At 42.8% G+C, this 1,153,433-nt stretch overlaps 1 protein-coding gene across 2 annotated transcripts; it reads left to right on the top strand.

The window, feature by feature from the left end:
- Positions 1–515,520: 515,520 nt before the first annotated feature.
- ZNF385D (zinc finger protein 385D) lies at positions 515,521–1,017,036 on the top strand. 2 transcript variants are annotated; one of them, XM_077268896.1, is made up of 8 exons: positions 515,542–515,785; positions 691,105–691,247; positions 785,259–785,369; positions 873,700–873,862; positions 978,902–979,135; positions 988,960–989,138; positions 999,531–999,632; positions 1,015,320–1,017,036. In XM_077268896.1, the coding sequence occupies exons 1-8, from the start codon at positions 515,764–515,766 to the stop codon at positions 1,015,551–1,015,553; spliced, it is 1,188 nt and encodes a 395-aa protein (XP_077125011.1). In that variant the 5' UTR covers positions 515,542–515,763; the 3' UTR covers positions 1,015,554–1,017,036. The 2 variants fall into 2 exon arrangements, with proteins under 2 accessions (XP_077125012.1, XP_077125011.1); XM_077268897.1 differs by lacking the exon at positions 785,259–785,369 and having other exon boundaries at positions 515,521–515,785; positions 1,015,320–1,017,028.
- Positions 1,017,037–1,153,433: the final 136,397 nt, after the last annotated feature.

The raw sequence follows: 1,153,433 nt of genomic DNA, 5'->3' as shown, positions 1-1,153,433 counted from the left end.
TTATAAATGACTAATAAGCATACATTTCATGTCAAGTAGGGGAATGGCAATTGCTTCAAGAGCACATTTGATTGCTAGTTTTAAAACCATTTTGGAGGAAAAAATGATTACATTACGCATTCGGTTGCATCAGATGCTAACTAGAGTTCTTTTTAAGATGAATTGCTGGTACAATTGTTATGAGCTTTCTCATTATAGAAAAAAAATATAATAATTGACTGAAGTGATGACCAAAAGGTTTGCAAAAACCGCTGCAGTAGAAATCTTAGTATTGTTTCTATATGCACCATTAAGTAGTTTAATAATTTAATGATTTCTCAGCAAAATGACAAGTTCACCCTAAGTTTGATGTACAACTTTGCTAAACCCATTAACATACATTGACTTTCAATAAATCTAGACAATAGAATAACCCTAGGCTATAAGAATGTAATGTTTTCTATGTTTGCTATATTATGCAGCAATGTAGAACAATTTGACATAATCTGCTTTCATCTCTCTTTTTCATATGTATTAGTTTTACAATGTGTTTTCTTTAACAGCAGGTGCACAATTCTCTTCTTATGATCTATAATAGTGGATCGGTGTTAAAAAATGCCTTTTATAAGAGCAATATGTAGTAATCCTAAAAGCCCCTGATTAAAACTTTCTTAAACCAGTAGCAGTTGCCTATGGTAATATTTTATGACCACCGCCAAAAAATAGCCCCATCCTTGAGAATGTGCATATGATATATTGGGGAAACACAAAGAAAGGGGAAAAGTAATTCTGATATTTTTGATATATTTGAATTGAAGTTCTCAAACTGCATGACGTGCCTTAGTGACAGGTGTCAGAGATAAACTTTCAATATTTCATTGTTACATGGGTAATTGCTAAAGTAAGCTAAGGTCATGTACTTTATTTCTGTATGACATTTATCAAACCTTTCAGCTTCCCATCATTAATCATAAGATCAGTTAGTCTTAGACATTAATATTGTGATGCATTCCTCTTATGCTATGCAGATCATTGTGAGTCATTCATTGTTAAAAAATAGAGATAAAATATAAGGAGCTATGCATTATATAAAACAAATATGAGATGATTTCTAGATTCTGAATTGCACTTCTGGTTACATCAATAACACAGGTCAACAAAAAAAAAATTTTTTTCTGGTGTCCAAAATATTTTAATGAATTTGGGGTATTTTTGGGGTGCTGATTCTGAATATGCTATCAGTTTTGCCAGATTGGCTCAAGTTTTTGAGATTTTTGGTATCTTATTTATAGCACTTGTTGGTAAATGCGACGCATCATCTCATTAATTTCTTTGGATTAGCACTTGAACTGAGCAGTTCTCAATATAGTTTTGTGTTAATTAGTGTTCTAAAAGTTTGTTCATAGCTTGATTTTTGCACTAACTTTATGTTGTTGTCTGTTTTCCAGTGAAAAGCATGAACTCATCAAGAAGAAGTTGTCTTAACGATCCAGACTCATTCTGTTACATTTGTGGTGAATACACACTGCCAAAACATAGAAGAAACATAACAGACTTCGTAAAAAAAGTGTATTTTGCCTATTTTGGGGTTATGCTTGGGGACCAAGACATAGTGTGCAAAGCATGTATCGAATTATTACGAAAATGGAGCAAAGGACAAAGAAAAAGCTTCAAATTTGGTGTTCCAATGGTGTGGAGAGAGCAAAAAAATCATCATGATGACTGTTATTTCAATAAAGTTAATGCGCGTGTAGCAAATTACGTCTTTTTTTAACACAGGAAAGAAATATATCTTGGTACCGTGTTAGCCAGTAGATAGAAAAATATTTAGAATTGAGAGTCCTCAGTGGTTGATACCTTTTAATGGCTAACTGAAAAGATGGTAACAAATTGCAAGCTTTCGAGACTACATACGTCTCTTCATCAGGCAAAGACTAAAACAAATTCTGAAGAATCACATATTTATGCACAACATAGTATTTTTCCCCTCTTTTTTTTTTCTTCTCTATACTATGTTGTGCATAAATATGTGATTCTTCAGAATTTGTTTTAGTCTTTGCCTGATGAAGAGACGTATGTAGTCTCGAAAGCTTGCAATTTGTTACCATCTTTTCAGTTAGCCATTAAAAGGTATCAACCACTGAGGACTCTCAATTCTAAGTCTTTTTTTAACACATTTTACGAAAAATCTCAAAAACTTGAGCCAATCTGGCAAAACTGATGACATATTCAGAATCAGCACCCCAAAGTTACCCTAAATTCGATGAAATATCTTTGGCACCAAAAATGCTGTTGACCAGTGTAATTAATGTAATATACTTTATTTATAGGGTTATCCCCATCTTTTTAAACAAATATTTTGGGGATTTATTGTAAAAGTAAGCACATTTGCAATTTAAAGGAAACTATTTTCCTGTGCATTTCGGACATACTGTATTTTGCAGATTATAAGAAGCACCCCAAATTTTGAGGAGAAAAATAGGAAAAAAACTTTTTTTTCATTAAAAAAAAAAAAAAAAAAATTAATAAAATGCTGGTGCTTCTGCTGGTGCTTCTTATAATCCATGCGTCTTGTTGCTTACCGGGGGTGGGGGTTGCTGTGAAGCAGAGTCCCAGGGTCACTTCTGGAGGAGGCAAGAGTGGAGCGTTGCAGCAGGCAGCAGGCAGCAGGCTGGGATGAGGGGGTGTTCAGATGTGCGCCGCTGCCGGTGTTCAGTGGTGCGGGAGTTCTGCCAACATTTGTGAAAGCCCAGAGCCCTCACACTTACATGGTTTACTATGTGGTGGACACCGAGGGCGGCACATGCGCAGATGGAGATCTCGGCTTCAAGATCTCGGGAGATGAGATCTCAGCACTATAATTAGCTTTTAACAATCTTTTCAACTACAATTATTTAACCCTTGCCAAAAAGTTCATAGCAAGAAATGCTAGATAGATTGGTACAGAATGCAAAATGTAGCAGCAGGCCACAGTATAAATGTTGAATGTACAGTACAATTGAAAATTTGAGCTAATAACTGAAGAGTTTGAAAGCATATGCACAGTTAAATGTCTACATTTTTCATTTTTCTTTCTATTTTTTTTAAATAAAAATTTAACCCATTTGCCAAAAATGATGCAATAAGAAATGCAAGGTAGATACGCATCCAACAAACCATCACCTGCACCAGGCAGTTGTATTATTGTGGTCTAACTGCTGTGCTTGCCAACAAGGGTTTTGTCACCAAGTATTAAGTCTTGTTTGCCAGAGGGATCAAATACTTATTTCTCACTACAAAATGCAAATAAATTGATATAATTTATACAACGTGATTTTCTAATCTGAATAAAGCTGCCTTATCAATTTTACCACATGTGGAATGGCATAAAAAACAATTTCTAAATAGCTGGTTTTTTTCATTCTGACTCTCAAAAATCAGAATAGAAAGTGATCAAAAACGTTATGTGCTCAAAACTGATACCAATAAAAACGTCAACCAGTCCCACAAAAAACAAGCGCTAATATGACTCTGTTGACAGAAATGTAGGAAAATTGTAGCTCTCAAAATATGGAGACACAAGGACTTGCTTTTGCAAAAAAAAGCATCTTTTATTGTGTGATAGCAGCCAAAACATAAAAAAATAAGTCTGGTATTGATGCAATCGCACCACAATATAGCGCTCTTTCCCTTCTGAGCTTTGTTCTGTGCCTAAAAAGTAGTTTCTGATTACATGTTGTTAGGGGCAGCATGGTGGCTCGGTGGATAGCACTGCAGCCTTGCAGCGCTGGAGTCCTGGGTTCAAGCCCCACCCTGGACAACATCTGCAAAGAGTTTGTATGTTCTCTCTGTGTTTGTGTGGGTTTCCTCCCACATTCCAAAGACATACTGATGGGGAATTTAGATTGTGAGCCCCATTGCAGACAGCGATGATAATGTGTGCAAAACTGTAAAGCGCTGTGGAATATGTTAGTGCTATATAAAAATGAAGATTATTTATGTGTCAAGTTCCCACCCCTGCACAGGGGGAATCTCAAACCACCGCCACAGTCTCCCATTCTTCTTCAGCCACTGTGGAGCCTGCTCAGCAGAACTGTCTGGCTCAGGCAGATACTGTGCACTTGGTTGCTGCTGCCTTTCCAGGCTCAGCCATTGTAGCCAGTACTGGTCAGCGGCGAGCAGATACTTCTGGGACAAAGTCCTACTTTTCTCCTTCTGAGCATGCCCAAAGGAGGACCTTTCATTGGAGGTCGGGGATCACACGCTCAGGTCCTGTAGCAGCTCCCATTGGTCCTCTAGGAAGGTCCTGAAGTTGCTGCAACTACAAAAGGTTTGCATGGTCGCACGGCCATGCGCTAGTATCATTTATGTTTGAGCTTGTCGCCAGTGAATACTCTGCCACTCAGGCTACATGTGGAGTGTGTCCGTCTAGCTGTGAGAATTGTTCAGGCAGGCAGCTAGCATCAGTGGGGGCAATTAGTCGCATGGCTTGGCTCTGGTTCCTTCTTGTGTGCGAATAGCACAGAAGTGTTCCGAGCAAGCACAACCCTAGTAAGGGCTTGTTCACACTGTCCTTTTTTTGCTGCAGATTTTTCAGGTCCTGATTTGGAAAAACCGCAGTGCAAAACCGCGGTGGTTTTCACTGTGGTTTTCTGTCCTTTTTCTACTGCGGATTCCACTGCGGGTTTCCAGCTGCACTTTCCTATTGGTGCAGGTGGAAACCCGCTGCGGAATCCGCAGAAAGAATTGACATGCTACTTCTTTTTTTCCGCAGAAAATCAGCGCGGATTTTCAAGCCGAAAAAAGGAAAGTGGGCACAGCGGTTTTGGTTTTCCATAGGGTAACATTGTACTGTACCCTGCATGGAAAACGTCTGCGGATCCGCAGCTGCAAGTCCGCTGCGGATCCGCAGCAAAAATCGCATCGTGTGAACATAGCCTTAGGGTATTAGTCCCACTAATATTACACGACTCTGTGAAGCAACAGGGTTCGTCCTTGTACTGACCGAGTGATGGAACTCACATCTAATTTGGCATTGTACCGCCATATGGGGCCGCCATTTCACTAGCAGCAGGTCTCTCTCCTGCATGGTGGACCCCGGGCTGCGAACGCACCAATATCAACTTCACATTTACTCGGTGCATTCTGCCATCCATAACAGATGTAGAGTATTGTATGTAGTAACAAACTGAGAGGTCCTTTTTTTCCTGTACACCCTTAGAAAAATTAAAACTTGAACATTTTAGTGGTAAAAATGTAATTATTCTTTCTTCACTGCCCAATGGTATTAAATTCGGCCAAGGCACATATGCTGTCAACACACTCTCTGAACCCTTAGAATAATTTATATTCCCTTCTGAGCTTTGCACTGTGCCTCAAAAGTAATTTTTTAGCACACATGGGGTAACGTTATTGTCAGGAAAAATTGCACAAAAAATTATGGGGTCCAATTTCTCCTGCTTTCCTTGTTAAAATGAAAAACTTTGGGGGAAATAACATGTTTGTGGGAAAAATATATTGTTTTGCATTTTCACAGTTCAAAGTTGTAAATTACTGTGAAGCACCTGGGGGTTAAAGCTGCTCACCTAGATAAATTCAATGAGGGGTTTAGTTTTAAAAATTGGGTCACTTGTGAAGGGTTTCCGCTGTTTAGGCACATCAGGGTCTCTCCAAATGCAACATGACACCTGCAGACCATTCCATAAAAGTCTGCATTCCAAAACATCACTTCTTCCTTTCTGAGCCCTGCCGTGCACTAAAGCAGTTTTCTCCCACATATGGGTTATCTGTGTACTCAGGAGAAATTGCACAACAAATTTTAGGTTCCATTTTCTCCTGTTACCTCCCGAAAATTAAGAAAATGGGGCTAAAAGAACATTTTTTTTGCAAAAAATGTGATTTTTAATTTTCACGGTTCTACATTGTAAACTTCTGTGAAGCACCTGGGGGTTCAAGGTGCTCACCACATATTTGGATATATTCCTTGAGAGGTCAAGTTTCAAAAATTGGATCACTTGTGGGGGTTTCCACTGTTTAGGAACATCAGGGGCTGTCCAGATGTGACATTGTGTCCGCTGTTTTTTTCCAGCCATTTTTACATTCAAAAACTCAAATGGTGCTGCTTCCCTTCCAAGCTCTACCATGCACTCGAACAGTAGTTCTCCCCCACATATGGGGTATCAGAATTCTCAAGAAAAATTGTGCAACATATTTTGGGCTTTATTTTCTTCTGGTCCACTCGTAAAAATAAATAATTTGGTGCTGAAAGAACATTTTTTTGTGGGAAAAATTTGACTTTATTTATTTTCACGGCTCTATGTTATTAACTTCTGTGAAGCACCTGAGAGTTCAAGGTGGCCACCACACATCTAGATACATTCCTTGAGGTGTCTAACTTCAAGAATGGCAACAATTTTGGGGTTTACACTGTTTAGGCACATCAGAGGCTCTCTAAACCCAACGTGGCACTCGCTAATGATTCTAGCCAATTTTGCATTCAAAAAATTTTACGGTGCTCCTTCCCTTCCGAGCCCTGTTGTGCACTCAAATAGTAGTTTACCACAACATATGTGGTATCAGCGTACTCAGTAGAAATTGCACAAAAAAAATTGTGGTTCAATTTCTCCTGTTATCCTTGTGAAAATATAAAATTGGGGTTCAAGGTGCTCACCACACATGTAGATGCATTCCTTGAGGGGTCTAGTTTCCAAAATGAGTTCAATTTTGGGGAGTTTCTACTATTTAAAGCAAAGTAAAGAAACAGAGAGCCCCAAAAACAAATACAAAAAAGGAATTAACCCAAAGCATGTCAAACTGTATCAAGGATAAAACAAGAAGAAGAAAGAGACATGCCAATAGCAGAGATCACTTTAAATTAACAATGTGTATTTATAACTACATTAACAGTAAAAGGCAAGAAGCAAAAAAATCACTTAAAAACATCCAAAGGGAGGATTATGCAGCAAAGTTCCTGACTTACAATAATGCCAATGTCAGACCCTCTATTACCTCTTGTGGATAATACACGCTATCAATTAAGATTCACACATATCTATATTGCATAAAGATAGATATACAATAAACCAGCAAAAAAAGGCCAGTATAATAGTTCTAAATCACCAATCTTGGAAATGTGATATTCAGCAATTAAGTGGAACAGTGGTATTGGGCAAAATGGTGCCTTAATAAATAAACACACAAAGAAATTGCTTAAAAATCTTACAGTACAAACTAAAATATATATACTACCACCACTATTCACAAGAATGTGAGCCTCAAAAAAATCCTGAATTGAAATAAAAGTCAGGGTGATCCATGAAAAGCTAAGAGAGGTTGTAAGAGGAGGAAAAAAAACCCACACATATCACCACCAATGTTGTGGCTTCCTCAGGGAAAATGGAAATGTCATCGTTTAGGCACATCAGGGACTCTCCAAATGCGACATGGCATCCGTGAATGATTTCAACCATTTCAGAGTTCAAAAAGTCAATTGGTACTTCTTCCCTTTTGAGCCCTGCCATGCGCTCAAACAGTAGTTTCCCCCACATATATTTTTGGGTACATTTTCTCCTGTTACCCTTGTGAAAATAAAAGAATTGGGGCTAAAATAACATTTTTACATTGGGAAAAAAAGATAATAAAATAAATTATTATATAATTGTTCATTAAAGATATAGTGTGTTACATAGGCAAATATTTATTCTGATCAAAATATTCAATTTGCTTCCAAATCCTGCTGGGTATTCTATAATTCTTTGAGTTCACTGTAACAAAAAAATCAATGAGGTATTGATTGGTATTTGAGGTGCCAATACTTCAATGGTATTGCAGTACTGCATATTGTTTTACAGTGTGAAAACCTTCTTACATTTTTTTATTAGACATGAACACAACTGAGTTACATCGGCTTACGGAGTAACTTAGATTTGGCACTTTTTTTATAATTTTACCTGCTACTTGATCCTTTTCCCCAATTAAATGTATGACCTATTTTTACACTTTTTTCTATTCTTGAACATTTGCTGTGTATTAACTGATGTGTAACTACTTCAGATGAAACAGGGAAGATATATATCTTGGTACTGTGTTAGCCAGTAGATAGAAAAATGTTTAGAATTGAGAGTCCTCAGTGGTTGATGCCTTTTAATGGCTAACTGAAAAGATGGTAACAATTTGCAAGCTTTTGAGACTACACAGGTCTCTTCATTAGGCAAAGACTAAAAGAAATTCTGAAGAATCACATATTTATGCACTACACATGTAATAAAACATGATAAAACCGCGAAAAAAACACATGCATTAAGCATCCCGTTACTAGAATGCAATCCGCAATTTTTGTGCACATGCTGCGTTTTTTTCCAGAGCGGAAACGCATTCCGGAAAAAAACGCAGCATGTTCATTAATTTTGCGGAATCGCAGGGATTCCGCACACATTGGAATGCACTGATCCGCTTACTTCCCGCATGGGGCTATGCCCACCATGCGGGAAGTAAGCGGATCATGTGCAGATGGTACCCAGGGTGGAGGAGAGAAGACTCTCCTCCACGGACTGGGCACCATATCCCTGTTAAAAAAAAAAAGAATTAAAACAAAAAATAGTGATATACTGACCTTCCGATGGCCCCCGGAGTCCTCCCGCTTCTCAGCGGTGCACGCAGTGGCTTCTGTTCCCAGGGATGCTTTGCATGAAGAACCTGGGATGATGTTGCGGTCACTTTGCGCAAAGCATCCATGGGACCAGAAGCCGCCGCGTGCACCACTGAGGAGATCAGGGGCCGTTGGAAGGTGAGAATTACTATTTTTTTTTTTTTTTTTTTTAACATTAGATCTTTTTACTATTGATGCTGCATAGGCAGCATCAATAGTAAAAAGTTGGTCACACTTGTCAAACACTATGTTTGACAAGTGTGACCAACCTGTCAATCAGTTTTCCAAGCGATGCTACAGATCACTTGGAAAACGCTAGCATTCTGCAAGCTAATTACGCTTGCAAAACGCTAGTGTTTAGAGGGAAAATGCATGCCAATTCCGCATGCGTGATTCCCGCGGCAGGGAGTTCCTGAATTGCCGATGAAATTTCCGCGGCAATTCCGGACGTGTGCACATAGCCTTATACTTATACCTATACTTATATTATTATGTTTGTTCACAACAATGTAACACCATGTATTTAAAAGCTCATTTTGGATAGAATACAAGTACTATACTGTTATTTTATTTATATATTTGAGAAAAATTAGTCTCTTTAGATGGTACCATTTAGATATGAGTCAGGGAGGAGAACCCGATTTCGGGTCCCGCCCTGCTAATCCCTTCTAGGAGCCCTCATAAATAAGAAAACTTGGAGGTTACAACATCACTTTATAGTGCTTTTGTATGTTTGTTTGTTTTTTTTTGTACCTGATGAAGGCTGCACTGTAAAAATAGCAGCCGAAACGCATTGTACTGTATTTTAAAAATATTTTAAAAATACATATTTTCTTTTTTTTGTTTTGAGAAAATAAATGAACTTTTATTAACATTTTTTCAATGGAAGTGGATGTATTAAAAAAATCCTGAGGTGATTAGCACTACATTTGCTTGGAGTTTATTTTCCCTATGGAGGCAATATTGCCTTGCGTAGGCGTGTAATCCAGAGGACAGAGAATGAACTTCAATCCAATATTGCGGCCAGTATGCAGACAGCGGGTAAGGAAAGGGTGAATCAAACACCCGAAAACCCCGCCCATATGACCCAAAACTGGTCCCTAGAAATTCAGGTGACAGGTTCCCTTTATTCATTCCCATTTCTAGAGTCGTTGAATGTTCGCAAATGTTGAAGCTACCTAGCACCTGACAGTACTATTCTTAACACAAGAGCATGATCCTTACTGCGCCTTACCAGCAGAGACCGCCAGTGCGGCGCCGTGCGCAATTACAGCACTTTCCTAACTCTTTTAAGGGTGGTTAGTGGCGTCCGCCAGTGCGGCGCTGTACGCACTCTGTGCAGTAATCTTTAATTAGTCCTGACAACCGGTCAGTGCAGGGTGGGAACTCCGGCTTGATCTCAGCATCTGACTCGGGGTGTCCTCAGGCGTGGGCTCAAAAGCTACCAAGGGTCAGAGCGGGATCAATCACCAGCATAGTGGGGGTGAATTTCAGGGATCCCACTAGCATCCATCTGCTGCACCCTGTGACTACTAACAGGGCACAGCGTTTCCTTAGTTTCCCTGCGACTCTGTGAAGCAACAGAGTTCGCATCAGTTCATACTGGGTGACAGAACCCGAGTTTAGTCCGGCGTAGTACCACCATAAAGTGCCGCCATTACCTAGCAGCAGGTTCCATCTCTGCACGGTGGACCCCGGGCTGCGAATGCATATTTTAATATATTTATATTTATTCAGTGCGTTCTGCCAGCCCTAACACGGGGTGGTGTCCATAGCATCCAATCATAGCTAACAATATAAGAAATGAAAGCTTCTTTGTGATTGGTTGAAGTAGGCAGTAAAGACAGATTATTTTAATCACAGTTCGTAACAGTGTGGTGGTGTGCCTAGCATAACATCAGAGCACAGCTTTTATTTTACCTCAACAGTATAAGAACCAAAGGCTGCACTGTGATTCTTTGCTATGTTGAGGAAAGGCAAATTTTCTTTTAGACAGAGTTCATAAGAGTGTGGTGGTGGGCTAACCACAATTCCTTTCAGTATTTAGTGGTTGTGGTGGATTAAGCTTCTGTTTCCACCAACATGATCGAAATGGCTACAAGGGGGTGGCGTAATTCACCTGACAACTTTTCCTTCATTTGCGGTTGTTTTGTAGTGAAGAAACAAGAAACATTAAGGGCTTCGTTAGAAAAGTGTATTTTGGATACTTTGATATAAAACTTGGTGATCAGGCCAAGTCGTGGGCTCCACATGTAGTGTGTTCTGTTTGTGTAGAAGAATTATGACAGTGGTCTAAAGGAAAGAAATAGAGCTTTCGTTTTGGCATGCCTATGATCTGGAAAGAATAGCAAATCAGAGTAATGACTGCTAACTTTGTAAGTTATCAAAGAGGAAGAAGACATGCATAAAGGCAGGGACCACCATGAAAAATATTTTTTTTTTATTAATGTATACAAACAACCAGCATATTAAGTAAAAACATTTAAAAACATGAAGTACACTAAAACAAGTGATTCATACCCATTGAGGGCAGGAGACCAAACCAACCATCTGACACCTATAGATTACACGTAATAAATGCAAGCTGTCACAAAGGTAATAATTGAGCCACTAGTTCATAAAATATACATATGAAAATCATAATGATTGGCACCCAGTGCAGACTACCTGCTAGTTAGTTAATAGCCTATACTCAAATAGCATGGCTTAGCTACTAATCAAGACCAATGTCTCCAAAAGGGACCTCAGTATGAATAGCTGCAAAGATATGATATAGAGGCTGAGATAATAAATAATATAACAAAAGGAGACAGGGTCACGGACACTATCTTACCCAAAACCCTATAAATATGGTATCGCTGGTGGAAGACCAGGGTATATGCTCATAGAACAGGACTCAGAAGTGAAAGGTAGCAGTGCAGTGGTGGGATCAAGCACCTATGAGCCCAACGTGTAACGTCACTCAAGTGACTTCTTCAGGGGCAGGAAGACAACATGGAGGGCCATAAAAATAAGAAGGAAATTATATACTCAGACCTCACATCAGCGATTCCCTGTCCCTTCACCTTCAGAGAAACTTGAAGAAACACCTGATTCATAAGATTCAGAACATAAAGACAGGATTCTGACAAATACTTTCATGCTTGTCCCAACGAGCCACAGCTTTTTTTGACAGCTCAAATAAAATGATTGAGTCTGAAACTTGGACCTTCCTAAGCATTCTGCAGAACTTTTAGGCTCTAAATGAAAACAAGCTGCAAGCTCCTGGTAAATGTTTTCATGGAACATAAGCAGAGAAAAGGAATTTGTTCCATACTTTTCTCAAGAAGGTGCCTTATTGTATTGCAGTGATGTTCCTGGGCTGATGGAAAAAATTAACATTCAGTACTATGTGAGCAAGTGAAAAATCTCTGTTGATTCATTAAAAAAAAGTCTGAAAACTATGCTACTGCATAATCGCAGCAAGCATGCTTCAGTGCCTGTATGGCATTATGTGCATTTGAAGGGAAGCTTTGAGAATGTAGACTTTATTCTTAAGAAACGTAACTAAGAGGATCACGGATGATCAATATGTGGTGATCTGAAAGTTCTCTCTTTGCTCCTTGGGCTGCAAGGAGTATACACAAAGTACCCATGCTTTTTTTGTGAATGGGACAGCTGGGATAGGAATCATCACTGTAGCAAAAAAGTTGACCATAGTTGCGGAAAGTTTAGTTGATCCCACTAAAGTTCTTATGGCATCACTCCACATTAAGCTTCAACTGATGAAGCAGTTTGTGAAAGCTCTACCGAAAGAATGAGAGACTTTTAAGTACCTGTGTACCAAGTTTCAGGGACTGTCCAAATCAAAACTTAAGAAAGGAATTTTTTTGTGGAATCAGCTATCAAGAAACACATGTCTGTGCTTTCTTGACCAACAATAAAGAAACACATAAATTAAAAAGTCAACATATAGATAACAGTCTATTCCTCCTGGCTTGCTGAAAATAGACATCTGGTTAATTAAGATAAAATGCTGTGTTTTCACAACATGCTGAAACATTTGAAAGCCTTGGGTTGTCTGATGAATTTGAAGTCACATTTTTTACATTCTCATTTGGACTACTTTCCTAAAAACCTTGGTGCTGTAAGCGAAGAACAATGATAAAAATTTCATCAGGATATCAGAGATGCACTGACGATACCAAAGTAGTTGGAACGTGAACATCATGGGGGACTATTGCTGAATGCTTCACAGAGAAGATCCGCAGACCTTCTACAAGAGAAAAGGTATCAAGAGAAGCTTAGAAGAGAAAAGGAAAACGGGAAAAAAATAATTTCCAATTTAGGTGCAGAATGAAAGTTCAATAACAATTTTTCTATAATATTGTGTGCATTTTGGGCTACAATAAAGATTTTTCTTGTTCATCTCGCTTGTACATAATTTCATGTGCATTTTCTGCAAAATCCATACAACATGGCTAAAAATAGAAGTGATTTTTTAAAAATCAGGGTATAAGAAAACTTAAGAATTAGTCTTGGATTTGAAAAAAAATGCATAATCCAAATCTTAGTAAAAAACTAGCCTTAGCTATACCCATGAATTAAATCAAAATATAAAACCAACTCGCATATTTATATAGGTCTATTTAAATAGCACAAATGAAATCCTACGTACTAAAAACCCACATTTGCAGCTGTTCTATGGTGTTTAGAAGTATATATACAGTTTGTGCTGTTGCATATTACTTTTATATATCAGTTAGACATCACCAAGGAAAAAAGCAGTAAATTTTACTACGTTACAATATTATACTGTGAGTTTTCCGTAAAGACTTTAAAGGGCGCTTTGCCGAGCAGAGACTAATTTATTTTTACCTAGGAAAAAAATATCCCTGGGATTTCTTGCAATAATACGTTAGTATTTCAATTCTACAGTGTACATACAGCTTTAGATCACAGTATCAAAGTATTTATTTCAAATATTTTCATATTCCTCAAGAGAGAAAATTGATGTATTTCATCAAACCCTTGCATTACATGAATTCTAGCACTTACAGCATAATATTATATTGTCGTGCAGTATATGCTCAGCTTTATACCTTGACTGCAATATACAATATGTACACTAGCTAAGTTGTGAAAGCCACTAGAAATATGTAAATCTCACATAGCGACTCAACAATTATCTTGAGTAAGAAACAACGTGTACAAAATAAAGTGAATCACTGAAGGTACAGCTGTTAAAGAAGAAAAGTTGCAGCTAAGAGAAGAGAAGGATTGCAAAGGTTTATATGTAAAGAGATCAATTGAGAGGTTATTTGATTGTTATCATGGAGCCTAAAGAGCACAAGTTGTGATTCCGAGGAGTTTCTTGTAAACAAGAGTTGAGTAGGAGTCAGTACGTGGTGGAACCGGAGGGTGTTTGGCTACGTTCACATTTGCGGTGTGCGCCGCAGCGGCGTCGCCGCAACGCACAACGCAAACAAAAACGCAGCAAAACGCATGCACAACGCAACGTTTTGCGCCGCATGCGTTCAACGCATGCGGCGCAAAACGCAGCGTTTTTTGAAAACGCAGTTGCGTTTTCAACAAAAAACGCAGCGTTTTGCGCCGCATGCGTTTTTGTACAGTGAGTCATTCTTCAACCCACCCCCTCAAAAAAAGTGTCTACACAATAGATAAGGACCACCAATGGCTAGAAGAGGGTTGGTGTTTATGCAATTGTGTATATATACCTTGGCAGACATGAATTCCTCCCATTTTGCTGGTATTCATGATGGAGCGTCCCATGGACAGTGTTATCATGGATATGGAGATGGAATTAGCCTTTGCTCATGCCTATGCTGTTGCCTGTTGTCATCAAAGGGAAAGGGAAAAACGGAGATGGAGTCGTCGCCGTTTTTGGATACACCCTATCTTGGAAGTCCGGGAGAGCCGTGGAGCATACCATAGCTTGTTTGGCGAACTGAATGAGAACCTGGAAAAATATTTTGAGTACACCAGGATGTCTCAGGACAGCTTCCGGTATCTGCTGCGTCGGGTGGAAGGATCCATTGGCAGGCAGGACACGCAGCTCCGGAGAGCTATATCCGCAGAGGAGCGGCTTCTGGTGACTCTACGGTACGTAGCTGAATGACTGTGATATGTTCTTCCCCTTTTTTTTTTTTTTTTTTTTTTTTTTGGGGGGGGGGGGGGTTGGTATGGTCAATGTACTTTTATAAATTACAATGTACTTTAATGTAATTTATTTATCTTCTTTGCAGTTTCCTGGCTACCGGAGAGACATTGAGATCCCTTCATTTTCAGTTCCGGATTGGAGTCTCCACCCTTTCCGGAATTATTGCTGAGACCTGCCGCGCTTTGTGGGATAATCTCCGGGAGGAATTTTTACCCGTCCCTACAAGAGAAATCTGGGAGGAAAACGCTCAGAAATTTGAGCAGTTGTGTTCTTTTCCAAACTGCATTGGCGCGGTGGATGGAAAGCATGTTCGGATTACCAAGCCAGGGAAAAGTGGATCCATGTTCTACAACTACAAAAAATATTTTTCCACTGTGCTAATGGCAATTGCTGGTGCCGACTGCCGTTTTCTCGCAGTGGACATTGGGGCATTTGGCCGTTCAAATGACTCACGGACATTTAAGGAGTCGGATATGGGCCAAAAATTATATAACAACAATTTTAATTTCCCCCAGCCACGACCTCTTCCCCACACCGAAGGCCCTGCGATGCCATTTGTTGTGGTTGGGGATGAGGCATTCCAAATGTCTGGCAACCTATTGAAACCCTACTCCAGTCGGGGCCTGGACCATACCAAAAGGGTGTTCAATTACAGACTATCCAGGGCCAGAAGGACTGTGGAGTGCGCCTTTGGCATCCTTGTGTCCAAATGGCGGATATTAGGATCCGCCATTAATCTGAAAACTGAGACAGTGGATGAGGTGGTGAAGGCGTGTGTGGTTCTCCACAATTATATTCTGACCAAAGAGAGACTGAACATTGAACTGGATGAACCCATAGCCAACCCATTGCCCGATTACCAGGATCATCCTCTGAGGACAAGTGTTGAAATTGCACAGATGAGGGATCGTTTTGCGGCCTATTTTGTGTCAGATGTTGGCCGTGTGTCCTGGCAAGATACAATGGTGTAGTTTTTATGTTTGGACTTTATTCTGGATTTAAATACACCAATAAATCCCTGTATTGTGATTGTAGTAATAAAATAATTCTACATGCTGTGCAATAAATCCGTTTTGGTTGGTTTGTTTATGTCAAATTTGGCACCTACCTATAGTTCACTAATGTGATAACCCTCTTTTGAAAATGTTGTTTAATAAAAAATATTTCTAATTTTTCTACCCTTTTTCAATTAAATTTATGCCATAGCATATAACATATTTATTTGTTTATAAGATCGCCGTGTATCGTTGTGTTTGACAGCAAAAACAACGATACCAGCGATGTTTTACACTGGTAACCAGGGTACACAACGGTTACCAAGCGCATGGTCGCGCTTAGTAACCCGATGTTTACCCTGGTTAGCAGTGTTAAATGTAAACATAAAAATAAATATACTCATCTTCGCGTCCCCTGGCGTCCGCTTCCTTCACTGACTGAGCGCCGGCCGTAAAGTAAATTCACAGCACAGCGTTGATTTTACCGCTTTGCTGTGAGGGACGTCACTCAGTCAGTGCAGGGAAGCTGACGCCGGGCGATGCGATTGTGACTTTTTTTTTTTTTTTCATTTTACACTGGTAACCATGGTAAACATCAGAAGTGCGCCCTGCACTTCAACCTCAACCCGATGTTTACCATGGTTACCCGGGGACCTCGGCATCGTTGGTCGCTGGAGAGCTGTCACACAGACAGCTCTCCAGCGACCAAATACCGATGCTGCAGTGAATTGCATCATTGTCTGTTTTGCTGCAGCAATGTTAAGTGTGAAGGTACCTTTACGGTATGTGTCCACGGTGAGGATTGCATCCGGATTTGCTCATGTTTTTTCATCAGTATTTGTAAGCCAAAACCAGGAGTGGAACAATTAGAGGAAAAGTAGAATAGAAAAATATGCTCCACTTCTGTATTTATCACCCACGCCTGGTTTTGGCTACAAATATTGAATTACAATCCTGACCAAATCCGGATGCAATCCTGAGTGTGGACACATACCCTTTTTCTTTGAAAACAACTCATACACTTTAGTGTTTGGAAACACTTGGAAACACCTCATACAGCAATGTGAGACACCCAAAGAAACGTTAAAAATAAAAAATCCAAAAATACTGTCTGACATTGCATATATGAGGTGTTTGAAGCACAAATAAACGGCGCACGGAGTGAATTGCCGAGAAGTGTACGTTAAAAGAAGACCAAATATTTTATTCAATAAAATAATTTTTTATTTGGGGGAAACAGAAAAAAAAGGGAAAAGAAAATTAGGGGGTATCATAAACAGCCGAGGGGGGATCAACTTCCGCTACCACCGGTGACCGGTAGCTTTGAGTCCTGGAACGTGGACTGGGAGTGGAATAGGAGGAGGAGGAGGAGCCATAGTCAAGGAGGCTTGACGGCAGGTCCAAACCCCCCGCAGGGTACACTAGGGAGACCGCATCATCACTATGGGAGAGAGGAGGCAACACAAGCCGCCTGCGTTTTTGGCTTGGTTGGCCCTGGCTGCTCCTGCTGTGGCTAGAGCCATGATGAGATGGTGTCTGTACTGGAGCAGCCAGAACCTGTGCCTCTGTGTGTGTGTCTGTGTGCCTCCTCTTATGTTTTTTTTTTTTTTTTTTCCTGGCTTCTGCGGCATCTCCCCCAGAAGCACTCCTACGGGAGGATGAGGGCCTGGCAGGAGCAGGAGTGGGCCGCACACTAGTATGGTGCCTGTGGTGGCGTCGCTCGGCACTTGGACCAGGGTGGGGTGGCTGGAGTGACTCTGCAGCAGGAGTCGGAGTCATGCTAGCCAGCGACGGCACTACGGGCAGTGTTGCTGACTGCACGACCCGAGCCTGCTGCAGAGCCCTCACGTAAGAATTGTTGCAGTCCTGCATCACCGAAATCTGGAGTTCCGGCGTAAGGTTTTCCACCATGCCTTTAGCAATTGTGCTAAAGAAATGTTTTGCCGGATTTGAGAGCTCGGCTTCCAGGATTTCAAGGCGCCGTCCCATACTGGACATTTCATCTCTCAACGCCTTGAAACCGTTCTGGAACACCGTGCCCAAGTGCAAAAATTCAGGCATGACTGACCTGTCCGAGGCCCGCTGGCGCTGTCGGGAATACCCGAACGAAGGTGCGCCAGAGGCCTCGGGCAGGGGAAAACCTGACGTACCGGCAGCCGGTTCTCCAGATGATGGTGATGCAAGCCTGCTGTCGCTGTGGGATGGCTGTGACGGCTCAGATGGCGATCCATGAAGTTCCGCTTCACAGGGGGGAGCTCGCTGGAGGGTGCTGCTGTGTGTCCTGTGAAAAGATAATGAAAAAATTAGTCTTCAATTAATAACCTATCACATACGCCAACTCCTGTCAAAAAAATTACATGACACATCAAAACATTACAATCCCCTGTCTCTCAGTCTGTGTGGCCTATAATAAATTGCTGATTGTTATCGCCAGCTGACCATTAGGGCTCACGATAACAATCATGGACATACCGACGGCAGAAAATGACTGTACATTCCCTCTGCCAAAGGCAATGCATACCCCTGTCATATTTTTAAAAAATTATTGTGTGAAAAACTAATTTCAAGATGCCGGCTATGTTGCAAAAATAATATAAAATTTAAGGTCTATAAAAGAATTAAAAAAAAAAAAAAACCAGACTTTGCTGATCTGATCGCAGGAATGTCCATGACGTTAGGATCATGTGATCGAGACGTCATCATTATTCCTGCGATCAGAACTACACTGACTCAGAACGTAACCTGTCATGGACTACAAGGACTCTCGCTTAACCTAAAAAAATTACCGTGGATGGCCAATATGCTACGCTGACTACATTGATGGCCAATACACTATGTGCCTGGGAAATGTACTATGTGGATACGTGGCTAGAACGTGTACTATGTGGCTGCGATATAGTGGCCTGTAAATATACTATGTGTGTGGATGCATAATGTACGTGGCTGGCCAATGTACTATGTGGCTGTGCAATATGCTATGTGGCTGGGCAATGAACTATGTGGCTGTGCAATATGTTATGTGTCTGGGCAATGTACAATGTGCAATATGGTATGTGGACAAAATACTTACTGTCGGCGGCCAAGTATTGGTCTTAGGAACTGTAGTGCCCTGTTGTACTTGTAGGGCACCGACTTGCTCGCCGCAGCACCACTCCTCGATTGCTCCTCCTCAGCACGCAGCCCCTTATTGAAACGGTCCTTTATGGATCGCCATCTGGTCCTCAACTTTTTCACTGTGAATGCAAAGAAAAAAAAAGGTTACATATGTAGCATTTTAAAAGGATAAAACAACCGTGTGTGATGCAAAGTTTAGGCGTTGATAGCATCACACACGGTTGTGTTTATCCGGGCAAGATGGGTCATAGCAGCGTCTCAGCAATACTCACTAAAGGTGCCTTTGTCCTTCGCTGAGGCACTGTCAAAGCCATCCCACAGCGACTTTGCCACCTCTGCCCACAAACGCCTCGACACCACCTGGTCCATGTGCCGGGGGTCACGGCTGTCCCACAACGGGCCACGCTCCTGGATGCTGGAGATCAGGAGCTCCACATCTATACTCTCCCTGTGGTCCCGTTGTGAAACCTAGAAAAAATAGAAAACAAAAAGGTTACAAATAGGCAAATATAAACAACCATCATCAGCACCTGGCATGATTTGTACCTTTGCCCTATCCTTTGCCATTTGATGTATGTATATTGATGGTTTCTACACCTGTATTTTTGAATGTTTTTGTGCAGGGAGTTCAACTGTATGTTACCTTCCCCCAAATACTTGCTGCCCTGAAAAGCTATATGTAATTAAGCTTAGTAAACATCCCTAGTGAAACCAGGTTGCTCCTAAAGGCCCCGTCTCACTAAGCGATTTACCAACGATCACGACCAGCGATATGACCTGGCCGTGATCGTTGGTAAGTCGCTGTGTGGTCGCTGGGGAGCTGTCACACAGACCGCTCTCCCCAGCGACCAACGATCAGGGGAACGACTTCGGCATCGTTGAAACTGTCTTCAACGATGCCGAAGTCCCCCTGCAGCACCCGGGTAACCAGGGTAAACATCGGGTTACTAAGCGCAGGGCCGCGCTTAGTAACCCGATGTTTACCCTGGTTACCAAAAAAAACAAACACTACATACTCGCCTTTCGGTGTCCAGGTCCCTTGCCGTCTGCTTCCTGCTCTGACTGAGCCGCCGTACACTGAGAGCAGAGCGCAGCGGTGACGTCACTGCTGTGCTCTCACTTCTCACTGTACGGCGGCACTCAGTGAGAGCAGGAAGCAGACGGCAAGGGACCTGACGGACATCAGAAGGCGAGTATGTACTGTTTGTTTTTTTTTACATTTACGCTGGTAACCAGGGTAAACATCGGGTTACTAAGCGCGGCCCTGCGCTTAGTAACCCGATGTTTACCCTGGTTACCAGTGAAGACATCGCTGGATCGGTGTCACACACACCGATTCAGCGATGTCAGCGGGGCCTCAACGACCAAAAAAAGGTCCAGGCCATTCCGACACGACCAGCGATCTCACAGCAGGGGCCTGGTCGCTGGTACGTGTCACACATAGCGAGATCGCTATGGAGGTCGCTGTTGCGTCACAAAACTTGTGACTCAGCAGCGATCTCGCTAGCGATCTCGCTATGTGAGACGGGGCCTTAATGTTCCTCCCAGCAGGATGCTACTCAAAAAAAAAGATAAAAAAAAAAAAACAAATACTCACTTGCCGGCCTGACGACACATCTTGGCACCGATCTCCCTGCTCCCGCTGTGTGCCTTCCCCCTCACTTGAAGAAGCCTGTAAAAAAATGTATACAAAAATTAGTGACAATGCTACAAATGGCAGCGAATAGTAAGCAACTGGACATAATTACTCACCGCACTCCCCCTCGCCGATTGGCTATGCTCAGAGTCACTCGCCATTATTGGAAGTTTGCTCTGCAATGAAAAAATGAGAAAAAAATCACATCCAAAGCTAACAATGCCACATACAAAAAAACATTAAAACAACCACAATTGACTGTTGACTGATAGGACAATGCAAACTCAAAAAGCGACACCACAACGCCATACATTGCAAGAGAATACAATAGAAGAAACAATACAAGAATAGACCCAAACAAAATTAAGCAAAAATAGACACCTATGTCCAAATTTTAAAAAATAAAAAATTAAAAAATAAAGAGGAAAAAAAAAGGCACAATGAAATAGCAAACTGCACGCCATACTTTACAATAGCAACAAGACATGATCCAAAACAACACCATCTGGTGACATCTACCACAGAAATACATCTGAAAAAGGCGATAAATACCATTCTAGATAATAAGCAATAAACATTACGGGACAACCGCTGTTACAATATACAGCAACCAAAAGAAAAACCATAGTCAAATAGAAAAGAGAACACAAGAAATTTTTAAAAAAGGGCCCAAACAAAAAAAAATAAAAATTTAACTACACACTTGGCTATGGAAACATTCAATACAGGAGATATATATATGGAAGCCATACAGAAAACGACGTAACCATAATACAATTTAACATATAATGGCATATAGCAGCACGGAACAATAATATACAAATTAAACATCATAAATGTAGCCCCCCACCAGCAAGAAAAGACACTCAAGGAAAGAAAAAAAAATGCCAACAGCATAACCATGAGCCTAGAAAACGCCATACGGTTACCCCAACTATAGAAGCCAGAAAAAGACATGCACCACAAATTTTACAATAAAAAATCTTACAAAAAAAAGGCATTGAACATCCGCATGACACAAGAACAACCAAAAATAAATCCAAAACCAATCCAAACCCAGCAAGGCCGCACACAAGAAACGCCAGCATATATCAGAAACACATTAAAAAAAATGTTAGTATTCAATAACAACCTACAGTGCCATAACCGTACAATATCACAGAGCAAACATTGCACAAATTAAATCAAAAACAAGAAATAAAACACAGAAAAAAAATTATGCTAAGAGAAATATATACTTACAGGTTTGGAAAGCAGGTTGCTCCTCTCTTCTCTCTGCTCTGTGTGCTCTGTGAAAGACAATGGCAACCCCCCCCCTTTTTTTTATATATATAGTGCTTTTTTTAAGTGTCTAGACAAAGTCTAGACATTGTTTTGCATTTTTGAAAGAAAAACGCATGCGTCGTACAACGCATCACGACGCAAGTACTTGCGTCGTCTGCGTTGTCAATGCAAGTCAATGGGAAAAAAGGCGCATCGACGACGCAAACACGACGCAAACACGACGCATGCGTTTTTTAAAAAGTCTGCGCCGCCAAAAAAATGCAACATGTTGCGTTTGCCGCGCCCTAACGCCGCATGCGGCGTACGACGCACCAAAACGCATGACAACGCATGTACATGCGGCGCCATGCGGCCCCAATGTTAAAGATAGGGCCGCACGACGCATGCGTTGCGATGCGGCTACGCCGCTGCGGCGCACACCGCAAATGTGAACGTAGCCTTTATTTGGCTCAGTAACTCAGACATCATTGTAAAACATTTTTTTTTTAAATCTAAGTAATTGTGGATTTTAAACAAACTCTATATATTACAGTACATTTGGAACTGTCTGTATTTCACTTTAATAAATCAAATAGCTCTACATATCTGGGGCTTATATGGCATGACAACTTTCTGGTTTAGCAGAAGCCTTCTCCTTATGATGTAAATTCTTGACTGTGAGATCAATGCATCCACAGCCCTTAAAGGGAACCTGTCATGTAAAAAATGCTATTAACCTACAGATATGGATATGGGGTTAATCTGTAGGTTAATAGTGTTCTGAAGCTGCACGTTGCCTGCAATGATATTTCTCCCAGCAGTCTTTCAGTTATTGGGATGCGGCTGGCAAGGCTTCAGTGAAGATTCATCCAAGAGGTCACAAAAGACTCCACAACAACATCCAAAGAACTGCCGGCATCAATTGCCTCAGCTAAGGTCAGTGTTCATGACTCCATAATAAAAAAGAGACTGGTCAAAAATCGCTTGCATGGTAGAGTTTGAAGACTTAAACCACTGCTGAGCAATCAGAAGATAAAAGCTTGTCTCAGTTTTGCCAGAAAACATCTTGATGATCTCCAAGACTTTTGGGACAATATGTAGACTGACGAGACAACAGTTATACATTTTGGAAAGTGTATGTCCCATTACATCTAGCGCAGAAATATGCAGCATTTCAGAAAAGGAACATCATACCAACATAAAAATATGTTGGTGGCAGTGTGATGCTCTGGGGCTGTTTTGCTGCTTTAGGACCTGGAAGACTTGTGTGTAAATGAAGCCATGAATTTTGTTGTCTACCAAAAAGTCCTGAACGAGAACATCCGACTATCTCTTCATGACCTCATGCTGAAATGCATTTGGGTTCTGCAGCAGAAAAATAATCCAAAACACTTCAGCAAATCTCTAGTGCCATTTATTGGAGGTAGCTAATCTTTAAGTCATTGTCCAGTCCCTAAAGAAGCCGTGCCATATGAGTTAAGGTATCTGCCCAAACTAGAGTGTTGTCTAAAAGGGAAAGAGGCCTATCCACAAACAGCTGTTTTATGGGTTTTTGCCTCTTGTCTGTGATGATTCAAAGAGGGAAAACGGAAAGTGGACCCTCTAGACCGCGACAACGAACCCCTCACAAACGAGCTGACCAGATTGACCGCCCCTATACAGGGAGAGTTAGGGGCAGGCCCTCGAGGGACTATTGCCACGGAAGCTGGGGGACCAGGACAGAAGACAAAGAAGAGGCGGAGATAGTAGGACCACAGGATAGGTGAGTACTGCAGAGACACAGAACAGGCGGGTATAATGGGAGTACTGCAGCAACACAGACTGTGCCAAAGCAAAGCAGAGACACAGGGACTGACGGAGGTACGGCAGCGGTACGGGGACTGACGGGTGAACTGCAGCAGTGCAGGGACTGGCGGAGGTACTGAGGGAAGGCAGAGGCTAGCAGGATACAGAAAAGACAGGAATAACCCTAAGTCAGAGGGAAAACGAACTTCACAGAGACTAAGGGCGGCCAGGAACACCTGAAGGAACAAATGATAACCAGGCACAGAGGGACGGCAGGAAGCAGTTTAAATACTTAAAGGCAGGGTAGCACTTCTGTGTAACAGACCTCCAGAACCATAGAGAGGACAATAAGGAGTGCCTACTTCCAGGTACTAGTCCTCTAGGACCATAGAGGAGACAAAGAGGAGCACCGATAGAAGATCAGAAGTGCACACGCGAAGCAGAGGCCGGGAGCGAGCGCGGAGGGAGTGACACTGCAGAAGGAGAGGCGCGCTGGGACACCAAAGACAGGTAAGTATGACAGGACAGGGAAGGTGGCAGCAGCGGTATGATAGTACCCCATCTTTACATCCCTCCTTCCTCTTTAGGCCAGAAAGAAACTTAGATAAAATTCGAGGAGCCTGAATATTCTCTCGAGACTCCCAGGATCTCTCCTCAGGACCGAAACCCTTCCAGTCGATCAAAAACAAAGTTCTACCTCTAATTTTTTTCATGGCCAAAATGTCCTTAACCTTAAAAACATTTTCTGCGGAAACAGGCAAAGGTGAAGAAAGAGTCGAGGTATGAAACCGATTAAGAACTACAGGCTTAAAGAGAGATACATGAAAGGAATTAGGGATACAAAGAGAGGCAGGTAACTTAAGTTTGTAAGAAACGTTGTTAATACGTGCCAAAACCTTGAAAGGACCAATATAACGGGGACCCAGTTTATGTGAAGGGATTTTAAGGCAAATAAATCTAGAAGAAAGCCAGACCCCATCCCTAGGATGGAACACAGGAGAATCGAGATGCCTTTTATCTGCATGCCTCTTTATCCTACGCTGAGCTAGTTCGAGAGCAGACTTGGTCTCCTGCCAGACCCTGGAGAATTCTCTAGACAGAAGATCTGCTGCCGGCACAGTAGAGACTGGATGAACTGGTAGAGGAAGACCAGGGTGTTCTCCGTAGATGACAAAAAATGGAGATTTGGTAGAGGCTTCGTTGGTGTGGTTATTATAAGAAAACTCGGCCCATGGTAGTAAGTCAGACCAATCATTCTGATGAGCGTTGGAGAAATGCCGGAGATAAGTAACCAGGATCTGATTGGTGTGCTCCACTTGGCCGTTGGACTGTGGATGATAGGCCAAAGAAAAATCAAGCAAAATGTTCAATGACTTACAGAGAGATCTCCAGAAACGAGCGGTGAACTGAACTCCACGGTCAGAAACAATGTTCTGTGGAAGACCATGAATGCGAAAAATATGTTGAACTAAAATCTTCGCCAGTTCAGGAGCCGAAGGCAGACCAGAAAGAGCAATGAAATGTGCCATTTTTGAAAAATGGTCCACAACCACGAGGATGAAGGTACAACCACAGGAACGAGGCAGATCAGTTAAGAAATCCATTGCAATATGTTGCCATGGAGCAGTAGGCACTGGAAGAGGAAGAAGAAGCCTGGAAGGAAGCCACCTGGGTACTTTGTTCTTGGCACAGGAAGGACAAGAGACGACAAAAGCTTGGATATCCTTCAAAAGAGTCGGCCACCAGTAGTAGCGAGATATTAGATCAAGAGTTTTCTTGAAACCGACATGTCCCGCTAGCTTGGAAGCATGTCCCCAGAGTAACACACGTCTTCTGTTCCTCTCAGAAACTAAAGTCTTACCCAGAGGTAAAAAGGTCATAGAGACTGGAGCAAGTGTGATGATTCTATTGGGGTCAATGATGTGCGAGGATTCCTCCTCAGTGTCCACCAACAAGAAGGACCTGGATAGAGCATCAGCTTTGAAGTTCTTTTCTCCAGGCAGGAAGTGAAGTTCGAAGTCAAATCGGGCAAAGATCAAAGCCCACCTGGCCTGTCGCAGATTCAGTCGGGATGTATGCCAAATTCTTATGATCCGTAAAGATGACAAAGGGATGTAAGGCTCCTTGCAACAGATATCTCCACTCCTCCAATGCCAATTTAATGGCCAAAAGCTCTGTCGCCAATGGAATAATTTCTTTCAGAAGAAGAGAAACTCTTGGAGAAGAAACCACAGGGCACATGACGACCAATAGAAGACTTCTGAGAAAGCATAGCTCCGGCACCGACAGCAAAGGCGTCAACCTCTAGGAAGAAGGGTTTATTAGCTTCAGGGCAATGGAGTAAAGGAGCGGAGGCGAATGCTTCTTTGAGAGAGTGGAAAGTCTTTTCAGCCTCTGCTGGACAAAGATGAGGATTGGCGCCCTTCTTTATCAAAGAGGAGATGGAAGCCGACAAGGAGGAGAAATGAGGAATAAATTGCCGATAGTAATTCGTGAATCCTAGAAAACGCTGAATCGCCTTAACCCCAAGCAGATGTGGCCAGTTGAGTACGGCAGAAACTTTAGCCGGATCCATACACAGACCAGGATCGGAGATGATGAAGCCCAGGAACAGCAGGGACAACTGTTCGAAGGCACACTTCTCAAGTTTAGCATACAGATGATTCTCCCTCAGACGGAGAAGAACTTGCCGCACCTGTCTCCTATGAGAAAGCAGATCTGGTGAAAACACAAGGATGTCGTCCAAGTACACCACTACACAGGTGTAAAGTAGGTCCCAAAAAACATCATTCACCAACTCTTGAAAAACTGGAGGAGCATTACATAAGCCAAAAGGCATCACCAAATACTCATAAAGACCGTCTCTGGTGTTAATCGCAGTCTTCCATTTGTCTCCCGAACAAATTCGGATCAAGTTGTAAGCTCCTCTGAGATCCAGTTTAGTGAAGATTTGTGCTCCACGCAGACGATCAAAAAGTTCTGGGATGAGAGGAAGTGGATACTTGTTCTTAATGGTGATGTTATTGAGGCCACGGTAATCAATGCAGGGACGAAGGGAACCGTCCTTCTTCTTGACGAAGAAAAAACCAGCGCCTGCAGGTGAGGAGGACTTTCGTATAAAGCCTCTGGCCGGATTCTCTTGAACATATTCAGACATGGCTTGAGTCTCGGAGGGTGACAGAGGATAAATATGACCTCTAGGAGGAGTAGAGCTGGATACAAGATCTATTGGACAGTCGTATGGGTGATGCGGAGGTAAGACTTCTGCTTCCTTTTTAGTTGAAAACATCCGAAAAAGAGTGATAAGCTGCGGGTAGATTCGCTAGTTCTAGAGCCGAGGGAGAGAGACTATCAGGCTTGACGGGAAGCAGGCATCTGTTTTGACAAAACTGTCCCCAGGATAGAACGTCCCCAGTACGCCAATTCAGAGTAGGTTCATGGTTTCTTAGCCAGGGGAGTCTGTTGTGAATTTGCTTTTTGGCTCCCTCTAGTGGTTACTAGTGATTTGACTCTGGGTATGTCAGTCATCCCTTGTATGCTCACCTGGGCCGTTAGTTCAGGGGTGTTGCTATATAAGCTCCCTGGACCTTCAGTTCAATGCCTGGCAACGTTGTAATCAGAGCTAATCTGTTGTGCTCTTGTCTACTGATCCTGGTTCCTGCTAGATTAAGCTAAGTCTGCTTTCTTGCTTTTTGCTATTTGTTTTTGTTTGCATTTTTGTCCAGCTTGTACATAATCTGTATCCTAACCTTGCTGGAAGCTCTAGGGAGGCTGGAGTTCTCCCCCCGGGCCGTTAGACGGTTCGGGGGTTCTTGAATTTCCAGTGTGGAATTTTGATAGGGTTTTTGTTGACCATATAAGTTATCTTACTACATTCTGCTATTAGTAAGTGGGCCTCTCTTTGCTAAACCTAGTTCATCTCTGTGTTTGTCATTTCCTCTTACCTCACCGTTATTATTTGTGGGGGGCTTGTATCCAACTTTTGGGGTCTATTATCTGGAGGCAAGAGAGGTCTTTGTTTTCCTCTTCTAGGGGTAGTTAGTCCTCCGGCTGGCGCGAGACATCTAGCGACCAACGTAGGCATGTTCCCCGGCTACTTCTAGTGTTGGCGTTAGGAGTAGATATATGGTCAACCCAGTTACCACTGCCCTATGAGCTGGATTTTTGTACTTCGCAGACTTACTTGTTCCTCTGAGACCCTCGCCATTGGGGTCATAACAGTTTGCCAGGCCAGTATTAAATGTTAAATGCATTGCAGAAGCGGGATTATAAGAAAGAAAATTCTGAGTTTTTTTTTTCTTTTTCTCATTTTTTTTTTTCTTTTCCCCTTTACCTCTGAGTGGCTTGTGTTTGCTGCAGACATGAATGTCCAGACCTTGATTACAGGTGTGGACCAGCTTACTGCTCGTGTGCAGGGCATACAAGATTATGTTATCAGAAATCCTATGTCAGAACCTAAGATACCGATTCCTGAACTGTTTTCCGGAGACCGATTTAAATTTAGAAATTTCAGGAATAATTGTAAATTGTTTTTGTCCCTGAGACCCTGTTCATCTGGAGACTCCGCTCAGCAAGTGAAAATTGTTATTTCTTTTTTACGGGGCGACCCTCAGGATTGGGCCTTCTCGCTGGCGCCAGGAGATCCGGCATTGGCTGATATTGATGCGTTTTTTCTGGCGCTCGGTTTGCTTTATGAGGAACCCAATCTTGAGATTCAGGCAGAAAAAGCCTTGCTGGCTATGTCTCAGGGCCAGGACGAGGCTGAAGTGTATTGCCAAAAATTTCGGAAATGGTCCGTGCTGACCCAGTGGAACGAGTGTGCATTGGCTGCAAATTTCAGAAATGGCCTTTCTGAAGCCATTAAGAATGTGATGGTGGGTTTTCCCATTCCCACAGGTCTGAATGATTCCATGGCCCTGGCAATTCAAATCGACCGGCGGTTGCGGGAGCGCAAAACCGCAAATTCCCTCATGGTGTTGTCTGAACAGGCACCTGATTTAATGCAATGTGATAGAATCCTGACTAGAAATGAGCGGAAAATTCATAGACGCCAGAATGGCTTGTGTTACTACTGTGGTGATTCTACACATGTTATCTCAGCATGCTCTAAACGTCTTACTAGGGTTGTTAGTCCTGTCGCCATTGGTAATTTGCAACCTAAATTTATTCTATCTGTAACTTTGATTTGCTCACTGTCATCGTATCCTGTCATGGCGTTTGTAGACTCAGGTGCTGCCCTGAGTCTGATGGATCTGTCATTTGCCAAGCGCTGCAGTTTTGTTCTGGAGCCATTAGAAAATCCTATCCCTCTTAGGGGTATTGATGCTACGCCTTTGGCAAATAATAAACCGCAGTTTTGGACCCAGGTTACCATGTGCATGACTCCCGAACATCGGGAGGTGATACGTTTTCTTGTTCTGCATAAGATGCATGATTTGGTTGTTTTGGGTTTGCCATGGTTACAGACCCATAATCCAGTCTTGGACTGGAAGGCAATGTCGGTGTCAAGTTGGGGCTGCCATGGAATTCATGGAGATTCCCTGCCCGTGTCTATTGCTTCTTCTATGCCTTCGGAAGTTCCGGCGTATTTGTCTGATTATCAGGATGTCTTCAGCGAGTCTAAGTCCAGTGCACTGCCTCCTCATAGGGAATGTGACTGTGCAATAGATTTGATTCCTGGCAGTAAGTTTCCTAAGGGGAGACTGTTTAATTTGTTGGTACCTGAACATACCGCGATGCGTTCATATATCAAGGAGTCTCTTGAGAAGGGGCTTATCCGTCCTTCTTCTTCCCCTCTTGGTGCGGGATTCTTTTTTGTGGCCAAAAAGGACGGATCTTTGAGGCCTTGTATTGACTATCGGCTTTTAAACAAGATCACTGTCAAATTTCAGTATCCTTTGCCGCTGTTGTCAGACTTGTTTGCCCGGATTAAAGGTGCCCAATGGTTCACCAAGATAGACCTTCGTGGTGCGTACAACCTTGTGCGCATTAAGCAAGGCGATGAATGGAAAACCGCATTCAATACGCCCGAAGGTCATTTTGAGTACTTGGTGATGCCATTTGGGCTCTCTAATGCACCTTCAGTTTTTCAGTCCTTCATGCATGACATTTTCCGGAAGTATCTGGATAAATTTTTGATTGTTTATCTGGATGATATTCTGGTTTTTTCTGATGATTGGGACTCGCATGTGGAGCAGGTCAGGATGGTTTTTAAGATTTTGCGTGAAAATTCTTTGTTTGTTAAAGGCTCAAAGTGTCTCTTTGGTGTACAGAGGGTTCCCTTTTTGGGGTTCATTTTTTCCCCTTCTGCTGTGGAGATGGACCCAGTCAAGGTCCGAGCTATTCATGATTGGACTCAACCCTCGTCAGTTAAGAGTCTTCAGAAGTTCTTGGGTTTTGCTAACTTCTACGGTCGTTTTATCGCAAATTTTTCTAGCGTTGTTAAACCATTGACGGATATGACCAAGAAAGGCTCTGATGTAGCTAACTGGGCTCCTGCTGCCGTGGAGGCTTTCCAGGAGTTGAAACGCCGGTTTACTTCGGCGCCTGTTTTGTGCCAACCTGACACCTCACTTCCCTTTCAGGTGGAGGTGGATGCTTCGGAGATTGGGGCAGGGGCCGTTTTGTCGCAGAGAGGCCCTGGTTGCTCTACTATGAGACCTTGTGCCTTTTTCTCCAGGAAGTTTTCGCCGGCAGAGCGAAATTATGATGTGGGCAATCGGGAGTTGTTGGCCATGAAGTGGGCATTTGAGGAGTGGCGTCATTGGCTCGAGGGTGCTAAGCATCGTGTGGTGGTCTTGACTGATCACAAAAATCTGATGTATCTCGAGTCTGCTAAACGCCTGAATCCTAGACAGGCCCGCTGGTCATTGTTTTTCTCCCGTTTTGACTTTGTGGTCTCGTATTTACCAGGTTCTAAGAATGTGAAGGCCGATGCTCTGTCTAGGAGCTTTGTGCCTGATGCTCCTGGAGTCGCTGAACCTGTGGGTATTCTTAAGGAAGGAGTTATCTTGTCAGCTATTTCTCCTGATCTGCGGCGTGTGTTGCAGAGATTTCAGGCTGGTAGGCCTGACTCTTGTCCATCTGACAGATTGTTTGTGCCTGCTAAATGGACCAGCAGAGTCATTTCCGAGGTTCATTCCTCAGTGTTGGCAGGGCACCCGGGAATTTTTGGCACCAGAGATCTGGTGGCCAGGTCCTTTTGGTGGCCTTCCTTGTCAAGGGATGTGTGGTCATTTGTGCAGTCCTGTGGAACTTGTGCTCGAGCTAAGCCTTGCTGTTCTCGTGCCAGCGGGTTGCTCTTGCCCTTGCCTGTCCCGAAGAGACCTTGGACACACATCTCTATGGATTTCATTTCTGATCTTCCGGTGTCTCAGGGCATGTCTGTCATCTGGGTGATATGTGATCGTTTCTCCAAGATGGTCCATTTGGTTCCTTTGCCTAAGCTGCCCTCCTCTTCTGATCTGGTTCCTGTGTTCTTCCAGAACGTGGTTCGTTTGCACGGCATTCCTGAGAATATTGTGTCGGACAGAGGATCCCAGTTTGTTTCCAGGTTCTGGCGATCCTTTTGTGGTAGGATGGGCATTGATTTGTCGTTTTCGTCCGCTTTTCATCCCCAGACTAACGGACAAACGGAGCAAACTAATCAGACTCTGGAGGCTTATTTGAGGTGTTTTGTCTCTTCTGATCAGGATGATTGGGTGACCTTCTTGCCGTTGGCTGAATTTGCCCTTAATAATCGGGCTAGTTCCGCCACCTTGGTTTCGCCATTTTTCTGCAACTCTGGTTTCCATCCTCGTTTTTCCTCAGGACATGTGGAGCCTTCTGACTGTCCTGGGGTGGATTCTGTGGTGGATAGGTTGCAGCGGATCTGGAGTCATGTGGTGGACAACTTGAAGTTGTCACAGGAGAAGGCTCAGCGTTTTGCCAACCGCCGCCGCGGTGTGGGTCCCCGACTTCGCGTTGGGGATTTGGTATGGCTGTCTTCTCGATTTGTTCCTATGAAGGTCTCCTCTCCCAAATTTAAGCCTCGCTTCATTGGTCCTTACAAGATATTGGAAATCCTTAATCCTGTATCCTTTCGCCTGGATCTTCCGGTGTCGTTTGCCATTCACAACGTATTTCATAGGTCCTTGTTGCGGCGGTACGTTATGCCTGTGGTCCCTTCTGCGGAGCCTCCTGCTCCGGTGTTGGTTGAGGGCGAGTTGGAGTACGTGGTGGAGAAGATCTTAGATTCTCGTCTCTCCAGGCGGAGGCTTCAGTACTTGGTCAAGTGGAAGGGCTATGGTCAGGAGGATAATTCCTGGGTGGTTGCCTCTGATGTGCATGCGGCCGATTTGGTTCGTGCCTTTCACGCCGCTCATCCTGATCGCCCTGGTGGTCTTGGTGAGGGTTCGGTGACCCCTCACTAAGGGAGGGGTACTGTTGTGAATTTGCTTTCTGGCTCCCTCTAGTGGTTACTAGTGATTTGACTCTGGGTATGTCAGTCATCCCTTGTATGCTCACCTGGGCCGTTAGTTCAGGGGTGTTGCTATATAAGCTCCCTGGACCTTCAGTTCAATGCCTGGCAACGTTGTAATCAGAGCTAATCTGTTGTGCTCTTGTCTACTGATCCTGGTTCCTGCTAGATTAAGCTAAGTCTGCTTTCTTGCTTTTTGCTATTTGTTTTTGTTTGCATTTTTGTCCAGCTTGTACATAATCTGTATCCTAACCTTGCTGGAAGCTCTAGGGAGGCTGGAGTTCTCCCCCCGGGCCGTTAGACGGTTCGGGGGTTCTTGAATTTCCAGTGTGGAATTTTGATAGGGTTTTTGTTGACCATATAAGTTATCTTACTACATTCTGCTATTAGTAAGTGGGCCTCTCTTTGCTAAACCTAGTTCATCTCTGTGTTTGTCATTTCCTCTTACCTCACCGTTATTATTTGTGGGGGGCTTGTATCCAACTTTTGGGGTCTATTATCTGGAGGCAAGAGAGGTCTTTGTTTTCCTCTTCTAGGGGTAGTTAGTCCTCCGGCTGGCGCGAGACATCTAGCGACCAACGTAGGCATGTTCCCCGGCTACTTCTAGTGTTGGCGTTAGGAGTAGATATATGGTCAACCCAGTTACCACTGCCCTATGAGCTGGATTTTTGTACTTCGCAGACTTACTTGTTCCTCTGAGACCCTCGCCATTGGGGTCATAACAGGAGTCCTAAAAGAAATGCATGGGATAAAGATGGTAAAACATAAAATGCCAAGTTTTCTCGATGTAGAGCTCCAATTTGAATCTCAATCTCCTCTGTGACAGAAGAAACTACCTCCCGCAAAGGCTGACTCTTGACAGAAGCTATTTGCCTAGGAACCTCCAAGGATCTGACAGGAATCCCAAGCCTCTCGACTAGCTCAAGTTGATCAAAATTCCCAGCCGCACCAGAATCTACATAAGCCTCAAAAGAGAAGTGACTGGAACCCATGTGTAAAATGACAGACAAAATCAAAGGTGGAGAGGAATCATGGCTACCTAGGGAGGCCTCTCTTACCTGACCTAGGCAGAGGCGTCTCCCGGCTTCTGGGGACAGGAACGCAGAAGATGAGAAGCGCTGCCACAATAAAAGCATAAGCCCTGTGCGAGTCTCTCCTTTCGGCGTTGTTTGGCAGGCTTGAGGTGATCAACCTGCATAGGCTCAGAGGAAGAAGAAGAAGCTGCAGTGGTTTGGGAAAAAGAAGTACCAAGTGTAACGGAGGATAAACGAGGAGGTCTCCTCTCTCTGACAACCTCACGGGAATGCTTCAGGAACTGCAAATCAATGCAAGTCATCAAAGAGATAAGGTAATCTAAAGCAGAAGGAGTATCACGCCCTGCCAGCTCATCCTTAATACGAGAAGACAAACCTTGTCAAAATGCTCCCACCAAAGCCTCATTATTCCAACCTAAATGAGAGGACAGCATCCAGAAACGGATGGCATAATGAGCTACAGAGAGGGTCCCCTGACTAAGGTTGAAAAGGGACTCAGTAGTCGACACCAGATGACCAGGTTCATCAAACACCTTGCGAAAGGTGTCTAAAAAGAGAGCAAGTTGAGAAACCACTGGATCATCTCGCTCCCAAAGAGGGTTCACCCAAGCCAGAGCCTCGCCCTCCAAATGGGACACCACAAAAGCCACCTTAGCTCGGTAATTTGGGTACAGTAGCGGGGACAATTCAAAGTGTAGTTAACACTGGTTGAGAAACCCACGACATAATTTAGGATCTCCACCATACCGAGGAGGCCTGGCAAGATGGGGCGAGGGCTGTGGAGCGGATGCCTGTACAGGAGCAGAAGCGGCAGTCTGAAGAGAGAGAAGTCGATTATCAACAGAGGCCATAAAATTCAAGATATGGGACTGAGTGTCCCGTTGTTGACTTAACTCTTGCTGAAGAGCCGCCAACTGAGTAGCGTTACCAGGGTTGGTAGACTGTAATGCTGCGAGACGAGACTCCATGTTCTTGAGAAAGGACATGATTCTAGTCTGGTTCTCCCGCAAAAAAAGTAACTCCTTTTGAGTGGCAGAGACACCAGCGGGGTCCATGGCCTGGTTATACTGTGATGATTCAAAGAGGGAAAACGGAAAGTGGACCCTCTAGACCGCGATGACGAACCCCTCACGGACGAGCTGACCAGATAGACCACCCCCTATACAGGGAGAGTTAGGGGCAGGCCCACGAGGGATTATCGCCACGGAAGCTGGAGGACCAGGACAGGAGAAGACAAATAAGAGGTGGAGATAGTAGGACCACAGGATAAGTGAGTACTGCAGAGACACAGAACAGGCGGGTATAATGGGAGTACTGCAGCAACACAGACCGTGCCAAAGCAAAGCAGAGACACAGGGACTGACAGAGGTACGGCAGCAGTACGGGGACTGACGGGTGAACTGCAGCAGTGCAGGGACTGGTGGAGGTACTAAAGGAACGCAGAGGCTAGCAGGATACAGGAAAGACAGGATTAACCCTAAGTCAGAGGGAAAACAAACTTCACAGAGACTAAGGGCGGCCAGGAACACCTGAAGGAACAAATGATAACCAGGCACAGAGGGACGGCAGGAAGCAGTTTAAATACCTAAAGGCAGGGTAGCACTTCCGGGTAACAGACCTCCAGAACCATAGAGAGGACAATAAGGAATGCCAACTTCTGGGTACTAGTCCTCCAGGACCATAGAGGAGATGAAGAGGAGCGCCGACAGAAGATCAGAAGTGCGCACGCGCAACACTGAAGCTGGTATGCATGCGCGCACGAGAAGCAGAGGCCGGAGGGAGAGACGCTGCAGAAGGAGAGGTGCATCGGGATGCCAAAGACAGGTAAGTATGACAGGACAGGGAAGGCAGCAGCAGCGGTATGATATCGTCATTTCATTTAACGGAGGTATTGGCTTGTCAAAATGTCTTTGACAGAGGCTAAGGTGGTGCTCTACTCTGATTAACAAGGTGCAAGAACCCCCTAAGATAGCTTCTGTGATCATTTTTTTCTTTGGAAGAAGACTTGTTTAACTAGATGATGGGATGGACATTAATTAAAAGGGTAACGTTCCCCAATTGGAGGAACTACTAAATAAGGTTTCTTCCTATGGAAGAAGAGCTAATTAGCTTATTTTTCTAGGGAACACTGGCCTGGCATATGAGTCACTTTATGCTAGCTGGTGGTCTCCACAAATAGAAATAGCAATGCTAGACATCGGTTCATGGAATGTTAGAAATTTCACCTGAGAAGTTGTTGTCACGCTCATGCCCTGACTGATGGGCGTGAGCCAAGAGGGTTTGTGGCCCCACTGTGCCACGAACCAGACTACCCTGGAAGTGATGTGACTTTGACAGCTGCCTTTGTTTTCACTGGAGCCTCTGATGGTTAGGTCAGGCTTGTGCGGCAGGCAGCTGCCAGGTGCTACTCCACGGTGGTGTCTGACTGTGGCTGCTGATCCCACTTGGAGAACAGGAACACTAGGACAGTTGCGGGCATCAGGCAGGGCTAGCAGATGAGCATGGATGAAACTCAGACAAGTAGGCTGGCACGGCTGAGGCACAGGGCTGGCAGAGACATAGGGCTGGCAGGAACGGCAGAGACACAGGGCTGGCAGGAACGGCAGAGACACAGGGCTGGCAGGAACGGCAGAGACACAGGGCTGGCAGGAACGGCAGAGACACAGGGCTGGCAGGAACGGCAGAGACACAGGGCTGGCAGGAACGGCAGAGACACAGGGCAGATTGGTGTGGTTTATGAAGGAACAGGTAGGGACCTGTTCACACAGGAGATGCAGGTAAGGGAACTAGCCGGAAGGAAAGGAGTATGAAGAAACAGGTTCGGACCTGTTCACACAGAGGGTGATCCGCAAGGTATGCGGGGAGGAGCTGCAGCAAGAGATTCTGCAACAGCAAGAGCAAAGCAGAGCAAAACCGTAAGGTATGCGGAGAGGAACTGCCGCAAGAGATTCTGCAGCAGCAAGAGCAGAGCGAAACCGCAAGGTATGCGAAGAGGAGCTTCAGCAAGAGATTCTGCAGCAGCAGGAGCAGAGCAGAGCAAAACCGCAAGGTATGCAGAGAGGAGCTGCAGCAAGAGATTCTGCAGCAGCAAGAGCAGAGCGAAACTGCAAGGTATGCGGAGAGGAGCTGCAGCAAGAGATTCTGCAGCAGCAAGAGCAGAGCACAGCGAAACCGCAAGGTATGCGAAGATGAGCTTCAGCAAGAGATTCTGCAGCAGGAGCAGAGCAGAGCAAAACCGCAAGGTATGCAGAGAGGAGCTGCAGCAAGAGATTCTGCAGCAGCAAGAGCAGAGCGAAACTGCAAGGTATGCAGAGAGGAGCTGCAGCAAGAGGTTCTGCAGCAGCAAGAGCAGAGCACAGCGAAACCGCAAGGTATGCAGAGAGGAGCTGCAGCAAGAGATTCTGCAGCAGCAAGAGCAGAGCAGAGCGAAACTGCAAGGCATGCGGAGAGGACCTGCAGCAAGAGATTCTGCAGCAGCAAGAGCAGAGCACAGCGAAACCGCAAGGTATGCAGAGAGGAGCTGCAGCAAGAGATTCTGCAGCAGCAAGAGCAGAGCGAAACTGCAAGGTATGCGGAGAGGAGCTGCAGCAAGAGATTCTGCAGCAGCAAGAGCAGAGCACAGCGAAACCGCAAGGTATGCAGAGAGGAGCTGCAGCAAGAGATTCTGCAGCAGCAAGAGCAAAGCAGAGCGAAACTGCAAGGCATGCGGAGAGGAGCTGCAGCAAGAGATTCTGCAGCAGCAGAGTGGAACGGAGCAGAATCGCAGGAGTGCAGAGCAGAGGTAGAAAAGTGGTTCAGAGTGAACACAAGTAAGGACACAGTAGGGAAAGAAGTACAGACAAGGAGACAGTGGTAGGACAGAGTTCAGACAAGGTAATGGAACGAGACAAGGTACTGGAACAAAGACACAGGGACCAGGATATAAAGCCTACTGGAGAGCAGACAGACAGGTACAAGGCAAAGCAAAGAGAACAGCCTTCAGAGAAGGCAAGACACCGAGCAAGGCCTGGCAGCTCAGAAGCAAACCACTAACTGAGTTAACACATTGCACAGGCCCAGTCCACAGGGTGACACTGCCCTAAATACTGGAAGCTTCTTGGTAATTGGTCAGGAACAGATTAGACAGGTGCGCCCTGATTCCATAAGATCCAGAGAGTTCTGGCGCCACCCCCCTATGCACACAGCCAGGAAGCATGCAGAGAGCAGAGGCACAAAATATGGAGCTGGCAACAGACAGAACACATCATGACATGGAGCTGTGGGTAAGATGGTGTGTGAGAGATGAGAGACCATGCCGTGATGCCAGCAGAGTTGTTACAGTTGTTAATCCTTTTAACATGGGTACCTAAGGCAATGTTTCTAATCAGTAAGTGGCCTATAGGTAAATATTACAAGCAACTGTATGCTGGGCAAGTAATTTTCAGGTTATCTAGCCCATTATGGCATACAAATCTCAAGCCATATTGTTTTTAACATTTATTTGTATACTATTTGTAGTATATATTTTTTTTAAAGCAGTAACATTACATCTGTTGTATTACAGTAGCAGTGTAACATACAACTAAGATAAAATTATGTTGATAAAAGGGTTTTCTGCAATGCAGCTTACTCCCTCCTGCTTATGTTTATATCTGCTTTTCCAGGCAGCGTGATATTCCTGATGCTGAGCAGCGTTTCTTCAATAAAAAGTACTTATTAACCCACCTACTATATATTTAATACATGTAGGGACGAGGAGCTGAGGGGGACACTTGATGCTGAGCAGTGTCATTCCAGAGCATCATCAATCTTCTTTTCGTGTAACATGGCATTTGCTTTGTGATAAAGCAAAGATTTAGGAATATGTTAAGTACATTTTAATTATTATATTTTTATTAATATTAAACATATTATTTACCTTATTTACCTTATATTAGAATAAATATTTAATTCTCAAGCTTTTTTTTAAGATTTAACATTTTCACATCTGGCTCATACATAAATATTTAAAGTGAACCTGATAGTTAATACATGCTGCCTAATCCATGAGGGTGTTTGCTAACAGCAATACACCCAAAAAATGTAAAAAAAATAAAAAAAAATAAAAAAATGAAAAAAAATTCCAAAATTTTTTCAAAAAAAATAAAAAAAAAATGTCAAAAAATTTTTCTAAAAAAAAATATTCCAAGATTTTTTCTTAAAAAAACCAAAAGTTGCAGTCAACTAATGTTAGGTATCGAATTCCCACCTCTTCGCAGGGGGAATCTCAAACCATGTTCTCTGCGGTCTCCCATTCTTCCCCAGCTGCAGTGGAGTCTGCTCAGCAGAGATGGCGGTCCCAGCGTCTGGCTCAAGCTGATACTGTGCTGCTGGTTACAGCTGCTGCCCCAGGTTCAGCTTTCATAACCAGCATTAATCAACGGTGAGCCGATGTTCCAGGGACTAAGTCCTGCTTTTCATCTACTGAGCATGCCTGTGGGATGACTTCTCATTGGAGGTCGGAGGTCACATGCTCATGTCCTGTAGCGGCTCTGATTGGACCACTAGGAAGGTCCCAGAAGACTACATCTATAAAAGGATCGCATGACCGCTCGGCCATGCGCTAGTATAAACCTGTAATCATGTGTGTGTGGTTGTATGCCTGTTCTGGTGATTGCTCCTTAATCATTCCCATTCCTAGAGTTGTTGAATGTTTGCGAATGTTGGAGCTACCTAGCGCCTGACAGTGCTATCCTTAACACAAGAGCACGATGCTTACTGCGCCTAACTAGCAGCGACCGCCAGTGCGGCGCCGTGTGCAATTAGAGTGCTTTCCTAACTTTTGTAAGGGTGGTTAGTGGCGTCCGCCAGTGCGGTGCTGTACGCACTCTGTGCAGTAATCTTTAATTAGTCCTGACAACCGGTCAGTGTAGGGTGGGAACTCCGGCTTGATCTCAGCATCTGACTCGGGGTGCCCTCAGGCGCGGGCTCAAAAGCCACCGAGGGTCAGAGCGGGATCAATCACCAGCATAGTGAGGGTGAATTTCAGGGATCCCACTAGCGTTCATCTGCTGCACAACTGCTAACATGGCACAGCGTTTCCTTAGTCTCCCTGCGACTCTGTGAAGCAACAGCGTTCGCATCAGTTCATACCAGGTGACGGAACCCCAGTTTAGTCTGGCGTAGTACTGCCATATACTGCTACCATTACCTAGCAGCAGGTTCCATCTCTGCATGGTGGACCTTGAACTGCGAATGCATCTTTATTATCTTTATATTTATTCGGTGCGTTCCGCCAGCCGTAACAACTAGTGAGTTATTCTATGTACAACAGTTATAAAAGCAGGAAAACTAAAAAAGCGACCGCTATGTAGATAGTTATAATATCGCTAAACCTTCTCTATCACATTGTGATGTAGTAATAAGAGAGCATCTTATGTACATGGAATTGCTATTAATAAAAGTGTCAGGTCACTGCACAAAAAAATAAGGCCTCACTCAGTCCCATCAAGAGATAAATAAAAATTGCACGTGTCTTGGAAAATGGTGACAGAAGGCAAAAAATAAATATATTTTTTCAATATTCTGAATTTGTTTTGACCACTTACATCAAAGTTTGCTAAGTGTTGAGGCGCACTGTGCATTAAAGTTGCTAATGGTCTGCTGACTCAATAACAGCAAAGTTGCAAACCTCCTCTTACATTAAAGGGGTACTCTGGTGAACAAAAATTACTTTCAATCTCCATTTTGCCTAAAAGTATAAATGCTCATATTTATCTGCCTGGTCTTATATGTAATGTCATATGATTTTTCTGCTGCTCAAAATTACCTCACATCATGGCCCTGCTGTTGCTCCTGAATTCTCCCCTACTTCATGGCACGTTATGTCAGAGATCACGGGGTATGTCTTGCACCTTGCTGTTTGTCACATTCTGTGTGCGAAACTGATCTCCCCGCTCCTTATCACTCTTGTTCTTTACAATGCAACTACACATCTTGTATATGACTGGTGAAGGAGCAGACAATGAGAGCTAGAAGGTAAGGGAAATAAGAAGTCATACATAAGCTGTGAAGGTTATAAAACCTACAAGAAGCAAAATGAGCAAAAACCCTGCTTTAACTAAATAAGTAAGAAGCAAAAGTGAACTTAAATAACACAGGGTTCTAAGTAATACTGTTTTTCAAATATAGCATAAAAGCCATCCCACCGTGGAAGGTGAAGGTTCTCGAGTAACCATCCCAGTATCCTGTCCTCAGTATCATTGAGCCACTCTGGGGAGATCTCAAGCACACAGTTCATGCTAGACAGCCCAGGAATTTACAGGAACTGGTGGCTTTTTGCTAAGAAGAGTGGGCAGCTTTACCATCTGAGAAAATAAAGAACCTCATCCACAACTACCACAAAAGACTTCAAGCTGTCATTGATGCTAGAGGGGGCAATACACAGTATTAAGAAATGGGGTATGTGAACTTTTGATCAGGGTAATTTGGATGTTTTGGGTTGTCATTATGATTTCAAAAGAGAAAAAAAACAGTAGTTTGACAATAAATGGCTTCACCCAACCACTAACCATGAGTAGAGAATCAGTTTTGGTGTTATCATTCATATTCTCTGAAAAAGGCCAAGAAAGCAAAAACTCAGTTTCTTCCTGAAAATGATTGCAACCACAAATTCTTTGTTATTATTATCATCATTTAATTTGTCTTAAATGAAAAAACACAAAAGAGAATGAAGAAAAAAGCAAAACATTGATCATTTCACACAAAACTCCAAAAATGGGCCAGACAAAAGTATTTGCACCCTAAGCCTAATACTTGGTTGCACAACCTTTAGCCAAAATAACTGCGACCAACCGCTTCCGGTAACCATCAATGAGTTTCTTACAAAGCTCTGCTGGAATTTTAGACCATTCCTCTTTGGCAAACTGCTCCAGGTCCCTGATATTTGAAGGGTGCCTTCTCCAAACTGCCATTTTTAGATCTCTCCACAGGTGTTCTATGAGATTCAGGTCTGGACTCATTGCTGGCCACCTTAGAAGTCTCCAGTGCTTTCTCTCAAACCATTTTCTAGTGCTTTTTGAAGTGTGTTTTGGGTCATTGTCCCGCTGGAAGACCCATGACCTCTGAGGGAGACCCAGCTTTCTCACACTGGGCCCTACATTATGCTGCAAAATTTGTTGGTAGTCTTCAGACTTCATAATGCCATGCACACGGTCAAGAAGTCCAGTGCCAGAGGCAGCAAAGCCACCCCAAAACATCAGGGAACCTCTGCCATGTTTGACTGTAGGGACCGTGTTCTTTTCTTTGAATGCCTCTTTTTTTCTCCTGTAAACTCTATGTTGATGCCTTTGCCCAAAAAGCTCTACTTTTGTCTTATCTGATCAGAGAAAATTCTTCCAAAACGTTTTAGGCTTTTTCAGGTAAATTTTGGCAAACTCCACCTTGGCTTTTTTATGTCTCGGGGAAAGAAGTGGGGTCTTCCTGGGTCTCCTACCATGCAGTCCCTTTTCATTCAGACACAGACAGATAGTAAGGGTTGACACTGTTGTACCCTCAGACTGCAGGGCAGCTTGAACTTGTTTGGATGTTAGTCGAGGTTCTTTATCCAACATCCGCACAATCTTGTGTTTAAATCTCTTGTCAATTTTTCTTTTCCGTCCTTGGGAGGTTAGCCACAGTACCATGGGCTTTAAACTTCTTGATGACACTGCGCACGGTAGACACAGGAACATTCAGGTCTTTGGAGATGGACTTGTAGCCTTGAGATTGCTCATGCTTCCTCACAATTTGGTTTCTCAAGTCCTCAGACAGTTCTTTGGTCTTCTTTCTTTTCTCCATGCTCAAAGTGGTACACACAAGGACACAGGACAGAGGTTGAGTCAACTTTAATCCATGTCAACTGGCTGCAAGTGTGATTTAGTTATTGCCAACACCTGTTAGGTGCCACAGGTAAGTTACAGGTGCTGTTAATTACACAAATTAGAGAAGCATCACATGATTTTTCGAACAGTGCCAATACTTTTGTCCACCCCCTTTTTTATGTTTGGTGTGGAATTATATCCAATTTGGCTTTTGAACAATTATTTTTGTGTTTTTTCATTTAAGACAAATTAAATGAAGATAATAATACCAAAGAATTTGTGTTTGCAATCATTTTCAGGAAGAAACTGAGTATTATCTGACAGAATTGCGGGGGTGTGAATACTTTTGGCCATGACTGTATATACATATATATATATATATATATATATATATATACATATATATGTATATATATACATATATATTTTGTAGGGGTTTTACTCACTTGGGTGCAACGGGAGCAAAACAGGAGGCTTGTTCCATAAAAAGTTCATGTGGGTTTAATGCTTTATGAACCCAGAAGCCAAACAGAAAACAAATAGCCTTTAGATCAGGTAAAGAAACTACAAATGCCCATAGCTATGGCTGTGGGCACAGAGGCTGTGGTAGAATTCAGCATTCAGGCTCGGTCTGGAGCCAAAAACATACAGGAGGCCTTCTCCCTCCCAACCTACAGACCATGTGCCAAACAACAGCCTTCCATTGTATAGGCTGTTAAACACACGCACAGAGATGAGATATGTGGGTAGCCAGACGTGCCCATCTCTCACAGCTATCCGAAACCTAGTCCCAGGTGCACCAATTGAACCTCTTAGTACTTTCATGCACTAGAGAAAATATTCCGGGTTATATCACAGAGACAATCCATCTCTGCAACACATACCTCCCATCGACTAGGAGACCATTAGCCACACTACAATATATATATATATATATATATATACCGTATATACTCGAGTATAAGCCGAGATTTTCAGCCCAAATTTTTGGGCTGAAAGTGCCCCTCTCGGCTTATACTCGAGTCATGATCGGTGGTGGGGTCGGCGGGTGAGCACTGTCATATACTCACCTAGTCCCGGCGTTCCTGGCGCTCCCCCTGCCCGTCACACTGTCTTCGGTGCCGCAGCCTCTTCCCCTGAGCGGTCACGTGGGACCGCTCATTAGAGAAATGAATAAGCGGCTCCACCTCCCATAGGGGTGGAGCCGCCTATTCATTTCTCTAATGAAGCGGTGCCGGTGACCGCTGATAGAGAAAGAGGCTGAGGCACCGAAGACAGGCAGGGGGAAGGAGCGGGACGCCGGGAGCAGGTAAGTATCGCATATTCACCTGTCCTCGTTCCACACGCCGGGCGTCGCGCCATCTTCCCGGCGTCTCTCTGCTCTGACTGTTCAGGCAGAGGGCGCGATGACTCATATAGTGTGCGCGCCGCCCTCTGCCTGATCAGTCAGTGCGGAGAGACGCCGGGAAGATGGCGCCGAGGAGCTGCAAGCAAGACAGGTGAGTATGTGTTTTTTTTTTTTTTTTTATTGCAGCAGCAGCAGCAGCTATGGGGCAATAATGGACGGTGCAGAGCACTATATGGCACAGCTATGGGGCAATTGTGCAGAGCACTATATGGCACAGCTATGGGGCAATGGTGCAGAGCACTATATGGCACAGCTATGGGGCAACGGTGCAGAGCACTATATGGCACAGCTATGGGGCAATAACGGTGCAGAGCACTATATGGCACAGCTATGGGGCAATGGTGCAGAGCACTATATATATGGCACAGCTATGGGGCAATGGTGCAGAGCACTATATGGCACAGCTATGGGGCAATGGTGCAGAGCACTATATGGCACAGCTATGGGGCAATAACGGTGCAGAGCACTATATGGCACAGCTATGGGGCAATGGTGCAGAGCACTATATATATGGCACAGCTATGGGGCAATGGTGCAGAGCACTATATGGCACAGCTATGGGGCAATGGTGCAGAGCACTATATGGCACAGCTATGGGGCAACGGTGCAGAGCACTATATGGCACAGCTATGGGGCAATGGTGCAGAGCATTATATATATGGCACAGCTATGGGGCAACGGTGCAGAGCACTATATGGCACAGCTATGGGGCAATGGTGCAGAGCACTATATATATGGCACAGCTATGGGGCAATGGTGCAGAGCATTATATATATATGGCACAGCTATGGGGCAACGGTGCAGAGCACTATATGGCACAGTTATGGGGCAATGGTGCAGAGCACTATATGGCACAGCTATGGGGCAATGGTGCAGAGCATTATATATATGGCACAGCTATGGGGCAACGGTGCAGAGCATTATATATATGGCACAGCTATGGGGCAACGGTGCAGAGCATTGTATATATGGCACAGCTTTATGTGGAGTATCTATGGGGCAATGGTGCAGAGCGTTGTATATATGGCACAGCTTTATGTGGAGCATCTATGGGGCCATAATGAATGGTGCAGAGCATTATATGTGGCACAGCTTTATGTGGAGCATCTATGGGGCCATAATGAACGGTATGGAGTATCTATTTTTAATTTTTTAATTCACCGGTACCTGCTGCATTTTCCACCCTAGGCTTATACTCGAGTCAATAAGTTTTCCCAGTTTTTTGTGGCAAAATTAGGGGGGGTCGGCTTATACTCGGATCGGCTTATACTCGAGTATATACGGTATATATATACATATATATATATATATATATATATATATATATATAGTATGTACAAACACAATGTTGTCTTCAGCTCATGTGATACTGATCTGCACTGTAAAATATAATTGTGCGTGCTACTGTGTGGTCGAGTTCTTTTTCTTTTGAGCAGTAGCACCACATCAATAATATCTTTGTTGGTTTTGCTTTACAGTTGAGGATTAAACATTTGTTTTACAGTTAAACAACTATTTATCAGAAATGCATGTTTGAAGAGCTTTTGCCAGGAGCACTTACTTGCTGAGTCCAAATGAGTGATTTTTAGGCCAAATATGTCCATAATTCTTGGTAATTATTTTATGATGTTATATGTACTGTAATTACTATATATTTTCTGTGGATTAAGTCAATGTCATAACAAAAGTGGTTTCTGGCAGCCATTCTAAAAATACTTTGCTCCATTTTAAGCTCAAACATATTTTTTCTCTTTGCCTTCGTAAAATAAAAAAATAGATTTTAGGTGAATTTGAGTAGATAATATAAAGTAAGATATTATTTACCTATTAAAGGAATATTTTGGATTTCTTTTCTCATGTCAAGCCCCCCCCCACCTGATTGTCTGTCACATCTTGTTTTTCTTTTATATACAGTGACTTGAAAAAGTATTGGTACCCCGTGAATTTTTCCACATTGTTTCACTTTACACCTGCAAACTTAAATGTATTTTATTGAGATTCCACATGCTGGCTATGTACCCTACATGGCATGTGAAAGATGGAACCAAAGTTGAACTTATTGGGCTAAATGCCAACCGCTATGTGTGGCAGAAAACTAACACTGAATATCTCCCTGAAAACACCATCTTCACCATCAAACATGGTGGTGGCAGCATCATGCCGTGGAGATGCTTTTTTTCAGCAAGGACAGGGAAGCTGGTCAGAGTTGATGGGAAGATGGATGGTGTTAAATACAGGGCAATTCTGGAAGGATAATTGTTAGAGGCTGTAAAACACTTGAGACTGGGGCGTAGGTTCACCTTCCAGCAATACAAGGACCCTAAATATACTGCCAGAGTTACAATGGAATGGTTTAGATCAAAGCATATACATGTGTTTGAATGGTCCAGTCACAGTCAAGACCTAAATCCCATTGAGAGTCTGTGGCAAGACTTGAAAATTGCTGTTCACGGGCGCCTCTATCTAATCTCACTGTGTTAGAGCTAAGAAAGAAGAATGATCCAAAATGTCAGCCTCTAGATGTGCAAAGCTGGTAGAGAAAAAAGACTTGCAGTAGTAACTGCAGCGAAAGGTGGTCCTACAAAGTATCAGACTACAGGAGACTGAATACAAATGCACATCACAGTTTTCAGAACAATATGTTTTAAATATTTAGAAAACCATTCATCATTTCCTTTATACTTCACAAATACTTGCTACTTAGTGTTGGTAAATCACATAAAATCCCAATAAAATACATTTATGTTTGTGGATGTAATGTGAAAAACTTATTGGGAATGAATACATTTTCAAGACATTATACTGTATATATAGTATACCCCATGTATTTCAAACCCTATTTTCATTCTCTTCAGAATCATTCTGGAATGTGAAATTTGACTCTTTGTCCATCTATATGCTCTGCTACCAATCCCATGATGCATCATCACAACATCACATGACCATCTAGAGCCATTAATATCGCTGCCGGCTGCAGTAATAGATTGACTATCCTCTCCTCTATATTCTTCTGAATGAGCTCAAGGAATATATAAATATACAGTCTATAAGCTGACCTGTGATCTCCTATATTATGATTGTATGACACTAGTAACAGATCTGATCAAATTCAAATTTGCTAAATTGTTTGGACTTTACAAAGAAATTTGGTTTAAAGTGAAGCGATTCTCCACGAATTAAATGTCCTTTATTACGCTCTGAACTCAGAGCGTAATAAGCATAATATGGAGAAAATTTAACAAAGTATACTAACCTAACCTTTCACCTCATTGGCCCCTCCACTCTTTACCATCCCCAGTCCTTGGATCTTCTTCTCATCACTGTCACTGAGTGTTGAATCCCCAGGCATCTTCACACTAAACAGAGGCTTCTGGCAATGATGAGGCCCTGGACACTATTGTGCAATCACGTGTAAAGTCATGACGTCATGACATCACAATATCCACTGTGACCTTGTGCATGCATGCGCGAAAACGTCTTGTGCTTCATCAAAGCCAAAATCTGTAACTTGAAGAGCTGATCCAATGCTCAGCAGCTGTGATAAGAAGTATAAGAAGTTGCACCGAGGACTGGACCGGGGACAGTGAAGAGCATAGGTGCCTGAGTGGTAAGTGGTATAAGTAATATTTTTACCAAAAATCTGCATTTTGAATTTTTGTGAGCAAATAAAAACTCAAAACTAGTAGCTCATGTTTAGACAATAACTAGGTATCATCAACTGTGATATTTGTTTCCCCACACACACCATCTTGTGAAGAAAATGTTTGGTATATTCCCTGCAGTTTCATCATACGGGAAGTTTGGATGACTATGATCCTATCCTTCTTAAGATCATAAAGATGTAATTCCCAGGGGATCCTCATATGGTAACATTATGTAACTGTAGAAAAGTATACAATACATTTTCAGACAGAATGGAACAATTATAAAAGGTAATATTAGCTGAATTATATACTGTATATAAGGGGACTAGTCACAATATTAAGTAAAATAATAACTTGGATCACTACCTAAATTACATCTAAATAAACAACAAAATCACCAAAAAATTGCATCTATTTAGGCAGCATTCACACTTTCCTGCTCATTTTGCATTTCCTTAACTAGTGATGACTGAAAATTGGATAAGGCCGGTTTCACCGTCCAGATAATTCCGGTACCGGAGAAATCGGTACCAGAGTTATCCGTGTCCATGTGTCCGTGTGCTCACATGGCGCATCAGTGTGGCACACGTGCAGCAGCCGTGTGCCGCCCGTGTGGCGACTGAGGACCACACGGACCATTCAGGAGAGACAGCTACAGTAAGCACTGTCCCCCCTGCTTGTGGTGCTGAAGCCGACATTCATCCCTTCTGTCCTGCTCGGCTGAAAGCAGCACTAGCAGGAGAGAAGGGATGAAAGATCAAGTATTTTTTTGTTTAAAATAAAGTTTGGGGTAACCTCCCGCCTCCCATCCCCCGTGCGCCCGCCCGCTTGCAGAGAAATACTCACCCAGCTCCTGCGATGTCTCCTCTCAGCATCGGCAGCCTGTCCTGTGTGAGCGGTCATGCACATATTCATCACTGTAATGAGCGGTACCACGTGACCACTCACACAGGACAGGCTGCCGGCGCAGAGAGGAGACATGTAGCGCTGTCTCTCCTACCGCGGTACGTGCACACGGAGGAGAGTGCATACTGTTCACCGTGTGCACGTGTGCGGGACGTATTGCTGTACGTGCTGCCGGAGATAAGCAGACATGTCTCCGTGTAAACACGGAGACATGAGCATAGACCCATTCATTTGAATGGGTCTACGTGTCAGTGTCTCCGGTACATGAGAAAACTTGTCAGTACACGTACCGGAGACACTGACGTGTGAAAGAGGCCTAATACAAATTTTAAACTTAACTTGAGTCAAGTTTGATGCGGGTTTAGATGACTAAATGCCAATGTGATTGTTTGTATAGAATCTCCATTTCTGAATTCTTCATTGCAATTTTCACCATTTTTTTGCTAAACTTGTGGGGTCTACGATAAGGGGACGACAACATGGCTACCGAGTGATCTAAATATATAGAGGGCAGAGATTGCAGTCGTACCTGAGCACTAGAGTCGGCGGAGAACCAAAAGATCCCTCTTCCCCTTACGCAGGTGCTAGTGCTGTAAAACACGTTATATTTTGGGATCCTGTAACAAATGTTGTTTTTGTCTGCATATTGCATTGTTTGCACAATGGAGTTGGTTGATGCTTTTGATGTTCATTTAATCTGCAGCCAGCAATGGGTCTCAAATAAAGCAAAAAGTATAAAGGAACGATCTACACATCTCCTTTTTTAATTCAACATTTGTTTTGCTTAAATAAACATGTATACAAATATTGACATCTATTATGCGAATCATTATTCAGATTTCAGTGTTATATATTGTATTTCTTTTTAAGTTTTACTTTTGCCTTTAAAAAAATGCTCAAAACTGTGATGAAATTTAGCAGTTTTTTAACTCCAATATTTATCATAGGTTGCCCTAGTGTTCATTTATTGAAAGCGTAATTATAAGCAGACGTTCCTGCAAGATATCACACTGTAGCTACTGAATCCAGCCTCAATAATTTGTGGTTAGTGAGAACAGTAGTAGCAGGTCGATAAGAAGCAGGTCAGATGTCTTAAAGCTGCTTCTAATCATTACCACAGCAGCTAATGTTTTCACTTGGAAAAGATGTGCAAAAATTACAACGATCGTGTGATTTGTCTCCATTTGAAAAGTTTTTTTCAGCTAATATAACCTGTCACTTATGACAGATAGACACCAGAGGAAGCCTATTAAATTTTGCCTAGAGCAAATATTTCTTGGAAGCATTTTAACTGTTTGGTGAAGCTGGTAAAATTAATATTGTACTTGCCTGGATACATAAAGCTATTCTAAACTGGGAATTCATACTGAACAATAAGTATTATGTTCAATTAATTAAGCCGCTGTGTGTACAGAGTCCTCCAGAAATTAATCATATAATATATTTGACAATTTCACTTAAAAGAGAAATTTCTGCATGGATATTTAGAATTTTTAAGTTGCTCCTTAGCAGCATATTTTACCTAATTCTTTTTTTAGTAGAATAAATGTTAACATAGTGAAAGTACAATATATAGTGTTGTTGTAGTTCACTAGGAATTTACTAAGGAAAAAATGTTACAGTGGCATGCATCCCCATTGGCATTTTTCATGTTTTGCTGCCTCCCAACCTGGAATATCAATATTTTGTTTTTAGGGTTTGCATCAGTTCATGTAAATATCATGCCTACAACTGTTAACATTTGGTTTTCTTTTTATTGTGAAGCAAATAACAAGTAGGACAAAATAACTGTAAACTTCAGTTTGCATAGCTATTCATCCCCTGATGTCAGCACTTTGTAGAGCCTTCTTTAGCGGCAATTACAGCTGCAAGTCACGGAGTTGCAAGTCACGGCAATTACAGCTCCACGGAGCGCCGTATACTCTATGGCCATGAGGGCTGTATTTACGGTGGTGAAAAAATATCGAGCCTGCTCGATCTTTTTCACGGCTTACGGACATGGCCCCCATTGAAAATCAATGGGGCCGCAAAAACAATGGAAGCTTGTTTTTGTGGTGCACCGTGACTTCCAGTTTTGCGTAACGCCGTTTTTTTTTCAAATACTTTTTCTACAATATTAGAAACCTGAAAAATGGAGATCCGCACATTCTTTGCAGTCCATTATTACGGCAGACCGTGAAAATTGCGGCGATATGTCCCGCAAAAAGGCCCGCGATAACGGGCCGCATAAAACACGGTAAGTGTAAAAGAAGCCTTAAACTTTTTTTCATGAGTTTTGACAAATGTTATCAATTGGTTAGAGTGGTGTTATCTGTTGATTTAAACTTGCCTTTGATGATAATGAGCCTGCCGAAAACTTTTTCTGTAAGGACAGAAAATAACTTATTAGCTTCAGTTGGCACTGTAAATATTGCAAGATTACTAATTCTGTTTTTTGATTTGTACCATGATATGGAAAAAATACAAAAAAATCAAAAAATATATGTAACACAAAAACCTCATGTAATCATTAGTTCATTTTCTGATACATTCTCCTTAAATAACTCTTGAGCATTTTTGTTCAATTTTGCAGGGCTCATTATTCTGTTGAAACAAGCTATTAGGCACTGTCATTGCTATATAGGAGTATGCTTAGTCTGCAACAATGTTTAAGTAGGTGGCATATCTTAACCTCTTTCCCATCTTAGATGCATAGTTACGTATAAGGTGTGCTCCCCATTTGGTGCACGCTCTGGCAATGAGCCCGCAACTTTACCTGCACATGTCAGCTGATTTGAACAGCTGACATGTGCCCCTATTAGCCACAGGAGGAATGGAGTTCCCCCCACGGCTGTTAACATGATATATGTTGTTATGAATCTCTGAGAGGGGCATTTAACATGCTCGCACCGGAAGCGCATCACTAACATAGAGCAGCTGTGAACAGATATTTTGAAATTCGAATTTCTGATGTTTGCGAATTTGATCTAAAGATTTGATTCATAGTCAATTTGTTTTCTCAGATAGTGCAATTGGCTGGATTTTTTTTATTTACCAATGAGAGACAGAGGTTTTCCATTCCAAGCTATTGTACTTCCATGAGGATATGTGTCGCTTGATTACAACTACAGTAGACCAAATACAGTAGACCATTTCAGTAATCAATTACACTGGCACTGCTGCTACTACCCTATTTATCCCTCTCCCTCCCTATTCATTGAAATTCTGTATCATAGACTAATACTCTTATTGTATTTCAGTTGTTTTACATATTGCTGACCAGAATATTTGGAAATGATTTAGTGATTGTTTCCTTATCCCAATTGCTGATCTCCAACATACGCACATTAGCCTAAAATCACTCTAAAATTGCTGCTGAATTCCCTACCTAGTCTTTTATACAAGGTCTTATAATCCCCCTAATTGGATACACTAGACCATGTGATGCCATAGCTGCAAGGCATTATGGGGAAGCCATGCAAAACATCAATTGACGTCCTGCAAATTTTAGGAAATTCGAATTGTAGTCGATCTTCTGTGGATTTATCAGCTCATCTCTAAGTGATAACTATTGTTACAAAGGCCAAGGCTACAATATATTTAACATTTAGTGTGAAATATTTATCAAAACTTTTTAAATCTTGTTTAGTGGAAAGTAAGACTAGATCATCATAAAATGGATCAAATTTATTCAAAGTGCTTCATGCTGTTTAGTAAATCTGACAAAATGTTAAAACTGTGTAATCTAAATTTATACCACATATTAGCTGGCTTACTTTTGCGTCAGAAATGTGTGCCATAATTTTGGCATCTTTTTTACATATTGTACTGCATACCAGACTCACCCATCTTCCAAGAACCATACACCTTTTAGCAATTTCACACCACCTTGATTGACAAGGAGATGTCATAAAAGTTTATAAAACACGTAATAATTATGGTACAAGACATGAAAGATAATTTACTAGCACAAATTATGCCAAAAGTTTAGCACATTTAACTGATAATAATGCCTTTTTGAAACTTTAAACAATATTTGGCACACAGTTTTATTCTAAAATGTATATTCGAATAAGACATTTATTATGCTCTGAAGACCCATCAAGTCCCAAAGCCTGATAAACTGAGGATAGAGGTTAAAAAATAATTTAAGATTTCACTCAGCCATCATTCAGCCACAGCAACTCTCCTCTTTCACGACCAACTTCTACCCGCTTGTCCTTTATTTATTCCCTCTAGTTTTCAGATCTTCTGCATGTGTGTAACCTAATGCAGCTGATGTTATCAAAGTAGAGAGGAATTAAAAGCTATTAAATCTTTCTGCCTTTTTTACATAAAAGGACTTACTTTATCTGCATTAGCTGCCTACTTTTAGTTGAACTCCTTTATGATCTATCATGTTTATATAGCTCCATTATAGAAAATCACTTCTTTGTTCTCCATGTTGGACATATGAGCCACTACCCAGTTGTGCCATTAACACGGTACCAAACCCCTTTTGTTGTTTTCGATATATGTGCACCACATTAAACTTTTGGTTGCTGTCTCTTGCTATGTCACCTGCAGTACAACAACTGTTTTATACACAAGTTCATGGATCATAGATAAGTCATTGTTCCTTCCACACTAGGACACCATCTATCATAACACCCAGTAAAATCTGTGCTGACACTTCACAGCATCAATCCTACTTTATTCCTGAAACATATGGCTCTGGCCAGTCCAGAAACTATGGGACTAATCCTGTTGGTTTGGGTTTCTTTCTGCTGTCAGCAGTGAGTGGGGTTGTTCACTATATAAACCTCTAAGTGCAGTCAATGTTTGTGCTGCCTTGCTTTACCTGTGCTTGTGCATCTCTTGTCTCATCCTGATTTATCCTGTTCCCTGACCTCAGCTAGTTTATTTAATTTTCCACTGCTTGACAATTTTGTGCCTCCAGTACCTCCTGGATCAGAACTGGCTACCTGATTACTCTTGAAAGCTTGCACCACTGAACAACAGCTGAATACATGACCCTAGCCAAGGAACCCCTAAGTAAGTCTAGATCCCTGTACAGGGGTTTAAGAGTGAAGGCCTGGGTAATCCCTGGGTTCTTGAAAATGGAGCACCTAGCTCAAAGTCTGTTTGTGGTAGCCATTTTGAAATTGCTAGGTGACCTTGAACAGTTCCCCTGTGAGACACAGTTTTAAAATGAATTGTTCATTGGAATTTTTTTTTAGCTTTTTTACCTAAATTAATATAAAGAAAGCTTACTGTTTGAACTTTTTTTTTGCAAATTCTTCTCTGATATCTAATTCTAGCCCCTGTCACATGGTTATGGCTTCTAGATGGCACTTTGTACCAGCACAGCACAGCACAGAGCTTCATCCCTAGTTAGTGTCAGTATTCTGAATGGAAGGGCTACCTATCTGGCACATCGTACTAGCTAAGCCAACCAACTTCTCTGTCTATGAATCAGCCATAATGGAGAAAGAGGATGGCTAGCAATTTAAACAAGCCAGAACCAATTCATACGCAAAGAGACAGGAGGGAAGAATCTGTGTTCTACATCACATAAAACTAAAGTAGATATTTAGGAAAAGGGAGACAGGAGGTTCAGAATTATGATAACAAGGCAGTAAACAAAATTAAGGACTGTTAGAAGGTTTTATTATTATTATTTTCATTTGGGCAAACACCTAGTACCTTTTTTGTTTATAGATAACCCTTTAAAACACATTAAGATTACTTGCATTTAACTTTTCCTTTCCTTTATACTACTATATATTTCATAAATGATCCCTGCAATCTCTTTCACATTTGAATTTTAGGTCGATTAGCAGTCTATTCATTTTGTTTGCAGGTAAGCAGAATGAATAATTTTAATGGTCTGTTCAGGAGTCTAACAAATTGAGTTGTGCAGTGTATTTCACAAGCTCAAATTACCGATTGGAGGAAAAAAATATTTTGTACTGAATTCCTATTTTCATAATATATCCCATTCCCCATCTATGAAATTCACTTTTCTGAAATAAACTAGTGGTTTTTAATGCTAAACAGAATTTGGAGCATAAATATAATCTCAAAGGAGCTGGTTGTACACTTGGAGCAAGTCAATATTTGAAGAAGCCTTTCACATTAGTGTTAAGGAATGCTGTTTACTCTCGCAGGACAAAGCGATTTTTATTTATCAAGAAGGTTTTGTAGACGTCACTAAATCCAAATTCATCTCTCATTTCTGATATTTCAGTGCTTATGTGCAAGCTACTAGTTACAAAGTGATACAGATTTGAAACTGTTAAAAGTATTTTTAGAAATTTCTAAATGTTTTAATATTTTATTTATAGTACTATAAATACAGGTGCACATCGCAAAATTAGAATATCATCAAAAATGTTAATTTAGTTAAGTTCTTCAATACAAAAAGTGAAGCTCATCTTTTACATAGAGTCATTACAAACAGAGTCATCTATTTAAACTGTTTATTTCTGTTAATGTTGATGATTATTGCTTACAGCCAATGAAAACCCAAAAGTCTTTATCTCAGTAACTTAGAATACTTTATAACACCATCTTGGCTTGAAAAAAATTATTTTAAAATCCGAAATGTTGGCCTACGGAAATGTATGTTCAGTAAATGCACTCAATACATGGTTGGGGCTCCTTTGGCATCAATTACTGCATCAATGGTCATGGCATGGAGGTGATCAGCCTGTGGCACAGGTGTTATGGAAGCCCAGGTTGCTTTGATAGCAGCCTTCAGCTCGCCTGCATTGTTGGGTTTGGTGTCTCTCATCTTCTTCTTGACAATACCACATAGATTCTCTATGGGGTTAAGGTCAGACAAGTGTGCTTGCCAATCAGGCACAGTGATACTGTTGTTTTTAAACCAGGAATCGGTGCTTTTAGCAGTGTGGACAGGAGCCAATTCTTGTTGGAGAATGAAATTCCCATCTCCAATAAGATTGTTGGCAGAGGGAAGCATGAAGTGCTCTAAAATTTCTTGGTAGATGGCTGCACTGACTTTGTTCTTGAAAAACACAGTGGACCTACACCAGCAGATGACAAGGCTCCCAAAACCATCATTGATTGTGGATAGATCACACTAAACCTTGGAAATCAAGGTCCCAGAGTCGGGAAAAAGAGTGGGGAGACAGACAATCCAAGCTGCTTAAAAGTCTAATGAGAAGTTTCCACAATCAGTGTCAGTTTGGGGAGCCAAGTCATCTGCTGGTATAGGTACACTGTGTTTTATCAAAACTAAAGTCAGCTCGGCCATTGGCCAGGAAATTTTAGAGCACTTCATGCTTACCTCTACCGACAAGGTTTTTGGAGTTGGAAATTTCATTCTCTAGCAGGACTTGGCACCTGTCCATAAAAGTAGCAATACCTGGTTTAAAAACAACAGTATCACTGTACTTGATTGGCCAGCAAACTCGCTTGACCTTAACCCCATAGAGTATCTGCTTGTAAATACTCTATCTAATATATGAGTTCCACTTTTTGTATTGAAGAACTGAAATAAATTAACTTTTTGATGATATTCTAATTTTGTGAGATGCACCTGCATGTCCTTACAATGATAAATTACATGCCATTATTTATGATAAAGTGTGACTTTTAAGACTCCCACCAATCCTAAGAATGAAGGATGCAGCACTGATGGATGTAGTGCTATTTCACTGATGCTATTCACTAGAATTTTTCTACTGTTTTGGTTTATATAGAGATGGGCATATCTATTCAGATGGAGTTGAATTCTACTAGAATGTAAAAATTAACATTCTTGAGAATACGGATTCTTTTGTAAATCGCTGCACCCAAATTCAGCAAAATGACAGCCAGCTGCATCCACCATCTTGCTAATCAGTAGGATGCTGGCAAAAAGGATAAAAAAAATATATATATAGTTTATATATAGTTACCTCACCACTCACCTTTCCATTTGCTTTTTTTGCTACCTGTCCACTGCTGCACACCTCCATCGCAACTCCTTTCCGGCTTGATGTTCACTCTAGGCAGGGGATTCTGGCCATGAGCAGGCCATGAGCTCATTTTGCATGCTGAGACCTACTCAAGACCAGAAATCCTGGCCTAGAAATAACACCGGGTCAGAGATGTGACATGATGGAGGCATTGATGACCATATAGTAGGCAGAGAGCAGCGGGTGTTATGATCTAGTGGCCTAGGAGAAGCATGGGACGTACTCTGGAGAAGGTGGTACCTGTACTGACCGCAGACCCTGAACTTAACACCGCAACTAGAAGTAGCCGTGGAATGTACCTAGCGCTCCCTAGACATCTCGACACAGCCGGAGGACTAATTACCCCTAGAGATAGAAAAGGGAAAACTATCTTGCCTCAGAGAAAATTCCTAAAGGATAGGCAGCCCCCCACAAATATTGACTGTGAGAGGAGAGGGAAATAACATACGCAGACTGAAATCAGATTTTAGCAAAGGAGGCCACTTCTAGCTAAATAGAAAGGATAGGACAGAGTACTATGCGGTCAGTATAAAAACACTAGAAAATCCACCACAGAAAATACAAAATCTCCACAGCTAACTAAAGATATGGAGGGTATATCTGCATCTCCAGAGATACCAGCTTGGCTAAACAAATCCTTATACAGACCAAGCTGGACAAGACAAAAACATGGAAAAGAACTGAACAATAGACCACAGCATGTGGACAGCAAAATAGGCCAGAACTTATCTTTGTTTAAAGGATCAGCAAAGCAGGAGAGACCAGGAAAGGATGAGAATCCTCCAGGAACAATGGACAACTGGCACTGACTAAAGGGTGAAGCCAGACTAAATAGCCCAGTCTGAAGTGGACACACCTGATGACTACTGTGAAAGACAGACAGCAGCGCTACCACTTATAACCACCGGAGGGAGCCCAAGAGCAGAATTCACAACAGTACCCCCCCCTTGAGGAGGGGTCACCGAACCCTCACCAGAGCCCCCAGGCCGATCAGGACAAGCCAAATGGAAGGCACGAACCAAATCGTCAGCATGAACATCGGAGGCAACAACCCAAGAATTATCCTCCTGGCCATAACCCTTCCACTTGACAAGATACTGAAGCCTCTGCCTAGAAAAACGAGAATCCAAGATCTTCTCCACCACATACTCCAACTCTCCATCAATCAACACCGGGGCAGGAGGATCAACAGAGGGAACCACGGGCACCACGTATTTCCGCAACAAAGATCTATGAAAAACATTATGGATGGAAAAAGAGGCTGGAAGGGCCAAACGAAAAGACACAGGATTGATAATCTCAGAAATCCTATAAGGACCAATAAACCGAGGCTTGAACTTAGGGGAAGAAACCTTCATAGGGACATGACGGGAAGACAACCAGACCAAATCCCCAACCCGAAGCCGGGAACCAACACACCGATGACGGTTAGCAAAACACTGAGCCCCCTCCTGAGACAACACCAAATTGTCAACAACATGAGCCCAAATTTGCTGCAACCTGTCAACCACAGAGTCCACCCCAGGACAATCAGAAGGCTCAACCTGCCCCGAAGAAAAACGAGGATGAAAACCAGAGTTACAAAAGAAGGGCGAAACCAATGTAGCAGAACTAGCCCGATTATTAAGGGCAAACTCGGCCAATGGCAAGAAAGCCACCCAATCATCCTGATCAGCAGACACAAAGCATCTCAAATAAGTTTCCAAAGTCTGATTAGTTCGCTCGGTTTGGCCATTTGTCTGAGGATGAAATGCGGAAGAAAAAGACAAATCAATGCCCAGACTAGCACAAAAGGCCCGCCAAAATCTAGAAACAAACTGGGAACCTCTATCGGACACAATATTCTCCGGAATGCCATGCAAACGAACCATATGCTGAAAAAACAACGGAACCAAATCAGAAGAGGAAGGCAATTTAGGTAAAGGTACCAAATGAACCATCTTAGAAAGCCGGTCACAAACCACCCAGATAACTGACATCCTCTGGGAAACCAGAAGATCCGAAATAAAATCCATAGAAATATGCGTCCAAGGCCTCTCAGGGACTGGCAAAGGCAAAAGCAACCCACTAGCGCGGGAACAGCAAGGCTTGGCCCGCGCACAAGTCCCACAGGACTGCACAAAAGAACGCACATCCCGTGATAAAGAAGGCCACCAAAAGGACCTACCAACCAAATCTCTGGTACCAAAAATCCCAGGATGACCAGCTAACACAGAACAATGAACCTCCGAAATCACTTTACTAGTCCATCTGTCAGGAACAAACAATTTCCCCTCTGGACAGCGGTCAGGTTTATCAGCCTGAAATTCCTGAAGAACACGTTGTAAATCAGGGGAGATGGCAGAAAGAATCACCCCTTCCTTCAGAATACCGACCGGCTCAAGGACCCCAGGAGAATCAGGCAAAAAGCTCCTAGAGAGGGCATCAGCCTTAACATTCTTAGAACCCAGAAGATACGAGACCACAAAATCAAAACGGGAGAAAAACAGGGACCATCGGGCCTGTCTAGGATTCAGCCGTTTGGCAGACTCAAGATAAATCAGATTCTTATGATCGGTCAAGACCACAATACAGTGCTTGGCCCCCTCAAGCCAATGTCGCCACTCCTCAAATGCCCACTTCATAGCCAACAACTCACGATTGCCGACATCATAATTGCGAAAACTTTCGAGAAAAGAAGGCACACGGTTTCATCAAGGAACCATCAGAATTCCTCTGAGACAAAACGGCCCCTGCCCCAATCTCAGAAGCGTCAATCTCAACCTGAAAAGGAAGAGAAACATCCGGCTGACGCAACACAGGGGCAGAAGTAAATCGGCGTTTAAGCTCCTGAAAGGCAGAAACAGCCGCAGAGGACCAATTCGTCACATCAGCGCCTTTCTTCGTCAAATCGGTCAGCGGTTTAACCACACTGGAGAAGTTGGCAATGAAACGGCGATAAAAATTAGCAAAGCCCAAAAATTTCTGAAGGCTCTTCACGGATGTGGGCTGGATCCAATCATGAATGGCCTGAACCTTAACCGGATCCATTTCTATAGATAAGGGAGAAAAAATGAAGCCCAAAAAAGAAATCTTCTGTACTCCAAAGAGGCACTTAGACCCCTTCACAAACAAGGCATTATCACAAAGGATCTGAAATACCATCCTGACTTGTTTCACATGAGACTCCCAATCATCTGAAAAAATCAAAATATCATCCAAATATACAATCATGAATTTATCAATATAATTCCAAAATATATCATGCATGAAGGACTGAAACACAGATGGAGCATTAGAGAGTCCGAATGGCATCACAAGGTATTCAAAATGGCCTTCGGGCGTATTAAACGCAGTTTTCCATTCGTCACCCTGCTTAATACGAACAAGATTATATGCCCCTCGAAGGTCAATCTTAGTAAACCAACTAGCCCCCTTAATCCTTGAAAACAGATCAGAAAGCAAAGGCAAAGGGTATTGGAATTTGACCGTGATCTTATGCAAGAGACGATAATCAATACAGGGTCTCAAGGACCCATCTTTTTTGGCAACAAAAAAAAACCTGCTCCCAATGGTGAAGAAGATGGCTGAATATGCCCTTTCTCCAAAGACTCCTTAACATAACTCCACATGGCAGTATGTTCTGGCACAGACAGGTTGAAAAGTCGGCCCTTAGGGAACTTACAGCCTGGAATCAAGTCAATAGCACAATCACAGTCCCTATGCGGTGGAAGGGAACAGGACTTGGGCTCATTGAATACATCCTGGAAATCTGACAAAAACTCAGGAATTTCAGAAGAGGGGGAAGAGGCAATTGACATCACAGGAATGTCACCATGAACCCCCTGACAACCCCAACTAGTCACAGACATAGATTTCCAATCTAATACCGGATTATGCACCTGTAACCATGGGAAACCCAGCACAACAGCATCATGCAAATTATGCAACACCAGAAAACGACAATCTTCCTGATGGGCTGGCGCCATGTCAGCTGTGTCCAAAACTGAGGTTTATTTTTAGCCAACGGTGTAGCATCAATACCCCTCAAAGGAATAGGACTCTGCAAAGGATGCAAGGGGAAACCACAACGCCTGGCAAATTCTAAGTCCATTAAATTTAGAGCGGTGCCTGAATCCACAAATGCCATGACAGAAAATGACGATAATGAGCAGATCAGGGTCACAGATAACAGAAATTTAGGTTGTACAGTACTGATGGTAACAGAACTAGCGATTCTCTTAGTACGCTTAGGGCAATCAGAAATAACATGAGCAGAATCGCCGCAGTAAAAACACAACCCGTTCTGACGTCTGAATCCCTGTCGTTCAGCTCTAGACAAAATCCGATCACACTGCATAGGCTCAGGACTCCGCTCGGAAGACAATGCCATAGTGTGCACAACTCTGCGCTCGCGCAAGTGCCGATTGATCTGAATGGCCAGAGACATAGAATCACTCAGACCAGCAGGCGTGGGGAACCCCACCATAACATCTTTAACGGATTCAGAAAGACCCTTTCTGAAGATTGCCACCAAGGCATCCTCATTCCATTTAGTCAGTACAGACCATTTTCTAAACTTCTGGCAATATGATTCTGCCGCTTCTTGACCCTGAGACAGGGCCAACAAGGTCTTCTCAGCATGATCCACTGAATTAGGTTCGTCATACAATAACCCAAGCGCCTGAAAAAAGGTGTCTACATTAAACAACGCCGGATTCCCAGGTTCCAGGGCAAAAGCCCAATCCTGGGGGTCACCACGCAGCAGAGATATAACAATTTTAACCTGCTGGATGGGATCACCAGAGGAACGGGGTTTCAGAGCAAAAAACAGTTTACAGTTATTTTTAAAGCTCAGAAATTTGGACCTATCCCCAAAAAACAAATCAGGAGTTGGAATTCTAGGCTCTAAAACTGGAGTCTGAACGATATAATCAGAAATACCCTGTACTCTAGCAGCAAGTTGATCCACACGAGAAGTTAATCCCTGAACATCCATACCAGCGCCGAACTCCTGAACCACCCAGAGGTAAAGAGGGAAGAAAAAAAAACAACACAACAGACTACAGATAAAAAAAAGTGTCTCAGCACTTTCCTTCCCTTCTTCTGAGATGCGGTTAACTCATTGTTGGCCAGTTGTACTGTTATGATCTGGTGGCCTAAGAGCAGCATGGGACGTACTCTGGAGAAGGTGGTACCTGTACTGACCGCAGACCCTGAACTTAACACCGCACCTAGAAGTAGCCGTGGAATGTACCTAGCGCTCCCTAGACATCTCGACACAGCCGGAGGACTAATTACCCCTAGAGATAGAAAAGGGAAAACTATCTTGCCTCAGAGAAAATTCCCAAAGGATAGGCAGCCCCCCACAAGTATTGACTGTGAGAGGAGAGGGAAATAACATACGCAGACTGAAATCAGATTTTAGCAAAAGAGGCCACTTCTAGCTAAATAGAAAGGATAGGACAGAGTACTATGCGGTCAGTATAAAAACACTAGAAAATCCACCACAGAAAATACAAAATCTCCACAGCTAACTAAAGATATGGAGGGTATATCTGCATCTCCAGAGATACCAGCTTGGCTAAACAAATCCTTATACAGACCAAGCTGGACAAGACAAGAACATGGAAAAGAACTGAACAATAGACCACAGCATGTGGACAGCAAAATAGGCCAGAACTTATCTTTGTTGAAAGGAACAGCAAAGCAGGAGAGACCAGGAAAGAATGAGAATCCTCCAGGAACAATGGACAACTGGCACTGACTAAAGGGTGAAGCCAGAGTAAATAGCCCAGTCTGAAGTGGACACACCTGATGACTGCTGTGAAAGACAGACAGCAGCGCTACCACTTATAACCATCGGAGGGAGCCCAATAGCAGAATTCACAACAAGCGGGTATATCCATAAAGGTGAGCTGAGACTTCCGGTCGTGAGTAAGTCCTGAAGTTCACTGCGTAATGCACGGACCGCTCCCGGCACTTTAATGCCTGGTACACTGCGATTAAACAAGATTGCAGTGTTATGGTGGCATAGAGAAGCATCGCGCAGGGAGGGGGCTCCCTTCCTGCGTGCTACACTGAGACCCTCAGATGTGATCGCACTGTTCCGAGGGTCTCCTCCGGTCTCCTCCCTGTATGCTCCCGGAACCAAGATGGCCGCGGGGTCCTTCCGGGTCCTACAGGGAAGTGGCTTTCTCAGTGCCTGCTGAGAGTAGGACCCGAGATGCCTCCTACACTGCCTGTCAGATTGCTGATCTGACACAGTGCTGTGCAAAGTGTCAGATCAGCAATCTGACTTTATGTAGTGATGTCCCATTCTGAGACAATGTAAAAAAGTTTAAAAAAATATTATACTGTATAAAAATATATATTTTTTAAATTCCTAAGTAAAGAAAATATATATATATATATTGTTCCAATAAATACATTTCTTTAAATAAAAAAAACAATAAAAGTACATATATTTAGTATCGCCACATCCATAATGACCCGACCTATATAACTGTCCCACTAGTTAACCCCTTCAGTGAACACCATAAAAAAAACGAAGCAAAAAACAATGTTTATCACCATACCACCGAACAAAAGTGGAATAATACGCAATCAAAAAAGCAGATATAAATAAACATGGCACTGGTGAAAACATTATCTTTTCCCGCAAAAAACAAGCAACCAGGCAGCGCCATTAGCAAAAAAATAAAAAAGTTATAGCTCTCAGAATAAAGTGATGCAAAAACAATTATTTTTTATATAGAATAGTTTTTATTGTATGAAAGCGCCTAAACATAAAAAAATATAAATGAGGCATCTTTTAGCGTGTGACTGCTTCCAAACATAAAAACCGCTATAAAAACCCACTATAAATAGTAAATCAAACCCCCTTTATAAACCCCTTAGGTAGGGAAAAATAATAAAATTAAAAAATGAATTTATTTCCATTTTCCCATTAGGGTTAGGGTTACGGTTGGGGCTAAAGTTAGGGTTAGGGCTACAGGTAGGGTTAGGGTTGGGGTTAAAGTTAGGGTTGGGGCTAGAGTTGAGGTTAAGGTTTGGATTATGTTTACAGCTGGGATTAGAATTTGGGTTGGGATTAGGGTTAGGGGTGTGTCAGGATTAGGTTTATGGTTAGGGTTGGGATGAGGGTTAGGGGTATGTTTGGGTTAGGGATGTGTTGGGGTTATGGTTGTGGTTAGGGTTGTGAATAGGGTAAGGGGTGTGTTGGGGTTAGGGTTGTGGTTAGGGTTGGGATTAGGATTAGGGGTGTTTTCGGGTTAGGAGTGTGGTTATGTTACGGTTGGGATTAGGTTTAGGGCTGTGTTAGGGTTAGGGTTGGAGTTAGAATTGGGGGGTTTCCACTATTTAGGTGCATCAGGGGCTCTCCAAACACGACATGGTGTTGATCTCAATTCCTGCCAATTCTGTGTTGAAAAAGTAAAACGGTGCTCCTTCCCTTCCAAGCTCTGCAGGGCGAAACAATCATTTTTGTGAAAAATATATGATTTTTTATTTTTACGGCTCTACATTATAAACTTCTGTGAAGCACTTGGGGGTTCAAAGTGCGGACCACACATCTAGATAAGTTCCTTAGGGGGTTTATATTCCAAAATGGTGTAACTTGTGGGGGTTTCCACTGTATAGGCACATTAGGGGCTCTCCAAACACGACATGGCGTTCGGTCTCAATTCCAGCCAATTTTGTACTGAAAAGACATGTCAATACCCTATAAAATAGGGGAGGAACAAGGTAAGCTGTATATAAGCAAAAAACCGATAGGGTTCACCACTCAGATAGGATAAGTATCCCCAAGACTGCATAAGAAATAAAAGGCTGTCAGATTATAGTATATCACAGATTAATTCTAATCATAGTGGGTCAAATACCACTAGATGTAAAAAGTGACCCATATAATAATACAGATGGTGACAAAATCCCATAAGGATATCAAATCTGAATATCAGCCAGGTAAATATTGTATATCAGAGTTGCGTGGTGTCTAAAGTATATATAGTTACTGTGCACCAACTACAATATACCACAGTAAGCTCACATATTACCTGCAGTCATTGTATATCCCTGAGTGGTGGTCCCGTAGCGCACCTCGACGCGCGTTTCACTGCCCCCGCAGTGAGAATAGTGATGCGACTCGTACATATACGATTACGCATCACATCTCATGCTCAACAGACATGGTTATTTACTATGCGTATTGTCCTTGTAAACTTATTGTCAGAAGAATAAGGAGGCTCAAAAATATGAACAACCAGTTAGACTGATTACAACTTTTAATTCTAGATGGACAGAAATTATGGATATTTTGAAGAAATATTGGCCTATTCTATATGCTGATGAGGACCTATGTAAATTTTTGCCAACTAACCCTTCCGTCACATGGAGGCGTTCGAAAAATCTTAAGGACTTGCTGACACGTAGCCACTATGTGGCACCCCAGAGATCATGTTTTTCTGATAGAGCGGGCCCCAGATGGGGCAGTTTTCAATGTGGTGACTGCACAGCATGTCAGTGCATGGAGAGGGCTTTTACTTTTGAGAATAGTGATGCGACTCGTACATATACGATTACGCATCACATCTCATGCTCAACAGACATTGTTATTTACTATGCGTATTGTCCCTGTAAACTTATTTACATAGGTATGACAACACGCCAATTGAAGGTCAGGATCCAGGAACATATGCGGGACATCAAAAATGCAGCTACAGTCCATGATACCACAATACTTAAAACAATCCCAAAACACTTTCGGAGCCACCATGGGAGCAATCCCAAATGGCTTAGAGTCAGAGGGATAGATAGGGTGCAGCTTGGCATACGTGGTGGGAACTACAAAAAAGAACTTTTGAAAAGAGAGGCTAGATGGATAGTCTCCCTTAATACCACCACCCCAAAGGGCCTTAATGAATCATTGAGCTTCAAGTCCTTTTTGTAGGTTAGCGCGAATTTTAATTATGAGATTTTGTGTGATTTTAATTGTTAGTTGCTTTGTCTTTTTCGTGGCTGTTTTGACTGTATGTTATCTCCCCATACCATTGGATAGGGATGTGTGAATAAATAGCATATCATGTGGTTAATATCTATATTTGCTTCAGCCAGGCTAAAACAGAAGGAACATCTGGGATATGGACTATGCAAATTAGATAATTCGGTGTCCTCTGGGTAACAACTTTGAGAAGGAGCATACTATTTGGAAGGTGATCCCCCATAACATCTTCTTTGAGAATTGGAAAATCCACACTAAGTGGACGAAGATGATGTGATTATAATGTTGCGCAATATATCTTGCGCTATATATATATATACTTTTCTATAGGAAGATGTACATGTAATGCTCTGTTTTTATAGATGTTGCCGTATTCACTAATTTATGTATGGCCTACCTCTCCATTTATGTTATGTGACCTCTTTATAGGCTCAGCTGAGGGATGATGTTCAACACCTCCTGTTTTGGCTGGAGTCCTTGCAATTTTTAGTTATGCCATAACTGGTTAGTTCATTTTGTAACTTACACACATCCATGCATTCTATCCACTGCCACTGGCTGGAGCGCGCACCGCGCATGCGCTGCCTCTCGGGTAGATGTGCGGCTGCTCTGCATGGTTGGCGTCGGCATGGTTACGGACCCGGTCACATGACCGGATCAGGTGACACTGTGACGCGATCCTTGAGCACCGCTCGTCTCCCCGCGACGCAACATGGCGGTGGCGCGCCGCTCACAGCTGCTACTAGGATTCACTTACATGGGAGTAGTATATAAAGCCGGACAATCATGTTACCCATTACCTCCTGACGAAACTGCGGGGGCAGTGAAACGCGCATCGAGGTGCGCTACGGGACCACCACTCAGGGATATACAATGACTGCAGGTAATATGTGAGCTTACTGTGGTATATTGTAGTTGGTGCACAGTAACTATATATACTTTAGACACCACGCAACTCTGATATACAATATTTACCTGGCTGATATTCAGATTTGATGTCCTTATGGGATTTTGTCACCATCTGTATTATTATATGGGTCACTTTTTACATCTAGTGGTATTTGACCCACTATGATTAGAATTAATCTGTGATATACTATAATCTGACAGCCTTTTATTTCTTATGCAGTCTTGGGGACACTTATCCTATCTGAGTGGTGAACCCTATCGTTTTTTTGCTTATATACAGCTTACCTTGTTCCTCCCCTATTTTATAGGGTATTGACATGTAATTATATATGTATTTATTGATCTTTTCTACATTTGTTACATATATGTTGTGATATATGTTGGTTTAATAAATGTATACCTTTTTACATATGTGCACCTTCTTTGTTCTCTATTGGGTTCATATATATATATGGAAGGGATCACTTTGTGATCATATGTTAGGCAGTTCGCTTTAGTTGAAGTGTCAGGAAAGTATAACTAGCCCTTTCCAAGAAGTCATAGGACAAACAAAATCGGGGAATTGAAAACACCTGCTTAGAATCAACACAGCAAAGCAAGGAAAATCAAGACAAGAGCACTATCAGTAGTTGAACATAGAAAACACAGACTGTGGTCCAGCAAAAAGGGAAACTGACCCACAGTCAGAGATCACCATATTGAGTCCAGGAGAAGCCATGATAACACCCATCAGACCTTAGTCTAATGATTTTTATCTCACTGCTCCTAATCACCTGTTTCAAATCTTCTACTGTCCACTTTTCATACTTTTTTGCAAACTGAAGCTGACACTTTTTATGATGATACTGAAGTCGAGGCTAATTCACCTATATTTGAGCCACCATTTCATACCTGTGTAATGTGTGTCGCATGGTGCTTGAATGGACAGCTATGATCTCACTATCAGGAGGCATATGAGTCACCTCCACTGCCGTATTTGTCACATCAGAACTGGTAGACCTTGTGATGAGCCGAATTGTTGACTCTATTATTTTGCCTGGACATCCATCTCTTGGCTTTTGAATGGATGGGTGGACTTCACTTTGATCTTCGAACTTTCATCTGTCTTGTCACTCACATGATGCAGTTTGGCAATTTTCTTGCCCGAGAGGCAGCTATCAATGAGCTAGATCCTGCTATTTCTCTTTTCTTGGGAAAACTTCTTCATGGCTTCTATTTAATTCACACTAGTGATCTTTCACTTGGTAATCAACCTAATAACACACTGAGCTATTAGGGAATGTGAGAACAGGATGTGTTTTGAAGTATAGAGGAAGAAAAAGATTTTTCCACCACCAGTAGCAAAACAGTAACAATGCAGTGACATGACAAGAATCTGCATTACTAATCATATGCTAAATAGCTGCAAGTCAAACTTATGTATGAGATAGACAAGAGCATTGTCTGCAAAATGATGGTAGTCTCACAGTAGTGGATGGTGAGATATGGAGCCTAAAAGTCAAAAGTAAAAAAAAAATTGTTACACTTTTGCTCATCAGTGGTAATATGATGATGGCAATATATTAAGAGCATCAAAACTTTCATTTGAGTGCTTCTTTAAATAAAGTAAAAATAAGGAAAATAAATGCATTTTGACACAAAAGAAGAAAATTAAGCTTGTACTTAAAAATTCCTTTATAACTGCAAAATGTCAACATAAAAGAAAACAAATGTGTAAAACTAAATATCCTAAAATTCTGCCTAAAAATGTACAATTGGTGCCTAAAAAAAACAGATTAAGAAAAAAATGGCTACTATGCATAGGAGGGATTAATTTAGATAAGTAAAAGAACAACAAACTAGAGATCAAATATTTGGCATTAACTGAGTTGCCATTAGTAAAACTATGTTATTACTTGTCAGGAATAGGGTTGAGCGACCTTTAGTTTTTTAGGGTCGAGTCGGGTTTTGTGAAACCCGACTGTCTTAAAAGTCGAGTCGAGTGAAATCGGCCGACCACCGTGAAAAGTCGGGTTTCGGCCGAAACACGAAACCCAATGAAGGATTTTTTTTTTTTTCTTTCTCTCTCTCTCTCTCTCTCTCTCTCTCTCTCTCTCTCCCCCCCCCTCCGTCCCCAGCACAGAAAATTTCGTTTTGCACATTCCAAATCCCTACTGCGCACAAGCGATAACATGACGATAGGCGTTCACTCCCCTAAGACCTATGTCATCACTCTGCCCACGCTCATTCATTGGCTGAAAAAATGGCGCTAAACGCGTCATACGAAACGTGACTTTGGCGCCAAGATCGCGTACCGCATGGCCGACCCCGCACAGGGATCGGGTCAGGTTTCATGAGACGCCGACTTTGCCAAAAGTCGGCGACTTATGAAAATGAACGACCCGTTTCGCTCAACCCTAGTCAGGAATACTCTTTTTACTTCATTTTTCTTAAGTACTAAAAGAGTTACATTAACTGATGATTATCCTTACACATTCCTTCAAGACAAGGTGATTTTACTTTGGTGTCTAATGATATAATCCAGATATGTCTTAGTTATCTTGAGTGTAAAGTAATACTCCGTTGATACAGTTAGCGATGATGGGCAGAATGTTCTTCATTCCCACTTTGTAGTTAATTTAAGCAAAGTGATCTGTAGAAGAGGCCATTTTGTCTAAAGGGCTGTAAATATCTGCTGTATTAACTGTCCCCTCTTGCCATGGAAGTACATTCTTGAACAATTAAAGTATTGTCTACTGAAATAACCAGTTCAACATTTTCAATAGAAAAGGTGAAAACAAGTCTGTTTTTACTCTCTGAGCTATGACTTGTATTCAGTTCGAAGTTTGGTGGCTTTCTTTACGTTTCCATTGCTATCATTTCCACCTTCATTTCCTGAAGCAATGAAACTGCATTTACCAAAGAACTAATCTCAAATAAAAATGACATATTTTTATTTTATTAATATAACTTTGTGGATTATCCCTTTGCCGAGTCTTTGTCATTACTGTGGATTTTATTCTTGTGATGTGGTCTGACAGCACGCAAAAAATAATCCTGAGATTTACCTTTAAAGGAAACCTGTCATCAGGCTCTCGGTATAAAACCCGGGGCAACCATGTTCTCTAGCCTTTTAATAATTTTAATACATTTCAAACAAGCCTGATATATTCTTCAAGCAGGGCCATACACCTTAAAGCACCACTCCAGTGTGTTTTTTATTGCATCGCTGGAGTGGTGCTTTAAATATAATTCCGCTGACCCCAGCTCATACTCACCTGCCACCTTCATCATTTTCCAGCATTGCTCCTGTCATTCTCCTGGCAAAAAGTGACCTGCTTGCAGCTCCAGTGTTTCATGGAGCAGCAAGGAGGTCACTTTTCAATACAAATCTATGAGAGCCTTGTTCTGGCTCTCATAGACTTGCATTGAATGCTTGAGACTTGGCTTTTGACTTCCACCAGTCAGAAGCTGCGCTCATAAGATGGCGCTGCGGGACCGGAGGAAAAAAATGGTGGAGACGCCAGAGGATGAGTATATGACCAGGTGCAGGGGACTTACATTTAAAGCACTACTCCAGCTCTGACAAAAACATGCTGGAGTGGCACTTTAAAAAAGCTTTAAAGTTGTCCGGTACTGCATTCTATTATGCACTGAACGGTCCAATGGGTGTCTCCAGATCATGTTTGGTGCTCCCTCTCTGCTTTGTAATGCTGCTTCTCCACATAAGCTTTATACTGAACAGACAGCTGGCAGAGAGTGGAAAGCCTGAGCTTGTGCATGTGAGTCACCCACCAGGGCAATGGGGATACTCGGTACTGGGTCCGGTCGCTCTTAAAGGGGATGTCACGGTGGCTGGGACCCGGTCCGTGGCCCTGGGCACTCAATAAAAGAGGCAAGGTCTTTAAAGGAAATTTGGTAATAAAGTCTATTAGTGACACCACCTGTGGTTCTCGGTCAGAGGGACCGACGTTGCTTAAAGGGGTCCTCTGGGGCAATATTGTTGCAGCAAGATGGTGATGCTTTCCACAGGTGAAGCGGGGTCCCCAGGGCTCCCAAGGTGTATGGCAGGGATGGTAGGTTGCCAGCAAATAACGGATGTCACAGAGTGGTAACATATTTGAAAAAACTGACCGTCACATCCATACATAGACTAAGTGTGAACAGGTGCTGAACCTAGAGTAACCAACTCATATATAGTCAAGTAAAAAAGGCAGCACACTGCAGCGCTAAGACATGCAAACATGAAACATGAAAAATGAACTGCAATACTGCACTAGAAATATGAAAAATGAGAGCGTTTAGCGCATAAAAATGGCCAATTTTATGTGTACCTGATAGCCCCTTTACGGCATCTCTCGTATATCAGGTCCTACGCTTGCCTACCTCGCTGAGAATAAACGTCTCCATGTGAATGGGTACCTGTGAAAACCTCTTCCTAGACTCATATTCTCTCTCTCTGTGGAGGGGTACTGGACCTGTTGCGATTAAAACACCTGGGCTAGGAGGAGGAGTGCTCAGTCAGAAGGCTAAATAATATATTTGAAAAAACTGACCGTCACATCCATACATAGACTAAGTGTGAACAGGTGCTGAACCTAGAGTAACCAACTCATATATAGTCAAGTAAAAAAGGCAGCACACTGCAGCGCTAAGACATGCAAACATGAAACATGAAAAATGAACTGCAATACTGCACTAGAAATATGAAAAATGAGAGCGTTTAGCGCATAAAAATGGCCAATTTTATGTGTACCTGATAGCCCCTTTACGGCATCTCTCTTATACCAGGTCCTGCGCTATCCTTCCTCGCTGAGAATAAACGTCTCCATGTGAATGGGTACCTGTGAAAACCTCTTCCTAGACTCATATTCTCTCTCTCTGTTTTTTCATATTTCTAGTGCAGTATTGCAGTTCATTTTTCATGTTTCATGTTTGCATGTCTTAGCGCTGCAGTGTGCTGCCTTTTTTACTTGACTATATATGAGTTGGTTACTCTAGGTTCAGCACCTGTTCACACTTAGTCTATGTATGGATGTGACGGTCAGTTTTTTCAAATATATTATTTAGCCTTCTGACTGAGCACTCCTCCTCCTAGCCCAGGTGTTTTAATCGCAACAGGTCCAGTACCCCTCCACAGAGAGAGAGAATATGAGTCTAGGAAGAGGTTTTCACAGGTACCCATTCACATGGAGACGTTTATTCTCAGCGAGGTAGGCAAGCGTAGGACCTGATATACGAGAGATGCCGTAAAGGGGCTATCAGGTACACATAAAATTGGCCATTTTTATGCGCTAAACGCTCTCATTTTTCATATTTCTAGTGCAGTATTGCAGTTCATTTTTCATGTTTCATGTTTGCATGTCTTAGCGCTGCAGTGTGCTGCCTTTTTTACTTGACTATATATGAGTTGGTTACTCTAGGTTCAGCACCTGTTCACACTTAGTCTATGTATGGATGTGACGGTCAGTTTTTTCAAATATATTATTTAGCCTTCTGACTGAGCACTCCTCCTCCTAGCCCAGGTGTTTTAATCGCAACAGGTCCAGTACCCCTCCACAGAGAGAGAGAATATGAGTCTAGGAAGAGGTTTTCACAGGTACCCATTCACATGGAGACGTTTATTCTCAGCGAGGTAGGCAAGCGTAGGACCTGATATACGAGAGATGCCGTAAAGGGGCTATCAGGTACACATAAAATTGGCCATTTTTATGCGCTAAACGCTCTCATTTTTCATATTTCTAGTGCAGTATTGCAGTTCATTTTTCATGTTTCATGTTTGCATGTCTTAGCGCTGCAGTGTGCTGCCTTTTTTACTTGACAGAGTGGTAACAGGCCTCAGTCCAGGGTACTGGCAACAGGTGCAGGAGTAGTCCAGGCAGCCTGAAAACAAGTGGTAATCTCCCTTTGTAGGTCAGGTTGGGAGCCTTCCTACTGTATATGCGCTAGTTTTCTGGTCCCTTGCTACCTGTAGTTCACTTGCAAGGTACTCCTTTCTCTCTCCTGTCCTGGGACAGTGCCTGCACGGTGGGCAGCTTTAGCTGTTCTCTTGGGGTCTCTGACATGGTGACTCCAGGCTCTAACTGCGCATTGCCTCAGGCGTTGAATGGGCAGTTTACGTATAGTCCCAGTTTCGGCACCCTGGCTCACAGGGGGCCCACTCGCTGCCTACCTGAGCTGTCTGAACTAACTCCTCTTCCAGACCAGGATTTCAATCAGGGAAGTTCCCCTAAAACAGGGTTCTGAGCTCCCCCTTCTGGCCTGGAGTTAGAATATGTTGTGTGTAAGATTTACCTGCCAAAGGGATCCCACTTGTCTCCAGGCATGGCACTACCCTCCCCGAGAGGAAGGCAGCATCACTGTGGTACCCGAACTCCTGGTGTTCCACATTCCCCCCTGTTAAATCCAGTACTCCTGGACTGGGAAAAAGAAACATAAACAACAGGTTAAAAAGGTGCAAACATTTTTGGAAATACATTCAAACAGGTAACTAAAGTTTTTCTTCCCTTACGGGAGGAACTTTTGGCTTAAACGTTGTAAACATATCTACAATTGCACAACTGGTTTTATACCAGGGTGTCCTTGTCCATATTTAACAGTACTGATGCGAGGGACCCATCATAAACCCCCAACATAGGCATTGAGTGGGCTACAAGGCAGATCCAGACCCGGTGTTCAGCCATGCCAGATGGTTTCTGCTTCAAATCTGTGAAGAAACAAGGCCCTACCCACGCCGGCAAAGTGGGCTGAACCAGGGTGCACCTTAAGGGTGCCAACTATGTAAAGTGACAGTTTTGGGGCAATTCACTGTCCATTACCCTATTGTGTTATGAAACTGCAGCACCGAACTAGGAGAGAAGGGGAAAGCTGACCCTGCACTAAGACTAGGCTGAAACCCAACGATGGAGTGGGCGACCCATTCCTAGCGAATAGACCCATCGACGATCCTGGTCTAAACTCAGAGAAGACCTATAGATAAGGGGAAGGAGGTCCCTAAAAGATCTAAGGACTGGGTTCAAAAAACAGGTCACCTCCTAATAGGAAACACAGAGAAGGCTGCAGGAACAAATTGAAAACAGAAACAAAAGATAGCAGAATCAGAGATCTCAGAACTGCAAAATATCAAACACAGAAAGCTGTCTAAGCACCTAGCCAGAACTCTAGCGGATTAACACTGTTGTCCAGCAAGGAATGGGAGGCAGGTGCTTGGTAAAAAAGGGTGACACAATCCCCTGACCAAGACAACTCAGCACCACGGGAAAAAGACCAGCAGCCAGAAAACCACAAGATGGCGGATGGTCAAAACAAAACAGATTCTAACAGTACCTCCCCTTTTACGAGGATCCTCCAGATCCTCTTGGCTGAGCCTTATTCGGAAATCTCCTGTGAAAAGCCTTAATCAACCTTGAGTCCGAGACGTCCTCAGCTTTCACCCAGGAATTATCCTCGGGACCGAAAGCCTTCCAGGACACGAGATACTGCAAACTTCCTCTGTGTCACCTGGATTCTAAAATGCGACCTCCTATTTGCCTTTTTCAGATTATGGCGTACATTGGTCCAAACCTAGTCCAAATTTCCAGAAAAACTCTCCTCCTCAGGCACTGCTGTCCCAATCTTTGAAAATGGACCAAAAGATGGATGCCTCCCTGTACAGCGAAAAAAAGAACTCCCAGCCGAGGTAGACATATGATTATTAAAAGCAAACTCAGCTAGTGGTATATATTCTGGCCACATCTCCAGATTGTCTGCTACAAAACATCTCAAAAACTGCTCGACATCCTGGTTCTTCCTTTCGGTCTGTCCATTGGACTCTGGATGATAACCTGACGAAAATGACAAATGTATCTTTAATCTGTCACAAAGGCAAAGTTTTTAACAGCTCGATTACCACCTGGTTCATCTTTTCACACATACCGTTTGTTTGTGGTGGTACGGCGTTGTTCTGATCTTTTCGCATCCGTACAGGTTGCAGAACTCCTGGAATACTTCCGCTTCAAACCCTGGGCCTTGGTCAGTAAGTACCATCTCAGGGTAACCATGTGGTCGACAAAAGTGTTGTTGGAAGGCTTTGGCTGCCGTCTTTGCTGGCAGGCACGACTACCAGGAATCTGGAGTAATGGTCCACAATGGTCAGAGCATAGACATAGCCTGACCGGCTTGTAGTTAGCTTCATGTGGTCTAAGGCCACTAGTTCAAGTGGCTGTTTGGTGACTATGGGCTGTAGAGGAGCCCTCTGGCTGTCACGGTCCTTTCTGTGCAGGTTGCATGGGCCACACTCTTTGCACCACTTTTCAATGGCTTTTCTCATGCCAATCCAGTAGAACCTTCTACGGAGTAGGATCTCTAACTTCTTCCATCCGAAGTGTCCTGCTCCATCTTGGTATGCTTCCAGAACCATTGGCCCATCTTGTCTCAGGACTACTATCTGCCAGACCAACTCATGAGTGTGTGGGTCGATATTCCTCCGGCACAGCTTACCGTCTTAGATGAACAATTTGCCCTTCTCCTTCCACAGCTGTTGAGACTCTTGTGGAGCATCTGTACCAGGGTGTGAATCTGCTTGTGTCAGCAGCTCTTTGACCAGACAGAACGCAGGGTCACTGTCCTGTGTCTCTGCCCATCCATGGTGGGGCAATGGGTTCAGTGTGGCTTTTTGCTTGTTATTGCACTTTTTCCTCACATAATGGGAATACTGAGCCACCCCGGGGCGATGGAAAGCTTGAAAATCAATCTCTTCAAGTGCTTCCGGATCTTCCCCAACCTCTGGTAAGTTGGGCATGCTGGACAGTGCATAGGCATTTGCATTCTTGTGCCCTGCACGGTACGTGATGGTGAATTCATAGTTGGACAACCGGGCCATCCATCGCTGCTCCAATGCACCTAGTTTTGCCGCCTCCAGGTGTGTCAGTGGATTGTTGTCAGTGAAATCTGTGAATCTTGCTGAAGCCAGGTAGTGTTAGCAGCTCCCTGTTACCGCCCAGACTATGGCGAGGAACTCCAGCTTGAAGGAACTGTAATTTTCAGGGTTCCTTTCAGTGGGACGAAGCTTCCTGCTGGTGTAGGTAATTACTCTTTCTTTGCCTTTATGTACCTGGAACAGCACTGCTCCCAATCCCATGTTGCTGGCATCCATGTACAGCACAAATGGTTGGTCATAGTTAGGGTAGGCCAGTACCTCATCTCCCGTGAGAGCCAACTTCAACTGAGTGAAGGATCCTTCCAGTCTGTCGTTCCACTCAAACGGAGGGCCCTTGCTCTTGGTCTTCCTGGATTGGCCCACTAACAGGTCCAGCAGGGGTGTGGCTATCTTCGTGAAGTCTTTAATGAACCTTTGGTTGTAGCCTACCAACCCGAGGAAGTGCTGGATGTTGGTGGGTCTCAGCCAGTCCCTGATCATGGTGATCTTGTCAGGGTCTGGTGCCACTCCTTCAGAGCTTACCACATGGCCCAGGTACTGCACTTTAGGTTTTAACAGGTGACACATAGATGGCTTTACCTTCAGGCCAAAGTTAGATAGAGCTTAAAACACCTCGGCCAGGTGTTTCAGGTGGTCTTCATAGGTCTTGGAGAAGACCATGACATCATCCAGGTACAACAAGATGGTTTCAAAATTCTTGTGCCCGAGAGAGCACTCCATCATCCTCTGGAATGTTCCTCGTACGTTGCACAGTCCAAATGGCATGTAGTTGAATTCAGAGAGGCCATTGGTGTCGTGAAAGCAGTCTTTTCTTTATCCGCCTCTGCAGCGGGAACCTGCCAATACCCACTAGTGAGATCCAAGGAGGAGAAATAGTTAGCAGATTTTAAAGCAGCTAATGACTCTTCAATTCTAGGCAACGGGTATACATCCTTATGTGTAATGCTGTTTATCTGCCTGTAATCAACACACATCCTCATTGTACCATCCTTTTCCCGGTTGAGATCTAATGGAGCTGCCCAGGGGCTACAACTATCTCTGATTACCCCAGCCTCTTTCATCTCTCATAACTGACTCTTGGCACACTAGTAGTGAGCTGGAGGTACAGGCCGGTATCTCTCTTTAATGGGCGGATGACTTCCTGTGGGGATATGACGTTGAACCCCTTTTACCTGCCCAAAATCTAGTGGGTGTTTGCTGAATACCCCCTCATACTCATGGACCACCCAGTAAGTCCCTTGTTTTTGGTGTGATGGTGTAGAGTCAGTGCCAACATGTAATTTCTGACACCAGTCCTCCATTTGTCCTGCAGAGCCATTGTCCTCTGCCCGCTTGGACGGGACCACGGGTTCTGTTGCCTGTATTGCATTATTATTAACAGTAAACAGTTTAGCAAGTGTTGTATATCTGGGTAAGTGTACCGCTTTCTCTCCACAATTAAGAACACGTACTGGTACTCGGATATCAACCACCCCTCTGGCTGTCAGGATTGTGGGCCTACTGTCTGAATACACAGGTCCTATCAGGGCCTGATAGTCTTTACCTCTGAGGCCTATCACTCCCCGACACCATATTAACATTTCACTCCTGGGGGGTATTGCAATGGAGATCGGGTCACTCACTGTGACAAGTCCAACTTCTCCACCAGACAATTCTACCTGTTGTCTCTGCACCAGGGCTCTAATTTCTTTTTGCAGGACACGTTGCTTACTGGAAACAGCAGTCTCGGCCACCTGTTGTAACAAAACAATGACCTCAGCAATTTTCAATGACATTAGTACCAATGGTCATCATGGGATTACATTCACATCGGTCAATATCAACAATCACCACTCCTTGGGCCTTCAATTCTACCTACCCCACATTAATGGTGACCTCCTTGTACCCCACCTGTGGCAAAGGCTGATCATTACTGGCTACTATTGTCAAATCTGAGCCAAGGGTAATGTCTGAGACAGCCCAATAACGTTTATAGAGAATGTAAGGCATAGTCATCACCTGAGAGCCAGTGTCCAATAAAGCGTTCATCGGGATGCCGTCGATCACAATGGGGAGAACCGGTCGTCCTCCGACATATTTGGCTCTCTAATTTTGTGGGCCTGGTCGTCCTATTCCTGGAGGTTGGCCCTCTGCCCCAGGGGTCGCTTGTTTAAATGACAGTATCTTGCAATGTGTCCTGCCTGGTTGCAGCGGTGGCAGATGGGTCTTCCGTCCTGATGACAGCGGTCATCATCTCTTCCTCTGGTCGGTGGGATCCTCTTCTGTTGTCGCCAGGGGACGTCCTCCGGTCTGGAAGCCAGCTTGATCTTTTCCTTTGGGGTTCCTGTTGTTGTTGGGATTGCATGGTCCTGGCGAGTGCAGCTACGCTTTTAGTCAGTTCCTGCACCTGGAGGCGAAGTCCTGTGGAGGGGTCATCATCCAGGATCTGTGCATTGGCCTCAAAGGGGACATGAGGATATGATGCCACCTCCTGGTGGTACGTGAGGGATGGACGCCTAGGGGCACTGTGCGGCTGGGCTGAGGTTCATGTAGCATCCGGATGGCCCTGTCTTTAAATTGTGCAAAGTCCAGGTCAGGGTTTTGCAAGGCCAGGATGTGTAGCTGCATCCTGTGGGTGTTGGACAGGAGCCCTTCAATGAACTGTTCCTTTAAGAGCTTGTCTCCATCCTGCACACTGTTAGGGTCAACCTGTTTGATGGCCTGCAATGCCTCTTGCAGATTAAGGGCATAGTCCCGTATGCTATCCTGTGTTCTTTGCTTGCACCCGAAAAACCTCATTTTGATTTCTGCAGTGGTGCGGGTGTCAAAGGTGATTTTAAATTAGGTAAATATCTGCTGCACAGTTCCTTTTCCATATCTGGCCAGGATTTTACCTCTCTTAGGGCCGTGTCAATCAGTTTGCCAGTTAAGATGCTGACCTTTTGATGCTCGGTCAGGGGATATACCTCAAATAGGCTGCTGTTGTGAATTTGGATTCTGGGCTCCCCCGGTGGCCGCTTGTGGAATTGGACTTGTCATCCTCTTTCCTGTTTCACCTGATTCCATCAGTAGTGGGTGTCGCTATTTAAGCTCATTTCTCTGGTGGTTTCTTGCCGGTCAACAATGTTATCTGATGCCTCTCAGTGCTTGTTCCTGCTTCTAGACTACTACTAGATAAGTTGGACTTTTGTCCATGTTTTGTTTTGCCTATTTGTTCCAGTTCACAGCTGAAGTTTTGTTACTGTGTCTGGAAAGCTCTCGTTGATCAGGGATTGCCACTCTGGCGTTATGAGTTAATGCCAGAGTTTAAGGTAATCTCTGGATGGTGTTTTGTTAGTGTTTTTCTGCTGACCATGAAAGTATACTATCTGTCTTCTGCTATCTAGTAAGCGGACCTCAAATTTGCTAAGACTATTTTCCTGCTGCGTTTGTTGTTTCATCTGAACTCACCGTCATTATATGTGGGGGGCTACTGTCTTCTTTGAATATTTCTCTGGAGGTGAGCCAGGTCTTATATTTCCCTCTGCTAGCTATTTAGGTCTTAGGCCAGAGCTGGGCATCTAGCGATAAATAGGAAATGCTACCTGGCTATTTCTAGTTGCGCGGCAGGCTTAGTTCATGGTCAGTATAGTTCCATCTTCCGAGAGCTTGTCCCTCTATAGGCTTGCTATGATCTCTGCCTGCAGAGATCATGACAGTTTGACCGGCCAATAAAGTGTTAAAGACCCAGGTTGAGAAAGGAGAGTTATAAGAAGTCTGCTGAAATTTTTTTTTTTTTTTTTTTTTTTTCCTCCAGTCTGCCTTGCTGCAGTCTTTTCTCTCTCTCTCCTCCTAATCTCTGTATGCTCTGTGTGCACCTGACAATAATGGATCTCCAGAGTGTAACTGCGGGTTTGAATAATCTCATCACGAAAGTACAAAATTTACAAGATTTTGTGGTACATGCTCCGGTATCTGAGCCGAGAATTCCTTTGCCGGAGTTCTTCACAGGGAATAGAGCTAGCTTCCAGAATTTCCGAAATAATTGTAAGCTTTATTTGTCCCTGAAGTCTCGTTCAGCTGGAGACCCTGCTCAGCAGGTTAGGATTGTGATTTCCTTGCTCAGGGGTGACCCTCAAGATTGGGCCTTCTCATTGCCAGCAGGGGATCCTGCGTTACGCGATGTGGATGCGTTTTTTCTGGCCTTGGGCTTGCTTTATGAGGAACCTCATTTGGAACTTCAGGCAGAAAAAACTTTGATGGCATTATCTCAGGGGCAAGACGAAGCTGAAGTTTTCTGCCAAAAATTCCGTAAATGGTCTGTGCTTACTCAGTGGAATGAGTGCGCCTTGGCGGCAACTTTCAGAGAAGGTCTCTCTGATGCCGTTAAGGATGTTATGGTGGGGTTCCCTTTGCCTGCAGGTCTGAATGAGTCCATGACAATGGCTATTCAGATTGATAGGCGTCTGCGGGAGCGCAAACCGGTGCACCATCTGGCGGTGTCTATGGAAAAGACGCCAGAAAGTATGCAGTGTGATAGAATTCTGTCCAGGAGCGAGCGACAGAATTTTAGACGGAAGAATGGATTGTGTTTCTATTGTGGGGATTCTACTCATGTTATATCGGCATGCTCTAGGCGTACAAAGAAGCTTGATAAGTCTGTTTCCATTAGCACCATTCAGTCTAAGTTTATTTTGTCTGTAACCCTGATTTGCTCTTTGTCATCCATTGCCACGGACGCCTATGTTGACTCTGGCGCCGCTCTGAGTCTTATGGATTGGTCCTTTGCCAATCGTTGTGGTTTTGATTTAGAGCCTTTGGAGACTCTTATTCCTCTGAAGGGGATTGACTCCACCCCATTGGCTAATAATAAACCACAATACTGGACACAAGTAACCATGCGTATCAATCCGGATCACCAGGAGATTATTCGTTTCCTGGTGCTGTATAATTTACATGACGATTTGGTACTGGGATTGCCATGGTTGCAGTCTCACAACCCAGTCTTGGACTGGAGAGCAATGTCTGTGTTGAGCTGGGGATGTAAGGGTATTCATGGGGACGTACCTTTGGTTTCTATTTCGTCGTCCATTCCCTCTGAAGTCCCTGAGTTCCTCTCTGATTATCAAGACGTCTTTGACGAACCCAAGCTTGGGTCGTTACCTCCGCACCGTGAGTGCGATTGTGCCATAGATTTGATACCGGGTTGTAAATATCCAAAGGGTCGTTTGTTTAATTTGTCTGTGCCGGAACATGCTGCTATGCGGGAATATATAAAGGAGTCTTTGGAAAAGGGACATATTCGTCCATCTTCTTCTCCCTTGGGAGCTGGGTTTTTCTTTGTCTCAAAAAAAGACGGCTCTTTGAGACCATGTATTGATTATCGGCTTCTGAATAAGATCACTGTTAAGTATCAATACCCATTGCCATTGCTTACTGATTTGTTTGCTCGTATAGAGGGTGCTAAGTGGTTCTCTAAAATTGATCTTCGTGGGGCGTATAATTTGGTGCGGATCAGGCAGGGGGATGAGTGGAAGACCGCATTTAATACGCCCGAGGGCCACTTTGAGTATTTGGTCATGCCTTTTGGTCTTTCTAATGCCCCTTCAGTTTTCCAGTCTTTTATGCATGATATTTTCCGCGATTTTCTGGATAAATTTATGATAATATATCTGGATGATATTCTGATTTTTTCTGATGACTGGGACTCTCATGTCCAGCAGGTCAGGAGAGTTTTTCAGGTTCTGCGGTCTAATTCTTTATGTGTGAAGGGGTCTAAGTGCGTTTTTGGGGTCCAGAAAATTTCCTTTTTGGGGTATATTTTTTCTCCCTCTTCCATTGAGATGGATCCCGTCAAGGTGCAAGCTATTTGTGACTGGACTCAGCCCTCCTCTCTTAAGGGTCTTCAGAGATTTTTGGGCTTTGCCAATTTTTACCGCCGATTTATTGCTGGTTTTTCGGATGTCGTTAAACCACTGACTGATTTGACCAGACAAGGCGCTGATGTTGCTAATTGGTCCCCTCATGCTGTAGAGGCCTTTCAGGAGCTTAAGCGCCGTTTTGCCTCTGCCCCTGTGTTGCGTCAGCCTGATGTGAATCTGCCTTTTCAGGTTGAGGTTGACGCTTCGGAGATCGGAGCTGGGGCAGTGTTGTCGCAGAAAGGTTCCGACTGCTCCGTCATTAGGCCTTGTGCCTTCTTTTCTCGCAAATTTTCGCCCGCAGAGCGGAATTATGATGTTGGGAATCGGGAGCTTTTGGCCATGAAGTGGGCGTTTGAGGAGTGGCGCCATTGGCTCGAGGGGGCTAGACATCAGGTGGTGGTATTGACTGACCACAAAAATTTGATTTATCTTGAGACTGCCAGACGCCTGAATCCTAGACAGGCGCGCTGGTCTTTATTTTTTTCTCGCTTTAATTTTGTGGTGTCATACCTACCGGGTTCTAAGAATGTTAAGGCAGATGCCCTTTCTAGGAGTTTTGACCCGGACTCTCCTGGTAATTCTGAACCCACAGGTATCCTTAGGGAGGGAGTAATTTTGTCGGCCGTTTCTCCTGATCTGCGGCGGTCCTTGCAAGAGTTTCAGGCGGATAGACCGGATCGTTGTCCGCCTGATAGACTGTTTGTTCCGGATGATTGGACCAGCAGAGTCATCTCTGAGGTACATTCTTCTGCATTGGCAGGTCATCCCGGAATTTTTGGTACCAGGGATTTGGTGGCAAGATCCTTCTGGTGGCCTTCTCTGTCACGAGATGTGCGAGTCTTTGTGCAGTCATGTGACGTTTGTGCTCGGGCCAAGTCTTGTAGTTCTCGGGCTAGCGGACTGCTGTTGCCCTTGCCTATTCCTAAGAGGCCTTGGACACACATCTCGATGGATTTTATTTCAGATCTGCCTGTTTCCCAGAAGATGTCTGTCATCTGGGTGGTCTGTGACCGTTTCTCTAAAATGGTCCATTTGGTTCCTCTGCCCAAGTTGCCTTCTTCTTCTGAGTTGGTTCCTCTGTTTTTTCAGAATGTTGTCCGATTGCACGGTATTCCTGAGAATATTGTTTCTGACAGAGGTACCCAATTTGTGTCTAGATTTTGGCGGGCATTCTGTGCTAGGATGGGCATAGATTTGTCTTTTTCGTCTGCTTTTCACCCTCAGACTAATGGCCAGACCGAGCGGACTAATCAGACCCTTGAGACATATCTGAGGTGTTTTGTCTCTGCTGACCAGGATGATTGGGTTGCTTTTTTGCCATTGGCAGAGTTCGCCCTCAATAATCGGGCCAGTTCTTCCACCTTGGTGTCCCCGTTTTTCTGTAATTCGGGGTTTCACCCTCGATTTTCCTCCGGTCAGGTGGAATCCTCGGATTGTCCTGGAGTGGATGCGGTGGTAGAGAGATTGCATCACATTTGGGGGCAGGTTATGGACAATTTGAAGTTGTCCCAGGAGAAGACTCAGCGTTTTGCCAACCGTCATCGTCGTGTTGGTTCTCGGCTTTGTGTTGGAGATTTAGTGTGGTTGTCTTCTCGTTTTGTCCCTATGAGGGTCTCTTCTCCTAAGTTTAAACCTCGGTTCATCGGCCCTTATAGAATATTGGAGATTCTTAATCCTGTTTCTTTCCGTTTGGACCTCCCTGCGTCCTTTTCCATTCATAACGTTTTTCATCGGTCGTTATTGCGCAGGTATGAGGTACCTGTTGTACCTTCAGTTGGGCCTCCTGCTCCGGTGTTGGTTGAGGGTGAGTTGGAGTACGTTGTGGAGAAAATTTTGGACTCTCGTGTTTCCAGACGGAAACTCCAGTATCTGGTCAACTGGAAGGGTTACGGCCAGGAGGATAATTCTTGGGTCAATGCATCTGATGTTCATGCTTCTGATCTTGTTCGTGCCTTCCATAGGGCTCATCCTGGTCGCCCTGGTGGATCTGGTGAGGGTTCGGTGCCCCCTCCTTGAGGGGGGGGTACTGTTGTGAATTTGGATTCTGGGCTCCCCCGGTGGCCGCTTGTGGAATTGGACTTGTCATCCTCTTTCCTGTTTCACCTGATTCCATCAGTAGTGGGTGTCGCTATTTAAGCTCATTTCTCTGGTGGTTTCTTGCCGGTCAACAATGTTATATGATGCCTCTCAGTGCTTGTTCCTGCTTCTAGACTACTACTAGATAAGTTGGACTTTTGTCCATGTTTTGTTTTGCCTATTTGTTCCAGTTCACAGCTGAAGTTTTGTTACTGTGTCTGGAAAGCTCTCGTTGATCAGGGATTGCCACTCTGGCGTTATGAGTTAATGCCAGAGTTTAAGGTAATCTCTGGATGGTGTTTTGTTAGTGTTTTTCTGCTGACCATGAAAGTATACTATCTGTCTTCTGCTATCTAGTAAGCGGACCTCAAATTTGCTAAGACTATTTTCCTGCTGCGTTTGTTGTTTCATCTGAACTCACCGTCATTATATGTGGGGGGCTACTGTCTTCTTTGAATATTTCTCTGGAGGTGAGCCAGGTCTTATATTTCCCTCTGCTAGCTATTTAGGTCTTAGGCCAGAGCTGGGCATCTAGCGATAAATAGGAAATGCTACCTGGCTATTTCTAGTTGCGCGGCAGGCTTAGTTCATGGTCAGTATAGTTCCATCTTCCGAGAGCTTGTCCCTCTATAGGCTTGCTATGATCTCTGCCTGCAGAGATCATGACAGGCTGCAGAGCCTTTCCTTAAAGTCACTTAATGTATGGGACTCCCCAGAATATTGTGCACGCCAGGCCTCTCCAGGAATATAGGGCATGGAAAGCGGCATTATGGGGGCTGTAGCTGCTGTGGCGTCCGGCTGGCTTGTAGGAGCTGTGGGCCCTGTGGAGCCTAATGGCAGAATGGGGCCTGTGGCTGCATCTACCGCAGGGTCTGGGAGTACCATGGGGCCTGCGGCTGTGTCTACCGCCAATCCTCCTCCCGTGTCAGACATGGCTTTTCCCCCTTGCTAACCTTGTAGAAGCCAGCTTCCCTCCTCCGGAGTCTGCAGCGGTTCCTCCGTTGCTTGGTCTGCAGCGGCTCCTCTGCGTGCGGTCGGGCGCTGCTCTCGGTCCTCCATCCAGCGCTTTGAGGTGTCCTCACTTGCAGTGTTGCTACACGTCATCTCCACTTCCGGCTTTTCTTCGCAACGAGGCACCAGCTTCCGCTTTGCGCTCTTTTGGATACCTCCACCCATGAAGGTACGCTCCTTCTTCCCCTTGCACTCCACGTGGTGCGGCAATGGCGGTTTGTAAGCAAACTGTCACAGTCACTGGCACACAGTACCTGGCGATGCCAGAGCACGAAATCCTGTTCGTGACGCCAAAGTTGAGTCGCTCACCAGGGCAATGGGGATACTCGGTAATGGGTCTGGTCGCTCTTAAAGGGGATGTCATGGTGGCTGTGGCCCAGTCCGTGGCTCTGGGCACTCATTAAAAGGGGAAAGGTCTTTAACCCCTTTACCCCCAAGGGTGGTTTGCACGTTAATGACCAGTTAAATATAAAAACTCAAGGCACAGTGCACACAAATAATTTATGTAAAGGAGGGAAACATCACCATCAGTGTGCACCAGTAGGAAATATACTGGACAAATCAGAAAAAAAGCAAGAAACACGAAGAAAAACCGACCCTGACGAAGGCAGACGCCGAAACGCTCGTCGGGGTACGGCACATCCCAGGGACTACCATTCTACACAGCAGGTAAATACCAGGTGGCTCTTTCCATATCTACATTAGTTACCTTGCCCGCATACGGTTTATTTTTCCATGTGTGTCACGTTATATATTGATTTTTCCTATATTCCTTGTTTCTCTATCAGATTTGTAGCCACTCTATTGATATTGCACATGCCCTTTACACGTTAGATTTGGTATTACTGCCATTTATGGTTGTATGGCATATATATTTATATATATAGGTACGCACGTATCTGAAAAAAACTCCCATTGTGGCTTCATTTTGAATTGTTTTATTGCCATGTTTATGTCCCTGGTGTAGTGCCCTCTTTTGGTATTTTCTCACCGTACCACTTTTTAATTTTAATAAATATTGTTATATTATACTTTATATCGGACTTTGTGTCGGTTTTTCTTCGTGTTTCTTGCACGTTAATGACCAGGTCAATTTTTACAATTCTGACCACTGTCCATTTATGAGGTTATAACTCTGGAACGCTTCAATGGCTCCTGATAATTCTGACACTGTTTTCTCGTGACATGTTATCCTTCATGATAGTGGTAAAATTTCTTTGATATTACTTGCGTTTATTTGTGATAAAAACGGAAATTTGGCAAAAATTTCGCAATTTTCCAACTTTGAATTTTTATGCCCTTAAATCACAGAGATGTGTCACACAAAATACTTAATAAGTAACATTTCCCACATGTCTACTTTACATCAGCACAATTTTGGAACCATTCTTTTTTGTTAGGGATTTATAAGGGTTAAAAGTTGACCAGCAATTTCTCATTTTTACAACACCATTTTTTTTTAGGGACCACATCGCATTTGAAGTCACTTTGAGGGGTCTAAATAATAGAAAATACCCAAGTGTGACAACATTCTAAAAACTGAACATCTCAAGGTACTCAAAACCACATTCAAGAAGTTTATTAACCCCTTCAGGTGTTTCAAAGGAATTTTTGCAATGTTTAAAAAAATGAACATTTAACTATTTTCACAAAAAAATTAATTCAGCTCCACTTTGTTTTATTTTACCAAGGGTAACAGGAGAAATTGGACCACAAAAGTTGTACAATTTGTCCTGAGTATGCTGATACCCCATATGTGGGGGTAAACCACTGTTTGGGCGCATGGCAGAGCTTGGAAGCGAAGGAGTGCCATTTGACTTTTCAATGCAAAATTGACTGGAATTGAGATGAGGCGCCATGTTGCGTTTGGAGAGCCCCTGTTGTGCCTAAACATTGAAACCCCCCACAAATGACACCATTTTGGAAGTAGACCCCCTAAGAAACTTTTCTAGATGTGTGGTGAGCACTTTAACCAGCCAAGTGCTTCACAAAAGTTTATAATGTAGAGCCGTAAAAATAAAAAATCATATTTTTTCACAAAAATGATCTTTTCACCCTCATTTCCCCCCCCCAAGGGTAACAGAACAAATTGAACCTCAAAAGTTGTTGCAAAATTTGTCCTGAGTGCGATGATACCCCATATGTGGGGGTAAACCACTGTTTGAGCGAATGGCAGAGCTCGGAAGGGAATGAGCGCCGTTTGACTTTTCAATGCAAAATTGACTAGAATTGAGATAGGACACCATGTCGCATTTGGAGAGCCCCTGATGTGCCTAAACATTGAAACCCCCACAAGTGACCCCATATTGGAAACTAGACCCCCCAAGGAGCTTATCTAGATGTGCTGTGAGAACTTTGAACCCCTAAGTGTTTCAATACAGTTTATAACACAGAGACGTGAAAATAAGAAATCTTTTTTTTGCCACAAAAAATTTTTTTAGCCCCCAGTTTTGTATTTTCCCAAGGGTAACAGGAGAAATTGTACCCAAAAGTTGTTGTCCGATTTGTCCTGAGTATGCTGATACCCCATATGTTGGGGTAAACCCCTGTTTGGGAGCACGGGAGCGCTCGGAAGGGAAGGAGCACTGTTTTACTTTTTCAACGCAAAATTGGCTGGAATTGATATCAGACGCCATGTCGTGTTTGGAGAGCCCCTGATGTGCCTAAACAGTGGAAACCCCCCAATTCTAACTGAAACCCTAACCCAAACACACCCCTAACCCTAGTCCCAACCATAACCCTAGCCACACCCCTAACCCTAATCCCAACCCTAATCCCAACTGTAAATGTAATCCAAACCCTAACTTAAGCCCCAACCCTAACTTTAGCCCCAACCCTAACCCTAATGGGAAAATGGAAATAAATACATTTTTTTAAATTTTATTATTTTTCCCTAACTAAGGAGGCAATGATGGGGGGTTTGATTTACTTTTATAGCGGGTTTTTTAGCGAATTTTTATGATTGGCAGCCATCACACGCTAAAAGACGTTTTTTGTTGCAAAAAATAGTTTTTGCGTCTCCGCATTTTGAGAGCCATAATTTTCCATATTTTGGTCCACAGAGTCATATGAGGTCTTGTTTTTAGCGGGACGAGTTGACGTTTTTATTGGTACCAATTTTGGGCACGTCACATTTTTTGATCGCTTTTTATTCCGATTTTTGTGAGGTAGAATGAACAAAAACCAGCTATTCATGAATTTCTTTTGGGCGGAGCTTATACCATTCCACGTTTGGTAAAATTGATAAAGCAGTTTTATTCTTCGGGTCAGAACGATTACAGCAATACCTCATTTATATCATTTTTTTATGTTTTGGCGCTTTTATACGATTATTCTGAGGACTATAACTTTTTTATTTTTTCATTGATGACACTGTATGGTGGCTCATTTTTTGCGGGACAAGATGACATTTTCAGCAGTACCATAGTTATTTATATCCGTCTTTTTGATTGCGTGTTATTCCACTTTTTGTTTGGCGGTATGATAATAAAGCGTCGTTTTTTGCCTTTTTTTATGGTGTTCACTGAAGTGGTTAACTAGTGGGACAGTTTTATAGGTCGGGTCGCTACGGATGCGGCGATACTAAATATGTGTACTTTTATTGTTTTTTTTATTTAGATAAAGAAATGTATTTATTGGAACAATATATATATATTTTTTTCTTTACTTAGGAATTTTTTTTTTTTTAAAACATGTAAAAAAATTTTTACATTGCCCCAGGGGGGACATCACATTATAGTGACTGACCGCTGATCTGACACTTTGCAGTGCACTGTGTCAGATCAGCGATCACACAGGCACTGAAGGAGGCTTGCTGGCACCTGCTCTGAGCAGGCGCTTGCAAGCCACCTCCCTGCAGGAGGGAGGAGGAGGTAGGAGACCCTCGGAGCAACGCGATCACAGTGCGTTGCTCCGAGGGTCTCAGGGAAGCATGCAGGGAGCCCCCTCCCTGCGCTATGCTTCCCTGTGTTGCCGGAATGCTGCAATCATCTTTGATCGCAGTGTGCCATGGGTTAATGTGCCAGGAGCAGTCTGTGACAGCTCCCGGCACATAGTGCCGGATGTCAGCTGCGATAGTCAGCTGACACCTGGCCCCGATCGTCTGCGCTCCCCTCGTGAGCGCGGTTGATCGGTGATGACATACTATCCCGTCGGTGGTCATACGGGCCCATACCACCTCGACAGGATAGTACGTCAGATGTCAGAAAGGGGTTAAAGGGAATTTGGTAATAAAGTCTATTAGTGATGCCACCTGTGGTTCTCGGTCAGAGGGACCGGCGCTCCTTAAAGGGGTCCTCTGGGGTGATGTTGTTGCAGCATGAGAATGACGCTTCCCACAGGTGAAGCGGGGTCCCTAGGGCTCCCAAGGTGTATGGCAGGGATGCTGGGCTGCTGGTAAATAACAGATGGCACAGAGTTGCAGTCTTTACCTGGTTTAATGATGGTAACAGGTCTCAGTCCAGGATACTGGCAACAGGTGCAGAAGTAGTCCAGGCAGCCTGAAAACAAGTGGTAATCTCCCTTGGCAGGTCAGGTTGGGAGCCTTCCTATATGCGCTGGTTTTCTGGTCCCTTGCTACCTATAGTTGACTGGCAAGGTACTCCTTTTTCTCTCCTGTCCTGGGACAGTACCTGCACGGTGGGCAGCTTGAGCTGTTCTCTTGGGGTCTCTGACACGGTGACTCCAGGCTCTAACTGCTGCTGTACCTCAGGCGTTGAATGGGCAATTTACATATAGTCCTATGCCCTTCGGCTCTGCAGTGGACATTACAGCTATCCACAACCTCAGGCTCCCGGTGCCCAGTTTCTGCTCTCTGAGTCACAGGGGGCCCACTCGCAGCCTCCCTGAACCCCTAATCACTTCTCTCCCTTCACTGTCTGCTCCAGACTGAACTAACTCCTCCTCCAGACCAGGATGGAAATCAGGGAGGTTCCCCTAAAACAAGGTTTTGAACTCCCCCTTCTGGCCTGGAGTTAGAAAATGTTGTGTGTAAGATTTACCTGCCAAAGGGATCCCACTTGTCTCCAGGCATGGCACTACCCTCCCCGAGAGGAAGGCAGCATCACTGTGGTACCCAAACTCCTGGGGTACCGCACATGCATAAGGCTTTACCAGTGTAGTGGATGAAATAGTAAACGTCATTCTAGTATTTTCGGTGGAGGGGCAATGTTACAAGGCAGAGCCGAGATGTCCAACGGACCACTTGGTGCACATTAGAATACAGGGCAAGACAACCTCAATGTTTTTTTAAGGTATGCTGCATTAATAGGTGTCATATAATAGGCTCGTTAGAAATGAAATAAAATTCTGTAGAATGTGTTTGCAAAGGCTTTTATAAGGTAAATCTGATGACAGGGTTCCTTTAATTTGCTGACAAATGTGTAATGACTAGTGATCATCAAGCAGTAAAATGCTTGAGTGCTCGGTACTCAAATCGAGCATGTCAGACTGCTCAAGTGCTCGACTCGAGTACCGAGCATAATGTAAATTAATGAAGCAGTCAAGCATTTTTCCAGGAGACCTGTACTCGATGGCCGGGTAGGAGAGAAAGAGATGCTCCGCTTTTTGCAATAAGCTTATTTGAATCTGAGCCGCTAGTAGCACTGAAGCCAGGAATTCCCCTCCTGCAAGTACAGGGACTCTTCTGTCAGCTGGACTCTGACTGCAGCGACCCCCAATAAACACCGCACCAGCAAAACCACTCTCCCTCCCCCTCCCGAGTAGTATTCCATCTCCCAATAAAGAGACAACACAAGTAAATTGCTGGGAGAGGGTCACAGCTTTAATTTCTTTTTTCATATATAACATATATAACAATGGAAGGAAGCACTTTCAACTTCACAACAGACCAGTAGCCAAATGCCCTGTAACATCTACAGGCAAGTCAGCCTACTTAGCCTCAACCTTCCGGTGCTTCCTATTGTTGAAACAGCCGCTGTGACATTTATTCAGTAACAAATATTAAAACTACCCAAACATAGGGGAGGGAGGGTGGGACGAGCACCTCCGGGACCCAAATGGGAAGAGGAGGATCTACGCAGCTACTGCTGTTATATACCAGGTACAAGTGGGAGGGGGCAGAAAATAGCCCTAAGAGCTACCATTGGCCAACCAAAATGGGCCAAACCATTTAACCCATAACCAAAAGAGAGGGGGGGGAGGGAGAGAGGGGGAGTGCCAAGTGAATGGAATGGGTGGGGGGTCACCGCAGTCAGTGGCACACTCCTTAAACAGTGCTGTGCCATCCATTGTGAGCTTTCTCTACATCATTCAAATCATATGTATGCAGCCTCCTCCAGAGGCCTGGCACAGCAGCACAGAGGATGTCAGGAGATCCAACCACAGCAGCATAGAAGATGTTATGAGAGCCAGCCACAGCACCACAGAGGATATCAAGAGACCCTACTATAGCAGCACAGAGGATGTCTAGAGAGTCAACTACAGCAACACAAAGGATGTCAGGAAAGCTTACCACTGTGGCACAGAGGATATCAAGAGATTCAGACACAGCTACACAGAAGATGTCATGAGAGCCAGCCACAGCACCACAGAGGATATCAAGAGACCCTACCAAAGATGCACAGAAGATGTCAGGAGTAGGGTTGAGCGACTTTCATTTTTTTAAGATCGAGTAGGGTTTTGGGAAACCCGATTTTGTCCAGAGTCGAGTCGAGTGCAGTCGGCCGATTATCGCTAAAAGTCGGGGATCGACCGAAACACGAAACCCAATGCAAGTCAATGGGGAAGCATAGTCGGCAGTGAGTGGAGGCCAGGAAAACACCTACAGTGCCCATTTTAATGCCAAAAACATCCATTCTTGTTTCTGAAGCTTGCCAATCTTAATTAACTGTATAATAATAGTTGGGCATAGGGAATTGGGGGAAAGTTGTGGGGGGAGTAGGGCTGGCTCAAGTTTTTCGTGGGCCCAGGAAATGCGGACTACGTCACGGCGGTGTTGCAGGGAAAGGTAAGTATTTAAAAGTTGCAAGTGCTGTGATCCTGAGCAAGCAGGGGGGGGCCCACTCGTTCGCATTGCCACTGGCACAGGGCCCCTCAAAGTACGGCGGTGTGTTTGCATGGCGGGGGCGCCTCCCACCAGCAGCGACACTTTTGCGTACTCTGAGGGGCCCTGTGCCAGTGACGTCGCCAACGAGTATGCCCCCCCACCTGATGAAGGAACCTGCACTTTCATCTGCACCTTCCTCTTTGTCCCTGTGTAAGGTGGTATAACATGCGGGAAGGGGAACCTTACTTTCAGCAGGGTCAGATTCTGGCTGTGTAGAGTACAAGGGGAATGTAGTGGTCTAGGTCAATGTACCAGCAGACTCATTTAGCAGTGGCTGGGCAATGGGCAGGATGAGGAGGAAACAGATATAGGGCCAAAGAATAAAGTAGGCTACATGCAGTTCAAAATTGGTAACAGGACTAAACAGGCGGCATTGCTTTGTTCAGTGGAGTAGCAAACCCAAGAGCAGCAGACACTGTTTCAAGGGCCTAACCACACTAGTAGGCCAAATGCAGTTTAATATCTGATAGTATAGGGCGAAAGCCAGAATGTGGAAGCTCAGCTTTGTTCAGTTGAGGACAACACCAGGGAGGGGCAGACACCTTTAGTAGGCCGGAAAAGCCTATTGCATTTTTTAAAATGGTAATTTGGAGCAGAAGGTTGAAGCTCAGCTTTATTTAGTTGAGGGCAACACCAGGGAGGGGCAGAAGCCGTTAGTAGGCCCTAACCACCATTTTTTTTTTTTAAAACCACTTAATGAGAGCCGGAAGGTTGAAGCTCAGCTTTATTTAGTTGAGGACAACACCAGGCAGGGGCACACAGACAGACACCTTTAGTAGGCCGGAAAAGCCTATTGCATTTTTTAAAATGGTAATTTGGAGCAGAAGGTTGAAGCTCAGCTTTATTTAGTTGAGGACAACACCAGGCAGGGGCACACAGACAGACACCTTTAGTAGGCCGGAAAAGCCTATTGCATTTTTTAAAATGGTAATTTGGAGCAGAAGGTTGAAGCTCAGCTTTATTTAGTTGAGGACAACACCAGGCAGGGGCACACAGACAGACACCTTTAGTAGGCCGGAAAAGCCTATTGCATTTTTTAAAATGGTAATTTGGAGCAGAAGGTTGAAGCTCAGCTTTATTTAGTTGAGGACAACACCAGGCAGGGGCACACAGACAGACACCTTTAGTAGGCCGGAAAAGCCTATTGCATTTTTTAAAATGGTAATTTGGAGCAGAAGGTTGAAGCTCAGCTTTATTTAGTTGAGGACAACACCAGGCAGGGGCACACAGACAGACACCTTTAGAAGGCCGGAAAAGCCTATTGCATTTTTTAAAATGGTAATTTGGAGCAGAAGGTTGAAGCTCAGCTTTATTTAGTTGAGGACAACACCAGGCAGGGGCACACAGACAGACACCTTTAGTAGGCCGGAAAAGCCTATTGCATTTTTTAAAATGGTAATTTGGAGCAGAAGGTTGAAGCTCAGCTTTATTTAGTTGAGGACAACACCAGGCAGGGGCACACAGACAGACACCTTTAGTAGGCCGGAAAAGCCTATTGCATTTTTTAAAATGGTAATTTGGAGCAGAAGGTTGAAGCTCAGCTTTATTTAGTTGAGGGCAACACCAGGGAGGGGCAGAAGCCGTTAGTAGGCCCTAACCACCATTTTTTTTTTTTAAAACCACTTAATGAGAGCCGGAAGGTTGAAGCTCAGCTTTATTTAGTTGAGGGCAACACCAGGGAGGGGCAGAAGCCGTTAGTAGGCCCTAACCAAAGTTGAAGGCCAAATGCAGTTTAATTTCTGATACTATAGGCCGAAAGCCAGAAGGTGGAAGCTCCGATTTAGACAGTGGAGGACAATTTGAATTAGGGACTGCAGACAGACTTAGTAGGCTGTCCCCTGTGGACCATGCATCCACCACATTAACCCATTGCGCCGTAATGGACACGTAATCTTCCGTGGCCATGCCTACAGGTCCATGCGTCTGTTGTCAGGTGCACCTTTGTACTCACAGATTGCCAGAGTGCATGGACAATGCGGTCTTCTACATGCTGGTGGAGGGTTGGGATGGCTTTTCTCGCAAAAGAAGTGTCGACTGGTTAGCTTGTAGCGTGGTACAGCGTAGTCCATCATGGCCTTATTAATAGTAAATAAAATATATAACTAGGCTCTATGAACTTTTAAATAGGTTCCAGGGGTACACGGGCAGCATTGGTGTGGTCAGTGGAGGAGTATTGCAAGTAGGGGCTGCAGACAGGCTATCAAAGGCCTAAAATAACAAACAGTAGGCAGTCATGGCAGTTTTACATCGGTTACATGGATACACAGGCAGGCACTCCAGGCAGCATTGTGGTCAGTGGAGGAGTATTGCAAGTAGGGGCCGCAGACAGGCTATCAAAGGCCTAAAATAACAAACAATAGGCTCATTGCAGTTTTACAGCGGTTACATGGATAGACGGGCAGGCAGCTTGGTGGTGAGTGGAGGAGTATTTAAAGTAGGGACCGCAGACAGGCTATCAAAGGCCTAACATAACAAACAATAGGCTCATGGCAGTTTTACAGCGGTTACATGGATACACGGGCAGGCAGCTTGGTGGTCAGTGGAGGAGTATTTAAAGTAGGGACCGCAGACAGGCTTCAAAGGCCTAACATAAGAAAATGGGCTGGCTGTAGGCACTTTATAATTGGTTCCAGGGGTACACGGGCAGCAGTGGTCTGGTCAGTGGAGGACTAGTGGAAGGAGGGACCGCAGACAGGCTTCAAAGGCCTAACATAAAAAAATGGGCTGGCTGTAGGCACTTTATAATTGGTTCCAGGGGTACACGGGCAGCAGTGGTCTGGTCAGTGGAGGACTAGTGGAAGGAGGGACCGCAGACAGGCTTCAAAGGCCTAAAATAACAAACAATAGGCTCATGGCAGTTTTACAGCGGTTACATGGATACACGGGCAGGCAGCTTGGTGGTCAGTGGAGGAGTATTTAAAGTAGGGACCGCAGACAGGCTTCAAAGGCCTAACATAACAAACAATAGGCTCATGGCAGTTTTACAGCGGTTACATGGATACACGGGCAGGCAGCTTGGTGGTCAGTGGAGGAGTATTTAAAGTAGGGACCGCAGACAGGCTTCAAAGGCCTAACATAAGAAAATGGGCTGGCTGTAGGCACTTTATAATTGGTTCCAGGGGTACACGGGCAGCAGTGGTCTGGCCAGTGGAGGACTAGTGGAAGGAGGGACCGCAGACAGGCTTCAAAGGCCTAACATAAAAAAATGGGCTGGCTGTAGGCACTTTATAATTGGTTCCAGGGGTACACGGGCAGCAGTGGTCTGGTCAGTGGAGGACTAGTGGAAGGAGGGACCGCAGACAGGCTTCAAAGGTCTAACATAAGAAAATGGGCTGGCTGTAGGCACTTTATAATTGGTTCCAGGGGTACACGGGCAGCAGTGGTCTGGTCAGTGGAGGACTAGTGGAAGGAGGGACCGCAGACAGGCTTCAAAGGCCTAAAATAACAAACAATAGGCTCATGGCAGTTTTACAGCGGTTACATGGATACACGGGCAGGCAGCTTGGTGGTCAGTGGAGGAGTATTTAAAGTAGGGACCGCAGACAGGCTTCAAAGGCCTAACATAACAAACAATAGGCTCATGGCAGTTTTACAGCGGTTACATGGATACACGGGCAGGCAGCTTGGTGGTCAGTGGAGGAGTATTTAAAGTAGGGACCGCAGACAGGCTTCAAAGGCCTAACATAAGAAAATGGGCTGGCTGTAGGCACTTTATAATTGGTTCCAGGGGTACACGGGCAGCAGTGGTCTGGCCAGTGGAGGACTAGTGGAAGGAGGGACCGCAGACAGGCTTCAAAGGCCTAACATAAAAAAATGGGCTGGCTGTAGGCACTTTATAATTGGTTCCAGGGGTACACGGGCAGCAGTGGTCTGGTCAGTGGAGGACTAGTGGAAGGAGGGACCGCAGACAGGCTTCAAAGGCCTAAAATAACAAACAATAGGCTCATGGCAGTTTTACAGCGGTTACATGGATACACGGGCAGGCAGCTTGGTGGTCAGTGGAGGAGTATTTAAAGTAGGGACCGCAGACAGGCTTCAAAGGCCTAACATAAGAAAATGGGCTGGCTGTAGGCACTTTATAATTGGTTCCAGGGGTACACGGGCAGCAGTGGTCTGGTCAGTGGAGGACTAGTGGAAGGAGGGACCACAGACAGGCTTCAAAGGCCTAACATAAAAAAATGGGCTGGCTGTAGGCACTTTATAATTGGTTCCAGGGGTACACGGGCAGCAGTGGTCTGGCCAGTGGAGGACTAGTGGAAGGAGGGACCGCAGACAGGCTTCAAAGGCCTAACATAAAAAAATGGGCTGGCTGTAGGCACTTTATAATTGGTTCCAGGGGTACACGGGCAGCAGTGGTCTGGCCAGTGGAGGACTAGTGGAAGGAGGGACCGCAGACAGGCTTCAAAGGCCTAACATAAAAAAATGGGCTGGCTGTAGGCACTTTATAATTGGTTCCAGGGGTACACGGGCAGCAGTGGTCTGGTCAGTGGAGGACTAGTGGAAGGAGGGACCGCAGACAGGCTTCAAAGGCCTAAAATAACAAACAATAGGCTCATGGCAGTTTTACAGCGGTTACATGGATACACGGGCAGGCAGCTTGGTGGTCAGTGGAGGAGTATTTAAAGTAGGGACCGCAGACAGGCTTCAAAGGCCTAACATAAGAAAATGGGCTGGCTGTAGGCACTTTATAATTGGTTCCAGGGGTACACGGGCAGCAGTGGTCTGGCCAGTGGAGGACTAGTGGAAGGAGGGACCGCAGACAGGCTTCAAAGGCCTAACATAAAAAAATGGGCTGGCTGTAGGCACTTTATAATTGGTTCCAGGGGTACACGGGCAGCAGTGGTCTGGTCAGTGGAGGACTAGTGGAAGGAGGGACCGCAGACAGGCTTCAAAGGCCTAAAATAACAAACAATAGGCTCATGGCAGTTTTACAGCGGTTACATGGATACACGGGCAGCTTGGTGGTGAGTGGAGGAGTAGTGCAAGGAGTGTCTGTCCCAGTACTCCCAAAATATAAATAGATGTTAATGTCTCGCAAAACAACCAAAACAAAAAAAAAGGTGGCATACTTAGGTACAGGGGTGGGCTCATCTGCTGAGTTTCTGACATAGTAATTTGGCAGTAACTATTTAATGGTGCCAATATAGGACACAGACACAGACTACTTTAAGTTGCATCGTAGATGTCTACAAATTTGTATTGTCAGTGCCAGACATTGAATGATGTCAGCGAATAGACTAAAGATTGGTGGAGCTGTGCGACATAATTTTGCATGTGGTAGAGCACATTTTGAGCTGGGGTAGGGGGGAACTCTCTAGAGGCCGGCGGGACCGCCCCAGGGCCCCTCATGTTACAACGGTGTGTCTGACGTTGGGTGTGCACCACCACCGCCAGAGACACTACATTGTACTATGAGGGACCCAGTAGCAATGCCGTCAACCAAAAGCGAGCACACCCACCTCTTCAGACAAACAGCAGTCTCACGGGTGCTTGCGCCAAGTCGCGATACCACGGCCCCGTGTGGGGAGTTTGGCCATTTAGGGAGGTGTAAACATGTCGTATGCTGTACAATCAGCTGCAGCAAATTAGACATTAGAAAAGTAATTCACAGGCAAGAGCCTTTCATAGGAAAGCTAGGTGTCGGCCGGGCAAGGTGGGGCAAAAGATTTCGAAATCCAGTTGTGGTTCATTTTAATGAATGTTAGATCGTCAACATTTTGGGTAGCCAGACGAGTCCTTTTTTCGGTTAATATTGAACCTGCAGCACTGAATACTCTTTCTGATAGGACACTTGCTGCCGGGCAAGCAAGCTCCTGCAATGCATATTCTGCCAATTCTGGCCAGGTGTCTAATTTGGAGGCCCAGTAATCAAATGGGAATGACGGTTGAGGGAGAACATCGATAAGGGATGAAAAATAGTTAGTAACCATACTGGACAAATGTTGTCTCCTGTCACTTTCAATTGATGCAGCAGTACCTGTCCTGTCTGCGGTCATAGCAAAATCACTCCACAACCTGGTCAGAAAACCCCTCTGTCCAACGCCACTTCTGATGTGTGCACCCCTAACACTCCTAGTCTGCTGCCCCCTGGAGCTCGTGTGAGAACGATCACGTGCGCTGTGTGCTGGGAATGCCTGAAGCAAACGGTCAACAAGAGTTGATTGTTTGGTTGCTAATATTAGTTCCAAGTTCTCATGTGGCATAATATTTTGCAATTTGCCTTTATAGCGTGGATCAAGGAGGCAGGCCAACCAGTAATCGTCATCGTTCATCATTTTCGTAATGCGTGTGTCCCTTTTTAGGATACGTAAGGCATAATCCGCCATGTGGGCCAAAGTTCCAGTTGTAAAATCTCCGGTTGTGATTGGTTGAGGGGCAGTTGCAGGCAAATCTACGTCACTTGTGTCCCTCAAAAAACCAGAACCCGGCCGTGACACGCAACCAATTTCCTGTGCCCCCGGGAAAGGTTCGGCATTAAAAATATACTCATCCCCATCATCCTCCTCGTCCTCCACCTCCTCTTCGCCCGCTACCTCGTCCTGTACACTGCCCTGACCAGACAATGGCTGACTGTCATCAAGGCTTTCCTCTTCCTCTGGTGCAGACGCCTGCTCCTTTATGTGCGTCAAACTTTGCATCAGCAGACGCATTAGGGGGATGCTCATGCTTATTACGGCGTTGTCTGCACTAACCAGCCGTGTGCATTCCTCAAAACACTGAAGGACTTGACACATGTCTTGTATCTTAGACCACTGCACACCTGACAACTCCATGTCTGCCATCCTACTGCCTGCCCGTGTATCCTCCCACAAATAAATAACAGCACGCCTCTGTTCGCACAGTCTCTGAAGCATGTGCAGTGTTGAGTTCCACCTTGTTGCAACGTCTATGATTAGGCGATGCTGGGGAAGGTTCAAAGACCGCTGATAGGTCTGCATACGGCTGGCGTGTACAGGCGAACGTCGGATATGTGAGCAAAGTGCACGCACTTTGAGGAGCAGGTCGGAGAACCCAGGATAAGTTTTCAATAAGCACTGCACCACCAGGTTTAAGGTGTGAGCCAGGCAAGGAATGTGTTTCAGTTGGGAAAGGGAGATGGCAGCCATGAAATTCCTTCCGTTATCACTCACTACCTTGCCTGCCTCAAGATCTACTGTGCCCAGCCACGACTGTGTTTCTTGTTGCAAGAACTCGGACAGAACTTCCGCGGTGTGTCTGTTGTCGCCCAAGCACTTCATAGCCAATACAGCCTGCTGACGCTTGGCAGTAGCTGGCCCATAATGGGACAACTGGTGTGCAACAGTGTCATCTGCCGATGGAGTGGTTGGCAGACTGCGTTCTGTGGAAGAGCTGTAGCTTCTGCAGGAGGACGAGGAGGAGGAGGAGGAGGGGGTGCGAACGCCTACAGCCAACTGTTTCCTAGACCGTGGGCTAGGCACAACTGTCCCTAAATTGATGTCGCCTGTGGACCCTGCATCCACCACATTCACCCAGTGTGCCGTGATGGACACATAACGTCCCTGGCCATGCCTACTGGTCCATGCATCTGTAGTCAGGTGCACCTTTGTACTCACAGATTGCCTGAGTGCATGGACGATGCGCTGTTTAACATGCTGGTGCAGGGCTTGGATGGCTTTTCTGGAAAAAAAGTGTCGACTGGGTAGCTCGTATCGTGGTTCAGCGTACTCCATCAGGGCTTTGAAAGCTTCGCTTTCAACTAACCGGTAGGGCATCATCTCTAACGAGATTAGTCTAGCTATGTGGGCGTTAAAACACTGTGTACGCGGATGCGAGGATAAGTACTTCCTTTTTCTAACCAGAGTCTCATGTAGGGTGAGCTGGACTGGAGAGCTGGAGATCGTGGAACTTTCGGGTGTGCCGGTGTACATGGCAGACTGAGAGACGGTTGGAGACGGTATTGTTTCCGCCGGTGCCCTAGATGCAATATTTCCTCCTACAAAACTGGTGATTCCCTGACCCTGACTGCTTTTGGCTGGCAAAGAAACCTGCACAGATACTGCCGGTGGTGCGGAAAATGGTGGCCTTACAGTGACGGAAGGGATGTTGCGTTGCTGACTAGCTTCATTGGCCGAGGGTGCTACAACCTTGAGGGACGTTTGGTAGTTAGTCCAGGCTTGAAAATGCATGGTGGTTAAGTGTCTATGCATGCAACTAGTATTTAGACTTTTCAGATTCTGACCTCTGCTTAAGCTAGTTGAACATTTTTGACAGATGACTTTGCGCTGATCAGTTGGATGTTGTTTAAAAAAATGCCAGACTGCACTCTTCCTAGACTCGGATCCCTTTTCAGGGATTGCAGACTGAGCTTTAACCGGATGGCAACGCTGTGCTCCAACAGGTTTTGGCTTTGACACGCGTTTTGGGCCAGATACGGGCCCGGCAGATGGAACCTGTTGCGATGTTGATGCCTGCTGCGGCCCCTCCTCCACCTCCGCTTCTGAACTACTGCCGCCTGCACCCTGTTCCCCCAATGGCTGCCAATCGGGGTCAATAACTGGGTCATCTATTACCTCCTCTTCGAGCTCGTGTGCAACTTCGTCTGTGTCACTGTGTCGGTCGGTGGTATAGCGTTCGTGGCGGGGCAACATAGTCTCATCAGGGTCTGATTGTGGATCTGTACCCTGAGAGGGCAATGTGGTGGTCTGAGTCAAAGGAGCAGCATAGTACTCTGGCTGTGGCTGTGCATCAGTGCACTCCATGTCAGAATATACTTGTAATGGGCATGGCCTGTTAAATGTTTCACTTTCTAAGCCAGGGACGGTATGTGTAAAGAGCTCCATGGAGTGACCCGTTGTGTCGCCTGCTGCATCCTTCTCTCTTGTTGTAGTTTTTGCTGAGGAGGACAAGGAAGCGACTTGTCCCTGACCGTGAACATCCACAAGCGACGCGCTGCTTTTACATTTACCAGTTTCGGAAGAGGAGGCAAAAGAGCTAGAGGCTGAGTCTGCAATGTAAGCCAAAACTTGCTGTTGCTGCTCCGCCTTTAAAAGCGGTTTTCCTACTCCCAGAAAAGAGAGCGTTCGAGGCCTTGTGTAGCCTGACGACGAAACTGGCTCCACAGCTCCAGACTTAGGTGGAATATTTTTATCCCCACGACCACCTGATGCTCCACTACCACTACCATCATTACCAGCTGACAATGAACGCCCACGACGACCTCTTGCACCAGACTTCCTTATTGTTTTAAAATCTTAACCAAAGTAACTTTATTTGTTGCTGTCAAACAACTTACACGGTGAGCTATAACTTCAGTATGATTTCAATATCCCTTAACAGGTTGGTGAGACCACAAGGAAAATCAGGCACAATGTTACACACTCTGTTTTCTGTGGCACAAAATCACAGAGATGACACACACGCAGGACTGTCACTCAAGCACTAATGTCAATATTAATCTCCCACCTAATTTATTTATTTTTTTTTCTCAGGGAGACTTTAGAAACCAAATAATATTAAAAAAAAAAAAAAAAAAAAAGGCTTTCTATGGCCCACAATTAGAGAGAGAGAGGTGGCACACCCAGGAGTCAAGACTGGCGCACAAGCTGAAAGGGCAATATTACTCTCCCACTGTTTTTTTAAGTTTTTTTTTTATTTCAGGGAGACTTTAGAAACCAAATAATATAAAAAAAAAAAAAAAAAAAAAAAATAGGCTTTCTATAGCCCACTGAATGAGAGAGAGAGGTGGCACACCCAGGAGTCAAGACTGGCACACAAGCTGAAAGGGCAATATTACTCTCCCACTGTTTTTTTATGTTTTTTTTTTTTTTTTCAGGGAGACTTTAGAAACCAAATAATAAGAAAAAAAATAAATAAATAAATAGGCTTTCTATAGCCCACTGAATGAGAGGGAGAGAGGTGGCACACCCAGGAGTCAAGACTGGCACACAAGCTGAAAGGGCAATATTACTCTCCCACTGTTTTTTTATGTATTTTTTGTTTTTTAAGGGAGACTTTAGAAACCCAATAATATTTAAAAAAAAAATAAATAGGCTTTCTATGGCCCACTGAATGAGAGGGAGAGAGGTGGCACACCCAGGAGTCAAGACTGGCACACAAGCTGAAAGGGCAATATTACTCTCCCACTGTTTTTTTAGGTATTTTTTTTTTTTTAAGGGAGACTTTAGAAACCCAATAATATTTAAAAAAATAAATAAATAGGCTTTCTATGGCCCACTGAATGAGAGGGAGAGAGGTGGCACACCCAGGAGTCAAGACTGGCACACAAGCTGAAAGGGCAATATTACTCTCCCACTGTTTTTTTATGTTTTTTTTTTTTTTTTTCAGGGAGACTTTAGAAACCAAATAATAAGAAAAAAAATAAATAAATAAATAGGCTTTCTATAGCCCACTGAATGAGAGATAGCACACACAGCAGTGGCACACAAGCCCTGACTGAGGCCAATATTTTTCTCCCACTGATTGATGTAGTGTTTTTGTGTTGAGGTAGATTTTAGAACACAAATCAAGGAAAAAAAAAATGCTTTCTATGGCCCACTGAATGAGAGAGAGGTGGCACACCCAGGAGTCAAGACTGGCACACAAGCTGAAAGGGCAATATTACTCTCCCACTGTTTTTTTATGTTTTTTTTTTTTTTTTAAGGGAGACTTTAGAAACCCAATAATATTTTTAAAAAAAAAATAAATAGGCTTTCTATGGCCCACTGAATGAGAGGGAGAGAGGTGGCACACCCAGGAGTCAAGACTGGCACACAAGCTGAAAGGGCAATATTACTCTCCCACTGTTTTTTTATGTATTTTTTGTTTTTTAAGGGAGACTTTAGAAACCCAATAATATTTAAAAAAAAAAATAAATAGGCTTTCTATGGCCCACTGAATGAGAGGGAGAGAGGTGGCACACCCAGGAGTCAAGACTGGCACACAAGCTGAAAGGGCAATATTACTCTCCCACTGTTTTTTTATGTATTTTTTGTTTTTTAAGGGAGACTTTAGAAACCCAATAATATTTAAAAAAAAAAAAAAATAGGCTTTCTATGGCCCACTGAATGAGAGGGAGAGAGGTGGCACACCCAGGAGTCAAGCCTGGCACACAAGCTGAAAGGGCAATATTACTCTCCCACTGTTTTTTTATGTATTTTTTGTTTTTTAAGGGAGACTTTAGAAACCCAATAATATTAAAAAAATAAATAAATAGGCTTTCTATGGCCCACTGAATGAGAGGGAGAGAGGTGGCACACCCAGGAGTCAAGACTGGCACACAAGCTGAAAGGGCAATATTACTCTCCCACTGTTTTTTTAGGTATTTTTTTTTTTTCAGGGAGACTTTAGAAACCAAATAATATTAAAAAAAAAAAAAAAAAAAATAGGCTTGCTATAGCCCACTGAATGAGAGATAGCACACACAGCAGTGGCACACAAGCCCTGACTGAGGCCAATATTTTTCTCCCACTGATTGATGTAGTGTTTTTGTGTTGAGGTAGAATTTAGAACACAAATCACGGAAAAAATAAATAGGCTTTCTATGGCCCACTCAGTGAGAGATGGCACACACAGGGATGGCACTGTAGCAGAAATGCCAATCTTAATCTCCCACAAAAAAAACAAAAAAAAAACAGGGACTGTCCTACAATTACTATCTCCCTGCAGTAATCTAAGCCAGGTATGGCAGGCAGCAATAGGAGTGGACTGATGCACAAATTAAATAAAAAGTGTGGACAAACAAAAAAGATAGCTGTGCAGAAAGGAAGGAACAAGAGGATATGTGCTTTGAAAAAAGCAGTTGGTTTCCACAGTGGCGTACACACAGCAATACAGCTATCACGGAGCCTTCTAGGGCAGCCCAATGAGCTACAGCGCTGAGGGGAAAAAAAAAAAAAATTGCTTCCACAGTCCCTGCACACCGAAGGTGGTGTTGGACAGTGGAAATCGCTGCAGCACAAGCGGTTTGGTGGTTAGTGGACCCTGCCTAACGCTCTCCCTGCTTCTGACGAAGCGGCAGCAACCTGTCCCTAAGCTCAGATCAGCAGCAGTAAGATGGCGGTCGGCGGGAACGCCCCTTTATAGCCCCTGTGACGCCGCAGACAGCAAGCCAATCACTGCAATGCCCTTCTCTAAGATGGTGGGGACCAGGATCTATGTCATCACGCTGCCCACACTCTGCGTTCACCTTCATTGGCTGAGAAATGGCGCTTTTCGCGTCATTGAAACGCGACTTTGGCGCGAAAGTCGCGTACCGCATGGCCGACAAGCACAGGGGTCGGATCGGGTTTCATGAGACGCCGACTTAGCCAAAAGTCGGCGACTTTTGAAAATGATCGACCCGTTTCGCTCAACCCTAGTCAGGAGAGCCAATCACAGCACCACAAAGGATGTCAGGAAAGCTTACCACTGCAGCACAGAGGATATCAAGAGATTCAGACACAGCAGCACAGAAGATGTCACAAGAGCCAGCCACAGCACCACAGAGGATTCAAAGAGACCCTACCATAGCAGCACAGAGGATGTCAGGAAAGCCTACCATTGCGGCACAGAGGATATCAGGAGATTCAGACAGAGCAGCACAAAGGATGTGCTGTGTACATATGATTGGTTGATGTAGATGAGAGAGCGTGAGCTCTCAAAGAGTCCGTCTGACAGAGGAGTCCCTGCACTCCCAGCAGGGGAATTCCTGGCTTCAGTGCAGTGGCTGACCAGATTCAAATGAGCTTACTACAGGGACTCGAGCACTTGAGCACCATGCGATAATCAATAAAACAAATTACAATATTTAAGGGGCTCAGGGTTGCCATGATGCTACTCCCCCAGGAGAAGCACGCCTGCCGAAACGCGTGTTGGGGAGGTGACATTATCGCTTGGATCAGGTAAAATACTCTGGTTCGACTCTTACAGCATGCGTCTTAGTGACTGGACTGTGATTTATGTGCTAAGTATACTCTGGACCTAATTTACATTCTAAGCAGTGTACTTTAGGATATATGAATGGTCAATAATGGTTTTCAGTGTATCTACATTATTTGTTCACAAATTAGCTGCATCAATTCATGTTGTACTAATTGTGTACCTGTCTGTGGTGCCACATGTCACTGACTTCTCACCACATAGCACCTGCCCATCTTTTTAACATTTTGTACGTCAATAATAATTGCAGCTTTTACTTATTTCTGTGTGCGCTTCTTTTCTTATATGTTCGCAAGTCCTTACTCGTGCTGAACTTTTTGCAGTATTGGTCCTATATATAGGCACTTAATAATGTCTATTTGACAGTCTTACTTCATATTTATCCCTTAGTACCCTGACCAGTGACTATGTTTTGATTTTTCTGGTAAAGAAAAAGACTAATGGGTTAGTAAAAGAGAATGGTGTAATTCACGTATTTCAGGGCAATTGGAGGGTTTGGAGTACTTTTAAATATAACTTCATAGGATAATTCAGCAGACCTGGCAATTTCAAATTTGAGAAAATTTGTTTATCCATAGCCTTCACTTTATTATACTTATGAAATGATCTAAATAAGAACTATCCCTGACCTAAAGCATGCTGTAGTTGGTTTTGACTTTATGAATCTATTCAAAGTGTCCACTCATACTCTATCACATGCCCTGGTAAATTTCTGCTTCCAGCACACTACTTGACAGTGGTTTAGCTCAGGCCTGTCACACGCTTTGGCAAAGACAGGCTGCTTAGGCACCAAAAGTACTCATACACCTTTCAGTGTTGGAATCAAGGAAGGATCAACAAACACAGAGTGTTTTACTCATCAACAGAAACTATTGCTCAGTTCAATCTCAGTAAGGTAAAGATAGTAGCTGTTCCACATTAGGCTACTTTCACACTTGCGTCGTTAGTAGGGTTGAGCGAAATGGGTCGGCAATTTTCAGAAGTCGCCGACTTTTGGCAAAGTCGGGTTTCATGAAACCCGACCCGACCCCTGTGTGGGGTCGGCCATGAAGTCGGCGATCTTCTGAATCTGGAATCGGAATTCCGATACCGATTCCCGATATGTTTAAGATATCGGGAATTGGTATTGGAATTCAGATTTAAGTGTAAAATAAAGAATTAAAATAAAAAATATCGCTATACTTACCCTCTGCCGGGCCCTGGTACTAACCGGGAACCTTCCTTCCTTAGAATCAGCCTTCCATGACCTTGTGTTGACGTCACGGTGACGTCGCGGCTTGTGATTGGTCCGCAGCCGCCCATGTGACCGCTCGCGCGACCAATCACAAGCCGCGACGTCACCGTGACATCACCGAAGGTCCTAGAAGGGCTGATTCTTAGGAAGGAAGGCTGCCGGAAAGAAGCAGGGCATGTCCGAGAGTGAGTATATACCTAATAGGAATATACTCACCCTCGGCTTCTTTCCGGCAGCCTTCCTTCCTAAGAATCAGCCCTTCCAGGACCTTCGGTGACGTCACGGTGACGTCGCGGCTTGTGATTGGTCGCGCGAGCGGTCACATGGGCGGCCGTGGACCAATCACAAGCCGCGACGTCACCATGACGTCACCGCAAGGTCATGGAAGGCTGATTCTAAGGAAGGAAGGTTCCCGGTTAGTACCAGGGCCCGGCAGAGGGTGAGTATGGTGATATTTTTTATTTTAATTCTTTATTTTACACTTAAATATGGATCCCAGGGCCTGAAGGAGTTTCCGCTCCTTCAGACCCTGGGAACCATTGGAAACCCAATGCACTGCATTGGGTTTCGAGTTTCGGCCGACCCCGACCCCAACTTTTTTATAGGATCGGCCGATTTCACTCGACCCGACTTTTGAAAAAGTCGGGTTTCGTGAAACCCGACCCGATCCTATAAAAGTAAAGGTCGCTCAACCCTAGTCGTTAGGCCTCCGTCGCAATGCGTCGTTTTGGAGAAAAAACGCATCCTGCAAAGTTGCCCGCAGGATGCGTTTTTTCTCGATAGACTTGTATTACCGACGCATCGCGACATATGGACACACGTTCCATATGTCGTGCACTGGATGCGTCGGTATTTGGCGGACCGTCGTAGCGAAAAATGTTCAAGGGAACGTTTTTTCGTACATCGGGTCCTGCATTTTGAACTGCACATGCGCAGCCAGAACTCCACCCCCTCCTCCCTGGGACTTCACAATGGGCAGTGGATGCATTGAAACACTGTGTCCGCTGCCCACGTTGTGCAAAAATCACCACTGTCCGTTGTTACGTTGCGCCGACGCTTTGTGACGGCCCCGTACCGACGGAAGTGTGAAAGAAGCCTTACATGGCACAATACAGTTTTCTCTGCACAGAGTGTGACACTAGAATTACTAAGTACACTTATTCTTTGCTTAGCTGTAGATTGGTCGGTGTACTATGGAAACATGCAGCAATCCTGTCTCCCCTCATTTCCCATACCCTCCTTTTGGTTTCCCCCTTTACACACATCTACAGATTTAATTCCCATATACCTTCCCACATTCCTATATTCCAAATTCATTAATACTTAATTCTAGCACATCCTGATGTTCTTATTGGTCAACCTTTAACCCCTTTCACCTCCAAGGGTGGTTTGCATGTTAGCGGGCCAATTTTTACAATTCTCACCACTGTCCCTTTATGAGGTTATAACTCTTTAACGCTTCAACAGATCCTGGTGATTCTGACACTGTTTTCTCGTGACATATAGTATGTCATGATAGTGATAAAATGTCCTTGATGTTACTTGAGATTATTTGCGAAACAAATTGAAAATTTGGCAAAAATTTTTAAAATTTTGCAATTTTCCAACTTTGAATTTTCATGCCCTTTAATCACAGAGATATGTCACAGAAAATACTTAATAAGTAACATTTCCCACATGTCTACTTTACATCAGCATAATTTTAGAACCAAAATTTTTTTTTGTTAGGGAGTTATAAAGGTTAAAAGTTGACCAGCAATTTCTCATTTTTTCAACACCATCTTTTTTTAGGGACCACATCACATTTGAAGTCACTTTGAGGGGTCTATATGATGAAAAAATACCCAAGTGTGACACGACACCATTCTAAAAACTCCACCCCTCAAGGTGCTCAAAACCACATTCAAGAAGTTTATTTACCCTTCAGGTGTTTCAAAAAATGAACATTTAACTTTTTTTCACAAAAAATTTACTTCAGCTCCAATTTGTTTTATTTTACCAAGGGTAACAGGAGAAAATGGACCCCAAAAGTTGTTGTACAATTTGTCCTGAGAAAGCACAAAACGAGTGCACCACTATCACAACAATTATGGATGTAATAATATAAGTCAGGGTGCTCCACAAAGCCTGGAAATTAGAAATACAACAAAAGAAAAAAAGACCAATGCATAAAAATTTGCACACCTGCCACAAAATACCAAAAATTTTAAAATGTAATTATAACAGCAAAGACACAAACATAGATATAAAATCAATTAAAAGTGTAGCCAAAACACCCTTCCCCATATACACATATAGAGAAATGATGCATGTTTGTTAGTGCTAAACCACCAAACCCGACAATATGTGACAAAAAAACATATTTGAATTGTTATAAATAACAGCAATCATGCATGAAAAACACTACCCATGTAAAACAGATGGAAACATGTACAATGCTGGACCAATAAAAAGACCCTGCAGCAAAATGACCAGGCAATATCAACGTCTAGGGTAATTGCTAAAAAGCCTGCCGGGTGAAATAACTGAGTCCAGCCCAACAAATAATAAGCCAACCCCAAGCGTGGTGTAAAAAGCTGGATCTGAAGATTGGCAGATGATAAGTCTACCCCAAGCGTGGTGCGAATAGCACCAGAGCGAAATGCAGGTGGAGTACAACTCCAGAGATGACAGGGCTGAGCGTGGCAAGGGGAAAGATGAGGGAAGGTTACACGCGTATCGCTGCCGCTAGGCAGCTTCGTCAGGGAAAGTGACTTCCCAACGATGTGTCTACTCTATATAGCTGCAATAAGAATATGAGATAGGTTACCGATGTGCGGCGTTCTCAGGGGTAAACCGGAAGCCCGTATGGAGACAAGTGGCGCAAGCGCAAGAGTGAAGTGAGAATGAAATGCAGTACAACAAAGTACAACTGAAAGACTCAAGACTAAAGGCAAGCGCAGTGTGCGGCCGCATGTCTATAAGTGCAGCGCATGTATGGAGAAAGACACACACCAAGCTGCAAAGAGGGAGAGGGAGGGGATGGAATGTATAGAAATAGTTGGAGATGGAGGAAGAAATGAGGGGCATGGAAATACAGCCCCAGTCCAATTGATGAGAAACCTGCACAGGGAAAAACTTTTTTGGATATATGGTGATAATATGCATAATAATGTAAGTGATACAAATCAATGACCATACATTTATAATTATATAAATAGACCAACTGCATAAAGAAATGCATATAAATGTATATATGAATGCAAAAAATATATTATACAGTCAAAAATATAAATACCGAAAATAATTTAAATTGTCCCCGTGCAAATGCAGATGCCATGTGCAGATGTCCGTGCCCTATGTCATGATCAACAAAAAGAGAAAAGCACCACTCTATATAAATGCACACCACTAATAATTAATAAAATAGGAAAACTTTTATTGATACACAATTTAAAAACAGTTAAAATGGCAAAATGCCGTAAATCCCACACTGGCCCGCCAAAAAAATGTGTTTTTGCACAATTATAGACAGGCACAACTGGCAAACAATAAACATAACCAAACAATTACTGTAATATGGTATAATGTCGTGTGCCCACAGTCTGGTGCAAACAATGGCGCAAACAATGTGTGGAAATCCCCTTGGAGACACAAAACAATGTATGATACACAATAGACAATGGCACCTAATAGGAGAACAATGATGCCCCTAATTTAAGAATAAAGTACAAAATGTGCTAAACCCCAGATCTGGCGGCCGACATATAGCAGCGGTATAAATGAATTGAATATAGTGGTAACAGAAACAAGCCACTGGATGACCCTGAGGATGGTATAATTACCACAATGAAGAGAAACCCAGATCATAGGTCCAGCCAGGTAGAGGTACTAAAGGCATATGCCCAAAGGTACCATAAAGTCCAAATAAAGGGGACCAAGCGCCAAAGGCAGAGCACAGCGTGGGAAGTGGACCCAACGCGTGTCGCCGTCGCTAAGGACGGCTTCATCAGGGGAAGGTCATGTCATGTCATGATCATATTGCAGGACATCAAGAGAGGTTCTTCCATCATAAGTCCAAATGTTCCCTCCATCCAAAAGAACAGTCCAGAAAACTGGACAATTTTTGAGGGAACTGAATGAAAATACGCTCAATATTTTTTTTAACACACTCTTGTTCCCCGCATTCGGCAATTTTTCTGGATCTGCAAGTTTTTGCAGATGATGACAGACTGGTGACAGAATTGTACCGTTAACGCACAGCGACCAACAATCTTTTACAATATCAGAGTTTTTATCCCTTACATGCTCGAATGGGGATTCCCATGGGACAATTTCTCCGGACTCGTCGTAACTGCACAACGGATGCATGTTTCAGGGAGCATTCCAGGAAGCTCACTATGAGGTTTCGGCAGAGGGGGTACCCTCGGAAGACAACCTCGAAACCTTTTCAGCGTGCTAAAGGATCTGATCAAACGACTCTTCTCGTGTCACATCCTCGCCGCAGGATTCTATAGTAAGATTCATCACGGAGTACAGCACAAACTGGAATGAGGTGAGACACATTCTTACTAAGAATTGGGATATTTTATCAACAGATGCCCAAACTTCGACCTGTGTGAGCCCCAGACCTCTGATGACTGCTAAGAGGGCTCCAAATTTACGTGACATACTCAATAGGAGTCACTTTTCAAGACCCATCACCAGACTTAACTGAGGGATTTGTCTCAGGTGTTCATTTCCCTGCGGTGAATGCACGATCTGCTCCCACATGCCACCGACGAGAAATCGTTTCACTAACCCGCTTGTCGAATCAGATCATTTACTTCATCAATACGTTAACTGCCAGACGAGTTTTGTGATCTATGCAATTATTTGCCCTTGTCATAAGGTTTACGTAGGTCAAACCTCGCAGGAATTAAGAAGACATGCACAAAAACATCTTTCTACCATCAATTTGGCCCATTCAGATGTCAAGAAGGGAAAGGTCTTAACCCCCATAGTAGCTCACTACCTCAAGTGGCATAACGGTAAATCTGTTAACACCCGTTTTTTTGGTCTACAGAAAATCTTCTGCAATGAAAGGGGTGGTGACCGACATAGACTCTTATTACAACATGAAGCTCACTGGATCTTTCGCTTAAAATCCATGGCACCTTCCGGTTTAAATGAGGAGCTTCTATACACAGGCTTCCTGGGTTAGAACTGATGTCTGCCCCTTTTGCCGCATCATCATTATGGATTCATCCTTTGTCCTCTTTTCTCCATCTGGGGCGATGGGGCGTTATTTTGCCCCTTTTCATGGGTCATGATCCTTGATGAGACTCCTGTCCTTCGGGACTCACCAGGATGAACTTGGAATTTCTTCGTTTAGGCTTTTCTGTTCAAGCCTGAGGTCCAGCTTTTTATTACATCTTTTGAATGCACTCTTGACTTCTCCCTTCTCCCTGCCACTTTGGTCATGCTGTGGATCTGCTTCATTTGCCTCATTTAACGTTTACCCACTCTGATGCTCTTATGGTGAGAAGTACATTTGATGGATGCAAGTGATGCTGGGGGGAGTTTTCTGGACTGCTCTTTTGGATGGAGGAAACATTTGGACTTATGATGGAAGAACCTCTCTTGATGTCCTGCAGTATGATCATGACATAGGGCAAGGACATGCACATGGCACCTGCATTTGCACGGGGACAATTTAAATTATTTTGAGTATTTATATTTTTGACTGTATAATACAATTTTTGTATTCATATATACATTTATATGCATTTCTTTATGCAGTTGGTCTATTTATATAATTATAAATGTACGGTCATTGATTTGTATCACTTACATTATTATGCATATTATCACCATATATCCAAAAAAGTTTTTTCCTGTGCAGGTTTCTCATCAATTGGACTAGGGCTGTATTTCCATGCCCCTCATTTCTTCCTCCATCTTGTACTATTTCTATATATTCCATCCCCTCCCTCTCCCTCTTTGCAGCTTGGTATGTGTCTTTCTCCATACATGCGCTGCACTTATAGACGTGCGGCCGCACACTGTGCTTGCCTTTAGTCTTGAGTCATTCAGTTGTACTTCTTGCGCATGCGCACTGCATTTCATTCTCACTTCACTCCTGCGCTTGCGCCGCTCGTCTCCATACGGGCTTCCGGTTTACCCCTGAGAACGCTGCACACCGGTAACCTATCTCATATTCTTATTGCAGCTGTATAGAGCTGACACATCGTTGGGAAGTCACTTTCCCTGACGAAGCTGCCTAGCGGCAGCGATACGCGTGTGACCTTCCCTCTTCTTTCCCCTTGCTACACTCAGCCCTGTCATCTCTGGAGTTGTACTCCACCTGCATTTCGCTCTGGTGCTATTTGCACCATGCTTGGGGTAGACTTATCATCTGCCATTCTTCAGATCCAGCTTTATACACCATGCTTGGGGTAGGCTTATTATTTGTTGGGCTGGACTCAGTTATTTCACCCGGCAGGCTTTTTAGCCATTACCCTAGACGTTGATATTGCCTGGTCATTTTGCTGCAGGGTCTTTTTATTGTTACAGGGCTGCACCACACCCATTCAATTCTTTGCACTACACATTGGATGGACAACTGTTTATGACAGATCTGGGGACGCCCATTTCTTTTCAGTATATGTATATTTAAACTATGGTCCAGCATTGTACATGTTTCCATCTGTTTTACATGTGTAGTGTTTTTCACTTGCAGCATGATTGCTGTTATTTATGACAATCCAAATATGTTTTTTTGTCACATATTGTCGGGTTTGGTGGTTTAGCACTAACAAATGTGCATCATTTCTCTATATGTGTATATGGGGAAGGGTGTTTTGGCTACACTTTTAATTGATTTTATATCTATGCTTGTGTCTTTGCTGTTATAATAAAATTTGTAATTTTTGGTATTTTGTGGCAGGTGTGCACATTTTTATGCATTGGTCTTTTTTTATTTTGTTGCAATTTGTCCTGAGTATGCTGATACCCCATATGTTGGGGTAAACCACTGTTTGGGCGCATGGCAGAGCTCGGAAATGAAGGAGCGCTATTTGACTTTTCAATGCAAAATTGACTGGAATTGAGAAGGGACGCCATGTCGGGTTTGGAGAGCCCCTGATGTGCCTAAACATTGAAACCCCCCACAAATGACACCATTTTGGAAAGTATACCCCTAAGGAACTTTTCTAGATGTGTGGTGAGCACTTTGATCCCCCAAATGCTTCACAGAAGTTTATAATGTAGAGCCGTAAAAATAAAAAAAATCTTATTTTTTTCATAAAAAAGATTTTCGCCCCCAAATTTTTATTTTCCCAAGGGTAACAGAAGAAATTGGATACCAAACGCTGTTGTGCAATTTGTCCTGAGAACGCTGATACCCCATATGTGGGGGTAAACCACTGTTTGGGCGCATGGCAGAGCTCAGAAGGGAAGAAGCGCCATTTGACTTTTCAATGCAAAATTGGCTGGAATTGAGATAGGATGCCATGTCTCGTTTGGAGAGCCCCTGATGTGCCTAAACATTGAAATCCCCCACAAATGACACCATTTTGGAAAGTAGACCCCATACGGAACTTATCTAGATGTGGGTGAGCACTTTGAACCCCCAAGTGCTTCACAGACGTTTAAAATGTAGAGCCGTAAAAATAAAAAATCTTATTTTTTTCACAAAAATAATTTTTTGCCCCCAATTTTTTATTTTCCCAAGGGTAACAGGAGAAATTGGACCCAAAAGTTGTTGTACCATTTGTCCTGAGTACGATGATACCCCAAATGTGGGGGTAAACCACTGTTTGGGTGCATGGCAGAGCTCTAAGGGAAGGAGCACCATTTGACTTTTCAATGCAAAATTGGCTGGAATTGAGATGGGACGCCATGTCTCGTTTGGAGAACCCCTGATGTGCCTAAACAGCGGAAACCCCCAAAGTGACCCCTTTTTGTAAAGTAGACCCCCTAAGGAACTTTTATAGATGTGTGGTGAGCACTTTGAACCCCCAAGTGCTTCACAGATGCTTTTAATGTAAAGCTGTGAAAATTAAAAAATCTATTTTGTTCTCCACAAAAATGATCTTTTATTCCCCAATTTTGTATTTTCCCAAGGGTATCTGGAGAAATTGGACCCCAAAAATTGTTGTGCAATTTGACCTGAGTACGATAATACCCCACATGTGGGAGAAAACTACTGTTTGGGTGCATGGCAGAGCTCAGAAGGGAAGAAGTGGTGTTTTGGAATGCAGACTTTGATGGAATGGTCTGTGGGCGTCACATTGCGTTTGCAGAGCCCCTGATATACCTAAACAATAAAAAAAACCACAAGTGACCCCATTTTGGAAAAGAGACCCCCCAAGGAACTTTTCTTGATGTGTGGTGAGCACTTTTAACCCCCAAGTGTTTCACTAAAGTTTATAACGCAGAGCCGTGAAAATAAAAAATCCTTTTTTTCCACAAAAATTATTTTTAGCCCCTGGTTTTGGATTTTCCCATGGGTAACAGGAGAAATTGGACCCTAAATTTTGTTGTCGAATTTGTCCTGAGTATGCTGATACCCCACATGTGGGGGTAAACCACTGTTTGGGTGCATGGCAGAGCTCAGAAGGGAAGGAGCACCGTTTTACTTTTTCAATGTAGAATTGGATGGATTGAGATCTGACATCATGTTGCGTTTGCAGAGCCCCTGGTGTGCCTGAACAGTGGAAACCTCCCAATTCTAACTCCAACCCTAACCCCAACACACCCCTAACCCTAATCCCAACCCTAACCATATACCTAACTCTGACACACCCCTAAGCCAACCGTAAACGTAATCCAAACCCTAACCCCAACTCTATCCCGAACTCTAACTCTAGTCACAACCCTAACTTTAGCCCCAACTCTAACCCTAATTTTAGCCCCAACTCTAACTTTAGCCCCAACCCTAACCCTAACTTTAGCCCCAACCCTAACTTTAGCCCCAACCCTAACCCTAACCCTAATGGGAAAATAGAAATAAATAAATTTTTTCATTTTATTATTTTTCACTAACTAAGGCAGTGATAATGGGGGGTTTGATTTACTATTTACAGAGGGTTTTTATAGTGCGTTTTTATGTTTGGCAGCTGTCACACTCTAAAAGATGCTTTTTGTTGCAAAAAAAATTTTTGCGTTACCACATTCTGAGAGCTATAATTTTTCCATATTTTGGTCCACAAAGTCGTGTGAGGTCTTGTTTTTTGCAGGACGAGTTGATGTTTTTATTGGTATAATTTTCGAGCACATGACATTATATGATCGCTTTTTATTCTTATTTTTGTTAGGCAGAATGAACAAAAAACAGAAATTCGTGAATTTCTTTTGGGGGGGCATTTATACCATTCTGCGTTTGGTAAAATTGATAAAGCAGTTTTATTCTTTGAGTCAGTACAATTACACCATTATAGATTTACTTTTTCAGCAGATTGCGATGGATCTGGTAGGGCCAATAGTAAAATCCTCCCTGAGCCACCAACACATATTAGTAGTTGTTGACTACGCCACCCGGTAACCGGAGGCCATCCCACTTAGACACAACTCAGCTAAGCTTATCACCTGGGAGTTGTTTGCCATGTTCTGTCGCCTTGGGCTACCAAAGGAGATCATCACTGATCAGAGGACTCCTTTTATGTCCAAGGTGATAAAGGACCTGTGTAGGCTCCTCAAGATAAAACAACTGCTCACGCTGATGTACCACCCTCAGACCGACGGATTAGTCAAGTGCTTCAACAAAACCCTCAAATCCATGTTTGTTAGGCAATACCTACATGTATTCAAGCTGTCTAGCAGCCAAAAATCATGCAGCTGCGTCGACACAAACTAAATCTCCGAGCATGCCGAAATACTCGGAGACCACCCAAGCATGCTCTGAGAAACTCGAGTAATGAGCATACTTGCTCATCACTAATTGGGACATCTTTTGCCTTACTCGATTATTGCCATTCGTGAGGTTCCGCAGGCTTCCACAGGATTTCAACCCTTTGAGGTACTGTATGGCAGACATCCTAGGGTTCTGCTGGACATAGCCTAAGAGACATGGAAGCAGGACCTACAGCATATAAGAGTGTCATTGAGCATGTGGCCAATATACAGAACCAAATTGCAGCAGTCAAGTCTATTGTAAAAGAGTATTTGATGGGTGCTCAGGCAGCGCAAGGCCACATATATAACAAAAAGGACACAGCCCACTCCTTTAAAGCAGGGCATTGGGTCTTGGTTTTGGTTCCCACCACTGAAAGCAAGCTTATGGCCAAGTGGCAAGGGCCATATGAAGTTCGGGAAAAAGTGGGGGAAGTAAACTACCGAGTTTACCAGCCTGAGAAACGGAAACCCACACAGTTATATCACGTAAATTTGTTGAAAGCGTGGAAGGACCGGGAGTGTATGCTTATGGAAGTGACCCCGACGTGTCATGTGGAGATCTTCCAATGTCGGTCTGGACGGAGGCCGAGGGAGAGGTAAAAATAGGAGACACCCTCTCGAAACAACAGCGGCGAGAGGTGCGAATATTGGTACAGGAGAATATGGATGTATTCTCGGGATTAACGGTCATACTTCTTTCATTCAGCATGACATTGTTACCAAGCCTCACTTAAGGGTACAAAAGAAACCGTACTATGTGCCCAAGGCTCGGAGACTTGCTATCGCGAGTGAGGTAAAACATGCTCCTACTGGGAGTAATCGAGGTATCCTAGAGTGACTGGGCTATCCCAATTGTACTAATCCCGAAGCCAGATGGATTGTTATGATTCTGTAATGACTTCCGTAAACTAAATGAGGTGTTGAAGTTCGACCTGTACTCAATGCCCTGGGATAGATAGCTGATCGAGCGACTGGGACAGGCCCAGTACTTTACCATGCTCAATCTGACCAAGGGTTATTGACAGGTGTCTCTTATGGAGTCGGCCAAGGAAAAGACCAGCATCATAACCCCAGAGGGTCTTTACCACTACGTCGTCCTGCCATATTCCAGAGGCTGATGGATAAAGTGCTGGAACCCTATCGAAGTATGCATCAGCATACTTAGATGACATCATCATATTTAGTTCGGAGTGGCAGACCCACTTGTCCCAGGTCCAAGTGGTGGTAGATTGGCTCAGAGCCACGGGCTTGACTGTGAATCCCAAGGAATGTATGACAGAGCTCGAGGAAGCCTGTTACTTGGGTTATGTGAACTGCCATGGGGTGATTAAACCCTAAATAAATAAAATCGAAGCCATTCAGAATTGGCCCCGGCCTATTACCACCAAACAGGTGAGAGCGTTTCTCAGGATCATTGGGTATTACCGGAGGTTTATACCCAATTTTTCATTGAGAACCACACCGTGGACCGATCTCCTCAAGGGAAAGAAGTCAGTCATGGTTCAGTAGAACACCCAGGCAGAGGAAGCGTACCAATTCATGAAGGTGGGGCTGTGTGGACAACTCGTCCTCATTAGCCCAAACTTCTAGAAAGGCTTCTTTGTACAGACAGATGCCTCTAATGTGGGCCCAGGAGTGGTCCTGTCACAGGAGGTAGATGAAGAGGAGAATCCGGTCACCTACCTAAGTTGGAAACTCACCCCGACCGAGAATAACTATAGAGTAGTGGAGAAGGAGTGCCTGACCATTAAGTGGGCCTTCGATTCTCTACACTATTATTTGCTCAGTCGACTGTTTCGCTTGGTAACAGATCGTTTACCCCGGGTCTGGATGCGGAACGCCAAGGAGAGAAATGTGCGGGTCACCCGTTGGTTCCTGTCTCTGCAAAAAACTTGGATGTAATTGAACCCCCTTTAGTAACAAGAGCTGCAAATTTTCACACACAGAGTACTGGTCAAAAGTTTGGATACACTTATTTATCCAATGATTTTCCTTGTTCCTACTGTAAAGTATATACACTATGCAGAGGAGAATGCAAAAAGCAGGCTGTAAATAAGCCACTAATAAGAACAGCAAACAAGTAGAAACTTGTTTATGCCAAGCACTATATTAGATGAATGGAAATCTGTACTATGGTCTAATGAGTCAAAATTTGAATTGTTTACACAAATTTACAGTAAGTGTATTTGTGTGATGCAAAAAAAATGAGCACATGGTTCAATTCAAGAGATAGAAGAAAAGACTCAAGATAAATTTACAAGTTTATGCCCTAATGTCATTCTCTCTACAAAAACAATTAAATAGCTTTCAGGGTTTAAGGTACAAGATTTAAAGGTAATCTGTCATTTCTGAGACATATATACAGTTGTGCTCAAAAGTTTACATACCTCAGCAGAATTTTTACTTTCTTGGCATTTTTTCAGAGAATATGAATGATAACATCAAAACTTTTTCTCCACTCGTGGTTAGTGGTTGGATGAAGCCATTTATTGTCCAACTACTTTGTTTTCCCTTTTTAAATCATAATGACAACCCAAAACATCCAAATGACCCTGATCAAATGTTCACATACCCTGGTGATTTTGGCCTGATAACATACACAGACGTTGACACAAATGGGTATGAATGGCTACTAAAGGTAACATCCTTACCTGTGACCTGTTTACTTGCAGATGCTGCTGGGGAATGGACAGAGAGGTGAGTGTGTTCTGTGTGTGTAGAGAGGTGTGTGTATGTGTAGAGAGGTGTGTGTATGTGGTGTGTCTGCGGGGGAATGTGCAAAGAAGGGGGTTTGTGTATGTGTAGGTCGTAGAGAGGGCAATGATGTGGGTGATGGAAAGGATGATGCAGTGGAGGGGGAGGAAGCAATGATACGCATGGGACATACTTGAACGTTCCAACATGACAACGATCCAAAACACAAGGCAAAGTTGACCTGTCATTGGCTACAGCAGAGCAAAGTAGAGATTCTGGAGTGGCCATTTCAGTCTCCTGACCTCAATATCATTGAGCCACTCTGGGGAGATCTCAAGCTCGCAGTTCTTGCTAGACAGCACAGTAATTTACAAGAACTGGAGGCTTTTTGTCAAGAAGAGTGGGCAGCTTTACCATCTGAGAAAATAAAGAATCTCATCCACAACTACCGCAAAAGACTTCAAGCTGTAATTGATGTTAGAGGGGCAATACACGGTATTAAGAAATGGGGTTTGTGAACTTTTGATCAGGGTCATTTGGATGTTTTGGGTTGTCATTATGATTTAAAAAGAGAAAACACAGTAATTTGACAATAAATGGCTTCACTCTACCACTAACCATGAGTGGAGAAAAAGTTTTGGTGTTATCATTCATATTTTCTGAAAACAGGCCAAGAAAGCAAAAATTCTGCTGGGGTATGTAAACATTTGAGCACACTTGTAACCTATTAATATGGGCATACAGGTAATAGAAATGTTAAACTAGTACTACATGTATGCCACATATTTGTGATCTTGTTGAAAAATCGTATTTTATTTGTGTATGCTAATGATTTCTTACAGGCTCTGAGGCATGTAATAAATGTGTCATGCCCCATTTGATGGTGTGGGTCGTAGTGAAGAACGGCAGCCCTCAAGGCCTAAAAGCAAGAAGATTGAAGATAGAAGATGGAAGACAAGACATTGGAGACCGGTGTTAGAATAAGTATAACATTTCTTTTTTTACTGCTCACCAACCATAAGAATTCCCACAAATTAAATTATTAAAAATTCTGATTCTGACAAATCAAAAAAATTCATATGTTGTCCCAACCTTAAAGTGAATTTGTCAGAAGGTTTTCACCACCTCATCTGAGAGCAGCCTAATGTAGGCAAAGAGAAGCTGATTCCAATGATCTATCACTTAGATTACTGGGTGCAGCTGTTCTGACACAATCAGAGCTTTTAGATTTAACAATGCAAAAAAGCCGAAGATGCTGGCACCACCCACACCAGGCATGTACCATGTGCATAGATAGAGTGAGGTGTGTATCAAAGGGGGCGGCTTCAGTAGGTAACCATCTCTGCTTTTTTCTCTGTGATTTTTTTTTTGTCAATTTTCTGGATGATTTTTAAGTCCTCTTTGTGTGTCTTTGAGCTTTTACTCAATGTTAGGACCGGCAAAAATGTAAGGACCCTTGACGTGGGTTGCCGGCTTACATATTGAGGCCCCAATATAAACTAATACCTTACATACATTGATATGTGTTTTTTTTGCACTTTATTTTGCAGGGCACAGTCGGACCAAGATGGCTCTGTAAACTGTAGGCCTCTATTCACACAGCATGCATTTTGTGGCACTGGGCGGCCCGCCTGTATGTGCGTTAGTAATAAGCTGTAGACCAGATGCTCTGCATTGCTTGTGTGAACAATGCCACATACAGACTATTATCGCTTATCTTTTTGTGCACTAATGCCAAACAACCAATACTGGATTGAAAGTGGTTGTTTCATCGGTATTTTTTGCACCTGTGTCGTTGCCATCATTAATCAGGTCCGATGCGCCCTGCTGGTGCATTTGTTTGGAGGCTTCAGCAGGTAACCATTTCTGCTTTTTTCTCTGTGATTTTTTTTTGTCAATTTTCTGGAGGATTTTTAAGTCCTCTTTGTGCGTCTGTGAGCTTTTACTCAATGTTTAGCGTTAGGACCGGCAAAAATGTAAGGACCCTTGATGTGGGTTGCTGGCTTACATATTGAGGCCCCAATATAAACTAATACCTTACATACATTGATATGTGGTTTTTTTGCACTTTATCTTGCAGGGTGCAGTCGGACCAAGATGGCTCTGTAAACTGTAGGCCTCTATTCACACAGCATGCATTTTGTAGCACTGGGCGGCCCGCCTGTATGTGCGTTAGTAATAGGCTGTAAACCAGATGCTCTGCATTGCTTGTGTGAACAATACCACATACAGACTATTATCGCTTATCTTTTTGTGCACTAATGCCAAACAACCAATACTGGATTGAAAGTGGTTGTTTCATCGGTATTTTTTGCACCTGTGTCGTTGCCATCATTAATCGGGTCCGATGCGCCCTGCTGGTGCATTTGTTTGGATTCTTCAGCAGGTAACCATCTCTGCTTTTTTCTATGTGATTTTTTTTTTGTCAATTTTCTGGAGGATTTTTAAGTCCTCTTTGTGCGTCTGTGAGCTTTTACTCAATGTTTAGCGTTAGGACCAGCAAAAATGTAAGGACCCTTGACGTGGGTTGCTGGCTTACATATTGAGGCCCCAATATAAACTAATACCTTACATACATTGATATGTGGTTTTTTTGCACTTTATCTTGCAGGGCGCAGTCGGACCAAGATGGCTCTGTAAACTGTAGGCCTCTATTCACACAGCATGCATTTTGTAGCACTGGGCGGCCCGCCTGTATGTGCATTAGTAATAAGCTGTAGACCAGATGCTCTGCATTGCCTGTGTGAACAATGCCACATACAGACTATTATCGCTTATCTTTTTGTGCACTAATGCCAAACAACCAATACTGGATTGAAAGTAGTTGTTTCATCGGTATTTTTTGCACCTGTGTTGTTGCCATCATTAATCGGGTCTGATGCGCCCTGCTGGTGCATTTGTTTGGAGGCTTCAGCAGGTAACCATCTCTGCTTTTTTCTCTGTGATTTTTTTTTTTTTTGTCGTAGTGAAGAACGGCAGCCCTCAAGGCCTAAAAGCAAGAGGATAGAAGATAGAAGATGGAAGACAAGACATTGGAGACTGGTGTTAGAATAAGTATAACATTTCTTTTTTCACTGCTTACCAACCATAAGAATTCCCACAAATTAAATTATTAAAAATTCTGATTCTGACAAATCAAAAAAATTCATATGTTGTCCCAACCTTAAAGTGAATTTGTCAGAAGGTTTTCACCACCTGATCTGAGAGCAGCCTAATGTAGGCAAAGAGAAGCTTATTCCAATGATCTATCACTTACTGGGTGCAGCTGTTCTGACACAATCAGAGCTTTTAGATTTAGCAAGGCAAAAAAGCCGAAGAAGCTGACACCACCCACACCAGGCATGTACCATGAGCATAGATAGAGTGGTGTGCGTATCAAAGGAGGGGGCATGTCAAATTATTATGTACGCGCTGCTGTGCCCCAGCAATAATAATTCTAGTGCTAAAAGAATCATTGCAAGAAAACAACAGCACAGAGCTTGATCAGTGAAGCATTGCTGAAATCTGTATTTTAACCCCTACAGGATGCTGTCTTCAGCTTATAAAGCAAAAAGATGCTGACACATTCCCTTTAACCCTTTTAAAAACCATGGATGTATAATATTCAGCTTCCAGGCATGGGGTGGCGCCAGTACGGTTTCAGTCACCGCTCAGTGACTGCGCCCCCCAGCACTGTCTGACAGCTGGCTCATGATATAGGGGCTTTCAGTGCAATCCCTGCCCAGTGTCAGAACATTAACCCCATATCTGCAGGTTAATACTGTTATTTTACATGACAGTTTCCCTTTAAACAATCCCTTATGCTCGCAGTCAGCATAGGATCGTTTACATTTTAATAACGATTTGACTTTTATACATTGTTGTAAAATTATTAAAAAGTAATCATATCATTACTTTTCATGTATTTACAATAAGCTTGAAATGTATTATATTTCTCATTTTCTATTGGAATAAATGAGAAACTAACAGTTCTCTCACACAGTGTAATATATGGCATCAAGATGTTCCATTTATTATAGAAGGGAATTTTGCTTTTCCTGCCAGGATTTTACAATGACAACATTAGCTATTTTTTCCATTGTTACAAGTTTAATTAATAGTTATTTGTCTTTTCAAATTTGTAGAACTTTGCAATAATTTGTTTGTGGGTTACTTTTTATTACATGATGAATGTATAGTATCTCAAATAAATGTACTATTAAATTGTAAATCTGACAACTTGGAATTATAAACCGATGCCTTGCATCAATAGTAAGAAATACTTTCTACAGATCAAACTCACATTAAGTGGTAAATGAAAGTTGTGCAATTTGTTGTATAAATTATAATCTATATTTTGACAAATAATTTTCTAAATTAAAGAAGTTAATTGATTATTCCTGACACTTACCCATTGGACAGGTAATAAATGTTCAACTTGTGAGGGCTGACCATTAGTTCATACTGATTATAAGGTTGAATTCACAAGTTCTGGCTGAGATGTGATTTTTTCCCATGATCAATGCTGTGATTTTTTTAAATTATGCCAAAACAGTCTTGATTTTGGTAAATAAGCAACATTACCACAACACAACCTTGCAACAAAAAGTTTCAGTCCCTGTTTCCCTAACCTCACGACCACAGGTAGCAGTAGTAAATGTAACAGTAGTTGAGCATGTTACTACTACTACTTCTTTGGAAACATGTTGAGCCTGTGTCTAAAATATAGTTATAACAGTGATATTTAAAGTTCTAACTAAGAGTATAATATACTCCAGGAAAACAAGCACATGTTCAAAGAAGACCAAATGTGGCATCTACATGTCAAATACAATATATGATTTATTTAATGGACTTCCCCACTTTAGACAATTATGTTACATTCGCATGTAATTCTAAATACATTTTTGTTTAGGCTGTGTGCACACGTTCAGGATTTTTCGTGGTTTTTTCGCTATAAAAATGCAATAAAACCGCGAAAAAAATGCTTACATTAAGCATCCTATTATTAGAATGCAATCCGCAATTTTTGTGCACATGTTGTGCGGCAGAATCGCATTCTGGAAAAAAAGCAGCATGTTCATTCTTTATGCGGAATCGCAGGGATTCCGCACATATAGAAATGCATTGATTTGCTTACTTTCCGCATGTGGCTATGCCCACCATGCTGGAAGTAAGCAGATCATGTGCGGTTGGTACCCAGGGTGGAGGAGAGGAGACTCTCCTCCAGGCCCTGGGAACCATATAATTGTTAAAAAAAAGAATTAAAATAAAAAATCATGATATTCTCACCTTCCCGCAGCCCCGGCAGCCTTCCCGCTCTTTGCAATGCTTCCGTTCCAAATAATGCATTGCGAAAATGACCTGTTTTGACCTAGCAGTCTCGCGAGACTGCTACGTCAGCTGGGGTCATTGCCGCAATGCATTATTGGGACAGGAGCATCGCGAAGTGTGGGAAGGCTGTCGGGGACGCCGTAAGGTGAGAATATCACGATTTTTTATTTTTTTAATTATTTTTAATGTTCTATCTTTTTACTATTGATGCTGCATAGGCAGCATCAATAGTAAAAAGTTGGTCACACTTGTCAAACACTGTTTGACAAGTGTGACCAACCTTTTAATCAGTTTTCCAAGCAATGCTACAGATCGCTTGGAAAACGCTAGCATTCTGCAAGCTAATTATGCTTGTAAAACGCTAGTGAATATGCATGCCAATTCTGCATGCGATATACCCACGGCAGGAGTTGCGGAATTGCCGCGGAGAAATTTCCGCGGAAATTCTGCAGCGTGTGCACTTAGCCTAACATTAATCCGTAAATCATATATGTTTTGTCTAGGGATGTAATTGCCATAAAATTAAAATGGCCATCGTCATCACTGACAGAAACTTGTCCTAGAATTTTATTAGCTCAGGTACCAATGATCATGAGGAGTAAGAAACTCTTTCCCCTCCCATTGCATATTCTTATCTAATAGTGTAGGTGCGAGGTGTACTGAGGAAAATAGGAGACTGTTCAAACTAGTGTTCACCCTCCTTTTCTAGTCTAATACTGTATCTACCAAGAGTGTGGAGATAAGAAGAGGCTGCTCACACTGCTGTCAACCATGAATTTCTGTAATAGAACTGGAATTACCTGGGGTGCTGAAGTAAGAAGCGGCTGCTCACTCTGCTTTCCATCGCGTGTGTATGATCTAATACTGAAGATACGAAAGTTCTGGTAGTAAGAAGACACTGCTCAAACTACTTTCCAGCCTGTCATTCTAATCTGCTATTAAAAATACCAGGGAAACTGGGGTAAGAAAAGGCATTAATACTGCTGTCCACTAGGGTTGAGCGAAACGGGTCGGCCATTTTCAGAAGTCGCCGACTTTTGGCAAAGTCGGGTTTCATGAAACCCAACCCGACCCCTGTGTGGGGTCGGCCATGAGGTCGGCGATCTTCTGAATCTGGTATCGGAATTCCGATACCGAGTTCCGATATGTTTGCGATATCGGAACTCGGTATCGGAATCCACATTTAAGTGTAAAATAAAGAATTAAAATAAAAAATATTGATATACTCACCTCTCCGACGCAGCCTGGACATCGCCGCTGGTAACCGGCATCTTCCGTTCCTAAGAATGGCGCTTGAAAGACCTTTCGATGACATCACGGCTTGTGATTGGTCGCGGCGGCCCACGTGACCGCTGAGCGACCAATCACAACAAGCCGTGACGTAATTCTCAGGTCCTAAATTCCTCATTCTAGGAATTTAGGCCATGAGAATTACGTCACGGCTTGTGATTGGTCGCTGAGCGGTCATGTGGGCCGCCGTGACCAATCACAAGCCGTGACATCATCGAAAGGTCCTTCACGCGCTGATTCTTAAGAAGGAAGGCTGCCGGAAAGAAGCAGGGTGCGTCCGAGGGTGAGTATATACCTAATAGGAATATACTCACCCTCGGCTTCTTTCCGGCAGCCTTCCTTCTTAAGAATCAGCGCGTAAAGGACCTTTCGATTACGTCACGGCTTGTGATTGGTCGCGGCGGCCCACGTGACCGCTCAGCGACCAATCACAAGCCGTGACGTAATTCTCATGGCCTAAATTCCTAGAATGAGGAATTTAGGACCTGAGAATTACGTCACGGCTTGTTGTGATTGGTCGCTCAGCGGTCACGTGGACCGCCGTGACCAATCACAAGCTGTGACGTCATCGAAAGGTCTTTCAAGCGCCATTCTTAGGAACGGAAGATGCCAATTACTACCAGGCCGCGTCAGAGGGTGAGTATATCAATATTTTTTATTTTAATTCTTTATTTTACACTTAAATATGGATCCCAGGGCCTGAAGGAGAGTTTCCTCTCCTTCAGACCCTGGGAACCATAGTTTCCCATTGCACTGCATTGGGTTTCGTGTTTCGGCCGACCCCGACCCCGACTTTTTTATAGGATCGGCCGATTTCACTCAACCCGACTTTTGAGAAAGTCGTGTTTTTTGAAACCCGACCCGATCCTATAAAAATAAAAGTCGCTCAACCCTACTGTCCACTGTTCTAATATTGGAGAATACCAGTGGTGGTGAAGTAAGAAGAGGCTCTCACATGATGATCACCTTATGTGTTTCATGTAATACTGGAGATACTAGGGGTGCTGAGGTAATAAAAGGGTGTTACCACTGATGTCCACCCTGTCTTTTTAATCTAATACTATAGATAAAAGAGATGCTGAAGTAAGAAGAGGCCATTCAGGCTACCATGGCTTCCTGATCTAGAACTGTAGATACCATAGGTAGTGAGGTAAGATGAGGCTACTCACACTGCTACACACTCTGTCATTATGCTCTAACAATAGAGATACCAGGAGTGCTAGGGGAAAGAAAAAGGCTGCTTACACTTCTGTCCACCAAGTCTATCTTATCTAATAATAGAAATGCCATTGATGTTAAGGTAGAAAGATGCCACTCACACTACTGAAGACCATGTCTTTCTGATATACTGCTTATGATATATGGAGTTCTTATATAGGAAAAGGCTGCTCCCAGTACCATTTGCCAAGTCTTTTTGATCCAATACTGGAGATATCCTGAGTTCTGAGATAAGAAGAAGCAGCCCACACTGCTGTCCACCTTGTCTTTAATATTTACTTGGAGGGCTGAGATAATAAGAGGCTGATCACACTACTGTCTACTCCTACTGTCTAACCTATATTGGAGATACCAGAAGTGTTGAGGTAAGAGGATGCTGCTCACACTGCTGCCCACCCTGTCTATCTATAATAATACTGGAAATACTACTGGGGGTTAGGGGAAAATTTGTTGCTCCCACTGCTGTCTTTCTGATATAATACTGCAGATACCAGGAGTTTCGTGATAAATAGAAACTGCTCTCCCTGTTGTCCACCCTGTCTTGCTGATCTAATACTGCAATAACAGGCATGCAGAGGTAATAAGAGGTGGCTGACACTGCTGTCCACTCTGTCTGGCTTTTCTAATATTGTTGATAACATTGGTATTGAGGTAAGAAAAGGTTGATAAGACTGCTGTTTACCCTGTTGCTCTAATCTACAACTGGAAATATCAGGAGTGCTGAGGTAAGATGAAGCTGCTCACACTGCTGTTCACCCTTATTTTGTGAATGCTGAGTATTAACTATGAGCTGATGATAGCTTGACAGTATCTGGTATACATTATCTGCAGGTCAAAGCAGAAAAACTTCTCACTACACTTGGTCCCAGGCATCTATCCTAATTATATCTATGACAGGTTTCTGTCAGTGTAACAAGATGGCCGCCATTACAATTCTATATAAAATGCTTTCCTAAAACAAGCATAATTTGCTAATTAAAAGTATTTAGGAATTCATTTATAAAGACAATTATTTTAGTGATTGATTTATTTTCTATTTTCAGAGAACCCTATTAATAATTTCTAGACATAATGTTTCCAGCGCTTCTCACAATCTCACAATAGTTAATTTATTTACTGTAATATAGCATATAATAAATGCATCCTTTTAAATGCTATCAACATTGTTTTTCATGTTTGCCTTATACGCTTAATGAACAGTACATTGACAGCATCTAAAAGTAGTATGCTAGTGGTATGCAAGCAATGCTGCAAATGCAAAATTATGAAATTGATTTAATGATTGACAAAGCTTGAATAATGCATTGACTGTAATTCTCATAACCTATTAACTGTGTATGATAACGTCTTGACATGGGAGGCTGATATTTTGCTTAACTTGATTGATGGGGTCCAGCTGTATGAAATTCACATTCTAAGCTCCTTAGTCACCATGAAATACTGGTTTAACTGTTTATAATAGTTTCTGTATTCCATATGTATATACATACCTACAAATCATTGTTTTCTGACAATGACAGATGTTTGACTGTAAATGAATGCTCACTGCAGAATTTGTAAGAGAATCACTCATATGTCCATGAGAAATACTTTACATGATTAAACACCTGTTTGGTCATTCCAACAGATTTCTTTATTACTGAAAGAACAGTAAAAAATGTATGAAATGCATAACTTCAATATTAATGTTTACCCTCAACATGAAAACATGGTCACTCTGCATGAATTGCTTTCAGTGTGCAATTTAAATGTCTGACATTTTAAAATACTGTAATATATAATAATTTCAGTTATAGGCATAGCAATTTCTTTTGGTAATACATCATGTTTATTTTTTGGGGGTTCTATGTTAAGGTATCTATACAGGTCAAATCAAACTTCATAATACGTCCTCTTTATGCAAGCCCCAGGTAGCCATATATAAGTCTATGGCTCTAGATGAAAGAAAAATGGAGCTTTAACCATTATTAAAGAAGTTTCCATTTTCAAAAAATCCATGTTTTGCGGCTGCAAATGTTTTTTAAAAAAACAAAATGTGGTATAATCACCCTTCCAAGGTCCAGTGCTGAGTCTCCGCTGCTCCCTGTTTCAGTTATTGTCTGTAGAGCTAATGTCATGTTGACAACGCTGCAGCCAATCAGTGAGCTATGCAGCTCTTCACAAGTAGACTGGGCAAGCCAGTAAGTGCACTCATTGAATGGAACAGTGTTTATCTGACATCGGTCCTGCAGGCAATAAAAGCGGAGGTTCAGAGCCGCTGGACCTAGAGAGGGTGAGTAAAGCACAGTTTTTCTAAATAAATTGCTCATGGAGATAGAAGCTTTAAAAAATTCACTCTAAGCTAAATTATGAAAATAATTAGCACAGAAGTGGACCTTAACTGGATATCAACACACCAACAAAAATGAACCAATAAGTACCTTTAAAAGTTGACCAGTTAGAGGAGTTCAGTGAAAAACATTATAGAATCAATATTTTTGACACATTGGATATGAAATTCTTGAAAAACCTATAGTTCATTTTCATAGTTGAAGTTTTCTTCCCCAATTCTGTAGATGATGCTATGGACAGTGGGGACTTTGGTGAGACGGGATGCTTACACTGTCACGCAGAAGGCAGATCATGACAGATGGTACAGAGTAACACTGGGTATTTTAACTCCTTAGGTAACATAATCCTATCAGATATCTAGGAATATGATTTTTTTTAATTAGTGTCTTTGAACTGACTGTATCAGTTTATTCACATCATCTGTCACTGCATACTTATTTTCAGTGTACTGACGTCCTGGTAGTTGAACATGTTGGAGACATAAGATCAATATGGAAAATTTCCATTATGGAGTTAAAGGTTCCTCTCCAAACTGAAAGCAATACCCAAACTTTGGAATCATTACTGCATAAGCCCAATCAACCTAAAAGTTTAAGGCATCGATGTAGCATCCCTTAAATCAATATATACTGTAAATATAAGCTAATATGTTTATATACAGGCATGGCCGAAAGTGTTGGCACCTGTGAAACTGTTTCAGAGAATGAAGCATTTATCCCACAAAATTATTGCAATTACACATGTTTTGTTGCACACATGTTTATTTCCTTTGTGTGTATTGGAACAACACAAAAAACACAGTAAAACAAAGGCAAAATGGACATAATTTCACATAAATCCTCAAATAAATTGGCCAGACAAAATTGTTCGCACCCTAAACTTAACATTTGGTTGCCCTCTTTTTTATTTATTTTTTGTTCCTGGGTACAAAGTGTGTTTTCCTAGCCAGTTGTGCCTAAAACAAATAGAAAATAGTTTTTGTTCCACAAAAACTTTGCTTCTATGATCAGCACAATGACATTTTTAAATGTGTCTGTTTTCGGGAAAATTCTCGATTTGTATTCAATACTAAGTAGTCTTCTAGAATAATGCTGAACTGTTAGAATTGTGCAGAGGTTCACACAATTTTCCAGAATTATCTAGAAGTTTCTAGAAACTTTTAGAACTTTTTAGAACGTTCTCGGACTGTTCAGTAGTAGTCATACAAGTATAAAAGCACAGGTGACTCGAACCAACATTACGGTTTATGTTATTGCTGAGTAAGAGAATAACGAATCATAGTTAAAGAACAACTAATTGTTTTAGTTGGCATCAAGAGGTTGTTTGCGCCCAGAAGGTGCATTTTGCTATGTGTGTGGATAATTTATAAAGACAAGAGCGAGATAGTATTCCTTGAAAGCATGTCGTATGATGTGCGAGGCCTACAAGGCATATTACGGCATGTCTGTCAGGGATCATGAAAAGTCCTGGGCACCTCATTTCACATGTGCATATTGAAAGAAAACTCTTGAAGGTAAGATGAGCAATTGCTGCTTGTTTAGATAGCAGTGCTTTATTTTGTAGAATTTCAATGATTTAGATTTAGTACAGTTTAAGGAGTTGCAGTTGACAAAATTTTCACATATGTCAATGCACTATAGTAAAATAAGCATTAAGTAATGTGTACAATTTCATGCTTTTAAATTTATGTAATTAATTAAATCTGCTATGTTACAGGTTGGTACAGGGGAGAAAAGAGAGCCATGAAGTTTGCTATACCGCGAATTTGGCAGCAACCGACCGACCACTCAAGCAACTGCTACTTTTGCATGGTGGATCCTGCCAAATGTGGCAAAGGTAAGAATGCGCCTCAAATCATTTATCCAGACATTCCATCTTCCATTGCACCAGTAGTACTACACTGCCGCGAGATGCCTGTTCCAACTCCCCCGAAGAGGGATCAATCATCTTCAGGAAAAAGCTGCAAGTCAGACAGCGAGGAAGATATTGGAGATCAAGATTGCGTTTTCACAGATGCAGTTAAGGAGAGAAGGCCATACTTTCCTAACCAGAAAGACATCAACGATCTGATCAGAGAACTTCGTCTTACAAAGTCCAATGCTGAGCTTCTGACATCCAGGCTCAAGCAGTGGAACTTGGATGAAAGCGTGCAAGTCACAGATCAGAGAAAGTGTCACCAAACATTTTCCAACTTCTTCAGTCGGGAAGATGGGTTGTGCTTCTGCAACAATGTGGCTGTTTTTTTTGAGGCTATAGGTATCACCTGTAACGTGAGTGAATGGCACCTATTCATAGACAGTTCATCCTGGAGCCTCAAAGCCAAGCTTCTTCACAATGGAAGCAACAACCCATCTCTCCCTATGGCTCACTCTGTGTATCTCAAAAAGGACTACACCAGTATCAAGATGTTGCTTAGTGCCTTGAAGTATGATGACTATGGATGGGAGGTCATTGGAGACTTCAAAATGGTGTCATTCCTGATGGGGCTTCAAGGCGGTTTCACAAAATTTTCTTGTTTCCTTTGCCTCTGGGATAGCCGTGACACTAAAGCGCACTGTCACAGAAAGGACTGGCCACAGCGGACAGAGATCTCTGTGGGGAAGAGCAATGTCAAGTGTGAGCCGCTGATAGAACCTCTGGCTGATGCCACCACTGCACATCTAGTTAGGCCTCATCAAGCAATTTTTCACGGCTCTTGACAATGAGTCAGCAGCTTTCAAGTAACTCCAAGATCTCTTTCCAAAGCTGTCCGAGGCAAAGGTCAAGGCTGGTATCTTCGTCGGACCGCAGATCAAGAAGATCATAGCATGTGATGAGTTCGCCAAGCTGCTGAACAGGACGGAGAAAGTGGCTTGGAATAGTTTCGTTGCAGTGGTTCATGGCTTCCTGGGTAATCAGTAGGCAGAAAACTATGTGCAGTTGGTTCACACTCTCATAAAGAATTATGCCATAATGGGATGCAGAATGTCTCTCAAACTCCATATCCTTGACGCTCATCTTGACAAGTTCAAGAAGAACATGGGAGCTTACTCAGAGGAGCAAGGCGAGCGCTTTCATCAAGATATATTGGACTTTGAACGTCGTTACCAAGGACAGTATAATGAAAATATGATGGGGGACTACATTTAGGGGCTTCTTCCAGAAAGCGATTTGTAGTACACTCACAAATCTAGAAAAACTACTCATTTCTGAACCTTTTTGAGTGAATTTTGACTGTCTTTGTCTATTTTTCATGCAAGTGCTGTTTTTTATCAGACCACATGAACGAATATATAATAATTTCCTTTTTTGTCACAATAAATACGAAATTTTTCTGGCCTGTGGTCATAAAATCAAAGTTTGTGCTGAATGTGTCATTTTTCCATAGTCTTTAAATATAAGCAGTTGAAATATTACACTTGGAAGCCAGGAACAAAAATTGTGTTACATAGTGTGATCAATCGCCTCCTGTTACCATCAACAAGTTTCTTACACCTCTCAAGTAAAACTGGAATTATGGACCACTCGTCTTTTGCAAACTGATCCAGGTCTTCTTTATTTGAAGGATGCCTTTTCCCAACAGCAATTTTAAGATCTCTCCACAGCTGTTCAATGGGATTTAGATCTAGACTCTTTGCTGGCGACTTCAAAACTCTCCAGCATTTTGTTTCCATCCATTTCTGAGTGCTTCTTGAAGTATGTTTTTGGTTATTGTCCTAATGGAATACCCACATTTCTGACACTGGGTACTACATTGGAACCCAAAATCCTTTGGTAATCTTCAGATTTCATGATGACTTGCACACAGTGAAGGCAACCAGTGCCAGAAGCAGTAAAACAGCTGTAAAACATCTTTGAACCTTCACCATATTTGATTGTAGGCATGGTCTTCTTTTCTTTGTAGGCTTCATCTGATTTTCAGTAAACAGTAGAATGTACTTTACTAAACAGCTCTATTTTGGTCTCATCTGTCCATAATACACTTTCCCAGAAGGATTTTGTCTTACTCAGGTACATTTTTGCAAACTGCAGTCTAGCATTTTTATGCCTCTGTGTCAGTAGTGGGGTCCTCCTTGGTCTCCTGCCACAGCATTTCATTTCAATCAAATGTCTATGGATAGTTAATGCTGACACTGCAGGACAGTTGAATTTCTTTGGAATTTGATTGAGGCTGCTTATCACCATCCAGGGTATCCTCTGTTGCAAACTTTCATAAATTTTTCTCTGCCATCCACATCAAGGGAGATGAGCTACAGTGCTATCGGTTGTGAATGTTTTGATTATGTTGTGCACCATGACAAAGGACCATCAAGATCTCTGGAGATAGACTTGTAACCTTGAGATTGTTGATTTTTTTTTATAGTTTTGGTTCTCAAGTCCTCAGAAAGTTCTCTTCTCTTCTTTAGATTCTCCATTAATAGTGTGGCAGACAATGACACCCAATGCACAGATTGAGACAACTACTCTTTTTATCTGGTTTCAGGTGTGATTTTCATATTGACCACACCTGTTATTTGCTGCAAGAGAGTCTGAATGAGCATCACATGCTTCAAACAAACTTGTTTACATACATTTCTGAAAAGTGACAACAATTATGTCTAACCCATTTTGGGGGTTTTGTGTCAAATTTGCCTTTCTTCTCTGTTTTCTTTTTGTGGTGTTCCAATACCTACAAAAGGAAATAAATATGTGTTTAACAAGACGCATCTCACACAGCCAACTGTGAGAGACTGAATGTAAAAATAAAAATAAAAAAACAGAAAATCACATTGTATGATTTTTAAATAATTGAATTGCATTTTATTGCATGAAATACGTATTTGATCATCTACCAACCAGAAGAATTCTAGCTCTCACAGACCTATTAGTTTTTCTTTAAGAAGTCCTCCTACTCAGCACTCATTACCTGTATTAATTGCACCTGTTTAAACTCATTACCTATTTGAAAGACACCTGTCGTACACTCAATCAATCACACTCAAATTGTAGACCTGTACAAGGCTGGGATGGGCTACAGGACAATAGTCAAGCAGCTTGGAGGAAAGCAACAACTGTTGGCACAATTATTAGATAATGGAAGAAACACAAGATGACTGTAAATCTTTCTCGGTCTGGGGCACCATGCAAGATCTTGTGGGGTAAGGATGATTCGGAGGAGACCAAAATAGAACTTTTTGGTATCAACTCAAACTCCACTCACTGTGTTTGGAGCAAGAAGAAGGATGAGTACAACCCCAAGAACTCCATCCCAATCGTGAAGCATGGTGGGGGAAACATCATACCTTGGAGTTGTTTGTCTGCATAGGGGACAGGAAGACTGCACCGATCTGAATAGAGGATGGATGGAGTCATGTATTGCGAGATATTGGCCAACAACCTCCTTCCCTCAGTAAGAGCATTTAATCGGTGGTGGCTGGGTCTTCCAGCATGACAGTGACCCAAAATACACAGCCTGGAGTGGCTTAGCCAGTCTCCATACCTGAACCCAATACAAAATCTTTGGACAGAGCTGAAACTCAATGTTGCTCAGCAACAGCCCTGAAGCCTGAAAGATCTGGAGATCTGTATGGAGGAGTGGGCCAAAATCCTTGCTATAGTGTGTGCAAACTTACATAGTAACATAGTAATTAAGGTTGAAGGAAGACTTTAAGTCCATCTAGTTCAAGTCAACTTGGTCAAGAACTGCAAAAAAGTCTGACCTTTGTATTTGTAACAAAAATGTATGTACCAAATATTAAGTTCTGTTTTTCTATTGTATCAAATAGTTATTTCATGCAATATAATGCAAATTATTTATGTAAAAATCATACAATGTGATTTTCTGTAATTTCTTTTAAAGATTCTCTTTCACAGATGAAGTGTACCTACGATAAAAATTACAGACCTCTCCATTGTTTGTAGGAGGGAAAACTTGCAAACTCGGCAGTGCCAAATCCTAGTGAACATCCTAGGGATAAGTACACCCATTTTGTGTTATGGTATGGGATGGTATTACTGATCCGATACAATACAGAAAGTATTTATATCTATTGAATTGTGATAGGTTACTATTATTAACTAATATGTGGTGAATCTGTCAGTCACAGTATATCTATGTTATCATAAAGCTGTTGGGATCGGAATTCTTTCTGTATGTCTATAAGAGAATACTGATTTTATAGTGTAGATTCTGCTAGACATAAACTCTGCTTTTCACTGTGCACTGTGGGTTTATCAGGTGCATTTTATTCATTCAGTAAATAAATTGATGTTTTTAAGGGAATCACATACACAGGTTACTAATTTATCCTTTCGATCTTTATTAATTTTCATGCTTGCGCATCAAATTCTTAGTTTCCCCAAAGTATATTATTAGTGTTATAATTAAATTATATCTTATTAATGCCGAATTGTATTGGTGTGATCTGTTGTACCCAAACAGTTGGGTGCACTGCATGTAACTACATAACTGACACCGTATAGCCTTATCTACTGTATGTACTATAAGAATACTGAATTAGTATGGAGTATGGATTGTCTGCATTATGTAAGAAACATGTATTTTACACTGCACATCTAGAAAAAGTATTGCCTTTTAATATGCTATGATGTCATTCATAACTATTACTTAATATTCATTACATTATTATTTTAATATATCAAGATTATTATATCTACAAAATGTAGAGTGAATCTTCAAAATATTGCAGGAATAATAACTTATTCATGCTTATATACACATTGCTATTATGTTTGACATATGTGACAACACATTCCCCTTAATCTATGAACTCCAAAACTCTTGAAACTTTATTTGCATTCATCTACAGCAGATTGATAGCATTAATATCGAGAATGTTGAGCAGACAATAATATGAAATTCATTACACATTGTACCTCATATATAAAGAATATATTCATATCACATTAATATATTTATACCTATGGGAATTATGCATAATAGTGAATGTCACACAGTCTTTCACAATATATTCCTTTTATCTATGGGGTGGTAAAGTGTTATAAATAGATGCCGTTACTGAACCCTTCCAATGTACACATTCATGAAAACTTTTATTGTGCTGTACTTCAATCTTTTTGCCTACAACTGCTCCATAAAATGACTACTGTCCTTAATAGGATTTAATAGTCTTTATTTATGTAGTTTGTTGTTGCTGTGTGGTCCAACAGTAATAGATGCTGCAGAAGATGAATGATAAGGTACAAAAGAGGTATCAAAATATTAACATCTTCATGACCTCAGCTTTTTTCGGTTTCGTTTTTCGTTCCCCTCCTTCCCAGAGCCGTAACGTTTTTATTTGTCCGTCAATATGGCCATGTGAGGGCTTATTTTTTGTGTGACGAGCTGTACTTTTGAGAGACATCATTGGTTTTAGCATGTCATGTACTAGAAAATAGGAAAAAAAATTCCAAGTGTGGTGAAATTGCAAAAAAAAGTGCAACCCACACTTGTTTTTTTTTTGCTAGGTTGCTAAATGCTAAATCTGACCTGCCAATATGATTTGTCAGGTCATTATGAGTTCATATACACCCAACATGTCTAGGCTATTTTTTTATCTATGTGGTAAAAAAAACCTCCAAACTTTGCTAAAAAAATAAAATAAATGCGCAATTTTCCGATACCCTTAGCGTCTCCATTTTTTGTGATCTGGGGTTGGGTGAGGGCTTATTTTTTGCATGCCAAGCTGACATTTTTAATTATACTATGTGGTACAGATACATTCTTTTGATCGCCCGGTATTGCATTTTAATGCAATGTCGCGGCAACCAAAAAAATGTAATTCTGGCGTTTCAATTTTTTTCTCGCTACACTGTTTAGCGATCAGGTTAATCCTTTTTTTATTGATAGATCGGGCGATTATGAATGCGGCGATACCAAATATGTGTAGGCTTGACTTTTTTTATTGTTTTATTTTGAATGGGGCGAAAGGGGGGTGATTTAAACTTTTATATTCTTTTATTTTTTTCATATTTTTTAAAACATTTTTTTTTACTTTTGCCATGCTTTAATAGCCTCCATGGGAGGCTAGAAGCTGTCACAACTTGATCGGCTCTGCTACATAGGAGCGATGCATAGATCGTTCCTATTTAGTAGATTTACTGCAATGCTATGAGCACTGCCCACAGGGTGGCGCTCACAGCAATCCGGCATCAACAACCATAGAGGTCTTCAATAGTTTGACTTCTACTTAAATGTGAGAAAAATCAGCATTTTAGGAAAAAGGTCTTCTTAAATTGCTTTGCGCAAATTGAGTAAAATGGCGGCAAGCTGAGACCGCTATCTTGCTGAACACAATAGGTTCAAAAGAAAAAATACAAATTCACCTCAGTGCTCACCTTTACGGCTGCCCTTGCTGCTTCCTGCCCACTGTTATGTCCTCCGCCCCTTTGTTGCATCACTTCTCAGGCCCAGTGTTCTATCTAGATAGGGAACTTCTGGGTGTGATCAGGTCCCTCAGTTCTTTTGTGCCTATTTGAAGCTAGAAATCCTGGTCGTGAGTGGACACAGGGCTGGAGATGCCACATGACAGAGTTGTTGAGGAGTGAGCAGTGAGCAGTGAGCAGACAGCTGCGGAGACAGTGAGAACGGTGACTAGTGAATTAAATTTTTTTTTTAATTCTCATGTTCACTTGAGGTGAAATTTCCTTCCAAAAGCAGTCCTTGGAGCTTACATTGCATGATTAAGAGCATACTCACAGCCAGAAACTAAACCCTAGATGGAACAATGCTGGAGATGCGATGCAATGGAGGCATGGAAGATGGAAAATGTAGAATTCAGTATGTTCAGTATGCTTTGTTATATGAATAACATAGATGCCTTGAATTTGAGGACAGGTATTTCGAATAAAAAAACATAGCATTTTGGCACTTTATTGGTAAAGCCTATTTTGGCTAGTGGTCCAACTGTAGATCTGTATATCATACAGCAGTCACATAGCCTAAAGCCAGCAACAGACAGGTCCTGACTCATTGATTTCTGTAGAAGAGCTTTGTGGGCATGCTCCAATCTGGATAAAGGTCATTGTGAAGAAAGCAGGAGGAAGTAAACTGTTAACATTATCTATTGGGAATAATGGATACTATGTTATCTACTTTGCATAAATGAGTCATTTGTTGTTATCCTGTGATGATAATAGGATGATTACTGAAAAATGATCTGCACAGAACAGGAAGTAATGTTTCTAAAGGGAGAGTAAGGCCATGTGCACACGTTCAGGATTTTTAGCGTTTTTTTCGCGTTTTTTCGCTATAAAAACGTGATAAAAACGCGAAAAAAACGCTAACATATGCCTCCTATTATTTACAAGGTATTCCGCATTTTTCGTGCAAATGTTGCGATTTTTTCCGCGAAAAAATCGCATAGCGGAAAAAAAAGCAACATGTTCATTAAAAATGCGGAATTGCGGGGATTCCGCACACCTAGGGGTCCATTGATCTGCTTACTTCCCGCACGGGGCTGTGCACACCATGCGGGAAGTAAGCAGATTATGTGCGGTTGGTACCCAGGGTGGAGGAGAGGAAACTCTCCTCCACGCACTGGGCACCATATAAGTGGTCAAAAAATAAGAAATAAAATAAAAAACAGTCCTATACTCACCCTCGATGTCCAGCGCAGTGTTCCCGCCTCTGTGCTGCACGCTGGCTGGTTCCTGTAGCTGGTGTGCGGAGAAGGACCTTGCCGAATGACGTCACTGTCCTGTGATTGGTCGAGACCGCTCACGTGACCGTGACGTCATGGAAGGCCCTGCGCGCACACATCAGCTATAGGAATGGACGCCGGTGAGGAGATCTGATGTCTGCGGGTGAGTATAAGCATTTTTTTTATTTTTTTTATTATTTTTAAACGTTCTATCTTTTACTATAGATGCTGCAAAAGCAGCATCTATAGTAACAAGTTGGTCACACTTGTCAAACGCTATGTTTGACAAGTGTGACCAACTTGTCAGTCAGTTTTCCAAGCGATGCTACAGATCGCTTGGAAAACTTTAGCATTCTGCAAGCTAATTACGCTTGCAGAATGTTAAAAAAACGCAAAAAAAACGGAAAAAAAACGCAAAAAAAAAAATGCGGATTTCTTGCAGAAAATTTCCGGTTTTCTTCAGGAAATTTCTGCAAGAAATCCTGAACGTGTGCACATACCCTAAAGGTACCTTCACACGAAACGACATCGCTAGCGATCCGTGACGTTGCAGCGTCCTGGCTAGCGATATCGTTTCGTTTGACACGCAGCAGCGATCAGGATCCTGCTGTGATGTCGCTGGTCGCTGAATAAAGTCCAGAACTTTATTTGGTCATCCGATCGCTGTGTATCGTTGTGTTTGAAAGCAAAAGCAACGATACCCAGCGATGTTTTACACTGGTAACCAGGGTAAACATCGGGTTACCAAGCGCAGGGCCGCGCTTAGTAACCCGATGTTTACCCTGGTTACCAGCGTAAAAGTAAAAAAACAAACAGCACATACTTACATGCGTCCCCCAGCGTCTGCTTCCTGACACTTACTGAGCGCCGGCACCTAAAGTGAAAGTGAAAGCACAGCGGTGACGTCACAGCTCTGCTGTTAGGGCCGGAGCTCAGTCAGTGTCAGGAAGCAGACGCTGGGGGACGCATGTAAGTATGTGCTGTTTGTTTTTTTTACTTTTACGCTGGTAACCAGGGTAAACATCGGGTTACTAAGCGCGGCCCTGCGCTTAGCAACCCGATATTTACCCTGGTTACCCGGGGACCTCGGCATCGTTGGTCGCTGGAGAGCTGTCTGTGTGACAGCTCTCCAGCGATCAAACAGCGACGCTGCAGCGATCAGCATCGTTGTCGCTATCGCTGCAGCGTCGCTTCGTGTGAAGGTACCTTTAGGCTATGTGCACACGTTTAGGTTTTTTTGCATTTTTTTGCGTTTTTTGCAATAAAAACACTATAAAAACTCATTAAAAATGCATACATTATGTATCCTATCATTTAGAATGCATTCTGCAATTTTTGTACACATGATGCAGTTAAAAAAAGCAGCATGTTCATTAATTTTGCGGATTTTCCGCATTTTTCCTGCTATTCTATGCATTGGGAAAAAACGCACAAAAAATGCGTCACAAATGCATGAAAAACGCAAAAAAAACGCATGCGGATTTCTGGCAGAAATGTCCGTTTTTTGTCAGGAAAATTTCTGCAAGAAATCCTGACGTGTGCACATACCACATAAAGAGGTTGGAATGCTGGATTACCTGATCTAAAATGTGAATGAGGATGGACTATAATACTCATGTTTTATGAATTATGAGTATTTGAAATATCTTTGTTTTCTTTTCCTCTTTGTATTTGTATTGATTTATGTGCTGTCCTATTGTTTAATGCCAAGAAAAAAATAATGAATAAATTACAGGTACATGAAAAATATATCTTTGCAGCATGTTAGCCTGTAGATAGAAAAATAGTACAATTTGAGAGTCCTCAGTGGTTGATACCGTTTAGGGTATGTGCACACGTTCAGGAATTGTCCGCTGTGTCCAAAGCGCTGTCGGCTATTGAACTCAGGTGAATGCATATGTATTTATTGAACCGTGCGGATTCACCACGTCCAATACATTGTATGGGTGAAATTTATCTTGCAGAGGCTCACCTTTCTGCAAGATAGACATGCTTCAGTCTAAATAGACATGCTGCAGTCTGGAAAGATGCTACGCATGTCAGTCTCCACAGGTAAGCTACTGGCGTCTGTGCATGCATAGTGGACATGGGATTTCCTGAAATCCCATCCACTGTGCTGTAACATCTGGACACTGTGAGTTGGATGCTGCGCAAGTTCACAGTGTTCAACCCGCAGCGTTTACTGATCGTGTTCACATACCCTTAAGGGCTTACTGAAAATATGGTAATAAATAGCAAGCTTTCGAGACTACTGAGGTCTCTTCATCAGGTCAGTATCAGCCACACAGTGCCCATTGCCACCAAAATTAAAAAATGTACACTGAGCATTATCCTTTAGTCTCCTGGGTTTTTGCAATATATATACACAGTTTATAAAGGAAAGTATGAAATACGTGTCTATTTTTTAATTTTTTTAATATTTAAATGATCACAAAGGAGTGCTAAAAATATTTTGAAATTGCATTCTTCTTTAGTAGTGATGAGAGAATAGTGAACTATTCTGAACTATGAACTATTATTTGGTATTTATACCAAATAACAGATCCAATGCAAGTCAATGGGAAAGCCGAATATTCTTCTGCTGGACCCAAAAAACAGGTCTGGGGGCAAGAGAAAAATGCTGAAATGGATGGGAAAGAGCTAAAACTAAATGGGAACGGCATGGAGAAAATGCCTGCATGCCTTTCTGACTCGCAAATGGTATCTGGAAATAATGTTGTCAGAGAATTTTTACTTCATAATTACATGTATATAATGCAAAATAAAAAAAATAATAAAAAAAATTATACTGTCATGATCCGTTCCAGGGTTTTTTCCAATCTGCCTTTTTTCCAGGTGGATCATGCCAAGGTTTAACTTTTCTCTGCCTCATTCTGGGTTCAGGTTTGCTATTTAGCTCCCATGAATCTTGCTGGCAGTGTCAGCTATAGTTCTGCCTTTGGCATGTGAACCTGACTCTGGTAGCTCTTGATTTGTCCTGCTGTGAACCCTGACTTTTCCCTGTGTCTGTTAACTTCCTCTGTCTGCCCTTTTCCCAGCTTTTCTGTTTGTCTGTTCGATTCTCTGGTACCTGACTTGGCTCGTATTTTGGACTCGCTTCTGTTTTCTGACTTTGTCTTATGCGCTTCTGACTGCTGCTGAACCTCCTGGCTTGTCTGGCTTGTCTGACCACGTTTACTTCTTATCCCTTCTTGTGCTTCTGCTTCAGATTGTATTTTGGCCCGGCTTGTCTGATCACTCTCTCGCCACTTGGTGGTGCCTGTACTGCTGATCTGCGGTGCTTCTCTGTGTACGCAGTCTCACTTCCCTCCCAAGCTTCCTCTGGTGGAGGTTGCGTTATACTGCACTGCAGCAGCATGATACACAGTATACCTCAGGTTTAGATACATAGAGCGACAGATAGTAGAAAAGCCATCAATTAATCTGCCGAGTACAGAAAAATCACATTGTGACAGGTTAAAATAGAATAGATAGAACAGATATATAGACATAGTATAGATAGATATATAGATGTCAGTGACACACATATATGTATGTATATATATTACATAGCTAGGTAGAAGAAAAGCAGGCAATTCAGCAGCCACATACGGTAAAATCACAGCATGAGCTGACAGGATAGAATAGATGGATTACATACAGTACCTACACATAAAATAAATAGATATACAGATGTCAATGACAAATACAATTAGTACTGTGTGTGTGCAGCTTACTGTACATGCATTTAATTATGTAGCAGGAAGGGAAAGCAAAACCCGATCAAAAAAGTACCTGTACAATTAGTAATATATCAACACAAGTAATTTTATTGAGAATAGCAGCAACAGGGGTGTCAGCACAAAGACACTAAAACCGTAAAAACAGGGACGCACACACAGAATTGTCACAATGTGTGAAGGAGAACAACAACCAACATAAGTTATATATAATCCTATAAAAAGTACATCCTTACTCGAGCAGCATAGTGATAAGTCTCATTATGAGAAGAGGGAAAAGTAAAGTGCCCGTGGACACCTCAATGTGTTAAGCAGTAATAAATTTAGATGTAAGATGCTAAAAGCATAAAGGGGTATTCATCTAATCATAAGACCATATACGGTAAGTCACCTCGTGGTATGGGACATATTTAATAAGAATCTAATCAATAGTGTATTTACATAAATGTAGCTCCTTCAGCCGCATGGTGTCCATCCTGACACACGTTTCGGCTTCCGCCTTCGTATTGATATATTACACATTGTACTGGGACTTTTTTGATCGGATTTTTCCTTCCCTTCCTGCTACCTATGTTTTTCCGATTGTCCCCTTCACCTATTATAGTCAGATCTGTTGGGTCACTATATTGTCACTATTAACTATTTTTATTTCAATCTATACAGACCCTTCTATAGATCTAATATATTTTCATTGTTAAACCATTTTTTATGTATTTAATTATTAAAAGATCATTTTTCAGAAAAAATGGCGTGAGCTCCAGCATAATTTTCTTAACTATCAGAGGGAAAGCTGATGGCTGGGGGTAGATGTTTATAGCCTGGGAAGGGGGTAATACCCATGGAGCTTCCCAGGCTATTAATATCAACTCACAGCTGTACACTTAGCCTTACTGGCTATTAAAATGTCCCCCACAAAAAAATGATGCAGGGTCTCCCTATAATTAATAACCAGCAAAGGCTATGTAGATAGCTGTCGGTTGATAATAAGATGCACCAATTCTTGCACTTAGCCTCGCTCTTCCCACTTGCCCTGTAGCGGTGGCAAGTGACGTGATATTTGGGGGTTCATGTCACCTTTGTATTGTCAGTTGACATAAAACCCAGATGTTAGTGATGGAGAGACGTCAATAAGACACCCCTATTACTAACCCCATAGTCATATTGTATAAAAACACAGACACCCAGAAAAAAGTCCTTTAATTGAAAGAATGACACAAACTACTTTAATAAACCTTAATTAAACCATACTTACGACATCGTCCATTCCACTGATGCCATTGTCTTCTGCAAAAGAGCAGAAATAAAAAACAACAATATTCTTCACTTTGCCACAGTGAAGATGATGATCCATTTGTGCCTGCTACATCTAGATGGCAGGCTGCATGGTTGTATGATGCAACCATACATCTTGTCACCCAGCAGAGTCACTGAGCAGCGTAATAGTAATAATAATCAGTAATAATAATCAGTAGTAATAGTACGCCGATTAGTACGTTGTAATAGAACACTGATGTCAGTATCCCTTCCTTTGATGTGGGCTCTGGCGGTAAGCCCACACTTTTTCAGGGACATGTCAGCTGTTTTGAACAGCTGACATGTGCTCGCAATAGCCGTGGGTGGAATCGAGATTCACCCGGCCGTTATTAACTAGTTAAATGTAGTGTGGTGCCACCTGCAGGTCATTTTTCCTTACTGCAGTTTTATGAAAATTAATGTTTAACCCCTTTCTGTCATCGGACGTACTATTCCGTCCATGTGGGGTGGGCCCTACTTCCCAAGGACGGAATAGTACGTCCAGCACGGCCGGGTGTCAGCTGACTATCGCAGCTGACATCCGGCACTATGTGCCAGGAGCGGTCACGGACCGCCCCGGCACATTAACCCCCGGCACACTGCGATCAAACATGATCTCAGTGTGCCGGTGGTATAGGGAAGCATTGCGCAGGGAGGGGGCTCCCTGAGGGCTTCCCTGAGACGATCGGTACAAGGCGATGTGCTCACCTTGTACCGAGCATCTCCTCCCTGCAGTCCCAGGATCCAAAATGGCCGTGGGGCTGCATCCGGGTCCTGCAGGGAGGTGGCTTCACAGCGCCTGTTCAGAGCAGGTGCCGGGAAGCCTCCCTGCTGTGCTGTGTGATCGCCGAGCTGATACAGTGCACAGCAAAGTGTCAGATCGGTGATCTGTCACTTTACTGTGATGTCCCCCCCTGGGGCAAAGTAAAAATGTAAAAAAAAAAAAAATTACAAAATTACATGTGTAAAAAAAAAAAAAAAAAATCCTAAATAAATAATAATAATAATAAAAATATTGTTCCAATAAATACATTCCTTTAGCTAAATAAAAATAAAAAAACAATAAAAGTACGCATATTTAGTATTGCCGCGTCCGTAACGACCCGACCTATAAAACTGTCCCACTAGTTAACCCCTTCAGTGAACACCGTAAAAAAAAAAGAGGCAAAAAACAACGCTTTATTATCATACTGCCGAACAAAAAGTGGAATAACATGCGATCAAAAAGACGGAAATAAATAAGCATGGTACCACTGAAAACGGCATCTTGTCCCGCAAAAAACGAGCTGCCATACAGCATCATCAGTGAAAAAATAAAAAAGTTATAGTCCTCAGAATAAAGTGATGCAAAAATAATTATTTTTCTATAGAATAGTTTTTATCGTATAAAAGCGCCAAAACATAAAAAAATGATATAAATGAGGTATCGCTGTAATTGTACTGACCCGAAGAATAAAACTGCTTCATCGATTTTATCAAACGTGGAACGGTATAAGTACCCCCCCCAAAAGAAATTCATGAATAGCTGGTTTTTGGTCATTCTGCCTCACAAAAATCGGAATAAAAAGCGATCAAAAATGTCACGTGCCCTAAAATGTTACCAATAAAAACGTCAACTCGTCCCGCAAAAAACAAGACCTCACATGACTCTGTGGACCAAAATATGGAAAAATTATAGCACTCAAAATGTGGTAACGCAAAAAATATTTTTTTCAATAAAAAGCGTCTTTTAGTGTGTGACGGCTGCCAATCATAAAAATCCACTAGAAAACCCACTATAAATAGTAAATCAAACCCCCCTTCATCACCCCCTTAGTTACGAAAAATTAAAAAATTAAAAAAAGTATTTATTTCCTTTTTACCATTAGGGTTAGGGCTAGGGTTAGGGTTAGGGTTAGGGCTAGGGTTAGGGCTAGGGTTAGGGCTAGGGTTAGGGTTAGGGCTAGAGTTAGGGTTAGGGCTAGGGTTAGGGCTAGGGTTAGGGCTAGGGTTAGGGTTAGGGCTAGGGTTAGGGTTAGGGCTAGGGTTAGGGTTAGGGCTAGGGTTAGGGTTGGGGCTAGGGTTAGGGCTACAGTTGGAGTTAGGGTTGGGGCTAAAGTTAGGGTTGGGGCTAAAGTTAGGGTTGGGGCTAAAGTTAGGGTTAGGGTTTGGATTACATTTACAGTTGGGAATAGGGTTGGGATTAGGGTTAGTGATGTGTCAGGGTTAGGGGTGTGGTTAGGGTTACAGTTGAGATTAGGGTTAGTTGTGTGTATGGATTAGGGTTTCAGTTATAATTGGGGGGTTTCCACTGTTTAGGCACATCAGGGGCTCTCCAAATGCCACATTGCGTCCGATCTTAATTCCAGCCAATTCTGCGTTGAAAAAGTAAAACAGTGCTCCTTCCCTTCCGAGCTCTCTAATCCAACATATGGGGTATCAGCGTACTCAGGACACATTGGACAACAACTTTTGGGTCAAATTTTTCCTGTTACCCTTGGGAAAATACAAAACTGGGGGCTAAAAAACAATTTTTGTGGGGAAAAAAAAGAATTTTTTTTTTCACGGCTCTGCGTTATAAACTGTAGTGAAACACTTGGGAGTTCAAAGCTCTCACAACACATCTAGATAAGTTCCTTAGGGGGTCTACTTTCCAAAATGGTGTCACTTGTGGGGGGGTTCAATGTTTAGGCACATCAGTGGCTCTCCAAACGCAACATGGCATCCCATCTCAATTCCAGTCAATTTTGCATTGAAAAGTCAAATGGCGCTCCTTCGCTTCTGAGCTCTGTCATGCGCCCAAACAGTGGTTTACCCCCACATATGGGGTATCAGCGTACTCAGGACAAATTTTAAAACAACCTTTGGGGTCCATTTTCTCCTGTTACCCTTTGTAAAATAGAACAAATTGGAGCTGAAGTACATTTTTTGTGTACAAAAGTTAAATGTTAATTTTTATTTAAACATTCCAAAAATTCCTGTGAAACACCTGTAGGGTTAATAAACTTCTTGAATGTGGTTTTGAGCACATTGTTGGGTGCAGTTTTTAGAATGGTGTCACACTTGGTTATTTTCTATCATATAGACCCCTCAAAATGACTTCAAATGAGATGTGGTCCCTAAAAAAAATGGTGTTGTAAAAATGAGAAATTGCTGGTCAACTTTTAAACCTTATAACTCCCTAACAAAAAAAAATGTTGGTTCCAAAATTGTGCTGATGTAAAGTAGATATGTGGGAAATGTTACTTATTAATTATTTTGTGTGACATATCTCTGTGATTTAATTGTATAAAAATTCAAAGTTGGAAAATTGCTAAATTTTCAAAATTTTCACCAAATTTCCATTTTTTCACAAATAAACGCAGGTAATATCAAAGAAATGTTACCACTATAATGAAGTACAATATGTATTGAGAAAACAATGTCAGAATTACCAGGATCCGTTGAAGCGTTCCAGAGTTATAACCTCATAAAGGGACAGTGGTCAGAATTGTAAAAATTGGCCCGGTAATTAACGTGCAAACAACCCTTGGGGGTAAAGGGGTTAAAATGTATTTTGTGATAACATCGTGGATGTGTGGTTTGTTTGGCTATTTTCTTGCTGAAGGGGGCAAAATTTACCTTTCACATGGTGCATCATTTGTGTGTGGGTGTGGTATGAATGGAGATACAAAGTAATCACCGTAAAAGAGTGTTTTGAAATAATATAGAAGAATAAAAAAAAATAAAAGTTCAAATCACCCCCCTTTCGCCCCATTCAAAATAAAACAATAAAAATAAAACATACGCATAATTGGTATTGCCATGTTCAGAATCGCCCGATCTATCAAGAAAAAAAAGCATTAACCTGATCGATAAACAGCATAGCGATAAAAAAAAGTCAACTTTTTTTGGTTAACGTGACATTGCATTAAAATGCAATAACAGGCGATCAAAAGAATGTATCTGCACCAAAATGATAGAATTAAAAACATCAGATTGGCATGCAAAAAATTAGCCTCACCCAACCCCAGATCAGGAGATATGGAGACGCTACAGGTATTGGACAATTGCGCGATTTTATTTTTTTTTAGCAAAGTTTGGAATTTTTCTTTCAGCACTTAGATAAAAAAAAACTAGATATGGTTGGTGTCTATAAACTCGTAATGACCTGGAGAATCATAATGGCAGTCAGTTTTAAGCATTTAGTGAACCTATCAAAAAAGCCAAACAAAAACCAAGTGTGGGATTGCACTTTTTTTTTGCAATTTCGCCGCACTTGGAATTATTTTTCTGTTTTCTAGTACACAACATAGTAAAAGCAATGGTGTCGTTCAAAAGTAAAACTTGTTCCACAAAAAATAAGCCCTCACATGGCTATATTGACGGAAAAAAGATATGGCTCTGGGAACGAGGGGATCGAAAAATGAAAATGCAAAGCCGAAAAAGGGGTTAAGGGGTTAATATTCCATTAAAACATAAAACATAGTACTTTGTTGCCCAGGAAACCCAATCAGAGCACAGCTTCATTTTACCAGATAAGTAAAGCAGAGATGCAAAAATTAGAAAAATAAACATATTTAACGTACAAGATAAATATTATATTTTTGCAAATTGCATTTTCTAACCCTTGTAGCTTTGTATCTTCTTGAGTGATACATTTCATTGTTAATGTAGAACTCTTGCGTATAGAAATAATGTGAATGTACACAATTAGATTATGCGCTTCAGTAAGAAATACTCATTTTCATTACAAGATGCTGTTGTAATGCACCTTGTGCTAAATTTATTTATTTGATCAGGTTGCTCCAGTATAAAACCGCAATGATTATGGCTAGCCATGCATGTCTACCATACATATTTTATAGTCTAGCACATAATCCCTGCTGTATAAAAAACTGTATATGAGGCAATATATCTGATGTTGGTAACTCTAAGAATGCTTGTCTCAGTGCTATAAATTAACATTGATACAATTTTTTTCCAACAGAGTTTACGAGTCATTTTACATTTTTATGATATCCTTTAGCCTTAAAGCTGAGTGTCTTTTAAACTGACACTAATATCCTTGGACTTGTGAAAAATGCAATAATCAGAAAAGTTTGAGCAACATTTGTTTTGTTGGAAAACAGCTGCAGGGATAGTTTGCAGAAATGGCTGGACCACTTGTTTTGTGACCAAATCAATGTAACGCCAAGATGTTAGTGTACCTGGAATGAAGACTAGAGGTGCTGCATACATTATGTCTCCCCACATCATAATCCCAGGAGTAGGACCAGTGTGATGTTTACTCTTGAAGGCCTCTTCATGGCGTTGCCCTTGTGGTCTCCAGACTAATCTCCAGCAATTATTCCATCTAAGTAAAAAAGGGGAATCACTGCTTAAGATGACAGAGCTCTATTTGAGCCTCCATTGCTATCTTAGTCTTCACCATGATACCCTTGAGAATAATGGAGTCAGGTCAATAGAACTGCTGTCGTTGGACTCCTAAATTATAGCCCAAAGTCATACATTGGCATGTGAGGTCCAATTTTACTTGCACTACAAAATGGATTAATCATTGAACCACTGGTATAGCCATTTTTCCAAAGTGTCCCTGGAGCTATTTTACAACACAAGAATGTGCGATAAATCAAGAATAAAGGGATATAGTATATGACCTCCAATTAATATTTACCATGGAAAAAGACCTAAAAATTACTGTTTATTGAATATACATTAAAAGGATGATTAACATTCAAAAGCAGCTGCAGCCACCGAGGAGCGGGGGCACCATTGCCGTATCCCCCTAAGGTGCCATCCTCCACAGGTAGGCAGGCAACAGGAGAGGGAATTGGATAGGGTGTTTGTAGCTACCCTTTGAGAATTTTTAATTTTTTGTATTTGTTGTATGTATGTCTGCTTTTAGATGTTAATCATCCTTTCAATGTACATTCAATAAACAGTAAGTTTAAGGTCTTTTTTATGTAAAATATACAACAATATGATTTATCATGTTTCTTATGCTAATGTGATGCATGCATTTTAGTGTTCATAATTGATAATGAATAAATTGAGATGCTGTGGATAATTTGTTTCTACTTTTTTATAATTTGCATATCATTGACATCTTTCAATTCCGTGATTTCCTTAATTCTACAACTTTTCCTTTTCAGATATGCAATTTCTATGTTGAGCAGTGTATGTTCAATATTGCACACTTACTGAGATATCATAATGAAGTAATCAATAGCCAAATTCATACTCCTAAAAAGTTAGGTTACTTAGAATTCATCAAGCGCTCAAGACTATTATTTAATTTTTCTATTTTCAACCTTACTAGCGATGTACTGTATGTACTGATATTTCATAGTCAAAATGCTATTTTATGCTTGACCTAGAACAGAAAATTATATAATTTTCCTGAAGATTTTTTTAAGAAAATGAATGTCAGAATTGTGACCCTTTGAAATGTTTCAACGCAAATTTTGTCACTTAAGTGTTCTTTTAACATGTGAGCTGAAACAGAATGAATTTTCTTACAAACTCAGGATGTCTTTTGGGTAAGTTTTTTCTCTATTAGACAATCAATAATTTCTCAGCTGAGTTTCCAACAAAACAGAAATTTACCAAGTAACCCCAGAAATTGGCCTAATTATACTTGCTTTTTTAACCCCTTCCCGACCTGTGACACATATGCTGTGTCACAGAATGATCGCGTCCCTGCAGATCGGGTGAAAGGGTTAACTCGTATTTCACCCGATCTGCAGGGAGAGGGGGAGTTGTACTTCAGTCCAAGGGGGGTGGCTTTGCCCCCACGTGGCTACGATCGCTCTGATTGGCTGTTGAAAGTGCAACAGCCAATCAGAGCAATTTGCAATATTTCACTTATGAAAATGGTGAAATATTGCAATCCAGCCATGGCCGATGCTGCAATAGCATCTGCCATGGCTGGAAATCATGTTCTGCCCCCCCCACCGCCCCCAATCTCCTCCCCAGTCCTCCGTTCTGTCCGGTACCCCCCTCCGTCCCCCTGTCCGCTCCCCCGTGCTTCTGTCCGCTCCCCCGTCCTCCGATCCCCCCCCTTGTGCTCCGATCCAACCCCCCCACCACCCCCTCATACTTACCGAGCCTCCCAAAGTCGGTCCGTCTTCTCCCTGGGCGCCGCCATCTTCCAAAATGGCGGGCGCATGCTCAGTGCGCCCGCCGAATCTGCCGGCCGGCAGATGCGTTCCATGTACATTTTGATCACTGTGGTAAACTTGTCACAGTGATCAAAATAAAAAAATAGTAAATGACCCCCCCCCCTTTATCACCCCCATAGGTAGGGACAATAATAAAATAAAGAAAATTTTTTTTTTTTCCACTAGGGTTACAACTAGGGTTAGAGTTAGAACTAGGGTTAGGGTTAGGGTTAGGGTTAGGGGTAGGGTTAGGGGTAGGGTTAGGGGTAGGGTTAGGGTAAGAACTAGGGCTAGCGTTAGAATTAGGCTATGTGCACACTGTGCGGATTTGGCTGCGGATTTACCACGGTTTTTCTGCGGTTTTTCTGCAGATTTCACTGCGGTTTTACAACTGCGTTTTCTATTGGAACAGTTGTAAAACCACTGCGGAATCTGCAGAAAGAAGTGACATGCTGCGGAATGTAAACCGCTGCGTTTCCACGCAATTTTTTGTGCACAGCGTTTTTTGTTTCCCATAGCTTTACATTCAACTGTAAACTCATGGGAAACTGCTGTGGACCCGCAGCTGCGGAAACGCTGCTGCGGACCCGCAGCTGCGGAAACGCTGCTGCGGACCCGCAGCTGCGGAAACGCTACTGCGGATCCGCAGCTGCGGAAACGCTGCTGCGGACCCGCAGCTGCGGAAACGCTGCTGCGGACCCGCAGCTGCGGAAACGCTGCTGCGGACCCGCAGCTGCGGAAACGCTGCTGCGGACCCGCAGCTGCGGAAACGCTGCTGCGGATCCGCAGCGTTTTCCGCAGCGTGTGCACATACCCTTAGAATTAGGCTATGTGCACATGGTACGGATTTGGCTGCGGATCCGCAGCGGATTGGCCACTGCAGATTCGTAGCAGTGTTCCATCAGGTTTACAGTACCATGTAAACCTATGGAAAACCAAATCCGCTGTGCCCATGGTGCGGAAAATACCGCGCGGAAATGCTGCGCTGTATTTTCCGCAGTATGTCAATTCTTTGTGCGGATTTCGCAGCGTTTTACAGCTGTTCCTCAATAGGAATCCGCAGGTGAAATCCGCATAAAAAACACTGGAAATATGGTGCGGAAAAATCTCACACGAATCCGCAACGTGGGCACATAGCCTTAGGGTTAGGGTTGGAATTAGAGTTAGGGTTGGAATTAGGGCTAGGGTTGGAAATAGGATAAAGAATAGGCTTGTGGTTAGGGTTATGGTTAGGGTTAGGGGAGTGTTGGGGTTAAAGTTGTGGTTGGGGTTGGGATTAGGGTTAGGGTTGGGATTAGGGTTAGGGTTGTGGTTAGGGGTGTGTTGGGGTTGGGTTGTGATTAGGGTTAGGGGTGTGTTGGGGTTAGGGTTGGGATTAGGGTTAGGGGTGTGTTGGGGTTAGTGTTGGAGTTAGAATTGAGGGGTTTCCACTGTTTAGGCACATCAGGGGTCTCCAAACGCAACGTGGCGCCGCCATTGATTCCAGCCAATCTTGCGTTCAAAAAGTCAAATGGTGCTCCCTCCCTTCCGAGCCCCGACGTGTGCCCAAACAGTGGTTTACCCCCACATATGGGGTACCAGCATACTCAGGACAAACTGGGCAACAATTATCGGGGTCCAATTTCTCCTGTTACCCTTGCGAAAATAAAACATTGCTTGCTAAAACATAATTTTAGAGGAATGAAAAATGATTTTTTATTTTCATGGCTCTGCGTTGTAAACTTCTGTGAAGCACTTGGGGGTTCAAAGTGCTCACCACATATCTAGATAAGTTTCCTGGGGGGTCTAGTTTCCAAAATGGGGTCACTTGTGGAAGGTTTCTACTGTTTAGGTACATCAGGGGCTCTGCAAATGGAATGTGACGCACGCAGAACACTCCATCAAAGCCTGCATTTCAAAACGTCACTACCTCCCTTCCGAGCCCTGACTTGTGCCCAAACAGTGGTTTACCCCCACATATGGGGTATCAGTGTACTCAGGACAAACTGTGCAACAACTAATGGGGTCCAATTTCTCCTGTTACACTTGTGAAAATAAAAAATTGCTTGCTAAAACATCATTTTTAAGGAAAGAAAAAATGATTTTTTATTTTCACGACTCTGCGTTGTAAACTTCTGTGAAGCACTTGGGGGTTCAAAGTGCTCACCACATATCTAGATAAGTTTCTTGGGTCTAGTTTCCAAAATGGGGTCTTTTGTGGGGGGTTTCTACTGTTTAGGCACATCAGGGGCTCTGCAAATGGAATGTGACGCACGCAGACCACTCCATCAAAGCCTGCATTTCAAAACGTCACTACCTCCCTTCCGAGCCCCGACTTGTGCCCAAACAGTGGTTTACCCCCACATATGGGGTATCAACGTACTCAGGAGAAACTGGACAACAACTTTTCGGGTCCAATTTCTCCTGTTACCCTTGGGAAAATAAAAAATTGTGGGCTAAAAAATCATTTTTGAGAAAAGAAAAATTATTTTTTATTTTCATGGCTCTGCGTTATAAACTTCTGTGAAGCACTTGGGGGTTCAAAGTGCTCACCACATATCTAGATAAGTTTCTTGGGGGGTCTAGTTTCCAAAATGGGGTCACTTGTGGGGGGTTTCTACTGTTTAGGCACATCAGGGGCTCTGCAAATGGAATGTGACGCACGCAGACCACTCCATCAAAGCCTGCATTTCAAAACTTCACTACCTCCCTTCTGAGCCCCGACTTGTGCCCAAACAGTGGTTTACCCCCACATATGGGGTATCAGCATACTCAGGAGAAACTGGACAACAATGTTTGGGGTCCAATTTCTCCTGCTACCCTTGGGAAAATAAAAAATTGTGGGCTAAAAAATCATTTTTGAGAAAATAAAAATTATTTTTTATTTTCATGGCTCTGCGTTATAAACTTCTGTGAAGCACTTGGGGGTTCAAAGTGCTCACCACACATCTAGATTAGTTCCTTGGGAGGTCTAGTTTCCAAAATGGGGTCACTTGTGGGGGAGCTCCAATGTTTAGGCACACAGGGGCTCTCCAAACGCGACATGGTGTCCGCTAATGATTGGAGCTAATCTTCCATTCAAAAAGCCAAATGGCGTGCCTTCCCTTCCGAGCCCTGCCGTGCGCCCAAACAGTGGTTTACCCCCACATATGGGGTATCATCATACTCAGGACAAATGGACAACAACATTTGGGGTCCAATTTCTCCTGTTACCCTTGGGAAAATAAAAAATTCTGGGCTAAAAATCATTTTTGAGGAAAGAAAAATTATTTTTTATTTTCACGGCTCTGCGGTATAAACTTCTGTGAAGCACTTGGGGGTTCAAAGTGCTCACCACACATCTAGATTAGTTCCTTGGGAGGTCTAGTTTCCAAAATGGGGTCATTTGTGGGGGAGCTCCAATGTTTAGGCACACAGGGGCTCTCCAAACGCGACATGGTGTCCGCTAACGATTGGAGCTAATTTTCCATTCAAAAAGTCAAATGACGCTCCTTCCCTTCCGAGCCTTGCCGTGCACCCAAACAGTAGTTTACCCCCACATGTGAGGTATCGGTGTACTCAGGAGAAATTGCCCAACAAATTTTAGGATCCATTTTATCCTGTTGCCCATGTGAAAATGAAAAAATTGAGGCTAAAATAATTTTTTTGTGAAAAAAAAGTACTTTTTCATTTTTACAGATCAATTTGTGAAGCACCTGGTGGTTTAAAGTGCTCACTATGCTTCTAGATAAGTTCCTTGGGGGGTCTAGTTTCCAAAATGGGGTCACTTGTGGGGAAGCTCCAATGTTTAGGCACACGGGGGCTCTCCAAACGCGACATGGTGTCCGCTAAAGATTGGAGCCAATTTTTCATTAAAAAAGTCAAATGGCGCTCCTTCCCTTCCGAGCCCTGCTGTGCGCCCAAACAGTGGTTTACCCCCACATATGAGGTATCAGCGTACTCAGGACAAATTGGACAACAACGTCCATGGTCCAGTTTCTCATTTTACCCTTGGGAAAATAAAAAAATTTTTGCTAAAAGATCATTTTTGTGACTAAAAAGTTAAATGTTAATTTTTTACTTCCATGTTGCTTCTGCTGCTGTGAAACACCTGTAGGGTTAATAAACTTCTTGAATGTGGTTTTGAGTACCTTGAGGGGTTCAGTTTTTAGAATGGTGTCACTTTTGGGTATTTTCAGCCACATAGAACCCTCAAAATGACTTCAAATGTGAGGTGGTCCCTAAAAAAAATGGTTTTGTAAATTTTGTTGTAAAAATGAGAAATCACTGGTCAAATTTTAACCCTTATAACTTCCTAGCAAAAAAAAAATTAGTTTCCAAAATTGTGCTGATGTAAAGTAGACATGTGGGAAACGTTATCTATTAACTACTTTGTGTCACATAACTCTCTGGTTTAACAGAATAAAAATTCAAAATGTGAAAATTGCGAAATTTTCAAAATTTTCGCCAAATTTCTGTTTTTTTCACAAATAAACTCAGAAATTATCGCCCTAAATTTACCACTATCATGAAGCCCAATATGTCACGAAAAAACAGTCTCAGAATCGCTAGGATCCGTTGAAGCGTTCCTGAGTTATTACCTCATAAAGGGACACTGGTCAGAATTGCAAAAAACGGCAAGGTCATTAAGGCCAAAATAGGCTGGGTCATGAAGGGGTTAAGCAAATTCATTAAGTTTTTATTTAGTTTTTCAAATCTTCAAAATTATATTTTAAACAAAAATGCTCATACAGTAAATGAACAAGTAATTTTTCCCCATCTGTTGTTTTGTTGGCAATATATTCCGCACATTACTAGTAGAAATGCTGCACAAAAGGCAGGGTTTAATCTGTTACATTTTTAGTTGGTGACTAGCTATTGGGATGGGGCTTTACAATCTTTGCACTTTACAGCAGATAGAGCAGTGGGGGAGGCTCCTGCTCCAGAAACATGTCTTGCTGCCAAACGCAAATCATAAGCAGGAGTAAAGGCCATTGTTGGGTCACATTGAGTTATTTTCTTTCTGTCAGTTTTAATTGAAATGTGAGTCAAAGTAGCTTCAAAAGTGAGTAAAAAATGGGGATTCCTCTTTGAAATATACACTAGTAAACACAAGTACAATTAACAGAAAATGAGGTATTTGGTGAATCATTTTAAATAGAGACCATTGTACAGATATAATTAAATAAAACAATGGACATAAAACATTTTGTATATGTATGTTTTTTTCTCTTATTCCAAGATCAATAACATTTTTTTTCTGGCAACAGCCATATTAGGGTTTGAGTTTGATTTTGCAGGAAAAGTTGTAGATTTTAATAACATCACTTATTTTAACAAAGCGGAAATAAAAATTTCAAGTGGGGTGAAATTATATAAAAAACACTCCACTATTGTTTTTTGTGTTTTATTTATATAGCTTTCATTGTGTAAAAAATGGCCTGGCAATATCGTGTTACAAGTCAGTATAATTTTGTCAATTCTGAACTTTTAACTTTTTAAATTTAATTTAGTGATGAAAATAATTTTGATGTGTACGAGGGTTGTTTTTTTGAGTGTTTCCCTTTTTATTAAATTGCAGCAATCAAAGAAAATGCAATTCAGGCATTTTGATCTTTTTTTCTTTCTTTTATTGTACTGGTTAATTAATTTTATTATATTCACAAAAAGAAGAAAAAAATGGAGTAAACAAAAAATTACCAAATGTGCAAACAAGTATAATATTTTATTGATATATACATTAAAAATAAACATGATTAAAATATATATTGAGGTCAACCAGAGAAATAACAAGATGACACATGGCGGAAAACAAAAATAGTAATGACAATTAGACTGAATGTCAAGAACATTCATTGCATAGTTACAACAATGCACATATGAGATAAAACAAATCCTATACTGTACATACAGTGTGTACGGAAAGTATTCAGACCCCTTTAAATTTTTCACTCTTTGTTTCATTGTAGCCATTTGGCAAATTCAAAAAAGTTCATTTTTTTCTCATTAATGTAGACTCTGCACCCGATCTTGACTGAAAAAAACTGAAATGTAGAAAATTTTGCAAATTTAATAAAAAAGAAAAACTGAAATATCACATGGTCATAAGCTTTCAGACTCTTTGCTCAGACACTCATATTTAAGTCACATCCTGTCCATTTTCTTGTGATCCTCATTGAGATGATTCTACTCCTTTATTGGAGCTCAGCTGTGTTTAATTAAACTAATAGGACATGATTTGTCACACACCTGTCTATAAAAGACCTCATAGCTCACAGTACATGTCAGACCAAATGAGAATCATGAGGTCAAAGGAACTAACCAAGGAGCTCAGAGACAGAATTGTGGCAAGGCACAGATCTGGCCAAGGTTACAAAAGAATTCATGCAGTACTCAAGTTTCCAAAGAGTACAGTGTCCTCTATAATCCTGCAGTACCCAGGTTAATACACTTAAACCCCAATCCCCACAGTTTTAAGCGCGCCCTAAAAACGCATTTGTTCAGACTGGCCTGCCGCCTTAATGCATTAACCTAACCATCCCTGGGTGGCCCATTCAAAAGACTTAAATCATAATCAGATTCCTCGCATCATTTTCTCATACACTTTATGCAGTTAATTAGCCCTCTGTGTCTGTACTGTTACATATTTAGGCTGTTAACTGGTTCATGCAGCTTTACATGTACACCTGATCCTTACACTATGGCTGGTCCGAACAGCAAAAGCAATTGTTACCATCCACCTCTCATGTCTCCCCTTTTTCCTCATAGTTTATAAGCTTGTGAGCAGGGCCCTCATTCCTCTTGGTATCTGTTTTAACCCCTTAGTGACAGTCAATACGTCTTTTAACTGACCTGAGATATAAGAGAATAGCTTCCCCATACAGGTGACAATCCAGCAGCTGTCGACTGTCCACTATAGCTGACAACTTGCTGTATCAGCCACGATCAGTGTTGGCACCATCCATATCTGTTTAACCACTTAGATGCTGCTGTCAATAGTGACTACATCATTATAAATGGTTAACAAAGTGTGGGGGCTTCCTCTTTATCCAAATTGGTTCTTTCAGATCATGATTTAGTAGTCCTGATGTTTGCCATGGCAATTCAAATCTGTTCAGAAGTTAGATACATTTAGGTTTGGGGGTTTCCCAATATATGAGACCCCTAAAGTCACTTCAAACATGGATAAGTCCCTAAAAAAATAAATGTTGTAAATTTCCTTGAAAAAAATGAAAAATTGCTGCTACATTTTTAATCCTCCTAAAATGCTAACAAAATATAATAACATTTTACATGTGGTGCTGATGTAAAGCAGACATGTGGGAAATTTTATTTATTAATGGTTTGCTGTGGTATGACCATCTGGATTAAAGGGATAATCTTTCAAATCTTGAAAATTGCTAATTTTTTACATTTTTCTCAAATTTTTTATTTTTTTAATAAATAAACACAAATCATATTGACCTAAATTTACCATTATCATAAGGTATAATGTGTCACGAAAAAACAGTCTCAAAATCACTGGGATTTGTTGAAGAGTTGCAGAGGTATTACCACATAAAGTGACACTGGTCAGATTTCAAAAATTTGGCTCCGTCACTAAGGGGTTAAACTGTGATTATTGTTATGCTGTAATGCCTATTGTCTGTACAAATCCCCTCTATAATTGTAAAGTGCTGCAGAATATGTTGGCACTAGGGTTGAGCGAAACGGGTCGATCATTTTCAAAAGTCGCCGACTTTTGGCTAAGTCGGCGTCTCATGAAACCCGATCCGACCCCTGTGCTTGTCGGCCATGCGGTACGCGACTTTCGCGCCAAAGTCGCGTTTCAATGACGCGAAAAGCGCCATTTCTCAGCCAATGAAGGTGAACGCAGAGTGTGGGCAGCGTGATGACATAGATCCTGGTCCCCACCATCTTAGAGAAGGGCATTGCAGTGATTGGCTTGCTGTCTGCGGCGTCACAGGGGCTATAAAGGGGCGTTCCCGCCGACCGCCATCTTACTGCTGCTGATCTGAGCTTAGGGACAGGTTGCTGCCGCTTCATCAGAAGCAGGGAGAGCGTTAGGCAGGGTCCACTAACCACCAAACCGCTTGTGCTGCAGCGATTTCCACTGTCCAACACCACCTTCGGTGTGCAGGAACAGTGGAAGCTATTTTTTTTTTTTTTTCCCCTCAGCGCTGTAGCTCATTGGGCTGCCCTAGAAGGCTCCGTGATAGCTGTATTGCTGTGTGTACGCCACTGTGGAAACCAACTGCTTTTTTCAAAGCACATATCCTCTTGTTCCTTCCTTTCTGCACAGCTATCTTTTTTGTTTGTCCACACTTTTTATTTAATTTGTGCATCAGTCCACTCCTATTGCTGCCTGCCATACCTGGCTTACATTACTGCAGGGAGATAGTAATTGTAGGACAGTTTTTTTTTTTTTTTTTGTTTTTTTTTTGTGGGAGATTAAGATTGGCATTTCTGCTACAGTGCCATCCCTGTGTGTGCCATCTCTCACTGAGTGGGCCATAGAAAGCCTATTTATTTTTTCCGTGATTTGTGTTCTAAAATCTACCTCAACACAGAAACACTACATCAATCAGTGGGAGAAAAATATTGGCCTCAGTCAGGGCTTGTGTGCCACTGCTGTGTGTGCGCTATCTCTCATTCAGTGGGCTATAGCAAGCCTATATTTTTTTTTTTTTTTTTTTTTTAATATTATTTGGTTTCAAAAGTCTCCCTGAAAAAAAAAAAAAACCTAAAAAAACAGTGGGAGAGTAATATTGCCCTTTCAGCTTGTGTGCCAGTCTTGACTCCTGGGTGTGCCACCTCTCTCCCTCTCATTCAGTGGGCCATAGAAAGCCTATTTATTTTTTTTTTTAAATATTATTTGGTTTCAAAAGTCTCCCTGAAAAAAAAAAAAAACCTAAAAAAACAGTGGGAGAGTAATATTGCCCTTTCAGCTTGTGTGCCAGTCTTGACTCCTGGGTGTGCCACCTCTCTCCCTCTCATTCAGTGGGCCATAGAAAGCCTATTTATTTTTTTTTTTAAATATTATTGGGTTTCTAAAGTCTCCCTGAAAAAAAAAAAAAAAACCTAAAAAAACAGTGGGAGAGTAATATTGCCCTTTCAGCTTGTGTGCCAGTCTTGACTCCTGGGTGTGCCACCTCTCTCCCTCTCATTCAGTGGGCCATAGAAAGCCTTTTTTTTTTTTGGTTTTTTTAATATTATTTGGTTTCTAAAGTCTCCCTGAAAAAAACAAAAAAAACCTAAAAAAACAGTGGGAGAGTAATATTGCCCTTTCAGCTTGTGTGCCAGTCTTGACTCCTGGGTGTGCCACCTCTCTCCCTTTCATTCAGTGGGCCATAGAAAGCCTATTTTTTTTTTTTTTAATATTATTTGGTTTCTAATTCTCCCTGAAAAAAAAAAAAAAACCTAAAAAAACAGTGGGAGAGTAATATTGCCCTTTCAGCTTGTGTGCCAGTCTTGACTCCTGGGTGTGCCACCTCTCTCCCTCTCATTCAGTGGGCCATAGAAAGCCTTTTTTTTTTTTGGTTTTTTTAATATTATTTGGTTTCTAAAGTCTCCCTGAAAAAAACAAAAAAAACATAAAAAAACAGTGGGAGAGTAATATTGCCCTTTCAGCTTGTGTGCCAGTCTTGACTCCTGGGTGTGCCACCTCTCTCCCTTTCATTCAGTGGGCCATAGAAAGCCTATTTTTTTTTTTTTTAATATTATTTGGTTTCTAATTCTCCCTGAAAAAAAAAAAAAAACCTAAAAAAACAGTGGGAGAGTAATATTGCCCTTTCAGCTTGTGTGCCAGTCTTGACTCCTGGGTGTGCCACCTCTCTCCCTCTCATTCAGTGGGCCATAGAAAGCCTTTTTTTTTTTTGGTTTTTTTAATATTATTTGGTTTCTAAAGTCTCCCTGAAAAAAACAAAAAAAACATAAAAAACAGTGGGAGAGTAATATTGCCCTTTCAGCTTGTGCGCCAGTCTTGACTCCTGGTTGTGCCACCTCTCTCTCTCTAATTGTGGGCCATAGAAAGCCTTTTTTTTTTTTTTTTTTAATATTATTTGGTTTCTAAAGTCTCCCTGAGAAAAAAAAATAAATAAATTAGGTGGGAGATTAATATTGACATTAGTGCTTGAGTGACAGTCCTGCGTGTGTGTCATCTCTGTGATTTTGTGCCACAGAAAACAGAGTGTGTAACATTGTGCCTGATTTTCCTTGTGGTCTCACCAACCTGTTAAGGGATATTGAAATCATACTGAAGTTATAGCTCACCGTGTAAGTTGTTTGATAGCAACAAATAAAGTTACTTTGGTTAAGATTTTAAAACAATGAGGAAGTCTGGTGCAAGAGGTCGTCGTGGGCGTTCATTGTCAGCTGGTAATGATGGTAGTGGTAGTGGAGCATCAGGTGGTCGTGGGGATAAAAATATTCCACCTAAGTCTGGAGCTGTGGAGCCAGTTTCGTCGTCAGGCTACACAAGGCCTCGAACGCTCTCTTTTCTGGGAGTAGGAAAACCGCTTTTAAAGGCGGAGCAGCAACAGCAAGTTTTGGCTTACATTGCAGACTCAGCCTCTAGCTCTTTTGCCTCCTCTTCCGAAACTGGTAAATGTAAAAGCAGCGCGTCGCTTGTGGATGTTCACGGTCAGGGACAAGTCGCTTCCTTGTCCTCCTCAGCAAAAACTACAACAAGAGAGAAGGATGCAGCAGGCGACACAACGGGTCACTCCATGGAGCTCTTTACACATACCGTCCCTGGCTTAGAAAGTGAAACATTTAACAGGCCATGCCCATTACAAGTATATTCTGACATGGAGTGCACTGATGCACAGCCACAGCCAGAGTACTATGCTGCTCCTTTGACTCAGACCACCACATTGCCCTCTCAGGGTACAGATCCACAATCAGACCCTGATGAGACTATGTTGCCCCGCCACGAACGCTATACCACCGACCGACACAGTGACACAGACGAAGTTGCACACGAGCTCGAAGAGGAGGTAATAGATGACCCAGTTATTGACCCCGATTGGCAGCCATTGGGGGAACAGGGTGCAGGCGGCAGTAGTTCAGAAGCGGAGGTGGAGGAGGGGCCGCAGCAGGCATCAACATCGCAACAGGTTCCATCTGCCGGGCCCGTATCTGGACCAAAACGCGTGTCAAAGCCAAAACCTGTTGGAGCACAGCGTTGCCATCCGGTTAAAGCTCAGTCTGCAATCCCTGAAAAGGGATCAGAGTCTAGGAAGAGTGCAGTCTGGCATTTTTTTAAACAACATCCAACTGATCAGCGCAAAGTCATCTGTCAAAAATGTTCAACTAGCTTAAGCAGAGGTCAGAATCTGAAAAGTCTAAATACTAGTTGCATGCATAGACACTTAACCACCATGCATTCTCAAGCCTGGACTAACTACCAAACGTCCCTCAAGGTTGTAGCACCCTCGGCCAATGAAGCTAGTCAGCAACGCAACATCCCTTCCGTCACTGTAAGGCCACCATTTTCCGCACCACCGGCAGTATCTGTGCAGGTTTCTTTGCCAGCCAAAAGCAGTCAGGGTCAGGGAATCACCAGTTTTGTAGGAGGAAATATTGCATGTAGGGCACCGGCGGAAACAATACCGTCTCCAACCGTCTCTCAGTCTGCCATGTCCACCGGCACACCCGAAAGTTCCACGATCTACAGCTCTCCAGTCCAGCTCACCCTACATGAGACTCTGGTTAGAAAAAGGAAGTACTTATCCTCGCATCCGCGTACACAGGGTTTTAACGCCCACATAGCTAGACTAATCTCGTTAGAGATGATGCCCTACCGGTTAGTTGAAAGCGAAGCTTTCAAAGCCCTGATGGAGTACGCTGAACCACGATACGAGCTACCCAGTCGACACTTTTTTTCCAGAAAAGCCATCCCAGCCCTGCACCAGCATGTTAAACAGCGCATCGTCCATGCACTCAGGCAATCTGTGAGTACAAAGGTGCACCTGACTACAGATGCATGGACCAGTAGGCATGGCCAGGGACGTTATGTGTCCATCACGGCACACTGGGTGAATGTGGTGGATGCAGGGTCCACAGGCGACATCAATTTAGGGACAGTTGTGCCTAGCCCACGGTCTAGGAAACAGTTGGCTGTAGGCGTTCGCACCCCCTCCTCCTCCTCCTCGTCCTCCTGCAGAAGCTACAGCTCTTCCACAGAACGCAGTCGGCCAACCACTCCATCGGCAGATGACACTGTTGCACACCAGTTGTCCCATTATGGGCCAGCTACTGCCAAGCGTCAGCAGGCTGTATTGGCTATGAAGTGTTTGGGCGACAACAGACACACCGCGGAAGTTCTGTCCGAGTTCTTGCAACAAGAAACGCAGTCGTGGCTGGGCACAGTAGATCTTGAGGCAGGCAAGGTAGTGAGTGATAACGGAAGGAATTTCATGGCTGCCATCTCCCTTTCCCAACTGAAACACATTCCTTGCCTGGCTCACACCTTAAACCTGGTGGTGCAGTGCTTATTGAAAACTTATCCTGGGTTCTCCGACCTGCTCCTCAAAGTGCGTGCACTTTGCTCACATATCCGACGTTCGCCTGTACACGCCAGCCGTATGCAGACCTATCAGCGGTCTTTGAACCTTCCCCAGCATCGCCTAATCATAGACGTTGCAACAAGGTGGAACTCAACACTGCACATGCTTCAGAGACTGTGCGAACAGAGGCGTGCTGTTATTTATTTGTGGGAGGATACACGGGCAGGCAGTAGGATGGCAGACATGGAGTTGTCAGGTGTGCAGTGGTCGAAGATACAAGACATGTGTCAAGTCCTTCAGTGTTTTGAGGAATGCACACGGCTGGTTAGTGCAGACAACGCCGTAATAAGCATGAGCATCCCCCTAATGCGTCTGCTGATGCAAAGTTTGACGCACATAAAGGAGCAGGCGTCTGCACCAGAGGAAGAGGGAAGCCTTGATGACAGTCAGCCATTGTCTGGTCAGGGCAGTGTACAGGACGAGGTAGCGGGCGAAGAGGAGGTGGAGGACGAGGAGGATGATGGGGATGAGTATATTTTTAATGCGGAAACTTTCACGGGGGCACAGGAAATTGGTTGCGTGTCACGGCCGGGTTCTGGTTTTTTGAGGGACACAAGTGACGTAGATTTGCCTGCAACTGCCCCTCAACCAATCACAACCGGAGATTTGACAACTGGAACTTTGGCCCACATGGCGGATTATGCCTTACGTATCCTAAAAAGGGACACACGCATTACGAAAATGATGAACGATGACGATTACTGGTTGGCCTGCCTCCTTGATCCACGCTATAAAGGCAAATTGCAAAATATTATGCCACATGAGAACTTGGAACTAATATTAGCAACCAAACAATCAACTCTTGTTGACCGTTTGCTTCAGGCATTCCCAGCACACAGCGCACGTGATCGTTCTCACACGAGCTCCAGGGGGCAGCAGACTAGGAGTGTTAGGGGTGCACACATCAGAAGTGGCGTTGGACAGAGGGGTTTTCTGACCAGGTTGTGGAGTGATTTTGCTATGACCGCAGACAGGACAGGTACTGCTGCATCAATTGAAAGTGACAGGAGACAACATTTGTCCAGTATGGTTACTAACTATTTTTCATCCCTTATCGATGTTCTCCCTCAACCGTCATTCCCATTTGATTACTGGGCCTCCAAATTAGACACCTGGCCAGAATTGGCAGAATATGCATTGCAGGAGCTTGCTTGCCCGGCAGCAAGTGTCCTATCAGAAAGAGTATTCAGTGCTGCAGGGTCAATATTAACCGAAAAAAGGACTCGTCTGGCTACCCAAAATGTTGACGATCTAACATTCATTAAAATGAACCACAACTGGATTTCAAAATCTTTTGCCCCACCTTGCCCGGCCGACACCTAGCTTTCCTATGAAAAGCTCTTGCCTGTGAATTACTTTTCTAATGTCTAATTTGCTGCTGCAGATTGTACAGCATACGACATGTTTACACCTCCCTAAATGGCCAAACTCCCCACACGGGGCCGTGGTATCGCGACTTGGCGCAAGCACCCGTGAGACTGCTGTTTGTCTGAAGAGGTGGGTGTGCTCGCTTTTGGTTGACGGCATTGCTACTGGGTCCCTCATAGTACAATGTAGTGTCTCTGGCGGTGGTGGTGCGCACCCAACGTCAGACACACCGTTGTAACATGAGTGGCCCTGGGGCGGTCCCGCCGGCCTCAAGAGAGTTCCCCCCTACCCCAGCTCAAACTGGGCTCTACTACGTGCAAAATTATGTCGCACAGCTCCACCAATCTTTAGTCTATTCGCTGACATCATTCAATGTCTGGCACTGACAATACAAATTTGTAGACATCTATGATGCAACTTAAAGTAGTCTGTGTCTGTGTCCTATATTGGCACCATTAAATAGTTACTGCCAAATTACTATGTCAGAAACACAGCAGATGAGCCCACCCCTGTACCTAAGTATGCCATCTTTTTTTTTGTTTTGGTTGTTTTGCGAGACATTAACATCTATTTATATTTTGGGAGTACTGGGACAGACACTCCTTGCACTACTCCTCCACTCAGCACCAAGCTGCCTGCCCGTGTATCCATGTAACCGCTGTAAAACTGCCATGAGCCTATTGTTTGTTATTTTAGGCCTTTGATAGCCTGTCTGCGGTCCCTACTCCTCCACTGACCACCAAGCTGCCTGCCCGTGTATCCATGTAACCGCTGTAAAACTGCCATGAGCCTATTGTTTGTTATTTTAGGCCTTTGAAGCCTTTCTGCGCTCCCTCCTTCCACTAGTCCTCCACTGACCAGACCACTGCTGCCCGTGTACCCCTGGAACCAATTTTAAAGTGCCTACAGCCAGCCCATTTTATTGTGTTAGGCCTTCGAAGCCTGTCTGCGGTCCATACTTCCACTAGTCCTCCACTGACCAGACCACTGCTGCCCGTGTACCCCTGGAACCAATTTTAAAGTGCCTACAGCCAGCCCATTTTATTGTGTTAGGCCTTCGAAGCCTGTCTGCGGTCCATACTTCCACTAGGCCTCCACTGACCAGACCACTGCTGCCCGTGTACCCCTGGAACCAATTTTAAAGTGCCTACAGCCAGCCCATTTTATTGTGTTAGGCCTTCGAAGCCTGTCTGCGGTCCATACTTCCACTAGGCCTCCACTGACCAGACCACTGCTGCCCGTGTACCCCTGGAACCAATTTTAAAGTGCCTACAGCCAGCCCATTTTATTGTGTTAGGCCTTCGAAGCCTGTCTGCGGTCCCTCCTTCCACTAGGCCTCCACTGACCAGACCACTGCTGCCCGTGTACCCCTGGAACCAATTTTAAAGTGCCTACAGCCAGCCCATTTTATTGTGTTAGGCCTTCGAAGCCTGTCTGCGGTCCATACTTTAAATACTCCTCCACTCACCACCAAGCTGCCTGCCCGTGTATCCATGTAACCGCTGTAAAACTGCCATGAGCCTATTGTTTGTTATGTTAGGCCTTTGATAGCCTGTCTGCGGTCCCTACTTTAAATACTCCTCCACTCACCACCACCAAGCTGCCTGCCCGTGTATCCATGTAACCGCTGTGAAACTGCCATGAGCCTATTGTTTTTTTATGTTAGGCCTTTGATAGCCTGTCTGCGGTCCCTACTTTAAATACTCCTCCACTCACCACCACCAAGCTGCCTGCCCGTGTATCCATGTAACCGCTGTAAAACTGCCATGAGCCTATTGTTTGTTATTTTAGGCCTTTGAAGCCTTTCTGCGCTCCCTCCTTCCACTAGTCCTCCACTGACCAGACCACTGCTGCCCGTGTACCCCTGGAACCAATTTTAAAGTGCCTACAGCCAGCCCATTTTATTGTGTTAGGCCTTCGAAGCCTGTCTGCGGTCCATACTTCCACTAGGCCTCCACTGACCAGACCACTGCTGCCCGTGTACCCCTGGAACCAATTTTAAAGTGCCTACAGCCAGCCCATTTTATTGTGTTAGGCCTTCGAAGCCTGTCTGCGGTCCATACTTCCACTAGGCCTCCACTGACCAGACCACTGCTGCCCGTGTACCCCTGGAACCAATTTTAAAGTGCCTACAGCCAGCCCATTTTATTGTGTTAGGCCTTCGAAGCCTGTCTGCGGTCCATACTTCCACTAGGCCTCCACTGACCAGACCACTGCTGCCCGTGTACCCCTGGAACCAATTTTAAAGTGCCTACAGCCAGCCCATTTTATTGTGTTAGGCCTTCGAAGCCTGTCTGCGGTCCATACTTCCACTAGGCCTCCACTGACCAGACCACTGCTGCCCGTGTACCCCTGGAACCAATTTTAAAGTGCCTACAGCCAGCCCATTTTATTGTGTTAGGCCTTCGAAGCCTGTCTGCGGTCCATACTTCCACTAGGCCTCCACTGACCAGACCACTGCTGCCCGTGTACCCCTGGAACCAATTTTAAAGTGCCTACAGCCAGCCCATTTTATTGTGTTAGGCCTTCGAAGCCTGTCTGCGGTCCCTCCTTCCACTAGGCCTCCACTGACCAGACCACTGCTGCCCGTGTACCCCTGGAACCAATTTTAAAGTGCCTACAGCCAGCCCATTTTATTGTGTTAGGCCTTCGAAGCCTGTCTGCGGTCCATACTTTAAATACTCCTCCACTCACCACCAAGCTGCCTGCCCGTGTATCCATGTAACCGCTGTAAAACTGCCATGAGCCTATTGTTTGTTATGTTAGGCCTTTGATAGCCTGTCTGCGGTCCCTACTTTAAATACTCCTCCACTCACCACCACCAAGCTGCCTGCCCGTGTATCCATGTAACCGCTGTAAAACTGCCATGAGCCTATTGTTTGTTATGTTAGGCCTTTGATAGCCTGTCTGCGGTCCTTACTTTAAATACTCCTCCACTCACCACCTAGCTGCCTGTGTATCCATGTAACCGATGTAAAACTGCCATGACTGCCTACTGTTTGTTATTTTAGGCCTTTGATAGCCTGTCTGCGGCCCCTACTTGCAATACTCCTCCACTGACCACAATGCTGCCTGGAGTGCCTGCCTGTGTATCCATGTAACCGATGTAAAACTGCCATGACTGCCTACTGTTTGTTATTTTAGGCCTTTGATAGCCTGTCTGCGGCCCCTACTTGCAATACTCCTCCACTGAGCACAATGCTGCCTGGAGTGCCTGCCTGTGTATCCATGTAACCGATGTAAAACTGCCATGACTGCCTACTGTTTGTTATTTTAGGCCTTTGATAGCCTGTCTGCAGCCCCTACTTGCAATACTCCTCCACTGACCACACCAATGCTGCCCGTGTACCCCTGGAACCTATTTAAAAGTTCATAGAGCCTAGTTATATATTTTATTTACTATTAATAAGGCCATGATGGACTACGCTGTACCACGCTACAAGCTAACCAGTCGACACTTCTTTTGCGAGAAAAGCCATCCCAACCCTCCACCAGCATGTAGAAGACCGCATTGTCCATGCACTCTGGCAATCTGTGAGTACAAAGGTGCACCTGACAACAGACGCATGGACCTGTAGGCATGGCCACGGAAGATTACGTGTCCATTACGGCGCAATGGGTTAATGTGGTGGATGCATGGTCCACAGGGGACAGCCTACTAAGTCTGTCTGCAGTCCCTAATTCAAATTGTCCTCCACTGTCTAAATCGGAACTTCCACCTTCTGGCTTTCGGCCTATAGTATCAGAAATTAAACTGCATTTGGCCTTCAACTTTGGTTAGGGCCTACTAACGGCTTCTGCCCCTCCCTGGTGTTGTCCTCAACTAAATAAAGCTGAGCTTCAACCTTCCGGCTCTCATTATGTGGTTTTAAAAAAAAAAATGGTGGTTAGGGCCTACTAACGGCTTCTGCCCCTCCCTGGTGTTGTCCTCAACTAAATAAAGCTGAGCTTCAACCTTCCGGCTCTCATTAAGTGGTTTTTAAAAAAAAATGGTGGTTAGGGCCTACTAACGGCTTCTGCCCCTCCCTGGTGTTGTCCTCAACTAAATAAAGCTGAGCTTCAACCTTCCGGCTCTCATTAAGTGGTTTTAAAAAAAAAAAAAATGGTGGTTAGGGCCTACTAACGGCTTCTGCCCCTCCCTGGTGTTGTCCTCAACTAAATAAAGCTGAGCTTCAACCTTCCGGCTCTCATTAAGTGGTTTTAAAAAAAAAAAAAATGGTGGTTAGGGCCTACTAACGGCTTCTGCCCCTCCCTGGTGTTGTCCTCAACTAAATAAAGCTGAGCTTCAACCTTCCGGCTCTCATTAAGTGGTTTTAAAAAAAAAATGGTGGTTAGGGCCTACTAACGGCTTCTGCCCCTCCCTGGTGTTGTCCTCAACTAAATAAAGCTGAGCTTCAACCTTCCGGCTCTCATTAAGTGGTTTTAAAAAAAAAAAAAATGGTGGTTAGGGCCTACTAACGGCTTCTGCCCCTCCCTGGTGTTGTCCTCAACTAAATAAAGCTGAGCTTCAACCTTCCGGCTCTCATTAAGTGGTTTTAAAAAAAAAATGGTGGTTAGGGCCTACTAACGGCTTCTGCCCCTCCCTGGTGTTGTCCTCAACTAAATAAAGCTGAGCTTCAACCTTCCGGCTCTCATTAAGTGGTTTTAAAAAAAAAAAAAATGGTGGTTAGGGCCTACTAACGGCTTCTGCCCCTCCCTGGTGTTGCCCTCAACTAAATAAAGCTGAGCTTCAACCTTCTGCTCCAAATTACCATTTTAAAAAATGCAATAGGCTTTTCCGGCCTACTAAAGGTGTCTGCCCCTCCCTGGTGTTGTCCTCAACTGAACAAAGCTGAGCTTCCACATTCTGGCTTTCGCCCTATACTATCAGATATTAAACTGCATTTGGCCTACTAGTGTGGTTAGGCCCTTGAAACAGTGTCTGCTGCTCTTGGGTTTGCTACTCCACTGAACAAAGCAATGCCGCCTGTTTAGTCCTGTTACCAATTTTGAACTGCATGTAGCCTACTTTATTCTTTGGCCCTATATCTGTTTCCTCCTCATCCTGCCCATTGCCCAGCCACTGCTAAATGAGTCTGCTGGTACATTGACCTAGACCACTACATTCCCCTTGTACTCTACACAGCCAGAATCTGTCCCTGCTGAAAGTAAGGTTCCCCTTCCCGCATGTTATACCACCTTACACAGGGACAAAGAGGAAGGTGCAGATGAAAGTGCAGGTTCCTTCATCAGGTGGGGGGGCATACTCGTTGGCGACGTCACTCACTGGCACAGGGCCCCTCAGAGTACGCAAAAGTGTCGCTGCTGGTGGGAGGCGCCCCCGCCATGCAAACACACCGCCGTACTTTGAGGGGCCCTGTGCCAGTGGCAATGCGAACGAGTGGGCCCCCCCTGCTTGCTCAGGATCACAGCACTTGCAACTTTTAAATACTTACCTTTCCCTGCAACACCGCCGTGACGTAGTCCGCATTTCCTGGGCCCACGAAAAACTTGAGCCAGCCCTACTCCCCCCACAACTTTCCCCCAATTCCCTATGCCCAACTATTATTATACAGTTAATTAAGATTGGCAAGCTTCAGAAACAAGAATGGATGTTTTTGGCATTAAAATGGGCACTGTAGGTGTTTTCCTGGCCTCCACTCACTGCCGACTATGCTTCCCCATTGACTTGCATTGGGTTTCGTGTTTCGGTCGATCCCCGATTTTTAGCGATAATCGGCCGACTGCACTCGACTCGACTCTGGACAAAATCGGGTTTCCCAAAACCCTACTCGATCTTAAAAAAATGAAAGTCGCTCAACCCTAGTTGGCACTATATAAATAAAATTATTATTATTATCTTTAAATGGAAGAAGTTTGGGACACCAGAAGTATTCCTAGACCTAGCTGTCCAGCCAAACTGAGCAATCATGGGAGAAGAGCCTTGGTGAGAGAGGTAAAGAAGAACCCCAAGATCACTGTGGCTGAGCTCCAGAGATGCAGTAGGGAGATGGGAGAAAGTTCCACAAAGTCAACTATCACTTCAGTCCTCCACCAGTTGGGCCTTTATGGCAGAGTGGCCAGACAGAAGCCTCTCCTCAGTGCAAGACACATGAAAGCCCACATAGAGTTTGATAAAACACACATGAAGGACTCCCAGACTATGAGAAATACGATTCTCTGGTCTGATGAGACAAAGTTAGACCTTTTTGTTGATAATTCTAAGTGGTATGTGTTGATAAAGCCAGGCACTGCTCATCACTTGCCCAATACAATCCCAACAGTGAAACATGGTGGTGGCAAAATCATACTATGGGGTGTTTTTCCACTGCTTGGAAAGTAGGACTGGTTGCTATTGAAGAAAACATGAATGCGGCCAAAAATTACTACATTTCTATTTTTTTCATTCAAGATGGGGTGCAGAGTGTACATTAATGAGAACAAAAATGAACTTTTTTGAATTTACCAAATGGCTGCAATGAAACAAAGAGTGAAAAATTTAAAAGGGTCTGAATACATACCGTACCCACTGTATTAGACTGAAAATAGATCCATTAGGCATATAATGTTGTAATAAGGTACAAAAGCAAATAAAGTGCTGTTAATTATATGCAAAATGAAAATACACACATAAAGTAGAAAAAAATCTTGTGCATAATAGTCTAAGAAAAAGTCCAATAAACTTGTAATACAATGATAAAGTGCAAGTCCCAATGAAGTGCCTTTTGTTACATAAATATGTTTTATATTAAAAAGCACAGGGCATTTGAATGTTTCCCCGATGTTGAATAAATTAAAGCCAATGTATCCTCATAGTAAATGTAGAAACAGAAACAGAAAATGGTTGTAGTAAAAGGTATGTATTAGCCAGTGCTTACCCATGACTGTAAGGAAAGAAAGTCTCCTACCGTCAGAACCCCAACTCGCGTTTCCTAAGGCTTTATCAAAGGGTGATCTAAGGTGAGTAGTGTTGTTGAGCGATACCTTCCGATATTCAAAAGTATCGGTATCAGATTGGATCAGCCGATATCCAAAAAATATCGGATATCGCCGATACCGATACCCGATACCAATACAAGTCAATAGGACACAAATATCGGAAGCTATCCTGGATGGTTCCCAGGCTCTGAAGGAGAGGAAACTCTCCTTCAGGCCCTGGGATCCATATTCATGTAAAAAATAAAGAATAAAAATAAACTTAAAAAATATGGATATACTCACCCCTCCGACGGACCCTGGCTCTCACCGGTGCAAGCGTCTGCCTCCGTTCCTAAGAATGCAGTGAGTGAAGGACCTTCAATGATGTCGCATTCACATGAGCGGTCACGCGACCAATCACAAGACCGCGATGTCATCGCAGGTCCTACACTCACTGAATTCTTAGGAACGGAGGCTGCCGGTTGCACCGCTGAGGTCCAGGGTCCATCGGAGGGGTGAGTATATCCATATTTTTTATTTTTATTCTTTATTTTTTACATGAATATGGATCCCAGGGCCTGAAGGAGAGTCTCCTCTCCTCCAGACACTGGGAACCATACGCACCGCACACGCCTGGGAACTTAAAGGATTTTCCGATTTCCGATATCACAAAAATATTGGAACTCGGTATTGGAATTAATAATAATAATAATAATAATTTTTATTTATATAGGGCCAACATATTCCGCAGCGCTTTACAACTTATAGAGGGGACTTTTACAGACAATAGACATTACAGCATAACAGAAATCACAGTTCAAAACAGATACCAGGAGGAATGAGGGCCCTGCTCGCAAGCTTACAACCTATGAGGAAAAGGGGAGACACGAGAGGTGGATGGTAACAATTGCTTTAGTTATTTGGACCAGCCATAGTGTAAGGATCGGGTGTTCATGTAAAGCTGCATGAACCAGTTAACAGCCTAAGTAAGTAGCAGTACAGACACAGAGTGCTATTAACTGCATAAAGTGTATGAGAACATGATGCGAGGAACCTGATTGTTTTTTTTTTTTTTAATAGGCCACACAGGGATAGTTAGGTTAATGCGTTGAGGCGGTAGGCCACTCTGAACAAATGCGTTTTTAGGGCACGCTTAAAACTGTGGGAAATTCCGATACAGTGAATATAGGCCGATACCCGATATTTGCAGTATCGGAATGCTCAACACTAAGGCCGGGGTCACACTAGGCGTAAGACAATACGCCACGTATTATACGTCCGTACTACGGCCGTAATACGGAGAAATGTTCCCAAAATATTGATCCGTAGGCAGGGTGTCAGCGTATTTTGCGCATGGCATCCTCCGTATGTAATCCGTATGGCATCCGTACTGCGAGATTTTCGCGCAGGCTTGCAAAACCGACATCTAATGGATTTATGTGCTCAAATGTTCGGGAAAACATATATACAGTATATATATATATATATATATATATATATGTCATTGAGACACATATATATATATTCTGTATTTAGATTTCATTCAGCGCGATATCTGTGAAAAGCCGCTAATTCAATTGCCGGCTTCTCATTTCTCCTGCACAAACCCGACAGGATATGAGACATGGTTTACATACAGTAAACCATCTCATATCCCATTTTTTTTGCATATTCCACACTACTAATGTTAGTAGTGTGTATGTGCAAAATTTCAGCGCTGTAGCTGCTAAAATAAAGGGTTAAATGGCGGAAAAAAATTGGCGTGGGCTCCCGCGCAATTTTCTCCACCAGAATGGTAAAGCCAGTGACTGAGGGCAGATATTAATAGCCAGGAGAGGGTCCATGGTTATTGGCCCCCCCGTGGCTAAAAACATCTGCCCCCAGCCACCCCAGAAAAGGCACATCTGGAAGATGCGCCTATTCTGGCACTTGGCCACTCTCTTCCCACTCCCGTGTAGCGGTGGGATATGGGGTAATGAAGGGTTAATGCCACCTTGCTATTGTAAGGTGACATTAAGCCAGATTAATAATGGAGAGGCGTCAATTATGACACCTATCCATTATTAATCCAATTGTATGAAAGGGTTAAAAAAAACACACACACACATGATTTAAAAGTATTTTAATGAAATAAACACAGCGGTTGTTTTAATAATTTATTGCTCTCTCAATCCATCAGGAACACCCTCGCTTGGCAAAATAATAAACGCACAAGATACATACCTTCTGATGTCCTATCACGTCCAACGAGGTAATCCATCTGAAGGGGTTAACTAATATTACAGGCACGAGCTGCGATAAACCACTCGCTCATGCCTGTGTCATGGTTCCCAATGGCAAGGGAACGTCAGAGAACTTAAATAACAGACTAGCTCTTGGGTGATGGAATCTCGAGCTGACCGTGAGCTAAACCTACCACACAACTAACAGTGGCCGGGTGACGTACCTACGTTTTATCCCTAGACGCCTAGCGCCAGCCGGAGGACTAACTAACCCTAATAGAGGAAAAGACAGACCTGGCTTACCTCTAGGGAAATTCCCCCAAAAAGGAGACAGAAGCCCCCCACATATATTGACGGTGAGTTCAGAGGAAAAGACATACGCAGTATGAAGGTAGGTTCAGCAAAGCGAGGTCCGCTTACTAGATAGCAAGAAGATACAATAGGGAACTTCACGGTCAGCTGAAAACCCTATTAAAATACCATCCCGAAATTACTTTAAGACTCATGTGTCAACTCATGACACCGGAGTGGCAATTTCGGCCCACAAGAGCTTCCAGCTACAGAAAAATAACATAACTGTGAACTGGAACAAAAATGCAAAACAAACTTAGGACTAAGAGTCCAACTTAGCTGATAGTAGTCTAGAAGCAGGAACATGCAACAGAAAGGCTCTGGTTACATTGATGGCCGGCACTAGAATAACTGAGCAGCAAGGCTAAATAGGATACTCCCATATCCTGATGGAAACAGGTGAACAGAGAAAGTGAAGCACACAAGTCCAGTACCACCAGTGACCACCGGGGGAGCCCAAAAACCAAATTCACAACATGCCTGTAATCCCCGGGTGCTGAAAGGAAAGCTGGATCTGTACTTACATTGAGTCGCGGTGATGCGCCCCTGCTGGATGTTCTCATGAACTGCAGCCTGGGAACGTTTTCCCACGCTCCAGGTCATATGAGGACATCCACCAGGGGGCGCATCACCGCGACTGAAGGAAATGTAGGTCAATGACCTACATTTCATTCATTCACAGGGGAATTACAAGCACGAGCACACAGCTGCATTAGCAGGGCTCCTGCTTGTAAATTATTGTAACCCCTTCAGATGGATTACCTCGTGGGACGTGACGGGTCAGCAGAAGGTATGTATCTTGTGTGTTTATTATTTTGCCAAGCGAGGGTCTGCAAATGGATTGAGAGAGCAATAAATTATTAAAACAACCGCTGTGTTTATTTCATTAAAATACTTTTAAATCATGTGTGTGTGTGTTTTTTAACCCTTTCAAACAATTGGATTAATAATGGATAGGTGTCATAATTGACGCCTCTCCATTATTAATCTGGCTTAATGTCACCTTACAATAGCAAGGTGGCATTAACCCTTCATTACCCCATATCCCACCGCTACAGGGAGTGGGAAGAGAGTGGCCAAGTGCCAGAATAGGCGTATCTTCCAGATGTGCCTTTTCTGGGGTGGCTGGGGGCAGATGTTTTTAGCCACGGGGGGGCCAATAACCATGGACCCTCTCCTGGCTATTAATATCTGCCCTCAGTCACTGGCTTTACCATTCTGGCGGAGAAAATTGTGCGGGAGCCCACGCCAAATTTTTCCGCCATTTAACCCTTTATTTTAGCAGCTACAGCGCTGAAATTTTGCACATACACACTACTAACATTAGTAGTGTGGAATATGCAAAAAAATGGGGATATGAGATGGTTTACTGTATGTAAACCATGTCTCATATCCTGTCGGGTTTAGGCAGGAGAAATGAAAAGCCGGCAATTTAATTACCGACTTTTCACTAACACCGCTGCGTATTTCTCGCAAGTCACACTGCTGGTCCATGTGGAATCCGTATTTTTCTCGCCCCCATAGACTTTCATTGCCGATTTTTTTGCGCAATACGCTGACAAACGCAGCATGCTGCGATTTTGTACGGCCGTAGAAAGCCGTATATTACGGATCCGTAATATACGGCTGATAGGAGCAGCCCCATTGAGAATAATTGTGCCGTATGTTATGCGAGTTTTACGGACGTAGTTTCTGCGCTCTTACGTCCGTAAAACTCGCCAGTGTGATGCCGGCCTAAAGGTGAGTATTACGGATCCTTTTATATTCATGCGGTGAGCATATCACAATTAATTGGCGCATGGGAGAATTGCCACTCTGCTATATGTGCGCTATTTCTGTTATTTACAGCACTACTAGCCATGAGTCAGCGCTAAGAGAAAGTGTCCCCCTGACATCATAGGCACAGATGCATAGCTATTGGAGGCCATTGGTGACAGGGGGTGATGCGAAGTGCACATGCGCACAGCGACGGTCATATTAGTGGAGTCCAAAGGGAATATATGAGTGTCAAAAAAATGTATCGCATTTGAGCAACATCTAATGTACATAAAGTAGAATGTGAATAATCCATTGCAGTGATGATGTAGTGAGAGTGAAGAGATGAAAAGAATAAATGAATGAGAAATTATTAGTGTGTAGTGAATGATAATATGAATAGAATAGTAATGGCAATTGATGGGTGAAAACAAAAAAAGTGAGCAAAATGGTGAATGTTGAAAAACCGAATATGTAAATGATAATATTTCATGGTAAAACAAAGTGTATGTAAAAATTATGTGAAAAAGGAGATAAAAATAATATGAATGGTAATAGATGAAGAAAAAGAATACAAACATGAAAGAAAATATTTTTATAAAACATTTCTTAAGGCAGTGAAATGTTTTGCCTCAGAAAAAGAACCAGCTATGATCCCGTGCTGTCCTGTCTGTATACTCTATTTTGCTTTGTCCCTGTCCAGGAGATGTGCTATGATCAGACCATGTTACTGGACAGTCAGATGCAGTCATTGCAGAGTACACAGCAGGGGCACATTTATAAGATTATCTCAGCACAGGAACATTTTATTTAAACACATCCAATTGTGGAAATTATTATTATTCCAAGATCTATTATTTCTAGGGAGAGCTGTTAATTAAAATGTACTTTGTTCATGGAAAATGGCCAAGTCTGATCTACAAAATGGATAGGAATAGGACTTATTAGGAGTTTTACGTACTGGACACAAGGATTCATTTCTAAAACTGATGTGTCTATACACCAATGAAACTCTATGGGTCAGTATGCGGTCCGAGAAAAAAATTGGAAAAAAATAGACGTGTCACAGTTATAACAATGTACAGGACCGTTTACAATGACTTATTATGTTAAAGAGCTAAAGAGTTGCAATGTATCCATAAACAATGGATGCTATACAGATGTTCCCCATCGCATCCAATTTTTTCTGCACACAGATAGACTTGAACTGGAGAGTTTGACTTGACATATGCAAGAAACTAGTGCATTCTGTGAATTTTTTTTTACATACAGATTTGGTCTGTGAGAAAAAAAATTGAAATCTGATCAGCTTAATTGAATAAATTGGTTCCAGGGCTGTCTGTGTGCTGTTTGTTTTTTTCATGGACAGCACTCGGAACAAAAATACACTCATATGGACCTACTCTTTGGATGTCTGTTGTCTTGTGCTCAGAGAACATGTCTGTTTTCATTGATGAGTGATAAGGAAATATTGGGGAGATACACACCTGTCCTGGGTATGCCGGGTTCCTTTCCCTACCCCTGATTCTGCTGCCCTCTGCTGTGCTCTACGTTGAGTTTTGCAGGTTGCCTGGAGTGGATCATTTACATCATCGGTGTCTTGGGATTGAAACTCTAGTGTCCTAGTTTGGATTGCTCAATTAACTGCCGTGCTTTCAACTTGCATTTATTCATGCTGAGTTGCACTCCATCCATGTGACTGATCCTAAGATTCCTATGTGTACCAAGTCCTCGCAGCACCCATGCCTTACTGATTTCTGCATCAATGCTTGGGGTCCATGTGCTCACTAGGACCTAAGGCTTGGAGGATCCTCCTCACCTGGTGAGCCTAGCATGAAGTGTGATCAAGTGAGTATGTTTCTTCATTTAGTTAGAATGGAGATAAACAGACTAGTGAACTCCTGTCTTCTGGATAGAGAATCTCCAATCTTAAGATCTGTGTAAAATCCAGAGCTTGAACTACAAGTAACTTGTTGCACTGAGGATGCAGTATGATCTGACAGCAGCATGTTATAGAGCAGGGGACGCTGAATCATTAGATAAATAGGTCTGTAGTAAAAGATTCAGTATAACTTGTATTTAATTATGCGGAATCCCTGCTTAGCAGTTAAAGAGGCAGTCCTACTTTGTGACGGACAGTTACCTCTGTATGCACACTGCTTCAGAGAAGGCTGTTCGCCTCTTTTATATAACAAGCTGCATAACATTCCCCAGCTGAAAGGTGCCCATAAAAGCATATTGTATCATATCAATATGCCATAAATTAAAATTTGATATTTTAAAATGTATTATACAGTTTGTATAACTTTTGCCAACTTGTAAATCTGTGCATTTTTTGAAACCATTATTACATCTTCATTGCCTTTAAAATTTTACTTTAAAACTAAATAATTAAAAAAGTAAGGCAAAATAATTAAAAAGTAAGGCAAAAGTATGACAACAAATAATTGCAACATTACTGTCTGGACTTCAAAAAAATTGTGGCTCTAAATCCCATACTATACCTAATGAATATGAAATGCAATATGCAATAATGTTAATTGGCAAGGATAAAAGATATTTGAAGAACTGGTTGTAGTTATTTTCTGAGTGTTTCCATCCATTGTAATATATTATAAGTACTCCTATATGTGATCTGCAACTTAACTATTTATGACCACTCTTGGGGAATTATTTAAATAGCATACATATGTGTGCCTGCATTACCTGCCCCCTTGCCTCTCACTCTGATGCCCTGTACATGATTATGGTATCTTCTTACAATTAAATACAATTTATTAACCACAAAGCAGAGCTGACAATGTTTTTCATTCCTGACCCTCTATGTCATCCTTATTCAGGAAACAGACTGGCAGATAGAATGAAGATTACACAGATAGTATACAGATGTGCTATTGCATAGCACTTAGTTAGCGTCGGACATTGGATACACTTTGAATACTTCTGAAACATGTTACATTTATGCAGCTTGTTCATCAAATACAAGTAAAACAATAAAATACTTAGTAGGCATCAATAAAACAAATGTATTATTTTTGTCCTAAATTTAGATAGGATAAAACTAGACCAAATTGGGAGAAGATGACCATAATTTATCACAGTACTGCTTGCTATATGTAAATTTTGTAATATATTGATACTTTTTCTTACATTATGCTACATTTTGGCTTGCCTACTGTTAGGTGCCGGAATTCTCTTGCTGCATCGGGTAGATCCCAAGCCTTGTCTGCAGCGTCTTGCTCAGGCTCATTCTGTTCGCTTGGTTACTGCTGGCATTCCTGCCAAATCTATGGTAACCAGCGATAGGCAGCGGCAAACAGACACTCTGGAGGCTAAGTCCAGAAATCACCCTACTGAGCATGCTTGTGACGTGGTGGCGTCTCATTGGTGGTCAGTCGTCAGCTGCTCAGGTGATATGGCAGCTCTGGATTGGTCCACACGCAAGGTCCTGTCCGACTGGACATGACCTGAACATATAAAAGATCATCCGAGGTGCACGCCGGCGTGCTAGCGTCATTTGTGTTATTTGTGTGAGTGGATACGCTACCACTCTCTGGTAGCACGTGTGCAGCTTTTAGCATGGCGATTGAGTGTTTAGTCATGCAGTGTAGGGTGGGACCTCCTACTTGGCTTAGCATCTGACTCCAGTCGTGTATGCAGTTAGCACAGCTGAGTTTCAGAGCAAGCACAATCACCAACTTAGACATCTCTGGGGGGTTACTATAAGACCCCCAACTAGCATCGGTGTTGGTCTACTCCTGTGTCGTCTTAGAGGGTATAGCTCTAAGTGCTCGCTTGTACAGTACCGCTCTGTGAAGTAACAGAGCTCAGCTCTAAGTGCCCACTTGTACAGTTCCACTCTGTGAAGTAACAGAGCTCAGCTTAAAGAGCCCTTTGGTACAGTACCGCTCTGTGGAGAAACAAAGCTAGTTACTTTGCGCTCTGTTCACATTGAGTGACGTTTAACTCAGTATGTTTAAGGTGCTAGCTCACAGTTTTGCTCTGCCATTGTTCACTAGCTGTGGTTTACCATCTCTGCATGGTGGACCCTGGGTTGTGATCGCACTTGATCATAATTTATATTCAGTGTCATCCGCCAACCCTAACACCTACTTTAAACTGTTTTGTTGTGCTGATCAATCTGGTGCATTTGTCAAAGCCCAGTATTTTGACCGTTTTTTCATGCTTTTGCCACCACTGATTCATGGGGCCCTCTTCTTTTCCCCACGGTGCTTCCATATTTCCTAATGCACACTGCATTGAGACACTCTACAAGATTTTGGATTGGCCAGTGCTGCAGAACTTGCATTAGGGGTTTCAGAAGCGGGGCCCATTAATCAGCTGCAAAAGTAAAAAATAAGGAAAAAAAAGTTGATTTTACTAACCATTCCCCAGATAAGATGGTAGTTTTGTTTTGAGTTTATTATGGCCCACATGGTGAAGTGGACTCACTAAACCTCAGAATCAGGTGGGTATACGGACCCCAAGGGGTGGTACAGCTGACAGGATTACATGAGGAGAACAAGGACGAGACACCCTCAGGAATCTTGGGAACAGCAGGATGGATGCAGCAAAGTTAGCAGTACAGCATGGACAGAAGCAAGTAACACAGCGTGCATAGGAGACAGAGAGAAATAAAATAAAGTATAGGATGACAATCTGAAGACACAGGTGTGTGTCCCATTGGGCCTTAAAAGTCCTAGGGAGATGAAGTTCAAGGCCAGGCAACCTGCAAACCCTAACATGGAGCGCAGCAGATAGCAGAGGACCGAGATGAAGGGAGGTGAGCCCAGACCCAGGACTGGAGTGTAACAGAGTTAGTGCTAATACTTCACATACTTAAACATACTTAGTCCTGCTTACTATTTAGAAATAAACACTACTGTTTTCAGCCAACACTGACACAAGACAATACTAGCACATTTTAGCAAAGTAAGTGATACAAGTGCAGCTATATTTCTAGATAACAAAATGTTGCCTAAACTGCATGCAATTCTATCTACTTATTGGAGAGCAGGACTAGATATGTACCATTTTAGTGACACTAACTGTAAACTAGTGTACTCACCTTAAGCTACTAACTTGAAAATGTTGAATTAAAACAAACACTATATTAAAATGTGGCACACCTTTTTATGTATATAGTAATTCACCTTTATCAATGTAAAGCTGAAAAACTTAATTTAATTAAAGCAGTGGTGAAGAGCCTGCAGCGACAGCCTTACTTTGATAGCATTCTGTGTAGCCCCCGACCATCTGGTCACAGATATACTTGTTAGCATCTGGTGGTTGTCTACTTCTACTTACCTTGCTGGTGAGCATTAGGGCACAGACAGAAGCAGGGATGGGTTGGTGCATTTCTCCAATGTGTGGTCATCTTTAAGGTCACTTCTGTTGACCCTTGTCTAGCACTCCTGAAGGAGTATATGAGGTGGAGAGGAGGCCTTGCACGAGTTATCTTCACTCTAGTTTATGGAAGTAATGAAACATTCAACCATTTCAGCACCTCACATAGAAGAGTATCTGGATGCATGAACTTTTGTGTTAAATGTCTTAGATAGTAAAATCCCTTTAATATTCTTTGTGCACTGGACATTAGTTAAATCCCAATGTGACATTTAGGAGCAGAAACATTTGTACACATACAAAATTATACTAATTATTAAATGCTATCAAAAACTTCATAAAAAAACATTTAAGGTATTTAAAAGCCAGAAATAACAAATTTTGAACCATATTTTGCTGTCACTGCACAATATATTATTTGTGTTAATAAATTAAATATTATATATATTTGATTTAGTTGTATTATTGCTTTTTTTTAACCAGGATGTCGTCAGTGCATGAAAGTATTTCATCAGAGCATGGATGTTAGTATTTTTTCCTTCCATAGAACTGCATGAGAGGCTTATTTAATGTTAATGTTTAAATACTCTTTTGCTCTAATTATTGAGCAATATTTAGATGTAGAGTTTAGCAAAAAGATTCTCCAGACTCTAGTCCAGCAGCCATGTCAGTAGTCCGTGACTGCTGGACCAAAGTCCCATGAACTTTCTCCTACCTCCCCAGGATCTGTTCTGATTATCAGTCCCCTACGATTATGTCATACTGGGCCTATTAATCAGAAGAGGCACTGGGGACACTGGTATGTAGGAGGAGCTTCTAACCGTTCTGACCCATCAGTCAGGGACAGGCAAAGCGGCTGCTGGACAAGGGTGCTGTGAATATTCTTGCTCAACTCTATATGGAAGAAGTATTTTGAGACTGTATTCATGTGTTACAGTAATGGAGCACAATATGGCACTGTATTATTTTATTTTTAATATTTGCTACTGATAAACTAAACTAAATTGCTTTCCTATGCTTAAAGTATAACCAATGATAACTAGTAGTAATAATTTAAATTATATATCATGAATTACAATTTTCCTATTCTACCTCCTAGATAGATCTTTCACTCTCAATTCATGGGTAAGATCACTAGAATCTGTATTCAATGAAGATAGACTTTCATATAAATGAGGTAGGAGATGGCAGTTGGTGCTTTTAAAATTCTATGGAGGGAGGAGCTTGAGGCTGACACAGACATTCTACTGCAAGTTCTCCTGAAATGACAGTTACAGCTCTCCATAGACCTGCCATCTCCTATCTCAGTAATGGGAAACTGTGTTCATAGAAGACACTTTTTACCCATTAATTGAGAATTATAAAAATGAGTGATCGGTCAATGAGGAGAAAAAAATAGAATTTTCCAATAAGATATGTTAAAAAGCTTCTCATTTTTACATGTACTATTGATTTATTTAAAAAAATGAAAATAAAAAGTTGATTAATTTTTAAGCACACGCTGCTTTTTTAACTATGGCAGGTACAGCACATAATGACAACATTAAAGAGATTGTCCACTTCTTTTACATTGATTACTTATCCTTGCATAAGGTCATCAATGTCTGACTGGTCAAGGTCTGACAAACGGCACCCCCGCTTATCAGATGTTCTTAGTGTTGGTGGCGACTGTTGGCCTGAACTGCTCAATTGAGGAGTTGCTCCATCTTTTGAAAGTGGCCGCTGTAGGGTACTACACATGCTATTCATAAGGCTTCTGTAAATAATTCAGTTTAATATATCACATCTGACTCAACATGCTGACATTTTTTACAAAAATGTACAGACTCCACAGCAAAATACAGCTGTATTTAAATACAGTATTAAGCAAGATCCCATCGATGTCCATTAACTCTGTATTTAGAATCCATATGAGCACTAACGCAAAAATTTACATTTAAACATAATGATAACTAGCGAATGAGCATCAATAATGAAATGCTCATTATTGATTATTCCCAACTCACCACTGATCAGTCAATGAAGGAGCAAAGCGCTAAGTCTGTGGCTGATTAGATTGTTTAGATCGCACAAACGGATGGGAAAAACTGATGAAATAAGGATTGCAGAAATTGACACACAAACCAAAAATGCCCAAAGTACTCTGAAAAAAGCATAGATCATATTTCATATATAAGAAAGAAAAAGCTTATGTATGAAACTGGCCTAACGTGTGTAAAATCATAAAAAATGAAATGATCTTAATAAAAAGTAGATAAATAATATATATATTTACAATTAATTCAAATGTGTTAATGCATTCTATTGGTTGTTTTTCATATTTTTAACAAGAGTAAAACTCAATAAGCCTTTAAAGTGAATACAGTCTACAGTTTAATCATTTCCTGAGAATGTATGTAATTAAAAGCAGTTATACTTTCACAGGAATTGCGTATTTTAATATCTCCCTAATATAAAATATAATTAAAACACCAATAATATAAACTTGCTGCAAGTGATGAATGCAACAAAGGTATTCTTGCGTGCCAAGTTTATCTGATGGTATGCAATTAAAATGAAGACATAAAAGATGAAAATGCATTTCTATATTATAGCTTGCTGTTGAGCAACATGGGCATGTTTGTGAAACGTAAAAAATGGTCTAGAAAAATGAATATGAATTATAGCACAATAGGTCTTTAATTTCATACATTTGTAAGTACCGTAGATTATTTTAAAGAAATTTCCAGGCAAAAATATGTTTCAACTTATACAGTTCCCTGATGTGGCAGTCCATGTCACAAGGATTGAAAAAACACTAAATCTTTGTGACATGCACAACTTTTTTCTTTTCATCTAACATAATGTAGTGTTCTTTCAATGATATGTGTGGCGATTTTGTTTTTGAAGAGGTATTGGTTTTTCTTTTCTTGCATACATCTACAACCAAAGAAGGGTTCAATGATTACCCTTAAAGGGAACCTGTCACCCCGTTTTTTCAGTATGAGATAAAAATACAATTAAATAGGGCCTGAGCTGTGCTGGACAATAGTGTATTTTGTGTACCCTGATTCCCCACCTATGCTGCCGAAATACCTTACCAAAGTCGCCGTTTTCGCCTGTCAATCAAGGTGGTCTGGTCAAATGGGCGTGGTGAAATCACTTCTTCTCCCCCAGATCTTGCTTATCTTTCCATTGGTGGCGTAGTGGTTTGCGCATGCCCAACAGGGGAATGCACTGCGCAGCTGAAGAAAAAGAGCACGATCTGCGCTATTCTCCGCTTTTTCGCTGGTGGCGGCCATCTTCCTGAGGCGGCGCGTGCGCAGATGGAGCGCTCTGCTGCCCGGGGCTTCAGGAAAATGGCTGCGGGATGCCGCACGTGCGCAGATGGGGATCGCGGCGACCATTTTCCTGAAGCCAAGATGCGAACTCGGCTTCAGGAAAATGATCCCCATCTGCGCACTCGCGGCATCCCGCGGCCATTTTCCTGAAGCCCCGGGCAGCAGAGCGCTCCATCTGTGCACGTGTGGCCTCAGGAAGATGGCCGCCGCCAGCAAAAAAGCGGAGAATAGTGCAGATCGCGCTCTTTTTCTTCAGCTGCGCAGTGCATTCCCCTGTTGGGCATGCGCAAACCACTACGCCACCAACAGAAAGATAAGCAAGATCTGGGGGAGAAGAAGCGATTTCACCATGCCCATTTGACCAGACCACCTTGATTGACAGGTGAAAACGGAAACTTTGGTAAGGTATTTCGGCAGCATAGGTGGGGAATCAGGGTACACAAAATACACTATTGTCCAGCACAGCTCAGGCCCTATTTAATGGTATTTTTATCTCTTACTGAAAAAACGGGGTGACAGGTTCCCTTTAAGCATCAATTCAGACAAAAAGGATCAAAGATTATTTTTAGATATAAAACCATGTTTATTTTAATACAAAAAATAATACACCACAAGATTAAAATACAGAGAACAGAGCACACACACTAAGCAGGCAAGAAAAGCAAAGGGGAATTCACAATTGATATAGTGCAAAATCACCACCTGAAGTAACTAGTTAATTAGCCACAGGGAACACATGAATATGTATCCTATCAGTTTTTCCGCTTTGTACCACGAGGTCAAAATCATATGATCCCATATGGGGAATTCAATTAGTACTCAATAGTGACAAAGAGAAAGCATGAAAGTGTCTAACACTGAAAAAAAACTCACTCTAAATAAAGTGCTGGGCTGTGCCCTAATTAAATACGTGTACATGAGAATCAATCCTATAGTGTTAGGGGTCGAATTCCTGCCTCTGCACAAAGGGAATCTCGGGCCATCTCCGCTGCGGTCTCCCATTCTTCTCCGGCCGCAGTGGAACATGCTTAGTCGATCCCAGCGTCTCGTTCAGTCTGACTCTGTGCTAAGAGTTATGGATGCATTTCCTGCTTCTGCCATTGAAGTCAGTGCTGGGCAGCGGCGAGCTGACGCTTCTGGGACTAAGTCCTGCTTTTCACGTTCTGATCATGCCCAGAGTAAGATCTCTCAGTGGAGATCGAGGGTCACATGATCAGATACTGCAGCTAGGTCATTGGTCCTTCTTGGAAGGTCCTTGTAGGTGCTAGGACTAAGTCCTGCTTTGCACTCTGAGCATGCCCAGGGCAAGATCTCTCAGTGGAGATCTGGGGTCACATGCTCAGGTACTGCAGCAACTCCATTGGTCCTTCTCTGAAGGTCCTAAATGTGCTGCAACTATTTAAGGCTTGCATGGCCGCACGGCCATGCGCTAGTATTGTCTTTTGTAAACGTGTGTGTGTTGTGAGTGAAAATCGTTCTTTAAAATCCCCTCCCTATTGTATGACTGCTCGCGGAAGGTGGATGATTGCTATCTAGCGCCCGACTTAGCCATCAGCACGTTACACACATTACAGCGTCTAATTGCTGTGACCGCCAGTGAGGTGCCGTGTACTTTCTCTGCGCTTTCCTGACCCAAGCCTGGGTGGTTAGTGGCGTCCGCCAGTGTGGCACCGCATGCACTCTCGTGCTTCTTAAATATTATTTCTGTCTCCCTGACACCCCAGTAGTGGTGTCGAGCGCATGAGGTCTTTATGAACTCAAATCCTGAGTCTTGGGATTGAATTCTGAGACTCCTTGCTTGCGCTCTTGGTGCGGTACCGCGGCCCTGTGACGCAACAGGGTTCGCTTCCTTCACACAGGGTGAAGTTAACCCATGTGTGTATTCATATTGTACCACCATATCGTCCGTCTCTACTAGCAGCAGGGTTTTCACCTGCATGGTGGACCTCAGACTGCGAACGCACCTAATACCATTACACCTTAAACTTGGTGCGTTCCGCCAGTCCTAACATAATACTAGCGCCAAGGTCTGGCTAGTAAATGGCGGACGATCAGCGTTTACAGCGGTACATTGTCATGTCGGACGCTGTTCAGACCAGGTTGTTCGACAGACAGCGGTAATTCCGCTTTTGACCACTATGCGCTCATTGGCGTCGGCTAGATTTCTTCTAGCTGGTCCGGGGTTAATTTACCTGGTGCTCTGATTGGAAGCTAGGCCATGCCCACTGCTTTTAAATAATTCTCCTGAACATTGGGCGTCACTGATTATAGCTTCTGTCTTGTGCGTTGTTATCTCAGTCTGGAGTGGAGAGCTGGCTGTTGGAGATTCGTTGCTGGTGGTGTATTTTCCTTTGTCTTATTTACTCCTTCCTATATTTGTATTTATTTTGCCCTGCACATTTATAGTGTATTCCTGAGTGACTGCGGCGTGGTGTATATTTTCCTTTATCCTTGTCTGTGCTTACTGTGGGTATTGGAGTATAACCTCTTCACTGGGTGGTGGGCGTAGGTTTCAGCCTAGGGTTGAAACAGGAGACAGGGTGAGGGTCGAGGCCTGGACATGCACACCATCAGTGTAAACTCCAGGTAGAGGGTCAGTCAGGATTTCCCTAGGCTGAGGGAAATTGCAGGGGCCCAGGTTATTAGCTCTCGCTCACCTAGTCTCCCCGTGACATTATAATCGTCCCAACAACAACAACAAAAAAAAAGGGGGGTTCTTTTTTTGTGTTTTGTCATGGATCCCATGACTTCCATAACCCACCTGTTGAGGGCGCTGTTCCTACAGGTCACTGAGTTGAGGGGGCTAGTGCAGCAACAGGGACGAGCAGTATCTAATGTGCAAGCTGGAGTGACAGGAAGAGTTGCTGAGCCTAAATTTCCTTTGCCTGAAAAATTTGCTGGGGAACGCAGTAAATTTGTTTCTTTTCGTGAAGCTTGCAAACTATATTTCCGCATGCGCCCGATCTCCTCGGGTAATGAGGCTCAGCGTGTGGGTCTGGTGTTGTCTTTGTTAAGCGGGGATCTCCAAGCATGGGCGTTTTCTTTGCCATCTGATTCTGCTGCATTTGACTCTGTGGAGAGTTTTTTTTCCTCTCTTGGAAAGATCTACGATGAACCTGACAGAATGGCTCTAGCAGAATCTAAGATACGCACTATTCACCAGGGGGAGCGAGTTGCAGAGGATTACTGTTCTGAATTTCGTCGCTGGGCGATCAATACACAATGGAATGAGCCAGCATTGTGGAGTCAGTTTATACATGGGATTTCTGGAAGGGTTAAAAAAGCCCTTCTGATGTACGAGACTCCTACTTCTCTAGATTCCGCTATGAGTCTGGTTGTCAGCATTGATCGCCGTTTGCATCAGGGGGAGCATGAGACACCGCCTATGGGAGAGGGTTTAGGTTCACGTGAGGTTGCTGCAGGTGAGCCCACGGAGCCTATGCAAATCGCAGGGGTGTCACATGTGAAGCGTCGAGCCCCTGAGCTCAGGAAGCAGGGAGCCTGTTTTTACTGTGGTAAAACTGGTCATTTTATTAACATCTGTCCTCTGCTGTCTAAGAAAAACGCAACGGCGGAAAACTTCTAAGCTCAGAGGGTGTGGAGGAGACCAATCTGAGCTTATGTATATCCTCCATGGTGGTTTCTCAATGCATGCTCCCTGCTAAGGTTTTTATTGCTGGCAGTGAGCTGCCAATTACTGTTTTTGTGGATAGTGGTTCAGCCACAAATGTCATTGATGAGTAGTGTTGAGCGATACCGTCCGATACTTGAAAGTATCGGTATCGGAAAGTATCGGCCGATACCGGCAAAGTATCGGATCCAATCCGATACCGATACCCGATACCAATACAAGTCAATGGGACTCATGTATCGGACGGTATTCCTGATGGTTCCCAGGGTCTGAAGGAGAGGAAACTCTCCTTCAGGCCCTGGGAACCATATAAATGTGTAAAAGAAAGAATTAAAATAAAAAATATCGCTATACTCACCTGTCCGACGCAGCCGGGACTTCAGCGAGGGAACCGGCAGCGTTGTTTGTTTAAAAATCGCGCTATTACTTGGTTACGTCAATTCCCGGCTTGTGATTGGTCAGGTCGGCCATGTTGCCGGGACGCGGACCAATCACAGCAAGCCGTGACGAAATTACGTCACGGCTTGCTGTGATTGGTCCGCGTCCCGGCAATATGGCCGCCCTGACCAATCACAAGCCGTGACGTCACGGGAGGCTGGACACGCGCTCATTTTAAAATGGGCGCGTGTCCAGCCTCCCGTGACGTCACGGCTTGTGATTGGTTGCGCCGCGGTCAACCAATCACAAGCCGGGAGGCTGGACGCGCTCATTTTGAAATGGGCGCGTGTCCAGCCTCCCGGCTTGTGATTGGTTGACCGCGACGCAACCAATCACAAGCCGTGACGTCACGGGAGGCTGGACACGCGCCCTTTTTAAAATGAGCGCGTTTCCAGCCTCCCGTGACGTCACGGCTTGTGATTGGTTAATGGCGGCCATGTTGCCGGGACGCGGACCAATCACAGCAAGCCGTGACGTATTTTCGTCACGGCTTGCTGTGATTGGTCCGCGGCCCGGCAACATGGCCGCCCTGACCAATCACAAGCCGGGACTTCGCGTAACCATGTAAAAGCGGGAATTTTAAACAAACAACGCTGCCGGTTCCTGCGCTGAAGTCCCGGCTGCGTCGGACAGGTGAGTATAGCAATATTTTTTATTTTAATTCTCTCTTTTACACATTTTAACATTAATGTTGTTCCGATACCCGATACCCGATACCACAAGAGTATCGGAATCCCGGTATCGGAATTCCGATACAGCAAGTATCGGCCGATACCCGATACTTGCAGCATCGGAATGCTCAACACTATTGATGAGGAGTTTGCGCGCACAGCAGGTTTTAGGATTGAAAAACTGTCGCATCCTATCCGCGTGGTCACCATCAATGCTGCTCCTCTCTCTCAGGGGGAGATTACTGAATTTGTGGCTGAGGTGAAACTCCACATTGGAGTTCTACATTCCGAGCGGGTTACATGTAAGGTACTCAGGAATCTTCCTGCTCAGGTGGTTTTGGGTTTTCCTTGGTTGTCTATGCACAACCCTGGAATTGACTGGAAAACCCAGGACATAATTCAGTGGAGCGAGTTCTGCCAGGAGAATTGCCTGGCCACATGTGTGGCTGCGGTGACTTCAAGCATTCCGGAGTCACTTCTGGATTTTGTGGATGTGTTCTCTGAGAAGGGTTGCTCAGAGTTGCCGCCACATCGTCCCTATGACTGTTCTATCAGGTTTAAACCAGGGGCCAAATTGCCTAAAGCAAGGATGTTTAACATCTCCGGTCCGACAAGCGTTAAAAGATTACATTGCTGAAAGCTTGAGCAAAGGGCACATCAGGCCGTCATCCTCACCGGTGGCAGCAGGGTTCTTCTTCGTGAAGAATAAAGATGGCGGATTACGCCCGTGTTTGGATTTCATGGAGTTGAACAAGATTACGGTTCGTGATCCATACCCTATGCCACTGATACCAGATTTGTTCAACCAGGTGGCAGGGGCTAAGCGGTTTACCAAGCTTGACCTCAGGGGGGCGTACAACCTCATAAGAGTCTGTCAAGGTGATGAGTGGAAGACGGCTTTTAATACCCCTGAGGGTCATTTTGAAAATGTGGTGATGCCTTTTGGGTTGACTAACGCACCTGCAGTGTTCCAACATTTCATCAATGATGTGTGCTCGCATGTTTTGGGGAAATTCGTTATCGTGTACCTAGATGACATCCTCATATATTCTTGCGACCGTGATGCTCATTTAGATCATGTCAGGCAGGTGTTACAGCTTCTCAGAGAGAATAAGCTGTATGCTAAACTTGAGAAATGTGTATTTTCTGTTCAAGAGTTGCCTTTCTTGGGTTATATTGTGTCGGCTTCTGGTTTTAAAATGGACGCCGCTAAGGTGCAAGCGGTGCTGCATTGGGAACGTCCTGATAACCTGAAAGCACTTCAGCGGTTCCTTGGGTTTTCTAACTACTATAGGAAATTTATCAAGGATTTTTCCATCATTGCTAAACCGCTAACTGACATGACTAAAAAGGGTACCAATTTCTCCATTTAGCCTGAGGCTGCTGTACGCGCATTTGAATTTCTTAAGAACAGTTTTGTTTCAGCCCCCATTCTTGTGCAGCCAGATGTATCAAAACCCTTTGTTGTGGAAGTTGATGCATCTGAGGTTGGTGTGGGGGCGGTACTATCTCAAGGCTCATCTTTGAGTGGTTTGCGTCCGTGCGCCTATTTCTCCAAGAAACTGTCGTCCGCCAAACGTAACTACGATATCGGCAACAGGGAGTTGTTGGCAATCAAGTTGGCCTTTGAGGAATGGCGACACTACTTGGAGGGGTCTGTACATCAGGTTACTGTTATTACCGATCATAAGAATCTGCTGTATTTGGAGTCAGCCAAGTGTCTGTCCCCCAGGCAGGCTCGTTGGGCATTGTTTTTCATGCGGTTCAATTTTCTTGTCACCTACAGACCGGGGTCTAAAAACACTAAGGCGGATGCTCTGTCCAGGTGTTTTCCGGGGGGAGAGCCTCGGGAAGATCCAGTACCCATCCTCCAAAAGGGTGTTGTGGTTTCGGCTCTCACTACCGAGTTTGAGGCTGAGATTGCCGAGGCTCAGGAGGAGGTACCATCTGAGCTTCCCATCAACAAATCTTTTGTACCGCTTCATCTCCGCTTAAAGGTTTTGGAGGAGCATCATGATGCTGTCCTGGCTGGCCACCCAGGGGTTAGAGGTACCTTGGAGTTGTTGTCACATCGGTTTTGGTGGCCCAAGATCCGACAGGATGTGGTCTCATACGTGTCAGCTTGTACCACGTGCGCTAGGGCTAAGACGCCCCGCTCCCGTCCTGTTGGCACACTACTTCCTCTTGAGGTACCTAGTAAGCCATGGACGGAAATCTCCATGGATTTCATCACTGATTTGCCCTCATCAGCTGGGAACACAGTCATCTTGGTGATTGTTGATGGGTTTTCTAAAATGTCGCACTTTGTACCTTTGCCTTCATTGCCTAACGCTAAGACTCTGGCTCAGGTATTTGTGCAGGAGGTGGTCAGACTTCATGGGGTTCCATCTGACATCGTGTCTGATAGGGGGTCTCAGTTTGTGGCAAAATTTTGGAAAGCATTTTGCTCACGGATGGGGATCAAGTTGTCTCATTCTTCGGCGTTCCATCCTCAGTCAAATGGTCAGACTGAGCGTATGAACCAAAATTTGGAACAGTACCTACGCTGCTTTGTCTCTGATAACCAGGAGGAGTGGTCTACCTTTCTTCATTTGGCTGAGTTTGCCATCAATAATCACCGCCAGGAGTCGTCTGGGGAGTCTCCGTTTTTTTGTGTTTATGGGCTACATCCTCAATTTTGTACCTTGAGGCAGAGGTGCTCTTCCGGCGTTCCGGAGGAGGATCAGTTAGGAGCACAATTGTCATCAGTCTGGAGGAGAGTTAAACAGTGCCTGTTGAGTGTGGGTGCTAGGTACAAACGTGTGGCTGACAGTAGGCATGTGCCAGGTCTGGACCTGAGTGTGGATGACTGGGTGTGGTTATCCACAAAAAACATAAGACTCAAAATACCGTCCCTTAAATTGGGTCCACGGTTTATTGGTCCATTTAGGGTCACCGCCATCATTAACCCAGTAGCGTACCAATTGGAGCTCCCTACGCTGTATAAGATACACAACGTGTTCCACAGGTCTCTTCTAAAGAAGGTAGTGGGTTCTGTGGACGCGGCGCCTATGCCACCTCTAGTCTTGGTGGATGGTAATTTGGAGTTTGAAGTCTCCAAGGTGGTTGACTCTCGTGTAGTGCGTCGCACTTTACAGTACTTGGTACACTGGAGTGGTTATGGGCCTGAGGAGAGGTCCTGGGTACCAGCCTCAGACATTCATGCGGATCGGCTGGTCAGGTTTTTTCATCGTTGTCATCCAGACAAGCCGGGTCCTATAAGCCGTGAGGGCCCTGGGGTCCCTCGCAGAAGGCGGGGTACTGTCATTTCGGACGCTGTTCAGACCAGGTCGTTCGACAGACAGCGTTAATTCCGCTTTTGACCACTATGCGCTCATTGGCGTCGGCTAGATTTCTTCTAGCTGGTCCGGGGTTAATTTACCTGGTGCTCTGATTGGTAGCTAGGCCATGCCCACTGCCTTTAAATAGTTCTCCTGAACATTGGGCATCGCCAATTATAGCTTCTGTCTTGTGCGTTGTTATCTCGGTCTGGAGTGGAGAGCTGGTTGTTGGAGATTCATTGCTGGTGGTTAGTGTTGAGCGATACCGTCCGATACTTGAAAGTATCGGTATCGGAAAGTATCGGCCGATACCGGCAAAGTATCGGATCCAATCCGATACCGATACCCGATACCAATACAAGTCAATGGGACTCAAGTATCGGACGGTATTCCTGATGGTTCCCAGGGTCTGAAGGAGAGGAAACTCTCCTTCAGGCCCTGGGATCCATATAAATGTGTAAAAGAAAGAATTAAAATAAAAAATATCGCTATACTCACCCTCCGACGCAGCCTGGACCTCAGCGAGGGAACCGGCAGCGTTGTTTGTTTAAAATTCGCGCTTTTACTTGGTTACGTGAAGTCCCGGCTTGTGATTGGTCAGGGCGGCCATGTTGCCGGGACGCGGACCAATCACAGCAAGCCGTGACGAAATTACGTCACGGCTTGCTGTGATTGGTCCGCGTCCCGGCAACATGGCCGCCATTAACCAATCACAAGCCGGGACGTCACGGGAGGCTGGACACGCGCCCATTTTAAAAAGCGCGCGTGTCCAGCCTCCAGTGACGTCCCAGCTTATGATTGGTCACGGCGCCATGTTGCCGGGACGCGGACCAATCACAGCAAGCCGTGACGAAATTACGTCACGGCTTGCTGTGATTGGTCCGCGTCCCGGCAACATGGCCGCCATTAACCAATCACAAGCCGGGACGTCACGGGAGGCTGGACACGCGCCCATTTTAAAAAGCGCGCGTGTCCAGCCTCCAGTGACGTCCCAGCTTATGATTGGTCACGGCGCCATGTTGCCGGGACGCGGACCAATCACAGCAAGCCGTGACGAAATTACATCACGGCTTGCTGTGATTGGTCCGCGTCCCGGCAACATGGCCGCCATTAACCAATCACAAGCCGTGACGTCACGGGAGGCTGGACACGCGCGCTTTTTAAAATGGGCGCGTGTCCAGCCTCCCGTGACGTCCCGGCTTGTGATTGGTTGCGCCGCGGTCAACCAATCACAAGCCGGGAGGCTGGACACGCGCGCATTTTAAAATTTTAAAATGCGCGCGTGTCCAGCCTCCCGGCTTGTGATTGGTTGATCGCGGCGCAACCAATCACAAGCCGGGACGTCACGGGAGGCTGGACACGCGCCCATTTTAAAATGCGCGCGTGTCCAGCCTCCCGTGACGTCACGGCTTGTGATTGGTTGCGTCTCCCATGTGACTGCGACGCAACCAATCACAAAGCCGGGACGTAATTTTAAAATCCTTAAGGACCTGAAATTACGTCACGGCTTGCTGTGATTGGTTGCGTCGCCCATGTGACTGCGACGCAACCAATCACAACGCCGGAACGTAATTTTAAAATCCTGAAGGACCTGAAATTACGTCACGGCTTGCTGTGATTGGTTGCGTCCCGGTCACATGGGCGGCACGCAACCAATCACAAGCCGGGACTCACGTAAAGGAAAGAAAAGCGCAAATTTTAAACAAAGAACGCTGCCGCTTCCCTCGGTAAGGTGCAGGCTGCGTCGGAGAGGTGAGTATAGCAATATTTTTTATTTTAATTCTCTCTTTTACACATTTTTACATTAATGTTGTTTCGATACCGATACCCGATATCACAAAAATATCGGATCTCGGTATCGGAATTCCGATACAGCAAGTATCGGCCGATACCCGATACTTGCAGTATCGGAATGCTCAACACTACTGGTGGTGTATTTTCCTTTGTCTTATTTACTCCTTCCTATATTTGTATTTATTTTGCCCTGCACATTTATAGTGTATTCCTGAGTGACTGCGGCGTGGTGTATATTTTCCTTTATCCTTGTCTGTGCTTACTGTGGGTATTGGAGTATAACCTCTTCACTGGGTGGTGGGCGGAGGTTTCAGCCTAGGGATGAAACAGGAGACAGGGCGAGGGTCGAGGCCTGGACATGCACACCATCAGTGTAAACTCCAGGTAGAGGGTCAGTCAGGATTTCCCTAGGCTGAGGGAAATTGCAGGGGCCCGGGTTATTAGCTCTCGCTCACCTAGTCTCCCCATGACATACATCCAGCAGCTGGAGGGAAGGTTGGCGGCTCTAGAGCATTCAACCTCAGCTGTGGATGTCACTGCTGTCGCTGTTCAGGCTGCTAGCATGGCTGCAGCTACCTTGTCCACAGCCACCCCTGTACCGACCCTATCTCGCCTCCCGCTACCAGAAATATTTTCTGGTGATAGTAAGTCTTGTAGGGGTTTCGTGAGTCAGTGCTCTATACATCTCGAGCTTCTGGCCTCTCGTTTCCCTACAGAGCGGGCAAAGGTGGGGTTTATCGTGTCTCTCCTGTCGGACAGGGTGTTAGATTGGGCTACGCCGCTGTGGGAGCATGGCGATCATGTGGTGCAGAGTGCTCTGTTATTCCTGAGCACTCTGAAACAGGTGTTTTTAGGACCTCGTGTCACCCATGATACGGCACTCCAACTGTTGGCATTGACTCAGGGCTCGTCCTTGGTCAGCCATTTTGCCATCCACTTCCGCACCCTAGCATCTGAGCTGGAGTGGTCGGATAAAGCACTTATTCCTATATTTTGGAGGGGGCTGGCTGACCACATTAAGGACGCTCTGGCCACTAGGGAGATTCCCGCCACACTGGAGGAATTAATAGCAGTATCCACTCGTATTGACCTCCGTTTTCATGAGCGGAGGTTAGAGGGAGCCCAGTGTAGGCAAAGGTTTCGGCTGGCTCCCACCTTCGCCAAACCTTTGGAATCTCCATTTCAGGCTCCTGAGTCACATGAGGCCATGGAAGTGTCACGAGCGGGATCTAAGTACCGGACCGCTCGTGCACTCCAGGTTTGTCATGTTTGCCAGCAGTCAGGACATCTTGCCACCAGGTGTCTCCAGCGGTCGAGGAAACGTCAGCGTCTAGTGGTAGTAGGTGGAGGTACACTAGACACGGCGACTTTTGCCTCCAAATTGTCCTTTAAGGGGACAATAACGTTAGGCTCATCCTCCCACTCGTAATCACCACAAGAACGCAGTTATATCCCGTAAAATATCACTTTTATTAATATACCTTTAAAAACAGTATAAATGTATAGGCACAAAGGACAAAGGTAAGGGTGGTGAAACACTGAACTGCAGTACACTGTACACATAGGGGCCTGTGGTACCACCCATAGCTAACACACACAGCAGCACTAAGTAATATTGAGATACCAGCCCATGTAAATAGAGAGAATAGTTAATAGAGTAGAGCAGGCCTGATATCAAACACCTAAATAGGTGCAAACAGAAGTATATCTACCATACCTGGTGTGTGCAGCAAATGGGGGACCCAGGACCCACCCCGACGCACGTTTCGGAGCGGCAACGCTGCTCCTTCCTCAGGGGGCGTTCATCAGGAAGTCAGTGTCACCTGCTGGGGCAGGGTTCTTTTTCATGCAGAAGAAGAATGGGGAACTACGTCCATGCATAGACTACAGGGGTCTTAACGCTATCACCGTTAAGAATAAGTATCCTTTGCCCTTGATATCTGAGCTCTTCGATAGGCTTTGGGGAGCAAGGGTGTTTACTAAACTAGATCTGCGGGGTGCTTACAACCTGATTCGCATCCGTGAGGGGGACGAATGGAAAACTGCGTTTAACACCAGAGATGGGCACTATGAGTATCTGGTGATGACCTTCAGGCTCTGTAATGCCCCAGCCGTTTTCCAAGACTTTGTCAACAACATCTTCCGGGATATGCTTTCCACCTCGGTTGTAGTCTTTCTGGATGATATTCTCATCTTTTCTCCAGATATTGACTCCCACCAGAGAGATGTTGGCAGAGTCTTCGACCTCCTACGGGCCAACTCTCTTTATGCAAAGTTGGAGAAGTGTATGTTTGAGCAGTAGTCTTTACCTTTCCTGGGATATATCATCTCCGCCCAGGGATTGGCTATGGATCCTGCCAAACTACAGGCTGTGATGGACTGGCAAGAGCCCCATTCTCTTAAGGCGGTGCAGCGCTTTATGGGGTTCATTAATTATTACCACCAGTTTATTCCCCGCTTCTCAACTCTGGTAGCTCCCTTGGTAGCCCTCACCAAGAAGGGAGCGAATCCCAAATTGTGGTCGGAAGAGGTCTCCAAGGCCTTCACTTCTATAAAGTCTCATTTTGCTAGCGCTCCCATCTTACATCGTCCCAATATGGATAAGCCATTCCTAATGGAGGTGGATGCCTCATCCGTTGGTGCTGGAGCAATCCTCTATCAAAAGGATGCTCAAGGTCGGAAGCATCCATGCTTCTTCTTCTCTAAGACCTTCACACCAGCGGAGAGAAACTACTCCATCGGGGATAGGGAGTTGCTAGCAATCTAGCAATGAAGTTGGCCTTTTCGGAGTGGAGACATCTTCTGGAAGGTACGCGGTTTCCCTTCCAAGTCTTCACGGACCACAAAAATTTAGTCTATTTGCATACAGCCCAGCGGCTGAATTCTCGTCAGGCCAGATGGTCCTTATTCTTCTCCCGGTTCCATTTCACTCTCCATTATCTCGCCGGGGAGAAAAATATTCGTGCTGATGCTCTCTCTCGCTCCCTTGTTTCAACTGAGGAGAAGGAAGAGGAGCCTCGGCTTATTGTCCCTTCGGAGAGTCTGAGAATCGTAGCTCCGGTTTCGCTAGAGTCAGTGCCTTCGGGCAAGACTTTTTTCCCATCAATCTGCGACCGGAGGTTCTCTCTTGGGCTCATTCCTCCAGGGTGGGTGGACACTTTGGGACAAAACGGACATCTGAGCTGCTGGCGAGGATGTACTGGTGGCCGCATATGCTCCGAGATGTCAGAGATTACGTTCTGGCGTGTGTCTCCTGCGCCAAAAATAAGTCTCCTCGACAACGGCCAGCTGGTTTGTTATACCCTCTGTTGGTGGCAGACAGGCCCTGGGAGATGGTCGGGATGGACTTTGTGGTGGGTTTTCCCAAGTCTTGTGGCTGTACAGTCATTTGGGTAATCACCGACCATTTTTCTAAAATGGTGCATTTGGTGCCGCTTCCTCGGCTACCTTCTGCATGGGCCTTGGCAACGTTGTGTATTAGAGATATCTTCCACCTTCACGGTATGCCGGACAAAATTGTCAGTTACCGGGGTCCCCAGTTTGCATCTCGGTTCTGGAGAGAGCTTTGTCATCTTCTCATGATTGAGTTAAATCTCTCTTCTGCCTATCATCCTGAGACGAATGGGTTGGTAGAGAGAGCCAACCAGACCTTGGTCACATATCTGCAACATTTTGTCTCTGCTAGGCAAGATGACTGGGCATCTTTGCTATCGTGGGCGGAGTTTGCTCTGAACAACGCTGTAGCCGACTCCACTGGGCAGACTCCATTCCTCCTTAACTATGGTCAGCATCCGCGGGTACCTGTGCCCATGCCCGTGTCTTCCGCCGATTCCAGGGTGGCAGACTGGGCTGTGGAGGCACGGGACATTTGGGATCGCACTCAGGATGCCATTCGGGCTTCCAAGGAGAGAATGAGGTCCTCTGCCGATGCACATCGGCGCCCCGCTCCGACTTTTGCTCCTGGCGACTTGGTGTGGCTCTCCGCCCGTAACATCAGGCTGCGAGTTGAGTCCACTAAGATTGCGCCTCGCTACTTAGGTCCTTTCAAGGTCCTCGAACAGGTTAACCCTGTGGTCTACCGTCTGGCCCTTCCTCCACGCTTGGGTATCACCGACACCTTTCATGTGTCCCTCTTGAGACCCGTATACATGTCCCGGTTTTCAGAGTCATCTGCTGGGATATCGGGTTCGTCTATGGATGATTACGAGGTGAACGCTATTTTGGGGTACAAGGTGGTACGTGGTAAAAAATTCTATTTGGTGGATTGGAAGGGTTATGGCCCTGAGGACAGGTCCTGGGAACCTGATGAGCACATTCGGGCTCTGCAGCCATTGCTGCCTTCAAATGCAGCGAGGTCCAAGGAGGGGGGGCACTAGGAGGGGGGTAATGTTAGGGGTCGAGTTCCTGCCTCTGCACAGGGGGAATCTCGGGCCATCTCTGCTGCGGTCTCCCATTCTTCTCCGGCTACAGTGGAACCTGCTCAGCGGGGACGTCGATCCCAGCGTCTCGTTCAGTCTGACTCTGTGCTAAGAGTTACGGCTGCATTTCCTGCTTCTGCCATTGAAGTCAGTGCTGGGCAGCGGCGAGCAGACGCTTCTGGGACTAAGTCCTGCTTTTCACATTCTGAGCATGCCCAGAGTAAGATCTCTCAGTGGAGATCGAGGGTCACATGATCAGATACTGCAGCTAGGTCATTGGTCCTTCTTGGAAGGTCCTTGTAGGTGCTAGGACTAAGTCCTGCTTTGTACTCTGAGCATGCCCAGGGCAAGATCTCTCAGGGAAGATCTGGGGTCACATGCTCACATACTGCAGGAACTCCATTGGTCCTTCTCTGAAGGTCCTAAATGTGCTGCAACTATTTAAGTCTCGCATGGCCGCACGGCCATGCGCTAGTATTGTCTTTTGTAAAACGTGTGTGTGTTGTGAGTAGTGTTGAGCATTCCGATACCGCAAGTATCGGGTATCGGCCGATACTAGCGGTATCGGAATTCCGATACCGGGATTCCGATACTTGCCGCGTATCGGATACCGGAATCGGAAGTTCCCAGATTCAAAATGCAGAAATTCAGCCAATGAGAATGATTTCAAGTGTGGGCACATCCTGTTCAGCATGGAGGGCATGAAACTACTGGCATGGCTGTGATTGGCTGCTGAAATGATGTCATGATGCAGTTTAAAAGTCGCTGGCGCCATTTTGCGATCACTCTGCTGTGAATTCAGTTAGTGACAGGACGCTGTTTGCTGACTGAGGGACAGTTTAGAGATAGCGATTTGCTTCTTTGTGCTTTCCAAAGGCTAATTTAGCAACCGCTGTGTTCACCTACTATTCACCTTCCTTTTGCCTTGTAGCGCTGTTTTCACAGCGATCTGCAAGGTCTCTCTGTGTGTGTGTGTGTGAGTGCAGCCCACTCTCTAGTCTGAGTGCAGCCACATAGGCCATCCATAGCTGGTTGTATTCAGTTCAGGGAGGGTGGTTCATTGCCTCATACTGTTCTTTTTTTTTTTTTTTTTTTGAAGTAGTGCAGGCTGCTGCACATTTTTTCCAAAAATTCCTATTAGTGTCTTTCCACCCGTCTCCAGCTAATTTGTGGAAAAACACTACATAGGATAAAGTAGAGGAGGGTTTTTGGGCCTTGCAGCGCCGTTTACGGCTGTCTGCACGGTCTCCGTGTGACTGCAGCTCGCCCTGTAATCTGTGAGCAGCTATAGCCTGGTTGTCTCCAGCTCAGGGTTTTTCACTGCGTCATACCGCCAAATCAATTTTCTTTTTTTTCAAAGTAGTGTAGTCTGCTGCTAATTTATTTTAAAAAATCCTATTAGTGTCTTTCCACCCGTCTCCAGCTAATTTGTGGAAAAACACTACATAGGATAAAGTAGAGGAGGGTTTTTGGGCCTTGCAGCGCCGTTTACGGCTGTCTGCACGGTCTCCGTGTGACTGCAGCTCGCCCTGTAGTCTGTGAGCAGCCGTAGCCTGGTTGTCTGCAGCTCAGGGTTTTTCACTGCGTCATACCGCCAAATCAATTTTCTTTTTTTTCAAAGTAGTGTAGTCTGCTGCTAATTTATTTTAAAAAATCCTATTAGTGTCTTTCCACCCGTCTCCAGCTAATTTGTGGAAAAACACTACATAGGATAAAGTAGAGGAGGGTTTTTGGGCCTTGCAGCGCCGTTTACGGCTGTCTGCACGGTCTCCGTGTGATTGCAGCTCTATCCGTTGTCAGTTCAGCCCCAAAAAAATAAATAAATAATAAAGTTCACCAAACACACCAGTTACACACCACTTTACATTTGTGTAGGCCACATTAGCTCATATTCAAGTCTAGTCCACACTTTAGAAAATTAGTGTGTCTTATACCTGTTAGGAGGAGTTGCTCAGGAATAAGCACACAAAGCCGTTAGTACTTTTCTGCTTATCTTTATCAGTCAACCAAGATGAAGAAGGCAGTGAGTAAGGCACGTGGGCGTGGGCGTGGGCGCGGAGCAGGGAGGGGACGTGGGGATTCTGTGCCTGCTGCGGGCACCGGTGAGTCATCAGCACCCACTTTCACAAGGGAACAGTCGTTCATGCGCAGCTTTGTCGCCGAGCGCCGTACACCGCTGCTGCGTGAAGACCAAATTGAAGCCGTTGTGGGATGGATGGCAGCTAATGCATCAACTTCCATTAGTGCCACATCCTCTCAGACACAGAGCACTGGAGAGCAGCCATCTGTCTCTTCACCACCTGCAAAATTGCCCAGGCAGACAGAGATCCCAGGACAGGAGCAGTCTCTACTTCTGTTCTCTGAATCATCTCTTGGCTTGGAAACAGGGGGCCAGCCAAGCAGCATTGGAGAAATGGAAGAAGAGGCAGGGTGCAGTGATGCCCAACCGCTTTTTCTGTCTTCCTCTGAAGAGGCGGGTGGGCCAGTGGCTCCGGTCACCACCTCGCAGGCCGCATCAGCTGATGATGACACTCAGGTGCCACTTACTGGTGCGTGCTCTGCTGCTGAGACTACCCAGGAGGAGCAGTTGGGGGCAGAGGGTAGTGTAGATGATGAGGTCCTTGACCCATCTTGGCGTCAGGGACAGGAAGGTGGTGGGAGCAGCTCTGAGGAAGAGATTCCCCGTACGGCCCAAAGAGGGAGAGGGAGGGGGAAGACTGCGGATCCTGCAGCCTCCGCTTTGGCACCCGTAAGGAGCATGTCTCTTCCAAAAGTCAAAAGGGGGGCTCCCAAGACTTGCAGTGCCTGGTCCTTTTTTGACCCAGTTGCAGATGACATTTGCTATGTCAGATGCAAGGTGTGTCATCAAAAAATCAAAAGAGGTCAAAAAGTCGCCAACCTCAATACCTCCAACATGTGGAAACATGTGCGTAACAGGCACCCGGCGGAGTTAGACAAACACACTGAAGAGCTAGGCCAACCAACAGCGGCAGCTACCACCTCTTCAGCTCGTGTTGCCTCTTCCTCTAGCTCACACGCAGCTGGTTCGGCTTCCTCCCAGGATCGCCGTGGAAGAACCTCTGGCCCTGTTGTCCAGAGACCCGCTGTCATTCCACCCGCAGCACCACTTTCCCAGTCATCCACACACTCCCAGCCCAGTCTACAGCCATCGGTAGTACAGGCATGGGAGAAAAGGCGGCCTTTCTCGTCAAACCACCCACGAGCACAGGCTCTGACTGCAGGCATTGCCAAACTTCTGTCACTGGAAATGCTGTCATTCAGGCTGGTGGAGACTGACAGCTTCCGTGACTTGATGTCATTGGCAGTCCCACAGTACAATGTGCCCAGCCGCTTTTACTTCAGCAGGCAAGCCGTCCCTGCCCTGCACAAGCATGTGGAGGGACACATAAAACACGCGCTACTGAACGCCGTCAGTAGCAAGGTCCACCTCACCACCGATGCGTGGACCAGTCAACATGGACAGGGGCGATACCTTTCCCTCACTGCCCATTGGGTTAATGTAGTTGAGCCGGGTACAGACCGTGCGAGTGGCGCAGGACGTGTCCTGCCCACTCCAAGGATTGCAGGAATCCATTCTGTACGCATTGACTCCTCCTCTTACACCAGTTCCTCAGAATCATCGCTGCAGGAGCCTTCACAGTCCACCTCCACATGGACCCGTGATGAACGTGTACCTGTTACGACCGACATGAGCACAGCCGTGGCCAAACGTCAACAGGCCGTCTTGAAATTAATTTTTTTGGGGAATCGTAGCCACACAGCGCAGGAGCTCTGGAATGCCATCAAGCAGGAGAGCGATGTGTGGTTTGAGCCAGCGAATCTCCAGCCAGGCATGGTAGTGTGTGATAATGGCCGAAATCTGGTGGCAGCCCTGGGCCTCGGCAACCTCACTCACATCCCATGTCTGGCACATGTGCTCAATTTGGTCGTGCAGAGTTTTTTGAGGGACTATCCGGATCTTGATGCACTGCTGCACAAGGTCCGCCTAGAGTGTGCTCACTTGCGGCGTTCCAGCACGGCAAAAGCGCGCATTGCGGCTCTGCAGCGCCGACACCGCCTGCCGGAACATCGCATCATATGTGACCTACCTACCAGGTGGAATTCCACGTTACATATGTTGGAGCGGTTGTGTGAGCAGCAGCAAGCTGTAATGGAGTACCAGCTGTATCAGGCGCAAAAAAGTCGCAGTCAGCGCCGTACAGACTTCACAACCACAGAGTGGGCCACTATGAAGGATGTCTGCCAGGTTTTGCGTCCCTTTGATTATTCCACGCGGATGGCGAGTGCAGATGATGCACTAGTCAGCATGACTGTCCCCCTTATCTGCCTGCTTGAAAAATCACTGCAAGCGCTAAGGGATGATGTTGTGGAAGAGGTGGAGGATGAGGATTCACCACTTCCATCATCTTCTGGACAGTCAGCGCCACGTGGTTCCTCACAAACGCGTAGGCAGGGGACAGTTTGTGAGGAGGATGAGGAGGAGTCAATGGAGGAGGAAGACATCCGTCCAGAGGAGGGAGTTACACAATTGTCCAGTACTCAGTGTGTACAGCGAGGGTGGGGTGATGACGAGCGGGCAGAGATCACGCCTCCAGCTGGGGACAGCGTTTCTTGGGCAGTTGGCAGTCTGCAGCACATGGTGGATTACATGCTGCAGTGCCTGAGAAACGACCGCCGCATCGACCACATTCTCAACATGTCTGATTATTGGGTGTTCACCCTCCTCGATCCTCGCTACCGGGACAACGTAGAAAGCCTCATCACACCGTTGAACCGGGAGCGAAAAATGCGGGAGTACCAAGACACACTGGTCAGTTCCATCATCTTCTCCATTCCAACTGAGAGAAGTGCTGCTACTGCATTCCAAAGCAGCTCAGTGCGTCCAGGCAGTGGTGGAGGCTCTGCACAAAGAGGGAGCAGAAGCAGTGCCTCTGCCCAAGGCAAGACCAGTATGGCCCAACTGTGGCACAGTTTTGTGTGCCCCCCACAAAAGTCTACACCATCACAGACGGCTCCAGTCAGCAGGAGGCAACGGTTCCGTCAGATGGTGACAGACTACATGTCTTGCCCTCTTGCTGTACTCCCAGACGGCTCTTCCCCTTTCAAGTTTTGGGTCTCAAAGCTGGATACATGGCCAGAGCTAAGCCAGTATGCATTGGAGGTGCTGTCTTGCCCTGCGGCCAGAGTATTATCGGAACGTGTTTTTAGTGCTGCAGGTGGTGTACTAACTGACCGTCGCATGCGACTATCCTCCGATAACGTTGACCGGCTTACTTTTCTGAAAATGAACAAGGCCTGGATCTCGCAGGAATTTGCCACTCCTCCTCCTGATTAAATAATTAGGTCACTGTATACGTTATCCAGGTCTCCTGTTGTGTTCATCTTTCTACCACCTGAACTTAAATTCCTGGGCTCCAACACCGCCAGTTGAGGCTCAGACGTGCCGTCTGCACAGTCAAAACATACGACCCAGTGTTATTGGGTTTCAGTAACGTCAGCTGATCCCCAGCTGTGTAGCCGGCAATGTGTCATGCGACCGCCACGCTGACACAACAACTGAAATGTAAGGGAATCTGTCCCCCCCCCCCCCCAAGGCGTTTGTTACTGAAAGAGCCACCTTGTGCAGCAGTAATGCTGCACAAGGAAAAAGGTAGCTATTTTGGTTTTGCTCCTTGCACACGCAAAACTTAACACTTATAAAATGTGTCCACTGATACCGTAAAACCGTCCCGGAGGTGGGACTTTCCTTCGTAATATGACGCAGCACAGCCGTCATTCCTACCCCCCCGGCGCCGCGCCCCGGCTCCTCAGCGTTGTTTGATTCCGTCCCGGAGCCTGCGCTGTTATGTTATCCCGTGGCCAGGCACACTTAGCGCTGCCCGTCTTCTGGCATCATTTGGTGTCAGGCTGGCTGCGCCTGTGCGGCCACGCTGGCCGAGAGCCCGCCTCGCAGTGTCTTCTGATTTAATCCCACTGGGGGCCTGGGATCTATGGACATGCGCAGTGCATATCTGAACCTCCACCTCTCACTCATCTCCCTATGGCTTCTTCAGACTGTTCGGTGTCAGCTGGTCTCTAATAGCATGCCACGGCCGTGACACCGCACAGTCTGGAAAAGAAGCCGTAGGGAGGGGAGTGAGAGGCGAGGATATGCACTGCGCATGGCCATGGATCCCAGGCCCCCAGTGGGATTACATCAGAAGACACTGCGAGGCGGGCTCTCGGCCAGCGCGGCCGCACAGGCGCAGCCAGCCTGACACCAAATGATGTCAGAAGATGGGCAGCGCTAAGTGTGCCTGGCCACGGGATAACATAACAGCGCAGGCTCCGGGACGGAATCAAACAACGCTGAGGAGCCGGGGCACGGCGGCGTGGGGGTAGTAATGATGGCTGTGCTGCGTCATATTACGAAGGAAAGTCCCACCTCCGGGACGGTTTCACGGCTTCAGGGGACACATTTTATAAGTGTTTAGTTCTGTGTTTGCAAGGAGCATGATGAAAAGAGCCACCTTTTCCTTTTGCATCTTTTGTGCTGCACAAGCTGGCTCTTTCAGCTACAAACGCCTTGGGGGGGGGGGGTTAAAGGTTCCCTTTCGACTTTCTCAGGCTTCGGCCTACATTGTGTTCCTCTGCTTTTCCACCTGCCCCTGGGCTCCAACACCGCTAGTTGCCGTCCAGAAGTGCTGTACGCACAGTCAACAGTCCCTCCTCTGTTATTGGGGTTCAGTAACGTCAGCTGTTCCCCTGCTGTGTGTGTGGCAATCCCTCCTACCTCCTCCAACCTCCTCCAACCTCCTCCTCCTCCACCTGTCCCTGGGCTCCAACACCGCCAGTTGCCGTCCAGAAGTGCTGTACGCACAGTCAACAGTCCCTCCTCTGTTATTGGGGTTCAGTAACGTCAGCTGTTCCCCTGCTGTGTGTGTGGCAATCCCTCCTACCTCCTCCAACCTCCTCCAACCTCCTCCTCCTCCACCTGTCCCTGGGCTCCAACACCGCCAGTTGCCGTCCAGAAGTGCTGTACGCACAGTCAACAGTCCCTCCTCTGTTATTGGGGTTCAGTAACGTCAGCTGTTCCCCTGCTGTGTGTGTGGCAATCCCTCCTACCTCCTCCAACCTCCTCCTCCTCCACCTGTCCCTGGGCTCCAACACCGCCAGTTGCCGTCCAGAAGTGCTGTACGCACAGTCAACAGTCCCTCCTCTGTTATTGGGGTTCAGTAACGTCAGCTGTTCCCCTGCTGTGTGTGTGGCAATCCCTCCTACCTCCTCCAACCTCCTCCAACCTCCTCCTCCTCCACCTGTCCCTGGGCTCCAACACCGCCAGTTGCCGTCCAGAAGTGCTGTACGCACAGTCAACAGTCCCTCCTCTGTTATTGGGGTTCAGTAACGTCAGCTGTTCCCCTGCTGTGTGTGTGGCAATCCCTCCTACCTCCTCCAACCTCCTCCAACCTCCTCCTCCTCCACCTGTCCCTGGGCTCCAACACCGCCAGTTGCCGTCCAGAAGTGCTGTACGCACAGTCAACAGTCCCTCCTCTGTTATTGGGGTTCAGTAATGTCAGCTGTTCCCCTGCTGTGTGTGTGGCAATCCCTCCAACCTCCTCCAACCTCCTCCTCCTCCACCTGTCCCTGGGCTCCAACACCGCCAGTTGCCGTCCAGAAGTGCTGTACGCACAGTCAACAGTCCCTCCTCTGTTATTGGGGTTCAGTAACGTCAGCTGTTCCCCTGCTGTGTGTGTGGCAATCCCTCCTACCTCCTCCAACCTCCTCCAACCTCCTCCTCCTCCACCTGTCCCTGGGCTCCAACACCGCCAGTTGCCGTCCAGAAGTGCTGTACGCACAGTCAACAGTCCCTCCTCTGTTATTGGGGTTCAGTAACGTCAGCTGTTCCCCTGCTGTGTGTGTGGCAATCCCTCCTACCTCCTCCAACCTCCTCCTCCTCCACCTGTCCCTGGGCTCCAACACCGCCAGTTGCCGTCCAGAAGTGCTGTACGCACAGTCAACAGTCCCTCCTCTGTTATTGGGGTTCAGTAACGTCAGCTGTTCCCCTGCTGTGTGTGTGGCAATCCCTCCAACCTCCTCCAACCTCCTCCTCCTCCACCTGTCCCTGGGCTCCAACACCGCCAGTTGCCGTCCAGAAGTGCTGTACGCACAGTCAACAGTCCCTCCTCTGTTATTGGGGTTCAGTAACGTCAGCTGTTCCCCTGCTGTGTGTGTGGCAATCCCTCCTACCTCCTCCAACCTCCTCCAACCTCCTCCTCCTCCACCTGTCCCTGGGCTCCAACACCGCCAGTTGCCGTCCAGAAGTGCTGTACGCACAGTCAACAGTCCCTCCTCTGTTATTGGGGTTCAGTAACGTCAGCTGTTCCCCTGCTGTGTGTGTGGCAATCCCTCCTACCTCCTCCAACCTCCTCCAACCTCCTCCTCCTCCACCTGTCCCTGGGCTCCAACACCGCCAGTTGCCGTCCAGAAGTGCTGTACGCACAGTCAACAGTCCCTCCTCTGTTATTGGGGTTCAGTAACGTCAGCTGTTCCCCTGCTGTGTGTGTGGCAATCCCTCCTACCTCCTCCAACCTCCTCCAACCTCCTCCTCCTCCACCTGTCCCTGGGCTCCAACACCGCCAGTTGCCGTCCAGAAGTGCTGTACGCACAGTCAACAGTCCCTCCTCTGTTATTGGGGTTCAGTAACGTCAGCTGTTCCCCTGCTGTGTGTGTGGCAATCCCTCCTACCTCCTCCAACCTCCTCCTCCTCCACCTGTCCCTGGGCTCCAACACCGCCAGTTGCCGTCCAGAAGTGCTGTACGCACAGTCAACAGTCCCTCCTCTGTTATTGGGGTTCAGTAACGTCAGCTGTTCCCCTGCTGTGTGTGTGGCAATCCCTCCTACCTCCTCCAACCTCCTCCAACCTCCTCCTCCTCCTCCACCTGTCCCTGGGCTCCAACACCGCCAGTTGCCGTCCAGAAGTGCTGTACGCACAGAGCCAAACACCTCGCCTATGTGTTAGTGGGGTTCAGCACCGCCAGCTGTTCCCCTGCTGTGTATACGGCAACGTGTACTGCGACCACCACGCAGGCACAACAAGTTAAATTTAAGGGAACCTGTCCCCCCCCCCCCCATGCGTTTGTTACTGAAGGAGCCACCTTGTGCAGCAGTAATGATGCAAAGGGAAAAAGTGCCTCTTTTCGTGGTGCTCCTTGCATATGCTGAACCTAACACTTATGAAATGTGTCCCCTCACAGCGTTCAACCGTCCGGTAGGTGGAACTTTCCTTTGTCATGTGACGCAGCACAGCCGTCATTTTTACCCCCTTGTCGCCGTGCGCCGCCTCCTCAGCGTTGTTTGAATCTGTCCCGGAGCCTGCGCTGTTAGGTTACCCCTTGGCCATGCACACATTTTGCGCTGCCCGTCTTCTGACATCATTTGCTGTCAGGCTGGCTGCGCCTGTGCGGGTGCGCTGTCCGAGATTCAGCCTCGCGGTGTCGTCTAATGTAATCCCACCGCGGGCCTGGGATCCGTGTCCATGCGCAGTGCATATCCTCGCCTCTCACTCCCCTCCCTACGGCTTCTAATGACTGTTCGGTGTCAGCTGGTCCCTAATAGCATGCCACGGCCGTGACACCGCACAGTCTTTAGAAGCCGTAGGGAGGGGAGTGAGAGGCGAGGATATGCACTGCGCATGGACACGGATCCCAGGCCCGCGGTGGGATTACATTAGACGACACCGCGAGGCTGAATCTCGGACAGCGCACCCGCACAGGCGCAGCCAGCCTGACAGCAAATGATGTCAGAAGACGGGCAGCGCAAAATGTGTGCATGGCCAAGGGGTAACCTAACAGCGCAGGCTCCGGGACAGATTCAAACAACGCTGAGGAGGCGGCGCACGGCGACAAGGGGGTAAAAATGATGGCTGTGCTGCGTCACATGACAAAGGAAAGTTCCACCGACCGGACGGTTGAACGCTGTGAGGGGACACATTTCATAAGTGTTAGGTTCAGCATCTGCAAGGACCATAATTAAAAGAGCTAAGTTTACCTTTTCCAGCATTAGTGCTGTACACGATGGCTCTTCCAGCTACAAACGCCTGGGGGGGGGGGTTAAAGGTTTCCTTTCAACTTGCTCCAGTGCAGGCTTCGGCCTACACTCCGCTCCCCCTGCTCCTCCTGCTGACCCTGGGCTCTAACACACCGCCAGTTGGGGCCCAGATGTGCTAGCTGCACAGAGAAAAACACCAGCCAATGTGTCAGTGGGGTCCAGCACCGCCAGCTGTTCCCCTGCTGTGCAGCCGGCAACGTGTCCTGCAAAAGCCACGCAGACACAAGAACTGAAATTGAAGGGAACCTGTCCCCCCTCCCCCAGGCGTTTTTACGTTATCCAGCCACCTTGTACAGCGGTAATGCTGCATGTGTGCAAGGTGGCTCAGAAACGTATTCTCCTCGCACATGTGGAACTGAAAACACGTCTGAAATGTGTCCTCTGTGTGACCAGTTAACCGTCCCGGTGGTGTGACTTTCCTTTGTAATGACACGCTGCAACCCCCTTGGTAGCGCTGCCCGTCTTCTGGCATCATTGTTTGGCTGGCTGCGCCTCTGCGGCCGCCCTGACCCACACAACGCCCCTCGGTGTCTTATTTATTGGGACTGCGAGGGTGTGATTCATGGGCAGGATCAGTGCATCAGTTCGCCTGTCCCTCCTCTCCTTCCGCCTTCTTCGGACTGTGCGGCTTCATGGCCGTGGCATGCGATAAGGGATCAGATGACGCCGCACAGTCTGAAGCGGGTGTAAGGACCCGAGTGTGAGAGGCCAACATATGTGCTGTGCCAGGCCCTGAATCCCAGCCCCGCAGTGTTTTAACAATGTTAAGACACTGCGGGGCTGGGATTCATGGTCATCGCGAACCGCACCGGCCGACATTACATGATGCCAGAAGATGGGCAGCGCTAACGGCGCTAGGCCAGGGGATAACACGACAGCGCAGACTCCTGTACAGCAAATAACAACGCTCGGGAGGCTGCACCCAGCACCAAGGTGGGATTCTTGACACCTGTGCTGCGTCTCATTACAAAGGGAACTCGCGCCTCCATTACACAGTTTGACTGTATAAAGGGCTGAATGTTATACGTGTTCCATTCAGCGTGTGCAAGGAGAAAAATTACAAGAGCAACCTTTGACTTGCGCAGCACTGCTGCTGCATAAGCTGTGGCTCTTCTACTTTGTAACCCCTGAGGGGGGGTTAAAGGTGACTTTTGAAATCGGTTCAATTAGGCTTCGGCCTACACTCTGCTCCACCTGCAGAGCCCGGGCTCCAACAACGCTAGTTGCTGTCCGGAAGTGCTGGCTGCACAGAGCCAAACACCTCGCCAATGTGTCAGTGGGGTCCAGCACCGCCAGCTGTTCCCCTGCTGTGTAGCCGGCAACGTGTCCTGCAAAAGCCACGCAGACACAACAGACCCAAAGCTGCCGCCAGTGCAGGCTTCGGCCTACACTCCCCTCCCCCTGCTCCTCCTCCTCCTGCTCCTCCTCCTGCTGACCCTGGGCTCTAACACACCGCCAGTTGGGGCCCAGATGTGCTAGCTGCACAGAGAAAAACACCAGCCAATGTGTCAGTGGGGTCCAGCACCGCCAGCTGTTCCCCTGCTGTGCAGCCGGCAACGTGTCCTGCAAAAGCCACGCAGACACAAGAACTGAAATTGAAGGGAACCTGTCCCCCCTCCCCCAGGCGTTTTTACGTTATCCAGCCACCTTGTACAGCGGTAATGCTGCATGTGTGCAAGGTGGCTCAGAAACGTATTCTCCTCGCACATGTGGAACTGAAAACACGTCTGAAATGTGTCCTCTGTGTGACCAGTTAACCGTCCCGGTGGTGTGACTTTCCTTTGTAATGACACGCTGCAACCCCCTTGGTAGCGCTGCCCGTCTTCTGGCATCATTGTTTGGCTGGCTGCGCCTCTGCGGCCGCCCTGACCCACACAACGCCCCTCGGTGTCTTATTTATTGGGACTGCGAGGGTGTGATTCATGGGCAGGATCAGTGCATCAGTTTGCCTGTCCCTCCTCTCCTTCCGCCTTCTTCGGACTGTGCGGCTTCATGGCCGTGGCATGCGATAAGGGATCAGATGACGCCGCACAGTCTGAAGCGGGTGTAAGGACCCGAGTGTGAGAGGCCAACATATGTGCTGTGCCAGGCCCTGAATCCCAGCCCCGCAGTGTTTTAACAATGTTAAGACACTGCGGGGCTGGGATTCATGGTCATCGCGAACCGCACCGGCCGACATTACATGATGCCAGAAGATGGGCAGCGCTAACGGCGCTAGGCCAGGGGATAACACGACAGCGCAGACTCCTGTACAGCAAATAACAACGCTCGGGAGGCTGCACCCAGCACCAAGGTGGGATTCTTGACACCTGTGCTGCGTCTCATTACAAAGGGAACTCGCGCCTCCATTACACAGTTTGACTGTATAAAGGGCTGAATGTTATACGTGTTCCATTCAGCGTGTGCAAGGAGAAAAATTACAAGAGCAACCTTTGACTTGCGCAGCACTGCTGCTGCATAAGCTGTGGCTCTTCTACTTTGTAACCCCTGAGGGGGGGTTAAAGGTGACTTTTGAAATCGGTTCAATTAGGCTTCGGCCTACACTCTGCTCCACCTGCAGAGCCCGGGCTCCAACAACGCTAGTTGCTGTCCGGAAGTGCTGGCTGCACAGAGCCAAACACCTCGCCAATATGTCAGTGGGGTCCAGCACCGCCAGCTGTTCCCCTGCTGTGTAGCCGGCAACGTGTCCTGCAAAAGCCACGCAGACACAACAGACCCAAAGCTGCCGCCAGTGCAGGCTTCGGCCTACACTCCCCTCCCCCTGCTCCTCCTCCTCCTGCTCCTCCTCCTGCTGACCCTGGGCTCTAACACACCGCCAGTTGGGGCCCAGATGTGCTAGCTGCACAGAGAAAAACACCTCGCCAATGTGTCAGTGGGGTCCAGCACCGCCAGCTGTTCCCCTGCTGTGCAGCCGGCATCGTGTCCTGCAAAAGCCACGCAGACACTTGCTCTTGTACCTTCTGCTCCCCATCCTGGTTCCAGTACCGTCAGCTGGTTCCGGGCAGAGCCTTTGGCTTAGGTGCCTCCCTTTGGTATCCGAGTTCCACCAACGTCAGGTGGTCCTTGGTAGTGCTTTCAGGCACGGGTACCTCCTGCTTAGTAACCGGGTTCCAGTAACGTCAGCTGGTCCTCGGTAGTTCCATTGGCTCTTGGACCTTCGGCTACCCATCCGGGTTCCAGCACCGTCAGCTGGTTCTCGGCAGTGTCTTTTGCTCTTGTACCTTCTGCTCCCCATCCTGGTTCCAGTACCGTCAGCTGGTTCCGGGCAGAGCCTTTGGCTTAGGTGCCTCCCTCTGGGTATCCGAGTTCCACCAACGTCAGGTGGTCCTTGGTAGTGCTTTCAGCACAGGTACCTCCTGCTTAGTAACCGGGTTCCAGTAACGTCAGCTGGTCCTCGGTAGTTCCATTGGCTCTTGGACCTTCGGGTAGCCATCCGAGTTCCAGTTCCATCAGCTGGTTCTCGGCATTTTCTCAGCCTTCTTGTACCTTCTGCTACATTTCCAAGTTCAAGAGACTAAACACAATGACCCAGAAGACCACCCCTAAGATGACGACGACACCAGAGACGACAACCACCGTGATGACGACGACCCTGGAGACGATGACCCCGAAGACCACCCCGATGACGACGACCCCGGAGACGACGACCCTGAAGACCACCCCGATGACGACGACCCCGGAGACGACGACCCTGGAGACGACGACGACCTGGAAGACCGAGAAGCAGAAGAACAAGAGGCTGCAGAACAAAGAGCAGAAGGACATTAAGCATAACACAAAATATCAGAGCAAAAAATATTATGTAAATTATAAGCAGAAGAAGACTAAGCAGTGTATGGGGGTGAGTCCGTTCCTCCTCGTGGTGCCCCTGGATAAAGCCTGATGCTGCAGGCCAAACTGAACGCGGACAAATGTAACTGTTTTGTGACAGGCAGAACGGAAGGTGTAATCTTCAAACTTTTATAGATAACAACTACGGGAATGCCTGTCACAAATAAGAATATGATGAAGAAGTTGAATATGATGAAGATAATAGTAAAATAAAAAGAATATGAACAATGTAACCCAAAAAATAATAGGTAGAAGATGAAGAAGAAGATGAATAAGGTGAAGAAGTTGATGTCAAAGAAGCTGATGATGAGGATAATTAAGAAGAAAGCGTGGGAGAAGTAAAAAAGAAGGTGAAGGGCGTGGAAGTAGTGAAACATCAATATCTGACATAAAAAAAAAAAAAAAAACATAGTCAAATTCTTTCTAACGCCGAACTTCATAAAAAAAAATAAAAAATCCTGCTATTCTATTACATTGGGCTAAACCTCTGTCCCTTTAATATCTCCGCCACGTCCCCCAATACATCCTACAATATTCTTAGTTGTTTTCCTTCATGTAGAATGAACCTACAAGTGTATAAAGGGTTTATTTTAATTCCGATATTTTCGTCCCATTGACTTGCATTGGGATCGGGTATCGGTATCGGATTGGATTCCGATACTGTGACGGTATCGGCCGATACTTTCCGATACCGATACTTTCCGATATCGGAAAGTATCGCTCAACACTAGTTGTGAGCGAAAGTCGTTCTTTAAAATCCCCTCCCTATTGTATGACTGCTCGCGGAAGGTGGATGATTGCTATCTAGCGCCCGACTTAGCCATCAGCACGTTACACACATTACAGCGTCTAATTGCTGTGACCGCCAGTGCGGCGCTGTGCGCTTTCTCTGCGCTTTCCTGACCCAAGCCTGGGTGGTTAGTGGCGTCCGCCAGTGCGGCACCGCACGCACTCTCGTGCTTCTTAAATATTATTTCTGTCTCTCTGACACCCCAGTAGCGGTGTCGAGCACATGAGGTCTTTATGAACTCAAATCCTGAGTCTTGGGATTGAATTCTGAGACTCCTTGCTTGCGCTCTTGGTGCGGTACCGCGGCCCTGTGACGCAACAGGGTTCGCTTCCTTCACACAGGGTGAAGTTAACCCATGTGTGTATTCATATTGTACCACCATATCGTCCGTCTCTACTAGCAGCAGGGTTTTCACCTGCACAGTGGACCTCGGACTGCGAACGCACCTAATACCATTACATCTTAAACTTGGTGCGTTCCGCCAGTCCTAACATATAGTCTCCTTATCAGGAATTAGATTAGGACCTAAAATCAGGCTACCCGGCTAATAAAGTGCAAAATAGTGCATGTGATATAAATGAATTGTCCCATGGCAACATAACTGGCCATAAGGAAATACTTACAATAGTGCATAATAGGTGAGGATTCCCCCAGCCTTCCACCCCTACGTGCGTTTCGCAGCTTCTTCATCAGGTCGCATAGGGGTGGCAGGCCAGGGGAATCCTCACCTATTATGCACTATTGTAAGTATTTCCTTATCGCCAGTTATGTAGCCATGGGACAATTCATTTATATAACATGCACTATTTTGTACTTTATTAGCTGGGTAGCCTGATTTTGGGTCCTAATCTAATTCCTATTAAGGAGACTATAGGATTGATTCTCGTGTACACGTATTTAATTAGGGCATGGCCCAGCACTTTATTTAGAGTGTTTTTTTCAGTGCTAGACGCTTTCATGTTTTCTCTTTGTCACTATTGAGTACTAATTGAATTCCCTATATTCGATCATATGATTTTGACCTCGTGGTATAAAGGGGAAAAACTGATATGATACATATTCATGTGTTCCCTGTGGATATTTAGCTAGTTACTTCAGGTGGCGATTTTGCACTATATCAATTGTGGATTCTCCTTTACTTTTCTTGCCTGCTTAGTGAGTGTGCTCTGTTCTCTATATTTTAATCTTGCGGTGCATTATTTTTTTGCATTAAAATAAAGCATGGTTTTTGTATCTAAAAATACTGTTTGACCCTTTTTGTCTGAATTGATGACAAAGGGTAATCATTGAATATGTTATAATTGAGTGGTCGGATATGTTACTTTATTCCATAGATTAAGGGAATTTTTTGGGTGTTTAACCAATGAAGGGTGTGGGGCATCCTGATTATTTTCTAACAACCAAGTCTCAGAAAGGTTTTCTTAAAAAGCCTTAGAATATTTTGAAGAAGTAAAACTGTTTTAAACTGTTATTTGGGTACCTGTAGCTTAAGGAAAACTATGGGTGCTGACAGGTGAGTATTTTTAATGTTATTCAGGGTAACTATCCTGAAGTTTGCCGCCAAAAGGCTATTAGTTATGGGTTGTGTTTCTATAGAGTGGATCAAACCCATCAAGTTACTCCATTTTTGTTGAATGTGAATGTTAAGCTTAAACATACTATGACAACTGAATCTCAGTTTTAAAAAAGTGCAGTTTCTGTAAAATTAAGTATAGATCACAAATGATCTATATTCATCCTCTAGCTGTATTCTTTAACACCATAAGCAACCATGAATTTTAATTAGATTTGAGCAAATTTTGCAAAATTCGGTTCCGATTGCGATCAGTGGCGAATATTGTTTTTGCAATATTCGCTGAACACAGAGTTAGGGTTGGCGGAACGCACCGAGTATAAATATATGTAACTAGATTGTGGCCCGATTATAACGCATCGGGTATTCTAGAATATGCATGTCCCCGTAGTATATGGACAATGATGATTCCAGAATTCGCGGCAGACTGTGCCCGTCGCTGATTGGTCGAGGCAACCTTTATGACATCATCGTCGCCATGGCAACCATTATGACATCTACGTCGATACTGTGCCCGTCGCTGATTGGTCGAGGCCTGGCGGCCTCGACCAATCAGAGACGCGGGATTTCCAGGACAGACAGAAAAACCCTTAGACAATTATATATATAGATAATAGGTACGTTTGCAACCTGGGGTCCACCGTGCAGGAGAGGAACCTGCTGCTAGTAAGTGGCAGTGCTATATGGCGGTATTAGCGAACTCTGTTACTTCACAGAATCACTAGGGTAGTGAAATGCTGTGCCCTGTTAACCTCACAGAGGGACACAGCTACCAAACAGAGCAAAACTGTGGTCGTGCAGTCAGCATAGCACACAAACAACTCCTCACTGGAGGTGCCGGTATTCTAGGGGCTTATTTCAGCCAAGATCTGAATCCAAACACACAAAACTCCTCATCGGAGGTGCCGGTATTCTAGGAGCTTATTTCAGCCAACCCTGACCTCATGCAAACATGACCACACAATAGCAAGGCTCAAAACATAGGTTGATACAGCACATGGCCGTGCGGCCATGCAAACCTTTTATAGCTGTAGCAGACAAGGACCTTCCTGGTGGTCCAATAGGATCTTCAACAGGACCTGAGCATGTGACCCCAGACCTCCAATGGGAGGTCGTCCCGTGGGCATGGTCAGTATGGGAAAAGCGAGACTTATTCCCAGAAAGACCTGCTCACTGCTGAACATTGCTGGCTACAATGACAGAGCCTGAAAGGGCAGTAGTAACCAGTCATCCAGTGTCAGCCTGAGCCAGACGCTGGGAACGATGTCTCCACTGAGCAGGCTCCACTGAAGCTGGAGGAGAATGGGAGACCGCAGCAGACATGGTTCGAGATTCCCCCTGTGCAGTGGTGGAAATTCGACACCTAACACACAGACAAATGTCATTAAAACCAAAAATTGGATTTATAAAAATAAGACTAAAGAAAATATATAAGAATATTTAGCCCAAGATCCAATAAAACAAGGGGATAAATGTAGATAATATATATTTTATTGCACAAAATATCAAAAGGACAAAAAACGGGTAATAAGGTGAGGCAGCACACAATAAAGCAGCTAAAATGACCGATGCTCACAAGGTATATGAGTAAGGATAATAAAGCACCAGAAAGGAAACACAAATGTTTCACTACAAATGCCCGCACAGGGTCACAAGAAAGAGTAAATGTCCACAAGGAATAAATAAGGTAGCAAACGACACCAGCTGCCAGAGGTAAATCCAAACATGCCCCAGTTCAGGGCAAGTGGGCCATGTAATGTCATAAGAATAGAATATTCCTTGTCAATGACCTCATTTTAATATAGAAAATATGGTAATCCCAAGCATGAAGTGTTTAGACAAGGGAAAAATGAGGGGCAGCTTTACCTTGGGACATGATGTAGACCACGTGCGGGAAGAGATAGTGAGACACGCTAGAGCCTCATTGGAGTCAATGGGAGTAGAAATGAATGAATATGTTTAGAACCGATCATCAAACCTAAATTAGTCACAAATAGAGTACCAATATGGCAAATTCAGATTCGGCGGCCGATTCCGAACATATTCGCTCAACTCTACTTTTAATTATTATGGAAGTAAATATACAGAATAAACCCATATTGCAGACATTGTAGAGTTTGCATTTATATGGTTTCAAACTGATTATATACAATGAATTTAAATATGGTCTCAAACTGAAAGTCCTATAATTCAATTTAAGAATTTTTGCTCATAAAAATAAACCTCAGAGCTATTCAAGCTATGTATTGGTTGACAATTTGATAAATTGCTTAGCTAAACAAGTAAGCAAAACAAAATAAAAAAAAGTCATACTGAAGACAAAGTGCAGGCATTTGGGGGCCAATGACTATTAGTTTGACCCAGACCACTCTTAGTGAAACACATACTGCAAGCTTTATAATAATCTTCCAAGCCTTGTCAAGGATGAGGGGCTGTAGTTTTTCACTGAACATTGCGAGAATTGGGAAAAGAAGTCAATCGGCACATGAATGCAAATCACATAATGACTACTCAAATAACTTATACTATCTATAGGAAAAAGCGTCAAACCTTAATTCTTTGCCTGAATGTAGGAAAACCTAGATTTTTCTTTCTCATATGTATTTGCAACTGTATGTATAAAGACAAAGGCATGGCATGTGACATGTGTCCAAATTCTTTTATGGATATAGTAGCAGAGAGGTCTTTTGTCTCCTTAAGCCACCAGGTCTGGATGCAACTGCTAACTATGCATTCCCTATTGTCAGTGGCTCTGGAATGAAGAATAGCTAATATAATGCTAATTGTTCACAAAACACTATAACCTTTTTTTCTTGACAAGATGAATAACACTGTGCACTTCTGATGCTTGGTTGTAATCTTGTTCCTCCATACAACTAAATTATACAGTTTTTTTATTCTTAAGTGACAAATTTCACCCATAGTAAATCAGTTATTTAACTGGTAATAAGCACATTCTGCTCCTAGAACAGACAAATACAAGGTTGGGGTCATATTAAAACATAACAGCTATAAAATTAAGACAATCAAAAGCAGCTAAACTTCAAATTACAGCTAATTACACTCTCAAAGACAAAATGCCATTCATTGACAATGTGGAAGTCTCAACATTTTTAAGGGACAGGAATCTCAAGATTTTTTTTTTATTGCAGATAGAAAACATTAAAAACTAGTGTCATGTGTGAAAGGTCTACCAACTAGTAATAAAAGGGGATGTCAAGTTATCTTAAAAAAATGTTGAATAAATGCACTAATTACCGTTACAGCGTGTGATAAGAAAACTACTGTACTGTGGATAAGTCTATCAGGGTTTTTCTAGTGTTTCTATCTTACGTTTTGTGCTTATTGCTTTATTTCTCAATCCATACATACAGTATATTGGCTTTTCAATTTTTTAAGGCCATATGGAAATAATATCTTCAAGCTGCATTTATCAGCTGTGCCCTTGACACTAAATGTGAATTTGACTAAAGTGGGCACACTTCATCTAAAATTGACCTTTCACCTAGTCAACTAAATACTTTTCTTTGAAATACTGATATTAATGGAAAAGTGTGATTGATAAATCCTAAACACAGACATGTAAAACAATTTACAAAGTACATTTATTGCACACAAGGCAAATAAATCATACAATATCCACTAAAGATGACTTATTCAAGTGGAATTGATTTCTCTTCAAATAAAAAAAAAAAAATGTTTTGCATTCTCTAAGCTAGGCCTCAGATGTCACTGCACCCTGCGTTGTCACTCTAGTTATGTGCGGCGGGGATGGCGGAACAGGGGAACAGGTTAGTGATGAGTTGAGTATTATTTTTTTTTTACATCCTATGCTATTTGTTTGTTATGCTGTGGGGTATTGAGAGACTCTAGAGCATACTAGGGAGGATTCAAGTCCCAGTAAAATCCACATGATTTGGCAAATTTGAATTTTGGCCAATTCAATTATCTGTAATCTCAACTTATAAAAATAAAATAAAATGAACAACTAAGAGAAAAAGTGTATAAAATCTCAAATATTCCACCAAATCATTTTATTACAGGAGTATTATATAAGTACCTGCCTTAAAAGCATTTACAAAATGCCCACTGTCCACTGTATAATCTCCTTGTAGACGTTGTCTCTTTTAGGATTTAAGTTAAAATGTGCAAACCAGGGAGACTCCTGACACTGCTAGGTGAATTGGCTAACCTTACTATGGAAGACAACTTTGAGCTGATGGACTGTTGCAAAAGATTTGATTGTGAAGTATCAAATTGTAATCAGAAAAAAATGTGGTTGTACATCTGGGACTAAAATATAATCTATTCAATATCTTGGATTTAATATCTTACTTTAATAAAAACAATTATAGCCTTTGATCCATTCAACCAATATTGTTTTGCTAAGAACATTCTATAGAAATTTTAGTTCTGACACTAAAATTAAAATAAATGCAAGACTATCTAAAGGTAAAAGTTGAAGCTGTTGTATTGTTTACCAATTGTGTTTTCAATCACCAGTTTAACTTTGGCTTCATACACAAAATAATCTTTTGTTCTATGTAACCAAAACTGTAAGGGTTTTCACTTTTGAGATGATAACACAATTTTAGTACTAGACTGGATCAAAGACCACCAACATTCAAACTCAATGTAACGTTGGGGGACAAATGTAACGCTTATGAATGTGTACCTACTGCGCCAAGGGCCTGGCTTAACCTGGAGGGACATAACTACCTCGTTTTTGCAAGATCCTCTGGTAGTGAGGAAAAGCTTGGCCTCAGGTAGTCGCCAGGTACCGCTCCAAAGCAGTCCCCGGGAATGCAGCTGCTGACCGGAGAGTCAGAGGCACAGCAATGCGGTACAGGAAGGCAAAGACAAAAACGTGGTCAGACAGTCTGAGGTCACAGCAGGCAGCAAATTTTCAGAATATGTAGCCGAGGTCAGGTGGGGAGAGTCCGACAGGATGAGTACATGAGCTGCATCAGTAAGGCTCCTTTCACACTTCCGTCTTATGGCGTACGTTGCAAAGCGTCATTTTGGATAAAAAACGCATCCTGCAATGTTGCCCGCAGGATGCATTTTTTCTCCATAGACTTGAATTAGCGATGCATTGCGACGTATGGCCACATGTCGCATTCGTCGTGCGATGGATGCGTCGTGTTTTGGCGGTCGCGACGCACAAAAAACGTTCAATGTAACATTTTTTGTCCTTCAGTTCCGCTTTTTCCGACCGCACATGCGTGGCAGGAACTCCACCCCCTCCTCCCCGCTCATCACACTGGGCAGTGGATGCGTCGTAAGACTGCCTCCGCTGCCCACGTTGTGCTAAATTTAGCAAAACGTCCGTCGGTATGTCGGGCCGACGGTTTGCGATGGCCCCGTAACGACGGAAGTGTGAAAGGAGCCTAATAGGAGAAACAAACAGACAACGCACAAACAGGAATCTAGATGAACAAACAGACTATGAGTCACTGTGTTGGGTGGAGCTACCTCATATAGAGCCTGGCTGCACAGTATAGGCCAGGGAACCTAATCTCTGCAGGAAACAACAAGGTTAAATTTCTGTCAAGATGCAGCAGTGCTGCAAGAGGAAAAACACAGCGATCATGTGAAGACCACGGTGAGTAGAGCAGCACTAAGGAAGCATACAGGTTACCGCCGTGACACCCAACTATGACTATTATGTGTGTCTATATAGTCTCTATTGGTATTGATAAGAGTCATGTTTATCTATATAACCTTTGGTTAACCACAATCTTTTAACTTCCTTATTTTGTGGTCATATTTTAATACATTTAGTAAAACATAAGTTTTAATAATCCTCACTTTCTTGCTGTGACATACTAGACTGGATCAATACAAATATTGATATCAACTTATCTAAAAAAAAATGTTTTCATAGAGTACAGCTTATAGAATATAGCTAATGTCCGCATAAATACTTTTATAATATTGTAATTTTTTCAGCATTACTTTAGTTATAAAATGCTCTAACATTGTCCCCAAAGATGTATTGTAGAAAAAAATCACATCTTTGCACTGAAAACATTCAGCCTAACTTAAACATAGTGGTCAATGCATATTTCCCATATGAAACACTAATTTTAACAGAAATGAGTATCAAAATTTGAAAAAAGGCAAGATGTTTTACTATTTTAATATGAATACAAATTTTCTACATGTAACATACATATATGTACATATATATATATTTACATACAGTGGAGAAAATAAGTATTTGATATGATACCGATTTTGCAAGTTTTCCCACCTACAAAGAATGGAAAGGTCTGCAATTTTTTTATTGTAGGTAGACATCAACTGTGAGAGACAGAATCTAAAAAAAAACTAGAAAATCCCTTTGTTTGAGATTTAAATAATTCAGTTCCATTTTATTGCATAAAATAAGTATTTGATTACCGTGATGGGCGAACCGCTGGGTGTTCGGGTCCAGCCGAACATTTAAAAATCCTTTGGTCTAAGTACCAGATAAGTACCCGAACCCAAACCTAGACTTCACTCAGATGAATAAGAAGTCCGAAGATCCATTGTTTGCCAAGCTGTCAGTGTGACAAACACTGCCTCTGATCGGCTGTAAGATTATTAGCGGAAGGCAGAGAGCTGTGGTTCCCACTCTGTTAGATGACAGTGTGCGCCAACATTGGTGGTAAAAAGTTTACCTCTGGTCACAGAGGCATCGGCTGATGAGAGAGCACTACTCCCATCAGCCTATACCTGCTGCCACTAATAACAGAGAGAGCAGGCACCTCTAATGGGAGTATTCATCAACCAGCACTGGCGCTATAAATAAATAAAAAAAATGACTTGAGGTCTTCTTTTTTTGATAACCAGCCAGGCAAAACTGACAGCTATGGGCGGCAACTTTCAGCTGTCAGCTGTATCATGGCTGGTTATCAAGAATTGAGAATTCCCACACCGTTTTTCAAAATTTTTTAAGTAAATAATAAAAAAGCATAGGTCCCCCCATTTTTTAAAACCAGTACAGCTAAAGCAGACAGTTGGGGGCTGGTATTCTCAGGCTGGTAAAGGTGCCATGGATATTGGCTCCCCTAGTCTAAAAATAGCAGCCTGCAGATTCCCCCGAAAAGGCGCATCTATTGTCCTGTGGTGGGGCAAGTGGGTATAATATTTGTGGGGTTGAGGTCACCTTTGTTTTGTTAGGTGACATCAAAGCCACAAGTTAATAATGGAGAGATGTATATAAGACGCCTCTCCATTACTAGCCCCATATTCATATTGTAAATAAAAGTTACCCCGAATAAAGTCCTTTATTTAAAATATAAATCCACACTCTGTTTTACAAATTTATTTAAAAATAATAAACACAGTTATACTCACCTTATGCCTAGTCCTCTGATGCCCATATCCCCTGTAAAAAAACCAGAGAATAATAAACAACAAAAAACTTACCTACTTACTTTATGCCTAATCCTCTGATGCTCATATGCCCTGTAAAAAAAGAAAAAATCATAAACAACTTTATTCCTCACCTGTCTGAAACGTAGCTAATCTATACTGTCCCATGACGATTTGGATTATTTGAAGAGTGGTCACTGATGTGACCGCTCTCCCCGCCAGCTGACACACACAGGCATGAGCATAATCGCTCCTATCAGTGTCTAGCACTGAGCTTCTGCAATGAGAATGTTCCCTGGAGTTCATAGATGAACCCCGGTGAACTCACTTATTGGATCACTCACTGCGTGAGAAAGAAATGGGGGATCCCAATCATATTTTTTAAATTAATTATTTAAATAAATTAAAAAACTGTGTGGGGACCACGCCATTCTTGATAACCATCCATGATAAAGTTGACAGTTGAGGGTTGCGATCTGCAGCTGTCAGTTTTGCCATGCTGGTTATCAACAATAGAACAGACTGAACGTCATTTAAAAAAAAATGTTTTTTTTTAGCGCAGGCATTGGCTGATGACTACTCTCTGTTATTAGTGGCAGCAAGCGTAAGTGTTTAAAGTTGTACTCGCTCATCAGCTGATGCCTCTGTGACCATAGGTAAACTTTTTAACTCCAGTCACAGCTGCTGGCGCTCTGGCAGGTGGTATTATTTTACCAGTGTTTCATTCGCTGTCATGTACATGACAGTGTGGGAAACACCCAATATTCGGGGTGCTGAACCCGAACAGTAACACAGACTTCTTAGAGAAGTCTGTGCCTGAATAGTAGGTGTTCGGTATGGATGCCGAACTTTAATGTTCGGGTACGCCCATCACTAATCACCTACCAGAAAGCAAGAATTCTGGCTCTCACAAACCTATTAGTGTTTCTTTAAGAAGCCCTCATACTCTGCACTCATTACCTGTATTAATTTCACCTGTTTGAACTCATACCCTGTATAAAAGACACCTGTCCACACAATCAATCACACTCCAACCTCTCCATCATGGCCAAGGCCAAAGACCTGTCTAAGGATAGCGGGGACAAATTTGTAAACGTTCACAAGGCTGGAATGGGCTAGAGAACAAGAGGCAAGCAGCTTGGTGAGAAGGCAACTGTTGGCACAATTATTAGAAAATGGAAGAGTCACAATATGACTAGGGCTGAGCGACTTTTACTTTTTCAGGATCGAGTCGGGTTTCGCGAAACCCGACTTTGTCAAAAGTCGGGTCGGGTGAAATCGGCCGATCATTGCGAAAAGTCGGGGGCCGACTGAAACACGAAACCCAATGCAAGTCAATGGGGAATAAAAGTCGGCAGTGAGTGGAGGACAGGAAAACACCTACCAAGCCCATTTTAATGTTAAAAACATCAATTATTGTTACTTAAGCTTGTCAATCTTAATTTACCTTATAATAATAGTTAGCCATTGAAAATTTGGGGGTAATTTGGCAACAGTTGTGGGGGTAGTAGGGCTGGCTCAAGTTTTTCGTGGGCCCAGGAAACGTGGACTACGTCACGGCGGTGGAGCAGGGAGAGGTAAGTATTTCAACTTTGCAAGTGCTGTGATCATGAGCAAGCAGGGGGGGTACACTCGTTCGCATTGCCACTGGCACAGGGCCCCTCAAAGTACGGCGTTGTGTTTGACGGCGGGGGCGCCTCCCACTGGCAGTGACACTTTTGCATACTATGACGGGCCCTGTGACAGTGATGTCGCCAACGAGTATGCCCCCCCACCTCATGAAGGAACCTGCACTTTCATATGCACCTTTCTCTTTGTCCCCGTGTAAGGTGGTATAGTATGCGGGAAGGGGGACCTGACTTTCAGCAGGGTCAGATTCTGGCTGTTTAGAGTGCAAGGGGAATGTAGTGGTCTGGGTCAATGTACCAGCAGACCCATCAAGCATTGGCTGGGTAATAGGCAGGATGAGGAGGAAACACAGATATAGGTCCAAAATAAAAAAGGAGGCTAAATGCTGGAAAAAATTGGTTACAGGAGTAAACAGGCAGCATTGCTTTGTTCAGTGGAGGACAACAACAAGCAGCAGCAGACACCGTTAGTAGGGCCCAACCAAACTAGTAGGCCAAATACAGTTTCAAATTCTAAATATAGCCTGAAAGCCTGTAGATTGAAACTCAGCTTTGTTTCTTTGAGGAAACCAAGAGGCAGCAGCAGACATAACTAGACCCAAACCAAGAACCAGGCCAAATGCAGTTTCATATTGTTGATAGAGGCTGAAAGCCTGTAGATTCAAACGCAGCTTTGTTTCTTTGAGGAAACCAAGAGGCAGCAGCAGACATAACTAGGCCCAAACCAAGCACCAGGGCAAATGCAGTTTCATATTGTTGATAGAGGCTGAAAGCCTGTAGATTCAAACGCAGCTTTGTTTCTTTGAGGAAACCAAGAGGCAGCAGCAGACATAACTAGGCCCAAACCAAGCACCAGGGCAAATGCAGTTTCATATTGCTGATAGAGGCCGAAAGCCTGTAGATTCAAACTCAGCTTTGTTTCTTTGAGGAAACCAAGAGGCAGCAGCAGATGTAACTAGGCCCAAACCAAGCACCAGGGCAAATGCAGTTTCATATTGTTGATAGAGGCTGAAAGCCTATAGATTCAAACGCAGCTTTGTTTCTTTGAGGAACCCAAGAGGCAGCAGCAGATGTAACTAGGCCCAAACCAAGAACCAGGCCAAATGCAGTTTCATATTGTTGATAGAGGCCGAAAGCCTGTAGATTCAAACTCAGCTTTGTTTCTTTGAGGAAACCAAGAGGCAGCAACAGATATAACTAGGCCCAAACCAAGCACCAGGGCAAATGCAGTTTCATATTTTTGATAGAGGCTGAAAGCCTGTAGATTCAAACGCAGCTTTGTTTCTTTGAGGAAACCAAGAGGCAGCAGCAGACATAACTAGGCCCAAACCAAGCACCAGGGCAAATGCAGTTTCATATTGTTGATAGAGGCCGAAAGCCTGTAGATTCAAACTCAGCTTTGTTTCTTTGAGGAAACCAAGAGGCAGCAGCAGATGTAACTAGGCCCAAACCAAGCACCAGGGCAAATGCAGTTTCATATTGTTGATAGAGGCTGAAAGCCTGTAGATTCAAACGCAGCTTTGTTTCTTTGAGGAAACCAAGAGGCAGCAGCAGATGTAACTAGGCCCAAACCAAGAACCAGGCCAAATGCAGTTTCATATTGTTGATAGAGGCCGAAAGCCTGTAGATTCAAACTCAGCTTTGTTTCTTTGAGGAAACCAAGAGGCAGCAACAGATGTAACTAGGCCCAAACCAAGCACCAGGGCAAATGCAGTTTCATATTGTTGATAGAGGCTGAAAGCCTGTAGATTCAAACGCAGCTTTGTTTCTTTGAGGAAACCAAGAGGCAGCAGCAGATGTAACTAGGCCCAAACCAAGAACCAGGCCAAATGCAGTTTCATATTGTTGATAGAGGCCGAAAGCCTGTAGATTCAAACTCAGCTTTGTTTCTTTGAGGAAACCAAGAGGCAGCAGCAGATGTAACTAGGCCCAAACCAAGCACCAGGGCAAATGCAGTTTCATATTGTTGATAGAGGCTGAAAGCCTGTAGATTCAAACGCAGCTTTGTTTCTTTGAGGAAACCAAGAGGCAGCAGCAGATGTAACTAGGCCCAAACCAAGAACCAGGCCAAATGCAGTTTCATATTGTTGATAGAGGCTGAAAGCCTGTAGATTCACATGCAGCTTTGTTTCTATGAGGAAACCAAGAGGCAGCAGCAGACATAACTAGGCCCAAACCAAGCACCAGGGCAAATGCAGTTTCATATTGTTGATTGAGGCTGAAAGCCTGTAGATTCAAACGCTTTGTTTAGTAAAGGTAGAGTGGGCACACCCACCTGTCCAGGCAAACAGCACTTGCACGGGTGCTTGCGCCAAGTGGTGACCACGGTCCTGTGGGGGGAGTCAGCCCATTTAGGGAGGTATAAAAATGGCCTATGATGGACATTCAGCAGCTGCAAATGGAGGAATTGGCAAAGTCAGTAAGAGGTGGGCAAAAGCGAGTCATTTATCACCCAAGCTAGGTGTCAGCAGGGGAAGGTGGGGCAAAAGAATTGCCAATCCATGATTGGTTCATTTTAATGAAGGTTAGATCATCTACATTTTGGGTAGCCAAACGTGTCCTTTTTTCGGTCAGTATTGAACCAGCAGCACTGAAGACTCTTTCTGAAAGCACACTGGCAGCAGGGCAAGCGAGCTCCTGTAAAGCATATTCTGTCAATTCGGGCCAGGTGTCTAGTTTAGATGCCCAGTAATCAAAGGGGAATGACCTGTGAGGGAGAACATCGATAAGGGATGAAAAATAGTTTGTAACCATACTGGACAAATGCTGTCTCCTGTCACTTTGAATAGATGCAGCAGTCCCTGTTGTGTCAGCGGTCATTGAAAAATCACTCCACAACCTTGTCAGAAAACCCCTCTGTCCAACGCCAATTCTGATTTCGGCACCTCTAGCACCTCTGTCATGTTGCCCCCTACGGCAAGTGTGAGGACCATCACCGCCTCTGTGTGCTGGGAATGCCTGAACCAAACGGTCTACAAGAGTGGCTTGTTTGGTAGCCAATATTTGCTCAAGGTTCTCATGTGGCATGATGTTTTGCATTTTCCCTTTATAGCATGGATCCAGGAGGCAGGCCAACCAGTAATCGTCATCGGTCATCATTTTGACAATGCGGGGGTCCATTTTTAAAATACGCAAGGCATACTCAGCCATGTGGGCCAATGTTCCTGGTGTCAATTCACTGGTCCTGCTGGGTTGAGGAGCACTTTCTTGGAAATCCACATCACAAGTGTCCCGCAAGAAACCTGTACCTGACCTTGCAACGCCACCAGTTTCAAGTGGCCCCTGAGAAGCATCCTCCTCCCATACATAGTCATCCCCATCATCCTCCTCCTCATCCTCTTCAACCGCCACCTTGTCCTGGACAGTTCCCTGACCAGACAATGGCTGACTGTCATCAAGGATTCCCTCCTCCTCGGCTGCAGACGCCAGCTCCTTGATGTGCGTCAAACTTTGCATCAGCAGACGCATAAGTGGGATGCTCATGCTTATGATGGCGTCGTCTGCACTTGCCAGCCGTGTGCATTCCTTGAAACACTGAAGGAATTGACAGAGGTCTTGTAGCTTGGACCACTGCACACCAGACAACTCCATGTCAGCCATCCAACTGCCTGCCCGTGTATGCGTGTCCTCCCACAAATACATGACAGCACGCCTCTGTTCACACAGCCTCTGAACCATGTGCAGTGTGGAGTTCCACCTTGTTGCAACGTCGATATTTAGGCGGTGCTGTGGAAGATTGAGCGATCGCTGATGGTTCAGCATATGGCTGGAGTGTACGGGCGACCGGCGGATGTGCGAGCAAAGTCTTCGCACCTTCAAGAGCAGGGCTGGTAGCTCCGGATAATTTTTAAGAAAGCACTGCACCACCAGGTTCAAAGTGTGAGCCAAGCAAGGTATGTGTTTGAGTTGTGAAAGGGCTATGGCAGCCATAAAATTCCTTCCATTATCACTGACTACCTTGCCTGCCTCAAGATGTACACTGCCCAGCCATGACTGAGTTTCTTGCTGCAAGAACTCGGCCAGAACTTCCGCGGTGTGTCTGTTGTTGCCCAAACACTTCATTTCAAACACAGCCTGCTGACACTTCCCAATAGCTGTTCCGTAATGGGACACCTCGTGTGCAACACTGGCAGCTGCAGATTGAGTGGTCGTGTGACAGCGATCTGTTGATGAGCTTTCGCTTCTGGAGGAGGAGGAGGAGGTGGGGTGGCGAACATCTACAGCCAACTGTTTCCTAGATCGTGGAATAGGCAGAACTGTCCCACTATTGCTTTCCCCTGTGGACCCTGCATCCACGACATTAACCCAGTGCGCCGTGATGGACACGTAACGTCCCTGGCCATGCCTACTGGTCCATGCATCTGTTGTGAGGTGCACCTTCCCACTGACAGACTGCCTCAGTGCATGGACAATGCGGTCTTTGACATGCTGGTGGAGGGCTGGGATGGCTTTTCTCGCAAAGAAGTGGCGACTGGGTAGGTCATAGCATGGTAATGCGTAGGCCATCAGGGCTTTGAAAGCTTCGCTTTCAACCAACCTGTAGGGCATCATCTCTAACGAGATAAGTCTGGCAATGTGGGTGTTCAAACCCTGTGTATGCGGATGACAGGATGAGTACTTTCGTTTCCTAACAAGAGTCTCTTCTAGGGTGAGCTGGACTGGAGAGCTGCCTATGGTGGAACTAGCGGTGGTGGTCGTTGTGGACATGGGAGATTTAGAGTGAGTTGGTGATGTTGGCCTACATACGGTGCTTCCTACCAATAACCTTCTGACTCCCTGACTGCTTTGGCCTAGCGACGATCCCTCCACATTTGCTGCTGCTGGTGTCCTAATCGGTGGGCTTACAGTGAGGGAAGCAATGTTGCGGTGCTGACTACCTTCATTCAGACCTGGTGCACCAACGGTACGGGACATTACGTAGTTAGTCCAGGCTTGCAAGTGCATGCTGTTTAAATGTCTACGCATGCACGTTGTATTTAAATTGTTAAGAATCTTCCCTCTGCTAAAGGTCTTTGAGCATTTTTTACAGATCACTTTTGACTGATCATTGGGATCTTGGTCAAAAAAATGCCACACTGCACTCTTCCTACTATGGAATTCCTTTTCAGGCATTGCACGCTGTGCAACTTTCACAGAATGGCCACGCTGTCCTAAAACTGGTTTTGTCAAATGTTTTTTGCCTGATACGGGCCTGCCAGATGACAGCTGTTGCGATGTAGATTGGTGCTGCTGCGGATAACCCTCCTCTACTTCTGAGCTACTGGCAGCACCACCCTCTTCCCCCAATGGCTGCCAATCTGGGTCAACAACTGTGTCATCTATCACCTCCTCCTCCTCAATGTCATGTGCACCTTCCTCAGTGTCACCGTGTAAGGTGCTAAAGCGTTCGGGACAGGGCACCATAGTCTCATCAGGGTCAGATTGTGGCTCAGCAAACTGCGAGGGCAATGTAGTGATCTGACTCAATGGAACAGCATCATAATCTAGCTGTGGCTGTGCATCAGTGCACTCCATGTCCGATTCTTCTTGTAATGGGAAGGGTACAATTTCCCTTTCTAACCCAGGCACGGTATGTGTAAAGAGTTCCATGGAGTAACCTGTTGTGTCGCCTGACGCTTCCTTCACTTTTGGTTTGGGAGAAGGACACAAGGAAACATCTTGTTCCTGACCGGGAGCATCCACTGACGACTGGCTGCTGTGACATTTCGAACTTTGGGAAGAGGAGGCCAAAGAGCTAGAGGCTGAGTCAGCAAGGAAAGCCAAAACTTTTTCCTGCTGCTCTGGCTTTAAAAGCTGTTTTCCTACTCCCAGGTAAGGGAGCCTTCGAGGCCTTGTGTAGCCAGACGATGACGCAGTCTCAACACCTCCAGCCTTAGGTGCTACTGTGCTTTTGCCACTACCACCAGATGCAGCACCACCATCAGTACCAGCTGACAACCCCTGCCCACGGCCTCTTCCACCAGACTTCCTCATTTTTTGGGGGGAGACACAAAACCACAACTGTGGCCCACTGGTATAACTGTAAACTGTGAACGTGGCAGAAAGTGGCTGCCTGATATATACGACACACTAGCAGTACAGCAGAATATACACTGTGTGCAAATTTTAATCTCCCTTTTTTTGGGGGGGAGACACAGAACCACAACTGTGGCCCAGTGGTATAACTGTAAACTATGAACGTGGCAGAAAGTGGCTGCCTGATATATACGACACACTAGCAGTACAGCAGAATATACACTGTGTGCGAATTTTAATCTCCCTTTTTTTTGGGGGGAGACACAGAACCACAACTGTGGCCCAGTGGTATAACTGTAAACTATGAACGTGGCAGAAAGTCGCTGCCTGATATATACGACACACTAGAAGTACAGCAGAATATACACTGTGTGCAAATTTTAATCTCCCTTTTTTGGGGGGGAGACACAGAACCACAACTGTGGCCCAGTGGTATAACTGTAAACTATGAACGTGGCAGAAAGTGGCTGCCTGATATATACGACACACTAGCAGTACAGCAGAATATACACTGTGTGCGATTTTTAATCTCCCTTTTTTTGGGGGGGAGACACAGAACCACAACTGTGGCCCAGTGGTATAACTGTAAACTATGAATGTGGCAGAAAGTGGCTGCCTGATATATACGACACACTAGCAGTACAGCAGAATATACACTGTGTGCAAATTTTAATCTCCCTTTTTTTGGGGGGGAGACACAGAACCACAACTCTGGCCCAGTGGTATAACACAACACTATGAACGTGCCTGAAAGTGGCTGGAATTATTATTTAAAAAAAAAAAGGAAGCTCCCTACAATGAGCTCAGGACAAGTATGGCAGCAATAAAAAGGACTGCTGAACACAAAAATGTGGACAAATAAACAAGATAGGTAACTGTGCAGAAAGGAGCAACAGGAATTTTGCTTTTAAAAAAGCAGTTGGTTTGCACAGCACCGTGCAGACAGCTATGCAGCTGCTGCACTAAAATACGACCTCCACTGTCCCTGCACAAAAAGGTGGTGTGGGACAGTGAAAATGGCTCCAGCACAAGCGGTTTGGGGGTTTATATTTCCTCCCTAACTCTGTCCCTGCTTCTGACTAACTGCAGCAACACCTCTCCCTATGCTCAGATCGGCAGAAGTAAGATGGCGGTCGGCGTGCACGCCCCTTTATAGCCCCTGTGACGCCGCAGACAGCAAGCCAATCACTGCCATGCCCTTCTCTAAGATGGTGGGGACCGAGACCTATGTCATCACGCTGCCCACACCCTGCGTCCTCCTTCATTGGATGAAAAACGGCGGTGACAGCGTCATATGAAACGCGACTTTGGCGCTCTGATCGTGTACCGCATGGCCGATCCCACATTAGGATCGGTTCGGGTTTCATAAAACCACCTGACTTTGCCTAAAAGTCGGCAATTTTTGAAAATAACCGATCCGTTTCGCTCAACCCTAAAGATGACTGTCAGTCTTCCTCGGTCTGGGGCTCCATGCAAGATCATGCCTCGTGATGATCCTGAGAAAGGTCAGGAATCAGCCAAGAACAACAACAGGAGCTGGTCAATGACCTGACGAGAGCTGGGACCACAGTCTTAAATATTACACTAAGTAACACACTATGGGGTCATAAATAGTGTTGAGCATTCCGATACCGCAAGTATCGGGTATCGGCCGATACTTGCGGGTATCGGAATTCCGATACCGAGATCCGATACTTTTGTGGTATTGGGTATCGGTATCGAAACAACATTAATGTGTAAAATAAAGAATTAAAATAAAAAATATTGCTATACTCACCTCTCCGACGCAGCCTGGACCTCACCGAGGGAACCGGCAGCGTTCTTTGCTTAAAATGCGCGCGTTTACTTCCTTCCGTGACGTCACGGCTTGTGATTGGTCGCATGCCGCCCATGTGGCCGCGACGCGACCAATCACAGCAAGCCGTGACGTAATTTTCAGGTCCTCAATGCCTAATTCTAGGCATTCAGAATTTTAAAATTACGTTCCGGCTTGTGATTGGTCGCGTCGCGGTCACATGGGCGACGCGACCAATCACAAGCCGTGATGTCACGGGAGGCAGGAAACGTGCGCATTTTAAAATTACGACACGGCTTGTGATTGGTTGCGTGCCGCCCATGTGACCGCGACGCGACCAATCACAGCAAGCCGTGACGTAATTTCAGGTCCTGTATGCCTAATTCTGCATTCAGGACCTGAAATTACGTCACGGCTTGCTGTGATTGGTCGCGTGTCGCGGTCACATGGGCGGCACGCAACCAATCACAAGCCGTGACGTAATTTTAAAATGCGCGCGCTTCCTGCCTCCCGTGACGTCACGGCTTGTGATTGGTCGCGTCGCCCATGTGACCGCGACGCGACCAATCACAAGCCGGAACGTAATTTTAAAATTCTGAATGCCTAGAATTAGGCATTGAGGACCTGAAAATTACGTCACGGCTTGCTGTGATTGGTCGCGTCGCGGCCACATGGGCGGCACGCGACCAATCACAAGCCGTGACGTCACGGAAGGAAGTAAACGCGCGCATTTTAAGCAAAGAACGCTGCCGGTTCCCTCGATGAGGTCCAGGCTGCGTCAGAGAGGTGAGTATAGCAATATTTTTATTTTAATTCTTTATTTTACACATTAATATGGATCCCAGGGCCTGAAGGAGAGTTTCCTCTCCTTCAGATCCTGGGAACCATCAGGGATACCTTCCGATACTTGAGTCCCATTGACTTGTATTGGTATCGGGTATCGGTATCGGATTAGATCCGATACTTTGCCGGTATCGGCCGATACTTTCCGATACCGATACTTTCAAGTATCGGACGGTATCGCTCAACACTAGTCATAAATTAAAATCCTGCAGGGTACACAAGGTCCCCCTGCTCAAGTGAACACATATCCAGGCACGTTTGAATTTCATCAATGGCTATCTAGATGATCCAGAGGGAGCATGGGGGAAGGTCATGTGGTTAGATGAGACCAAAATAGATCTTTTTGGTATCAACTCCACTCACGGTGTTTGTAAGAAGAAGAAAGATGAGTACAACCCCAAGTACACCATCGCAACTGTAAATCATGATGGGGAACCATTATACTTTAAGGGTGTTTTTCTGCAAAGGGGACTGGACGGCTGTACCATATTGCAGGGGGATAGATGGGGTCTTGTATCGCAAGATTTTGGCCAACAACCTCTTTTTCTCAGCAACAGTATTGAAGTTGCGTCATGGTTGGGTCTTCCAGCATGACAATGCCCTGAAACAAGCAGCCAGGGCAACTAAAGGATAGGATCCGTAAGACATATTTCATGGTCCGGAAGTGGCCTATCCAGTCTCCAGATCTGAACCCTATATAAAATCTTTGGAGGGAGCTAAAACTCAATGTTGCCTAGGGGACAGCCCTGAAACCTGAAAGAACTGGAGAAGATCTGTATGGAGGAGTTGGCCAAAATCAATGCTGCAGTATGTGCAAACTTGGTCAAGAACTACAGCAAATGTCTGACCTTTGTAATTGCAAACAAAGGTTTCTGTATCCAATAGTAAGTTCTGTTTTTCTATTGTATCAAATACTTATCTCATGCAATACTGTGCAAATAATTATGTAAAAATCATACAATGTGATTTTCTGGATTTTTTAAAAAATGTTTGTATCTCACAGATGACATGTACCCAGGACTGCCACCAGGAATTTCAGGGCCCCATACTGACAAAATTCTCAGGCTCCCTTGAGAATCTGCCAGGCTCCAACCCAACTCTGCTTCCAATCCTCACCTCAAACCTTCCACAATCCCACCGCCCACTCATAGAAAAACTCCACATCTGCACCACGTTCTCACCAATCACATATTATCAGTTCCCATCTAACACCAGATCACATACATAGCCAGCAGTTTTTGTTTTGGCTAAAAGATTTTTTTCAAGCCACCACCACCACAAGAAGATAGACCCTTTTGACTAGGCTCTACTCTAATTTGTTAAACATCCTGTACTCTTTCTAGGTATGTTTTTATTTATGTTCATTTAAGGGAATGAGTCATGTAGATTTTTAAAGTGAAAAATAATACCACATAAAACGAACAAATACCACCACACCATGGCAAGACCACATACTACTACCGCATAGTGACCAATAATACCACATACAAGGGCCAAATACCACCACACCATGACCAGACCATATATTACAACCAAATAGTGACCAAATACTACAATACTGATCATTAATAAAAAAAACACAATATTAATTATACCATTAGTGACATTATACACAGGAGTTTTCGTATATCGTACACAGCATATAGTGTCAGTGTACATGTAATACAGTGATCACCAGTGACATTATACTGAGGAGCTCTGCATATAATGTCAGTGTACAGGTAATAAAGAGTTCACCAGTGACATTATACACAAGAGCTTTGTATATGGTGCATGTAGTGTCATTGCATAGATAATACAGTGATAACAAATGACATTATACCCAGGAGCTCTGTATATAGTGTCAGTGTACAGGTAATACAGTGATCGCTAGTGAGATTATACTTTAGGAATTCTGTATGTAGTGTCAGTGTACAGATAATACAGTGATCACCAGTGACATTATACACAGGTGCTCTGTAGATGGCATATAGTGTACAGGTAATGCAATGTTCACCAATGACATTATACACAGGAGCTCTGTATATAGTTTCAGTGCACAGGTGATACAGATATCACCAGTGACATTATACACAGGAGCTCTGTATATAACATATAGAGTACAAGTACAGGACCTCTGTATATAGCATACAATGCATTTTGTCAGTGTACAAGTAACACACTGACTCACCGATGATGTCTCTAGTTGAAGTCCTTCATCTTCATCCAGAAGAGACCACATCACTCCTTCCAGCTAGGACTTGTCTCTGCAGAAAATAACACAGTTATCCAGAGCACATTCCCCAATTTTTCCCTAGCCTCTACACTAATACAGATGAAGAAAAGAAGACCGTATCACCCTGCACAGTAACAGGACCTCTCCTCCCCACACTGAAAACAGTATCCTCAAAAATAATTTCCTTTAAATAGCCCCTATAGTAACAATCTCTCACATTCTGCTATCATGTGTCCTCCCATTCTGGACCCCACGTTTCCTCCCACTCTGCACCCAAAATGTCCTCCGATTCTGGACCCCATGTGTCCTCCCATTCTGCCTCATGTCTTTCCATACTGTCCCATGTCTTTCCATATTGCCTCTATGTCTGTCCATGTTGCCCCATGTCTCTCCATACTGCCCCCATAGTCATCCATAGTACAGGGAGGGCCATTAATATGGATACACCTAAATAAAATGGGAATGGTTGGTGCTATCAACTTCCTGTTTGAGGCACATTAATATATGGGAGGGGAAAACTTTTCAAGATGGGTGGTGACCATGGAGGACATTTTTAAGTCGTCCATTTTGGATTCAACTTTATTTTTTTCAATGGGAAGAGGGTCAAGTGACACATCAAACTTATTGAAAATTTCACAAGAAAAACAATGGTGTGCTTGGTTTTAACGTAACTTTATACTTTCATGAGTTATTTACAAGTTTATGACCACTTATAAATTGTGTTCAAAGTGCTGATCTTTGTGTTGGATTGTCAATGCAACCCTCTTCTCCCACTCTTGACACACTGATAGCAACACCAAGAAGAAATGCTAGCACAGGCTTCCAGTATCCGTTGTTTCAGGTGCTGCATATCTTGTTTCTTCACAGCATAGACAATTGCCTTCAGATGACCCCAAAGATAAACATCTAAGAGGGTCAGATTGGGAGACATTGGGTGCCATTCAACTGGTCCACAACAACCAATCCACTTTCCTGGAAATTCCTGTACAGTGTAAACGCTTATGGTCAATGGGGTTCCCGCTTTCTCTCTGTTGCCTGTAAATTGTAAACTCTTATGGTCAGCGGAGTCCTTTCTTTGTCATCTGTAAAGTATAAAATCTTATAGTCAGCAAGGTTCTCTGTGATCTCGCTCTCGTGTATTTGACAAGCAATTCCAAACTGTTATGGATCTGCAACACAGGACTAAGGTAGAAGGGGGAAAACTGACCCTGCACTATGACTAATCTGAAACCCTATGACGGAGTGGGCGACCGATTCCTTGCAAATAGACCCACCAACGATCCTAGGTTAATCTCAAGCGAAGACCTATAGATAAGTGGAAGGGGTACCCTAAAAAAACTAAGGAGTGGGTACAAAAACGGGTCACCTCTTAGTAGAAAACACAGAGAAGGCTTCAGAAACCAATAGAAAGCAGAAACTAAGGCTAGCAGAACCAGAGGTACCACTACTGCACAAAACACACACAGAACACTAAGCAAAGCACCAAGCTAGAGCTCAAGCAGATTAACACTGTTGTCCAGCAAGGACTGGGTGGCAGTTGCTGGTTAATAAAGAGTAAAACAAACACCTGACCCAAGACAAACCCAGCACCAGAGGAAAAAGACCAGCGGCCAGAACTCCACAAGAAAATGGTGGATAGTAACAAACTAAACAGATTCTAACAGTACCTCCCCATTAACGAGGATCCCCCGGGCCTTATTCGGAAATCTCCTGAGAAAAGCCTTAATTAACCTTGAGTCCGAGATGTCCACAGCTTTCACCCAGGAATTGTCATCAGGACCGAAACCCTTCCAGGACACAAGATACTGTAACCCTCCTCTATGCCACCTGGAATCAAAAATGCATGAAATCTCAAACTCGCAGTCCTCATCAATTGGAAGAGCAGATGGAATAGCTACCTTATCTTGTGTCAACCTTCTTCAGCAAAGATACATGAAAAACTGAATTAATTTTCCAGGACGAAGGAATGTCTAATCTCACCACTGCCGAACTGACAATGTGAACCACTTTGAAAGGTCCTACAAACTTCGGCACCAACTTTTTAGAAGGGATCTTCAAACGCAGATTCCTAGAGGACAACCAAACCATGTCCCCAACAACAAACCTTGCCTCCCTTCTACTCTTGTCAAAAAATTTCTTAGACCTCCTATTAGCCTGTTTACCATTATGGTGCACACTGGTCCAAACTCTTTCCAAATATCCAGAAAAACTCTCCTCCTCAGGCACCGCCGCCCCATTCCTAGAAAAAGGACCAAAAGATGGATTCTTCCCACTACAACAAAAGAAGGGAGAACACCCAGCCAAAAAAGATGTATGATTATTGAGAGCAAACTCAGCTAATGGTAGATATTCTGACCACATATCCTGATTGTCCGCTACAAAACATCTCAAAAACTGCTCAACGTCCTGGTTCTTCCTCTCAGTCTGTCCATTGGACTGTGGATGATAGCCCGACGAAAATGACAAATAAAACATAACTCTGTCACTATGGAGTCTGACAATCTCTTTCACAAATGCCCTGGTAAGTGTCTTAGCACAGGGTAATTTATTGAATGGGACCAGATGACACATCTTACTAAACCGGTCCACAACGACCCAGATAACAGAAAATCCCTTAGAGACCAGCAGGTCAGTGATAAAATCCATTGCAGATGCGTCCATGGAGAACTAGGAACCTCTAACAGGCAAAGCAACCCTGCCACCAGAGCATAAGAAGCCTTAGACCTAGCGCACACGGTACATTGACGCACCCACTTGACAATTTCTCTTGGCCACCCCAGCCACCAGAAACTCTGACTGAACAACTTTCTTGTTTCGGCAATTCCTGGATGACCAACCAAACCAGACTCATGACATTCCTTACACAAAGCTCTCCTCAGGGCTTTAGGCACAAATAATTTCCCATATGGATTGTTAGTTGGTGCCGCATCCTGTGCTTTAAAAATGCTAATTTCCAACTCAGAACCTTATGCTGCCACGACCGCCCCTCTCTGCAGAATAGATTCTTCCTTTTCAGTATAAACCGCTGGGGAGAAACTTCAAGACAAAGCATCAGCTTTAACATTTTTTGTCCCAGGGATATATGTCACAGAGAAATGGAACCGGGCAAAAAACAATGCCCACCTAGCTTGACGGGCATTCAAACTTTTAGCAGCATCCAGATAGATCAGGTTCTTATGATCAGTAAAGACTTGTATAGGATGTTTAGCGCCCTCCAAAAATTGTTGCCAATGCTCAAACGCAAGCTTAATAGCCAGCAATTCTCAGTTCCCAACATCGTAGTTGAGCTCTGCCTCTGAAATTTTTTTAGAAAAGAAACCACAGGGATGCACCCCATTCTCCCCCTCCTGGGACAGAACAGCCCCCACTTCTACTGATGAGGTGTCCACCTCTACCAGAAAGGGCTTAATCTCATCTGTCTGGATCAAAACAGGAGCAGAGCTAAACCTCTCCTTGAGATGCTCAAAAGCCTTAACAGCCTCCGGGGACCATTGGATAGTATTGGAACCTTTCTCAGTAAGATCAGTAAGAGGTTTTGCGATAACAGAAAAATTCTTTATGAATTTTCTATAATAATTAGCAAACCCCAAAAATTTCTGAATCAACTTCAAGCATTCAGGTCTAGGCCACTCCAATACCGCCTGAACCTTCACCGGGTCAATCTCAAACCCATCACTGGAAACAAAGTACCCCAGAAAACTAATTTTCTGTACCGCAAACTCGCATTTCCCCAGTTTAGCAAAGAGTGTCTTTTCTCTCAGAATCTGCAGAACCTCACGGACTCTCTGTCAATGTGACTCCAGATCGGGCGAATAGATCAAAATATCATCCAAGTAAACAATCACACTCCTACCAATCAACAGCCTCAGGATGCTGTTAATGACATTTTGAAAGAACGCTGGAGCATTTGTAAGGGCGAAAGGCATAACTAGACACTCAAAATGACCTTCCGGGGTATTAAAGGCTGTCTTCCATTCATCGCCTTCTTTAACCAGCAGCAAATTAAATGCCCCATGAAGATCGATCTTAGAGAACCACTTGGCTCCAACTAATTGGTTAAACAAATCCAGAATTAGCGGCAAGGGGTAAGGATTGCGCACAGTGATCTTATTAATCTCCCTCAAATCCAGACATAGTCTAAGACCCCATCTTTTTTTTACAAAAAGAACCCCACTGCCACAGGGGACTTAGAGGGTCTTATATGAACTGCAGCAAGACTAGTCTGCAGGTATTCCTATAAGGCCTCCCTCTTGGGAATCATCAGATTAAATAAATGACTCTTAGGAAGAGTAGCACCTGGGACAAACTCAATAGAGCAATCATAATCTCTATGAGGTGGGAGAGCTTGTGACTCCACTTCTGAAAAAGCTTTCCAGAATTCCTGAATAGCTTCAGGTAGCTCTTTTTTCACAACAGCAGCAATGTGTACATCACAATATTTCCCATAACACTTCTGACTCCGGTTTGTTATCATACTTGACCACTTAAGTACAGGATTGTGCATTTTTAACCAGGGTAACCCCAGGACAACTGGAAAAGGCAATTTATCAAGTACAAACAAATCTAAAGATTCCTGGTGTTCCATATTCACAGTGAGTGGAAACCCGGTGACCTTTCGAAAAACACACCCATGCTCTAGAGGAGTGTCATCAATCACCACTACAGGAAAAGGGCATGATAAAGGTACAGAATCAATCTTATACTTGTCTAGAAATTGTTGAACAATCAAATTAAGTGCAGAACCACAGTACACCATCACTTGAAAATCAATCGAATGACCACGACAGGTAGAACTACCAGAAAAAGAGACTTCTGCCGACCGTAAAAATGCAATGCAAAAGGGAGGGTTATTCTGATTGACCTTTTTTTTCTCTTTTCCTTGTCTATGCATCCTTCACATTGCTTAATAAAATGGTCAGCCTTACCACAATAAAGACATAGCCCCTCTGAGAATCTTCTCTGCCTTTCCTGGGAACAAGAGGACATCGCCCCATGTTGAATTGGCTCCCCACAGTCAATGGGGCTCTCCAGCAAAATTGAAACCTTCTCCTCATTCTGTCTACTTTTTAATCTTCTATCCACCCGGATAGCTAATTGCATAGCAGCCTCAAGCGTAGCAGGTGCAGGATATGTAATGAGCAAATCTTTAACCCTGTCATTCAAACCTGCTAAAAACTGACTCTTGAGTGCTGGATCATTCCAGCTGACCTCTGCAGACCATCGCCTGAACTGGGTACAATATCTCTCAGTGTCGCCAGAACCCTGTTTCAGCCGCCTGAGTTCTGCCTCGGCTATAGTGACCCGATCAGGATCATCATATAACACCCCCATAGCAAAAAAAAAAGCTTCTACAGACATCAAACAAGGGTCATCCGGACGCAATGAAAATGCACAAACTTGGGGCTCACCTTGCAATAATGACATAATAATCCCCACAGGCTGTAATTCAGCCGAAAATAAAGTAAACATGCATTTTTAAGCGAAAAAAATTCCTGCTGTTAACCAGAAAAACATTCAGGCAAACCCATGTTAGGTTCTTCAGAATGGATTCCAGGGCAATTACTCATGTGCTGCTGTAAGCTGGCAACTTCCAACGTTAACCCTTGCAGATGCTGAGCAAGATCTTGAATGCTGTTCATGTTGCTGAAATCCGGGAGGGTTTTTTTTATACTTCTTTCGGCTGGACAAACTGTTACGGATCTGCAACACAGAACTAAGGTAGAAGGGGGAAAACTGACCCTGCACTATGACTAGGCTGAAACCCTATGATGGAGTGGGTGACCCATTCCTTGCAAATAGACCCACCGACGATCCTAGGTTAATCTCAAGCGAAGACCTATAGATAAGGGGAAGAGGTACCCTAAAAGAACTATGGACTGGGTACAAAAACAGGTCACCTCCTAGTAGAAAACACAGAGAAGGCTGCAGAAACCAATAGAAAATAGGAACTAAGGCTAGCAGAACCAGAGGTACCAGTACAGCACATAACACACATAGAACACTAAGCAAAGCACCAAGCTAGAGCTCAAGCAGATTAACACTGTTGTCCAGCAAGGACTGGGTGGCAGGTGCTGTTTAATAAAAAGTGAAACAAACATCTGACCCAAGACAAACCCAGCACCAGAGGAAAAAGACCAGCAGCCAGAACTCCACAAGAAAATGGCAGATGGTAACAAACTAAACAGATTCTAACACAAACTTTGCAGTGTTGAAGTTGGCACAATTTTATTTGCTGTGAATAAAATTTTGGGGGAAAATTTGGTGAAGTCAGCAAATTTTAATTTCAAAAGATTTGCCCATCTCTACTACTAAAACTGGTAGCACTTTCACTTCTTCAGAGCTGCAGGCTTCTCATCCTTTATATTGTGTTCCTGACAAACTCCACTCTGAGATGTCAATATATGCTAAGTTTAGAATTCCCCTTACACTTCTGTGCACTTTCTGCTCCTGTATAGTACTTTGCCTAACTGATTTTTTTATTCTGTCATCTACATCAGTGTAGATGCATGTGTGTTTTCACATCATAATTAGCTGGTTTCTAGAAGAGCTCAACTCTCTTCGACTCCTTCAGTTAGGTCAGTTTAACAAGATGCATGTTAAAAAAAATCTAGGAAACTGGTCTATGCTTTTGTTAAACATTCAATTCATGGCTAAAATAAATAATAGTAAATGTTATTTTATATTGAATTATTTTTTATATGATGCCAGATGTTCTTACTTTTTTGGTTTTCTCCTGTGCGCTACTAGCAAAGCGACGATCAAAAGTGTAGCAATGTTTTGAACTTTTGACTTTCGTGCTCTAGATCTCATCATCCATTCTTGGCTTTTGAATGGATGGACAGACTTCATTTTGTATTCTTCCAACTGTCTTGGAACTCATATGATGCAGTTTTGCAATTTTCTTGGCCAAGAGACCAGTATTGATGATGCTGTTTCACTTTTCTTGGGAAATCATCGTCACGGCTGCTCCTCAATTCGAACCAGTGACCTTTCACTTCGGAATCAACCTAATAACACATTGAGCTTTTAGATAATGTGAGAACGGGTTGTATTTTGTATTATGAAAGAAGAAAACATTTTTCCACCATGAGTAGCAAAACAATAACAATATAGTGACATGACAAGAATCTACATAACTAATCATATGCTAAATAGCTGCAAGTCAAATTTATGAGATAGCCAAGATGATTGTCTATAAAATGATGTTAGTCTCACATTAGAAGCAGTAGTGGATGGTGAGATATTGAGCATGAAAGTTAAAAGTTCAAAACATTGTTACCCTTTTGCACATCAGTATACCACTTTGGGTGAGATGAAGAATTCTATGTTTTCTATTGTGTTCAACTCCATCCATCCCCTCTACATATAGCCCCTTTCTGCAGCACATTTCTCCTCTTAGTGACCTGAACAAATACGCACAATGCTGCTTCCTACTATGAGTTCTGCACTGTAATGAAGAAAATGTTTTCCTGTTACATTATCCCTCAGAGAGGCAACTTTATGCTTGATAGGATCTAGACCAGAGCTTTGCTTGAAGAGGCCGGTTGTGAGATACCACACTGAGCAGAATTGACCAGGATAACTTGAACTACAGCTTGGTAGGTCCATAAGCAACTAAAGGGTCAATTGAGCATGGAGGACACCCTTTGGGGGAATATTTACAAAACAGGGCAGATTTAAAACTAATATTGTCTCAAATGAATAAAAATTTGAACGTGATATTTTATGAAAGGAAGGAGGAATTCAGCGAGGAAACTTGTAAATGATTTTAAAATGTAGCTTTTAATTAAGCCATATAAAAAGCTCTATTGAAGAACCAGTAGACTATTAGAAAGCACAAAAAAGGAGGTCACAGACCTACGCTTTTCGATGGAGTGTCTGATCATGATTAAGACACTCTCTCGAAACGCATAGGTCTGTGACCTCCTTTTTTGTACTGTTTAATAGTTTACTGGTCCTTAAATGGAGCTTTTTATATGGCTTAATTAAAAGCTAAGTTTTAACAATATTTACAAGTTTCCTCACTGAATTCGTCCTTCCGTTCTGATGTTCATGCTGCAGCTGCTCTGGCTTCATTTGTGCGAGGAACTCCATGCTCCACATTGTCAGGTGAGCTGATCAACCTTGGTGCTTTTTCATTATATTGTTATAAGGCCACATTGTGATTTTGCAAATAATCCATTAAATGACACAAGAGTCAAGCAAAACTTTTCTTCTTAGGCAAGTAACAATAAGAATACCATTGTTAAGGTCCTGCAACATAAGGTACCAAGTTCTTCTGGAAAGGCCCCCCAAAAATAAAAAGAGTGACACATTTTAATTAAAGTGTTATAACAATTTCAACAGCTCCAATGTCTACAAGAAGTATACTTTGCCAAGCTATATTTTGCTCCCATGTATAAAAACACTATGGTTTTGCTGGAAACACACTGCTTTTCCCTTAACATCAGATTGCATTCTTCTGTGATAAACCCTTGTAGCGTTATGCTTCAAAGATGTTGGTAGACAGCTACAGTACATCTGTAATACATTAATTGAGCACAGACCAGAACGTTAAATGTAGGGATTACAATAAAAATGTATTTACTGCTTATATAAAATAGTAACTGCTCCAGAATTCTAATGTTAAATATTGATATAGTATACACCAAACTAGCCAAGCAGTCACCCTATAATATTATTTGAAAGCACAATTTAATATTTAATTCTTGTAGCATTTTTAATCTGATTACAACGTGTGCAGCATTTTATTATTTGTTTGGCTCAATAAAACTCTAACCATATTCTCTTGTGGATTATTGAAAACTATGCTGTTTTCCTCTTTCCTGAATCATTTCAACAGATGATTAATTATTTACATCAGTTGCCAAAACAATTTTTTAATAACAGAAAAAAATGTATTTAATTTGAAGCTCAGCCCATCAGGTGCCTGTACAATGTAGAACCTTGGCTCTCCAGAAAATTTAGGTGACCAATTTCCTTAATCACTCTTTTTGTAGTTTTGTTTCTTTTCTTCATTTTTTCTTCACTTACTATTGAAAATATGTGTAAAATTCAAGGCTGTTTGAATTAAAAATATTTTACTCTTAAATATTTGTGTAAGTTGAAGAAATTTGAGCATAAAGGGGACCTGTCACCAGGTTTTTGCTCCCTCATCTGAGAGGAGCATAATTTAGGAAAAGAGACCATGATTCCAGCAATGTATTACTTTGTTTACTGAGTACAGTAGTTGTGACACAATCAGAGTTTTTAGATTTAGCAGAGCTCTGAAAGCTAACCCCGTCCACACCACATCTTTCTGTGTACAATGTCTATTCACAGCAAGACGGATCAAAGGAGAGGGAGTGGTTGACCAATTGGCAAGAGGGAGCTAGTCTAGGTAGTGATATCTACTGATTATAAAAAAATATTGCATGAAAACAACAGCATGCAGACTAATAAGTGACATACCTGAGAAACCTGTGTTTCAGCCCCTACCGTATGTTGCTTTCAGATTACGTAGTAAAATCCTGCTGACAGAGTCCCTATAAGCAGAAGGATACTGGTCTTGTACATAAAATGTACCATATTGAAATATTTGATTTAGCAAAAAGTATTTTGTGTGCATTTGTTTTTTTAATGGCTTACTCTCATGAAATAAAATGAAAATTCTATAAAAATCCATAATTTTAATCATTCTAACATCTACACTCATCTTCCATCATGTTCAGCCTGGGCACCAAGTGGACTTCAGATGTCACAACATGCATCTTAACATCAAGCTGCATGTCCCCCGAGGCCTAGTAGTGCTTCGGGTATCACTGAATGCAATGCTGGGACTAAAAGTGTGACGTAATATCATGGCACTCATTGACCAGGACTTAATAAGCACCATGATAATGCACACCATAACGTTTGTGGCCTCCTTGGTGCCAGAAGTTGAATTTTCATACAACAAAATTGCAAAAAATACTCGATTCAGGTTAGGAAAAACTAAATTTTTTGTGAAACTTAAGGCAAACTCAATTCACTTAAGGCCAGAGTCACACTTATCGTGTGAAAAATTGGTCCGATTTTCTCAGCCAAGAGTCGCACAAATGTTCTCCGTATGGTCATCCGTGTGTAATGCGTTTGCAAAGCGATGATGCGATTTCCTTACATCTATGTATCTGTATGACATGCATATGGCTTTACATTTCTCACTGTTTTTCCCAATGAATTTAATGGCTCAATGGGCTGAAATTAAGAAAATGTGTGCGTATTTGTCGCAAGTCACACTGATGGTCCGCGTGATGTCCGATTTTTTCTTGCACCCATAGTCTTGCATTGGCGAGACTCAGGAGATATACACATACAATAGCAGCATGCTGCGATTTCACTCGCATGCTGAATACGCCCTTGAGCAAAAACGGTGATGGGAGCTGCCCCATAGATTAACACTGGTCCGAGTGCTATGCAATGTTTTCTCATGTACCCTTTGTCGGTATTCTATGCTAGTGTGACTCCGGCCAAAGGGATTTCCTCATTTCTAATACATACATTAATGATCATCTTTAATGTATACACTAATTGACAGAAGTATTGGAACACACCTCTTAGGCTAGTTTCACACTAGCGTTTGGCAGGGCTGCAGACTTCCTCCGTGAAGCCCCGCCTACTCCCGCGCCTCGTCCTTCAACTCCGCCTACGTCTGCATTCGTCCTGCGTACCCTCTTTTACATTGGATATGCAGGCCATGCGGATGTACGCGGATGCCTCCGTATGCATCGTTTTGATGCTGCACTGACCTGCGTCAGACGCAACATGTTGGATTTTGTTGCTGTCGGTGCAGCTTCAAAATGACGCCACATTTTCTTCTGATCCCCTGCATTTACTCACATTTGAATTTTTGGTTCTTTCGCACTTTTCCAAACCTTTGATTTGGCACCTGGGAGGATTCTGCTCAGGAACATGGGAGGTCAACAGCACCACGCTGTGCACCGCATGGACAGAACCCTATTTGGTGCCATGACACAAGGGAGACTAGCACAGTGAAAGAGAACCAAATATGCCAATGCTACAGCAGAACAAAGTGAAGGTTCTGGAGTGGCCTTCTCAGTCTCCTGACCTCAATATCATTGAGCCACTCTGAGGAGATCTCAAGCGCGCAGTTCATGCTAGACAGTCCAGGAATTTACTGGAACAGGAGGCTTTTTGCCAAGAACAGTGGGCAGTTTTACCATCTGAGAAAATAAAGAACCTCATCCACAGCTACCACAAAAGACTTCAAGCTGTCATTGATGTTAGAGGGGGAAATACACAGTAATAAGAAATGGGGTATGTAAACTTTTGATCACAGTCATTTGGATGTTTTGGGTTGTCATTATGATTTAAAAAGAGAAAACACAGTAGTGTGACAATAAATGGCTTCACCCATCCACTAACCATGAGTGGAGAAAAGGTTTTGGTGTTATCATTCATATTTTGTGATGAGCAAATATACTCGTTACTTGAGATTTCCCGAGCATGCTTGGGTGACCTCCGAGTATTTTTTAGTTCTTGGAGATTTAGTTTTCATCGCCGCAGCTGTTACAGAAGGAGGTTGATAAGTGCTGAGGAGCTTAATGCATAATTGTCACCTTACTGCAGAGTTCCAAACTTTCTCTGGTATTAACATCAGCACAAAAAACTGTTCCACTAGAATCACATAGGTTTATGTCATATCCATAACTGGACACTTACTCCATTCTTCTCTGCCTTTAGCACCAGGTGCCACCATTTTCACACTGTGGGTTGGTGATGTAGGAGGTATAATTTCAGGTATCACTGGGAGATGAAAGTGCTATTCATATGGGTGGGACTTGTTTTGCCACCCAGTCAGAAAGAGTTGGTATGTGTTCTGTCTAGCTGCTCAGCATGAGTAATCATCTCCATGCTGTGGCCTATTTGGCAATACCACACCCTGCTGAAACTCTGAGAAAATATTAGTTGGTAGTTGTCAGCTATTGCATGGTTTTCCTCTTGTGCTCTGATTCCATTCCTGTTGCTCTACTCCTGATTCTTACTTAGTTTGTGACCATTGTTATGTAGCTGATTGATATTAAGTGACAAATTCACAGCCCATGTGAATGCTGTCAACTTTATGCTGTGTTTGAACCAATGATATAGTCTAGCTGGCAATTGTCCTGCTGCATTTGAAATGCAATTGCAACTTTTTGTCTTCCTACCCCTTCAGCCCCGAACCTGTTTTCACCTTCATGACCAGGCCAAAATGTTATAATTCTGACCAGTGTCAATTTATGTGGTAATAACTCTGGAACGCTTCAACAGATTCCACTGACTCTGAGATAGTTTTTTGGTGATATATTGTACTTTATGATAGTGGTAAAAGTTCTTCGGTAGACAATTTAAAAAATGTAGCAATTTTCAAATTTTTTATTTTTATGCCTTTAAATCAGAGAGTTATGTCACACAAAATATTTATTAAATAACATTTACATGTTATTAAATAACATAACATGTGAATAAAAAATACTGTTTGGGGATAAAACAGGGCCACTTGACTTTTTGAATGCAAAATTTGCTGGAATAAGTAGCGGATACCATGTTGTGTTTGGAGATCCACTGATGTGCCTAAATTGTGGAAACCCCCAACAAGTGAACCAATTTTTTTTTTATAAAACCCTCCCTGAATTTAAATTTTATAATGTTGAGTCATGAAAATGAAAAAAACTGATTTTGTCCATGAAAATGTTGCTTAAGACTCAAATTTTTCATTTTCACAAGAGTAACAGGAGCAAGTGGACCATAAAATTTGTTGTGCAATTTGTTCTGAGTACACAGATACCCCACTTGTGATGGAAAACTATTGTTTGGACACACAACAATTCCCCACAAGTTAACCCTTTTTAGAAACTAGACCCCTCATGGAACTTATTTAGATGTTAAGTAAGAACATTGAAGCCCAAGGTGCTGTACAGAAGTTTATAACATTGAGTGGTCAAAGCAAAAAATCTAACTTTTCCAACTAAATTTTTTTGTTTAGCCCTTTTTTTATTTTTACAAGGTAACAGGAGAAAGTGGATTCCAAAATGTGTTATTCCATCTATCCTGAATAACCCTATTGGTGGGGGAAATTACTGTTCAGGTACACGGCAGAGCCTGGAAGGAAAGGAGCGCCATTTGCCTTTAGGAGGTCAAAATTGGCTGGAATAATTATTGTATGCCATGTTGTGTTTGGAGAGCCGCTAATGTGCCTTAACAGTGGAATCCCCTCACAAGTGAACCCATTTTGGAAACTAGACCCCTCAAAGAATGTATCTAGATGTGTGGTGGGCACTTTGAACCACCAGTTGCTTCACAGAAGTTTATAATAGAGTCATAAAAATGAAAAAAAATCATACTTTTCACACATTGAATATGCAGATACTCTATATGTAGGGGAAAACTACTGTTTTGGTGCAAGGCAGGGCTCAGAAAGGAAGGAGTGACTTTTGAATGCAGACATTGATGGAACGGTCTGCAGGTGTCATGCCTAAACAGTGGAAACCCCCATAGGAATTTATCTAGATGTGTGGTGAGAACCTTAAACCCACAGGTGCTTCACAGAATTTTACATTGAAAATGAGAAAAAAGAAAATCCCATAAAAATGTTGTTGTAGCCACACATTTTTTTTATTTTCACAAGGATAGCAGGAGAAATTGGACCACAAAATTTGTTGTGCAATTTCTTCAGTTTACACTGATTCCCCATATGTGGTCGAAAACTACTTTTGAGGCACAGTGCAAAGCTCAGAAGGGAAGGAGGGCCATATATGAGTTTGATGGTGCCATGTCACATTGGCAGAGCCCCAGAGGTGCCAGAACCCCCATAAGTGATTGCATTTTACAAACTAAACCTCTCAATGAACTCCTCTAGGGGTGCAGTGATCATATTGACAACACAGGTATGCCACAGAATTGTATGGTATTGGGCAGTGAAGAAAAAATAATTAAATTTTTACCACCACAAATTTATAGCTCAAGATATTACATTATTACATTTCCACTCTGGAAAATGGGTGAATATGGCACAAAAATGTGTCCCACAATTTTTGCTGAAAGTAGAAATACCTGATATGTAGCTGCACAGTTCTGCTTAGCCATATGGCAAGACTCGGGAGGAATCGAGTGCTATTTGCCTCCTGGAGAACAGATTTTCTTAGAGTAGTTTGCTGACTCCAAGAGCCTCTAAGTGCTAGAAGAGCAGAATCCCCTCAAGTGATCCCATTTTGGAAATTATACCCATTTGGGAATTAGTCCACAGGTGTAGTGACAGTTTTCCAGAAACAAGCAGTAGTGGATGTTGCTGAGTGAAGATTGAAAACTGCCATTGTAGTGCCCAGTACGTTGTAGCCAGAGTATGTTGTAGTGTCCAGTACATTGTAGTGACCAACACATGCTTCTGGAGGCATATACCCATAAATTAGGTGGGCTCTCATTGATACAGAAATGCCAAACAAGTGGACGCTAAATGTGGCTAAGGAATACTGGGGCTCAGAAAGAAAAGGAGCATCTGGATTTGGAAGCGCAGAATTTGCCGGATTTCTTTTGGGGGGCAAGGAGCCATTTAGCACTTTTCCAAAGCATTTGTGCTGCCAGTAACATTGAAGCCCCCTATATTTCCATTAAGATGATAGACCTCAGTAAGGACTTGCTTTTTGTTGGGATTTAGTTGAAGCTTTTATTGGGAACATTTTATATAAATGTGGGATCACATTTGTCCTGCGCACTACGCTGATCACTTAATTCAGGGTTTCCATCTAAATCTCCAAGTGACATGATACAGATGAAACACCCGAGGGATCCATTAACTATAATGAGGCAGCAGAGATACTCTGGACTCTTTCTGGCCTCTGTTCAGCATTGTCCTTCTATTCAGAAGTCCACAAAACTGTGGCTGACCACTTTTTTATGCATGCATAAAAAGACAGACATTGCCAGATCAAAGGCCAGACGGTGTCTACAGTGCCTCCATCTGCCTCATCAAAGGGAATGTTGCAACAGGGGTTCCATCTGAATTATGAATTTCAGAGATTTACATGGAATCCTCGATATAACACTCAATGTAGTAAGCAGCATAAATGTGAGCTGAGCCTTACTGAGATCTTTGGGAGACAGAATGAAAAAATTTGTATTAGGTCAAAAATGTATTCTATTAATTTTTTACGCCATTCCTCATGTATAAGTGATTAAATGACTTTATTCTTTGGTTCGGTTCGATAACAGCGATACCAGATTTACATCTTTTTTATGCTTGGCTGCTGTCACATACTAAAAGATGCATTTTATTGCTAATACAAGTTTTTACATCCCCATATTTTGATAGCCACACTTTTATACATTTATTTGGAGAGAGAACTCTAGGTAAGCATGAAGAAGGGAGCAGGTGAGGGTGCTCATGCATTAACGAGTTGGCAGCAGTCTTATTGCAGATTGTACTCTTCCCTGAAGAGATTGGTTTTCAGGTTGTATTTGAAGGTTTGAAAGGTGGGAGAAAATAATCAATATGTGTACAAAGTTCAGAGTGAAAAGGAAGTATCAGGAGATCAGGCTGCAATATATAGAGACTACAGGGTATGAACAATACAAAACATTTTGAACTGTGTTCTCTGGGTAATTGGAATACAATGAAAGGACTGTCATAGTGGAGAAGTACAGGAATAATAAAGGAAGATTTGGATTATTCAGGTAAAAGAGTTGATGATGGATTAATGGTGTGCAATGGTGTTACTTGGAAAGTCAAAAAGAAGGAAGGGTCAAATTTGAAAGATCACTAAAGATGGGTCGAATTTATTGAGTGGAGAATATGGATTTTTTTGTAATATATCCTACAAGAACTCAGTAAGATCACAGCCAGTTGTGGCTGCCATCTTATTGAACATTAAAGAACCAGCGGAACGATAAAAAAACTCACCTCATTTCTTATCTCTCTGGCCACCTCCACTGCTCCCTGCCTCCCCAATCTATAGTGAACTGAGGATTGGACAGCTGCTGGGAGCAGTGGGGATGACTAGAAAGGTGAGTAGTGAGGTGAGTATGTTTTTACTTATTTTTAACCTTTTGCTAGTCGCTTTCCTCTTTTGCCACACTTGCTATTCTCTGCCCGCTCCTCAGTGCCTCAGTCACATCGCATCTCCAATCCAGTATTCAGAAAATCCATAGAGTGAACACTGGGCCAGAGATACAACATGACAGAAGTAAGGAGGTTGATGCAGTGGGCAGGGAGTACTGGGAATGGCCATAAAGTAGAGTGGTGAGATGAGTATGAGTATTTCAATTATTTTTTGCATCCTATGTTTATTGTGCTCTGGAGTCTGGAGAGCAACCACAAAGCATACTGTGGGACATTCAATTCACAGAGAATAATTTCTCAGCAAATTGATTTTACGGTAAAATCTGCACAGACAAATTCAAAATTTTGTCAGATCGGCTCCTCTCGATAAGCACAAGCCTTTTTGTCACCTTAAAGTTGAGAAGATGGTGAGTTTGAGAAATGTTTTTGAGTTAGAAGTTGGAGAAGATGATGGGAGCTTGAATGTGTGGTTTACAAAATAGGGTGAAGTCAAAGATTATCACAAAGCATCAGACGTGTGAGATTGAGAAAAGTAGGTCTGCTGGCGAAAGGGGTTGTGCAAGATGTTGCAAAGATTAAACAAATCAGTTGTGTATATATATACATATATATAGTAATATTGTAGTAGGTTGACTCACTCAGCTGCTTTCAGAGGTAGACACAGGAACGCTTCTTGGATCGATTACCGTCTTGGATCAATCATAACTTACTGCACAGTCCAAATATCTATGGGATTCACCTGCCCAGGATCCAGTACACTTCATTCTCACTGGAGCTACCACCTGGAGACCTTCCTGTCTCCAAACCCACAGCAGAGAAAAAAACATAGCTGGAAATGATACTTCTCCAACCACACCCTTGAGGTGGAGATTAGAGTTGAGCAAATGTTTCAAAATTTGGTTCCTATTATGATCGGTGGTGAATATTGTTTTTGCAATATTCACCGAACATAGTTGAACATCATTGGAGTCAATGAGAGTAGAAATGAGTGAATATGTTCGGACATGACCGTCAAACATAAATTTGCCGCAAACAGGGTACCAATATGGCAAATTCAGATTTGGTGACCAATTCTGAACATATTCGCTCAACTGTAGTGGAATATGGTGAGTAGGCATCCCACAAATCTCTTACTCAAAGAAAAACCAAACCCTTGCAATGGCTGATTAAGGCTCAGCACCTAACATGATGGAGAGAAACTTCTGGGTTTCAAATCACAGAAGATAGCAACCTTCATGACACATATCTCCCCTTACATATAGTGCCTGTAATCCTGTCACAGCATGTTATAATATTAGTATATTGTATACACAGTGCATCACAAAAGTGAGTATGTCAATCACTTTTTTGTAATTTTTTATTGAATCTTTTCATGGGACAATATTTAAGATATAACAATTTGATACAATGTAAAGTGGTCAATGTACAGATGGTACAGATGTATACTTTATATGTTCTCCTGCATTATCTTACAAGCAACTGATGCTGTTACATTTTGGACTGATGCCTTCTGTCATAATGGCTTACCACTGAGAAATGTATTTCATACATTACTATCTGAGCTTAACATTTCTATGTAATAGCATCTACTGGAAATTCTAACATCATTTAGTATTGGTACATCTACCTATATTGGTTGAGGGTATGTCATTTAAGCAATACATCTTTCCATTGTATTATCTTTTCATGCAGTGTTTTACAAGCATAATGAATGTGGTTGCTTTCTCTCTCTGTAAATAGATATGCAAATTGCCTCTGATGAAAAAAAGAGGACTTAACTCTATAGCGCCACCTATTGGAAGTAGCGATCCTACAAGCCACAATCAACCCTTTAACGAGTCGTGCAATATGACTTAGGATAAAAGCCAAATCAGTATCTCAATTCGCAGACATGGTGTTTCGGGCTGTTGGCCCTCGTCAGTGCGAAGCATGAGAACTGATTTGGCTAGGTGAGAGGCTCTGGACTGGGGTCTAAGGGGTAATGTTTCTCCTTATGGAGAGTGACATACCAGCTGGCTTGTCAAGGTAAGGAGGCTTATTCGCCGTGCAGTGCTCCTCTGGGAATTTAAATATGCAAATTGCCTCTGCTGAAAAAAAAGAGGACTTAACTCTATAGCGCCACCTATTGGAAGTAGCGATCCTACAAGTCACAATCAACCCTTTAACAAGTTGTGCAATATGACTTAGGATAAAAGCCAAATCAGTATCTCAATTCGCAGACACGGTGTTTTGGGCTGCTGGCCCTCATCAGTGCGAAGCATGAGAACTGATTTGGCTGGGTGAGAGGCTCTGGACTGGGGTCTAAGGGGTAACGTTTCTCCTTATGGAGAGTGACATACCAGCTGGCTTGTCAAGGTAAGGAGGCTTATTCGCTGTGCAATGCTCCTCTGGGAATTTAAATATGCAAATTGCCTCTGCTGAAAAAAAAAAGGACTTAACTCTATAGCGCCACCTATTGGAAGTAGCGATCCTACAAGTCACAATCAACCCTTTAACGAGTCGTGCAATATGACTTAGGATAAAAGCCAAATCAGTATCTCAATTCGCAGACACGGTGTTTCGGGCTGTTGGCCCTCGTCAGTGCAAAGCATGAGAACTGATTTGGCTAGGTGAGAGGCTCTGGACTGGGGTCTAAGGGGTAACGTTTCTCCTTATGGAGAGTGACATACCAGCTGGCTTGTCAGGGTAAGGAGGCTTATTCACCGTGCAATGCTCTTCTGGGAATTTAAATATATAAATTGCCTCTGCTGAAAAAAAGAGGACTTAACTCTATAGCGCCACCTATTGGAAGTAGCGATTCTACAAGTCACAATCAACCCTTTAACGAGTCGTGCAATATGACTTAGGATAAAAGCCAAATCAGTATCTCAATTCGCAGACACGGTGTTTCGGGCTGTTGGCCCTCGTCAGTGCGAAGCATGAGAACTGATTTGGCTAGTTGAGAGGCTCTGGACTGGGGTCTAAGGGGTAACATTTCTCCTTATGGAGAGTGACATACCAGCTGGCTTGTCAAGGTAAGGAGGCTTATTCGCCGTGCAATGCTCCTCTGGGAATTTAAATATGCAAAATGCCTCTGCTGAAAAAAAGAGGACTTAACTCTATAGCTCCACCTATTGGAAGCAGCGATTCTACAAGTCACAATCAACCCTTTAACGAGTTGTGCAATATGACTTAGGATAAAAGCCAAATCAGTATCTCAATTCGCAGACACGGTGTTTCGGGCTGTTGGCCCTCGTCAGTGCGAAGCATGAGCACTGATTTGGCTAGTTGAGAGGCTCTGGACTGGGGTCTAAGGGGTAACATTTCTCCTTATGGAGAGTGACATACCAGCTGGCTTGTCAAGGTAAGGAGGCTTATTCGCCGTGCAATGCTCCTCTGGGAATTTAAATATGCAAAATGCCTCTGCTGAAAAAAAGAGGACTTAACTCTATAGCTCCACCTATTGGAAGCAGCGATTCTACAAGTCACAATCAACCCTTTAACGAGTTGTGCAATATGACTTAGGATAAAAGCCAAATCAGTATCTCAATTCGCAGACACGGTGTTTCGGGCTGTTGGCCCTCGTCAGTGCGAAGCATGAGCACTGATTTGGCTAGTTGAGAGGCTCTGGACTGGGGTCTAAGGGGTAACGTTTCTCTTTATGGAGAGTGACATACCAGCTGGCTTGTCAAGGTAAGGAGGCTTATTCACCGTGCAATGCTCCTCTGGGAATTTAAATATGCAAAATGCCTCTGCTGAAAAAAAGAGGACTTAACTCTATAGCGCCACCTATTGGAAGTAGCGATCCTACAAGTCACAATCAACCCTTTAACGAGTCGTGCAATATGACTTAGGATAAAAGCCAAATCAGTATCTCAATTCGCAGACACGGTGTTTCGGGCTGCTGGCCCTCGTCAGTGCGAAGCATGAGAACTGATTTGGCTAGGTGAGAGGCTCTGGACTGGGGTCTAAGGGGTAACGTTTCTCCTTATGGAGAGTGACATACCAGCTGGCTTGTCAAGGTAAGGAGGCTTATTCGCCGTGCAATGCTCCTCTGGGAATTTAAATATGCAAAATGCCTCTGCTGAAAAAAAGAGGACTTAACTCTATAGCGCCACCTATTGGAAGTAGCGATCCTACAAGTCACAATCAACCCTTTAACGAGTCGTGAAATATGTCTTAGGATAAAAGCCAAATCAGTATCTCAATTCGCAGACACGGTGTTTAGGGCTGTAAATAGACTAATTTTGCACTTGGCACTTTTTAGGAATCTACCTCATTGGGTAATTATCCCATGTTATTTAACTAGCTACTCACAATAGCAATAGTTGGTCCCTGTCCCTATAACAAGTCCAGAGTGCTATACAAACAGCATTGATTATGCACATGATGTATCATTAGATTATATATAAACTGGTCCACACCAAGATCCACAACTTGCTAAAACATTAGAGAGGTATAAAAGTTATTCATTCTGCACTAGGCACCTAATAAAAGAGATAAATAAATTCCAATTAAACACTAATTAGTCCACGTTTAATAGATATTTTATACATCAAACACTCCTCAAATACTTGCAGATCGTTAGGGTGTTAGTATAACATTTTTGCTGGTAGCCATATGATACAACGCTGGACACATTCTGGTACGTTTTTCCATTTTTGTCCTATGCATTGACATCCTCTATATGCTTTAAAGGCTTTATATCATATGGCTGTTCAATAATGTTGTTTATTATTATTCATACACAGCCAATAATGTCTAAACCGCTGGCAACAAAAGTGAGTACTCCCCTAATTAAAAATGGTCAAACTGTGCCTAATTAGACATTTTACCTACGTGATGTTATGTGACTCATTAGTGTCACAAGTTCTCTGGTGTGAATTGGAAGCAGGTGTGTTAAATTTGGGGTCATCGCTCTCACACTATCTCATACTCGTCACTGAAAGTTCAACATGGCACCTCATGGTAAAGAACTCTGTGGATCTGAAAAAAAGAATTGTTACTCTACATAAAGATGGCCTAGGCCAGGGGTCACCAATTTGTAGCTTGACATCCACATGTGGCTCGCAGGGTTATGATATGTGATTTGTGGCTGTTTGTCAGCTTGATGCATTAGCCTACAGTCAAGCATAGTGGTGGGAATGCTGTGGTTTGGAGCTGCATGAGTGCTGCCAGCTGTAGGAAGCTATAGTTCATTGAGGGAACAATAAGTACAAATATGTACTGTGACATACTGAAGCAGAAAATGATCCCCTCTCTTCAGACAATGGCATCAGGGCAATATTCCAACGTGATGATTACCCCAACATAGATCTTCAAGTTGACCAAGAAACTGAGGGTAAAGGTGTTGGACTGGCCAAGCATGTCTCCAGACCTAAACTCTATTAACCCCTTAAGCCCGTATGACGTACTATCCCGTCGAGGTGGGGTGGGCCTTAATTCCCGGTGACGGGATAGTACGTCATACGCGATCGGCCGCGCTCACGGGGGGAGCGCGGCCGATCGCGGCCGGGTGTCGGCTGCATATCGCAGCTGACATCCGGCACTATGTGCCAGGAGCGGTCACGGACCGCCCCCGGCACATTAACCCCCGGCACACCGCGATCAAACATGATCGCGGTGTACCGGCGGTACAGGGAAGCATCGCGCAGGGAGGGGGCTCCCTGCGGGCTTCCCTGAGACGATCGGTACAAGGTGATGTACTCACCTCGTACCGAACGTCTTCTCCCTGCAGGCCCCGGTTCCAAAATGGCCGAGGGGCTGTATCCGGGTCCTGCAGGGAGCACTTCCGGGTCGGAGCAGGCTGCAGATGAAAGCTGCAGCCTGCACGGCTGTAAGTGAGATCGGAGATCTCACAGAGTGCTGTGCACACTGTGAGATCAGCGATCTGTAATGTCCCCCCCTGGGACAAAGTAAAAAAGTAAAAAAAAAAATTTCCACATGTGTAAAAAAAAAAAAAAAAAATTCCTAAATAAATAATAATAAAAAAAAAAAATATTATTCCCATAAATACATTTCTTTATCTAAAAAAAACAAACAAAAACAATAAAAGTATACATATTTAGTATCGCCGCGTCCGTAACGACCCAACCTATAAAACTGGCCCACTAGTTAACCCCTTCAGTAAACACCGTAAGAAAAAAAAAAAAAAAAACGAGGCAAAAAACAACGCTTTATTACCATACCACCGAACAAAAAGTGGAATAACACGCGATCAAAAAGACGGATATAAATAACCATGTTACCGCTGAAAACGTCATCTTGTCCCGCAAAAAACGAGCCGCCATACAGCATCATCAGCAAAAAAATTAAAAAGTTATAGTCCTCAGAATAAAGCGATGCCAAAATAATTATTTTTTCTATAAAATAGTTTTTATCGTATAAAAGCGTCAAAACATAAAAAAATGATATAAATGAGATATCGCTGTAATCGTACTGACCCGAAGAATAAAACTGCTTTATCAATTTTACCAAACGCGGAACGGTATAAACGCCTCCCCCAAAAGAAATTCATGAATAGCTGTTTTTTGGTCTTTCTGCCTCACAAAAATCGGAATAAAAAGCGATCAAAAACTGTCACGTGTCCGAAAATGTTACCAATAAAAACGTCAACTCGTCCCGCAAAAAACAAGACCTCACATGACTCTGTGGACCAAAATGTGGAAAAATTATAGGTCTCAAAATGTGGAGACGCAAAAACTTTTTTGCTATAAAAAGCATCTTTTAGTCTGGTTTCACACTTGCGTTTTTATCTGCATGCGTTTTTTAAAAAAACCGCATGTGTGAAAAAATGCATGTAAACGCGGTAAAACGCATGCGTTTTTATAGAAAAACACAAGAAAACAAGAAAAAAACAAAAAACCCTAACCCTACCCCTAACCCTACCCCTAACCTGAAATACGTGGCACTGAAATACGTGGCACTGAAATATACGTTTATATACGTATATACGTATATAAGTGCCACGATATTTCAGTGGCCACGTATATAAGTGCCACGTATTTAAGTGCCACGTATTTCAGTGCCACGTATTTCAGTGCCACGTATTTCAGTGCCACGTATTTCAGTGCCACGTATTTCAGTGCCACGTATTTCAGTGCCACGTATTTACGTGCCACGTATTTCAGTGCCACGTATTTCAGTGCCACGTATTTACGTGCCACGTATTTTTCAGTGCCTGAAATACGTGGCACTGAAATACGTGGCACTGAAATTCGTGGCACTGAAATTCGTGGCACTGAAATATCGTGGCACTGAAATATCGTGGCACTGAAGTATTTACGTGCCACGTATTTTTCAGTGCCTGAAATACGTGGCACTGAAATACGTGGCACTGAAATACGTGGCACTGAAATATCGTGGCACTGAAATACGTGGCACTGAAATACGTGGCACTGAAATATGTGGCACTTAAATACGTGGCTCTTAAATACGTGGCACTTATATACGTGGCACTTATGACTGTCAGAAAATGTTCAGTAAACGGTTAGGGGTGAGGTTAGGGGTAGGGTTTCAGGTAGAATTGGGGAGCTTCCACTGTTCAGGCACATCAGGGGCTCTCCAAACGCGACATGGCGTCCAATCTCAATTCCAGCCAATTCTGCGTTGAAAAAGTAAAACAGTGCTCCTTCCCTTCCGAGCTCTCCCGTGCGTCCAAAAAGGGGTTTACCCCAACATATGGGGTATCAGCGTACTAGGGACAAATTGAACAACAACTTCTGGGGTCCAAGTTCTCTTGTTATCCTTGGGAAAATAAAAATTTGGGGGGCTAAAAATCATTTTTGTGGGGAAAAAAATATGTTTTATTTTCACGGCTCTGCGTTGTAAACTGTAGTGAAACACTTGGGGGTTCAAAGTTCTCACAACACATCTAGATAAGTTCCTTGGGAGGTCTAGTTTCCAATATGGGGTCACTTGTGGGGGGTTTGTACTGTTTGGGTACATCAGGGGCTCTGCAAATGCAACGTGACGCCTGCAGACCAATCCATTTAAGTCTGCATTCCAAATGGCGCTCCTTCCCTTCCGAGCTCTGTCATGCGCCCAAACAGTGGTTCCCCCCCACATAGGGGGTATCAGCGTACTCAGGACAAATTGGACAACAACTTTTATGGTCCAATTTATCCTGATACCCTTGTGAAAATACAAAACTTGGGGGCTAAAAAATCATTTTTTGTGAAAAAAAAAAATATTTTTATTTTCACGGCTCTGCGTTATAAACTGTAGTGAAACACTTTGGGGTTCAAAGCTCTCAAAACACATCTAGATAAGTTCCTTAGGGGGTCTACTTTCCAAAATGGTGTCACTTGTGGGGGGGTTTAATGTTTAGGCACATCAGGGGCTCTCCAAACGCAACATGGCATCCCATCTTAATTCCAGTCAATTTTGCATTGAAAAGTAAAATAGCGCTTCTTCCCTTCTGAGCTCTGCTATGCACCCAAACAATGGTTTACACCCACATATGGGGTATCGTCGTACTCAGGACAAATTGCACAACAACTTTTGTGGTCTAATTTCTTCTCTTACCCTTGGGGAAATAAAAAAATGGGGGTGAAAAGATCATTTTTGTGAAAAAATATGATTTTTTATTTTTACGGCTCTGCATTATAAACTTCTGTGAAGCACTTGTTGGGTCAAAGTGCTCAACACACATCTAGATAAGTTCCTTAAGGGGTCTACTTTCCAAAATGGTGTCACTCGTGGGGGGTTTCAATGTTTAGGCACATTAGGGGCTCTCCAAACGCAACATGGCGTCCCATCTCAATTCCAGTCAATTTTGCATTGAAAAGTCAAATGGCGCTCCTTCCCTTCTGAGCTCTGCCCTGCGCCCAAACAATGGTTTACACCCACATATGGGGTATCAGTGTACTCAGGACAAATTGCACAACAATTTTTGGGGTCCAATTTCTTCTCTTACCCTTGGGAAAATAAAAAATTGGGGGTGAAAAGATCATTTTTGTGAAAAAATATGATTTTTTATTTTTACGGCTCTGCATTATAAACTTCTGTAAAGCACTTGTTGGGTCAAAATGCTCACCACACATCTAGATAAGTTCCTTAGGGGGTCTACTTTCCAAAATGGTGTCACTTGTTAGGGGTTTCAATGTTTAGGCACATCAAGGGCTCTCTAAATGCAACATGGCGTCCCATCTCAATTCCAGTCAATTTTGCATTGAAAAGTCAAATGGCGCTCCTTCCCTTCCGAGCTCTGCCCTGCGCCCAAACAATGGTTTACACCCACATATGGGGTATCAGCGTACTCAGGACAAATTGCACAACAATTTTTGGGGTCCAATTTCTTCTCTCACCCTTGGGAAAATAAAAAATTGGGGGTGAAAAGATCATTTTTGTGAAAAAATATGATTTTTTATTTTTACGGCTTTGCATTATAAACTTCTGTAAAGCACTTGTTGGGTCAAAGTGCTCACCACACATCTAGATAAGTTCCTTAGGGGGTCTACTTTCCAAAATGGTGTCACTTGTTAGGGGTTTCAATGTTTAGGCACATCAGGGGCTCTCCAAATGCAACATGGCGTCCCATCTCAATTCCAGTCAATTTTGCATTGAAAAGTCAAATGGCGCTCCTTTGCTTCCAAGCTCTGCCATGCGCCCAAACTGTGGTTTACCCCCACATATGGGGTATCAGCGTACTCAGGACAAATTGTACAACAACTTTTGGGGTCTATTTTCTCCTGTTACCCTTGGTAAAATAAAACAAATTGGAGCTGAAATAAATTTTGTGTGAAAAAAAGTTAAATGTTCATTTTTATTTAAACATTCCAAAAATTCCTGTGAAACACCTGAAGGGTTAATAAACTTCTTGAAAGTGGTTTTGAGTACCTTGAGGGGTGCAGTTTTTAGAATGGTGTCACACTTGGGTATTTTCTATCATATAGACCCGTCAAAATGACTTCAAATGAGATGTGGTCCCTAAAAAAAAATGGTGTTGTAAAAATGAGAAATTGCTGGTCAACTTTTAACCCTTATAACTCCGTCACAAAAAAAAATTTTGGTTCCAAAATTGTGCTGATGTAAAGTAGACATGTGGAAAATGTTATTTATTAAGTATTTTGTGTGACATATGTCTGTGATTTAAGGGCATAAAAATTCAAAGTTGGAAAATTCCGAAATTTTCCAAATTTTCGCCAAATATTCGTTTTTTTCACAAATAAACGCAAGTTATATCGAACAAATTTTACCACTAACATGAAGTACAATATGTCACGAGAAAACAATGTCAGAATCGCCAAGATCCGTTGAAGCGTTCCAGAGTTATAACCTCATAAAGGGACAGTGGTCAGAATTGTAAAAATTGGCCTGGTCATTAACGTGCAAACCACCCTCGGGGCTTAAGGGGTTAAGCATCTGTGGGGCATCCTCAAATGGAAGGTGGGGGAGCGCTAGGCCTCCAACATCCACCAGCTCCATGATGTTCTTATGGTGGAGTGGAAAGGGTTTCTATTTGCAATCTGTGAAGCTCTAGTGAACTTCATGTCCAAGAGAGTTAAGGCCGTGCTTGAAAATAGTGGTGGCCACACAAAATATTGCTACTTTGGGCACAATTTGGCCACCTTTACTTAGGGGTGTACTCACTTTTGTGGCCAGTGGTTTAGACATTAACCCCTTCACACCCGGAGCTTTTTCCGTTTTTCCGTTTTCGTTTTTCGCTCCCCTCCTTCTCAGAGCCATAACTTTTTTATTTTTCCGTCAATTTGGCCATGTGAGGGCTTATTTTTTGCGGGACGAGTTGTACTTTTGAACGACATCATTGGTTTTAGCATGTCGTGTACTAGAAAACGGGAAAAAAATTCCAAGTGCAGTGAAATTGCAAAAAAAGTGCAATCCCACACTTGTTTTTTGCTTGCCTATTTTGCTAGGTTCACTAAATGCTAAAACTGACCTGCCATTATGATTCTCCAGGTCACTACGAGTTCATAGACACCTAACATGACTAGGTTATTTTTCACCTAAGTGGTGAAAAAAAATTCCAAACTTTGCAAAAAACAAAACAAAACAAAATTGCGCCATTTTCCGATACTCGTAGCGTCTCCATTTTTCGTGATCTGGGGTAAGGTGAGGGCTTATGTTTTGTGTGCCGAGCTGGCGTTTTTAATGATAGCATTTTGGTGCAGATATGTTCTTTTGATCGCCCGTTATTGCATTTTAATGCAATGTCGTGGTGACCAAAAAAACGTAAATCTGGCGTTTCAAATTTTTTTCTCATTACGCCATTTAGCGTTCAGGTTAATGCTTTTTTTTTATTGATAGATCGGGTGATTCTGAACGCGGCGATACCAAATATGTGTAGGTTGGGTTTTTTTTAATTGATTTATTTTGATTGGGGCGAAAGGGGGGTGATTTAAACTTTTATATATTTTTTATTTTTTTCACATTTTTAAAAACTTTTTTTTTTTTACTTTTGCCATGTTTCTATAGCCTCCATGGGAGGCTAGAAGCAGGCACAGCCCGATCGGCTCTGCTATGCAGCAGTGATCATAAGATCGCTGCTACACAGCAGATTTACAGGTGTGCTGTGAGCGCCGACCACAGGGGGGCGCTCACAGCCACTGGCAATCAGTAACCATAGAGGTCTCAAGGACCTCTATGGTTACAATGGAGGAGCATCGCCGACCCCCGATCATGTGACGGGGGTCGGCGATGCTCTCATATCCGGCCGCATGGCCGGATGCGGTAGTTAAATGCCGCTGTCTGCGTTTGACAGTGGCATTTAACTAGTTAATAGGCGCGCGCAGATCGCGATTCTGCTCGCGCCTATTGCGGGCACATGTCAGCTGTTCAAAACAGCTGACATGTCCCGGTTTTGATGTGCGCTCACTGCCGGAGCGCACATCAAAGCGGGGGTCCCGACATGTGATGTACTATACCGTCAGATGTCGGGAAGGGGTTAATGCCTGTGTGTCGCATTATTTAAAGGGTACACCAAATGTATACTGCTATAGAAACTGTACACTGACTACATTACATTGTATCAAAGTGTCATATCTTCAGTGTTGTCCCATGAAAATATATAGTAAAATAATTACACAAATGTGAGGGGTGTACTCACTTTTCTGATACACTGTATATTAGTACCACCTTGCAAAAGGCAGATTGCTCTGGTTTGACTATAAGTAAAAGGTGCAAATTGAAATTCCATCACAAAGATACTCCTTTAAATTTTCCATTCAATTTGAGCTCAGCTTTGATTGCAGAATTTATAGGGTTACACAGACTATGTTATTTATTTATACATTTACCAACTCCTTTCCCTGCTGACACATTGGCCTTGTAGCAACATTATTGTGTCTTTATTAAGGAATATGTACTATATAACTATTTGTATCTCACTCTATTTAAATATTGTGGATGATTGATATTATATGACTGATATGCCTTGTTCTAACAAAAGATTGAACAAGGAACAAAATAAAAAAAATCTGAGAAGCCTTACTATAGGAGTTGAAATTACAGAATTACATATTTGTGATCATTATCCTGATAATCAGCATGTGTAACATTTTGCTTTCACCAGAATAATTAAGAACGCAGTTTTGAAAAATGACAACTCATGTAATAACGCTCGCTTCATTGTTTTTCAAATATTTCTGAAATCATATTTACTGAAAATACTTCCAGGGCTTTTTATTATGTCAGCTTATTTGTTCTTTATTTTTTATTCTTATATTTTTAAAACTGAACAGAAAAATGCCGAAAGTGCAAAAGTATCCAATTAAGAAATCCTTTGTGTTTGCATTTTTTCTAAAGTTTTGGAAAATAGTTAGAAAATATGTCATATGAAGAAATACCTTAAATGAATATGTATGCCATACACTTCTTAGTTATTTGTCCTTTCGTTGTTAAGTTTTAGCTGGTTGTGCCATAGGTCAAGGATCTTTTACAGAAAGGGAAAATAGAGAGAAGAGACTATGTATCATTCATATATGAGGTTTCATATTCATAAAAATGCTGAAAGTGTTAAAAAAAACCTAATTAAGAAATCCTTTGTGTTTGTATATTTTCTTAGGTTTTGGAAAATAAAGTTAGAAAATAAGGCATGTTTAGAAATACTTTAGGGGTATGCTCACACTAACATTTCAAAAATCAGTCCGATTCTCATCCAGGAAAGTAAGATGATTTTTTTCCCACTTTTATGCAGTCTTTTTTTTCAATCAGCAACTATTAATCCTTTAAAGGACCATTTACATTTTCCTATGCTGCAGAATTGTAATGTAAAAATCGGTTGCCATACTGATGGTGACTATAGCACGAGATTTTTTTCTCGCACTGTATCGATGTCATAGTGAAATCGTAGCATGCTGCGATTTTTTTCTCATGCCGAACATAGCTGAGAAAAAATACCCAGCTCTTTTATCAGATTGTAAGATTCTGATTTATACACAAGTGTGAGCGAACCCTAAATGATTGTGTATTCTATACACTCTTAGCCTTTTGTCTTTTTGTTGTTTAGTTGTACCTGGTTGTGCCATACAGTAGGTCAAGGATTTTTTTTACAGAAAATTAAAATAGAGAAAAAAAGACTGTATCATTCAGAAATGATGTTTCAAACAGTATCTGTATTAATCTCATTGTAGAGCAAAGATTCTAATATTTTCAATGGAAGAATTAATTAAATACTAGTCCGACTTATCAAATTACTGTCTGTTTGAAAAGCGGATATAAGTTTAGTTCCAAACATTTTTGATAAAGCAATGGGACATGAAATCTTCACGGGTTAATGTGTCTACTTTAGTGAATATCATTGATAGATTATACAAAGTCTTGCACCAGATTAAAATAGTTTAGTCAACCAAGCAGTGAAAGAAGCCAAGCTATATTTGGCAGGAAATGGAATCCTTGAAACCCATCAATATTTCAGGTCATGAGATAGTTATATAGTGTGTCCAAAGAAAACTGACAGCCTTTATAAATGATCTGTATTGTTTATTATTACTAAAAAGGTAATTTACTTGAATACATGCTTGAATACATGGAGCTGCACTGTCTCGTGAAGAAGAATATGTCAGTTATGAAATTCTTTGTTATAACAGTTTTATCAGTGAGACAAGTTTACAGTGTCATGAAAATAGTTACTTTTAAGAATGATTGTATCTATTCTAAATGAATCTCTTTGGAAATTTAATTCATACAGCTGGCTGCCATGTGGTCTGGGAAGGAGTTAAAAATACAATACATTATCCTGCACCTAAACTCCACTTCAAAACCTGTTTCTCTTCATTCTTTGCTAGGACTTCTGGCTAGGCCTTGATACATGTCCCAATGTCACCATTTAGGGCAACACGTCAAGATGTCATGGTGTAAGAACATTTATTACTTGTTTCTTATGGTTTGTCCTCAGGAGATCACAGAACACAATACAGTACTTTTTATAATCGCGAATGGGGCTCATTTGATTTGATTGAATAAGGTAAATGTGAATTGAATTTTCAGACCGGTTTTGAGCGAATTTGCTAAATTAGAATTTTGGTAGATCCAGTCGTCTCTAGTTATTTTAATAATTTTATGTTATTATAAATATACTTTTTGCATGTTTTTCTAGATATAACACGGCTTGATTGAAAGACAACAGTAAAAGGAATGAGAATATTTTAAACACTAAAGCATCAACATTTTAAGCAAGTAAAGTAATAAGAGTTAGTTAAGAGTACAAGAAATTTAGCAAGGAAACATATTTGCTAGTTTGCACTCAGTCTTCCTGCCATATATGTTTTATAAAAATATTGTATTCCCTATAAAACATAAAATCTGAAGCATCTTTTCTTAGAATACCAAATTCACGAAGGGGCTTTTCTATGACATTTGCAGGTGTCTGTACGCCAGTCCTGGCCAGCTTCGCCAAATGGGTGGACATGGGGTGGGAAAGGGCAAAGCCTGGCCAAAAAAATCATCCACATTTATTCCACATCGGTGGTGGTAATTATGCAAAATGCATTCAAATCGCTTTAAAAGATTTGCCTAATTAATTAAGTAGCAGGAATGTTTTAATGAATGAGGGGCATGTTACTCCAACGGTCCTGTTTATTAAGATTAACAAAGCAACAGTCTTAATGAATCAGGCCCACTGTGTTTAGACACTTGGTGTTATAATTCCTTTTGTTGTAGTAAGTCTTGTGGTAGACACAGTCACATTGTCTCTTTAAATCTTCCGTTGGTTTATTATGTATGCAGCAACAAACAATGTGATGTGAAAATAAACACAGCCCTTCAGGTAAAACAGGAAAAAAAAAAAAAAAGATATTTCAAAGTCTCTGCGGCTGTGGAGATCTGCCCCACTATTGGTTAGTAAAACCTCCTGGTTCAGTTTATAATAATAATAATAATCTTTATTTTTATATGGCGCTAACATATTCCGCAGCGCTTTACAGTTTGCACACATTATCATCGCTGTTCCAGTTGGGGCTCACAATCTAAATTCCCTATCAGTATGTCTTTGGAATGTGGGAGGAAACTGGAGAACCCGGAGGAAACCCACGCAAACACGGAGAGAACATATAAACTCTTCGCAGATGTTGTCCTTGGTGGGGTTTGAACCCAGGACTCCAACGCTGCAAGGCTGCTGTGCTAACCACTGCGCCACCATGCTGCTTGTGCTGCCGTGCTGTTTATCACCAACATCAAAACTTTCCTTGAGTTCCTCTCCCCACACATGCTGAACACTGACTTCCTCTGAAGGCCAGCTATTAAAGCACCAGACCACACCCTGGGGTAGAGATAAGGTGGACAACCTCCCATCCGCTCTATGGTTGTCCACTAAAAAAACAGCCCTTTTATAAATTGGCTGTTAACCCCGGGCAACACTGACGGTGCTGAGGGAAAACTCCTGGTTTTCACATCGATGAAGCTATTAAATGCAAAGAAACATATCTCCCCTCCAGTAACTTGCCAGTGACTTTGTTACATTTTCTACATATCATGATAATCACAGAGTTATGTTGTGTCAGACCACTAATAGAGATGAGTAAATCAATTGATGCAAATCAAATTTTGAGTCCTTCTCTAAACCCAGCAAATTAGAACAATTTGCAATTTGATTTGCTCAAATTGCCAAAAACGGCCAACATCAATTTATATATTGCAGAAAATTGTCTCAGCGAGAGAACACTCACAAGACCTCGAGCATGTGTAAGGGGGTACAGAGGCGGTGCTGTTCCCCCACACTCATACCGTCATGTTTTATTGTAATTTAAGGTTTAAGGAGTATTGATCTAATACTCCTGTACAATGAAGGTTACTTGGTTAGGGAAAGCGTAGTTAACTTAAGGTCCACTAGAGGGAGCACATTGTATTAGTAGTCAGCACACTGTACATACTTAAGATAGGAGGGGCCACTGTGGGATATGAAAGGGAGTATTTCCTGTTTTCAGCCAGTAGCCAGTATAGCCTGGGAGCTTAACAGCTCAGGAGGGCCTGAGTGCCCTGACAGTCCAGACAGGCTTAATGCCCAGAACAACACAGTGGTCATGAAACATTAAGGGAGAAGCCCAGCCATCCAGGGCCAGCAGACTAGACCAGCAGGAGGCCAGACCAACAGCAGAACAGCAGCAGCAAGAGCAGTTAGTGAAAATTGGAGCTGCAGGAGAAGTCACAGCAGTAATGAAGGGCAGGTCACTCACCATGTGGCAGATCATCGCATGGGCTGATGCCCTCAGATCTGGGACAAAACGGCTGGGAGACCCCCAGGTGTAGAGGGTCTGAACAGAGAGGATGCTGAGGAACCGTATGATACAGTCCTTCCTGGGCACATGCTGTGTGACAGGGAGGAAAAGTACAGGGAAAGAGGAAGAAATGCATGATGTGAAATCTGATGTTGATGCTGCAACAAAAATGGATGTGCTGCAAAAGTATGAAAGAAACGTGTGACGCCCGGGAGACCTAGGTACCCAGCACCAGATCAAAGAGGTCTGTCTCTTGAGGGGGATGTCACTAGTGGCTTGACCCAGTGCTGTGGCCTCAGGCGATGCACAGTGTAAGGGATATCATGAAGGAACAGACACTTCCTTTATCAGCAGCAGGTCCTCTCAGCTGTGATGACCCCGATCCTGGATCGATGGCTACTGTCCAAATGAAAGACTGAGGCGCTGAAACGTTTAACCAGTTTACTTCAACAAAAAGGGATTTGCAACCAATACTGTCACCGGAGTCTGTATAAGAACTCTGAATTACTTCGACCCTGTCAGGATTTCCACCTCTTATTATGCGCAGTTTCTGTATGGCCCTGCTGCTGTATGTGAACTGGCTGCCGACCCAATCTGTCTCTTCTGGGTTCTGGTTCGACAGACAACGAGTCCTTTTTGTCGGCTTGCCCCCTTTGGGAGTACCGCTGAACTCTGTGTCTGTTGCTGCATCTTACCCTGGTGAAGCTGATATCACCTCACTTTCTTCCAGTTGCTGTATTATATATAACGAATATAGCAACGGATCCAGTATCCGTCTCTGCGCCTATTTTGGGTAGAAATTATTGCTACCCGGTTCTCACAATGTCCTTTTTCTCTATTCCTCTTTTCCTACTATGGGTATTACGGTTATTTAATAGACTGAAAAGAGCATAATGCCCCAAGAAAAACAGTAACAACAACACAACATAACAAGATATTATGCAAACTAGAAATTTTATTGAGAAATACAAAATATTAAAAACAGCACAAATGTATGAGGATATGGTGTATGACTACTATGAACACCATCAGAGAAATACGCATGGTTACAACAATCAGAAGGGTGCAATTATAAAGCCCTATGGTGTAATAATACAAGTGCAGCCGGCAGTATTATACACAATATGGAGATAGCACGGGGTGGGAAAAGGACACTATTATGCGTCAGTGACCAGTGTCCTAATGCAGGAGAATCCCACAAACCCCAACACCCGCCCCCATTGCAACTGCCCGAGAAAAAGTTAATTGTATAAGACCAAAATCTGAACCATGAGCTACCAGCTAAGCTTACCCATGTATGCGATGTCCTATGTATGGTGTCCAATGAAAAGAAGTGCCCCGACGCACGTTTCGCGATTGTCGCTTCTTCGGGAGGCAGTCACTCTAGACCAACACCCTCTCTGACAAACTTAAATCTTAAATGTATAACATTAAAATGAGGTATTACCTACTTGACAGACATCTTTAAGGACCAATGTGGGGAAAATATATGGATAGACACAGTTGACCGTGCAAAATCAAAATACAGGTTTTTTTTGTTGGAGCTCATAACGGTCCAATGATAAAATAATGATGTCAATGTCAAAATCCCACACATGCTACAGAAATAAAAATGATTTTATGAGGTTTATTTCAAATGACATTTCTGTGGTCTTTTTTTCTTACGTGCATTAAAGCACAGTCATGACATTTTTGCAAGTCATTAGTAATGATAATATGACTGAATTCATAAATAAGAGAAACGACTCCATCAAATATGTTTAGTAGCAGAAAAGATCGTACAGCAACCTTATTTTGAAGTTATGATTAAGTAATAGTGATGAGCGAGTGTACTCATTGCTCGGGTTTTCCAGAGCATGCTCAGGTGTCCTCTCAGTATTTGGCACTTTGGTAGCTACGACGGCACGATCCGTGACGCTCCAGCGTCGCTCCATTATCGCTCCAGCGTCGTAGACTGCGGTCACACTTCACAATGCACGGCGCTGGAGCAACAATTTCATGACGTATTTGCGATGTAGAAGTCGTACGGGACAGTATGATATACAATATAAGCAGTATACAATATCGTGCACACCTTTGTTACACGATGCGATCATGCCGCCACAGCGGGACACTTGACGATGAAAGAAAGTTTAAAACGATCTGCTATGACGTACGATTCTCAGCGGGGTCCCTGATCGCAGTAGCGTGTCAGACACAGCGAGATCGTAAGTATATCGCTGGAACGTCACGGATCGTGCCATCGTAGCGACCAAAGTGCCACTGTGAGACGGTACCCTTAGTGTTCACAGATTTAGTTTTCATCGCGGCAGCTGAATGATTTACAGCTGCTAGCCAGGCTAAGTACATGTGGGGGTTGCCTGGTTGCTAGGGAATCCCCACATGTAATCAAGCAGGCTAGTAGCTGTAAATCGTTCAGCTGCTGCGATGAAAACTAAATCTCCGAGCAGTCATAAATACTCAGAGATCACCCGAGCGTGCTCGGGAAAACCCAAGCAACAAGTACACTCGGTCATCACTATTAAGTAACTTTAAGCAATTTAGACTTAGATTACTGTAAATATAAATATTTCTATATATGGAGTAAAAAATAGAAATTAATGAACTAGTTATGTGGTGGAATTGGTTCTGCTGGTAGTAATATTGCCAAGATACTCTAATCACAGAAGCTGCTTTGAAGTAATGTCCTTTCAAGCTTCTATATGAAAACAATACTTTCTCTCCTTGGTAATGATAAGTATGACCATCTTAAGGATCAGTAACATTTTCAATATTTTAATATACCTGTATTTGGTTACAATAACTTAAAAAATCTCTACTTGGATGACTGAAATTAAATAATAGAAATTGCCATAAATCTTTTAATATAGGCTCAAGCTAATGGCTAAATTGGAGGCTTATCTTAGAATCATATACTGTATGTATAGCTAGCTTAAATAAAATAATACAAGTTTTATAATGTAAATGTATTTTCTTTCTTTCACTCAAATGATTCATAAAATTCACTTGATAAATGTACATTTTTACATTATCATGAGTTGTGTGGATCTGAATCTTTTTTGTTTTGTTTAATAGAATGACATTTAGCAGCAAAAATGTATTTGATACACTGAGCTAACTCTAATGACCTTCAAGAATTATAGAACAGAATGAGGAAGATTCATTCTTCTTTAACAATTGCAAGCAGAACACATTAAGAGTCACATTTGTATTGCTAGGTTCTAAAATGTCTTTCAAGTCACCTTTTTATACTTATTTATCCTTTGTTTTTTTTTAAGTGACTTTCTTTTTTTTGTCTTGTGGCATTAGTTGCCATTTTTGTGGCACCAAATTCAACAAAACGGTGCACGTCATTCATGAATTTGGAGCAAAGGAAAAAATTGGCTTTTTTCCTGTTTTGAACTGTTTTCACAACTTTTGGTTCCAAAAGTTACAAAAATTGCATTAAAAATTTGGCATACTTGGAAATATACCAGGGCAGACTGAGGTGAAATTATGTTAAATTTTTCAACTTTTTAAAAAAGTCAGAATTGATGAATAAGCCAAAAACATCTGTAATCACAAAATACAGTTGTCAAGGATCTGTGGCTAATGTGTATCCTAGATGTATCAACTCACAGTGATACACTGAGTGGTGATGATGAAACTTCTACAACAGTTCACTGTATATCACTTGAATCCTAGATTTCTATTCACAGATAGAAACTATCACTCCCACTTTCAGTATGGCACGTCAGTACTTAAGTAGTACACCAAAATCGCACCAGGCATTTCTTTGTCCCTAACCTGTGTGCTCCAAGTGCTCCTCTCCCCGCACAGTGCAATAATAAAATGGCGTTACATACTGCTTGTGAAGGCCCCCTTGATTGACAATGCTACACCATGTGATCATATTGCTGCAGGACATTATGGTGAAGCCCTCGGTGTTGCACCTTTTGCCAGTAGCCCCCTCACTTGGTGTGCAGCATGTGTGAAATGGCGCATGGCAATTTTTTTGTGCCAATTCTGGTGAACTGCAGATTGTTCGAATTTACGTGGAACAGCAGATCTCAGGAAATTCAGCACGAATTTGATCCTCTATGGATCAATCCACTTATATCTAATAATAACCATTGCTCTGATATTTCTAAGAACTTTTTTTCTCTTTGGAACATTTTAAACATGGTTTCCCGCAGTACAAACATGTGTGAGAGAAAGCACAATTACTGGCAAATAGAGCATGGAAATTGAGTGACTGTTTGGTGAGGAGCTATTTTTAACATGCTACCACTTCCACATGCCCTGGTACTCAGCAGAAAGTGTCCTAACCATGTGGTAATTGTGATGTTTGTGTATTGATATCACCCATATGTGTTTCAATATCCCATAATTAATAAAGAACTCAAACCCAACATTTCATCAACTGTGGGGTCATTTATATTTTGGTTGTGTCCAAACATTTATGTTGGTCATACCTTGTAGGTGCTATTGAAACGTCCCAAAACATATCTCTATAAACCATTTGAGGGTACAAAATTTGAATAAAGACAGAGCATTAGCTGTGTTGGCCTCACAATTTCTCCACCATCATAGAGGTGAGTGTCAGGCTATAAGTATTTAGAATTAAGAAGATGTCCTCTAATATTAGGAGTGAGAGTTTGACTCTCTAATTGTTAGAAAGAATAGAATGGGTTTTTGAATTGTAGGCAATGACTCCTTGGTTTATCAAGGAAAATGTTATCTTTAAAAAAATGTAATATTTAACTGTTACTGTATATTTTCTTTTCCTTGGTATCTTTTTTGTTACTTTTTGTTATTTTCACACTCTTTCTACACAATGTACCTTTATTTACAGCCTTTTAAATTATTTGTTCTATGTTTTTTCATTTTGGTCTACTTATTACTTTTTAATCACTTCTATTTTCATTCTTTTCTTATTGTGCACTTTTTTAATTTGTCATATGCTTGTTTTACAGATGGTAGACCAGTTTGGCTTCCAATAGTATATTTAGTTGCTTTTTATTTCTCAATCTATGCATTTATTCATCTATTTTTTTCACATTTTTTCATTTGCAATTGGTTTGTTTATTGACACTTTCTGTATTCTGTCTTAAGCTAAAAGCACATGTTTGACTTGAGTAGCTTGTTCCTTTTCACTTATTCTGCATTGACTTGTGTGTCTACAGAGGATTATAGAAGCATGTGTACCATCTATACGTACGTCTTAGTGCTCTGTCATGTCTTCCTCTCTAAATGTCTTGTGCATGTGCATTTTACTGTATACTGTATGCAGGGCCGGTTTTAGACAAAGTGGGGCCCTAGGCAAAAGTATAAAATGAGGCCTCCAATGCTCACATATTGCACCATGACACTCAAACATTTTGGTTGTTTATACAAGTAGATGAGGTAGGGGCCCAGGACTGATCCTTGAGGAACCCTGACAGTAAGGAGAAGAGGAGAGGAAGAGGATCCAGCTACTGCGGGCAAAGCCGAAAAGCATTAGTGCGCACACGCCGGCGCACTATGTCCCGGACCACAGCAAAATACTTCAGGGACATAGTGCGCATGCGCACTAATGTTTTTTGGCTTTGCCCGCAGGCATGTACTACGGAGGACACAGCATGAACTTCAATCAAATATTGCCAACATGCAGCCAGCGGGTAAGCAAAGGGTGAATCAAACACCCGAAAACCCCGCCCATAGGACCGCAAACCTGTCCCGCCAAATTCAGGTGACAGGTTCCCTTTAAGTTTATTTGTTGGTAGATCATTAGAGACTTTAGTGAGGGGAGTTTCAGTAGAATGTAAAGAGTGGAAGCCAGATAATAATAATCTTTATATAGCGCTAACATATTCTGCAGCGTTTTACAGTTTGCACACATTATCATCGCTGTCCCGATAGGGTTCACAATCTAAATTCCCTATCACTATGTCTTTGTAATGTGGGAGGAAACCGGAGTACCCAAGATGAAACTCACGCAAACGCCTTGCAGATGTTGTCCTTGGTGGGATTTGAACCCAGGACTCCAGCGCTGCAAGGCTGCATTGCTAACCATTGAGCCACCATGCTGCCAGATTGATGATGGTCAAGAAAAGAGTTGTCTGAGAGATAGCATATGAGATGGGCGTGGACCAAGCATTCCAGGAGTTTAGAAATGATGGGAGGATTTAAGACTGGTCTATAGTTAGTCAATTAACTCCCAGTAAGAATATGTTTTGTCCTCTGTGATTGATATGGTAGAGATATGGTCAACATTGGTTATTTATGATCACGGTAGGACCTTTATTCAGGGACTCATCCTTCCTTAGGAGCTCTTATGCCATATTGATTCGACGGGTAAGGTATGGCACATGGACTTGGCCTTGACATATTATATTCCCAAGTAATCATTATATGGGGCACATATGCCCTACCCAATGGGTTTCCAAAGCTGCCCTAATTATAAGATCTATCTGACACTACTATTGATACAGTCTGGATTCACTCTTTTTTTCGGTTTTCATCAAGTAATTTTTTCTATTCACTGAATTAGTACCATCCAATTCCTTGTGTGGAGTTGTAATTCATGGTATCTGTTAGAGGAACCACTCTAGATACATCCGCATATTGCTTGGGTCTTTTGTGTTTTGTATGTGTATATATATGCATGCATATGTATATTTATATACATATAGCTTGGGTGCATCTACCTATGCACTGATGTGCTTGTAATAATTCATTTTCTTTATAACCACGATCTGACCTTATGAGATAAATGTTATTAGTATAACTGTATGTTATTTCAGCTAACTTCAATCAAAATATGAATAAATAGCAGCAAAATATTGAATTTCTTAATATATCATTTATTTCATCAATGCTAAATTTCGCTATGCACCATTTACAATGGCCACTGTTCATTGCAATCAACACTGTCACTTTATTTTAAGTGCTTAATTCACAGTGGCATGCACCCACACCTTCATGTAATTCTTGGTCCCTATTCAGATGTACATATGCGATTCTTTTCTTAGCCCTCTGCTTCTTCAACACTGCAGTAGCACAGATACACCTTTGGGCACCTTTCCTGCTTTACGATCTAGCTCGTACCAGCGCTTGCGCTCTATTTTCCACTGGGGGCTGCTAGTGCGCATGCGCATGTAGCACTATGGCAATGGCGATACTTCCATTCCTGACTAGGTGTGTCATCTATGCTCTGACACCACCCCGGACATCTTGGCTCCTTCTCACATGACTCCGGTAGGGCTTACATCATCATTGATTACCTCTATTTAAGCCTCATGTGTTCCCTGCAGCGGTGCTCCAGGTGCGCCGAACGTCTGTGGAGAAAATCTAATCTACCCGAAGATTTCATCCATTATTAGTTCATGCTAAAAACATATAACTCTGCCCTTCACCTCTCCAAACAAACCTATTTCAACACCCTCATCACCTCACTGTCAAATAACCCTAAACGTCTCTTTGACACTTTCCAGTCCCTACTCAACCCAAGAGAGCAGGCCCCAACCACAGATTTCCACACTGACGATCTGGCCAATTACTTAAAAAAAAAAAATGACCACATTCGACAGGAAATCATCTCCCAATCTCTTCAAACCATGCACTGTCCTCCCTCCCCCACTGCATCTAGTTCACTCTCTGACTTTGAACCAGTTACAGAAGAAGAAGTAAGCAGGCTCCTTGCATCTTCTTGCCCGACCACTTGCACCATTGACCCCATTCCGTCACATCTCCTCCAGTCCCTTTCCCCGGCTGTCACCTCTCACCTAACAAAAATATTCAACCTTTCCCTCACTTCCGGTATTTTTCCCTCCTCATTTAAGCATGCCATCATACATCCATTACTTAAAAAACCCTCCCTCGACCAAAATTGTGCCGCTAATTATAGACCTGTCTCTAATCTTCCCTTCATCTCTAAACTCCTCGAATGCCTGGTCCACTCCCGTCTTACCCGCTATCTCTCAGATAACTCTCTTCTCGACCCTCTTCAATCTGGTTTCCGCTCTTTACACTACTGAAACTGCCCTCACTAAAGTCTCTAATGACCTATTAACAGCTAAATCTAATGGTCACTACTCCATGCTAATTCTCTTGGATCTCTCCGCAGCATTCGATACTGTGGATCATCAGCTCCTCCTCACTATGCTCCGCTCCATCAGCCTCAAGGACACCGTTCTCTCTTGATTCTCCTCCTATCTCTCTGACCGATCCTTCACTGTATGCTTTGCTGGTTCCTCCTCCTCTCACCTTCCCCTTACTGTTGGGGTTCCTCAAGGCTCAGTCCTAGGCCCCCTTCTCTTCTCTTTGTATACCGCCCCTATTGGTCAAACAATCAGTAGATTTGGTTTTCAGTACCATCTCTATGCTGACGACACCCAATTATACACTTCTGCTCCTGTTATCACGCCGACCTTTTTAGAAAACACCAGTGATTGTCTTACCGCTGTCTCTAACATCATGTCCTCCCTCTATCTGAAACTGAACCTGTCAAAAACAGAACTCCTTGTGTTCTCTCTCTCTACTAACCTACCTTTGCCTGACATTGCCATCTCCGTGTGCAGTTCCACCATTATTCCAAAGCAACATGCCCGCTGTCTTGGGGTCATCCTTGATTCCGAGCTTTCATTCACCCCCCACATCCGATCACTGGCTCGCTCTTCTTATCTGCATCTCAAAAACATTTCTAGAATTCGCCCTTTTCTTACTTTCGACTCTGCAAAAACTCTTACTGTCACACTTATTCATTCTCGTCTGGACTATTGTAACTCTCTACTAATCGGCCTCCCTCTTACCAAACTCTCCCCGCTCCAATCTGTCCTGAATGCTGCTGCCAGGATCATATTCCTCACCAACCGTTACACCGATGCCTCTACCTTGTGCCAGTCATTACACTGGCTACCCATCCACTCCAGAAACCAGTACAAAACTACTACCCTCATCCACAAAGCACTCCATGGCTCAGCACCACCCTCCATCTCCTCTCTGGTCTCAGTCTACCACCCTACCCGTGCCCTCCGCTCCGCTAATGACCTCAGGTTAGCACATTCAATAATCAGAACCTCCCACTCCCATCTCCAAGACTTTACACGTGCTGCGCCGATTCTTTGGAATGCACTACCTAGGTTAATACGATTAATCTCCAATCCCCACAGTTTTAAGCATACCCTAAAAACTCATTTGTTCAGACTGGCCTACCGCCTCAACGCATTAACCTAACTATCCCTGTGTGGCCTATTAAATAAAAAAAACAAAAAAACAACATAATCAGGTTCCTCGCATCATGTTCTCATACACTTTATGCAGTTAATGGCACTCTGTGTCTGTACTGCTACATACTTAGGCAGTTAACTGGTTCATGCAGCTTTACATGAACACCCGAGCCTTACAATATGGCTGGTCCAAATAACTAAAGCAATTGTTACCATCCACCTTTCGTGTCTCCCCTTTTCCTCATAGGTTGTAAGCTTTCGAGCAGGGCCCTCATTCCTCCTGGTATCTGTTTTGAACTGTGATTTCTGTTATGCTGTAATGTCTATTGTCTGTACAAGTCCCCTCTATAAGTTGTAAAGCGCTGCGGAATATGTTGGTGCTATATCAATAAAAATTGTTATTATTATTATTATTCCCTTATCTTTACTATCCCTGATTAAGCTGCAGTGGCAGCGATACATGTGGGATCTTCAACTCATTTCTCTTTTCATCCCTGAATCTTGAGCCCATTGGGTTTCAATGACCACCGTCCTAACCACGGATATCATGGCTTCTATCACTTATGGCTTATAGGCTATTTTAGCCTTCTCAGATCTTTCTACTGAACGCCCAGTGAATGCTTATCAGGTTGTATGCTTTGGCCCTATTTTCCCAGGTCTGCTATACATCTGCCATTTTGACATTTCTCCTTTACACTTCTATGGCTATTTTGCCTGTATAGGTTCCTATAGTTGTGGGACTTTATTCCCACAGATAAGGAGGAAATATACATGAGTGTTGAGACTTGTTATTTATTATTGCATGCTCTCCATATTGGGTCAGATATAAATGTATTGATTTATTACTGCAAACAATCATTACATCTTCATGTGTAGAAGTGTTAGTAACTGTGAAAGGTCAAAGGAAGAGGTTAAAGATAAAAGGTGAGTTGCAAATGGGGAGAGGGTATCACTGATGGAGATTTTTAAGCCCCCCATGATGAAGTTGGAGATGTCACAGGATACAAAATGTGGAAACCTGGTGGCAAAGTGATCCAACTGAAGGGAAGTATCACAGAGGGTGATACACAACCCCCGTTCGCAGGGAGAAGAGGTGGTAGAGTCTGCCAGTGTGGACCTCAAAATAAAGTAAGATAAGTGAGGATACTGAGGATAACCTGAAAAGTACATTTGCTTGATAGGAGCAGACCAACACATCCACCTTGTCTGCTCTCAGGTCTAGGGGTATGGGAAAAAGATAGGCAACCATGCGAAGAAGCAGCAGCAGCATTGGTGTCTGACTGCTGGATCCAGGTTTCAGTAAGAACCCAAAAGTTAAAAGAATTTGAAAGCATTTCTGATTATAGTAGGGGAGAGGTTTGACTTACTATTATAAGAAGGGCCGGGTTGAGACAGATGTCTCCTGCAACAATGAGAAGGATTATAAAGAGACAGTGAGAAGATGGTTAAATGACTTGTGAGTTTGTCTCTTGTGTTGTTTGGTGGAATTGAATGGATATGTGCAGTTTAGGATTGTGAAAAGAGTGCGAGTGCTGTACATAGGAGAGGAGAGAGGGGCTGATATGGATGAAGTGCAAAGAGTTTGTGCAAGGACAGTGGATGTGAGTGAATGCAGCAGCCAGAATATAAATATTATAAATACATATGGTGAATATTTGTTGCAATGCAAATTATCTGGAACTAGGTTTTGAACGTCTTACCTGTCTCCAACCTTGTCCAACTGCCATGTTTAACTTCCAGGCATTTTGAAAAACCGCACTTGAAATAAAATGTCCATAAACGTCCCTTGCATAAATGCTTCCACAATGCTCTGTCTGAATATATAGGAGGTTTGTTCTTAGATTTATCACTAATTTGACTCATTAACAATGAATCAACTAAATTGAGTTAGAAGGAGACAGTAAATGCAGAGATAAATAAACAATTTTGCAGGTCAATATGGATCATAAAACTCTTTAAACAAGTGGGATGATATTATGGAACAGCTCAGTAACATAAATATACCATTTATAGTCTTGCAAAGACGGAAATCAGGTTGCAAGATATATGCAGCAGATGAATTAAACATATGCAGTTAATAGTCTTGCAAAAATGAAAATGAAGTTGCAGGATTAAATATGCAGCAGATGAATGAAAAATATAACATCAGTAGACTTGCAAAGATGGAAATGAGGTTGCAGGATACATGCAGGTGATGAATAATATACAGTGGGGCAAAAAAGTATTTAGTCAGTCAGCAATAGTGCAAGTTTCACCACTTAAAAAGATGAGAGGCATCTGTAATTAACATCATAGGTAGACCTCAACTATGGGAGACAAACTGAGAAAAAAAATCCAGAAAATCACATTGTCTGTTTTTTTATCATTTTATTTGCCTATTATGGTGGAAAATAAGTATTTGGTCAGAAACAAAATTTCATCTCAATACTTTGTAATACATCCTTTGTTGGCAATGACAGAGGTCAAACGTTTTCTGTAAGTCTTCACAAGGTTGCCACACACTGTTGTTGGTATGTTGGCCCATTCCTCCATGCAGATCTCCTCTAGAGCAGTGATGTTTTGGGCTTTTCGCTTGGCAACACGGACTTTCAACTCCCTCCAAAGGTTTTCTATAGGGTTGAGATCTGGAGACTGGCTAGGCCACTCCAGGACCTTGAAATGCTTCTTACGAAGCCACTCCTTCGTTGCCCTGGCGGTGTGCTTTGGATCATTGTCATGTTGAAAGACCCAGCCACGTTTCATCTTCAATGCCCTTGCTGATGGAAGGAGGTTTGCACTCAAAATCTCACGATACATGGCCCCATTCATTCTTTCATGTACCCGGATCAGTCGTCCTGGCCCCTTTGCAGAGAAACAGCCCCAAAGCATGATGTTTCTACCACCATGCTTTACAGTAGGTATGGTGTTTGATGGATGCAACTCAGTATTCTTTTTCCTCCAAACACGACAAGTTGTGTTTCTACCAAACAGTTCCAGTTTGGTTTCATCAGACCATAGGACATTCTCCCAAAACTCCTCTGGATCATCCAAATGCTCTCTAGCAAACTTCAGACGGGCCCGGACATGTACTGGCTTAAGCAGTGGGACACGTCTGGCACTGCAGGATCTGAGTCCATGGTGGCGTAGTGTGTTACTTATGGTAGGCCTTGTTACATTGGTCCCAGCTCTCTGCAGTTCATTCACTAGGTCCCCCCGTGTGGTTCTGGGATTTTTGCTCACCGTTCTTGTGATCATTCTGACCCCACGGGGTGGGATTTTGCGTGGAGCCCCAGATCGAGGGAGATTATCAGTGGTCTTGTATGTCTTCCATTTTCTAATTATTGCTCCCACTGTTGATTTCTTCACTCCAAGCTGGTTGGCTATTGCAGATTCAGTCTTCCCAGCCTGGTGCAGGGCTACAATTTTGTTTCTGGTGTCCTTTGACAGCTCTTTGGTCTTCACCATAGTGGAGTTTGGAGTCAGACTGTTTGAGAGTAAGCACAGGTGTCTTTTTATACTGATAACAAGTTTAAACAGGTGCCATTACTACAGGTAATGAGTGGAGGAAAGAGGAGACTCTTAAAGAAGAAGTTACAGGTCTGTGAGAGCCAGAAATCTTGATTGTTTGTTTCTGACCAAATACTTATTTTCCACCATAATATGCAAATAAAATGATAAAAAAACAGACAATGTGATTTTCTGGATTTTTTTTTCTCAGTTTGTCTCCCATAGTTGAGGTCTACCTATGATGAAAATTACAGACGCCTCTCATCTTTTTAAGTGGTGGAACTTGCACTATTGCTGACTGACTAAATACTTTTTTGCCCCACTGTATATGTCATTAATAGTCAACTGTGAATAGTCAAGTGTTCAGGTACCAAAAAAGAACCAATAAAGAGATATGAAAGGAGTTCCAACCCTTGATAAACTATCCTCCTCCCAGAAAGCAGCACTCACACATCTCACACTTCTTTCTACAATGCAGGACCCCACTTTGCTAAAAACTATGCAATACTAAAACTTCAGGTGTGCATGTATGGGTTTACCCCCCCCACAGTCATGTTCGCTCCAGGGGAGTCTTGACTGATGATATGGGATGGGATGAGCCCTCACTCCCTCATCAAACAAATCATGACTTCATTAAACCTTAACCGTAATAAGTACACAAAACACATGAGTTTGAATGTCAAAATGGCCACAGCTATATTTAAATCACAAGATTATACATCCACAGTTGGAGTCAGGTGGAATCCTCGGTCGCAGAGATTGATATCTGTGATATCCCTGCTGTCCGACCTACTTTACCAGGCCAGATAGCCTAAAGCATTACCATAATACATCCTTCAGGCTGCCCCCTCCATAGCCGAGTCTGTTCACCACCATGAGATTTTATATTCTTTATTAGATAAGATTAGTCTATCACAACCTCCTGCAACTTCCACCTGACTCCTAAACTGCCACTAAGTAGCTATTTGACACCTTAAATGGGCTCAACCGCCACCATCCTGGAATAGGAAATGCTGAAGTTCTCCATAATAAAAGGTGAATTCCAGAGAAGCTGTATGCAAAATACACCATAATAGCGGTTGCGACCCCAGAGTTTCCTGTATGGGAAATACACAATAATAAAGATGGCGATTCCAGTGACACCTATATGGGATGCACCAAAAGTGAAACCATTTTAAAAACTGCATCCCAGAAAATGCTCAAAACCACATTGAAAAGTATATTAACCATTTGGGTGCTTCACAGGAATTAAAGCAATGTGGAAGGATAAAATGAACATTTACATTTTTCCCACAAAAATGTTTAGTGAGCAGCAAATTTTGCATTTTTGCAAGAGTTACAGGTGAAAATTAGCCATATAATTTGTTTTGCAACTTCTTATGAGCACACCGATGCCTCATATGTGGAGGAACACTACTGTTTGAGTGCATGGCAGGGCTCTAAAAGGAAGAAGAGTCATTTAACTTTTGGAGTTTAAAATTGTCTAGAATAGATAGCGGACACCAGGCCCCATTTGTAGAGCCCCTGATGTGCCTAAACAGTGGAAAGCCCCCAAATGTAACCTCATTTTGGAAACAACACTCCTCATAGAATTTATCTAGACATGTGGTGAGCACCTTGAACCCATAGCTATTTCACAGCATTTTATAACGTTGAGCTTTGGAAATGAAGAAAACACATTTTTCCCACAAAAATGTTGATTTAGCCCCATATATTTCATTTAAACAAGGGAAACAGGAGAAAATAGACAGTATAATTTGTTGTGCAATTTCTCTTGAGTACATCAATATCTGATATGTGGAGGAAAACTACTGTTTGGGTGCCCGGCAGGGCTCGGAAGGGAATGAGCACCAACTGAATTTTGAAGCTCAAAATTGGCTGGAATAGATAGTGGATGCCATTTCGTGTTTACAGAGCCCCTGATGTGCCTAGACAGTGGAAATCCCTACAAGTAATCCTATTTTTTAAATAAACTCCTCCTTGATTTGATTTAGAGGTGTGGTGAGCACCTTGAACTTACAGGTGCTTCACAAAAGTTTATAACGTTGAGCCATGAAAATGAAAAAACATATTTTTTCCATGAACTTGTAGCTCCAGCCCCAAATTTTTCATTTTCACAAGAATAACAGGAGTAAGCACGAGAAGCAAGTGATACAGTTTGTTGTACAATTTGTCTGGAACACAGAGATACCCCTTTTGTGGCGGAAAACTATTGTTTGGGTGCACAACAGGGCTCAGAAGAGAAGGAGCACCAATTGAATTCTGGAAAGCAATTTTTTCTCGAACAGATTGCGGATGCCATGTGACATTTGAAGAGATCCTGACATGCCAAAACAGCAGAGTACCCACAAGTGATACAATTTTTTAAACTAAACCTCTTAAAGACTTCATTTAGTGGTGTAGTGAGCATTTTTCTCAACAGTCGGAAAGCTGTGCTGCTGCACAAACATTGTATGTATGTTTCAGTGTCTGTAGGGCACTGTGCACTTGCAATTGAAGGAAAGCTATGAAAATGTAGACTTTAATCTCAAGAAGCTTAACTACGAGGATCAAGGATGGTCAATATGCAGTCATCTGAAAGTTCTGTCTTTGCTCATTGGGCAGCAAAGAGGATACATGAAGCACCCATGCTTTTTGTGTGAATGGGACAGCCAGGATAAGACTCATCACTGGAGCCCAAAAACATTGGCCAACAAGAACATCTATGTAACCTGAACTCATGAGTATAGTTGTGGATAGTTTAGTTGATCCCAATAAAGGTCTCCTGTCACCACTCCACATTAAGCTTGTACTGATGAAGCAGTTTGTGAAAGCTCTACTGAAATAAAAATATACTTTTAAGTACCTGTGTACCAAGTTACAAGGACTGTTCAAAGCAAAACTGAAGGAAGGGATTTTAGTGTGTCTGGATATATGGAAACTCATGAAGGCGATGTGATTGAAACAAAAATGAAAGCTGTTGAGAAAAGGGCTTGGAATTCTCTTAGAGACGTCGTGAAGAAATTTCTAGGTAACAACAAATATGCAAAATGTAAGTCCATTGTGGAGAACATGCTGAAACGTTTCAAAGCCTTGAGTTGTCTGATGAATTTGAAGTTACATTTTTTTGATTACCATTTCAACTACTTTCCTGAAATCCTTGGAGCTGTTAGCAAAGAGCCAGGATAAAGATTTCATCAGGAGATCAGGGAGATGGTATGACCATACCAAGGTAGGTAGAAAGTAAACAGGATGGGGGACTGCTACTAGATGCTTCACAGAGATATCTGCAGGCCTTCTATAAGAGATAAATAAGGATGTTTCTTGTTCATCTTGCTTGTACGTGATTTCATGTGCGTTTTGTAAAAAATCCATATGTAATGGCTACAAATACAAGTGTTTTTTTTTTAAATCAGGGTATAAGAAAACAAAAGAATCAGTGATTTGATTTGAAACTATTTTTATAAACCCAAATCTTGCATACTTGTGTTATAAAATTTATACTACAAAAATGTTAGTTAAGCCTTAGATTTTACATTGTTACACAGGAAAATGGGTAAAAATGGCACTAAAATTTGTCACACAATTTCTGTTGAACATGGCAATACCTCATATGTGGCTGTACAGTACTGCTTAGCCACACTGTGAAACCTGTGATGGACGGAGGGCTATTTCACTTTTGGGGAACAAATTATAGTACAATAGTTTGCGGACTCCATATGCAAAGCCCCCATGTGCCATGGGAGCAAATCCTCCTTCAAGTGATTCCATTTTGGAAATTACACTCCTCTAGGAATTTATATACAAGTTCAGTGCCGATTTTGAATCTATGGGTGTTTGCCATGGAGCAGCCAAGCAGCAGTGAATGTTTATGAAATTGTAAATCTGCCACTGTAGTGTCTGTACATTGTAGGTCCTATACATTGCAGAGCCCATAAATTGCAGTGCCCATACTTTATGCCCAGCTTGTGCTTCTGGAAACAAGGATCCTGTAAATTAAACTCTCATCGCTATAGAAATGCTCAGAAGGCTCAGAATGGAGGGGGGGCATTTGGATTTGTGAGCACAGAATTTGCTGGATTTCTTTTGAAAGGCGAGGAGCCACAGCACTTTTCCCAAACCTTTGTACAACAAGTAGCATGGGAGCCCCCTATATTTCCACTGACGGATGACATAGCTGAGTGGGGACTTGCTTTTTTTGTGGATTGAGTTGAAGCTTTTATTTGGAACATTTTGCATAACATTCTGGATCACATTTATCCTGTGCATTGGGGTTTCTATCTAAATCTCCAAATGACATGATTCAGATATAACTCCAGAGGGATCCATTGACTATAATGAGTGTTCTTTTTTCAATATGAAAAGAAAATGTTCAGCTCACCCCTTAGCATCCTTGGACATCAGGATCCACATCGTCGCACGGAGCCGCCCTGGCCTAACGGATACAAGTCCAAATACACAGTAATCTCCAGTGATCTCAGGCAGGAAGGTAAATTTAAAAATTATTCCTTTATTTCTTTTGTTAAAAGATCATATTACAGGCAGTGGATACCCCAGTGGATGGTAAAAAATCCGACGCGTTTCAACTCAAAAGAATCTTAATCTGCAAAAGCAGAGTATTAGGTCAGTGCATCACACAAGGGGGGAGATGTGTCAGTTCCTGCTCTGAGCAGGAGTTTACAGGGCACTATACATGAGTGACCCCACAATCATCTTTCGGTCTGGAGTCACCATGGAGGCCATTGGCACAACTCGATTGCAATCATGTTGTGCTGAGTGTAGCAGAGAGGGAGCTCCCTCCCTCTGCTATGCTGATCCATGTCGCTATCACTATTGACAGAGGAATCAAAGGGGTTTAACACCCGCTGACACATGCTGGTGCTCATATTGAGCCTGCGCTATCATTACATCATACATGTACGGCGGTTTGTGGGAACACACCTCCGGCGGCACCATTATATGTACGGTGAATGTTGTGAAAGGGTTAATAAACTATTAAGTTTGAATTATGAAATCTTTTTATAGATCACGGATCTGGACACCACTGAGGCCATTTTTACTTAAATGAATGTATTTTTGTAATTGGGTTTCATAAAAATTTTACAGCGTGAAATGCTATTCTTTGCATCAAAGTTACTGACACCAATGCAGGATCCCAATCGACCCTACTAAAGATGGACCCCCTTTTTTCTAGGTGGGCCCAATGTACTCTAATCCAAGACTAGGTGTAAAGAAATAACATTTCACATTGGTATTACATTTCCCTAACATTCAAATGTTCACATAGCGCTAGTATGCAGCAAATAAGTCTAGTCATCTATAATACTGTATAAGCAGTTACACTGTAAATTTCTTACACTACAGTGCTATCTATTTTTAGTCACCTTTACTAATCTGTTCAGAAGTGATGCAGAATTTAGTAGATATGTAATAGGTTTATCTGAGCTCTGTTTCAGCATCAATAAAATCCTGGCGCCTCTAGGGCTTCAGTAATTGCCTTTGCCTCTGTTCCTTCTTTTAACAATTACTAATGAAAAAAAAATTTTTTTGTTCTTTACCTGAGAAAAAGCATTTACTGTGAAATAGTCTATTTATTTACATTAAGAATTTATTGTCATTTACTATTTAATATTGATCTAGAAGCAAAGTCAATTGTAGGAAAAACCTTGCAGTCTTTCTCATGAACTGTAACATTTCCAGCACTTATAAATGTCTTCACATTTGCTCTAACCGATCTATCTAGAATTCATGTGCTTTATGTTTTACAGTGTACATACAATGTAGGAAATACTAATTTTAATTTGCTAATGTTCCATGACATATTATTGCGTCATGGAGTGAGTCAGGGGGGTTGGATCAGGCTCACAAGCTGTACTTGCTCCACACAGGATAGATGCCAACTATATTTCACAGCCTGGATATACCTTTAGCAGCAGAAATCAGCGATACTGCTTATTGCTGCTGTTAACTTCTTAAATGCCATTGTCAATTAATCACATCAGCGTTTAAGTACTGCAATTCAGCACAAATGTTGTTTTTGAGCACCCATCATCCACCCACCCCCCATAAGGAGCAAAAGGACTGACTGAAGGACCTTGTGTCTATCTTGTCTATCATGCAATTTCTTTTGTGACATCCAGTCTGTGGCTGAGTGATACAGCAAACAATGATTTTTACTATGTGCATTAATGACTGGGCCAATTTTTACAATTCTGACCACTGTCCCTTTATGAGGTTATAACTCTGGAACACTTTAACGGATCCTAGTGATTCTGGCAATGTTTTCTCATGACATATTGTACTTCATGACTATGGTAAAATTTATTTGATATGACTTGCATTTATTTGTGAAAAAAACTGAAATTTGGTGAAAATTTAGAAAATTTCACAATTTTCCAAATTTGAATTTTAATACCCTTAACTCACACAGATATGTCACACAAAATACTTAATAAGTAACATTTCCCACATGTCTACTTTACATCAGCACAATTTTGCAACCCAAATTTTTTTTGGTTAGGGAGTTATAAGGGTTAAAAGTTGACCAGCAATTTCTCACTTTTACAACACCATTTTTTTAGGGACAAAATTACATTTGAAGTCACTTTGAGGAGTCTATATGATAGAAAATACCAAAAATTTACATCATTCTAAAAACTGCACCCCTCAATGTGCTCAAAACCACATTCAAGAAGTTTATTAACCCTTCAGGTGCTTCACAGGAATTTTTGGAATGTTTAAGAAAATGAACATTTAACTTTTTTTCACAAAAAATGTATTTCAGATCCAATTTGTTTTATTTTACCAAGGGTAACAGAAGAAATTGAACCCCAAAAGTTGATGTACAATTTGTCCTGAGTATGCTAATACCCCATATGTGGGGGTAAACCACTGTTTGGGCACATGGCAGAGCTTGCAAGGGAAGGAGTGCTGTTTGACTGTTCAGTGCAAAATTGGCTGAAATTGGAATAGGACGCCATGTCATGTTTGGAGAGCCCCTGATGTGCCTAAACAGTAGCAACCTCCCACAAGTGACACCATTTTGGAAAGTAGACCCCTTATTGAAATTATTTAGATGTGTGGTGAGCACTTTGAACCCCCTAGTGTTTCACAGAAGTTTATAATGTAGAGCCATAAGAGCCGTAAAAATAAAAAATCATATTTTTTTCACAAAAATATTTTCGCCCCAGTTTTTTATTTTCCCAAGTTTAACAGGAGAAGTTGGACCACAAAAGTTGTTGATCAATTTGTCCTGAGTATGCTGATACCCCATATGTGGGAGTAAACCACTGTTTGGGTGCATGGCAGAGCTCGGAAGAGGCGTGCTGTTTGACTTTTCAATGCAAAATTGGCTGGAATTGAGATCGGACGCCATGTCGTGTTTGGAGAGCCCCTGATGTGCCTATACAGTGTAAACTCCTCCACATTTGACACCATTTTGAAAAGTAGACTCCTAAGGAACGTATCTAGATGTGTGGTGAGCACTTTGAACCCCCAAGTGCTTCACAGAAGTTTATAATGTAGAGCAGTAAAGATAAAAAATCAAATTTTTTTCACAAAAATGATCTTTTTGCACCTAATTTTTTATTTTCCCAATGGTAACAGGAGAAATTAGACCCCTAAAGTTGTTGTGCAATTTGTGCTGAGTACGCTGATACCCCATATATGGGGCGAATCACTGTTTGGGCACATGGCAGAGCTCAGAAGGGAAGGTGCGTAGTTTTGGAATGCAGACTTTGAGGGAATGGTCTGCGGGCGTCACTTTGCGTGATCACATGCCTGTTTGTTAAGCAATCCCTGTATGTGTTGTAGCTGTTGAACAGCCATGTGACATGCAGCCACGGCAATTTGAACATAGAATTTGAGCACGCTGAAGATACTCTAATAATGCACAAGCATGCTCGGGTAACACCTTATCCAAGCACACTTGCACATCACTAGTTAGCAAGTTTTTACTACCTCATCCTATAGCAGCCTGATGAAGGAAAAGATACCCTGAATTCAACAATGCATCACTTAGAATACTGAGTGCAGCCGTTCTGACACAATTAGAGCTTTTCCATTTTGCAATGCAGCAGAGCTGAGAAAGTCGTTCCCGCCCACACCAGGCTCTCTATGTACAAAGTCCATAGACAGTGAGGTGCTTAGTTACTGGACAGTTAGTAAACAACAGCACGCACTTTGGCAAGTGACAAATCCCTGAAATCTGGGTCTCAGTCTTAACATAGTTAGATCATCATAAATGGGTAAAATTGCTAATTATTTATAAAAACAGGCACATTTGCAATTTATTTTTTAATACAAACCCTCTCTATTATCAAGAACAAAGGGGAATTTTAATTTTATTATTTACTGTTCGATACCTATCTTGCTTAACATGTCACTCTCCACAAGGAGAAATGATACTTCTTGGATCCCGATCAGACACCTCTCACACAGCCAAACCAGATCTCACACTTTGCACTGACGAGGGGCAGTACCCTGAAACACAGTGTCTGCAAATTGAGATTCTGGTTTTGGCTTTTATCCTGAGCCATGTGATAAGGCATCTTAAAGGGTCGACATTGACTTTTAGGATTGCTACTTCCAATAGGTGGCACTAGAGTTCTAGTCCTCTTCCTCTCTGAAGAGACAATTTGCATATTTCCCTGAGAAGCTTTGTGACTTTAAGTCTCCTCATCTTTGCATGCTTAACATGTCACCCTCCACAAGGAGAAATGATACTTCTTGGATCCCGGTCAGACGCCTCTCACACAGCCAAACCAAATCTCACACTTTGCACTTATGAGGGGAAGTACCCTGAAACACAGTGTCAGCAAAGTGAGATTCTGGTTTTGGCTTTTATCCTGAGTCATGTGACAAGGCTCATTAAAGGGTTGACATTGACATTTAGGATTGCTATTTCCAATAGGTGGCACTTGAGTTCTAGTTATCTTCCTCTCTGAAGAGACAATTTGCATTTTTCCCAGAGGAGCATTGTGGCTTTAATTCTCCTCATCTTGGTCGGCATAACATGTCACTCTCCACAAAGAGAAACAATACTTCTTGAAAACAAACAGAAACTTTGTTTACAGTGACTCTGTATCCAGTTACCTTCAGTTCCCTTTTGGCTCAATTCTGGATTAATTAATAGCTCCACACTTCTATGTTGCATTTCTATGGTGCACTCTGCAGACTGACGTCTTTGCAGATGTATGGTTTGCAATATATTTGCTAGAAATGAATTCAGGTGTGGAGCTGAGGGGAGTGCTCTGTGCTCATCTTGGTCAGATAATTAAGACTGAGCCAGATGGATGATATTAAAGGCAGAGTAAAGAAGGGGGTCATAAAAAGAGATGAGCGAATTTGATCGGGTCAGAGCTTATTAGGCAAGAGATAGCGCTTACCGAGTAAGCAGTAGAGGGAACCCGGCTTCTTGGATCGCTCTGGCTGATCAGTTGTTCAGCTCCACAGCTTCAGGTGTCACGACTGTGTGACAGTTACGACACATGCATGAAAAGCCTTTTTATTGGGCTCTCCATGCATTTGTCGTGACTGTCACACAGCCGCGACACAGGCAGCTGCAGAGCCGAACAGCTGATCGGCTGGAGTCATCCATGAGGCCAGGTTCCCTCTGCAGCTTATTTGGTAAGCGCTATTGCTTGCTAAATAAGCACTGACCTGATCAAGTTCACTCATCCCTAGTAATAAATAACATTGTGGGTATAGCAGGGGTTAGTTGAAAAACATACCAAGTGAATGCAATGAGCAGAGGTAGGAAAAATCAGTGTGCAAAGCTGGATGATGTTCCTGTAGGAAGAATACTGTAGATAAATAGACATGCTGATTAGAGTGGGATGGTGGCAGATGGCAGGGTACAGTCTGTATACATCATATTAAGTTCTGGATTAATTCATAGCTCTACACTTCTATGTTGCACTTGTATGGTGCACCCGTGGCCGACACTCATAAGAGATCTTGATTTTTGCTACACATAGCACTGCTGATGCACCACTTTGTGTAGCACAGGCAATCGGATGATCGCAGCTTTAAGTCTCCTAAAGAGACTACTGAAGTAAGTAAAAGGTAAAAAACAAAGTTTGAAATAATATTATTAAAATAAAAAATCACTCCCCTTTTCCTCACTGAATAAAAATGCACGTTTGGTATCACTGCGTTCAGAAAAATCTTATTTATCAAAATATTATTTAAATTAATCTGATTAGCAAACAGTGTAACAAGAAAAAAATGAAACTCCAGAATTATGGGTTTTTTTTGGCCACAATGATAAAATTTCAATAAAATGTAATAACAGGAGATCAAAACATTGTATCTACCCCAATATGGTATAAATAAAACATCTGCCCCTGGTTCAAAAAATAAGTCTTCACCCAGCATTAGATCCTGAAAAATGAAGATAATCTGCGTCTTGGAAAATGGCAACATAAGCACATTATTTTTTAAAGAAAATAGAATCTGGCACTCTTTCAGAACTATAGAACATATTTATTTAGTGAAGCAATCTCAATAGAGTAATGTTTCAGCCATAAACATCGACCTTCATCAGACGTATTGCTGAAGAACATATGTACCAAAGAAAGACAGCGCAGTGAGAGCTGGGTATTGGTGTAATCCCTGTGGAAAGCCTTTTTTTACTTACAAATTTCAGACTTTTTTTCACCGCATAAATAAAAAAGAACTCATGCATATTTGATATGTGCAAACTCTTACTAACCTGGGGAATCATATTGCCAGGTCAGTTTTGGCATTTAGTGAACATGGTAAATAAAAAGAGCCAAAAATTGCATTTTGTTTGCACTTTCACCATACTTGGAACTTTTTTCCCCCATTTTCCAGTACACTATATGGTAAAATCAATTTTGTAATTCAAAAGTGAAGCTTATCCCACAAAACACAAGCCTTCATTTGGCTATACACTAGTGACCAAAATTGTGGATACACTTGAAGTTTTTAATAATTTTCGAGGCTTCTGGAACTTTCGGCAATCTTACGTGCTTGATTACATAATTATATTTATTTATAGCCCAGGCACGCAAGCTATTACTAAAGATATCGGGAGACTTGTTTTGGATATTTTGTTGGTCGTTTTTATAATTTCGACAAGAAATACTGGATTTCGTTCTCTGTGAGTAAAATTCATTTTTAGTTATATGTTAACTTTTCTTAATGTCCTCATTAAATTAGAAATAGTGTTTTAAAGCTACAGTCGTCACTTGATCCTTTCAGCATAGGTCCTACAAGCTTTAATTACTTTAGAAACTATTGAGAATTTTTATTTTTTGTATTTTAATATAATTTAAATTTAATTTTTTAACTGAATAACTATAAATATCTATTTTGGGCACACAAACTCCTGAATGATTGTTTTTTTAGATTTTAATCATGCCAGCTGCAATGAGGTCTGATTGGTCTCCAAAAAAGAGAGCTACAGCTATTGTTTTTAGAAAGGAGGGATACAGTTTCACAACCTCAGGAAAAGGAATACTTAACCAGTGCCAGCATGGGTTTGCAGCAAACAAGTCATGCCAATCAAATGTCCTTCCATGATGGAAGCACTGACTGGGTGGATGAGGGAAATGCAGCAGATATAGTATATCTGGAGTTCAGCAAAGCATTTGATAACATATCTAAGCCCGCAAGGGCAGGGTCCTCTTCCCGCTATACCAGTCTGTCATTGTTAGTTTTGTTTACTGTAAGTGATATTTGTATTTTGATGTAACCCCTTCTCATGTACAGCACCATGGAATTAATGGTGCTATATAAATAAACAATAATAATAATAATATCTCATAGTATCCTTATTGAGAAAATGACCAATTATGTGATAAAAGCTACTGTTAGATGGATTCATAACTGGCTCAGTGATCTACTCAAAGAGTGATAATAAACGGTTGCACATCAAATTAGAAAAGATTTTCAAATGGGGTACAACAAGGCTCTGTCCTGGCCCTAGTGTTGTTCAACATTTTTATAAATGATCTAGATAAGGGAACTGAAGGTAAACTAATCAAATTTCCAGACGCTGCAAAGCTAGAAGGGATAGCTAACACTAGAGAAGACAGAGTAAGGATTCAGAAGGATCTATACAAGCTTGAACAATGGGCAGCAACTAAAAAATTGTATTACATCTATAGAAATAATGAACAGCACGTGTGAAAAAGACTTGAGTATACCAATAGACTACAGACTGCATATGAGTCAGCAGTGTGAGGCAGCGGCATAAAAGGCAGACAGAGTTCTTGGTTGTATTAAGAGAAGCATAAAGTTTACATGTAGTAATTATCTCCCTCTACTCCTCCTTGGTCAGACCTCGTCTGGAATACTGTGTCCAGCTCTGGGCACCACATTTTAAAAAAGATACTGAAAAACTGGAACAAGTTCAGAGAAGAACTACCAGGAAGGTGAGCAGACTGCAAAGTATGTCCTATGAGGATTGGTTAAGGGATCTGGGAATGTTTAGCTTGCAAAAAAATAAGGCTAAGAGCAGACTTAATAGCTGTCTACAAATATATGAAGGGGTGTCACAGTGTAGAGGGATCATCTTTATTCTAATTTGCACTTGGAAACACGAAAAGCAATGGAATGAAACTGAAAGAGAGAAGATACAGATTAGATATTAGAAAAAGTTTTTGACAGTGAAGGTGTAAATATATAGCTAGAGCTTGGAGCAACCAAGCTATTGCACAACTCTTATGGGAAACAGTAAGTTCAGCTAGAAGAGTATAACCCATATATTGAATATTAAAACATAACTTTTACTGTCATATTTAAAATGGAACAAACAAATAATAAACACAAGTGCTCACGCCGAAAACAGTGCATATAATAAAAACTGGTTGTATCTCACCAATCATAGACTGGGGTACCCACGTGGATAAATGGGGGTACCAGGGAGGGTCCAGCAATAAAGTGGAGCAATATGTAAGGGGATGGGGAACTCTTATCTACTCCCCTGTCTTGCCCCAGCGTTGACTCCTGTCCTAACAAGGACAGGCCCAGATGAGCCCTAAACTGGACACCACCCCACCAAGTATGTTAATGTAAAACACCTCCCAACGCGTTTCTTCTCCAGTCACAGAGATTCATCAGGGGAGTTCAATCAGTCCATGAGCCAGGTTTTGCTCAGGTATAAAGCATTGAGGATGTCAGCAGTGGCTGTGTATCCTCTAGTAGCAGAAAGATTTCTGTGTGGCCATCTGCCACAACCGGTGAGTACATCAGGCTTAGCACCTGCTGCCTATTTATAAAGATGGTGGGCGGTATCCCACCAGGGGATTAGAGTAAAAGTAGACTCCCCCCGTACATCATACCCCAATCCATCATGTGCCTTACTGCGCTCCACGTTCCTGGAACGCACGCCGGCTACTGTAGATGACTAACATCCGGCCGCCGCTAGTACTGGGCGCGCTGGACAACCGGAAGTGCCGACGCCATCTTGGATGGCCGACTTCCGGTACGCCGACAGTAATATACATTCTAAAAGGATCGCGCATACCCTGGTTAGTGCGCATTGCTACGTCCCACCTTTATGGGACGCACAGCGATTCCTTGGCAACCTGTATTGATTCACATGCGACACAACCACTACATCTGTAGCAGTTCTACACTTTCTGTAAGTCACACCATCAGAATGGTCTGTGCATTTGACAACGGGGCTCCACAGGTGAGAGGTGTCCTAAGCAAGTATTGGGGCATTCTTGAGATGGATGAGGACCTCAAGGAGGCAGTGGGTACGGTACCTTGGGCGACTTACAGAAAGTGTTGAACACTAGGGGACAGATTGGTGCATAGTCACCTAACTACACCTGTACAATCTACCTGGCTGCCCAAGAGGCCCCATGGCTGCTACAGATGTAGTGGTTGTGTCGCATGTGAATCAATACAGGTTGCCAAGGAATTTTACAACGTTCGCACACGGAAAACATATACCATCAAGCAGTTTATTAACTGTAAATCCAAAGGGGTGGTGTACCGGGCTGTATGTATCTGTGGTATTTCATATATCGGTAAAACCATCTGGGAATTCAGGAGACGAATAGGAGAACATTTGGGGGATATTCGCAATCAGAGGGATACCCCCATTGCCAGACATGTAAACATGGAGCATGGTGGAGACACTAAAGCTATTGCCTTCATGGGGATTGACAAGGTGTCTGTACCACCCAGGGGAGGCGATTTTGATAAAATCTTGCTACAAAGAGAGGCAAGATGGATATTTCTATTAGATACCTGTCACCCGCATGGGCTCAATGAACAGCTCAATTTTGGCTGTTTCTTATAGTGCCTGTGGGTACCGAACAGCCTCCACTGGTGTACTGTCCTCCATCCCATTGTCGGTTTTCCTCTCAGTACATCCCGTTGTGTTTTCTGTTTTCTCTTTTATGATACCCTCTATATCTCTGTCCGCATTTACTATTATAGTGTTTGGACCTGGTCCCTTAGAGCGGTCATAGTAAACAAAACATATGCAAAAATACGGTGCAGGGTCACTATCCTGCTCTAGGGTTCCCCCTGTTCTAGTAGTCTGGTACCGATGGTCATAAAATCTTGCTAAATACATTGGGTTATTTTCCAGCAATTGGGGAAATGTATGTCTATTTGGACAAACTGTATGAATTTTGCTGCTGCCAATTTCAGCCTATTTAGCTTTATTTGTGTACCTCCCTTTCCTTTTATAATGAATATCGTGGCGATATATGTTTTTTTATATATACATGCCGCTACTGCCGTACAGGTTGGAATACATATATGTCGCTGGTCATATGGGTACAAGAGGGCGCATGTCTCTATGTCACACTGTGCGCCCTATCCTTGGAACGCACACTGATATCGGCGCACCGGAAGTGGGTCATCCAAGATGGCGCCGGTACTTCCGGTTATCTGGTGCGCCCATCACGAACGGCGGCCGGATTCCATGGACTCCCTGGAATCGCTGTGCGTCCCATAAAGGTGGGACGTAGCAATGCGCACTAACCAGGGTATGCGCGATCCTTTTAGAATGTATATTACTGTCGGCGTACCGGAAGTCGGCCGTCCAAGATGGTGTCGGCACTTCCGGTTGTCCAGCGCGCCCAGTACAAGCGGCGGCTGGATGTTAGTCATCTACAGTAGCCGGCGTGCGTTCCAGGAACGTGGAGCGCAGTAAGGCACATGATGGATTGGGGTATGATGTACGGGGGGAGTCTACTTTTAATCCCCTGGTGGGATACCGCCCACCATCTTTATAAATAGGCAGCAGGTGCTAAGCCTGATGTACTCACCGGTTGTGGCAGATGGCCACACAGAAATCTTTCTGCTACTAGAGGATACACAGCCACTGCTGACATCCTCAATGCTTTATACCTGAGCTCATGGACTGATTGAACTCCCCTGATGAATCTCTGTGACTGGAGAAGAAACGCGTTGGGAGGTGTTTTACATTAACATACTTGGTGGGGTGGTGTCCAGTTTAGGGCTCATCTGGGCCTGTCCTTGTTAGGACAGGAGTCAACGCTGGGGCACGACAGGGGAGTAGATAAGAGTTCACCATCCCCTTACATATTGCTCCACTTTATTGCTGGACCCTCCCTGGTACCCCCATTTATCCACGTGGGTACCCCAGTCTACGATTGGTGAGATACAACCAGTTTTTATTATATGCACTGTTTTCGGCGTGAGCACTTGTGTTTATTATTTGTTTGTTCCATTTTAAATATGACAGTAAAAGTTATGTTTTAATATTCAATATATGGGTTATAATCTTCTAACTGAACTGACAGTGAAGGTGATCTGAGTGGATCAGGCTGGCATGAGAGTTTGTGGGCTTTCCTTCAATGGAAGTCTTCAAACAGAGTGTGGACAGACATCTGACTGAGATGGTTTAGTGAACCTCCATTGAGCAGGGGGTTGGACATGATGACCCTTGAGGTCTCTATCAACTCTAACATTCTATGATTCTATGATTCTATGTTATTTCAGCAGCCAATGGCACAAGCCATTGTGTCTGGACATTGTGGATGTTTCCTGCGCCCTGATTGGCTAGCTGCAATGTGCATACATAAAGTTAGAAAACAAGTGCCCCCCGCTCATCATACATCACTGCTATCCTAGCCAAAGTGGTAAAAATACTTAAGTGGCAACACAAATATTTTTTCGCACTTTTACTGAGTGTTACCGATTTTTCCCAATTTTAAGAACATTTGCTCTTGTTTCATATTACAAATCCGAATGTGCCGAATTTATGTTTGGTGATCGCTTTCTGAACATATTCGCTCATATCTATTCTCCATTAATCACATTTTTGAGAATATTCGGTGAATCTGGAGAATTTGAAATTCAAAAGATTCAATTATATCTAATGCTGGTTAAAAGACACAGAGGTATGCTTAGTGAGACTGTTATTTATAAAACTTTTGACAAGTAATTGTGAATCATTGCAGGAATTGCACAGGATTTTGATATTCATGATTGATCTTCAATATCAAAAGTCCTGGTCAAACTATTTAAGCTAGGTGATTAGGGATTTGTAGATCTTTGAAATTTGAATTTATCAGCTTCGCAAAATTTTCCCCTAATATTAAATTTGTGGTAAATGAATCTCAATAAATCTTAATGCCGCACAGCCTCCACTTGTCCGGGAAAAAAATGTGTAATTCTTTTTTAACTTCTTATTGCAAATACAGTTTTATTAATGTATAGCCAACCTCAACATATGTGTCTATGGGAAAACAAATTGTAACTAGTGGTAACCAACAGTAGTATTCAAGTAGCATGCACGGTTCTAATATTGGACACCTAAAGAAAGAAATGTGCCCAAATAATTTATTTTTACAAGCTTTTTTGTGATTTACAAATGTTCCAAGAAGAGGCAGAGAATGAATGGCATCAAGGGAATACGCACACTTGTATGGTGGTACAGATTCTATATGCAGACCGATAGCATGCGGTATAAAGCAAAGGGTATGAGGTGTTCAGCATCAAAAAAGCATAAACAGTTTATAAAACATATAGAGGGATGCAGCACTCACCCAGATGCAGGAAAAACTTAAGTCCTTTATTTTACCATGATGAGGTTAAAAAACAAGGTCCATAGGAACAGCAGGTGTGTATCGGCATGCGGGGAAGGGGAGGAGGACAACGGTGATTTTTTCTTTTATCTTTAATATAAATGTAGCTTGCCTATCTCACAAGCGAAAAAGCACACTTTCTGTGACACAAGTCTTGGTTTCAGGATTTCTCTTTAGTAGTCAAATTAGAACAAATCGGTATTAAACTGTCCTCCTTCTCTGTAGTGTTTGAATAATGTAAAAATGCTACTATTAGGATGCTATTACTTCATTATATCACTGATCAATCTATTGACAGTTACAACCGCGATACACATACAGTATCTTCCTATCACTTGCATCATTGGAACATTTTCCACCAATAAGATGATTACTCCCATTTTCAATATGCTTCAGCATTGCAGTAGTATACCAGAATTAGGTTTTCTTTTATCCCTTTGTGCAATAAGCTGTGTGCTCTGATCTTCTGTCACTATGCTGAAAAATCCTACAATGGCACTCACTGCCACCTATTATAGTCCCTTTGATACACTGCTCAAAAAAATAAAGGGAACACTAAAATCCCACATCCTAGATATCACTGAATGAAATATTCCAGTTGTAAATCTTTATTCATTACATAGTGGAATGTGCTGAGAACAATAAAACCTAAAAATGATCAATGTAAATGACAACTAATATCCCATGGAGATCTGGAGTTGGAATGATGCTCAAAATCAAAGTGGAAAATGAAGTTACAGGGTGACTCAACTTCAGTGAAAATGCCTCAAAACAAGGAAATGATGCTCAGTAGTGTGTGCGGCCTCCATGAGCCTGTATGACCTCCTTAAAATGCCTGGGCATGCTCCTGATGAAGCGGCGGATGGTCTCATGAGGGATCTCCTCTCAAATCTGGACTATAGCATCCACCAACTCCTGGACAGTCTGTGGTGCAACGTGACGGTGGATGGTGCGAGACATGATGTCCCAGATGTGTTCAATCAGATTCAGGTCTGGGGAATGGGCGGGCCAGTCTATAGCTGCAATGGCTTCATCTTGCAGGAACTGCTAACACACTCCAGCCACATGAGGTCTGGCATTGTCCTGCATTAGGAGAAACCCTGGGCCAACCGCACCAGCATATGGTCTCACAAGGGGTCTGAGGATCTCATCTCGGTACCTAATGGCAGTCAGGCTACCTCTGGCGAGCACATGGAGGGCTGTGTGCCCTCCAAAGAAATGCCACACCATTACTGACCCACTGCCAAACCGGTCATACTGAAGGATGTTGCATGCAGCGGATCGCTCTCCACAACATCTCCAGACTGTGTCACGTCTGTCACATGTGCTCAGTGTGAACCTGCTTTCATCTATGAAGAGCAAGGGCGCCATTGGCGAGTTTGCCAATCCTGGTGTTATGTGGCAAATGCCAAGTGTCCTGCACGGTGTTGGGCTGTGAGTACAACCCCCAGCTGTGGATGTCGGGTGCCCAGGCCATCCTCATGTGCAGACACATGCACATTTGTGGCCTGCTGGAGGTTATTTTGCAGGGCTCTGGCAATGCTCCTCCTGTTCCTCCTTGCACAAAGGCTAAGGTAGCGGTCCTGCTGCTGGCTAGTTGCCCTCCTATGGCCCCTCTCTACGTCTCCTGGTGTACTGGCCTGTCTCCTGGTAGTGCCTCCAGCCTCTGGACACCACGCTGACAGACACAGAAACCTTCTTGCCACAGCTCGCATTGATGTGCCAACCTGGATGAGCTGAACTACCTGAGCCACTTGTGTGGGTTGAAGAGTCCGACTCATGCTACCACGAGTGTAAAAGCACAACCAACATTCAAAAGTGACCAAAACATCAACCAAAAAGCATTGGTGCTGAGATGTTGTCTGTGGTCACCACCTGCACTCCTTTATTGAGTGTGTCTTGATAATTGCCAATAATTTACATCTGTTTTCTATTCTATTTGCACAACAGCATGTGAAATTGATTGTTAAATGGTGTTGCTTCCTATGTGGACAGGTTGATTTCACAGAAGTTTGATTTACTTGGAGTTTTATTCTGTTTTTCCCTTTATTTTTTTGAACACGGTAGTTCTTCCTGATTGGCCGCATTAGATCAAGGGATGTGATTAGTGTTGAGCGACACCGTCCGATACTTGAAAGTATCGGTATCGGAAAGTATCGGCCGATACCGGCAAAGTATCAGATCTAATCCGATACCGATACCTGAGACCAATACCCGATACCAATACAAGTCAATGGGACTCATGTATCGGACGGTATTCCTGATGGTTCCCAGGGTCTGAAGGAGAGGAAACTCTCCTTCAGGCCCTGGGAACCATATTAATGTGTAAAATAAAGAATTAAAACAAAAAATATTGCTATACTCATCTCTCCGACGCAGCCTGCACCTTACCGAGGGAACCGGCAGCGTTGTTTGCTTAAAATTCACGCTTTAACTTCCTTACGTGAAGTCCCGGCTTGTGATTGGTCGCGTGCCGCCCATGTGGCCACGACGCGACCAATCACAGCAAGCCGTGACGTAATTTCAGGTCCTTCAGGATTTTAAAATTACGTTCCGGCGTTGTGATTGGTCGCGTCGCGGTCACATGGGCGACGCGACCAATCACAAGCCGTGACGTCATGGGAGGCAGGAGACGCGCGCATTTTAAAATGCGCGCGTGTCCAGCCTCCCGTGACGTCACGGCTTGTGATTGGTCGCGTCGCCCATGTGACCGCGACGCGACCAATCACAACGCCGGAACGTAATTTTAAAATCCTGAAGGACCTGAAATTACGTCACGGCTTGCTGTGATTGGTTGCGTCGCAGCCACATGGGCGGCGCGACCAATCACAAAGCCGGAACGTAATTTTAAAATACTGAATGCCTAGAAGGACCTGAAAATTACGTCACGGCTTGCTGTGATTGATCGCGTCGCGGCCACATGGGCGGCACGTGACCAATCAGAAGCCGTGACGTCACGGAAGGAAGGAAAAGCGCGCATTTTAAGAAAAGAACGCTGCCGGTTCCCTCGGTGAGGTCCAGGCTGCGTCGGAGAGGTGAGTATAGCAATATTTTTTATTTTAATTCTTTCTCTTACACATTAATGTTGTTTCGATACCGATACCCGATACCACAAAAGTATCGGATCTCGGTATCGGAATTCCGATACCCACAAGTATCGGCCGATACCCGATACTTGCGGTATCGGAATGCTCAACACTAGATGTGATACTAGTATATGGGGAAGCTCTTGCAGCCTTACCTAACATTATTAGTTTGCTCTCTAGCTGCTGCAGTCTTCAGTAGTGTGTGAGATTGCATTTTTTGGTGATTCTCATGAATTGGATTGCAAAGTGTTCAAAATAACATGAATTTGCAAATTTAAAGAAAGTTAACTAGAAGTTGATCCGAAGCAAATTGATTCACTCATGTTATCATAAGATGGTTTCCTCCAAGACTGAAAATAATCTCTGCTGACCTTTTGTTTTAGCGAACAGTGGGGATGTCAGCAACTAGACCACCACTGATCAAAACTTTTGACATGTCCCTACTATGCGATATTTTTCAATATAGTGCATTATTATTAAATAATATAAAATAATATTTATGAGGATGCAGATAACATGTAAATGTGTTTACATAACTTTAAAATATTTTTCCTATTTTTTTCATTTGAGCATAAATAAAATGTGATCTGCATTCTATTAGGGTTGAAGGAAACGGATCGGACATTTTCATAAATCGCCGACTTTCGGCAAAGTCGGGTTTCGTGAAACCCGACCCGATCCCAGCGTGGGATCGGCCATGATGTCGGCGATCTTCGCCCCAAAGTCGCGTTTCGCATGACGCTTTCAGCGCCATTTCTCAGCCAATGAAGGTGGACGCAGAGTGTGGGCAGCGTGATGACATAGGTCTCGGTCCCCATCATCTTAGAGAAGGGCATGACAGTAATTGGCTTGCTTTCTGCGGCGTCACAGGGGCTATAAAGGGCCGTGCACGCCGACCGCCATCTTACTTCTGCTGATCTGAGCATAGGGAGAGGTTGCTGCAGCTTCATCAGAAGCAGGGGTATTGTTAGGGAGGAAATATTAACCCCCAAACCGCTTGTGCTGTAGCAATTTCCACTGTCCAACACCACCTTTTCTTTGCAGGGACAGTGGAGGCTAGATTTCTGTGCTTCAGCTCTGTAGCTTATAAGGCTCCCTGATAGCTGCATTGCTGTTTGTATGCCGCTGTGCAAACCAACTGCTTTTTAAAAGCAAAAGTCCTGTTGCTCCTTTCTGCACAGTTCTATTGTTTATTTGTCCACACTTTTGTGTGCAGCAGTCCTTTTTATTGCTGGCTGCCATACCTGTCCTGAGATCATTGTAGGGAGATTGTTATTGTACAAAACTCCACACAACCGAATGATTACAGGGCCAGAATAATATGTAGAAAGTTTATAATTTATTAATTAAAAATGACCAATCAAAGTCAAACAACAATACAATGAACAACACATAAAAGGGAAATATGCAAGCAATAAAACATGCATTATGGAATGTTGTATACATCAGGACACACCAGGGGTATTGGAAACTAAATGAGGCAAAAGAAGCTATAGCCTCATATGCAGGCAGAATGAAATAACATAATATGAACCCCTAGGCAAATCAGCCAAGGGTTAACCACTATTGCTGCCCAAAGGTGCCTATTCGCAATGTCCTAGTGACTCACTGCAGCATATTGCTGACTTAGAGGTAACCGCCTCACTTAGCATGTCTTAGCCATAATTACCTATGCACAGGCGATACCCAGCACCAAAATTCCCAATGTCCCGGTCCGTCCGCCCTGACGCGCGTTTCAGACCTCCTTCTTCACAGGGGGCCTGCTATCCCATATCCGTGTCCACCTTATATATCCACGCCGCAAACAATGCCAGCCGGCCGGTGTGTCCGAGAACCGGAAGCCGCGGACCCGACCGGAAGTGACGCGCATATCTCCCCGGCAACCACAACGCCGGGCGGCGTCGGCGTCACGTGACGGCAGGTCCTGAGGGACACCACTCGTCACTAAGAGATGCCGAAAGCCGCCAGGAGGTGCAGCACCCGGGAGACAAGCGCGTGCAGGTACGGGAGCACAGCTTATCCCAGTCATGCAACCATAGGTATGATTACTTAGTATAGCCATATTAAACCCAATCTACATTACCACATCAGCAATATAATAATCACAAGTGCTAAAGGGAAAACAAAAACAATACCAGGGAAAAAGGGAAAAAGAAAAAAAGAGACTGGATCCCAAAAGGCACAAAGAATACAACATTATAGGACATTCTAACGTCAGATCATATCCATTGATTTTCATAATAGAATTCATTAAAGAATGAGGTCATCATCTTCACTTGTCCATAGGATATCTCTGCGCCAGATCATCAGTCAAAATGAACATATAAAGGTAAGGGAGACATGCAGAAACTATAATAAAATGAATAAAAAAGAAACTATTAAAAACAAAACGCAGGGTAACAAATACAACAACCATAGGGCCAACAGTACCAGTAAATAGACCAATAAATGATAGCAGAGGGTAGACTATCATAGGAATGGAGCGAAGCTAATGTTTTCATTCAGTCCAGATGGATGGACCGTGTTTAGGGTCCAAATCCATCTGGACTCTAGTTGGGCCAAACGCTTCGACATCCCTCCACCCCGGATCCCGGCATCAATCCTATCAATCCCACGAAATCTGGGGGGGGGGGGCACCGTCACAGTTATGATGATCCATAAAATGGCGGGGAAGAGTTTTTAACATGGATGTGTCCGATTCTTTTGCTGCTGCCATGATACCATACACGTGCTCCCTAATCCGTATCTTGAATTGCCATGTCGTGATCCCGACATATATTTTGCCGTACGGACATACGACACAATATATTACATTACGGTCGGTACATGTAATCCATTTACGGATATTAAACTCACGTGAACCCTCGGCATTACAAAATGTATTACACTTATCAATACTGGAGCACGCCACACAATGGCCACAAGGGGCACATCCATACTTCCCCGTCATTTTGTCCAAGAACGTAGTAGTTCTCTCACTCACATAGTGACTATGGACCAACTGATCCCGTAAATTTCTAGAACGTCTTGCTGTGACTGATGCCCTCTCAGGAAAAAATCTAGAAATCACTGGGTCCGCTTTAAGGATGTGCCAAGATCTCTCCAGTGCCCTTTTCATGTGGGGAAAATGAGAATGGAATTTGGTAATGAAGCGAACTACCTCATCCTTACTTTTGTCCCTCCTTAGTTCATAGAGCAATGTGTGTCGGGTGGAAAACCTTGCTCTATTATACGCCTTCTTTATCTTACGGTTACTATAACCCCGTTCAATTAGTCGATTTTTCAGATCCTCTGCTTGCTTAAAGAAATCCGCATCTGTTGAGCAGAGTTTCCGAAGGCGCAAGAATTGTCCGGTGGGGACTGAATGAAGCATGTGGCCAGGATGAGATGATGCAGCATGCAGCAGCATGTTTGTGGCTGTCGGTTTACGGAAGATATCTGTCTGTATCTCCCCGTGTATATCACGTCTGAGCGTGACGTCCAGGAACTCCACGGTGTCGATATCGTATCTAAAGGTAACATAAATATTCAACATATTATCGTTTAGTGACCCCATGAAGTCCCTGAGGCCCGCCTCAGACCCCTGCCAGATCAGTAAAATGTCGTCGATGTACTGCGTCCAAGAGAGGACGCGGCACATCGGCGACGACTGATCCGGCAGGGAGAGGTCCCTCTCCCACAGCCCCAGTAACAGATTGGCATAAGCCGGGGCAAACGCCGCCCCCATTGCTGTTCCCTGGAGCTGTAGGAAGAAGGACCCCTTAAAGACAAAAAAATTGTGCGTTAATGAAAAATCCAACAACAATATCACCAGATCAATAATCTCCTTCGGCAGATTAGATGTACTCAAATAAAATGTAGCTGCCCTTAACCTGTCCTCATGCCTGATGCTGGTATATAAGGACTCAATGTCCCCTGTAAAAAGCATCATATCATCATCCAGACATATACCGTCCACCTGTCTCAACAGATTACCCGTATCCTTCAGAAAAGATGGCAGGCCCTCGACCAACGGTTGTAATTTCGAATCTATCCACTTATTGATGTTTTCCAAGAAGCCCCCCCTCCCTGACACAATCGGGCGGCCCGGGGGCGTCTGCGCATCCTTATGCTTAGATTGTTATTGTAGTACAGTCCCTTTTTTTTATATATTTCCAGCCACTTTCTGCCACTTATATTGTGTAGTGTAATACAGTGGGCCTGAATTTTGCAGCAGTGTCCCACACATAAAAAGGAAGATTAATATTGCCACTAAGTGCATATGCATCAGTTCTGTTTGACGTATATCTGCCAAACACTTTCTGCCACTTATACCGTGTAGTGTAATACAGTGGGCCTGAATTTTGCAGCAGTGTCCCACACATAAAAAGTGAGATTTATATTGCCACTAAGTGCATCTGAGTCCGTTCTGTTTGGCGTATATCTGCCAGCCACTTTCTGCCACTTATACCGTGTAGTGTAATACAGTGGGCCTGAATTTTGCAGCAGTGTCCCACACATAAAAAGGGAGATTAATATTGCCACTAAGTGCATCTGTGTCAGTTCTATTTGGCAAATATCTGCCAGCCACTTTCTGCCACTTATACGTGTAGTGTAATACAGTGGGCCTGAATTTTGCAGCAGTCTCCCACACATAAAAAGGGAGATTAATATTGCCACTAAGTGCATCTGCGTCAGTTCTGTTTGGCGTATATCTGCCAGCCACTTTCTGCCACTTATACTGTGTAGTGTAACACAGTGCACCTGTTTGTTTTTGCTGCAGTGTCCCTCACATAAAAAGGGAGATTAATATTGCCACTAAGTGCATCTGCATCAGTTCTGTTTGGCGTATATCTGCCAGCCACTTTCTGCCACTTATACAGTGTAGTGTAATACAGTGGGCCTGTTTTGTTTTTGCTGCAGTGTCCCTCACATAAAAAGGGAGATTAATATTGCCACTAAGTGCATCTGCATCAGTTCTGTTTAGCGTATATCTGCTAGCCACTTTCTGCCACTTATACCATATAGTGTAATACAGTGGGTCTGAATTTTGCAGCAGTGTCCCACACATAAAAAGGGAGATTAATATTGCCACTAAGTGCATCTGCGTCAGTTCTGTTTGGCGTATATCTGCCAGCCACTTTCTGCCACTTATACTGTGTAGTGTAATACAGTGGGCCTGTTTTTTTTGCTGCAGTGTCCCACACATAAAAAGGGAGATTAATATTGCCACTAAGTGCATCTCTGTCAGTTCTGTTTGGCGTATATCTGCCAGCCACTTTCTGCCACTTATACAGTGTAGTGTAATACAGTGGGCCTGAATTTTGCAGCAGTGTCCCACACATAAAAAGGGAGATTAATATTGCCACTAAGTGCATCTGCGTCAGTTCTGTTTGGCGTATATCTGCCAGCCACTTTCTGCCACTTATACCGTGTAGTGTAATACAGTGGGCCTGAATTTTGCAGCAGTGTCCCACACATAAAAAGGGAGATTAATATTGCCACTAAGTGCATCTCTGTCAGTTCTGTTTGGCGTATATCTGCCAGCCACTTTCTGCCACTTATACCGTGTAGTGTAATACAGTGGGTCTGAATTTTGCAGCAGTGTCCCACACATAAAAAGGGAGATTAATATTGCCACTAAGTGCATCTGCGTCAGTTCTGTCTAGCGTATATCTGCCAGCCACTTTATGCCACTTATACTGTGTAGTGTAATACAGTGGGCCTGAATTTTGCAGCAGTGTCCCACACATAAAAAGGGAGATTTATATTGCCACTAAGTGCATCTGTGTCAGTTCTGTTTGGCGTATATCTGCCAGCCACTTTCTGCAACTTATACCGTGTAGTGTAATACAGTGGGCCTCAATTTTGCAGCAGTCTCCCACACAAAAAAAGGGAGATTAATATTGCCACTAAGTGCATCTGTGTCATTTCTGTTTGGCGTATATCTGCCAGCCACTTTCTGCAACTTATACCGTGTAGTGTAATACAGTGGGCCTGAATTTTGCAGTAGTCTCCCACACATAAAAAGGGAGATTAATATTGCCACTAAGTGCATCTGCATCAGTTCTGTTTGGCGTATATCTGCCAGCCACTTTCTGCCACTTATACTGTGTAGTGTAATACAGTGGGCCTGTTTTTTTTGCTGCAGTGTCCCACACATAAAAAGGGAGATTCATATTGCCACTAAGTGCATCTCTGTCAGTTCTGTTTGGCGTATATCTGCCAGCCACTTTCTGCCACTTATACAGTGTAGTGTAATACAGTGGGCCTGAATTTTGCAGCAGTGTCCCACACATAAAAAGGGAGATTAATATTGCCACTAAGTGCATCTGCATCAGTTCTGTTTGGCGTATATCTGCCAGCCACTTTCTGCCACTTATACCGTGTAGTGTAATACAGTGGGCCTGAATTTTGCAGCAGTGTCCCACACATAAAAAGGGAGATTAATATTGCCACTAAGTGCATCTCTGTCAGTTCTGTTTGGCGTATATCTGCCTGCCACTTTCTGCCACTTATACCATGTAGTGTAATACAGTGGGCCTGAATTTTGCAGCAGTGTCCCACACATAAAAAGGGAGATTAATATTGCCACTAAGTGCATCTCCGTCAGTTCTGTTTGGCGTATATCTGCCAGCCACTTTCTGCCACTTATACTGTGTAGTGTAATACAGTGGGCCTGTTTTGTTTTTGCTGCAGTGTCCCTCACATAAAAAGGGAGATTAATATTGCCACTAAGTGCATCTGCGTCAGTTCTGTCTAGCGTATATCTGCCAGCCACTTTCTGCCACTTATACCGTGTAGTGTAATACAGTGGGCCTGAATTTTGCAGCAGTGTCCCACACATAAAAAGGGAGATTAATATTGCCACTAAGTGCATCTCTGTCAGTTCTGTTTGGCGTATATCTGCCAGCCACTTTCTGCCACTTATACCGTGTAGTGTAATACAGTGGGCCTGAATTTTGCAGCAGTGTCCCACACATAAAAAGGGAGAATAATATTGCCACTAAGTGCATCTGCGTCAGTTCTGTTTGGCGTTTATCTGCCAGCCACTTTCTGCCACTTACACCATGTAGTGTAATACAGTGGGCCTGAATGTTGCAGCAGTGTCCCACACATAAAAAGGGAGATTAATATTGCCACTAAGTGCATCTGCGTCAGTTCTGTTTGGCGTATATCTGCCAGCCACTTTATGCCACTTATACTGTGTAGTTTAATACAGTGGGCCTGAATTTTGCAGCAGTGTCCCACACATAAAATGGAGATTTATATTGCCACTAAGTGCATCTGCATCCGTTCTGTTTGGCGTATGTCTGCCAGCCACTTTCTGCCATTTATACCGTGTAGTGTAATACAGTGGGCCTGAATTTTGCAGCAGTCTCCCAGACATATAGAAAGGGAGATTTAAATTCACAACCAATTTACATACACCTTCTACCTTGTTTTACAGTACCATATAACGTTTGTTAGTTTGATTACATTTTCCCAAGAATGAGGAAGTCTGGTGGAAGAGGTCGTGGCCGTGGGTGGTCATTGCCAGCTGGTAATGATGGTGGTGGTGGTGGAGCATCTGGTGGTAGTGGGAAAAGCAAAATAGCACCTAAGGCTCGAGTTGTTGAGCCAGCATCATCGTCTGGCTACACAAGGCCTCGAACGCTCCCTTTTCTGGGAAAACCACTTTTAAAGCCGGAGCAGCAGGACAACGTTTTGGCTTTCATTGCTGACTCAGCCTCTAGCTCTTTCGCCTCCTCTTCGGAAAGTTCAAAATTTAAAAAAAGTGAGTCACCAGTGGATGCTCCCGGTCAGGAACAAGTCGCTTCCTTGTGTCCTTCACCCAGAACAACAGTGAAGGATGCGTCAGGCGACACAACAGGTTACTCCATGAAGCGCTTTACACATACCGTGCCTGGGTTAGAAAGGGAAATTGTTAACATTCCATTACTAGATGAATCGGACATGGAGTGCACAGATGCACAGCCAGAGCTAGATTATTATGCTGCTCCATTGACTCAGATCACAACATTGCCCTCGCAGTGTACTGAGCCAGAATATGACCCTGATGAGACTATGGTGCCCCGTCCCGAACGCTATAGCACCTTACATGGTGACACAGAGGAAGGTGCACATGACATTGAAGTGGAGGTGATAGATGACCCAGTTGTTGACCCCGATTGGCAGCCATTGGGGGAACAGGGTGCTGCTGGCAGTAGCTCTGAAGCGGGGGAGAATGAGCCGCAGCAGGCATCAACATCGCAACAGCTTTCATCTGGCAGGCCCATATCTGGCCAAAACCGTGTGTCAAAACCAAAAACAGTTTTAGGACAGTGTGGCCATCCGGTGAAAGTAGCCCAGCGTGCAATGCCTGAAAAGGTATTCAATAGTAGGAAGAGTGCAGTCTGGCAATTTTTTAACCAAGATCCGAATGATCAGTGCAAACTTATCTGTAACAAATGCTCAAGGACCTTTAGCTGAGGGCAGAATGTCAAAAATTTAAATACGACGTGCATGCATAGACATTTAACCAGCATGCACTTGCAAGCTTGGACTAACTACCAAACATCCCGTAACGTAGGTGCACCCACTCAGAATGAAGCTAGTCAGCAACGCTACATTGCTTCCCTTACTGTAAGCCCACCGTTTAGGACACCACCTGCAGCAAATGTGGAGGTATCGTTGCAAGGCCAAAGCAGTCAGGGAATCACCAGGTTGTTGGTAGGAAACACTGTATGTAGGCCAACAGCAAGCATACCCTCACCAACCCTCCCTCAATCTGCCATGTCCACCACCACCCCCACTAGTTCCCCCATATGCAGCTGCCCAGTCCAGCTCACCCTACAAGAGACTCTCGTTAGGAAAAGGAAGTACTCATCCTCTCATCTGCGTACACAGAGTTTGAACGCCCACATTGCTAGACTAATCTCGTTAGAGATGATGCCCTACCGGTTGGTTGAAAGCGAAGCTTTCAAAGCCCTCATGGCCTACGCAGTACCATGCTATGACCTACCCAGTTGACACTTCTTTGTGAGAAAAGCCATCCCAGCCCTTCACCAGCATGTCAAAGACCGCATTGTCCATGCACTCAGGCAATCAGTCAGTAGAAAGGTGCACCTCACAACAGAAACATGGACCAGTAGGCATGGCCAGGGATGTTACGTGTCCATCACGGCACACTGGGTTAATGTGGTGGATGCAGGGTCCACAGGGGACAGCCATAGTGGGACAGTTCTGCCTAGCCCATGGTCTAGGAAACAATTGGCTGTAGGCATTCGCCACCCCTCCTCCTCCTCCTCTTCCTCCTCCAGAAGCGAAAGCTCATCCACAGAGCGCAGTCGCACGACCACTCCATCCGCAGCTGCCAGTGTTGCACACGAGGTGTCCCATTATGGAACAGCTAGTGGTAAGAATCAGCAGGCTGCGTTGGAAATGAAGTGTTTGGGCGACAACAGACACACCGCGGAAGTTCTGGCCGAGTTCTTGCAGCAAGAAACTCATTCATGGCTGGGCAGTGTACATCTTGAGGCAGGCAAGGTAGTCAGTGATAACGGAAGGAATTTTATGGCTGCCATAGCCCTTTCACAACTGAAACACATACCTTGCCTGGCTCACACCTTGAACTTGGTGGTGCAGTGCTTCCTGAAAAGTTATCCGGGGTTACCAGCCCTGCTCCTGAAGGTGCGAAAACTTTGCTCGCACATCCGCCGGTCGCCTGTACACTCCAGCCGTATGCAGAACCATCAGTGATTGTTGAAGCTTCCCCAGCACCGCCTAATAATCGACATTGCAACAAGGTGGAACTCCACACTGCACATGCTTCAGAGGCTATGCGAACAGAGGCGTGCTGTAATGTATTTGTGGGAGGATACACATACACGGGCAGGCAGTTGGATGGCAGACATGGAGTTGTCAGGTGTGCTGTGGTCGAAGCTACAAGACCTCTGTCAAGTCCTTCAGTGTTTTGAGGAATGCACATGGCTTGTAAGTGCAGAGGACACCATCATAAGCATGAGCATCCCACTAATGCGTCTGCTGATGCAAAGTTTGACGCACATTAAGGAGCAGGCGTCTGCAGCCGAGGATGAGGGAAGCCTTGATGACAGTCACCCATTGTCTGCTCAGGGAACTCTCCTGGACAAGGTGGCGGGCGAAGAGGAGGAGGAGGAGGAGGATGGGGATGAATATTTATGGGAGGAGGAAGCTTCTCAGGGGGCAATAGAAACTGGTGGCGTTGCAAGGTCAGGTACAGGGTTTTTGCGGGAGACAAGTGATGTGGATTTGGCAGAAAGTGCTCCTCAACCCAGCACAAGCAGTGATTTGACACCTGGAACATTGGCCCACATGGCTGATTATGCCTTGCGTATCCTAAAAAGGGACCCCCGCATTATCAAAATGATGACCGATGACGATTACTGGTTGGCCTGCCTCCTGGATCCAAGCTATAAAGGGAAATTGCAAAATATCATGCCACATGAGAACCTTGAACAAATATTGGCTACCAAACAAGCAACTCTTGTAGACCGTTTGGTTCAGGCATTCCCAGCACACAGCGGCGGTGATGGTTCTCACACGAGCTGCAGGGGGCAACATGGCAGAGGTGTTAGAGGTGCACAAATCAGAAGTGGCGTTGGACAGAGGGGTTTTATGACCAGGTTGTGGAGTGATTTCGCAATGACCGCAGACACGACAGGTACTGCTGCATCAATTCAAAGTGACAGGAGACAACATTTGTCCAGTATGGTTACGAACTATTTTTCCTCCCTTATCGACGTTCTCCCTCACATGTCATTCCCCTTTGATTACTGGGCATCTAAAATAGACACCAGGCCAGAATTGGCAGCATATGCATTACAGGAGCTTGCTTGCCCAGCTGCTAGTGTGCTATCAGAAAGAGTCTTCAGTGCTGCTGGCTCAATACTGACTGAAAAAAGGACTCGTCTGGTTGCCCAAAATGTTGATGATCTAACCTTCATTAAAATGAAACAATCATGGATTTCTAATTATTTTGCCCCACCTTCCCCTGCTGACACGTAGCTTTCCTGTAAAAAGGTCATGCTTTTGGACTCCTCTTACTGACTGCTCCAATTCCTCCATTTGCAGCTGCTGAATGTCCACCATAGGCCATTTTTACACCTCCCTAAATGGGCTGACTCCCCTCACGGGGCCGTGGTCACCACTTGGCGCAAGCACCCGTGCGAGTGCCGTTTGCCTGGGCAGGTGGGTGTGCCCACTTTTGGCCGACGGCACTGGCACAGGGTCCCTCATAACACAATGAAGTGTCTCTGGCGGTGGTGGTGCACACCCAACGTCAGACACACCGTCATAATATGAGGGGCCCTGGGCCAGTACCGCCGCCCACGAGAGAGTGTTCCCCCCAGCTCAAACAGTGCTCTACCACTTACAAAACTTACCTCTCACTGCTCCACCACTGTTTAGTCTGTGCTGTTAAATCCTTCAATGGCACTGCCAAAACAAATTTGTTGAAATGATAGATGATAGTAAAAATATACAGGGACCCTTTAGATCTGTGAATACTGTGCGCGAACTACCACTGTCTGCTACTCAGCAGAGGAACCCACCGCTGTACCTAGCTTTGCCACCTGTTTATTTAGGAACATTTTTTTTGCAGACATTTAGCCCACTTTACTATTTTGGCCAACTTACTGTGTCAGCCACTTCTTCCAGTTGTCCTCCACCGAACAAAGCAGTGCCGCCAGTTTACTCCTGTTATCAGTTTAGAACTGCATAGAGCCTACTTTTTTATTTTAGGCCTAGTAAGTCTGCGCCACTCCTTGCAATCGTCCTCCTCTAACCAAACCAATGCTGCCTGTATATCCCTGTAACCTATTTTAAACTGCATTGAGCCTACTTTTCTATTTTAGGCCTAGTAAGTCTGCGCCACTCCTTGCAATCGTCCTCCGCTGACCAAACCAATGCTGCCTGTGTACCCCTGTAACCCATTTTAAACTGCATTGAGCTTACTTTTTTATTTTAGGCCTACTACCTGTGTCTGTCTGCGCCACTCAATACAGCTGTCCTCCACTGAACAAAGCTGAACTTCAATCTTCAGGCTTTCGGCCTATAGGAAATTTTAAACTGCATTTGGCCTATTAGTTTGGTTGGGCCCTACTAACGTTGTCTTCCTCTCCTTGGTGTTCTCCTTCACTAAACAAAGCTGAGCTTCAATCTTCAGGCTTTCGGCCTATATTTTGAATATGAAACTGCATTTGGCCTACTAGTTTGGTTGGGCCTTACTAACGGTGTCTGCCACTGCTTGTTGTTGTCCTCCACTGAAAAAAGCTGAGCTTCAATTTTCAGGCTTTCGGCCTAGATCAGATATTAAACTGCATTTGGCCTACTTGTTTGGTTGGGCCCTACTAACGGTGTCTGCCGCTCCTTGCTTTTCTCCTCCACTGAACAAAGCAGAGCTTCAATCTTCAGTCTTTCGGCCTACAGGAAATGTTAAACTGCATTTGGCCTACTAGTTTGGTTGGGCTCTACTAACGGTGTCTGCTGCTGGATGTTGTTGTCCTCCACTGAAAAAAGCTGAGCTTCAATTTTCAGGCTTTCGGCCTAGATCAGATATTAAACTGCATTTGGCCTACTTGTTTGGTTGGGCCCTACTAATGGTGTCTGCCGCTCCTTGCTTTTCTCCTCCACTGAACAAAGCTGAGCTTCAATCTTCAGGCTTTCGGGCTATAGGAAATTTTAAACTGCATTTGGCCTACTAGTTTGGTTGGGCCCTACTAACGGTATCTGCTGCTCCTTAGTGTTCTCCTCCACTGATCAAAGCTGAGCTTCAATCTTCAGGCTTTCGGCCTATATTTTGAATATGAAACTGCATTTGGCCTACTAGTTTGGTTGGGCCTACTAATGGTGTCTGCCGCTCCTTGGTGTTCTCCACTGAACAAAGCTGAGCTTCAATCTTCAGGCTTTCGGCCTATATTTTGAATATGAAACTGCATTTGGCCTACTAGTTTGGTTGGGCCTACTAACGGTGTCTGCTGCTCCTTGGTGTTCTCTTGTGCTTTTCTCCTGTGCTTCAATCTTCAGGCTTTCGGCCTATATTTACAATATGAAACTGCATTTGGGCTACTTGTTTGGTTGGGCCTACTAACGGTGTCTGTCGCTCCTTGGTGTTCTCCTCCACTAAACAAAGCTGAACTTCAATCTTCAGGCTTTTGGCCTATAGGAAATTTTAAACTGTATTTGGCCTACTAGTTTGGTTGGGCCCTACTAACGGTGTCTGCTGCTCCTTAGTGTTCTCCTCCACTGATCAAAGCTGAGTTTCAATCTTCAGGCTTTCGGCCTATATTTGGAATATGAAACTGCATTTTGCATACTAGTTTGGTTGGGCCTACTTATGGTGTCTGCAACTCCTTGGTGTTCTCCTCCACTGATCAAAGCTGAGCTTCAATCTTTAGGCTTTTGGCCTGTATTTAGAATATGAAACTGCATTTGGCCTACTAGTTTAGTTGGGCCCTACTAATGGTGTCTGCCGCTCCTTAGTGTTCTCCTCCACTGATCAAAGCTGAGCTTCAATCTTTAGGCTTTCGGCCTATAGGAAATTTTAAACTGCATTTGGCCTACTAGTTTGGTTGGGCCCTACTAATGGTGTCTGCCGCTCCTTGGTGTTCTCCTCCACTGAACAAAGCTGAGCTTCAATCTTCAGGCTTTCGGCCTATATTTTGAATATGAAACTGCATTTGGCCTACTAGTTTGGTTGGGCCTACTAATGGTGTCTGCCGCTCCTTGGTGTTCTCCTCCACTGAACAAAGCTGAGCTTCAATCTTCAGGCTTTCGGCCTATATTTTGAATATGAAACTGCATTTGGCCTACTAGTTTGGTTGGGCCTACTAACGGTGTCTGATGCTCCTTGGTGTTCTCCTGTGCTTTTCTCCTGTGCTTCAATCTTCAGGCTTTCGGCCTATATTTACAATATGAAACTGCATTTGGGCTACTTGTTTGGTTGGGCCTACTAACGGTGTCTGTCGCTCCTTGGTGTTCTCCTCCATTAAACAAAGCTGAGCTTCAATCTTCAGGCTTTTGGCCTATAGGAAATTTTAAACTGCATTTGGCCTACTAGTTTGGTTGGGCCCTACTAACGGTGTCTGCCGCTGCTTGTTGTTGTCCTCCACTGAAAAAAGCTGAGCTTCAATTTTCAGGCTTTCGGCCTAGATCAGGTATTGAACTGCATTTGGCCTACTTGTTTGGTTGGGTCCTACTAATGGTGTCTGCCGCTCCTTGCTTTTCTCCTCCACTGAACAAAGCAGTGCTGCCTGTTTACTCCTGTTACCAATTTTGAACTTCATTTGGCCCACTTTATTATTTGGGCCTACTAACTGTGTCTGCCACTCATTACAGTTGTCCTCCACTGAACAAAGCAATGCCTCCTGGTTAGTCCTGTTACCAATTTTGGACTGCATTTAGCCTAGTTACTTATTTGGGCCTACTCACTGTGTCAGCCTCTCATTACAGTTGTCCTCCACTGAACAAAGCAATGCCGCCTGGTTAGTCCTGTTACCAATTTTGAACTGCATTTAGCCTAGTTACTTATTTGGGCCTACTCACTGTGTCAGCTTCCCATTACAGTTGTCCTCCACTGAACAAAGCAATGCCGCCTGGTTAGTCTTGTTACCAATTTTGAACTGAATTTAGCCTAGTTACTTATTTGGGCCTACTCACTGTGTCAGCCTCTCATTACATTTGTCCTCCACTGAACAAAGCAATGCCGCCTGTTTAGTCCTGTTACCAATTTTGAACTGTATTTAGCCTACTATATTCTTTGGGCCTATATCTGTGTTTCCTCCTCATCCTGCCCATTGCCCAGCCACTTCTAGATGAGTCTGCTGGTACATTGACCCAGACCACTACATTCCCCTTGCACTCTGCACAGCCAGTATCTGACCCTGCTGAAAGTCTGGTTCCCCTTCCCGCATACTATACCACCTTACACGGGGACAAAGAGGAAGGTGCAGATGAAAGTGCAGGTTCCTTCATCAGGTGGGGGGCATACTCGTTGGCTACGTCACTGGCACAGGACCCCTCATAGTACACAAAAGTGTCTCTGCCGGTGGGAGGTGCCCCGCCATCAAACACACCGCCGTACTTTGAGGGGCCCTGTGCCTGTGCCAATGCGAACGAGTGTGCCCCCCTGCTTGCTCAGGATCACAACACTTGCAAAGTTGAAATACTTTTCTCTCCCTGCTCCGCCGCCGTGACGTAGTCCGCGTTTCCTGGGCCCACGAAAAACTTGAGCCAGCCCTACCCCCCACAACTTTAGCCAAATGACCCCCAATTTTCAATGCCTAACTATTATTATAAGGTAAATGAATAAGGTAAATGAAGATTGACAAGCTTAAGTAACAAGAATTGATGTTTTTGGCATTAAAATGGGCACTATAGGTGTTTTCCTGTCCTCCACTCACTGCCGACTTTACTTCCCCATTGACTTGCATTGGGTTTCGTGTTTCAGTCGGATCCCCGACTTTTCGGCTGATTTCACCTGAACCGACTTTTGACAAAGTCAGGTTTCACGAAACCCGACTCGATCCTAAAAAAGTAAAAGTTGCTCAACTCTACTTTCTACATTTCTCATCATTCTAGCAAAATATGAAATGTGAAAGTCATGTAATGATGGATACAAAATACATTTTATGCAGAGAGTATTGCAATTTGATCAGCTATTTCATTGTTACAAAATGCTTCTCTGCGTAGCAGACAATAGAAAAAATGTAAAAATACAAATATATGTGATCATAGGAGCAAAGCTTCAATAAATTACTGCACATTGTAAAAGTGAATGACTTTGCAAGTCCAATGTGGCTACTCGGGCTGTTATCAAGAAACATCTCCCATTGCATTTAATTAATTATCTATCTAGAGTACTTGTGGTAAAGCAACCGTGAAGAAATACAGCACGTTCAATTGGATTTGTAGCTCAGCTTTCATTTAATAAGGAAGACTATTATTGATAAGACTTAGACAACACTTAAGGTGCAAACCTGATAAGCCAGATGTTATATTTACAAACTTAAAAAATGAAAAAAGTCATAGTGCTGAAAATGTATAATAAAACAGTACATCTAAATATGGAGTAAAACTCTGCATCAATAGCATTAATATCTGATGAAGTGCAATAGTTTCTTTGCATAATGTCAGAACCTAGTACATGGAAAAATCTAAAATACATTATATCCAAAAATATTTGGATGCATAGATTTACAGCTATTTTCATGCTAAAAACAACATGTAAATCAATAATAACAATCTTGTCTCTTGGATTTGGGGAATTAAAGGAAAGTTATATTAAAATGCTATTAAACTACAGCTTTTGAGATAATCTGCAGGTTAATAGTATTGTAAAGTTGTGGAACTGAAAGCCCAACTGCCTATAGGAAATGAAAGCTTTTCCTCATGGCAGCCTCTGACTTTCAGTCATATAGGTGTGGCTGGTGTGACATCAGTCACCACTTAGTACATAGGGCATAGTGGTAGTAACCATGCCCTGGCACTGACTGACTGCCAACTCTGCAGTGCATTAGTGCTGAGCCAACTGTTGGAGCCCAGAACAACTTCCAAAGACATTTGAGGTGAATTCCAAGGTCAAGGATCATCAGTTGCAAACTGCAGGAAAATATGTATACACACTGCCATGGGTCCAATAATCAATGAGATCAGATGCAGTATGGATGCGGTTTTTATCTGTCAATGCATGTTGAGGTGTTCATACTTCTTCATCAAGACAAAGCACAATGTGACTGTCACAACCACATCAGATGAGCAAATCCTGTTTTTATAATTTCCCTTGTAAACCGGATGAGACCCTGTCCACTATTTGTCATTCCAGTTTTTACTTAATTCAAGGTTCAGCTATGTCAGATCGCACCATCCATCACTGTATTGGCCAAAGTGGACGTCATGGAAGACAAACAAGGAGGAAACGTCTGTTGAATGCAAACAATTAAAAAGTGAGAATGGAATATACTAAGATGCATATTGGTAGGCCACAAATCTTCCAGGAGAATGTACTTTGGACAGATGAGACAAAACTGGAACATTTTGGTAAGTCACATCAGATCTATTTTCACAGTTGTAAAAATGAAGCATACAAAGATAAGAACATTGTACGTTCTGTAGAACATAGAGGAGGCTCGGTTATGTTTTGTGGCTGCTTTGCTAAATTTGGCTTGAGGAGTCTTGAAACTGTGCAGTGTACAATGAAAATGCAAGACTATCAAGGCTTTCAGGAGAAAAATGTGCTGGACAGGTGCAGAAGTCTCAGACTTACAGTAATCATTTGTTTGCAGTGATTGCCTCAAATACTGTACAACTAAATATTAAGTTAAGTGTACCATCATTTTTGTCCAGGCCATTTTCATTAGTTTTTTTTTCTGTTGTACCTCAATTCCAAAGCAATATCTGATTTTAATTAGTTGATATTCAGTAAATATAAATAGAATTTTTTTTGGCCAGTTTCAAGTTTTTTCCGTTTCCATTGTAGGTCACTATGTGTATATCTAATATCTTGAAATTTTGTGTATTCTTCTCCTGACTGATAACTTTCAACCATTGCTTTTGCTGTGTAATGCAACCAAGAAAATGTCAGGAAAATTCTCAATTATGTACATCTATGCAACCACATTATTTTAGTTTTATTATTTTCATTTTCCCCTCAAAATGATTTCAGTTTGTTATGGATTTGTATAAATTATGAGAGATATTAAAGGTGGAACATTTTCTGATATGATTCTTTTTTTTTACGCGAAAAAAAAGCCTGGCATTTTAACAGTGGAATATAGAATATTATGTTCTACTGTGCATTTTGAATAACATTATTTCTGGCAGTTATATGACATTATGCATCAGGGATCAGGGATAAAATCAGGAATTCTGGCTCCACCATCTCCTTATAAAAAAAACAGGAAGAAGCAGCACCATGGATGACATATACTGCTGTACTGAACAGTGAAGATGTGAATCCAGCACCGGAGTGAGCTAAAAAAGAATTACTATAAATAAGCTTCTGTATCTTTATCTTTCTATCGTTCTCTTTCTCTTCCTCTCAGATTCCCCACCCTGCTACTTTCCCATTTTCATAGACTTCAATAGGCAGCTGCAATATGATCCCTCTTTCATCAGACAGTCCTTTGTATTTTTAGAAAGACAGATAATGATGAGTTAGGATAAGGAAGAGTATAGTGTGTGACTGAGAAAAGAAAGAAGCAAATTTCACTAACAAGACATACAGTATTACAACGGTTCTTATATTTCTTGTACAACTGATTTATGCAGATTTTATTAAAACAGTAATGACACTTTAAAACTGTCATGGAAGCCATGTTGGTTCTCAATTAGATCTTCAGAAACAGAAAAAAATAAAGCAAATAAGTTTGAAGTGGTTGTGTGGCTCAATACGAGAATATTTTCCAAAAAGGAGCCACTGTGGGTTGATTGTGTATGTTAGAGCTACAATACCTGAAGGATGGTATTTGTTAGTACGCAGACCATTGGGAATTATGCTTTTATGGTGACTAGTGTTGAGCGATACCTTCCGATATCGGTATCGGAAAGTATCGGCCGATACCGTCAAAATATCGGATCTAATCCGATACCGATACCCGATCCCAATGCAAGTCAATGGGATGAAAATATCGGAATTAAAATAAACCCTTTATAAACTTGTAGGTTCATTCTACATGAAGGAAAACAACTAAGAATAATGTAGGATGTATTGGGGGATGTGGCGGAGACATTAAAGGCACAGAGGTTTAGCCCAATGTAATAGAATAGCAGGATTTTTTTTTTTATGACGTTCGGCGTTAGAAAGATTTTGACTATGTTAATTTTTTTTTTTTTGTCAGATATTGATGTTTCACTACTTCCACGCCCTTCACCTTCTTTTTTACTTCTCCCACACTTTCTTTTTCATTATCCTCATCATCAGCTTCTTTGACATCAACTTCTTCACCTTATTCATCTTCTTCTTCATCTTCTACCTATTATTTTTTTGGTTACATTGCTCATATTCTTTTTATTTTACTATTATCTTCATCATATTCTACTTCTTCATCATATTCTTATTTGTGACAGGCATTCCCGTAATTGTTATCTATAAAAGTTTGAAGATTACACCTTCCGTTCTGCCTGTCACAAAAGAGTTACATTTGTCCGCGTTCAGTTTGGCCTGCAGCATCAGGCTTTATCCAGGAGCACCACGAGGAGGAACGGACTCACCCCCATACACTGCTTAGTCTTCTTCTGCTTATAATTTAGATAATATTTTTTGCTCTGATATTTAGTGTTATGCTTAATGTTCTTCTGCTCTTTGTTCTGCAGCCTCTTGTTCTTCTGCTTCTCGGTCTTCCAGGTCGTCGTCGTCTCCAGGGTCGTCGTCTCCGGGGTCGTCGTCATCGGGGTGGTCTTCAGGGTCGTCGTCTCCGGGGTCGTCATCATCGGGGTGGTCTTCAGGGTCATCGTCTCCAGGGTCGTCGTCATCACGGTGGTTGTCGTCTCTGGTGTCGTCGTCATCTTAGGGGTGGTCTTCCGGGTCATCGTGTTTAGTCTCTTGAACTTGGAAATGTAGCAGAAGGTACAAGAAGGCTGAGAAAATGCCGAGAACCAGCTGATGGAACTGGAACTCGGATGGCTACCCGAAGGTCCAAGAGCCAATGGAACTACCAAGGACCAGCTGACGTTACTGGAACCCGGTTACTAAGCAGGAGGTACCCGTGCCTGAAAGCACTACCAAGGACCACCTGACGTGGATACCCAGAGGGAGGCACCTAAGCCAAAGGCTCTGCCCGGAACCAGCTGACGGTACTGGAACCAGGATGGGGAGCAGAACGTACAAGAGCAACAGACAGTGCCGAGAACCAGCTGACGGTGCTGGAACCCGGATGGGTAGCCGAAGGTCCAAGAGCCAATGGAACTACCGAGGACCAGCTGACGTTACTGGAACCCGGTTACTAAGCAGGAGGTACCCGTGCCTGAAAGCACTACCAAGGACCACCTGACGTTGGTGGAACTCGGATACCCAGAGGGAGGCACCTAAGCCAAAGGCTCTGCCCGGAACCAGCTGACGGTACTGGAACCAGGATGGGGAGCAGAAGGTACAAGAGCAAGTGTCTGCGTGGCTTTTGCAGGACACGATGCCGGCTGCACAGCAGGGGAACAGCTGGCGGTGCTGAACCCCACTGACACATTGGCTGGTGTTTTTCTCTGTGCAGCTAGCAGTACTGGGCCCCAACTGGCGGTGTTGGAGCCCGGGGTCAGCAGGAGGAGGAGAGGGAGCAGAGTGTAGGCCGAAGCCTGCACTGGTGGCAGCTTTGGGTCTGTTGTGCCTGCGTGGCAGTTGCAGGACACGTTGCCGGCTGCACAGCAGGGGAACAGCTGGTGGTGCTGAACCCCACTGACACATTGGCTGGTGTTTTTCTCTGTGCAGCTAGCAGTACCGGGCCCCAACTGGCGGTGTTGGAGCCCGGGCTCTGCAGGGGGAGCAGAGTGTAGGCCGAAGCCTAATTGAACCAATTTCAAAGGTAACCTTTAACCCCCCCTCAGGGGTTACAAAGTAGAAGAGCCACAGCTTATGCAGCAGTAGTGCTGCACAAGTCAAAGGTTGCTCTTTTAATTTTGCTCCTTGCACACGCTGAATGAAACACGTATAACATTTAGCCCTTTATACAGTCAAACTGTGTTGGAGGCGCGAGTTCCCTTTGTAATGAGACGCAGCACAGATGTCAAGAATCCCACCTTGGTGCTGGGTGCAGCCTCCTGAGCGTTGTTATTTGCTGTACAGGAGTCTGCGCTGTCGTGTTATCCCCTGGCCTAGCGCTGTTAGCGCTGCCCATCTTCTGACATCATTTAATGTCGGCCGGTGCGGTTCGCGATGACCATGAATCCCAGCCCCGCAGTGTCTTAACATTGTTAAAACACTGCGGGGCTGGGATTCAGGGCCTGGCGCAGCACATATGTTCGCCTCTCACACTCGGGTCCTTACACCCGCTTCAGACTGTGCGGCGTCATCTGATCCCTTATCGCATGCCACGGCCATGAAGCCGCACAGTCTGAAGAAGGCGGAAGGAGATGAGGGGCAGGCGAACTGATGCACTGATCATGCCCATCAATCACACCCTCGCAGTCCCAATAAATAAGACACCGAGGGGCGTTGTGTGGGTCAGGGCGGCCGCAGAAGCGCACCCAGCCAAACAATGATGCCAGAAGAAGGGCAGCGCTACCAAGTGGGTTGCAGCGACTCATTACAAAGGAAAGTCACACCACCGGGACGGTTAAATGGTCACACAGAGGACACATTTTAGACGTGTTTTCAGTTCCACATGTGCGAGGAGAATACGTTTATGAGCCACCTTGCACACATGCAGCATTACCGCTGTACAAGGTGGCTGTACAACGTACAAACGCCTGGGGGAGGGGGGACAGGTTCCCTTCAATTTCAGTTCTGGTGTCTGCGTGGCTTTTGCAGGACACGATGCCGGCTGCACAGCAGGGGAACAGCTGGCGGTGCTGAACCCCACTGACACATTGGCTGGTGTTTTTCTCTGTGCAGCTAGCAGTACCGGGCCCCCAACTGGCGGTGTTGGAGCCCGGGGTCAGCAGGAGGAGAAGAGGGAGCAGAGTGTAGGCCGAAGCCTGCACTGGCGGCAGCTTTGGGTCTGTTGTGCCTGCGTGGCAGTTGCAGGACACGTTGCCGGCTGCACAGCAGGGGAACAGCTGGCGGTGCTGAACCCCACTGACACATTGGCTGGTGTTTTTCTCTGTGCAGCTAGCAGTACCGGGCCCCAACTGGCGGTGTTGGAGCCCGGGCTCTGCAGGGGGAGCAGAGTGTAGGCCGAAGCCTAATTGAACCAATTTCAAAGGTAACCTTTAACCCCCCCTCAGGGGTTACAAAGTAGAAGAGCCACAGCTTATGCAGCAGTAGTGCTGCACAAGTCAAAGGTTGCTCTTTTAATTTTGCTCCTTGCACACGCTGAATGAAACACGTATAACATTTAGCCCTTTATACAGTCAAACTGTGTTGGAGGCGCGAGTTCCCTTTGTAATGAGACGCAGCACAGATGTCAAGAATCCCACCTTGGTGCTGGGTGCAGCCTCCTGAGCGTTGTTATTTGCTGTACAGGAGTCTGCGCTGTCGTGTTATCCCCTGGCCTAGCGCTGTTAGCGCTGCCCATCTTCTGACATCATTTAATGTCGGCCGGTGCGGTTTGCGATGACCATGAATCCCAGCCCCGCAGTGTCTTAACATTGTTAAAACACTGCGGGGCTGGGATTCAGGGCCTGGCGCAGCACATATGTTCGCCTCTCACACTCGGGTCCTTACACCCGCTTCAGACTGTGCGGCGTCATCTGATCCCTTATCGCATGCCACGGCCATGAAGCCGCACAGTCTGAAGAAGGCGGAAGGAGATGAGGGACAGGCGAACTGATGCACTGATCATGCCCATCAATCACACCCTCGCAGTCCCAATAAATAAGACACCGAGGGGCGTTGTGTGGGTCAGGGCGGCCGCAGAGGCGCACCCAGCCAAACAATGATGCCAGAAGAAGGGCAGCGCTACCAAGGGGGTTGCAGCGTGTCATTACAAAGGAAAGTCAAACCACCGGGACGGTTAAATGGTCACACAGAGGACACATTTTAGACGTGTTTTCAGTTCCACATGTGCGAGGAGAATACGTTTATGAGCCACCTTGCACACATGCAGCATTACCGCTGTACAAGGTGGCTGTACAACGTACAAACGCCTGAGGGAGGGGGGACAGGTTCCCTTCAATTTCAGTTCTGGTGCCTGCATGGCAGTTGCAGGACACGTTGCCGGCTGCACAGCAGGGGAACAGCTGGCGGTGCTGAACCCCACTGACACATTGGCTGGTGTTTTTCTCTGTGCAGCTAGCAGTACCGGGCCCCAACTGGCGGTGTTGGAGCCCGGGCTCTGCAGGGGGAGCAGAGTGTAGGCCGAAGCCTAATTGAACCAATTTCAAAGGTAACCTTTAACCCCCCCTCAGGGGTTACAAAGTAGAAGAGCCACAGCTTATGCAGCAGTAGTGCTGCACAAGTCAAAGGTTGCTCTTTTAATTTTGCTCCTTGCACACGCTGAATGAAACACGTATAACATTTAGCCCTTTATACAGTCAAACTGTGTTGGAGGCGCGAGTTCCCTTTGTAATGAGATGCAGCACAGATGTCAAGAATCCCACCTTGGTGCTGGGTGCAGCCTCCTGAGCGTTGTTATTTGCTGTACAGGAGTCTGCGCTGTCGTGTTATCCCCTGGCCTAGCGCTGTTAGCGCTGCCCATCTTCTGACATCATTTAATGTCGGCCGGTGCGGTTCGCGATGACCATGAATCCCAGCCCCGCAGTGTCTTAACATTGTTAAAACACTGCGGGGCTGGGATTCAGGGCCTGGCGCAGCACATATGTTCGCCTCTCACACTCGGGTCCTTAAACCCGCTTCAGACTGTGCGGCGTCATCTGATCCCTTATCGCATGCCACGGCCATGAAGCTGCACAGTCTGAAGAAGGCGGAAGGAGATGAGGGACAGGCGAACTGATGCACTGATCATGCCCATCAATTACACCCTCGCAGTCCCAATAAATAAGACACCGAGGGGCGTTGTGTGGGTCAGGGCGGCCGCAGAGGCGCACCCAGCCAAACAATGATGCCAGAAGACGGGCAGTGTTACCAAGGAGCTTGTTGCGTGTCAATACAAAGGAAAATCACACCTGAGGGACGTTGTAATGGTCACAGAGGACACATTTTAGACGTGTTCAGTTCCACGAGTGCAAGGAGAATAAGTTTCTGTGCCACCTTGCACACATGCAGCATTACTGCTGTACAAGGTGGCTGTAAAACATAGAAACACCTGGTGGAGGGGGGACAGGTTCCCTTCAATTTCAGTTCTTGTGTCTGCGTGGCGGTCGCAGGACACGTTGCCGGCTACACAGCAGGGGAACAGCTGGTGGTGCTGAACCCCACTGACACATTGGCTGGTGTTTTTCTCTGTGCAGCTAGCACATCTGGGCCAAAACTGGCGGTGTTAGAGCCCAGGGTCAGCAGGAGGAGCAGGGGGAGCGGAGTGTAGGCCGAAGCTTGCACTGGAGCAAGTTGAAAGGAAACCTTTAACCCCCCCCCCAGGCGTTTGTAGCTGAAAGAGCCATTGTGTACAGCACTAATGCTGGAAAAGGTAAACTTAGCTCTTTTAATTATGGTCCTTGCACATGCTGAACCTAACACTTATGAAATGTGTCCCCTCACAGCGTTAAACTGTCCGGTAGGTGGAACTTTCCTTTGTCATGTGACGCAGCACCACGAAAAGAGGCACTTTTTCCCTTTGCATCATTACTGCTGCACAAGGTGGCTCCTTCAGTAACAAACGCCTGGGGGGGGGGACAGGTTCCCTTAAATTTAACTTGTTGTGCCTGCGTGGCGGTCGCAGTACACGTTGCCGTATACACAGCAGGGGAACAGCTGGCGGTGCTGAACCCCACTAACACATTGGCGAGGTGTTTGGCTCTGTGCGTACAGCACTTCTGGACGGCAACTAGCGGTGTTGGAGCCCAGGGACAGGTGGAGGAGGAGGAGGTGGAGGAGGTAGGAGGAGGTAGGAGGGATTGCCACACACACAGCAGGGGAACAGCTGACGTTACTGAACCCCAATAACAGAGGAGGGACTGTTGGGACTGTGCGGACAGCACTTCTGGACGGCAACTAGCGGTGTTGGAGACCAGGGACAGGTGGAGGAGGAGGAGGTGGAGGAGGTAGGAGGGATTGCCACACACACAGCTGGGGAACAGCTGACGTTACTGAACCCCAATAACAGAGGAGGGACTGTTGGGACTGTGCGGACAGCACTTCTGGACGGCAACTAGCGGTGTTGGAGACCAGGGACAGGTGGAGGAGGAGGAGGTGGAGGAGGTAGGAGGGATTGCCACACACACAGCTGGGGAACAGCTGACGTTACCGAACCCCAATAACAGAGGAGGGACTGTTGGGACTGTGCGGACAGCACTTCTGGACGGCAACTAGCGGTGTTGGAGCCCAGGGACAGGTGGAGGAGGAGGAGGTGGAGGAGGTAGGAGGGATTGCCACACACACAGCTGGGGAACAGCTGACGTTACTGAACCCCAATAACAGAGGAGCGACTGTTGGGACTGTGCGGACAGCACTTCTGGACGGCAACTAGCGGTGTTGGAGACCAGGGACAGGTGGAGGAGGTGGAGGAGGTAGGAGGGATTGCCACACACACAGCTGGGGAACAGCTGACGTTACCGAACCCCAATAACAGAGGAGGGACTGTTGACTGTGCGTACAGCACTTCTGGATGGCAACTAGCGGTGTTGGAGCCCAGGGACAGGTGGAGGAGGAGGAGGTGGAGGAGGTAGGAGGAGGTAGGAGGGATTGCCACACACACAGCAGGGGAACAGCTGACGTTACTGAACCCCAATAACAGAGGAGGGACTGTTGGGACTGTGCGGACAGCACTTCTGGACGGCAACTAGCGGTGTTGGAGCCCAGGGACAGGTGGAGGAGGAGGAGGTGGAGGAGGTAGGAGGGATTGCCACACACACAGCTGGGGAACAGCTGATGTTACTGAACCCCAATAACAGAGGAGGGACTGTTGACTGTGCGTACAGCTGTCCTGCTGATTTAATCCCACTGGGGGCCTGGGATCCATGGCCATGCGCAGTGCATATCCTCGCCTCTCACTCCCCTCCCTACGGCTTCTTAAGACTGTGCGGTGTCACGGCCATGGCATGCTATTAGGGACCAGCTGACACCGAACAGTCTGAAGAAGCCATAGGGAGATGAGTGAGAGGTGGAGGTTCAGATATGCACTGCGCATGTCCATGGATCCCAGGCCCCCAGTGGGATTAAATCAGAAGACACTGCGAGGCGGGCTCTCGGCCAGCGCGGCCGCACAGGCGCAGCCATCCTGACACCAAATGATGCCAGAAGACGGGCAGCGCTAAGTGTGCCTGGCCACGGGATAACATAACAGCGCAGGCTCCGGGACGGAATCAAACAACGCTGAGGAGCCGGGGCACGGCGCCGGGGGGGTAGGAATGACGGCTGTGCTGCGTCATATTACGAAGGAAAGTCCCACCTCCGGGACGGTTTTACGGTATCAGTGGACACATTTTATAAGTGTTAAGTTCTGCGTGTGCAAGGAGCTAAACAAAAATAGCTACCTTTTCCTTGTGCAGCATTACTGCTGCACAAGGTGGCTCTTTCAGTAACAAACGCCTTGGGGGGGGACAGATTCCCTTACATTTCAGTTGTTGTGTCAGCGTGGCGGTCGCAGGACACATTGCCGGCTACACAGCTGGGGATCAGCTGACGTTACTGAAACCCAATAACACTGGGTCGTATGTTTTGACTGTGCAGACGGCACTTCTGAGCCTCAACTGGCGGTGTTGGAGCCCAGGAATTTAAGTTCAGGTGGTAGAAAGATGAACACAACAGGAGACCTGGATAGCGTATACAGTGACCTAATTATTTAATCAGGAAGAGGAGTGGCAAATTCCTGCGAGATCCAGGCCTTGTTCATTTTCAGGAAAGTAAGCCGGTCAACGTTATCGGAGGATAGTCGCATGCGACGGTCAGTTAGTACACCACCTGCAGCACTAAAGACACGTTCCGATAATACACTGGCCGCAGGGCAAGACAGCACCTCCAATGCATACTGGCTTAGCTCTGGCCATGTATCCAGCTTTGAGACCCAAAACTTGAAAGGTGAAGAGCCGTCTGGGAGTACAGCAAGAGGGCAAGACATGTAGTCTGTCACCATCTGACGGAACCGTTGCCTCCTGCTGACTGGAGCCGTCTGTGATGGTGTAGACTTTTGTGGGGGGCACAGAAAACTGTGCCACAGTTGGGCCATACTGGTCTTGCCTTGGGCAGAGGCACTGCTTCTGCTCCCTCTTTGTGCAGAGCCTCCACCACTGCCTGGACGCACTGAGCTGCTTTGGAATGCACTAGCAGCACTTCTCTCAGTTGGAATGGAGAAGATGATGGAATTGACCAGTGTGTCTTGGTACTCCCGCATTTTTCGCTCCCGGTTCAATGGTGTGATGAGGCTTTCTACGTTGTCCCGGTAGCGAGGATCGAGGAGGGTGAACACCCAATAATCAGACATGTTGAGAATGTGGGCGATGCGGCGGTCGTTTCTCAGGCACTGCAGCATGTAATCCACCATGTGCTGCAGACTGCCAACTGCCCAAGAAATGCTGTCCCCTGCTGGAGGCGTGATCTCTGCCCGCTCGTCATCACCCCACCCTCACTGTACACACTGAGTACTGGACAATTGTGTAACTCCCTCCTCTGGACGGATGTCTTCCTCCTCCATTGACTCCTCCTCATCCTCCTCACAAACTGTCCCCTGCCTACGCGTTTGTGAGGAACCACGTGGCGCTGACTGTCCAGAAGATGATGGAAATGGTGAATCCTCATCCTCCACCTCTTCCACAACATCATCCCTTAGCGCTTGCAGTGATTTTTCAAGCAGGCAGATAAGGGGGACAGTCATGCTGACTAGTGCATCATCTGCACTCGCCATCCGCGTGGAATAATCATTCAATAGTCATTCATAGTGGCCCACTCTGTGGTTGTGAAGTCTGTACGGCGCTGACTGCGACTTCTTTGCGCCTGAAGCAGCTGGTACTCCATTACAGCTTGCTGCTGCTCACACAACCGCTCCAACATATGTAACGTGGAATTCCACCTGGTAGGTAGGTCACATATGATGCGATGTTCCGGCAGGCAGTGTCGGCGCTGCAGAGCCGCAATGCGCACTTTTGCCGTGCTGGAACGCCGCAAGTGAGCACACTCTAGGCGGACCTTGTGCAGCAGTGCATCAAGATCCGGATAGTCCCTCAAAAAGCTCTGCACGACCAAATTGAGCACATGTGCCAGACATGGGATGTGAGTGAGGTTGCCGAGGCCCAGAGCTGCCACCAGATTTCGGCCATTATCACACACTACCATGCCTGGCTGGAGATTCGCTGGCACAAACCACACATCGCTCTCCTGCTTGATGGCATTCCAGAGCTCCTGCGCTGTGTGGCTACGATTCCCCAAAAAAATTAATTTCAAGACGGCCTGTTGACGTTTGGCCACGGCTGTGCTCATGTCGGTCGTAACAGGTACACGTTCATCACGGGTCCATGTGGAGGTGGACTGTGACGGCTCCTGCAGCAATGATTCTGAGGAACTGGTGTGAGAGGAGGAGTCAATGCATACAGAATGGACTCCTGCAATCCTTGGAGTGGGCAGGACACGTCCTGCGCCACTCGCACGGTCTGTACCCGGCTCAACGACATTAACCCAATGGGCAGTGAGGGAAAGGTATCGCCCCTGTCCATGTTGACTGGTCCACGCATCGGTGGTGAGGTGGACCTTGCTACTGACGGCGTTCAGTAGCGCGTGTTTTATGTGTCCCTCCACATGCTTGTGCAGGGCAGGGACGGCTTGCCTGCTGAAGTAAAAGCGGCTGGGCACATTGTACTGTGGGACTGCCAATGACATCAAGTCACGGAAGCTGTCAGTCTCCACCAGCCTGAATGACAGCATTTCCAGTGACAGAAGTTTGGCAATGCCTGCAGTCAGAGCCTGTGCTCGTGGGTGGTTTGACGAGAAAGGCCGCCTTTTCTCCCATGCCTGTACTACCGATGGCTGTAGACTGGGCTGGGAGTGTGTGGATGACTGGGAAAGTGGTGCTGCGGGTGGAATTACAGCGGGTCTCTGGACAACAGGGCCAGAGGTTCTTCCACGGCGATCCTGGGAGGAAGCCGAACCAGCTGCGTGTGAGCTAGAGGAAGAGGCAACACGAGCTGAAGAGGTGGTAGCTGCCGCTGTTGGTTGGCCTAGCTCTTCAGTGTGTTTTTCTAACTCCGCCGGGTGCCTGGTGTGCACATGTTTCCACATGTTGGAGGTATTGAGGTTGCTGACATTTCGACCTCTTTTGACTTTTTGATGACACACCTTGCATCTGACATAGCAAATGTCATCTGCAACTGTGTCAAAAAAGGACCAGGCACTGCAAGTCTTGGGAGCGCCCTTTTTGGCTTTTGGAAGAGACATGCTCCTAACGGGTGCCAAAGCGGAGGCTGCAGGATCCGCAGTCCTCCCCCTCCCTCTCCCTCTTTGGGCCGTACGGGGAATCTCTTCCTCAGAGCTGCTCCCACCACCTTCCTGTCCCTCACGCCAAGATGGGTCAAGGACCTCATCATCTACACTACCCTCTGCCCCCAACTGCTCCTCCTGGGTAGTCTCAGCAGCAGAGCACGCACCAGTAAGTGGCACCTGAGTGTCATCATCAGCTGATGCGGCCTGCGATGTGGTGAACGGAGCCACTGGCCCACCCGCCTCTTCAGAGGAAGAGAGAAAAAGCTGTTGGGCATCACTGCACCCTGCCTCTTCTTCCATTTCTCCAATGCTGCTTGGCTGGCCCCCTGTTTCCAAGCCAAGAGATTCAGAGAACAGAAGTAGAGACGGCTCCTGTCCTGGGCTCTCTGTCTGCCTGGGCAATTTGGCAGGTGGTGAAGAGACAGATGGCTGCTCTCCAGTGCTCTGTGTCTGAGAGGATGTGGCACTAATTGAAGTTGATGCATTAGCTGCCATCCATCCGACAACGGCTTCAATTTGTTCTTCACGCAGCAGCGGTGTACGGCGCTCTGACACAAAGCTGCGCATGAATGACTGTTGCCTGGTGAAAGTGGGTGCTGATGAGTCACCGGTGCCCGCAGCAGGCACAGAATCCCCACGTCCCCTCCCTGCTCCGCGCCCACGCCCACGTGCCTTACTCACTGCCTTCTTCATCTTGGTTGACTGATAAAGATAAGCAGAAAAGTACTAACGGATTTGTGTGCTTATTCCTGAGCAACTCCTCCTAACAGGTATAAGAAACACTAATTTTCTAAAGTGTGGACTAGACTTTAATATGAGCTAATGTGGCCTACACAAATGTAAAGTGGTGTAACTGGTGTGTTTGGTGAACTTTATTATTTATTTATTTTTTGGGGGCTGAACTGACAACAGATAGAGCTGCAGTCACACGGAGACCGTGCAGACAGACGTAAACGGCGCTGCAAGGCCCAAAAACCCTCCTCTATGTTATCCTATGTAGTGTTTTTCCACAAGTTAGCTGGAGACGGGTGGAAAGACACTAATAGGATTTTTTTGAAAAAATGTGCAGCAGCCTGCACTACTTAAAACAAAATGAAAATTGATTTGGCGGTATGACGCAGTGAAGAACCCTGAGCTGGAGACAACCAGGCTATGGCTGCTCACAGACTACAGGGCGAGCTGCAGTCACACGGAGACCGTGCAGACAGCCGTAAGCGGCGCTGCAAGGCCCAAAAACCCTCCTCTACGTTATCCTATGTAGTGTTTTTCCACAAATTAGCTGGAGACGGGTGGAAAGACACTAATAGGAATTTTTTGAAAAAATGTGCAGCAGCCTGCACTACTTAAAACAAAATGAAAATTGATTTGGCGGTATGGCGCAGTGAAGAACCCTGAGCTGGAGACAACCAGGCTATGGCTGCTCACAGACTACAGGGCGAGCTGCAGTCACACGGAGACCGTGCAGACAGCCGTAAACGGCGCTGCAAGGCCCAAAAACCCTCCTCTATGTTATCCTATCTAGTGTTTTTCCACAAATTAGCTGGAGACGGGTGGAAAGACACTAATAGGATTTTTTTGAATAAATTAGCAGCAGACTACACTACTTGGAAAAAAAAAAAAAAAAGAACAGTATGAGGCAATGAACCACCCTCCCTGAACTGAATACAACCAGCTATGGATGGCCTATGTGGCTGCACTCAGACTAGAGAGTGGGCTGCACTCACACACACACACACACACACACAGACCTTGCAGATCGCTGTGAAAACAGCGCTACAAGGCAAAAGCAAGGTGAATAGTAGGTGAACACAGCGGTTGCTAAATTCGCCTTTGGAAAGCACAAAGAAGCAAATCGCTATCTCTAAACTGTCCCTCAGTCAGCAAACAGCGTCCTGTCACTAACTGAATTCACAGCAGAGTGATCGCAAAATGGCGCCAGCGACTTTTAAACTGCATCATGACATCATTTCAGCAGCCAATCACAGCCTTGCCAGTAGTTTCATGCCCTCCATGCTAAACAGGATGTGCCCACACTTGGAATCATTCTCATTGGCTGAATTTGTGCATTTTGAATCTGGGAACTTCCGATTCCGGTATCCGATACCCGATACTTGCGGTATCGGAATGCTCAACACTAATGGTAACTAAATATTTTTCCCCTTCCCATATTTACATCTTCATCTGTATGTCAAAATAGTGCAATAATGTGAAATTATTGTTCTTCTATATATTTTTATTGCTATCATTTGCTGCGGCAAACAGCAGAATGACTCCTCCCGTCCAACTGGACAGTAATTGCATAATACCAAAGGGTCATTTTGCTGGGAGTTATGTGGCACCAATGGGCATGGCTTGTTAACTAAGTTGAGTTCTACACTTTTTGCATAAAATGCACTTATTCTCTTTTGTAAAGAATGTATAAAAATGAAATCGAAATTGATTTTTATAAGGAACTACTGAATTACAAAAAAAAAAAGTTCAGTATGAAGAGTGGTGACATAGAATGCTGACAGCTTAGAACATTAGTCATGGTTCTGCACACCTTTAAGGCTGTTACAATATGATTTATTTCCAGACATTCATCAAGCTTTCATACCGTACATCTGGTGCAATATACTTCCTACCGTAACGATGATTCAGACCTTGTTACACGTCCACATTCAATATCGTCCATGCTTTAATGAAATTCTATCTGCTCATCATCCAATCTGTAAGGTATGTTCCTGCGGTTCATCGTGGCTTTCTCAATGACATTAATCTTTAAAATGTTGGCCATAAAATAATGTTCTGTCACTTGAAAGTGGTCAAGCGCTCTATGAAGGAAGCTTGTAAGCATTCACGGTATTCTTTTCCTGTCCTACATACACAAATTGTCATCAGCTCTATTCATCATTAAATTAAAATACATTAAATTAAACCTAATCCATAATTAGTCATTCAAATGTTTCATGTTATCAGAAAATATATAGTGTAAATAGGCTACTATGTTAAATGTAGGATTATTTTATAAATGTTGGTATTTATTTTTAGTTTTTATATGATGACCTGCATAAACATAAAAATGTATATTATGCAATTTTTCATGCATGACACTGGGGCTATTGTAGACTCAGGAAAAGCATGAGTACTTTAGCATAAATAGACTGAATCAGAATCTGTCTTTTGCATTTAAGCATCTAATAATCATGTGCAAATGTCATAGGGAAGAAAGAAGGAGTAAGGTCAGGTGTGACACCTATTGTGAATGGTTAATCATATGCTATCAGCACTGTGAAGGTTTTACCTGCCATCATAATCCCATTTTTAATTATAAGGAGACTTTCTTAAAAGTCTCCAGTAACTAACAGACTAAAATAACCAGTGGCCAAATGTAAAAATTGCAAGATTTAAATTTTAATTTAATATAGAATGTAATATGTAAAAAAGACAAACTTTAAAAAATGGGTAAATAGTACAAGACACAGACTTACTGGAAAAATAAACTTTGCGGTGGGATTTTTTATTTATGGTATTTTAAAGAAACTATAAGTTATAGAGGGAATCTATTAGAGGATTGCACCCCTTAAACATTTTATGTGTGCATGTAGCTCTTTCACAGACAACTCCAGTGATACTTTACATGACCAGTCTGTTTGTCTGTTACTGGAGAGTCAGCATTTAAATTAATATGCAAATAAGACTTAAGAGCTATGGCAGATCTGGAGTGAAAGAGGCTTCAGATCTACAAGTAATACTTACCCCATGCCTCCTCAAACTATTTATATATGTCTGTGGCTCCTTCAAAGGCAATTCCAGCAATACCTTTACCTCTCCAGTCTGTTACTCTGCTACTGAGAAAGCAGTCAGGACTCATTGTAAGGAGAGAACCAAGTGAAAAGGGAGAACAGAAACAAGCCCACCCCCAAAAGTATCATCTGTTTTGACTGGTCTTTGCTTTTCCTGCTCGCCGACATTGGTGTTGACAAGCGATTCATGCTCAGTAGAGCTGGGACTAGCCCAGCTCCCCGAAAAAGATGTCGCTGATGATGCTTCATTTCAGGGTCAGATTGGAGTCAGTGACCACAGCCTGTGCCCCATCATGGCGTCTTTTTGAGTATGACAGAAATGAAATACGGCACTCCTGATCAAAGGAGTAGGTGCCCTGATAGGATCCCAATTTGTACTACTAAAATAGACTAAGAAAGATCCGACACTCTGAGCTGAGTATGGTGAAAAAACCTTAGATTTTTATTACTTCTGTAGTCGTTTTTGAGTATGCCAGTATGCACTGATGATTCTCAAACAAAATGTCATCAAACTAGAACTAGTTTAAAAAATAAAAACAGTTAAAGAGTAGAGAGGGACCTTTTAATTAAAGTATAGTAGAAAAGCAGGTAGATAATTACATTCAATAGGTAGACATTAAAGATTAAATGTTCGTTTTAGAACACCCTCTAAAAATAAGGTATTGTAACTTACAAATTAGTTAATGAATAACATTTTCCATATGCCTACTTTACTTTAGCAAACTTTGCAACTATGTTAGAATAGTTAAATTTAGCAGCAATTATTCATTTTTTCAAGGAAATTTACAATTTTTTTTTCAGACCTATTCAGTTTTGAAGTGACTTTGAGGAGCCTATATATCAGAAAACCCCTAGGATTGATTCTATTTTAAAAATTGCACACCTAAAATTATTCTTAACTTATGTTTTAAAATGTGTTAAGCCTTAACCCCTTCACTCCCGGAGCTTTTTCCGTTTTTTCGTTTTCGTTTTTTTCTCCCCTCCTTCCCAGAGCCATAACTTTTTTATTTTTCCGTTAATATGGCCATGTGAGGGCTTATTTTTTGCGGGATGAGTTGTACTTTTGAACGATATCATTGGTTTTACAATGCCATGTAACAGAAAACGGGAAAAAAATTCCAAGTGTGATGAAATTGCAAAAAAAGTGCAATCTCACACTTGTTTTTTGTTTGGCTTTTTTGCTAGGTTCACCAAATGCTAAAACTGACCTGCCATTATGGTTTTCCAGGTCATTTCAAGTTCATAGACACCTAACATGTCTAGGTTATTTTTTATCTAAGTGGTGAAAAAAAATTCCAAAGTTTGCTAAAAAAAAAAAAAAAAAATTGCGCAATTTTCCGATCCCCGTAGCGTCTCCAATTTTCATGATCTGGGGTCGGGTGAGGGCTTATTTTTTGTGTGCCGAGCTGGCAGTTTTACTGATACCATTTTGGTGCAGATACGTTCTTTTGATCGCCCGTTATTGCATTTTAATGCAATCTCGCAGCGACCAAAAAAACGTAATTTTGGCGTTTTGATTTTTTTTCTCACTACGCCATTTAGCGGTCAGGTTAATCCTTTGTTTTTATTGATAGATCAGGCGATTCTGAACGTGGTGATACCAAATATGTGTATGTTTAATTTTTTTTACATTGTTTTATTTTGATTGGGGCAAAAGGGGGGTGATTTGAACTTGTATATATTTTTTATTTTTTTTATATTTTTAAACACTTTTTTTTTTAATTTTGGCATGATTCAATAGCCTCCATAGGAGGCTAGAAGCATGCACTACACAATCGGCTCTGCTACATAGAGGTGAAGTACAGATCACCTCTATGTAGCAGAAATCCAGGTGTTCTTTGAGCGCCGACCACAGGGTGGCGCTCAAAGCAATCGGCCATCAACAACCATAGAGGTCTCAAGGAGACCTCTGGTTGTTATGACAATGCACCGCTGACCCCTGATCATGTGACGGGGGTCAGCGGTGCGAGTATCTCTGTCCGCGCGGCCAGGAGCGCTAGTTAAATGCCACTGTCAGCACTTGACGGCGGCATTTAACTAGTTAATGGGCGCGGGGGCAGATCGCGATTCCGCTCGCGCTCATTGCGCGCACATGTCAGCTGTACAAAACAGCTGAAATGTCGCGGCTTTAAGACGGGCTCACCGCCGGAGCCCACCTTAAAGCAGGGGATCTGCCAGCTGACGTACTATTCCGTCAGCTGGCAGAAAGGGGTTAAAATTGTGTGTTCAAAAAAAAGAAAGTACAAGTATCTTTTCACCCATTTCTAGCGACATGCTCTCTTTGTCAGCAAATTTAAATTAAAGAATAAAAAATTACATTTTTTTTCTACTAAAAAATTGATTTAGCTGAAATTATTCCATTGTTACAAGGGGTAATAGGAGATAATGGTCCCCAAAATGTGTTACATAATTTCTCCCAAATATGTAAATATTTCATTATTGGTCAGAAACTGCTGTTTCATCACTTGGAAGGGTTTGGGTTAACAGGAACGCTGTTTGGTATTTGAAGCATAAATTTGGATGTCATAAATTACAGACAGCATGTTGCTTTTGTAGAGCCACTGAAGCACCAAAACAGCAGAAATCCCAATAATTGATCCCATTTTGGAACCTAGACCTCTCAAAAAATTCATACAGGGTAATGTTGAACACTTTTGAACTCACATGTGCATCACAGAATATTATAACGTTTGGGTGTGATAATGAAAAATTATAATTTTCAATTAAAATGTCAGTTTAACCCCTTTCTGCCAGCTGACGGAATAGTACGTCAGCTGGCAGATCCCCTGCTTTAAGGTGGACTCCGGCGGTGAGCCCACCTTAAAGCCGCAACATGTCAGCTGTTTTGTACAGCGTTATTTGATTTTTTGTGCTCAAACTTGGCTAGAATAGATGCCATTCTACTTTTGGAGAGGCTTAGACACACCAAAACAGCAGAAAATTCAACATGTGAACCCATTTTGGAAACTAGACCATTCAAGAAAAACAGGTGTGATAAACATTTGTAACCCACTAGAGATTCACAAAACTTTAAGTGAATACCATTTTTTTTTTCTAGTAAAAATACTGGTATAGGATAAAATTTATAAGATTCATCCATGAATAAAGCCTACATACACTATATGCTGTTTTCTGACTTGTGACTCTGACTTTGTTTTTATCTACTAACATGCCTCTACAACTTATGATATATCGATGAGATGAGATGAGACTTCAGGACCCATGTCCACATTACAGATATACCATTAGGAAGGGCAGACTTAATCTTCCAGTTTCAAAACATACTTTAGAAAACAATTGGTCAAGATTGAGGTTGGCCCCTGATAACACAGCTCAACTGTTTGCATCTCATCTCTCATTGGAATGGTGCTTCTTTCTTAATCTTTTGTATATGCCCAAGTAATTTGCTTTTTTTTTTAAGATAGACAACATTCTGTTTCACTTTTCAAGACTTTCTTTGGGAATTTTGAAAAGTACGAACAGAAATGCCCCATCTCACAGCTATTCTACAAAAAAAATATTTATGCTCAATGCATACACCTGTCACCTAAACACAGCAGCAAGTTGCAGGTTCTTGCTTTTGGGACATGATTCTGCAAAGATTATTTGGTCCCATGTTACCTAACTATTTTTTAAAGGCATATGGAAATATCTTTTTACTTTTAATATAAAGGTCTCTTAATATTTTTTCTATTTTAACAGCCTACTTTAAATATCTTATGTTTTTAAAAGCGTTTGACTAGTCTCATGTAAACATAGTTATCTGTTATGACCCCAATGGCGAGGGTCTCAGAGATATCAGCAAGTCTGCGAAGTACAAAAATCCAGCTCATAGGGCAGTGGTAACTGGGTTGACCATATATCTACTCCTAACGCCAACACTAGAAGTAGCCGGGGAACATGCCTACGTTGGTCGCTAGATGTCTCGCGCCAGCCGGAGGACTAACTACCCCTAGAAGAGGAAAACAAAGACCTCTCTTGCCTCCAGAGAATAGACCCCAAAAGTTGGATGCAAGCCCCCCACAAATAATAACAGTGAGGTAAGAGGAAATGACAAACACAGAGATGAACTAGGTTTAGCAAAGAGAGGCCCACTCACTAATAGCAGAATGTAGTAAGATAACTTATATGGTCAACAAAAACCCTAACAAAAATCCACACTGGAGATTCAAGAACCCCCGAACCGTCTAACGGCCCGGGGGGAGAACTCCAGCCTCCCTAGAGCTTCCAGCAAGGATAGGATACAGATTATGTACAAGCTGGACAAAAATACAAACAAAAACAATAGCAAAAAGCAAGAAAGCAGACTTAGCTTAATCAAGCAGGAACCAGGATCAGTAGACAAGAGCACTACAGATTAGCTCTGATAGCAACGTTGCCAGGCATTGAACTGAAGGTCCAGGGAGCTAATATAGCAACACCCCTGACCTAACGACCCAGGTGAGCATACAAGGGATGAAGACATACCCAGAGTAAAAACACTAGTAGCCACTAGAGGGAGCCAAAAGGTAAATTCACAACAGTACCCCCCCCCCTTAGTGAGGGGTCACCGAACCCTCACCAAGACCACCAGGGCGATCAGGATGAGCGGCGTGAAAGGCGCGAACTAAATCGGCCGCATGCACATCAGAGGTGACCACCCAGGAATTATCCTCCTGACCATAGCCCTTCCACTTGACCAGGTACTGAAGCCTCCGCCTGGAGAGACGAGAATCTAAGATCTTCTCCACCACGTACTCCAACTCGCCCTCAACCAACACCGGAGCAGGAGGCTCAGCAGAAGGGACCACAGGCACAACGTACCGCCGCAACAAGGACCTATGAAATACATTGTGAATGGCAAATGACACCGGAAGATCCAGGCGAAAGGATACAGGATTAAGGATCTCCAATATCTTGTAAGGACCAATGAATCGAGGCTTAAATTTGGGAGAGGAGACCTTCATAGGAACAAATCGAGAAGACAGCCACACCAAATCCCCAACACGAAGTCGGGGACCCACACCGCGGCGGCGATTGGCAAAACGCTGAGCCTTCTCCTGTGACAACTTCAAGTTGTCCACCACATGATTCCAGATCCGCTGCAACCTATCCACCACAGAATCCACTCCAGGACAGTCAGAAGGCTCCACATGTCCCGAGGAAAAACGAGGATGGAAACCGGAGTTGCAGAAAAATGGCGAAACCAAGGTGGCAGAACTAGCCCGATTATTAAGGGCAAATTCAGCCAACGGCAAGAAGGTCACCCAATCATCCTGATCAGAAGAGACAAAACACCTCAAATACGCCTCCAGAGTCTGATTAGTTCGTTCCGTTTGTCCGTTAGTCTGTGGATGAAAAGCGGACGAAAATGACAAATCAATGCCCATCCTACCACAAAAGGATCGCCAGAACCTGGAAACAAACTGGGATCCTCTGTCCGACACAATATTCTCAGGAATGCCGTGCAAACGAACCATGTTCTGGAAGAACACATGAACCAGATCAGCAGAGGAAGGCAGCTTAGGCAAAGGAACCATATGGACCATCTTGGAGAAACGATCACATATCACCCAGATGACAGACATGCCTTTAGACACCGGGAGATCCGAAATGAAATCCATAGAGATGTGTGTCCAAGGTCTCTTCGGGACAGGCAAGGGCAAGAGCAACCCGCTGGCACGAGAACAGCAAGGCTTAGCTCGAGCACAAGTACTGCAGGACTGCACAAATGACCGCACATCCCTTGACAAGGAAGGCCACCAAAAGGACCTGGCCACCAGATCTCTGGTGCCAAAAATTCCCGGGTGCCCTGCCAACACTGAGGAATGAACCTCGGAAATGACTGTGCTGGTCCATTTAGCAGGCACAAACAATCTGTCAGGTGGACAAGAGTCAGGCCTACCAGCCTGAAATCTCTGCAACACACGTCGCAGATCTGGAGAAATCGCTGACAAGATAACTCCTTCCTTAAGAATACCCTCAGGTTCAGCGACTCCAGGAGCATCAGGCACAAAGCTCCTAGACAGAGCATCGGCCTTCACATTCTTAGAACCTGGTAAATACGAGACCACAAAGTCAAAACGGGAGAAAAACAATGACCAGCGAGCCTGTCTAGGATTCAGGCGTTTAGCAGACTCGAGATACATCAAATTTTTGTGATCAGTCAAGACCACCACCCGATGCTTAGCACCCTCGAGCCAATGACGCCACTCCTCAAATGCCCACTTCATGGCCAATAACTCCCGATTGCCCACATCATAACTTCGCTCTGCCGGCGAAAACTTCCTAGAGAAAAAGGCACAAGGTCTCATAGTAGAGCAACCAGGGCCTCTCTGCGACAAAACGGCCCCTGCCCCAATCTCCGAAGCATCCACCTCAACCTGAAAGGGAAGTGAGACGTCAGGCTGGCACAAAACAGGCGCCGAAGTAAACTGGCGTTTCAACTCCTGGAAAGCCTCCACGGCAGCAGGAGCCCAGTTAGCTACATCAGAGCCTTTCTTGGTCATATCCATCAGCGGTTTAACAACGCTAGAGAAATTTGCGATAAAACGACGGTAGAAGTTAGCAAAACCCAAGAACTTCTGAAGACTCTTAACTGACGAGGGTTGAGTCCAATCATGAATAGCTCGGACCTTGACTGGATCCATTTCCACAGCAGAAGGGGAAAAAATGAACCCCAAAAAGGGAACCTTCTGTACACCAAAGAGACACTTTGAGCCTTTTACAAACAAAGAATTTTCACGCAAAATCTCAAAAACCATCCTGACCTGCCCCACATGCGAGTCCCAATCATCAGAAAAAAACAGAATATCATCCAGATAAACAATCAAAAATTTATCCAGATACTTCCGGAAAATGTCATGCATGAAGGACTGAAAAACTGAAGGTGCATTAGAGAGCCCAAATGGCATCACCAAGTACTCAAAATGACCTTCGGGCGTATTGAATGCGGTTTTCCATTCATCGCCCTGCCTAATGCGCACAAGGTTGTACGCACCACGAAGGTCTATCTTGGTGAACCACTTGGCACCTTTAATCCGGGCAAACAAATCTGACAACAACGGCAAAGGATACTGAAATTTGACAGTGATCTTATTTAAAAGCCGATAGTCAATACAAGGCCTCAAAGATCCGTCCTTTTTGGCCACAAAAAAGAATCCCGCACCAAGAGGGGAAGAAGAAGGACGGATATGCCCCTTCTCAAGAGACTCCTTGATATATGAACGCATCGCGGTATGTTCAGGTACCGACAGATTAAACAGTCTCCCCTTAGGAAACTTACTGCCAGGGATCAAATCTATTGCACAGTCACATTCCCTATGAGGAGGCAGTGCACTGGACTTAGACTCGCTGAAGACATCCTGATAATCAGACAAATACGCCGGAACTTCCGAAGGCGTAGAAGAAGCAATAGACAAGGGCAGGGAATCTCCATGAATTCCATGGCAGCCCCAACTTGACACTGACATAGCCTTCCAGTCCAAGACTGGATTATGGGTCTGTAACCATGGCAAACCCAAAACAACCAAATCATGCATTTTATGCAGAACAAGAAAACGTATTACCTCCCGATGTTCGGGAGTCATGCACATGGTAACCTGTGTCCAAAACTGCGGTTTATTTTTTGCCAATGGCGTAGAATCAATACCCCTAAGAGGGATAGGATTTTCCAATGGCTCAAGAACAAATCCGCAGCGCTTGGCAAATGACAGATCCATAAGGCTCAGGGCCGCACCTGAGTCCACAAATGCCATGACAGGATACGATGACAGTGAGCAAATCAAAGTTACAGATAGAATAAATTTAGGTTGCAAATTACCAATGACGACCGGACTAACAACCTTAGTAAGACGTTTAGAGCATGCTGAGATAACATGTGTAGAATCACCACAGTAGTAACACAAGCCATTCTGGCGTCTATGAATTTTCCGCTCATTTCTAGTCAGGATTCTATCACATTGCATTAATTCAGGTGCCTGTTCAGACAACACCATGAGGGAATTTGCGGTTTTGCGCTCCCGCAACCGCCGGTCGATTTGAATAGCCAGGGCCATAGAATCATTCAGACCTGTGGGAATGGGAAAACCCACCATCACATTCTTAATGGCTTCAGAAAGACCATTTCTAAAATTTGCAGCCAATGCACACTCGTTCCACTGGGTCAGCACGGACCATTTCCGAAATTTTTGGCAATACACTTCAGCCTCGTCCTGGCCCTGAGACATAGCCAGCAAGGCTTTTTCTGCCTGAATCTCAAGATTGGGTTCCTCATAAAGCAAACCGATCGCCAGAAAAAACGCATCAATATCAGCCAATGCCGGATCTCCTGGCGCCAGCGAGAAAGCCCAATCCTGAGGGTCGCCCCGTAAAAAAGAAATAACAATTTTCACTTGCTGAGCGGAGTCTCCAGAGGAACAGGGTCTCAGGGACAAAAACAATTTACAATTATTCCTGAAATTTCTAAACTTAAATCGGTCTCCGGAAAACAGTTCAGGAATCGGTATCTTAGGTTCTGACATAGGATTTCTGGTAACATAATCTTGTATGCCCTGCACACGAGCAGCAAGCTGGTCCACACTTGTAATCAAGGTCTGGACATTCATGTCTGCAGCAATCACAAGCCACTCAGAGGTAAAAGGGAAAAGAAAAAAAAATGAGAGAGAGAAAAAAAAACTCAGAACTTTCTTTCTTATAATCCCGCTTCTGCAATGCATTTAACATTTAATACTGGCCTGGCAAACTATTATGACCCCAATGGCGAGGGTCTCAGAGATATCAGCAAGTCTGCGAAGTACAAAAATCCAGCTCATAGGGCAGTGGTAACTGGGTTGACCATATATCTACTCCTAACGCCAACACTAGAAGTAGCCGGGGAACATGCCTACGTTGGTCGCTAGATGTCTCGCGTCAGCCGGAGGACTAACTACCCCTAGAAGAGGAAAACAAAGACCTCTCTTGCCTCCAGAGAATAGACCCCAAAAGTTGGATACAAGCCCCCCACAAATAATAACGGTGAGGTAAGAGGAAATGACAAACACAGAGATGAACTAGGTTTAGCAAAGAGAGGCCCACTCACTAATAGCAGAATGTAGTAAGATAACTTATATGGTCAACAAAAACCCTAACAAAAATCCACACTGGAGATTCAAGAACCCCCGAACCGTCTAACGGCCCGGGGGGAGAACTCCAGCCTCCCTAGAGCTTCCAGCAAGGATAGGATACAGATTATGTACAAGCTGGACAAAAATACAAACAAAAACAATAGCAAAAAGCAAGAAAGCAGACTTAGCTTAATCAAGCAGGAACCAGGATCAGTAGACAAGAGCACTACAGATTAGCTCTGATATCAACGTTGCCAGGCATTGAACTGAAGGTTAAGGGAGCTAATATAGCAACACCCCTGACCTAACGACCCAGGTGAGCATACAAGGGATGAAGACATACCCAGAGTAAAAACACTAGTAGCCACTAGAGGGAGCCAAAAGGTAAATTCACAACAGTTATCCAGGTTTTATTTTTGCCTACCTATTTGATTATTACATTTTGGCAACAGTGCACTATCTAACCTAATAATTATGCATGGCTGATACCAATAATTAAGTCACCCAAAGCACCCAAAGCATCTGTCTGCCTGCCTGCCTGACTGTTCTTTACTATCTTCTACAACCTTCTGTTGCCTCCAGTGCCTTTGTAACTCGCTCAGCTGGACATTTACTATCTGTCCATCATATTATCTATGCTATATTACTGCTGTTGCTGGCTCTCATCTGCCAAGCATCTGCTTGCAAGCCCATCCTAATTTTCCACTGTGCTGCATCTGTCATAGCCACTGCAAAACCAATGCACTGCCCCCAAAAAGGTATAATTTCCTAACCATTTATGCAATATAAGTATCCTACAAAGTCAGAAACAGCTACGTGTGAGTAAATAAGGTGATGTTTACCATGCTTTTTTTGCTAGACAGATAGGTTGAGATCAGTTAGACATTAAAAAGGCCAAGTTTGTATCACAAAGTTCAAAACGGGTAGACTCCAAGGGGAATTCATAGAATTAATGTAAAAGTTGAAATCATCAACCTGTTCCTCAAACATAGTAGCAAAATGTAAAAAAATAACCAAACATTTTTTATCTAAGTGGTGAAAAAAAATTCCAAACTTTGCTTAAAAAAAAGAAAAAAAATTGCGCCATTTTCCGGTACCCGTAGCGTCTCCAATTTTCGTGATCTGGTATCGGGTGAGGGCTTATTCTTTGTGCACCGAGCTGACATTTTTAGTGATACCATATTGGTGCAGATACGTTCTTTTGATCGCCGTGATTGCATTTTAATGCAATGTCACGGCGACCAAAAAAACGTAATTCGGGCGTTTTGAATTGTTTTCTTGCTACGCCGTTTAGTGATCAGGTTAATCCTTTTTTCATTGATAGATCGGGCGATACCAAATATGTGTATATTTGATTTTATTTTTATTGTTTTATTTTGAATGGGGCGAAAGGGGGGTGATTTAAACTCTTATATTTTTTTTATTTATTTCATATTTTTTTTAACTTTTTTTTACTTTTGCCATGCTTCAATAGCCTCCATCGGAGGCTAGAAGCTGGAACAACTCGATCGGCTCTGCTACATAGAGGCGAAGCATAGATCACTATGTAGTAGAATTACAGGCTTGCTATGCAAGAAGTATCGTTTCTCCTTGCGGAGATCGACATCCTAAGCATGCCAAGGTGAGGAGACTTAAAGGGACACTGTCACCTGAATTTGGAGGGAACAATCTTTAGCCATAGGGGCGGGGTTTTCGGGTGTTTGATGCACCCTTTCCTTACCCGCCGGCTGCATGCTGGCTGCAATATTGAATTGAAGTTCATTCTCTGTCCTCCGTAGTACATGCCTGCACAAGGCAATCTTTGAGCTTGCTACCTGTTACCAAAGCAACCCGCCTACAAGAAGAATGGTCCATCTTCTTCAGCAGAAGGAGGCATAACAACTGAAGGCTTTCTATTCTACTTTTTTCTTTATTTCTCATTCTCTCCATTTCTAGGTTGTAGAAGAACAGAAGCAACTTTAAGTTTCATTCACATTTTTAAACATTTTGTTTTGAGTCTAAACTACCATACACATATTCCTGACTCTTTCTTGTTTTTTTCTCTTCTTCCAGTTTTTTTTTCACTTGGATCTCAACTTTACTTAGGAGCTCCTTACTCCTCAGTTAATTTTAACTTCTTGAACTCTCTCAAGGAGTATGTTCACATTTAGTATTGTTCTTATGTTTAAGTTTAGTCTGCTCTGCCTCAAATTGCCATTCTTAGTGTTTGACTATAGCATAATTGTTCTTTTCATCTCTAATCCTGCATTTATATATGTTTGCCAGTATTGTTATTATGGTGTAAAGGTCCATATTTCTCAAAGCATCCATTTAGGTTACAATTAAGGCCCCGTCTCACATAGCGAGATCGCTAGCGAGATCGCTGCTGAGTCACAAGTTTTGTGACGCAACAGCGACCTCCATAGCGATCTCGCTATGTGTGACACGTACCAGCGATCAGGCCCCTGCTGCGAGATCGCTGGTCGTGTCAGAATGGCCTGGACCTTTTTTTGGTCGTTGAGGCCCCGCTGACATCGCTGAATCGGTGTGTGTGACACCGATCCAGCGATGTCTTCACTGGTAACCAGGGTAAACATCGGGTTACTAAGCGCAGGGCCGCGCTTAGTAACCCGATGTTTACCCTGGTTACCAAAAAAAACAAACAGTACATACTCGCCTTTCGGTGTCCCTTGCCGTCTGCTTCCTGCTCTCACTGACTCCCGGCCGTACAGTGAGAAGTGAGAGCACAGCAGTGACGTCACCGCTGCGCTCTGCTCTCACAGTACGGCGGCTCAGTCAGAGCAGGAAGCAGACGGCAAGGGACCTGGACACCGAAAGGCGAGTATGTAGTGTTTGTTTTTTTTGGTAACCAGGGTAAACATCGGGTTACTAAGCGCGGCCCTGCGCTTAGTAACCCGATGTTTACCCTGGTTACCCGGGTGCTGCAGGGGGACTTCGGCATCGTTGAAGACAGTTTCAACGATGCCGAAGTCGTTCCCCTGATCGTTGGTCGCTGGGGAGAGCGGTCTGTGTGACAGCTCCCCAGCGACCACACAGCGACTTACCAACGATCACGGCCAGGTCATATCGCTGGTCGTGATCGTTGGTAAATCGCTTAGTGAGACGGGGCCTTTATGGTGTTTAAGATTATTTCTAATAATGCTTCATTGTTTGAACACTCCTTATAAAAGAACATCGTTAAGGAGAGAAGCTATTCAATTGAAGTGAGAAATCCTCTGTATTGAAGAGATGCACTGTAATAACAATGATCTTTTTAGGCTCAAAAACAGAAGATATCTTTATATAAATTCAGCCCCAGCATGTAAAAAATGTGGTGTATCTATTGCTGTAATGGATTCTGTAGCCTTTTCTAGAACTAAACAACTTATTGACAAAAATGGTAGATATATTATCTTGAACCGAAAAATTATCAATATTTCATATACTTTGGTTTCTCTGTGTTTTTAACCAATTCAAGTTTATAACAAAAATAATCTCACTACCCAATCAAAACAAGTCAGGTTCTCTCATTATAGTGGAACAATTCAGTCTCTCAAAATGGCCTACAATGGACACAACATCTAAACTCAAAAATCTTAATCCTAGCCCTTTAGTACATATCTTTCCCATAAAATAAATGGAAGACTAGATTATTTCCTAGTAGACAAAACTCTTCTTTTCCAGATAGACAAATCCCAAATTGCTAATATAACTTGATTAGACAACGCCCCCATCACTCTATCAATATATGAAAGCTAAAACTCTTTGCCCATCCCAATTTAGTGTCTTAGTAACCACATTTTAAACCAACCCACTTATAGTCCTCATACTAAGCATTTCATTCAGAAATATTTTAAATTAAATAACTTCGAGGTTCTAAATGCGTCTCTTTGGTGCACTCATATACAGTATACACATCCAGACATCCAAGAGATCAAGAGAACCAGAGACTCTTTACAACCACATCCAGGAACATCCTACAGAATAGCTGCCAGATTATGGCTCCATCATGAGGGACACAGATTTAACATTCTACAGGATTCCAGCTTAGGGGACCACAGCCCCAGCTGAAAGAATACAGATCTGCCCCAGTGACAATTACTGAACCCATGGATGCATTTCGGGAGGTCAGGATGTGTACCCACCAGTTAAATGAGCCTCATTGGTACATTTGGGATGGCCAGGATTGGGACACACTGGTCACGTGGCTCCATGGAGATGTTCAAAGAAGCAAGGTTGTGACCTTCTGGTCACCTGGCCCTGCATCTCAATCGACTGTCAAATTCCTAAGCTTGTCGTTACCTCCTCTCTGTGTGTACCACAAGTGGGGGTAGTTGGCCCTGGAAGCTCTGAAGTCACAGCTGCTCTTCTCCCGGGGAATCATCAGAGGGCTAAGACTATAATTTTGCACCAATTTGGGTATTTTGCTGGGACTGTTATATGTGTTATTGTCTGTTCGTGGTTCAATAAAGTAATGCCACACTGTTTTAACCTCACCTTGTGTTGTCTGAGTAGTATTATGCCCACAGTAAAAGAAGAGCAGGTGTTCGGTGGGATGAGTCCTGATCCATGTGGTTTCAGCTAGCTGACTAGAGCACCCTCTAACCCTGTGTCTTCACATAAGGTAAAATCCTTCAGACTTCTAGACATTTTGCCATCACTTATAGATAGAAACACCGTGAGTTTGTTAAAAAAAAGTCAAACCATCAACAGAACTTGTCAATATTATATCAGAATCTTAGTGCCATCAAATGCCTTCACTGCAATTTACACTGGATGTGGAGAAAATGTTTGACTGAGTTCACTGGGGATATCTCAAATAAGTTTTCCAAAATTTGTTTTTTAAAGCCCCAAAAGGTAGAAATAACACCTAACAAGTATATACAACGGGGATGTATAAAGTTCCATATATGAGAAGACTGGAGTGTGTTAATTATCCTACTCCTGCACTGATTAGAAGCACTTCACCTTCATATTAAATGGTTTATTTTTGCAGTGTAGGGGTTAATCGGCTTAGTTCAGAGCTCTTAGAAGCTTTCCTGCATTACGGCTCTTAGCTGTTCACTGTTAGCCACTCCCATCTCCTATGTAATCTGGGCCCAGGCAAGTACTCATTGCCAGAGCAAGTTTCATGCTGCAGGGTTAGGAGATGGTGTTTTGTTGTTGTTTAAGAAGTTTGGTGCATTTATCTGAAACTGTTGCAAGGTTTTGGGTGTGTGCTAATCCCCTTCTTCTCCTACTTTGTTTTTTCTCCGTCTTCCACTCCTCGGTGTTTACCTTTGTTGTTTGTGTAAGTACATTTTGTGTGATTGGTATTTTCCTTTATTATTGTTTGCATTACCTTGTTAGTTGTTTGGGCAACATGGTGGCTTAGTGGTTAACACTGCAGCCTTGCAGGGCTGGAGTCCTGGGTTCAAATTCCACCAAGGACAACATCTGCAATGAGTTTGCATGTTATGTGTTTGCATTGATTTCCTCCGGGTTCTCCAGTTTCCTCCTACATTCCATAAGACATACTGATAGGGAATTTAGATTGTGAGCCCCATCGGGGACAGCATCACAGAGTCAAAGAGCAAATAAGGTACTTAATGACAAGCCAATTTTTACAATTCTGACCACTGTCACTTTATAAAATTTTAGCTCTAGAATGCTTCAACGTATCCTACTGATTCTGAGAAAGTTTTTACGTGACATATTGTACTTCATGTTAATGGTAAAATTTCTTCGATATAACTTGCATTTATTTATGAAAAAAAGGAAATTTGGCAAAAATGTTGAAAATTTTGCAATTATCGAACTTTTAATTTTTGTATCCTTAAATCACATAAAATAGTTCATAAATAACATTTCCCACATGTCAGCTTTACATCAGCACAATTTTGGAAACATAATTTTTTTTCAGGACGTTATAAGGGTTAAAAGTTGACCAGCGATTTCTGAATTTTCCAACAAAATGTACAAAACCATTTTCTTTAGGGACCACCTCACATTTGAAGTGAGTTTGAGGGGTCAATATAACAGAAAATACGAAAAAGTAGCCCCAATATAAAAAGTGCACCCCTCAAGGTGAACAAAATCACATTCAAGAAGTTTATTAACCCTTCAGGTGCTTCACGAGAACTAAATCAATGTGGAAGGAAAAAATTAACATTTTACTGTTTTCACAAACAATTTACTTTGAAACCAATTTTTTTTATTTTTACAAGGGTATCAGGACAAAATGAACCACACAATTTGTTTTGCAATTTCTCCTGAGTACGTCCATACCCCGTATGTTGGGAAAAGCCACTGTTTGGATGAATGACAGGGCTCAGAAAGGAGGGAGCACCGTTTGACTTTTTCAACACAAAATTGGTTGGAAACAATGGTGGCGTTATGTTACGTTTGGAGACCCCTGATGTAACTAAACAGTGGAACCCCAAATTCTAACTCCAATACTAACCCCAACACACCTGTAACCATAATCCAAACCTTACCCATATCCATAGCCACAGCCCTAACCCCAACACACCCTTAACCCTAAACTCAACACTAAACACAACACTAACGTAAGCCTTACCCTAACACACCCCAAACCCTAATCCCAACCCTAAACATAATCCCAAACATAACCACAACCCTAACTTTAGCCCAGCCCTTTCTTTAACCCAACTCTAACTTTAGCACAACCATAACTTTAGCACAACCATAACCTTAACTCCAACCCTAACCCTAGCCCAACCCTAAATCTAGCCTAACCCTAACTTTGGCCCAACCCTAACCCTAACTTTAGTCCAACCCTAACTTTAGCCCAATGCTAACTTTAGCCAACCCTAACCCTAATAGAAAAATGGAAATAAATACATTTTTATTTTTACCTAACTAAGGGGGTGATAAAGGGAGGTTTGATTTACTTTTTTATCACTGTGTAAGGGTCTATCACAGTGATTAAAATTAACCAGTAGGAAAAGTTTCCTATTGATGCCAGGTGCAGACGGCAGATCTCGCCAGACGCACTGCACATGCACCTGCCATTTTCTTCCCAGAAGAAGACACCGCTGGCTGGGGACATCACGGGGGGATGCAGGTGGATACAGGGACATCAAATGTATCGGGAACCCCATTTCTCTCTCATCTGATGTGCGATCACATCAGAAGAGAGAGAAATTAAATGGGAAATCTGACTTTTTTTGTGGTTGCCGTTATTCCATTAATAATGGTGATCGCAACACGGGGGTTGGTAAAAACCAACCCGATTCAAGTTCTATGGGGTCTCAGCTACCCCCAGTAGCTGAGACCCTGGAGAAATTCAGATGCTGGGGGGCGCTATGCACTTATGTCTCAGCACCATTAAAAAGCAGCGCTGAGGTATAAGTACCCTTAACTGCCGCCATTAAAAGACGTATCAGTGGTTGTTAAGGGGTTAAAATAGAAAAAAATAATCTTCAGCAAGTGCTTTCTAGCAGGTGTTGCTGGAACAACCAGTAGTTAAACTTTTTTCAGTTCTATACAATTCATGGCCTAACATTGGTTTAGGTCATCTCTTGTCACCTCTAGCAAATCAACTTTTCGATACAGTCATTGCTAAACTGTAAGAGTGACGATTTATTGATTACATTGTTCTGCACACTTGTATGGCAAACATTTAGAAGTAGGTTTGCTAAATATTGCAACTTTTTATCATTAAAGTGACTAGAACAAAATGTTAGTACCTAGCACAACCTCTATATAGTTATTTTGCTTGCTTATATTTTGCTATCAAATTCTGCAGTACTTTTTCACATTATCATCATTGGCCCAAAAGGGGATCACAATCTAAATTTCAGATCAGAATGTCTTTAGTATATAGGAAAAAACTGGAGTACTCATAGGTAACGAACACAAACACAGGCATAGCATATAAACTTCTTTCAAATGTTGTCCTTGCGCTGTTTTATAGGCAATTATGTTTGCCCATAGAAAAGATAGGTGTTGTTGGGTTTGGAAAATGTAATGAAACAAAGCATTATTGTTGATCTAATCTGATAAACCTGTAGGATGGAGATAAAAAGATTACCACTTTTTGCCATCAAAACAAAATCAAAGCATCAATTTTTCTAGATAATCTTGGACACAGGTTTTCAAAAAACTTAGGGAGGTTGTTCCAAACATCTTGGAAAAAACCTGATGACTTTTATTACACAGAGGCATGTAAAAATTTGGTCACCCCGGTCAACATTACTGTTATTGCAAGCAGTTTTTTTTTTACATTGTAAAAATTACAAAAAGGAAAATGGGCTGATGTAAAAATTTGGACACCCCTGGAGATTTATGTGCTCAGATAACTTTGAGCAAGGTTTCAGACCTTAATTAGCCTGTTGGGGTTATGGCTTGGCATGCCAATCTGGCATCAGTCGAACATCCCTTCAGCGGATATTAGCTAAACACAAATGGCACCCTTTCAAAATCCAGCTGCTGCAGCATCTCATCGAAGATGACCCAGATCAGCGAGCTGAATTTGCAGAATGGGAAAACCAAAAATTGGAACAGGACCCTCAGTTTACACAGAACATTATGTTCAGTGATGAGGCAAACTTTTTGGGGTGGTCCATTTATATGGATACATCTAAATAAAATGGGAATTTGACTGTTTTCTTGCGCAGGGTGTCTTGCATTGAAATCTGCGGCAATGACCCAGGTACTGCATTCACCAGACATCAACACAATTTCTGTCTGCTCCTCACATGTTAACCTCTGTGACATGTCAATGGCTGGAAACAAAGAGACTTGTAAATAACTCATAAAAGAATAAAGTTATATTAAAGCCAAGCACACCATTGCTTTTCCTGTGAAATTCTCAATAAGTTTGATTTGCCATATGAGCCTCTTCCCATTGGAAAAAATAAAGTTTGATCCAAAATGGCCAACTTCAAAATGGCCACCATGGTCACCACCCATCTTGAAATTTTTTCCCCCTCCCATATACTAATGTGCCAGAAACAGGAAGTTGATGTCACCAAACATTCACACTTTATTTAGGTGTATCCATATAAATAGCCCACCCTGTGCATGGCCCACCTTATTATTATTATTTTATTATTATTATTTTATTATTATTTATTATTATAACGCCATTTATTCCATGACACTTTACATGTGAGGAGGGGTATACATAATAAAAACAAGTACAATAATCTTGAACAATACAAGTCACAACTGGTACAGGAGGAGAGAGGACCCTGCCCGCGATGGCTCACAATCTACAAGGATGAGCTGAGGGTGAGGATACAGTAGGTGAGGGTAGAGCTGGTTGTGCAGCGGTATGTATATATATATATATATATATTTTTTTTTTCATAAAATACAAGGAAAATGTGTCATCTTTAACTTCAGACCTTTTAGAGAACATTCCATCTTCAACTTGCTTAACTGTTCCCAATAACAGTAACTTTGACCAGGGGTTCCCAAAATGATGTTGGTACTGCATGATGGATAAGTATCGGCACTGATCTCAACATTGTCAAATTTATCAATGATTATATGGAGACAGAAGGATTTGTGCAACCAACTCAGAAGATCCGTGGTTAGTTTTTCAAGATAGTCGGCACAATCCATTTACCAAGGTCCTTCCAAACAGTGTGTAAGTATACCAAGAAAAATTGAGGCATTGCTGCTGTATTGATGGCAAAGGGTGTTCACTAGTGTTGAGCATTCCGATACCGCAAGTATCGGGTATCGGCCGATATTTGCTGTATCGGAATTCCGATACCGAGATCTGATACTTTTGTGGTATCGGGAATCGGAATCGGAAGTTCCCAGTGTATGGTTCCCAGGGTCTGAAGGAGAGAAAACTCTCCTTCAGGCCCTGGGATCCATATCCATGTAAAAAATAAAGAATTAAAATAATTGAGCGGCACGCGACCAATCAGAAGCCGTGATGTCATGGAAGGTACTGAACGCGCTCATTTTAAGCAAAGAAGACTGCCTTTTCCCAGCGGTAAGGTCCAGGCTGTGTCGGAGAGGTGAGTATATCAATATTTTTTATTTTAATTCTTTATTTTACACATTAATATGGATCCCAGGGCCTGAAGGAGAGTTTCCTCTCCTTCAGACCCTGGGAACCATCAGGGATTCCTTCCGATACTTGAGTCCCATTCACTTGTATTGGTATCGGGTATCGGTATCGGATCAGATCCGATACTTTGCCGGTATCGGCCGATACTTTCCGATACCGATACTTTCAAGTATCGGACGGTATCGCTCAACACTAGTGTTCACGCCAAATATTGACTTAACTTACATTCTTAATTTGTTTATTCACTTTGCATTTTGTTAATTGATAAAAATAAACTATTAACCATTCTGTTTGAAAGCATAAACATACCTTCGTTATGCACATTACCCTATCCCTCCTCCTATCTTTCTTTGTCTATATCTATTATTATTATTATTATTATTTATTGTTATAGCGCCATTTATTCCATGGCGCTTTACAAGTGAGGTCTATCTATCTATCTATCTATACATACATACATATATACTGTATAGTTAAAATTCGTAAATTAAAATTAAAAGGATATTTTTGTACTTTACACACATACTTTACAATGTTTCTGAAATCCCAGTTCAGAATTTTCTTGCTAGTCATTTCCAATAGAGAAGAGTCCAGTAGATTAGATAGCAGAAGAACTAATGAAAAGCATCATGGAAGTGACAGCAAGATTAATTAAGTTCCTCTAGCTGTATTCACGTGCGCCTCCATTTAGTTCCTGTGGGTGCAGCTGCAGTTAAATGGTATTTATTCTGACAAATATTGTAGTTTTCTGCAACTGACATTTTTGAGTCAAGGGTAAAAATACGTATTACGGTTTATTTGGTGTGAAAAGGATAGATTAACAGTGAAGGACAAGAGCAGCAGACATTGTAGAAACCTAGAATATTATTAAAACTGATAGTCTGAATGGGGAAATATATAAATAAAGATGCTGCTAGGTTTACTTACCATTGTAGGCTTTAAAGTTAAATACAGGAACTGTTATTAGAATTGGAGAAAAAAACAAGATAAATAGAATTTTTAAATCCTTGCTAAAGGGAACAAAGGACAATTTCATGTCTAACCTGTCTTTAAATTATGTTTCTTGAATAAGTTTTTGGAGAAAAAAACAAGATAAATAGAATTTTTAAATCCTTGCTAAAGGGAACAGAGGACAATTTCATGTCTAACCTGTCTTTAAATTATGTTTCTTGAATAACTTTTTGGCAAAAGAGAAACTGAGCTGTGAAAATAGTTTAGCTTACAGCTTCATACAAAACCATAAAATTCTGTCTACAGCAATCACGAAAGGATATTCAAGAGCTTAGCTCCTGGGCTCAGGTTTGGGCCTGAAACTGTAAACAATCATATTAAATTATGACATAAAATGAGATCTAAAGGACTAGGGGAATGTATGTGTAAATGAGTTAAAAATGGTCTTAGTGCTGGTCAATAGATTGTGGCTTCTTTTGCAACACACTTCAAATAGGTTAGAGATAACAATAGGGTACCATCGAGGTCAGTATTGTGCCCTTTTTTAAAAAAACAAAAAACAAATGTTCAATAATATTGACCTTGTAAAGGGCATTCAGAATAAAATTTCAATATTTTCAGATGATAATAAACTCTGTAGATAATTAACGCATACGATAATTCAATATTGCAGAGGGATTTGTGTAAACTGGAGGCTTGTGCTGAGAAATGTGAATTTAAATTTGGACAAATGTGACATCATGCACTTGGGCTGAATAAAAAAAATAATTAATTAATTTAAATTATGTACTAAATAGTAAAACACTGGGTAAAACGATCACTGAAAAAGACTATATTGGTGGGCATTAAACTTTACTTTATTGACCAGTGCCAGACAGCTGTTGGCAAGGCAAATATAATATGGGGGGTGCATTAAAAGAGAAATTATGAAAAGAACACAGTTTCGCCTCTATACAAGTCACAAGTGCTGCCACATTTAGAATGAAGGGGAAAATATTGGTATTCAATGAATAAGAACATAGCAAATTTACAGCAAGTGCAGGTGAAAGTGGACAAAATTATTAGCGGATGGATTGAAGTATTAAGAGAGGTTATTTGAGTAATTCAGTTTGGAAAAAGGGCAGCTTAGAGACAATCTATTTACAATGTAGAAATATATAAATGGACAGTAATAATCTTTTTACACCTTGGCGTACAATGATGATGTGGGGCATTTTCTACGTATAGAAGAAAAGATTAATCGTCAGATGGTGAATCTTTACTGCTTGAGCATGAGACTAGGGATTTTTTGCCACTTGATATTCTAACGGTTGTTTTATTTAACAAGTTTAAGAAGGAACAAATTATTGAAAATTATGATATTACAGGTTATGTGTACTAGAGTGAAGATGGGAATTCCCCCAAATATGGAGCAATTGCCTCATTAGCATTTGCCTCGAGGGGTTTTGTCTTCTTCTAAATAGCTGTTATATATCTTTTTTCCAACAATAACAACTATGAACTATGAAGACTATACCATTACATAATAAGCAATAGTAAAATAGCAACTATAACAAAATAAAAAACCATAATAAATACATGTAAAGTGAAGGAAGGATCTTTTACAATTTCTAATATTTGCTATTATACAGAAGGTTAGAACACACAGATGCACCAATAGAAATTAAAACAATAAAAAAAATTTTTTAAATAATAATAAAAGAATATATATTGTATATCAGTGCTCTGTGAGAAATAGTGACTAAACACTTAAGTACGAAACAACCGCCACAATCAAGACATGGAATGCCAGAAAGAGTTGACCGACACAGAAGATAGATATAAGATAGCCTTTATTACAGTGAGTGGCAAAAAAAGTTATATATACATAAAAAATTACAATAAAAATACACAGTAAAAACAAGTACGCGATTTAATTTCAGGACAATAAGAAAATTTTTTTTTTTATAAAAAATATAATAATATATGGTGACCTCCAATCCTGGTTAATACAGATAGAAACCTACTTAAAAAAATATAAAGATATAAAAAATAAATAAAAAAAGTGTAACCAGAGACCAGCCAAATATCAGCTCAAAAAAACATTAAAGTGCATAAGTGCAAAAAATTATACATACTATATGATGGTTTAAAAATAAAATTAAATAATCTAATTCGTGAAATGACAAATATAGTGTTAGATATAAAAAGCCCACCTTGTGCCACATATGTGTTAATGTGTGGGGCCACAAAATATAAGAGCACACAGCTCAATACATGCAGAGCCACTCATGAAAACAGCACATTGCTGGAAAGTAATCACACAGAAAAAGTGCAAAGTGCAGAAAAAATAATGATTGTTGAAGTATTCTATCTGTAAACTACCTGTGGGGAGAGACGCCAGGTCCTGACACCGCGCACCCCGACGCGCGTTTCGGAAAACACTTTCCTTCGTCAGGGGGTGATTATAGGAGAGGTTCAAAAGGTTAATTATAAGTATAAAACAAAAGAAAATAGAACGACTACTCAAAAGCATAGAAGCAGCACTGTACACAATTTGTTCACAAAAACTGTATAGCAGTGACTAAAATAAAAGATTATTTTAAAACAACGTCACATGGGAAAAATACCAATAATTTAATTTAAAACTGCCAGATTTTGTGATGCTTCATGGTTTAATTTGTCGTATTTGTCTTGTAATTGGGAATCTATGCAAAGAATGGAAGCATTGTATTGGAAGAGGTTTCTATTTAATTAAATCAATTGTAAAGGTAATAAGTGAAGACTAGACAATTGAACATACTTGCCTGTACGAACTCAAGACAGTGAAATAGAATCGATGATAGCTTGCTATAGCTGCATTATGTATTTTAGCCATGTTTTCATCTGTAAAACAGGATTTGTTTGCATTTTACACTGAAAATATATACTTTTTGCCATAGATGTCAGAACTTGATATATTTTTCCGTGATTCGAATGTCTATAAATCTATTACTGAAGGAGAATCCATAATTTAGTAGAATGCTGTGGGAAAAAATTTGGCAACAGTTGGTATTGACATTTAAGCAATTACCTAAATAAATACATATATATATATATATATATATATATATATATATATATATATATATATATATATATATATATATACAGGTCCTTCTCAAAAAATTAGCATATAGTGTTAAATTTCATTATTTACCATAATGTAATGATTACAATTAAACTTTCATATATTATAGATTCATTATCCACCAACTGAAATTTGTGAGGTCTTTTATTGTTTTAATACTGATGATTTTGGCATACAACTCCTGATAACCCAAAAAACCTGTCTCAATAAATTAGCATATCAAGAAAAGGTTCTCTAAATGACCTATTACCCTAATCTTCTGAATCAACTAATTAACTCTAAACACATGCAAAAGATACCTGAGGCTTTTGAAAACTCCCTGCCTGGTTCATTACTCAAAACCCCCATCATGGGTAAGACTAGCGACCTGACAGATGTCAAGAAGGCCATCATTGACACCCTCAAGCAAGAGGGTAAGACCCAGAAAGAAATTTCTCAACAAATAGGCTGTTCCCAGAGTGCTGTATCAAGGCACCTCAATGGTAAGTCTGTTGGAAGGAAACAATGTGGCAGAAAACGCTGTACAACGAGAAGAGGTGACCGGACCCTGAGGAAGATTGTGGAGAAGGACCGATTCCAGACCTTGGGGAACCTGAGGAAGCAGTGGACTGAGTCTGGTGTGGAAACATCCAGAGCCACCGTGCACAGGCGTGTGCAGGAAATGGGCTACAGGTGCCGCATTCCCCAGGTAAAGCCACTTTTGAACCATAAACAGCGGCAGAAGCGCCTGACCTGGGCTACAGAGAAGCAGCACTGGACTGTTGCTAAGTGGTCCCAAGTACTTTTTTCTGATGAAAGCAAATTTTGCATGTCATTCGGAAATCAAGGTGCCAGAGTCTGGAGGAAGACTGGGGAGAAGGAAATGCCAAAATGCCTGAAGTCCAGTGTCAAGTACCCACAGTCAGTGATGGTGTTGGTCCACTGTGTTTCATCAAGGGCAGGGTCAATGCAGCTAGCTATCAGGAGATTTTGGAGCACTTCATGCTTCCCTCGGCTGAAATGCTTTATGGAGATGAAGATTTCATTTTTCAGCACGACCTGGCACCTGCTCACAGTGCCAAAACCACTGGTAAATGGTTTACTGACCATGGTATTACTGTGCTCAATTGGCCTGCCAACTCTCCTGACCTGAACCCCATAGAGAATCTGTGGGATATTGTGAAGAGAAAGTTGAGAGACGCAAGATCCAACACTCTGGATGAGCTTAAGGCCGCTATTGAAGCATCCTGGGCCTCCATAACATCTCAGCAGTGTCACAGGCTGATTGCCTCCATGCCACGCCGCATTGAAGCAGTCATTTCTGCCAAAGGATTCCCGACCAAGTATTGAGTGCATAACTGAACATTATTATTTGATGGTTTTTTTGTTTGGTATTAAAAAACACTTTTATTTGATTGGTCGGGTGAAATATGCTAATTTATTGAGACAGGTTTTTTGGGTTATCAGGAGTTGTATGCCAAAATCATCAGTATTAAAACAATAAAAGACCTGACAAATTTCAGTTGGTGGATAATGAATCTATAATATATGAAAGTTTAATTGTAATCATTACATTATGGTAAATAATGAAATTTAACACTATATGCTAATTTTTTGAGAAGGACCTGTATATATATATATATATATATATATATATATATATATATATATATATACACTCACCGGCCACTTTATTAGGTACACCTGTCCAACTTCTTGTTAACACTTAATTTCTAATCAGCCAATCACATGGCGGCAACTCAGTGCATTTAGGCATGTAGACATGGTCAAGACAATCTCCTGCAGTTCAAACCGAGCATCAGTATGGGGAAGAAAGGTGATTTGAGTGCCTTTGAACGTGGCATGGTTGTTGGTGCCAGAAGGGCTGGTCTGAGTATTTCAGAAACTGCTGATCTACTGGGATTTTCACGCACAACCATCTCTAGGGTTTACAGAGAATGGTCCGAAAAAGAAAAAAAATCCAGTGAGCGGCAGTTCTGTGGGCGGAAATGCCTTGTTGATGCCAGAGGTCAGAGGAGAATGGGCAGACTGGTTTCTAGCTGATAGAAAGGCAACAGTGACTCAAATCGCCACCCGTTACAACCAAGGTAGGCCTAAGAGCATCTCTGAACGCACAGTGCATCGAACTTTGAGGCAGATGGGCTACAGCAGCAGAAGACCACACCGGGTACCACTCCTTTCAGCTAAGAACAGGAAACTGAGGCTACAATTTGTACAAGCTCATCGAAATTGGACAGTAGAAGATTGGAAAAACGTTGCTTGGTCTGATGAGTCTCGATTTCTGCTGCGACATTCGGATGGTAGGGTCAGAATTTGGCGTAAACAACATGAAAGCATGGATCCATCCTGCCTTGTATGGAGCATCTTTGGGATGTGCAGCCGACAAATCTGCGGCAACTGTGTGATGCCATCATGTCAATATGGACCAAAATCTCTGAGGAATGCTTCCAGCACCTTGTTGAATCTATGCCACGAAGAATTGAGGCAGTTCTGAAGGCAAAAGGGGGTCCAACCCGTTACTAGCATGGTGTACCTAATAAAGTGGCCGGTGAGTGTATATATATATATATATATATATATATATATATATATAGCCATATTTGAGGTATATAATAATAGGCAGTCAAGGTGGATGGCATTTTGGGAGAGGAAAATATGAAAATTGCACAAAAATGAATTATCTTTCCATTTTGTTTGAGCCTTTGTCTCATGGGGGCAAGAAGACAAAGGCTGAAGCCACAAGACACATTGGCCTTGGCTTCATCCAAGTACTGTAGATTTGTGTTCTTCATTTTTCATGACTATCATTGAGTTACATTTTGGTTTTGGATGCATTTTCACTGTTTCTCTTTTGACACTGCAGTGCCAACTTTAGATTTGTTATGTGATGATGTGCCCCTTGGATGCCACCTTTTTTGTGAGGCTTATTACTGTTATCTCTGTTTAATATTTTATTGTGAACTAATATTTAGTGTAACCATCTTGAATTTAGTGCCTTGAATAAATACTTTGATGTAGAACTAGTTCTGATATTGGACACTTGAATTTTTTTACTACAAAAATTAGTGTATGTCCAAATGAAAACACAACTCTCATAAACCAAGAGATTGAAAGAGTTAAAAGTGTTTTCTGGCCAAATATGAAAAGTCTGCCGTCACTATGTGTGTCTGCAAACTTTTGAATCCCCCCAACACAGGCACTGTGTGCTGTGAGGATTCGCCGTTTCCTGAGCCGGGAACAGTGGTGATGTCTGCGATGCATGCTTCTGGGCAGAACCCATCTAGTGGGTGTCGTCTGAATTCATACAAGTGTATGGATCGAGGGTGTGTCCATCTAGTGGCTGTGGCCATCCAGTGGGAGTGGAGTTCTAATGGGAGTGACCTCACTACATACATCTGAATGAAGCAAGTCACACTCACTAGATGGATTCTGCCCAGAGTATTCATATCACTTATACAACCTCTGTTCTTGGCTTAACTGGAAGTTTTTCAAATGTTGCGATTGCAAAACAATTATAACAGCACTAAAGAAAAGCTAAAGCCAGCAATGAAGTGAGGCTTGCAAGGGAGACCAAAAACAGTAAAAATGATTTTGGGGGTTTATCAAAAGCAAAATAAAAGTAAAAAATGCTGTAAGAATTTTACAGGACGAAAAGGGTGACTTGGTCAAAAATGATGTTGAGAAGGCCAAACTTTTAAATTGTTATTTTTAATTTGTGATCTCTAAGAAAGTAATTGTAACATCAACTGATCTTTGCGGTGTCATCAAAGGAACACAAGAATCCAAACTATCTATAAACAGAGAGATGGTGATTGAGCACTTAGCTAATTTACATTCATTTAAATCTCCTGGTCCATATGAATTACATTCTAGGGTGCTGAAAGAGATAGCAAAGGAAATTACAGAACCACTAGCCAGAATCTTTGAACAGGAGAACCCCCAGAAGATAAGTAAAGATCAAATGTCGTCTCTATCTTCAAAAAAGAAATTCTAGATAGGATATTCAAGATGCTGACAGAACCGTGCTCCTCCAAAATCAGGCAAGGGAACAACAGAGTTCAGAAGAGTTGCATACTTTATTCAAGGCTATAAAACTACGCGTTCCATGGACATCCTGTCCACTTCCTCAGGTACATAGCCAATACTAACCACATGATATTACTCACATATACAGGTCCTTCTAAAAAAATTAGCATATAGTGTTAAATTTCATTATTTACCATAATGTAATGATTACAATTAAACTTTCATATATTATAGATTCATTATTCACCAACTGAAATTTGTCAGGTCTTTTATTGTTTTAATACTGATGATTTTGGCCTACAACTCCTGAAAACCCAAAAAACCTGTCTCAATAAATTAGCATACCAAGAAAAGGTTCTCTAAATGACCTATTACCCTAATCTTCTGAATCAACTAATTAACTCTAAACACATGCAAAAGATACCTGAGGCTTTTAAAAACTCCCTGCCTGGTTCATTACTCAAAACCCCCATCATGGGTAAGACTAGCAACCTGACAGATGTAAAGAAGGCCATCATTGACACCCTCAAGCAAGAGGGTAAGACCCAGAAAGAAATTTCTCAACAAATAGGCTGTTCCCAGAGTGCTGTATCAAGGCACCTCAATGGTAAGTCTGTTGGAAGGAAACAATGTGGCAGAAAACGCTGTACAACGAGAAGAGGTGACCGGACCCTGAGGAAGATTGTGGAGAAGGACCAATTCCAGACCTTGCGGAACCTGAGGAAGCAGTGGACTGAGTCTGGTGTGGAAAGGCGTGTGCAGGAAATGGGCTACAGGTGCCGCATTCCCCAGGTAAAGCCACTTTTGAACCATAAACAGCGGCAGAAGCGCCTGACCTGGGCTACAGAGAAGCAGCACTGGACTGTTGCTAAGTGGTCCCAAGTACTTTTTTCTGATGAAAGCAAATTTTGCATGTCATTCGGAAATCAAGGTGCCAGAGTCTGGAGGAAGACTGGGGAGAAGGAAATGCCAAAATGCCTGAAGTCCAGTGTCAAGTACCCACAGTCAGTGATGGTGTGGGGTGCCATGTCAGCTGCTGGTGTTGGTCCACTGTGTTTCATCAAGGGCAGGGTCAATGCAGCTAGCTATCAGGAGATTTTGGAGCACTTCATGCTTCCATCGGCTGAAATGCTTTATGGAGATGAAGATTTCATTTTTCAGCACGACCTGGCACCTGCTCACAGTGCCAAAACCACTGGTAAATGGTTTACTGACCATGGTATTACTGTGCTCAATTGGCCAGCCAACTCTCCTGACCTGAACCCCATAGAGAATCTGTGGGATATTGTGAAGAGAAAGTTGAGAGACGCAAGACCCAACACTCTGGATGAGCTTAAGGCCGCTATTGAAGCATCCTGGGCCTCCATAACATCTCAGCAGTGTCACAGGCTGATTGCCTCCATGCCATGCCGCATTGAAGCAGTCATTTCTGCCAAAGGATTCCCGACAAAGTATTGAGTGCATAACTGAACATTATTATTTGATGGTTTTTTTGTTTGTTATTAAAAAACACTTTTATTTGATTGGACGGGTGAAATATGCTAATTTATTGAGACAGGTTTTTTGGGTTATCAGGAGTTGTAGGCCAAAATCATCAGTATTAAAACAATAAAAGACCTGACAAATTTCAGTTGGTGGATAATGAATCTATAATATATGAAAGTTTAATTGTAATCATTACATTATGGTAAATAATGAAATTTAACACTATATGCTAATTTTTTGAGAAGGACCTGTATAGGGTGGGCTGGACTAGGAAAAATGGGCGTCAAACACGCCTGTCGCCCTGAATGCGGCAGTTATATACAATCATAAATTTGTTGCATATCTACAAAAGTAATTAAAAATACAATTTATTGGCCTAAAAATTATATATGACATTAAAATGTGAGATTTTTCTGCAAATAAAATTAAAATTTAAAGGAAGAGATATAAAAAGTCTGCTAGGACTGATTAATTTTATTTGCAGAAAAATCTTTACATTTTAATGTCATATATAATTTTTAGGCCAATAAATTGTATTTTTAATTGCTTTTGTATAGATATTCAACTAATTTATGATTGTGTATAACTGCCGCATTCAGGGTATCAGGCGTGTCCAGCCCACCTTATATATGTGAGTAATACCATGTGTTTAGTATTGGCTATGTACCTGAGGAAGTGAACAGGACATCCACAAAATGTGTAGTTTTATAGCCTTGAATAAATTATGCACCTCTTCTGAACTCTGTGGTTCCCTAGCCTGACTTTAGAGGAGTGAGGAACTGTCGGCATCTTGAATATCCTATCTAGAATTTCATGAAGATCATTTGCGGAACACACCGAATAAGTATAATGATAGTAATAAGGTGTGTTTGCAGCCCGGGGTCCACCGTGCAGAGATGGAACCTGCTGCTAGGTAATGGCAGCACTATATGGCGGTACTACACCAGAATAGACATGGGTTCCATCACCCAGTATGAAATGATGCGAACTCTGTTGCTTCACAGAGTTGCAGGGAAACAAAGGAAATGCTGTGCCCTGTTAACAGTCACAGGGTGCAGCAGATGGACGCTAGTGGAATCCCTGAAATTCACCCCCACTATGCTGGAGATCGATCTCATTCTGACCCTTGGTGGCTTTTGAGCCTGTGGATTCCCTGAGTCAGATGCTGAGATCAAGCAGGAGTTCCCACCCTACACTGACCGGTAGTCAGGACAGATTAAAGATTACCACACATAGTGCTTACAGCGCCGCTCTAGCGGATGCCACTAACCACCTTAACTAGGGCTAGGAAAGCACACTGGTTGCGCATGGCGCCACACTAGCGGTCACTGCTAACAGATGCAGTATTATGTGCTAGATGTGTGGGAAAGCACTGTCAGGCACTAAGTTGCTTCCACCATTCACAAGCAGTCAACAACTCTAGGGATGGGAATGATTCGTAGCTTTCATCCATTGACAGGCATACATCCACACACACGTTTGCAAGTTTAGCGGCCATGCAAACCTTTTATAATAGTAACACTCCGGTACCTTCCTGATGGTCCAATATGAGTCGCAACAGACCTGAGCATGTGATCCCTGACCTCCAATGGAAGGTCGACCCATGGGCATGCTCAGTATGAGAAAGGCAGGATTTAGTCCCTGAAATGCCTGCTCGCTGCTGATCAGTGCTGGCTACAAAGGCAAGACCTGGAAAGGCAGTAGTAACCAAGTGCGCAGTATCAGCTTGAGCCAGATGCTGGGACCGACGTCTTTGGTGAGCAGGCTCCACTGCAGCTGGAGGAGAATGGGAGACCACAGTGGACATGGTTCAAGATTCCCCCTGTGCAGCGGTGGGAACTTGACACCTAACATTACCCCCCTCCTCCTTGGGCCTCGCTACATTGAAAGGCTGGAATGAACAGCAGAGCCCGAATGTGCTCCACAGGTTCCCAGTTTCTGTCCTCTGGGCCGTGACCCTTCCTGTCCACCAGATAGTATTTTTTGCCGTGAACCAGCTTGAACCCCAAGATAGAGTTCACCTCGTACTCATCCGTGGATGAACCCGATATCCTGGCAGATGACTCGGAAAACCGGGACATATAGACGGGCTTTAAGAGGGATACATGAAAAGTGTCGGTGATGCGGAGGCATGGAGGAAGAGCCAAACGGTAGACCACAGGGTTAACCTGTTCCAGAACCTTGAAAGGGCCTATATAGCAAGGCGCAAACTTAGTGGACTCAACTCGCATCCTGATGTTATGGGCGGAGAGCGACACTAAGTCGCCAGGAGCGAAGGTCAGAGCGGGGAGCCGGTGTGCATTGGCAGAAACCCTCATTCTCTCCTTGGAGGCCCGGATGGCATTCTGTGTGCAGTCCCAAATGTCATGTGCCTCCACTGCCCAGTCTGCCACCCTAGAATCAGTGGATTACATGGGCATGGGCACAGTGACACGCGGATGCTGGCCGTAATTAAGGATGAATGGGGTCTGCCCGGTGGAGTTGGCTGCGGCATTGTTCAAAGCAAATTACACCAATGATAGCAAAGATGACCAGTTATCCTAGCTGGCCGAGACAAAATGTCACAGGTATGTGACCAGAGTCTGGTTGGTCCTCTGTACCAACCCTTTTGTCTTGGGATGGTATACAGAAGAGAGATTCAGCTCAATGCTGAGTAAATGACAGAGCTCTCTCCAGAACTGAGATGCAAACTGAGGACCCTGGTGACTGGCAATTTTTTATGCATGCCATGTAGACGGAAAACATGTTTAATGAACAACGCCACCAAGGCCCATGCAGAAGGAAACTGTGGAAGCGGCACAAAGTGCACCATTTTATATAAATGGTTGGTAACTACCCAGATAACGGTGCAGCTACGAGACTTGGGTAAGCCCACCACGAAGTCCATCCTGACCATCTCCCAGGGCCTGTTTGCCACCGGCAGGGGGTAAAGTAGCCCAGCAGGCCATTGCCACTGAGATTGATTCTTGGCACAGGAGAGACATGCCTGAATGTATTTCCCAAAGTCACGGGCCATATGCGGCCACCAGGATGTCCTCCCCAGGAGCTTAGATGTCATCCTGGTCCCAAAATGTCCACCCACCCTGGATGAGTGAGCCCAAGAGAGAACCTCCGGTCGCAAATTAGATGGAACAAAACTCTTGCCTGGGGGCACAGACTCTAACGAAACCAGAGCCACAGTTCTCAGGATCTCTGAAGGGACAATAAGCTGAGGCTCCTCATCCTCCTCCTCTGATGACAGTAAGGAGAGGGAGAGAGCGTCTGTCAGCATGGGTGTTCTTCTCCATGGAAAGAAAATGGAGGGTAAAGTGGAACCAGGAGAAGAACAGGAACCTTCTGGCCTGGCGAGAGCTTAGTCGCTGAGTGGTTTGCAAATGCACCAAATTTTTGTGGTCGGTGAAAACTTAAAAGGGAAAGCAATCCCCCTCCAGGAGGTGTCTCCACTCCGAAAAGGCCAAGTTCGTGGCTAGCAACTCCCTATCGCCAATGGAATAATTCCTCTCTGCCGGTGTTAAGGTCTTGGAGAAGAAAAAGCAAGGATGATTCCGACCTTGAGCATCCTTCTGGAGGAGGACTGCTCCAGCACTGAAGGAAGAGGCATTCACCTCCATAATAAATGGTTTATCAACATTGGGGTGAAGTAAAATGGGAGCACCCACAAAGTGTAACTTGATAGAGAGGAAGGCCTTGGAGACCTCATTCGACCACAATTTGGGATTAGCTCCCTTCTTGGTGAGGGCAACCAGGGGAGCTACCAAAGTTGAGAAGTGGGGAATGAGCTGGCGATAATAGTTGATGAACCCCATAAAGTGCTGCACCTCTTTGAGAGAATGGGGTTCCTGCCCGTCCGTCACAGCCTGTAGCTTGGTGGTATCCATAGCCAATCCTTGGGCCGAGATGATATAGCCCAGGAAAGGCAAAGACTCCTGCTCAAACACACACTTCTCCAACTTGGCATAGAGGGAGTTTGCCCATAGGAGGTCGAAGACTTTGCAAATATCTCTCCGGTGGGAGTCTATATCTGGAGAGTAGATGAGAATATCATCCAGATAGACTACAAACCAGGTGGTGAGCATACCCAGAAGATATCTTTCACAAAGTCATGGAAAATGGCTGGGGCATTACAGAGCCCAAAGGGCATCACCAGGTATTCATAGTGCCCATCCCTGGTGTTAAAAGCCGTCTTCCATTATCCCCCTCATGGATGCGAATCAGGTTGTAAGCACCCCGCAGATCTAGTTTAGTAAATACACTTGCTACCCGAAGCCTATCGAAGAGCTCAGATATCAGGGGCAGTGGGTACTTATTCTTAATGGTGATGGCGTTAAGACCCCTGTAGTCTATGCATGGACATAATTCTCCATTCTTCTTCTGCACGGAGAAGAACCCAGCCCCTGCAGGTGACACTGACTTCCTAATGAATCCTCTTGCCAGATTCTCCTGGATGTACTGAGACATTGCCTCTGTCTCCGGGAGAGATAACGAATAGACTCGACCCCAGGAAGGCTCTGCACCAGGCAAGACATCAATAGGGCAGTCATAGGGGCGGTGAGGTGGAATGGTCTCCACAGCCCTATTGGAGAACATGTCTGCATAGGGCCATTAGTGCTTGGGGAGAGAGGAAAGATCTGTGGGTACCTCAGTAGTAGCAACCTGATTGCACTCCCTCTGACATCTACCCTCACAAGATTCACTCCATCTCAAAATTCTACCTGTGGACCACTCTATATGAGGGGAGTGGTACCGTAGCCAAGGTATCCCTAACAGGACCTCATCAATTCCCTCAGGAATGATGAGAAAATAGATAATCTCTTGATGGGATGGTGACATAGAAAGAGTAAATGGGATGGTCTGGTGTGTTATCTGTGTGGGCAGTGTCGACCCATTCACCACTCGTATGGTCACTGGTTTAGCGAGGATCACCAGAGGTATTGCGTGCCATTGGGCAAAGGCAGAAGACATGAAGTTGCCCTCTGCCCCAGAATCCACGCAAAGCTCTACCATATGAGTGGATGGGCCTAAGGTAATTGTCCCCTTGAAGGCCAATTTGGAGGAAAATGTCACCGTGTCTAGTGTACCTCCTCTTACTACCACTAGACGCTGACATTTTCCTGACCACTGGAGATATTTCCTGGCAAAATCTTCCGACTGCTGGCAGACCGGACAGACCTTGAGTGCATGATCGATCCAGGACTTAGACTCCACTCGTTACTTAGACTCTACTCGTGACACCTCCACGGCTTCATGTGGCTCAGACCTTTGGACCGGAGATCCCAGATGTTTGGCGAATGTGGGAGTCAGACAAAACCTCTGCCTACACTGGGCTCGCTCCAACCTTCGCTCATTAAAACAAAGGTCGATGCCGGTAGATATAGTTATTAGCTCCTCCAGTGTGGCAGAAATCTCCCTAGTGGCCAAGGCGTCCTTCATATGGTCAACCAGCCCCCTTCAAAATACAGGGATGAGGGCTTTATCCGGCCACTCCAGCTCAGATGCTAAAGTCCAGAAGTGGATGGAAAAATGACTGACCATGGATGAACCCTGTGTCAATGCAAGCAGTTGGAGTGCCGTGTCATGGGTGACTTGGGGTCCCAAAAAGACCTGTTTCAGCATGCTCAGAAACCGCAGAGCACTCTGCACCACATGATTGTCATGCTCCCACAGAGGCGTAGCCCACTCCAATGCCCTGTCCGACAAGAGATATATAATGAATCCCACTTTAGCCTGCTCTGAAGGGAAACGTGCAGCCAGGAGCTCAAGGTGAATCGCACACTGGTTCACGAATCCCCTACAAGACTTGCTACCACCAGAGAATTTATCTGGCAGCGGGAGGCAGGATAAAGTCGGAACAGGGGTGGCAGTGGACAAAGTGGCTCCAGCCACGCTATCAGCCTGAACAGCTACTGCAGTAACATCCACAGCTGAGATTGTGTGCTTGAGAGCTGCCAACCTGCCCTCCTGCTGATGGGTGTACCGCTGCAGTCGCTGTTCGTCCGCCATTACTTGCCAGATCCTGGCGCTATAATAATGTTAGGGCCAGAGGAATGCACTGAATAAATATAAAGATAGTAATAAGGTGCTTTTGCAGCAGGGGGTCCACCGTGCAGAGATAGAACCTGCTGCTAGGTAATGGCGGCACTATATGGCGGTACTACACCAGAATAGACATGGGTTCCGTCACCCGGTATGAACTGATGCGAACTCTGTTGCTTCAGAGTGGCAGGGAAACAAAGGAAATGCTGTGCCCTGTTAACAGTCACCGAGTGCAGCAGATGGACGCTAGTGGGATCCCTGAAACTCACCCCCACTACACTGGTGATCGATCTCACTCTGACCCTCGGTGGCTTTTGAACCCGCCCCTGAGGACACCCTGAGTCAGATACTGAGATCAAGTGGGAGTTCCCTGTCATGGATCCCAATGGCTGGGGATCGCACTGGACAAGCAAAATTACATAAATAACGGACGAGCTCTAGGGTGATGGAACCTGGGCTGACCGCTGCCCTACTCCTGACAAACACAACTAGAAATAGCCAGGGAGCGTGCCTACGTTGATTCTAGACGCCACGCGCCAGCCTAAGAGCTAACTAGCACTGCAGAGGAAATAAAGACCTAGCTTGCCTCCAGAGGAATGAACCCCAAAAGGTATAGTTGCCCCCCACATGTATTGACGGTGAAATGAGAGGAAGGCACGCACATAGAGATGAAAATAGATTTAGCAAAATGAGGCCCGCTATAACTAGAAAGCAGAATGATACAAAAGGGGTCTGAGCGGTCAGCAAAAAACCCTAATCAAAAACCATCCTGAGATTACAAGAACCCATGTGCCAACTCATGGCACATGGGGAGAACCTCAGCCCACTAGAGCTACCAGCTAGCATAGAGTCATAATTAGCAAGCTGGACAAAAAACCAAACAACTAAAAAACAGAACTTAGCTTATCCTGAGAGATCTGGGAGCAGGTAGTCAGGAACCAAACTGAGCACATCTGAGTACATTGATAGCCGGCAAGGGAATGACAGAAAAGCCAGGTTAAATAGGAAACACCCAGCCTCTGATGGACAGGTGGAAAGCAGAGACCGCAACCCACCAAAGTCACCCAGTACCAGCCGTAACCACCAGAGGGAGCCCAAAAACAGAATCCACAACAGTACCCCCCCTTGAGGAGGGGTCACCGAACCCTCACGAGAACCCCCAGGGCGATCAGGATGAGCTCTATGGAAGGCGCGGACCAAATCAGTCGCATGAACATCAGAGGCGACCACCCAGGAATTATCCTCCTGACCATAACCCTTCCACTTAACCAAATACTGGAGTTTACGTCTGGAAACACGAGAATCCAAGATCTTCTCAACAACATACTCCAATTCTCCCTCCACCAGCACCGGAGCAGGAGGCTCAACCGAAGGAACAACGGGCACCTCATACCTCCGCAATAACGACCGATGGAACACATTATGAATAGCAAACGATGCTGGGAGATCCAAACGAAAAGATACAGGGTTAAGAATCTCCAAGATCTTATAAGGACCGATGAACCGAGGCTTGAACTTAGGAGAAGAGACCTTCATAGGGACAAAACGAGAAGACAACCACACCAAGTCCCCAACAAGAAGTCGGGGACCCACGCGGCGACGGCGATTAGCAAACTGCTGAGTCTTCTCCTGAGACAACTTCAAATTGTCCACCACCTGATTCCAAATCTGATGTAGCCTGTCCACCACCACGTCCACTCCAGGACAATCCGAAGGCTCCACCTGACCAGAGGAAAAACGAGGATGAAACCGCGAATTACAAAAGAAAGGAGAGACCAAAGTAGCAGAACTAGCCCGATTATTAAGGGCAAATTCGGCCAGTGGCAAAAAGGCAACCCAGTCATCTTGATCAGCAGAAACAAAACACCTTAAATAAGTTTCCAAGGTCTGATTAGTTCGCTCCGTCTGGCCATTCGTCTGAGGATGGAATGCAGACGAGAAAGACAAATCAATGCCCATCTTAGCACAAAACGTCCGCCAAAATCTAGACACAAACTGGGATCCCCTGTCAGAAACGATATTCTCCGGAATCCCATGCAAACGAACCACGTTCTGAAAAAATAAAGGGACCAACTCAGAAGAGGAAGGCAACTTAGGCAAGGGTACCAAATGAACCATCTTAGAAAAGCGGTCACACACAACCCAGATAACGGACATTTTCTGTGAGACAGGGAGATCTGAAATAAAATCCATGGAAATGTGCGTCCAAGGCCTCTTTGGGATAGGCAAGGATAACAACAACCCACTGGCCCGAGAACAGCAAGGCTTAGCCCGAGCACACACTTCACAAGACTGCACAAAGGTGCGCACATCCCTTGACAAGGAAGGCCACCAAAAAGACCTGGCCACCAAGTCTCTAGTACCAAATATTCCAGGATGACCAGCCAACACAGAAGAATGGACCTCGGAGATGACTCTACTGGTCCAATCATCCGGAACAAACAGTCTTTCTGGTGGACAACGATCAGGTTTATCCGCCTGAAACTCCTGCAATGCACGTCGCAAGTCTGGGGAGACAGCGGACAATATTACCCCATCCCTAAGGATACCAGTAGGCCCAGAGTCTCCAGGAGAGTCAGGCACAAAACTCCTGGAAAGAGCATCTGCCTTCACATTCTTTGAACCTGGCAGGTATGAAACCACAAAATTGAAACGAGAAAAAAACAACGACCAACGAGCCTGTCTAGGATTCAGACGACTGGCAGACTCAAGGTAAATCAGATTTTTGTGATCAGTCAAGACCACCACACGATGTCTAGCACCCTCAAGCCAATGACGCCACTCCTCAAATGCCCACTTCATGGCCAAAAGCTCCCGATTACCCACATCATAATTGCGCTCGGCGGGCGAGAATTTTCTAGAAAAGAACGCACATGGCTTCATCACCGAGCCATTGGAACTTCTCTGTGACAAAACCGCCCCCGCTCCAATCTCGGAAGCATCAACCTCAACCTGAAAAGGAAGTGAAACATCTGGTTGACATAACACAGGAGCAGAAGAAAACCGGCGCTTAAGTTCCTGAAAGGCCTCCACAGCCGTAGGAGACCAATTAGCAACATCAGCACCCTTTTTAGTCAAATCAGTCAAAGGTTTAACAACACTGGAAAAATTAGTAATGAACCGACGATAAAAATTAGCAAAACCCAAGAACTTCTGAAGACTCTTAACAGATGTAGGTTGTGTCCAGTCACAAATCGCCTGAACCTTGACGGGATCCATCTCAATAGTAGAAGGAGAAAAAATGTACCCCAAAAAAGAAATTTTCTGGACTCCGAAGAGACATTTTGAGCCCTTCACAAACAGAGAATTGGCCCGCAGGACTTGAAACACCTTCCTGACCTGTAGAACATGAGACTCCCAGTCATCAGAAAACACCAAAATATCATCCAAATACACAATCATAAACTTATACAGATATTCACGGAAAATATTGTGCATAAAGGACTGAAAGACTGAAGGAGCATTAGAAAGTCCAAAAGGCATTACCAAATACTCAAAATGGCCCTCAGGCGTATTAAATGCGGTTTTCCACTCATCACCCTGTTTTATCCGCACAAGATTATACGCACCGCGAAGATCTATCTTAGTGAACCACCTAGCCCCCTTAATGCGAGCAAACAAATCAGTCAATAATGGCAATGGATACTGATATTTGACTGTATTCTTATTCAGAAGGCGATAATCTATACAAGGCCTCAGGGAAACATCTTTTTTTGCCACGAAAAAAAAACCTGCTCCCAGAGGGGACGAAGATGGACGAATATGTCCCTTTTCCAAGGACTCCTTAATATAATTCCGCATAGCAGTATGCTCTGGCACTGACAGATTAAATAAACGACCCTTAGGGAACTTACTGCCAGGAATTAATTCTATAGCACAGTCACAATCCCTATGAGGAGAGAGCGAATTGAGCTTAGGCTCCTCAAAAACATCCCGATAGTCAGACAAAAACGCAGGGACCTCAGAAGGAGTAGATGAAGCGATTGAAATCAGAGGTGCATCATCATGAACCCCCTGACATCCCCAGCTTAACACAGACATTGTTTTCCAATCCAGGACAGGATTATGAGTTTGTAACCATGGCAGACCAAGCACTAGTACATCATGTAAATTATACAGTACAAGGAAGCGAATCACCTCCTGATGAACGGGAGTCATGCGCATAGTCACTTGTGTCCAGTACTGCGGTTTATTCATAGCCAATGGTGTAGAGTCAATTCCCTTCAAAGGAATAGGAACTTCCAGAGGCTCCAGACTAAAACCGCAGTGTTTGGCAAATGACCAATCCATAAGACTCAGGGCAGCGCCCGAATCCACATAGGCATCGACGGAAATGGATGACAGTGAACAAATCAGAGTTACAGACAAAATGAACTTAGACTGCAGAGTACTAATGGCAAAAGATTTATCAAGCTTTTTTGTGCGTTTAGAGCATGCTGATATAACATGAGCTGAATCACCACAATAAAAACACAATCCATTTTTCCGCCTATAATTTTGCCGTTCACTTCTGGACTGAATTCTATCACATTGCATAGTCTCAGGTGCCTGTTCAGAAGACACCGCCAACTGGTGCACAGGTTTGCGCTCCCGTAAACGCCGATCAATCTGAATGGCCATAGTCATAGACTCATTCAGACCTGTAGGCGCAGGGAACCCCACCATAACATCCTTAATGGCCTCAGAAAGACCATCTCTGAAGTTTGCAGCCAGGGCGCACTCATTCCACTGAGCAAGCACCGACCATTTCCGAAATTTTTGACAATATATTTCCGCTTCATCATGCCCCTGAGAGAGGGCTAATAAAGCCTTTTCAGCCTGAATCTCTAGGTTAGGTTCCTCATAGAGCAATCCCAGTGCCAGAAAAAATGCATCCACACTGAGCAATGCAGGATCCCCTGGTGCCAATGCAAATGCCCAATTCTGAGGGTCGCCCCGCAGGAAAGATATTACAATCTTAACCTGCTGAGCAGGGTCTCCAGAGGAGCGAGATTTCAAAGAAAGAAACAATTTGCAATTGTTCCTGAAATTCAGGAAGGTAGATCTATCTCCAGAAAAAAAACTCTGGAATAGGAATTCTAGGTTCAGACATGGGAGTGTGAACAACAAAATCCTGTATGTTTTGAACTTTTGCAGCAAGATTACTCAGGCTGGAAGCCAAACTCTGGACATCCATGTTAAACAGCTAAGGTCAGAGCTATTCAAGGGTTAAGAGGAGGTAAGAAGCAGCTAGACAGCAATTAAGGGCTAGGCAGCAAAACTCTGAGGGGAAAAAAAAAAAAAATTTCCCTTCAACACTTCTTTTTCTCCTGCTTCAGCCCAAACAATTAACACTTTGTAGGCCGGCTATACTGTCATGGATCCCAATGGCTGGGGATCGCACTGGACAAGCAAAATTACATAAATAACGGACGAGCTCTAGGGTGATGGAACCTGGGCTGACCGCTGCCCTACTCCTGACAAACACAACTAGAAATAGCCAGGGAGCGTGCCTACGTTGATTCTAGACGCCACGCGCCAGCCTAAGAGCTAACTAGCACTGCAGAGGAAATAAAGACCTAGCTTGCCTCCAGAGGAATGAACCCCAAAAGGTATAGTTGCCCCCCACATGTATTGACGGTGAAATGAGAGGAAGGCACGCACATAGAGATGAAAATAGATTTAGCAAAATGAGGCCCGCTATAACTAGAAAGCAGAATGATACAAAAGGGGTCTGAGCGGTCAGCAAAAAACCCTAATCAAAAACCATCCTGAGATTACAAGAACCCATGTGCCAACTCATGGCACATGGGGAGAACCTCAGCCCACTAGAGCTACCAGCTAGCATAGAGTCATAATTAGCAAGCTGGACAAAAAACCAAACAACTAAAAAACAGAACTTAGCTTATCCTGAGAGATCTGGGAGCAGGTAGTCAGGAACCAAACTGAGCACATCTGAGTACATTGATAGCCGGCAAGGGAATGACAGAAAAGCCAGGTTAAATAGGAAACACCCAGCCTCTGATGGACAGGTGGAAAGCAGAGACCGCAACCCACCAAAGTCACCCAGTACCAGCCGTAACCACCAGAGGGAGCCCAAAAACAGAATCCACAACAGTTCCCACCCTACACTGACCGGTAGTCAGGACAGATTAAAGATAACTGCACAGAGTGTGTACAGTGCCGCTCTGGTAGACGCCACTAACCACCCTAACTAGGGCTATCAAAGCGCACTGATTGCGCACAGCGCTGCACTGGCGGTCACTGCTAACAGATGCAGTATCGTGTACAAGATGTGCAGAAATGCACTGTCAGGTGCTAGGTAGCTTCCATCATTCGCGAGGAGTCAACAACTCTAGGGATGGTAATGATTCGGAGATTTCATCCATCGACAGGCATACATCCACACACACACGTTTGCAAATTTATACTAGAGCATGGCCAAGCAGCCATGCGAATCTTTTATAGAACTAGTGCTCCGGGACCTTCCTGATGGTCCAATAGGAGTCACAACAGAACCTGACCATGTGACCCCGACCTCCAATGGGAGGTCGCTTCGTGGGCATGCATAGTATGGGAAAAGCTGATCAGTGCTGGCTACAAAGGCAGGACCTGGAAAGTCAGCAGTAACCAAGTGCACAGTATCAGCTTGAGCCAGCTGGAGGAGAATGGGAGCCTGCAGTGGACATGGTTGAGATTCCCCCTGTGCAGTGGCGGGAACTCGACACCTAACAGCCGGTCCTTTGCCATCTTCAGCCCTCCTATCATACTCATTATATGTGTTGTGCATACTCATAACTTGTAAATGTGAGAATTTTACCTTACAGCAAACCAATTGTTAATTTGGTAACTGCTCTTTTGCGCCCCTATCTTTACCGCATCTTCAAAAAGGAAATAAATTGGATCCAGAAAATTACAGGAAAGATCTTTGAACAAATTATTAAACAACATGTATGTAAGTACTTAGATAAACATGCAGTATTAACCAGAGCTAAACTGTGCTTTTGCAGCAAATAAGTCATGCCAATTGAATTTCTTTCTATGATGGAATTACTAACTAGGTGGATCAGGAAAATGTGGTAGATATGGCATATCTCAACTTCAGCAAAGCATTTAACCCTTATCCGGCTGAATAGGTACAATTGTAACTATTCCGTTTTAAAATTGCAATAACTTTTTTTTGAAAAGACGTAGAGGGCTGAAATTTCGTGACATCTCTACATTTTTGGTCCAGAATATATTGGCCAAATTTCAATAAAATATCTCCACCCGCTTCCGAGATAAGGGGTCGAGATCTTTTTGCATCCATAACAAGCTGCATAGGTACAAATGTACCTCATATATTTTGAATGAAGATAATGCAAGGGAAAAAGCATAAATTTTTTTTTAATGATAATGCTATTTAACTATTATAAACAAGTAAAAAACTGTTCATTTACATTATAAAAGAAAATGTAAGAAACTTTTTTTTATTGATTTTCTTTGCAAGTAATGCATGTTGGCTTTGCTACAGAGTGTTCATCGCAAATGGGTTTCACACAAACCACACAAGACTTTCTAGTCTTGCGTTGTTTTCGCCTCAGGTCTCTGCAGACATAGCAACTACCAACAACAGGGGAGGGTCCACGACTACCATGAGGTATGTTGGGGCCAGCTGCTGGCTGCGATGCTACCACAATGCATCGTCCAAGCACCATTTCTACTGCACCTCGAAGAAAATGGTTTCTCATTATCATTTTGTTTGTACTACGATCTTCAATTGCAATCATACACAGCTGATTTGCGAGATCTTTCAGGAACTTTCTTCGTTGATCCTTTGCCCTGAAGCTTGGATTGTGTTCTCTGTAGATGATGTAGGATGCTAACCCACTGACATCAATCATATTGTAGAAAAATGCCAAAGTCCAACGTGATGTTCGTCGTTTCACAGTGTACTCTCCCAACATTTTATCCATAACATCAACGCCACCTTTTGTTATGTTGTAGTATTTTATTATCTCTGGCTTGGCTGCTAGTGTCTCTTCAACTTCTCCCGTCATGTGCATAGATGATAGAAGCACGACTGATTTGTTCTTCTTTGGTACATATGAACAGACTGTTGCATCATGATTGTAGGCAAAATTTGTCGAGTTTACAGGCCTTTCTTTGGCAGGCTGCATGTTGTTAGGTAGGAACCTTTTGTTTTTTCTCACTGTACCAACTAGTGTCATGTTCCAGGAGTTCAATACCTTAGCTAGTTCCATGGTTGTAAAGAAGTTATCGGTGGTGACATTTCTTCCAGAGCCTTTATACGAGCTCACTGGGTCCAATACTGTTCGTTCTCCAATGTTTACTTGTCGAGGACCATCAGTTGGTTTCCCAGTGTAGAGCTGACCTTGTAAAGGGTAGGCATTTGATGAGTCACAAGCCCAGAAAATCTTTATGCCATATTTAGCTGGTTTTGAAGGTATATACTGGGTAAATTTAGTATGACCTCTAAATGGAAATAATTGCTCGTCGACGGTGATACAATGATATGGCTTGTAGGCTCTCTCCAGATTACTGTTCAGCATTGTCCAGATGTCCCGTATTGGTGCAGCTTTATCTGTTTGCACACGTTCTGCACGTGTATTTTCATTGTCAAACCTGATAAATCTGAGTATCATCTTGAAGCGGTCACGAGACATGGCTGCACGTATAAGAGGCAGAGCAGCAACATTCCACATTTCCTCCAGATTCTCTTTGTTGGCTCTGTGCACACCAGCAGCAATCAGTATGCCCAAAAATGCATGAAGTTCAGTTTCAGTAAATTGCTTGAATGTTTTTTGTGGTGGCCGTTTGGAAGAATCAGGAAAACGTTGTACCAGTTCGTTGTTGTAAGCATCACAAACTCTCTTGGCCTTTCGATTCGTTTCCCGTAATATGATGTCACACATCTCGGGAGTCATGATGGACTTGAATAGCTCTTTTGCTGTATATAGGTTGCTGATTGCTGCAGGGCCACCTCTTTGTCGTAGGACATTACGAGATTTTGTTTGTGCATTTGGCAGTGGATTACTGCACCATTGAGTTTCATCCTTAGCAGTCCAAATGTCGCCTGCACTTTGAGGCACAGAATCATCCTCAACACTTTCGTCTGATTCGTATTCATTTTCATGCTCTATGACCATTTCTTGTTCAATGTCTGAATCTTCTTCAGTAACATCCACTTGTGGTACATAGTTTTCATCATCAGATGCAACATATGGTTCATCCTCATGCTCAGAATCAGATTCTTCTAGCATTCGCATTATTTCGTCAGACGTAAATCTGTAAATATGAAAAAATGTAAAATAAATAATTTTCCGAAATACTACATTATTGGCTTTTCACAAAATTATACTAACCTGCAAACACGTTTTCTTGGATTATGGCGGAAACTAGATCCAGCATTACTATCACTCATGATGACTTGCTAGATGAATTTTGGCTTCGTATTTTGTGCTGAATATAAATAAAACATCGTAAAACAATATGTAGATACTAATTATTATCCATTTTTCGTATAAAAATTATACCTATAGTGATAAGTTTCATACAAAATATATGTAAGCCAAGTCCAGGCTGAAAGACAATTTGACTGTTCTGTCCCCACATAATGAGAATAAAGGTATAACTGGCTGTTAGATGCTGTGAGACTTTCCTACCTTCGTTTCCAAGAAATTGAAGACTTTACAAGCCTAGAAATGTGTGCTCACAGCAATGAGATGAACAGCAAAATGGCTAATGAGAGGAGGGAGGCAGGAAGACAAGTAGAAGCCACTCCCAGTTTGAATTAACTTAATTGACAGCAACATAAGTGACCAGTAACAACACTGAACAATAGATATCAGCATAACATTTGTAGCTGAATGAACTTTAGTTTCTGAAACCAAGTAAAGTCTTCCCACAGTGGAGGTATATGTGAAGGTACAATTGTACCTATGCAGCCTGTTAAGGTTGTAAAATTATGCAGCCTGACAAGGGTTAATAAAGTATCTCATACTTTCCTTCTTGAAAAATCACCAAGTATGGGATTGATAAGTTTATGTTTAGGTGGATTCATAACTAGCTCAATGGCTCTACTCAAAGAGTGGTAATAAATGCTTGCACATCCAATTGGAAGAGTGTTTCAAGTGGGGTACCACAAGGCTCTGTCCTGGCCCCAGTGTTGTTCAACATTTTTATAAATGATCTAGATTAGAGAACTTAATGTAAACTAATCAAACTTTCAGATGATTCAAAATTATGAGTCAAAGCCAACACTAGAGGAAACAGAGAAAGGATTCAGAAGAATATAGATAAGCTTGAAAAAGGGCAGTTGCTAATACTAATAGAAAGTTACTTATTACGGAGAAATGCAAGATTCTACATCTGGACAAGAAAAGCACAAATTACAGAATGGAAGGAATAGAATGAAACAACAGCTTGTGTGAAAAAGACATGGTATACTAATAAATCACAGAATTCACATGAGTCAACAGTGTGTTGCAGCAGCAAAAAAGGCAAACACAGTTCTAGGATGTATGAAGAGAAGCATAGAGTTTAGATCACGTGAAGTATTTATACCCTCCTCTTTAGTCCGGCCTCATCTGGAATACTATGTTCAGTTCAGGGCACCATGTTTTAAAAAAGACATTGAAAAACTGGAGCAACTTCAGAGAAGAGATACCAGGATTGAGAGCCGACTACAAAGTATGTCCTATGAGGAATAGTTAAAGCATCTAGCAATGTTTACCTCACAAAATAAAGGTTAAAAGGAGACTCAATAGCTGTCTACAAATATCTGAAGGGATATTTGTAGACACAGTGTAGAGGGATCATCATTACTCACATTTGCACATGGAAACATGAGAAGCAATGGAATGAAACTGAAGGGGAAAAGACACAGATTAGATATTAGAAAAAACTTTTTTACAGTGAGAGTGATTAAAGAGGGCTGACACGAGAGGTGGTGAGTTCTACTTCAAAGCAAGTCTTCAAACAGGCTGGGCAGACATCTGACTGAGATAGTTTAGTGAATCCTGCTCTGCATTGAGCAGGGGATTGGACAATTCTAACATTCTATGATTCTATGATTCTAAGCAAGTTATACAGGAAAAACAGCCGCACTCAAGTCTTTGCGTTTGTGTAGAGAATTTTAGTTGCTTTTATTCATATGCACAGGCACCACCAAATAATTTTTAAAGAAAAAGGGTGATTGTGGACAACACCCTTTTTCTTTAAAAATTATTTGGTGGTGCCTGTGCACATGAATAAAAGCAACTAAAATTCTCTACACAAACGCAAAGACTTGAGTGCGGCTGTTTTTCTTGAATATTTGACCTTGGATGTCCAGCCAGCACCTCCTTTCCTGAACTCTACAGTGTGCACATCATAACTTCCTCTAAGCAAGTTATAACATTGATCTTTCCTATATTATAGTTAATGCTATAATGTGTTTGTTGTGGTGTTGCGTGTTTGGTTGTTACCATGCTTTTGTTTTACATGGCAACTTTCTTGAAGATTTTCCATTTGCAAACTTTCATTCTAGTGGGAAATGGTGAATCTCATATTTTTCTAGACAGCTTTCTAATCTTTCTTGTATTGTATTGATCAATTGTGGAGCCAGTGATCACCGCCTGCAGTCATAAATTTGTCCGGGTAAAGCATCAGGATGGAAGTGTACAATCCCTGTAATGTTTAAGTTTAAGCATTTAATTAGTTATACATGGATGCAAAATTACTTTTTTAACTATTGTAATGGTCTGAGTTATTACTATATTGCACCTGTTTTTATTCAAGTTTTGGGGATTTTGGACCTTTTTGGTGTTTTGCACCAAATTCATCTTTCCATTTGTGCCCTTTTTTAACTCTAATTTTATTTAGTTTTCCACTCTGGATAGGATTTCCAGATGTTTTAGCCTGATTCATCATTTGAAAAAAGTCACAAAATTTGACGCAAATGTACTTCAGGTCCCTTCTGGAGTGATTTTGTGAACTACATAATTATTTTTTGCTGCACTTTGCAGAAAGTGCCTTTTTTCTTTAACCATTTGTAAGTAAGGTTAAAGAGAGAAAGTCAATTTTTGACTTTGCAAAGAATTCACGAGTCATATATGCCATTTTGATGAAGTTGGCACAACTGTCACAAGATAAATAAAAGAAAAGTTTCTTATGAAAAAAAAAACACAAATGATGAATGTGTTCCTATGTGTGTCCTTTCTTCCTAAACCTATTTTCTGAGTGTTCACTAGTGTTGAGCATTCCGATACCGCAAGTATCGGGTATCGGCGAATACTTGCGGGTATCGGAATTCCGATACCGAGATCCGATACTTTTGTGATATCGGGAATCGGTATCGGGCTTAATATCAATGTGTAAAAGAAAGAATTAAAATAAAAAAGAGGGATATACTCACCTCTCCGACGCAGCCTGCACCTTACCGAGGGAACCGGCAGCCTTCTTTGCTTAAAATGCGCGCATTTACTGCCTTCCGTAACGTCACGGCTTCTGATTGGTCGCGTGCCGCCCATGTGACCGCGACGCGACCAATCACAACAAGCCGTGACGTAATTTTCAGGTCCTGAATGCCTAATTCTAGGCATTCAGGACCTGAAAATTACGTCACGGCTTCTGATTGGTCGCGTGCCGCCCATGTGACCGCGACGCGACCAATCACAACAAGCCGTGACGTAATTTTCAGGTCCTGAAGGCCTAATTCTAGGCATTCAGGACCTGAAAATTACGTCACGGCTTCTGATTGGTCGCGTGCCGCCCATGTGACCGCGACGCGACCAATCACAACAAGCCGTGACGTAATTTTCAGGTCCTGAATGCCTAATTCTAGAATTAGGCATTCAGGACCTGAAAATTACGTCACGGCTTGTTCTGATTGGTCGCGTCGCGGTCACATGGGCAGCACGCGACCAATCAGAAGCTGTGATGTCACGGAAGGCAGTAAACGCGCGCATTTTAAGCAAAGAAGGCTGCTGGTTCCCTCGATAAGGTGCAGGCTGCGTCGGAGAGGTGAGTATATCAATATTTTTTATTTTAATTCTTTATTTTACACATTAATTTGGATCCAAGGGCCTGAAGGAGAGTTTCCTCTCCTTCAGACCCTGGGAACCATCAGGGATACCGACCGATACTTGAGTCCCATTGACTTGTATTGGTATCGGGTATCGGTATCGGATTAGATTACTTTGCCGGTATCAGCCGATACTTTCCGATACCGATACTTTCAAGTATCGGACGGTATCGCTCAACACTAGTGTTCACTTATTTTTTGAAAAAAAAATTACTAGATGATTACTATTTGAAAACCATTCTTTTTTTGTTGTCACTAGAGATTCTTGCTTGATTTTAGAAGTGGGTCAGGAATGCGCAATTGTTATTTAGGCCCTGAAGTAAAAAATAATTAAACTATTGTAGGCTGTACTTTAATTTCCTCATGTCTAAAAGTGACAAATCTAAGGGGGCTTCTATTTACTTTGGGAAATGTTGGACTGTTTGCTTTTATTACATGAAACCATAATAATATTTTATGCATTTAGATCAGATTTCTCATTATATGGGAAAGAAAGTCAACTGAATAATGCATACAATGTGTTACAGTTTTCAGATTTTCACTTTAATTCTTTATCTGATAAAATTACATTTTAAAAAAGTAAATAGTTAAACTTAAATTAGATATAACATCTGAAACTATTAACTAATTCAGGATATATATAATGGCCTTGGAGTTCTAGGAATTTCCATTTTAAAGTATTTAGATCTTAAAAATGTTTTGTACTATTTGATGTTTTATCCAGTTTCATTCTTAACCATTGTTTTTATTTTGCATATACAGTATATTAGCTATAAAGTGATAAAAAAGGCTTCTCAATATATCCTTCATTTTAATTTGGTTCTGCCAGGATACTGTGAATGACTTTTAGATTCTCTTCTCTTTCCATATAGATACAATAAAAGGCAAGTACTGTATATATATCTATATATACTGTGATATTCAGACTATCATTTTTTAAGTTTCCCACATCACAAATTGCTAATCCTCACTGACTCCTTCCCTCAGTCACAGGAGATGTTTTCCAGCTGTGTATGTCTTCGATGTTAAGCATGCACTCTCGACCCCATCCCATCACACCATCTCCTACACTCCTACTCTGGTATAATCTTTGATTCAACCTTTAGTCAACAACAATAATTTTCACAATTTCAATATATCTACATTGTCAGACTACAGTATCGAAGCTATTGATTTTATAAAAATGATATTAAATAAGCTTTCCTGGTTGAAAAATAAGAATTTGCTGCTATCTATTATTTGTTGCGCTTTTATTCTAATTATTGTTGTAGCAAATAGCTAAAACTATTTTAGAATTTATTTTAAATACCTATTTACCTTTTTTTCTGCTAGGTTTTCTTGCTTTAAAGCAAGAGTGTAGATTGTTCTCTCTAGTGATTCATTTTGCCGCCCCGTTGTCTCTCTGATGTCACACAGCAGGCTGCAGTGACTGAGAAGAACCAGCAAAAGGGATAAAGGGAGTTCTATGAAAATACTGCAGCAAGTATTGAGAGAAGGTGGAAAGAACTGTCTGCCTCAGCATATGTAAAATATGATCTAGCGCAGTAAGGTGGGAAGAAATAGTGTGTACTAAGTCCTGTAATGTAGTCTGATATGAAGCATTAATCACAGAGAATGTGGAGCAAAGTGTTTACAGCACATCTGACTTAATTATGATGCCCTCTGGGCTTTTGTTTTGAGGAGCCCTCTGGGCTTTTTTGTTTTGATTAGCAGACATTAATACAGGGTGGGCCATTTATATGGAAACACCTAAATAAATTGGGAATAGTTGGTGGTATCAACTTCCTGTTTGTGGCACATTAGTATATGGGAGGGGGAAGACTTTTCAAGATGGTTGATGACCATGGCGGCCATTTTGAAGTTGGCAATTTTGGATCCAACTTTATTTTTTTCAATGGGAAGAGGGTGATGCGACACATCATACTTATTGAGAAAAACAATGTGTGCTTAGTTTTAACATAACTTTATTCTTTCATGAGTTATTTACAAGTTTATGACTACTTATAAAATGTGTTCAAAGTGCTGCCCATTGTGTTGGATTGTCAATGCAACCCTCTTTTCCCACTCTTGACAAACTGATAGCAACACCACAGAAGAAATGTTAGCACAGGTTTCCAGCATCTGTTGTTTCAGATGCTGCACATCTCGTATCTTCACAGCATAGACAATTGCCTTCAGATGACCCCAAAGATAAAAGTCTAAGGGGGTCAGATCAGGAGACCTTGGTGGCCATTCATCTGGCGCACGATGACAAATCCACTTTCCAGGAAACTTTTAATGTACGAATGCTTGGACCTGACACCCTTAATGTGGTGGTGCACCATTTTGCTGGAAAAACTCAGGGAAAGTGCCATCTTCAGTGCATAAAGAGGGCAACACATCATCATGTAGAAGTTTCAGATATCCAGTGGCATTGAGATTTCCATTGATGAAGAATGGCCGCACTATTTTGTACTCCATATTCCACACCATGTGGAGATACAAGACATGCAGCATCTGAAACAACGGATACTGGAAGCCTGTGCTATCATTTCTTCTGCGGTGTTGCTATCAGTGTGTCAAGAGTGGGAGAAGAGGGTTGCATTGACAATCCAACACAATGGGCAGCACTTTGAACACATTTTATAAGTGGTCATATACTTATAAATAACTCATGAAAGAATAAAGTTATGTTTCTGTATTTTCATGACTATGAAAATTGTACATTCACACTGAAGGCATCAAAACTATGAATTAACACATGCGGAATTATATACTTAACAAAAAAGCGTGAAATAACTGAAATTATATCTTATATTCTAGGTTCTTCAAAGTAGTCATCTTTTGCTTTGATGACTACTTTGCACACTTTTGGCATTCTCTTTATGAGCTTCAAGAGGTTGGCACTGGGAATGGTTTTCACTTCACAGGTGTGCCCTGTCAGGTTTAATAAGTGGGATTTGTTGCCTTATAAATGGGGGATGGGACCATCATTTGTGTTGTGCAGAAATCTGGTGGATACACAGCTGATAGTCCTACTGAATAGGCTGTTAGAATTTGTATTATGACAAGAAAAAAGCAGCTAAGTAAAGAAAAACAAGTGGCCATCATTACTTTAAGAAATGAAGGTCAGTCAGTCTGAAAAATTGGGAAAACTTTGAAAGTATCCACAAGTGCATTGGCAAAAACCATCAAGCGCTACAAGAAAACTGGCTCACATGAGGACCGCCCCAGGAAAGGAAGACCAAGAGTCACCTCTGCTTCTGAGGATAAGTTTATCCTCAGAAATCACAGGTTAACAGCAGCTCAGATTAGAGACCAGGTCAATGCCACACAGAGTTCTTGCAACAGACACATCTCTACAACAACTGTTTAGAGGAGGCTTTTTGCAGCAGGCCTTCATGGTAAAATAGCTGCTAGGAAACCATTGCTAAGGACATAATGTAAATAAAGAAAAAAACAGAAGGCGCTGCTTTATCATTTGAGATTAATTGCGGCAAATATAAGGACAAAATCACTCCTCTTCATCCAAAATAATAATATATAAAGGGGAAAGTTAAAATATTTGCGCTAAAAAAACTCAATAAAATATATAAATAAATAAGAATGTGGGTAAGGATCCAACCCTCGTTTCACACTAATATTCAGATAAATATCCGTATATAATTACCTCAATCTAAAAGACTGTATTCAGATTTTTCCTGTAGCGTCTGGAAAGGTCCTGCAGTTATGTGCAGTGAAGTGTGCGTCTGGCTCCTTATCTGTATATCCAATCCAGTAGCGTCCGATGCCAGAGAGCAGTGATCAGTAATAAATCATGGTACAGGGGATGCTGTCCCAGCCGGTGACTAGCATGCCCCTTGAGAATACAAGATCTGCCGTGCACTGGCAGTAACGGCTTAGTTCAGAAACAAAAAGCCGGCAAGGTACAGGACCTTGCGTGATGTCACAGATACGTGATGTGATCACGTGACCGGCTACGAGGTGCACACAGGACCACACTATCCTATGTGTTTCAGAGTCGCTGAGGAAGGAGTCAGTGACTCTGAAATGCGTAGGCTGTCTGTCGCAGATATTCATTGGTCGCGGCCTCTGTCTGTCATGGAAATCCAAGTCGCTGATTGGTCGCGGCAAAACGGCCATGACCAGTCAGCGAAGGGCACAGTCCGGCGGCAAAATGGCAACTCCTTACTCCCTGCAGTCAGTGCCTGGCGCCCGCTCAATACTCCCCGCAGTAAGCGCTCACACAGGGTTAATGGCAGCGGTAGCGGACCGCGTTATGCCGCGGTGTAATGCACTCCGGTACTGATGCTATTAACCCCGTGTGACCAACTTTTTACTATTGATGCTGCCTATGCGGCATCAATAGTAAAAAGATCTAATGTTAAAAATAATTTAAAAATAAAAAATCGTTATATACTCACCGTCCGTCGGCCCCTCGGATCCAGAACCGGCCTTTCCCGCTCCTTGCGATACTCTCGTGACCGCTCCATGCATTGCGGTCTCGCGAGTTGATGACATAGCGGTCTCATGAGACTGCTACATCATCATCTCGCGAGACCGCAATGCACTCTTGGGACCGGAGCGCGCGAGGAGCGTTGGTAACTGCTTTGCCTGCATCCGGGGCCAACGAAAGGTGAGTATATACCTATTTTTTATTTTAATTCTTTTTTTAACAGGGATATGATGCCCACATTGCTATATACTGCGTGGGCTGTGGAATATACTACGTGGGCTGTGCTATATACTGCGTGGCTGTGCAATATACTATGTGGGCTGGGCAATATCTTACATGGCTGTGCAATATACTATGTGGGCTGTGCAATATACTGTGTGGGCTGTGCAATATATTACATGGGCTGTGCAATATACTACGTGGCCTGTGATATATACTATGTGGCTGTGCTATATACTATGTGGGCTGTGTAATATACTACGTGGGCTGTGCAATATACTACGTGGCCTGTGATATATACTATGTGGCTGTGCTATATACTATGTGTGCTGTGTAATATACTACGTGGGCTGTGCTATATACTGCGTGGGCTGTGCAATATACTACATGGGCTGTGCAATATATTATGTGGGCTGTGCAATATACTACGTGGCTGTGCTATATACTACATTGCTGTGCAGTATACTATGTGGGCTGTGCTCTATACTGCGTGGCTATGCAATATAGTATGTGGGCTGGGCAATATACTATGTGGGCTGTGCAATATACTACATGGGCTGTGCAATATACTATGTGGCTGTGCAATATACTACGTGGGCTGTGCTATATACTGCTTGGGCTGTGCAATATACTATGTGGCTGTGCAATATACTACATGGGCTGTGCTATATACTGCATGGCTGTGCAATATACTACGTGGGCTGTGCAACACACTACGTGGGCTGTGCAATATATTACGTGGGCTGTGCAATATACTACGTGGCTGTGCTATATACTACATGGCTGTGCAATATACTATGTGGGCTGTGCTATATACTGTGTGGCTGTACAATATACTATGTGGGCTGTGTGATATACTATGTGGGCTGTGCAATATACTATGTGGCTGTGCAATATACTATGTGGGTTGTGCTATATACTGTGTGGGCTGTGCAATATATTACATGGGCTGTGCAATATACTACGTGGCCTGTGATATATACTATGTGGCTGTGCTATATACTATGTGGGCTGTGTAATATACTACGTGGGCTGTGCAATATACTACGTGGCCTGTGATATATACTATGTGGCTGTGCTATATACTATGTGTGCTGTGTAATATACTACGTGGGCTGTGCTATATACTGCGTGGGCTGTGCAATATACTACATGGGCTGTGCAATATATTATGTGGGCTGTGCAATATACTACGTGGCTGTGCTATATACTACATTGCTGTGCAGTATACTATGTGGGCTGTGCTATATACTGCGTGGCTATGCAATATAGTACGTGGGCTGGGCAATATACTATGTGGGCTGTGCAATATACTACATGGGCTGTGCAATATACTATGTGGCTGTGCAATATACTACGTGGGCTGTGCTATATACTGCTTGGGCTGTGCAATATACTATGTGGCTGTGCAATATACTACATGGGCTGTGCTATATACTGCATGGCTGTGCAATATACTACGTGGGCTGTGCAACACACTACGTGGGCTGTGCAATATATTACGTGGGCTGTGCAATATACTACGTGGCTGTGCTATATACTACATGGCTGTGCAATATACTATGTGGGCTGTGCTATATACTGTGTGGCTGTACAATATACTATGTGGGCTGTGTGATATACTATGTGGGCTGTGCAATATACTATGTGGCTGTGCAATATACTATGTGGGCTGTGCTATATACTGTGTGGGCTGTGCAATATACTATGTGGCTGTGCAATATACTACGTGGGCTGTGAAATAAACTACGTGGCTGTGCAATACACCACGTGGGCTGTGCTATATACTGCATGGGCTGTGCAATATACTACATGGGCGCTGCAATGTGCTACTTGTCTGTGCAATATACTGCGTGGGCTGTGCAATATACTACGTGGGCTGTGCAGTGTACTACGTGGGATGTGCAATATATAACGTGGCTGTGCAATATACTATGTGGGTGGTGCAATATACTACGTGGCTGTGCAATATACTACGTGGGCTGTGCTATATACTGTGCGGGCTGTGCAATATACTATGTGGGCTGTGCAATATATTACATGGCTGTGCAATATACTATGTGGGCGGTGCAATATACCACGTGGCTGTGCAATATACTACGTGGGCTGTGCTATATACTGTGCGGGCTGTGCAATATACTATGTGGGCTGTGCAATATATTACATGGCTGTGCAATATACTATGTGGGCGGTGCAATATACTACGTGGCTGTGCAATATACTATGTGGGCTGTGCGATATACTATGTGGGCTGTGCAATATGCTACATGGCTGTACAATATACTACGTGGGCTGTGCTATATACTGTGTGGGCTGTGCAATATACTATGTGAGCTGTGCAATGTGCTACTTCTCTGTGCAATCTACTGCTTGGGCTGTGCAATATACTATGTGGGCTGTGCAATATACTATGTGGGCGGTGCAATATACTATGTGGGCTGTGCTATATACTGCATGGGCTGTACAATATGCTAAGTGGGCTGTGCAATATACTACATGGGCTGTGCAATATACTACGTGGACTGTGCAATATACTATGTGGGCTGTGCAATATGCTACGTGGGCTGTGCAGTGTTCTACATGGGCTGTGCAATGCACTACGTGGCCTGTGTTATACACTACATGGGCTGTGTTATACACTACTGGGCTGTGTTATACACTATACACTACGTGGGCTATGTTATATACTGCATGCATGGGCTGTTATATACTACATGAGCTGTGTTATGTGCTACGTGGGCTGTTATAAACTATGTGGCTGTGTTATATGCTATGTGGGCTGTTATACACTCCGTGGGCTGTGCTATATACTACGTCGCTGTGCTATGTACTCTGTGGGCTGTGTCATATGCTACGTGGCTGTGCTATATACTCCATGGGCTGTGCTATATACTATTTGGGCTGTGTTATATACTACATGGCTCTGCTACATACTACGTGGCTGTGCTATATACTACGTGTCTGTGCAATATACTACGTGGCTGTGCTATTTACTACGTGGGCTGTTATATACTACATGGCCGGCCGCGAACAATCAGCGACAGGCACAATCCGGCTGCGAATTGGCGCGGGATTTGAACCATGCTTCGCTAATTGGTCGCGGCCGGCCGAATCCTGTGTATTCAATGTATTATTCTAAAATCTTCATAAACTACATACATATTCTAGAATACCCGATGCGTTAGAATCGGGCTACCATCTAGTATATATATAATTGCCTAAAATACAAAGGGTATATGTCATCTTTAACTTTAGGCCTTTTGGAGATTCTTTCATCTTCAACTTACTTAACTGTTCACTATAACAGTAATTTTGACCAGGGGTGCCAAAGCTTTTACATACCAAGTGTTAGCAAGTACAGTTTTACAACATAATCATTCCAAAAAACTAGTACCCCTCATTAGATAGGCAGATTATGCAATCCAAGACAGATTTGCTCATGTTGAGATTAGGACTCTCCAGGGACCCTATAATTGCTTCCAGAACTCCTTATTCTTCTTTGCACGGAATATAGTTCTTTATTACATTGGCTGTAGGTTTGAACTCATTGTCCTGCTGTAAAATAAATTTGGAGCAAATCAGATGCTTGACTGATGGCTTTGTGTGATAAATAAATATTTGCCTATATTTTATTGAGGACACCATTATTCCTGTCCAAATCTACATTTCTATTTGCTAAAATGTAGCCCCAAATTGCAAGGAATCTCCACTATACTTCACTGTTGCAAACATACATTGTACCTAGAGAATTGTACCATTCTCCAGTCCTTCAGAGAACAAATTGACTTATTTTACAGGCAAATGTTCTAAGAGAAAATATAGCTGCACTCTGAAATGCTAAGAATAATATATTTAGAGAATTGGAAGTACATTACTGTCATAGAAAATACTCTCAGCATCAACCAGCCTGTCTGGGATTACAGGAAGAAAAAGAAGGATTTGTGAAAGCCTACATCAAAAGAAGATTTATAGTTATTTTTCCAAGATGTTTGGAACAATTTTTTTGCAAGTGTACCTAGAAGAAGTGATGCTATTTTGAAGGCAAAGGTTGGTCACACCAAATATTGATTTGATTTCTATTCTGTTCATTCACATTTAATTTTGTTAATTGTTAGCAATACACTATTAATTCTTCTCTTTTTGAAGTCATTCTTACGTTTACAACATTTTTTCCACACCTGCATAAAACATTTGTAAACTAATATGTACTATCCCCCAAAAAAAGTTAAAAGAAAAGAAAATACTTTATTGCTCAACGGTCTCTTTAAAGGGCATTAAGAATTCTCTGCAATGCTGACATCTCTTTCTGGAATTGATCAGTGCCATTGAGGTGTTTTTGTCTGCATATCATAGAATCCCTTGCCAATCATTCAGTTTTACTCATCCTTTTGACTGTCAAACATATAATGGGCTGCTTGGTGACTCAGTGGTTAGCACTGTTGCTTTGCAGTATTGGGGTCTCCTGAGTTCAAATATCACAAATAACAACATTTGCCTGGAGTTTGTATGTTCTCCCCATGTTTTTGTGGATTGAAAACATACTGATATGAAATTTAGATTGTGAGCGCCAATTGGGACAGCGATAATAATGTCTGTAAAGAGATGCGAAATATGATTGCTCTACATAAGCAAAGCATAATAAATAGTAATAAAAGACATCAACTGCTACCTTCAACCACTTTCCCCAGTGAATTTGAGGAATTTCATCTACTGATTCACAACCAATGTGTCTCCAAGAAATAGAATCAAGGCAAGACAAATCATTTGGAAATACTAGGGTCTTTAAGAAAGTGGGGAGTAATCCTATAGGTGAATGTCACAAGCTGTTCAGTCACTGTAACAAATTAGGTACAATATTATCTATTACAGTGCAGTCAAGAAACTGAATGAAGGATATAACAGCAGTGGACAGAGAAAGGAAACCGTCCAGATCCTATCAATGAGACGTGTTAACCTCTGTCAGCAATGAAGAATAAAATCTACTATCAATTCTTATCTGTCTACAGGAGGCATTTACTTCACATATATTTTTCTTGACTAGTCAGACAACTACTAACATTCTCTTACTGTAAAGCCTTACATGTTAAACATGGAATCATATAAGGAGCACACTGCTCATCATCCAATTTTCAATTTTTTTGCACATAACCTTTAATATTTCACCTTTAAATAATATACATTTTAGCTAAGCAACCAGTTTTACTTTTCTCATTCTTGTTTTTACTTTCTTACCTCCTTCTTTCAATTTTTTTTCATTATTTCTCTGAAGGCAATTATATTTGAGACAATTTATTTAAATCATTAAAAAATTGGGACCTGGAAGCCTATCCAATAAATTGTGAAATTGTGCCCCAGAGGCTAGCACTGGAACGAGGTGACACTTCTAAAATCAACCTTATTCCTCCCTACAGCATTTGCTGGGCTAATTGCTGTTACATGCTCCATCAAGTACAGGACGTTTTCTTGCAGGCAAAAGGGCTCATCCTATAACATTCTACCCGCAGAAAGGTAGAATCAGGACATAAATTATAAAATGTTCCCTCTTTAAATTTTAAAGTTTAGTGCAAAACAGAAAAATGTTGTATAGTTCAGTATCGATTAGTTTATTCCTCATTCTTGTCAATAGCTCTGAAAGAAAAGCAAAAACACATAGTGTTGTTAGTACTAAAAAACAAACTATTAGAAATTCACTCACTTCTTGTTTCACATATTACACTGTGCAGAACAAAATGAAGGACCTGTCAATACACTAATGCTGAGTACATAAAAATAATTAATAAATTTGTGATAAAAACAGCTTCACTTTTAACTGAAACTAATTAACCTCTTTCCATTAAAATGATATAGGTATAAAGGGTAAAAGGGAGATGGATATTAGGCAGCTCACCAGTAGTAGTTTGATTCCAAAGTCCATGCACACACGGAGCACCTTTCAGTTCTTAGTCATGGTATGACTAAGTCAAAGACTGTGTTTTTAAACATGTCCCGAATAAAGATGAAATTTTAACTGAACGAACCTCTGCACTGGAGACAACTCCTTTCTTCTCATTAAAATGACAAGGTTCCCATGACCACAACATTGCGTTTCGAAAACCTGTAGTGTTCTTTGTCAAAACTGCATTGACAAAGATCATCCAGCAATTTATACAAAAAGGACACCCTTGAACACCCCCCAAAAGCTGACATGTCCTAATAAAACCAACCCCTTACATGAGAGTAACATGATAAAACGCAAACAAGAGAAATCTGTACAAAAGCCGCAAAAGAAAATGCAAAAAACATGCAATGCATATGTGGAACAAACAACAAATAAAACGCAATGAAATGGCATGCAAAGTGCAAGAAAATATGTGTAGGCAATGACACACTACAATTAGCACAGAAACACTATTCATTTTGTTGGACACCAATTATTTCAACATGACAAGTACTGGAAAATGAGAAAATAAATTCAAAATGTGATGAAACTGTGAAAAAACTGCAATTCTACCATCTATTTTTTGGGTTTTTGCTTCTGTAGAGTTCATCATGTGGTAAAAATGAACTGGCATCTTAATTTGCCAGGTAAGTACAATTATGGTGATATCAAACCTATAGATTTTTTAAATTTATGTAGTGAAAAAAAATTCAAAAATGTACTCTTTTTGCCATTTTTTGAAGCCATTGGTGTGAATATAATGTTTTATCACTTTTTACAAAGGTACCATGACTGCAAAACAGCTTAGAAACATTTTTTGTGCTTTACTGGATTTACCATGCAGGTTCAACAATTTTAGATTTTTGTAGATTGTGAATATTTAACCCCTTAACATCCAATGACAGATATATAAGTCATAGGGTGCATCCCTCTCTTTGGTGCAGTCTGGGGAACTGAGCCTGCACTTTGTCCTGCACATTATAGCTGATCTGAACAGCTGTCATGTGCCTCTAACAGCCGCAGGTGGAATCATGATCAACCCACGGCTGTTAATCTGTTAAATGCCACTGTCAAACTCTAACAGTGATACTTAACATGGCCACGCTGGGAGCGCATCTTAGCTCCACCCATCGGTGCCCGTGTCCCATGACACGGTCATCGATGGTTTGGCATGACAACCTGGGGTCTGCAGGAGACCACTGTGGTTGTCATTGCCTGACAATCTATATCACAGTATAATATAATGCCATATCAAAGATAGAAAGGAAGAATTTCAAAACAAAAGCATGTATAAAAAGAATGGATCCACCAAAAAGTCATGCTCCTCCTTTTTTTGTCTTTTCCAATTGGAATTACTGGAACAAAATTTAAGTTAATCTATTTCCATAAAAATTGAATATTCAAGTATGTTAGTAATACAAATGCAGATAATTCCATTCTGTAAAAAAGTATTAATCATATAAGCAGTAGAGATGAGCGGACCTGTGTAAGTTCAGGTTCTGGTACCCAACCCAGACTTTATTCCAAATATTGATTCAAGAACAAGAACTGTTCCCCAACTTGAAGCAGAACCAGAACCTGAACTCAATTGAAAGCAACGGAGACCCGAACATTGGGTATTGATAAGAAAAATCTCTTTTTTTCTCTCTCTCCAATGGACTAGACCTGGTGCTCCAAACATTGCTACGGATTTCCGGAAAAGTACATGTTTGGCGTTTAGCGATGGACACTATCTGTCCATTTCGGTACAAGCATCAAAGTTTTAAGTTTAGCCCACTCATCTTTATTTAGCAGATGTAAAGATGCTCTCACTTGTACTACTCAAAATTCTTAACCATCCTGTGATGTATCATAAGCATTTGGATGTTGTAGTAGATTTCATTTCCTCAGTGAACTCAGCTGAAAATGTTTCTAGTTTGAGTTTCATTATATCATCTATAAAGAGAAACTTAGTTCCTGCATCTTCAGGCGGCATCAGGCACATTATTGCAGACATTCTCTCTTCTCTTTAGAATGCTTCATTTCAATCTCTCTAAAATAAAATGTAAAATAATGGTGTGCTAATCCACCTAATCCATACATGTATCCTCTAAAACATGAAGAAAAGTACAAGTCAGGCACATGAAGATAAAAGAAAGCAGCACAAGTGACATGACCTTCACATTTCCATAAACGGCTCCAGATGGGAAAAAAAACTGAGAAATGGAAAAATATAACACACGGAACATTAGTTGAAATAATACGAAAGCCGCACATGGCACTTCAGGGGTACAATTGAGGACAACATGACACAGCGACAGAACAACACTGAATACTAAAATATAGCCAAAATGGTAAAAATACCATACATAAATCGTAACAGTGTTACTTGCTAAGCACTGTGTATAGGCAAATGTATCACTAATTAACACATACCTTCCATCTAAATAACTCTTTATAATAGGCTGTCATGCATCACATTGCCAATGATGTGGTTAATGGATATAAAACCACCATAGGATAAAAGTGGCTGTATTAAAATACTATTAGTAGTATAAAATATTACAAAATATGTATTTTAATAAAGACACTTTTATCCAATGGTGGTTTTATGTCCATTTTCCACATCACCTGAGCACCATATCGTCTGACTCCATTCACTTTTTTCATAAGCTTTTCTTGGATGCAGAACATTGGTTGGGCTGCACTTTGTTAGTCCACTAACTCAACATAAACGCTACATAGACCTATTTTGTACAACTTAGCCCAGTTACAGTCTAAATTTTCATTTTGATGCTTTCATACTATTGTATTGCAAGATACTTTCATTACTACTCTCAGTTCTGTATCTTCTTCCCTTTTGCCCTATCTCCCATGGGAAATCACCTGCATTTATAGCACTTGTGCTTACTTGAGGCACCATACCATATCTGGCCGTTATATGACTTGCATCCAGCACTTGTCAAACATTTTCCTTTCTGCAGAGTATCTCTCTAATTCTCAGTTATTTCTGAAGCGATGGAAGAAGACTAACTGCTATAATGTCTCACAAACACTGCAGGTTTAAAGAGATTGTTTTATTTCCCAGTAACACACATACAGAAGCAACATTGAGGACATTGTACTGCACCGCTAAATTGCATTCCTGTCAATCCACCTCTAAAGTAAAATACATTTCCCAGAAGTTGTAGCTGGATCTGCCTGTGTCTTCCCAATCTTTCACTGTGCTGAGTGATCCTCACTTCTCTTCCACTCTCCCCTCTCTATACACTTCAGAAAGCTTTGTAACCTGACCTCTCACTGAACTGGCAGTCTGTCTTGTTATTACCAGGAAGGATTTGAGCTGTTTTCACAGAGTGGATAATAAGTTCAGGAAATAAGTGAAGGGGCGGAGTGGGGGTGGGGTTATGAAGTGGCTGATAAGTGGAGAAAGAATCAGATTTCTTTAATAAGTTATATCTTCGTTTTCTATAAATGCTTGTAATATTGATTTCTACAAAGTTTGTTGAAATGATCATGATCATTTAAACAAGTATATTTTTATCAGGAGTTCTATTATATTTTTCAGAATTGAGAATCCTCAGTGGTTGATACCTTTTAATGGCTAACTGAAAAGATGGTAACAAATTTGGCATCTTTATATTATGTTTTTGTCATTTATGAAAATTTCATGGTAGCTACAGATTTTTGTATTCAGGGTTTGTTTTTAAATATACTGAATGATATATTTTAGTAATCAGAAAATACAACTTATTGCAACTAAAGAGCAATTCAAGCACATATTTTACTGCTTTAAGCTGCCAAAGTAAGTTAGCCCATTTAGAAAGGTCAAAAGTGAATACATGAAAAAGAAAATAAATTTTCTTTAAAATAGAAGGAAGCGCATAAAAAGTAGTATCACCAACATTACATAATTGAAGTACTTTTGAAGAATCCCTAAATTTGTCCTTCTGTAACAAATACAAAAACATATTGGATTCTGGTGTCATAAAATGGTCAAATAGTGGATATAAATGGTGCTGGTATAAAGTTGTAATTCACATCAGACTAAAGTAATCAGAAATCGCTGATTAAACATTTTTAATTGCTGACTTGATAAAGGCCAATTTGCTGCCAACGTGTTACATTATTTTGTCTAATGTGTGTTGTTATTAATAAATAAGTTCATCATTAAGGAATAACTTTGGTGCCTTGGATACTTCTGTTTAACTCACCAATATAGGCAGACTTGGCTGAAAGTTTAGTATGTATGGAGACCTTTTGACACTCCTCTGACATTATCCATCTAATTGAGTATCCAATGGCCAATCTTTTCCTTTTCCAGGAGATAATCAGTAATTACTCTCATAGTGAACACATGAATATTTGGCAAAGCAAAGTGCTACTGTGCAAGGAAGAGTTGGGAGAGATTTCTGTTGGCTGGACTATCATTTGACAAATTGCTGTCTAATGAGTATGACGGACTTAAGTAATAGCCTATATGTATTTATTTATAATCTAGTTGGTTTCTAATTGAAGGTATTTAAAGTGACATACTTTGGCAGTTTACTAATTAAGTCTAATTTATATAGACATCGTAATTCCACACTACAGACTAAACTTTTTCCATATTTATCAGTGACACACACTGGAGAATATTTTTGGCACCTCTTTAGACACTTCGATCTGAGTTTAGACCACCTGCTTCCTAATTTAATTAGTAATGTAATTTTGTGCCAAAATTTTGGTGCTATTTTGATTCATGGTTTTGCATACTGTATAAAGCCAAATAACTTATCACATATCTACAAATCTTCCTATTAAGACGATTCTCCATCTCAATCAAGGCACAAAAAAGTGTCTAGAACATAAAAGAAATGTAGCATAGTTAACTTAGCAAATCTCCCCATTATTGCTACAGTTTATTTATTTCACATTATTAATATAGATCTAATGTATAATGCTGTACAACAGAATATACATACCAGTGGCTCCTGGTCACACACTAGAGAATCCCAATTGTAAAGGAAGCAATAAACATCATCATCAATCACAGCTTCACTGGTGCAAGGCAATGATGTAGACCACTGAGCCATCTCGCTGCCCAATAACAAAGTTTAATAGATATCAACAGCAGCAAGATAAATTCCGTGACTGGTTAAAGTAAAAAATAATATACAATAATGCTGTCAATAAATTTGCTTTTAAGACCTCAGCATAACTATGGTTTTTATGCAATTGATAAATCAATTCCCTTAAATTTCACTGTTCCTATAATCAAGAACCTATGGAAAAACATGGTCCTACGGCCCTTATTCCCAGTATGTTACACATAACACACATAACAGTCTATTAAGTATTGAAAATATCCTAATTCTGATTCTCTGTAAATTACCATCCAATAGGTCTACAGGTACTGGAATTTCCTATCCCTCATTTCTCAGCATGTTTTGCTCCTGGCAATATGAAATGGCTTGCTTGATTGACCTGAAAATAGAGATAGTCTCTCCATTAAAGCTGGCCATATACATTATATGGCTGTTGGATGAACAATGCTTTGGCCGATCAATCATCAGACAGCCGACTCTCCCATACACAGGAGTACTCGGCAGCTGCTAAAACGTCGGCCAGCAGCTTATTTGCAGGAGAACAATGCAATCGGAAGTTTGAAATTGGACTTACCTGATTTACATCAACCCCAACCATGAGCCAGTCAGCGCCCCATACACATTAGGCCATTGGCCAAAACCATCAATATCTGGTTTGGTCATTATTAGTCTAATGTGTATTTGGAGCTTATGCCTCTAGGTAGTTGAGGAACAAAAGAGCAGGAACCAAGAGATAAAGCTCCAACTACCATGTCCTGTAAGCCACCTCAAGGTTCCTACTGCCAGACATAGTTTACACTTTCTAACTTGCAGTCCACTGCTAGTCATACAGAAAATAGACATATATTGGTCAGCACTTTGGAGTGATGCAGTATTTCAGCGATGTCACATCAAAAATGTGTTTGTGAAATGTCTATTTAGCACATTAAGATGTTTCATATTACAGAAACCATTTAACCCTCTCTTATCCATCTCCTGCAATGTCCTCTGCCTTCTACAAGCCATAACTTTTTAAATGTATTATTACTTAGCCATAAGGGAGTTTTTTTTCCTAAGATGAGTTTTAAATATGTGAATGGGACCATTCATTACACCATACAATGCATAAATATGGGAACAAATTCCAGGTGCTGTGAAATGGTGAAAGAAACCACAATTCTGTCACTGTTTTTGTAAAGGCATTCATTTTGTGGAAAAATGACTTTTAAAAATAGTCAATATACTGTAGGTCAGTGGAATTATTGTGATATTAAACTTGTAAGATTTTTTTATTTTAATGGTGAAATAAATTCAGACATTTATAAAACAAAAATTTGGTTGGAGTTGGCATTTTTTGTAGACGTGTAACTTTATTTTTTCATCAATTGAGCTCTGTGAGACTTTTGTTTGCAAAGTCAAGCTGATGTTTTTAATGATACTATTTTGTAGTGAATATGATGTTTTGCTCACTTTTTATTGCATTTATTCAGACCCATAACTTTTCATTTTTACCTTGACAGAGCTGTGCAATGGCTTGTATTTTATTTGCCAAGCATACATCTTTATTGTTACCATTTTGTCGTGCATGGGATGGCATCCTATTAGCACTCCATGATCATATAGCAGGAAAGCCAAAGGAGAGCAGGAACAGTGTGCCCCTTGGATCGGGCAACTGAAGTGTCGATTTCAGACTGAAATGGTTAATAGCATTCGATCAGATTTAAACTTCGATTCCCACTAAGGCTGCATTCAGACAGCCGTTGTAAAACTCATATCAGTCACATCCAAAAATTGCAGGTATGCCTTACTCCATCTTCTATTTAGTGGTTGGGTACAGATGCTGCATTCTATTCACATAGACTAGTCTGGTCCATAAATCTGTCCAGACTAGAACTTTGGTGTGATCATTTTCACGCAGACCTTAGGAAGACAATATCTCATGTGAGCTAGTATAGGCTAATATTGGTACCGTGTGCTGTCCATTTTCCATTTGGACAGCACTCGGACAAAAAAAATACATTCTTTGGAATGTACCCATAGTCATATCCCATTTTAGCATGGCTATGCCCCTTTGCCAAGCTGTAGTGTCTACCTTATTGTGTCTGAACATTCTAAACTGGATAATAACCCTGAAAGTTGCCTTCATTGTGAAACCAGAAAGAGGTGGATTAGGAAAAAGCGAAACTCCATTATATATTAAGGCCAAACCTGCTTTTACTGTATTTTCAGTTTTGGCAATCGTATGCCTGCCGTGTGTTTATGAACAATGAGTAATACAATTTATAAGGAAAACTCTGTGACATTAGAGTAAGCTTTTTCTCATTTAGTTTTTGGCAGATTTTCAGGTACTATTTATACTTTGCTTGTAACACTTGTCTGGATTTTCTGACCAAAGGTAATACTCATTCTTGGAAAAGCTGATCGTTTTCTATAAATCTGAAATAATATTAGTTGCTATAAATGTCAGTCATTAGCTGGAGAATGAGAATACACTGGACATTAAGACTAAGGATTATATTATTTGCGGTCACAGTGTTAAAATGTGCATCAAATCTTTGCAAAGGAAACAAATACTGACACAAAAGTCAAACACAACTCATTTTATTCTTGGAGAAGTTCCCACATTTTTCCCGTTTTAGTGTTGTAATCTTGGAAACATAAAAATAGGTTCCACAGGGAGTGTGAGCACTGAGATGGAACGTGGACAGACAGATACCATGTTCTATTAAAGATTTCAGGTCCTCAGGTTTAACAGTTCTTTTGACCTCGTATTGTTGTTTAGGAAAAATAATCATATTTGGTTATGCAACCTCCAAAGAATGTGTATTTATGCTGTATCTCCTGTTATCAAACTGTCGAACAATACTAAGAGCAATTGCTTTATTTCATTATAAGCATTCTACAGTAACAACAATCCCTGCTATGAACATCAGTTTTGGCAAACTAAATATTTTTATTAAGCAACTTGCACAGAACAAACTCATAAACCTAAATTTGAGTCCAATTCTTCTCATATTCTTTTTAATTTCCCTATTTTCAGACAGATACTGGTTTGAAGTCATTGTAAAGTTTATGTAAGAGACTGATCTCTGTACAGTGATGTAGAATGTGATGATACTATGAAACCAATGAAAAATAATAGGATAGTAATTTTTCAATAAAGTTTTTAGTACTAGTCCCAGAGTGGAATGTTATTACTAATATAGGGCATAAAAGAAGCTTCAAATCCTACATCTGTTGGAGCATATAACACCTTGCAGTTGCCATTTGTAAGAGTTTCTAGCACTGGTGCACCATCCGTTAGGAAGCACCATATAATCCATGCATTTTTCACATTTCGACTTGAAAAGGAGTTTCTATGATAGTTTTCACACTTAGTGACAAACATACTAGAAGCATGTAATAGAAGCATGTAATAATAGAAGCATGTCGACAGTAATACCATTGTAGCAAGGAATTGCTAAAATATAAATATTAACAACACGAAAAGATTCTTACCATAAAGTATTTGGCCCACTGTAACAATTTATCCAAAGGATAGGTTATAAGTTACTGATTGGCAGGAAAGCCAATCAATAGACATCAATAATTTAAAGAACTTACCATCTATCTATTGATAACTGGTTTCAGCATGTATGTGCTGCGCAAACATCAGTGTATTCAAATGGGGCATGAATAAGGGAAAATTTGTTATGTTTGTATAACCCCTTAAAAGAGAAGCTATCATCAGACAATGACTTAATATTTAAATCAAGATTTTGAGTAACATGTGTTTAAAAAAAAATTGGCAATGTTCATTAAAAAACAAAGTTAGTAATCTTGCAATTTTCACAGTAACCACTGGGACTCATTTAGACTCATGCTTCCTGTTCTTTCAGGAAGAGTTTATAGCAAGACTCCATATGATCAGAGGCAGGATAACAATGACAGGTAACCTCTCCATAAACAGCTGATAACACAGGATCCAACAATAACAATAGGCATTTTCATACCTGTGCCTGTTCCTCCACCTTTTGCAATGACCTTTGCTCACACACTTCAAGACAAAAGATAAGGTGAAGATCTGACTTTTGTGGCTATGTGCATTTTTTATTTCCTGAACTAGTAAGGCTGGGTTCATACTGCGTTATGGCAGTCTGTTAGTCAGACTGCGTTACACCGTGGCATAACGCGGTGTAACGCAGTCCATTAACGCTGCCATTAGCCCCTATTTCGGGTGCATTGCCAATGCATGCCATAATGGGCATGCGCTAGCAATCTGCCATCATTCTGTGATGGACCCTCGGACGCGGGCTGCAGCGTTTCCAGGTCCGTCACCGCTAGTGCAGATAGAGCTAGCAGATGCTCTATCTGCGCTAGCGCGATCGCATTTCAGCACTTGCGTTAACGCAGTCCCTTTAATGCATGCATTTAACTGGCTGCTTTAATGCAGTATGAACCCAGCCTTAGGCTACTTTCACGCATCAGTTTTTTGCCGTCCGGCACAATCCAGCAAATTTTGAAAAAATGGATCCAGCAAAAGTTGCCACCAGATCCGTTTTTTCCTCATAGACTTGTATTAGCGGCGGATTACGACAGATGGCCTCATGTTTCATCCGTTTTTTTGCCTGATCCATAAAAAATTCATTTTCCGGCTGTCCGGAGAAAACGTACGTAGGAACGTTTTCCTCTGTCAGGTGAAAAAACTGGCAGCGATGGATCCAGTGAAAAACGTATGAAAAGTGAGGGGAAATGTTGGAATCCGAAGGCCGAATCCATTTTTTTTTTTTTTTTTTTTACACAAATCATGCATTTTACATTCAAGTCATTAATTTTCCAGTCTGGAGTCTCTCTCTCTCTCTCTCTCTCTCTCTCTCCTCTCTCTCCCCGGAACATGGACTCTATCCCTGGGTAAAAAAAAACAAAAAACGGATCCAGCAAAAAAAGGATCTGTTGCATCAGTTTTTCACAATTTGCACAGGATCCGTTTTTTTTTTCAAAATTCGCCAGAAGGTAGAGATTAAAAATCCCTAGTGATCAGTGTGAAAATTGTAAAAGTTCTATGTTTTATAGTTAATATAGATTGGAATGTGTTTTAAAAATGCTAAAATACAAAAAGCAATAACGCTATTTACCTGCAGATCTAGTGATAGCCTGCTGATAAATGGTGTCAAAATGCTGAGTATTTGCCTTACTGAAAGCATGACCAGCAGGAGAAACAAAATTACATCTTCCCAATAGGCGCTCGCTTTCAGTCATGGGGGCATGCACAGAGCGGTTACAATCACTGCTCACTATACTGTGAATGGTGGTTGTAATCAGTCAATGGCACATTGATTGACAAAGCATATATGTGAAAAGCAATTTGTCAATCAATCTGTCGGGGAGTGATTACAGCTGCTGCTCACAACATAGTAAGTACTGACTGTAGCAATCTCAAAAGAACATGGATACTCCAGCTTCAGCAAGATGGGTAAAAAAAAAACAAAAAAACCTTTGTTTTCCTTTATATTTTATTGTAAATCCAACATGAAGATAAAAAACAAATCCTTACAAAAGGTAGACCAAACAGGTGATTGTGAAGATATGGCTATGCGTTTCGACCAAAATAGGTCTTACTCATGCCTATGCAGCCCCAAAAGTGAGCGCTACACATATAACACACACAGACCTAAGACACACCCCTCATGTCACATGATCATTTTGTAAGGTCCTGGAACCACATATATTTTAAAATAATTTCTACAATACTATACAAAACATTTTAAAACATCAACAGTAGTGTTGAGCATTCCGATACCGCAAGTATCGGGTATCGGCCGATACTTGCGGGTATCGGAATTCCGATACCGAGATCCGATACTTTTGTGGTATCGGGAATCGGTATCGGGATTAATATCAATGTGTAAAAGAAAGAATTAAAATAAAAAATAGGGATATACTCACCTCTCCGGCGGCTCCTGGACTTTACCGCCTTAACCGGAAGCCGTTGTACCTAAGAATGCACGCATGCAGGGCCTTAGATGAGGTCACTGCGCTCTGATTGGTCCGTAGCGGTCGCGTGACCGCTACGCGACCAATCACAAAGCAGTGACGTCACCTAAGGTCTTTCAAGCGCTTGAAATACCTTAGAAGACGTCACTGCATTGTGATTGGTCGCGTAGTGGTCACGCGACCGCTACCCGACCAATCAGAAGCTGCGGACGTCTTCTAAGGTATTTCAAGCGCTTGAAAGACCTTAGGTGACGTCACTGCTTTGTGATTGGTCGCGTAGCGGTCACGCGACCGCTGCGGACCAATCAGAGTGCAGTGACCTCATCTAAGGCCCTTCAAGCTCGCATTCTTAGGTACAACGGCTCCCGGTTACGGCGGTAAAGTCCAGGCTGCGTCGGAGGGTGAGTATATCCCTATTTTTTATTTTAATTCTTTCTTTTACACGTTGATATGGATCCCAGGGCCTGAAGGAGAGTTTCCTCTCCTTCAGACCCTGGGAACCATCAGGGATACCGTCCGATACTTGAGTCCCATTGGCTTGTATTGGTATCGGGTATCGGTATCGGATTAGATCCGATACTTTGCCGGTATCGGCCGATACTTTCTGATACCGATACTTTCAAGTATCGGACGGTATCGCTCAACACTAATCAACAGTAATGATACATAATTTCATTTCTCCTGTTCATGCCAGCAGGAAAATGGGTATTTAGATTATAGATCCAAAAAGTCTCTCTTGTGAGCAGGCGTCTTTTTAGATCCCCTCCGCGATATGACAGATAAACTTTCTCAATGCCGTGCACTTTCAGAGTTGTTATGTCCCCATTATGTTGCATACAAAAATGTTTTGAAACCATAGACATATTCCTATTTGTCATATTATGATTAGTAGCATCTCTAATATGTTCAGTTACACGTGTTTTTAGTTTTTGTGATGTACATCCTATATAGGAAATAGGACATAGTGTACAATCAATCTTGTAAACCACATTTTTAGTATGACAGTTAATGAAACTATTTATTTTGTATTCTTTGGTTCCTTCTGAGTTTTGGAAAATATTACCAGGCTGCATATGTGCACATGTACTGCACATGTACTGCACGCAGGAGTACCGCACCTGAAAAAACCCTTACATTCTAACCAAGTCTTGGATTTAGTTTTAACTGGACCCGAACTCGGGGCAATAATGTCTCCAATAGTTTGTGCCCTCCTTGCTACCACACTTATTCCATCTTTTAAAATATCCAACAATGTATTATCTTCATATAGGATAGGTAGTCTCTTATTAATTATCCCTTTAATTTGATTAAACTGAGAGGAAAACTGCAAGCAGACATATGGCTTTCCATCATATTTTTTCTTTTTCCTTTTTGACACCTCACCATTATTAGACATTATCAAATCCTCTCTCTGTTCCAAGTACTGACTGTAAAAGCTTCATGCATGCCCCATGACTGAAAGTGAGCAACTGCCGGGAGGATATAAATTAATTTCCTACTGGTAGCCAAGCTTTTAGTAAGGCAGCCAGGAGTAATTATATTGCTGTTTACCTGCAGATTAACCCTATATCTGAAGTTAAAGAGCATTTTTGCACAGGTGCCATTTAAACAAATCATTTTCTGATGATAGTTTTCCTCTAAGGATTATGTAAATGCACTAGAATTTCTAACTTTTGTTTGGGCTCAACATAAAACAATATGTATGACATAAAAGTACCTCCTTTTCAAAACGTAATCATTTTTCGATACACTGTGAAAATATACATACACTTTGTGTATCTATGGTTGGCCACCAAGTGATTGGAATGTGTATTCAGCCTGTCACAGGTTTTACTGGTAAGTTGCAATATTGAATTTGCTCCAAGAGAAGATGAAGTCCTTGAAGTCAAGAAAAGGTAAAGATGGACACTAGAGATGAGCATATTGAGTTTGAGGTAAATTTTCTGAAATTTGCTGTTTGATACTCTGCTTCACACAAATTCTAACATTTTGAGATGTGATTCGCAGTTTACAAAAAAAAACTTGCCTGTCATCATTTCCGAAACTACTAAAGCATCAGAGAACAGTTCACAGACACAAAAAGAGGACTTAAAAATACTCCAGAAAATTGAAAAAAATCACAGAGAAAAAAGCAGAGATGATTACCTGCTGAAGCCTCCAAACAAATGCACCAGCAGGGCGCATCGGACCCGATTAATGATGGCAAAAAACAGGTGCAAAAAATACCGATGAAACAACCACTTTCAATCCAGTGTTGGCTGTAAACCAGATGCTCTGCATTGCCTGTGTGAACAATGCCACATACAGACTATTATTGCTTATCTTTCTGTGCACTAATGCCAAACAGCCAACACTGGATTGAAAGTGGTTGTTTCATCGGTATTTTTTGCACCTGTTTTTTGCCATCATTAATCGGGTCTGATGCACCCTGCTGGTGCATTTGTTTGAAAGCTTTGGCAGGTAATCATCTCTGCTTTTTTCTCTGTGATTTTTTTCAATTTTCTGGAGGATTTTTAAGTCCTCTTTTTGTGTCTGTGAGCTTTTACTCAATGTTTAGCGTAGGACCGGCAAAATGTAAGGACCCTTGACGTGGGTTGCTGGCTTACGTATTGAGGCCCCAATATAAACTTATACCTTACATACATTGATATGTGTTTTTTTTTTGCACTTTATCTTGCAGGGTGCAGTCGGACCAAGATGGCTCTGTAAACTGTAGGCCTCTATTCACACAGCATGCATTTTGTAGCACTGGGCGGCCCGCCTGTATGTGCGTTAGTAATAGGCTGTAAACCAGATGCTCTGCATTGCCTGTGTGAACAATGCCACATACAGACTATTATCGCTTATCTTTCTGTGCACTAATGCCAAACAGCCAACACTGGATTGAAAGTGGTTGTTTCATTGGTATTTTTTGCACCTGTTTTTTGCCATCATTAATCGGGTCCGATGCGCCCTGCTGGTGCATTGGTTTGGAGGCTTCAGCAGGTAACCATCAGAGAACAGGCAGAATTTATTTTACATTGCCGGGCAGGCTTCCCATGATGCCATGAAACTATGACATTTTACAGATTACACTGCGCAACAAATTTCAGGGAAGTTCTTGTCCCCTGAGAAAATGTTACTGTATCATATAGATTTTGATATGCTGAACACGAATATGTGCTCCAAAAGTCTGTATCACGTAAGGTTTTTAACCCCTTCATGACCGGAACTTTTTTCTATTTTTCGTTTTCGTTTTTCGCTCCCCTTCTTTCCAGAGCCATAACTTTTTATTTTTCTGTCAATATGGCCGAATATTAATATTTTTATTTTATTTTTTTTATATTTTTAACACTTTTTTTTACTTTTGGCATTCTTCAGTAGCTTCCATAGGAGGCTAGAAGCTGCCATAGCGCGATCGCCTCTGCTACATAGAGGTGATGCTCAGATCACCTCTATGCAGCAGAATTACAGGCTTGCTATAAGTGCCGACCACAGGGTGGTGCTCATAGCAATCTGCCATCAACAACCTTAGAGGTCTCGAGGAGATCTCTGGTTGTAATGGCAACACAGAGATGACCCCCGATCAGGTGACAGGGGTCGTCGTTGCGCATATTTCCGGACCGTCGTCCGCAAGTGCATTTAAATGCCCATTGTCAGAGTTTGACAGCAGCATTTAACTACTTACTAGGTGCGAGTGGATCATGATTCCGCTCATGCCTATTGCGGGCACATGTCACCGCCGGAGCCCACCTCAAAGCAGAGAGTACTGCCTGCTGATGTACTATTCCATCAGCTGGCAGTAAGGGTATAAGAAACAACAGTTTATAGTCTACATTATGACGTCTGAGACACTACATACATGTGCAACGATGTCAGCAGCAAAAGCAATTTTTCAAAAGTGTTTTGCAGACAACTTTTGTTTATAATCCATGCCAGATGCTTCTTGAATAAGATTCTAGCAATAGTCAGCCAGCATTGACGTACTCCACTTTTCTTGGTACCTTTTCTCCATCAGCGCAATGTCTTGGTGAAATCTTTCACCATGTTCATCGCTAACGGCACCAAGATTGGCTAGAAAAAAGTCCAGGTGAGAATGTAGAAAATGCATTTTTAGTGACATATTGCTTTTCATCAAATGACGTGCTGTGAGCATGTTGTCCACGAGTTGTTCAAAGTTCGGTGCCCTGCTGTTGCCAAGGAAGTTGAAGGTCACATCTTTAAAGGCTTGCCATGCCACTTGTTCAGCACCTTGCAAAAGACCATCAAAGCTACTATCATTCATTATATCTCTGATCTGTGGGCCAATAAAAATACCTTATTTAATCTTTGCATCACTTATTCTCAGAAATTTCTGTCGCAAGTAAGAAAAGGCTTTCGATTCTTTGCTCATTGCTTTGACAAAATTCTTCATAAGCCCAAGTTTAATATGCAAAGGAGGGAGAAATATATTTGCTAGATAATGAGGATTATGTTTATCATTGTTCTGTATAGCAATCAGGCTTTTGCAGAGTGGCAAGGCCTTTCTGAATTAGCGCATTTATCGTGAACGACTGTCCCACTCACAAACAAAACAACAATACATGGTATATCCAAGCTGCAGTCCAAGAAGAAGTGCAATAACTTTTAGATAACCACATATGTTCCAGTTATAATTTCTATAATTAATGTGGGTCAACAGTAACTCCATATTCTCATACATTTCTTTCATGTGTTCCACATGTCCAATAAGTAAAGAAGTGTAGATATTTCCGTTGTGTAGTAAAACAGCCTTCAAACTTAAAACTGACGAGTCAATGAACAGTCGCCATTCCTTCGGGTCATGTTTGCATCCAAGAGCACCAAACAACCCCAAGACGTAGTTGCAAAAGGTTAAACTGTCGACATGGTTGAAAAATTGATTAAGGTCTTCTTGACAACATCGAAAAATAGAAACTCTTGTTCCTGGTAATAAGAGATTCCGTTCTTGTAGCCTTGATCCCAATAATTCTGCCTGTCTATTTGACAATTTCAAATCTCTGACCAAGTCACTCAGATCAGCTTGACTGAACAGATGTGGATTTGATATAGAAGGCTCAAAGTCTGGGTCTGTAGTAGTTTCATTTTCCACTGACATTATTAGTTCATCTTCGTCGTCCTCCATTGTCCATACTTTGGGCGGCTTTGGAACACGAAGACTTTCATCGTGTGGCACTGGTCTTATAGCTGAAGGAAGATTAGGATATTCTATTGATTTCTTGTTCTTTCCTGAATATCCTGTTACATTTGTAAGGCAGAAGTAGCAATCTGTTACATGATCTCTCTGCTCTCTCCATATCATTGGGACAGCGAACGGCATTGAAGGCTGTGATCCTTTCAGCCATGCTCTAAGGCTTCTAGAACAAGATACACAGCATATATGAGGTGCCCACTGTTTGTCCTCATCTCCAATTGAACACTCAAAGTATAGTTCATATGCTTTCTTAACAAGTCGAGTCATTTCCTTCTTTTGTGCTTTCATTGTATATTCTCTGCGTATGTAGCAGAAATGATCACTGCTGTTGAGACACCGACGCGACATTGCAAAATAAATCTTCAGTTTTTAAGGTGAAAAGTATTCAGGCAAATCGCATATATGATGGTAACTAGATGGAGGACAGATGCTATCGTATCAGGAGGGCGGTAATGCCACGATGAGGACAGGCTTTGCAGCGTTGAGAATCTCTCCCCCCATGTGCTCACCCACCTATCCACTCTCTCTTTCCCCATGTGCTGACTTCTCCAATCTGTGCTCTCTTGAGATCGCAGAGGATATATTTTGTGAGGTACAATATTGTTTAAAAACAGTCAGTTAAATATTTTACATCACAAAATGAATCCTTGGTGATCCCCTACTGTAATGTCAGTATTATCTTTTGATTCTTCCCCTGCCCAGGAGATGTGGTATGCTCCGCACACGGTCAGCCGAATGATTTGCTGTGCCTGCATGGAATTCGCATAATAAGTGCTTGCATATGTGTAGATCAGCAATTTATGATATTTCATTGGAAAATTCAGAATACACTGTTTCAAAAAAAAGTTCATATATGAGTTTTTAGAGTTATAAAAGAATATTATAATGTTTTGTATTATTTCTCAAAAACCTTACGTGATAGGAAAAATCTGAAGTCATTTCTGAAATCAGCATGAAAAAGTCCATCAGGAACATTCAAAATTGTCCAAGGAGCAAAACCTTTGTAACACAGTGTTATCATACAGAAGTGGCCAGTCCCTGGGCCATCATAGGTCAGTGGTTCTCAAAGGAGGACAGTTTGTACGGCAGAGTCATTTTCCATCTCTAGAATCATTAGGTAAGTCTTTTTCTCTGTAAAGTGTAAGTTCCTATGGTCAGTGAGGTCCTCTCTCTTAGGCTACTTTCACACTAGTCCATCAGTACGGGCCATCGCAAACCGTCGGCCCGATGTACCGACGGACAGTGTGTTAATGTAGCACAACGTGGGCAGCGGATGCAGTTTTACAATGCATCCGCTGCCCATTGTGAGTTCCGGAGAGGAGGGGGCAGAGTTTCGGCCATGCATGCGCAGTCGAAAATGGCGGACCCGACGCACAAAAAAAGTTACATTGAACTTTTTTTTGTGCGTCGCGGCCGCCAAAAAAAGACGCATCATCGCACGACAGATGCGATGTGTGGCCATATGTCGCAATGCGTTGCTAATGCTAGTCTATGGGCTAAAAACGCATCCTGTGGGCAACTTTGCAGGATGCGTTTTTTCTCCAAAACAACGCATTGCGACGTCCGTCACACAACGCTAGTGTGAAAGTAGGACAGCATAGAGGGTGGCAGGACTCTTTGTCCCTCTTTTATTAGCACATAATCTCCTCATACAAGCAATTCCCCTGATGACTTGAGCTTGGAAGAAAAGCGTCGGGACAATATAGGGAGAGTGCAGGGCATGTGTATACAGGGGTAGATGTGGACTGCCCTTGTAATGGCAGGAGCTTTGGGGACAGTATATTGTAGCCCCATAGGGATTGACATAGGGATTGTCATCTCTTCATTAACCAGATATCTATCTGACAAAAGAATACCGGGTGCTCCGATGCCTGCCTCATGGAATTGGTGAGACCGTTCCTTTTTGTTTAATAGTCACAGTAAGCATTTCTCACAGTATATGCCTATTACTGTCTATTGTTACTATATGCGTCTGCATGTATAGGGTTAGTTGCTGTCTTATAGGATTATTGTACAGCTTCCTTGCAAACCTTATCTCAGATTGATTCCGCAATCATTGTCGGAAACTTTTAATCCTGTTTAGGGCTTGTCATTTTTTCAAAGTCCATTATATATGGTGGTGACTTGGCCCCGTATTATGTGTTCACTTGGGTGACTAGTTTTTATCGACTTTTGTGTATTAAAAGTTATGTTTTATTTTCCACTTTTTTGCTTTGTTATGATTAATTATTAGTGGGATTTTCTGTAGGACTCACACTCCATATACAGACATTTGCTTTGTTAGCCTTATAGAAACACAAACTTCAGAGCAGAAAACATCTCTCAAATCTTTTATTCCCCTTAATTTGCATGATAGGGGTGCTATATTAGCTCAGGACGCTCTCAAATAGTCATGCAGTACAAAAGAAAAAAGAGCACAAAAAGTCCTAAATAAAATCCCAATAATAATGTATTCAAAAAATACAGGTAGACATTTACAAAATAGCCAACAGAAAGTCAAAAAAAGACAAAGTGGAATAAATGACACTTGACAGGTATAAAACCCAGGAGCAGCATATATTAGAGTGGATGGGCGGACATGGGGTAACGATCCCACAATTAATAAAACACTATCTCATTTGATAACAGTACCGCTGAAAAAATGTATCAAAGTGCTAAATATAGTAAATAAGTGCAGCTACAAAAGTAGTGCATCCAAAAAAGGTAATATCCAAATGTAAAGTGCTGCTAGTCAAAGTTTAAGGAGCTATAAGATAGCCAATTCAGTAACAATAATACACAGCCAATAATAAGTATGTATCACTTTAAGACAATTTCACATTGCTAGGGATGTCAAAAAAGGGAGGTCCTTACAAATAGTTTCCACTGCTACCAACTGAGTAATGCAGTCCCAATGAACGTTTCGCGTGGGCTTCCTCGGGGGGGGGGGACAGTTTGTATGGCAGAGTCATTTTCCATCTCTAGAATCATTAGGTAAGTCTCTTTTTTTCTGTAAAGTGTAAGTTCCTATGGTCAGCGAGGTCCTCTCTCTTATAGAGTGTAAATAATGACCTGCATCCTCCTTCTGGGGTACTCTCTCTCACGTCGAGTGTAAGCTCTTACGGTCAGCTGGGTCCTCTCTCTCCTCTCTGTCTCTCTTCATATTTGAAGTTAATTCCTAAATACATTTACTAAGTATCTCTCTTCTGTGAGCCTTGGTTGGGGCTTCCTTTTACATAAACTCTTAGCCCACACAAGCCCCCCGAAGAAGCCCATAGCGGGAAACGTGCGTTGGGGATAAGGACCTAGCGTGCATCTCATTTGTGTCCCACATAGGTAAGCACTGTATTTAGCACTTTAATAGGCATATGCACTTTTTTCAGACAATGTGTCTGGATACCAGATATGTGCTTCTATTGTGGACTGGAATTTTGTGTATACTATGAGATATTGTTCAGACTTCTGGCATTTCTTGCTATCCCACTCCAAGTCTCCAATTGGGTAGTCTTTGATACATACAATATGACATGCAATCAGAATTTGTGAGCCTTAGAGATTTTATGCATACAGAACTATCAATTTCTACAGTGCCACTTTGTTTTTCCTTACTTTTTTTAAGTTTTTTTGTAAGTTCAATAAAATTTTGTAATTTTTTTAAAGGTTGTTGCAATTTATTTATACATTTTGGGGGGGCACTATACACTGAAATTCTCTGTGGGAACTATAAACTATTAGCCCACTAACCCCAGGTGACAGTTATAAGTGTACTGTGATGACACACTGTCAATCTGCCCACTGGTGCGGAGGTGAATTATTCTTAATTATGCCAGATATATTGTACCTTTGTTCAGTAGGTGGACATGAGCAATTGTTTCATGTGAGTCTGTCCGTGGACCTTTGTTGTATGTTAAATTGTGGAATGTCTGTTTATTACATTTTTCATTAACCTCCTGTGGTGTACTTGTCTGATTGGTAAGATTAGTCTATTTTTGACCATCACTCTTATAGTGTTCTTACATATGGCTTTTTTGTATTGTAATTTTTTTGCACCAACCTCAGCATTTTTCTGATTCATTTTGTTTGGGGCAGTCTAGATTTTCTTTAACAATCTGGGTGGCAGTGCTGATCAGCTACACCTTTCTTTTAGAGATATTGAAGTGTTCACTATGGTGTGTTGTTCAACACCATATTATTCTAACTCTTTTGCATTTTTTGGAGCATGTGTAAGTGATATATAGCTTATTTTGGGCTCCATCATGGATACACCACTTGCTTTTAATATTGTTATCCTAATGTGGACATATTGATTTTTTTTGTTTTTTTAGAACCTGTTGTCTTTATCCATGCTATTGAAATATTTGTGCTCTTCATATTTGAGTATATATAAGTGATATATTAGTATTCGGCATCTATCAAATTTACAACAGGTGCTGCTCACATTGCTACTACATCTTAAGAATTGGTCCTACCTTTGGTTATATACTTTATTACATCATGTTTTTCATATTGTGTGGAGTAGAGAAAGGCAAGAATCAGGTCTATTGTGGCTTGTTGAATCATATGATTTTGACTTTTTAATTGTTTTTAAGTATGTTGTATGGTTCTTTTTGTACTAATAAAGCATGGTTCATTTTTTAAGGTGATCCATGTATTATGAGAGTTTCAAGGAACGCCCATAAAGATATTTTTAAAGGGAACCTGTGACCAGGTTTGGCCCATATGAGTTACGGCCAGCCCCTTTCAGGGCTTATATACAGCATTCTATAATCGCGCTCCTGCGCTGGTGTACTTATCTGCACTGTTGAGGGCAGAGCAAAGTACTGCAGTGTACAGGCACCAGGAAAGGTCAGAGAGGCCCAGGGCTTGCACACTGCAGGATTTTGCTCTGCCCTCAACAGGGCAGATAAGTACACCTGCAAAGGAGTGCAATTCCGAGGAAACTGTGTGAATGATGTAGGGATGTGTCATCCATATGAAGCAAGCAGGAGGACAGCATTGCAAGAAGATGGGAGGCACCGGACCAATAAGAGCGAAAGCTCTAGGACCGGACCACCCCACAGGTGAGTATAATAAAAGTTATTTTTCTTCTCTTACAGTTCAGATTGGGGACTTATATACAGCAATATATAATGCTGTATATAAGCCCTGAAAGGAGGTGGCCATACCTCGTTTAACCAAACCTGGTGACAGGTTCACTTTAAAGAGAACCTGTCAGCAGGATTTAGCCCTGTTAACCAAAAGTTATGGCCAAAATGGAGCTGTAATGCTGATTAATCTGATACCTGATCTGCAGGGACCCCGCTCAGTGGCTGATGAATACTCACCTTGTGAAGTTTTCATAAAATGACATCTTCTATTCTTCTGTGTGCTTCGGAGCAGGACATGGGGCAGAGTCTTTTTCTAGCTCTCCACCCCCACCAGCTCCTCTGCTTTTTGTACAGGTCACTGATTATTCAGTGACCTGAATCATTTACTAAAATGCCACATTGCTGCCATCATTGTTTTGCCAACACGTGCGCACTGTGAGTCGACGTTCTAGGTGCAGCTCTTCAATAAAATGGCACTGAAGGCGGTGCATATACAGATCTAGATTTCAGCTCAGCAAATTTTTCACTGAGGCAAAACCTCAGTTCGCACATGCACCGCATACGGTGCCATTTTATTGAAGCCCTGCACACAGAACGTAGACTTAGGGTACCTTCACACTGAACAACTTAACAACAATAACAATAGCGATCCGTGACGTTGCAGCGTCCTGGATAGCGATATCGTTGTGCTTGACATGCAGCAGCGATCAGGATCCTACTGTGACATCGTTGGTCGGAGCTAGAAGGCCAGCACCTTATTTTGTCGCTGGCTCACCCGCTGACATCGCTGAGTCGGCGTGTGTGACGCTGATTCAGCGATGTATTCACTGGTAATCAGGGTAAACATCGGGTTACTAAGTGCGGCCCTAAGCTTAGTAACCCGATGTTTACCCTGGTTACCCGGGGACTTCGGCATCGTTGGTCGCTGGAGAGCTGTCTGTGTGACAGCTCTCCAGCGACCATGCAACGACGAAACAGCAACACTGCAGCGATCGGCATCGTTGTCTATATCGCTGCAGCGTCGCTTAATGTGATGGTACCTTTACACTGCGCACGCACCTCCCACACAATGGTGGTGGCATAGAATTTTGAAATGGAAGTAGGTCACTGAATAATCCAATAAGCAGATTAAGCTGGTGGGGGGAAGAGAACCATAAGATCACCTTGCCCCCACATCCTGCCCCGCAGCACACAAGACATCATTTTATGAAAACCTCATAAGTAGTGTTGAGCGATACTGTCCGATACTTGAAAGTATCGGTATCGGAAAGTATCGGCCGATACCGGCAAAGTATCGGATCTAATCCGATACCGATACCCGATACCAATACAAGTCAATGGGACTCAAGTATCGGACGGTATTCCTGATGGTTCCCAGGGTCTGAAGGAGAGGAAACTCTCCTTCAGGCCCTGGGATCCATATTAATGTGTAAAATAAAGAATTAAAATAAAAAATATTGCTATACTCACCTCTCCGACGCAGCCTGGACCTTACCGAGGGAACCGGCAGCGTTCTTTGCTTAAAATGCGCGCGTTTACTTCCTTCCGTGACGTCACGGCTTGTGATTGGTCACGTGCCGCCCATGTGGCCACGACGCGACCAATCACAGCAAGCCGTGACGTAATTTTCAGGTCCTCAATGCCTAATTCTAGGCATTCAGAATTTTAAAATTACGTTCCGGCTTGTGATTGGTCGCGTGCCGCCCATGTGGCCGCGACGCGACCAATCACAGCAAGCCGTGATGTAATTTTCAGGTCCTCAATGCCTAATTCTAGGCATTCAGAATTTTAAAATTACGTTCCGGCTTGTGATTGGTCGCGTCGCGGTCACATGGGCGACGCGACCAATCACAAGCCGTGACGTCACGGGAGGCAGGAAATGCGCGCATTTTAAAATTACGTCATGGCTTGTGATTGGTTGCGTGCCGCCCATGTGACCGCGACGCGACCAATCACAGCAAGCCGTGACGTAATTTCAGGTCCTGTATGCCTAATTCTGCATTCAGGACCTGAAATTACGTCACGGCTTGCTGTGATTGGTCGCGTCGCGGTCACATGGGCGGCACGCAACCAATCACAAGCCGTGACGTCACGGAAGGAAGTAAACGCGCGCATTTTAAGCAAAGAACGCTGCCGGTTCCCTCAGTGAGGTCCAGGCTGCGTCGGAGAGGTGAGTATAGCAATATTTTTTATTTCAATTCTTTATTTTACACATTAATGTTGTTTCGATACCGATACCCGATACCACAAAAGTATCGGATCTCGGTATCAGAATTCCGATACCCGCAAGTGTCGGCCGATACCCGATACTTGCGGTATCGGAATGCTCAACACTACTCATAAGGTGAATATTCAGCAAACACTGAGCGGATCCCTTTACATTAGATATCAGACTAATCAGCATCACAGTGCCATTATGGCCATGCCTTTAGTTTATAAAGATATATCTTGCTGACAGGTTCTCTTTAAATGATTCTCTGGAATATTTTTTTTTTATGGTGGGAAAGCACTTTCCTTATTCTTAAATTTAAACTTGCCTGATCACTGTTGTTCCAGAGATTCATTGGGGACCTTCACAGAGGGGCTTAATCACTTCACTGAACATTGAGATCACAAGAATTTATTGGCATAAACAGCCTAAGAACCTGTATAGGATATAATGCTTTCTTTGAAATCATCTCTCCCCTGTATCTTTTCTAGGGTTCAAAGATTAAATTTATTGGTTTCTGCATGTGAAAAATCACCATTGTTCAGGTCATTCTTTCATTTATATAGCATAAAGAAGCAATAAGATTTGTTTCTATGTGATTGTCAAATTGATTTTCCAACTGCATCTCTAGGAACATTCAATATCTATGCTATGTTTTTTTATTATTATTTTCCATGTTTGGTGCAATAATCTCTCCTCTTAACTTTTTGGACCACTCGTTTAACAATTCAAGAATATTATAGAATGGGAGGCCATTGTCCATGAAGAATAGGATTAGATTCTTCAAGAATGCAGCCAGAAGCTCGTTTCTAGCTATCCATCAAATTTGTAAAAGGTCATAACATCCAAAGGGTGCTCTACTAAGTGCTAAAGACGCTTGTCAAAAAGAGGTTGAAAAATTCTGAGATTGCAGTAGCCATTAAAAGTGTCATTTTGTGCTGAATTTGAAGAAATTACTTGATATATTAATGTTTTTGATCTGTATAAATTGTTCTTGCTTGATTGGCTTATTGCAAACAGCCGAAAATTTGTAAAGTTTGCTAATAAACCTATGAGGAGATTGAACAATTTGGATTGCCGCTATACCGTATATCTAACCTGGATTCGCTAAAATATGAATACCATCTGTATGTATTGCTGGGTTATAGTAAAGCTCATTGTTGCAATCCTTAAGCATTCTGGTCTTCTGGTCGTATTTGTCCACCCCATACTCTGGTTATATTGTCCGATTTCTAAATAATTGAAGCAGTTTTTGGTTTCTGTCTCTTAAATTTGTATTGCTACGGATATAGAAAATATAGTGATCAACAAGAACATTGAAATGATGACCAATATTATAGCTAAATCTATTAGTGTCTATGCCATTGGAAGCAATAAGAAAAAGATTATTGGTTTACACCTCTGAATTGTGCACTGTTAACAATTACCATTTCTCATTGATATAATTGCCTAATTATTGCATTCATGTTTGATTTTCCATTAAATATGAGTGCATTTCTCCTATGATTTGCAGAGATCACTTCCAACATTCCCCATGTGCTGTACATCTGTTAGAAAGTCAGCGAGGCACCTTCCCCGAACACATCACTCTTGTTTTCAGTTTTAAACAAAGTCCTTTTCAATTATGGATCTGTACCTATTCACGTAGGTAAAAGCCTTGATGCGGGCTTTCCAAACAAACTCTTCGCATTGAAATGATTCCCTGCATAAGTTTGCTAAATGAATCTTTTGTTAAAGTAAAGAAATGAAGAATGACGTTTTATGAATAGACGGCACAGCTTTTGTTTTTCTCTTTTCATTTGTGCTGTACACAATAAAAACTGTGCATTACTAGAGACTAAAATGCCCCAGTCTCACAAATACTGCAGCACACAGAATACAAAGTTAGATTATGAGATGGAAACATAGCTGAGATATCCCTATGTTCTTATATAAATGTCAGACGGGTTTTCAGCATTCCCGATTGAATGCCATGACATAAAATCACATTGCTGAGAACAATGCATTGTGTGTATAGCACTTAGGAGAGACTAGTTCTAAAATAAAGCAAAATAATTTTTGAAGACATTAATTAAAATGTATTATTAGTGATGAGCGAACGTGCCCACATAACCTGTTATCCGAGCATGTTTGGGTGTTAGCCGAGTATTTTGTGCGTGCTCGGATGATATATTTGAGTCTCTGCGGCTGCATGATTTGCAGTCTACCGCCACAAATCATGCAGCCGCAGGGACTCAAATATATTATCCGAGCATGCCCAAGATACTTGGATAACAGCCGAGTATGCTCGGATAACACGTTATCCGAGCAGTGTCACCGATCACTACTTATTACAGTTAGATTGCATAATCTAAACTATATATTTGGGCTATTAAAGTCACTTGACTAATAACATATATTAACCCCTTAACGACCGCCGATACGCCTTTTAACGGCGGCCGCTAAGGGTACTTAAACCACAGCGCCGTTAATTAACGGCGCTGTGGAAAAAGTGAATAGCGCCCCCCAGAGTCGGATTTTCTCTGGGGTCTCGGTTGCCGAGGGTAGCCGAGACCCCAGAGAACATGATTCGGGGGGTTTTTACCGACCCCCGAGTTGCGATCGCCGGTAATTAACCGTTTACCGGCGGTCGCAACAAAAAAAAAAAAAACGCGATTTGCCGTTTAATTTCTCTGTCCTCCGATGTGATCGCACATCGGAGGACAGAGAAATGTGGTCCCCGATGGCCCCCAATAGCCCCCCAATACTTACCTACCTCCCCCGGTGCTCCTCGTGTCTCCCCATGGGCGCCGCCATCTTTTTTCCGGGAAAAAATGGCGGGCGCACGCGCAGTACGCCCGCCGCCCGGCACCCGGATGTTCTTTGGGGTCTCGGCTGCCGGGGGTAGCCGAGACCCCAAAGAACATGATCGGGGTCGATTTGCACCGACCCCTGCTTTGCGATCGCCGGTAATTAACAGTTTACCGGCGACCGCAAAAAAAAAAAAAAAAAAAGCGATCAGTTATTTCTCTGTCCTCTGATGTGATCGCACATCAGAGGACAGAGAAATAGGGGGATTCGGGGACCCTATCATACTCACCCGGGGTCCCTGGGTCCTCTTCTGTCTTCTCCTGCCAGCCGGCTTTTTCATCATGGCGGGCGCATGCGCAGTGCGCCCGCCATCTGCTGCCATCTGCCGGCCGGCAGGAGAAGACAAGTTGGGGCTAAAATTAGGGTTAGGGTTAGGGTTAGGGTTAGAGTTAGGGTTAGAGTTAGGGTTAGGGTTGGGGCTAAATTTAGGGTTAGGGCTAGGGTTAGGGTTAGGCTACTTTCACACTAGCGTTTTTTGGCTTCCGTCGCAATGCGTCGTTGGAGAAAAAACGCATCCTGCAAAAGTGCTTGCAGGATGCGTTTTTTCTCCATTGGCTTGCATTAGCGACGCATTGCGACGGATTGCCACATGTCGCATCCGTCGTGCGACGGATGCGTCGTGCTTCGGCAGACCGTCGACACAAAAAAAACTACATGTAACTTTTTTGTGCGACGTGTCCTACATATTTCAGTGCCACGTATTTAAGTGACACGTGCCACATATCAAAGTGCCACGTGCCACATATTTCAGTGCCACGTATCAAAGTGCCACGTGCCACGTATCAAAGTGCCACGTGCCACGTATCAAAGTGCCACGTGCCACGTATCAAAGTGCCACGTGCCACGTATCAAAGTGCCACGTGCCACGTATCAAAGTGCCACGTGCCACATATTTCAGTGCCACGTGCCACGTATCAAAGTGCCACGTGCCACGTATCAAAGTGCCACGTGCCACATCTTTCAGTGCCACGTGCCACGTATTTAAGAGACACGTGCCACGTATCAAAGTGCCACGTGCCACATATTTCAGTGCCACGTGCCACGTATTTAAGTGACACGTGCCACGTATCAAAGTGCCACGTGCCACATATTTCAGTGCCACGTATCAAAGTGCCACGTGCCACGTATCAAAGTGCCACGTGCCACGTATCAAAGTGCCACGTGCCACGTATCAAAGTGCCACGTGCCACATATTTCAGTGCCACGTATCAAAGTGCCACGTGCCACGTATCAAAGTGCCACGTGCCACATCTTTCAGTGCCACGTGCCACGTATTTAAGAGACACGTGCCACGTATCAAAGTGCCACGTGCCACATATTTCAGTGCCACGTATTTAAGTGACACGTGCCACGTATCAAAGTGCCACGTATCACGTATTTCAGTGCCACGTATTTAAGTGACACGTATCACGTATAAGTGCCACGTGTCACGTATTTAATTGCCACATATTTAAGTGCCACGTATCAAGATTTTCCATGGAGAACAGACACATCCAGAGATATGTCTGCTCTCCACGGCTGCAGCAACACACTGACAGGAGCCATAGTTCCTGTCGGTGTGTCACTGCGCATGCGCGAGCGAGTTTACCGGCGGTCATTGACCCCGGCACTCTCGCTTAACGGCAGTGCTGCGTGGGAAAGTTCAACGCAGCTGTACTGCTGTTAACCGAGACGCCGGAGTCATTGAACTCCGGAACAGTACGCGATACACTGCTAGGAGCTTCGCTCCTGGCAGTGTATCGCCGGAGAGCAGCCGATCGGCGTGGGACACTCGTTTTATGGATTCTGCGGACAGGGAGTATGAATTTGGTTTATTATTTTTGGATTTTTTCCTGGAGGATCGAGGGCTTCGCCTACAAGTGTGCTGTTGGTGAGTATATACTCTGTGTTATATGTTGTATGTACTGTGTGTCATGTATGTGTATTGTGTGTAGGTGTTTTGTGTAACTTTACAATTGTGCTAAGTCGCCGGACACAGGGACAACTCTCCCATCCTAATACCGGATGGGAGTAGTAGTCCCATACGGCGACTTAGCACAATGGTGGCACTAGCGTCGCATGGGGACACACACACGCACACACACGCCCACACACGCACACACACACAGAAGGACTCCATGCTGCTTCACTGGGGGGCGGGGGCTTCCCTCTTCCTGTCCGACGTCACGTCCGGTCCTGGGTGTCAACCCCTCCGTACAAAGACGCCGACACCCAGGACAAAGGCGCTGTGTGTGGAAGGTAGTATGGGGCCCTAGGGGGATACGCAGACACGCCGCTGCGTAAAGAATTGACATGTCAATTCTTTTTACGCCGGCGTGTTTGCAGACAAAAGCGCCGCGTTTTTTTGCGGGGTGTCTGAACGGCAAAGTGAATTTCTCATTCACTTTGCCGGCAGACGAAAATGACATTGCGCATTTTTGAAAAGCACCCGCAAAATAGCGCTCAAAAATGCGCTATGTCTGAAAGTAGCCTAAGGCTTCTTTCACACTTGCGTCGGTACGGGGCGGTCGCAATGCGTCGGCCCGATGTACCGACGCACGTTGTGAAAATTGTGCACAACGTGGGCAGCGGATGCAGTTTTTCAACGCATCCGCTGCCCAGTCTATGTCCTGGGGAGGAGGGGGCAGAGTTACGGCCACGCATCCGCGGAAATGGCGGACGCGACGTACAAAAAAAAGGTTACATTGAACTTTTTTTGTGACGACGGGGGCTAAAGTTATGGTTAGGGTTGGGGCTAAAGTTAGGGTTGGGGCTAAAGTTAGGGTTAGAGTTGGGATTAGGGTTAGGGTTTGGATTAGGGTTGGGATTAGTGTTACGTTTGGGATTAGGGTTGGGATTAGGGTTAGGGTTGGGATTAGGGTTAGGGGTGTGTTGGATTTAGGGTTTTGATTAGGGTTATGGTTAGGGTTGAGATTAGGGCTGTTTTGGGGTTAGGGTTGTGATTATCGTTAGGGTTGTGATTAGGATTATGGATCGGGTTGAGATTAGGGTTAGGGCTGTGTTGGGGTTAGGGTTGGAGTTAGAATTGGGGGGTTTCCACTGTTTAGGTACATCAGGGGGTCTCCAAACACGACAGCCAATTTTGCGCTAAAAAAGTCAAATGGTACTCCCTCCCTTCTGAGCTCTGCCGTGCGCCCAAACAGTGGTTTACCCCCACATATGGGGCATCAGCGTACTCGGGATAAATTGGACAACAACTTTTGGGGTCGAATTTCTCCTGTTACCCTTGTGAAAATAAAAACTTGGGGGCTAAAAATCTTTTTTGTTGGAAAAAAATATATTTTTTTATTTTCACTACTCTGCATTATAAATTTCTGTGAAGCACTTGAGCTTTCAAAGTTCTCACCACATATCTAGATAAGTTCCTTAGGGGGTCTAGTTTCCAAAATTTGGTCACTTGTGGGGGTTTCTACTGTTTAGGTACATTAGGGGTCTGCAAACGCAACATAACGCCCGCAGACAATTCTATCAAAGTCTGCATTGCAAAATGGCGCTCCTTCCCTTCCGAGCTCTGCCGTGCGCCCAAACAGTGGTTTACCCCCACATATGGGGTACCAGCATACTCAGGACAAATTGGACAACAACTTTTGGGGTCCAATTTCTCTTGTTACCCTTGTGAAAATAAAAATTTGGGGGCTAAAAAAATCTTTTTTGTGGGAAAAAAAATATTTTTTATTTTCACTACTCTGCATTATAAACTTCTGTGAAGCACTTGGGCATTCAAAGTTCTCACCACATATCTAGATAAGTTCCTTGGGGGGTCTATTTTCCAAAATGGGGTCACTTGTTGGGGGTTTCTACTGTTTTGTTACATTAGGGGTCTGCAAAGGCAACATAACGCCCGCAGACAATTCTATCAAAGTCTGCATTCCAAAATGGCACTCCTTCCCTTCCGAGCTCTGCCATGCGCCCAAACAGTGGTTTACCCCCACATATGGGGTACCAGCATACTCAGGACAAATTGGACAACAACTTTTGGGGTCCAATTTCTCTTGTTACCCTTGTGAAAATAAAAACTTGGGGGCTAAAAAATCTTTATTGTTAAAAAATATATATTTTTTATTTTCACGACTCTGCATTATAAACTTCTGTGATGCACTTGGGCATTCAAAGTTCTCACTACACATCTAGATAAGTTCCATGGGGGGTCTAGTTTCCAAAATGGGGTCACTTTTGGGGGGTTTCTGCTGTTTAGGCACATCAGGGGCTCTCCAAACGCGACATGGCGTCCGATCTCAATTCCAGTCAATTTTGCATTGAAAAGTCAAATGGCGCTCCTTTGCTTCCGAGCTCAGCCATGCGCCCAAACAGTGGTTTACCCCCACATATGGGGTGTCGGCGTACTCAAGACAAATTGTACAACAGCTTCTGGGGTCCATTTTCTCCTGTTACCCTTGGTAAAATAAAAATTTGGAGGCAAAAAGATCATTTTTGTAGAAAAAATGCGATTTTTTTATTTTCACGGCTCTACGTTATAAACTTCTGTGAAGCACCTGGGGGTTTAAAGTGCTCACCACACATCTAGATAAGTTCCTTAAGGGGTCTAGTTTCCAAAATGGTGTCATATGTGGGGGGTCTCTACTGTTTAGGCACATCAGCGGCTCTCCAAACATGACATGGCGTCCGATCTCAATTCCAGCCAATTCTACATTGAAAAAGTAAAACGACACTCCTTCTCTTCCAAGCTCTGCGGTGCGCCCAAACAGTGGTTTACCCCCATATATGGGGTATCGACGTACTCAGGAGAAATTGCACAACAACTTTTGTGGTCTAATTTCTCCTGTTTCCCTTGTGAAAATAAAAATTTGGGGGCAAAAAGATCATTTTTGTAGAAAAAATGAGATTTTTTATTTTCACGGCTCTACGTTATAAACTTCTGTGAAGCACTTGGGGGTTCAAAGTGCTCACCACACATCTAGATAAGTTCCTTGGGGGGTCTAGTTTCCAAAATGGTATCACTTGTGGGGGGTTTCCACTGTTTAGGCACATCAGGGACTCTCCAAACGCGACATGGCATCCGATCTCAATTCCAGCCAATTCTGCATTGAAAAAGTCAAACGGTGCTCCTTCACTTCCAAGCTCTGCGGTGCGCCCAAACAGTGGTTTACCTCCACATATGGGGTATCGACGTACTCAGGAGAAATTGCACAACAACTTTTGTGGTCTAATTTCTCCTGTTACCCTTGTGAAAATAAAAATTTTGGGGCAAAAAGATCATTTTTGTAGAAAAAATGAGATTTTTTATTTTCACGGCTCTACGTTATAAACTTCTGTGAAGCACTTGGGGGTTCAAAGTGCTCACCACACATCTAGATAAGTTCCTTGGGGGGTCTAGTTTCCAAAATGGTATCACTTGTGGGGGGTTTCCACTGTTTAGGCACATCAGGGACTCTCCAAACGCGACATGGCATCCGATCTCAATTCCAGCCAATTCTGCATTGAAAAAGTCAAACGGTGCTCCTTCACTTCCAAGCTCTGCGGTGCGCCCAAACAGTGGTTTACCTCCACATATGGGGTATCGACGTACTCAGGAGAAATTGCACAACAACTTTTGTGGTCTAATTTCTCCTGTTACCCTTGTGAAAATAAGAATTTGTGGGCGAAAAAATCATTTTTGTGAAAACAAATGCGATTTTTTATTTTCACGGCTCTACGTTATAAACTTCTGTGAAGCACTTGGGGGTTCAAAGTGCTCACCACACATCTAGATAAGTTCCTTGGGGGGTCTAGTTTCCAAAATGGTGTCACTTGTGGGGGGTTTCCACTGTTTAGGCACATTAGGGGCTCTCCAAACGCGACATGGCGTCCGATCTCAATTCCAGCCAATTCTGCATTGAAACAGTCAAACGGTGCTCCTTCACTTCCAAGCTCTGCGGTGCGCCCAAACAGTGGTTTACCTCCACATATGGGGTATCGGCGTACTCAGGAAAAATTGCACAACAAAATTTGTGGTTAAATTTCTGTTTTTACACTTGTGAAAATTAAAAAAAATGGTTCTGAAGTAAAATGTTTGCAAAAAAAAGTAAAATGTTAATTTTTTTCTTCCACATTGTTTTAGTTCCTGTGAAGTACGTAAAGGGTTAATAAACTTCTTGAATGTGGTTTTGAGCAGCTTGAGGGGTGCAGTTTTTAGAATGGTGTCACACTTGGTTATTTTCTATCATATAGACCCCTCAAAATCACTTCAAAGGTGATGTGGTCCCTAAAAAAAACATGGTGTTGTAAAAATGAGAAATTGCTGGTCAACTTTTAACCCTTATAACTCCCTAACAAAAAAAAAAATTGTTTCCAAAATTGTGCTGATGTAAAGTAGACATGTGAGAAATGTTATTTATTAACTATTTTTTGTGACATATCTCTCTGATTTAAGGGCATAAAAATACAAAGTTTGAAAATTGCTAAATTTTAAAAATTTTCGCCATATTTCCATTTTTTTCATAAATAATCGCAAGTAATATCGAAGAAATGTTACCACTAACTTGAAGTACAACATGTCACGAAAAAACAATCTCAGAATCAGCGGGATCCGATAAAGCGTTCCAGAGTTATAACCTCATAAATTGACACTGGTCAGAATTGTAAAAATTGGCTCGGTCATTAAGTACCAAATTGGCTCTGTCACTAAGGGGTTAAAGAGGTTGTCCAGGCCCCAGCTCTAAAATCCCATTCTTTCCCTGGAAAGGAGGAGTGCATGCTACCCATAAAGTTTATTTACCTGATATAAAGCTTCATCGTGACCCTGTTGCTCTCTACTTATGTGTCTTACTTGTGCATAGGATTTTCAGCCACTGTACAAAATTTTACTCACATTGCCATGATCACTATCACCAACTTATATATTGTATGTATTTTTCCCTATTGTGTCATCAAAGACTTTTTATAGAAATGAAATATCATTCATTGTCCATGGGTGAAGGCTTCAACCTACTGATCTCATAAATCCCTCCAATATACTGTTATATGCAGCAGGACTTTAGACCTGAGCTATCAATTAGACTCTTTCTGTTATACCCACATCCAACCCATTATATTGGAAATATTACATGCAACACAACAATGCCAAGAAAAGAATACTTTTTTATAATGTAGTTTTCCTTATTTTATTGCATATTTTTCCATTTTTTTTGTAATTTAAATCAGAGTAACTACATAAGCACTTGTTCATTAATTTTACCCCACCATCATATTTTATTGTGTCCAATTACACAGGTCTGCAAAAACATTTTTTCAAGCGCTGTTTTGGTTATTCCACGCAATCTTTATGTTTTTAAGTGCGCTGAATCAAAAAATGACCTCTGTTTTGTCATAGGACATCACATTTTCTGACAATTTAAGCAACTATGTTAAATAAGACAATACCTCAAAATAAATGAAAATAGACTCATAAAATTAATTTTTTATTACAAATGTTTCATGAAAATCATTTTTTAACTGCAATGAGCTCACTAAGGCTACGTTCACATTAGCGTTCGGCGCCGCAGCATCGGGCGCCGCAGCGTCGCCGCATGAATCATGCGCCCCTATATTTAACATGGGGGCGCATGGACATGCGTTGTGCTGCATTTTGCGACGCATGGTCGCAAGTGTTGGGCGCAGAGAACGCAACAAGTTGCATTTTTTTTGCGTCCATCTTTCGGCAAAAAAGGACGCATGCGTCGCAAAACGCAGTGTTTTAGCGTGCGTTTTGTTGCGGTTTTGTTTGCGTTGTGCGTTGCGTCGCTGACGCTGCGGCGCACAACGCAAATGTGAACGTAGCCTAACACACACTAAAATTGATTCTTCTTCCCTGTGTGGCTTTTCTTGGTACATTTACGCTTGTGAGTAGCATCTGGAATGTCTCTCTGAAGCGTCCAACAGTAGTCTGCCATCATTGTAATGCTCCATCTTCCCTGGTATCTTCTTTCCATCTCTTTAATGTCCTGGTGGAATCATTCACCTTGCTCTTCACTCACAGCTCCCAAATTTTCAGGAAAGTTGTCAAGGTGGGAATGGAGGAAATGCACTTTCAAACTCATCAGGCAACCTAAAGCTTGAAATGTTTTCAGCATTCGTCCGACGATTTTTTTGTAGTCAGGGTCTTTGTTATTGCCTAAAAATTTCTCTATGACCTCTTTAAATGCAAACCACTCTTCTTTTTGAGGATGCGTCATGATATTGATAAACTCTTGATCAGCTGTAAGCCTTCTAATGTTGGGTCCGACAAACACACCTTCCTTCAATGTTGCCTCCGAGAGGCCTGGAAACTTGGTGACCAAGTATTTGAAGCATTCTCCATCTTTTGGAAGTGATTTTATGAATTGCTTCATCAATCCCAATTTTATGTGGAGAGGTGGTAGAAGAACTTTATGGGGAGGAACCAAAGTTTCTCGGAGGACATTTTTTCACCAACTGTGAGCACCCTTGGCAGTTATATTTTTTTGGCATTGTATATCTTCAATGCATTGATGTGAATTAATAGTAATTTTGACTTTCAAAACCCTAAGATAAAAAAAATACCAAAAATTTAGAAAAATATACTAAATTTGAAGAGAATTTTCCATTTTGTGGCAAATCCTTACATCCAGGATTTTTTTCAATGTTTTTTTCGTTTTCAGCACACCAAAATACATGGATATTAGATTAAAATAATCAATCAGCTTTTTAGTTGCAGACCTGTGTTATCAAATGAAGATTTCATATAAGAAATTATCGTTAAAAGGAATCTGTCAGGACTCAGGGTTCTTTTTCTACGTAATCTGAAGACAGCAGGAAATAGGGGCTCAAACACAGATTTCAGTGGTGTTATTTAGTAGGCTTGTGTGCTGTTGTTTACTTATAATAAAGGTTTTCTCATCAGGAAATTAACACAACAGCTAGACCAAACACGCCCCCTCCTCTGATAAGCGGGAAAATGTATAATTTAGCACAATTTGGCCATTTTCAAGTAGGGGTGTACTCACTTTTATTGCCAGTGGATTAGACATTAATGGCTGTGTGTTGAGTTATTTAGAGGGCACACAATATTTATACTGTTATACCGGCTGTATACTGACTGCTTTACATGGTGTTAAAGTGTCATTTCTTCAGTATTATCCCATGAAAAGATCTAATATAATATTAACAAAAATGTGAGTGGTGTACTCAATTTTGTGATATACTGTAAGTGAAGAGGACTAGCTTTCTAATTCACTTCTCTGCTCTCTGCATCGGCCATAATACCCATTACAATAACATCACACAGAGCTGTGGAAGCTCTACCTGCATTAAAATGACAGTAAAAATGAGGGTTCTAGGCCTTTGAGAGGTAGACTGAAATCAAGGTATTGGGGCAGCCAATCAATTAATTTAGGGGCTCTAGTGAGGCGTTCCTGTGTATCCACGTTTAGAACCACTGAGCTCTCTGAATTCTGTGCTGCTAACATGATGCCGGGCATTGGAAACAGAGGCAGAGACTCGCTGGTGGACACGGCAAAGGTGAATACATCAAATTATTTATATATTGAAAGGGGACAACATTTTAAGTTTTTTAGCAAGTTTCCATTTTCCATTAATTCAAACAATGGAATTTCTTGAACTTGGGCCTACTAACAATTCACCACCATCCATTCTTACATCACCAAGACTGTGCTTTCAATCAACTTTGCATGTTATTTTCTGTAGTTCACATAATATCCAGACAACAGGCAACAGGGGCCGATACATCAAAATGCTTACACCTGAAAAGTAGTGTAAAGTCTCAACATTTTGTCAATATGAAGTTGCACAAAAATTGTGTGACTTCTGATGTTTTCATGCCAATCTGCCAGCTCCAACAAAGTGGGCAGCATATTTTTAAAACTGGACCTGCCAACACCCGCCTGTCAGACTCATGGCCAAACATAGCATACCTTCGGCTAGAAATGTTACTCCATTCCCTTACTCAAGTAAGAATTTTGGTGAGACATATAAAGGCACACACCAGTTGTAAGATGTGCCTGAGTCATTAAAGGGGTTGTCCCATGAAAAAAGTACATTTTAATTAATAGATCTTGGAACAAAAATAAGTTCCACAATTGGATGTGTTTAAAAAAAGTTCCTGTGCTGAGATAATCTAATAAACTAGCTCTTTCCAGACAGCTAAAGGTACCTTCACACTGAACAACTTAACAACGATAACGATAGTGATCAGTGATGTTGCAGAGTCCTGGATAGCGATATCATTGTGTTTGACACACAGCAGTGATCAGGATCCTGCTGTGACATCGTTGGTTGGAGCTAGAAGGCCAGCACCTTATTTTGTCGCTGGCTCACCTGCTGACATCGCTGAGTCGGCGTGTGTGACGCCGATTCAGCGATGTCTTCACTGGTAACCAGGGTAAACATTGGGTTACTAAGCACAGGGCCATGCTTAGTAACCTGATATTTACCCTGGTTACCAATGTAAATGTAAAAAAACCCAAACACTACATACTTACATTCTGGTGTCTGTCGCGTCCCCCGGCGTCCGCTTCCCAGCGCTTACACAGTGCAGGGAAGCGGACGCCGGGGGACGCGACAGACACCGGAATGTAAATATGTAGTGTTTGGTTTTTTTTACATTTACACTGGTAACCAGGGTAAACATCGGGTTACTAAGCGCAGCCCTGTGCTTAGTAACCCGATGTTTACCCTGGTTACCCGGGGACTTCGGCATCATTGGTCGCTGGAGAGCTGTCTGTGTGACAGCTCTCCAGCGACCACACAACGACGAAACAGTGACGCTGCAGCAATCGGCATCATTGTCTATATTGCTGCAGCGTCGCTTAATGTGACGGTACCTTAACGCTCGGCACGCTCATTGCTATTTAATTAACGCTGCTGGTGATTAAACTAAAGTAACTAATGACAACATTCAATAGCGCTTACGCAGGTGGTAAATTAACTTACAATGAAGTTAATAACAATAATAATCATAAAAAATTAGAATTAGGGCTCTTTTCCACTTGCGAGATAAACGTCCGTGTCTTGCATGTGAAAAGCAAGTTGCGGCGCCGGCACTCCAGAGCAGAGAGTGCGGCTGCATAGCAATACATGCAGCCGCACGCTCCGCTCCCAAGTGCCGGCGCCACAGCTTGTTTTTTACATGTGAGACACGGACGTTTATCTTGCAAGTGGAAAAGAGCCCTAATACTAATAATACATTTTATTCACAGAGTAAAATCAAAAACAAACTGGATTCAGTAAGATGTGCATTTTTTATTCATTCCAGCATCTAAACAAATTTAATAACGAAACATAAATTAAGTTAAAATTTCTCTGTAAACATGTGTGAGGACGGAGCCTCGTGTGGTAATGTGTGCGGATGGAGCCTCGTGTGGTAATGTAGGGGGGTAGCATTATGTGTGGTAATGTAGTGGGGGCGTGATTATGTGTGGTAATGTGGTGAGGAGGTGGGATTATGTGTGGTGAAGTGGTGGGGGGGCAGGATTATGTGTGGTAATGTGGTGGGGGGCGGGATTATGTGTGGTGATGTGGTACAGGGGTGGGATTATGTGTGGTGATGTGGTGGGGGGCGGGATTATGTGTGGTGATGTGGTGGGGGAGCAGGATTATGTGTGGTGATGTGGTGGGGGCGGTATTATGTGTGGTAATGTGGTGGGGGAACGGGATTATGTGTGGTAATGTGGTGGGGGCGGGATTATCTGTGGTAATGTGGTGGGGGGCAGGCTTATGTGTGGTGACGTGGTGGGGGGGCAGGATTATGTGTGGTGGGGGGTGGGACTATGTGTGTTGGTGTGGTGATGTGGTGGGGGGGTGGGATTATGTGTGGTGATGTGGTGGGGCAGGATTATGTGTGGTGATGTGGTGGAGGGGCGGTATTATGTGTGGTGATGTGGTGGGGGCGGGATTATGTGTGATGTGGTGGGGGGCGGGATTATGTGTAATGATGTGGTGGGGGCGGGATTATGTGTGGTAATGGGGGGGTGGGATTATGTGTGGTAATGGGGTGGGGGGCGGGATTATGTGTGATGTGTTGGGGGGCAGGACAATGTGTGGTGATGTGGTGGGGGCGCGGGATTATTTGTGGTAATGTGGTGAGGGGGCGGGATTATGTGTGGTAATGTAATGAGGGGGTGGGATTATGTGTGGTAATGTGGTGGGGGGCGGGATTATCTGGTAATGTGGTAGGGTCAGGATAATGTGTAGTGATGTGGTGGGGGGGAGGGATTATGTAAGGTAATGTGGTGGGGGGCAAGATTATGTGTAGTAATGTGGTTGGGTGGCGGGATTATGTGTGGTAATGTGGTGGGGGGCATGATTATGTGTGGTGATGTGGAGGGGCGGGATTATGTGTAGTGATGTGGTGGGGGGCGGGATTATGTGTGTTGATGTGGTGGGGGCAGGATTATGTGTGGTGATGTGGTAGGGGGGCGGGATCATTTGTGGTAATGTGGTGGGGGGCTGGATTATGTGTGGTGATGTGGGGTGGGGCGGGATTATGTGTAGTGATGTGGTGGGGGTGGGAATATGTGTGGTGATGTAGTGGAGGGATGGGATTATGTGTGGTAATGGAGTGGGGAGGCGGGATTATGTGTGTTGTGTTGGGGAGAGGGATTATATGTGGTGATGTCGTGGGGGGTGGGATTATGTGTGGTGATGTGGTGGGGGCGGGATTATGTGTGATGTGGTGGGGGGTGGGATTATGTGTAATGATGTGGTGGGGGCGGGATTATGTGTGGTAATGGGGGGGTGGGATTATGTGTGGTAATGGGGTGGGGGGCGGGATTATGTGTGATGTGTTGGGGGGCAGGACAATGTGTGGTGATGTGGTGGGGGCGCGGGATTATTTGTGGTAATGTGGTGAGGGGGCGGGATTATGTGTGGTAATGTAATGAGGGGGTGGGATTATGTGTGGTAATGTGGTGGGGGGCGGGATTATCTGGTAATGTGGTAGGGTCAGGATAATGTGTAGTGATGTGGTGGGGGGGAGGGATTATGTAAGGTAATGTGGTGGGGGGCAAGATTATGTGTAGTAATGTGGTTGGGTGGCGGGATTATGTGTGGTAATGTGGTGGGGGGCATGATTATGTGTGGTGATGTGGAGGGGCGGGATTATGTGTAGTGATGTGGTGGGGGGCGGGATTATGTGTGTTGATGTGGTGGGGGCAGGATTATGTGTGGTGATGTGGTAGGGGGGCGGGATCATTTGTGGTAATGTGGTGGGGGGCTGGATTATGTGTGGTGATGTGGGGTGGGGCGGGATTATGTGTGGTGATGTGGTGGGGGTGGGAATATGTGTGGTGATGTAGTGGAGGGATGGGATTATGTGTGGTAATGGAGTGGGGAGGCGGGATTATGTGTGTTGTGTTGGGGAGAGGGATTATATGTGGTGATGTCGTGGGGGGTGGGATTATGTGTGGTAATTTGGTGGGTGGCGGGATTATGTGTGGTAATGTAGTGGGGGGTGGGATTATGTGTGGTAATGTGGTGGGGGGCGGGATTATCTGTGGAAATGTGGTGGGGGGTGGGATTATCTCTTGTAATGTTGTGGGGGTAGGATTATGTGATAATGGGGTGGGGGCGGGATTATGTGTGGTGATGTGTTGGGGGTGGAATTATGTGTGGTGATGTGTTGGGGCGGGAGTATGTGTGGTAATGTGGTGGGTGGGATTATGTGTGGTGATGTGGTGGGAGGGCAGGATTATGTGTGGTAATGTGGTGGGGGGGTGGGATTATGTGTGGTGATGTGGTGGGGGGCGGTATTATGTGATAATGGGGTGGGGGCGGGATTATATGTGGTAATGTGGTTGGGGGGTGGGATTATGTGTGGTGATGTGGTAGGGGGGCGGGATCATTTGTAGTAATGTGGTGGGGGGCGGGATTATGTGTGGTGATGTGGGGTGGGGCGGGATTATGCGTGGTGATGTGGTGGGGTGGGAATATGTGTGGTGATGTAGTGGAGGGGTGGGATTATGTGTGATAATGTGGTGGGGAGGCGGGATTATGTGTGTTGTGTTGGGGAGAGGGATTATATGTGGTGATGTCATGGGGGGTGGGATTATGTGTGGTAATTTGGTGGGTGGCAGAATTATGTGTGCTAATGTAGTGGGGGGTGGGATTATGTGTGGTAATGTGGTGGGGGGCGGGATTATCTGTAGTAAAGTGGTGGGGGCGGGATTATCTCTTGTAATTTTGTGGGGGTGGGATTATGTGATAATGGAGTGGGGGGCGGGATTATGTGTGGTGATGTGTTGGGGGTGGAATTATGTGTGGTGATGTGTTGGGGGCGGGATTATGTGTGGTGATGTGGTGGGCGGGATTATGTGTGGTGATGTGGTGGGAGGGCGGGATTATGTGTGGTAATGTGTTGGGGGGGGCGGGATTATGTGTGGTGATGTCGTGGGGGCGGTATTATGTGATAATGGGGTGGGGCGGGATTATATGTGGTAATGTGGTTGGGGGTGGGATTATGTGTGATAATGTGGTGGGGGCGTGATTATGTGTGGTGATGTGGTGGGGGCGGGATTATGTGTGGTTATGTGGAGGGGAGGGATTATGTGTGGTGATGTGGTGGGGGGCAGGATTATGTGTGGTGATGTGGTGGGGGGCGGGATTATGTGTGGTGATGTGGTGGGGGATTATGTGTGATGTGTTGGGGGTGGGATTATCTGTGGTAATGTGGTGGGGGGCATGATTATGTGTGGTGTTGTGGTGGGGGGCGGGATTATGTGTGATGTGTTGGGGGCGGGATTATCTGTGGAAATATGGTGGGGGGTGGGATTGTGTGTGGTGATGTGGTGGGGGACGGCATTATGTGTGGTGATGTGGTGGGGGCGGGATTATGTGTGGTGATGTGGTGGGGGGCGGGACTATGTGTGGTAATGAGGTGGGGGTGAGATTATGTGTGGTAATGTGGTGGAGGGGTGGGATTGTGTGGTGATGGGGTGGGGGGAGAGATTATCTGTGGTAATGTGGTGGGGGTGGGTGTTGTGAACTCTGTTTTTGGGCTCCCTCTTGTGGTCACAACTGGTACTGTGTAGTGCTGTCTTTGGGCTCCCTCTGGTGGTTCTTTGTGTCATTCTGCAGGTCTGAGGCTGATCAGCTGTCTCATTATCTGTTAGCTGGTTTCCTATTTAGTTCACCTGGACTCTCAGTTGTTGCCTGCTGTCAATGTCTTCAGTGCTATTTTGGAGCTCTCCTGCAGTCCTTCGTTATCAGTCTCTTCAAGAGAAGCTAAGTTTTGCTTGATTCATTTTTTGACCATCAGTGGTCATATGTTTCTTGGTTTATTTTTGTTTTCTTGCCCAGCTTGCTAATATGTGATTTCCTTGCTTGCTGGTAGCTCTAGGGGGCTGAGTTTCTCCCCTCACACCGTTAGTTGGTGTGGGGGTTCTTGTATTCTCAGCGTGGATATTTTGTATAGGGTTTTTTACTGACCGCACAGTTCACTATCTGTCTTCTGCTATCTAGTATTAGCGGGCCTCATTTGCTGAATCTGTTTTCATTTCTACGTTTGTGTTTTCCCCTTACCTCACCGTTATTATTTGTTGGGGGCTTCCTATATCTTTGGGGTGATTTCTCTTGAGGCAAGTGAGGTCTTACTTTCCCTCCAGGAGTAGATAGTTTCTCAGGCTGCGTCGAGATGTCCAGGATTTTAGGCACGTTCACCAGCTACCTTTAGTGTGTTGGTTAGGATCAGGTTTGCGGTCAGTTCAGTTACCACCTCCCTAGAGCTCGTGTCTATGTTCATAAACTTAGCTAGTCCGTTTTGTGATCCTCAGCCACTAGGATCATAACAGGTGGGATTATGTGTGGTGGTGTGTTGGGGGGCAAGATTATGTGTGGTGTGTGGTGGTGGGGTGGGATTATGTGTGGTGATGTGCTGGGGGTAGGATTATGTATGGTAACGGGTTGGGGGGCGGGATTGTGTGTGGTGATGTGTTGGGGGGCGGAATAATGTGTGGTGATGTGGTGGAGGGGTGGGATTTTTGTGGTGATGTGATGGGGCGGGATTGTGTGTGGAATTATGGTGGGGGCGGGATTATGTGATAACGGGGTGGGGGTGGGATTATGTGTGGTGATGTGTTGGGGGCAGGATTATGTGTGGTGATGTGGTGGAGGAGCGGGATTATTGTGGTGATGTGATGGGAGGTGGGATTGTGTGTGGGGTTGTGGTGGGGGGGGCGGGATTATGTGATAATGGGGTGGGGGGAGGGATTATCTGTGGTAATGTGGTGGGGGTGGGATTATGTGTGGTGGTGTGTTGGGGGGCAAGATTATGTGTGGTGCTGTGGTGGTGGGGTGGGATTATGTGTGGTGATGTGCTGGGGGCAGGATTATGTATGGTAACGGGTTGGGGGGCGTGATTGTGTGTGGTGATGTGTTGGGGGGGCGGAATTATGTGTGGTGATGTGGTGGAGGGGTGGGATTATTGTGGTGATGTGATGGGGGCGGGATTGTGTGTGGGATTTTGGTGGGGGGCGGGATTATGTGATAATGGGGTGGGGGACGGATTAAGTGTGGTGATGTGTTGGGGGCGGGATTATGTGTGGTGATGTGGTGGGGCGGGATTATTGTGCTGATGTCATGGGGGTGGGATTGTGTGTGGGGTTGTGGTGGGGGGCGGGATTATGTGATAATGGGGTGGCGGGTGGGATTATGTGTGGTGATGTGTTGGGGGGCGGAATTATGTGTGGTGATGTGGTGGGGGGTGGGATTATGTGTGGTAATGTGGTAAAGTGCCGGATTATGTGTGGTGATGTGGTGGGGGGCAGGAATATGTGTGGTAATGTGGTGGGGGTCAGGATTATGTGATAATGGGGTGGGGGGTGGCATTATGTGTGGTGATGTGTTGTGGGGCGGGATTATGTGTGGTGACGTGGTGGGCGGGCGGAATTATGTGCGGTGATGTGGTGGGGGGTGGGATTATGTGTGGTAATGTGGTAAAGTGCTGGATTATGTGTGGTGATGTGGTGGGGGGCAGGAATATGTGTGGTAATTAGTGTTGAGCATTCCGATAACGCAAGTATCGGGTATCGGCTGATATTTGCTGTATCGGAATTCCGATACCGAGATCCGATACTTTTGTGGTATCGGGAATCGGTATCGGGATCGATATTAATGTGTAAAATAAAGAATAAAAATTTTTATTCTTTATTTTACACATTAATATGGATCCCAGGGCCTGAAGGGGAGTTTCCTCTCCTTCAGACCCTGTGAACCATCAGGATACCTTCCGATGCTTGGTGTCCCATTGACTTGTATTGGTATCAGGTATCGGTATCGGCGATATCCGATACTTTTCGTGTATCGGCCGATACTATCCGATACCAATACTTTCAAGTATCGGAGGGTATCGCTCAACACTAGTGGTAATGTGGTGGGGGGGCGGGATTATGTGATAATGGGGTGGGGGGTGGCATTATGTGTGGTGATGTGTTGGGGGCGGGATTATGTGTGGTGATGTGGTGGAGGAGCGGGATTATTGTGGTGATGTGATGGGAGGTGGGATTGTGTGTGGGGTTGTGGTGGGGGGGGTGGGATTATGTGATAATGGGTTGGGGGGCGGGATTATATGTGGTAATGTGGTTGGGGGGTGGGATTATGTGTGATAATGTGGTGGGGGGCGTGATTATATGTGGTGATGTGTTGGGGGTGGGATTATGTGTGGTGATGTGGAGGGGCAGGATTATGTGTGGTGATGTCGTGGGTGGCGGGATTATGTGTGGTGGTGGGGGAGCGGGATTATGTGTGATGTGTTGGGGGGCGGGATTATCTGTGGTAATGTGTTGGGGGGTGTGATTATGTGCGGTGGTATGGTGGGGGGGAAGGATTATGTGTGGTGATGTGTTGGGGGCGGGATTATGTGTGGTGATGTGGTGGGGGGCGGTATTATGTGTGGTAATGTGGTGGGGCGGGATTATGGGTGGTAATGTGGTGAGGGGTGGAATTGTGTGGTGATGTGGTGGGGGGTGGGATTATCTCTGGTAATGTGGTGGGGGCAGGATTATGTGTGGTGGTGTGTTGGGGGGCAGGATTATGTGTGGTAGTGTGGTGGTGGGGCAGGATTATGTGTGGTGATGTGGTGGGGGCGGGATTATGTATGTAATGGGTTGAGGGGGCAGGATTATGTGTGGTGGTGTGGTGGGGATGGGTATATGTGTGATGTGTTGGGGGTGCGATTATCTATGCTAATGTGGTGGGGGGGCGGGATTATGTGTGGTGATGTGGTGGGGGACGGGATTTTGTGTGGTGATGTGGTGGGGGGTGGGATTATGTGTGGTGATGTGGTGGGAAGGTGGGATTATGTGTTGTGATGTGGTGAGGGATGGGATTATGTGTGGTGATGTGGTGGGGGGCGGGATTATGTGTGGTTATGTGGTGGGGGGCGGGATTATGTGTGGTAATGAGGTGGAGGGAGGGATTATGGGTGGTAATATGGTGGGGGGCAGGATTGTGTGGTGATGTGGTGGGGGGGCGGGATTATCTGTGGTAATGTGGTGGGGGGCTGGATTATGTGTGGTGATGTGTTGGGGAGGCGGAATTATGTGTGGTGATGTGGTGGAGGGGTGGGATTATTGTGGTGATGTGATGGGGGTGGGATTGTGTGTGGGGTTGTGGTGGGGGCAGGATTGTGTGGTGATGTGTTGGGCGGCAGGATTATGTGTGGTGATGTGGTGGGGAGCGGGATTATTGTGGTGATGTGATGGGGGGCGGAATTATGTGTGGTGATGTGTTGTGGGGCGGGATTATGTGTGGCGATGTGGTGGGCGGGCAGGATTATGTGTGGTGATGTGTTGGGGGGCGGAATTATGTTTGGTGATGTTGTGGGGGCGGGATTATTGTGGTGATGTGATTGGGGGTGAGATTGTGTGTGGGGTTGTGGTGGGGGGCGGGATTATGTGATAATGGGGTGGGGGGTTGGACTGTTGTGATCCGCTTTTTGGGCTCCCCTAGTGGTGGCTGGTGGTACTGGAGACTTGTGTGTTCTTTTCTGCCTCAGCTCACCTGCTTCCATCAGTTTTGGGAGTTCCCTATTTAGCCTTGCTCTCCAGTCACTTCCTTGCCGGTCATCATTGTAACCTGAGTCTTTCAGTTGCATGTTCCTGCTACCAGTCTGCTGATCAGCTAAGTGGACTCTTGTCCTTTTTGTTTTGTATTTTTTGTCCAGTTTACAGTTTGTCATTTCCTGTTACTGGAAGCTCTTGTGGACTGAAATTGCCACTCCTGTGTCATGAGTTGACACAGGAGTCTTAAAGTAATTTCAGGATGGGTTTTTGAAAGGGTTTTTCAGCTGACCGTGAAGTCCTCTTTTGTATCCTTCCTCTATCTAGTAAGTGGACCTCGCTTTGCTAAATCTACCTTCATACTGTGTATGTCTTTTCCTCTGAACTCACCATTAATATATGTGGGGGCTACTATCATCTTTGGGGAATTTCACTAGAGGTAAGCCAGGTCTGTTCCTTCCTCTTCCAGGCGTAGTTAGTTCTCCGGCTGGCGCATGGCATCTAGGCAGCCGTAGGAATGCTTCCTGGCTACTGTTAGTTGTGTGGTAGATTTAGGTCACGGTCAGCTTGAGTTTCCATCACCCGATGGCTAGTCTGTTATTTTGTGTTTCTGATGTTCCCATGCCATTGGGGAATCATGACAGTATGACCGGACCGTCTCCAAAGTAATTGGCAGAAGAAAGGAGAGTAAAAGAAGTCTGTAGATTTTTTTTTTTTTTTCCTCTCATGTTTGCTACTTAGTTGGCTCAGTTGTATTTCTGCTCTATTTACAGCCTTGCCTTTCTCTCCTTCTAATCCTTGAATGGCTCTGATCTCTCCGGTTTAAGGATGGACTCTCAGAGTTTGGCTGCAGGTTTAAATAATCTTGCTACGAAGGTTCAGAATTTACAAGATTATGTTATACATACTCCTATTTCTGAACCTAAGATTCCTACACCAGAGGTATTTTCCGGAGATAGATCTCGGTTTCTGAATTTCAAATGTAATTGTAAATTATTCCTTTCTCTCAGACCTCACTCCTCTGGAGATCCTGTTCAGCAGGTTAAGATTGTGATTTCTTTGCTGCGAGGTGACCCTCAAAATTGGGCATTTTCATTGACACCAGGGGATCCTGCGTTGCTCAATGTGGATGCGTTTTTTCTGGCTTTAGGGTTGCTGTATGAGGAACCTAATTTGGAGATTCAAGCTGAAAAAGCTTTAATAGCCCTGTCTCAAGGGCAAGATGAAGCTGAGATATACTGCCAAAAATTTCGTAAATGGTCTGTGCTTACTCAGTGGAATGAGTGTGCCCTAGCGGCAATTTTCAGAGAAGGCCTTTCTGATGCCATTAAGGATGTCATGGTGGGGTTTCCTACGCCCACAGGTCTGAATGAGTCCATCACAATGGCGATTCAGATTGATCGGCGTTTGCGGGAGCGCAAACCCGTGCACCATTTGGCGGTATCTTCTGAAGGGACGCCAGAGAAAATGCAATGTGACAGAATTCTGTCAAGAAGCGAGCGGCAGAATTATAGGCGCAAAAATGGCTTGTGCTTCTACTGTGGTGATTCCGCGCATGTTATATCAGCATGCTCTAAACGTACTAGGAAGGTTGACAAGTCTGTTTCTATTGGCACTTTACAGTCTAAATTTCTTCTGTCTGTAACTCTGATTTGTTCATTATCAGTTATTACCGTGGATGCCTATGTGGACTCTGGCGCCACTCTGAGTCTCATGGATTGGTCCTTCGCCAGGCGCTGTGGGTTTGATTTGGAGCCTCTGGAAGTTCCTATACCTCTGAAGGGTATTGATTCTACACCTCTGGCTTGTAATAGACTACAGTTCTGGACGCAAGTGACTATACGTATGACTCCAGACCATCAGGAGATGATTCGCTTCCTCGTGTTGCATAATTTACATGATGTGTTAGTGCTTGGATTACCATGGTTGCAATCTCATAACCCAGTACTGGACTGGAAAACTATGTCTGTGTTAAGCTGGGGATGTCGGGGGGCTCATGGGGACATACCTTTGGTTTCTATCTCGTCATCTATTCCCTCTGAGGTTCCGGCATTTTTGTCGGATTTTGGGGATATTTTTGAAGAGCCTAAAATTGGTTCTCTCCCTCCCCACAGAGAGTGTGATTGCGCCATAGATCTGATTCCAGGCAGTAAATTTCCAAAGGGTCGTTTGTTTAACCTATCTGTACCTGAGCATGCTGCCATGCGAGAGTATGTTAAGGAGTCCCTGGAAAAGGGACATATTCGTCCTTCTTCATCACCTTTAGGAGCTGGGTTTTTCTTTGTCTCTAAAAAGGATGGCTCGCTGAGGCCTTGTATTGATTATCGACTCCTGAATAAAATTACTGTCAAATATCAGTATCCGTTGCCGCTGCTTACTGATTTGTTTGCTCGCATAAGGGGGGCTAAGTGGTTCTCCAAGATTGATCTCCGTGGGGCGTATAATTTGGTGCGAATTAAGCAAGGGGATGAGTGGAAAACCGCATTTAATACGCCTGAGGGCCACTTTGAGTATTTAGTAATGCCTTTCGGCCTTTCTAATGCACCTTCAGTTTTTCAGTCCTTTATGCATGATATTTTCCGTGAATATCTGGATAAATTTATGATTGTGTATTTGGACGATATTTTGATTTTTTCTGAGGACTGGGAGTCTCATGTTCAGCAGGTCAGGAGGGTTTTTCAGGTCTTGCGGGAGAATTCTCTGTGTGTAAAGGGTTCTAAGTGTGTTTTTGGGGTTCAAAAGATTTCCTTTTTGGGGTACATTTTTTCCCCTTCTTCTGTTGAGATGGACCCTGTCAAGGTTCGGGCTATTTGTGACTGGACGCAGCCTACTTCTCTAAAGGGTCTTCAGAAGTTCTTGGGCTTTGCTAATTTTTATCGTCGATTTATAACTGGTTTTTCTGGTGTTGCTAAGCCTCTTACGTGTTTGACTAAGAAGGGTGCTGATGTTGCCAATTGGTCCTCTGCCGCTGTGGAGGCCTTTCGGGAACTTAAGCGCCGCTTTTCGTCTGCCCCTGTGTTGCGCCAGCCTGATGTCTCTCTCCCCTTTCAGGTTGAGGTCGATGCTTCCAAGATCGGAGCGGGGGCGGTTTTGTCGCAGAAAAGTTCCGATTGCTCAGTGATGAGACCTTGTGCGTTCTTTTCTCGAAAATTTTCGAGTTGACACAGAAGTCTTAAAGTAATTTCAGGATGGGTTTTTGAAAGGGTTTTTCAGCTGACCGTGAAGTCCTCTTTTGTATCCTTCCTCTATCTAGTAAGTGGACCTCGCTTTGCTAAATCTACCTTCATACTGTGTATGTCTTTTCCTCTGAACTCACCGTTAATATATGTGGGGGCTACTATCATCTTTGGGGAATTTCACTAGAGGTAAGCCAGGTCTGTTCCTTCCTCTTCCAGGCGTAGTTAGTTCTCCGGCTGGCGCATGGCATCTAGGCAGCCGTAGGAATGCTTCCTGGCTACTGTTAGTTGTGTGGTAGATTTAGGTCACGGTCAGCTTGAGTTTCCATCACCCGAGGGCTAGTCTGTTATTTTGTGTTTGTGATGTTCCCATGCCATTGGGGAATCATGACATGGGAATATGTGTGGAGATATGTTGGGAGCGGAATTATGTGTGGTGATCTGTTGTAGGGCGGGATTATGTGTGGTGATGTGGTGGGCGGGCAGGATTATGTGTGGTGATGTGGTGGGGGGCGGCATTATGTGTGGTAATGTGGTGGGGGGCGGGATTATGTGTGGTGATGTGGTGGGGGGCAAGATTATTTGTGGTAATGTGGTGGGGGGCGGGATTATGTGTGGTGATGTGATGGGGGCGGGATAATTGTGGTGATGTGATGGGGCGGGATTGTGTGTGGTGATGTGGTGGGGGGCAGGATTGTGTGTAATGATGTGGTGGGGGGGCGGGATTATGTGTGGTGGGGGGGCAGGATTATGTGTGGTGATGTGGTGGGGGGTGGAATTATATGATAATGGAATGGGGGCGGGATTATGTGTGGTGATGTGTTGGGGCGGGATTATGTGTGGTGATGTGTTCGGGCGGAATTATGTGTGGTGATGTGGTGGGGGGCGGGATAATTGTGGTGATGTGTTGGGGGTGGGATAATTGTGGTGATGTGATGGGGGTGGGATTGTGTGTGGTGATGTAATGGGGGGTGGGATTATGTGTGGTGATGTGGTGGGGGGCGGATTTATGTGATAATGGGGTGAGGGCGGGATTATGTGTGGTGATGTGTTGGGGGCGGAACTATGTGTGGTGATGTGGTGGGGGGCGGGATAATTGTGGTGATGTGATGGGGGGTGGGATTGTGTGTGGTGATGTGGTGGGGGGGCGGGATTATCTGTGGTTATGTGGTGGGGGCGTGATTATGTGCGGTGGTGTGGTGGGGGGTGGGATCATGTGTGATGTGTTGGGGGGCGGGATTATCTGTGGTAATGTGGTGGAGGGGCGGGATTATGTGTAGTAATGTGGTGGGGGACGGGATTATGTGTGTTGATGTGGTGGGGGCGGGATTAGGTGTGGTGATGTGGTGGGGGCGGGATTAGGTGTGGTGATGTGGTGGGGGCGGAATTATGTGTGGTGATGAGGTGGGGGGCGGAATTATGTGTGGTAATGAGGTGGGGGGCGGGATTATGTGTGGTAATATGGTGGGGGGGCGGGGTTGTGTGGTGATGTGGTGGGGGCGGGATTATCTGTGGTAACGTGGTGGGGGCGGGATTATGTGTGGTGGTGTGTGGGGGGCGGGATTATGTGTGGTGGTGTGGTGGTGAGGCGGGATTATGTGTGGTGATATGGTGGAGGCGGGATTATGTATGGTAATGGGTTGGGGGGGCGGGATTATGCGTGGTGATGTGTTGGGCGGCGGAATTATGTGTGGTGATGTGGTGGAGGGGTGGGATTATTGTGGTGATATGATGGGGGGCAGGATTGTGTGTGGGGTTGTGGTGGGGTGGCAGGATTATGTGATAAAGGGGTGGGGGGTGAGATTATGTGTGGTGATGTGTTGGGGGCGGGATTATGTGTGGTGATGTGGTTGGGGGGTGGGATTATGTGTGATAATGTGGTGGGGGGCGTGATTATGTGTGGTGATGTGGTGGGGGCTGGATTATGTGTGGTGATGTGGAGGGGCGGGATTATGTGTGGTGATGTGGTGGGGGGGCAGGATTATGTGTGGTGATGTGGTGGGGGGCGGGATTATGTGTGGTGGTGGGGGAGCGGGATTATGTGTGATGTGTTGGGGCGGGATCATCTTTGGTAATGTGGTGGGGGGCGTGATTATGTGTGGTGGTGTGGTGGGGGGCCGGATTATGTGTGGTGATGTGTTGGGGGGCGGAATTATGTGTGGTGATGTGGTGGAGGGGTGGGATTATTGTGGTGATGTGATGGGGGTGGGATTGTGTGTGGGGTTGTGGTGCGGGGCGGGATTATGTGTGGTGATGTGTTGGGTGTCGGGATTATGTGTGGTGATGTGGTGGGGGGCGGGATTATGTGTGGTGATGTGGTGGGGGGCGGGATTATTGTGGTGATGTGATGGGGGGTGGGATTGTTTGTGGGGTTGTGATGGGGGGGCGGGATTATGTGATAATGGGGTGAGGGGCGGGATTATGTGTGGTGTTGTGTTGGGGGGCCGGAATTATGTGTGGTGATGTGTTGTGGGGCGGGTTTATGTGGGGTGATGTGGTGGGGGGCGGGATTATGTGTGGTAGTGTGGTGGGGGCGGGATTATGTGGGGTGATGTGGTGGGGGGCAGGATTATGTGTGGTAATGTGGTGGAGGGCGGGATTATGTGTGGTGATGTGGTGGGGGGCGGGATAATTGTGGTGATGTGATGGGGGCGGGATTGTGTGTGGTGATGCGGTGGGGGGCAGGATTGTGTGTGGTTATGTGGTGGGGGGCGGGATTATGTGTGGTGATGTGGTGGGGGGCGGGTTTATGTGTGCTGATGTGGTGGGGGGGCGGGATTATGTGATAATGGGGTGAGGGTGGGAATATGTGTGGTGATGTGTTGAGGGTGGAATTTGTTATGACCCCAATGGCGAGGGTCTCAGAGGAACGTGGAAGTCTGCAGAATACAAAAATCCAGCTCATAGGGCAGTGGTAACTGGGTTGACCATATATCTACTCCTAACGCCAACACTAGAAGTAGCCGGGGATCATTCCTACGTTGATTCTAGATGACACGCGCCAGCCGGAGAATCTAGCTACCCCTAGTAGAGGAAAACAAAGACCTTTCTTGCCTCCAGAGAAGGGGACCCCAAAGCTGGATAGAAGCCCCCCACAAATAATGACGGTGAGGTAAGAGGAAATGACAAACACAGAAATGAATCAGGTTTAGCACAGAGAGGCCCGCTTACTGATAGCAGAATAAAGAAAGGTAACTTATATGGTCAACAAAAACCCTATCAAAATCCACACTGGAAATTCAAGTACCCCCGAACAGTCTAACGGTCCGGGGGGAGAACACCAGCCCCCTAGAGCTTCAGCAAAGGTCAGGATATAGATTAGGAACAAGCTGGACAAAAATACAAAACCAAAACAAATAGCAAAAAGCAAAAGGCAGACTTAGCTGATATAACTGGAACCAGGATCAGTAGACAAGAGCACAGCAGACTAGCTCTGATAACTACGTTGCCAGGCATTGAACTGAAGGTCCAGGGAGCTTATATAGCAACACCCCTAACTAACGACCGAGGTGCGGATAAAAGGAATGACAGAAAAACCAGAGTCAAAAAACTAGTAACCACTAGAGGGAGCAAAAAGCAAATTCACAACAGTACCCCCCCCTTAGTGAGGGGTCACCGAACCCTCACCACGACCACCAGGGCGATCAGGATGAGCGGCATGAAAGGCACGAACTAAATCGGCCGCATGAACATCAGAGGCGACCACCCAGGAATTATCCTCCTGACCATAGCCCTTCCACTTGACCAGGTACTGAAGCCTCCGCCTGGAGAGGCGAGAATCCAAGATCTTCTCCACCACGTACTCCAACTCGCCCTCAACCAACACCGGAGCAGGAGGCTCAGCAGAAGGAACTACAGGCACAATGTACCGCCGCAACAAGGACCTATGAAATACATTGTGAATAGCAAACGACACAGGAAGATCCAGACGAAAAGATACAGGATTAAGGATTTCCAATATCTTGTAAGGCCCAATAAAACGAGGTTTAAATTTGGGAGAGGAGACCTTCATAGGAACAAAGCGGGAAGAAAGCCATACCAAATCCCCAACGCGTAGTCGGGGACCCACACCGCGGCGGCGGTTGGCAAATCGCTGAGCCTTCTCCTGTGACAACTTCAAGTTGTCCACCACATGATTCCAGATCTGCTGCAACCTATCCACCACAGAATCCACCCCAGGACAGTCAGAAGGCTCCACATGACCTGAAGAAAAGCGAGGATGGAAACCAGAGTTGCAGAAAAAAGGCGAAACCAAGGTGGCGGAACTAGCCCGATTATTAAGGGCAAACTCAGCCAACGGCAAGAATGTCACCCAATCGTCCTGATCAGCAGAGACAAAACACCTCAAATAAGCCTCCAAAGTCTGATTGGTTCGCTCCGTCTGTCCATTAGTCTGAGGATGGAAAGCAGACGAAAACGACAAATCAATGCCCATCCTACTACAAAAGGATCGCCAGAACCTGGAAACGAACTGGGATCCTCTGTCTGACACAATATTCTCAGGGATGCCGTGCAAACGAACCACGTTCTGGAAAAACACAGGAACCAGATCGGAAGAGGAAGGCAGCTTAGGCAAAGGAACCAAATGGACCATCTTGGAGAAGCGATCACATATCACCCAGATAACGGACATGCCCTGAGATAGCGGAAGATCAGAAATGAAATCCATGGAGATATGTGTCCAAGGTCTCTTCGGGACAGGCAAGGGCAAGAGCAAACCGCTGGCACGAGAACAGCAAGGCTTAGCTCGAGCACAAGTCCCACAGGACTGCACAAATGACCGCACATCCCTTGACAAGGAAGGCCACCAAAAGGACCTGGCCACCAGATCTCTGGTGCCAAAAATTCCCGGGTGACCTGCCAACACCGAGGAATGAACCTCGGAAATGACTCTGCTGGTCCACTTATCCGGGACAAACAGTCTGTCAGGTGGACAAGACTCAGGCCTATCAGCCTGAAATCTCTGCAACACACGTCGCAGATCCGGAGAAATAGCTGACAAGATAACTCCATCTTTAAGAATACCAACAGGATCAGCGACTCCAGGAGCATCAGGCACAAAGCTCCTAGAAAGAGCATCGGCCTTCACATTCTTTGAACCTGGTAAATACGAGACAACAAAATCAAAGCGGGAGAAAAACAATGACCAGCGGGCCTGTCTCGGATTAAGGCGTTTAGCAGACTCGAGATACATCAGATTTTTGTGATCAGTCAAGACCACCACACGATGCTTAGCACCCTCGAGCCAATGACGCCACTCCTCAAATGCCCATTTCATGGCCAACAACTCCCGATTGCCCACATCATAATTTCGCTCGGCAGGCGAAAACTTCCTAGAGAAAAAGGCACAAGGTTTCATAACAGAGCAACCAGGGCCTCTCTGCGACAAAACGGCCCCTGCCCCAATCTCCGAAGCATCCACCTCAACCTGAAAGGGAAGTGAGACGTCAGGCTGGCACAAAACAGGCGCCGAAGTAAACCGGCGTTTCAACTCCTGGAAAGCCTCCACGGCAGCAGGAGCCCAGTTAGCTACATCGGAGCCCTTCTTGGTCATATCCGTCAAAGGTTTCACAATGCTAGAAAAATTAGCAATAAAACGACGGTAGAAGTTAGCGAAGCCCAAGAACTTCTGAAGACTTTTAACTGACGAGGGCTGAGTCCAATCAAGAATAGCTCGGACCTTGACTGGGTCCATCTCCACAGCAGAAGGGGAAAAAATGAACCCTAAAAAGGGAACCTTCTGTACACCAAAGAGACACTTTGAGCCCTTGACAAACAAAGAATTTTCACGCAAAATTTTAAAGACCAACCTGACCTGCTCCACATGCGAATCCCAATTATCAGAAAAAACCAAAATATCATCCAGATAAACAATCAAAAATTTATCCAGATACTTCCGGAAAATGTCATGCATAAAGGACTGAAAAACTGAAGGCGCATTGGAGAGCCCAAAAGGCATCACCAAGTACTCAAAATGACCTTCGGGCGTATTGAATGCGGTTTTCCATTCATCACCTTGCTTAATGCGCACAAGGTTGTACGCACCACGAAGGTCTATCTTGGTGAACCACTTGGCACCCTTAATCCGGGCAAACAAGTCAGACAACAGCGGTAAAGGATACTGAAATTTGACAGTGATCTTATTTAAAAGCCGATAATCAATACAAGGTCTCAAAGATCTGTCCTTTTTTGCCACAAAAAAGAATCCCGCACCAAGAGGGGAAGAAGACGGACGAATATGTCCTTTCTCCAGAGACTCCTTGATATATGAACGCATAGCGGTATGTTCAGGTACCGACAGATTAAACAGTCTTCCCTTAGGAAACTTACTGCCTGGGATCAAATCTATAGCACAGTCACAGTCCCTATGAGGAGGCAGTGCACTGGACTCAGACTCACTGAAGACATCCTGATAATCAGACAAATACCCCGGAACTTCCGAAGGCGTAGAAGAAGCAATAGACACAGGCAGGGAATCCCCATGAATACCACGACAGCCCCAACTTGAGACTGACATAGCCTTCCAGTCCAGGACTGGATTATGGGTCTGTAACCATGGCAGCCCTAAAACAACCAAATCATGCATTTTATGTAAAACCAGGAAACGTATCACCTCGCGGTGTTCAGGAGTCATGCACATGGTAACCTGTGTCCAATACTGCGGTTTATTTGCTGCCAATGGTGTAGCATCAATTCCCCTAAGAGGAATAGGATTTTCTAATGGTTCAAGAGTAAAACCACAGCGCTTAGCAAATGAGAGATCCATGAGACTCAGGGCAGCACCTGAATCTACAAACGCCATGACAGGATAAGATGACAGTGAGCAAATCAAAGTTACAGACAGAATAAATTTAGGTTGCAAATTACCAACGGTGACAGGACTAACAACCTTAGCTATACGTTTAGAGCATGCTGAGATAACATGTGTAGAATCACCACAGTAGTAGCACAAGCCATTCCGGCGTCTATGAATTTTCCGCTCATTTCTAGTCAGGATTCTATCACATTGCATTAAATCAGGTGTCTGTTCAGACAACACCATGAGGGAATTTGCGGTTTTTCTATCACATTGCACCGAATTAGGTGTCTGTTCAGACAACACCATGAGGGAATTTGCGGTTTTGCGCTCCCGCAACCGCCGGTCAATTTGAATAGCCAGTGCCATAGTATCATTCAGACCTGTGGGAATGGGAAAACCCACCATAACATTCTTAATGGCTTCAGAAAGGCCATTTCTAAAATTAGCGGCCAGTGCACACTCGTTCCAATGTGTCAGCACGGACCATTTCCGAAATTTTTGGCAATACACTTCAGCCTCGTCCTGCCCCTGAGACATAGCCAGCAAGGCCTTTTCTGCCTGAATCTCAAGATTGGGTTCCTCATAAAGTAAACCGAGCGCCAGAAAAAACGCATCAAGATCAGCCAATGCCGGATCTCCTGGCGCCAGCGAAAAAGCCCAATCCTGAGGGTCGCCTCGTAAGAACGAAATAACAATTTTTACTTGCTGAGCAGAATCTCCAGATGAACAGGGTCTCAGGGACAAAAACAATTTACAATTATTCACGAAATTCCTAAACTTAAACCTGTCTCCGGAAAACAGTTCAGGAATCGGTATTTTAGGTTCTGACCTAGGATTTCTGATAACATAGTCTTGTATGCCCTGCACACGAGTAGCCAGCTGGTCCACACTTGTAATCAAGGTCTGGACATTCATGTCTGCAGCAAGCATAGCCACTCTGAGGTAAAGGGGAAGAAGAAAAAAAAAAAAAACTCAGAATCTTCTTTCTTATAATCCCTCTTCTGCAATGCATTAAACATTTAATACTGGCCTGGCAAACTGTTATGACCCCAATGGCGAGGGTCTCAGAGGAACGTGGAAGTCTGCAGAATACAAAAATCCAGCTCATAGGGCAGTGGTAACTGGGTTGACCATATATCTACTCCTAACGCCAACACTAGAAGTAGCCGGGGATCATTCCTACGTTGATTCTAGATGACACGCGCCAGCCGGAGAATCTAGCTACCCCTAGTAGAGGAAAACAAAGACCTTTCTTGCCTCCAGAGAAGGGGACCCCAAAGCTGGATAGAAGCCCCCCACAAATAATGACGGTGAGGTAAGAGGAAATGACAAACACAGAAATGAATCAGGTTTAGCACAGAGAGGCCCGCTTACTGATAGCAGAATAAAGAAAGGTAACTTATATGGTCAACAAAAACCCTATCAAAATCCACACTGGAAATTCAAGTACCCCCGAACCGTCTAACGGTCCGGGGGGAGAACACCAGCCCCCTAGAGCTTCAGCAAAGGTCAGGATATAGATTAGGAACAAGCTGGACAAAAATACAAAACCAAAACAAATAGCAAAAAGCAAAAGGCAGACTTAGCTGATATAACTGGAACCAGGATCAGTAGACAAGAGCACAGCAGACTAGCTCTGATAACTACGTTGCCAGGCATTGAACTGAAGGTCCAGGGAGCTTATATAGCAACACCCCTAACTAACGACCCAGGTGCGGATAAAAGGAATGACAGAAAAACCAGAGTCAAAAAACTAGTAACCACTAGAGGGAGCAAAAAGCAAATTCACAACAGGAATTATGTGTCGTGATGTGGTGGGGGCGGGATAATTGTGGTGATGTGATGGGGGGCGGGATTGTGTGTGGTGATATGGTGGGGGGCAGGATTGTGTGTGGTGACGTGGTGGGGGAGCAGGATTATGTGTGGTGATGTGGTGGGAGGGCGGGATTATCTGTGGTTATGTGGTGGGGGGGTGATTATGTGTGGTGGTGTGGTGGGGGGTGGGATTATTTGTGATATGTTGGGGGCGGGATTATCTGTGGTAATGTGGTGGAGGGGTGGGATTATGTGTGGTGTTGTGGTGGGGGACGGGATTATGTGTGGTGATGTGGTGGGGCGGGATTATGTGTGGTGATGTGGTTGGGGGCGGAATTATGTGTGGTGATGTGGTGGGGGGTGGAATTATGTGTGGTAATAAGGTGGGGGGCGGGATTATGTGTGGTAATGTGGTGGGGGCGTGATTGTGTGGTGATGTGGTGGGGGCGGTATTATCTGTGGTAATGTGGTGGGGGCGGGATTTTGTGTGGTGGTGTGTGGGGGGGCGGGATTATGTGTGGTGATATGGTGGAGGCAGGATTATGTATGGTAATGGGTTGGGGGGGCAGGATTATGTGTGGTGATGTGGATGAGGGGTGGGATTATTGTGGTGATGTGATGGGGGGCAGGATTGTGTGTGGGTTTGTGGTGGGGTGGCGGGATTATGTGATAATGGGGTGGGGGGCGGGATTATGTGTGGTGATGTGTTGGGGGGCGGGATTATGTGTGGTGATGTGGTGGGGGGCGGGATTATTGGGGTGATGTGATGGGGGGTGGGATTGTGTGTGGGGTTGTGGTGGGTGGCGGGATTATGTGATAATGGGGTGGGGGGGCGGGATTATGTGTGGTGATGTGTTGGGGGGCGGGATTATGTGTGGTGAATGGTGATGTGTTGTGGGGCGGAATTATGTGTGGTGATGTGGCGATGTGGTGGGCGGGCGGGATTATGTGTGGTGATGTGGTGGGGCGTGGGATTATGTGTGGTAATGTGGTGGGGGGGTGAGATTATGTGTGGTGATGTGGTGGGGGGCGGGATTATGTGTGGTGGTGGGGGAGCGGGATTATGTGTGATGTGTTGGGGCGGGATCATCTTTGGTAATGTGGTGGGGGGCGTGATTATGTGTGGTGGTGTGGTGGGGGGCCGGATTATGTGTGGTGATGTGTTGGGGGGCGGAATTATGTGTGGTGATGTGGTGGAGGGGTGGGATTATTGTGGTGATGTGATGGGGGTGGGATTGTGTGTGGGGTTGTGGTGCGGGGCGGGATTATGTGTGGTGATGTGTTGGGTGTCGGGATTATGTGTGGTGATGTGGTGGGGGGCGGGATTATGTGTGGTGATGTGGTGGGGGGCGGGATTATTGTGGTGATGTGATGGGGGGTGGGATTGTTTGTGGGGTTGTGATGGGGGGGCGGGATTATGTGATAATGGGGTGAGGGGCGGGATTATGTGTGGTGTTGTGTTGGGGGGCCGGAATTATGTGTGGTGATGTGTTGTGGGGCGGGTTTATGTGGGGTGATGTGGTGGGCGGGCAGGATTATGTGTGGTGATGTGGTGGGGGGCGGGATTATGTGTGGTAGTGTGGTGGGGGCGGGATTATGTGGGGTGATGTGGTGGGGGGCAGGATTATGTGTGGTAATGTGGTGGAGGGCGGGATTATGTGTGGTGATGTGGTGGGGGGCGGGATAATTGTGGTGATGTGATGGGGGCGGGATTGTGTGTGGTGATGCGGTGGGGGGCAGGATTGTGTGTGGTTATGTGGTGGGGGGCGGGATTATGTGTGGTGATGTGGTGGGGGGCGGGTTTATGTGTGCTGATGTGGTGGGGGGGCGGGATTATGTGATAATGGGGTGAGGGTGGGAATATGTGTGGTGATGTGTTGAGGGCGGAATTTGTTATGACCCCAATGGCGAGGGTCTCAGAGGAACGTGGAAGTCTGCAGAATACAAAAATCCAGCTCATAGGGCAGTGGTAACTGGGTTGACCATATATCTACTCCTAACGCCAACACTAGAAGTAGCCGGGGATCATTCCTACGTTGATTCTAGATGACACGCGCCAGCCGGAGAATCTAGCTACCCCTAGTAGAGGAAAACAAAGACCTTTCTTGCCTCCAGAGAAGGGGACCCCAAAGCTGGATAGAAGCCCCCCACAAATAATGACGGTGAGGTAAGAGGAAATGACAAACACAGAAATGAATCAGGTTTAGCACAGAGAGGCCCGCTTACTGATAGCAGAATAAAGAAAGGTAACTTATATGGTCAACAAAAACCCTATCAAAATCCACACTGGAAATTCAAGTACCCCCGAACCGTCTAACGGTCCGGGGGGAGAACACCAGCCCCCTAGAGCTTCAGCAAAGGTCAGGATATAGATTAGGAACAAGCTGGACAAAAATACAAAACCAAAACAAATAGCAAAAAGCAAAAGGCAGACTTAGCTGATATAACTGGAACCAGGATCAGTAGACAAGAGCACAGCAGACTAGCTCTGATAACTACGTTGCCAGGCATTGAACTGAAGGTCCAGGGAGCTTATATAGCAACACCCCTAACTAACGACCCAGGTGCGGATAAAAGGAATGACAGAAAAACCAGAGTCAAAAAACTAGTAACCACTAGAGGGAGCAAAAAGCAAATTCACAACAGTACCCCCCCCTTAGTGAGGGGTCACCGAACCCTCACCACGACCACCAGGGCGATCAGGATGAGCGGCATGAAAGGCACGAACTAAATCGGCCGCATGAACATCAGAGGCGACCACCCAGGAATTATCCTCCTGACCATAGCCCTTCCACTTGACCAGGTACTGAAGCCTCCGCCTGGAGAGGCGAGAATCCAAGATCTTCTCCACCACGTACTCCAACTCGCCCTCAACCAACACCGGAGCAGGAGGCTCAGCAGAAGGAACTACAGGCACAATGTACCGCCGCAACAAGGACCTATGAAATACATTGTGAATAGCAAACGACACAGGAAGATCCAGACGAAAAGATACAGGATTAAGGATTTCCAATATCTTGTAAGGCCCAATAAAACGAGGTTTAAATTTGGGAGAGGAGACCTTCATAGGAACAAAGCGGGAAGAAAGCCATACCAAATCCCCAACGCGTAGTCGGGGACCCACACCGCGGCGGCGGTTGGCAAAGCGCTGAGCCTTCTCCTGTGACAACTTCAAGTTGTCCACCACATGATTCCAGATCTGCTGCAACCTATCCACCACAGAATCCACCCCAGGACAGTCAGAAGGCTCCACATGACCTGAAGAAAAGCGAGGATGGAAACCAGAGTTGCAGAAAAAAGGCGAAACCAAGGTGGCGGAACTAGCCCGATTATTAAGGGCAAACTCAGCCAACGGCAAGAATGTCACCCAATCGTCCTGATCAGCAGAGACAAAACACCTCAAATAAGCCTCCAAAGTCTGATTGGTTCGCTCCGTCTGTCCATTAGTCTGAGGATGGAAAGCAGACGAAAACGACAAATCAATGCCCATCCTACTACAAAAGGATCGCCAGAACCTGGAAACGAACTGGGATCCTCTGTCTGACACAATATTCTCAGGGATGCCGTGCAAACGAACCACGTTCTGGAAAAACACAGGAACCAGATCGGAAGAGGAAGGCAGCTTAGGCAAAGGAACCAAATGGACCATCTTGGAGAAGCGATCACATATCACCCAGATAACGGACATGCCCTGAGATAGCGGAAGATCAGAAATGAAATCCATGGAGATATGTGTCCAAGGTCTCTTCGGGACAGGCAAGGGCAAGAGCAAACCGCTGGCATGAGAACAGCAAGGCTTAGCTCGAGCACAAGTCCCACAGGACTGCACAAATGACCGCACATCCCTTGACAAGGAAGGCCACCAAAAGGACCTGGCCACCAGATCTCTGGTGCCAAAAATTCCCGGGTGACCTGCCAACACCGAGGAATGAACCTCGGAAATGACTCTGCTGGTCCACTTATCCGGGACAAACAGTCTGTCAGGTGGACAAGACTCAGGCCTATCAGCCTGAAATCTCTGCAACACACGTCGCAGATCCGGAGAAATAGCTGACAAGATAACTCCATCTTTAAGAATACCAACAGGATCAGCGACTCCAGGAGCATCAGGCACAAAGCTCCTAGAAAGAGCATCGGCCTTCACATTCTTTGAACCTGGTAAATACGAGACAACAAAATCAAAGCGGGAGAAAAACAATGACCAGCGGGCCTGTCTCGGATTAAGGCGTTTAGCAGACTCGAGATACATCAGATTTTTGTGATCAGTCAAGACCACCACACGATGCTTAGCACCCTCGAGCCAATGACGCCACTCCTCAAATGCCCATTTCATGGCCAACAACTCCCGATTGCCCACATCATAATTTCGCTCGGCAGGCGAAAACTTCCTAGAGAAAAAGGCACAAGGTTTCATAACAGAGCAACCAGGGCCTCTCTGCGACAAAACGGCCCCTGCCCCAATCTCCGAAGCATCCACCTCAACCTGAAAGGGAAGTGAGACGTCAGGCTGGCACAAAACAGGCGCCGAAGTAAACCGGCGTTTCAACTCCTGGAAAGCCTCCACGGCAGCAGGAGCCCAGTTAGCTACATCGGAGCCCTTCTTGGTCATATCCGTCAAAGGTTTCACAATGCTAGAAAAATTAGCAATAAAACGACGGTAGAAGTTAGCGAAGCCCAAGAACTTCTGAAGACTCTTAACTGACGAGGGCTGAGTCCAATCAAGAATAGCTCGGACCTTGACTGGGTCCATCTCCACAGCAGAAGGGGAAAAAATGAACCCTAAAAAGGGAACCTTCTGTACACCAAAGAGACACTTTGAGCCCTTGACAAACAAAGAATTTTCACGCAAAATTTTAAAGACCAACCTGACCTGCTCCACATGCGAATCCCAATTATCAGAAAAAACCAAAATATCATCCAGATAAACAATCAAAAATTTATCCAGATACTTCCGGAAAATGTCATGCATAAAGGACTGAAAAACTGAAGGCGCATTGGAGAGCCCAAAAGGCATCACCAAGTACTCAAAATGACCTTCGGGCGTATTGAATGCGGTTTTCCATTCATCACCTTGCTTAATGCGCACAAGGTTGTACGCACCACGAAGGTCTATCTTGGTGAACCACTTGGCACCCTTAATCCGGGCAAACAAGTCAGACAACAGCGGTAAAGGATACTGAAATTTGACAGTGATCTTATTTAAAAGCCGATAATCAATACAAGGTCTCAAAGATCCGTCCTTTTTTGCCACAAAAAAGAATCCCGCACCAAGAGGGGAAGAAGACGGACGAATATGTCCTTTCTCCAGAGACTCCTTGATATATGAACGCATAGCGGTATGTTCAGGTACCGACAGATTAAACAGTCTTCCCTTAGGAAACTTACTGCCTGGGATCAAATCTATAGCACAGTCACAGTCCCTATGAGGAGGCAGTGCACTGGACTCAGACTCACTGAAGACATCCTGATAATCAGACAAATACCCCGGAACTTCCGAAGGCGTAGAAGAAGCAATAGACACAGGCAGGGAATCCCCATGAATACCACGACAGCCCCAACTTGAGACTGACATAGCCTTCCAGTCCAGGACTGGATTATGGGTCTGTAACCATGGCAGCCCTAAAACAACCAAATCATGCATTTTATGTAAAACCAGGAAACGTATCACCTCGCGGTGTTCAGGAGTCATGCACATGGTAACCTGTGTCCAATACTGCGGTTTATTTGCTGCCAATGGTGTAGCATCAATACCCCTAAGAGGAATAGGATTTTCTAATGGTTCAAGAGTAAAACCACAGCGCTTAGCAAATGAGAGATCCATGAGACTCAGGGCAGCACCTGAATCTACAAACGCCATGACAGGATAAGATGACAGTGAGCAAATCAAAGTTACAGACAGAATAAATTTAGGTTGCAAATTACCAACGGTGACAGGACTAACAACCTTAGCTATACGTTTAGAGCATGCTGAGATAACATGTGTAGAATCACCACAGTAGTAGCACAAGCCATTCCGGCGTCTATGAATTTTCCGCTCATTTCTAGTCAGGATTCTATCACATTGCATTAAATCAGGTGTCTGTTCAGACAACACCATGAGGGAATTTGCGGTTTTTCTATCACATTGCACCGAATTAGGTGTCTGTTCAGACAACACCATGAGGGAATTTGCGGTTTTGCGCTCCCGCAACCGCCGGTCAATTTGAATAGCCAGTGCCATAGTATCATTCAGACCTGTGGGAATGGGAAAACCCACCATAACATTCTTAATGGCTTCAGAAAGGCCATTTCTAAAATTAGCGGCCAGTGCACACTCGTTCCAATGTGTCAGCACGGACCATTTCCGAAATTTTTGGCAATACACTTCAGCCTCGTCCTGCCCCTGAGACATAGCCAGCAAGGCCTTTTCTGCCTGAATCTCAAGATTGGGTTCCTCATAAAGTAAACCGAGCGCCAGAAAAAACGCATCAAGATCAGCCAATGCCGGATCTCCTGGCGCCAGCGAAAAAGCCCAATCCTGAGGGTCGCCTCGTAAGAACGAAATAACAATTTTTACTTGCTGAGCAGAATCTCCAGATGAACAGGGTCTCAGGGACAAAAACAATTTACAATTATTCACGAAATTCCTAAACTTAAACCTGTCTCCGGAAAACAGTTCAGGAATCGGTATTTTAGGTTCTGACCTAGGATTTCTGATAACATAGTCTTGTATGCCCTGCACACGAGTAGCCAGCTGGTCCACACTTGTAATCAAGGTCTGGACATTCATGTCTGCAGCAAGCATAGCCACTCTGAGGTAAAGGGGAAGAAGAAAAAAAAAAAAAAATCAGAATCTTCTTTCTTATAATCCCTCTTCTGCAATGCATTAAACATTTAATACTGGCCTGGCAAACTGTTATGACCCCAATGGCGAGGGTCTCAGAGGAACGTGGAAGTCTGCAGAATACAAAAATCCAGCTCATAGGGCAGTGGTAACTGGGTTGACCATATATCTACTCCTAACGCCAACACTAGAAGTAGCCGGGGATCATTCCTACGTTGATTCTAGATGACACGCGCCAGCCGGAGAATCTAGCTACCCCTAGTAGAGGAAAACAAAGACCTTTCTTGCCTCCAGAGAAGGGGACCCCAAAGCTGGATAGAAGCCCCCCACAAATAATGACGGTGAGGTAAGAGGAAATGACAAACACAGAAATGAATCAGGTTTAGCACAGAGAGGCCCGCTTACTGATAGCAGAATAAAGAAAGGTAACTTATATGGTCAACAAAAACCCTATCAAAATCCACACTGGAAATTCAAGTACCCCCGAACCGTCTAACGGTCCGGGGGGAGAACACCAGCCCCCTAGAGCTTCAGCAAAGGTCAGGATATAGATTAGGAACAAGCTGGACAAAAATACAAAACCAAAACAAATAGCAAAAAGCAAAAGGCAGACTTAGCTGATATAACTGGAACCAGGATCAGTAGACAAGAGCACAGCAGACTAGCTCTGATAACTACGTTGCCAGGCATTGAACTGAAGGTCCAGGGAGCTTATATAGCAACACCCCTAACTAACGACCCAGGTGCGGATAAAAGGAATGACAGAAAAACCAGAGTCAAAAAACTAGTAACCACTAGAGGGAGCAAAAAGCAAATTCACAACAGGAATTATGTGTCGTGATGTGGTGGGGGCGGGATAATTGTGGTGATGTGATGGGGGGCGGGATTGTGTGTGGTGATATGGTGGGGGGCAGGATTGTGTGTGGTGACGTGGTGGGGGAGCAGGATTATGTGTGGTGATGTGGTGGGAGGGCGGGATTATCTGTGGTTATGTGGTGGGGGGGTGATTATGTGTGGTGGTGTGGTGGGGGGTGGGATTATTTGTGATATGTTGGGGGCGGGATTATCTGTGGTAATGTGGTGGAGGGGTGGGATTATGTGTGGTGATGTGGTGGGGGACGGGATTATGTGTGGTGATGTGGTGGGGCGGGATTATGTGTGGTGATGTGGTTGGGGGCGGAATTATGTGTGGTGATGTGGTGGGGGGTGGAATTATGTGTGGTAATAAGGTGGGGGGCGGGATTATGTGTGGTAATGTGGTGGGGGCGTGATTGTGTGGTGATGTGGTGGGGGCGGTATTATCTGTGGTAATGTGGTGGGGGCGGGATTTTGTGTGGTGGTGTGTGGGGGGGCGGGATTATGTGTGGTGATATGGTGGAGGCAGGATTATGTATGGTAATGGGTTGGGGGGGCAGGATTATGTGTGGTGATGTGGATGAGGGGTGGGATTATTGTGGTGATGTGATGGGGGGCAGGATTGTGTGTGGGTTTGTGGTGGGGTGGCGGGATTATGTGATAATGGGGTGGGGGGCGGGATTATGTGTGGTGATGTGTTGGGGGGCGGGATTATGTGTGGTGATGTGGTGGGGGGCGGGATTATTGGGGTGATGTGATGGGGGGTGGGATTGTGTGTGGGGTTGTGGTGGGTGGCGGGATTATGTGATAATGGGGTGGGGGGGCGGGATTATGTGTGGTGATGTGTTGGGGGGCGGGATTATGTGTGGTGAATGGTGATGTGTTGTGGGGCGGAATTATGTGTGGTGATGTGGCGATGTGGTGGGCGGGCGGGATTATGTGTGGTGATGTGGTGGGGCGTGGGATTATGTGTGGTAATGTGGTGGGGGGGTGAGATTATGTGTGGTGATGTGGTGGGGGCAGGATTATGTGTGGTAATGTGGTGGGGGGATTATGTGTGGTGATGTGGTGAGGGCGGGATAATTGTGGTGATGTGATGGGGGTGGGCTTGTGTGTGGTGATGTGGTGGGGGGGCAGGATTATGTGTGGTGATGTGGTTGGGGGCAGGATTATGTGTGGTGATGTGGTGGGGGGGCGAGATTGTGTGTGGTGATGTTGTGGGCAGGCGATATTATGTGTTGTGATGTGTTGGGTGGGCGGGATTGTGTGTGGTGATGTGATGCGGATTGTGTGTGGTAATGTGGTGGTGACGGGATTGTGTGTGGTAATGGGTGGGGGGCGGAATTATGTGTGGTGATGTGTTGTGGGGTGGAATTATGTGTGGTGATGTGGTGGGGGCGGGATTATGTGGTGGGGGCCAGATTATGTGTGGTGATGTGTTGGGGGGCGGAATTATGTGTGGTGATGTGGTGGAGGGGCGGGATTATTGTGGTGATGTGATGGGGGTGGGATTGAGTGTGGGGTTGTGGTGGGGGGCGGGATTATGTGTGATGATGTGGTGGGTGGGCAGGATTATGTGTGGTGATGTGGTGGGGGCAGGATTATGTGGTAATGTGGTGGGGGGCGGGATTATGTGTGGTGATGTGGTGGAGGGGCGGGATTATTGTGCTGATGTCATGGGGGTGGGATTGTGTGTGGGGTTGTGGTGGGGGGCGGGATTATGTGATAATGGGGTGGCGGGTGGGATTATGTGTGGTGATGTGTTGGGGGGCGGAATTATGTGTGGTGATGTGGTGGGGGGTGGGATTATGTGTGGTAATGTGGTAAAGTGCCGGATTATGTGTGGTGATGTGGTGGGGGGCAGGAATATGTGTGGTAATGTGGTGGGGGTCGGGATTATGTGATAATGGGGTGGGGGGTGGCATTATGTGTGGTGATGTGTTGTGGGGCGGGATTATGTGTGGTGACGTGGTGGGCGGGCGGAATTATGTGCGGTGATGTGGTGGGGGGTGGGATTATGTGTGGTAATGTGGTAAAGTGCTGGATTATGTGTGGTGATGTGGTGGGGGGCAGGAATATGTGTGGTAATTAGTGTTGAGCATTCCGATAACGCAAGTATCGGGTATCGGCTGATATTTGCTGTATCGGAATTCCGATACCGAGATCCGATACTTTTGTGGTATCGGGAATCGGTATCGGGATCGATATTAATGTGTAAAATAAAGAATAAAAATGTTTATTCTTTATTTTACACATTAATATGGATCCCAGGGCCTGAAGGGGAGTTTCCTCTCCTTCAGACCCTGGGAACCATCAGGATACCTTCCGATGCTTGGTGTCCCATTGACTTGTATTGGTATCAGGTATCGGTATCGGCGATATCCGATACTTTTCGTGTATCGGCCGATACTATCCGATACCGATACTTTCAAGTATCGGAGGGTATCGCTCAACACTAGTGGTAATGTGGTGGGGGGGCGGGATTATGTGATAATGGGGTGGGGGGTGGCATTATGTGTGGTGATGTGTTGGGGGCGGGATTATGTGTGGTGATGTGGTGGAGGAGCGGGATTATTGTGGTGATGTGATGGGAGGTGGGATTGTGTGTGGGGTTGTGGTGGGGGGGTGGGATTATGTGATAATGGGTTGGGGGGCGGGATTATATGTGGTAATGTGGTTGGGGGGTGGGATTATGTGTGATAATGTGGTGGGGGGCGTGATTATATGTGGTGATGTGTTGGGGGTGGGATTATGTGTGGTGATGTGGAGGGGCAGGATTATGTGTGGTGATGTCGTGGGTGGCGGGATTATGTGTGGTGGTGGGGGAGCGGGATTATGTGTGATGTGTTGGGGGGCGGGATTATCTGTGGTAATGTGTTGGGGGGTGTGATTATGTGCGGTGGTATGGTGGGGGGGAAGGATTATGTGTGGTGATGTGTTGGGGGCGGGATTATGTGTGGTGATGTGGTGGGGGGCGGTATTATGTGTGGTAATGTGGTGGGGCGGGATTATGGGTGGTAATGTGGTGAGGGGTGGAATTGTGTGGTGATGTGGTGGGGGGTGGGATTATCTCTGGTAATGTGGTGGGGGCAGGATTATGTGTGGTGGTGTGTTGGGGGGCAGGATTATGTGTGGTGGTGTGGTGGTGGGGCAGGATTATGTGTGGTGATGTGGTGGGGGCGGGATTATGTATGTAATGGGTTGAGGGGGCGGGATTATGTGTGGTGGTGTGGTGGGGATGGGTATATGTGTGATGTGTTGGGGGTGCGATTATCTATGCTAATGTGGTGGGGGGGCGGGATTATGTGTGGTGATGTGGTGGGGGACGGGATTTTGTGTGGTGATGTGGTGGGGGGTGGGATTATGTGTGGTGATGTGGTGGGAAGGTGGGATTATGTGTTGTGATGTGGTGAGGGATGGGATTATGTGTGGTGATGTGGTGGGGGGCGGGATTATGTGTGGTTATGTGGTGGGGGGCGGGATTATGTGTGGTAATGAGGTGGAGGGAGGGATTATGGGTGGTAATATGGTGGGGGGCAGGATTGTGTGGTGATGTGGTGGGGGGGCGGGATTATCTGTGGTAATGTGGTGGGGGGCTGGATTATGTGTGGTGATGTGTTGGGGAGGCGGAATTATGTGTGGTGATGTGGTGGAGGGGTGGGATTATTGTGGTGATGTGATGGGGGTGGGATTGTGTGTGGGGTTGTGGTGGGGGCAGGATTGTGTGGTGATGTGTTGGGCGGCAGGATTATGTGTGGTGATGTGGTGGGGAGCGGGATTATTGTGGTGATGTGATGGGGGGCGGAATTATGTGTGGTGATGTGTTGTGGGGCGGGATTATGTGTGGCGATGTGGTGGGCGGGCAGGATTATGTGTGGTGATGTGTTGGGGGGCGGAATTATGTTTGGTGATGTTGTGGGGGCGGGATTATTGTGGTGATGTGATTGGGGGTGAGATTGTGTGTGGGGTTGTGGTGGGGGGCGGGATTATGTGATAATGGGGTGGGGGGTTGGACTGTTGTGATCCGCTTTTTGGGCTCCCCTAGTGGTGGCTGGTGGTACTGGAGACTTGTGTGTTCTTTTCTGCCTCAGCTCACCTGCTTCCATCAGTTTTGGGAGTTCCCTATTTAGCCTTGCTCTCCAGTCACTTCCTTGCCGGTCATCATTGTAACCTGAGTCTTTCAGTTGCATGTTCCTGCTACCAGTCTGCTGATCAGCTAAGTGGACTCTTGTCCTTTTTGTTTTGTATTTTTTGTCCAGTTTACAGTTTGTCATTTCCTGTTACTGGAAGCTCTTGTGGACTGAAATTGCCACTCCTGTGTCATGAGTTGACACAGGAGTCTTAAAGTAATTTCAGGATGGGTTTTTGAAAGGGTTTTTCAGCTGACCGTGAAGTCCTCTTTTGTATCCTTCCTCTATCTAGTAAGTGGACCTCGCTTTGCTAAATCTACCTTCATACTGTGTATGTCTTTTCCTCTGAACTCACCCTTAATATATGTGGGGGCTACTATCATCTTTGGGGAATTTCACTAGAGGTAAGCCAGGTCTGTTCCTTCCTCTTCCAGGCGTAGTTAGTTCTCCGGCTGGCGCATGGCATCTAGGCAGCCGTAGGAATGCTTCCTGGCTACTGTTAGTTGTGTGGTAGATTTAGGTCACGGTCAGCTTGAGTTTCCATCACCCGAGGGCTAGTCTGTTATTTTGTGTTTCTGATGTTCCCATGCCATTGGGGAATCATGACAGTATGACCGGACCGTCTCCAAAGTAATTGGCAGAAGAAAGGAGAGTAAAAGAAGTCTGTAGATTTTTTTTTTTTTTCCTCTCATGTTTGCTACTTAGTTGGCTCAGTTGTATTTCTGCTCTATTTACAGCCTTGCCTTTCTCTCCTTCTAATCCTTGAATGGCTCTGATCTCTCCGGTTTAAGGATGGACTCTCAGAGTTTGGCTGCAGGTTTAAATAATCTTGCTACGAAGGTTCAGAATTTACAAGATTATGTTATACATACTCCTATTTCTGAACCTAAGATTCCTACACCAGAGGTATTTTCCGGAGATAGATCTCGGTTTCTGAATTTCAAATGTAATTGTAAATTATTCCTTTCTCTCAGACCTCACTCCTCTGGAGATCCTGTTCAGCAGGTTAAGATTGTGATTTCTTTGCTGCGAGGTGACCCTCAAAATTGGGCATTTTCATTGACACCAGGGGATCCTGCGTTGCTCAATGTGGATGCGTTTTTTCTGGCTTTAGGGTTGCTGTATGAGGAACCTAATTTGGAGATTCAAGCTGAAAAAGCTTTAATAGCCCTGTCTCAAGGGCAAGATGAAGCTGAGATATACTGCCAAAAATTTCGTAAATGGTCTGTGCTTACTCAGTGGAATGAGTGTGCCCTAGCGGCAATTTTCAGAGAAGGCCTTTCTGATGCCATTAAGGATGTCATGGTGGGGTTTCCTACGCCCACAGGTCTGAATGAGTCCATCACAATGGCGATTCAGATTGATCGGCGTTTGCGGGAGCGCAAACCCGTGCACCATTTGGCGGTATCTTCTGAAGGGACGCCAGAGAAAATGCAATGTGACAGAATTCTGTCAAGAAGCGAGCGGCAGAATTATAGGCGCAAAAATGGCTTGTGCTTCTACTGTGGTGATTCCGCGCATGTTATATCAGCATGCTCTAAACGTACTAGGAAGGTTGACAAGTCTGTTTCTATTGGCACTTTACAGTCTAAATTTCTTCTGTCTGTAACTCTGATTTGTTCATTATCAGTTATTACCGTGGATGCCTATGTGGACTCTGGCGCCACTCTGAGTCTCATGGATTGGTCCTTCGCCAGGCGCTGTGGGTTTGATTTGGAGCCTCTGGAAGTTCCTATACCTCTGAAGGGTATTGATTCTACACCTCTGGCTTGTAATAGACTACAGTTCTGGACGCAAGTGACTATACGTATGACTCCAGACCATCAGGAGATGATTCGCTTCCTCGTGTTGCATAATTTACATGATGTGTTAGTGCTTGGATTACCATGGTTGCAATCTCATAACCCAGTACTGGACTGGAAAACTATGTCTGTGTTAAGCTGGGGATGTCGGGGGGCTCATGGGGACATACCTTTGGTTTCTATCTCGTCATCTATTCCCTCTGAGGTTCCGGCATTTTTGTCGGATTTTGGGGATATTTTTGAAGAGCCTAAAATTGGTTCTCTCCCTCCCCACAGAGAGTGTGATTGCGCCATAGATCTGATTCCAGGCAGTAAATTTCCAAAGGGTCGTTTGTTTAACCTATCTGTACCTGAGCATGCTGCCATGCGAGAGTATGTTAAGGAGTCCCTGGAAAAGGGACATATTCGTCCTTCTTCATCACCTTTAGGAGCTGGGTTTTTCTTTGTCTCTAAAAAGGATGGCTCGCTGAGGCCTTGTATTGATTATCGACTCCTGAATAAAATTACTGTCAAATATCAGTATCCGTTGCCGCTGCTTACTGATTTGTTTGCTCGCATAAGGGGGGCTAAGTGGTTCTCCAAGATTGATCTCCGTGGGGCGTATAATTTGGTGCGAATTAAGCAAGGGGATGAGTGGAAAACCGCATTTAATACGCCTGAGGGCCACTTTGAGTATTTAGTAATGCCTTTCGGCCTTTCTAATGCACCTTCAGTTTTTCAGTCCTTTATGCATGATATTTTCCGTGAATATCTGGATAAATTTATGATTGTGTATTTGGACGATATTTTGATTTTTTCTGAGGACTGGGAGTCTCATGTTCAGCAGGTCAGGAGGGTTTTTCAGGTCTTGCGGGAGAATTCTCTGTGTGTAAAGGGTTCTAAGTGTGTTTTTGGGGTTCAAAAGATTTCCTTTTTGGGGTACATTTTTTCCCCTTCTTCTGTTGAGATGGACCCTGTCAAGGTTCGGGCTATTTGTGACTGGACGCAGCCTACTTCTCTAAAGGGTCTTCAGAAGTTCTTGGGCTTTGCTAATTTTTATCGTCGATTTATAACTGGTTTTTCTGGTGTTGCTAAGCCTCTTACGGATTTGACTAAGAAGGGTGCTGATGTTGCCAATTGGTCCTCTGCCGCTGTGGAGGCCTTTCGGGAACTTAAGCGCCGCTTTTCGTCTGCCCCTGTGTTGCGCCAGCCTGATGTCTCTCTCCCCTTTCAGGTTGAGGTCGATGCTTCCAAGATCGGAGCGGGGGCGGTTTTGTCGCAGAAAAGTTCCGATTGCTCAGTGATGAGACCTTGTGCGTTCTTTTCTTGAAAATTTTCGAGTTGACACAGAAGTCTTAAAGTAATTTCAGGATGGGTTTTTGAAAGGGTTTTTCAGCTGACCGTGAAGTCCTCTTTTGTATCCTTCCTCTATCTAGTAAGTGGACCTCGCTTTGCTAAATCTACCTTCATACTGTGTATGTCTTTTCCTCTGAACTCACCGTTAATATATGTGGGGGCTACTATCATCTTTGGGGAATTTCACTAGAGGTAAGCCAGGTCTGTTCCTTCCTCTTCCAGGCGTAGTTAGTTCTCCGGCTGGCGCATGGCATCTAGGCAGCCGTAGGAATGCTTCCTGGCTACTGTTAGTTGTGTGGTAGATTTAGGTCACGGTCAGCTTGAGTTTCCATCACCCGAGGGCTAGTCTGTTATTTTGTGTTTCTGATGTTCCCATGCCATTGGGGAATCATGACATGGGACTATGTGTGGAGATATGTTGGGAGCGGAATTATGTGTGGTGATGTGTTGTAGGGCGGGATTATGTGTGGTGATGTGGTGGGCGGGCAGGATTATGTGTGGTGATGTGGTGGGGGGCGGCATTATGTGTGGTAATGTGGTGGGGGGCGGGATTATGTGTGGTGATGTGGTGGGGGGCAAGATTATTTGTGGTAATGTGGTGGGGGGCGGGATTATGTGTGGTGATGTGATGGGGCGGGATAATTGTGGTGATGTGATGGGGCGGGATTGTGTGTGGTGATGTGGTGGGGGGCAGGATTGTGTGTAATGATGTGGTGGGGGGGCGGGATTATGTGTGGTGGGGGGGCAGGATTATGTGTGGTGATGTGGTGGGGGGTGGAATTATATGATAATGGAATGGGGGCGGGATTATGTGTGGTGATGTGTTGGGGCGGGATTATGTGTGGTGATGTGTTCGGGCGGAATTATGTGTGGTGATGTGGTGGGGGGCGGGATAATTGTGGTGATGTGTTGGGGGTGGGATAATTGTGGTGATGTGATGGGGGTGGGATTGTGTGTGGTGATGTAATGGGGGGTGGGATTATGTGTGGTGATGTGGTGGGGGGCGGATTTATGTGATAATGGGGTGAGGGCGGGATTATGTGTGGTGATGTGTTGGGGGCGGAACTATGTGTGGTGATGTGGTGGGGGGCGGGATAATTGTGGTGATGTGATGGGGGGTGGGATTGTGTGTGGTGATGTGGTGGGGGGGCGGGATTATCTGTGGTTATGTGGTGGGGGCGTGATTATGTGCGGTGGTGTGGTGGGGGGTGGGATCATGTGTGATGTGTTGGGGGGCGGGATTATCTGTGGTAATGTGGTGGAGGGGCGGGATTATGTGTAGTAATGTGGTGGGGGACGGGATTATGTGTGTTGATGTGGTGGGGGCGGGATTAGGTGTGGTGATGTGGTGGGGGCGGGATTAGGTGTGGTGATGTGGTGGGGGCGGAATTATGTGTGGTGATGTGGTGGGGGGCGGAATTATGTGTGGTAATGAGGTGGGGGGCGGGATTATGTGTGGTAATATGGTGGGGGGGCGGGGTTGTGTGGTGATGTGGTGGGGGCGGGATTATCTGTGGTAACGTGGTGGGGGCGGGATTATGTGTGGTGGTGTGTGGGGGGGCGGGATTATGTGTGGTGGTGTGGTGGTGAGGCGGGATTATGTGTGGTGATATGGTGGAGGCGGGATTATGTATGGTAATGGGTTGGGGGGCGGGATTATGCGTGGTGATGTGTTGGGCGGCGGAATTATGTGTGGTGATGTGGTGGAGGGGTGGGATTATTGTGGTGATATGATGGGGGGCAGGATTGTGTGTGGGGTTGTGGTGGGGTGGCAGGATTATGTGATAAAGGGGTGGGGGGTGAGATTATGTGTGGTGATGTGTTGGGGGCGGGATTATGTGTGGTGATGTGGTTGGGGGGTGGGATTATGTGTGATAATGTGGTGGGGGGCGTGATTATGTGTGGTGATGTGGTGGGGGCTGGATTATGTGTGGTGATGTGGAGGGGCGGGATTATGTGTGGTGATGTGGTGGGGGGGCAGGATTATGTGTGGTGATGTGGTGGGGGGCGGGATTATGTGTGGTGGTGGGGGAGCGGGATTATGTGTGATGTGTTGGGGCGGGATCATCTTTGGTAATGTGGTGGGGGGCGTGATTATGTGTGGTGGTGTGGTGGGGGGCCGGATTATGTGTGGTGATGTGTTGGGGGGCGGAATTATGTGTGGTGATGTGGTGGAGGGGTGGGATTATTGTGGTGATGTGATGGGGGTGGGATTGTGTGTGGGGTTGTGGTGCGGGGCGGGATTATGTGTGGTGATGTGTTGGGTGTCGGGATTATGTGTGGTGATGTGGTGGGGGGCGGGATTATGTGTGGTGATGTGGTGGGGGGCGGGATTATTGTGGTGATGTGATGGGGGGTGGGATTGTTTGTGGGGTTGTGATGGGGGGGCGGGATTATGTGATAATGGGGTGAGGGGCGGGATTATGTGTGGTGTTGTGTTGGGGGGCCGGAATTATGTGTGGTGATGTGTTGTGGGGCGGGTTTATGTGGGGTGATGTGGTGGGCGGGCAGGATTATGTGTGGTGATGTGGTGGGGGGCGGGATTATGTGTGGTAGTGTGGTGGGGGCGGGATTATGTGGGGTGATGTGGTGGGGGGCAGGATTATGTGTGGTAATGTGGTGGAGGGCGGGATTATGTGTGGTGATGTGGTGGGGGGCGGGATAATTGTGGTGATGTGATGGGGGCGGGATTGTGTGTGGTGATGCGGTGGGGGGCAGGATTGTGTGTGGTTATGTGGTGGGAGGCGGGATTATGTGTGGTGATGTGGTGGGGGGCGGGTTTATGTGTGCTGATGTGGTGGGGGGGCGGGATTATGTGATAATGGGGTGAGGGTGGGAATATGTGTGGTGATGTGTTGAGGGCGGAATTATGTGTCGTGATGTGGTGGGGGCGGGATAATTGTGGTGATGTGATGGGGGGCGGGATTGTGTGTGGTGATATGGTGGGGGGCAGGATTGTGTGTGGTGACGTGGTGGGGGAGCAGGATTATGTGTGGTGATGTGGTGGGAGGGCGGGATTATCTGTGGTTATGTGGTGGGGGGGTGATTATGTGTGGTGGTGTGGTGGGGGGTGGGATTATTTGTGATATGTTGGGGGCGGGATTATCTGTGGTAATGTGGTGGAGGGGTGGGATTATGTGTGGTGATGTGGTGGGGGACGGGATTATGTGTGGTGATGTGGTGGGGCGGGATTATGTGTGGTGATGTGGTTGGGGGCGGAATTATGTGTGGTGATGTGGTGGGGGGTGGAATTATGTGTGGTAATAAGGTGGGGGGCGGGATTATGTGTGGTAATGTGGTGGGGGCGTGATTGTGTGGTGATGTGGTGGGGGCGGTATTATCTGTGGTAATGTGGTGGGGGCGGGATTTTGTGTGGTGGTGTGTGGGGGGGCGGGATTATGTGTGGTGATATGGTGGAGGCAGGATTATGTATGGTAATGGGTTGGCGGGGCAGGATTATGTGTGGTGATGTGGATGAGGGGTGGGATTATTGTGGTGATGTGATGGGGGGCAGGATTGTGTGTGGGTTTGTGGTGGGGTGGCGGGATTATGTGATAATGGGGTGGGGGGCGGGATTATGTGTGGTGATGTGTTGGGGGGCGGGATTATGTGTGGTGATGTGGTGGGGGGCGGGATTATTGTGGTGATGTGATGGGGGGTGGGATTGTGTGTGGGGTTGTGGTGGGTGGCGGGATTATGTGATAATGGGGTGGGGGGGCGGGATTATGTGTGGTGATGTGTTGGGGGGCGGGATTATGTGTGGTGAATGGTGATGTGTTGTGGGGCGGAATTATGTGTGGTGATGTGGCGATGTGGTGGGCGGGCGGGATTATGTGTGGTGATGTGGTGGGGCGTGGGATTATGTGTGGTAATGTGGTGGGGGGGTGAGATTATGTGTGGTGATGTGGTGGGGGCAGGATTATGTGTGGTAATGTGGTGGGGGGATTATGTGTGGTGATGTGGTGAGGGCGGGATAATTGTGGTGATGTGATGGGGGTGGGCTTGTGTGTGGTGATGTGGTGGGGGGGCAGGATTATGTGTGGTGATGTGGTTGGGGGCAGGATTATGTGTGGTGATGTGGTGGGGGGGCGAGATTGTGTGTGGTGATGTTGTGGGCAGGCGATATTATGTGTTGTGATGTGTTGGGTGGGCGGGATTGTGTGTGGTGATGTGATGCGGATTGTGTGTGGTAATGTGGTGGTGACGGGATTGTGTGTGGTAATGGGTGGGGGGCGGAATTATGTGTGGTGATGTGTTGTGGGGTGGAATTATGTGTGGTGATGTGGTGGGGGCGGGATTATGTGGTGGGGGCCAGATTATGTGTGGTGATGTGTTGGGGGGCGGAATTATGTGTGGTGATGTGGTGGAGGGGCGGGATTATTGTGGTGATGTGATGGGGGTGGGATTGAGTGTGGGGTTGTGGTGGGGGGCGGGATTATGTGTGATGATGTGGTGGGTGGGCAGGATTATGTGTGGTGATGTGGTGGGGGCAGGATTATGTGGTAATGTGGTGGGGGGCGGGATTATGTGTGGTGATGTGGTGGGGGGCAGGATTATGTGTGGTAATGTGGTGGAGGGCAGGATTATATGTGGTGATGTGGTGGGGGGCGGGATAATTGTGGTGATGTGATGGGGCGGGATTGTGTGTGGTGATGTGGTGGGGGGGCAGGATTGTGTGTGGTGATGTGGTGGGGGGGCGGGATTATGTGTGGTGATGTGGTGGGGGCGCGGGATTATGTGTGGTGATGTGGTGGGGGGCGGGATTATGTGTGGTGATGTGGTGGGGGGTGGGATTATGTGATAATGGGGTGGGGGCGGGATAATTGTGGTGATGTGATGGGGGGTGGGATTGTGTGTGGTGATGTGGTGGGGGGGCCGTGTTGTGTGTGGTGATGTGGTGGGGGAGCAGGATTATGTGTGGTGATGTGGTGGGAGGGCGGGATTATCTGTGGTTATGTGGTGGGGGGGTGTGATTATGTGTGGTGGTGTGGTGGGGGTGGGATTATGTGTGATGTGTTGGGGAGCGGGATTATCTGTGGTAATGTGGTGGAGGGGCGGGATTATGTGTGGTGATGTGGTGGGGGCGGGATTATGTGTGGTGATGTGGTGGGGGGCAGAAATATGTGTGGTAATGAGGTGGGGGGAGGGATTATGTGTGGTAATGTGGTGGGGGGCGGGATTGTGTGGTGATGTGGTGGGGGGCAGGATTATCTGTGGTAATGTGATGGGGGCGGGATTATGTGTGGTGGTGTGGTGGTGGGGCGGGTTATGTGTGGTGATATGGTGGAGGCAGGATTATGTATGGTAATGGGTTGGGGGGCGGGATTATGTGTGGTGATGTGTTGGGGGTGGGATTATGTGTGGTGATGTGGTGGGGGGCGGGATTATTGTGGTGATGAGATGGGGGTGGGATTGTGTGTGGGGTTGTGGTGGGGGGCGGGATTATGTGATAATGGGGTGGGGGGCGGGATTATGTGTGGTGATGTGTTGGGGGGCGGGATTATGTGTGGTGATGTGGTGGGGGGTGGGATTATTGTGGTGATGAGATGGGGGTGGGATTGTGTTTGGGGTTGTGGTGGGGGGCAGGATTATGTGATAATGGGTTGGGCGGCGGGATTATGTGTGGTGATGTGTTGGGGCGGAATTATGTGTGGTGATGTGGTGGGCGGGCTGGATTATGTGTGGTGATGTGGTGGGGGGCGGGATTATGTGTGGCAATGTGGTGGGGGGTGAGATTATGTGTGGTGATGTGGTGGGGGGGCAGGATTATGTGTGGTAATGTGGTGGGGGGGCGGGATTATTTGTGGTGATGTGGTGGGGGGCGGGATAATTGTGGTGATGTGATGGGGGTGGGATTGTGTGTGGTGATGTGGTGGGGGCAGGATTATGTGTGGTGATGTGGTGGGGGCGGGATTATGTGTGGTGATGTGGTGGGGGGGCGGGATTGTGTGTGGTGATGTGATGCGGATTGTGTGTGTTAATGTGGTGGTGACGGGATTTTGTGTGGTAATGGGTGGGGGGCGGGATTGTGTGTGGTGATGTGGGGGCGGAGCTACTGTGCAAGGGGCGGGATTAGCGAGTAATCACGATGCCTCATATATATAGATGTGCCCCTGCTGTGTACTGTGTAATGGCTGTGTCTAACTGTGTAGGAACATGGTCTGATCATACCACATCTCATGAGCAGGGTAGGAAGGAAAAGAGAGTATACAGACATTACAGCACAGGATTTGTATTTATTTTTTTTAATAACATTTTGTATTTTTTTATTACTTATTGTTCTTGTGTACATTTTTTCTATCTGATTCATGTTTGGGTCAGAAACAGACTTCTGTCTTTGTTTCTGACACAAAGCAGCACTGCATCCTTGTTGCTAGTGAAGCAAGGCGATATCTCTAGTTTTGTGTCCTATGTGAATTGTAGTTCTGTCCATGCTAGGTGATCAGGACATAACTTTTGTCATTGTTTGCATCCTGGTTTGCGTACCAAGTAGCATTCTTGATTTTTTTTACCTCAGATTATTTTTTGACTACTCTCCTGCCTTACAATTTTGTCCCCTACACTGACCTCCTGGTATTGACCCAGCTACTGGACCATTCTTCTTGTCAGGTCACACCAAAAAGAAACTTAAGGCCCAGGCAACCTTTAGCATTTAGAAAACAAAATAGCTAGCACCAAGCCTGTTCATAATTGCCATCCTTAGAGCTGTCAGGTGTCCACGAACAGTGTCTTCATTTAGACAAACTTTGAGCCCTGGGCAAAGGTTTAAAGTGGGGCCCTTAATGCTCAAATATTGCACCATCACACTTAAACATTTGGATTGCATTTACAGGCACCGATTTCAGGCCGTTCAATGAGCATGATCAACAATATTGAAGTCTTCGGCCCCCCAAACACCGGGTGTTTGTCGTGCTGTCATGTGCATGACAGCATGACAAGCCCTGCTTCTGATCGACTACTGCTCCCATCAGCTGACACCTGCTGCCATTAATAACTGTAAGAGCAGGAGCACCTGATGGGAGTATTCAACAGCTGGTGGTCGCACTGTAAATAAATAATAATAAAGAAAAAAAACTGTGTGGGTTCCCTGTATTTTTGATAACCAGTCAGGCAAAACTCATAGCTGGATGCTGCAAGCCTCATCTTTCAGCTTCAGCAAGAGTGGTTATTAAGAATAGAGGGGTCCCCACTCTGTTTTTTTATTTATTTAAATAAATAATTTAAAAAATGACATGGGGTCCCCTCCATTTTTGACAGCCAGGCTTGCTAAAGCAGACACCTGAGGGCTGGTATTTTCAGGCTGATAAGGGGCCAAGGATATTGCCCCCTCAGCCTAAAAATAGCAGACCGCAGCAGCCCAAAATAGGTGCATCTATTAGATGCGCCGATTCTGGCACTTTGCCCTGCTCTTCCTACTTGCCCTGTAGGGGTGCTTCATATTTGTGGGATTGATGTCACCTTTCTATTGTTCGGTGACATCAAGCCAAAGGATTAAGGCCCCGTCTCACTAAGCGATTTACCAACGATCACGACCAGCGATACGACCTGGCCGTGATCGTTGGTAAGTTGCTGTGTGGTCGCTGAGGAGCTGTCACACAGACAGCTCTCCCCAGCGACCAACGATCAGGGGAACGAGTTCGGCATCGTTGAAACTGTCTTCAACGATGCCGAAGTCCCCCTGCAGCACCCGGGTAACCAGGGTAAACATCGGGTTACTAAGCGCAGGGCCGCGCTTAGTAACCCGATGTTTACCCTGGTTACCAAAAAAAACAAACAGTACATACTCGCCTTTCGGTGTCCAGGTCCCTTGCCGTCTGCTTCCTGCTCTGACTGACTGAGCCGCCGTACTGTGAGAGCAGAGCGCAGCGGTGACGTCACTGCTGTGCTCTCACTTCTCACTGTACGGCCGGCAGTCAGAGCAGGAAGCAGACGGCAAGGGACCTGACGGACATCAGAAGGCGAGTATGTATTGTTTTTTTTTTTTTACATTTACGCTGGTAACCAGGGTAAACATCGGGTTACTAAGCGCGGCCCTGCGCTTAGTAACCCGATGTTTACCCTGGTTACCAGTGAAGACATCGCTGGATCGGTGTCACACACACCGATTCAGCAATGTCAGCGGGGCCTCAACGACCAAAAAAAGGTCCAGGCCATTCCGACACGACCAGCGATCTCGCAGCAGGGGCCTGATCGCTGGTACGTGTCACACATAGCGAGATCGCTATGGAGGTCGCTGTTGCGTCACAAAACTTGTGACTCAGCAGCGATCTCGCTAGCGATCTCGCTATGTGAGACGGGGCCTTTAGAAATGGAGAGATGTCTATCAGACATACAAATAGGAACCCAACTTCCCACTGCTACAGGGCACATGGGAAGAGCCGGGCAAAATGCAAGAATTGGGGCATCTAATAGATGCACCTATTTGGGGCAACTGGGGGCTGCTATTTTTAGGCTGGGGGCCAATATCCATGACCCCTTACCAGCCTGAGAATTTTTTAGTGATTTCTTTACAGTGCAGACGCCGGCTCATGAATACTACCATCCTGCTACATTCCTGCTTTCGCTGTTATTAGCCTCAACAGGCATTAGCTGAAGGAAGCAGTAGTCCCGTCGGCTGACAGCAGTGACTGGAGGTACACTTTATATCTCTGATCACAGCTACTCGCTCATGCTGTCTTTTGACAGTGTGGGACAGCATGGGAATCGCAGCTGTCTGACCTGTGGTGATGATTTTACTTTATCAGCAGCACATCTGCAGTTTGCATTGGCTGATATGCTGCTGAGAAAAATGATTTTTGTTCCACCATAAAGAATCCAATCATTTGATGTATAAACAGCATTTTGCTTGTTTGTTGAGAGTTTGCTGACATGCTTACATCTATGAACTTTCACCTTTGCTGCCAGGATTTATAAATGCAGACTCTACATACACACCATATGTGACAAATTCATTGTATTGTATACACACATACAATTGTGCTCAAAAGTTTACATACCCCGGCAGAATGTTTGTTTTCTTAGCATTTTTTCAGAGAATATGAATGATAACACCAAACCTTTTCCTCCACTCATTGTTAGTGGTTGGGTGAAGCCATTTATGGTCAAACTTTGGTGTTTTCTCTTTTTAAATCATAATGACAAGTCAAAACATCCAAATGACCCTGATCAAAAGTTTACATCCTCCATTCCTTAATACCATGTATGACTCCTTCTAAAATCAATGACAGCTTGAAGTCTTTTGTGGTAGTTGTGGATGAGGTTATTTATTTTCTCAGATGGCAAAGCTGCCCACTTTTTTTGACAAAAAGCCTCCAGTTCCTGTAAATTCCTGGGCTGTCTAGCATGAACTGTGCACTTGAGATCTCCCCAGAGTAGCTCAATGATATTGAGGTCAGGAGACTGAGATAGTCACTCCAGAACCTTCACTTTTTTCTGCTGTAGCCGATGACAGGTCGACTTGGCTTTGTGTTTTGGATGCAACTGTCTGTATACTCACATACACACACATGTATACACACATAGTACCAAGACTTCCACCTGGAATTTCAGGGGCCCATACTGGCAAAGTTTTTTGGCCCCGTTGAGATGCCACCAAGGCTCCACCCCAGCTCTGCCTCCACCCTGTGAATCTTCCACAGTCCCGTCGCCTACTCTTGGAAAAACTTCACATCTGCACCAAGTCCTCACCAATCACAAATTAACAGTTCCCATCAATCACCATATCACATATGTAGACATCAGCTTTTGTTTTGGCCAAAAGACTTTTTCAGCTTGCCACCATGACAAGGTAGGCTTTTTTGGCCGAGCCCTACTCTACTGTAACCTATTAAACATTTCTTAAAATATCCAATATCATTTTTGATCTAACTTTGTTTATTTTTCTTTAAGGGAATGTGTCACATACAATTTTTAACAATACCACATACAATGAAAAAATATCGCCACACTATGACCAGACCACATATTACCACCACATAGTGACCAAATAATACCACATACAAGGGACAAATACCGCCAAACCATGTCCAGACCACATATTGCCACCTCATAGTGACTGAATAATATGACATACAAGGAAAAAATACCACCACACCATGAACAGACCACATATTATCACTAGAGTTGAGCGAATTTGTTCGGGTTCCCGACTTCCTGGATCATGCCGGCTGATCAGCTGATCAGTGCCACAGCTGCATGTGTCACGGTTGTGTTACAGTCACAGCACTTGCATGGAGAGTGTCATGTTCCCAATGGCAGGGAATTTGTCACCATAACACGGGCAAAAACAGGACGAGCTCTAGGGTGATGGAACCTGAGCTGACCGCGACCCTGAACCTCAACACTCAACTAACAGCAGCCGGGGAACGTTCCTGGGGGGACTCTAGACGTCTCGCGCCAGCCGGAGATCTAGCTTCCCCTATCAGAAGAACAATAGACCTCTCTTGCCTCCAGAGAAATATTCCCACAGAAATAGTAGCCCCCCACATATAATGACGGTGAAATGAGAGGAAGGCACAAACGTAGTTATGAAAACAGATTCAGCAAAATGAGGCCCGCTTAAGCTAGATAGCAGAGGATACAAAAGGTGAACTGCGCGGTCAGCTTAAAAACCCTTCAAAATACCATCCTGAAATTACTTGAACTCATGTGCCAACTCATGGTACATGAGTGGTAATTTCAGCCCACTAGAGCAACCAGCAGCAGAGAATTACATATCTGCAAGCTGGACTAAAAACATGAAAGCAAACATGAAACAGGGAAATCCAGACTTAGCTTGTCTTGAAGGCTTTGGAAGCAGGTAACAAAGGTAACAGAGACACACTGATACATTGATAGCCGGCAAAGGAATGACAGGAAAGCCAGGTTAAATAGGAAACACCCAGCCTCTGATGGACAGGTGGAAACCAGAGACCGCAACCCACCAAAGTCACCCAGTACCAGTTGTAACCACCAGAGGGAGCCCAAAAACAGAATCCACAACAGTACCCCCCCCCCTTGAGGAGGGGTCACCGAACCCTCACGAGAACCCCCAGGGCGATCAGGATGAGCTCTATGGAAGGCGCGGACCAAATCAGTCGCATGAACATCAGAGGCGACCACCCAGGAATTATCCTCCTGACCATAACCCTTCCACTTAACCAAATACTGGAGTTTACGTCTGGAAACACGAGAATCCAAGATCTTCTCAACAACATACTCCAATTCTCCCTCCACCAGCACCGGAGCAGGAGGCTCAACCGAAGGAACAACGGGCACCTCATACCTCCGCAATAACGACCGATGGAACACATTATGAATAGCAAACGATGCTGGGAGATCCAAACAAAAAGATACAGGGTTAAGAATCTCCAAGATCTTCTAAGGACCGATGAACCGAGGCTTGAACTTGGGAGAAGAGACCTTCATAGGGACAAAACGAGAAGACAACCACACCAAGTCCCCAACACGAAGTCGGGGACCCACGCGGCGACGGCGATTAGCAAACTGCTGAGCCTTCTCCTGAGACAACTTCAAATTGTCCACCACCTGATTCCAAATCTGATGTAGCCTGTCCACCACCACGTCCACTCCAGGACAATCCGAAGGCTCCACCTGACCAGAGGAAAAACGAGGATGAAACCCCGAATTACAAAAGAAAGGAGAAACCAAAGTAGCAGAACTAGCCCGATTATTAAGGGCAAATTCGGCCAGTGGCAAAAAGGCAACCCAGTCATCTTGATCAGCGGAAACAAAACACCTTAAATAAGTTTCCAAGGTCTGATTAGTTCGCTCCGTCTGGCCATTCGTCTGAGGATGGAATGCAGACGAGAAAGACAAATCAATGCCCATCTTAGCACAAAACGTCCGCCAAAATCTAGACACAAACTGGGATCCCCTGTCAGAAACGATATTCTCCGGAATCCCATGCAAACGAACCACGTTCTGAAAAAATAAAGGGACCAACTCAGAGGAGGAAGGCAACTTAGGCAAGGGTACCAAATGAACCATCTTAGAAAAGCGGTCACACACAACCCAGATAACGGACATTTTCTGTGAGACAGGGAGATCTGAAATAAAATCCATGGAAATGTGCGTCCAAGGCCTCTTCGGGATAGGCAAGGATAACAACAACCCACTGGCCCGAGAACAGCAAGGCTTAGCCTGAGCACACACTTCACAAGACTGCACAAAGGTGCGCACATCCCTTGACAAGGAAGGCCACCAAAAAGACCTGGCCACCAAGTCTCTAGTACCAAATATTCCAGGATGACCAGCCAACACAGAAGAATGGACCTCGGAGATTACTCTACTGGTCCAATCATCCGGAACAAACAGTATTTCTGGTGAACAACGATCAGGTTTATCCGCCTGAAACTCCTGCAATGCACGTCGCAAGTCTGGGGAGACGGCGGACAATATTACCCCATCCCTAAGGATACCAGTAGGCCCAGAGTCTCCAGGAGAGTCAGGCACAAAACTCCTGGAAAGAGCATCTGCCTTCACATTCTTTGAACCTGGCAGGTATGAAACCACAAAATTGAAACGAGAAAAAAACAACGACCAACGAGCCTGTCTAGGATTCAGACGCCTGGCAGACTCAAGGTAAATCAGATTTTTGTGATCAGTCAAGACCACCACACGATGTCTAGCACCCTCAAGCCAATGACGCCACTCCTCAAATGCCCACTTCATGGCCAAAAGCTCCCGATTACCCACATCATAATTGCACTCGGCGGGCGAGAATTTTCTAGAAAAGAACGCACATGGCTTCATCACCGAGCCATCGGAACTTCTCTGTGACAAAACCGCCCCCGCTCCAATCTCGGAAGCATCAACCTCAACCTGAAAAGGAAGTGAAACATCTGGTTGACATAACACAGGAGCAGAAGAAAACCGGCGCTTAAGTTCCTGAAAGGCCTCCACAGCTGCAGGAGACCAATTAGCAACATCAGCACCCTTTTTAGTCAAATCAGTCAAAGGTTTAACAACACTGGAAAAATTAGTAATGAACCGACGATAAAAATTAGCAAAACCCAAGAACTTCTGAAGACTCTTAACAGATGTAGGTTGTGTCCAGTCACAAATCGCCTGAACCTTGACGGGATCCATCTCAATAGTAGAAGGAGAAAAAATGTACCCCAAAAAAGAAATCTTCTGGACTCCGAAGAGACATTTTGAGCCCTTCACAAACAGAGAATTGGCCCGCAGGACTTGAAACACCTTCCTGACCTGTAGAACATGAGACTCCCAGTCATCAGAAAACACCAAAACATCATCCAAATACACAATCAGAAACTTATCCAGATATTCACGGAAAATATTGTGCATAAAGGACTGAAAGACTGAAGGAGCATTAGAAAGTCCAAAAGGCATTGCCAAATACTCAAAATGGCCCTCAGGCGTATTAAATGCGGTTTTCCACTCATCACCCTGCTTTATCCGCACAAGATTATACGCACCGCGAAGATCTATCTTAGTGAACCACCTAGCCCCCTTAATGCGAGCAAACAAATCAGTCAATAATGGCAATGGATACTATTTGACTGTAATCTTATTCAGAAGGCGATAATCTATACAAGGCCTCAGGGAACCATCTTTTTTAGCCACAAAAAAAAACCTGCTCCCAGAGGGGACGAAGATGGACGAATATGTCCCTTTTCCAAGGACTCCTTAATATAATTCCGCATAGCAGTATGCTCTGGCACTGACAGATTAAATAAACGACCCTTAGGGAACTTACTGCCAGGAATTAATTCTATAGCACAGTCACAATCCCTATGAGGAGGGAGCGAATTGAGCTTAGGCTCCTCAAAAACATCCCGATAGTCAGACAAAAACGCAGGGACCTCAGAAGGAGTAGATGAAGCGATTGAAATCAGAGGTGCATCATCATGAACCCCCTGACATCCCCAGCTTACCACAGACATTGTTTTCCAATCCAGGACTGGATTATGAGTTTGTAACCATGGCAGACCAAGCACTAGTACATCATGTAAATTATACAGTACAAGGAAGCGAATCACCTCCTGATGAACGGGAGTCATGCGCATGGTCACTTGTGTCCAGTACTGCGGTTTATTCACAGCCAATGGTGTAGAGTCAATTCCCTTCAAAGGAATAGGAACTTCCAGAGGCTCCAGACTAAAACCGCAGCGTTTGGCAAATGACCAATCCATAAGACTCAGGGCAGCGCCGAATCCACATAGGCATCGACGGAAATGGATGACAGTGAACAAATCAGAGTTACAGACAAAATGAACTTAGACTGCAGAGTACTAATGGCAAAAGATTTATCAACCTTTTTTGTGCGTTTAGAGCATGCTGATATAACATGAGCTGAATCACCACAATAAAAACACAATCCATTTTTCCGCCTATAATTTTGCCGTTCACTTCTGGACTGAATTCTATCACATTGCATAGTCTCAGGTGCCTGTTCAGAAGACACCGCCAACTGGTGCACAGGTTTGCGCTCCCGCAAACGCCGATCAATCTGAATGGCCATAGTCATAGCCTCATTCAGACCTGTAGGCGCAGGGAACCCCACCATAACATCCTTAATGGCCTCAGAAAGACCATCTCTGAAGTTTGCAGCCAGGGCGCACTCATTCCACTGAGTAAGCACCGACCATTTCCGAAATTTTTGACAATATACTTCCGCTTCATCATGCCCCTGAGAGAGGGCCAATAAAGCCTTTTCAGCCTGAATCTCCAGGTTAGGTTCCTCATAGAGCAATCCCAGTGCCAGAAAAAACGCATCCACACTGAGCAATGCAGGATCCCCTGGTGCCAATGCAATTGCCCAATTCTGAGGGTCGCCCCACAGGAAAGATATTACAATCTTGACCTGCTGAGCAGGGTCTCCAGAGGAGCGAGATTTCAAAGAAAGAAACAATTTGCAATTGTTCCTGAAATTCAGGAAGGTAGATCTATCTCCAGAAAAAAACTCTGGAATAGGAATTCTAGGTTCAGACATAGAAGTGTGAACAACAAAATCCTGTATGTTTTGAACTTTTGCAGCAAGATTATTCAGGCTGGAAGCCAAACTCTGGACATCCATGTTAAACAGCTAAGGTCAGAGCCATTCAAGGGTTAAGAGGAGGTAAGAAGCAGCTAGACAGCAATTAAGGGCTAGGCAGCAAAACTCTGAGGGAAAAAAAAAATTTCCCTTCAACACTTCTTTTTCTCCTGCTTCAGCCCAAACAATTAACACTTTGTGGGCCGGCTATACTGTCATGTTCCCAATGGCAGGGAATTTGTCAACATAACACGGGCAAAAACAGGACGAGCTCTAGGGTGATGGAACCTGAGCTGACCGCGACCCTGAACCTCAACACTCAACTAACAGCAGCCGGGGAACGTTCCTGGGGGGACTCTAGACGTCTCGCGCCAGCCGGAGATCTAGCTTCCCCTATCAGAAGAACAATAGACCTCTCTTGCCTCCAGAGAAATATTCCCACAGAAATAGTAGCCCCCCACATATAATGACGGTGAAATGAGAGGAAGGCACAAACGTAGTTATGAAAACAGATTCAGCAAAATGAGGCCCGCTTAAGCTAGATAGCAGAGGATACAAAAGGTGAACTGCGCGGTCAGCTTAAAAACCCTTCAAAATACCATCCTGAAATTACTTGAACTCATGTGCCAACTCATGGTACATGAGTGGTAATTTCAGCCCACTAGAGCAACCAGCAGCAGAGAATTACATATCTGCAAGCTGGACTAAAAACATGAAAGCAAACATGAAACAGGGAAATCCAGACTTAGCTTGTCTTGAAGGCTTTGGAAGCAGGTAACAAAGGTAACAGAGACACACTGATACATTGATAGCCGGCAAGGGAATGACAGGAAAGCCAGGTTAAATAGGAAACACCCAGCCTCTGATGGACAGGTGGAAACCAGAGACCGCAACCCACCAAAGTCACCCAGTACCAGTTGTAACCACCAGAGGGAGCCCAAAAACAGAATCCACAACAGGAGAGTCCAACACACAGGCTGTCATGCCTGACGCATCTCCTCCTGGCTCCCGACATATTTACCCATCCCTGCATGCTTCTGCTCCTGCTGCATCTGCCGAATCTTCCTCTGGCTCCTGGCATACTTACCAATCCCTGCGCGCTCCCAGTGTGTGTCCGCGTCATCCGATCTCCTCACTTCCTGTCTCATTGCCGGCTCCTAATTCTTGTCAGATGTGCATGCACACTTCGCTTTCCAACTCCAGCAGCGCACACGCATCTCCACAGGCTGGTCTTTGGTCGCTCCTTTCCTCCTTTCTATGATCCTGGAGGTTCCTGACCCGGAAGTCCTGCGGTACTCTTCCCATATCAGGTAGCTTCTCCGCCTGTTCTGTGCCTGACTGTAAATTGTTTTTCACGCTTGATCCAAGTCCCTCACTTCCCTGCTCTTTTCTGTCTACCTGCCTGTCAGTCCTGTATTGTGCCCTGCCTTGTATCCTGTGCCACCCTACCCTGTGACCTCTCTGTGTGCTCTCCTAGTACCATCCATCTGTCCCTGTCTGCTCACTGCTTGTCCCGTGTCTACAGTCCCTCCTGAGTATTCCTCCTCCGTCGTCCCCTGTCGGATTCTTAGCAGCCCTTCCTGTAGTCTCCAGTCTCTGCTACCTGTTTCATCGTCTGCCTTTGGTGTGTCTCCTACCTCCTGTCCCTGGGTATCAGCTTCCATGGCAATAGTCTCCTCTGGGCCTGCCCCTGACGCTCCCTGTATAGGGGGTGGTCCACCAGGCCATCTCACCCTTGGGAGGTACATTGTTGCGGTCCTGCGAGTTCACCATAGGAGTTCCACAAACCTCATACAGGCTTTCCATGCATGTGCTGTGACTGTGACACAGCTGCGACATATGCAGCTGCGGTGCCGATCAGCTGATCTACGGGCACGATCAAGGAAGCCAGGTTCGCTCTGAAGCTTATTTAGTAGGCGCTATAGCTTGATAAATAAGAGGGAACCAAAACAAATTTGCTCAACTCTAATTACCACCACAGTGACTGAATAATTCCACATACAAGGAACACATATTGCCACACCGTGACCAGCACATTTATTAACACCACACAGTGACTGAATAAAACCACATTCAAATGAAGAAATATCACCACACCATTATCAGACCACATATTACTACCACATAGTGACCGAATACTACAATATTGATCATTAATAAAAAAAACACAATACTAATATTACCAAAAGGGCCATTATACACAGGAGCTCTTTGCATAGTGTATAGTGTACAGGTAATATAGTGATCACTGTACACATTATACATTATACACAGGACTTCTGTATATACTATACTGTATAGTGTATAGCGTAAGTATACAAGTAACACAATGACTTGCCGGTGATGTCTCTAGTGGAAGTCCTTCATCTCAGCTTTTCTTTTTCATCCAGTGTGGACAGCCAACACTTCTTCTAGCCAGTTATCTAAAGCACCGATTCCAGAGTACATTCCCCAATTTTTTCCCAACTTCAACAGTACTCAGATGAAGAAAAAAAAGCGACAGAGTGTCCCCCTCCACAATAACATGACCTCCCCCCTCACTGAAAACAGCATCCTCAAAAAAAATAAATCTAATAAATCACAACAGTAAAAATGTCCCTTCATTATTTCCTACAGTGATAATGCCCCTCATCCTGGCCCCCTTGTGTCTCATTCATGGTCTTTTGTGTCACATTCCAGGCCCCATATGTTCTGCCATCTTGGCCTCATGTGTCTTTACCATACCCCCATATGTCTCCATCCTGCCACCATATGTGTCATTGTATCCACTCTGCTCCATGTGTCTCCACTCTGCCCCAAATGTCCCCATCATGCCCCATATAATCTCAAATTGTGCCCAATGTGTCTCCATCCTGCCCATATGATCTCCCATCTCGCCCCATGTGTCAGCATTTTGCCTCTATGTCTTCATTCTTCCCCATTTGTCTCCATTATGCCCCGATGTCTCCATTATGCCCCATATGTCTCCATCCTGCCCCATATGTGTCAATGTCTCCACTCTGCCTGATGTGTCTCCACTCTGCCCCATATGTCCCCATCATGCCCTATATAATCTCCCATTGTGCCCAATGTGTCTCCATCCATCCTGCCCCGTATGATCTCCTATCTCACCCCATGTGTCTGCGTTCTGCCTCCATGTCTCCATTCTTCCCCATGTGTCTCCATTATGCCCCATGTCTCCATTTTGCCCTATTTGTCTCCATTCTGCCCCATGTGTTTTCATTCTACCCCATGTGTCCCCATTCCAGCCATGTCTCCATTAAGCCCCATGTGTATCCATACTTTACTTTAAATTAATTAAGAATTACTTAAAGCATTTAATAAAGCAAGTTTTACAAACTTGAGAGTCAGTAAGAAGAATGTTCTCATAGGATCATCTACTTATATGTAATTTTTAACAAAGAGCTCCTGTTTGCTTCATACTAAAGTCTATTATACACAAAAAAAAATTAGTTAGTAAGCACCATTCTTGTATTCGAAAATCCCTGTGACAAGACTTCCTGTCTTGTATTGTTATGGAGTCACTAGGATGGTCACTAGTGGAAATGTTGAATTTAATGACTTGCAAGTGCTGCCTGCCTGATTACTGTCTACACATTTAGGAATTAAGGAGGTACCCTAATCCTAATTACATTTTATAGATATGATATTTTTTTTAGTTTGTTTGAAAACCCATTATTAACGTCCAAAAAATGAAGACTGCAAAGTGCTCTCTTGCTGTTATTATATGGCTATTGCCAGGGGCGGATTATAAGAGGGTCAATCTGGGTGGTAGCCCAGGGCCCAGTGGTGTGGGGGGGCCCTGGGCTACCGCACAGATTGCCCGCCGACCGCCGCCATCAGGACATTACTGCATGTGCCCCTGTCAGACTGGCATATCATTTATGGGCCCGGTGGGCAGAGAGAGGGGGCCCGCATCAGGCCCCATCTCATCTGCTCACCGGGCCCCTACCGGTGCTGCGGCAGTTTCCTATTGACATGCGGGCGCACGTCCGCACGTCAATAGTTAACAACAACCGCCAGCCAATTGGAGGCTGGCAGCTGAAGTTGGCAGCAGGCGCAGCGCACATGTCATTGTTGGTCGCCGACGAGTCCACGCTGCTGGAGGGAGCTCGCTGCCTGAAGCGCTGGTCAGGTGAGGAGAACTCGTTTTTTTGTTTTGTTTCGAATGGCAATCCGGGGGCCCTGGGGTAATATGCTGGAGACACTGGGGGCAATGCTGGAGACACTGGGGCAGATTGCTGGACACACTGGGGCAGATTATTGCTGGACACACTGGGGCAGATGATTGCTGGACACACTGGGGCAATGCTGGAGACACTGAGGGCAATGCTGGAGACACTGGGGGCAATGCTGGAGACACTGGGGGCAATGGTGGAGACACTGGGGGCAATGGTGGAGACACTGGGGGCAATGCTGGAGACACTGGGGCAATGCTGGAGACACTGGGGCAGAGCTAGACACACTGGGGGCTATGCTAGACACTCTGGGGCAATATGCTGGACATACTGGGGCAGATTGTTGAACACACTGTTTGGGGGCAATGCTGGACATAGGGGCTAATTAAGGGATATTATTACAGCAGTGATGTATTTATTTTATTTTTTGAGTATACTGTTTTACTGTTTTAAATGGGGGGCGGTCCTGTTACTGTGCAGAGTGACACTATGTCGCCTTTTTTTCTTCATGTGGTGTAATGTAGAAGTTGGGAAAAATTAAGTAATGTGTTCTGCAAGCGGAGCTCAAGATAACTGTGTTATTTCCTGCAGAAACGAGTCCTGGCTGGAAGAAACGATGGCAGTCTGTGCTGGATGAAAGATGAAGGACTTCACCTAGAGACGTCACTGGTGAGTCAGTATTACCTATACACTGACACTATACACTATATACAGAGGTCCTGTGTACAATGTCACCAGTGATCACTGTATTACCTATACATAGACACTGCATACTAAGTACAGATCTCCTATGAATACTGGCACTTATGGTGATAGTATGGTGTTGTTTTTTTATTACTGATCAGTATTGCAGTATTCATTCACTATGTGGTGGTAATATGTGGTCTGGAAATGGTGTTGCGGTATTTGTCCCTTGTATGTGCTATTTGGTCACCAAGTGGTGGTAATATGTGGTCTTGACATGGTGCGGTGGTATTTGTTCCTTGTATGGGATATTATTCGATCACTGTGGTTGTAATTTGTGGTCTAGTCATGGTGTGGTGGTATTTGTTCCTTGTATGTGATATTGGTCATTTTAAAAATTGAAAAATAAATCCAAATATACCTAAATTGTATTGGATATTTTAACAAATATTTAATAGGTAACAGTAGAGTAGGGCCCGGCCATTTTTCTGGAATAATCTGGTACAGGTATCACATGACCCCCGTCACATGACCCCCGTCACATGACCCCCGTCACATGACCGGGGGGGCACACAGTGTCTGAACAGCCCGGGGCCCAGGCTACCCTTAATCCACCCCTGGCTATTGCAAGGATTTTATCTAGAGGTGAGTGAACCTGAACAGTAAAATTCGGAGTTCGTACCAGACATCCAGTGTCCCGGAAGTCTGTTTTAGTGTTCAGCATTCAGATGCAGAGAGAAAGAAAGAGAGATATTCTGTGGGGGTACTCTGTTTCCTTTGTTAGCCCACTTGCTCTTACTATGACCATTTTACAGCACCAAGATCAGGCCCCATTGACTTCTATTTGTGTTCGGGTTCAAGTTCAGGTAGAGTTCTGATACCCAAACCGAACTTTTGACTATAGTTTAGAACATCCACGGGTCCACTCATCCCTAAATTTAACCCTGTCACCCCCAGCCGGTTTAACATTTTTTGTTTCCTACTCTCCTTCTCCCAAATGCAATATCTTTTTTATTTATCCCTCCCCATAACCATATGAGGGCTCGTTTTTTGTGAGATGAGTTCAAATGACACCATTCACTCTACTGTACTGGAAAATGGGGAAAAAAAGTGCGTTGAAATTGCAAAAAAAGTGCAATTTCACCAAGGTTTTTGGATGTTTTTTATTTACTGTGTTTACTATATGGTAAAACTGTACTGGCCATATGATTCTCCATGACAGTACACGTATGCAGATGCCAAACATGTACAATTTTTTTGTGGTGAAAAAATATTCTGCCACTTTGTAAAAAAATGTTTCTTTTGTTATCATTTTCAGATATCATAACTTTTTCATTTTTTGGGATATTAGTCTGCGTAAAGGCATACATTTTGCGCCCTGAGCTGACACTCTGTTACACTACTGTTTTGGGGTAGACACAATGTTTTAATCACCTCATAGAATTTTATTGTAATGTTACATTGGCCAAAAAAAACATAATTCTGGTGTTTTGATTTTTTCTGTTGTTACACCGTTTACCAATTGGATTAATTTACTTTATATTTTGATAGCTCAGACTTTTACAAATGCAATGATACCAAATATGTGTATTTGTTTTAAATTAGTTTAATAGTATTATCAGTACAGCTCCTGCTCTGGATGCTGGGGGCATCCAAGGGAGTGGGGGCCCTGGGCAGTTGCCTAGTTTGTCGCACCCCCATAACATCAACCCTGCCTCCATTGCAGCAGCATTGTTGTGGGGTGTATGGATGCTAAATTGCAGTTTGAAAAACCGGTATGCAAAAGTAAAACTGTGTCGCTTTTATTTTTAAGAAAACTCCTTTTGGGCCTTTATCAAAAAGGATGTGACAAGAAAAGCTAGGTTGATTTAAGGTCCAAAAGTAAACACCTGTAAAAAGCCACTGTATTCTGGTGGCGGTTACTTACAAACCAAACATTGAATCTCAAAGTGTTTGAATTTGTGCAAATCTCAGGAAATTCAATTTAAACTTGATCCTCCACTGATCAATCTGAGAGCTGCGGTTCCAATGCTGTCACATAACAGCAAGTGAGTCAGCAGCTGTGACTGGCAGTACAAAGGTTACCACTAGTGTTGAGCATTCCGATACCGCAAGTATCGGGTATCGGCCGATATTTGCTGTATCGGAATTCCGATACCGAGTTCCGATACTTTTGTGATATCGGAAATCGGAATCGGAAGTTCCCAGTGTATGGTTCCCAGGGTCGGGAGGAGAGGAAACTCTCCTTCAGGTCCTGGGATCCATATTCATGTAAAAAATAAAACTAGTGTTGAGCAATACCTTCTGATACTTGAAAGTGTCGGTATCAGATAGTATCGGCCGATATCCGAAAAATATCGGATATCGCCGATACCGATACCCGATACCAATACAAGTCAATGGGACACAAGTATCGGAAGCTATCCTGGATGGTTCCCAGGGTCTGAAGGAGAGGAAACTCTCCTTCAGGCCCTGGGATCCATATTCATGTAAAAAATAAAGAATTAAAATAAAAAATATGGATATACTCACCCCTCCGGTGGCCCCTGGACCTTACCGATGTAACCGGGAGCCTCCGTTCCTAAGAATGAGGAGTTTAGGACCTTCCATGACATCGCGGCTTGTGATTGGTCGCGTGAGTGGTCATGGGCTTCAGTGGATTAGGAGTAAAGGTGAGTAAAACTTTGCTTTTTTATTTTTATTTCAAATAAAGGTGTCAGTATCTTTATTTAATTTAAATTACTTTATTCTAGTTGTGTCTTTATTACAATTTGACTATGGGATTAGTAATGGGGGTGTCTTATAGACATCTCTCTATTACTTACCCCTGAGCTTAATGTCAGCTGACAATACAAAGCTGACATCAACCCCACAACTATTACCCCACTTGCAAGTGGGAAGAGCAAAGCTAAGCACCAAACTTGGTGCATCTAATGGATGCACCATTTCTGGTGTGACTGAGAGCTGATGTTTTTAGTTTGGGAATGGTCCAATAACCATGGATCTTTCCTTGGCTATTAATATCAGCCCGCCGCTGTCTGTTTAGTCTTTGATAATTATTGATTATAGGGGAACCCCATGTCATTTTTTTTTGGTGTCTTCAGTATAATAACCAGTAAAGGCAAAACGAACAGCTGTGAGATAATATTAATAGCCTGGTAACCTTTATGGATATTGGCCCATTCCCAGAATATTAAAATCAGACCCCAGTCTTCGGCTTTCCCTCAGCTGTTTATGAAAATTATGGGGGCCCACTTATTTATTTTTTTTATTTATTAACAAGTACAGACAATACACACCCAAGGTAACCTTTGTTCACAGCCTCCAGATGTTCCAGCAACTGGAAACTTCAGTAACCTTAAAATGTTCCTCGTAGTTTCCCATGAGGTTTCCCATAAGATGTATGGGCCTCACAGCTGCCTTTGTCAGCGTGTTGAAATGCGCGTTGGGATGGACGCCATTCAGGAGAGTGAGATCCATACTACTTTTTAAAGCATTATTAATTGTTTCCACTTTTGGATTGATCTTTACATACTTATATTTGGTCTCTTCTCTTTTTCAATGTGCCTGCATACTATCCCTAACATTATTCATATCTACACCATGGATTCATGTTAATATCTCATGTAATTCTTTTTTTCACTGGAACTGTTTGTTTGCATCTAAGCACTAAGCACTTTATTCATATGTTATCTATCCCATGCAACTCCCCGTATGCACTTTACTAATTATAAACTTGTATTAGGCTGGGGTCACACTTACCATATGGAAAATTTAAAGATTTTTCTGTATTTTCATGACTATGAAAATTGTACATTCACACCGAAGGCATCAAAACTATGAATTAACACATGTGGAATTATATACTTAACAAAAAAGTGTGAAACAACTAAAATTATGTCTTATATTCTAAGTTCTTCAAAGTAGCCACCTTTTGCTTTGATAACTGCTTTGCACACTCTTGGCATTCTCTTGATGAGCTTCAAGAGGTACTCAAGTCACCAGGAATGGTCTTTCAACAATCTTGAAGGAGTTCCCAGAGATGCTTAGCACTTGTTGGCCCTTTTGCCTTCACTCTGCGGTCCAGCTCACCCCAAACCAACTGGATTGGGTTCAGGTCTGGTGACTGTGGAGGCCACGTCATCTGGCGTAGCACCCGATCACTCTCCTTCTTGGTCAAATAGCCCTTACTCAGCCAGGAGGTGTGTTTAGGGTCATTGTCCTGTTGAAAAATAAATGATGGTCCAACTAAACGCAAACCGTATGGAATGGCAAGATGCTGTGGTAGCCATGCTGGTTCAGTATGCCTTCAATTTTGAATAAATCCACCAACAGTGTCACCAGCAAAGCACCCACACACCATCACACCTCCTCCTCCATTCTTTACGGTGGGAACCAGGCATGTAGAGTCCATCCTTTCACCTTTTCTGCATCGCACAAAGACACGGTGGTTGGAACCAAAGATCTTAAATTTGGACTCATCAGACCAAAGCATAGATTTCCACTGGTCTAATGTCCATTCCTTGTGATCTTTAGCCCAAACAAGTCTCTTCTTCTTTTTGCCTGTCCTTAGCAGTGGTTTCCTGGCAGCTATTTTACTATGAAGGCATGCTGCACAAAGTCTCCTCTTAACAGTTGTTGTAGAGATGTGTCTGCTGCTAGAACTCTGTGTGGCATTGACCTGGTCTCTAATCTGAGCTGCTGTTAACCTGCGATTTCTGAGGCTGGTGATTCAGACAAACTTATCCTCAGAAGCAGAGGTGACTCTTGATCTTCCTTTCCTGGGGTGGTCCTCTTGTGAGCCAGTTTCTTTGTAGCGATTGATGGTTTTTGCCACTGCACTTGGGGACACTTTTAAAGTTTTCCCAATTTTTCGGACTGACTGACCTTCATTTCGTAAAGTAATGATGGCCACTTGTTTTTCCTTACTTAGCGTTTTTTTTCTGGCCATAATACAAACATTCTAACAGTCTATTCAGTAGGACTATCAGCTGTGTATCCACCAGACATCTGCACAACACAACTGATGGACCCAACCCCATTTATAAGGCAAGAAATCCCACTTATTAAACCTGACAGGGCACACCTGTGAAGTGAAAACCATTCCCAGTGACTACCTCTTGAAGCTCATCAAGAGAATGCCAAGAGTGTGCAAAGCAGTCATCAAAGCAAAAGGTGGCTACTTTGAAGAACCTAGAATATAAGACATAATTTCAGTTGTTTCACACTTTTTTGTTAAGTATATAATTCCACATGTGTATATTTATAGTTTTGATGCCTTCAGTGTGAATGTACAATTTTCATCGTCATGAAAATACAGTTTACAAAAGAAAACCCCAGTAAAAAAAATATACTTTTATTGAATAACAAAATACCCTCTAGCAGAATAGCCTAAATGGTAGGTCTATCAAAAATTAATGGGAGACATCCTCCCCAGATAGGACTAGACTGATACTTATCCAGTCACTAACCTTAGGGTGCCAACCTCCGCATCCAGGTAGGCACGTATATACAGGTTTTTAGTAGTGTCTAGGGAAATATCACTCACATCTGCACATCTATGGAATGATGTGAACGGCAGCACTGGTGTGTCACTGGTACTACTATATGAAAGTGGGCATACCTCTTTATTTGTTAATAGAGGTTGTTAGTGACTGGATACGTATCAGTCTAGTCCTATCTGGGGAGGATGTCTCCCATTGATTTTTGATAGACCTACCATTTAGGCTATTCCACTAGAGGGTATATATATTTTGTTCATTTTGTTATTCAATAAAAGTATATTTTTTTTACAGGGGTTTTCTTTTGTAAACTGGTTCTTTCCCTTAGAACATCTAATTCCACCAAATGATTTCTTTTTATAAATAGATCACTCTAGCAACATATAGAACAAAAAAGGGGATTTAAAAATATAGAAAAGAACCCAATAGGAGTGTTTATAGCAAATATATAAATTTATTAAATCATAAAATACAAAAATTACACAAAAATATAAGCAGGGTAGGGCTAATTAAACAGGATACAGAGCCCGGCTAACCACATATAGCAAAAATTAATAGCAAAAAACACACAGTCAGAAAATATAAATCAAAGTGAAAATTACCAATATAATCTTAAAGTGCCATGGTTGGAAAAACTATATTAAGCAGCAAAAAATATCCACAAGACTATATTAGTCTGGCACAACCAGCATAGAACTCATAGATACAAAGTGCCACAGTGCAGGATGCAGCAAGGGTTTGAACCTAGAAACGTGAAAAGACTGTGCTGAACAGCATGGATAAATTAACCTAGCATGAAGCTCCAGATACAAAGTGCCATAGTGCCATAGTAAAAGTGCAGCAAAGGTTTGAATCTAGGAACAACACTAGCCGATATATTTAAAGCTGTTTGGTGTATCATATTACCTAAGATAGAATGTGGATACCAGGCCCCAGCCTGTCGCCTCAACGCGCGTTTCACCGATCTTCGTCAGGAGGCATCTCAAAATATAGAAAAGAACCCAATAGGAGTGTTTATAGCAAATATATAAATTTATTAAATCATAAAATACAAAAATTACACAAAAATATAAGCAGGGTAGGGCTAATTTTCAACGCATCCGCTGCCCCATTGTAAGGTCCGGGGAGGAGGGGGCGGAGTTCCGGCCGCGCATGCGCGGTCGAAAATGGCGGACATGACGCACAAAAAAATGTTACATGGAACTTTTTTTGGTGCCGACGGTCCGCCAAAACACGACACATCTGTCGCACGACGGATGCGACGTGTGGCAATCCATCGCAATGCGCCGCTAATGAAAGTCTATGGAGAAAAAACGCATCCTGCGGGCAACTTTGGACGCAAGTGTGAAAGTAGCCTTATTCAACGTCACCTACCATAGCACTGACCTCAAAGAGAAGAGGTGTAGTGTAAAGCATGGGTTACATAATCCAATTTGGTTATAATCCAATCCCTGTCTCATGCATACTGTGTAATGCTGAACTGAAAACAGTTTGTTTGAAATACTGTAGGCTCTTATCTTATGAAGGGTGTTGTTTTTCTCTGGTCCTAGCAGTAGACAGTAGTCTGGATAATAAGTTTACTTTCAGTTCAGCTGAAGAGACAAAGCGAACACATGCAGACATAAGAGCTCAAAAAACTCATACAAGTATATAGCAGATACAACATTTTATTGTCATATTATTCAATTATTTTGTACTGTATAGTTTGAAGCAGCAATTTTTTTGGGGGAAAAACTATATTTGCATACAGCTTGATGTTATTAGTTATTGTTTACAGCTAGAAAGAATATTTTTTTATCTGCAAATGGGCAATATGCATGAATATAGCAATAATGCAATGTAATGGTTTATGACGCGAAAACGATAAAAATTACGTGGTTTTTTTTTCATTTTTCTTTTGTTTATGATCAACCATGTTCACATACAGTATAATTCTGCAAAAAAATGTATAAATTAGCTAAAACATCAAGACTTTTATAGGTCCAGTCAAGAATAAACGAACATTACACGTCTATTATTATTGTTTTGCTTAGTTTACTTTTGTTATTTCCTGTCGAAAAATATGAAAAATCAGAAAAAAAACATTCCAAAGCATTACTGTTGGATCTCACAATAATAATACATAAAAAATATTAATAAGTAACCACAAATGAAACTCTAAAAATAAACGAAAACAGGTCAGTAGTCAAAATGACTACATTCAGTAGTTCTAGTCGGGTCACAAGTTCAGTAGTTCTAGTGTTAAATGAGAAGTTGTGTCCAAACTTTTGGTCTGTACTGTGTATATATATATATATATATATATATATATATATATATATATATATATATATACAGTATATATACACTGCTCAAAAAAAGAAAGGGAACACTAAAATACCACATCCTAGATATGACTGAATAAAATATTCCACTTGTGAATCTTTATTCACTACATAGTGGAATGTGTTGAGAACAATAAAACATAAAAATTATCAATTTAAATCAAAATTAATATCTCACGGAGACCTGGATTTGGAACAATACTCAAAATCAAAGTGGAAAATCAAATTACAGGCTAATCCAACTTCAGTGGAAATGCCTCAAAACAAGGAAATGATGCTCAGTAGTTTGTGTGTGGATTCCACATGCCTGTATGACCTCCCTACAATGCCTGGGAATGCTCCTGATTAGGTAGCGGATGCTCTCCTGAGGGATCTCCTCCCAGATCTGGACTAGAGCATCCGTCAACTCCTCGACAATCTTCTGTGGTGCAACATGACGTTTTTGGATGGTGCGAGACATGATGTACTAGATGTGTTCAATCGGATTCTGGTCTGGGAAACCTGCGGGCCAGTCAATAGCTTCAATGCCTTCATCTTGCAGGAACTGCTGACACACTCCAGCCACATGAGGTCTGGCATTGTCCGGCATTAGGAGGAACCCAGGGCCAACCGCACCAGCATATGGTCTCAAAATGGGTCTGAGGATCTCATCTCGGTACCTAATGGCAGTCAGGCTACCACTGGCGAGCACATGGAAGGCTGTTCCAAAGAAATGCCACCCCACACCATTACTGACCCACTGCCAAACTGTTCATGCTGAAGGATGTTGCAGGCAGCAGATCACTCTCCACGGTGTCTTCCGACTCTGTTATGTATTTCACATGTGCTCAGTGTGAGCCTGCTTTGATCTGTGAAGAGTACAGGGCGCCAGTGGCGAATTTGCCAATCCTGGTGTTCTGTGGCAAATGGCAAGCATCCTGCATGGTGTTGGGCTGTGAGCACAACCCCCATCTGTGGACGTTGGGCACTCAGACCATTCTCATGGAGTCGGTTTCTAACCAATTGTGCAGACACATGCACTTTTGTGGCCTGCTGGAGGTCATTTTGCAGGGCCCTGGCAGTGCTCCACCTGTTCCTCCATGCACAAAGGCTGAGGTAGCGGTCCTGCTGCTGGGTTGTTGCCCATAGATAGATAGATAGATAGATAGATAATTAGAAAAATAATTAGAAAAAACGAGGCAGCACTCCATCTTTGCAGTATTTTGACGTGCAGGATTTTAATCAACCCACTGGTCTGGGCGACGTTTCGGCTCAGACTGAGCCTTTCTCAAGCAATGGGTGTTACAAACAAGTGTCTATTTATAGTACTCCCAACAATAATTATAGCCAAAGAGAATATGTATATCATACAGTAAATACTTCATATATTGTGCAGATCCAAGTACATGTGCAGATCAGTTCATAATCATGAACCAATATTATAAAGTGCTTATATATAAAGTGCTGTGTGCTCTGTGCTCATATATTATTTCACATTTAAAATCCCCATATTTGATTCACTTTTCATAGTGTATCCAGCTAATACAGCTTCATATTTCATATATACATACTTAGACGGTGATGAGCTCATGTGCCGCATGTAGGACGCCATTCCCCGTACTCAGCGTCTGCTAATACCTACTGCGCATGTCTAAGCGCGTCATCGGTATAGTTACTGCGCATGTCAAGGCGCATACTGGAAGTAGTGGATTGCCGACCAATTAGATGTTGTAACACTTGCGCTTAAGCGCCTAATAGCTCCGTATCACAGCGCTGCGCTTGTGCATAAGCGCTAATAATCATCATCTTGCTTGTGACACACTGTTTTGCCCATATATTGGACTTAATGCCCATACGAATCCATTATATCTGTGATCTATTCGGTCATCTACACACTGTCCTATGTATTTTATACATTACATGTGCTGGGGCATATTTTGGAGATATCTATATTTCAATTACCTTTATATGGGTGTTTTACACTACCCTGTCAACCCGGACGACACCTTTTTCAGGCTGTCTCCGGGCGCCACATAGCGTCCAGATGCCCCCGCTAGCCCCTCCGGGTCAACAGTTACAGACTGGACAGCTAAAAGGTAGTACAACCCTATCTGCTCATTCCATTAGATATTCATAAATCAAGCCCCAACATATTCAAGCAACAAAATTAATAGGAAAAAATTTTTTTTTATTTCATATCAATAAATTGTGTCAGCAATCCACCATATCTAAATAAATTTTAAATAAATTTTAAATTTCAAATCTCTGAAGATCTTTTTCATGAATTTATTATCAATTAATTTCATATCAAAATTCTCCGTCCTCCTGCGACCATGTTCTCCCACATGATGAGCATATACCTAAAACAGTTAAAATATAGGGAACAAATAAAAATTTGTTCCCTATAAAAAAAACGGAGAATTTTGATATGAAATTAATTGATAATAAATTCATGAAAAAGATCTTCAGAGATTTGAAATGTAAAATTTATTTAAAATTTATTTAGATATGGTGGATTGCTGACACAATTTATTGATATGAAATAAAAAAAAAAATTTCCTATTAATTTTGTTGCTTGAATATGTTGGGGCTTGATTTATGAATATCTAATGGAATGAGCAGATAGGGTTGTACTACCTTTTAGCTGTCCAGTCTGTAACTGTTGACCCGGAGGGGCTAGCGGGGGCATCTGGACGCTATGTGGCGCCCGGAGACAGCCTGAAAAAGGTGTCGTCCGGGTTGACAGGGTAGTGTAAAACACCCATATAAAGGTAATTGAAATATAGATATCTCCAAAATATGCCCCAGCACAAGTAATGTATAAAATACATAGGACAGTGTGTAGATGACCGAATAGATCACAGATATAATGGATTCGTATGGGCATTAAGTCCAATATATGGGCAAAACAGTGTGTCACAAGCAAGATGATGATTATTAGCGCTTATGCACAAGCGCAGCGCTGTGATACGGAACTATTAGGCGCTTAAGCGCAAGTGTTACAACATCTAATTGGTCGGCAATCCACTACTTCCAGTATGCGCCTTGACATGCGCAGTAACTATACCGATGACGCGCTTAGACATGCGCAGTAGGTATTAGCAGACGCTGAGTACGGGGAATGGCGTCCTACATGCGGCACATGAGCTCATCACCGTCTAAGTATGTATATATGAAATATGAAGCTGTATTAGCTGGATACACTATGAAAAGTGAATCAAATATGGGGATTTTAAATGTGAAATAATATATGAGCACAGAGCACACAGCACTTTATATATAAGCACTTTATAATATTGGTTCATGATTATGAACTGATCTGCACATGTACTTGGATCTGCACAATATATGAAGTATTTACTGTATGATATACATATTCTCTTTGGCTATAATTATTGTTGGGAGTACTATAAATAGACACTTGTTTGTAACACCCATTGCTTGAGAAAGGCTCAGTCTGAGCCGAAACGTCGCCCAGACCAGTGGGTTGATTAAAATCCTGCACGTCAAAATACTGCAAAGATGGAGTGCTGCCTCGTTTTTTCTAATTATTAACTTACCTGGATATATGGACTGGTATCCTGGGGGCTGTGCACCCGAAGATAAGTAGAAAGTGTGCTGTTCCTTTTCTTTTTGTCTAGATAGATAGATAGATAGATAGATAGATAGATAGATAGATAGATTAAAAGTCGGCAATTATCTACTGTGTGGACAGAGTGACAAGTTAAAATAGAATAGATATAATAGATATATACACATAGAATACATATATGGATGTCAGTGACACATATATATGTATTTTTATTGCATAGATAGATTGATAGAAGAAACACTGGTAATACATATGCCGTGTTCTGTAAAATCATAAAATTGGAAAAACAGCCGCACTCAGGGTATGTATTTTCAAATGCGTAACATAAATCAGGTTTATTGGAGTCACCACAGTAGTAAAAAAGTGTCAAGGTAACATTTCGACCCCGTGATGGGTCTTTCTCAAACCTCACTTTTAATGAAGATAAGAGTAGGGGAAAGGAATCGCAGTAGAGTATAGGGATTCACAGGTGGAACTAGATGGCAATATATGAGTGGATCCGGAAATGCATGGAAAGGGACGATAGTCCTGGTGGGAGCTGCGGGTCCCGTGTGGCGAGTGTCTGTGATGATGTGTCTGTCACATCACATCACCACAGACACTCGCCACATGGGACCCGCAGCTCCCACCAGAACTATCGTCCCTTTTCGTGCATTTCCAGATCCACTAATATATTGCTATCTAGTTCCACCTGTGAGTCCCCATACTCTACTGCGGTTCCTTTCCCCTACTCTTATCTTCATCAAAAGTGAGGTTTGATAAAGACCCATTACGGGGTCCCGTTAGTTGACATCAAGCCCTGAGGTTAGTAATGGAGAGGTGTCAATAAGACGCCCTCATTGCTAATCCCATAGTCACATTGTAAGAAAACACAGACACCCAGAAAAAAAGTCTTTTAATTGAAAGAAAGACACAGACTTCTTTAATATTCTTAATTAATACATACTTACGACCTCACGTAATTCCACCGAAGCCCTCGATCTCCTGTAATAAAAGTAAAATAAAAAAGCAACAATATACCATACCTGTTGGTCGTTCTGTCTCACGCCGTAATCCATATCTCATGGTGATCTGCTGTGAAGACACTGAGCTTTAACTGCCGTGACTGTTGTGAACTCTGTTTTCAGGCTCCCTCTTGTGGTCACTGGTGGTATGGTGTGACTTTTGCTTTGGGCTCCCCCTGGTGGCTTTGTTTGTTAGCCTGCTGGTCTCTGGCTATCAGCTGGTTCGTTATCCTCTGGGAGGTTCCTATATAGCTCTGTTTTACTTCCACTTGTTGCCGGCTGTCGATTTAATCAGTGCTACTGAGATTCCTTCTGACTACCTTGCTCCCAGTCCATCCAGGACAAGCTAAGATTTGTTTGCTCATTTTTTGATCAGCAGTGTTTATCATGTTTTCTTGTCCAGCTTGCTAAAATGTGATTCCCTCGCTTGCTGGATGCTCTAGTGGACTGAGTTTCTCCCCACACACCATTAGTTGGTGCGTGGGTTCTTGAAATCTCAGGATGGATATTTTGTAAGGGTTTTTTATTGATCGCATAGCCCCCTGCTCTATTTTCTGCTTTCTAGTACTAGTGGGCCTCTTTTGCTGAATCTGATTTCATCCCTACGTATGTGCCTTCTTCTTACTTCACCGTTAATATTTGTTGGGGGCTTCTATATCTTTGGGGATTATTTCTCTGGAGGCAAGCGAGGTCTTTCTTTCTCTTTAGGGGTAGCTAGTTTCTCAGGCTGGCTCGAGACGTCTAGGAATTTTTTAGGCACGTTCACCGGCTACCTCTAGTTGTGTTGGATAGGTTCAGATTTGCGATCAGTCCAGTTACCATCTCCCTAGAGCTTGTCCTTAGTTTATTCACTTGCTGGTCTATTCCTGATCCTCAGCCACTAAGGATCATAACAGTACAGCCGGCCATAAAGTGTTAATTGCATGGCAGAAGCAGGAGAAAAGAAGCCTTGAGAAATTTTTTTTTTTTTGCCGTGTGTCTAGCTGCTGTGGCTAGCTTCTCTCCTCCTCTTAATCTTGGTGTGGCTCTGAGTTCAGCTGCTGACATGGATGTCCAGAGCTTGGCTTCCAGTCTGGATCATCTTGCTGCTAGGGTTCAAAGTATTCAAGATTTTGTTGTTCACAGTCCTATGTCAGAGCCTAGAATACCTATTCCAGAGTTGTTTTCTGGAGATAGATCTAGGTTCCTGAATTTTAGGAACAATTGTAAGTTGTTTCTTTCTTTGAAACCTCGTTCCTCTGGTGATGCCGTTCAGCAAGTTAAGATTATCATTTCCTTTTTGCGTGGTGACCCTCAAGATTGGGCCTTCGCATTGGCGCCAGGGGATCCTGCATTGCTTAGTGTAGATGCGTTTTTTCTAGCCCTTGGATTGCTCTATGAGGAACCTAATCTTGAGAACCAGGCTGAAAAAACGTTATTGGCCCTCTCGCAGGGGCAAGATGAAGCAGAGGTGTACTGCCAGAAATTTCTGAAATGGTCGGTGCTTACTCAGTGGAATGAGTGTGCCCTGGCTGCAAATTTCAGAGAAGGTCTTTCTGAAGCCATTAAGAATGTCATGGTGGGATTCCCTACGCCTGCAGGTCTGAATGAATCAATGACTCTGGCCCTTCAGATTGATCGGCGTTTGCGGGAGCGCAAACCTGTGCACCATTTGGCGGTGTCTTCTGAACAGACACCTGAATCTATGCAATGTGACAGAATTCTGACCAGAAGTGAACGGCAAAATTATAGACGGCAAAATGGGTTGTGCTTTTACTGTGGTGACTCAGCTCATGTTATCTCAGCATGCTCTAAGCACAAAAAAAAAGTTGATAAATCTGTCACCATTGGTACTTTACAGCCTAAGTTCATTTTGTCTGTTACCCTGATTTGTTCCCTGTCATCTTACCCAGTTAATGCTTTTGTAGATTCAGGTGCCGCCCTGAGTCTGATGGATTGGTCATTTGCCAGGCGCTGTGGTTTTGATTTGGAGCCTTTAAAATTCCCTATTCCACTAAGGGGAATTGATTCTACACCATTGGCTACGAATAGACCTCAGTACTGGACACAAGTGACCATGTGCATGACTCCTGTTCATCAGGAGGTGATTCGCTTTCTTGTACTGCATAATTTGCATGATGTCGTCGTGTTGGGTCTACCATGGTTGCAGACTCATAATCCAGTCCTGGATTGGAAAGCTATGTCGGTGTCAAGTTGGGGTTGTCAGGGAATTCATGTTGACGCTCCTGTGGTGTCAATTGCTTTGTCCACTCCTTCTGAAGTCCCTACGTTTTTGTCTGACTACCAGGATGTATTTGAGGAGCCCAAACTCAATTCTCTACCTCCTCATAGGGACTGTGATTGTGCTATAAATTTGATTCCTGGTAGTAAGTTTCCTAAGGGACGACTTTTCAATTTATCTGTGCCGGAGCATGCTGCCATGCGGAGTTATATAAAGGAGTCTTTAGAGAAGGGACATATTCGCCCGTCCTCATCCCCTCTTGGTGCAGGATTCTTTTTTGTGGCTAAAAAGGATGGTTCCCTGAGACCCTGTATTGATTACACAGGTCAACAAAAAAAAAAAATTTTTCTGGTGTCCAAAATATTTTAATGAATTTGGGTTTTTTTTGGGGTGCTGATTCTGAATATGCTATCAGTTTTGCCAGATTGGCTCACGTTTTTGACATTTTTGGTATCTTATTTATAGCACTTGTTGGTAGATGCGACGCATCATCTCATTAATTTCTTTGGATTAGTACTTGAACTGAGCAGTTCTCAATATAGTTTTGTGTTAATTAGTGTTCTAAAAGTTTGTTCCTAGCTTGATTTTTGCACTAACTTTATGTTGTTGTCTGTTTTCCAGTGAAAAGCATGAACTCATCAAGAAGAAGTTGTCTTAACGATCCAGACTCATTCTGTTACATTTGTGGTGAATACACACTGCCAAAACATAGAAGAAACATAACAGACTTCGTAAAAAAAGTGTATTTTGCCTATTTTGGGGTTATGCTTGGGGACCAAGACAAGTTTTGGGCACCACACATAGTGTGCAAAGCATGTATCGAATTATTACGAAAATGGAGCAAAGGACAAAGAAAAAGCTTCAAATTTGGTGTTCCAATGGTGTGGAGAGAGCCAAAAAATCATCATGATGACTGTTATTTATGGTAAACACAGGTACAGGCACATCTTCACAATGAGGGACAGGCCTTCTTGCAGATTCCATGTTACTCCCATTTTCGTTTCTTATGCTTATTGAATCCTTGCACTTGCACTGCACAGAAATAACAGTCATCATGATGATTTTTTGGCTCTCTCCACACCATTGGAACACCAAATTTGAAGCTTTTTCTTTGTCCTTTGCTCCATTTTCGTAATAATTCGATACATGCTTTGCACACTATGTGTGGTGCCCAAAACTTGTCTTGGTCCCCAAGCATAACCCCAAAATAGGCAAAATACACTTTTTTTACGAAGTCTGTTATGTTTCTTCTATGTTTTGGCAGTGTGTATTCACCACAAATGTAACAGAATGAGTCTGGATCGTTAAGACAACTTCTTCTTGATGAGTTCATGCTTTTCACTGGAAAACAGACAACAACATAAAGTTAGTGCAAAAATCAAGCTATGAACAAACTTTTAGAACACTAATTAACACAAAACTATATTGAGAACTGCTCAGTTCAAGTACTAATCCAAAGAAATTAATGAGATGATGCGTCGCATTTACCAACAAGTGCTATAAATAAGATACCAAAAATCTCAAAAACTTGAGCCAATCTGGCAAAACTGATAGCATATTCAGAATCAGCACCCCAAAAATACCCCAAATTCGATGAAATATCTTTGGCACCAAAAATGCTGTTGACCAGTGTTATCGCCTTTTGAATAAAATCACGGTCAAATTTCAGTATCCTTTGCCATTGTTAACTGATTTGTTTGCTCGCATTAGGGGGTCTAGTTGGTTCACCAAGATAGATCTTCGTGGTGCGTATAACCTTGTGCGTATAAAACAGGGTGATGAATGGAAAACTGCATTTAATACGCCTGAAGGCCATTTTGAGTACTTGGTGATGCCTTTTGGACTTTCTAATGCTCCTTCAGTCTTTCAGTCCTTTATGCATGACATCTTCCATGAATATCTGGATAAGTTTATGATTGTGTATCTGGATGATATTCTGTTTTTTTCGGATGATTGGGAGTCTCATGTTAAGCAGGTCAGGATGGTCTTTCAGGTCCTGCGTGACAATGCTTTATTTGTGAAGGGCTCAAAATGTCTTTTTGGAGTCCAGAAGATTTCTTTTTTGGGTTTCATTTTTTCTCCTTCTACTATTGAGATGGACCCAGTCAAGGTTCAGGCTATTCATGACTGGACGCAGCCTACATCTGTTAAGAGTCTTCAGAAGTTCTTGGGTTTTGCTAATTTTTACCGTCGCTTCATAGCTAATTTTTCTGGCGTTGTTAAGCCTTTGACAGATTTGACCAAGAAGTGTTCTGATGTGACTAATTGGTCTTCTGCGGCTGTGGAGGCCTTTCGGGAGCTGAAGCGTCGGTTTTCTTCGGCTCCGGTCTTATGTCAGCCAGATGTCTCACTTCCCTTCCAGGTGGAGGTTGATGCTTCCGAGATTGGAGCGGGGGCTGTTTTGTCGCAGAGAAGCCCCGATGGCTCTGTGATGAAGCCATGTGCTTTCTTTTCAAGAAAGTTTTCGCCTGCCGAGCGGAATTATGATGTCGGTAATCGGGAGCTGTTGGCTATGAAGTGGGCATTTGAGGAGTGGCGACATTGGCTCGAGGGAGCTAAACATCGTGTGGTGGTCTTGACTGATCACAAGAATTTGATTTATCTCGAGTTGGCCAAGCGGCTGAATCCCAGACAGGCTCGTTGGTCGTTGTTTTTCTCTCGTTTTGATTTCATGGTCTCGTACCTGCCGGGTTCGAAGAATGTGAAGGCTGATGCTCTTTCTAGGAGTTTTGTGCCTGACTCTCCTGGAGAGTCAGAGCCGGCTGGTATCCTTAGAGAAGGGGTGATTTTGTCTGCCATCTTCCCAGATTTGCGACGTGTGCTGCAAGAGTTTCAGGCGGATAGACCTGACCGCTGTCCACCGGAGAGACTGTTTGTCCCGGATAGATGGACCAACAGAGTCATCTCCGAGGTTCATTCTTCGGTGTTGGCGGGCCATCCTGGAATATTTGGTACCAGAGACTTGGTGGCCAGGTCTTTTTGGTGGCCTTCCTTGTCACGGGATGTGCGTTCCTTTGTGCAGTCTTGTGGAATTTGTGCTCGGGCGAAGCCTTGCTGTTCTCGTGCCAGTGGTTTGCTGTTACCTTTGCCTGTCCCAAAGAGGCCTTGGACGCACATTTCCATGGATTTTATTTCAGATCTCCCTGTCTCTCAGAGAATGTCTGTCATCTGGGTGGTGTGTGATCGTTTTTCTAAGATGGTCCATTTGGTGCCCTTGCCTAAGTTGCCTTCCTCCTCCGAGTTGGTTCCACTGTTTTTTCAAAATGTGGTTCGTTTGCACGGGACTCCTGAGAACATTGTTTCTGACAGAGGATCCCAGTTTGTGTCTAGATTTTGGCGGACCTTTTGTGCTAAGTTGGGCATTGAATTGTCTTTTTCGTCGGCCTTCCATCCTCAGACGAATGGCCAAACTGAGCAAACTAATCAGACCTTGGAGACTTATTTAAGACGTTTTGTTTCTGCTGACCAGGACGACTGGGTTACTTTTTTGCCGTTGGCCGAGTTTGCCCTTAATAATCGGGCTAGTTCTGCTACTTTGATTTCTCCTTTTTTTTGTAATTCGGGGTTTCATCCTCGTTTTTCCTCGGGTCAGGTGGAGCCTTCTGACTGACCTGGAGTGGATGTTGTGGTGGATAGGTTGCATCAGATTTGGAGTCATGTGGTGGACAATTTGAGGTTGTCACAAGAGAAGGCTCAGCTCTTTGCCAACCGCCGTCGCTGTGTGGGTCCCCGACTTCGCATTGGGGACTTGGTGTGGTTGTCTTCTCGCTTCGTTCCTATGAAGGTCTCCTCTCCTAAGTTCAAGCCTCGGTTTATCGGTCCTTATAAGATTCTGGAAGTCCTTGGCCCTGTGTCATTCCGTCTGGACCTCCCGGCATCATTTGCTATTCATAATGTGTTCCATCGCTCGTTGTTGCGGAGGTATGTGGTACCTGTGGTTCCTCCGGTTGAGCCTCCTGCCCCGGTGCTGGTTGAGGGAGAATTGGAATACGTGGTGGAGAAGATCTTGGATTCTCGTGTTTCTAGACGGAGGCTCCAGTATTTGGTCAAGTGGAAGGGCTATGGTCAGGAGGATAATTCTTGGGTTGTCGCCTCTGATGTTCATGCGGCCGATTTGGTTCGTGCCTTCCATGTGGCTCATCCTGATCGCCCTGGGGGTTTTCATGAGGGTTCGGTGACCCCTCCTTAAAGGGGGGGGTACTGTTGTGAACTCTGTTTTCAGGCTCCCTCTTGTGGTCACTGGTGGTATGGTGTGACTTTTGCTTTGGGCTCCCCCTGGTGGCTTTGTTTGTTATCCTGCTGGTCTCTGGCTATCAGCTGGTTCGTTATCCTCTGGGAGGTTCCTATATAGCTCTGTTTTACTTCCACTTGTTGCCGGCTGTCGATGTAATCAGTGCTACTCAGTTTCCTTCTGACTACCTTGCTCCCAGTCCATCCAGGACAAGCTAAGTTTTGTTTGCTCATTTTTTGATCAGCAGTGTTTATTATGTTTTCTTGTCCAGCTTGCTAAAATGTGATTCCCTCGCTTGCTGGATGCTCTAGTGGACTGAGTTTCTCCCCACACACCATTAGTTGGTGCGTGGGTTCTTGAAATCTCAGGATGGATATTTTGTAAGGGTTTTTTATGGATCGCATAGACTCCTGCTCTATTTTCTGCTTTCTAGTACTAGTGGGCCTGTTTTGCTGAATCTGATTTCATCCCTACGTATGTGCCTTCTTCTTACTTCACCATTAATATTTGTTGGGGGCTTCTATATCTTTGGGGATTATTTCTCTGGAGGCAAGCGAGGTCTTTCTTTCTCTTTAGGGGTAGCTAGTTTCTCAGGCTGGCTCGAGACGTCTAGGAATTTTTTAGGCACGTTCACCGGCTACCTCTAGTTGTGTTGGATAGGTTCAGATTTGCGATCAGTCCAGTTACCATCTCCCTAGAGCTTGTCCTTAGTTTATTCACTTGCTGGTCTATTCGTGATCCTCAGCCACTAAGGATCATAACACGTGACCTCATTACAGGCATTGTCCCATGGTGTAGAGCTCAGCCCAGTTCAACCCACTGGGAGTGCAGCCTCAGTTATGTCACCGCTAATCACTGAGGCTGTGCTCCCAGCGGCTCATTCACTAGTGGTTTTCAGCTGGGACGGTCACATCTTGTGGTCCAATTTCTCCCGTAAACCCTTGTGAAAATAAAAAAATGGTAAAACACTTGGGTGTTCAAAGTTCTCACAACACATCTAGATAAGTTCTTTGGGGGTCTAGTTTCCAAAATAGGGTCACTTGCTTGGGGTTTCTACTGTTTAGGTACATCAGGGGCTCTGCAAGCGCAATATGATGCCTGCAGACCTTTCCATCAGAGTCTGCATTCCAAAACATAACTACTTCCCTTCCGAGCCCTGACATATGCCCAAACAGTAGTTTGGACAACAACTTTTGTGGTCCAATTTCTCCTGTTATCCTTGTGAAAATAAAACATTGGGGGCTAAAAAATAATTTTTGTGGAAAGCAAAATTATTTTCATGGCTCTGCATTATAAACTTTAGTGAAACACTTGGGGGTTCAAAGTTCTCCCAACACATCTAAATAAGATCCTTTGGGGGTCTAGTTTCCAAAATGTGGTCACTTGTGAAGGGTTTCTACTGTTTAGGCTCATCAGGGGCTCTGCAAACACAACATGACGCTCGCAGATCATTCCATCAAAGTCTGCATCCCAAAACGGCACTCCTTCCCTTCCAACTCTGCCATGCACCCAAACAGTGGTTTCTCCCCACATGTGAGGTATCAGCATACTCAGGACAAATTGCACAACAACTTCTGGGGTCCAATTTTGCCTGTTACCTTTGGGAAAATAAAAAATTGGGGGCTAAAATACCATTTTTGTGGGAATTTTTTATTTTTATATTCGCGGCTCTACATTATATACTTTAGTGAAATAATTGGGGGTTCAAAGTGCTCACCACACATCTTCATAAGTTCCTTGGGTGGTCTAGTTTACAAAATGGTGTCACTTGTGGGAATTTCCACTGTTTAGGCACATCAGGGGCTCTCCAAACACGACATGGAGTCCGATCTCATTTACAGCCAATTCTAAATTGAAAAAGTCAAACAATGCTCTTTCCCTTCTGAGCTCTTCCGTGCTCCCAAACAATGGTTTACCCCCACATATGGGGTATTGGGTATTCAGGAGAAATTGTGCAATACATTTTGTGGTTCATTTTCTCTTTCTACATTTGTGAAAATAAAAAAGATGGTTCTGAAATAAAATGTTTGTGAAAAAAAAGTTGAATGTTCATTTTTTCCTTCCACATTTCGTCAGTTCCTGTGAAGCACGTAAATTGTTAATTAACTTCTTGAATGTAGTTTTGAGCACCTTGAGGGGTGCAGGTTTGAGAACAGTGTCACTTGTGGGTATTTTTTGTCATGTACACCCCTCAAAATGACTTCAAATGTGATGTGGTCCCTAAAAAAAATGGTGTTGTAAAACTGAGAAATCGCTGGTCATCTTTTCCTTATAACTTCCTAAAAAAAAAAAATTGTTTCCAAAATTGTGGTGATGTAAAGTAGACATGTGGGAAGTGTTATTTATCAAGATTTTTTGTGCTATATCTCTCTAATTTAAGGGCATAAAAATTCAAAGTTTGAAAATTGCGAAATTTTAAAAAATTCAGCCATATTTACTTTTTCTCATAAACGCAAGTCATATCAAAGAAATGTTACAAATAATATGAAGTACAATATGTCATGAAAATATAAAACTCAGAATCAGCGGGATTAGTTAAAGTGCTCCAGAGTTATAACCTCCTAAAGTGACAGTGGTCAGAATTGTAAAAATTGGCCTGGTCATTAAGCTAAAAATTGGCTTTGTCACTAAGGGGTTAAAGGAGTCTGTGTCTTTCTTTCAATTAAAGGACTTTTTTCTGGGCTTCTGTGTTTCCTTACAATGTGACTACGGGGTTAGTAATGGTGGCGTCTTATTGATGCCTCTCCATTTCTAACCTCGGGGCTTGATGTCACCTGACGGTGACATCAACCCCCTCCAACCAATACCCCACTTGCTACGGCTTACAGGGCAAATAAGAAGTGCAAGGCTAAGTGCCAGATTTGGTGTATCTTAGAGATGCACCTTTTCTGGGGTGGCTGAGAGCTGATGTTTTCAGCCAGGGGGGGCAGTATCCATGGCCCCTTCCTAGGCTTTTGATATCAGCCCACAGCTTTCTGCATAGCCTTTGCTGGTTACTAATTATGGGGGTCCCACATCATTTTTTTTGTGGTTCCCCCATTTGAATAGCCAGTAAAGGCTAAGTATACAGTTGTGAGCTGATATTCATAGCCTGGGAAGCTCCATGGGTATTACCCCCATCCCAGGCTATAAACATATACCCCAGTCATTGGCTTTCTTTCTGCTGGTTACGAAAATTGCGTGAGAGCCCACGCAATTTTTTTCCCAAAAATAATCTTTTATTAATTAAATACATGTACAGCAATTTGCACACACACTGTACTAATTGTATTTGTCACAGAAATCTATATATCTACCTGTTCTATTTATATTTATATTTACTGTATGTAATCCATCTCTTTTATCCTGTCAGATCCTGCAGTGATTTTACAGAACATGGCAGATGAGTTATCGGCTTTTCTTGTATCTATCTCTCTATGAAATATAAATACATATACTGTATATGTATGTGTCACTGAAACATATATATACTGTATATATACACATCTTTTCTATGCATATATATCTATTCTGTCTATTCTATTCTGACATGTCAGTGTGATTTTACTGTACACCGCACATGAATTGTCAGCTTTTCAAAGGACATGGTGCATAAACATCGGACAGCACTGGCATGGTCCATGTGGTGTCTGATGTTTTCTCGCACTCATAGACTTGCATTGGCGAGACTCGGCCGATATATGAGTACAATCGCAGCATGCTGCCATTTCTCTCACATACAGAATATGCCCAAGAAAAAAAACCGTAGTTGGAGCTGCCCCATAGATTAGCAATGGTCCAAGTGCTATGCGATGTTTTCTCGCATAGCACTCGTCCGTATTCAATGCTAGTGTGACCCTGGCCTTACATTGAGATTGGCACTTTTTAATTGGCCAGATTTCATCGTATTGTTTATGGCCAATTTTCTTATCTGGCTGTGTGCCCTTGTTTTTAGTAAACTTTTTGCATACATTGATTTGTTGTTCCTATTGTTACCTGTGCATTACTGTAATTAATAAACATTATTTCTTTTTCAACTTAATATGATTGGACTCTATGGTCGGCTTTCTTCTTTTGTTTTCTTCTGAATAACCAGCAAAGGCTAAACACATAGCTGCAGGATAATATTAATAGCCTAGGAAAGGGCCATGGAGCCCATATCAGTCTAAAAACATCAGCCTTTAGCCACCCAAGAAATGGCATATCCATTAGATGTGCCAAATCTGGTGCTTAGCCTTTCTCTTCCCACTTCCCCAGTGGAGGTGGCAAGTGGGATAATGGGGTTGGGGTTGATGTCAGCTTTGTACTGTCAGCTGACATCAAACTCTGGGGTTAGTAATGGAGACGTGTCTTTAAGACACTCCCATTACTAACCCCATAGTAAGTTTTGAAGTAAACACACAGCAAGAATGAAATCCTTTATTTAACATAAAGACACTGACTTTATGCCTAATTCATTGATGCCATGTACCCTGTAAAAGACCAAAAATAATAAAAACCATACCCCTCACCTGTCCGACGTGAAGATAATCCTCCATTCCCCATTTTCTTTGTAAAAGACCAAAAATAAAAGCTATATTATATTACTCTAGCTCTGCTACATCTAGATGCCATGCTGAATGTTGGCATGATGCAAGCTTTCAGCCAGCAGAGACTGTTATGCACGCAGGTTGTGCAAGTGGTTCATGGATCCACTGTGCCACAGACCGGAGAGGTGTGACTAAGCAGATACTTTGGTGTTCACTGGAGCCTCTAGTGGTGATATTCGGCTTGTGCGTCAGGGAACTGACATGTGTTAGGTGTCGAGTTCCCGCCGCTGCACAGGGGGAATCTCGAACCATGTCTGCTGCGGTCTCCCATTCTCCTCCAGCCGCAGTGGAACCTGCTCAGGGGAGACGTCAGTCCCAGCGTCTGGCTCAGCCTGATACTATGTGAATGGTTACTGTTGCCTTTCCAGGCTCTGCCCTTGTAGCCAGCACTGGTCAGCGGCGAGCAGGCTTTTCTGGGGCTAAGTCCTGCTTTTCATGCACTGAGCATGCCCACAGGAGGACCTCTCATTGGAGGTCGGGGGTCACATACTCAGACCCTGTTGCAGCTCCAATTGGTCCACCTGGAAGGTCCTGTAGAGCTGCAACTATAAAAGGTTTGCATGGCGACACTGCCATGCGCTAGTATCAAATGTGTTTGGCTTATGCCAGTGGATACTATACCACTCTATACATATGTGGTTTGAGGCTGTAGCTTTGGGACTGTACACTGAGGCAGGCAGCTAGCATCAGTGGGGGCAATTAGCCTTGGCTTAGCATCTGGTTTCTTCATGTGTGGGGTTAACACAGAAGAGTTCCAGAGCAAACACAACCCTTAGTTAGGGTAATAGTTTTGTGTACAGCGCGACTCTGTGAGTCAACAAAGATCACTTCCAGTTTACACGGGGTGAAGCTTAGCCCACGTGTGAGCTCAGAGGTTACCACCGTTACTTTGCAGCAGATATCTCTGCACGGTGGACCCCGGGCTGCGAATGCACCTTGTAGCTACCTATCTATACTCGGTGTGTTCTGCTAGCCCTTACACTATGTGCCACTCTGGGGCGGAGTAAGGCAGTAGCAGCTGACCCCAAGGGGTCTAAGCTGTTAATTCAGACTCCTGGACAGAGCAGAAGATCCAGTGAGACAAGTTCAGATAGTGCAGACAGGATGGCCACTTGAAACAGGTTTACACTGTGCAGGCAGGATGGCCACTTGGAACAGGTTCATATCGTGCAGGAAGGACGCCCACAGGTTTAGGTGCAGACGATGCCGACAGGATGGCCACAAGGAATGGTTCAGACTGTGCAGTCACCAGATAAAAGATGAGATGGCCACAGGGACAGGTTCAGACTGTTTTGACAGGATGGTCACAGGGACAGGTTTGGACTGGGTTGACAGAACAGCAACAGGTACAGGTTTATACACACAGGTCTCAGGAAACAGTTCAGGTATCACCACTGCGATTTCTGGGTATAGACACCACCAAAGCGAACACAGGAACAATTACTAACTATACTGGACTAACTGGACACAGAATAAGGGGACAAGATTAGCAGATCAAGGACGGGGTCCTGGCAACATACAATTGCACAACCTAACACTAAACTATAGCTGCTGCTCAGGCACCCCCCATTTGGGGAGGGTGCCTTATATGCAAGATGTCTGCCGGATATTGCCTGGGAGACAACTTGCAGGTGAATACACTAACTAAATGCCTCCCAGCTGATAGCAGGGGGGCATTTATCATGGGCGTGTGCTGCCTCTTTAAGAGCAGAGGAGCGCTTCATGCACCCACTAGGCACTCCTTTGAATCACAGTGTAGTGCACACAGCAGCAGGAAGCAGGAGACTCCAGGAGCAGTACAGTGATTAAGCTGACGTCCCTGCATAGGGGGAGAAGGGGACTCCATGCAGGGGTGCCAGCAATAGTGCTACAAAGACATTAAGCTGTGCAATGCTAACTTTCTCACACTAGCGATGACGTCATTAAGGTGAATGGAGTTAATCAGCTTTGAGCTCTGCTCACTTTATTCATGTCACTAAAAGACATTGATGCTGTGCTGTGACGTGCAGTTCACTATCTCTGCTGGCTTCCAGGCTATATGCTCACATCTTGTCAACATTCAGCATGGAATATAGATGTAGCAGAGCTAGACTTGTTGAGGTACAACTGCATTATGTTTTCATCAGACAGATGAGGAACATAGTATTTTACTATTTTTGTTCTTTTACAGGGGACATGTAGAGCGCCCCCACCGCCGCAGGGCCGAGGGGTACCCGGTACCGGGCCTTTCTGTCTCGGTTCTGGGATTGTCACGGTGGCTAGACCCGGTCCGTGACCCTGCTGAGGGGCGTCCGATGAAAGTTGAGAGTGATAGTGGTGTGGTGCAGGTCGCAATGAATAACAAGGACACCAGGTTGCAGACTCTTTACCTCTTTACTGAAGGCTTCAGGATCCTCAATCCAGAGTACGGTTAACTGGGATATCTGAGACCGGCCGGTCCGATGGCACCTCCAGAGTTCCCTTTGCAGGTGGAAATCTGTGCCTTCCTTCTAGCGCTTGTGTGTTGTAGTCCTTCCCTGCTCAGCACCACGGGATAGTCCTCACAACTGTTGTGTCTGTTTCTGAAGTTCCCTCACAACTGATTCTGACGTTCTTCTCCGTCCCCCCAGATGATATGGCTAGGACGCACCTGTATGACGGGTAGGCCTGGAGTTCTTCCGGGACCCTAGAGTCGCCCCTCTCCCACTGTTGCCCCCTATGTCTGCTTAGGTGATTTAGGTGAGACAGCCCGCCTATAACTGACTGTCGTGCCGTAGGTTTGAAGTATTGCTTGGAGCCTAATACTTCCTCGGCGTTTCCGGCCACCGGCTACGCGCCTCAGTAGGATGTTGCCTCGATCTTACAGCACGACTCCTACTGGTGATATCTCCTTGTTGCGTTGATCTCGTTTCTCACTCTTCACAATAAACCTCGCTTCTTGTCCTTCCTTGGGGTACTGCCGCAATGAATTGCAGGCGCGGTCCCGTAACGTTCTCTCTGTTCGCTAGGCCTCTATCAGGATCCCACCCCTGACAGGGACCCCCTGAATCTTCCCCTGCAACACCCTCTGCCACAGGATGTTGCCTGGTTCAAACCCAGTCAGCTTCTGTCTAACTTCCTATCTAACACCCAGTTTTACCAGACTGTGAGGAGTGGCCTAATACATAGCACCCTTAGCTCCCCCTGGAGGCCAGACTGTGAAGTGTATTGGTGTCTGTGATACCTGGTCAGGTGAACTCCTTCAGTGCCATCAGACGTACCATAGCCCCCCTTAGTGGCGGAGCAACAGTACTGCAACTACCAGGACTCTGGGGCGCTGCACACCCCCCCCCCCCCCCCCGGTTAAATCCAGTACTCCTGGACTGGGAAGAAAACAACAATACATGTCAGCAAAAAGACATACAATTTCTATAAATGCAATAACATGTAAATTTTAACAGAGCTTCTCTTTATGGGAGGTTAGAACACTGGAACGTTACAAACATGGTTAAATATTTTAAATAACATACTATAAATAACTTCTCTTACCCAGCCGGGTATTCTACTTAGTGCAATTTCTGAACAATAATTTAACTTTGCCTTTAAGGACGTATAAGCTGAATCCACTAAAGACTTACTACAAAACACTACAATGCTAATCAACTTTTCTTCATTTTTCCAACTTTACATTCGCAGGACCGCCTGTCTATCTGTCCCAGGCCTACTGCCTCTCGCTCTTTTGCAGGACCGCCTCATTCCTCATCTGGGCCTACTGCCTCTCTGCTACTATACACAGTATAGAACTTATCAACCTTCTCTCAGATCATTGAGCCATCTCTGTATGGCTCCTAGGAGGACTCACCGACTAACCCCGTACGGGTTCACTTCCTGTCCTCATTCTCTAACACATCATTAAACATTTCCTACAATCAACTAACTGACTACATATAACTTTTACATGTAAGCATTATTACTACTTCTTTTAAGGCATCATTATACTTTAAGTGCTATTAGTGAACGTTCCCTTTAAGAGGGAACCAAGTCTCTTGGAGGTAGTGCAACTTCTCAAGCTGCAAGTTCGTGTAAGGCAGGGACTCCTGTACTGTTTCCAGGAACAGTTTCTTCGCAAAGAGTCCTTTTCCTTGTAAAACCAGTAGGGAGCACCTTTAAGAAGGTGCAAACTATTTACAATAAGTTTGTAATCATGCAGTGTTCATGATCCAGCAGTTCTTTTCAACAGTGATAAGCAGGAAACAAGACAAAAAGGCAAAAATAGGGATCCCGTGTAAACTAAGGGATCCCTTTAAGAGTTAACCCTAATCGGGTTGTAGCAGCAGAAACACATGGAAAGACAAACAGTTAACTATATACATTCTGTAAAGCATTTGTGCTTACTCAGATTCTGGCTGAGCAGGAGGTGGCCTCTTTGTCCCAGGTAGGGGTCTGGGTAGCCACCATTCTGGTCCCGACGCCAGCTGGGGCACCAGTTACCACTGTGGCCAAGCTCCCTGCCACTACAGTGGTGGTGGTAGCAACAGTGCAGGTTGTGGTCTTTACCACGGTGCAAGTTGGAGTAACCACCGTGGTCTTTGTAGTGACGGTGGATCGGTCACAGGAGGGCGTCTTCACCACCGGAAGCTGCGTTGCTGGCACCTTGGTTGGGGGTCTCATGGGATCTTTCTTATGGACGTTCAAAGCGAACCACCCCTTCTCCCCAAAGTGCCGGGTGTAGGTGACTTCGTCCCCTGGGTGGAGGTCCCGGTCCGGATGACCCTCTCTCAGGTGGGATTCGACATCCCTCCAGCTAACAAACACTTCGGCGTACAGGCCCGGCTCCTTAATAAAGCCCAAGCCTCCACGGAGCTTAAAGGCGATGACGATGCCGTGCCTGCGTGGGGCCTGATGAGCGCTGGGTGTTATGGATCTGGTGGTTAGGTGCACCTGGAAAGACCTGATGGTTAAACTAAAAGACAGGACGAGCTCTGGGAAGTGGGAACTCTGCTGACCGCAAATTCTAATCCTATAACACACACACTAGAAATAGCTGTGGAGCGTACCTAACTCTCCCTAGACGCCTCTTCACAGCCTAAGAGCTAACTACCCCTAAAGATAGGAAAATAAGCCTTACCTTGCCTCAGATAAATTCCCCAAAGGTAAAGGCAGCCCCCCACATATATTAACTGTGAGTTAAGAGGAAAGTCACAAACACAGGGATGAAACAGGTTTCAGCAAAGGAGGCCAGACTTACTAGATAGACTGAGGATAGGAAAGGGATCTATGCGGTCAGCACAAAAAACTACAAAAAGCCACGCAGAGTGTGCAAAAAGACCCCCGCACCGACTCACGGTGCGGAGGTGCCACTCTGCAACCCAGAGCTTCCAGCTAGCAAGGCAATATCATGTTAGCAAGCTGGACTAGAACTTAGCAAGTACTAAGAAATATATTCAGTACACAATGAACAACAAAATGAACTAGCAGGGACTTAGCTTCTGCTGGAGTAGACAGGTCATCAGAAAGATCCGAGAGAGTTCTGAACCAGTGCTAATACATTGACAGCTGGCATGGAGTAACGATCTGAGTGGAGTTAAATAGAGAAGCCAGCCTAGCCGCAAACGAGAGCAGCTGAGGAAGCAACCTCAGAACCAGCAGTTCCACTCACAGCCACCAGAGGGAGTCCACGGACAGAACTCGCCGAAGTATCATTCATGACCACAGGAGGGAGTTCAAGAACGGAATTCACAACAGCTGGGGTCCTTGCGGGCCCGGCGGTCCTTCACGGCCAAGTCTTTCTGGTGCTGGGCCTCCAGCCCGGCCTGGTATGCCTTCTCTTTATTTTTCCACTGCTGTTCTAGCTGGGCCTGGTATTCCTCCCAGCTGAGGGCCTGCACCATCTCTCCTTCCTGGGTTGCCACCCCGGGGAACCCTATAAAGTTGGACCCGGGATTCACCCAGCGGTACAGCGTGCGCTCAGCATAGACCGCGCCCGGCAGGGTGACTGGTGAGATCGGGTGCTCCAGGCGATGCTCCATGCCTGTGACCTGGTCCCAGGGAAGGAGGTGCTGGAGCCAATAGGTCCCATGGGGAGGTGGTGCGGCGATGGGGCCTATCAGCAGGTCCTCTGCTAACGGGGAAGGGTCGGCGGGCTTACCGGCCGGTGCAGCATCCTCCCTCGCGGTGGGTCCCACTGGCGGTGCCATTGGTGGAGACGTCGGCAGCAAGTCAATCAGCGGTGCGGGAACCGAGGTCGGGGATCCTTCCGCCGGAGTCTCCTGGGGTGCGGCTTTGGCTTCCATCCGCAGCTGGAGAAGCTGTTCAATTAAGTCCTCCATCTCAAGTTGCAGGAGACCCACTTCGGCTGTGGAGACGGGACCGCTACGCTTCTCCGGGTGGCTGGGGGAGTTCTCCACTTCAACCCCACACTCTGGGTCTGCGCGGTCAGCCATGGCGTCCTCCACGTGGGTCGCTTCCTAGTCTTTTTCCCGCTATCTCCTTCGCGGGCGGTTTCGTTTCCTTTGCCTCCGCCCACCATTGAGCATCAGGAGGCAGATCTCAGCCGTTGACGGACACGTCCGCGCGGTGCAATAATATTTAGACTGGGCGGCCATTGTCTTTTGTGCTTTTCAGCCTGTCTACGCCCACTCCACGCCTTTCTTCTTCTCCTGCGCTCTCCTCAGCGCTGTAATGGCGGCGGTTTTGGCAGGGACTTTTGGCGGCAAGTGGCAATACACAGTCTGCAATAAGTCAAAGTCCAAGCACAATAAATCACAGTTCCAAGGCACACATGACCTGATTCTTCAGGCTTAAGTAGATCCTGTTTGTGACGCCAAGTTGGAGTGCCCCCACCGCTGCAGGGCCGAGGGGTACCCGGTACCGGGCCTTTCTGTCTCGGTTCTGGGATTGTCACGGTGGCTAGACCCGGTCCGTGACCCTGCTGATGGGCGTCCAATGAAAGTTGAGAGTGATAGTGGTGTGGTGCAGGTCGCGATGAATAACGAGGACACCAGGTTGCAGTCTCTTTACCTCTTTACTGAAGGCTTCAGGATCCTCAATCCAGAGTACGGTTAACTGGGATATCTGAGACCGGCCGGTCCGATGGCACCTCCAGAGTTCCCTTTGCAGGTGGAAATCTGTGCCTTCCTTCTAGTGCTTGTGTGTTGTAGTCCTTCCCTGCTCAGCACCTCGGGATAGTCCTCACAACTGTTGTGTCTGTTTCTGAAGTTCCCTCACAACTGATTCTGATGTTCTTCTCCGTCCCCCCAGATGATATGGCTAGGACGCACCCATATGATGGGTAGGCCTGGAGTTCTTCCGAGACCCTAGAGTCGCCCCTCTCCCACTGTTGCCCCCTATGTCTGCTTAGGTGATTTAGGTGAGACAGCCCGCCTATAACTGACTGTCGTGCCGTAGGTTTGAAGTATTGCTTGGAGCCTAATACTTCCTCGGCGTTTCCGGCCACCGGCTACGTGACAATGAAGTGCAGGCGCGGTCCCGTAACATTCTCTCTGTTCGCTAGGCCTCTGTCAGGATCCCACCCCTGACAGGGACCCCCTGAATCTTCCCCTGCAACACCCTCTGCCACAGGATGTTGCCTGGTTCCAACCCAGTCAGCTTCTGTCTAACTTCCTATCTAACCCCCAGTTTTACCAGACTGTGAGGAGTGGCCTAATACATAGCACCCTTAGCTCCCCCTGGAGGCCAGACTGTGAAGTGTATTGGTGTCTGTGATACCTGGTCAGGTGAACACCTTCAGTGCCATCAGACGTACCATAGCCCCCCTTAGTGGCGGAGCAACAGTACTGCAACAACCAGGACTCTGGGGCGCTGCACATGGGCATCGGAAGATGATCATCATGTTGTACAGGTGAGGAATATGGTTGCTTATTATTTTTTTAATACCAGCCCTAAGCTGTCTGCATTAGCTTGGTTGGTTGTTAAAATAAATAATTAAAAAACAGCATTGGACCCCAATATTCTTAATAACCAGCCATGAGAAAGCTGACAACTGTGGGCTGCAGCCCACAGCTGTCAGTTTTGCCTGCGCTGGGTACCAAGAATAGAAAAGTACCCACATCATTTATTTATTTATAGCACAGAGCACAGGTGCTGGCTGATCAATACTCTCATCAGCGTTGCTTGCTCTCGCTGCTATCAGCGACAGCAGGTGTATACTCATGAGAGTGGTATTCTCCCATCAGCCGATGACTGTAAAAAGGTTACCATCGATCACTAACTTACTGCCTACCAGACCCGCCAGTGTTTCTCACACTGTCACACAGATAACAGCATGGGAAACAGCTGATGTTCAGGGTGCCAAACGTGAACGTGAACAGTAATATGGACTTCCTGGAGAAGTCCGTGTTTGGGGGCTGTGCATGGACACATTTAGGTGTTCGGTACGGATCCCAAGCTTTACTGTTCGGGTTCATGAATCACTAGTCATCATTTGTAATTCATTCATTTAAATTCATTGTCATTTATTAGCTGAGAGGTCAGTGGACATAACTATCAGGGATTTGCTGCCTATGTAATGTCAATCAGAATGTTGAACTGCCCACTGGACTCCCAATGGTGCTTTCACACAGTGTTTCAATGAAGAGACACATGTTGGAAAGGATAAAAAGTGTAAGCGGGGTCTTATCTTCGGTAAACAGTAATACAAGTACATGCACAGTGGTGCTCACCAGGTATGGCTCTGTGCACACAACTACTGATAGAGTTAAAGGCTGCTGCAAACCCACAGAGAAAGAAAAAAAGGGATGCAGATCCAAGTTTTAAGTGGTTTAATCATCAACATGTTTCAAAGTTTAACAACTTTATCAGAACAAACCACTTTGAAATGCGTTGACGATTAAACCTTGGATCTGCATTCCTTTATTCTTTCTCCACGGTCGCGCAGATTAATCCATCAGTTCCAATTCTGTTTTTTTGCTTTTCCTATAGCATTTTAGCACCTGTTAATTGGGGGGACCATAGACTACAATGAAGCATACAGAGTGAATGTGTGCTCTGTGGTGCATAAGTTTTGGATGTATATGCCTACTGGAGGCAGACAATCAGTCGTAGTAGACTGCATCCCCATCTGGGTGTCCATCTCCAGTAGGCGTACATGCACGACAGAGCACCATTATAGTCTGTGGTCCCATCAGTGCATATGCCCTAATTCCGGGGTTTTGGATGTACAGTAAGCCCCGACAGGACCAATGAACAGGTGTCAAAGCGCTGTGTGAAAAACAAAAGAAACAGAATTGGAAGTAACGGGTTAACATACATGTACACCTGAATCACTTTTCGGGAAGGGGGGGTTGCACATAAGCTTCGACGGGACCAAAGAACAGGTGCCAAAATGCAGCAGGAAAGAATCCTAAGCTCTAAATAAGTAGGAATTAAAACGAAGAGAAAATAAAGTTATACTGTACGTTTTTTCCACAAAGATATATAATATTCTGCTTAACTCTTCTTGCTCCATAAACTGTTGCACACTGATGAAATTACATGTCAATTGTGATAGGTTCCATTTACTAGAGTATTGGAAAAGGATTTTTAAACAAGGCAACCCCTTTACGGCTGGGCAGATACTTTTAAAAATCCTTTGCCATCTAGACCAATCCACTCATCGTGTTGAGATCATGAACCCTTCTGGCAAATCTCACAGCTGTTGGATTCACACTCAAGGTCAGTCTCCTTTATTTTCATTTCCAGGCTTTACCATGCCTTCTACGTTTACACTTTAGGCAATACACAGCATCAAAATGCATAAGAAGCAATGGAAGAGAAAGCAAGCGTACAGCTCTATGAAAAAGATAACCAATCAATAAGTCACTAACTCATGGATCATTCTACATAACAGTTATTACAATTGCTTCTATTGTGCAATGCTGCTATCAGCTAATTGCATTATTTATCTTATCAACTTTCCCTTGTCTACATTCCCAGCTGATCAACCCTTGCATTGTCTAGAATAGCGGGAAAAAAAAATAATAAAGCCGGCAAACAAGAACAAGGTTGATGAGACATATAAATATACATATATATATTTTCCTAACCAACTTGTTTTATCTATGCAGAATTTTATCCCAACTCTTGGCAATGAGCATGTGAAAGCAAAGTGAGGAAAATCCTTGTGTAGTACTCCTAGGACTGATGTCACATGCAAGGCAAGGACATCACAAGGAGGAGTCAGATTACTGTAAGAATGGGCAGTGCAGTGTGCAGGCAGAGTAAGTGCTAGATGAGAGGGGATTGGAACAGGAATAAGGCTGTGCAGCACAACACTCATCCTAAACACAAGAAGCACTCATCATCATCATCACTGTTGCAGTGCTGGGATCATTTTCACCCATTGAAGAATGAGAGCTCCCTGCTTCACATGACAGGCTTGTTGTGCTGGAGTTAATGCAGAATACACAGCAGCGGGGTTGTGATTGGAATGAGAAACATTATGTATTTTGGTAAGTGCCTTTCCCTTATTGTGTTTCAACTTGCCTATGCAAAGCAGCTGTTTTGACATATGCATAATATATTCTCTGCCTTGCACAATTCTAATGCTCATCTTCTCCTTTAGCTCCTAAGCAGGCATTAATCTGCAGTGATTCCATTCAGCAGTCTTAATGACTGTCTCAATGAACTTAGTCTCCATTATGTTTAACCCTAACTTGGAAAAAGTTGTCCCAGTTTAACGTGTCATTTGATAATTGCCTTATGTTCCCTGCGCTCACGATACAGTGTTGCGAAGGAATTGAGTTCCTTTAAGAAACTGGTTACAAGCACAGTCGTAAAATACCTTGCTTGTTCTAATAAGTCCTTAGAGGGCTCACTGCTTTTTATATAACGTGCTTGGAAGGAGTTTGGTTTCATGCTAGTTCTGAAATAGCTTAAGAGAATGGTTCTGTACCTGCTTGCAGACAACATGCTGTAATTTTCTGCTGCCAGTTATGAGCTGTATTCTAGCACCATATTACTCAAGACTCTGCACTAGAAGATGGCATGTAGTAATACAGCCATACTGTAGTACCCTGCTCACTCACATAGGGGGGATCCAAATTAGCTTCTGATTGTCTATCACCATGTTTTAAGTGTCCGTAACCCTAGAAAACTAATCTTTTTTTTTTAACTTGTTTCCCAAACATTCCCTCTTTATTTGACTTTGATGCTGAAAATATGTGTTTTGTATGAAAAACAGAACTTCATTATATGAAGCATGGTCGTGTTTTCACTCAACAAGCAACATATGGCGAACAGTGATGTATTTGTGTAGAAAAAAAATAGGAACCACAGTAAAAAAAAAAAAAAGAACATAGCTGCTTGAATTAGTTACTGGTACATTACAATTTCATAAAATGAACATAAATAAAGTCGATGCAAAAGTTATTTTCTAACAGCGTGAGAAGCCTTGATATCATGTCTAGGTACTATAAACAGAATGTCTGTATGACATGTATCAATTCCATTGTTTATGTCAAATCTCCAAAATATTTGTAGAAGTGTCTCTGCCACTTAGTTACATGAAACCGTGAAGGAAGGAAGGAAGGCACATAGTACTGATTCAGTGTCATGCCTATATGTCAGAATCATAATGTGAAAGTACCTGGTTTACTAAGGTGATATGTATATAACATTAGAGGTGATAAGTTCTCTCCTGCTAGCTTTTTCCTTAATAAAAGCACACAGGGCTGTTATATGGGAATACAATGTATTCAATACCTTGATAAATTTGAATCATGGTACATAAATCTTATGTTTGTGTGCGTGTGTGTATATATAATATATATATATATATATATATATATATATATATATATTTATATATATATATATATATATATATATATATATATATATTCTATCTATTCTATATAGGGGTTCTTTACAGTTAGAGCAGTCATACTGTGGATTGCACTACCATAAGAGACAGGCACTATGACTGTTTTTAAAAAAGGGCTGGACGTTTTCTTCACTATATAGTGACAAAAAATGTATACCGGTAATTGATGGAGAAAGGCTGAACTTGATGGACCTAGGTCATTTTTCAACCTAAATATGTATATATATATATATATATATATATATATATATATACAGTATATATAATATGTCTATACAATATGTAACATTCTTCAGATTTACATATATGTATAATTTTCTTAATCAACTGTAGCATTTGATAAATGAATGTCATGGTTAAAAGTCATTGCTTCAGTGCAATCTTCAGAGATTACCGTAAGTTGGAAGTATTCACTTTGAAAGGTTTCCATGAGCCAATTGTGCCACGCAGTGTCATACTTAACAACACTATTATACACCAGGCACTCTGAGCTTGTAAATTATCTATTTCAACAGCTGTAGCAATAGGCTAACAGTCTACACACTGAGAGGAACAGTCAGTCGCATCTCCTCTAAGAAAACATGATGTTCCTATATTGTGCATAATGTTACAGAAATGCCACGTCCTTTACAAGTATATGCTAATGACAGTTAACTCATTTTTATAATGACTTGGCCTACAGCCATGCATTACTTAAGAACCAGGGAACGATAATAAAGGGGGAGAGGATTTGTGATATTTTCTACAGGAAAATATGCAAAAGGTATATATATATATATATATATATATATGGAAAGTGGTTAGTAGTCCTGTAGAATGAGTCACTGAAGGGCAAATGAAGGGTGGATTGGAACATTCACACCCTGCTGTTTGAGCCCATAAAGATCCATCATGAGGAATATATCTTCTAATTGTCAGATTCACAGCCTTCACTAGCATTCTGGAGCAATTATTTTAGAATGCTGTCAAAAATTATAATACAGGTTCTACAAGACACGTATAATGCAGAAAGGACGGTACATTTAGTGATTTACTCATAGTACCAGAGTCTATGACAAAGTCACGTATAGAAAATGCTGAATTGCACATCATGTATCAATTCTCTTAATATCAGTTCCACAGGACTAGTCAACATTGCTTTTTACAATGATATCTATGATAGTTACTATAGTTGTAAGGTACATCACAACTATTATTTGAGTTTTATTTAATTAATTTAACCCTTTTGATTGTCAGGGATGACCCACTCTATAATTTGAGACCAGCGTAGCCCTGATCACAAGTGCTAAAATAGTGTGAAAAGATCATACGGCATGGGCACAACACAGGTTATTTACCAATTACTTGTCCAAAACTGTAACTTTTTATATGGTACCTTGAATCACTGTCACTGATACAGTTCCCATAAAAGAGAACTAAAAAACAAGTCGGTATAAACATTCCTAATAGAACAGTAAAACCAGCTTATGTTTGGCTGTCACAAGCCTTACAGCAGACATAAAGTGTAATGCCACTTTTCCCATTGTAGATTGTTCTCCTCAAAGTAATGGAACCGCTATAAAGATTCACATTTATAGTCATTGATTTATGGACTATAAGTGTTACATATCTAAAAGCCAAGGCTTAAGTTAGGACACTTTATTAAAGATGTGAGATGCTGATGGACTTCGGATTCAAACATGTAGCTAGATCTGTGTATTTATGAGTTATTTTTCTTTCACTTGGGAGATATTCCTAACATTATGAGACATTTTTAGTTTCCTTATCCATAACATTCAGAGAATTTCTGCTCTTATCACAGATGGGAGTGTTTCCTTATAGCATTAATGAAATATGTATTACTAGAGGCCATAGGGAACCTTTGATAAATGGAAGATCTAGAGGTTTGTAGAGCTCGCTTGTCTGGTATTTTCCCCGATTTGCAGAAATAAATAACATTTCTTTCATGGAATGGATTTGAAATTTTTAATGGATGTATTCTATTTTTTTTTTTTTTAACTTTTTTAAGGTTTAAGTGAACATAAGTTCAAATATTCATAAACAAAAGACTTTTTCAGGGAGCAGTTCTTAATATATGTGCTGTATTTATTGTATTTAAATTATATATATTACTTGGCTTTATTTAAAATTGTCCGTATCATACTTTTTCTCCAGTATAAAGCCAAAACGTGGTAATACTGGATTAGAAAATATTTTTTTTTTATCAGCAACACTGTTGTCCCTATACTATTGTCCCTATGCTGCGTCTGGTATTGCACAACATGTTCATTCACTTAAATGAAGTTGAGATGTGCGGAGAGAAAAAACTTTATTAACCTACAGATATGGGATTAATCTGCATATTAATAGCATTCTGAACCTGTCCAGTACCCGCACTTATTCCAGCCGCCAGATGGAAATGGACTTTATATTCCCAGCTGCTTTCCTGCTTCAGTAACAGGGGTAGCACCGATGTTTCACTCACCTCTCTGTGTGTAGAGCGGCAGCTGTAACTGCTCTCCCGGCACTGACTGACAGTGGCTCAGCATTAGGACTGGCTGTCAGTTAATGCCAGGGGCGTGTTGACCGAAATTGAGCCGGAGCCACCCCCCATGACTGAAACCCTTAGTTGAAACTCTAAGGCTCAGGCTACAGAGTGACTTTGGTTTGATCATGCGATCAATAATGACTGCATCCCGATGCTACAGGATAACAGATTCGCACTTTGACTTATAGGGTACTTCAACTGTGACAAATAACTCCCAAAAAATTACATCTGGGTCTGAATTTGTGACTTACTTGTTGTGGTCTTGATACCTTAGGGGTCGCAATGTGACGCCATTCACCTGTGATGTAGCAGTAGCACGTAGGATTGTTTGGGTGCGTGACCTCTGTCATGACCAACGTTGCAGAGTAGCCCTAACTTAATGCTAAAAAATAGCACTCCTTCATCCTAGCCTTCCCTTCTTGATCAAGCTGTTTCCAAAATGTCCATAGATTTGAATTAGGGGAACCATGGACATGCTTGGCCATCTTTCACCTGCTGGATTGGGGCCCAGAGGACCTTCATTTCTATGACTGGTTCAGATTAGTAGAATTCCCTGAAGTCGGACCCTCATCAATCAGGATACCTCATAAATATGTCATAAATGTTGCTGTTAAGAACATTCTTTTAAGCTCTGTGTTTTTACACCTGTGCTGCTGAAACATTCTGTTTGGTCAACTATTGGCTTATGTAACTGGACCAGTCATAAAGATATAATACATGGAAGTGCAGAATGTCTCCAGTATGTGTCTAATAATAGTTCCTTAAAACATTGGGTTAATATTTGGAGTCTGTTTTAATCAAAATGACTAATGTTTTTATATGGGAATGTTGCCCACCTGTAAAAAGCTATGGTAAATGTCACGGTGAGTTTATTGGTTTTTCCCCCTAAAGTGAATGATGCCTTTACTGCAACTTTTAAGACAATTGCAAATGAATTTTATAAAAGTTTTTTATTTCTTTTCTTTCTTTGTCTCTGGCCAAAATAAAATTACTCTTCACTGTTTAGAACACTTGGCAAGCAGAATAGACTGCAGCAGCTGTAATGAAGTATTTGGAATTTTTATTTTATCTTTTTACAAGCTTATCATGGTCTCATGTGTAGACATTATAACATAAACAAGCCGAAGACATATCTACATTCTTCTGCTTTACTTGGTTTCAAAGTACGAAGAAAAAGGTCATTCAGTGTTAAGTTCCAGTTATAGGAGCGCTTGTCCCACAACTACCATTGTTCTAAGTTTTAGTTTTACAGTTTATGGGTAAGGTGTAAGGTGAATTTAGAAATTCACAGACAGATATGATCACTGATCAGGTGGGGTCTGAGTTTTTAGGAGGTTTCCAGATTTAGATTATTATTGGCAATGGTTGAAAAATATATCCACCATCACTCTTGATGAAGGAGCCAAGGTGTGTGGCGAGGACTGCAGCACATATCTACTATAAAATTGTCTAAGGGTCACTTCTGTCTTTCTGTCTGTCTGTCTTTCTGTCTGTCTGTCTGTCACGGAAATCCCAAGTCGCTGATTGGTCGCGGCAAAACAGCCATGACCAATCAGCGACAGGCACAGTCTGGCGGCAATATGGCCGCTCCTTCCTCCCCACAGTCAGTGCCCGCTCCATAATCCCCTCCAGAAAGCGCTCACACAGGGTTAATGGCAGCGCTAATGGACTGCGTTATGCTGCGATGTAACGCACTCCGTTAACGCTGCTGTTAACCCTATGTGACCAACTGTTTACTATTAATGCTGCCTGAGCAGCATCAATAGTAAAAAGATCTAATGTTAAAAAAAATAAAAAAAATAAAAAAAATCGTTATATACTCACCGTCCGTCGGCCCCTCGGATCCAGAACAGGCCTTCCCCACTCCTCGCGATGCTCCGGTGACCGCTCCATGCATTGCAATCTCGCGAGATGATGACGTAGCGGTCTTGCGAGACCACAATGCACTCTTGAGACCGGAGCGTGCGAGGAGCGTCGGTAACCGCTTCGCCTGGATCCAGGGGCCAATGGAAGGTGAGTATATAAAGCTATTTTTTATTTTAATTCTTTTTTTAACAGGGATATGATGCCCACATTGCTATATACTTCGTGGGCTGTGCAATATACTACAAAGGCTGTGCAATATACTACGTGGCTGTGCAATATACTACATGGGCTTGGCAATATACTACGTGGGCTGTGCAATATACTTTGTGGGCTGTGCAATATACTACGTGGCTGTGCAATATACTACGTGGGTTGGGCAATATACTATGTGGGCTGTGCAATATACTACGTGGGCTGTGCAATATACTGCGTGGGCTGTGCTATATACTATGTGGGCTGTGCAAAATACTACGTGGGCTGTGCAATATACTACATGGGCTGTGTAATATACTGCGTGGGCTGTGCTATATACTATGTGGGCTGTGCAATGTACTACGTGGGCTGTGCAATGTACTACGTGGGCTGTGCAATGTACTACGTGGGCTGTGCAATGTACTGCGTGGGCTGTGCAATATACTGCATGGGCTGTGCAATATACTACGTGGCCTGTGCAATATACTATGTGGGCTGTGCAATATACTACATGGGCTGTGCAATATACTATGTGGGCTGTGCAATATACTACATGGCTGTGCTATATACTACGTGGGCTGTGTTATACACTACGTGGGCTGTGTTATACACTACATGGGCTGTGTTATACACTACGTGGCCTGTGTTATACACTACATGGCCTTTGTTATATACTGCGTGCGTGGGCTGCTATATACTACGTGGCTCTGTTATATGCTATGTGGGCTGTTATACACTCCGTAGGCTTTCCTATATACTACATGGCTGTGCTATATACCCCATGGGCTGTGTTATATACTATGTGGCTGTGCTATATACTCTGTGGGCTGTGCTATATACTACGTGGCTGTGCTACATACTATGTGGCTGTGCAATATACTACGTGGCTGTGCAATATACTATGTGGCTGTGCTATTTACTATGTGGGCTGTTATATACTACGTGGCTGTGCTATATACTATGTGTCCAGCTGCGAACAATCAGCAACAGGTGCAGTCCGGCCGCGAATTGGCACGGGATTTGAACCACGCTTCACTAATTGGTTGCGGCCTACCGAATCCTGTGTATTCAATGTATTATTCTAAAATCTTCATAAATAAACTACATACATATTCTAGAATACCCGATGTGTTAGAATCGGGCTACCATCTAGTATCTATATAATAGCCACTATGCTGGGCATAGCAGGGTTGCCCCATTCACGTCAATAGAAGACTACTGCAGTATTAGTATGTAGGTAGTTTACAGGAATGTAGAGCAGAAGGTCCTTCAGCATTTCTCCAGCACCATGATCCTTTCCAACAGCAGATCAGTGGGTGTCCTAATATTTGTACAAATCCACAAATACGAGGAGAAAGTGGCACTCACCGTCCCATAAAATGTTCTTTTAGTTGGATTCACATGAAGCAAAAAGCAGGAGAGTACAAAGTGGAGTTGCACTGGATGACGGCTGTTTCACGCTAACAGGCGCTTCTATGGGTCCTAGTAGGACCCGTAAAAGTGCTTGTTAGTGTGAAACGGCCATCGTCCAGTGCATGTAACTCCACTTTGTACTGTCCTGCTTTTTGCTTCAGGTAAATCCAACTAAAAGTACATTTTATGGGACGGTGAGTGCCACTTTCTCCTCGTATTTGTGGATTTGGACATTGCCTTGGCTCTTTTTCAATTTTGGCACCGGGGAACCCTGAGGCGGTGCTAAGTTGTTGTCCTGGTTTATCACAGCGGTGCCGGACACCTGTGTTCATTTCCTAATATTTGTACACCCACTAATCAGATTTAAATGGACTGCAGGGTACATCTATACTTCACACGATACAGTAGCTGTGCCAAACTCATCATACAGCATGTGCTATGCTAGTGAGCTGAGTGGTACACCATTATTCAAAATGTTTATTTAGTTACCAACATAACATTCCAGCTCTATGCATACATTAATCTCTATATGGCTGTGTAACTGTAGAAAAATATACACACCCTCTGCCTGCAGTCATGACCCACGAGAAGCTTGGAAGCTGAACTTCATCATGTACAATATACACATTTGCAGCACACTTAGTGCTTAGCAGAGGTGAGCAAATCGTTCAAATTTTTCTTCTGCCATTTTCCAAAATGGAAATCAGTCTATTTTGCAGATAAACTTGCACTTTTACTACATGTAATACAACTTAATTCAGTAGACAAAGTCATTTTGGGTTATTTATCAAGATGTTGTCTACCTTCAATAGGTAATGCATTGAGTTACAATATTTTCCTTCAGCTACCTTCTTAAAAGGAATCTGTCAGTTTAATAAAATGATACCTTGATATTTGCGATCTGTTGTCTTATTCCAGAGAAGTCTATGATTTTCTTATAAGTAAATAATCTGCTAAAGGCTTTGGGCTGGGCAAACATTTGCATATTATACAACTGTATATAGTTATAAATGACATAATCTGCAGGTGTCATCTCACTGATTCAGCTTCAATCTCACAGCCAGGGTTGCAATACAGCAGAGCTGTGACAGTTGCAGCAAATTTTGTTTTAAGGATAAAGTTCAGTTCTGTATTGTTCTTTGCTAGTAATATGTCTCACACCGGTAACACCTCTTTTAATTTAAAGGGAATCTGTCACCCCCTGGGACATATATAACCTATTGATATGGTCATACAGGTGATAGAAATTTTAAACTAATCCTACCTTTATGCCTCATATTTGCAGTGGTCTGGTTGTGGAGAAATTGTTATTTATTTCTGTATGCTAATGGCTTTTTCAAGGCTCTGGGGTGTGCGCTGCCTGGAAGAAATCTCAGCCTCCTGTCTTCATTATCATACCACCTCCCTCCCATCAGCATCACAATAACCTGTGACATGTAATGGTGGCCCCTGAATCCTGCGTCCACCCCTGCAATAGTGTGATTATACAATACATTTGATGCTGATGGGAGGGGGGTGGTATGATAATGAAGACAGGAGGCAGAGATTTCTTCAAGGTACCGCACACCCTGGAGCCTGGAAGAAATCATTAGCATACAGAAATAAAATACGATTTCTCAACAACAAGACTGCAAATATGAGGCATACAGGCATGGGAAGTTTAACATTTCTATCACCAGTGTGATAGAAATGAACTGTAAGAGATTCAAAATTTTTAGCCACTCATCATCCAGAAGCCACCTTTGTTTCTGAGTTTCTTGAAAAACCCTTATTAGCAGAAGACATGCTTAATTAAGAAATCTATCAATCAACGAGACAGACCTTGGATATCAATAGAGTAATATGAACTTTTACAGGAGGCTGGCCTGCCAGGCCAACAGATTTTACGGATTCAAGTGCATGAGTATGAAAAAATAATATATATATATAGTATATTCTGTTTAGTCCACATGGAATTATGGCTGGAGGTAAGACACCATGAGATTGACATTATATCTACTGCCAGACCACTGTTCTTCCTGTTCAAGGTGTAAAATATTGGAAGGACATAATTTCCATTTCTGGGTGGTCTTTGAAGACATCTTGGTTTGGTAAACACTCTAGAGTTTTTAAGCCTCTATTAAGGCAGATCTGCTATCTGAGATATGTTATTCCTGACCTTGACTGATCACATGTATGATCAGGCTTACCACCTCTATTTGTGACATCAACCTTTTTGATACTTTAATAAGTTGTGTAGAAGGTTTAGAACCAGTTGTTGTTATATATTTCCATCTTGTGTCCTAACAATAGGATAAGAAGCCAGAAAGTTAGTCAAGTTACCTTCTGTTACATTGAGGTTGGATTATAATGCATGTTCATAGTATGAACCCAGAATATTATTGATGTAAGATAAAATCTTCAGCTTAACTTGGAGTTGTGAAACCACTATTTTATTTATGGATTCATTCCCCAAAGAACTATCATTTTCCATTAAGCCTTTTGTGGTATTGTTGAACCTGGAAAAGATTGCAACTGAACATGTTCAGATGGTTCCAGAAATTGCTAAGCCTAACATTCAGCATGCAGGGTTTTATGGAAGCTATACTAGAGGATTGCAGGGTAATTTATCTCTGGATAGTCTGATGAGTTGATAGGAGCAATAATGAGATGTACTTTGAATGTATAGCACACAGTAGGTATTGAATAATTATGGGCAAAAGGTAAGCAAGCCCGGATCTCAGTGGCGGCTCAAAATCTGTTGCATATGACTTTTGAAGGATACTACCTGATGAGAATATAAGAGCTTGAGGAAAGCTACTTTTCATTGGAGTCAATGCAGAATAATTAGCTTACATTTATAATTATTACTGTAAGGATAGTTGACCCATTATTAGAACAAATGGCCCAAGAAAGATCAACAGTGCACACGCTATATTACCATTGCATATACATAACACTGAGGAGAGTGTGAGTATACATCGTGAGTGTTCTAACTGTAAATCAACATCTAATTGATCTTATTCAACAAAGTAAATAGCTATACTAGTCACATCATTGCTCCCAATGGGAGTCCTGCATACCCTGCCCCTGGAAAATACAAAGTTTTAATGATGTAGGAAGCCAATCTCACTTCACTGGGTGAAATCTGTTGCCGTGTCTGATACCATAATTAGGGGACACATGAATGCACAATATTAAGTGTTTTAAATTACAATCCTCTTCTGATGATACTTTGATCTGTATATATGAAAATTGGAATATAGCCACATTATGCTTGGTGTACCAGCCTGTCAAATTCCTTTTACCTGTTAAGGGAATTATAGTAAGCATTATCCATTGTAAAGCTCTTGGTCCAAAGGTTGTGTCTCTATTCCACCAACCACATCGCAGACAAGCCTTTAAAGGTGTCTCCATTCATCCTCTATGTTTCCTCCAAGTCCTTTGACTAGATTATGCAGACATAAGAGCTGAGAAAATATCACCCAAGTTGATGGCTCTTGTCCCCTATGGCCGGTGGTATATTAATTCACCTTCTGAATTGTTTCCAAGTCTTTTGACTGAGTTTATTAGACATTGGAGCATTATCTAGTCCTTACACTGGATTATTGAACAAACATGACTGTAAAATACATATTAAAAGTCACTGTTGACCTCAAAAGTGGTGTATGATACTGAGCAGTATCTGGGTCCTCACATGAATTGCCTGAAGAAAGCTTGGCTGTAACAATGACATTGAAAGTCCTTGCCCTGCTAGAGGTGGTGTCTGACTTTGAGCAGTCTCATGCTCGTTGGCCAGATTGCAATTACAATCTTGGCTATAACATCATACACACATGTAGTTGCAAATGTTGGTGTTTTGAAGATAGTTTCTCACAGCTCCACCAAAGTGGGTGGAGATGGGGTAGGACAAGGGACATGCAACAGTATGACACCACAAGTCATACAATTCATAACAATATGTGCCATTCTCTGCACCAGAAATCTCACTCCAGTCAGCAATTGGAGTAATATTTGTGATGAAGCGCACAGCACAGAAGCTTGTGCTTCAATTAATCAGCAGCATCTGACTCTTATATGCCCCCTTATCAAGACCGGTGAGAAAATCACAAGTCTTGATGAATTTGGGGCTATAAATTCAAGTTCATCAATGGAGTGTGTGCACGAGTAGGATGCACCAAATTGTTAACCATCGTCTTTCACTTTAATGTTGTAGTCCATCTATCATTAGTAATTCTCATGGAAAAACTGTTCCTATGGATCAAATTCACAGAGCTATGGCGGCAAGGAAGCTAAACTTATTTTTACCTAAGTCAAAGCTGCTGCCATGTTAGAGGGCAAAGTCAACTAGAGACCTGCTGTTTTCTCTGCAAGAGTTATTAATTTATTAATTAATACTCTAAGAAGCTGTTCAATGGCGCTTTACATGACAGATTCTGAAAGAGAGACAGAGAAACCCAAAACTTAGTGTATATGAGCCATAAAACAAGAAACAAACATGACAAAAACTGCAGCCTCGATCATGGAGGCTCAAAGGTCTGGGTAATCCAGAAAAACTTGCTAAAACTTTATGTGAAATCATGGGTATTAGGTCTAAAATTCAGTAAAGACCTGAAAAAGGAAATAAAATATGTTTAAATCACCTTATATTGTGTTCAGGTGTCAGTTAAAATTTCCACCTGGTCTATCAGCTCTCGGGGTGGAGAATTTCCCCATATGTTGTGCCGTTATCAGGATGTAATGGAAGACTAGCTTTACTCTATTGAGAATACTCATGCTAAAAGGGCCTATATCTGGCTACTAAGTGGTTTTGATATTTATTGTGGAAGGTTAAGGGTTTTGCTATGGCCTTATGCAGACATCAATGTTTTTCATATATGCAAAAATATTACACTGGTGTTACCAGTGTTTTGGATCCGTGTGTCATTAGTATTTATGTGTAACCCCTATAAAGAGAGCATGGTGTACAAAAACTGAAGCAGCTAGGATTAGACTGTGTTTCTCAGTAAGAGACATTAATTTCTCCTTAGGTAAATTGCCTTGGGCAACCTGGAAGAGGAGAAGCAGCAACAGAGGACAGGATTGATTGGCTGGGAAAGCTGGAGAAGAAGGGAGGAGCTAACTGCATTGGAGAACAGGGGGCTGTTAACCATTATTGGAGAGAGGCAATGATGATGCAGGATGAGAGTGAATGATGACAGTTCTGCAGCCCCGTGTGAGAGGACAGTAAGTTGTGGAGCTGCACCTTATTAAGAAACCAAAAATGGTAATTACGGCACTCCCGTGGATGGTGCCCAAGTAGGATCCTATCCCATGTAAATCTTGTTGAAAACTTGACACTCAGGTAAATGTTGTACGCAGATAATTATATTTTGTGCAGATGCAATCCAAAAATAAACGTTTTAGTCCTACAATGACCTTCATCAGTCAGACAGATTGCAGTGTGCACAGGGTTACAGGCAGAAACGAATGCTCAGGATATGCAGCATATGCTGATAAAGGTCATTGTAGGACTGAAATGTTTCTTTATTTTTGGATTGCCTGCACAAAATAAAATTATCTGTTTACATTTACCTGAGTGCCAAGTTTTCTACAAGCTCAAAAAGAAACCAGACAGATTGCCTGGAGTTGCAAACCACGACCTGGCTTCCGACATATAACAATCCTGCCTTCTATTCCCAAGTCACTGGACCTTGAAGCTCCAGGTTGGAACCCTGAGTGTTTATAGAACTGCTACATCAAGGAGGGAGTTGCTACTGCTGGGACTTGTGGTCCCACTGTTGGGAAGTATACTAAAACTATCCATAAGGGTGCACGGATGGAACTTGTGGTTCCACTGCTGGGAAGTGTACTAAAGCTACTTACATAGGATCAGAGTGGAAATGTGGCACTATTTAATTGAAATTAGGGTGTACTATTCTGGGAACTTCAGTGGTTTTCCCCATCTGGTCAAATGTTAGCATCATTGTAACCTAGTGTCCTGTTTTAGATGAGTATGTACTAAGGGACCTCTTCAGTGACCCCAAGCTCTTGACTTTCAGGTTCAGGCTCCATGACATTCATTTCTTCACCAGGTAATTCTGCATCCTCTAAACCCTCCCCCGACCAGTGATGGCAGGGGCTCGATAATGGGCCACAGTTTTCTTGAGAATCTTCTTCCAGTGACTGATCTGTATATTCTTGGATTACACAGTACCAATCACATATCCGCCTGTAATATAGCCCACATTCATCACTGGAATCACTCTCAGTACCTTCAGGAATGACCACAGGACTGGTCAATTGTTGATACCGAAGACTCCTATGAGGAGATCCAGGGGTGGACATATCATTGGTACAATCTACACAACCACACAGGGGCCCAAGAGGTAAGGGGTGCCATTTCCACCTCCAAAACAGGTGGAATTGTGCATTATGATGAGCGATTGTACTACAAAGAGCTCATATACTGTATTTGCACAGGGGCCCTTTTTTGTGTCTTCCATTGAGGAGATTGGGCAGCTGGATGAGCTGTAGTGCTTTGTGGCTGCTGCAATCGGATGTTCTGCCCTACAGGCTGGAAATGCTGACGATATGTCTAAATACTTCTACCTCCTTTCTTAGGCTTCTTTTACACATACCGTGTTTTTGCAGCCCATTATTGCAGGTCTTTTTTGTGGGCCGTATTGCCTTAATTTTCAAGGTCTGCCACAATAACGGACCGCGGATCGCCATTTTCCAGATTCCCAATACTATAGCAAAAGTATTGGGGGAAAAAATGGTGTTCCGCAACACTGGAAGTGATGGCGCACCACAGAAACAACTTTCCATTGTTTTTGCAGCCCCATTGATTTACAATGGGGGCCGTGTCCATAAGCCGTGAAAAAGATCGAGCTAGCTCTATCTTTTTTCACGGCCATACGGCTCATGGCGCATCATGGAATTATTGCTGTCCATTTTTGCGGCCCCATAGAAATCTATTGGGGATGCAAAAATGGGCCGCAAAATCACGGCAAGTGTAAATGAAGCCTTAGGCTTCACTCTATAGATTGGGATATCAGGCAGCTAATCTACCACCACATAGAGTTCTGAACACCATCGGTCAGCAAGCTTGTGTTTTCCATGAATGCTCAACTGATCGATGAAGACTCTATCTCCTGCAAAACTTGGTTTTGGTCTCTGTGGTCATAAGAAGTTTTGTTTTGCCGCTCCTTATCCTATCCTTTAAGACATTAAAATTTTAATGTTAAACACTTTTCATCTGTGCTTTTGAAAAAAATAGACATGTCTCCATGATGTTTGCAAGGACAGATGGTCTGAGGAAAAACATGCAGATGTGAATAGCATCATAAATTGTAATGGGGCTGTGTTCTATCTGTTAAAAACACAGATAGGAGATTCATGTGCAACATGGACATCTGAATGAGGTATACTATTTAGCGATAATACTGTATATTCAATCTGCACAATGGATAGAGGTAAGTGTGGACTCATCTGTACACCAATAACAACAAAAAAATAAATAACAGCTATTGAAATGTACAGTAAATAGAATATCATGACAGAATAAAGGATGCAATGGCAACAAGGATAGGATACTTTGAGCACATTAGTTTTATATGACTGTTCTTCTCTCTTCATGGCAAACCTCTCAATGAGTCCTTGATCTTAAAGATGTGACCATTGCCACAGTGACAGTGCACCAGTAGGGCAATCAGCCATTCTGCTAAGCTGTGCACCCAACCCGTGAGTCCAGGTAACAACCTTCCAAAGTCACAGGATCACAGCAACAAAATAATCTATCTGATTCGTTAGTCCTTGCATTCTGTACAGTATCGACCCATTGCCTTAATGATAGATTTCCTCTACCATTTCTTCTCATGACATGAAACCTCTTAAACTTGGACTTTTTTAGTATTATGTTTTGTGTATATTACAACACAGAAAAATAAAAGAAAACAAGATGTATAGAATGGAAGATGTCATAAGTTTGCTTACATTTCGCAAAAAAAGTGACTTCAACTTTTACATACTGTATACTCTGCAAAACAACTACATATCGACCTACCTATCCACTATGCTAAACAAAGATTTCTTGGCATATTGTCAAACACTTTGACTTCTATAACATCGATAACTATAAGAGACTTGAAGAATACAACATATGGCAAACACATTGTGAGAAAGAAATCTATGAGTCATCTGTCCATACAGCATCATGCACTCAATTGTGTTCTTTTCAGCCTACAATACAGTGCACAACCCCTACTGTACAGTACTGTGGTCTGTGTGGTCTATAATGACTGGAGATAAGATCCAGTGGGTCACAAACTAAGGCGGAGATGGAAATACCAAAACTCCCTTTACTGGAATAAGAATTGAAATGAAGTTCAAGATTATCTGGAACAGTCTGAGATTTCCCAGTTATTTACACTCAGTCAGCCAGGGCTGAACAAAAAATGTGCAAATCCCCAAATCTCCAAATTATGTGTATTGCACTGAAGTGATAGAAGAAATCTACCTCACCACTAGGTTAAACAAAGTCTTTTAGTTAACTATCTGAAAAGCAGGTGTACATCTGTTGGAGAGGTGTTATGGGAGGTGTTGTGAATTCCGTTCTCGGGCTCCCTCCTGTGGTCGTGAATGGTACTTTGTTGAGTTCTGTTCGTGGGCTCCCTCTGGTGGCTTTGAGTGATACTGCTGGTCTTTAGCTCGGCTCCAGCTGCCTCATTTTCTGCAGTGCTGGTTGCCTATTTAACTCCACCTAGATCTTTACTTGTTGCCAGCTGTCATTGTATTCAGTATTGGTTCAGTTCTCTTTGGGACTTCACGTGTGACCTGTCTCCTCCTGGAGAAGCTAAGTTCATGCTAGTTCATTTTTGCTCATTGCTTTTGGAAAATGTTTCTCAGTATATGATAAGTTCAGTCCAGCTTGCTTATATGCTATTTTCTTGCTAGCTGGAAGCTCTGGGGAGCAGAGTTGCTCCCTCACATCGTGAGTCGGTGTGAGGGTCTTTTGTTCTCTCTGCGTGGATATTTTGTAGTATTTTATACTGACCGCACAGTTCCCTTGCTATCTTCATACTATTTAGTACTAGTGGGCCTCTTTTGCTAAAACCTGTTTTCATTCCTATGTTTGTATTTTCCTCTTAACTCACGGTCATTATTTGTGGGGGGCTGACTTTACTTTGGGGAAATTTCTCTGAGGCAAGTGAGGCTTTTGTTTCTCTCTAGGGGTAGCTAGCTCTCAGGCTGTGAAGAGGCGTCTAGGGAGAGTTAGGTACGCTCCATGGCTGCCTATAGTGTGTGTGATAGGATCAGGTTTGCGGTCAGTAAAGTTCCCACGTCCCCAGAGCTTGTCCTATATTTCTGGTTTACCTATCAGGTCATTCCAAGTATTCCTAACCACCAGCTCCATAACAGTACAGCTGGCCCGAAAGTGTTAATGCCTCACAAAAGAGGGATAAGAGAAGTCCTGAGTTCATTTTTTTTCTCTGCAGTGTGTTTTGCTTCTCTCCTCCCCTTAATCTCTGGGAGGTTCAGGACTCAGCTGCAGATATGAACATTCAAAGTCTGTCCTCTAGTTTGGATCATCTCACTGCAAGGGTACAAAGCATTCAGGATTTTGTAGTTCAGAATCCTATGTTAGAACCTAGAATACCAATTCCTGATTTGTTTTATGGAGATAGATCTAAGTTTCTGAATTTCAAAAACAATTTCAAATTGTTTCTTGCTCTGAAACCCCGCTCCTCTGGTGACCCTACTCAGCAAGTTAAAATTATTATTTCTTTGTTACGTGGCGACCCTCAAGACTGGGCATTCTCCCTTGCGCCAGGAGATCCTGCATTCCTAAATGTAGATGCGTTTTTTCTGCCACTTGGATTGCTTTATGAGGAGCCTAATTCAGTAGACCAGGCAGAAAAGACTTTGCTGGCTCTGTCTCAGGGTCAGGATGAAGCGGAGGTTTACTGCCAGAGGTTTAGGAAGTGGTCTGTGCTCACTCAATGGAATGAGTGTGCCCTGGCAGCGATTTTCAGAAAGGGTCTTTCTGAAGCCCTTAAGGATGTTATGGTGGGGTTCCCCACGCCTGCGGGTCTGAATGATTCAATGTCCTTGGCCATTCAGATTGATCGGCGTTTGCGGGAGCGCAAACCTGTGCACCATCTGGCGGTGTTCTCTGAGCAGAAGCCTGAGTCTATGCAATGCGATAGGATTCTGACCAGAATTGAATGGCAAAATCACAGACGTCAGAATGGGTTGTGTTTTTACTGTGGTGACTCCACTCATGCTATCTCTGTTTGTCCTAAGCGCACTAAAAGGTTCGCTAGGTCTGTCACCATTGGTACTGTACAGCCTAAATTTATTTTGTCTGTTACTTTGATTTGCTCTCTGTCATCCTACTCAGTTATGGCTTTTGTGGATTCAGGCGCTGCCCTGAATTTGATGGATTTGGAATTTGCCAGGCGCTGTGGTTTTTTCTTGGAGCCTTTGCAGTTTCCTATTCCACTAAGGGGAATTGATGCTACGCCATTGGCCAAGAATAAGCCTCAGTACTGGACTCAAGTGACCATGTGCATGACTCCTGCACATCAGGAGGATATTCGCTTTCTGGTGTTACATAATTTGCATGATGTTGTCGTGTTGGGGTTGCCATGGCTGCAGGTTCATAATCCAGTATTGGATTGGAAATCAATGTCTGAGTCTAGCTGGGTTTGTCAAGGGGTACATGGTGATGTTCCTTTGGTGTCAATTGCCTCTTCTACTCCTTCTGAAGTCCCTGAATTTTTGTCGGATTACCAGGATGTATTTGATGAGCCCAAATCCAGTGCCCTACCTCCTCATAGGGATTGTGATTGTGCTATAAATTTGATTCCTGGTAGTAAGTTCCCTAAGGGTCGATTGTTCAATTTGTCTGTGCCAGAGCATGCCGCTATGCGGAGTTATATAAAGGAGTCCTTGGAGAAAGGACATATTCACCCGTCCTCGTCACCATTGGGAGCAGGGTTCTTTTTTGTGGCCAAGAAGGATGGTTCTTTGAGACCCTGTATTGATTATCGCCTTCTTAATAAAATCACGGTCAAATTTCAGTACCCTTTGCCTCTGCTGTCTGATCTGTTTGCTCGGATTAAGGGGGCTAGTTGGTTCACCAAGATAGATCTTCGAGGAGCGTATAATCTTGTGCGTATAAAGCGGGGCGATGAATAGAAAACAGCATTTAATACACCCGAAGGCCATTTTGAGTACTTGGTGATGCCATTTGGGCTTTCTAATGCCCCTTCCGTGTTTCAGTCCTTTATGCACAACATCTTCCGAGAGTATCTGGATAGATTCATGATTGTATACCTGGATGATATCCTGGTCTTTTCTGATGATTGGGAATCTCATGTGAAGCAGGTCAGGATGGTATTTCATGTCCTGCGTGCTAATGCTTTGTTTGTGAAGGGCTCTAAATGTCTCTTCGGAGTCCAGAAGGTATCCTTTTTGGGCTTTATTTTTTCCCCTTCTACTATCGAGATGGATCCAGTTAAAGTCCAGGCCATTTATGATTGGACTCAACCTACATCTGTGAAGAGTCTTCAGAAGTTCCTGGGCTTTGCTAATTTTTACCGTCGCTTCATCACTAATTTTTCTAGTGTGGTTAAGCCTTTGACTGATCTGACCAAAAAGGGTGCTGATGTGACGAATTGGTCTCCTGCGGCCGTTGAGGCCTTTCAGGAGCTGAAACATCGGTTTTCTTCGGCTCCTGTCTTGCGTCAGCCGGATGTTTCTCTCCCTTTTCAGGTCGAGGTTGATGCTTCTGAGATTGGAGCAGGGGCTGTCTTGTCTCAGAGAAGCTCTGATGGCTCTGTGATGAAGCCATGTGCTTTCTTTTCTAGAAAGTTTTCGCCTGCCGAGCGTAATTATGATGTTGGCAATCGGGAGTTGTTGGCAATGAAGTGGGCATTTGAGGAGTGGCGACATTGGCTTGAGGGAGCCAAGCATCGTGTGGTGGTTTTGACGGATCACAAGAATTTGATTTATCTCGAGTCTGCCAAGCGGCTAAATCCTAGACAGGCTCGATGGTCGCTGTTTTTCTCCCGTTTCGATTTCGCGGTTTCGTACCTTCCGGGCTCTAAGAATGTGAAGGCTGATGCCCTTTCTAGGAGTTTTGTGCCTGACTCTCCAGGAGTTCCTGAACTGGCTGGTATCCTCAGAGAGGGGGTGATTCTGTCTGCCATCTCCCCTGATTTGCGGCGGGTGCTGCAGGAGTTTCAGGTCGATAGACCTGACCGTTGTCCACCGGAGAGACTGTTTGTCCCTGATAGATGGACCAGTAGAGTTATTTCCGAGGTTCATTGTTCAGTGTTGGCGGGTCATCCTGGGATTTTTGGGACCAGAGATTTGGTGGCTAGGTCCTTTTGGTGGCCTTCCTTGTCACGAGATGTGCGTTCTTTTGTGCAGTCCTGTGGGATTTGTGCTCGAGCCAAGCCTTGCTGTTCTCGTGCCAGCGGATTGCTTTTGCCTTTGCCTGTCCCAAAGAGGCCCTGGACGCATATTTCCATGGATTTTATTTCGGATCTTCCGGTCTCTCAGAGGATGTCTGTCATCTGGGTGGTTTGCGATCGTTTTTCTAAGATGGTCCATTTGGTGCCCTTGCCTAAATTACCTTCCTCCTCTGATTTGGTTCCGCTGTTCTTTCAGAATGTGGTTCGTTTGCATGGTATTCCAGAGAACATTGTGTCGGACAGAGGGTCCCAGTTTGTGTCCAGATTTTGGCGGTCCTTTTGTGCTAAGATGGGCATTGATTTGTCCTTTTCTTCGGCTTTCCATCCTCAGACAAATGGCCAAACCGAAAGAACTAAACAGACCTTGGAAACTTATCTGAGATGTTTTGTTTCTGCTGATCAGGATGATTGGGTGACTTTTTTGCCATTGGCTGAGTTCGCCCTCAATAACCGGGCTAGTTCTGCTACTTTGGTTTCGCCTATTTTTTGTAATTCTGGTTTTCATCCTCGTTTTTCCTCAGGGCAGGTTGAGCCTTCTGACTGTCCTGGTGTGGATTCTGTGGTGGACAGGTTGCAGCAGATTTGGAACCACGTAGTGGACAATTTGGTGCTGTCACAGGAGAAGGCTCAGCGCTTTGCTAACCGCCATCGCTGTGTGGGTCCCCGACTTCGTGTGGGGGATTTGGTTTGGTTGTCTTCTCGTTATGTTCCTATGAAGGTTTCCTCTCCTAAGTTTAAGCCTCGTTTCATCGGTCCTTATAAGATTTCTGAAATCCTCAATCCTGTGTCATTTTGTTTGGACCTCCCAGCATCTTTTGCCATCCATAATGTGTTCCATAGGTCATTGTTGCGGAGGTATGTGGTGCCTGTGGTTCCTTCTGTGATCCTCCTGCTCCAGTGTTGGTCGAGGGTGAATTGGAGTATGTGGTGGAGAAGATCTTGGATTCTCGTGTCTCGAGACGGAAGCTTCAGTATTTGGTTAAGTGGAAGGGCTATGGTCAGGAGGATAATTCCTGGGTTGTTGCCTCTGATGTCCATGCTGCTGATTTGGTTCGTGCCTTTCATTTGGCTCGTCCTGATGGGCCTGGGGGCTCTGGTGAGGGTTCGGTGACCCCTCCTCAAGGGGGGGTACTGTTGTGAATTCCGTTCTCGGGCTCCCTCCTATAGTCGTGAATGGTACTTTGTTGAGTTCTGTTAGTGGGCTCCCTCTGGTGGCTTTGAGTGATACTGCTGGTCTTTAGTTCGGCTCCAGCTGCCTCGTTTTCTGCAGTGCTGGTTGCCTATTTAACTCCACCTAGATCTTTACTTGTTGCCAGCTGTCATTGTATTCAGTATTGGTTCAGTTCTCTTTGGGACTTCACGTGTGACCTGTCTCCTCCTGGAGAAGCTAAGTTCATGCTAGTTCACTTTTGCTCATTGCTTTTGGAAAATGTTTCTCAGTATATGATAAGTTCAGTCCAGCTTGCTTATATGCTATTTTCTTGCTAGCTGGAAGCTCTGGGGAGCAGAGTTGCTCCCTCACATCGTGAGTCGGTGTGAGGGTCTTTTGTTCTCTCTGCATGGATATTTTGTAGTATTTTATACTGACTGCACAGTTCCCTTGCTATCTTCATACTATTTAGTACTAGTGGGCCTCTTTTGCTAAAACCTGTTTTCATTCCTATGTTTGTATTTTCCTCTTAACTCACGGTCATTATTTGTGGGGGGCTGACTTTACTTTGGGGAAATTTCTCTGAGGCAAGTGAGGCTTTTGTTTCTCTCTAGGGGTAGCTAGCTCTCAGGCTGTGAAGAGGCGTCTAGGGAGAGTTAGGTACGCTCCACGGTTGCCTATAGTGTGTGTGATAGGATCAGGTTTGCGGTCAGTAAAGTTCCCACGTCCCCAGAGCTTGTCCTATATTTCTGGTTTACCTATCAGGTCTTTCCAAGTATTCCTAACCACCAGCTCCATAACAGGGAGGCTCTGGGATAGCACACTGACTATAACTTATCAAATACACACAATATGAATATATATGTAAACATAACAACTGTTCTTATACAGTTAATCTAGGGATACCTGGGTATCTATTACTATGGTACCATTAACCTCAAATGAGTCTCCACTCAGGTATATATCTTGCATCAGCTGCAGCCAGTCTCAAAATCTTTGGCGCCAAGCAGTTACAGCAAAACAAAGCTCTGCATCTTGTCGGCCTTTACCAAGCCCACATGCCAGGGATTTTCAGTTCTGAAGCCTCAAGATACGATGCGAGACAGCAATTCAATGGGGCTTGTGGGGATCCCTTTCAATGTGGATGATACAGGATACCGTCTCTCCTTTAACAGTCACTACCAGTTTCTCCTGGGAGCAGACCGCCTGTATCTGGACAGGAAGGATGTCTTCAGTCCTTTTCAGCTCAGCAAAGCAGGAATTCCACGGAGCTGCTCCACAGTCACAAAGCTCTCAGAAATGCTCTGTCCTTGTCTCACAGCAGAACCACAGGTTCACAAGCAAAAGGGGTTCACCTTCACAAAATGCTGGCAGCAAACAGTCTTTACAGAGTCCAGACTTCTCACTTCTCATAAGCTGCCTCATGCTGCATGTCACATAGCTGTCTCTCTGCTTCTGGAAGCTTCACTTCACAGCGTTACTATACAGCAGACACTAGACCCCACCCCCCTGCACACACACTTTCTTTCTCCCAGCTCAAACATGCAGCAGAAGGGTCCTAGTGCTCTCCTGATATTATTACAGTTCACTCTCTTACAGGTCCTTCATACGGTTCCACATTTTCTCAAAGAAGCATACAGATATCTCTTTAAACCATTGTATGGCCCCAGTAACATGCAAGCTGACTGTATTTGGGGACTGTGTGTTATGTATCACCAATATGGCCTTCCCTGTAATCCAGTATGTAATGTATATTTTCTTTTGTCTGCATTAATTCTTTTAGTCTATTAGTATTAGGTTTATTTCAATAAAACCTATTTCTTGCAGATAACATTATTTCACAGCAATGTTAAAGACTTAGGTAGCATAGCTTTGCATTTTGCTCATTTCTTCTATTCTCAATGGTCCAAAAGGGGATGTTCTCCAGAACCAAAATAGTTAAAACTTGGCCTTTAATCATGTAGGATAACAAAAAATGGCAGAATGTACACATATCAAAAAACTCATAATGTTTAACTGTTTTGGGTATAAAAACCCTTGATCATAGGGTCTTAAGGGTTTATCAACCTGAAACGTATAAGAATTATGTTGTTTTTTTAATATGTGAATATGAGCAGGTTTCGGGATGCAATGATAGACAGGAGGCAGAACAAGGGTTAACAAGTTTAATAACGGGAATACTCCACGCAGGGAGGTAAAAGGTTAAACAAGGGATAAAACAGTTCAAATGGCAAAGGATATTGTGAGTTGAAGAACAACGGTTCAGATAATGGCAGATCTGATGAAAGTCAGTGATTCCTAAGTTCATGAAGTGAATACTGCTGACAACAGCTGGCGCGGTGTCTTTTCCAAAGGGGTCCTGTGGGCATCAGTGCCCCGTCTTCTGGCAGCAGCAGTTGGTGTCCAATACCTTCCGCTGAGCCTAGTCCATATGCTACAGTGGCTAATTAGGGTGCGGGCCACAGTATTGTATGAGCCCAACGAGGCTCTGCAAATATACACTGGCAAAGTCAGGGCACAAGTGTCTGGGCAAATATTTGCTGGCAATGTCAGGGCACAAGTGTCTGTCCCGTTCCCTGTCAGTCTTATGTGGCACATGCGCTGTACTCACGGGCCGTACGGTGCCTTGTTCTCTGATAGCCACCGGTCTCACACTGCACATCTCTCTGGAGGTGGGAGATGACAGATGCTGACCTGCATGTGGCTGGTGCTCCCAGGATGGAGCACAACTTTCCCTGGCTGCTGCTGAACACACAGCTTCTCTGAGTCTCCTTTTATCTCCCCGCACCCTCTGTCAGGAGGAAGGTTCGGCTTTCTGTTGCTTCCCCCTGGAAACAGGATGCAGCCTCGACAGTTCCAGCCCTGGCAAGCAGGTATCCCCTTACATGAACATTCTGCCATTTTTCTTTATCTTATATGATTAAAGGCCAAGTTTTAACTATTTTCCTTTAGTGCTGGTGAATATCTCCTTTAGTGCTGGTGGACCATTGAGAGCTATTTGACCTGCCAGACCTGTGCACACTCCATGGACAAAACTCAGGTAACACTGTCTGCACTGGAGTACTTACAGCTGAAACCAGAAGTTTACATACACTATATAAAAAGACACATATGCATGTTTTTCTCAATATCTAACATGAAATCAAAATAAACCTTTCCCGTTTTAGGTCAATAAGGATTAGCATAATTAATATTTGCCAAATGCCAGAATAATGAGAGAGAGTGAATGTTTTAAGGAATTTTTATAACTTACTGCAATGTCAAAACTTTACATACACTAAGATTACTATGCCTTTAAACAATTTTGGACTGCCCATATGATTATGTCATGTGTTTGGAAGCTTCGGATAGGTTTTTTGGCAACATATGAGTTAATTAGAGACAGTGTGGATGTATTTTAATGCACACCTGAAACACACTGCTTCTTTGTGTAGCATCATGAGAAAGTCTCAAGAAATCAGCCAAGATATTAGGAAGAGAATTGTGAATTTGCATAAGTTTCATCCTTACAATATACAATTTCAAGATACCTGAAAATGCCTCCTCATCTGTACCAACTATTATATGCAAGTACAAACAAGATGGGAATGTCCAGCCATCATACCGCTCAGGAAGGAGACAGGATCTGTGTCCAAGAGTTGAACATGAGCATATCAACCCAAGGACAAAAGCAAAAGACTTTCTGAAGATGATGGCAGAAGCTGGTAAGATTGTTTCAATATTCATAGTGAATCAAGTACTGTATAACATGGGCTGAAAAGCCACCCTGCCAGGATGAAGCCATTACTCCACAAGAAACATAAAAAAGTCAGAATAATGTTTGCCAATGCACACAGGGATAAAGACCTTAATTTTTGGAGACATGTCCTGTGGTCTGATGAAATAAAAATTGATCTTTTTGGGCATAATGATCATTGTTACTTTTGGAGGAAAACGGGAGAATCTTGGAAGTCTAACAACACCATCCCAACTGTGAAACACGGTGTGGCAGCGTCATGGTGTGGGGTTGTTTTGCTGCAAGAGTGACTGGTGCACTTCATAAAATAGAGAGCATCATGAGAAAATAAGATTATGTGGTAATACTGAACCAACATCTCAGACATCAGCCAGGAAGTTAAAGCTTGGGTGGAAATGGGTCTTTCAAATAGACAATGACCCAAAGCATACTGCCAAAATAGTAACAAAGTGTATTATGGATACAAAGTCAATGTCTTGGAGTGGCCATCATAAAGCCCAAGGCGACCTACAAACCTAGATCAGTTACACCAGTTTTGTCAGGAGGAATGGGCCCAAATTCTAGCCAACTATTGTGAGAAGCTTGTGGAAGGATATCCCAAACATTTGACCCAAGTCATTCAGTTTAAGGGCAATGGTACCAAATACTAATGAAATGTATGTAAACTTTGGACTTTGTAGTAAGTAATAAAAATGCCTCAACCGCTTAACCCCCTGAGGGTTGGTTTTGCGTTTTCATTTTTTGCTCGCCTTCTTCTCAGAGCCATTACTTTTTTTTTTTTTTTTCAATATGGCTATGTGAGAGCTTGTTTTTTGCAGGACGAGTTGTACTTTTGATTGGTTTTACCATGTTGTGTACTAGAAAACGTGAAAAAAATTCCAAGTGCAGAGAAATTGCAAAAAAAGGGCAATCCAACACTTGTTTCTTGTTTGGCATTTTTACTAGGTTCACTAGATTCTAAAACTGACCTGCAATTATGATTCTCCAGGTGATTACGAGTTCATAGACACCAAACATGTCTAGGTTCTTTTTTATCTAAGTGGTGAAAAAAAATTCCAAACTTTTGATTGCGCCATTTTCCAATACCCGTATCGTTTCCTTTTTTTGTGATCTCAGGTTGGGTGAGAGCTTATTTTTTGTGTGCCGAACTGGCATTTATAATGATACCATTTTGGTGTAGGTACGATCTTTTGATCGCCTGGTATTGCATTTTAGTGCAATGTTGCAGTGACCAAAAAAGTAATTTTTTAGTTTTGACATTTTTTTTTGCTACGCCATTTAGCGATCAGGTTAATCCTTTTTTTATTGATAGATCGGGCAATTCTGAATGTAGCGATACCAAATATGTCTATGTTTAATTTTTTATTGTTTCATTTTGAATGGGGCGTGATTTAAACTTCTATATATTTTTTTATTTTTTTTCTAAACATTTTTTGGCATGCCTTAATAGTCTCCATGTGTTAGGGGTCGAGTTCCCGCCTCTGCACAGGGGGAATCTCAGGCCATCTCCGCTGCGGTCTCCCATTCTTCTCCTGCCACAGTGGAGCCTGCTCAGCAGAGACGTCAGTCCCAGCGTCTCGCTCATGCTGACTCTGTGCAAAGAGTTGCTGCTGCCTTTCCTGCTTCTGCCATTGAGGCCAGTGTTGGGCAGCGGCGAGCAGACGCTGCTGGGACTAAGTCCTACTTTCCTCATTATGAGCATGCCCAGAGTAAGGGTACCGTTACACAAAACGTTTTACCAACGATCACGACCAGCGATACGACCTGGCCGTGATCGTTGGTATGTCGTTGTGTGGTCGCTGGGGAGCTGTCACACAGACAGCTCTCCAGCGACCAGCGATGCCGAAGTCCCCGGGTAACCAGGGTAAACATCGGGTTACTAAGCGCAGGGCCGCGCTTAGTAACCCGATGTTTACCCTGGTTACCATTGTAAATGTAAAAAAAACAAACTGTACATACTCACATTCCGGTGTCCGTCAGGTCCCCTGCCGTCCGCTTCCCGCACTGACTGAGTGCCGGCCATAAAGTGAAAGCAGAGCACAGCGGTGACGTCACCGCTGTGCTGTGCTTTTACTTTCCGGCCGGCAGTCAGTCAGTGTGGGAAGCAGATGGCTAGGGACCTGACGGACACCGGAATGTGAGTATGTACGTTTTGGTTTTTTTTACATTTACGATGGTAACCAGGGTAAACATCGGGTTACTAAGCGCGGCCCTGCGCTTAGTAACCCGATGTTTACCCTGGTTACAAGCGAACGCATCGCTGGATCGGTGTCACACACACCGATGCAGCGATGACAGTGGGAGATCCAGCGACGAAATAAAGTTCCAAACGATCTGCTACGACGTACGATTCTCAGCAGGGTCCCTGATCGCTGCTGCGTGTCAGACACAGCGATATCGTATGGATATCGCTGGAGCATCACGGATCGTGCCGTCGTAGTGACAAAAGTGCCACTGTGAGACGGTACCCTAAGATCTCTCAGTGGAGATCGAGGGTCACATGTTCAGATACTGCTGTCAATTCTATTGGTCCTTCTAGGAAGGTCCTGTAGGTGCGCAGGCTCTGCAGCAGCCTCTCTTTAGTCCTTCTAGGAAGGTCCTGTACGTGCTGCATCTATTTAAGGCTCACATGGCCACACGGCCATGCGCTAGTGTCTTTTCAAGTTATGTGCTTTGCGCCAGTGTGGTCATGTGTTTGAATGTATTCAGGGACCCGGCTGAAATAAGCCCCTAGAATGCTGGCACCTCTGGCGAGGAGATTGTGTTTGAATGTATTCAGGGACCCGGCTGAAATAAGCCCCTAGAATGCTGGCACCTCCGGCGAGGAGTTTTGTATGCATGCATGACCACTGACTGCTCTAATTTGGGTAGTTAGCCTGTACCTCTGTGAAAGTTAACAGGGCACAGAGCTTTGCTTTCTCGGCTGCTCTGTGAAGCTAACAGCTGGTTCATACTGCCATATAGTGCCGCCATTTCTTAGCAGCAGGTTCTCCTGCACGGTGGACCCCGGGCTGCGAACGCATCTGTTTAAATAAAACATTTATATTTACTCGGTGCGTTCCGCTAGCCCTAACAGTACACTAGCGCCAGGGTCTGGCTAGAAAATAGCGGACGATCAGCGTCTACAGCGGTACATCCAGCAGCTGGAGGGTAGGTTGGTGGCTCTAGAGCATACAACCTCAGCTGTGGACATCACCGCTGTCGCTGTTCAGGCTGCAAGTGTAGCTGCAGCCAGTCTGTCCACTGCCACCCCTGCTCCGACTATACCGCGTCTCCCGCTTGCAGACAAGTTTGCTGGTGATAGTAAACTGTGTCGGGGATTCGTGAGTCAGTGCTCTATACACCTCGAGCTCCTGGCTACACGTTTTCCTACAGAACGGGCGAAAGTGGCATTCATTATTTCTCTTTTGTCGGGCAGGGCATTGGAGTGGGCAACACCGCTTTGGGAGCGTGATGATTGTGTGGTACAGAGTGCACCTCTCTCCTTGGACGCTCTGAGGCAGGTCTTTTTGGGACCACATGTTACCCATGATACCGCGCTCCAATTGTTGGCAATTACTCAGGGTTCATCCATGGTCAGCCAGTTTGCCATCCAATACTGGACTCTTGCCTCTGAGCTAGAATGGCCAGATAAAGTTCTTATTCCGGTGTTCTGGAAAGGACTGGCAGATCATGTAAAGGACGCCTTAGCCACCAGGGAGATTCCTGCCACACTGGAGGAGCTCATTTCCATTTCTACCCGCATCGTTCTCCGTTTTAATGAGCGGAGGTTGGAGCGGACCCAGTGTAGGCAGAGGTTTCAGCTGGCTCCCACCTTTGCCAAACCTCTAGAGTCTCCTGTTCAGGCATCTGACTCCCATGAGGCCATAGAGATTTCTCGAGCAGGACCTAGGTCTCAGTCCGCTCGAATACCCATGGTGTGTAAAAATTGACAACAACTGGGACATTATGCAAATCAATGTCCACGGCGGTCAGAGAAATGATTGCATCTAGTGACCATAGGAGGGGTTCACTAGACTCAGCGGCATTTTCCTCCAAGTTGTCCTTTAAAGGGACAATCCTCTTAGGCTCATCCACTCATACAGTTGAGCTTTGTGTGGATTCAGGAGTAGAGGGGAATTTCATGTCCTCTGCTTTTGCTTCATGCCACACAATACCTCTGGTAATGCTACCCAAACCAGTAACTGTTAGAGTGGTGAATGGGTCAACCCTTCCATTACAGATCACACATCAGAGTGTCCCTTTCACCTTAGCCATGTCCCCATCCCACCAGGAGATTATTTCCCTTCTTGTACTTCCCAAGGGAATGGATGAGATTCTGTTGGGGATACCCTGGCTCCGTTTCCACTCCCCACATATTGAGTGGACCTCTGGGAGGATATTGGGTTGGAGTGATGCTTGTAAGGGCAGATGTGTGAAAGCGTGTGTTCAGGTTTCCACCACTGAGATACCCGCAGATCTCTCTTCTCTTCCCAAATGCTATTGGTCCTATGCTGACGTCTTCTCCAAAAATGCTGCGGAGACCCTTCCGCCTCACCGTTCCTATGACTGCCCTATAGATCTCTTGCATGGAGCAGAACCTCCTCGGGGACGTGTCTATCCCCTCTTTCTCCCAGAGACTGAGGCTATGTCCCAATACATCCAGGAGAATTTGGCAAGAGGGTTCATTAGGAAGTCAGTGTCACCAGCAGGGGCGGGGTTCTTCTTCGTGCAGAAGAAGAATGGAGAGTTACGTCCTTGCATAGATTACAGGGGTCTTAATGCCATCACCATTAAAAATAAGTACCCGCTGCCCCTGATTTCTGAGCTTTTTGATAGGCTTCGGGGAGCAAGGGTATTTACCAAATTAGATCTGCGGGGTGCTTATAACCTGATTCGCATCCGTGAGGGGGATGAATGGAAGATGGCGTTTAACACTGGAGATGGGCACTATGAGTATCTGGTGATACCCTTCGGGCTCTGTAATGCCCCAGCCGTCTTCCAAGACTTTGTCAACGACATCTTCCAGGATATTCTATCCACCTCGGTCGTAGTCTATCTGGATGATATTCTCATCTTCTCTCCAGATATTGACTCCCACCGGAGAGATGTTGGCAGTCTTCGACCTCTTACGGGCAAATTCTCTTTATGCAAAGTTGGAGAAGTGTATGTTTGAGCAGGAGTCTTTACCTTTCCTGGGCTATATCATCTCAGCCCAGGGATTGGCTATGGATCCTGCCAAACTACAGGCTGTGATGGACTGGCAAGAACCCCATTCTCTTAAAGCGGTGCAGTGCTTTATGGGGTTCATAAATTACTATCGCCAGTTCATTCCCCACTTCTCAACTTTGGTTGCTCCCTTGGTAGCCCTCACCAAGAAGGGAGCAAATCCCAAATTGTGGTCTGAAGAGGTCTCCAGGGCCTTTTCTGCTATTAAGTCTCATTTTGCTTGTGCTCCCATCCTACATCGTCCCGATGTGGATAAGCCGTTCATAATGGAGGTGGATGCCTCGTCTGTTGGTGCAGGAGCAGTCCTCTTTCAAAAGGATGCTCAAGGTCGGAAGCATCCGTGCTTCTTCTCCAAGACCTTCACACCTGCGGAGATGAATTATTCCATCGGGGACAGGGAGTTGCTGGCGATGAAGTTGGCTTTCTCTGAGTGGAGACATCTCTTGGAGGGGGCTTGTTTTCCCTTTCAAATCTTCACGGACCACAAAAACTTGTTATATTTACAAACAGCCCAGCGGCTAAATTCTCGCCAGGCCAGATGGTCCTTGCTCTTCTCCCGGTTCCACTTTACCCTCCATTATCTCGCTGGGGAGAAGAACATTTGTGCTGATGCCCTCTCTCGCTCTGTTGTGTCATCTGAGGAGGAGGAAGGAGAGCCTCGGCTTATTGTCCCTTCGGAGAGCCTGAGAACCGTAGCTCCGGTTTCGCTAGAGTCTCTGCCTCCAGGCAAGACTTTTGTGCCCATTAATTTGTGACCGGAGGTTCTCTCTTGGGCTCATTCATCCAAGGTGGGTGGACACTTTGGGACAAAGAGGACATCTGAACTGCTGGCGAGGATGTACTGGTGGCCACATATGGATCGAGATGTCAGAGATTATATTCAGGCGTGTGTCTCCTGTGCCAAAAATAAGTCTCCTCCACAATGGCCAGCTGGGTTACTCTATCCCTTGCCGGTGTCAGACAGGCCTTGGGAGATGGTCGGGATGGACTTTGTAGTGGGTTTGCCCAAGTCTCGCGGCTGTACCATCATTTGGGTTATCACTGATCATTTCTCGAAAATGCTGCATTTGGTGCCGCTACCATGGTTACCTTCTGCACAGGCCTTGGCAGCATTGTTCATAAAACACGTCTTCCGCCTACACGGTATGCTGGACAAAATTGTCAGTGATCGGGGTCCCCAGTTTGTGTCTCGGTTCTGGAGGGAGCTTTGTTGTCTTCTCAGCATTGAGTTAAATCTCTCCTCCGCATATCATCCCGAGACAAATGGGTTGGTAGAGAGAGCCAACCAGACCTTGGTCACATATTTGCGACATTTTGTCTCAGTCAGGCAGGATGACTGGGCATCCTTGCTATCGTGGGCAGAGTTTGCACTGAACAATGCTGTAGCCGACTGCACTGGACAAACCCCATTCCTCCTAAATTATGGTCAGCATCGGCGGGTACCTGTGCCTATGCCCGTGTCTTCCGCCGACTCCAGGGTGGCAGACTGGGCTGTTGAGGCACGGGATATTTGGGACTGCACTCAGGATGCCATTCGGGCTTCCAAGGAGAGAATGAGGTCCTCTGCCAATGCACATTGGCACCCCGCTCCGACCTTTGCTCCTGGCGACTTGGTGTGGCTCTCCGCCCGTAACATCAGGCTGCGAGTTGAGTTCCCTAAGTTTGCACCTTGCTACTTGGGTCCTTTCAAGGTCCTCGAGCAGGTTAACCCTGTGGTGTATCGTTTAGCCCTTCCGTCATGCCTGGGTATCACCGACACCTTTCCTGTGTCCCTCTTGAAGCCCGTATACATGTCCAGGTTTTCCGAGTCATCTGCCGGAACATCGGGTTGGTCTACAGATGATTACGAGGTGAACGCTATTTTGGGGTACAAGGTGGTACGTGGCAAAAAATTTTATTTGGTGGACTTGAAGGGTTATGGTCCTGAGAACAGGTCCTGGGAGCCTGCTGAGCACATTCGGGCTCCGCAGCTCATTGCTGCATTCGAGCATAGCGAGGTCCAAGGAGGAGGGCCCTAGGAGGGGGGTAATGTTAGGGGTCAAGTTCCCACCTCTGCACAAGGGGAATCTCGGGCCATCTCCGCTGCGGTCTCCTATTCTTCTCCTGCCACAGTGGAGCCTGCTTAGCGGAGACGTCGGTCCCAGCGTCTTGCTCATGCTGACTCTGTGCAAAGAGTTGCTGCTGCCTTTCCTGCTATTGCCATTGAGGCCAGTGTTGGGCAGCGGCGAGCAGACGCTGCTGGGACTAAGTCCTGCTTTCCTCGTTCTGAGCATGCCCAGAGTAAGATCTCTCAGTGGAGATAGAGGGTCACATGTTCAGATACTGCTGTCAATTCTATTGGTCCTTCTAGGAAGGTCCTGTAGGTGCGCAGGCTTTGTAGCAGCCTCTCATTGGTCCTTCTAGGAAGGTCCTGTACGTGCTGCATCTATTTAAGGCTCACATGGCCGCACAGCCATGCGCTAGTGTCTTTTCAAGTTATGTGCTTTGCGCCAGTGTGGTCATGTGTTTGAATGTATTCAGGGACCCGGCTGAAATAAGCCCCTAGAATGCTGGCACCTCCTGTGAGGAGTTTTGTATGCATGCATGACCACTGACTGCTCTAATTTGGGTAGTTAGCCTGTGCCTCTGTGAAAGTTAACAGGGCACAGAGCTTTGCTTTCTCGGCTGCTCTGTGAAGCTAACAGAGCTGGTTCCTACCGCCATATAGTGCCGCCGTTTCCTAGCAGCAGGTTCTCCTGCACGGTGGACCCCGGGCTGCGAATGCATCTGTTTCAATAAAACATTTACATTTACTCAGTGCGTTCCGCTAGCCCTAACACCATGTGAGGCTATAAGCTACCACAACCCGATTGGCTCTGCTATATAGAGGTGATGATAAGATCGCCTCTATGTAATAAAATTACTCACTTGTTATGAGCGCCGACAACTGGATGGCACTCACAGCAATCCGGCAGTGACAACCATAGAGGTCTCCAAGAGACCTCTGGTTGTCATGCCAATGAACCGGTGACCCTCAATCACATGTCGGGGACACCATTGGGCAGGCTTTCGGCCCGATGGCCGGAAGCGTGAGTTAAATGCCGCTGTCAGAATTTGACAGCGGCATTTAATGGGTTAATAGCTGCGGGTAAGTCGTGATTCCACCCGCAAATATTCTGGGCACATGTCAGCTGTTCAAAACAGCTGACATGTACCAGGAAAGATGTGTGCTCACTACAAAGCCCACATCAAAGGCAGGGAGTCCAACATCGGCGTACTATTATGCCCGATGTCAGAAAGTGGATAAAGTGAACCTGTGAGCAGAACTGTGCACAGTAACCTACAGAGACTCCGGTCGGGGCTGTTATACTGATTACAATGATACCTTGGTTGATGAAATCCATCTTGTGGTTGTTGTTTAATCTTTATTTTCACTTTTCAGTTAATGATATGCTCGTGCTCTGGGGCAGGACTGTGGGGAGGTTTCATATGGTGCTCTGATTAAGTATTTATATGTATGGCTTCTGACAGGTCATTGATCCCTCATTGACCTGCCCCCTAGTTTACATAATGAATATTATATATTTATCTTAAAAAAAAAAACCCTTCGGCAGGGAGGCGCTTGTGTGGCAGCCTAATTGCATATATAATGTGTATGTAATCATTTTCTTTCATGTTATCCATACATTTCTAAAAAAACAATCAGTTTGAAAATGGTGCCGGCCGCGCCTGTGCAGCAGCAGCTATGGGCGATCCAATAGCTGCTACTGCACGGACGCCGGCGGCACCCTCTTGCTAGAGAAAAAAAATGTCTCCACTAAGATGGCTCTTGCTGCATCTTCTGATCCCCACCGTTCACTGTGAAATACACCGGCTTCTCGTGCTAAGCTTGGACCGCTCACAAATGGTCACCACTCACCATATCATGATGTGGTAACATGCGCCATGACCTTTTTTATGCATGTGCAGAACCGTTCCAGTCTTGCGTGAGTCATCCAAGGATTTCAGCGCTGACAGTGACAATCAGAAGATGTGAGGAGGACCCGATGAGTGATGGTGAGAATTGGAGAGGCTGGAGAGGTGAGAAGTAAGGTGACCATACAGTATTATTTTTTAACCTGTTACTGACCTTTTGTGGTTTAGAAAAATGGTGGCCAGTGGCTGTCATCTTGATGTGGAAACAAATTACAAAAAAAAAATGCTTTTTAGAAAAGGCAGATTTTTGTAATATTTGAGAAGCATTCAATTTCAATTGCATATATTCGCACATCTCGAGTTTTTTTTAATTGTAGTATAAGGGCTTCATTTTACTATGAAGCATTACAGAAATGAATGTGTCTCATTGTAGACGTTTCTGTGTAGTGTTCAATTCATTCAGATGCATTTGTGTTTATAGATGTCTGTGTAAAGAAATAATGGTGACTCCCTGCATGACAACATGATCGTTAAAAATAAATACTTTAAGAATGTCAGAGTTTTATTTGATCCTCTTGACTGTGAGAACAAAAACAGTTAAGGAAAATAGCTGTACAGTATTTATATTACTCACTGAATATTGTGTATAGTTCAGGAGGTATTTACAATGTCTTGCTATGTACTGTATATTCACATTTACCCATCATAAAAGTTATGTGTGCATATTGTAAATGGTCATACATTGTGCTGGAAATCTATCTATCTGTCTGTACTGTGATACTCTGCAGTTGCAAAATTAAATTGACTCTTTATTTCAAGTTTAATATTTTAACCCTAAAAAAGTTTATAGATAAAGTAAAACAGATAGATAGATAGATAGATAGATAGATAGATAGATAGATATTAACTCACCTCTGTTAGACACAGTTTTTGTGGTTATTGTGTTGAACTGATAATTATTTCTTTAGCAAGAGTCTTTTGTACTGCTAATGGGCTGAATGCCAAGATTATATGGGCCTTGTGCCATTATTCTATTTTACTGTATTGTTCTACAAATGTTTGCCAAGATTCTTTTGTACTGTAATGGGTCTGATTTTGTGATTCTTTTTTTTACAGAACTATAAAGGGCATCTGACAATTCAAAACATTGCTTAACCATCTATGTACCAATGAGCTTGTTTGGAGTTTAATGAGTAGATTTTTATTATAGTGGTTATTTGTGACCTTTCTTTTTCCATATGGGGTTAAGAACTTTTAGGCAAATATTTGCTTAACTCAGGAGCAGACACAAGCAGAAGAACCCCCTGTGCAAGTACAATCTATTGGCCCTTTGCAGTCCAAGAGCTTGACATAATACACAATTCCACATGCTTTGGAGGTGGAAGTGGGACCCCTTACCTCTTGGGACCTGTGTAGCTGCACAGATAGCACCAATGGTATGTTCACCCTTGGCTTATCTACCTGCCCGTTCTGCCTGCATTGATCTCTGCTAATTCAGAGTGGTTACAGACTGCGGCAATTCTGCTGCTTCATTGGACCTTACGCCAACAGCTCTACCTCTGTCAGTCTGCTCTGTTGACAGGGCTATTCTGCTGATTTTTTTTGCTGATTCACAGCTGGCTCAATGCAATTAGACAGCAGGGAGTCAGCTGTCAATCATAATGTGATCAGCAGTGGCACCCTGTTGACAGAGCACAGCAGAAGAGAAGAAGCTGCTCTGTTGATGTGACGTCACCAGAAGCCACATAACCGCCGGCAGGAGCAGTCCGTGACTACCAGCCTGTTTGTTCTTAGCCACATAGGGAACTATAAGCAAACTCCTGAATAACCCTAGAAACGAATAAAGAGCTTTTTAATATTTTAAGGCTTTTGCTTAGTTGAAAAAGCTGTAGGTTTGTAAGGAATAATTCACTGATGCATTATTTTCTCTATAATTAATTTTACAGCCCTCATTACCTGGTAGGTCAGAGTAATGTCAATTCAACATTCTAAAATTCTTCTTATCTTGTTGTACCCCCATGTTGCATCTATATATCTTGACCAATGCAGGCAAACCTTTGATCCTCAATATGACAAAGTTCTCTTCTGTTGTACCTAAGATAAGAGGAGTTTTGTTTGTCAATTCTACAGTCTGTTTGTCTGGTTATGATGCCATCAGATATTATGATTTCTGATTTAATACCTAATTCCTGTATTGTTGCCTGCATTTTCCTCTCAATCTTATGCAATTTGTCCTACTGACTTGACCATCGGCTCATACTTCTGTTTTCACCTCTTCACACTGCATTCTTCAAATCTTGGCTTAACCCTAGTTGTGCTCTGTCTATGACCAGTTACCACACAGAAGCTGTGTAGCCTAAGGAATCATTTGCAGTGGAAAATCCTGAAAGGGGATCAAGAGTGAAGACATGGGAATCCCTTAAAGCTATCATACATGTTAGATTACTGTTAACCAAATGATCATTTAGCTGATGGTTATCTCTCTTGAGTTCCTCCTACATAGGAATGCTTGCCTCAGCCGAGGGCTTCTGTGTTTTCTAGCAGAGAGCTGCTGCCTGACAACCCTGGCAGTTGCTTATTGAACAGGGTAAAAAGGGATCAGTTGTTGGAAACCTGTCATTGGGAATCTGACTTGGATTCTCTATCACAGCATCATATGTTGGGGAGAGTCGAAAGGGACCTATATGCATTAGACTGTCAGATGACCCTGCTGACATAACAAATCCATTAGATTTTAGTTTAATGTTTATGGAGGTCTTTACACTTTGCAATCTGCAAATAAAGTTTGCATTCCTTAATTTACCTTACATAGCTTAGTAGGGTAACTTTTATTGCAAAATAGGTTGTATTCATAGGACGATTGCTTTTATTCTGTTCTATAAATTTCCTCTAACCTAGTGTGAACACAGTTTTATTTACTTCCAAGTCTTTGACATATTTTCTCAAAATGGCCGCCTCCACTGTGAGCAGCTAACATTTACTGCCTTGGAACATCATTGAATTTATTCAAATGTTCTCATTATGCTGAACATTTTAAATAAGTTTGCATAAGAATATGGGTTATTTTGCAGTAAAGGCAAAAAATTCCTTTAATACATGCATACATTATTTTTCTATATTTTGCACCTTTGTACTGGTAAATCTCATGAGAAAACATTAAGAATGAATCACTTTAAAAAAAAACTGCCAAACCTTAATGTGGTCTCTGAGTTATTCGAAGCCTCATTTATTTTTCAAAATATGCTAATTATCTATCTTATTTGATGTCTCGCATATGTACTTTTAAGAAAATTGCTGACAAACATACAAGGCAGTTTGCTGGTGCAGTCGTTAAAAGGCATGATTTTGCTCTGTCTTTGTAATACGGGATAACAAATTCATTCATGTGCCTTCCTTACTGTTTTCTCCAGTCGATAATTTATTTGTGCTAGTTTTTTCTTTGAACTGGTAGATTTGGGTCAGTTACACCTCAAATATAATAATAATAAGCTAATAACTACCACCACAGGAGTCTGTAAATGTGTTTAACTATATGGACAGTGGTAGATGAAAGAAGGTTACAGATAAATGGGACATGGTGACCCACAGATATGGTCCTCTATAACTGAGGTGGCAGATATCAAAATTGAATATTTCCAGTGTGATCTTATGTGCAAAAAATACAAACATGAAATAAATTGCCTTGGGTGGCACAAGGTATTGGTTTAGAAATTTCTAATGTCATATAAAATTAGGACTCATAGTTCTTAGAGAAATGCAGAATCATGATCTTTCAATTATAACAGTTTTCTTTAATAGATTTTACAATATAAACAATGCAATATATTTTATAATGTATTTTTATTGGAAAGTGTCATTCAGTTTTATGTCTACAGCTTTTACAAAGACTTATATTGCTCCATAATGTGAAGACTGCACTCAAACCCAGAGATAAGCGGATCAAAATTTTAATTTTGTTTCCATAGTTTTCCCCAGAAAATTTGATTTGTGTAGAAGGTATTCTCTGAGAAACTAATGTCTCTCCAGCTTCCAGATCACAACAAATGTATTATGCAAAAAATAATAAAAATTCTTATACTCACCTCATTGCTCACTTCTCACGTCCTTCCAGTTCTTACCTGTTAAGGATTTGCTGCATCTTCAGATTACCACCAATCACACTGACATTTTTGGGTCTGTGAGATGGCGCTCCCTGAGTGTGTTGGGGGACACTCGCTTGGTAATGGGATTAAGGCACACAGGAACGGTTTCTCACAAAAACAGTCTATTTGGTTTATTTACTCAGCATAAACCGCATAACGTTAAGTCCATTTCATTACATCCAAGTACATATCATTACCACCAGTCTGTTCATATAGCAGATAAACCTCTCTGCCATTTCTTACAACCTCCTTTGTCTGAGGTTACTTTCCAGGAGCTCCGCTCCCTACGCTGATTCCTTGTCAGTCCTGGCTTTGAGGGAAACTGCCTTACTAGGAACACTGTTCCATATGATGACTTGCTCACAGGCAACCCGACAGTTCCAGACCCTCAGAAGGATGGTAGCTCCCCCAGCGCATTGCCGTCACAGACTCTGCCAGTACATGGTCTCACCATGTGCTATTCAGAAAGTCCCCACTCACCGGAGCTTCCAACACAGACCATCCAGGTCCACAGTCTCTCTATGTACTCTTCAGGAAGTCTCCACTTGCCGGAGTTTCCAGAACAAACCTGACCTTTTTCAGGACCTTACAACCTAGACTATCTGACCCAAATCATGGTCACATTATGTAGCTGTAACCACCCACATAGGTGGGAGATGTGTGTGGTTAGTCAGTCCCACCCAGCTTTCCGACTAACTTTGTAAGCCCCCTTATTATAAACTAAACAAACACTTGTGTAATGACAAGCCCCAGAACAACAACATTTTGGGCTTACAGCACAGAGGAACTCCTCTTCTGCGACACATACTGGCCATTCACAACAATGTCAGTCACTGTCTCACAGGTCTCTAATGCTCGGCCGGGATTTTCAGCTTTGATGAAACCAGGGACGATTCTGCACATGCACGGCAAGATCACATTAAACACAAGTTCACAGTGCATCCTGTGATGTCATGATACTGTAACATTTTGTAATTGCACAGAACTCTCCCAGGACCTCTTCAAAGTTGGAATTGCCAGCCAAGCGTGAGAGTCCTGGGCATGTGTTATGATCCTAGTGGTAGAGGATCTCAGGAGTTCCAGCTAAGTCCGCAAACACAAAAACCAGCTCATAGGGAAGTGGTAACTTGGCTGACCACATATCTGATCCTGGCACAACAACTAGAAGTAGCCGGGGAACGTACCTACATTGATTCTAGACGTCTCGCACCAGCCGGAGAACTAACTAACCCTTTCAGAGAAAATAAGACCTCACTTGCCTCCAGAGAAAAGACCCCAAAGTTATTATACAAGCCCCCAACAAATAATAATGGTGAGGTAAGAAGAACAGACAAACGTAAGAATGAACTAGATTTAGCAAAGAGAGGCCCACTAATTAATAGCAGAAAATAGGAAGAGGACTTATGCGGTCAGCAAAAAACCCTATAAAAATATCCACGCTGAAGATCCAAGAACCCCCGCACCGACTAACGGTGTGGGGGGAGAATATCAGCCCCCTAGAGCTTCCAGCAAAAACAGAAATCACATTTTGAACAAGCTGGAACAAAATAAGAGCAAATGCAAAAGGACAAAAATAAGAAAGCAGAACTTAGCTTATCTTGCAAAACTCAGGGACCAGGAGTCAGGAGGAAAACAGACATAGACTGATTACATCGATTCCAGGCACTAGACTGAGTTTCCAGGAAGTCTAAATAGGAACACCCAAGGCCTAACAAACCAGGTGGGTACCAACCTGGGGAAGGATAATCCAAGTGCCATACCGCTAGTGACCACAAGAGGGAGCCAACAAATATAGTTCACAACAGTACCCCCCCTTTAAGGAGGGGTCACCGAACCCTCACCAGGACCACCAGGGCGATCAGGATGAGCAGCGTGAAAGGCACGAACCAAATCGGCCGCATGAACATCAGAGGCGGCCACCCAGGAATTATCCTCCTGACCATAGCCCTTCCATTTGACCAGATACTGAAGCCTCCGTCTAGAGAGACGAGAATCTAAGATCTTCTTCACCACGTACTCCAATTCGCCCTCAACCAACACCGGAGCAGGAGGCTCAACAGCAGGAACCATAGGCACAATGTACCGCTGCAACAAAGACCTATGGAACACATTGTGAATGGCAAACGACACAGGAAGATCCAAACGAAAAGACACCGGATTAAGGACTTCCAAAATTTTATAAGGACCAATAAAGCGAGGCTTAAACTTAGGAGAGGAAACCTTCAGAGGGACAAACCGAGAAGACAACCAAACCAAATCCCCAACACGAAGTAGGGGACCCACACCGCGGCGGCGGTTGGCAAAACGCTGAGCCTTCTCCTGTGACAACTTTAAGTTGTCCACCACATGATTCCAAATCCGCTGCAACCTATCCACCACGGAATCCACCCCAGGACAGTCAGAAGGTTCAACATGACCCGAGGAAAAACGCGGATGAAAACCAGAGTTGCAGAAAAATGGCAAAACCAAAGTAGCGGAACTAGCCCGTTTATTGAGGGCAAACTTAGCCAATGGCAAGAAGGTCACCCAATCATCCTGATCCGCAGTAACAAAACATCTCAAATAAGCCTCCAGCGTCTGATTAGTTCGCTCCGTTTGGCCATTAGTCTGAGGATGAAAGGCAGATGAAAATGACAAATCAATGCCCATCTTAGCACAAAAAGATCGCCAGAATCTGGACACAAACTGGGATCCTCTGTCAGACACGATATTCTCAGGAATGCCGTGCAAACGAACCACATTCTGAAAGAACAAAGGAACCAGATCGGAAGAGGAAGGCAACTTAGGCAAGGGCACCAAATGGACCATCTTGGAAAAACGATCACACACCACCCAGATGACAGACATTCCTTGAGACACCGGAAGATCTGAAATGAAAACCATGGAAATGTGCGTCCAAGGCCTCTTCGGGACGGGCAAGGGCAAAAGCAACCCGCTGGCACGAGAACAGCAAGGCTTAGCCCGAGCACAAATCCCACAGGACTGCACAAAAGAACGCACATCCCACGACAGGGAAGGCCACCAAAAGGACCTAGCCACCAAATCTCTGGTACCAAAAATCCCAGGATGCCCTGCCAGCACCGAGGAATGAACCTCAGAGATAACTCTGCTGGTCCATTTATCAGGAACAAACAATCTATCAGGTGGGCAAGGGTCAGGTCTACCAGCCTGAAATCTCTGCAACACATGTCGCAAATCAGGAGAAATGGCCGACAAGATTACTCCCTCTTTAAGAATACCAGCTGGCTCTGAGACGCCGGGAGAGTCAGGCACAAAGCTCCTAGAAAGAGCATCAGCCTTCACATTCTTTGAACCAGGCAGGTACGAGACCACAAAGTCAAAACGGGAGAAAAACAACAACCAACGAGCCTGTCTAGGATTCAGGCACTTAGCAGACTCGAGATACATCAGATTTTTGTGATCAGTCAAGACCACCACACGATGCTTAGCTCCCTCGAGCCAATGACGCCACTCCTCAAATGCCCACTTCATGGCCAATAACTCCCGATTACCAACATCATAGTTCCGCTCAGCAGGCGAAAATTTCCTAGAGAAAAAAGCACATGGTCTCATCACAGAGCAACCAGGGCCTTTCTGCGACAAAACAGCTCCGGCACCGATCTCAGAAGCATCAACTTCAACCTGAAAGGGAAGTGAGACATCAGGCTGGCACAAAACAGGCGCCGAAGTAAACCGGCGCTTCAGCTCCCGAAAAGCCTCCACGGCTGCAGGCGCCCAATTAGCAACATCAGAACCTTTCTTGGTCATATCCGTCAAAGGTTTAACAACGCTAGAAAAATTAGCAATAAAACGACGGTAGAAATTAGCAAAACCCAAGAACTTCTGAAGACTCTTAACAGACGTGGGTTGAGTCCAATCATGAATAGCTCGGACCTTGACTGGGTCCATCTCCACAGTAGAAGGGGAGAAAATAAAACCCAAGAAGGAAACCTTCTGCACTCCAAAGAGACACTTTGAGCCCTTCACAAACAAAGCATTATCACGCAAAACCTGAAACACCATCCTGACCTGCTTTACATGAGAATCCCAATCATCAGAAAAAAACAGAATATCATCCAGATAAACAATCATAAATTTATCTAGATACTTCCGGAAGATGTCATGCATAAAGGACTGAAACACTGAAGGAGCATTAGAAAGCCCAAAAGGCATCACCAAGTACTCAAAATGACCTTCGGGCGTATTGAACGCAGTTTTCCATTCATCTCCCTGCTTAATGCGCACAAGGTTGTACGCACCACAAAGATCTATCTTGGTGAACCAACTGGCACCCTTAATCCGAGCAAACAAGTCCGACAATAGTGGCAAAGGATACTGAAATTTGACAGTGATATTATTCAGAAGCCGATAGTCAATACAAGGTCTCAAAGACCCGTCTTTCTTGGCCACAAAAAAGAATCCCGCACCAAGAGGGGAAGAAGATGGACGAATATGTCCCTTCTCCAAAGACTCCTTTATATAAGAACGCATTGCGGCATGCTCAGGTACAGATAGATTAAATAATCGTCCCTTAGGAAATTTACTACCAGGAATCAAATCTATAGCGCAGTCACAGTCCCTATGAGGAGGAAGGGCACTGGACCTGGACTCACTGAATACATCCTGATAGTCCAATAAATACTCCGGAACTTCAGAAGGAGTAGAAGAGGCAATAGAGACCGGCGGGGAATCGCAATGAATTCCCTGACAACCCCAACTTGACACAGACATAGCCTTCCAATCCAAAACTGGATTATGGGTCTGTAACCATGGCAGACCCAAAACGACCAAATCATGCATTTTATGCAGAACAAGAAAACGAATCACCTCCCGATGTTCAGGAGTCATGCACATGGTCACTTGTGTCCAATACTGCGGTTTATTCTCCGTCAATGGCGTAGCATCAATTCCTCTAAGAGGAATAGGATTTTCCAAAGGCTCCAGGACAAAACCACAGCGCTTGGCAAACGACAAGTCCATAAGACTCAGGGCAGCACCAGAATCCACAAATGCCATAACAGGGTAGGAAGACAATGAGCAAATTAAAGTCACAGACAAAATAAACTTAGGCTGCAAATTACCAATGGCGACAGGACTAACAACCTTTGTTAGGCGTTTAGAGCATGCTGAGATAACATGTGTAGAGTCACCGCAGTAAAAACACAACCCATTCTGACGTCTATGATTTTGTCGTTCAGTTTTAGTCTGAATTCTATCACATTGCATTGAGTCAGGTGTCTGTTCAGACAATACTGCCAGAGAATTAGCAGATTTGCGCTCCCGCAAACGCCGATCAATCTGAATGGCAAGAGTCATAGAATCATTCAGACTTGTAGGGATGGGAAACCCCACCATCACATTCTTAATGGCCTCAGAAAGGCCATCTCTGAAATTTGCGGCCAGAGCACACTCATTCCATTGAATAAGCACGGACCATTTCCGAAATTTTTGGCAATACACTTCAGCTTCATCCTGGCCCTGAGAGATAGCCAGCAACGCTTTTTCTGCCTGAATTTCAAGATTAAGCTCCTCATAAAGCAATCCGAGCGCCAGAAAAAACGCATCAATATTTGCCAATGCAGGATCTCCTGGTGCCAATGAGAAGGCCCAATCCTGAGGGTCGCTACGCAAGAAGGAGATAACAATTTTAACTTGCTGAGCTGAGTCTCCAGACGAACGAGGTCTCAAAGATAGAAACAATTTACAATTATTCCTAAAATTCCTAAATTTAAATCGATCTCCAGAGAACAGCTCAGAAATAGGTATCTTAGGCTCTGACATAGGACTACAAGTAAGAAAATCCTGAATGCCCTGCACTCATGCAGCAAGCTGATCCACACTAGTACTCAGAGTCTGAACATTCATGTCTGCAGCAGGGCTTCAAGCCACTCAGAGAAAAAGGGGAAGGAGAAAAAAAAAAACCTCAGAACTTTTTTTTCTTTTAATCCCGCTTCAGCAATGCATTAAATATTCTCTTTTTGGGGCCTGGAATACTGTTATGATCCTAGTGGTAGAGGATCTCAGGAGTTCCAGCTAAGTCCGCAAACACAAAAACCAGCTCATAGGGAAGTGGTAACTAGGCTGACCGCATATCTGATCCTGGCACAACAACTAGAAGTAGCCGGGGAACGTACCTACGTTGATTCTAGACGTCTCGCACCAGCCGGAGAACTAACTAACCCTTTCAGAGAAAATAAGACCTCACTTGCCTCCAGAGAAAAGACCCCAAAGTTATTATACAAGCCCCCAACAAATAATAACGGTGAGGTAAGAAGAAAAGACAAACGTAAGAATGAACTAGATTTAGCAAAGAGAGGCCCACTAATTAATAGCAGTAAATAGGAAGAGGACTTATGCGGTCAGCAAAAAACCCTATAAAAATATCCACACTGAAGATCCAAGAACCCCCGCACCGACTAACGGTGTGGGGGGAGAATATCAGCCCCCTAGAGCTTCCAGCAAAAACAGAAATCACATTTTGAACAAGCTGGAACAAAATAAGAGCAAATGCAAAAGGACAAAAATAAGAAAGCAGAACTTAGCTTATCCTGCAAAACTCAGGGACCAGGAGTCAGGAGGAAAACAGACATAGACTGATTACATCGATTCCAGGCACTAGACTGAGTTTCCAGGAAGTCTAAATAGGAACACCCAAGGCCTAACGAACCAGGTGGGTACCAACCTGGGGAAGGATAATCCAAGTGCCATACCGCTAGTGACCACAAGAGGGAGCCAACAAATATAGTTCACAACAGGCATGCTAGTTCGAGTGGCGGTGATCTGAAGATGTCGTGACCAGAAAGGTGACACCGATGGAGTCGGAGTAGTGAGTATAAGCTTTTGGTTCAGAGTAATGAGGGCCAGCTGCCACAATCTAATTTAATCCGCAAATAAGTGAATTACAAAAAAATCTGCATTTTGTCAAATGCAGATTTCTGTGAATTTCAAGTACTATTTTTTCTATCATATCATCTCAAACCCTCCCGATATACCCTCTTAAATTTGTATCCCATTTCATCCTAGTATACAATAAGTATGTTTTAAAAAAATATTTAAAAAAAAAGAAGACAAAACCACATAAAGTGCTTTATAGGGCAATAAAGTAGATATTTAGAAAGGCAAAGCTATTTTTTAATTGGATACATTTACTAAATAATGTGCGACAGCCATATTTTCACAGAAGACAATGTATCTAAAAGCCCAACCCTGCAGCCAGATTTTCCCTGTTGAGTTTCTAGAGGTTTAGTGTCCTAAATGGGTCATCATGGGTTACAGAAGAAAATAAGGAATTCCTTGCTGGTGTTGCTGTAAAGTTTTGCAGTCAGTCAATCTTTTTAATGTTTCTTAAGTCCCAAGTTACTGTATGGTTTGGGATGGAAAACATCAAAGGTGAGTACTCATAAAAACTGCCAAGAGAGCAGCTAGGTCAAAGTTCGAAAGGTGATCTTAAAAAAATAAACCTTAAAAAGCACCATAGATTACATATCTTAAATTCAATGCTTGTAATGTAAATCACTTCTTATTTTCTGGTCTAGCAGAAAATAGGGGACAAATAGAAAAAGCATGACTACAGGAACATACTGCACAGAACATTCAGTGTATTACTGTTTCTTCTCGCTGAAAAGATGTTTTGTATTTTTGTTTTTTCTTTGCAGTTGTATGTCAGTAAGGATCTGTTTACACTTTCTTCCTATTACATTCTTGGTGTCAAAATACTGAAACCCCAACAGAACTCCAATGAGTTTGGTCTTGACAGACTTCTCTGAAAACTGATCCAGCATTGACAGTGTGAACAGAGACTGAAAAATTGTAGCTATAATCCCCTACTTCCTACTAAATGTACATTCTGTACATAGAAGTAAGAATACATTTCCCCATATAGAGGATTTCCACCCATTTTTTTTATATTAGTAAATCAGAAATAACATGGATCAACAAAGTCTGCTAATAATATTTTTTTTACATACAGAGATCTTGACATTTTCCAATTCTAGTCATTCTTTTAGTCTATTATCAGGGATGATTCCCTTCTGAGGAAGCTATTATAGGAGATATATAGACTGTAAAAAATGCTTACATCGTGTCTTCTGAAGGTCTTTTCTGACCTTCTTAAGATGACTTGAAGCTAGGTGCATAGCAATCGTGGTCGCAGGGTAAAGCTATGACCAGGCCCATGCAGGGGGCCCATCGACGCCAAGGAATATTTCAAATGGATGTGTGTCTGAGGATGCACATTAAACTGGAATGTTTTGCAGGTCCCTGCAGCATAATACACACTGCTGGTCATTCAGAGGCCAGCAGTTGACAACTTGCCAGTCACAGGCTTTACATAACAGTGATGTCATGGGTTGTCCATAGCAAATAGCCGAAGTCAGCTGCTAGCCTCTTGCCAGCTATAAAAGACATATTGTGGAGGTGGGGCAAAGTGAGATTTTATTATGTGTTAGAGAATAGCAGCAGAAGGGGGAGCATTATTACAGGATAGGCCAAGGAAAGCCTTTATCCCAGGCTCAGGATGGAGACTATATTACTGGAAGGGACCTGGGTGTGGACGTTATACAAGGAAAGGAGGGACATTATGTTAGACATCGGGATTCTCCCGCTGTGCAGGATAGATCCCAAGCATTATCTGTTTCTGCGGTCTTCCATTCAGGTCATGCTGCTCCGATTGCTGCTCAGCACAGACGTTGGTCCCAGCATCTTGCTCAGCCCCTGTGGTATATGTTTAGTTACTGCTGGTTCTCCAGTCAAGTCTATGGTACCCAGTGATATACAGGCGCAGCCCTGCACTCTGGAATTTAAGTCCAGAGATCACCTTACTGAGTTTGTCCATGATGTGGCGGCTTCTCATTGGTGGTCCGATGTTAGCTGCTCTGATGATGTGGCAGTCCCAGATTGGCCCGCGGGCAATGTCTCGGCCTCCTGGGCATGAATGTTTGGGATGGAGCCTAGCATATAAAAGGCTCTAAGCAGTTCTTGTAGGTGAGCTAGGGTCATTTATATTTGGTGTGTGTGAGTGACTATTCTACCACTCTGTCTGCATGTTTGTGTGTGTCAAAGCAAATATTAGAAATCCCTGGCAAAGGTAGATGCTAATCCAAACTCCAAATAATAGTAATACAATATAAATAGCATCAAGAATAGGATTACTCTAAAGAACTGTTCTTCGCAAAGAATGAAAGAACATACATAACAAAAGGCGTATTTTGAACAATAAAAATTCAATATTTATTATTACATTAAAATAATGACAGACATACATTGAAAAAGTGCCATTAGTGCATGTTTATGAGCCTAAAAGAAAATAAGTGGCACCATCTAGTGGCAGGCAGGAATACTATAAATCCATAAAAATTATGAATAATACAAATTATAATTACAGACATGTGGTAATCATGCAGTGTCAACAAAAAATATATTATATCATGCCACTCATAGATTAATATCATGCCACTCATAGATTAGCTATAACATATATTAGACAATAATGGTGAATCTCGGAATCGGTACTAAGCACCAAGTGTAGTGCTAAAATATGTCATTCATTTCTAGCATTGCCCTACAATAATGTAGAGTGAACATAAAAGGAGACCTACCAAAATCCACATGATGATGCCACTTCCCCTACGTGCGTTTAGGCAGCGTGCCTTTGTCAGGGGGAGTTTGTGTGTGTGTCTTTAGTCAGAGACGGTACACAAAGGCAGACAGGTTGCACACTTATGCGGTTTTGTTCCCTTGGCTCAACGCCTGAGTCTCTACTCTGCTACTTGCTTAAGGTGCAGGTCAGGCACAGGTTCAGTAGAGACAGGACCGGGGTAACTAGCCACTTGGCTTGGCATCTATTTTGTTCATGTGCGCAATTGGCACAGTTCAGTCACAGAGCAAGCTCAACCCTTTACTATACTTGAAAGCGACAGGGTTTGGTACCTAGCGTGAAAGAGCTCCCTCTCTTGGCTTAGCATCTGCTTCAATCATGTGTGTGGTTAGCATCATTTAGTTGCAGAGCAAGCTCAATCCCCAAGCCATTATCCCTGTGACGCTAACAGGGTACAGCGCTTCGCATACTGTACCTCTCAGTGAAGTAACTGAGCTTGGTACTAAGTGTTCCATTCACATTGCGTGGCATTAACTCAGTGTGTTCAAGGTAATGCTTGCTGTTTAGTTCCATCATTGTTCACACTAGCAGAAGGGTTCATCTCTGCACTGTGGAACCTTGGTTACGATTGCACTTTATGTTATATTTTATTTTAGTGCATCCACCAACCCTAAGACATTATTTCTGGAAGGGGCCCAGGATGGGAGACATTATGTGAGGAAGGGGCCAGGATAGGGACATCATACCAGTAAGAGGCATTGGATGTTGGACATTATTACTGGAGGGGGCCAAGAATGGGGAACATTCTCACTGGAAGCGGCACAGAATGTTGGACAGTATTAATGCAAATAGCCCAGAATGGTGGACATTATTACTGGAATGGGTACAGAATGGGGGACATTACTGTAGGGTCCAGGATGGAGGACATTGCACCAAGAAGGGGCCCAGGGTGGGTGACATTAGTTCGAATGCAGGACATTGTTACATTATGGGGGGAAAGGCAACACATATGTCTCTAAAGGATTTAGAATACTACAAGGGCTAATACACCTGAAAAACATATAGGTTGAGGCTAAGGTCCAAATTTTGCATCAGTGTCATCAGATTCTAGTTATACCACTTATTGAAATATAAAAAAAGTAATAACAATCAATCATACTGTAATAATGCAAATGAAAGCTATCAAATAAACAATTCTCTGAATTTCTCATCAACTTGTCCAAATACCTAACACTGACAAGTACTCTAATTTTGTCGTGTGAATTGCCAAGATCAAAATATACAATATGCACATAATTTATGATATTATATCTCCACCCTTATTAGTATGGAGGAAACCATTACGTAAAATATGCACTTGCAGAAGAAAGCCGACAAGTTTTATTTTCTAGGCACTACTTCACTTTGAATTTAGAGTAAAAGTTTTGAATAAACAGTCCCATTGGAGTACAATAATAAAATCTGCCGACAGGTAAAATACTGTACATAATATTTTGTTTCACATTTTTTACTTTTGCAGTTTTGCTTTATTGTAAGAGTATGAATTATAAATGCAAGTGTTGAATTTTTTTCCTAAATTTGTGTTCTACTTCTAGACTGCAAAGTCAACACTGACTTTTTTATGAATATTGATACACGGCATTACAAATATTTTATTACTATAGATTCCTGTTCTCTTATTGATATTTGAAGGTTAAACATAAAGCCAGATTGCTGGAGTCTGATGTTATTTATATACATTTACCAACGTTTTAAGGAAATCATAGGTGGGTGGCAATTATCCATGTTTTATGGAAAAGAAAGAAGAAAACTCATAGCTGTACATGGCTTAAAACAAAGCAACAATGCCACACAAAGAGAAAAATAGCATTTGTGTGTGGGTTTATTTCACAGTACGAGCCTGGCACCCTGTTCTTAATTTGTTACTTAATGTTTACCAATGTTATTTCCTGGAAACATATGTGTTTATACAATATTATATAATGCAAACACATGGCTTCTGTCATATAAAAAAAGGATCATTTTTGCATAAATTGCCTATTTTCCTTTTTTTTTACTTAGCTGATTTATAGAAAAGGAAACAAAAGCATTTGTAGGTTTGCATGAATATCCAGTATGTGTACATATGAAGTAGAGGACTGAGGAAAAGAATGGATTGAACGCAGTCTAACCATTTAGGATTAAAGATTTGCATAAGGGCCGTATACAGAAAGTTTCTGGATATCTATAATGAGGACTATTTATGTGACAAATTGGGCTATAATCAAAAGCTACATTACATAGAATTGTATTGACATGTATGCTATTGTGTGCTTTGAACTTCCAAGGATCATAAGCAGAGGCCACCCTGAGTCCAACTGAGTTGCACATTAGTGGCCACAGTATTTATTAATGGAAGAAAAGATAAGAAGTGGAGGGACAGAATATAGGGTAAACTTAAAGGCGGCAATGTTCCAAAAAGCATGTAAGAAAAAAGTTAAAATCTTCAAGCTTACCTTCCAAGAATTAAATATCCAAAATAGCTCATGTCATGTGATGGTCTGGAGGACGGTGCACGGCAATGGATCCCAGCTGGCTGAAGAATGCAATATAGTTATTTTGTTAGAAAAAAAGGAAGTTCCAGCACTCATTTTCAACGATAAATAATGTGAATTCTTTATTTTATAAGATAAAAATCCAATTTAAAAAAAAATCATCCAAGTCTTTGGATGTATTTTGTTTCACGCATTTCAAACCAATACATTAAATGGTTCTTAGTCTTGGCTAAATATGTGGTTCTCTTGCCATAACTAGTAGGGATGAGCAGATGTCTGGGTTCTGGTACCTAACTCAAACTTTATTTCAAAGTTCAGTTGTTCAATTTGGGTACCGGAACTGTACCCTGACTTAAACCAGAACCCTAACCCCATTGAAACAATGGGGACCTGAATTTTGATAAAAAAAACTCTCGTTTGGACTTCCCCCGGGATCCCGAACAATGCAACGGACTTCCAAGAGAAGTCTGTGTTCTGAGTTTAGCACCCGACATTAGCTGTCAGCTATGAATCCCTAACTTTAAGTAATGTACCTAAACAGTACAAACCCCCCACAAGTGACCCCATATTGGAAACTAGACCCCCCAAGGAACTTATCTAGATGTGTTGTGAGAACTTTGAACCAACAAGTGTTTCACTACAGTTTATAACGCAGAGCCGTGAAAATAAAAAATATATATTTTTCCACGAAAATGATATTTTAGCCCCCATGTTTTTATTTTCCCAAGGGTAACAGGACAAGTTGGACCCCAAAAGTTGTTGTCCAACTTGTCCTGAGAATGCTGATACCCCATATGTTGGGGGGAACCACTGTTTGGGCGCACAGGAGAACTCGGAAGGGAAGGAGCACTGTTTTAGTTTTTCAAAGCAGAATTGGCTGGAATTGAGATCGGACGCCATGTCGCGTTTGGAGAGCCCCTGATGTGCCTAAACAGTGGAAACTCCCCAATTCTAACTGAAACACTAACCCCAACCCTAACCCCAACCCTAACCCCAGCCCTAACCCTAGCCCAAACCCCTAACCCTAGCCCTAACCCTAGTCCTAACCCTAGCCCTAACCCTAACCCTAATGGGAAAATGGAAATAAATACATTTTTTTAAATTTTATTATTTTTCCCTAACTAAGGGGGTGATGAAGGGGGGTTTGATTTACTTTTATAGCTTTTTTTTGGCGGATTTTTAGGGTTGGCAACCGTCACACACTAAAAGACGCTTTTTATTGCAAAAAATAGTTTTTGCATCACCACATTTTGAGAGCTATAATTTATCCATATTTTGGCCCACAGAGTCATGTGAGATCTTGTTTTTTGTGGGACGAGTTGACGTTTTTATTGGTACCATTTTCGAGCACATGACATTTTTTGATCGCTTTTTATTCTGATTTTTGTGAAACGGAATGAACAAAAACCAGCAATTCCTGAAATTCTTTTATGGGGGCGTTTATACCGTTCCACGTGTGGTAAAATTGATAAAGCAGCTTTATTCTTCAGGTCAGTACGATTACAGCGATACCTCATTTATGTAATTTTTTTAATGTTTTGGCGCTTTTACACAATAAAAACTATTTTATATAAAAAAATAATTGTTTTTGCATCGCTTTATTCTGAGAGCTATAACTTTTTATTTTTCTGCTGATGATGCTGTATGGTAGCTTTTTTTTTGCGGGACAAGATGACGTTTTCAGCGGTACCATGGTTATTTATATCCGTCTTTTTGATCGCGTGTTATTCCACTTTTTGCTTGCCTGTATGATAAGAAAGCGTTGTTTTTTGCCTTTTTTTTTTTTTCCTTGCAGTGTTCACTGAAGGGGTTAACTAGAGGGATAGTTTTATAGAGCGGGTCGTTACGGACGTGGTAATACCAAATATGTGTGCTTTTATTGTTTTTTTTAATTTACAAAAATAAATGGATTTACTGGGAAATGTTTTTTTTTTCTTTTTTTTTATACATTCTATTTTTTTTTTTTACTTTTTACCATTGTCCCAGGGTGGGAAATCACTGTATTAGATCAGATCGTTGATCTGACAGTGTGCATAGCACTCTGTCAGATCAGCAATCTGACAGGCAAGTTCAGGAGGCTTTCCGGCACCTGCTCTCAGCAACTTTCAGCAGGCGCCGGCTAGCCAGGTCATTTCATGACCCGGAAGGAGTCCCGTGGCCATCTTGGATCCAGGGACTCCTTCTGGATCACTGGAGCAACGCGATCTCATCACGTTGCTCCGGTGGGAGAGCGCAGGGAGCCCCCGTCCCTGCGCGATCTCCCTCTATGCTGCTGTCACTACTGACAGCGGCATCAGAGGGGTTAAATGCCTGTGATCGGCGCTAGTGCCGATCGTTGGCATTGCTGCGGGTGTCAGCTGTCATATACAGCTGACACCCGCACCCGATCACTGCGGCGCTCAGCGCAAGACCGCGGTGATCAGTGCGCCATACTAGTACTGCGGCTGGCACAAATGCAGTGCCGGCAGCGCAGTACTAGTATGGCGCATGTCGCGAAGGGGTTAATGTAGTAAAACCAAAAAATATTGCAGATTATTAACTGTAATTATGATCTCCCTTATTTTATTCCTTTAACAAAGAAAGCCTCTTAGAACTGCAAAGCTTTCCCCACTTATGTGAATGAAAATTTTTTGGTGATAAATGGTAACTAGGGTGAAACTAAATTTCTATTCTTTTTATGCATTGAATAGGACTCTTCCACTTATTCCATAAATCATACATCCCTCTTAGTGAATACAGATGTCATTTAGATTAAAAGTATTAATAAACTGAATTCTGTTTTATATTGTCAATGTTTATTTGTTTTTCCCTGTTTGCTGCTTTGTATGCGTTTTGTCTGCCGGTTTGTAAAGCTGCATGAAATATTTTGACATCATATATAAAGGTTATAGATATTATTAGTTGAGAAGATATTTCCTCACCAATTAAGCTTTTTATTAGGTCTTGCTGTAGGTTAGGGTATGTTCATTTTTAAACAGTAGAAATGATTGAGTCGTTTGGCACAAATCAAAATTATGTTGAACTTGCTGAAAACCGCAGGTCCAACCAAATTCGAACAATCTGCAATTTGATTCTTGCGTTTCACCTGAAAACGGCCATCACCAATTTACATATTGCGATAGATTGTGTCTGTCATATATTGCAGCACTGGCTTTCCCAACACATCTCTCTCATCTCACTGCGGCACTCCTTCTGAACAACTGCTAAGAATTAGGAAACAGTTCAAGTCACTTATCACGCAACGCAACTCACACAAACAACTTTCTTTCTGTTAATGGCTTTTAATTTTTCCTTGTCTTCTCCTGTTTTTATCAGTTATTATTCTTCTTACAACTAGATTTAAATTTTATTAAAAAAAGTGTACTATATTTATAATCAAAGCAAACAGACACATGATTCACTTGTCCATAAGGAGCATCCTGACTGCCACACATTGTGCAAAATGCTGTGATCATCTCTTTCTCAGGTATCTCTCGTCTAAATTACTGAGGCCACCTAAAGCACATTAAAGCAAGAAGAATATACCACTAGGAAGCCTCACACAGCCACCTAATTTCAGTAGAATTAGACTAACTGAGATTATTTGGAAAAAAATGTGAAACTGACAAATATGAATTTCAGAAGGTTCGATCATCTTTTCAGTTTTTACATGTCTAAAATTAATATAACTTAAACACATTAGCCAACGATATACATTAGTTGTAAACCGCAAGACCAGAAAAATTACCGGCACCAAATCTCTTATTGTTGCTGCTAAATTACCCCTCATCAGCTTGTATGCAAACACTTGTCAACTTGAGGAGTACAGGAGTACATTTAAAAACAAGTGTTGAATGCAAAGTCCAGAAAGAGAAAAAAGTGCACTCGGCCCAAGATTATTGAATCTTGTAAAAGAGTTTCAGCAAGAGAATGATGGAAAACTTTTTAGGACAACGGCCGTTTCGCGCTAGCTGTGCATCAACAGATCCACATTAGTTGGCTGTTGGTCGAACAATGGTTTAGCTGATTTTTCAAATGGCATCTATTCGTCCTGCTCTACCCTAAACAAGAGTGCCACGAGGGAACTGTCTCCAGTCATATCTGGAGGTAGCTTATCTCCGGGAGAGCAAAGCTGTTGGCTGACCAAAGTTGGACATGCTCAATTAACGTTTTCCCCCGGCCATTAGTTGTTTGGAGTCCTCATACATATTAGACTGTTAGCTGAACCTGTCGATATTAGTAGTTTGGCTGACATTAGTAATCTATGTGTATGGGGACTTTTGTCTTACTTATCTTTATGATTCTAATTGCTATACTGGGCACAAAAAACAGCCCAAAAATGTATTTACAATTCAAATGTATTAATTCCACAAATCATCTTGACCTGTAAAAAGTTTTTTGTGATTATTTAGTTTAAGGAATTTATTTAAGTCACATTGCAATATAGCATATTGCATATAACACAGCTATAAGTAGATTTTATTGTTGATGTCATTAAAAATTCATGCCAAGAATTGATATGGTGGAAAAATGTGCAGCTACGCATTTCGAACTCTATCTGGCATTCTTTATCAAAGTTCTGACAAATAATGGATCGCGTTTGAAACATATAGCTGCACTTTTTCCACTATGCCAATTCTTGGAATTAATTTTTAAACACCTCAATAAACTTTGGAATTTTTACTCAGAAATTCTTTCTTGTTTGGTACTGTCTGCCCTTGGTGAAATCGTGGTTCTGGGCACGCTGTATTGCAACATAGCGGTGAGCTAACAACATTTCTTTTTTGCAGATTTTATTGTTGACTGCCAGAAGCAGCCAGCAGAATTGTGAATGCAGCTCTAAGTTAAATAGGGTCTGGAATCCAAGACTTATGCAAGAAAAGTTATGTAATTGGTATCTAAATGCATGCAAATCATGTGGAAATTACTTATCTATTGATCAGCGTAAGATTAAAGAGGCTCAGGTTTTTTGCTGCCTCATCAAGAATACATTGGAGCATCTCAGCTCGTAGGGCAGATACATTGATTCCATCTGTAAGTCACTTGCTGGGCTGCTTGCTGTAATTTTTTTCTATTAAACAGTGAGATTAAAAAAAGTCAATCAGCAGTGTTGGTGGAGTTATGCACAGTTCATCATTGAGAGAACTGGTTGATCTACAGCAGATAATACTGTGATTTTATCAAAACTATAGCAAGCAGTCCAGTAAGTGACACATTGCTGGAATGAGGTTTTCTGCCCCTACATTATGCAGCCCTCAGATGGGGCAAGTAAAATCTGGTGACAGATTATCTTTCCTTCTCGTGTGTTAACTATTTTAAACAGCCACTTTATACTTACATCAGCATGCTTTGCCAGTTCTGTATGTTGTACAGTATATAGACACATTATACGTCAAAAGTTTATGTCTAAACTACCTAAAAACCTTAAAATATTATAGAAACCTTCAATGACAGGTTTTTTAAGTTGCCACTTGGTCAACGAATACATATGCAAATCAGTACAAATCAGTTCTGTACTGATAAAACCGTCTGGAGTTGATCTACTGCTTAATAGTCAACAATGTTCACAAGTTAAAAACAGGTGAAAAGGCTGATTTTACATTAACTTCTGCAAAAAAAGTGTGAAAGCTAATAAATGAAGCTATTGTACTCATAGACAAGAACAAAGAATGTTTTCTTTTTCATGTGAATGTGCCAACCACCTCATCGGTTTGTATAAAATTACTTGCACCCTCCTAGAATAAGATGAATATTTTGAGATGGCTACACTCCACTTTGAAAAGAGGTTAATTGGAATGCTAACTCTTGGCCGCCCAAAAGATGATTGCGATAGAAAAAGGATAAACTTTTTTTGACAGGTGATACATGCTGCCCAAACAGCCACTGTCTGCACGATCATGGCCGCATATGTTTGAATGTGAAAAGCGGTGGCATTTCGGAGAAAAACATTTCACAGCCACTGGAAATCCATCGCAATGGGCAGTAGTCGTACATGCTGGTCTCCGACAGCTTTTCCTAGCTCATCGATAGTGACTGGCAAGACTCTGCCTACGTACACATATGGGATTTAGGCAGCATATGTCAGGTGTCAGCTTCCCTTTAAGAACCACTTTGTTGAGTCTAAAGTGTATACTAAACTCCAAAATGGATTGCTATGGATGTAATTAACTTGAATTGGATGTTTATTCAGTTTTTGACTTGCCTTTGCATTCTGTTTATTACTTTAAGTGTTTGTGACATTTTGACTTGTTTATGTACTTGGCGCTAAACATATGACATTGTTTTATTTTTTCTTGAATCTTCGGAAGAACACTTTTTTCCCACTTTTCCTTTTATGTAGTAATATCTTTCTAAGTGTGATTTATGAATCAACGCGTACTGTATTCTCTCTGTCCTCCCTCATCCTTGATCTGTTCTGTTTTATAGAGTAGTAAAGCATTTTAATGAGAAAAGTAAACTTTTATTAACATGAAGCAACCTTCATGGCTATAGTCCTCCTTTGTCAGCAGATAGAATATTAGCTGTATTATTAACTAGAGCAAATCTTTTAAGACACCCCAAATCCCCATATTTCTGGATGTAATATAACCTGCACGCAACCATTGAGTTGCAGGATCATTACAACTGCATTTTCAGTGAGTGAGACAATATCATGACCATACTAATGTTGTTTGAGCTTTTTGAATGCATTGGAGGGTTCATTGATGTATCCTATTTATTGGATAAATATATATCTATTGGAAATACATTGGCTGATTAAGGATTATGGTCCACCGTAATTCTCTAATTGGAATTTAATTTGCAGTAAATGACATAAAAAAAAATTTCCATAAAAGATTAGGAAAGTTGGGACAATTTTAAACTACAAGCTTTCCTTCCTAAAATACCAATTTTCCCAATAGAGATGAGCGGATTTTACGAGATTCAAACTCGTCAAACCTTCCTAAAGAGACTTGATTCACTGTAAATGTATTCACTGTGAATTAAATATTGTTTATTATGTTCAAGGGTCTAAAGAGACCCCATGGCATTATGAACATAAGATATAGAAAAATAAACAATATTCACCTATGTGCTCGCCTCCGCTACTCACCATCCCTCACTTGATCAGGGATGTCCCGGGCCTAGTCGCGTCTGCAGGTCCTGACCAACAGTCAAAATGCCTGGGGATTCACACATAGTGGCAGTAAGAACACATGCCGAAGACTGCAATCGAAGTTTCTGGAGATAGGTGAGCAGTGAGGTTTTTTTTTCTCAATCGTTTGCAGATACTGGAAAATATAGATTTTTGTAAAATTTGAGTAGGATTTGACTGTACTTGAATGAATTCACCCAGCTCCAATTCCAATGCATTCAAACATGGGATTAATTAGTCACCAAGGATCCTCTTGACAAAGTACAAGTTGCATTTTTGTTAACAAAACCTGAAGGTGAAACCTAATATTCTCAATAATGCTAATAGGATTCCCATTTTTACATACTTCTGCTGAACCCATTTTATATATGGTGAGCTTTCAGTCAACTATTTAGTTTAATTTTTTGACATGAAATACCCTCATAATAAGAATGTTCTGCAGCAAGGGCACATTAAAGTATAACACAGATTGTAGCTGATGAACATTTTTAAAGTATTTGTACCAAGATAGCATATTATCTGCTGATTACTGGGGTCCCGCTAGGACCTACACTATCCTAAATCTAAATGCAGTAGCAATAGTGCATATGTAACATCGCTCTATTCATTGTATATGGGACTGACAGATATAGTTGATCAATTTATGGATAATGGATATATTTGTACAAACCCTCAAAATGAAAAATACTAAAGAAAGTGGGATTATAATTTGTGGTTAGAACAGAAGAAACATGCTATAATAACAGTCCTTAGTTACAGTAAGTGATAAGCAACATCTATAAACTGTCATACATGCCATATTTTTCAAACTATAAGATGTACTTTTCCCCACCAAAATTTATGAGGATAATGTGGGTGCATCATATAGTCTGAATGTAGCTTACTGGGGGGCAGTGGCACTGGAGTGGGGTCACAGGAGGCAGCAGGGTCACCACTACAGGAAGCTAGCAGCAGCACCAGTGAGGCAATACTGCAGGCCCTGGTCTGGGAGGAGGGCATGATCCGGCAGTACGAGGCAGGAGTAGTGTTGAGCGATACCTTCCGATATTCAAAAGTATCAGTATCGGATTGGATCGGCCGATATCCAAAAAATATCAGATATTGCCGATACCGATACCCGATACCAATACAAGTCAATGGGACACAAATATCGGAAGCTATCCTGGATGGTTCCCAGGGTCTGAAGGAGAGGAAACTCTCCTTCAGGCCCTGGGATCCATATTCATGTAAAAAATAAAGAATAAAAATAAACAATATGAATATACTCACCCCTCCGACGGACCCTAGCTCTCACCGGTGCAAGCGTCTGCCTCCGTTCCTAAGAATGCAGTGAGTGAAGGACCTTCGATGACGTCGCAGTCACATGAGCGGTCACGCGACCAATCACAAGACCGCAACGTCATCGCAGGTCCTACACTCACTGCATTCTTAGGAACGGAGGCTGCCGGTTGCACTGCTGAGGTCCAGGGTCCGTCGAAGGGGTGAGTATATCCATATTTTTTATTTTTATTCTTTATTTTTTACATGAATATGGATCCCAGGGCCTGAAGGAGAGTCTCCTCTCCTCCAGACCCTGGGAACAATACGCACCGCACACGCCTGGGATCTTATAGGAACTTCCGATTCCGATTTCCGATATCACAAAAATATCGGAACTCGGCATCGGAATTCCGATACAGCGAATATCGTCCGATACCCAATATTTGCAGTATCGGAATGGTCAACACTAGGCAGGAGCCATTGATCTCCTGGTGATGGGATCCAGGAATATAGGGCCGGTATCGGTGCATGCGCATATTTAGATCTTGGATCAATGATGAGCCAAAATCTCAATTTTCTCATGTGCCACCTCCGGCACCATTTTTCTTTAGTCCACCGCTGGGAGATCAATATGCGCAGCCGGGACTCACACCTGACTCACACTGCTGAAATTGTCCTTTAGCCCACCACTGGGAGATCACTGGCTCCTGCTTCACACCCCTTCCTCCCAGCCCAGGGCCTACAGCATTACCCCACTTTTGCCACAGCCATCTTCCTGCAGCATTGACCCTTCTGCCTACTGTAATCCCGCTCTAACTCCGCCACCCCCCGGAAAGCTAAATTCGGACTATAAGGGCTCACTTACACTTACACTGGGGTATAATACAGAGGAGTGTAATGTGAGAAAACATCTCATAGCACTCTGACCAATGTTATTAAATGAGTCACTGCTTATGTACAATATGAGTTTTTCTCAGCTTGGATCTGACTGAGAAAAAAAAATCACAGCATGCTGCGATTTTCTGAGAGAATCAGATTCCACTCATTAATGCAAGTCAATGGGTGCGAGAAAAAATTTGCACGGCACATGGACCATGTGTGTGCCATACAAATTTTAAGCACACATCTCAAAGTAAACCATCAGCTAAGTACAGTAAATTCACAGCCTGAACCATCAGAGTAGAACGATAGAACAGATATATAAATAGATAGAATAGATAGATGCGATGTTGCAATTTAATGTCATGAGCCTCCTACATATAATAAACTAATACCCTTTACTAGTGCCTTTCATGGTGTATGAAAGGGTGTTTAGCCTTAGTTCACCTATTAAATAAACAATTTTTAAAAAATGGCGCTGGGTCCCCCCCTATTTTTCATAACCAGCAAACAGCTGCTGGCTTATCAGATTGAGAAGGGTTAAATAACCATGGACATTCCCAGCTGTCTGTGTTGCCTTTGCTAGTTGTCAAAAAATGGGGGACCCTAAAAAAATAACATGGCCCCTCCTATTTTGATAACCAGCAAAAGTTAACATCACCACTCTTCATTCTGGCTCTTGAGCTGCCCTCTGTGTGACCTGGCAGCTAAGAACTGCGGTAACCTTACCGACATCACTGCTTGTCACAGTCTGTGGAGCTCTGAACAGGGCTCTGTACACCGGACAAAGAAAACTGGGATCATCATGGGGCCTCCATTTTTTTGGATTACGGTGGACCAGTGTGGAGTATCATTTTTTTGATAAATGGGTAAAAGAGTGAAATTGTCAGGGAGTGATTTTTACAAATAAAGGACTTTTCTGTATGTGTGTGTTTATTTCTTTCGAATACAGGTTTAGTAATAAGGGTTTCTGACAGACTCCTCTCGATTACTAACCCCAGGGCTCGACGTCAGCTACAGCTGCTAACATAAACTCTACAAACCCATTATCCTGATTGCAAATGCACCAAGGCAATCTGGAAGAGATGAGGCTAAGCACCAGAATTGGGACATCTAATTGATGCGCAATTTCTAGGATGACTGAGGGATAATCTTATTAAGTTGAGAATGGGTCAATATCCATGGACCTTTCCAGGCTAATAATATGAGGCCACAGTTGACTGCTTAGCTTTTGCTGGTTATTAAAAATAGGGGGGACTCCACATAATTTTTTGGGTCCCCCTTTATAATAACCAGTTAAGGCTAAGCAGATAGCTAGGGGCCAATATTAATAGGCTGGGAAGGTCCATGGATATTGGTCCCTTTCAAGCATAATAAGACCAGCCCTCAGCTGTCTGCTTTCCCTTGGCTACACACGCATGACACTAATTATGTACAGTATTTCACAGGCATCTATCATATTTATTTATTCTATCTATCTATTGTATGTATCTGTGCTATCTATCTATTGCATTTACCTATTCTATTTATAAATCTGTTTATCTGTATACAAGATTGCTTTATTAGGTGGAAAACTAGCTTTAAATTACATAGAGAATTACAATATGTAATAGATGATGTTAAAAATGCATTACATATTGATTGCATTCACATGTCATATGGCTCTTATAAAGATGCTAGTTGAGAAAAATCGCATTGTTATCACATGATATTCGCATGACATTTGCATGACACTCATCCTACTTTTCTGGATCTACATTAGATACATTTTTTATACAATAGTGTGACTCCAGCCTAAGATGGACCCCCATTTTCACATAAATTATTTTCCTTCCTTCTTTCCTCCCCTAAATTTATAGTGCATCTTATGGTCTGGTGTGTCCAAATAACGGGAAATATTATTGTCAAGTTTTACCATAAAATATGACTTTTATACAGATATTAATGAGATGGCAATGGAAATTTTTTTTTTACCTTCTGTTATATTGGTTATTAGTTGTAAAAAATTCTGTAATATGATTTTCAATGTAAGATGTAAGTAGCAGTCTGCATTTTACATATGGCTTTCCAGGACAATGCTAGGTAATATGACCTCCTTACATGTCCTCAGTTGCCACTGCATTAAGTCTAATAACTAAGATGTTTTAAGATGTGCAAATTGAATTGCACTTCCCATACCAATGGTTATGACCGCAGTTTGGCACAATATTAAACATGTATCATGTCACAATGGTGACATCACGCCAGACTAAAGAAGAACTACTGATGCTATCAGGAAATAGTTGGTACTCCCACTCTCATGCAGAGGCCACATACCACTGCCAATGCTGATGGAATGGAATAGGTCGCGGGAGTAGATTTGCGCCATTTTTAATAGCTAATATATATTCTTGTACAATTCAGTATATTCATTTTGAATTCGGAATAGGTGATTACATAATACAAGGTTATTTTGAAGTGCTGCACTCTGCCAAAATACCAATTTTTATTTGCTTTACTACGCAGCTTCTTATCACTGTATACTTTATTTGGCATGCACGCTAGGAAACTTTGAGACAAGTGAGGACATGAATATGTACTGATAATTGACTTTTGAAGTGCTATTCTAGCAAAAATATTAGAGCTCTTCACGATTTTATTAGGATCAGTCCAGGACAGGTTATGATTTGAAGCTTACATATTTGCATACTTTCTGTGACTAAATGTAGCACACTTTTAGCTTTAACTAGTCTAAAAGATATTTTCCTATTAAAGGAAATAGGGCAAATAAAATGTTTAATTTTCTGCTACCATAGTGATAATCTTCAAGTAAATTCTATTTTTGACATGCAAAAAGTATGATTTGCAGGAAATCCACAAAAAAATAAAGTGTAAAAAAAACACAATTCAGGGGCGTTGTTTGCGGGGGACAGGAGTGGATGTGCTTTTGCATAGCTACTGAAAATCCCCTATTTTCAGCTACCTAAAGCATACTTAATTGTGGAATACCTGGTCATAAAACCTGTGAGATTATGCCTGGACTGGGTTATAAGAAGAAAAAAGACCATTCATCCAAGAAAATTCCTTTATTGAAATGGAGGGAGGAGATCTAATGGAGGCCTGCTTTCTTCTGAGGTAAAGGTGAATAAGCCTTTACCTCATAATATGGATCCCTGCCAAAACCCAACGGAGTTGCGGCTTCATGGTGCTCAGATCGCCCGTCGGTCATCAGCTGTAAAGCTCCCTGCACTTACCGAGGCTCCACTATCAGCTGATGGTGTCCTGAGGAGAAACCGGGCGGACGTGAGAGATCCTGAAACAATGACACAGCAGAAAAAAGAAAATGGTGACGCGGCTGAGATTCCCGCCCTTTCAGAAGCTCCGATGCTAGCTGACAAGATGCGCCAAGGGATTGCAGTGTTTTCCGGGGCTGCGGCTCAATGGATGGGAGAGGTAATTAAAGTGACAAAGATTCCCGCTCCTATCCAGACTCTGGTGCAGGCTGCCAGTTATAAGAAGAAGCGCAGAGAGACCACAGTGATCACTGCAGCCATGACGCAGCAAACAGGAACAGATGGTGAGTCACTGTCTTCAAAGCTGCATGGCCTCGGCAGTGTTAACTGCACTCTCCAGATCCCAGGGGGTCTGAGATATGATGTGCCATTGTATACCAAGGGTTAATAGCAGTATAAGATGATGGGCATTGAATGCAGAGAGGGAGGATGAGGGGAGTGTCTTACAGTTACAAAATCAGTCAGTGACACCCCTTCATGACCAGGCAGTAGGTGAATCTTTCAGAGAGCAAATATCATACAGAGACAATGAGAGGAAAACCCTGTCAAATGCATCAAACAAAATAAAGGAGAGTAAAGTCCAAAGAAATTGCCTTACTGATCAATCATCAGTAACAATAAGTAAAATACCAGTACTTAAAAGCAAAAAACTACTTCATCAATCAACTAATATATTGAGAAGTAACACCATTAAAGGGCACATGTCTAATTTACAGTCAAATGAGGCCAAGCTTTTATCTGATGGCGAAGATGTGGGTCTGCATCTGAAATTTTTACCTGAAGAGAGTACCCCTTCTAAATCCACACGTACTACAAGAGACTACAATCTGGGGGAAATTAAAGGGGAGGTTCCTAATGAAGCTTCTTACTCTGTTAAGTTTGTTAAGGAAGCAACAAATATCTTCTCCACAGACAAATTTGTTTCTTCTCACAAAGATATAGAAAACAAATCTGATCAATCAGATGAATCCCTCGACTCATCGGGACAGTTGGAGAAGTCACTCTGAGGAGTTTTATAACGACACAGATTCTTTTGGTTATAGAGGTAACTATTTGATGACATGGTTCCCAATGACATTTTTTCTTCATATTCATATTCTTCTTCAGAACATACAACCAGTTGTGAAAATTCTGAAATTTTTGAAAAATTTAAGCAAAAAACTGAATCAGTCAAACTAAATCACAGAAAATTACAAGGGCAATGTAATTACAATAATTCATTGATAAATGATATTCAAGCAACCGATGATAACCCAACAGAAAAATTTATGATCAACATATGTAAGGCCCTACTAATTTCAGTAGATATTTCAAGGAAAAATACTAATAATGATGATAATTCAAAAATATCGTCTGAAATCGAAATGGAATCTGATGATTCTATACACTTAAACAAAGTCAAAGCTTCTGAAAGTTTCATCAAAAAGCTCTTCAAAGATATGTTATCGCGCATAGCGGATGTCTCACTTTCAAAATCCTATGGGGCTTCTGATGGCTCCTTATGTAACTAAAAGAGAATTGTCTCCTCATTCAAAATTCAAGAGTCCTCATATCCTACTAAAGATCAGAACATTACTACAATCTCAGATTCATTGAAAAACATTCAAAAAGATATTACTTCCTTCAGAAAAAGTCTAACTAATCTTGAAGACTTTAAACGGAAAAACAATGTGAAAATCAGAGGGATTCTAAAAACTGTCCAGTCTTTCCAGTTAAGGGATTACATCTCTTCCATGGGTTCTCCCGGCCTCCTTTCTATGTCTAAATCAAACTTTCATCCCAAGTGAAATAGTTCTACAATCAACATTTTACTGAAAATAGTAACATTATTATCCAAAGGCCCGGAAAAGCTGTTTTCCACTTTTTCCTCAATTGTAGCATGTAAATGAACCATACTTTGCCCCCACAAAGTCCTAGAGTCACCATAGGTGATTCCAGAAGCGACAGTTGTATTAGGTTTAATATTGAGCTTCATTTAATCTGTTTGAGTAAGCTACAGTAGTATATTTATGTATGCCTGTCTATTCTTTTCCCTTTGTCCTTTCCACCCTGTTTTCCCTTACCCTTTACCCTTCAACTATACTAAATTTATAAAATAAAAAATTATTTGAAAGAAAAAAAAAAAAAAACACAATTCAATGCACAAGTTAAATATATTAATGTCACTTATATCATGCCTCCAGTATCTTTATTATTATTTATTATTATAGCCCCATTTATTCCATGGCGCTTTACATGTGAGGAGGGGTGTACATAATAAAAACAAGTACAATAATCATAAAATTCAGTGACTGGTACAGGAGGAGAGAGGACCCAGGGTATGATCAGAGTTTTGCCCTACTGTCTTTGTCTAGGGCCCCTTTTAGAAGGATGAAACCATTATTTGGCTGAGATACAGGAGGTGTTCATGGATCTTCATTGGTTTTACAGTATTGCTTTATTTATCTACAGAAGTGGAATACATTGGACATCATAAATTAGTCTTTGCTGTTTTATGCTATGGTTGGATGTTTGTCTTGTAGAATTTTCTCTTGAAGGATTATTTCCCTGGATGTTTTTCATTGAGCATGGGTGGATGCTGATTTATGGTGGTTTGAAAGGTGATGCCTACCTCAAGAGACTCCTGAATGGTCTATAATAACGTCTGATTCTGGACATGAATGGATTCTATTAGCGGAGCTATTTTATGTTACAGGGGTCTGACATTGCATTTATCATTTTAAACGTGTGAAGCAGTCTAATAAGGGCAGTGACAAGGTATTTTGGTGCAATAGGCAGAGGAAGCTGATGTTTACAAAAAAATACGAGCAAAAGAAAGAAAGTGGTGTACTTTAGGGGTGCGGGTCAACAGGGAGTGTGTTTTGACAGTTATATATAGAAACATTTATATTTTTGCAGACCATTTACAGAATACAAGGGATAAATAGTGATATTCATCCCTGCTGTCCTACATTTTAAATGTGAGACCCATTGATAGTCATGGAAACTAATATAACTTAACTGTAATGGGGTGATTTGGTTTCAATTAAAGTGTCTATAATTTGATGGATACCCTAATGGAAACTAAACAAACCTTATTATAGATAAAGGGATAGGTATCATTGTTTTTAAATTAGCACTCCTCCTCCCCCCATCAAAAATGTATCCACTTATTATATTGCAATCATCATTATTACATAGCACTCTGTACTTACAGTTGCTCTTTTTCCCCTTCTACCCAGCTAATTCTTCCCTTTTCCATTAGGTCTATGACATCTCGGGATTAAAAACTGACTAGCTGAATCCTTCTAAATCAAGCCAATATACATTTTTATCACATGGACCTGCAACTCCCAGTATGTCCTTAACCCCTTTCTGACATTGAATGTACTATCCCGTCGAGGTGGGGTGGGCCCGTATGACCACTGACGAGATAGTACGTCATAGTGATCGGCCGCGCTCACGGGGGGAGCGCGGCCGATCGCGGCCGGGTGTCAGCTGCCTATCGCAGCTGACATGCGGCACTATGTGCCAGGAGCCGTCACGGACCGCCCCTGGCACATTAACCCCCGGCACACCACGATCAAACATGATTGCGGTGTACCGGCGGTACAGGGAAGCATCGCGCAGGGAGGGGCCTCCCTGCGGGCTTCCCTGAGACGATCGGTACAAGGGAATGTACTCACCTTGTACCGAGCGTCTCCTCCCTGCAGGCCCCGGATCCAAAATGGCCGCGGGGATGCATCCGGGTCCTGCAGGGAGTACTTCCGGGTCAAGAGCAGGCTGCAGCTGCAGCTCTGTAAGCCTGCAGCGATGAGTGAGATCGCCGATCTCACAGAGTGCTATGCAAACTGTAAGATCGGCAATCTGTGATGTCCCCCCCTGGGACAAAGTAAAAAAGTAAAAAAAAAAATTCCACATGTGTAAAAAAGTAAATAAATAAATAAATTCCTAAATAAAGAAAAAAAAAAGTATTATTCCCATAAATACATTTCTTTATCTAAAAAAACAAAAAAACCAATAAAAGTACACATATTTAGTATTGCCGCGTCCGTAACGACCCAACCTATAAAACTGTCCCACTAGTTAACCCCTTCAGAGAACACCGTAAGAAAAAAAAAAAAACGAGCCAAAAAACAACGCTTTATTATCATACCGCCAAACAAAAAGTGAAATAACACACGATCAAAAAGACGGATATAAATAACCATGGTACCGCTGAAAATGTCATCTTGTCCCACAAAAAACGAGCCACCACACAGTATCATAAGCAAAAAAATAAAAAAGTTATAGTCCTCAGAATAAAGCGATGCCAAAATAATTATTTTTTCTATAAAATAGCTTTTATCATATAAAAGCGCCAAAACATAAAAAAATGATATAAATGAGATATCGCTGTAATCATACTGACCCGACGAATAAAACTGCTTTATCAATTTTACCAAATGCGGAACGGTATAAACGCCTCCCCCAAAAGAAATTCATGAATAGCTGGTTTTTGGTCATTCTGCCTCACAAAAATCAGAATAAAAAGTGATCAAAAACTGTCACGTGTCCGAAAATGTTACCAATAAAAACGTCAACTCGTCCCGCAAAAAACAAGACCTCACATGACTCTGTGGACCAAAATATGGAAAATTATAGGTCTCAAAATGTGGAGACTAGTGTTGAGCGATACCGTCCGATACTTGAAAGTATCGGTATCGGAAAGTATCGGCCGATACCGGCAAAGTATCGGATCCAATCCGATACCGATACCCGATACCAATACAAGTCAATGGGACTCAAGTATCGGACGGTATTCCTGATGGTTCCCAGGGTCTGAAGGAGAGGAAACCCTCCTTCAGACCCTGGGATCCATATAAATGTGTAAAATAAAGAATTAAAATAAAAAATATTGCTATACTCACCTGTCCGACGCAGCCTGGACCTCAGCGAGGGAACCGGCAGCGTTGTTTGTTTAAAATTCGCGCTTTTACTTGGTTACGTGAAGTCCCGGCTTGTGATTGGTCAGGGCGGCCATGTTGCCGGGACGTGGACCAATCACAGCAAGCCATGACGAAATTACGTCACGGCTTGCTGTGATTGGTCCGCGTCCCGGCAACATGGCCGCCATTAACCAATCACAAGCCGTGACGTCACGGGAGGCTGGACACGCGCGCTTTTTAAAATACGCGCATGTCCAGCCTCCCGTGACGTCATGGCTTGTGATTGGTTAATGGCGGCCATGTTGCCGGGACGCGGACCAATCACAGCAAGCCGTGACGTAATTTCGTCACGGCTTGCTGTGATTGGTCCGCGTCCCGGCAACATGGCGCCGTGACCAATCATAAGCCGGGACGTCACTGGAGGCTGGACACGCGCGCTTTTTAAAATACGCGCATGTCCAGCCTCCCGTGACGTCACGGCTTGTGATTGGTTAATGGCGGCCATGTTGCCGGGACGCGGACCAATCACAGCAAGCCGTGACGTAATTTCGTCACGGCTTGCTGTGATTGGTCCGCGTCCCGGCAACATGGCGCCGTGACCAATCATAAGCCGGGACGTCACTGGAGGCTGGACACGCGCGCTTTTTAAAATACGCGCATGTCCAGCCTCCCGTGACGTCACGGCTTGTGATTGGTTAATGGCGGCCATGTTGCCGGGACGCGGACCAATCACAGCAAGCCGTGATGTAATTTCGTCACGGCTTGCTGTGATTGGTCCGCGTCCCGGCAACATGGCGCCGTGACCAATCATAAGCCGGGACGTCACTGGAGGCTGGACACGCGCGCTTTTTAAAATACGCGCATGTCCAGCCTCCCGTGACGTCACGGCTTGTGATTGGTTAATGGCGGCCATGTTGCCGGGACGCGGACCAATCACAGCAAGCCGTGACGTAATTTTGTCACGGCTTGCTGTGATTGGTCCGCGTCCCGGCAACATGGCCGCCCTGACCAATCACAAGCCGGGACTTCACGTAACCAAGTAAAAGCGCGAAATTTAAACAAACAATGCTGCCGGTTCCCTCGCTGAGGTCCAGGCTGCGTCGGAGAGGTGAGTATAGCAATATTTTTTATTTTAATTCTCTCTTTTACACATTATTACATTAATGTTGTTGCGATACCCGATACCCGATACCACAAAAGTATCGGATCTCGGTATCAGAAATTCCGATACAGCAAATATCGGCCGATACCCGATACTTGCAGTATCGGAATGCTCAACACTAGTGGAGACGCAAAAACTTTTTTGCTATAAAAAAGCGTCTTTTAGTGTGTGACGGCTGCCAATCATAAAAATCTGGTATAAAAAACACTATAAAAGTAAGTCAAACCCCCCTTCATCACCCCCTTAGTTAGGGAAAAATAATAAAATTAAAAAAATGTATTTATTTCCATTTTCCCATTAGGGCTAGGGTTAGGGCTAGGGTTAGGGTTAGGGTTGGGGCTAGGGTTGGGGCTAGGGTTAGGGTTAGGGTTAGGGCTGGGGTTAGGGTTAGGGTTGGGGCTAAGGTTAGGGCTAGGGTTAGGGTTGGGGCTATGGTTGGGGCTAAAGTTCGGGTTAGGGTTGGGGCTAAAGTTAGGGTTAGGGTTGGGGCTAAAGTTAGGGTTAGGGTTTGGGGCTAAAGTTAGGGTTAGGGCTGGGGCTAAAGTTAGGGTTAGGGTTGGGGCTAAAGTTAGGGTTAGGGTTGGGGCTAAAGTTAGGGTTGGGATTTGGATTACATTTACGGTTGGGATTAGGGTTGGGATTAGAATTAGGGGTGTGTCAGGGTTAGGGGTGTGGTTAGGGTTACCGTTGGGATTAGGGTTAGGGGTGTTGTTGGATTAGGGTTTCAGGTAGAATTGGGGAGTTTCCACTGTTCAGGCACATCAGGGGCTCTCCAAACGTGACATGGCGTTCGATCTCAATTCCAGCCAATTCTGCGTTGATAAAGTAAAACAGTGCTCCTTCACTTCCGAGCTCTCCCGTGCGCCCAAACAGGGGTTTACCCCAACATATGGGGTATCAGCGTACTCGGGACAAATTGGACAACAACTGTTTAGGTCCAAGTTCTCTTTTTATCTTTGGGAAAATAACAATTTGGGGGGCTAAAAATCATTTTTGTGGGAAAAATAAGATTTTTTTATTTTCACGGCTCTGCGTTGTAAACTGTAGCAAAACACTTGGGGGTTCAAAGTTCTCAAAACACATCTAGATAAGTTCCTTGGAAGGTCTAGTTTCCAATATGGGGTCACTTGTGGAGGTTTCTACTGTTTGGGTACATCAGGGGCTCTGCAAATGCAATGTGACGCCTGCAGACCAATCCATCTAAGTCTGCTTTCCAAATGGCGCTCCTTCCCTTCCGAGCTCTGCCATGCACCCAAACAGTGGTTCCCCCCCACATATGGGGTATCAGCGTACTCAGGACAAATTGCACAACAACTTTTGTGGTCTAATTTCTTCTCTTACCCCTGGGAAAATAAAAAATTGGGGGCGAAAAGATCATTTTTGTGAAAAAATATGATTTTTTATTTTTACGGCTCTGCACTATAAACTTCTGTGAAGCACTTGTTGGGTCAAAGTGCTTACCACACATCTAGATAAGTTCCTTAAGGGGTTTACTTTCCAAAATGGTGTCACTTGTGGGGGGTTTCAATGTTTAGGCACATTAGGGACTCTCCAAACGCAACATGGCGTCCCATCTCAATTCCAGTCAATTTTGCATTGAAAAGTCAAATGGAGCTCCTTCCATTCCGAGCTCTGCCATGCGCCCAAACAATGGTTTACACGCACATATGGGGTATCAGCGTACTCAGGACAAATTGAACAACAACATCTGTGGTCTAATTTCTTCTCTTACCCTTGGGAAAATAAAAAATTGGGGGCGAAAAGATCATTTTTGTGAAAAAATATGATTTTTTATTTTTACGGCTCTGCATTATAAACTTCTGTGAAGCACTTGGTGGGTCAAAGTGCTCACCACACATCTAGATAAGTTCCTTAGGGGGTCTACTTTCCAAAATGGTGTCACTTGTGGGGGGTTTCAATGTTTAAGCACATCAGGGGCTCTCCAAACGCAACATGGCGTCCCATCTCAATTCCAGTCAATTTTGCATTGAAAAGTCAAATGGCGCTCCTTTCCTTCCGAGCTCTGCCATGCACCCAAACAGTGGTTTACCCCCACATATGGGGTATCATCGTACTCAGGACAAATTGTACAACAACTTTAGGGGTCCATTTTCTCCTGTTACCCTTGTTAAAATAAAACAAATTGGAGCTGAAATAAATTTTGTGTGAAAAAAAGTTAAATGTTCATTTTTATTTAAACATTCCAAAAATTCCTGTGAAACACCTGAAGGGTTAATAAACTTCTTGAATGTGGTTTTGAGCACCTTGAGGGGTGTGGTTTTTAGAATGGTGTCACACTTGGGTATTTTCTATCATATAGACCTCTCAAAATGACTTCAAATCAGATGTGTTCCCTAAAAAAAAATGGTGTTGTAAAAATGAGAAATTGCTGGTCAATTTTTAACCCTTATAACTCCCTAACAAAAAAAAAATTTGGTTCCAAAATCGTGCTAATGTAAAGTAGACATGTGGGAAATGTTACTTATTAAGTATTTTGCGTGACATATTTCTGTGATTTAAGGGCATAAAAATTCAAAGCTGGAAAATTGTGAAATTTTCAAAATTTTCGCCAAATTTCCATGTTTTTCTCAAATAAACGCAAGTTATATCAAATAAATTTTACCACTATCATGAAGTACAATATGTCACGAAAAAACAATGTCAGAATTGCCAAGATCCGTTGAAGCGTTCCAGAGTTATAACCTCATAAAGGGACAGTGGTCAGAATTGTAAAAATTGGCCTGGTCAATAACGTGCAAACCACCCTCGGGGGTGAAGGGGTTAACAATTGTATGGAGATGCTAGGAGTTGCAATCAGTCTTTATCAAATTGTGGACCATGCAGAAACCACAGTACTGATGAGGCATAATCAGTATCAACAAGTGAACATTTATATCCAGTTACCTTAAAGGTGACCTCTTCTCTGATTGAGTCTTTCCTTTATTTTTGTCTCCACCTTGTCCAGATGCCTTAATGACTTTTCAAACCTACAACTTGTCTCTGCAGACTTCCCTCTTCTCTGATCTTCTGCAGCACATCCCAACACGGTGCCCTTTAACCCCTTCATAACATGCACCGTACATGTACGGCACATGTCTTGTCCCTCCCTTTGATGTGGGCTCCAGCGCTGAGCACATATCTTTCCTGGCACATATCAGCTATTTTAAACAGCTGACAGGTGCCCTCAACAGCAGCTGGTGGAATCGCAATCCACCCGCAGTTGTTGACCCATTAAATCAATCTCTGATACTGGGATTTAATGTGATTGCAGTGGAAGCGCATCCCTAATCCCGCCCATCGGTGACCCCGTCACATTATCGCAAGTCACCAGGTCTCCAGCAGACCTCTATGGTTGTCATAGCCAGATTGCTATGAGTGCCACCCGGTGGTCAGCGCTCATAGCAAGTGACACACAGGTGGCCTGATCATTGCCTGTATGTAGCAGAGGTGATTGGCTTATCGCAGCTTCTAGTCTCCCACGGAGACTTTTGAAGCAAGTGAAAAGTAAAAAAAAATGTTTTTAATAATATTAAAAAATAAAAAAATATCTAAGTTCAAATCACCCCCCATTCACCCCATTCAAAATAAAACAATTAAAAAAATCTATATAAACATATTTGGTATCGCCGCTTTCAGAGTTGCTCGATCTATCAAGCTATAAAAAAAATTAATCCAATCAGTAAACAGTGTAGTGAAAAAAAGTAAAAATGCCAGAATTTTGTTTTTTGGTCACTGCAACATTACATTAAAATGCAATAACGGGTGATCAAAAGATTGTATCCACACCACAATGGTATCATTAAAAACATCAGCTCAGCACCAAAAAAATAACCCACATCCAGCCCCAGAGCACAAAAAATGGAGACCCTACAAGTCTCGGAATTTTTTTTTTTACAAACTTTGGATTTTTTTTCAACATTTAAATACCCCCCCCCAAAAAAAAAAAAAAAAAAAAGAAAAAAAACAGTTGTGGAATTGAACTTTTTTTTTGCAATCTCACCGCACTTGGATATTTTCCTATTATCGAGTACATGACAGGGTAAAACTAATGGTGTTGTTCAAAAGTACAACTCATGCTACAAAAAAACAAGACCTCACATGGCCGTACTGATGTAAAAATAAAAAAGTTATGGCTCTGGGAAATAGGGGAGCGAAAAACAGAAACGCAAAAACAAAAAAGGGCTGCGGCATGAAGGGGTATAAAATAACAGTGTTATTAAAATGCCCTCTGCATAAAAATATCTGTCCATACTGTGCTATAAATAAGCCTCTAATAGTATATGGCCTCCACAGTATCCACCTTAATGAGCTGCACCGACCACACTGTCTGCCATTATGAAAAGCATTGATGCCGCGTTTTCATGTAAAGCTGTATCGCTGACTCTGTATGTCCTAATATTTCATGTGAATAAAATAATCACAGTTCGTGGAGCTGGAGTTTTGTCATGGTTGCTGGTTATCCCTATCCCGGCCACAAGTGGTAAGATAGTAGAGGGACTTTGAAAATATTTGACAAATCTGCGAGATCAGAATCCAATGTGAAAAAGATAAAATCATCTTTTACTGGAATTCCTTAAATAGAACTGTAACAAACGATAGCAGGCAATATATTTTCTAAACAAATCTTCTGTGTCATATGGAGGCTCTCTTCTTATACGTTGCACGCCTGGCATTTCGATGTTATTGTATATAGGAGTCACTTTACAATCTCTCATACACTGGCATTTGCATTTAATATCCACCACTGCAATGGATACCTCGTGTACCCTCTTGGTCAGTATATGAATTCTCTAAACCTCTAGAGCTGGCTAACACTGCGCCTCCTTGTAGCTGTCTATGGGAATTGCACCACCCTCAGCTCTATATGCTATGGTCCATAATCACTGTTTGGTGGCAAATACAAACTTATTACTCTTCTTTAATCTCTGCACTCTGACCGTGTATTAAATCAGTTGCTACAGGACATGCTTCTGAACTTGCTATCGTTAGATCTTTAGTCGCTCAACATATTTTCCACCTACGACCTATATTCTAGACATCCAAGAACTGTAGGAGAGATCAGCACAAATAGGGTCTTATCTGAGAAATACTATAAGCTTTTATGCTCGAATTAAACTCACCTATTTAAATCAAAAGGCATGTATGAAGAAGTCAGCTGCAGTGGATCTAATAATCAGCAAGTGACCAGCAGACATCAAAGTGTAAGGGAGTTGGTGGTCCTTCCTGAAGAAGTAATTGTATACTTTGAAATGAGTCGAAATAAACCACCTCCTTATTTTACTTCACTGGAATATACGTCTCAATTTTGTCAGTAGCGCGGAATCTGTCCACCAACTCATTTACACTTTGCTATATTCTAGACAACAATAGATAATCTTCATTCTTCTTCAGTAGCTTCTCTCCAACTCACTAACAAACATTAATTAAGTTCCTACATGCCCACTTATCTCCTCCCCACCTGGGCTGGCTCTAAACAGTTAACCCTGTCACCTCTAAGTAGCTAGGAAATCGCACCCACATGAGAATAAATCACATAAAGCAGCAATACAATACAATAACAGATACGAATTCTGCAGAGTGGATGTTTACAGACTTGTCTAAATTTACATGATGATGACATCATGGGTACAGTAATTCTGCACTTAAGTAAAAGTGGTAGAATACCAGCAGATTATCTATGCTTTCATAGTTTTTGGAACTGATGTAATCATTTGTTTTCCCAAAAACAAAGAAATACAGTGTTCCCCTGACACATTGGAGCTTTGATAAGACTTAGAAAGAACTATTCAAAGCAAGAATCAATTTTGTTGGGGGGTTGCAAGTTGTTTTGATCATCAATCATTCAATCAAACAATTAAGCCATATATGCATATTCAAAGATGTGAAACAATTTTAAACTCGTGTATGGCATACTATGTTATAGCTATCTCAAATTCATTTTTCTTGCAGTAGATTAGGATGTGACAACCCTTTACAGAATGCAACTTCTTCAGCAATCAGGTGATTGCACCTATTCCACCTATTGCCCCTATGGCACACTCTTGAAATCAGTTGGATTTGCTCTGCAAAGCTAATGTCAGTCATATATTTCTTCAAAAGTAGCTGCTATAGGAAAAATTATGCATACCATTATGGTCACAAAAAATGACTATTTACGTAATACAAGGGTTTTGAGTACACCAGATCAGAACCTTGTCTGAGAAACTCTAGATTCATGCTCATAGAGGCACACTTAAGTGGAATACTCCTATTCTGATGTTCGTAAGACTAAAAGGGCTGTCCACAACTAGGACAAACCCTTCTAGATCCAAATGTTTAACCCCAATGAAATAGAAAAGCTGATACTCACCTCCCATGCCAGAACCATTCCAGTGGTGTAAGTACTCACGTTCTCGGGACTCATGTGGTTGTTATGACACTTGAGCCCGACTCCCAATTAGCGCTAGCATCACTTTCCCTGCCTTCAAACAAATTGAAATAGAAGAGAAAGTCAGGGCCGTGGCTAATCTCTGACTACCTCTTCATCTTCAGTTTGTACAAAGATGGATATATTGAAGCCTGTGCTAGTTGAACACTGGGCTCACATGTCATAACAACCACATAAGAACCCAGGGACGACAAGTGCTGACACTATTGGAGTAACGCCAACATGAGAGGTGAGTATAAGTTTTTTTATTTTAATGGGGCCAAGCATTAAGATCAAGAAGGGGTTGTCCAAGTAGTGGGCAACCCTTTTAACCCCTTCATGACCCCAGCTTTTCTCGGTTTTGCTTTTTCGTTTTTCGCTCCCCTGCTTCCCAGAGCCATAACTTTTTTTATTTTTCCAACAATATGGCGATGTGAGGGCTTACTTTTTTGCAGAACAAGTTGTACTTTTGGATTACATCATTGGTTTTAGCATTTTGTGTACTAGAAAACAGGAAAAAAATTCCAAGTGCGGTGAAATTGCAAAAAAGTGCAATCCCACACTGGTTTTTTGTTTGACTTTTTAGCTAAGTTCACTAAATGCTAAAACTGACCTGCCATTTTGACTCTCCAGGTTATGAGTTCATAGACACCAAACATGTCTAGGTTATTAATTATCTAAGTGGTAAAAAAAATCCAAACTTTGCTAAAAATAAATTGTGCCATTTTCCAAGACCCATAGTGTCTCCATTTTTTGTGATCTGGGTTTGAACGAGGGCTTATTTTTTGCGTGCTAAGCTGATGTTTTTAATAATACCATTTTGGTGCAGATACATTCTTTTCGTTGCCCATTATTGCATTTTAATGCAATGTCACGGCGACCAAAAAACATAATTCTGGCTTTTCGAATTTTATTCTCGCCACGCCGTTTAGCGATCAGGTTAATCCTTTTTTTATTGATAGATTGGGCAATTCTGAACATGGCGATAACAAATATGTGTATCTTTGTTTTTTTATTGTTTTATTTTGAATGGGGGGAAAGGGGGGTGATTTAACCCCTTCATGACCGTGGGATTTTCCGTTTTTCCGTATTCGTTTTTCACTCCCCTCCTTCCCAGAGCCATACCTTTTTTATTTTTCCGTCAATTTGGACATGTGAGGGCTTATTTTTTGAATGACATCATTGGTTTTACCATGTCATGTACTAGAAAACAGGAAAAAAATTCCAAGTGCGGTGAAATTGCAAAAAAAGTGCAATCCAACACTTGTTTTTTGCTTGGCTTTTTTGCTAGGTTCACTAAATGCTAAAACTGACCTGCCATTATGATTCTCCATGTCATTACGAGTTCATAGACACCTAACATGTCTAGGTTATTTTTTACCTAAGTGGTGAAAAAAAATTCCAAACTTTGCTAAAAACAAAAAAAACAAATTGCGCCATTTTCCGATACTCGTAGCGTCTCCATTTTTCATGATCTGGGGTCGGTTGAGAGCTTATTTTTTGCAAGCCGAGCTGGCGTTTTTAATGATACCATTTTGGTGCAGATATGTTCTTTTGATCGCCCGTTATTGCATTTTAATGCAATGTCACAGCGACCAAAAAAACGTAATTCTGGCGTTTCGGATTTTTTTCTCATTACGCCGTTTAGCGATCAGGTTAATGCTTTTTTTTATTGATAGATCTGGCGATTCTGAACGCGACTATACCAAATATGTGTAGGTTTGATTTTTTTTATTGATTTATTTTGATTGGGGCGAAAGGGGGGTGATTTAAACTTTTATGTTTTTTTTATTTTTTTCACTTTTTTTTTACTTTTTTTTTACTTTTGCCATGCTTCAATAGCCTCCATGGGAGGCTAGAAGCTGGCACAACTCGATCGCCTCTGCTACATAACAGCGATCATCAGATTGCTGCTATGCAGCAGAAAATCAGGTGTGCTGTGAGCGCTGACCACAGGGTGGCGCTCACAGCTACCGGCGATCAGTAACCATAGAGGTCTCAAGGACCTCTATGGTTACAATACTGAAGCATCGCCGACCCCCGATCATGTGACGGGGGTCGGCGATGACGTCATTTCCGGCCGCCCGGCCGGATGCGGTAGTTAAATGCCGCTGTCTGCATTTGACAGCTGCATTTAACTAGTTAATAGCGGCGGGTGAATCGCGATTTCACCCGCCGCTATTGAGGGCACATGTCAGCTGTTCAAAACAGCTGACATGTCCCGGCTTTGATGTGGGCTCACCGCGGAGCCCTGCATCAAAGCAGAGGACCTGACGTCAGACGTACTATCTCGTCCGACGTCAGGAAGGGGTTAAACTTTTATATTTTTTTATTTTTTTCATATTTTTTAAAACTTTTTTTTACTTTTGCCATGCTTCAATAGCCTCCTTGGGAGGCTAGTAGCTGGCATAGTCTGATCGGCCCTGCTATATAGGGGCGATGCTCAGATTGCTCCTATGTAGTAGATTTACTGCATCGCTAAAAGCGCCGACCACAGGGTGGTGCTCACAGCAATCCGGCATCAACAACCATAGAGGTCTTCAATAGACCTCTGGTTGTCATGCCGATGCATCGCTGACCCCCGATCACATGACTGGGTCAGCGATGCACGCATTTCCGACCCAGTGGCCGGAAGCGCTAGTTAAATGCCACTGTCAGCGTTTGATAGCGGCATTTAACTAGTTAAGAGAGGAGGGTGGATCAAGATTTCACCCGCCGCTATTGCGGGCACTTGTCAGCTGTACAAAACAGCTGACATGTCCCATCTTTAATGCGGGCTCACTGCCGGAGCCCGCATCAAAGCGGGGGTTCTGACCTCAGACGTACTATCCCATCCGGGGTCAGAAAGGGGTTAAAGGGCGAATAAATGGATTGTGGTTATGACATGAGTTTATTTGTGTTTATTATTGCCATTTATTTCAAATCATGACAATAATTGCACAATGGTCAATAAAGGATTAGTGTGGAACATGTGTACCTAACTACAAGTCAAGTATGAAATCAGTACAATCTTTTGGAAAGATCTTTGGCACATTTAAGGAATATATTGCTTTCAATTTCATCTCTTTGTTAGATCAAGAAAACATTTTTATGCATTTAGTCTGTCCACTCTTGGCTGGTTAAGCGGTATAAACTTTTGGAAGACCTCATTTTATAGCTGTGGACAAGTTTACAGTAAGCTCGTTATGCCTCAATTGAAATGAATCATGACCTAGAGTAAACTGTTTCATGTCTTTAGCTATAAAGGTGCTTCCCTGAGTACTGTCTATTTACTGTAGGAAGCATGTTAATTAAAAATTCATTACAGAAGTGGTGACTTCTTTATGAAAAAAAACAGTAGAAGATTTCTGAGAAACAATATGGCTTTTATCTTAAGTTCCAGTCAGAACGATAGTTTACTGAATGGAAGATGCTTATGATCATTCCTTTATACATTATACTGTGTAAGGCCTCATTCAGGCATCAGTAATTTTTCTGATACGCAAAAATATGTCCTATTTCCATCAGTATTGTGAGGAATCCCACAGATAGAGTAAGCAATTTAACTGAAAATTGGTATTTCCTGAAGAAGAGGTTGCAGAAAACCTTGAAACACATAGAATAAACCACTGACAAACTTTAATAGCTTTCTGGAATCTCATCATTTGGGCAGCACAGATGAAATCCACATATTCCTTTGCAGAGTTCTATTTCCATCAGTGTTTTTGATCCAGTTTTCATAAGTATTCAGTGTCTCAGTATTTACAATCATTGTTTCATAAGTAGTGTTGAGCGATACCGTCCGATACTTGAAAGTATCGGTATCGGAAAGTATCGGCCGATACCGGCAAAGTATCGGATCTAATCCGATACCGATACCCGATACCAATACAAGTCAATGGGACTCATGTATCGGACGGTATTCCTGATGGTTCCCAGGGTCTGAAGGAGAGGAAACTCTCCTTCAGGCCCTGGGAACCATATTAATGTGTAAAATAAAGAATTAAAATAAAAAATATTGCTATACTCACCTCTCCGACGCAGCCTGGACTTCAGCGAGGGAACCGGCAGCGTTGTTTGCTTAAAATTTGCGCTTTAACTTCCTTACTTGAAGTCCCGGCTTGTGATTGGTCGCGCGCCGCCCATGTGACCGCGACGTGACCAATCACAACAAGCCTTGACGTAGATTTAGGTCCTTCAGGATTTTAAAATTACGTTCCGGCGTTGTGATTGGTTGCGTCGCGGTCACATGGGCGACGCGACCAATCACAAGCCGTGACGTCACGGGAGGCAGGACACGCCCGCATTTTAAAATGCGCGCGTCTCCTGCCTCCCGTGACGTCACGGCTTGTGATTGGTCGCGTCGCCCATGTGACCGCGACGCAACCAATCACAACGCCGGAACGTAATTTTAAAATCCTGAAGGACCTAAAATTACGTCACGGCTTGCTGTGATTGGTCGCGTCGCGGCCACATGGGCGGCGCGCGACCAATCACAAGCCGGGACTTCACGTAAGGAAGTTAAAGCGCGAATTTTAAGCAAACAACGCTGCCGGTTCCCTCGCTGAAGTCCAGGCTGCGTCGGAGAGATGAGTATAGCAATATTTTTTATTTTAATTCTTTATTTTACACATTAATGTTGTTTCGATACCGATACCCGATACCACAAAAGTATCGGATCTCGGTATCGGAATTCCGATACAGCAAATATCGGCCGATACCCGATACTTGCGGTATCGGAATGCTCAACACTATTCATAAGTGATTTTCTCATACAAAACTAAAAAAATAAATTACAAAGCTTCTCCTATCCGTTACTATGGTAAAAATAGACAGCATATGGATTGTATAGGGATAATGTGCACTGTCATTGAATTTTTATGGACCTATAGACTTGTATGAGTAATATTGATCCATGGATTGGATCATAAAAGGACATTTCTCCATAATTTCCTTGAAGACACGCGGTCAGCAAACAAAGGACAGCTAACAAATTACAGTGTTTTTGTGAAAAATACTAATTGAATAAATACATGTTTCACAAACATCATAATGTGGATATAGTTTGTATGCCATATTATAAAATTGCAGGTTGGATCAGAAAATTATTACAATATTGTTACTAGTGTTGAGCATTCCGATACCGCAAGTATCGGGTATCGGCCGATATTTGCTGTATCGGAATTCCGATACCGAGATCCGATACTTTTGTGGTATCGGGTATCGGTATCGAAACAACATTAATGTAAAAATGTGTAAAAGAGAGAATTAAAATAAAAAATATTGCTATACTCACCACTCCGACGCAGCCTGCACCTTACCGAGGGAAGCGGCAGCGTTCTTTGTTTAAAATTTGCGCTTTTCTTTCCTTACGTGAAGTCCCGGCTTTGTGATTGGTTGCGTCGCAGTCACATGGGCGACGCAACCAATCACAGTAAGCCGTGACGTAATTTCAGGTCCTTAAGGATTTTAAAATTACGTCCCGGCTTTGTGATTGGTTGCGTCGCAGTCACATGGGCGACGCAACCAATCACAAGCCGTGACGTCACGGGAGGCTGGACATGCGCGCATTTTAAAATGCGCGCTTGTCCAGCCTCCCGTGACGTCCCGGCTTGTGATTGGTTGCGTCGCGATCAACCAATCACAAGCCGGGAGGCTGGACACGCGCGCATTTTAAAATGCGCGCTTGTCCAGCATCCCGTGACGTCCCGGCTTGTGATTGGTTGCGTCGCGATCAACCAATCACAAGCCGGGAGGCTGGACACGCGCGCATTTTAAAATGCGCGCTTGTCCAGCCTCCCGTGACGTCCCGGCTTGTGATTGGTTGCGTCGCGATCAACCAATCACAAGCCGGGAGGCTGGACAAGTGCGCATTTTAAAATGCGCGCGTGTCCAGCCTCCCGGCTTGTGATTGGTTGACCGCGAAGCAACCAATCACAAGCCGGGATGTCACGGGAGGTTGGACAAGCGCGCATTTTAAAATGCACGCGTGTCCAGCCTCCCGGCTTGTGATTGGTTGACCGCGACGCAACCAATCACAAAGCCGGGACGTAATTTTAAAATCCTGAAGGACCTGAAATTACGTCACGGCTTGCTGTGATTGGTTGCGTCGCCCATGTGACTGCGACGCAACCAATCACAACGCCGGAACGTAATTTTAAAATCCTGAAGGACCTGAAATTACGTCACGGCTTGCTGTGATTGGTTGCGTCCCGGCCACAAGGGCGGCACGCGACCAATCACAAGCCGGGACTTCACGTAAAGGAAAGAAAAGCGCGAATTTTAAACAAAGAACGCTGCCGCTTCCCTCGGTAAGGTGCAGGCTGCGTCGGAGAGGTGAGTATAGCAATATTTTTTATTTTAATTCTTTATTTTACACATTAATATGGATCCCAGGGCCTGAAGGAGAGTTTCCTCTCCTTCAGACCCTGGGAACCATCAGGGATACCGTCCGATACATGAGTCCCATTGACTTGTATTGGTATCGGGTATCGGTATCGGATTGGATCCGATACTTTGCCGGTATCGGCCGATACTTTCCGATACCGATACTTTCAAGTATCGGACGGTATCGCTCAACACTAATTGTTACCTAACTTTTCCATTTGCCCAGATATACCCTTTATCCCATAATGCATTTTAAGGGGTATTCACATCTTGAGCGTTTAGCCTATCCACCATTGGCTTGTCTGTTGCAAATATCTTAGTGGACCTTGCAAGCCTTAGCTCTATTGGAGAGGTGGCCACTAGTATTGAGCGAATCTGCCAAGCTAAGTAGAGTGACTAATGCAAATTAAGTCCGTGGAAGCCATATTAAGAGCTGACAGGCTTCCACGCACAGTTCAACTTTACTATTGGAGTAACATAACAAGTCAAGCACATTTATCTCCACCTATACAAGACATTTTTGGAATGTTCTGCCATATGCAGCTTTGGCAAAAATTAAGAGACCAGAACATCAAAACCCTGTCATGGGCAGCCCAATCTCCAGACCTGAACCCCAATGAAAACCAACATTGCTAAAGGAACATACCATATTTTTTGGACTATAAGACGCACCGGACCATAAGACACACTCCAAATGTTGGGGTGGAAAATAGAAAAAAAAGATTTTTGTAAAATGAGGGCCTATCTTATAGTCTGAATTTAAGGTATCTTACCTGAGGGCCAGCGGTGGTAGAGTGGGGTCACAGGAAGCATGGTCCCTTCCTCAGGAAGCTGGCAGTAGCAGAAGTGGGACAATGCTGCAGGCTCTTGGTGGGAGGAGAGGATATTCAAGTGATGCGATGCTGTGGGCCTGGGGTCGGCGGAGAGGCAGAGCAGAGTGCATTGCATGGAGCAGAGTCCCTGGAATTTCTGGAATGTGGAGACTTGAAACGTAAGCCTTGGTTTCAGAAATTTGGTTTAGCAGCAAAATTAGGATAGACGGGTATTTAACTACCCTATTTATCTGCAGTGTGTGATGAATTAAAATAATATGCTGTTGATAAAGTGTTGTCACTGCAGAGTATCACTGATCAATCAATTCACAGTCACATTGCAGTGCAGCATCTCCCAATCACTTAAGTAATTGTATTATTATACACAGACTGAGGCTAGCACTGTAATTTTCAATGTGCTTCAGTACTACACTAGTACACCACAAATTTACACCTATTTTATCCTTATTTGTTGTGATGAGCATTGTGCTCTGACCTCCTATCTACAGGCTATAAAATACTAAAACGGTACTGGTTGGCCGGAACGCCTTTCTTAGGCTACATTCACACATCAGGTTTTTGCCGTCAGGCACAATCCGGCAGAATTTAAAAAAAACGGATCCTTTTTTTCTGCAGGATCTGCCTTTTTGTCATAGAGTTCTATGAGTGCCGGATTGCACCTGATGGCCTAACATTTCATCTGTTTTTTGCCAGATCCGTCCAAAAATTATTTTCCGGCGAACGGCGAAAACGGTCAGAGGAGCGTTTTTTCTGTCCAGCGATAAACGCCAAGCGATGGTTCCAGCGATAAACAGATGAAACTGACATGTGAAATGATGATTCCGGCATCCAAATCTGGTTTCCCATGCATTCTCCATACAATCATGCAAAGCTTCCGTTCTAGGGTCTCTCTCTCTCTCTCTCTCTCTCTCTCTCCAGGAAGTCCAAAATCTATCCCCGGGTTAAAAAAAACCTGATCCAGCAAAAAAAATGGATCTGTTGCATCAGTTTTTCACAATTTGCAATGGTTCTGTTTTTTGTGCAAATTTGCCAGATCCTGCCTAACGGCAAAAACCCGATGTGTGAAAGTAGCCTAAGTGACTGTTTTAGCCCCTTCCCAAATTGCCTGAGTTAGATCCTGTGATGTGATAGCTGCAAGGTACTATAGAAAAGTTGGCACAGCTGAGCTTGATGTCGTTAACGTGCTCTTTGGCTGTTGCCGCCTTTAGCCGTGTGTGAAATGGTGCCAGGCATTTTTATTTGATATCCTCGTTAATTGATTAGCAAATTATTTGAATTTGCAGGGATCTGTGAATGTTATAAAATTTAGCTCAAAGTCTATCCCCAAGGCTCATCTCTAGCAATGATATATTTTAATGGAAACTTTACCGATGACAATATATTCTGGAAACTATTGTTCACAAATAATGTAACTGCATCTTTAAAACTCAGAGACTTATCCACTTTCGTTAAGAACACATGTTCTCAAGCACTGTCCCTTCCAATTAAGAGTAATGATGACCAGAGACTGGAAATTGAAGATCAATGGAAAGCTTCTTAATGTTTTCCTAATAATATAGCAACATCCATTGAATAAACTGATTTTTTTTATATAAATAGGAGGTCTTGATTGTATTACGTCTCAGCTGCAGCTGACACTTCTACAATGACCTTTTTGTAAATGTCAAGGTGTTGAATTAGCATGTGCACATTATACATTGGATGATGAAAGTAGATTTGTATCCATTTTGCTATGTATTCAATAAATGAGCACTGTGATTATGAGCCATTAGTAGTGCTGAGCATTCCGATACCGCAAGTATCGGGTATCGGCCAATACTTGCGGTATCGGAATTCCGATACCGGGATTCCGATACTTGCCGCGTATCGGATACCGGAATCGGAAGTTCCCAGATTCAAAATTCCGAAATTCAGCCAATGAGAATGATTCCAAGTGTGGGCACATCCTGTTTAGCATGGAGGGCATGAAACTACTGGCAAGGCTGTGATTGGCTGCTGAAATGATGTCATGATGCAGTTTAAAAGTCGCTGGCGCCATTTTGCGATCACTCTGCTGTGAATTCAGTTAGTGACAGGACGCTGTTTGCTGACTGAGGGACAGTTTAGAGATAGCGATTTGCTTCTTTGTGCTTTCCAAAGGCTAATTTAGCAACCGCTGTGTTCACCTACTATTCACCTTGCTTTTGCCTTGTAGCGCTGTTTTCACAGCGATCTGCAAGGTCTGTGTGTGTGTGTGTGTGTGAGTGCAGCCCACTCTCTAGTCTGAGTGCAGCCACATAGGCCATCCATAGCTGGTTGTATTCAGTTCAGGGAGGGTGGTTCATTGCCTCATACTGTTCTTTTTTTTTTTTTTTTTTTTTTTCAAGTAGTGTAGTCTGCTGCTAATTTATTCAAAAAAATCCTATTAGTGTCTTTCCACCCGTCTCCAGCTAATTTGTGGAAAAACACTACATAGGATAAAGTAGAGGAGGGTTTTTGGGCCTTGCAGCGCCGTTTACGGCTGTCTGCACGGTCTCCGTGTGACTGCAGCTCGCCCTGTAGTCTGTGAGCAGCCGTAGCCTGGTTGTCTCCAGCTCAGGGTTGTTCACTGCGTCATACCGCCAAATCAATTTTAATTTTTTTTCAAGTAGTGTAGTCTGCTGCTAATTAATTTAAAAAAATCCTATTAGTGTCTTTCCACCCGTCTCCAGCTAATTTGTGGAAAAACACTACATAGGATAAAGTAGAGGAGGGTTTTTGGGCCTTGCAGCGCCGTTTACGGCTGTCTGCACGGTCTCCGTGTGACTGCAGCTCGCCCTGTAGTCTGTGAGCAGCCGTAGCCTGGTTGTCTCCAGCTCAGGGTTGTTCACTGCGTCATACCGCCAAATCAATTTTAATTTTTTTTCAAGTAGTGTAGTCTGCTGCTAATTAATTTAAAAAAATCCTATTAGTGTCTTTCCACCCGTCTCCAGCTAATTTGTGGAAAAACACTACATAGGATAAAGTAGAGGAGGGTTTTTGGGCCTTGCAGCGCCGTTTACGGCTGTCTGCACGGTCTCCGTGTGACTGCAGCTCGCCCTGTAGTCTGTGAGCAGCCGTAGCCTGGTTGTCTCCAGCTCAGGGTTGTTCACTGCGTCATACCGCCAAATCAATTTTAATTTTTTTTCAAGTAGTGTAGTCTGCTGCTAATTAATTTTAAAAAATCCTATTAGTGTCTTTCCACCCGTCTCCAGCTAATTTGTGGAAAAACACTACATAGGATAAAGTAGAGGAGGGTTTTTGGGCCTTGCAGCGCCGTTTACGTCTGTCTGCACGGTCTCTGTGTGACTGCAGCTCTATCTGTTGTCAGTTCAGCCCCCAAAAAAGAAATAAATAATAAAGTTCACCAAACACACCAGTTACACCACTTTACATTTCTGTAGGCCACATTAGCTCATATTAAAGTCTAGTCCACACTTTAGAAAATTAGTGTTTCTTATACCTGTTAGGAGGAGTTGCTCAGGAATAAGCACACAAATCCGTTAGTACTTTTCTGCTTATCTTTATCAGTCAACCAAGATGAAGAAGGCAGTGAGTAAGGCACGTGGGCGTGGGCGTGGGCGCGGAGCAGGGAGGGGACGTGGGGATTCTGTGCCTGCTGCGGGCACCGGTGACTCATCAGCACCCACTTTCACCAGGCAACAGTCGTTCATGCGCAGCTTTGTGTCAGAGCGCCGTACACTGCTGCTGCGTCAAGACCAAATTGAAGCTGTTGTCGGATGGATGGCAGCTAATGCATCAACTTCCATTAGTGCCACATCCTCTCAGACACAGAGCACTGGAGAGCAGCCATCTGTCTCTTCACCACCTGCCAAATTGCCCAGGCAGACAGAGAGCCCAGGACAGGAGCCGTCTCTACTTCTGTTCTCTGAATCTCTTGGCTTGGAAACAGGGGGCCAGCCAAGCAGCATTGGAGAAATGGAAGAAGAGGCAGGGTGCAGTGATGCCCAACAGCTTTTTCTGTCTTCCTATGAAGAGGCGGGTGGGCCAGTGGCTCCGGTCACCACATCGCAGGCCGCATCAGCTGATGATGACACTCAGGTGCCACTTACTGGTGCGTGCTCTGCTGCTGAGACTACCCAGGAGGAGCAGTTGGGGGCAGAGGGTAGTGTAGATGATGAGGTCCTCGACCCATCTTGGCGTGAGGGACAGGAAGGTGGTGGGAGCAGCTCTGAGGAAGAGATTCCCCGTACGGCCCAAAGAGGGAGAGGGAGGGGGAAGACTGCGGATCCTGCAGCCTCCGCTTTGGCACCCGTTAGGAGCATGTCTCTTCCAAAAGCCAAAAAGGGCGCTCCCAAGACTTGCAGTGCCTGGTCCTTTTTTGACACAGTTGCAGATGACATTTGCTATGTCAGATGCAACGTGTGTCATCAAAAAGTCAAAAGAGGTCGAAATGTCAGCAACCTCAATACCTCCAACATGTGGAAACATGTGCGCAACAGGCACCCGGCGGAGTTAGAAAAACACACTGAAGAGGTAGGCCAACCAACAGCGGCAGCTACCACCTCTTCAGCTCGTGTTGCCTCTTCCTCTAGCTCACACGCAGCTGGTTCGGCTTCCTCCCAGGATCGCCGTGGAAGAACCTCTGGCCCTGTTGTCCAGAGACCCGCTGTAATTCCACCCGCAGCACCACTTTCCCAGTCATCCACACACTCCCAGCCCAGTCTACAGCCATCGGTAGTACAGGCATGGGAGAAAAGGCGGCCTTTCTCGTCAAACCACCCACGAGCACAGGCTCTGACTGCAGGCATTGCCAAACTGCTGTCACTGGAAATGCTGTCATTCAGGCTGGTGGAGACTGACAGCTTCCGTGACTTGATGTCATTGGCAGTCCCACAGTACAATGTGCCCAGCCGCTTTTACTTCAGCAGGCAAGCCGTCCCTGCCCTGCACAAGCATGTGGAGGGACACATAAAACACGCGCTTCTGAACGCCGTCAGTAGCAAGGTCCACCTCACCACCGATGCGTGGACCAGTCAACATGGACAGGGGCGATACCTTTCCCTCACTGCCCATTGGGTTAATGTCGTTGAGCCAGGTACAGACCGTGCGAGTGGCGCAGGACGTGTCCTGCCCACTCCAAGGATTGCAGGAATCCATTCTGTACGCATTGACTCCTCCTCTTACACCAGTTCCTCAGAATCATCGCTGCAGGAGCCGTCACAGTCCACCTCCACATGGACCCGTGATGAACGTGTACCTGTTACGACCGACATGAGCACAGCCGTGGCCAAACGTCAACAGGCCGTCTTGAAATTAATTTTTTTGGGGAATCGTAGCCACACAGCGCAGGAGCTCTGGAATGCCATCAAGCAGGAGAGCGATGTGTGGTTTGTGCCAGCGAATCTCCAGCCAGGCATGGTAGTGTGTGATAATGGCCGAAATCTGGTGGCAGCTCTGGGCCTCGGCAACCTCACTCACATCCCATGTCTGGCACATGTGCTCAATTTGGTCGTGCAGAGCTTTTTGAGGGACTATCCGGATCTTGATGCACTGCTGCACAAGGTCCGCCTAGAGTGTGCTCACTTGCGGCGTTCCAGCACGGCAAAAGCGTGCATTGCGGCTCTGCAGCGCCGACACCGCCTGCCGGAACATCGCATCATATGTGACCTACCTACCAGGTGGAATTCCACGTTACATATGTTGGAGCGGTTGTGTGAGCAGCAGCAAGCTGTAATGGAGTACCAGCTGCTTCAGGCGCAAAAAAGTCGCAGTCAGCGCCGTACAGACTTCACAACCACAGAGTGGGCCTCTATGAATGACGTCTGCCAGGTTTTGCGTCCCTTTGATTATTCCACGCGGATGGCGAGTGCAGATGATGCACTAGTCAGCATGACTGTCCCCCTTATCTGCCTGCTTGAAAAATCACTGCAAGCGCTAAGGGATGATGTTGTGGAAGAGGTGGAGGATGAGGATTCACCATTTCCATCATCTTCTGGACAGTCAGCGCCACGTGGTTCCTCACAAACGCGTAGGCAGGGGACAGTTTGTGAGGAGGATGAGGAGGAGTCAATGGAGGAGGAAGACGTCCGTCCAGAGGAGGGAGTTACCGAATTGTCCAGTACTCAGTGTGTACAGCGAGGGTGGGGTGATGACGAGCAGGCAGAGATCACGCCTCCAGCAGGGGACAGCGTTTCTTGGGCAGTTGGCAGTCTGCAGCACATGGTGGATTACATGCTGCAGTGCCTGAGAAACGACCGCCGCATCGCCCACATTCTCAACATGTCTGATTATTGGGTGTTCACCCTCCTCGATCCTCGCTACCGGGACAACGTAGAAAGCCTCATCACACCGTTGAACCGGGAGCGAAAAATGCGGGAGTACCAAGACACACTGGTCAATTCCATCATCTTCTCCATTCCAACTGAGAGAAGTGCTGCTAGTGCATTACAAAGCAGCTCAGTGCGTCCAGGCAGTGGAGGAGGCTCTGCACAAAGAGGGAGCAGAAGCAGTGCCTCTGCCCAAGGCAAGACCAGTATGGCCCAACTGTGGCACAGTTTTCTGTGCCCCCCACAAAAGTCTACACCATCACAGACGGCTCCAGTCAGCAGGAGGCAACGGTTCCGTCAGATGGTGACAGACTACATGTCTTGCCCTCTTGCTGTACTCCCAGACGGCTCTTCCCCTTTCAAGTTTTGGGTCTCAAAGCTGGATACATGGCCAGAGCTAAGCCAGTATGCATTGGAGGTGCTGTCTTGCCCTGCGGCCAGTGTATTATCGGAACGTGTCTTTAGTGCTGCAGGTGGTGTACTAACTGACCGTCGCATGCGACTATCCTCCGATAACGTTGACCGGCTTACTTTCCTGAAAATGAACAAGGCCTGGATCTCGCAGGAATTTGCCACTCCTCCTCCTGATTAAATAATTAGGTCACTGTATACGTTATCCAGGTCTCCTGTTGTGTTCATCTTTCTACCACCTGAACTTAAATTCCTGTGCTCCAACACCGCCAGTTGAGGCTCAGAAGTGCCGTCTGCACAGTCAAAACATACGACCCAGTGTTATTGGGTTTCAGTAACGTCAGCTGATCCCCAGCTGTGTAGCCGGCAATGTGTCATGCGACCGCCACGCTGACACAACAACTGAAATGTAAGGGAATCTGTCCCCCCCCCCCAAGGCGTTTGTTACTGAAAGAGCCACCTTGTGCAGCAGTAATGCTGCACAAGGAAAAGGTAGCTATTTTTGTTTAGCTCCTTGCACACGCAGAACTTAACACTTATAAAATGTGTCCACTGATACCGTAAAACCGTCCCGGAGGTGGGACTTTCCTTCGTAATGTGACGCAGCACAGCCGTCATTCCTACCCCCACGGCGCCGCGCACCGGCTCCTCAGCGTTGTTTTATTCCGTCCCGGAGCCTGCGCTGTTATGTTATCCCGTGGCCAGGCACACTTAGCGCTGCCCGTCTTCTGGCATCATTTGGTGTCAGGATGGCTGCGCCTGTGCGGCCGTGCTGGCAGAGAGCCCGCCTCGCAGTGTCTTCTGATTTAATCCCACTGGGGGCCTGGGATCCATGGACATGCGCAGTGCATATCTGAACCTCCACCTCTCACTCATTTCCCTATGGCTTCTTCAGACTGTTCGGTGTCAGCTGGTCCCTAATAGCATGCCACGGCCGTGACACCGCACAGTCTTAAGAAGCCGTAGGGAGGGGAGTGAGAGGCGAGGATATGCACTGCGCATGTCCATGGATCCCAGGCCCCCAGTGGGATTAAATCAGAAGACACTGCGAGGCGGGCTCTCTGCCAGCGCGGCCGCACAGGCGCAGCCATCCTGACACCAAATGATGCCAGAAGACGGGCAGCGCTAAGTGTGCCTGGCCACGGGATAACATAACAGCGCAGGCTCCGGGACGGAATAAAACAACGCTGAGGAGCCGGTGCGCGGCGCCGGGGGGGTAGGAATGACGGCTGTGCTGCGTCACATTACGAAGGAAAGTCCCACCTCCGGGACGGTTTTACGGTTGCAGGGGACACATTTTATAAGTGTTTAGTTCTGTGTTTGCAAGGAGCATGATGAAAAGAGCCACCTTTTCCTTTTGCATCTTTTGTGCTGCACAAGCTGGCTCTTTCAGCTACAAACGCCTTGGGGGGGGTTAAAGGTTCCCTTTCGACTTTCTCAGGCTTCGGCCTACATTGTGTTCCTCTGCTTTTCCACCTGTCCCTGGGCTCCAACACCGCCAGTTGCCGTCCAGAAGTGCTGTACGCACAGTCAACAGTCCCTCCTCTGTTATTGGGGTTCAGTAACGTCAGCTGTTCCCCTGCTGTGTGTGTGGCAATCCCTCCTACCTCCTCCAACCTCCTCCTCCTCCACCTGTCCCTGGGCTCCAACACCGCCAGTTGCCGTCCAGAAGTGCTGTACGCACAGTCAACAGTCCCTCCTCTGTTATTGGGGTTCAGTAACGTCAGCTGTTCCCCTGCTGTGTGTGTGGCAATCCCTCCTACCTCCTCCAACCTCCTCCTCCTCCACCTGCCCCTGGGCTTCAACACCGCCAGTTGCCGTCCAGAAGTGCTGTACGCACAGTCAACAGTCCCTCCTCTGTTATTGGGGTTCAGTAACGTCAGCTGTTCCCCTGCTGTGTGTGTGGCAATCCCTCCTACCTCCTCCAACCTCCTCCTCCTCCACCTGCCCCTGGGCTCCAACACCGCCAGTTGCCGTCCAGAAGTGCTGTACGCACAGTCAACAGTCCCTCCTCTGTTATTGGGGTTCAGTAACGTCAGCTGTTCCCCTGCTGTGTGTGTGGCAATCCCTCCTACCTCCTCCAACCTCCTCCTCCTCCACCTGCCCCTGGGCTTCAACACCGCCAGTTGCCGACCAGAAGTGCTGTACGCACAGTCAACAGTCCCTCCTCTGTTATTGGGGTTCAGTAACATCAGCTGTTCCCCTGCTGTGTGTGTGGCAATCCCTCCTACCTCCTCCAACCTCCTCCTCCTCCACCTGCCCCTGGGCTCCAACACCGCCAGTTGCCGTCCAGAAGTGCTGTACGCACAGTCAACAGTCCCTCCTCTGTTATTGGGGTTCAGTAACGTCAGCTGTTCCCCTGCTGTGTGTGTGGCAATCCCTCCTACCTCCTCCAACCTCCTCCTCCTCCACCTGCCCCTGGGCTTCAACACCGCCAGTTGCCGTCCAGAAGTGCTGTACGCACAGTCAACAGTCCCTCCTCTGTTATTGGGGTTCAGTAACGTCAGCTGTTCCCCTGCTGTGTGTGTGGCAATCCCTCCTGCCTCCTCCAACCTCCTCCTCCTCCACCTGCCCCTGGGCTTCAACACCGCCAGTTGCCGTCCAGAAGTGCTGTACGCACAGTCAACAGTCCCTCCTCTGTTATTGGGGTTCAGTAACGTCAGCTGTTCCCCTGCTGTGTGTGTGGCAATCCCTCCTACCTCCTCCAACCTCCTCCTCCTCCTCCTGCCCCTGGGCTTCAACACCGCCAGTTGCCGTCCAGAAGTGCTGTACGCACAGTCAACAGTCCCTCCTCTGTTATTGGGGTTCAGTAACGTCAGCTGTTCCCCTGCTGTGTGTGTGGCAATCCCTCCTACCTCCTCCAACCTCCTCCTCCTCCACCTGCCCCTGGGCTCCAACACCGCCAGTTGCCGTCCAGAAGTGCTGTACGCACAGTCAACAGTCCCTCCTCTGTTATTGGGGTTCAGTAACGTCAGCTGTTCCCCTGCTGTGTGTGTGGCAATCCCTCCTACCTCCTCCAACCTCCTCCTCCTCCACCTGCCCCTGGGCTCCAACACCGCCAGTTGCCGTCCAGAAGTGCTGTACGCACAGTCAACAGTCCCTCCTCTGTTATTGGGGTTCAGTAACGTCAGCTGTTCCCCTGCTGTGTGTGTGGCAATCCCTCCTACCTCCTTCAACCTCCTCCTCCTCCACCTGTCCCTGGGCTCCAACACCGCCAGTTGCCGTCCAGAAGTGCTGTACGCACAGTCAACAGTCCCTCCTCTGTTATTGAGGTTCAGTAACGTCAGCTGTTCCCCTGCTGTGTGTGTGGCAATCCCTCCTACCTCCTCCAACCTCCTCCTCCTCCACCTGCCCCTGGGCTTCAACACCGCCAGTTGCCGTCCAGAAGTGCTGTACGCACAGTCAACAGTCCCTCCTCTGTTATTGGGGTTCAGTAACGTCAGCTGTTCCCCTGCTGTGTGTGTGGCAATCCCTCCTACCTCCTCCAACCTCCTCCTCCTCCACCTGTCCCTGGGCTCCAACACCGCCAGTTGCCGTCCAGAAGTGCTGTACGCACAGTCAACAGTCCCTCCTCTGTTATTGGGGTTCAGTAACGTCAGCTGTTCCCCTGCTGTGTGTGTGGCAGTCCCTCCTACCTCCTCCAACCTCCTCCTCCTCCACCTGCCCCTGGGCTTCAACACCGCCAGTTGCCGTCCAGAAGTGCTCTACGCACAGTCAACAGTCCCTCCTCTGTTATTGGGGTTCAGTAACGTCAGCTGTTCCCCTGCTGTGTGTGTGGCAATCCCTCCTACCTCCTCCAACCTCCTCCTCCTCCACCTGCCCCTGGGCTCCAACACCACCAGTTGCCGTCCAGAAGTGCTGTACGCACAGTCAACAGTCCCTCCTCTGTTATTGGGGTTCAGTAACGTCAGCTGTTCCCCTGCTGTGTGTGTGGCAATCCCTCCTACCTCCTCCAACCTCCTCCTCCTCCACCTGTCCCTGGGCTCCAACACCGCCAGTTGCCGTCCAGAAGTGCTGTACGCACAGTCAACAGTCCCTCCTCTGTTATTGGGGTTCAGTAACGTCAGCTGTTCCCCTGCTGTGTGTGTGGCAATCCCTCCTACCTCCTCCAACCTCCTCCTCCTCCACCTGTCCCTGGGCTCCAACACCGCCAGTTGCCGTCCAGAAGTGCTGTACGCACAGAGCCAAACACCTCGCCAATGTGTTAGTGGGGTTCAGCACCGCCAGCTGTTCCCCTGCTGTGTATATGGCAACGTGTACTGCGACCGCCACGCAGGCACAACAAGTTAAATTTAAGGGAACCTGTCCCCCCCCCCAGACGTTTGTTACTGAAGGAGCCACCTTGTGCAGCAGTAATGATGCAAAGGGAAAAAGTGCCTCTTTTCGTGGTGCTCCTTGCAGATGCTGAACCTAACACTTATGAAATGTGTCCCCTCACAGCGTTCAACCGTCCGGTAGGTGGAACTTTCCTTTGTCATGTGACGCAGCACAGCCGTCATTTTTACCCCCTTGTCGCCGTGCGCCGCCTCCTCAGCGTTGTTTGAATCTGTCCCGGAGCCTGCGCTGTTAGGTTACCCCTTGGCCATGCACACATTTTGCGCTGCCCATCTTCTGACATCATTTGCTGTCAGGCTGGCTGCGCCTGTGCGGGTGCGCTGTCCGAGATTCAGCTTTGCGGTGTCGTCTAATGTAATCCCACCGCGGGCCTGGGATCCGTGTCCATGCGCAGTGCATATCCTCGCCTCTCACTCCCCTCCCTACGGCTTCTAAAGACTGTTCGGTGTCAGCTGATCCCTAATAGCATGCCACGGCCGTGACACCGCACAGTCTTAAGAAGCCGTAGGGAGGGGAGTGAGAGGCGAGGATATGCACTGCGCATGGACACGGATCCCAGGCCCGCGGTGGGATTACATTAGACGACACCGCGAGGCTGAATCTCGGACAGCGCACCCACACAGGCGCAGCCAGCCTGACAGCAAATGATGTCAGAAGACGGGCAGCGCAAAATGTGTGCATGGCCAAGGGGTAACCTAACAGCGCAGGCTCCGGGACAGATTCAAACAACGCTGAGGAGGCGGCGCACGGCGACAAGGGGGTAAAAATGACGGCTGTGCTGCGTCACATGACAAAGGAAAGTTCCACCTACCGGACGGTTGAACGCTGTGAGGGGACACATTTCATAAGTGTTAGGTTCAGCATCTGCAAGGACCATAATTAAAAGAGCTAAGTTTACCTTTTCCAGCATTAGTGCTGTACACGATGGCTCTTCCAGCTACAAACGCCTGGGGGGGGGTTAAAAGGTTTCCTTTCAACTTGCTCCAGTGCAGGCTTCGGCCTACACTCCGCTCCCCCTGCTCCTCCTGCTGACCCTGGGCTCTAACACCGCCAGTTGGGGCCCGGTACTGCTAGCTGCACAGAGAAAAACACCTCGCCAATGTGTCAGTGGGGTTCAGCACCGCCAGCTGTTCCCCTGCTGTGCAGCCGGCATCGTGTCCTGCAAAAGCCACGCAGACACCAGAACTGAAATTGAAGGGAACCTGTCCCCCCTCCCCCAGGCGTTTGTACGTTTTTAAGGCCACCTTGTACAGCGGTAATGCTGCATGTGTGCAAGGTGGCTCATAAACGTATTCTCCTCGCACATGTGGAACGGAAAACACGTCTAAAATGTGTCCTCTGTGTGACCATTTAACCGTCCCGGTGGTGTGACTTTCCTTTGTAATGACACGCTGCAACCCCCTTGGTAGCGCTGCCCGTCTTCTGGCATCATTGTTTGGCTGCCTGCGCCTCTGCGGCCGCCCTGACCCACACAACGCCCCTCGGTGTCTTATTTCTTGGGACTGCGAGGGTGTGTTTGATGGGCATGAGCAGTGCATCAGTTCGCCTGTCCCTCATCTCCTTCCGCCTTCTTCAGACTGTGCGGCTTCATGGCCGTGGCATGCGATAAGGGATCAGCTGATGCCACATAGTCTGAAGCAGGTGTAAGAACCCAAGCGAGAGGCGAACATATGTACTGCGCCAGGCCATGAATCCCAGCCCCGCAGTGTTTTAACTATGTCAATACACTGCGGGGCTGTGATTCATGGGCATCGCGAACCGCACCAGCCAACATTAAATGAGGTCAGAAGATGGGCAGCGCTAACAGCGCTAGGCCAGGGGATAACACGACAGCGCAGACTCCTGTACAGCAAATAACAACGCTCAGGAGGCTGCACCCAGCACCAAGGTGGGATTCTTGACATCTGTGCTGCGTCTCATTACAAAGGGAACTCGCGCCTCCAACACAGTTTGACTGTATAAAGGGCTAAATGTTATACGTGTTCCATTCAGCGTGTGCAAGGAGCCAAATTAAAAGAGCAACCTTTGACTTGTGCACCACTACTGCTGCATAAGCTGTGGCTCTTCTACTTTGTAACCCCTGAGGGGGGGTTAAAGGTTACCTTTGAAATTGGTTCGATTAGGCTTCGGCCTACACTCTGCTCCCCCTGCAGAGCCCGGGCTCCAACACCGCCAGTTGGGGCCCGGTACTGCTAGCTGCACAGAGAAAAACACCTCGCCAATGTGTCAGTGGGGTTCAGCACCGCCAGCTGTTCCCCTGCTGTGCAGCCGGCAACGTGTCCTGCAACAGCCACGCAGGCACAACAGACCCAAAGCTGCCGCCAGTGCAGGCTTCGGCCTACACTCTGCTCCCTCTCCTCCTCCTGCTGACCCCGGGCTCCAACACCGCCAGTTGGGGCCCGGTACTGCTAGCTGCACAGAGAAAAACACCTCGCCAATGTGTCAGTGGGGTTCAGCACCGCCAGCTGTTCCCCTGCTGTGCAGCCGGCATCGTGTCCTGCAAAAGCCACGCACACCCGAACTGAAATTGAAGGGAACCTGTCCCCCCTCCCCCAGGCATTTGTACGTTTTTAAGGCCACCTTGTACAGCGGTAATGCTGCATGTGTGCAAGGTGGCTCATAAACGTATTCTCCTCGCACATGTGGAACGGAAAACACGTCTAAAATGTGTCCTCTGTGTGACCATTTAACCGTCCCGGTGGTGTGACTTTCCTTTGTAATGACACGCTGCAACCCCCTTGGTAGCGCTGCCTGTCTTCTGGCATCATTGTTTGGCTGCCTGCGCCTCTGCGGCCGCCCTGACCCACACAACGCTCCTCGGTGTCTTATTTCTTGGGACTGCGAGGGTGTGTTTGATGGGCATGAGCAGTGCATCAGTTCGCCTGTCCCTCATCTCCTTCCGCCTTCTTCAGACTGTGCGGCTTCATGGCCGTGGCATGCGATAAGGGATCAGCTGACGCCACATAGTCTGAAGCAGGTGTAAGAACCCAAGCGAGAGGCGAACATATGTACTGCGCCAGGCCATGAATCCCAGCCCCGCAGTGTTTTAACTATGTCAATACACTGCGGGGCTGTGATTCATGGGCATCGCGAACCGCACCAGCCAACATTAAATGAGGTCAGAAGATGGGCAGCGCTAACAGCGCTAGGCCAGGGGATAACACGACAGCGCAGACTCCTGTACAGCAAATAACAACGCTCAGGAGGCTGCACCCAGCACCAAGGTGGGATTCTTGACATCTGTGCTGCGTCTCATTACAAAGGGAACTCGCGCCTCCAACACAGTTTGACTGTATAAAGGGCTAAATGTTATACGTGTTCCATTCAGCGTGTGCAAGGAGCCAAATTAAAAGAGCAACCTTTGACTTGTGCACCACTACTGCTGCATAAGCTGTGGCTCTTCTACTTTGTAACCCCTGAGGGGGGGTTAAAGGTTACCTTTGAAATTGGTTCGATTAGGCTTCGGCCTACACTCTGCTCCCCCTGCAGAGCCCGGGCTCCAACACCGCCAGTTGGGGCCCGGTACTGCTAGCTGCACAGAGAAAAACACCTCGCCAATGTGTCAGTGGGGTTCAGCACCGCCAGCTGTTCCCCTGCTGTGCAGCCGGCAACGTGTCCTGCAACAGCCACGCAGGCACAACAGACCCAAAGCTGCCGCCAGTGCAGGCTTCGGCCTACACTCTGCTCCCTCTCCTCCTCCTGCTGACCCCGGGCTCCAACACCGCCAGTTGGGGCCCGGTACTGCTAGCTGCACAGAGAAAAACACCTCGCCAATGTGTCAGTGGGGTTCAGCACCGCCAGCTGTTCCCCTGCTGTGCAGCCGGCATCGTGTCCTGCAAAAGCCACGCAGACACTTGCTCTTGTACCTTCTGCTCCCCATCCTGGTTCCAGTACCGTCAGCTGGTTCCGGGCAGAGCCTTTGGCTTAGGTGCCTCCCTCTGGGTATCCGAGTTCCACCAACGTCAGGTGGTCCTTGGTAGTGCTTTCAGGCACGGGTACCTCCTGCTTAGTAACCGGGTTCCAGTAACGTCAGCTGGTCCTCGGTAGTTCCATTGGCTCTTGGACCTTCGGCTACCCATCCGGGTTCCAGCACCGTCAGCTGGTTCTCGGCACTGTCTTTTGCTCTTGTACCTTCTGCTCCCCATCCTGGTTCCAGTACCGTCAGCTGGTTCCGGGCAGAGCCTTTGGCTTAGGTGCCTCCCTCTGGGTATCCGAGTTCCACCAACGTCAGGTGGTCCTTGGTAGTGCTTTCAGGCACGGGTACCTCCTGCTTAGTAACCGGGTTCCAGTAACGTCAGCTGGTCCTCGGTAGTTCCATTGGCTCTTGGACCTTTGGGTAGCCATCCGAGTTCCAGTTCCATCAGCTGGTTCTCGGCATTTTCTCAGCCTTCTTGTACCTTCTGCTACATTTCCAAGTTCAAGAGACTAAACACGATGACCCGGAAGAACACCCCTAAGATGACGACGACACCAGAGACGACAACCACCGTGATGACGACGACCCTGGAGACGATGACCCTGAAGACCACCGTGATGACGACGACCCCGGAGACGACGACCCTGAAGACCACCCCGATGACGACGACCCGGGAGACGACGACGACCTGGAAGACCGAGAAGCAGAAGAACAAGAGGCTGCAGAACAAAGAGCAGAAGAACATTAAGCATAACACTAAATATCAGAGCAAAAAATATTATCTAAATTATAAGCAGAAGAAGACTAAGCAGTGTATGGGGGTGAGTCTGTTCCTCCTCGTGGTGCCCCTGGATAAAGCCTGATGCTGCAGGCCAAACTGAACGCGGACAAATGTAACTGTTTTGTGACAGGCAGAACGGAAGGTGTAATCTTCAAACTTTTATAGATAACAACTACAGGAATGCCTGTCACAAATAAGAATATGATGAAGAAGTAGAATATGATGAAGATAATAGTAAAATAAAAAGAATATGAACAATGTAACCCAAAAAATAATAGGTAGAAGATGAAGAAGAAGATGAATAAGGTGAAGAAGTTGATGTCAAAGAAGCTGATGATGAGGATAATGAAGAAGAAAGCGTGGGAGAAGAAAAAAAGAAGGTGAAGGGCGTTGAAGTAGTGAAACATCAATATGTGGCATAAAAAAAAAAATAAAATTAACATAGTCAAATTCTTTCTAACGCCGAACATCATCCAAAAAAAAAAAATCCTGCTATTCTATTACATTGGGCTAAACCTCTGTGCCTTTAATGTCTCCGCCACGTCCCCCAATACATCCTACATTATTCTTAGTTGTTTTCCTTCATGTAGAATGAACCTACAAGTGTATAAAGGGTTTATTTTAATTCCGATATTTTCGTCCCATTGACTTGCATTGGGATCGGGTATCGGTATCGGATTGGATCCGATATTTTGACGGTATCGGCCGATACTTTCCGATACCGATACTTTCCGATATCGGAAAGTATCGCTCAACACTAGCCATTAGTCATTTGTCAATAGCAAGACAATTTTTTTTTTGCCAGGCTAGAGTTTAATTTGCCAGAATTATGACTGCTTGGTAAGGAACACAACACAGTGCATCTTTGTTTTTCCTTTTATTAAAGTTAAGTGCTTCTGCTGCAAACAGCAAGTTCTCCAACAGTAAGGGTTGAAAGGCAAAGCTTCTCCCAGCAACACATGAAAGGAGACTGCAGCTTTTTTGGCTTTGTGCTTGTGCCTTTGTTCCAGCATGTCGAGTATACTCTTAAAACAAAAGAAGATTTGTTTATTCTAAAACACTAAAAAAACAGGATGCAGGTAAGTAAAGTTTGTAACTTTTCCTGTACAATACGTGACTTGTCAAATATTAAATTCTTAAAGGAAAATACCATCTAAACAAAATTTCCCTTTCATAAATTGTGCACCGCAAAATCTAGAAACTATATTACTGCAACAGGCTTCCTCAGCAGACTGAAAACCACACTCCAACTTGGATGAGGGATGCATAGAATTTGCAGACCGTGATGAAAAAACGCCGGTCACAAAGTCAAAAGTGGCCAGTTTTAACTCTTAGTTTCTTCCCTGAGTATTCCATTTTTTCTAAATCATATATATATATATATATATATATATATATATATATATATATATATATATATATATAGGGACATGAACCTTTTTATTTAGTGCTGACGTTTATGGCCTAAATCAAGGGGACATGGCACACGTGGCAAAAATGTAGAGTAGCCTAAGGACACTCCCCAAGAGAATGTGTGAGCCAGACTCCCTTGCAAAACTATAAAATGTTGCATTAAATTAAAAGGTCCATCTAACTAGAAGAATACAGATTAAACGAAAAAAGCGAAAAAAAGAATACTCATGGGAATAGTAGAAATAAAATATGGACAAAAACTGGCCATTTTTGACCAAGTCAGTAAATCCACTTTCATACCAATTTTGCTTTGCGTGAGCAGAATTTCTATAATGCAATTTACTAATACTTTATGCTGCAAATTCCTAAATTCAAAATATATTTTGATTTCAGAAGCTACATCGATTACACTGCATAATAAAACTTAATTTTATGTGTACTGTACAATTTAAATCAAACCTTAATGGTTTGCAAGGTTTGTGCTTTCTGACATTTAATTTGAGTATTTACAGGTAATTTTTAAAGCGAGAGAATCTGGTCCTGTGATTCTTATACTAGTATGCTGCTTGTTACAGCATTGTTATCATAGCTCTCTCTTGTAACGAGTCATGTGTGTGTACTCTATAGGAAACAACCAGAGGTTGGTCATTCAAATGTGTATTTACACAGTGAATTCACTGTAAACCATGGCACTTTGTGTTGTAATTCAATTCAGTTTATTATCAAGGAGAAATCAACATTCACCAATCTGTATGAATCTATTATACAGCTCTGGCAAAAATTAAGAGACTACCACATCAAAACTCTGTCATGGGCAGCCCAATCTCCAGACCTGAACCCCATTGAAAACCTCTGGAATGTAATCAGGAGGATGATGGATAGTCACAGGCCATCAAACAAAGAACTGCTTAAATTTTTGTGCCAGGAGCAGTGTGAAAGACTGGTGGAAAACATGCCAAGACACATGAAAGCTGTGATTAAAAATCATGGATATTCCACAAAATATTGATTTCTGAACTCTTCCTGAGTTAAAACATTAATTTTTTTATTTCTAAATGATTATGAACTTGTTTCTTTGCATTATTTGAGGTCTGAAAGCACTGTTTTTTTAATGTTGATAATTTCTCTTTTTCAGGGAAAAAAATACAAAATGTATTGCTTGGAAATTCAGAGACTTGTTATGAGAAGTTTATAGAATAAAAGAACAATTTACATTTTACTCAAAAATATACCTATGAAGAGAAAAATCAGACAAACTGAACATTTTGCAGTGGTCTCTTAATTTTTGCCAGAGTTGTATGGACATTGGGAAAAGAGAATACTTGAAAAACATTTTGGTCATTCTGAACCTTGTTCATATAGATATTATGTAATAACAAAACCGTATATGTGATCCTAAATGAAAAAACAACATAATTCCATAAAAAAATATAAAAAATTATAAAAATTAATAGCATTGTGCAGATCATATGTGTAAACATCTACAGTTGTGCTCAAAAGTTTACATATCCCAGCAGAATTTTTGCTTTCTTGGTCTTTTTTCAGAGAATATGAATAACACCAAAACTTTTTCTCCAATCATGGTTAGTGATTGGGTGAAGACATGTATTGTCAAACTACTGCATTTTTTCTTTTTAAACCATAATGACAACCCAAAATATCCAAATGAACCTGATCAAAATTTTACATACCCTGGTGATTTTGGCTTAATAACATGCACAGAGGTTGACACAAATGGATTTGAATGGCTACTAAAGGTAACCTCCTCACCTGTGACCTGTGTGCTTGTAATCAGTGTGTGTGCATAAAAGCTGAGTGAGTTTCTGGGATCCAGACAGACTCTTGCATCTTTTATCCAGCCACTGATGTTTCTGGATTGTGAGCCATAAGGAAAGCAAAAGAATTGTCAATGAATCTACGGGAAAAGGTAGTTGAACTGTATAAAACAGGAGAGGGATACAAAAAGATATCCAAGGAATTGATAATGCTGGTCAGCAGCGTTAAAAGTGATCAGGTAGACCAACAAAAATGTAGTCCACAACTGCCAGGAAAATTGTTCGGGATGCAAAGAAAAACCCACAAATAACATCAGCTGAAATACAGAACTCTCTGAAAACTAGTGCTGTGACTGTTTCGAGAGGTATAATAAGGAAGCACTTGAAAAAAATGGGTTGCATGGTCAAATCACCAGAAGAAAGCCATTACTGCGCAAATGCCACAAAGTATCTCACCTACAATATGCAAAACAGCACAGAGACAAGCCTCAAAACTTCAAGAACAAGGTAATTTGAAGTGATAAGACCAAAATTGAATTTTTTGGCCACAACCATAAATATATTTGGAGGGAGGTCAACAAGGCCTATAAAGAAAGGAACACCATTCCTACTGTAAAGCATGGAGGTGGATCGCTGATGTTTTGGGGATGTGTAAGCTACAAAGGAACAAGAAACTTAGCCAAAGTTGAAGGAAAAATTATTCCAGCACATTATCAGCAAATACTGTAGGAAAATTTGCATTCATCATCCCGGAAGCTGCGCTTGGGATGTATTGAAATTTACAACATGACAACGATCCATCCAAAACACAAGACCAAGTCGACATGTCATTGGCCACAGCAGAACAAGTGAAGGTTCTGATGTGGCCATCTTAGTCTCCTGACCTCAATGTCATTGAGCCACTCTGGGGACACCTCAAGCGCACAGTTCAGGCTAGACAGCCCAGCAATTTACAGGAACTGGAGACTTTTTGCCAAGGAGAGTGGGCAGCTTTACCATCTGAGAAAATAAAGAACCTTATCCACAACTACCACAAAAGACTTCAAGCTGTCATTGATGTTAGAGGGGGCATTACATGGTATTAAGAAATTGGGTATGTGAACTTTTGTTGAGGGTTATTTGGATATTTTAGGTTGTCATTATGATTTAAAAAGAGAAAACACAGTAGATTGACAATTCATGGCTTCACCCAACCACTAACCATGATTGGAGAAAAAGTTTTGGTGTTATCATTCATATCCCCTGAAAAAAGGCCCAGAAAGCAAAAATTCTGCCAGGGTATGTAAACTTTTGAGCACAACTGTATGTATATGACAGAAAACTTTTTTGTGTCTTTTTTGTGTCTCTTTCCTTCTTTCTTATTTTTTCATCTGTGTTATTTTACTTACTTATTTTATTTATTTTGTTTGTTTGTTTTTCATGATACTTATTTTTTTTCCGCAGAATTGAGTGATTCCATAATTTTTCCTCTATGCTTGGTTAAAAAAAATAACCATTACTGACTACCACATTTTTTGTTCTTGATTTCTTTTAGTGTTTCTTAAAGCCAAAGTTGTCATTTGAAATGACTTTAATTTTTCGCCATGTCTGTGATCTGCTCTTTTTCTACAAAATTAAACAACTGAATGAACATACTCCAAGGCCGGTGATTCCATAATTTTTGCCAGGGGTTGTATTCACTTCTAATATTTCTCCCTTTTATCTTGCTCTCACTGTTATGTTTCTTTTATTTATCTTTTATGTATCTCATTTTGCCTTCACTCCTACTTCTTTATATGCATCCAGCTTTCTTTATGTTACCAGCGCTCTAATTTTAGACTCTCCCCACACTGTTTTCTTGTTGTGACATTAATTGGCAGGTGAATTTTCTTGACATACTTCTCTTTTTGCCTACCAAAAATTATACACTTTGACTGGAAAAAAATCGCTGCATGCTGTGATTGTAATAGGAAGTTGGATCACGTCCCGTAAGAGAAGTCAATGGGTGCAAGAAAAAAATCACACAGCACACAGACCATGCGAATGCTGTCTGATTTTTACATACCAGTCGCATTTGAAAAGCCGGCATTTCATATGCCGCGTACAGTAAAATCACAGTGTGACAGGTTACAATAGAATAGATAGAATAGATATATAAACATAGAATACATCGATCGATATATAAATGTCAGTGACACACACACATATATATGTATTTCTATTACATAGATAGACAGATAGAAGAAAAGCTGGCAATTCATCCGCTATGTACTGTAAAATCACAGGGTGACAGGTTATTATTATTATTATTATTATTATTATTATTAATATAGCACCATTTATTCCATGGCGCTTTACATGTGAGGAGGGGTATACATAATAAAAACAAGTACAGAACAATACAAGTTACAATGGTACAGGAGGAGAGATGATCCTGCCTGGGAGGGCTCACAATCTACAAGGGTTGGGTGAGAATACAATAGGCAAGGGTAGAGCTGGTTGTGCAGTGGCTTGGTCGAGCAGTGGTTACTGCAGGTTGTAGGCTTGTCAGAAGAGGTGGGTCTTCAGGTTCTTTTTGAAGGATAGAATAGATAGAATAGATATATACATACAGTAAATACCTATAGAAAAGATAGATATATAGATGTCAGTGACATAAACAATTAGTACAGTGTGTGTGCAACTTACTATATACATGTATTTAATTATTAAAAGATTGTCTTTCTGAAAAAATGGTGTGGTCTCCCGCATAATTTTGTTAACCAGCAGAGGGAAAGCCGACAGTTGGAGGCATATGTTTATAGCTTGAAAATGGGGTTATACCCATGGAGCTTCCCAGGCTATTAATATCAGCTCACAGCTGTATTACTGGCTATTACAATTGGGGACCCCCAAAAAAATGATGTGGGGTCCCCTTATAATTAATAACCAGCAAAGGCTGTGCAGATAGCTGCAGGTTGATATTAATAGCCTACAAGGGGCCATGGATACTAGCCCCTCAGGCTAAAAACATCAACTTTCAGCCACCCCAGAAAAGGCGCATCTCTAAGATGCACATTTTCTGTCACTTAGCCTTGCTCTTCCCACTTGCCCTGTAGCTGTGGCAAGTGGGGTGATATTTGGGGGGATTGATGTCACCTTTGTACTGTCAGGTGACATCAAGCCCCGAGGTTAGTAATGGAGAGGCGTCAATAAGACACCCCCATTACTAACCCCATAGTCACATTGTAAGAAAACACAGATATTTAGAATAAAGTCTTTTAATTGAAATAATGACACAGACTCCTTTAACCCCTTCACCCCAGGAGCTTTTTCATTTTTTCATTTTCGTTTTTCGCTCCCCTCCTTCCCAGAGCCATAACTTTTTTATTTTTCCATCAATATGGCCTTGTGAGGGCCTATTTCTGCATTCAGGACCTGAAATTACGTCACGGCTTGCTGTGATTGGTCGCGTCGCGGCCACATGGGCGGCACGCAACCAATCACAAGCCGTGACGTAATTTTGAAATGCGCGCGTGTCCTGCCTCCCGTGACGTCACGGCTTGTGATTGGTCGCGTCGCCCATGTGACCGCGACGTGACCAATCACAAGCCGGAACGTAATTTTAAAATCCTGAATGCCTAGAATTAGGCTTCCAGGACCTCAAAATTACGTCACGGCTTGCTGTGATTGGTCGCGTCGCGGCCACATGGGCGGCACACGACCAATCAGAAGCCGTGACGTCGCGGGAGGCCGGAAACGCGCGCATTTTAAGCAAACAACGCTGCCGGTTCCCTCGGTGAGGTCCAGGCTGCGTCGGAGAGGTGAGTATAGCAATATTTTTTATTTTAATTCTTTATTTTACACATTAATATGGATCCCAGGGCCTGAAGGAGAGTTTCCTCTCCTTCAGACCCTGGGAACCATGAGGAATACCGTCCGATACTTGAGTCCCATTGACTTGTATTGGTATCGGGTATCGGTATCGGATTAGATCCGATACTTTGCCGGTATCGGCCGATACTTTCCGATACTGATACTTTCAATTATCGGACGGTATCGCTCAACACTAGTCTCCAATTTTCGTGATCTGGGGTCGGGTGAGGGCTTATTTTTTGCATGCCGAGCTGATTTTTTTAATGATACCATATTGGTGCAGATACGTTCTTTTGATCGCCCATTATTGCATTTTAATGCAATGTCGCGGCGACCAAAAAAACGTAATTTTGGCGATTTGATTTTTTTTCGCCGTTTAGCGAACAGGTTAATCCTTTGTTTTTTTGATAGATCGGGCGATTCTGAACGCGGCAATACCAAATATGTGTAGGTTTGATTTTTTTTTTATTGTTTTATTTTGATTGGGGCGAAAGGGGGGTGATTTGAACTTTTATATATATATATATATATATATATATATATATATTTTTTATATATTTTTAAAGACTTTTTTTTAATTTTGGCATGCTTCAATAGCCTCCATAGGAGGCTAGAAGCATGCACTACACGATCGGCTCTGCTACATAGAGGTGAAGCACAGACCACCTCTATGTAGCAGAAATGCAGGTATGCTTTGAATGCCGACCACAGGGTGGCGCTCAAAACAATCGGCTATCAACAACCATAGAGGTCTCAAGGAGACCTCTGGTTGTTATGGCAATGCACCGATGACCCCCGATCATGTGACAGGGGTCAGCGGAGCGAGCTCTTCCGGCCGCGCGGCTGGGAGCGCTAGTTAAATGCCGCTGTCAGTGTTTGACGGCGGCATTTAACTAGTTATTGGGCGTGGGCAGATCGCGAATCCGCTCGCGCTCATTGCGCTCACATGTCAGCTGTACAAAACAGCTGACATGTCGCGGCTTTGAGGTGGGCTCACCGCCGGAGCCCATCTCAAAGCAGGGGATCTGCCAGCTGACGTACTATTCCGTCAGCTGGCAGAAAGGGGTTAATAAATCTTACTTAAACTACACGTACGACCTCGCCCATCCTCCTGATGCCCTCGTCATCTGCAAAAGATTTAAAAACAACAAACAACAATATTCCTAACCTTTCTGCAGAGATGCGGCTAATCCATTTCTCCCACGACTGGTCTAGCTCTGCTATATCTAGATGGCAGGCTGAATGGCTGCATGTTCTTTTTTGGTAGAGTTGCCTATGGCCTCCCTCAGGTTCAAGGGCCATGGTGGGACAATTCCCACGGTATTCCCCATGGATGCATCTCTGTTTCTAAATCAAATCCTTAAACCTTAAACTCATAAAACATTAAGCGTTGCCATTGGCATAATTAACTTATAAAAACACTAAGGAAAATGATATCACAGTTGCTAAATGACACATAAAACTGTCTATAGAAGTGATGAGAAATATACCTAGTTTGTGCTCCGTTTTATTTTTGGTAAAATGCTGGCAGATTTTAGTAATCAAGGTGTCCAGACAGATTCTATGTTTCAATAAAAAAAGATAAAAAAGATATACAATTATGAAAGCTGCAATAATAACAGTTATGTGCCTCTTGGGACAGTTATATTCGATCCCTATGAGCTACTTACCAGATGGTTAGGCAGTTTTTCAAAGCCCTTTAATAATTTGTGTGAGTTATTGTTGTTACTTGAAACCTTTTTATGTTTGTCAAGATATCACAAATGTTGTCCTTAATCAAGAAAAAATTATTCTCTAGAACCTTACCATATTGAATTACTATATTATAGGATAATTTAATTTGTTTAATATTAATTGAATGACTGCATTAATTTAAGTACACATTATTTTTTGGCATCTGCTTTGAACAATAATTTTCCTCATGTCACATTAGTTTAATCATGTAAATTAATGTTTAGTTTTTACTCAAATATTAAGTTGGTTAGACGGATTTTAAATGAAAATCATTTAGGAATCATTGTAGAATATACATAAGGGGTGAAGCCATCCCAGAGCCATGGTCTAACTTCTCTATTTACCCAGTATATTGGTCTCTAATAGTGTTGAGCGATACTTTCCGATATCGGAAAGTATCGGTATCGGAAAGTATCGGCCGATACCGTCAAAATATCGGATCTAATCCGATACCGATACCCGATCCCAATGCAAGTCAATGGGACGAAAATATCGGAATTAAAATAAACCCTTTATAAACTTGTAGGTTCATTCTACATGAAGGAAAACAACTAAGAATAATGTAGGATGTATTGGTGGACGTGGCGGAGACATTAAAGGCACAGAGGTTTAGCCCAATGTAATAGAATAGCAGGTTTTTGTTTTTTTTATGACGTTTGGTGGTAGAAAGATTTTGACTATGTTAATTTTTTTTTATTTTGTCAGATATTGATGTTTCACTACTTCCACGCCCTTCACCTTCTTTTTTACTTCTCCCACACTTTCTTCTTCATTATCCTCATCATCAGCTTCTTTGACATCAACTTCTTCACCTTATTCATCTTCTTCTTCATCTTCTACCTATTATTTTTTTTCTTACATTGTTCATATTCTTTTTATTTTACTATTATCTTCATCATATTCTACTTCTTCATCATATTCTTATTTGTGACAGGCATTCCCGTAGTTGTTATCTATAAAAGTTTGAAGATTACACCTTCCGTTCTGCCTGTCACAAAAGAGTTACATTTGTCCGCGTTCAGTTTGGCCTGCAGCATCAGGCTTTATCCAGGGGCACCACGAGGAGGAACGGACTCACCCCCATACACTGCTTAGTCTTCTTCTGCTTATAATTTAGATAATATTTTTTGCTCTGATATTTAGTGTTATGCTTAATGTTCTTCTGCTCTTTGTTCTGCAGCCTCTTGTTCTTCTGCTTCTCGGTCTTCCAGGTCGTCGTCGTCTCCAGGGTCGTCGTCTCCGGGGTCGTCGTCATCGGGGTGGTCTTCAGGGTCGTCGTCTCCGGGGTCGTCGTCATCGGGGTGGTCTTCGGGGTCATCGTCTCCAGGGTCGTCGTCATCACGGTGGTTGTCGTCTCTGGTGTCGTCGTCATCTTAGGGGTGGTCTTCCGGGTCATCGTGTTTAGTCTCTTGAACTTGGAAATGTAGCAGAAGGTACAAGAAGGCTGAGAAAATGCCGAGAACCAGCTGATGGAACTGGAACTCGGATGGCTACCCGAAGGTCCAAGAGCCAATGGAACTACCGAGGACCAGCTGACGTTACTGGAACCCGGTTACTAAGCAGGAGGTACCCGTGCCTGAAAGCACTACCAAGGACCACCTGACGTTGGTGGAACTCGGATACCCAGAGGGAGGCACCTAAGCCAAAGGCTCTGCCCGGAACCAGCTGACGGTACTGGAACCAGGATGGGGAGCAGAAGGTACAAGAGCAAAAGACACTGCCGAGAACCAGCTGACGGTGCTGGAACCCGGATGGGTAGCCGAAGGTCCAAGAGCCAATGGAACTACCGAAGATCAGCTGACGTTACTGGAACCCGGTTACTAAGCAGGAGGTACCCGTGCCTGAAAGCACTACCAAGGACCACCTGACGTTGGTGGAACTCGGATACCCAGAGGGAGGCACCTAAGCCAAAGGCTCTGCCCGGAACCAGCTGACGGTACTGGAACCAGGATGGGGAGCAGAAGGTACAAGAGCAAGTGTCTGCGTGGCTTTTGCAGGACACGATGCCGGCTGCACAGCAGGGGAACAGCTGGCGGTGCTGAACCCCACTGACACATTGGCTGGTGTTTTTCTCTGTGCAGCTAGCAGTACCGGGCCCCAACTGGTGGTGTTAGAGCCCGGGGTCAGCAGGAGAAGGAGATGGAGCAGAGTGTAGGCCGAAGCCTGCACTGGCGGCAGCTTTGGGTCTGTTGTGCCTGCGTGGCTGTTGCAGGACACGTTGCCAGCTGCACAGCAGGGGAACAGCTGGCGGTGCTGAACCCCACTGACACATTGGCTGGTGTTTGGCTCTGTGCAGCTAGCAGTACCGGGCCCCAACTGGCGGTGTTGGAGCCCGGGCTCTGCAGGGGGAGCAGAGTGTAGGCCGAAGCCTACTTGAACCAATTTCAAAGGTAACCTTGAACCCCCCCTCAGGGGTTACAAAGTAGAAGAGCCACAGCTTATGCAGCAGTAGTGCTGCACAAGTCAAAGGTTGCTCTTTTAATTTTGCTCCTTGCACACGCTGAATGAAACACGTATAACATTTAGCCCTTTATACAGTCAAACTGTGTTGGAGGCGCGAGTTCCCTTTGTAATGAGACGCAGCACAGATGTCAAGAATCCCACCTTGGTGCTGGGTGCAGCCTCCTGAGCGTTGTTATTTGCTGTACAGGAGTCTGCGCTGTCGTGTTATCCCTTGGCCTAGCGCTGTTAGCGCTGCCCATCTTCTGACATCATTTAATGTCGGTCGGTGTGGTTCGCGATGACCATGAATCCCAGCCCCGCAGTGTCTTAACATTGTTAAAACACTGCGGGGCTGGGATTCATGGCCTGGCGCAGTACATATGTTCGCCTCTCGCACTCGGGTCCTTACACCCGCTGCAGACTGTGCGGCGTCAGCTGATCCCTTATCGCATGCCACGGCCATGAAGCCGCACAGTCTGAAGAAGGCAGAAGGAGATGAGGGACAGGCGAACTGATGCACTGCTCATGCCCATCAATCACACCCTCGCAGTCCCAAGAAATAAGACACCAAGGGGCGTTGTGTGGGTCAGGGCGGCCGCAGAGGCGCAGGCAGCCAAACAATGATGCCAGAAGACGGGCAGCGCTACCAAGGGGGTTGCAGCGTGTCATTACAAAGGAAAGTCACACCCCCGGGACGGTTAAATGGTCACACAGAGGACACATTTCAGACGTGTTTTCAGTTCCACATGTGCGAGGAGAATACGTTTATGAGCCACCTTGCACACATGCAGCATTACCGCTGTACAAGGTGGCCTTAAAAACGTACAAACGCCTGGGGGAGGGGGGACAGGTTCCCTTCAATTTCAGTTCTTGTGTCTGCGTGGCTTTTGCAGGACACGATGCCGGCTGCACAGCAGGGGAACAGCTGGCGGTGCTGAACCCCACTGACACATTGGCTGGTGTTTTTCTCTGTGCAGCTAGCAGTACCGGGCCCCAACTGGCAGTGTTAGAGCCCGGGGTCAGCAGGAGGAGGAGATGGAGCAGAGTGTAGGCCGAAGCCTGCACTGGTGGCAGCTTTGGGTCTGTTGTGCCTGCGTGGCTGTTGCAGGACACGTTGCCGGCTGCACAGCAGGGGAGCAGCTGGCGGTGCTGAACCCCACTGACACATTGGCTGGTGTTTGGCTCTGTGCAGCTAGCAGTACCGGGCCCCAACTGGCGGTGTTGGAGCCCGGGCTCTGCAGGGGGAGCAGAGTGTAGGCCGAAGCCTACTTGAACCAATTTCAAAGGTAACCTTGAACCCCCCCTCAGGGGTTACAAAGTAGAAGAGCCACAGCTTATGCAGCAGTAGTGCTGCACAAGTCAAAGATTGCTCTTTTAATTTTGCTCCTTGCACACGCTGAATGAAACACGTATAACATTTAGCCCTTTATACAGTCAAACTGTGTTGGAGGCGCGAGTTCCCTTTGTAATGAGACGCAGCACAGATGTCAAGAATCCCACCTTGGTGCTGGGTGCAGCCTCCTGAGCATTGTTATTTGCTGTACAGGAGTCTGCGCTGTCGTGTTATCCCTTGGCCTAGCGCTGTTAGCGCTGCCCATCTTCTGACATCATTTAATGTCGGTCGGTGCGGTTCGCGATGACCATGAATCCCAGCCCCGCAGTGTCTTAACATTGTTAAAACACTGCGGGGCTGGGATTCATGGCCTGGCGCAGTACATATGTTCGCCTCTCGCACTCGGGTCCTTACACCCGCTGCAGACTGTGCGGCGTCAGCTGATCCCTTATCGCATGCCACGGCCATGAAGCCGCACAGTCTGAAGAAGGCGGAAGGAGATGAGGGACAGGCGAACTGATGCACTGCTCATGCCCATAAATCACACCCTCGCAGTCCCAAGAAATAAGACACCGAGGGGCATTGTGTGGGTCAGGGCGGCCGCAGAGGCGCAGGCAGCCAAACAATGATGCCAGAAGACAGGCAGCGCTACCAAGGGGGTTGCAGCGTGTCATTACAAAGGAAAGTCACACCCCCGGGACGGTTAAATGGTCACACAGAGGACACATTTCAGACGTGTTTTCAGTTCCACATGTGCGAGGAGAATACGTTTATGAGCCACCTTGCACACATGCAGCATTACCACTGTACAAGGTGGCCTTAAAAACGTACAAACGCCTGGGGGAGGGGGGACAGGTTCCCTTCAATTTCAGTTCTTGTGTCTGCGTGGCTTTTGCAGGACACGATGCCGGCTGCACAGCAGGGGAACAGCTGGCGGTGCTGAACCCCACTGACACATTGGCTGGTGTTTTTCTCTGTGCAGCTAGCAGTACCGGGCCCCAACTGGCGGTGTTAGAGCCCGGGGTCAGCAGGAGGAGGAGATGGAGCAGAGTGTAGGCCGAAGCCTGCACTGGCGGCAGCTTTGGGTCTGTTGTGCCTGCGTGGCTGTTGCAGGACACGTTGCCGGCTGCACAGCAGGGGAACAGCTGGCGGTGCTGAACCCCACTGACACATTGGCTGGTGTTTGGCTCTGTGCAGCTAGCAGTACCGGGCCCCAACTGGCGGTGTTGGAGCCCGGGCTCTGCAGGGGGAGCAGAGTGTAGGCCGAAGCCTACTTGAACCAATTTCAAAGGTAACCTTTAACCCCCCCTCAGGGGTTACAAAGTAGAAGAGCCACAGCTTATGCAGCAGTAGTGCTGCACAAGTCAAAGGTTGCTCTTTTAATTTTGCTCCTTGCACACGCTGAATGAAACACGTATAACATTTAGCCCTTTATACAGTCAAACTGTGTTGGAGGCGCGAGTTCCCTTTGTAATGAGACGCAGCACAGATGTCAAGAATCCCACCTTGGTGCTGGGTGCAGCCTCCTGAGCGTTGTTATTTGCTGTACAGGAGTCTGCGCTGTCGTGTTATCCCCTGGCCTAGCGCTGTTAGCGCTGCCCATCTTCTGACCTCATTTAATGTCGGCCGCTGCGGTTCGCGATGACCATGAATCCCAGCCCCGCGGTGTCTTAACATTGTTAAAACACTGCGGGGCTGTGATTCATGGCCTGGCGCAGCACATATGTTCGCCTCTCGCACTCGGGTCCTTACACCCGCTGCAGACTGTGCGGCGTCAGCTGATCCCTTATCGCATGCCACGGCCATGAAGCCGCACAGTCTGAAGAAGGCGGAAGGAGATGAGGGACAGGCGAACTGATGCACTGCTCATGCCCATCAATCTCACCCTTGCAGTCCCAAGAAATAAGACACCGAGGGGCGTTGTGTGGGTCAGGGTGGCCGCAGAGGCGCAGGCAGCCAAACAATGATGCCAGAAGACGGGCAGCGTTACCAAGGAGCTTGTTGCATGTCAATACAAAGGAAAATCACACCTGAGGGACGTTTTAATGGTCACAGAGGACACATTTTAGACGTGTTCAGTTCCACGAGTGCAAGGAGAATACGTTTCTGAGCCACCTTGCACACATGCAGCATTACTGCGGTACAAGGTGGCCTTAAAAACGTACAAACACCTGGGGGAGGGTGGACAGGTTCCCTTCAATTTCAGTTCTTGTGTCTGCGTGGCGGTCGCAGGACACGTTGCCGGCTACACAGCAGGGGAAATGCTGGCGGTGCTGAACCCCACTGACACATTGGCTGGTGTTTGGCTCTGTGCAGCTAGCAGTACCGGGCCCCAACTGGCGGTGTTAGAGCCCAGGGTCAGCAGGAGGAGGAGATGGAGCAGAGTGTAGGCCGAAGCCTGCACTGGCGGCAGCTTTGGGTCTGTTGTGCCTGCGTGGCTGTTGCAGGACACGTTGCCGGCTGCACAGCAGGGGAACAGCTGGCGGTGCTGAACCCCACTGACACATTGGCTGGTGTTTGGCTCTGTGCAGCTAGCACATCTGGGCCCCAACTGGCGGTGTTAGAGCCCAGGGTCAGCAGGAGGAGGAGAGGGAGCAGAGTGTAGGCCGAAGCCTGCACTGGAGCAAGTTGAAAGGGAAACTTTAACCCCCCCCAGGCGTTTGTAGCTGAAAGAGCCATCGTGTACAGCACTAATGCTGGAAAAGGTAAACTTAGCTCTTTTAATTATGGTCCTTGCACATGCTGAACCTAACACTTATAAAAAGTGTCCCCTCCTACCGTGATACCGTCCGGTAGGTGTAACTTTCCTTTGTGATGTGACGCAGCACAGCCGTCATTCTTACCCCCTTGGCGCCATGCGCCGCCTCCTCAGCGTTGTTTGAATCAGTCCCGGAGCCTGCGCTGTTAGGTTAGCCCTTGGCCATGCACACATTTTGCGCTGCCCGTCTTCTGACATCATTTGGTGTCAGGCTGGCTGCGCCTGTGCGGCCGTGCTGGCCGAGAGCCCGCCTCGTACTGTCTTCTGATTTAATCCCACTGGGGGCCTGAGATCCATGGACATGCGCAGTGCATATCTGAACCTCCACCTCTCACTCATCTCCCTACGGCTTCTTCTGACTGTGCGGTGTCACGGCCGTGGCATGCTATTAGGGACCAGCTGACACCGCACAGTTTGAATAAGCCGTAGGGAGATGAGTGAGAGGTGGAGGTTCAGATATGCACTGCGCATGTCCATGGATCTCTGGCCCCCAGTGGGATTAAATCAGAAGACAGTACGAGGCGGGCTCTCGGCCAGCGCGGCCGCACAGGCGCAGCCAGCCTGACACCAAATGATGTCAGAAGACGGGCAGCGCAAAATGTGTGCATGGCCAAGGGCTAACCTAACAGCGCAGGCTCCGGGACTGATTCAAACAACGCTGAGGAGGCGGCGCACGGCGCCAAGGGGGTAAGAATGACAGCTGTGCTGCGTCACATCACAAAGGAAAGTTCCACCAACCGGACGGTATCACGGTAGGAGGGGACACTTTTCATAAGTGTTAGGATCAGCATGTGCAAGGAGCACCACGAAAAGAGGCACTTTTTCCCTTTGCATCATTACTGCTGCACAAGGTGGCTCCTTCAGTAACAAACGCCTGGGGGGGGGGACAGGTTCCCTTAAATTTAACTTGTTGTGCCTGCGTGGCGGTCGCAGTACACGTTGCCGGCTGCACAGCAGGGGAACAGCTGGCGGTGCTGAACCCCACTAACACATTGGCGAGGTGTTTTGCTCTGTGCGGACAGCACTTCTGGATGGCAACTAGCGTTGTTGGAGCCCAGGGACAGGAGGGGGAGGTGGAGGAGGTAGGAGGGATTGCCACACACACAGCTGGGGAACAGCTGACGTTACTGAACCCCAATAACAGAGGAGGGACTGTTGACTGTGCGTACAGCACTTCTGGACGGCAACTGGCGGTGTTGGAGCCCAGGGACAGGAGGGGGAGGTGGAGGAGGTAGGAGGGATTGCCACACACACAGCTGGGGAACAGCTGACGTTACTGAACCCCAATAACAGAGGAGCGACTGTTGGGACTGTGCGGACAGTACTTCTGGACGGCAACTGGCGGTGTTGGAGCCCAGGGACAGGTGGAGGAGGAGGAGGTAGGAGGAGGTAGGAGGGATTGCCACACACACAGCAGGGGAACAGCTGACGTTACTGAACCCCAATAACAGAGGAGGGACTGTTGACTGTGCGTACAGCACTTCTGGACGGCAACTGGCGGTGTTGGAGCCCAGGGACAGGTGGAGGAGGAGGAGGTAGGAGGAGGTAGGAGGGATTGCCACACACACAGCAGGGGAACAGCTGACGTTACTGAACCCCAATAACAGAGGAGGGACTGTTGACTGTGCGTACAGCACTTCTGGACGGCAACTGGCGGTGTTGGAGCCCAGGGACAGGTGGAGGAGGAGGAGGTAGGAGGAGGTAGGAGGGATTGCCACACACACAGCAGGGGAACAGCTGACGTTACTGAACCCCAATAACAGAGGAGGGACTGTTGACTGTGCGTACAGCACTTCTGGACGGCAACTGGCGGAGTTGGAGCCCAGGGACAGGTGGAGGAGGAGGAGGTAGCAGGAGGTAGGAGGGATTGCCACACACACAGCAGGGGAACAGCTGACGTTACTGAACCCCAATAACAGAGGAGGGACTGTTGACTGTGCGTACAGCACTTCTGGACGGCAACTGGCGGTGTTGGAGCCCAGGGACAGGTGGAGGAGGAGGAGGTAGGAGGAGGTAGGAGGGATTGCCACACACACAGCAGGGGAACAGCTGACGTTACTGAACCCCAATAACAGAGGAGGGACTGTTGACTGTGCGTACAGCACTTCTGGACGGCAACTGGCGGTGTTGGAGCCCAGGGACAGGTGGAGGAGGAGGAGGTAGGAGGGATTGCCACACACACAGCAGGGGAACAGCTGACGTTACTGAACCCCAATAACAGAGGAGGGACTGTTGACTGTGCGTACAGCACTTCTGGATGGCAAGTGGCGGTGTTGGAGCCCAGGGACAGGTGGAGGAGGAGGAGGTAGGAGGAGGTAGGAGGGATTGCCACACACACAGCAGGGGAACAGCTGATGTTACTGAACCCCAATAACAGAGGAGGGACTGTTGACTGTGCGTACAGCACTTCTGGACGGCAACTGGCGGTGTTGGAGCCCAGGGACAGGTGGAGGAGGAGGAGGTAGGAGGAGGTAGGAGGGATTGCCACACACACAGCAGGGGAACAGCTGACGTTACTGAACCCCAATAACAGAGGAGGGACTGTTGACTGTGCGTACAGCACTTCTGGACGGCAACTGGCGGTGTTGGAGCCCAGGGACAGGTGGAGGAGGAGGAGGTAGGAGGAGGTAGGAGGGATTGCCACACACACAGCAGGGGAACAGCTGACGTTACTGAACCCCAATAACAGAGGAGGGACTGTTGACTGTGCGTACAGCACTTCTGGACGGCAACTGGCGGTGTTGGAGCCCAGGGACAGGTGGAGGAGGAGGAGGTAGCAGGAGGTAGGAGGGATTGCCACACACACAGCAGGGGAACAGCTGACGTTACTGAACCCCAATAACAGAGGAGGGACTGTTGACTGTGCGTACAGCACTTCTGGACGGCAACTGGCGGTGTTGGAGCCCAGGGACAGGTGGAGGAGGAGGAGGTAGGAGGAGGTAGGAGGGATTGCCACACACACAGCAGGGGAACAGCTGACGTTACTGAACCCCAATAACAGAGGAGGGACTGTTGACTGTGCGTACAGCACTTCTGGACGGCAACTGGCGGTGTTGGAGCCCAGGGACAGGTGGAGGAGGAGGAGGTAGGAGGGATTGCCACACACACAGCAGGGGAACAGCTGACGTTACTGAACCCCAATAACAGAGGAGGGACTGTTGACTGTGCGTACAGCACTTCTGGATGGCAAGTGGCGGTGTTGGAGCCCAGGGACAGGTGGAGGAGGAGGAGGTAGGAGGAGGTAGGAGGGATTGCCACACACACAGCAGGGGAACAGCTGACGTTACTGAACCCCAATAACAGAGGAGGGACTGTTGACTGTGCGTACAGCACTTCTGGACGGCAACTGGCGGTGTTGGAGCCCAGGGACAGGTGGAGGAGGAGGAGGTAGGAGGGATTGCCACACACACAGCAGGGGAACAGCTGACGTTACTGAACCCCAATAACAGAGGAGGGACTGTTGACTGTGCGTACAGCACTACTGGACGGCAACTAGCCTTGTTGGAGCCCAGGGACAGGAGGGGGAGGTGGAGAAGGTAGGAGGGATTGCCACACACACAGCTGGGGAACAGCTGACGTTACTGAACCCCAATAACAGAGGAGCGACTGTTGGGACTGTGCGGACAGCACTTCTGGACGGCAACTGGTGGTGTTGGAGCCCAGGGACAGGTGGAAAAGCAGAGGAACACAATGTAGGCCGAAGCCTGAGAAAGTCGAAAGGGAACCTTTAACCCCCCCCAAGGCGTTTGTAGCTGAAAGAGCCAGCTTGTGCAGCACAAAAGATGCAAAAGGAAAAGGTGGCTCTTTTCATCACGCTCCTTGCAAACACAGAACTAAACACTTATAAAATGTGTCCCCTGAAACCGTGAAACCGTCCCGGAGGTGGGACTTTCCTTCGTAATATGACGCAGCACAGCCGTCATTCCTACCCCCCCGGCGCCGTGCCCCGGCTCCTCAGCGTTGTTTGATTCCGTCCCGGAGCCTGCGCTGTTAAGTTATCCCTTGGCCAGGCACACTTAGCGCTGCCCATCTTCTGACATCATTTGGTGTCAGGCTGGCTGCGCCTGTGCGGCCGCGCTGGACGAGAGCCCACCTCGCAGTGTCTTCTGATTTTATCCCACTGGGGGCCTGGGATCCATGGCCATGCGCAGTGCATATCCTCGCCTCTCACTCCCCTCCCTACGGCTTCTTAAGACTGTGCGGTGTCACGACCGTGGCATGCTATTAGGGACCAGCTGACACCGAACAGTCTGAAGAAGCCATAGGGAGATGAGTGAGAGGTGGAGGTTCAGATATGCAATGCGCATGTCCATGGATCCCAGGCCCCCAGTGGGATTAAATCAGAAGACACTGCGAGGCGGGCTCTCGGCCAGCGCGGCCGCACAGGCGCAGCCATCCTGACACCAAATGAAGACGGGCAGCGCTAAGTGTGCCTGGCCACGGGATAACATAACAGCGCAGGCTCCGGGACGGAATCAAACAACGCTGAGGAGCCGGGGCGCAGCGCCGGGGGGGTAGGAATGACGGCTATGCTGCGTCATATTACGAAGGAAAGTCCCACCTCCGGGACGGTTTTACGGTATCAGTGGACACATTTTATAAGTGTTAAGTTCTGCGTGTGCAAGGAGCTAAACCAAAATAGCTACCTTTTCCTTGTGCAGCATTACTGCTGCACAAGGTGGCTCTTTCAGTAACAAACGCCTTGGGGGGGGGACAGATTCCCTTACATTTCAGTTGTTGTGTCAGCGTGGCGTTCGCATGACACATTGCCGGCTACACAGCTGGGGATCAGCTGACGTTACTGAAACCCAATAACACTGGGTCGTATGTTTTGACTGTGCAGACGGCACTTCTGAGCCTCAACTGGCGGTGTTGGAGCCCAGGAATTTAAGTTCAGGTGGTAGAAAGATGAACACAACAGGAGACCTGGATAACGTATACAGTGACCTAATTATTTAATCAGGAGGAGGAGTGGCAAATTCCTGCGAGATCCAGGCCTTGTTCATTTTCAGGAAAGTAAGCCGGTCAACGTTATCGGAGGATAGTCGCATGCGACGGTCAGTTAGTACACCACCTGCAGCACTAAAGACACGTTCCGATAATACACTGGCCGCAGGGCAAGACAGCACCTCCAATGCATACTGGCTTAGCTCTGGCCATGTATCCAGCTTTGAGACCCAAAACTTGAAAGGGGAAGAGCCGTCTGGGAGTACAGCAAGAGGGCAAGACATGTAGTCTGTCACCATCTGACGGAACCGTTGCCTCCTGCTGACTGGAGCCGTCTGTGATGGTGTAGACTTTTGTGGGGGGCACAGAAAACTGTGCCACAGTTGGGCCATACTGGTCTTGCCTTGGGCAGAGGCACTGCTTCTGCTCCCTCTTTGTGCAGAGCCTCCACCACTGCCTGGACGCACTGAGCTGCTTTGGAATGCACTAGCAGCACTTCTCTCAGTTGGAATGGAGAAGATGATGGAATTGACCAGTGTGTCTTGGTAGTCCCGCATTTTTCGCTCCCGGTTCAACGGTGTGATGAGGCTTTCTACGTTGTCCTGGTAGCGAGGATCGAGGAGGGTGAACACCCAATAATCAGACATGTTGAGAATGTGGGCGATGCGGCGGTCGTTTCTCAGGCACTGCAGCATGTAATCCACCATGTGCTGCAGACTGCCAACTGCCCAAGAAACGCTGTCCCCTGCTGGAGGCGTGGTCTCTGCCCGCTCGTCATCACCCCACCCTCGCTGTACACACTGAGTACTGGACAATTCGGTAACTCCTTCCTCTGGACCGATGTCTTCCTCCTCCATTGACTCCTCCTCATCCTCCTCACAAACTGTCCCCTGCCTACGCGTTTGTGAGGAACCACGTGGCGCTGACTGTCCAGAAGATGATGGAAATGGTGAATCCTCATCCTCCACCTCTTCCACAACATCATCCCTTAGCGCTTGCAGTGATTTTTCAAGCAGGCAGATAAGAGGGACAGTCATGCTGACTAGTGCATCATCTGCACTCGCCATCCGCGTGGAATAATCAAAGGGACGCAAAACCTGGCAGACGTCATTCATAGTGGCCCACTCTGTGGTTGTGAAGTCTGTACGGCGTTGACTGCGACTTCTTTGCGCCTGAAGCAGCTGGTACTCCATTACAGCTTGCTGCTGCTCACACAACCGCTCCAACATATGTAACGTGGAATTCCACCTGGTAGGTAGGTCACATATGATGCGATGTTCCAGCAGGCGGTGTCGGCGCTGCAGAGCCGCAATGCGCGCTTTTGCCGTGCTGGAACGCCGCAAGTGAGCACACTCTAGGCGGACCTTGTGCAGCAGTGCATCATGATCCGGATAGTCCCTGAAAAAGCTCTGCACGACCAAATTGAGCACATGTGCCAGACATGGGATGTGAGTGAGGTTGCCGAGGCCCAGAGCTGCCACCAGATTTCGGCCATTATCACACACTACCATGCCTGGCTGGAGATTCGCTGGCACAAACCACACATCGCTCTCCTGCTTGATGGCATTCCAGAGCTCCTGCGCTGTGTGGCTACGATTCCCCAAAAAAATTAATTTCAAGACGGCCTGTTGACGTTTGGCCACGGCTGTGCTCATGTTGGTCGTAACAGGTACACGTTCATCACGGGTCCATGTGGAGGTGGACTGTGACGGCTCCTGCAGCGATGATTCTGAGGAACTGGTGTAAGAGGAGGAGTCAATGCGTACAGAATGGATTCCTGCAATCCTTGGAGTGGGCAGGACACGTCCTGCGCCACTCGCACGGTCTGTACCCGGCTCAACGACATTAACTCAATGGGCAGTGAGGGAAAGGTATCGCCCCTGTCCATGGTGACTGGTCCACGCATCGGTGGTGAGGTGGACCTTGCTACTGACGGCGTTCAGTAGCGCGTGTTTTATGTGTCCCTCCACATGCTTGTGCAGGGCAGGGACGGCTTGCCTGCTGAAGTAAAAGCGGCTGGGCACATTATACTGTGGGACTGCCAATGACATCAAGTCACGGAAGCTGTCAGTCTCCACCAGCCTGAATGACAGCATTTCCAGTGAAAGAAGTTTGGCAATGCCTGCAGTCAGAGCCTGTGCTCGTGGGTGGTTTGACGAGAAAGGCCGCCTTTTCTCCCATGCCTGTACTACCGATGGCTGTAGACTGGGCTGGGAGTGTGTGGATGACTGGGAAAGTGGTGCTGCGGGTGGAATTACAGCGGGTCTCTGGACAACAGGGCCAGAGGTTCTTCCACGGCGATCCTGGGAGGAAGCCGAACCAGCTGCGTGTGAGCTAGAGGAAGAGGCAACATGAGCTGAAGAGGTATTAGCTGCCGCTGTTGGTTGGCCTAGCTCTTCAGTGTGTTTTTCTAACTCCGCCGGGTGCCTGTTGCGCACATGTTTCCACATGTTGGAGGTATTGAGGTTGCTGACATTTCGACCTCTTTTGACTTTTTGATGACACACCTTGCATCTGACATAGCAAATGTCATCTGCAACTGTGTCAAAAAAGGACCAGGCACTGCAAGTCTTGGGAGCGCCCTTTTTGGCTTTTGGAAGAGACATGCTCCTAACGGGTGCCAAAGCGGAGGCTGCAGGATCCGCAGTCTTCCCCCTCCCTCTCCCTCTTTGGACCGTACGGGGAATCTCTTCCTCAGAGCTGCTCCCACCACCTTCCTGTCCCTCACGCCAAGATGGGTCAAGGACCTCATCATCTACACTACCCTCTGCCCCCAACTGCTCCTCCTGGGTAGTCTCAGCAGCAGAGCACGCACCAGTAAGTGGCACCTGAGTGTCATCATCAGCTGATGCGGCCTGCGATGTGGTGACCGGAGCCACTGGCCCACCCGCCTCTTCAGAGGAAGAGAGAAAAAGCTGTTGGGCATCACTGCACCCTGCCTCTTCTTCCATTTCTCCAATGCTGCTTGGCTGGCCCCCTGTTTCCAAGCCAAGAGATTCAGAGAACAGAAGTAGAGACGGCTCCTGTCCTGGGCTCTCTGTCTGCCTGGGCAATTTGGCAGGTGGTGAAGAGACAGATGGCTGCTCTCCAGTGCTCTGTGTCTGAGAGGATGTGGCACTAATTGAAGTTGATGCATTAGCTGCCATCCATCCGACAACGGCTTCAATTTGTTCTTCACGCAGCAGCGGTGTACGGCGCTCTGACACAAAGCTGCGCATGAACGACTGTTGCCTGGTGAATGTGGGTGCTGATGAGTCACCGGTGCCCGCAGCAGGCACAGAATCCCCACGTCCCCTCCCTGCTCCGCGCCCACGCCCACGTGCCTTACTCACTGCCTTCTTCATCTTGGTTGACTGATAAAGATAAGCAGAAAAGTACTAATGGCTTTGTGTGCTTATTCCTGAACAACTCCTCCTAACAGGTATAAGAAACACTAATTTTCTAAAGTGTGGACTAGACTTTAATATGAGCTAATGTGGCCTACACAAATGTAAAGTGGTGTAACTGGTGTGTTTGGTGAACTTTATTATTTATTTATTTTTTGGGGTCTGAACTGACAACGGATAGAGCTGCAGTCACACGGAGACCGTGCAGACAGACGTAAACGGCGCTGCAAGGCCCAAAAACCCTCCTCTACGTTATCCTATGTAGTGTTTTTCCACAAGTTAGCTGGAGACGGGTGGAAAGACACTAATAGGAATTTTTTGAAAAAATGTGCAGCAGCCTGCACTACTTTAAACAAAATGAAAATTGATTTGGCGGTATGACGCAGTGAACAACCCTGAGCTGGAGACAACCAGGCTACGGCTGCTCACAGACTACAGGGCGAGCTGCAGTCACACGGAGACCGTGCAGACAGCCGTAAACGGCGCTGCAAGGCCCAAAAACCCTCCTCTACATTATCCTATGTAGTGTTTTTCCACAAATTAGCTGGAGACGGGTGGAAAGACACTAATAGGAATTTTTTGAAAAAATGTGCAGCAGCCTGCACTACTTAAAACAAAATGAAAATTGATTTGGCGGTATGACGCAGTGAACAACCCTGAGCTGGAGACAACCAGGCTACGGCTGCTCACAGACTACAGGGCGAGCTGCAGTCACACGGAGACCGTGCAGACAGCCGTAAACGGCGCTGCAAGGCCCAAAAACCCTCCTCTACGTTATCCTATGTAGTGTTTTTCCACAAATTAGCTGGAGACAGGTGGAAAGACACTAATAGGATTTTTTTGAATAAATTAGCAGCAGACTACACTACTTGAAAAAAAAAAAAAAAAAGAACAGTATGAGGCAATGAACCACCCTCCCTGAACTGAATACAACCAGCTATGGATGGCCTATGTGGCTGCACTCAGACTAGAGAGTGGGCTGCACTCACACACACACACACACACACACAGACCTTGCAGATCGCTGTGAAAACAGCGCTACAAGGCAAAAGCAAGGTGAATAGTAGGTGAACACAGCGGTTGCTAAATTAGCCTTTGGAAAGCACAAAGAAGCAAATCGCTATCTCTAAACTGTCCCTCAGTCAGCAAACAGCGTCCTGTCACTAACTGAATTCACAGCAGAGTGATCGCAAAATGGCGCCAGCGACTTTTAAACTGCATCATGACATCATTTCAGCAGCCAATCACAGCCTTGCCAGTAGTTTCATGCCCTCCATGCTAAACAGGATGTGCCCACACTTGGAATCATTCTCATTGGCTGAATTTCTGCATTTTGAATCTTGGAACTTCCGATTCCGGTATCCGATACGCGGCAAGTATCGGAATCCCGGTATCGGAATTCCGATACCGCAAGTATCGGCCGATACTTGCGGTATCGGAATGCTCAACACTAGTCTCTAAGCTTTGTATATTATATTGATACAAATGTAGCAGCTGCCAACCTTACCGCTGTCATGCACTACAGAGACAGCTTATTCCTCCTACTTTATTTGCATAGTGTACGGCTAATTCAAACTGAATAACAATGGCTGCACTAAGCAAATAGAGTAGCTCTCCATGGCATACTACACTTACCTCTGATCCAGCTCTGATCCAGCTGTCATGTTAGCGACTGCTACATCTGTATGTAGTGCTAATCCATGTTGATGCTTTTATGCTTGGGGATGACATAAACAGCCATTTATTTAAAGCACCGCTCCAGCATTTTATTTTTACTGCAGCGCTGGAGTGGTGCATCTAATATAAGATCTATGATCTTCATCTTCTATTGTCACCTGCTGGACAGCTCCTGTGTTTTGTGGAGTGAGCCGGAGGTCACTTTGCATGTCTATGAGAGCCTCGTTCTATCTATCATAGACATAGAGCCTCGTTCTATCTATCATAGACATAGAGCCTCGTTCTATCTATCATAGACATAGAGCCTCGTTCTATCTATCATAGACTTACTTTGAGAACTTGTGACCGCAACTCCAGATTTCTGGTCAGTTTGAAGCTATGGTCACAAGATACCATCACAGGATCGGAGCGGCACCAATAGAAGGTGAAGACGGCAGTGGGTTAGTATAAGATTGTGGTTAGGCACCAGTCCAGTGCTAAAAGAACAAATCACTATATTGGTGCTTTAAATGTGTTGCACAGGCTTATAATATTTATGTAACATGGAATAAAAACAATGCATAAAAACCATACACTAAGTAAATAGTAGCACATGTAAAAAACATAGGCTACTCAATTAACGTTTCTTTTTTTCATAAAAAAGTAAAAACCATCCTACTGTGACAAGGTGTACACAACCAGGGTTGTCCTTATTTAAGTAACTCACCTAGCTATGTATCGACAGTCCTCAAAATAGATAACGACAGAGCTGGACCTAGGCCTAAATATTGGCAACTGCTGCACTTAAACATTTGTTCATAGTCCTTATCCATTTAAGTGGAGTGGATCGAATAAACAGCCATTTATTTAAAGGGATTTTTCAGGCGTATGGTATTGGTGACATATTGTTAGAAAAGATTATCAATGCCGAATACCTGGCACTCCCGCCAATCACCAGTAAGCTGTTTATTGGTCCTAGGTGAGATAGATGAGCTGAATAGGATAGTTTTTTTCACTGTCTAGTGACTGTTCTTAGCTTCTGCAGCTCAGTACCTATTTACGAAAATAGAAAATAGGAGCTGAGCTGCAGTACCTGAAAAAGGCCACTACACATGAACACTAGTGAAGAGCGAATGTGCTCAGATAACATCTTATCCAAGCATGCTCGGGTGTTATCCGACTATTTTGGGCTTGCTCATATATTATATTCGAGACCCCACGGCTGCATGATTTGCATCTGTTAGACAGCCTCAACACATGAGGGGATTGCTTGTTTGTTAAGTCACAGGGCCTTGAACATTATATACGAGCACGCCCAAGATACTTGGATAACAGAAGACATTATCCGAGCATGCTTGCTCATCACTAATGAACACTGATTACATCTAGCCATTTCTAAAACAGTAAACGGCTGATTTGTGGGGGCTGGTGTTGGATTTCCCTTTAATCTGATTTTGGATACATATCCCAAGCCTAGAATACCTCTTTAAATAGACATATTGTATTGCTTTTATTGACCCTACATAACTACTGCCTTCATCCAATGATACAGAATGTTTGTATATTTTCTTTAACCCCTTAGTGACAGAGCCAATTTGGTACTTAATGACCGAGCCAATTTTTACAATTCTGACCAGTGTCACTTTATGAGGTTATAACTCTGGAACGCTTTATCGGATCCTGCTGATTCTGAGATTGTTTTTTCGTGACATGTTGTACTTCAAGTTAGTGGTAACATTTCTTCGATATTACTTGCGATTATTTATGAAAAAAATGGAAATATGGCGAAAATTTTTAAAATTTTGCAATTTTCAAACTTTGTATTTTTATGCCCTTAAATCAGAGAGATATGTCACAAAAAATAGTTAATAAATAACATTTCTCACATGTCTACTTTACATCAGCACAATTTTGGAAACAATTTTTTTTTTTTGTTAGGGAGTTATAAGGGTTAAAAGTTGACCAGCAATTTCTCATTTTTACAACACCATGTTTTTTTTAGGGACCACATCACCTTTGAAGTGATTTTGAGGGGTCTATATGATAGAAAATAACCAAGTGTGACACCATTCTAAAAACTGCACCCCTCAAGGTGCTCAAAACCACATTCAAGAAGTTTATTAACCCTTTACGTACTTCACAGGAACTAAAACAATGTGGAAGAAAAAAATTAACATTTTACTTTTTTTTGCAAACATTTTACTTCAGAACCATTTTTTTTAATTTTCACAAGTGTAAAAACAGAAATTTAACCACAAATTTTGTTGTGCAATTTTTCCTGAGTACGCCGATACCCCATATGTGGAGGTAAACCACTGTTTGGGCGCACCGCAGAGCTTGGAAGTGAAGGAGCACCGTTTGACTGTTTCAATGCAGAATTGGCTGGAATTGAGATCGGACGCCATGTCGCGTTTGGAGAGCCCCTAATGTGCCTAAACAGTGGAAACCCCCCACAAGTGACACCATTTTGGAAACTAGACCCCCCAAGGAACTTATCTAGATGTGTGGTGAGCACTTTGAACCCCCAAGTGCTTCACAGAAGTTTATAACGTAGAGCCGTGAAAATAAAAAATCGCATTTGTTTTCACAAAAATGATTTTTTCGCCCACAAATTCTTATTTTCACAAGGGTAACAGGAGAAATTAGACCACAAAAGTTGTTGTGCAATTTCTCCTGAGTACGTCGATACCCCATATGTGGAGGTAAACCACTGTTTGGGCGCACCGCAGAGCTTGGAAGTGAAGGAGCACCGTTTGACTTTTTCAATGCAGAATTGGCTGGAATTGAGATCGGATGCCATGTCGCGTTTGGAGAGTCCCTGATGTGCCTAAACAGTGGAAACCCCCCACAAGTGATACCATTTTGGAAACTAGACCCCCCAAGGAACTTATCTAGATGTGTGGTGAGCACTTTGAACCCCCAAGTGCTTCACAGAAGTTTATAACGTAGAGCCGTGAAAATAAAAAATCTCATTTTTTCTACAAAAATTATCTTTTTGCCCCAAAATTTTTATTTTCACAAGGGTAACAGGAGAAATTAGACCACAAAAGTTGTTGTGCAATTTCTCCTGAGTACGTCGATACCCCATATGTGGAGGTAAACCACTGTTTGGGCGCACCGCAGAGCTTGGAAGTGAAGGAGCACCGTTTGACTTTTTCAATGCAGAATTGGCTGGAATTGAGATCGGATGCCATGTCGCGTTTGGAGAGTCCCTGATGTGCCTAAACAGTGGAAACCCCCCACAAGTGATACCATTTTGGAAACTAGACCCCCCAAGGAACTTATCTAGATGTGTGGTGAGCACTTTGAACCCCCAAGTGCTTCACAGAAGTTTATAACGTAGAGCCGTGAAAATAAAAAATCTCATTTTTTCTACAAAAATGATCTTTTTGCCCCAAAATTTTTATTTTCACAAGGGTAACAGGAGAAATTAGACCACAAAAGTTGTTGTGCAATTTCTCCTGAGTACGTCGATACCCCATATGTGGAGGTAAACCACTGTTTGGGCGCACCGCAGAGCTTGGAAGTGAAGGAGCACCGTTTGACTTTTTCAATGCAGAATTGGCTGGAATTGAGATCGGATGCCATGTCACGTTTGGAGAGTCCCTGATGTGCCTAAACAGTGGAAACCCCCCACAAGTGATACCATTTTGGAAACTAGACCCCCCAAGGAACTTATCTAGATGTGTGGTGAGCACTTTGAACCCCCAAGTGCTTCACAGAAGTTTATAACGTAGAGCCGTGAAAATAAAAAATCTCATTTTTTCTACAAAAATGATCTTTTTGCCCCCAAATTTTTATTTTCACAAGGGTAACAGGAGAAATTAGACCACAAAAATTGTTGTGCAATTTCTCCTGAGTACGTCGATACCCCATATATGGGGGTAAACCACTGTTTGGGCGCACCGCAGAGCTTGGAAGAGAAGGAGTGTCGTTTTACTTTTTCAATGTAGAATTGGCTGGAATTGAGATCGGACGCCATGTCACGTTTGGAGAGCCGCTGATGTGCCTAAACAGTAGAGACCCCCCACATATGACACCATTTTGGAAACTAGACCCCTTAAGGAACTTATCTAGATGTGTGGTGAGCACTTTAAACCCCCAGGTGCTTCGCAGAAGTTTATAACGTAGAGCCGTGAAAATAAAAAAATCGCATTTTTTCTACAAAAATGATCTTTTTGCCTCCAAATTTTTATTTTACCAAGGGTAACAGGAGAAAATGGACCCCAGAAGCTGTTGTACAATTTGTCTTGAGTACGCCGACACCCCATATGTGGGGGTAAACCACTGTTTGGGCGCATGGCTGAGCTCGGAAGCAAAGGAGCGCCATTTGACTTTTCAATGCAAAATTGACTGGAATTGAGATCGGACGCCATGTCGCGTTTGGAGAGCCCCTGATGTGCCTAAACAGCAGAAACCCCCCAAAAGTGACCCCATTTTGGAAACTAGACCCCCCATGGAACTTATCTAGATGTGTAGTGAGAACTTTGAATGCCCAAGTGCATCACAGAAGTTTATAATGCAGAGTCGTGAAAATAAAAAATATATATTTTTTAACAATAAAGATTTTTTAGCCCCCAAGTTTTTATTTTCACAAGGGTAACAAGAGAAATTGGACCCCAAAAGTTGTTGTCCAATTTGTCCTGAGTATGCTGGTACCCCATATGTGGGGGTAAACCACTGTTTGGGCGCATGGCAGAGCTCGGAAGGGAAGGAGTGCCATTTTGGAATGCAGACTTTGATAGAATTGTCTGCGGGCGTTATGTTGCCTTTGCAGACCCCTAATGTACCTAAACAGTAGAAACCCCCAACAAGTGACCCCATTTTGGAAAATAGACCCCCCAAGGAACTTATCTAGATATGTGGTGAGAACTTTGAATGCCCAAGTGCTTCACAGAAGTTTATAATGCAGAGTAGTGAAAATAAAAAATATTTTTTTTCCCACAAAAAAGATTTTTTTAGCCCCCAAATTTTTATTTTCACAAGGGTAACAAGAGAAATTGGACCCCAAAAGTTGTTGTCCAATTTGTCCTGAGTATGCTGGTACCCCATATGTGGGGGTAAACCACTGTTTGGGCGCACGGCAGAGCTCGGAAGGGAAGGAGCGCCATTTTGCAATGCAGACTTTGATAGAATTGTCTGCGGGCGTTATGTTGCGTTTGCAGACCCCTAATGTACCTAAACAGTAGAAACCCCCACAAGTGACCAAATTTTGGAAACTAGACCCCCTAAGGAACTTATCTAGATATGTGGTGAGAACTTTGAAAGCTCAAGTGCTTCACAGAAATTTATAATGCAGAGTAGTGAAAATAAAAAAATATATTTTTTTCCAACAAAAAAGATTTTTAGCCCCCAAGTTTTTATTTTCACAAGGGTAACAGGAGAAATTGGACCCCAAAAGTTGTTGTCCAATTTATCCCGAGTACGCTGATGCCCCATATGTGGGGGTAAACCACTGTTTGGGCGCACGGCAGAGCTCAGAAGGGAGGGAGTACCATTTGACTTTTTTAGCGCAAAATTGGCTGTCGTGTTTGGAGACCCCCTGATGTACCTAAACAGTGGAAACCCCCCAATTCTAACTCCAACACTAACCCCAACACAGCCCTAACCCTAATCTCAACCCGATCCATAATCCTAATCACAACCCTAACGATAATCACAACCCTAACCCCAAAACAGCCCTAATCTCAACCCTAACCATAACCCTAATCAAAACCCTAAATCCAACACACCCCTAACCCTAATCCCAACCCTAACCCTAATCCCAACCCTAATCCCAAACGTAACACTAATCCCAACCCTAATCCAAACCCTAACCCTAATCCCAACTCTAACCCTAACTTTAGCCCCAACCCTAACTTTAGCCCCAACCCTAACCATAACTTTAGCCCCCGTCGTCACAAAAAAAGTTCAATGTAACCTTTTTTTTGTACGTCGCGTCCGCCATTTCCGCGGATGCGTGGCCGTAACTCTGCCCCCTCCTCCCCAGGACATAGACTGGGCAGCGGATGCGTTGAAAAACTGCATCCGCTGCCCACGTTGTGCACAATTTTCACAACGTGCGTCGGTACATCGGGCCGACGCATTGCGACCGCCCCGTACCGACGCAAGTGTGAAAGAAGCCTTAGGCTACTTTCAGACATAGCGCATTTTTGAGCGCTATTTTGCGGGCGCTTTTCAAAAATGCGCAATGTCATTTTCGTCTGCCGGCAAAGTGAATGAGGAATTCACTTTGCCGTTCAGACACACCGCAAAAAAACGCGGCGCTTTTGTCTGCAAACACGCCGGCGTAAAAAGAATTGACATGTCAATTCTTTACGCAGCGGCGTGTCTGCGTATCCCCCTAGGGCCCCATATTACCTTCCACACACAGCGCCTTTGTCCTGGGTGTCGGCGTCTTTGTACGGAGGGGTTGACACCCAGGACCGGACGTGACGTCGGACAGGAAGAGGGAAGCCCCCGCCCCCCAGTGAAGCAGCATGGAGTCCTTCTGTGTGTGTGTGTGTGCGTGTGTGTGCGTGTGTGCGTGTGTGTGTCCCCATGCGACGCTAGTGCCACCATTGTGCTAAGTCGCCGTATGGGACTACTACTCCCATCCGGTATTAGGATGGGAGAGTTGTCCCTGTGTCCGGCGACTTAGCACAATTGTAAAGTTACACAAAACACCTACACACAATACACATACATGACACACAGTACATACAACATATAACACAGAGTATATACTCACCAACAGCACACTTGTAGGCGAAGCCCTCGATCCTCCAGGAAAAAATCCAAAAATAATAAACCAAATTCATACTCCCTGTCCGCAGAATCCATAAAACGAGTGTCCCACGCCGATCGGCTGCTCTCCGGCGATACACTGCCAGGAGCGAAGCTCCTAGCAGTGTATCGCGTACTGTTCCGGAGTTCAATGACTCCGGCGTCTCGGTTAACAGCAGTACAGCTGCGTTGAACTTTCCCACGCAGCACTGCCGTTAAGCGAGAGTGCCGGGGTCAATGACCGCCGGTAAACTCGCTCGCGCATGCGCAGTGACACACCGACAGGAACTATGGCTCCTGTCAGTGTGTTGCTGCAGCCGTGGAGAGCAGACATATCTCTGGATGTGTCTGTTCTCCATGGAAAATCTTGATACGTGGCACTTAAATATGTGGCAATTAAATACGTGACACGTGGCACTTATACGTGATACGTGTCACTTTGATACGTGGCACGTGTCACTTAAATACGTGGCACGTGGCACTGAAAGATGTGGCACGTGGCACTTTGATACGTGGCACGTGGCACTTTGATACGTGGCACGTGGCACTGAAATATGTGGCACGTGGCACTTTGATACGTGGCACGTGGCACTTTGATACGTGGCACGTGGCACTTTGATACGTGGCACGTGGCACTTTGATACGTGGCACTGAAATATGTGGCACGTGGCACTTTGATACGTGGCACGTGTCACTTAAATACGTGGCACGTGGCACTGAAATATGTGGCACGTGGCACTTTGATACGTGGCTCGTGTCTCTTAAATACGTGGCACGTGGCACTGAAAGATGTGGCACGTGGCACTTTGATACGTGGCACGTGGCACTTTGATACGTGGCACTGAAATATGTGGCACGTGGCACTTTGATACGTGGCACGTGTCTCTTAAATACGTGGCACGTGGCACTGAAAGATGTGGCACGTGGCACTTTGATACGTGGCACGTGGCACTTTGATACGTGGCACTGAAATATGTGGCACGTGGCACTTTGATACGTGGCACGTGGCACTTTGATACGTGGCACGTGGCACTTTGATACGTGGCACGTGGCACTTTGATACGTGGCACTGAAATATGTGGCACGTGGCACTTTGATACGTGGCACGTGTCACTTAAATACGTGGCACTGAAATATGTGGGACACGTCGCACAAAAAAGTTACATGTAGTTTTTTTTGTGTCGACGGTCCGCCGAAGCATGACGCATCCGTCGCACGACGGATGCGACATGTGGCAATCCGTCGCAATGCGTCGCTAATGCAAGCCAATGGAGAAAAAACGCATCCTGCAAGCACTTTTGCAGGATGCGTTTTTTCTCCAACGACGCATTGCGACGGAAGCCAAAAAACGCTAGTGTGAAAGTAGCCTAACCCTAACCCTAGCCCTAACCCTAAATTTAGCCCCAACCCTAACCCTAACTCTAACCCTAACCCTAACCCTAACTCTAACCCTAACCCTAACCCTAATTTTAGCCCCAACTTGTCTTCTCCTGCCGGCCGGCAGATGGCAGCAGATGGCGGGCGCACTGCGCATGCGCCCGCCATGATGAAAAAGCCGGCTGGCAGGAGAAGACAGAAGAGGACCCAGGGACCCCGGGTGAGTATGATAGGGTCCCCGAATCCCCCTATTTCTCTGTCCTCTGATGTGCGATCACATCAGAGGACAGAGAAATAACTGATCGGTTTTTTTTTTTTTTTTTTTTTGCGGTCGCCGGTAAACTGTTAATTACCGGCGATCGCAAAGCAGGGGTCGGTGCAAATCGACCCCGATCATGTTCTTTGGGGTCTCGGCTACCCCCGGCAGCCGAGACCCCAAAGAACATCCGGGTGCCGGGCGGCGGGCGCACTGCGCGTGCGCCCGCCATTTTTTCCCGGAAAAAAGATGGCGGCGCCCATGGGGAGACACGAGGAGCACCGGGGGAGGTAGGTAAGTATTGGGGGGCTATTGGGGGCCATCGGGGACCACATTTCTCTGTCCTCCGATGTGCGATCACATCGGAGGACAGAGAAATTAAACGGCAAATCGCGTTTTTTTTTTTTTTGTTGCGACCGCCGGTAAACGGTTAATTACCGGCGATCGCAACTCGGGGGTCGGTAAAAAACCCCCGAATCATGTTCTCTGGGGTCTCGGCTACCCTCGGCAACCGAGACCCCAGAGAAAATCCGACTCTGGGGGGCGCTATTCACTTTTTCCACAGCGCCGTTAATTAACGGCGCTGTGGTTTAAGTACCCTTAGCGGCCGCCGTTAAAAGGCGTATCGGCGGTCGTTAAGGGGTTAATATGGCTGAAAGAACACTAAAATGCTCAGATGCTCATTACTCAAATTGAGCAATTCCTAATTCTTGGGTGCTCATTTCGAGTAATGATTATAATGGGATTTGATGGGAAATCTGAGCATTTTTCCAGCAGACCTACAAGGAGCTCTGGGAAGGCAGTGAAAATGTTGAAATTCATGGAAAGAGTGCTGAATGCAAGGAGAACAGCATCTCTGACTCCCAGGTAGCTGCTGAGATCAACGGTGTCACACTTTTACTCAACTTTAAGGACTGGCAATAAAAGATTCAAAATCAAAGAGAAATTGGACTCTACAAGGAAAAAATTTTTAAGAAACATTCATAATGACTTCTTTATAAGGCAAAATTTTAAAATGATTTAAAAAAAATAATAATTAAAGTAACCAAAAATGAAAGTTTTATTAAAAAATTGGAAATTTCAGTGTAATTTATGAAGGAAGCTAGGACTGCCAAAAGATTTAATGGAAGAGGGACACAGATTCACCCTGTATTAGACATAAAGGATGGCCTCATACACATTGTGTTCAAATTGTCATGCAGTGGTACTCCTAGACTCATAAAAGCTATGTGCCAAGTGCAAGGCCTGCCAAAAATTACAAGCAGGGTCATTCATACCCACTTGAAGGCAACAAATGGAGGGCCTCATTAAAATATTAAAGATTAAAAACATTTTATGCACTGCTGACATCTTGTGGTGTGGAAACATTGAGGCTAATCCAGGCTTTGTTCATTTTTATCAGAGTGAGCCTGTCAGCATTTTCTATTGACAGGCGAAAGGGCCTGTCTGTTATGACCCCTTGACAGCACAAAAAACCTGGTCAGACAAGACCCTAATAGCAGGACAGGACAACACCTCCATGGCATAGAGTGACAGCTCATGCCAGAGACCAAATAGTTGAAGGTCGCAGAGGAATTAGGGAGTACACTGGTTTTTGATGGCTATATATTGCTTGACCATCTTTAAAAACTTTTTCCTCCTTGTCAAAAGCCAGGGCCTGGAAGTTGGGAGGGTGTAATGAAATTGGCCCAGGACTTTGACAGTGTACCCCTGTCTTTACTGTACCTGGTGTTTGTCTGTCTCACCTCTCTTCCTTGCTGCTAGCGTTGTCTGATAGGAATTTTTACAACATATTTTCCACAGCGGCCTTCTGGTATAGTACCATTTTAGTAGACCTCTCAACCTTAGGAAGTATAGATGCAAAGTTCTTCTTATAGCGTGGCTCTACCAGGGTGAACAACCAGTACTCTTTTTTGACAAAGATGAATATAATGCGAGGGTCACGAGAAAGGCAGCGGTACATAAAGTTGACCATATGTGACCATAGTCAATTTTTGTAACAAAAAAAGTGGTCAACTGAAGCATGACTAGTGTGTATTAAACATTTTAAACCACCATTCTTTTACACAAAGCATGTCGAACTGTATGCATGACTATAGTCAATTTTTGGAACAAAAAATTGTGGTCAACTGTAGCAGGACAAGTGGTTTTAAAAATTTCAAATTACTAATATTTCACACAAAGCACGTTAAACTGTATGGATAACAATACAGTCCATTTTTTCACAAATAAAATAAAACTGGTGACCTGCAGCAGCTATATATTCAGCAACAGGCTGCAAATCCCTAAGCCCTGCCTAGAGGCAGTATTCAGCCACTTTGACTGCTCCAGCTGTCCCTAGGCTACATGCAGAATATATCACATACAAACATCTAAGCACAATATTAGTCATAAGAAAGACTTTTAGTATGATGGTTCAGCAAAGTATCATCACCAGAGGACTCTGATTCCTAAAACTGCGCTCACAGACCTGGACAACTATTCTCTTCCTGAACTGTCCCTGAGCTGTGCAATGGCATCAGTGTGCTGAGCGTGGCAGAGCCAGTCCTTTTATAACCTCTGATGAGTTCATGCCACCAGCCAATAACGGTAATGCCACTACCAAGAAGGTTATGGCATTAAAGTAACTGGCAGGCAATAACCGTATGTTTATAGGCTGTGTAACAGGTGCCAAAAATGTGGGGCAGTGATTCGAGCATTCAATCCTAGCACCAGTTAATGCTCGACAAGTGCCAAGCATATCCAAGCAGTGATATATGAGTATCACCGAACACATTGGCCCATCACTCTTCTTTATCATTAAACAATTTATGGTTTACAGTAAACACTTAACAGGGAGGAAAGGTTTGTGCAGCAGTATTTTTCCCTCGTGATATTTGTGATAATGGGCAAAGATGGGGAGGAAGCATCCGATTGTCTCAGAGTACAACTTGTACGTCCCCAAGAAAAGTTTACCCTCTATCCTATACAGGAAAGAGAAAATGTTCACAGACACAAGGAGATATGATGAGACTTACCAAAATAGCCAGGATGTATACAATATCTCAACAGAATTGCATATATCTATGCTATAAGAGTACTAATATTTTTAAAACAAGAACATAGCTAACATAAAAAGGGTACTGCCGAGTAGTTTAGTGCACTTTCACAACTAATTGTTTTCCATCTATCTTCACCAACGGCAGTAAAGGAAAAGACGTTCCAGCTCCATAAAACAATGATTCTTTATTGAGTCCTTAAAATTCTTCCAATTCTATGGATCCTTGGATACATGCGAATGCTTGGGTACAGAGAAGTATGCGACGCGTTTCGATCGCTTCCGATCTTAGTCAATGCATAACTCAATGTGAGACATACTACTTCTTTTCTAATGTTCATGGACCAATCATATAAGCAGTTCAAGTCACCTGACTATTGCTGCAGGTCCTGAACAGAAATTCCTCCCCTCACATATGTACGTGACATTTCATTTCCATAAAACTACAAAAAAGATCTACAAACATTACAAAAATTAAAATATACAAATATACAATGCAATTGATAAATATTTTAACAATAGTGATACATAATTTCATTTTTTTCGGTTGAGACCAAATGGATATCTGGTTTGCAGGTTATATATCCAAAATGCTTCTCTGGTGAGAAGCCGTCTTTTAACATCCCCTCCTCGATGTGACATTTTAACATGTTCAATGCCCTGAATTTTCATGGTGGATATGTCTCCTATGTGATATGTAATAAAGTGTTTGGCAAACGCTGACAGATTACGATTCATAACACCAGTGCTGCCCAAATCTCTCAAATCTCTCAAATGCTCCGATGTTCTTACTTTCAAATTTCTCGTGGTGCATCCTATATAAGAGACATTACACGAGGTACAGTCAATCTTGTACACAACATTACTGGTGTGACAATTAATAAAATCCTTGATATGATAACATTTCGTTCCCTCTCTATTTTGAAATTTTTTTTTTGTTAAGGCATTTCGACAATGTGCTACATGCAGTAACACCGCATTTGAAGAAACCTTTGCATTCCAGCCAGGTTTTTGATACCGACTGGGGAGCAAAAAAACTTGGGGATAGTGCACTACCAATAGTTGGCGCTCTTCTCGCCACCACATTTAATCCATCTTTCAGAATTTCTGAAAGTACATCATCCTCCTGCAAAATCGGCAACCTTTTTAGAAATATATTTTTAATCTCAGTAAATTGAGCGCTATACTAAAAACAGACATATGGTTTGTTCTTCCTTTTTTCTTTACCCTCTCTATTTGCCATATCAGATCTAAGGAGGCTATCTCTAGATTTACTCTCTAATATTTTATGGGCTCTTTTTAGGGTCCAATTGGGATACTCCCGTTTTTTCAACCTGGTCCCCAAATTTTGAAATTCCCTATTTCTGTCTGTTTCCCCACTACAATTTCTTTTTAACCTTGTATATTCTCCCACCGGAACAGGTTTAATGGTGTGTCTTGGGTGGCTACCTCAGGTGTGTAGTATAGTGTTCCAACTTAGGGGTTTAACATGTGTCTTACTCCCAATACTTTGGTCAGTCACCCCCACCAAATCCAAATCCAAAAACGACATTTGATTAGCATCCCATCTATGGGTGAATTTGATTCCATATTCATTAGCATTAATATATTCAATAAAATCTGGTACGGCAGATACATCACCCCCTAAAATTATTAGGGTATCATCTATGTATCTGCCGTACCAGATAAGAGCCTCAGCAAAAGGATTGTCCACACAATAAATGTATTTATGCTCCCAATATGCCATAGTCAAATTGGCTAGCGAAGGGGAGTACTTCGCCCTCATCGGAACACCTGTTTTTGTTCATATACCACATTTTCAAAAGAAAAAATATTATGCTTGAGAAAAAAAGTAACCTGTAAAAAAAGTTTATAAGATCCTGCGTGCATGAGCTGTCATTTTCCAGATGGTATTGTAGAGCCTCCATTGCCAAGGTGTGCGGTATGCAAGTGTATAGTGATATGACGTCACAGCACAACCATGAAAAATTCTTTTGCCATATTTTATTTGAGAAGGTATTCAAAACCTCCCTAGAGTCTTTAATATAACCTGGTAATTTCGCTACAAGCGGTTGTAGGATGGAATCAACCCACTCGCATAAATGCTCATTCATTGAGCCCATGCCCGACACTATTGGTCTCATTGTTGGCAGTCCATCCCCTTTGTGTACTTTTGGCAATCCATATAATATTGGCAATTTGGGAGAGGGGACATGCAGGTAGTCAGCTTGTTTTTTGCTTAAAACACCAAGACTTAACCCAGATTCACAATGATATTGATTTCCTCATTGTATTTTTTGGAAGGATTTCCTTTTAATTTTCCATACGTTTCTTTATCCATTAGTAGTTCTAACATTTACTCTCTATAGTCCTCCACATTCAAGACTACTATCATGCCCCCCTTGTCACTTTTTTAATGACAATGTTCTTCATTTCTTTTAATTCACTGAGGGCTTTTCTTTGTCTATATGAGAGATTACTTCATTTGTTATTACAATTTAATTTAATTTTACCATCCTTTAATAGTTTCAAATCCTTTTCTATCATCTCCTGAAATTTGTCCATACATTCTACCCTTGATTGTATAGGATAGAAGTAAGGATTCTTGGTGTTAAATGATAATGACTGATTCACCTGCATGCCTCCTTCTGCACCCTCTGTTGACAAATCCTGTAGACACAGAAGCGCCAATTGTTCTTTGAAATCTAAATTTTCATATTCATTTTTATTTGTTCATCATTTATTCGAGTCGAGTCTTCCTCACTTTTTGCAAAATGTTTTTTAATAGTCAAATTATGAACGAACTTGTTCACATCCATAATGGTCATGAAAAGATTAAACTCATTATCTGGCACAAAATTTAATCCTAAGGATAATATATCCAAATGATCCTTTGTTAACTCCTGTGAGGATAAATTTATCACATTACACTCAGTTACTTTCTCTGTTTCCCCTTGTATCTGGTGGACATTCTTGGCGTATTTCTTGTGTTTTCTTCTGCCCCGTCTTCTGTTTTTTGTCGGTTTGAAAGATCTTTTCCTATTTTCCCACATGTTATTCTCCAAAGATACATCTGATGCACTCAAATTAGCATCCGATGATTCTGCATCAGATGAAATGAATCCCACCTGCGATTTACTGATCGGTCTTCCATGAGCTGAACTTTTTTTCAAAATAGACCTGGGGGATTTGTAACTTTTATCCCAATGGCCCCATTCATAGACTTTATCTGAGGCATAGTCATTTAAGTATCTTTCAAATTTATGCTTTTTCCTATTCATGATTTCAGTTTCAAGAGTGCTAATATTTTCTTTCATTTTTATCATTGATGACTCAAACATTGACAAGTTCTTATACTTATCAATAGTAACATGAATCTCTTCTATACTCTTTTGAATCTCACCAAGTTTTAATTCTTCATGCTTTATCAGCAATTTCCTAAGATTCAAAGAACAATTAGTCAACACCTGATTCCACTCTTTCTTAAAATCCTCTGAGTATACCACAGTAGATATTTTCTTAATCCTCAAACCACGTGGAATCATATCCTTGGCCAGGTAGTTATGTAATGTGGTATTATTCCACCAGATCCTCATTTCATGATTGGATAGTTTTTCCAAATATAGGACTATAAAGAGAAAATGTTAGAACTACTAATGGATAAAGAATCGTATGGAAAATTAAAAGGAAATCCTTCCAAAAAATACAATGAGGAAATCGATATCATTGTGAATGAAGGGTTAAGTCTTGGTGTTTCAAGCAAAAAACAAGCTGACTACCTGCATGTCCCCTCTCCCAAATTGCCAATATTATATGGATTGCCAAAAGTACACAAAAGGGATGGACTGCCAACATTGAGACCAATAGTGTCGGGCATGGGCTCAATGAATGAGCATTTATGTGAGTGGGTTGATTCCATCCTACAACCGCTTGTATCAAAATTACCAGGTTATATTAAAGACTCTAGGGAGGTTTTGAATACATTCTCAAATAAAATATGGCAAAAGAATTTTTCATGGTTGTGCTGTGACGTCATATCACTATACACTTGCATACCGCACACCTTGGCAATGGAGGCTCTACAATACCATCTGGAAAATGACAGCTCATGCACGCAGGATGTTGTAAACTTTGTTTTACAGGTTACTTTTTTCTCCTCAAGCATAATATTTTTTCTTTTGAAAATGTAGTATATGAACAAAAAACAGGTGTTCCGATGGGGGCGAAGTACTCCCCTTCGCTAGCCAATTTGACTATGGCATATTGGGAGCGTAAATACATTTATTGTGTGGACAATCCTTTTGCTGAGGCTCTTGTCTGGTACGGCAGATACATAGATGATACCCTAATAATTTGGGGGGGGGTGATGTATCTGCCGTACCAGATTTTATTGAATATATTAATGCTAATGAATTAATGAATATGGAATCAAATTCACCCATAGATGGGATGCTAATCAAATGTCATTTTTGGATTTGGATTTGGTGGGGGTGACTGACCAAATTATTGGGAGTAAGACACATGTTAAACCACTAAGTTGGAACACTATACTACACGCCTGAAGTAGCCACCCAAGACATACCATTAAACCTGTTCCGGTGGGAGAATATACAAGGTTAAAAATAAATTGTAGTGGGGAAACAGACAGAAATAGGGAATTTCAAAATTTGGGGACCAGGTTGAAAAAACGGGAGTATCCCAATTGGACCCTAAAAAGAGCCCATAAAATATTAGAGAGTAAATCTAGAGATAGCCTCCTTAGATCTGATATGGCAAATAGAGAGGGTAAAGAAAAAAGGAAGAACAAACCATATGTCTGTTTTTAGTATAGCGCTCAATTTACTGAGATTAAAAATATAATTCTAAAAAGGTTGCTGATTTTGCAGGAGGATGATGTACTTTCAGAAATTCTGAAAGATGGATTAAATGTGGTGGCGAGAAGAGCGCCAGCTATTGGTAGTGCACTATCCCCAAGTTTTTTTGCTCCCCAGTCGGTATCGAAAACCTGGCTGGAATGCAAAGGTTTCTTCAAATGCGGTGTTACTGCATGTAGCACTTGTCGAAATGCCTTAACAAAAAAAAAATTTCAAAATAGAGAGGGAACGAAATGTTATCATATCAAGGATTTTAATAATTGTCACACCAGTAATGTTGTGTACAAGATTGACTGTACCTCGTGTAATGTCTCTTATATAGGATGCACCACGAGAAATTTGAAAGTAAGAATATCGGAGCATTTGAGAGATTTGAGAGATTTGGGCAGCACTGGTGTTATGAATCGTAATCTGTCAGCGGTTGCCAAATACTTTATTACATATCACATAGAAGACATATCCACCATGAAAATTCAGGGCATTGAGCAGGTTAAAATGTCACATCGAGGAGGGGATGTTAAAAAACGGCTTCTCACCAGAGAAGCATTTTGGATATATAACCTGCAAACCAGATATCCATTTGGTCTCAACCGTAAAAATGAAATTATGTATCACTATTGTTAAAATATTTATCAATTGCATTGTATATTTGTATATTTTAATGTTTGCAATGTTTGTAGATCTTTTTTGTAGTTTTATGTAAATGAAATGTCACGTACATATGTGAGGGGAGGAATTTCTGTTCAGGACCTGCAGCAATAGTCAGGTGACTTGAACTGCTTATATGATTGGTCCGTGAACATTAGAAAAGAAGTAGTATGTCTCACATTGAGTTATGCATTGACTAAGATCGGAAGCGATCGAAACGCGTCGCATACTTCTCTGTACCCAAGCATTCGCATGTATCCAAGGATCCATAGAATTGGAAGAATTTTAAGGACTCAATAAAGAATCATTGTTTTATGGAGCTGGAACGTCTTTTCCTTTACTGCCGTTGGTGAAGATAGATGGAAAACAATTAGTTGTGAAAGTGCACTAAACTACTCGGCAGTACCCTTTTTATGTTAGCTATGTTCTTGTTTTAAAAATATTAGTACTCTTATAGCATAGATATATGCAATTCTGTTGAGATATTGTATACATCCTGGCTATTTTGGTAATTCTCATCATATCTCCTTGTGTCTGTGAACATTTTCTCTTTCCTGTATAGGATAGAGGGTAAACTTTTCTTGGGGACATACAAGTTGTACTCTGAGACAATCGGATGCTTCCTCCCCATCTTTGCCCATTATCACGAGTTATGCATTGACTAAGATCGGAAGCGATCGAAACGCGTCGCATACTTCTCTGTACCCAAGCATTCGCATGTATGCAAGGATCCATAGAATTGGAAGAATTTTAAGGAATCAATAAAGAATCATTGTTTTATGGAGCTGGAACGTCTTTTCCTTCACTGCCATTGTTACTATTCGTCCTGGTCCTAGACGAAGTTCCGAGCACCTGTGTCTGATCAGTGAGCTGGCTGTGGTTTTTTAAACCGCTTTTTTCAGTTATTGATTATTATCTTCGCCAACCTCTGGCTCCTATAAAGCCAGAGCTGTCAATCAAGGAAGAGGTGGGTGAAGATGGATGGAAAATAAGAAGATGGTAACGAGCACTGAACAGATTGGCCACGTCTGCATTATACTGCGCTAATGAATATGGAGCACTACATGGCAACAGGTTTATTAATCCTTAACAATCTCCTGCTGATAAAATAGTGATTTTATCATGAATACAGCAAACAGCCCAGTAAGTGACACATCAGTGGAAAAAGGGTCTCTGGCCATATATTATGCTGCTCTCAGATTAGTTGTCAAAAGCCTATAATGTAAAGGTACATTTTTAGGCAATTTGTATGTAAAACTTTCAGCTTCTTGGAATTGGCAGCATACATTTTACTGAGCATTAAACTCAAACAAATTCTAATTATAGAGATCATTGATCTCAGTGGTTGCCATGTACCCCCTGAAATCACTGGATTGACTTACAATACATGATGTTTTGGTTTTATTCTGTTATTTAACAGCTGCATAAGACACACTTGAATGTGAACTGTAAAATTTAATTGCATCTACCATACTGTACAATGAAAGCAACTAGCTGCAACAGAGCAGAAATGGATTTGCTTACTTAGTGTATATGAGGCATAAACAACTTCTGTAGGCTAGCCACTCTTCTGTTCTGATATTTTGTTCTCATTTTCTATTATGTTTTTCATGTTTTTAGTGCATGTGTATCATTATTCTGGTACAGTGACTCATGACAAGTCTAGAAAGCGAGCTCAATAGAAAACAATCCTCAGAACAAATGTGTAAGGAATACGGTATTTCAGTATAATAAATAGCCCTCAGTGCAGGCAGTCTTATTTCTCTAAGTATTACTTCAAGTCTGTTTGACTTGTTAAAGTCTTTGTTACCCGTTTGTATTTATTGCAGAAAATATATGTGCTAAAATATAATTTCTTCTCCTTTCTGGTGGCTATGTATCTGGCGTATACAGTATGTCTGACCTATGCCAGACACCATAAGAATGTAACTAAAACTGAGTCCCAAGTGTCCAATTTTGGCTGTACTTTGCCTAATTGAAGTCAATAGCTTAGTCATAAATTGGTAGTCAAAAGTGATATGAAACCAGCCTAATGGTAAAGATGTGATTATTGTATTTTAGAACATTATCCCATTTGGTAAAAATTCAAACTAGTTAATATTATCAAAGATACTTTAACAAGTCAGCAGATAAATAAAACTGATTGCACTCAGTGCAAGTACCATACTAATAATTACTGTAAAATATTTTAACTCTTTGACTATATTACCTGCTAAGGGATCAAATACGCATTGGAGAATCTTAATGAACCTGTCAACTTCCAAGTGATTTGGTATGAAATGTGTAATTTGGTGACAGGAAGAGCATTCGATCCAGTTACCTAGAATGTATTGTTATCTTTAAAGCTGTGTAAAAATATTAATCAAAAAGGTAGATGTTAATTCTTTCACCGATTTTTCATTTTTGCCCTTATGTTTTTTACTTCTCTTCTTCCAAGAGCTAAAACTTCATTTTATCATATCATGTAGTGAAAAAATAGGGAAAAAAAGTAGTTCAAATGAGAAAAAATTGTGAAACCATACAATTATTTGTGTAGTAAAAATGAGTTGTTAGTATATTTCCCAGGGTCAGTATGATTATGCCAATGCTAAACTTGTATAGTTTTTTTTTACATTGAATGAAAATTAAAATACTTCTGAAATTTGTAAAAAATAATATTGACCTAAAATGTCAAGGATCACAGGCAGAGAGGTCACGTTGAATCCACCACGATGTTATCTTTTTTTGTCACAAACTGCACTCTGCTGCCGTCCATTGTCCAGACAATTAAGCAATTAACCGATGATTAATAGATGAGGCTGCAGGCTGTTTCCACTAGTAGGGAGATTGCACTCAACTAACAATGGGCGCAAGGTATGTACACCTCTGATTCCAATGCATGGAATATATATGATCACTGCTAACTCCACTCTAACCCAAGAAAGATTATTAGCTGCCACCACCAATCATTTATAGGGAGATTGGATGCCAGGTTTCAGGTAGCGTGTGGCCTTCAGGAGTGTGGTGTACAGAACAAAAAGAACAGAACTATTAATTTTTATATGTAATCCAGAAAGATAGGCAAGGCTTATAAAAACTATACAAAAGATTTTATAAAGGGGACAAAGCAATACAGAATATACAATTACATAAAATAAAAGGATGAACAAAAGACTTACTAAACCTGACATCACTGCCATGGTTTCAAATTTATGAAGCTCACTCCAGAAAGAAAATGAACAGAACTGCAGTTAGATGCACCTCTGGGGCCTGATGAGGTCCAAAATTTGGAATTTGGCTTTATTTGCTCCTAAGTTACACCCACACACCTACCATTGATGACTCCTAACAGGGCAGGTCATGGGATGTGGCTTTAGTTTAGAAAAATTATGAGATTCCATAAATTTACAATATCTTCACTCCTGAGGGTCACAGGCTCTCGATATTGAAGTCATATTTTTTATCATGATTTTACTTTTTCATAGATAGGAAACATGGCATGGATGTTGTCAGCTATTTGGCAATTATTCACTTGAAGAGATTCTGGACATTGCTCAGCGACATGAAACTGTGTTTTGCGTTTGCCACTTCATCACGTTTCCAAAACACATGACTTTCCTATCTATCAGATCGATGCACTTCATGTAAAGCTCCCTTTTTAATTTCTATTAAGCAGACAAAGGAGTCACCATCCTTATGTTTCTTCTAAGTCTTATCTCGGTCGTAAATCTGCTTCACATTCCTGATGCAGGGCCTCACATCTGTTAGCCACTAGGAGTTTCCTTAATTACCTGTTTCTCGCCTAAGGATGGGATCAGCTACACCGAATAGAGTAGAGTGTAAGCTCTGTCTCTCTGTAAGGATTTTAATTTTCATTTTTCCACTGATGGAGCTGTGTGAGAGCTTGTTTTAATGCGTGCTGAGTAGTGTTGAGCGATACCGTCCGATACTTGAAAGTATCGGTATCGGAAAGTATCGGCCGATACCGGCAAAGTATCGGATCTAATCCGATACCGATACCCGATACCAATACAAGTCAATGGGACTCAAGTATCGGACGGTATTCCTGATGGTTCCCAGGGTCTGAAGGAGAGGAAACTCTCCTTCAGGCCCTGGGAACCATATTAATGTGTAAAATAAAGAATTAAAATAAAAAATATTGCTATACTCACCCTCCGACGCAGCCTGGACCTCACCAAGGGAACCGGCAGCGTTGTTTGCTTAAAATGCGCGCTTTTCCTTCCTTCCGTGACGTCACGGCTTCTGATTGGTTGCGTGCCGCCCATGTGGCCGCGACGCGACCAATCACAGCAAGCCGTGACGTAATTTTCAGGTCCTTCTAGGCATTCAGTATTTTAAAATTACGTTCCGGCTTTGTGATTGGTCGCGTCGCGGTCACATGGGCGACGCGACCAATCACAAGCCGTGACGTCACGGGAGGCAGGAGACGGGCGCATTTTAAAATGCGCGCGTGTCCAGCCTCCCGTGACGTCACGGCTTGTGATTGGTCGCGTCGCCCATGTGACCGCAACACGACCAATCACAAGCCAGAACGTAATTTTAAAATCATGAAGGACCTGAAATTACGTCACGGCTTGCTGTGATTGGTTGCGTCGCGGCCACATGGGCGACGCGACCAATCACAAGCCGTGACGTCACGGGAGGCTGGACACGCGCGCATTTTAAAATGCGCGCGTCTCCTGCCTCCCGTGACGTCACGGCTTGTGATTGGTCGCGTCGCCCATGTGACCACGACGCGACCAATTACAAAGCCGGAACGTAATTTTAAAATACTGAATGCCTAGAAGGACCTGAAAATTACGTCACGGCTTGCTGTGATTGGTCGCGTCGCGGCCACATGGGCGGCACGCGACCAATCAGAAGCCGTGACGTCACGGAAGGAAGGAAAAGCGCGCATTTTAAGCAAACAACGCTGCCGGTTCCCTCGGTGAGGTCCAGGCTGCGTCAGAGAGGTGAGTATAGCAATATTTTTTATTTTAATTCTTTCTTTTACACATTAATGTTGTTTCGATACCGATACCCGATACCACAAAAGTATCGGATCTCGGTATCAGAATTCCGATACAGCAAATATCGGCCAATACCCGATACTTGCGGTATCGGAATGCTCAACACTAGTGCTGAGTAGTGATGAGCAAACGTGCTCAGATAATGTCTTATCCGAACATGCTTGGTTGTTATCCGAGCATCTGTGAGTGATCATATATTATGTCTGAGTTCCCATGGCTACATGATTTATTTTTTTCTTTTCGGCATTTAAAGTATGTTTATTATTATTACTTTTTAAAATTCTTTCTTTTAAAACTGGGAAAAGTTTTTAAACTTTTTTTACAACTTTTTTTAATTTTTTGCTTTATTATTCAGCCTCCCTAAGGGACTTCAATCTGTGATTGTTTGATCACAAACTATATACTGCAATACTCAAGTGCATGTATATGGCTGTCACCAAGCAGCTTCTCTTTTCTCTGACATGTGAATAAGTAAAATGACATTGTGGGCCACATGTGTCCCCCATTCTGCAAGTCATGCACTCTGGTCATACGGGTTAGTAAGGCTCTATAAAATTTCATGACAATATCTGACTATTAAGCTGCCTGTACACATTAGATTGGTGGAACTGGCCACTATCTAAACTATAAGAGGGGTGTCCTAATTTTCCAGCAATACAAAGATTGGGGGTAAAAAGTGTCAAATATTAATTTTCAATATGACTGATCTTTTGGTTCTAACAGGAGATAAGCCGCCACCAAAAATGTCTTGCAGCAGCTTATTCTCGTCTTCTAATTCTCCCTTAGTTGCATTTGTATTGTGGAGTCAGGAATTATGGCTGTCAGCAAAGTGACATCTTTGTGGTCTAAAGTGTTTGACAGTCTTCAGATGGATAAACACTTTGCATCATTTTTATCTGGTAGCCGCAAGCGGACAAACCCAACCAATTTCTATTATTTTTGTAACAATTGATTACACATAGAGTGAAGAATCCATTAACCAAGAGACATTTAGCTAGTGGCAGAAAGTCGTCTACAGAAGCCAAATTTATGAGCATAGTGAAAGTAAGCCTGAGCCAATCTATGAAGTTTAACATCTATGTGTGTGCAACTGATCACCTCTAGTTTGCACTAGTTAGAGACCATTAAAATAGACACAGTTCACACAAACTGTATCCTTGTTATTGTTATTGTTAATAATTATTTTTAAAGTACCATTAATTCTAGGGTGCTGTACAAGTGAAAAGGAGTTGCATACTTTTAATAAACTAGATGGTGGCCCAATTCTAATGCATCGGGTATTCTAGAATATGTATAGTAGTATATAGCACAGCCAATGCAGTATATAACACAGTCCATATAGTATATAACATAGCCACGTAGTATATAGCACAGCCACATAGTATATTGTACAGCCACATAGTATATAGAACAGAGATGTAGTATATAACACAGGCCACGCAGTATATAACACAGCCCATGCAGTATATAACACAGCCCACGTAGTATGTTACACAGCCCACCTAGGATATAGCACAGCCACGTAGTATATAACACAGCCATGTAGTATATTGCACAGCCACGTAGTACATAACACAGCCCACGTAGTATATAGCACAGAGACATAGTATATAACACAGACTATGCAGTATATAACACAGCCCAGGTAGTATATAACACAGCCCACATAGTTTATAGCAGTGTGGGCACCATATCCCTATTAAAAAAGAATTAAAATAAAAAATAGTTATATACTCACCTTTCGGCGGCCCCTGGATCCAGCCCAGGCATTTAGCGATGCTCCTCGCAATGCTCCGGTCCCAAGAATGAATTGCGGCAATAACACGTGATGATGTAGCGGTCTCGCGAGACCGCTACGTCATCTCCAGTCATTGCTGCAATGCATTCTTGGGACCAAAGTGTCGCGAGGAGCGGGAAAGGCGCCGGAAGGTGAGAATATAATGATTTTTTTATTATTATTTTTAACATTGGATCTTTTTAGTATTGATGCTGCATAGGCAGCATCAATAGTAAAAAGTTGGTCACACAGGGTAAATAGTCCCGCTATGGAGGCACTGACTGGAGGGCAATAGGGAGAGGGCACTGACTGGAGGGGAGTAGGGAAGGGCAAATTCGCTGCCGGACTGTGCCCATCGCTGATTGGTCGTGGCCGGCTGGATTTCCGTGACAGACAGACAAACAGACGGAAGTGACCTTTAGATGATTATATAGATAGATAAATACAATACATATATAAAATACAGTACAAACACTAGAGTAGGATAAGACCCTGCCTTCACAGGCTGACAATCTACAAGGTATTGGAGAAGGAGATTGTAGGTTGGGGGTTTGAATGGCTGTATAGTTTTATGAATTATCCTACTTGTTACCCTACAGGTTTAATGGTTCCTTTCTTCTACTTCTTTCTTCAAACTTCAAGGAGTACTCTGGAAGTAGAAAAATAAAATATAATAGTACACTGAGGTCTAGTAGTGTTTCTTACATAGTAAGATCTTATAGTGTCCCCAGATCAGAAAAACGTCCCTCCATTGTCCTGCATCTGCTGTGCATTTTCTACCACGTCTTCCATCATGTTACTACAATACATTGCAGAGTCATTCTATCCAAGACTCCCATCCAATAAACTATTATTTTCTCAATTCCCCACTAATGCATTTTTTCTCTTGTGTGGAATCCTGCAGAAATTATTACCACTGTTAGGGTATGTGTACAGTAAGTTTTTTGAGGAATCCTTTTTAGAAAAAGTCCACTAAAAAAAAATAAAACTCTCAAAGATGCTTGAAACAATCCTTTCAGAAACATATTAAAATTTGTGAGGTCTTAGTGGTTGATACCTTTTCATGGCTTATGGAAAAGATGGTAGCAAGCTTTCGAGACTACTCAGGTCTCTACATCATTCATGGTATAATACAAAATCTGATGAGTTGCATATTTATACACAACAGGACATAGATTAGTACAGTAAATAACTAGTGATGAGCAAGTGTACTCGTTGCTCTGTTTTTTCTGACCACGCTTGGGTGACCTCCGAGTATTTGTTGTTGCTCGGAGATATAGTTTTCATCGCCTCAGTTGCATGATTTATGGCTTCCAGATTCGCTGAATACATGTGAGGAATGCCTGTTAGGGAATTCCCACATGTATTCAGCGTATCTGGAAGCTGTAAATCATGCAACTGAGGCGATGAAAACTGTTTTGAATTCCGTTCTCAGGCTCAGGAAAAGGTTCAGATCTCTCTTGGATTTCTCAGATGACCTGTCTACTCCAGCAGAAGCTAAGTCCTTGCTAGTCATTTGCTGTTCATCGGTTTTTGAATATGTTTTTCAGTACATGCTATGTTTCAGTCCAGCCTGCTATTATGATATTTCCTTGCTAGCTGGAAGCTCTGGGGGTGCAGAGCTGCACCTCCACACCGTGAGTCGGTGTGGAGGTCTTTTTGCACACTCTGCGTGGTTTTTGTAGTTTTTATATACTGACCGCATAGTTCCCTTTCCTATCCTCTGTCTATCTAGTGAAGATTTGGCCTCCTTTGCTAAATCTGTTTCATTCCTGTGTTTGTCACTTCCCTCTTAACTCACAGTTAATATTTGTGGGGGGATACCTTACTTTGGGGAATTTCTCTGAGGCAAGGTAGGTTGCTATTTCTATCTTTAGGGGTAGTTAGCTCTTAGGCTGTGAAGAGGCATCTAGGGAGAGTTAGGTACGCTCCACGGCTATTTCTAGTGTGTGTGATAGGATTAGGGATTGCGGTCAGTAGAGTTACCACCTCCTCAGAGCTTGTCCCAGGTTTTCTGTTTTAACCATCAGGTCACTTCGGGTGCTCCTAACCACCAGGTCCATAACAGTACAGCTGGCCCGCAAAGTGTTAATGCATCTCAAAAGAGGGATAAGAGAAGTTCTGAGTCAATTTTTTTTTCTTTGCAGCTTGTTTTGTCTTTCTTTTCCCCTTAGCCTCTGGGTGGTTCAGGACTCAGGTGTAGATATGGATATTCAAGGTTTGTCCTCTTGTGTGGATCAACTCACTGCTAGGGTACAGAGTATTCAAGATTATGTAGTTCAGAATCCGATGTTAGAGCCTAGAATTCCAATTCCTGATTTGTTTTCTGGGGATAGATCTAGATTTTTGAATTTCAAAAATAATTGCAGACTGTTTCTTGCTCTGAAACCCCGCTCCTCTGGTGATCCCATTCAGCAAGTAAAGATTATTATTTCTTTGTTGCGTGGTGACCCGCTAGACTGGGCATTCTCCCTTGAGCCAGGAAATCCTGCATTACTTAATGTGGATGCATTTTTTCTAGCGCTTGGATTGCTTTATGACGAACCTAATTCTGTGGATCAGGCAGAAAAGATCTTGCTGACTCTATGTCAGGGTCAGGATGAGGCAGAAGTATATTGCCAGAAGTTTAGAAAGTGGTCTGTGCTTACTCAATGCAATGAGTGCGCCCTGACAGCAATTTTCAGAAAGGGTCTTTCTGAAGCCCTTAAGGATGTTATGGTGGGGTTCCCCACACCTGCTGGTCTGAATGAGTCAATGTCTTTGGCCATTCAGATTGATCGGCGTTTGCGCGAGCGCAAAGTTGTGCACCATTTGGCGGTGTCCTCTGAGCGGAGGCCTGAGCCTATGCAATGTGATAGGACTTTGACCACAGCTGAATGGCAAGAACACAGACGTCAGAATGGGCTGTGTTTTTACTGTGGTGACTCCTCTCATGCTATCTCTGATTGTCCTAGGCGCACTAAGAGGTTCGCTAGGTCTGTCACCATTAGTACTTTGCAGCCTAAATTTCTCTTATCTGTTACTCTGATTTGCTCACTGTCGTCCTACTCTGTTATGGCATTTGTGGATTCGGGCGCTGCCCTGAACTTGATGGACTTGGAGTTTGCCAGGCGCTGGGGTTTTTCCTTGGAGCCTTTGCAGAGTCCTATTCCCTTAAGGGGAATTGATGCTACGCCATTGGCCAAGAATAAACCTCAGTACTGGACTCAGCTGACCATGTACATGGCTCCCGCACATCAGGAAAATATTCGCTTTTTGGTGTTGCATAATTTGCATGATGTTGTCGTGTTGGGTTTGCCATGGTTACAGGTTCATAATCCAGTACTGAATTGGAAATCAATGTCAGTGTCTAGTTGGGGTTGTCAAGGGATACATGGTGATGTTCCTTTGATGTCAATTTCTTCTTCCACTCCTTCTGAAGTCCCTAAGTTTTTGTCAGATTACCAGGATGTATTTGATGAGCCCAAGTCCAGTGCCCTACCTCCTCATAGGGACTGTGATTGCGCTATTAATTTGATTCCTGGTATTAAGTTCCCTAAGGGCCGACTGTTCAATTTATCCGTGCCAGAACATGCCGCTATGCGGAGTTATGTAAAGGAGTCCTTGGAGAAAGGGCATATTCGCCCGTCTTCGTCGCCGTTGGGAGCAGGGTTCTTTTTTGTGGCCAAGAAGGATGGCTCTCTGAGACCCTGTATAGATTATCGCCTTCTCAATAAAATCACGGTCACATTTCAGTACCCTTTGCCTCTGCTGTCTGATTTGTTTGCTCGGATTAAGGGGGCTAGTTGGTTTACCAAGATTGACCTTCGAGGGGCGTATAATGTTGTGCGTATTAAACAGGGCGATGAATGGAAAACTGCATTTAATACGCCCGAGGGCCATTTTGAGTACGTGGTGATGCCATTCGGGCTTTCTAATGCTCCATCTGTGTTTCAGTCCTTTATGCACGACATCTTCCGGAAGTATCTGGATAGGTTCATGATCATATATTTGGATGATATTTTGGTCTTTTCGGATGATTGGGAGTCTCATGTAATGCAGGTCAGGATGGTGTTCTAGGTCCTTCATGCTAATGCATTGTTTGTGAAGGGCTCTAAATGCCTCTTTGGAGTTCAGAAGGTTTCCTTTTTGGGCTTCATTTTTTCCCCTTCTACTATCGAGATGGATCCTGTTAAAGTTCAGGCCATTTATGATTGGACTCAACCTACATCTGTGAAGAGTCTTCAGAAGTTCCTGGGCTTTACTAATTTTTACCGTAGCTTCATCGCTAATTTTTCTAGTGTGGTTAAGCCTTTGACTGATTTGACGAAGAAAGGGGCTGATGTGGTGAATTGGTCCCCTGCGGCCATTGAGGCCTTTCAGGAGCCTAAACATCGTTTTACTTCGGCCCCTGTGTTGCGTCAGCCAGATGTTTTGCTCCCTTTTCAGGTTGAGGTTGATGTTTCTGAGATTGGGGCAGGGGCTGTTTTGTCTCAGAGAAGTTCTGATGGCTCCTTGATGAAGCCGTGTGCTTTCTTTTCTAGAAAGTTTTCGCCTGCCGAGCGTAATTATGATGTCGGCAATCGGGAGTTGTTGGCTATGAACTGGGCATTTGAGGAGTGGCGACATTGGCTTGAGGGAGCCAAACATCGCGTGGTGGTCCTGACTGATCATAAGAATTTGACTTACCTCGAGTCCGCCAAGCGGTTGAACCCTAGACAGGCTCGATGGTCACTGTTTTTCTCCCGTTTCGATTTTGTGGTCTCATACCTTCCGGGATCTAAGAATGTGAAGGCTGATGCCCTTTCTAGGAGTTTTTTGCCTGATTCTCCGGGAGTTCCTGAGCCGGCTGGTATTCTTAAAGTGGGGGTGATTCTGTCTGCCATCTCCCCTGATTTGCGGCGGGTGCTGCAGGAGTTTCAGGCTGATAGACCTGACCGCTGCCCAGTGGAGAAACTGTTTGTCCCTGATAGATGGACTAGTAGGGTTATTTCTGAGGTTCATTGTTCGGTGTTGGCTGGTCATCCTGGGATTTTTGGTACCAGAGATTTGGTTGCCAGGTCCTTTTGGTGGCCTTCCTTGTCACGGGATGTGCGTTCTTTTGTGCAGTCCTGTGGGACTTGTGCTCGGGCCAAACCTTGCTGTTCTCGTGCCAGTGGGTTGCTTTTGCCTTTGCCTGTCCCGAAGAGGCCCTGGACACATATTTCCATGGATTTTATTTCTGATCTTCCTGTCTATCAAAGGATGTCTGTCATCTGGGTGGTTTGTGATCGGTTTTCTAACATGGTCCATTTGGTACCCTTGTGTTATGGACCTGATGGTTAGGAGCACATGGAATGACCTGATGAGTAAACTAGTAATCAGAACAAGCTCGGGGAAAGTGGGAACTCTGCTGACCGCAAACCCTACTCCGATCACACACTCTAGAAATAGCCGTGGAGCGTACCTAACTCTCCCTAGACGCCTCTTCACAGCCTAAGAGCTAACTACCCCTAAACATAGAAATAGAAGCCTAACCTTGCCTCAGAGAAATTCCCAAAAGGTAAAGGCAGCCTCCACATATATTGACTGTGAGTTAAGAGGAAAGTCACAAACACAGGAATGAAACAGGTATTAGCAAAGGAGACCAGACTTCACTAAATAGTCAGAGGATAGAAAAGGAAACTATGCGGTCAGCACAAAAAACTACAAAAACCATGCAGTGTATGCAAAAAGACCCCCACACCGACTCACGGTGAGGAGGCGCAACTCTGCTCTCCCAGAGCTTCCAGCTAGCAAGGAAATATCATGATAGCAAGCTGGACTAGAATTTAGCAGTACTAAGAAATATATTCAGGCAGCAGTAACAACAAATGAACTAGCAGGGACTTAGCTTCTGCTGGAGTAGACAGGTCCTCAGAGAAGTCCAAGAGAGATCTGAACCAATACTGAAACATTGACAGCTGGCATGAAGTAACGATCTGAGTAGAGTTAAATAGGGAAGCCAGCATAACAATAAATGAGGGCAGCTGAGGAAGCAAACCTCTGAGACAAGCAGTTCCGCTCAAAGCCACCAGAGGGAGTCCAAGAGCAGAACTAACCAAAGTACCATTCATGACCACAGGAGGGAGTCCGAGAAATGGAATTCACAACACCCTTGCCTAAATTGCCTTCCTCCTCTGATTTGGTTCCATTATTTTTTCAGCATGTGGTTCGTTTGCATGGCATTCCGGAGAACATTGTGTCGGACAGAGGTTCCCAGTTTGTTTCTAGGTTTTGGCAGTCCTTTTGTGCTAAGATGGGCATTGATTTGTCTTTTTCTTCAGCGTTCCATCCTCAGACAAATGGCCAAACTGAACGAACCAATCAGACCTTGGAAACCTATCTGAGATGCTTTGTTTTTGCTGATCAGAATGATTGGGTGTCCTTCTTGCCATTGGCCGAGTTCACCCTTAATAATCGGGCTAGTTCTGCTACTTTGGTTTCGCCTTTTTTTGTAATTCTGGTTTTCATCCTCGTTTTTCTTCAGGGCAGGTTGAGCCTTCTGACTGTCCTGGTGTGGATTCTGTGGTGGACAGGTTGCAACAAATTTGGACTCACGTGGTGGACAATTTGACGTTGTCTCAGGAGAAGGCGCAACGTTTTGCTAACCGCCGTCGCTGTGTTGGTCCCCGACTTCGTGTTGGGGATTTGGTTTGGTTGTCTTCTCGTTATGTTCCTATGAAGGTTTCTTCTCCTAAGTTCAAGCCTCATTTCATTGGTCCTCATAAGATTTCTGAAATTATCAATCCTGTGTCGTTTCGTTTGGCCCTTCCAGCTTCTTTTGCCATCCATAATGTGTTCCATAGGTCGTTGTTGCGGAGGTATGTGGCGCCTATGGTTCCTTCCGTTGATTCTCCTGCTCCGGTGTTGGTTGAGGGGGAGTTGGAGTATGTGTTGGAGAATATTTTAGATTCTCGTATTTTGAGACGGAAGCTTCAGTACCTGGTTAAGTGGAAGGGCTATGGTCAGGAGGATAATTCCTGGGTTGTTGCCTCCGATGTCCATGCTGCCAATTTGGTTCGTGCCTTTCATTTGGCTCGTCCTGATTGGCCTGGGGGCTCTGGTGAGGGTTCGGTGACCCCTCCTCAAGGGGGGTACTGTTGTGAATTCCGTTCTCGGGCTCCCTCCTGTGGTCGTGAATGGTACTTTGGTGAGTTCTGTCCTTGGGCACCCTCAGGTGGCTTTGAGTGGAACTGCTGATCTTTGAGGTTGGCTTTCTCAGCTGCTCTCATTTATTGCTGCTGCTGGCTTCCCTATTTAACTCTGCCCAGGTCATTAGTTCATGCCAGCTGTCAATGTCTCAGTACTGGTTCAGATCTCTCTTGGATTTCTCAGATGACCTGTCTACTCCAGCAGAAGCTAAGTCATTTGCTGTTCATCGGTTTTTGAATATGTTTTTCAGTACATGCTATGTTTCAGTCCAGCCTGCTATTATGATATTTCCTTGCTAGCTGGAAGCTCTGGGGGTGCAGAGCTGCACCTCCACACCGTGAGTCGGTGTGGAGGTCTTTTTGCACACTCTGTGTGGTTTTTGTAGTTTTTATATACTGACCGCATAGTTCCCTTTCCTATCCTCTGTCTATCTAGTGAAGATTCGGCCTCCTTTGCTAAATCTGTTTCATTCCTGTGTTTGTCACTTCCCTCTTAACTCACAGTTAATATTTGTGGGGGGCTACCTTACTTTGGGGAATTTCTCTGAGGCAAGGTAGGCTGCTATTTCTATCTTTAGGGGTAGTTAGCTCTTAGGCTGTGAAGAGGCGTCTAGGGAGAGTTAGGTACGCTCCACGGCTATTTCTAATGTGTGTGATAGGATTAGGGATTGCGGTCAGTAGAGTTACCACCTCCTCAGAGCTTGTCCCAGGTTTTCTGTTTTAACCATCAGGTCACTTCAGGTGCTCCTAACCACCAGGTCCATAACAGAAAACTATATCTCCGAGCAATAACAAATACTCGGAAGTCACCCAAGCGTGCTCGGGAAAACCCGCGCAATGAGTATGCTCGCTCATCACTATAAATAACACAAGTGATGTCAGGCCGAACTGTCAATATGGGAAGGGAAGAAAATAGTTGTGACTCTTCAGATTTTGTGTTATTCTATGCCTGATGAAGAGACCTGATAAATCTCGAAAGCTTGCCTATTTGCTTCATCTTTTTAGTTAGCCATTAAAAGGTATCAACCACTGAAGAATAGTGTTGAGCATTCCGATACCGCAAGTATCGGGTATCGGCCGATACTTGCGGGTATCGGAATTCCCATACCGAGATCCGATACTTTTGTGGTATCGGGAATCGGTATCGGGATTAATATCAATGTGTAAAAGAAAGAATTAAAATAAAAAATAGGGATATACTCACCTCTCCGACGCAGCCTGGACTTTACCGCCGTAACCGGGAGCCGTTGTACCTAAAAATGCGCGCTTGAAGGGCCTTAGATGACGTCACGGCGCTCTGATTGGTCCGTAGCGGTCGCGTGACCGCTACGGACCAATCACAAAGCAGTGACGTCACCTAAGGTCTTTCAAGCGCTTGAAAGACCTTAGGTGACGTCACTGCTTTGTGATTGGTCGCATAGCGGTCACGCGACCGCTATGCGACCAATCAGAAGCTGCGGACGTCTTCTAAGGGATTTCAAGCGCTTGAAAGACCTTAAGTGACGTCACGGGTTTGTGATTGGTCGCGTAGCGGTCACGCGACCACTACGGACCAATCAGAGCACCGTGACCTCATCTAAGGCCCTTCAAGCGCGCATTCTTAGGTACAATGGCTCCCGGTTACGGCGGTAAAGTCCAGGCTGCGTCGGAGGGTGAGTATATCCCTATTTTTTATTTTAATTCTTTCTTTTACACATTGATATGGATCCCAGGGCCTGAAGGAGAGTTTCCTCTCCTTCAGACCCTGGGAACCATACAGGATACCGTCTGATACTTGGTGTCCCATTGACTTGTATTGGTATCGGGTATCGGTATCAGATTAGATCCGATACTTTGCCGGTATCGGCCGATACTTTCCGATACCGATACTTTCAAGTATCGGACGGTATCGCTCAACACTACTGAAGACTCTTAAATTTAAATACGTTTTCTACCTACTGGCTAACACAGTACAAAATATATATTTTTCCTGAATTCTCCTATTCATTTCTATTGTAACTAACTTGTTATTCATTAGTTCAGTCTTTTGAGCATTTTTTTCATCCTCAGGGTTTGAAAAATGCCTTATGGGAGAAGAGAAAGTCGTTGTCACTTCTTTGAACTGACTCCTGATGGAATCCACTCCAAACTAGTCACTGTCCAGTCACATGGCTGCATAAAATACTTTAGGATTAAAAAAATCTGTCCAAAAACACTTCAAAAACTCTTAAAAACTGCCTCAGGAGCAACTTTAAGAAACTAAAAACTAAAATAACTCACAAAACGGAGTGTTTCCTTAAGAGTGTCCACTAGAAAACACATAGTTTTTTGACCATCTAATTATAAACCCAGTTTCACATTTGCTTAAGAAATTTGGGAGCAACAAAGGGTCACTGTGGTACACAAATCATTGGTATTGATTATATTATAATTGTGCTATAAATACATTATATATGCCTTAACTTCTGAAAAGGTAATTTTACACAATAAAAATCTTTTGAGTTGCAAGTTATTTAGAGCAGTGAATATATTAAATAGGTTCTGTAAAGTTACATTCATATTTGATAGATATTCTACCAAAGACAAAGAAGTCAGTAAATCTCCAAAATGAATTCAATAAAAATATTGCATTTTATTATTCAATAATTATAAACAGTTGTAAAGACAGCCATGCTTGTTTAGCAATGACACAAGAGGAAACTTTTTTCCATATATGTTAATAAAATGAGGTTCCCAGATGAAATTTTAAAAGGGGGGAGACAACAAAGGGTTGTTCGTAGTTGTTGAATAATAGAATTTAATATTTTTATTGATTTATTTTTGGAGATTAATTGACCTCTTTGTCTTTAGTACTATATACTGTACTATATTCATATTGTGGGGTCTTCTCCATACAATATTTATAGTTCTGGAATACCTGTTTTCTGTCATATTTAATAGATGTCTGAGGTGCACCAAGATAACTGACTAAGTTAAGATAAATTACTTTGCCTACCTGTGATCCTATGGGAAACTACTGATATCAGATGATGAAATAACAACAAGCCGTGTAATAAGGCTGACTTCTGCAAGGGCTAATGTAGCTCTTCTCTATCACAGAGTAAAAATAGCAACTTTGAATATTTCATGGTAACATTTTGTCGAAAATCCATACTTTTTTTTAGAATTTGTGAGCATGCATAAGCTTTAGGTTTATGTGATTAGTAACAGACAAAAACAATATAGATAAAAACTGAATTTTTTCCACGTGCAGTGAATAAAGCTTAATTTATCAGCAATAGATTTAGTAGCACATTGCTATTAAAAATAGAAAACCAAATAAATAAAATCATTTTTATTTGCTTTAACTATTAATATGACCTTAACCCCTTTACCCCCAAGGGGGGTTTGCATGTTAATGACCAGGCCAATTTTTGCAATTCTGACCATTGTCCCTTTATGAGGTTATAACTCTGGAACGCTTCAGCGGATCCCGGTGATTCTGACTGTTTTCTCCTGACATATTGTACTTCATGATAGTGGTAAAATTTCCTTGACATTACTTGTGTTTATTTGTGAAAAAAGGGAAATTTGGCAAAAATTTTGAAAATTTCACAATTTTTCAACAGAGATATGTCACACAAAATACATAAAAAAATAACATTTCTCACATGTCTCCTTTAAATCAGCACAATTTTGGAACCAAATTTTTTTTGTTAGGGAGTAATAAGGGTTAAAATTTGACCAGCAATTTCTCATTTTTACAACACCATTTTTTTTTAGGGACCACATCACATTTGAAGTCAATTTGAAGGGTCTATATGACAGAAAATACCCAAGTGTGACACCATTCTAAAAATGGCACCCCTCAAGGTGCTCAAAATCACGTTCAAGAAGTTTATTAATCCTTCAGGTGTTTCACAGGAATTTTTGGAATGTTTTAAAAAAATGAACATTTAACTTTTTTTCACAAAAAATTTACTTCTGATCCAATTTATTTTATTTTACCAAGGGTAACAGGAGAAATTGGACCCCAAAGGTTGTTGTACAATTTGTCCTGAGTACGCTGATACACAATATGTGGGGGTAAACCACTGTTTGGGTGCATGGCAGAGCTCGGAAGGGAAGGAGTGCCATTTGACTTTTCAATGCAAAATTGACTGGAATTGAGATGGAACGCCATTTTGCTTTTGGAGAGCCCCTGATGTGCCTAAACAATGGAACCCCCCCAAAAGTGACACCATTTTGGAAAGTAGACCCCTAAGGAGCTTATCTAGATGTGTTGTGAGCACTTTTAACCCCCAAGTGCTTCACAGAAGGTTATAATGTAGAGCCGTAAAAATAAAAGATCTTATTTTTTTCACAAAAATGATTTTTCACCCACAATTTTTTATTTTCTCAGGGGCTAAAGGAGAAATTGGACCCCAAACGTTGTTGTACAATTTGTCATGAGTACGCTGATACCCCATATGTGGAGGTAAACCGCTGTTTGGGCGCATGGCAGAGCTCAGAAGGGAACAAGCGCCATTTGACTTTTCAATGCAAAATTGGCTGGAATTGAGATGGGATGCCATGTCTCGTTTGGAGAGCCCCTGATGTGCATAAACAGTGGAAACCCCACAAAAGTGACACCATTTTGAAAAGTAGACCCCTAAGGAGCTTATCTAGATGTGTAGTGAGCACTTTGAACCCCCAAGTGCTTCAGAGAAGTTTATAATGTAGAGCCACAAAAATTTAAAAATCATTTTTTTCCACAATAATGATCTTTTAGCCCCAAATTTTGTATCTTACCAAGGGTATCTGGAGACATTGGACCCCAAAAGATGTTGTGCAATTTGTCCTGAGTACTCTGATACCCCACATGTTGGAGAAAACTACTGTTTGGGTGCATGGCAGAGCTTGGAAGGGAAGAAGTGGTGTTTTGGAATGCAGACTTTGATAGAATGGTTTGCGGGCATCAAGTTGTGTTTGCAGAGCCCCCGATGTACCTAAACAGTAGAACCCCCCACAAGTGACTCCATTTTGGAAACTAGACTCCAGAAGGAACTTATCTAGATGTGTGATGAGCACTTTGAACCAACAAGTATTTCACTAAAGTTTATAACGCAGAGCCGTGAAAATAAAAAATCTTTTTTTCCACAAAAATGATTTTTAAGCCCCCAGTTTTGTATTTTCCCATGGGTAACAATAGAAATTGGACCCCAAAAGTTATTGTCCAATTTGTCCTGAGTACGTTGATACCCTACACGTGGGAGTAAACCACTGTTTGGGCGCACGGCAGACCTTGGAAGGGAAGGAGCACCGTTTTACTTTTTCAATGCAGAATTGTATGGATTGAGATCGGACGTCATGTTGCGTTTGCAGAGCCCCTGGTGTGCCTAAACAGTGGAAACTTCCCAATTCTAACTCCAACCCTAACCCCAGGACACCCCTATGCCTAATCGCAACCCTAACCACACCCCTAACCCCAACACACCCCTAACCCTAAACCCAGCCCTAAACATACCCCTAACCCGAATACACCTCTAACCTTAATCCCAACCCCCACACACCCCTAACCAAAACACACCCCTAACCCTAATCCCAACCCCACACACCCCTAACCCTGACACACCCCTAACCCCAACTCTAGCCCCAACCCTAACTCTAACCCAAACCCTAACTTTAGCCCCAACCCTAACTTTAGCCCCAACCCTAACCCTAACTTTAGCCCCAAACCTAGCTTTAGCCCCAACCCTAACCCTAACTTTAGCTCCAACCCTAACTTTAGCCCCAACCCTAACCCTAGCCCTAATGGGAAAATGGAAATAAATACATTTTTTAATTTTGTTATTTTTCCCTAACTAAGGCAGTGGTAATGTGGGGCTTGATTTACTATTTATAGCGGGTTTTTATGTTTGGCAGCTGTGATACACTAAAAGACGCTTTTTATTGCAAAAAATATTTTTTGCGTTACCACATTCTGAGAGCTATAATTTTTCCATATTTTAGTCCACAGAGTCACGTGAGGTCTTGTTTTTGCGGGACGAGTTGCCATTTTTATTAGTATCGTTTTCGGGAAAATGACATTTTGTGATCGCTTTTTATTCTGATTTTTGTGAGGCAGAATGAACAAAAACCAGCAATTCGTGAATTTCTTTTGGGGAGGCGTTTATACCATTCCGCGTTTAGTAAAATTGATAAAACAGTTTTATTCTTTGTGTCAGTACAATTACAGCAATACCTCATTTATATCATTTTTTATGTTTTGGCGCTTTTATACAATAAAAGCTATTTTATAGAAAAAATAATTATTTTTGCATCACTTTGTTCTGAGGGCTATAACTTTTTTATTTTTCCACTGATGACGCTGTATGGCAGCTCGTTTTTTGCGGGACAAGATGATGTTAAAATGTTTATTTATATCTGTCTTTTTGATCGCGTGTTATTCTACTGTTTGTTCAGCAGTATGATGATAAAGCATTGTTTTTTGCCTAGTTTTTTTTAATTTTTTTATGGTGTTCATTGAAGGGGTTAACTAGTGGGACAGTTTTATAGGTCGGGTTGTTATGGACGCGGTGATACTAAATATGTGTACTTTTATTGTTTTGTTTTTTATTTACATAAAGAAATGTATTTGTTGTAACAATATATATATTTTTTTATTTAGGATTTTTTTTTTTACACATGTAATTTTTTTTTTTACTTTTTTACTTTGTCCCAGTGTGGGACATCATGTTAGAGTGTGAGATCGCTGATCTGACACTTTGCATTGCACTGTGTCAGATCGCTGATCTGACATGCACTGCAGGAGGCTTGCTGGCGCTTGCTCTGAGCAGGCGCTTGCAAGCCACGTCCCTGCAGGACCCGGATGGAGCCCCGTGGCCATTTTGGATCTGGGGCCTGCAGGGAGGAGGACGGAGGAGACGCTCGGAGCAACGCGATCACATCCCATTGCTCCGATGGTCTCAGGAAAGGACGCAGGGAGCCCCTCCCTGCGTGATGCTTCCCTATGCCGCTGGAATGCTGCAATCATGTTTGATCCCAGTGTTCTGTGGGTTAATGAGCCAGGAGCGGTCTGTGACCACTCCTTGCACATAGTGCCGGATGTCAGCTGTGATAGTCAGCTGACACCCGGCCATGCTCGGCCACGCTCCTGCGCTGCTGATCGTGTTAGACGTACTATCCCGTGTTTATACAGGCCCATACCATCTCGACGGGATAGTACGTCTAATGTCAGAAAGGGATTAACATTAAAAAAAGTTTTATTTATCATTAAATACTAGAACAGAAATCAAATCTATAGCTGAAAATCTTCCATGTACTAAAGCAAGCAAAACTGCAACCAGTCATTAGCAGGGTAAAATGTATAGACTTGAACTGGTTAAACTTTAATGCAAGAGACCATTGGACAGTAGCGCTATGGCTTGCTGAATAAAAGGGAACCTGAACAAATTTGCTCAACTCTAGGCAGAACACATAATGCATAGCATCTGACTGCATATATAACCCCAGTCTACCTCAAAAGTCATCCATAATGAAGAAATAACCATTATAATTTGACCATGGAGCAACTAGAAAGGGTAATCTCTCCGGTCTAATGAATGAAATATGGCTGAGAATGGGTTCATTATTTACCTGGAAAAGAGATGGCATCAAGATGAACTATGGGAAGAAAGCAAGCCAAAACAGGCAGCATGCAGCTCTGGACAATGTTCTGCTGAAACCTTGGGTCCTGGCATTCATGTAGATGTTAATTTACACATTCCACCTACCAAAATATAGTTGCAGACAATGTACACTATTTATTGATAACAGTAATCGCTGAAAGTAATGGATTCTTTCAGCAGGATGTTCCCTGTCATAATGTAAAAATTGTTCAGAAATGTTTTGAGGAAGAGGACAACTGTAAAGCGTTTACTTGCCCTCTATATTCAACAGATCTTAATCCAATTGAGATTTTTGTGGCATGTACTGGAAAAACAACTCTGCGATCATAAATTAGATGACTTAAAGGGAAATTGTTATTAGGTTTCCTCAATAGAAAGTACTGTCAACACCTTTACGGCCTACTTTACAGTATTCTAGGAAGATATATATGTCTCCAACCACTTAGCCCCTATACAGAGCAGCCTGCTCCCATGGGAGTCTCTGGTTTTGATACGGTTACTCCTCTCTGGTCGCAAATGCTATCCTCCTAACCTGCTTCACATGGATGACATATCCTATGTCACCCACACAGTCTCCCCAATTGTGCTCCTGTTTAGCAGCGCAGAGTAAAGTACTGTAACGTGAATGTGCCAGGAGATGCCAAAGATTCTTCATGACCCAGAAGTAAAGTCAGCGCATGCACATTACAGTACAGCAAAGAAGAGCAAAGTACCCCTGCGCAGGAGCATGATTGGGAGACTGTTTGGATGACATAGGAGGCATCACCAACATGAAGCTGGGAAGGAGGACGATGTTTGCGACCAGAGATGAGGTGCTAGATCAAGACCAGAGACACCCATCAGACCGGATCACAACTTATGGGGCATCATCAATTGGAATTGGGAGCTATGCAGATACTCATATGCATCTTCATAGAATACAGTAGAACAGGTGGCAAAACTGGTTGCAGTCCTTTATATTGGTAAAACCTGATGACAGGTTCACTTTAAGTATCTGCTACCAATGTCTTAATGCCAGAGGTCTTGTGGAGTTCATGCCTTGACATATTAAAGTTCTTTTGTCTGCCGGAGAAAGATCTACACAATAGTAGTCCTGTAGTTTTAATGGTATGACTGATTGATGTTTATACATGATACACTTGAATAACTATCCATGATAATATACTATAATTGATACATAATTGCATGAGACTGAGAGGTAAAAAAATGCTCTAAGTAAAGGAAATAATTATAAGCTTTTAATATGTGTTTGGGTGTAGAAGAGATTATAGTTTATAATTGCTCTATTATAAATCGTATTGCTTTTATTTGCAAATTTAAACCATATGTACATCATTGCAGTACACAAGGTTAATGTGAGCCATTAGGAAACATTTAAAAATGCATTACCTTCATTAATACTACCATTAACATGCTCATTGACCATGGCAAATTAATAAGGTGAAAGTGATATTAACCATATATGAGCCATGTGTAAATGTCTTCAGAAGAGTATTTCAGAAAATTAGAAGCAATTATGTATAAATGGTTGCTTGACTTCTATCACCACCATGGGGGGTATATGCCACTTATGATTTTCTCTATTTCTATGCAAAGTAAGTCTAGTTCTGGCATAACAAGAAACTGAATTTTGTTGGATGAAGACCTCAATCAGAATAGTTAATTATATTTTGTTGCATACCCAGGCGGAAATATTTGATGCCCTGTATCCTGCTGAATCACCATAGGTGCTAAATTAATCTAAATGTGTTTGCTGTCTTAGCCATGGTGACCATGGGCTTTACAAATTGCTTCCTGACCCTTTTCACCTGCTTCAGCAAACAAATTGATTGAAGCATGCTATGATCTTTAACTAGGAGGTGGGCGCTGATCACAGTGTACACGATGGGTTTGTGCTGAATTGTTTGATCAGCCAGTGAGTGCAAATCTCCAAGGTTTTCTGTTTTATCTATAGTAAAGTGAGCACGTTTTAGGAAAAAGCAAGAAGAGATCTCCAAATGTAATAAATCTGGTGAAAGATGTACTTATTTCATTACTAATATGTTCATCTTTTTTTCATTTCTCATATTTTTTTCAATTTAAATAAGTAACCCTCCCACTGTAACACTTACCCAGTCAATACTGGTGTCTAGAAAAGAGTGACTATTTCAATATTTGGCTCGGATTACAATCTCCGTATTGGAAATATTGGCCAAACATAGCCAAACGCCATTGGAGTCAATGGGAGTACAGATGAGCGAATATGTTTGTAAACGATCGTCAAACAAAAAATTGGAATATGATAAAAATATGGCACTAATATGGCAAATTCGGAGATCGTTTTCGGAACATATTCGTTCATCTGTACTGGTGTCCATCGTCTGGTCCTGTGTCAACATACTGACAATGTCTGGAAATTCCCTCATAGCCATTTACTGCATTCAGCGGATCACCATAATGGCCAGTGATGGGCTGATCAGACTTTTTGAGCTATCTCTAGTGTGTTGAGATGAAACCAAGAAATTGCCCTAAATGATTTGTATGTTCGAAAGGGGACAAGTGGGGAATTAATGAGGGAATAACTTCTTTGATTTTATTTTTTTAACCTTTCTAAATGCCCAGTTTTGTGGGCTTGTTGACCCTATTGTTTTCTTTGATTTAGTACAATTTTGTTATACTTATTAAAACTGTAGGTACAATAGTAAAGTAGATAATATTTGCCAAGAAAACTCCAATGGATATGAGCAGCAATTTAGACTTAAATGGGTTCACCAATCTTAAGAATACTTTCATTCATAGACTGTGGTAGCCATTAAAAAAAATAGATCAAGTATTTTTTAACCTTCTCGGGTTCAGCGCCACCTCTCCTCCACTGCCTTAGTCTCCATTGTGAGTCTGCAGCAGTGCTGACATCACGTTGACAGTGTTGCAGCCAACCAACTAGTTTAGCTGCTTTGCCTGTGTAGACAGCATGAGCCACTGAGCTCACTGAAAATATAAACCACAGCATTATTTCTAGCCAAAGTGTATTCTTGCTTTTCAGTGATTTTTAGCATTACTGGAAAAGGTTGAGTCATTTTATATTGCAACTCTAAAAAGAAATCTTGATTACATTTTGATTAGTTGTTACCTACAAAGCGATCAAATTACCGTCTGCACATTTTCTACAAGACTGACTCTGAACGTTACCACTCAGTTATCTGGTAACATGTGAATATGCCTCTGGAGAACCATATAATTAAGTCATGTGATAAAATATTAAGGTTAAAGTTGTCAACATGGAGTAGTTTTACTTTCAGTCTAATCGCTTCGCTGTTTTAAATTTTCATTTTAAATCTTTTGCAAAATGGAAATTGCTATCAAGGAAAAAAGGTCTTGATATAATGAAACTGAATCAGTCTGTAAGGTCATATTAATGATGGTAAAAAGTCATGATATTTTATATCAGAACTCTTAGTGGGTGACAATCAAAAATAAAACTGTAATGCTAATTGAATTAAATTAAATCATAAGTCCATTCATTATTTCGCAACACTAGTCAAAAAACCTGGTCAACATATTAAATAGGAAATTAGCCATTGTAACAAGGTTTTTTGGGGGTACTTATACATAATGCTTAATTCATTAGATTGGAGAATGTCATAACACTCTATTTTTTTCATGACCTAAAAACTGCAAATTTTATATATATATATATATATATATATATATATATATATATATACAGTGGGGCAAAAAAGTATTTAGTCATTCAGCAATAGTGCAAGTTCCACCACCTAAAAAGATGAGAGGCGTCTGTAATTTACATCATAGGTAGACCTCAACTATGGGAGACAAAATGAGAAAACAAATTCCAGAAAATCACATTGTCTGTTTTTTTATCATTTTATTTGCATATTATGGTGGAAAATAAATATTTGGTCAGAAACAAAATTTCATCTCAATACTTTGTAATATATCCTTTGTTGGCAATGACAGAGGTCAAACGTTTTCTGTAAGTCTTCACAAGGTTGCCACACACTGTTGTTGGTATGTTGGCCCATTCCTCCATGCAGATCTCCTCTAGAGCAGTGATGTTTTTGGCTTTTCGCTTGGCAACACGGACTTTCAACTCCCTCCAAAGGTTTTCTATAGGGTTGAGATCTGGAGACTGGCTAGGCCACTCCAGGACCTTGAAATGCTTCTTACGAAGCCACTCCTTCATTGCCCTGGCGGTGTGCTTTGGATCATTGTCATGTTAAAAGACCCAGCCACGTTTCATCTTCAATGCCCTTGCTGATGGAAGGAGGTTTGCACTCAAAATCTCACGATACATGGCCCCATTCATTCTTTCATGTACCCGGATCAGTCGTCCTGGCCCCTTTGCAGAGAAACAGCCCCAAAGCATGATGTTTCCACCACCATGCTTTACAGTAGGTATGGTGTTTGATGGATGCAACTCAGTATTCTTTTTCCTCCAAACACGACAAGTTGTGTTTCTACCAAACAGTTCCAGTTTGGTTTCATCAGACCATAGGACATTCTCCCAAAACTCCTCTTGGTCATCCAAATGCTCTCTAGCAAACTTCAGACGGGCCCGGACATGTACTGGCTTAAGCAGTGGGACACGTCTGGCATTGCAGGATCTGAGTCCATGGTGGCGTAGTGTGTTACTTATGGTAGGCCTTGTTACATTGGTCCCAGCTCTCTGCAGTTCATTCACTAGGTCCCCCCGCGTGGTTCTGGGATTTTTGCTCACCGTTCTTGTGATCATTCTGACCCCACGGGGTGGGATTTTTCGTGGAGCCCCAGATCGAGGGAGATTATCAGTGGTCTTGAATGTCTTCCATTTTCTAATTATTGCTCCCACTGTTGATTTCTTCACTCCAAGCTGGTTGGCTATTGCAGATTCAGTCTTCCCAGCCTGGTGCAGGGCTACAATTTTGTTTCTGGTGTCCTTTGACAGCTCTTTGGTCTTTACCATAGTGGAGTTTGGAGTCAGACTGTTTGAGGGTGTGCACAGGTGTCTTTTTATACTGATAACAAGTTTAAACAGGTGCCATTACTACAGGTAATGAGTGGAGGAAAGAGGAGACTCTTAAAGAAGAAGTTACAGGTCTGTGAGAGCCAGAAATCTTGATTGTTTGTTTCTGACCAAATACTTATTTTCCACCATAATATGCAAATAAAATGATAAAAAAACAGACAATGTGATTTTCTGGATTTTTATTTCTCAGTTTGTCTCCCATAGTTGAGGTCTACCTATGATGTAAATTACAGACGCCTCTCATCTTTTTAAGTGGTGGAACTTGCACTATTGCTGAATGACTAAATAATTTTTTGCCCCACTGTATATATATATATATATATATATATATATATATATATATATATGTATATATATATATATATATATATATATATATATATATATGTATATATATATTTCTGCCAGCATAGCGCCACTGGAGAGTGAGGAGAGCAAAGCATAGATATTGAAAAAAACGTGGGGAATCCTGCTGTGATTGCCTTCTAAGATTAAGGTGGGTCCTACTAAGTTTAAAGTGAAAAGCAGTTGCTGTAACATTAAGAGGGGAAATAAGTATTTGATCCCTTGCTGATTCAGTCTATAATTTTAAGGGTATGTTAATTTTAGCATTGAGAGATAGAATATTAAAATACAGAAAATCACATTGTATAAAATATATAAATTTATTTGCATTTTGCAGTGAGAAATACGTATTTGATCCCCTACCAACCATTAAGAGTTCTGGCTCCTACAGACCAGTTAGACCCTCCTAATCAACTCGTTACCTACATTTCAAACAGCTGTCTTACATAGTCACCTTTATAAAAGACTCCTGTCCACAGACTCAATTAATCAGTCAGATTCTAAACTCTACAACATGGGCAAGACCAAAGGGCTTTATTAGGATGTCACGGACAAGATCATAGACCTGCACAAAGCTGGAATGGGCTACAGAAAGATAAGTAGAATGGTGGGTGAGAAGGAGACAACTGTTGGTGCAATAGTAAGAAAATGGAAAAATACAAAGTGACTGTCAATCAGCATCGATCTGGGACACCAATCAAAATCTCACCTCGTGTGGTAGCCTTGATCATAAGGAAGGTGATAGATCTGCCTAAAACTACATGAGGGGTACTTGTTAATGATCTCAAAGCAGCTGTGACCATAGTCACAAAGAAAATCATTGGTAACACATTACACCATAAAGGTTTAAAATCCTGTAATGCCAGAAAGGTCCCCCTGCTCAAGAAGGCACATGTGCAGGACCGTCTGAAGTCTGCCAATGAATACCTGGATGATTCTGTGAGTGATTGGGAGAAGTTGCTGTAGTCAGATAAGACAAAAATTGAGGTATTTGGCATTAACTCAACTTGGTATGTTTGGAGTAAGAGAAATGCTGCCTGTGACCCAAAGAACACCATCCCCACTGTCAAGCATGGAGGTGGAAACATTATTTTTTGGGTTGTTTCTCTGCTAAGGGCATAGGACTACTTCACTGCATCAATGGGAGAATGGATGGAGCCATATACTGTAAAATCCTGAGTGGCAACCTCATTCCCTTCTCCAGGAAATTAAAAATGGGTCGTGGCTGGGTCTTCCAGCAAAACATACAGCCAAGGCAACAAAGGAGTGGCTTGAAAAGAAGCACATTAATGTCATGGAGTGGCCTAGCCAGTCTCCAGACCTTAATCCCATAGAAAACTTATGGAGGGAGTTGAAGCTCCGAGTTGCCAAGCGACAGTATCAAAATCTTAATGATTTACAGATGATCTGCAAAGAGGTAGTGGACCAAAATTCCTCCTGACATGTGTGCAAACCTCATCCTTAACTACAAAAAAGTCTGACTGCTGTGCTTGCCAACAAGGGTTTTGCCACCAACTAATAAGTCTTGTTTGCCAGAGGAATCAAATACTTATTTCTCACTGCAAAATGCAAATAAATGTATATAATTTATACAATGTGATTATCTGGATTTTATTTTTGGTATTCAATCTCTCAATGTGAAAATTAACCTACCCTTAAAATTATAGACTGGTCATGTGTTTGTCAGTGGGGAAACTTACAAAATCAGCAAGGGATCGAATACTTATTTTCTCCACTGTATAGGGAATAGACTGATGTGTGGCAACTAGAAGGCATGTGAAAAAACTGCTATACCAATGAGAGCTTAGTTCTAAGAAGTGGGGGATGAAACTTCAAGGGAAATGTAAGGCTTGCCTTCTGGCTCCTAACATTTGCAACAGGTACACAGACAAGGATATCATTTGTCCTTTTCTAATGATCTTACATTGAATGGGACTAAGATGTGGAAAATTGCTCATCAGTGTTTAAGTTCTCTTTGATCAATTTAAAATTTACCAAGCAAGAATTGACTCCTGACTGTATGAACTCTTTGAAAGGTGGCACTGGTGGGGAAAAACAGTGTGATTTTTGCATGTTTTTCTTAAATTGTAATATGAAAACCTACTTTAGATATCTTAGTATGTACTACAGATGTAAATCAGTACAGTAATAGTGATAATGCAGATTATCCATTTGTACAATTAACATAAAGCCTGTAATACACTACAAGCTTTGATCTTTTTAAATGTTCTCTCTCATAAAAGTAAACTTTTCTTTTCTGGAACTTGCCATCTAATTTAATAGGCATTAGAACAACTGGCTTTGTCAATACAAATGTGTCTTAAAACGGCATGACATTTCTTCAGAATTAAATCGAATGTGCTGAGTATCCTTGTAAGGATATCTCACTGGCATAATGTCCTACTTCAAACTCCATTTTAACTCTCTACGTTCAAGTATTGTCTTCCAGAATATCATACTGCACATTTGTGCACAGCTTCTGAATCATTTTAGTTTGATAGCTTGAGCATTAGATACAAGGATTGCTATCAGACTTGTTAACAGATTCATGAACAGCTCAATTAGCTTTGAGAAACATTAATCCTATTGTTTCCTCTATTCTATGTGGACAAAAGTATTGGGACACATACACATTGCAATTTAGGAGCATTTAAGACATCCCATTCTAAATTGATAAGCATTAAGCTGATTGTCCAATAATTTTATATTTATGACCTATTCTGAAGATAGTTGAATAAATAGACGGGTGCACAACTAGTAAGGGTGCCAGAGTAGGTTCCCACACCGTTAGCATATAACAATAAACTCGGCACTCAACTTACATGATCAAACGATAACTTAATGTTGTCCACTGTCGTAGTAAACAAAACAGTTCAGACCTTCTTCGGTTACCGATTAAAGTGTGTCTATTAGATCAGGTGGACCAGTAGATTCGGTAGAAGATCACTAGATCAAATTACTTTCTATCATAAAAAAAGAAGTGGAGATGCTAGGGCCTGTACGCATATAGGATCAAGTGTGTCGTTCCTCAGTGTGGTGTGCGGATGCGGTGTCCACAGGACCAGCGGTGGACACCGCATCCACACACACCACTGAGGCACAACGCACTTGATCCTATATGCGTACAGGCCCTAGCATCTCCACTTTTCTTTTTTTCATCACGGAAAGTCATTTGATCTAGTGATCTTCTACCGAATCTATTAGTCCACCTGATCTAATAGACACACTTTAATCGGTAACTGAAGAAGGTCTGATGTAAGACCAAAATGTTTTGTTTACTATGACAGTGGACAACATTAAATTATCGTTTGATCACTTAAGTTGAGTGCCGAGCTTTTTGTTCTATTCTTAAGATAGGTCATCAAGATCAGATTGGTGGGGTTGAATATCCGGAAGCCCACCAATCAGTTTCTCCGGGTGCCAGTGGTGGCCAGATGTGATCAGTCTAGTTGTACAGCACAAAAATATTCTGGCCACAGCAGGGAACTGCAGATCTATCTCCATTCATTCAAATAGAGGTGGATGTGCTCTACCTGAACAATGCCACAATACAGTTGACAGAGCTGTATAGTTCAGCTCCTCAACCAATCACATCCAGCAGGTACCAGCACCAGTAATAGCTGATCGGTGGGGGTGCCTGTTGTCACATCCTCAACCGTTCTGATATTGATGACCTATCCTGGGGATAGGTTGGCAATATAAAAGTACTGGACAGCATCTTTAATATGGAAATTGTCCATTTGCTACTATAACAGTTTCCACTCTTCTGGAAATGATTTTTACAAAATTTTGGAGGGTGTTCATGAGATTTTTTACCATTTATCCAGAAGAGTATTTGGAAGGTCAGGCACTAATGTTGCTCTACTTCATCCTAAAGGTGGTGTATGATGAGGGCCCTATGGAAGCCAGTTAACTTTGTCCATACCAAAATAAATGATGATATTGTAACAGGCTCTGTTGGATATTATTATAGCAGATGCTCAGCTGTGAAACACAACACACAGGCTACACATTTATTTATTTATTTTTTTTATTATTTTTTACTTTTTTTATTTATTTATTTTTTCTTTATGCTATTGCAACAGATGCGCAGCTGTGACACATAGCACACACAAACATATCGAACACATATTGTGCTGGTTACTACTGTAGCAGATGTATAGCTGTGATACAGGGGAAGCAGTAACTGTCACACGCGAAACGTGCATTGGGGTAAGGTCACCAGGATCCAGACAGGACTTCTGTACAGAACCATACCATATTATCCATATACTCTTTTGTATGAATTGCACAGAGATGTATGGTGACTAATTTATCACTCACCTGATTGCACTTTTCTGCTATATCACTATATATCTGAGATGTATACACTCATTTCGAGGAAATTTACAGATATGCTGTCCATCTGTGGAAATCTCCTGATCTTGTGACAATTATGCATGTCCTGTTCTGTAATCCTGGGTCATTGAATGTATCCATGGATGTAGTCACAATGTTATTGCAAACCATATACTATATACTTTTTGATAATTACTTGTATTTTTATGTAATAGCTAGTGACATATTTTTCAATAAATTGTGTTATTTTGCAACTTATTGGCCATTTCTTGACTCTTCTGTTTCTCCTGTTACAAAATATATCATATACAGGTTGTATTGGAAATAATTGTAGCAGATGCTCAGCTGTGATGCACAACACACAGGCTAATCAATAGAGTTGTTATATTGAGTAAGTAGGGATATCTCTCACAAACTTATTTTGTGTGGATAAGGAGGCGATAATCTGTGTAGACGTCATGATTTTCTGGTAGGCTGTCTCACATTTGATTTTCTAATGAATGTAAACCAATCATGGCAAGCAACAGGTGTACATGGTTTTACTTAATGAAATGGGTATATAAAGATGTTTTTATGTATTGTACATTTGCCTATGACTAAGAACTTTGTTCGAAACGCGTCAGGCGTTTAGGGTCTGCGTCCCCGCATGATGTTTTTTTCTTGACATGAGAATAAAGTACTAAAGATTTTATGAAGAGACACCTGGTGCTGGAACTTTTTTCTTTTCTTTTCCCATACCAAAATAACCCAACTCAGGCTGTTATTAGACAGTATGACTCTGGGGAAAGTTAAAAGTTGTAGTCTCAAATGCTAAGATACTGCAGCATCAAACAGAAATAGTTAAGTGAATTTACACTGCTAATTTCAGCCCTTTAGCCCCTTAACAACACAGGAATTTTTAATTTTTGCACTTTCATTTCTTCCTTGCTCGAGTGCTTGATTTTTGTGGGACAAGCAGCAGTTTACTATGACACCAATCATTTTACCATATAATTTAATGAAAAATGGGCAAAGTTGTCAATGTGACTAGAATTGTAAGAGAACACTGTGGATATTAATGTAATGGAGCACTTTGGCTAATGTTATCAGCAAGCATTGTGACTGGTATGATAAATAGTTATTCATACAATATTCACTAAAATGATCTTTCATTGTCCTGGGCACACTATAGTTACTCCATCTCGAACATACATTAAGGTCAATATTTCAGTTTTATCTCCGCTTGGCTGAGTACTCCTATGATGTCTATGAGAAAGCCGCTGCCAGAAATTTCTGGAAGCAGCTTATCTACTGTAGAATACAAGGGCATACTATTGGCAATAAGACATGCTGCATCCTTCTGTCCCCCAACATCATCTGTCAGGAAAAGTCAAGAGTCCCCCCCCACACATTAGGTTATCGGTTTCTACACACTGATAATGCAGGATTCAGCTAATGTTAGTCTAATGTATTTGGGGGTCTTAACCACATGAAGGTATCTCCATTCTCCCGGACGCCGATGTTGGGAAAGATAAGGATCATGCAATTGCATTTTAAATTTGGGCAGTCTTTTTGTTCTCAGGTAGATAAGCTTCTGCTGGTGGTTTTTATCAGTCGCTTATTCCCTTTCCACTGTCGAGGACACATGCCTACATGACTGTGTCAAGCTGGCATGGCAGTGGTCAGGTTGGACGAGATAGCTTTTAGAGCTAACTTGTATGGCTGGCCTTAGTAAAATAAGAACTCAGAACCCCATTAAATCAATTTGGCTATTACATTTTGAAACTAATTTCAATAAAAGTTTTACATGTTGATGTTATTTGATGTAGAAAATTCAACATGCCAATTTTTATAATGTATTAACTATATTTATTTTTTTACATATGTTGCATAGCGGACTGTGAAATTGGTTATTATATTTGCTAATAGCTATTTAAACAAAGCAAGAAAAATGTATGTGTTAACATTACAGCTAGATTTTAATGTGCCATAGCATGATTCATTTTCATCTTCTGCTATGAAATGTCCATTTTGATGAATGTATATATCATAAGATAACATATTATGATATTTGATTGTCAACAAACCTGTTGTCAGTGAGAGTAGACCCTTGTGGAGATTGTTTTCACCCTACTAATATTTATGGTGAGTGGATGAGAACAGACAAGTGCTTCTTAAAAGCCCATGATAAAATCTTCTTCCCAGGTTATTGACTTTGATATTCTGCGTCAGAAAATATATCTATTTAAATAAGAAATTAAGGTTGATTTCTGATCTCCAGGACATCTCATTTTCAGATATACTTCTTAAGCTCAAGAAAAATTACGTAGCTTTTTTCTGTAATAAATAACAGAGAAAAATAATGATAAATTTGTACAAAATTATCTAAATTATTGATACTAATGAATTAGTTTATTATAAGTGATTGCTTCGCTTTTCACTTTATCACTGTGACAAGCCTAAATCATAACCGGAACAGTCAATTGACTTAAGAAAGTGACATAACTAACAGAGAGCAAATGGTAAATTTGTGAAGATGTTTTAAGCTTTTTTTAATCTAGAAAGTCCAACTTCTCATAGATCAATACGGGTCTCAGAAAATATTAAAAAAAAGTATGCTCTAAATGTTACTTTATTAATTTATTATAGTTTGGGGATGATTACAGTAAAATTTGAGTGTCTAAAAATGTAAAAAAAAAACATTGGCGCTTGTCAGGAACATAAGTTTCCTTATTATTTGATGTACAGTACTTTGACAAAATATTCATACCTTGTGAACTTTTTTATATTTTTAAATGGTTTTTTTAATTGGGATTTTATGACATATAGCAAGTATTTGTTAAGTGTCAAGAAAATGACATATGGTCTTCTAAATATTTTAACAACATAAATCTGAAAATTGTGATGTGCATTTGTATTCAGCCCACCTGAGTCAGTACTTTGTAGGACCATCCTTTGCTTCAATTATTGCGGTAAGTCATTTGAGCAATGTCTCTACTAGCTTTGCACATCTAGAGGCTGACATGTTTGCCCATTCTTCTTTGCAAACTAGTTATAACTTACCGACATTGGATGGAAAGAATCTGTAAATAGAAATCTTCAAGTCTTGCCACAGATTCTCAGTGGAATTTAGGTATGGACTTTGGGCCATTTAAACACATACAGATATTGAAAAATTAAAGTCTCATCTATCAAAATATAAAATCTATTAATTCAATTGGTTTAAAATGCCAAAATTGCTGGTTTTTTGTCACCACAAAGCCGGTATAAAGTGCAATAAAAAGCAATCAAAGTGTGTAATATGTATTCCAAAATGGTGAATTTAAAAGTGATCCCAGAAACTCACTCAGCTTTTATACACACACACACATTCAAACAGGTCACAGGTCAGGAGCCATTCAAATCCATTGGTGTTAACTTCTGTGCATGTTATCAGACCAAAATCACCAGGGTATGTGAACTTTTGATCAGGGTCATTTGGATGTTTTGGGTTGTCATTATGACTTAAAAAGAGAAAACACATCAGTTTGACAATAAATGGCTTCACCCAACCACTAACCATGAGTAGAGAAAAAGTTTTGGTGTTATCATTCGTATTCTCTAAGAAAAGGCCAAGAAAGTAAAAAATTCTGCTGGGGTATGTAAACTCTTGAGCACAACTGTATGTGCTATTTGGAATAGTTTACTTTGTACCTGACAAAATAATGTATTATTTGCACAATTGAATGGAAGACACAGATGTTTTGTCAAGGTTGTGAATAATCTGATTTTCTGTGTTAAGGATTTTTTTTTTATTATATGGGTTATATTATATTCTGTTTCAATTAAAGTAATAGACATCTTACCAGATTTTATTTTTATTCATTTTTAGGTGGAACATGCCAGAGCCCAGCACTTTCTGCGCTGGTGCGACCTCCATTACCCACTTTACATCAAGCGTTGGATATAAAACAATTCCTTCCATTCTCCTTAGACACTGCAGCTGCAATTAACCTCTTTCCAAGCCTAACTGCGGTAAGTATACTAGAAATATGGAAATTAAAATTTAGTCTTAAAATGTTATTAATATCCACTATAGATTTTGAGAAACTTAATGTCCCTTGCACTTCCCAGAGGCATGTTGTTAATAATTAATGATTAGCAGAAAATTTGTACAAAAAATGTAAAATAAATAGTTACTGTTTATTTTAGTGCCACAGATGTAGACACATGTTAATTATTTTATTCTTTATGATCAATGTTTTAGAAAACTGGTGTGCCTTAAAGGGTTATTTTCATTAACACAAATGGTTAAAATTTAAAAGTGTTTGTAAAAACAAGCAACTTTTCTTACCAACCGGAACTCAACCCCCACTCTCATCTCCACACCCCAAAAAACTATATGTGCATGTAGCACTTTTAAAGAATAGTACATGCATTCCTCTGTTGTAGTGAAATCAGCTATTTAATTGTAGCTGAAAAGCTATTTGTAGATATGAAGACTCTGTCACTCCAGCTATACTCCCTACCCAATGCTACTTCCTTCTGTTTGATTGACAACTGCTGTAATTTCAGGTAAGAAAACCCTGTCATTCAATTAGGTGCAGACAGTGTCCTCTGGGGAATTAGGGCTGAGTGACAAATGCTTAAAATCTACAAATAATTATTCTTCCTCATTTGCATATAAATTCAATCATTGACTTTTCAGTAACAAAGGAATGAAATGGCCATGTAAATATTTTGCTGGACCAAGTTGTAAGAGCTACATGCACATATAAGTGGTTTGGGATGTAAAATACTGCTGGTGAATTCCCTTTAAAATTCCTTTCTGTTCACAAGAAGAGATACATTTTTAGCTTTATGGTTTACTGCTCATTGAATACATTACTGAACGCCTCTACACAGGGCCGTATTTGCCACTAGGCACTTGAGGGCACGTGCCTAGGGTGGGACAATGCGGGGGGGCAGCACCTGAGAAAGATTGTTTTTTTTTTTTTAAGTCGTGGGTCACCTCCCGACTGACCGGCCCCCAGCCCCCCCGGCCGCTCCCCCCGCCTGCTTGCCTGCATGCCTCCCTGCCTCCCACCCACCCTCCTTGAAGACGATACTCACCCTGCTCCAGCGATGCCTGGTTTCAGCATCTGCAGCTCGTCCTGAGTGAGCGGTCACGTGGTACCGCTCATTAAGGTCATGAATATGCGCATATTCATGACCTTAATGAGCGTTATCATGTGACCGCTCACGCAGGAAGAAGTTGCTGCGCCGGGAGTCGGGACAGAGCCAGAGGGATGTCGGCGCGGCATGGGAAAGCTGAGTATAGGGGACGGGGGATGAAGAAGGACGGTAAGTGGCGCCATGCAAGATGGGAGCGGGGGGTTGAGAGAACAGCCATGCATAGGGGGGAATATGAGCCATGCATACAGGGGGGAATATGAGCCATGCATACAGGGGGGAATATGAGCCACGCATACAGGGGGGAATATGAGCCATGCATACAGGGGGAATATGAGCCACGCATACAGGAGGGGGAATGTGAGCCACACATACAGGGGGGGAATATGAACCATGCATACAGGGGGGGAATATGAGCCATGCATACTGGAGGGGGGAATATGAGCCACGCATACAGGAAGGGAAATATGAGCCACGCATACAGGGGGGAATATGAGCCATGCATACAGGGGGGAATATGAGCCATGCATACAGGAGGGGGGAATATGAGCCATGCATACAGGGGGGAATATGAGCCACGCATACAGGAGGGGAAATATGAGCCATGCATACAGGGGGATATGAGCCATGCATACAGTGGGGAATATGAGCCATGCATACAGGGGGGAATATGAGCCATGCATACAGGAGGGGGAATATGAGCCATGCATACAGGGGGGGAATATGAGCCATGCATACAGGGGGGAATATGAGCCATGCATACAGGGGGGAATATGAGCCATGCATACAGGGGGGAATATGAGCCATGCATGCAGGAGGGGGGGAATATGAGCCATGCATACAGGGGGAATATGAGCCATGCATACAGGAGGGGGGGAATATGAGCCATGCATACAGGAGGGGGGATATGAGCCATGCATATGGTACGGGAGGGAGATGAGCCATGCATACAGGAGGGGGGTCATTATACAATATGGAACATCATGTGTGGCTGTTATACAGTATTGAGCATCATGTGGGATCATTATACAGTATTGAGCATCATGTGTGATCATTATACAGTATGGAGAACTGTGTGCGGCCATTATACAATATGGGGCATCATGTGTGGCCATTATACAGTATTGAGCATCGTGTGTGGCCATTATGCAGTATGGAGCACTGTGTGGCCATATTTTTTTGTTTATAATTATTGTATATGAAACAGCGCGATCAGCAGTGCTAAATGGCTGTGGTTGGCACGTGAATATGGGTGTGACTAGTTGTGAAATGGGTGTGGTCAGAGGCGTGGCCTAAAATTTGCCAAACTTTATACCTCCTTCCCTTCATCAAAAGTTGGGGGGTATGGTACTGCATTTGCCAGATCACGGCAAGTGCCGTAAATCCCATAGGGATTGAATGAGGCCAAACACAGTGTTGCTGTAAGTGATTCGTTACGCGGCAGATGTAGAAAAACTGCCCGATCTGCTGCAAAAAGGCGACTTTCACATCAGCGATTCTTGCCAAAGTCACTGCCGATAGCGTCATACTCACCAAAGGGGGAGGCAGCACTAAAAGTGCCTAGGGCAGCAGAAACTCTAAATATGGCCCTGCTTCTACAGTGTATCATTGGTAGCCTATCTGCTAGGCAAGGAGCGCAGTGCTTACAAGTTTACAAGCTTTTTCCAATTGAGATTGTAAGTGCTGAAGCTGATCAGATCACTGGACCTGCTGTGTGCCACTGTGTGCAAGATTTAATAAGTGTAATGAATATTGGCTACACAGAGGGACATTATCTGCTTGACATCACCAAAGTAAATAATTAGCCAGGCAATATTGATTATTTGATTATCAAGGCAAAAGAAGCCCAATACCTTTTGGAGTTAAGGCCTATTTACTCTGGCCAATAATCTGTCAAATTCTAAGGGTACCGTTACACAAAACAATTTACCAACTATCACGACCAGCGATACGACCTGGCCGTGATCGTTGGTAAGTCATTGTGTGGTCGCTGGGGAGCTGTCACACAGACAGCTCTCCAGCGACCAATGATGCCGAAGTCCCCGGGTAACCAGGGTAAACATCGGGTTACTAAGCGCAGGGCCGCGCTTAGTAACCCGATGTTTACCCTGGTTACCATCGTAAATGTAAAAAAACCAAACCATACATACTCACATTCCGGTGTCCGTCAGGTCCCTAGCCGTCTGCTTCCCGCACTGACTGAGTGCCGGCCGTAAAGTAAAAGCAGAGCACAGCAGTATATGAAATTGTTTAGGCAAACAAAAAAATTCCCATTCAATGTTTGAAAATTTGCATAATGTTAATGGAGATTGTATGCTTATTCAACGATTTGACCAGCAAAAGGTAGGACTGGATATTCATGTCTTAACAAAGTTGACCATGTTCCAAGGCAAAAAATAGTTCAGTACCAGTTAAAGTATTTTAACGAGTACATATTGTCAGAAGGATCAAGTACATATTCAAAATTAGCTGAAGAAATTGCTTCATAAATTTGATTAAATATTCTTTATACAGAAAAAGCTGATTTTGTTTAAAAAACTTTATGCATTTATGCATTAAAAATAATTAGTATCACTTTTGAGATTTGAACGTTGAGGTTACCAATACCTCAGATTATCTGTCTGTGTGAACAGAATGCACAAAAAAGTAAGAGCAAATGGGTTGTTCTGCGCTACCGTCAAAGAATGGAAAATGCTAATCCAGAAGTATGTAGTTTATTAGTTAACGCGTTTCAAAGTACATAACTTCTTCATCAGTACAACACTGATAACTTATCCGGGGGTCAAAATACCAGGAGATAGTATATCACAGCAAAAGGAAAAGACAAATGAATAATCCGACCATGGTTCAAAGGGTCAGGCAGCAGAAGATCAGAACTTAAGGTACCTTCACACTAAACGATATCGCTAGCGATCCGTGACGTTGCAGCGTCCTGGCTAGCGATATTGTTTAGTTTGACACGCAGCAGCGATCAGGATCCTGCTGTGATATCGCTGGTCGTTGAACAAAGTTCAGAACTTTATTTGGTCGTCAGACCAGCGTGTATCGTCGTGTTTGACACCAAAAGCAACGATACCAGCGATGTTTTACACTGGTAACCAGGGTAAACATCGGGTTACTAAGCGCAGGGCCGCGCTTAGTAACCCGATGTTTACCCTGGTTACCAGTGTAACTGACTGAGCGCCGGAAAGTGAAAGTGAAAGCACAGCACAGCGGTGACGTCACCGCTCTGCTGTTAGGGCCGGCGCTCAGTCAGTGCAGGAAGCGGACGCCGGGGGACGCGAATGTGAGTATGTACTGTTTGTTTTTTTACATTTTACACTGGTAACCAGGGTAAACATCGGGTTACTAAGCACGGCCCTGCGCTTAGTAACCCGATGTTTACCCTGGTTACCCGGGGACCTCGGCATCGTTGGTCGCTGGAGAGCGGTCTGTGTGACAGCTCTCCAGCGATCAAACAGCGACGCTGCAGCGATCGGCATCGTTGTCGCTATCGCTGCAGCGTCGCTTAATGTGAAGGTACCTTTAGACTAACAGAATCAGGCAAACACTCACCAGGAAGCACGGACTACATCTGTCATGGATTAGTTTATCAGTGATACTTCAAATGATATGGATATTCAGCAAGATATGTTACAGCCTTTCATTTGAGCTAACATCAAAACCACAAAAACAGAACTTGAAAATCCTCCAAAAATCTATAAAAAAACATCAAGGAAAAGGCAGAGATGCTTACCTGCCCAGGCCTCAAAACAAAACAGGGCACAGCGGACCCAATTAAAGATGGTGGCTACCCAGGTGCAGTAATACTGATGAGACAGCCAGCCTACATTCAGGGACTGGCCATTTGGTACACCAGTACACAAAAAGATACAGTCTCTATGTGGCAATGTTCACACATAGGAGATGCAGAGCATCTGGTTCACAGCCTATTAATGATGCCCATACGCTTAGGTCAGGCGGGTGCCCTGTGCTAGCTAAAATGCATCCTGTGTGAACAGAGGCCACAGTTTACAGAGCCATTGGGGCCCAACTGCACCCTGAAAAGATGTAAAGTGCAAAAAACACATAGCAATATATGTGAGGTATTAGTTGATATTCTGACCAAAATATGGAAGCTCACAACCCACGTCAAGGGTCCTCACATTTTGTGAGTCCTACTCTAACATCAAAACTACAAAAAGAGGACGTGAGAATCCTCCAAAAATCTATAAAAAATAAGTTAGTGCATTTGTTTTGAGGCCTGGGCAGGAAAGCATCTCTTTAATTTGAGCTGTACGTTTGGTGATTCTGCTGATGAATATATGGTATCTAATGTGTAAAGAAGAAGACAGTCTTAGATACATTTTACTTGACAGTATTTGGAGCTACATTAAAGCTGAATACCATAATATACATTCCCATGAAGCTTTTAGTTATTCTGTTTTTACAAATTAGCCTATAATACACCTTAACTAAGTGCATATTTTTTATTTGTTCATTTTGTTGCAGAAGTTTTTGTGATTGTCCTATTCCTTTTTATAGGGCATGTAGAAATTTAAGTGTTTGCCACAAAATAACCTAATTTACAAAAATAGAACTCATTTTCATTTGCAGACATTTCTGCAAAACATGTGAATAGACCTTCACCTAGAAGCAGGTGAGTCAGCAAGTTGCAATTCCCTTCCTAAATGACAGCTCCTAAAACCTAAGTCTCTATAAAATCAACTGCCTCAAACAAATCTGTTAACATACAATAAAAAAATAATGGGGTACAACATACTTCTCTAATGAAGAATAATGTATATCACAGAGGAAAATATGGTATGGTATTCCTTTTATCTAAACCCCACCCCTGCTTATTTTTTCCTGCAGTCAATGACCTAAGAAGAACATGTCATATCTTGTCATGTTGTATTGTCAAGGTTCTTTTCATAAAACTGTAAAATGCAATAGCCATATAGAGTGATTTGGGGCACTTAATCAATAAAGTTATGTATTAGCACATACTCAGATGTTTATTATGACATTAATAAGACATTAGTCATATTGAATATAGGCTAATTTGTGGTTAAAATTTCTGTTCAGGAAATATATATATATTTGTTTTTTATATAATAGATAAATCCATGAAAATTGCATTTCGGTAACAAAAACCTGTGGCAGCTAGTAAAGAATGGTGTTTAGCTGACTTGTCATTTGTTGAGGAGGCACCATTTGAGATATATATATATATATATATATATATATATATATATATATATATATTTATTTATACAGTATATACTAATATACAGGTGCTTCTTGCAAAATTAGAATATAATCAAAAAGCTAATTTAATTCAGTTCTTCAATATAAAAAGTGAATCTCAGATACAGTATTATATAGAGTCATTACAAACAGAGTGATCTATTTCAAGTGTTTGTTTTGATTAATGTTGGTGATTATGGCTTACAGCCAATGAAAACCCAAAAGTCATTATCTCAGTAAATTAAAATACTTTATAACACCAGCTTGAAAAATGATTTTAAAATGTGAAATGTTGGCCTACTGAAATGTATGTTCAGTAAATGCACTCAATACTTGGTCAGGGCTTCTTTTGCATCAATTACTGCATCACTGCAGCATGGCATGGAGGCGATCAGCCTATGGCACTGCTGAGGTGATATGGAATCCCAGGTTGCTTTGGTAGCAACCTTCAGCTTGTCTGTATTGTTGGGTCTGGTGTTAGGTGTCGAGTTCCTGCCACTGCACAGGGAGAATCTCGAACCCTGTCTGCTGTGGTCTCCCATTCTTCTCCAGCCACAGTGGAAACTGCTCAGTGGAGACATTGGTCCCAGCGCCTGGCTCAGAAAGATACTGCACATTTGGTGACTGCTGCCCTTCCAGGTTCAGCCATTATAACCAGTACTGTTTGGCGGTGAGCAGGTGCTCCTGGGACTAAGTCCTGCTTCTCTCCTTCTGAGCATGCCCAAGGGAAGACCTCTCATTAGAGGTCTGGCATCACATGCTCAGGTCCTGCAGCAGCTCCTATTGGTCCACTAGGAAGGTCCTGGAGAGCTATAACTATAAAAGGTTCGCATAACCGCATGACCATGCGCTAGTATGATTTGTATTTGGCTGTTGCCAGTGGATACTCTACCACTCAGTATATATGTGGTGTGAGTCTGTTTAGCTTTGGGGCTGTACACTCAGGCAGGCAGCTAGCATCATTGGGGGCAATTAACCTTGGCTTAGCATCTGGTTCCTTCATGTGTGCGGTTAGGACAGAAGAGTTCCATAGCAAGCACAACCCTAGTTAGGGTATTTATCTCTGTGTACAGCACTACTCTGTGAGGCAACAGAGCTTTCTTTTATTTCACACGGGGTGAAGTTTAACCCACGTGTGAGCTCAGCGTCCATCCGCCATTACTTTGCAGCAGGTATCTCTGCACGGTGGATCCCGGGCTGCAAACGCACCTCATATCATTCTCTCTATTACTTGGTGCATTCCGCTAGCCTTAACAGTACACTAGTGCCAGGGTCTGGCTAGTAATGGCAGACGAACAGCAACTGCTGTGGTACATCCAGCAGCTGAAGGGCAGGTTGGCGGCTCTCGAGTGCACAACCTCAGCTGTGGATGTTACCGCCATAGCTGTTCAGGCTGCTAGCGTGGCTGCAGCAAGTTTGTCCACCGCCACCCCTGTTCTGACCTTATCTTGCTTCTCGCTGCCAGATAAATACTCTGGTGATAGTAAATCTTGTAGGGGTTTTGTGAGCCAGTGTGCAATACACCTCGAGCTCCTGGCTGCACGTTTTCCCACAGAGAGGGCAAAGGTGGGATTCATTATATCTCTCCTGTCGGACAGGGCGTTGGAGTGGGCTACGCCTCTTTGGGAGCATGGCGATCCTGTGGTGCAGAGGGCTCTGCTGTTCTTGAGCACTCTGAAACAGGTCTTTTTAGGACCTCGAGTGACCCATGATACGGCACTCCAACTGTTGGCATTGACTCAGGGCTCGTCCATGGTCAGCCATTTTGCCTTCCACTTCCGGACCTTAGCATCTGAGCTGGAGTGGTCGGATAAAGCCCTCATCCCTGTATTTTGCAGGGGGCTAGCTGACCATGTGAAGGACGCTTTGGCCACTAGGGAGATTCCCGCCACACTGGAGGAGCTATTAGCTGTATCTACCCACATAGATCTTCACTTTAACGAATGAAGGTTGGAGCGAGCCCAGTGTAGGCAGAGGTTTCGGCTGGCTCCCACTTTCAACAAACCTTTGGAATCTCCGTTCCAGCCACCTGAGTCACATGAGGCCATGGAGGTGTCACGAGCGGGATCTATGTCCCAGGCCGCTTGTGCACTCAAGGTCTGTCATGTCTGCTGGCAGTCAGGACATCTTGCCTCCATATGTTCCCAGCGGTCGGGAAAATGTCAGTTTCTAGTGGTTGTAGGAGGAGGTACACTAGACATGGCAACGTTTTCCTCCAAACTGTCCTTTAAGGGCATCCACTCATTCGGTAGAGCTTTGCGTGGATTCCGGGGCGGAGGGCAATTTTATGTTATCTGCCTTCGCCCAACGACACACAATACCCCTGGTGATGCTCGCCAAACCCTTGACTGTATGAGTGGTGAATGGGTCAACACTGCCCTCACAGATAACACACCAGACCATCCCATTTACTCTATCTATGTCGCCATCTCATCAGGAGATTATTTCTCTACTCGTCATTCCTGAGAGAATAGATGAGGTCCTGTTAGGGGATACCTTGGCTACGGTATCACTCCCCTCATATAGAGTGAGGCAGAATTTTGGGATGGAGTCAATCTTGTGAGGGTAGATGTCAGAGGGGGTGCGTTCAGGTTGCTACTACTGAGGTACCCGCAGATCTTTCCTCTCTCCCCAAGCAATATTTGCCCTATGCGGACGTGTTCTCCAAAAGGGCTGTGGAGACCCTTCTGCCTCAACGCCCCTATAACTGTCCTATTGACCTCTTGCCTGGTGCTGAGCCTCCCCGGGGTCGAGCCTAACCATTATCTCTGCCGGAGACGGAGGCAATGTCTCAGTACATCCAGGAGAATCTGGCAAGAGAATTCATTAGGAAGTCAGTGTCACCTGCAGGGGCTGGGTTCTTCTTCATGCAGAATAAGAATGGAGAATTACATCCATGCATAGATTACAGGGGTCTTAATGCCATTACCGATAAGAACAAGTACCCACTGCCCCTGATATCTGAGCTCTTTGATAGGCTTCGAGGAGCAAGGGTATTTACTAAACTAGATCTGTGGGGTGCTTACAACCTGATTCTCATCCATGAGGGGGATGCATGGAAGACAGCTATTAACACCAGGGATGGGCACTATGAATACCTGGTGATGCCCTTCGGGCTCTGTAATGCCACAGCCATTTTCCAAGACTTTGTGAACGATATCTTCCGGGATATGCTCTCCACCTTGGTTGTAGTCTATCTGGATGATATTCTCATCTACTCTCCAGATATAGACTCCCACCGGAGAGATGTTTGCAAAGTCTTCGTCCTCCTACGGGCAAACTCCCTGTCATCCAAGTTGGAGAAGTGTGTGTTTGAGCATGAGTCTTTGCCTTTCCTGGGCTATATCATCTCGGCCCAAGGAGTGGCTATGGATTCTGCCAAGCTACAGGCTGTTATGGACTGGCAGGAACCCCATTCTCTCAAAGCGGTGCAGCGCTTTATGGGGTTCATCAAATATTATCGCCAGTTCATTCCTCACTTCTCAACTTTGGTAGCTCCCCTGGTTGCCCTTACCAAGAAGGAAGCAAATCCCAAATTGTGGTCGGAGGAGGTCTCCAAGGCCTTCCTCTCTATTAAGTCCCATTTTGCTAGTAATCCCATTCTACATCGCCCCAATGTAGATAAGCCATTTATAATGGAGGTGGATGCCTCATCTGTCGGTGCAGGAGCAGTCCTCTTCCAAAAGGATGCTGAAGGTCGGAAGCATCCTTACTTCTTTTTCTCCAAGACCTTTACACCCGCGGAGAGGAATTACTCCATCGGGGACAGGGAGTTGCTAGCTATGAAGTTAGCCTTCACGGAGTGGAGACACCTCCTGGAGGGGGCTCGTTTTCCCTTCCAAATGTTTACCAGCCACAAAAATTTGGTTTATTTGCAGACTGCCCAGCGGCTAAACTCCTTCCAGGCTAGATGGTCCCTTTTCTTCTCCTGGTTCTACTTTACTCTCCATTATCTTTCCGGGGAGAGGAACATCCGTGCCGATGCTCTCTCTCACTCCGTGGTGTCTTCCGTAGAGGAGGAGCTTTGGCTAATTGTCCCTTCTGAGAGCCTGAGGACCGTGGCCCCGGTTTCACTAGTCTGTGCCCCGGACAAGACTTTTGTGCCATCTAATTTGCGACTGGAGGTTCTCTCTTGGGCTCACTCGTCCAGGGTGGGTGGACATTTGGGACCAAGAGGACATCTGAGCTTCTGGTGAGGACCTACTGCTGGCCGCATATGGCCCATGATGTCAGGGATTATATTTGGGCGTGTGTCTCCTGCGTCAAGAATCAGTCTCCTTGGCAACGGTCCACTGGGTTGCTTTACCCCCTGCCAGTGGCAGACAGGCCCTGGGAAATGGTCGGGATGGACTTCGTGGTGGGCTTACCCAAGTCTTGTAGCTGCACCATTATCTGGGTAGTCACCAACCATTTTTCTAAAATGGTGCACTTGGTGCCGCTTCCACGGTTACCTTCTGCACGGGCCTTGGCGGCATTGTTCATTAAGCATGTTTTCCGTCTACATGGCATGCCTGACAAAATTGTCAGTGACTGGGGTCCCCAGTTTGCATCTTGTTTCTGTCGTTTACTCAGCATTGAGCTAAATCTCTCTTCTGCATACCATCCCGAGATGAATGGGTTGGTAGAGAGGGCCAATCAGACTAACAGAGCTCGCTTTCATTTCACACGGGGTGAAGTTTAACCAATGTGTGAGCTCAGTGTCCATCCACCATTAATTTGCAGCAGGTATCTCTGCACGGTGGACCCCGGGCTGCGAACGCATCTCGTATCATTCTCTCTATTACTTGGTGCATTCCGCTAGCCTTAACATCTGGTGTCTCTCATCTTCCTCTTGACAGTGCCCCATATATTGTCTATGGGGTAAAGATCAGGCGAGTTTGCTGGCCAATCAAGCACAGTGATACTGTTCTTTTTAAATCAGGTACTGATACTTTTGGCAGTGTGGACAGGTGCCAAGTCCTGCTGGAGAATGACATTTCCATCTCCAAAAAGCTTGTCGGGAGAGGGAAGCAAGAAGTGCTCTAAAATTTCCTGGTGGATGGCTGCGCTGACTTTGGTCTTGATAAAACACAGTGAACCTACAACAGCAGATTACATGGCTCCCCAAACCATCACTGAGTGTGGCAACTTCACAATAGACCTCAAGCAGCTTGGATTGTGTGAATATCCACTCTTCCTCCAGACTCTGGGACCTTGATTTCCAAATGAAATTAAAAATTTACTTTCATCTGAAAACTCCTTGGACCACTAAGCAACAGTCCAGTTCTTTTTCTTCTTGGCCCAGGTAAGACGCTTATGGCTTTGTCTATTGGTCATGAGTGGCTTGCCACTTGTAGCCCATGTCCTGGATGCGTCTATGTGTGGTGGCTCTTGAAGCAATGACTCCAGCAGCAGTCCATTCCTTGTGAATCTCCCTTACATTTTTGAATGGCCTTTTCATAACAATCCTTTCAAAGCTGCAGTTATCTCAGTTGCTTGTGCACCTTTTTCTACCACACTTTCTCCTTTCACTCAACTTTCCATTAATATGCTTGGATACAGCACTCTGTGAACAGCCAACTTCTTTAGCAATGACCTTTTGTGGTTTACCCACTTTGTGGAGTGTGTCGATGACTGCCTTCTGGACATCTGTCAAGTCAGCAGTCTTCCCCATGATTGTGGAGCCTACTGAAACAGACTAAGGGACCTTTTTAAATGCTTATGAAGCCTTTACAGGTGTTTTCATTATTTATTCTAATTTACTGAGATAATGACTTTTGGGTTTTCATTGGCGGTAAGCCATAATCATGAACATTAACAGAAATAAGCACTTAAAGTAGATCACTCTGTAATGAATCTATATAATATAGGAGTTTCAGTTTTTGTTTTGATGAACTGAAATAAATTAACTTTTTTTATAACATTCTACTTTTGTGAGAAGCACCTGTAATTGTGACTTAATAACATACCTGGTATTGTACAGCAGTGTAGCACAAATAAACCTTAGTTTGTTGCAATGCAGGATCTTTTTTTTTACTTTTACTTTTTGCTTAATCATCTGAAGCATTTCACAGTTTCTTTTACTACATCATTAAAAACAGAATTAATTGACAAGTGTCAGTATGCTAGTCACAAAAACTCTTCTGACAGTAATAATTGTGATCTGACGTGCAATCCATAATGATTATAGTTCTTTCAAGCTGAAATGTCGGTTTAGAAAATTATTGATTTTTTTTAGTTCTTTTCTAATATCGTGTCTGAGGATCTTATAACAGAATCAAAATGTTCTTGAAAGCTCTTCAGGGCTTAGGTTTAAAACGGACTTGTTTTCAATGAAATGGTTCTATTACTCTTTAGACTGCCAGCATTATTGGAATGTTTTCTTAGTATGTATCTACACTTTACAGGTTTTTGTAAACAGACTTTTTAAATATAATATATGTCTTTAAAAGTCAGTTAGATTGGTTGGGGACCAGGTCCTGAGACCACCAATGATCCAAAATCCAAACACTGACCCAAAGCACTTACTTCAAGAGATAGAAGCTCTCATGTCCTGCATGAGCATGTGCACAAAGCAGTATATAGGCCCAATAGAAAACCTATGAGGCTGTACACGACTCTGTGCACATGCTCATGAAGACAGTGTTTAGAGCCATCGGTGGGTGTCTCATGAGACAGACTCCCATCTGTCTACAGGATGTCTAGGAACATATAATATGTAAAAAGCATAGTATAGCTAGACTGGAAGTGATGTGCAGTATATGTTTGGTTTATGTGCTTAATCCACTGGTATGGAAAATTAATTGTATCTTTGAGGAAATGTTGCTGAAGAAGGAGAATTTCTGTTAAACCGTTGACCGTGAAGTTACAGCTAACTTAGTTATAAATTATAAGTTATAAAGAACATCCATCACTAGTTCAATATGAAGTCAAATTCTACATTGATGCTGATTCCATTGATAAAAGTAACATAAAACTGACTGTTTTAATCCAGAAAGTTGAAGTGATTGTTTTTGCACTGATGCCCACACAGCCCAATTGAATTAAAGGGTATAATAATGGGTACATGATCACAACATGTGTATGAAATGCCAGTCTTGATGAATTTTGTATACTGAGTTTGGCCTCATGCACAAAGCAGAGTATGTCCTTTATTTAGGCTCTATATATACAGTTGTATGATGCCTATGTATAAACCACATTAAGTAGGTATTTCCCCAGCTCACACTGCATTTGTGCTGTATATTCAGCATTTGCGTCTGAATTTCCAAGGATTTAGACAAAGCCTGAAATAAAGCCATATACATCAAATAGGGCTCATTCAGACATCAGTGATTTTTCATCAGTATTTGTATGACAAAACCTGGAGTGGAAAATACAGAGAAACTGTAATTGAAAGATTGACACTTGTTCTGTTTTTTTTCTTTTGGAGATACTGATTTTGGCATTTCAAACACTGATGAAAAATCATCACACACACAGGAGGAGTTCAAATGGCATAATTTGTTATTTATTTATTTATTTTCATTTTATTTTCATTTTAACTGTCCATCTTTCCATACAGGCACAAGAAGGTAGTCTGCTATGTTGTTGTGCCAACTGAAACAAATGTACATTGCCGGAAAAAAACTTGCATAGAGTTTCTTTGTGTCATAAGTAGTGTTGAGCATTCCGATACCGCAAGTATCGGGTATCGGCCGATACTTGCGGGTATCGGAATTCCGATACCGAGATCCGATACTTTTGTGGTATCGGGAATCGGTATCGGGATTAATATCAATGTGTAAAAGAAAGAATTAAAATAAAAAATAGGGATATACTCACCTCTCCGACGCAGCCTGGACTTTACCGCCGTAACCGGGAGCCGTTGTACCTAAAAATGAGCGCTTGAAGGGCCTTAGATGACGTCACGGCGCTCTGATTGGTCCGTAGCGGTCGCGTGACCGCTACGGACCAATCACAAAGCAGTGACGTCACCTAAGGTCTTTCAAGCGCTTGAAAGACCTTAGGTGACGTCACTGCTTTGTGATTGGTCGCATAGCGGTCACGCGACCACTACGCGACCAATCAGAAGCTGCGGACGTCTTCTAAGGTATTTCAAGCGCTTGAAAGACCTTAGGTGATGTCACGGCTTTGTGATTGGTCGCGTAGCAGTCACGCGACCGCTACGGACCAATCAGAGCATCGTGACCTCATCTAAGGCCCTTCAAGCGCGCATTCTTAGGTACAACGGCTCCCGGTTACGGCAGTAAAGTCCAGGCTGCGTCGGAGGGTGAGGATATCCCTATTTTTTATTTTAATTCTTTCTTTTACACATTGATATGGATCCCAGGGCCTGAAGGAGAGTTTTCTCTCCTTCAGACCCTGGGAACCATACAGGATACCGTCCGATACTTGGTGTCCCATTGACTTGTATTGGTATTGGGTATCGGTATCGGATTAGATCCGATACTTTGCCGGTATCGGCCGATACTTTCCGATACCGATACTTTCAAGTATCGGACGGTATCGCTCAACACTAGTCATAAGAGCTTCTGTCTGAATTCCATTTTTTGGGGATTCAGACAGAACTTCCCAGATGTAAGCCAAAAAGTCAGCATCAATAGGGCCATAGAATTTGTGATTTAGTAGCCAAATTTCAACGATAGGCATATTATATATTGATAGCATATTTGATGCCAGGTTAAATTATTGCAATTTATTTTATCAAAAGGATTTCTGCCTTGTAGACTGACACTGTTCTGCAATTGGTTATTTCTATTTGCATCTCACAAATTGTCTCTTCAGAGAGGAAGAGGACTAGATCTCTAGTGCCAACTATAGGAAGTAGCAATCCTAGAAGTCTATGTCGACCCTTTAACGAGCCTTGTCATATGACTTAGGATTAGAGCCTAAACCAGAAATAATATTTGTATATGTAGATTGAAAGCAATTTTTCTAGAGATAAGCACTAGGGTTAAGCGAAACAGATCGGCACTTTTCAAAAGTCGCCGACTTTTAGCAAAGACGGGTTTCGTGAAACCCGACCCGATCCCACTCTGGGATCGGGTCGGCGGTACACGATCTGTAATCCAAAGTCGGGTTTCGTTTATATATATATATATATATATATATATATATATATATATATATATATGTCATAGAGAGACACATATATATATATATATTTATATTTACTTCAGCGCGATAATGTTGAAAAGCCGGTAATTCAATTTAATTGTAGGTCAATGACCTATAGTTACCTTCAGTCACGGTGATGCGCCCCCTGCTGGATGTCCTCATGAACTGCAGCCTGGGAACTTTTTCCCACGCTCCAGGTCATATGAGGACATCCACCAGGGGGCACATCACCGCGACTGAAGGTAACTATAGGTCATTGACCTACATTTCCTTCATTCGCCGGGGCTTACAGGCACGAGCACAGCTGCATTAGCAGGGCTCCTGCCTGTAAAATATTTTAACCCCTTCAGATGGATTTACCTCATGGGACATGACAGTTCATCAGTGGGTATGTATATTGTGGGTTTATTATTTTGCCAAGTGAGGGTCTTCAAATGGATTGAGAGAGCAATAAAATATTAAAACAACCGGTGTGTTTATTTCATTAAAATACTTTTTAATCATGTGTGTGTGTTTTTTAACCCTTTCAAACTATTGGATTAATAATGGATAGGTGTCATAATTGATGCCTTTCCATTATTAATCTGGCTTAATGTCACCTTACAATAGCAAGGTGGCATTAACCCTTCATTACCCCATATCCCACCGCTACACAGGAGTGGGAAGAGAGTGGCCAAGTGCCAGAATAGGCGCATCTTCCAGATGTGCCTTTTCTGGGGTGGCTGGGGGCAGATGTTTTTAGCCACGGGGGGCCAATAACCATGGACCCTCTCCTGGCTATTAATATCTGCCGTCAGTCACTGGCTTTACCGCTCTGGCGGAGAAAATTGCGCGGGAGCCCACGCCAATTTTTTCCGCGATTTAACCCTTAAATTTAATAGCTACAGCGCCAAAATTTTGCACATACACACTACTAACATTAGTAGTGTGGAATATGCAAACAAAAGGGGGATATGAGATGGTTTACTGTATGTAAACCATGTCTCATATCATGTCGGGTTTAGGCAGGAGAAATGAAAAGCCGGCAATTGAATTACCGGCTTTTCAACATTATCGCGCTGAAGCAAATATTAAAAAAGTATGCTTCCCCATTGAAATGCATTGGGTTTCGTGTTTTTGCAGCTCCCCGACTTTTCAATAAGATCGGCCGATTTCACTCGACCCGACTTTTGAGAAAGTCGGGTTTTGTGAAACCCGACTCGATCTCAAAAAATGAAAAGTCGCTCAACCCTAATAAGCACAAGTAAATTTAAGGAGCTATTGCTAGTGCTACACACTGTACATATATAATATGAAAAAGCATTATTCATAAGCCAAGACTTTATGTTTTGGATGGTAAAATGTTAGAATTCAGAATGGTATTTTATCATACAGAAGATTGTTTTGCAAAGTAACAAGGCTTGCCTAGTGATGTAGATTGGCAATTGTGCAGTATTCTGGCTTCCTGGTTCCTATGAGAGGTGCATTAGTGATTTATTGACAGTTTAGGCAAGCAGTAATAGGATATGGAACCACTGAATAAGTAAAGTGAAACTTAGTAGCTGGGTGGTGGTGAATATAGACACATAGTATATAACACAGCCCACATAGTATATAGCATAGCCCGCATAGTATATAGCACAGCCCACATAGTATAAAGCACAGCCCACATAGTATATAACACAGCCCATATAGTATATAACACAGCCCTTATAGTATATAGCACAGTCCATGTAGTATATAGCACAGCCCGCATAGTACATAACACAGCCTGCATAGTATATAGTACAGCCCACATAGTATATAACACAGCCCACATAGTATATAGCCCAGCCCACATAGTATATATCACAGCGCACATAGTATATAACACAGCCCGCATAGTATATAGCACAACCCACATAGTATATAGCACAGCCTGCATAGTATATAACACAGCCAACATAGTATATTGCACAGCTCACATAGTATATAGCACAACCACATAGTATATAGCACAGCCTGCATAGTATATAACACAGCCTCCCTCATAGAATATAATATACCCCCATAGTAAATAACAAAGCCAGCATAGTATAAATCACAGCCCCCATAGTATATAGCACAGCCTCATAGTATATAGCACAGCCCACATAGTATATAGCACAGCCCGCATAGTATATAGCACAGCACGCATAGTGTATAGCACAGCCCGCATTGTATATAGCACAATTCACATAGTATATAGCACAGCCTGCATAGTGTGTAGCACAACCCACATAGTATATAGCACAGTCTGCATAGTATATAACACAGCCTTTCCCATAGAATATAATATGCCCCCCATAGTAAATAACACAGACAGCATAGTATAAAACACAGCCCGCATAGTATATAGCACAGCCCACAGTACAATATAGTATAGTATAGCCCACATAGTATATAGCACAGCCCACAGCACAGTATATAGCCTCATAGTATATAGCAAAGTTTACATAGTATATAACACAGCCCGCATAGTATATACCACAGCCTGCATAGTATATAGCACAGCCTGCATGGTATATAACAAAGGAACATAGTATATAGCACATCCTGCATAGTATATAACACAGCCCGCATAGTATATAACACAGCCCGCAAAGTATATAGCATAGCCCACATAGTATATAGCACAGCCCACATAGTATATAACACAGTCCACTTTTTCCCCTGAAAATGGCCCCGCATACCAGTACTCACTGTTATAGTAAAAAAAACACTCCTCATCTCTCCTTGTGCCCGCACTGCTCCTTGCTCCTGTCTCAGCGGCTGCACTGCCTCGAACAAAGTGAGTGCGCAATTACATCATCACGCACCCACAGTGTCAGAGGCAGAGCGGAGAGTGATGGGAGAGGGAGCGTCAGCTGACACTCTCTTCTTTATCATTGCTTTGAACTGTAAAGGCAGATGCCTGTATAGTTCAATGCTGCGGTGGCGAGGGAGTCTGTACTGGCAGCAGGCATGCCCCTCTGCCTCACAGGGGCCCCATAGCGGCTGCGTGTTGTGCCGCTAGCTGGGGGTCTCTGGGAGAGTGGGGGCCCTAAGCAGCTGCCTGGTCTGCCTGCCCCTAACGCCGGCCCTGCTGATGACGTCATGTTTACAGATATCTCCCAGGATGCATTCACTATCCACAGGTATCATGAATTTGTCCTATTTATTAGAGGTGCAGCTATGATTTTCTGTACTATTTATATTCTCCATTTTTAATTTTTGTCACTCCTAATGAAGAGATATATTAATCAAAGACTTACCGAGATGCTTTGCTGATGAGGTGTCTGATGGATACAGATAGCTGTGTGTCAAGGTATTGTGCGGTATTTTTATTTAGTGCTTTCCTAATTTTTGGTCATGTAGCCTGGAGCAATATACTATACTATTAAAGGGAATGGGTTCGCATGTTTTTGATGTGGAATCTGACAACACCTGAAGGACAGATACCCTGATTCCAATGATGAATCACTTAGCATACTGAGTACAGCAGTTATGATATAGTTGAATGCAAGAAGAAAAAAGGACAAGACTAATAATGGTATGCACACCAGCCAAAGATAAGAAGAATAGAACAACTTTATTTAAACCTCAAACAGACAGACGTGAGTAAAACCATTTAAAAGGCCTAAATATAGGACCAGTGGCCAACACCCCCTAGGTGATCATATACCATATAAAGTATACCATAACCAAAGCGTACATAATAAATACAAGTAAAAAATAAATAATACAATTGGTTATAGAGTAGCGCAATGTGAGATATCTCCAATTCAAAAATCTAATAACTGAAGACCTGAATACAATAATGGCATACTGAAAGTGACATAATGAAAAAGTGGAGCTGAATAATTACACACAATGCACACAATATGTCATCCTCTCTTCTTCTACATTGTGGTACCTTCAGATTTCATAGCAAAAACTTGACAGATTCCCTTTAATGCACAAGATGCTAAGATGATCTCTGTTTTGTGTACTGTTATTTAATCTTTCTAATGCTGCTACTAGAATCCATATTTATGTGTTCATACTAGTACCATTTAATTGGGAAGTACAGAAATACCTCTGTGAAGAAAATGATTCACCTTTTACTGAGTTGTTTTGACTCATCTGTGAGCAAAGCATGGTTTAGATGTATGACAGAAAAAAGCTGCATTTATGAGAAATGGAAACAAATGACTGAAAATGACCACAATTACAGCGTACAGTGTATTGGCAGCGTCTGACGGATTTGTTTCTACAGACCTACAATATAATTACAGTGAAGGTATAAAAATATATTGAATTGATTGTTTTCTATTGTGTGAAAATACACAAATTTAGCTGAGATGCTTTGATGGAACATTTTCAGTCTTCTGATCTAATCTTTAGTCTTCTGATCTGATCTTTTGATTATCCAAAATAACCCTTATGAAGTTTAGTAAAGTCCCCATGTTTGAAGGAAAGCCTCCTTTATTAATCTGTGGAATTCGTGGTCCTGGCCAGCCAATACCATCGGCTAAAGGCAGCATGCATGGGTGCAAGCCTCTAACTTTACCAACACTTTGCCAGGACTCATCTTTAAAGTGCATCTGTAAAGTGCCAGAGCGTCATGAAGCAGCAGCTCAGTCGTGACTACTGCTCCCAGCCACTTTACAGAAGCACTAAAGGAAATGAGAGTAGTAGTCTGGTGAAACTACAAAGATTCAATTGAAGGGCGAAATAGATACGGAAGGTGACAGCAGCAGTGTCAGACTCAGTGTGATTCATCGGTGATGTGGAGTAGCTGGCATCTGTTCTGCTACAATGGAATTACAATACGCATTATTTTATTCACTCCTAATGCCGTAGATAGCAGAAAGCTTTATGTCTGTTTTTTATCATTTCCTCAAGTACTTATACACTCACTCATCCTACAAAGGCAAATGTTGTATTTTGGAAACTCAAAATCAGCTTGAGCACCCTCTCCACTAAACGCTAAAGGGGTCTTCTGGCACCACTGACCTCTACATCTGAAGGTGAATAAGTCTGATGAGGTCATGTTTATAGATACCTTCCTGGATGCATGCACCATCAACAGGTGTCCTGTTTATTAGAGGTGTAACCAGTGGCCAAGGGCCCACCATTAGCATTGACTTTCACCTGAATACAAATAATACATTCACAAATTTACCTATATCTCTATATAATAATAAACTGTGTAGTTTGGTTAATGAATGATGAGATGCTGCTTTTTTCTGTACAGAGTGAATCAAGTGAATTATGCCAATACAGTGGGGTTGTGGGCCCAGATCTGCATAGGGGCACACCGGGGGGATTCCCCTGTTACCCTATAGACCAGTCCGAGCCTGGGTGTAACTATGATTTTCTGTACTATTTATGTTCTCCATTTTTTATTTTTATCACCTCCTGATGAAGAGGCATATTAATGAAATGCTTACTGAGATGCTTTGCTGACAATATGACTGCAGGATACCGATAGCTATGTCTCAAGGTATTGTGGGGCATTTTTATTAAGTGCTTTCCTGATCTTTGGCCATGCAGCTTAGAGCAACATAAGACTATACTATTAAAGGGAATCTGTCCACATGTTTTTGCCATGCAATCTGACAACACCTTTAGGTAATGACAGAGACCCTGATTCCAGTGATGAATCCCTTAGTAAACTGAGTTATGATATAGTCACAGTTTTATCTGCTGCAGATCCAGCAGAGCTCTATTGTTGAGCTGTGTATAACTCCGGCCACACCACAGCTTTCTATGTACATTGTATAGGGATAGAGGGCGGCTAATCAGATCTCGCAGCATGGACTACCCTTAAGGTGCCAAGCTGTCCGAGAAAGATAATCTCCTGCCAATAAAGCATTAGTTATATTGAAACCACAACACATCCCAGGAATCAGGGTTCCTCCGTCTACCTTACGGTACATAGCAAAAAATAGATTACGTAGCAAAAACCCGAAAGATTCCCTTTAATGTACAAGAATGTGTATGCTAAGATATATCTGTTTTGTGTACTGTAATTTAATCTTTCTAAGGCCGGCATCACACAACCGTAGAATATGGGTGAGTGCTATGCAAGAAAACTTTGCATAGCACTCGGACCAGTGTCAATCTATGGGGCAGCTCACATCAACATTAATTTTCTCTGCCATATTCGGCGTGCGTGTAAAATTGCAGCAGGCTGCAGTTGTCACAGAGACTTAGCTGAGACTCGCCAATGCAAGCCTATAGGTGCGAGAAAAAAATCAAGCGGCACTCGGACCATGCAAATGATGTCCAATTTTTACACACCAGTATCCTTTGAAAAGCCATCAATTCATGTGCCGCATACAGTAAAATCACAGTGTGATAGGTTAGAATAGAATAGATAGAATAGAAATATACCCATAGAATACATAGATATATAAATGTAAGTGACACACACACATATATATACGTATATATATTACATAGATAGAAGAAAAGCTACATAGTGTAAAATCACAGGAGGAGCTGACGGAATAGAAGAGATGGATTACATACAGTAAATACATATAGAATAGGTAGATATACAGATGTCTGTGTCAAATACAATTAGTACAGTGTGTGCAAATTACTGGACATGTATTTAATAAAACATTATCTATTCTAACCTGTCACTCTGTTATTTTACTGTACACAGCACATGAATTGTCGGCTTTTATTTTATCTATCTATCTATCTATCTATCTATCTATCTATCTATCTATCTATCTATCTATCTATTATACAGTACAGACCAAAAGTTTGGCAAGAGTGTGCAAAGCAGTCATCAAAGCAAAAGGTGGCTACTTTGAAGAACCTAGAATATAAGACATATTTTCAGTTGTTTCACACTTTTTTGTCAAGTATATAATTCCACATGTGTTAATTCATAGTTTTGATGACTTCAGTGTGAATGTACAATTTTCATAGTCATGAAAATACAGAAAAATCTTTAAATGAGAAGGTGTGTCCAAACTTTTGGTCTGTACTGTATATATACTGTATATATATATATATATATATATATATATATATATATATATATATATATATATATGTGTGTGTGTGTGTGGATAAACTATGAAAACTATGTTTAAATGACATAGGGAATTTCTCTATGTAAAATCACATGTTAAAATCGAATTGCAATTGGATGTAAATCGGATGCTAGGTATAAAAAATCAGATTGTACTCGCATGACACTCACATGGCACTCGTTGGACTCTTGGCAGGGAGACTCGGACCGATTTTCATATGATTAGTCTGACTCCTGCCTAATGCTGTTACTCGATCCAGATTTATGTGTGCATACTAGTGCCATTTTCTCATTATTTTGAGTTGTCAATGGAAGTATATCCAATTATTGCTTTTTGGCCTACTTTGTCATGCTTTCACACAAGTTAATTGTGTTACTAATACTATATTATATAGCTTCTGTATGCTCTAAAAGTGAAATATTATTGGATTTCTTAAATATGTGTAAGAAATTACTATAGGACAATCCAGGTACAGCAAACACTACTATTCTACTTAGAATCTTGAAAAAGAATGTGATAAGGAGAGCCTATTAATTATGCATGTATTACCTTTTTTATTATCTATTTAGAAGCGTATTCATAGTTACAGTGATTCACAACGAAAAGTTTTTATACCATGTCATTCAAGATCACAGAGCAATAGATGCCACTACTACTAACTTTTAGTTCAATGAAAATCTTCTCTTTTAAAGTAGCATAAAGGACTTAAATCCAAGCTCTTAAGAAAAGTCATTGGTGCATGGTAAGTTTTATGTTCACAGCTAATCTTCACTATGCTAATTTTGGAAGATTTTAGCAGTATAAATAATTACTGAATTACATTGAATCAAATGAATGAGTTCCTGAGGGAATCACTTGGTAGAAAAGGAAACACTTCAATTGAGCAAGTCTATTTCCTTAGCTTTGTGCAGTTCCATAGGAAAATCAAAATACAATTTTAAAAAGATATTTTAATTAAGACAGCATTGCTTTGTTCATTGGCATATTTTTGATAAATTTAATTAAAGATTATTTATTATAGAATAGACTATATAAATATGCACTAAATTTATAAAATGCATGAACTTCAATGATACATTTGGTACAGTTTGGTTCAAGTTTTCCCAACTTTATAAAAACCCTGCTTCCTCTAACCTTGTGCCAAAAAAGAGCAGCCATGAGTTCTTCTATGAACCGCCTAGCTCTCTGAAAATGAAAACGGTATACAAAGTAGAAAAGGCTATAAAAAGATAGCAAAGCATTTTCAAGTAGCCTTTTCTTCAGTTCAAAATGTAATTAAGAAATGACAGTTAACAGGAACAGTGGAGGTCAAGTTAAAGTCTGGTAGACCAAGCAAAATTTCAGTGAGAGCTGCTTGTACGATTGCTAGAGAGTAGAGGTGAGCGAACATAGTCAGCTCCCTCCTTATTTGGTAAGCTATAGCGCTTACCATAGAAGCTGCATCTGGAGCCCGGATACCTGAAGTGCTCCCAATAATCAGCTGTTCAGTGCCAAAGCTGTATGTGTCACGGCTGTGTGACAGTCACAACACATGCATGGACGGCCTGTGTGTTGTGAACGACGATGTTCACTCATCTCTACTAGAGATGAAAATCAGAATCCCCGCTTGACTCCAAAAGACCTTCAGAAAAATTTAGCAGACTCTGGAGTTGTGGTACATTGTTCTACTTAACATAGACATCTGCAAAAATATGGCCTTCATGGAAGAGTTATTAAAAGAAAGCCTCTCCAGTAGTGTTGAGCGATACCTTCCGATATTTGAAAGTATCGGTATCGGATTGGATCGGCTGATATCCCAAAAATATCGGATATCGCCGATACCGATACCTGATACCAATACAAGTCAAAGGGACACAAATATCGGAAGTGATCCTGGATGGTTCCCAGGGTCTGAAGGAGAGGAAACTCTCCTTCAGGCCCTGGAACCATATTCATGTAAAAAATAAAGAATAAAAATAAAAAATATGGATATACTCACCCTCGGATGAGCCCTGGCTGTCAGCGCTGCAAGCGTCTGCCTCCATTCCTAAGAATGCAGAGTGAAGGACCTTCGATGACGTCGCGGCTTGTGATAGGTCGCGTGACCGCTCATGTGACCGCTCACGCGACCAATCACAAGCCGCGACGTCATCGCAGGTCCTACACTCACTGCATTCTTAGGAACGGAGGCTGCCAGTTGCACCGCTGAGGTCCAGGGTCTGTCGGAGGGGTGAGTATATCCATATTTTTTATTTTTATTCTTTATTTTTTACATGAATATGGATCCCAGGGCCTGAAGGAGAGTCTCCTCTCCTCCAGACCCTGGGAACCATAGGCACCACACACGCCTGGGAACTTATAGGAACTTCCGATTCTGATTTCCGATATCAAAAAAATATCGGAACTCGGTATCGGAATTCCGATACAGCGAATATTGGCCGATACCCGATATTTGCAGTATCGGAATGCTCAACACTACTCTCCAGTGTCCTCCCCATAAAATTCAGCGTCATAAGTATGCAAATGAACATCTAAACAAACTTGGTACATTTTGGGAACAAGTCCTGTGGACCTATGAGGTTAAAATAGAACTCTTTGGCCACAATGATCAAAGGTACGTGTGGACATAAAAGGGCACAGAATTTCCAGAAAAGAACATCTAGTCAACCATTAGGCATGAGGATGGATTAATCATGCTTTGTGGTTGTGTTGCAGCCAATGGTACGGGAATCATTTCATGGGTAGATGGAAGAATGGATTCAATGAAATTTCAACAAATTATTGATGCAAACATAGCGCCATCTGTAAAAAAGCTGAAGTTAAAAAGCGGATGCCGTCTACAAATGGATAATGATCCTAAGCATCTGTCAAAATCCACAATAGACTACCTCAAAAGGCAAAAGCTGAAGGTTTTAAATGGCCCTCACAGTCTCCTGCTATGAACATCATTAAACATCTATAGCTAGACTTCAAAATATCAATGCATGCAAGATGACACAGGAATCTCACAGAACTGGAAGAATTTTCCAAGAAAGAACAGATGACAATCCAGACAAACAAGAATTGAAGGACCCTTGTCTGGCTACAAAAAGCATTTTCAGGCTGTGATACATTCAAAAGGGGGTGCTATTATGTACTAACCATGCAGGATGCCAACATTTTTGCATCTGTCCATTTTCCTTTTTGTCATTTTTATCATCTAAAAGACGAAAATATATATATTTTTTTTCTAACACTTAAAGGAAATTTGTAATCTTTAAACGTTAGGCCTTTTTGGGATCATTTCATATTCAACTGTTCACATTAGCAGTAATTTTGACCAGGGGTGCCCAAACTTTGACATGCCACTGTAGGTTAGTTTGTACTGTGAAAAAAAAAAAAATTAGGGACTTAAAACTTAACATATAATATTACCATTAAAATGTCATGAAACAACACGCATAAAAATCAGAATCCCAAAACGAGAGACAACCAGATATAATCCTGTCAAAGTTTTGGATCTGAGGGCAGATTATAATCTAAAAAGAACTACCAGTACAACTGGCAATATAATACCAAAAACAACGTGGTTGGATTCAGACACTGGGGAACTAGTGAATTCATCAGTACAACTGACACCTTTACCCCTGTGTGTCTCAGAACAGCCAAAGGAGATCCATATAGAGAAGTTTGGAACACTCTCACCACATCCGTAAGCGATGAATTCTCCAATATCATAGAAAGAACCTCACATGAAGCACTGGAAAGAAACCCATAAGAGCAAATATCCGTGCCCAAAATAGAGTTCAATCTGTCAGTCCAGGCATAGGCCACCTCCCTACGTGTTTCATCCTTACAGGACTTCTCAGGGGATATAGCAGCCAAAACAGGAATGCTCCACCATCACTGCTATTATTAAGAGCCTCCAATATAGAAATTTCCACACAACCTGGTCCACTTATATATTCATTTGAGAATTTAAGGACATGCCCACATGTCAATCAACTGTTTGCCTATGGCCAATCATAATGTGGCAGACAAAACGGTCAATCAGGACCAATCAATGAAATTCAACATTATTCATCACACATCACATGAGGCAAAATACTCTTCGCATTGGTGACTCAAGAGGAAGTGAACCATCATGAAACGCATGCCATCTATAATGAAACGCATGCCGAAATGTCACTCCACACCTACTGATGCAGCTAGACAATGCATGCTTACAGAGGCATGCCTTGCTTCCAGTGTATGTGAACCAACAGAAGTGTCCGACTATGGACCACAAAGAGATGACACGCAGAAATAACTTTCAGGTGCCTTCATCTGTTTCCCCAAAGCACATGCGTGACATGCATACAGCTAATTGCTGCCACTATAGTTTTGATAATTGCAGCTGCAGTGTCCAAGGAGAATGGAAGGAATTGTTTTATATCCAGCTCTTGATGTAAAGTTGGTAACGACTGTCGCACCAGTGCATAAAGTGCTGGGCTCTGGCATGTTCCATCTGAAAATGAGTAAAAATAAAATCTGGTAAGATGTCTATTACTTTAATTGAAACAGAATATAATATAACCCTTATAATAAAAAATCCTTAACACAAAAAATCAGATTAGTCACAACCTTGACAAAACATCCGTGTCTTCTATTCATTTATGGAAATAATGCATTATTTTGTCAGGTACAAAGTAAACTATTCCAAATAGCAAATACAGTTGTGCTCAAAAGTTTACATACCCCTGCAGAATTTTTGCTTTCTTGGCCTTTTTTCAGAGAATATGAGTGACAACACCAAAACGTTTTCTCCACTCGTGGCTAGTGGTTGGGTGAAGCCATTTATTGTCAAACTACTGTATTTTCTCTTTTTAAATCACAATAACAACCCAAAACATCCAAATAACCCTAATAAAAAGTTTATATACCCCATTTTTTAATGCCCCCTCTATTGTCCCCCTCTAGCATCAAAGACAGCTTGAAGTCTTTTGTGGTAGTTGTGGATGAGGTTCTTTATTTTCTCAGAGGGTAAAGCTCCCCACTCTTCTTGGCAAAAAGCCTCCAGTTCCTTTAAATTCCTGGGCTTTCTAGCATGAACTGTGCGCTTGAGATCTCACCAGTGAACTTTTGATCATGGTAATTTGGATGTTTTGGGTTGTCATTATGATTTAAAAAGAGAAAACACAGTAACACAGTAGCGTAACAATAAATGGATTCACCCAACCACTAACCATGAGTGGAGAAAAAGTTTTGGTGTTATCATTCATATTCTCTGAAAAAAAGGCCAAGAAAGCAAAAATTCTGCCGGGGTATGTAAACTTTTGAGCACAACTATATATTATGAGAATTGTGTTAATGTATACAATATATTATATATCCAATTTATAAAATTTGTCTTGGGTTCAAATCCCTCCAAGGACAACATTTCCAAGGAGTTTGTATGTTCTTCCCATGCCTGCATGGGTTTCTTCCGAGTTCTTTGGTTTCTTCCCCACACTCCAAAAACATACTGATAGAGAATTTAGATTGTGAGCACCAATTTGGACAGAGATGCTAATGTAAAACACTGAGAAATACGTTGTTTCTCCAATAGAGCTTATTCTTAGGTAGCAGCTAATACAATAATCACTATATTTTCATATTTTAGGACAAAACAAACCAAATTATCAATCCCTAGGAGATAAGGAGATAATTTGGACAATATGAACTAATATTTTAGGTTGATGGAATAATAATGATTCAAGCCAATTGTTCTCTTATATACTAGTTAGTAAACTGAAAACAACAATGTAAGGCTTGTCTCCTGGTTAATGGTACTGTAGATTATGAGTTTTTTTACATACAAAAAAACGTTTTTTTCCTGCTTTTCTAGTAATGTAAATATCTAATCCATTTTAAATAAGAAATCAATTTTATTTTTAATAATGTAAAGTGAGGGGTGTGAGTTATGTGTCCAGCTCTGTAGAATGCGTTTGCGGATAGCTGCCATCCAAATATACATGTGGGTATTTTGGGGATCTCAAAAGAGGTTATAAAGTGCCTATTTTTGGCTGAACTAAAATATTAAAAGTATCTTTCATAATCCAGATAGCTGTTTTCCATAACTCTTCGATATTATAACATTAGCATAAATAATGAAAAATGTCTGCCTGTGGCATCTGATATAGGAAACATAAATAACTGTAAAGTCAAAATAGTAAAATAGTATAATTAATATACTGTAGTATAATAGTTTTAATTAATGATGATCAATTAATGATCATTTCAAATTAAATTTTTCAGTACTTATTAATTAGATAACATTACTTGCTGTCTCAATGACTAGAGAGTTGCATCTCCTTTTTTGTAGTTACAGACAACGATTTATACCTTTGATGTTCTATAAATTACTTTTAACTTTACTCAATAGGAAAGAGTGTTCCTTCATTTTTAGAGTGTGACTGTTTTCTGGGTTAGGCACTAGAAGCAGATGGTCATTTTGTATAGCACGCTGAATTTTCACCTGCTGATTTGATGTAGTAGGATCACCCCAGAGCTTACCTGACAACAATATACTTTTGATGTCACAACAGCCTTTCTGACATAAGGACAGATGCAATGTCACAGCAGATAACCTGAGTGATACCCTGTTGTGACTTAGTAATATGTAACCTGCCTTGGAACGTTCTTTTGATATCACAGCAGTTGAGACAACAGAAAATCATTCTTGATGTCATAGAACATCACCTTTGAAAAAATACAATAGAAATGTTATAAAAGCCTACTTGACAGAAATTCACATGTAATGTCACACGAAGTGAAGTGTCACAGGAGCTTTCCTGACAACAAAAAAATTGCGATGTTTCAGCAAGTCACCTGAAGGAAATCCATTTGTGATGCTACAACAACCCAACTGACTGAAAGCCACTTGTAATATCATAGCTGCTTTCCTAACAACATCTGCGATTACTTATCTGCTCACCTGGTGACCAGTATTTGTGACTTCACACTTTCTACCCATGTTCCAACACATACAACAGAAGACTCCTGGATTAGAACATTGTAGGGACTCCTTGATTTTTAATTGTCAAATTGGTGACATCAGGATGCTAGCCATATGAGTCATATAACTCATGGATCTCCAGAAAATTCAGAAAATTATCTTTACAAATCATCCATACTGTAATTTTAAGTTAGAAGGGGAACAGTTGGCTACATGTTATCTAATATGCTTTAATAACCACCATTATTTAAGTTTGTCATCTTCTCCGGTGTTATTTTTTTTACCGAACGCTTGTCAGTCATTTACGTATCTCAACCCTGGACTGGTGCCCTTATTTCTATTTAATCTCTTCATTGAGATGAACATCTTTATTTAGCTTTTGGTATTTTTAATATGCATAATAATTTAGGATTACTGGGCATATTCTTTTCAGGATTAAGATAAGGAAAGTACTATATTGGTTAAATGTTTTAATGCAAATGCAGAAGAGAAAATGGGAACAACTTTGAATGCCTTTACAAGAGCCCATATTGCTGCTTTTATTTTCAGGGAAAGACTCTTAGCAGCTAAGGCAAATTATTTTTTAAATATACCCCCTCAATTCTTAAAAGTTCTAAGTGACACTTGTCAGAAAAGTTGGTTGTAGGCCTTCCACTCACATAAAGTATGATACATACCGTAATACTTATTTCTCTCTGCACCAATTCTATCTACTATATAATTGTCTAAGGGTCACTTCCATCTGTCAGTCCTTCTGTCTGTCTTTCTGTCTGTCACGGATATTCATTGGTCGCGGCCTCTGTCTGTCATGGAATCAAAGTCGCTGATTGGTCTCGCCACCTGCCTGTCATGGCTGCCGCGACCAATCAGCGATGGCCACAGTCCAATTAGTCCCTCCCTACTCCCCTGCAGTCAGTGCCCGGCGCCCGCTCCATACTCCCCACAGTCACCGCTCACACAGGGTTAATGCCAGCGGTAATAACTCACTCCGTTACCGCCACTATTAACCCTGTGTGACCACATTTTTACTATTGATGCTGCCTATGCAGTAATATTAAAAACATCTTATGTTAAAAATAATAAAAAAATAAAAAATCATATACTCACCATCTGCCGCCTTTCCCACTCCTCGCGACGCTCCGGTTACTACTTCATGCAAGCGGCAGGTTCCGGTGGCAAGGATGGTCTGCGAGAAGGACCTGCCATGACATCACGGTCATGTGACCGCGACATCATCACACCCTGGGACCGGAAACTGCCGCCTGCACCGCATACAGGCGACAGAACTACTACAAGGCGCCCTCGGAAGGTGAGTATATGTTTATTTTTTAACCTGTGACATACGTGGCTGGGCAATATACTATGTAGCTGGGCAATATACTACGTGACTGGCCAATATACTAAGTGGCTGGGCAATATACTACGTGGCTCTGTGCTGTATACTATGTCACTGTGCAATATACTACATGGCTCTGTGCTGTATACTATGTAACTGGGCAATATACTACGTGGCTGAGCAATATACTATGTCACTGGGCAATATACTACATAACTGGGCAATATACTACATAACTGGGCAATATACTACATGGCTCTGTGCTGTATACTACGTCACTGGGCAATATACTAAATAACTGGGCAATATACTACGTGGCTGGGCAATATACTACGTGGGCTGTGCAGTGTACTACGTGGGCTGTGCAATATACTACGTGGACATGCATATTCTAGAATACCCGATGCATTAGAATCGGGCCACCATCTATTTAGTAATAATTAGTTATTGATGTTGACTCCCCACCTTAACACATACTGTATGAATAGCAGAAATTGCAAGGAGGAGCTAAAAAACTTAAGTCTTCCATCCGTGTTCCAGACAAAATAGTAGTCTGTAATACATTTAAAAAGTAGACATCTCAAACATATCCAAATATTAGAGCTCTTTTTCTATGCGTTTTAACCTGTAACTCAGCCCTTATTCATGGATAATAATTTATTGATGGAATGAGGTGATTGGATTTGTAAAATATTTTTTTTTCTGTTTATGATATAATTTTACAAAAGTAAGTAAACAATGGAATTACCTATATTTCTGCATTGATAGCTAAAACAATGTGGTCCAAATATGTTTTCACAATTTTAAAAAACACAATCTAAGTAACCTATTAGCAGGCAAACAGTTGTTTTATTCATATCTTTTATTAAATTAGTTGACCACTACGTTTTTGCTTATGACCTATCCTTAAGATAAACTACTAATATTGGGGATGCGACACCTGGCACTACCAACAATCAGCTGTAACTGGTGCAGATCAGATATTGATGACTATCGTATGGATAGGCCATCAATAAAAAAGTTGTGGCCAGCCACTTTAAGTATATTAAGTAAACATCCTTGATGCTGGGTTAATCAGTAAGATATACTTCGAGTTGCAAGGGTTGTCTGGCCTAAAGTTAAAAGTCTGCAGTCACTCAGTATGACTACAGACTTTTGAATCCCCCAGTGCAAGCACTGTGCGCTACAAGGGTCTGCCAGATTCTGAGATGAGAATGATGGTGATGTATGCAAAAGCCATCTAGTGAGCATAGTCATCCAGTGGGCATCACTGTCTACTGGGCGTGGCCTTGCTAAATACACTACTATGGAGTGATGCCACGCCCATTAGATGGCTTCTGCTCGGGATTAAGCATATCACATTTGTCATCAATTTTTCTTTTGTGGCCACATCCAGTAAAGTTGGCTACAGTCCCATAGACCTTAAACTACAGAATATGTGCAACCATTGTAACAGGAATATCAAGTTGTTTGCAGATGGTCTTGTATCTTTTATCTTTAGTATATTTGACTATGATTTTCTTTCTAATCTCCTGAGACAATTATTTCCTTAGCTTTCTGTGGTCCATGTTCAGTGTGGTACAAGTGATAATATCAAACATCATGGTGACTACTTTTCATCTTTGACTTGAGACTTTTTAAAAAGCTACCAATTGCTTGCACAAATCTCTTCCATTTCCTTGATGGTGGAGATGGCTAGACGAGAAAAGATTCCAAAACAAACTGTAACACCGGCATCCATTCATGTTGCTTCTCTCCCCTAGCAGGGATTTTTATTCACTCACTGCCATGGTCCCCATTCCACACTTCCTCTTCCTTATCTGACTGCTGCCCAGGGTCTGCGCACTGCACGCAAATCTCCGGGCACTGTGCTTAGGGCATGCATGCGCTTCTTCCTTCTTAAATGGGCCATGTGCCATCCTAAAGTGTCCCCAGACAATAGCTGGGAGACACTTATTAAGGCACCTTCACCTGCATGGAAGTGCCTGTGCAATGTTTTAAGTTTGTTCCCAACATCCTTGCTAGTTCTCAAGTCCTTGTCCATTAGTTTTGCTAGTGTCTGTCCATCCCTTCCCTTTGTGCCAGAACCATCTGCACCTGTCATGCCAATATTAATATCAGCCAGTTTGTATATCAGCCGGACCCGACTGCATCTGCTGTGCCAGTCTGTATATCAGCCGGACCCGCCTGCACATGCAGAATTTTTCTGATATCTCTTGATATTGTCTATCATTTTTTATTCCCCTTAAATCCATCTTCTAATGTGTCTGAAGGTCTGCACACTATTACAGGGACATTCTCATGTTATAACATTGCTTTATTGCTTAGACAGCATTAAATAATTAATACTGCATTTTCGACTGCTGTTATTCTCCTGCAATGAAAACTTTTATCTTACACAGTGTATAGTTTGTTGACAAGGAGATCGCCCATCAGATTCAGGCTAAGCATACGCAAAAGCTACAGGCTGAGGAGTTAACTCATGAGACACCAGTCACCTCTTACCACCCCATTATTTATTAAGTAAAAGTTAGCTACTCACCTTCCTCTCCCATCTTGTCAACTTACAACTGAGGTAAGAAAATGTTATCAGTCCCAGAAAACCACCAACACCCAGCCTAGGCATTTTCTAGAGCAGCTGTCCTAATCACTGGTCTCACTTATCCCATAAGCTTGTTCAAAGGCCCTGTTATCTCTATGTAATTGTAAAGCGCTGCGGAATATGTTGGCACTGTATAAATAAAATTATTATTATTTGCAAATATAGTGGTTACAGTGTGGACATCAGAACATGCTTTGACAGACAGTTAATGGATCACAGCAGCAGAATGAAGTTACTGAACCATAACTGTCACTTAGGAGGAATGTGTGCTGCCCAAACAACAAGAACATGAATTAGAGCTGTGCATTGCTCAATAATAACCCTTTAATGGGTATGTTTTCACTCCATTTATGAGTTTAGATTTTTTTTATTTTTTGCCAAATTCAACTTACACCATATAACATTTCAGTCAAATGTCTCTGCAAAATGGCTGCCTAAAAAATGTGCTAGTGTACTTTGTTCAGCTCTACTATTTTGGAATACATGTGAAATAGCCAAAAAAATTAAGATATACAAGTTATGTTAAGGGCCAATAGATTTCTATGAATGCTTATTTATATATTCATGCAGTTCAGATTAATATTGATATTTATGAGGCTTTATGTCAAAAGTAGGGAGTATTTTAGGTGATTCAGACTAATTGAGTCACAAATTGTTCAAATTCATCAGGTTCAGAAAAGTCATAAAAAATTGCATTAAATCATTCAACTCATTTGTAATTGACATATAATATTATATATATACCAAATAGCCATAACCACCTACTTATTATTGTGAGAGAAACGATGGTTCCAAGCAAAACTATGGCCAGGGCATCCCACTACCTCCATCAAATTATCTTCTTTCATTAATGTTTCCTGGTACCATCTTATATTCTATTAAAGTCATTAACATAGTCTCTGAATAAAAAAATCAGCATCACTTTGTATGCTGTTAGGTTAATTTGAACAAAGAATTATCACTTTATAATCAAGGGTGGGAGATCAATCTCAGGATCCAATCCTTGACTGATCTCCAGGGAATTTAAGGAACTACAAAATATAAAAAAGTACCAAAGTTTAGTTCTTCTTTCTGGTAATTACGAAGGTGCTGTTTGCTGATACAACACTATTTATGTAGACAGCCATTTTTGTACAGTGTATGAAAATTGTTCTGCTGTGCAAAAAGCATAGACACTGTACAGTTACATTTAAAGACAGCAGAGCACTACATTTGTTCTTTGCTTTATGATAAAAATGCTGGTTAAAATTATGTAGCTGCATGTTCTAATTAAGTATGTAGCAAAAGTTGCATATATTGAGGTATATTCATTTACTGTCCTTTATGTCAATAATTGATTTAACTCATGTTGTAAATTTACTTTAGCCTATATCTGGCAAAAATGTGCTTTTCTTGATCATGAGCAGTCAAGATGCCTATGCCTCTAACTAAATTTGTTGTATTTTTATCCATTGTAATTTCTTTCTTTCTTTTCTTCTTTTCTCTTTTTTGTTGTTTCTTTCCTATTTTTTTCTTTCTCTCTTTTTTCTTTCTGTTTTACTTCTCTTTCTTTCTTTTCCTTTATTTCATTCTTTCTTTCCTCCCTAGCAACTGTGATCTTTGATATAATTCAGGGATGATTAGCATTATAGCCAAATTCCGTCAATTTATATCATCTTCAGGTTACAGTTAATAAATGAAATGGAGTCAACACAATGTACGTTTATATACACCTTGTTTCATTATTAACTTGCCTCTTGAGAAACTGGCAAACTGTATGAGCTTTGAGCTATTTTGGTTTTTGGCAACTACAGTTTCTTCTAATAGACTTTCCCTAAAGGGTTTCGTTCACAGCGAGAAATAACTTCTCTTAAATTGCAGTGATGTAAAGAAGTGAAGCATGTTTGGTTTAAAAGCCTACAAACTGAAAAGTCATGAATTCAGGTATTACACAGGTTGGAATTATGGGATTTTTACTTATTACTGTATATCATACACAATGGAAAGAAGTGTTGATGTCTCTTGGATTGGCAATAGAAATCACAGCTGTAACTATGCTTATATTATCTTTACTTTCAATTCATAAAAGCGCCTTTTGGATTCAACTTCTTTTTCTGAATGTTGAATATTTATGTACATTGTTTATTTGCTCCCTTATCTGGATTGGGTTGGAAAAATAAATGGATTACATATGTAGAGGTTTGAAATTCTATGGATTTGCTCCTATGGGCATATTGCCAATGTGTGGGCCATGTTCCATTCTGAAGTGCTTCAAATCGACTGCACATGGAGTGAAAACAGAATTGGAACATGTGCAGTGCATCAGAGTAACGAGAAATTCCTACGGGATTTAAACACAGAGAAGCCAAATTATTAAAATATTTTTATTTTCATTATGGGTCATTTTGTTCACTGAAGATAGAGTTCTGCATTAAATTATAGCTGTTTATCAATATAATATCTTACAGTACTGATCATAGTAGGAAGGATAATTGAAAGTGACAGCTGTGCAATTAAATTTTTTTAGCTTGTTTCTAACTTTTTGTGTGTATATCGGAACTGAATCGCTGCATTAGACAAGTATTTGACATCTGGAGATACTTTTTTGTCTTTTACTCATTAGTTTGGATTCAACAGGACTAGCTATTATGAAACAATATGTTTTATAATATGGTTTCTTATCAATTTTTTAAGTCAAAGACAGTTATATTGCACTTAAAAGGGGATTTCTATTAATTGCTGATTATTTTAAAACATATTAGGATAAATAAGTATGCATAGCAAATGACATTTAAAAACAGACTAACAAAAGGAGAAACATAGGAGTTTTATGGTAGAATATATATGATGGTAAAGGACACCAATGAGCAACATACAGCACCATATAAATATGAACGTCCAACGAAAAGGACTAAAAGTATATAAGGTAAATAACCCTATTCAATAGGGTCCAGTTGCGCATTATGGCACCGTTATGGTTAACCCTTATTCTTTCTGTCTAATATCTATGTTATAACTTTGTACCTACATGGTGGCATGTGCGGTCCTCCCCCTAGAGGTCTTGAGGGGATATGTTTGGACACACTATTGGATAAGGTTATTTACCTTATATACTTTTAGTCCTTTTCGTTGGATGTTCATATTTATATGGTGCTGTATGTTGCTCATTGGTGTCCTTTACCATCATACAGTATATATTTTTTTAAAAAAATTGTTTGTCAATATATGTGTGATTGTATTAATAAAGATTTGTCATAAGTTTTTCTACCATAAAACTCCTATGTTTCTCCTTTTGTTAGTATATTGTAATGGAGTGGTATATAGGTAGCTAGGTGATGGCGCTTGGCTTACTGATTAATATGAGTCTGGGTATTTTTGTATTGATTTGAAAAACAGAGTAGAAAAATAATGGAAAGCAAGGTCAAATTCAACATGTTCTAAATTTAATATTGTTGTCTTGATTTTGTGCACTATGGGGCCAATTGATTAAGTTGTATATGCCATAATTTTGGCATAAAAAAACAACTTAAAGAGTTTTTTTTGTGAAAACCAATAATTCTACTATCACTCTGTGTGACTGGAGACTTATGACTGTGTGCTGGGGGGATTTGCCGGTTTCAGACTCGGGAACAGAGTGTATGTATGAGTTATCCATACCACAGGTCAGTGGGCACGGCTTTGCTCCAAACACTTGAATGGAGCCGATGCCATGACCCGACCAGTCACACGGACGACATCCAGTGGGCGTGTCCGACCAGAGGGCATGGTTTCAAACTATACAAGTGTATGGCCAGGGGTATGTATAACGCATACATACCCTCCATTCCCAAGCCCATAATCAATACAGTGCACAGTGCATGCACTGGGGGGATTCATAAGTCTGCAGTCACAATATGTTTGCACAACTTGGATTTTGAGAAAAAATATTGTGCCATTATGTTAATATGGGTATATCATGGGCAAAGCATGGGCATTACAGGGCTTGATGGGGTGTAGCTATGCCTGCTCATCAAATACATGAATAGCTACGCAGCTTACATGATTGAAGTACATCTTTGCTGGAGACACAAACCAGTTAAGAAATAAATCTCTTGCTAATTCAGTGAAATAAACCTCTGAATGAATAAGGCGCATCTAACTCCTTGCATGCGCCATACCAGTCTTATTGGTTTAGCTCCTGAATGTCCTGCTAAGGGAGTCTTTTTGTTAGTGAAACATTAGAGAAACATATAGTGAAGATGTGATTTCAATGCCACTGTATTGAAGACAAAAAGCAACAACACAAAATGTCTTCATTGAACTAGAGAAAAACTTAACACAGAAAATGTATATAAAAAATGAAATATATTAAGCAATTCCTCCTTTAATTTGATATTTGTCTAAAATACAATTAATTTATTAAATATATAAAGAAATCTGCTCTATATGTCTCAGAAACTTAGGTGTGACCCACTCCTCCTCTTGACTTCCTTATGTGTGGCCATGTTGTAGCTGTTTTTGTTCTGACCCAAAGTCAGATATGTCGGACCACCAGTGAGGCCAAATTAAGAGATTAGGCCCTCCAAATAAAGAGCGCTCGGTGAAAAGAATGCACACTGGTTGTGAGCAAGTCACTTTTCTGTTCTATTCACCCATGAATGCAGTATTTTATACCATTTACAGCAATGTATCTCAATGTAACTCATGTAGCCCCCCTGATACCCAGGTCATGATGACTTTATTTACCATGTACCCAAAACAGGCAGACTCTTGAAAGGCTACAACAATATGAAAACAAATTCTAGCAAAAGAAGGAAAAACATTAACCCTTCTATATCAGCCATAAGACTCACTTCTATGGATCTTTAGTAGCATAAAAAATGGAACAACCACCACCCTTTTGATTAAGCTACCAACTAAAGTTGGAACTTACCAGCTGGAGATTAGCATGCGTTCTCTGAAAGATTTTGTAAAGACTGACCAATTCAGGATGATATTAAAAATGCTGCAGAATAGCAATGAAAGCAATTACATTACTTGTTTGGTTTAAATATTAATTTCTAATGCTGGCATTGTGTTGAATTGGATTTACCAGAGTGACAATTTATCTATTCAAATGACAGGTAAAAAAGTGTCTGTACGATGGGGCCCACTACTGGGACCCCTTGGATTATAAAAATGGGAGTGCTGAGCTTCTGTCTCTCTCTACATATATATTGCTGCATAATTTAGGATCAGTATATTCACACATTCATAGAGAATGGGGAAAAAACAAGCAAAATGCTGAAATAAGCCATAGTCTTTAGCATTAAATTGATTTGATTAGTTTAGAGTTTCTGAAATCTTTCCTTGGAGACCACTCGCTTCCTTATAATTTAGCAGTACATTTACAAACAATGAGGCAAATTATGTATGAATAGAATATGATTTATTAGCACAAAAAGCTAGGTCTGGCACAGGGCCCTAAGGACATTTTATAGAACTGTAGAAAAGCAGATTAAATTATAGATCGTCATGTTTCAAACAGCTGACCACAGTCTTTTTTGTGTTAGCTAAGTCAGCAATTTGAGAACCAATTAAACTGTAAAAATAAACTAAGTGTGTTCTTTATGGTTTGTATTAATGTAATGAGTAATACTGTAAATATAATTAATCAAGGGCTTTCTATATGAAAATGTTAGTGTGACTACTCAATTGTACTCTCTGTGGCACCTTTACAGTGCATAAACGTCTATTAAACATGTATAAAATAATTACCACTTGTGCAATTAATTTGCAAACTACAATCATAAAATCTTAATCTGGCACCTGATAATCCAAAAATGTTGTCATGCCAGCATTTCTTTCTTGAGCAAAACTTCAATATGCAACAATGTGGAAGACTAAGCAGTGGAGGGGTATGACATTAAAAACTTTGTAAGGTCCGATCTCATATATTAAAAAAAGGTTTGTACATTGTTATAAGTCCTACTCCATGAGAAATGTGTGAACCCACTTCTATATTGATAATAGCCATCTCATGTTCTGGCGAAAGGTTTGCATTTCAGTATCAGGTTTGCCAATATTCAGGCATTTACAGTGTGGCGTATGTTATGGATATGCCATAATTGTCTGACTTGGGAGTACCTCGTTGACTGTTAGGTCATGTTTACATTTAATGGATAATCTGTGGATTTTCTTTTTGGATTTTCAGATGAAAAATCCACTGTGGAATACAGCACTAGCAAATTCGGTGATTTTTTTTATGGTCATCCACATGCTGCTTCTATTTTCATACTGGAAACAGACCTGTTTTTCTGAATCTTATTGCTTATTTTCCCTGTAGACATGAATGGGGTGCCATATATCTGCACTAACATTGCTATATTGTTGAGGTTGCTTCACAACAAAATTCACAAGTGAAGAACTAAAAAAATAAAAGTTGAAGTTAAAAAATAAAGATGCTCACTCCTTGTTAAGAGACTGCAGAAAATGTCTCAAGAAAATCAGAAATATGTCAACACACCCTCACGCAGTATCAAACTGGGGTACCAACGCCTCCCCAGTAACATTAATTCTATGGACCCTTTCTTCAGTTACATGCAAATATTATTGATGGGGAACGGAGGATACTATGTAGTTTGCTGCTGTTCTTTTATGGAATTTTAACCTACACTTCCACAAAATAATACAATGGGTAGTTAAATAAATGGGATGCTATATGCTGCTTTTACCTTCATATAATGCATCATGTATACTGTGCCAAGCACTGGTCATGTAGGGGCCCACCACAGGATTCACCTGTTCTCCTCTGGGCCATTACGAGCATGGCCTTGTCACAAGATTAATTTTTTACAGATATAGTTTAGATACAAAATTGTCTCAAAAGAAATCATAGCACTAAATAAGTATTCATAGAAATAAGAACAGAATTTGACAGTTTCACAAATATTAAGTCATATTTAAAGATGTTAACCCATAGAATCAAGTTTACATTGACAATATTCATGGCTCTCCAGTTTATTTTTCTTAAAACTGCAAAATGATTAGTAATTATGAGTCATGACTGGAAAAGCACAAATTTCTATATGTCATTTAACAGACATTAGGGAGCCTATAACGTGAAAATGCTATTAACCTGCAGATACATATGAGGTTAATAGCATTCTGAACTTGCCCAGCGCGGGCACTCAGACCCCTGCTGCCGTGAGAAAATCAACTTTATTCCTCCCGGTAACATTCGAGTTTCAGTCACAAGGGTAGCGCCGGCATGGTTTCAGTGCATAGAGAGTGGTGGCTGTAACCGTGGCCCATCACTAATCAACGTCGTCCCTGTGACTGATACTCAAACATTTCCAAGAGGAATAAAGTTAGTTTCCTCCCAGAAGTGAGGGTCTAAGTCAGATTAACCTCATATCTTCAGGTTAATAGCATTTTTTATGTGATAAGTACCATTTAACTAACAATATGTCAACACCTTGATGGAGATCAAATGTGGAGGCAATGAACAATACTCATTTTCTTCACATTTGAGGCTACATGAACACAGGGGATTGTATAATGGCAATACCCCTAAAACAATCCCATTGGTCTTCTCTCAAATGTACAAGTTCTCAGTGTGTATAAGTGCATAATATCTATAGCTATGGTCTGGAATACACATAGGCATTAGAGGATCCCTGTGCAACCAATATGAGTTGGACCATTATTCTTCAGCCCACCAGGGCACCTTTTTTATGGTCTCTCTAGAACACAGAGCATAATTGGTAGCAGTGGTAGATGGAATAAGGCCCATTCACTTGTACTTTTACCAACCGTAAATGGTTCCATATGATTCAATACTAACAAGAATAAAATTAATACCTTAAAAAGTCAAAAGTTTTCTTAGAGACAGATACTCCAAAGTCCATTACCTTCTTTTAGAGATGAGCAGATCACTTCATGTAACATTGGTCCATGGTCCAGGTCAGTGCTTTCTGGCTGTGGACAGGAGCTGTGTGAATTTTCTGACCCTTGTGGATCCCAGACTCAGCTTATGATTTGCCAAACTGGTGCATCATCACAAGTGTTCCAAACACCGCATAGATGACATCATGCCAGGCTAGTGAATCAAATTCTGTGCAACTGAACACAAATCCTCAGGTAATTCATGCTATTCCTGTACACAGCCAAAGAACACTGACCTTAACCATGGACCAGGTTTGCATGAAGCAATCCATTTATTGTGACCCTCTATGGCAATATATCTATCAGTAGGGTAGTACATTGTCACATCCACCTTATATAATACTGTTTGATACAATACTTCGGTATGTTATCAATTTACATAAAGAAGAGAAATCAGAAAGAATTAACATGCTCACATTTTTATCAAATAAAACAACACTATAGAATAGACATCAAGCAATGATACAAGCTCTTCGTCTTATGAAAATATGTTTTCAAGCTCTGTGTTACTTTGTATTTGCATAAAGACATTTTTTCATGGTGTTCTCAAAAGAGTATTTGCTTGCTTCACAAACTGCACAGACAAAAATTGTTATTTTAATTCTCTTTTTAAAAATTCTTATCTGCATTTAGATAAGAAAGAGTGCTCTAAAATGTTTAACACAGAGTCTACAGAAATGGGATTTGCAACTTGCTTACTGTCTTATTATTACACAGTAGCTCGGTTTACATAATGCATATCTAGTTGATACAAATATGCACATCCATTTGTCAGCCAATGTACATACATTCAAGATTATTCTCTTGGGCCTTTCAAATTCTTATAAAAATGGAGATTACTTATTTTCATTTAAATTGCTGCCATTGGATTAATTGGAAAAAAGCTGATGGTGTGTGAATTGAAGCTATCTGTGCACAGAAATATGAGTGAATAGTTTCAATATTTTCTCTACTAATTTTAATTCTAGGCTGTGGTATCTCCTTATGCATTATTCTCTTCTTGGCTGAAAGTAGTACATTCAGAAACGTAAGCTGCGCCAATATAATGAAGTTTACTTGGAAAATATATGTGGCCCACAAAAGTTCCCTCAACTGTCCTATCGTAGCAATGGTGGTGAACAAATTAAATTTTTTGAGCCATGTACTTGTTGGGGATACTTCCTACTAGAGATGAGTGGTTCTGACAATATTTGAATTCACCAAATTGCATAAATTTTACTGGTAAATTCAATTTGCAGAGAAGTTATTCTCCATGAATTGAATGTACCTTCTGATCTCAGAATATAATAAACATACAATGTAGAAAATAAAGGAATACTTATACTCACCTCACTGCTCATCTCTTCATCCCCTCTGCATTCCGCCATCACGTGTCTGGTCCTCAGCACACCATCTTATCACTGTCACCGAGAGGTGAATCTCCTGGCCTCAACTAGGTTGGGACTTTCAGCTCTGATGATGCCTAGGATGTTTCTATGTAATCGCATGTAAGGTTGTGATGTCATGACATCTCAATGTGCACAATGACCTAGCATGTGCTTGTGAGGAAATATCTTAGGCTCAATAGATCTGGAAGATAATGAAAAGGAAGAGCCAGAGAGGTGAGCAGTTGGTTAAAATATATAAAAAAAAACTTATATTCATCTTCTTGATGGACCTTTACAGTTCAGCAAAATAGCGAGCAGTTGGAAACAATTGTATTGAATGAGCACGGAAATTACAAAAAGTCCTCATTTTGCTAAATAAGTATTTTTGTAATTTTCAAGCAGAATTCAATTCCACTTGGATATATTCGCTAATCATTACTTCCCAACTATAATGACACAAACATTTTAGGCTAGATTCAGACCGGGCAGCATGGGGGCTCAGTGGTTAGCACTGTTGAAAGGGTGGAAATACCATAAATGACATCTGCAAGGAGTTTGTACAGTGTGTTCTCCGCGTGTTTGCATCGGTTTTCTCTGGATTCCTCCCACACTCCAAAGACATACGGATAGGGAATTTAGATTGTGAGTCTCATTGGGGACAGTACTGTCTGTAAAGCGCTGCGTAATATGTTAGCACAAAATAAGCAAAACATAAGAAATAATTATAAATAAAACCATGACAGTGTCCTCATTTATAACTCCACAGGGGATGTCCATCTGAATCCTTCAAAAATAGGATTCATATGTCACCGTAGCAAAGGCACTTTAGATAGTTAAATGCAAAACTTGGGACGCCTTTTATAATGCTAGAGGTGTCTATGTTTTTTGCTGCACACTGTAGCAAGTTAAAAAGTCCACAACACAGTATGTAGGAAAAAGGCCATCTTTGTCTGCAATGGGTTATCTGATACATTTAGTGAAAGTCTAATCAAATATGTAACCTTCTTTTTCATACCAGAGCTAACCTAAGACTTCAGTGAATGAGGTTTGCAGAGTCTAGCAATGTGCAATGCTCAGATACATAGCAAAGCAACATCATGATAGCCCATCTTCTTTCATTTCATTTTTCAAAATGACCTGATTGGATTGGGAGCATCATAGCCTTATTTTATGTCTGTACTTTTCAAAGGAAGTGAGAAGAAAGTATGTGAAAGTATGTAAGGAAGAGAAATGTGCACACCCATATATTTTAAATTTCAATTTTATTAAAAAAAGCAGCATAAAATTAGCAAAAATTTCTACATTTCTGTTTTTTTTTCAGTCAAGATGGGGTGCAGAGTGTACATTAATGAGAAAAAAAATTAACTTTTTTGAATTTACCAAATGGCTGCAATCAAACAAAGAGTTAAAATTTAAAGGGGTATGAATAATTTCCGCACCCACTGGATATGTTACCTTGTAACCATTATAATGCTACCTGGGCTCAGATAACTTTTGAGAAGTGAAGTATCAAATAAAATAGGAAAAAATAAATATGTTTACTATAAAAACATGACTTCGACAATATGTCATTTTTTAATTTAAACAGGTAGAGCATGAAATAACTTCTTAAGATTCTCTTAGGGATGGAATTGCTATATTTTTAATTATATGGTTATGCTAGAAATTTGAAGCTTGCATAACCATGCACAAAAGCTGTTAAGACATATTCTATTTATAATTGTATTTGTAGAAGCTATAAAGGTTAAAATGCATTCAGCACAATTTCAAACCTATTTAACCCATTAATGCACCATGATTGCTATAATCTTCATGAAGTGAGTCTGGGAGTTTGTTGCATGGCTGGCATCTGCCTCTAACAGCATTGATTGGCGCTAGCTAGAACCAGCCACTGGTAACAACCCAACAAATGCTGTCCTAAATTAATAATGGTGGCAATCCGGCCCAGGTTTTTGTTCAAGCACCCATCACTACCCTTTCACCACAATCGATCACAGAGTGTCAATGAGTCGCCATAGCAGGCTGAGGTCACTCAAAGGTCCTTGTCACTGCTATGTTTGCTCTTGTTTGCTACATCCTAGGCTTCATAGAAAACTGAGATTTTTACTGCAGTATTGCAATTTATAGTACAAGTGATCAAATAATCTCAGGTGAAGTCCCCTATAGAGACTAAAAGTTCAAAAAATTATTGTAACAGTAAGAAGCATAAAAAAATAAAAACACCTTTTCATTTTCCCAGATACAAATAAGGAAATGTAAAAAATAAATTAAAATAAACATATTTGCTTACTGCAACAGCCATAGAAATCCAATCTTACAAATTAGAAAATCATTCCATCGATATGGTAAATATCATAAAGAGAAAAGATTGACCTAACATTTCTTTGTTGAATTACCTCTAGTATAAATGGAAGAAAAAGCTTAAAGTTAAAAGCTAAAATAAAAAATCTTAAAGTTTGAAATATAGTATAGTACAGACCAAAAGTTGGACACACCTTCTCATTTAAAGATTTTTCTGTATTTTCATGACTATGAAAATTGTACATTCACACTGAAGGCATCAAAACTATGAATTAACACATGTGGAATTATATACTTAACAAAAAAGTGTGAAACAACTGAAATTATGTCTTATATTCTAGATTCTTCAAAGTAGCCACCTTTTGCTTTGATGACTGGTTTGCACACTCTTGGCATTCTCTTGATGAGATTCAAGAGGTAGTCACCAGGAATGGTTTTCAGTTCACAGGTGTGCCCTGTCAGGTTTAATAAGGGGGATTTCTTGCCTTGTAAATGGGGTTGGGACCATCAGTTGTATTGGGCAGAAGTCTGGTGGATACACAGCTGATAGTCCTACTGAATAGACTGTTAGAATTTGTATTATGGCAAGAAAAAAGCAGCTAAGTAAAGAAAAACAAGTGGCTATCATTACTTAAAGAAATGAAGGTCAGTCAGTCCGAAAAATTGGGAAAACTTTGAAAGTGTCCCCAAGTGCAGTGGCAAAAACCATCAAGCGCTACAAAGAAACTGGCTCACAAGAGGACCGCCCCAGGAAAGTCACCTCTGCTTCTGAGGAGAAGTTTATCTGAGTCACCAGCCTCAGAAATCATAGGTTAAGAGCAGCTCAGATTAGAGACCAGGTCAATGCCACTCAGAGCTAGCAGCAGACACATCTCTACAACAACTGTTAAGAGGAGACTTTGTGCAGCAGGCCTTCATAGTAAAATAGCTGCTAGGAAACCACTGCTAAGGACAGGCAACATGCAGAAAATACTTATTTGGGCTAAAGAACACAAGGAATGGACATTAGACTGGTGGAAAACTGTGCTTTGGTCTGATGAGTCCAAATTTGAGATCTTTGGTTCCAACCACTGTGTCTTTGTGCAATGCAGAAAAGGTGAAGGGATGGACTCTACATGCCTGGTTCCCACCCTGAAGCATGGAGGAGGAGGTGTGATGGTGTGGGGGTGCTATGCTGGTTACACTGTTGGGGATTTATTCAAAATTGAAGGCATACTGAACGAGCATGGCTACCACAGCATCTTGCAGCGGAATACTATTCCATCCAGTTTGCGTTTAGTTGGACCATCATTTATTTTTCAACAGGACAATGACCCCAAACACACCTCCATGCTGTGTAAGGGCTATTTGACCAAGAAGGAGAGTGATGGGGTGCTATGCCAGATGACCTCGCCTCCACAGTCACCAGATATGAACCCAATCGAGATGGTTTGGGGTGAGCTGGACCACAGAGTGAAAGCAAAAGGGCCAACAAGTGCTAAGCATCTCTGGGAACTCCTTCAAGATTGTTGGAAGACCATTCCTGGTGACTACCTCTTGAAGCTCATCAAGAGGATGCCAAGAGTGTGCAAAACAGTCATCAAAGCAAAAGGTGGATACTTTGAAGAACCTAGAATATAAGACATAATTTCAGTTGTTTCACACTATTTTGTTAAGTATATAATTCCACATGTGTTAATTCATAGTTTTGATGCCTTCAGTGTGAATGTACAATTTTCATAGTCATGAAAATACAGAAAAATCTTTAAATGAGAAGGTGTGTCCAAACTTTTGGTATGTATTGTATGTACATTACCCATAAATATTGTGAATAAAAACAGCAGCTTCCTTTGCAAAAATAACAAGCTTCACAGAGCTCTATTGACAGAAAAATAATTAATTTTTCTTTACAATGCGCAAAACAAATGTTACTAAAACATTAAATAGTAAAAAGTTCTATACATAATTGGAATTACCATAATTTTACTGATCTGATCATATTGTCACTTTTACTGCACAATTAACGCAAAAATAAAACACAAAAAACTATTTTTTGTCACCATTTATTCGTGCTACAACTCTTCCTGCAAAAGGAGAAGCCTTCACATGTCTATGTCAATGGAAACATTTAGAAAGTTCCTTTGAAAAAAGAAGAAAAAATGAAAATGCAAAAAAGCGAAATTTGGCTGTGTCATTAAACAGGTCAAAATACTTTTTAAAAGTAGATTTTCTAGGGTGAGATCAATGGCTAGGATAATTTAAACATGTAAATATAGAATACTTAAGCCAAAGACAGACAAAATTCATTGCTGTTGCTACAGAGTAACAGAAGGATCATTTCTGAATATTTTTTTTAACATTTTTAACGTTTTATGTTTTCTTATTGTTAAATAACACTATACCATTTAGGATAATAGTAGGATAAAGAAACATATTAATACACTATTGAGGGATTAGGAGAATTGGAAATTTGGCATGGAAGGTGTAGATGATATTTAATATGTAGATAAGTCTAAGGTTATGCACATTTCTCGTGTAACATGTGCTCCTTACAAATGAATGGGATAGACTTGAGGAAATTTGAGATGGAAGTGCAGTTTACATTAATAATAGACACTAGAGTGAATGGCAGGTGTCAAACAGCTGTTGAAAAGGGTTATAACATGGAATGCATAAAATCATAACTGGTCATGATACAAGCACGGTTTTGTCTCTTTGTAAGTTTATGTGCAGACCTCAACAGTTTAAAATTTACCTTTAGCCATATGAACAGTCAGATGTTCCAATATTTATGTAATGTCTTTCTTCAAAGCCAAGCCATATGTTACACGTTTTTCTGCTGTAATAAATTACTTACATGAAATATCACATGGAAAGTTTGGTGCAAGCTGCTTGTAAATGGTGGTTGTGGATGGTGGTGGTGTGTCAATTTAAATCAAATTTAAGAAACAAAGGGCCCAACTCATCAAAGCTTTTGCATTAGTATTCTAGTATAGGTAGAGTTCACACAAGCAATACGATTTTGTCAAAATGTACAGCTTTATTGCTTTCATAAAACTCCAAGGGATTCAAAAACCCAAAACAGCCTCTTCTGGACATAAAGGTATCACAGCAAATAAACATTTCCCTTAACAGGGCACATTTTGTATGGTAGTGTTGGCTCCCTCAATCAGATTACTGTCCTTTCTCCCTGAGCAAACTTTATACACAGAAGAGGCACAATCCATCAAGTCTCCATATCCCCATCAGCCCAAGCTACAGCAAGTTCCAACTCAGGGCACAATTCAAATCCAACAGTCTGCAGCTTCTATAAACAGACCGCTTAGCGCAGTCTCCATTCAGAGAGCAACCCAAGCATGTCTCTCTCTCAGCTACAGCTCACATTTTGGATGATCACTAACCAGTAGCACATTCAATTCTGCTCAACATCCAGCAGGCTGACACTCTATGAAGCTACTTCCTGGTTCTTAGCAAAACCCTACAGGTGCATCTAAACAATAACCTGCAGAGCTAAGATTTAACTGTGCCCTTCCCAGCTATGCTACACACACACATATATATACATATATATACAGCATATATATATATGCTTATAACATATACATACTCTATATAATAGTGTGGGTGTGAAATGTATAGTTCTCAGTTATTATTTGACTTTTTGAACAAAATCAAAATTGGGGCAGGGTGATGCTACAAACTTTCCACAGTTTTTGTCTTGTTAGTTGTAGCCAGTTGCGTACACAAGAATAATTCCTTGAGACACTTGGATATGAATATAGTATATTGTCCAATTTATTAGTCAAAGTAAACATGGATGTAATATATTTAATATGCTTATGCAAATGTCAATAAACCTTGACATCATGAGAGATTAAATATGGATTGTAAAAGCTTTCTAAGCAGAACTATCATTTTTAGGGTTGTAATAACTCATCATGAAAGCCACTTGCCTAGTCTCAAATAAAAAATACATAGTATATGCATACATTTCATTTCTGTTTGTAGGCAGTTAAATATAATATATATGGAAATTAAAAGAATTGTGATTTAAAATATATAGAATTTAACACTTGTGGTTCAGTAAGTCTTTATAAATTATCTTAATATTTATTCATCAGCATTACTTTCCTGCCTTTCCTGTAAGGTGCAAACCATTACGGTCAGTGTGACTCTCTACCTCTCTTCTCTGTCTCCCATTTTGTCCCTTTCTTTCTCTCTCTCTCTTACTGTCTCTCTCTCTGTGAATTTATTCACCACAAATTGAATCTTTGGGGAAAAAAATCACTGAGGTCTGTGAATTTGAATTATAAAGGATCCTCTTATTTGTAACGTACACACACCAACACTTACTGTACTTATCAGTGTAATTTTGGTGTGCAACAAGCCGCAGGAGTACTCATGAAATTGACTTAAGTATGGGGAGGACATAAAATCTTAATGTTCTCTTTGGTCACTTTCAATCTCAAGACCTTGGTTGATAATTTCAACTTATTTTCAATTCAAAATCATGTTTTAAATTACCAGAATTAAACAAATAGGAGGAATTCTGATATCTTTGGTCATCAAGAAGATAAGGCAGTTTTTGGTATACATACTGTAGAACATTTAGACAAAGTTTCTGTCGATTAATTTAATTTGTCTTAGTTAAGTTGCCATCTGAGACTAATGAGTGCCATTTGCCCAATTATGCTTAAAAAGAAAGACAAATGCATTACTAGTAAAAGTGCTAAATCAAGACTCCAGTTTAGGCATAAGTTATAGGTTCTCTCACTTACCCATTGATTATACAAAAACTTCAATTAGCTTGGCAATGTCTTCTGTTGAAAAATATAATGGTTTTAGATCATTGCTCACATTGATAATCTTTATGCCTCCCAGTTTCATCATAGCATCGGATTACTGTACCTGTGATCTTTGCAATGATTTATTAGGAATATGTGACTTTAGAAATTCTACTCATTAGTGATCAAAACACGCACTTATAAGTATGACAAGGAATGTTTTATTTTTGTTCCATACTTGTAATTTAAATTGAAAAAAATAATTTTACTCTTATGAAGATTTTTTTTACTTTGCTTGGTATCATTGTTCTACATAACAGCCATATTTTGAACGGATGGGGAGAAGAAGCAAAGTATTAAAGTGCATCTGTCACCAGACTTCACAGTGCATACTGAATACATTACTAAATATACCTCTCAGATCATCTTTTAGTCCTCATGAGGCTCGTGTACTTACTACGAGAATCCAAGTCAGAATGACTATATAATCCTTATGAAATGCAAATTTTACTAAGTAAGCAGGAAAACTTTAAAAAAAGGATTATACAGTCAGTTGTACATGGATTTTCAAAATAAGTACACTAGCCATATCAAGTCTTAGATAGCTATTTCTAAATGAAAGCAGTTTGTTTTGTGAAATTTGACGACAGATCCTCTTTCAATGGACATGTCAGGTCCTCTGAGTGTCCCAAACTGCTGGTACACTGATACCAAAGATTTCTTTAATCTGATTAAGTGTTTTATGTGACATACTAACACTGCAATGTTTGAAGAATGTAGTTTAAACAGTTCCCCCATTTTCTCCAACCCACTATCATTTGTATATTTCTTGCTAAATGCCATACCTAACCAGCCCTTTATAATGTTTGATATGTTTAAAAAAAAGTCTTTATAAACAAAATTTCTCATATACTAATTAGCCTTTTGACTACTGAGTGTAGCGTTTGTTTACCATGTGGGGGTGAAAACATGATTTTCAATAGCTGGCGCATTATTGCTAGCTTTCTGCAAGTCTCACGCATGGCCATGGCTTTCTTCACCCTTACTGTTCCCATCTGAAGAGCTTTAAAAGACTTGTTTAGAAGAAAAAATGAACTAAATAAATTGCAAGTTAACTGTGGTAATTTTACTTTCCAGCCAAAAGGCCCAAGTGTTTCTACAATGGTGAGAGTCATTTATTGAGTAAGCAGACATATAGTAATATACATTTTCACAAAAAAATTATCATTAAAATGACAAATTGTTTCATATATAATAAGTGTATATACTTTATCCTTTATTTTATTGACCAGCTTTTGTTAGGATGTGGATAATAATGGCTTGGAAAGATACTGAGTGATTAACAATTCCTAACAATGGAAGTGCTACAGTTGTATTAAAAGTTACATTTTTCAATTGCAAAAGTCAAATTAGAAAGAAGAGTCCAGCATTTTGATTTGCACTGCCACCAAATGTACAAGACTGTTCCCATGTTTTTCTTGCACATCTTTAAATATTATTTAGATAATTAAGAAACATTCTTGCCAATTAAACAAGTTCTAAATGTGATTTGTATAGTAATTTTGTGGTAATTCTTAAATGCTTGGTGCATTTGAAAGTATCGGACACATAGACAAAAACTTGTTTCTAATCATGTGAAGAGAAGATTACATTAAAGAGACTGTCAGTAAGATCAATCATCCTAAGTTGTCTATATGAGGATGTAGGTCATAGGAATCTGAATAAAATGATACCTTGATATCTGTGATCCGATGTCCTTTTCCAGAGAAATCCATGTTTTCCTTATATGTAAGTAAGCTGTGGTCTGAATACAGATCTTCCTGAGTTTCTGTGCCCACAGTGTAAAACATGTAATGACTGGGGGTGAGCAAACCCATGGAAGTTTGGGTTCTTGGGGTTAAAACAGGTCTCTCCCTTCCTGGGCTTTGCTCAGACAGAACTCCAAACACTAAAATGGACTTCCATGTTCCATGAAATCCATGTTCATAGTTCAATACCAGCCCAAATTCCGAACTTTACAGTTTGGGTTTGCTCATCTCTAGTAATGACTGACAGTTATAATCATACTCAGCAGAACTGAACACTGATCTTTGTCTCATTACAAACAACAAATTCACAACTGCAGCTGTTCTCCCATTGTGCTCTCAGCTCTGCTGCAAAGCTATGCCTGATTACAACTAACACTTAAGGTACCTTCACACTAAACGACTTTACAACGATAACGATAGCGATCCGTGACGTTGCAGCATCCTGGATAGCAATATCGTTGTGTTTGACACGCAGCAGCGATATGGATCCCGCTGTGATATCGCTGGTCATTGCTGAAAGTCCAGAACTTTATTTGGTCGTCAGATCGGCATGTATCGTCGTGTTTTACAGCAAAAGCAACGATGCCAGCAATGTTTTACAATGGTAACCAGGGTAAATATCGGGTTACTAAGCGCAGGGCCACGCTTAGTAACCCGATATTTACCCTGGTTACCATTGTAAATGTAAAAAAAAACAGTACATACTCACCTTCTGATGTCCGTCAGGTCCCTGGCCATCTGCTTCCCGCACTGACTGTGAGCGCCGGCCGGCCGTAAAGCACAGCACACAGCGGTGACGTCACCGCTGTGCTCTGCTTTTACTTTACGGCCGGCCGGGGCTCACAGTCAGTGCAGGAAGCAGACGGCCAGGGACCTGATGGACATCAGAAGGTGAGTATGTACTGTTTTTTTTTACATTTACAATGGTAACCAGGGTAAACATCGGGTTACTAAGTGCGGCCCTGCGCTTAGTAACCCGATGTTTACCCTGGTTACCCGGGGACTTCTGCATCGTTGGTCGCTGGAGAGCTGTCTGTGTGACAGCTCTCCAGCGACCACACAGTGACGCTGCAGCGATTGGCATCGTTGTCTATATCGCTGCAGCGTCGCTTAATGTGACGGTACCTTTAATCTCACAAGCAGCCAGTGTAGGGGGGGCAGTATAACAGAACTTTTCAATCACATTTGAAGTTGTAGTTCTCCTCTCTCAGTGCTGTCAGATTTGCTATACTGTCTCTCCCCCACACTGCCTGCCTTTGAGATGAAGGCTAAAGAACCATTATTTGCAGTCAAGCACAGCTCAGTAGAAGATGAGAGGTTCAACTGCAGATTTGTTTATAATGAAGCAATCTTTAGTTCTGTTGTGCGTGTTATTTGTAATCAAGCACAGCTCTGTAGCGAGATCGTGACAGCAAAGTGTTAGTCATTACATGTCTCACAAAGTATCAGTCACTACATATCTCACATTGGTAACACTACTGTTCATTTAAAATAAACTCTGGAGGCAGATTCTCTGAGAGATCATGTCCATCCCATAGATCTCAACAGCTCATTTACATATTTAAAAAATCATAGATTTCTTTTGAATAAGATATCAGATTGCTGATATCAAGGCAGCATTTTATTAATCTTCATATAATATGCATGTTCATACAGTGCGTGCGGAAAGAATTCAGACCCCTTTAAATTTTTCACTCTTTGTTTTATTGCAGCCATTCGGTAGATTCAAAAAACCTCATTTTTTTCTCATTAATGTACATTCTGCACCCCATCTTGATTGAAAAAAAGAAATGTAGAAATTTGTGCAAATTTAATAAAAAAAGAAAAACTGAAATATCACATGTTCGCAAGCATTCAGACTTTTTGCTCAGACACTCATATTTAGGTCACATACTGTCCATTTCCTTGTGATCCTCCTTGAAATGGTTCTACTTTTTCATTTGAGGCAAGCTGTGTTTAATTAAACTGTTAGAACTTGATTTGAAAAGGCACACACCTGTCTATATAAGACCTCACAGCTCGCAGTGCATGTCAGACCAAATGAGAATCATGAGGTCAAAGGAATTGGCCAAAGAGCTCAGAGACAGAACTGTGGCAAGGCACAGATCTGGCCAAGGTTACAACAGAACTTCTGCAGTATTCAAGGTTTCTAAGTGCACAGTGGCCTCCATATTCCTTAAATGGAAGAAGTTTTGGACTGCCAGAAGTCTTCCTGGAACCTGGCCATCCAGCTAAACTGAGCAATCGTGGGAGAAGAGCCTTGGTGAGAGAGGTAAAGAAGAACCCCAAGATCACTGTGGCTAAGCTCCAGAGATGCAGTAGGGAGATGGGATAAAGTTTCACAAAGTCAACTATCACCCTCCACCATTCAGGCCTTTATGGCAGAGTGGCCTGACAGAAGCCTCTCCTCAGTGCAAGACATATGAAAGCCCGCATAGAGTTTGCTAAAAAACACATGAAGGACTCCCAGACTATGAGAAATAAGATTCTCTGGTCTGATGAGACAAAGCTAGGCCTTTTTGGTGATAATTCTATGCGGTATGTGTGGAAAAAAACAGGCACTGCTCATCACCTGCCCAATACATTCCCAACAGTGAAACAGTGGTGGCAACATCATACTATGGGATTGCTTTGCAGCTGCAGAGACAGGATGACTGGTTGTCATTGATGGAAACATGAATGCAGCCAATTACAGAGATATCCTGGATGAAAACCTCATCCCTGATTGCTCTGGACCTCAGACTTGGTCGGAGGTTCACCTTTCAACAAGACAATGACCCTAAGTACACAGCTAAAATGACAAAAGAGCGGCTTCAGAACAACTTTGTGACCATTCTTGACTGGCGCAGCCAGAGCCCTGACCGAAACCCAATTGAGCATCTCTGGAGATACCTGAAAATGGCTGTCCACCAACGTTCACCATCCAGCCTGACGGTTCTGAAAAGTATCTGCAAGGAAGAATGGCAGAGGATCCCCAATTTCAAGTGGGAAAAACACTTCCTAAGAAGACTCATGGCTGTAGTAGCTCAAACAGGTGCTTCTACTTAATACTGAGCAAAGGGTCTGAACACTACTTATGACCATATGATATTTCAGGTTTTCTTTTTTTAATAAATTTGCAAAAATTACTACATTCCTGTTTTTTTTTTCAGCCAAGATGGGGTGCAGAGTGTACATTAATAAGAAAAAAATGAAATTTTTTGAATTTACCAAATGGCTGCAATGAAACAAAGAGTGAACAATTTATATGGGTCTGAATACTTTCTGTACCCACTGTATGAACATGCATATTATATGAAGATTAATAAAATGCTGCTGTCTGAATACCTGCCGTACACACTGTATAGACAGCTTAGGAGGGTTCATCCTACTGAAAGATTCCCTTTAAAATCTTTTTCAAAGTTTGTAATGCTTTCTTTGAGTCTACATGTGTGTCATTAAAGTAAACCTGTCACCCCCCCCAGGCGTTTTTAATTAAAAAAGCCTCCTTGTGCAGCACTAATGCTGCATTTTGTCAAAATGTGATGGGAGTCGAAGGGCAGCATGCAAAAGAAAAATTATAGCACAGGCGCCGGGGACGTTCAGGGAGAAAATGGAGGCGGCGCCCGGTGTACGGAGGCCCTGAGTGACGGCTGGGAGATGTTTATGTCAGGGGGAAAAGACATGCTGCCTGACAAACTGCAGGTATGAGGGGCAAATTCTGAAAACAATTATTTCAGCGTTATCAGGGACCCGACTAAAAGAGCCACCTTGACAGAATGCAGCATTAGTGCTACACAAGATGGCTCTTTTAGTTAAAAATGCCTGGGGGGTGACAGGTTCCCTTTAAGAAAGCAGTAGAACTGGATAAGAACTTTTATGATAACTGTTGCTATAAATATGATGATTGTTTTCACGGAGTCAGAACAATTTCACAAATCTTTTTTTTTGCATGCGTGAAAAAAATTAACAATTTTCATCAGTTTGCTAGATCATATTTTCAGTTATTTTTCATTGATGTGTCAGACTGTACCATCAGTGCACCATTAGTTTATCACATATGCAAATTTTAGAAAAAGTATCTACCCATTAAACAGTAAAAAACATACAAAACTCATACAGCACACAGAAGATATCTGTGTCTTGTCCATTTATTCTGGAACCTAATAACATAAATAGGTATTTTTTGATTTGCAAATCAGATCAAAGTTTTATGTTTCAGATTTTTTTTATGATAAAAGGTCCTTAAAAAAACACAACCTGTAAGTAGCTTCAAAGTCTAAAATAAATGTGTTCTATCTGTGTTTCTTATATTTTTCAATCTAACTTTTGAAACATGCATTAGAGTTTGGAAGAGGTATATGGCACTTCTATCCTAAAACAGCTTAGATGTATTTCTATGGAAATCCATTGTCAATGCAATATTATTATAATATATTACTAGAGATGAGTGGATTGGACAAAGTTAGAATTTGTCAAATCATATAGATTTTACAGGGAAATTCAAGTTGTAACTATTATAAGTTATTCTTTGAAAATTGAATGTTCGTTGGTATGATCCGGGGGGCTCGTAGGATGCGGGCGATGAGCAATCATAATTTTGTGATGTCACAATTAGTGTTGAGCGATACCGTCCGATACTTGAAAGTATCGGTATCGGATAGTATCAGCCGATACCCGAAAAGTATCGGATATCGCCGATACCGATACCCGATACCAATACAAGTCAATGGGACACCAAGTATCGGAAGGTATCCTGTATGATTCCCAGGGTCTAAAGGAGAGGAAACTCTCCTTCAGGCCCTGGGATCCATATTAATGTGTAAAATAAAGAATAAAAATAAAAAATATTGATATACTCACCTCTCCGACGCAGCCTGGACCTTACCGATGTAACCGGCAGCTTCCGTTCCTAAGAATAAGCGCTTGAAAGACCTTAGATGACGTCGTGGCTTGTGATTGGTCGCGTGAGCGGTCATGTGACCGCCACGCGTCCAATCACAAGCCGCAACGTCATCTAAGGTCTTTCAAGCGCTTGAAAGACCTTAGATGACATCGCGGCTTGTGATTGGTCGCGTGGCAGTCAAGTGACCGCTCACGCGACCAATCACAAGCCGAGACATCATCTAAGGTCTTTCAAGCGCTCATTCTTAGGAACAGAAGCTGTCGGTTACATCGGTAAGGTCCAGGCTGTGTCGAAGAGGTGAGTATATCAATATTTTTAATTTTTATTCTTTATTTTACACATTAATATCGATCCCGATACCGATTCCCGATATCACAAAAGTATCGGATCTTGGTATCAGAATTCCGATACAGCAAATATCGGCCGATACCCGATACTTGCGGTATCGGAATGCTCAACACTAGTCACAATATGTGCCACAACATCAAGGTGCAAAGTGACCTCTGAAGCCTAGTCTATCCAGAAGACCCTTTCTGAAGTGAGGACACTGGAGAAAATGGGCATGATACCCAAAAAAGAAAAGAAGACATACAGAGGACCAGATGAAAGACTGTGGGGTAATGGGACTGTTGAGTACGGCGGTGAAGGATATGTATTCTTAACCATCATATACCTGGCCTTGGACACCATTATTCTGAATTTGTGCAAGGAATATGAATTTTTATAAAGTTCAAGTACAGTTTAATCCCACTTGAATGAATTTGCTTATCTCTAATGCTTACATAGAAAATAGTTTGCAATATGTATGGAACAGAACTACTTGCATTGTCATTTAAAGTCCTGTTCCCTTTTATGCATGACATCCAGTTATGTCAATGCAGCTTAATAGCTTGTTCTTTCCAACTCAACATTTTTGTTAAAGCGAGTATTTAATTTAAATGGCATCCTTGTTATTATTAATTTGCTGCTGCGTGAAACAAATGGCTTGACATTAAAGATTTTAGTGATTGTAGAACGAGAGTTTGCTGACTGTAGTGCCAGCTGCCGGTTGCCTATTTACAGCTGTAACGACCCCAATATAGTAGTTCTTGCTTGCATGACTGGCCTATAATGATAGTGCCTATTGCAAATCTTAGCAGTTTTAATCCACTGCCCTTTTTTCAACTGACTCTTCCATAAAGAAATATGTTAATTAGTAACCAATAGATAAAAAGATTGCCAGGGACAGTCGGTTAATCCGATTTACCTCTAGAGTGTTGAGCTGAGTTTCCAGTAATGCTGCATTCAGAATAGATTATAAATGTAATTTTTTGCATCATTAACTTGCTTGATTAATCTGAGACAGTAAAGCCAAATTAGAGAAAAGCATAGTGTGCATTTACTTCCAAAAGCCTTGGATTTTTTCCTAGTCATACAGCTAAGAATGCAGTATAATAAATACGTTGTTTATCTGAACAGTATGATCTTGGTTGTATTGTATGTTTTCTGTAAAATATAAGCTGTGCCTTTCTGTTTCATGTGTTTAATGTTTCAATTTTGACTAGTGCAATTATAGAGTATTTGCATAGTAATTGGGCATCATTAGCACTTTTCGCATGCAGCTTATGGTGCATTAAAGTAAGTACTCTTTGTGATTTTTCCCTTCATCAAGTTGCATGCTTTTAGAGACTTGGCTGCTTTTGCCAGACTATGTAATTTGGATTTATAAAATCCTGGTTAAAAGGGTTGCTGTTTTGAGCATCTAAAAAGAATGGACACTTTTTGCAAAATTGTAGAATAGAAAATGAGTTATGAGTAATTATGAAATCATTTAGCTGCTTGATTTCTTTACTTCGTAAATCGCTGTATTATTTGTACTGCACTTTTTATATATACACACAGTACAAACCAAAAGTTTGGACATACCTTCTCATTTAAAGATTTTTCTGTATTTTCATGACTATGAAAATTGTACATTCACAGTGAAGGCATCAAAACTATGAATTAACACATGTGGAATTATATACTTAACAAAAAAGTGTGAAACAACTGAAATTATGTCTTATACTCTAGGTTCTTCAAAGTAGCCACCTTTTGCTTTGATGACTGCTTTTGAATTCTCTTGATGAGCTTCAAGAGGTAGTCACCGGGAATGGTTTTCACTTCACAGGTGTACCCTGTCAGGTTTAATAAGTGGGATTTCTGGCCCTATAAAAGGGGTTGGGACCATCAGTTGTGTTGTACAGAAGTCTGGTGGATACACACCTGATAGTCCTATTGAACAGACTGTTAGAATTTTCATTATGGCAAGAAAAAAGCAGCTAAAGTAAAGAAAAATGAGTGGCCATCATTACTTTAAGAAATGAAGGTTACACACGTAACCACACTGGCGCAAAGCACATAACTTAGATTTGATACTAGCGCATGGCCGTGCGGCCATGCAAACCTTTTATAGCTGCTGCAGCAAGTACAAGACCTCCCTAGAAGGACCAATGAGAGGCTGTCACAGAGCCTGAGCACCTTCAGGACTTTCCTGGAGAACCAATGGGCTTTGTTGCAGTATCCAAGCATGTGACCCTCGATCTCCAATGAGAGATTTTACCCTGGGCATGCTCAGAAGGGGAAAAGCAGGACTTAGTCCCAAAAGCGTCTGCTCGCTGCTGCCCAGCACTGGCTTCAATGGCAGAAGCTGGAATAGCAGCAGTAACCCTTTGCACAGAGTCAGACTGAGCGAGTCGCTGGGACCGATGTCTCCGCTGAGCAGGCTCCACTGCGGCAGGAGAAGAATGGGAGACCGCAGCAGAGATGGCCCGAGATTCCCCCTGTGCAGAGGTGGGAACTCGACCCCTAACACTAGATGTGTATATCTGTGTCCGTCAAGTGGTTGTTAAGTGAATTGTAGCCTGTCAAAAATATTGATAGCAGGTCACAATACCTCAGTCATTTATCAATCACAATCTGAACTTTTCAAGGTAGCACAGATTCTGATACTTGCTTATTTTTTCATGTATAATCTACATAAATTGACTATTCAGTTGCTGTCAAATATTTCCAACCCCTTGAGTGAGTAAAGGTATTTGCTAGTGATGAGTGGATCAAACTAGTAAAAATCAATTTTATGCAGAATTTTTGGAAATACTGTTCTACATATTTTGAAAACTTTTCATGTTAAGTTATGAAACAAGACATTTCTTAATGATTTTGACCACCTGCGTTCAAATCTGACAATTACAATTTTATTTGGCTCTTGTTTCTTTGATATCAAAGAGTTTTCTTTTACCGCTAGATAAAATTAACTAATAAAAAGTTTCAGTACATTGAAACATTATTATTTTTGCAAATATAAAGACGCAAATTATTTTGCTTTGCCAGTTTTCTGATATTTGTTTAGAGGAAGCTTAGCAACAAATCAAATAACTAACATATATCTAAACATTACTACGAATTATAAACAGTCAAAGAAAATGCACTACAAAATTTAGTCCTCATTCAGTGACAATTTTTTTTGCTTGTCTCTTGTATTCCTGCATAGAATCGTCTCCTACAATTGTCCAACAGTAAGTTGCAGGCATTAATGGATTGCATTTTCCTTGATATCTTTTCTCCATAGCCACAATATCTTGGTGAAATATCTCACCATGCTCGTCACTCACCGCTCTGCAGTTTGATGGAAAACAGTCTGGATGCAAAAATAAGAAATTAATCTTTAAGGACATGTTACAGACAAGATCCTTATAGTTTGAGGAGATTTTCCACCAACTCTTCATAGTTATCTACTCTTGAGTTTCCCAAAAGTATGTTACCACTTTTGTGAATGATACCATTGCAACCTTTTCCCTACTCTTATGACCTACTACATATCTTCTGGACCTGTATACGACTTTCTCCTTTCTGGGGAAAAGTACTAGTGATTCATATGCATTTGTATTCCCTTTTCAAAACTTAATAAACATAAATTTATAAAAAAAAACAAATGCTGGATGCAGGACATTTTTATTCCATTAAGAAGGTTGTTATCACAGTTGCCAAAGAAATCCAAACTATGCCAGATGGTAGATACCACTGTTGAAGCCTGGAACCTTACTTCTCAACCTTACTCTCAGGTGGAAGAGAAAAAAAGTTGTTTTGTCAGTCACCCACATTTACAGAAGGCGGGAATGCAGAGAATGGAAGACAGCGGTGCAACAGGAATACCGATAGGTCATGAAGGAAGGTCCAGCTCCATTATATCCATAAAAATTACTTTTTATTCATAATTCATTAAAAAATTATTTTTTATACAATTGGCATAAATGTCACAAGCCCCCTCTGGGGAAGTAAATAGTAGCATATGAGCTTCAAACCTTGCAGATCTTAATCAATGCAGTCCAGTCATCACTACTCACCTAACTACAATCTTCAATCTCTCCCTCTCCTCTGGAATTTTCCTCTCCTCCTTAAACACTCTAGCATTACTCCATTATTGAAAAAAAACCCTCTCTCAATCCATCCTGCACAAATAACTACCGACCAGTCTCCAACCTCACCTTCATCTCTAAACTCTTGGAGTGCCTGGTCTACTCCTGCCTTACCAATTACCTTTTCACTCACTCTCTCCTAGATCCATCAAAGTCCAGCTTCCGCCCCCTACATTCTACAGAAACTGCACTCATCAAAGTGACTAATGACCTTCTGACAGCAAAATGTAATGGTGACTACTCTCTGCTCATTCTTCTCAACCTCTCTGCAGCTTTTGCCACTGTTGACCATTATCTCCTACTCTTTATACTCCAGTCAATAGGCATAAAAGCCACTGCCCTTTCCTGGTTCTTTTCCCATCTTTCTGACCATTTCTTCAGGGTATCATTCGCTGGTTCCACTTTGTCTCCTCTTCCTCTCACTCTTGGTGTCCCTAAGGGCTCAGTCCTCGGACCTCTTCTCTTCTTTCTCTACATGGCCCCAGTTGAATACACCATCAGCAGATTTGGCTTTCAGTACCATCTTTATGCTGATGACACACAACTATACACATCATCCTCTGACTTTACCTCTGCTGTACTACAGAACGCAAGTGACTGTCTGTGCGCAGTCTCCAACATCATGTCCGCTTGCTATCTGAAACTCAACCTTTCCAAAACTGAACTTTTTCTGCTCCTGCCATCTACTATCCTCCCTAAATCTGACATTTCCCTCTCCATGGGTGGCACCATAATAACGCCTAGGCAGCAGGTGTGCTGTTTGGGTGTTATGTTTGACACCAATCTTTCCTTCACCTCCCATATACAATCTCTTGCCCATTCTTGCCACTTACACCTAAAGAACATCTTTAGAATCCGCCCCTTTCTCACCATGAAAACAACAAAAACCCTCACTATTGCCCTGATCCACTCTTGCCTGAATTACTGTAATGCTCTATTATTTGGCTTCCCCTTCACTCGACTTTCCCCTCTCCAGTCCATCCTTAATGCAGCAGACAGAGTCGTTCATGTGGCTAATCTGTACTCGGAAGCATCCACTGTTTGCCAGTCATTGCATTGGCTGCCCATTCATTATAGGATCCAATTCAGCCTGCTTGTTTTCACCTACAAAGCTCTCCACAGTGTGGCACCCCCTATTTCTCCTTCCTCATTTCTGTTTACTAACGTACCCACAACTTACAGCTTTAGGCACTGGCTCAAAGCACATTTGTTCAGAGTGGCTTATCATGCTCCCTAATCAAAGTCCTTTTGTGTGTGTGTAGCCCATTCACTATTCATCTGACAATAACCCTTCATCAAACTCCACCACACCAAACAGCACCATAAATACTGGCTGTTGACTACCTCATGCAGTCTATTTCTGTCCCCCACTCCCTTAAGATGGCTGGACCATCATTGTAAATAAGCACATGTTCTTTGTTTTTCCACCATCTCATTGTATGCTCTGACGAGCAGGGTTGTCTTATTTTGCTTTAATCATTGTATTATTTTGAACGTTGTTACTTATGACTTGTGTATGAACTGTTAAATTGTATAGCGCTGTAGATATGTTGGCGCTATATACAGACCACCACATCAAAAACCTGTCATGGGCAGCCAATCTCCAGACCTGAACCCCATTGGAAATCTCTGGAATGTAATCAAAAGGATGATGGATAGTCACAAGCCATCAAACAAAGAAGAACTGCTTAAATGTTTACACCAGAAGCAGTGAGAAACACTGGAGCAAAGCATGCCAAGTCGCATGAAAGCTGTGATTAAAAATCATGGCTATTCCACAAAATATTGATTTCTGAACTCTTCCTGAGTTAAAACATTAGTATTGCTGTTTCTAAATGATTATGAACTTGTTTTCTTTCCATTATTTGAGCTTTGAAAGCACTGTTTTTTTAATTTTGACCATTTGTCCTTTGCAGAAAAAAATACAAAATTTATTGCTTGGAAATTTGGAGACAGGTTGTCAGAAGTTTATAGAATAAATGGACAATTTACATTTACTCAAAAATATACCTATAAAGAGAAAAATAAGACAAACTGAACATTTTGCAGTGGTCTCTTAATTTTTGCCAGACCTGTAAATACAGATATTATTGTTATTATTATAGATTAATAGATGGTTGCCCAATTCTAACGTATCAGGTATTCTAGAATATGAATGTAGTTTATTTATGAAGATTTAAAAATAATTCAATGAATACACAGGTTTCGGCCGGCCGGGTGCGACCAATCAGTGAAGTGTGGTTCAAATCCTGTGCCAATTTGAGGCCGGACTGCACCTGTCGCTGATTGGTCGCGGCCGGCCGGGCATGACCAATCAGTGAAGCGGTGTTTAAATCCCACTCCAAAATCGCTCATTGGTCGTGGCCTGCTAGGCACGACCAATCAGCAAAGCATGGTTCAAATCCTGCGCCAATTTGCAGCTGGACTGCACCTGTCGCTGATTGTGATCAGTGAAGCCAGAGCAGGCTCCAGGTTTTTGAGGGCCCTGGGCAAAAGAGTTTCAGTGGGCCCCATTTAACACATACCATGATTCATGATGCACAGATACAGCATAGAAATATAGCGCAGCCACATAGCATAACAGCCCACAGAGCATATAGCACAGCCACATAGCATATAGCACAGCCATGTAGTATATTGCACAGTCCACATTGCATATAACACAGCCTATGTAGTATACAGCACAGCCATGTAGTATATACCACAGCCAGGTAGTATATAGCACAGTCACATAGTATATTGCACATCTCACGTAGCATATAACACAGCCCATGTAGTATATATCACAGCCACGTAGTATGTAACACAGCAACGTAATAGATAGCACAGCCATGTAGCACATAACAAAGCCCACGTAGTATATAACACAGCCCACGTAGCATATAGCACAGCCACATAGCATATAACACAGCCACGTAGTATATAACACAGCCATGTAGTATATAGAACAGCCACATAGTAAGTAGCACAGCCACATAGTATATAGCACAGTCACGTAGTATATAACAGCCCATGTAGCATATAACACAGCCCACATAATATATAGCACAGCCACATAGTATATAGCACAGCCATACAGTATACAGCACAGCCACATAGTATATAACACAGCCGCATAGTATATTGCACAGCCACATAGTATATAGCACTGCCCACATAGTAAATAACGCAGCCCACGTAGTATATAACACAGCCCACTCAGTATATAGCACAGCCCACATAGTATGTAGCACAGCCCACGTAGTATATAGCACAGCCCACATAGCATATAGCACAGCCACGTAACATATAACACAGCCACGTAGTATATAACACATCCACATAGTATATTGCATGGTCCACATAGCATATAACACAGCCCACGTAGTATATAACACAGCCATGTAGTATATAGCACAGCCACATAGTATATAACAGCCCACATAGCATATAACACAGCCCACTAATGCATAGCACAGCCACGTAGTATATAGCACAGCCACATAGTATATAGCACAGCCATGTAGTATATAACACAGCCACGTAGTATATAGCACAGCCACGTAATATATAGCACAGCCATCTAGTATATAGCACAGCCCACGTAGTATATAACACAGCCCACTTAGTATATAACACAGCCTACGTAGTATATAGCACAGTCCACGCAGTATATAGCACAGCCCACACAGTATATAACAGCCCACGTAGTATGTAACACAGCCCACATAATATATAACACAGCCCATGTAGTATATAACACAGCCATGTAGTATATAGGTATATAGCAGTGTGGGCACCATATCACTGTTAAAAAAAAGAATTAAATTAAAAAATAGTTATATACTCAACTTCCGGCGGCCCCCGGATCCAGCCCAGGCCTTTAGCGATGCTCCCGCCAGGTCCATTCCCAGTGATGCTTTTCGGCAATAACCAGTGATGAAGTAGCGGTCTCGCGAGACCGCTGCATCATCTGGGGTCATTACCACAAAGCATTACAGGGACCGGAGCATCGCGATGAGTGGGAAAAGCTGCCGGGGATGCCGGAAGGTGAGAATATCACAATTTTTTTTTTATAATTATTATTATTTTTAACATTACACCATGGTCCAAATTATTATGCAAATGACATTTTTCTCGGATTTTCCTAAATGGTCGGTGCAAATGACAGTTAGTCTAATAAAAGTCATCACCCTTTAGAGTATACATCGAATTTTATTGAAGAAACATCCCAATGATAACATTATAATCTCCAAAATGAATAAAAACTCAAAAGGCACTGTTCCAAATTATTAGGCACAGTAGAATTTCTAAACATTTGATATGTTTTAAAGAACTGAAAATGCGCATTTGTGGAATTTGCAGCACTAGGAGGTCACATTCACTGAACAAAAAAGCTATTTAACTCCCAAACATCCTAACAGGCCAAGTTACATGTTAACATAGGAACCCTTCTTTGATATCACCTTCACAATTCTTACATTCATTGAACTTGTGAGTTTTTGGAGAGTTTCTGCTTGTATTTCTTTGCATGAAGTCAGAAAAGCCTCCCAGAGCTGCTGTTTTGATGTGAACTGCCTCCCACCCTCATAGATCGTTTGCTTGATTATACTCCAAAGGTTCTCTATAGGGTTGAGGTCAGGGGAAGATGGTGGCCACACCATGAGTTTATCTCCTTTTATGCCCATTGCAGCCAATGACTCAGAGGTATTCATTGTCATGCATGAAGATGATTTTGCTACTGAAGGCACGTTTCTGCTTTTTATACCATGGAAGAAAGTTGTCAGTCAGAAAATCTATATACTTTGCTGAGGTCATTTTCACACCTTCAGGAACCTTAAAGGGCTCTACCAGCTGGTTCCCCATGATTCTGGCCCAAAACATGACTCCTCCACCTCCTTGCTGACGTCACAGCCTTGTTGGGACATGGTGTCCATCCACCAACCATCCACTACTCCATCCATCTGGTCCATCCAGGGTTGCTCGACACTCATCAGTAAACAAGACTGATTGAAAATTAGTCTTCATGTATGTCTTGGCCCACTGCAACCATTTCTGCTTGGTAACACTGTTTAGGGGTGGCCGAATAGTAAGTTTATTCACCACAGCAAGCCTTTGAAGGATCCTACACCTTGAGGTTCAAGGGACTCCAGAGGCACCAGCAGCTTCAAATAACTGTTTGCTGCTTTGTACTGGTATTTTGACAGCTGCTCTCTTAATCCAATGAATTTGTCTGGCAGAAACCTTCCTCATTATGCCTTTATCTGCATGAACTGTCTGTGCTCTATTTCAGTCACAAATCTCTTCACAGTATGATGATCACTCTTATGTTTCCGTGAAATATCTAATGTTTTCATACCTTATCCAAGGCATTGCACTATTTAACACTTTTCAGCAGCTTCGAGATTATTTTTATTTCCCATATTGCTTGGAACCTGTGGCCTGCTTAATAATGTGGAACATCGTTTTTAAGTAGTTTTCCTTTAATTAGAATCACCTGTAAAACAAATTATCACATGTGTTTAAGATTGATTTCAGTGATCCATTGAGCCCTGAGACACAATACCATCCACAAGTTTATTTGAAAAACAAAACAATTAAATCTTTCTGACAGTTAAATCCAATTTGCATAATAATTTGGAACACAGTGTATATCTTTTTACTATTGATGCTGCATAGGCAGCATCAATAGTAAAAAGTGAAGCGGTGTTTAAATCCCGCCCCAATATTGCTGATTGGTCACGGCCGGTCGGTGCAACCAATCAGCGACGCAGGATTTCCGTTACAGACAAACAGACAGAAATGGACCTTAAACAATCATATATATATATATATATATATATATATATATATATATATATATAGATTGAAGGCTCAGTAGACTAAAGAGATGAAGTAATAGGCTAGCTACTAACAAAACTGAAGGTGATGATGAAGTAATAAAGACACAATTTTTCTATAAGCCTACCTGAAAGGTGTCATAAGTAATTACAACCTACACTGCATCTTAAAAATTAAAGCCAAACAGCAAATTTAAGCATCGTATTCACTTTCAGCCCCACAAAATTAGTTTAGTTCAACTGTGCATGCACAGTAATTTTTAAGAGATGCCGAGAATTGCATGCTTACGAACTATTCAGTGATTACAGCAATACACACCTGGGTGAGTTATCCATTATGAATACAACACACACGATTTCATTTGGATTTTAATAAGCAATGTGCACGATAAACTGTATATTTTATAGCAAGAAAGCACTTTATTGCACAGGCACTTTTGTATGGTTGTTTCAATGGCACATACTGTACTTTAATAAGATTTGGAAATATATTTAAAAGTATTGTATTTGATAATTGTATTGATTGTAGCTTGTTAATTTGTATCTATTTATACATTGTACACATGTTATTTCACTGCTTGAGAAAGACTTTTGTAAGTTGAAAAGTCGCCACGCCATGTGGACCTAATAAAAATCCACCTTTACTTTTGAAATTTTTGTAGTGCTGCTTCCTATTTTGTTCTTTGATGTCTGGCAAGTAAATGGATTTGTTGCTGGGAGATTTTGCACCCATTAAAATAGTTGAGCTGTTCCATTTTTTCTAACTACTAACAATACTGAAGATGATGATGAAGCCAAACAGCAAATTAAAGCATCATATTCATTTTCAGCTCCCCAAAATTAGTTAAGTTCTACTGTTTTTCTCTCTGAACCAATTTGGCGGTAGAAGAATGAAATTTGCTGGACCTGTAGATTCCAATAACTTGCAATTCCATTTGTGCTAATCACCAAAAATATCTTGTGTTATTTTACATAATGCAGAAGGTTTCCTCAATCAGAAATAGCTCACATGATTTCAGTCACAACTGTTCGGGCTTCCCAATAATGTCTTTCACCTATCGCATCACATAATATAGCACACCCATTACATACATAACAAAGTCTAGGTCAAACCTCTCATAATATACACAGCCTATTACAGCTAGTATATAAATTGAAGCAGTAACAATTTTATGATGAATTTATTTACTAAGAGGACATCACATTTCACAGTTTAGCAACAGAAATAAGGAGAAAATGTCTAAAACTCTGAATATACTGTACAGACAATAAGGCTATGTGTGCACGTTGAGTGTTTGCAGAAATTTCTGCAAGGTTTTTGCATCTCTTGGCAGGAAAAACACTGTGGCAAAAACATGCTTTTTTGCCTCTTTTTGGTGGGCCTTTGCCCTGTTTATGTATGAGTTTTTTATGCATTTTTGCATGCATTTTTGTACAGCAATAAAGGCTTTTGAGATAAATAAAGATATTTAATCTCTTGGTTCAACATCACCTTTTTCATGTTGATGCAGTGTGGCATCAGGGTAATGAGATTACAGCTTGGTGTCAGCAGCTGTCATTGACACCTAGCTCTAAGCTTAAGGTACCTTCACACTAAACGACTTTGCAGCGATAACGACAGCGATCCGTGACGTTGCAGTGTCCTGGATAGCGATATCGTTGTGTTTGACATGCAGCAGCGATCTGGATCCTGCTGTGATATCGCTGGTCGTTGCTGAAAGTTCAGAACTTTATTTGGTCATCTGATCGGCGTGTATCGTTGTGTTTGACAGCAAAAGCAACGATGCCAGCGATGTTTTACAATGGTAACCAGGGTAAATATCGGGTTACTAAGCACAGGGCCGCGCTTAGTAACCCGATATTTACCCTGGTTACCATTGTAAATGTAAAAAAAAAACAGTACATACTCACCCTCTGATGTCTGTCACGTCCCCCGGCGTCCGCGCTGCTGCTCAGAGCTTCCTGCACTGAATGTGTCAGTGCCGGCCGGAAAGCAAAGCACAGCGGTGACGTCACCGCTGTGCCCTGCTACTGCCGGCGCTTACACAGTGCAGGGAAGCGGACGCCGGGGGACGCGAATGTAAGTATGTAGTGTTTGTTTTTTTACATTTACACTGGTAACCAGGGTAAACATCGGGTTACTAAGCGCGGCCCTGCGCTTAGCAACCCGATGTTTACCCTGGTTACCCGGGGACTTCGGCATCGTTGGTCGCTGGAGAGCTGTCTGTGTGACAGCTCTCCAGCGGCCACACAGCGATGCTGCAGCGATCGGCATCGTTGTCGATATCGCTGCAGCATCGCTTAGTGTGAAGGTACCTTTAGTAATGAAAAGGTGTCAGCCGATAAGTAAACACAAACACACACAAATACATACAAACCTACACACACATTGTCACCAGCATATGTAGGAGCGTTAACAGAATTAAACGTAGATAAACGGAGAGACATCTATAAGACACCTATCCTTTAGTAACCCCATAGTGATATTGTATGAAAGCACAGACACCCAGAATAAATTCCTTTATTTGAAATAATGACACAGACTCCTTTGATAAATTGTAATTAAACCATACTGATGGAATGCCTAATCCACTGAAGCCAATGTCTCCTGCAACAAAAATAAAATAAAAAACCATAATATTCCTCACCTGTCCACAGAGAAGGTAATCCATAATCTCCATCAAAAATCCTGATCACTTTGAGAGCCATCACTGGTGTGATGGCTCTCAAATACAGCTGGCAATACACTGACAGGAGGTAATTTCTCCCGTGGTGTATAGCACTGAGCTGCCATGAGAAAGGTCTCATGCAGCAGTGCAGTAAGTGAGAGCACCAGAGCTGATCAGCTGATGAACTTCAATGAACTCTCTCACAGCAGTTCGGTGATGCACTGCAGTAGTGATTACATCCTGTCACTGCATCACCAGTGGCCGGGTAGAACAGTCACATCTCCCGATATGACTGTTCTACAAGTGAGATTGCTGTGGGACACTCAGGATTATGTAGACTATGGTGGACAGGTGAGTATATGGTGGTTTATTATTTTACATTTTTTTCTAGGAGATGAAGGCATCGGGGATTTGGTGATAGGTGAGTATAATGGGTTTTTATTTGAATGTGTATGTAATTATTTTACTTTTTTTAAACTGTGAGCACAGGCACTGGCAGATGAGACTACATCTCCCATCAGCGACACCTGCTGTCACTGTTATCAGTGACAGCAGACGTAGCCCGATGGGAGCAGTAGTTTCATCAGCCCACACCTACTGACCTGCGGTAAGCTTTTTACCAGAGGTCACCACTGTGAGTCACAGGCATAGCTGCGGTATCACACATATCTGACAGCATGACCTCGCAACACTCTGACCAACGGTAACATCTACCTGCAGTAGCATTACCATGGGTCACAGTCACAGCTATGGGGTCACACTGTCATCTGATACCATGATCCCGCAGGGCTCTGACGGTCTTATCGGCAGTAGCATTACTGCCAATAAGAACTACTGTGCCAGTGTTTCCCACACCGATGACAGGGTGGGAAACACCACAGGAAGCTGGAAAAAAAGCAAACACAACTCAGCAAATTTGCAGCAAATCTGCAAACATTTTTATACCTGCATTTTTGTTACAGATTTTCTGACTCAATTGAAATCAAAGGGTAAAAAACACTGCAGAAACGCACAAAAGATTGACATGTTGCAGAAAAAATGCACTGCAAATAGTCAAGGAAAATTACTGATCATGTGCACAACACTTTAGGATTGTCATTGAATTAGCTTGCATAAGGATTCCAAAATATTTTTGGCCCATTTTCATGTTGAAAAACCACTGCAAAACATATTAAAAACACACTGTGTGCACACAGCCTGAGAGTAACAAAACAGCAATGAAGAATGGTTGCTATCCATTTACCCCTAGTCATATATGTGGAAGTCACTTTGACAATGCTAAAGCTGTGCTTTTGTTAAAGAGCTTGAAAAGTGGTTGGATTCCACAGCCCATTATAAATGATGTGTAATGTCCACTCTCTGCTCTCCAGATCTCACTGCAGAGCTGTGTGTAATTATAACTGACACATCTGCAGGTTCTTCTCATAGTGCTTTAGCTTCAATTTCACAGGCAGCCAGTGTTGCAGTACAAGAGAACTGTGAGAGCTGCACTAAATGTGTTTGCTATGAGACAAAGTTCAGTTCTACTGTACTGTGTTAGTTACATGTCTCATATTGGTAACTCCTCCTTTAATTTAAAACAAGCTCCGGAGCAGAGTCTCATGCAGATCAGTGTTTGGCCCATATTTCGGAACAACTCATTTACATATAACAAAAATGTGGATTTTTGTGGAATAAGAGATCGGATTGCAGATATCAAGGAATCATTTTATTCGGTTTCCTATTATCTCCATACCCACATAGACAACTTAACAGGGTTGATCCTACTGACAGATCCCATTAAAGTGTGACCGTTCATTGAAAGTTTGTCTATGAATCCATAGTGGTTAGTGCCTCTTACTGTTCTCCATGCTGTTTCTTCTTTTGTGCGACAGAGTGTTACGGGAGCACAATAGTCTCTTTTTTATTTGTGCTGTGTATTAAAGACGCCATAGCAGTTACTCTCTGCTCCCTTTAGAGCTCATGGAACTCACCATTACATTTGCAGCATTATTTACAGCTGGTGTTTCTTGTTTATTTTTAAACTGAAGTTTTTGAAAAAAAACTCCATCCTTATAATAAAAATACGATAAATGTAGCTATTATGATATTTAAAGTGCTTGATGTATTAATATTAAATCTATTAATAGCATTACTTGTAATTAGAATGACATGTTCATCCATCAGGAGATATTTACAACATTCTATGCTGAAGGTGACAATGATATGTTAATATAATGAAAGCGATGTGGTCGGTTCTAATAGGGTGTTTACATGGTCAGGGCACAGAAAATGTGATTGCTAAAACCCTCCGTATGTATAAAATTGCACTTCTAACACTATTAGAGATTTGAAAGAATGATAATAAGGTAACTTTATCTCAGGTTAACGCAAAATTAAAACAGAAGGATTATCAAAACCTCAAGTTAGTTAAAATTGAATGCAAATCATATTCGGATAAGCTGAACTACGTGCTGTTTGTAATCCTCTGCCTTTCCCTCACACTAAAAGGCTTAATTTGAAATGCTCATTTTGCATTTCATTTACATATGATTATGTTAGGAGACTGTCAAGCAGCCAAGAAAGATGATGATGATGATGATGATGATGATGAAGGTATTAATGATTATGATAGTAACAGATGCTAAAATTCACTCTCTATATACAGTACATCGGTTATTGTAGCGAATAAAATAGTGTTTTTGATTAGTTCCCAATATGATCATTTCACTGGATGACCAATCTCAATGCTTTCTGCTACTTAAAGGAACACGCCAGACAAAATTTGTATACTTTGTTATACATAATGTAGAAGAAGCGATTTTTTTTAAATGCTTATCATGCATTAAATCCTTATCCCTACCTTGCTAATAACGTTGTATAATTTTTGCCTCAAGTTTTCAATTGAAATTTGTCCTTTGAGGAGGACAAACTGATCACAAGGTTTCGCGCTACTGAGACCTCCAATGATCATCTTTGGGGGAAGTACTTGACCTGCAGTATCACTGATAGTTAAATTATTGTACAATTCTCATTTAGATCAATAGGCTGTTCATCACCTGGATTTCATCTGATGTGTTTTAATAGCTGTTTATATGCCTGGTAGATGAGGGTCCTTATTAGGGTATAAGGAATAAAAATAGGTTTTGTAAACCCAACATTCACAGTTCACCTTTTACTTGGAAAGCGATTTCTAAACTTTATAAAATGAGCTAGCACCCATTTACCAAATACATGAAATCAATTGTATTATTATTGTGAATATTTTCTGTTGATTTATACAGATTTAATCTGCATTTATGCTGAAAGATATTCCTCAGTGTTCTTTAAAACTCTCGTTTCTCAATTATCTTGCAGTTTAAATAGGCTGCTGATCACTGGATGAGCAAGCAAATGTTCATTCATCGGGTGAAATGATCTTTTGCGCTGTGCAAAAGATCATCATTCTTGGCCGCACATTGTCCTGTGTAAACAGGAATCACACTGCCGGGACTCATGGATTACTAAGAAATCTATAACAGATCAAGATCATTCAGTGCACATTGCTTACTTTGGTCTGCCTATGCCAACCTGACACGCAGCCGATTGCTCCATGAAAACAGACCCAGACACTTGATAATAGCCTCAATTGATATTATCTATGTAATATAAAATCATCAATCAATAATTTTAGCAGTGCACAAATAATATCAATTGAAGAAATTATCAAGTGTAAACCTGTATAAAAGTAAAATAATATTCATATTAAAGGGAGAATTTGCATTTTGAACTATGTATGGGAGTAACCCACTATAAATGTTACTTCTATTTACCGTATATACTCGAGTATAAGCTGAGATTTTCAGCCCAAATTTTTGGGCTGAAAGTGCCCCTCTCAGCTTATACTCGAGTCACGGTCTGTGGCAGGGTCGGCGGGTGAGGGGGAGAGGGCGCTGAGGCATACTTACCTAGTCCCGGCGATCCTGACGCTCCCCCTGCCCGTCACACTGTCTCCGGGTGCCGCAGCTCTTCCCCTGTACAGCGGTCACGTGGGACCGCTCATTAAACTTATGAATATGTACTCCACTCCCATAGGGGTGGAGCCCCATATTCATTTCTCTAATCAGCGGTGCCGGTGACCGCTGACAGAGGAAGAGGCTGCGGCACCCGGAGACCAGCTGTCCGGGGGAAGGAGCGGGACGCCGGGAGCAGGTAACTATCGCATATTTACCTGTCCTTGTTCCATACGCCGGGCGCCGCTCTGTCTTCCCGGCGTCTCTCCGCTCTGACTGTTCAGGTCAGAGGGCGCGATGACGCATATAGTGTGCGCGGCGCCCTCTGCCTGATCAGTCAGTGCGGAGAGACGTCGGGACCGGACGCTGGGGAGCTGCAAGCAAGAAAGGTGAGTATGTTTTGTTTTTTTTTTATTGCAGCAGCACCAGCGTTATATATGGCACAGATTTATGTGGAGCATCTATGGGGCCAAACTGAACGCTGCAGAGCATTCCATATGGCACAGCTTTATAATGAGCATCTATGGGACCATAATGAACGGTGCAGAGCATTATATGTGGCACAGCTTTATAAGGAGCATCTATGGGGCCAAACTGAACGGTGCAGAGCATATATGGCACAGCTTTATATGGAGCATCTATAGGGCCATAATGAACGGTGCAGAGCATATATGGCACAGCTTTATAATGAGCATCTATGGGACCATAATGAACGGTGCAGAGCATTATATGTGGCACAGCTTTATAAGGAGCATCTATGGGGCCATAATGAACGGTGCAGAGCATATATGGCACAGCTTTATAAGGAGCATCTATGGGGCCATAATGAACGGAGCAGAGCATATATGGCACAGCTTTATATGGAGCATCTATAGGGCCATAATGAACGGTGCAGAGCATATATGGCACAGCTTTATGTGGAGCATCTATAGGGCCATAATGAACGGTGCACAGCATATATGGCAAAGCTTTATGTGGAGCATCTATAGGGCCATAATGAACGGTGCAGAGCATTGTATATGTGGCACAGCTTTATATGGAGCATCTATGGGGCCATAATGAACGGTGCAGAGCATTCTATACGGCACAGCTATATATGGATAATATATGGGGCAATAATCAATGGTATGGAGCATTATATATGGCACAGCTTTATATGGAGCATCTATGGGGCAATAATGAATGGTATGGAGCATCTATTTTTATTTTTGAAATTCACCGGTAGCTGCTGCATTTTCCACCCTAGGCTTATACTCGAGTCAATAAGTTTTCCCAGTTTTTTGTGGCAAAATTAGGGGGGTCGGCTTATACTCGGGTCGGCTTATACTCGAGTATATACGGTAATTGCAGCTTTTGACTTCATTTAAAAAATGCAAATAAATGTACTCACTGAATGCTTGGGAAGTCCGAGTGCCTAGGTGAACTTTTCCACTTTCTTTTTTGCAGTCCTCTGACGCTCTCCCTTCTGCAGCATTATTTGTAAGTAAAAGTGGATTCATGCACTCTCGCACCCAGCCCTGTCTCCAGAGATCACTTGCTACATCTAGAAGTGTAGCAGAATGGCTTCAATGACAGGAAAGAGGGCACACAGGTTAATGACAGGTTTCGGTGCTGTTGCTTGACAACCTTCAGTTTCATCTCCCTCCAAAGATTTTCTATTGGTTTCAGGTCTGCAGACTAGCTAGGCCACTCCAAGACCTTGAAATGCTTCACATAGAGCCATTCCTTAGTTGCCCTCTCTGCATGTTTTGGGCTATTGTCATGCTGGAAGACCCAGCCATGACCCATCTTTAATTTTCTTATTGAGAGAATGAGGTTGTTTGCCAAAATCTCAAGATACATGACCCCTTCCATCCTCCCTTCAATACGGTGCAGTTGTCCTGTCCTTTCTGCTTCATGGTTGGGATGGGTTTTTGGGGTTGTAGTCATCATTCTTCTTCCTCCAAACATGACTAGTGGAGTTGATACCAAAAAGTTCTATTTTGGTCTCATCTGACCACATGACCTTCTCCTATGTCTCCTCCAGATCATCCAGATAGTCATTGGTGAACTTCAAAGGGGCCTGTACATGTGTTGTTGTGAGCCTTGTGTGACCTGAAGGATTTTAATCCATTACAGTGTAGAGTGTTACTAATGGTAATGTTTGAGACTATGGTCCCAGCTTTCTTCGGGTCATTGACCAGATCCTCCTGAATAGTTCTGGGCTGATCTGGTTCCTGACATTTCTCAGAATTATCCTTACCCCACAAGGCGAGATCTTGCATGGAGCTCAAGACCAAGGAAGATTGACAGTCATCGTGGGTTTCTTCAACTTTCTAATAATTGTGTCAGAAGTTGTTGCCTCCTCACCAATATGCTTGCCTATTGGCCTGCAGCCCACCCCAGCCTTGTGCGGGTCTACAATTTGGCCCCTGGTGTCCTTATAGAGCTCTTTAGTTTTGGCCATGTTGGAGAGGTTGGTATGTAATTGATTGGGTGTTTGGACAGATGTCTTTTATACAGATAACAAGTCCAAACAGGTGCAATTAATACAGGTAATGAGTGCAGAGTAGGAGGGCTTCATAAAGGAAAACTAACAGGTCTGTGAGAGCCAGAATTCTTGCTGGTTGGTAGTTGATCAAATACTTACTTCATGCAATAAAATGCTATTTAATTATTTAGAAATCATACAATGTGTGTTTCTGATTTTTATTTTTAGATTCTGTCTCTCACAGTTGAAGTGTACCTACAATACAAATTGCAGACCTCTCCATTCTTTATAGGTGGGAAAACTTGCAAAATCGACAGTGTATTAAACACTTATTTTCTCCACTGTATATGGCAGTCTCCCTAATTAAACGTATTCATATTTTTTTTATTTTTTCAGAATCATATATATTGAGCTTTGCTCAGAAGGCGTCATACTTGGAAAAGCAATAGAGAGAGTTTTAATGTACTAGTTTTTTATTATCATTTATATTTATCTTTGGTATACAGTAATATATGCCATCTCTTTTTATTTACCCCCTGAATATAATTATTTTTTTCCATCTTTCTTTCAGATCGCAAGTAGCAATTTACAGTCATACGATTTCTATGTAATTTCTATAAATGTATAAATTGCACTTGAAAGAACCACTTATTGCTTCGCAAGATATAGATTTATCTATACTGAAGACAATGCAAATTTGATCTCTTTCCACAAAGTACATTTTTATTCTCAGGATTTCTTGTGCTTCTACTTTATGGGAAGAAGAGAAACATCCTAATGAAATGATACTTCTTTGCTGATGGTTATTTAACTTAATAGTAAAAGACATTGAGCTTTAATCTCAAAGCTAGTGTGATCTTAATGGAAGTAAATTGATCTGATTAAAGGAGCAAACATTGCATATTACTTTCACATGTTATGCTGGAAAGTGATTTCTTGCAACACTTAAAATATGATCTACTTCAAAAGAAATACTGACATTCTAAAATTGAAATATAATATAGAAAAAAGCTCTAAAATAATTGTAAATTGACAGAACATATGAACATACTGTGTAACACAATACAATTTCACAGCTTCCCTCCGCTATAGGGAAAAAAAGAGAAGTGTGCCCTTTTATCCATTCATTCGATTAGTATAGCTGAAAGAGGGAAGAAAATGTTTCACGTCCAGTAGTCTCAACTAATTCATTGAAAGAAAATGAAGCTGCAGCATTCATATGGAGTTATTTAGAGAACCCGCCCTGTGCCCATAATGTTCATTGGAAAAGGATGCTTAAATGGGTTGTTTCACTCCATCAGTGACCCATTTTCAGGGTCAAAACCCATAATTAATTCCTATCTTAGCATACCAGTTATTTTGATCAAATACTGTAAAAAGTTTTTGCTGGCAACATTATTAAGGTACATATTACTTTTTTAATAGCTTTTTATTCAAATTTTGGGGGAAGACAATGAGATCAAAAGAACTAAATTGTACAATTGTATTATTTTTTTTTCTTTATGGAGTTTATTTTTTAATATTGCTTAAAGAAACCTTCCCATCATGGTTTTATCCTCTTACTATTTTGCAATCATCATATTATATAGCACTGTGTACTTACAATTGCTCATTTTGCATTTCTACCCAGACAATTATTCTGTTTTCCATTAGGTCTATGACATCACATGATTAAAACAGACAAGCTGAATCCTTCTAAGCTCTATGTAGAAACAAGAACAGCTAGCTCTGATCGCTCTTGGTAGAGACAGGTACCATCTGCCCAGTACAGCTGGCACCCATTGTGCTTTGAGTGGATATAACTCCCAAGCTCCCTCTCTACATGCAAACTCACACAGAGATATCAGGAAGAGGTCGAAAGATAGGCAAATATGCGTTTGTTATTTGTAAAAAAACACTCAGTCTGCTAGATGGATGCGTCAACCTGATAAAAAAATGTATTTGGACAACCCACAAGTGATGTACAATACAAAATTGTATTGTGGTATTGTGTTAGCCAGAGCAATCGATGCAAATAGCAAGAAAGGAAAAATTATTCTGGAAGTGATATCAGGGTATAAGAATTTTCTTGTCTTTGACAAAAGGAGTTACTCTAAATCCTGGATTTATGGCGCACTACATAAATACACGTCATACCTCTAGCTGACTGACTCCAGGTCACTAAGCCTTCATTCCTCTCCAATTGTAACAAAAAACAATAATTTTATTAGCTTACTTAACTTTAGGAGGCATCATATCATCTTTCCCGTACACAAATATCCTATTGTAACTTATCTTATTTTTTTCTGCTTTTACCTCAATCATTCATTTATAAATAGGCCTGATACAGGAGCATCTGTGCTCTGAAAGCTTGCAAATATATTTTTTCTGGTTGTCCAATAAATATGTCACTTCTAGAATACTTTTGTCTTTTTTTGGGAGGGGAGCATAAAAATATTTACATAGAGCCCACAAGCTCAATAGTATACAGTATATTTTAAAGTAATGCTATGCACTTAATTTACTAAGAATGTCTGATTGATATTGGCATGAATCTAAGAGGGTATGGAGATGACAATGAGCCCTGGAGATATGCCTAGCATCAAGTTCTCTACCTACACAAGACGCTCACGTGTGCCAATTCCCATTTGGTTTTGAGTCAATTTTTAACTTGTGTTACTGATGATGTGTGCGTTCAATATTTATTATCAGTCCGGTTAAAACTATTTTTGGAAAAACGTCGATTATATTTTTAAAATTTATACTAAAAATTTGATTTGGTGCATTTAGGCTATTACATCTGAAACCTTTTAAAAAACATCTTTTGGAAACAAATTCAACTGATTTAAATGGATCCAGTAACTCTGCTAGATCACAATGTACTATAGCTAAATTATGTTATTAGTGGAAAGTGAAACTTTTTAATTTCATTATTTCAAAGTACAACAAATATTCTTGTTCTGAAGTTTTGTTCTGGGAAAACTTTTGGTGCGCTATACATCTTCAGTTTATTTCCCAATGTTAACGGGTTTTTAACTTTCATGATCCATATTTCACTTGAGACTTTGCTTCTCTTTATGTCACATTACTTCTCAACCCTTTATGGGGAACTAGAGAACCTTCGTACTGAGCTGAGATGTGTGGAAGTAATTAGCTGGCATAACTGTGGTTTTTCAAGCATGGCCAGTATTTTTTGTGTTAATTTATGACTAGGCTTCATGCTTTGTTACACGTGTCATTTTTTAAATAATATGTATGACTAGTAGAGTTTGACTCATGCTTGAGAATCGTCCATTTTCATTGCTTTTCTTGAGCATAACATCCAGATTTCTGTTCTCTGACATCAATTCTGTTCTTTGGCACCACTCCGTCTCAGACTAATAGCCATTCAGAGTGATATTTTTTTTTTTAGAGCCAACAAATACTTTCTAGATTGATTTGTTACTGTAGATGACCAACTTTAGTATCTGTTCCTTTGGCTGTATAATCTTGAAAGTTGTAACTGGTCCTTTACTTTGTTGTAAAATAAAACTGTCTGATGTTAAATCATAAAGCTATTAGGTGACATTCAACATTTTTTTCAAAGATTTATGTTTCCATCTAAACGTACAAAGCTGAAGGTAAATGGTACATAACCTGTAATGGCAACTGTATATTATAGTTATATAGTGAGCAACATGTTTACTTAGAGCTTTACAATCTGCAGTTTCATGTGTTTGACTCTTTTTGTATCCTGAAGGGATAATGATTGGTCATTGTGGTTAAATTAGTATTTTAAAAGATAAAATAAGCACATAACCTAGTAGAGATTTAATCACTATAAAATTTAATCTTTAGGCACAGGAAAAATATATATTTGTACTATGTAAGCCAGTAGATAGAAAGCCCCTATTTAGGCCCCTATTCATCGAAGTGTTTATGCCAGAAAACTTGTGTAAACACTTTGATAGGTTGTAAAATGTTTGCGCAGTGCAAAGTTGAGTAACTTTTTTTGACATTTTCTTGCCTGTTTTAAGGTACCTTCACACTAAACAACTTTCCAACGAGAACGACAACGATCCGTGACGTTGCAGCGTCCTGGATAGCCATCTCGTTGTGTTTGACACGCAGCAGCGATCTGGATCCTGCTGTGATATCGCTGGTCAGAGCTAGAAGTCCAGAACTTTATTTGGTCGTCAGATTGGCGTGTATCGTCGTGTTTGACAGCAAAAGCAATGATGCCTGCAATGTTTCTTCATGGAGCGAACTGGAGCGAACAACCAGCGAGAACGATAAGTACGTCACTGGATCGCTCCTGCATCGTTCTGCTGTTGCCGGTGTCTGACGTCTCCTAACGACCTAAACAGCGACGCTGCAGCGATCGGCTCATTGTCTATATCGCTGCAGCGTCGCTTAATGTGACGGTACCCTTAGGCAGCTCCTCCATAGTGGGTGTAGCTCGAGAGGAGCTGGAGATCTGAGGCCATGTCTGCTTATTAAATTCATCTAAAGTGGAGATGTTTCTTACTCTAGAAATTTTACTTCAGCCACTAACTGGTGTAACATTTCTAGTGAGGCGTATGATGGTGCACACCATTGATAAGAGGCACTGAATTCATTAAGTGGTATGCACCTCTTACTAAATTCTACACATTCTATTCCTGCCGGACCCTCATTTTGACTGCCTGTATATAATAACTGGCTATCATTCAACAACAGGACACTCCATTGGTGTGGTGTGTATGGGTGTCAAATTGGACTGGTAACACAGGTTTGCAAAAACAGACATGCATGCTTAAATCTCTGAATTCTATTTTAACAAAATTCAAACCTCCTTCCCCAAAACAACATAATACCAAATGCTAGCTAGGTATAGATATTATAGGCAGGTGACAGTTTAATGTCTGGATTTTGGGGAATTATCTTTTATATTAAAAAAATATATATTTGCCCTCTTCACAAAAAGCATTGCATAATAAATGCCAAAAACAGTACACACTTTTGTGACAACCAAGCAAACCTCAAAATCATATGTGATTTATTTTTTTCTGTAAAAATATTCATGCTGGCTTGTAAATGCTTTCTTGTGCATTAACAAAGAACAAGTGTGTAATTTTAATTTAAAAATATTCATGCTGGCTTGTAAATGCTTTCTTGTGCATTAACAAAGAAGAAGTGTGTAATTTTAATTTAAGTGCAATAGGACAAATGCCAGCTACGTCATATCATGATTTATCACACTTATCTTTGAGAATTGAGTCAATTATGTAAATCACACTCTGGTCAAACTCTGATCAGAGTGTGATTACAGTGTGATCTGATTCTCTTGGATGAAGAGATGAAGATAAAAATCTCTATTTTCTATGTTGTGTCAGTCTGTGGAAATCAGCATGCACTCAGATGTTATCCAAATGCAGTCCGATTGTTTCAACAGATTCATTGACTTAATTGGCCGAGTACGATCTGAATATTGGATCCAACTCGTGCATGGAGCAATTTTTTTCATTTTGGTTCAAGGAAAAAGTCTGACTTAAGCACTCCCCATAAAATAATATTGGTTCAAGTGCGATACAATGTTTTGTTGGATCGTACTCATACCAAAAATAGCGTGAGTGCGGAGTCTGGCACTGCTGCTGCCAGCACCTCCCTATTTCGCTATCCCCTTAACAAATTAATTTCTGTGTTATTCCCATACGCTAATCTTCTTCAGTACTGAGGTTGTTGTAGAACATGCTTTGTCTAAAGTAGTCACCTAATGCTTCAGCGCTTTCTTTCGCTATCTCTCGGTTGGGCTGTGAACTCTGACATTCTCTTTCTATCCTGAACACTCTAAAATAGCTGATGAATTTCCAGCAGACTTCTCTGCAGTTTCTGATAGTCTCTCCTGATTGTCTGTACTACACCATATGAATTGATAGCTTTAAGACATTATGAGGAAGCCCAAGCAGCCATGGCCCATGTCTCGGCTGATGTAATCTTTTGCTTTGCGTAAATTGACACCAATTTTTTTTGCAATTCAGACAAATTGATTGTAAGATTGTTTGAATTCTTCAGGATCTGCAAATTTCATGTAATTTTATACAAATTTGATTTGCATTAAATCCATTTGCTTATCTCCGGTAACAATTAATTTCTTCCTTCTATAAGGAGAGCCAGCTCCCCACTCATGCAGCTCCATAATCTTTGTGTATGACAGAATCTTCTGTCTCTGCAATGATTGATGATCTAGAACGTCATCGCAGAGTCATATGTGGTCCAGATTGGCACATTACAATATTGATTGGTCTGCAAGTAGTTAAACATTAAATGTTGCCAGATATGGTGTGTTCTCCAGAGAGCCACTATTTTCCACCATGTTTAACTTTTAGTTGGTAGATGATCATCTGGATCGTCTGGAATTATTGCCCTTTACGCCCTCCTGAAAATTCCTTGATTTTAAAGTAAAAAATAAAACTCTTTAACATAAATTCTGGCAGCACAAGTTTCTGATATTTGCAAGACTCAAGGACAGTATTTTACCATTTCTTTTAATTTGTATTTTCTTCTTTTTGACTAATGTTGTAGACAAAATGAATAATTAGTGATTAATTTATTAACTGTTTACATTTCTATCTAGAAAGGTTTCTAAATAAATAGATTTAGTACCAGATGGTCAGCTAAAATATGAGGCATTTATATCAGTAATTTTGTATAAACTGCTAACTAATAAACAATGCATCTCTATTTTATCCAGCAATATACCTAGGCTGCACAGTAATGTTTTTCTGCTAATCTTCTATTTATCATCTGTGCAGTAGAGCAATGAAGATTTTGTTTCTGATATGATTATCTACTTAGACTACACTTGGCACAATACAGATAGCATTAATCGGCATAGGAGGATTACTTGGTATACTTTTTAGTGGCTTACTGTTCTATTTACAGTGAGAAACCAAATAAGCCTATTAGTGTATTTCTGGGTAGAGTTTTCAATTATGTCAAGCAATTTTATATGGCAGTGTTCTAAGTTGTATGTTAAATTATATATCAATTATATTTTAAATGGTATGCAAATGTTTAATTTCACTTTGTTTGCTCACATATTAGGAGGTAAATCAGTCAACATTTAACAAATATTAATTTTTTGCAATCATTTTTGTCTAATTAACTTTATGCATCTTTTCATATATGTAAAGTTGTCCATATATGTGAACTAGACTACCGTATTTAGCAAATTATTAGATACACTGGATTATGAAACTCACCCTAAATTTTGAGGAAGAAAACAGGAAAACATTATTTGTAAAATGGTGAATCTTATAATCTGCTTTTACGGTAAATTACCTGGGGGGGTGGTAGAGGTGCAGCAGGGTCCCAGGTTGCAGGGTCGCTGCTTCAAGAAGGTGGCGGCATAGGCAGCAAATGCTGCAGGTCTCAGGTCTCAGGAGGATGCTGTAGGCTCCAGACTGGTAGGAGGACCATGACTGGAGACCATGTACTTTCGATGCTTTTCAATGCATTTATCTCTGGGAAAATGGCTGCTGGAGGCGGTACATGCACAACGGAGATCTCGGGAGATGAGATCTCAATCTGCGCATATGCCACCTCCAGCCTCCATTTTCCCAGAGTCAACAGCATGGAAAAGCATGGAAAATGCGGGGACTCTGGACTTTCACAAAATGTCGGTGAAGCTCCCACACCACCAAACACCCCCTCCTACCGCGTTACCCCACTCCAGCCACCATCAACGCCACCAGAAGCTTCCTGCAGCAACAACCCTTGGACCCTGCTGCACTGCAGCCAATAAGCTGCTTTTGGATTAATATATGCAAACCCATTTTCCACCAAAAATTTTTGGGGAAAAAAGTGCATCTTATATCTGAAAAATACATTATATTGAGTACTTTATAGGTCTGCTCTAGGATAAACCTATTAGCTATTCCTGTTATTAATTATTTTGTAAAGGAAGCCAAGCTTTGTTACAGACTAATTTTTATTTAATCAATCAATAGTACACATGAAAATAAACTTATTATAACGTCATATATCTTATATAAATGAATCACAGCAGTAATGTTATATCTTATCTTAATAATGTAACAATCTGTCTTCACTAAATACAGATTTTACCTGGGAATTAAGAGTTTTGAAAAAGGAAGATCAGTCCAAGAGGAGAAATAGCAAATTTCTCTTATAAGATATATTACAAAGTTGCTTAATTTAATGTGTACTGTTGATTTACAAAATTAATTTGACTGTTACACTTTAAATTTAAATGTTTTATTACTGATGGTGCCTGTTGTGTCTCTAAGGTCTAGGTAGATTGGTGTCAAATGACTTAGGGTACCGTCACATTAAGCGACGCTGCAGCGATAGCGACAACGATGCCGATCGCTGCAGCGTCGCTGTTTGATCGCTGGAGAGCTGTCACACAGACCGCTCTCCAGCGACCAACGATGCCGAGGTCCCCGGGTAACCAGGGTACACATCGGGTTGCTAAGCGCAGGGCCGCGCTTAGTAACCCGATGTTTACCCTGGTTACCAGCGTAAAAGTAAAAAAACAAACAGTACATGCTCACCTGCGCGTCTCCCAGCGTCTGCTTCCTGACACTGACTGAGCTCCGGCCCTAACAGCACAGCGGTGACGTCACCGCTGTGCTTTCACTTTCACTTTAGAGCCGGATCTCAGTCAGAGCAGGAAGCAGACGCTGGAGGACGCGCAGGTGAGCATGTACTGTTTGTTTTTTTTACTTTTACGCTGGTAACCAGGGTAAACATCGGGTTACTAAGCGCGGCCCTGCGCTTAGTAACCCGATGTTTACCCTGGTTACCAGTGTAAAACATCGCTGGTATCGTTGCTTTTGGTGTCAAACACAACGATACACGGCGATCGGACGACCAAATAAAGTTCTGGACTTTATTCAGCGACCAGCGACATCACAGCAGGATCCTGATCGCTGCTGCGTGTCAAACTAAACGATATCGCTAGCGAGGACGCTGCAACGTCACGGATCGCTAGCGATATCGTTTAGTGTGACGGTACCTTTAGGCAATGTTGTGTTTTAAATATTTTTTCCAAAAGTAAAAGCACCAAACATTCTTAGTGCAACATCTTGAGTTTTGTTTTATATATCAAGTCCATCTTTTATTACTACATGTAGTGAAATGTGGAGGGCACACTCTATTTTTTTGAGGTTCTAGCATCATGGGAGTGGGTTCCCAGAAAGCTCGCAGAAATTTTTACTACAAACTCATTCCATTCAAAAGTGTAGAAGTTTATTCCAGTGGTACAATAAGAATTTACAAATTAAATCATGTTTTTTTTGCAACAATCATGAAGGTGTCTCTTCGAGTCTAAGAATCTGTTTCAAATCGTTGCCATATAACTAGTATGTAAAGAGATAAAGGTATGCGTGCAAACTCATAGAAAAGTGAACAAGCAGAGGAACACTATATATACATAAATACATGTTGTACATGGAAAGGAAAGCCAGAAAAAAACATGGGCATTATAAACATATAACAAAATTGGTAAAGTATATAGAAGGATAATGGAATTTGTAACATTGGTGAATGACAGGAAAATGATATACATGTGTGTTAGGGCTGGTGGAATACACATAATAATAATAATAATAATTCTGCAGCACTTTACAATTTAGAGGGGATTTGTACAGACAATAGACATTACAGCATAACAATAAACACTGATCAAAACAGATACCAAGAGGAATGAGGGCCCTGCTCGCAAGCTTACAAACTATGAGGGAAAGGGGAGACATGAAATGTGGCTGGCAACAATTGCTATAGTTGTTTGGACCAGCCATAGTGTAAGAATCGGGTGTTCATGTAATGCTGCATGAACCAGTTATCAGCCTAACTATGTAACAGTATAGACACAGAGGGCTTTTAAATGCATAAAGCATGTGAGAACATGATGGCAGGACTCTGGTTACGGTTTAAGTTTTTTGAATGCGCAACACAGGGATAGTTAGGTTAATGCATTGAATAGAAAGGTAGTAATAAGGTGCATTCACAGCCCAGGGTCCACTGTGCAGTGATGTTACCTGCTGCCCGGTAATGGCGGACGCAATATGGCAGTATAATAGATGAACACATGTGGGTTAGTGTCACCCGGTGTCAACAGAAGCGGACTCTGTTACTTCACAGAACCGCACCACCCAAGAATATAAATGCCGTAGCCTGTTAAAGCTCACAGAGCTAGGCAAAGTGTGTGCTAATGTATTCCAAATAGAAGAAAAAAATGAATGGCACTGAGATAAATGTAATGAGTTACTTACTGGTATAGAGGGATACACTCTAAATCATTGGCACATTATGGCAGTAAAGTCACTTGGTGGAGGGTGCTTGCCAGGAAGAAACATGTATATAAATCCAAACAAAGAGGAAAGCAGCAACACTTCCGTTTTGTAACGAAGAAACCTTAGTCCTTTATTTCCAATATAAATTCATGAACAAGGTAAACAGAGCAGGGACAGTGCAAGTAAAAAGGACGATGGCCGTTTCGCGTTAACCACGCTTCCATGGGTCCAGATATCTGGGGGCTAATAACAGTCTGATCAAATTTTAATCAGAGTTTAGTCCTAGTGTTAGCATAGTCTGAGCTAATCGTCTCGGATGAATGAATTTGAGCATACTGTGAAGGGAAAATGGAGAACAAAATTTCTCCAACTTTTCCATTGCATGATACTGCCAAAATGTGACTGCACTCAAATATGATCCGAGCGCAGCCAAATGTTTTCCACATACCCATAATCTTGAAGGTGAGTGGCATCCGATTTCAAAGTGAAATTGCAGCATGCTGTGGTTATTCTCGCAGACAGATTTTGTCAATGAAAACTTTGGGTCATTTGCATTGCCCCACTGAATATCATTGGTCCGTGGACAAGTCAATAAAAAATCGAATTGCACTTGTCCGATGTTTGTGGCTGTGTGAGTGTGCCTTAACAATGGCAATAATAAGCCAAAGACTATAACCAGCTTACTTAACATTAAGTATGGCAAGTTGGTGGTGGCACTGCCCAAATCTAGTCAGAGATTCAGTTAACTCTGCTGCACAGCATATTGACGAGTATATGATAGGAAGAATAGCACTGATTTTTTATTTGAAACATATAGGGCAAATGCATTTAGACCCACAGTTTGCATTCCATTTTTAATGAGCAGTATGACTGGAGTAAGGGGCTCCTAATTCATCAATAGACGCACACTCGGGCAGCACGGTAGCTCAGTGGATAGCATTGTAGCTTTGCAGCACAGAGGTCCTAGGTTCAAATAACACCAAGGACAACATTTGAAAGCAGTTTGTATGTTCTCCCCATGTTTGCATAGATTTCCTTAAAGTACTCTGGTTTCCTCCCACACTCAAAAGACATCTAGGGAATTTAGATTGTGAGCCCCAATGAGGACAGTGATCATGATGTCTTTAAAGCTCTATGGAATATGAATTATATATAAGCAATGCATAATATTAACACCAATTAATATATTAGGCTCACCATGCAACTGATGTGCACCTCTACCAGAAATATTGCTCTAGTTGGCCTAAATTGTGATGGATTAGATGGGTGGGCTCGTCACACCATATCCTACTGATGCACCACCTTTTTGGCAAAGTGAGCCGCGACTAGCATAAAAATTCTAAACTTTTGCACGAACTGGTAAAAACACCTTCATGATTTGGGGCCATAGTTTTTATATTGTGCAGAGTATACAGCTCTGGCAAAATTTAAGAGACCACTGCAAAATTTTCAGTTTGTTTGACTTTTGTCTTTACACGTATATTTTTGAGTAAAATGTAAATTGTTCTTTTATTCTATAAACTTCTGACAACATGTCTTCGAATTTTCGGTGATAAATTTTGTTTGTTTTTTCTGAAAAGGAGAAATGGTCAAAATTAAAAACAACAGAGCTTTCAGACCTCAAATAATGCAAAGAAAGCAAGTTAACAATCATTTAGAAACAACAATACTAATGTTTTAACTCAGGAAGAGTTCAGAAATCAATATTTTGTGGAATAACCATGATTTTAAATCACAGCTTTCATGCGTCTTGGCATGCCTTCCACCAGTCTGTCACACTGATTTTGGGTGACCTTATGCCACTCCTGATGCAAAAATTTAAGCAGTTCTTTGTTTGATGGCTTGTGACTATCCATCATCCTCTTGATTACATTCCAGAGGTTTTCAATGGAGTTCAGGTCTTGAGATTGGGCTGCCCATGACAGGGTTTTGATGTAGTGGTCTCTCAATTTTTGCCAGAGCTGTATATGTATGTATAGTTTTACATTAAAGTTCAGTGACACAGACATTATTTACAGCTTTAAAAGAACTTTTCCAACATGACAACATATTATTTACAGAATTTTCCTATTCACTTCTAAAGATGGACATTTTGGGGGGGGCGTCAAAGTTCCAAAGTCTGAGTGTGACCAGACCTTTTCCATATTATTATGCCTCTCCTTAGTGTGCAATAAACTAGTCAATATTGAACTAAATATGATAGGCAAGCCAAATAGAGCCATAGTAGCCATAATAGAGCCATAATAGAGATGTCAAAATGTTAAGGTCAGATACACCTATCTTCAATGTGTTTATCTGTGTTTAACAGATTGTTAAGATCTGTCACAATGTAACAATTCTAAAGAATTTATCCACCGAAACATTAATTATCGTCTTAGAATTTGTATGACTTTTTCTTTAGTTTCAAAAGTGTTTTTGTAATTAAAACCACATTACTGTGACAAATAATTAGTGAGCAAATAACAGAGTGGATACACCTCTCTAGACCTTATGAGACATGCATTCTATTATAAGGGTATAAACGATCCATTTGTTATCTACAGAAAATCTGAAAGAACTACAAATGTGAATGATGATTCCACAAAGAAACAAAGATTAGTCACTTATATGTAACATATTTTGCAATTTATTAATACTTTGATTGACTTAAGACTTTAATGAGCTCTGTAGTGTTTGCCTTATTCTCTGTTGTCAACCTCTCATGAGTAATATTCTAATGAAGCAATTAACCTCAATTTTAAAAATAGCCTAGCTTTTTTGATCAAATATCGTACCTCTTTCATGCTTGGTTACCAAATATCTTTTGTCCCTCTGAAAAGAGGAAATTAAACTTATCTTCCAGTAGCTACCCTGGGGGTCATAATTTTGTAGTATGCAATGAGGCGGTTAATGCTCTGTGTTCCTTGTTAGAAGTTGCATAAAGGTAAATTGTACATTGATGTTAAATTAAAAAGACATACATTGGTTACAGTTGTGTATTTCAATACCAATATATATTGTTTACAGGTTAAAGCGAACCTGTCAGCAGGATTTTTCCAAGTAAACTAGAGGCATTGTTATGTTGCCACTGTTACACTGATTAAAATGATGCCTGCTGTGAAAAAATGTGTCTTGTGTTAGAAGTTTTCAGCTAACAATATGCCCGTGCTTTGGGGCGGGAATGAAGGCAGAGTCTTAAGGCCCCGTCTCACATAGCGAGATCGCTAGCGAGATCGCTGCTGAGTCACAAGTTTTGTGACGCAACAGCGACCTCAGTAGCGATCTCGCTATGTGTGACACATACCAGCGATCAGGCCCCTGCTGTGAGATCGCTGGTCGTGTCGGAATGGCCTGGACCTTTTTTTGGTCGTTGAGGTCCCGCTGACATCGCTGAATCGTTGTGTGTGAGACCGATCCAGCGATGTCTTCACTGGTAACCAGGGTAAACATCGGGTTACTAAGCGCAGGGCCGCGCTTAGTAACCCGATGTTTACCCTGGTTACCAAAAAAAAACAAACAGTACATACTCGCCTTTCGGTGTCCAGGTCCCTCGCCGTCTGCTTCCTGCTCTGACTGAGTGCGGCCGTACAGTGAGAGCAGAGCGCAGCACCGCTGACGTCACCGCTGCGCTCTGCTCTCACTGTACGGCGGCACTGTCAGAGCAGGAAGCAGACGGCAAGGGACCTGGACACCGAAAGGCGAGTATGTACTGTTTGTTTTTTTTGGTAACCAGGGTAAACATCGGGTTACTAAGCGCGGCCCTGCGCTTAGTAACCCGATGTTTAGCCTGGTTACCCGGGTGCTGCAGGGGGACTTCGGCATCGTTGAAGACAGTTTCAACGATGCCGAAGTCGTTCCCCTGATCATTGGTCGCTGGAGAGAGCTGTCTGTGTGACAGCTCCCCAGCGACCACACAACGACTTACCAACGATCACAGCCAGCTCGTATCGCTGGTCGTGATCGTTGGTAAATCGCTATGTGAGACGGGGCCTTTATCTTCCTGCTCTAAGCCAGAGAAACCAATGAAAGACCTGCTCAATGTTACAATTATTATCTAATTTATGTTGGAAAAAAATATATAAAGGTGGTCTGCCTTTGGCTGCACAGGCTCCCTGGCCACCAGTGGTGGAGATCATCAAAATAAATGGAGTTACCACAATATGTTTCATATGTATACTAAAATAATTCCACATAATAAAATTATGGCAACCAGCAGAACAGATTTAAAGGCAATCTGTCATGTCAAAAACACTGTTAATCTTAAGATACAGGGTTAATCTGCAGGTTAAAGCATTCTAAAGCTTTGATTACATTTCACTAATTGACTCATTCCCATAAGCATAAAATATAAATCTTTATTGTGCTGTGCTTCTAAATATTAAAAAAAATCCTGAAGCCTACAATTTCATTTTCTGTATAGAAAACATTCATCACAGGAAGGGTTACATTAAAAGTTATCACCTATATACAGAGAGCACAGGATCCACCATTAACAAAAGTTGTTAGTCACAGCTCACTTCTTTTTCCTCCTTTTTGCACAGTGACCTCTGCGTAGCTTACAGAACATGCCTGGAAAACTCCAACAGAAGTCAAAGAGTCATCTCCAGAATACTGACTCTATTGCCTATGTGGCTGCTGTAAAGTATATCTCTGAATATAGTTAGTAACAAAATGGTCACCCACATTTAAATATACTAAAAGAAAAAAAAGAAAAGATATAAATAAAACATAAGATAAAATATCGTCAGTATTTGCATATATTAGATAACATTATCATCATACATTTACTTTAAAGAGTAAGCTGTACTCAGTGAACACAGACTATCCTATTACTGAGAATAAAAGAGGGCAGGTGCTACATATAAGATTCTATCTAGAAAGGAGGCAGAGGAGGAGGGAGGAGCTCTGCCTCTAGCTCCTCCCTCTTCCATCTTAGAATCTCATCAGTAGCACTAAAATCTGAATACAGATTTGACAACAGAATTTTAATAATGACTGATCAATTCTGTCAGAGAAAGATTTATTTGATAAGATATATTACAAAGTTGTTTATTTTCATGTGTACTATTGATTTATGAAACAAAAATGAAAATGACTGTTAATCTTTAAGGCAGGAATTCTTAATATTTGTACCATAAGTGAATTCCTCATATTTTTCACAGTATTAGTGAACCCTACACAGTTTTAAATAATCTTACCTCCTTATTGGAGAAGTGACTACTCTAAGTTACAGTTTTTATTGTTAAATGGAAACTCAAACTAATTTTCATGAACAGCAAAGTCCTAAGGAAGCCTAATAAGCCTTAGGATTCAGTCACAGTTTCTATCAGGGAAGAATAGTCCTACAAAATTGGTGGGAAGAATAGTCCTACAAAAATCTGTAATCAGAGCTACTAACTTTTCTAATTTCCTGGACATTCCATAAAAAATTGTGGGCTGCTCATAGTTGTACATAAACAGGTAATTGTGATTGTATGTGTCTTAATTTTGCAGCTCACATTAATTGCTGGCAGACAGTTCATATCATTTTATGGGATGCTAAATAAATATTACTTAAAAGCATTATAATTAATTATGGTTTTCCAGTTTGGTTACAAAAATATTGATCACTCCTTATTTTTAGATAATACAGTAGGTTGGCAAACAGTCTACAATTTGTCTTCAAAGCAATGGAAACCTTGATAGAACATAATTGAAGTAATTATAAATCAATTAGATCAACTGAGCACAGGTGAAGTACATCACATCAAAGATTCAACATTGTGTTCTGATTTCCATTAAAGATTGAAACCATGATGCAGATGTGAAGATCCCTTCTAGGAGAAGTAGAATCAAATCTTCCTGGTCAAAAGTAAAATTCATCTGGTATATTAATTTAAAAATAAGATCTTAGTTACCATTGTTCCAAGAAAAAAATATGTCCAGGATTAGTGTTGAGCATTCCGATACCGCAAGTATCGGGTATCGGCCGATACTTGCGGTATCGGAATTCCGATACGAGATCCGATACTTTTGTGGTATCAGGAATCGGAATCGGAAGTTTCCAGTGTATGGTTCCCAGGGTCTGAAGGAGAGGAAACTCCCCTTCAGGCCCTGGGATCCATATGAATGTGTAAAATAAAGAATTAAAATAAAAAATATTGATATACTCACCTGTCCGGAGGCCCCTGGACATCACCGCTGGTAACCGGCAGCCTTCTTTGTTTAAAATGAGCGCGTTCAGCACCTTCCATGACGTCACGGCTTCTGATTGGTCGCGTGCCGCTCATGTGACCGCCACGTGACCAGTCACATGCCGCGACGTCATCCCTCAGGTCCTAAATTCCCTTCTAGGAATTTAGGACCTGAGGGATGACGTCACGGCTTCTGATTGGTCGCGTGGCGGTCACATGAGTGGCACGCGACCAATCAGAAACCGTGACGTCATGGAAGGTGCTGAACGCGCTCATTTTAAGCAAAGAAGGCTGCCGGTTCACAGCGGTAAGGTCCAGGCTGCGTCGGAGAGGTGAGTATATCAATATTTTTTATTTTAATTCTTTATTTTACACATTAATATGGATCCCAGGGCCTGAAGGAGAGTTTCCTCTCCTTCAGACCCTGGGAACCATCAGGGATACCTTCCGATACTTGAGTCCCATTGACTTGTATTGGTATCGGGTATCGGTATCGGATCAGATCCGATACTTTGCTGTATCGGACGATACTTTCCGATACCGATACTTTCAAGTATCGGACGGTATCGCTCAACACTATCCAGGATGTACTAAAAAATACAAACAGAAAATTACCAAATTTAGATTAAGAATGTTAACATTCTATAATGTGTACCTCCATCCAAAAATTTAAATTTCAGTTTGCTCTGGAAACTAAATAAGTCTGTAGACTTTTTCTTCAAAATTTGATAGCTCTGGAATATTGCATCAGTATAAACCCTTGCGTTGTTTTAACCCCTAACATTAAGTTTATATCAGTCAATGTAAGTGGCTATTTCTACTATCAATACCAATGATAGAACTTAATTTTGGTTCTAAGCTTTATGTAGAAAAAGGACGTCTCTTTTACCTTCATGAGTCATCCCCCTATTCAACTCCTGATCCACCTGTTCTTCTCCTCCTACCATAGACTTTGCAATAATGTAGAATTGGTGTCCTAATAATGACTCACGCAGGGAAAAGAGACCTCCTGTTCCTACATAGAGCTTAGATTCAGCTAATCAGATTTTCATCACATGATGTCATAGACCTAATGGAAAAGAGAAGAATTAACTGGGTAGAAAGGCAAAATGAACAATTTTAAAGGGAACCTGTCACCTGAATTTGGCGGGACCAGTTTTGGGTCATATGGGCGGGGTTTTCGGGTGTTTGATTCACCCTTTCCTTACCCGCTGGCTGCATGCTGGCCGCAATATTGGATTGAAGTTCATTCTCTGTCCTCCGGAGTACACACCAGCGCAAGGCAATATTTCCTTGCGCAGGCGTGTACTCCGGAGGACAGAGAGTTTTAGCATTTGGTAAACCTAGCAAAAAAGCCAAACAAAAAACAAGTGTGAGATTGCACTTTTTTTGCAATTTCATCACACTTGGAATTTTTTTCCTGTTTTCTATTACACGGCATGGTAAAACCAATGGTATTGTTCAAAAGTACATCTCGTTCCGCAAAACATTAGCCCTCACATGGCCATATTGACGGAAAAATAAAAAAGTTATGGCTCTTGGAAGGAGGGGACCGAAAAACGAAAACGGAAAAACGGAAAAAGCTCCAGGGGTGAAGGGGTTAATATTAGTCACTTTAAAAGCCCATCTGCCTCTAAAAAGCACCCAAATTATAATGAGGGTAAAGGTGGGACCCTTTTACAAATTACACAAAGGACCCAGGACCTTTATATTACATAAAAAAAACTGTAAAAGACACATAATAACATTTTTTAAGGCATAGTATTTTATTGCCTTCCAAAAATGCTGTCAAGCATAAGACTCACCACTGCTATCATCTTCATCATATGAAGATAAATCTGGGTTAAACAAGACTTATTTCTGTCTTTCTATTGCAGATGGACCCAGTTCAAAAAGCAGTCATAAATCACACATTTGGGGCTCCTTTACCACAGAGAAGGAAGCATATCGCCCCCTGCAATATATGTCAACTGAAATTTAATTCTGAAGTAAGTTTATAGTTTTCTGTAAAAAACAAAAATCAGCAAATACGGCAGTGCTTACATGAAACTCGAGATAAAGTCATGCTCAAAATTGGAAAAATTATAATTATATAGTGACAATTTAATTATTTCTAACCTGGTTATTGTAATCATAGTCACATTTTTAGCAAAAAGCCAAAATTAGATAATTGTATTTTTGACTAGACACTGGTAAAAACATAATCACTTTAAAGAGCTAATAAAAATATACTCATGTGCTGCATAGGGATTAAAATTTATGATAAAGAAAAAAGTAAAGAAAATATGGTCTATTTGTATGTGTCTACAGATTGCGAACATTTGAAGAATTAGTCTGAGAGTTGGCAGAAGTGATTGTGACATCTGTCCTGATCAGGTGTGCAACCATTGTATTGTGGTGAAACTCCCGTCTCCAAAACTGTGTTAACACGGAACATCACTCTTTTGTTCTTGGCAATAAAAAGCTATTCAGAAAGTTTCATGTTTTTTGTTACACAAAAAGCTTTTCTCTTTTGAATGCATTTAGACAGATATTGGTAAATTCTTTTAACGTCACTCCAGCTACTATTGTATTCTTGCTTGTGTATTTCAATAAAATACTGATGGTTTCTTTTTAACCATCAGCAAACAATCTTATCTTTACATGATTTTACATGTTTTATCTTATTAATTTATCTGTATTTGTATATTGGAACATAAGATTTGCTTAGGACATACTTAAAGCCATCCTCCACCTTACACAATATTATACCTTTACCTTTTGCTTTCATTTTTCTGTCATAAGTCCCTTTTCCATTATACAGGGTGGCACAAGAAAAAGTAGCCTGCCTCTTGCGATTGTATGACAAAATGAATGATGAAGTGGATTGCTTTTACTCACTCATCCACAAGTAACAACAGAGGCTGAAAGTGGTCCCAGTTCCCAAACAATAAATGAAAGAATCACACTATCGCTAGGTTACACCCCTAAATGAAGCTGCAGGCACCCGTGCAGGTTGTGTGTGAAAACCCTGCCGTACGGTAACAGACAGATGCAGTTAATTAAATGAGGGTGCCGTGCTGGAAAGTAAAATTGTAGCTAAAAAGTTAAAGACTCCCACTCCCCTACCGTACAGACGGAAGTCGGCGTGTCTCCTAGATACGGAGGTCAGCTGCTGTAAATACGTCCTGCTGGCTGTTCACAGGACTCTGGTAACGATACTATACAAATCTGCAGGGAGCGTCCTCCCGTAGTGCAGAAATCCTCACACCGCTCGTCGCTGGAGTACACGGCAGGTGCCTCGGCCGATGGCGCCGCCGAACAGTGGTGTAGCGAGTGAGGGGCGTGGCTTAACGGTGACGTCACCTGTCCGTGAACCAGACACAAGCAGGGGCCAATCCCAACGCATTTCGAGGGTACCGTCCCTCTTTCTCAAGGCCTTGGTATTGGAAGTGGGTTTCTTTTCCATGGGCAACCCTATGCAAGTGTTGAGTTCCTGTAGTCATCGTTTCCATTTTGTGCATGCCAAGAATATTTAGTTAGAAGGGTATCTCTTTGATATTTTTATTCTTAAAGGTTTGTGGATTTAAAATAAGAACTTGCAAACAATCAGGGACTCTCTAAGGCTACTTTCACACATCTGTCTTTTTGTTTCAGGCTAAATCCAGCTCTTTAGAGAAAAAACGGAACCGGAAAAATAAAAACCGGAACCAGTTTTTCCCCCATTGACTTGTATTAGCGCCGGATCACGCCGTATGGCCCAGCGTTCCTTCCGTTTTTTTCCGGATTCGGCTAAAATTCCGATTCCAGCATCTGAAAAAATGTCTACTGCAACGTTTTTTGTCTCCAGCAAAAAAGCCTGAAGCGCCGAATCTGGTGCTTCCAGCTGTTTGCTACAATGAAAGCCTATGGGAGCCGGAAGGTGCTGGATCCGCAAAAAGGCGGATCCGGTGGCCTGATCCGGTTTTTTAAACTAAGCATGCTCCAATTTTTTTTTTAACCAATAATCTAGATAGGCTAGCCGGATCCGTCAAAAAAATGGATCCATCGCATCAGTTTTTCAAAACATTCGCCGGATTTAGCCTGAAACAAAAAGACGGATGTGTGAAAGTAGCCTAACTCTCTCAGTCAAATGCTTTTCCCTTTCTGTAAGTAATATGCATCTATTAGGATCATCAGGCAAAATTGTATATGGTATAGACCAGGGGTCCCCAAACTACAGCCCGCGGGCCGCATCTGGCCCCCAGAGGCCTTTTACCCGGCCCCCGCCACAATTCACATGTTCCTCTCGGTTCTGAGTGCCCGGCGCTATGCAGAAGCGAGAGTTCGGCGCTCATCTTCCAGAGACTCTAGACCTAGATGAGCACATCACATGTAGTGACGCGTGACATGCGCATCTAGGCCTGACAGACGAACAGTGAGGAGCGTGGGCAGCGCAGGAGCGGCTACGCTACAGTGCACTGCTAGATAATGTATAGTTTTCTTTGTTTTTTAAGTGGGGATGGGGGATTGGGAGAGAGCAAGGGAGCTGGACCTATATGGGGAAGACAGCATGGGAGCTGGACCTATATGGGGGAACACAGAGCATGGGAGCTGGACCTATATGGGGGAACACAGAGCATGGGAGCTGGACCTATATGGGGTGATTGTTGGTATATTGTTTTTGTAGGGCTGTATATATATCTATTGGTATTTTACTAATAGCAATTTGGAATCCCTAGGAAACAATGACGTCAAGAAAGAGAAAAATTGACTCGGAGTGTAGGATATTCAAAGAACAGTGGACTTATGATTACTTTTTCATGCAGTACAAGGAAAGAGCTGTGTGTTTGATATGTCAGAATATAGTGGCTGTGTTTAAGGAATACAATTTGCGTCGACGCTATCAAACTCAACATAAAGATAAATATGATTGTTTGGTTGGAGATGTAAGAAAAGATAAAATATTAAAACTGAAACATTCATTGACAACTCAGCAAAATACTTTTGTGAAGCAGAAGCAGCTAAACATTTCATCACTGCGAGCAAGTTTTCAAGTTGCCAAGCTAATAGCGTGCACTGGCAGGCCATTTGTGGAGGGAGAATTTGTTAGAGTGCCTTCTTTCTGTCGCCAAAGAGATTTGTCCAGAAAAGTCAGACTTGTTTAGTACAGTCAGTCTTTCAGGATCTACAATTACACAAAGGATTGAAGAAATGGGAGACAATTTGCATCAGCATTTGCAAAACTCTGCAAGAAAACTTTCCTATTTTTCCTTGGCACTTGAAGAGAGCAATGATGTTCGTGACTCTAATTTTTATTCGTGGGACGAATGACAATTTTGAAGTCATGGAAGAGCTAGCTGCACTGCAAAGCATCAAAGGAACAACTACAGGAGAGGATATCTATGAAAAGCTTTCCCAAACTGTGAAGGATTTGGAGCTAGACTGGGCTAAACTTTCCAGTGTGACAACTGATGGTGTGCCTAGCATGGTGGGGTCTAAGAAAGAAGTAATTGCTCGCATTAAACATGAGATGGACAAACATAACCATTCTCATCCAATAGCCATACACTGCCTCATCCACCAACAAGCGCTATGTAGTAAATCACTGAAGTGGGACTCTGTTATGAAAATTGTGGTATCTTGTGTTAACTTCATTAGAGCTAATGCACTAAACCACAGACAATTTCAGGAATTTCTGTCTGAGCTAAATGTTGCCTATGAAGATGTTCTGTACCACACAGACGTCCGTTGGCTGAGTCGAGGCAGAGTTTTGAGACATTTTTATGACTTGCTTCCACAGATTACAGATTTTATGCTGTCAAAAAACAAAGAAGTACCAGAGCTCAGTGATGCAGAATGGAAATGGCACCTCGCCTTTCTGACAGATGTAACAGAGCTACTCAACAGTTTCAATGTGCAACTTCAAGGAAAAGGGAAGCTCATCTGTGATATGTACTCACATGTGAAAGCATTTGAAGTAAAATTAGGCCTCCTTATCAAACAAGTGAAGGAGGAAAATTTCTGCCATCTCCCCTTATCTCAAAATCTGTTAGCAGAAAAACCCATGGTTGCATTTCCAAAAGAATTTTGTGTGAATTCATTGGAAAAATTGCAAAAGGAGTTCCAATTCATATTTAAAGAGCTTCATCTCATTGAACATGACATACAGATTTTCCGTAACCCATTTTCTATTGACATTGAAAATGTGGATGCAATTTACCAAATGGAACTGGCTGAACTGAAGAATTGTGACTCTCTGAAAGACGCATTCAAGTCAAGCAGCTTGCCTAACTTCTATGCATCTCTCCCCTCTGAGACCTATCCTAATCTCAGGAATCATGCACTCAAAATGGCAACCATCTTTGGCAGCACTTATGTTTGTGAACAGACTTTTTCCAGAATGAAATATCTGAAATCTCCAACCAGATCTAGACTAACTGATGTGCACTTGCATCACTTGTTACGGCTAGCAGTGACAAATATGGAGCCGGACATTGACCACCTCATCTGTCAAAAGCAGGCCCATAGTTCCCATTGAAATAATGGTGAGTTTGTTTATTTAAATTTACTAGTTCTTTATTTTGAATATTGTATTTGTTCCCTGTATGTTTATTTACTTTAAAATGAGATATGTGTAGTGTACATAGGGATTTTCACAGTTTTTTTTACAGTCCGGCCCTCCAACGGTCTGAGGGACAGTGAACTGGCCCCCTGTGTAAAAAGTTTGGGGACCCCTGGTATAGACTGATGACAGATCTACTTCAACTTCTTTAGTAAGCTGATTTGCAGCGCCCCAGAGTCCTGGTTGTTGCAGTGATGTCATTCTTCCACCAGTGGGAGTGATATTACGTCTGATGGCAATAAAGGAGATCTTCCTACCAGGTATCACAAACCATACACCACACTTCACACTCCAGACCACCAGGGGGAGCCTTGCTCCTATCTACTAGGGCACTCCTCACAGAAGGGTAAAACTGGTGGGCTGGATAGAAAGTTAGAGAGAAGCTGACTGGGCTTTGCCCAGGCAACACCTGTCTGGCAGACAGGGGGAAAGGAGGAACATTGGAGCTGCAGACAGAGGGTCGCTGACAGGGGTGGAATCCTGTCAGAGGCCTAGCTAGACAGAAGGCTACGGAGCTGCGCCTACCCCACGTGCGTCAGCATCCTAAGAAAGGACACGAAGAGAACTGTGTTGTAGAGGGCGAGAAACGAAGTCATAGCACAAGGAGATAACACCAGAAGGAGTTCTGCCCTGTGAAGGCTGCCTGTTATGACCCCAATGGCAGAGGGTCTCAGAAATAATAACCAAGTCTGCAAACACAAAAAAACAGCTCATAGGGCAGTGGTAACTGGGCTGACCATATATCTAATCCTAGCACCACAAATAGAAGTAGCCGGGGAACGTGCCTACGTTGGTTCTAGATGTCTCGCGCCAGCCGGAGAACTAACTAACCCTAGAAGGGAAAAGAAAGACCTTTCTTGCCTCCAGAGATAAGACCCCAAAAAGTTGGATACAAGCCCCCAACAAATAATAACGGTGAGGTAAGAGGAAAAGACAAACATAAGAATGAACTAGGTATTTAGCAAAGAGAGGCCCACTAGCTAATAGCAGAATATAGTAAGATGACTTATATGGTCAGCAAAAAACCCTATTAAAATATCCACGCTGGATATTCAAGAACCCCCGAACCGTCTAACGGCCGGGGTGAGAACGCCAGCACCCCTAGAGCTTACAGCAAGGTCAGAAATCACATTTAGTACAAGCTGGACAAAAATAGAAGCAAAGCAAATAACCCAAATAACCAAAAAGCAAGACTTAGCTTAATTTTGCAAAAACCAGGACCAGCGGACAGAAGCAAACAGAAGGATCTGATTACAATGTTGCCAGGCACTGGACTAAGGATCCAGGAAGTTAATATAGCACCACCCCTGGACTAACGGCCCAGGTGAGTGCCAAAGTGAAGAAAGACACTCCCAGAGTCATATCACTAGTGACCACAAGAGGGAGCCAAAAAGTCTAATTCACAACAGTACCCCCCCCTTAAGGAGGGGTCACCGAACCCTCACCAAGACCACCAGGGCGATCAGGATGAGCAGCGTGAAAGGCACGAACTAAATCGGCCGCATGCACATCAGAGGCAACCACCCAGGAATTATCCTCCTGACCATAGCCCTTCCACTTGACCAGATACTGAAGCCTCCGCCTGGAGAGACGAGAATCCAAGGTCTTCTCCACCACGTACTCCAACTCGCCCTCAACCAACACCGGAGCAGGAGGCTCAACAGAAGGAACCACAGGCACAACGTACCGCCGCAACAAAGACCTATGGAACACGTTGTGAATGGTAAACGACACCGGAAGATCCAAGCGAAAGGACACCGGATTAAGGATTTCCAATATCTTGTAAGGACCGATGAAGCGAGGCTTAAATTTAGGAGAGGAGACCTTCATAGGAACAAATTGAGAAGACAGCCATACCAAATCCCCAACACGAAGTCGGGGACCCACACCGCGGCGGCGATTGGCAAAACGCTGAGCCTTCTCCTGTGACAACTTTAAGTTGTCCACCACATGATTCCAGATCTGCTGCAACCTATCCACAACAGAATCTACCCCAGGACAGTCAGAAGGCTCCACATGTCTTGAGGAAAAACGAGGATGGAAACCAGAGTTGCAGAAAAAAGGCGAAACCAATGTAGCGGAACTAGCCCGATTATTAAGGGCAAACTCAGCCAACGGCAAGAAGGTCACCCAATCATCCTGATCCGCAGAAACAAAACACCTCAAATAAGCCTCCAGAGTCTGATTAGTTCGCTCCGTTTGTCCATTAGTCTGAGGATGAAAAGCAGACGAAAATGACAAATCAATGCCCATCCTAGCACAAAAGGATCGCCAGAACCTGGAAACAAACTGGGATCCTCTGTCAGACACAATATTCTCAGGAATGCCGTGTAAACGAACCACATTCTGAAAGAACACAGGAACCAGATCGGAAGAGGAAGGCAGCTTAGGCAAAGGTACCAAATGGACCATCTTAGAAAAGCGATCACATACCACCCAGATGACAGACATGCCCTGAGAAACCGGAAGATCTGAAATGAAATCCATGGAAATGTGTGTCCAAGGCCTCTTCGGGACAGGCAAGGGCAAGAGCAACCCGCTGGCACGAGAACAGCAAGGTTTAGCCCGAGCACAAGTCCCACAGGACTGCACAAACGACCGCACATCCCGAGACAAGGAAGGCCACCAAAAGGACCTAGCAACCAGATCTCTGGTGCCAAAAATTCCCGGATGCCCTGCCAACACCGAGGAATGAACCTCGGAAATGACTCTGCTGGTCCACTTATCAGGAACAAACAGTCTGTCAGGTGGACAAGAATCAGGTCTCCCAGCCTGAAATCTCTGCAACACACGTCGCAAATCTGGAGAAATGGCTGACAAGATAACTCCCTCTTTAAGAATACCAACTGGTTCTGCGACTCCCGGAGAGTCAGGCACAAAGCTCCTTGAAAGAGCATCAGCCTTCACATTCTTTGAACCTGGTAAATACGAGACCACAAAGTCAAAACGGGAGAAAAACAATGACCAGCGGGCCTGTCTAGGATTCAGGCGTTTAGCAGACTCGAGATACATCAAATTTTTGTGATCAGTCAAGACCACCACACGATGCTTAGCACCCTCGAGCCAATGACGCCACTCCTCAAATGCCCACTTCATGGCCAACAACTCCCGATTGCCAACATCATAATTTCGCTCAGCAGGCGAAAACTTCCTAGAGAAAAAGGCACAAGGTCTCATCACAGAGCAACCAGGGCCTCTCTGCGACAAAACGGCCCCTGCCCCAATCTCAGAAGCATCCACTTCAACCTGAAAGGGAAGTGAGACATCAGGCTGGCACAAAACAGGCGCCGAAGTAAACCGGCGCTTCAACTCCTGGAAAGCCTCCACGGCTGCAGGAGCCCAGTTAGCAACATCAGAACCTTTCTTGGTCATATCCGTCAAAGGTTTAACAATGCTAGAAAAATTAGCAATAAAACGACGGTAGAAGTTAGCAAAACCCAAGAACTTCTGAAGACTCTTAACTGACGTGGGCTGAGTCCAATCATGAATAGCTCGGACCTTGACTGGGTCCATCTCCACCGCAGAAGGGGAAAAAATAAACCCCAAAAAGGGAACCTTCTGTACTCCAAAGAGACACTTTGAGCCCTTAACAAACAACGCATTCTTTAGCAAAACCTGAAACACCATCCTGACCTGCTCCACATGCGAGTCCCAGTCATCAGAAAAAACCAGGATATCATCCAGATAAACGATCATAAATTTATCCAGATACTTCCGGAAAATATCATGCATAAAGGACTGAAACACTGAAGGAGCATTAGAGAGCCCAAAAGGCATCACCAAGTACTCAAAATGACCTTCGGGCGTATTAAACGCGGTTTTCCATTCATCTCCTCGCTTAATGCGCACAAGGTTGTACGCACCACGAAGATCTATCTTGGTGAACCACTTGGCACCTTTAATTCGGGCAAACAAGTCTGACAACAGAGGCAAAGGATACTGAAATTTAACAGTGATTTTATTCAAAAGCCGATAGTCAATACAAGGTCTCAAAGATCCGTCCTTCTTGGCCACAAAAAAGAATCCTGCACCAAGAGGGGAAGAGGATGGACGGATATGCCCCTTCTCCAGAGATTCCTTGATATACGAACGCATTGCGGTATGCTCAGGTACAGACAGATTAAATAGTCTACTCTTAGGAAATTTGCTACCTGGAATCAAATCTATGGCACAGTCACAGTCCCTATGAGGGGGCAGAGCACTGGACCTGGACTCGCTGAACACATCCTGATAATCAGACAAATACTCAGGAACTTCCGAAGGAGTAGAGGAAGCAATAGACACCGGCGGGGAATCACCATGAATACCCTGACAGCCCCAACTTGACACAGACATTGCCTTCCAATCCAAGACTGGATTATGAGTCTGTAACCATGGCAAACCCAAAACGACCAAATCATGCATTTTATGCAGAACAAGATAACGAATCACCTCCCGATGTTCAGGAGTCATGCACATGGTTACCTGTGTCCAAAACTGTGGTTTATTTTCCGCCAATGGTGTAGCATCAATACCTCTAAGAGGGATAGGATTAACCAACGGCTCAAGAACAAAACCACAGCGCTTGGCGAATGACAGATCCATAAGACTCAGGGCAGCACCTGAATCCACAAACGCCATAACAGGGTAAGAGGACAATGAGCAAATTAAAGTTACAGACAAAATAAATTTAGGTTGCAAATTACCAATGGCGACAGGACTAACAACCCTTGTTAGGCGTTTAGAGCATGCTGATATAACATGTGTAGAATCACCACAGTAAAAACACAACCCATTCTGACGTCTATGATTTTTCCGCTCATTTCTGGTCTGAATTCTATCACATTGCATCAAATCAGGTGCTTGTTCAGACAACACCACCAGAGGATTAGCGGTTTTGCGCTCCCGCAAACGCCGGTCAATTTGAATAGCCAGCGCCATGGAATCATTCAGACTTGTAGGAATGGGGAAACCCACCATCACATTCTTAATGGCTTCAGAAAGGCCATTTCTGAAATTTGCGGCCAGAGCGCACTCATTCCACTGAGTAAGCACGGACCATTTCTGAAATTTTTGGCAATACACTTCAGCTTCATCCTGGCCCTGAGAAATAGCCAGCAAGGCTTTTTCTGCCTGAACCTCAAGATTGGGTTCCTCGTAAAGCAATCCAAGCGCCAGAAAAAACGCATCAATATTTGCCAATGCCGGATCTCCTGGCGCTAGCGAGAAGGCCCAATCCTGAGGGTCGCCCCGTAAAAAAGAGATAACAATTTTAACTTGCTGAGCTGAGTCTCCAGATGAACGGGGTCTCAGAGATAGAAACAATTTACAATTATTCCTGAAATTCCTAAACTTAAATCGATCTCCAGAAAACAGTTCAAGAATAGGTATTTTAGGTTCAGACAAAGGACTCCTGGTAACAAAATCTTGTATGCCTTGCACACAAGCAGCAAGCTGGTCCACACTTGTAATCAAGGTCTGGACATTCATGTCTGCAGCAAGCACAAGCCACTCCGAGGTAAAGGGGAGGAAGAGAGGAAAAAAAAAAAAAAACCTCAGAATTTCCTTTCTTATAATCCCACTTCTGCAATGCATTAAACATTCAATGTTGGCCTGGCATACTGTTATGACCCCAATGGCAGAGGGTCTCAGAAATAATAACCAAGTCTGCAAACACAAAAAACCAGCTCATAGGGCAGGGGTAACTGGGCTGACCATATATCTAATCCTAGCACCACAAATAGAAGTAGCCGAGGAACGTGCCTACGTTGGTTCTAGACGTCTCGCGCCAGCCGGAGAACTAACTAACCCTAGAAGGGAAAAGAAAGACCTTTCTTGCCTCCAGAGATAAGACCCCAAAAAGTTGGATACAAGCCCCCAACAAATAATAACGGTGAGGTAAGAGGAAAAGACAAACATAAGAATGAACTAGGTATTTAGCAAAGAGAGGCCCACTAGCTAATAGCAGAATATAGTAAGATGACTTATATGGTCAGCAAAAAACCCTATTAAAATATCCACGCTGGATATTCAAGAACCCCCGAACCGTCTAACGGCTGGGGGGAGAACACCAGCACCCCTAGAGCTTACAGCAAGGTCAGAAATCACATTTAGTGCAAGCTGGACAAAAATAGAAGCAAAGCAAATAACCTAAATAACCAAAAAGCAAGACTTAGCTTAATTTTGCAAAAACCAGGACCAGCGGACAGGAGCAAACAGAAGGATCTGATTACAACGTTGCCAGGCACTGGACTAAGGATCCAGGAAGTTAATATAGCAACACCCCTGGACTAACGGCCCAGGTGAGTGCCAAAGTGAAGAAAGACAATCCCAGAGTCATATCACTAGTGACCACAAGAGGGAGCCAAAAAGTCTAATTCACAACAGCTGCCTCCTTCTGAGGCGCAAAGCCGGTGGCCGGAACACCGAGGGAGTAATACTCTCTACGCTTTACTTCAGAAACTGGCAGGACAGTCAATTCCAAGTTGGCTGCCCGACCTTAATACCTAGGAAGACACAGTGGCAACGTGTGGGGGTCGGGGCATCTCTAGGGTCCCTATAAACAAGCCTCAAGCCATCAGTCATATGGGTTTGTCCTATCCACACCATCTGGGGGACAGAGAGGAAGAAACAACATCTAGAACATCTACAACAGTTGTGAGGACCTTACCAAGAAGCTCAGCAGGGAGGTACTACAACACACAGGCACTAGTGGAAGTGAAGTACTGATTTCCACCTGGATAAGGGGACTCTGGATTTGCCTTCAGACCGTCCGGACTCTGCCTACCCTGTAATCTGCACCCTGGACTGTGGATGCTGAAGTCTTCACTGAAAGGTAAAGAGACTGCAACCTTGTGTCCTCGTTATTCACTGCGCCTAACTTCATCCACCATCACCACCTACACTTCTGGGAAGCCCTGGGGATACACTTCACCTGTGGGAAGGTATAACATCTTGTTGCCATAACATCACCCCAGCGGACCCCTAAGCAGCGTCGGTTACCCTGACCGAATACCACAGGTGGCATCACGAACATTATATAAACTCCTTTACTGGACACCCCTGAGGGCCACGGACCGGGTCAGCCACCGTGACATCCCCCGAACCGTAGGACCCAGTACCAAGTACCCTATTGCCCTAACCTGGGGGCGATCCAGCTTTGGCCATTATGATCTGGTGACCTTGGTGCCGCATGGGACTTTCTCAGGAGTAGGTGGAACCTGTACTGACTGCAAACCCTAAACTGACACCGCAACTAGAAGTAGCCATGGGGTGTACCTAACACATCCTAGACACCTCGACACAGCCGGAGGACTAAATACCCCTATAGATGGAAATGGGAATTCTATCTTACCTCAGAGCAGAACCCCAAAGGATAGGCAGCCCCCCACAAATATTGACTGTGATTATTAGAGGAAAAGACACACGCAGGCAGAAATCAGGATTTAGCAAAAGAGGCCACGCTAGCTAAATAGGAAAGGATAGGACAGAATACTAAGTGGTCAGTATTAAAACCCTAAAAATATCCACAGCAGATAATACAAAAATTCCACATCTAACTAAAGACATGGAATGTATATCTGCTTCTCCTGAGAATCCAACTTGACTGAAAATATCCAAACACAGTCTAAGCTGAACAAGAAAAAACCATGAATAGCACTGATTTGTAAAGCACACAGCATGTGTGCTGTAGAAACAAAAAACAGACACTTATCTTTGTTGATTTGGCAGCAGGGCAGGAGGAACCAGACAGAGATGCAAAACCTCCAAGAACAATGGACAACTGGCAAAGGGCTAATGAATCCTGCACACCTAAATATCTCAGTCAGAGCTGCAATCAGCAGGGACACCTGCCCAGGATTGCAACCCAGGGACAACTGCATTACTATCAACAACCACCGGAGGGAACCCAAGAGCAGAATTCACAACAGTACCCCCCCTTGAGGAGGGGTCATCGAACCCTCACCAGAGCCCCCAGGCCGATCAAGACGAGCCAGATGAAAGGCACGGACCAAATCAGCAGCATGGACATCAGAGGCAAAAAAACCAAGAATTATCCTCCTGGCCATAACCCTTCCATTTGACAAGGTACTGAAGCCTCCGCCTCGAAAAGCAAGAATCCAAAATCTTCTCAACCACATACTCCAACTCCCCATCAACCAACACAGGAGCCGGAGGATCAACAGAGGGAACAACGGGCACCACATATTTCCGCAATAAAGATCTATGGAAGACATTATGGATAGCAAAAGAAGCCGGAAGGGCCAATCAAAAAGACACCGGATTAATAATCTCAGAAATCCTATAAGGAACAATAAAGCGAGGCTTAAACTTAGGGGAAGAAACCTTCATAGGAACATGACGGGAAGACAACCAGACCAAATCCCCAACCCGAAGCCGGGAACCAACACACCGACGACGGTTAGCAAAACGTTGAGCCTCCTCCTGAGACAATACCAAATTGTCCACCACATGAGCCCAAATCTGCTGCAACCTGTCAACCACAAAATCCACACCAAGACAGTCAGAAGGCTCAACCTGCCCCGAAGAAAAATGAGGATGAAAACCAAAATTACAAAAGAAGGGCGAAACCAAGGTAGCCGAACTAGCCCGATTATTAAGGGCAAACTCGGCCAATGGCAAGAAAGCCACCCAATCATCCTGATCAGCAGACACAAAGCATCTCAGATAAGTTTCCAAAGTCTGATTAGTTCGCTCGGTCTGGCCATTTGTCTGAGGATGAAATGCGGAAGAAAAAGACAAATCAATGCCCAGCTTAGTACAAAAGGCCCGCCAAAACCGAGAAACAAACTGGGACCCTCTGTCGGACACAATATTCTCCGGAATACCATGCAAACGAACCACATGCTGAAAAAACAACGGAACCAAATCAGAAGAGGAAGGCAATTTAGGCAAAGGCACCAAATGGACCATCTTAGAGAACCGGTCACAAACAACCCAGATGACCGACATCTGGGAAACCGGAAGATCAGAAATAAAATCCATAGAAATATGCGTCCAGGGCCTCTCAGGGACCGGCAAGGGCAAAAGCAACCCACTAGCACGGGAACAACAAGGCTTGGCCCGCGCACAAGTCCCACAGGACTGCACAAAAGAACGCACATCACGTGACAAAGAAGGCCACCAAAAGGACCTACCAACCAAATCTCTGGTACCAAAAATACCAGGCTGGCCAGCCAACACAGAACAATGAACCTCAGAAATCACTCTACTAGTCCATCTATCAGGAACAAACAGTTTCCCCACTGGACAGCGATCAGGTTTGTCAGCCTGAAATTCCTGAAGAACCCATCGTAAATCAGGGGAAATGGCAGAAAGGACCACCCCTTCTTTCAGAATGCCGACCGGTTCAAGGACCTCAGGAGAATCAGGCAAAAAACTCCTAGAGAGGGCATCAGCCTAAATATTCTTAGAACCCAGAAGATACGAGACCACGAAATCAAAACAGGGAAAAAAACAAGGACCATCGAGCCTGTCTAGGATTCAGCCGTCTGGCAGACTCGAGGTAAATCAGATTTTTATGATCGGTCAAGACCACAATAAGGTGCTTAGCTCGCTCAAGCCAATGTCATCACTCCTCAAATGTCCACTTCATAGCCAACAACTCCCGATTGCCGACATCATAATTGCGTTCAGCGGGCGAAAACTTACGAGAAAAGAAGGCACATGGTTTCATCAAGGAACCAACAGGATCCCTCTGAGACAAAACGGCCCCTGCCCCAATCTCAGAAGTGTCAACCTCAACCTGAAACTGAAGAGAAACATCTGGTTGGCGCAACACCAGGGCAGAAGTAAATCGGTGTTTAAGCTCCTGAAAGGCAGAGACAGCCGCAGAGGACCAATTCGTCACATCAGCGCCTTTCTTCGTCAAATCGGTCAAGGGTTTAAACACACTGGAGAAGTTTCAATGAAACGGCGATAAAAATTAGCAAAGCCCAAAAATTTCTGAAGGCTCTTCACGGATGTGGGTTGAATCCAATCATGAATGGCCTGAACCTTAACCGGATCCATCTCTGTAGATGAGGGAGAAAAAATGAAGCCCAAAAAAGAAACCTTCTGCACTCCAATGAGACACTTAGACCCCTTCACAAACAGAGCATTATCACGAAGGATCTGAAATACCATCCTGACCTGTTTCACATGAGACTCCCAATCATCGGAAAAAATTAAAATGTCATCCAAATATACAATCATGAATTTATCAAGGTAAGTCCGGAAGATATCGTGCATGAAGGACTGAAAAACAGATGGAGCATTAGAAAGCCCGAATGGCATCACAAGGTATTCAAAATGGCCTTCAGGCGTATTAAAAGCAGTTTTCCATTCATCACCTTGCTTAATACGAACAAGATTATATGCCCCCCAAAGGTCAATCTTAGTAAACCAACTAGCCTCCTTAATCCTAGCAAACAAATCGGAAAGCAGAGGTAAAGGGTATTGAAACTTGACCATGATCTTATTCAAGAGGCGATAATCCGATAATCAATACAGGGTCTCAAGGAACCATCCTTCTTAGCAACAAAAAAAAATCCTGCTCCCAACGGTGAAGAAGATGGCCGAATATGCCCTTTCTCCAAAGACTCCTTAACATAACTCCGCATGACGGTATGTTCAGGCACAGACAGGTTGAAAAGTCGGCCCTTAGGAAACTTACAGCCTGGAATCAAGTCAATAGCACAATCACAGTCCCTATGCGGTGGAAGGGAACTGGACTTGGGCTCATCAAATACATCCTGAAAATCAGACAAAAACTCTGGAATTTCAGAAGAGGAAGAAGAGGAGATTGACATCAAAGGAACATCATTATGAACCCCCTGACATCCCCAACTAGTCACAGACATAGACTTCCAATCCAACACAAGATTATGTACCTGCAACCATGGAAAACCCAGCATGATAGCATCATGCAAATTATGCAACACCAGAAATCGACAATCTTCCTGATGGGCTGGCGCCATGCACATGGTCACCTGTGTCCAGAACTGGGGCTTATTTTAGCCAAAGGTGTAGCATCGATGCCCCTTAAAGGAATAGGGTTCTGCAAAGACTGTAAGGGAAAACCACAACGCCTGGCAAACTCAAAGTCCATTAAGTTCAAAGCGGCGCCTGAATCCACAAACGCCATGACAGAAAATGATGACAATGAGCAAATCAAGGACACAGATCACAGAAATTTAGGTTGTACAGTACTGATGGTAAATGAACTAGCGATCCTCTTGGTACGCTTAGGGCAGACTGAAATGACATGAGAAGCATCGCCACAATAAAAACACAACCTATTCTGACGTCTGAATCCCCGTTGTTCCGTTCTAGACAGAATCCTATCACACTACATTGGCTCAGGCATCTGCTCTGAGGACAATGCCACAGCGCACACAGTTTTGCGCTCCCGCAAGCGCCGATCAATCTGAATGGCCAGAGACATAGAATCACTCAGACCGAAAGGCGTGGGAAACCCCACCATAACATCTTTAATGGATTCAGAAAGACCCTTTCTGAAAATTGCCGCCAAAGCATCATCATCCCATTTGGTCAACACAGACCATTTTCTAAATTTCTGACAATACAATTCTGCCACTTCTTGACCCTGAGACAGGGCCAACAAGGTCTTCTCCGCTTGATCCACAGAATTTGGTTCATCATATAATAATCCTAAAGCCTGAAAAAAGGCATCTACATTAAACAAGGCCAGATTCCCAGATTCCAGGGAAAATGCCCAATCCTGAGGATCGCCACGCAGCAGGGAGATGACAATTTTAACCTGCTGAATGGAATCACTAGAGGATCGAGGTCTCAGAGCAAAAAACAGTTTACAGTTGTTTTTAAAACTCAAAAATTTGGACCTGTCCCCCCAAAAAAAATCAGGAGTAGGAATCTTAGGCTCTAAAACTGGAGTCTGAACAATATAATCAGAAATACTCTGTACCCTAGCAGCAAGCATGTCTACACGAGAAGCTAATCCCTGAACATCCATGCTAGCACAAGACTCCTCAGTCACCCCGAGAAAAAGAGGGAAGAAAAGACAAAGCAGGCTACAGAAAAAAAATGGCTCAACACCTTTCTTCCCTTCTTCTGTGATGCATTTAACTCATTGTTGGCCAGTTGTACTGTTATGATCTGGTGACCTTGGAGCCGCATGGGACTTTCTTAGGAGTAGGTGGAACCTGTACTGACCGCAAACCCTAAACTGACACCGCAACTAGAAGTAGCCGTGGGGTGTACCTAACACATCCTAGACACCTTGACACAGCTGGAGGACTAAATACCCCTATAGATGGAAATGGGAATTCTATCTTGCCTCAGAGCAGAACCCCAAAGGATAGGCATCCCCCACAAATATTGACTGTGAGTATTAGAGGAAAAGACACACGCAGGCAGAAATCAGGATTTAGCAAAAGAGGCCACGCTAGCTAAATAGGAAAGGATAGGACAGAATACTAAGCGGTCAGTATTAAAACCCTAAAAATATCCACAGCAGATAATACAAAAATTCCACATCTAACTAAAGACATGGAATGTATATCTGCTTCTCCTGAGAATCCAACTTGACTGAAAATATCCAAACACAGTCTAAGCTGAACAAGAAAAAACCATGAATAGAACAGACACTTATCTTTGTTGATTTGGCAGCAGGGCAGGAGGAACCAGACAGAGATGCAAAACCTCCAAGAACAATGGACAACTGGCAAAGGGCTAATGAATCCTGCACACCTAAATATCTCAGTCAGAGCTGCAATCAGCAGGGACACCTGCCCAGGATTGCAACCCAGGGACAACTGCATTACTATCAACAACCACCGGAGGGAACCCAAGAGCAGAATTCACAACAGTACCCCCCCTTGAGGAGGGGTCATCGAACCCTCACCAGAGCCCCCAGGCCGATCAAGACGAGCCAGATGAAAGGCATGGACCAAATCAGCAGCATGGACATCAGAGGCAAAAAAACCAAGAATTATCCTCCTGGCCATAACCCTTCCATTTGACAAGGTACTGAAGCCTCCGCCTCGAAAAGCAAGAATCCAAAATCTTCTCAACCACATACTCCAACTCCCCATCAACCAACACAGGAGCCGGAGGATCAACAGAGGGAACAACGGGCACCACATATTTCCGCAATAAAGATCTATGGAAGACATTATGGATAGCAAAAGAAGCCGGAAGGGCCAATCAAAAAGACACCGGATTAATGATCTCAGAAATCCTATAAGGAACAATAAAGCGAGGCTTAAACTTAGGGGAAGAAACCTTCATAGGAACATGACGGGAAGACAACCAGACCAAATCCCCAACCCGAAGCCGGGAACCAACACACCGACGACGGTTAGCAAAACGTTGAGCCTCCTCCTGAGACAATACCAAATTGTCCACCACATGAGCCCAAATCTGCTGCAACCTGTCAACCACAGAATCCACACCAAGACAGTCAGAAGGCTCAACCTGCCCCGAAGAAAAACGAGGATGAAAACCAAAATTACAAAAGAAGAATAGAAGCAAAGCAAATAACCCAAATAACCAAAAAGCAAGACTTAGCTTAATTTTGCAAAAACCAGGACCAGCGGACAGGAGCAAACAGAAGGATCTGATTACAACGTTGCCAGGCACTGGACTAAGGATCCAGGAAGTTAATATAGCAACACCCCTGGACTAACGGCCCAGGTGAGTGCCAAAGTGAAGAAAGACAATCCCAGAGTCATATCACTAGTGACCACAAGAGGGAGCCAAAAAGTCTAATTCACAACAGCTGCCTCCTTCTGAGGTGCAAAGCCGGTGGCCGGAACACCGAGGGAGTAATACTCTCTACGCTTTACTTCAGAAACTGGCAGGACAGTCAATTCCAAGTTGGCTGCCCTACCTTAATACCTAGGAAGACACAGTGGCAACGTGTGGGGGTCGGGGCATCTCTAGGGTCCCTATAAACAAGCCTCAAGCCATCAGTCATATGGGTTTGTCCTATCCACACCATCTGGGGGACAGAGAGGAAGAAACAACATCCAGAACATCTACAACAGTTGTGAGGACCTTACCAAGAAGCTCAGCAGGGAGGTACTACAACACACAGGCACTAGTGGAAGTGAAGTACTGATTTCCACCTGGATAAGGGGACTCTGGATTTGCCTTCAGACCGTCCGGACTCTGCCTACCCTGTAATCTGCACCCTGGACTGTGGATGCTGAAGTCTTCACTGAAAGGTAAAGAGACTGCAACCTTGTGTCCTCGTTATTCACTGCGCCTAACTTCATCCACCATCACCACCTACACTTCTGGGAAGCCCTGGGGATACACTTCACCTGTGGGAAGGTATAACATCTTGCTTCCATAACATCACCCCAGCGGACCCCTAAGCAGCGTCGGTTACCCTGACCGAATACCACAGGTGGCGTCACGAACATTATATAAACTCCTTTACTGGACACCCCTGAGGGCCACGGACCGGCTCAGCCACCGTGACATCCCCCGAACCGTAGGACCCGGTACCGAGTACCCCATTGCCCTAACCTGGGAGCAATCCAGATTAATATATCTGTAATATAGCACGATGAGGATATGTACTTTAGGCAAGCAAGACTTACACTGGTTTTTTTTTATTTTCACGTAACATGAATTTGAAGATCAGACAAAGCAATTACGTAGTCTTAATGCATGTTTGTCTTTGCATGAAAATATACAATAAGTGCATAGAATGCACTGGCTGGTATTGCCAAGTCTATAAAATATTTTGTGAAATGATTTATAGAAAGGGCATTTTTTTCTGGCAGATCCACTTGATTTGCTCTGCAGATTCAATTCAGTCAGTATAAAATTGGTCCAAAAGTGTCTTATATGCTGTTTATTATGCTTTTCAGTTTCTCCAGCTTTCAAAGCATAATTAATGGAGGAGATGGAAGGATTAAATAATAAAAAACACATGATTCTCACTGTCCTGGGCATTCACCTGACTCCTTTTGATGCTTATGCAGCTTGTATGTCCTCCACACAAATGTTCTTTCTTCTGGCACTGAGAAAGTGATGCTTTTTGCCCTTTACAAAACCTTTAAAGACTCAATGCTAGAAAAAAAAACAAAGATTCCTGCAGAGGACTGAGCCTGAAGCAAAGATGACAGAGTGAGGTAAAGGACCTAGGGTAGGTGAGTATAATGTATTTTTTTTATTTCAATGCTTTCCTATCTGCCAAAAGAATCAAATCTATTATTTTTCAGAAACTAATGAAATTGATTCGCTAAGGATTGATTTACACATCTATAGCAATGAGCATAGTGTAGACAAGAATTCATTGTCTGTACATTATGTAAATTAGCAGCCATTCTTATAATCAGTGTAATAAGCAGTTACTTAGACAATATTGCTTAGCTTCAGGGTTCTAAATATACTGCTATTTTAGTCTATTACTTTTGATTTAAGTTTCAATTACACATCTCGGTGCATATTGCTTAAGGGGTATGAGTAGAACTGATTAAGGATGTAGTTATTTACTGACTTTGTTCTTACATAATAATAATAATAATAATAATGTTCTTACATAATGCAACTCTGTATAAATCTATCTGTTCACATACTAATAAAGAGAAAGATACAGAAATTGGCCATTTTTTGTTCTAAGCATCAGTAGTCATCCTGTCTTTTAGAACCTTAAAAGGAGTCTGTCACTGAACTATTTAGACCTTTAATAAGGGACTTATTGCTCTGAAGTCCCCTCATTTACATATATAATAACACTTTTTTCACTAAAACACATTTACAAAAATCTACAATACCAGTTTTGATTTTTTTTTATAGGTGCCAAGTTCTTTATCCGAAGGTTTAAATAGTTCAATTTCAGTTTTGGATGTAACAGACTCCCTTTTAACCCCTTCACCCCCAAGGGTGGTTTGCACGTTAATGACCGGGCCAATTTTTACAATTCTGACCACTGTCCCTTTATGAGGCTATAACTCTGGAACGCTTTGACGGATCTTGGCGATTCTGACATTGTTTTCTCGTGACATATTGTACTTCATGTTAGTGGTAAAATTTATTCGATATAACTTGCGTTTATTTGTGAAAAAAATGGAAATTTGGCGAAAATTTTGAAAATTTTGCAATTTTCCAACTTTGAATTTTTATGCCCTTAAATCACAGACATATGTCACGCAAAATACTTAATAAGTAACATTTCCCACATGTCTACTTTACATCAGTACAATTTTGGAACCAAAATTTTTTTTTGTGACGGAGTTATAAGGGTTAAAAGTTGACCAGCAATTTCTCATTTTTACAACACCATTTTTTTTTAGGGACCACATCTCATTTGAAGTCATTTTGAGGGGTCTATATGATAGAAAATACCCAAGTGTGACACCATTCTAAAAACTGCACCCCTCAAGGTGCTCAAAACCACATTCAAGAAGTTTATTAACCCTTCAGGTGTTTCACAGGAATTTTTGGAATGTTTAAATAAAAATGAACATTTAACTTTTTTTCACACAAAATTTATTTCAGCTCCAATTTGTTTTATTTTACCAAGGGTAACAGGAGAAAATGGACCCCCAATGTTGTTGTACAATTTGTCCTGAGTACGCTGATACCCCATATGTGGGGGTAAACCACTGTTTGGGCGTATGGCAGAGCTCGGAAGGAAAGGAGCGCCATTTGACTTTTCAATGCAAAATTGACTGGAATTGAGATGGGACGCCATGTTGCGTTTGGAGAGCCCCTGATGTGCCTAAACACTGAAACCCCCTACAAGTGACACCATTTTGGAAAGTAGACCCCCTAAGGAACTTATCTTGATGTGTGGTGAGCACTTTGACCCACCAAGTGCTTCACAGAAGTTTATAATGCAGAGCCGTAAAAATAAAAAATCATATTGTTTCACAAAAATGATCTTTTCGCCCCCAATTTTTTATTTTCCCAAGGGTAAGAGAAGAAATTGGACCCCAAAAAATGTTGTGCAATTTGTCCTGAGTACGATGATACCCCATATGTGGGTGTAAACCATTGTTTGGGCGCATGGCAGAGCTTGGAAGGGAAGGAGCGCCATTTGACTTTTCAATGCAAAATTGACTGGAATTGAGATGGGACGCCATGTTGCGTTTGGAGAGCCCCTGATGTGCCTAAACATTGAAACTCCCTACAAGTGACACCAATTTGGAAAATAGACCCCCTAAGGAACTTATCTAGATGTGTGGTGAGCACTTTGACCCACCAAGTGCTTCACAGAAGTTTATAATGCAGAGCCGTAAAAATAAAAAATCATATTTTTTCACAAAAATGATCTTTTCGCCCCCAATTTTTTATTTTCCCAAGGGTAAGAGAAGAAATTGGACCCCAAAAAATGTTGGCCAATTTGTCCTGAGTACGATGATACCCCATATGTGGGTGTAAACCATTGTTTGGGCGCATGGCAGAGCTTGGAAGGGAAGGAGCGCCATTTGACTTTTCAATGCAAAATTGACTGGAATTGAGATGGGACGCCATGTTGCGTTTGGAGAGCCCCTGATGTGCCTAAACACTGAAACCCCCTACAAGTGACACCATTTTGGAAAGTAGACCCCCTAAGGAACTTATCTTGATGTGTGGTGAGCACTTTGACCCACCAAGTGCTTCACAGAAGTTTATAATGCAGAGCCGTAAAAATAAAAAATCATATTGTTTCACAAAAATGATCTTTTCGCCCCCAATTTTTTATTTTCCCAAGGGTAAGAGAAGAAATTGGACCCCAAAAAATGTTGGCCAATTTGTCCTGAGTACGATGATACCCCATATGTGGGTGTAAACCATTGTTTGGGCGCATGGCAGAGCTTGGAAGGGAAGGAGCGCCATTTGACTTTTCAATGCAAAATTGACTGGAATTGAGATGGGACGCCATGTTGCGTTTGGAGAGCCCCTGATGTGCCTAAACATTGAAACTCCCTACAAGTGACACCATTTTGGAAAGTAGACCCCCTAAGGATCTTATCTAGATGTGTTTTGAGAGCTTTGAACCCCCAAGTGTTTCACTACAGATTATAACGCAGAGCCGTGAAAATAATTTTTATTTTTTTTCTCAAAAATGATTTTTTAGCACCCAGCTTTGTATTTTTACAAGGGTAACAGAATAAATTGGACCCCAAAATTTGTTTTCCAATTTGTCCTGAGTACGCTGATACCCCATATGTGGGGGGGAACCACTGTTTGGGCGCATGACAGAGCTCGGAAGGGAAGGAGCGCCATTTGGAATGCAGACTTAAATGGATTGGTCAGCAGCCGTCACGTTGCATTTGCAGAGCCCCTGATGTACCCAAACAGTACAAACCCCCCACAAGTGACCCCATATTGGAAACTAGACCTCCCAAGGAACTTATCTAGATGTGTTTTGAGAACTTTGAACCCCCAAGTGTTTCACTAAAGTTTATAGCGCAAAGCCGTGAAAATAAAAATTCTTTTTTTTTTTCACAAAAATGATTTTTTAGCCCCCAGTTTTGTATTTTTACAAGGGTAACAGGATAAATTAGACCCCAAAAGTTGTTGTCCAATTTGTCCTGAGTACGCTGATACCCCATATGTGGGGGGGAACCACTGTTTGGGTGCATGACAGAGCTCGGAAGGGAAGGAGCGCCATTTGGAATGCAGCCTTAAATGGATTGGTCTGCAGGCGTCACGTTGCATTTGCAGAGCCCCTGATGTACCCAAACAGTACAAACCCCCCACAAGTGACCCCATATTGGAAACTAGACCTCCCAAGGAACTTATCTAGATGTGTTGTGAGAACTTTGAACCCCCAAGTGTTTCACTACAGTTTATAACGCAGAGCCGTGAAAATAAAACATCTTTTTTTTCCCACAAAAATGATTTTTAGCCCCCCAAATTTTTATTTTCCTAAGGATAACAAGAGAACTTGGACCCCAGAAGTTGTTGTTCAATTTGTCCCGAGTACGCTGATAACACATATGTTGGGGTAAACCCCTTTTTGGGCGCACGGGAGAGCTCGGAAGGGAAGAAGCACTGTTTTACTTTTTCAACGCAGAATTGGCTGGAATTGAGATTGGACGCCATGTCGCGCTTGGAGAGCCCCTGATGTGCCTGGACAGTGGAAACTCCCCAATTCTACCTGAAACCCTAACCCAAACACACCCCTAACCCTAATCCCAACGGTAACCCTAACCACACCCCTAGCCCTGACACACCCATAATTCTAATCCCAACCCTAATCCAAACGTAAATGTAATCCAAACCCTAACCCTAACTTTACCTCCAACCCTAGCCCTAACCCTAACCCTACCCCTCACCCTAACCCTAAACGTGACTGAAATACGTGTCACTAAAATACGTGTCACTAAAATACGTGGCACTGAAATACGTGGCACTGAAATACGTGGCACTGAAATACGTGGCACTGAAATACGTGGCACTGAAATACGTGGCACTGAAATACGTGATACGTGGCACTTAAATACGTGGCACTGAAACACGTGGCACTGAAATACGTGATACGTGGCACTGAAATACGTGGCACTGAAATACGTGGCACTGAAATACGTGGCACTTAAATACGTGGCACTGAAATATGTGATACGTGGCACTTAAATACGTGGCACTGAAACACGTGGCACTGAAACACGTGGCACTGAAACACGTGGCACTGAAATACGTGGCACTGAAATACGTGGCCCTGAAATACGTGGCACTGAAATACGTGGCACTGAAATATGTGGCACTGAAATACGTGGCACTGAAATACGTGGCACTGAAACACGTGGCACTGAAATACGTGATACGTGGCACTGAAATATGTGGCACTGAAATACGTGGCACTTAAATACGTGGCACTGTGATATGTGATACGTGGCACTGAAATACGTGGCACTGAAATACGTGGCACTGAAATACGTGGCACTGAAATACGTGGCACTGAAATACGTGGCACTTAAATACGTGGCACTGAAATATGTGATACCTGGCACTGAAACACGTGGCACTGAAACACGTGGCACTGAAATACGTGGCACTGAAATACGTGGCACTGAAATACGTGGCACTGAAATACGTGGCACTGAAATACGTGGTACTAAAATATGTGGCACTGAAATACGTGATACGTGGCACTGAAATACGTGGCACTGAAACACGTGGCACTGAAATACGTGATACGTGGCACAGAAATACGTGGCACTGAAATACGTGGCACTGAAATACGTGGCACTGAAATACGTGGCACTATGACTGTCAGAAAATGTTCATTAAACGGTTAGGGGTGAGGTTAGGGGTAGAGTTAGGGTTAGGGTTTGGATCCCTTTATCACCTTGATGGTGGTGGGTGGCTTTTCAGTGTGTTTTCTGTTTTTTTTCGATAAAAATGCATGCGTTTTTAACGCAAACAAACGCATGTGCTTAAAAACGCAAGAAAATACTGCAGGTTGTATTTCTGAAAATGAACGCATGCAGAAAAAAACCGCATGCGTTTGAAAACGCGACCAAACGCGTACAAAAAAACCGCATGCGTTTTCAATGTCAAATATAGGGAAAAAACGCATGCGTTTTTTTGTGCAAAAAACGCTGCAGACAAAAACGCAAGTGTGAAACCAGCGACGCTTTTTATAGCAAAAAAGTTTTTGCGTCTCCACATTTTGAGACCTATAATTTTTCCACATTTTGCTCCACAGAGTCATGTGAGGTCTTGTTTTTTGCGGGACGAGTTGACGTTTTTATTGGTAACATTTTCGGACACGTGACCATTTTTGATCGCTTTTTATTCCGATTTTTGTGAGGCAGAATGACCAAAAACCTGCTATTCATGAATTTCTTTTGGGAGAGGCGTTTATACCGTTCCGCGTTTGGTAAAATTGATAAAGCAGTTTTATTCGTCGGGTCAGTACGATTACAGCGATATCTCATTTATATCATTTTTTTATGTTTTGGCGCTTTTATACGATAAAAACTAAAATATAGAAAAAATAATTATTTTGGTATCGCTTTATTCTCAGGACTATAACTTTTTTATTTTTTTGCTGATGATGCTGTATGGCGGCTTTTTTTTTGCGGGACAAGATGACGTTTTCAGCGGTACCATGGTTATTTATATGCGTCTTTTTGATCGTGTGTTATTCCACTTTTTGTTCGGCGGTATGGTAATAAAGCGTTGTTTTTTGCCTCGTTTTTTTTTTTTTTTTCTTACGGTGTTTACTGAAGGGGTTAACTAGTGGGGCAGTTTTATAGGTTGGGTCGTTACGGACGCGGCGATACTAAATATGTGTACTTTTATTGTTTTGTTTTTTTTATTTAGATAAAGAAATGTATTTATGGGAATAATATATTTTTTTTATTATTATTTATTTAGGAATTTTTTTTTTTTTTTTTTTTACACATGTGGAAAAATTTTTTTTTAACTTTTTTACTTTGTCCCAGGGGGGGACATCACAGATCATTGATCTGGCAGTGTGCACAGCACTCTGCCAGATCGACGATCTGCTGTGCAGGGCTGCAGGCTTACCAAGTGTCTGCTCTGAGCAGACACTCGGTAAGCCACCTCCCTCCCTGCAGGACCCGGATGCCGTGGCCATCTTGGATCCGGGACCTGCGGCGAGGAGGGAGGTAGGAGACCCTCAGAGCAACGCGATCACATCGCGTTGCTCCGGGGGTCTCAGGGAAGCCCGCAGGGAGCCCCCTCCCTGCGCGATGCTTCCCTATACCGCCGGTACACTGCGATCATGTTTGATCGCGGTGTGCCGGGGGTTAATGTGCCGGGGGCGGTCCGTGACCGCTCCTGGCACATAGTGCCGGATGTCAGCTGCGATATGCAGCTGACACCCGGCCGCGATCGGCCGCGCTCCCCCCGTGAGCGCCGCTGATCGATGATGACGTACTATCCCGTCGGCGGTCATACGGGCCCACCCCACCTCGACGGGATAGTACGTCAAATGTCGGGAAGGGGTTAATATTGGTCATTTATGTTATGATATATTATAGTGATATTCACAGTTTGGGAAGATGGAAAACTCTTTTTAATGATATATTTCTTATATAATCAATATATCGTTTAAATTAATTCCTTGTATTTTTAAAAAGAATAAAACAATTTTAATATAGGTAAATTTGACTAACCTCATCAATTTCTTTTTCATCTATTATTGCAAGTTTATTGTTGCTTGTTTACTGAGAGGCATTCATTTTCCCATTTATTATCTTTTTTTTTTCCAATCCATTACAATTATAAAATGTTACAACTTTTTCTTCTTCAACATTTTCTTGTAAATGTATATTTATCTAGCAAAATGTTAGACTGATCAGCCATAACATTAAAGCTACAGGCGAAATAACTAACATTGATTATCCTGCTACAATGGCACATGTCAAGGGTTGGTACTGTATATATTAGGCAGCAAGTGAGCAGTCAGTTTTGGAAGTTGATGTACTGGAGGCCCAAAAATGGCCAACTGTAAGAATCTCAGAGATGTTAAGAAGGACTAAATTATAATGGCTAGAAGATTGGGTCAGAGCATTTAGAAAACAACGGCTTGTGATTTGTTTCCATTATGCAGTAGGTAGTAATTATCAAGCTTGGTCCAAGGAGGGACAACCAATGAACTCGCAACACAGTCAAGGATGCTCCAGGGCAGAGGTGTCAAACTGCATTCCTCGAGGGCTGCCAACAGGTCATGTTTTCAGGATTTCTTTAGCATTCCACAAGGTGCTGGAATCATTCTGTGCAGGTGATTAAATTATCACCTGTGCAATACAAGGAAATCCTGAAAACATGACCTGTTGTCGGCCCTCGAGGAATGCAGTTTGACACCTCTGCTCCAGGGTTTTCGATTTGTTCAGGGAGGGAAAATGCTAATTTATTCTAATTCCAGAAAGGAGAAAAGTATAAAAACTCAGTGCATCATGGCTTTCCGCATATGGCATTGAGTAGCCACAGTGTGCGTCATCAGTCTGGTCCATTATAGAAAGTGCCTACACTGGGCATGTGAGCATCTAGATTGGACGATGGAGCAAATTAAGAAGATTGTCCTGTTTGATTAATCATATTGTTTCCTGTCATGTGGAGGTAGATTGTGTGAGTGCCACTTTAGTGGGGAAGAGATGGCACAATGATGTTAAAAATGAAAGAAAGCAGAAACAGTGTGATGTTTCTGGAAATCTTGGGTCCTGGTATTCATATGGAGATTGCTTTTGAAACAACATATTGTTGCAGACCTAGAACTCACCTTCATGCTCATAATATTCTCAACTGACATTGACCTTTATAGTTCAAATATTTTAATTTAATTTGATAAAGCTTCTGTGTGGTGTGCAGGAAAAAGTTTGATCCATGGATCCAACTTCACATATTATATTACCTAAGAAGCCTGCTGCTAATGTTTTGCTGACTAATACCATACACCATCAAAGGTCTTGTGCAGCCCATGTCTTGATAGATCAGAGCTGTTTTGATGACATGAGACCTACAATAAATTAAGCAGGTGGTTTTAATGATACAGATGATTGGTGTATTTGCTTAGTAAGTATGGACAATGGTGAAAAAAGAATAATTAATTTGGGGTGACAGGTTAATTATTATCTTTGTGGTATTGGTGCTTTAAACATAATTTTGCATTTACCAAGGGCCCGATTCATCATTTTTGTTTCTTGAGGTTATTTTTCATTTTTTGTCTTGGCATTTGCTGATTTTTTTTTACACAAAATTCATCAAAATGGTGCATGTAGTCAAAAATTATATTTTTTTCTGTATTTAACTGTTGTTTTTAGCATAAAATGTAACGTTTTGCAAAAGTTGGCAAAACATTTCTGATGTACATGGAATCACTTCAGTGATTAACTGTAGTACATTTATGATAAATTTGGAAAACCTAAACTCTGCTTGCAGTGTTGAACTAATCAAAAAAGCGAACACATATAAAATAGATTTAAAAAAATGCAAATTGAAAGATTAATTAGGTCCAAAAAAAAGGCACTAAACACCAAAAAAAAAACATGAACAAATGCAATAATGAATTAGGTTCAAGTCTATAAGATGTTGTCATGGGGATATCGCAACAGGGAGGGGGCAGAAGACTGTGGTGTCTGTGTTCACGCACTCCTGTACTGGTTAGAAATGCTTCACCATCGTATTAAACAGTGCAGTTTTTCCTTGCTAGTAGAGCAAGGGTTATTAATCTGCTCAGTTGAAACTCCTTGAGCTTTCATACTTGGATTGCCTCAGCTGTTTAATGTTGGCCACTCCCCACTGCTATATATGCTCACCTCTGGCCCTTAGAGATTGCCAATGTTCTTACTGCGTGGTTTTGGAGTTGGAGGTGTAGTTCATGGTTGGAGTTGGTGTCTGAAGATTGTTCAGGAGATTGTTGCATTGAGTTTTGTCTGTGTGCACATCTGTCCCTGTTAGGTGTCGAGTTCCCGCCTCTGCACAGGGGGAGTCTCAAACCATCTCCACTGTGGTCTCCCATTCTTCTCCAGCTGCAGTGGAGTCTGCTCAGCGGAGATATCGGTCCCTGCATCTAGCTCAGGCTGATATTGGACGACTGGTTACTACTGCCCTTCCAGGCTCTTGTAGCCAGCAATGTTCAGCAGCGAACAGATCTTTCTGGGACTAAGTCCTGCTTTTCCCTTACTGAGCATGCCCATGGGGCGACCTCCCATTGGAGGTCGGGGGTCACATGCTCAGGTCCTGTTGCGGCTCCTAGTGGACCATCTGGAAGGTCTTGTAGCACTGCCGCTATAAAAGGTTTGCATGGCCGCTCGGCCATGCACTAGTGTACTCTTGAAATTGTGTGTGTGTTGATGAGTGAAAGTTGTTCATTAATCATCCCCTCCCTTGTGTATGACTGCTCACATAAGGTGGATGTCTGCTATCTAGCGCTCGGCTGAGCCATCAGCAATAAACACACGAAACAGCGTCTAATTTCTGTGACCACCAGTGTGGCGCCGTGCGCTATTAGAGCGCTTTCCTATCCCAAATCTGAGTGGTTAGTGGCATCCACCAGTGTGGCACTGCATGCACTCTTGTGCATTTAAGTTATTTTTGCAGTTACTCACACACCCCAGTTGCAGTGTCGAGCGCAAGAGGTCTAGACAAACTCTAATCCTGTGTCTTGGGATTGAGTTTTGAGACTCCTTGTTTGTGCTCTTGGTGCGGTACTGTGGCCCTGTGATGCAACAGGGTTCGCTTCCTTCACACAGGGTGAAGTTAACCGGTGTGTGTATCCACATTGTGCCGCCATATAGTCCGTCATTACTTAGCAGCAGGTTCCATCTCTGCACGGTGGACCCCAGGCTGCAAACGCTCCTTACCCTATATTTCTAATTATTTGGTGCGTTCCGCTAGCCCTAACAGTTCCTACTTGGTGTCTCCTTCATTTAACTCTGTTGTTTGGTGTGAGCATTTTGTATGGTTGGTATTTTCATTTATCCCTGTCCATCTTCCCTTGTTTGTCTGGTTAGTGTATTCCTATACCCACCTTCAAGAGTAATCCAGGGGACAGGGATAGATCAGGGTGACCATAGTTCTAGGGATATAAATTAAACAGTAGATTTCTTTGCACATACGGCTACTCGATCATAAGGTTATTTTAACTGGAGAAAAACGAGTCATATTCCGCCTGGATATGATGAAATATCCTTTATTATAAGACTAATACAAATCTTATTTTTAGAAACAAATGTACATACAATACACATAAATTGGTAAATTCACAGTGTTACTAAAAAGTGACTACACTGGTGCAACCCATGAACCGGGACACATTGCAGGACATAAATACTAAAGAGTAATGTAAAACAGTTTCTAGTGAGTACCAAAAGAAGAGGCCCAATGCTGCAACATATAGCAAGGTTCAATAATCTTTACATGGCTCAATTGCCAAAGTAAATGGAAAAGAGGAGTTGCCACACCCATCCATCAAATTAATCAAGAGTGGCTGCATTTTGTACACCAAAAATGCTACTCCAGTCTTGACTAGAGTAGGCATCAAATTCATTAAGTCTGACCCCTAATTAAATTGAGTCTTGATGAGTCAGCCCCATTGTGTCTACCAGTGACTTCCATGACCTAGTGGTGCTAAAGATATTAATGACTGGTTCCTGGTACCATGTCACTTAAGTAACCTTTTATACAACTCTGCAAAATGTTAGGCTTGATTGCATTCCAATAACAAATGTGTGTTTTTTATTATCCACAATCTTTCAAAAACACGTATAGAGTTCCAAGGTCAGTCTTTACTCATTATTGTCAGTTTATTTGTTGGATCTGTTATGATTCTGTAAGCATATCGTTTAGAAGTGGAAAAAACAGAATGTCCTTTTTTGCTTTGCTGGTTTCAATGGAACAGTAAACATGACTTGGTGCTATGAATGCTTTTCACTTCTAATAACCTTATTTAGTATTCAGTATTACATTGAGTAGAGTGTTATATACACAAAATGGAATGAAAAAAAATATTCCTAATGTTATTCAGACTAATAAAAAGTTCCTAAAAAAAACCTTTCAAGATGTCCTATATTTGTATTGATACACACTTTATCAACTGTTTCCATATAAATGTATGTTAGTGAGAGCCTTAAGCTATTGTTTTCTCTTTTATTCTATGTCTTAATGATGCTATTAACCTGCAGACATGTGGTCAATCTGCAGGTAATAGCCATTGTGAACCTGCCCGGTTCACACACTTAAAGCCTGGAAATGAACTTTATTCCACCTTGCAGCATTTGGGTTTCAATCACCGCTGTGTGCATAGAGAGCATCTGTTGTAACCGCGCCCCCAGCACTCACTGACCCGAATTCTGAGCAAGATATCAGTCAGTACTGAGGGCACGGTTGCAGCCAATGCTCTCTATACACAGAGCAATAATTGAATCCATTCTGGCACCAGCCATGTGACTAACCGCCGAATGCTGTTGGGAGGAATAAAGTTAATTTCCTCCCAGCAGCGAGGCTCTAAGTCCAGGCACCAGGCAGGTTAACCCCTTCATGACCCAGCCTATTTTGACCTTAATGACCTGGCCGTTTTTTGCAATTCTGACCAAGCTTCAACGGATCCTAGCGGTTCTGAGATTGTTTTTTCGCAACATATTGGGCTTCATGATAGTGGTAAATTTAGGTTGATAATTTTTGCATTTATTTGTGAATAAATGGAAATTTAGCGAAAAATTTGAAAATTTTGCAATTTTCAAATTTAGAATTTTTATTCTGTTAAACGAGAGAGTTATGTGACAAAAAATAGTTAATAAATAACATTACCCACATGTCTACTTTACATCAGCACAATTTTGGAAACAAAATTTTTTTTTGCTAGGAAGTTATAAGGGTTAAAATTTGACCAGCGATTTCTCATTTTTACAACAAAATTTACAAAACCATTTTTTAGGGACCACCTCACATTTGCAGTCAGTTTGAAGGGTCTATATGGCTGAAAATACCCAAAAGTGACACCATTCTAAAAACTGCACCACTCAAGGTGCTCAAAACCACATTCAAAAAGTTTATTAACCCTTCAGGTGCTTCACAGCAGCAGAAGCAACATGGAAGGAAAAAATGAACATTTAACTTTTTAGTCACAAAAATGATCTTTTAGCAACAATTTTTTTATTTTCCCAAGGGTAAAGAGAGAAACTGGAACCCAAAAGTTATTGTACAATATGTCCTGAGTACGACGATACCCCATATGGAGGTAAAACCACTGTTTGGGCGCACAACAGGGCTCGGAAGGGAAGGAGCGCCATTTGACTTTTTCAATGAAAAATTGGCTCCAATCTTTAGCGGATACCATGTCGCGTTTGGAGAGCCCCTGTGTGCCTAAACATTGGAGCTCCCCCACAAGTGACCCCATTTTCGAAACTAGACCCCCCGATGAGCTTATCTAGATGCATAGTGAGCACTTTGAACCCCCAGGTGCTTCACAAATTGATCCGTAAAAATGAAAAAGTACTTTTTTTCACAAAAAACTCTTTTAGCCTCAATTTTTACATTTTCACATGGGCAACAGGATAAAATGGATCCTAAAATGTGTTGGGCAATTTCTCCTGAGTACACTTATACCTCATATGTGGTCACAAACCACTGTTTGTGCACACGGCAAGGCTGGGAAGAGAAGGAGCGCCATTTGACTTTTGAATGAAAAATTAGCTCCAATCGTTAGCGGACACCATGTCGCGTTTGGAGAGCCCCTGTGTACCTAAAGATTGGAGCTCCCCCACAAGTGACCCCATTTTGGAAACTAGACCCCTCAATGAACTTATCTAGATGCATAGTGAGCACTTTGAAGCCCCAGGTGCTTCACAAATTGATCTGTAAAAATAAAAAAGTACTTTTTTTTAACAAAAAAATTAATACACTGATACCTCACATGTGCGGGTAAACCACTGTTTGGGCATACGGTAGGGCTTGGAAGGGAAGGAGCGCTATTTGACTTTTTGAATGAAAAATTAGCTCCAATCGTTAGTGGACACCATGTCGTGTTTGGAGAGCCCCTGTGTGCCTAAACATTGGAGCTCCCCCACATGTGACCACATTTTGGAAACTAGACCTCCCATGGAACTAATCTAGATGTGCGGTGACCACTTTAAACCCCCGGGTGCTTCACAGAAGTTTACAATGCAGAGCCGTGAAAATAAAAAATCATTTTTCTTTCCTCAAAAATTATGTTTTAGTAAGTAATTTTTTATTTTCACAAGGGTAACAGGAGAAGTGGACCCCAATATGTGTTGCCCTTTTTGTCCTGAGTATGCAGATACCCCATATGTGGGGGTAAACCACTGCTTGGGCACACATCGGGGCTCGGAAGGGAAGTAGTGATGTTTAGAAATGCAGACTTTGATGGAATGGTCTGCGGGCATCACATTGCCTTTGCAGAGCCCCTTATCTGCCTAAACAGTAGAAACCCCCAACAAGTGACCCCATTTTGGAAACTGGACCCCCCAAGGAACTTATCCAGATGTGTGGTGAGCACTTTGAACCCCCAAGTGCTTCACAGAAGTTTATAATGCAGAGCCATGAAAATAAAAAATCATTTTTCTTTCCTCAAAAATTATGTTTTAGCAAGCAATTTTTTATTTTCACAAGGGTAAGAGGAGAAATTGGACCCCAATAATTGTTGCCCAGTTTGTCCTGAGTATGCTGGTATTCAATGTGTGGGGGTAAACCACTGTTTGGGTGCACATCAGGGCTCGGAAGGGAGCACCATTTGACTTTTTGAACGCAAGATTGGCTGGAATCAATGGTGGCGCCATATTGCGTTTGGTGACCCCTGATGTGCCTAAACAGTGGAAACCCCTCAATTCTAACTCCAACCCTAACCCCAACATAACCCTAACCCTAATCCCATCTCTAGCCATAACCCTAATCACAACCCTAACCCCTACACCCCTAACCACAACCCTAACCCCAACACACCCCTAACCCTAATCCCAACCCTAACCACAACCCTAACCTCAACACACCCCTAACCCTAACCATAACCCTAACCACAAGCCTAATCTTAACTCTATTTCCAACCCTAGCCCTAATTCCAACCCTAACCCTAAGGCAATGTGCCCACGTTGTGGATTTGTGTGAGATTTTTCCGCACCATTTTTGAAAAATCTGCAGGTAAAATGCACTGAGTTTTACCTGTGGATTTACCGTGGATTTCCAGCATTTTTTTGTGCGGATTTCACCTGCGGATTCCGCACAAAGAATTGACATGCTGTGGAAAATACAATGCAGCATTTCCGCGGGGTATTTTCCGCACCATGGGCACAGCGAATTTGGCTTTCCATAGGTTTACATGGTACTGTAAACCTTATGGAAAACTGCTACAAATCCGCAGTGGCCAATCCGCCGTGGATCCGCAGCCAAATCCGCACCATGTGCACATAGCCTTAGGGTATGTGCCCACGCTGCGGATTCCATTGCGGAATTTTCTGCAGCGGAATTGATAAATCCGCAGTGCAAAACCGCTGCGGTTTTTACTGCGGATTTATCGTGGTTTCTAGTGCAGTTTCCGCTGCGGGTTTACACCTGCAGTATTCTACTGGAGCAGGTGTAAACCGGCAGCGGAATCCGCACAAAGAATTGACATGCTGCGGAATATAAACCGCTGCGTTTCCGCGCATTTTTTTCTGCAGCATGTGTACTGCGGATTTCGTTTCCCATAGGTTTACATTGTACTGTAAACTTATGGGAAACCGCTGCGGACCTGCAGCTGCGCAAACGCTGTGGTTCCGCAGCAAAATCCGCAGCGTGTGCAAATACCCTAATTCTAACCCTAACCCTAATTGTAATTCTAACCCTAGCCCTAACCCTAGCCCTAACACTAACCCTAACCCTAGTTCTAACCCTAACCCTAGTGTAAAAATAAAAGTAAATATATTTTCTTTATTTTTATTATTGTCCCTACCTATGGGGGTGATAAAGGGGGGGTTCATTTACTATTTTTTTTATTTTGATCACTGTGATAAAACTTATCACAGTGATCAAAATGTACCTAGAATGAATCTGCCATTTTGGAAGATGGCGGCGCCCATGGAGCAGACGGACGGACACCGAGAGGCTCGGTAAGTATGGGGGGATCGGAGCAAGGGGGATTGGAGCACGGGGGGATCGGAGCACGGGGGAGCGGACAGGAGGACGGGGGAGCGGACAGGCGGACGGAGGGGAGCGAAGCACAGGACGGAGGACTGGGGAGGCAATCGGTGGCGGTGGGGGGGGGGCAGATCAGGGTTTCCAGCCATGGCCAATGATATTGCAGCATCGGCCATGGCTGGATTGTAATATTTCACCATTTTCATAGGTGAAATATTACAAATCGCTCTGATTGGCTTTTTCACTTTCAACAGCCAATCAGAGCGATCGTAGCCACGAGTGTGTGAAGCCACCCCCCTGGGCTGAAGTATCACTCCCCATGTCCCTTTCACCCAATCTGCAGGGATGCGATCCCTCTATGACGCCACATAGGCATCACAGGTCAGATTGGCACCGAATTTCATGACGCCTACGTGGCGTCACAGGTCGGGAAGGGGTTAAATTTCCTGTTTTTTATAGATTTCATTTTTACATCATGCTTTCTAAATCTTATACAAGTTAGTGCGACTATGCCCCAAAGTGCCTTGCAGCAATGAAGTCATAGGCTTAAATCCTATAAGACTTAGCTCCTATTATACACTTTGTTATTATCACAAATCTGATTCAGCAAGCAAATCATGTCAAATTAGCTTGTATAAACAATTGGTGGTGTCAGCTAGTAGTTAGTTATTGTGGAGTTGGCAGTGATGTACCAGGGTATATATGTATATTCCAAGCATTGAAATCGGAGGTGTATATAGAGTTGTGAAGGTTCTGGAGTGGTCATCTCAGTCTCCTGACCTTAATATCATTGAGCCACTCTGGGGAGATCTCAAGTGTACAGTTCATGCTAGACAGCCCAGGAATTTACAGGAACTGGAGGCTTTTTGCCAAGAAGAGTGGGTAGCTTTACTATCTGACAAAATAAAGAACCTCATCCACAACTACCACAAAATACTTCTAGCTGTCATTGATGTTAGAGAGGGCAATACACAGTATTAAGAAATGGGGTATGTGAAATTTTGATCAGGGTCATTTGGATGCTTTGGGTTGTCATTATGATTTTAAAAAAGAAAACAGTAGTTTGACAATAAATGGCTTCACCCAACCACTAACCATGAGTGGAGAAAAAGTTTTGGTGTTATCATTCATATTCTCTGGAAAAAGCCCAAGAAAGTGAGAATCTTAAATTCACAAGTCAATACTTGTTCTTTAGTAGGGTTAAAATAAAAATTACATTTTTATCTTAACTCTGTAATAGATCTCTCAGTGCACCTAGGCTGCCATGATTATTGAAAATGTAAGTTCTGTTTACACACTGCCGTGAACAATGATTTTATGAGATGCACAAAAGATCCCGATGAATCAGCGTTTTGCTCATTGGTCGGCAGCCTGTTTACACTACAAGAAATGGTCATTTGTAAAAATGCTGTCTGGTTCATGATTATCTTTCAATGAAAATGCAGCTGTGATCTGGGCATAAATACAGAGATTCAGTTGATAGAAGGAACAAGATATAGCCGTGGTGCAAGCAGCAATGCCAGGCTGTAATGTTGCATTTGAATTGCAAATATGTATATATTGTATATGTATATGTATATGACATATGTATATATATATATATATATATATATATATATATATATATATATATATATATATATATATATAGGATCTTCATGCTTACTGTACTAGAAAGCAGAAGTTTGACTAATTTGACAACCGTACATGACTGCATGACTGCTACAGCATTTTTTCTGTCTGTTCATGTACCTACTCACATGCCATTATTATTTTGTTTCTCTTTTGAAAAGTTGGGGTTAAAAAAATTAGCAAAAGTTAATTGGCCTCCTTTGCTTCCCACAAGCCTATAGTGGGGAGGTACAGAACATATGTCACATCACTCTTCTCAATCACATCAGGTCGAAATTTCCTCTATGAACAATGTCATTTTGAGTCAGTATTCATTACAGAACATACTTCTTGATCACACATGACTAAGATGGATCATGTTTGGACAGTTCCTTAATATAAACATGAAAAGTCACTGTATACTTTTAAATGGGCTGTTGCTTGCTACTGAGTAACTATCTGCTCCTCTGGCTAGGATATGTTGACATTAGTAAGGCTGTGTTTGTGTTAAATAGATTAAAAAGGATTGAATATAGTCCTAGGAACCATTAGAGTGTTGCAGGGCAATTAAAGTATCTATGATTTGTGTTGAATATATTTATTCAGAAGTTTTCCGAACCTGGTGAGTTTAAATTTCAAAAGATTATTTTATTTCTACTAACTACCCCTTTGGGAAAGACCCCAACACATAATAAATGTAAAATGCAATAAAACCCTAATACTTACTGTTCACCTCTCCAGAAACCCTTGGTGCTTGCTCTCCTCCATGTTGTCCTTGGCGCCTCTTCGTACCACTGACTGCTGAATCCCAGTGCCTCTCCATGCTGGTCGGAACTTCTGGCTGTGATATGGGCCAATATGTTCCTGCACATGCTGTCATAACATTGCAACACATGCCATGACATCATACTGTTGCGTCCTTACAATGCATATGCGCAGAGATGTCCAGGATCTAGTTGTGGCTGGAAATCTCATCCTAGAGCGCTATCGCAAGATACAGTGAATGTTGTGATATCACAGCATTGCGGCCTTGCAATGAGCATACACAGTGATATCCCAAGTCTGGGTGCAGTTGGAACATCTAGTTTCGAAAAGCAGCAGCCGTAAGTGGTGGCTGCCATTTTTTTGACTTCACAAAGAGCGAATTACAAAAAGTCTGTTTATTGGAAAATACAGATTCTTGCAAAATTCAGTAAAATTCAATTCCACTTGAATAAATGTGCCCATCTCTACATAATGAGCATACATACAAATTATTCTGCTCTGTTAAGGATGTATGACATAAAGGTCTAAAATGCCTACTTGATTGTGTTATAATTACAAAGAAATAATGGGGCTGAAGCCCTGCTATGTGTAGCACAGGCAATCGGATAATCCCAGTTTCTAGTCTCGCCTGGAGACTACTGAAGCCAGTAAAAAGTAAAAATAAAGTTTTTAAAAAAGAAACAAAAAACATAAAAGTTCAAATCATACCCCTTTTGCCCCATTCAAAATAAAACACTAATAATAGAAAAAAATACATATATTCAGTATAATCGAGTTCAGACTCACCAGATTTATCAATGTACAAATCCAATCGGTAAACAACATAACAAGAAAAAAAATCAAAACGCCAGAACAACATTTTAACATTGCCACAACATTGAAATAAAATGTAATAACGGGTGAACAAAAGATTGTATCTACCCCATAATGGTATCAACAAAAACATCAATTAGGCGGGCAAAAAATAAGCTTGCGCCAGCTCCAGATCACAAAAAATATAAATGCTACAGGTCTCAGAAAATGGCGCCATTTTTTTTATTATGCACACGTTGTTTTTTTTCATCACTGAAATAAAAAATAACCTGTATATGTTTGGCTGGCATCTGCAAACTCGTAATTACCTGGAGAGTAATAATGGCAGGTCAATTTTAGCATTTAGTGACCATTATATAAACAAAACGTAAAAAACAATTGTGGAATTGCACCTTTATTGCAATTTCACTGCACTTTTAATTTTTTTCTCGTTTTCCAGTGCACTGTGTGGTGAAACCAATGATGTTTTTCAAAAGTAAAACTCATTCCACAAAAAAACAAGAGGTCACATGGCCATATTGATGGAAAAATAAAAAAAGTTATGTGGCCCTGGGAAGAAGGGGAGCAAAAAACGAAAATTCAAAAAAGGAAAAATCCAAGGTGGTGAAGAAGTTAAAAAGTGTTCAGAGTCCGCCCTCATCAATCATATATTCCAAATTTCAGTTTCAGATCAGTTTTATGTGACTTATCCTTGAAGTACATTTTTGCTTCTTATTTTTATTTTATATGCTAAAAATATTACCTTCTGAATACAAAATGACTGTTCAAACAAAACGCAGGTGCCAAGTGAAACCTTGATGTGGCCAAACAGTTCAAAGCACAATCCAACCTACTTACTTTCCTTTTATCATCACCCTTCTCTTCCTTGATTGGCTGTGGTTTTACAGGAGCCAGAAGAGGGTGGAGATAAATGAAAAATAAGTATGTGGGAAGATGTACTGAATTATTTGATTGAGTGCTTCCCTTTAAAGAAGCACTCCTCCCATCGAAGTTTTTAATTTTAATTAGTGTTGAGCGATACCTTCCGATATTTGAAAGTATCGGTATCAGATTGGATCGGCCGATATCCAAAAAATATTGGATATTGCAGATACCGATACCCGATACCAATACAAGTCAATGGGACACAAATATCGGAACGTAATAGGGAGCGATCCTGGATGGTTCCCAGGGAGTGAAGGAGAGGAAACTCTCCTTCAGGCCCTGGGATCCATATTCATGTAAAAAATAAAGAATAAAAATAAAAAATATGGATATACTCACCCTCGGACAGCCCCTGGCTGTCACCGCTGCAAGCATCTGCCTCCGTTCCTAAGAATGCAGACCTTCGATGACGTCACGGTCACGTGAATGGTCACATGAGCGGTCACGCGACCAATCACAAGACCACGACGTCATCGCAGGTCCTACACTCACTGCATTCTTAGGAACGGAGGCTGCCAGTTGCACCGCTGAGAGCCAGGGGCCGTCGGTGGGTGAGTATATCCACATTTTTTATTTTTATTCTTTATTTTTTACATGAATATGGATCCCGATTCCGATTTCCGATAACGCTAAAATATCGGAACTCGGTATCGGAATTCCGATACAGCGAATATCGGCCGATACCCGATATTTGCAGTATCGGAATGCTCAACACTAATCTTAATATATTGCAATCGTCACATTATATAGCATCGTGTACTTATAATTGCTCATTACCTTTCTACCTAGCTAATTCTTCTCCTTTGTGCTATGTAGAAACAGAAAATCTCTTTTCCCTGCATTTATCATTCCGCTCTTCAACTCCTGACCCAGCTTCTCTGCTCCTCCTTCTTGCCAGGGACTTTTGCATTGAATTATTACTCATACAGGAAAAATTGACCTGTTTCTACATAGAGCTCAGAAGGATTCATCTAGTCAGTTTTTATCATGTGATGTCATAGACCTAATGCAAAAGAGAAGAATTAGCTGGGTAGAAGGGCAAAATAAGCAATTGTAAGTACTCAGTGCTGTATAATATGGTGATTTCAATATATTTAGGGGATACAAAATGTGATAAGAGTGCTTCTTTAGGAAAAGAGGAATGGAAATTTTGCATCATATAGAGAACTGCTCTTGTCAGAGAGTTGCAATCTTTTGAGCTCCATCTGTGTTAGAGTTCATATGAATAATGTTCAGCCTTCCTTACAATTTCTACACTGGCTATATACTGAAACAGTGTTAGTTCTTGAAGTCTTATGCACCAGCTGTTGTCAATAAACTGGAACCAGCAGAGATTAAGTATATGCTATTCACGTTACACTGAAAAATCTGTTTTTAATTAAATCCCTGCTAATATTAAATGCTGAATAATGTCCCAGTGTTGAATACAAGGGAATGTTCTTTATTTCTAGATAACAACATCTCTCCTATGAAGAACATTACAGTATATTTTATGGAAAGCACTGGTTTTGTACAGTTTGATGGTCTGCTATTATATTACCATTTGTTCCTTACATCAACAACCACATTTTTCTTTTTTGTGTCAAGGTTGATAATCAGTAAACTCACAAGTAATACTTATGTTACTATTTTGGTTATTGGTATAGTGTTCCCTTAAAATGATAACAAATGGAAGCTATATTAAATTGATAAATGGTACATTCTGTTATCAGATATATCCTACAAAGTACCAGTTATTTTTCTCTCGTCTTATCTTAAACGCATGCTGACATTTCAAGATGAATTTTAGGAAAGAAGCAAACTTAGCAAACAATTTAAAAGAAAAAATGTGAAAGCCACTGGTAATTATTGCTTTAAATTCTACATTTGATTTCATTCTACCTTTTATGTAATAATCAATATATTGCATAAAACATTTACTGAATTAAAGAACATATTGAAATATTAAATAAACAGAAATTCTTAAAAAGTCCCACAAGAGCAAACGCCAAACTTTTTATAAAATGATGTCAATGCAAAAATAGTATGCAGTAAGCCTCAGAGCTCTATCTAGTGGGAGATGCAGACAGCTTAATCTTTAACATCACTGGAGAGATTTACTAAGGGTGATGTTTCACACAGCAGCCTTCAAATTAATTTCAGTAGAGTAAGATGTGCTAGTTATTCCTGTATAACTGTGCCAACTGTTCTCACCACTCAGTTGAAACCTTAGCAGAAATATGACTTTCTACAAAATATATGACTTTGTAGACCAGAAACATTAGACAAAACTAAAAGTGAGTTCCACTGTATATTTGTAGATTTTAAGCCCTAACGGTAACAAAATGACTTAAGGATAATAAAGCCAATGTTCTGGAGCGGCCATCACAAAGCCCTGATCTCAATCCTATTGAAAATTTATGGGCAAAGCTGAAAATACAGGTGTGAGCAAGGCGACCTATGAACCTGGATCAGTTACACCGGTTTTGTCAGGAGGAATGGGCCCAAATGCTGACCAACTATTGTAGTAAGCTTGTGGAAGGATATCCCAAACATTTCACCCAAGTTATTCAGTTAAGGGCAATGGTTCCAAATACAAATGAAATGTTTGTAAACTTTTGACTTTGCCGTAAGTAATAAAAATGCCTTAAAACATTCTCTCTCCCTCCTTATTCTGGCACTTGGCAAATATTAATAATTATTAATCCTAAATGACCTAAAATGGGAAAGGTTTATTCTTATTTCATGTCAGATATTGAGAAAAAAATACATGTGTCTTTTTATAAAGTGTACGTAAACTTCTTGTTTCAACTGTATGTGTACATACAGTGGATACGGAAAGTATTAAGACCCCTTTAAATTTTTCACTCTTTGTTTAATTGCAGCCATTTGGTAAATTCAAAATAGTAATTTTTTTCACATTAATGTACACTCTGCACCCCACCTTGACTAAAAAAAACAGAAATGCAGTAATTTTTGCAAATTTATTAAAAAAGAAAAACTGAAATATCACATGGTCATAAGTATTCAGACCCTTTGCTCGGTATTGAGTAGAAGCACCCTTTGGAGCTAGTACAGCCATGAGTCTTCTTGGGAATGATGCAACAAGTGTTTCACACCTAGATTTGGGGATTCTCTGCCATTTTTCCTTGCAGATTCTCTCCAGTTCTGTCAGGTTGGATGGTGAACATTGATGGACAGCCACTTTCAGGTCTCTCCAGACATGCTCAATTGGGTTTAGGTCAGGGCTCTGGCTGGGCCTGTCAAGAATGGTCACATGGTTCTGAAGCCACTCCTTTGTTATTTTAGCTGTGTGCTTAGGGTCAATGTCTTGTTGGAAGGTAAACCTTCGGCCAAGTCTGAGGTCAAGAGCACTCTGGAAGAGGTTTTCATCCAGGATATCTCTGTTTAGCTGCACATATACACGTGTATATACAGTATATATATAATGTGATGTATCATAACATTTTGATTAAGACGATAATTTCACCCAAGTCTATGGCTATGTTTAACTAAGTGGAAAGGATACACATCTATGCTTAGTAATAGTAATAATAATCATGCAAAATCTTGTTTATATTACCAATGGGTGTTAAAAGATTTTTTGGGGGGTGGATGAGGGTGAGACAGTGTTTCTGAGGATTTCAGATAATGTTTTGTTTGGCTTAATTGAAATTAATTAACTTTTTAATACACCTGCCACCCAGTTCGCCTGCTGTCAGTTTTCTGTGCCCAACATACCTTTTTGCTTCCAATGTTGAATGACGGAGTAACATCATATGACATCACCCTGTGACCTGGTAACCTGGTAGCTATGCCTGTTTGGATTGAAATCAGTAGGGAAAATACATCTCTGTGCAGAAAGTGGCAAAAATTGGCAGTGTCTCTGACTTTCATCTTTACTGCAAAATCTGTCAATCAAATGCTTGATTGTGCAAGCATCACCATTGGATCTACATGATCACTGAGATGTATATACATTTGTACTTTGCTGAAACTACCTATTATCTTATGAAAATAATATGTTTTATAAGTTGTCCTGGAAAGAACATATATTTTAAAATGTGCCATATTATCAAAACAGACAGATTACTATGTACCTGAAGTAAAAACACTTGCATACTGAATTTACATTGCAAACTATATTTACATGGCAACTCTAGAGAGTATAAAGTACAGATTTGGAACATAATGGGCTTTATTTATTACTCCAGTTATGTGAGAAAGCTGTCCAGACTGCAATTCTTATTTACAATGCCTAAATCAATTTGTCAACACTTGCAAAGTATTGATAAAAGGAGGCAGTGATTTATTTAATAGAAAAAGATTATAAGGAATGAATGCAAAATTTTGTAAGAGTTTCTTCCTTGGGTGATATCAACTATAAAGTTGTGAGGGAGAGGGGGATGATTCTATACATCTTATGGATTGTAAAGTGGAGCCTTGGGCTCAGATCTTGAAGAATTTGGCCTTTTCTGCCATTTTAACAACTGATTAGTTTATTGTGAATGGGAAAATTAAATCACCCTTTTGTCTCATAAATTTTCAAAAATCAGCAAGAATCAAATCAGGCATAAATTTGCCTCCCCTCCAACCAGCAGCCTAATCTTTATCTCACGGAACATTGTTATGTGTCAACCATGTAATAATATGTCCCTGTGTATAACAAAAAAAAAATAGCCCGTAAATGGTTAATCAGTCTCTTATTACATACTAAACGTAATTAGAGTCACAGCTTCATCACTCTAAGGTGAAACTATAACAGTATCACAGTTACTGATTCTCTCTGTCTTCTCCTACTGATGCTCCATAGCACACATGAATCCATCTTACATTTCTTGGTGCCAAAGTGTATCTCAAATGAGGATAACAGCAACTCCCCTGTGTATGACAACAACCACATCTCCTATGTGTATGAAGATAACAGCATCAGCTTCACTGTGTATGAAGATAACATCCTTTGTACCTCCCCTGTGTAGGAAAATAGCACCACCTTGTATTTAAAGAAAACACCTCTCCTACGTAGGAACATGCCAGCATGGTACCTTCTGTGTATACAAAGATAATAGCACCTTTCCTGCAAATGACAATAATTGTATCTCTACAGTATTTACATGTAGAGATGGGCAGTGCCCTGGATGTTTGGGTCTGGCGGGTTCCACGGAATAGTTACAAAAAGTTAGGGTTCGTGTACGAGAACAGAACCCGGACCCCACTCAATGGGGGGGCCAAAACATCCAGTGCTTGCCACGCTGTTATATACATGAAAGCAAGGCAAACACTGCTTCTGATCTGTGGTAAAATCATTACCGCCGGTCAGATAGCCGCAGATCCCACACTGTCAAATGAGAGAGTGAGCCCGCAGCTGTGATCGGAGGTAAACAGTTTATCTTTGGTCACTGGCATTGGCTGATGGGACTACTGCTTTTTTTCTTATTATATATATACGGATGAAAGACTTCATTTTGTTTTCCTTTAAGATCATGAAGATTTTCAGGAGGAAATAGATCCTATTTTTATAGTTAGTAGTTGCTTCTCACAAAATTAGAATATCATCTAAAACACAGTAGTTTGACAATAAATGGCTTCAACCAACCACTAACCCTGAGTGAAGAAAACATTTTGGTGTTATCATTCATATTCTCAGAATAAAAAGCCAAGAAAGCAATTATTCTGCCGGAGTATGTAAACTTTTGAGCACAACTGTACATTACAGTAGGCCAACATGTCGAAATTTTAAAATAATTTTTCAAGCTGGTGTTATAAAATATTCTCATTCTAGATAATGACTTTTGGGTTTTTATTAGCTGTAAGCCATAATCATAAACATTAACAGAAATAAACACTTGAAATAGATCACTCTGTCTGTAATGACTCTATATAATATATGAGATTCACTTTTTGTATTGAAGAACTGAAATAAATTAACATTTTGATGATATTCTAATTTTGTGAGTAACACCTGTACATACATAAAATCTATTAATGGTATTCTCAGGTACTGAGAAGAAATGCCACTATTTGTGGCTATCATTTTATTATGCCATTATTGATGTTGTTATTGTAATTACCGTATATACACGAGTATAAGCCGAGAATGTTAGCCCATTTTTTTAGGCGGAAATTGCCCCTCTTGGCTTATACTTGAGTCATTCCCAGGGATTGGCAGGGGAGGGGGAGCGGCAGCTGTCTAATAATACTCACCTGCTCCTGGCGCAGGCCCTGCACGTGCCTGGTTTCCGGGCTCTGACAGCTTCTTCCTGTAGTGAGCGGTCACATGATACCGCTCATTACAGTAATGAATATGGACCCGACTCCACTCCCATAGGGGTGGAGCTGCATATTCATTACTGTAATGAGTGGTACCATGTGACCGCTCACTACAGGAAGAAGCTGCCGGCAATGGGGAACAGACATGCAGGGACTGTGCCAGGAGCAGGTGAGTATAATGCAGTGTGCTATATTCACCTGCTCCCCGTTCCACTGATGGGTGCCGCTGCATCTTCCCCATCCTTTGCACTGACGCTCAGGTCAGAAGGCGCGATGACGCGATTAGTGCGTGCCACCCTCTGCCTGAACAGTCAGTGCAGAGGACGGGGAAGACACAGCGGCGCTCATCGGATGAACATAGAGCAGGTGAATATAGCAAGTGCTGGGGACCTGAGAGGTGAGTATGTGATTTTTTTTTATTCGCAGCAGCAGCATATGGGGCAAATGTCAGTATGGAGCATCTTATGGGGCTATGTGCAGCATTATATGGGGCAAATATCTGTATGGGGCCATGTGCAGCATTATATGGGGCAAACATCTGTATGGAGCATCTTATGGGGCCATGTGCAGCATTATATGGGGCAAATATTTCTATGGAGCATCTTATGGGGCCATGTGCAGCATTATATGGGGCAAATATCTGTATGGGGCCATGCGCAGCATTATATGGGGCAAATATCTGTATGTCTGTATGGGGCCATGTGCAGCATTATATGGGGCAAACATCTGTATGGAGCATCTTATGGGGCCATGTGCAGCATTATATGGGGCAAATATCTCTATGGAACATCTTGTGGGGCCATGTGCAGCATTATATGGGGCAAATATCTCTATGGAGCATCTTATGGGGCCATGTGCAGCATTATATGGGGCAAATATCTCTATGGAGCATCTTATGGGGCCGTGTGCAGCATTATATGTGGCAAATATCTCTATGTAACATCTTATGGGGCCATAATCAGCATTTGTGGAGCATTATACGGGGCAAATGTGTCTATGGAGAATCTTATGGGGCCATAATCAGCATTTGTGGAGCATTATATGGGGCAAATGTCTGTATGGAGCATCTTATGGGGCCATAATCAAAATTTGGGCAGCATTGTATGGGGTGTATTTTGTATGGAGCATCTTATGCGGCCCATCATGAACTGTATGGAGCATTATATGGGGCTCCTGATTCAATATAAATATTCAAAAACTCTTAAACTACTGATGTCTCAATTAATTTTACTTTTATTGGTATCTATTTTTATTTTTGAAATTTACCAGTAGCTGCTGCATTTTCCACCCTAGGCTTATACTCATGCCATTAAGTTTTCCCAGTTTTTGTGTGGCAAAATTAGGGGTCTCGGCTTATACTCGGGTCGGCTTATACTCGAGTATATACGGTATTATTAATATTATTACTATCCTTTATGGTATGTGTATTATTCCAGTAAATATCTAAATAACATATTTTAGACTATAAATTCTCTTCATTAGCTTAGAAATTCTAGCACATGCCTGAGGCTTACAAAATCTACAGTATGTAATATACTTTGTTAGCATTGCGTAGTATAATAAACAATAGGTATATCTCAAACTAAACAATGTTTATATTGAATTCCATTGCTGAACTGCATGTAGATTCTCATGATGTAACATGCTGTTTTCCATAAAATGATCATTATTATTTTATGAGTTACATATGGACCCAAAGGCTTATCCTACCTCTTTTACATTCTGACAAATCCTGAATAAATAAGTAAAGTAAAATCATATCAACAAGTATGCTATACTACTATAATGAATCTAATATTTCTGCTATGAAATTCATTGATTTTCTAAACATATTCATTGCTGCTTTCTGCATGTAAATACATCGTGGCTGGCAATAAATAATTGCAAAATGCATAGTGTAATCATTTGCAAAGTATATTTTTTACAACTAAGCTAATGAATGTTGCATACAGATAGCATAACTAAATTGGTCATAAGCATTTAGAATTGTAGAAAAACTAATTTTTTCAGTGAGAATTAAATTTGTGATACATTTTGTAAGATAAGCAGGATCTGGTGAATTCAAGCAATTTGCAATTAGATTTCTGTAAATCACCCAAAAAATTCCTGTTTCCATTTTACACATTGCAGGAAATTACATCAGCAACAAAAGGCTCCCATCACCGCTGGCATGATCCAGTCTTTTCATAATGCCTTTCAACTATAACTTCACATGGAATAGTGCAGCCATTAGGAAGGAACATCAAAGCCTCTATAAAAGTCGAGGCAGGGAATGCAACAGCCATTTTAGAGTGATTTAATTGCAAGAGTACATCAGAACTGACAGGTCAGCAATAGAGATAGGAAGAGAAATCCCTAAAACGTGTCAAATACTACAGACAGTATATGTTGCAAAATGGCAACAGTAAAGAAGATGAGTGTAGTAGTCTGATAACTACACAGTGATTCAATCGATAGGGGGAGAGAAAGATAGGAGAGGAGTAATTAATTAGTGATATAGTATAGTTGCCTGGATGAGATTCAGCAGATTTGTTTTGTACATGTGTTGTAACAGGCAGCGTTCATTTCTAGTGATGAGCGAGTGTACTCGTTGCTCGGGTTTTCCCGAGGACGTTCTGGTGACCTCCGAGTATTTGTTATTGCTCGGAGATATAGTTTTCATCGCCTCAGCTGAATGATTTGCATCTACTAGACAGGCTGAGTACATGTGGGGGTTGCCTGGTTGCTAGGGAATCCCCACATGTAATCAAGCTGGCCAGTAGCTGTAAATCATTCAGCTCCTGGGATGAAAACTTAATCTCCGAACACTAACAAATACTCGGAGGTCACCCAAATGTGCTCGGGGAAAACCTGAGCAATGAGTACACTCACTCATCACTATTCATTTTTAATCCATAAGTCTTTAATATATAACCTCTTTTTTTTACATTATATGTCTCCAAAATTTCTTGACCTATCAGATTTTTTCATTTATTATGAAATGTTCACTCTTTCTGACGGAGGGGTAGCTAGCCCTTCCATTCCTTCTTGCAGTTCAATAACCTGTCCAAAACAAAGTGGATTTAAATGACAAATGGAAAGAGTTCCTTATGATAACAATAGTCACAAGGAGAGCCAATCCAGCAGCTCCTCTGCAACTTATTCCAGCTTGAAATCAGGGTCAGGATTTAAAGCTAAATTATAGGATTCTCATTGAAGTTATAAAAATAGCAATATTCTTGGCCTTCAGTGGTCAATGTCAATTCCCGTTGAAAATAAAAAATCGGAAATAGATGTGCCAAGTTGTCTGATAAGTTTGGCACATAATTAGATACCATTGCCAAACTTTCATCACATATTAGCTGATTTACTTTGCTCCAGTAATTTGCACAAAAGGGTTTTAGCATGCCATGTTCCTTCTAGTAATCAACAAATAAAGTAGCGCTCTGTAGCACTATAGCCTGAACACATGAAATATATGAAATATGAGTTGCATTACTGCTCTAGAAAATAGGAAAAATTGAGAATATTTAGCTCATAAATTGACCAACTTGTGTATACCCAGCAGCCGCGATAAGGCGATTAGGCGAATTTCATTCTAATCTGAATCCTCTCCAAGGCTGAAGCCTGCATTTATGTGGGTAAATAGGATCCTGCTATGAATAAAACTGCCTGATGCTAAGAGTGGAGTGCTCAGACAGAGAGCCTATGTATACATATAACAAAGACTGACCATCACTTCCAAACAGAAAATAGGTGTGTATAGGTGCAAAGTAAGAGTAGTCATCTCCATATATAACCAACAAATAAAGTTGCACTCTGCTAGGGTTGGTGGATTGCGCTAAATAAAATAAATAATAAAGCACAATCGTCACCCGGAGTCCACCTTGCAGAGATGGAAAGCTGCTGCTAGTGAATAATGACAGAATACATGGCTAGTGATTACCCGTACACACTGGGTTGAATTCCACTCCGTGTGAACAGCACTTGAACTGAACTCGCACACATAAACGAAACAGATGCTCTGCGACGGACCTGTGCCACTCGCACACAGAAACAAAAGAGATGCTCTGCAACTGAGCTGTGTCACTCGCACACAGAAATGGAAGAGAAGCTCTGCAACTGAGCCTTGTCACTCGCACACAGAAGCGGAACAGATGCTCTGAGCTTAATACCCTAACTAGGGTTGTGTTTGCTCTGGAATTCTACTGTGCTAACTGCACACATATAGGAACCAGATCCTAAGCCAATGACTAATTGCCTCCACTGAAGCTATCTGCCTGCCTACATGTACAGTCCCAAGCTAGACAAACACTCAACACTTGCAGACAGAGTGGTAGAGACTCCACTCACATAGCCGTACATAAAATGATACTAGCACACTGGCGTGCACCTCTGAGAATCTTTTATAGACTAGGCTCATGTCCAGGTGGACAGGACCTTGCCTGTGGACCAATCACCGAAGAAGCAGACGTCCGACCACTAATGAGAAGATGCCATGTCACGGACATTCTCAGTACGGTGATCTCTGGACTTAGACTCCAGAGTGCTGTACTGAATCTGAATATTACTGGTTACTAAGGGCTTGGCTGGAGAGCCAGCAGTAACCAAGTGTACACCACAAGCCTGAGCAAGACACTGGGACTGATGTATATGCTCAGCAGGACCCACAGTGGCCGAACCTGAATGGTAGACCACTGAGGCAGACAAGGCTTAGGATCTACCATGTGCGGGGGGAGAATCCCGGGAACTAACAAACTCTGCAATGCTATTGCTTTAAGACATGAAATATGAATTGCATTACTGCTCTAGAAAATCCCAAGGCTGATGGGTGATTGAACCGTTTATGCACTAAATATACAAATTTTTAACTTTTTGAGAGCAGGAATGCAATTCATATTTCATGATTTTAGGCTGTAGGGCTGCAGAGTATAACTTTATTTGTTGGTTATATATGGAGATGGTTACTGTTAGTTTGCATCTGTACACACTTGTCTTCAGTTTAGAAGTGACGGTCAGTCTTTTGTTATATGTTCCTTCTAGTAGGCCACACAACCCTTTGAGTAAGTCAGGAAAAAGGCTCACAGACACTATGGATGTGGAGTACAATATGTTGAACAGGATTTTTTTTGCAAACTAAGACAAAAGTCTGGTGCATTTTGATTAGTAAATTTCACCATTATTTGCAGTGCCCTAAATGTTTAATTGTGGACTTCAGTATAAAATTTGCTTACACAAAAACTGTATGAGCAACAAGAAAGACACATCGCGTTTTGAAGACTGCTGTCTGTGAAACCAGGCTAAAGAGTAGTTTTATCGTGGTCAGCATTTTACAAATGGAATTAAATCTCAGATACAGCACTGTTATACAATAAAATATTAAGGATTCCTTACTTGGTGAATACATTTTATGAAAAAAATATATTAACCCTAAAGGTAAGCAGTAAAACTCCATAAGGTATGTCTATTTTTATACATAAAAATTGTAATAGGCTATGGTGCAGAATCTGGCACAAAGTGACTGAATGAGTATTCAGTTTAGATGTGGCTCAGCTGAGACGCAGTCTGTGCAATTATAAATTATTTTAAGATATTTCCCAAGTGATATGTAATATAGTGATAGATTCACAAATTAAATAGAACATCTCTTCTAGCCATCTCATTGCCCTACATATAGTTAGCAAATAAACTATTGTAACTTTAAGTTAATTTAGAAGAGCTTGAAATATCATTACTGGAGCATACTATTTTGCTAGAGAAGAACAAATCAATTTGATGGGTCTAATGTCGAATTAAATTAAATTTCCAAGTCCTGACATTCAAACAATTTGCATTTTGATTGACACTAATCGTCAGAAAATGTACATTCCCACTTTACACATTGGGGAAGATTTCATGTGCTACAAAAGACTAACATGACCTCAGGCACAACACTGCAAGCTTACCATAATGACTTGCAGTTATCACATCCCATGATATAGTGCAGCCAATCTGGAGGGATTATGAGAGTTTATATAAAAGCCAAGGCAAATAATAATAGAGATATAAAATGAAACCTTTGAAACATATTAAAAATTCCGACAGTAACGTGTTATGCAGTAACAGCACTGAAGACATTGGCTGTAGTAGTCTACAATTAATAGAGAGATGCAATTAACAGTGGAGAGAGAGAGACAGCAGGAATGCAAGGCTCAGTGTTTTCTTCATTTGCAATGCACTAGAATACAGCCGCAAGGCAGAGCAATATTTTTTGACAGAAAGTAAAATTGAAATTTATCACTCAGAGACAGCATTTTTGCTTGACACAAGTGGTTGTATGCGTTTTTAGATTTCTTTTGCAATCCTTTTTGTAAAAAATGGAATCATTGTTTTATAAAAAATAGAAAAGAAGATTACAAAAATCCAGACATTTAATAGCTACTCTAAGGCCATGTGCACACGTTGCGGTTTTTACTGCGGATCTGCAGCGTTTTTGATGCTGCGAATCTGCAGCAGTTTTCCATGCGGTGTGCAGTGCCATGTTAACCTATGGAAAATGAAAACCGCTGTGCACATGCTGTGGAAAAACGTGCGGAAACGCTGCGGTTTATTTTCCGCAGCATGTCAATTCTTTGTGCGGAATCCACAGCGGAAAATCCGCAGTAAATCCGTGAAAAATCCGCACATCAGTCCGCAGCGTGTGCACATACCCTAAAAGTTTGCACATCATGAGCCATTTTTACCCCATCTACAGTATTTTGCTAGTTACATTTTAAATGTTGCAAGTAGGGTTGAGCGATACCGTCCGATACTTGAAAGTATCGGTATCGGAAAGTATCGGCCGATACCGGCAAAGTATCGGATCTAATCCGATACCGATACCCGATACCAATACAAGTGAATGGGACTCAAGTATCGGACGGTAAATCAGCCCTTTCTGTCCTTCTATATGGGGTTCTGGAGGGGGGAGAGTGTGGGCGGTGCGTGGGCGGAGACTGCGTGTCTCTGTGCGGGCGGGGTCTGTGCGGGCCTGCCAGGGATCTCATTCTATGCGGCCGGCGCTGTATGCCCAGGCTTGATGCGGCGTGCCGGGGCTTGATGCGGCGTGGGAGGGCTCTGCGGCGTGCTGGGGGGGTCTATGCGGCGTGAGGGGGTCTAAGCGGCGTGCTGGGGGGTCTATGCGGCGTGAGGGGCTCTCTGCGGCGTTCTGGGGCATCTATGCGGCGTGCTGGGGGATCTATGCGGCGTGAGGGGCTCTCTGCGGCGTTCTGGGGCGTCTATGTGGCGTGCTGGGGGGTCTATGCGGCGTGCTGGGGGGTCTATGCGGCGTGCTGGGGGGTCTATGCGGCGTGCGGGGGTCTCAGCGGCGTGCGGGGGTCTCTGCGGCGTGCTGGGGGGTCTCTGCGGCGTGGGGGGGGGTCTCTGCGGCGTGGGGGGGGGTCTCTGCGGCGTGGGGGGGGTCTCTGTGGCGTGCGGGGGTCTCAGTGCGGGCATCGTCCGATGGGACTACAAGTCCCATCGGGCTATGCCTGCTACACTGACAGTGATTGACACATTAGCCAATGATGGGACAGTAGTAGTCCCATCATCCGGCTAATGTGTTGAATGAAAAAAAAAAAAAATACTCCATACATACATTCTACATACATAAATACATATAGACATACAGTACATTCATACATTACATACATGACATACATTACATTAAACATAGATTACATACTCACCATTACTTGTCATTTTGATCCCCGAAGCCAGTGTCATCTATAAAAAATGTGAAAAAAACAACCAATATACTCCCTGTCCGCAGAAATCCACGAGTGTCCCACGACGATCTCCCGTGGAGAGCAGCAGCATCAAATAATGCGACCGCTCTCTAGGGGCTCAGAAACACAATGACGGGAGGAAGGTATCCTTCCGCCACTGTATTCCTCCGCCGCTGTAAAAAAAAAAAGTCCCTAGTCTCACTTTATGGCATTGCTGTATGAGACATTTTCCCATGCAGCAATTATATAAAGTGACACTTTGAACTCAGGTAACCTCAGTGATGCACTGCAGGAGCCATTGTCTCCTGTCAGTGTGTCACTGAGGGTCCTATAGAGCAGTGACGTCACCCGATGTCACTGTTCTATAGGGGAGATCGTCGTGGGACACTCGTTATTAATTGGACTACGGTGGACAGGTAGTATGCGGTTTATTATTTTACGTTTTTTGCAGGCGCTGAAGTATGGTAAGTATGGTGAAATGAAGAATATTAAAATACTTTTTCCTAATGTGTGCGTGTTTTATTAACCCTTTTCTTACTATTGGATTAATAACGGATAGGCGTCTTATTGACGCCTCTCCGTTATTAACCCGGCTTAATGTCACCTTACGATAGCAAGGTGACATTAACCCCTTATTACCCCATATCCCACCGCTACACGGGAGTGGGAAGAGAGGGGCTAAGTGCCGGAATTGGCGCATCTTACGGATGCGCCATTTTCGGGGCGGCTGCGGACTGGTATTTGTAGCCGGGGGGGGGGGCCAATATCCATGGCCCCTCTCTAGGCTATGAATATCAGCCCGCAGCTGTCTGCGTAGCCTTTCTGGCTATAAAATATAGGGGGACCCCACGTCATTTTTTTGGGGGGTCCCCCTATTTTAATAGCCAGTAAAGGCTACGCAGACAGCTGCGAGCTGATATTCATAGCAGGCTACAAATATTGGCCCCCGGCCGTCGGCTTTCCCCCTCTGGCGCAGAAAATTGCGCGGGAGCCCACGCCGTTTTTTTCAATTTTTTTTTTTTTTTTTTTAAATTCAACGCTCATAAAGGCCTCTTTCACCCTTGCGTCAGTACGGGTCCGTCGCTATGCGTCGAGCCGACGTACCGACGCACGTTGTGAAATTTGTACACGACGTGGGCAGCGGATGCAGTTTTTCAACGCATCCACTGCCCATTCTGAAGTGCGGGGAGGAGGGGGCAGAGTTTCTGCTGCGCATGCACAGTAGGAAATGGCAGACGCGACGGACAAAAAAACGTTCACTTGAACGTTTTTTCGTGCCGACGGTCCGCCAAAACTCGACGGATCCATTGCAAACGGACGCGACGTGTGGCCATTCGTCGCGATCCGTCGCTAATACAAGTCTATGGGGAAAAAAAATGCATCCTGCGAGCAAATTTGCAGGATCCGTTTTTTTCCGCCAGATCCGTTTTTTCAGTCGGATCCGTTGTTTTCCGCCAGATCCGTTTTTTTCCACCGGATCCGTTTTTTTCCGCCAGATCCGTTTTTTTACATTGGATCCGTTTTTTTCTGCCAGATCTGTTTTTTTCCACCGGATCTGTTTTTTTCCACCAGATCCGTTTTTTTTCCGCCAGATCCGTTTTTTCCTGCCGGATCCATTTTTTTCCGCCAGATCCGTTTTTTCTCATAGAGTTGTAATAGCGCCGGATTGCGCCTGATGGCCACACATTTCATCCGTTTTTTGCAGGATTCATTAAAAAAAACTGTTTCCGCCGGACGGAAAACTCATAGGAACGTTTTTTGTCCGTTATTTTTCATGCATGTTTCCATTCAAATCATGCACATTTTCCGTTTATTTATTTTCCAAAAACCTCATCAAAACCTGCATCAAAACTGCATGAAAAACCGCACCAAAAACCTGCATCAAAAACCGCATCAAAAACCGCACCAAAAACCTGCATCAAAAACCGCACCAAAAACTGCATCAAAAACCGCACCAAAAACTGCATCAAAAACCGCACCAAAAACCTGCAGCAAAAAAGCACCAAAAACTGCATCAAAAACTGCATCAAAAACCGCACCAAAAAACTGCAGCAAAAAACTGCAGCAAGAAAAGCACCAAAAACTGCATCAAAAACCGCATCAAAAAGCTACATCAAAAACAGCACCAAAAACTGCACCAAAAACTGCATCAAAAACAGCACCAAAAAACTGCAGCAAAAAAAGCACCAAAAACTGCATCAAAAACCGCATCAAAAAGCTACATCAAAAACAGCACCAAAAACTGCATCAAAAACCGCACCAAAAACCTGCAGCAAAAAAGCACCAAAAACTGCATCAAAAACCGCATCAAAAACTGCACCAAAAACTGCATCAAAAACCGCACCAAAAACCTGCAGCAAAAAAGCACCAAAAACTGCATCAAAAACCGCATCAAATACTGCACCAAAAACTGCATCAAAAACCGCACCAAAAACCTGCAGCAAAAACTGCATCAAAAACCGCATCAAAACTGCACCAGTTTTTTATGCAGGTTTTGATGCAGTTTTTGGTGCAGTTTTTGATGCGGTGATTGATGCAGGTTTTGGTGCTGTTTTTGATGTAGCTTTTTGATGCGGTTTTTGATGCAGTTTTTGGTGCTTTTTTTGCTGCAGGTTTTTGGTGCTGTTTTTGATGCAGTTTTTGATGCAGTTTTTGGTGCTTTTTTGCTGCCGGTTTTTGGTGCGGTTTTTGATGCAGTTTTTGGTGCAATTTTTGATGCGGTTTTTGATGCAGTTTTTGGTGCTTTTTGCTGCAGGTTTTTGGTGCGGTTTTTGATGCAGTTTTTGGTGCAGTTTTTGATGCGTTTTTTGATGCAGTTTTTGGTGCTTTTTTGCTGCATGTTTTTGGTGCTGTTTTTGATGTAGTTTTTGGTTCAGTTTTTGATGCAGTTTTTGGTGCTTTTTTTGCTGCAGGTTTTTGGTGCGGTTTTTGATGCAGTTTTTGGTGCTTTTTTGCTGCAGGTTTTTGGTGCAGTTTTTGATGCGGTTTTTGATGCAGTTTTTGGTGCTGTTTTTGATGTAGCTTTTTGATGCGGTTTTTGATGCAGTTTTTGGTGCTTTTTTTGCTGCAGGTTTTTGGTGCTGTTTTTGGTGCTTTTTTTGCTGCCGGTTTTTGATGCGGTTTTTGATGCAGTTTTTGGTGCTTTTTTGCTGCAGGTTTTTGATGCAGTTTTTGGTGCAGTATTTGATGCAGTTTTTGGTGTTTTTTGCTGCAGGTTTTTGGTGCGGTTTTTGGTGCAGCAAAAAAGCACCAAAAACTGCATCAAAAACCGCATCAAAAACTGCACCAAAAACTGCATCAAAAACCACACCAAAAACCTGCAGCAAAAAGCACCAAAAACTGCATCAAAAAACGCATCAAAAACTGCACCAAAAACTGCATCAAAAACCGCACCAAAAACCTGCAGCAAAAAGCACCAAAAACTGCATCAAAAACCGCATCAAAAACTGCACCAAAAACTGCATCAAAAACCGCACCAAAAACCTGCATCAAAAAAAGCACCAAAAACTGTATCAAAAACTGAACCAAAAACTACATCAAAAACCGCACCAAAAACATGCAGCAAAAAAGCACCAAAAACTGCATCAAAAACCGCATGTTTTTGGTGCGGTTTTTGATGTAGTTTTTGGTTCAGTTTTTGATGCAGTTTTTGGTGCTTTTTTGATGCAGGTTTTTGGTGCGGTTTTTGATGCAGTTTTTGGTGCAGTTTTTGATGCGGTTTTTGATGCAGTTTTTGGTGCTTTTTGCTGCAGGTTTTTGGTGCGGTTTTTGGTGCAGTTTTTGATGCGGTTTTTGATGCAGTTTTTGGTGCTTTTTTGCTGCATGTTTTTGGTGCGGTTTTTGATGTAGTTTTTGGTTCAGTTTTTGATGCAGTTTTTGGTGCTTTTTTTGCTGCAGGTTTTTGGTGCGGTTTTTGATGCTGTTTTTGATGCAGGTTTTTGGTGCGGTTTTTCATGCAGTTTAGTTTTGATGCAGGTTTTGATGAGGTTTTTGGAAAATAAATAAACGGAAAATGTGCATGATTTGAATGGAAACATGCATGAAAAATAACGGAAAAAAACGTTCCTATGAGTTTTCCGTCCGGCGGAAAGTTTTTTTTTACGAATCCTGCAAAAAACGGATGAAATGTGTGGCCATCAGGCGCAATCCGGCGCTATTACAACTCTATGAGAAAAAACGGATCTGGCGGAAAAAAATGGATCCGGCAGGAAAAAATGGATCCGGCGGAAAAAAAACGGATCTAGCGGAAAAAAACGTATCCGGTGGAAAAAAACCGATCTGGCGGAAAACAACGGATCCGACTGAAAAAACGGATCTGGCGGAAAAAAACGGATCCTGCAAATGTGCTCGCAGGATGCATTTTTTTTCCCCATAGACTTGTATTAGCGACGGATCGCGACGAATGGCCACACGTCGCGTCCGTTCTGCAACGGATCCGTCGAGTCTTGGCGGACCGTCGGCACGAAAAAACGTTCAAGTGAACGTTTTTTTGTCCGTCGCGTCTGCCATTTTCTACTGCGCATGCGCAGCAGAAACTCTGCCCCCTCCTCCCCGCACTTCAGAATGGGCAGTGGATGCGTTGAAAAACTGCATCCGCTGCCCACGTCGTGTACAAATTTCACAATGTGCGTCGGTACATCGGCTCGACGCATAGCGACGGACCCGTACTGACGCAAGGGTGAAAGAGGCCTTTATGAGCGTTGAATTTAAAAGAAAAAAAAATGGAAAAAAACGGCGTGGGCTCCCGCGCAATTTTCTGCGCCAGAGGGGGAAAGCCGACAGCCGGGGGCCAATATTTGTAGCCTGCTATGAATATCAGCTCGCAGCTGTCTGCGTAGCCTTTACTGGCTATTAAAATAGGGGGACCCCCCAAAAAAATGACGTGGGGTCCCCCTATATTTTATAGCCAGAAAGGCTACGCAGACAGCTGCGGGCTGATATTCATAGCCTAGAGAGGGGCCATGGATATTGCCCCCCCCCCCCCCCCGGCTACAAATACCAGTCCGCAGCCGCCCCGAAAATGGCGCATCCGTAAGATGCGCCAATTCCGGCACTTAGCCCCTCTCTTCCCACTCCCGTGTAGCGGTGGGATATGGGGTAATAAGGGGTTAATGTCACCTTGCTATCGTAAGGTGACATTAAGCCGGGTTAATAACGGAGAGGCGTCAATAAGACGCCTATCCGTTATTAATCCAATAGTAAGGAAAGGGTTAATAAAACACGCACACATTAGGAAAAAGTATTTTAATATTCTTCATTTCACCATACTTACCATACTTCAGCGCCTGCAAAAAACGTAAAATAATAAACCGCATACTACCTGTCCGCCGTAGTCCAATTAATAACGAGTGTCCCACGACGATCTCCCCTATAGAACAGTGACATCGGGTGACGTCACTGCTCTATAGGACCCTCAGTGACACACTGACAGGAGACAATGGCTCCTGCAGTGCATCACTGAGGTTACCTGAGTTCAAAGTGTCACTTTATATAATTGCTGCATGGGAAAATGTCTCATACAGCAATGCCATAAAGTGAGACTAGGGACTTTTTTTTTTTACAGCGGCGGAGGAATACAGTGGCGGAAGGATACCTTCCTCCCGTCATTGTGTTTCTGTGCCCCTAGAGAGCGGTCGCATTATTTGATGCTGCTGCTCTCCACGGGAGATCGTCGTGGGACACTCGTGGATTTCTGCGGACAGGGAGTATATTGGTTGTTTGTTTTTTTCACATTTTTTATAGATGACACTGGCTTCGGGGATCAAAATGACAAGTAAAGGTGAGTATGTAATCTATGTTTAATGTAATGTATGTCATGTATGTAATGTATGAATGTACTGTATGTCTATATGTATGTATGTATGTAGAATGTATGTATGGAGTATTTTTTTTTTTTTTTCATTCAACACATTAGCCGGATGATGGGACTACTACTGTCCCATCATTGGCTAATGTGTCAATCACTGTCAGTGTAGCAGGCATAGCCCGATGGGACTTGTAGTCCCATCGGACGATGCCCACACTGAGACCCCCGCACGCCGCAGAGACCCCCCCCACGCCGCAGAGACCCCCCCCACGCCGCAGAGACCCCCCAGCATGCCGCAGAGACCCCCGCATGTCGCTGAGACCCCCGCACGCCGCATAGACCCCCCAGCACGCCGCATAGACCCCCCAGCACGCCCCATAGACCCCCCAGCACGCCGCATAGACGCCCCAGAACGCCGCAGAGAGACCCTCACGCCGCATAGATCCCCCAGCACGCCGCATAGACGCCCCAGAACGCCGCAGAGAGCCCCTCACGCCGCATAGACCCCCCCAGCACGCCGCATAGACCCCCCAGCACGCCGCAGAGCCCTCCCACGCTGCATCAAGCCCCGGCACGCCGCATCAAGCCTGGGCATACAGCGCCGGCCGCATAGAATGAGATCCCTGGCAGGCCCGCACAGACCCCGCCCGCACAGAGACACGCAGTCTCCGCCCACGCACCGCCCACTTTACATTATAGTGATTTTAGCACTGTGGGGACTTCCGATTCCGATACCCGATACCACAAAAATATCGGATCTCGGTATCGGAATTCCGATACCGCAAGGATCGGCCGATACCCGATACTTGCGGTATCGGAATGCTCAACACTAGTTGCAAGTGCTGGCTTTTTGGATGTGTACTTACCTAGCATTTCTTTTATTCTTATTATGTCACTTTTAGGAAGACAGTTAAATTAAACAAATTGTATATTTACAAAAAAGTAGATATTTAACTGTGCATGCTTCATTTTACAAACCTGTTCTACTAGCCCAATTTGACAACAGTCAATGCCACAATGATACTATGGCCTGCTTAATTATCTTGTTTTCTTTATGACCTTACTCAGATATCTGTAATTTTCCTGTATTTTACAACATTGATCACTGCATGTTTATCAGTGTATCGGATAGGAGTTTTATCAGTGTGACATCAGTGTGTCAGTTTTTACCAAAAGAACTCAAAAGTGATTTTCACTGATAAATATATATGTATATGTGGATATCACCGCTGCTGATCACTGAAACCCTAGGCCTCTGTCGCGCAGTATGCTTTGCCCAACTGCGGGCAAAGCTGAAAAGCATTAGTGCGCATGCGCCGGCGCACTATGTCCCAGAACACAGCTAAATACTTCCGGGACATAGTGCGCCGGCGCATGCGCACTAATGCTTTTCAGCTTTGCCCGCAGTTGACCAAAGCATACTGCGCGTGCGCAAGGCAAGATTGCCTTGCGCAGGCATGTACTACGGAGGACAGAGAATGAACTTCAATCCAATATTGCGGCCAGCATGCAGCCAGCGGGTAAGGAAAGGGTGAATCAAACACCCGAAAACTCCACCCATATGACCGAAAACTGGTCCTGCCAAATTCAGGTGACAGGTTCCCTTTAATAATAATTCAATACCACAATTACTACTAAGTTATTATTACTATTAGTAGTATTATATTTTATCGTTATATAAAAGACATATGATCTTGCTGCAGAACTTTAAAAGTTTGCTAACTAACTTACGTCAGTGTCAGAGGCAAAGCTCCATTGGATCTCTAATAAGAAACATGTTTTTCTGATTTTTCTGCTAAGTGAAATTGTTTTTTCCCCATGTGAAAAGCAAACCTTACAAAGCACAGATTTCATAAATAAGCTGAAAATGCAGATCACCAACTGTGTTTAATTTCTACTTAATTATTAATTGATTAATTTCTAGAAATTTCCTTAAAATTGCTTAGAATTTCTATTAGTTGCACTGTAGGTGTATATGCAATAATTCAGTCAACTGCTTCATGTATTCATTGAAAAATAGCAAACCAATTATCTTTGTACGTTATTAAAATGCACATAGGTTCTACATTATTTTCGACACATATACATTTTATCTATGTAATACATAAGCATAGAAATAATTAAAAAATAAACAAGAACTCTCTGGGAAAAGCTGATACACTTTACTGTGCCTAGTGTAGAGGTTCAAGGGATTTTCGTGATGTCTGTTTGTGTTTTAAGAAACCCACCCACCCTTCAGACACTGTGCTAGGCATAAAAAATGTATAAGTTCTTCTGCAAGCGTCTGAGTAACTAAAAATAAATACAAGAATCTTAAATTAGATCTTCAATTGAATCTTACTAGTGGTTAAAGAAATCTGTCAGCAGGTTTTTGCTAGGTAATATGAGGGCAACATGAGGTAGTTGTTGAGACCCTAAATTCAGCCATTTGTCTCTTATTATGCTGAATGCTGTTGTTTCAATACAATGAGTATTTCATTAGCAGGAGATTAGCATGGCCCAGACTAGCTCCTGGGTGAGAAGTGCTCCAACCACACCCCCACCACTGATTAGCAGCTTACTGTCAATAGACAATGTGCTGTGTTGTTGGCTTTATGAGTTCTGCTACATCTAAAAATTCTGATTGTATCACAACTGCTGCACCCAATAAACTAAGTGATACATCATTGGAACCAGGGTCTCCTTTCCTAAATTATGCTGTCCTCAGATGAGGTGGCAAACATCTGGTGATAAATTTCCCTTTAAGATCTGTGTATCTCAAAAGATTCCAGGCAGCCCCTCTAATCTACTGTAATGTTAAGCCTATGGGCTGGCCACAACAGTGTGATTACAACCCTGTAGAAAAATCAACATCCATGCAACTTTTCCCAATTTATTTCATTGAAACAAGTACATAGATGGCAAGTATTAATCCATTCAGTAGGTGATAAAAACTCACACGTGGGTCGATATGTGCTGATTATATACTGGTATCAAAAACAGAAATTGTACTTTTTTTTTTCTAAGTAACTTATGGCCTGGAGGAAAAGTTATTTTACTGGGCATCCAAAAAAAACCATGCCAATAATGCCTTCAGTTATGTTTTGCTGCACCCTTTTAAAACCTTTGCCAAATGCAATTATAATACTAAGCCGACCCCGATGAGTGAGTGATTGATGATGAGTATATTGTACCCATGTACGTTCCCGTAAATGAAACATTATGGTTCATCTTGCTGTGAATTGGTGTATGAACAGTCACTCTCTTCAGTAAGTATGGCCTCCTTCTATGATTTTAGATATACAGTATTTTCTACCTTTTTTAGATTGATTTCAAAGTCTTGACACAAGTTGGAAAAAAGAATACATTTCTTTGTTTATATTAATTGATCACTGGAACAAGTTTCCTGACCCAAAACCAAACAGTCTGTAATCCTGTATTAATATTTTCCCAGCTCCAAACACATTAATCTTTTCTAAAACATGAATTCAGTGAACCGTAAAAGCCTACGTTACGTATATTTTTCTGCACTGTAATAGCCAGATTTACTGAGTATTTCATTTTTGCCTTGTAGAATTTTGTAGAACATAAGAATAAAACTGCTAGCGTGGCCTACTAAATCTGACCCAATATAAATAGTCTGACAGTAGGTTCTAATTATTACAAGCAAGCTAACATGCAAGAAAACATTAGACGGCAACCACATCAAAAGAGTATTAATACTTGAAAGGATCCTGTATTTACATATGTTTGATGAGAACATAAGTTAATAAAATACATTTAGAGAATAATATGTTGGCAATATATGTGCTTATATGCAGACGTATGGCATGTACAATGTTGTGCCTATTTTCATAAGATTGCCATATGGTGCTGTTGGCACCGCAGTTTATTGGATTCATTAAAAAGTAAAAAAGGCAGTGAGCATGCTTCGATCTCCCGACACTGCTTTCGTTTTAAAGTTTTATTTTTACTTTTTTTGTTAGGAAATTATGATTGCTACTACATTGCCTGGGCAGAGATTACTTTTCAGTGATAGGGAGGAAGGAGTTATGTTCTTCATTTCTTATTAATGGTGGATCCAATTTAACTGCCTTCAACTTTCATTGACACCAAGAAAGCAGTGATTCAACTGCTAACTAAATGAAGCGACCCGTAAATCAATTCAAATTTGATATTTATTAGAAAAATTAAGAAAAGGTTTGAAAGCCAAATTTTCATAATGCACAAAACATACTCCAAAACAGGAGGAAAAAAAACCATGAATCCAAACAAAAATAAAAGGACTAGTAACACGCAACTTAAAGGAAGCAATAGGAATACCTCTTGCAATCAGCATTAATTAGGGCATAATATGATGAAATTCAAAAGAAAGGGTAAATATCAAGAAAGTTAAACAAGTGCTTAAAGCATCAATACTAATGGATTCCCTCGCTGAAATTCTGTATACATATGCCTAACTATATCCAACAAAATGTTAATCCGCACAGCGGGGAAGCCCACTCAGTGCACAGGTAATTGCATGAACTGGTGCTGCAAGCATGTATACAGCAGTAAGTGCTCCGTGAGCCGGGGTGCGACTCCAAAGAAAGTAGCCACAATGGATACAAAAATTGAAAGGAGCAGATGGCACTCACCGGTTAAAAGCGCCACTGCAGCGCGAAACGGCTGTCGTCCATTCCACTCCTGCTCCCATCCTCCTGATGCTGATGTTTTAAAGGGAACCTGTCACCTGAATTTGTCGGGACCAGTTTTGGGTCATATAGGCGGGGTTTTCGGGTGTTTGATTCACCCTTTCCTTACCTGCTGGCTGCATGCTGGCCGCAATATTGGATTGAAGTTCATTCTCTGTCCTCCGGAGTACATGCCAGCGCAAGGCAATATTGCCGCCCATATGACCCAAAACCGGTCCCGCCAAATTCAGGTGACAGGTTCCCTTTAAAGTATCAGTGTGACATCAGTGTGTCAGTTTTTACCAAAAGAACTCAAAAGTGATTTTCACTGATAAATATATATGTATATATGGATATCACTGCTGCTGATCACTGAAACCCTAGGCCTCTGTCGCGCAGTATGCCTTGCCCAACTGCGGGCAAAGCCTAAAAGCATTAGTGCGCATGCGCCGGCGCACTATGTCCCAGAACACAGCAAAATACTTCCGGGACATAGTGCGCCGGTGCATGCGCACTAATGCTTTTCAGCTTTGCCCGCAGTTGACCAAAGCATACTGCGCGTGCGCAAGGCAATATTGCCTTGCGCTGGCGTGTACTCCAGAGGACAGAGAATGAACTTCAATCCAATATTGCGGCCAGCATGCAGCCAGCGGGTAAGGAAAGGGTGAATCAAACACCTGAAAACCCCGCCCATATGACCGGTGAACCGGTCCCGCCAAATTCAGGTGACAGGTTCCCTTTAAAGTATTGGAATAAAGAAGTTTTTTTAACAGGTGAGTGCCATCCGTTCCTTTCAATTTTTATATGCCTAAATATAGCCTATAATAATATTGCACATAGGGTAAAAAAGTGGCATTACCTTGTCCTAAATCGTGTAAGAAAAAGTGAGGGTGGTTTGCTGGTATCCCACCTGCTCAGGCATTTTTTTGTTTTTTAATTTTTGTTTGCTTCTCCCATTTTTCCAAGAGCCTTGCAACTTTTTTATTTCTAAACACTCAGAGCCATGTAAGGGCTTGTTTTTTTTTTCGTGGGATGAGTTGTACTTTTGAATAACATGATTCATTTTGTCATGTGATGCACTGGAAAGCGGAAAAACAAATTACAAGTGTGTTGAAATTGCAAAAAAATTTGCATGTTTATTTATTATGTTCATCATATGGTAAAACTGGCCTGGCATTTTGACTGTCCAAGCTAGTACGATTCCGCAGATAGCAAATATGTATAGTTTTTTTTTATTTTAGTGGTGAAAAACAATTTGTAAAAATAAAAAAATGTTGCTTGCCTCTCCATTTTCCAAGAACCATAGCGTTCCCATTTTTCTGGATTTTGGGCTGTGTCATTCCTTATTTTTTGCACCCCGACCTGATGTTTTTACTGATACCATTTTGGGGTAGATAAGAAGGGTTATTTGCCTCTTATTGCATTTTATTGCAATATTGCGGAGGCCAAAGAAATGTAATTCTGCATTTATTTTTTTTCTCATTTCGCCGTTTGCTGATAAGATTAATTTACTTTATATTTTAGTCCATGAGCCAAGAACCAAATTTGACGATATCGGTACCAAGCGGAGTGACTAATTCTCTTTGGTATTTTTAGGTAGATGCATGTCTGTAGTTTATTTTTTGATATGATAGCCCTTACATATACGTAGCTTATTAACCCCTTCAGCCCTAGGCCTATTTGTACCCAAGTGCCTAAGCCAATCTGACCTGTGCCACTTCATGGGCTAATAACTTTGGAACGCTTTCACCTATCCAAGCCATTCTGAGATTGTTTTCTCGTGACATATTGTACTTCACGTCAGTGCTAAATGGGAGTCAATATATTTTACCTTTCTATATAAAAAAATGCTAAATATTCGGAAATTTTGGAAAAATCGGCAATTTTTTAACTTTGAAATTCTCTGCTTTTTACAAAAATACTGATACCCCCCATAATAGTTATTAATTTACACTCCCCACATGTTTACTTCATATTGGCATCATTTTGAAAATGAAACCTTATTGTTTTACGACGTAATAGGGCTTATAGTTTTATGCGCAATTTTTCACATTTACAGCAAAACCCACTTTTCAAAGGACCAAGTCACTTCTGAAGTCACTTTAAGGGGCTTACATAACAGAAACCACCCATAAATTACCCCATTTTGCAAACTACACCCCTCAAGCTGTTCAAAACTCATTTTTAAAAACTGTTAACCCTTTAGGTGTTCCACAGGAATTTTAGCATGAGCCAAGAACCAAATATGACGATATCGGTACCACCCGGAGTGACTAGATGTAGTATTTGTAACAAAATTTAATCCAAGTTATGTAAATACACACTGAACATGTCATGTGCATATATATATATATATATATATATATATATATATATATATATATATATATATATATATATATATATATATGTTACTCCATAATATCTTCAACATCGGACTCTGAATCTGACTGTTGTTCTACTGGCTCGTCTTCAGTACCCTTGTTCTGGCATGTCTGTAATCTGCACATGTCTGTGCACTTCAGGCCATTGCTGAGGCAAGTACACTGAGGAAGTTCACATGACCGCACACACTTGCAGGACAGTAGCTGTATAATAGCTTCTGGTGCTGGTGCCCCTTGCATCCACTTGACAACAAGCTTTCCGTCGTTATCTATCATCCAACCGCAGTCTGTTGGGTTTGCAACCCATGGCTGGCTCTGCAGACTTCTCCTCCAGATCGCAGCCTGGTAGTTTGCACGCAGTGCATGCATGAAAAGGCAGTCCTGGCAAGGAGGGAGTTGACTTGACTCTACCACTCCACGTCTGGCACAGAACAGCTGATAACGGAGCCTGTTTACCTCAGTTGTTTGGGTAGTTGGCAGGTACATGTGGCAGGTGATTTCCTGTAACTTCTCAAAAAGTTCGGTAGACACTTCCCATGAACGACCAACTTCCTGAAAGGCATCCTGGTATGTCTTGTTCATCTTCAACTGCTTGAGTGTCGTCATCTTCCCACGGCCAGCGAATGCACTGACGGTGTCACAGCCTGTAAATGCATGCATACCAATCAATGAATCACATACGCTGCCTCCCAATGTTCGGCTCAGAGTGGTGATATCCAGGAATCTTGTCCGGTTCTGTGTACCGCATTTCTGGAACAGGTGGGATGGGATTTTGTGGCACATGCCCAGACACAGGACCATGACATCAGTATCCTCCGAAGTGATGATGACCGACTTGTAACCAGATTCTGCTGCATGAAGAGCATGGAGAAGGAGGCGTGTGTCTGCTTCTTCTTGATTTGACTTAAGATCAGCAGCCTCTTCCCACTGTTCTTTGGTGATCTTAAAGCAGAGCTGCTCACATGTGACATACAGCTCCTTCTCCTCAAGCTTCTCCCTGTGGTGTTTCGCCTTCCATTCTTCTACCAGAAACTTTATGAGACTTGCCTTGTTGGAGGAACTACTTAGAAGCTTTTTCCACTGCTGGATGTTGTGCCCATGTTGAATGTTCTTGAAATGGATCCCTGTGCCTTCATATCTGTTGACTCTTTCTGTATCTTTGATGGATGTCTCCTTGTAGACGTCAAAGACAATATCAATGCGCTTGCTCTTAGCACCCTCATGGATAGCGCGACTCATTGCTGTGCCTGCTAGCTGGCCAAATGTTGCATTGTTTCCCTTCAGTTTCTGAACCAGGCTCATCCCATCAATGATGGTTGCAGAGGGCTCGGGGATCACTTCTGCAGGACGAGCATTCCTCTCCAACTCCCTTGCGAGGGCAGCCTTGTTGGTCTTGCGGATAGACCCATCACCATTGGCAAGTGCCCATGGCAATGGACCCAGGGGATGAGTCAAGACATCACTCATTTGTAGCTTTCTGTTCTCAGCTACAAGTATCATCTGGCCAAATAGGTTTCTGTCAGCCTTCAAAATTACCTCCTTGCCAAGACCTTGTCTGCGTGTCTTCATTTGGATGTTAGAGAACGTTTTAAGTTTGTTCTTCGTCATCTTGTCATGAAACAATGTAGTTGGCTTATCGGTACCCAAACGCTCATCCTTGAATGTTTGATATGCATCCTCTCCTATACTGTATGCCCCTTGAAGGTCTTTGGCTACATCTGGTGGTGCTACAGTCGCTGTTGACAAACTGATAAGTTCACCATTATGCTCTTTGTTGAAGGGGTTCACCCAACCTGTCTCCAGCAGTTGAACGAAAGATTGGACATCGGCTTCATCTCTTCTAATCCTAGACACCTGTAGGTCTGAATGGCTGAAGTCAGTATATTGTTGGCCTACCAGGGCCCTCAGCTGCCTCAAGTACATACTGCGGTACTCTGATGTCAGGTAGAACCTGGAAACAGCTCCAACTTTGAGGCTGAAGCCTTTTGTGCCCCCTGGTGTCTGGGTGTCTTTGTTGATTGTCTCTTCAATGGTCTGGTCCACAGGAATTCGTCCAAAAGGATTCTTGCTACCGATCTGGACCGAAAAGCCACCTTGCATGAAGTATTCATGGACCTCTGGGTGTTCTATGGGCAGCCGAGACATTGTGGCATAGTAATAGGTTAGGTATCGGGCATAGTTGACCTTGTCATAGGCAAAACACCATGGTATCATCTGTCGGATTGCTCCTAGGTGAAGCATCCAGTTGCCTTCTCTTGAAGCTCGAACCAGGGCCAGCATGGTCTCGACCATGTATGTGTCAGTGTGTACGTGTATGTGTCAGTGTGTGTGCGTGTGTTGGGGCACCTCAGGGTGTCTTCAAATGTGACATAGCCCCCTAGATTTCTTCCAGTAAAATTTGCACTCCAAAAGTCATTTGGCGCTCCTTCCCTTCCGAGGCCTGCCGTTCCCCAATACTGCAGTGTACGACAACATATCGGGTGTTGTTGTGTTCGGGAGAGATTGGTGAACAAATAGTGGGGTGCATTTTTTGCTGGTACACCTCTTAAAAATAAAAAAATGAGCCTAAAATGACACCTTCATGTAAAAAATGCACTTTTTCCATTTTCTCAACCAAGTGTTTCCAACTACTGTGAAACACTGGTTGGGTCAAAGTGGTCACTATACCCCCTAAAAGATTCCTTGGGGGTGTAGTTTCCAAAATAGGGTCACTTTTTGGTGTTTCCACTGTGGGGGTACCTCAGGCAGCCTTCAAATGTGACATGGCCCCCTAGATTTCTTCCAGTGAATCCGCCACCCAAAAACCACATAGCGCTCCTTCCGTGTTGAGCTGTGCTGTGTGCCCATACTTTAGTTTACGAGTACATGTGGGGTGTTTCTATAAACTGCAGAATTAGGGTAACCAAGTTTGGGTTTGCCGTTAACCCTTGCTAGGTTGCAGGTAAAATTGGATTACAATGTAATATCTGGAAAAAAAATGAAATTTTGAAATTTCGCCTTCATTCTGCTAAAATTCCTGTGGAACACCTAAAGGGTTAACAGTTTTTAAAAATGAGTTTTGAACAGCTTGAGGGGTGTAGTTTGCAAAATGGGGTAATTTATGGGTGGTTTCTGTTATGTAAGCCCCTTAAAGTGACTTCAGAAGTGACTTGGTCCTTTGAAAAGTGGGTTTTGCTGTAAATGTGAAAAATTGCGCATAAAACTATAAGCCCTATTACGTCGTAAAACAATAAGGTTTCATTTTCAAAATGATGCCAATATGAAGTAAACATGTGGGGAGTGTAAATTAATAACTATTATGGGGGGTATCAGTATTTTTGTAAAAAGCAGAGAATTTCAAAGTTAAAAAATTGCCGATTTTTCCAAAATTTCCGAATATTTAGCATTTTTTTATATAGAAAGGTAAAATATATTGACTCCCATTTAGCACTGACGTGAAGTACAATATGTCACGAGAAAACAATCTCAGAATGGCTTGGATAGGTGAAAGCGTTCCAAAGTTATTAGCCCATGAAGTGGCACAGGTCAGATTGGCTTAGGCACTTGGGTACAAATAGGCCTAGGGCTGAAGGGGTTAATAAGCTACGTATATGTAAGGGCTATCATATCAAAAAATAAACTACAGACATGCATCTACCTAAAAATACCAAAGAAAATTAGTCACTCCGGGTGGTACCGATATCTGGCCCGGCTCATGGACTATTTTGTTATATTGGACTTTTACAATCGCAAGAATATCAAATACATGTATTTTTTTTAACTTTTTACTTTATTTACTAGTTCTCTAAGGGGGGCCGTGCCAATGAGCACGTGGAATTACACGCATTCCTACTAGAGCATGATAAATGCTATTGTCAAAGATTGACAGCGGTAACTAACAGGCTACAAGTTATGTGGAGCTCTGCTTCACCTTCAGCTGTTTAAGGCTGCTTTCACACTAGCATCGATACGGGGCCGTCGCGCTGCGTCGGCCCGACGTACCGACGCACACTGTGAAAAAAATGCCCGACATTGGCAGCCGAAGCAGTCTTAAGACGCTTCCGCTGCTTCATTGTAAGGTCTGGGGAGGAAGGGGCAGAGTTTCAGCAGCGCATGCGCGGTCAAAAATGGCGGACTCGACGCACAAAAAAGTTACATGTAACGTTTTTTGTGGCGGCGGTGTGCCAAAACACGACGCATGATGGTTGCGACGTGTGGCCATACGTCGCAATTCGTCGGTAATGTTAGTCTATGGGGAAAAAACGCATCCTGCAGACAACTTTGCAGGATGCGTTTTTTTCTCCTAAACGACACATTGCGACGTGCAGCCAAAAGTGTGAAAGTAGCCTAAGGCTAGGTTCACATTGCGTTATTGGGTGATCGCTAACGGACAGCGTTGTACAGTGAAAATGTCGCAATTAACGCCATGCAACGGGTCCGTTAGTGCACCCATTGACAGCAATGTTGTTCCTGCCTGAAGCGCATCGCTAGCACGTGCCTTTTTCGGCTCGCGCTAGCGATGTGTCGTTCTTTTGTGGCGCGTCTCGGACGCTGCTTGCAGCGTCCGCGGTGCGCCCGAGGTCCGTTCCCCGCTCTCGCAGATCGGGGATCTGCGAGAGCAGGGACGTTAGCGCGACCCCTAAACGTGGCCCCTACAAATACATTGCGTTAGCGCAATCCGCTAGCGCTAGCGCTAAACGGATTGCCCTAACGCAATGTGAACCTAGCCTAAGGCACATGATGACTGATTAAATAAAAGATGACTTTCAAGCCAGCATCAAACATAGGGGACCGCATATGAGGTAAAAGTACATCTGACAGCTCTGGCAAAAATTAAGAGACCACCATATCAAAACCCTGTCACAGGCAGCCCAATCTCCAAACCTGAACCCCACTGAAAACCTCTGGAACGTAATCAAGAGGATGAGGGACAGCACAAGCCACCAAACAAAGAAGAACTGCTTACATTTTTGCACCAGAAGTAGTGTGAAAGACTGGTGGAAAGCATGCCAAGACGCATGAAAGCTGTGATTAAAAATCGTGGTTATTCCACAAAATATTGATTTCTGAACTCTTCCTGAGTTAAAACATTAGTATTGTTGCTTCTAAATGATTATGAACTTGTTTTCTTTGCATTATTTGAGGTTGAAAGCACTGGATTTTTTTATTTTGATCATTTTTCTTTGACAGAAAAAATTAAAATCTATTGCTTGGAAATTCGGAGACATGTTGTCAGAAGTTTATAGAATAAAAGAGCAATTTACATTGTACTCAAAAATATACCTATAAAGAGAAAAATCAGACAAACTGAACATTTTGCAGTGGTCTCTTAATTTTTGCCCGAGCTGTATGTCGGCCAGGGGTTAAATAAGACTCTGTTCACATTTTGAGTTCTGCTTCTCTGTTTTGCACTTTTTGTTGCATAAGAAAACACATAATGGAAACCAGAAAGACGCAATTATCATCATTAGTGTCCTGCAGCTTCCACTTGCATCTATTTTGTAATGTATCCATGTTGCATCTAAATTCAATTTCTCTGTTCGTAGAATAGAACTAAAAAACTGCTGAAAAACACCGGTTGGAAAAGAGCTTTAGTCATTTTACAGAGGATTATGGAATGCAAAGGGAATGTATCATCTGGTGCATAAGTACCTGAAAAAATAAAAATCCCATAATTAAAAATGTAGCAAATTCACTGTAGACCCTTGACAAATAGATATAGTGTTATTTGTGAATTAACTAACATCTGCTTATCTTTTATATAATAATAATAATATACAATAATAATAATATTATTGTTTTTATTATTATTATTTTTATGGAACATAGTGCAGCAACCTTAACAACCAAGTGATAAATGGTTCGGAAATTATTCGTATTTCGTTATTTCGCTAGGAAAATAATACTTTCTGGCATTATGTTCAAAACATCCTGCAGAAAAAATGGTTTCTAAAGTAAAATGTTGGAGTGACAAGGCAAATCAACTTTCAGCTTGATTGCATAATTCATGTATTTTTGTTTCTATGACAACTGTTACTAAAATAGATTCTTACAATAATTACCATCTCCCGCCACACATTTTTCTATCTATATGATCTCTAAAAAGTTTGTGAACAATTTTTCTTTTCATAATTTTAACTAGATTATTGTTACCATATAAACTATACAGTCAAGTCTGTTAGAATATAAACATTAACACATTAATGACCAGATAATATTTCAGTTTTCCTTTTTTGTTTTTTCCTCCACTTCTTCCAAGTGCCATTACTTTTTTTATTTTTCCTTCAGTATAGTCATAGGAGGGCTTGCTTTTTTATGGGATTATTTGTAGTTTTGAATTACACCATTAATTTCACCATATAGTGTACTGAAAAATGGGTATGTCACTCTCCACAAGGAGAAACCTTACCCTTTAGACCTCAGTCCAGAGCCTCTCACCTAGCCAAATTAGTTCTCATGCTTCGCACTGACGAGGGCCAACAGCCCGAAACACCGTGTCTGCGAATTGAGATACTGATTTGGCCTTTATCCTAAGTCATATTGCACTACTCATTAAACGGTTGATTGTGACTTGTAGGATCGCTACTTCCGACAGGTGGTGCTATAGAGTTCAAGTCCTCTTTTTCTCTGAAGAGGCAATTTGCATACTGAAAAATGGGAAAATTCCAAGTGTGGTGAAATGGTATAAAAATACAATAACCCTATTTTTAGGAAGGGTAAATTTTATTGCATTTTATTTTTAGAAGTACAGGGGCCACAAAATGTTTTTTTGCCATTTAATGAATGGTTTAAAGGGGATGTTAGGTCCAAATTGATAAGTCTTCAGTCACTCTGTATGACTTCAGACTTATGAATCCACCCAGGGCACGCCCTATTCGTTGCTGGGATTTGCCGGTTTCTGAGTTGGGACTGGAGGGTATGTATGTGTTATACATACTCCCGGCAAGACCCCATCCAGTGGGCATTGTCTCGCTTCATACACTTGTATAAAGTGAGTCCACGCCGCAACTAGGGATGTGGCCTTTCATGGGTGACCAACTAGAGTGCCTGGCCTTGCTCCATACAAGTATAAGAAGCGAGAAAGTGCCCACTGGATGGTCTGTGACCCGGACTGTGTATAACATATACATACCCTCTGGTCCTGACTCAGAAACCAGTGAATCCTGACAGCACACAGTGACTGCAGACTTACCGATTTGGACCGGACAATTAAATAATTGTTTACGTTAATGAATCAATCTTTTTTAGACACAACAATGTCAAATATGTTTCTTTTTCATTTTTTCTTTTTTGAAGGGGTTGGTTTAAACATATTTACTATACCTTTAGTCTTAGAAGACCACGGTATTGCAAAACGTAGTGAATTTGCATTTTTGCTATGGAACTCAGCCTATGTCTAAAGTACAGACATGCCACTTACAGGAGCCTTCAGCAAGTCCCTCGCTGGTTTGGTAACTCACTGATTAAGCACAAGCACAATGGCATCATGGGTGAGTGGCAATGGGAGCTTGGTGTCATTTAAATTCTGCTATGAGTGGTTATCTACAGCCACCAGAGTGCACATCTGCCTGGTAGGAAATTACTTTGTTCCTCGCTATGCCACTTAGCGTTCAGGTTAATCAATTTTTTATAGATCTGGCAATTCTTAATGCGGCGATAATAAATATGTGTATGTTTGATTTTTCTTTTATTGATTTATTTTGAATGGGGCAAAAGGAGGGTGATTTGAATGTTTATATTTTTTTATTTTTTTTATATTTTTAAAAAACATTTTTTTTCACTTTTGACATGCTTCAATAGTCTCCATGGGAGACTAGAAGCTGCCACAACCAGAATGGCTCTGCTACATACAGGCAATGATCAGATCACCTGTATATATCAGAATACCACACTTGCTATGAGCGCCGACCACCGAGTGGTGCTCACAGCAAGTCGGCAGTGACAACCATAGAAGTCTCCAGGAGAACTCTGGTTGTCATGCCTACCCATCGGTAACGCATGATCACGAGACGGGGTCACCAATGGGTGGATTTCCGGCACAATTGCTGTAAATGTGTTAAATGCTGCTGTCAGCATTTGACAGTGGCATTTAATGGGTTAATAGACATGGGTAGATACCAATTCCACCCATGTTCCAGGCACATGTCAGCTGTTCAAAACAGCAGACATGTGCCAGGAAAGATGTGGGCTCACCACTGGAACCCACATCAAAGGAGAAGTGTCCGATATCGACGTACTATTATGCCCGATGTCGGAAAGGGGTTAAATACCTACAGTACACAGCTTCCTCAGGCCTAATGTATTTAATTATGCATGCACTTTGTATAGTAGAATCTTGTGAACAATCAGGTATACCGATGGCAGTTGTGTAAAGTAAAAGACAAAGGGTTAAATCTAAAATGCAACTGTGTTGACTAGATGAAAAATAAACCTTGCAAACCAGATAAATGATACACTACAAAATAAAAGCACAGTCAACACTTAGTCAATAGTATATTAAAATTCCCTTTGCTTTTGGCAGCTATCCTTTGTATTGGCAATGATTTACCCTTCCCTGTTTACTCCACCAAAGGTATGATTGATGTATCTTGAAAGAGAACAAGGAGATTTATAGGACTCGTATCATCTTTATGTATTGAACAATGTGTGTGTACAATGAATGTAAAAGAGGATCCTTATTGCATGTCATATTACAGTGATTTATTTATGTTATGGTATTGGTATAGAGTAGACTAGATGAGTTTTTCAGACCAAATGTAAGAAATCTGGATATTTTAATAAGAAAAAAATGTAAAGAAAAACAGTCTTTCAATTGCCAGAAGGAAACTTAACATATGAAATCAGTAACATAAGTGCCTATATTAAGAAATGATCTTAAAAATCTGTAATACAGCACCCAATGAAGCTTAAAAAGTCATACTGTATGGCTAAAATTTTATAAAAAGATATATAAAGGTTCTTTCTGATTTATTTTCTAGAAGCATTGCTTCTAGGGGCAATCACTTACATAAAGAATACCTATAGATTATGGTGTATTCATGAGGCCAAATGCTTTCTTTGAAAACATCTTTCCTTCAAAACATTTATTTTTGGGAAAGGAAGAAAAGGTATTCACCTCACATTCCAAGGAGGACAATAGGAAATCACCAGGTAAGGAACGGAAAAAGGGTCATGAGGACTGGACTCCAACACCAATGGGAAAATGTTAAAACATAACTTTTACTGTGCTAATAAAAACATGGTTAGCAAAAGCAAAAAAAAATTAAGGATTTATAAACTTATGCGTTTCGGGTTAGTAACACTTATTCATAGCTATAAATAAGATTTGTAACCCGAAACGCATAAGATTCTATATGGATTCCTTATCTTTTTATTATTTTTGCTTTTTATCACCAAATTTTTAATTGAACAGTAAAAGTTATGTCTTAATATTTTCCCATTGGTGCTAGAGCCCAATCCTCATTGACCTTTCTTACATATTAACTTTTTGCCAATTCTATGTGTTACAAATGAATATTTCATTAAATGCTAAAAATTCTTGCATGCTTAATTATTTGCTCTCATCTTAGCCATAAATAATCAATGATACAGAGTTTAGAAATATCAGTGATTACTATATATCCAGTTAGCACCTAATTCCATTATTCGTGGAAAAACTATCATAGTTTTGCTTTAACCACATAGACATAGGATTTTTCTATTATCACTTATGAGCACACTCATGAAAACTCTTACTGTAGTTGTGGACTGTTAGCTTCAGTGAAAATGACCAAATTGCTTCTTTGTTTGAAGTACCCCAAAAGCATCACAGCTGGTAAGCAACTGAAGCAACAGACAAAGATAAATTGACTAAAACCCACTGCCAGGCTGGTGTATGCCTGTTACAGTGCAACCCCTTCATAGCTTATCCATTGCAAATGATGTGTAACCTTCATGCTGCTGGTTATTATGCTTCATCTGGTTATTATGCCAGCCAAAGAAATTGTTTATTAACCATACAAATATGGTCAGACATTTGAAATTAAAATAAATTCCTCTGGATCAAATGATACCCAAAATATTTCTAATAGAAAGTTATTGGAAGAAAGAAAATTTCTTGTGTACAATAAAAACTCAATATATATTATATGCATGTTATGTAAACAAACAGTCATGTTATAAAAATTCCAAGAAAAATGATACAAATTTTCTCAGTTCCAGCTTTGTGACAAAATCATTTGATTAAAATAAAATTGGACCTTGTTCCCAAGAAAGTATGGACTAGTATTTCTGTTACTAAAACAGTCTACAAAGATCTTATTACTGTTTAATTGAGCACAGACTCACTTAAAATGTTATCATATGACAATTCTGTGGGAAAGCATTTATACTCATCCAGATGTCCCTTGCAATTGCATATTAATCAAACAAAATTATTTTGATATATACACTCTCTGACAGAAGTTATATTGCTTATCCATGTTTTGTAAATGAAAGCTTATAACCTGACGTTAAATTCATCCATTGGTTGTATAAATTATTCTTTTGAAAGCTGAAACCCTCCGAAATGTGGTTTAGGTTAAGAAAATAAATTGGCATCAATGCAGAAATATTGATCAGATAATGGACACAGAATGGTCAGATTTTGGCAAGACAAAAGTTTTGTCGCCCACAGAAAGTAATGTGATATTCAGACAAATAATTAACTCAAAATACAATTATATGTTGCATAACATTGGTGAATGAAGTTGTGGTGCTATTAGAGTCATATTTAATATTTTGTGTGACTTCCATGAGCTTGAAGGACTGCATCAATGCGGTTCAACAATGATTCATACAATTTATTAATGAAGTCATCAGGAATAACAAAGAATGCAGTCTTACATGCCTCCCAGAGTTCATCTAGATTCTTTGGTTTTGTCTTCCGAGCTTCCTCTTTCATCCTACCCCAAACATGCTCAATGATGTTCATGTCTGATGACTGGGGTGGCCAGTCCTTGAGCACCTTGATCTTTTTTTGCATGGAGGAACTTTGTTGTAGAGAGGGATGTATGAGATGGAGCACCATCCTGCTGCAGAATTTGACCCCTTTTATGATTAGGGAATATACATAGTAACATAGTAACACAGTTATTAAGGTTGAAGGAAGACTTTAAGTCCATCTAGTTCAACCCATAGCCTAACATGCCCTAACATGTTGATCCAGGGGAAGGCAAAAAACCCCATGTGGTAAGAGTAAGCTCCACCATGGGGAAAAAAATTCCTTCCCGACCCCACATACGGCAATCAGACTAGTTCCCTGGATCAACGCCCTATCAAAGAATATAATATATATACCCTGTAACATTATACTTTTCCAGGAAGGTATCCAGTCCCCTCTTAAATTTAAGTAATGACTCACTCATTACAACATCATACGGCAGAGAGTTCCATAGTCTCACTGCTCTTACAGTAAAGAATCCGCGTCTGTTATTATGCCTAAACCTTTTTTCCTCCAGACGTAGAGGATGCCCCCTTGTCCCTGTCACCGGTCTATGATTAAAAAGATCATCAGAAAGGTCTTTGTACTGTCCCCTCATATATTTATACATTAACATAAGATCACCCCTTAGCCTTCGTTTTTCCAAACTAAATAGCCCCAAGTGTAATAACCTATCTTGGTATTGCAGACCCCCCAGCCCTCTAATAACCTTGGTCGTTCTTCTCTGCACCCGCTCCAGTTCAGCTACGTCTTTCTTATACACCGGAGACCAGAACTGTGCACAGTATTCTAAGTGTGGTCAAACTAGTGACTTGTATAGAGGTAAAATTGTGCTCTCCTCATGAGCATCTATTCCTCTTTTAATGCATCCCATTATTTTATTTGCCTTTGTAGCAGCTGCCTGACACTGGCCACTGAATATGAGTTTGTCATCCACCCATACACCCAGGTCTTTTTCATTGACGGTTTTGCCCAGAGTTTTAGAATTAAGCACATAGTTATACATCTTATTACTTCTACCCAAGTGCATGACCTTACATTTATCCCCATTAAAGCTCATTTGCCATTTATCAGCCCAAGCTTCTAGTTTACATAAATCATCCTGTAATATAAAATTGTCCTCCTCTGTATTGATTACCCTGCAGAGTTTAGTGTCATCTGCAAATATTGAAATTCTACTCTGAATGCCCCCTACAAGGTCATTAATAAATATGTTAAAAAGAAGAGGGCCTAATACTGACCCCTGTGGTACCCCACTGCTAACCGCGACCCAGTCCGAATGTGCTCCATTAATAACCACCCTTTGATTCCTATCCCTGAGCCAGCTCTCAATCCACTTACACATATTTTCCCCTATCCCCATTATTCTCATTTTATGTAACAACCTTTTGTGTGGCACCGTATCAAAAGCTTTTGAGAAATCTATATACACTACATCCACTGGGCTCCCTTGGTCCAGTCAGGAACTTACCTCTTCATAGAAGCTGATCAAATTAGTCTGACATGAACGGTCCCTAGTAAACCCGTGCTGATACTGGGTCATGAGGTTATTCCACTTCAGATACTCCTGTATAGCATCCCTTAGAATGCCCTCCAGGATTTTACCCACAGTAGAGGTTAAACTTACTGGCCTATAATTTCCGAGTTCAGTTTTTGTCCCCTTTTTGAATATTGGCACCACATTTGCTATACGCCAGTCCTGTGGTACAGACCCTGTTATTATGGACTCTTTAAAGATTAAAAATAATGGTCTATCAATGACTGTACTTAATTCCTGCAGTACTCGGGGGTGTATCCCATCGGGGCCCGGAGATTTGTCAATTTTAATGATTTTTAGACGCCGCCGTACTTCCTGCTGGGTTAAGCAGGTAACCTTTAATTGGGAATTTTTATCACTAGTCATATTGGCTGCCATGGGATTTTCTTTTGTAAATACTGATGAAAAAAAGTCATTTAGCATATTGGCTTTTTCCTCATCCTCATCCACCATTTCACCCAGACTATTTTTAAGGGGGCCAACACTATCATTTTTTAGTTTCTTACTATTTATGTAGTTAAAGAATATTTTGGGATTATTTTTGCTCTCTCTGGCAATGAGTCTCTCTGTCTCAATCTTTTCTGCCTTGATTTGCTTTTTACAGAATTTATTTAATTTTCTGTATTTATTTAATGCCTCCTCACTACCTACTTCCTTTAATTCTCTAAATGCTTTCTTTTTGTCCCTTATTGCGCCCCTTACAGCTCTATTTAGCCATATTGGTTTCCTCCTATTTCTAGTATGTTTATTCCCATACGGTATATACTGTGCACAGGTCCTATCCATGAGGCTAATAAACGTCTCCCATTTTCTTTGTGTATTTTTATGCCTCAGGATATCGTCCCAGTTAATTGCACCAAGATCCTCTCTCATCCGTTGGAAATTTGCCCTCCTGAAGTTTAGTGTCCTTGTCACCCCTCTACTACACATCTTATTAAAGGAGACATGAAAACTTATTATTTTGTGATCACTATTCCCCAAGTGACCCCCAACCCTTATATTTGATATGCGGTCTGGCCTGTTGGTTAATATTAGGTCTAGCAGTGCCCCCCTCCTTGTTGGGTCCTGAACCAGTTGTGAAAGGTAATTGTCTCTCATAGCTGTCAAAAACCGATTACCTTTACTGGAACTGCAGGTTTCTGTTCCCCAATCTATTTCAGGGTAGTTGAAGTCCTCCATAATAATGACTTCTCCTTGAGTCGCAGCTTCATCTATTTGCTTTACGAGGATATTCTCCATTGCTTCCATTATTTTTGGAGATTTATAACAAACCCCTATCAGTAATTTATTTTTTTTCCCCCTCCCCTTATCTCCACCCACAGGGACTCTACATTTTCATTAGATTCACCTATATTATCACGCAGGATGGGTTTTAAGGTCGATTTTACATACAGACACACCCCACCCCCTCGCTTATCTGTACGGTCATTTCTGAAAAGGCTATAGCCCTGCAAGTTAACAGCCCAGTCATGGCTCTCATCCAGCCATGTTTCAGATATCCCCACCATGTCATAATTATGCTCCAACAACATTAATTCTAATTTGTCCATTTTGTTGGCAAGGCTTCTGGCATTAGTATACATGCACTTGATGTTCCTCTCTGTACCTCTATTCTTTCTTAAATTACTAACTTTTCTAACCCCACCCCCCATGCCACTGCCACCACCAACTTCCTTATTTGTGCCCAGGTCTCTATCTGCATTATCTTCCCCTCCTATAAAATGAATACCCTCCCCCCAATCCCTAGTTTAAACACTCCTCCAACCTTCTAGCCATTTTCTCCCCCAGCACAGCTGCACCTTCCCCATTGAGAGGTAACTAATACTTCTTGATATTTTAGGCTATTGATATTGCCTTCCACCTTGCAAATGTTTCATACACTCCCATACTGAATGTAACCTTAGACCATGATCTTTCCACCACCAAATTTACTGTTTTCTAGGTGTATTTTGGATCCATACGGACTCCAGTGGGTCTTTTGCAGTAATGGTGGTGGCTGTGGTGTAATTCTACTGAAGATTCATCAGAGAAATCCACCTTCTGCCACTTTTCCAGTGTCCATCTGTTTAGCAGGCTGTGGGACTTTGCAAATGCCACACAGTTTTTTATTTGCCTTTTGTTTAGTGCTGGCTTCTGGGCACTGTCTTGCCCATGGAGGCCAATTCGAGACAGAATCTTACAAACTGTTCTAGTTGACACAGGGACTTGAGGTGACCAGGCCTTTTGGAGCTCTGCTGCAGTGGAAGAGGGGCTTGTTTTGGATTTTTTAACCAACAAACGTTCCTCCTGAGCAGTTGTCTTGTGGGGTCTGCTGGACCTGGGCTTGTCAAACATATCTCCAGTCTCTTCAAATCTTTTTTTAATTATTTGTACTTGACGCTGAGACACATTAAAGGTGCCAGCCACCTCTGCAGTGCATCTGGTCTTCAGCCTCTTGATAATCCAGGCTTTGATCAAAGGGGGGATTTTTGGCTTGTGGTCAGAGCTCAAGTTGCAGTTCAAGTGAAGGTCTGCGGTGCTGGGTGTCTTTTTATACACACACTAATTAACCGATCATTTGCAGAGCACAGGTGAGGCTGTAAACTAGGATTGGGTGCATAATATGGCCAGGCGACAAAACTTTTGTCTTGCCAAAATCTGACCATTCTGTGTCCATAAACTGATCAATATTTCTGCATTGATGCCAATTTATTTTCTTAACCTAAACCACATTTCAGAGGGTTTCAGCTTTCAAAAGAATAATTTATACTACCAATGGATGAATTTAATGTCAGGTTATAAGCTTTTATTTACATAACATGGATAAGCGACATAACTTCTGTCAGGGAGTGTAAACAAATGGAATATTATACAAAGGGAACCAAAGTAAAGTCATAATATAGTTTCTGAAATATTACTGCATTATTGATAGAGTTGAACAGATTGAAGCAGGAAGGTTCAACTTCGAGTCAAGTTTCCTGAAATTCGCAGGTTCCCAAAAATTTGAACACTTTGCTATGTGTTTCGTGAGGATTGAAGAAAGAAAAATGCCCAGACCCATTTCACACACAGCTGAAGCATCATTGCGCGGGCCAATGATGTTTTTTGCAGTCGTGCAAAGATGCTCCTTAATGTCCTACAAATATGACATCACATGGTTGTAGTGCAGACAATCAGGGGGCTATCACAGTCAGTATAAAAGATCAGGACTGGCCAAGGCATATTATACTTGTACAGTTATGGGATAGTAGGTCAGATCACACAGCTCATTCCACATAAAGATAAAAAATGCTGTATCTGATTGTGTCTACTGCTTTCAGTGCTTAAATAGATTGAAAATGGAATGCTAGTCTCAATTTGTGAATACTATTTCAAAGATTCAAGTGATATGGGGAAGTTTTGTAGCTGTATAGTCAGTGTGACTATGAGATGATTGATCTGCAATATACTGCAGTAATAGTATGATAAGAACAGCCTTTTTTATTCTTTACACACTGCTAACAAGGAGGGCAATATTGAACCCCTCAGTGCTAATTTGGTGTATCGCTATCTCTCTCATTTTCCTAGCAAACAGTAGCTTTTCATAAGTGCGATTTATGATAAATCTTTGACACAGATTAAATTGGGAACATTTGGTGAACCCGGTGAATGCCAATTTCAAAAGACCTGATTATCTCTAATTATTTGTACAATGTAACTACTCTAGTTATTGATCAGTTGTGAAATTGCAGAACTAGAATCACCATAAGTCAAATTACTAAGGATACTTTCAGCCCTTTCTTAGCTTTGTGATTTTCTGAGAAACTACCATATACTGTACCTTGTATGTTGACCACTACAATTCATGCAGTTGTCCTAGACTACTTTACAATTAATCTTCCTAATTCCTAATTCCTAAAAAGGGTGCATCATCGGAGAATGATGAATGATTTAAATCAGTTAAGTAGCTTAAAATCTTTCATTGTTTTTTCTCTATTTTTTACCTATGGGATTGTCCATATTAAAGAAAAACTTGAAATACTCTAATTTTCTCAATGGTCATTAGAGAACCCACAATAGAATAATTCCTGATTTGAATGTTTTATTTTATAGCTTTTTCTTTGTAGAGTGGGATAGTATCAATGGAGTAATCACATTATATATTGAGAGCATGGCATTTTAATGACAGATGGCAGTTTTTTTGTAAAGTTGAATACCTAGATACTGCAGCAAAACAATACTACACAAACTGATAATTATTTATTCATCTCCACTATAACATCTTGGTCTCATGAGCTGAGAGCAGTTCCCAATATCTTGGTAAAGACTGTGATGGTCTGTTAACACTTTTTTGACCTTACCTTATTTTTTTACCCCTTTTAACTGATAAAACAATGTTAATATTTTGCATACAAAATGTCATTTGTTCATGTTCTATTTTAAAATTTGATGAAATACTATGCAAACTGTATTGGAATGAGTGATGAATTATTAGTGAGCTTAAATGTCACTTAATTCACCAATCACTTAAACAATAGGACATAGCATAATATAACTATCACTTTGCATCACAGCCGAAAAGGGTAATCAACTTGCTGCTGATGCTTGCTTAAAACAATTTACATTAATTTGTGGAAAAGACTGATAGATTACATTTTGATTACAGTTTGGAAATAATGAATACAGATTCATTCAGTGTAAGGTATATGTAGGGCATGATTAATGATGAACATCTTATTATGCAAGTGATTTCCTGTTTGGTTCTAATTCGTTAGCTGTCATTTACATCTCATAAATAGGGATAAGGCTACTTTCACACTAGCGTTAACTGCATTACGTCTCAAAACGTCTTTTTTCCGAAAAAACGCATCCAGCAAAAGTTTTTGCTGGATGCGTTTTTTCCCCATAGACTTGTATTGGCGACGTATTGCGACGGATTGACATACGTCGTGTACGTTTTACGACGGATGCGTCGAAATTTGGCGATACGTCGTCGGCAAAAAACGTTGCTTGTAGCGTTTTTTGTCTCCGCCTAAAAAACGTGTCGCGACGCATCCTGCGGCATGCGTCGTTGGCTACAATGGAAGCCTATGAGCGACGGATGCGTCGGGACACGTCGTACGACGCAATGCAGCGCTGCAATACGTTTTTTTACACTGAGCATGCTCAGAAGCTGGATTTTGTTGCCAAATGGCCAGACACCCCCAAATCTATATAAACCTGGCCTGGGCCTTCAACCCCACATATATGGCCACGTATATACGTGGCACTTAAATACGTGGCACTTAAATACGTGGCACTTAAATACGTGGCACTTAAATACGTGGCACTTAAATACGTGGCACTTAAATACGTGGCACTTAAATACGTGGCACTTAAATACGTGGCACTTAAATACGTGGCACTTAAATACGTGATACGTGGCACTGAAATACGTGGCACTTATATACGTGGCACTTAAATACGTGGCACTGAAATATGTGGCACTGAAATATGTGGCACTGAAATACATGGCACTTATATACGTGGCACGTATTTAAGTGCCACGTATTTAAGTGCCACGTATATAAGTGCCACGTATTTCAGTGCCACGTATCACGTATTTAAGTGCCACGTATTTAAGTGCCACGTATATAAGTGCCACGTATTTCAGTGCCACGTATCACGTATTTAAGTGCCACGTATTTAAGTGCCACGTATTTAAGTGCCACGTATTTCAGTGCCACGTATTTCAGTGCCACGTATTTCAGTGCCACGTATCACGTATTTAAGTGCCACGTATATAAGTGCCACGTATTTAAGTGCCACGTATTTAAGTGCAATCCTCACAAGAACACCTTCCATCGCTGCCACAAAACTAAAACCCTCAAAGATGGGCTGTAAAAACAGTAATTATATAGTTTTCCATATTTTCCAGTAGCCAATCAAATTTGGGAGCCTCCCATTTTAAAAACGGATCCGTCGTAAAAACGGATGCAACGGATGGTAAAAACGGATGCAACGTATGCAACGCATCCAGTATTTTCGACGGAAACGTTTAGCGGATTTGTGACGGATCCGTCGAAATGCTGGATGCGTGGCATACGTTTGTCACCGTTTTTCACTTTTTTGACGCATCCGTTTTTTCGGCAAAAAAACGGATTTGCGACGTAATGCAGTTAACGCTAGTGTGAAACTAGCCTAAGACAAACAGATTTTACTATAAAGGATGAAATGTTATTTTTATTTATTTTAAACACTTCAGATAAAGTATCTAAAAATTAGTGTTTGTAGAAATGTGGATTGTAGCATTGCATTACAGAGGAAATGTGCACACCATGATTATATCCTCATTTCTGTTTAAAGGGTGGAGTCATGAAATTCATTCTTTTAATTCTAAATCCAGAGAGCAGGAAGGTACACATTATGGTTAAGGGAAGATCATTTCGATTCATTCCTTTAACCCTCTGATTTATTTCTGATTTATGAGAGATACAGCCTGTCCTATTCTGTGCAGTTACCTAAAAGAAAAAGTACAAATATTTAACATATTTGCATAGCTTTCTGTTTATCCTTTCTGGTTGGTTTCCTATATTCTATAAAGTTTAAGCTTCCATATCCTACAGTGATGAGCACTAAAAATCTGGAACAAGCATATGCAAGATGCAGAAAATTGTTATGAAAAAGTAATTTGTTGCATCATCTCTGAAAGGAAAGATTCCCATTCATTACTTATGATGTATTTTCTCTTTTAACCCTTTTTCGACATTGAACATACTGGGTCATCCCATTTTTAAATGAGTTCCCTGCAAATGGATGTACCAATACGTTCTGGCGATCATGTGGGCACACGAGCTGTGTCTCCAAGATCAATGCTGGGAGTTCTGGCTCTCACTGCCAGAGACAGTGCCAGCACTGCCTTCATCTGTTTAACCCTCTAAATGTTATGATCAATAGTGATCACAGTATTTCAAAGGCTGGAAAAAAAGTGGTTCACTCTCCCACACAATTCACACCCAAGGTTTGCAATCACAGGCTGTCGATGGTAGTCATGGCAAATGATCTGATCTCTGATCACTGATTTAATGCATTGCCATGCACAAGCATGGCAATGCATTAAAGCTGTGAGTGTCAGACAGAACACCTGTTAGACCATGCTCCTTTCATGACCTAATAGGCCATTGTAGCTGGCAGACCTGGAGGTCATCATTTGATGATTGTATCTCACTGTATGATGTCCCCCTCACTGTAATCTCCACACTGTATGATGGCACTCTAGAGAGCCTCCATATAGTATAATGCACCAGATAGTCCTAAATGTAGTAAAATGCACTCCCCATAAGCCTCCATATAGTATAATGCATTCCCATAGGCCTACTATATATTGTATAATGCACCCCCCATAGGCAGACTCTATTGCACAACTCAGCACCCATAGGCAGACTCTGTAGCACAAGGTAGCACTCATAGGCAGATTCTGTAGTATCAGGTGACACCCCATAGGCAGACCCTGTAGTATAAAGCAGCCCCCCATAGGCTGACCCTATAGTATAAGAAAGCACGCCCATAGGCAGACCCTCTAATTTAAGGCAGCATCCCATAGGCAGACCCTGTAGTATAAGACAGCACTCCCATAGGCAGACCCTGTCATATAAGGCAGCAACCCATAGGCAGACCCTGTAGTATAAGGCAGCATCCCCATAGGCAGACCCTGTAGTATAAGGCAGAACCCCATAGGCAGACACTGTTGTATAATGCACCCCCATAGGCAGACCCTGTAGCATAAGGCAGCACCCTTATAGGCAAACCCTGTAGTAAAAGGCAGAACCCCCATAGGAAGATCCTGTAGTATAAGGCAGCACCCCCATAGGCAGATCCTGTAGTATAAGGTGGCACCCCCATAGTCAGACCCTGTAGTATAAGGCAGCACCCCTATAGGCAGACCCTGTAGTATAGGACAGCACCCCTATAGCCAGACCCTGTAGTATAAGGCAGCACCCCTATAGGCAGATCATGTAGTATACAGCAGCACCCTTATAGGCAGACCCTGTAATATAAGACAGCACCCCATAGGCAGACCCTGTAGTACAAGGCAGCACCCCCAAAAGCAGATCCTGTAATATAAGGGATCACCCCTATACTCAGACCCTGTAATATAAGGCAGCACCCCTATCGGCAGACCCTGTAATATAAGGTAGCACCCCTATAGGCTGACCCTGTAATATAAGGTAGCACCCCCATAGGCAGATCCTGTAGTATAAGGCAGCACCCCTATAGGCAGACCCTGTAATATAAGGCAGCACCCCTATAGGCAGACCCTGTAATCAAAGGCAGCAACCCTATAGGCAGCCCTGTAATATAAGGCAGCATCCTCATAGGCAGATCCTGTAGTATAAGACAGTACCCTTATAGGCAGACCATGTAGTATAAGGCAGCAGCCCCATAGGCAGATCCTGTAGTATAAAGCAGCACCCCATAGGCAGATCCTGTAGTATAATGAGCACCCCTGTAGGCAGACCCTGTAATATAAGGCAGCACTCCTATAGGCAGACCTTGTAATATAAGGCAGCACCCCCATAGGCAGATCCTGTAGTATAAGACAGTACCCCTATAGGCAGACCTGTAATATAAGGCAGCATCCTCATAGGCAGATCCTGTAGTATAAGACAGTACCCCTATAGGCAGACCCTGTAGTATAAGGCAGAAGCCCCATAGGCAGATACTGTAGTATAAGGCAGCACTCCTATAGGCAGACCCTGTAATATAAGGCAGCACTCCTATAGGCAGACCCTGTAATATAAGGCAGCACCTCCATAGGCAGATCCTGCAGTATAAGACAGTACCCCTATAGGCAGACCCTGTAGTGTAAGGCAGCACCACTATAGGCAGACCCTGTAATATAAGGCAGCACTCCTATAGGTAGACCCTGTAGTGTAAGGCAACACCCCTATAGGCAGATCTTGTAGTATAAGGCAGCACCCCCATAGGCAGACCCTGTAGTATAAGGCAGCACCCCTATAGGCAGACCCTGTAGTATAAGGCAGCACCCCTATAAGGAGATCATGTAGTATACGACAGCACCGTTATAGGCAGACCCTGTAATATAAGACAGTACCCCATAGGCAGATCCTGTAGTATAAGACAGCACCCCTATAGGCAGACCCTGTAGTACAAGGCAGCACCCCTATAGGCAGACCCTGTAATATAAGGCAGCACCCCCATAGGCAGATCCTGTAGTATAAGGCAGCACCCCGATAGTCAGACCCTGTAATATAAGGCAGCACCCCCTAGACAGATCCTGTAGTATAAGGCAGCACCCCGATAGGCAGACCCTGTAATATAAGGCAGCACCCCTATAGGCAGACCCTGTAATAAAAGGCAGCAACCCTATAGGCAGCCCTGTAATATAAGGCAGCAGCCCCATAGGCAGATCCTGTAGCATAAGGCAGCACCCCTATAGGCAGACCCTGTAATATAATAGATACCACATGCGAAACAGAGTATAAAATAAGTGCACTCTTAAACTTGTATCTGTTAGTGGCTCTTTAGTATGCCCTTATTCAAAGTGGTTATATATTCACTCAATGGAATATAAATAAGCTCGCATGGTTCTAGATTACTCATTTGTTTCTCAAAGTTTTTTTTTTACAATATGTGTTGATTTGTTGATTCCTTAGGATGCTTTTTTAAGTAGTAAAGTAGTTACCATTATAATAAAAAAACAAATTATTTTTCCATTATTTATATAATGTATTTTTTATGTACTGCATTAATATTTCTTGGTACCCTTTATTTTAAGCTTGTCTGTTTTTATTATTATAATACGGAATTTTAAAGTTTAGGAATGAGCTTGATTGCATGGTTCATTTTGTTCTCCATTGTAGAGCCAGGCTGTGGCCCACTACAAAGGCACGAAACATGCCAAGAAGCTCAAAGCACTGGAAGCCATGAAAATTAAGCAGAAATCTGTTGTTGCCAAGGACAACGCAAAGACTATCTTCACTTCCATCCCTACTAATACCATCAATGGCAGCTCTGAGAAAACAGGTTAAGTGATAATCTCTTTTTTAACTGCTGTATCGGTCTAGTTTTGCCTTTTGCATTCATTTGTATTCCTTTCATCATTCTCACTGTTTCAATTCCTTTTAGCATTTTCATGTACTTGAAAGATGTTTTAAAGTGACAGTTTTATAAATTATATAACCATAATAACATCACATCATAAAATATATATTAATTCTGTTTTCCTAGGCGTCCTATTCTACCTTATATCACATAGTAATAGGGTAAAGCAGGATGTGCAGAACTTATATATATTCTTTTATAATCTGTTTCTGCAAATTTAGGTAAAAAGGGATTTAATGGGGTTACCCAGCCATAATGTATGTAATGACTTATACCCAATTTAGGTCCTAAGTGTCTGATTACTAGAACCTCCACCCATCCTGAGACTGAAGTCACTTTTTACATGAAGCAATTGTTACGTGTGGTCATCATTGTTCTATTAATCCCTGGCTTAATGGGAATTTCTAAAATCCTATTCTCAGGTTTGGTGGGGTCTAAGCATTGATTCACCCAATGATCAAACTATTACTACTTATCCCATAGAGAAATATTAGGTTGTATTAAGGAATAACCCTTTGAAATGCTGAGCACTCATAAAAAGCCCATGAGTCTTGATACCCTCCACCATTGTCCATCATAGTCTTGGGGTACTGTGGTGTATTATGTTTGAGTATTGACATAGTTGACGTACTTATTACATCTAAATTTATAGATTGGCGAAAGAATTCAAAAGAATTAAATAGAATTTGTGCAGACATGCCATATGTATTATATTAAGGCAACACTTTTCCATTCCCTTTTGATGACTACATTGCAGTTTTTATTGATGCATAAAATTGTGCAGCGTTCATTTCTTTACATAAACACAAGGCTTTCTGTAGCAGTTATGACCATTCAGTGTCAGACTGGGGTGCTAAGAGCCCACCAGTAACATTGCCTTTGGGGGACCTCTTTTAACCTGCATACAAATATTACACTACCCTTGTCACAAATGTACTTCTATCTCTATTTATTAATAAACTGGGTAGTTTGGTTAATGAATGATAAGATGCTGCTTTTTTCTGTACAGAGTTGATCATGTGAATTATGCCAAGTACTGCCCATACAGTGAGGTTGGGGGCCCAGGTCTGCACAGGGGCCCACCGGGGGATTCCCCTGTTAACCTGTGGGCCAGTCCGAGCCTGTGACCATTGGTGAATCATACAAAGTCTTATTTACGTGCAATTTTGAGTTGGATTTTTAGACAAATTAAGGAAAAATAAGGATAGCTACTCAAAGCTTTGGCTAACAACTACATAAAAATTACACCCTTCAGTCCTCTGTAATCCTAAATCTACTGCTATTGTAAGGCCTCACACACCAAGATTTCCTGAAGCTCCTCTGACAATTTGTGAACCATTTGAAGTCATACATCAATATTTTTAGATGTTTTGTTAGCAAATTTCAGGAGTTGTCTACTAATCTGACACTGATGATTTATACTTAGGATAACAGACTATTTGTGGACCAAGATCACTTGTTTAATTGAATAGGAACAGAGTTAAAGTTCTTGAGCTCAGTTTCGTACTCCTACCGATTTTATGTTGTTCAGCAATCCTACAGATTATTCATTATTATTAAATTAGTAGTTAAACCCTTTAAAGAGTCTGTGCAAAAATAGAGGTAATTTGCATAATTTCCACAGATACAAACTGATATAACATGTTGCATTTTTGATCACAGATATGTTAAGAAAATATTATCTTATTTCTTTGCCAAGTTTTCGTAGGTTAAAGGTCCAGTTTGTATGTGAGAGCATCATAGGTGCGTAGGCTGGCTATGCGCTTGAGATGTAAGGATTCCTTTTTTTTGCACTGCTGCTTCAGACCCCTATTGTGTCTCCATTTACAGACTTCAATAATGACATGTGGATCACAGGGAAGATACAGCATGTAAGAAAGCAGCCCAATCACAATTAACTGTGGTGATATTACCATGCGACAGTGCCATGTAATGTTATTACGGTGCTACATAATACCGAATCGTATAGTTCAGTGTATTTTACACTGTGTGCATGATTTTTAGCCAATTTGTATTTTAATGATTAATTTTATTATTGAACAATTCCAGTGCTGTCCGTCAATCCAAAAGATTAATTAATATGAAACCTGAATGTTTAAGAAAGTAAAGTGAAATTTTGTCTTTCTTGGCCCCTAATTACCACCAATACGTATTTTTACTGACCTGAGATTTAAGAGAATACCCTCCCCATACAGGTGACAATCCAGTAGCTGTGGGCTGTCCACTATAGCTGACAACTTGATGTATCAGCCACATTCAGTTTTGGCACCTACCATTTCTATTTAAACCCTTAGATGCTGGTGTCAATAGTGATTACAGCATATAAGTGGTTAACAGTGTGTGGGGGCTTCCTCTTTAACACCATTGGCACCCTGAGATAACGATTGTATGGTGCTGATGTTTGCCATGGCAATTCATAGCCAAATAGTGGCCTTGGAGTCTGCCGGTTGTAGTAACCTGTTCAGAAGTTGTCGCTAACTTTAGGTTTCATGTCAAGTCACTTTGTATTAATTCTTGTAAAACACCTGCAGGATTAATGAACTACCTGACAGCAGTTTTCAGTATGTCGGGGGGTGCTGTTTTTAAAATGGCATCACTTTTGGAGGTTTATATAAGACCCCTAAAGTTACTTCAAACCTGGATAGGCCCCTAAAAAAATAAATTTTGAAAATTTTCTTGAAAAAACTAAAAATTGCTGCTATATTTTTAAACCTCCTAAAATGCTAACAAACAAAAATAAAATTTTACAAATGGTGCTGATTTAAAGCAGGCATGAGGGAAATGTTATTAATGTTTCCCTGTGGTATGACTATCTGGATTAAAGGGATAATCATTCAAAGTTTGAATATTGTAATTTTTACAATTTACAATTTTGTCAAATTTCTGATTTTTTTTTATAACTAAACACAAAACATATTGACCTAAATTTACCTTTATTATAAATTTCAAAATCACTTGGATTTGTGGAAGCATTGAAGAGTTATTACCATATAAAGAAACATTGGTCAGATTTTAAAAATTTGGAATGGTCACTAAGGAATTAAAAGAATCTGTGTGTGCACAGTTATTGGGCAACTATTAGGACATAGTCACATGGCGGTATGTTCTCTCATGCGAGAGAATGAAGTCAATTATGCCACTTGGCTCAAACTCTGTCCGAAAATTTCTGTATGAAATGTAACAATTTTTGACTTTTCAGAGTTAAATCTCATTTTGGCCTATTTTGCCTGTGGAAAACAAGCTGCTTAATAACTATGCACACCTTTTTAAAGTGTCCCACACCATTCCTCATTACACAAGACCTGAGCTGCTTCTTTCAATAAGCATTCAATTTTATTCCTTTTGGAGTAGAAAAATCTGCATAAAAATGTTGATAAGGTCAAATACACACTTGCCTAATAATTGTGCACATAGTGTAGAATAATAAATATTAGAGTGCTATATAATAGAGTACTGTTTAAATCAGTAGAATAAAATGCTATAATATAATATAGTACAGTATGAAATTATATAGCATAGTAAAATGTAGTAAAATGCAATAAAACCTAGTACTGTATACAGATCAGTATAGCCTGGGGTAATTCTGCAAAGTTATAACAGTTTAGTTGCTGATAACCAACATGACTTTTTGAAAGCGAGGTCATGTCAAACCAATTTATATGCTTTTTATGAAGTTGTAAGCATGAATCTGGACAAGGAGCTTACAGTAGATGCAAGGTACATGGATTTTTATGTAACATTTGATACTATCTCGATTGGTAGAATGCTATTCTTTAGCTACATCACTGATGATGAGTAGAAAATAAAAAAGTTCACATCTGACTGTAGTGTTACATGTTCAACAGCCATGTTTTACTTTTTTCAAATAAGGCCTGGTTCACACGAGTGTATGAAAAATTATCTGTTTTCCAGCCAAAAATAATGACAATTTTCCATCAATATCATCATCCATATGCAATCACTGTTTCAAACATGTGTGTTTTTTTTATGTCCGTATGCTATCCATATCCGTAACGGATCATTGAAACTAACATATTACACATCCGCGTACTATCAGTATGCAAAACTGATAGCATACGGACTGCATATGGACCAATGCAAGTGAAGATACTATATCACATGCTTTTAGGCCACGTTCACATGACCAGTATTTGGTCAGTATTTCACATCAATATTCGTAAGCCAAAACCATGAGTAAACAGATTACATATGGTATTCAATACATGTGTGATATATTTTTCATGGATACATTACAATTATAAAATAAAAAATTGTATTTGTCCTCTATTATTTATTACATTGTTCATGTAAAAAAACAGATGTCATATGGATGTACAAAATAGGCATACAAATTGCATGTTAATATATACACTGCAAAAAAATAAAGGGAATGTTAAGGCTGTGTGCACACGTAGCAGATTTTTTGCGTTTTTTTCACGGTTTTTCGCTATAAAAACGCTTTAAAACTGCAAAAAAAATGCTCACATTAAGCATCCTATTTAATAGAATGCAATCCGCATTTTTTGTCCACATGCTGCATTGTTTTCCTGAGCGGAATCACATTCCAGAAAAAAGCGCAGCATGTTCATTAAATTTGCGGAATCGCGGGGATTCCGCACACCTAGGAATGCATTGATCTGCTTACTTGCCGCATGGGGCTATGCCCACCATGCGGGAAGTAAGCAGATCATGTGCAGTTGGTACCCAGGGTGGAGGAGTGGAGACTCTCCTCCACGGACTGGGCACCATATAATTGGTAAAAAAAGAATTAAAATAAAAAATCGTGATATACTCACCTTCGATAGCCCCCAGAGTCTTCCCGCCTCTCAGCGGTGCACACGGCCGCTTCCATTCCTATAGATGCTGTGTGTGAAGGACCTGCGATGACGTCACGGTCACATGACTGCGATGACATCATGGTCACGTGACCGTGACGTCATCGAAGGTCCTTCACACACAGCATCTATAGGAACGGAAGTCGCTGAGGAGATCGGCTGTCTGCGGAAGGTAAGAATAATGATTTTTTTTATTTTTTTTATTATTTTTAACATTCTATCTTTTACTATTGATGCTGCATAGGCTGCATCAATAGTAAAAAGTTGGTCACACTTGTCAAGCACTATGTTTGACAAGTGTGACCAACCTGTCAATCAGTTTTCCAAGCGATGCTACAGATCGCTTAGAAAACGCTAGCATTCTGCAAGCTAATTATGCTTGCAAAATGCTAGTTTTTAGCGGGAATATGCATGCCAATTCTGAATGCGATTTACCCGCGGCAGGAGCTGCAGAATTGCCAAGGAAATTTACGCAGCAATTCTGCAACGTGTGCACTTAGCCTAAAATTCCACATCATAGATATCACTGAATGAAATATTCCAGTTGTAAATCTTTATTCATTACATAGTGGAATGTGTTTAGAAAAATAAAACCTAAAAATGATCAACGTAAATGACAACTGATATCCCATGGAGGTCTGGAGTTGGAATGATGCTCAAAATCAAAGTGAAAAATGAAGTTACAGGCTGATCCAACTTCAGTGGAAATGCCTCAAGACAAGGAAACGATGCTTAGTAATGTGTGTGGCCTCCACATGCCTATATGACCTCCCTACAATGCCTGGGCATGCACCTGATGAGGCGGTGGATGGGCTCCTGAGGGATCTCCTCCCAGACCTGGACTAAGGCATCCACCAACTCCTGGACAGTCTGTGGTGCAATGTGACATCGGTGGATAATGCGAGACATGATGTGCCAGATGTGTTCAATCGGATTCAGGTCTGGGGATTGGGCGGGCCAGTCTATAGCTTCAATACACAGACACAGCAAACCTTGCCACAGCTTGCATTGATGTGCCATCCTGGATGAGCTGCACTACCTGAGCCACTTGTGTGGGTTGTAGAGTCCATCTCATGCTACCACGAGTGTGAAAGCACAACCAACATTCAAAAGTGACCAGAACATCAGCCAGAAAGCATTGGTACTGAGATGTGGTCTGTGATCCCCACCTGCAGAACCACTCCTTTATTGAGTGTGTCTTGATGATTGCCAATATTTTCCTTCTGTTGTCTATTCCATTTGCTCAACAGCATGTGAAATTGATTGTCAAACAGTGTTGCTTCCTAAGTGGGCAGTTTGATTTCACAGAAGTTTGATTTACTTGGAGTTGTATTCTGCTGTTTAAGTGTTCCCTTTATTTTTTTGAGCAGTGTACCTACCTTGTAATGCCTTCACATCCTGTTCCATCCAGATGTGCCTGGATCTCAGAATTCCAAGCGGCGGAAGTTCACTGACCGCCATAATGGGACACCCAAGTGATGGGTGTCTCAATATGGAAACTGCTGGTGGTACCAGCCTCTTGTGTGGTGCCACCAGCGGAACACCTTCACACCACACACACACACACACACATACACACACACACACTGTATATGTCATACGCCGAATGCAACACACACTGAATATGCTGCATGCAGCCTCTTGCACAGTACCAACAGCAGAACAACATCGCGAAGACTCTGGATTAGAGTTTATCTAGACCTCTTGTGCTCGACACCGCAACTGGGGTGTCAGAGTGAATAAAATAATAATAATTATTTAGATGCACGAGAATGTGTGGGTTGCCGCTCTGGCAGATGCCACTAACCACCCAGGCTTGGGTAAGGAAGGCGCTGTGAAAGCACAGGGCGCCGCACTGGCAGTCACAGCAATTTGATGCTGTTTTGTGTGTCACGTGCTGATAGCTAAGTCGGGCGCTAGATAGCAATCATCCACCTTACGCGAGCAGTCATATACAAGGGAGGGGATAATTAATGAACGACTTTCACACGTCAACACACACACGTTTACAAGTGTACACTAGTGCATGGCTGAGCGGCCATGTGAACCTTTTATAGCGGCAGTGCTGCAAGACCTTCCAGATGGTCTAATAGGAGCCGCAACAGGACCTGAGCATGTGACCCGCGACCTCCAATGGGAGAACGTCCCATGGGCATGCTCAGTATGGGAAAAGCAGGACTTAGTCCCAGAAAGATCTGCTCACTGCTGATCAGTGCTGGCTACAAAGGCAGAGCCTGGAAAACCAGTAGTAACCAATCGCCCAGTATCAGCCTGAGTTAGACACTGGGACCGACATCTCTGCTGAGCGGGCTCCACTGCGGCTGGAGGAGAGTGGGAGACCACAGCGGAGATGGTTTGAGATTCCCCCTGTGCAGAGGCGGCAACTCAACACCTAACACACGGATTGCATATGGATAACAATATGGATGAAAAACATTTTTTTGTTTCTAGATGTAAAATGGATGATTTTACATACACTTGTCTGAACCCCTGATGTTAAAGAATTTACCTGTTGGACACCTTTTTTTTCTAAAAATCATTGCTTCTTGAAATCTCTCCAGAACTAGCAAATGTTTACAATTACCTCCTTCTGCTGCTGCTTCTGCTGCAGTGTAATTATGGTCGTATTCTCTAAATTAATAAATTGCATGCAAACATGCAAAAACAGGAACCCAATTAGCAGATGATATCTATTTCCAATTATTCTTCAGCTCTTCCTTGTATAAGGATCCAGAGATCTCACTATCTTAAAACAATTGCTGTGATTTTGTGGTGATTTTGTAATACCAGTATATACAGATCATCAATATCTGCCTACAGAAAAACACGTAAAATGAGGGAATCTTCTAAAGTAAATAAAATAATTATTCTACTACACCTGGGCAATGATTAAAGTAATGTTAGCAATAACAGAATTTATGGAAAAGATCTACAGTAGCATAAACCTTTCTGAACATACTTCTTGCACAGTAATTTTGCTGTTGGCATGGTAACCCTCCCATTTAGAAACAATTCTCTTTTTCTGGCTTTCCACTCAAAATGTAAATGTTGCAAACTTAAATGACTTAGACTATAGGTTACTAATCCAGTTTTGACAGCATGTACTTATCCTGGTGTGATAGTTGTTCAATCACAACCTTCTACTTTATTTGCACACATTCAGTTTATAGGACTTTATAAAGTTGACCTCATTCAACTGGGTCACCTGCTATTAAATTTATATAAGATTCTAAAATTGATGGTACACGATTGAATATTTGATAAACCTATGACTAAAAAAGGCAAAAAAAATATTTCAATCAAAATTGTTTGTCTGTTGTTCATGTAGCATCAACATATTTTGCAATGCTGTACAGAGCTTGTATCAGTCAATGAGACTCATAAGTTACTTTCCAGCTGAACATGCACATACTCTGAGACCAATTTTATATTTAATCAGTTTACTACCTTTACCACCTTCAGTTTTTCTGTTTTTGTGTTTTCATTTCTTTGCTTTCCTTCTTCCAAGAGCCATAACTTTTGTTATTTTTCTATCAATATAGCCATATGAAGGCTGTATTTTGTCAGACAAGTTGTACTATTGAATGACACCATTTATTTTACAATATACTGTACTGGAAAACGGGAAAAAAATTCCAAGTGATGTAAAATTGCAATAAAAAGTGCACTTCTACAATTTTTTTTACCATGTTAAGTAAAACTGAAGGAGTTTCGGCTGTGCATGCGCGGTAGAAAATGGCGGACGCGACGGAAAAAAAGTTACATTGAGCTTTTTTTGTGATGACGGTCCGCCAAAACACGACGGATCCATCGCATGACGGACGCGACGTGTGGCCATCCGTCGCTAATACAAGTCTATGGTTAAAAAACGCATCCTGCGGGCACATTTGCAGGATCCGTTTTTTGCCCAAAACAACGGATTGCGATGGATTGCAAAAAACACAAGTGTGAAAGTAGCCTAAGAAGTGTCTGATAAGTGAAGAAGGAAGAACATTTATCTAATAAGATAGATCAAAAAGTTTCTTATAATTTTTTATACTATTGATTTATGCAAGAATTGTTAAAAGTACAGTTAATTTGTAAACCATCATGATGGATTTTAGCGAGCTGAACATTGAGCTCTCCAGGTTCCTACACTTCTGATCAATCTACACATTTGGTGGCCCATTATGGCAAAATTATATTTTTTTCCTGTATTTATTTTGCAATCTCAAGAAATATCTGAAAACATTGATGTCTTTGACATCGCAAATTCTGGTAGTGTCTCAATTTTAAAACTCATAGGTGTTCAGAAGTTGCCATGAAGCCCAAATTGAATGACATGCATATTAGTGATGAGTGAGTGTGCTCGCCACTGCTCAATAATTAACCCCTTCATGACCTGAGGTATTTTCGTTTTCATTTTTTGCTCCCCTTATTCCCAGAGCCATAACTTTTTTATTTTTCTGTCAATATGGCCATGAGAGGGCTTGTTTTTTGTAGGACAAGTTGTACTTTTTGGTTTTAACATATCATGTACTGGAAAATGGGAAAAAAAATTCCAAGTGTAGTGAAATACCAAAAAAAAGTGCAATTCCATAATTTCTTTTTGTTTTGCTTTTTTACTATGTTCACTAAATACTAAACTGACCTGCCTTTATGATTCGCTATGTCATTGCAAGTTCATAGACATCAAACGTGTCTAGGTTTTTTTTTTATCTAAGTGGTAAAAGAAAATTCCAAAGTTAGTTAAAAAAAAATTGCACCATTTTCCGATACCCGTAGTGTCTCCATTTTTCGTGATCTCGGGTTGAGTGAAGGCTTATTTTTTGCGTGCCTAGCTGATGTTTTTAAAGATACCATATTGGTGTAGATACGATCCTTTGATCGCCCGTTATTGTATTTTAATGGAATGTTGTGGCGACCTAAAAAACATAATCCTGCATTTTGACTTTTTTTTCTCGTTATGCCATTTAGCAATTGGGTTATTTTTATTGATAGATCTGGAGATTCTGACGTGGAGATACCAAATATGTGTGTGTGGGTTTTTTTTGTTTTATTTTGAATGGGGCAAAAGGGGATGATTTGAACTTTAATATATATTTTTCTTTTTTTAATATTTTTAAAAAAAAATTTCACTTTTGACATGCTTCAATAGTCTCCATGGAAGACTAGAAGTTGCCATAACCTGATCACTACTGCTACATACATTTGATGAGCAGAATTGCTGACTTGCTATGAGTGCCGACCACCAGGCAGCGCTCATAGCAATCCAGCAGTGACAACCATAGAGATCGGCTGGAGACCTCTGATTGTCATTCCAGCCCACTGGCAACCCGCTTGCCAGAAGCCACTGTCAGAGTTTGACAATGGCATTTAACGGGTTAACAGCCACGTGTGGATCCTGCAGCTGTTAGCGGCACATGTTAGCTGTTCAAATCAGCTGACATGTCCCTGAAAAGATGAGTGCTCACCGCCGGAGCCCACATCAAAGGGAGAGTTTCCGATATTGGCGTGTTACGCCTGATGTCGGAAAGAGATTAAGAATCGGGCTTCTTGCGTCCGCTCGTTATACAATCGAATATCATGGGTGCTGAAGTTGCATGCTCGAGTCCTCAGCCCGCATGTTTTTCAGCATTCCTATGATTGGCCATCCACATCACAATGCTCAGCACATGGTACTCAGGAAGCAGTTCAGGGAGAGTTGGCATACAATGGAGAGCTTAGATTAATGTCCCCTCCTTCTAAATATTCTAAAGTTGCACTGGCAGTAAAGGGTGTTTTTAATCTGTTTAATCCATTAAATAAATAATTAATTTAAAAAAATGATGTAGGGTCTTCTGTTTTTGATTACCGGCCAATGTAAAGTAGAGACCACGATTACTAACCAAGTAAGTTAAAAGAAAAGAAAAACACAAAAATATCTTATCTAAAAAAAATCTCCATGACTCTCTAGTATACCAATTTATTAATAAAAAACATGGTGGTCCAAAGTAGTCCAAGGATTGCAACATAGTCCAGAAATAGCAACGTGAAAGACATAAAAGAGAGAATTAAATAAATAAAGACAAGAGACTGTCTCCCATTCACCAATTTATTTTAATTCAGCAGATTCAGCATAATCCATGCCAATCACACGACGTCCAACAATTCTGTAGTACAACCTCTGGAGCCTCATTCTGAGAGTGAAACTTTATAGATCACTCCGGGTCAGGCTGCGCTCCATGAGTCCCAGTGAAAGCAGTAATGTTAGCAATGCTACTGACATCATCTCTCTTGGTGGGATTCGAGGAGCGCAGCCAGACCAGGAAGATCCTATAAAGCTTTATTGTCAGAACAAGGCTCCTTAGGTTGCTCTACAAAATTGGTGGATGTCATGGGAACGCCAAAGACTATGTTGTAGCTGTGAGGGCTCTTGTCTTTATTTAATTCTCTCTTTTTATATGATGTGACAAGTCTGGGGCAGCTGCGAACTTGTATTTTTAGGCTTTGGAAAGGGCAAATATCCATGGACCTTCAATGTCTGATAATTTCAGCCCCTAGCTGTCTACTTTACCTTGGCTGGTTTTAAACATAGGTTATTAAACCCCACATTGTTTTTTTTTTCTTCATTTATTTATTAACAACTTGCTAATAAATAAATAAAACCAATGGTGTTTCTCAGAGAGAAAATGAAGTAGTATTTTACAGGTAAACTTCTGGTACTAACTGTATATGCTTATAAGGCTGTTAAGTCCAGGTCAGTACAATATTGGCCTGCCTAAAATTCAGTCTGCACAAGAGCAATGAAGCATAGTTTTGTGAATGTAGCCTAAGTGAAAGATAAATCAAATGTTGTAGGCTTGAGTTTAAGCAGGTTTGCCAATATCTTTGTTCCAGATTTATATTATACTAATGTTTTGTCATTTATCCTGATTTATTATATCCATCTGTGGCTAGCAATTTAGGTAGTTCTAGTTACCTCTTAGCCGTGTATAATATGGAAGAATAAATGACTTAGAAAGTAACTTGCGTGTCTTTAGATCACTGGAATCATCCAGAATAACCCATTTCTGCACAGATTATGTGCAGTAATAACACAGTAAGCATAATGCTTATGCAGCGCCCCAGAGTCCTGGTCGTTGCAGTATCATGGCTCAGCCACTAAGGGGGGCCATGGTGCGTTCGATGGCACTGAAGGGGTTCTCTGAGCAGGTATCACAGTCACCAATACATTTCACAGCTGGGCCTCCGGGGGGAGCTAAGGGTGCTATTCATTAGGCCACTCCCCACCATAGTGGGTAAACTGGGGGTCAGGCAGGAAGTTAGAGAGAACGCTGACGGGATTGAACGGAGCAACACCCTGTGCCAGGGGGTGTTGTGAAGGGAGAGACTGTAGGGTCTCTGCCAGGGGTGGGATCCTGGCAGAGGCTTGGCATTGAAAGAACGTAACGGGTCCGCGCAGGCTCCTGGAAGCGGCGGGACTCAAGAAAGGACTAGAAGCGAGATAGATTGTGCTGAGTGAGAAATGAAGTCAAGCGAAAGGAGATACCAGTGAGGGTTGTGCTGAAAGAGGCAGCACCTTACTGAGGCGCACTACCGGTGGCCGGAACGCCGAGGAGGTAAAGAGTTTCAAGCCATACCTCAGACCTACGGCAGGGCAGTTAGCTTTAGGCGGACTGTCTCACGCATCACCCAGGAAGGCAAAGGGGGGTACCAACAGGAGAGGGGCGCAGATAGAGTCCCGGAAGATCTCCGAGCCTCCCCGTCATACGGGTGCGTTCCTACCATCGTATCTGGAGGGACGAGGAAGATCATTGCGAATTAAGTTGTTGTGAGGGAACACGAGAAACAGACACAACAGTTGTGGGGTACTTTCCGTAAGCACAGCAGGGAAGGACTGCAACACATAGCGCTAGAAGGAAGGCACCGATTTCCACCTGCAAGGAGAGCTCTGGAAGTGCCATTGGACCGGCCGGACTTGCGCAGCCTGGTGAGCCGTATTCTGGACTGAGGACCCAGAGAGCTTCAGTAAAGAGGTAAAGAGACTGCAACCTGGTGTCCTCGTTATTTACCGCGACCTGCACCCCACAACTGCACCGCTACACCGTTACTACACCACTTATTGCACCGGACGTCCCCCACTGACAGACAGGGCCACGGACCGGGTCTAGCCACCGTGACAACCCCAGGACTGAGACCTAGAGGCCCGGCTCCGGGTACCCCTCGGCCCTGCGGCGGTGTGGGGGCGCTCCAACTTGGCGTCACGAACAGGATCTACTTAAGCCTGAAGAATCAGGTCATGTGTGCCTAGAGACTGTGATTTGTTGTGCTTGGACTGTACTTTATTGAGAGAACTGTGTGCTACTGCTTGCCGTTGAGAGTTCGCACCAAAATCCGCCGCCATTGCAGCGCTGAGAAGAGCGCAGGAAGAGAAGAGGGGCGTGGAGTGGGCGTAGACGAGCTGCAGAGCGCGAACAACAATGGCCGCCCAGTCTAAGTATTTCTGTGTCCTGAGGACGTGCCCGTCAACAGCCGAAGTACGCCTCCTGATCCTGGTTGGAGGGTGGAGACCATGGGGATGGGGCCGCCCACGAAAGAGACCGCGGGAAGAAAACGCGGAAGAGGAGGAAAAGATGGCGACATCCAGAGTGCCACGCGGAGCTGACCCGGCTCGGCCTGAGGATACGCAGCCTGAGGTAGCCTCAGGGACGCCCACACTGTGGGGTTCGGCCTTGGCAGGGCCACCGATGGGACGACCCCCTCCGCCGATGTCCGCGGAGTGTGCGGCTGCAGCCGAGACCCGACAGCTGGCACGCCGCCTAAAGGTTGACACCCGTGTGCTAGCTTGGATGGGGCAGCCAACAGAAATCCGCCTGTCCCCAGTGTCCCTTGCTCCTTCCCACCTGGCCGCATCCGAAGATACACCACCGACGCCGGACTTGAAAATAATCCCGGATGCGGAACACTACCGGCGTCCGATGGCAGCCTGGCGGAGCCGGCCCCAGCCCGCTGAGCAGATTGACCTGGTAAGCCCCCCAGAGATCCCACCGTCGCACTGGGGTGTAGTGGTGGCCTTCAATCCCCAGTCTGGACGGGGAATAATCCAGGAGATCGGGGAGCCACTACAGGTCCGTGTGGATCGGATAGAGGTGGAACCAAGCAGCGGGAGGTTTGATTGCAACTTAGAGCCAGGTGATGCTGTCACCTACACGCGGTGGAGGAGGGCCGCGGGTGAGACGGGCTGGATAGCCCGAGGCGTGCAGCGATGCGTTGCCCTCCAGGCTGCTGCAGGAGCACCGGAAGACGATACTCCGGTGAGGAAAGCTGCAGAGCCCGGTCCCGCAGAACCATCAGAAGCTCGACCTCACCGTGCCCCGGGGGAACGTGTATGGTTACCGACCAAGAGGATCTCCCAGCGGGGGATTCTGGCACTGCTGGGACCGGAACGACGCCCTGGCTCACCAGAACGATCTGTTGGTTTGGTGAGGCCGGAGAGAAGACCCCCCGCCACATCTCAACGGTAAAGTAATACCACTGAAAAATGTACATAGTTACTGTTCTTCCAAGTTGCTGCTAAACCCGTTTAGGGTTAAAGGTGACCCCTTGTTGACCCGGGGCCACTATTGTTGTTCTCAAAGTTTTGCACAAGTTTAAAGAACTGCAGAAATCATGGACTGTGCATGATTCGAACTTCCCTTGTAAATAGTTTGCTCCTTCTTAAAGGTGCTCCCTACTGGTTTTAGCCAAAGACACTTTGCGAAGATATTTGCCCTATTTGTTTGAGTTAAAGACACTTTGAGAAGATATTTGCCCTATTTGTTTGAAAGACACTTTGCGAAGATACCTTTCCTACCGGTTCTAGTTAAAGACACTTTGCGAAGATACCATGCCGGAATCTTTGCATGGGCCGGTAGGCTGAGGAGACGAGCTACCTTAGAAAGACTTGGTCTCCTCTTAAAGGGGATGTGAGAAATTGAACTTGAGAGAGATACTGTTGCAGAACAGTAATGCCATAATGATGCCTTGAAAAGAAATGTAACTGTTTTACATGCTAAGTTATATGTGTTGAAGTTGTTGAAATGTGAAATCTGAATAATGTTTTGTAGAAAGGAAAGATGCAGAGAGCCCGTAGGGGTAGATGTAGAAGCCTGCATAGTTGAAAGTAAAAGAAGTAATAATGAAGGTGAGGATAGAAGGTAAACCCCGCGTCCACATTGAAAAGTTACTTTGTTACTAAGGACAGAGAGTGAACCCGTAGGGGTTAGAGAGTGAGTCCTTAAAGGAGCCGAGTAGAGCGGGCTCAGAGTTCTTTAAATGAAAGGAATGTTATGTCTATACTGTGTATAGTAGCGAAAGGCAGAAGGCCCTGGCTGAACAGGGCGGTCCTGTAAAAGAAAGGAGAGGCAGTAGGTCTGGTGCCGTAGGGACAGGCGGTCCTGCAGGTTCACAAGAAGGAGAATGTAAAGTTGAAATGCCTTATAATGTGATTATAGGAAGGCCTTTGATAGACTAAGAGTGTGAGTTTCTTAAAGGCAATGTTAAGTTATTGTTCTAAAAATTGCACTAAGTAGAATACCCGGTTGGGTAACAGAAGTTATTTATGCTCTGTAATTTATAATGTTGATTATGTTTGTAACGTTAAAAGTGTCCTCACCTCCCATAAAGGGAAGCCTACTTAAGTATACTTACTGTTATTTGCACTCAACAAAATTGTATGTCTTTTTGCTAACCTGTATTGTTGTTTTTCTTCCCAGTCCCGGAGTACTGTGTTTAACCAGGGGGGAGTGCAGCGCCCCAGAGTCCTGGTCGTTGCAGTATCATGGCTCAGCCACTAAGGGGGGCCATGGTGCGTTCGATGGCACTGAAGGGGTTCTCTGAGCAGGTATCACAGTCACCAATACATTTCACAGCTGGGCCTCCGGGGGGAGCTAAGGGTGCTATTCATTAGGCCACTCCCCACCATAGTGGGTAAACTGGGGGTCAGGCAGGAAGTTAGAGAGAACGCTGACGGGATTGAACGGAGCAACACCCTGTGCCAGGGGGTGTTGTGAAGGGAGAGACTGTAGGGTCTCTGCCAGGGGTGGGATCCTGGCAGAGGCTTGGCATTGAAAGAACGTAACGGGTCCGCGCAGGCTCCTGGAAGCGGCGGGACTCAAGAAAGGACTAGAAGCGAGATAGATTGTGCTGAGTGAGAAACGAAGTCAAGCGAAAGGAGATACCAGTGAGGGTTGTGCTGAAAGAGGCAGCACCTTACTGAGGCGCACTACCGGTGGCCGGAACGCCGAGGAGGTAAAGAGTTTCAAGCCATACCTCAGACCTACGGCAGGGCAGTTAGCTTTAGGCGGACTGTCTCACGCATCACCCAGGAAGGCAAAGGGGGGTACCAACAGGAGAGGGGCGCAGATAGAGTCCCGGAAGATCTCCGAGCCTCCCCGTCATACGGGTGCGTTCCTACCATCGTATCTGGAGGGACGAGGAAGATCATTGCGAATTAAGTTGTTGTGAGGGAACACGAGAAACAGACACAACAGTTGTGGGGTACTTTCCGTAAGCACAGCAGGGAAGGACTGCAACACATAGCGCTAGAAGGAAGGCACCGATTTCCACCTGCAAGGAGAGCTCTGGAAGTGCCATTGGACCGGCCGGACTTGCGCAGCCTGGTGAGCCGTATTCTGGACTGAGGACCCAGAGAGCTTCAGTAAAGAGGTAAAGAGACTGCAACCTGGTGTCCTCGTTATTTACCGCGACCTGCACCCCACAACTGCACCGCTACACCGTTACTACACCACTTATTGCACCGGACGTCCCCCACTGACAGACAGGGCCACGGACCGGGTCTAGCCACCGTGACAACCCCAGGACTGAGACCTAGAGGCCCGGCTCCGGGTACCCCTCGGCCCTGCGGCGGTGTGGGGGCGCTCCACTTACAATATCCCAAGGGAAAACAGTCAGTTATTTGTTGAACACATACACATTTATTTATCACTTTCCAATTTAAGGTACAGCTATGCATTTAAAGAGAAGAAAACTATCTACTTTAGGAAATCTCAGTAAGTAAAATGAGAAGCTTCATTATGCATATAACAATGTAAGTTTGTAGCTTGCTGTCAATCGATACCTGTCCTTCAAAAAATACAGTTTCTTTTTATAACTGTTTTTTGTACGGGATCTTTCTGCTATGGTATTTATGTTGTTTGAATAAGATGTGTCATTAATTCTAACAGTAGTAGTGTTGAAAAAAGCACCAACCTTCAATACCATGTAGATGAACGAATGCCAAATGTAGAATGATCCCATTTCTCAATAAAATTCCAAGTTAAAGCCAGCTTCAGCATCCAATAATGATCAAGTTGTTTTATTATGGCATCACAAATACAAAAACGTTATGCCCCCTAGTATACATCTCGAGGTTTGTCAAGCAAGCCTGTACCCCGATACTAGGGGTTGAAACATTTCATCTGTTTCTGGATTTGTGATGCCATAATAAAGCAAGTTGATCATACAATATAATTTGTGGTTACTGTTAGGCACTGGGATTCTCCCACTGCACAAGGTAGATCCCAAACCTTGTCTGCATCTGCAGTCTCCCACTTAGTTTCGGGCACTGTGGGTGCTACTGAGCATAGATGTCGGTCCCAGCATCTTGCTCAGGCTCATGCTGTTTGTCTGGTTACTGCTGGCTCTTCAGCCAAGTCTATAGTAACCAATTGTAGGCAGCGATGAAAGAATGCTCTGGAGGCTAAGTCCAGAAAATGACCCTACTGAGCATGCTCATGATGTGGTGGAGTCTCATTGGCAGTCAGTTGTCAGCTGTTCTGGTGATGTGGCAGCTCCGGATTGGTCCACGATCAAGGTCCTGTCCGACTGGACATGAGCTGAACATATAAAAGGGTCTCAGGGGCACATTCTCGTTATATGTGTGTATGGGATAAGGCATCAGTGTGGTTTTTACCAGCATGTGCTCAGGGTCGGAGGTAAGCCGTTAGAATTCCGGTTCTCCGGAGAGGAGATTGTGTGAATTCAGGGCTGGCGTGTAGCCATTAGAATTCCGGCACCTCCAGAGATGAATTGGTTGAGTACATTTCCTGTTTGTGTGAGCAACGCTTGATTTTTACCCCATAAGCGGGTTATGTTCCCCTGTAAGGTTAACAGGGGCTGCATCTAGAGCCATGCCTCTTTCATTTCTGTGTGCGAGTGACACAGCTCAGTATCAGAGCATCTGTTCTGTTTCTGTGTGTGAGTGACGCAGCTCAGTTGCAGAGCATCAGTTTAGTTTCTGCGTGCAAGTTCATTTCTTGTGCTTTACACAGTGAGTGGAGTTTAACTCAGTGTGTGCAAGCAATCGCTCGCCTAGTGTTCAGTCATTGCTTAATAGCAGCCGTTTTCCATCTCTGCACGGTGAACCCTGGGTTGCAATTGCGCTTTATTATTTCTTTTATTTAGCGCAATCCACCAACCCTAACAGTTACAGCTTTTTTTTATTAGGCAGGGAGTTCTGGGAAGGGTTAATGAAGGGGGGCAGCACACTACAGACCTCCGGCGGCTCTACACCAGGAGGGAATGAAGAGAAAAATATATGTAAAGCTGGGGACTGTGGTGACCCACTAGAGGAACTGTCCTTGGAAAGGGTTAAAAGAACAAATGATTCCAATGAAGATTGCTCCTGGAAAAACAGCTTTTTTAACCTTTTGTTGCCCCAGTACAGAAAGGACTGTGCACAAGGAGGTCTACGCACAGTGTGCGGCAATTAATGGGGGTGTATTTTGTTTTCGCTACTTATACTAAAGCTTCTGGAGGTAATGATTGGTGGAAGGCGGGTTCCCTGAAAAGAATGGTGTGTGAGCTCTCAGGGCTGCACATAAACAGGAAGACGTGGTGAGCAGGAGTTGGCGCACAATATGTACATGCATTAACTTTGTGCAATGCCATGGGCTGGCGGGGGGGAGTTCCAATTTGTACCGCTTCTTCATATCAACCTATACCTGATCGAGGTGACATAGAAAGTGCAACTTGTAAAGATAGTTACATCATGTAGCACAGCAATAAAACCATCCACATTTTTATCATCGCGGCCAGCCAAAATATACAGTATCTGACGTCAGACAAGGAGTTTGTATGTTCACCCTGTGTTTGTGTGGGTTTCCTCCGGGTTCTCCAGTTTCCTCCCACATTCCAAAGACATACTGATAGGAAATTTAGATTGTGACCCCTATCAGGGACAGTGAAGATAATGTATGCAAATTGTAAAGCACTGCGGAATATGTTGGTGCTATATAAAAATAAAGATTATTATTACAGTGTTTGAAATAAAGTGAAAAATGAATAGAATAATGCACATTTTTTATCAATTTTGTTTACTAGTCCAGCTTGGCAATTGTACAACTCACAACTATACCGTTTATTATTATTGCATTTGTAAACTATGAACATACAGGCATTCATTGCTATATTATCAATTTTGTTAGGGGATTTTAATTTGCTTAGTAAAATTTATAAAACGAAATCACACTAAATCAAGACATATTACAGTACAACTCTCTTTCAGCATATTTGTTTAAGATTGCCAGTTGGAGACACAGGAAAGATACACTGTGTTCCAAATTATTATGCAAATTGGATTTAAGTGTCATCAAGATTTAATTGTTTTGTTTTTCAAATAAACTCGTGGATGGTATTGTGTCTCAGGGCTCAATGGATCACTGAAATCAATCTTAAACACATGGGATAATTGGTTTTCCAGGTGATTCTAATTAAAGGAAAACTACTTAAAAATGATGTTCCACATTATTAAGCAGGTCACAGTTTTCAAGTAACATGGGAAAGAAAAAGGATCTCTCTGTTGCTGAAAAGCATCAAATAGTGCAATGCCTTGGTGAAGGGATGAAAACATTAGAAATTTTCCAAAAGCATAAGCGTGATCATCGTACTGTTAAGAGATTTGTGGCTGTATCTGAGCACAAATATGTTTGTGCTGATAAAGGCATAATGAGGAATATTTCTGCCAGGCAAGTTCATCGGATTGAGAGAGCAGCTGCTAAAAAGCCATTACAAAGCAGCAAACAGATATTTGAAGCTGCTGGTGCCTCTGGAGTCCCTCGAACCTCAAGGTGTAGGCTCCTTCAAAGGCTTGCTGTGGTGCATAAACCTACTATTCGGCCACCCTTAAACAGTGTTCACAAGCAGAAATGGTTGTATTGGGCCCACACATACATGAAGACTAACTTCCAAACAGTCTTGTTTACTGATAAGTGTTGAGCAACCCTGGATAGTCCAAATGGATGGAGAAGTGGATGGTTGGTGGATGGCCACCATGTCCCAACAAGACTGCAACGTCAGCGAGGAGGTGGAGGAGTCATGTTTTGGGCCAGAATCATGGGAAACAGCTGGTAAGGCCCTTTAAAGTTCCTGAAGGTGTGAAAATGACCTCTGCAAAGTATATAGAGTTTCTGACTGACAACTTTCTTCTATGGTCTAAAAAGCAGAAACGTGCCTTCAGGAGCAAAATCATCTTCATGCTGACAATGCCCCATCTCATGCTGCAAAGAATACCTCTGAGTCATTGGCTGCTATGGGCATAAAATGAGATAAACTCATGGTGTGTCCACCATCTTCCCCTGGCCTCAACCCTATAGAGAACCTTTAGAGGATCATTAAGCAAAAGATCTATGAGGGTGGGAGGCAGTTCACATCCAAACAGCAGCTCTGGGAGGCTATTCCAACTTCATGCAAAGAAATCCAAGCAGAAACTCTCCAAAACCTCACAAGTTCAATGGATGCAAGAATTGTGAAGGTGACATCAAAGAAGGGTCCTATGTTACCATGTAACTTGGCCTGTTGGGATGTTTTGGCGTTAAATAGCTTTTTTGTTCAGTGAATGTGACCTCCTAATGCTGAAAATTCCACAAATGAGCATTTTCAGTTCTTTAAAACATATCAAATGTTTAGAAATTCTACTGTGCATAATAATTTGGAACAGTGCATTTTGAGTTTTTATTCATTTTGGAGATTATACTGTTATCATTGGGAGGTTTCTTCAATAAAATTTGATGTATAATCTAACGGGTGATGACTTTTATTAGACTGACTGTCATTTGCACCGACCATTTAGGAAAATCTGATAAAAATGTAATTTGCATAAAAATTTGGAACATAGTGTATATATCTTGGTACCGTGTTAGCCAGTAGATAGAAAAATATTTAGAATTGAGAGTCCTCAGTGATTGATACCTTTTAATGGCTAACTGAAAAGATGGTAACAAATTGCAAGCTTTCGAGACTACACAGGTCTCTTCATCAGGCAAAGACTAAAAGAAATTCTGAAGAATCACATATTTATGCACAACATAGCACAGAAGAAAAAAAATGGATAAAACAGGTGACATGAGACAGAATTACCACGAGTGATAAACAGTTATGTCCATAAATATTGGACCAGTTCTTAGATAAGGAATGTTTTATTGTCCTCTGATTGGGGTCTGGTTCTGTTGTGATGACCCCACATGGTCTGAGGGGCAAGTTCCTTAGTTGATGTAAAAAGACATAAATCCATGCGACACATTCATTCCTGCACTAAGACTGTCAAAGGTCGTCATCAGTTTATATTCCCATATGCTTCTGTCTCTCTTAGATTTGAAGTTATCTTTTAAAACAGATAATTTCATGTCCATAATGTTATGATTAGGGAGACAAAAATGTATTACCACAGGTAGATCCATTCTTTTTTCTCTTATTGTGTGGCGGTGAGAACTCATTCGTGCTCTAAGCTTTTGCCCTTTCTCCCCCACATACAGACCCCCAGTTGGGCATTTAGTACAAATAATTAGATACACCACATTAGAAGTGACACAGCTGAAAGTACCTGGTATCTTGTAGTCCTGATATGAATTGGGGATCTTTATCTTGTCTGTGGTCAATATAAATGGACAGGTTTTACATTTTTTCTGATTGCAGGGACAGGTACCTGCAGCTGTTGGAGAGGACAGGGAGCTCTTGACAATGATGCTTCTTAGATTTGGGGGCTGCCTAAAACACAGTAGTGGGGGGTCTGTGAAAATGGATTGTAATCGGGCATCTTTTTGTAGTAAAGGTTGTAATTTCCGTGCAGCTCCCCTTAGCACCTCCAGATTTGGATTGTAGGTAACTACTAGAGGTTCCCGGTTATTTTCTTCTTTAGCTTTGTAATGTAGCAGGTGATTCCTTGATATTCTGGTGGCTCTTTTAATCTGGTTTTCAATTGTTCTTGGATGGTAGCCCTGATTCAAAAAGGTCTTTCTGAGGCGATCAAGGTGTTCATCCCTGTCCATTGGGTTGGAACATATACGATTGTATCTGATGGCTTGGCTGTAGACAATAGAGTTTTTTATGTGTTTTGGATGGAAACTGTCCCATTTAAGGTATGTTGGATGGTCGATTGGCTTCTGATACAGGGATGTCTCTATTTTATTGTTCTGCAGCTTTATGATGGTGTCCAAAAAGTTAATTTCAGTACAGGAGTAGTTGAGTGTCAAGTTGATGGTAGGATGAAATTTATTAAACTGGAACGTCTTTCGCTGTGGCTCAGACTCCGTCCAGATGAGTAAAATATCATCAATGTAGCGGTAGTAGGCCAGAGGCCTGATGGGACATGAGGACAAAAAGTCGCTTTCAAGCTTGGCCATGAAAAGATTTGCATACTGTGGGGCCATTTTACTTCCCATTGCTGTGCCAGTCTCCTGTAGATAGATCTTCTTGTCAAATTCAAATTCAGTTGGAGACATTGAGACATTTACATGTTACATTGATACTACAGGAGTGTCAAGTTTTGTGCAGCTTAAGTAGTATTTTTTATTCCATATTTTTTCCAGTTTTGAAAAAAGTGTGATTAAACAGTTTTTTAAATGTTTTACTTTTGTCAAAAATCTTTAGTAAACAAAAGAGTGGCACCCACAATGGATGTGTTAATGTGAGAGAAAAGAAAAAAAATACCATTACTAAAAATGTGAAAGTTGCTAGCAACATCACCAACACTACCGGTATCAACTGTTTCATCATTAGTAGTACCAAAAGCAGGTCACAATTTGCATCCTTTGCTTTTGGCAAACCTATTTATTTAGCGGAATCAGGTGTAATGGAAAATATTTCATATCAATTGTCTCAACAGAATGATGTTACTTGATGATGTAACACTTTCAGCTTGAGTAAGCGTTATGAGGTTAGGTTGTAAACTGCCCTCTTAATTACATAGTTTTTATTAAGCATTTTATATAAAGAACTAGATGGCAGCCCGATTCTAAAGAATCGGGAGTCTAGAATCCATATACACTTTATTTATTCAAATGTAAGAATAATACAATTAATAAATAATAGTAAGAAAGAACAAAAAATGGCTGCACTCACCAGCTCTTGACAATTCTTGTTATTTAAGGTACAGTTACACAGGATCCATGAACATGCTTATGAGGGGAGTGATGAAAGACATCAGACAACAACTTTGCGTGTTGTGGCAAATGCCACAACAACGGTTCTTTGCTTAAGAACAATAATGTAAATAATAAACAATATGTATCAATAACTATGTATATTGGTATGTTCTTTCTTGGCACAAATTGCAGGAAGTAGTATTCTAGGCAATTATATATTAGATGGGCATTTCCTGAAGGAAATACATGGTGCTTGAACAGCGCTACCAGCTTTACAGCAGCACTTTTCACACACGGGACTGGGGGGCACGCTTACTTTTGCACCCGGGGCCGGGGGCGTGCTTACTTTTGCACCCGGGGGCGCACTTACTTTTGCACCCGGAGGCGCACTTACTTTTGCACCCGGGGGCGCACTTACTTTTGCACCCGGGGGCGCACTTACTTTTGCACCCGGGGGCGCACTTACTTTTGCACCCGGGGGCGCACTTACTTTTGCACCCGGGGGCGCACTTACTTTTGCACCCGGGGGCGCACTTACTTTTGCACCCGGGGGCGCACTTACTTTTGGGGCCGCACTTACTTTTGGTGGGCGGAGCTCCTCGGCCTCCGATTTGGTTGGTGGGGCCCCTCGTCCTCCTATTTGGTGGGTGGGGACCCTTGGCCTCCGATTTGGTGGGCGGGGACCGGCCTCCGATTTGGTGGGCGGGGACCCTCGGCCTCCGATTTGGTGGGCGGGGTCCCTCTGCCTCCGATTTGGTGGGCGGGGACCCTCGGCCTCCGCTTTGGTTGGCGGGGCCCCACGGCCTCCGATTTGGTGGAAAGGTCCCTCTGCCTCCGCTTTGGTGGGCGGGGCCGCTCGGCCTTCGATTTGGTGGGCGGGGCTCCTCGGCCTCCGATTTGGTTGGCGGGGCCCCTCGGCCTCCGATTTGGTGGGCGGGGCCCCTTATCCTCCGATTTGGTGGGCGGGGACCCTCAGCCTCCGATTTGGTTGGTGGGGCCCCTCGGCCTCCGATTTGGTGGGTGGGGACCCTCGGCCTCCGAATTGGTGGGCGGGGACCCTCGGCCTCCAATTTGGTGGACGGGGACCCTCGGCCTCCAATTTGGTGGGCGGGGACCCTCGGCCTCCGATTTGGTGGGCGGGGACCCTCGGCCTCCGATTTGGTGGGCGGGGCCCCTCGGCCTCCGATGTGTTGGGCGGGGCCCCTCGGCCTCCGCTTTGGTGGGCGGGGCCGGGCCCCTCGGCCTCCGCTTTGGTGGGCGGGGCCGCTCGGCCTTCGATTTGGTGGGCGGAACTCCTCGGCCTCCGATTTGGTTGGCGGGGCCCCTCGGCTTCTGATTTGGTGGGTGGGGACCCTCGGCCTCCGATTTGGTGGGTGGGGACCCTCGGCCTCCGATTTGGTGGGCGGGGACCCTCGGCCTCCGATTTGGTGGGCAGGGACCCTCGGCCTCCGATTTGGTGGTCGGGGACCCTCGGCCTCCGCTTTGGTGGGCGGGGCCCCTCGGCCTCCGATTTGGTGGGCGGGGTCCCTCTGCCTCCGATTTGGTGTGTGGGGACCCTCGGCCTCCGCTTTGGTGGGCGGGGCCCCTCGGCCTTCGATTTGGTGGGCGGGGACCCTCGGCCTCTGATTTGGTGGGCGGGGACCCTCGGCCTCCGATTTGGTGGGCGGGGCCCATCGGCCTCCGATTTGGTGGGCGGGGCCCATCGGCCTCCGATGTGGTGGTCGGGGCCCCTTGGCCTCCGCTTTGGTGGGCGGGGCTGCTCGGCTTTCAATTTGGTGGGCGGGGCTCCTCGGCCTCCGATTTGGTTGGCGGGGCCCCTCGGCCTCCGATTTGGTTGGCGGGGCCCCTCGGCCTCCGATTTTGTGGGCGGGGACTCTCGGCCTCCGATTTGGTGGGCGGGTACCCTCGGCCTCCGATTTGGTGGGCGGGGACCCTCGGCCTCCGATTTGGTGGGCGGGGACCCTCGGCCTCCGATTTGGTGGTCGGGGCCCCTCGGCCTCCGCTTTGGTGGGCGGGGCCCCTCGGCCTCCGATTTGGTGGGCGGGGTCCCTCTGCCTCTGATTTGGTGTGCGGGGACCCTCAGCCTCCGCTTTGGTGGGCGGGGCCCATCGGCCTCCGATTTGGTGGGCAGGGCCCATCGACCTCCGATTTGGTGGGCGGGGACCCTCGGCCTCCGCTTTGGTGGGTGGGGCCCGTCGGCCTCCGATTTGGTGGGCGGGGCCCCTCGGCCTCCGATTTGGATGGTGTGGACCCTCGGCCTCCGATTTGGTGGGCGGGGACCCTCGGCCTCCGATTTGGTGGGCGGGGACCCTCGGCCTCCGATTTGGTGGGCGGGGACCCTCGGCCTCCGATTTGGTAGGCGGGGCCCCTCGGCCTCCGATTTGGTGGGCGGGGACCCTTGGCCTCCAATTTGGTGGGCGGGGACACTCGGCCTCCGATTTGGTGGGCGGGGCCCCTCGGCCTCTGATTTGGTGGGCGGGGACCCTCGGCCTCCGATTTGGTGGGCGGGGACCCTCGGCCTCCGATTTGGTGGGCGGGGCCCCTCGGCCTCCGATGTGGTGGTCGGGGCCCCTCGGCCTCCGCTTTGGTGGGCGGGGCCGGGCCCCTCGGCCTCCGCTTTGGTGGGCGGGGCCGCTCGGCCTTCGATTTGGTGGGCGAGGCTCCTCGGCCTCCGATTTGGTTGGCGGGGCCCCTCGGCCTCCGATTTGGTTGGCGGGGCCCCTCGGCCTCCGATTTGGTGTGTGCTCTGCCTGGGGCCACTGTGCTCTGCCTGGGGCCCCATATGCTGCCTGGGGCCCCTGTGCTCTGCCTGGGGCCCCATATGCTGCCTGGGGCCCCTGTGCTCTGCCTGGGGCCCCTGTGCTCTGCCTGGGGCCCCATGTTCTGCCTGGGGCCCCTGTGCTCTGCCTGGGGCCACTGTGCTCTGCCTGGGGCCCCATGTTCTGCCTGGGGCCACTGTGCTCTGCCTGGGGCCCCATAAGCTGCCTGGGGCCCCTGTGCTCTGCCTGGGACCACTGTGCTCTGCCTGGGGCCCCATATTCTGCCTGGGGCCCCTGTGCTCTGCCTGGGGCCACTGTGCTCTGCCTGGTGCCCCATATGCTTCCTGGGGTCACTGTGCTCTGCCTGGGGCCCCATATGCTGCCTGGGGCCCCTGTGCTCTGCCTGGGGCCCCATATGCTGCCTGGGGCCCCTGTGCTCTGCCTGGGGCTTCATATGCTGCCTGGGGCCCCTGTGCTCTGCCTGGGGCCCCTGTGCTCTGCCTGGGGCCCCATGTTCTGCCTGGGGCCCCTGTGCTCTGCCTGGGGCCACTGTGCTCTGCCTGGGGCCCCATATGCTGCCTGGGGCCCCTGTGCTCTGCCTGGGGCCCCATATGCTGCCTGGGGCCCCTGTGCTCTGCCTGGGGCCCCTGTGCTCTGCCTGGGGCCCCATATGCTGCCTGGGGCCCCTGTGCTCTGCCTGGGGCCCCATATGCTGCCTGGGGCCCCTGTGCTCTGCCTGGGGCCCCTGTGCTCTGCCTGGGGCCCCATGTTCTGCCTGGGGCCCCTGTGCTCTGCCTGGGGCCACTGTGCTCTGCCTGGGGCCCCATATGCTGCCTGGGGCCCCTGTGCTCTGCCTGGGGCCCCATATGCTGCCTGGGGCCCCTGTGCTCTGCCTGGGGCCACTGTGCTCTGCCTGGGGCCCCATAGGCTGCCTGGGGCCCCTGTGCTCTGCCTGGGACCACTGTGCTCTGCCTGGGGCCCCATATGCTGCCTGGGGCCCCTGTGCTCTGCCTGGGGCCACTGTGCTCTGCCTGGGGCCCCATATGCTGCCTGGGGCCCCTGTGCTCTGCCTGGGTGTAGGACACTGGTGACGTCACTTATCTCCGGACATTAGCTCCGGACATTAGCTCCGGACAATAGCTCCGGACAATAGCTCCGGACAAAGCCACGGAAGTTGGCACAAATTGCAGTAAGTAGTATTCTAGGCAATTATATATTAGATAGTTTTGGAATGAAAAGGAAAAGTAAGGAAAAGTAGGTGGGGGTAAATGGAATGGGAAAACAAGGACAAAAAATATGTGCAAAATGCAATAATTAAGATCAGACACTGATGTTAGTAGTAAAACCAGAACTCCTATAAATATCATTATTAGAGATATTTATGGTTGGCATTGATATTTATATCCTTAGCATTTTAGAATAGTAAGATAAAGGTATTTAAGAGATGATGACACATATTACTGGAACTAAAACTGTTATGATCTTTTCTGTCTAGAGATTTTGATTTTATACTAAGGAAATCTCTGCATAAATATAAAATATTAACATGTAGCTTTAATAAAGTAACTATAGTCAATTGTTCTTTAATAGCCAGTAATACCACTAATTGAGATAGCTTCTTAATTATGTTAGTGGTAATAAAATAAATTAGAGATGCGGAGAAAATTGACATAAGTCTAAACTAAGAGGCAATAAAAGAAAACGTGCATATTCTTAAACCCAACGATTGCATTTCCTTATTCACAGTAATTGTAGCATTTAACTTTAACGTACCATATATACTCGAGTATAAGACAAACCGAGTATAAGCTGAGGCATCTAATTTTGCCATGGAAAACTGGGTAAGTTTATTAACTTGAGTATAAGCCGGGTATGCATTGTCCCTTCATCCCTGTCCTGCTATGTGTGGCTCCCCCTGTTGTATGCATGGCTTGGCATCCTCCCCGTTGTATGCATGGCTCCCCACATACTCCCCCATGTATGCATGGCTCCCCCGTACTCCCCCGTGTATGCATGGCTCCCCCATACGCCCCCATGTATGCATGACTCACCCGTACTCCTTGTGTATGCATGTCTCCCCCTGTACTCTCCGTGTATGCATGTCTCCCCTGTACTGCCTCGTGTATGCATGTCTCCCCTGTACTGCCTCGTGTATGCATAGCACCCCTGTATTCTCCTTGTATGCATGGCAATGCTCGGTTCAGCTCCCTCATCCTCCCCCATCATACTCACCCCCTCCTGGCATGGTTCCAGGGCTGGCAGCTTCTTCCTGTCTTCCTGTGCAGAGTGGTCATGTTCATGTTCATTAAGGTTATGAATATGCGCTCCATGCCTATGGGAGTGGAGATGCGTCCATATACATTACCTTAATGAGCGGTACCACGTGACCATGCTGTGCAGGAAGAAGCTGCGGGCACCCAGACAAAGGAGATGCAGGGATGGAGATCCAGCGACGGAGGGTGAGTAATGATGTCTGACTCGTGTATATGCCGAGAGGGGCGTTTTCAGCACAAAAATGCTGAAAATCTCGGCTTATACATGAGCATATACGGTAACTTTAACTTAATATATCAAACAGTGATTCCTTATTTAATAACTAAAACTGGAGAGTTACTTGTCATGGTAATGGGCAGCTAATCTGACCGTAAACTCACGAGGAGGGAAAGTTCAGTGAAGAAAACAGAAAAAATAGAGCCTCATAAAGTACATAAAGATGAGGAAATGGATAAGAAATAGATCCCAGATAGGTCTTTGAAAAGGAGTGGCAAGAAAATTAAAGCAAAGTTTTGTCAGGCTTGAACACAGGTTAATCCAGTGGATGACACAGCAAATAAATATGATGGTAAAGCAAGAAGTAGGCCCTAAAGATAGGGAGCGAGAGATGACACCAACCTGTGCCTGTCCCTAAGCTCCGCTAATGCCTAATGTGGGTCCTTTTCCCCGCCGCTGTCATGTGCCTACTCCCTATTGACTCTGGCTAGTGCACTGGCCGGTAAGGATGCTTGTCTCACCACTGCAAATGGTAAAACACAGGGCAAAAGACAAACAATGGACAGAAAAAAGGAAAATACTCTGCTCAGGATCTGCTGCTAAGTTCCACAGCAGCAGTGCAAACGGCAAAGTCCAGATAAGTCACATCAGGAGCATTACCAACATACAGATTTGAACTAACCTCCTCATAGAAACCCATGTTAGACATGACCCCTCCTTCATGCTGGTTGTCATTTATTATTATTATTCTCTGCATTATACTGTATCTCTGCAGATCATCTCTTAAGATGCCCTCAAAAACTTTGCACACTACTGATGCCAGGCTTATAGGATGGTAGTTACCTGGATTGACTTTCTTACCTTTATTAAATATTGGTACCACATCAGCCATCCTCCAATCCTGTGGCACCACCCTTGTTACAAGAGTGTTTAAAAATATGAGATGCAGTGGTCTGTAAATTACTGAGCTCAATTCCTTCAGTATCCGTGGATGAATGCCACCTGGGCCAGGGGATTTGTCAATCTTTAATTTGCTCAGATGCAACCATACTTCTTTTTGTGTTAAACTAGTTATATCAGGTGGTAAACTTTTGCATTGTTGAAAGATCTCTGGAACAGACAGGTCTTTGATGAACATGGATGAAAAGTGCCAATTTAATATATCAGCCTTTATTTTGTCCTCTAAAATTATCTTGTTATTATTGTCTTTTAAGGGGCCGATACCATCATTTTTTTCTTTTTGGCATTGATATATTTATAAAAAAAATAAGGGATCCATTTTAATGATGCTTTATATTTGTTTTTCTGTGGGTAGCTTTGCTAGCTTGATATCTTTTTTACATTTCTTATTTAGATCTTTATACTCCTGAAATGCTATTTCTGTTTTCTCAGACTTCGGGATTTTGAATGCCCTCTGCTTTTGTTTTATTAAACTTTTTTGTAGTTTCTTATTTATCTAAGATTTCTACAGGATCCTAGTAGTATTTCCTTAAACATGCCCCATTTGCATTCAGTATCCCCATCTACCATAACATAATCCCTATCTGCTCGATTAAGTTCTTTCCTCAGCTTGTTGAAATCAGCTTTCCTAAAGTTCCAGGTTTTTGAATTTCTCTTCTATTGAGTGTTTAATTGAAAATGACATTGAAACTCACCATTTTATGGTGACCGCTTCCCAAATGCTCCCTGACCTCTAGATCTGAAATTATATTTGGTCTATTTGGGAGGACCAGATCCAGCAGATTACCTACCCAGGTTAGTTCATCTACCATCTGACAGTGGTAATTGTCCTGAACTGTTGATAAGAACTTGCAGCTTTTAGCACAACCAGAAGAATCTATGGCTACTTTCACACGAACCGACGCTAGCAGTGAATGCGCCGCACAACGGGGGCAGCGGATGCTGTTTTTCCACGCATCTGCTGCCCCATTGTGAGGTGCGGGGAGGTGGGGGCGGAGTTCCGGCCACGCATGCGCGGTCGGAAATGGCGGACCGTCGGCACAAAAAAACATTACATGTAATGTTTTTTGCTGCCAGTGGTCCGCCAAAACACGACGCAACTGTCACACGACGGTTGCAACGTGTGTGCATACGTCACTCGCAATGCATCGCCAATGTAAATCTATGGGGAAAAATTGCATCCTGCAGACAACTTTACAGGATGCGTTTTTTTCGCCAAAACGACGCATTGCGACGTATGCAAAAAAAGCTAGTGTGAAAGTAGCCTATGTCCCATTGAATGTCTGGATAGTTAAAATCCCCATAATAAGGACTCTATTATTATGTGCTGCCTTTTTAATTTGTTGCAGTATTTCACCCTCTACCTGTTCAACTATGTTAGGAGGCTTGCAGCAAACTTGAATTAGCAGCTTTTATTTATTTCCATCCCCATGTATATTTACCCTTTCTGACTCTACATTGTCGCAGCGACCCCCAATGTCATCATTGAATACAGGCAGTCTCTGGGATACCCTAGATTTTTTAGTTATTTCGGCTGAGCTTGTTGTAAAAATTCTCTGGTTGCAGCCGTAGCGATATTTCCTATGTAGACCTATAAGAATCTTGCATTACATTTTTGGATTTGTAATAAATCTCTTATTTTGCTTTTTATCGCATTCATTTTTGATGCCGTTGCAGCTGTTGTTGACAAAATGCAAATTTTTGTCGAGATAACCTGTTACAATGATGTTCTCAGTGAAATCACTAAACTTTTAACAAAAAGCATTGAAACTGCCACAGCAGAAGCAAGTGGCTTCGAGTAGGAAATTATCATCAGGTTGACTCTATGTCAGTCCTGGCTTCGCCAGCACAGAATCTGTCCCAGGCTCTGTAGGTACACGGTCTCTCCAGATGCTTCCAGGAAGACTCCACTGGCAGGAGCTACCAACACCGACCATCTAGGACCTATAGCACACAGGCCACTCAGTGCCTTAGCCCAACCATGTGCTGTTCAGGAAACCTACTCCCAGGACTTCCAACAAAGGCTTCCAGGACCTTGCACTTAGACCAAACAGATCCAAACACTCTGAACATGTGACCCACACCCTGGTCACATTATCTAGGCGTAACCATTCCCCCAGGTGGGAGTGTGTGTGTGGCTAGTTTGACCCACCCATCTCTCATAACTACCCCTGTCAGTCTCCCTTGTTAAGCAACACAATTTACTTGTAGAACTACAGGTCCCAGAACATCCTTTCTTCAGGCTGACAGTGCAGAGTGTCTTCCTCTGCGACACACATACCGGCCATTAACAATAATTTCAGGTTTTAGCTCATTACCACAGATATTCCTGCAATTGCTATGCATTCCTATAGCCTCAATACGCCTCCATGCTTATTTTGTACCTGTAACAGGGGTCACTGCACCACAATGTTTAATAAAATTTGCTTTATTCAGCAAAAATGCAGCAAAAAAGCAAGGTTGTGTTTTTTCCAGCACTTTTAATTTTTTTCATTGCTTCATAAGTTTTGCTGACACTGTTAAAAGGAGTTTTTAATTTGCATAAAAATGCAGCAAAAACAACATGTGAGCATAGCCTAAGACTTGTTTGTTTGCAGCAAATATGTAAATAGGTCATTATTGCTTAGCATTCAGTTTTGACTAGTGCAACCTTGTAGTGCTGTAAACTGAGGATATGATGTAGCAGAGTTTCAGTTGTGTGTGTGATCAGTAGAAAGTTGCTGTCGTGCATAAAGAGGAATAGATTTCACTTGTTCCTGAATCTGCGCTCCTTGTTTGTCAGTAATGCCAGTGTTCATGACTTCAGTGTTATCTTTGTATCTAGCGCAGAATTAAAACTTTTTACAATTGGTTGCCCATTTTAAATTTGATTGAGACATGGTCCTGAGGATTTTATGAGATCAAATGGTTGATAAAATCCTTGTAAAACTATTAAATAAGTTGCTTTTTTAATGCAGTATTAGGAGCTCAATGTTATGCTCCTGCACTGGAGCACGTCCAAGCCAAAACCTCAAAATTACATTTTTATTATTTTACATTATGATGATACACAAATGATGGGATACCTATGTTAAGGTTAACTTCGCCATATCTGTACTTGTGGTAGTGTAATCATCATCATTATCATCCACTCCTTTTTCACTGTCACACTGCCAGACATTCATCCCTGATTGTAGATTGAGGAAACAAATGTATGGTCCCAGTAAGCTTGTGTGCCAACTAAACTCCCTACTGTTCGAGTTGCTGGTGGTGCAGTCGATGCTAGAATTGTGGAATCAGCTGCGTTTCAAGATATGTCTTGAAATTGTTGAACGTGAATTCAAATCTCTTTTGTCAAAGAAAATGACAGAAAAAGATTTAAAAAAAATATTTTTTCTAGAAAAAAAATATTTGGCATTACAAGAGCTTAAAAATATGACAGCTGTTACCATCAAAATGGGGGGATTATTGTTGTTATGGACTCTGAGGACTATAAACATGTATAAACATGTATAAAAAATTGTTTGGTAATCTCACTGTGATATTGAAGATAGAGGTGGACAGAATCATTAACCCCTTACTGACATCAGATGGGATAGTACGTCCGAAGTCAGCTCCCCTGCTTTGATGCAGGGCTCCGCGGTGAGCCCGCATCAAAGCCGGGACATGTCAGCTGTTTTGAACAGCTGACATGTGCCCGCAATAGCAGCGGGTGAAATCGCGATTCACCTGCCGCTATTAACTAGTTAAATGCCGCTGTCAAACGCAGACAGCGGCATTTAACTACCGCATCCAGCCAGGCGGCCGGAAATTACGGCATCGCCGACCCCCGTCACGTGATCGGAGGTCAGCGATGCTTCTCCATTGTAACCATAGAGGTCATTGAGACCTCTATGGTTACTGATCGCCGGTAGCTGTGAGCGCCACCCTGTGGTCGGCGCTCACAGCACACCTGATTTTCTACTACATAGCAGCGAACAGCAGATCGCTGCTATGTAGCGGAGGCGATCGTGCTGTGCCTGCTTCTAGCCTCCCATGGAGGCTATTGAAGCATGGCAAAAGTTAAAAAAAGTAAAAAAAAAATGTGAAAAAAATAAAAAAATATAAAAGTTTAAATCACCCCCCTTTCGCCCCAATCAAAATAAATCAATGAAATCAATGAAAAAAAAAATCAAATCTACACATATTTGATATTGCCACGTTCAGAATCGCCCGATCTATCAATAAAAAAAAGCCTGATCGCTAAACGGCGTAACGAGAAAAAAAATCGAAACGCCAGAATTACGTTTTTTTGGTTGCCACGACATTGCATTAAAATGCAATAACGGGTGATTAAAAGAACGTATCTGCACCAATGTGATATCATTAAAAACGCCAGCTCAGCATGCAAAAAATAAGCCCTCAACCGACCCCAGATCATGAAAAATGGAGACGCTACGGGTATCGGAAAATGGCGCAATTTGGTTTTTTTTAGCAAAGTTTGGAATTTTTTTTCACCACTTAGTTAAAAAATAACCTAGTCATGTTAGGTGTCTATGAACTCGTACTGACCTGGAGAATCATAATGGCAGGACAGTTTTAGCATTTAGGGAACCTAGCAAAAAAGCCAAACAAAAAACAAGTGTGGGATTGTACTTTTTTTGCAATTTCACCGCACTTGGAATTTTTTTCCCATTTTTTAGTACACGACATGCTAAAACCAATGATGTCATTCAAAAGTACAACTTGTTTCACAAAAAATAATCCCGCACATGGCCATGTTGACGGAAAAATAAAAAAGTTATGACTTTGGAAAGTAGGGGAGCAAAAAACGAACACGGAAAAACGGAAAATCCCAAGGTCATGAAGGGGTTAATGTATTATCACGTAATGTCTGATCATCAAAATGTACCTGCGTGAGCTGTAATATCACAGCATTATGTACCAGTATACCACATACAATAGCTATGAAAGCTTTTAATTTCCATCTTACGAAATACAGTAATTTTTCCCAGGATTTAATTAATTTCATTTTACAAGTCACCATTTTTTATTGACTTATATTTTTTTTCATTTGACCACCAGTATTATTTACAATGCACAGGGGTGGCAAGGTATGTCAAATATTCACCTTCCCTGGCTAATTTAGTAATGGCAATTTGGGAATGTCATCATTTATTTTCCCTATCCAATATTGTCATGTCCTCCGTTGTCTGGTATGGCAGATATATCGATGATGCCCTCATCATTTGGAGGGGAGTTGTATCTGCCATACAAGACTTTGTTAATTATCTCAATTCCAATGACTGCATCCTTAAATTCACCTGCGTTCACAGTGCTGATCAAATTTCCTTTTTAGATTGAAAGTTGCATGGTATACATGATCGATTGATTTCCACACAAACGTATTCCAAACCTTTAACAGGTAACACGATTTTAAAATATTTATGCTTTCCAGGTGTAGTAGCTTTGATAAAGATCGCTGCTGCAATCAAAATGCGTTGCTCTCTGTCCCAGTGTGCACTATAGTGCGGTCTAGGAGCTTCTCATGTGTTTTATTAATTTGAATAAATTTGGAACATTTTAACCAAAGAGCTTGAATTACAAGCATGTTCTCTCATATTTAGCAGGCATGCAGAGAGAGGGAGCCCCCTCTGCACTTTGTTTAGAGTCATAGAGGGGACCCAATCATTGGCATGGTGACATGATGTCAACATAATGACATCCAGATCACAGGCACTAGCAAGTTAGTTAGATCAAGTGCAGTGCTGATCATGTGCAGGGCTGACAGTTCTAATGTATTAGAATTGCAATCAGACTAGAGAAAGTGAAAGCCCCAAGGAGGGACTTAGTAAAAAATTAAAAACCGTTCAAAACATTGTTAAAATATTAAAAAAGCACAAAATAATAACATTAAAATAAAAATATTTTGTACCAATAAATATTTTTATGAGAAAAAAATAAGCAAAAAAGTACACATATATGGAATTGCTGCATCCAGAATGACCTGACGTAAAACTGTTCCACCAGTTAACCCATTTAGTGAACACTGTAAAAAAAGGCAAAAAAATGATGCTTTTTCGTCATATCACCGAACAAAAAGTTATATAAATCGCTTCAAAAAGACAAATGTAAAAATAATTGGTATGACTGAAAACGTCATCTTGTTCTGCAAAAATCAAGCAGCCACCATAGAGCTCAATAAGTCGAAAAATAAAAACTTTATAGCTCTCAGAAAAAAGCGATGCAAAAATTATTGTTTTTTTTAAATAAAATAGTTTTTATTGCGTAAAAGCGGCAAAACACAAAAAAATATAAATGTGCTATCAATGTAATCATACTGACCTGAAGATAAAAGCTGCCTTATCAATTTTACCACATGCAGCATGGCATAAAAAAACCCAAGAAACAATTCCTTAATTGCTGCTCTTTGTTCATTCTACCTCCCAAAAATTAGATTAGAAAGCAATCAAAAAATATCATGTGCCAGAAAATCATACCAATAAAATCATAAATTATTCCCACAAAAAAAAATTATTACATGACTCTTTCGGCATAAGTATGGAAAAGTAATAGCTCTCAAAATATGGCTATGCAAAAATTTGTTTTAGTGTGTGACAGCAGCAAAGCATTAAAAAAAGATATAAAACTCACCGACATGAAGAATAAAGTCATTTAATCACTTACATTGCATGAGAAATGGCATAAAAAATAATAAAACCAATTCTTCACCTGCTGTTGATTTGTTCATTCTGCCTCCCAAAGATCGCAGTATGGCGCATATTTATCCTGCGCTCTATGCTGAGTACTTATATTAGGGTTTCCATGTAAATCTTTGAAATATGTGGTTCAGACGGAACCACTGGTGGAAGATTCCCTTTAATGAGGCAAATGGAGGCACTGTGGTCGCTCTCTGGCCTGTGATCTGGCGGTGTCTGTCTTTTTAGGCATGCATAAAAGTGCTGTTGGTCACAGTTTTGTGCACCTCTAAAAAATAGGCCACCGCTGAACAGAAGCCAGACAAAGTTCAGAGTAAACTGGCAGAAGGAAGAGCACTCACCATCCGTGTAAATTGCCCGATCTTTATTGTGACATCAAATTAATAGCAGGGCATAACAGGGAGAACAGTGGTTCCAAGAGACGACGGCCGTTTCGCGCTGCCGCACTTATACGGGCAGCGCGAAACGGCCGTCGTCTCTTGGAACCACTGTTCTCCCTGTTATGCCCTGCTATTGATTTGATGTCACAATAAAGATCGGACAATTTACACGGATGGTGAGTGCTCTTCCTTCTGCCAGTTCATACAAATGTTTGAACTTTCATTATTTCTGAATCAGCATCCGAATTCCGTTGTGGCATGTCAATGCAATTTCAGTTGTGAGGAGGTGGGGCAGAGAGTTTGAGCTGATTGTGCAAACCCCTTTTTTCCTTTTTCCTTTTTCTTTTGGTTTTGCTTACAAGTTCAGAGTAAATCTACTGGTTCAATATACAATATGTTCCAAATTATTATGCAAACTACATTTTTCTCTGATTTTCCTAAATGGTTGGTGCAAATGACAGTCAGTCTAATAAAAGTCATCACCCGTTAGAGTATACATTGAATTTTATTGAATAAACCTCCCAATGATAACAGTATAATCTCCAAAATGAATAAAAACTTAAAATGCACTGTTCCAAATTATTAGGCACAGTAGAATTTTTAAACATTTGATATGTTTAAAAGAACTGAAAATGCTCATTTGTGGAATTTGCAGCATTAGGAGGTCACATTCACTGAACAAAAAGCTATTTAACTCCAAAACATCCTAACAGGCCAAGTTACATGTTACCGTAGGAACCCTTCTTTGATATCACCTTCACAATTCCTGCATCCATTGAGTTTCTGCTTGTATTTCTTTGCATGAAGTCAGAATAGCCTCCCAGAGCTGCTGTTTTGATGTGAACTGCCTCCCACCCTCATAGATCTTTTGCTTGAGGATACTCCAAAGGTTCTCTATGGGGTTGAGGTCAGGGGAAGATGGTGGCCACACCATGAGTTTATCTCCTTTTATGCCCATAGCAGCCAATGACTCAGAGGTTTTCTTTGCAGCATGAGATGGTGCATTGTCATGCATGAAGATGATTTTGCTCCTGAAGGAACATTTCTGCTTTTATACCATGGAGGAAAGTTGTCAGTCAGAAACTCTATATACTTTGCAGAGGTCATTTTCACACCTTCAGGAACCTTAAAGGGCCCTACCAGCTGTTTCTCCATGATTCCGGCCCAAAACATGACTCCTCCACCTCCTTGCTGAAGTCGCAGCCTTGTTGGGACATGGTGGCCATACACCAACCATCCACTACTCCATCCATTTGGACCATCCAGGGTTGCTCAACACTTATCAGTAAACAAGAATGTTTGGAAATTAGTCTTCATGTATGTGTGGGCCCAATGCAACCATTTTTGCTTGTGAACACTGTTTAAGGGTGGCTGAATAGTAGGTTTATGCACCACAGTGACGCCCCCTGAAGAAGGATACTCCGAAACGCGCGTCGGGGTGGGCCGGAGCTGACTCTTCTCCTCATTTACATCGCCGGTATGTTCCCTATATGGGTGTTGTTATCACATTTGGTGCATGTACATTCATGGTAGCACTGCTGTACCTGCATGCCTTAGTAGATATTGCCATCTTATATTGTTTTGGCATGCAGGGCGAAAATGCCGATGTTAGATAATTTATCATTTATGATGATGTATATGGGGAGCTTTGTCAGGTCTCCATGCGCTCCATGTTGGTTCTAGGTTGGTTTACCCACCATTGTTTGTCTCCCTTGTCATTTTTGTCTTATATTTAATAACATTTATACGTTTTACTATATGGATTGTGTGCACCATTTTTATAGTGGTTTTCTTTGCTTATGTAGCATAGGTGTTTTTCCGTACTATCCAAATTAACAGGTATAGGTTAATTGTTCCTTGATAAATCCGCTGTTATCATGATTATATGGTTTCAGTTATTTTGCCTGTTCTGTATTCCTTGCTTTCATTCAAGCCTTTGAAGGAGCCTACACCTTGAGGTTCGAGGGACTCCAGAGGCACCAGCAGCTTCAAATATCTGTTTGCTGCTTTGTCATGGCTTTTTAGCAGCTGTTCTCTTAATCCGATGAACTTGCCTGGCAGAAATATTCCTCTTTATGCCTTTATCAGCACAAACACATCTGTGCTCAGATACAGCCACAAATCTCTTAACAGTGCGATGATCACGCTTAAGTTTTTGGGAAATTTCTAATGTTTTCATCCCTTCACCAAGGCATTGCACTATCTGATGCTTTTCAGCAGCAGAGAGATCCTTTTTCTTTCCCATGTTACTTGAAAACTGTGTCCTGCTTAATAATGTGGAACATCATTTTTAAGTAGTTTTCCTTCAATTAAAATCACCTGGAAAACTAATTATCCCATGTGTTTAACATTGATTTCAGTGATCCATTGAGCCCTGAGACACAATACCATCCACGAGTTTATTTGAAAAACAAAACAATTAAATCTTTATCACACTTAAATCCAATTTGCATAATAATTTGGAACACAGTGTAGTGAATGGATCCCTCAGGGGTTTCCTCTGAATCACTTCACCCAGAGAATTAGATGTAAACCACGATATAATTACTAAGCATAAAGTGGCGGAAAAATGTGATCCCAAATGTTATGTAAAATGTTCCTAACAAAAGCCTCAAATCAATCCACAAAAAAAAGCAAGTCCCCCACTCAGGTTTATCATCTGTCAATGAAAATATAGGGGTCTTCCACATTACTGGTAGTACAAAGGCTCTGGAAAAGCAAAATGGCTTCTCGGCCCCCAAAGAAATACAGAGAATTCTGTGCTCCCAAATCCAAATGCCCCCTCCCTTGTGCGCCCCAGTGTGACTAAACCACATTTAGCAACCATATGTTTGGCATTTCTATAGCGATGAGAGCGTGACAAATTTATGGGTGCTTGTCTCCAGAAGCATGAGCTAGGCACAATGTACTGGTCATTACAACATACTGGTCATTACAATGGCAGTTTGTTATTTTCGCTCAGCAACATCCACTGCTGCCTGCTTCTGGAAAACACCCATAGAGTTAAAATCCTCACTATGCTTGTAGCCAAATTCTCAATTAAGTATAATTTCCAAAATGGTGTCACTTGAAGGGGTATCCTGCTCTTCTAGCACTTACAAGTAGAGATGGATGAACCCCTGAACAGTAAAGTTCGTCATCCATACTGAACACCTACTGTTCTGGCATGTACATTGAACACTGACATCACTAGGAAGTGCGCGTTACTGTTCATGTTTGGCTGCACGAAAACAGGGTGTTTGTGTCACTGTCATGTCTTAGGTGCCAAGTTCCTGCCTCTGCACAGGGGGAATCTCGAAGCATCCCCGCTGCGGTCTCCCATTCTTCTCCAGCCACAGTGGAGCCTGCTCAGCGGAGACATTGGTCCCAGTGTCTGACTCAAGCTGATACTCTGCGACTGGTTACTGCTGCCCTTCCAGGCTCTGCCTTTGTAGCCAGCACTGATCAGCAGCGAGCAGGTCTTTCTGGGACTATGTCCTGCTTTCCCCATACTGAGCATGCACACAGGATGACCTCCCATTGGAGGTTGGGAGTCACATGCTCAGGTCCTGTTGCAGTTCCTATTGGACCATCTGGAAGCTTCCGTAACACTGCCGCTATAAAAGGTTTGCATGGCCGCTTGGCCATGCGCTAGTGTATACTTGAAAACGTGTTTGCAGATGTGTGAAAGTCGCTCATTAATCATCCCCCTTCCTAGTGTTGTTGACTGCTCGCGTATGGTGGATGCTTGCTATCTAGCGCCCGACAGTGCTATCTGTACCTAACACACGATACAGCATATTATTGCTGTTACCGCCAGTGCGGCGCCGTGCGCTATTAGAGCTCTTTCCTGACCCAAGTCTGGGTGGTTAGTGGCGTCCACCAGAGCAGCACTGCACGCACTCTTGTGCATTAAATTATTATTTCTGTTAAACTCTGACACCCCAGTAGCAGTGTCAAGCGCAAGAGGTCTAGAGGAACTCATTCCCTGTGTCTTGGGATAGAGTTCTGTGACTCCTTGCTTGCGCTCTTTGTGCGGTACCGCGGCCCTGTGATGCAACAGGGTTTGCTTCCTTCATACTGGGTGAAGCTAACCCGTGTGTGTATCCACATTATGATGCCATATAGTCCGTCATTACTAAGCAGCAGGTTCCATCTTTGCACGGTGGACCCCGGGCTGCGAACACACCTTATATCATCTTCCTAATTATTTGGTGCATTCCACTAGCCCTAATAGTCATGTGCATAACAGCGCGACAAACACTGCTTCTGATCGATGGTGAAATCATCCCCGCCGGTCAGAGAGCGGTTCCCACACTGTCAAAAGCTCTCACTTTTATTAGCTGCAGCAGGTGTCGGATGATGGGAGCTGTAGTCCCATCAGCTGACAACAGTGACCGGAGGTAAACTTTAAACCTCTGATCACAGCTGAGTGCTCACGCTGTCTTTTGACAGCATGGGAACAGTAGCTTTCTGACTGGTGGGGATGATGTCACCATTGATCAGAAGTGGTGTTTGCAGCGCTGTCATGCACATGACAGCATGGCAAACACTGGATGTTTGGGCATCCCATTCAATTGAATGGGGTTCAGGTTCGGGTCCGGGTACTGTTCTGTTACCCGAACCTGAACTTTTTGTAACTGTTCGGCCGAACCCGCCAGACCCAAACATCCAGGTGTCCATCCATCTCTACTTAGGAGCTCTGTATATGGAGTCCACAAACTATTCTAGGAAAATCTGCGCACCAGGAGGCAAATAGCACTCCATCCCTCCAGAATCTTGCCATATGTCTAAGCAGCACAGTACAGTCACATATGAGGTATTTCTACATTCAAAAGAAATTGTGGGACAAATTTTTGTGCCATTTTTGTCCATTTCCTCATGTGAAAATGTAAAATCTGGAGCTAAATCTAAATTTTGGTGGTAAAAATTTATTTTTTTCTTCACTGCCCAATGGTGTACAATTATGTGACACACACGTGTGTCAATGTGGTCACTGCACCCCTAGGTGAATTCATTCAGAAGTGAATTTTATAGAATAGTCACTTTTGGGGGTTATGCTGTTTTTGGCTCATTAACCAGTCCCGAAAAATGTTATCTTCAATATGGCACTTCTTCCCTTCTGACTCTTGCACTGTACCTCAAAAGTGATTTTTGATCATATATTGGGTACCAGTGTATTCAGGATAAATTGCACAACAATTTTTGAGGTCTATTTTGTCCTGTTACCCTCACAAAAATAAAAAATGTGGGGTGGATTTGATTTTTTTTATATTCAAAGATCTACCTTATAAACTTCTCTGACGCACATGGGGGTTCAAGGTGCTCACCACACATCTACACATCTAGATACATTCCCTGAGGGGTGTGGTTTCCAAAATGGGGTCACTTATGGGGGTTTCTACTGTTTAGGCACATCAAAGGCTCTCCAAATTCGACATGACAACCACAGACCATTCAATCAAAGTCTGCGCTACAAAACATCACTCCTTCTTTATGAGGCCTGCAGTGCGGCCAAGCTGTAATTTTTCCACACATATTAGGTATCCGCATACTCAGGATAAATTGCACAACAATTTTTGTGGTCCATTTTCTCCTTCTACCCTTGTGAAAATGCAAAATTTGTTGCTAAAAGAACATTCTTTTGTGAAAAATGTTATTTTTTTTATTTTCACAGTTCAGCGTTATAAACTTCTGTAATACACCTGATGGTTCCTCACTTCTAGATAAGTTCCCTGAGGAGTCTAGTTTCCAAAAAATGGTGTCACTCGTGGACTGTTTCTACTGTTTAGGCACATCAGAGGCACTGCATATGCAACATGGCGTCCACTAATTATTCCAGAAAATTTTGCATTCAAAAAGTCAGATGACTCTCCATTCCTTCTAGCCCTACTGTGCATTCAAACAGTCAAACAGTAGTCTTTCCCCACTCTTTGACTATTGTGAAGTATGTTATGTTTTTAAAAAATAGTCTCAGAATCAATGAGATCCAGTGAAGAATTCCAGAGTTATTACCACATAAGTTGACACTAGCAAGAATTGTAGAATTTGGTCTGGTCATGAAGGTGCTAACAGACTTGGGTTGAAGGGGTTAAACAAAAAGATTACTATTTTAAAGCCATGCTTTTGGGCCATTGCTTTTAAAGGGAATCTGTCACACCCAAACTCGTGGGTGAGGTAAGCCCACCGGCATCAGGGGCTTATCTACAGCATTCTGTAATGCTGTAGATAAGCCCCCGATGTATCCAAAAAGATGAGAAAAAGACGTTAGATTATACTCACCCAGGGGCGTTCCCGCTGCTGGTCCGGGTCCGGCGCCTCCCATCTTCATCAGATGACGTCCTCTTCTGGTCTTCACGCTGCGGCTCCTGCGCAGGCGTACTTTGTCTGCCCTGTTGAGGGCAGAGCAAAGTACTGTAGTGCACAGGCGTGGGCCTCTCTGACCTTTCCCGATGCCTGTGCACTGAAGATAGGAAAGCTAGGAAGATAGGAGGCGCCGGACCCGGACCAGCAGCGGGAACGCCCCTGGGTGAGTATAATCTTGCGTCTTTTTCTAATCTTTTAGGATACATCAGGGGCTTATCTACAACATTCCAGAATGCTGTAGAAAAGCCCATGATGCCGGTGGGCTTACCTCACCCGCGATTTTGGTGGTGACAGGTTCCCTTAAAGCAAGATGGTGGATTTTTCTCTGACTTTTGAAATTAAGTCCAAATTGGCATTTTACCCAGATAGGTTGTATACTAAGCCTAGAAAAGCTTCTGCAACATGTACCCCTACAAACTCCCTGTTGAGCAAACACACGTGTACATACATTAAGATTTGACCAAGTAGCTGAGGCAGCAATAGTTAACACAATAAATTTGACATGATTTATCTTTCTCTGTGCTAAACTGATGCACTTTAACAAATAGAAATGCACACAGTCCAGTTTCCATTGAACCATTCAGCCAGATTCAGTCGTATCTGGTCTTTGCTCTTTTTCCAGCAGATACACTAAACCCTTACCCAAGGATTGGACCAGTGGCAAGAACTTGCCCAGTTTTCTATAAGCATACTGTGTTATCCTGCATCCAGTATACTGTCAGAGAGGTATACAGCATGCATGGCTGATTTGTCATTGCTAACCAAATCTGATTAAGCTCCTGAAATATAGAAAACATTATGTTTTCAAAATGAATCATTGCTCAGCTTCAACTTTCTAATGTGAATGATTAGATTGGTTGTAACATCTGCCTCCCTACCTGCTTGTTGCCTTCTACACTGTTCAGCTGGCAGCAATGCTGATGGCCTAAGCTCAGAGAGGCATCAACTCCTTGTCCATCATGTAATGTAAACTCTGCTGCTGAAGGCAATGTCAAACATCACCTTGCCTACCACATCATATTCTACACTATGTTCATGCTTCCCCTGGCAATTATGCTGCCATGGTAACTAATCATCAACCTCACACACAGTTCCTGTTCTTGTACAGTGTACCATCAGCAGTAATCACAAACATGAAACTGCTCCCAAAATAGGGATAATTTTTTTCACGACTTATTGGCTAGTCATTACTTCTTTGCTTTGAAAGCAGCTAACTTTTTCCTGATCCCTAAATAAAGGAAACTTTTTGGAAACCTTGATAAAAACTGTTATAATTGTTTATTCATTTTGTGAATAGCAAAACTACTGTGGATATCAAAAAGGGATATTTTTTCCATTCCTAGTTGAGAAGCCATTGCTTATTCAGTTGTTCTGCTCCCTAAAATGGGATGATTTTTGCATATCTTGGTGGATCCCAAGATAGGGATAATTTTTGAACTGCTTGATAGCCATCTGATACTCCTAAAACTGGGATCATGTTTACACCACTCCCTATTGTGAAAGAGCTCAGAGTGCTGCCTATCTTTTCTAGGTTATTTAATGCTTAGCAATATTGATGACATGGCCTATCAATTTTTGGGAAGAATTAGTTAAGCCTTGAAAAGATAAAATCATCTCGAATTATGAGACTTTGTAATATCTAAACAAGATAATTAGAAATAAGAGATATTTAAATTTACCAGATTTTTCCATCCATACACATGCACATGCATCGAGATGCGCTGAACTTAGTCGCGGTCAAACATCCTGGCTCAGATTGTGCATCCTAATATTGCAGTATGGTATGATGTCATGTCCAGGGCCTTATTGTAGCAGGAAATCTCAGCCTTGTATAAAGATGAAAAAAGTTGGTCCACAGTGGCAAAAAGAACAGGCGCGAAAGACTGTATGGGGAGACCAAATAGCAGAGATGGTCAGGAGGTGAGCAGTGAGATGAATATTACCGCCGTTCTTTTTTTAACCTTTTGCTGGCTCTCCATAATTCAGAAAAATGGCAGTCAGCAAGCCAGCATTTTGTCTAATACATGCAGCACGGGTTACAAAACAAATCCATATTCCGGAGAGTTGATTTTTGTATAATTCAGGTAGAATTCAATTCCACTTTAATAAATTTGCCCAATTCTACACATAATGTATCTAAACTTGTATTTATTTTTCACACCTTCTTTATTCCAAATCTTTTTTTTTCTTTGTACTGCTTTATTTTATACATTCAGGAGCCTCAGCATGAAAAAATGTTTTTCTAAGATAGAGGGAAAGCAGAGTAATAATTTTCTTAAATTGGTGTATTTGTCATTGTCTTAAATAAACAGTGTGGCTACAGAGAACAAAAATATACAACAATAAATGTGTAAAATGCAGTAAAGGAGAAAATACGGTGGAAGAAATAGAGAATAAAAAAAATCTATCAACAGCTAATCTGTGGATAACTGGTTACACTGTATATTTTTTCACAAAAGAAAACTGAAAACTATGTTCTTTCAGAGAGCATTAAACTGTACCTATCACTTAGCTTGTCATGATAATTAATTTTATAGTGTGTTTTTAGAAGGGTTGCTTTCCTTCACACAGTCATAGCTTGAAATTGCTATTCCAAGCATAACATAAAACTTATTTCTACATTTATCCATCCAGCCTAGTGATTTTCTGATCTGGCTTCATAAACCCTTACAGGGCATTAGAGATGAACAAATTTACAATTTTAGCTATATAAATTCCGCAGATTGCTATAATTTAGCAGGGAAAAGACTAATCTGGCTTCTATATCCAAGAAGTATAATTTCTCCTTGCAGAGATTGACATTCTAAGCATGCTGAGATGAGGAGACTTAAAGCCACAATGATCCTCTGGGAAGTATGCTAATTATACAAATTGTCTCTTTAGAGAGGAAAAGAGCTAGAACTCTAGTGCCACCTATTGGAAGGTAGCGATCCTACAAGTCAATGTCAACCCTTTAACGAGCCTTGTCACATGACTTAGGATAATAGTCAAACCAGAATCTCATTTTGTAAACACTGTGTTTCGGGGTACTTTCCCTCATCAGTGCAAAGTGGAGATTTGGTTTGCCTTTGTGAGAGGCGTCTGACTGAAATCCAAGAAGTATTGTTTCTCCTTGTGGAGATTGACATGCTAAGCATGCTGAGATGAGGAGACTTAAAGCCACAATGATCCTCTGGGAAATATGCTAATTATGCAAATTGTCTCTTCAGAGAGGAAGAGAACTAGAACTCTAGTGCCACCTATTGGAAGGTAGAAATCCTTCAAGTCAATGTCGACCCTATAATGAGCCTTGTCACATGACTTAGGATAATAGTCAAACCAGAATCTCAATTTGCAGACACTGTGTTTTGGGGTACTCTTGCTTCTCTCATTTCATTTCTTTTCTGAGTATGTAATTTGAACACTGTCATGATTTGGATATCTGCAGTCACATTGAGTGACTAGAGACTTTTGTCCGAGGCCTGGACAGTCCCCTCACCATTCATCTTTTCTACTGCTGCAGCCTTCAATCCTTTTTTTGCTCTGTCCAACCTCTTTTTTCTCCTTCATCTAGCTAAAGGTGTCATCTTCGAGAATCTTCACTTAGCACTGGGCTTCAGGTTCGGAGTAGATTTCTGATGTCATATGCACACCGTGATGTCTCATTTTGCAGGGCCTAGTGAGTAGAGATGAGCAAACTTGTTTGTAAGACATTCGCTGGTCTCAAAGTCAGCATGAATGTTGCACTTTCGGATTCTTGTTCGGATTCCAGAGCATTTTCCACAAAATTCTGCAAATGATTGAGTTTCCATCATGGCTGTGATCTTACCGGTGGTTCGAAAGATAAGTTAGTTAGTCAGAGTTCTGCAGGGATATGCTGTCAGATATCAGTTAGAGCCCACAGCTGTGACTGGTAAGGTAAATCATTCCCACCATTCAGAGGGCTGTGGTTCCCACGTTGTCAATGACAGCTGAGAGTTGCAGCCCGCAGCTGGCAGTTTTGCCTGGCAGGTTACCAAAAATACAAGGGAACCCAGATCATTTTTTTAAATTATTTATTTACAGCGTAGGCACTGGCTGATGAATACTCCCATCACTCACACCTGCTCTCGCTGCTACTAATGACAGCAGGCGTCTCTGATGGGAGTAGTAGTCCCATCAACTGACACCAGTTACCGGAGGTAAACTTTTTACCTTCTATCACAGCTGTGGGCTCACACTGACATTTGACAGCATGGTAAACATGGCTCTCTGACCAGCGGTAATGATTTTACCAAAGATCAGAGGCAGTGTTTGCTGTGCTGTCATGTATATGACAGCGTGGCAAACACTAGATGTTCTGGCCCCCCTCATTCAAGCAAATTGTGTCCGGGTTCAGGTTCGGGTACTGTTCTGATTTGCTCATCTCTACTAAGGTGCTGACTTGATGTAAGTCAACATGCTTCATGAAGTCAGAGGCTTATTCGGTGCTTGAAGCCTATGAGAAGAGTAAGGATGACCGAAGAAGCTTTCTGTAGATGGAAAGAAGAAAACAGACAGAGCAGAGGACTGGACTGTGGGCTGCAGCATCAAGACAGGTAAGCAGCAAGTTAATATTTTTTAACCCTTTACACGGCATTTTACAATTCCACTAAATGATGACTGCCTGAAATTGTAATGGAATTGCAAAATATTTGAGTTTGAGAAAATACAATTATGTATGTAAAATAAATTTTCATACAAATTCAGTCATCTCCCATGCATTAACTCTTCAGTGATAATTTTAACAAATTATTTTATGTGACACAGAGATCACCTGAGTCAATAGAGGACACCCCCTCTATTTTATCCACATGATGTCTTGATCAAATGCAACTTTCAAATAATAAAATTTGCATTTTCTTTGATGCCACTATGGGAATTTATTCAGAATGCATTGAGCTAAAAAATAACTCTGTTTGGTCAAAGCATCCAGCACTTCAATACATCCGTAATTTTAGATGTGATAAAGAAAATCTTTAAATATCACAATGTTCAATTCCTCACAGGCTGTGTCATTCGACTGTACTAAATGTCAATGATGAATATACTATTTGGCTAGAATCCCATGGGAATCTATGGAAATTTGTTGCAAAGATAGCTAATACTGTCAAAATTCTTTCAATTGTCCAACTTTTCTCTTGATTGGAAAGATTATGTTCAAGCACATTCAAAAGAACATAAGCCAATACCATTGTATATCTATATTGGTTTTCATGCAAAATTCCATTAAGTAGGTTGCCTAGTTTCATCTACCTTAAGCCTATAGATTCAATGATGTATAAAAACTCACCCTTGGTCCAGCAATTTTCTTTATAGATCAACTGCTGAGGTGGTGTCATGTAGACAATGCTGCAGCCAATCAAACTTAGCCTATGAGCTAAAGTTATTTGAAAACAGACAACCCCTCTCAGGGCTCAGTCAGGAGGCTGTAGAACATGAACAATGATAGCTTTGCATGCAGAGATGGGTCTGCGGCTCTTCAAACTCGAGCGTGACAGCATTTATTTCTATGCAGCTTTCACACTTGAGTCAAGAAATCCACCAGCCAGTCCATGCACTGTGATGCCATACTGCCGTTTGACTGCACCCTGACACTGAGTCACCAAGGAGGGCTACTCAAGAACCTCTGATGATGATTATTTTTGTCCTTATTTTTTAAAGCAATGAGGTAAACGTACACCTTGTTCCCTTGTAGTATATGGCGTGTGGTACATCATGGTACATACAGCATGGTACATGCAGATGTGTTCATTGGCTTTCAGATCTTAATAACAAAATTTCAAAACAGCTTTATGCAGCACATGTAACTCAAAGTTTAGCCAGGACAGCCAAGTTTGCTATTATTTTAGGTTTTCTGTTCCCTATTGAAAAGGTCATCAGATCCACAAGTTTAGTCTACTATTTGTAGCTAGACATTAATAAAATATGTTTATTTTGACATTCCTGTAGCTGTAACTAGCATGTAGCTGCAGAAATAAAAGAGGAAATTATTTTGTGTGTAGTCAATGGGATTCCATTATGTGAAAAAATGTGTGATGTAGTCAGATACCTAGTGATTATTTTACAAAATATTTTTTCCAAAAAGTCATTAAAGGGTCATGAATTTATTGAGGTGTGTTTTTGATAGTTTAATTTACAAATATCATTTTAGCCTTATAATACAATATCCTTTATGTGTAAAATAACAATGAAGATTTTGATTAATTAAAAATTGGATGTGCACATGTTTGATGACTGAAAGGTAGGTCACCAGAATAATTTCCAAGCAACCCCATTAGCACACTATCTGTACACTCAGGCAGATTAATGACTGTCCTAAGAAATCATTAAGTGTATGTGCACATGAAGTCTTTTAGTAGAGTTTTTGAAGCAAAAACTGAGCAAAAACTTCAAATTCTCTTCAAAAGTGCAAAACTCCTCAAACACTTGGAGGTTTAACTCAGTTTCTTAAAAAAAACTCTGCAAAAAAGATTTTGCGTGTGTAAAGCCATTGAGGAGAACCTCCAAGTTTTTTAGGAGTTTTTAGATTTTTAGGATGATTTGGAGAGCTTAAATTGTTCTTAGTTTCAACTATAAATAGGGATGAGTGGACCCGTAGAAGTTCAGGTTCGTTGAGTTTGACTGAACTTTAGTCCAAAATTTGGTTTGAGTAGAATAACTGATCCCAAACTTGAACCAGAACCCAAACCTCATAGAAATAAATTTGGAGCTGGAAAAACTCTATTCTTTTCGAACTTCCAAACTGTAAAACAGACTTCTGGGAGAAGTCCATTTTTGGAGTCAAGCGTCGGACACAGTCTCCAGCACAAATCCTAAACTTTTCCCTTGGGGTTTGCTCATATCAAGCTATAATCCTTCCTCAAAATAAACCATGTGCATGCACCCTTAGATCTTTTTCCCTCCAGTGTTTATAATAAGAGACTTTTTTAAGGTTGTTATTTTAATTATTATTAACGTATATAACTGAGCCTGTGGCCAGTGGAAGCAGAGAAGTGAGGGAAAGCGAGAGCTGGATACTGGGCTATGACGTGCAGGGAAACACCACTCACAGCACAGTCAATCAGACAGAATGCGTATGACTGGGTCACGCCTTGATGATGTAAGGGAGTCTGAAAGGTAATGTGACATCAGTGGATGGCAGCAGCGGCAGCAGCTGGAGGTCTTGTGAGTGGAACTGAGCAAGCGCCGTTCACAGGCACGTATGGAAACATAAGGTATTTACAAAAATGCTTATTAAAAGGCTTAAATCGATGGGCACATTATACATTTTAGTGGACCACTTCTTTAATATCACAAAACAAAAAATTATTATTTATCATACTTACTTATATAGCACCATTAATTCCACCATTATTTACAGGCATCACTGTCCCCACTGGGGTTTACAATTTAAATTTCCTTTCTGTATATATTTGGAGAAGGGGAAGAAACTCATGCAAACACTGAAAGAATATACAAACTCCTTGCAGATGTTCTTTGTCGGATATGAACCCAGGACCCCAGAGCTGCAAAGCAACACTGCTAACAACTGAGCCACCATTCTATCCTTAAGTAAATCATACAATTACTTGGAAGTTATGAGACCATATAGATCTGTGTAGCTGTCACCCTCTAAATATTGTCCAACAAAACAAATATGCGCTGCCAAGTATGCTAATGATAATTCCAGAGAAATGAGCAGGAACCAGGACAAAGAAATGCTGTTTATTGTCGACACCTTTCAAAATAAACCACATTTATTCCTCAGGACAAACCACCTCATCCAGCACATTGTGTGTTGTGGTTGACAACCTGACCAGATGAGCAGTTCCCTATACACAAGTGTTCCTATCACTTGGATAAGACACTATAGGGCTATTGTTTTTTTCAAGCTCTTCTACATTACCATCTAAATATTATATCTAATTTTCTTTGCTATTTTTTAAATTCAGTTAAAGGGGTTGTAGCATCAACCACATGTAGCAACATAAGGTATTTAGAAAAATACTTATTTAAAATGTTTAAATCGATGAGCGCATTATACATTGCAGTGGACCACCTCTTTAAGATCTCTTAAAAATTAATGCAATCCAAAAATTGTTTTCTAACTACATGATTTCAGAATGTTCAAACATTTTCTTTTTTACTTGATGAAAACAAATAGATTTGGGGTAATTCGGGACAAAACAGAAATAGTCCATTGTATGATCATCTCCTAAATTAACAGTTCCGTAAGCAAAAATGCCAGTTCTAATTATCCATTAATGATACCAGATCTAATAGTTATACACCAATGATACTTGATACAAATAACCTTGTTATCTTATAGGGTTTTTTTCTGCCACTTACTAATTTCATTGAATATTGGGAAACTGTTTTGCTGTGACCTAAATACTACACGTCTCCCTCCCCTATTCTCATATTGTGTTCCTGGAGGGGAACCATCACTAGTTTTTTTTTCTAGCTATAAACGAGTTTTTGGCTGAAAAACTACAGCACTAAAAGTTTTATTTTTGAAACTAAACCCTATACAAAAGTAAATCTTCTGCCTGTGAAGTAATTTTAAGAGCATGAAAACGAGCTTTGTTTATAGCATGATGAATCTCCACTAAAAAGCACTATGCATATTTAAATTTTGTCATAATCATGTACTGATGCCTTCTAACATTAGAAATGGTAGTCAGCAATGTCTGAGCAGATGTGATCCAGAGCGCGAGCAGGTAAAATGAATATTGAAGACGAGGATGTTTGCTAAGTTAACCATCATTTAATACATTTTGCTTATGCATGCATTCTCTTGGTTTGTTGTAATTACTGTATATGAAATTTAAGGCGCAGTGTCGGTGCCGTGGACAAGCTGCTCAATTTGCATATCAAATATATTTGTTGCCGTGTTTAGTGGAGAAATTCTACACTTCTACAAATGGAAAAATTGTGAGAAATAATCTTTTACCTTTAAAATTAAGTTGCAATGAAAATGGTAACCTGTTTTATTGTGTTTGAAAAGTTGAGAAAAGTTTTTACTGTTTTCCATACAGTGGACATGAGTGACAGTCATTTTGTCATGTGGTCTCTAGCACATGATTTTTATTTAAGACTAATTTTTTCAAAGTATTAACTGTAGACATTATTTTAACCAGTCTATTCATGCTGCCCAAACCACAGACAGCATGAAGCAGAGACTCGCTGCACGATTACAGAAATTATGTTTTTCTTTAAAACACAGGAGCTGAAAGCAGATTAAAGTGAAAGACAAGATTAGTCCAGTGCTGCTTTTGGAAGGCTTTTCCCTATACTGCTCTAGTTGATGAACATGTCTGTCTCATGTATATACATTTCGAGGGGCCTGCCAATAAGCTAAGTGGTGTAGGAAGAAGCCAGCGGAGAGCAGTGCTGGACTCATGTCTTTGCTTATGGTTTCCGGCCGGATTTTTAAACTATGCTTTTTGTCAGTGATTGGGCAGCATAAATCACCTCATAAGTTCTCTTATATAGTGATCTGTTAAGTTACGATGAATCTAATTGGTCAGAACCATGATCATGGCAGCGCAAGCATTTAAACTTGCTTCAAAGTAAAAGTTGCTAGAATTGTCCTAAAGAGACATGAAATGATAACAACATAAAAGTGATTTTCTTGTGAAAAAGTATAAAAATGTACATAAATTATATGAATTGGATATAACTTGCCACAACCACTCTGACTGGAGCTGGTGTGACGTGGGTGTGGCCACCACAAGTCTAGTCTGTCTAAAATTATTACGACCCTCCAATGTACATCTCCACAAAATATCATCCAAAACTGCAACCACTAAGGTTTGCTTCAAGAGTTAGCACTTTTCAAGAAGTATTAAGTTACTCTCACACTTCTCGATACACAGTCCAATTTTGCACATTGATTTGTTTAAGAACGCAAGACACAACTTAATAAATTTAATTTAAAATGACAAACATAGTTACAATGTTTATTGCAAACAAAAAAGAGATAACAAATGACAGAGAGCCAAAACACGTTTCTTAAAATAAAATGGAAACAAACCCGAAACCTAATAATCACATTTTGTGTATAGGATCCAGTGCCTGTGGGATGCAGAAACTGGGAAAGGTCTTTAATTCGATTCACCCTGAAGAAAATGTCCATATCATAAATCCTACACACATTTTTAAGACCTCTTCCTTGTTGCTAATCCCCAATCCTGCAGTGTCACAACCAATTCTGGGTGAAGATAATTACAAATTTTGCCTCTTAATGTTCTCCTTCTGCCTTTGAGATGTAATGTTTACATTCAAAGAAATGCAATTCTCAGATCCTATGTGAAAAATAAACAGATTGCACACAGTGGACAATGTTCCTTACAATTAAATTACATTTTCAAAAACATTACGGTAGTTGTATAGACCCATAGTATGAAGCTATTCCATTAATATCATACAGTGAGTGCCATAAGAATATGCAGGAATCTGTCTTGCCAGCTAAATATAGAGGTGTTACCTATCATTGTAATCCTATCTTCGATGTAAATGAACTGACAATACTTGAACTGAGGGCTTTTGCTCATTTAGCATCTTATATAATGAATTAAAAAGTTATTTAAAAAACTATAGAAATGTGGTATTTTCACTATTCTATTAAATTGCTAAATAAAATTTAATGTGTCAATTAAACTGAAAATTGCCCAACATAATATTCAACACTGGTGAAGCATCAGAGAGTGGGTTAATGTCTTCTTGAGTGGTTGCATGAACTGTCCCATATTGCCCTGCAGATATGAAATCTAGAGGAATATCATGCCTTGTAGAGTGATGGTCAGTACCTGGGCCATTACAGATCAGCAGTTCCCAGCAGAGCAAAATTTGTAGAGCAAACTAATTTTCTGTTTCCAGAGTTGCTGGCTACATCTCTCTACTGTAGAGTGTAAGCTCTTATGGTTACCAAGATCCTCTCTCTCACTGTTCTGTTGAGCGTAAATTCTTATGGTCAGCGGAGTCTTCTCTCCCTCTCTCCTGTAGTGTGTGGGCTCTTATGGTCAGCGGAGTCCTCTCTCTCTCCTGTAGAGTGTAAGCTCATATTATCAGTGGGGTGATCACTATTTTTAGAGCACATGTGAGGAAGTCGTTTCTTTTATAAATATGAGAGAATAACACCACAAGAACAAAAGAAAAATATTTTAGAGCATTTCATTTTTTAAAGACAAAATTAGAGAAAAAAGTCTAGAGTTCATTCCATAGTTAAAACAAGCAAAGTTTGGACCATATTAGAATTGTAGTAAGTATTCACAGTGAGTTGTCTTAATGCCATTTGTTTTTTTAACAAGAAGAACGACAAAGAGGATGTTATAGATCTGCTTTACACTTCTTTTTCACTGATTTTCTATACAAATCAATAGAACAGCTGGCCTGAAGCTATTGACTCGTTCTATTCTAATTTTGTCTTTATTTAGGGGTTAATCTATCCTGAGAGCTTTAGGATCAACTACAAACTACTCTTATCTTTGCGCCAAAAGTGTCTGTCACAGATTGTATTGACCTTATTGATAATGATAGGACATAAATGAGGAATCTAACGTCAACCCTTTACAGTAAAGAATGGTGTGTTATATACAATACCATGGTGTAATGTAGCATTAAATGATTATGTTGGATCCACATTATAAGACAACATAATGCAAGCTTCTATCAAAATGTTAAAGCTAGTGAAGTATTCTGATTTTCCGCAATGTTTGATTCCACCAATTTACTGTAGGTGATAGAGATGAATATTCTTATTTATGAACTATGATACATATACGCAGTAAACTGACTAATATCCTTCAGAAGTTTTCAAAAATCTTCAATTTCAACTTTGAATCTCTTTTATTGTCCCTTTGACATTAATTTAAAGGGAAGCTGTCATCAAGTTGCTGATAGGTAATTTGAAATTAGCCTGATGTGTTGGCAGATACCTTGATTGCAATGATGTGTCACTTACTGGTCTGCTTGGTGTTCTTTTGATAAAATAAAATTACAGTTCTCTGAATGCTGAGCTTTGTATAACCTTGCCCACAGCACTGATTGGCAGCTTTGTGAACTGTATATTGGCAGAAATCTGCTAGTCACTTTTGGGGGCAGGGTTACACAGAGCAGGCAGAACTACATGGCAGGAGACAATTAGTCATCTAGTGATAATCTCCTGCTGATTTTATTGAAACTACAACAAGCAGTCTAGTAAGTGACACATCATTGGAATCAGGGACTCTGTCCCTACATCATGTTTTTGACAGATTATATAGCAATGACCCTTAAATAATATGAGCCAAAATATTGATTCAACATATAGTATGCAGTTTTGACATTTTATAGCCCTAATTTATAGTGTGCTATTCTATTAGCACTGATAGAGATTTCTAGATAATTCATTACATTTATTTTTTAGCTGAAGCTGTTGGCAAATTTCGATACACCTCATGCTGAGATTATATTATCGAATTCCATTAGTTCAGAGTTTGGCTAAATATTTTACATCTCTTTTTTGCCAACAGCAGATGTAATATGTTTAGACAAGTAATTCAGGGTGGGGATTCAATAAACATATTTTTCAAAGCTTGTAGATATTTTAAGACATTGAAAATTTTCTGTTCGGGAATAATTGCCTTCTAGTATTAAATTTAAGCATGAATGCCTTAGTAAAACATCATCAATATATTGATGTTTTTAACAAATGTACAAAATATAATACTTTAAGAAAATCAAGCTCTTAGTGTTCATGTCCTTGGGTTGACATTGCCATTTCTACCTTTCTCCATGGTAATGAGAGTCTCAGTTTCTTAAAAGAAATCACAACTGTCTATAATAACCAAAAATTTTTATTTAAAACCAGTCTCCACAAAAATATATACATGTTTCATGTCTGTAAAAAAACTCAAAAGCTAGCTGATAAAAATGAAAGTTAACCCCTTCTAAAAAAATAACTTTTAATTCTGTATTCTCTTTACTGGTGAGCTAGATGTTATTTCAAATAATGGAGTTCAGCAAGGGATTCTTCCAAAGATGTTGGGTGGTCTCACTGTTAAGTTCCCTAAAGTGCCAACATAATAGTGTCTTTCAAAAATGTACAAGAATCTACTCAATCCACTGTGACATCTGATTGTGTCTGTAATGACGGGTCTATGTGACCTCTATGTAAATATATTGATCACTATTTAAAACCTTTAGCGATGTCTTTAACTCCCAATATGCATGACAAAATAAATATCCTAGCATTGATCAATGATATTACCTTAGACAAGGGCTTGTTCCTTATGACAACAGATAAACAGTCTTTACATGTCTGTTTTAGATATGATGAAGGGATAAAGATGGTTCATGTCTTCCTGAGAACTAGCAACTTGGAATAGCTATATTTGTGTTTTGGTCAGTGAGCTGTCATAATACATAATTAAGCTATTTCTTGTGTTTAAATATCTATTTTACCCAAAGAGTAGTGGAACCGCCATGGGAACGGTCTTCCTACACCTATATTTGGCAATGGCAATACTAATTACAAACTACAGAATAATGTCTATTTAAAATCCACATTCAGTAATTTTCTCTCACTCACTCACTCAAGCAATTTAATTGAAAGCTAGATTTCAGGTTAGAGTTTATAACAAACTAGATGGTAGCCCGATTCTAATGCATCGGGTATTCAAGAATATGTATGTAGTTTATTTATGAAGATTTTAGAATAATACATTGAATACACAGGATTCGGCCGGCCGCGGCCAATTAGCGAAGCGTGGTTCAAATCCCGCGCTGGACTGCGTCTGTCGCTGATTGTTCGTGGCCGGCAACATAGTATATAGCACAGCCACATAGTATATAACAGCCCATGTAGTAAATAGCACAGCCACGTAGTACATAGCACAGCCACGTAGTATATTGCACAGCCACGTAGTATATAGCACAGCCCACAGAGTATATAGCAAAGACCGCGGTGTATATAGCACAGCCACGAAGTATATAACACAGCCCACGGAGTATATAGCAAGGCCACATAGTATATAGCACAGCTCACAGAGTGTATAACAGCCCACATAGCATATAACACAGCCATGTAGTTTATAACAGCCCACGTACCATATAACACAGCTCACGTAGTATATAACAGCCCACGCACGCAGTATATAACACAGCCCACGTAGTGTATAACACAGCCCACATAGTGTATAACACAGCCCACATAGTATATAACAGCCCACATAGTGTATAACACAGCCCACATAGTATATAGCACAGCCCACCTAGTATATAGCACAGCCACTTAGTATATAACAACCCACGTAGTATATAACACAGCCCACATAGTATATAGCACAGCCACATCTATATATATAATTGTCTAAGGGTTTTTCCGTCTGTCTGTCTGTCTTTCTGTCTGTCTGTCCTGGAAATCCCGCGTCTCTGATTGGTCGAGGCCGCCAGGCCTCGACCAATCAGCGACAGGCACAGTATCGACGTAGATGTCATAATGGTTGCCATGGCGACGATGATGTCATAAAGGTTGCCTCGACCAATCAGCGACGGGCACAGTCTGCCGCGAATTCTGGAATCATCATTGTCCATATACTACGCGGACATGCATATTCTAGAATACCCGATGCGTTAGAATCGGGCCACAATCTAGTAGTATATAACAGCCCATGTAGTGTATAACACAGCCACATAGTATATAGCACAGCCGCGTAGTATATAGCACAGCCACATAGTATATTGCACAGCCATGTAGTATATTGCACAGCCACGTAGTATGTTGCACAGCCCTCGTGGTATATTGCACAGCCCACGTAGTATATAGCAATGTGGGCATCATATCCCTGTTAGAAAAAATAATTAAAATAAAAAATCGTTATATACTCACCTTCCATTGGCCCCCGGATCCAGGCAAAGCGTTTACTGATACTCCTCGCATGCTCCGGTCCCAAGAGTGCATTGTGGTCTCACGAGATGATGACGTAGTGGTCTCACGAGACCGTTACGTCATCATCTCGCGAGATCGCAATGCATGGAGTGGTCACCGGAGCATCTCGAGGAGCGGGAAAGGCCTGTTCTGGATCCGAGGGGCCGACGGACGATGAGTATATAACTATTTTTTATTTTTTTATTATTTTTAACATTAGATCTTTTTACTATTGATGCTGCATAGGCAGCATCAAAAGTAAAAAGTTGGTCACACAGGGTTAATAGCAGCGCTAACGGAGTGCATTACACCGCGGCATAAAGCGGTCCGTTAACGCTGCCATTAACCCTGCGTGAGCGCTGACTGGAGGGGAGTATGGAGCGGGCACTGACTGTGGGGAGTAAGGATAAGCCATTTTGCCGCTGACTGTGCCCGTCGCTGATTGGTCGTGGCTGTTTTGCCACTAGCAATCATCGACTTGGGATTTCCGTGACAGACAGACAGAAGGAAGGACAGAAATACGGAAGTGACCCTTAGACAATTATATAATAGATGTATTAAATATGGATATAACCATGCCAAGTTGACTCCATACATTTTAATTTTGGATATTATGATGGCAATACTGAATCAACATTGGGCTATATTGAAAACTGAGCCAAGCCAATTCTGGCTTGATGTTTATCTGACTATGGCCGGGGTCACACTTGCTTGTGTAATGCGAGAAACTCGCACGAGTCTCTCGCATCAATCCCCGGCACTGCCGCCAGCACTCAGGACCTGAGTGTGCGGCTGCATGTATTTCTATGCAGCTGAACACTCCATTCCCGAGTGCTGGTGGTAGTGCCAGGAATTGTTGCGAGTTACTCGCATTAAGCAAGCAAGTGTGACACCGGCCTATCCCTGTATGACATTGAGAAGGAGTAAAGAAATAATAGAATTTTTAGTCTAAAGCCACTACATCCTAAAGAATGAGAACCCATTAAAAGGAAATATGTCAGCAGGTTTTTCCTATGTAATCTGAGTGCAGCATGAGCTGGTGTCTAAAACACTGAATTCAACAATGTGTCACTTATCAGGCTGTTTGCTGTTGTTTACTTACAATGAAGGTTTTATTACTAGGAATTACCATTGCTGGTACTATCTGCCTTGAGCCAACTTATCTTACCACTTCCCCTAGTGATAAGCTGCTCACTGTGAATAGACTATGTGCATAGAGAGCTGTGGTGTAGGTGGGGCCAGCTTTCTCAGCTCTGTTGCATTCCACACAGGGCTGGTGTTAGGGGCAGGCAGACCAGGCAGCTGCCTAGGGCCCCAGCTCCCTATGGGGCTCCAGCTAGTGGCACATCACACAGCCATTATGCCTGCCTCCAGCGCCGACTCCCCCGCTGCCGCATTGAACTATATCGGTGTCTGCCGGTACAATTCAAAGCAGTGATGGAAGAGAGAGCATCAGCTGATGCTCCCTCTCCCATCGTTTCCCACTCTGCCTCTGACACTGCGGGTGCACGATGATGTCATCATGCACTCACTATGTACCAGGCAGTGCAGCAGCTGAGACAGGAGCAGGGAGCAGCATGGGCACTAGGAGAGATGAGGAGTGTTTTTTTACTATAACGGTGAGTACTGGACTGTGGGACCATTCTCGGGGGGAGATGTGGGCTGTGTTATAAACTATGCGGGCTGTGCTATATACTATGTGGGCTGTGCTATATACTATGCAGGCTGTGCTATATACTATGTGGGCTGTGTTATATACTATGTGGGCTGTGCTATATACTATGAGGGCTGTGCTATATACTATGTGGGCTGTGCTATATACTATGCGGGCTGTGCTATATACTATGCGGACTGTACTATATACTATATGGGCTGTGCTATATACTATGCGGGCTGTGCTATATACTATGCGGGCTGTGTTATATACTATGTGGACTGTATTATATACTATGCTGGCAGTGCTATATACTATGCGGGCTTTGCTATATATTATGAGGCTGTGCTATATACTATGTGGGCTGTGCTTTATACAATGCGGGCTGTGCTATATACTATGTGGGCTGTGCTGTATACTATGTGGGCTGCGCTATATAATATGTGGGCTGTGCTATATACTATGCAGGCTGTGCTATATACTATGTGGGCTGTGCTATATACTATGTGGGCTGTGCTATATACTATGTGGACTGTATTATATACTATGTGGGCTGTGCTATATACTATGCGGGCTGTGTATATGCTATGTAGACTGTATTATATACTATGCTGGCTGTGTTATACTATGCGGGCTGAGCTATATACTATGCGGGCTGTGCTATATACTATGCAGACTGTATTATATACTATGTTGGCAGTGCTATATACTATGCGGGCTGTGCTGTATACTATGCGGGCAGTGCTATATACTATGCTGGCAGAGCTATATACTATGCGGGCTGTGTTATATACTATGTGGGCTGTGCTGTATACTATGGGGGCTGTGTTATATACTATTATTCCCATAGTCCTAAATATAAAGAGGCTATTAATCACTTCGAAAAACCAATGAGTACATATTCAATTATGGGTTACCATAAAAGAAAGAAGTGAATTCAGGGTAATATTTTAAAATTAATTAATTTATTAACAAATATTTAAAAGTAAGCATAAATACAAGTTATCAAAAAATATAAGGGGGGAGTTATGAACCACCAGACTAAAAAAGAAGAGGGGAGGCAGTACTACACAGATCCACCTGGTAAATAAAGTGAAAAATTAACTAAATTATGTAATAAAAGATGGATTTAAAGATGACATAATTGTAAACACACAGCCATCAAAAGCACACACCAATGGTGTATATATGTTTACCTATAGTAAATCACAGGATTTAATTCTCAAAAAATAAATGAATAAGTATGACCTATATATCCAGCAATACAACAGTGGTTGTTAAATGCAGGAAAGTAAGGCTACTATATGTATCATAAGAGAATACCTGATAAAGAGAGTCCCATGACATGGGCTGATTTACCTGTGGTTTGGAAAGTAGTGCCTAGCGCTGGTGGTGGAGTGTGGACACTGATCCCCTGATGCCTGACAAGCGCTGTTTCGCCGTAGCTTCTTCAGATAGGGTCCTCGCCCCTATGTGAAGAAGCTATGGCGAAGCAGCGCCAGGTGGATCTGTGTAGTACTGCCTCCCCTCTTCTTTTTTAGTCTGGTGGTTCATAACTCCCCCCTTATATTTTTTGATAACTTGTATTTATGCTTACTTTTAAATATTTGTTAATAAATTAATTAATTTTAAAATATTACCCTGAATTCACTTCTTTCTTTTATGGTAACCCATAATTGAATATGTACTCATTGTGTTATATACTATACTGGCTGAGCTATATACTATGCGGGCTGTGTTATATACTATACGGGCAATGTTATATACTGAGTGGGCTTTGCTATATACTATGAGGCTGTGCTATATGCTATGTGGGCTGTATTATATACTATGCTGGCAGTGCTATATACTATGCGAGCTGTGCTGTATACTATGCGGGCTGTTTTATATACTATGCTGGCTGAGCTATATACTATGCAGGCTTAGTTATATACTATGCAGGCTGTGCTATATACTATGTGGGCTGTGTAATATACTATGGAGGTACATTATATTCTATGTTGGAGGCTGTGTTATATACTATGCGGACTGTGTTATACACTGTGCAGGCTGTGTTACATGCCCGCTGCCTTGGAGTCATCCTTGATTCCGAGCTTTCATTCACCCCCCACATCCGATCACTGGCTCGCTCTTCTTATCTGCATCTCAAAAACATTTCCAGAATTCGCCCTTTTCTTACTTTCGACTCTGCAAAAACTCTTACTGTCTCACTTATTCATTCTCGTCTGGACTATTGTAACTCTCTACTAATTGGCCTACCTTTTACCAGACTCTCCCCGCTCCAATCTGTCCTGAATGCTGCTGCCAGGATCATATTCCTCGCCAACCGTTACACCGATGCCTCTACCTTGTGCCAGTCATTACACTGGCTACCCATCCAATCCAGAATCCAGTACAAAACTACTACCCTCATCCACAAAGCACTCCATGGCTCAGCACCACCCTACATCTCCTCTCTGGTCTCAGTCTACCAACCTACCCGTGCCCTCCGCTCTGCTAATGACCTCAGGTTAGCATCCTCAATAATCAGAACCTCCCACTCCCGTCTCCAAGACTTTACACGTGCGGCGCCGATTCTTTGGAATGCACTACCTAGGTTAATACAATTAATCCCCAATCCCCACAGTTTTAAGCGTGCACTAAAAACTCATTTGTTCAGATTGGCCTACCGCCTCAACGCATTAACCTAATTATCCCTGTGTGGCCTATTAATAAAAAACAACAACATAATCACGTTCCTCCATCATGTTCTCATACACTTTATGCAGTTAATAGCCTCTGTGTCTGTACTGTTACATACTTAGGCAGTTAACTGGTTCATGCAGCTTTACATGAACACCCGAGCCTTACACTATGGCTGGTCCAAATAACTAAAGCAATTGTTACCATCCACCTCTTGTGTCTCCCCTTTTCCTCATAGATTGTAAGCTTGCGAGCAGCAGGGCCCTCTTTCCTCCTGGTATCTGTTTTGAACTGTGATTTCTGTTATGCTGTAATGTCTGTTGTCTGTATAAGTCCCCTCTATAAGTTGTAAAGCGCTGCGGAATATGTTGGCGCTATATAAATAAAATTATTATTATTATTATTATTATATTATGTGGCTGTGTTATATACTCTGGGGGTACATTATATTCTATGAGGGAGGATGTGTTATATACTATGGTGGTACATTATTTTCTATGGGGGAGGCTGTGTTATATACTATGGGGGGCTGCATTATATTCTATGGGGGGCTACATTATATACTATGAGGAGGTGGGCTGTATTATATTGTATTCCGGGCTACATTACAGTCTATGGGAGGCTGTACTATATTTATATTCTATGAGGGGTGATTGCATCACTCTATGAGGGGGCTACATTATACTGTATGAGGGGGCTGCATTATATTCTATGGGTGGTTGCATTATACTCTTTGGGGTGGCTGCATTATACTCTATGGGGTGGCTGCATTATACTATGTGTAAACATAAATTCCCTTTAAATCAGATCTTTAATAGTATAAATATTAAAAAACACCTACCCAGTGAAAAAGGTTTGATACTAAAATAAACTGACCTATAAATTTGCCTAAAGATTCCCTGTAATAGGCCTAAATCCGTCCCTACCTGACTGTGGAGGTTGGCACCCTAAAAGAAACGATCCGGTGCCCCCACTCAATGTGGTCTATCCCTCACTCCTGTTTCACAACCCTCATAATAAAGGTAGGAAACAATCTCTCATAGAGTAAGGATGAAGAAAGCCTTTTTAATAAACAAAATCTTTCACTGGTATCTTATATGACAACTAGATAATACTAAAACATCCGTAGTCATAGCTCATACTCCACTATACAGCACATCTGTATAGTTCACCTGGCAGATTAAATGCAGACCAAGAGAACATAATGATTATAAATATCTGGGAGTGAACAGCTGAATCGGATGCATCCTGACGCGTTTCCCCGTACACACGGTTCATCAGGAGGTATTGTAGATATTAAGGAGGCCGGATGCCAATGATAGTTAGCGGCTGCATTATACTATATGTGGGCTGCATTATACTGTATCGAGGACTATGGGGCATACATTATACTATATGAAGAATTATGGGGTCCATTATACTATGGGAAGTGAATTGTACTAGATGGATGACTATGGCAGTGCATTATACTATAAGGAGCACTATGAGGAGTGTATTATGCTATGTGGAGGACTGAGCACTGTATTTTAATATATGGAGGACTGTGAAGAGTGTATTATATTATATGGAGGACTATGGGAAATGCATAATACTATATGGAGGAATGAGGAGTGTATTATACAGTACTATATGGAGGACTATGGGGCATATTATATTACTAGATTGTGGCCCGATTCTAACGCATCGGGTATTCTAGAATATGCATGTCCCCATAGTATATGGACAATGATGATTCCAGAATTCGCGGCAGACTGTGCCCATCGCTGATTGGTCGAGGCAACCTATATGACATCATCGTCGCCATGGCAACCATTATGACATCTACGTCGATACTGTGCCCATCGCTGATTGGTTGAGGCGAATTCGCGGCAGACTGTGCCCATCGCTGATTGGTCGAGGCAACCTTTATGACATCATCGTCGCCATGCTGTGCCCGTCGCTGATTGGTCGAGGCCTGGCGGCCTCGACCAATCAGAGACGCGGGATTTCCAGGACGGACAGACAGACAGACAGAAAAACCCTTAGACAATTATATATATAGATATGGAGGACTATGCGGTGTGCATTTTACAATATCGAGGACTGTGGTGCACATTATAATATATGGAGGACTATGTGGTGTATTATACTAAACAAGCAAAATGCTGCATATTCATCGAGTGATTAGATTGTTTATGCTGGAACAAAAATCCTTGCTCTCAGCAGCACTTTGCCGGTGTAAACTGTAGATGTGCTGCTGATAACATGATACTGTATGATGATCTGTTAGTGATCTAGTGATTGTTCTGTGTCCATCATTCTTTCTCAGTTGGTGTAAAGAGGACGGTAAACAAGCGTTGAATGATTTCAATATTGTTGATCACACTTATTTAGCTGCCTGAACTCAGTGCATGTAAATACATTCAAAATGCTTCTGTGTGATGAGCAATATGTTACCATTTGGGGCCCTATTTTAAACTTTGCCTAGGGCCCCACTTTGCCTAAAACCGGACCTGATTCCACATCTAAGATCCCTTATTGTGCCACAACTGCTATACCCAGTAATATAAGTGATACATTGTTGGAATCAGGGTCTCTTTTCCAACATTATTCTGCTCTACTCGGATGAAGTAGCAAAAACCTGGTGACAGATTATTTTTAATTCTATTCTAATGGCTGTTATCCAAGGGGCAATTGCGTAGATTGTGCAAATACCTGTTGCACGTCCTTCCTTGAAGTCACTGATGGCACATGCCAGTTTCGAAGTAATCGCTACATTTCCTATGATGACTTTAATTTGACCTTACAGCTGAAACACTACATATGAAAATATATAAGTAACATCATAGCAGCTAAATCTGCCAAAGATATGTTTGATTTGAAAACAATCCCATAACATTTTAAGATGTACCATAACTAAAATCCCAAATTTTTATAGTTAGTGGAATTAATAATATTCACTGTAGCATCAGAGAGGGGAATAGAAAATGTCTCTTAGCACAGTGCAAATAGATAATGAATTTAGGCCCTTTATTGTCTCATTGTCTTAATTAAACAATTTTGTTCACTTCTTATGAACTTCTTTTAAATGTCACAATTTAAAAAAAATTATTTTTACATTTAGATAATTTTTATTTTGTCTATTGTGTGATCATGTATCCTTTAACACAGTTCATTATATGTTTATTATTTCCTTCGTATACCATTAGCACTAGTGATGAGCTGATATACTCGTTACTCGAGATTTCTCGAGCATGCTTGGGGTCCGCCGAGTATTTTTTAGTGCTCGGAGATTTAGTTTTTTTTGCCGCAGCTGAATGATTTACATCTGTTAGCCAGCTTGATTACATGTGGGGATTCCCTAGCAACCAGGCAACCCCCACATGTACGTATGCTGGCTAACAGATGTAAATCATTCAGCTGAGGCGATGAAAACTAAAACTCCGAGCACTAATCGCTCATCACTAATTAGCACCTCATGAACAATTATGAGAGTTTTTTTATTATTTTTTGAACCAAGAAGAGAAAAACTGTATAGAAAAGAAAAAATCTTACAGAAGTTTTTATGCTTTTTCCATTTTATCCTGCACTTTCATTGCATTGACACAATTGGATCTATGTATTATCTAGCAGACACATTTTATGGTTTATTAATTTTTATTTTATGTACTATTATTATTATTAATATTATTATTATTATTATTATTAATAATTTATTGCTACTTATCATGTCTAATTGTTTTGTTGTGCGCAATCATGTGTACCACAATATATATTTTTACCACTTCAATCATGTGTTTTATTTGTTTTTAGTTCCTTTATATTTTTCTCTTTGTCACTTGCATAGTGCTGGTGTCTCTCTCATATTAGGACATTATGGTGACCAGTGCACACCTGTAGATTTACCAGTACCCCACCAGGCTTTGTTGTCTTGATAAAACCTGCAAGAAACAAAATGAGCAAAAACCCTGCTGTAACTAAATAAGTAAAAAGCAAAAGTGCATTTAAATAAATGTGATGTGCACACATCTACCCTGGGCATGCGTGGTCTAGCTTCTCTGATAGAAGTGGGGTGGTGGTGAGGATAGGGAAGCCAAATGTACATGTGGTGCTAGCGGCACCACTGGCGCTCAGATCAGTGATCAGATTGGCGCATTAAGATGTTAGTGAGGAGACATTACCCATGCCTCCTGAGAAAGCCATATACATTGCTCAAGAACAAATGAGTACACCCCCTTTGAAAAGTAAAATTTTAATCAATATCTTACTGAACACAAGAACAATTTCCAAAATATTGGCAAGATTGAGTTTTATAAAACATTTTTTAACTCAAAGCATAAAAGTATGGTTAATTAAATAAATTTTGTTACAAAATCTTCAGGGTTTTTTTCAAATTAGTTGATGCAAAAATGAATACACCCTACATCAAATACTAGACTACATCAATTTAGATCTAGTATTTTGTACGACTACCATGATTTTTAAGGACAGCACCAGGTTTTCTAGGCATGGAATGAACAAGTTGGCGACATATCACAACTCCTATCTTTTCCTATTCTTCAAAAACAACCTCCATCCAGCATCCAGGTTCTAAAAGACGTCATTCTTGAAGAATGGAAAAACATAGATGTTGCAATATGTCACTGATTTGTTCATTCCATGCCTAGAAGACTTTCTGCTGTTGTTAAAAATCATGGAGATCATGCAAAACACTGGAATTAGTATTTTTTGATGTGATGTTTTTGCATCAATTAATTTGAGTAAAAGTAAAGATTTTGTAATAAAAAAATTCTTAATAATCATTCTTTATGTTAATATTTATGTCTAATAAATTACTGTAATATATTTACACTTTATGTACAGCCTTTGATTAGGAATAATACAATACAATTGTGATCTACATTACTTCTGCAATTCTGCAACTTTACTTGGATATATGATGTACTTGTATTACTATATCTTATGTATGTATTGGGGATGCCATTAAAAGGGTATGTTTCCATTGTCAGGAAACGCTGCAGGTTTGACGCTGCATACAGTCCAGATGTTACAGCAGTAGAGGGGATTTAATGAAATCCCGTCTCCACTATGCGTTAAAAGACGCAGGTGGCAAACCCGTATAAACGGACATGTGGAGCGTCTTTTCAGAATGCAGCATGTCTGTTTACAATGCTGCGACACTCCATCGCCGCACCGTAAATTTCCCATAGACTATCATTAGATGCGGTAAAACCTCATCTAATGATTAGTCACATGTGTAGTAACTGCGTAACTACACATGTCTATTAATTTAAATTATCTCTTACCTGTCACACCGCCAGAAGTCCACTGCTAGTTCTCACGGTCAGCTGACTGCGAGTGCTAGAGTGTAGGTGATTGCCGGAGAGTTATCTCCAGTGGTCATCTTCAAGCTCTGCTATGTCTGGATGTCAGACACTCAGATGTAGCAGAGCTGGACTTGTCATGGGACACTCGTTATTAAGGACTGTGTCAGAACAGGGAGTATACCGTTGGCTTCTTATTTTTTATTTTTTTCCGGGAGAATGAGGGCTTGGCAGGAATGAGCGTACAATAAAATGGGGAAAATGTGTGGTGTTTTATTTCATTAAAATACTTTATTCTGCATGTGTGTGTTTTATTAACCCTTTACCAATTATAGGATTAGTAATAGTAGTTATCTTATTTAAGCCTTATTTAAGCCTCTCCATTAATAAACCGGCTTAATGTCACCTTGCAAAGGTGACATTAACCCCTTATTACACCATATGCCACTGCTACATGGCAGTGGGAAGAGATAGGCTAAGTGCCGGAATTGGCGCATCTTACAGATGCGCCATTTCTGGGTTGGCTGGGAGCTGGTATTTGTAGCTAGGGGGGCCAATATCCATGGTCCCTTCCTAGGCTATGAATATCAGCCCGCAGCTGTCTCGTAGCCTTTCTGACTATAAATTATAGGGGAACCTCACGTCATTTTTTTGAGAGGTCCCCCTATTTTAATAGCCAGTAAAGGCAAAATATTCAGATGTGGGCTGATATTCATAGCCTGGAAGCTCCATGGGTATTCGTCCCCTTCCCAGGCTATAAACATTGTCCCCTAGTCGCTGGTTTTACTCTCTGGCACAGAAAATTGCGCTGGACCCTATGACAATTTTTTTTTCATTTTTTATGAATTAAATAGATATTGCATTTAAGGCTGGGGTCACAATTGTGAGAAACTCACACAAGTTTGGCACCTCAATACCCAGCACTTCCGCCGGCACTGGGGACTGGAGTATACGGCTGCATAGAAATACATGCAGCCGCACGTTCCGCTCCCGAGTGTCGGCGGCAGTGCCAGGTATTAAAATGCGAGACTCGTCCGAGTTTCTCACATGTGTGATCCCGGCCTTAAATAAAGACACTCACATGAAATCTGCGTTAGGCCAGGGTCACACTTGCAAGAAACTCACGCGAGTCTCGCACCTCAATACCCAGCACTGCAGACAGCACTCAGGACCGGAGTGTGCGGTAGTGATCCTAGCCTCACTCTTTATGTACCATTTTATTATGTTTATTACTAAACTTCGGGCTTGGTATTATCTGTAGATATATCTATCTATCTATTATCTATCTATCTATCTATCTATCTATCTATCTATCGATATTGCTGTTATCTATTGATATATCTATCCTATCTATCTATCTTATCTATCCATCCATCTATCATATCTATCTATGTATCTATCTATTATCTACCTATAGATGTATCTATCTATCTGTGTGTGTAAGCATTATTCTTCAATGGAGCATGTAAAAGAAGAGGTTGGACAAAGAAATTACATTACAATTATTATTTTTTGTATATCTTTATTTAGCTTACAAAAACACACACAAATCCGCAAGAAAAAAAACGTATGAAAAACGCAGATGTACGCAGCGTCCAACCCGCAGCGTTTACTGACCATGGGAATATATCCCAATATATCTGCAAACAGGAAATCAGTATTTTTTTCCTTCCAAGAAGCCAAGGTTCAATTAGCTTTATTTAAAGTGGCAAAAAATGCATGCAATGAAAAAACGCATGTGGAAAAATGCATCAAAAATGCATGTAAAAAGCGCATTAAAAAAACAGGTGACCTACCAGTGACCTCAGATGCCGATTTGGTGCAGATTTTACCTGTGTCATATTCTGAACAAATACTGAGCCATTCATGAACGTGGAAACATACCCTAAATGTATACTTCCTGTTGCTTCCATAGGTCACTTTTTTTCAGGTAGTTAATTTTGTATTTTGTGTCTTGTTTTTAATTGTTAGTGAATAAAATATTTATTTTCAGTTACACTGCTCTTTTTGAGTATAATGTTTATAATATATAGTTATTGGAGTTGCTTCTTGAATATTATTGGGGGTGTATACATATGATACTGTCTGTATCTTTGACAGGGTCAGACTAGTGTATCTGGACCCACACTTGGCATTCACTTTAGGGGCCCACATTACAGCTACATGCAAATACCTGATAATTATCCCCAATATATTGTTAAATGCAGATGGCTCCTGCACATCTACTATGTGCACACCATTACTGTGATGTAGAATTACAGCAGTTTGTACTGAAGAGGTTCTTTGGTGAAAACAAGTTATCATCTATCCATAAGATTGGTGATAACTTAATGATCAATGAGGTCTGACCTTTCGAACTTTGAAAATAGGTAGAATGGTGAACTTTTATGACCAACGGGCACTTTTATTCTCATTTTTAAACGAAACTGCAGGTCAGATGTCGGACCGCCACTACAATCATCTTGTTTGGGACTACTAGAAAAAGCCAAGATCAGCACTCAGTGGCCACTTAGGGAATGATTGGATCAAACATGCTGCTTCATTCTAATGTAGATAAAGTTCCATATTCATCCGATCAGTGTGGGTCGAAGCAGGCAGATCTCCACCAATCAATAAGTTATCTATTTTCCTGTAGATAGATCATTACTTGTTTTTAATGTAGAACCCCTGAAAGTGCATCTTTGCCACCATGTAACAGCCAGGGGACAGGTGTACAGGTAATACAGTGACTTACCAGTGATGTCTCTAGTTGAAGACATTCATCTACTCTTCTTCATCTGGTGCAGACTGCTATCTTTTCTTGCAGCCAGGACTCATTTCTGTAAAAAGTACCACACAGACATCTACAGCTGATTGCTTTTAGAGAACATTCACAAATTTTTCACCGACTTGTACACTGTGCTAGGTGGAGAAAAAAAATTTACATATATTCGCCCTGCTCAGGAACATAATTTTCCTTTTGCTCCCACCATAGAAAACGGCATCCTGAAAAGTAAAATATGTTACAGCAGTAATAATATTCCCCAACTGGCATCTACATTAATTATGTCCCTCACTTGCCTCTATTAAGTAATAATGCATGTTTCTCATTCTGACCACCATACAGCAATTATGTCACCCATCATTCCCCATCCTGTAGTAATGTCCTCCATTTTGGTCTTCTTCCTGCAGTGTCTTCCATCCTGCACAACAATATATTTCACTCAATATGTGCACCCGAGGGCATACATTCAGTTGAAATCAGTGCTATTAATGGAGGGTCCCAGATTCATGCTACTCAGGGACCCATCGAGGACCTGGTGCCCTCCAAATCAATATCTGCTTTTTGGTGGGTCAGTTGAATGCTAATCTTTGATACAGACATGCATTTCTAGAATTATATTGGTATCAGCTACTGTACTAACCCATAGCTGTTTTTTAATTTTCATGAAAATACTCATTTTTACAATGGCACATTTACTCACTGTTGCTACATATAATGTTGATGAACACAGAATGCTATCAGTTCTTTATATACCACCAAACAACATTACAAACATAAAATACTAATACAAGCCATCACAGTTCCAGAGTAGATAAAAACACAAATAAAATTTGTTTGTAGGTCTCATATTTCATAGAGGTATGATTACAAAGCAGTATTGTCACATAAATTGGTAATATATTGTGTGATCTGTACACATCATAGATAGTGTTGAGCGATACTTTCCGATATCGGAAAGTATCGGTATCGGAAAGTATCGGCCGATACCGTCAAAATATCGGATCCAATCCGATACCGATACCCGATCCCAATGCAAGTCAATGGGACGAAAATATCGGAATTAAAATAAACCCTTTATAAAGTTGTAGGTTCATTCTACATGAAGGAAAACAACTAAGAATAATGTAGGATGTATTGGGGGACGTGGCGGAGACATTAAAGGCACAGAGGTTTAGCCCAATGTAATAGAATAGCAGGATTTTTTTTTTTTTTTTTTATGACGTTCGGCGTTAGAAAGAATTTGACTATGTTATTTTTTTTTTTTTTTTATGTCAGATATTGATGTTTCACTACTTCAACGCCCTTCACCTTCTTTTTTACTTCTCCCACGCTTTCTTCTTCATTATCCTCATCATCAGCTTCTTTGACATCAACTTCTTCACCTTATTCATCTTCTTCTTCATCTTCTACCTATTATTTTTTGGGTTACATTGTTCATATTCTTTTTATTTTACTATTATCTTCATCATATTCTACTTCTTCATCATATTCTTATTTGTGACAGGCATTCCCGTAGTTGTTATCTATAAAGTTTGAAGATTACACCTTCCGTTCTGCCTGTCACAAAAGAGTTACATTTGTCCGCGTTCAGTTTGGCCTGCAGCATCAGGCTTTATCCAGGGGCACCACGAGGAGGAACGGACTCACCCCCATACACTGCTTAGTCTTCTTCTGCTTATAATTTAGATAATATTTTTTGCTCTGATATTTAGTGTTATGCTTAATGTTCTTCTGCTCTTTGTTCTGCAGCCTCTTGTTCTTCTGCTTCTCGGTCTTCCAGGTCGTCGTCGTCTCCAGGGTTGTCGTCTCCGGGGTCGTCGTCATCAGGGTGGTCTTCAGGGTCGTCGTCTCCGGGGTTGTCGTCATCACGGTGGTCTTCAGGGTCATCGTCTCCAGGGTCGTCGTCATCACGGTGGTTGTCGTCTCTGGTGTCGTCGTCATCTTAGGGGTGTTCTTCCGGGTCATCGTGTTTAGTCTCTTGAACTTGGAAATGTAGCAGAAGGTACAAGAAGGCTGAGAAAATGCCGAGAACCAGCTGATGGAACTGGAACTCGGATGGCTACCCGAAGGTCCAAGAGCCAATGGAACTACCGAGGACCAGCTGACGTTACTGGAACCCGGTTACTAAGCAGGAGGTACCCGTGCCTGAAAGCACTACCAAGGACCACCTGACGTTGGTGGAACTCGGATACCCAGAGGGAGGCACCTAAGCCAAAGGCTCTGCCCGGAACCAGCTGACGGTACTGGAACCAGGATGGGGAGCAGAAGGTACAAGAGCAAAAGACACTGCCGAGAACCAGCTGACGGTGCTGGAACCCGGATGGGTAGCCGAAGGTCCAAGAGCCAATGGAACTACCGAGGACCAGCTGACGTTACTGGAACCCGGTTACTAAGCAGGAGGTACCCGTGCCTGAAAGCACTACCAAGGACCACCTGACATTGGTGGAACTCGGATACCCAGAGGGAGGCACCTAAGCCAAAGGCTCTGCCCGGAACCAGCTGACGGTACTGGAACCAGGATGGGGAGCAGAAGGTACAAGAGCAAGTGTCTGCGTGGCTTTTGCAGGACACGATGCCGGCTGCACAGCAGGGGAACAGCTGGCGGTGCTGAACCCCACTGACACATTGGCTGGTGTTTTTCTCTGTGCAGCTAGCAGTACCGGGCCCCAACTGGCGGTGTTGGAGCCCAGGGCTCTGCAGGGGGAGCAGAGTGTAGGCCGAAGCCTAATTGAACCAATTTCAAAAGTAACCTTTAACCCCCCCTCAGGGGTTACAAAGTAGAAGAGCCACAGCTTATGCAGCAGTAGTGCTGCACAAGTCAAAGGTTGCTCTTTTAATTTCGCTCCTTGCACACGCTGAATGAAACACGTATAACATTTAGCCCTTTATACAGTCAAACTGTGTTGGAGGCGCGAGTTCCCTTTGTAATGAGACGCAGCACAGATGTCAAGAATCCCTCCTTGGTGCTGGGTGCAGCCTCCTGAGCGTTGTTATTTGCTGTACAGGAGTCTGCGCTGTCGTGTTATCCCCTGGCCTAGCGCTGTTAGCGCTGCCCATGTTCTGGCATCATTTAATGTCGGCCGGTGCGGTTCGCGATGACCATGAACCCCAGCCCCGCAGTGTCTTAACATTGTTAAAACACTGCGGGGCTGGGATTCAGGGCCTGGCGCAGCACATATGTTCGCCTCTCACACTCGGGTCCTTACACCCGCTTCAGACTGTGCGGCGTCATCTGATCCCTTATCGCATGCCACGGCCATGAAGCCGCACAGTCCGCAGAAGGCGGAAGGAGATGAGGGACAGGCGAACTGATGCACTGATCATGCCCATCAATCACACCCTCGCAGTCCCAATAAATAAGACAACGAGGGGCGTTGTGTGGGTCAGGGCGGCCGCAGAGGCGCAGGCAGCCAAACAATGATGCCAGAAGACGGGCAGCGCTACCAAGGGGGTTGCAGCGTGTCATTACAAAGGAAAGTCACACCACCGGGACGGTTAAATGGTCACACAGAGGACACATTTTAGACGTGTTTTCAGTTCCACATGTGCGAGGAGAATACGTTTATGAGCCACCTTGCACAGATGCAGCATTACCGCTGTACAAGGTGGCCTTTAAAACGTACAAACGCCTGGGGGAGGGGGGACAGGTTCCCTTCAATTTCAGTTCTTGTGTCTGCGTGGCTTTTGCAGGACACGATGCCAGCTGCACAGCAGGGGAACAGCTGGCGGTGCTGAACCCCACTGACACATTGGCTGGTGTTTTTCTCTGTGCAGCTAGCAGTACCGGGCCCCAACTGGCGGTGTTGGAGCCCGGGTTCAGCAGGAGGAGGAGATGGAGCAGAGTGTAGGCCAAAGCCTGCACTGGCGGCAGCTTTTGGGTCTGTTGTGCCTGCGTGGCAGTTGCAGGACACGTTGCCGGCTGCACAGCAGGGGAACAGCTGGCGGTGCTGAACCCCACTGACACATTGGCTGGTGTTTTTCTCTGTGCAGCTAGCAGTACCGGGCCCCAACTGGCGGTGTTGGAGCCCGGGTTCAGCAGGAGGAGGAGATGGAGCAGAGTGTAGGCCGAAGCCTGCACTGGCGGCAGCTTTTGGGTCTGTTGTGCCTGCGTGGCAGTTGCAGGACACGTTGCCGGCTGCACAGCAGGGGAACAGCTGGCGGTGCTGAACCCCACTGACACATTGGCTGGTGTTTTTCTCTGTGCATCTAGCAGTACCGGGCCCCAACTGGCGGTGTTGGAGCCCAGGGCTCTGCAGGGGGAGCAGAGTGTAGGCCGAAGCCTAATTGAACCAATTTCAAAGGTAACCTTTAACCCCCCCTCAGGGGTTACAAAGTAGAAGAGCCACAGCTTATGCAGCAGTAGTGCTGCACAAGTCAAAGGTTGCTCTTTTAATTTTGCTCCTTGCACACGCTGAATGAAACACGTATAACATTTAGCCCTTTATACAGTCAAACTGTGTTGGAGGCGCGAGTTCCCTTTGTAATGAGACGCAGCACAGATGTCAAGAATCCCACCTTGGTGCTGGGTGCAGCCTCCTGAGCGTTGTTATTTGCTGTACAGGAGTCTGCGCTGTCGTGTTATCCCCTGGCCTAGCGCTGTTAGCGCTGCCCATGTTCTGGCATCATTTAATGTCGGCCGGTGCGGTTCGCGATGACCATGAACCCCAGCCCCGCAGTGTCTTAACATTGTTAAAACACTGCGGGGCTGGGATTCAGGGCCTGGCACAGCACATATGTTCACCTCTCACACTCGGGTCCTTACACCCGCTTCAGACTGTGCGGCGTCATCTGATCCCTTATCGCATGCCACGGCCATGAAGCCGCACAGTCCGCAGAAGGCGGAAGGAGATGAGGGACAGGCGAACTGATGCACTGATCATGCCCATCAATCACACCCTCGCAGTCCCAGTAAATAAGACAACGAGGGGCGTTGTGTGGGTCAGGGCGGCCGCAGAGGCGCAGGCAGCCAAACAATGATGCCAGAAGACGGGCAGCGCTACCAAGGGGGTTGCAGCGTGTCATTACAAAGGAAAGTCACACCACCGGGATGGTTAAATGGTCACACAGAGGACACATTTTAGACGTGTTTTCAGTTCCACATGTGCGAGGAGAATACGTTTATGAGCCACCTTGCACAGATGCAGCATTACCGCTGTACAAGGTGGCCTTTAAAACGTACAAACGCCTGGGGGAGGGGGGACAGGTTCCCTTCAATTTCAGTTCTTGTGTCTGCGTGGCTTTTGCAGGACACGATGCCGGCTGCACAGCAGGGGAACAGCTGGCGGTGCTGAACCCCACTGACACATTGGCTGGTGTTTTTCTCTGTGCAGCTAGCAGTACCGGGCCCCAACTGGCGGTGTTGGAGCCCGGGTTCAGCAGGAGGAGGAGATGGAGCAGAGTGTAGGCCGAAGCCTGCACTGGCGGCAGCTTTTGGGTCTGTTGTGCCTGCGTGGCAGTTGCAGGACACGTTGCCGGCTGCACAGCAGGGGAACAGCTGGCGGTGCTGAACCCCACTGACACATTGGCTGGTGTTTTTCTCTGTGCAGCTAGCAGTACCGGGCCCCAACAGGCGGTGTTGGAGCCCAGGGCTCTGCAGGGGGAGCAGAGTGTAGGCCGAAGCCTAATTGAACCAATTTCAAAGGTAACCTTTAACCCCCCCTCAGGGGTTACAAAGTAGAAGAGCCACAGCTTATGCAGCAGTAGTGCTGCACAAGTCAAAGGTTGCTCTTTTAATTTTGCTCCTTGCACACGCTGAATGAAACACGTATAACATTTAGGCCCTTACACAGTCAAACTGATTTTGAGGCGTGAGTTCCCTTCGTAAAGAGACGCAGTACAGCTGGCAAAAATGCCACCTTGGTGCTTTGCGCGGCCTCCTGAGCATCGTTATGTGTTGCACAGGAGTCTGCGCTGTCGTGTTATCCCTTGGCCTTGCGCTGTTAGTGCTGCCCGTCCTCTGACATCATTTGATGTCGGCAGGTGCGGTTCGCGATGCCCATGAATCACAGCCCCGCAGTGTCTTGACATAGTTAAAACACTGCGGGGCTGGGATTCATGGCCTGGCGCAGTACATATGTTCGCCTCTCGCTTGGGTTCTTACACCTGCTTCAGACTATGTGGCGTCAGCTGATCCCTTATCGCATGCCACGGCCATGAAGCCGCACAGTCCGAAGAAGGCGGAAGGAGATGAGGGACAGGCGAACTGATGCACTGATCATGCCCGTCAATCACACCCTCGCAGTCAAAATAAATAAGACACTGAGGGGCGTTGTGTGGGGCAAGGCGGCCGCAGAGGCGCACCCAGCCAAACAATGATGCCAGAAGACGGGCAGCGTTACCAAGGAGCTTGTTGCGTGTCAATACAAAGTAAAATCACACCTGAGGGACGTTTTAATGGTCACAGAGGACACATTTTAGACGTGTTCAGTTCCACGAGTGCAAGGAGAATAAGTTTCTGAGCCACCTTGCACACATGCAGCATTACTGCTGTACAAGGTGGCTGTAAAACATAGAAACACCTGGGGGAGGGGGGACAGGTTCCCTTCAATTTCAGTTCTTGTGTCTGCGTGGCGGTCGCAGGACACGTTGCCGGCTGCACAGCAGGGGAACAGCTGGCGGTGCTGAACCCCACTGACACATTGGCGAGTTGTTTTTCTCTGTGCAGCTAGCACATCTGGGCCCCAACTGGCGGTGTTAGAGCCCAGGGTCAGCAGGAGGAGCAGGGGGAGCGGAGTGTAGGCCGAAGCCTGCACTGGAGCAAGTTGAAAGGAAACCTTTAACCCCCCCCCCAGGCGTTTGTAGCTGGAAGAGCCATCGTGTACAGCACTAATGCTGGAAAAGGTAAACTTAGCTCTTTTAATTATGGTCCTTGCAGATGCTGAACCTAACACTTATGAAATGTGTCCCCTCACAGCGTTCAACCGTCCGGTAGGTGGAACTTTCCTTTGTCATGTGACGCAGCACAGCCGTCATTTTTACCCCCTTGGCGCCGTGCGCCGCCTCCTCAGCGTTGTTTGAATCTGTCCCGGAGCCTGCGCTGTTAGGTTACCCCTTGGCCATGCACACATTTCGCGCTGCCCGTCTTCTGACATCATTTGCTGTCAGGCTGGCTGCGCCTGTGTGGGTGCGCTGTCCGAGATTCAGCCTCGCGGTGTCGTCTAATGTAATCCCACCGCGGGCCTGGGATCCGTGGCCATGCGCAGTGCATATCCTCGCCTCTCACTCCCCTCCCTACGGCTTCTTCAGACTGTGCGGTGTCACGGCCGTGGCATGCTATTAGGGATCAGCTGACACCGAACAGTCTTTAGAAGCCGTAGGGAGGGGAGTGAGAGGCGAGGATGTGCACTGCGCATGGCCACGGATCCCAGGCCCGCGGTGGGATTACATTACACGACACCGCGAGGCTGAATCTCGGACAGCGCACCCACACAGGCGCAGCCAGCCTGACAGCAAATGATGTCAGAAGACGGGCAGCGCGAAATGTGTGCATGGCCAAGGGGTAACCTAACAGCGCAGGCTCCGGGACAGATTCAAACAACGCTGAGGAGGCGGCGCACGGCGCCAAGGGGGTAAAAATGACGGCTGAGCTGCGTCACATGACAAAGGAAAGTTCCACCTACCGGACGGTTGAACGCTGTGAGGGGACACATTTCATAAGTGTTAGGTTCAGCATCTGCAAGGAGCACCACGAAAAGAGGCACTTTTTCCCTTTGCATCATTACTGCTGCACAAGGTGGCTCCTTCAGTAACAAACGCCTGGGGGGGGGGGGACAGGTTCCCTTAAATTTAACTTGTTGTGCCTGCGTGGCGGTCGCAGTACACGTTGCCGTATACACAGCAGGGGAACAGCTGGCGGTGCTGAACCCCACTAACACATTGGCGAGGTGTTTGGCTCTGTGCGTACAGCACTTCTGGACGGCAACTGGCGGTGTTGGAGCCCAGGGACAGGTGGAGGAGGAGGAGGTTGGAGGAGGTAGGAGGAGGTAGGAGGGATTGCCACACACACAGCAGGGGAACAGCTGACGTTACTGAACCCCAATAACAGAGGAGGGACTGTTGACTGTGCGTACAGCACTTCTGGACGGCAACTGGCGGTGTTGGAGCCCAGGGACAGGTGGAGGAGGAGGAGGTTGGAGGAGGTAGGAGGAGGTAGGAGGGATTGCCACACACACAGCAGGGGAACAGCTGACGTTACTGAACCCCAATAACAGAGGAGGGACTGTTGACTGTGCGTACAGCACTTCTGGACGGCAACTGGCGGTGTTGGAGCCCAGGGACAGGTGGAGGAGGAGGAGGTTGGAGGAGGTAGGAGGAGGTAGGAGGGATTGCCACACACACAGCAGGGGAACAGCTGACGTTACTGAACCCCAATAACAGAGGAGCGACTGTTGACTGTGCGTACAGCACTTCTGGACGGCAACTGGCGGTGTTGGAGCCCAGGGACAGGTGGAGGAGGAGGAGGTTGGAGGAGGTTGGAGGAGGTAGGAGGGATTGCCACACACACAGCAGGGGAACAGCTGACGTTACTGAACCCCAATAACAGAGGAGCGACTGTTGACTGTGCGTACAGCACTTCTGGACGGCAACTGGCGGTGTTGGAGCCCAGGGACAGGTGGAGGAGGAGGAGGTTGGAGGAGGTTGGAGGAGGTAGGAGGGATTGCCACACACACAGCAGGGGAACAGCTGACGTTACTGAACCCCAATAACAGAGGAGGGACTGTTGACTGTGCGTACAGCACTTCTGGACGGCAACTGGCGGTGTTGGAGCCCAGGGACAGGTGGAGGAGGAGGAGGTTGGAGGAGGTAGGAGGAGGTAGGAGGGATTGCCACACACACAGCAGGGGAACAGCTGACGTTACTGAACCCCAATAACAGAGGAGCGACTGTTGACTGTGCGTACAGCACTTCTGGACGGCAACTGGCGGTGTTGGAGCCCAGGGACAGGTGGAGGAGGAGGAGGTTGGAGGAGGTTGGAGGAGGTAGGAGGGATTGCCACACACACAGCAGGGGAACAGCTGACGTTACTGAACCCCAATAACAGAGGAGGGACTGTTGACTGTGCGTACAGCACTTCTGGACGGCAACTGGCGGTGTTGGAGCCCAGGGACAGGTGGAGGAGGAGGAGGTTGGAGGAGGTAGGAGGAGGTAGGAGGGATTGCCACACACACAGCAGGGGAACAGCTGATGTTACTGAACCCCAATAACAGAGGAGCGACTGTTGACTGTGCGTACAGCACTTCTGGACGGCAACTGGCGGTGTTGGATTCCAGGGACAGGTGGAGGAGGAGGAGGTTGGAGGAGGTAGGAGGAGGTAGGAGGGATTGCCACACACACAGCAGGGGAACAGCTGACGTTACTGAACCCCAATAACAGAGGAGCGACTGTTGACTGTGCGTACAGCACTTCTGGACGGCAACTGGCGGTGTTGGAGCCCAGGGACAGGTGGAGGAGGAGGAGGTTGGAGGAGGTTGGAGGAGGTAGGAGGGATTGCCACACACACAGCAGGGGAACAGCTGACGTTACTGAACCCCAATAACAGAGGAGGGACTGTTGACTGTGCGTACAGCACTTCTGGACGGCAACTGGCGGTGTTGGAGCCCAGGGACAGGTGGAGGAGGAGGAGGTTGGAGGAGGTAGGAGGAGGTAGGAGGGATTGCCACACACACAGCAGGGGAACAGCTGACGTTACTGAACCCCAATAACAGAGGAGCGACTGTTGACTGTGCGTACAGCACTTCTGGACGGCAACTGGCGGTGTTGGAGCCCAGGGACAGGTGGAGGAGGAGGAGGTTGGAGGAGGTAGGAGGAGGTAGGAGGGATTGCCACACACACAGCAGGGGAACAGCTGACGTTACTGAACCCCAATAACAGAGGAGCGACTGTTGACTGTGCGTACAGCACTTCTGGACGGCAACTGGCGGTGTTGGAGCCCAGGGACAGGTGGAGGAGGAGGAGGTTGGAGGAGGTTGGAGGAGGTAGGAGGGATTGCCACACACACAGCAGGGGAACAGCTGACGTTACTGAACCCCAATAACAGAGGAGCGACTGTTGACTGTGCGTACAGCACTTCTGGACGGCAACTGGCGGTGTTGGAGCCCAGGGACAGGTGGAGGAGGAGGAGGTTGGAGGAGGTAGGAGGAGGTAGGAGGGATTGCCACACACACAGCAGGGGAACAGCTGACGTTACTGAACCCCAATAACAGAGGAGCGACTGTTGACTGTGCGTACAGCACTTCTGGACGGCAACTGGCGGTGTTGGAGCCCAGGGACAGGTGGAAAAGCAGAGGAACACAATGTAGGCCGAAGCCTGAGAAAGTCGAAAGGGAACCTTTAACCCCCCCCCCAAGGCGTTTGTAGCTGAAAGAGCCAGCTTGTGCAGCACAAAAGATGCAAAAGGAAAAGGTGGCTCTTTTCATCATGCTCCTTGCAAACACAGAACTAAACACTTATAAAATGTGTCCCCTGCAACCGTAAAACCGTCCCGGAGGTGGGACTTTCCTTCATAATGTGACGCAGCACAGCCGTCATTCCTACCCCCCCGGCGCCGCGCACCGGCTCCTCAGCGTTGTTTGATTCCGTCCCGGAGCCTGCGCTGTTATGTTATCCCGTGGCCAGGCACACTTAGCGCTGCCCGTCTTCTGGCATCATTTGGTGTCAGGATGGCTGCGCCTGTGCGGCCGCGCTGGCAGAGAGCCCACCTCGCAGTGTCTTCTGATTTAATCCCACTGGGGGCCTGGGATCCATGGACATGCGCAGTGCATATCCTCGCCTCTCACTCCCCTCCCTACGGCTTCTTAAGACTGCGGTGTCACGGCCGTGGCATGCTATTAGGGACCAGCTGACACCGAACAGTCTGAAGAAGCCATAGGGAGATGAGTGAGAGGTGGAGGTTCAGATATGCACTGCGCATGTCCATGGATCCCAGGCCCCCAGTGGGATTAAATCAGAAGACACTGCGAGGCGGGCTCTCTGCCAGCGCGGCCGCACAGGCGCAGCCATCCTGACACCAAATGATGCCAGAAGACGGGCAGCGCTAAGTATGCCTGGCCACGGGATAACATAACAGCGCAGGCTCCGGGACGGAATCAAACAATGCTGAGGAGCCGGTGCGCGGCGCCGGGGGGGTAGGAATGACGGCTGTGCTGCGTCACATTACGAAGGAAAGTCCCACCTCCGGGACGGTTTTACGGTATCAGTGGACACATTTTATAAGTGTTAAGTTCTGCGTGTGCAAGGAGCTAAACAAAAATAGCTACCTTTTCCTTGTGCAGCATTACTGCTGCACAAGGTGGCTCTTTCAGCAACAAACGCCTTGGGGGGGGGGGGACAGATTCCCTTACATTTCAGTTGTTGTGTCAGCGTGGCGGTCGCATGACACATTGCCGGCTACACAGCTGGGGATCAGCTGACGTTACTGAAACCCAATAACACTGGGTCGTATGTTTTGACTGTGCAGACGGCACTTCTGAGCCTCAACTGGCGGTGTTGGAGCCCAGGAATTTAAGTTCAGGTGGTAGAAAGATGAACACAACAGGAGACCTGGATAACGTATACAGTGACCTAATTATTTAATCAGGAGGAGGAGTGGCAAATTCCTGCGAGATCCAGGCCTTGTTCATTTTCAGGAAAGTAAGCCGGTCAACGTTATCGGAGGATAGTCGCATGCGACGGTCAGTTAGTACACCACCTGCAGCACTAAAGACACGTTCCGATAATACACTGGCCGCAGGGCAAGACAGCACCTCCAATGCATACTGGCTTAGCTCTGGCCATGTATCCAGCTTTGAGACCCAAAACTTGAAAGGGGAAGAGCCGTCTGGGAGTACAGCAAGAGGGCAAGACATGTAGTCTGTCACCATCTGACGGAACCGTTGCCTCCTGCTGACTGGAGCCGTCTGTGATGGTGTAGACTTTTGTGGGGGGCACAGAAAACTGTGCCACAGTTGGGCCATACTGGTCTTGCCTTGGGCAGAGGCACTGCTTCTGCTCCCTCTTTGTGCAGAGCCTCCACCACTGCCTGGACGCACTGAGCTGCTTTGGAATGCACTAGCAGCACTTCTCTCAGTTGGAATGGAGAAGATGATGGAATTCACCAGTGTGTCTTGGTACTCCCGCATTTTTCGCTCCCGGTTCAACGGTGTGATGAGGCTTTCTACATTGTCCCGGTAGCGAGGATCGAGGAGGGTGAACACCCAATAATCAGACATGTTGAGAATGTGGGCGATGCGGCGGTCGTTTCTCAGGCACTGCAGCATGTAATCCACCATGTGCTGCAGACTGCCAACTGCCCAAGAAACGCTGTCCCCTGCTGGAGGCGTGATCTCTGCCTGCTCGTCATCACCCCACCCTCGCTGTACACACTGAGTACTGGACAATTCGGTAACTCCCTCCTCTGGACGGACGTCTTCCTCCTCCATTGACTCCTCCTCATCCTCCTCACAAACTGTCCCCTGCCTACGCGTTTGTGAGGAACCACGTGGCGCTGACTGTCCACAAGATGATGGAAATGGTGAATCCTCATCCTCCACCTCTTCCACAACATCATCCCTTAGCGCTTGCAGTGATTTTTCAAGCAGGCAGATAAGGGGGACAGTCATGCTGACTAGTGCATCATCTGCACTCGCCATCCGCGTGGAATAATCGAAGGGACGCAAAACCTGGCAGACGTCATTCATAGTGGCCCACTCTGTGGTTGTGAAGTCTGTACGGCGCTGACTGCGACTTCTTTGCGCCTGAAGCAGCTGGTACTCCATTACAGCTTGCTGCTGCTCACACAACCGCTCCAACATATGTAACGTGGAATTCCACCTGGTAGGTAGGTCACATATGATGCGATGTTCCGGCAGGCGGTGTCGGCGCTGCAGAGCCGCAATGCGCGCTTTTGCCGTGCTGGAACGCCGCAAGTGAGCACACTCTAGGCGGACCTTGTGCAGCAGTGCATCAAGATCCGGATAGTCCCTCAAAAAGCTCTGCACGACCAAATTGAGCACATGTGCCAGACATGGGATGTGAGTGAGGTTGCCGAGGCCCAGAGCTGCCACCAGATTTCGGCCATTATCACACACTACCATGCCTGGCTGGAGATTCGCTGGCACAAACCACACATCGCTCTCCTGCTTGATGGCATTCCAGAGCTCCTGCGCTGTGTGGCTACGATTCCCCAAAAAAATTAATTTCAAGACGGCCTGTTGACGTTTGGCCACGGCTGTGCTCATGTCGGTCGTAACAGGTACACGTTCATCACGGGTCCATGTGGAGGTGGACTGTGACGGCTGCTGCAGCGATGATTCTGAGGAACTGGTGTAAGAGGAGGAGTCAATGCGTACAGAATGGATTCCTGCAATCCTTGGAGTGGGCAGGACACGTCCTGCGCCACTCGCACGGTCTGTACCCGGCTCAACGACATTAACCCAATGGGCAGTGAGGGAAAGGTATCGCCCCTGTCCATGTTGACTGGTCCACGCATCGGTGGTGAGGTGGACCTTGCTACTGACGGCGTTCAGTAGCGCGTGTTTTATGTGTCCCTCCACATGCTTGTGCAGGGCAGGGACGGCTTGCCTGCTGAAGTAAAAGCGGCTGGGCACATTGTACTGTGGGACTGCCAATGACATCAAGTCACGGAAGCTGTCAGTCTCCACCAGCCTGAATGACAGCATTTCCAGTGACAGAAGTTTGGCAATGCCTGCAGTCAGAGCCTGTGCTCGTGGGTGGTTTGACGAGAAAGGCCGCCTTTTCTCCCATGCCTGTACTACCGATGGCTGTAGACTGGGCTGGGAGTGTGTGGATGACTGGGAAAGTGGTGCTGCGGGTGGAATTACAGCGGGTCTCTGGACAACAGGGCCAGAGGTTCTTCCACGGCGATCCTGGGAGGAAGCCGAACCAGCTGCGTGTGAGCTAGAGGAAGAGGCAACACGAGCTGAAGAGGTGGTAGCTGCCGCTGTTGGTTGGCCTACCTCTTCAGTGTGTTTTTCTAACTCCGCCGGGTGCCTGTTGCGCACATGTTTCCACATGTTGGAGGTATTGAGGTTGCTGACATTTCGACCTCTTTTGACTTTTTGATGACACACCTTGCATCTGACATAGCAAATGTCATCTGCAACTGTGTCAAAAAAGGACCAGGCACTGCAAGTCTTGGGAGCGCCCTTTTTGGCTTTTGGAAGAGACATGCTCCTAACGGGTGCCAAAGCGGAGGCTGCAGGATCCGCAGTCTTCCCCCTCCCTCTCCCTCTTTGGGCCGTACGGGGAATCTCTTCCTCAGAGCTGCTCCCACCACCTTCCTGTCCCTCACGCCAAGATGGGTCGAGGACCTCATCATCTACACTACCCTCTGCCCCCAACTGCTCCTCCTGGGTAGTCTCAGCAGCAGAGCACGCACCAGTAAGTGGCACCTGAGTGTCATCATCAGCTGATGCGGCCTGCGATGTGGTGACCGGAGCCACTGGCCCACCCGCCTCTTCAGAGGAAGACAGAAAAAGCTGTTGGGCATCACTGCACCCTGCCTCTTCTTCCATTTCTCCAATGCTGCTTGGCTGGCCCCCTGTTTCCAAGCCAAGAGATTCAGAGAACAGAAGTAGAGACGGCTCCTGTCCTGGGCTCTCTGTCTGCCTGGGCAATTTGGCAGGTGGTGAAGAGACAGATGGCTGCTCTCCAGTGCTCTGTGTCTGAGAGGATGTGGCACTAATGGAAGTTGATGCATTAGCTGCCATCCATCCGACAACAGCTTCAATTTGTTCTTCACGCAGCAGCGGTGTACGGTGCTCTGACACAAAGCTGCGCATGAATGACTGTTGCCTGGTGAAAGTGGGTGCTGATGAGTCACCGGTGCCCGCAGCAGGCACAGAATCCCCACGTCCCCTCCCTGCTCCGCGACGGCTCCCACGCCCACGTGCCTTACTCACTGCCTTCTTCATCTTGGTTGACTGATAAAGATAAGCAGAAAAGTACTAACGGATTTGTGTGCTTATTCCTGAGCAACTCCTCCTAACAGGTATAAGAAACACTAATTTTCTAAAGTGTGGACTAGACTTTAACATGAGCTAATGTGGCCTACACAAATGTAAAGTGGTGTAACTGGTGTGTTTGGTGAACTTTATTATTTATTTCTTTTTTGGGGGCTGAACTGACAACAGATAGAGCTGCAGTCACACGGAGACCGTGCAGACAGACGTAAACGGCGCTGCAAGGCCCAAAAACCCTCCTCTACGTTATCCTATGTAGTGTTTTTCCACAAGTTAGCTGGAGACGGGTGGAAAGACACTAATAGGATTTTTTTAAATAAATTAGCAGCAACCTACACTACTTGAAAAAAAAAGAAAATTGATTTGGCGGTATGACGCAGTGAACAACCCTGAGCTGGAGACAACCAGGCTATGGCTGCTCACAGACTACAGGGCGAGCTGCAATCACACGGAGACCGTGCAGACAGCCGTAAACGGCGCTGCAAGGCCCAAAAACCCTCCTCTACTTTATCCTATGTAGTGTTTTTCCACAAATTAGCTGGAGACGGGTGGAAAGACACTAATAGGATTTTTTTAAATAAATTAGCAGCAGACTACACTACTTGAAAAAAAAAGAAAATTGATTTGGCGGTATGACGCAGTGAACAACCCTGAGCTGGAGACAACCAGGCTATGGCTGCTCACAGACTACAGGGCGAGCTGCAATCACACGGAGACCGTGCAGACAGCCGTAAACGGCGCTGCAAGGCCCAAAAACCCTCCTCTACTTTATCCTATGTAGTGTTTTTCCACAAATTAGCTGGAGACGGGTGGAAAGACACTAATAGGATTTTTTTAAATAAATTAGCAGCAGACTACACTACTTGAAAAAAAATAAAAATTGATTTGGCGGTATGACGCAGTGAACAACCCTGAGCTGGAGACAACCAGGCTATGGCTGCTCACAGACTACAGGGCGAGCTGCAATCACACGGAGACCGTGCAGACAGCCGTAAACGGCGCTGCAAGGCCCAAAAACCCTCCTCTACTTTATCCTATGTAGTGTTTTTCCACAAATTAGCTGGAGACGGGTGGAAAGACACTAATAGGATTTTTTAAAATAAATTAGCAGAAGACTACACTACTTGAAAAAAAATGAAAATTGATTTGGCGGTATGACGCAGTGAACAACCCTGAGCTGGAGACAACCAGGCTATGGCTGCTCACAGACTACAGGGCGAGCTGCAGTCACATGGAGACCATGCAGACAGCCGTAAACGGCGCTGCAAGGCCCAAAAACCCTCCTCTACTTTATCCTATGTAGTGTTTTTCCACAAATTAGCTGGAGACGGGTGGAAAGACACTAATAGGATTTTTTTGAATAAATTAGCAGCAGACTACACTACTTGAAAAAAAAAAAAAAAAAGAACAGTATGAGGCAATGAACCACCCTCCCTGAACTGAATACAACCAGCTATGGATGGCCTATGTGGCTGCACTCAGACTAGAGAGTGGGCTGCACTCACACACACACACACACAGACCTTGCAGATCGCTGTGAAAACAGCGCTACAAGGCAAAAGCAAGGTGAATAGTAGGTGAACACAGCGGTTGCTAAATTAGCCTTTGGAAAGCACAAAGAAGCAAATCGCTATCTCTAAACTGTCCCTCAGTCAGCAAACAGCGTCCTGTCACTAACTGAATTCACAGCAGAGTGATCGCAAAATGGCGCCAGCGACTTTTAAACTGCAGCATGACATCATTTCAGCAGCCAATCACAGCCTTGCCAGTAGTTTCATGCCCTCCATGCTAAACAGGATGTGCCCACACTTGGAATCATTCTCATTGGCTGAATTTCTGCATTTTGAATCTTGGAACTTCCGATTCCGGTATCCGATACGCGGCAAGTATCGGAATCCCGGTATCGGAATTCCGATACCGCAAGTATCGGCCGATACACGATACTTGCGGTATCGGAATGCTCAACACTAATCATAGATAAAAATGTAGACTCAAATGGTCAGAGAGTTAGGTCATTGCTAAACTTATACAAATTTTGCTGACTAGAATGGCTTCAATGAATTTGTGAACCAATACAACATGTTCTATTATGTGATACATTGCCAATTTAATCAATCCGAAAATGTAGCCTTTCCAAATGTCATTTCCAAAACAGTAGATAGGAATGACTAATCATATTTGACAAATCGACGCAGAGATCAAATTCTAAGGATTCAATCACAATTAAAGACATGAAAGAACAGCAGCTATTTAAATGTGTGGAGATGAAGAAAATGATGATGAAGGAAAAAAGAGAAACAAAAACAGAAAAATGTAGATAATATTTAGATATAAAATCTGTAAAGATAATTGTGCAAATTGTCTGTAATATAATTGGGCTGTCAGGGATAATGGGGAATGATTCCATTTAATTATTATATTGTTTGTCCCTGTTATAATAATGTTTTGAAGACAGCAGTGGGTAAACCATGTATCCAACCTTGGCGGCTCTACAGTAGCCCAATTGATAAGGAAGCTCACAGCCTTCTAAAATCAGGTAGGCGCTTCCTACTGTCTACTAACATGCAAGGGACTAAACAAGTAAATGTCATTGTTCACAGTAACTGAGTAGGTAAAAGAGGATAATGGGTGTAGTGATGGGTGGATCCGTGGATGTTCAGGTCCATCGGGTTCAGCCAAGCATTAACAAAAAATATCAGTTCGGGTACCAGAACGGTACCCAGACTCGAACCTGAAATCGGACCCCATTCAAATGAATGAGGGACCTGAACATTTAGCATTTCCCACACTGACATATATGTGACAGCGCAGTAAACACTAGCTCCGATCAGCAGTAACCTTTCACGGTACCTCCGGTCAGAGCGCAGAGGGCTAAATGCTGTCACACAAAATGTTACCGCCAGTCACAGGAGGCTGATGAGAGTACCACTCTCATCATCCTTTGTCTGGTCTCGCAGATAGCAGTAAAAGCAGGTGAAGCTGATGACAGTAATTGCTAGCCTGTACCTGTCCATAGTAATAAAGTCGTCAGTGACATAATTAATGCAGTGAGTGTATAGCTTACTGTACATGTATTTATTGAATAAATAAATAAAAGAAAAGAATGCTATGATGTCCCCTCTATTCCTGATGACCAGTGCAGGTAAAGCTTACAGCTGCATGTGTCAGCCCACAGTTGTCAGCTTTATTTTGGCTGGTTATCAAAATTAAAAGGGTCCAAGCCATTTTTTAAATTAATTTGAACAAATAATTTTAAAAAAGGGCATATGAGTCCCCCTTTTTGATAACCAGCCAAGCTAAAGCAGACAGCTGGGGACTGACATTCTCAGCCTGGAAAGGGGCCATGTATATTGGCCCTCCCAGCTTAAAAATAGCAGCCCGCAGCAACCTCAGGAAAGGCGCATCTATTAGATGCACCAATTCTAGCACTTAGCCTGGCTCTTTGGCAAGTGGGGTAATAGTTTTGGGATTGATGCCAGCTTTGTAGTGTCAGCTATTATCAAGCCCAGACACTCCCATTACTAACCCCATAATCGAAAGTAAGAAAGACACACAGAAAAAAGTATTTTTATTGATAAAACACTCCCTCACATTAACCCTATTTTATCAATTTATTAATATAAAAAAATCACAATATGCTTCACCAGTCACTCGATAATCCATATGTCCTACGACGTTCTCCAACTCTGCTACATCTGGATGTGTTACTGAGCGGTGGCATGATGCTACCGCTCAGCCCTGCATCTAGGATACACTGTGCTGACTGTGAGAACGTGGCTGCATGTGACCGGTGGTAACCTTAATGACATCATCACCAGTCACAAGTAGTTGCATTCGCATGCTCAGTTCAGTGTATCCTAGGTTCAGGACTTAGGGGTAGCATCATGCCACCACTCAGCAATGCATCCACATGTAGCAGAGCTGGAACACATCTTGGGACATATGGATTATTGGCAGACAGGTGAGGAGTACTGTGATTTTATATGAAATGGATAATGAATGGGTAAAAGAGGGTTATTGTGGGGGAGTGTTTTTTTCAATTAAAGGACTTTTCTCTTTTTGAGTATCTATTACTTTTGACTATAGTGATAGTAATGGGGGTGTCTTTTAGATGCCTCTCCATTACTAACCCCCTCTCCATTACATGACCCCTTCCAAGTCTGGGACTAAAAGCCTCCAGCTGTCTGCTTTATCTTGGCTGGTTATTAAAAAATGGGAGGGACCCCGTACCATTTTTTTAATTATTTATTTAAATAATTAAAAAACAGTGTGGGACCCCTTTATTTTTGATAATGAGGCAAAATAAAGTTTACAGCTGGGGGCTGTAGTCAGCAGCTGTCAACTTTACCTCCACTCCACTACACTCGGAAGACATCTGAATACAGTTTAAGTTCCCCCAAGTGGCCGAATGGAGAAGATAGAAGATGGAGAAAAAAATTCCTCTACTTATACAAGGGAGGTTGAGTAAACTATGCTATAGAGTGTGATTTGCATAATTGGCCCAATTCTCTTGGATGAGAGGTGATCTGCACCTATTGTAAAAGTGAGAAGCTGACTGGTATAATGGCGAGATATTTCTTATTCTGATATATTCAAACATGTTTAGCTGTTTTGATGTTGTGTCCGTATGGTGTACTGTCTAACAGTAAACTTTTGTTTTCATGTGTGTTCTGTGTGTATATGTATAATTATAGAAGGCACTACAAGTACAGAAAGATAACAATTTCACATACAGATATAGTATGTATCGATAAATAAAATATTGATATTTGCAGATGATACAAAACTATGTAAAGCAGTCAATACAAGAGAAGATAGAATTCTGCTACAGATGGGTCTGGATAAGTTGGAAACTTTGTGCCGAGAGATGGCAGATGCAGTTTAATAATGATAAATGTAAGGTTATACACATGAAAAGAAGGAATCAATATCACCATTACACACTTAATGGGAAACCACTGGGTAAATCTGACATGGAGAAGGACTTGGGGATCCTAGTCAATGATAAACATACCAGGATCAGCCAGTGCCAGGCAGTGACTGCCAAGGCAAACAGGATCATGGGGTGCATTAAAAGAGGCCTGGATACACATGATGAGAGCATTATACTGCCTCTGTACAAATCCCTGGTTAGACCGTACATGGAGAACTCTGTACAGTTTTGGGCACCGGTGCTCAGTAAGGATGTAATAGAGCTAGAAAGAGTACAAAGGAGAGGAACAAAATTAATAAAGGGTATGGGGGAGCTACAATACCCAGAGAGATTGGCAAAATTAGGATTATTTAGTGTAGAAAAAAGATGACTGTGGGGCAATCTAATAACCATTTATAAGTATATAAGGGGACAATACAAATATCTCTCTAAGGATCTGTTTATACCAAGGAAGGTGACGGTCATAAGAGTGCCTTCTGTGTCTGAAGGAGAGAAGGTTTTTCCACCAACATAGAAGAGGATTATATACTGTTAGGGCAGTGAGAATCTGGAATTTCTTGCCTGAGGAGGTGGTGATGGCGAACTCAGTCGAGGGGTTGAAGAGAGGCCTGGATGTCTTCCTGGAGCATAACAATATTGTATCTTACAGTTATTAGGTTCTTTAGAAGGACATAAATCTGGGCATTTATTCTGATGAAATATAGGATGAACTGGATGGACAAATGTATTTTTTTCGGCCTTGCTTACTATGTTGCTATGTTACTATGATAAAACATAAGTTTACCGTAAAATTAGCATTTGTCACTGAAATCCACTTATATTTATTTTGTTTTGTATCTGCATATTATGCTGCCCATCAATATCCTTACCCACATAAACCCCTGATATATGCTACATGGTACTAGCATAAAGTCAACCTGGGGGTCAAAAATGTAATTTAATTCCTGAATTTATTAAGTCATCTCAATAAACGTAATCTAAAAATGGTCCCTATTATATTTGACTTTCATCATTTTCTTCTAGCATCACTGTCTTACAATTTCAGATCACTAATGTATACATTGGATTCTAAATGCTAAAAATCAGTCGATTGTCCAATCCTTTCTATGGATAAAAGCATACAGATTTGATATATAGAAATTATTAGACAATGTGAGGCTTTTTTGCCCAAAAATGTGATTGTGTGAATGTGACCTCAGTAGGAGTATCTGGCTAAGTGAAAAAGTTTTCCATTATATTTGGACAGTCTTATCAGTAATGGCTTAAAGGCAAGTCATGTAGACATGTTACATATAACACAACGCCCAATTCATTTTTCATCCAAGTTGCACAGGTACATTGAAGAGAAGGTCATTTTCTGCCTCAATAAGAAAGTTGAGACATCTGTAACAAATGACTGCACTGGCAGCTTTGTCTATCCATGAAACCTCACTCTGTGAATATTCTGCTTTCTTTCTTTTACACAAAATATAGGAATCCTGAGATTTATTTACATAGCAATCTTATAACTAGTTTATGTATTATTTATACAGTACTGCATATTTACAAATGTTATCCGAATAAAGTTTGTTGCATACAAACATCAAGATATTTGAATGTGCTCATATTTTTAGATTTCTATTTACTTTTGGCATCTTTTCCTTTTTTTCAGCAATCCAAAACCAATTAGCTAGGTAGACTGGAATAAATTTGCAAACAGAAAAACATATACAGAATTGGTCAAGTTGTATCTGTATAATAGTAGCCATAGAATTCTATTGGGATATCTGTACGCCTCTACTTTTATACCTAAAGGTTTATTTTTCTATCCAAATCAGTTATATTCCACAGAAAAGCAAAATGTTGACATGTCTTTATTGGAAGCACTCTCTCATGTAATCATTGCTTGTAAGAGAAAATAAGTTGCCTCATAAAGACAACACATGGCACAATACATACCCGTAGGCACTTTTTGTGCTGCCCCAAGTCCTTTGGTGCACTACAAAAGAGGGGTTTACTATATAAAAATGAAATATAATAGTGACATGTGCTATGTTCTGAGTCAAAGTAAGAGTCAAAAGTGGGCTACTGCCATTATGAGCTTTAGACTCTTAATCCTGTAATTTCCAAAATTATACAGTGCCTTAAAAAAGTATTCATACCCCATGAACTTTTCCACCATTTTTCCCAATACACCACAAATTTAAATGTTTTTTATTTTGATGTTATGTGACATTTCAGCACAAAGTAACAAGTAATTGTAAAGTGTAAAAGTGTATACATGGTTTTGCAAATATTGAAAAATATAATCCAAAAATTGTGACATGCATTTGTATTCAGCTTCCTGTAGTCTGATACTCCTACAGTGAGTGTCCAATTGCTTTCAAAAGACTCCTAACTAGTGCAATGTGCCCATAATTCTTCAGCAGGAAGAAAGAAGCTAGTCAATAGTTCAATAGTTAACCCTTTTCTGCCATGAGACGGAATAGTACATCCAATGGCAGAACCCCTGCGTTAATGTGGGCGTCGGTGGTGAGCCCGCATCAAAGCCGGTACAGGTCAGCTGTCCAGAACAGCTGACATGTGCCCGCAATAGGCGAGGGCGGATTCGCGATCCACCCATGCCTATTAACCAGTTAATAGGTCAGGGGTCAGCACTGAATCAGCATAACAACCAGAGGTCTCCAGTAGACCTCTATGGTTGTTGATGCCAGATTGCTGTGAGCACCGCCCTGAAGTCGGCGCTCATGGCAATGCTTTAATTCAGCTACATAAAGGAAATCCATGCATCACCCCTATGTATCAGAGCCGATCAGGCGATGCCATTTTCTAGCCTCCCATGGAGGCTATTGAAGCATGGCAAAAGTAAAAAAAAAGTTTTAAAAAATATGAAAAAAAAAACAAAAGTTCTAATCACCCCCCTTTCGCTCCATTCAAAATAAAACAATAAAAAAATCAAACCTACACATATTTGGTATCGCCGCTTTCAGAATCACCCAATCTATCAATAAAAACGGCGTAGCAAGAAAAAAATTCAAAACGCCAGAATTACGTTTTTTTGGTCACCGTGAAATTAAATTAAAATGCAATAACAGGCGATCAAAAGAATGTATCTGCACCAAAATGGTATGATTAAAAACATCAGCTCGGCACGCAAAACATAAGCCCTCACCCAACCCGAGATCACGAAAAATGGAGGCGCTACGGGTGTCAGAAAATTGCACAATTTTTTTTTTAGCAAAGTTTGGAATTTTTTCTTTCCAATTAGATAAAAAATAACCTAGACATGTTTGATGTCTATGAACTCGTAATGACCTGGAGAATCATAATGACAGGTCAGTTTTAGTATTTAGCTAGCAAACCTAGCAAAAAAGCTAAACAAAAAACAAGTGTGGGATTGCACTTTTTTTTGCAATTTCTCCGCACATGGAATTTTTTTCCCATTTTCTAGTACAGGACATGGTATAACCAGTGGTGACATTCAAAAGTACAACTCATCCTGCAAAAAAAAGCCCTCACATGACCTTATTGATGGAAAAATAAAAAAGTTATGGCCCTGGGAAGGAGGGGAGCAAAATAAGAAAACGCAAGACCGAAAAAAGCTCTCGGGGTTAAGGGGTTAATAGTTAATATGAAGACGGATGAAGCTAAATACAGGGCAATTCTGAAGGAAAACCTGTTGGTGGCAAAGGATACGCCATCTTTGTAAAATTCCTGGACAATATGTTTAGCAAAAATAGAACTCAAATGCAATGAATGAAGACATTTCAAAGGGAACAGTTAATTTAATGAAAAAAAATAGATATATTGTACAAGTGGAGAGGTGTAAAATTAAAAAGCCTTTTTCTAATGTCAGGAAAAGTGTTAAAATGTTTACTGTCTCCTAAGTACAATTTTATTTAAAATAATTAATATGTTGGTTACTGGACACTAATTAAATATCCTATTAGGTTAGATAGGAAGTTAAATTAAGTCTGCTGTTAATTAACAAACACATTTCTTGTTTTTTTCTCTAAAACCATTAACTTAATATATTGGTTTACCAATATCTAGTCAGTGGTCTAATAAAATAGGTTTTGGTAAATCAGTGTTGTTTGAGAAGTACAGTGGCATGTACAAGTTTGTGCACCCCTGGTCACATTTATTGTTTTTGTGAATAGTTAAGCAAGTTGAAGATTAAGTTATTTCTATAAGGCCTAAAGTTAAAAATAACACATTTCCTTTACATTTTGGTAACAAAATATATATTTTTTCATCTTTTACATTTTCAAAATTACAAAAAGGTAAATGTCCTAATACAAAAGTTTGGGCACTCTGCATGGTTAGTATCTAGTAGCACCCCCTTCTGAAAGTATTGCAGCTTGTAAATGCTTTTTGTAGCCAGCCCAAGAATCTTTCAATTCTTGTTTGAAGGATTTTCATGCGTTCTTCCTTGAAATATTCTTCCAGTGCTGTGAAATTCCTTGGTTGTCTTGCATGCATTTTGAGTTCTAGCCACAGATTTTCAATGATGTTTAGATCAGGGAACTGTGACGGCCATTGTAAAACCTTCAGCTTTTAAGGTAGTTTATTGTAGATTATTGTAGACTCTTCCAAGATGGCCATATTTGTGCAGGTATCTCTAACCAGTAGAACACTGTACCACAACTCCAGAGTTTGCTAAATCTTTCTGAAGGTCTTTTGCAGTCCAGTGGGGTTCTGGATTTGCCTCTCTAGAAATCCCACGAAGAGCTCTCACTGAAATTTAGGCCTATTAAAAAACATTTCATCTTTAACATGGTTAATGGTTCACAATAATAATAGTAATTTTATCTGGGGTGCCCAAACTTTTACATGCCACTGTAAATGCATACAGTAACTGAGTCATTTATTTGATTTACAATCTGATATACATTTTTAATTTGTAAAATCTGCTTCTTAACTTATTGTGTATAGTTAGAGACGAGCGAACCCAAACTTAAAAGTTCGGGGTTCATACCGGTCAGTTTGTGTTCTGTGCTAAATGCTGAACACAGAGCTCTCCAGGAAGTCCATTGCAAAGTTTGGAGTTTCAAGGGGAGTCAGTTGCAGGGAGAGAGAGAATTTTCACCTGTTTTCAATGGGGTTTTGGTTCAAGTTAAGGTACAGTTTTGGTACGCAAACCAATTTTTTTTAATAAGGTTCGGATCGGGTACTGAACTTAAATGGGTCCACAAATCCCTATTAGTGGTGAGAGAGTGTATTAGTTGCTTGGGTGGTCTCCGAGTATTTGTAACTGCTCGGAGATTTAGTTTTCGTTGCCTCAACTGCATGATTTACAGCTGATAGACAGCTTGAATACATGTGGGGATTCCATAGCAACCAGGCAACCCTCACATATACTCAGGCTGGCTAGCAGCTGTAAATAATGCAGCTGAGTCAACAAAAACTAAATCTCCGAGCAGTTACAAATACTCAGAGACCACCCGCGCGCTAAGGGAAAACCCGAGCAACAAGTACACTTGCTTATCACTAATCCCTATACAAAATATGCTGCATTAAACCAATGTCACTACTCCTTAAACATTGCCATCTTTATGGTTCCAAGGGCTACATATAATGTGATTTGGGTGACTGCCTAGGTCTCAAAGCTCTCAAAGGGAAATGGACACCCTAATCACTCACAATCTTAATACAGTGCAGGTCATTTAGCGGCAGCTTGCAGCTATGACCACTAAGCTGAGACAAGCGGCAGTCACTCTAAGCAAGTATGGGAGGAAGGTGGGACGAAATATATGGGTCTTGTCATGTTGATTTCAAGAAGCGGCTCTTAAAATCATGCAGAACATTTGATTGCCACATCTCTACCTGATGCTGTTATCCACTCATGGTATCAATAAATATCTGATAGATGTGGGTCTCATCTGCAGAATGGCATCTGTTCATTTAAGAATCAGCTGATGTAGCAGCTGCTTAGTGTGGAGCATACTGTATATATGAGAAGTGCAATGCTGTATTCCTCCTCTAAAAATGAGTCTTCTTACCAAGTGATTCTGTCATTTAGATAGTCAGACAGATGCTGACACTTGATGTGATATCTGTCTTATCTGCCAATTCAATGCTGTGGCTTCCTCCTTACTGTTGTCACCGAGAGTAGATACAGACAGCAAAGGGCCGCTGTGTAAAAAAATATATTGGTTCTTTGAAGTCCAATAGCTCATCGTAATGCACAATTCACCCTTCTTAGAAGGCAGAAATAGGGCTCATTACCTCTTGGGCCCCCATTGGCTGCAAAGGGTTTGTCAGCACCTGGACATCACTGCCAAGAATGCAATCTCTGGACCTCCACAATGACTTGTTGTCCAGTTAATAGAATTTTTCAATGGAAGACATACAACTGGAGAAATGTGTGCAGTAAAAAAAAGGCCAGAAAGGGACGGGGGTGCAATTCTACCTTGAAAGCAGCAAATAGCTTCATTTACAGACACATTATTGGACTGCAAAGAGCCTATACATTGTTCTTGCACTTGGATACTCTTCTGTCATTTTCTTGTCATTTTGCATAAGCAAACTGACATGAAATGAATTGGTCTAAAAGTAAGAAGACTCAGTTACAGTGGATTGCGAAAGTATTCACCCTCCTTGCCATTTTTCAGGTTTTGCTATTTCGCAACATGGAATTTCACTGTATTTTTTTGAAGGTTTGTATCAGTTCATGTAAACCACATGCCCACAACTTTAAACATTTGGTTTTCTTTTTTTGTGAAGCAAAAAATAAATAGGACAAAATAACTGAAATATTCAGTGTGCATAAGTATTCACCCCTAAAGTCATCACTTTGCAGAGCCTCCTTTTGTTACTATTACAGCTGCAAGTTGCTTTTGTTAACTCTCTATGAGCTTTTCACATCTTGCCACTGGGATTTTTGCCTATTTCTCAAGGCAAAACTGCTCCAGCTCCTTCAATTTAGATGATTTCTTCTGGTAAACAGTCTGATCACAGATTCTCAGTTGGATTAAGGTCTGGGATTTCAGTAGGCAACTCCAAAAAAATTACACTTTTCCTCTTCCAGTTCTTGGGTGTTGATTTATCTATGGTTATTGTCTTATTGTAAGGTGAACCTCCATCCCCATCTCTAATCATAGACAAATGTGGTTTATCCGCTCTGCTGGTTTGTGTCCTGTGGAAGTCTGTGGAATTACTTTGAAATTCATTGACTGAGAAACCTGAATTAAAAAATCCTTTATTATACTTCTATGTGGATCTTTATCGCCTACCAGCAGAGCAGATAAATCACATTTGGCTCCTTTTTTTGTCCTCTTCCAAGGTAATATCTAAATATCAATGATCTCTTGCTCTTCTGTCATAGCTCTAAACTGGTAAACTGGGAAAGTGAAAGGAAACCAGGCAGAGCTCGAAAAATGCAATGAAAGCCTTATCTGTGAAACATGGATGGACAAGGGTGCTAAGCCTTGGAGTGACTCCCTCTAGAGCTCTACACCCTTCATCTTCCATTCCACACCATATTCTTCCCATTTTTCCTCTTTTATTTTATCCACCTCTTCTTCCAAGTGCCATAGCTTTTGTATTTTGTGTTGACAAAGCTGTATGAAGGTTTGCAGGACAAGTTGTATTTGTGAATGAGCTATCCATTTTATGATGTGATTAAGCGGGAAGTGGGAAAAAAATGTCCTTGTCATATGCAATAAAATTGTGAAAAAGCACAATTCTGCCCTTGTTTTTGGGGTTCTCTTTTTTCAACATTCATTATATGTTAAAAATAACTTGGTAATAGTAATCTCCATGTATGTTTGATACCTAAAAAAAAGTCACAGAGGTGTGTCCATTTTCATCATGGAGCAAAATCATCCATACAAATGTAAGGATCCCTGAAAATCACGGACAACAAATAGATGTCATCCGTATGCAATCAGTATGTTGCCTGTTATTAACATTTAATAGCTTGAAATGCTGCATTTTTTTGACCTACAAGAAAATCACCAATGAAACAGTAATGTAAAAAACTGACACATTGACCAAACACTCGCAAAAATCAGGTAAAAAATGTGCAAAATCAGAAGCCTGAATTAGATCTTACATAATGGATCTACCTATGATGCCCTAGAGTTGTTGTTTTTTTGCAGTTAATTAAAGATTTTTTGTGAATTTACTTCACTTTCTTTGGTTACATACATTTCATCTTGTAGTGTAGCTGACTTTATTACCCTTTTATAGATTTTATTGAGCTCATTCTAGTTTACAAAGTCTAAAACTGACTTCACAGATTTATATGTTATGAATGTGTTTCTCTGGACATCTTTATAGTAATTGTTAGCCATTTACTTTTAGCTGTGTATAACTTGCTATCTCTAGCAATAAATGTAGCCATTTATTAGTCAAAGCTGTTTTAAAGCACTCCCATTTAGCATTTGTATGGTAAATTGCTTAAAAGGAACCTATCACCATGTAACAGTAGTCTAATTTGCAAGCATCATATTACAGAGCATTGAGAAATGGGCAGATTGATATGTACAGTTGAAACCAGAAGTTTACATACACTATATAAAAAGACACATATGCATATTTTTCTCAATATCTGACATGAAATCAGAATAAACCTTTTCCGTTTTAGGTCAGTTAGGTTTACCATAATTATTATTTGCCAAATGCCAGAATAATGAGAGTGAGAGAATGTTTTAAGGCATTTTTATTACTTACTGCAAAGTCATAAGTTTACATACATTTCATTAGCATTTGGTACCATTGCCCTTAAACTGAATGACTTGGGTCAAACGTTTGGGATATCCTTCCACAAGCATCTCACAATAGTTGGTCAGAGTTTGGGCCCATTCCTTCTGACAAAACAGGTGTAATTGATCAGGTTTGTAGGTCGCCTTGCTTGCACCGGCCTTTTCAGCTTTGCACATAAATCTTCAATAAGATTGAGATCAGGGTTTTCTGATGGCCACTCCAAAACATTGACTTTGTTATCCTTAAGCCACTTTGTTACCATTTTGACAGTATGCATCAGGTCATTGTCCATTTGGAAGACCCATTTCCGCCCAAGCTTTAACTTCCTGGCTGATGTCTTGAGATGTTGCTTCAGTCTTGCCACATAATCTTCTTTACTCATGATTAGTGTTGAGCGATACCTTCTGATATTTGAAAATATCGGTATCGGATTGGATCGGCCGATATCCAAAAAATATCGGATATTGCCGATACCGATACCCGATACCAATATAAGTCAATGGGACACAAATATCGGAAGTGATCCTGGATGGTTCCCAGGGTCTGAAGGAGAGGAAACTCTTCTTCAGGCCCTGGGATCCATATTCATGTAAAAAATAAAGAATAAAAATAAAAAATATGGATATACTCACCCTCGGACGAGCCCTGGACCTCACCACTGCAAGCGTCTGCCTCCGTTCCTAAGAATGCAGAGTGAAGGACCTTCGATGACGTCGCGGTCACGTGAGCGGTCACGTGACCAATCACAAGCCGCGACATCATTGAAGGTCCTACGTCTTAGGAACGGAGGCTGCCGATTGCACCGCTGAGGTCCAGGGTCCGTCGGAGGGGTGAGTATATCCATATTTTTTATTTTTATTCTTTATTTTTTACATGAATATGGATCCCAGGGCCTGAAGGAGAGTCTCCTCTCCTCCAGACCCTGGGAACCATACGCACCGCACACGCCTGGGAACTTATAGGAACTTCCGATTCCGATTTCCGATATCACAAAAATATCGGAACTCGGTATCGGAATTCCAATACAACGAATATTGGCCGATACCCGATATTTGCAGTATCGGAATGCTCAACACTACTCATGATGCCATCTATTTTGTGAAGTGCACCAGTCTTCCTGCAGCAAAACAGCCCCACAACATGATGCTGCCTGCCCCATGTTTCACAGTTGGGATGGTGTTCTTAGGCTTCCAAGCTTCTCCCTTTTTCGTCCAAACGTAATGATGGTCATTATGCCCATAAGGGTAAATTTTAGTTTCATCAGACCACAGGACATGTCTCCAAAAATGAAGGTCTTTGTTCCTGTGTGCATTTGCAAACATTAATTTTGCTTTTTTAGGTTTCTTTTGGTGCAATGGCTTCTTCCTGGTAGAGTGGCCTTTCAGGCCATATTGACACAGTCTTTGTTTCACTGTTGATATTGACAAAATCTTAACAGCTTCTGCCATCATCTTCAGAAGGTCTTTTCTTTAAAGGCATAGTAATCTTAGTACTGTATATGTAAACTTTTGACTTTGCAGTAAGTAATAAAAATGCCTTAAACATTCTCTCTCATTATTCTGGCATTTGGCAAATTTTAATAATTATGGTAATCCTAACTGACCCAAAACATTGAAGGTTTATTCTCATTTCATGTCAGATATTGATATTTTAGCCCAGATAACCATTGCTAATATGTGGCTTTTCAGTTTTTGTGTATACCTACCGGCTTTTTTATGGGACTAATGTACGCTTATTTTTATCTTCTACTACAGCCCCTAGTGGCGCCTAGTCCTTACCGCATGATCACTGGTATTTTCTAGCCTGTTTCGCCGGCAGCGCTATAGGCATACAGCCTAGCGTCCTGGGTTGCCCGGCAACACTCACTTCCGGTGTGAGCGCACCTGACAGGAAGTGTGATCGGCGCCAGTAGTTTTCAGCACGGCGGCTCTGTTACTAGGGAACGCCGGCTTCCGGCGTCAGTATGCAAGGCAGGAAGCGCCTTGTGTTTTCCATCTGTGAGCCTCATGAGTTTCGGCGTGTGACGTCACCGGCATAGTGAATGCACCGTGAATGCGGGCAGCCACGTGGGCCTCTCGAGTGGGAGTACAGCAGGACGCTATAAAACAGTAGGTTTTCCATATGTTTTTGTTATAATGTCGCCATGGTTACTCACAGCCGCTTTATGATTAACCAAAAGGGAAGTGGTCATGACTTTTCCACCTCCCCTCTTGTTATTTAAATACAAGCCCTACGCCTTCACCACTCTCTGCAGGACAGCATAGAGGGTGGCAGGACTTTTTGTCCCTCCTTTCTAGCACATAGGCACTTTATCTCCATGCACAAGCAAGTCCCCTGAGGAATCAGCTTGGATGAAACGCGTCGGGACGGATTATATAGGGAGAGTGCAGGGCATGTGTATATAGGGGTAGCTGTGGACTGCCCTTGCAAGGGCGGGAGCTCTGGGGATAGCTTACTGATAGCCCCACAGGGACCGACATAGGGACTGTCGTCTCTTCCCTTCTGGATTTTCCCCTGACTAGAGGCTATCCGGCGCTCCTCTGCCCACACCTAGGAACGGGTGAGATTGTTCCTTTTTTACTATATGTATATAGCCACCAGTGGTACCGGTCATATCATATGCGTCTGCTGCTGATAATTTATTGTTTTTACATGTAACTAGGTATATGATCATGCTGAGTGTTATATATGTATCCTGACTTCAGCTCTCCTACAGGATATATCCTAGTATCAATTTGATTTCTCTAAAATGTTTTCAGATGAAATCATATAATCCTGTCAGGGGTTAATTGGTCTTTATGGTTACCATACCATTTGTTAAAGACTTTGCCCCAGTTTTTATTCACTTGTGTGTTTGGTTTTGTTTTTGTGTGGCTTTAGATAATAAAAGTTATGTTTTATTCTTTCCACTTTTTGCTTTGTTACATATAATTTATAGTGGTCTTGTCTATGTGACTTACAGTCAATATATAGATTTTTGCTTTTTTCCATGTCAGATATTGAGAAAAACATTCATATGTGTCTTTTTATATAGTGTATATAAACTTTTAATTTCAACAGTAGTTATGTCAGAAAAGATTTGGTATATCATATTTTGTGGACTAGAAGATTAGGGAGACAAAAAAGTGCATATAGGGTCTTATCCTCAGATTAAGTGCAGTTTTTAACAGGGAGCTGCTCACCTGATGGTATAAAGCAAGAGTATGTGCGTATAGGCTGCTTTGTGGTATTTTCCTGATGAAGAGGTCAGATAGACCTTGAAACACGTTGAATAAACCACCAGAGTTTTTCATTACATTCGAATCTGTAGTATTGTGGCAGCACTGACTTAATCCACAAACTATCCTGTACAACATATTTTGTGGACTGTAAGATGCACCAGATGAAGGAATTGAGGGTACACTGATTAAATTTGCTGATGACACAAAGTTAGGAGGGATAGCTAATACTAGAGAAGAGAGAGAGAGGATTCAAAAAGATATAAATAAACTGAAGCAGTGGGCAGGAACTAACAAATGGTTTTTAACAAGGAAAAATGCAAAGTATTACATCTGGGCAATAAAAATGAAAAAGCATATACAGAATGGGAGGAATAGGGCTAAGCAACAGCACATGTGAAAAAGACTTGGGTATACTAATAGATCATAAACTGAACATGAGTCAACAGTGTGATGCAGCAGCAAAAAAGGCAAATGTAATTCTGGAATGTATTAACAGAAGCATACAGTCTAGATCACGCAAAGTCATTACTGCCCTCTACTTCTCTTTAGTCAAACCTCATCTGGAATACTGTGTCCAGTTTTGGGCACCACATTTTAAAAAAGACATCAACAAACTGGAGCAAGTTCATAGAAGAGCGACCAGAATGGTGACCGGTCTGCAAACCATGACCTATGAGGAACGGTTACAGGATTTGGGAATGTTTAGCTTGCAAAAAAAAAAAGACTGAGAGGAGACTTAATAGCTGTCTTCAAATATCACAAGGGCTATCACATTGTAGAAGGATCATCTTTATTTTCATTTGCACAAGGAAAGACTGCAAGAAATGGTATGAAACTGAATGGGAAGAGATACAGATTAGATATTAGATAAAACCTTTTGACAGTGAGGGTGATCAATGAGTGAACAGGCTGCCACAAGAGGCGGTGAGTTCTCCTTCCATGGAAGTTTTCAAACAGAGGCTGGACAGACATCTGTTTGGGATGATTTAGTGAATCCTGCTTTGAGCAGGGGGTTGGACCAGATGACCCAGGAAGTCCCTTCCAACTCTACCATTCTATGATTCTGTGATTCTATGATTCTAGCAGACTATAAAACGCATCCCAAATTTTCTGGAGGAAAATAGAAAAACTTTTTTTTTTAAATAAAATGGTAGTGAGTCTTTTAGTCCAATTTTATCGTAGCTTACCAGGTGGGCAGCTGCAATAAAGCTGGGTCCCAGGGGACAGTACCAGGGGACAGAGTAATTGCTGCAGAAAGCCAGCAGTGGTGGCAGAAGTGAGGTGATGCTGAGGGCCCCGAACTAGGAGGAGGTGTCCCAGTGATGCGAGACTGTGGCCCTGCCCTTTCAAATGATGTCGGTGGTGAACAGAGTCAACTTTCCATTGATTTCCCTGTGGTGGGCTTTGGGAAAATGGCTACTTGACATCTCACTCTGTGCATGTAATGGCACCAGAGGCCATTTTCCCAAAGCCCACCACAGGGAGATTACTGGGAAGGGGACTCCGCTTACTGCTGACCTCTTGTGAAAGGCCAAGGCCCGCAGCCTCGCACCGCTGATGCATCTCCTCCTCCCAGCCCAGGACCTACCACTTTGCCCCACTCCTGCCACCCCTAGCTTCCTGCATCAGAGACCCTGCCTCCTGGGACCTTGCTTTACCACCGGTAAGCTAACTTCAGTTTACAAGATGCATCCCCATTTTCCTCTCTAATTTGAGGGAAAAAAGTGTGTCTTATAATAAAAAAAAGGGTAACCTGTGTTTTCATCATTTAATCCTCTGATATTTTGGGGATTTTGGGTCCTGTCTCTGGTCCTAATGATATAGTGAATTTCACTTCAGACATGCCATGTTAAGTTTATAACAGTCATATAGTTAACTTTATGGGTGCTGATTAGGGTTGAGCGACTTTTATTTTTATAGGATCAGGTCGGGTTTCACGAAACCCGACTTTCTCAAAAGTCGGGTCGAGTGAAATCGGCCGATCCTATAAAAAAGTCGGGGTCGGGGTCGGCCGAAACACGAAACCCAATGCAGTGCAATGGGATACTATGGTTCCCAGGGTCTGAAGGAGAGGAAACTCTCCTTCAGGCCCTGGGATCCATATTAATGTGTAAAATAAAGAATCAAAATAAAAAATATTGATATACTCACCCTCGGACGCGCCCTGGTACTAACCGGCAGGCTTTCTTCCTAAGAATGAGCGCGTGAATGACCTGCGGTGACGTCGCGGCTTGTGATTGGTCGCGAGCGGTCACATGGACAAGCTGCGACGTCATCTAAGGTCCTTCACACGCTCATTCTTAGGAAGGAAGGCTGACGGAAAGAAGCAGGGCGCGTCCGAGGGTGAGTATATTCCTATTAGGTATATACTCACCCTCGGTCATTCACGCGCTCATTCTTAGGAAGGAAGCCTGACGGTTAGTACCAGGGCGCATCCGAGGGTGAGTATATCAATGTTTTTTATTTTGATTCTTTATTTAACACTTAAATATGGATTCCGATACCGATTCCCGATATCGCAAACATATCGGAACTCGGTATCGGAATTCCGATACCAGATTCAGAAGATCGCCGACCTCATGGCCGACCCCACACAGGGGTCGGGTCGGGTTTCATGAAACCCGACTTTGCCAAAAGTCGGCGACTTCTGAAAATGGCCGACCCGTTTCGCTGCACCCTAGTGCTGATCTTACTTGAATATTGACTACTGACTGTTAACACACAGTCAGTATTTGGTCATTATTTTGTATCAGTATTTGTAAGCCAAAACCAGGAGTGGGTGAAAAATGCAGCAGTGGTGACGTGCTTCTATTATACTTTTACTCAATTTGGCTTTCAAATACTGATGTGAAATACTGACCAAATACTGAACGTGTAAACGTGACCTATCCGGAAGTAGCAGCGCTTTGGATGCAGCATATTTTCACTGCTTCCAAAACACTGTGTTCTATTGTATGCAGGTAAATCTGCATGTGTTCACTATCCTCATTCACAAATGTATCTATATCTATATAATAATAAAGTGGGTAGCTAACAAACATTTTGCTTTTTCTTATTTTTTTAGAATTTGCCACAGGAATTCCAGCAATATCTACCAGTACATTGTTAGAAATCCAGAAAATCAGTGTTATGACAACAGAGACCACAGAGAAAGTTGACAAGAAAATCACTCTAGTAACCAGCAGCAACATATGCCCTTCAGGAGAGACTGAAGAGGAAAAAGCTAAAAGACTTCTATACTGTTCACTATGCAAAGTCGCTGTCAACTCTGCCTCCCAGCTGGAGGCTCACAACAGTGGTAAGATGCTGCAATTTTCCTGCTATAGCTGTACATGTGCAATTATCACGTAATCTAGGCGAGTCAAAGGTGTCGAACATGTAGCCAACAACCAAACATTTATAATCAAGTCCATTAGTACAGCTTACAGTTTAGGACACTTGATCTTTGCATGAATATTATAAAAAAAAAATATTTTGTAATAAAATCTCTTCTAATTAATATAGACACTGCTTAGTAAATAGGGTACTCAAAATTAGACACTAGAAAATGTAATGGTTAAATAAATTATGGAGAGATTTTTTTTTTTTAATTATTTGGATAAAAAAGAAAAAAAAACATAAATATTGAAAAGAAATTCATAGTAAAATAAAATAAAAAAATATCAAATATGGAAATATAAAATACCCCAATATTCATTTCATTATTCTATGTATATGACTCCCCATTACTCAGGTCCTCCAGATATTACTGTCCATTAGTTGCAGCAGAAAAGTATTAACATTATCAGTGTATTGGTTAAATTTATATCTGTGTCTTCCTTCCTGTTTCATTCCTCCTTCCAAGATAATCTGGCATCAAATATCATGACCGTACATTGGTTAAAGATTACTATCCACATTCGGACTTATCTAATTCCAGAGAAGCTAAACGCACATATGGATGTAGCAATGTTTAATTTAACAAATAATACAACATCTGGTAACTTGCCATAAAAGATACTCCCTTAAAGGGGTTGACCACCTTTGGGAACAATTTTTTTTTCTTTTACTGAGATGCATGTAATTGGGGGTAAAATTCAGTTTTGCATTAAGTTTTATGAAACGTTTTGCACCGTTTGCCTTCAATAGCGTCTGTGTTGCACTGTGTATTGCCTCTGCAGAATGAGTTATCTGAGAATCTGTCAATCAGGTCACTATGACAGTCTGATGGGGTTTGTAACACTTTATCTGTCTTTAATTCAGCTGTTTTATGACCACAGGTCATATGAAAATTGAATGTGCAAGGAATAAAAGAGCTTGTAAAAACTAAATAGTGCATAAATTTTAGTGAAATCCAAAAAGAAAAGTGACTTTTAACTTTAAAAATGCATTTTTGTAAAAGAACAAGTTTATAGACAATCCCTTTAAAATGATTAAGTTAACATTGACAAAGATACTATCCAAAGTCAAGATAGGTGATATTCTAATGTTGTGTTATTTCAGTCGAGTTAATTGTTTCCACATCTTTATATACATAGCCTCTTCAAAGAAGTTCCTTGGTAGAACTCTATTGAATTGGAAAACATAAAAACTTATTTTTTATCAGAACTATTAAGATATCCCTCTGTGTTACAATAAAAATAAATACAAATTATTAATGAATTACCACCAAATTATAGTCTCTATGGGATTTTACTGTTTCAGCCATCCCCATCTCCTGCCTAAAGCAAAGTGTCAGATAAAGAACTCAATCCACGCAAGATATTGCCATGTTCCACACCATAACATGTGTTTTTCCTCTTGTTCATGACATGAGGAGTGTTCCTTATGTTTCACTTTACCTTTGGTAAAGTATGGGCACATCTGATACTGTGATACATAGATATTGGATGACCTATGTCCTGCTTTGTAACCAGCAGAATTGGCTTTGTTACTGAGTATTATTTTATGCCTGCTTTGAATTAATGTAGATTGCAGATTACATAACTTAAGGCCCTGAAACAACGAGCATTGGAGGCTGGCTGAGAATACTTAGTTCCAATGACTTTGTCATCAGAGAAATTAGCAATCTCAAGATAGATAATCACAAGGATTAGAATCTACCTTGAATATTCCCATACTTTGACAAACAAGAACTTTTCACATTCTGTTGTTCTTAATGAAAAAAAACAACTGCTACTAAAGCAATAGATTGATGAGGCATGTTGTGCTAAGGGATGATTCCCAGTGGGCTGTATCTATCAAATGTATTAAAGGTGCTGGTGTATTTGGTTGTTTTGGTCGGGATTCACAGAAAAAGACCACTGGGGGCTAAAGCCTCATCCTCTCTGAAGAGGCAAATTGCATGTTTGATTTCCCAGAGAGCATAGAATGGCATAAAAGCCTCCTCATTCTGACGTGACAGGCCTGGCATGTCACTCTCTACAAGTTGAAATGTTTCTACTTAGGAAAATCAGATCTCATGCATTGTATTGACAAGGTAGAACACCCCAAAACACTGTGGCTGCAAATTGAGATTCTGGTTCTGATTTTTTTCTGAAGTTATATAACAAGGCTTGTTTAAGGGTCACTATTGACTTTTTGAGATTGATACTTCCAATAGGTGGCACTAAAGTTCAAATCCTCTTTCTCTTTGAAAAGGCAATTTGCATATTTAATTTCCCAGAGGAGCATTACGTAGTATATACATCTTCTCACTCTGATATGTCACTGTCCACAGGGAGAAACATTACCTCTTAGATCCCTCTGTTAAGCCTCTAGCATAGCCAAATCAGGCCTCACACTTTGAACAGAAAATGGACAACACCCGAAATACTGTTTCTGAAAATTGATATTCTGGTTTGGCTTTTATCCTAAGTCATATGTCAAGCCTCATTAAAGGGTGGATATTGAGTTTTAATATTGCTACTTCCAAAAGGTTACACTAGAGTTCAAGGTCTTTTCCTCCCTGAAGAGGCAATTTGCATATTAACTTATCAATTTGACAAGAGATGGCTAGTCTGTAGCCTCTACCAAAAAGGAACCTATTAAGTGATTCATGCTACCCAAACTTCAGCGTACATGAATTGCAGTTTTCCTGCACAAATACAGACAAGTTTAGTATATTATTCTGTGAAACACTCCAATGTTTCAGAAAGTATAAAAGTTGAATATCTGGACAGGGACCATAGCAGGAGATAGGACTAGCCTGGTTCTGCCACCAGCCAGATCTTCCCAGTGTCTCTCCAGGTGATTGATTTGTTTCTCCTTATGTTCAAGCAAGCATGCATGAGACCTGTCAATCATCTGCAGCAGCATTGGGAAGAGTTGGCAGGGTGTGGTGCCTGGCTAGTCTTTAAATTATATCTCCATTTAAATATTGGAGTGTTTCAGAGAATAATATACCTGTTCTGCAGCCAGACTCCGATTCATTCTGTTACAGTTAGAATTGCATGATTTAATATTCACCTTAACCACTGTTCAGCTTTTGCACGTAAATGTTACTTATTCTATTATGTCTAAAGGAAGGAACATTGTTACTTTCAAAATTTTAGAACACATAGACTTGACTGTGTTATCAAACACATCATTAATATTCAGTTAAACATCTAATTAAAGAGAAAACAACACATCCTTCCAGCCAAAGTCATTTTTTTCTGACAGTATAACATTTCTGCCAAAGGAGTACTAACATTGCTCTTTCCTGTCCTTAATATACCAGTTAAGCTTTTAGATTATCAGTATAGTATTATGTATTTGGTACAAATGGTAGATAGTAGCTTGATCTGATTCATTTTTGGTTTTTTTGCTTGGTCTTTTTAATTATCTGAAAGGTCAGTGTACAATTTATGAGTTCCTTCCTTGTGAATAATAAGGTGGCAACTAGATGGGAGATTCCAACATATGCTTTAGTATCTTGTCATTGTGACATGACTTGCCGGGGTGGAGCTTGTCTCTGCTTTTCCTGATTGCCGGGAAGTCTTCTTACAATGCACACTGACAGTGCGCTCTCTTGCTGACTTGTCATTTTTCATCAGCCGGTGAGGAAGTGCACGTCACTGTGCACCAAGAATATTTGAGTATACAGGAATTCATTAGGGGTTCTCAAATGAAGCATCACCAAAAAGGCAATAGGTAAATAAGTAAAAAAGTTAGATAGTGTAGTGAGGGAACAATACATTTTTTTTAATAAAGTATATGAGAAAAGAGACTAGATTATGATATCAAACAGACAGACAGTTTGTATTAAAATAAATGTTCCTTTCCGGCCATCCCTGTATTGATTTGCATGTCCAAGAGAGTGCAACATGACAGTACATATTTCAGGCAATAATTAATAACTTAATTGATAGCAGCCAAATGCTTAACATTTCTCATCATACTCCATATTTAATCAATCAAGATGCTTTGAAATTTTTAATTTAATTTTTCCATAATTTGCATGTCATTAAGTTTTTTTATTATTATTTTTTATAATTATACAGTATATTTTCATAATTCAACAACTTTTCCTTCTTAGTCTTGTAATTTCAGTGTTAAGGAGTGTACTTAAGAAGTTGAAAATTAGTTTTAGACTAAAGTGTTTTAACTTAACTTCTGCCAAATATATTGTTAAACATTGATAAATTTGGTGTAAATAATGACAACACAGCAAAATGCTGAACTGACTTCAAATATTTCTTGCATGATAAATTACTTACAAAGTGTTCATATGCTTAACTGATCCATGGAGAGCCCACCTCAAAACATAGTTACAGGATTTTAAAGAACTGCTTGTAATGCCGAAGTGTCTGTCGGCCATATCCTCCTTCTTCACCTCTCGCTTCCTAAAACTCAACGTAGACAAAACCGAATTCATCATCTTTCCCCCACCTCACATATCTCCCCTGCCCAATCTATCTAGTATGGTAAACGGCATCACGCTCTCTCCCGCTCCTGAAATCCGCTGCCTCGGAGTAACTCTTGACTCTGCCCTGTCCTTCAAACCTCACGTCCAAGCTCTTGCCACCTCCAGTCACCTCCAACTCAAAAATATTGCCATAATCCATTCCTTCCTCAGCCCACAATCTACCAAAACTCTTGTGCATGCTCTCATCATCTCCCGCCTCGATTACTGCAACACCCTCCTCTGTGGCATCCCAGCTGACTCTCTTGCACCACTCCAGTCTGTCCTCAACTCTGCTGCCCGGCTAATCCACCTCTCTCCTCGCTACTCCCCTGCTTCTCCCCTCTGCAAATCCCTCCACTGGCTCCCATTTCCCCAACTAATCCAGTTCAAACTACTAATACTGATCTACAAAGCCATCCACAACCTGTCCCCTTCCTATATCTCTGAACTAATCTCCCAATATCTTCCCTCACATAATCTTCAATCCTCCCAAGACCTCCTACTCTCCTCCATACTTATTAGTTCCCCACACAACCGCCTCCAAGATTTCTCCTGAATATCCCCCATCCTCTGGAATTCCATGCCTCAACACGTCCGATTATCCACCACCCTCAGATCCTTCAGACGGAACCTGAAAACCCATCTCTTCAGGAAAGCCTACAGCTTACAATAACCATGCCACAGCTTCACCACTGCCAGAGCCACCACCTCACCACCGCCAGAGCCGCCGCCGTACCACCGCCAGAGCCGCCGCCTTACCACCACCAGAGCCACCGCCTCACCACCGCCAGAGCCGCTGCCTCACCCCTACCTTCTGTCTCTTCCCCACTATCCCATAGAATGTAAGTCTGCAAGGACAGGGTCCTCTCCCCTCTGTACCAGTCTGTCACTGTAAACCTGTTTACTGTAAACGATATCTATAACCCTGTATGTAACCCCTTTCTCATGTACAGCACCATAGAATTAATGGTGCTATATAAATAAACAATAATTACAGTAATAATGTCTTGAGGGGTCTTATGGAGCCCATAAACACATGATATCAGTTATTTTTCAGGCTATGTTCACACATTCAATATTTGGTCAGTATTTTACAGTTATGCGTGTAAGCAAAAACCAGACGTGGGTGAGAAATATAGAATTGGTGCCGAGTTTCTATTATACTTTTCCTTTTATTGTTCCACTCTTGATTTTGGCTTACAAATACTGATGTAAGATACCAAATACTGAACATGTGACCGTGTCCTAAGTGTCATGATATTTTGCATGTTGTTTGCAAGTTATGCCTGGTTAGTGTATGTATTACACATACAGTTCTGCATAACCAATGCAAAAATGTTCTTAAAAACTGATACACCTTAATTATAGTGTTTATACAAAGTGTTCTGAAGTGGCAGTTTTAATGTGTGCTGTAAGAATATAATTGCAACCTGGGTGCCATATAAACAACTGTGTCAAATATTAAATCTCTCTGTGTAATCCAATCTATTGTAGATCCGTGTTGTGATAAATAATTTGCCATTTGGTATTTAATAAGATTATTGTTTATACATTACTTAGGATTTTTCTGGTCGTCTGCCAAAGAGCAGAACATTATTTAATAGAGACCTGTAAATCTATTCTAAATAAATGTTTCAAGTACATTAAGAATTTCCAAACATTTGAAGATTCTAGCGAATACTAACTTTTGAGATTTCAATGTGTGTGGAATTTTGAAAAAAATAACTGTTTTATCTGATGCCAATCTACCAGTTCTCTGAATGCTGAGCTCTGTATAATCTAGTCCATGCCACTGATCAGCAGCTTTCTGTGTACTCCGCATAGTCATAAAAGAAGCAAATCAGTAGTGGAGTTGGAGTTATTCAAAGCTCATGAATAGGGAAGACTACATGGCAGCAGTGTTACTAGTCCCCTAGTTATAAGCTCTTCCAGATAAAACTGTGATTACATCAAAACTACCCCAAAAATACCAACTAAGTGACACATCACTTGTATTATGGTATCTCTCTCTACAATAAGCTGCTCTCAGATTAGGAGGCAAAAATATGGTGACAAATTCTTTTTCGTGCATTTTTTCAGTTATTGCAGGTTTCAAATTGAACATTTTCTGCTTTTCACCTTTAAAATGCTCATAATTCTTCTATTGTTTAATATGGTGATTTAGAACATGTGTGAACTTGGCCTTAAATACCTTTGTTACACACGTGGTCAAAATTGTTGGTACCCCTTGTTTAATGACAGAAAAACCCACAATGGTCAAAGAAATAACTTGAATCTGACAAAAGTAAAAATAAATAAAAAATCTATGAAAATGAACAAAAGAAAGTCAGACATTGCTTTTCAACCATGCTTCCACAGAATTTAAAAAAAAAATAAAACTCATGAAATAGGCCTGGACAGAAATTATGGTACCCCTGAAAACAATGTTACAAAAGAGACATGTTACATCAAGGTGTGTCCACTAACTAGCATCACAGGTGTCTACAATCTTGGAATCACTGAGTGGGCCTGTATATAGGATCACAGGTACTCACTGTGTTGTTTGGTGACAAAGTGTGTATCACACTCAACATGGACGAGAGGAAGCGAAGGAAAGAGTTGTCTCAGGAGATTAGAAAGAAAATTATAGACAAACATGTTAAAGGTAAAAGTTGTAAGACCATCTCCAAGCAGCTTGATGGCTCTGTGACTATAGTTACACATATTATTCAAAAATTTAAGATCCATGGGACTGTAGCCAACCTCCCTGGATGTGGACGCCGGAGGAAATTGATGACAAATCAAAGAGACGGATAATACGAATGATAACAAACAAGCCAAGAAAAACTAAACAGATTAAAGGTGAACTTCAAGCTCAAGGAACATCAGTGTCACATCGCACCATCCGTCATAGTATGAGCCAAAGTGGACTTCATGGGAGACGACCAAGGAGGACACCATTGTTGAAAAAATATCATAAAAAAGCCAGACTGGAATTTTCCAAACTACATGTTGACAACCCACAAAGCTACTGGGAGAATGTCCTATGGACAGATGAGACAAAAATGGATCTTTTTGGCAAGGCACATCAGCTCTTTGTTCACAGATGGAAAAATGAAGCATATCAAGAAAAGAACACTGTCTCTACTGTGAAATATGGAGGAGGCTCTGTTATGTTCTGGGCTGCTTTGCTGCATCTGGAATAGGGTGTCTAGAATCTGTGCAGGGTAAAATGAAATCTCAAGACTATCAAGGGATTCTAGAGAGAAATGTGCTGCCCAGTGTCAGAAAGCTTAGTCTCAGTTGCAGGTCATGGGTCTTGCAACAGGATAATGACCCAAAACACACAGCTAAAAACACCCAAGAATGGCTAAGAGGAAAACATTGGACTATTCTGAAGTGGCCTTCTATGAGCACTGACCTAAATTCTATTAACCCCTTCATGCCGCGACCCTTTTTCGTTTTTGTGTTTTCGTTTTTCGCTCCCCTCCTTCCCAGAGCCATAACTTTTTTATTTTTCCGTCAATATAGCCATGTGAGGGCTTATTTTTTGCGAGACGAGTTGTACTTTTGAACAACATCATTGGTTTTACCATGTCGTGTACTAGAAAACGGGAAAAAAATTCCAAGTGCGGTGAAATTGCAAAAAAAGTGCAATCCCACACTTGTTTTTTGTTTGGCTTTTTTGCTAGGTTCACTAAATGCTAAAACTAACCTGCCATTATGATTTTCTAGGTCATTACGAGTTCATAGACACCTAACATGTCTAGGTTATTTTTTATCCAAGTGGTGAAAAAAAATCCAAACTTTGCTTAAAAAAAAAAAAAAAAAAGTGCCATGTTCCGATACCCGTAGCGTCTCCAATTTTCGTGATCTGGGGTCGGGTGAGGGCTTATTTTTTGCGTGCCGAGCTGATGTTTTTAATGATACCATTTTGGCACAGATGCGTTCTTTTGATCACCCATTATTGCCTTTTAACTCAATGTCGTGGTGACCAAAAAAACGTAATTCTGGCGTTTCGGATTTTGTTCTCGCTACGCTGTTTAGCGATCAGGTTAATGATTTTTTTTAATTGATAGATCGGGCGATTCTGAACACGGCGATACCAAATATGTGTAGGTTTTTTTTTTTTATTGTTTTATTTAGGATGGGGCGAAAGGGGGGTGATTTAAACTTTTATATTTTTAATATTTTTTTCACATTTTTAAAAACTTTTTTTTTTCACCTTTGCCATGCTTCAATAGCCTCCAAGGGAGGCTAGTAGCAGGCACAGCCCGATCGGCTCTGCTACATAACAGCGATCATCAGATCGCTGCTATGCAGCAGAAATGCAGGTGTGCTGTGAGCGCCGACCACAGGGGGGCGCTCACAGCTACCGGCGATCAGTAACCATAGAGGTCTCAAGGACCTCTATGGTTACCTTCCTGATGCATCGCCGACCCCCGATCATGTGACGGGGGTCGGCGATGACGTCATTTCCGGCCGCCCGGCCGGATGCGGTAGTTAAATGCCGCTGTCTGCATTTGACAGCGGCATTTAACAGGTTAATAGTGGCGGGTGAATAGCGATTTCACCCGCCGCTATTGCGCGCACATGTCAGCTGTACAAAACACCTGACATGTCGCGACTTTGATGTGCGCTCCCCGCCGGAGCGCACATCAAAGCAGGGGACCCGACATGCGCAGTACATGTACGGCGCATGTCGCGAAAGGGTTGACCTAAATTCTGTTAAGCATCTTTGGAAAGAGCTGAAACATGCCATCTGGAAAAGGCAACCTTCAAAGATGAGACAACTGGAGCAGTTTGCTCTTGAGGAGTGAGCCAAAATACCTGTCGAGGAGTGCAGAAGTCTCATTGACAGTTACAGGAATCGTTTCCAGTGATTGCCTCAAAAGTTTGTGCAACAAAATATTAAGTTAAGGGTACCATCATTTCTGTTCAGGCCTATTTCATGAGTTTTATTTTATTTTTTGAAGATCTGTGGAAGCATGGTTGAAAAGCAATGTCTGACTTTTATTTGTTTATTTTCATAGATCTTTTATTTATTATTACTTTTGTCGTATTTAAATTATTTCTATGACCATTGTGGGTTTTTCTGTCATTAAATGGGGGTACCAACAATTTTGACCACGTGTGTAACTGATAAGAAAATGATATGCCTTTTAGAATGTGAAAACCTACATCATCATTTCATCAATTTCCTAAATTTGTTTTGGGTAACATTAGTGAGCCTGTGACATTTGGAAAAGGTGATGTGACAGTCTTGTCTTTTTCTGTTTTGTTTTTAATACCTGTAGGAACAAAGCACAAAACAATGGTTGAAGCCAGGAATGGAAGCGGCACTATTAAAGCATTTCCTCGGGCAGGTGTAAAAGGCAGAGGACCTTTAACCAAGGGAAATACTGGTCTTCAGAACAAAACATTTCACTGTGAAATTTGTGATGTCCATGTCAACTCTGAGACACAGCTAAAACAGGTAACAGTCCATAGAATTTGGTTGACAACTGTGTATTAATATGTGGTAACAGGAGCATAGGATTGATTCACATGCAGTGTTGGACTGGCCCAGCGGAGCACTGGAGGATCCTCCGGAGGGCACTACCCCTTGCTTCTATATGTTTGGAGCAGATTCACTTTGGTCAAAATCTGGAGCATCATTTAAGGTAGTACTAGCATCTACATTGAGTTATGTAGTTGTACCTTATTAAAATCCATGTGCCACCTTAACACCTCCTTCCTTCCTTCTTCCTCTCCACCTACACACACACACATCTGTCTTCTCTCCTGTAAGGACAGTGGGAGAGGGTCTACATGCTGCAGCTACACTGAGTGAAGCCGTTTTGCCTGTACCCAGCAACTCAGCTGTAAATTAAGGTTATTGTTCTGTCTATTTATTGAGTATGTGTTTATTGTGTATATGTGTGCACTGTGTGTGATTACTTATAATTATGTATAATGTGTGAAGGGGAGCTTCATTCAGAAAGGGCTGATATGGATGATAGGGGATGGGGGCCCTCAATCAGTTATGGGTCACTGGGGAACCCCATCCCACAACATCCATATCACTCCTTACTGAATAAGATCTCCCACACTCACACTGACAGCGATACACGCATTGTTACATGAGTATAAACATTCATACTCCATATACATATGTACACACTCATGCTTACTGACAGATAGTTGAGTTGAGCTATGCTCGCTCAATCAGTTATGACTTTATAGATGATATAAAAGCAAAACTTTTCATAAATGGACTTTAATGGCAGAGAGTTAGAGAAAGTTTTCCTTCTATCTATATTAATAAAGACATAAGGGTTAAGGGTCCCTTCCCTTCCCCTATCTCCATTGGTAAGAGCTATTTCACACATCAGATTTTTAGGTATGTGTGCTTCCATAATTTTGCAGATAAATTATAGACCAAGTACAGTAAAATGTTTTTTCACCTTTTTTGAAGGGGAAAAACCTGAGACATATCTTATTTTGATCTGTGCTGCCAATAATGTGCTTATTACATGCACATTTTGCTGCACATTTTATTCTATGCAATGCAAAGGGTTAAATCCACAGTGAAAATAGTCACAGTGCAATTTCCGTATTGCACTGTAGTTATTTGAAACTCTATCTGCGATGGAAATCAAGTGGTTGTGCTGTACCTGCTTGTAAACACTGATTCCATGTGCAGTTCTCCATGAGACCAAGATAACCTAGGTGAGAATCACAGCGGGTTATTATTTACCTCTTGTAATAATTGAAATAAACCCTGGATAAGGACCCAAAGTCAAGCAGTGCATATCAAAAATATATAATAAAAGCATTCTTTATTAATTAGTGAAATAGAACAAATTAAAATAAGATGCTTGTATCAAAAAAGGACGTAGCAAGAAATTATTTATATAATTGAAGAATACAAGTGATAAATTGCATCAATATGTCATACAAAATTCAGACAAGCTGCATAATTCCATGGATAATGAATTAATAGTAACAAGTGTTAAATTTCCATCAGAGGTAAATACGAGATACATTGAAAATGTCAAAAGGCTAAGTGCTGTATATCAACTGATAATATACGTATTGATTTTCCACAGTGTCACGATCACTGCCAGAAAGTGCCTAAGTGCATATAGTTAAAATAGAGATATATGTAAATCCCCCAAAGCAGTATTAGAATATATATATATATATATATATATATATATATATATATATATATATATATATATATATATATATATATATATATATATATATATACACACAGTACAGGCCAAAAGTCTGGACACACCTTCTCATTCAAAGATTTTTCTGTATTTTCATGACCATGAAAATTGTACATTCACACTGAAGGCATCAAAACTATGAATTAACACATGTGGAATTATATACTTAACAAAAAAGTGTGAAACAACTGAAATTATGTCTTATATTCTAGGTTCCTCAAAGTAGCCACCTTTTGCTTTGATGACTGCTTTGCACACTCTTGGCATTCTCTTGATGAGCTTCAAGAGGTAGTCAGCGGGAATGGTTTTCACTTCACAGGTGTGCCCTGTCAGGTTTAATAAGTGGGATTTATTGCCTTATAAATGGGGTTGGGACCATCGGTTGTGTTGTGCAGAAGTCTGGTGGATACACAGCTGGTAGTCCTACTGAATAGACTATTAGAATTTGTATTATGGCAAGAAAAAAGCAGCTAAGTAAAGAAAAACGAGTGGCCATCATTACTTTAAGAAATGAAGGTCAGTCAGTCCAAAAAGTTGGGAAAACTTTGAATGTGTCCCCAAGTGCAGTGGCAAAAGCCATCAAGCACCACAAAGAAACTGGCTCACATGTGGACCAACCCAGGAAAAGAAGACCAAGAGTCACCTCTGCTTCTGAGGATACGTTTATCCGAGTCACCAGCCTCAGATATCGCAGGTTAACAGCAGCTCAGATTAGAGACCAGGTCAATGCCACACAGAGTTCTAGCAGCAGACACATCTCTACAACAACTGTTAAGAGGAGACTTTGTGCAGCAAGCCTTCATGGTAAAATAGATGTTAGGAAACCACTGCTAAGGACAGGCAACAAGCAGAAGAGACTTGTTTGGGCTAAAGAACACAAGGAATGGACATTAGACCAGTGGAAATCTGTGCTTTGGTCTGATGAGTCCAAATTTGAGATCTTTGGTTCCAACCACCGTGTCTTTGTGCGACGCAGAAAAGGTGAACGGATGGACCCTACATGCCTAGTTCCCACCATGAAGCATAGAGGAGGAGGTGTGATGGTGTGGGGGTGCTTTGCTAGTGACATTGTTGGGGATTTATTCATAATTGAAGGCATACTGAACCAGCATGGCTACCACAGCATCTTGCAGCGGCATGCTATTCCATCTGATTTGCGTTTAGTTGGACCATCATTTATTTTTCAACTGGACAGTGACCCCAAACACACCTCCAGGCTGTGTAAGGGCTATTTGACCAAGAAGGAGAGTGATGGGGTGCTACGCCAGATGACCTGGCCTCCACGGTCACCAGACCTGAACCCAATCGACATGGTTTGGGGTGAGCTGGGCCGCAGAGTGAAGGCAAAAGTGCCAACAAGTGCTAAGCATCTCTGGGAACTCCTTCAAGATTGTTGGAAGACCATTCCCGGTGATTACCTCTTGAAGATCGTCAAGAGAATGCCAAGAGTGTGCAAAGCAGTCATCAAAGCAAAAGGTGGCTACTTTGAAGAACCTAGAATATAAGACATAATTTCAGTTGTTTCATACTTTTTTGTTAAGTATATAATTCCACATGTGTTAATTCATAGTTTTGATGCCTTCAGTGTGAATGTACAATTTTCATAGTCATGAAAATACAGAAAAATCTTTAAATGAGAAGGTGTGTCCAAACTTTGGGTCTGTACTGTATATATAAAAATATCAACAGATAATCTCATTGGAACAATATAGTACTATGAGTAAACAACACACACTAGTGAAAAATTGCAGCACATAGGTTTATTATACCATATTGCGGTTTATGACAGTGCATATCTTATCATATAGATAGAAAAGATGGTAAATACTTAACATTATGTACATAAATTATGGGAGGAGATACACCCACAAAAAACAAAGTGCCAACTTATGTATCCTAGGAAAAAGATAGGCAAAACGCGCGTTAGGGTGAGGAACGCAGCTGATATCCCAGTTCCTATGGTTCTTAACAGGTAAATCCTAACCATATGGACAGTAATTTAGTGAACTCACATATGCTGGCACTTTGGTTTTTTTTGGATGTATCTCCTCCAATATTTCCTTCCCAAAATACTAGAATTGCAGTTTTTCAGTTGTTGCAGCATACAAAAAGAGTACTAAGAAGTTATTAAAACACTGTATCTACTCTACAAAGGTATAATTAAAAACACCAGCTTTCTGGACAAAAAACAGGTCCTAGCACAGCGCTAAGGCGAGAAGAATGAAAAAGTTATTGGTCTCTGAATGTTGAGGCACAAATTACATTTTTTTTTCAAAGTTCAATATTTTTTAAGCTACTTAAATGATAAAAATAACTATACAAATATAGTGTCATTGTAATCGTACTGATAATGTTGCCTGTTTTTTACTGCAGAATTAACACCGTAACATAAAAAAGACAGAATTGCATATTTTGTATTCATATTCATGCATTTGGATTTTTTTTTTTCATTTTCCTTACTTCATATGTTAAAATGAAAAATATGTCATTAAAAACTGCAACTCTTCCTACAAAACAATTAAGCTGTCATACATTTTTGTTGATGGAAAAATAACAAAGTTATGGGTATTTGAAAAAAGGGAGAAAAAAATGAAAATGCAAAAAATGAAAATTGGCTGCGTCCTTAAGTGGTTAGAGTTCTTAATGATGTTGTTAGACAGCGCATCCCTAGTAATTAGTCTATCCAAATCCAGAATTCTAACCTGAATATCTTGCAGTACTTAAACAACACTTTTCTATAGTTCTATTATTTATTTATGTTTTCTTTAACAAGATGTTATATTGAGAACGTCAAAGTAGATGTCTTTTCATCAGAGATATTTTTTCACTAGTTAGCCATACTAACTATTGAATGAAGTGTGCAACATTATGCCTAAAAGTGTGCCAATAAATGCAAATAACTGTTGAAAAGTAATTGAACTTAAACCATTTGTGTAATGTCACTTTACTAAGTAGGTCTGACATGGTCACAATTATAAAATCACGCTGAGACTGGTGTAAAGTTTTTTCCTAGACGCACAAATATCTTTTTCCTAAAACCTCTTGAAAATCGTATTAAGACTAAATAACACTTCAGCCAGAAAGTAATCATAAAATAAATTCACCGAAATTTGTTATTGATGTCAGCTTTTAAGATTGTGGAAAAAGTTCATGGATCAAGCTGAGTTTTGAGAAACAAGTTAGAAGGAAGAGAGGAGGATGAGTGCTTCATAGCTGTCAATCCATGTGTGTAACAGCTGTGAATATTGTTATCTTATGCCGCGCAGCAGATGAGAAGGCAAAAACCATGGTGTGCCTCTAAGGAAAGTATATCTCTCCCTCTTTACACTTGAAATCCTAATTATTTCTTACTATACTAGGAAAACAGGAGTTAAAGTTCACAGCCTTCTGCTATGATGGATTTGGGAAAATATGCATAATATTTCATTGTGTTTTAAATTAAATGAAAATTAATTGTCATCTAATCTATATTTCTGCATATACTTAATTCGGTATGCATAGTTACAGTTATGCTTGAAGGTTTTCTTATCTCTTCAGAATATTCCTTATTTCTTAACAAATTAGACCTAAAATTCCATCAAATTTTCTCACGTCTTAAAAGTAGATAAAATGAACCAAATAAAACAAATGAGTCAAAAATGTTAGATTTTTTAAAAATTTTATTGCGGAAAATAACATGTTTGTGAGGGGCATAACTATCAGATGTGACCCCCTGTGTTAAGCAATAAGTGCATCTAAATATTTCCAGTAATTGTTGATTAGTCAAGCTCATCAGCTTACATGGATTTTAGCCCATTCCTCCTATTAATTGCTCAATTCAGGTATTTCTACAACATTTCTGTAAGAATGTCAGGACTCTGACTTGTCTGTTCCAAAGTGTTAAGTTTATTTTTCTTTAACTATTCTTTTGCGGAATGATTTGTGTGTTTTTAGTGTTTGTTTTGCTGCATGACTCACATGCTATTGAGATTCAGCTCATGGACAGATGTACGGACATTTTCCTTTAGAATATAAATATAAAATTCAGAATTTATTGTTCTATCAATGATGGCAAACTGTACTGACCCAGATTCAGCAAACAGGTCTAAACCATAATATATTACCACTATTGTGTTTCACAGATGGCATACATTTTTTATGCTATAATGCGGTGCTTTTCTTTTTTCAACTAAACGAAAAAACTCTATTTTGATCTCATTCATGCCAAAGGACATTATCTTAACTGTCTTCTGGCTTGTTCAGGTGCTCCTTGGAAAATTGCAGATGGGTCGCAATGTTTTTTTCTGAGTACAGTTATTTTCTCCTGGCAATTCTACCATGTAAATCATTGCTGTATAGTGTACTCAAGTACATCAGTACATCAGTAAAAAAGTCAAATATGTGAACTGACACTAAGAAAAGGACTGGGTATTGGTGGGCCAGAGCAATGCACAAAAAAAGGGGGTGATAGGTGGCAAATTCCTCGTTAGACCCTAGTGTGATCCTAAATGACCTGTGCCCTTCCTAACAGTGGAGGTTGGCACCCTAACAAATGATATGGTGCCCCCACTCCGCGTCGACTGTCCCTTATGTCCCTGAAAAGCCCTAGCCACTACCCAAACCCAAGTCCCCCCACACCATACACACAAAACAAAAGATCTAGCTGAGTAATCTAGCCTTATTGAATTTTCTGCATAAAAAATAAGCAAGAAAAAAGGCTTGCCAATCGGATGAGGCTGTGGTTATTTCACAATATCTCAAACAGATGTAAACCACGGATGCATATATTCATGCTCATTTAAAAATGATTGTACAAACCAGGGTACCATATACTGATAATGTCTATTGACTATAGTGTGATATATGTAAAATAGCTAAATTAGTCAATTTTTACATAATCCCTGTACTTTAGGTCTACATATATAATAGATTGCCACAAGGTAATATTTCTCAGCGACCAGTACATTTTACCATAGCATGCTAAATAGAAACCTTGCTCCTTTCTCTAAAGAACATACTACAACAAGGTGCTATACACCAAATATCATAAATGTGTCATCATAATTAAACAATAGCATGCTAAGGACACCATAGTAGGTAACTTATCTGAGTAAAACCGAATTCTTTGTCCCAGTGTCCTTGTCCCATATCTGATTAATTTTGACAAATGTAAATTTTCCCAAGTTTGCAGAGGATAACCTACTCTGCATCAATGTGAGAAAGCTTCTGTCTGTGCAGAATACCCTCTAGAACACTGCAGCCTGGAAATAACAGTATGTTCATAGAAAACTGGGCCACTGGTCTAATCTATTGAGCAAGGAGTTCAAGTGAATTGGGCTTAAGTTACCTTCTAGAGAAAAGTCACAGTGCAGGTACTATTAAACCTGGTGATCTGAGCATCAAGTTGGTGCTGCAGCAAATTAAACAGCTGGTCCATTATATCAGATATACTGTAATCATTGATGCCTTTATTTGTTGTAGATGTAGTGCTGCCACATGCAATGGAGCATTGACTCTGAAGAGAATGTAGACTGGTCTTTTGGTCAAACATGTGTGCAGCAGGGAGTCTTCTACGAAAGCTTCACAGAATAGGGAACACAATTTATCATGCTAAGACACAAATTTGGATGCCAATTCAGAAGCTGAAAAAAAATCCTTATTTTTTTCTTATGTACTGAGAGTCTAAAAGAATGGTTATCCAAAAGACATCCCTTGGCTTCATGGCAATAATATACCCATTAACCCACAAGCATTTTAGCAACAAAATTTAAAGGGGTATGAATACTTTCCGTACCCACTCTATGTAGTTGCCAAAATGTGGCTAAAATGGATTATTTAAAAAAGTATTCAAAAATTAAAATGTTTCCTTTTTTAAAGAGTAAAAAAAAGCCTGCTAACTTCATGTCCTAAAAGCAAGCACCTGCAAGTTGCCACTGTATTCAGGTGGTGTGTACAGGTCCAATTTTGGGCTTTCACAAGGAAGTGTACATAATAAAATATATTTTTTACCGCATACGCACTTTGTTATGTAGACAGCTGCATTTTAAGGGAATCTGTCAGCAGATTTTTGCTATGTAATCTAAGTACAGCATGAGGTAGGGGTTAAAGTATAGAATTCAGCAATGTATCGCATGTCACACTGTGTGCTCTTGTTTATTTATGTCATGATAGGTATTTTTTTCCCTGTCCTGTATTTTGTATAATATGTCATGATTTGGTGCGACTTCTCTTTGGTTGTATTTACTGTACACTTTGCAATGTCATGGGACGTATGTAACTTAACCTGTCTCCTTCCCCCAATACTTGCAGCCCTAAGCTATAATGTAATTAAGCTTTGTCAACACCACTAGTGAAGGAATAGCCATTCTTCCTCACAGCAGGTGGCTAGTCAAATGCACATACTGGATAGACTAAGCGGAGCCGACCAGTCTCGAATCTTCTGGTGGACCCAACCATTGAATAGAAGGTGTGACCCCTACCCCCTTGATGGGTGGGCTGATCCCAGGAGCTCAGACAATCCATTCTTATTTTTGAGATCAGATGTGAGCTGACCCTTGATGGAGAAGGAGTAGGGATTCTTAGCCGAGGCAAGACCCCACGTCCATCTGTGACTGCGGAAGCGATCGGGGCGAGACTTGAGCTGAGGACATATCTCGTCGTTCATGGGTTTGTTTTGGGATCCCTTGGACTCGTGTGGACTATTGCTTTGTTAGCTGGCACAAGGATTATCGGGAGGTGCCCCCGAATCTGTTCCGTTGGACTCGTGTGGACTATTGCTTTCTTAGCTGGCACAAGGATTATCGGGAGGTGCCCTGAACCTGTTCCGTTGGACTAATTGTGGACTCTGTAGATCTACCTGCATGTGTTGTTTAACTTAATCCCATAATGGATACAATCCTGCTCCTATGTTTGTCCATCACTCCATTAATGGACCACAACCATAGGGCCACCAAATCAATAGAGGACACTCCATACTTGAAGCATTACACGTATATAAAAAGGGAGTTCCAGTCCAAATTTATATATAAAAATACCAATTTTATTTTTTAACAATAATCACATTTCACAAATAATACCATATAAACAACATAACATGCTCAGCGAGGGAAAGCTGAATGGTACCAGACCTGTGCGACCAACCATTAACTGCTATTAAATTAGTAAAGTGCTAAGTGCCACTATAGTGTTATTATGGGACAAGAGAAGTCCCCCAGGACCCACTATTGTTATGTGTCACCTCCCAGTATCACCGATATAGCCTAAATGTCTCTATCATTCAACATCTCAACACAATGATCCTGGTTTGCTCTCTTACCCATATAGCAGGCAGCTGATGGTCACACAGTGCAGCCCCAACGCGCGTTTCACGTTGGCTTTGTCAGGGGGCGGTCCCCCTGCATGTGTTGTTCCAGTGTTCTCGATAATAAAACCGTTGAATCTTCCCTTGGCCTGTTGTCCCTTCTTGCTCTGCCGTACACCCCGTCACAATTTAAACTGAAGGTTTTATCACTTGGTGATTATCATTTCTGTGACTATCTGGTGTGCGCTTGCAAGTTCGACTCCACCCCTCCTCTGATAAGCAGCTCACAGTTTATAGAGCATATACATACAGAACCTGGTGTGGGCGGGGTTAGCTTTCTCAGCTCTGCAGCATTGTTAAATATAAAAACTCTGATTGTGTCAGACCGGCTCCACCCAGTAAACTAAGTGATATATCATTGGATTCAGGGTCTCTTTTCCTACATCAGGCTGCTCTCAGATGAGATAGAATAAGCCTACTGACAGATTCCCTTTACATTTCTGGAATGTGGAGATTTGTATTTATTTTGTTTAAATATATTGCATGTCTATCTCTAAACCCAGAATAACGCTATTTGAGTTAAACTGGATTTATCATCTCCACCAGCAGTAGCATGGAATTTCCACAGCTATCCTCTCCTATATACACTATCAGTATGTTATATGTGTTTGTTTATATACAGTACTATAATAAACAGTACATGTGTATAGCTATTTGATTTGTCATACACAACCTTCTTGATCATTGCAATCAATCAGACCTTAGGTATAATTTCTTAAACTGCTGTGAAGAAAAGTAAAGCTGTGCTATGATTTATTTTTTATCAGCAAAAGGGACAGTTTTCCTAAGTGCATTTTTGATCAATGAGTTGAGTATATAAAGTATTGTTCTATGCACTTGTTGCATATTCCTGTACCTGTTTATGTACATGAATGAATCTTGTTTTTAGTGTGAATTTTGCTTTTACTTTAAGGCTGCATTCCCACAATGAGCTTTTGGTGAGTTTTTGATGTTAAAGATTTTCTGCATCATTTCTGCACCCATTAAGTAAATTAGGCTACTTGGGTTTATTTTTTTAAATACGCAGCGTAAATAATTCACCAAAATCTCATTATGGAGACAAAGCCTTTATGTCTCTTTCTGCTTGCTGTTCCAAAATGTTAAATTCAAATGTAGTGAAAAAATATTAAATATCAATAAATAAAGAAATTGAGTATAAATAATGTCAGGTCTCAAAAAGGTGACCTAAAATAAATTTGAAAAAAAAGTTCAATAATAATGTATATTAAGCATATTTAGTAAAATGACTTGTTGCCTATCCAATTATATTTTAGACCTTAATATTTCATCTTTTTTTTTGTTGCAGCACATAAGTAGTCGAAGGCACAAAGACAGAGCTGCTGGAAAACCACCCAAACCTAAATATAGTCCTTACAATAAAGTACAAAAAACGACCTCTCCACTTGGGGTAAGTTTGAAACTACTTGCAACATAAAGATGAAAATAATATAAATTGTTATATTAAGCAGTTGTAATTCATATAGAATCCCATATCAATTATATCATTCAAGGTCTTTTGTATCTGCCAGTGCCTTTGAAATCTTTACCACTATCATGCTTTTAGGATTTATTATTGTCTCTACAGGTTACTTATGAGATAGCATTTGTAGCTCATACTTATTATACATATTATTAGAATCGTAACAATCCAATCATTAAACTAGTCTAAAGGTGCAATTTCACATTAGAATACATATTTCAATTTGAAGAAAATTAATGTTAACATTAAGTTAATAATTAGTTGTCTAGCAATGAACAATCTCTTTACGAATTACATATTGTATGCAATAATGTGAAAAACATAAAAATAAAAAATTCTAATAAATGTATTAAGTAGACTAAATTTAACATTTTATCCATTATCTACCTATTTATACATTCAACATTGCCTGTATGTAATACAGAACATGGCTTTAAAAAGCCTACTCGGGGATATGCTAACAGAACACAGGAAATCCAAGCTGCAATATCTTAAAAAGAACAAATTGGTAAATAAATATTAATGTATATTCATCAGTTATTGCAATGTTCACTGTATTCTTATCTTTACCGCATAGGTAAAATTTAGAATCCCACTTTGACATATAAAGCATCAGTTTAGTTATAAATACAAGACATTACAGTAGAGTAGTTGCAAATAGCTACTAACTAGATTCCTGACCATAATTTTTAGAAGTTGACAATGAATTAAGATATCTGGTTGCAACAGGCCACTCCGTCAGTTTTCTTTTTGACCTGTTTCGATATATCTTCTTCATAGGAAAAAAAAGTACCCAGTAAAATTTTAATGAAAAATAATCATCAATGTTTTCACAACTTAATCATCACAGTAGATTTTAAAATCAAAAAGTGCATTAGATCCTTTTTACATGCCTTCATAGAGTACATCTCCTAAATTACCATATAATCTAGCCATGTTTGCGTATAGCATTACATTTCCATTTAGCTTCCTACAGAGTCTTTGATAAACTGCACTTGAGTTTCTGTAATTGTTTGTAAGCTTGTTTTTTCTTGAAATTACAAACGCTTTTGATAGAAATTATTATCTTAAAAGAACATCTTTTCAGTCTTCTCAATCATTCCATGAAAGTAACTACAGCTATTAAAACATGTTGCATACAAGAGCGGATTTTTGTCCTCCAGGGTGTTTCACTGTAAAATTGAGATAAGCTCTCTGTAAAACTATTTTCTCTTATCTAAATACAGCATGCCTGCTGAAAAAGAATTAAAATAAATATACTTATGTAAACATTATTTGAAACATTATTTGACATATTTATATTGTACATGTACATTTACTGTTAATTAATATTAAAATCATTAGATAAACTTTTTTGTTTAAAATCATGGAGTTTAACTTTATTTTTCTTTTATTTCCACTTTTTCTTTTTACGTGTATTGTTCTCTCCATAGTCTTGCTCCTTGTTCATTTTTTAAATTGTTCATTAATCTTAAGGAACATAAGGAATTTATCAAAGTCTTTTTCCTCCTCTGTGCTACAAGTAAAGAACTAGATCTGTCAATAAAAGTCTAATATTCTTTAACGGCACCTAAGCAAGTTTGCAATCAGAGTGAACTAGTAGCAATGTAATGTACTGCAATGTAATTTGTAATTTAAGTTCAGAATTAATGTTTGCAAAAAAAGTACTGCAAGTCAAGGTTTTGCTCTAGCTTTATGGATTAGTTATAGACTATATGAACCTTTAAAAGATGTGTTCGTAGTTCATTTTTCAATTTTGATTTTTTTTTTTTTAGCTTTTCATGATGGCTTCACAGAAAAATGTAAAATTAGTCTGACACCATAAAATGTCTGTTCAAACCAAGCACAAACGCTCGGTGCACCCTAAGCAATTAAGTATACCTTCCCAGGTCATTGTTTTAATTTATGTTTCCTCTCCTCTGGCTCCTGTAAAGCCAGAGCTGTCAATCAAAGAAGAATAGGGTGGAGGTAAGTGCAAAACAGTAAGTGGAAAGGTGCTCTATACATGCTTGGGATGCCCCGAGTGCTTGATTTTTAGAGACATTTTGTGTTCACAGAGTTCCTTTAACCCCTTAGTGACAGAGCCAATTTTGTACTTAATGACTAAGAAAATTTTACAATTCTGACCACTGTCAATTTATATGGTTGTAGCTCTGGAACGCTTTAACGGATACCACTGATTATGACACTGTTTTTCATGACATATTGTACTTCATGTTAGTGGTAACATTTCTTCTATATGACTTGCGTTTATTTATGAAAAAAAAGGAAATTTGGCAAAAATTGTGAAAATTTCGCAATTTTCAAAATTTTAATTTTTGTGCCCTTAAATCAGAGAGTCATATCACACAAAATAGTTAATAAATAGCATTTCCCACATGTCTACATGTCTACTCTACATCAGCACAATTTTGGAAACAATTTTTTCATGTTAGGACATTATAAGGGTTAAAAGTTGACTAGCCATTTCTCCTTTTTCCTTCAAAATTTCCAAAACCATTTTTTTAGGGACCACCTCACATTTGAAGTGAGTTTGTGGGGTCAATATAACAAAAAATACCCAAAAGTTACACATTTCTAAAAACTGCACCCCCCAAGGTGCCAAAAACCATATTCAAGAAGCTTATTAATCCTTCACGAGAACTAAAGCAATGTGGAAGCAAAAAATGAACATTTTCCTTTTTTCACCAAAAATTTACATTGGAACCAAACTTTTTTTTATTTTCACAAAGGTATCAGGAGAAAATGGACCACAAAATTTGTTGTGCAATTTCTCCTGAGTATGCCAATACCCCATATGTAGGGGAAAGACACTGTTTGCCATGGCAGGGCTCAGAAGGGATATAGCACCGTTTGACTTTTTGAACGCAAAATTGACTGGAAGCAATGGCGGGCACCATGTCACGTTTGGAGACCCACTGATATACCTAAACAGAGGAAACCCTCAATTCTAACTCCGACCCTAACACAGCACTTACCCCAACCCTAACCCCAACACACCCATAACCCTAATCAGAACCCTAACCATAAACCTAACTACAACTCTAACCTTAACACCACTTTAACCCAACACCACAACCCTGATCCAAATACACCCCTAACCCGGAAGGTGCTTGAGTTATTGGGGGGCTCAAGGGACCCAATGTCTCGCTCCTCTGATGTGTTAGATCATATCAGAGGAGAGAGAAATAAATTGGAAATCTGACTTAATTTTTTTGCACTTGTCATTATTCTGTGAATAATGGCGATCGCAACACTGGGGATGGTAAAAAACAACCTGAATCATGTTCTCTGAGGTCTCAGCTACCCTCGGTAGCCAAGATCCCAGAGATTCTACAATGCTGGGGGGAGCTATAACCTTATTTCTAAGTGCTGTTAAAAAGCGGTGCTGAGGAATAAGTACCATTAACTGCTGCCGTTAAAAGGTGTATCAGCGGTCGTTAATGGGTTAAAATTATACCCTTTTCTTATGCAACCTTCCAGTGATACATATTACAATCACTTCATTATTCACTATTGTACAGTGAGCATGGAAAATATTCAGACCCCTTTAAATTTTTCCCTTTTTGTTTATTTGCAGCCATTTTGTAAATTCAAAAAAGTTTATTTTCTTCTAATAAATGTACACTCTGCACCCCGTCTTCACTGAAAAAACACAAATGCAGAAATTTTTGCAAATGTATTAAAAAATAAAAACCGAAATATCTCATGGTCATATGTATTCACACACTTTGCTCAGACGCTCATATTTATGTCACATGCTGTCCATTTCCTTGTGATCCTCCTTGAGATGGTTCTACTCCTTCACTGGAGTCCAGCTTTGTTTAATTAAACTGATACGACTTGATTTGGAAAGGCACACACCTGTCTATTTAAGATCTCATAGCTCACAGTGCATGTCAGACCAAATGAGAATCATGAGGTCAATGAAACTGGCCAAAGAGCTCAGAGACAGAACTGGCCAAGGTTGCAACAGAATTTCTGCAGTACTCAAGGTTCCTAAGAGCACAGTGGCCTCCATAATCCTTAAATGGAAGAAGTTTGGGACCACTAGAAGTCTTCCTAGACCTGGCCATCCAGCCAAACTGAGCAATCGTGGGAGAAGAGACTTGATGAGAGAGGTAAAGAAGAACCCCAATATCACTGTGCCTGATCTCCAGAGATGCAGTAGGGAGATGGGAGAAAGTTCGACAAAGTCAACTATCACTGCAGCCCTCCACCAGTCGAGCCTTTATGGCAGAGTGGCCCAGCGGAAGCCTCTCCTCAGTGCAAGACATATGAAAGCCCACATAGAGTTTGCTAAAAACACACATGAAGGACTCCCAGACTATGAGAAATAGGATTCTCTGGTCTGATGAGACGAAGATGTGTGTGGAGAAAACCAGGCACTGCTCATGGAGCGCCCCCACTGCTGCAGGGCCGAGGGGTACCCAGTACCGGGCCTCTGAGTCTCTGTTCTGTGGTTGTCACGGTGGCTAGACCCGGTCCGTGACCCTGCTGAGGGGCGCCCAATGAAAGGTGTGGATGGTGATGATGTTATGGTGTGGTGCAGGTCGCAGTAAATAACGAGGACACCAGGTTGCAGTCTCTTTACCTCTTTACTGAAGGCTTCAGGATCCTCAATCCGGAATACGGTTAACCGGGCTGCGGGAGTCCGGCCGGTCCGATGGCACCTCCAGAGTTCCCTTTGCAGGTGGAAATCTGTGCCTACCTTCTAGCGCTTGTGTGTTGTGGTCCTCCCCTGCTGTGCTTACGGGATAGTCCCCACAACTGTTGTGTCTGTTTCTGAAGTTCCCTCACAACTCGATTTTGATGTTCTTCTTCGTCCCCCCAGATGATATGGCTAGGACGCACCCGTATGACGGGTAGGCTCGGAGCTCTTCCGGGCCCCTAGTGTCACCCCTCTCCAACTGTTGCCCCCTATGTCTTCTTAGGTGATTTGAGTGAGACAGCCCGCCTATAACTGACTGTCCTGCCGTAGGTTTGAAGTAAGGCCTGGAGCTCAATACTTCCTCGGTGTTTCCGGCCACCGGCTACGCGCCTCAGTAGGATGTTGCCTCGTCTTACAGCATGACTCCTACTGGTGTTTCTCCTTGTTGCGTTGATCTTGTTTCTCACTCAGCACAATAAACCTCGCTTCTTGTCCTTTCTTGGGGTACCGCCGCGATGAAGTGCAGGCGCGGTCCCGTAACGTTCTTTCCTGTTCGCTAGGCCTCTGTCAGGATCCCAACCCTGACAGGGACCCCCCTGAATCTTCCCCTGCAACACATTCTTGCCAGAGGATGTTGCCTGGTTCCAACCCAGTCAGCTTCTCCCTAACTTCCTATCCAACCCCCAGTTTTACCAGATTGTGAGGAGTGGCCTAATACATAGCACCCTTAGCTCCCCCTGGAGGCCAGACTGTGAAGTGTATTGGTGTCTGTGATACCTGGTCAGGTGATCTCCTTCAGTGCCATCAGACGTACCATAGCCCCCCTTAGCGTCGGAGCATCAGTACTGCAATGACTAGGACTCTGGGGCGCTGCACTCACACCTGCCCAATACAATCCCAATGTGAAACATGGTGGTGGCAGCATCATTAAATGGGGGTGTTTTTCAGCTGTCGGGATAGGATGACTGGTTGTCATTGAAGGAAACATGAATGTGGCCAAGTACAGTGATATCCTGGATGGAAACCTCTTCCACAGTGCTCTGGACTAGTGATGAGAGAGTTTGCTCAGGTGGTCTCTGAGTATTTAGTGGTGCTCGGAAATTTAGTTTATGTCGACACAGCTGCATGATTTGTGGCAGCTAGACAGCTTGAATACATGTGGGGATTGCCGTTTGCTAGGGAATTCCCACATGTATTCAAACTGTCTAGCAGCCGCAAATCATGCAGCTGCGTCGACATAAGCTAAATCACCAAGCACAATGATATACTCGGTATTAGGTGTCGAGTTCCCACCGCTGCACAGGGGGAATCTCAAACCATGTCTGCTGCGGTCTGCCATTCTCCTCCAGCCGCAGTGGAGCCTGCTAAGCGGAGACGTCAGTCCCAGCATCTGGCTCAGCCTGATACTGTGTGGATGGTTACTGCTGCCTTTCCAGGCTCTGCTTCTGTAGCCAGCACAGGTCAGAGGAGAGCAAGCTTTTCTGGGACTAAGTCCTGCTTTTCACACACTGAGAATACCCACGGAGGACCTCTCATTGGAGGTCTGGGGTCACATGCTCAGGTCTTGTAGCGGCTCCTATATTTCCTCCAGGAAGTTCCTGAAGAGCTGCAACTATAAAAGGTTCACATGGCCGCACGGCCATGCGCTAGTATCAAATATGTTTGGCTAATGCCTGTGGATACTCTACCACTCAGTCGTATGTGGTGTGAGTCTGTTTAGTTCTGGGGCTGTACATTCAGGCAGTCAGCTAGCGTCATTGGGGGCAATTAGCCGTTGGCTTTGCATCTGGTCTCAGAGCAAGTGCAACCCTAGTTAGGGTAATAATTTGTGTACAGCACATCTCTGTGAGGTAACAGAGATCACTTCCAGTTCACATGGGGTGAAACTTAACCCACGTGTGAGCTTATAGTCTATCCGCCATTACTTTGCAGCAGGTGTCCCTGCACAGTGGACTCCGGGCTGCGAACGCACTTTGTAGCTACCTATATATACTCGATGTGTTCCGCTAGTCCTAACACTCTTAGACCGCCCGAGCATGCTCAGAGAAACTTGAGTAACAAGCATACTTTCTCATCACTACTTTGGACCTCAGACTTGGCCAAAGGTTCACCTTCCAGCAAGACAATAACCTTAAACACACAGCTAAAATAACAAAGAGGTGGCTTCAAAACAACTCTGTGGCCATTCCTGACTGGCCCAGCCAGTGCCCTGACCTAAACCCAATTGAGCATCTCTGGAGAGACCTGAAAATGGCTGTCCACCAGTGTTCACATCCAATCTGACAGAACTGGAGAGGACCTGCAAGGAAGAATGGTAGAGGATCCCCAAATCCAGGTGTAAAAATCTTGTCGCATCATTCCTAAGAACACTCATGGCTGTACTAGCTCAAAAGGTTGCTTTAACTCAATACTGAGCAAAGGGTCTTAATACTTATGAGTAGGGTTGAGCTACCTTAACTTTTATAGGATTGGGTCGGGTTTCACGAAACCCGACTTTCTCAAAAGTGGGGTAGAGTGAAATCGGCCGATCCTATAAAAAAGTCGGGGTCGGGGTCGGCCGAAACACGAAACCCAATGCACTGCAATGGGATACTATGGTTTCCAGGGTCTGAAGGAGAGGAAACTCTCCTTCAGGCCCTGGGATCCATATTTAAGTGTAAAATAAAGAATTAAAATAAAAAATATTGATATACTCACCTGTCCGGCGGCCCCTGCAACTTACCGAGGGAACCGGCGGCCTGCTTTGGTTAAAATGAGCGTGTCCAGGGCCTTCCATGACGTCACGGCTTTGTGATGTGACCGCCACGTGACCAATCACAAGCCGCGGACGTCATTCTCAGGTCCTAAATTCCTAGAATTCTAAATTCTAGGAATTTAGGACCTGAGAATGACGTCCGCGGCTTGTGATTGGTCGCGTGGCGGTCACATGGGCCGTCGCGACCAATCACAAAGCTGTGACGTCATCTTAAGGTCCTTCACGCGCTGATTCTTAGGAAGGAAGGCTGCCGGAAAGAAGCAGGGCGCGTCCGAGGGTGAGTATATATATATATATATTCCTATTAGGTATATACTCACCCTCGGCTTCTTTCCGGCAGCCTTCCTTCCTAAGAATCAGCGCGTGAAGGACCTTAAGATGACGTCACGGCTTTGTGATTGGTCGCGACAGCCCATGTGACCGCCACGCGACCAATCACAAGCCGCGGACGTCATTCTCAGGTCCTAAATTCCTAGAATTTAGAATTCTAGGAATTTAGGACCTGAGAATGACATCCGCGGCTTGTGATTGGTCGCGTGGCGGTCACATGGGCCGTCGCGACCAATCACAAAGCTGTGACGTCACGGAAGGCCCTGGACGCACTCATTTTAACCAAAGCAGGCCGCCGGTTCCCTCGGTAAGTTGCCATGGCCGTTGTACAGGTGAGTATATCAATATTTTTTATTTTAATTCTTTATTTTACACTTAAATATGGATTCCGATACCGATTCCCGATATCGCAAACATATCGGAACTCGGTATCGGAATTCCGATCCCAGATTCAGAAGATCGCCGACCTCATGGCCGACCCCACACAGGGGTCGGGTTTCATGAAACCCGACTTTGCCAAAAGTCGGCGACTTCTGAAAATGGCCGACCCGTTTCGCTCAACCCTACTTATGACCATGTGATATTTCAGTTTTTCTTTTTTAGTAAATTTGCAAAAATGTATACATTTCTGTTTTGTTCAGTCAAGATGGGGTGCAGGGTGTAGATTAATGAGAAAAAAATGAACTTTTTTGAATTTACCAAATGGCTGCAATGAAACGAAGAGTGAAAAATGTAAAGGGGTCTGAATACTTTCCGTACCCATTGTATGATCACTTTGTGCCACATTCTTTACATTTTTCATTTCTCTTTTGTGTTTGTTTCCTACTACTTCTACATAACCCCATGTTCCATAGCCCCTTTCATCATTTTATTATAAAATGTATCCTATGTAGTGATGAGTGAGTATACTTGTTGCTCGGGCTTTCCCGAGCATGCTCGGGTGATCTCCGAGTATTTGTGTTAGTGCTCGGAGATTTTGTTTTTGTCACCTCAGTTGCATGATTTATGGCTGCTAGACAGGCTGAATACATGTGGGGATTCTCTAACAAACACGCATTCTCCACATGTACACGTAATTCATGCAGCTGCGGCAACGAAAACTAAATCTCCAAGCAATCGGGAAAACCCGAGCAACGAGTATACTCGCTCATCACTAATCCTAAGCCCTACCTTTCTTTCTCTCTGCTGCTGAAATGACTTTTTTAGTCATTAATTCTTACTGTCTGATTTCTAAGAAAGGATGCAGCTAAAATCTATAGAGAAAACAATGTGCTGGGGAGCCAGAGGGTATCTTCTACTGAACCTGACTACAATTATAAAAACAAATAATTTTATGGAATTTAAGGAGATATTTTCACCCCTTTCTGACATTGGACGTACTATCCCGTCGAGGTGGGGTGGACCCGTATGACCACCGACGGGATAGTACATCATGCCCTTTAATGCGACACCGCGACTTAAGTCGCGGTGATCGCATTAAAATTCTGACACCATCTTACCTTACGGAAGATGGCCTCGGCAGCTTGGGGTATGGTGCTGCCCCCCCGGCCTCCCGATTGCTGTGATTGGCTGTTCAATTCTGAACAGCCAATCACAGCCTTTCTCATTGTTTCAGCCAATCAGATTGGCTGAAACAGTGAGGTCCCAGGCTAGGATCGAGTACCGATGTACTCGATCCTGGGGCCGGTGCCTGGCAATGCCAGGCATCAGCCAAAACCCCCTGGATTGGTGCAATTGACGATCACATCGATCGTGCCAATCGCAGGGCACAGCGGCAGTGTTACCGCGCTGTGCCCTGCTTCTAACTACCTGCTCCGCAGCCTCCGGTGCCCTGCCATGTGTGCCATGCCTCCTGTGCCCTGCTCTGGATCCTGCAGCTCTGATTGGCGCGATCTATGTGATCATCGATCGCGCCAATCACAGGGCACAGCAGCGGTGTGAACGCACTGTGCCCAGATGGTGACCTGCCGGTGACCTGCCGGTGACCTGCCTATGATCGGAGCTGTGAGCTCCGATCATAGGCTGGTGCCTAGCAACTCTGGTATGACCAGGGCCTCCTCTGATTGGTGGGATCGATGTGATCATCGATCCCACCAATCAGAGGTCACAGCAGCGGTGTGACCGCTCTGTGACCTGTCTCACCTGCCCCTGACCTGTCTGACTGCTCTGCAGGAATCCTCACACTTCGTGAGGATTTCTGCAGAGCGGTCACGCCGAAAGAGATCCCCTCCTGTGCTGAGACTTGTGGTGCCACAGTAGCCTGTGACACCACAATTCTTGCTAAAGAAAAAAGAAAGAAGAAACAAGACAGAAGAAAGAAGAGAGACTAAAAATGTAAGTGTTCATCCCCAATCCCGGCCCGATCTTACTTCACCCCCCTTCCCCTTCCCCCCTCCTTCCCCTTCCCCCTCCCCCCTCCACCACCACTTTGCGCCGTGTCCGTCCGTGCCCAAATTTAGCAGCCGCCGAGCGTTTATTGGTGACGCAGTTCACCGATCAACACTCGTGCTCACTTTTCTTTCCCGCATCCCCTTGCGCGCACCCAGCTGCTGCATCTAAACCTGTGCCTTTCTTTTCTTTTTTTTCACATCCCCTTGCGCGCACTCCACCACTGCGTCTGAGCCCGTGCCTTTCTTTTCTTTTCTTTTTTTTCACATCCCCTTGCGCGCACCCCGCCGCTGCGTCTGAACCCGTGCCTTTCTTTTCTCTTTTTTTTCACATCCCCTTGCGCGCACTCCGCCACTGTGTCTGAACCTGTGCCTTTCTTTTCTTTTTTTCACATCCCCTTGCGCGCACCCTGCCGCTGCGTCTGAACCCGTGCCTTTCTTTTCTTTTTTTTTTTTCACATCCCCTTGCGCGCACCCCGCCGCTGCGTCTGAACCTGTGCCTTTCTTTTTTTTTTCACATCCCCTTGCGCGCACCCCGCCGCTGCGTCTGAACCCGTGCCTTTCTTTTCTTTTTTTTTCACATCCCCTTGTGTGCACCCCGCTGCTGCATCTGAACCCGTGCCTTTCTTTTCTTTTTTTTTTTTCACATCCCCTTGCGTGCACCCAGCTGCCGCCGAACTTTGATAAGTGACGCAGTTCACTTATCAGAGCTAGGGCCTGCTGTTTTAGACTTTTCCTTTCACAGGTATTTTTTTCCCTATTTGCTTTTTTTCCTTTAGCTTTTTCTTTTCAGAATAGTTTGCACCAAACACTATCCCCCCCACATGTACACATAGTTACCAATAAATTACACCCAAGCACCATACTCACAAAAAAAAATGTCCAGTTCGTCCCGTTCGTCCCAGCAGCACTATTCAGCGGAGGAGGCATATTCTTTCCTTGCCTCCGACACTGATAGTGAGGGAGAGGATCCCACATTCCTTTACTCTTCAGATTCTTCATCCTCTTCCTCCTCCTCCTCCTCGGGTCCTGCGGAACCGCCACGCAGACGCCCCAGGAGAGAAGATGAGGCAGCGCCCACTCCTGAAGATGAACCAGCACGCCCCTCTTCAGACCTCATATGGACCTCACCCCCCGAAAATTACGAGCCACTGATTCCTGATTTTGTGGCAGAATCAGGAATCAAATTTGACACCACCGACCTCACAGAAATAGACTTTTTTAAAGTCTTTTTCTCTGAGGATTTTATTAACCTCATGGTGGAGCAAACTAATTTGTATGCTCGGCAATTTTTGGAGCAAAACACCGGTTCATCATTTTCTAACTGGTCTCCTGTAGACGCAGTTGAAATGATGCAGTTTTGGGGCCTGGTCCTCCACATGGGGATCGTGAAGAAGCCAGAAATTCGGCAATATTGGAGTGTAGATATTTTATGTAACACTCCAGTGTTCCGAATGGTCATGGTTCGGACGCGTTTTGAGGCCATCCATAAGTTCCTGCATTACAACGATAATGCACGGTGTCCCGCACGAGATGACCTCAATTTTGACCGTCTGTTCAAAGTTTGGCCGGTTATCGAACACTTCAGCAAAAAGTTTGCTGAAGTGTACGTGCCCCAAAGGGACATCTGAGTGGATGAGTCCTTGGTTCATTTTAAGGGGCGGCTCAGATTCCGTCAATACCTGCCCAACAAGAGGGCCAGGTACGGAATCAAACTCTACAAGCTGTGTGAGAGTACCTCAGGGTACACCTAAAGCTTTAGAGTGTATGAAGGGAAGGACAGCAGGGTTGAACTGCCTGAGTGTCCTTCCATCCTGGGAGTGAGTGGGAAAATTGTGTGGGATTTGGTGCACCCACTGCTGGATAAAGGTTATCACCTCTACACCGATAACTTATATTCTAGCATCCCACTCTACAAATCCCTCTCTGCATGAGGTACCGCAGCCTGCGGTACTGTCTGCAAAAATCAGAGAGGCCTCCTGAAGACGCTGCTTGGGCAGATGCTCAGAAAAGGTGAGAGCAAAGCCCAATGTAGCGACCACCTGCTGGTGGTCAAGTACAAGGACAAGAGGGATGTCCTTCTCTTGACCACCATACACGGTGATGGCAGTGCCCTCAGCAGTGTACGGGGTACCCCTACACAGGTCAGCAAACCGGACTGTGTACTGGGGTACAACAAAAACATGGGGGGCGTTGATCTCTCTGATCAACTCCTCCAACCGTACAGTGCTTTGAGAAAGGCCAAGGTGTGGTACAGAAAGCTGTCCATGTACATTGTACAAATAGCAATGCTAAACATTTTCCTGCTGTCACGATGTGCACGCACACCGATACGTCGTACCTTCAGTTCCAGGAGGTAGTGGTTAAGGCCCTGATGTTTGGCACGAGGGAAGGAGCGGGCCCCAGTACTTCCTGAACTGAGGGTGCTTGTATCGTACCAGGTCAGCATTTTCCAGGGGTGGTCCCGCCAACTGATAGAAAAGGTAATAAAAATAATTTTTGTGGGAATAAAATAGAATTTTTAATTTTCACACCGGGCGTCATAAACTTTAGTGAAGCACTTGGGGGTTCAAAATTCTCGCCACACACCTAGATAAGTTCCTTAGGGGTCAAGTTTCCAAAATGGGGTCACTTGTGGGGAGTTTCTACTGTTTAGGCACATCAGGGGCTCACCAAATAGAACATGATGCCCGCAGACCATTCCATCAAAGTCTGCATTCCAAAACATCACTACTTCCCTTCAGAGCCCTGAAGTGTGCCCAAACAGTAGTTTTCTCCCACATATGGAGTACCAGCGTACTGAGGACAAATTGGACAACAACTTTTGGGGTCCAATTTCTCCTGTTACCCTTGGGAAAATAAAAAATTGGGGACTGAAAGATAATTTTTGTGGGAATAAAATAGAATTTTTTATTTTTACGCCGGGCGTCATAAACTTTAGTGAAGCACTTAGGGGTTCAAAATTCTCACCACACACCTAGATAAGTTCCTTCGAGGGTCTAGTTTCCAAAATGGTGTCACTTTTGGGGGTTTCCACTGTTTAGGCACATCAGGGGCTCGCCAAACGCGACATGGCGTCCGATCTAAATTCCAGCCAATTTTAGCTTGAAAATGTCAAACGGCGCTCCTTTCCTTCTGAGCCCTGCCATGCGCCCAAACAGTGGTTCCCCCCCATATATGGGGTACCAGCGTACTCAGGACAAATTGCACAACAACGTTTGGGGTCCAATTTCTCCTGTTACCCTTGGGAAAATAAAAAATTGGGGACTAAACGATCATGTTTGTGGAAAAAATAGGATTTTTTATTTTCACGCCCGGGCGTTATAAACTTCTGTGAAGCACTTTGGGTTTCAAAGTGCTCAACACACACCTAGATAAGTTCCTTATGGGGTCTAGTTTCCAAAATGGGGTCAATTGTGGGGGGTTTCCACTGTTTAGGCACATCAGGGGCTCGCCAAACACGACATGGCGTCCGATCTAATTTCCAGCCAATTTTAGCTTGAAAATGTCAAACGGCGCTCCTTTCCTTCTGAGCCCTGCCATGCGCCCAAACAGTGGTTCCCCCCCACATATGGGGTATCAGCGTACTCAGGACAAATTGGACAACAACTTTAGAGGTCCATTTTCTCTTTTTACCCTTGGGAAAATAAAAAAATTATTGCTGAAAGATCATTTTTGTGACTAAAAAGTTAAATGTTCATTTTTTCCTACCATGTTGCTTCACCTGGTGTGAAACATCTGAAGGGTTAATAAACTTTTTGAATGTGGTTTTGAGTACCTTGAAGGGTGCAGTTTTCAGAATGGTGTCACTTTTGGGTATTTTCTGCCATATAGACCCCTCAAAGTGACTTCAAATGTGAGGTGGTCCCTAAAAAAAAAGGTTTTGTAAATTTTGTTGTAAAAATGAGAAATTGCTGGTCAACTTTTAACCCTTATAACTCCCTAACAAAAAAAAATTGTTTCCAAAATTGTGCTGATCTAAAGTAGACATGTGGGCAATGTTATTTATTAACTATTTTGTGTCACATAACTCTCTGGTTTAAGAGCACAAAAATTGAAAGTTTGAAAATTGCAAAATTTTTTAAATTTTTGCCAAATTTCCATTTTTATCACAAATAAATGCAAGTTATATTGAAGAAAATTTACCACTATCATGAAGTACAATATGTCATGAGAAAACGATGTCAGAATCGCCAAGATCTGTTGAAGCGTTCTAGAGTTATAACCTCATAAAGGGACAGTGGTCAGAAATGTAAAAATTGGCCCAGTCATTAACGTGCAAACCACCCTTGGGGGTAAAGGGGTTAAGTCAGTTTCACCTGAGACTGAGTTGTCATTATTTGCGCCAAATTTATGAAAGTGTCATACACAATTTGATGATTTTTCTGTATCTTTAGCTATACCACTTATGTGTGAAGTTTTTCTGTGACTTTTTAAAGTTTTAATTTTTAAATCTGGGTTAGACCAATTTGCACAGCTGACAATGCACACTTTCCCTCTCAAGGTTTCAAATAAAAATAAAGGTAGCCATGCAAAATTTAAAAAGTCAAACATTTTTAGGCCAAAATAATGTGTGCCAAAATATGACATTTTGTTGGCAATGAGCTTGGTGAATTATGTATGTCTATATAGATATGTCTATATATAAAAAAAGTTAATGTAACACCTAAATATAAAAGTTCAATGACTTTTGTGTTCAGCGTTAACTTTCTGCATTATGATATGTTACTTTAGCTTATGTTCACACATAGATATGCAGCGAGTGCACACATCACCAATTTTCTAAGTAAAAATATTTCAAAAGGTGCCATTGACATGAAATTTTCATCATGTCAGTAACAACCCATCCAATCCACATAGAGAAAGAAACAAAACCACTATAGCCATGCAGTGTTGGGCTCCAGTGTTCAAATTGCACCAAGGCCAACATCTGCAATGAGTTTGTATGTTCTCCCCATGTTTATATATGTTTCCTCTGAGTACTCCAGTTTCTTCCCATACACAAAGACATACTGATAGGGAAATTGGATTGTGAGCCCCAATAAGCTCAGAGATGATGATGTCTGTAAAACGCTGTGTAATTTATGGCACTGTGTAAGTGGGTAAAATAAATAATAAAAAATAAACCTGGTAATAAAATTATTTCACAAGGCATTTTAGGTTTATCCCTATTTTTACTTCAAACGGTATATGTCATTTTTTTAAATAATTGTCAGCATAAAATTACTAAGTCTAAGCTCTTAATAATCTTTATATTTGATGTTTATAATTCTGTGGTCTATCTAGCTTAAAGGAATAAATAAATTATTTCACTTTGAAAATATACTGTATTTTAATGTATTAAATCTGAAGGTTCTACTAAAGAAATCAATCAATATTTGCACAATCTGTTAATCCACATGATAGATCATTAGAATTGATATATTTTATGGAATCATTTATGCTTAAAATTAAACAATTTATTAAACTTCATGTCCATTTTTTTTCCACAGATAAAAATAGCCTTTTCTAAACAACGTCTAAAGCCATTAACCACACGGATATTACCAAATCCTCTGGCGGCAGCAGTAGCAGCTGCCTCAGTTGCTGTGAATTCACCCTTCAATTTCCGTACTACGCCAGCAGCTACTCTATTTCAGACCTCAGCACTTCCTTCAGCACTTCTACGGCCAGCTCCTGGGCCAATACGGACCACCCACACACCTGTTTTGTTTGCTCCTTACTGAATTATAAGCAGGGATAGTTGTACTGCAATAATTTTTTTTTCTGAAGCAAAATAAAAAACAACAAAAAAAATTAAGAACTATGCAGTGTTTTTTTCTTTTGTTTGAAATAAACATAAACCCGTTGAAACTGCTGGAGACATGCAAGAAAAGTCCTATTTTCTTAAATTAGAGCATTACTTATTGTAAATAAATTTTGTTGTATAGTTGTTACTTAATAAGTATCTATGGATGGTTCTACATAAGAAGAATTAAGATTCAATAATTATGTGCCACTGGCCAGAACTATAACATTTTGGTGGTAGTACATTCGAGTTGTTGGGTCAGGCCGATGTTCACTGTGGCGGTGTTGATAAAACATTTGTCAATTAATGGCTATTCTTTGTCTTTCCTGCTACCGCAGGAATTTTCTGTAATAATGTATTTGATGTCTAAAAACCAAAAGACAAAAAAATAAATAACTGCTGCTCATCAAAAATATTACAATACCTTAGTTCAGCTAGGATCACCAAGAGTTCCCATTAATTTAGAAGTTTTTGTACTTAAAATTACATAAGAATAACTCCAGCATTTTAGAGAATGTAATCGTTACATATAACATTTTTAAGGGCATTATACATATCTACTGTATATCTAAAACATTTTTCTGAAATATGCGCTGTCTAACAATTTTTCAGACTATCATTTTAAGCTCCATTTCCCTCTACTTTTTTTGATATAGAGTAGATGAAAGTGTTACATGTCCAAAACAATGTCTAGCCAACATCTTGACGGAAAGGCATGATGAGTCCTTGTATTTTAGAGGTCTAGATAAGCCTCATAAGAAAATGAATGTAAAATGAGTTTAGAAAATTGTGACCATTAAGAATCATAGAAAGTTAAAGTTGGAAGGGACCTCAAGGGTTATCGTGTCCAAATCCCTGCTCAATGCAGGATTCACAAAACCATCTCAGACAGATGTCTGTCCAGCCTTTGTTTGAAGACTTCCATTGAAAGAGAACTCATCACCACATGTGGCAGCCTTTTCACTCATTGATCACCTTCACTGTTAAACAGTTTTTTTCAAATATCTAATCTGCATCTTCATTTAGATAGTTCCTGCAGAAAATACTACATTTCACATGACATTTTTTCCCAACACATAGAATCCCAAGGAGATATTATCAAATTACATTATAGGAATATGCAGAAGAGAATGACATGAGTATTTGGGTAAATAGTAGTGTTGAGCATTCCGATACTGCAAATATCGGGTATCGGCCGATATTCGCTGTATTGGAATTCCGATACCGAGTTCCGATATTTTTGTGATATCGGAAATCGGAATCGGAAGTTCCCATAAGTTCCCAGGCATGTGCGGTGCGCATGGTTCCCAGGGTCTGGAGGAGAGGAGACTCTCCTTCAGGCCCTGAGATCCATATTCATGTAAAAAATAAAGAATAAAAATAAAAAATATGGATATACTCACCCCTCCGATGGACACGGACCTCAGCCGTGCAACCGGCAGCCTCCGTTCCTAAGAATGCAGTGAGTGTAGGACCTGCGATGATGTCGCGGCTTGTGATTGGTCGCGTGAGCGGTCACATGAGCGGTCACGCGACCAATCACAAGCCGCGATGTCATCGAAGGTCCTTCACTCAGCATTCTTAGGAATGGAGGCAGCCGCTTGCAGCGGTGACAGCCAGGGGCCGTCCGAGGGTGAGTATATCCATATTTTTTATTTTTATTCTTTATTTTTTACATGAATATCGATCCCAGGGCCTGAAGGAGAGTTTCCTCTCCTTCAGACCCTGGGAACCATCCAGGATCACTTCCGATATTTGTGTCCCATTGATTTGTATTGGTATCGGGTATCTGTATCGGCGATATCCGATATTTTTTGGATATCGGCCGATCCAATCCGATACCGATACTTTCAAATATTGGAAGGTATCGCTCAACACTAGTAAATAGCTGTTTTTAAAGATCATAGGGCTTGGAAACAAGTTGTCAGTCATCTATTATGTGTCTTAGATACCATGTGATTGCAGTGAAGCATTAATTTACCTTCTTGTTTTGCATGCATTAGAAAAAAGTAGGTGTCATTTACAAAAATGAAAAATTGAAACTCAAGTAAATAATTTTTTCAACAAATGTAAAATGTTGCTGAAGAAACCATTGTATATTTTTAGAAATATTTCCCATTGTGAAGCTGAACAAAGGCCTGTTATTTGGTAGAGGCATGAAAGATTTGGTCAACAGCAAAAGACAAAGACCTCAGTTTAAGTGGTACCCAAGAAGATATCCAATATAAGTATTCTCTACCAGAAAGAATAAATGTGGGGGTATGTGGGCATGTACCTGCAAACAGAGCAAGCTGAGCTATTAGTTAACTCCTTAGGAATAATCAGAATGGGTGCCATACAGGGAATCGATACCTTTTAAAAGGAAAAGTTTCCCACATGACAGATTTAACCTTCAAGATTGAAAAATGGAGCTTGGAAATGTTTCATATAATCAGTCATACAAGGATGAAATGCATTGCAATTAAACAAGCTATTAAACTCCTGGTGTGGACAGCAGAAACACCGTGAACAGTATCATATTCCACTCAAGCACAAACCTAGTATTTTAAACTAATTTCAGATTATGGATATCTTATAACATAGAACATTACTCTTGTTTGGAATCAATATACAGAAATCATCAAGAACATGCTCATTGGAACAGATAGCATATCCCAAATGTAGTCTAATAGTATTGTGTGGAAATATTATTTTTTTACTTTTATCTAGCAAACAGTACGAATAGAATTTTGAAATGGGAAGGACATTTTGTGTTTTCTTAATATGTTTGCAGCTGTATTCTGGATTTTTGATAATGGATTAAATACAGTAATGTATTATGTGTGCCATAAATGTATGTGTTAATGTAAAAAGAAGCCTATGTATGTGAATGTCCTCTGTATTAGCACACAGACTTATTTTGGCTGCTCAAATTTTCTTGATACAAGCTGTTAATGATGATGGAATCTAAAGCTGAAAAGTTGTTAGCTTTCTAAAAGAGAGTTAATCAGGTCATTTGTTAAAATAATCTGAACAGGGAAACAGTGCAATTTAATTGTCATAAGGGATATGTTTAAATGAAAATACATTCCAAGTCTAAAAAGATAGTCTTGTTATCTTATACAATTCCTTTTTTGCTTTTTAAAAATATTTAGTTTTGTTATCTTATACAATTTCTTTTTTTGCTTTTTAAAACTTTTTATTTCTCAAATCCAATCTATATTCATCTTAAAAAAATACTTGTTTTATAAGACGATGCTACAAAGAAATAATTTATTGTAAGAGAATAAAGATATACACATGAAATAAATTATTTAATTTTTATTTGTAAGCAATAAATCTCAATGATTAAATTGAGTTAAATTGTAGATTAAATTTATGAATAAGAGAGACTGAAAAAAATGTCCACCAGCAATATCACGCATTACATTTCATGGATCAGAGTAGTACAGTAATTGGAAATTAGATGCTTCATTTCTAATTTGGGACAAGTGTTTTAATATCTAAAATATCTTAAAATATCTAAAAAAAAATATAAAAATATCTGAAATATCTTATTTTGGAGAGTCATCTTACACATGATTGCAGTGTGATTTGGGCAGTCTTTATGCTTTAATGTACATGGCTAGATTGTTGAGGACTAGCTTTGCATACTAAAATCAAAGAAGGCATTTCTCATACATGTCATACATGTACATCAGTTTGGAGTGCATTCACATATGCAAATTTTATTGCAAACATTTCTTTAAGGGTTTCATTAGTTTGAATAGAACTCACAAAAAATGTTCATGCTAACAAAGCAATTCAATTCTGATGTATGCAACTGATTTTGAGAGGCGCAATTTCTGCAACAAAATCTGATGGATGTGAATCCACCTTTTTAGTGTTCAGATTAAAATTATTGTATACAATGGAGTGAAAAAGTGTTTGCCCCCTTCCTGATTTCCTATTGTTTTGCATGTTTGTCACACTTAAAAGTTTCATATTACCAAATTTAAATATTAGACAAAGATAACACAAGTAAACACAAAATGCTGTTTTTAAAATGAAATTCTTTATTATTAAGGCAAAAAGAAATCCAAACCTACAGAACAATGTGTGAAAAAATAATTACCCCTAAACCTAATAACTGGTTTGGTCACCCTTAGCAGAAACAATTGCAATCAAGTGCTTGTGATAACTGGCAATGAGTCTTTTACAATGCTCTGGAGGAATTTTGGCCCACTCATCTTTGCAAAATTGTTATAATTCAGCCACATTGGAGGGTTTCTGAGTATCAACCACCTGTTTAAGGTTATGCCACAGCATGTCTCTATGATTAAGGGCAGGACTTTTGCTAGGCAACTCCAAAGTTTAAATTTTATTTTTCTTAAGCCATTCAGAGGTAGACTTGCTGGTGTGTTTTTTTTATCATTGTCTTGCTGCATAATACAAGTGCGTTTCAACTTGAGGTCACGAGCAGATGACCGGACATTCTCCTTCAGGATTTCTTGGTAGACAGCTGATTTCATGGTTCCATTTACCACAGCAAGTCTTGCAGGTCTTTAAGCAGCAAAACAGCCTAAGACCACCACACTACCACCACCATTTTTTACTTTTGGTATGATGTTCATTTTCTGAAATGCTGTGTTGCTTCTACACCAGATGTAATGGGACATACATTCCACAAAATTAAACATTTGACTCGTCCATCCACAGAGTATTCTCCCAAAAGTCTTGGAGATGTTTTCTGGCAAAACTGAGACAAACCTTTATGTATTTATTGCTGTGGTTTTCATCTTGGTACTCTGTGATGCATGCCATTTTTACCTAGTCTCTTTCTTATGGTGAAGTCATGAACACTGACCTGAACTGAGGCAAATGAGGCTTGCAGCTCATGTTTCATGTTGTTGTGGGGTCTTTTGTGACCTCTTGGATGAGTCATCTCTGTACTCTTGGGGTAAATTATTTTGGATGGCCGGCCACTCCTTTTTGGATGGCCGGCCACTCCTGGGAAGCTTCAGCACTGTTTCATGTTTTCCCCATTTGTGGATAATGGCTCTCACCGTGGCTCACTTGAGTCCCCAAGCTTTAGAAATGCTTTCATAACCTTTTCCGGACTATTAGATCTCAATTACTTTGTTTCTCACTTGTCCCAGAATTTCATTGGATCACGGCATGATGTCTCGCTTTTGAGGAACTTTTGTTCTACTTCACTTAATCAGGCAGGTCCTGTTTAAGTGATTTTTTGATTGACAACAGCTGTTTTAGTATTCAGGCCTGGTCGTGGCTAGTGAATTTGAACTCAGCTTCCAAAAGATGTGATAAATCATGGTTAATTTATTTTTTAACGAGGGGCAATCACTTTTCACACAGGGCCCTGTATGTTTCGATTTCTTATTCCCTTAATAATACAGATCTTCATTTGAAAACTGCATTTTATGTTTACTTGTGTTATCTTTGTCAAATACTTAAATTTGTTTCATGACCTGAAGTATTGAACTGTGCAAACATGCAAAACAATAGGAAATCAGGAAGCGGCAAACACTATTTAAACACATCACTGTATGTTAACTTTGTAAATACATTGCTTTAATTAGTATGTTTTGGCTCCAAACTAAAGTCTGTATTACAGCAATCGAGAGATGAAATGAATATTTACCAGGATTCAAAACAGTAATCCTTAAGCATTCCATATAGGCTCAGCATCATTAAAGGGCTAGAACAGGTTGTCTGAAGTGTAAGAAATTAATCTTTACTCTGCATAGTAAAGTATTATAAAATAATATTAAATGTTAAATATTTCCTAACAACACATAATTTATCCATTTGGGACTCCCATTGTCATAAGCTAGGAAAGTCTCAATGGTGTGTCCCCAAGAGATTAGAAACTTTTCACTTATACTGTGGCAAAACCCATTTTGGCATTGTGGTGGAGAAGTGGGGTTATTTGATGAGACACCTGTAGGCCTTTTCTATAGTGTAGCTCTGCAGTGTAACACAAGCTGTAGTTTCGGACTGGTGAGTGATAAGTAATACAAAATATGAGCACATTTACTCAGAATTCTTTTTGTAGATTTCATTGGTAAAATTGTATGTATGGGTAACCTTTACAAACAACATACTATTACACTTTGAAAACAATCCCAGGTCTAATAAGAGATCTATAAAGAAGAGACATAGAACAACATTCAACCATTGGATTAAAGTGGAATAACCATATCAACAGTTTGAAAATTATTGAACATGCAAAACTTTGTACACTTTGTTCCCCTCAATATTTTATATCAATGGTAAGCTTTTTTTTTTTTGCCTATTTAACAAATGATCATTCTTAAATATAGTCTAAAAAGTTCTTGTGTATCATATTATACTGTAACTTAAGATGCTGGCATAAACACTACTAATGAAAATTTATGTAATAGAAAACTCCTTACAGTTAAACATATTTTGATTTACAATTTGAGATTATGGTACATTTAATTATGTTTTTTAATGTATAAGTGTATCATGTAGATTGTATTGTAATACAATACCTATAAGTAAAACTTTGTTAGACTGTCATGTGAATATGTAAATTTATCATATATAGTTTATATTTAAAGTATAATAAATAATAAATGGGACCTGATAGGTTCAAGAATACCAGAAAAACTGTATCAATTGACATTTATTGAATTTTTTTTAACCAAAAAATCTTATATATACATATAGGAAGCCTTTAGAATACATGTGATTTGCCCAAAATCTACTGCTAAACCTTGTATTTAAATCCAAGAAACTTCTATTTCATTTTTTGTTCCTGGTCTTTTGAATTATATTGAATGTGTATACAATTATAAGAAAGAAAACTCTAAAGTAACTTCAAGTATATGATATTTTTAGCTTGAGTAGTAAGTTACAACATGAAAGAATAAACTACTAACACTTTTACTATTAAATATCCACTATCTAAATATTTTCTGAAAGTAGACACTTAGCACATTATTAAAATGTCACACAGCACTTGGAATGCCAGTACATATACCATTGATTCTGAGATTGTTTTTTTTTTTACTTGCGTTGCACTTTACTAAAATAGTATATGTATTTTGATACATTTTGAACGTAATAAAAAATGAAATTAAAAAAATACCAAAAGTCTGCAATTTTCAAACTATTAATGCATCAACCCTTAAAACGTTTACTCATACCAATAGAAATGAGCAGATGACTTGAAATTTAAATTTGCAGGCTTCACCAAATTTAAAAAAGAGTACTTTTGTGGTGAATTGCATAACTAAAAAGCCTCTAACTGCTTTGAAAATATGTGTATGAGACTCTGAATTCTCTTTAGAATCTATTTTACCTTCTAAAAATAATCCTCTTTAATGTTTAAGTGACCTCAAATTATCTGTTTGTGGGAATCGGATGATAAATGGTGATAACCACCAGCCTTTTGCACAATGCAATTTCAGACCAAAAATGTGAAAGAATTTGAGTTTATTTTGTGTTGTATTGAAAAATGTATGACTTTATAGGACAATAACTAGTGGCAGGTGGGTATGAGTGCATTCGATTTTTTCACAAAAGACAATGCAAACCAGGTGGTCTGGCATCAGCTGGCTACCAGACAGATGAACACAAGGAGAGTTAAGAGAACAGTTAGAACTTTGCTGAATCTGCTTGTTCGTTTGCATTCCCACATGATGCTCCTAGAAGATGTGTGAAACATTTACCTGGTTTATTTTATAAGAGAACAGACTGCAAAATGTAACTGGTCCTCTGGCAATGTGGAAAAAGAATTTCCATACATGAGATGTTCACACATTGGTCAAACTATCACCTTGAACACCACCACAGCTTTAAATCACTGTTGAGCTTTTGAAATCAACAGTAGTCACAATATCACTTGCTACAGAGCTGACCACAGTGCAAGCAGATTATTCTTCAGATGCTGTTTCACAGTGTATTATTTATGACAATCACCTCCGCCTCAGAAAAAATCACCATCTTGGGACCTGTGCATGGGTTCCAGGTCTTGTCCATCATAAAGTCATCATCATCATCATCGTCATCCCTGATTCAGCTGACAATTGCCTCAGTGTAGGAAATGGCCTGAGCTCTTTGTCCCCCTGAATGATTCTATGATCCCCTCATCAAGATTTGCCCTGGTTCAGCAGGTGGTTATCACATTCAGTGCCATTACCACCAGAGCTCTCAGAGCCTGCAAAACAATTTAGGACTAAAATGGTGATCTCTATCTCTTCTGGCCTCATGTCATCTTAGAAGAAAGACTAGATGTTCCTCTTTTACAAAAAACAAAAACTTCAAATTTTTTCTATGTTCGAGGTGTCATGGTTTAGAGAACTCTTGGGCAGAGCAAAAAAAAGTGTCATTGGCATAGTGGAAATTCTGCTCTCTACAACATTAAGTGTTATGATGATGGAGGAGTTGGGTTAAGCAGAACATTGATTTCAACTGATGGTTTTCCTGTCAAAGGCTTCATCACCTTGCTGTAATTGAGATGAGTGATCCGACATATGCTCATTCAGTCGTCGACTTCCTCCATGCTAATATGCTTGCGAGATGCAAAGGAGGCAAAGTGTGACCTGTGTTTGATATTACTACTGCCTGGATGGTTGCAACCATCAGTAACGGGGGTGTTATTGCTGCTAACGAATACTATTTTCTTATCCTGTAATATTAGGTTAGCTTTTCTACTGCCCTGCCACAATCATTGCTATGATACTTTGGGGTTTACCATACATTTCAGACACAATGCTTCATTTCTAAACTATGTTGACACATTTAGCCAATTCCTGAAAAACATGACATTAACCAGAATAGACAGTGACTGTCAGCGTTCACATGATGGACCACAAGGATAATTCAACAACATCCATGTCATTAGGTTGCATATAGGTATTGGTCAGATCTGCATAGTTTAATATCTTGGTTTACTGTTATCATTCATGTACAAACTTTAGGTTAAATCATATGAATTATCATGTAAAAACAACAAATGTGAAGAGGTGTAATTTTCCTCCTAAAAAGCTGCAACAGACCACAGTATAGTTAACTGGTGTGTTCTTGCCCAAATGAGATATTGAAACAGGTAGAAAAAAAGAAAATATCCCTGTGAGGAGAAATATTTTTGCTATAAAATTCGCCCAACCTTAAATAAAGAGGTTGTAGGTACATACACAGAAAGTCATTTGCAACAACATCCAGCAGTATTGTTGTGGCACCTATGATTGTTACATTTTTACCAAAACAGTTGCAAAATATTAACTTTTTATTGCTTTTCTTTATAGTCTTTTTAATGATTTTTTTTTTTTATATTTTTAATTTATTTTTCATAAATGTTGATGATCTTCTTCCCCCTTTAACCAAACTGAAACATAATTTAAGGAAGCTGAATATGCTAAGTAGCAAAGTTGCTACACATAGTTTCATGACTGGAAATGAACATGCAGCAAACCGCATTATGTATTGTCTTTGGTGCATGGTTTATAAAGTAGACAAAATAGATAAAAAGAAAACTGACCTTTTTATTAAAGGTGAAACATATGGACACGTGCTTTAACAAGATAGGAAGGGACCAGAAAATATAGATAGAATCATGTTCCAAATGCAAGCTCCTGTAACTGACTATTCTCTTCAGGTGGTGTGTGCATGCATCTTAAACTAGACTAAGAGCAATGAGCAAGCTTAAAAAAATTGTTTTAACCAACATGCTCACTTTGCTTGGAAAAGAGTTGTGCTAAATTTTCAGGAATATAGACCTTCACCTTTATGAAATAAAAAAAAAAAACACAAAAAAAATTTGGCTTACACACCTCAAAAAACAGGAGTCACACTAGTGATACAACGAGCCTTGAATTCAGAATTTGATTTTAATTGTAAAATTAGCAATACGTTGTTTAATGCTGAATTCTTTCACCTTGTGAAGAAATTGCAGCCAATAATATGCCGTTACTACATTATTCACAGAGCTATTACTTCAGTCACACCATGAGTGGTGATGACTATAGCTACAGCAACTCTATATATCACTTGAATCTTTGGATTATTATTCACAGACTGTCACAATCATTCTCATTTTCAATTTGGCACATTAGAACAATTGCATTAGGCCTTTTTCTGTCTTTGAGCATCTTTGCCTTCACAGAAAACAAATAAAATTCTGCCGCTTGGCCGACCACCACATTATTATAATGGTTGTGAAAGCCCCCCTGATTTGCTGGGCTAGACTATGTGTTCTAATTGCAAAACCATAGAAAAGTGCATCAAATAGACAAGCTCTGTCACACAAGTTACAGATGAACCGAAGGAAAATGGACACCTGAGCTGAGCAAAAAATTATCTTAATTTTATTACAAGATCATTTGAACAAATATAAATAAATGCAATAAAGACAAAGACAACTTAAAAACATAAAACGACACCAAAGTGCCACATCTAAGCAGGAGGTGATAAAGAATAAAATATGTAAGCCTGTCAAACTGAACAATGTCAATCCATATTGATATGTATACCAATAAACTAAGTACAGAGGGTGTGATCAAATAAATAGGAAATAATACCCCTTATAGTTAAAGTTAAATATAGAAACAATTATATGCAAATACAAAGTCCCAGTGACATAATTGTATATATAACTGCACCTTAGTAGTTAGAATATACGTATATGCAGAAATATAATGAGGCTCCAAAAATAGTCAAATTACAGCGGAGTCGATAATAGAAGTAAATACAGTAAAGTGCATAGTGCCATAGTGCAATATAAAGTAAAGTATGGTCTAGCCACAATTGGCTGAGAGGTTAGGAGATCATTTTAGTATATGGACGTCAGAGAAAGACATAAAGGCAAAAATAACCTAATAACATGAGATCTTACAACCATGAAAAGACCCTGAAATATTGAAGTGAAATAGAGTATAAATAACAGCTTCATGCATAGTAAAGCAAACCTGTGAAGGATGTGGAAGAAGGGAGACCCCAATGCGCATTTCTCACACTGCTTCTTCAGGGGGCATGATGGTAGAGACTAAAGTGCAGGTTTATATACCCTGAACAATTCATTGCTAGAGAGGATGATTCGGCGCCTCCGGTGACATGGCGAGGTTCAGAATCCCGGGAGTCAGCGTCCGACGTCACAGGTTCACATCCACCACTGACGTGTCAGTAAGGCGGGACCGAAGTGCAACATCAGAAGGACGCGTATCCACGGCAATGGAGCCACCACAGTCAGAGGAAGCGTACACCGCAGAGTATTACAATGGGTAAGGAAAGATGAACATGGAGACGGAGCCATTATGAAAGAGGTGGAGCATAGTAGTGAAACAAAGGAGGTACAGAAATTGAAAGGAGTGCACATACCTTAAGAAGTGAAAAGGGGTTACTAGAAAGTGAATGGAAAATGAGTGTGAATGACCTGAAAGAAAAGAAACAAAGTGAGTGAAGAGAAACAAGGATCAAGAGATATACTACTAAAGACATATTAAAGGATAAAATTGCTCAAAAAGATGTGATACCAAGAACAAGAAGACTTGAACCACATATAAAAGTGTATATAGATAATGTGCACAATTAATAAAAAGCTAAGAAACTGTATATAGTTCACAATGTGTACATATATAAATACAACTATAAATGGTAATTCATGGCCAAGGAAACAAAAATAAAGAATAAAGGATAGACTAATAAAACCATATCACAAATGGTAAAACAATTTGGATTTTCAATTTGGCAGGGTACCTTTTGAAGTTTGAGGAACAATTAAATATTAATGGATTTAATATCAAACTTACCTGTCATTATAGTCGTACCAGCGTGGACTTCCTCGATGTGCGGATCCAGAGAGGTGAAGATGGTTTCTTGCGGAGTGAAAAAATACATACCATGAGATACAGACTTCCCAAAACCCTGTCTGAGACAAATGCACATTTAGCAGGATGCAGCAGGCCTCCACTGATAAAGGCAAGGGGCAGAACAGGTGCAAACTACTTGATAAAAACAGCCACCCCCACCCCAGCCAGACATTGCACGGATTGGCTGCCTAGTAGAAAAAAATGCACATTGATATAACTCGCATAGGACGCCAGTCACACAGGTAAGTGCGATGCACAGTGTCTGGTATGCAGCCTATTAATGACGCCCCTGTATTAACAGGCGGGCTGCCCAGCACCATAGTATGCAGCACACTGTGACAGATGCCCCAAAAAACCTAACCAACAAAAAGAGGCCTGGCCACATCCCGCAAAAAAAAGATATAATATAGTGCAAAAAATTAATGCATATGATAAACACATACATTATATAAGGTATTGGTTTAATATTTTGGCCAAAATAAAGTAAGCTCGCAACCCAACGTCAAGGGTCCTTATAATCTTGCGAGTCCTACCACTAATATAAAAAAACAGCTAACATAGGAAAAACTACATACCATGAGATACAGCCTTCCCAAAACCCTGTCTGATAACAAATGCACATTTAGCAGGATGCAGCAGGCCTCCACTGATAACGTTTTTCCATGTTTTTTCTATGTTAGCTGTTTCTTGCGGAGTGACCCACATAGGAAGTAGACATCAGTTAACAGTCTACTCCATGCCTCCTCAGCACATCCAAGACACCTTAAGAACAATAATCCATATGGTCAGTTTTTCAGGGCAACGTATCTGCACTGAAAACGTATCCTACCAGAGACAGGCTGATGAAATTTTCAACCTTTTTAAAGATCGCGGCTATTCTGAAAGGACAGAGAGAAAATGTATGAAAAAAAAATTTATGTTGAAAGAAAAGATCTTTTGAAGATTAAGGAGAAACCAGCAGCTACTCACCAGGTGAGACTTATCTCTACCTCTCTACCTTCTCTAGTAAGTCCATTGACTTGATGCAGTGTTGGCTAAATGTTTCACACCAACACCACCTATCATGTATTGAAGAAGTAAAAATCTGCGGGATTTGTTAACCCATAGCTACTACAAAGGCCTTACTGACACGTCAGTGGTAGGCGAGAACCTGTGACGTCGGATGCCAACTCCCCAGCTTCCGGTCCATGCCATGTCACCAGAAGTGCCACATCAGCCGCTCTAGCAATGCATTGTTCAGGGTATATACACCTGCACTTTAGTCTCTTACATCATGCCCCCCAAAGAAGCAGTGCGCGAAACGCACTTTGGGGTGTCCCTTCTTCCATGTCCTTTGCAGGTTGGCTTTACTATGCATGAAGCTGTTATTTATGCTCTATTTCACTTCAATATTGCGGGGTCTTTTTATGGTTGTAGGATTTCTCATATTATTAGGTTATTTTTGCCTTTATGTCTTTCTCTGATGTCCATATACTAACAGGACCTCCAAACCTCTCAGCCAATTGTGACTAGACCATACTTTACATTATATTGCACTATGGCACTATGCACTTTACTGTATTTACTTCTATCATTGACTCCGTTGTAATTTGACTATTTCTGGAGCCTTCATTATATTTCTGCATATACGTATATTCTAATTACTAAGGTGCAGCTATATACTGTATATATATATATATATATATCTATCTATATATATAATTGTCTAAGGGTTTTTCCGTCTGTCTGTCTGTCTGTCTGTCTGTCTGTCTGTCTTTCTGTCTGTCTGTCTGTCTGTCTGTCTGTCTGTCCTGGAAATCACTCCATATAAGGTATGGTCTACAAACAGGATACCTTATATGGAGTGGTCGGCGGTTTGTAGACCATACCTTATATGGAGTGGTCGGCGGTTTGTAGACCATACCTTATATGGAGTGGTCGGCGGTTTGTAGACCATACCTTATATGGAGTGGTCGGCGGTTTGTAGACCATACCTTATATGGAGTGGTCGACGGTTTGTCGGGCGGCCTCGACCAATCAGAGATGGGCACAGCATGGCGACGATGATGTCATAATGGTTGCCATGGCGACGATGATGTCATAAAGGTTGCCTCGACCAATCAGCGACGGGCACAGTCTGCCGCGAATCACATACTACGGGGACATGCATATTCTAGAATACCCGATGCATTAGAATCGGGCCACAGTCTAGTATATATATATATATATATATATATATACAATTATGTCACTGGGACTATGCATTTGTATATAAATGTTTCTATACATAACTTTAACTGCAAGGGGTATTATCTCCTATTTATTTGATCACACCCTCTGTATTTAGTTTATTAGTATACATATCAGTCTGGACTGACATTGTTTAGTTTGTCAGATAGGATTACATATTATATTCTTTATCACCTCCTGCTTGGACGTCGCACTTTGGTGTCGTTTTATGTTTTTAAGTTTCTTTGTCTTTATTGCATTTATTTATATTTGTTCAAGTGATCTTGTAATAAAAATTAAGATAATTTTTTACTCAGCTCAGGTGTCCAATAGTTCTTGTGTTCTAATTGGAGCAACAGTTATTTAAGGTAGGGACGGACATCGTGATACTTCCAAACACTAATCATTCAGTGGGCTCATGCACCTACTGTACATACGTGGGTGGCTGTTAAATGAAATTTAAAGAGCCAGAGTTAATTTATATGGCTCTGTATGAATTATATTCAACTAATGTATATCTGGTGAGGGCCAATGAGATAGAAACATCATATTTGTCTATACACAATTCTTAGAAGTGAATATATCACAATTAACAGAGCGCCAGATTCCATTTGTTCTAGATTCTGGGAGCTGCAATATTTTTATTTTTCTATTGATGGATATATTTGTTGGCTTGTTTTTGAAGGATAATTTATAGTTTTTATTAGTACCATTTTGGGGCATATGTGACCTTTTCATCAATTAAAAAAGTAAGACAAAGTGACCAAAAATGAGAAAGTCTGACTTTTTCTGCATTCACCTGGAGAGCTAAGTGACAAACCAAGTTTTTAGTTCAGGGTTGTTTGATGATGCCAAATATGTTTTTTTCTTTTGAAACATAAAAGGATTAAAAGGACTATTTATCAGGTATGTAATGATAAACATATGGTTACCACAGGAGCTTTCAACATGTAAGCAATGGCAGAAAATTAGGATCCTGGATCCTGGGAATTTAACCATTGACAGAGACACAGAGTTTTCTCTCTGACTTTTTGTCTTCCAGTTTTAAAGTCTATTATGAGTTGTCGGACCAAAGAAGTTGGTAAGATTTGATTCAAGCCAACTTATCTAGCAGATTCCAGAGAAACTGTGGCCTTTACTCGTTAACCCTTTTACAGGGATGTGGACTAACAAAGGAGCCAGCTGAGTTGCATTCAAGGAGTAGTTGCTGGCCAGAGCAGTGAATCTGAGGCAAAAGCAGGTCAGAATCAGGAAGGATAAAACCGGATGATGAAAGCAAAGTCAGAGGGAAAACTGGATTCAGATACCAGGAGGTCAGTGAAGGTTGGAGCAAGAGAGTCAGGGGTCAAAATCAAGAGGTAATTAGGAAACAAAACAATATCATGCAACTTTCAGCAGTGTAATGTGAGTTTAAGTAGCGGTATTGCCTCATTGGCCATTGCAGGGAGATGGCTACACCTGTTGAGCTCTTGTACAGCATGTTCACCTCTTCTGCCCTGATGAATATCACCATAGGTCCCATTCACACCAGTAAACAGACTGGACAGAACATGTCCAGTGTTATAGTCCATAACATCTTTTTTACCATCAATTCTGCTGGATAAATATGGCAATACAATATGGCAGATTCAGCCATGACTGGAGACAGTCTGGATAGAGATGTCATACAAGCGACGCCACATATTAGCAAGACCTTGAGTCTAATAATGACCCCTTTATCTGCCATAGGAATAAGTCTGATAGATCATGCTTTACAATATAACATTGAAAGGCAATAATGTTAGAGCTTATCGGGTTCTAAAAAACATTTGAACAAAAGCTGCTTATGTATTAAATTATTAAACTATGCAGGATCAACCTACTAAATCCTTTGCTTCTCCGGCACCAACACTTCATTGCTCTTCACTCATGTTTGTTAACAGAGTTGAAGCAGTAATGCCACATAAAGTTAATTTATTTTTTATGCTTCGTAAATCATATCACATTAGAGATGAAAAACATTAGCAGGAAAACCTTTTCACCCACACCAAAAAAAATTCCACCCCCCTAAAAAAAGTCTAATCATTTTTAATTAAATTCAGAAATGGCCACAGCAAACGTTCCAACTCATCCCCAAAACAGATATAGATCTCAGAATACAACACTTTTTCCATTAAGCAATTTAAAGAACTAAATAAAAAACTATACTAATGTTTGCATTACCCCTTTGTACTTAACCATATTGTAAAATTAACTTGTGGAAAAATAATGACCGAATTGTCAAACAATCCAACCAATAAATTATAGCTCCCAAAATGGTGGCATTGAAATATTCAACTCATTCAAATTAAAATAAACAATCATACAGCTACATTGGTAACAAAAAAATAGAACAAATATTATGTAAGACAATTATGAAAAATAGCAAAAAATGAGATAGTGTAAATCTAATACAGTTTGCCTTTGGATCTTCTCATTTATATTCCCTCTACTGTAACGTCTCAATTAACCCCTTCACCCCCAAGGGTGGTTTGCACGTTAATGACCGGGCCAATTTTTACAATTCTGACCACTGTCCCTTTATGAGGCTATAACTCTGGAACGCTTTGACGGATCTTGGCGATTCTGACATTGTTTTCTCGTGACATATTGTACTTCATGTTAGTGGTAAAATTTATTCGATATAACTTGCGTTTATTTGTGAAAAAAATGGAAATTTGGCGAAAATTATGAAAATTTTGCAATTTTCCAACTTTGAATTTTTATGCCCTTAAATCACAGACATATGTCACGCAAAATACTTAATAAGTAACATTTCCCACATGTCTACTTTACATCAATACAATTTTGGAACCAAAATTTTTTTTTGTGACAGAGTTATAAGGGTTAAAAGTTGACCAGCAATTTCTCATTTTTACAACACCATTTTTTTTTAGGGACCACATCTCATTTGAAGTCATTTTGAGGGGTCTATATGATAGAAAATACTCAAGTGTGACACCATTCTAAAAACTGCACCCCTCAAGGTGCTCAAAACCACATTCAAGAAGTTTATTAACCCTTCAGGTGTTTCACAGGAATTTTTGGAATGTTTAAATAAAAATGAACATTTAACTTTTTTTCACACAAAATTTATTTCAGCTCCAATTTGTTTTATTTTACCAAGGGTAACAGGAGAAAATGGACCCCCAAAGTTGTTGTATAATTTGTCCTGAGTACGCTGATACCCCATATGTGGGGGTAAACCATTGTTTGGGCGCATGGCAGAGCTTGGAAGGGAAGGAGCGCCATTTGACTTTTCAATGCAAAATTGACTGGAATTGAGATGGGACGCCATGTTGCGTTTGGAGAGCCCCTGATGTGCCTAAACATTGAAACTCCCTACAAGTGACACCATTTTGGAAAGTAGACCCCCTAAGGAACTTATCTAGATGTGTGGTGAGCACTTTGACCCACCAAGTGCTTCACAGAAGTTTATAATGCAGAGCCGTAAAAATAAAAAATCATATTTTTTCACAAAAATGATCTTTTCGCCCCCAATTTTTTATTTTCCCAAGGGTAAGAGAAGAAATTGGACCGCAAAAAATGTTGTGCAATTTGTCCTGAGTACGCTGATACCCCATATGTGGGTGTAAACCATTGTTTGGGCGCATGGCAGAGCTTGGAAGGGAAGGAGCGCCATTTGACTTTTCAATGCAAAATTGACTGGAATTGAGATGGGACGCCATGTTGCGTTTGGAGAGCCCCTGATGTGCCTAAACATTGAAACTCCCTACAAGTGACACCATTTTGGAAAGTAGACCCCCTAAGGAACTTATCTAGATGTGTGGTGAGCACTTTGACCCACCAAGTGCTTCACAGAAGTTTATAATGCAGAGCCGTAAAAATAAAAAATCATATTTTTTCACAAAAATGATCTTTTCGCCCCCAATTTTTTATTTTCCCAAGGGTAAGAGAAGAAATTGGACCGCAAAAAATGTTGTGCAATTTGTCCTGAGTACGCTGATACCCCATATGTGGGTGTAAACCATTGTTTGGGCGCATGGCAGAGCTTGGAAGGGAAGGAGCGCCATTTGACTTTTCAATGCAAAATTGACTGGAATTGAGATGGGACGCCATGTTGCGTTTGGAGAGCCCCTGATGTGCCTAAACATTGAAACTCCCTACAAGTGACACCATTTTGGAAAGTAGACCCCCTAAGGAACTTATCTAGATGTGTGGTGAGCACTTTGACCCACCAAGTGCTTCACAGAAGTTTATAATGCAGAGCCGTAAAAATAAAAAATCATATTTTTTCACACAAATGATCTTTTCGCCCCCAATTTTTTATTTTCCCAAGGGTAAGAGAAGAAATTGGACCCCAAAAAATGTTGTGCAATTTGTCCTGAGTACGCTGATACCCCATATGTGGGGGTAAACCATTGTTTGGGCGCATGGCAGAGCTTGGAAGGGAAGGAGCGCCATTTGACTTTTCAATGCAAAATTGACTGGAATTGAGATGGGACGCCATGTTGCGTTTGGAGAGCCCCTGATGTGCCTAAACATTGAAACTCCCTACAAGTGACACCATTTTGGAAAGTAGACCCCCTAAGGAACTTATCTAGATGTGTGGTGAGCACTTTGACCCACCAAGTGCTTCACAGAAGTTTATAATGCAGAGCCGTAAAAATAAAAAATCATATTTTTTCACAAAAATGATCTTTTCGCCCCCAATTTTTTATTTTCCCAAGGGTAAGAGAAGAAATTGGACCGCAAAAAATGTTGTGCAATTTGTCCTGAGTACGCTGATACCCCATATGTGGGTGTAAACCATTGTTTGGGCGCATGGCAGAGCTTGGAAGGGAAGGAGCGCCATTTGACTTTTCAATGCAAAATTGACTGGAATTGAGATGGGACGCCATGTTGCGTTTGGAGAGCCCCTGATGTGCCTAAACATTGAAACTCCCTACAAGTGACACCATTTTGGAAAGTAGACCCCCTAAGGAACTTATCTAGATGTGTGGTGAGCACTTTGACCCACCAAGTGCTTCACAGAAGTTTATAATGCAGAGCCGTAAAAATAAAAAATCATATTTTTTCACAAAAATGATCTTTTCGCCCCCAATTTTTTATTTTCCCAAGGGTAAGAGAAGAAATTGGACCGCAAAAAATGTTGTGCAATTTGTCCTGAGTACGCTGATACCCCATATGTGGGTGTAAACCATTGTTTGGGCGCATGGCAGAGCTTGGAAGGGAAGGAGCGCCATTTGACTTTTCAATGCAAAATTGACTGGAATTGAGATGGGACGCCATGTTGCGTTTGGAGAGCCCCTGATGTGCCTAAACATTGAAACTCCCTACAAGTGACACCATTTTGGAAAGTAGACCCCCTAAGGAACTTATCTAGATGTGTTTTGAGAGCTTTGAACCCCCAAGTGTTTCACTACAGATTATAACGCAGAGCCGTGAAAATAATTTTTTTTTTTTTTCTCAAAAATGATTTTTTAGCCCCCAGCTTTGTATTTTTACAAGGGTAACAGAATAAATTGGACCCCAAAATTTGTTTTCCAATTTGTCCTGAGTACGCTGATACCCCATATGTGGGGGGGAACCACTGTTTGGGCGCATGACAGAGCTCGGAAGGGAAGGAGCGCCATTTGGAATGCAGACTTAAATGGATTGGTCAGCAGCCGTCACGTTGCATTTGCAGAGCCCCTGATGTACCCAAACAGTACAAACCCCCCACAAGTGACCCCATATTGGAAACTAGACCTCCCAAGGAACTTATCTAGATGTGTTTTGAGAACTTTGAACCCCCAAGTGTTTCACTAAAGTTTATAGCGCAAATCCGTGAAAATAAAAATTCTTTTTTTTTTCACAAAAATGATTTTTTAGCCCCCAGTTTTGTATTTTCACAAGGGTAACAGGATAAATTGGACCCCAAAAGTTGTTGTCCAATTTGTCCTGAGTACGCTGATACCCCATATGTGGGGGGGAACCACTGTTTGGGTGCATGACAGAGCTCGGAAGGGAAGGAGCACCATTTGGAATGCAGCCTTAAATGGATTGGTCTGCAGGCGTCACGTTGCATTTGCAGAGCCCCTGATGTACCCAAACAGTACAAACCCCCCACAAGTGACCCCATATTGGAAACTAGACCTCCCAAGGAACTTATCTAGATGTGTTGTGAGAACTTTGAACCCCCAAGTGTTTCACTACAGTTTATAATGCAGAGCCGTGAAAATAAAACATCTTTTTTTTCCCACAAAAATGATTTTTAGCCCCCCAAATTTTTATTTTCCTAAGGATAACAAAAGAGCTTGGACCCCAGAAGTTGTTGTTCAATTTGTCCCGAGTACGCTGATAACACATATGTTGGGGTAAACCCCTTTTTGGGCGCACGGGAGAGCTCGGAAGGGAAGGAGCACTGTTTTACTTTTTCAACGCAGAATTGGCTGGAATTGAGATTGGACGCCATGTCGCGCTTGGAGAGCCCCTGATGTGCCTGGACAGTGGAAACTCCCCAATTCTACCTGAAACCCTAACCCAAACACACCCCTAACCCTAATCCCAACGGTAACCCTAACCACACCCCTAGCCCTGACACACCCATAATTCTAATCCCAACCCTAATCCAAACGTAAATGTAATCCAAACCCTAACCCTAACTTTAGCCCCAACCCTAACTTTAGCCCCAACCCTAACTTTAGCCCCAACCCTAACTTTACCTCCAACCCTAGCCCTAACCCTAACCCTACCCCTACCCCTAACCCTAAACGTGACTGAAATACGTGGCACTGAAATACGTGGCACTGAAATACGTGGCACTGAAATACGTGGCACTGAAATACGTGGCACTGAAATACGTGGCACTGAAATACGTGGCACTTAAATACGTGGCACTGAAATATGTGATACGTGGCACTTAAATACGTGGCACTGAAACACGTGGCACTGAAACACGTGGCACTGAAATACGTGATACGTGGCACTGAAATACGTGGCACTGAAATACGTGGCACTGAAATACGTGGCACTGAAATACGTGGCACTGAAATACGTGGCACTGAAATACGTGGCACTTAAATACGTGGCACTGAAATATGTGATACGTGGCACTTAAATACGTGGCACTGAAACACGTGGCACTGAAACACGTGGCACTGAAATACGTGATATGTGGCACTGAAATACGTGGCACTGAAATACGTGGCACTGAAATACGTGGCACTGAAATACGTGGCACTGAAATATGTGATACGTGGCACTGAAATACGTGGCACTGAAATACGTGGCACTGAAATACGTGGCACTGAAATACGTGGCACTGAAATACGTGGCACTGAAATATGTGATACGTGGCACTGAAACACGTGGCACTGAAATACGTGATACATGGCACTGAAATACGTGGCACTGAAATACGTGGCACTGAAATACGTGGCACTGAAATACGTGGCACTGAAATACGTGCAACTGAAATACGTGGTACTAAAATATGTGGCACTGAAATACGTGATACGTGGCACTGAAATACGTGGCACTGAAACACGTGGCACTGAAATATGTGATACGTTGCCCTGAAATACATGGCACTGAAATACGTGGCACTGAAATACGTGGCACTGAAATACGTGGCACTGAAATACGTGGCACTGAAATATGTGATACGTGGCACTTAAATACGTGGCACTGAAACACGTGGCACTGAAATACGTGATACATGGCACTGAAATACGTGGCACTGAAATACGTGGCACTGAAATACATGGCACTGAAATACGTGGCACTGAAACACGTGCAACTGAAATACGTGGTACTAAAATATGTGGCACTGAAATACGTGATACGTGGCACTGAAATACGTGGCACTGAAACACGTGGCACTGAAATATGTGATACGTTGCCCTGAAATACATGGCACTGAAATACATGGCACTGAAATACGTGGCACTGAAATACGTGGCACTGAAATACGTGGCACTATGACTGTCAGAAAATGTTCATTAAACGGTTAGGGGTGAGGTTAGGGGTAGAGTTAGGGTTAGGGTTTGGATCCCTTTATCACAATGATGGTGGTGGGTGGCTTTTCAGTGTGTTTTCTGTTTTTTTTTCGATAAAAATGCATGCGTTTTTAACGCAAACAAACGCATGTGCTTAAAAACGCAAGAAAATACTGCAGGTTGTATTTCTGAAAATTAACGCATGCAGAAAAAAACCGCATGCGTTTGAAAACGCGACCAAACGTGTACAAAAAAAACGCATGCGTTTTCAATGTTAAATATAGGGAAAAAACGCATGCGTTTTTTTGTGCAAAAAACGCTGCAGACAAAAACGCAAGTGTGAAACCAGCGACGCTTTTTATAGCAAAAAAGTTTTTGCGTCTCCACATTTTGAGAGCTATAATTTTTCCACATTTTGCTCCACAGAGTCATGTGAGGTCTTGTTTTTTGCGGGACGAGTTGACGTTTTTATTGGTAACATTTTCGGACACGTGACCATTTTTGATCGCTTTTTATTCCGATTTTTGTGAGGCAGAATGACCAAAAACCAGCAATTCCTGAATTTCTTTTGGGAGAGGCATTTATACCGTTCCGCGTTTGGTAAAATTGATAAAGCAGTTTTATTCTTCGGGTCAGTACGATTACAGCGATATCTCATTTATATCATTTTTTTATGTTTTGGTGCTTTTATACGATAAAAACTATTTTATAGAAAAAATAATTATTTTGGTATCGCTTTATTCTCAGGACTATAACTTTTTTATTTTTTTGCTGATGATGCTGTGTGGCGGCTTGTTTTTTGCAGGACAAGATGACGTTTTCAGTGGTACCATGGTTATTTATATATGTCTTTTTGATCGCGTGTTATTCCACTTTTTGTTTGGCGGTATGGTAATAAAGCGTTGTTTTTTGCCTCGTTTTTTTTTTTTTTTTCATACGGTGTTTACTGAAGGGGTTAACTAGTGGGGCAGTTTTATAGGTGGGGTCGTTACGGACGCGGCGATACTAAACATGTGTACTTTTATTGTTTTTTTTTTTATTTAGATAAAGAAATGTATTTATGGGAATAATATATATATTTTTTTTTCATTATTTTGGAATATTTTTTTTTATTTTTTTTTACACATTTGGAAATTTTTTTTTTTACTTTTTTACTTTGCCCCAGGGGGGGACAATACAGATCGGTGATCTGTCAGTTTGCATAGCACTCTGACAGATCACCGATCTGCGAGAGGTGCAGGCTGCTTCACAGTGCCTGCTCTGAGCAGGCGTCTGTGAAGCCACCTCCCTCCCTGCAGGACCCGGATCCGCGGCCATCTTGGATCCGGGTCTGGAGCAGGCAGGGAGGGAGGTAAGACCCTCGCAGCAACGCGATCACATCGCGTTGCTGCGGGGGGCTCAGGGAAGCCCGCAGGGAGCCCCCACCCTGCGCGATGCTTCCCTGCACCGCCGGCACATCGCGATCATGTTTGATCGCGGTGTGCCGGGGGTTAATGTGCCGGGAGCGGTCCGTGACCGCTCCTGGCACATAGTGCCGGATGTCAGCTGCGATATGCAGCCGACACCCGGCCGCGATCGGCCGCGCTCCCCCCGTGAGCGCGGCCGATCGGCTATGACGTACTATCCCGTCGGCGGTCATGGGGGCCCACCCCACCTCGACGGGATAGTACGTCGGATGTCAGGAAGGGGTTAATGCTCTTTACATTTATATGCATACATTGATTTATATCAGTTCCCAACTTCCCAGGCACTGCAGCAACTTACTAGTGGTGTAGCTACCTCTTAACAGTAATAAAAAATATATCCCTATTTAGGACATTGCATTACCTCTTTGTCCAGTAGCTGGTGGTGATTGACCACACTGACTTATTACCTGGGTCAAATGCCCTACCAGCAAAACCCTCCTCACCATCTTTGCTATTTGATCTGATGCTGCTTGACACTTAAAAGAATGGACTTAGGATCAAGTTTATTTTATTAGCTATTACATCATAAAACACACACATCCAGATGCTTTTGTAGAACTTTTCGCTAGTCTTGATCTGATTTATATTTTGATTTCTAATAACAATAATAATTATTTAATACTTTCAATGGCTTACATTTTCTTGCCAGAGAAATTTCATGTACTAGGTGGCTATTGTACTGCATATGCTATTCGTATACCCATTCTACTGCACGACTAGTGGTGAAAATAATAACCTTAGTACTAAATAAGTTGTATTATTTGTATCAGTATTATCATAACCCCTTTGAGATGAAGCCTGTTTTCACCTTAATGACTGGGACAATTTTTACAATTCTGACCACTGTCATTTTATGAGATAATACCTCTGGAATGCTTCAACAAATCCCGGTGATTCTGAGATTGTTTTCTCGTGACATATTGTACTTTATGATAGTGTTAAAATTGATTTGATATGACTTGCGTTTATTTGTGAAAAAAAACAGAAATTTGGTGAAAATGTTGAAAATTTTGCAGTTTTCAAAAATTTAATTTTTATGCCCTTAAATCAGACTCATATTGCACAAAATAGCTAATAAATAACATTTCCCACATGTCTACTTACAACAGCACAATTTTGTAAACATAAATTTTTGTTAGGAAGTTATGTGTTAAACGTTAACCAGCAATTTCTCATTTTTACAACAAAATGTGCAATACCTTTTTTTAGGGACCACCTCACACTTGAAGTGACTTTGAGGGGCCTATGTGAAAAAAATACCCTGAAATTAAACCCTTCTAAAAACTACATTCCTCAAGGTACTCAAAACCACATGCAAGAAGTTTATTAACCCCTTCACCCCGAAGCCTTTCACCTAAGTGACAGGGCCAATTTTTACAATTCCGACCACTGTCACTTTATGAGGTAATAACTCTGAAACGCTTCAACAGATCCTGGTGATTCTGACAGTGTTTTCTCATGACATATTGTACTTCATTATAGTGGCAAAATTTCTTTGATATTACTTGCGTTTATTTGTGAAAAAAACAGATATTTGTTGAAAATTTTGAAAATTTTGCAATTTTCAAACTTTGAATTTTTATACCCTTGCATTAGAGACTCATATCGCACAAATTAGGTAATAAATAACATTTCCCACATGTCTACTTTATCAGCAAAATTTTGGAACCAAATTTTTTTTTTGTTAGGGAGTTATAAGGGTTAAAAGTTAAACAGCGATTTCTCATTTTTTCAACAACCTTTACAAAACCATTTTTTTAGGGACCACATCACATTTGAAGTCACTTTGAGGGGCTTATAAGATTTAAAATACCCAAAAGTGACACCATTCTAAAAACGACACCCATCGAGGTACTCAAAACCACATTCAAGAAGTTTATTAACCCTTCAGGTGCTTCACAGGAATTAACGGAATGTGGAAGGAAAAAATTAACAGTTAACTTTTTTTCCACATAATGATCATTTAGCAACAATTTTTTCATCTTCACAAGTATAAAAGGAGAAAATGGACCACTAAAGTTGTTGTGCAATTTATCCTGAATACACCGATACCCCATAAGTGGGGGAAAACCACTGTTTGGGCGCACGGCAGGACTCGGAAGGAAAGGAGCGCCATTTGACTTTTTCAAACCAAAATTGGCTGGAATTGAGATCGGACACCATGTTGCGTTTGGACAGCCCCTGATGTACCTAAACAGTGGAAAACCACCACAATTGACCCCATTTTGGAAACTAGACCGTTCAAGGAACTTATCTACCTATGTGGTGAGCACTTTGAACCCCCAAGTGCTTCACAGAAGTTTAGAACCTAGAGGCGTGAAAATAAAAAATCACATTTTTTCCCCCAAAATGATCTTTTAGCAACAATTTTTTTTATCTTCACAAGTGTAAAAGGAGAAAATGGACCACAAAAGTTGTTGTGCAATTTATCTTGAATACACTGATACCCCATATGTGGGGGAAAACCACTGTTTGGGCGCACGGCAGGGCTCGGAAGGAAAGGAGCGCCATTTGACTTTTTCAAACCAAAATTGGCTGGAATTGAGATCGGACACCATGTTGCATTTGGACAGCCCCTGATGTACCTAAACAGTGGAAAACCACCACAATTGACCCCATTTTGGAAACTAGACCCTTCAAGGAACTTATCTAGCTATGCTGTGAGCACTTTGAACCCCCAGGTGCTTCACAGAAGTTTCGAACATAGAGGTGTGAAAATAAAAAATCACATTTTTTCCCCAAAAATGATCTTTTAGCAACAATTTTTTTATCTTCACAAGTGTAAAAGGAGAAAATGGACAAGTAAAGTTGTTGTGCAATTTATCCTGAATACAATGATACCCCAAATGTGGGGGAAAACCACTGTTTGGGCGCACGGCAGGGCTCGGAAGGGAAGGAGAGCCATTTGACTTTTTCAAGCCAAAATTGGCTGGAATTGAGATCGGACACCATGTTGCGTTTGGAGAGCCCCTGATGTACCGAAACAGTGGAAAACCGCCACAAGTGACCCCATTTTGGAAACTAGACCCTTCAAGGAACTTATCTAGCTATGCTGTGAGCACTTTGAACCCCCAGGTGCTTCACAGAAGTTTAGAACCTAGAGGCGTGAAAATAAAAAATCACATTTTTTCCCCAAAAATGATCTTTTAGCAACAATTTTTTTTATCTTCACAAGTGTAAAAGGAGAAAATGGACCACTAAAGTTGTTGTGCAATTTATCCTGAATACACTGATACCCTATATGTGGGGGAAAACCACTGTTTGGGCGCACGGCAGGGCTCGGAAGGGAAGGAGAGCCATTTGACTTTTTCAAGCCAAAATTGGCTGGAATTGAGATCGGACACCATGTTGCGTTTGGAGAGCCCCTGATGTACCGAAACAGTGGAAAACCGCCACAAGTGACCCCATTTTGGAAACTAGACCCTTCAAGGAACTTATCTAGCTATTTTGTGAGCACTTTGAACCCCCAGGTGCTTCACAGAAGTTTAGAACATAGAGGCGTGAAAATAAAAAATCACATTTTTTCCCCAAAAATGATCTTTTAGCAACAATTTTTTTATCTTCACAAGTGTAAAAGGAGAAAATGGACCACTAAAGTTGTTGTGCAATTTATCCTGAATACACTGATACCCTATATGTGGGGGAAAACCACTGTTTGGGCGCACGGCAGGGCTCGGAAGGGAAGGAGCACCATTTGACTTTTTAAAACCAAAATTGGCTGGAATTGAGATCGGACACCATGTCGCGTTTGGAGAGCCCCGATGTACCTAAACAGTGGAAAACCACCACAAGTGACCCCATTTTGGAAACTAGACCCTTCAAGGAACTTATCTAGCTATTTTGTGAGCACTTTGAACCCCCAGGTGCTTCACAGAAGTTTAGAACATAGAGGCGTGAAAATAAAAAAATCACATTTTTTCCCCAAAAATGATCTTTTAGCAACAATTTTTTTATCTTCACAAGAGTAAAAGGAGAAAATGGACCACTAATATTGTTGAGCAATTTATCCTGAATACACTGATACCCCATATGTGGGGAAAAAACACTGTTTGGGCACACGTCGGGGCTCGGAATGGAATAAGTGACGTTTTGGATTGCAGACTTTGATGGAATGGTCTGCGGGCGTCATGTTGTGTTTGCAGAGCCCCTAATGTGCCTCAACAGTGGAAATCTCCCACAAGTGACCCCATTTTGAAAACTGGACCTCCCAAGGAATTTATTTAGATATGTGGTGAGCACCGTAAACCTCCAAGTGCCTCACCAAAAATTATAACAATGAGTCGTGAAAAAGAAAAAAACACAATTTTTTCACAAAAATGATTTTTTAGCTACGATTTTTTTATTTTCCCAAAGGTTATAGGACAAAATAGACAGAAAAAGATGTTGTGCAATTTTTCATGAGTACGCCGATACCCCGTATGTGGGGAAAAACCACTGTTTGGGCACACGTCGGGGCTCGGAATGGAATAAGTGACGTTTTGGATTGCAGACTTTGATGGAATGGTCTGTGGACGTCATGTTGTGTTTGCAGAGCCCCTGATGTGCCTAAACAGTGGAAATCTCCCACAAGTGACCCCATTTTGGAAACTACACCCCTGAAGGAATATATCTAGAGGCATAGTTTTATAGTATTGATTATAATTCTTTTGCTTTTACTGGTGTATGAATTTATAATGTGGTGCTATGTGTAAGATGTGCTCGGTACATCAGATAATAAAAGTGTGTTGTGTCAACAGGGTATAAACTAATTTTATTAATTTGTGGACGTGTGGTATGCTTTGAAGCAATCCTTAATGCAAAGGCCAGGTTTCTCAGGGCAGGTTTCACAATGGTAAATTGTATCCTTTCGGATTCCCCTCTTGGAACATACTCTGCACCGTTTTTGTGATCATCCTGTCCTCGCTGTTTGGGGAACCTGTCCTGGGAAATGTTTACCTGGGACAATAGGGGCAGTATCAGATTCAGAAGTACTGGGACCCTCACCTCCCTGTGTGCCAAACATTAGGGCATTGATAACTACCTCCTGAAACTGAAGGAAGGTCCCCCCGTATTGCTTGTAGATCGGAACAGCACAAAAGCATTGTACAGTGCCATCTGTACAATGTGCACGGCCAATTTTTTGTACCATACGTAAGCTTTTCGCATGGCACTGTATGGTTGGAGGACCTGATCTGAGAGATCCACACCCCCCATGCACCGATTGTAATCCAGGATACAATCTGGCTTTGGGACTTGTGTTGTGGTCCCACGAACAGTGACAAGGGTGCTGTTGTCACGGTGTATGGTGGTCAGGATCAAGTACATCCCTTTTATCCTTATACTTGACCACCAGCATGTTGTCGCTGCATTTGGCTCTGCTTTCCCCTTTTCTCAGCATTTGTCCAATTAGCAGCTTGGGGAGGCCTCGCTGATTTTTTCGCACGGTACCACATGCAGCTGTACCTCTGGCAGAGAGGGCCTTGAAGAGTGGGACACTGGTGTAAAAGTTATCAATGTAGAGGTGATAACCCTTATCCAGCAGTGGGTGCAGCAATTCCCACACAATTTTCCCACTCACCCCCAGGATGGGGGGGCATTCAGGGGGGTTAATCTGGGTGTCCTTACCCTCGTAGACCCTAAATCTGTGGGTGTACCCTGAGGTACTCTCGCACAGTTTGTACAGCTTTATTCCGTACCTGGACCTCTTACTGGGCAGGTACTGTCGGAATTTTAGCCTCCCTTTGAAATGAACCAGAGATTCATCAATAGCGATGTCCCTCTGGGGTGTGTACGCCTCAGCAAATTTTCTGCTGAAGTGTTCTATCACTGGCCGAATTTTATATAGACGATCAAAGTTTGGATCGTCTCGGGGAGGACACTGCGCATTATCACTGAAATGCAAAAATTTTTGGATCCCTTCAAATCGTGTCCTTTTCATGGCCATGCGGAATACCGGTGTACTGTAGAGAATTTCAGTACTCCAGTATTGCCGAAGCTTTAGCTTTTTGATTATGCCCATATGCAGCACAATTCCCCAAAATGTCATCATCTCTGCTGCATTTACGGGGGTCCATCTGGCGTGAGATGACGTGGGATTTTGGGTGAAAAATTGCTGGGCATAAAGGTTCGTCTGGGCCACCATAAGATTTATTATTTCATCACTGAAAAGGAATTTGAAGAAGTCAATTTCAGTGAGGCTAGTCGTGTCAAACTGGATTCCTGAGCTGCTGCTGAAATCCGGAATGACGGGCTGAAAATTTTCAGGGGGTGCAATCCATACCGGATCGATTGCTGCAGGAGTTGCCTGTGTCCTTCGGCGCCTTGTTGGGGGTCCTTCCTCACCAGATGAGGAGGATGATGATGATGATGATGATGAGGAGGAAGAGGAGGAGGAGGAGGAGGAATAGAGGAATGTGGGATCTTCCTCACTGGCTGTATCTGTGTCGGACGCAAGGATGGCGTAAGCCTCCTCTGGTGAATAGCACCTTGTTGATGAATGGGCCATTTGTTTTCCCCAAACCCTGGGGATGTGTGTGTAAGTGGTGCTTTTACACGTGTAATGTGTGGGGCTTGTGTATAGGGTACTCTTTATTATAACCAATCAGAGAGAAAAAACAAGTAGTGAGAAAAAATGTAGAAGAAACAAGAAAAAAAAGATGAAAAGAAAAATCAGATGTAAAAAAATAAGTTTGTATAAAAAAAAGTATAAATTTACTTTATACCAAATCTAGCTACCCCTAAAGGTAGAAACAGGAAAGCTATCTTGCCTCAGAGAGAATTCCCAAAGGATAGACAGCCCCCCACAAATAATGACTGTGAGTGGAGAAGGAAATGACATACATAGAATGAAACAAGATTTACCAAAGGAGGCCACTTCTAGCTAGATAGATAGTACAGGATAGAACACTGTGCGGTCAGTAATAAAAACTAGAAAAAGTCCACCGCAGAGAAATGCAAAAATCTCCACACCTGACTAAAGGTGTGGAGGGCAAAATCTGCTGCCCAGAGCTTCCAGCTTAGCTGAATAGATCCATACTGACAAACTGGACAAATGAGCAAAACATAGAATGTGCTGAACAATAAAGTCCACAACAAGAGGACTGCAAAAGGACAAGCAAGGACTTATCTTTGCTCAACAGGTCAGAGTGTCAGGGAAATCCAAAAGAGCCGTGACTCCAAGCAGGAACAATTGACAACTGGCATTGATTGAGGGATAAGGCCAGACTAAAATAGCCGAGCCAGAAAGACGATCAGTGGAAGCAGCTGCTGATGCTAAATCCAAGAAGCAGCCATACCACTCAAAACCACCGGAGGGAGCCCAAGAGCAGAACTCACAAAAGTGCTACTTACAACCACCGGAGGGAGCCCAAGAGCGGAATTCACAACACATTTCCCTCTGAAGTTTCCTATAGACTGCTTTGCTGCGTTTAATATTTACACCAAGTGTTGTGGACTTGAGTTTCTCTCTGCACCTGTTTGAATCACCGTGTGATAATATAGACTTTACCACTTATAATACTGTGTCCTGTAGTTGTCTTGTTCCACGCAAAGAGTCTCCTGAGTTATCCCCTATAATTATTACACCATGTCATGTTTTTAGAGCCCCTGATGTGCCTAAACATTGGAAACCCCCATAAGTGACACCGTTTTGGAAATTAGACCCCTTATGGAACTTATCTAGATGTGAATTGAGCATCTTGAACCCACAGGTGCTTCACAGAAATTTATAGCGTAGAGCCGTGGAAATATAAAAATCACATTTTTCCCCAAAAAATCTTTTTTAGCTACAAATTTTGCATTTTCACAAAGTCAAAAGGAGAAAATGGACCCGTATTACAGTGCAGATGTACCCCCATAAGGAACCCCATTTTGGAATTTATAACCATTGGGGAATTTATCTATAGATGAAGTGACAATTTTGACTCTATGGGTGTTTTCCAGAAACAGGCAGCAGTGGATATTGCTGAAAATTGCAAACTGCCATTGTAGTTACCAGTAGTGTTGAGCATTCCGATACCGCAAGTATCGGGTATCAGCCGATACTTGCGGGTATCGGAATTCCGATACCGAGATCCGATACTTTTGTGGTATCGGGTATCGGTATCGAAACAACATTAATGTGTAAAATAAAGAATTAAAATAAAAAATATTGCTATACTCACCTCTCCGACGCAGCCTGGACCTCACCGAGGGAACCGGCAGCGTTCTTTGCTTAAAATGCGCGCGTTTACTTCCTTCCGTGACGTCACGGCTTGCGATTGGTCGCGTGCCGCCCATGTGGCCGCGACGCGACCAATCACAGCAAGCCGTGACGTAATTTTCAGGTCCTCAAATGCCTAATTCTAGGCATTCAGGATTTTAAAATTACATTCCGGCTTGTGATTGGTCGCGTCGCGGTCACATGGGCGACGCGACCAATCACAAGCCGTGATGTCACGGGAGGCAGGAAACGTGCGCATTTTAAAATTATGTCACGGCTTGTGATTGGTTGCGTGCAGCCCATGTGACCGCGACGCGACCAATCACAGCAAGCCGTGACGTAATTTCAGGTCCTGAATGCCTAATTCTGCATTCAGGACCTGAAAATTACGTCACGGCTTGCTGTGATTGGTCGCGTCGCGGTCACATGGGCGGCATGCAACCAATCACAAGCCGTGATGTAATTTTAAAATGCGCGCGTTTCCTTCCTCCCGTGACGTCACGGCTTGTGATTGGTCACGTCGCCCATGTGACCGCGATGCGACCAATCACAAGCCGGAACGTAATTTTAAAATCCTGAATGCCTAGAATTAGGCATTGAGGACCTGAAAATTACGTCACGGCTTGCTGTGATTGGTCGCGTCGCGGCCACATGGGCGGCACGCGACCAATCACAAGCCGTGACGTCACGGAAGGAAGTAAACGCGCGCATTTTAAGCAAAGAACGCTGCCGGTTCCCTCGGTGAGGTCCAGGCTGCGTCGGAGAGGTGAGTATAGCAATATTTTTTATTTTCATTCTTTCTTTTACACATTAATATGGATCCCAGGGCCTGAAGGAGAGTTTCCTCTCCTTCAGACCCTGGGAACCATCAGGGATACCTTCCAATACTTGAGTCCCATTGACTTGTATTGGTATCGGGTATCGGTATCGGATTAGATCTGATACTTTGCCGGTATCGGCCGATACTCTCCGATACTGATACTTTCAAGTATCGGACGGTATCGCTCAACACTAGTTACCAGTATGATGTAGTGACCAGTATGCTGTAGTGACCAGTACATTATGCTTAGCTCATGCTTCTGGAGACATGCACCTCTAAATTATTTGGGCTCTCACCACTACAGAAATGCCAAACATGTGGGCGCTAAATGTTTAGGCACACTGGAGTTCAGAAGGGAGGGGAGCATTTGGATTTGGGAGCGGAGAATTTGTTGAATTTCTTTTGGCGGGTGAGGAGCCATTTCTCTTTTCCAGAGCCTTTGTGCTACCAGTAACATGGAAGTCCTATATTTCCATTAACAGATGACAGATCTGAGTTGGGACTTGCTTTTTTTGTGGATTGACTGGAAGCTTTTATTGGGAACATTTTATATAACGTTTGGGATCACAGTTATCCAGTGCTCTACGCTGAACACTTACTTTGCAGTTTCTATCTAAATCTCTAAGTGACGAGATTCAGATGAAACCCCTGATGGATCCATTCACTATAGTGAGGCAGCATACTTACACTGGACTCGTCTGGCTTCTGTTCTGCGGTTTCCTTTCATTCAGAAATGCACAAAACTGTGGCCAACTGCACTTTTATGCAATCCTAAAAAGATGGACACCGCAGGATCACAGGTCCTATGATGCCCACAGTGCCTCCATCTACCTCATAATAGGGAATCTTTCACCAGTGTAAGCACTCAGTGCAGAGCGCAGGATAAATGTGCACCAAGTCTTTCTGCGATCTTTGGGAGGCAGAATGAAAAAAACAACAGCATGTGAGGATTTGGTTTTATTTTCTTTTTTTGCCATTCCTCATGCGGTATAAGTGATTAGATGACTTGATTACAGCAATACCAGATTTATATCTGGTTTTTATGTTTGGCTCTAGTCACACACTAAAAGACACTTTTTATTGCGAAAACTAGTTTTTGCATCACAATATTTTTAGAGCTATAATTTTTTCATATTTAGGCTGATAGAGTCATGTGAGGGCTTGTTTTTTGTGGGACGAGCTGACGTTTTTATTGGTACCATTTTCAAGCACATGACATTTTTTGATCGCTTTCTATTCCGATTTTTAGGAGACAGAATGAACAAACACCAGCAATTCAGGAATTGCTTTTTTTAAATACCATTTCGCATGTGGTAAAATTGGTATGACAGCTTTGTTCTACGGGCCAATACAATTACAGTGATACCTCATTTATATCATTTATTATGTTTCGGCGCTTTTACATAATAAAAACTATTTTATAGAAAAAAAAAATATTTTTTTGCATTGCTTTATTCTGAGAGCTATAACTTTTTTATTTTTCTGCTGATAATAATAATCTTTATATAGCGCTAACATATTCCCAAGTGCTTTACAGAAATTATCATCGCTGTCCCCAATGGGGCTCACAATCTAAATTCCCTATCAGTATGTCTTTGGAGTGTGGGAGGAAACTGGAGTACCTGGAGGAAACCCACACAAACACGGAGAGAACATACAAACTCTTTGAAGATGTTGTCCTTGGTGGGAATTGAACCACTAAGCCACCTTGCTGCTGATGGCGCTGTATGGCGCTTGTTTTTTGAGGGACAAGATGACATTTTCAGTGGTACCAATTTTATTTACATCCATTTTTATTGCGCTTTTTGTTCGGTGGTATGATGATAAAGATTGTTTTAGCCTTGTTTTTTATCTATTTGTTATTTTTTTACGGTGTTCGCTGAAGGGATCAACTAGTGGGACAGTTTTATAGAGTGTGTCGCTACAGACGCGGCAATTCCAAATATGTGTACGTTTATTGTTTTTTTATTTACATAAATAAATGTATTTATTGGTAAAATATTTATTTTATTTTTTTTCTTTATTTGGGAATTTAAAAAAAAATAGTTTTACACATAATAATATACATTTATAAACTTTATTACTTTGTCCCAGTATGGGACATTACTATATTACATCAGATCGCTGATCTGACACTTTGTACAGCAGAGTGTCAGATCAGGATCTGGCAGGAAGGGAATGAGGCAAGCTGGTGCCTGCTCACAAGCCACATCCCAGCAGAACCCGGAAGGACCCCGCGGCCATCTTGGTGCCGAAAATCTCCATGGAGACCATCAGAACAATGCGATCGCATTGCGTTTTTTCTGAGGGAAGTGTGCAGAGAGCCCCCTCACTGCACGATGCTTCTCTATGCCACTGTCACTACTGACAGCGGCATCAGAGGGGTTAAGTGCCCACGATCTGTGCTAGCACCAATCATGGGCATTGATGCGGGGTGTCAGCTGTCAGATACAGCTGACACTAGCACGTGGTCACCATGGCACTCAGCATGAGGCCACAGTGATCGTGGTGCCATACTAGTACTGCTCTGGGCACAAATGCACCTCCTGCAGAACAGTACTAATATGGTGCATGTCGTGAAGGGGTTAATATACATTAAATCCAGAAAACTAAAACAGTATTTTATGCCTCATTGAAAACTATTACCGTATATTTTGTGGTTTATGATCTGAACAGTTGTGATTACAGCCTAAATATTCATATTATTTTCCATTTCTATTTTTATGTGGGTTGACTCTTTATATGTTAAAATGATGTAGAATATGATGTTTATCCAGAATGTTAGCCAATTTTCTCTCATCACTTTCTCCAATATTCTTCTATTTTGAAGACACTTTTTGTCAACAATGTTTGTTGCTATAGCTTAGCGCTCCAGTATCTTTTCCTATGTTTAATTATAAATAATTAAGCAGTTGACCACTTTTTAAGGGTAATTAAGCAATATAATTAGGAGAAAGTTTGTAATCATTACAAAGATATACTGTAGCTTCAGAAATAACAACACTCTCATTGAAAATAAATCTGAAATATTGGCTCAGCTCTATCTACTCCAAATAAATGACAGCATAATTAAAACTGCATTTCTGTTTTGGCTGCAACAATTTCCCTCAAGCACATACTTAACTTTCCATATTCTTTTAAAGAGCTCTTTGTTTAAGTTAATTTACTTAGTCAAATGATGCTGGCATATAGGAAATTGTTGAGTGGAGGAATATATCTTAAGGTCACGTTCTTACAATGCAAAAAAAAAAGAACTAATAATAGATTTTTTTCTTATTTGAACGTGAACATTTTTTTTCAGCTTCTGTTTAAAATGTGGATTCTTGCAACACCACCATCAATATCAGACATTATTGATAGAATTTCAATGAATCACATTGAGATAGCTATAAGAGAAAAAAAAAACTTTAAGGCCATGTTCATACATTCATATTTGATCCGTATTTTACATCAGTAATTTTAAGCCAAAATCAGTAGTGAATGATAAAAGCGGTGACGTGTTTCTATTTTTCCACTGATAAAACAGTGTGACGGCTTGGTATTTGTGTGGCTAAATGATGATTTAATTGATACTACTTTAGACTATATACAATATAATGATCACTTTTATTGTATTTTGGGGGGGCTATGGTGACTAATAAAACACAAAGCAGGTGTTTTTATTTTACTTTTCTTTTAGAATTCAACATATGGTTTAAATATTGTAATATTTTGATAGACCAAACTGTCTTGGTCATGGTGAAACCAAACTTTTCTTTATTTTAAAATTGGGAAAAGGATGGTGATTTTAACTTTAAAATCTTTATATATATACAGTGGGGCAAAAAAGTATTTAGTCAGTCAGCAATAGTGCAAGTTCCACCACTTAAAAAGATGAGAGGCGTCTGTAATTTACATCATAGGTAGACCTCAACTATGGGAGACAAACTGAGAAAAAAAAATCCAAAAAATCACATTGTCTGTTTTTTGATCATTTTATTTGCATATTATGGTGGAAAATAAGTATTTGGTCAGAAACAAACAATCAAGATTTCTGGCTCTCACAGACCTGTAACTTCTTCTTTAAGAGTCTCCTCTTTCCTCCACTCATTACCTGTAGTAATGGCTCCTGTTTGACCTTGTTATCAGTATAAAAAGACACCTGTGCACACCCTCAAACAGTCTGACTCCAAACTCCACTATGGTGCAGACCAAAGAGCTGGCAAAGGACACCAGAAACAAAATTGTAGCCCTGCACCAGGCTGGGAAGACTGAATCTGCAATAGCCAACCAGCTTGGAGTGAAGAAATCAACAGTGGGAGCAATAATTAGAAAATGGAAGACATACAAGACCACTGATAATCTCCCTCGATCTGGGGCTCCACGCAAAATCCCACCCCGTGGGGTCAGAATGATCACAAGAACGGTGAGCAAAAGTCCCAGAACCACCCGGGGGGACCTAGTGAATGAACTGCAGAGAGCTGGGACCAATGTAACAAGGCTTACCATAAGTAACACACTACGCCACCATGGACTCAGATCCTGCAGTGCCAGACGTGTCCCACTGCTTAAGCCAGTACATGTCCGGGCCCGTCTGAAGTTTGCTAGAGAGCATTTGCATGATCCAGAGGAGTTTTGGGAGAATGTCCTATGGTCTGATGAAACCAAACTGGAACTGTTTGGTAGAAACACAACTTGTCGTGTTTGGAGGAAAAAGAATACTGAGTTGCATCCATCAAACACCATACCTACTGTAAAGCATGGTGGTGGAAACATCATGCTTTGGGGCTGTTTCTCTGCAAAGGGGCCAGGACGACTGATCCTTTCATGAAAGAATGAATGGGGCCATGTATCGTGAGATTTTGAGTGCAAACCTCCTTCCATCAGCAAGGGCATTGAAGATGAAACATGGCTGGGTCTTTCAACATGACAATGATCCAAAGCACACCGCCAGGGCAACGAAGGAGTGGCTTCGTAAGAAGCATTTCAAGGTCCTGGAGTGGCCTAGCCAGTCTCCAGATCTCAACCCTATAGAAAACCTTTGGAGGGAGTTGAAAGTCCGTGTTGCCAAGCGAAAAGCCAAAAACATCACTGCTCTAGAGGAGATCTGCATGGAGGAATGGGCCAACATACCAACAACAGTGTGTGGCAACCTTGTGAAGACTTACAGAAAACGTTTGACCTCTGTCATTGCCAACAAAGGCTATATTACAAAGTATTGAGATGAAATTTTGTTTCTGACCAAATACTTATTTTCCACCATAAAATGCAAATAAAATGATAAAAAAACAGACAATGTGATTTTCTGGATTTTTTTTTCTCAGTTTGTCTCCCATAGTTGAGGTCTACCTATGATGTAAAGTACAGACGCCTCTCATCTTTTTAAGTGGTGGAACTTGCACTATTGCTGACTGACTAAATACTTTTTTGCCCCACTGTATATATATATATATATATATACACTCACCGGCCACTTTATTAGGTACACCTGTCCAACTTCTTGTTAACACTTAATTTCTAATCAGCCAATCACATGGCGGCAACTCAGTGCATTTAGGCATGTAGACATGGTCAAGACAATCTCCTGCAGTTCAAACTGAGCATCAGTATGGGGAAGAAAGGTGATTTGAGTGCCTTTGAACGTGGCATGGTTGTTGGTGCCAGAAGGGCTGGTCTGAGTATTTCAGAAACTGCTGATCTACTGGGATTTTCACGCACAACCATCTCTAGGGTTTACAGAGAATGGTCCGAAAAAGAAAAAAAATCCAGTGAGCGGCAGTTCTGTGGGCGGAAATGCCTTGTTGATGCCAGAGGTCAGAGGAGAATGGGCAGACTGGTTCGAGCTGATAGAAAGGCAACAGTGACTCAAATCGCCACCCGTTACAACCAAGGTAGGCCTAAGAGCATCTCTGAACGCACAGTGCGTCGAACTTTGAGGCAGATGGGCTACAGCAGCAGAAGACCACACCGGGTACCACTCCTTTCAGCTAAGAACAGGAAACTGAGGCTACAATTTGTACAAGCTCATCGAAATTGGACAGTAGAAGATTGGAAAAACGTTGCTTGGTCTGATGAGTCTCGATTTCTGCTGCGACATTCGGATGGTAGGGTCAGAATTTGGCGTAAACAACATGAAAGCATGGATCCATCCTGCCTTGTATGGAGCATCTTTGGGATGTGCAGCTGACAAATCTGCGGCAACTGTGTGATGCCATCATGTCAATATGGACCAAAATCTCTGAGGAATGCTTCCAGCACCTTGTTGAATCTATGCCACGAAGAATTGAGGCAGTTCTGAAGGTAAAAGGGGGTCCAACCCGTTACTAGCATGGTGTACCTAATAAAGTGGCCGGTGAGTGTATATATATATATATATATATATATATATATATATATATATATATATATATATATATATATATATATACTGTATATATTAAACTTTTTAAAAAATTTTTAATTACCTTAATTTTTTTGTCCCCCTGGGGTTCTTTAACCGCCTGTTTGACCTCTTACAGTATATAATGTAATACCAAAGTATTGCAGGACATAGTTTATATTGCAGTCTCCTTTGAAGCTCAGCATACAGTGAGCTCCAGAGGCAAACCAAGATGTTAGCGAAAAGAGCATTAGATAGTATAATCAGAGAATATAAAGAGAGTATAATGTATATTTTTGCAATTCTGAAGTTGGATTTCAATATGCCAGATCAGAGTAGGGTGAATTAAAGGGAATCTGTCACCTACTTTTTCGTATATAAGCTTCGGCCACTGCCATCAGGGGCTTATCTACAGCATTCTGTAATGCTATAGATAAGCCCCTGATGTAACCTGAAAGATAAGAAAAACAAATTAGATTATACTCACTTGGGGGGCGGTCCGGGTCCGATGGGCATTGCGGTCCGGGTCCGGGGCCTCCCAATCTTCATGCGATGATGTCCTCTTCTTTGCTTCCTGCTGTGGCTCCGGCTCCGGCGTACTTTATCTGCCCTGTTGAGGGCAGAGCAAAGTACTGCAGTGCGCAGGCGCCGGGAAAGGTCTGAGAAGCCCAGTGCCTGCGCACTGCAGTACTTTGCTCTGCCCTCAACAGGGCAGATAAAGTACGCCTGCGCCAGAGCCACGATAGGAAGCAAGGAAGAGGACATCATCGCATGAAAATGGGAGGTACCGGACCTGGACCATGACGCCCATCAGACCGGACCGCATCGGACCACCCCCGCAAGTGAGTATAATATAACTTGTTTTTCTTATCTTTCAGGTTACATCAGGGGCTTATCTACAGCATTACAGAATGTTGTAGATAAGCCCCTGATAGAGGCGGCGGCAGCTTATATATGAAAAAGTAGGTGAAAGATTCCCTTTAAGTAAGACCAGAGTTTTATTTAAAGGGGTATTCCCATCTCCAAGATCCTATCTCAATATGTAGTAGAAATAATAATAATAATATTAGCATATACTGTACCTCTAATTAGAAATGTAGTACAGTTTTTCTGATTCGTTATGTTACTTGTGCAGGACATTGCAGTAGATTAGGTATACATGTCTATCACCACTAACCGCTAAATAACTGTCACTATATGAGTGGATGTTAACCATGGATACCTAAGCTACTGCAATGCCCTGCACATGGGGTAAGCGACATAGCGAATCAGAAGAACTATACCACATTTCTAATTGGAGGCATTTGCTAATATTATTATTGTAACTTCTACATATTGGGATATAATCTTGGAGATGGAAATACGCCACATTGTTGAAGGGGTTGTCTCAAAAATACAAAGTAAAAAACCCTGACTTAGAGATCTGGTGATATTTCCAGTGGAAGATGAGACTAGATGTTTATTTCCTTTAAAGTGCTTGCAGCTCAGATAATTAATTATTACATGACAGCTAGCGCAGTCCATGTTGGACTGTGTTCACATTATGTTATGAGTCTTCTGCCTGAGGTAATTCTTGTGAGCACTCCCAAGGTGCAATATCACGCTGACAAAAAGTTGCAACTTATTCTACAAAATAGTAGGTATACAGTAGGATATATCGCCCAGAGCATGATGTCCTTCTTCACTTGTTCTTAACCCTCTAAGCCCTTTCTTGTCCCTCATTTTCCCAAGCCACAATTCTCCATCTAGCAGATGTGTTTGTAACTCCAGATGTCACATTTCTCCCTCAGGCTCAAGCCTACAAGTGGAGTCACTCTCTGAAAACTGATGCTCTGTGTTGAGTTGCTTTTAATCTCTTGCCCATGGAAACTCTTGTGACATACTGTAGCTGAATATGTATGGATAGTTGTGATTTATAAACAGTTTTATCACTAGAGCTTTTCAAGGTCAGAGTTAGAAAAAGAGAAGTGCACATAACAACTGAAGCTTTTCTTAAAGTTGTCAGTTATTTTTGCCCTTTTTAGATCCTCATCCTTCCAATATGGTCATAAATGAATAACTGGATGGCATGGATGATGAAGTGAGCTATCAGACTGCAGAAAGCACTGAAATAGGGAAGCAATTAAGCCCAGCACTAATTCCTCCATGGCACTAGTAAAAATGAGGGGACTGCACAGTACATTACAGAAGTACAGAATTGCAGAGTTACATAGTTTGAAAAAAGTCATAGGTCCATCAAGTTCAACCTTTCTCCCCCAGTTCTACATTCTCTATTGCCAGATTATTTATTACTCACAATATCATTTGTTGTGTGAAATGCATATAGTCTTTTTTTTTAAAGAGATCCTGTCACCAGGAGCAATGCTGCAAGTAAGTCTCCAATGCAATCTACATAACACAAAAAATAACTATATTAGTTATATTATTATTATACTTGCCTACGGGGTAGTTCAGTATGATCGGCATCTCTGGTCTTGATTCAGTGCTTCCTCTCTTCTTCCAATTGCTATCCTCCTTCCCTTCTTCGTGTGGATGATGCATGCTACGTCATATACATAGTGTCCTCTATCGTGCTCCTGTGTAGGCGTACTTCTCTCTGCCCTGCCGAGGACAGAGCAAAGTATTGCCCTTTTTCCTGCACATGCGCATTACAGTACTTTGTTCTGTCCTTGGTAGGGCAAAGAAAAGTACACCTGGAGCGCAATGGAGGACACTGTGTGGATGACATAGGACGCATCATCATAAGAAGAGAGGAGGCGCCAGATCAAGACCAGAGATGTCCATCAGACAGGTTCCCTTTACATGCTGATATATTGTCTGCCATCATTACCTACAAATAATGTAAGTGTAATAGAGTTCATAATATTGTACGTAATAAACCAGTTTCACAGCTAGCGAATCCTGGCCATTCAGATGAATCAACCTCTACTAATAATATTCTCCATTAACTCTTTTTCTTCAATACCGCAAACAATAGAGTCACATAAAAAATATTTTTTCTGAAAAAATCACCTCTTTTGGCAGTTGAAGGGTGATGGTTGGCCACATGGTGTCTAGACATGCTCCTTCATTGAATAGAGCTTTATCTCCTAGTTTTTTTATTAGTAAGAATGAAACAACATAAAAGTGTTTGTCAAGCAAAGGATTTTTTAGATGATCTGCTCATCCAAGTAAAGTTTGCCACAAATTTAAACAATTCAAGCTATTTTGCAATTTTTTTGAACAATGTAATTGCTACATTAATTCCTTTCCCAATTGTATGTATACATGTGTTATCTATGCCATTAAATGAATCAGCTGCAAAAACAAATATGTAAGTTGCACAACACGCCAAATAAAAGTTTTTATCCATGAGCATCTCAATGATAGACAATAATAAGAGCAATAGACATAAGGAAATATGCCCCAAGCATCAAAACATTTTATCACACATCATAATACCTGAAAAACTCTCTAAACCTGCAGATATCGGTTTAATCTGTAGGTTATTAGGGTTAATAACCTGCCTGGTGCCTGTGTAGCGCCCCCACTGCCGCAGGGCCGAGGGGTACCCGGTACTGGGCCTCTGAGTCTCTGCTCTGGGGTTGTCACGGTGGCTAGACCCGGTCCGTGACCCTGCTGAGGGGCGTACAGTGATAGATGTAGATAGTGGTGGTGGTGGTGCGGTGCAGTAAATAATGAGGACACCAGGTTGCAGTCTCTTTACCTCTTTACTGAAGATCTCTGGGTCCTCAATCCGGAATACGGTTAACCAGGCTGCGCAAGTCCGGCCGGTCCAATGGCACCTCCAGAGTTCTCTTTGCAGGTGGAAATCTGTGCCTTCCTGTTAGCGCTATGTGTTGTGGTCCTTCCCTGCTGTGCTTACGGAAAGTCCCCACAACTGTTGTGTCTGTTTCTTAAGTTCCCTCACAACTCGATTAGATGATGTTCTGCTAATCTTCTGTCCCTCCCTGATGTTACGGTTAGGACGGCACCCGTATGACGGGTAGGCTCGGAGCTCTTTCGGGACCCTAGAGTCGCCCCTCTCCACAAGTTGCCCCCTATGTCTTCGTAGGTGATTTAGGTGAGACAGCCCGCCTATGACTGACTGTCCTGCCGTTGGTTTGAAGTATTGCTTGAAGCTAGATGTATGAATACTTCCTCGGCGTTCCGGCCGCCGGTTGTGCGCCTCAGTAGGATGTTGCCTCGGTCTCACAGCACGACTCCTACTGGTATTCTCCTTGTTGCTTGATCTCGTTTCTCACTCAGCACAATCTATCTCGCTTCTAATCCTTCCTTGGGCACTGCCGCTATGCTGAGCAGGCACGGTCCCTTGACGTTCTCTCAAGTTGCCAGACCTCTGTCAGGATCCCACCCCCGACAGGGGCCCTACCGAATCTTCCCCAACAACACCCTCTGCCACAAGGTGTTGCCTGGTTCCAACCCAGTCAGCTTTCTGATCTAACTTCCTGCCTGACCCCCAGTTTTACCAGTATGTGAGGAGTGGCCTAATGAATAGAACCCTTAGCTCCCCCTGGAGGCCCGGCTGTGAAATATATTGGTGTCTGTGATACCTGGTCAGATGAACTCCTTCAGTGCCATCAGACGTACCATAGCTCCCCTTAGTGGCGGAGCCACAGTACTGCAACGACCAGGACTCTGGGGCGCTGCACCTGCACTTAGCCGAATGTTGTAGGGATAAAATAAATGATTCCTACCTGCAGTGTTCGGGTTTCAGTCACGGGGGCGGCGCCCGTGCGGGTTAAGTCAAAGCTCTGATTGTAGAGAGTAGCTGCGCTCAAAGGTTTGATTGATCAATTTAAAATCCAATAAGATTCAGTACAATGGTGTCTTTTTATAGTTTCTTCAAAAATAAGTCTCAAAGCAGTTTTACTCCAAAAAAGTGTTTTTTACACTTCTATCCCTGAAGGTCATTTCGTACAATTGAAGAAAACCTACAAGAACTTAGAACTGGTTCTTCATATGAAGACCACGGTTGGCAAGTGTATGGGGATTTGAAGGTCTTGTGCATGCTGCTCGAGCAACAAGCTGGGTACACCAAATACCCTTGTTTTCTGTGTCTGTGGGACAGTCGAGACCTACAAAATCACTGGACCAAAAACAGTTGACAGCCAAGGGTGCTCACAGTCGGTGAAAAAAATGTCCTTCGAGAAACTTTGGTACCTCCATATAAAGTTCTTCTATCACCTCTCCACATAAAATTCGTCTTGATATAGCAGTTAGTAAAATCACTTTTAAGAGATGGGGAATGCTTCAAATACTTGGTAACCAAGTTCTCAAGCCTCTCGGAGGCAAAATTGAAGGAAGGTGTGTTCGTCGAACCAGACATTAGAAGGCTTATAGCTGATAAAGAGTTTGTCAATACCATGATGGATCCTCAAAAAGAAGGGTGGATTGCATTTAAAGCAAATTTTTTAGGCAATAAAAAAAGATCCTGACTACAAAAAGAGTGTTGGTCGAATGCTAAAAGCATTGCAAGTTTTAGGTTGCCTGAAGAGTTTGAAAGTGCATTTTCTCCATTCCCACCTTGACTATTTTACTGAAAATATTGTGAGCTGTGAGTGAAAAGCAAGGTGAATTATTCCACCAGGACATTAAAGAGATGGCTAGAAGATACCAGTGGAAATGGATCATTACAATGATGGCAGACTACTGTTGGATGCTTCAAAGAGACATTCCAGATGCTACTCACAAGCGTAAATGTAGCAGGAAGAGTCTCACAGGGGGAAAAAAAATCGATTTTAGTGAGCTTTAGTGAGCTCATTTCAGTTCAAAACTGATTTTCCTGAAAAATTTGTAATAAAAAATGAATTTATTATTTATCTATTTTCATTTATTTTGCAGTATTGCCTTAGTTATCATAGTTACCTAAATTGTCAGGAAATGTGATGTCATTTTCGGATTCAGCACACTAAAAAACAAAGATTATGTGGAATAATTAAAACCACTCTTAAAATTTTATTTTTTGCAGACCTGTTTTATTTATATGCTTTGATAAATGTAACAATTGTTCATTCTAATGTTTGGTGCATAAACATATTCAGTACACTAAATGTATATTTACACCATAACTATATAATTTCTGACAATCTCATGTCACATACTTTTTATATGAAAGTTTTAACCAATAATAAAATTGTATTTAGAGTCATGGAACCACTGTACCGTGGTCCAAAGGGAACCTGGAGGAACGTGACTAGGTGAGCAACTGACTCTTCACTACAATGAATGGATAGAAAACAGCTGACCGCACCACCACTGCAACAGACCGTGAACACTTCAGGCTATCAAACCCGCAGATCTCGGGTGCTCCAGCCAGAGAAACAGCTATCGTGGATACTTGAAAGAAGAAAAATGGCAGCACTCACCAATCTTCCTTTACAGGTTCCTTTATTATAATGAATCTTCATGGCACAGGGGGTGTATTTACATAGGAAAGTGGCAGCCGAATGATGGCCGTTTCGTGCCCGCCTGGCGCTTCAACGGGTTCCAACCCGTTGAAGCGCCAGGCGGGCGCGAAACGGCCATCGTTTGGCTACCACTTTCCTATGTAAATACACCCCCGTGCCGTGAAGATTCGTTACAATAAAGGAACCTGTAAAGGAAGATTGGTGAGTGCTGCCGTTTTTCTTCTTTCAAGACTCTTAACTACAGCTCCTGATGGTGGGGTTAGGCTTGGTTCCCATTGGACACCAAGTGCTACACCAAGACAGACCTCGGACACTCGGCAGCTGACCCCCATGGGACAGGTAGCTGGAATGGCCTGGTAGGAAAGTACAGCTAATACGGGCAGGCACAGCAGCATTACAGGAACCCCTGATGCTGGTGAGTACGGCTGGTATACAGATAGGCATTGGCAGGTGCGGATTTATATACAGATAGGCACTGGCATGTGCAGACTGGTGTGGCTGGTATACTGAAAGCACTGGCAGGTGCAGGCTGTTACAATTTATATGCTGACAAGTGAACACAGGTGAAATACAGGCAGGTGGGTACGGTTGAAATACAGTAAGACAAGGTAAAAATGGGCAGACAGGTACTGGACAAGTAGACTTATTGGCGGGTACTGGGAACCTGACAACTAGCAAGTGTGCAGGGGACTAACTATACACATTGCTCAGGCACCTCCATTCAGGTGGAGGTGCCGTAAAAAATAATAAGTGTCTCCCAGCTATTGGCTGGGAAAAATTTAGGATGGTGGCCCCTGCCCCTTCTTAAAGAGGCTAGACCCCAGGCAGCAGTCTAAGAAGGAGGAGGAAGTGCAGGATTGGGGCCACGGTGATGAGTGAGCCAGCATCCCTGCCAGGGGAGGAGAGAAGCATGCAAGGATGCTGGCACTGCAAAAAGTATTACCCAACATTCATTTACATGTTCATACATCCTATACATGCGGGTATACATACATATACAGTACATTATACATATTTGGCATATTCCTTTACAATTTTTTATCAAAAATGTTCAATTTACTTCTTGGTAGTCACAAAATGATTGTCTTTTCTAATCGATCTCTTTTTTTGATCTGTCTGAGCTAATGTTCAACAAATGCAGAAAAGATGCAGCAATCACCCATGAGCTGTGTAAACGATGTCCTTTATTAAAGCATAGTAGGCCTGTGGACAAAGTTCCTGGGACAGCCAGGTGCAGGAGGAATTCGAGGAAGTACGACGGCCGTTTCACATGAAAGCTGCTTCTACGGGTCCATGTCAGCGTCTTTCACGTGAAACGGCCGCATCTTTTCTGCATTTGTTTGACGGAATCTTTTCCTTCATGCTGTGCACCTTTGCCTGGAGCTCACACATCGCTGTTCTTAAAGTGCCGGCCATCCAGCGCCACAGGCTAAAAAACTGCATGACCTTGGTGCCATTCATTTTTATCTGTTGTGTGAGTTTCATGTTCACTCATGTTATTCCAATCCACATTTGTTGGGTTAATTGATACTGTATTTTATAGGCACTTTACCCTGTTAAAAAACTGAAGCCCAAACAATTTCTTTCTAAATGACATTTCCCACATGATCTAATTTACCTGCATCATTCCACTGGTGTCTTCATCAGAATGGCAACGTGTAAAGAATATTGGAGACATAATTCCATGTCAATAATCTGTATCTTATTTAGCATATAATTATAAAAACCCCTTCAGCACATCCTGTGGTAACATGACACCTGGACAACTTCAAACAAAGTGATTCACACCTCTACAGGAAGACCCCTGTGAATATAAGACATGCAGCCTGACTCCTTTGTTCAGCCAGCTAGGATTTCATAAAGGAGTTATGGAAACACTCTACATCATAGCTTAACATTGTGTATATTTACGAGATCCATAGACTCAGCTGTGGTATAATCCTCAGATTCTAATATGAACAAAAATATAGGATTAAAATATAACTTTTACTGGATTCCCATAAAAATACTTTACATAAAAAGTGCAATATAACAAACAGACAAACAAACGCAGCGTGGGTGGTGCTCTAAGACAAAGGCTAGAATATTGCCTAAAAAAGTCACAGCATTCCATCCACCAAAGTACTTGTACTATAGCCAGGTGTAAGTATGTTCACAACTTGAACCACAACCTAGCATACATCGTGTACTTATATGCACCAGTATACGCTCCCAGGTTCATTTAAACCTCTACAGGGGTATCAGTCACTGAATCATTCATAGAACCACTCTGTAGGAAACAAAACACTGGGATTTGTACAATGGATACTCTCCTGCCATATAACCTAGCATCTAGCCCACAGGAATTAAGTACTGCATAGCGTCATCATGTATCCATAAATAGGGCTGGGACAAAAACAAGGAACGGTCTCACCCGGAGCTGTATCAGTCACTTTCTTTCAGCTCTCCTCATGGCGGTGGACCTCTTCCCCTCCTCTTCCCGACGCGTTTTGATAATTCTCATCAGGGGATAGCGTTGGGGTTAGCTCGTACCTAACGTCCAGCCGACGCTGCCATACGTGTGCGCACGTGTGTTTTGTTTCCTACAGAGGGGTTCTATGAATGATTCAGTGACTGATACCCCTATAGAGGTTTAAATGAACCTGGGAGCATATACTGGCGTATATAAGTACACGATGTATGCTAGGTTGTGGTTCAAGTTGTGAACATACTTACACCTGGCTATAGTACAAGTACTTTGGTGGATGGAATGCTGTGACTTTTTTAGGCAATATTCTAGCCTTTGTCTTAGAGCGCCACCCACGCTGCGTTTGTTTGTCTGTTTGTTATATTGCACTTTTTATGTAAAGTATTTTTATGGGAATCCAGTAAAAGTTATATTTTAATCCTATATTTTTGTTCATATTTACGAGATCCCCAGAACAGGGCAAATGCCTGCTTGGGTCTCGAGTCATTCTAACATGCAGTCTCTATGAGTAGCAGGGGCCCAATCGGATCCAATGGTGCCATAACCGCTGCCATAGGACTACCCACAAAGGAGTTCTGATCTTTCATAGGTTTTAGGAGATTTATCTCCAAACCTCTAGGGGAGGGGATTTAGGTTCAGCCCAGAGGGAAGGAGGGGAGTGACCCAGAGGGTTAAATGCTTGTGGGAAGCATATCCTGTCGCTTTTTCTCTGGGAGGCTGCAAGAACACATTGTGTAAGGAGAAGTCACACACAAAGGGAACACAAGCCTCCCATGTGGCAGCCCCTCCCCCACAAGTCAGACCTTTCATCTAACTGGTAACTGACCATGTGTTCTGCTTATGGCTTTTGTCCTACCACTATTTTATTTGCATATCTGACCATTATATAGGTATAACCATTGTGTGTTTATATATATTTCATATATATTCAGCTCTGGCTTGGGATAGCACGCGTGCGGGGTCACACGTGCAACAGATATTAAGTGCAACAGGATAAAGTGCTTGGCAGTTATACATTGACATTAAAGCTGATGTTGCTCTCTTCTCTTCTTCACACAGGTATTTATTCCATCATCCGTTTGTGTGCTGTCTGAAAAGTGTGAACAGAATCATATCTAGCAAGATTTTTTCATGGTATTTAGTCCATCATCCATTTGTGTGCTGTCTGACAAGTGTGAACAGAATCATATCTAGCAAGATTTTTTCATTGTATTTAATCCATCATTCCTGTGGTGGTTTTTTCATTTTATTTTTGTTTTTGGTTTCTGCTTTAAAGTGTTCAAAGCTATTTTTTTTCACTGTTTTATGGCCTTGTTCAGCATTTGTTGTTTACCCTGCATAGTAATGCCTGCTCTGGCCTTGTACTAATTGGTTAATTACTGATTGTGGCCATTTGGTGCCTGATGCTAGCAGACATTTCATTTCATATATATTCAGCTCTGGCTTGGGATAGCATGTGTGCGGGGTCACGTGTGCAACAGATATTAAGTGCAACAGGATAAAGTGCTTGGCAGTTATACAATGGCAGTTGGACAGGGCAGGAGACAGGTAAGGTGAATACGTTTTTCATACAAACATGCTTTTTGGTCAGTCGTACTACATTATGCATTGATCATAGCAATCTGCTTCTTATTTGTTTTTACTTCTGCTTTCTCACAACTCGCCCACCCTTTAACACATTCTGTGTACTCTCTCCATATCCACCACTCCCTTCTCCCCTCTCCCATGCATAAGTCTGAGGCTCTACTGACATTTCTTACCCACTCCAAACCATCTACTACTTCCATGCAGCACCCAAAATGCTCATACAAATCATCCCACCACCTGCTCTTTCTGTTTTTTCTCCTTTTACTAGTTGCAGGCGACATCTCCCCCAAACCTGTGCCTCCCTCCACCAGCATACATTACTCTCTTCCAGCCTCATATAGAAACCCTGCTAATTTTATTAACATTCAGTGCATGCCTTTTCCTATCACTGTGCTCTCTGGAATGCACGGTCTGTGTGTAACAAATTAATTTACATTCACAATCTTTTGCTCTCTAATTCCCTTAACCTTCTGGCTATTACAGAAACCTGGATCCAGCATTCAGACACCACCGCCGCTGCCGCTCTCTCGTTTGGTGGGCTGAAATTTTCACATACAGCCAGACCTGAGAACAGACAGGGTGGAGGTGTTGGTTTGCTCCTTTCATCACAATGTGCTTTCCAGGTCATCCCCCCGGTTCCCTCACTTACATTTCCTTCCTTTGAAGTCCACGCCACCAGACTCTTTAAGCCCTTCTCCTTGAGAATGGCGGTTATTTATCACCCTCCAGGCTCCTCCTGCCAGTTTCTAGACCACTTTGCCACCTGGCTTACTCACTTTCTATCCTGTGACATCCCCACCCTCATCATGGGAGACTTTAACATCCCCATCAATGATCCCCATCTCCCAATCTGCCTCTCATCTTCTTTCTCTAACTTCTTCATTTGGACTCTCAGAGTTTACTAATTCTCCTACGCATGAGGATGGGAATACTCTGGACCTGGTTTTCTCCCATCCCGGCTTGCTGCACGACTTTACTAACTCCCCTCTCCTGCTCTCGGACCACAATTTTCTTTCCTTCTCTGTCAAGAATTGTCTCCTCACCCGGGACACCCCCACTTACCACACTTATCGGAATACATGTACCATTAATACCCAGCAGCTTACGGACAATCTCCACACATCTTTAGCCCCATCTCCTCCCTCTCCTGTCCAGAGCTAGCATTGTCACACTTCAATAACACACTGAAGAATGCCCTGGATGAAGCAGCACCTTCTACATGCAGAAAGACCCGACACAGACAACGGCAGCCCTGGCACACAATGCAAACACGCTTTCTTCAGCGTTGCTCAAGGTGTGCAGAGTGGCAGTGGAGAAAATCTCTCTTAGCAGAAGACTTCATCCACTATAATTTCATGCTCAAAACCTATAATTCTGCCCTTCACCTGGCCAAAGAATCCTACTTCACCACTCTCATCACCTCACCATCCAACAATCCAAAATGACTTTTTGAAACCTTAAACTCCCTCCTGAAACCTAAAGTACAGGCCCCCATCACCAAACTCAGTGGTGAGGATCTGACCACTTATTTCCTAGATAAAATCAACCACATCCATCAGGATATCTCAGCCCAATCTCCTCATTGCCTGGATCCCCTTCCCTGCTGCACCTCAAGCTCACTAGACATCTTTGAGCCTGTTTCAGAAGAAGTTTCCAAGCTCCTCGCTTCTGCTCGGCCTACAACCTGCAACAGTGACCCCATTCCTTCACTTCTCCTGCTGTCTCTCTCATCAGTGGTCACCACTAACCTGACTAAAATATTTAACCTCTCTATTGCTTCAGGTATATTTTCCTCCTCATTTAAACATGCCATTATAAACCCTTAACTTAAAAAGCCATCCCTGGACCAGAATTGCACTGGTAACTACAGACCTGTCTCTAACCTTTCCTTCATCTCTAAACTCCTGGAATGCTTGGTCCACTCCTGTCTAATCCGCTATTTCTCAGATAACTCTCTTCTCGAACCCTTACAATCTGGTTTCGGCTCATTACATTCCACTGAAACTGCCCTCACTAAAGTCTCCAATGATCTAATAACAGCTAAATCCAAAGGTCATTGCTCCCTGCTGATTCTCCTAGATCTCTCTGCCGCATTTGACACTGTGGATCACCAGCTCCTCCTCACTATGTTCTGCTCTATAGGCCTCAAGGACAGAGCCCTCTCCTGGTTCTCCTCCTACCTCTCTGACTGCTCCTTCACTGTATCTTTTGCCGGCTCTTCCTCCTCTCCTTATCCCCTTACTATCGGGGTTCCGCAGGGCTCAGTCCTAGGCCCCCCTCCTCTTCTCTCTATACACTGCCCCTATTGGACAAACAATCAGCAGATTTGGGTTCCAGTATCATCTCTATGCTGATGACAATCAAGTATACACTTCTTCCCCTGACATAATAATAATAATAATTTGTATTTATATAGCGCCAACATATTCCGCAGCACTTTACAATTAAGCGGGGACATGTACAAACAATAAATTCAGTACGAGTTAAGACAATTTAAACAGTGACATTAGGAGTGAGGTCCCTGCTTGCAAGCTTACAATCTACAAGGAAATGGGGGGACACAATAGGTGAAAAGTGCTTGCTATTTCAGGTCTGGCAATTTTAATACATAGGGATTTTCATACAAAGCTGCATGATCCGGTCATCAGCCCGTGTGTTTAAGTGAAATAGTCAAGTATCAAGTGCAGTTAATCATGTGCATGGAAGGTGTGGAGACAGATGAATAGTAGGGTGCAGATTCAGAGTAATATATTTGGGAGGGAACAGGGCAAAGTTAGTTTACTGAGTAGTTGGTGTGGTAGGCTTGTTTGAAGAGATGGGTTTTTAAAGCTCACTTGAATAGGTCGGGCTAGGTATCAGTCTGATCATCTGGGGAAGTGAATTCCAGAGAGCTGTCGCAGCATGAGAGAAGTCTTGGAGACGGAGGTGTGAGGTTCGGATTACAGGGGATGTTAGTCTTAGGTCGTTTGTAGAATGGAGGGCACGTGTAGGGCGATATACAGAGATGAGAGAGGAGATATAAGGCGGTGCAGAACTGTGGAGAGCTTTGTGGGTGAGAGAGATGAGTTTATATTGAACCCTGTAGCGAATGGGTAGCCAGTGTAATGACTGGCACAAGATGGAGGCATCGGTGAAGCGGCTGGACAGAAATATGACTCTACCCTAATTTAAAATACCAATGATTGTTGGTCTGCTGTTTCTAACATCATGTCCTCCCTCTATCTGAAACTAAATCTCTCCAAAACGGAACTTCTTGTGTTTCTTTCCTCTAATAACTTCACTATACCTAACATCAAAATTACCTTGGAGGGTTCAACAATAACTCCTAAGCAGCATGCCCGCTTTCTTGGGGTCATTTTCGACACCGAACTTTCCTTTACTCCCTATATCCGATCACTCACACGCTCTTGTCACCTGCATCTTAAAAACATCTCCAGAATCTGACCTTTTCTCACCTTTGAAGACTCTTACTGTTGCTCTTGTTCATTCTTGTCTGGACTACTGCAACTCTCTTCTGATTGGTCTCCCTCTTACTAAACTTTCTCCTCTCCAATCCATCTTGAATGCGGCAGCCAGGGTCATATTTCTGTCCTGCCGTTTTACCGAAGCCTCCATCTTGTGCCAGTCATTACAGTGGCTACCCATTTGCTGCATGGTCCAATATAAACTCATCTCTCTCACCCACAAAGCTCTCCACAGTTTTGCACCGCCTTATATTTCCTCTCTCATCTCTGTCTATCGCCCTACATGTGCCCTCCGTTCTACAAATGATCTAAGACTAACATCCAACGTAATTCGAACCTCGCACCTCCTTCTCCAAGACTTCTCTCATGCTGCACCAGCTCTCTGGATTGCACTTCCCAGACGATCAGACTGATACCTAGCCCCGACCTATTCAAGCGAGCTTTGAGAACACATCTCTTCAAACAAGCCTACCACATCCCTACTATTCATCTGTCTCCACACCCTCCATGCACACGATAACTGCACTTGATTCTTGACTATTGCACTTAAACATACGAGCTGAGGGCAGGATCATGCAGCTTTGTATGAAAATCCCTGTTTATTATAATTGCCAGACCTGAAATAACAAGTACTTTTCACCTATTGTGTCCCCCCCATTTCCTTGTAGATTGTAACCTTGCGAGCAGGGACCTCACTCCTAATGTCACTGTTTAAATTGTCTTAACTTGTATTGAATTTACAATGTATATAATGGTACACTGGCGCTACACTATTCAGGAGACACTAAAACAACGCTGCTGCTGGTGATCAGACAGTGGGGGCACGCCAGAGGCAGACGGTTCATTCTAACCCCCCGTGACCAGCGAGGAGCTACCCAGCGGACTTTACCCCTCTGCTCCACCCTACTACGGGACTAAATATTGGACACCTCTCGGGATAAGTTACAGCTACGCTTCGGCGCCACTACAGATCCATGCAGTAAGTGCTTGTGCAATCAATCATTCTGTCTGGCGGCATTGCTCTTTGATTATCGTATCTGCACAACTATTCTCCCTGTGTCCATATATTCATTTTATTTACCAACGCACCCTTCTAGCGCAGGTGATAACCTCTATATTCACTTGTATTGAATTTATTGTCTGTACATGTTCCCGCTTAATTGTTAAGTGCTGCAGAATATGTTGGCGCTATATAAATAAAAATTATTATTATTATTATTATTATTATTATATAGTGTATTGTCTTGTGTGTTCTTGAGGTGATTAAATATATAACTTACCTTATGCTACTCTCTTATCTCAATCCATGAATCCATAAGACCTTTTGTCAGCCTAATCTCACATGCTACTGGGGGCTAGTTCCGGGCCCCATACAACCCTGCTAATGGACCAGGTGTATATGAAACAATGGACTGGTAGCAGTCCTATTGGGCTGATAAGATTCTGTTTCCCTGATGCTAGTGAAAGGGGCCTCTCAGCCTGTCAGTGTTGTGGGCATGTGTGGTGCCACATCAGTGACTGCATGGGCCACCTTCTCTTACTCCCCATGCCTTCCTGGGGCCATGTGGACAGGGTAGCATCTGTGTAAATCTGTGCCAAACTGACCTTACAGGTCCCTAGGGGGTGCTGAATGTCATGTTGGTACAAGTGGGGAGACCTTACCACATTATCCCGCAGACTTAATATTGACGTCAGGCGGGGTGGCCAGATGTGGCTGCTTCACGTTTCTTCACACAAAGTATTTACCTGCATTCTTAACATGAGTAAAACTGATGTGTGCATGAGAAACATGTTGGTATTTCCATTGATGGAATATCATTTGAATATAAAAATGGTTTTATAATCCTACCAGTTAGGATGAAAATTTTATATGCGTGAAGCTGTATTTCCATCCATTTTTATATGTCTTTATCCTAAGCTAAACTAGCCCAACTTCTCTAACCTCTCATTATAAGAGAGGCCTTCCATCCCATGCAATAATCTAGTTGCCGAATTTGAACTGACTCTATTTTCACAATATATATTGTTTCACATTCTTACCTTCAATTGGGTTTATTGTGAGGGCTGCATAGAGCAGGCACAATTATATGTCGACTGAACCCTACAGCCAAAAATCAGTTATACTGAGGGATTTCAAACACAGGTCATAATGAGGAAGGGGAGTTGGAACTTGTGCAACTGGAGGGATCACAAAGCAAGCAATTACTTTTTTAGATGAGCAGCACAGAACAAACACTGGTTATATTGGATGCTGCACAGGTCATGGACCGTAGGAGACGGCTGCTTAGACTAAAAACGTGTTACTTAGTGGGGAAGTTGGTAAGGACAATTAATTTTTTTTCTGGTTTAACTGTAAGGAGTTATCTCCAACCAGGAAATTCTCAATGATAACTGTTACTATATGAATAATCTTTGGAGCTTCCCCAAGTATACATTAAATGGATGTCTCTGACAGATGCCATACAGTGACAACTGTAACCTTAAGGATCCCATTGCCTTCATTTACATTTTATGGAATAGCATATGGCACTGCTCTGCTTCACGCTGTTTCTTTCTGTTAATACTGGATGCCATATTTTGTTGAGACTTTATTTTAATAACAACTTTCTAATAGGCGAGCAAGCAAAAAATAAACTATTGAAACATTAGTTTTCTTTTTTAAGGATTTTTTTCTATTGATTACTATATACTTAAATCTTATATCTTATATTGAACACACTGCTCTCTAATCATTTCATTTAGCAAGGTAATATCTATCATGCTCATTCTGAAAACCTATTACCTTCATGTCAAGCATCATGTTAAAGGTAAACTGATTTATATAGCTTACTGAGAACATCAATCATTGGTTATATTTGAATAAAAAGCAATAGGCAGGCCAAAGCCAAACAACTATTCAATGCAAAGCTGCTGGGCACAGCAGAACTCTAAAAGATAATTTTGGAGAAGACAGGATCACTATGTCCTGTGATACCATTGGTTTATTTAAATATCATACAGTTTATGTAATGCTATAGTATAGTTCAAGAACGTCTTTTAATGTTTCAATACTTAGATGTTTTATAATATGCATATTAGTTGTTTGCTAAATTTTGTAATGGACTTTTGGAATTCTTAGTTTACCAATGTTGTTATTTAAAAAACAAAAACAAAAAATGGGTGCTATTTAGGTTTGGGCTACATGGAGACCCTTTTTTTACCAATCCTGATTAGAGATAATAGAATTTTTAGCATTTTTAAATCCTCAGGAATCGTTCCAATAATTCAATCTGTAACAAACTAATTTACTGTGATTTGGAGTACTGCAGACTCTTATTGCCCTGGAAAGAAGTATATGACACTGTAAGGACTCCTAGGACTCTAGTGAACTTTTTTCAATGCAAAGTCCTCCTTAGTAATGTGACATCAATATACTGTGTATGGCTATGGGACGCAGAGCTAATAACATCACACTAATAGACTTTTCATGCTATTTTATTTGGAAAAAATAGTCCAAAACATTACTTTTTGAGGAAGATGCCTGCCTTGCTATTGTTTATACATAAACGGTGAACACGGAAGGAGAAGTGACTTTTTCATAAGTGTTGTTGCAAATATTATATGTGTTAGAAAAGTATCAAGAGGTTTCTTCTTTGTAAATGTAGAAGCAATACCTTTTTACAAGACATTCAAAAATTTTATGTTTTAGTATTACAAACTTATTCGCTGTTTAGATATAAAAGGAACAATGGTTTCTTAACAAACCATACAAAAATTATCCCTATGATTGAGATCCCTGAAATTGGTTATTTGCAAAATGAAGAAACAGTGGCGCATTCTCAAGCCATGAAAAAAAGGAGTGAAAATGTGTTCTTTTTTTAGGGTTTTGCAACAATTTTATTCACAAAATCAATAAACAATTTAAATTACTTTTTATAAAGTCATCCAATAATTATACCTTCATTTTGGCGAAGATCAAAAATTATTGAATAATAATTACTATTTTAGGAGCATTTTTTTGTTTGTCTAACTTATTGAAGGTACATTTCCCAGCTGTAGGATTGTGTAGCTATATAACACACTGGATAAGCATGAGATTTGTTATTACAAAAAAAAGTTTATTTTTGTTGTATATATTATATGATTCTGACTGGGCACATATTTTTTGTAGTAGTGTGATATTTTTCACTAATTTGCTCTCTCTCTTTATCAACAGTATGACGTTTATCAAAATATTCACCTTCATATAAATAACTTTTTTTTCTAATATCTAATCTGTATAATAATAATTTGGATCACAGTATAGTTTGTAACCCGGTGACTGTAAGAAACAAAAACAAATAAAAAAAACTTTTAATAAAAATGCCAGCCGCTGCATATTAATCTGTGTATTAAAGATAAGTACAGTGTAAAAAAAAAGATAGCATAAGACATAGATTTCATGTTTTTTGCAGTATTTAATTGCAATGAATTATTGACAAAAGTCAACTTTGAGTCAAATTTTGTGAAAATAACCATTGAGTAAATTCAAATAATTTGCTATTCATTTCTTGCGAATCATTAAAAAAATGGCAGGCACCATTTTACACTGCTAAAGATTACAGCAGGCAGAGAGGGCTTGCCTGTCTTCAGGCATGGCCTCTCAGGGCCTTGCTGCTATGACTTCATAAGGTATAGAACAGCATCTTGTGTAATATGCATGGTGTAAAGACCCTCTACCTGGGTTAACAATAAACTGCTCACCGTAGGTAAGCAATATAATCGCATATATCTCACACCAGTGGAAGAATAGTACTATGAAAACATCAGAGAGCCCAGGACGCTCCCATAGTTGGTATAGTACAGGTAATAAAATTAATAAGCAATAGAAAATGTTCACCTTGTGAGCTATGCATCAAAGCACAGCAATATTAGAACTGCTGACATTGCTATCCGCATTGTCAGATGATTTTGGAGTAGATTATATAAATCGATTAAAAAAATTGGAGTCCCTGGCGCTGTATGTAGGAAGGTTAAAACCACTGGATTTAGTTCTGGATATTTAAAATAAAACAAAGTACAGTGGTTTAAAACATTAAATTAGATCAAAAATGAGACAACTAATGCTTTTTCGATCCAGTACTTGAATCTTTGCCGAGTTCGTGTCCTAACGAACCACAGCCAGCAGGACATGAACCGGACGAAGATTCAAGTACTGGATTGAAAAACACAATCACTCATTCAGTCTAAATCTAATTTTAATGTTTTAAACTACTGCCCTTTGTTTTGGTTTTAAATATCCTGAAATAAATCCTGTGGTTTTAACCTTCTAATGGGCAGCGCCAGAGATTCCAATTTTTCTACTTGGTGTATATAATCTACCCCGGACTCATCTGACAATGCGGATAGAAACAGGGCTTGTCAATGCTATTTAAGATGTATGAGAAGTCTAATGGCCAAAGCAGAAACTGATCGTGGACAGCTAATGATAAACAGGAGTATATGAGTGGAGGGGTTATACAAACTAGTCAAATATCATAATACTCATTATAAATGCACTAAAATTAGGAATTAGTGAATGTATTCAAGTTGCATTGAAATGTATTTGAATATACAAAAAAATCTTCATTTTTTAGATTCATGATTTTTGTATATTGCCTGAATCACGAAGATTGTGCAAAATGGCATCAGACAACTCAGTTGAAGTGCAGTTCAGTGTAGCAGGGGCCGTTGTCTGCTACTCTGCTAAGTGCAAGGCACAGTGCAGTGCCACTTGATGACTCTCCCTTCATCTCCACCCTAACCTCCCAAAACTCCTAAGCAATTTAATGTACCGTATGAGCTGAATGCTGGACACAGAAACCATTGATCCATTAGAAAGGGCCATGCACCCACCACACTCCCTGTGCATGGGCAGCAGGAACTTCTTGACACATAATCAGATAATATTGAATCCTATTGTGCTCGCTAGTGCCTATATCACACTGTACAGTGCTTTGATGTGGGTTGTGAATGCAGTGGGAGCAGCCGGTCACAGGTTGGTGCGGCAGAAAAAGTTGCACCAAATGCACAGTTTAGTGCAATGGTAGTCGCTCCACTTTTTATTGATGAGTGCAGGACACAGGGAAGAGTGGAGTGAGTTTGGATGCACCCCCCTGGTACCACCCACGTGACCCTGTATACTCAGGCTTCAGTGCTTCAATGAGGGGGCTGACTGAGTGTAGCAAGAGCCACTCACCATTACACTGGTGAAAGGGTGTTGCATCATAGTTCTCCCTTAACCGTCACCGCCCTCAGCTGGTAAATGGTGACCACACTGACTTGTGCAGTATAAATAATTAGGTGTCAAGTTCAAGCTTTTCTGGCCCACATATATAAATGCCATTACATGTCATGTGGTCATACAACCACAGTATTTCTATTAAAACCTGACAAAGGACATGCTAAGGCATATATATAATACATACAGTATATTTCCTAATATTTTATATATTATTTATTCCATTTTGTAGCAAACCATCTTATTTTTACCACGGTTTCCAATAGAATATTTTTGTGGTAAAAAAATACAATATATATTACTATCATATATCATGCAAATACTGCGCTACAGGTGAATATAATACCAGTAAGCTGCCTGCGCAAGCAATACTTACGCTAGACTACTAGTAGACCACTACTGATGAAGGAGTGTGTGACACTCTGAAACGCATAGGTTAGCTTTTTTGGTCCTAGCTAGTCTCCGTAGGCCTGTGATGTCACACGCTGCTTGTCAGCGTCGGCCATCTTTTCTCAGTGCAACCAGGGGCGCCTCCGGCCGGGACGCTCTTGGCCCTGCCCTGTCCTACTAGCACCCTCGCCTGCTAGATATCCTCGGCGGGCATGCAGTCATCTGAGCGCTGGTTTCTGGAGAACAAGCACTTCTTCACTTCTGCCCACGATACTGGCAAGGTCCTCACTCTACCTCCGGTATACGCACCATCTACAGCCACACAACAATTACTACTTTTATCTGGCACTCGGCTTGACACGGTAGGATACACCACTTAGTGTGTCATAATACTCTATTATGTGACATTGTTTATTTGTGGCTACCCCAGTGCATTTTGCATACCCCCATTGGTCCATTAGGTGTTTGGTCTACTAGTAGTCTAGCATAATTATTGCTTGCGCAGGCAGCTTACTGGTATTATACGCACCTGTAGCGCGGTATTTGCATGATATCCGATTGTTCTAATTTTGGCAGAACTGGCGCAGCGACTGCCTAATACCTGCAGCACTTGTGCCTATGTTAGTGTAGCGCCAGTGTGTCCTAGTATTACTTCAATATATATTACTATTATGACGTGCTTGTCATACTTATTACCTCACAGAAAAAAGGAAATAATTCAGCTCACCCTTATGATGGTATTTTCGCAGCCTATGAGAATTTTGATCCGAGCACAGAAACGTCTCTGCTTGATGCCAGGTACTTGTGCATGAAAATGAAGGTATCCAGCTCAGGAAATAAAATCAAAAGTCTTTATTTGGACAAATTTAAAAAGTAAGCTGCTTGACAAACCAGTGCATACAGGGGGAAGGAATGTCTTGAATAACTGGATGCGTTTCGAACACATGTAGTGTTCTTAGTCCTCAGTTTTACACCCCATTTCATCCCAATCAAAATAAAACAATAAAATAAATCAAACCTACACATATTTGGTATCGCCACGTTCAGAATCGCCCAATCTATCAATAAAAAAAAGGATAAACCTAATCGCTAAACGCAATAATACAAAAACTAAAATGCAATTATGGGCAATCAAAAGAACATATCTGCACAAAAGTCGTATAATTAAAAACATCAGCTCGGCACGCAAAAATAAGGTCTCACCCGACCCCAGATCAGGAAAAATGGAGACGCTATGGGTATCGGAAAATTGCACCATTTTTTTTTTGTTTAGCAAAGTTTGGAATTTTTTTTACCACTTAGATAAAAGAAAACCTAGACATGTTTTGTGTCTATGAATTGATAATGACATGGAGAATCATAACGGCTGGTCAGTTTTAGCATTTATTGAATCTAGCAAAAAAGCCAAGCAAAAAACAAGTGTGGGATTGCACTTTTTTAAAAATTTCATCACACTTGGAATTTTTTTTCCGTTTTCTGTTACACGACATGATAAAACCAATGGTGTATTTCAAAAGTACAACTCATTCTGCAAAAAATAAGCCCATATAAATATTTTTTAAAAATAAAAAAGTTATGGCTCTGGAAAGAGGACGAGCAAAAAAACAAAAATGAAAAAAGCTCCGGGGTTAAGGGTTAATTATCTTGGGATAACTAATAAACAACAGAACAGTATATAGAATTGAATACCAACCTTTTATTGCAGTATTTAGAGGAAAAAATCAGTTCTTGGAATAAGTTTTGATTCACCTTGGTAATGGAATATAATTGATTAAACTATTATACAATTTTGAAATATACAGCCATGAACAATGAAATTGTAACATCAAAAAGGAACAGTCATGGAGTAATGGAGATCACATGATTGATAGACATGTTAAAAGGAACCTGTCATTTGATTCATAATAACCAAACCATTGTAAACATGATTCAGAGCCTGGCTACATAATTGTAGCCAGTTATGTTTTTCTCTGCAACACTCCAGCATTTCAGAGAAAACCTATTTCAATCCCTTCATGTTCTTGGATGTATAGGTATGTCCAAGGTCATGTCCCTGCATTTGATGGCGCTGAGCCCACATCTTTCCCTGCAAATGACAGCTGATCTGATCAGCTGTCATGTGCCGCTAATAACCGTGGGTGGATCCGTGATCAGCTCGCAGATGGTAAAGAGGTAAAAAGAGGTAAATGCTGCTATTAATCACTGACAGTGGCATTTAATGCACACAAGCCAGAACCTCATCACAAGAAATGCCCATCGGCGTCCCTGTCACGAGATCACGTTGTGCCAATGGGTGTAATGACAGCCAGGGATCTGCAGAAGACCCCCGTGCCTGTCATTGTAAATCTTTGAGGCCGGCATTCATAGGAGATCACGTGTTAGGGCTCATACTCACTTGCGAAAAACTCGGATGAGTCTCGCACGGCAATACCCGACACTGCACCCGGCCCTCAGGAGCGGAGCATGCGGCTGCATGTATTCCTATGTGGCTGCATGCTTCGATATGAGTGCCTTAGGCTGAAGCCCTGATATGTGAGGCACAGGTGGTCAGACGATCATAGCTTCAAGTCTCCTAAGGGGACTATTGAAGCAAGTAAAAAGTAAAAAAAAGTTTAAAAAAAATAGTTAAAAAAATTAAAAAAACAAAAGTTCAAATCACAGTGTTTTAATCCATAGAAAGTAAAACAATAAAAAAATTCACGTTTAGTATCGGGTTCAGAAATGTCAGATCTATGAAACTATAAAGTGTATTAATACGATCACCACTAAAAAAAGAACCTATACATGTTTGGTATCTGCGTACTCATACTTCCATGGAGAATCATATTAGCTTGTCATTTTTAGCATTTAGTGAACATGGTAAATAAAAAAAAAAACAATTGTAGAATTGCACATTTTTTGCAATTTCACCACACTTGGATTTTTTTTCTTGTTTTCCAGTACAATATATGGTAAAATCAATGATGTTATTCAAAAGTACAACTGTTCAGAAAAAAAATAAATCATCATACGGCTATATTGACAGGGAAATAAAAAAGTTATGGCTCTGGGGAGAAGATGAGGAAAAAACATAGTGGAAAAATGGGAAAATTGCAAGCTGTGGAGGAATTAAAGATCCGAAATGAAAGGCATTGTACTTGGCCAGCTTCTCCCTACAATGTTTTAGTTGATTGACAAGTCACTGCTATGTGTAAATTTCGTGCCCAAGTACATTTGAAATAACAGAAAATTTTGTTTCCACTTTTCTTTAAATTGCGCATTAGTAACATTAGAGATGAGCCGACAGTTTGAAATTTGAATTCGACAACTTCGACAAATTTTCCCCAAAAATTTGATTTGCAGCAAATAAACGTTGTCATAATTAAAAAGATTTTAATTGCCTAGAAAATATGTGAGTTCACCTTGGAGTCAAATTAACAAATTTTGAGTACAGATGAACGGATTAGGCAAAATTTGTCTGTTGTTTTTCCCAGAAAACTTGATTTGCAGAGAAGTTATTCTTCATAAATGTAATGATCCCTATTATGATCAGCAGCCCCCAACGGCTGATTCCTAGCACAAGTGAATTACAAAAAGAATCCACATTTTGACAAATGAGGATTTTCGTTAAATTTGAAAAGATTTCAGTTACGTTTTTCTCTGCAACACTTCAGCATTTCAGAGAAAACCTATTTTAACCCCTCTAATTCCACTAGAATTTATTTGCTCATCTCTAATTTTGATAAATGTAAACATAGACTTTTTGAAGTCTAAATGACAAACATTTCTGGCTAGGGAAAAACAGATAATACAGAAAGAGAAGTGATAGGTGGTATGGAAAATGGAAGGGGGAGTGAAAAGGAGAAAGGAAATGGTGGTAGGGAGGGTTTTGTTTCTTAGGGTTGTTTGAGCCGCTGTGCTTACCTCGTGGTGAGTAGAGTCAGTTGATTTAAATGAGAAAGAAAATATGAGTAAGATAAGGGTACCGGTAATAGCCCGAAAAACAATAGGTTAAACCTAGTGCAGAACATCAAATTAAAATTACCAGATCATATTCATGGTTAAGGCCTATTGGTGCCATAGTTAGCGGGGTGTCACACTGGTTTGTGCTCTGATTGGAGTGAAAATGTCCCATTGAGAGGAAAGAACAATATGATTGTGATTTATAGAGAAGCTGCTGACAAGCAGGAACAACTGTAATATGCTTATCGCTGGTGAAGTGTGGTGAGCGGTCTTTGAAGCAAGTGAAATGATGTCCCTAAGACAAGCACATGTGGGAACACTTTCTGGTCTTTCTCTCTTGACTAAAGAGTGAGATCTCATGAAAACGTGCATGATCTTACTGTTTAATAAGGAGAGAGACTAGACAGTGTTTCCATATGCATGGCTTACAGGGACATAGCTTCACTTTATTAGATGACTGATCGCCCTCTCCAGCCCTTCACAACAATAAGTATATTAGAGTTTTCTGTCAGCAGCCTCTCTGTCTATCCCTATCCTACAGGTCATTGGCCTGATTGGAGAGTTTTCACTCTAATCAGAGCACAGACTAGTGTGTCAATGGTAATTAGTGAAGTTGCGGATAGGCAGGGAAAATCTTCTAATAATTAGCAGTATAGACCCAGGAACTGCACGCATCTGGTCTCTCTGCCTGCATAAACACATTAGAAAGTCTATAGCGCTTACAGACCTGAACTTAAAGAATTAATTGTTATGGCTATAGATCTTTACTTAAACATAACTTTTCTATGTTCAATTAAAAGTTTTTCTTTAAAATTAAAGGAGCGCTGAAGGGGTCTCTCTTTTCCCCATGCTAGCTATCCTTTATGTAGCATCATAGGATGAATGTTTTATTTTTTCTCACAATAATCCATAGTATACTCTAATATGGTCATTATGTGGATGATTTTCTCATTGTGTGGTCCACTGACAATTCGATCCTACAAGACTTTATCCATTGCTTGAATGATAATTATATCAAGTTGTGGTTTACCTTTACTGGCCCTAATAAAGTATAGAATTTTTTGAGGTATTATTAACTTGTAATTGTACATCTGGTGACATCAAATGTTCACTCATCTGTAAACCTGTCAGCGGCAGTAAAATATTGTGTGCTGACAGCTGTAATCCAGCACACACCATTTCCCCTATTCTCTATGGTGAGCTTATCAAAGCAAAACGCATTTGCTCTGCCGGAGAAATTTTCAGTAGGGAGTATATGGTGATAAGAAAAAGATTAAAAGAGAGAAGGTATGGGGATAGAACTACCAATAAAGTGTATCAAAAAAACACAGGATAAAAAAGAGAAGATATCACATTTACAAATTGGCCAAATGATATATGCACAATAAGGAAAGTAAGCAGCCTTCTGGCAATCAGATTATTACATTCAGCACTCCTTATAGCATGCAGTTCAATAAAATTAAAAGCATCATTTCTAAATACATTATTGTTCTCAACCAAGATGAGTTCCTACATAAAATCCTGTGCAGTGGATATACACTACAGTTCAAAAGTTTAGGGTCACTTAGAAATTTCCTTATTTTTGAAAGAAAAGCACAGTTTTTTCCAATGAAGCTAACATTAAATGATTCAGAAATACACTCTATACATTGTTAATGTGGTAAATGACTATTTTAGCTGCAAACGTAATATCTTCATAGGTGTATAGAGGCCCATTTCCAACAACCATCACTCCAGTGTTCTTATGGTACTTTGTGTTTGCTAACTGTGTAAGAAGGCTAATGGATGGTTAGAATACCCTTGAAAACCCTTGTGCAAGTATGTTAGCACATCTGAAAACAGATTGCCTGATAAGAGAACCTATAAACATGACCTTCCTTTGAGCTAGTTGAGAATCTGGAGCATTACATTTGTTGGTTCCATTAAACTCTCAAAATGGCCAGAAAAAAAAGAACTTTCATGTGAAACTTGACAGTCTATTCTTGTTTTTAGAAATGAAGGCTATTCCATGCGAGAAATTGCAAAGAAACTGAAGATTTCCTACAACGGTGTGTACTACTCCCTTCAGAGGAGAGCACATCAGGCTCTAACCAGAGTAGAAAGAGAAGTGGGAGGCTCTGCTGCACAGCTGAGCAACAAGACAAGTACATTAGAGCCTGTAGTTTGAGAAATCAACGTCTCACAGGTCCCCTACTGGCAGCTTCATTAAATAGTGCACGCAAAATGCCAGTGTCAACTTCTACAGTGAAGAGACACAAAAACCCCAATAGCATAGAATGCATATCACTAGGATAGCACAAAAATTGAATCCTGCTCAAAATTAGAACTTATGAAATAGGAGAAACCATGAGCAATCTGGTATATTAAAAATAGAAAATTTATTAATACAAATAGTATGACAAACACAAGTTATAAAAAAGGTGCAGGAGAAAAACATCAGAGCGCCACAGTAACTCCATATCCAGTCATTGGTTGCTATATACAAATGGTGTGCCATAGAAGAAAAAGTGCAATGTGCTCCATCAGCATACATAAGCGGCAACACCCTCAACCCCGGCTGTAATATTACTACAAAAATCAAGTTACATATTCTGGGGGTGGAATGCTCACCAGAGACCGAAGTACAGGAGTCCTGGACCGGGTACCGGTACCCCGACGCGCGTTTCGCAGGTAAAGAGACCCGCTTTATCAAGGGGATGTAGTTTTCTTTATAACAGGACCTTTTATAATCCTTTGACCTGGCATGTGATGTTCAGCCGGCCAATCACAGGGAGTTTGTCGGCGCATGCGCACTGCCGATCAGAGGCTCCCAGCAGATGGAGCAGAGCGTCCTCATCATCACGCACGAGCGGGGAGGAGGAGCAATCCCCGCTCGTGCGGACGAGGAAAAAGACGCGCCGCTGCATCACCGGAGGCCAAGATCACAGCGCGCAGGCGCACCCCCACTGTGACACCAATGAGAAAAATAAGTGTACAATTAATAGATAACCCCGTGCACACCGAAAGAAAAAGGGGAGGGGAGAATGCATGAAAATGGAGAGAGACTGGGAATATACAAAAAATTCCAACAAATATATGGACAAAATGTCATTTTCAAATGTAGTCCAATTTCGGATATGATGTAACATCAGATACAATCCCCGGTCTCTTGTGTATATTTGTGCATTCCAGATGTGCAGGTAATTTCAACATCGGCAGATATAGAATAGATGGCGAAAAAATCAAAGGTGTTCCTGCTAGAAATAACAAACACAAACAGAAGAAAAATGAGACACATAATAGTAAAAATAAAAATTTTAAAAACAAATTAAAACCAAAATCCGGGTACCCGGACCTCGGGGGGATTAGCGAAAAACAACCATAGGTGAAGGTATATATTTTAGAAGAGACCATAGGTGGAACCAAAAAGAGTAAATACATTCAGAGAAAGGAGGAAAAGGAGAGGGACTCATTTAGTCCTCTGGGAGTCATGGTGCCCAATACCACAATCCATTTTGCCTCCACCTGTGCGAGAGTTTTTTTGTAGTCACCTCCTCGAATCCCCAAATGTATCATGTCGATACCCCGCACCATAAATGATGAAGGATCCCCTCCATGAAATTGTCTAAAATGGCGCGGGATGGTCTTGAGGAGGGATAGATCGGTCACTGTCCTTGCTGCACAAATGTCCCGCACGTGTTCACGTACACGTTTCCTCAGCTCCCTTGATGTCAAACCAACGTAAATTTTCGAACAGCCACAAGTGGCGTAATAAATAACGTTGGTACTACCGCATGAAATGCGGTGTCTGATATCGTAATGTTTGACACCATCTGAGGAGCAAAACGTGTTACAGCGCAGGACATTCGCGCAAGCAAGGCAGTGACCGCAAGGTGTAGACCCAAAATTTAATCTTACTGTCCCAAATGGGCACACACGCGATGGGACATAATGGCTTTTGGTCAGAAGATCTTTTAAATTTTGGGATTTTTTTGCAGTCATTGATGGCCCTGCCCCCAACGTTCCACTCAGGGAAGGTTCAGCGTTTAGAATGAACCAATGTTTTTTCAATATATGACGCATCTCCTCCCATTCGTGGTTGAATGTAGATATAAATCTTATGGGGCCATTATTATACGTCCTTTTCTTGTTCCTGGATGGTTGCAGCAGATCTCCTCGTGAGGTGCCTCTAGCACGTTGGTATCCATATCTAATGCATCTATTAGAGTACCCACGTGCAGAAAACCGTGACTTAAGATCAACAGCCTGATTTTCGAATTTAGCATCTGAGGAACAAATCCGCCTCACCCTCAGGAACTGACCGACCGGGACAGCCCTAATCGTGGAGGGATTATGTGCAGAGGACGCATGAATCAGTGCATTAACCGAAGTAGGTTTACGGTACACATCCGTCTGGATGCGACCGCTTTCATCAACCTCAAAGGTAACATCCAAAAAATTGACTTTCTTTGTGTCAAATGTATATGTTAAACGGATGTTAAAAGCATTCTGGTTCAGCGCCCCCATAAATTCCTCGAGCTGCCGCACCGTCCCCTCCCACAAAAAAAAAGACATCATCAATATAACGATGCCAGCACAGCACATGGGAGGCGGCCCGTGGGCCCTCGTCTCCAAAAAGAAATCTCTCCCAGGCACCCAGGAAGAGATTTGCATACGAGGGCGCACAGGCCGCGCCCATGGCTGTGCCACGCATCTGCAAGTAAAAAAGATCTTTAAAAACAAAAAAATTGTGGGTGAGGACATAGTGCAGCAGCTCGAGGATAAATTCACAAAAAGGGCCGGCCCGGTCGGAAGCCCCCAGGAAGAGGCGGACAGCCTCAATGCCATGCTGGTGATTGATACATGTGTACAGGCTTTCTACATCTGCTGTTACAAAAAGGGTACCATGATCCACAAGAATGCCATCGACCCGAGCCAGGGCATCCGTAGTGTCACGTACATATGATGGAAGGGTTTCCACTAAAGGTTTTAGGTAGAAGTCTATGAACTGGCAGATGGGATCGCATAAGCTGCCGATCCCTGACACTATCAGACGCCCGGGAGGATCGAGGGCATTCTTGTGGATCTTAGGCAACAGATAGAAGGTTGAGACCTTAGGAGATTTTACAGTCAAACCATCCAGGACCTGTTTTGTAATCAGACCATTATCCAGAGCCCTAATCAGGATCCCCTGAAGCTCAAGAGAAAAGGAATTTGTGGGATTAAAGGACATTTTATGGTAGGTGTCTCGATCCCTCAATTGGCGGAACGCCTCGCGTTCATATTTTTCCTGAGGCCAGATAATGATATTTCCCCCCTTGTCAGCCGCCTTAAAGACAACATTAGGTAACTTTTGAAGATCCAAAATTGCAGTTCTTTCATCCCTTGTGAGGTTATCAAAGCGCCGTCTAGTGGATAGGCGCTTGAATTCCTCAGTCACTAGTTTTGTAAAAGTGTCAATAACAGGACTGAGTGACAAGGGGGGAAAGCTGGTTGATCTGGCCGCAGCGGAGGGTGGAAACCTACTTGTATTGGGGTCCTCCTGCTCCTCAAGGAGGTCCTCTAAGTTATGAAGGGTCTCTCTCTCGATCTCAGACATCATCTCGCACGAGTCTTTCTTGTGATGTAATTTTCTGAGAAGTAGTTTTCGAGAAAATAGATTGAGATCCTTCATAGCTGTGAAAAAATTAAAGGAGTTAGTGGGAGCAAATGAAAGTCCCTTACCAAGTACCCTCAGTTGGGCTGCAGTTAGAGCATGTGAAGATAGGTTAACTACCTGCAATCCCCCTTGTGGGTTAGAATATCCTCCATTTTGTTTAAATTTAGTTGTTTGTCTTGTTGTACGTTTAGATGTAGTTGTGTTGGGTGGTGGAACTCCCTGCGAGGGACCCCTTGTTATCGGTTCATCCTCACCGGACATATTGGATCTCATGGAGGTTGATCGAGATCTTGAATAGGAAAGATTCCTAGATCTAGGTCTAGACCGGCTAGACACGTTCCGCCATCTATATACACGTAGAAGTCTTTTGTCCTCCACAGTTCTCTGAAATTTTTTTGTCTTGGTAGACTGTACCTCTTGTACCCATTTCTGGGAGAGGTTTTCGATTTCCTCATTAAATTTCTTTGCTGCATCATTGCTCAGTTCACGATGTAATGTGATCTGAATCTCCTCAATCTCTTTTTCGAGAGAGGATAAGGTTGTAGCATTCATATCTCTTAGCTATTCAAGGAAACCCTTCGAACACATATTTGCATAGTTTTCCCATTTATTTTTAAATTCCTCATCATCGATGGGGAATGAGGGGAATACTTGTATTCTGAGCCCCCTAGGTATTAGATCTCTCTGAATGTATTTCTCCAGGAATGCGTGGTTCCACCACACACGGATCCTTTTTCTAAACAAATCTTTAAACCTGGTGATGTTATCCTGTATGCTTTTATCAATTCCCCCGACCGGCCCCAATGAATCATCCTGCATGGCGTCATTAATTAACGTGCGCCACGTGTGGTCACGTGCGTGAAAGTCCATCTTAGACTTGAGGTCAGCTGTGAACAACACAGAAACAAATATGAGACACAAAAACCCCAATAGCATAGAATGCATATCACTGGGATAGCACAAAAATTGAATCCTGCTCAAAATTAGAACTTATGAAATAGGAGAAACCATGAGCAATCTGGTATATTAAAAATAGAAAATTTATTAATACAAATAGTATGACAAACACAAGTTATAAAAAAGGTGCAGGAGAAAAACATCAGAGCGCCACAGTAACTCCATATCCAGTCATTGGTTGCTATATACAAATGGTGTGCCATAGAAGAAAAAGTGCAATGTGCTCCATCAGCATACATAAGCGGCAACACCCTCAACCCCGGCTAACTTGTGTTTGTCATACTATTTGTATTAATAAATTTTCTATTTTTAATATACCAGATTGCTCATGGTTTCTCCTATTTCATAAGTTCTAATTTTGAGCAGGATTCAATTTTTGTGCTATCCTAGTGATATGCATTCTATGCTATTGGGGTTTTTGTGTCTCATATTTGTTTCTGTGTTGTTCACAGCTGACCTCAAGTCTAAGATGGACTTTCGCGCACGTGACCACACGTGGTGCACGTTAATTAATGACGCCATGCAGGATGATTCATTGGGGCCGGTCGGGGGAATTGATAAAAGCATACAGGATAACATCACCAGGTTTAAAGATTTGTTTAGAAAAAGGATCCGTGTGTGGTGGAACCACGCATTCCTGGAGAAATACATTCAGAGAGATCTAATACCTAGGGGGCTCAGAATACAAGTATTCCCCTCATTCCCCATCGATGATGAGGAATTTAAAAATAAATGGGAAAACTATGCAAATATGTGTTCGAAGGGTTTCCTTGAATTGCTAAGAGATATGAATGCTACAACCTTATCCTCTCTCGAAAAAGAGATTGAGGAGATTCAGATCACATTACATCGTGAACTGAGCAATGATGCAGCAAAGAAATTTAATGAGGAAATCGAAAACCTCTCCCAGAAATGGGTACAAGAGGTACAGTCTACCAAGACAAAAAAATTTCAGAGAGATGTGGAGGACAAAAGACTTCTACGTGTATATAGATGGCGGAACGTGTCTAGCCGGTCTAGACCTAGATCTAGGAATCTTTCCTATTCAAGATCTCGATCAACCTCCATGAGATCCAATATGTCCGGTGAGGATGAACCGATAACAAGGGGTCCCTCGCAGGGAGTTCCACCACCCAACACAACTACATCTAAACGTACAACAAGACAAACAACTAAATTTAAACAAAATGGAGGATATTCTAACCCACAAGGGGGATTGCAGGTAGTTAACCTATCTTCACATGCTCTAACTGCAGCCCAACTGAGGGTACTTGGTAAGGGACTTTCATTTGCTCCCACTAACTCCTTTAATTTTTTCACAGCTATGAAGGATCTCAATCTATTTTCTCGAAAACTACTTCTCAGAAAATTACATCACAAGAAAGACTCGTGCGAGATGATGTCTGAGATCGAGAGAGAGACCCTTCATAACTTAGAGGACCTCCTTGAGGAGCAGGAGGACCCCAATACAAGTAGGTTTCCACCCTCCGCTGCGGCCAGATCAACCAGCTTTCCCCCCTTGTCACTCAGTCCTGTTATTGACACTTTTACAAAACTAGTGACTGAGGAATTCAAGCGCCTATCCACTAGACGGCGCTTTGATAACCTCACAAGGGATGAAAGAACTGCAATTTTGGATCTTCAAAAGTTACCTAATGTTGTCTTTAAGGCGGCTGACAAGGGGGGAAATATCGTTATCTGGCCTCAGGAAAAATATGAACGCGAGGCGTTCCGCCAATTGAGGGATCGAGACACCTACCATAAAATGTCCTTTAATCCCACAAATTCCTTTTCTCTTGAGCTTCAGGGGATCCTGATTAGGGCTCTGGATAATGGTCTGATTACAAAACAGGTCCTGGATGGTTTGACTGTAAAATCTCCTAAGGTCTCAACCTTCTATCTGTTGCCTAAGATCCACAAGAATGCCCTCGATCCTCCCGGGCGTCCGATAGTGTCAGGGATCGGCAGCTTATGCGATCCCATCTGCCAGTTCATAGACTTCTACCTAAAACCTTTAGTGGAAACCCTTCCATCATATGTACGTGACACTACGGATGCCCTGGCTCGGGTCGACGGCATTCTTGTGGATCATGGTACCCTTCTTGTAACAGCAGATGAAGAAAGCCTGTACACATGTATCAATCACCAGCATGGCATTGAGGCTGTCCGCCTCTTCCTGGGGGCTTCCGACCGGGCCGGCCCTTTTTGTGAATTTATCCTCGAGCTGCTGCACTATGTCCTCACCCACAATTTTTTTGTTTTTAAAGATCTTTTTTACTTGCAGATGCGTGGCACAGCCATGGGCGCGGCCTGTGCGCCCTCGTATGCAAATCTCTTCCTGGGTGCCTGGGAGAGATTTCTTTTTGGTGACGAGGGCCCACGGGCCGCCTCCCATGTGCTGTGCTGGCATCGTTATATTGATGATGTCTTTTTTTTGTGGGAGGGGACGGTGCGGCAGCTCGAGGAATTTATGGGGGCGCTGAACCAGAATGCTTTTAACATCCGTTTAACATATACATTTGACACAAAGAAAGTCAATTTTTTGGATGTTACCTTTGAGGTTGATGAAAGCGGTCGCATCCAGACGGATGTGTACCGTAAACCTACTTCGGTTAATGCACTGATTCATGCGTCCTCTGCACATAATCCCTCCACGATTAGGGCTGTCCCGGTCGGTCAGTTCCTGAGGGTGAGGCGGATTTGTTCCTCAGATGCTAAATTCGAAAATCAGGCTGTTGATCTTAAGTCACGGTTTTCTGCACGTGGGTACTCTAATAGATGCATTAGATATGGATACCAACGTGCTAGAGGCACCTCACGAGGAGATCTGCTGCAACCATCCAGGAACAAGAAAAGGACGTATAATAATGGCCCCATAAGATTTATATCTACATTCAACCACGAATGGGAGGAGATGCGTCATATATTGAAAAAACATTGGTTCATTCTAAACGCTGAACCTTCCCTGAGTGGAACGTTGGGGGCAGGGCCATCAATGACTGCAAAAAAATCCCAAAATTTAAAAGATCTTCTGACCAAAAGCCATTATGTCCCATCGCGTGTGTGCCCATTTGGGACAGTAAGATTAAATTTTGGGTCTACACCTTGCGGTCACTGCCTTGCTTGCGCGAATGTCCTGCGCTGTAACACGTTTTGCTCCTCAGATGGTGTCAAACATTACGATATCAGACACCGCATTTCATGCGGTAGTACCAACGTTATTTATTACGCCACTTGTGGCTGTTCGAAAATTTACGTTGGTTTGACATCAAGGGAGCTGAGGAAACGTGTACGTGAACACGTGCGGGACATTTGTGCAGCAAGGACAGTGACCGATCTATCCCTCCTCAAGACCATCCCGCGCCATTTTAGACAATTTCATGGAGGGGATCCTTCATCATTTATGGTGCGGGGTATCGACATGATACATTTGGGGATTCGAGGAGGTGACTACAAAAAAACTCTCGCACAGGTGGAGGCAAAATGGATTGTGGTATTGGGCACCATGACTCCCAGAGGACTAAATGAGTCCCTCTCCTTTTCCTCCTTTCTCTGAATGTATTTACTCTTTTTGGTTCCACCTATGGTCTCTTCTAAAATATATACCTTCACCTATGGTTGTTTTTCGCTAATCCCCCCGAGGTCCGGGTACCCGGATTTTGGTTTTAATTTGTTTTTAAAATTTTTATTTTTACTATTATGTGTCTCATTTTTCTTCTGTTTGTGTTTGTTATTTCTAGCAGGAACACCTTTGATTTTTTCGCCATCTATTCTATATCTGCCGATGTTGAAATTACCTGCACATCTGGAATGCACAAATATACACAAGAGACCGGGGATTGTATCTGATGTTACATCATATCCGAAATTGGACTACATTTGAAAATGACATTTTGTCCATATATTTGTTGGAATTTTTTGTATATTCCCAGTCTCTCTCCATTTTCATGCATTCTCCCCTCCCCTTTTTCTTTCGGTGTGCACGGGGTTATCTATTAATTGTACACTTATTTTTCTCATTGGTGTCACAGTGGGGGTGCGCCTGCGCGCTGTGATCTTGGCCTCCGGTGATGCAGCGGCGCGTCTTTTTCCTCGTCCGCACGAGCGGGGATTGCTCCTCCTCCCCGCTCGTGCGTGATGATGAGGACGCTCTGCTCCATCTGCTGGGAGCCTCTGATCGGCAGTGCGCATGCGCCGACAAACTCCCTGTGATTGGCCGGCTGAACATCACATGCCAGGTCAAAGGATTATAAAAGGTCCTGTTATAAAGAAAACTACATCCCCTTGATAAAGCGGGTCTCTTTACCCGCGAAACGCGCGTCGGGGTACCGGTACCCGGTCCAGGACTCCTGTACTTCGGTCTCTGGTGAGCATTCCACCCCCAGAATATGTAACTTGATTTTTGTAGTAATATTACAGCCGGGGTTGAGGGTGTTGCCGCTTATGTATGCTGATGGAGCACATTGCACTTTTTCTTCTATGGCACACCATTTGTATATAGCAACCAATGACTGGATATGGAGTTACTGTGGCGCTCTGATGTTTTTCTCCTGCACCTTTTTTATAACTTGTGTTTGTCATACTATTTGTATTAATAAATTTTCTATTTTTAATATACCAGATTGCTCATGGTTTCTACAGTGAAGAGGCGACTTCGGGATGCTGGCCTTCAGAGCAGAGTGGCAACAAAAAAGCCATATCTGAGACTGGCTAATAAAAGGAAAAGATTAATATGGGCAAAAGAACACAGACATTGGACAGAGGAAGACTGGAAAAAAAGTGTTATGGACAGACAAATCCAAGTTTGAGGTGTTTGGATCACACAGAAGAACCTTTGTGAGACGCAGAACAACTGAAAAGATGCTGGAAGAATGTTTGACGCCATCTGTCAAGCACAGGTGGAGGTAATGTGATGGTCTGGGGTTGCTTTGGTGCTGGTAAAGTGGGAGATTTGTACAAGGTAAAAAGGGATTTTGAATAAGGAAGGTTATCACTACATTTTACAATGCCATGCCTGTGGACAGCGCTTGATTGGAGCCAATTTCATCCTACAATAGGACATTGACCCAAAGCACACCTCCAAATTATGCAAAGCACTATTTATGGAAGAAGCAGGCAGCTGGTATTCTATCTGTAATGGAGTGGCCAGCACAGTCACCAGATCTCAACCCCACTGAGCTGTAATGGGAGCAGCTTGACCACATGGTACCCAAAACGTGCCCATTAAGCCAAACAAACTTGTGGGAGGGGCTTCTGGATGCATGGGGTGAAATTTCTCCAGATTACCTCAGTAAATTAACTGCTAGAATGCCAAAGGTCAGCAATGTTGTAATTGCTGCAAAAGGAGCATTCTTTGACGAAAGCAAAATTTGAAGGAGAAAATTACTATTTCAAATAAAGATCTTTTTTTCTAATCTTGTCAATGTCTGGACTAGATTTTCAATTAATTTGGAAACTCATTTGATTAGTAAAAATATGATTTTTCATGGGAAATACAAAGTTGTCTAGGTGACCCTAAACTTTTGAACGGTAGTGTACAGTAGATGTGTTGCTACAAGAGGTAAATCAATCAGTAACACATTTACCAACAAGTTTATATAAAAAGGAGAATATAAAATCTACTTGGTTATCTATAACAGGTTTTCATAAATGTTTTGGGATAAAAGTAATGTGTGTAGATTTGTGGGGAAAAAAACCCTTTAAAAAGTGGTTGATTTAAATGTCATAAATTCATTCTTGAATTGTTGACACTTGTAGAATTGAATGAAATATCTGCACAATAAGGTATGTAGGTTGCACCAGTAGAAAAGTGTAAAAGAGAATAGTGGAACATTTTTAGAATATCAATATTAGTAACAGCAGTTTTTCAAGAGCTTTGTAATACTTTGTTGAAAGACATAAAGGTGATGTCAACAGTTTCATTTTTCTATGGACTAGAGAAGCTTAATTCTCTGGATCGTGGAGGCAGTTGGCAGAAGAAACTTCTGATGAGAGATCCTTTTTGGATCATTAAACTGGACACTAAGCAACCTGTAGATATGAACAATAGGAATAATACAATGTTTATTAATGACTTTGTTTATATCTTTGCATTTGTTGGCTTCATTTTTGCAATTTAGCTATGGTGTTTGTTTGTCTACATTTTTATTTGTATAAAGTTGTAAAGTTGTTCCTTATAGTCATTTGCATATTATTGAGCAGTTGGTTTCACATGCAAAGATTTGCTTTATAAAGTGGTGTCCACATTTTACTGGCTTAAGGGTACTGTCACACAGTGGCACTTTTGTCGCTACGACGGTACGATCCGTAACGTTCCAGCGATATCCATACGATATCGCTGTGTCTGACACGCAGCAGCGATCAGGGACCCTGCTGAGAATCGTACGTCGTAGCAGATCGTTTGGAACTTTCTTTCGTCACTGGATCTCCCGCTGTCATCGCTGGATCGGTGTGCGTGACACCGATCCAACGATGCGTTCGCTTGTAACCAGGGTAAACATCGGGTTACTAAGCACAGGGCCGCGCTTAGTAACCTGATGTTTACCCTGGTTACCATCGTAAAAGTAAAAAAAAAAAAACCGTACATACTCACATTCCGGTGTCCGTCAGGTCCCTTACAGTCTGCTTCCTGCTCTGACTGACTCCTGGCCGGATTGTAAGAGCAGAACACAGCGGTGACGTCACCGCTGTGATCTGCTTTCACTTTACGGCGGCACTCAGTCAGAGCGGGAAGCAGACGGCTAGGGACCTGACGGACACCGGAATGTGAGTATGTACTGTTTGTTTTTTTTTACTTTTACGATGGTAACCAGGGTAAACATCGGGTTACTAAGCGCGGCCCTGCGCTTAGTAACCCGATGTTTATCCTGGTTACCCGGGGCCTTCGGCATCGTTGGTCGCTGGAGAGCGGTCTGTGTGACAGCTCCCCAGCGACCACACAATGACTTTCCAACGATCACGGCCAGGTCGTATCGCTGGTCGTGATCGTTGGAAAGTTGCAGAGTGTGACAGTACCCTTACTCTATGGCTAAGGGCATATGATGCTCCCGAAATTCATCAGATGACTATGCCATTACCATTTTAAAGTTGTTAAGGCCACTGAAACCTAATAAAGCTTGAAGAGTTTTTATTTATTTTTCAGATGTGACATTTTTTTCCTTTATACCAATTTGATGCAGAGGGATCAGTGAAAAGCCATGCCATTCATAAGATGGCAGTGTACTTTCATTTGAAAATCAGTAAAAAAAAGAAAGAATTTTAGATAGATACTGATAGTTTTGAAAGCCGATTTCTATAAAAAATAATGAAACACATGAATACAATTATATTTTTTATTTTGTATTAATCCTAGATTTATGGTGATATGTACTGTTTTTAAGCACCAGATCCTGAAGATACTGATGTTTTTATATAAATTAGTTGTAACAGGAATGTATTGACTAGTGCATCCTTTTATATTCTTCAAATCATTAAAAACATATTTATACAGTATCTTTCTACATGATGCTCAACAATGTGAATAGAGCATTAGACATTATAACCTAATTTGGTATGTCTTTGCCGTTGAAAATTCATTCAGTGCAGCAGTAACACAGTTAATTTGTACAAAACCAGAATAGCACTTACAAGGAATTTGTTATTTCACATTCATCATTTAAGTGGTTTATTGTTCACTGAAAGATCCCTTCACAGGCACGTAGACGACAATTTCCCAATGTTAAAGAATATGTACTGACAGCATGTGACATTTTTCAGCTATTATGCAAGCATGTCCTAGAGCATGTCATTAAGATATTTGGATCTTATCCCAAAAAATAATTTAGGACAACTGTCTAAATAGATACAGCAACATTCTGTATAATCTCTCTAATGTATCTTCAAAGTCTGCTTAAATTTAATGGAAAAAGCTAAGTAAGTACAATTTTAAGTGTTGTTGATGAAAAACTGGTGGCGTTGGCTAGTGTACATTAAATCGTGATACTGAAACTCTTGTCTCAGACGTACTGTTTCAAAATGCTGTAAATCTAGAGATCAGTGAATCACTTTGCGCAACTTCAGTACACAGTCCAGGTCAGACATTTTTGGCCGTTGGCAGAAGCTGTGCACATTTCCTTACCCTATGGAATCCCAGGCTCACTTTATGGTTAGCCCCACTAAAAAGACATAATCAGTGCACTGCACTAATAACAAATGATGCCACACCAGGTTGCAAATCAAATACCACCCCAGGGAACCTAGAAGATCAACAAATTTGCATAGTTCCTGTCCATGTTCTGAGAACACTGACCTGGACGGTGGAAAAGGGTTGCGAGAAGCGATCCTCTCATCTCTATTATTGCAGAGATTTCATACAGAAAATCTGAGACACAAGTTTCTGTGATTGCTCTGTGCAATTGTTGTGTTATCTCTGAGAACTACATCTAGATTTGTCAACATCAACACTTGCATGGTTAATCCTCAAGAGGAAGAGAAGAATGGACTGCAATTCAGTTTACAAATCTTCAAGTAATTGCAAAAGTTATTTATGTGAATAAAAATGTTTCTGTTTTTGTGAAGAAAATAGAGATTATAAAAGTTATATAGCATACAATGCAATAACCCACAGTAGCTGCAGACATATTAAAGCAAAGCTTCAGAAGTTTAAGAGCATAAATTACTGATGATCAAATCTCTCAAAATTTGAATTTAACAAATTTACTCGAATTAGGCCAGGAAATTCAATTTGCCTTAAGTTATTCAATTCAAATCGAATGTGCATTACTATGTGCTAAGGTCTCTCCAGACCCTAGAGCATAATAAACATAGGTCAGAGAAAATGAAAAAATATATACTCTGCAAGGTGGCCAACTGTCAGAAATGGCAGAACAGCTTGTAAAAGTGGTGAACTTTATTGCCCTGTTTAAGGTGTTCATGTTTTTTTTAAGATGAAGAAACGTAGTCAGGTTATTTTGACTCCAATTGTCATCATTTTACAGTTTACAGTGAATGCAGCTAATGTCTTTATATCACAATTATGGACTATAGATATATTGCTTAGAATCATAATGATTTGGTTTTCCAATGTGTCTGTAGAAAATATTGTCCATATGTGATTTTGTGATAACCTGTAATATAAAAATAAAGAGCTAAGCTGACAACCCTGCTCTCCTGGCCATCACCTGTGCCATTGCACAGTTCCACCAGTGGTCTTCTTTTCTCAGGTGTGGCCTCTTCTTCTGTATGATGAACCAAAGACACCAGAAAAAATAGAAAGACTCTTCAGGAAACAAAAACAAATCTACACTGCATCAATGAACACCACAGGACTGGAGAGGGGATAAGAAGCACCACATATGAGTATCGTTTTTTTTATGCCATACTGGCCTTCATGCCCAGACCCAATTTCACAAATCTGACCAGTGTTAATTTATAAGGTACTAACTCTGAAACACTTCAAGGGATCCTAGTGATTCAGTTTTTTCATGACATATTGCACTTCATGATAGTGGTAACATTCCCGGATATGACTTCAGTTTATTTGTGAAAATATCAGACATTTGGGGAAAATGTTGCAATTTTCAAACTTTTCATTTTTATGCCCTTAAATCAGAGAAATATGTCACACAAAATAGTTAATAAATACCTTTTTCCACATGTCTACCTTACATCAGCACACTTTTTGAAGCATATTTTTTCTTAGGACGCTAGAGGTGTTAAAGGGAACCTGTCACCAGGTTTGCCCGATACGAGTTATGGCCATTGCCTTTCAGGGCTTATATACAGTATTCTAGAATGGCATATAAAAGCCCCCAACCCAACCTGTAAAAGAAGAAAAATAACTTTTGTTATACTCACGTTAGGGGCGGTCCGGTCTGAGGGATGTTGATGTTCTTGGTTCAGAGCCTTCCATCTTCTTGCGAGGCCAACCTCCTTCTTGGTTTGTGTGGATGACACATCCCTGCATCATCAACACAGTCTGCTTGGCATCGCACTCCTGTGTAGGTGTAATTATCTGTCCTGTTGAGGGCAGAGCAAAATCCTGCAGTGCACAGGCGCTGGGCTTCTCTGACCTTTCCCGTTGCCTGCGCACTGCAAGATTTTGATCTGCCCTCAACAGGGCAGATAAGCATACCTGCGCAGGAGTGCGATGCCAAGCAGACTGTGTGGAAGATGCAGGGACGCCTCATGCACACGAACCAAGAAGGAGGGTGGCATTGCAAGAAGATGGGAGGCCCCAGACTAAGAAGAGTGATACCCCTCAGACCAGGCTGCCCTGCAGGTGAGTATAATAAAAGTAGTTTTTGTTCTCTTCCAGGTTGGGGGCTTATATGAAACATTATAGAATGCTGTACATCAGCCCTCAAAGGCAGTGGCTGTAACTAGTATCAGCCTAACCTGGTGAGGTTCCCCTTAAAAGTTGATCAGAGGTGACTTAAAGCCACAATGCTCCTCTGGGAAATATGCAGATTGTCTCTTCAGAGAGGAAGAGGGCTAGAACTCTAGTGCCACATATTGGAAGTAGCAATTCTAACAATCAATTTCGACCCTTTAATGAGCCTTGTCACATGACTTAGGATAAAAGCCAAACCGGAATCTCAATTTGCAGACACTGTGTTTTGGGATACTGCCCCTCATCAGTGCAAAGTGGAGATCTGGTTTGGCTGATTGAGAGGTGTCTGACTGTGATCCAAGAAGTTTTGCTTCTCCTTGCAGACAGTGACATGTTAAGCATGTTGAGATCAGGAGACATAAAGCCGCAATGCCCCTCTGGGAAATATGCAAATTGTCTCTTCAGAGAGGAAGAAGACTAGAACTCTAGTGCCACCTATTGGAAGTAGCAATCCTAACAGTTAATGTCGACCCTTTAACGAGCCTTGTCACATGACTTAGGATAAAAGCCAAACCAGAATCTCAAATTGCAGACACTTTGCTCCGTGGAACTTGCCCCTCGTCCAATAAAATTTACAAAACCATTTTTTGGGGGGAATCACATCACATTTGAAGTGACTATATGATAGAAAATACCCCAAAGTGACACCATTCACTAAGTTTATTAACCCTTCATGTGCTTCACAATTAAAACAATGTGGAAGTTAAAAACATTTTTTTTACAGAAAAATGTTCTTTTAGTCCCTTTTTTTACAAAGGTAACAGGAGAAAATGATCCCCAAAAAATGTTCTGCAATTTCTTCCGAGTATGACAATACCCCATATGTTTGGGAAAACTATTGTTTTAGCACACGGCAGGGTTTGGAAGGGAAGGAGCACCATTTGACTTTTGAATGCAAAATTGGCTGGAATCGAGAGCGGACATGTACAGGTGATTCTCACAAAATTAGAATATCAGAACAGAATTTAAACAATGTAAACAGATCACTGTTTGTAATGACTCTATATAATATATGAGTTTCACTCTTTGAATTGAAGAACTGAAATAAATTAACTTTTTGATGACATTCTAATTTTGTGAGAAGCATCTGTAGTGTTTGGACAGCCCCTGATTTGCCTAAACAGTGAAAACCCCCACCAGCGACCCCATTTTGAATACTAGAGTCATTAAGGAACTTATATAAATGTGTGGTGAGCAACTTGAAACCCCAGGAGCTTCACAGAAATTTATAACATTGAGTGGTGAAAATAAAAAAATCACATTTTTTCCACAAAAATGTTTTAAGGCTCCAATTTTGTATTTTCACAAGGGTAACAGGAAGAAAAATACCCCAAATATTATTTTGCAATTTCTCCATATGTGTGGGAAAAGTACTGTTTGGATGCATGACAGGTCTTGGATGGGAAGGAGTTACATTTTGTAATGCAGTCTTTGATGGAATGGTCTGCGGGCGTCATGTGGAGAGACCCTGGTGTGCCTAAACAGTAGAAACCTCCCACAAGTGACCCTACATTAAAACTGATCTAGTTTTCAGGGGATGAGATTTTTATAATGTACAGTAGTTGCATCTGTGAGTTGTGTAGAGTGCATCAGATTGGCATACATGAGTTGTGCAGAGTACATCAAGTTGGCTTTCGTAAGTTGTGTACAGTGCATCGAGTTGGCATAGGTGAGATGTGTACACTATGTTCCAAATTATTATGCAAATGATATTTTTCTCGGGTTTTCCTAAATGGTTGGTGCAAATGACAGTCAGTCTAATAAAAGTCATCACCCATTAGAGTATATATCAAATTTTATTGAAGAAACCTCGCAATGATAACAGTATAATCTCCAAAATGAATAAAAACTCAAAATGCACTGTTCCAAATTATTACGCACAGTAGAATTTCTAAACATTTGATATGTTTTAAAGAACTGAAAATGCTCATGTGTTGAATTTGTAGCATTAGGAGGTCACATTCGCTGAACAAAAAAGCTATTTAACTCCAAAACATCCTAACCGGCGAAGTTACATGGTAACATAGGACCCCTTCTTTGATATCACCTTCACAATTCTTGCATCCATTGAACTTGTGAGTTTTTGGAGAGTTTCTGCTTCTATTTCTTTGCATGAAGTCAGAATAGCCTCCCAGAGCTGCTGTTTTGATGTGAACTGCCTCCCACCCTCATAGCTCTTTTGCTTGATGATACTCCAAAGGTTCTCTATAGGGTTGAGGTCAGGGGAAGATGGTGGCCACACCATGAGTTTATCTCCTTTTATGCCCATAGCAGCCAATAACTCAGAGGGATTCTTTGCAGCATGAGATGGTGCATTGTCATGAATGAAGATGATTTTGCTCCTGAAGACACGTTTCTGCTTTTTATACCATGGAAGAAAGTTGTCAGTCAGAAACTCTATATACTTTGCAGAGGTCATTTTCACACCTTCAGGAACCTTAAAGGGCCCTACCAGCTGTTTCTCCATGATTCCGGCCTAAAACATGACTCCTCCACCTCCTTGCTGACGTCACAGCCTTGTTGGGATATGGAGGCCATCCACCAACCATCCACTACTCTATCCATCTGGACCATCCATGGTTGCTCGACACTCATCAGTTAACAAGACTGTTTGAAAATTAGTCTTCATGTATGTCTAGGCCCACTGCAACCATTTCTGCTTGTGAATACTGTTTAGGGGTGGCTGAATAGTAGGTTTATGAACCAAAGAAAGCCTTTGAGGGATCCTACACCTTGAGGTTCGAGGGACTCCAGAGGTACCAGCAGCTTCAAATATCTGTTTGCTGGTTTGTAATGGCTTTTTAGCAGTTGCTCTCTTAATCCGATTAACTTGCTTGGCAGAAACCTTCCTCATTATGCCTTTATCAGCACAAACATGTCTGTGCTCAGATGCAGCCACAAATATCTTAACAGTACGATGATCACACTTAAGTTTTCGGGAAATATCTAATGTTTTCATCCCTTGACCAAGGCATTGTCCTATTTGATGCTTTTCGGCAGCAGAGAGATCCTTTTTCTTTCCCATGTTACTTGAAAACTGTGGCCTGCTTAATAATGTGGAACATAATTTTTAAGTAGTTTTCCTTTAATTAGAATCACCTGGAAAACTAATTATCGCATGTGTTTAAGATTGATTTCAGTGATCCATTGAGCCCTGAGACACAATACCATCCATGAGTTTATTTGAAAAACAAAACAATTAAACCTTTACGACACTTAAATCCAATTTGCATAATAATTTGGAACACAGTGTAGATTGCATCATGTTGGCATATGTGAGTGGTGCACAGTGCATCAGGTTGGGATATGAGTTGTGTACAGTTCATCAGGTTAAAATATGAGTTGGGTAGAGTGCATCAGGTTAGCATATGTGAGTTGTGTATGTCAGAAATAAAGTTATTAGTCAGGTGTTTCTCCGATAAATGTTGTCCTTTCGTATCTCTTTTCTGTAATGTACTTTGTACCTTTTTTGTGACCTTTCTCTTTACAATTTGAGGGACCTCACCAAGGAAATGTTGTCCTGGTACAACACAGACACCTTCAGTTGCAGAAGTACTGGGGTGCACTCCTTCCTGACTTCCAAATATTAGGGCCTTGACCACAATGTCCTGTAACTGAAGGAATGTCCCAGTCTGGCCTGCACATTGTGATAGCAAAAAAGCGCTATACAATGCCATCTGTATGATGTGTATGGCCAGCTTCTTGTACTACACCTTAGCGTTTCAGATGGCACTGTGGAGCTGGAGGACTAGATCAGAGAAATCAAGTCCATATTCTACAGCATTTGTATCCCATTACACAGTACCTTTTGGTGACCTGTGTAGAGGTACCTTGTACAGCGTTGGGGTGCTGCTATCACCATGTATGGTGGTTAGGAAAAGGACACCCCTTTTGTGCTTGACAACAAAATGTTTTCACTACATTGGGCTCTGCTATCACCCTTTCTGAGCAGCTGCCCAATTAACACCTTATGAAGGCCCCTCTGATTTTTGCAGACAGTACCATTTATTGCAGTAGTTTGCTGTCACTCTGAGCAAGGGAGAAGCTAGGTGCACAACAACAGGAAGAGTGTGGTGAAACCCAAACACTAGGAAATGGGGAAGTGGAGACCCCTAGGCAGATCTGACAAGACCCTGTCTGCTCTTACATCCCTAAATAGGTTCCACACCTATCGCTGAGCAGCAACCTAGTCCTTGACTGCTCCTAGTGATATGCCCTGGATGGTGAGGGAACGGGTTGAGCACTAGTCAGTCCCAATAACAGCTAAAGACAAAGCAGGAAGAAAAATCAGGGAATACACTTGATTGAGACAGCACAAGTGAGTTCAAGCCAGCAATCCTCCAAGAGGCTCTAAAAAGAAACTAGTCGACTTCTAGCACTTCCAACAGACAGAGGTGAATAGAGCTATCACCAGAGTCTTGCTGAAGCGACTAAAGGTATTTCAGCCTGCAGCACGGGTGTTTTAATCAGCAGCAAATGGTGGAGATCACTGCTAGGTCTTAGAGGGAGAAGGATATCACTCCACAGCAGAGATGTAAGATCCAGAATGTGCCTGCAGAGCCAGGCACAGTGACCTTCTACAGCCGGATCCAGGATGACTGTCTGTCGCTCCTGACACACCCATGACACTTGTACAGAGAGAGACTTGAAAAATGGGATGCTGGTATAAAAGTTATCTATGTAGGGGTGATAACCTTGATCCAGCAGTGGGTGCACTAATTCTCACATAATTTTCCCACTCGTTCCCATAATAGGGGGTGCATTCAGGGGGTTGAATCTGGATGTCCTTCCCTTCGTAAACCCTAAACCTGTGGGTGTTTTCTGAGGTACTCTTGCACAGCTGGTAGAGTACCTGGCCCTCTTTTTGGGCAGGTATTGGGATAATTTGACACTCCCCTTGAAATGTATTAGGGACTCATTCCCACAGATGTCCAGTGGGGAACCTACACCTCAGCAAACTTGTTGCTGAAATGATCATTGCTGGCTTAACTTTGAAAAGTTGGTCAAAGTTAGGGCCATCTCAGGCATGACATTGTGCATTTTCATGGTAATTAAAAAAATTGTTGGTGGCTTCGAAGCGTGTCTGGGGTGTCTGGGGCGTGTGGAACAGTGAAGTGATAAACAAAACATCAATACTCCCATATTGCTGAATTTCTGGCTTCTTCATGATGCTCAAGTGAAGAACAATGCCCTAAAACTTCATTATTTCTACAGCATCAATAGGGGTCCAGATGGCAAATGATATAGTGGGATCTTGGGATAAAAATTCTTGTGTGTTCAGCTTTTTCTGGGACACCATGAAATCTACAAAATTGTCAGAGAAAAAGACTTCGAAAAAGTCAATTTCTTTGAGTCCGGTAGTGTCAAATTGGATTTCTAATTGTGCTACAAAATCAGGAATCTGTGGCTATTAATTTTTGTGAGATTAATTTTTGTGAGATGAGGTCCATAGGGGCTCACTAACGGTGGGTGCTGGCTCATTTAATGTCCTGGAGAATCTGTGGTATCCCTTGATGAAGAAGAAGAGGAGGAAAATAAAAGGAGGTGTGATCCTCTCCTTCACTGTCAGTGTCAGAGGCAAGGAAAGCATATGCCTCTTTGGCTGAATACCATAATTGGGACTAGCCGGACATTTTTTCAAGTGTGTGGTGTGTGCCAAATTTTATTTACATGTGTGTGTGAGTGTTGATGTAAACTTTTTTCATTAAACAGTGAATAGAACAAAGGAAAAATATAAAAGGAATAGAAGAAAATAATCTAAAAAAGAAGAATAGAATGAATAGAAGAAAAGGATCTAGAAAAAGATAAAATAAAAAGGAGATTATGAAAATTTGGTAAAATAAATAAAAATTACTAAACGGACACCAGTAATAATTATATATTAGTAAAAAATACTAAGTATAAGGGAGTAAGTACAATATATTTTTACTGTAGATTGCACGGTCCTTAATCTAGCTCTGACAACTAATCTAAATTATTTTTTACACTTTACACAGTGACACTAATCCAGTCTTTATTTATTTAAAAATACTTTAGTAGATGCTGACTTAGTAGATTACTGTGTCTAATCTAAAATATATTTATTAATTTTTTTATATAAAAAAATGTAGTAGACGCTGATCAGTACGGTATATTTTTACTATCCCTAATCTAGCCCTACTAACTAATCTAAATTATTCTTTATTTGATTCTTTTTTCACACAAAAAAGCAAAACAAAACAAAAAAATGCCAATCCATGATGTCAACTGAAGGTACCTTCATGTAATCACTGTGCATTTAGTCACGGTGATAGCAAGATTGACATGAAATATACTGTATATACTATATTGTTTGGGAATTCCTTCCTTTCCATGATGTACAGCTCTGGCAAAAATTAAGAGACCACCACTTCACAACTCTGTCATAAGCAACCCAATCTCCAGACCTGAACCCCATTGAAAACTTCTGGAATGTAATCAAGAGCATGATGGATAGTCACAAGCCATCAAAGAAAAACTGCTTACATTTTTACGCCAGATCAGTATGAATGACTGGTGGAAAGCATGCCAAGACGCATGAAAGCTGTGATTAAAAATCATGATTATTCCACAAAATATTGATTTCTGAACTCTTCCTGGGTTAAAACATTAGTATTGTTGTTTCTAAATGATTATTAACTTCTTTTCTTTGCATTATTTGAGGTCTGAAAACCCTGTTTTTTTATTTTAACCATTTTTCTTTGTCAGAAAAAAATACAAAAATTATTGCTTGGAAATTCGGAGACACGTTGTCAGAAGTGTATAGAATAAAGCAACAATTTACATTTTACTCAAAATTATACCTATAAAGATAAAAATCAGACAAGCTGAACATTTTGCAGTTTTTCTCTTAATTTTTGCCAGAGCTGTATATATATTGCAAATGTCGTGAAGGTGTTAAAGAGTGACCATAATTTTATTTTTTTATTTAATAAATCAAAAGTACAGGTGAAAATAAGCAACTGTGCAATATATCTTGTTGAAGAAATTAGCTATTCTTCTTATTTATTGATCCTTCAATCTTTCATAAGTAAAAGCTGTAAAATCTGAATTAATTCAATATATGAGATAAGAGATGATTCTTGCTGCTCATAAGATTCTATGGACAGGGGAGGGATAAAGAAGAGTAAAAAGCAAGTGGCAGACCCAGACATTCTGCTACAAGTAGTGTTGAGCATTCCGATACCGCAAGTATCGGGTATCGGCCGATACTTGCGGGTATCGGAATTCCGATACCGAGATCCGATACTTTTGTGGTATCGGGAATCGATATTGGGATTAATATCAATGTGTAAAATAAAGAATTAAAATAAAAAATAGGGATATACTCACCTCTCCGGCGGCTCCTGGACTTTACCGCCGTAACCGGGAGCCATTGTACCTAAGAATGCGCGCTTGCAGGGCCTTAGATGAGGTCACTGCGCTCTGATTGGTCCGTAGCGGTCGCGTGACCGCTACGCGACCAATCACAAAGCAGTGATGTCACCTAAGGTCTTTCAAGCGCTTGAAATACCTTAGAAGACGTCACTGCATTATGATTGGTCGCGTAGCGGTCACGCGACCGCTATGCGACCAATCAGAAGCTGCGGACGTCTTCTAAGGTATTTCAAGCGCTTGAAAGACCTTAGGTGACGTCATTGCTTTGTGATTGGTCGCGTAGCAGTCACGCGACCGCTACGGACCAATCAGAGCACAGTGACCTCATCTAAGGCCCTTCAAGCGCGCATTCTTAGGTACAACGGCTCCCGGTTACGGCGGTAAAGTCCAGGCTGCGTCGGAGGGTGAGTATATCCCTATTTTTTTATTTTAATTCTTTCTTTTACACATTGATATGGATCCCAGGGCCTGAAGGAGAGTTTCCTCTCCTTCAGACCCTGGGAACCATACAGGATACCGTCCGATACTTGAGTCCCATTGACTTGTATTGGTATTGGGTATCGGTATCGGATTAGATCCGATACTTTGCCGGTATCGGCCGATACTTTCCGATACCGATACTTTCAAGTATCGGACAGTATCGCTCAACACTAGCTACAAGTTATCCAGAAATAACAAGTACGCTTTGAGGTCTCATTGAGACATCAGTGATTTTTTTGCCCGAGTTTCATCGGAATTTTTGACCCAGTTTTTATCAGTGCTTGGTACATGTGTCAGTTTTTACCATCAATGTTTCAACAGAAAATTTCATATCAGAAAAAATAAAGAATAAATAAATAAATTGCAAAGTTTTTCCCATCCACTGCATGGTTAATCATGGCTAAGAAACGGACTGTACACTGGTGTTATCCATATACTATCTGTGATTTTCGTTGACCCACAGACTTGTATTGGTAATTTTGATCTGTGACTCTGATCAAATACAAAGAAGTCTACATGATTTTTTGCAGACATTTGAATTGCACCATAGACTGATTACAGAAAGAACACATACTTGAAGACAACATGTCTGAATAAGGCTTAAATCTGTGCTTTATTTATCTATACACAGTTACACTTCACCTTTTTATTGGGGATTGCTTTGACAACTCTACACCAGTTAAAAAAAATACATCTTTAAACAGATTATGTGCTCAAGTGCCTGTGTACGTCTTTAATAATTTATCACAAATAGGACATGCCAGAACGAACTTCGGCTTCTAGTAGAAGACCTCTGGATGCTTAACAAAACCATAATCCTCTGTGATTGCTTCATTTCACAAGCAATCATGACAGAGGTTCAGTGGTTAGCATGGTTTTTCTTATACCCTTAGGATTTTCATTCTCTGACTTTTTTAGATAATTCTTTTTATTGTAATATGTTATTGTATGTAAAGTGTAAGAAATCTTAATCTTAAATGTAATAACTGTACATTATCATGGTAAGCTATAATTTTACTGCCAAGATAATACAAAAGAAATTTCTATTTCTCCCCAGAGGAAAATTGACTCATATTCTTTGTGCGCATTATGTATTTATATATTGCCTTACGCAGTATGTTTTTATATTGCTTGGTACATCTACTTAAGGTTTATCTGAAAGTTTTAAGGGTCATGTAAGACAAAAATGTCAGGAAAGTTCTCTCACAGTTAATAAACCACAATTAAACAAATATATGACCAACTTTTTCAGATCAGATATCAAGAATTTATAGAGGGGACACGGTAAGAGGAACGTGTCTGGAAACTGCAGTGAGGAGGAACGCACCATTGCTCAGCGTAGAAGCTAGGTAAGGTGAGTTATGGTTATTTTTTTTATTTCCTGGGAACAGGGGGTAATATTAATATAAGGAGGAGCAATGGGGGACATATTAATATGGATATACACTAAGGCAATCACGGAATAATAAGTAGGCACAATGGGGGTACGATGAAAAGGAGGCACAATAGGGCGGGATTTGGATGGTTCACCCCCAGCAGTTCGCCCCTGGTACATTTTGCCACCGCACATTTTGTCCCCAGCATTTGGATCCCAGGATGTTTCGCCCTCGCACATTTCACCCTCACACATTTTACCCCCAGCAGTTTGCCCCGGCAGTTCGCCTTGGATGTTTGTACCATTGTGGTTCTTGAATTCCCATCCATCATCAATGTTTCGCCCCCAGCAGTTCACCCCCGGCAGTTCGCCACCAGATGTTTGTACCCTTGTGGTTCATGAATTCCCATTTGTTATCAATGTTTCGTCCTCAGCAGTTCGCCCCCCCCGATGTTTGTACCCTTGTGGTTCATGAATTCACATCCGTCGTTAATGCTTCGCCCCCAGCAGTTCGTCCCCTGCAGTTCACCACCAGATGTTTGTACCCTTGTGGTTCATGAATTCCCATTCATCATCAATAGTGTTGAGCATTCCGATACCGCAAGTATCGGACGATATTTGCTGTATCGGAATTCCGATACCGAGATCCGATACTTTTGTGATATCGGGAATCGGTATCGGGATCGATATTAATGTGTAAAATAAAGAATAAAAATAAAAAATATTGATATACTCACCTCTCCGACGCAGCCTGGACCTAACCGATGTAACCGCCAGCTTCCGTTCCTAAGAATGAGCGCTTGAAAGTCCTTAGATGACGTCGCGGCCTGTGATTGGTCGCGTGAGCGGTCACGTGACCGCTCCGCGACCAATCACAGGCCGCAACGTCATCTAAGGACTTTCAAGCGCTTGAAAGACCTTAGATGACGTCACGGCTTGTGATTGGTCGCGTTGCGGTCACGTGACCGCTCCGCGACCAATCACAGGCCGCGACATCATCTAAGGACTTTCAAGCGCTCATTCTTATGAACGGAGGCTGGCGGTTACAACCAGGGCGCGTCAGAGGGTGAGTATATCAATATTTTTTATTTTTATTCTTTATTTTACACATTAATATGGATCCCAGGGCCTGAAGGGGAGTTTCCTCTCCTTCAGACCCTGGGAACCATCAGGATACCTTCCGATACTTGGTGTCCCATTGACTTGTATTGGCATCGGGTATCGGTATTGGCGATATCCGATACTTTTCGGGTATCGGCCGATACTATCCGATACCGATACTTTCAAGTATCGGACAGTATCGCTCAACACTAATCATCAATGTTTCTCCCCTAGCAATTCACCCCCCGGATGATTGTACCCTTGTGGTTCATGAATTCCCATCCGTCATTAATGCTTCGCCCCCAGCAGTTTGCCCCCAGCAGTTCGCCCCCAGATGTTTGTACCCTTGTGGTTCATGAATTCCTGTCCATCAACAATATTTCGCCCCAAGCAGTTCACCCCCAGATGTTTGTACTCTTGTGGTTCATGAATTTCCATCCTTCATCAATGTTTTGCCCTCAGCAGTTTGCCCTCGGATGTTTGTAGCCTTGTGGTTCATGAATTCCCATTGTCATCAAAGTTTCGCCCCCAGCAGTTCACCCCCGGATGTTTGTACCCTGTTTTGCCCCCAGAATTTTGTGTTTCGATGTTTCGCCAGATTGTCCTTGTGGTTCATGAATTCCCGTCCGTCCCATCTGTCATCAATCCACATGTCTCAAAAGTAGTGTACTGAGTGCTGCACTTTTGTGACATTTTAAATCAGCTGTTTCCATCTGTAAACCTCACAACTGATTGCATTATAGTGTCGGAGCATTTTGCCCTCAATTTTAAAAAGACATTTTCCAAAACGTTTCTAAATCAATTTTGTGTTACAAAAACATAACCCGAAAAAAATAAACGGATTCAAAAAATGTAGTGTGAATGAGGCCTGATTTAGGTGGGGAATGTAAACCACTCTAAAATCAAAACATTTTGTGAACTTTTACCTGAACCAGCACTGACCAGCTTGTTTGCAAGTTTTGTTGCAGATGTAACAATTTTCATGTCAGGTGTCCTGCAAGATACATTAGACTAGCTCTTATTCCATCTTTACATCAGAATATAGCAGTGTCTAAAATCTCTGCAAAGAGAAAGGTGTTCTAGCATAAAAAAATTAGTCAGCTTCCACAGCAATTAACTTTCTACAAGTATGAAATCAGTTCTATCCAAACGTGGGAAGAAGAAGTTGATCTGTGAGAATCACATTTACGTACTGTATTTTCCAAATGAACGGCTGACAATGTCCATGGCATCTGGGTGTGTGAAAAACGGTCGACTTGCAAGGGACATGTTTGGACCAATGAAGCATTTAGTGAAGTGGTGAAAGTAACCAATCCCCACAACCACGCAGCACAAGCAGCAAGACCTGAAGCAATCCGTCTTGTCAATGAGGTGGTCACCAGTGCAAGGACAACAGAGAAGACACCACAACAGATTCTCACAGAAGTCATTTCAGGAGCCCATTGTAATGTTGTAGCACTTCTCCCAAAGAAAGCATCACTGAAGAGAACATTATGATTATCAAGGCAACTTGGCAATATTCCAAGGTTGCCCCAAACCCTTGATCAACTTGTTATTCCCCCAGGAGTTCCAGGGGATCAATATTGATGGTATACAGCAGCAGTTCCTTCTGCATCACTCTGGTAAGGGGAGAGAAGCGATTTTTTTTTTCTGATGAGCAAACTCCAAACATTGCCTGTTTGGGGTCGGTGTGGTTGAAACCAAGCACGCAATGTTTGATACGAACCCTGAACATTCCAGATCGGGTTTGCTCATCACTAGATACAGTATGATATGTAATGGATGACAAAAAGAAGCCATTAAGTGTAGCACCACTAGTATATTACAGTAAAATGGTGGTCACTTGTCTTAGATCAGGAGTGTCAAACTCATATTCACCAAGGTGCTGAACCTAGAGTCACCAACTCGTATAGAGTCAAATAAATAAGGCAGCACACTGCGGCGCTAAAACATGCAAACATGAAACATGAAAATTTAACTGCATTACTGCACTAGAAATATGGAAAAATGAGAGCGTTTAGCGCATAAATTGGCCAATTCATGTGTACCTGGTAGCCACATTAAGGCATCTCTCGTATAACAGGTCCTAAACTTTCCTTTCCTCGCTGAGAACAAACATCTTTATCTGAATGGGAACCTGTGAATCCTCTTCTTAGACTAAATTTCTTTCTCTCTGTGGAGGGTTAATGAACCTGCTGCGATTAAAACACCTGTGGCTAAGAGGTGGAGGAGTGCTCAGTCAGAAGGCTAATAAACACAAATTTCAAAAAACTGACCATCACGTCCAAACATAGAATAAGTGTGAACAGGTGCTGAACATAGAGTCACCAACTCGTATACAGTCAAATAAATAAGGCAGCACACTGCGGCGCTAAACGCTATACGAGTTTGTGACTCCAGGTTCAGCACCTGCTCAAACTTATTCTATGTTTGGAAGTGACGGTCAGTTTTTTGAAATTTGTATTCATTAGCCTTCTGACTGAGCACTCCTCCACTTCTTAGCCACAGGTGTTTTAATCAGTTGCCTAATTTTTGTAGACAAAAAGCAGATCCTGCCATAGAGCAAAAACTGTAAAAACATTCATTGAAAAAAGACACATAAGGTCAATGTCATGGCCTGCAAATAGTCCGGATCTCAGTCCAATTGAAAATCTTGGGTGGAAGTTGAAAAAAATTATCCATGACAAGGCTCCAACCTGCAAAGCTGATTTGGCAACAGCAATTAGAGAAAGTTGGAGCCAGATTTATGAAGAGTACTGTTTGACACTCATTAAGTCCATGCCTCAGGGACTGCAAGCTGTTATAAAAGCCAGAGGTGGTGCAACAAAATACTAGTGATGTTGTGGAGTGTTTTTTTGTTTGTTTATTTTTCATGATTCCATAATTTTTTCCTCATAATTGAGTGACTCCATAATTTTACCCTATACTTTGTTAAAAAAAAGTATCCATTACTGGCTACCACATTTTTTGTTCTTGATTTTTCTAAGTGTTTCTTAAAGCCAGAAAGTTGCCATTTGAAATGACTTTAGTTTTATGCCATGTCTGTGATCTGCTTTTTTTCTACAAAATATAACAACTGAATGAACATCCTCCAAGGCCGATGATTCCATAATTTTTGCCAGGGGTTGTATAATGCAAAATAAAAATAAAAAAATGAAAAAACATACCTTCCCTTTATCATCTGTTCACAAGGAGCGCTTTGCCTTTAGTTTTTCCTTTAACATTTGTGATGGCTCTCACTCCTACATTTGGGAGGTCCCTCCCTCATGCAAAATAGTTAACAAGATAGTGGAATACATATTTCCCATCCCTTTACAATGCCATTTCAAACATGCCCATTTGAAATTTGGGCTTTGCCCGCCACCATCACCATGTCCACCGCCGTGTCATTATGCAGCTCTAGCTTCTCATTTTCACAGGGCCACCAGGTGCTGTGAAACCTGAGTTTTATAAGCTCAACAGTTCATTTTTTCCAGTGAATCCCAATGGAACAACTGTCATAGCAGGTGAAGCCGCTGTAAGGTGAATATAATACAGCAGTTGGGTGAGCTGTATGATCAATGTAAGTAAATTTGATTTTACCAGACATCAAAAGCATTAGATTTAAATCCTCAATACAGTGTATGCAAGCGAGGGCCTCTATTGTCTACCCAACCAGGCAGAAAATATCTTTTGCATGGTTTTGAGCAACAAAGTAGTAATTTCAGGATATGTCCCAGAGAGTGTCGAAGTCTGTGGAGTGTATTACTCTGGTGACAGGCAGTGCCACAGAGCTCAGGTAAAGGCCTTAGCGTGGCAATGACCATGTTCCTATATGTGTAAGGCTACATCCTGAAAAGGTCTGTGGAGCATATTAACCCAGTCTCTTAGACGTGCTTAAAATGTAAAGAAACTTGCCAATACCCTACCACCATTTTTTGTAAGGACCCAAATTTAGAAAATGCAAAAGAAGCTATAGTTTAATAAAGAGACACAAGTCTGAAAAAGCCAGCAATGGTCTTTGTCCAGCACCATACAATGTAAAGTGCTAACGAATACTTATGCCCCATTTAACTAACAATTCATGAACAGACATATATGCTGACAAGGGACAACTGAACACAGCGCTGGGACAATAAATTAGATGTGGTTGCTGACTGTTGTGTCTGTGCAACTGCAAGCTGTGGACAGCAGAGTGGGAAGGACGTAACACAGTGGAAGGGCCAGTGGTTTCACAGTCAGACACAGATTTTGTACCAAGGCGTTCCACCCACTTACTGAAGTGCTGCATATATGAGCAGTGTACGGCATATGCTAACAGAGGTATTATGTCAAATTTCCCTTTATAAAGGGATGTGTGGGTAAAATTTTGGAACTAGCCACATATATATATGCATATTTCATTACTCATATTAATATTCTGTATAAGGCTGAAACCTGAAGAATTGTGTGGAGCATATTAATGCATTCATGTACCAAAATGTGCAAGTTCACAACCAAAAATCAATATCAGGCTACCAGATAAGTACTTAACGAGACTGGGAGAAGGATAACACAATAAACAAATTATAATAAAAGAATATATAGAAATTGAGAGTAGAAATTTGACCATTGCACAATGTACAAAGGTTTCCAAAAATTAACCAAAGGGGTCTGTATCATACACGTTGAAAGACGCCGTGATGGGGAAATCATAAAACACTTTGCAGTTATTACAAGAGGTATATAAAAAAGTCATAATTTCCTTTTGGTTTAATAAATAGTGTAACTTTATCTAGCAGTTGTGTGACTGATGCAAAGCCTGCAAAGATACGGAAACGTGACTATTTACCTCTAATTTTTGTGAGTCTGCTGTTGCTGTGTGTAATAAAACTGATATCTTTAAAAAAAATTGCCACACATTGCTAGATATATTGAATTTGTACATAACACCTCTGTGAGGGTACTTGTTAAATAAAGCCAGGACATTTTTTTTTCATAAGCATAAAGCATTCAATATGATAAAGTGTGACGTTAAGGGATATGGATGTGGTGGTGGCCAGGAGAAAGCCACTTTGGGCGAGGTCAATTCATGTCTGAAGAGGTGGAGGATAATCATGACTAGTGTTGAGCATTCCGATACCGCAAGTATCGGGTATCGGCCGATACTTGCGGTATCGGAATTCAGATACCGAGATCCGATACTTGCCGCATATCGGATACCGGAATCGGAAGTTCCCAGAATTCAAACAGCACGAATTCAGCCAATGAGGAATGATTCCAAGTGTGGGCACATCCTGTTCAGCATGGTGGGCATGAATGTTATGACCCCAATGGCGAGGGTCTCAGAGGAACGTGGAAGTCTGCAGAATACAAAAATCCAGCTCATAGGGCAGTGGTAACTGGGTTGACCATATATCTACTGCTAACGCCAACACTAGAAGTAGCCGGGGATCATTCCTACGTTGATTCTAGATGACACGCGCCAGCCGGAGAATCTAGCTACCCCTAGTAGAGGAAAACAAAGACCTTTCTTGCCTCCAGAGAAGGGGACCCCAAAGCTGGATAGAAGCCCCCCACAAATAATGACGGTGAGGTAAGAGGAAATGACAAACACAGAAATGAATCAGGTTTAGCACAGAGAGGCCCGCTTACTGATAGCAGAATAAAGAAAGGTAACTTATATGGTCAACAAAAACCCTATCAAAATCCACACTGGAAATTCAAGAACCCCCGAACCGTCTAACGGTCCGGGGGGAGAACACCAGCCCCCTAGAGCTTCCAGCAAAGGTCAGGATATAGATTTGGAACAAGCTGGACAAAAAATACAAAACCAAAACAAATAGCAAAAAGCAAAAGGCAGACTTAGCTGATATAACTGGAACCAGGATCAGTAGACAAGAGCACAGCAGACTAGCTCTGATAACTACGTTGCCAGGCATTGAACTGAAGGTCCAGGGAGCTTATATAGCAACACCCCTAACTAACGACCCAGGTGCGGATAAAAGGAATGACAGAAAAACCAGAGTCAAAAAACTAGTAACCACTAGAGGGAGCAAAAAGCAAATTCACAACAGTACCCCCCCTTAGTGAGGGGTCACCGAACCCTCACCACGACCACCAGGGCGATCAGGATGAGCGGCATGAAAGGCACGAACTAAATCGGCCGCATGAACATCAGAGGCGACCACCCAGGAATTATCCTCCTGACCATAGCCCTTCCACTTGACCAGGTACTGAAGCCTCCGCCTGGAGAGGCGAGAATCCAAGATCTTCTCCACCACGTACTCCAACTCGCCCTCAACCAACACCGGAGCAGGAGGCTCAGCAGAAGGAACTACAGGCACAATGTACCGCCGCAACAAGGACCTATGAAATACATTGTGAATAGCAAACGACACAGGAAGATCCAGACGAAAAGATACAGGATTAAGGATTTCCAATATCTTGTAAGGCCCAATAAAACGAGGTTTAAATTTGGGAGAGGAGACCTTCATAGGAACAAAGCGGGAAGAAAGCCATACCAAATCCCCAACGCGTAGTCGGGGACCCACACCGCGGCGGCGGTTGGCAAAGCGCTGAGCCTTCTCCTGTGACAACTTCAAGTTGTCCACCACATGATTCCAGATCTGCTGCAACCTATCCACCACAGAATCCACCCCAGGAAAGTCAGAAGGCTCCACATGACCCGAAGAAAAGCGAGGATGGAAACCAGAGTTGCAGAAAAAAGGCGAAACCAAGGTGGCGGAACTAGCCCGATTATTAAGGGCAAACTCAGCCAACGGCAAGAATGTCACCCAATCGTCCTGATCAGCAGAGACAAAACACCTCAAATAAGCCTCCAAAGTCTGATTGGTTCGCTCAGTCTGTCCATTAGTCTGAGGATGGAAAGCAGACGAAAACGACAAATCAATGCCCATCCTACTACAAAAGGATCGCCAGAACCTGGAAACGAACTGGGATCCTCTGTCTGACACAATATTCTCAGGGATGCCGTGCAAACGAACCACGTTCTGGAAAAACACAGGAACCAGATCGGAAGAGGAAGGCAGCTTAGGCAAAGGAACCAAATGGACCATCTTGGAGAAGCGATCACATATCACCCAGATAACGGACATGCCCTGAGATAGCGGAAGATCAGAAATGAAATCCATGGAGATATGTGTCCAAGGTCTCTTCGGGACAGGCAAGGGCAAGAGCAAACCGCTGGCACGAGAACAGCAAGGCTTAGCTCGAGCACAAGTCCCACAGGACTGCACAAATGACCGCACATCCCTTGACAAGGAAGGCCACCAAAAGGACCTGGCCACCAGATCTCTGGTGCCAAAAATTCCCGGGTGACCTGCCAACACCGAGGAATGAACCTCGGAAATGACTCTGCTGGTCCACTTATCCGGGACAAACAGTCTGTCAGGTGGACAAGACTCAGGCCTATCAGCCTGAAATCTCTGCAACACACGTCGCAGATCCGGAGAAATAGCTGACAAGATAACTCCATCTCTAAGAATACCAACAGGATCAGCGACTCCAGGAGCATCAGGCACAAAGCTCCTAGAAAGAGCATCGGCCTTCACATTCTTTGAACCTGGTAAATACGAGACAACAAAATCAAAGCGGGAGAAAAACAATGACCAGCGGGCCTGTCTCGGATTAAGGCGTTTAGCAGACTCGAGATACATCAGATTTTTGTGATCAGTCAAGACCACCACACGATGCTTAGCACCCTCGAGCCAATGACGCCACTCCTCAAATGCCCATTTCATGGCCAACAACTCCCGATTGCCCACATCATAATTTCGCTCGGCAGGCGAAAACTTCCTAGAGAAAAAGGCACAAGGTTTCATAACAGAGCAACCAGGGCCTCTCTGCGACAAAACGGCCCCTGCCCCAATCTCCGAAGCATCCACCTCAACCTGAAAGGGAAGTGAGACGTCAGGCTGGCACAAAACAGGCGCCGAAGTAAACCGGCGTTTCAACTCCTGGAAAGCCTCCACGGCAGCAGGAGCCCAGTTAGCTACATCGGAGCCCTTCTTGGTCATATCCGTCAAAGGTTTCACAATGCTAGAAAAATTAGCAATAAAACGACGGTAGAAGTTAGCGAAGCCCAAGAACTTCTGAAGACTCTTAACTGACGAGGGCTGAGTCCAATCAAGAATAGCTCGGACCTTGACTGGGTCCATCTCCACAGCAGAAGGGGAAAAAATGAACCCCAAAAAGGGAACCTTCTGTACACCAAAGAGACACTTTGAGCCCTTGACAAACAAAGAATTTTCACGCAAAATTTTAAAGACCAACCTGACCTGCTCCACATGCGAATCCCAATTATCAGAAAAAACCAAAATATCATCCAGATAAACAATCAAAAATTTATCCAGATACTTCCGGAAAATGTCATGCATAAAGGACTGAAAAACTGAAGGCGCATTGGAGAGCCCAAAAGGCATCACCAAGTACTCAAAATGACCTTCGGGCGTATTGAATGCGGTTTTCCATTCATCACCTTGCTTAATGCGCACAAGGTTGTACGCACCACGAAGGTCTATCTTGGTGAACCACTTGGCACCCTTAATCCGGGCAAACAAGTCAGACAACAGCGGTAAAGGATACTGAAATTTGACAGTGATCTTATTTAAAAGCCGATAATCAATACAAGGTCTCAAAGATCCGTCCTTTTTTGCCACAAAAAAGAATCCCGCACCAAGAGGGGAAGAAGACGGACGAATATGTCCTTTCTCCAGAGACTCCTTGATATATGAACGCATAGCGGTATGTTCAGGTACCGACAGATTAAACAGTCTTCCCTTAGGAAACTTACTGCCTGGGATCAAATCTATAGCACAATCACAGTCCCTATGAGGAGGCAGTGCACTGGACTCAGACTCACTGAAGACATCCTGATAGTCAGACAAATACTCCGGAACTTCCGAAGGCGTAGAAGAAGCAATAGACACAGGCAGGGAATCCCCATGAATACCACGACAGCCCCAACTTGAGACTGACATAGCCTTCCAGTCCAGGACTGGATTATGGGTCTGTAACCATGGCAGCCCTAAAACAACCAAATCATGCATTTTATGTAAAACCAGGAAACGTATCACCTCGCGGTGTTCAGGAGTCATGCACATGGTAACCTGTGTCCAATACTGCGGTTTATTTGCTGCCAATGGTGTAGCATCAATACCCCTAAGAGGAATAGGATTTTCTAATGGTTCAAGAGTAAAACCACAGCGCTTAGCAAATGAGAGATCCATGAGACTCAGGGCAGCACCTGAATCTACAAACGCCATGACAGGATAAGATGACAGTGAGCAAATCAAAGTTACAGACAGAATAAATTTAGGTTGCAAATTACCAACGGTGACAGGACTAACAACCTTAGCTATACGTTTAGAGCATGCTGAGATAACATGTGTAGAATCACCACAGTAATAGCACAAGCCATTCCGGCGTCTATGAATTTTCCGCTCATTTCTAGTCAGGATTCTATCACATTGCATTAAATCAGGTGTCTGTTCAGACAACACCATGAGGGAATTTGCGGTTTTTCTATCACATTGCACCGAATTAGGTGTCTGTTCAGACAACACCATGAGGGAATTTGCGGTTTTGCGCTCCCGCAACCGCCGGTCAATTTGAATAGCCAGTGCCATAGTATCATTCAGACCTGTGGGAATGGGAAAACCCACCATAACATTCTTAATGGCTTCAGAAAGGCCATTTCTAAAATTAGCGGCCAGTGCACACTCGTTCCAATGTGTCAGCACGGACCATTTCCGAAATTTTTGGCAATACACTTCAGCCTCGTCCTGCCCCTGAGACATAGCCAGCAAGGCCTTTTCTGCCTGAATCTCAAGATTGGGTTCCTCATAAAGTAAACCGAGCGCCAGAAAAAACGCATCAAGATCAGCCAATGCCGGATCTCCTGGCGCCAGCGAAAAAGCCCAATCCTGAGGGTCGCCCCGTAAGAACGAAATAACAATTTTTACTTGCTGAGCAGAATCTCCAGATGAACAGGGTCTCAGGGACAAAAACAATTTACAATTATTCACGAAATTCCTAAACTTAAACCTGTCTCCGGAAAACAGTTCAGGAATCGGTATTTTAGGTTCTGACCTAGGATTTCTGATAACATAGTCTTGTATGCCCTGCACACGAGTAGCCAGCTGGTCCACACTTGTAATCAAGGTCTGGACATTCATGTCTGCAGCAAGCATAGCCACTCTGAGGTAAAGGGGAAGAAGAAAAAAAAAAAAAAAACTCAGAATCTTCTTTCTTATAATCCCTCTTCTGCAATGCATTAAACATTTAATACTGGCCTGGCAAACTGTTATGACCCCAATGGCAAGGGTCTCAGAGGAACGTGGAAGTCTGCAGAATACAAAAATCCAGCTCATAGGGCAGTGGTAACTGGGTTGACCATATATCTACTCCTAACGCCAACACTAGAAGTAGCCGGGGATCATTCCTACGTTGATTCTAGATGACACGCGCCAGCCGGAGAATCTAGCTACCCCTAGTAGAGGAAAACAAAGACCTTTCTTGCCTCCAGAGAAGGGGACCCCAAAGCTGGATAGAAGCCCCCCACAAATAATGACGGTGAGGTAAGAGGAAATGACAAACACAGAAATGAATCAGGTTTAGCACAGAGAGGCCCGCTTACTGATAGCAGAATAAAGAAAGGTAACTTATATGGTCAACAAAAACCCTATCAAAATCCACACTGGAAATTCAAGAACCCCCGAACCGTCTAACGGTCCGGGGGGAGAACACCAGCCCCCTAGAGCTTCCAGCAAAGGTCAGGATATAGATTTGGAACAAGCTGGACAAAAAATACAAAACCAAAACAAATAGCAAAAAGCAAAAGGCAGACTTAGCTGATATAACTGGAACCAGGATCAGTAGACAAGAGCACAGCAGACTAGCTCTGATAACTACGTTGCCAGGCATTGAACTGAAGGTCCAGGGAGCTTATATAGCAACACCCCTAACTAACGACCCAGGTGCGGATAAAAGGAATGACAGAAAAACCAGAGTCAAAAAACTAGTAACCACTAGAGGGAGCAAAAAGCAAATTCACAACACATGAAACTACTGGCAAGGCTGTGATTGGCTGCTGAAATGATGTCATGATGCACTATAAAAAATGCTGCCGCCCTTTCTGGCTCACTCTGCTGTGAATTCAGTTAGACATAGGACACTGTGTTCTGACTGAGGGCCAGTTGAGATAGCGATTTGCTTCTTTGTGCTTTTCCCAGGCTAATTTAGCAACCGCTGTGTGTTCACCTTGCTTTTGCCTTGCAGCGCTGTTTTCACAGCGATCTGCAAGGTCTCTGTGTGTGTGTGTGTGTGTGAGTGCAGCCCACTCTCTAGTCTGTGTGCAGCCATAGCCGGTTGTATTCAGCTCAGGGTGGTTCACTGTCTCATACTGTTCTATCCATTCCATTGTCCTTTTTTGCAAATAGCGTAGCCCGCTGCACATTTTTTCAAAAAATTCCTATTAGTGGCTTTCCACCCGTATCCAGCTAAATTGTGGAAAAACACTACATAGGATAACATAGAGGCGTTTTTTTGGGCCTTGCAGCGCCGTTTACGGTTGTCTGCACGGTCTCCATGTGAGTGCAGCTCGCCCTGTAGTCTGTGTGCAGCCACAGCCGTTTGTATCCAGCTCAGGGTGCGTCACTGCCTCATACCGTAAAATACATTGTCCTTTTTTGCAAATAGTGCAGCCTGCTGCACATTTTTTCTAATAATTCCTATTAGTGGCTTTCCACCTGTATCCAGCTACATTGTGGAAAAACACTACATAGCATAACATAGAGGAGGTTTTTTGGGCCTTGCAGCGCCGTTTACGGCTGTCTGCACGGTCTCCATGTGAGTGCAGCTCGCCCTGTAGTCATTTCAGCCCCCCAAAAATAAAAAAAATAATAAAGTTCACCAAACACACCACTTTACAGTTGTGTAGGCCACATTAGGTCATATTAAAGTCTAGTCCACACTTTAGAAAATTAGTGTTTCTTATACCTGTTAGGAGCTGTTCAGGAATAAGCACACTAAGCCGTTAGTACTTTTCTGCTTATCTTTATCAGTCAACCAAGATGAAGAAGGCAGGGAGTAAGGCACGTGGGCGTGGACTTTTGAGCAGGGAGAGGACGTGGGGATTTTGTGCCTGCTGCGGGCACCGGTGACTCATCATGACCCAGTTTCAGCAGGGAACAGTCCTTCATGCGCAGCTTTGTTGGAGAGCGCCGTACACCGCTGCTGCGTGAAGACCAAATTGAAGCCGTTGTCGGATGGATGGCAGCTAATGCATCGACTTCAATTAGTGCCACATCCTCTCAGGCACAGAGCACTGGAGAGCACCCATCTGTCTCTTCACCACCTGCAAATTGCCCAGGCAGTCAGAGAGCCCAGGACAGGAGCCGTCTCTACTTCTGTTCTCTGAATCTCTTGGCTTGGAAACAGGGGGCCAGCCAAGCAGCATTGGCGAAATGGAAGAAGAGGCAGTGTGCAGTGATGCCCAACAGCTTTTTCTCTCTGAGTCTGAAGAGGCGGGTGGGCCAGTGCCTCCGGTCACCACACCGCAGTACGCATCTGCTGATGACACTCAGGTGCCACTTTCTGGTGCGTGCTGTGCTGCTGAGACTACCCAGGAGGAGCAGTTGGTGGCAGAGGGTAGTGTAGATGATGAGGGCCTTGACCCATCGTGGCGTGAGGGACAGGAAGGTGGTGGGAGCAGCTCTGAGGAAGAGATTCCCCGAACGGGCCAAAGATGGAGAGGGAGGGGGAAGACTGCGAAGCCTGTAGCCTCCACTTCGGCACCCGTTAGGAGCATGCCTCTTCCAACAGCCAAAAAGGGCGCTCCCAAGACTTGCAGTGCCTGGGCCTTTTTTGACACAGTTGCAGATGACATTTTCTTTGTCAAATGCAAGGTGTGTCATCAGAAAATCAAACGAGGGAGAAATGTCAGCAGCCTCAATACCTCAAATATGTGGAAACATGTGCGGACCAGGCACGCGGCGGAGTTACAAAAACACACTGAAGAGCTAGGCCAACCAACAGCGGCAGCTACCACCTCTTCAGCTCGTGTTGCCTCTTCCTCCAGCTCACTCACAGCTGGTTCGGCTTCCTCCCAGGATCACCATGGAAGAACCTCTGGCAATGTTGTCCAGAGACCCACTGTAATTCCACCCGCAGCACCACGTTCCCATTCATTCTCACTGTTGTGAATTCTGCTCTTGGGCTCCCTCCGGTGGTTGTTGGTGGTAGTGCAGTTGTCTTGGGGTTGTAATCCAGGGCAGGTGTTTCTGTTTATTGCAGCTCTATTAGGTATTTAGGTGTGCAGGATCCATGAGTCCTGGCCAGTTGTTCATTGTTCTTGGAGGGATTGCATCTCTCTCTGGTTCCTCATGCCCTGCTGCCAATTCAGCTAAGATAAGTGTCTGTTTTTTTGTATCTGTGCACACATGCAGTGTGCTTTGCAATTCAGTGCAATTCAGTAGAATTCTGTCCTATCCTTTTCTATTTAGCTAGAAGTGCCTCTTTTGCTAAATCCTGTTTTTCTGCCTGCGTGTGTCTTTCCTCTTATATTCACAGTCAATATTTGTGGGGGGCTGCCTATCCTTTGGGGTTCTGCTCTGAGGCAAGATAGAATTCCCATTTCCATCTATAGGGGTATTTAGTCCTCCGGCTGTGTCGAGGTGTCTAGGACGTGTTAGGTACATCCCATGGCTACTTCTAGTTGCGGTGTTAGTTTAGGGTTTGTGGTCAGTACAGGTACTACCTACTCCTGAGAAAGTCTCTTATGCGGCTCCAAGGTCACCGGATCATAACAGTACAACTGGCCAACAATGAGTTAAATGCATCTCAGAAGAAGGGAAGAAAGAGCCATTTTTTTTTTCTGTAGCCTGCTTTGTCTTTTCTTCCCTCTTTTCCTCTGGGTGACTGAGGAGTCTTGTGCTAGCATGGATGTTCAGGGATTAGTTTCTCGTGTAGACAAGCTTGCTGCTAGGGTACAGGGTATTTCTGATTATATTGTTCAGACTCCACTTTTAGAGCCTAGGATTCCTACTCCTGATTTGTTTTTTGGGGTCTGAGTGATTCTATGTCTCTGGCCATTCAGATTGATCGGCGCTTGCGGGAGCGCAGAACTGTGCGCGCTGTGGCGTTGTCCTCAGAGCAGATGCCTGAGCCTATGCAGTGTGATAGTATTCTGTCTAGAACGGAACAACAAGGATTCAGACATCAGAATAGGTTGTGTTTTTCTTGTGGCGATGCTTCTCATGTCATTTCAGTCTGCCCAGAGCGTACAAAGAGAATCGCTAGTTCAGTTACCATCGGAACTGTACAACCTAAATTTCTGTTATCTGTGACCTTGATCTGCTCATTGTCGTCATTTTCTGTCATGGCGTTTGTGGATTCAGGCGCCGCTTTGAACTTAATGGACTTTGAATTTGCCAGGCGTTGTGGTTTCCCCTTGCAGTCTTTGCAGAACCCTATTCCTTTAAGGGGCATTGATGCTACACCTTTGGCTAAAAATAAACCCCAGTTTTGGACACAGGTGACTAGGGTTGAGCGAAACGGGTCGGCAATTTTCAGAAGTCGCCGACTTTTGGCAAAGTCGGGTTTCATGAAACCCGACCCTACCCCTGTGTGGGGTCGGCCATGAAGTCGGCGATCTTCTGAATCTGGAATCGGAATTCCGATACCGATTCCCGATATGTTTAAGATATCGGGAATTGGTATCGGAATTCAGATTTAAGTGTAAAATAAAGAATTAAAATAAAAAATATCGCCATACTTACCATCTGATGCGCCCTGGTACTAAGCGGGAACCTTCCTTCCTTAGAATCAGCCTTCCAGGACCTAGCGGTGACGTCGCGGGGACGTCGCGGCTTGTGATTGGTCGCGCGGCCGCCCATGTGACCGCTCGCGCGACCAATCAAAAGCCGCGACGTCACCGTGACATCACCGAAGGTCCTGGAAGGGCTGATTCTTAGGAAGGAAGGCTGCCGGAAAGAAGCCGAGGGTGAGTATATTCCTATTAGGTATATACTCACCCTCGGACACGCCCTGCTTCTTTCCGGCAGCCTTCCTTCCTAAGAATCAGCCCTTCCAGGACCTTCGGTGACGTCACGGTGACGTCGCGGCTTTTGATTGGTCGCGCGAGCGGTCACATGGGCGGCCGCGCGACCAATCACAAGCCGCGACGTCCCCGCGACGTCACCGCTAGGTCCTGGAAGGCTGATTCTAAGGAAGGAAGGTTCCCGCTTAGTACCAGGGCGCATCAGATGGTAAGTATGGCGATATTTTTTATTTTAATTCTTTATTTTACACTTAAATATGGATCCCAGGGCCTGAAGGAGAGTTTCCGCTCCTTCAGACCCTGGGAACCATTGGAAACCCAATGCACTGCATTGGGTTTCGAGTTTCGGCCAACCCAGACTTTTTTATAGGATCGGCCGATTTCACGCGACCCGACTTTTGAAAAAGTCGCGTTTCGTGAAACCCGACCCGATCCTATAAATGTAAAGGTCGCTCAACCCTACAGGTGACCATGTGCATGGCGCCAGCCCATCAGGAAGATTGTCGTTTTCTGGTGTTGCATAATTTGCATGATGCTATTGTGCTGGGTTTTCCATGGTTGCTGATACATAATCCTGTGTTGGATTGGAAGTCTATGTCTGTGACTAGTTGGGGTTGTCAGGGGGTTCATAATGACGTTCCTGTGATGTCAATCTCCTCTTCCTTCTCTTCTGAAGTTCCAGAGTTTTTGTCTGATTTTCAGGATGTATTCGATGAGCCCAAGTCCAGTTCCCTTCCACCGCATAGGGACTGTGATTGTGCTATTGACTTGATTCCAGGCTGTAAGTTTCCTAAGGGCTGACTTCTCAACCTGTCTGTGCCGGAACATACCGCCATGCAGCATTATGTTAAGGAGTCTTTGGAGAAAGGGCATATTCGGCCATCTTCTTCACCGTTGGGAGCGGGATTTTTTTTGTTGCTAAGAAGGATGGCTCCTTGAGACCCTGTATTGATTATCGCCTCTTGAATAAGATCACGGTCAAGTTTCAATACCCTTTACCTTTGCTTTCCGATTTGTTTGCCAGGATTAAGGAGGCTAGTTGGTTTACTAAAATTGACCTTCGGGGGGCATATAATCTTGTTCGTATTAAGCAGGGTGACGAATGGAAAACTGCGTTTAATACGCCCGAAGGCCATTTTGAATACCTTGTGATGCTATTCGGGCTCTCTAATGCTCCATCTGTGTTGTGAATTTGCTTTTTGCTCCCTCTAGTGGTTACTAGTTTTTTGACTCTGGTTTTTCTGTCATTCCTTTTATCCGCACCTGGGTCGTTAGTTAGGGGTGTTGCTATATAAGCTCCCTGGACCTTCAGTTCAATGCCTGGCAACGTAGTTATCAGAGCTAGTCTGCTGTGCTCTTGTCTACTGATCCTGGTTCCAGTTATATCAGCTAAGTCTGCCTTTTGCTTTTTGCTATTTGTTTTGGTTTTGTATTTTTGTCCAGCTTGTTCCAAATCTATATCCTGACCTTTGCTGGAAGCTCTAGGGGGCTGGTGTTCTCCCCCCGGACCGTTAGACGGTTCGGGGGTTCTTGAATTTCCAGTGTGGATTTTGATAGGGTTTTTGTTGACCATATAAGTTACCTTTCTTTATTCTGCTATCAGTAAGCGGGCCTCTCTGTGCTAAACCTGGTTCATTTCTGTGTTTGTCATTTCCTCTTACCTCACCGTCATTATTTGTGGGGGGCTTCTATCCAGCTTTGGGGTCCCCTTCTCTGGAGGCAAGAAAGGTCTTTGTTTTCCTCTACTAGGGGTAGCTAGATTCTCCGGCTGGCGCGTGTCATCTAGAATCAACGTAGGAATGATCCCCGGCTACTTCTAGTGTTGGCGTTAGGAGTAGATATATGGTCAACCCAGTTACCACTGCCCTATGAGCTGGATTTTTGTATTCTGCAGACTTCCACGTTCCTCTGAGACCCTCGCCATTGGGGTCATAACAGTTTGCCAGGCCAGTATTAAATGTTTAATGCATTGCAGAAGAGGGATTATAAGAAAGAAGATTCTGAGTTTTTTTTTTTTTCTTCTTCCCCTTTACCTCAGAGTGGCTATGCTTGCTGCAGACATGAATGTCCAGACCTTGATTACAAGTGTGGACCAGCTGGCTACTCGTGTGCAGGGCATACAAGACTATGTTATCAGAAATCCTAGGTCAGAACCTAAAATACCGATTCCTGAACTGTTTTCCGGAGACAGGTTTAAGTTTAGGAATTTCGTGAATAATTGTAAATTGCTTTTGTCCCTGAGACCCTGTTCATCTGGAGATTCTGCTCAGCAAGTAAAAATTGTGATTTCGTTCTTACGGGGCGACCCTCAGGATTGGGCTTTTTCGCTGGCGCCAGGAGATCCGGCATTGGCTGATCTTGATGCGTTTTTTCTGGCGCTCGGTTTACTTTATGAGGAACCCAATCTTGAGATTCAGGCAGAAAAGGCCTTGCTGGCTATGTCTCAGGGGCAGGACGAGGCTGAAGTGTATTGCCAAAAATTTCGGAAATGGTCCGTGCTGACACATTGGAACGAGTGTGCACTGGCCGCTAATTTTAGAAATGGCCTTTCTGAAGCCATTAAGAATGTTATGGTGGGTTTTCCCATTCCCACAGGTCTGAATGACACTATGGCACTGGCTATTCAAATTGACCGGCGGTTGCGGGAGCGCAAAACCGCAAATTCCCTCATGGTGTTGTCTGAACAGACACCTGATTTAATGCAATGTGATAGAATCCTGACTAGAAATGAGCGGAAAATTCATAGACGCCGGAATGGCTTGTGCTACTACTGTGGTGATTCTACACATGTTATCTCAGCATGCTCTAAACGTATAGCTAAGGTTGTTAGTCCTGTCACCGTTGGTAATTTGCAACCTAAATTTATTCTGTCTGTAACTTTGATTTGCTCACTGTCATCTTATCCTGTCATGGCGTTTGTAGATTCAGGTGCTGCCCTGAGTCTCATGGATCTCTCATTTGCTAAGCGCTGTGGTTTTACTCTTGAACCATTAGAAAATCCTATTCCTCTTAGGGGTATTGATGCTACACCATTGGCAGCAAATAAACCGCAGTATTGGACACAGGTTACCATGTGCATGACTCCTGAACACCGCGAGGTGATACGTTTCCTGGTTTTACATAAAATGCATGATTTGGTTGTTTTAGGGCTGCCATGGTTACAGACCCATAATCCAGTCCTGGACTGGAAGGCTATGTCAGTCTCAAGTTGGGGCTGTCGTGGTATTCATGGGGATTCCCTGCCTGTGTCTATTGCTTCTTCTACGCCTTCGGAAGTTCCGGAGTATTTGTCTGATTATCAGGATGTCTTCAGTGAGTCTGAGTCCAGTGCACTGCCTCCTCATAGGGACTGTGACTGTGCTATAGATTTGATCCCAGGCAGTAAATTTCCTAAGGGAAGACTGTTTAATCTGTCGGTACCTGAACATACCGCTATGCGTTCATATATCAAGGAGTCTCTGGAGAAAGGACATATTCGTCCGTCTTCTTCCCCTCTTGGTGCGGGATTCTTTTTTGTGGCAAAAAAGGACGGATCTTTGAGACCTTGTATTGATTATCGGCTTTTAAATAAGATCACTGTCAAATTTCAGTATCCTTTACCGCTGTTGTCTGACTTGTTTGCCCGGATTAAGGGTGCCAAGTGGTTCACCAAGATAGACCTTCGTGGTGCGTACAACCTTGTGCGCATTAAGCAAGGTGATGAATGGAAAACCGCATTCAATACGCCCGAAGGTCATTTTGAGTACTTGGTGATGCCTTTTGGGCTCTCCAATGCGCCTTCAGTTTTTCAGTCCTTTATGCATGACATTTTCCGGAAGTATCTGGATAAATTTTTGATTGTTTATCTGGATGATATTTTGTTTTTTTCTGATAATTGGGATTCGCATGTGGAGCAGGTCAGGTTGGTCTTTAAAATTTTGCGTGAAAATTCTTTGTTTGTCAAGGGCTCAAAGTGTCTCTTTGGTGTACAGAAGGTTCCCTTTTTGGGGTTCATTTTTTCCCCTTCTGCTGTGGAGATGGACCCAGTCAAGGTCCGAGCTATTCTTGATTGGACTCAGCCCTCGTCAGTTAAGAGTCTTCAGAAGTTCTTGGGCTTCGCTAACTTCTACCGTCGTTTTATCGCTAATTTTTCCAGCATTGTGAAACCTTTGACGGATATGACCAAGAAGGGCTCCGATGTAGCTAACTGTGCTCCTGCTGCCGTGGAGGCTTTCCAGGAGTTGAAACGCTGGTTTACTTCGGCGCCTGTTTTGTGCCAGCCTGACGTCTCACTTCCCTTTCAGGTTGAGGTGGATGCTTCGGAGATTGGGGCAGGGGCCGTTTTGTCGCAGAGAGGCCCTGGTTGCTCTGTTATGAAACCTTGTGCCTTTTTCTCTAGGAAGTTTTCGCCTGCCGAGCGAAATTATGATGTGGGCAATCGGGAGTTGTTGGCCATGAAATGGGCATTTGAGGAGTGGCGTCATTGGCTCGAGGGTGCTAAGCATCGTGTGGTGGTCTTGACTGATCACAAAAATCTGATGTATCTCGAGTCTGCTAAACGCCTTAATCCGAGACAGGCCCGCTGGTCATTGTTTTTCTCCCGCTTTGATTTTGTTGTCTCGTATTTACCAGGTTCAAAGAATGTGAAGGCCGATGCTCTTTCTAGGAGCTTTGTGCCTGATGCTCCTGGAGTCGCTGATCCTGTTGGTATTCTTAAAGATGGAGTTATCTTGTCAGCTATTTCTCCGGATCTGCGACGTGTGTTGCAGAGATTTCATTCTGTTAGGCCTGAGTCTTGTCCACCTGACAGACTGTTTGTCCCAGATAAGTGGACCAGCAGAGTCATTTCCGAGGTTCATTCCTCGGTGTTGGCAGGTCACCCGGGAATTTTTGGCACCAGAGATCTGGTGGCCAGGTCCTTTTGGTGGCCTTCCTTGTCAAGGGATGTGCGGTCATTTGTGCAGTCCTGTGGGACTTGTGCTCGAGCTAAGCCTTGCTGTTCTCGTGCCAGCGGTTTGCTCTTGCCCTTGCCTGTCCCGAAGAGACCTTGGACACATATCTCCATGGATTTCATTTCTGATCTTCCGCTATCTCAGGGCATGTCCGTTATCTGGGTGATATGTGATCGCTTCTCCAAGATGGTCCATTTGGTTCCTTTGCCTAAGCTGCCTTCCTCTTCCGATCTGGTTCCTGTGTTTTTCCAGAACGTGGTTCGTTTGCACGGCATCCCTGAGAATATTGTGTCAGACAGAGGATCCCAGTTCGTTTCCAGGTTCTGGCGATCCTTTTGTAGTAGGATGGGCATTGATTTGTCGTTTTCGTCTGCTTTCCATCCTCAGACTAATGGACAGACTGAGCGAACCAATCAGACTTTGGAGGCTTATTTGAGGTGTTTTGTCTCTGCTGATCAGGACGATTGGGTGACATTCTTGCCGTTGGCTGAGTTTGCCCTTAATAATCGGGCTAGTTCCGCCACCTTGGTTTCGCCTTTTTTCTGCAACTCTGGTTTCCATCCTCGCTTTTCTTCGGGTCATGTGGAGCCTTCTGACTGTCCTGGGGTGGATTCTGTGGTGGATAGGTTGCAGCAGATCTGGAATCATGTGGTGGACAACTTGAAGTTGTCACAGGAGAAGGCTCAGCGCTTTGCCAACCGCCGCCGCGGTGTGGGTCCCCGACTACGCGTTGGGGATTTGGTATGGCTTTCTTCCCGCTTTGTTCCTATGAAGGTCTCCTCTCCCAAATTTAAACCTCGTTTTATTGGGCCTTACAAGATATTGGAAATCCTTAATCCTGTATCTTTTCGTCTGGATCTTCCTGTGTCGTTTGCTATTCACAATGTATTTCATAGGTCCTTGTTGCGGCGGTACATTGTGCCTGTAGTTCCTTCTGCTGAGCCTCCTGCTCCTGTGTTGGTTGAGGGCGAGTTGGAATACGTGGTGGAGAAGATCTTGGATTCTCGCCTCTCCAGGCGGAGGCTTCAGTACCTGGTCAAGTGGAAGGGCTATGGTCAGGAGGATAATTCCTGGGTGGTCGCCTCTGATGTTCATGCGGCCGATTTAGTTCGTGCCTTTCATGCCGCTCATCCTGATCGCCCTGGTGGTCGTGGTGAGGGTTCGGTGACCCCTCACTAAGGGGGGGTACTGTTGTGAATTTGCTTTTTGCTCCCTCTAGTGGTTACTAGTTTTTTGACTCTGGTTTTTCTGTCATTCCTTTTATCCGCACCTGGGTCGTTAGTTAGGGGTGTTGCTATATAAGCTCCCTGGACCTTCAGTTCAATGCCTGGCAACGTAGTTATCAGAGCTAGTCTGCTGTGCTCTTGTCTACTGATCCTGGTTCCAGTTATATCAGCTAAGTCTGCCTTTTGCTTTTTGCTATTTGTTTTGGTTTTGTATTTTTGTCCAGCTTGTTCCAAATCTATATCCTGACCTTTGCTGGAAGCTCTAGGGGGCTGGTGTTCTCCCCCCGGACCGTTAGACGGTTCGGGGGTTCTTGAATTTCCAGTGTGGATTTTGATAGGGTTTTTGTTGACCATATAAGTTACCTTTCTTTATTCTGCTATCAGTAAGCGGGCCTCTCTGTGCTAAACCTGGTTCATTTCTGTGTTTGTCATTTCCTCTTACCTCACCGTCATTATTTGTGGGGGGCTTCTATCCAGCTTTGGGGTCCCCTTCTCTGGAGGCAAGAAAGGTCTTTGTTTTCCTCTACTAGGGGTAGCTAGATTCTCCGGCTGGCGCGTGTCATCTAGAATCAACGTAGGAATGATCCCCGGCTACTTCTAGTGTTGGCGTTAGGAGTAGATATATGGTCAACCCAGTTACCACTGCCCTATGAGCTGGATTTTTGTATTCTGCAGACTTCCACGTTCCTCTGAGACCCTCGCCATTGGGGTCATAACAATCTGTTTTTCAGTCCTTCATGCATGATATCTTCCGGAATTATCTTGATAAATTCATGATTGTATATTTGGATGACATCTTAATTTTTTCCGATGATTGGGAGTCTCATGTGAAACAGGTCAGGATGGTATTTCAGATCCTTCATGATAATGCTTTGTTTGTGAAGGGGTCTAAGTGTCTCTTTGGAGTGCAGAAGGTTTCTTTTTTGGGCTTCATTTTTTCTCCCTCATCTATAGAGATGGATCCGGTTAAGGTTCAGGCCATTCATGATTGGATTCAGCCCACATCCGTGAAGAGCCTTCAGAAATTTTTGGGCTTTGCTAATTTTTATCGCCGTTTCATTGCTAACTTCTCCAGTGTGGTTAAACCCCTGACCGATTTGACGAAGAAAGGTGCTGATGTAACGAATTGGTCCCCTGTGGCTGTCTCTGCCTTTCAGGAGCTTAAACGCTGATTTACTTCTGCCCCGGTGTTGCGTCAGCCAGATGTTTCTCTTCCGTTTCAGGTTGAGGTTGACGCTTCTGAGATTGGGGCAGGGGCCGTGTTGTCTCAGAGGAATTCTGATGGTTCCTTGATGAAACCGTGTGCCTTCTTTTCCCGTAAGTTTTTGCCTGATGAACGCAATTATGATGTCGGCAATTGGGAGTTGTTGGCTATGAAGTGGGCGTTTGAGGAATGGCAACATTGGCTTGGGGGAGCCAAGCACCGTATTGTGGTCTTGACCGATCATAAAAATCTGATTTACCTCGAATCTGCCAAACGGCTGAATCCTAGACAGGCTCGATGGTCCCTGTTTTTCTTCCGTTTTGATTTTGTGGTCTCGTATCTTCCAGGTTCTAAGAATGTTAAGGCTGATGCCCTCTCTAAGAGTTTTTTGCCTGATTCTCCTGAGGTATTTGAGCCGGTCGGCATTCTGAAGGAAGGGGTGGTCCTTTCTGCCATTACCCCTGATTTGCGACAGGTTCTGCAGGAATTTCAGGCTGACAAACCTGACCGCTGTCCAGTGGGGAAACTGTTTGTTCCTGATAGATGGACTAGTAGAGTGATTTCTGAGGTTTATTGTTCTGTGTTGGCTGGCCATCCTGGTATTTTTGGTACCAGAGATTTGGTTGGTAGGTCCTTTTGGTGGCCTTCTTTGTCGCGTGATGTGCGTTCTTTTGTGCAGTCCTGTGGGACTTGTGCGTGGGCCAAGCCTTGTTGTTCCCGTGCTAGTGGGTTGCTTTTGCCTTTGCCGGTCCCTGAGAGGCCCTGGACGCATATTTCTATGGATTTTATTTCAGATCTTCCGGTTTCTCAGAGGATGTCGGTTATCTGGGTGGTTTGTGATCGGTTTTCTAAGATGGTTCATTTGGTGCCTTTGCCTAAATTGCCTTCCTCTTCTGATTTGGTTCCGTTGTTTTTTCAGCATGTGGTTCGTTTGCATGGTATTCCGGAGAATATTGTGTCCGACAGAGGTTCCCAGTTTGTTTCTAGGTTTTGGCGGGCCTTTTCTGCTAGGCTGGGCATTGATTTGTCTTTTTCTTCCGCATTTCATCCTCAGACAAATGGCCAGACCAAGCGAACTAATCAGACTTTGGAAACTTATTTGAGATGCTTTGTGTCTGCTGATCAGGATGATTGGGTGGCTTTCTTGCCATTGGCCGAGTTTGCCCTTAATAATCGGGCTAGTTCGGCTACCTTAGTTTCGCCCTTCTTTTGTAATTTTGGTTTTCATCCTCGTTTTTCTTCGGGGCAAGTTGAACCTTCTGATTGTCCTGGTGTGGATTCTGTGGTTGACAGGTTGCAGCAGATTTGGGCTCATGTGGTGGACAATTTGGTGTTGTCTCAGGAGGAGGCACAGCGTTTTCTAACCGTCGTCGGTGTGTTGGTTCCCGGCTTCGGGTTGGGGATTTGGTCTGGTTGTCTTCCCATCTTGTTCCTATGAAGGTTTCTTCCCCTAAGTTTAAGCCTCGGTTTATTGGTCCTTATAGGATTCCTGAGATTATCAATGCGGTGTCTTTTCGTTTGGCCCTTCCGGCCTCTTTTGCCATCCATTATGTTTTCCATAGATCGTTATTGCGGAAATATGTGGTGCCCGTTGTTCCCTCTGTTGATCCTCCTGCTCCTGTGTTGGTTGATGGGGAGTTGGAGTATGTGGTTGAGAAGATTTTGGATTCTCGCTTTTCGACGCGGAGGCTTCAGTACCTTGTCAAATGGAAGGGTTATGGCCAGGAGGATAATTCTTGGGTTTTTGCCTCTGATGTCCATGCTGCTGATTTGGTCCGTGCCTTTCATCTGGCTCGTCCTGATCGGCCTGGGGGCTCTGGTGAGGGTTCGGTGACCCCTCTTCAAGGGGGGTACTGTTGTAAATTCTGCTATTGCTCTCCCTCCGGTGGTTGCTGGTGGTAGTGCAGTTGTCTTGGGATTGTAATCCAGGGCAGGTGTTTCTGCCTATTGCAGCTCTATTAGGTATTTAGGTGTGCAGGATCCATGAGCCCTGGCCAGTTGTTCATTGTTCTTGGAGGGATTGCATCTCTCTCTGGTTCCTCATGCCCTGCTGCCAATTCAGCTAAGATTAGTGTCTGTTTTTTTGTCTCTGTGCACACATGCAGTGTGCTTTGCAATTCAGTGCAATTCATTGTGTTTTTGTCCAGCTTAGACTTTGTTTGGATTTTTCAGTCATGCTGGATTCTCAGGAGAGGCAGATATACTTTCTATGTCTTTAGTTAGATGTAGAATATTTGTATTATCTGCTGTGGATATTTTTAGGATTTTAATACTGACCGCTTAGAATTCTGTCCTATCCTTTTCTATTTAGCTAGAAGTGCCTCTTTTGCTAAATCCTGTTTTTCTGCCTGCGTGTGTCTTTCCTCTTATACTCACAGTCAATATTTGTGGGGGGCTGCCTACCCTTTGGGGTTCTGCTCTGAGGCAAGATAGAATTCCCATTTCCATCTATAGGGGTATTTAGTCCTCCGGCTGTGTCGAGGTGTCTAGGACGTGTTAGGTACATCCCACGGCTACTTCTAGTTGCGGTGCTAGTTTAGGGTTTGCAGTCAGTACAGGTACCACCTACTCCTGAGAAAGTCACTTATGCAGCTCCAAGGTCACCGGATCATAACACCTCACACTCCCAGCCCAGTCTACAGCCATCGGTAGTACAGGCATGGGAGAAAAGGGGGCCTTTCTCGGCAAACCGCCCATGAGCACAGGCTCTGACTGCAGGCATTGCCAAACTTCTGTCATTGGAAATGCTGTCATTCAGGCTGGTGGAGACTGACAGCTTCCATAACTTGATGTCATTGGCAGTTCCACAGTACGATGTGCCCAGCCGCTTTTATTTCAGCAGGCAAGCCGTCCCTGCCCTGCACAAGCATGTGGAGGGACTCATAAAACACGCCGTCAGTAGCAAGGTCCACCTCACCACTGATGCATGGACCAGTCACCATGGACAGGGGCGATACCTTTCCCTCACTGCCCATTGGGTGAATTTTGTTGAGCCGGGTACAGATCGTGCGAGTGGCGCAGGACGTGTCCTGCCCACTCCAAGGATAGCAGGAATCCAGTCTGTATGCATTGACTCCTCCTCATACACAAGTTCCTCAGAATCATCGCTGCAGGAGCCATCACAGTCCACCTCCACATGGACCCGTGAACGTTTACCTGTTACGACCGACATGAGCACAGCCGTGTCCAAATGTCAACAGGCCGTCTTGAAATTAATTTCTTTGGGGAATCGAAGCCACACAGCGCAGGAGCCCTGGAATGCCATCAAGCAGGAGAGCGATGTGTGGTTTGTGGCAGCGAATCTCCAGCCAGGCATGGTAGTGTGTGACAATGGCCGAAATCTGGTGGCAGCTCTGGGCCTCGGCAACCTCACTCACATCCCATGTCTGGCACATGTGCTCAACTTGATCGTGCAGAGCTTTTTGAGGGACTATCCGGATCTGTTGTGAATTTGCTTTTTGCTCCCTCTAGTGGTTACTAGTTTTTTGACTCTGGTTTTTCTGTCATTCCTTTTATCCGCACCTGGGTCGTTAGTTAGGGGTGTTGCTATATAAGCTCCCTGGACCTTCAGTTCTATGCCTGGCAACGTAGTTATCAGAGCTAGTCTGCTGTGCTCTTGTCTACTGATCCTGGTTCCAGTTATATCAGCTAAGTCTGCCTTTTGCTTTTTGCTATTTGTTTTGGTTTTGTATTTTTGTCCAGCTTGTTCCAAATCTATATCCTGACCTTTGCTGGAAGCTCTAGGGGGCTGGTGTTCTCCCCCCGGACCGTTAGACGGTTCGGGGGTTCTTGAATTTCCAGTGTGGATTTTGATAGGGTTTTTGTTGACCATATAAGTTACCTTTCTTTATTCTGCTATCAGTAAGCGGGCCTCTCTGTGCTAAACCTGGTTCATTTCTGTGTTTGTCATTTCCTCTTACCTCACCGTCATTATTTGTGGGGGGCTTCTATCCAGCTTTGGGGTCCCCTTCTCTGGAGGCAAGAAAGGTCTTTGTTTTCCTCTACTAGGGGTAGCTAGATTCTCCGGCTGGCGCGTGTCATCTAGAATCAACGTAGGAATGATCCCCGGCTACTTCTAGTGTTGGCGTTAGGAGTAGATATATGGTCAACCCAGTTACCACTGCCCTATGAGCTGGATTTTTGTATTCTGCAGACTTCCACGTTCCTCTGAGACCCTCGCCATTGGGGTCATAACAGTTTGCCAGGCCAGTATTAAATGTTTAATGCATTGCAGAAGAGGGATTATAAGAAAGAAGATTCTGAGTTTTTTTTTTTTTTTTTTTTTTTCTTCTTCCCCTTTACCTCAGAGTGGCTATGCTTGCTGCAGACATGAATGTCCAGACCTTGATTACAAGTGTGGACCAGCTGGCTACTCGTGTGCAGGGCATACAAGACTATGTTATCAGAAATCCTAGGTCAGAACCTAAAATACCGATTCCTGAACTGTTTTCCGGAGACAGGTTTAAGTTTAGGAATTTCGTGAATAATTGTAAATTGTTTTTGTCCCTGAGACCCTGTTCATCTGGAGATTCTGCTCAGCAAGTAAAAATTGTTATTTCGTTCTTACGGGGCGACCCTCAGGATTGGGCTTTTTCGCTGGCGCCAGGAGATCCGGCATTGGCTGATCTTGATGCGTTTTTTCTGGCGCTCGGTTTACTTTATGAGGAACCCAATCTTGAGATTCAGGCAGAAAAGGCCTTGCTGGCTATGTCTCAGGGGCAGGATGAGGCTGAAGTGTATTGCCAAAAATTTCGGAAATGGTCCGTGCTGACACATTGGAACGAGTGTGCACTGGCCGCTAATTTTAGAAATGGCCTTTCTGAAGCCATTAAGAATGTTATGGTGGGTTTTCCCATTCCCACAGGTCTGAATGATACTATGGCACTGGCTATTCAAATTGACCGGCGGTTGCGGGAGCGCAAAACCGCAAATTCCCTCATGGTGTTGTCTGAACAGACACCTAATTCGGTGCAATGTGATAGAAAAACCGCAAATTCCCTCATGGTGTTGTCTGAACAGACACCTGATTTAATGCAATGTGATAGAATCCTGACTAGAAATGAGCGGAAAATTCATAGACGCCGGAATGGCTTGTGCTACTACTGTGGTGATTCTACACATGTTATCTCAGCATGCTCTAAACGTATAGCTAAGGTTGTTAGTCCTGTCACCGTTGGTAATTTGCAACCTAAATTTATTCTGTCTGTAACTTTGATTTGCTCACTGTCATCTTATCCTGTCATGGCGTTTGTAGATTCAGGTGCTGCCCTGAGTCTCATGGATCTCTCATTTGCTAAGCGCTGTGGTTTTACTCTTGAACCATTAGAAAATCCTATTCCTCTTAGGGGTATTGATGCTACACCATTGGCAGCAAATAAACCGCAGTATTGGACACAGGTTACCATGTGCATGACTCCTGAACACCGCGAGGTGATACGTTTCCTGGTTTTACATAAAATGCATGATTTGGTTGTTTTAGGGCTGCCATGGTTACAGACCCATAATCCAGTCCTGGACTGGAAGGCTATGTCAGTCTCAAGTTGGGGCTGTCGTGGTATTCATGGGGATTCCCTGCCTGTGTCTATTGCTTCTTCTACGCCTTCGGAAGTTCCGGAGTATTTGTCTGATTATCAGGATGTCTTCAGTGAGTCTGAGTCCAGTGCACTGCCTCCTCATAGGGACTGTGACTGTGCTATAGATTTGATCCCAGGCAGTAAATTTCCTAAGGGAAGACTGTTTAATCTGTCGGTACCTGAACATACCGCTATGCGTTCATATATCAAGGAGTCTCTGGAGAAAGGACATATTCGTCCGTCTTCTTCCCCTCTTGGTGCAGGATTCTTTTTTGTGGCAAAAAAGGACGGATCTTTGAGACCTTGTATTGATTATCGGCTTTTAAATAAGATCACTGTCAAATTTCAGTATCCTTTACCGCTGTTATCTGACTTGTTTGCCCGGATTAAAGGTGCCAAGTGGTTCACCAAGATAGACCTTCGTGGTGCGTACAACCTTGTGCGCATTAAGCAAGGTGATGAATGGAAAACCGCATTCAATACGCCCGAAGGTCATTTTGAGTACTTGGTGATGCCTTTTGGGCTCTCCAATGCGCCTTCAGTTTTTCAGTCCTTTATGCATGACATTTTCCGGAAGTATCTGGATAAATTTTTGATTGTTTATCTGGATGATATTTTGGTTTTTTCTGATAATTGGGATTCGCATGTGGAGCAGGTCAGGTTGGTCTTTAAAATTTTGCGTGAAAATTCTTTGTTTGTCAAGGGCTCAAAGTGTCTCTTTGGTGTACAGAAGGTTCCCTTTTTGGGGTTCATTTTTTCCCCTTCTGCTGTGGAGATGGACCCAGTCAAGGTCCGAGCTATTCTTGATTGGACTCAGCCCTCGTCAGTTAAGAGTCTTCAGAAGTTCTTGGGCTTCGCTAACTTCTACCGTCGTTTTATCGCTAATTTTTCTAGCATTGTGAAACCTTTGACGGATATGACCAAGAAGGGCTCCGATGTAGCTAACTGGGCTCCTGCTGCCGTGGAGGCTTTCCAGGAGTTGAAACGCCGGTTTACTTCGGCGCCTGTTTTGTGCCAGCCTGACGTCTCACTTCCCTTTCAGGTTGAGGTGGATGCTTCGGAGATTGGGGCAGGGGCCGTTTTGTCGCAGAGAGGCCCTGGTTGCTCTGTTATGAAACCTTGTGCCTTTTTCTCTAGGAAGTTTTCGCCTGCCGAGCGAAATTATGATGTGGGCAATCGGGAGTTGTTGGCCATGAAATGGGCATTTGAGGAGTGGCGTCATTGGCTCGAGGGTGCTAAGCATCGTGTGGTGGTCTTGACTGATCACAAAAATCTGATGTATCTCGAGTCTGCTAAACGCCTTAATCTGAGACAGGCCCGCTGGTCATTATTTTTCTCCCGCTTTGATTTTGTTGTCTCGTACTTACCAGGTTCAAAGAATGTGAAGGCCGATGCTCTTTCTAGGAGCTTTGTGCCTGATGCTCCTGGAGTCGCTGATCCTGTTGGTATTCTTAAAGATGGAGTTATCTTGTCAGCTATTTCTCCGGATCTGCGACGTGTGTTGCAGAGATTTCAGGCTGATAGGCCTGAGTCTTGTCCACCTGACAGACTGTTTGTCCCGGATAAGTGGACCAGCAGAGTCATTTCCGAGGTTCATTCCTCGGTGTTGGCAGGTCACCCGGGAATTTTTGGCACCAGAGATCTGGTGGCCAGGTCCTTTTGGTGGCCTTCCTTGTCAAGGGATGTGTGGTCATTTGTGCAGTCCTGTGGGACTTGTGCTCGAGCTAAGCCTTGCTGTTCTCGTGCCAGCGGTTTGCTCTTGCCCTTGCCTGTCCCGAAGAGACCTTGGACACATATCTCCATGGATTTCATTTCTGATCTTCCGCTATCTCAGGGCATGTCCGTTATCTGGGTGATATGTGATCGCTTCTCCAAGATGGTCCATTTGGTTCCTTTGCCTAAGCTGCCCTCCTCTTCCGATCTGGTTCCTGTGTTTTTCCAGAACGTGGTTCGTTTGCACGGCATCCCTGAGAATATTGTGTCTGACAGAGGATCCCAGTTCGTTTCCAGGTTCTGGCGATCCTTTTGTAGTAGGATGGGCATTGATTTGTCGTTTTCGTCTGCTTTCCATCCTCAGACTAATGGACAGACGGAGCGAACCAATCAGACTTTGGAGGCTTATTTGAGGTGTTTTGTCTCTGCTGATCAGGACGATTGGGTGACATTCTTGCCGTTGGCTGAGTTTGCCCTTATTAATCGGGCTAGTTCCGCCACCTTGGTTTCGCCTTCTTTCTGCAACTCTGGTTTCCATCCTCGCTTTTCTTCGGGTCATGTGGAGCCTTCTGACTGTCCTGGGGTGGATTCTGTGGTGGATAGGTTGCAGCAGATCTGGAATCATGTGGTGGACAACTTGAAGTTGTCACAGGAGAAGGCTCAGCGCTTTGCCAACCGCCGCCGCGGTGTGGGTCCCCGACTACGCGTTGGGGATTTGGTATGGCTTTCTTCCCGCTTTGTTCCTATGAAGGTCTCCTCTCCCAAATTTAAACCTCGTTTTATTGGGCCTTACAAGATATTGGAAATCCTTAATCCTGTATCTTTTCGTCTGGATCTTCCTGTGTCGTTTGCTATTCACAATGTATTTCATAGGTCCTTGTTGCGGCGGTACATTGTGCCTGTAGTTCCTTCTGCTGAGCCTCCTGCTCCGGTGTTGGTTGAGGGCGAGTTGGAGTACGTGGTGGAGAAGATCTTGGATTCTCGCCTCTCCAGGCGGAGGCTTCAGTACCTGGTCAAGTGGAAGGGCTATGGTCAGGAGGATAATTCCTGGGTGGTCGCCTCTGATGTTCATGCGGCCGATTTAGTTCGTGCCTTTCATGCCGCTCATCCTGATCGCCCTGGTGGTCGTGGTGAGGGTTCGGTGACCCCTCACTAAGGGGGGGGTACTGTTGTGAATTTGCTTTTTGCTCCCTCTAGTGGTTACTAGTTTTTTGACTCTGGTTTTTCTGTCATTCCTTTTATCCGCACCTGGGTCGTTAGTTAGGGGTGTTGCTATATAAGCTCCCTGGACCTTCAGTTCAATGCCTGGCAACGTAGTTATCAGAGCTAGTCTGCTGTGCTCTTGTCTACTGATCCTGGTTCCAGTTATATCAGCTAAGTCTGCCTTTTGCTTTTTGCTATTTGTTTTGGTTTTGTATTTTTGTCCAGCTTGTTCCAAATCTATATCCTGACCTTTGCTGGAAGCTCTAGGGGGCTGGTGTTCTCCCCCCGGACCGTTAGACGGTTCGGGGGTTCTTGAATTTCCAGTGTGGATTTTGATAGGGTTTTTGTTGACCATATAAGTTACCTTTCTTTATTCTGCTATCAGTAAGCGGGCCTCTCTGTGCTAAACCTGGTTCATTTCTGTGTTTGTCATTTCCTCTTACCTCACCGTCATTATTTGTGGGGGGCTTCTATCCAGCTTTGGGGTCCCCTTCTCTGGAGGCAAGAAAGGTCTTTGTTTTCCTCTACTAGGGGTAGCTAGATTCTCCGGCTGGCGCGTGTCATCTAGAATCAACGTAGGAATGATCCCCGGCTACTTCTAGTGTTGGCGTTAGGAGTAGATATATGGTCAACCCAGTTACCACTGCCCTATGAGCTGGATTTTTGTATTCTGCAGACTTCCACGTTCCTCTGAGACCCTCGCCATTGGGGTCATAACAGGATCTTGATGCACTGCTGCCCAAGGTCCGCCTAGAGTGTGCTCACTTGCGGCGTTCCAGCACGGCAAGATCGCGCATTGCAGCTCTGCAGCGCCGATTCCGCCTTTTGGAACATCGCATCATATGTGACCTACCTACCAGGTGGAATTCCACGTTACATATGTTGGAGTGGTTGTGTGAGCAGCAGCAAGCAGTAATGGAGTACCAGCTGCATCAGGCGCAAAGAAGTCGCACTCCGCGCCGTTCAGACTTCACAACCACAGAGTGGGCCACTATGAAGGACGTCTGCTAGGTTTTGCGTCCCTTCGATTATTCCACGCGGATGGCGAGTGCAGATGATGCACTAGTCAGCATGACTGTCCCCCTTATCTGCCTGCTTCAACAAACACTGCAAGCGCTAAGGGATGATGTTGTGGAAGAGGTGGAGGATGAGGAGTCACCATTTCCATCAGCTTCTGGACATTCAGCGCCACATGGTTCCTCACAAATGCATAGGCAGGGGACACTTTGTGAGGAGGATGAGGAGGAGTCAATGGAGGAGGAAGACATCTGTCTAGAGGAGGGAGTTACACAATTGTCCAGCAGTCAGTGTGTACAGCGAGGGTGGGGTGATGAAGAGCGGGCAGAGCTCACGCCTCAAGCAGGGGACAGCGTTTCTTGGCCAGTTGGCAGTCTGCAGCACATGGTTGATTACATGCTGCAGTGCCTGAGAAACGACCGGCGCATTGCCCACATTCTCAACATGGCTGATTATTGGGTGTACACCCTCCTCAATCCTCGCTACCGGGACAACGTACAAAGCCTCATCACACCGTTGAACCGGGATCGTAAAATGCAGGAGTACCAAGACACACTGGTGAATTCCATCATCTTCTCCAGTCCAACTGAGAGAAGTGCTGCTAGTGCTCTACAAAGCAGCTCAGTGCGTCCAGGCAGTGGAGGAGGCTCTGCACAAAGAGGGAGCAGAAGCAGTGCCTCTGCCCAAGGCAAGACCAGTATTGCCCAACTGTGGCACAGTTTTGTGTGCCCGCCACAATTGTCTACACCATCACAGGCAGCTCCAGTCAGCAGGAGGCAACGGTTCCGTCAGATGGTGACAGACTACATGTCTTGCCCTCTTACTGTACTCCCAGATGGCTCTTCTCCTTTCAAGTTTTGGTTCTCTAAGCTGGATACATGGCCAGAGCTAAGCCAGTATGCATTGGAGGTGCTGGCTTGCCCTGCGGCTAGTGTATTATCGGAACGCATCTTTAGTGCTGCAGGTGGTGTACGAACAGACCGTCGCATGCGACTATCCTCCGATAACGTTGACCGGCTTACTTTCCTGAAAATGAACCAGGCCTGGATCTCGCAGGAATTTGCCACTCCTCTTCCTGATTAAATAATTGGGTGACTGTCTACAGTATCCAGGTCTCCTGTTGTGTTCATCTTTCTTCCACCTGAACTGTAATTCCTGGGCTCCAACACTGCCAGTTAAGGCTCAAAAGTGCCATCTGCACAGTCAAAACATATGACCCAGTGTTATTGGGTGTCAGTAACGTCAGCTGATCCCCAGCTCTGTAGCCGGCAATGTGTCCTGCGACCGCCATGCTGACACAACAACTGAAATTGAAGGGAACCTGTCCCCCCCAGGCGTTAGTTACTGAAAGAGCCACCTTGTGCAGCAGTAATGCTGCACAAGGAAAAGGTAGCTATTTTTGTTTAGCTCCTTGAAAATGCAGAACTTAACACTTATAAATAGTGTTGAGCATTCCGATACCGCAAGTATCGGGTATCGGCCGATACTTGCGGGTATCGGAATTCCGATACCGAGATCCGATACTTTTGTGGTATTGGGAATCGGTATCGGGATTAATATCAATGTGTAAAATAAAGAATTTAAATAAAAAATAGGGATATACTCACCTCTCCGGCGGCTCCTGGACTTTACCGCCGTAACCGGGAGCCGTTGTACCTAAGAATGCGCGCTTGAAGGGCCTTAGATGAGGTCACTGCGCTCTGATTGGTCCGTAGCGGTCGCGTGACCGCTACGTGACCAATCACAAAGCAGTGACGTCACCTAAGGTCTTTCGAGCGCTTGAAATACCTTAGAAGACGTCACTGCTTTCTGATTGGTCGCGTAGCGGTCACGCGACCGCTACGGACCAATCAGAGCGCAGTGACCTCATCTAAGGCCCTTTAAGCGCGCATTCTTAGGTACAACGGCTCCCGGTTACGGCGGTAAAGTCCAGGCTGCGTCGGAGGGTGAGTATATCCCTATTTTTTATTTTAATTCTTTCTTTTACACATTGATATGGATCCCAGGGCCTGAAGGAGAGTTTCCTCTCCTTCTGACCCTGGGAACCATACAGGATACCATCCGATACTTGGTGTCCCATTGACTTGTATTGGTATCGGGTATCGGTATCGGATTAGATCCGATACTTTGCCGGTATCGGCCAATACTTTCCGATACCGATACTTTCAAGTATCGGACGGTATCGCTCAACACTACTTATAAAATGTGTCCACTGATACCATAAAACCGTCCCGGAGGTGGGACTTTCCTTCGTAATGTGATGCAGCACAGCCGTCATTCCTACCCCCTTGGTGCCGTGCGCCGACTGCTCAGCGTTGTTTGATTCTGTCCCGAAGCCTGCGCTGTTATGTTATCCCTTGGCCAGGCACACTTAGCGCTGCCCGCCTTCTGACATCATTTGGTGTCAGGCTGACTGCACTTGTGCGGCCGCGCTGGCCAAGATCCCGCCTCTCAGTGTCTTCTGATTTAATCACACTGCGGGCCTGGGATCCATGGGCATGCGCAGTGCATATCTTCACCTCCGCCTCTCACTCATCTCCCTTCACTTTCTTCAGACTGTGCGCCGTCAGCTGATCCCTAATAGCATGCCACGGCCGTGACGCCGAACAGTCTGAAGAAGCCAGAGGGAGGGGAGTGAGAGGCGAGGATATGCACTGCGCATGCCCATGGATCCCAGGCCCGCAGTGGGATTACATTAGACAACACTGCGAGGCGGGATCTCGGGCAGCGCTGCCGCACAGGCACAGCCAGCCTGACACCAAATGATGTCAGAAGACGGGCAGCGCTAAGTGCGCCTGGCCAAGGGATAACATAACAGCGCAGGCTCCGGGACAGAATCAAACAATGCTGAGGAGGCGGCGCACGGCACCAAGGGGGTAGGAATGACGGCTGTGCTGCGTCCCATTATGAAGGAAAGTCCCACCTCAGGGACGGTCTCACGGTATCAGGGGACACATTTTATAAGTGTTTAGTTCTGTGTTTGCAAGGAGCATAATGAAAAGAGCCACCTTTTCGTTTTACATCCTTTGTGCTGCACAAGCTGGCTCTTTCAGCTACAAACGCCTTGGGGGGTTAAAGGTTCCCTTTCGACTTGCTCCAATCAGGCTTCGGCCTACTCTGTGTTCCTCTGCTCCTCCTGCTGTCCCTGGGCTCTAACACCGATAGTTGGTGCCTGGAAGTGCTGGCTGCACAGTTAACACTTGCTGCCGTGTTATTGGGTTTTAGTAACGTCAGCTGATTCCCAGCTGTGTATCTGGCAAAACAAATCTGCTCCTCCTGCTGTCCCTGGGCTCCAACACCGCCAGTTGGTGCCTGGAAGTGCTGTCCGCACAGTCAACAGTCGCTCCTATGTTATTGGGGTTCAGTAACATCAGCTGTTCCCCAGCTGTGTGTGCGGCAATACCTCCAATCTGCTCCTCCTACTGTCCCTGGGCATTAACACTACTAGTTGGTGCCTGGAAGTGCTGTCCGCACAGTCAACAGTCGCTCCTCTGTTATTGGGGTTCAGTAACGTCAGCTGCTCCCCTGCTGTGTAGCCGGCAATGTGTCATGCAACCGTAACTCTGGCACACTAACAGACATTTACATGCCTCCAGTGCAGGCTTCGGCTTACACTCTGCTCCTCCTGCTGTCCCTGGGCTCCAACACTGCTGGTTCCTGCCTGGAAGTGCTGTTTGCACAGAGCCAAACACCTCACCAATGTGTTAGTTGGGTTCAGTAACGCCTGCTGCTCCCCTGCTGTGTATCCGGCAACGTGTCATGCGACCGTAACGCTGGCACACTAACAGACATTTACATGCCTCCAGTGCAGGCTTTGGCCTACACTCTGCTCCTCCTGCCGTGCCTGGGCTCCAACACTGCTGGTTGCTGCCCGGAAGTGCTGTTTTCACAGAGCCAAACACCTCGCCAATGTGTTAGTTGGGTTCAGTAACGCCTGCTGCACCCCTGCTGTGTATCCGGCAACGTGTCATGCGACCGTAACGCTGGCACACTAACAGACATTTACATGCCTCCAGTGCAGGCTTTGGCCTACACTCTGCTCCTCCTGCTGTCCCTGGGCTCCAACACTGCTGGTTGCTCCCTGGAAGTGCTGTTTGCACAGAGCCAAACACGTCGCCAATGTGTTAGTGGGGTTCAGTAACGCCTGCTGCTCCCCTGCTGTGTATCCGGCAACGTGTCATGCGACCGCCACGCTGGCACACTAACAGACATTTACATGCCTCCAGTGCAGGCTTCGGCCTACACTGTTATGGACTGGTAATTTAGGAGCGACATGCGACTAGCTCTGGGCAGGTGGTAACTATACAGACCGCAGTCCCTGATCTTAACACAACACTAGCAGTAGCCGTGGAATGTTCCTGTCACTCCCTGGACATCTCGTCACAGCCGGAGAACTAGCTACCCCTAAAGGTAGAAACAGGAAAGCTATCTTGCCTCAGAGAAAATCCCCAAAGGATAGGACAGCCCCCCACAAATATTGGCTGTGAGAGGAGAAGGAAATGACATACGTAGTATGAAACAAGATTTAGCAAAGAAGGCCAATTCTAGCTAGATAGACAGTAAGGAAAGAAACACTTTGTGGTCAGTAATAAAAACTAGAAAAAGTCCACCGCAGAGATATGCAAAAATCTCCACACCTGACTAAAGGTGTGGAGGGCAAAATCTGCAGCCAAGAGCTTCCAGCTTAGCTAAATAGATACATACTGATAAGCTGGACAAATGAACAAAACATAAATGTGCTGAACAATAAGTCCACAACAAGTGGACTGCAAAAGGACAAGCAAGGACTTAACTTTGCTGAATGGGTCAAAGTGTCAGGGAAATCCAAGAGCCGTGCCTCCAGGCAAGAACAATTGGCAACTGGCATTGATTGAGGGATAAAGCCAGACTAAAATAGCCGAGCAGAAAGAAGATCAGTGGAAGCAGCTGCTGATACTAAATCCAAGAAGCAGCTATACCACTCAAAACCACAGGAGGGAGCCCAAGAGCAGAATTCACAAAAGTGCTACTTACAACCACCGGAGGGAGCTCAAGAGCGGAATTCACAACAGTACCCCCCCCTTGAGGAGGGGTCACCGAACCCTCACCAGAGCCCCCAGGCCGATCAGGACGAGCCAAGTGAAAAGCACGAACCAAATCGGCGGCATGGACATCGGAGGCAACCACCGAAGAATTATCCTCCTGGCCATAACCCTTCCACTTGACAAGATACTGAAGCCTCCGCCTCGAAAAACGAGAATCCAAAATTTTTTCAACCACATATTCCAATTCCCCCTCAACCAACACCGGGGCAGGAGGATCAACAGAGGGAACCACAGGTACCACATATCTCCGAAACAACGATCTATGGAAAACATTGTGGATGGCAAAGGAGGATGGAAGGGCCAAACGAAAAGATACTGGATTGATAATCTCAGAAATCTTATAAGGACCAATAAACCGAGGCTTGAACTTAGGGGAAGAAACCTTCATAGGAACATGACGAGAAGATAACCAGACTAAATCCCCCACACGAAGCCGAGGACCAACACACCGACGGCGGTTAGCAAAACGCTGAGCCTTTTCCTGAGACAACGTCAAATTGTCTACCACATGAGTCCAAATCTGCTGTAACCTGTCCATCACGGAATCAACACCAGGACAATCAGAAGGCTCAACCTGCCCTGGAGAAAAACGAGGATGGAAACCAAAATTACAAAAAAAAGGCGAAACCAAAGTAGACGAACTGGCCCGATTATTAAGGGCAAACTCGGCCAATGGCAAGAAAGCCACGCAATCATCCTGATCAGCAGACACAAAGCATCTCAAATAGGTTTCCAAGGTTTGATTAGTTCGCTCAGTTTGGCCATTTGTCTGAGGATGGAACGCCGAAGAAAAAGACAAATTAATACCCATCCTAGCACAAAAGGAACGCCAATACCTGGAGACAAACTGGGAACCTCTGTCAGACACAATATTCTCCGGAATGCCATGCAAACGAACCACATGCTGAAAAAACAATGGAACCAAATCAGAGGAGGAAGGCAATTTAGGCAAAGGTACCAAATGGACCATTTTAGAGAACCAGTCACAAACCACCCAGATAACAGACATCCTCTGAGACACAGGAAGATCTGAAATAAAATCCATGGAAATATGCGTCCAGGGCCTCTCAGGGACAGGCAAAGGCAAAAGCAACCCACTAGCGCGGGAACAGCAAGGCTTAGCCCGGGCACAGGTCCCACAGGACTGCACAAAAGAACGCACATCCCGCGACAAGGAAGGCCACCAAAAGGACCTAGCAACCAAATCCCTGGTACCAAAAATCCCAAGATGACCGGCCAACACAGAACAATGGACCTCAGAAATTACCTTACTTGTCCATCTATCAGGAACAAACAGCTTCCCCACAGGACAGCGGTCAGGTTTATCAGCCTGAAATTCCTGAAGCACCCGCCGTAAATCAGGGGAGATGGCAGAAAGAATCACCCCTTCTCTAAGAATGCCAACCGGCTCAAGAACTCCAGGAGAATTAGGCAAAAAACTCCTAGAGAGGGCATCCGCCTTAACATTCTTATATCCCGGAAGATACGAGACCACAAAATCGAAACGGGAGAAAAACAGGGACCATCGAGCCTGTCTAGGGTTCAGCCACTTGGCCGACTCGAGGTATATCAGATTCTTATGATCGGTCAAGACCACAACGCGGTGCTTGGCTCCCTCAAGCCAATGTCGCCACTCCTCAAAAGCCCACTTCATAGCCAACAACTCCCGATTGCCGACATCATAATTGCGTTCCGCAGGCGAAAACTTTCGGGAGAAAAAGGCACATGGTTTCATCAAGGAACCATCAGAATTCCTCTGTGACAAAACGGCCCCTGCCCCAATCTCAGAAGCGTCAACCTCAACCTGAAAAGGAAGAGACACATCAGGCTGATGCAAGACCGGGGCAGAAGTAAATCGGTGCTTAAGCTCCTGAAAAGCCTCCAAAGCCTCAGAGGACCAATTTGCCACATCAGCGCCCTTCTTCGTCAAATCGGTCAGGGGCTTAACCACACTAGAGAAGTTGGCAATGAAACGGCGATAAAAATTAGCAATGCCCGAAAATTTCTGAAGGCTCTTCACAGATGTGGGTTGAACCCAGTCATGAATGGCTTGGACCTTAACAGGATCCATTTCTATAGACGAAGGAGAAAAAATAATCCCCAAAAAAGAGACCTTCTGGACCCCAAATAGGCACTTAGACCCCTTCACAAATAGAGCATTATCACAAAGGATCTGGAATACCATCCTGACCTGCTTCACGTGAGACTCCCAATCATTGGAAAAAATCAAAATATCATCCAAATACACAATCAAGAATTTATCAAGATAATTGCGAAAAATATCATGCATGAAGGACTGAAATACAGAAGGAGCATTAGAAAGCCCAAAAGGCATCACCAGGTATTCAAAGTGGCCTTCGGGCGTATTAAATGCAGTTTTCCATTTGTTACCTGTTGTGAATTTGCTTTTTGCTCCCTCTAGTGGTTACTAGTTTTTTGACTCTGGTTTTTCTGTCATTCCTTTTATCCGCACCTGGGTCGTTAGTTAGGGGTGTTGCTATATAAGCTCCCTGGACCTTCAGTTTAATGCCTGGCAACGTAGTTATCAGAGCTAGTCTGCTGTGCTCTTGTCTACTGATCCTGGTTCCAGTTATATCAGCTAAGTCTGCCTTTTGCTTTTTGCTATTTGTTTTGGTTTTGTATTTTTTGTCCAGCTTGTTCCAAATCTATATCCTGACCTTTGCTGGAAGCTCTAGGGAGCTGGTGTTCTCCCCCCGGACCGTTAGACGGTTCGGGGGTTCTTGAATTTCCAGTGTGGATTTTGATAGGGTTTTTGTTGACCATATAAGTTACCTTTCTTTATTCTGCTATCAGTAAGCGGGCCTCTCTGTGCTAAACCTGGTTCATTTCTGTGTTTGTCATTTCCTCTTACCTCACCGTCATTATTTGTGGGGGGCTTCTATCCAGCTTTGGGGTCCCCTTCTCTGGAGGCAAGAAAGGTCTTTGTTTTCCTCTACTAGGGGTAGCTAGATTCTCCGGCTGGCGCGTGTCATCTAGAATCAACGTAGGAATGATCCCCGGCTACTTCTAGTGTTGGCGTTAGGAGTAGATATATGGTCAACCCAGTTACCACTGCCCTATGAGCTGGATTTTTGTATTCTGCAGACTTCCACGTTCCTCTGAGACCCTCGCCATTGGGGTCATAACAGTTTGCCAGGCCTGTATTAAATGTTTAATGCATTGCAGAAGAGGGATTATAAGAAAGAAGATTCTGAGTTTTTTTTTTTTTTTTTTTTTTTTTCTTCTTCCCCTTTACCTCAGAGTGGCTATGCTTGCTGCAGACATGAATGTCCAGACCTTGATTACAAGTGTGGACCAGCTGGCTACTCGTGTGCAGGGCATACAAGACTATGTTATCAGAAATCCTAGGTCAGAACCTAAAATACCGATTCCTGAACTGTTTTCCGGAGACAGGTTTAAGTTTAGGAATTTCGTGAATAATTGTAAATTGTTTTTGTCCCTGAGACCCTGTTCATCTGGAGATTCTGCTCAGCAAGTAAAAATTGTGATTTCGTTCTTACGGGGCGACCCTCAGGATTGGGCTTTTTCGCTGGCGCCAGGAGATCCGGCATTGGCTGATCTTGATGCGTTTTTTCTGGCGCTCGGTTTACTTTATGAGGAACCCAATCTTGAGATTCAGGCAGAAAAGGCCTTGCTGGCTATGTCTCAGGGTCAGGACGAGGCTGAAGTGTATTGCCAAAAATTTCGGAAATGGTCCATGCTGACACATTGGAACGAGTGTGCATTGGCCGCTAATTTTAGAAATGGCCTTTCTGAAGCCATTAAGAATGTTATGGTGGGTTTTCCCATTCCCACAGGTCTGAATGATACTATGGCACTGGCTATTCAAATTGACCGGCGGTTGCGGGAGCGCAAAACCGCAAATTCCCTCATGGTGTTGTCTGAACAGACACCTAATTCGGTGCAATGTGATAGAAAAACCGCAAATTCCCTCATGGTGTTGCCTGAACAGACACCTGATTTAATGCAATGTGATAGAATCCTGACTAGAAATGAGCGGAAAATTCATAGACGCCGGAATGGCTTGTGCTACTACTGTGGTGATTCTACACATGTTATCTCAGCATGCTCTAAACGTATAGCTAAGGTTGTTAGTCCTGTCACCGTTGGTAATTTGCAACCTAAATTTATTCTGTCTGTAACTTTGATTTGCTCACTGTCATCTTATCCTGTCATGGCGTTTGTAGATTCAGGTGCTGCCCTGAGTCTCATGGATCTCTCATTCGCTAAGCACTGTGGTTTTACTCTTGAACCATTAGAAAATCCTATTCCTCTTAGGGGTATTGATGCTACACCATTGGCAGCAAATAAACCGCAGTATTGGACACAGGTTACCATGTGCATGACTCCTGAACACCGCGAGGTGATACGTTTCCTGGTTTTACATAAAATGCATGATTTGGTTGTTTTAGGGCTGCCATGGTTACAGACCCATAATCCAGTCCTGGACTGGAAGGCTATGTCAGTCTCAAGTTGGGGCTGTCGTGGTATTCATGGGGATTCCCTGCCGGTGTCTATTGCTTCTTCTACGCCTTCGGAAGTTCCGGAGTATTTGTCTGATTATCAGGATGTCTTCAGTGAGTCTGAGTCCAGTGCACTGCCTCCTCATAGGGACTGTGACTGTGCTATAGATTTGATCCCAGGCAGTAAATTTCCTAAGGGAAGACTGTTTAATCTGTCGGTACCTGAACATACCGCTATGCGTTCATATATCAAGGAGTCTCTGGAGAAAGGACATATTCGTCCGTCTTCTTCCCCTCTTGGTGCGGGATTCTTTTTTGTGGCAAAAAAGGACGGATCTTTGAGACCTTGTATTGATTATCGGCTTTTAAATAAGATCACTGTCAAATTTCAGTATCCTTTACCGCTGTTGTCTGACTTGTTTGCCCGGATTAAGGGTGCCAAGTGGTTCACCAAGATAGACCTTCGTGGTGCGTACAACCTTGTGCGCATTAAGCAAGGTGATGAATGGAAAACCGCATTCAATACGCCCGAAGGTCATTTTGAGTACTTGGTGATGCCTTTTGGGCTCTCCAATGCGCCTTCAGTTTTTCAGTCCTTTATGCATGACATTTTCCGGAAGTATCTGGATAAATTTTTGATTGTTTATCTGGATGATATTTTGGTTTTTTCTGATAATTGGGATTCGCATGTGGAGCAGGTCAGGTTGGTCTTTAAAATTTTGCGTGAAAATTCTTTGTTTGTCAAGGGCTCAAAGTGTCTCTTTGGTGTACAGAAGGTTCCCTTTTTGGGGTTCATTTTTTCCCCTTCTGCTGTGGAGATGGACCCAGTCAAGGTCCGAGCTATTCTTGATTGGACTCAGCCCTCGTCAGTTAAGAGTCTTCAGAAGTTCTTGGGCTTCGCTAACTTCTACCGTCGTTTTATCGCTAATTTTTCTAGCATTGTGAAACCTTTGACGGATATGACCAAGAAGGGCTCCGATGTAGCTAACTGGGCTCCTGCTGCCGTGGAGGCTTTCCAGGAGTTGAAACGCCGGTTTACTTCGGCGCCTGTTTTGTGCCAGCCTGACGTCTCACTTCCCTTTCAGGTTGAGGTGGATGCTTCGGAGATTGGGGCAGGGGCCGTTTTGTCGCAGAGAGGCCCTGGTTGCTCTGTTATGAAACCTTGTGCCTTTTTCTCTAGGAAGTTTTCGCCTGCCGAGCGAAATTATGATGTGGGCAATCGGGAGTTGTTGGCCATGAAATGGGCATTTGAGGAGTGGCGTCATTGGCTCGAGGGTGCTAAGCATCGTGTGGTGGTCTTGACTGATCACAAAAATCTGATGTATCTCGAGTCTGCTAAACGCCTTAATCCGAGACAGGCCCGCTGGTCATTGTTTTTCTCCCGCTTTGATTTTGTTGTCTCGTATTTACCAGGTTCAAAGAATGTGAAGGCCGATGCTCTTTCTAGGAGCTTTGTGCCTGATGCTCCTGGAGTCGCTGATCCTGTTGGTATTCTTAAAGATGGAGTTATCTTGTCAGCTATTTCTCCGGATCTGCGACGTGTGTTGCAGAGATTTCAGGCTGATAGGCCTGAGTCTTGTCCACCTGACAGACTGTTTGTCCCGGATAAGTGGACCAGCAGAGTCATTTCCGAGGTTCATTCCTCGGTGTTGGCAGGTCACCCGGGAATTTTTGGCACCAGAGATCTGGTGGCCAGGTCCTTTTGGTGGCCTTCCTTGTCAAGGGATGTGCGGTCATTTGTGCAGTCCTGTGGGACTTGTGCTCGAGCTAAGCCTTGCTGTTCTCGTGCCAGCGGTTTGCTCTTGCCCTTGCCTGTCCCGAAGAGACCTTGGACACATATCTCCATGGATTTCATTTCTGATCTTCCGCTATCTCAGGGCATGTCCGTTATCTGGGTGATATGTGATCGCTTCTCCAAGATGGTCCATTTGGTTCCTTTGCCTAAGCTGCCTTCCTCTTCCGATCTGGTTCCTGTGTTTTTCCAGAACGTGGTTCGTTTGCACGGCATCCCTGAGAATATTGTGTCAGACAGAGGATCCCAGTTCGTTTCCAGGTTCTGGCGATCCTTTTGTAGTAGGATGGGCATTGATTTGTCGTTTTCGTCTGCTTTCCATCCTCAGACTAATGGACAGACGGAGCGAACCAATCAGACTTTGGAGGCTTATTTGAGGTGTTTTGTCTCTGCTGATCAGGACGATTGGGTGACATTCTTGCCGTTGGCTGAGTTTGCCCTTAATAATCGGGCTAGTTCCGCCACCTTGGTTTCGCCTTTTTTCTGCAACTCTGGTTTCCATCCTCGCTTTTCTTCGGGTCATGTGGAGCCTTCTGACTGTCCTGGGGTGGATTCTGTGGTGGATAGGTTGCAGCTGATCTGGAATCATGTGGTGGACAACTTGAAGTTGTCACAGGAGAAGGCTCAGCGCTTTGCCAACCGCCGCCGCGGTGTGGGTCCCCGACTACGCGTTGGGGATTTGGTATGGCTTTCTTCCCGCTTTGTTCCTATGAAGGTCTCCTCTCCCAAATTTAAACCTCGTTTTATTGGGCCTTACAAGATATTGGAAATCCTTAATCCTGTATCTTTTCGTCTGGATCTTCCTGTGTCGTTTGCTATTCACAATGTATTTCATAGGTCCTTGTTGCGGCGGTACATTGTGCCTGTAGTTCCTTCTGCTGAGCCTCCTGCTCCTGTGTTGGTTGAGGGCGAGTTGGAATACGTGGTGGAGAAGATCTTGGATTCTCGCCTCTCCAGGCGGAGGCTTCAGTACCTGGTCAAGTGGAAGGGCTATGGTCAGGAGGATAATTCCTGGGTGGTCGCCTCTGATGTTCATGCGGCCGATTTAGTTCGTGCCTTTCATGCCGCTCATCCTGATCGCCCTGGTGGTCGTGGTGAGGGTTCGGTGACCCCTCACTAAGGGGGGGGTACTGTTGTGAATTTGCTTTTTGCTCCCTCTAGTGGTTACTAGTTTTTTGACTCTGGTTTTTCTGTCATTCCTTTTATCCGCACCTGGGTCGTTAGTTAGGGGTGTTGCTATATAAGCTCCCTGGACCTTCAGTTTAATGCCTGGCAACGTAGTTATCAGAGCTAGTCTGCTGTGCTCTTGTCTACTGATCCTGGTTCCAGTTATATCAGCTAAGTCTGCCTTTTGCTTTTTGCTATTTGTTTTGGTTTTGTATTTTTTGTCCAGCTTGTTCCAAATCTATATCCTGACCTTTGCTGGAAGCTCTAGGGAGCTGGTGTTCTCCCCCCGGACCGTTAGACGGTTCGGGGGTTCTTGAATTTCCAGTGTGGATTTTGATAGGGTTTTTGTTGACCATATAAGTTACCTTTCTTTATTCTGCTATCAGTAAGCGGGCCTCTCTGTGCTAAACCTGGTTCATTTCTGTGTTTGTCATTTCCTCTTACCTCACCGTCATTATTTGTGGGGGGCTTCTATCCAGCTTTGGGGTCCCCTTCTCTGGAGGCAAGAAAGGTCTTTGTTTTCCTCTACTAGGGGTAGCTAGATTCTCCGGCTGGCGCGTGTCATCTAGAATCAACGTAGGAATGATCCCCGGCTACTTCTAGTGTTGGCGTTAGGAGTAGATATATGGTCAACCCAGTTACCACTGCCCTATGAGCTGGATTTTTGTATTCTGCAGACTTCCACGTTCCTCTGAGACCCTCGCCATTGGGGTCATAACAGTTACCCTGTTTAATACGAACAAGATTATACGCCCCTCGAAGGTCAATCTTGGTAAACCAACTAGCCCCCTTAATCCGAGCAAACAAATCAGAGAGCAAAGGTAAAGGGTATTGGAATTTGACCGTGATCTTATTAAGAAGGCGATAATCAATACAGGGTCTCAAGGAGCCATCCTTCTTGGCAACAAAAAAGAATCCTGCTCCCAATGGTGACGAAGACAGCCGAATATGCCCCTTCTCTAAAGACTCTTCAACATAGCTCCGCATAGCGGCATGCTCTGGCACAGACAGATTGAAGAGTCGGCCCTTAGGGAACTTACAGCCAGGAACCAAGTCCATAGCACAATCACAGTCCCTATGAGGAGGAAGGGAACTGGACTTGGGCTCATCGAATACATCCTGGAAATCTGACAAAAATTCAGGAACATCAGAAGAGGGGGAAGAGGAAATTGACATTAAAGGAACGTCACTATGTACCCCTTGACAACCCCAACTAGTCACATACATCGATTTCCAATCCAACACTGGATTGTGTACTTGTAACCATGGTAAACCCAGTACAACAACATCATGTAAATTATGCAACACCAGAAAACGACAATCTTCCTGATGTGCTGGAGCCATGCACATAGCTGTTGTGAACTCTGTTTTCGGGCTCCCTCTTGTGGTCACTGGTGTTATGGTGTGACTTTTGCTTTGGGCTCCCCCTGGTGGCTTTGTTTGTTATCCTGCTGGTCTCTGGCTATCAGCTGGTTCGTTATCCTCTGGGAGGTTCCTATTTAGCTCTGTTTTACTGCCACTTGTTGCCGGCTGTCGATGTAATCAGTGCTACTCAGATTCCTTCTGACTACCTTGCTCCCAGTCCATCCAGGACAAGCTAAGTTTTGTTTGCTCATTTTTTGATCAGCAGTGTTTATCATGTTGTCTTGTCCAGCTTGCTAAAATGTGATTTCCTCGCTTGCTGGATGCTCTAGTGGACTGAGTTTTCCCCACACACCATTAGTTGGTGCGTGGTTTCTTGAAATCTCAGGATGGATATTTTGTAAGGGTTTTTTATTGATCGCATAGACCCCTGCTCTATTTTCTGCTTTCTAGTACTAGTGGGCCTCTTTTGCTGAATCTGATTTCATCCCTACGTATGTGCCTTCTTCTTACTTCACCATTAATATTTGTTGGGGGCTTCTATATCTTTGGGGATTATTTCTCTGGAGGCAAGCAAGGTCTCTCTTTCTCTTTAGGGGTAGCTAGTTCCTCAGGCTGGCTCGAGACGTCTAGGAAATTTTTAGGCACGTTCACCGGCTACCTCTAGTTGTGTTGCATAGGTTCAGATTTGCGATCAGTCCAGTTACCATCTCCCTAGAGCTTGTCCTTAGTTTATTGACTTGCTGGTCTATTCGTGATCCTCAGCCACTAAGGATCATAACAGTACAGCCGGCCCATAAAGTGTTAATTGCATGGCAGAAGCAGGAGAAAAGAAGCCTTGAGAATTTTTTTTTTTTTTTTGTTGCCGTGTGTCTAGCTGCTGTGGCTAGCTTCTCTCCTCCTCTTAATCTTGGTGTGGCTCTGAGTTCAGCTGCTGACATGGATGTCCAGAGCTTGGCTTCCAGTCTGGATCATCTTGCTGCTAGGGTTCAAATTATTCAGGATTTTGTTGTTCACAGTCCTATGTCAGAGCCTAGAATACCTATTCCGGAGTTGTTTTCTGGTGATAGATCTAGGTTCCTGAATTTTAAGAACAATTGTAAATTGTTTCTTTCTTTGAAACCTCGTTCCTCTGGTGATTCCGTTCAGCAAGTTAAGATTATTATTTCTTTCTTGCGCGGCGACCCTCAAGATTGGGCCTTCGCATTGGCGCCAGGGGATCCTGCATTGCTTAGTGTAGATGCATTTTTTCTAGCCCTTGGATTGCTCTATGAGGAACCTAATCTTGAGAACCAGGCTGAAAAAACGTTATTGGCCCTCTCGCAGGGGCAAGATGAAGCAGAGGTGTACTGCCAGAAATTTTGGAAATGGTCGGTGCTTACTCAGTGGAATAAGTGTGCCCTG

Source organism: Ranitomeya variabilis, chromosome 6 (assembly GCF_051348905.1).
Source record: "Ranitomeya variabilis isolate aRanVar5 chromosome 6, aRanVar5.hap1, whole genome shotgun sequence".
NCBI lineage: Eukaryota > Metazoa > Chordata > Amphibia > Anura > Dendrobatidae > Ranitomeya > Ranitomeya variabilis.
The sequence above is the reverse complement of the archived record's forward strand: the minus strand, read 5'-3'. Positions and strand labels throughout refer to the sequence as shown.

Bases quoted from the DNA above. Each gene is read 5' to 3' on its own strand.
- ZNF385D (XM_077268896.1), top strand. From the start codon at position 515,764: ATGAGAAACATTATGTATTTTG. The intron at 515,786-691,104 runs GTAAGTGCCTTT...ATTCATTTTTAG, and splicing joins GAGAAACATTATGTATTTTG to GTGGAACATGCCAGAGCCCA. The intron at 979,136-988,959 runs GTAAGATGCTGC...TAATACCTGTAG, and splicing joins GCTGGAGGCTCACAACAGTG to GAACAAAGCACAAAACAATG.